The sequence below is a fragment of the Sus scrofa genome, chromosome 4 (genome assembly GCF_054392235.1).
Source record: "Sus scrofa isolate SSC_HxYL_T2T_F1_AM1 chromosome 4, Sscrofa_HxYL_maternal_Yorkshire_Landrace_v2.0, whole genome shotgun sequence".
Lineage (NCBI taxonomy): Eukaryota > Metazoa > Chordata > Mammalia > Artiodactyla > Suidae > Sus > Sus scrofa.
This window is the reverse complement of record NC_139386.1, coordinates 6,784,194-7,900,165: the sequence shown is the minus strand read 5'-3', so window position 1 is coordinate 7,900,165 and position 1,115,972 is coordinate 6,784,194. Positions and strand designations below refer to the sequence as shown.

At 47.4% G+C, this 1,115,972-nt stretch overlaps 3 protein-coding genes, 5 long non-coding RNA genes and 2 other non-coding genes across 69 annotated transcripts; 4 read left to right on the top strand and 6 right to left on the bottom strand.

Moving 5' to 3' along the window:
- Positions 1–18,072: 18,072 nt before the first annotated feature.
- Positions 18,073–26,692, bottom strand: LOC110260217 (uncharacterized). Its single transcript, XR_002343067.2, has 4 exons — positions 26,543–26,692; positions 24,699–24,865; positions 18,948–23,472; positions 18,073–18,897 (listed from the first exon to the last, which is right to left on the bottom strand). It is a non-coding gene; the product is annotated as an uncharacterized LOC110260217 (long non-coding RNA).
- Positions 26,693–36,874: 10,182 nt separating this feature from the next.
- Positions 36,875–46,936, top strand: LOC110260216 (uncharacterized). Its single transcript, XR_014843332.1, has 3 exons — positions 36,875–39,293; positions 44,844–45,087; positions 46,762–46,936. It is a non-coding gene; the product is annotated as an uncharacterized LOC110260216 (long non-coding RNA).
- On the bottom strand, positions 40,357–49,045 carry LOC146403656 (uncharacterized). The gene is made up of 3 exons (XM_085021615.1): positions 48,659–49,045; positions 45,539–45,753; positions 40,357–45,151 (listed from the first exon to the last, which is right to left on the bottom strand). The coding sequence occupies exons 1-3, from the start codon at positions 48,662–48,664 to the stop codon at positions 44,878–44,880; spliced, it is 495 nt and encodes a 164-aa protein (XP_084877741.1). The 5' UTR covers positions 48,665–49,045; the 3' UTR covers positions 40,357–44,877.
- A 21,851-nt stretch (positions 49,046–70,896) lies between these two features.
- LOC102159040 (uncharacterized) lies at positions 70,897–80,476 on the top strand. 4 transcript variants are annotated; one of them, XR_014843331.1, is made up of 3 exons: positions 70,897–71,105; positions 74,334–74,432; positions 79,732–80,476. It is a non-coding gene; the product is annotated as an uncharacterized LOC102159040 (long non-coding RNA). The 4 variants fall into 4 exon arrangements; XR_014843329.1 differs by lacking the exon at positions 79,732–80,476 and adding an exon at positions 75,117–75,516; XR_014843328.1 differs by lacking the exon at positions 70,897–71,105 and having other exon boundaries at positions 72,722–74,432.
- A 352,190-nt stretch (positions 80,477–432,666) lies between these two features.
- ZFAT (zinc finger and AT-hook domain containing) lies at positions 432,667–816,345 on the bottom strand. Of its 50 annotated transcripts, XR_014842945.1 has the most exons (30): positions 814,378–815,947; positions 808,201–808,269; positions 786,349–786,525; positions 772,120–772,371; positions 758,792–758,980; positions 756,495–756,645; positions 749,289–750,754; positions 748,254–748,486; positions 737,983–738,070; positions 735,966–736,115; positions 733,710–733,883; positions 715,709–715,797; positions 698,779–698,917; positions 690,294–690,412; positions 682,801–682,927; positions 680,016–680,146; positions 542,624–542,756; positions 477,099–477,359; positions 473,741–473,801; positions 470,984–471,045; positions 470,504–470,583; positions 465,365–465,534; positions 460,139–460,217; positions 459,529–459,808; positions 456,383–457,397; positions 456,049–456,249; positions 455,448–455,542; positions 452,533–452,770; positions 451,402–451,562; positions 432,667–433,571 (listed from the first exon to the last, which is right to left on the bottom strand). XR_014842945.1 is itself a non-coding variant. In XM_085021018.1 (18 exons), exons 4-18 carry the CDS (start codon positions 786,506–786,508, stop codon positions 658,128–658,130), a joined length of 3,708 nt encoding a protein of 1,235 aa, XP_084877144.1. In that variant the 5' UTR covers positions 786,509–786,525; positions 808,201–808,269; positions 814,378–815,278; positions 815,849–815,947; the 3' UTR covers positions 657,456–658,127. The 50 variants fall into 50 exon arrangements, 11 of the variants coding, with proteins under 11 accessions (XP_084877144.1, XP_084877145.1, XP_084877141.1 ...); XR_014842957.1 differs by lacking the exons at positions 772,120–772,371; positions 814,378–815,947 and adding an exon at positions 816,149–816,345 and having other exon boundaries at positions 477,099–477,362; XR_014842958.1 differs by lacking the exons at positions 772,120–772,371; positions 814,378–815,947 and adding an exon at positions 816,149–816,345.
- LOC106509939 (uncharacterized) lies at positions 467,140–468,109 on the top strand. Its single transcript, XR_001307977.3, has 3 exons — positions 467,140–467,266; positions 467,547–467,670; positions 467,989–468,109. It is a non-coding gene; the product is annotated as an uncharacterized LOC106509939 (long non-coding RNA).
- A 2,740-nt stretch (positions 816,346–819,085) lies between the features above and the next one.
- Positions 819,086–912,566, bottom strand: LOC146403655 (uncharacterized). Of its 6 annotated transcripts, XM_085021028.1 has the most exons (9): positions 912,146–912,566; positions 862,911–863,019; positions 833,680–833,807; positions 830,056–830,206; positions 828,813–828,931; positions 823,887–823,957; positions 821,988–822,192; positions 820,437–820,562; positions 819,086–819,570 (listed from the first exon to the last, which is right to left on the bottom strand). In XM_085021028.1, the coding sequence occupies exon 1, from the start codon at positions 912,552–912,554 to the stop codon at positions 912,156–912,158; it is 399 nt and encodes a 132-aa protein (XP_084877154.1). In that variant the 5' UTR covers positions 912,555–912,566; the 3' UTR covers positions 819,086–819,570; positions 820,437–820,562; positions 821,988–822,192; positions 823,887–823,957; positions 828,813–828,931; positions 830,056–830,206; positions 833,680–833,807; positions 862,911–863,019; positions 912,146–912,155. The 6 variants fall into 6 exon arrangements, 5 of the variants coding, with proteins under 5 accessions (XP_084877154.1, XP_084877152.1, XP_084877155.1 ...); XR_014842970.1 differs by lacking the exons at positions 862,911–863,019; positions 912,146–912,566 and adding an exon at positions 835,574–835,741 and having other exon boundaries at positions 819,086–819,591; XM_085021026.1 differs by lacking the exon at positions 819,086–819,570 and having other exon boundaries at positions 819,919–823,957.
- Positions 880,461–880,536, bottom strand: MIR30B (microRNA mir-30b). The gene has a single exon (NR_035368.1). It is a non-coding gene; the product is annotated as a microRNA mir-30b (primary transcript).
- On the bottom strand, positions 884,583–884,661 carry MIR30D (microRNA mir-30d). Its single transcript, NR_035380.1, is given in 1 exon segment — positions 884,583–884,661. It is a non-coding gene; the product is annotated as a microRNA mir-30d (primary transcript).
- A 72,902-nt stretch (positions 912,567–985,468) lies between the features above and the next one.
- On the top strand, positions 985,469–1,003,108 carry LOC110260215 (uncharacterized). 3 transcript variants are annotated; one of them, XR_014842928.1, is made up of 4 exons: positions 985,469–985,566; positions 988,503–988,634; positions 999,953–1,000,024; positions 1,001,880–1,003,108. It is a non-coding gene; the product is annotated as an uncharacterized LOC110260215 (long non-coding RNA). The 3 variants fall into 3 exon arrangements; XR_002343064.2 differs by lacking the exon at positions 985,469–985,566 and having other exon boundaries at positions 988,367–988,634; XR_014842929.1 differs by lacking the exons at positions 985,469–985,566; positions 988,503–988,634 and adding an exon at positions 997,542–997,671.
- Positions 1,003,109–1,115,972: the final 112,864 nt, after the last annotated feature.

The following is a 1,115,972-nucleotide window of genomic DNA, read 5'->3' as shown; positions in this document are numbered from 1 at the left end:
GCGAGAACGGGCCGATCCCCCTGCTGGCGGCTGGGCAAAGCCCCCGACTTCTCTAAGGACATGGGACTTGGCGGTGGGCTTTAGGAAGAGGGAGGGGAGGAGCGAGCCCGGGGCGACGCTGGTGAGGCCCTGGTCGGGGCCCAGATCAGAGCGGCTGAGCGGCCCCGGAGGCCCGGCCGCTACCCGGACCCGCCTGCCTGCCGCGGTTTTTTCCTTCCTTCCAGATGCGGAGGCTGCAACGTGATCCAGAGCAGGACAAGCTCTAGGCATCATCGGGGGGGCCGGGGCTTTGGGCTCCCGGCCCCCTTTCGAGGTCAAGTCTGTGGAGTTTTTGCCCTTCCTCCTTAATGGGGAAGTGGGGGCAGTAGGGATATCTTACTCAATGACAGAATGCCAGTCCTAGAGGCTAAGTGCTGTACACAGGATTCAAGAGGCATTAACAAAAAATCTGGTTTTACAGCTCTTACCGCCTTATTGGGACTTCCCTCTTTCACAACTTTTCTGAGGAATGCTACGAGGAAAGAGGCACAGCTTGGCCTAGGGGTCATCTAATACTTCCAGCCACGCTTGTCCCAGTGGGAGAGGTCAGCCTTATGCAATGGAAGGGGACAGAGCTCCTTGGCCAGTCATCAGAGGGATGTGTAGTATGCGCTTTCAACTAGGACCAGCTGGACCAGACTTCTTGATTCACAGTCTGCACTGCCACTCCCCAGATGTGTGATTGTAGGCTAGTTTCTGAATCCCTTACTAGCTCTGGGCCTCGGCTTCTTCGTCTGTGAAAATGGGCTTAATCCTCTCCGTCCCACAAAGTTGCTGTCATGATTAAGTGACCTCACATATGTCCAGCCCTAAAGCCTGCACTTAGTATATAGCAACTGCTCATTAAAAGTGAGTTAGGCTGGAACGTCCCTTCATGGCTTAGTGGTTAACGAACCTGACTAGGAACCATGAGAATGCGGGTTCTGTCCCTGGCCTTGCTCAGTGGGTTAAGGATCTGGTGTAGCTGTGGTGTAGGTTGCAGATGCTGCTCAGATCCCGTGTTGCTGTGGTTGTGGCTGTGGCTAGCAGCTGAGGCTCCAATTCAACCCCTAGCCTGGGAAACTCCATATGCCGTGGGTGCAACCCTAGAGAGACCAAAAGAAAAAAAGTGAGTTGTGCCAATAATGGACTTCTCCAATACCAGGTCCCTGCCCACAGCTGGGGGAAGCCTGACCTGGAGCGTAGGGTGGCGGTATTGGAGATTCCTGGGACTTGAGGGAGAAAAGGAGAGATATTCAGAGAAGGAGAAGTGACAGTGATTAAAAGGGGCAGGGGAGAAAGAAAATTCACCAAGAGAAGGGAAGGAAAGGAGGCATCCAGCTGTGCAAAGAGCAAGAGCAGCGGCGGGGGTGGAGGGGGGCAAAATTTAAAGCACATGGATCTGCAAGAATTCTTCCAGGAGCCCTGCCAACCTGCCCTGAGGTCCTACTGCCTGGCTGAGCTTCTGCCCTCAGTGAGAAAGGTGTTCGGTGCTTCGTGACCCATTCTGAGACCTCTTGTCTGATGTCATTGGTTTTCGATTCGAATCTAGAGGCGGGTGGAGGTGAGCCTTCCTCACCTTCTGGCTGCCTGGAAGCATCTTGTGGGCTTTGCTCCTCTGGGATGTGAGTCAGGGTGTCCGCTGCCCTTGGCATTCCCTCAAATGCTTTCGTGTTCGGGACGAGGAGGGCAGCGAGGCTTCCTAGGAGCATCAACTACTGTTCTCCGCAGCAATCGCATCTCCCAGCCAAGGGGCCCTGCTGGACTTGAACTTCTCAGACTCAGCACCAGGGGGGATGGCTTGGCCGTCATCCTGCTGCCAGTCGTCATCTGAGGTACAAGAGTGGTCACCTTGCTGTCCTCAGGGACAACTGCCTGCAGCATCCTGTCAATTTTCATGATGATGTAATTGGTAGCGTTTGCCTTCTGATTCGATTCAGCTGGCTGTGGACAGAGAGTGTGTTGTGTTCTGCTCCCTACACAGCGCGCATCTCCCGCCAGTTACATGCTAGATGCTCAATAAAGAGATCCTGGATGGATGAATAAAGACTTGTTGTTTATTACAAGGATCAAATGATATCGTATACGGAAAAGCACTTTGCAGAATAGAAAACGCTACAGTCCTGACGACGGTTCTATCCTAGTAGGAGAGAGGATCAGGTTGGGCAAGCAAATGGCCCCAGATCATCCAGCTATTCTGCGTTGCAGCCAAGAATCAAAGTCGGCTCTCAGTTTCAGCCCTGGGTTCTTGGCAGTTCCCCTACATGACTCTGCAGTGAGATGGAAATTTTTATTAAGTGACTCTGGTGAAACATGCATTAATTATCACCTTATCGATGGAGAAAGAGGTACATCAGACATCTTTTTCCACTCTCGGGTGGTTAACCTTCTTTTCACAATATATTCCTTAGCAGGTAGCAGAGAGAGCCTCTCTCCCTCTCCCTGTTTTTCTAGAGTTGTGCCCTTTTATGAAAGCACTTCTGATGCCCTGGCCTGTTTCCAGGAGCCCAGATCTGTGGCTGTGTGTCAGAGAGGAGTGTGGAAGAATATTCCTTCTCCTGACCCTGACCCTGACCCTGACCCTGACTGTATCTCCCAACATGGCCTGGAGAGAGCAACTGGCAGCAGTCATGGCTGGCATGTTTGCACAATGAGTTCCCCCAGGAGCCCTGACATTGATTTAATGCTGGCTGTCACCCCGCCCCACCCCCACCGTGTTTTCAGAGCAGCAGCAAAGCTCTCAGCAATCATGGTTAAGGAAATTGATTTCATCCTTTCCCCGTCCCCTTTCTTGGCACATCAGAGTGGAAAGATCCTAACGGGTTCCGATGCCATCTGAGTGATTGTGCAGGAAAGAGCTGCCTTGCTTGTCAAAGGGAAGCTCGGAGCTGCTGGGACTTGCTTTGTTTGGGGTGGCGTTTTACTTCAAGTTTTTGGGGCTGTGAGGACCTGGCCCAATTTGCCTTAGGTAAAAGAAGTGATATAGGAGTTCCCGTTGTGGCTCAGTGGATTAAGGACCCATGTTGCCTCCCTGAGGATGCAGATTCAATCCCTCTCCTTGGTTACGGATCCGGTGTTGCTCCGCGCAGCAGCATAAGTTGCAGATGGGGTTTGGATCCAGTGTTGCCCTGATTCGACCTCTAGCCCGAGAACTGCTATGTATGCTGCCGATGCTACCCGAAGGAAAAACAAAGAAAAAGGAAGTTATGTAGGGAGGGACAGACTGACACTGAAACTGGTTATCCTGGCTCTCTGGCTCTCTCCTCTCCCCACCCATAGGCTTTCTCTGTTAAGCCCTGAAGTCAGTCCTAAAAGTTGTCTACATATTTGTGGCCCCAGCCCCTCCACATCTCAGCAACTGTCAGCATCATCCTATCAGCTTGAATTCCCTCTGTTCATCCAGCCTGGGTTTCAGGTTTTCTGGGTGAGGAGTCCAATTGGCAGCCCTCACCCTGCTATAGGTCAGCAACCCAGCGGTGAACTGACTCCCCAGGCAGCATGTACCCACCTGCAGGGCAAAAATGTGGAAGGAGAGCTGTGCTGGAGATTTTGCATCTCGAGGAATGTAGGATCCATGACCCTTAATTCCACTTCCAACCCTGAAAAATCCCAAGGCATTCCAGTCTGCAGAAACACGATACGCTACTCACACATATTAGATCCAACAGCTAAGGCAGCCGATTAGTCTTGTCCAATCATGACTACCCTAATCTCTTTGCCAGAATTTGGCTCAGGGAATAAATAGAATTAATCTCCATTTGGATCAACAAGATAGAAATATACTTGGAACTTATAGGAAAGAAGTTCTTAAAAGTGAGGCCTCTCTTTATTTCTAACTGGCCATGAACACAAAAGTATTTTTAACTGGGTTTCTCTGGAAGATATCTAGTGCCCCAAAGGGAAGCCGAATTGAAGTTAAGTAGATCCAGATAAATCAACTATAATAAAAAAATCTTAAAAAAAAATAAATCCAGAGCCCAGATCACACCATACCTGAAGCCTACATTCTAGCCTTTCTTTTGTATGAGTCAATATGATTATTTTGTTTCAGCCACTTTAGGTCATGGTTCTGTTACTTGCAGCCAGACTCTTGATAACCTATACACAACCACAGCCAGAGTTATTTTCCTGAAGTCCCCCTTCAGGAAAGTTATTCTCCCAAGTCATTCTCAAGCTGAAAACCCTTAAAATTTCAGAGGCTCCCATTGCCTAGAGAAGGAAATCCAGACTTCTATTAAGGTCCTGCTGGGTGTGATTCCAGTGTACCTTTCTCACGGATTTCTTTCCCCTCGTCCTCTTTATGAACCTGGCATAGCAGACATGACTCAGCCCAGAAGCTCTGGTTAAATTACAGGTTGTTGTGTCCTTGAACTCAGCATAGCTGTCCGTGTGGCCGGGCTGCTGAAGATTCCCTAACATCCAGGAAGGGGCTCTTTGACCCCCAAGAAATGCAAAGATCCAGAGGTCTGATGCACGCAGGGCCGGGGACAAGGGAACTCTGCTACTTAGCAGCATGTGCAATGAACAGGCAGAGCCACTCGCTGTCCTAGGCTGTGTAACCCATAGAGGACCGTGGCTCCTAAACGCCCTTGTCATGTGGTCCAGCCTTCCTGGATGTGTTCATTTCCTAGGGCTGCCAAAACAAATGACCACAAACAGGATGGCCAAAAACAGCAGAAATTTCTTTTCTCACGGTTCAGGAGGCCAGAAGTCTGAAATCAAGGTGTCAGCAGGAGAGGTTCCTTTTGGAAACTGTCTCCTGCCTCTTTCCCAGCTTCTGGTGGCTTCTGGCAATCCTTGGCCTTGGCTTCTAGAGGCATCCTTTTGCTCTCTGCCTCTGTCTTCACCTGGCACCGTGTGTGTGTGTGTGTGTGTGTGTGTGTGTGTTTTCTCCTCTTAGAACACCAAGATTTAGGGGCCCCTCCCTGATCCAGTTTAATCTCATCTTAATTTATATAACTAATAACAGTACAAAGATAAGACATGTTGAGAAGATCACATTCTGAGGTTCCCCGGGGGAGCATGAATTTGGAGGGGACACAATTCAATCCACTAGATACCAGGGACACTTGAGGTCCCTGCTCACCCCTCTAAAGCCTTCTCCAGGGCTCCAGCTGACTTCCAGCCTTAGAAATCCTTTTGGCCACTTTCCTATCTAGTGTCCTCCAGGAGGACACGCCGCTCCTTTTCTTATGTAAATGGATTGAACCAATTTCAAAGAATCCCAACTTACAACTGTCCCTTTGGCTAAAGTCTTTGAGGCAAGGAGACATCCAAGGCCTGGCTCGAAATGGGGACATATAGGGGACGAAAATCACAAATTTACTTATTTAGTTATTTATTGCTGGAAAGAACTTTTAATGATGTAAAAAGTGTAGAAAATTATGTAATAAAATATATGCAAATATCAGAGAATTCATAGTAGATACAGCCTTGTCAATGACTCTTTTCTGATATTCCTTTAAATCGGAATATTAATAGAGAATAATCCAAAGTTAAAACACTTAGAAAAATTATTTATTAGTGTGGCTCACCTTATCCAGGGGAGAGAGGTTTGACAGGTATAATTCTTTTCAGTAGTATCCTTATTTATATTGACATGATTTGAAAATGAAATATTATTCAGAGTTCCCATTGTGGCTCAGTGGTAACAAAACCGACTAGTATCCATAAGGATCCAGGTTCAATCCCTGGCCTCCCTCAGTGGGTTAAGGATTGGTGTTGCCGTGAGCTGTGGTGCAGGTGGCGGACGAGGCTTGGATCTGGCATTGCTGTGGCTGTGGTGTAGGCTTGCAGCTGTAGCTTAGATTCGACCCCTAGCCTGGAAACTTCCATATGCCCAGGGTGCCACCCTAAAAAAAATTATATGTGTGTGTATACATATATATATATTACATAATTCAGCTCTCAAATTACTACAGGCTATGCCTTTATTGCTAGTGTGTATGTGAACTCACGGTTTTCATTGTTGCTGCCTCTAAGATAATAAGAGAAATCCTATCTTAGGCATGAATCACTTATATCTATTTTTCCATGAAAGACCCTGAAAAGTAAACTTTACAATGACAATCTAAATAGAGACACTGACACACACATATTTAAACAGGGTGCCCTGCTATGCCTCTCATACCAGACCTTCTGCAAAACCCACCTGGAGGCTCTGCATATGGCCTACTGGGGCCCTAGAGGGCTCTCTCTTCAACACAAATTTATCAAGCACCTACTATGTGTCAGATACTGTGCTAAGTGCTGGGGACGAGGAGGTGGCCGTGACACAGTTCTTGTCCTCCGGGAGCCCACCCTTTGCAGGGGACAGGTGATGGTCAGTTATTTCACCATATTTGGACTGTGCAGTGACAGGCTGACAGGTGGGGGTAGTGAGGTCACTTATAGCTTGTTGGTTTTGCAACCTCAGGAGCTTTTGGTGTGAAATCTGAAACCAGTCCCATACATGGAGGGCAAGGCGAAACCAAAGAAAGAGGCACCCTTGGGAGTTCCTGTCGTGGCTCAGCAGTAAGGAACCCGACTAGGATCCATGAGGACACGAGTTCCATCCCTGGCCTCGCTCAGTGGGTTAAGGATCGGGCATTGTCTTGAGCTGCGGTGTAGGTTGCAGGGTTTGCAGGATTCAATCCCCTGGCCTGGGAACTTCCATATGCCGTGGTAGGTGGGGCCCTAAAAGGACAAAAAAAATAAAAAAAATTAAAAAAAAGAGGCACCACTTGGGACCGGCAGGTGCAAGTTTAGTAAGCAAGGACGTATACTCACGAAGTTTGTTCTGGGCAGCAGACAAGTAGATCTCTGCATGCACCCGCCAGACTCTTAAGAGTTGATGGAGAGGCCTTAAAGGGGTTTGGTGACGCACGCATCCAGATGGCCTCACATGCTCTCTCAAGACTGTGTCCTTGAAAACAGCCGCAGTTGTGGAACATTGGACCGAACGTACCTTCCACGGGTGGGGGAGGGGACAGGGGTCTCTGACTGCCTGGTTCCAGCTCACGGGTCAATGTCCTCTCGACGAGCGCCTTCAACACTTTATTTCTGGTGACTGGCTTTGGAAAGCCACACGGCCTCGGGCAGGTGAGTTTTCAGGACTGGGGTGCAGGATCGGGGTGTCTCCAGGTTCACAGGGGGTGGTGGAGACCAGGTGTGGACGAGGTCACTTGGGGACAAGGTGGATAATAAAAAGAAGGACAAGGACGGAGCCCTGAAGACACAGTGGTTGTCGGTAAATGATTAGGGGATGAGTAACTCGGTCAGGTGCGGGCCTCTGGGTAGGCAACCTCCAGGTGGGCAGGTCTTCAGTCCGGCCCCAGGCAGGAGAAGAACAGCTGTTAGCTAAGCCTCCACTTGCCTCCTGGAGTCAAACAAGGAACCTGGGGATCTGCTCCTTGGTCTTCAGTGCACCCAAGGGTGACTCCGGGAGGCTTGTTCCAAACTTGCTCTTCCAGGTTCCATTCCCACAGGTGTGGAGTTCAGCAGACCCGCGGTAGGGGCCAGGAATCCGCCTTTTAAAATAACTTCCATCCGGATGTTGATAACGGTGGAGGCACTACACGAGGTGGGGCAGGGGATATACAGGAAATCTCTGTAACTTCCTCTCAATTTTACTGTGCACCTAAAACTTCTCTAGAAAATAAGAGCTTGTTATTATTATTATTATTATTTTGGCTGCAAAATAGCTTAGGCAAAGCTATTTGGGGAGAATTCATACCATTTTGATATTAAGCCTTCCAAACCATCTTCATGGTATTTCTGTATATTAATTTGGATCTTCTCTAATTATTGTCAATAAGATTGATCATTTTTCTTCATCAAAGCTTTACACATCTTTGGAGTTCCTGTTGTGGTACAGCGGAAATGAATCCGACTAGGAATGATGAGGTTTCGGGTTCGATCCCTGGCCTCGCTCAGTGGGTTAAGGATCCGGTGTTGCTGTGAGCTGTGGTGTAGGTCGCAGATGCAGCTTGGATCTGGCATTGCTGTGGCTGTGGGGTAGGCTGGTGGGAATCTCCTAGCCTGGGAATCTCCACATGCCACCGAAGCGGCCCTAAAAAGTGAGAAAAAAAAATCTTTACATATCTTTTGTTAGGTCTATCCTAGGTACTTTACAGTATTTCTTCAATTTACATGTTTTATAAATTTTGTCTTCTATTTTTGCCGATGTACTGAAATGTAGTTATTTTTGTCTCTCTACCTTACTAGCTGCCATATTAAACTCTTACTATTAAAAAACAAAGATAAAATAAAATAACTAAAATAACTTCCATCTATAATATGGCTACAGGGCAGGAGTGGACACTACAATCCTCAGCCAGTCAGCCTTAGATCCCAGTGGGGCCATGGACAGAGTCTTTTTGGTAAGACGTCCTGGTTCCAATCCTGGCTCTGCTACTTTGTAGCCACTTGACTTCCAAGAGTTTCCTTCTTCTGACATTGGTTTTCTCATCCACACAATTGGGAGACTGAGTTAAAGCAAAATTCTCCCACTGTGCTGTACCGGACCTGCGGGTTTCCATGCTGGATCTCCCTTCGGCTTTGATCCATTTCACGAATATTTGCCATAGGCTGGGCCCTGGGCTGGATACTGAAGATAGGACAGAATCAGTGACTGATTATCACTATGAACGGTACCTGCAAAGAGAAGCAAGAGGGAGTTCCTGCTGTGGCTCAGTGGAAATGAATCCCTCGCATCGCCACGAGGACGCCGGTTCAATCCCTAGCCTTGCTCAGTGGGTTGAGGATCCAGCATTGCTATGAGCTGCGGTGTAGGTCGCAGATGCAGTTCTAATTCAGTCCCTAGCCTGGGAACTTTAAAGGCACGTGGCCTTAAAATGCAAAAATAAATAAATAAATAAAAATAAAAATAAAAAAAAGAAAGGAAGAAAGAAAAAAGAAAAGCAAGAGAGGGTAAGTGACAAGGATGGTGTGTGTGTGCTTCTCACTGGGTCATCCTCAGGTTCCCCGGATTGAAACCACCAGTTTGGATGATCTCTCACGGTCCTTGCAGCAAGAAACCTTCTGTTTTATGATGTTTTTCAATGATTTCATTTCTGAGTAAAGTCAAAACAGGCAAAATGCTAGCGCCAGCTTTGAAGGCTGTCTAAGACCCCATGGGTAACACCTCCATTCTTGAAAAGAGAGTGTGGGCTCTTTAGGGATCGAAAATATTCTCTATCACGGTTTTATGATATTTCAAAACCAGCACCTTAATCTGGGAAAGTGAGTGAAAAAGCAGAAAAGAACGAACTGCAGCCCTGCTTGCTGGAGGAAGCAGTGGAGCCTGGAGGCCCAGGGCAGGGGTTCTGGATTCCAATGTGTGTGCTGAAGCCACTGGTCAAATGATTTACATTTCCTTCGTCTTCCAGTTTTCATCGGCAGAATGGGCTTGTGGTACCTGCTTCTCGGAGTCATTTTAAGGAGCAAGATTATGTATAAAAAATTACTTTTCCCTGCCAGGTATTTAGTAAGCATTCAATAAATGATAGTCATTATTAATTCAGGTATGCTTCTAATGCATTTGATACTTGTCAACATTCCTGCAAATGTGTTAAAAATGAGAATAGGAAACGACGCAGTTTAAGAGTTGCCCAGTATCCTGGCTCTGCCAGGCCAACAGCCTCTCTCCGAGGGCAGAAGGCCCTATAATTCTTTTTTAAATGGCAGGCTTATGGTGATGTTGGCCTTCAGATTTTCAGTTTGCCTAATTTTTTCCCCCAAAAGAGAGCAAGCTATTCTTTTCCCAGCTGAAACCACGCCTAAGTATCCAAATTTGGGATAGAAGGATTCCATGTGCATTTACTTATTTCTAAATTAATATGTATTTGATTGAAGTATATTAATTTACCATATTGTGTTAGTTTCAGGTGTATAGCACAGCCATGCAGCCGTGTGTGTATGTATATATAGTGTATTGCATGTGTATTCTTCAGATTCTCTTCTCTTAGCAGCTGTTACAGAATATTGAGTATAGTTTTCTGTGCTATACAGTAGATCCTTGTTATTTATCTATGTGACATATAGTCGTGTGTATCTGTAAATTCCAAACTCCTAACGTATCCCTCCCCTCCTTTCCGCTTTGGTAACCATCAGTGTGTTTTCTATGTGTGTGAGTTTTTTCTGTTTTGGAAATAAGTTCATTTGAAGGACTCCACATTTTAAAAGAATGAAGATGACATCCTAATACACTGTTGCGAAATTAAAAAAAAAGAGGCCTTGTGGAGTTCCTGTCTCGCTCAGTGGAAACAAATCTGACCAGCATCCATGAGGACGCAGGTTCCATCCCTGGCCTCGCTCAGTGGGTTAAGGATCCGGCATTGCCGAGAGCTGTAGTGTAGGTTGCAGATGCGGCTCAGATCCCTCATTGCTGTGGCTGTGGTGTAGACTGGCGGCTACAGCTCTGATTTGACCCCTACCCCGGGAACCTTCATATGCTGTGGGAGCGGCCATAAAAAAAAAGACCAAAAAAAACAAAGAGGGCTTAAAATTATTTCTCTGTTTTTTTTTTGTTGTTGTTGTTGTTTTTTTGTGTTTTTTTTTTGTTTTGTTTTTGTTTTTGTTTTTGTCTTTTTGCTATTTCTTGGGCCGCTCTGGGAGCATATGGAGGTTCCCAGGCTAGGAGTCGAATCGGAGCTGTAGCCACCGGCCTACGCCAGAGCCACAGCAACGCGGGATCTGAGCCTCGTCTGCAACCTACATCACAGCTCACAGCAACGCCAGATCGTTAACCCACTGAGCAAGGGCAGGGACCAAACCCGCAACCTCATGGTTCCTAGTCGGATTCGTTAACCACTGCGCCACGACGGGAAGTCCTTCTCTGTATTTTTTTGTAGTTTAATAGTTTAACTTTCCTTGAGACTAAACCTGCAAACATCTTTTTTTTTTTTTTTTTTGGATAGTTAAAACAATATAGAGAATGCACAAAGGCTGGCGTACCTCCATAACTCAGTGGTTTGTGGGTGGATGCATGTATGAACTCGGGCAAAACCTTTAGCTTCAGCTTGCTTATGTCTAAAATAAGGATATTGAGACGCTTGACCCTCTAGGACTGCTGGGAAGGTTAAATAAGGTGGTTATTAAATGGGTCAGGCACATACTGGGTGTACAGTAAACAGCCATTGCCGTGTTTTTTGTTTGTTTGTTTTTTTGTTTTTGTTTTTTGGCCACGACATGGCATATGGAGTTCCCAGATCAGGGATCAGATTCAAGCTGCAGTTGTAACCCACATCAAAGCTGCGGCAACACTGGATGGATCCTTTAACCCACTGCACCCAGTGGGGGGTCAAACCCAAGTCCTGGCACTGCAGAGATGCAGTTGTGCCATAGCGGGAACTCCAGGCATTGCTATTTTTATGTGTACTGATTGACTAAATAGTTTGGTGTTGATTTGTATAGTTTGAGCTGCAAACTCGTAAACTATAAGTTAACGTTGGCTTCTTGCACTACATGATCTGCATTTAATCATTCTGGAAGCAGCTAAATCTATCTGCCTGGAGGTTGTGTTGGGGGCTACGGCATCAGGTTTAAGAAATGTGACATCTGCTACAAATTTGGGGTGTCAATTTAGTAAAAATCATTCAGGTCACTAGGATGGCTTAGGACTGTGGTCTATAGCCAGACATGGGAGAGGGCGGAATTCCATTGGGCAGTAAAATATCTGATGGATGAACAGTCCGGTTGTTGGAGGAAAGACTCAGAATTTCATCTGTGCAAATCAAATGGCAGTATCTCTAGCAGTTAGGCCTAGGTTTGGCTGCAGAAAACCTGAAATAGCAGTGACTTAATTGGGTAGAAGTTAATTTCTCTCTTTGGCAAGTCCTGGAAGACAAGGCTAATATGGCACTGTACTGTCCCAGGGACCCGGGCTTCATCTACCCTGTCGCCCCTCAAGAGTGCACACCATCCATTCATAAGCTTACGTCCTAGTCCAAGGTGACTGCTGCAGCTCCAGCCATCAGATCTTTATTCCAGGCATTTAGAAAGAGAAAAGAGCATGTCCTCTAATGCCCACATCAATCTCTGCTAAAGTCTTATCCTCCAATCCACTTTGGCTACAAGGGATGCTAGTAATACAGCCCCCCGCCCATTTTTTTGTCTTTTAAAGGCCACGTGCTTGGCATATGGAGGTTCCCGGGCTAGGGGTCAAATCAGAGCTGTAGCCACTTGCCTACGCCACAGCCACAGCAATGCAGGATCCGAGCCATGTCTGTGACCTACACCACAGCTCACGGCAATGTCGAATCCTTAACCCACTGAGCAAGGCCAGGGATCGAACCCACATCCTCTTGGATGCTAGTCAGGTTCATGAACCACTGAGCCATGACAGGAACTCCAGTAATATAGTCTTTACCCTGGGGATGTGTCCTGGAAGAAGTGGTATCTGGGGACAATAGCAGCCTGTGTTGCAGGGTTAAAGGGGCCAGATCACTCAGTTTTGACTGGGTACAAGAATGCAGAAGCTATTCCGTGTGTGAAGTGTGGACTTGGGGCTGCTTGTTGCCATGCTAAGTAGAAAAGATTGACATGTCAAGTGTCCTGAGGAAAAAAATTGTCCTTGCCCCTCAGACCCCCTGTTCTGGCCAGAATTCTCTGGCTGATAAGCTCCTAAATTTAGGATGGTACTTGCTTGTGATGTTAATACAACTAGTCTAGAGTCCTAGAGCTAAAACATGTTTCCACACTGGCAAAGTTGAGAAAGATACCAAGTGATGGGAAAGTAAATCGCAGAAATAATACTTATGGGGGATCAACATATGTTTCATACTTGAAGTATGTGGTATAATAAAAAAAAACTTGATATATTAGAGACAGATTCACCTGATAATGCCATTTTAAAGAGTAACCAAGTAGCAGTTTAATGTACACTTGCAAATTTTCTTTGGAAATTTTCAAGAAAATACTAGAAAATTTGTCATGTTTGATTGTTAAGAAGAATCCAAGACTCTTTAAACTTGTTTGAAAGTTTATTGCTTTACTAGACGCTTTGAAAACTCAGGAGGGCTTTTGTTTATTGTATCAGGATAAATATTGGAAGGGATTTAATCAACTGATAGGTAATTGAGTCCACCATTTTTTTTTTTTTTTTGTCGTCTTTTTTAAGGCTGCACCCACTGAGGCATATGGAGGTTCCCAGGCTAGGGGTTGAATCAGAGCTACAGCTGCCAGCCTATAGACGCCACAGCCACAGCCATGCCAGATCCGAGCCATGTCTGCAACCTACACTGCAGCTCACAGCAATGCTGGATCCTTAACCCACTGAGCGAGGCCAGGGATCGAACCTGCAACCTCGTGGTTCCCATTCGGACACCCATCACTTACAGTTATTTAAGTTTCAAGTTACCTGGTGGCTCAGCAGGTTAAAGATCTGGTGTTGTCATTGCTGTGGCTCAGGTTACTGCTGTGGTGCAGATTCGATCCCTGGCCCCAGAATTTCCATTGCTGTGGGCATGGCCAGAAAAAAAATAAAATAAAAAAAGTTATTTAACTTTTCAGTTTTTAAGCACTGAAACTCCCTGAAAGTCACTGTTAAAATATAGTTTATGTTTAAAGAGAATTATTGGTTGAAGTCAAAGGCCTAAGGAAAAATGGATTTCTAAATTATTTCTGTATTACTATATTTAAAAAAAAATCAACCTTAAATATTTTTCTATGTGAAAAAGCTGCCTAATATTAATAATAATTATAATGTAATAAACACTGACAACTTCAAGTTATATATTTTAAATTATTCCTATATCAAGCAGCAGGCTCTGGATGTATTTGCTTTTTCCTTTTGGTAGTAGAACATTTTTTGTTTGTTCCTTAGTTTGTTGCTTCAAATTAAACCTTATGTGGAATCCATTGTTGGCCTTTGTTTTGAGAAGTGACTCATACCCATTCCTAGAAGTCTGGGGAGTTTTCAGTCAAGGCCGCTTCCCCTTCTTCAGTTCTGAGGCCTGAGATGGCAGGGCAGGTGTCCCATCATCACAGGTGACACTTGGCCCATCACAGGTGACACTTCTCTGAAGACAACGATCACTATTTTCTTCTACGTAGAACACTTGAATTTATCTTCCTGCTTCCTGTTTTTTTAGCAGCAAAAAGCACTGGCTCAGAAACCAGATTATGTGAGTTCCCATCGTGGCTCAGTGGAAAGAAATCTGACTAGGAACCACGAGATTTCGGGGTTGATCCCTAGCCTTGCTCAGTGAGTTAAGGATCTGGCATTGCCATGAGCTGTGGTGTAGGCTGGTGGCTACAGCTCTGATTTGACCCGTAGCCTGGGAACCTCCATATACCGAGAGTGCGGCCCTAAAAAGCAAAAAAAGAAAAAAAAGAAACCAGATTCTGTGTGTTCAAATCATGGCTCTGATGCTGCCTTGCTGTGTGACCTTAGGTTCATTACTTAACCTTTCTGAGTCTCAGTTTCCTAATGTATAAATTTAGCATCTTAAGTGTCCTCTTTATGTAATATTTCTGTAAAGATTAAGTGAATTACCTATATGTGGAATCTAAAAATAAAAAATACAGGAATTCCTGTTGGGGCTCAGTGGTAACGAACCTGACTAGGAACCACGAGAATGTGGGTTTGATCCCTGACCCCGATCGGTGGGTTAAGGATCCGGCGTTGCTGTGAGCTGTGGCGTAGGTCACAGATGAGGTTCACACCTGGTCTTGCTGTGGCTGTTGTGCAGGCTGGCAGCTCTAGATCTGATTTGACCCCTAGCCTGGAAACTTCCATATGCCGCAGGTGGAGCTGGAAGGAAGGAAGAAAGGAAGGAAGGAAAGAGGGAAGGGAAAGAAAGAAAAAAAGGATACAAATGAACTTATTTGCAGAACAGAAACACTCAGACTGAAAGTTTTATGCTTTTCAAAGGGGACAGGTTGGAGGGAGGGAAGAGTGAACTGGGGATTTGGGATGGAAACGTTCTAAAATTGGGTTATTATGATGATTGTACAACAGTATAATTCATGGAATTATTAAAATTGAATATTTAAAATGCAAAAAAAGAATAAGTGAATTAATACATGTAAAGCTCTTGAGTGGTGCCTGGCATATAATAGGTGCTCAATATATGTCAATTATTATTATTTCTAGTTGCTGAGTTTTCCCTTCTATTATATGAATGAACTCACATTTTTCAATTGGATTCCTTTTTTCCTCCTTACTTTTGAAACATGAACTATTTTTGCTCCCTGCAAGCAATGCTTTCTGGCTGAAATAACCTCAGTGTAAGAAGAGATACCCTCAGGGGAGGGGAGGTGGGCCCCTTTGCCCCTGCACCTGCCACAGCAGCTTAAGCTCACCTCCTGGATCACGGACACCAAGCGACAGCCTGAAACCCACTGCTGCCAGTCGTTTAAGGGCTCCTCCTGGTTCACGTGCTCTGATTCCCTTCGCCAGTCCTGTTGTCCTGCCATGTGGAGCCCATCCTGCAGAGTGACCTCAATTCTGGACAAATATCCCGGGGCGGGGGGCGGGGAGACTGGTCTATAATGTTTAGAAGAGTCTATTACTGTCAAGACAGGGAATAAACTCATACATTTACACTGTGTTCAACCAAGGTCAACTTTAGAAGGAAAAGAAGAGAGAGATGGAGGAGGGTGAGAAGAAAGCCACCACCCCGACCTAGGACCACCTGGATGTTCCAGTGACCCCTCCAGTGTGTTCCTCTATGAGTCCTCTCACCTACGGGATAAAAGTGGCATCCTCAGCATGACATGTGGCCCTTCCGGGACTGCCTTTGGCTGCCTCTCCATGCCCAATTCTCCTCCATCTCTTCTCTCCCCATCATATTTCATGTTGCCTAAGTACCAGACACCTGCTCCATCTTGCTCCCTGCTTTCTCATGCCTCTGCATCTTCATGGATTATCTTTCCTCCTTGTCCTCTTGTCCACCGGGCACTGACCGCTCATCTTCAAGCTCGGATCACACCCTCTCTTCCCTGAAACAGTCCCTGACCCCTGCACCCCTCACCCCTTGCCATGAGCTGCTGAATCCTTACCCCTCCTTCTCTCTGCACCTTGCACCTAACCCCATTTTCCCCTCGTTGGATGTGACCTCCCTGTGGCAGGGTGTCGGTGTCTCTACACTTCTGCATCCACTGCCAGCCTAGTCCCTGACCCAGAGCAGGTGGTCCTGAAGATCTATTGAACACGGCTTCCCCAGACCTCGCCCCCTGCTGCCTGGTTTCTCTGAGATGCTTTCCTTCCCCGGGCCTGGCTGTTAGGGCGTTCTCTCCGCGGCACATTGGGGAGAGAACTGCGCTGTTGGGGAGCTCAGTGGTCCGATTTCTGAATCTCCTCTTAAATGATGCTCAGAACAGAGGCCGTCATCCCTGTTCCCTGTTGGATCTCCAGGGCCCAACACGAAAGGCTTAAAAAGGTACTCAATTCACCATGTATTAAATAGAATAATAAACCTATCCACCCCTCATTCTGCATATCTCTCTGAGTCCAAACCCATCCTGTCCTTAAATAATTTCTGCCAAACCAGATAGACAGTCATATCCTTTTTGTCCCAAAGTGAGGGCTTGTCCGACCTTCCTGGAGAGGCAGAAGCATGATCCCTGGAATCTGCAGATGCCAGGGTTTGGTGTCAAGATGAAGTGATTCTGATAGCCGTGAGCAAGGAATCTGGTCCTGTGATACCAAGGTGAAACGAAAAGAATGCATGTCAGTGCCACTCTCAGGGGACAGTGTGACAATGTCAAAATAAACTCACAGCAAATGCTGTTAGCTTGGACTGAAGGGGAATGTTTGGGCTTCTGCAGAAACGAGACCCCAACCAGGAAGATGACACTGCTGTATGGCTCTCTGTCCCACTGTCCCGACCCCTTCAAACCTACAGAGGAAGTCTGTGGCTCTGAATTTCTGCCCCGGCCATTCTCCTAAGAAGGTGACATGTCTTATTTATTTCATGCAGTTTTTTCTTTAATAAAATATGGAATGTTTTGCGGTAACACTTGCAGAAACAGAGACAGCATCTTGCAGGGAAAAAAAAAAACTTAAAAAAAAAACCCAAAGCAAAGATTCATGTATTCCAATTTGTTGGGTAAGCTGAAGTAGTCCCAGGGAAACCTGGATTGGGCCTCTACCACAGGCCAGGTTCAACATGTAATCTGGCAGACAGAGAAATAAAGTGAATTCTCCCTTTATGGGCTTTCCCTCCAGAATATGGGCTTTTCCTTTATCAAGACCGTTACATGACAGCCCATATTTCAGTCCATCTGGTCTCACAATCTGCCCCCAGGCCACTGGGCAATTGTCCCCCTTTTTATCAAGGACCATCCAGGACGCAGGACACTCTCTCCGTAATCTGCAAGTCACCATGACCGCACCAGCCCTTTCGTCACCTCTTGAACACCAGAAGTGACACGTCTCCAGTCCTAGTTTATCAGCACTGGAACGGGATGATGGGTATCACTTTGTACGGTTTCTGAGTCAACCAGATTCAGGTTTGCATTCTCCCCTCCGGCTCACTCCGCAACCACACAGAGTTCCTCAAGCTCTCTGAGTCTTCTTTCTCCTCTGCAAAGTACAGGGACTCACCTCAGCCTCCTAGACCTCTCGTGAGGATTAATTACGGTGCTACTAATTAAGACCATTTATATGAGATCGTAAGACCTTCCCTGCCCCACGATGGTGCTAGACTGGCACTTGGACCAGGTTCTCTTTAAACTACCCAGAGTCAGAAGTGGGCAGATACTTGATTGAAACTCAAACCTTTCATTTTACTGCTAAACCCCCCCCTGTGGCTCAGAGAGAAACTCACTAACTTCCTCAGAGTCCTGCATACAAATTCAGGGCATGGACTTCCCTTTGTGGCTCAGCAGTAATGCACCTGACCAATATGCATGAGGACACAGGTTCGATCCCTGGCCTCGCTCAGTGGGTTAAGGATCCGGCATGGCCATGAATTGTAGTGTAGGTTGCGGATATAGCTCAGACCTGGCATTGCTGTGGCTGTGATGTAGGCTGGTGGCTTCAGCTCTGATTTGACCCCTAGCCTGGGAACCCCCATATGCCAGGGGTGCGGCCTTAGAAAGACAAAAAAAAAATTCAAGGAAGAGGTATTTGTTGATGTGCGTGTTTAATAAATACATAAACTATACTTATACTAATTCAGATACTGTCCTAGGTGTTTTTTCAAATACCAGAACATTTAATATTTGCAGAAACTCTGTGATGTAGGAATTATTATTATCTATCTGAACACGCTCAATTACAGGCTTGTAATTAGAGAGGGCTGCAGACCCAGGCTGTTGGCTATAAAATCTGTGCCCTTACCTTGAACCACCGGACCGGGCCCAACCCCTGGAATACTCAGGCTTCTTTAACATTCATCCAGAGCCAATGCCAGCTCCTCTCTCCTCCTTTCTCTCTCTCCCCCGCCCTCTCTCCCTCCATCCCTCCAGCCTTTTATCTATCCTAATTAATAATAATGAGAGTGAAATTACTTTCTCTGAGAATCCCACTGAGCAGAGGCTGAGCAAAAGCATGTGTGTTCCGACTTGAGGAGAGAGAATTCAAAGAAACTGGAGAGAGAGAAAGAGGAGGCAGGAGAGGAGGGGACACACTGGTTTCCTCTTGGTCTTGTTTAAGCATGAGGGACCGTCTCTAAGAGGCAGGTGAGCTCTGCCCTGGGAAACAGCCTTTGGGGGAGGGGGGATGGGAGGGGGATGACCTTGTCCTCGGTCAAAGTCTACTCCCTGGGGTGTTTGCTCTCCTGAATTTCCGGGGCTACTGGAGCGGGTCATGCCAGGCTCCTGGTATCTCACACCACAACAGGAGCAGAGAGACCCCTGGAGAAGGTGGTCATGATGGGAGGGGGGAAGCCCTGCAGCGTTGGGTTGGAAAAGGGGCCCAGGATGCCCAGAGAGGGTCGCTGGAGGGCGGGTCTGGGTCCTGGGGGTGGAGGGTGTCTGACCCCCCCGCCCCCCCGAGGGGCTATTGCATTCTCTTGCCAGCCAGATCTAGCCAGGAGTTCCCAGTGTAATTGTTCTCATTCCTATTTCATCTTTAGTCTGTCTCTGGAACTGGTGGCAGGTCTTTTCATTTCTATCACTTTTCCACTACTTAAATGGGATGCCGTGATGATCACGTATGCTAATGAGCAAGAAGGGGACACAGCCAGAATGACGCCATGGGTTGGGGGTAGAGTGAAAAGAAATATTTAAAGAAATATCTAGCTTGGGAGTTCCGGTCATGGCTCACTGGGAATGAATCTAATCTGACTAGCATCCATAAGGACGCAGGTTCGATCCCTGGCCTTGCTCAGTGGGTTAAGGGTCTGGCGTTGCTGTGAGCTCTGGTATAAGTCACAGCCGTGGCTTGGATCCTGAGTTGCAGTGGCTGTGGTGTAGGCCGGCAGCTGCAGCTTTGATTGGACCCCTAGCCTGGAAACCTCCATATGCCACGCGTCCGGCCCTAAAAGGAAAAAAAAAGAAAATGCTTTGTGCAATGCCAGAAACAGGAATTTAGCCAGTGTTGCTTTCTTCCTTTGGCTCTCGTGAACTCGTGCACTGCCTTGGAGATCAGTCTGCAGGCAGATTAGTTTGCAGCTTATCTGCACGCCTCCCACATGCCATCAGCCACAAAGCCGCTGGTGCAGGGAGCAAGAGCCAGGAAGCGAGCTCACGGTGTTAACTTTATCTTGGAATGCGTCTTCTTCCTGAGTTATCTGGAGTTACCTCTTTGTAACGACCCAGCCCCCAGCCCAGTTCCTGACAACTGCAGGAGCTTAATAGCTACATGTCCGTTGAATAAACAAGAGATCACCCAGATATAACATTTTCTGGTCTCTCATAAGAGCGTGTTCGTGACTCAGTGACTTGCGATGCGACTTGGTTGTACCTGTGTGTGCCTGGATTGATCTCCAGGGGAACACAGTTGAAAGGCACCGTTTTTCAGCTTCTCTGTGCTCAGTTCAGCAAATATTTCATTTACATCCTCAGAGAGCCCGGAAGTGGGGAGAGGCAGGGCCCCGTGCTCTTGAAGAATGTGCAGCCCTGCCCTCATTTCTGGGTGCATCACGCCAGCTCTTCTAAACCCCTGCACTGATTAGCCATTCGAGAAGCATTTTTAATGAGTACGTGTTTGTCCGTGTCCTTTGCTCAGACTAACAACTCAGTAGAAAAAGGAAGTTCACAGGCGCCGAGATAAGAAGGGATTTGGGGTGATTGCCTTCAAAGTTCTCCTCCTCGCCTCCCTTCCCTCCCCCAACCCCAGGAAGCTTTCTCATTGCAAGTAGCATGGAAAGAGGGGGGTCTGCCCCGTCCTTCCTGCTGGGATTTTTAAGTAGTTGTATGACTGTTTAATCTAGGTTTGCCATGGGACATGTCACATAATCAATTGGGACTCACCCTGCTCACCCTTCTAAATGCTCAAGTTGCTTTCGGGCTAAGGCAGCTGCAAGAGGACAAGTGGGGACACCGGGAAGAACACATCTGACTCCATATTGGATCTGTTACTTTTTCATTAACATTGTATTCTGTGGCTTTTGCTACAAGAATGTTGCCTCCAGCCTGAAATATACAGGATAACCCCTTCCCAAGGCTCTGCCCTTTAAAGGTGTAACACTTTTCCATTCACATAGAGATGCAAAGCTGCAGGACAGGGAATAACATTTGCCCTATTGAGGGTTTTTAAGAACCTCGTGACCTGACCATGGCTGCTGCAGGAACAAAGGATTCTGGTACCAAGAAGTCTGCAGCAACTATTGTCACATTTTAATATAAAAGAAGCCTGAATTCTAGCTTGGGTAAGACGGTCCTTTGGGATACCAATTTACCATTTTCTCGATCTGCTGGCTTTCCAAATAAAGTCACTCTTGCTTGCCCCAACAGCTCGTCTCTTGATTTATTGGCCTGTCATGCAGCAAGTAATAGCAGGTTGGACTGGGTGACAGTAGGACATGAGCGCTGTCCAGGTGGGGCACACCCTGCCGTCCCAACAGCCAGCCTGTGGTCCATTCATCTGCACACAATGGCTTCCACCCCAGTTAGCCTAACGTGCGTCCTGCCTCGGGAGTCAGTCAGGATGCTGACGTGCCCACCTCTGTGGTGACCACGGGTTTACAGACAAACCCCATCTAGTCTAATTTATCTAGAATGGCTTTCAGGTAAGGAAGTGGCATTTCCGGGAGACTGTCTCTGCTTGTATTGGCGAGTGGCAGGGCTGAGCTTCCTCCTCTGTAAACCCATCCACCTTTCCACGCAGGAGTGTGGGGTGAGGATGAAATCAGGCAAGGCATGTGAACGTCCTGTCGTGGAAAGACACATCGAAGGGATGTGTGCCCTCTTTATTTTGTACACCTATTATAGTGCACGAATCTTCCAGGTAAAGCTCAGTGCAGTGTTTACAGATGCATGCACCTGTGTATAGAAATGCCACCATCGTCAGACTGCAGCACTGAGAGCATCCCAGCACGCTCCATTCTAAGGATCCTGAATATAAATACCGCTCATGTTGCTCCTCTTTATCCAATGAACATCATCCCTGGCTCCTAATTTACAGGGATAAAAAAAGACCTTTGAATGTAGCATTATATTAGAAAAGCAGAAGTTGACTACAATTGACCCCAAATTATTGCTGTTCTTGCCATGGTTATTATCTTCACTGGGCATGCTTGGAATATAATTGTCAATCACACGATGCTGTTTATAAAAATTTGAGATTCCTGACTACAGGGATTTTGAGGTTTGTGTGTGTGTGTGTGTGTTTTGTCTTTCGGGGGCCTCAGCCACAGCAAATGGGGTTGAATCAGAACTATAGCTGCCAGCCTACACCGCAGCTCACGGCAGCGCCAGATTCTTAATTCACTGAGCAAGGCCGTGGATCGAACCTGCATCCTCATGGGTGCTAGTCAGATTCATTCCCTCTGAGCCATGATGGGAACTACGGATTTTGAGTTTTTAAGTAGTCATAAAGATATGACACCAGCCTGCAACCCAGTCACAGTTTGTGAAGCTGGAGAAAGACCCCTGGCCCCAGCTTTCCTGTCCTATTTCCTGCATTTTGAGAGACACTCAAACATGCAGGGCTTAGAGGGAAGCCTGCCGAACACGAGGGCGGGTCCTACTCCATATTTTGCCACTAACAAGTTGTGTGATCCCCGGGGAAATTGGGCTGCCTCCTAGAGCCTGGGACACACCTTCTGGGTGTCGACTTCAGGATCGATATTTGCTTTGCCATTCTTTGTGTTTTAAAGATGAAAATGCCTCAATACTTCCCAGGTCGGTTCCCTTGAAATCCTCAGGCCGAGTTGGGACATTGCTACCTCATAGGGAGTCTCCACGTGATTTGATAAAAGTCCACCTGCTGGGCGGGTACAGCCCCACAGTTTGGGGAGGCAGATGGCCCCTTTGTTAGAATAAAAGGCCCATTAGCTCTGGACAGGTACCATCTTGCACCAGGGCACCCAAGTTGGCCAGAAGCAGGTGGGATGGATTTCAGCCTAGGCTCATCCCCTTTGTGCAGTGCGCAACTTGCGGAACTGTACACAGGGGCCCTGCATAGAGTTGGCTGTTGTCTCAGTGTATTTACATTTTTTGGAGTCCTTGCTCTGACCATGTTATTTTGAGATGCAGATTAAATGGCATTTTGTTAGTCAGGTCTTTTCAACTGTGCCTGACATGCTTTTAGAGACTGCCCCAGCCGGCGGCTCCTCCAACCTGCCTTCACCATGCTATTTGGGAGTCCTGCTCCATGTCTTCCGCTCAGGATTTCAGGAGCTTGTGAAGGTAGAGGATGGGTCTGCTGCTTCTTTATGTTTTCCTCTGCAGCCATCACAGTACTGGGCTCAGAAAATTTGAGTGAGAGGGAAGAAGGAAGGGAAGGGGAGAAAAAGGAAGGAAGGGGGAGGGGAGTCGATGCCAATGATCAAATCTCTTCCCCATCTCCCTGTGCTTTCTGCATCACACCTAAACTGCAGTTGACACAGACCTCATCTCTGCTGTCGGTTCCCCTCCCACCAGCCTGACGTCAGGGCAGGAAGTAGGTCTTCCTCGCCTTCGTTTTCTCAAGGTACCTGTCACCTGAGAAGGGCCTCACCACTGACACTTGAGTGGAGATGAATCCAGCTGAGGAAATAATCCACAAAGCCTGCTCCACACAACCCCCCCACTGTCTTCTAACCTCCGGAGGCACCTGCCCGGCCCAGGTGGGAAACAGCCTGCTCTTTGCTCCTGCGATGACACAGACCTTGTTCATGCCTGACTCAGTGACGTCACTTCCCTGATGGGGCCTTGGATATAGGTCTCCCCACTAGCCGTGTCCTCTTCCTTGGGCTGCTGAGTGGACCCTTGGCACTCGTAGTTTTCCCATTCTTGGATCTGTTGAGTCAATTCAGAAGATCCGCAATAAATTGATTTTTTTTTTTTTATAGCTGCAACGCTCCTTCCAGGCTTGGCCACTCATTAGCTCTTGTGACTCTGGTCAGATTATTCATGTTTTCTTAGCCTCAGTTTCCCCATCTGTAAAATGAGATAGTGATGGGTCACTTACTGGTTTCCTGGGAAGACTGATCCAGGCTACCCAGGCTACCCAGGAGGGTAACGGCACACATGTGCCCTCCATACAGGGGGCTGTTCACTGGCCCTTTCTCTAAAAATATAAAGTGTATTCTGGAAGTTCCTGTTGCAGCTCAGCAGAAATGAATTTGATTGGTATCCCTGGCTTCACTCAGTGGGTTAAGGATCCAGCATTGCCAAGAACTGTGCTGTAGGTCACAGATGTGGCTCGGATCCCATGTTGCTATGGCTGTGGTGTAGGCTGGCAGCTGCAGCTCTGATTCAACCCCTAGTCTGGGACCTTCCATATGCCACAGGTATGGCCCTAAAAAAACAAAAAAAAATTAAATTGAATTATATATATATATATATATATATATATATATATATATATATACACACACACACATATGTATGTGAAGTGTATTCTTATTTGTGGACCATAAAAAAATATGCTATGGGTGGATTTGGCCTGTGGGCCACTATTGCATCAAATATCTGAAGAATTCATATACCTGTATTTCTTTCAGTTCTTCTTTGTGGAGTTTCATGCAGGAAAACACACCTGTGTGTGTGTGTGTGTGTGTGTGCACGTGTGTGTGTGTGCACGTGTGTTTGTGTGTTTTGAAGAATTGGAGGATTTATGACACTTGTGAGCTCTGAACCTCATGACTTACCCCATAATCAAATTACAAGTGCTCTGAGTGTCTCTATGTGACAGGCCTGGCATCCAGTATTTCATTTATATCACCTGTTTTAACCTCCAGATGTGGGCATCATAATCTCATTTTATAGATGAGACCAAGAAGGCTCAGAGTGGGTGAGTATTTGACCCAACGTCACCCAGCAAGAAAGAAGCAGAACCAGATCTGATTTGAATTCCGTTTGGCTCTAGAGACCTGGGTTTTCAAGGCTATTCTCCCCTGACCCCTGCGTTTCTGAGCAGACCCCTGGGGTCCCATCCTGGGACCTAACTCTCCAGCTACCCCCTTCCTCTACCATCACGGAGAGGGGAGGAAAGTCCACTTAGCATTACCTGCACCTGCTCTGAGCCAGGGACCTTCACACATCAGCCGCCTCTCCTCCCAGCAGAGCTGGGAAAGAAGTCTGGAAAAGACCTTAGTCGGTCCAGGAAATCCTTGAAGAACGGAAGTCAGTAAGGACTCCGCCAGTGCCGGATCCCAACTCACCCTGAGAGTTGGAGGTGGGACACAGCTGTCTTATCTGTGGTGCGAGGGCAGGAGCCAAGGGCACTGCGGGGGCGCAGGGGACTTTGGAAGAGACACTGGGTTGTTGCATAAGTTCCAGTGTGCTCCAGGGTCAAGCTAAGTCCAAAATTTGGATAAACCGGAGATAGCTGAAAAAAAAGAAGGGGCAGTTTTACGCAACATATGCCAGAACTGCTAACTAGATAAATACATGACCAAGACCGCGCTCCCCAGCTCACTCGGAGGGCAGAACAACTCGTCTTCACCAAAGGCCCCAAGGCCTGCCGTTGGCTGATAAGCGAAACAGATTCTAGTCTGTTCCTGTTAATGATATTTTAGGAAGTTGGGGGAGGTCTGTGGTTGGCTCAGGATGCAGGGCTCACGTATGATGATTATTTTTGCTGTCTTTCTTTCCAGTGGTATAAATTCTTCTTGAAAGTCCGAAACGAGACCTCATCTTACAGACGTTTCCCAAACTCTTGCACAGACGGCCTCGGGGCTCTTGTGAAAAATGCAGATTCGGTGTCTGCAGGTCTGGGGCCTGAGATCCTGTGTTTGGAACCAGCTCCCAGGGGGTGCATACCCTGCTGGTCCCTGGACCACATTTGAGTAGCAAGCATCTCTATACCACAGCTACGTGCTCAGTGCCCTGACTCGAAATGACTTTTAGGATTTATTTAGTGTCACACTGTGGATTTGTCCATAGCTGGGTGATAGCAGCCAGAGCCCAGGGCTAGGGCTCAGGGCCTCAGAATCCAAATCTTGATCTGGCCCTTGTGGGTAATGTGACCTCTGGCAAATTATTTTGGCTCCCGGCATCTCAGTGTCCTTACTCATAAAGGAGAGAAAAGAAATCCTTATTCCGGAGTTCCTGATGTGGCTCTGCTGTAAGGAACCCGACTAGTATCCTTGAGAATGTGGGGTCGATCCCTGGCCTCGCTCGGTGGGTTAAGGATCAGGACGGGCCATGAGCTGCAGTGTAGGTCACAGACACAGCTCGGATCTGGCATTGCTGTGGCTGTGGTGTAGTCCGGCGGCTACAGCTCCGATTCAACCCTTAGCCTAGGAACTTCCATGTGCTGTGGGTGTGGCCCCAAAAAGCCAGGGAAAAAAAAGGGGGGGGGAATGCTTATTCTGTAGGATTAGCCAAAAGAGTAAATGAATGGATATATGTAAAAAGACTCAGCACGTGGGTACAGGTACCTGGGTCTGAAATCACTCTCAAAGGCAAATCTTCACTCTCTGTCCCCTTGGGGCACCCCTGATGGCCACAGGCTGGAGCCCCCAGTGCCCTATTTCATTCTTTCTCCCAAGTGGACCATGGACTGGGGGCTGGAGAGTTTGGCAAAGCAGTTTCTTTTCTGACAGCAGCTCCATCCCTCCTGCCCCAGCCCGGAGGCCACTCCTTCTCCTCCTGTCTTTTTTCCTCCTGCAGCCACCGACTCCCCACAAGGTTCCGGGGCTGCCTCCCAGTTCCCTGCCCCAGGTTTCTGTTTGGAGATTTGCCCTCCCATCTGGGCAGGGCCCTACCAAGGCCCTCCTGCTCTGCAGAGCCCTCCAGTATCTGGAACCGGGAGTCCCCCCAGCCCTCAGAGAGGAGAGAATCTGTTGCCCGAAGCCCACCTCTCAACTCTGATGGTTGGTTCATACACCTCTGGGTTTTTTTTGCCACCAGCAGCCCCCTACTCTGTCAGGACCAGGCTCATTTTTTGTCATGGGAGTGCCTCTCGTGGCTCTCCAAATGAAACTGATAGCACCTATGACTTGAACCAATCAGAACCCAGACTGGGATTTGAACGCACAGTTTTGAAATTAGAATCACTCACCCTGTGTCTGGACTCACGGAGGTTCAGGTTCTTTGTGCCTTGCTGCAGAAGGAATCCAGTGAGAGACAAAGTGATAGACAAGAAATAGATTTATTAGGATGGGACGCTCGTGAGAGATGCAAGCAGGCAGGCAAGGAGGCTCTGCCCCCAGGATTGGCTGGGCTACAGTTTTATCCTCCGGGGGGGGGGAGGGGGCAGGAAAAGGCCGCCTCTTCCTCTTTCCCGGAGTAGTAGCTCCTCCTTGGTATCTGGTAAGAGAGTAGTGGACCCTAAGGTCAAACGAGGACGTCATGGTGCTTATTCCAACCAGCAGAAGGGTGGTCCTTCCACTCCTGCCCTTGGTCCTAAGGGTCATTGTTTGCTGAACTTGAACGCAGGCCTCATTTGAATGACCTGAGGCATATCTTATGCTTTTATTTGTGGTTTTGTAGTCAAGCAAGCCTGCTTCCGATGGCTTTCTTTTCTTCTTTTTTTTTTTTAATTTTTCATTTCCATTTTTATTTTTAATTTTTTTGCTTTTTTTATTTTCACAGTTAGCTGATCCATTTCACATTCCCACCTGCAGCATATGGAATTTTCCTGGCTAGGGGTCGAATTGGAGCTACAGCTGATGGCTTACACCACAGCCACAGCAATGTGGGATTCGAGCTATGTCTTCGACCTACACCCTAGCTCACAGCAACAATGGATCCTTAACCCACCTAGCAAGGCCAGAGTTCAAACCCACATCCTCATGGATACTAGTCAGCTTGTTACCACTGAACCACAAAGGGAACGTTCTCTGATGGCTTTCTTGAGGGATTATTAACTTACAGTGATCTCCCAAAGGTCCCTAGGTTTCCCTCTCTCTCTGTGGTCCCCGACTGGGACTTCTGCAACTACCTGTGCAACTAGCCTGCTCCATCCCTATCACAAAGGCTGCTGTGTTATAGAAAGGACTTCCATCTTCTGCAAGAGGCCCCAGGTTTAAATATCAGCCCTGATGACCCCAAAAGCAGGAGCGACAAAAGAAAATTGGGAAATTGGACTGCATCACAATGAAAAACTCCCGAGCATCAGAGGACGTTATCCATAGAGGGAAAATACAACCTCTGGAAGCATCGATATGATAAGTGTCTAGTGTCCAAAGTATAGAAAGGATTTTTATAATGTTGTGCATATACGCACATACACACACACGGACCCACACACACACCTCAATGAGAAAACTGGCAAGGGATTTGAACAGATATTTCTCCAAGGATGGCAAACACGACAAAGATGCTCCTTGCCGATAGGCAATGGGGAACTGCAGCTCAAAACTGCGATGAGATAGCGCCTATACCTGCTCGGATGAATGTAAAAAATTGTAAAAAGGGAAAACAGCAAGTGCTGCCATGGATGTGGAGAAACTGGAACCCCCGGGTGCTGCAGGTGGGAATGTGAAACAGATCAGCTAACTGTGAAAAACATTTTGAGGGGTTCCTCAAAAAGCTAAACGTGGAATTAGCATAGGACCCAGCAATTCTGCTCTTAGGTATATACCCCCAAGAACTGAGCACGTTCTCGGATGCAAATGTTTATAGCAGCCTTATTTCCAACAGCCAAAGGGATGAAACGAGAGTGTGCCCACGGGAGCCCAGACCATTCCCTGCAACGTAATAACAACAAGAGCAACACTGAGATTTTTCTCTCCCAGGCACCTCGCTGCCTGCTTTCTCTAGACAATCTCATTTAATCCTCCCGGCAGCCTATGACTCAGGCAGTTTGCCTCATTTTACAGATGAAGAAATGGAGGCACAAAGGCCAAGGATACACCTGTACTGAACCCTGGCCTCTCAACCTCCTGGTTCCTCGTCGGATTCGTTTCCGCTGCACCATGACGGGAACTCTGAGAGATTTATTTAAAAATATGTCAGTCCTCTCCCCTGACAGGTACCAGAGTAAGAAAGCTGATGAGGAGTTCCCGTTATGGTACAGTGGAAACAAATCTGACTAGGAACCATGAGGTTTCAGGTTCGATCCCTGGTCTCGCTCAGTGGGTTAAGGATCCAGTGCTGCCGTGAGCAGTGGTGTGGGTCGCAGATGCAGCTCGGATCCCGAGTTGCTGTGGCTGTGGCATAAGCCAGTGGCTGTAGCTCTACTTAGACCCCTAGCCTGGGAACCTCCATAGGCTGCAACTGCGGCTCTTAAAAAAAAAAAAAAGAAAGCTGCCAAAGGCCCTATTGGAGGGAGGAGAGCAATACCAGCTCAAGTGCCTGCAGCCCGTGAAGGAACTGGGGCGTGGGGACAGGTGCACCTGGGGCTCTCCACTCTGCCTTTTAATGCTGTGTGACCCTGTGCCAGCGCCTTGGTCTCTCTGAGCATCAGTGCCCTCATCTCTATAACAGAAGTGAAGATGAGAAGCAGTAACGTGCATGACCCTCCTGGCACACAGATCAAGTATGTGGAACCTGCATTCTCAGTAGTTGCCCATAGGATGGACCCAGGAGGAAGAGGAGTGACTCTTAGTGTTATAGGGAAGAACAGATCTGACACCATATTGGATCTGTTTCTTTTACTTTGTTTGTCTATTTGTTTATTTATTTATTTTCGTCTTTTTACGGCCACACATGCGGCACATGGAGGTTCCCAGACGAGGGGTAGAACTGGAGCTGTAGCTGCCAACCTATACCACAGCCACGGCAATGCCAGATCTGAGCTGCATCTGCAGCCTACACCCCAGCTCACGGCGCCGCCAGATCCTTAACCCACTGAACGAGGCCAGGGATGAAACCTGAGTCCTCATGGATCCTAGTCGGATTCCTTATTGCTGAGCCAGGAGGGGAACTCCTTGTTTCTTTAACTGTAACCTTTGTATTCTGTGCTTTTGCTACAAGTTAATCACTAAAGCCATGTTGCGAATGGTTTAAAATTTAAAATAATGGCCCATCTCCAGGTTCTTAGCTCCCAGGCCTGGGTGTCAAAGGTCAATACCTTTGTTTAGCTCTCAGGCAACCTCCTGACCAGGCTCGGCTGTGCATGGCTGCAGGAAAGAAGAAAAAATTCGTTGCCGAGAGAGGAGGAAATATTTGCCAAAACCTAGCACCTTTTTTTTTTTTTTTTTTTTTTTTTTTTACTTTACCTCCCACCTCCCCCTCTTTGTTCTATCAAAGAAACTAACATCCAATCCCCCGGGGCAAGCTGATTCTGAGGAGGAGTCTGCCATCTCGGGATGCTGGCAGACGCAGACGCTGAGGCTCAGAGAGGTGATGCAACTTCTTACTTTATGCAGCCAACCAGTGACCAAGCTGGCTTTTGGCCTGGTACACTGCCCATGATGCCACCTCGCTGTTGTGGCCCCCAGGGCAGTGCTGCCAAAGGAGAAGACAGATTTCTCTTTTATTTCCTTGGCATGAAGTGATTTTGCCTTGTGCCATAAGGTAAGAACAGTTTTCAAATGGTGTGTGTATGTACGTGCGGGTGTGTGCGTGTGCACACACAGACACTCATGCTTGCACACTGAACGGGCTTTATTAATGCTCTGGTCTTGCGGGTGAACAGTGTGAGGACTGAAGAACAAAGGTGTTCATTGCTCAGGGGGCTGCCTGTGATTCCTGGAATGCTGGGAACCACGTTTACAGTTTCGTCCTAGGTCCTGGATGTGACCCAGAAACAGGGACGAGCAAAGAACCTGGCTTGTGAGGGGTGTCGGCCTCATTAGTCAAACATTTACTGAGCACCGAAGGTCCACCAGGCTTTGAACTGGGTGCTGGGGGCATGAGGCTGAGCAAGACGTAGACCTGGTCTCCATGGAGCTTTGGAGAGACACGCATCAATAGCAGGCGGAGGAGTTACTGCTGTGGCTCAGTGGGTTAAGAAGCTGACTGCAGCAGCTCAGGTCACTGTGTGGAGGTGTTGGTTTGACCCCAGTGCCAATTCAGTGGGTTAAAAGGATCTGGCATTGCCGTGGTTCCAGGGTAGATCACAGCTGTGGCTCAGATTCAGTCCCTGGCCTGGAAACTTCCATATGTTGTGGGTGAAGCCATAAAAGAAATTTTCACCATACCCCGTGAGAAATGCTCCGACTGCATTCTTGCAAATGGAAACTCCATGAGGACAGGCGCCCTTCCCGTTTATCTCTACGTCCCTCGTACCTGGTATGGGCTCAGGCGCATAGTAGGTCCTCATAAACCTGCTGTATGGTGAGCATGAGGGCGGGAGTAAGTATACCTAGGAAACTGGGGGAGGGACGTTGGCTAATATAAGAAGCTGGGTACTCAGGCATTTGCTCGGTGGTTCATTGATGATTCGTACATGCGTGCGTTCCCCCATCCTTCGGTCTTCATCTGCCTGAACCGTTTGCTTTTGTGCTGGGAGGGGGACCCGAGTACCATTTACGCAGGGACACAACTTGGAACATGCTGGGCCAGGATCAGAGCCACGTGCGACCCAGAGGAAGAAGGACCCAGCAGTAATGGGAAGGTGTGAGGCTCTCTAGAGCTGGTGGCGCTTGGGCTGCCCTTTAAGGGCAAAGGTACATTTCCAGAGACTCAAAGGGGCTGGCGTGAGGATGTGGGGCCAAGAAAAGGGAGCTTCCCACACCCCGATACCTCATGCTTGGTCAAACAGACAACACACCGTAATAGGCCCATGCGTGTGAATGTGTTTTACAAACATTGAGCACCCCGCTGGATGCCCAGTGAGGAGACGCAGCAGAAGAATAGTAACTTGCATGCTGGGACATCCTGACTCTACGAGTCTGGAGAAGGTGTTGGCTTTTATGGTGGAGACGTTACTACCCTTGACCCTGAAGTCACGCCTAGAGCTTGCCATTGCTGTTGAACTTGAGAGAGATGGGGCCTTCCATCATCATTGGGCTTTGCGTTTGTTCTTTCTTTTACTCACTTGCTCACTCATTCACATGTGGGGGTGGATCTCTTTTTTTCATAAGAACCCTTCCACTGAACCTCTGTATGTAAACCAGCCAACATGGAGTCAGAACCTCAGTTCCTGGTCTCACCCCTACCGCCAGCTCCGGTACAGCCTCCACAGGGGTTCGAGCCTTCCCAAGAACATGGTTGAAAATTTTCACCTGGAAGGTAGAAAGTGAGAGCCAAAGAGGGCGAGTGGGGAGTGCCCACTGTGGCTCAGTGGCTTAAGAACCTGGCTAGTATCCATGAGGATGCGGGTTTGATCCCTGGCCTCCCTCAGCAGATTAAGGATCTGTCATTGCCATGAGCTGTGGCATAGGTCACAGATGCACCTCGGATCCCATATTACTGTGGCTGTGGTGTAGGCTGGCAGCTGCAGCTCTGATTTGATTCCTAGCCTGGGAACTTCCATAGGCTGTGGGTGCATCCCTAAAAAAACAAATATATAAAAAAAAAAAAAAAGGGGTAAGTGGCTTGTCCATAAATAGAGTGGAAGCCCTCAACTTCCTGTTCCCTGAACAAAGCTCTTTTCATGAAAGCAGCCAGGAAATCCAGCCTCACAACTGGCAAGAAAAGAAATGGGTCCCAAGAGAGGACTCTGGACCCTGCTCTGGACACCTGCTCCCTGACCCCCATTCCAGGTCAGATATGATCCGTGGAAAGCTCCCAGGGATGAGGATTTAGGCAACTGGCCTTTAGCCCTGCTCCTGTGATGTAACAACCGTGTCATCTTGGGCAACGTACTTGCCTTCGGTGCCTCGGTTTCCTCATCTGTGAAATAGGAGCATTTGAGAGGATGCAGTGGGACGGTCAGGTGCGGAGCCCATGGCCATAGCAACACAGGATCCGAGCCATGTCTGCAACCTAGACCACAGCTCATGGCAACGCTGGATCCCAACCCACTGGGCAAGGCCAGGGATCGAACCCGCAACCTCATGGTTCCTAGTCGGATTCGTTAACCACTGAGCCATGATGGGAACTCCCGAGAGCCACCCCCTTACATGGACCAAATGGCTCTGTGGTTCCTGACCTTCCCTGGGCCTCTGGATTCTGTGAGGGCAGGGTCTGTGGGCATTAAAATCGCCTGGAATAATATGAATAACAAGCAAGACCAGAAACAAGCAGCAGGCTGTCTCCCCGCTCGCCCTCCGCCCCCACAGCAGCAGACTGGGAGGGGAGCCTGGGCCTGAGGAAAGATACACAGCCTTTCTTTTTGAAATGGCAAAGAGCTGGTGCAGCTCCAGGGCAAGGGTTTAGGGGCCCCAAGAGACTCTGATTTAAAAGTTTGTTTCAATCCTGTTCGTGACCCCTGGCCGAGAATAGACTCTGAGCCCAACCGGGGTCTAAAGGAGGGGAGTCAGAACAAGATTAGAAGGATGTGTTCCAGAGGAGGCACCTGCGAAAAGCACAGACCCTGGGCTCCACCTCGGATGCCCCCGTAATGATGCCAAGTTCCAAGTCACTGCGGGCGGGCGAGCCGGGCAATACAGAGGTGCCACCATGGGGTAGGAGCTTCACCAGCGGGCCTCAGGGCCTCACCCCCTGTAGAGGAGGCATCTCCCAGCCCCCTGGGGTGGGGGGAGGGGGATGCCCCACTGAGTCCTGTAGGCCAAGGGGGAGCTGGCAGGTGCAGAGGTGTGACCTTGTGACCAGCATGGACAGTGTGTTCTGGGAAAAGGAAGATGAGAGGTGGAGGCAGGAAGCCCCAGGGCCTCCAGAGCTGGGCAGCAACTCAGCATTGCCCCGTGCGGGGTGTGTGGTAAGACACAGCTGGAGGGGGCGGGGCAGCGTGATGATGGATGGTCCTGGAAGATCTCCTGGGAGGTGGCCCCTTATTTTGCAGCTTTGGGGAGCTGTCAGGAGGCTTTGGTGGGGGCACAATAATATCCCACATGTATTTCTGGATGAATGCTGAGACAGCGGAGCATGTTTATAGGGTCAAACCAGGGGTGGGGCAGTTGCCTAGGGAACATCAGCAAGAGCCCGCAAGAGTGCAGGTGGGGAGCTGGGTCCTCCAGGGGCAGTGGGGATGGGTCTATGCATCTGGGAAGGAATGGGGGTTCACTGGATTGGGGGCAAGAGGGAGGCCTAGGGCAGACCCTGGGTCTCTGGGTAGCTGGGGGGATCAGTCACTGAGCGGGAGAGAAGGCGGGAACCGGGTCCTGCTGAAGCCCCCTACCTGACCCCTCTAGACTGGAATAGAAACACAGGAAACTAAATTCCCAGAAGGGTGGCTTGACAGCACGTTGTTTTTAGAAGGCAGAATCAATTGTGTGCAGTGCGGCAGAGGCTGTGATTCCAGCTTTGTTGAGAAGCATCAGCTCTTGATATGTCAGAGCGGACTTGCAGAGAGTCCGCTTGCATGAACGAGCCAAAGGAGCAGGTCAGGCGTCAGTCACCCCTCCGTGCCACCCCCCAGGCTCGGCTAGCCCTGTAATCTCCCCCCTCTGGTTTCTTCATCTGGGAGGTGGGAGGCTCCCCGCACCCTGCAGGATGCTCCTGGGTAGCAGACGGGATGGCGAAGAGACCTTGTTTAAGGCCCTGTGGGCTCCTCTGAGCGCAGAAGTATTTCTTCTTCTAATGAATTGTGTGGTGGGTAGATTTCTACCCCGTGTCTTCCCCTCACTGGGGAACCCCAGCGGGAAAAGAAAAGCCCAAGAACCGCTTCGTGGAAGAGGGAGATTTCTGTCTTGCTTCCTGCCCCCGCTGCAGACTCCCCTTCTCCCCCTCCCCTCCCCTCCCCTCCCCTCCCCCCCCCCCCCCCCCCCCCGCTTCTCCCCCCCTCCCTCCACCCCCAGCTCTCAACACTCACCAGCAACCCCTTTGGGTCTCCTCCTTCAGAGCAGTGTTATTCTCCACCCCAAGGACCTGAAGGGCTCTAAAGCAGCCCGGGGGGACGTGGGAAATCCTCAGGTGGCTTCAGGGACTTCTGCCGCGGAGTGTCTTTATGCGGGATTTTTAAAGCAGGAGATGCAGCCAGCACCGCATTCTGGCGGCCTGGTCAGGAGGCGGATGCGGTCCCGGCAAAGTTGTTGTTACGGTTTAATGGCCACTCCTGTGCCTGTGGCACAGGGAAGTTGCCGAGCTAGGGGTCAATGCAGAGCTGCATCTGCAACCTCTGCCACAGCTTATGGCAACGCCCGATTCTTCACCCACTGAGGGAGGCCAGGGATGGACCCAAATCCTCCAAGACACCGTGGCGGGTTCTTAAGCCTCTGAGCCACAGTGGGAATGCCACAAAGTTTGGTGTCACAAGGTTTTTCTACAAACGTGGACAGTCAGGGCTGGGGAAAAAAAGGCGCGTTCAGTGCTTCTCTTTTCTACCCAGTGATAACAGCTCCTTCAGTATGTGTCCCCTCATTAGATAACAAACTCCCGAGGTTACAATCAGATACAGCCGGCGAGTTTCGTGTTTCGTGACCATGTACTATGAACAGATGGAGCGTGGTCCCTCTCCCGCGCTTGTCCTGGCGACCTCCCTACAGGTGGGGGGCTGGGTGTTTCACGGTGGAGGAAGCAGAGTTTTAGTCACTTGGGCAAACAAGTCACACGACCAGGGTGGGAGCCAGATGCTCCTGTTCTGTACCTGTTGCCCTTTCCACCCCAGTAAGCTCTCTTGTCCGGACATAACTGACTGGTTGTTCAAGCCGTGTTGTTTCTACCCCCACTTGGCGATTCCTTTCATCAACACGGCTGCCATTTCTTTGACCCTGTTCCCACTTAGCTGCGCTGCAGTCAGACTGGTGGTGTGTGTGCCGGTGTCGAAATCCTCATGACCCCACTTCTCCCAGGATCTTTCAGGTTCTGGGGTTCCTGGTGGAAGTCAAGGAGCAGCAGTGAGAGTCGGGGGCTGGAATTGCACCTGCATCCTGTGGAAGACTTGAGGATGTACCCACTGGAGTCTCTAGGAGGGAAGAGAAGGAAGGTCAGGATGAACTGGGATGAGTTATGATGACCCTTTAGCAGGTGCCAAGTCCTGAGGGGGCCCACAAGTTCAGTGGACTGAGTGGGGCTGAGCTGGGTTCAGATCCCACTCTGGGAACCTCCTAAGTGAGAAAGCCCAGAAGTCAGTGTTGGCTATGACAAAAGCTTTCAGGGATTGCAGTGAGGATAAAAAAAAAAAATCTCCTACTGTAAAACCAGATGCACACTCAGCTCTCAACCTCAGGTCCCAGACTCAGGGCTGGGTGGTTAAGGGTGGCTGCCTGAGCCAGGCTGCCTAGGATCAAGTCCAGGCAGTTGACCTTGAAACACTTCATTGACTCTCAGTTGCAGTGTCCTAATCTGAGGCTAAGATAGTAACAGCTCTTACTACATAGGCTATTCTGAGAGTTCAGCCTGTGCACAACACAGCCCTTGGCCCAAGTGTAGAAGCCAAGAAAGCCAGCAGAAGGAAGTGTGTTAGGGGATGGTCGAGAATTTTAAGACCAGGACCACACCCTAGTTAGCAAAACACCAGATCTGACTTAGTTCCTGCCACACGGGGTTGCTGTGAGTGCAAAAACAATTAGTGTATGAGAAAGCACTTGATACCCCAGAAAACGCTCTACGGCTATGAAGGCCTGGTCAGAGCTCACGGTTGTGGTCATTGTCATGATTGTCTGGGTCCAGGTCTTCTGGCGTCTAAGACCGTCCTAGCACATAAGAGAAGCCAGGTCACTCCCAAGTTTGGCTCACTATGTGGCACATTGATGGGGTTCCCTGTGCCTTGGCTTAGCTGTGTAAGTGTCTTCCAGGTGGGGCTGATTTCGCATGACTTTCCTCCCCTCCCCTCCCCCCCAACCCCCGCCCGAGACCTGGAGTGAACCTCCTTACATTTTAGCTGCTGCTATGCTGATGACACCTCGTGTGCATGTGGACAGTGCTCTGCCAACTTCAGAGCTTCCCGGGTATTCACTAATGTGCTGCTAATATGATCATCTGCCGAGGGAATCCCACATGTCACTCACCCTTTCCTGGGAAGGAAGAGAAATACTTATCTGTTGGCAATATCCTTTATCTTTTTTTTTTTTTTTTGGTCTTTTTAGGGCCACACCCAGGGCATAAGGAGGTTCCCAGGCTAGGGGTCGAATCGGAGCTGTAGCTGCCAGCCTACACCACAGCCACAGCAACGCGGGATCCGAGCTGCACTTGCAACCTACACCACAGCTCATGGCAATGCCGGATCCTTAACCTACGGAGCGAGGCCAGGGATCGAACATGCGTCCTCATGGATATCAGTCAGGTTTGTTAACTGCTGAGCCAGGGTGGGAACTCCCTATGTAGCATTTTTAATATGCAGCTGGCTGTATTTTGGAAAAGAAATGGAAATGAAATCATCTCCGGGAAACATTTTTCCCTCTCTCTCTTTCTGAATCTCTGCATTAACACAATGTCCTTCAATTAAACCTGAAATCAAATCACGTTCCCCTTGAGTGGTCATTTTAATGTCTAAGTTTCCTGGGAAGGAAGATCAGGGTGAGTGATTGATGCTGGGGAGCTTCTCTTGTCTCCATAGAGACACCTTTGAATGTCCACACTGACCAGTTACAGGCCTGGACCACACTGCAGGCGTAGTCTCTGTCTCTGCGTATTCAGCCTGCGTGGCCACTGGTTCCCAGGGTGTGCGTGTTTCCCTGCCTGTCCTTGTTCTTTAGGGCGGTCTGTCCCCATGTCTCCCCATACTCTGCCCTGGACTCCGAACTTCTCTTGTCTTCTTTGCCCAGGGTCCGTCCTCAGCCCTCTCTCTCCTTTTTGTTTTCTGCCATGCCCATGGCATGTGGAAGTTTCTGGGCCAGAGACCGAACAGGTACCACAGCAGCGACCCAAGCCACAGCAGTGTCAACACCTGATCCTTAACCCACCCTGCCATCAGGGAACTCCCCATCCCTGGCTCTCTAATCAGGGCATCCCGATCTTTCTCAGGGCACCACCTGGCACACATGCTCAGTCCCTGCAGCTCCCACGGCCCTCAACACAGAAGCCAAAGTCCAGACCGAGGTCTCTCAGGTCCTGCCCGTCTTTGACGTGCTGTCTCCCCATCAGCCGGGAAGGTCAAGCTAGGGGACATGTGCTGCTTCTCAAAGCTGTCAAGTCCATCCCTGTCCAGGGCCTCAGGGCAGCCCTCTGCAACCCCAGCTTCCTCCCAGTCTTGTCTCTTTCTCAGGGGGACCTTCCAGGACAAGCTTTTTAATGTAATAATTGCCACCCCCCCAAAAACACTACACTCCCATTCGTTGGTTCACTTTGCCCCCCAGCACCAATGCTGCCTCTGCCCCAGATGTGTTTTTATTTGCAAGGTTCAACAAGGCTGAGCAGTTCTATTTTTTTTTTTTATCTTGATGCATATCCTCATCTGTTAGAGTGGTGCTTAGCTCACACAAGTTCCTTTTCTCTTTTCTTTTTAAGGCCACATCCATGGCACATGGAATTTCCCAGGCTAGGGGTTGAATCAGAGCTGCAGCTGCTGGCCTACACCACAGCCACAGCAACGCCAGATCTGAGCTGAGTCTGTGACCGCCACCACAGCTCACGGCCATGCCGGATCCCTGACCCACGGATCAAGGCCAGAAATTGACCCTGCATCCTCATGGGTACTGGTTGGATTCGTTTCTGCTGCGCCACGTCAACTTAAAAAAAAAAAAATGCACAACCTGAAAGTTGAAAGTTAAGTGTTATTTGGGGCAAAGTTAGGACTTACGCCCAGGAGACAGCATCTCACGGAGCCTGAGAAAGGGATTGGCTCCTGCTCCAAGGAGACAGGGGGTAGCCAGGATGGATATATAGGAGTTGTTTGCAACAAAGGGCAGATAGCAGGAACAAGAGAGGCCTGGGCTCACCGAAATCATTCCTTTGATGTCCACCTCTGCCACCAGGGCCAGCCTGCCGGACTCGCAGGCTCCCACCCTCGGAGGTATCTGCATTCGCAGATAACTGTGGCGTTCTTTGTTTTATCCTCAGCTACAGCCCAAGCAGCAGTATTTTCAGAAAGCTCTGAACTACAGCCTGAAGAGGAAAAGGGAGATATTAGGAGATGATAAAGGCAGGGGGAGGTGCGTGCATGCATTTTCCAGAAGTTTATGGCTTGTCTCATGAAGGTGACTAGTAGTCACAAACATCAGGCATCATAAAGGATCGTAGTGTTTTTCTAGATATAAGGAGGTGCAAGAATTGGGCACGTAGAGTCTTCTCCTAAGAATTTCTATCAGAAGACCTGTTCTTCCAGTTTCCCCAGAGCACAGAGGGCCTCACCCCTGATGTTCACCCTGACCTCTGCCCAGGGGGTGCTGCGGGTCAGCCACTGCAGTGACTCATAATTTAACCCCTGGAGAGTCTGACAGCAAGTGTCAAACTTCAGTTCACAGTCACCACCGGAACTCCGCTCACCTTGTCCCTTAATGCATGTTCTGGAATGAATGTAGCTTTGAACGGCCTGATGCATCCCTCGGATTCCGGGGATGGGCTCTGCTACTCAGGCAGCACTTTCCACCCTCCCTGGAAGCAAGGGTCGGCCCAGGAGGGCGCAGGGCCCAGGCCATGACAACGAGGGTCAGCCTGGGGCCGCCTGGGAAAGAAGGTCCTTGCTTCTCTGGAGCTGCTGAACAGGTAACATGGGGGCTCCCAGCTGCAGGAGCTGTGGCACCCTTACTTAGGGAAACGTGCCCAAGGAGGAAGCTTGGTGGGCAAAGCAAAGCCGAGAGGGGGGAGAGAAACCAGCCTCAGGGCCACTGAAGTAGCCGGTCTTTTTGTTAATGCTCCTGGATTCAGCCATACCTGAATCTCTACGTGTTTACTTGAACCAGTGAAATCTCTCTTTTGTTGAAGACCAGGTGAGTTGGGATTAAGCCCCTTGCATCAGAAAGAGTGGTGATGAGTTCCAGGTAAGATGCCCTCCTGCTCCTTCTGGAAGACCAAGTGTTCATTCTTTCTCCTTTCTTGCCCGGTACCTTTGCATATTACCCCTTGGTGGCTCTCATTATTCTGTTATAATGTGTTATTGGCCTGTCGGATCCTCGCTGGTGTGGGCATTCCTTGCGGATGGGGGCACATACGAGTCATTTATATTTATATTTATTTATTTATTATTATTTCCTGTTGGGGCTGCCCTGTGGCATATGGAGTTCTTCGGCCTGGGATCAGATCCAAGCCACAGTTGCGACCTAAGCCACAGCCGTGGCAATGCCAGATCCTCAACCCACTGTACCGAGGTTGGGAATTCAACCTGCATCCCAGTGCTCCTGAGATGTCAGTGATTTCCATTGTGTCACAGCAGGAACTCCATATGAGTCATTTTTATTTTATTTTACTATTTTATTTTATTTTTTGCTTTTTTTTTTGTTTTTTGTTTTGTTTTGTTTTTGTTTTAAGGGCTGTACCTGTGGCATATGGAGGTTCCCAGGCTAGGGGTCTAATCAGAGCTACGGCTGCCAGCCTACACCACAGCCACAGCAATGCCAGATCCAAGCCACATCTGCAACCTACACCACAGCTCATGGCAACGCCAGATACTTGATCCACTGAGTGAGGCCAGGGATTGAACCCCCAACCTCATGGCAGGGTTCCTAGTCAGATTCGTTTCTACTGCGCCACGAAGGGAACTCCCATATGAGTCGTTTTTAGACATTCCATTCCTAAAACAAAACACTGGGTACCCACTAATATTTGTAGCAAACGCAGTTGAAGGAATGGAACCAATTCATTCCATTCCCCAGGGTAACTGTCTGTCAGCTATTCTTCTAATTTCAAATATATCTGACCCAAACATCTTTTTGGGGGCCTCAGTGGACTTCTCCAATCCTGATGTCTTTCCAAGGGTGTGTGACTTTTCAAAAAGCCCATGCAGAACAAGCTGATACGGCTGCTTTGTTCTCTACCAGACATCAGCCCATGTCCTTTAGAGAAGTGGCATTTCAAACAGATTAAGTTCAGCACACTGAGCCCAGCTTTGAATTAGCAATTCCTTTTGATGAAAAAATACCTTTTATTTCCAACACACAGAGTCTAAGAGTGAGTTTATGTTTTCCATAAGCTGTTCCATATTCAGAACTTGATTTTATGTTCCAGAGCATTAATGAAAGGAAAACTGGGAGTGGGAGAATAATTTATTAATGTTTGTCCACCTGGCCTACGTGTTCATTAGTGAATTATATTTGGACAAGGGTAGGTCGGAGTGAGAGCAGGTAGCATTTAATGATGCAGGGGTGGCTTTAGTGCCCTAAGTCGTAGATCAAGGAGGAAGGGATGGGGGAGGCTGCCTTGTTTTGAACGACAGAACGATGGACAGACAGCTCCTGGCTTGGAGTCCTTCCTGTCTTCCATGGCTTGATGGGCAGATGGCCCCTCTTTCTGTCCCTGGAATTCCAGCTCCCAGCCTCGGGGCACAAGAATATCAACAGTCTCCAGCGGAACCTGACCTTAATCATGCCACTAGCTAGTCTCAGAGTGAGGCCATCCTCTGTTCCACGGGGGAAAGAAGCAAAAGCCGCTGTCACCCGTCCCTTCTGTCATTGGGAGGGGGCAGCCTCAGCCTCCACACTCACCAGCTCAGTGCCTAGTCTTAGGTTTGCCGAGGGAGGAACACGAAAGGCCAAGTTGGTAAAGCCAGAGAGACTTCTTCAGGCACCAGAGGGGGTCGGGCTGAGCTCCAGAAGGCACCAGCCCTGACTCTGAGGAGGTGCTGGGCTTATAAGGATCTGGGGCCAGAAGCGGTGGCTGGAGTTCCTGGAGGGAACTTGTGGCAGGAATGACAAAGACGGAGGAGGGCACGGTCAAGGGCGGGGTCGGGGGTCGAGTCCCAGGACAGAGGGCAGTGAATCCTTGTGGGTGGTTAATCTCTATTTTGTGTCTTGGTCTTTCTAGAGCATGTGCTAAGAATGACCCTAGAAAGGGCAGTAAATCCGAGGCAGCCACTTCATGAGGTTGTAGGATTTGAGCATTGGGCGCTAGTGAAACTATAGTACATGCACCTGAGCAGCATCTTGGAAGTACTAGGTTGGCCGTACTGTCACATAAGAAGAAGTAGCACGTTCCTAATAAAAAGAGGGATGACGCAGTGGAGGCTTTATAGCTGTGATCGCCTGTAAAATACTGATCTGGACGTAGGACTGTATGGAGGCAGCCTGCTTTTTTGTCTTGGTGTCTTTTTATCTCTCCTCTTGGAGCGTGCCGACAGCGTCGATTTCATAGTGAAAGATGAGAGAGGTCCTTTTGGGGGCCGGTGGAAGTCAAAGTTCCATTAGCCGTGGGTTTAGTGAGAGATGGTCCTGTTGGATCCGTTAGCCCCACGAGCAGAGGGTCAGAGTCATTAAAGGTGAAGGGATGGTGTTGATAAGTTTTGGGGATGTAATTTGGAACTTTTCCCCAGAGCAGTGTTACCTTATGTCCCCCGCCAGGCGTGTGGGGACCTATAGGGCTCCGTGAACCTGTAGTGGCATTGAGTGCGTAGTGGCGGTAGGACATGTGCAGGTGTCCTGGGGGTAAGGGCCCGGTGTTGTTGGGTATATGTTGGAAACAGAAAGGCCTATCAGCCAAATGAGTAACTTCCCCCATCGGGTGGGAGACTCTTGGACAATGAAGCAGGAAGAACAAAGACAGTATGGTCTGTTCATGGAGGACAATCAAGCTAGAGAGAGGGGGGCTCTTTTCCAATAAGCGCTTGGCGGGGGCAGCCCGAGGGGCACCAGGGAATCGGGTCCCAGGAAGAATGAGGTAGAGAAGAGAAAATAGTCAAGACCTTAATAATTGGTCGTGACCTGGTGAACAGAGGGAGAGTAGCAGGTGTAACGAGCTCCCTCATTAGCTGATTCTTCTGGAATCTTGGTCAGCCAGAGTCGAGTAGGTCCAGCCAGGCAGCTGTTGTATTCTGGAAAGTTTGGCGGTGTCGAGTCTCTTGATGTGCTGTTGGAGACTTGTTTTAGCCTAGAGAAATGAAACCAAAGGGGGTGTCCAGCAAGTTTAGCCATCATAGGAGTGGTTAAGAGGACCTGAAAGGGACCTGGCCAGTGTGGTTGGAGGTCAGGAGGATATAGGTGCTTTAAGAGAACCTAGTCTCTGGGTTTGATAGGCTTTGGGGAAATTGTTCCCATGTAGGGTTTTGGGAGTATTTGGTTTGCGTGTTCCCTGAGGAGATGTCTGGCCATATTTAAAATGGGTATATAATCCCCAAGGAGGAATTCTTTAACTGGAAAGTCTCCCAGGAGGAAGAACCTGCCATGCATAAGTTCAAAAGGGCTCAGGAAAGAAGGAGCTTGAGGGAAAAAGCCCTGATGCCTATAAGAGCAAGGGGCGATAAGGAGGTCCGGGGCTCCCTGACTTCTCGGCTAAGTTTGGTTCATTGGTTTTAATCACAGAGTAAGCCTTTTGTATGTTACCTGAGGACTGGCTGGGGATGATACAGAGGATACAGGTACCACTGGATGTTTAAAGCTGTACAAACTTCATGGGTTCTTTCAGATAGAAAGGCAGGACCATTGTCTGATTGTAAGGAGGTCCGTAACCCAAAGCAGGGAAGGATTTCTTTAACAAGGACCTGGGGAACCTCAGAGGACTTCTCAGAGGTGGTGGGAAATGCCTCCACCCAGCCTGCAAAGGTATCAGCCAGCGTTAGTAAGTATCTGACCTTCTTAACAGGAGGCGTGTGAGTAAAATCCACCTGCCGGGCTTGTCCACATAGGTTGCCTCTGGCTTGGAGAGTAGGAAAGGAAGGAGACGGAGGCTTCCGTGGGGGGAGGTGGAAGAGCAGATAAGACAGATTTTTCCAAGAAGGGGGTTTACGTCAGGGCAGCCTATGAGGGGGTCTGAAGAGTTGTAAGAGTGTTGAGCACAATGGGTGGAGACGTATGAATGTCTGTTAATATACGTTGAGCTTGGTCCTTGGGTATGATGTACCTTCCTTGAATTGTTAGGCTGGCACCTTCCCTGACTGCTCCAGAGGCTAAGAGGGAATTGCTCTTCCTCCCGGGAGTACTGTGCTGTAATATCTGGAAGAGTTAGGAGTTGTGGGGAAGGGGGCTGGCATGGAGCAGCCCTCTTGGCCTCTCTATCTGCTTTGTTGTCACCCTGAATGAGGAATCCCTTCCCATTTGATGCCCTTTACAATGAAGGACAGCAGCTGCCTTGGGCAGTCGGGCTGCCTGGAGAAGCCTAAAGATTAAGGGGGCATTAAGTACGCGGGAGCCCTTCGTGGAGAGGTGCCCCCTCTCTTCCCAGATCTCGGCGTGAGAGCGAAGGATATGATAGCCATACTTGGAGTCAGTGTAAATGTTTGCCTCTTGTCCTGCAGCTAAGACCAGGGCTCGATAGGAAGGGCAATGAATTCTGCCTTTGGGGCGGTGGCTCCTCTTGGAAGGGGGTTAGATTCAATGCCCTCCTTAAGAGAAACTACTGCATATCCTGCCACCCTCTTTCCATCCTGAGAGAAGGCGTTGCCATCAGTAAACCAGGTATCAGAAGCTCTAGGCAAGGGATGGTTTGAGAGGTTAGTGAGGTACGGTGATTTGAAATCTAAAATGTCCTTGGAGTTCCCGTTGTGGTGCAGCAGAAACAAATCTGACAAGGAACCATGAGGTTGCGGGTTCTATCCCTGGCCTTGCTCAGTGGGTTAAGGATCCGGCGTTGCCGTGAGATATGGTGTAGGTCTCAGATGCGGCTTGGATCTGGTGTTGCTGTGGCTGTGGTGTAGGCCAGGGTCGACAGTTCTGATTAGACCCCTAGCCTGGGAACCTCCATATGCCATGGATACGACCCTAAAAAGACAAAAAGACCAATAATAATAATAATAAAATTTCCTCGCAAGACTGTAAGACTTTCCTGTCCGGGATGTATAAAAGTGTAGCCGGGTTGAGCGGGGGGCTTCTGGCCAAGTGTGTGTGGAGTGACTCGACACAAGCCAGATGAAGCTCCTGTGTTCGTCTCCAAGGGAGAAAGATTTTGCGTGGCTTTATGTGAGAGAGGGCCCGGGAGGTTATATGTGGACTAGACGGTGGTGGACTATCCAAAGATGAGTTTTTTGCTCTCAGATGTTAAGAGGGCAGCTGCAGCCTGGGCTCTCAGACAGGCTGGCCATCCCCTGACTGTGGCAACTAGCAACGACTTGAATATCTGGTCCCCTGTCTTGTCCCAAGAGACACCAAGGGCTCTTCCTTGTCTTTCTGTTGAAGGGAGCTTGAAGGCTTGTGATAAGCCAGGAAGGGAGCGAGCAGGGGCGGAGATAAGGGCCTGCTGTAATTTAAAGAAGGGAGCTGTAGTAGTGACAGCAGGGTCCAGTGGCTCTATTAGAGGCCCTTTAGTGGCTTGGTATAGGGAACGGGCCAAAGCCTGAAGTTGGGGATCCGGATACGGAGGAATCCTGCAAGCCCCAGGAAAGATGGGAGTGCCTGTTTGAAAGGGGTGGTGGTTGGGGAGAGAAGCAATGAGCTGTTTTCTGTCTACAGTGACAGCATGACATCCAGGGTAATAGATTCTGAGCTATTTGACCTGGGGGCCCGAAGCTTGAGCTCTGGCGGGAGACAGCCGGTATCCCTTATCAGCCAGGGTCTGAAAGCGTCGCTGTCTGTTAAGAGCTGTCATACGCTGGGCTGCATCGTAAGAGACCATCCACGTGCTGGAGGAGGGTACTCGGGCTGATGCGATCTGAAGCCAGGGGCTGTCCCGAAAGCCCTGGGGAAGGACCTCCAGGTAAGCGGACTCGATGGGTGGGTGTCGGGATGTGTCCAGGTGAAGGCGGAAAGGTCCTGAGAGTCTGGGTGTGAAGGGACAGGAAGGAAGGCATCCTTCAGATTGAGTACCATGAAGTGGCAGGTATCTGGGGGAAGAAGGGGTAGGATGGTGCAGGGGTTAGGGACCCCCGGGGGAGGTGCAGGACTTCCTGGTTTATGATGCGGAGATCTGGGACAAGGCGGTCAGAGCCATCTGACTTTTTTTACCGGTAGGATTGGACTGTTGAATGGGAGTGAGAGGGCTGGGGTAAGTTACGAGAAAGAAGGCAGTTAATAATAGGTTGGAGGCCCCTTCTGCTCTCAGGGTTCAAAGGACAGTGGGGGTGGCAGGGCTTTGTGGAAGGGTCTTTTAACTTCATTCGAATGGGAGCATGATGTCTGGCTATGGAAGGGGTGGAGGTAGCCCGTACCTTGAGCATGACAGTGGGGGCTGGGAGAGGTGGCTCATCAGGTTCTGGAGGAGCAGGAAGGAGGAGGAGGGAGGGGTCAGCCACTCCCCCGAGAACTGGGAGGCCGGTGTTGGATGCGGAGTTGGTAATGGCAAGGCAGAGTTCCCGGCTTGGCGTTTCTCCCTGGCTGGGCTCCAGAGGGTTGGCAGGGAGATGCCGGGATCAGGGGCCCAGACCTGCATGGGAGCCCGAGATTAGCCCAGGACCAGCTGCCCCTGCCCTCTGTTCTCTGGGTTGCAAACCCAGAGGTTACGGGTGCTACTGGCCAGGTTTCCGACCCCCCGCCAATCCCTCCTGGGTTTCAGCCCCAAATGTTAGGTTTCAGAGGGAGGAACACGCAAGGCCAAGTTGGTAAAGCCAGAGAGACTTCTTCAGGCACCAGAGGGGGTCGGGCTGAGCTCCAGAAGGCACCAGCCCTGACTCTGAGGAGGTGCTGGGCTTATAAAGGATCTGGGGCCAGAAGTGGTGGCTGGAGTTTCTGGTGGGTATTTGTGGCAGGAATGACGAAGATGGAGAAGGGGTCGGGGGTCGAGTCCCAGGACAGAGGGCAGCGAATCCTTGTAGGTTAATCTAGGCGGGCAGTTGTTTTCCTCAGGCCGTTGTTGCTTGCTGCCCAGTTTGAGCCTCCACCTTCCAGGCAAAGGTGTAGATCTGGTGCCGGGCTGAACCCATGTCCCCAGTGGGTCTCCAAGCTGAACAGCCACATGTGGGGGGTGGTGTCTGTCTCCGTCCTCCTGGGAGCCTGTCACCGAGGACATCCAGCGGGCTGTTTCCAGGACTCCCAGCACAGGTGGCTGGGACCGGGGATGCTGCAAGAGCTCGCAGGGGCCACTGGAGACAAGGTCCCAGCCTGGGCTCTGCCACCCACTCTGGGCGTTCTGATAGGGGTGGACTAGGATAGTTACACAGGTGGCCGTGGAGTCCCAGTAAGGGACCATAGACAGAGAAGGAAACTTAGGGAACTTTGGGAGATCTGTAAGTTGTTCAAGAACGCCGTCAGAACCGGCAGCCTTACTTGACTGGTGGAGGCGGGAACTGTGACTCAGGTCTTTGGGTGGGGGATGAGGTGAGGCCTGCATTTGGGTTCTGACCAAGGGCAGGAGTGGAAGGACCACCCTTCTGCTGGTTGGAATAAGCACCATCACGTCCTCGTTTGACCTTAGGGTCAACTACTCTCTTACCAGATACCAAGGAGGAGCTACCACTCCGGGAAAGAGGAAGAGGCAGACTTTTCCAACCCCCACCCCACTTGGATGAAAAACTGTAGCCCATGGGATCCTGGGGGCAGAGCTTCCCCGCCCGCCCGCTTGCATCTCTTTCAAGCTTCCAATCTTAATAAATCTGGTTTTTTGCCTATCATTTTGTCTCTCTCTGGATTCCTTCTGCGCTGAGGCACAAAGAACCTGAACCTCAGTAAGTCCAGATACGAGGTGAGTGAATAACTGTGGTTTCAAGTCCCAATCTGGGTTTAGACTGGGTTCGAGTCCCAGTCTGGGTTCTGGCTAGGTTCAAGCCGTAAGTGCTGCCAGCTTCAGTTCTGGGGAACCTCATGAGCCTGGTCAGGTAGAACCCTGGCAGGCGGCTTCTAAGATCCCCCCTCCCCCATAGGATTTCCCTCTATTGTCACTGATGCATGAAACATATCCGGGCTTTTGCCTGTCATCAACAAGGAGAGATAACTGGTAAACGCAGGGGGAGAAGCGGGCTGGCTCAGCTTGTCTCCAGGAAGACCTTTGAGCTGTTCAACCAGAAAGACAATGAACACTGTCCTGGGTTTGTCCTCAGCCCCAGGGATGAGGGTCTGATTTATCCCTCTTAGCTCTTGGACCCGCTAACCTAATTAGCTCCCTAGCAGCCATCATTCTCCTGCTGCACATCCTTCTTGGCCTCTGCTATAGGCTGGAGTCCCAGCTGTTACCCCGATTTGACCAATGCCTTCCCTCGTTGCCCGAAGCCTGCTTCCAACCTAGCTCCCTTTCTAGCTGTTCTTCATATCCCTTTCCGGGACAAGTCAAGGATATTTAGGTTTTTGCCCTTAAACACGATGTCTCTTGCCTTGGATCACCATCTCTCCTCTTCCCTGGTCAACAAACTCTTACTTAACCTTCAAGAGCCATTTCCTATAGCCCATTCTGTAGGATGTCTTTCCTGATCTAGTCAGAACCGGAATAGGAATTCCAGAATTGGCCTTCACACGTGACCTCTCGGCTCTGCCCTTCGATTAACTTTAGAGACCTGCGAGCTCTCACTTTGCTAATTGGGAAGAGGCAGTGGGCATGTTACCCAGTCTGGAAAAGCCATCTGAGATCTCCAGGCGCTGCCCCCACTTGGTGTCCAGCTGCCCAGTCCTGGAAGCCAGTGAGACTTCAAGGAGGGGCCGTCTCTTTTGTCCAGTAAATTAACGTACATCAACTTTGTTCCCACTGGGTTCCGAGCTGTGATGCCGAAGCTCTCATTAACCCCCAGAAGCAAAGAAGCGTCCAACGGGAAGTTTTCCAGAACATGGCATATAAACTTGTCCTCCAAACCTACTCGTGATGCTAACGAGCCCCGAGAGTTCTCCAAGGGGCTTGTGTGATGAGCTCGTCTCACGCTGGCCTTGGCGATCAAGGACCCCATCGCTTTATCTCCATGACCAGGGTCTTGCCAATGGCCAAGGGGACCGGGGAATTGTTCTCTTTCTTTTTGCCTTTTTCCCTTCTTTTAGGGCCGCACCCATGGCATATGGAGGTTCCCAGGCTAGGGGTCTAATCGGAGCTGTTGCTGCTGGCCTCCACCACAGCCACAGCAACTCGGGATCCGAGCCGCGTCTGCCACCTACACCAGAGCTCACGGCAAGGCCGGATCCTTAACCCACGGAACGAGGCCAGGGATCGAAGCTGCCACCTCATGGTTCCTAGTCGGATTCGTCAACCACTGAGCCACGACGGGAACTCCCTGTTTTCTTTATTTTCAGGGCTGCACCCGAGGCATATGGAGGTTCCCGGGCCAGGGGTGGAATCAGAGCTACAGCTGCTGCCTGCACCACAGCCACAGCAACTAGGGGTCTGACCCACATCTGCAACCTACACCACAGCTCACCTTCATCCACGGAGCAAGGCCAGGGATCGAATCTGCATCGTCATGGTTACTCGTCTTTGGGTTTGTTAACCACTGAGCCACGATGGGTACTCCGGGACCGTGGAATCATGAGAGGCTCCTCAGGCCCGGGCAGATCAAGTCCAAGCCCCAACCCCACACAAAGCAAAGCGACTCTGACCAGTGTGCTCCCCCACATTCAACCCCAACAAGATGGGGTTAGTTCTGGGACCACCTAGACCCCGCATGTGGCCCGTGGACACGGTCACAGTCCATGAACTGTCATTGCTCTGCCCTAATGTAACTGGGCAGGGCCTTGTAGGGCTCTTGAGCGCAAGCCTTTCTGTGTCCTCCATTTCTTGTTTTCAGGGAATACGCCTCAGTCTCCATGGCCTTCGCCAAGGTCCAAAGGGCAGCTAGCTGCTCATCCGGGAGGGGAGGGCATGCAGAGAGCCAGGGGGAGCCATCAGGAGACTCTCCCCGGGGCAGAGTCCTGGTTCCTCCTTAATCTGCTGAACGATAGCTTTGAGCCTTTCTGTGGCACTAAGAACCCTCCATAAATGTAAGAACTACTTGATGATAATAAGGTGAGGACAAAGAATGTACACAGGCATGTGTGACTGGCTCACCTTGCTGTGCAGTGGAAAATTGACAGAACACTGCAAACCAGCTATGATGGAGAAAAAATCGTTATATTAAACAAATTTAAAGAAAAAAAAAAAAAGAAAGAAAGAAAGAAATCCCTGGTGAAGCAGTCGTCATTCTGGGAAGAAGGAGGACCACCAGAACCAGTCCCGGGGCCGCTAAACACCAGCTTTGAGAAACAACGCAAGCTTGCCTCTACCCTGATGCTTATCTGTGGCCCTTATTTCCCACTCCCCAAGCTAGAAAACCACCTCCTAATCTCTCCCAAGGCCGCGAGGGGGGGGCGCGGGGGGGGTGGGCGGCACAGTTTTTAAGGCGTTAGCCTGCTGTGGCCCCCTTTGCCTGGCAAAACAATACAGCTATTTTTTTCTTCTTTGCCCCAAACTCTGTCTCCACGTTTCTATTTGGCAGCGGTGGACAGAGGCTGAGTTTCAGCAACACTGCTACACTAACCTCAGGTGGAAGTACGTTCTGGAAGCTTTGTGCACAGAGATGGAGGGTTTTATAAGAGTCGGGGGCCGGCAGTCGTAGCTGTAACCTACAACTCCCCAGCAGGGCACGTTGATCAAAAGTCCCAGACCGTGGCCGTCACCTCCTCCCTGTCCCCTGTGCCATCTCTCCCTTCGTCTATAATCCATTCTCGTCCTGCCGCCGTTGAGATGTCTTTTAAAAGGAAATTGAATGAGGTCACTCCCATCACTTGGGATTTTTTTTTTTAAGTTTTATTTTTATTATTTTTATTATTTATTTATTTATTTTGTCTTTTTAGGGCTGCACCCAAGGCCTACGGAAGTTCCCCAGGCTGGTGGGCGAATGGGAGCTGCAGCTGCTGGCCTCCACCACAGCCACAGCAACTCGGGATCCGAGCCGCGTCTGCCACCTACACCAGAGCTCACGGCAAGGCCGGATCCTTAACCCACGGAACGAGGCCAGGGATCGAAGCTGCCACCTCATGGTTCCTAGTCGGATTCGTCAACCACTGAGCCACGACGGGAACTCCCTGTTTTCTTTATTTTCAGGGCTGCACCCGAGGCATATGGAGGTTCCCGGGCCAGGGGTGGAATCAGAGCTACAGCTGCTGCCTGCACCACAGCCACAGCAACTAGGGGTCTGACCCACATCTGCAACCCACACCACAGCTCACCTTCATCCACGGAGCAAGGCCAGGGATCGAATCTGCATCGTCATGGTTACTCGTCTTTGGGTTTGTTAACCACTGAGCCACGATGGGTACTCCGGGACCGTGGAATCATGAGAGGCTCCTCAGGCCCGGGCAGATCAAGTCCAAGCCCCAACCCCACACAAAGCAAAGCGACTCTGACCAGTGTGCTCCCCCACATTCAACCCCAACAAGATGGGGTTAGTTCTGGGACCACCTAGACCCCGCATGTGGCCCGTGGACACGGTCACAGTCCATGAACTGTCATTGCTCTGCCCTAATGTAACTGGGCAGGGCCTTGTAGGGCTCTTGAGCGCAAGCCTTTCTGTGTCCTCCATTTCTTGTTTTCAGGGAATACGCCTCAGTCTCCATGGCCTTCGCCAAGGTCCAAAGGGCAGCTAGCTGCTCATCCGGGAGGGGAGGGCATGCAGAGAGCCAGGGGGAGCCATCAGGAGACTCTCCCCGGGGCAGAGTCCTGGTTCCTCCTTAATCTGCTGAACGATAGCTTTGAGCCTTTCTGTGGCACTAAGAACCCTCCATAAATGTAAGAACTACTTGATGATAATAAGGTGAGGACAAAGAATGTACACAGGCATGTGTGACTGGCTCACCTTGCTGTGCAGTGGAAAATTGACAGAACACTGCAAACCAGCTATGATGGAGAAAAAATCGTTATATTAAACAAATTTAAAGAAAAAAAAAAAAAAAAAAAAAAGAAAGAAAGAAAGAAATCCCTGGTGAAGCAGTCGTCATTCTGGGAAGAAGGAGGACCACCAGAACCAGTCCCGGGGCCGCTAAACACCAGCTTTGAGAAACAACGCAAGCTTGCCTCTACCCTGATGCTTATCTGTGGCCCTTATTTCCCACTCCCCAAGCTAGAAAACCACCTCCTAATCTCTCCCAAGGCCGCGAGGGGGGGGCGCGGGGGGGGTGGGCGGCACAGTTTTTAAGGCGTTAGCCTGCTGTGGCCCCCTTTGCCTGGCAAAACAATACAGCTATTTTTTTCTTCTTTGCCCCAAACTCTGTCTCCACGTTTCTATTTGGCAGCGGTGGACAGAGGCTGAGTTTCAGCAACACTGCTACACTAACCTCAGGTGGAAGTACGTTCTGGAAGCTTTGTGCACAGAGATGGAGGGTTTTATAAGAGTCGGGGGCCGGCAGTCGTAGCTGTAACCTACAACTCCCCAGCAGGGCACGTTGATCAAAAGTCCCAGACCGTGGCCGTCACCTCCTCCCTGTCCCCTGTGCCATCTCTCCCTTCGTCTATAATCCATTCTCGTCCTGCCGCCGTTGAGATGTCTTTTAAAAGGAAATTGAATGAGGTCACTCCCATCACTTGGGATTTTTTTTTTTAAGTTTTATTTTTATTATTTTTATTATTTATTTATTTATTTTGTCTTTTTAGGGCTGCACCCAAGGCCTACGGAAGTTCCCCAGGCTGGTGGGCGAATGGGAGCTGCAGCTGCTGGCCTCCACCACAGCCACAGCAACTCGGGATCCGAGCCGCGTCTGCCACCTACACCAGAGCTCACGGCAAGGCCGGATCCTTAACCCACGGAACGAGGCCAGGGATCGAAGCTGCCACCTCATGGTTCCTAGTCGGATTCGTCAACCACTGAGCCACGACGGGAACTCCCTGTTTTCTTTATTTTCAGGGCTGCACCCGAGGCATATGGAGGTTCCCGGGCCAGGGGTGGAATCAGAGCTACAGCTGCTGCCTGCACCACAGCCACAGCAACTAGGGGTCTGACCCACATCTGCAACCCACACCACAGCTCACCTTCATCCACGGAGCAAGGCCAGGGATCGAATCTGCATCGTCATGGTTACTCGTCTTTGGGTTTGTTAACCACTGAGCCACGATGGGTACTCCGGGACCGTGGAATCATGAGAGGCTCCTCAGGCCCGGGCAGATCAAGTCCAAGCCCCAACCCCACACAAAGCAAAGCGACTCTGACCAGTGTGCTCCCCCACATTCAACCCCAACAAGATGGGGTTAGTTCTGGGACCACCTAGACCCCGCATGTGGCCCGTGGACACGGTCACAGTCCATGAACTGTCATTGCTCTGCCCTAATGTAACTGGGCAGGGCCTTGTAGGGCTCTTGAGCGCAAGCCTTTCTGTGTCCTCCATTTCTTGTTTTCAGGGAATACGCCTCAGTCTCCATGGCCTTCGCCAAGGTCCAAAGGGCAGCTAGCTGCTCATCCGGGAGGGGAGGGCATGCAGAGAGCCAGGGGGAGCCATCAGGAGACTCTCCCCGGGGCAGAGTCCTGGTTCCTCCTTAATCTGCTGAACGATAGCTTTGAGCCTTTCTGTGGCACTAAGAACCCTCCATAAATGTAAGAACTACTTGATGATAATAAGGTGAGGACAAAGAATGTACACAGGCATGTGTGACTGGCTCACCTTGCTGTGCAGTGGAAAATTGACAGAACACTGCAAACCAGCTATGATGGAGAAAAAATCGTTATATTAAACAAATTTAAAGAAAAAAAAAAAAAGAAAGAAAGAAAGAAATCCCTGGTGAAGCAGTCGTCATTCTGGGAAGAAGGAGGACCACCAGAACCAGTCCCGGGGCCGCTAAACACCAGCTTTGAGAAACAACGCAAGCTTGCCTCTACCCTGATGCTTATCTGTGGCCCTTATTTCCCACTCCCCAAGCTAGAAAACCACCTCCTAATCTCTCCCAAGGCCGCGAGGGGGGGGCGCGGGGGGGGTGGGCGGCACAGTTTTTAAGGCGTTAGCCTGCTGTGGCCCCCTTTGCCTGGCAAAACAATACAGCTATTTTTTTCTTCTTTGCCCCAAACTCTGTCTCCACGTTTCTATTTGGCAGCGGTGGACAGAGGCTGAGTTTCAGCAACACTGCTACACTAACCTCAGGTGGAAGTACGTTCTGGAAGCTTTGTGCACAGAGATGGAGGGTTTTATAAGAGTCGGGGGCCGGCAGTCGTAGCTGTAACCTACAACTCCCCAGCAGGGCACGTTGATCAAAAGTCCCAGACCGTGGCCGTCACCTCCTCCCTGTCCCCTGTGCCATCTCTCCCTTCGTCTATAATCCATTCTCGTCCTGCCGCCGTTGAGATGTCTTTTAAAAGGAAATTGAATGAGGTCACTCCCATCACTTGGGATTTTTTTTTTTAAGTTTTATTTTTATTATTTTTATTATTTATTTATTTATTTTGTCTTTTTAGGGCTGCACCCAAGGCCTACGGAAGTTCCCCAGGCTGGTGGGCGAATGGGAGCTGCAGCTGCTGGCCTCCACCACAGCCACAGCAACTCGGGATCCGAGCCGCGTCTGCCACCTACACCAGAGCTCACGGCAAGGCCGGATCCTTAACCCACGGAACGAGGCCAGGGATCGAAGCTGCCACCTCATGGTTCCTAGTCGGATTCGTCAACCACTGAGCCACGACGGGAACTCCCTGTTTTCTTTATTTTCAGGGCTGCACCCGAGGCATATGGAGGTTCCCGGGCCAGGGGTGGAATCAGAGCTACAGCTGCTGCCTGCACCACAGCCACAGCAACTAGGGGTCTGACCCACATCTGCAACCCACACCACAGCTCACCTTCATCCACGGAGCAAGGCCAGGGATCGAATCTGCATCGTCATGGTTACTCGTCTTTGGGTTTGTTAACCACTGAGCCACGATGGGTACTCCGGGACCGTGGAATCATGAGAGGCTCCTCAGGCCCGGGCAGATCAAGTCCAAGCCCCAACCCCACACAAAGCAAAGCGACTCTGACCAGTGTGCTCCCCCACATTCAACCCCAACAAGATGGGGTTAGTTCTGGGACCACCTAGACCCCGCATGTGGCCCGTGGACACGGTCACAGTCCATGAACTGTCATTGCTCTGCCCTAATGTAACTGGGCAGGGCCTTGTAGGGCTCTTGAGCGCAAGCCTTTCTGTGTCCTCCATTTCTTGTTTTCAGGGAATACGCCTCAGTCTCCATGGCCTTCGCCAAGGTCCAAAGGGCAGCTAGCTGCTCATCCGGGAGGGGAGGGCATGCAGAGAGCCAGGGGGAGCCATCAGGAGACTCTCCCCGGGGCAGAGTCCTGGTTCCTCCTTAATCTGCTGAACGATAGCTTTGAGCCTTTCTGTGGCACTAAGAACCCTCCATAAATGTAAGAACTACTTGATGATAATAAGGTGAGGACAAAGAATGTACACAGGCATGTGTGACTGGCTCACCTTGCTGTGCAGTGGAAAATTGACAGAACACTGCAAACCAGCTATGATGGAGAAAAAATCGTTATATTAAACAAATTTAAAGAAAAAAAAAAAAAAAAAAAAAAGAAAGAAAGAAAGAAATCCCTGGTGAAGCAGTCGTCATTCTGGGAAGAAGGAGGACCACCAGAACCAGTCCCGGGGCCGCTAAACACCAGCTTTGAGAAACAACGCAAGCTTGCCTCTACCCTGATGCTTATCTGTGGCCCTTATTTCCCACTCCCCAAGCTAGAAAACCACCTCCTAATCTCTCCCAAGGCCGCGAGGGGGGGGCGCGGGGGGGGTGGGCGGCACAGTTTTTAAGGCGTTAGCCTGCTGTGGCCCCCTTTGCCTGGCAAAACAATACAGCTATTTTTTTCTTCTTTGCCCCAAACTCTGTCTCCACGTTTCTATTTGGCAGCGGTGGACAGAGGCTGAGTTTCAGCAACACTGCTACACTAACCTCAGGTGGAAGTACGTTCTGGAAGCTTTGTGCACAGAGATGGAGGGTTTTATAAGAGTCGGGGGCCGGCAGTCGTAGCTGTAACCTACAACTCCCCAGCAGGGCACGTTGATCAAAAGTCCCAGACCGTGGCCGTCACCTCCTCCCTGTCCCCTGTGCCATCTCTCCCTTCGTCTATAATCCATTCTCGTCCTGCCGCCGTTGAGATGTCTTTTAAAAGGAAATTGAATGAGGTCACTCCCATCACTTGGGATTTTTTTTTTTAAGTTTTATTTTTATTATTTTTATTATTTATTTATTTATTTTGTCTTTTTAGGGCTGCACCCAAGGCCTACGGAAGTTCCCCAGGCTGGTGGGCGAATGGGAGCTGCAGCTGCTGGCCTCCACCACAGCCACAGCAACTCGGGATCCGAGCCGCGTCTGCCACCTACACCAGAGCTCACGGCAAGGCCGGATCCTTAACCCACGGAACGAGGCCAGGGATCGAAGCTGCCACCTCATGGTTCCTAGTCGGATTCGTCAACCACTGAGCCACGACGGGAACTCCCTGTTTTCTTTATTTTCAGGGCTGCACCCGAGGCATATGGAGGTTCCCGGGCCAGGGGTGGAATCAGAGCTACAGCTGCTGCCTGCACCACAGCCACAGCAACTAGGGGTCTGACCCACATCTGCAACCCACACCACAGCTCACCTTCATCCACGGAGCAAGGCCAGGGATCGAATCTGCATCGTCATGGTTACTCGTCTTTGGGTTTGTTAACCACTGAGCCACGATGGGTACTCCGGGACCGTGGAATCATGAGAGGCTCCTCAGGCCCGGGCAGATCAAGTCCAAGCCCCAACCCCACACAAAGCAAAGCGACTCTGACCAGTGTGCTCCCCCACATTCAACCCCAACAAGATGGGGTTAGTTCTGGGACCACCTAGACCCCGCATGTGGCCCGTGGACACGGTCACAGTCCATGAACTGTCATTGCTCTGCCCTAATGTAACTGGGCAGGGCCTTGTAGGGCTCTTGAGCGCAAGCCTTTCTGTGTCCTCCATTTCTTGTTTTCAGGGAATACGCCTCAGTCTCCATGGCCTTCGCCAAGGTCCAAAGGGCAGCTAGCTGCTCATCCGGGAGGGGAGGGCATGCAGAGAGCCAGGGGGAGCCATCAGGAGACTCTCCCCGGGGCAGAGTCCTGGTTCCTCCTTAATCTGCTGAACGATAGCTTTGAGCCTTTCTGTGGCACTAAGAACCCTCCATAAATGTAAGAACTACTTGATGATAATAAGGTGAGGACAAAGAATGTACACAGGCATGTGTGACTGGCTCACCTTGCTGTGCAGTGGAAAATTGACAGAACACTGCAAACCAGCTATGATGGAGAAAAAATCGTTATATTAAACAAATTTAAAGAAAAAAAAAAAAAAAAAAAAAAGAAAGAAAGAAAGAAATCCCTGGTGAAGCAGTCGTCATTCTGGGAAGAAGGAGGACCACCAGAACCAGTCCCGGGGCCGCTAAACACCAGCTTTGAGAAACAACGCAAGCTTGCCTCTACCCTGATGCTTATCTGTGGCCCTTATTTCCCACTCCCCAAGCTAGAAAACCACCTCCTAATCTCTCCCAAGGCCGCGAGGGGGGGGCGCGGGGGGGGTGGGCGGCACAGTTTTTAAGGCGTTAGCCTGCTGTGGCCCCCTTTGCCTGGCAAAACAATACAGCTATTTTTTTCTTCTTTGCCCCAAACTCTGTCTCCACGTTTCTATTTGGCAGCGGTGGACAGAGGCTGAGTTTCAGCAACACTGCTACACTAACCTCAGGTGGAAGTACGTTCTGGAAGCTTTGTGCACAGAGATGGAGGGTTTTATAAGAGTCGGGGGCCGGCAGTCGTAGCTGTAACCTACAACTCCCCAGCAGGGCACGTTGATCAAAAGTCCCAGACCGTGGCCGTCACCTCCTCCCTGTCCCCTGTGCCATCTCTCCCTTCGTCTATAATCCATTCTCGTCCTGCCGCCGTTGAGATGTCTTTTAAAAGGAAATTGAATGAGGTCACTCCCATCACTTGGGATTTTTTTTTTTAAGTTTTATTTTTATTATTTTTATTATTTATTTATTTATTTTGTCTTTTTAGGGCTGCACCCAAGGCCTACGGAAGTTCCCCAGGCTGGTGGGCGAATGGGAGCTGCAGCTGCTGGCCTCCACCACAGCCACAGCAACTCGGGATCCGAGCCGCGTCTGCCACCTACACCAGAGCTCACGGCAAGGCCGGATCCTTAACCCACGGAACGAGGCCAGGGATCGAAGCTGCCACCTCATGGTTCCTAGTCGGATTCGTCAACCACTGAGCCACGACGGGAACTCCCTGTTTTCTTTATTTTCAGGGCTGCACCCGAGGCATATGGAGGTTCCCGGGCCAGGGGTGGAATCAGAGCTACAGCTGCTGCCTGCACCACAGCCACAGCAACTAGGGGTCTGACCCACATCTGCAACCCACACCACAGCTCACCTTCATCCACGGAGCAAGGCCAGGGATCGAATCTGCATCGTCATGGTTACTCGTCTTTGGGTTTGTTAACCACTGAGCCACGATGGGTACTCCGGGACCGTGGAATCATGAGAGGCTCCTCAGGCCCGGGCAGATCAAGTCCAAGCCCCAACCCCACACAAAGCAAAGCGACTCTGACCAGTGTGCTCCCCCACATTCAACCCCAACAAGATGGGGTTAGTTCTGGGACCACCTAGACCCCGCATGTGGCCCGTGGACACGGTCACAGTCCATGAACTGTCATTGCTCTGCCCTAATGTAACTGGGCAGGGCCTTGTAGGGCTCTTGAGCGCAAGCCTTTCTGTGTCCTCCATTTCTTGTTTTCAGGGAATACGCCTCAGTCTCCATGGCCTTCGCCAAGGTCCAAAGGGCAGCTAGCTGCTCATCCGGGAGGGGAGGGCATGCAGAGAGCCAGGGGGAGCCATCAGGAGACTCTCCCCGGGGCAGAGTCCTGGTTCCTCCTTAATCTGCTGAACGATAGCTTTGAGCCTTTCTGTGGCACTAAGAACCCTCCATAAATGTAAGAACTACTTGATGATAATAAGGTGAGGACAAAGAATGTACACAGGCATGTGTGACTGGCTCACCTTGCTGTGCAGTGGAAAATTGACAGAACACTGCAAACCAGCTATGATGGAGAAAAAATCGTTATATTAAACAAATTTAAAGAAAAAAAAAAAAAAAAAAAAAGAAAGAAAGAAAGAAATCCCTGGTGAAGCAGTCGTCATTCTGGGAAGAAGGAGGACCACCAGAACCAGTCCCGGGGCCGCTAAACACCAGCTTTGAGAAACAACGCAAGCTTGCCTCTACCCTGATGCTTATCTGTGGCCCTTATTTCCCACTCCCCAAGCTAGAAAACCACCTCCTAATCTCTCCCAAGGCCGCGAGGGGGGGGCGCGGGGGGGGTGGGCGGCACAGTTTTTAAGGCGTTAGCCTGCTGTGGCCCCCTTTGCCTGGCAAAACAATACAGCTATTTTTTTCTTCTTTGCCCCAAACTCTGTCTCCACGTTTCTATTTGGCAGCGGTGGACAGAGGCTGAGTTTCAGCAACACTGCTACACTAACCTCAGGTGGAAGTACGTTCTGGAAGCTTTGTGCACAGAGATGGAGGGTTTTATAAGAGTCGGGGGCCGGCAGTCGTAGCTGTAACCTACAACTCCCCAGCAGGGCACGTTGATCAAAAGTCCCAGACCGTGGCCGTCACCTCCTCCCTGTCCCCTGTGCCATCTCTCCCTTCGTCTATAATCCATTCTCGTCCTGCCGCCGTTGAGATGTCTTTTAAAAGGAAATTGAATGAGGTCACTCCCATCACTTGGGATTTTTTTTTTTAAGTTTTATTTTTATTATTTTTATTATTTATTTATTTATTTTGTCTTTTTAGGGCTGCACCCAAGGCCTACGGAAGTTCCCCAGGCTGGTGGGCGAATGGGAGCTGCAGCTGCTGGCCTCCACCACAGCCACAGCAACTCGGGATCCGAGCCGCGTCTGCCACCTACACCAGAGCTCACGGCAAGGCCGGATCCTTAACCCACGGAACGAGGCCAGGGATCGAAGCTGCCACCTCATGGTTCCTAGTCGGATTCGTCAACCACTGAGCCACGACGGGAACTCCCTGTTTTCTTTATTTTCAGGGCTGCACCCGAGGCATATGGAGGTTCCCGGGCCAGGGGTGGAATCAGAGCTACAGCTGCTGCCTGCACCACAGCCACAGCAACTAGGGGTCTGACCCACATCTGCAACCCACACCACAGCTCACCTTCATCCACGGAGCAAGGCCAGGGATCGAATCTGCATCGTCATGGTTACTCGTCTTTGGGTTTGTTAACCACTGAGCCACGATGGGTACTCCGGGACCGTGGAATCATGAGAGGCTCCTCAGGCCCGGGCAGATCAAGTCCAAGCCCCAACCCCACACAAAGCAAAGCGACTCTGACCAGTGTGCTCCCCCACATTCAACCCCAACAAGATGGGGTTAGTTCTGGGACCACCTAGACCCCGCATGTGGCCCGTGGACACGGTCACAGTCCATGAACTGTCATTGCTCTGCCCTAATGTAACTGGGCAGGGCCTTGTAGGGCTCTTGAGCGCAAGCCTTTCTGTGTCCTCCATTTCTTGTTTTCAGGGAATACGCCTCAGTCTCCATGGCCTTCGCCAAGGTCCAAAGGGCAGCTAGCTGCTCATCCGGGAGGGGAGGGCATGCAGAGAGCCAGGGGGAGCCATCAGGAGACTCTCCCCGGGGCAGAGTCCTGGTTCCTCCTTAATCTGCTGAACGATAGCTTTGAGCCTTTCTGTGGCACTAAGAACCCTCCATAAATGTAAGAACTACTTGATGATAATAAGGTGAGGACAAAGAATGTACACAGGCATGTGTGACTGGCTCACCTTGCTGTGCAGTGGAAAATTGACAGAACACTGCAAACCAGCTATGATGGAGAAAAAATCGTTATATTAAACAAATTTAAAGAAAAAAAAAAAAAAAAAAAAAAGAAAGAAAGAAAGAAATCCCTGGTGAAGCAGTCGTCATTCTGGGAAGAAGGAGGACCACCAGAACCAGTCCCGGGGCCGCTAAACACCAGCTTTGAGAAACAACGCAAGCTTGCCTCTACCCTGATGCTTATCTGTGGCCCTTATTTCCCACTCCCCAAGCTAGAAAACCACCTCCTAATCTCTCCCAAGGCCGCGAGGGGGGGGCGCGGGGGGGGTGGGCGGCACAGTTTTTAAGGCGTTAGCCTGCTGTGGCCCCCTTTGCCTGGCAAAACAATACAGCTATTTTTTTCTTCTTTGCCCCAAACTCTGTCTCCACGTTTCTATTTGGCAGCGGTGGACAGAGGCTGAGTTTCAGCAACACTGCTACACTAACCTCAGGTGGAAGTACGTTCTGGAAGCTTTGTGCACAGAGATGGAGGGTTTTATAAGAGTCGGGGGCCGGCAGTCGTAGCTGTAACCTACAACTCCCCAGCAGGGCACGTTGATCAAAAGTCCCAGACCGTGGCCGTCACCTCCTCCCTGTCCCCTGTGCCATCTCTCCCTTCGTCTATAATCCATTCTCGTCCTGCCGCCGTTGAGATGTCTTTTAAAAGGAAATTGAATGAGGTCACTCCCATCACTTGGGATTTTTTTTTTTAAGTTTTATTTTTATTATTTTTATTATTTATTTATTTATTTTGTCTTTTTAGGGCTGCACCCAAGGCCTACGGAAGTTCCCCAGGCTGGTGGGCGAATGGGAGCTGCAGCTGCTGGCCTCCACCACAGCCACAGCAACTCGGGATCCGAGCCGCGTCTGCCACCTACACCAGAGCTCACGGCAAGGCCGGATCCTTAACCCACGGAACGAGGCCAGGGATCGAAGCTGCCACCTCATGGTTCCTAGTCGGATTCGTCAACCACTGAGCCACGACGGGAACTCCCTGTTTTCTTTATTTTCAGGGCTGCACCCGAGGCATATGGAGGTTCCCGGGCCAGGGGTGGAATCAGAGCTACAGCTGCTGCCTGCACCACAGCCACAGCAACTAGGGGTCTGACCCACATCTGCAACCCACACCACAGCTCACCTTCATCCACGGAGCAAGGCCAGGGATCGAATCTGCATCGTCATGGTTACTCGTCTTTGGGTTTGTTAACCACTGAGCCACGATGGGTACTCCGGGACCGTGGAATCATGAGAGGCTCCTCAGGCCCGGGCAGATCAAGTCCAAGCCCCAACCCCACACAAAGCAAAGCGACTCTGACCAGTGTGCTCCCCCACATTCAACCCCAACAAGATGGGGTTAGTTCTGGGACCACCTAGACCCCGCATGTGGCCCGTGGACACGGTCACAGTCCATGAACTGTCATTGCTCTGCCCTAATGTAACTGGGCAGGGCCTTGTAGGGCTCTTGAGCGCAAGCCTTTCTGTGTCCTCCATTTCTTGTTTTCAGGGAATACGCCTCAGTCTCCATGGCCTTCGCCAAGGTCCAAAGGGCAGCTAGCTGCTCATCCGGGAGGGGAGGGCATGCAGAGAGCCAGGGGGAGCCATCAGGAGACTCTCCCCGGGGCAGAGTCCTGGTTCCTCCTTAATCTGCTGAACGATAGCTTTGAGCCTTTCTGTGGCACTAAGAACCCTCCATAAATGTAAGAACTACTTGATGATAATAAGGTGAGGACAAAGAATGTACACAGGCATGTGTGACTGGCTCACCTTGCTGTGCAGTGGAAAATTGACAGAACACTGCAAACCAGCTATGATGGAGAAAAAATCGTTATATTAAACAAATTTAAAGAAAAAAAAAAAAAGAAAGAAAGAAAGAAATCCCTGGTGAAGCAGTCGTCATTCTGGGAAGAAGGAGGACCACCAGAACCAGTCCCGGGGCCGCTAAACACCAGCTTTGAGAAACAACGCAAGCTTGCCTCTACCCTGATGCTTATCTGTGGCCCTTATTTCCCACTCCCCAAGCTAGAAAACCACCTCCTAATCTCTCCCAAGGCCGCGAGGGGGGGGCGCGGGGGGGGTGGGCGGCACAGTTTTTAAGGCGTTAGCCTGCTGTGGCCCCCTTTGCCTGGCAAAACAATACAGCTATTTTTTTCTTCTTTGCCCCAAACTCTGTCTCCACGTTTCTATTTGGCAGCGGTGGACAGAGGCTGAGTTTCAGCAACACTGCTACACTAACCTCAGGTGGAAGTACGTTCTGGAAGCTTTGTGCACAGAGATGGAGGGTTTTATAAGAGTCGGGGGCCGGCAGTCGTAGCTGTAACCTACAACTCCCCAGCAGGGCACGTTGATCAAAAGTCCCAGACCGTGGCCGTCACCTCCTCCCTGTCCCCTGTGCCATCTCTCCCTTCGTCTATAATCCATTCTCGTCCTGCCGCCGTTGAGATGTCTTTTAAAAGGAAATTGAATGAGGTCACTCCCATCACTTGGGATTTTTTTTTTTAAGTTTTATTTTTATTATTTTTATTATTTATTTATTTATTTTGTCTTTTTAGGGCTGCACCCAAGGCCTACGGAAGTTCCCCAGGCTGGTGGGCGAATGGGAGCTGCAGCTGCTGGCCTCCACCACAGCCACAGCAACTCGGGATCCGAGCCGCGTCTGCCACCTACACCAGAGCTCACGGCAAGGCCGGATCCTTAACCCACGGAACGAGGCCAGGGATCGAAGCTGCCACCTCATGGTTCCTAGTCGGATTCGTCAACCACTGAGCCACGACGGGAACTCCCTGTTTTCTTTATTTTCAGGGCTGCACCCGAGGCATATGGAGGTTCCCGGGCCAGGGGTGGAATCAGAGCTACAGCTGCTGCCTGCACCACAGCCACAGCAACTAGGGGTCTGACCCACATCTGCAACCCACACCACAGCTCACCTTCATCCACGGAGCAAGGCCAGGGATCGAATCTGCATCGTCATGGTTACTCGTCTTTGGGTTTGTTAACCACTGAGCCACGATGGGTACTCCGGGACCGTGGAATCATGAGAGGCTCCTCAGGCCCGGGCAGATCAAGTCCAAGCCCCAACCCCACACAAAGCAAAGCGACTCTGACCAGTGTGCTCCCCCACATTCAACCCCAACAAGATGGGGTTAGTTCTGGGACCACCTAGACCCCGCATGTGGCCCGTGGACACGGTCACAGTCCATGAACTGTCATTGCTCTGCCCTAATGTAACTGGGCAGGGCCTTGTAGGGCTCTTGAGCGCAAGCCTTTCTGTGTCCTCCATTTCTTGTTTTCAGGGAATACGCCTCAGTCTCCATGGCCTTCGCCAAGGTCCAAAGGGCAGCTAGCTGCTCATCCGGGAGGGGAGGGCATGCAGAGAGCCAGGGGGAGCCATCAGGAGACTCTCCCCGGGGCAGAGTCCTGGTTCCTCCTTAATCTGCTGAACGATAGCTTTGAGCCTTTCTGTGGCACTAAGAACCCTCCATAAATGTAAGAACTACTTGATGATAATAAGGTGAGGACAAAGAATGTACACAGGCATGTGTGACTGGCTCACCTTGCTGTGCAGTGGAAAATTGACAGAACACTGCAAACCAGCTATGATGGAGAAAAAATCGTTATATTAAACAAATTTAAAGAAAAAAAAAAAAAAAAAAAAAAGAAAGAAAGAAAGAAATCCCTGGTGAAGCAGTCGTCATTCTGGGAAGAAGGAGGACCACCAGAACCAGTCCCGGGGCCGCTAAACACCAGCTTTGAGAAACAACGCAAGCTTGCCTCTACCCTGATGCTTATCTGTGGCCCTTATTTCCCACTCCCCAAGCTAGAAAACCACCTCCTAATCTCTCCCAAGGCCGCGAGGGGGGGGCGCGGGGGGGGGTGGGCGGCACAGTTTTTAAGGCGTTAGCCTGCTGTGGCCCCCTTTGCCTGGCAAAACAATACAGCTATTTTTTTCTTCTTTGCCCCAAACTCTGTCTCCACGTTTCTATTTGGCAGCGGTGGACAGAGGCTGAGTTTCAGCAACACTGCTACACTAACCTCAGGTGGAAGTACGTTCTGGAAGCTTTGTGCACAGAGATGGAGGGTTTTATAAGAGTCGGGGGCCGGCAGTCGTAGCTGTAACCTACAACTCCCCAGCAGGGCACGTTGATCAAAAGTCCCAGACCGTGGCCGTCACCTCCTCCCTGTCCCCTGTGCCATCTCTCCCTTCGTCTATAATCCATTCTCGTCCTGCCGCCGTTGAGATGTCTTTTAAAAGGAAATTGAATGAGGTCACTCCCATCACTTGGGATTTTTTTTTTTAAGTTTTATTTTTATTATTTTTATTATTTATTTATTTATTTTGTCTTTTTAGGGCTGCACCCAAGGCCTACGGAAGTTCCCCAGGCTGGTGGGCGAATGGGAGCTGCAGCTGCTGGCCTCCACCACAGCCACAGCAACTCGGGATCCGAGCCGCGTCTGCCACCTACACCAGAGCTCACGGCAAGGCCGGATCCTTAACCCACGGAACGAGGCCAGGGATCGAAGCTGCCACCTCATGGTTCCTAGTCGGATTCGTCAACCACTGAGCCACGACGGGAACTCCCTGTTTTCTTTATTTTCAGGGCTGCACCCGAGGCATATGGAGGTTCCCGGGCCAGGGGTGGAATCAGAGCTACAGCTGCTGCCTGCACCACAGCCACAGCAACTAGGGGTCTGACCCACATCTGCAACCCACACCACAGCTCACCTTCATCCACGGAGCAAGGCCAGGGATCGAATCTGCATCGTCATGGTTACTCGTCTTTGGGTTTGTTAACCACTGAGCCACGATGGGTACTCCGGGACCGTGGAATCATGAGAGGCTCCTCAGGCCCGGGCAGATCAAGTCCAAGCCCCAACCCCACACAAAGCAAAGCGACTCTGACCAGTGTGCTCCCCCACATTCAACCCCAACAAGATGGGGTTAGTTCTGGGACCACCTAGACCCCGCATGTGGCCCGTGGACACGGTCACAGTCCATGAACTGTCATTGCTCTGCCCTAATGTAACTGGGCAGGGCCTTGTAGGGCTCTTGAGCGCAAGCCTTTCTGTGTCCTCCATTTCTTGTTTTCAGGGAATACGCCTCAGTCTCCATGGCCTTCGCCAAGGTCCAAAGGGCAGCTAGCTGCTCATCCGGGAGGGGAGGGCATGCAGAGAGCCAGGGGGAGCCATCAGGAGACTCTCCCCGGGGCAGAGTCCTGGTTCCTCCTTAATCTGCTGAACGATAGCTTTGAGCCTTTCTGTGGCACTAAGAACCCTCCATAAATGTAAGAACTACTTGATGATAATAAGGTGAGGACAAAGAATGTACACAGGCATGTGTGACTGGCTCACCTTGCTGTGCAGTGGAAAATTGACAGAACACTGCAAACCAGCTATGATGGAGAAAAAATCGTTATATTAAACAAATTTAAAGAAAAAAAAAAAAAGAAAGAAAGAAAGAAATCCCTGGTGAAGCAGTCGTCATTCTGGGAAGAAGGAGGACCACCAGAACCAGTCCCGGGGCCGCTAAACACCAGCTTTGAGAAACAACGCAAGCTTGCCTCTACCCTGATGCTTATCTGTGGCCCTTATTTCCCACTCCCCAAGCTAGAAAACCACCTCCTAATCTCTCCCAAGGCCGCGAGGGGGGGGCGCGGGGGGGGTGGGCGGCACAGTTTTTAAGGCGTTAGCCTGCTGTGGCCCCCTTTGCCTGGCAAAACAATACAGCTATTTTTTTCTTCTTTGCCCCAAACTCTGTCTCCACGTTTCTATTTGGCAGCGGTGGACAGAGGCTGAGTTTCAGCAACACTGCTACACTAACCTCAGGTGGAAGTACGTTCTGGAAGCTTTGTGCACAGAGATGGAGGGTTTTATAAGAGTCGGGGGCCGGCAGTCGTAGCTGTAACCTACAACTCCCCAGCAGGGCACGTTGATCAAAAGTCCCAGACCGTGGCCGTCACCTCCTCCCTGTCCCCTGTGCCATCTCTCCCTTCGTCTATAATCCATTCTCGTCCTGCCGCCGTTGAGATGTCTTTTAAAAGGAAATTGAATGAGGTCACTCCCATCACTTGGGATTTTTTTTTTTAAGTTTTATTTTTATTATTTTTATTATTTATTTATTTATTTTGTCTTTTTAGGGCTGCACCCAAGGCCTACGGAAGTTCCCCAGGCTGGTGGGCGAATGGGAGCTGCAGCTGCTGGCCTCCACCACAGCCACAGCAACTCGGGATCCGAGCCGCGTCTGCCACCTACACCAGAGCTCACGGCAAGGCCGGATCCTTAACCCACGGAACGAGGCCAGGGATCGAAGCTGCCACCTCATGGTTCCTAGTCGGATTCGTCAACCACTGAGCCACGACGGGAACTCCCTGTTTTCTTTATTTTCAGGGCTGCACCCGAGGCATATGGAGGTTCCCGGGCCAGGGGTGGAATCAGAGCTACAGCTGCTGCCTGCACCACAGCCACAGCAACTAGGGGTCTGACCCACATCTGCAACCCACACCACAGCTCACCTTCATCCACGGAGCAAGGCCAGGGATCGAATCTGCATCGTCATGGTTACTCGTCTTTGGGTTTGTTAACCACTGAGCCACGATGGGTACTCCGGGACCGTGGAATCATGAGAGGCTCCTCAGGCCCGGGCAGATCAAGTCCAAGCCCCAACCCCACACAAAGCAAAGCGACTCTGACCAGTGTGCTCCCCCACATTCAACCCCAACAAGATGGGGTTAGTTCTGGGACCACCTAGACCCCGCATGTGGCCCGTGGACACGGTCACAGTCCATGAACTGTCATTGCTCTGCCCTAATGTAACTGGGCAGGGCCTTGTAGGGCTCTTGAGCGCAAGCCTTTCTGTGTCCTCCATTTCTTGTTTTCAGGGAATACGCCTCAGTCTCCATGGCCTTCGCCAAGGTCCAAAGGGCAGCTAGCTGCTCATCCGGGAGGGGAGGGCATGCAGAGAGCCAGGGGGAGCCATCAGGAGACTCTCCCCGGGGCAGAGTCCTGGTTCCTCCTTAATCTGCTGAACGATAGCTTTGAGCCTTTCTGTGGCACTAAGAACCCTCCATAAATGTAAGAACTACTTGATGATAATAAGGTGAGGACAAAGAATGTACACAGGCATGTGTGACTGGCTCACCTTGCTGTGCAGTGGAAAATTGACAGAACACTGCAAACCAGCTATGATGGAGAAAAAATCGTTATATTAAACAAATTTAAAGAAAAAAAAAAAAAAAAAAAAAGAAAGAAAGAAAGAAATCCCTGGTGAAGCAGTCGTCATTCTGGGAAGAAGGAGGACCACCAGAACCAGTCCCGGGGCCGCTAAACACCAGCTTTGAGAAACAACGCAAGCTTGCCTCTACCCTGATGCTTATCTGTGGCCCTTATTTCCCACTCCCCAAGCTAGAAAACCACCTCCTAATCTCTCCCAAGGCCGCGAGGGGGGGGCGCGGGGGGGGTGGGCGGCACAGTTTTTAAGGCGTTAGCCTGCTGTGGCCCCCTTTGCCTGGCAAAACAATACAGCTATTTTTTTCTTCTTTGCCCCAAACTCTGTCTCCACGTTTCTATTTGGCAGCGGTGGACAGAGGCTGAGTTTCAGCAACACTGCTACACTAACCTCAGGTGGAAGTACGTTCTGGAAGCTTTGTGCACAGAGATGGAGGGTTTTATAAGAGTCGGGGGCCGGCAGTCGTAGCTGTAACCTACAACTCCCCAGCAGGGCACGTTGATCAAAAGTCCCAGACCGTGGCCGTCACCTCCTCCCTGTCCCCTGTTGCCATCTCTCCCTTCGTCTATAATCCATTCTCGTCCTGCCGCCGTTGAGATGTCTTTTAAAAGGAAATTGAATGAGGTCACTCCCATCACTTGGGATTTTTTTTTTTAAGTTTTATTTTTATTATTTTTATTATTTATTTATTTATTTTGTCTTTTTAGGGCTGCACCCAAGGCCTACGGAAGTTCCCCAGGCTGGTGGGCGAATGGGAGCTGCAGCTGCTGGCCTCCACCACAGCCACAGCAACTCGGGATCCGAGCCGCGTCTGCCACCTACACCAGAGCTCACGGCAAGGCCGGATCCTTAACCCACGGAACGAGGCCAGGGATCGAAGCTGCCACCTCATGGTTCCTAGTCGGATTCGTCAACCACTGAGCCACGACGGGAACTCCCTGTTTTCTTTATTTTCAGGGCTGCACCCGAGGCATATGGAGGTTCCCGGGCCAGGGGTGGAATCAGAGCTACAGCTGCTGCCTGCACCACAGCCACAGCAACTAGGGGTCTGACCCACATCTGCAACCCACACCACAGCTCACCTTCATCCACGGAGCAAGGCCAGGGATCGAATCTGCATCGTCATGGTTACTCGTCTTTGGGTTTGTTAACCACTGAGCCACGATGGGTACTCCGGGACCGTGGAATCATGAGAGGCTCCTCAGGCCCGGGCAGATCAAGTCCAAGCCCCAACCCCACACAAAGCAAAGCGACTCTGGCCAGTGTGCTCCCCCACATTCAACCCCAACAAGATGGGGTTAGTTCTGGGACCACCTAGACCCCGCATGTGGCCCGTGGACACGGTCACAGTCCATGAACTGTCATTGCTCTGCCCTAATGTAACTGGGCAGGGCCTTGTAGGGCTCTTGAGCGCAAGCCTTTCTGTGTCCTCCATTTCTTGTTTTCAGGGAATACGCCTCAGTCTCCATGGCCTTCGCCAAGGTCCAAAGGGCAGCTAGCTGCTCATCCGGGAGGGGAGGGCATGCAGAGAGCCAGGGGGAGCCATCAGGAGACTCTCCCCGGGGCAGAGTCCTGGTTCCTCCTTAATCTGCTGAACGATAGCTTTGAGCCTTTCTGTGGCACTAAGAACCCTCCATAAATGTAAGAACTACTTGATGATAATAAGGTGAGGACAAAGAATGTACACAGGCATGTGTGACTGGCTCACCTTGCTGTGCAGTGGAAAATTGACAGAACACTGCAAACCAGCTATGATGGAGAAAAAATCGTTATATTAAACAAATTTAAAGAAAAAAAAAAAAAAAAAAAAAGAAAGAAAGAAAGAAATCCCTGGTGAAGCAGTCGTCATTCTGGGAAGAAGGAGGACCACCAGAACCAGTCCCGGGGCCGCTAAACACCAGCTTTGAGAAACAACGCAAGCTTGCCTCTACCCTGATGCTTATCTGTGGCCCTTATTTCCCACTCCCCAAGCTAGAAAACCACCTCCTAATCTCTCCCAAGGCCGCGAGGGGGGGGCGCGGGGGGGGTGGGCGGCACAGTTTTTAAGGCGTTAGCCTGCTGTGGCCCCCTTTGCCTGGCAAAACAATACAGCTATTTTTTTCTTCTTTGCCCCAAACTCTGTCTCCACGTTTCTATTTGGCAGCGGTGGACAGAGGCTGAGTTTCAGCAACACTGCTACACTAACCTCAGGTGGAAGTACGTTCTGGAAGCTTTGTGCACAGAGATGGAGGGTTTTATAAGAGTCGGGGGCCGGCAGTCGTAGCTGTAACCTACAACTCCCCAGCAGGGCACGTTGATCAAAAGTCCCAGACCGTGGCCGTCACCTCCTCCCTGTCCCCTGTGCCATCTCTCCCTTCGTCTATAATCCATTCTCGTCCTGCCGCCGTTGAGATGTCTTTTAAAAGGAAATTGAATGAGGTCACTCCCATCACTTGGGATTTTTTTTTTTAAGTTTTATTTTTATTATTTTTATTATTTATTTATTTATTTTGTCTTTTTAGGGCTGCACCCAAGGCCTACGGAAGTTCCCCAGGCTGGTGGGCGAATGGGAGCTGCAGCTGCTGGCCTCCACCACAGCCACAGCAACTCGGGATCCGAGCCGCGTCTGCCACCTACACCAGAGCTCACGGCAAGGCCGGATCCTTAACCCACTGAGTGAGGCCACGCATCGAACGCACATCCTCATGGATGCTAGCTGGGTTCGTTACCACTGAGCCATGATGGGAACTCCCCATTACTTGTGATTTTTATCCCAGGTCCTTATCTACCAAGAAGACCTACCTAGATTAATCTCTGGTAACCTAGGTAGATAGATTAGTTAGATGGGCTAAACCCCTCCTGCCTCATTTCTAACTATACTCTGCTTGGTTCATGCAGGGACCCCTGAACTCATGAGCTCGCTGCTGCCTCAGGGCCTTTGCACCTGCCTCCCCTTCCCCCACTGGAGCTTCTTTCAGGTTTCAGTTGACAGCTTGCTTCAGTCTACCGGCCATGCACCCCAAACTTGCCTGATCTCAGAAGCCAAGCAGGGTTTGGCCTGGGTAGCACTTGGATGGGAGAAAGGCCTACTGAAATGTGTTCACAAGAGGGGACAGGGTGACAGGAGATTCAAAACGATGGTTGAAAACAATAATCGAAGAAGAGGAGCCATTTCATCCAGGGACAGGCAGCTGGGGGTGAGGCCAAGGATTGAAAGGGGAATAGTCCTGCTTCTTAGGAGCTGTCCTCTGGGAGAAGAGCAGATTTGCTTTGCGAGGCTTTGCACGGCTACCTGGGAAAACCAGGGCGAAGGGCAGGAGACCACAGGGAGACTGGCCTGCTTTTCCATTTGGGCTCCGGGAAAACACCCCACCCCATCGGAACTATCCAGAGCTGGGGGAGCAGCCTCAGGAGTTTTGCTAGTGGAGACTGAGGGGCTACAGGCAAGAGAATTTGCCATCTCAAACTGGGGGTGGTTGGTTCTGGAAATACTCCAAACCACTGAAGCTGCTGGTTTCCGGTGTGTCTAGAAGGCCTGGCTGAGAGCACGAGACCCTGGGGGACGGGGACAGGGGCGGAGGCGGAGCGAGTTGGCCAGTCTGGGATCTTGCCTTTCCTGCTCCCTTGCTGCTGTTGGGACTTGAGAAATGTGTGGAGGAGGCTGCAGGGTTTCTTCAGGCATGAAACCACAAAGGGAAGACTTGATTCCAGAGCTTTTCAGGAGACTGCAAACCTCCCGTGTGGGGAGTATATGGACCCCAGCCTCTCTCAGCACCTGCCCCCAGGTCAATCCTGGCAATTAGCAAGAGGATGCGTAACAAGGAACTGACTCCTCCAAAAAGTGAGTTTCTTCGGAGTAGAGTTCAAGGCTTATTTATATCTGTATCCCCAGCTGAGTTCAGTGCGTGTGGGCGTGGGGGGGCAGCCACACACATATGCAATATGCGAGGTGTATGACTGACAGTCAAGATGCAACTTTCAACCACCAGGCAGTGGAAGCTACTGTCCTCTGCCAGTGGCTGCAAGCTCTGGTGGGCTCCTGTTTTCTGCTTGCAGGAAATAGCACACGCGCCTGTGTCACTCTGCGTTTTGATGTAGCTAGAAATCCCTGACAGCGCTGTCCCAGCAAATTATTAAAACTCTCTATGGCTTCAGGGTCAGATCTCCTTCCTCCTTGGTCCTGGGGTCAGTTCCAGGATGAAGCCTGCAGGGGAACACGGGAGCCGTGGCCTCTGCTCGCTTTCTCTGCCTGGCCTTCCTTCTTTCTATTCCTCTGACCTGGAAGCTGGTGGGTGATGGGAACTAGAAGTCCTGAGGCCTGAGGGAGTTCCCATTGCGGCTCAGCGGTTTAAGAACCCAACATGGTATCCACGAGGATGCGGGTTCCATCCCTGGCCTCCCTCGGTGGGTTAAGGATTTGGCGTTGCTGGAAGCTGTAATCTAGGTGGCAGATGCGACCTGGATCTGGCGTGGCTGTGGCTGTGGCGTAGGCCGGCGGCTGCGGCTCTAATTCCACTCCTGGCCTGGGAACTTCCACATGCAGCAAAAGAAGCCCTAAAAATAAAGGAAAAAAGAAAGTGCTGAGAACTGAGAATTGTCCTAGTCATGCCCCGGCTGTGTTCTCTGGGGTCTGACTTTTGCCCCATGGGTTGTCCAGGAGGCCCTGCCCGGCGCTCCTGCGCCCTCCGCTGACCCGGCCACGGGCCTCTGTTTCAGGGGGACCTCTAGGTACTCACCTGCAGCTTCTTGCGCCAGGTCCTTCCTGCCCTCCGCCGAGGATTAAGTCTGTCCTAAGGTCCAGCCAGCTCCTGCTTTGCAGCATCAGTGTCTGAGCGAAGGGCGCCTCTTCTTTAATGGCTTCGAAGTCAGACCTCGCACAGCCTGTCCCAGCAGCAGGTAGTGTGGAGCGGGCCCCTTAGTCCCCTGGAAGTGCCTCTCTCTGGAGCTGGGGGTGGAAGGCAACGTCCAGCCGAGGTCAGAAGGACGTGGACTCTCCTGGACTCACATCGCTCTTGCCAAAGAACTTTCTCCGTCCATCTTTTCTTACCTTCTTTCTGACCTTGACGTTCCCACTGAGGAATTCAAAGAGCACAGGACAGGCTTTTCTTCATTCCTCTTGTAAATTCTGCACATCTGTGGGGGGGGGGGGGGCTTTCCCACCCGTCCGCTGGGTCTTGTTCAGCATCCTGCGGGGTCCAGGAGCAGCAGCCTGGCCGAGGCAGGAAGACTCCCATAATGGCAGCGTCTCGTGGGATCTGCCGTGTGCCAGGTGCTTCGGTGAACAGGGCTGCAAAGGGGAAGGCGGCAAAGCTTGTGCCCTGGAGCTGTGCCTTGTCTGGTGGGAAAGAAAGACTGAGAGACAGAGAGCGAGCGAGCTGGTCAGCCAGTGCTTCCTGAGGGGCTCTAAGATGTCAGGCACGGTGCCAAGTTCTCTGCAAGCTCAGGTGAGAGCAATAGATGTGGTCCTGTCATTAGGGCTGACATCCCTGGGAACCAGAGGGCGTCTGGGGGGAGGAGTGAGGCTGAGGCCATAGAGGTCATGCTGGGGCGAGCAAATCATTTATGCTCTTGCAGGTGACTGATGGGACGTTGGCTTCAGCTCTGACAGGGAGTTATGGGCGTTATGAAAGGGTTTAAAGTGCACCGCGCTTTGATTTTGTTGTTGTTGTCGTTTGCTTCTTTTCAGGGCCACACTTGCAGCATATGGAGGTTTCCAGGTTAGGGGTGGAATTGGAACTGCAGCCGCTGGCCCACAGCACAGCCACAGCAGCAACGCAGGATCTGAGATGCATCTGTGGCCTATACGGCAGCTCACAGCAACGCCGGATCCTCAGCCCACTGAGCAAGGCCAGGGATGGAATCCGCATTCTCATGGATCCTAGTCGAGTTCATTGACCACTGAGCCACGATGGGACCGCCCAAGCCTTGAGGAGGGTTTAGCCCAGAGAACCACCTCAGTGAGGATGCGTCGTTGCTGTTATTTCTTCCCCACTTCTTTGAGGCTAGAGAAGCCGGAAGTGACGGAGTCCTTTGGGTAGATGAGTCACCGTGGCTTGTTGGACCAATTCTAGGGGTTGGGAGCGTAGGAAAGTGTCTGTGTTTGCTTTTCACGAACAGATTAGAATTGTTGGGCGTTCCTGCTGTGGCACAGTGGGTTAAGAATCTTCCTGCAGTGGCTTAGGTCTCTGCGGAGGCAAGAGGTTGATCCCTGGCCCAGGGCAGTGGGTTAAAAAATCCAGTGTTGTTGCAGCTTTGGCTTGGATTCAATTCCTGGCCCAGGAACTTCCATATGCTGTGGGGGCAGCCATAGAAAGAGAGAAAGAAAGAAAGACAGACAGACAGACAAAAACTCATATCTTTCTCTAAAAAAAAAAGATAAATAAAAATAAAAAATAAAGGCATTCTCATGTGGTTCAGTAAGTTAAGAACCCAACTAGTATCATGAGAATGCGGGTTTGACCCTCCATCAGTGGGTTAAGGATCCAGTGTTGCGTGAGCTGAGGTGTAGGTCAAAGACACAGCTTGGATCCTGCAGTGCTGCGGCTGTGGTGTAGGCTGGCAGCTACAGCTCTGATTCAACCCCTAGCCTGGGAGCCTCCATATGCTGCGAGTGCAGCCCTAAAAAGACAAATTAAAAAAAAAAAAACAACAACTGTGAATGGCTGAGTGAACCTTCTCCCTCAAGGCAGTGGAAGGAACCCATTTCTTGCTTTTTTTTTGCAAGTTTCTTTCCCTCTTGACAGGTCCCCTCCAGGGTGGGAGCTGGACCTCTCTCCCCATGTGCCCTGACTGCCCAGGATAGAGTGGGCACAGAACCAAATATCTGCTGAAAGCTCTGGGCCTGGCGCCCTCCCCTTCCTGTGGACTCTGCTCTCACCTTGACGTTGACCTTGCTGGAAAGACAGGCAGGTCCCGGCAGTCACCAGCAGAGATTTTTCCTGAGGGAAACCCCTCGGCTGCAGGCCATTCTCAGGGCTGAGGGAGGCGGGGTTGGAGGTGTGCAGCCACCAGGATGATTTTGGAAAGTTTTCTGGGGCTCAAGACACCTGACGACAATTCTTGGTGGCAGGAGCACCTGGAGTGGGACTCAGATCCCCGACATCCCATCCGGAAGGAGCCCTTCACACACCTGTCCCGTTCCCGAGCCTGAGGACCCAGGTATCTCCAGGTGAGGATGCAGAGCTGGCCTTGGCCGCTCTCCAGCCAGGCCGCTTCTGACACCGGTGGTGTTTTCCCGGCGGTGCGGATGGACAGCCCTTGCTCTCTGGTGGGCAAGGTCAGATGGTCCTGAAGTGCAGACAGCTTTCTGTCGCCTCCCCCACCTCCACCCCCGCCCCTGGGAGTGGCCCCGGCAGAAAGCACAGGTGCCTTAGGGTCCCCTAAGCGTGGATTCAGTTCCCAGCTTGGCTCTCATCACAAGTCAGTTAGCTTTTCTAAGCCCTATTCCTCATCTGAAAAGAAAAAGGAAAAAGAAAAAAAAGAGGGTGTGAATACCCTTCCCCGGCTCCTGTGAGGACCTGCTGGGAAAAGATGTCTGAACCACAGGTCTAGGTGGAGCGAGGGTTCCGTCCTGAATCTCACCTCCCAGGCCTTTGAAAGGTGCCCCCCTCCACCAGCCTTCCTTATTTTTCTCCTCCTTGAGTGTAGCTGCTTTGGGGCCTGCAAACTCTTCTGTCTCCCTTTGAAGCAATCTTGCCGAGTCTAACAGTCTGATGCCCTTTATGGAATATTCCTACCTGCCCAGCCCAGGTAGAGTCGTGGCTCCCATCTTTGCGGCCCAGGGACCTGGCATTTTCTGTAGTGCTAATATTCTTAGGCTTCTTCTTCTTCTTCTTTTTTTGGCTGTTCTAAGGGCATGTGGAAATTCCTGGACCAGGGATTGAACCAGTGTCTCAGCAGTGACCATGCTGGATTTTCAACCCACCAGGGAACTCTCAGTGTAGGCATTAACTACGAAGCAGCTCAATGGGACTAAAAAAATTCTTTAGCACACGAAATAGATATTTGGATCTTCTGATGCTCATGAGTGCAGTTCAGCATCTTAAGGGATTGTTACCGGAAGAATTCTTGTAAATGGCCACCCTTCGCCACCCGTCTTTATGGGACCACTCACAGCATTGCCGCTCTGGGGATGCACCAACCTTCCATGTCTGTAGGAATCACAGGCACTGGGTCTCTGACATCAGGGGCCATTGTCTGCAGCTTAGCAGAACACACCCTCATGTGCACCGGTCATTAAAAGGTCATTTCCTGTCTCTTGTTTTTCCTGATATCACTGCGATGTGATTTGTAACAGCAAAACAAGCTTTTTTTCTGCTAGCTCGGAATTTAGATAAAACCCCAGAGTTGAGGACAAAAGGTGACCTCGCATTCTAAAGAGAAGTGCAAGCTCCATCCATGGAAGGCAGGGAGACCTGTGCAGTGACCTAGTGATTGATGGGGCGGGGCTTTGGCGCTGGGAGGTCAAGGGAGGTGGGCTCAGAGATAACACTCCATGGAGACAGGTGGGGGGGGGGGAAAGAGTGTGTGAGAAAAAGAGAGAGGACCTGGTCCCGCTCTCCACCTGGACGGATGCTTGTGAAGCTCCAGATGGAAGCTGCCAGACGGGGAGCCCCAGAGACCCTGATGCGTGTCCCAGGATGCAGGGACAACGTGGGGCAAAGGCAGACACAGGCTCTCGGCTGGAGGAGTTAGAAGGGGGAGGACAGGCTGAAGCAGTGAGGAGCGGGGAAGGTGTTGGGCAAACTGCACAAGGACAGCAAGGACAGGCGGGTTCACTGCGGGGCCTTAGCAGGATTTCAGGGGCCACTCAAGAGAGCCACCTGGTAGGCTTGCGGAACCCGGGAGAAAGTGGCTGCCCGGACTGTCCCGGGGAGGAGCTGCAGGACACGACCGGTTGCAGGAACATCCGCAAGCATCTCTACAGGACCGGTTCAAGGGTCAGTGTTTGGATGCCTGGGAGGCAGCGACACACATGCAGCATCAGCCAAGTATGCAGACATGGGCCCTTCTGTCCGTCTTCTTTCCTCTTGGCTGCTGACTCTGGAGGGTCCAGAAGCAGCCGAGAGAGTGAGGGGGCTTAGCCTGGACAGGATAAGAACTCACTGGTTCCATTTTCTTACTGGTGGTTCCCAGGTCGGGGGTTGGCCGGGGGTGCTGGTTCTGGCTGATTGGCTTGGTGTGGGGTGGGAGGTTAAATACTCCTCTGGGACCGTAATTATTCCTGAAAGTGACGTTAAAGCTCGAGGTTCTATCTGAGGTATCACTCAGGGGTGGAGAAGGCAGAGATGACAGACTGTGTCTGAGGCAGGCTATTTTGTAATTTCACCTTACCGAATTTAGCCGCTCAGTGGAGTAATTACCCCAAAAGAGGGTGATCAGAAAAGCATCCTCCCAGAGTGATTCTGCTGTGTGCTTCCAGTTTTAGACTCTGAGATATTCAATCTTTAGGGTATTGTTGTTCTAGCTTGCATCATTTTGCAAAGCATGTTTTTTTTGTTTATTTGTTTTTTGTTTTTTGGTCTTTTTAGAGCCACACTTGCAGCCTACGGAAATTCCCAGGCTAGGGGTTGAATCCAAGCTGCAGCTGCTGAACTCCGCCACAGCCTCAGCAACACCAGATCGGAGCCACATTTGCAACCTACACCACAGGTCATGGCAAGGCCAGATCCTTAACCCACTGAGCGAGGCCAGGAATCAAACCTGCATCCTCCGGGATACTAGTTGGGTTCATTACCTCTGAGTCACAATGGGAACTCCACAAAGTATGTATTTTTCACATCTTTCTGAACCATGGCTTGGGTGCTCATGGCTGCTGTGGGCTGCATGAGGCACTGGGAATGCCACTCGGAAGAGGAAAGCAGCATTTCCCATGCCAGTGAGCTCAGGCCAGTGTGAGAGATGTACAATCCAGTGGTGGTGGGAGCCCCCGGATGCCTCTAGGGGCAGAGCGCTTTTGAGTCACAGAAGAATTTGGGATCCTGAAGCAAGGGGTTGGGCGGGGGGGTGGGGGCCCTCCCTGGGAGAGTAGATTCCTGAGCTGATTCCTCTTCAACAAGGAGGAATATCAAGGAAAAGAGCAGAGCACATGCCTAGACTAGAGGGGCAAAGGCCAAGAAGGTTTTGGAGAATGTGCCTTCTGGCTGGAAGGGGAAGTGTGAGGGGAAAGCAATGAGAGGGAGCAGGAAGGATGGACTGTGGCAGACGCCCTGCCTTCCTTTAAATCTTGCTAAATATTCCCTTCCTGTGAAGGCAGGTTAGCCCCTTCTACTATAGGCAGAAATACAAAGGTGCTCGGTGTGGTCAGAAAGAACACACTGGCAACAGCTTGGAGAACAAAGGGTGTGGGCTGGGGAGGGGGACAGGGATGCTGATTCTAGACGTGGGGAAATAAGACGGGCTGCAAGTGCATGAATCTGGAACTGAGAGTGGGTCTGAGCCAAGGAGCTGGTCATGGGCATGAAACAGGGGTGGTTCAGAAGCGGCCATCACTCATCATCCCATTCGCAGAGGGGGAAGGGGCTTTCAGAGACAGTAGGGAAACTCACCTGTGGTCCCCAAATTAAATTAGATTATTTCATGCTTATTCCTGTGGTCTTTGGAGAGGAGGAGGTGGAGAGGAGGAGGTGGAGAGAAGGGACTGAAGAGTCAGAAAAGAATAGACCTGAAAGGAAAACTAAAATATAATTTGGAGTTCCCGCTGTGGCACAACGGGATCAGCAGCATCTCTGCAGCATCAAAGACACAGGTTCAACTTCTGGCCTGACACAGTGGGTTAAAGGATCTGGCGTTCACGCAACTGTGGCTCCAATCTGATCCCTGGCCTGGGAACTCCATATGCTGTGGGGTGGCCAAAAAAAAAGCTGGGGAGTTCCCATTGTGGCTCAACAGGTAAGAACCTGATGTAGTCTCCATGAGGCTGTAGGTTTGATCCCTGGCCTCGCTTGGTGGGTTAAGGATCTAGTGTTGCCATGGCTGTGGCGCAGGACTGCAGCTACAGCTCTGATTTGACCCCTAGCCTGGGAACTTCCATATGCTGCAGGTGCAGCTGTAAAAAAGAAAAAAAAAATATATATATAATTTATATATATGTATAATTTCATCAGGATGTCCTGGATTTATCAGTGAATACAAACACTTGTTGAGAAGCTTCTTCGTGTGTAATAATGAAATGGGAGAGACCCATGCGTGTAGAACTGAACCCCATCTTCGTGTTCCCATTGGCAACTCAACCTTTCCCTCGCCTTAGGATGGGACCGTTCATTTTGCACTGTCCGATTTCTAGCCCAATAACAAGCATGGATGTGACCTGTGCCGCCTTAATGTGGTCCCCTGTTTACATAGGTCATTGCTCTCTCCCCCATCGCCTTCAAATGATCTTGAACTGTAAAATCTTAATGATACTCCCTTGACCCCAGAAATGTGGTTTACTGTCCCCATGGAGAGTTAGATATCTAGAAACGAGCTTCAGGAGCGGCAGGCTGGGTGTCAAGAGGGGAATCCACTGTTCATTTTGTTAGTCATTACTTTTTAATCTCAGTATACGCACGCTTCTAATTGGCATCATAAATGTCTCTGGAGAGAGAGAAGCTCACAACACTTAATAGCTATAATGGTCCTGGATAAAAATAATGAGCTGAAAAAAAAAACCTCAACCTTTAGTTTTAAAAAATGTGTTTTTCCTTAAATGGTAAAATCCATTAAAAATAAATGAAAAGGAGCTCGCATTTACTGCACATTTTTTTTCGAGCTAGATGTATTGCATAGATCATTCTCAAAATAATTATCAAAACAGGATGCCAAGGTATAGATAATACTGCTCCCACTTTAAAGAGGGGGAAATTAAAGCTTTAGAGATTTTAGTGACCTGTCCAGGGTCAAGCTGTTGTGACTCTGAAAAAAGTGCTCTTTCTGTGACATTGGACTCAGATTTCAGACCAAGGCCATTGCCACGTGGCAGATGGTTGGCTTATGGATTTAGCAGCAGGGGAGACATTTCGATTGGATGCAAGGAAGAAATTCTTGATTATTAAGCGGTCAAATGTATGGATAAATTACAGACGGCTTTTACTGACTATTTGGATTATGACTGTAGGGGTTTGCCAGGCCGTTTCCTCACATCATTTGTAGCATTATGTACATTGGGGAACCGGTATAGCTTTATCATTATAATGGTTACTTAGCATGTGCTGGGCATCGTCACATCACATGCTTTCAAAGATGATCTCTATCCATCTTTACAAGCTCTTCGGAGTGGGTATTATCATCTCTGTTTCCATCGTGAAAAGCATGAATCTCAGAGACACCAACAGACTTGTTCAAGTTCACGCCAACTCAGTACAACTCTGCAGAAGCTGGGTGATAGGTTTGTGTTGGGAGTGAAGGTTCAAGGCAACCATTACTTCTGACTTTGTACCCCAAAAAGACACCTGCAGCCTTCTCACAGAAAGGTATCTCTTCTTCTGCAGGTCAGAAGGACCGCCACATCGCTTGCTGCTGACCCAAAGCCGGTGCTCAACAGAAGCCTCCCTCCTCACCTTTTGGTGTCACCAGTCCCATCAAGTTCAAGTTACCTTGACTTTTCTTCTCAGCTCCCACGGCCACCGTGTTGCTTCAGCCTCATCTCTCCCCCGCCTTACTCTCTGCCTGTAGGATCTCTCCACTGATATTGGTCCTCCACTTGGCTCCAGATTAATCTTTTAATTTTGAAAAAATAATTTTTTTTTAGTTCCTTATTCAATAAGTGCACGCTCATTCTAGAAAAGCTGAAAGACAACAGAAAAAAAAAAAAATCATCCCGGAAAAAAAAATCAAAATTAGATTTTGGACTGTTTTCTTCTAATTTTTCTGATGTGAACATCTTTCTGATGGCTGGATTTATTTATTTATTTATTTATTGGTTTTTAGGGCTGTACTCATAGCATATGGAGGTTCCCAGGCTAAGGGTCAGATCAGAGCTGCAGCTGCCAGCCTACACCACAGCCACAGCAACAGCAGATCTGAGCAGCATCTGAGACCTACACCACGGCTCACAGCAACGCTGGATCCTTAACCTACTGAGCAAGGCCAGGGATCGAACCCACAACCTCATGGTTCCTAGTTGGTTTTGTTTCTACTGTGCCACGATGGGAACTCCTATATTTATGTAATACAATATATTATAGATGACATTTATTGTAATATATACAAATAAATATTTTAATAGAGAACATACATCATATTTTAATATTATTGAATATTTAATATATTTATATTAAATATAAATGTAAATATTAATATGTAATACATTTATACTCTCCAGGATACAAAATACTTTCCAAAAGAGAGTATTTTTTAATATATATTTACATAATATATAATATGTATATGCACCACCACAGGAACTCCTGAAAGCTGGATTTAAATCTCAGTTGTTACAGGGCGGGGGAACCACTGGAGCCCAAAGAGATAGAGCATCAAAGGAGAGACACCAAGTTGTCCTTCTTACTTCCCCACCCAGAGGAAATCAAGATCTACAACATTAAAGCTAAATGTTTTCCTGCTCATCCAGCCAGAGAGTCCCTCGGACCAGGTGCAGAACCTTCCAGTAAAAGACTATTATTTATTTGAAATATTTTCTTGAATTCATCCATGCAAGGAACTCATACCTCCCACTAAGAGAAGGTTTGGCCATGTGATTTGCTTTGGCCAATGGACGTGATAAGCTCGAAATCTATTGAATACTTTAAAGTGTTTTTAGATTGTTATTTTCCCTCTGTCATGAGTCAGCTCTGCCCTGAATAGGGGCGGCTCTTTAGTCTTGAAATGAATAGGTATGATAGACAGGCACCTTACTTGCAGCTTGCGATGACCGTGAGTGTGAGCAAGAGTTGAAATTGTGTTGTTGTAATCCACCCCGGTTTTCTGGCAGGGGGTCATTTGTTACTGCAGCATGAGCCTAAGCTGACGGGTACACTTCTACTGTGCCATGCGAAATAGACACGTATACCCAGGGCAGAACAAAAAGCTAATGATTAGGAATATCCTAGTAACTAACACACTCGAATTAGGCAGTTCAGGATACATGGCAGCTGTAGAGATGCTGGTGCAGGCCGTTCTAGAGAGCAAGTGCTTGTTCATGCTTGGGAGTTACCCTGAGGGAGGAGCCAAGAGGCTAAGATACTTCACTGACAAGCCGAGCTGCAATATCTAGTGCTTCCTGTGTGCTGGTAGGTCTGCTGAGTGAGATGCACTCAAATTCTAGAAAGCAGAGACTCATTCTTAGCAACATTTTAAAGATCAGAGCATAGAGGGTAGGGCAGTTAGTAACTTAGCTCGTAGGCCGTAGAGCTATAATTCATACCCAGGTCCCTCTCACACCAGTATCCACCCACTCTATCTCATGAGGGTGGGTTCCTGGCCAGGTTGCCTGCAGGGCTGCGGATCAAAAGGTAGCTCCTGGCCTGGCCTGTGTGTGTGGGGCGGGGGGAGGTGGTAGAAGCAAACTTTATGGGAGCAAATCACCCCACTAGCAGAGCCAGTAAGCACTGGACTTCCCATTTCTCATCTTGAGGGAAACTCCTCCAAGAACGTTGCGTGGGTTCGTCACAGATGCAAAACTAAAGATCTGAAATGAGAGGCGAAATGAGAATGTGTAATTGAAATTATACCCACGCTTCATCTCCAGACTTTTTTTTCCTGATTGAACAAGTAAAGCAAATCCTATTAATTATAATTAGTTGGAGAGCAAGCAGAAGGAATCCAGTTGGAACTAGCTTATGCGAGAGCGAGAATTATTGGGGAGAGACTGGTTCCTGGAGCCGGGAAGGAGGAAGATGACAAACCCCAGGGATGTGGGAAGCTAGAGCCTGAAACACGGCAGGACTCTTTCTAGCCTGCTCTTGGCTCTGCTTCCCTTCGGAAAACAGATCTTTCTTCTCAGTTCCAGCCTTGTCCAGCTGCCATCACCTCTCAAGATCCCATAACTTATGTGTCAGCCACTTGGAGAGAGATGGCTTGGTTTCACTGCCAAACATCTGGAAAAGAATTTTGATTCGGTGCATTTTATTCAAGGGGCCACATCTAAGCCATCAGCTCTGTGAGGTCCTGTCTCACTCGCACAGCAGCTCTTGGGTTACTGGTGGGTGGGGTGGAAGTTTCCATAATGAATGCTGACGGCAGGGCAGGGGCAGGCAATTCCATGAAGCTTCAATATGCACGTGCCCCAGAGAGTATTTGGGCAAAACAGAAAAAAAAAGAACAAACCTGGGGAGTTCCTGTTGTGGCTCAGAGGGTTAAGAACCTGACATAGTATCGGTGAGGATGAGAGTTTGATCCTTGGCTTTGCTCAGTGAGTTAAGCATCTGGGATTGCTGCAAGTTGTAGGCTGGCAGCTGCAGCTCCGATTCGAACCTACCCTGGGAATGTTCATATGCTTCGGGTGAGGCTTCAAAAAAAAAAAAAAAAAAAAAGGACAAACATGGAAGATAGGAAGGTTCCCGCCTCCCAGAGGGAGCCCATTGGGACATCCTGGTACATTTCTTCATTATATTTTCTGAATCCATGTTTCACTACCCGATTGCGACCATATTGCATATACCGAGTTGTGTGCGGTTTTCAGACCAATCCGAGATCTTAGATGGACGATGATATAAAGAGGGACTTACTATCAGATGATACTCAGCACCAAAGGGTTCCTTAGGTTTGCTCGTTGTAAACCAAACCCCTTGTGAGTTCCCACTGTGGCTCCATTGTAATGAATTCGACTGGTATTCATGAGGACACAGGTTCAATCCCTGGTCTTGCTCAATGAGTTAAGGATTGGCGTTGTTGTGAGAGTTGGTGTTGGTTGTAGATAGGGCTTGGATCTGGTGTTGCCGTGGCTGTGGCATAGGCCAGCAGCTGGAGCTCAAATTTGACCCCTAGCCTGGGAACGTCCATATACCACAGGCGCGGCCATCAAAAACCAAAAAAAAAAAAAAAAGGCAAACCAACCCCCACACAAAATACAAAAATTCCAGACATTGCTTATGAATTTAAAAACTGCACTGCATGTGCTTATACAGAGGGGCCTCTTCAACACAGGAAACTTAACATGACACCCCTCTAGTTAACTCTTTGTTGATTCTTTTTTTTTTTTTTTTTAATGGCTGCACCTGCCATACATGGAAATTCCTAGGCTGGGGGCGAATCAGAGCTGCAGCTGCTGGCCTACACCACAGCCACAGCCACAGCCACGCAGGATCTGAGCCACATCTGTTTCCCACGCTGCAGCTTGCAGCAAAGCTGGACTCTTACCCCTCTGAGTGTGGCCAGGGATAGAACCCACATTCTCACAGACACACTCTCCGGGTCTTCACTCCCCGAGCCACAATGAGAGCTCCTCTGTCTCGGCTCTCGAATAACAGCCTGACTCTTTTTCCTTCAGTCGGCAGGCGGGCCTCACCCTTTTGACCCGCTTCCATGTGAAACTCCAGGCGGACTTGTCTGGGGGCAGGTCCTCCTCTGATTCCATTACTCACGTGCTCATCCGTTTCGCGTTTCCTAAGATGTGTGTCAGCCACGCAGAAGTGAGTAAGACCCCTGTCGTTGTCCAGGGAGCTCACAGCCTAGAAGGCAAGGAGAATAAGTCACCTCGAAATACCTCAAGGGTAGGACGGGCTGTGATAAAGCCCCTGAGGACCTGTGGGGGGACAGACCTGGAAGACCTTGCCCAGTGGACAGGGCAGAGGCGGGACAGGCCTGTTGTGACTTGACTTGGCTCACAGAGCAAAGAGCTGCTACATCATAGCCTCTTCCTGCTCCAATTTGCTAGATAATGGGCCCCTAGAACTTTCTGCCAGCTCTCCTGTGCCTCTCCCCCACCTTTGCTGCCCAGTTTCTTTTTTTTTTTTTTCCTTTTTCTTTTTTTGGGCTGCACCCATGGCTTATGGAAGTTCCCAGGTTAGGGACTGAGTGGCAGCTGCCGGCCCACAGCCACAGCCACAGCAACAAGGGATCCAAGCCGTGTCTGTGACCTACACCACAGCTCATGGCAATGTGGAATCCTTAACCCACTGAATGAGGCCAGGGATGGAACCCACATCCTCATGCATACTAGTCAGGTTCATTAACCACTGAGCCACAGTGGGAACTCCTGTCAGTTTCTTTAGCTCCCTCCTGACCCCAGGAAAGGATGAGCCATGGAACAAGAAAGAAATGCCTTTGCTTCATGGGCACCTGGGCCCCCTGCCCTCCTGGGTCTGTTCCAGCGGCTGCAGCTGTGACACTGGGGGGGCTCACTCTCCATTTGCTCCGGCCCCGTCCACTCCATTCCCGACGCCAGCTAACATTGCTGGGTGATGCCCGCCATGCGTCTGGGCCATTATGCCCTTGTCAAATTGACATGTCACTTTTCCAGTTGTCGCGTTGCCTTCTGCGTGGGTAATTGCTCAAAAGGATCTTTTTTCCTTTTGGCTTCATTGCTTCTTTAATAATAGCGCCACAATAAGGGATTGCATCTGGTCAGTGAAACTAATGACGGTGAGCAGTTGATGCCTCTGCCGAAGTGTCTGTACTCGGGTTATTCTGACTGTAGCTAAGCAAGAGGCTCCTGACCCTCAGATGAACAGGGGGCTGGGGGACTGGGGCTGGGGGACCAGGTCAGGGGTCAGGCCGGTCCCTGGACTCTGGCATCAATGGGAGTGTGTGTGTGGATGTGTGTTAGTGAATACATACAATATATGTATGCCTGTCCTTGGGTGTGTGCTTACCTGTGTGTCTAAGGATGTGTGTACAGCTATGTTTACATAGATACCTGTGGGCCTGAGCAAGTGTTTGCGTGAAGGTGGCTGTCATGGAAGTTTCGGGAAGGACAGAAGCCATTCGCTCATACATTTGTTTACCAACAGCCAAGGGTACTGCCTTATGACGAGCATCCGAGTTGCATTGGGGATTTAGAAATGAATACATTGAGATTTCCACCCTCAAGCAATACATACAGTTCAGAGCTGGATTTCTCAACCTTCACACATCAGCACTGGGAGCCAGGTAATTTTCTGCCGCGGGGCGGGGCTGTCAGGTGTTTAGCCGCATCCTGGCCTCTACCTGCAAGATGCTAGTAGAAACCCCCCACTCCCAGGAGTGACAATCAAAAATGTTCCCCAGGCAGTGCCCACCGTCTCCTAGGGGGGACACAGTCACCCCTGGCTGAGAAGCCCTGTGCTCAAAGACATTGAAGCAGGGCAATTCCAGTTGTGGCTTGGCAGGTTAAGAACCCAACTTGGATCCATGAGGACACGGGTTCGATCCTTGGCCTCGCTCAGTGGGTTAAGGATCTAGTGTTGCCGTGAGATGCCGTGTAAGTTGCAGATGCAGCTCAGATCTGGTGTTGCTCTGGCTGTGGCACAGGCTGCCAACTGCAGCTCTGATTTGACCCCTAGCCTGGGAACTTCCATGTGACTCGGGTACAGCCCTAAAAAAGAAAAAAAAAAAATGTTGAAGCAGGTAATTTTGATAGTGTGAACAGGAATCCTTGAATGGAGACTTGGATCAATGCTGGGGGGGAGGCAGAGGCGTGAGGCACTGTCCCCTGATCTTGAGGGGGGGTGGGGATAAGCAGGGAGGTTTAAAATGGAAGGTCCCCTTATCCCCGGCAACTTGAATGAACTGGCCAGTCACGCTCAGAGCGTGGCTCTTCCTGGAAGGCAGTGCCGGGTGGCTCAGAGTGTGGGAGGCCTGGGGACCAGCCCAGCTCTGCAGGCAGCTCACCAGGGTCAGGGGACTCAAGGGCCCTATGCTCCTGTCCAGGGTGGAGCTGGGATGGGGGCGGGGCTGCAGGGCACAGGGAGAGAGCAGCATCCCTGGGGTCCCAGGAGAGGGGCACGACCTTCTGAAGGAGCTGGTGCGTGGCTTCACAGGAGCGGGGAGGGCTGCGATGGGCCGGCCTCTGGACCGAGCTCTCAGATGGCAGACTGCACCTGCACACCCTCCGACCTGCAGGACAGGTGAAAACCTGTGTCTCGTGGTACGTTGGCTGCTAAATCAAAGGAGGGCTGAGCAACTTCTGGGTGTCCCAGCCTGGGTCTGTGGGAGGCGCTCCACTTCCTATGACCCTGGAGATGAAGTTGCCTGTAACTGGTGGCTGGCGAGTCACCACTGCCACCCTCCGTGTATTCATCATCTTCCTGTGGCCACAGAAGCTTCTATTTTAGGCTCTCTGTCTGCCTCACATCCTGTGTCCCTTAAGGCATGGGGCAGACCTCCCCTTTGGAGCCGCAGAGAGCTGTACAGGTCACCCAGCCAAGAGCACAGAAGGAGGGACCCAGCCTGGGAGAGAGACCTGTCTATGGCTGGTGAAAGCATGTGGCTTCATGTTTATGCCCCACTGGGGACCAGCACCCTGTCCGGCAGCACACATCAGGTCATCAGACACACCCTTATCCAGTCTCATCCTTGCCACTAACTCCCCTTGTGATCTTGAGTATGCCTCACTGCTCCCATCTGTAAAGTGGGTATCTCAGTGCTGCTCTTGGAGTGTTTTGAAGATTAAAACTTGAGAAGGATAAAAGAAAAGAAAGGTTAGAAAGCCGAGTGTCTTGGGTTCGATCCCTGGCCTTGCTCAGCGGGTTAAGGATCCAGCGTTGCCATGAGCTGTGGTGTAGGTCGCAGACGCAGCTCAGATGTGGCGTGGCTGTGGCTGTGGTGTAGACCGGCAGCTACAGTTCCAATTTGACTCCTAGCCTGGGAACCTCCATATGCCATGAGTGCGGCCCTAAAAAGACCAAAAAAAAAAAAAAAAAAAAGCCGTGTCTCTGTTACTATTTCTCGAATATTCCAAAGGTTCATTCAGAGGCTAAATGTGCCAATTCTCCCATGGGCATTGTTTGGTTTTGATAGTTATCTATGCCAATACACATTATCTTCTGGGGCCCAGGAGAGCAGATGGACGTTCCCAGGCTAAAGGTCCTGGAATAAATAAAAAGTATAACCTGTAAATATTTACTTTTTTTCCTGAACTGGGCTTTGGGTCAATAAAGTTATTTAGGACGTCCTAGGATGTCAGTTGCTCAGACAGTGTTGAAGCTGGTTCCCGGTTCCTCTGTTGCAGCAGCACTCGAGGAGGACAAGGGCTGAGGTCCGAGGGCTCTCCCGGGCCTGACCCGCAGGCTGCGATGGCAGGCAGGCGGCAGGGAGAGCTTTGCAGATCTGACGGCTGCTCTAACAAGCTACCACCAACCTAATGGCTTCAAAGACACACCTTCGTTTTTTATGCTTCTGGAGGTGAAAACTCTAAAAATCAAGGTGTGGGCAGGGCTGCCTTCCTCCTGGAGGCGCTGGGAGGATCCGTTTCCTCCCTCTCCCATCTTCTAGAGGCGGCCTGCCTGCCTTGGCTCGTGACCACGGCCCTCTGCTTCCACCGCCAAATTGCCTTCTCTGACGTGGAGCCTCCTGCCTTTCTTTTTTTTCTGTATAGGGCTGCGGCTGCAGCATAGGGAGGTTCCCAAGCTAGGGGTCGAATTGGAGATGCCGGCCTACACCACAGCCACAGCCACGCCGGATCCAAGCCACGACCTACACCAGAGCTTGTGGCAATGCCGGATCCGTAGGAGTCTTAACCCGTTGAGCAGGGCCAGGGATAGAACCTGCATCCTCATGGACGCTAGTCGTGTTCTTTACCATGGAGCCACCATGGGAAGTCCCGCCTCCTGCCTTTCTTGCAAGGATGCGTGGACTACCCTGGGCTCACCTGGATAGTCCAGGATAACGTCTGTCTCAAGATCCTTATTCTCATCGGCAAAGTCCCTTTCTCCATGTTACGTAGCACAGTCACAGGCTCTGGGGATCAGGACCCACAAAGCCTTGGAGAGGCCTTGGCCCCGCCTCCCAGGGAAGAGGTCGCTGAGGCCGTCTGGGGGGAGGACCCACTTCCAGTTCCAAAGCTCCGAGGTGCCTGCTTGCTCTGCGCTAATGGAGGTGTCGTGTCCTGACAGCCTGACCTCCCTGTCAGCCTCGACTGGGGACAGTTCTCAGGCACCAGGCCTCTCCTACACCCCCACCTGGGGACGAGGCTCATGCACGGGCCACGGGACAAATCCTCTGAGAGCCCTAATTTGGAAGCTCGGACTGGCCTCTCTCACACTTCACGCCCACCTGGCCTCCCGTTCCAGCCCTCTGCCAGCTCCTGACTTCTAGGCCAAGGTCAGGGGAAGGGGCTGCAACCAGCAGCTCCCGGCTGGGTCCCTGCCTGCTGTCCGCCCTCCCTCCTCCCTGGAAGAGCCGGGCTGGTGCTCTTCTAGGCTCCACGTCCTCCTCTGTCAGGTGATGATAACATCTGACTTGAGGGTGTTTCCTAATCAGATTCGTTTCTGCTGCGTCACAGCGGGACCTCCTGCCTCCTGCCCTTTGAGCCTCGCAAGCACACAACCCTTTGGGACCGTCCTTCCCCCTCTCTCGGCGTCTCCCCAGGGTCCAGCAGACACAGCAGGAATCCCTCTAGTTGCGTCTGAAGTTAACAAGACAGGTCGGCCTGGGTCTGAGTCAGGACAAGTTCTCTGCATGTTTGTCTTTTTGTCTTTTGTAAACTCTGAGTGAAGAGATGGATTTTGTTTCCCCTGGCTGCATCTAAACCACCACATGGTACCCATGGTACCCGGAGTTTGCCCGATTCGTGCTCATTAAGCACACACAGTCCTTCTCAAGATCCATTTTGATTTGAATTCAGCCATCCTTCTTAGGCCCCCCCGGGGCTCCAGGCTCGCGGAGAGGCTCACATGCCATTCGGGTTTAATGGTCATGCCCACCCTCAAGTCAGATGTTATTATCGTCACCCAATGGAGGAGGACGTGGAGCCCAGGAGAGCGCCAGCCCGGCTCTTCCAGGGAGGAGGGAGGGCGGACAGCAGGCAGGGACCCAGCCGGGAGCTGCTGGTTGCAGCCCCTTCCCCTGACCTTGGCCTAGACGTCAGGTGCAGGCAAACAGCTGGAGCGGGCGCCGTCGGGGGCGGTGGGGGGGGTTCTGGGGGGGAGCCACTCGGGTCTCTTCATTTCTGTTACTGAATAAAAGGCCTTTGTTTCTTCACCCTGGCGATCACAATTTTCATTTCTTTGAAAATGCTTCTGGAGCAAGAGCCATTTGGAAAGATTTACAGCTGGAATGAAAACTCCAAGAAGGTGAAGTCAGAGACTGTCTGCTGGGCTAGAATATTGCTTCTCACAGTAGGACAGGCCTGCTGCTTGGGAAACGCTGGGGTTTAGCGGGTGAAGATGAGCAAAGGGCATGGCGGGGACCCACCTCCAGGGGCTGCTGTTATTTATTGGCAGAGACCTTGGTTCCTCCCAGGCCTCTGACATCCCCCCTCCCGCCCCCCCGCCAGCCCCTCCACAATGCATATTAGGAAGGTTGCCTATTCTCCTCCCCTCTATCCTCAGTTTTGTTTGGAGGGATACAGGAAGACGACAGTTGTGCAAAGACGGTAGCCATCTTGAGCCAGATAAATGGTACCGTGTAACCTGGAGCAGGGAAACAGCGGCTGGCATTTGGGAGAAGGGAAAAAGCAGAGCCGAGGGAAGCTTCTGGAAAGTGAGCAGGTGGGTGGAAAGATAAGCAGGGAAGAGGGATGGGTGCTACAAGTCTGAGGAAGGGCACAGGCTCAGGAGCCAACTGCCAGATGTGAGTCCTGCTCCCTCCCTCCCCAGGAGCGTGGCCTCAGTTGACTCATCTGTAAAATGGGATGTGATGGGAGCTCCTGTTGCAGCTCAGTGGAGACAAATCTGACTAGTATCCATGAGGACACAGGTTCGATCCCTGGCTTTGCTCAGTGGGTTAAGGATCTGATGTTGCCTTGAGCTGTGGTGTAGGTTGCAGGCGTGGCTCAGATCCTGCCTGGCTATGGCTGTGGTGTAGGCCTGCAGCTGTAGCTCTGACTGGACCTCTAGCCTGGGGACTTCCATATGCTGAGGATGCAGCCCTAAAAAGACAAAAATGAAATAAATAAGTAAAATAAAATAAGATGGGGATGTGATAATCACACCCACTCACCAAGTTATCATCAGGATCCAGTGAAGGGATGTTTAGACAGTGCAACCTGTTAGAACAACGCCTGGTATTGTGAGAGTTCAAAAGTGTCAGCTGCTGCTATTATAAGTGAATTAAAATGTCTGGGTAAAGTTGATAAGACTTAAGCCTGCTTAAGCCCAGAATGGTTTGCCATTTGCAAGCCGTGACAAGATTTTTTAACTGATGTTTATTATGTATCTCAAATTCTGGGAGGTCGCAGGAGGATTTAAGAGGGGAGACTTTTGTTTGAAAGGAGGGATCAATTATCTGTGAAGCGGGGAGGATATGGTGTTCTATATGTATTTTTGATATTGTGATACGCTTTTTTATTAATGGGTATGCAGAAACATTTACATCCTGGGTGAATAGCCATTAGCATGCATAATTAGTTTATCTTGGTAAGTTGGCTAACTCACTGTCCCTCATGCTATAGATCTCAATGTAGATAGTTTTTATTCTTTTCTCTCTTTTTTTGCTTTTTTTTTTTTTTTTTGCTTTTTTAGGGCTGCACTTGTGGCACATGGAGGTTCCCGGGCTAGGGGTCAAATTGGAGCTGCTGTTGCCGGCCTACACCACAGCCATGGCTCCACGGATGCAGCTCAGATTGTGAACCCTCTGAGCGAGGCCAGGTATCGAACCTGCTTCCTCATAAATACTAGTTGAGTTCATTAACCGTTGAGCCACAACAGGAACTCCTGTTCATTTTTCTAATTGAGAATTTTTTTTTAATTTTTAAATTTTTATTGAAGTATAGTCGATTTATTTTATTGAAGTATAGTTGAATGTCATGGGTGTAACTGGTGTTGTATTTTTTAGAGAGAACCTGGAACTCATATAAAACGGGGCCCAAATCATGGAATTCAGTAAAATGGTGTCACTTCAATGGATCAGCGGCGGCCTCTGCCAGCTCTCCATCCAGCTTTGCTTGTTTCCCTGTTCCCTGAGGGAATAGTCTCAGAGACGCGGAGACAGTGTAGACCAAAGCCAGCAGGCAGTGGAGACAGCGCCAGGCCCTGGCATCTCTCCTCCAGAGCACAAGGCATACAGAAAGCAGGGAAACGCTTCCCCCCGATTATGAATACGGGGGGAGAAAAAGTGCAGCACCGCCTGGAATAAACCCATTTGGGGGGGATGTCCCTTGCCCCCCGGGAGCTTTGGGACAAGCATGTTGAGCAAGAGAGACGCAGACAGAAAGCCTTTCTTCTTTGTGAGTGAAGGGCCTTCCTGCTTCAAGCCTTGAATTTGGTCCAGAATCATTGGTGGGAGGATTCTGAGAGGGGCCGATTCAGGGGTTCAGCTGGAGAGAGATGGAATAGGGTGGGGGGAGGCGATGACCGCACCTGGCAGGGGCTGAGTGTCCGGGGTGGGTTCAGAGAGGATTACGGGGCTGAGACCCTCTCCTCCCAGAGCAGGACCTCGAATCCTGCCCTCGGGCCCCCGTAACCAGCCCCACAGCCTCTGTGGCCCTGGCATCAGTGTGAATGGCAGGGCCTGAGCCATCAGTACCACGTTCGCAGGGAACAGCACAGGAGGATGAAGGCTGCTGGAAAGGGCAGCTTGGGGTGTCCCAGTGATTCTTTTGAAGCCCCAAGGCCATGCAAGCCCACCTCGATCTTCGAGTTTCCTCCAGTGCCACCAGGGGGGGCCCCAGCACAGGTGGGCCCCTCACCACCTCTCCTCTGTGATGCTGCCCTTCATGACAATTGCATTTGTGATTCTCCCCCTCTCTCGTCCAGCCTTTGTTTTGCCCCTTAGAAATGATGATTTAAAAAAGAGAAGTGAAAAGCAAGGATGACCTGGGAGCTCCTGCTGCAGCTCATAGGTTAAGGACCTGAGGTTGTCTCCATGAGGATTCGGGTTGGATCCCTGGCCTCGCTCAGGGGGTTAAGTTGCCGCAAACGGCAGCAGCATAGGTTGCAGATGTGGTTCGGATCCAGTGCTGCTGTGGCTGTGGTGTAGGCTGGCAGCCGCAGCTCTGATTCAACCCCTAGCCTGGGAACTTCCAATTGCCACAGGTGTGGCTGTAAAAAAAAACAAACAGAAAGAAAAGAAATGGTTGGCAGTGTTAGGACTGTGGAATTGGGTTTCTGCGACAGAAAATACAGTGGTTCTTTGCAAACACCAAAAGAAAGGGTCATAAAATTCTTCCAGGAGGTAAATGTGCGATCATAGAACATAGGGCTTTACAGGGAAAAAAGATGCCTACAGTGGCCGAAGTCTTTGAGTAAAAAACATGCGAGCCTCGAGACAGAAATTAAATTAAATAATAAGAGAAAAAAATTTAAATATATATTTTCATATACCTACATGCATGCAACAAATATTACTAAATATTTAAAAATACATATGCTTTTCAAAAAAAATTTTTTTTTCTTTTTTGGTTGCCCTGAGGCATATGGCATTGCTGGGCCAGGGATCAAATCCAAGCCACACTGCAGCTATGGCAATGCCAGATCCCTAACCCAATCTGCAGGGCCACGGATTAAACCTGCATCCCAGCACTGCAGAGATGCTGCCAATCCCATTGTGCCTCAGCGGGAACTCCTAAAGATACATAGACTTATAGTGATAAAATAGTAGCAAGATAATAAGAATGAGATCACAGTTAAACAAAATGTTGATTTTTATTATACCGGAAATAGCAAAAAAAAAAAAAAATCAGTTCTACAAATAACATCCATTTAGCATCCTGTGGGTCTCGAGGTCTTCAGAATGTGTTTTGTAGCAATTCACATTCTTTTCCCAAATTCCAGCTCTCTGCCCTCTGGTAAGACTGAATCCTATCTTCTTTCATTGTGGCCATGTGACTGGCCTTGGTCAAAGTCATGGGAGCGGAAGTCACAAACTGCATCTGGATGGAAGTTTGCAGGCCAGTGAGCAATTGGCCACGTTCCCTTCCTGCTGCCAATCACTGGCCACGAATCACTCAGTGGCTGCTCTATCACCTGGCCCTGGAGTAATGACAGCACAGGGCAGAGCCCCCAGCCCAACTTTGAGGGACACTCCATGTAAGAGAGAACTAAAACTTGGGTTTTTGGTTTTGTTTTTTGTTTTTGGTCTTGTTTAGGGCCATGCCTGCAGCATATGGAAGTTCCCAGGCTAGGGATGGAATTGGAGCTGCAGCTGCCAGCCTACTCCACAGCCACAGCAACACGGGATCCGAGCCACATCTGCAACCTATACCACAGCTCACGGAAACACCAGATCCTTAACCCTCTGAGTGAGGCCAGGGATGGAACCCGTATCCTCATGGTTCCTAGTTGGGTTCATTACCACTGAGTCAACGAGGGGAACTCTACTAGGTGGTTTTAAGCCACAGAGATTTTGCACTGTTACTTAACACTCATCCAGTCTGACTGATGTAGCAGAGGATGTTTTTTGCTGACGACTGTCTCCTATTTTGTGTGTCTGGCTCTGGATCTCATATTAATTGGCCTTTCTCGTTCCCACGCCACCAGCCCAGGGAGCAATCACGGCTCATGATCTTAAGTGGCTTATGCACATTTTCCTCCTGTCCACATCCTAAAAGCTGAGGGGAAACAGACCCTGAGCTTGCATCTGCTTTCCTTTTTTGTGGAACGGCAAATAATCTCTAGTCTGACCCTGCCAGCCCAGACCTTAACTTCCTCATTGTCACTGGTGTCAGTAAGTGTTATACGTACCGTAATTATTGTAAATGTGTTCCCCTCAATACTCCTAACCTCCGGCATTGTTGAGAACGTGGGGAAGTAAAGGTGTATGAATTATCATTTCCCCCAGGGGAGTGGAGTTTGTAAAGGGATTCCTGTGGTTTCTTAATTTCCCAGAGATGTGAATTTTCCAGGGATGTGTTGCGTTTCCATGGTCAGGTTTATTAACCCATCTTTTTCAGTGTCAAGGTGGTCTGGTTGAGTCTGGGGCATAGAGAGTGCACACCGACAGGTCAGTAAGAATTGAGCCAGGGTTGGGTCCTTTAGTGAGAGGCAACCATTTCCAAAGACATTGCAGTTAAGTCTCTGAATGCAGAAGGAGCTGGAACAGACAACTGTATTTACACGGTTTCTTTGGAAGGTGATCTCAAGGAGTGGGTGTGAAGAAGCCGAGAGAGTGAACCAGGGAGGAAGAAAAGCATGATTGGGGGGTTATGATGCTGGTGCTGTGGGCAGTGGGGGCTCTCTTTCTCCTGGACCTTCTGAGAAACATCCAGGATGCTGGCTGGTATCTTCAGCATGAGGGCGGGAGGTTCCTGGCTTTATTGTGGGTACCACTCAGACTTGTCCACACCCCTCTATGTCTGAGCTGTCCTTGTACCCATGCCAGGAGTGTGTCACTGCAGGAGCAGTGTGCCTACCAAGTGTGGATCAGACCTGCTGGCACTAAATGAGCCAAAGACTCCACCAGAAACGTCCACACCCGCTGCAGCTGAAATCCAAGCTGAGGCTGAGAACATGAGTCAGAGTGACAGTCAGGTCTGCTTCGATGCTCTGATGTGATTTATTAGAAAAAATGTCTGTGCCCAGGGCTTCAAAGCAGCACTGTTTTCTGGGAAAGGTAAGCTGGTGGTCAGCCCTGTCACCAACATGGGTGAGATGGGGCAGTGCGGATTCTCTAGCAGGTGGAAAATCCACCTTCAACCAGCTTCTGTGTAGGAATCACCAGGTCCTGACTGCTCCTTGACTGGGGAAGCTGAGGCAACACGCCCCCCCCTTTCAGGCACTGTTTTCCTGGCATTTTTCTAACTCTTCACTGCAGTCTGCAGGCCGGCGCCCGCTCCTGGCTTCCCTTGGGTTTGGATGCCTTGGTCCTGCGTGGCCCCTGCAGAAGCTGCCTGACTAAGCGCAACCTGTACATGAGACCCCGGTGGGTCTGTCCAGAAGGCCCCTGCTCTTCTGGTGTTACAGCAACTGGGCGCTCTGAACCGCACACGCATTCCCCCCATAGCGGGTCTCAGCCACATGGAGATGAGTGATCAGAATTACTGCTGGCAGGGGTGCTGCTGTGTTCTCTGTTGTTTTTCGCAATATGCCATCTGTAGAAGAGAAATTGATTTTTGAAATAAACAGGCTTTGTGTAAAATGTATACATATGTATGGTCCCACTAATAGGCTTTGCAAATGCCTCCCCCCCCCCCCGAAGAGTTGTCAGAGCTGGGGCTTCTTTGCAGCTGAGATGCAGGGGTTCGTGACTAGGGTTCCACATGAGGGATGTGGCAGGAGGCCTGCCCAGCCCCTCTTGAACCTTCCAACCTCCCCCTACCCCAGGGAAGGCACAGTCTGGGGGTGACCCCTCTCCCTGAGAAGCAGGCAGAGGGAGGGCTATGCAAGCTTTGCTGCTTTTGGACAGACACAATGTTACACATGCATATTGAAATGTACACATGTGATGCAAAGAATAGCAGTACAAGGACCCACAGGGCCCCGGTGGGCCACAGCCACAGCCCACAGCGTGGGGTGTCCGCATGATCCAGCCACTCACAAAGGTGGGATACGCAGAATTCCAAGATGATCCCCTGTGATGTTAGTTTCCCGCATCCACTTAGTAAGTTGATAGGATCCAGTTATTTAACCAAACCTGATCCAGATGCCTCCCTAAAGGTATTTTGTAGATGCTGTTAACATCTGGAATCAGTTGCGATTAAGTAACAAAAATTACTCTTGATGGCGTGGGTGGACCTTGTCCAAACAGATGAAGGCTTTACAAGCAAAACCCTATTTCTCAAGAAGAGAATCTGCCACAAGACTGTAGCACAGGTGTTCCCTGGTGACTTAGCAGGTTAAGGATTGGGCATTGTCACTGCTGAGGCTCAGGGCTCTGCTGTGCTGAGGCTTTGATCCCTGGTCCTGCAACGTGCACATGCCCCCGAAATGAGACAAAACAAAACAAAACAAAACAAAAAAACACACAAAAAAGCACACATCAAAAAAACCACATGTAGGAGTTCCCATTGTGGCGCAGCAGAAATGAATCCGACTAGGACCCATGAGGATGCGTGTTCGATCCCTGGCCTCGCTCAGTGGGTTGAGGATCCGGCGTTGCCATGAGCTATGGTGTAGGTTGAAGACGTGGCTCGGATCTGGCGTTGCTGCGGCTGTGGTGTAGGCCAGCTGCAGCAGCTCCAATTAGACCCCTGGCCTGGGAACCTCCATGTGCCTTGGGTGTGGCTCAAAAAAGACAAAAACAAACACAAACAAACAAACAAAAAACAAAACCAAAAAAACCCCACACATAGATCCAGATTTTAGACTTGCCGGTACATCTCCTAACATCTATGTATGTATATGCATATGCTTATTTGTATCTCAGTCTCTCTGCATAATCTATTGTTGTCTTTCTCTAGAGAACCTTGGATGAATCTATTCCAATAACCTTTGCCCTTGTATATTCTCCCCGTCTTGAGTTTGGATGGAAACTGTGATTAGGATGAGCCACTATTCTTATGGCACCGAGGATTCTACAGAGGTAATTGAGACTCCAGATTATAGGAGCCCTATAATCGCTCCTAATAGGGAGATTATCTGGCTGGGCCTGGCTTAGTCCCATGAACTCTTTAATTCTTGGTCTAAAAGTCAAACACAGGAAGTCAGAGCTTTGAGAAGAATTTGTGCTATGGCTGGCTTGAAGGAGGAGGAGGTTACACAGCAAGAAATGTGGGTGGCCCCTTAAAGTCGAGAGTGACCCTTGACTGACAGCTGGCGAGGAATTGGGACCTTAGTCCTACCAAGGTACCAGTTTCTCCCCATGAGAATTTAGAGGTAGTTTTTCTCGGAGAGCCTCTAAGTGAGACTTCAGCCTGATGGATGCCTCAGCCACGCAGTATCCTGAGCCCATGCCTGGAGCCACATCCCTCCTCCTAAAAATGAGGACTCTATGGGCCCCAAAGGAGGTACCTACCCGGGCTGCATGTTCCACCTTCTAGAATATGCTGTGGATGTTCAGGAGGTAGAATTTCTTAACCACACAGCCTCAAACCTGATCTGAGGGGCATGTAGCCTTCTCCCCAGGTGTGACCTCCCACGGGCACCTGGCATTCTCACTCTTAGGGCCTGGTGGCAGCAAGGGGGACTGCTTGGGGCGAGGGACGTCTAGCTTGGGGTGATCGTATGCAGGGGACAACAGACCCTTTGTGATCTGGGATGGGAGGATGGGGGTGTGGGGAGAGCATGGAGACGCAGACTGTAGGCAAGGAGCCTCCACGTATATCCCAGCCTCAGGGCTCTGCAGATGCCTGAGATGGGCTTGAATGTGCATCTAGCTTTATCTAGCTCTACCTCTGTCTGTCTGTCTATCATCAGCATCACCACCAGCGTTATCTACCTAACATTTATCTGTCTATATCCATATCTATCACCTGCTGATGTACTTCTCTCCCTTCCTTCTTCTCGTCTGTCCTTCTTTCCTTATCGACATATTCCTTTTTTAAGTTTTATTGAAGTATGGTTAATTTCCAAGGCTGTAATCATTTTCAGCTGTACAGCAAAGTGACCCAGTCATACATATACACACACATCCGTTCTCTCTCGGATTCTTTCCCCGCGTCGATGATCATAGAATACTGTGTAGGGTTCGCTGTGCTCGACAGCAGGTCCCCGCTGACCAATCATATTCCCTTTTGAAAGAGCCAGCTGCTCAGGATGCAGGGACAGGGCTGATTCCAAGCCTCTTAAGACCTGCTCCTCAGGGCTGGGAGGTTGGCCCAGAGCTCATGCCTCCAGCCCCCCAAGATCCTGCTCCACCAGGGTGAGGGCAGGATGGGAACCCCAGTCAGCCTGGCCATGGGGGTGGGGGAGAGCCCAAGTGGCCCAGGAAGCTGGCCTGGAGGCGGGAACTAGACTTCCAGGCACAGCTGGGGATGAGGCGTACCCAGGTATGTCCCTGGCCCTTTCTTTACACTCTCGTGGTCACCCCATCACCCTCATCCACACCCACAGCTTCGCATCTCTTTTTCTTGATCATTTATTTCCAGTCCGGACACCCCCCGATGCTCTAGACCAGGAGCTGGCAAACGCTAGCCTGCGAGCCAAATCCAGCCCATGTCTGGCTTTGCAGGTGAGGTGGGATTAGAACACGGCCTTGCTGATGCCTTTACATGGTGGCTGGGACTGCTTTTTAGCGACAAGAGCAGAGTGAGTAGTTGTAGCAGAGACTATGGTTTGAAAAGCTGAAAATAATTCCTTCCTGGCCATTCAGAGAACAGCCGATCCCCGCTCTGGACCCAAACATCCAACTTCTCCACCGGGGTTACTTGTCCCTCCCAAGAGGCCCCAAACCCAAGCTGGTCAGACCAGCTTCTCATCCCTCCCTCCATCCACTTGTCAGACCAGAAAGCCCAGCGTTATCCGTGCCCTTCCCTGCCTCTCCCTCTAACCCACCAGCCAAGCCCTCATCTGGTCCCACACACCCCCTCTCTAATGGGTATCCTGCCTGGCACCCACACCCCCAGCAGGCCCCTGTGGTGTCTGCACCTGCCGTTACCACGCCTCCTTGCTCCAGCCAGGGCCCCCTCCCTCTCGCGGGCAGAGGGCCGTCCCCAAACATCTTTACAAGGGACGTGGGCAGCGCACAGCTTCTCACATGCTCTCGACAGTCCCCACAGATGGTTCTGGAGTCAGTGAATGCGCGGCGAGCGGGGGAGTGGCCGTCCTGGCCCCCGGGGGAAACAGGGGTCAGGATAACTTCGTACTCTGTAGAGAAGCTTGGGGGTCTGCAGGGGACGGGGGTAGAGTCATGGAGGAGAGGATGGCGGGGTGACCTCCGTCCCCAGGGAGAGGCCCGGAAGAGATGCAGGACTTCCCTGGTTCCCCAGACGCTTTGGCGCCGTGGCCGCTCCCCCCCCCCCTTTCAGCCTGGACATCCCTTCGTGGGTTGCCTTCTTCTTTCCTCTTTCTTCCTCTTCCTTCCTCTTTCACACCCCCAGCATCCCCTCTCCTCCACCTCCCCCTTGTCCCTCCTCCCCTCCCCATCTTCCTCTCTCCTTGCTTCCTTTTTTTTTTTTTTTTTTTTTTTTTTTTGTCTTTTTGCCTTTTCTAGGGCCGCTCCCATGGCATATGGAGGTTCCCAGGCTAGGATTGGAATCGGAGCTGTAGCCGCCGGCCTACACCAGAGCCACAGCCACAAGGGATCCGAGCTGCATCTGCAACCTACACCACAGCTCATGGCAACGCCAGATCCTTAACCCACTGAGCAAGGCCAGGGATCGAACCCTCAACCTCCTGGTTCCTAGTCGGATTCGTTAACCACTGAGACATGACGGGAACTCCTGCTTCCTTTTCTTATTTTTTGGCCCCCCAGCCCATGGAATTCCCAGGTCAGGGATCAGATCTGAGCCGCAGTTGTTCTCCGATGCAGCTGTGGCAACACCGGATGCTTTAACCCGCTATACTGGCCAGGGATCGAAACTGCGTCCTGATGCTGCAGAGATGCCGCAGGTTCCATTGCAACACAGCGGGAACTCCGGCTTCCTTATTCTCTCCCTCTTCCATCCCCTCCTCTCAGATTCTCCCCTCACATCTCTTCTTCCCTCTCCTCCAGGTGGGCTGCCCTGAAATACGTCTTCCCATTATCGCACAACCCTTGGCAGGTTTTGTCTGCCTTGAGCCACTTGAGTCAAATCAACGGGTGTTCATTAAGAGCACACGGAGTCCCCCGGCTGTCATCGTGGAACCTCCTGTGCACCAGGCATGCTCTAAGCAGCGGGCACGCATCGTCTGCTACATTCACGGTCTCCCTTTGAAGTGGGTAGTATCATTTATACACGAGCAAAGGAGTCAGGGGCCATGCAGTGTATGCAAGTCAATGTGCAGAATGAAAAAAGTGATTGAATACGTGGTCTGTGGTTCTCAAAGATTCGCCACCCAGCGGAGGGTTAGAAAAACTTCCCAAAGCATAAGGTGGACTCCGAAGACAAGGGTATAGGAGTTCCCGTCGTGGCTCAGTGGTTGGCAAACCCGATGAGGATCCATGGGGATGCGGGTTCGATCCCTGGCCTCACTCAGTGGGTTGAGGATCCGGTGTGGCTGTGAGCTGTGGTGTAGGTCACAGATGCAGCTCAGATCGGGTGTGGCTCTGGCTGTGGCATGGGCGGGCAGCTGTAGCTCTGATTTGACCCCTAGCCTGGGAGCCTCCATGTGCCCAGGAGGTTGGTTGGAAGATAGCGGACATGGCAGAGTGTCCAGGGCAGTTGGGAATGTGGTTCATTTTCAGTTAATGTTAGTGGCCCCTTTGATGAGCAATTTGTTACCAGTTTCGCTGAGCCTTCTTCCTTGATTCGCTGAGCTCAGCTAATCAAAGGCCAACATTAAATTAATGAAATAATGATCATACAGTAATATTCCCCCCAGGTTGCAGCAAACACCCTATTGAGGGCAACCCCACTCTGGGCCGTGCTGGAAAAAAAAAAAAAAAAAGGGAGCCTTGGTCTCTGCCCTGTGGATTCCCCGGCGACATCAGACAGACAGACTAAATGAGCAATTAGCATCGGACACTTCCGCACGTGGCTGAGGATGGTTTCAATTAGGAGGCAGCTGCTGTGCTCCCATTAGTTAATGTCACTGCTCCTGCATCTATTCTGAATGATAATTGCAGTATGCATCAATGCATATTTTTATCTGCCCCCCCCCAATGGAAAGAATGTCATTTCCTTCCTATAGGAGCTCAGCTGCAACATTGGTGTTGCTATAGAGAAAGAAAAAAATCAGGGGACAATTCTCTCCTAACCAGTGACCTCAGGCTCACAGCCTGAAGTGAGAATTGTTGTAGGTTTGGAACCAGTGTTAGCAGCTTGAAGTGTGTGTGTGTGTTGGGGGGGGTATTCTACATTCTAAGAATCTATAAGTTGTTCAGAATGAAGAGTTTCCCAAATATTTTCCTGGACCCATCATTTGGGGGAAATCATAAGCTATAAGGGAATGCCCATGAAACAGCCTGCTTGGATTTAGGAAAACTGTTTATATTTTATTTTACACTTTATTTTATTTTATTTTATTTCATTATTCTTATTTTTGATTTAAAGGACTTTATTTTCCAGGTAGGAAGTTTCCAAAATTAGTAACTGATTTTTCAAAACAGGCACAGGCTTTTCCAACTCCGGATACCAGGTTATACAACTACCTTGGGAGACTGATCAACCAGCTCACACTTTCTCCGGAGAGCCCAGGGTCAGTCTTTTGAGGCCTGCATGCTAACTCTGTAGCTGATAAACTCCTGTTACAGACAGACTGAACCAAACTGAGGGCAAAATCAGGCTGCAATTAACTTCCTTATTGCCCTGAGGCACACAGGGTATTTTACTTTATTTGTTTTGTTTGTTTTGTTTTGTTTTTTAGGGCCGCCCCTGTGGCATATGAAAGTTCCCAGGCTAAGAGTTGAATTGGAGCTGCAGCGGCCAGCCTACACCACAGCCACAGCAATGCAGGATCCTGAGCCATGTCTGCAACCTACATCACAGCTCACAGCAACAGTGGATCCTTAACACACTGATTGAGGCCAGGGATTGAACCTGCATCCTCATGGATGCTAGTCAGTTTCGTTTCGGCTCAGCCACGACGGGAACTTTGCAACTCCCTATTTTATTTTAAACTTTTTATTTTGGAAGATTTTTAGATTTACAGAAAAGTTACAAAGATACTATGGATTGAGTTTCTTTGTAGTTTTCATCCAACTTCTCTTAATGTAGGTATAACTCTAGTCTATATAACCAAGGTGTGTATGACTCTGGTGCAAATATCAAAACTAAGCAATCAATATTGGTAGAATATTCTTAACTACCAGGCGTTGTTTGGATATAAACTGTTTTTCCACCTATGTTCTTTTTCTGTCCTGAGAGCCAATCCAGGATCCCACTGCATTCAATTGTCATGTCACTGGTCTCTTCTGATCTAAGACAGTTTTTCTCTCTCTCTCTCTTTTTTTAAAGTCACTCCTGCGGCATGTGGAATTTCTGCGGCCAGGAATCAAACCTGTGCCACAGCAGCGATAATGCTGGATCCTTAACCTGCTGTGCCACCATGGCACTCCTGGGACAGCTTCTTAATCTTCCTTTTCTTTCACGCCCTGAATGGTTTAGAAGAAGCACTTGTCAAGTTGGAAGAAAGTCCCTCTGTGTGCATTTGTCTGATTAGATTACAACCATAGACTTTTGAGAAGATAAGGCAGAGGTGACGTGTCCTTCTAGCAGCGTGATATTGATGCCATGTGGTGTCCACAGAGGTTATCACGGTGGTGGGAACTTTGATCACCGGGTCGAGGTGGTGTCGGGGGGGGGGGTTTCTCCGACATACAGTGACAGTTTTCCCCTTCTCATACCTTGTTCTTTGGAGACAAGTCACTAAGTCAAGCCCACAGTGAAGAGGAGAGGAAAAGTTATTTGGAATTTCAGAAAGAAGTTTTGGGGAGCCAGGCCTTAATGTTAGACCTGTCACAATGGGCAGTGAGGCTATCATTCCAGCTCTCTTGGCCTCAGGTTTTCCTCCTACAAAATAAGAAGATTCATGAAATGCCTCCCAGGGTTTGCCCAGCTTGGAAGCCCAGTGCTCAGACTGTGACTAGGACAATGGACTTTGCAGTTAGATGGGTGAGTGTCCAGCCACAGCCCATGCTATGAATATGGCCTTAGATAAGTTTCTTAAACTCCGTCACCTTCCGCTGCCTTGTCTATAAAATGGAGTGACGATGCTAGGGAGAGAGCACACGTGAGACGTGTAGCACAAAGCTTATTATTGGGAACCATAATAGTTTCAGCTTATCATTTGGACCAAACCAAAGCTCGGAAATAGGCTGGTCAAAGTCACTGTTTAATGGTATCAAATGATTTCATAGAATTATTTCCCTGCCTATGTGCTTGGAAAGTTCTTCAGATCCTTTTCCAGCCTTGTAGAAACACGGCATCTGTCACAGCAGCAGAAGAACATGGCACAATTCCAGCCTCTCCACTGACTTCGGCATCATTACAGTTTTAGGGAAGAAAATAGAATTCACCTTGAACGTCAGATGGAAAGCTTGGCTCTGGATCAGCTCTCCCACTAAGCAGTAGACTCACTGTCTGCCGGTCTGTACCTCGGTTTCCTCAGCTGTCAAACACACATGACAGCTTGCACATGAACAGTGCTATGCCTTGATAACTGCATTTATTATGCATTATTTAAATAAATGCAGCTCCTGGAGTGGTGACTGTCCCTCCCCCATGTGGCAAACGTCATGTTCTTGAGCTTCACAGTGGCTTTCCCATCATTAACTGCCCATTGCTGAAGACAGGATGTGAACACAGCCTTAACTCTGACCGGGCATCAAGTGCCATGACATCCAAGGTGGGTAGCTGAGATCAGGGCCGTGGTTTGATTTCAGAAAACCTAGTCAATGATTGTCCTGAGACAGACATAAAGGCTTTGCAGGGTGATCAGCCATCTCCTGTAAAAATTAAATAAGTGTACAAATACAAAAACCATCAGGCATAAAGCTCATCATGGAGGTCCATGGTCATCATTGGGTGTGGATAAAACTGATGATGTGGTGTAAATGGCTTAACTTTGTTTAAATAAATGCATAATAAATGCAGTCATCAAGGCACAGCACTGTTCATATCCTTTGATCCAGCAAGCCCATCCACGGCACTCAAACCTAAAGAAATAGCTTTACCGGAAGAAAACCACAATGTACGTGGAGATGTTTGTTGCTGTCTCATGTCTAATCATGAAAGAAAGGGAAATAATCTTAGAGGAATGGTTAAGAGTCTCATACACTATGCCACGTACAAGATGCCACGTTCAAGAAGTGAACCAACATAGGAAAGACTTAAGACAGACTGTTTAGGGAAAATAACAGTTAGAACATCACATGTACATCACACGTGGAATTGTGAAAACACATGAGCATGTGGACAGGTTCTAGAAGGAAATACACCAAAGTGAAAACGTGCTTCTGTTAAGAGGAAAAGAAAGTAATTAGGGAAGAGCCAAAACAACATGCTTTTCTTTCTAAGTGTCCAAACAAATCTTTCAGTTAAAGAAAACAGACCTAAATGTTGCTTGAATTTCTTGATGCTTTGGCATAAATAGACAAGGGCCCTGAAGAATACCTTCTGCGGGATATAAATATTCCCCAACCTCCTTCCCTTATGTGCCTCTCAAAACTTCTCAATAAAATTCATACAGTCAACAGGATCCTTTTTAAAGGACGGAGAGAGAAACAATTTCAAGCCTCCACCTAAGGAGGAAATGAAAGGGGTTTTATTTTTTCCATTCTTCAGTAGCTTGTTAGAGCCTCCAAGCCTGTGTTATTGAAACCCGAGGGTGACAAGCATTAAGGTGAATCTATTGCCGAGCCTGGTCTTTAACGAGTGCATTGATCAGAGAGGTGATGCAAGAAAGCACAGTTCGGTGACACCTGAATGAATATAAATTTAGCCCTGGTTGAAGCTCTTGCCCCGGTTGGTCTGTTCCTTGCTGACAATGTTAGTGAGAGGAGAGAAAAGCAATTTTGGTCTTCGGTCTTGATGCTCTTCATGCAGTGGGCAGTTTTTATGAAGAGCAAGTTATGACTATTTTACCTCTAAAGGCAATAGGAACCCATCCAAGACTCCTTTCTTGGAAGAGGCAATCCGGAATGTCTCCTTGATACAGATTCTGCATCTGATATCCATCTGTTTGTCTGAAGGAGGAAGCACTTTCAAACCATTAGAGGTGTCCAGAAATTGGACTGGCCGTCCCAGCGGGGAGTGAGTGACCCATCACCAGAAGAGTGCAGACAGGAGCAGGTTGTCTAGGTAGCAATGTTATGGAGAATCCAAGCTCATACGGCAAGCCAACGAGTTGAGGGATGAGGTGTTGGGACAAGGGGTAACAACTTTACTCAGCAAGCCAGCAGACCAAGAGATGCTGGACTAATGTCCCAAAGAACCATCTTACCTAACTTAGAATTCAGGCTTCTTCATATTAAAAGGGGTCCTGCGTGTGTGGTTGGTTGTTGCAGACTTCCTGGTGTCCGAATCCTTTGCTCCTGCACCTCCATGTATGGCAGGTCATCATGTTCCTATAAGCCTCCATCAAGACAAATATTATTCTTTTTAAGCAACTTTTAATCTGTGAATGGAAAAGTGTTATACGTTTAAAGAGCAGAGAATGGGCTTTCCTGTACATTTCAGGCCATAGGCAACACTCTTTTTTTTTTTTTTTTTTTTCCAAACCTGAGGCATATGGAAGTTCCCAGGTCAGGGATTGAATCCGAGTCACAGCTGTGGCCTACGCCACAGCTGTAGCAACACCAATCTAAAGATCCCACTGGATCACAGCGGGAACTCTTACAGGACACACTCTTAATTTGCGGCAAAAGCAATAGAATACAAAGGTTAAAGAAAAAGAAACAGATCCAATATGGAGTCAGATTCGTTCTTCCCTGTTAGATGTAAGATGTTTCAGAGGGGCTTAAGCATGAACAAGAAATCTGGGTAGAGGAGTTCCCGTCATGGCTCAGTGGTTAACGAAACAGACTAGGAACCATGAGATTGCAGGTTCGATCCCTGGCCACGCTCAGTGGGTTAAGGATCTGGCATTGCCATGAGCTATGGTGTAGGTCACAGATTCGGCTCTGATCCTGTGTTGCTGTGGGTGGTGTAGGCCGGCAGCTACAGCTCTGATTCAACCCCTGGCCTGGGAACCTCCATATGTCGTGGGTGCGGCCCTAGAAAATACAAAAAAAAAAAAAAGAAAGAAATCTGGGGAGTAGAAGTTTTGGGTCACCTGTCCGATTACACCAGTGTGGGCTCTCTCGCATTCCAGAAAGCCAGCCAGAGACATAATGAGAACTGCAGGGTTTTAGAACCAGACAGAGTTTTGGGTGCAGTTTCCCTCTTTACTGTGTGACACTCTGGATAACTTCCTCTCCTAGTCTGTCTGTCTGTCTGTCTCTTAACCAAATGGAGATTAGAGTATGACCTAACCCACAGGTTTGTCACAAGGGTTTATGTTAAATAGTGCGTGACGTAACGTGCTCATCACAGTGGCCAGCGTGTAAGGTGTTCTCGGGAAGTGTTACCACGATGAGGATTCTTCAGTGACTTTCCATCACATCCAATGACTGTATGCAGAACCCTTCCTGGGTGTTTGGCATTTTTAACCATGTTACTCACTTAAACTTCCAATATGGTCTGAACTGTGTCCTTCTCTGGCCAAAAATGGCCATGCCGAAGTGCCGGTCTCCAGGACCTCCGGATGTGACTGTGTTTGGAGACGGGGCTTTTCAAGAGATAATCAAGTAAAACGAAGTTGTCTGGGTGAGACCTGTCCCAAGCGGATCGTGTAGAAGGGTGACCATGTGAGGACAGAGGGAAGGCGACCAGCTACCAGCCAAGGACAGAGGATTTAGGAGAATTACAGAGGTGTAGGCTCCTTGATCTCAGACGTCCAGCCTCTAGCATTGCGAGAAAATTAATTCTGTTCTTTGGGCCGCCAGGTCTGTGGTACTTCTTGATGGCGGTCCTCATGAACCAATATGTTCCTTAACCACCAGGGGATGGGGCTGGCGTTCCAAATGATCGCCTTCACCTTCCGGAAGAAGATACTGAGGTTCAGAGAGGGGCAGTGACAGCTTCCCTGGAGCCCCTCAGGTCTCGCGTGTTCCCTAAGGGTCCCACGTAAAGCACCTAGTACCGTATTTAGCACATAAGAGGAGCACTGCACAGGTGAGCACCCCCCTCGTGATAGAGCCTGGACTCCACCTCAGCCTCCCCAACTCGCCAGCCCCCCTCTCCCATCCTGCTCCGCAACCCTGTTCTCACTCACCTGCTTCCCGTGCAGGAGAAGGCTACTGGCTCTTCTCTTTCTCCCCTTTCTCTCTCTCTCTCTCTCCAGACTTTGGCACATCAGCACCTTTTGATTTCTGCAGCCTCTTCAGAAGTATTTTTTGACACAAACAATAGTCCTGGTTTTTGCCTTTTCAAGAGGCATCAGCACAAAATCCGAGCAGACAGTGGTGACTCATTTTGATCATTGCCTTAAAGCAATTCCCTCTGTGAGCTCGGGCCTGGCAGGCCTCACTGTGCCATGAAATCTCATACTATTTTGATGCCTTTTAATCTCTCTTTTAACAGCTTCCTGGTTTAGAACTCTGGGCCCTGGATTCACAGAAAGCACGTTTTCGAGATCGGTGAGGACAGACGTGGGCTGTCTTAATCAAAGTCTCAGGGAGCCCCAGTCTGGGGTCCTTATCCAATCCCAACTTTCTGAAGGCTTCCCCCCATGGCTCCCCTTCATCATGGCCTCAGCGGGAACTCCCTGGCCAATTGGCAGAGGCCCTGGCTGCCTCCTTCCTTCTTAATAACAGCTGAGCTCTCCAAGCAGGAGGCTGCTGCAGGGTCTCAAAAGGGCCAGAGCTACAATCCCTGAGTCACTGGTATTGCAAGGTCCTTACAAAAATGACATTTCAGGGTGAATGTCAGGAAGGGGGTTGGCACTTCCTTGAGGAAGCCTCCCCCATGCCCTCAGGGTAGCAGGGCTCTCCAGCTGTTCCCAGGGTTCCTTAAGAGCTTGGAACATTTCCGGGTGCCGTGTCCCATTTAACGTACAAACAACCATGAAGATTTATGAGGAGCCTGCTCTTACAGTCACATCTTTGTCTTTCTTTTGGACTCTACAGTGAGTTCCTTTGTCTTATCAGGAATTTTATGTGAGGACAGGATACCCTGATCCTAAGGTTCCCTTCTGTCCTCTTAAGAGTCAGACAGAGAGAACTGCACATACAAGAAGGGCAGCCAAATGGGAAACAAGTCCATTGTATTCACTGACTAGCCAGGCAAGCAACTTGTATGTATTACTCCTGAGGTCACTGGAGAAGCTGAATGGGAAAAAGGAGTGAGGGCCTGGGTGCCCTGCGGCTGCTTTGATTTCCCCCCGGACCCTTCTCCAGGACTCAAGTATATTGGCCAGGCCTCAGGAGGGGTCTGAGACCTTGACCACCACCAGCACGGTGGATGAAGGTCAGTCAAGACCCCAGGGGACAAGCCCTGCCCCAGATACTTGCTGCATGGGAGAAGGAAGTGAGAGACAGAGAGCCAGCCCTGGGTCTGGGGCCCCATAGGCTTGAGGTCATGACCTATCAGGGAGCCTTAACTCCTCCCAGTGACTTGATAGTTTACCAGAAAAAGTCCCCTTTTCTTTATGCAAAGGATAGGAAGAAATATTTCCTCTTGTCATACATTACAGGGGTAGGGGAAACTTAAGCAGCAAATATAGAAGAGCTCAAAGCTGATCACAAACATGACAGCAGGATGGAGCCTCCAAAGCACAGGGTTCAAGTCACCACTGGGCAAACACCAGAGTGAAGGGACCTGCCAATGGCCACCTAGTCATCCATAGTCACCCACAGACTCCATCCTGGAAGCCTACTTATTTGAGGATGTTCCTTGCCTGATGGTTATGGTCCAGCCATGAGACAGCTGGCTCTGCAGTGGGGAAAGAGCTGTGCTCTCCCTGAGTTTGTGTCTCTCCCCCTTAACTTTCAAAGTAAAGTATGTCTTTGAGGAAAAGGAAGACTCTGAGTTAAGGAGAGGGACCTCCTTCCTTGACAAGCCTTCCCATCTCAACCATGAGGTTTTTGCCAATAAATTTGTTTTCTTACAACGTCTTGCATGTCTCTTCTCTCCACTGGCTTGCTCTGTATAGCCCAGAGGCCCAGCCAAGAAATGCAATGGAATGTAACCTTCTAGCCAAAGAAGGAGATAGCAGATGCTTTGAACATGATGCGCTCATTTGGGGGATGAGATTCCAGGCAAGAAGTCTATCTAATCTCGGCAGCAGGGGGTGGGAAAAAGGGACAGGGTCGCCTCTGCTATGAGATTCCCCCATGTCAGTCGCTGGGGAGTTTGAGGCTTGAGAGAGCTGGGCCTGGCTCTGAAAGGAAAGGTGGGCACTGCATCTCAGACACGTAAAGGCAGGGCTGGAATCCAGGTCCCAACACGCAGAGACCAAATCCTTTGGCCACAGAGAAATGAGGCCAAAGCCAAGCCATGCACAACTTTTCACATTTCCTAGAGTCATGCACGACCCAGGAACTAGTCAGTTCACCAAAGAGCACTGGTCTCTGGTCAAGGTGCTTGGAAATTCTCTCTTTCTCCCACAGGAAAGGGTGTGGATGGTGCTTGGAAGGAGCAGCACATGAACAGCCTCCTGAAGTATAGGCAGATGTTCAGGCCACTAGTAGAAAGGAAAGTTCCATCAGAGCAGAGGGAATTGCACAGACATAGCACAAAGGTGCAAATTTTCATGGCAAATTTGGGAGCCCTAAATGATTATGCGTTGTGGGGGCTCATGGTGGGGGTGAAAGGAGAGAGGAGATGAGTCTGGAAGGATAATTGGAGGCTAGATCATGTAGGTGCTTTTTTGTCCCTCCAAGTTGTTGGAAGTTTTGTTTTGTTTTGTTTCTGAAAGTACTTGGAAGTTACTGAGTGGATGGTTTGTTTGTTTTTGCTTTTTAGGGCCGCACCTGTAGCATATGGAAGTTCCCAGGCTAGGGGTTGAATGGGAGCTATAGCTGCCAGCCTACACCACAGCCACAGCCACACAGGATCTGAGCTGCATCTGCAATCTACACCACAGCTGACGGCAACACAGAATACTTAACCCACTGAGCAAGGTCAGGGATAGAACCTGCCTCCTCAGGGATACTCATCAGGTTTGTAACCTGCTGAGCCATAGTGAGAACGCCTGACTATTTTAACTAAGGGAAAAACTTTCCACTTCCTGCCTTGATGGAGTAACGGGAGCCAGACTTAGCCTCCCACTTTAAAGAACTAAAAACTGGACAAAATATATGAATAACAGTTTCCAGACATTGGATAACAGACAGTGCAGGCCAGTAATCCCTGGGAAAAGGGGAAGACTGTGAAAACATTCCTGCATGGTGTCCGGGGGGAAGTCTGCAGGCTGCAGTGCTTGAGGGAACCCAAATTCAGTCCAGTAGTCCCCTGAATTTAAGAGACAGAACTGAGAATTTGTGAAGGCTGAGGTGGCTCAGATTCTCTGGGCAGTGATCCAGAAAGGAGAATGAACCACAGAAAAAGAGCTCTGGAGCTGCACAGAGGGTTTCTTTGAAGTCTTTAGCTGATTATTGATCACCACGTGCATTACAGAAAACTACACGAGGCCAGGGAAATACACCTTAAAAGAATAAATGGAACAACTCCTAGAGCCATAGAGGACTGGGCATAAATCCTGTTCCTAATGGTCATGATAAGAGACCTCATAATATACAGATCATCAGGCTGAGGACTCAGAATATTGTCCTAACAAAGCTTAGAGACAAACTTTGAGACGATCGACCTGTTCCCAAGTCAGTCCTTAATTCCCAAGAACCAATCTCGAGAATGTTTGGAAAAACAGAAACAAACAAAAACAAACAAAAGCTCAGTACCCAACAAGATAAAGACACAAATCTAGCATTTTGTCAAATATTACTAGATATCCAAAGAAGGGATATATAGTCCATAATGAGGATGAAACATATCCGTCTAGAGAAACAGACGTAGATGAGAGATTTAGTAGCAAGGAGATTAAAACAGCTATTACAGACTCCATATGTCCACGAAGATACAGAAAAACATGAACATGTTAAGACACAGGAAATATGAAAGAGACTTAAATCAAACGTCTAGAGACAAAAATGTCTGAGATTTAAAATAGATTGGAGGATAATAATAGCAGATTAGATGTTACTGAAGAAAAAATTAGTAAACTTGAAGACAGGAGAAAATAAATTATCGAAATGAAACAAAGAAAAAAGACTAAAAATAAAATAGACAGAGCAGCAGTGAGCTGTAGGGCAATTTCACAATGTATAGTTTGAGTCCCAGAAGAAAAAGGGGAAGGGCAAAAATATAAAATATGACCCTTTTTTTTTCTAAATTTGATGAAAATTATTAGCCTTCAGATACAAGACGCTCAGAGGATTCCAAGTAGAGAAAACTTGAAGAAAACTACCCCAGTGCACATTAAACTTGATTTAAACAAGTTAAATCAACTTGTTTAAAACCAGTGATAAAGTGAATATCATAAGAGTCTCCAGAAGGGAAAATGCACTGTGTACTGGCAAACAAATTAAGAAAAGACAACAACCAGGAGTTCCCGTCATGGCAGTGGTTAAAGAATCCATCTAGGAACCATGAGGTTTTGGGTTCCATCCCTGGCCTCGCTCAGCGGGTTAAGGATCCGCTGTTGCCGTGAGCTGTGGTGTAGGTTGCAGGTGTGGCTCGGATCCTGCGTTGCTGTGGCTCTGGTGTAGGCTGGTAGCTGCAGCTCCAACTGGACCCCTAGCCTGGGAACCTCCATGTGCCGCAGGTGTGGTCCTAGAAAATACAAAAAGACAAAAAAAAAAAAAAAAAAGAAAGAAAGAAAGAATAAAAGAAAGACGACAAACCTTCTTGTAGGAAATGGTGCAAACAAGAAGACGATGAGCTGGAGTCCAAACACAGCACACGGTCCCACTGAGCTGAGAAAACAGAGGTCAGGATTCAGGGCTTGAGACAGAGGGAACCCACAGGGAGAGTCATTGGTAAGGAGGAGCCTATGGAGAAAAGGGGTCCTTTAAGTTGATATGGGGGGTCCCCGAGAGTCTGCGGCTGAGGTTTAGCTGTGTGCGCGCTGGGTACACCACTGAAGCCTTACCGCAAAGCTGCCTTGATGGTGTTGAGAACAGAAGAGGTACTGGAGATAAGGCAATGCTGGGTGGGTGGAGTTCTTGCCCTGCCAGAGTGGAGAAGTCTGTTAGCATCCCTAGCATCTGGCTGAGACGCCAGAAAAATCAAGCCTTAAAAAGAAGGACCAGGCCATGGACCTGCCAGGTTATAGCGGCTTGAGAAAGACCTTGAGATGTGCACAATTCTGAACAAGCAAAATGTGAAACCAAGCCTTTGCAAGTTCAACTTATTAACAAGTAATTGAGAACTTTCTAATTTCAGAGGATGAAATCTGAAGCTAGAATCCCCACAATTTCATTTTCATAATGTTCAGTATTTAATAAAATTTTCACTAGACCTACAAAGAAAGAGGAAAGTGGGATCCATTGTGAAAAAAAATAAAAAGCAGTTAATAGAAACCAAATCCAAGATAGTACACGTGTTCCCCTTAGCAAAGCCCTTTTTTTTTTTTTCTCCCAGCTGCACCCTCTGCACATGGAAGTTTCCAGGGCAGGGATCAAATCTGAGCTGCCGCTGTGACCTACAACAGCTACAGCAATGCCTTAACTCACTGTGCTACAGTGTGAAATCCAAAACTTCAAAATGACTATTGGGAATGAGTTCACATAAAGGAAAAATTGATTTTTAAGAGGGAGTGGATACAAAAATTTAACAGAAAAATGTAAATTATGAAGAATCCAATGGAAATTCTAGAACTAAAAAGAACGAACAAAATCAAAAGTTCACTGAATAGATTTAATAGCAGATTGGAAATGACACAGAAAGAATCAACAAACTTAAAGATGGGCCAATAGAAATTGCTCAACTGAAGGAAAAAGAGAAAAAAAAAATCTGGAAACTTAAGCCTCTGCTTGCACATGTGTGTGTGTGTGTGTGTGTGTGTGTGAGAGATTGGTGGGTGGGTGCTGATTTTCTGTACACAGACTTTCAGGCAAACCCCACTTCCAGCCTCATTCTTTCTTTGTAGATACCTGGTACTCTGTGTGTGGCATCTTTGGGAGGCCTGCAGGGCAATTTGACTCATTTCCCATTGTTCTGCTCCACTGCGGGCACATCTGTTTTTCTGCCGTTTCCCCCCCTGATTTTTAGGGCCACACCCTTGGCGTATAGAAGTTTCCAGGCTGGAGGTCGAATCGGAGCTGCAGCTGCCGGCCTACACCACAGCCACCGCAACGCCAGATCCTAGCCGCATCTTCGACCTACACCAGCTCACCGCCTGGACATTGAGCCAGGCCAGGAATCAAACCCACATCCTCATGGATACCAGTCAGGTTTGTCACCCCGGAGCCACAATGGGAACTCCCTATTTTTCTGCTTTTGATCTCACTGTCTCCTTTATAATCTGAAGTTAACACTAATCTCACTTGGCAGGCATCCTGAATTAAATGACGTAAACCTGGTCAGGAGCCTGGCATGTGCTTGGCACACAGATCCCGGGGGATGGATGGTGCCTATCTTCAGCCCCTCCCCCTCCCCCTTTCTTCCTTCCCTCCCTCCGTTTCCCCTTTCCTCCTCCCAAGCATTCCGCATTCACGTATTTCAACCACTTCAGGCTGCTTTCAGGACAGCGGTTTGTAATTACTGCAGCGTGCTGTATAATGTCGGTGGCAAATTTATTTCTTCTCATATTTCTGGTAAGTGTTGCTGATGCAGAATGAACGCCTCAAATCACTCAGCGGCAGACAAATGAGACGGAAAACCTGCCCGTAATAGAGCTGGCTGGGGAGGCACATACATAAAAAAAAACAACCAAAAACTGTTCTTGGTCTTAAACTGTGCGGCCAATTAGAGGATTGTCTGGGGAGCTAACAATCCAGCCTTCTGCTGGGGGCCCGTTTCCTTGTGAACAGGCCCGGCGCTGAGCTGAGACGGAAGGTGGGAGGGTTGGAGCCTGACCTCCGTCGAGGGCCTCCATCCACAGCAGGTGTCAGAAACGGAAGGGGGCTTGAACACGAGCCTGTCCAGCGCTTCCCGACAGAGGGAAGCCAGATCCAGAGAGTGGCACTGACCTGTCCTAAGATCAAAGCAAGTTGTGCCTGGGCCTGTGGTAGAATCCGGGTCTCATGAGGTTCCTTTCCAGCCCACCAGGTACAAGGAAAGGTCTATTCCTCGTCTTTTTCCTTCTTGCTTCTCCAGCTGCTGCTCCCAGCATCCGGCCCATTGGTTCTGATTCTGTCTTTATTTGCAATAATTAATTCCGCATATAGTCATGGCACACACTTCATGGGGCCAAACGTCATCCCAGGCCTCGCAGACACAGGTGAAGGCACCCCTGTCCCTTGTCCTCAAGGGGCTCCCAGGGGGTGGGGGAGACTGACATGCAACAGGCTCTTTCAATAACGTGTGGCCGATGGCAGAACACAGGGTAGTCGGGGGACAACAGAGAAAATAACCCTAAGCCTGTCTGGGGGCCTTGAAGAGTTTCTGAGTGAGGAGCGGCTTGAACTGAATTTCTAGACAGGGGAAAGCAGAGTTTGTCAGAGAAGAACTGGGAACGAGCTGGCAGAAGCCATCGGCGCAGGTTGGGGAAGAGGCTGCGTGTGACGGTGGGGCTGGGATTTGAACCCAGGATGGCATGGGTCCAAAGGCCAAGCTCTTTCCTCGTGGCTACACACCCTCCAGCGCAAAAGGCCACGAGGGGGGGTGATGTTCCACTTGGTGCAGATACAGTCCAGACAGCTCACCCGTCACGTCCCAGACCCCGTCACCTTTGCTCCCCTCAAAGCACACCCTTCTTTCCCCAAACGCAAACCTACGTCATCCTCTCGACTCCCTATGGGCCCATCACGGGGCAGCCCATCCAGGGCCCGGGGTCCAGACCTCTCGCCTTCATCCTGCTCAGCTTCCTCGGGGAGACCCTGACCCTGGGGGTAGGGACCATGGCAATGGCATTGGAAGAGCAGCGCTTCCTGGGCTTGCAAAGCGCTTTCACGCGTCTACGTCTCCGAGTCTCGTTACGTACATCTGCTCATTTACTATTCTGGCTAATCCTATGGAATAAAGATGTCCTTTTTTTTTTTTTTTTTTTTTTTTTTTGTCTTTTTAGGGCCGCACCCACAGCGTATGGAAGTTCCCAGACTAGGGGTCGAATTGGAGCTGTAGCTGCCAGCCACAGCCAGAGCCACAGCCACAGCCATGCCAGATCCAAGCCGCATCTTCGACCTACACCACAGCTCACAGCAACACTGGATCCTTAACCCATTGATCGAGGCTAGGGATCAAACCCACATCCTCATGGATCCTAGTCGGGTTCATTACCGCTGAGCCACAGGGGAATTTCAAGTTTCTCTTTTATTCTGCAGTAATTTTTTTTTTTTTTTTTTGACGGTCACTTTGTTCAACTGACAGCCAACTTCAGTCCTTTTTTGGAAAATACTTCTCCACGTGGGGGACGATCCATGAAGGTGTCTATCCTCCCCCCACTCCCTGCAAAAGGAAGGCTCATGCCCGAAGCAAAATCTATCATGTGACGTCCTAGGTGTCGCAAGTTGAAGGGAAGGCGAAGAGCAAAGACTGCAATACTGACACGAGGACGGTCAGCAACACTGGGTCTCATTCAGTTTAGAAGCGTCCCCCTGCCACCTGCGGGCCTCCGTGGGCTGCAAGGAACAGGAGATGCCATTCTCACCCGCCTGGAAAAATAAGAAGCCTGTTGGCTCTAATAGCTGGGAAGTCCAGGCACAGATCTTGATTTGGGGTTTGGCTTGAGGAAAGCTTGACCTGAATTAATTAAGAAGATGGGATTTTAATCTTTTACCCCAACAATCACTATGTCTCACTCAGAGAGTCCCTCATCCCTCTCTCTCTATCTCTCTCTCATCACTCATCTCTCTCACCCACTCTCACCATCCCAGGTACCCATGGATCCCAGGGTTCATGCCTCGGGACTGGACTCCCATCCATCTGACTTCATCAAACTCAGATAAAGCGGGAAGCATTTCAGCTGGAGATCCATTCTGAAGCCTATTTCCTTGGGACTTTCAGACAGAATCTGGGAGTATGCCAAACATGGCAGGTGCTGTGAGAACCCAGATTCTGGTTTGGATAAGCTTTGACCTCTTCTTGGCAAAGTCTGTGCCTCTGAGCTTCCTCCTGGACGTGTTTGGGAGGTTTTCATGGATGCAGGGCAGAAAGACCACCTTGGCACTGGCAGCACTGCTTCAATCCTGCTCTGGGTTGACCTTCCTCAGTAAGGCAGTGACCTCAGAGAAACCCCCCATTGCCCCTACAGGTTGCAGGAAATGGCAGCCACAGAAACCTTCCACCCGAAACAACCCACAAGCCAGCTCTCCCTCTCAAAACTGCCCCCATGGCTCGCTTGCTCCTTGCAGCTCATCAAGGACAATTAAATGGACCTATAGACCAACCAGAAAGTCTCTCCGCACCCCAACACCCACCCTTAGAACACTCACCAATCAGGATTGTTTCGGTGTCTCCTCTTTTTCTTCTCGGAAACTGACCCCTTTCCAGCACCCCGAACCCCTGCTATGGGCTCCCTGGTGCAGGTTGATGCATAATCAGCCTCCATTCATTTTGTCTCAGCCTCAGCTGTGTCTCGGGCACTCGGGATGGTATGATGGAAGATTCTGGATAATTATAACATTGAGAAGCCCTGAAGCTTACTGGGGATTTACGAAGTGCCAACCACTCCCCTTGAGACATGGGATATAGTCACTGATGTAATCTACACAGCATGTCCTGCGAAGGGGGTTCTTTCATCTTCCTCACGGACACGAATAAGCTAAGGCAGAGAGACGAGCAAGGACTTGCCCAAAGTCACACAGCTGGTGAGTGATGAGCTGGGATTTGAACCCAGGCTGCCTCTTTACGCTCGCCCTCCACGCTATGAGGTTCTAATTCCAAGGAGAGGTCTCGTGGACATTTCTGAGAGCAAGGGGCGGCATTTTTGTGTCGGCAACTGATGTGCTGTGAACCTGATGAGTTGCTTTTGCATTCCTGAGAGAGATGGTGGGCTTGGGGTGGGGAGAGGGACCCCCAGGCAGGGGTCCTCGAACCAGGGCAGTGGCAACCAGGGTGGAGGCAAGCGTTAGTCTTAAGGACACTGTCACTTCTCCAGGTCTGAGCCTCTCGTCCCCACCACAGACCTTGGGAACATGCAGCCTTTCACAGCAGATGGAAGAAGTGGCTCGGCAAACCCGTGGCAGAACCAGATGCAGAGAAAGGTGGCATGGTGCTTGGTGGTGGACAAAGCAGGGGTCCTGGAAGTATAGCTGTCCCTCCTGCTCCTGATGGGTGAGAACAGCCAAGGTTCTGTCCCACTGTGGCTCCTAGTGGTAGATCCTGGAAGGCACATCCTTGCTAGAGGCTGAGAGGCACACCTGTGTGGAGCATCCTTTGCGCCCAGGACAGCTGTGAGCCCAGGGTCCCCACCTTCACCTTGCGGGTGGAGAAGCCCATTCGTGGCCTCGACATCTGGGCGTGTTGATTACACAAGCTGCCTCCCCCATCCGCTCGCCTCGCTCGAGAATCTGGGCAACTGCTGCACAGCACAGGGAACTCTATCCAATCTCTCATGATAGAACATAATGGGAAATGATATGAGAAAAAGCATGTATATTTGTGTATGGCTGGGTCACTTTTCTGTACAGCAGAAATTGACATCACACGGTAAACCAACAATACTTCAATAAAAAAATAAAAAACAAAAATGAAAACAAGGAGGTCCCATCGTGGCTCAGCGGTAAGGAATCTGACTAGGATCCAGGAGGATGCGGGTTCAACCCCTGGCCTTGCTCAGTGGGTTAAGGATCCGGTGTTGCTGTGAGCTGTGGTGCAGGTCACAGACGTGGCTTGGATTCTGTGTTGCTGTGACTGGGGCGTAAGCTTCCTACTGTAGCTCCAATTCGACACCCTAGCCTGGCAATTGCCATATGCTGTGGGTGCGGCCCCGGCCCGCCCAAAAAACAAAAACCAAAACAAACAAAGACAGCTGGGCAAGAGGGTGAACTTGACTCTAAGCCTGTGTGTGTTTTCCTTTTTTTTTTTTTTTAAAGTAAGGGGTTAGTTTGAAGAATCACAGTCTTCTGGGGGGGTGGAGGAGAGCGCTGTCACGTAAGGCTGGTCCAGGCTCTGCGAGAAATATCAGGCTGGCATTGACTGTCTGCCCTCCAGAGTTTACAAAGATGAGTGTTACTAGGATCCAGCGTCGGTCACTGGCCATTGCTGGGTAAATGGAAAATGCTTTTGCTTCTTGGGAAGGTGACATCTTCTCCGAGAGCCTCGGGCTCCCGGAAAAATGTTATTTGCTGAGAAGCGACGAAATCACACACAGCAGGCAATCAGTCTTGAAGTGGTTTCTTCAGAGAGTGTCCCCACCTTTCTTGATGACTGCCCGGGGGGTGTGATAAGTCACCTGCAGCGGGGGGTGGGGGGAAGGCTGGGGAACCCCCTCAACCAGCAGTACAGAAGGGCAGCTAGGTGCACTGGTATTGTGTGTAGGCATGTGTGTGTTTTTTTTTTTGCTATTTCTTGGGCCGCTCCCGTGGCATATGGAGGTTCCCAGGACAGGGGTCGAATCGGAGCTATAGCCACTGGCCTACGCCAGAGCCACAGCAACGCGGGATCTGAGCCGTGTCTGCAACCTACACCACAGCTCACGGCAACGCCGGATCATTTAACCCACTGAGCAAGGCCAGGGATTGAACCCGCAACCTCATGGTTCCTAGTCGGATTCGTTAACCACTGCACCACGACGGGAACTCTGGCATGTGTGTGTTTGTGCGTGGGCACGTATGTGTGTGCAGGCACACGTGGGCTTGCACACGGGGTTGTGCGTACAAACGCATCTCCAGCACTCCTGGTGTCTAAGGGGGGGCAGGGTGGGTCAGAATGGTGACTTTGAAATGGCTACTTTCAAGGACTGACAGAGGTGGCCTTGCCCTGGGAAGCTCTGAGGATACACTAGGGAGCGAAATTTCACATTATGGTCCTTGAAAGGGAGGGGGAATAATGGCAGGAAGACAGATCTAGGAAGCCATGTACTTAAACTTGGTTCTGCCTCCAGCCTGCTGTGTGACATTAGGAAACACATTGCCCTCTCTGAGCTGTGATTGCCACACTATGTTGTACAACCCAAACTCCTCGCCAAGGCCTGCAGCGGGTGCTAAGGTGTGTGGCTCTCCTTTAGGACTGAGCTGCTTGTCTCTGAGCTGCTGGGAGTGCTGGCAGCGTGTGGCTTTCTAGAAGCAAAGAGAGCCCCCTCACCCACAATCACGCTCCCTTCCCTGGGATTAGCTGGTCGCTGATAATGGTCAATGAAGGGTGTCAGGCCTGGCCCCCTGTCCTTCAGAAAGGACAACTGGGCAGGACCATCTTGGCTCCAGAGCTCCCTGGGGGTCCACTGAGGGGGACTGCTGCCCAACTTCTCTTCTGCAATCCTGCTTCCTCTCCCTGCCAAGCTGTGGTCCTGAGAGCACCCCCCGCCCCAAAAGAACCCCCCTGCACGCTGCTCTCCATCTCAGCATCCATCTCAGAGGACCGGGATAAGGCCCAGGGACCTGCTCCTCTGCCATCTCCCCCCTCCTGGGCCCTCCCTCACTCTCTGCTCTAGCAGCATAGCTCCCTTTCTGCATTAACTTGCCTAGCTTCTCCCAGCCTCAGGGCCTTTGCACATTCCTTCTGCAGGAAAACTCTTCCCCGCCTTTGCTGGTCTTTTGTTTTGTTTTGTTTTGTTTTGTTTTGTTTTTTTTTTTTGGAGGCACCTGTCACATGGAAGTTCCCAGGCTAGAGGTTGAATCGGAGGTGCAGCCCCTGGCCTACCCCACAGCCACAGAAACTCGGGATTCAAGCCACGTTAGTGACCAACTCCATAGCTCACAGCAACTCTGGATCCTTAACCCACTGAGCAAGGCCAGGAATCGAACTAGCCTCCTCAAGGATAACATGTTGAGTTCTTAACCCACCGAGCCACACGGGAACTCCTGTTGGTGTTTTTTTAATCACTCAGGTAAATGGTTATCTTCTCAGCAGGGCCTTCCCTGACAACTCAATCTAGAGTGTCTCCCCAGTTTCTCTTAAAAAATACATAAATGTATTTAAAATATATATATATTTAAAAATATATACATATGTGTATTAGAGCAAATGGAAACGGTTGTTGTACGTTGGATTTTTTTTTCTCATTTTTTTAAAGTTTTACCAAAGTATAGTTGATTCACTCTGTGAAGCCAATTTCTGCTGCACAGCAAAGTCACCCAGTCACACACACACACACACACACACACACACACTGACATTCCCTCTCTGATGTTACCTCTCATCGTGGTCTGTCCCGAGAGGCTGGATTCCTCCCCGTCTCGTTGTCTTCAAGGCCCTTCTCACTCCCCGACATCGTGGTCACTCCTTCCTCCGAGGTTTATCTTCCGTCCCCCACTCCACTGGGACCCACGGTCCCTGAGCCTGCCCTTGTCTCTGCCTCCGTGGGCAACTGAAACCAGCTCTCTCTCTCCAAAAAAAAATTTCTTTCCATTATCCAGTCGCAAGTTAAAGCTGAAACAGTCCTCAGACACAGAGCTGCTCTTGCTAGAGCATCATAACCTTCAGTCGCTCCAGGGCTCCTCGGATCAGGCAGCCGTGGTCCATTAAAGTGGGTGATAAATATTTCAGACTCTGAGCTGAAGGGCACCATTGGCTCCTGCTTTCTTCCTCGGCTGCCTGCAGCTGCGATGGCCTTGTCTCTCCATTCACTCTGCAGATTACATCAAAGCCACTACACTAGGCCGGCATTCCTATCCAGACGAAATCGCTCTTAAAACCCATGCCTGGAGGGCCCATCGTGGCACAGTGGAAACCAATCCGACTAGGAACCATGAGGTTGCGGGTTCGATCCCTGGCCTCGCTCAGTGGGTTAATGATCCGGTGTTGCCATGAGCTGTGGTGTAGGTCGCAGACGAGGCTCGGATCTGGAGTGTGGCTGTGGCAGGGACTGTGGCTGTCAGCTGTAGCTCCAATTAGATTCCTAGCCTGGGAATCTCCATATGCCGTGGGAACAGTCCTAAAAAAAAGCAAAAAACAAACAACCCTCCCCCCAAAAAAAACCTATGTCTGTCTGCTCCGAGCTTATCGTTCAACCTGAAATATTTTTGTTTGTTTGCTTGTTATGTTTTTTTAAGATAAGTATTATATTTTATACTTTAAAATTTTTAATTTTATACAATTTTAAAAGGCTACTTCACACTTATTACAAAATATTGGGGTTGGTAGATGCAAATTATTACATTGAGAATGGATGAGCAATGAGGTCCTGCTGTACAGCAGGGAACTATTCCCAGTCTCTTGGGATAGACCACGATGGCAGATAGTATGAGAAAAAGAATATATATATATATATATATATATATATATATGTGCATGACTGGGTCACTGTGCTGTACAGCAGAAATATACACAACAGTGTGACACAACTATATATACTTTAATAAAAAAAATTGGCCACATTCCCTGTGTTGTGCATTGCATCCTTGAACCTATCTTATGTCTAATAGTTTGCACCGCTCACCCCCAATCCCTATATTGCACACCCCCCCACACACTGGTAACCAGTTCGTTCTCTGTATCTGTGAATCTGCTTCTTTTATGTCATATTCATTAGTTTGTTATACTTTTTTAGGTTTCACATATCAGAGATATTATATGTATTTCTCTTTCTCTGTCTGACTTCTTGCACTTAGCATAATGCCCTCTAAGTCCATCCATGTTGCTGCAAATGGCAAAATGTTATTCTTTTTATGTCTGAGTAATAGTTCATTGTATGCAGATCACACATCTTCTTTCAGCCTGAAATATTTTGAAGACAAGGATATTAAGCTTTTTTTCCCCCCTCTTTTTTGGCCACCCTGCAGCAATATGGAATTCCTGGGCCAGGGATCAGATCTGAGCCACAGATGCAGCAACTCTGGATCCTTAACCCACTGTACTATGCAGGGGATCAAACCTGTGTCCCAGCACTCCAGAGACAACCCCGATCCCGTTGCACCACAGCAAAAACTCCTGGTAAGCTTTAAAAAGGAGCTGTGTGCAACTTCAAATAAGAATCTCCTCAAAAAAAAAAAAAAAAGAAAAAAAAAAGAAAAAAAAAGAAAAGAAAAGAAAAGAAAAAACCACCATTAAAGAAGTTCCTGTCATGGCTCAGTGGAAATGAATCTGACTAGCATCCATGAGGATGCAGGTTCGATCCCTGGCCTCACTCATTGGGTTAAGGGTCTGGTGTTGCCGAGAGCTGTGCTGTAGGTCACTGGTGAGGCTCAAATCTGGCATTGCTGTGGGTGTGGCATAGGCCAGCAGCTACAGCTCCCATTTGACCCCTAACCTGGGAACTTCCTTATGCTGTGGGTGCAGCCCTAAAAAAGAAAAAAAATAAAAGAATCTCCTAATGGTTGCCCTTGGGTTCACACATGAGCATCTCTTGGAAGGACTTGTGCAGTGGGTGTGCCTGCCCCGTGGAAGCCGCCTGGAACAGGGCTTGCAGCATTGGACTTGGAGTGAGACTTCTAGTGGATGAAGGCCCCATTAAAATTACACCAGGTCTGTTTCCTCATGTGCGAAATGGGCAAAAAGAATCCCCAAAAGATCCCTCCTACCTTCTAGGGTCGTGAGGGACTAGGATGGGATAGTGAACGTGAACTCCTATGTGAACTTGAGAGGCTGCAGACATGTGAGGTTGTTTCTATCTGTTTCTCAGGGCTCTGGGCTTAGAAGTCACATAACAAGTGAACAACATTCCCGTTTTCGAAACAGCCATCCACAGTCCTGCTTATTCCCTGTGGGCAAGTCCCCCTGGTTTGTGTTCATGGGTCAACACCCACTGCCTCCAAGAGGTGACCCGCCTCCCTTGGTCACCTCGGTGATTCTGCTCCCTGCTGGATATTAATTTAAGCAGAGCCGGAGTTCCCGTCATGGCTCAGTGGTTAATGAATCCAACTAGGAACCATGAGGTTGAGGGTTCGGTCCCTGGCCTCGCTCAGTGGGTTAAGGATCCGGCCTTTCCGTGAGCTGTGGTGTAGGTCTCAGGTGTGGCTCGGATCCCGAGTTGTTGTGGTTGTGGCTTAGGCTGGCAGCTACAGCTCCGATTGGACTCCTAGCCTGGGAACCTCCATATGCCACAGGTGCAGCCCTGAAAAAAAAAGACAAAAAAAAAAAAATTTAAGCAGAGCCATGTGACGGCTGCAGAGAAAGAGATGCTAAGGGATATCTGTGTGGATGCTTCTGGGAAGGTGCTGCTGGCTTTGGAAAAAATGACCTGAGATGGGAACTCCTCTCCCCTTGCCTTTGGACATGCCGTGCAAAGACAGTTCCGATAGACATCTTAATACACTGAGGGTGGCGTTGCCACTGTGTGAGATGCAGTGGTATAAAGATGAACAAAGTCAGGGCTCACAAGCGGACTGTTGAACTGGTGCCTTAACACTGGAAACATCCACCTCTGATGTGTATGTTCTATGAAGTTAAGGACTTTATTGTTTACACCATATTGGTTGCATAGTTCTATTTTAGTTGAATATTCTTTTACTCACGGCTGAAAGCATTCTTTCCTGAAGGCTATTAGAAGCATGAGCACACGGGGTCAGCACACTTGAATAGTCTAGAAGGGAAGATTTAAGTACCTGGCTGTTGTGATGGCTGTCTTTCTCAGGATGTTTCCCCCTTACAGTGTGATGCGGTTGAGCCTGGTAGAAGGTGACCCTCAGCCCAGTGGCATGGCACTAACTAAACAGAACTGAGTGGAACAGTAATGGCTAAAGATTTCACCTTGACCTTTGGAGTTTTGATCAATACAGACATGACAGCAGCTTGGGGGCAGTGAAGGGCAGACCACATGTGTTTCCATTAAGCCTTAATTTTCCCATAATTTTGCTCAGCCTCCAAGCTGAAATCATTATTAATTAATACACTTATACCTATTAACATGTGGTGACATGAATTAACATCAGTCTACTAAATGCTTCCTGTGTGCCAGGTCTGATGCTAGCTGTCATGCTGTGTCATCTCACTGTCACTCCTGCAGTCTTGCAAAGTGAGTATTATCATGCATATTTTGCAGGAAATGAACCCAAGTTTCAGAGAATTAATTCATGTGCCCAAACGTCCGCATTATGATTGGAAATCAGCAAAGGCAGGACATAACCTCTGGAATCCTCTCTGGTATAATTGCTCTAAATGAAGTTTTACAGATGGAAGCATCTGTTTTGGATTTTCCCTGCTTCTTGGATTATTCTGATGGCGAAGAAGAGACACTAACCTTGGTGTCAAGGACCAGGGATTGAATCCTAGTCTTTCCATTGAGGCAATGGTGGGAGCAGGGGACACTGTCACGGCTTTGGATGATTTTCTTCTCTGTCTCTAAAAGGAATAATAGTACTAAATCTTGAAGCAATTAATCATTAAAAATAGCAAACATAAAATTGTCTAGGACATAAGAGGTGTCAAATATTTTAGGTCATTTATTCATTCATTCACTCATCAATTATATTGACTTCTGGGTCTGCAGGGCGCAATGAATAAAAACCTGGGTATCAGGGTTGGACAGAACGCATACTCCACCACTTAGCAGCTGTGAAATAGGCAGCAATGTAATTAACCTTAGTAAGCCTCCCCTCCCCATCTGTTACCAAAGTACTTCCTTTGTGCCAAACACACTTGAATCCTTTGACACATATTAACTCATTAAACCTTTGCAATAGCCTTCAGGGTTGGCATGTTTTTAATCCCCTTACTACAGATGAGGAAACTGAGGCACAAGGAGGTTAAAAACTTGGCCAGGTTTACATGGCTAGTGAGTATGAGAATTGGAAATTGATCCCACAAAAGCAGACTGCAAAACTCATGATGCTGTACTTCAATTTCCCCTCCTAGAGGCACTGTGAGGATGAAACTGGTGTCAAGTGCATGTAAAAGTGTGGTTAGCATTTGATAAACGTTAGCTTACCAGGTAGTAGGATAGGGCTGGGCTCAGGTGAACAGCTCTTGGGGCTGGGTTTTCTAGGTTCTACCCCAGCTCCATCACTAAGACGTACAAAACCTTGGGCAAAAGTCTTAACCCACTGCGCCACAGTGGGAACTCCCTGACAAGTAAGGTTTTGGATAATTTTACCACTGAGCTGCAATGCTCAGGATTAATTTCCATCCCATTCCAAGGAAGGACACTGCAGGCATCAGGATTGAACCTACCAGCCAGCCCTGCCCAGAGTCCCCTTGAACCAAAATGAGGGCAGAGCAGAACCAAGGGCTACTGAGCCAGGGGTGTCCTAGTGAAGATATAATGTCCACCTTGGTCTCGTTTTAACAGACCTTGGGGAGGGGCTAAAGTTGGTGGCTGAATCCACCTGCCTTCATTGGGTTCTGTATCTGGAATCGCTGGGTCTGGCACTGAGATTTCTGAAGCTCCCTTAGGTCAGGGAGGAGACTCCTGAGGATCCTGGGCAACTCTGCCCTGCTTAAACACACATTGCCCCCGAGGCACTGATCAGTGAGATCAAAACAGCCCCCTCTGTGTCGTGTGTCTACTGCATCCTAGACATTGGACAGATACCTCAATGCTGTACCATTTAATTTTCACAGTAGTTCCCCAAGGCAGTAGGTATTCACTGGGGATGAACCAGCCCCCAAACCGCAGGGGATACTTGTCAACATACGGAGACATCTTGGTTTGCAAAAACCACATAATCATCTTAATAGACGTAGAAAAATTTGTCAAAATCCGAATCCCCTTCATTATAAAAATGCTCAATGAACTAGAAATAGAACTTTCTCAACCTGATAAAGCGCATCTACAAAGAACCCAGAGCTAACTTCATATTTAATGGTGAAAAACCAAGAGCTTCCCCTTAAAGTCAAAAACAAGACAGAGATATCTACTCTCACCATTTCTGTGCAACACCTTCTGAGGTTTTAGCAAGGGCAAGTAGAAGGAAAGAAAAGATTGTAAATGTTTCGGATTGTAAACAAAGACATAAAACCATCCCTGTTGGCAGATGACGTTTTTGTACATAAAAGTCCTAAGAAATCTACTAAAAAACTATGAAACTAATACATTCATTCATCAAGTTTGCATAATACGAGGTCAGTATGAAAAAGTGATCACCTTGCTATACATTAGCAATGACCATTCCAGAAATGAAATTAAGCAAACAATTCCATCTACAATAGCATCAAAATGAATAAACTACCTAGGGATAAATTTAACACAAATAGTACAAAACAGATACTGTGAAAACTACAAAATGTTAATGAAACAAATGAAGGAAAATTGGAATAAATGGAACGATATTCCATGTTCTGGATCAGAAGTTAATATTGTTAATACAGCAATATGCCTCAAATTGAGCTATGTGTTCAACACAACCCCAGGCGGCTTTTTTTTGCAGACATTGCTGATAATCACATTGACATGAAAAATTCAAAACACCTAATAGAGCAAAAACAACCCAGGAGAATAAAGAGGAACAACATTAGATCACTCACTCATTCCGATTTCAAAAGTTGCTGCTGTTAAAAGATAAACTGAGCCTCATTACAACTTTCAAGAGTTTGTTTGAGCATGCATCCATTCACACTGGACAACGCCAAGCTGAGTGGATACGAGCAGAGCACTCCAGAGACAGAGCAGAGAAGTGGATTTTTAAAGAGGAGACACGGAAGCAAAGCAAGGAAATTATTTGATTGGCTAGAGCTTGAGCTGTTGCCTTATATGGGAAAGCCTGATTGGCTGTTTGGGATAGATTGGTCTTAGGTTTATTTTCTTGCATTGGAGAGCATTGACTCTGGATGGGTTTCAGTTTGCATGCAAAGCCCACCAGGGCGTTAGAGCCACCCCAGTCTACACGGCCTCCTTGTTCGATTACACTAACAGGGCCAACCTACCCTAATTTGGACAGTGTGGTACTGGCACAAAGACTCATGTGCCTCAATGAAATAGAATTAAGAATCTGGATTTAAATCTTCCTATTGTTGATCAACTGATTTTCAGCAAGGGTGCCAAAACCACTCAAGGAGGGAAGACTATTCTTTTCAACCAAAGATGCTGGGCAAACAGATATCCCCATGCAAAAGTATGAAGTTGTGCCTCTTCTTCCCACCATACACAAGCAAGACCTCGAAATGGACCATAGAGCTAAATGTAAACTAAACTCTAAAAATATTAGACTAAAATACAGGACAATATCTCCATAGCTTTGGGTTAGGCAAAGCCTTCTTAGATGTGAGACCAAAAACACAAATGGCAAAATAGACAAATTAGATTTCTTCAAAATTAAAACTTTTTGTGCCTGTTGGATGCCAGTAAGAGGGTGTAACCATGACCTATGGATGGGAGAACAGATTTGCAAATTTTGTATCTTATAGGGAAATTGTATCTAGAATATATAAAGAACCCTTGCAAGTTAATAATAAAAAAACCCCAATTTTTAAAATGTGTAAACAGTCTAAATGGCTATGTTTCCAAAGAAAATATACAAATGGAAAAGTACACAAAAATGCTCAATATCCTTCCTCATTAGGAAATGTGACCCAGAACCTCAAAGAAATACTGCTTCACATGCACTGAAATTACTACAATAAAAAATGCAGATGGGGGTTCCTATTGTGGTGCAGTGGAAAAGAATCCGACTAGTATCCATGAGCACGGCGGTTTGATGCCTGGCCTCACTCAGTGGATTAAGGATCCAGAGTCGTGACAAGCTGTGTCATAGGTCGCAGATGGCAGATAAGGCTAGGATCCCACATTGTGGCTGTGGCTGTGGCTGGCAGCTGCAGCTCCAATTAGACCCCTAGCCTGGGAGCTTTCATATGATGAAGGTGCTCCCGCTCTCCCTCCCCCATCAAAAAAAAAAAAAAAAAAAGATGAAAAAATATAGACGATAACAGATCGTGGCAAGGTGGAAGAGAAATTGGAAGGTTAAACACTGCTGGTGTAGGTAGCCACTATAGAAAATGGTCTGGCAGTTTCCAAAGATGAAACAGAGTTACCATGTGATTCAGTAATTCCACTCCTAGAAACATACCCAAGAGAAATGAAATCTATGTCTGCCCAAAAATGTGTTTATGAATGTTCTTAACAGCATCATTCATAGTAGCCAAGATGTAAAAACAACTCATGTGTCCATCAGCTGATGGATGGATAGATAAAAAGTGGCATATCTGTACAGTGGAATATTATTTGGGCATGAAAAGGAATAAAGTCTGATACATGTTACAACTGTGTACATCATAGTGTGAGGGTAGAGAAACTTGGAAGACATGATACTAAGTGAAAGAAGCCAGTCACAAAGGACTGCATATTATATGAGTCCAATTTTTATAAAATGTCTGGAATCCTTAGATATATAGAGACAAGAAGTTGATTAGTATCTGCCTAGGGCTTGGAGGAAAGGGGTGGGTTGCCGATCATAGGATAGCTAAAGCATCCTGAGTGACTTTTAGGAATGCTAAAAATATTCTAAGATTGATTGTGGTGCTAGCTGCACAGTTTAATATATTTAAAAAAACAATTGCATCTTTAAAATGTGTGAAGTGTATGATATGAAAATTACATCTCGATAAGGCTGATAAAAAATAAAAATCAGTCCTCTGGATTCTAAACTGCTTTCTCCATCCTGGCAGTGGGCGGCTTCCGGAAGCTGGTTGCCCTTGAGACTAGGGCAGGGTCTGGGGACAGGAGAGAGAAGGGGCTCTAGGTTAAGTGCCCTGTGGCAATGGCAACTCTGGGGAGGCCTCCTTCAAGTCCTGTGTCCCTACAGATCTGCCCCTGACCTCATTCATGGTCAAGGTCAGGTTTTTCCCTGAGGGACTGGGGCTTCCACTCCCGTACTTACTCTTAGCATGCATCACAGTGTCTTGAAAACAGCGGTAAGCATTGGAGTCGCATACAATTGGCTGGGCATCCTGGCTCAGATCTGTGGCAACTCTGAGACTCCTGCAAGTCACCCAGCCTCTGGGGGATTCAATCCCTTCATCTGTAAGTTCAAGAGGAAAAGATGTAACTCGTATCAGCTTGAGAGGGATAGATGATGCTTTCGAGCATCGAGTTTGGTGTCGGGTCCACGGTGAGCGCTCAGCAATTACCTCTTCATTGTTCTTTCTAATGGTGGAGATGCTGGCCCTTCTTTAAGCATCTGAAGAGATGCTTCTGAACACGGAGGCAAGCTCATCTAGTCTCTTACGGTGACAATAATGACGATAAAGAACAGCTGTCTCTTACCAAGGGCTTTTCTGCTTTCAAGAAGGTCTGCACGTCTGAATTGTTCGGGGCTCCTCCGCCCCTTGCAAGGATGCAAGGAGCCTGGGACGAGGGGGTGGGAGGTGGCAGGGGCCTCTGAGGACTTCCATGACAAATGAGTTGGCTTGAGCAGCCCAAAGCCTTTAGCGCAGCCCAGGCATCTCTCCAGGGCCTGTTTGATCTCCATCCTCCTGCTGGGTCCAGGCTGCTTTGCTATCTTTGCAGGCGCATTCCTCTGGCTTGCAACGCACAGTTCCAATAAGTCCAACTGATGCTCAGGGTCCTTGGGAGGTCAAAGAACCTGCGGCCCAAAAGGCATCCGGCTCCAGTGATGGGGAGCCAGATGCTTCAGAGGAGCTGAAGCCAAGGGGAAAATAAGAAGTTCAGTTAAAGAGCCGGGAGCCTGATTCCTCTGCCATGACTGGACCAAAGACAGGAAGCAAATGCCCCCAGCTCTGCTTGGACCAGTCGTATCACTGTCACTTCCTCTGGATGCCCATGCAGAGGAGCCAGTGCTGAGCACCTACTGCATGCCTCCCAGCTGAGCATGGGAAGGGCAGGCAGAGGCCCTGCTCTCAGGGAGAGGGGGATCTAGTTTACATCTGATGCCAGCCTTGTCTTGTGGCAGATGGAGAATGGGGGGTGTGGATTGGACCCCACTGCTTTCAACCAACAATAGAAATAGCAACACGACATAGCACAAGCTTATAGCAGCTGTCATATATTAAACTTCTGTTAGGTGCCAGATAGGGCCTGATGTTTTTCCATACATGATCTCATTCAACCCTTAAAGCAAGGTAATGTTCCCCCCTCCTTTTTAAAATTTTTATCTTTGCAAAAGACATTGAGATTCTGAGTGTTGAGTGACTGGCTAGCCAGTCACATAGCAGGTCTTTGGGGTGGGGGGGGAGCTGGAGTTTGCAGCCCTATCTCGTTTTGCTCCTTATTTTGTGTATGGCCCATGGTAGCTGCTCATTATCTTATGGCAATGGGACTGGTCTTTGAAGAGGAGTCAGGAGGTCAGCTGTCATGTGGACATCAGGCCTGGCTGAAGTCTATTTCTCTCTTCCATTTCTTCTTCTCCTTTTCTTCTTCTCCTCCCCCTTCTTCTTCTCCTCCTCCTCTTTTTCTTCTTCTTCTTTGGAAGTACCCGTGGCATGTGGAAGGTCCTGGGCCAGGGATCGAACCTGCATCATCGTTGTGTCCTGTACTGCAGCTCTAGCAAGAGCAGATCCTTAACCTGCTGCACCACAAGAGAATCCCCTATTTCTCTCTTCTTGAAGCATCTTTTCTAGGGTTAATTTCCTGCCTGTGGTCTTGCTTCCAGCTGAGCTAGTTTTCTGAAACACTTTTTTCATCATCTAATTTGCTGCTCAAAATTGTTCTCTGAATTCGGTTGAACAAATGTTTCTGCTGCTTTACGGGTGAAGAAACTGAGTCTCAGAGAGGTGAGGGGATGGGTTGCTTAAAAAGCAAAGTGCTGATGGACGGAGAGTTTGGGGTTAGTAGATGCAAACTATTACATCTAGAATGGATAAGCAATGAGGTCCTGCTGTACAGCGCAGGGAACTATGACCCATCTCTTGGGATAGAACCAGATGGAAGATAATATGAGAAAAAAATGTATATGTATATGGATTACTGGGTCACTTTGCTATACAGCAGAAATGGGCACAACATGGTCAATCAATTCTACTTTAATTAAAAAAATACTGAAAAAAAAAATCAAGTTCTTGAACTCAGATCTCCTGGTCACCAGCCAAGCTGTTCTCCTTTCTCCAAATCCCGCTGACACCACTGCTCTTTGGTTCTTTTGCTGGCCACGCCCACATCAGGTGAAAGTTCCCTGGCCATGGACTGAACTGTGCCATAGCAGCAACCTGAGCTACTACTGTGACAACGCCAGATCCTTAATCCACGGTACCACAAGGGAACTCCATTCTGACCTCATTTACTGAGATATTTTAAGGGTGAAACTAGTGTTTTTTTTTGAGGGACAGGAAAGGTGAGGAGCAACTAGGTGAGGGGGGGATGGGTAGAAGGTAGAACTGCTGCTTTCCAGCCACAGTTATTCAGCTGATTTATCTACGAGTGTTCAGGCATATGCTACACACATAAAAAGCAATATGCTCGGAGGAAGAGCGCCATACACCACCGTCTGGATTTATAAGACTCAAATGAGTGATTTTTATTCCATTGTTAAAGGCATTTCCCCCCGCCTCTCACTCTATCAAAGTATTCCTCCTAGGGCGTCTTAAAAGAGCAATCTCCGTCTCCCATGATGCTTTTAAAATGCAATTTATCGTGCACATTTTATTAGCATTCCGCTGCTTACCAGCGCAGTCCATGTTCAAAATGGCATGCTTCCACGCGAAGAAGGCTGCCAGCTCTCGATGTCATTTGTTCGGTATTTGCAGTTGTCCTCACGGTTGTTTTGGACAAGCTCACATTAAGTCCAGTCAGCGGGGTGGTTTAAAATAGCTTGATTTCTCCAAATCGAACTCAGAGGAAAACACCCAATGGACGCTCCCTGGCAGAGAGGGGCTGTGGGCCTCATAGTGGTGGCAGCTGGAAGACCTGGCTTCTGGTGCTTTCGTGCACACAGAGACCCGGGTCAGCATCTCCCTTCTCTGAGTCTCACTTTCAAGGAGAGGAAACGTCGAGAAGGGGAGAGGCTAGGACTTGACACACATGCATTTATTTCTAGACATTTATTTGTCAGCTACTGAACCCTTCCCATCCTCAAATGAAATACTATGTGGAAGCTTCAAATATAAAGCAAACATAAGCAAAAGCAGCTCTCGGGCGGCTATGCTCCGGGCCATCCTTCTTCCCGTGGGACAGCAGGCTGTGGGGAATTTCTAGGGTTAGATGATCAGGCAAGTGCCTTCTGGTTCGGGGTATGCCTAGGTTGGTCTCCAACCTTTTTCAGCCACTTAAGTAGCTCTGAGTGAGGCAGGTTGGGGGCGGGGTCACATGGCTGCTTCAGGTCTCTGTTTTCTCATCTGTGAAATGGGCATCCAGGAGTTCCCGCTGCGGTTTAATGGGATCAGTGATGTCTCTGCAGCCCTGTGATGGGGTTTGATCCCCAGTCAGGCACAGTGGGTTAGGATCCAGCAGTGCTGCAGCTATAGCACAGGTTGCCACAGCAGCTTGGATCTGATCCCGGGCCAGGGAATTCCACATGCCTCGGGGCGGCCAAAAAAAGGAAAAACAAAACAAAACAAAACAAAAATGGGGCATCCATGTCACACTTGAAGGGTTCTGATAAAGAAAACTGCTAGGACATGGTTCAGACGCATGTGTGCTCATTGTGTGTGCGGGTGGGCTGGCTGAATGTGGACAGCCACTGCATGCTGCATACACGATGGGGCTAGGAGAGCACTTTACGGGTGTTAACTTATTTGGTTCTTACAACACTAGGAAAGAGGCACTTTTTCTTCTTTTGGTCTTTTTAGGGCCACCCCCGCGGCACATGGAGGTTCCCAGGTTAGGGGTCGAATCGGAGCTCTAGCCTCCAGCCTACACCACAGCCACAGCAACGCCAGATCCGAGCCATGTCTGCAACCTCCTACAGCACAGCTCACACTTCCACTGAGCCATGACGGGAACTCCTAAAAAAGGCACTTTATTCCCCCTCACTTTATAGACGAAGAGACTAAATCTCAGAGAGACTAATTTGTCAAGGTCAAAGAGCTAGGAAGGGACAGATGAGAACATTGGCAGTTTTATCCGTATTAGGTATAGACCTTGCCTGAAAAACCTAATCCAATTTTTCAGCAACTAGAAGCCTGGGTTGTTAAACCAGACCTCAGACCCCAGGACTCCCCTACAAAGCCTGGGCTTCCTGCATTCCAAGAGCACGCCCCCTCGCCAAATGTTTACTCGTTTTAATAACTTTTTATTTGTTTTGGCTGTTTCTGCAGCATGTGCAAGTTCCCAGGCCAGGGGTGGAACCCTTGCCACAGCAGTGACCTGAGCCACTGCAGTGACAACGCCAGATTCCTAACTCACTGCACCACGAGAGAACTCCCTTTTTAATAATTAAAAAAACCAATTTGGATAATTCTTTTCTAAAGACTCTTACAGAAATGTTACCAGGTCAGCTATAAAACACCTTTGGAGGTTTCAGAGTCAGTGACCAACCAGCTCAGAAGCTCAAGTTTCAACTCTCTCTTGGGTATGGATTATTTCTTCCACACTGTGTTTTAATCAATCTGAGATGCCAGGGATTTTAGGACTCATTCTGTTCTTTAAGAGTTTGAAAAATATTTTTTAATTTATCTTTTTAAATGAAAATATAGTGGATGTACAAGGTTGTGTTAAAATATTTTTTAAGGGAGCTCCCACTGTGGCTCAGGGGAAATGAACCTGACTAGTATCCATGAGGACGCCGGGGTCCCTGGGCTCACTCAGTGGGTTAAGGATCCGACACCGCCATGAGTGGTGGTGAAGATAGCCGAATCGGCTCAGATTCCTCCTTACTGTGGCTGTGGTGTAGACCAGCAGCCTGGGAACTTTCATATGCTGAAAGTGCAGTCCTAAAAAGACACACACACACACACACACACACACACACACACACACACACACGAAGAAGGCGGAAAAAACCTCTTTTTTCTTTTTGTTTTAAACTCTTGTCTTAGACTGAATAGACTGAAATAGAGTGAGATTAATGTGCTTCATGCCTCGACTGAGCCCTTTTTAGACAGGGGACACTGAGTCCTGGTGGGTCTGAGTGCCTCCATTCGAGGTCACGCTGCTGGCTGGGGCGGTGCTGGGCTGGAAGCCAGCCTTCCGTCTCCTGTCCTGAGCTTCTTTCCTTGGACATGAGGCAGCGGGTCTGAGTCCCAGAATCGTGACTTTTCACCACGCTGCTTTTCTGAGGTCTGTCTCCAAAAGAGCAAACAAAGGGGAGGATTACGTGTGTCTTTAGGAGACACACTTTCAAACGTCAGCAAAGATCAAGTAAGTTGTACAAATATTTGGTGAACAACCCATCCTGGTCTTTAGGAGGAAAAGTCAAAGACCGTAGATGTTTGGCGATGTTGATTCTAAACTTTGCAGATGCTCAGGGTTGGCGCGCATCCCCGGGGCATCCTTTCATCAATGCGCTGGCCTTCTCTTCTCCAAGGGACACGTCTGGAAAAACCTTCTGGACCCGTGGCACAGGGTCCAACCAGACCAAGACCCCACTGTCTCCGCCGGCCTTCCCCACAGTACAGCCTGGTGGAAGCCCTTCCTCTACCCTGTCCCTCCGTCTCTGTTCTTTTCCTCCTGCTTCCCGAGGCCACCTCCAAAACAACCTCATGGCACCCAAGTCCTGCTCTCACGCACTGTGTCTGGAGAACCTGGACTTCCCCAGGACCGAGAAGGGTGTGGCATGAGGGGTGGAGGTGAGTGGGTACAGGGCTTCAGATGGAGAAAGGAGGGAAGAGACGTCCTGAGTTTCTACGGTGTGTCAGGAACAACGACACATGCCAAATCATGGAGTTCCCGAACAGCTCGTAGGCCGAATTTAACATCCGCCTTTTACAGAGGAGGAAGTGCAGGTTCAGGGAGTGGAGACATCCCCGTGTCTGAGGGATGCCCAGTGTCCCAGCATCCAGGTCAAGTGGTCCAGGCCACGCGTGGAAGGGTGGGTCTGGAACTCAGAAAGACTGGGCAGAAAGCTTTGGGATTGTGAGTCGTGAGCGTATTGTGGTAAGAGGCGCCGTGTATTGAACACCTTTGTGTGGCAGCAACGGGCAAGGCCCCTTCCCCGCTCCTTCTCCTGTAACCAGCATGACCCCCCTGTGAGCAAGATGGGCTTATCGCCCCATTTCACAGATGAGAAGACTGTGATGTGGAGAAGCTGTTTTTCGACCTTGGTCACCCAGGTAATAACGGGGAAGGGAGAATTCGCCAAGGGAGCCGAGTCCAGAGCAAGCATTCACTCTGCCCACTGATGCTGTGTGTCATGGAGAAGGCCATGGAACTTCTGGAACATTCCACATGCCACTTAATTGTTCACTGAGAATTTTCAGATCCTCTTTCTTGTTGTCCTTCCATAGATGCTAGCTAGCAGCGCTGTCTCCCCTTTTGAATATGAGGAAACTGAGGCTCAGGGAGCTGATGAAAGTCTTGGAGTTTCCTAGCTAGCAGGTGGTAGAGGAAGCAGGAGACACTCCCTGTTCTCTCCACCACATCATGCCTCGGACCCCCGACTCAGCTCACTCTCTGAATGTAGCAGCGTTAGTTGCCTCTTCAATCCCTTTCAGGTAGGAGATGTGGTAAGGGATGTGGCAGCTGGAGCTAGGACACAGGCTCTACTCCTTAGGAGCTGTGTGACCTCAAGCACATTACTCAACTTCTCTGTTCCTCAGGGTCTCTCTCCCTCTCTCTCTCTCTCTCTCTCTCTCTTTTTTTTTTTTTTTTTGGCGTGTGTGTGTGTGTGTGTGTGTGTGTGTGTGTGTGTGTATCTTTTGTCTTTTTAGGGCCATACCTGTGGCATATGGAAGTTCCCAGGCTAGGGATCTAATCAGAGCTGCAGCTGCTATCCTATACCACAGCCACAGCAACATCAGATCTAAGCTATGTCTGCGACCCACACCACAGCTCACAGCAAGGCCAGATCCTTAAGCCACTGAGCAAGGCCAGGGATCGAACCTGTGTCCTCATGGATCCTAGTCAGATTCATTTCCTCTGCACCACAACGAGAACGCCATGATCCTGGATTTCTAAGTGCAGAGCTAGACTGCCCCTGTGACCTTGGGCCAGCGGCTGTATCTCTCTGTGCTTGGTTTCCCAGTGTGCCTCGGGTTCCTCGTCTGTGAGGTGGGAACAGCCATGGGGATGCTGAGAGTTGACACTTGGAAAATTCTTGGAGAAGTTCTTGGCAAATACTAAGTGCTCAATCAACGCTGGTATAGCCAGACCTCCACACGTGAGACTCAACCAGCTGCAGATGGAAAATACTAAAAATCATTCCAGAAAGTCCCCTAAAGCAAAACTTGAATCTGCCCAGTACGAGCAACTAGTTACTTAGCATTTACAATAATTTACATCACATTTACTTTAGTACTAGATATTGTAAGATAATCTAGAGATGATTTAAATGAGATGATATGGAGCATGTGCATAGATTATTTACAAATGCTTCCACTTTATATAAGTAAGGGACTTGAGCATCTTTGGATTTTGATATCTTTGGGGGATTAGTTCCAAGGCCCCCCCTTGGATACTGAGTGATGACTGTAATAGTAATAATAATAATTGTGTATAATAGTAATAATTATTACTAGCCTTAATTCTTTCTTCTTCTTCTTATAAATATCACATGTGCTAGTTTGATAGTGATTACCCCAAAATGCAGTTCTCATCAGGGTTTTCCATGGCATAGAAAATTCTAACCCTTTCTTCGTGTCCATTTGCTGCTGTGATAAGCAACACAAAAGTATTATCTTACACTTTGGGGAATCAGAAGTTAAAATAGTTTCCGGCACTAGAGTCAAGATGGAAGGTCCACTGCTTTCCTTTCTGGAGGCGGGGTTGGGGGGCGGGTATCTCCGGCTTCTCCAGGCTGCCTGCATGCTTTGGTTCTGCAGCATCATTCTCTATTTTGGCCTCATATTTTCACTGACCTTCCACGCTCTCTTTCGCAAGGGCCCTTATGATGCACTGGGCTCCCCCAGATAACCCCAGATACCCTCCCCATCTCAAGATCATTAATGAAGCACACCAATCTCGTTTGCCATGTCAGCTAACACACTGATGAGTTCTGCCAGTTGGGAGGCAGTCAGTCTGGGAAGAGGTTATTTCTCTGCCCATGATAATCCTCTTTAGGATAAAGCCCCAAATTTTCACACTGGTATCAGACCTTCTAGAAGCTGGAGTCCCTCCAAAGCTTCGAACCTTCGTCAGATTGGAGCAGCAGTTTTCACACTCACTCGGCCGTAGCCCCGGCTTCACCCACAAGACACATCTTAGCATCCTTAGCAACGGGATGATGAAGCCACTTACCCACGGGCCTATCCGGCGGGAGCGGGGGGCACTCAATCCTCGGTCTGAAAGGATTCTGTAGCCCATCCCTCCAACGCCAGTTCACAGGCCTCTGGAGCAGGAGCACCTCTCAGAACTTCATTCCGAGAGCTGGCAATCCTCCCCAGGTGACTGACCCCAAGCAGCTTAAGCTCTCTGGGCTCCAGCTTCCCACGTGGTAAACAACCTCCCTTTGTCGGGAGGCGGTTGAGGGCACTGGGGTGTGACGTTTGCAAGGGGCATGGCACATCGCAGGTGCGGGGGGCTGTGGGGGTCACCGGGACCTCGCTGTGCTCCACGGTGGGGCTGGTCCGGAGGAGGATGCGAGACACGAGGCTGGTGGGATGTTCCCACGTTTCCCCCTTGCAGGCTGGCAGGCTTCTTCACTCCCAGCTGGTGTCGCATAAGCCCGCAGCCCGGGGCATGTGGGTTAATGCCCTGGACGTGTGGTCTCATACCCCCATCCTGGCAGAGTGATGTCTGCCCTTCCCAGAGGGAGGCCAGGCCCGGAGACTGGAGGTGGGATGGGCCTGGTGTGTCCAGCCAGGACCCAAACAAGCCCAAGGTATTTTCTGGTGAAGTGCAAGGTAATAATTAAAAATTAAGATTATAATTAAAAAGTATATTTTAATATAATTTAAATTTTTTTATTATAATCTGCCAATTGCTGCTGTAAAGCGAAGTGACCCAGACACACACACACACACACCCCCTCACACCCACATACCTCTATATACATTCTTTGTCACACGTTATCCTCCACCACGCGAATAGCATTCAAAGAGCTACTTGAAACAGAGCAGGAAAAATGGATCCATTTGTGTGGAGGAAGGAAGTTCAAGGAGATGAGACGGGACACGACATGGTCGTGAACAGGCACATAATTCTCTCTCCCCCTCTGTCTCCCTTTCTCTCCGTGTCTCCGTCTCTGTCTCTGTCCTTCTTTCTGTGACAGACTCTTCCTGAAGGTGAGGGAGGTGAGGGTGGAAGGAGATGCCATGACAGCAAAGAACCGGATGTGACCTCACACGGATCATCAGACAGAAATTCACGGATGTTCATTTTCAATCACAGAGGCTTTCTCACCACCCCGTGTCCCCCGGGGGGGCTGGAGGCTTCTCTCCTCTCCTCTCCTTCAGGTTGCAGGGCCCTTCCCTTTGCTCTTTGGCCCCCCCCCGCCCCGCCCGCTGTGATAAGATGGTAACGACAAGAAGAATAAATGCCTGGAGAGCCTGACAGAGCCCTGGGCGTGATTCCGGCCACGTCACGCTTATTAGCTCATTTAATCCTCATACTCATCCTATGAAGACGTCCTGATATTATTCCAATTTATAGTTGAGGAAACTCAGGGGTGCTTGATGTTTTAAAAAGTAGGCATGGAGCTCCCAGCGTGGCTCGGTGATTAATGAACTGGCTAGCAACCATGAGGACTTGGGTTTGATCCTCAGTGGGTTAAGGATCTGGCGTTGCTGTGAGTTGTGGAGTAGGCTGCAGACACGGCTTGAATCCGGTGTGGCCGTGGCTCTGGCATAGGCCAGTGGCCCAGCTCTGATTTGACCCCTAGCCTGGGAACCTGCACATGCCACAAGGGCGGCCCTGGAGAAACATCCAAACAGAAAATGGAGGCATGAGGATGTTGATGATTCTGGGATGGTGAGGCCAACAGATCAGGAGTCAACTGCCATTGAAAAGACAGTTCGTTTCTCAAAGTTCCCAAGGAGAGGGGACACAGCACCCCTGCAGGGCCACACAAGGAAATCCCAGGGCCACTCAGGAGGCAGAGAGCGTCGGGGCAAGAAGACAAGAGCCTTTTTTTTTTTTTTTTTAATTTTATTTTTTGCTACACCTGCAGCATATGGACGATCCTGGCCAGGGATCCAAACTGCACCATCGCAGCGACCAAGCCACTTTGCTGACAATGCTGGATCCTTAGCCCCCTGTGCCACCAGAGAACTCCAGGACAAAAGCCTCGCCTGTGGTTTCTGAGGAAAGGGATGGGCGAGGCAGGGTGAAGTGGCTCAAGAGTGGCTTGTTTGAATAAATTCGGGGCACTGGAGTTCTCTTTCCCTGCCCCCCTCTTTCCAGTTTTTCATTCATTCATCAGCCGTCGAACATTTGTGAACAACATGAGCCTCCGCCTTGGTCCCCCAGGGTCATCAGCTGCCTGATGAGAATCCTCCAGCCCCTCAGGTGACTTCAGCAGATATTTCCTGAGCAGCTTCTAGGTGCTGGCATCATACAAACCCTCAGCTCCCACAATGGATGAAATCTGCTTCCTGCCCCCTAAATCTCTGTCTGTTGCAAGACACAGGTGTCCGAGCCAGAAATTGCAGTGCCCTGAGATAAGTGTTGAAACGAGCTTACACTTGCCCCTCAGGGCCTCATTTCCCTGCATCGTGAAACACATGATTTATTTTCAGGCTGATTTTCTGTTCTGACCCTCTGCACACTCTGCTTTCAGAATGAAAAGTTAGAACATGCAGTGCTGGGTCCTGCTAACCTGCTAATGTCCGGATCAAGCACGCATGTTCGTCACTGCCTGCCTTTCAGCATTCCTTATTAAGGGGAAAAAAACTGTGAAAAGTTTATATTTTAAGTCTTAATGCCCTATGAAATAATAATAGGGTCTTTCACAGAAAATTTCATTTGAAATTATGGAGTTCTCTATGTCAACACATCAAAGGCTGCTTCCTGGATGTGCTTAGTGTCTTACACGATTGAATAATAAAATGTGTCGAGCAAGGCGGTGAATATTTATGAGAGTAGTAAAAGTTTGATTCATTCATAAAGGACTTTGAGGAAGAGAAAATTAAAAAGTATTGATAAATGCAGTGGAAAAAATAAACATTAAGGAGATAAATGAAAGGTTACAGTGCTTGTCTCTGGGAGCTGGAAGTTTACGTGGTATTTATGTCCTTTTCCATATTTTTATGTTATCTTCTGAAAATTTTGCAACGACCGTCAATTGAGTATGTTTTTAGAAAATAAACATTACTTAAAAAAAGAACTCTTGGTGTCTTAGAGATTGGGCTGTTACTGCTGCCATCTTTCCTGATCTTTCCTGGAGGTGATTCAGAGTTGCCTGGCATGAAACTCTTTTGTTCTTAAAATGAAAATGGTAGGTTTTTAATAACTTTATGAGCTGGCTTCCTTAGTAGACAGAGATGCCTTCACCTTTGTAAGGGGGCCTGAGGGTGCTGCAATGCCAGCCTCCTGCGGAAGAAGCCTGCTGTAGGACCTCAAAGTCCATCAGCAATGATGGGGCTTTACAGCGACGCCATGATGCATGGTTTAACAAAGTGGATCAGAAGTGGGTTGACACTCGTTATCACAGATAAGAGTAACAAAGCCAACACCAGCAATGACCCATGCTTATTCTGAACCAATGCTTGTCCCAAGCCAAGCTTCATCTCCGTTCCTGGTAAGTTCATGTATTGCGGGGATGTTGATTAGCTGAGCAAACTGAGAGGAAGAAAACTTGGGGTCTAGTCATTTCATTTCTTTGGGCTCAGTTCTTTAATTGGTAAAAGGTCTATGACGCTGTTCTGAGTGCTGAGTTCATCTGAGCATGATGCGGAGGATGAAGTGAGATTGGTGGGTGAACTGAACTCATTCGTTCAACAAACATTACCATGTACTTAGCTTAACCCTAATTTTCAAAAGAGAGAGAAGGCATTCCCTCTGTCCAGTGCTCATCTGGGGGACACCTGCAGTTCCCCCATTTCAGGGCCATCCTGGAAAACTCCCCCTGGAGGATGGCGTGCCATGTCAGCCAATCCGAGACCTCGGGGAATGCCCTTGAGCAAGAGGTCTCTTTGGGGATCCTGGGAGTACGTGCAGGAGGCATCTTGTAAGGCTCATGTCTGAGGAGGCAAAGCAGTGCCAGCAGTGCTGAGGGAGGGATGAGGCTCAGGGTCCCGACAGCGGGAATCCCACGTCCTCCAGCCTTGGAGCCCTCGGGTACCAGGGCCAATGCCTTTTGTTTTCCGCTTCTTCTTCTCCCTCCCTCTCTTTCTTTCTTTCTCTCTTTCTTTCTTTCTTTCTTTCTTTCTTTCTTTCTTTCTTTCTTTCTTTCTTTCTTTCTTTCTTTCTTTCTTTCTTTCTTTCTTTCCTTCCTTCCTTCCTTCCTTCCTTCCTTCCTTCCTTCCTTCCTCCTTCCTTCCTTCCTTCCTTCCTTCCTTCCTTCCTTCCTTCCTTCCTTTCTTTCTTTCTTTCTTTCTTTCTTTCTTTCTTTTTCTTTTTCTTTCTTCCTTCCTTCCTTCCCTCCTTCCTTCCTTTTTTTCTTTCTTACTTACTTACTTTCTTTTTTTTTTTGCTTTTTAGGGCAGCACCTAAGGCATATGGAAGTTCCCACGCTCAGGGTCCAGTCGGAGCTACAGCTGCCAGCCTACACCACAGCTACAGCCACGTGGGATCCGAGCAACGTCGGCAAACACGACAGCTCACGGCAATGCAGGATTCCCTACCCACTGAGCGAGGCCAGGGATCGAACCCACATCCTCATGGATACTAGTTGGCTTCATTTCTGCTGCGCCACAATGGGAGCTCCCTGCTTTTGGCTTCTGACTCTTATAAGACACCAAAACAGTATTGAAGACACAGTGATTTTTATTTTTTTAATTTTTTTCCTGTATTTTAAAGTGTTTTATGAAGATAGTTTTTTACTTTTATGATAAAAAGGAATAAAATGTAAAGACTTTAAGGGCTGTGTTGTGATATTTGCTTTGGACACACCACCCTCTGCCCCGTGGGAGCAGGAAAGATAAGAATTTAAGGCTTTGCTGCCTGAATCGAGCACTGCCCTGGGCTGTGGGTGAGGTGATAACTCCCACTCAATCCCGCATTTAGAGATCAGAGCTCTGCCAGTTCTATCTTCAAGCCCGTTTCACATTCCTTCATGTCCATGTTTGCACTGCCCCACCACCACCCCACCACTGCTAACCTTGACTCGGCGCCTTGAATGTGGGTTGTTTGTCTCCCTGGGAGTTCCCAGGGTTTCCAGCCTTGGGTTCTGGGTCATGCGAGCCCATTGGCCCGTTTGTCGAGTGTGGGCCTGGCAGGTCCCACCAACTGGCTCCCACACCATCGTTCCACCCGCTTTCTCCCTTGCTTTCCCTTGTAGAGGCTGCAAAGTGAAAGGTTCTATCCCCAGCATCCCTGGAAGCCAGGACCACCTAAGTAGCAGAACCCTAACCTATCAGGTGTTGGCAGAAACACTGAGAGGTGGGTCCTCCCCAGAGAAAAAAGAGCAAAAGCTTAAGAGAAGAAGGGGCTTTTCTGTTTTCCTCTGACCCCTTCTTCCTGCCTGTAACACTGCCATTCCACCCATGGTGCACATGCAGCAGCTGCCTTGTGTCCCTGGGGTACCAGGTACAAGGAGAAAAACCCAACACACTAGGAGGGCAGAGCCTTAGGAGAGAGGGGCCTGGATGCCTGCTGGCGTCACTGAGAACTCTCATGAGCCCTGGACCTGAACTGCCTACCACTGGGGTTCTTGTGTTGGGACATACGTGCATCTCATGTGTTTTCACCCCTGGGGCTGGATTTCTGTTACAGGCAGCAGGTCCACTCTCAGACACGGAGGGAAGGAACGAGGGGCTCCCAGTGAACAGACAGGAGTACAGGAGGGTATAGGAGGGCGTCAGCATTGCCCCAGGTCAACGTGGGTCTCATGATGCCCCTGGACCCACTCCCTTCCAAAGCAGACTAGGGCTCCCTGTGAGTCCAGGCTCTGACCTGTTCTCTACAAGAAGTTTTGTTTCTGTGTCAGCAAGGGCTAGGTTAAAAGAATGCTTCGAGGTCAATCTTGAACTTGTGTACACTGAGGGAGCTATCAGGACTCAGAATTGCAGGAGTGAGACGCCTCCACGTAGACGATCCCGATTATGCCAGGGGGCTTCTGGAGCACAGAGGAGGCAATGTTTACTTGAGGTCACACAGTAGCTCACAGCAGAGGGAGCAAGGATTCTGACGCCCTGGTGTCAAAGGCCCTCTGTCTCCATCCCAGGAGGCAAAATCTACTGAGAACCGACCAGGGGCAGAGGATGAATCAGGGAGGGGACAAACTTACATAAAAGTCCATCTTCACCTCCCGCAAAGGAGAGAATCTGTACATCTCTCAATAGACCGAGTGATGGAAGGAGAGAAATGCAGCCAGGTGGGTTGTGAATAATCAGAATTCCTCATGTGCGGCTAGATCTTGGTTTTCTAAGGTTTCATCCTGGGCTTGGTCCTCACACAACTCTGTGCAGTAAAGAGAATGAACTTGCCTCTTCACAGACAGAGAAGCTCTTGCTCAGAAGGCCAAGGCTTTGACCCAGCCTCTCCTGGTACTGAGCTGTCATAACGAGAAGAGCCCTGGGAAACAAGTTTCAGAAGTGAGCCCCAGAACACGTCTGAAGACCCAAGATAGGAATGACCCAGCTGACTTTGGAATGACGGCGTAGCCCAGAGAGTGGGCCATTCGATTTTAACATCAAAATCTTATTCTACTAAGTCATGGCGTAGATTCAGAAGGGCGCTGTCTTCAGTTTTAATCGATCTTGAAAGACTTGAGCTCTGCATGTTTCCCCCTTGTTTTGTTCACGTCTCATCCTGCCTTTCCCTGCCTCTTCCGGGACGTTATACAAAAACCCGGATCCTCTTTGTAGAACACACAGAAGGTTCTTCCAACTCTTTGACTGACAGTTCCAGGTGTGTCTTTCCCTAAATCTGAAGAGGCAGAGTCTCAGAGAGGAGACGGCCGGCCAAAAAGCAGGCCAAAGAGTACTGGCAAAAACAGTATGTTTTCTCTGCCTTGCTTCACTGTGTCTTTTCCGACTAGATTATCATGCGCTAGGGATACAGAATGTACTCCCATCACTGCCTAGTTAAGGAAAAATAGCAGAAATAAAACAAAGCCCGCTTTGTTGGCAAGTCACCTTTCTTCTTCTCCAGGTGGCCTCCATGTAGTGTTAACACCTGCTAAGACACTTTGTATGAATGTGACATCAGTTCCCTTTGTCCTCTGCTTAATCCTCGGATTTCCTGGACGTCCCTGGTGTTACTGATTCTTGGCCCATGGCAAACCCTGACGGGATGTGTCACACTCTAACGGAATGTCATTTGGGGAAACAGATCAATGAGGCTGATTATTCACATTACAGAGGAATCAGAGAGAGTGCATTGGAGTAATTGGTTGTAGAGAATGAGTGTGTGTGTGGGGGGTGGTCTGGTGGCGAGAGTCTCAGGCTTCTGATACAGCCCTGTCTCTCTCTACTGGGGTATCTCTCCACCGTTTTTATATAATAATGATAGAAATGGCAGTGGTAGGTACGGGAGTAAGGATAGGAACAATGATGAGGACAAAGATGATGTCACTTGAAGCTTATAGGATTGTTTTTTTTGTTTGTTTGTTTTGAGATTTTTTTTTTTTTTTTGGTCTTTTTAGGGCTGTACCCATGGCATATAGAAGTTCCCAGCCTAGGGGTCGAATCAGAGTTGTAGCCCCTGTCTATGCCACAGCCACGCCAGATCCAAGCTGCATCTGAGACCCACACTAAAACGCAAGGCAACACTGGAGGGTTAACCTGCTGAGGAGGCCAGGAATCGAACCTGTGTCTTCATGGTTACCCGTTGGGTTCGTTATTGTTGCGACACAATGGGAACTCCTTATAGGATTGTTTTGTAAATGGATTGGAATTAGTAAAAATAAATAAATAAATAAATACCCTGGAGTTCCCATCATGGCTTACTGGAAGCGAATCTGACTGGCATCCATGAGGATGCAGGTTCGATCCCTGGCCCTGCACAGTGGGTTAAGGCTCTGGTGTTGCCATGAGCTGTGGTGTAGGTCACAGATGTGGCTTGGATCCCACGTTGCTGTGGCTGTGGTGTAGGCCAGCAACTACAGCTCTGATTCGACCCCTAGCCTGGAAACCTCCATATGCCACAGGTGCAGCCCTAAAAAAAAGACCAAAAAAAAGACCAAAAAAAAAAAAAAAGCCCACATCTAGAACACAGCTAGACCACTCTTGTCATGGAAATAAATAGTAGCTCTTATGATTATACTTCTGGGAAACTCTCAACCAAGAAGGAAGCGGAAGCCCCTGGAGGAAGAGTCCGATGGCCTGTGTACAGGGTGGTCCTCGGAAAGCCAGTATTTGGCTCGGAAACATTTCCTTTCTATAAAGCCAGACCCTGCTCTGCCCACCATTGGACGCTGTGCCTCTGCTCTTTGGGGACACTGGCTTTGGGTTGTCCTGCGGGCGTCAGCACAGGGCCTTCTTTCCTCCAGGTACGTGTAGAGAATCACGGTTCTCAAAAGGTCCGGGCAGCCCACAGGGATTTCGTATCAGTTTCAGAGGGACTGAGGGGGGATCTTTGTCAACTATGCTGCCCTCATCCCACCCGTGGCGCAGGAGGCCACGACAGCCAGGGACTTTTGAGGGTCATTGTCACGGGAGCCTGCACTCCCAGCATAGGGTCTCTACCATAGTAAATACTTACGGGAGAAATAAAGGGGGGGGGACTTGAGGTTTGGGGGATCGGAAAGTGACTGAGCCCTCCAGGTTGCAGGCAGCCTTAGGGGCTCGATGACCACGTGTGGGCTGAAACGGGGGTGCTGGCATCCTTCGGGGCTGCCGCTGCATCTCGGAGGGCCCCGTTGTGTCAGCACCCCCCCTTCTGGCTGAGAATACTTCCATCCCTGGAGGCTGAATATCCCAGCTGGCGGTGGATCTTCTGGGCTGTTCCACCAGCCAGCCCAGCCCAGCAGGCAGCAGCTTTTCTCCGAACCCCCTTCTCTGGGTTTGTGTGATCTGCTTAAGAAGGGGAAGCATGGGGTGCAATTGACCAGGTAGCTGGGTAACCGTAACAGCATTTACTGCATTTTAGGACTTGGCACGTGTTTTCACACTGTTTTTGGAGTTTGAAAGGACCAACCAAATCCAATGAAATGGTAACGCAGATGCACTGAGGGGAGAAAAGGAGACCAAAGGGGAAGAGTAAAACACGAGGGAAAAAAAAAAATCATGTTACCCCAACACCCATAGGCAAGCGTCTTTGGCTTATTCTCAGTCCAACAGTTCTCTATGCTGTATGAGATCGGGTTGAGATCCTAGCCTAGCCCTAGGTTAAATCATGCTTGTTTTTTCCTTGTTAAAATTAGGCCACGAGCATTTTCCACATCATAAAGGACTAATAATAGTTACCATTTGTGCAATGCTGCGATGGGGCGGGCGCCAGGATCCATCTGCTCTTTTAATGTTCACAACTACTGCCGGCGTGTGGCACAAAGCAGGGACGGAAGGGGTGGGCTTTGGACCCCAGGGACCTAGGTGTCAATCCTGGGTTTATAGCCCCTGAGCTGCGAGACTTGGGACAAGGTGGGTGTGTCAGTTTCCTGCTGTTGCCGTGGCAAATTACCCCCAACTGGGTGGCTGGAAACCGCAGCCAGAAATGTGTCCTCTGGCAGCTCTGGCTCCATGTGAGAGATAAAGGCAGGCCCATGGTTTGCTTACATTTTATAGGTTAGGAGGGTTATTGTTTGTCTTTTCTTTTTTTAGGGTCCCGCCTATGGCATTTGGAAGTTCCCAGGCCAGGGGTCCAATGGGAGCTGCAGCTGCTGGCCGACACCACAGCCACAGCCATGCAGGATCCAAGCTGCATCTGTGACCTATGCTGCAGCTTGTGACAACGCCGGATCCTTAACCCACTGGGCAAGGCCAGGATCAAACCTGTGTCCTCATGGATCCTAGTCTGGTTCTTAACCAGCTGAGCCGCAATGGGAACTCGTAGGCAAGTTTTAAATTATAATAATGTGGAGTTCCTGTCGTGCGTGGCTCAGTGGTTAGCGAATACGAGTAGGAACCATGAGGTTGCAGGTTCGATCCCTGGCCTCGCTCAGTGGGTTAAGGATCTGGCCTTATTGTGAGCTGTGGTGTGTAGGTTGCAGACACGGCTTGGATCCTGAGTAGCTACGGCTGTGGTGTAGGCCAGCAGCTACAGCTCCAATTCAGCCCCTAGTCTGGGAACCTCCATATGCCACGGGTGCGGCCCTAGGGAAAAAAAAATTTATAATAATGTGGTTTCACAAGAATGATATTTTCCCTTCATATTTACTTTCTTCCTCTATTTTACACATTGCTATTGGCCCCCTAAATAACATTGTGAATTCTTATTTTTTGATATTAATTTAATGACACTTAATCAGTATTCCTTTACATTAGTCGGTTCTCAGCAAGTTTCAGTGGTTTTGGACAGTGTTCGTTTCTGTTCTTTGCTTATTGCTACTCGCGGCTTCAATATACTGCATTTCTTTCCGGTTTTCCTGGGTGCCGTGCAGAGGAAAGAATTTAGTCACTGGGGAGTTCCTGGTGTGGCTCAGTGGTAACAAACCCGACTAGGACCCATGAGGCTGTGGGTTCAATCCCTGCACACACCCCCACCGCCCCCCACCACTCAGGCTCAGTGGGTTAAGGATCAGGCATTGCCATGAGCTGTGGTGGCTCGGATCCTGAGTTGCTATGGCTGTGACTGTGGCTGGCAGCTGCAGCTGTGATTCCTACCCTAGCCTGGGAACTTCCATATGCCATGAGCATGGCCCTAAAAAGCAAAAGCAAAAGAAAAAAGAAAAAAAAAAATTAGTCACTGAAAATCATAGCTATTACTCTGCCCAACTCTGGTTTTTTTTTTTAATAGTAGCTAAATGATTATTTTTGTAAGTTTAGCATTGGTGCCTAATGTTTTAGAGTTACACTTTCTGCTTTTAAAAAAAAATCTGTGGCATCTTCAAGAACTTTGAAATTTAGGAAGTCCTCTTGTGAAAGAGAGTTGACGAGAGTAATCTAATTTTGGACAGGTTTTTTTATGTTTTAAATTCTCATAGTTTACTTTTTAATTTATCCAGAGGCTATTTGGAAATGAGAGGTTCCAAGCTCACGTGTCTTCCCAAATATTAAAACCCATCTTTTAATTTCCACTCCCTAGTTTATCTTTGCCATTCTCACACACACAGACATACCCACATTCCTTTATGTAATCTCTCAGATAAGAATGTCGAGACATCGAGAGGGAAATGAATTTTCACGGAGTCACCCAGTCAGAGGAAGAGCTAAGAGGCCGTCCTATTTCTGTGGGTTCCCAGTGCTGCTCCATTGGTCTCAAAATATTCTATCCCTTATCTCATCAGACACTACAATTGTGACATCATGTTTTTTTCTTTGTAAAAAAGCATCATCGGTCAATAATTGATTTATAGTGTTGTATTAGCTGTAGGTTTACCGCAAAGTGAATCAGGTGTACATATAGGTTCCCATATAGGTTCTTGGTCTGTAATGACATCACTTATTTCCACCACCCTTCCAATTCGACCTACACCATCCACTATGGTAACCACGTGGCTCTTAAATCCGTGAAATGTGCCTTGTCCTGATGGAGTCATGCTGCCACTATCAAACACACCCTGGGCTTGAAGACTTGGTGTGAAAACAAGAATATAAAATATCTCATCAGTAATTCTTATACGGGTTACCTGCTGAAAGGATAAATATATCAGATATATTGGATTGAATAAAATATATCATTGATATTAACGACTCCTATTTCTTTTCACTATTTTTAATGTGGCTATTAGAAAAATAAAAATGACATATGTGGCTTGTATTAAGTTTCTACGAGACAGTATTGAAAACTAGAGGGTCGGCTCTAGGTAAGGACTTCGTGGTGCTTGTTTCATTTTTTCCTCACCATCTCATCATGAACCCAGCAGGATGCTGTGGGGCCGCCTTGAGGATGGACCCTTATCTTCCCATCCTGCCTCTTGTTTGTAGAAAAGCTTTAGCTTTCTAGGCCTCTCCTGAGTTCCAAAGAGCAAATTTTTTTGTGTGTATTTTTAGGGCCACATCCACGCCATATGGAGGTTCCCATAGCCTGGGTTCAAACTGGAGCTACCGCTGCCGGCCTACACCACAGCCACAGCAACTAGGATTCGAGCCGCATCTGCCACCTACACCACAGCTCACAGCAATGCCGGATCCTTAACAAACTGAGCAAAGCCAGGGATCGAACCTGCAACCTCATGGTTCCTAGTCAGATTTGTTTCCACTGCACCATGACGGGAACTCCCCAAAGAGCCACTTTAATCAGAGAAGTGGGAAAATGCAGAAACAAAGGCAAAGAATTAAGCAGGACCAAGTAATAACAGTATGGCCATAAAACAAAGTCAAGGCCATGGAGCTCCTCCCCCAGGGCTATAGATAATATCCTGAGACTTAGCTTCCAGTCGTTTTGTGGATAATAAAAGCGCCACCACGTGGAAGGGCTTAACTGCTGACCACAGGTAGAACAGGTTGGAAAGAGAAGGCTGATGACACCGTCTCCAGGAATAGCGCCATGTGACCTAACAACCCCCCAGTCAGAAGACTGTCCAAGAGCCATCAGGCCCCCTGTGACCTTCACTCTCACCTTGCCTTTAACACCTGAAAGCCACTGGGGAGTCTGGGTCTTTGGGGCCTGAGCTGCCAGTTCTTGTTTGGCCTTGCCACAAACTGTATTTTCCTCCATCCCAACCGGGGGTCAGCAGGTGGGCTTTGCGGGGAGCAGACTCAAGTTTGGTTCCGTCAAAGTCACAGCAATTAGCTCTGTTTGCGGCACATAACAGAGGCTCCCTGAATATTGGTTAAAGGAATGAATGTGTGAAGAAGTGAATACACAACTACAACCACACTCCCTTCTGAAAGGATGTGATTCTCAAACATCATGCAGGTAGAGCTGTTGTGTTCTTTCCTCTAAGACTGAAGGGATTGGTTAGGACACGTGGTCATGTCAAAATGGGCCCCTTGGTCACTAGGGATTAACAGGGAACAACCCAAGAGGAGTCATAAGCCCAGGCCATGGAGCAGCCTGCTGGAGAACCTTGGATTTTCAACAACAGGGCGGGGAGGGGCGGGGGTGGTGTCTTACTCCCCGGTTCTGTTAGCCTCTTGGCTTAGGTTGCCTTTGATATACATGCCATTCTTGGAGTTCCCGTTGTGGCACAGTAGAAATGAACCCGACTAGTATCCATGTGGGTTCGATTCCTGGCCTCGCTCGGTGAGTCGGTGATCCAGTGTTCCGTGAGCTGTGGTGTAGGTGACACACGTAGCTTGGATCCTGCATTGCTGTGGCTGTGGCAAAGGCCAGCAGCTGTAGCTCCAATTCGACTCCTAGCCTGGGAACTTCCATATGCTGTAAGTATGGCCCTAAAAAGCATTAAAAAAAAAAAAAAAAAAAAAAAAAAAGCTATTCTCTCTCTCTCTCCCAAACAGATGTCACCTTGTGACGCAGCCCCTCTTATCTGCTCATCATGCCCCTCCTCCACTTCCCTTCAAGCAAAGCCTAGGAAACCCTGTCTCCTTCCTGAGCCCCTGCCATACCTGTAGATATGACAGGGATGGACTTGGGAGAGTTACACAGGTACTTGCAGAAGTCCCAATAGGGGACCACAGATAGAGAGGGAAGCTTAGGGAATTTTGGGGAGATCACTGTAAGTTAATAATCGCTCAAGAAAGCCATCAGAACATCTTGGAGCAAAGCATGCTTGCTTAACTATAAAACCATAAATGCAAGCTTGAGCTATGCCTCAAATCTTTAAGCGACAGATAAAATGACACCTGCATTCAAGTTCAACAAGAGGCTGGTCCTTAGGACCAGAGGCAGGAGTTTAAGGACCACCCTTCTGCTGATTGGAATAAGCTCCTAGACAGTCCTAGTTTGATCTTATAGGGTCAAATACTCTCTTACCTACCAAGAAGGAGCTACTACTCAAAGAGGAAGAAGTCGTCTTTTCCCACCCCACCCCCCTTGGATGATAAAACTGTAGCCCACCTAATCCTCGGGGCAGAGCCTCCTTGCCTGCCTGCTTGCATCTCTCACAAGCATCTTCTCTTAATAAATCTATTTCTTCCCTATCACTTTGTCTCTCGTTGAATTCTTTCTGTGCTGAGGCACAAAGAACCTGAACCTCAGGAAGACCAGATGCTGGGTGAGCGATTCTAATTTAAAAACGGTGGGTTCAAGTTCCAATCTGGGTTTTGTCTGGGTTCAAGTCATAAGTGCTGTCAGTTTCGGGTAGATGGCACCTCAGTTTGGGTTGTGGACTCAGGAGCCATAGGGCCTGGGTTTGAATCTTATCCTTCCCCCTATGGGCTCTTTGATCATGGAGAAGTGGCTTTGCCCCTTGCCTCCTCTTCCTCATTTACAGAATTAGCACTGCGGGCAATGATGCTGATGTTGAGGACGCATCAGGTGCAGTCATCACTTAGTAAGATGCTAATTCTCGCCATTGGAGGATGGCGGGGCTGCCTGGATCATGCTGATTCACAGAACTCACCTTTTTGTGCATCTTTGCCCCTCCCTGGGTCCCCTAAGACACAGTCTGTGAGCTCCAAGCAGTCCCTTCTCCCTTGGTCCCTGAATTCCTGATTGGTAAGCTGGGGAGTGTCTAGTGACTACAAGAAGCACATGTTCATGTCTTGCCAGACGGAAGGCAGGGGATGGCTGCGTAGGGTGACAGAAGGGCCCTAGATGGGGAAGAGCAGGCTTTAGACATCGCTAAGGCATCCCTGCTAACTCACCCCTTGGAATTTCCTCCCTCTGGCAATCAGTTTCCTTATCTCGAAGGTGTGGATGCTGAGAGGTGTTTCCCAAAGGGTTTTCAGCAAAATTCATGTCCTGTCACATCATTATTGAAAACTGACTTGTTTAGCAAGGTGTTCTCTGAGAGAAGGGCTTGGGGACATGTGATTCATCAGGAACCGATGCCACAAAGCATGATGAGTATTGAGGAAGGGAGACAAGAGTGACAGGAAAGCCACCAGATGGTGCCTTGAGAGCTCTCCATACGGGGAAGTGGGGCCCCACCCTCCTAGCACCCTTGGGGAGACTGAGTAGAAACTCATGGGATTATCCAGCTAAGATAAGGAAACTGATCCACTTAACACCAGTGTTTGAGGGTTATTCCTAGAAGTGCTGACTATACACTTGGGTCAAAAGAACACTCAAGTGAAGAAAGAGAAGCTGCTTGGGATCAGAAGCCAATGGAACATCCAAAAACTGTCCACTGAAAGCCCAGGTAACTCCAGAGGGACCAGGTGGACATGGCTGGGCCCCATGTCATCGGTTGCATAGACCAAATGCCCATAATGATTTAAAAATTAAAATCAAAAAAGGAGAAGACAGAGCGTGGAATGTCTACCACGTGTCTACAGGAGGAAGGGAGTCAACGCAGAACCCAAGGCGCACAGGAGCCCTGCCAAGGCTCTGCCCAGCTCCTCATGAGAGGACAGGCGCGTGGAGGGAGCTTTACAATCCAGGAAAAGAGGTGTTCAAATTGCAGACTCCCAGGGGAATTTGGGAGGAGGACTGATTCGGGGTTGGGGTGGCGGTGAGGTTGTCTGGAATCGCCTCCTGATCATCAGCCAGGTCAGTGAGGGTGGATTTGGCTCCAGCAGAGGGAAAAGCCAGTCTGGATGCTGGAGGCAGAAGAGAGCCCAGGACACAGGTGGGAGCCAGAGGCAGGTCCCATGTGGCAGCGGAGGAGAGCGTGAGAGGCGAGGCATGAGGGCTGGGGGATGGGGTTGGGACCCGGGAGGGCTGCTAGGTCAGCAGGGCCCTGAGCGTCACGTCCCCCAAGGACGCTGGTTCGGAAGGAGGAATGACACAGAGCCTCTCTGACAGCAAAGCAGGGCAGAGGCACGGAGGACGGGTGGGGTGACAGGGGGCCAGATGCGCCACAGGGAGCACACTCAGGAGGCTGCAGTGTCCAGGTGGCTCCCTCTGCAGCAGTGGCAAGGTCCACAGAGCCAAGCTAGCAGCTGGCCGAGTGTCTAGGGGTCAAGGACAGGGGAGGAGTCATAGATGGGCATGGATTTCAGGCTCGAGCCACTGGGCAGATGGAGAGCTGAATAAATCCTGCTGCCTGGCTGTTTAGGTGGACGGCTGTTTGGGTGGATGGCTGTTCGGGTGGTGGGTGGATGGGTGGATGGGTGGATGCTGTGATTCCCTTGAAACTCTATGCCTTTGAACACGCTGTTCACCTCGAGATGTTCTAATTCCTTTTAAGTCCTTGAAAATACATCTCAAGTCTCCTCTGACCCTTTCCTTCCAAGCTGCCCCCTTTGGGTTCCCATGGCATCCTGCAATGTCCTTTTCTCAGCGCTCTGTGAAACTTGGCAGCTTACATCTCTGCCTCTCCGCACTGGAAGGAGGAACTGCCTCATTCTTCTCGGGGCCCCCGGTGTCTGCTGAACAGAGGATGTTAATTAGTGCACGTTGAATGGAGGGACATGTTCCACCAGCCTCTCAATCCGCCAGATTGTGAGCCCCTGGAGACCAATGCCACACAGGCCTCGTGCTGCATCCTGTCCTCTGACTCTGCCTGCCAGGCACAAGGATCTGATCCGGAGTATTTGGTCCAGTTGGACCAGCGGGGCTGGCCTCAGGCAGAGGCAGACTATGGACTTTTCCTTTTTTTTTTTCTCTGATGGCAGTACTTTTAATTCATTGAGATTTAATTTTTTTATTGAAATATAGTTGATTTACAATGTTTCAGGTGCACCTTAAAGGGATTCAGTCATATATATATGAATATATATACATATAATATATCATATATATAATAATATAATATATTCAGTGATGTACATGAATCTTTTTCAGATTCTTTTCATTGTAGGTTATTAGAAGAAATTGAATACAGTTTGCTGTGCTCCTGTAGGTCCTTGTGGATCATCTATTTTATATGTGGTAGAATATGAATTTTCTTAAAGGGTCAGATATGAAAAATGTATCTGAATACATCTTTGCTCCTAGGAAACTGCCTCAGGCTTAGCACAAGATTGTGGGCCTGACACACAGGGAGTCAAACAAACTGAAAGGTCAGAGTTTGGTGCAGAGAAGGGCTTCTCGCAGGGCCGTGCTGGAGGACAGGGGACTCATGCTGCCCCAAACCCTGAACTCCTCCTAGGGTTTTCAGCCGAGCATTTTTAAAAGCCCGGTGAGGAGTTCCCGTCATGGCTCAGTGGTTAACAAATCCGACTAGGAACCATGAGGTTGTGGGTTCAATCCCTGGCCTCCGTCAGTGGGTTAAGGATCCCGCGTTGCTGTGGCTGTGGCGTAGGCCGGCAGCTACAGCTCCGATTCGACCCCTAGCCTGGGAACCTCCATATGCCATGGAAGCGGCCCAAGAAATGGCAAAAAGACAAATAAATAAATAAAAAATAAACAGATAATAAAAATAAAAACAGGAGTTCCCGTCGTGGCGCAGTGGTTAACGAATCCGACTAGGAACCATGAGGTTGCGGGTTCGGTCCCTGCCCTTGCTCAGTGGGTTAATGATCCGGCGTTGCCGTGAGCTGTGGTGTAGGTTGCAGACGCGGCTCGGATCCCGAGTTGCTGTGGCTCTGGCGTAGGCCGGTGGCTACAGCTCCGATTCAACCCCTAGCCTGGGAACCTCCATATGCCGCAGGAGCGGCCCAAGAAATAGCAAAAAAAAAAAAAAAAAAAAAGTCTAAAAATAAAAACAAAAGCCGGGTGAGGGAGGTAGGTGGCAGGGTAAGGGATCAGCTGGTGCACAGTTCTCTGATTGGCTGATGGTGCGGCACAGGGTGGTGGCTCAGAGGTGGACACTATCAGGCCTGAGGCTCCAGGAGGCCTGGCGGCGATGTGCGCAGAGTCATCAAGTGGTTACCGTCTTCTGTTGGGGGGCGAGGGGTTCACTTTTGTAAAACGAGTCAGGAAATGTGCATCAGCTACTTTAGAGAGGAGCTGCAACAGGACATAGAGGGAGGGCCTGTCCCAGGAAGAGTGTCCAGCTTGGTTACACGAATACCACAGGACTGCGGACTGCGGACTGCGGAATTTTTTTTTTTTCTTCATTTTTTAGGGTCACACCTGCGGCATATGGAGGGTCCCAGGCTAGGGGTTGAATTGGAGCTGCAGCTGCGGACCTACACCACAGCCACCGCAATGCCGCATCCCAGCCACCTCTGCAGCCTACCCTGCAACTTGCGCCAATGCCCCATCCTTAACCTCTGAGCGAGGCCAGGGATCGAACCTGCATCCTCATGGATACTAGCTGGGTTCATTTCCACTGAGCCACAACGGGAACTCCCAGATTATGCATTCTTTCTCCATCTCTCATATGTATCCGTGAGAAGGGTTTTTTTCCCCTTGGGGCTTTGGGAATTGGCTGGCACACACACTTAGGCATTTTTTTTCAGTCTCTCATTCATTCATTCGTCTATTTATTCTTTCAACATGGTCTTTCAATTTGCTCTGGTCAAAAAGCCCAGGGGTTGGCTTGCAGGTGCTGGACACTGTCCTTCAACAATGATGCGGGGGCGAAGGTACAGATGGAGGTTGTTTTGAAGATATGGTCCTCGCTGGGGTAGTCATTCAACACAGCACAGGAGCTCCGGGATCTCTTTCTTCCTACGCAAGGAGCTATAGTCTCGGGAGTTATGGGAAGCAGACGGCAGCTTCCAACGTGGCCCAGGGAGGCTTCATTGTGAACCAGGGCCCACTGCTCCCTGTGCAGGAACAGCATCCTAGTGGCTGGAAGTGAACTTGGCTGAGATGGTGCGGGATCCTCTTACAGGCAGGGTCACAGGTTGGGACACGTGAACTCTGAATTCCATTTTAAGTTCCTGGAACCCTAAGGCTGCATCTCTTACAGTCGTACTTTCCTTCCTTCATCCCTCATGTTTCTTCAACCTCTTGGTTCCCATCTTGAATGGAAGAACCCTGTCTCATCAAGCCAGGGCCCCAGGATGTCGGCTTTGGGTGGTGGCTGGGCTGCCCATGTGATGTGTGACCGTGGGCTACCTACATAATCTCTGCGTCTCAATGTCCTCCTTCTGAAGGAGGGAGCGTGACGCCTGCCTCATGGGTTGTTAGAAAGTTACGTGATTGCCGGTGTGGAAGCTCCCAGGACGACCCCGGTACAGAATGGTGGGGGGTGGGGAAGGGGACACATCACCATTCATTGCCCTTTATTGACAACAAGCTCTGTCATGTTTGGCATGTGATCTTGGAGAGAGTAATAGAACCCACGTTCATGAGTCTGCGGCCGAAACTTGGCCTCTGTCCACCAGGGTTGAATAGAAATGTGGGCAATGGAGAAAAAAGTTTCCTTGCTTTGCAAGGCAAAGAAGGTTCACAGAAGCCTAACGCCCTAAAGACTGCACCCTCCTTTGGGAGGGACTGGGAGGTGGTTTTAGGGCATTGGGAGTGGAAAAGAGGGCCTCAAATTAGGATCAGGGTCCAGGCAAACCTGCATTATTTTTCAAAGCTGGTGATCCTTCTTTCCAGAAGGAAGACTGCTTCATTCACAACTTCCATTTGCTGAGGGTTTCAGAACTCAAGGACATCGTTATGTATATTCCTTGAGGAGGAAAAAGGACCCTGCCCAAGGCTGCACTATTGACTCTTTCTTTGTTTTGTTGTTTTTGTTTTTAGGTTCCCAGGCCAGGGGTGGAATGGAATCTGTAGCTGCCAGCCTATGCCACAGCCACAGCCACGCAGGATCCAAACCAAATCTGCAGGCTCCACAACTCACAGCCATGCCGGATCCTTAACCCACTGAGCAAGGTCAGGGATTGTACCTGCGTCCTCAAGGATACTAGTCGGATTCATTAACCACTGAGCCATGATAGAAACTCCTGCACTGTTATCTCTTGATTGCTCCTCTCTGGTCTCTGCCTCCCTTCCCTTCCCTGATTAACAACTGTTTGAAGCTGCCCTTTGGAACTCGGGGAGGGTCGAGGGAGATTCTTCTTCCCTAAGAACAAGAAATGGGGAACATGGAAAGGCTTGTGTGCCCAGGATCCCGGCAGCGCCCTGCTCAGTTTCAATTCCATATAGTTGATAAACGCAGAGCTCTTAGAACAATGGCTGCCGCATGTAAAGCATTCACATGATATACATGCTGACAACAGCGGTTACTTGGAGTGTGCCCTTCTAGCATCCTGTGCGTCCTCCAGCCCAGGTCTCATTAGAGGGGCTCGTAATGGCCATTTTGCGCCTGGCTTGTCCACCGCCCTCACTAGTGCCTTCCTGCTCCTGCCCCACCCCCTACCTATCTCAGAGCAAAAGTCTAGCCATCTGTGGAAATTTAGGAATGCAGAGCCCGGGGTTTGAGCAAATTTCCCAGGAGCACCATCTACAAGTCCTACCTTCAGGCCAGGACCCCACACTGGCCCTTTGGACTCTCTGCAGGTGGCCCCCACTGGGCACCCTTTCTGAGTTGTGCAAGCGCTCCTTGGGAGCTTTGCAGCCTTGGGGCCCTACCTGCAGTGTGCTGAGGGGCCTGGTTTGGGTAATTAGTGCTTATCTGTGAAGTGGGAGGAAGTCCTGCAAAGCCATGCCTATTTCATGAGTCTGTGGTGATAAAATAGTCCAGGAAACTGAGATGCACTGGCAGCCACGTCTCCTTTCTGACTCTGCCGCTGGGGGAGAGAGTGGAGTTAGGGCAGATAAGAAGGGGGAGCCTTGGGGAGTGTCTGGAATTCTAGTCAGTTCTGGGCTTCTCCCGGGCTGGAAATATTTGGCCACAGGGGTGCTGACATGAGGCTCTTGCCACAGTTTTCCTGTAGGAACCATGACCTTAAGATGGGTCTCAAAGGGCTATTTCCTTTCCTTCATGTGGAGTCTCGTGGTGGAAAGTAGGGGGGCTGCTCCTGCAAAAAGGCTGTGAGATACGCCTAGGTGGGATTTGCGGGGGGGGAGGGATGTATTTGGTAGTTATCTGGATTGTATGCAATATAAACAGACCTCAATTTGCTGAATTAAGACAAAAAGTTTCACGTCCAGGAAGGATCCTGGCCAGCTCAGGGATGGAAGGAAGTTTTAAATAACAGAGATGCCCAAAGGAAGAGTCTTAGAGCAGTTTGGGAAACCTAAGCCTGCAGTGCTTGAGGTTCTCGCACAGCAGGGAGTGGGCAACTTCTCTCCATCAATATCTTCTGCCCTGGGGCCACACTGAACTCTGACCTTGGAAAGCCAAAGCCATTGACTACATATAGACAAAGGAGCAGGACTGTGTTCCCATACCTTTTATTTACATAAGCAGGGATGGGACTCCACTGGCATCCCTGCCAGGCTGATCCTGATTGGTGAAGCTAGGCACGGATTGGTCTAGTACCCTGCGCCTAAGCCAATCAATTCTCTGATGCACCACTGACCTCAATGATTGGCTCCAGTTGGACCAATCAGATTGAAGCAGGGAGAAACAGTCTGTCATTGTTCACTCCAGCCCTGCTTCTCTCCATCTCTGTTCCTGCTCCTTTTGCCCCACTCCTCTCTCATGTCTTTACTTTCTCTCCCTCCATCTTTTCCCTTTCCATCTCTGTCTCGTTTTCTTTCTTTTCCTCTCTCCCGTCCTCTCTCTCTCTCTCCTCTTTCTCTCCTGTCCAGCAACAACTGATAACTATGACGGAGCTTGTGAAATTTGAGGTTTTCATCAACCGAGGATCTAAGAGTTTGGGCCATGTCCCTCTTTACTTCAAGTTACATTTGTGTCCTGAACCATTACTATGTGCCAGGTGGCAGTGTGTCCTAGGTCCTGAGGGTAAAGCGATGAGTAAGCCCTTCCCTATATCCCCGCAAGCTCCTGGCTGGTAAGAACAATGGAGGTGCAGTCAAGAAAATCTCATTACAATGTGATGGCAGCCAATATTAGCCCGAGCACCAGGCATTGTCATTACACAGGGCACTGTGGCTCAGAATTGGGATCAAGAAGAGGGTCCAGACCAGCAGAGGCCATGTCTGAGCAGAGACTGGAGGAACCTGGAGTGTGACAGGGACAGACACATACACAGAGGATCAAGCAAATGGCATCAAAGAAGGTGGAAAATCGTGGTGTGTTCAGATCTTTCCTGCTCCTCTTACCAGTGAAACCTGGACTTCTTTACAGAGACAGACCCACAGAGGGGATTCAATTTCATTACCTAGTGGAAGCCCCAGCTGGCAGGGCAGAACCCAGAGGTGGCAGAGTAACAAGCTAACCCTCCATGACTATCTCCAGGCCTTGTGGGCAATCCTCAGGCCTCTCCCTGAGCTTATCTACAGCCCCCGGACTCGTTCATGGGCAGTCAGGCCATCTTGATGTCCCGTAGGTTTGCCTCCCGTTAGTTTTGCCGAGGGAGGAACACGCAAGGCCAAGTTGGTAAAGCCAGAGAGATTTCTTCAGGCACCAGAGGGGGTCAGGCTGAGCTCCAGAAGGCACCAGCCCTGACTCTGAGGAGGTGCTGGGCTTATAAAGGATCTGGGGCCGGAAGCGGTGGCTGGTGGGAACTTGTGGCAGGAATGACGAAGAAGGACTCAAGGGTAGGGTAGGGGGTCGAGTCCCAGGACAGAGGGCAGCGAATCCTTGTAGGAGGTTAATCTATGTGGGCAGTTGTTTTCCTCAGGCCATTGTTTCTTGCTGTCCAATTTGAGCCTCCACCTTCTGGGAGAGGGTGTCCCCAGCAGGCCTCCAAGGTGAACAGCCACATCTGGGGGGACTTCCCGCAGGGGGCTTTTCTCAAACATCAGGTAAGGCTCTTGATCCTAAAGCCCTCGGTGCCCAAAGAGGCCCAAGCTGTGCCTTCTGCCAGGAAGCATTCCTTGAAGATCTGGATGCAGTGAGAGAAAAGCAAATTAAAGTTTTGTGAAAACTGCCAGCCCAGCCAGGCATGGCCAAGTCTTCTGGAGCACAGGCCATCCTGAAGCATCTATGTTTTTTTAAAAAATAATATCGGGCTTAATTTTTTAAAGATATGTTAATTAATATATGGATAATAAGTAATGGCAATTTTTTTAAACAGATCTATTTTTTAAGTTTTATGTTTATGAGCATATAGTTGTAGTGTGGATTCTCATGGGGCCCCAGGAGGCTCTGGGAGGTCAACTTGGGGCCCCAAGAGGCTCTGGGACACTTGGGCAGGGACCCAGTGATGGTGTGGCTGGCAGGAGGAGGGTGAGGGGAGCCCCTGGATGGGGAGGTGCGGAGCTGGAGAGGAAGCTCCAGATTCACCCAGAACAATGCAGCATTTCCTCCAGAACCAAGGAGTCGGAGTTCCCTTCGTGGCTCAGTGGAAACGAATCTGACTAGCATCCATGAGGAGGCAGGTTCGATCCCTGGCCTGGCTCAGTGGGTTAAGGATCCAGCATTGCCATGAGCTGTGGTGTAGGTCTCAGACTCGGCTCGGATCCTGAGTTGCCGTGGCTGTGGCGTAGGCTGGTGGCTAAAGCTCTTATTTGACCCCTAGCCTGGGAACCTCCATATGCCGTGGGTGCAGCCCTAAAAAAAAAAGAACCAAGGAGTCAGCGACATGGGCCACTCCGTTTGATTTAATGAATGCTTTAAACACAACCTTTCTGGCCAGGACCTCTGCTCAGCAAAGAGGACCTGGAGAAGAAGATTTGAGGACCAAAGCAGAGGCAGAGGGATGCAGCTGTTGGGGCCCCCCAAATATACCTCAATGGCATAGTGATTATCTTCTTTTTAATATTTAAAAAATATATTTTTAAAAAGTTTTTTGGGCCACAGCCATGGTATATGGAAATTCCCAGGCTAGGGGTTGAATAAGAGCCACAGCTGCTGGCCTATACCACAGCTCATGGCAATGCTAGATCCTTAACCCACTGAGCAAGGCCAGGGATCAAACCCGAGTCCTCATGGATACTAGTCCGGTTCTTAACCCGCTGAGCCACTATGGGAATGCCTTTATTATCTTTATTATTATTATTATTATTATTGGTAGCCCTGTGGCTTTTGGAGTTCCTGGGCCAGGGATCAGATCTGAGCCACACTTGCAACCTATGCTAAAGCTGCAGCAATGCCAGATCCTTAACCCATCGTTCCGGGCCGGGGATCAAACCTGTGTGTGTCTCAGTGCTGCAAAGACACTGCAGATCCCATTGCGCCACAGCGGGAACTCCCACATTGATGATTTTAAATTAAACTTAAGAAATAGCTGATGCAAGAGGGATGCCTCGAGCCTCCCCTTTGCCTCCCTCAGAGCAGGAAATGAATCTCCCACGGGGAAGGAGCCCTCCCTGTGCTGAGAGGCAGACAGATATGCTTATCACCAGAGATGAGGAAGTCAGGGCCGTGAAGTCCGTACAAAGTAATCCTGCTACTTTTTTATAACCTTATTACCCCAGGCCAGACTTTGCTTCACTGCCGTGCTCATCAAGCACCCACACCTCAGTGTCTTCGTCCTGTTGCTCCCTCACAAACTGATGGTGGAAAAGGTATAAAACCTGCCTTCTCTTGGTCACTCTCTAAGGATCCTTTTCTTTTTTTTGGGGGGGGGGGTGTCTTTTTGTCTTTTTAGGCCTGCACCTCTGTCTACCATATGGAGGTTCCCAGGCTAGGGGTCAAATCGGAGCTGTAGCTGCCGGTCTATATGACAGCCACAGCAATGCCAGATCTGAGCCGTGTCTGCAACCTACACCACAGCTCATGGCAACGTCGGATCCTTAACCCACTGAGTGAGGTCAGGGATCGAACCTGCAACCTCATGGTTCCTAGTTGGATTCGTTTGCGCTGTGCCACGACAGGAACTTCTCTAAGGATCCTTTTATAATGTCTCATTCACAGAGCTCCCATCACGGCTCAGTGGTTAATGAACCCGACTAGGATCCATGAGGCTGCAGGTTTGATCCCTGGCCTCGACGAGTGGGTTAAGGATCTGCATTGCCGTGAACTGTGGTGTATATCAAAGATGCGGCTTGGATCCCATGTTGCTGTGGCTGTGGTGTAGGCCGGCAGCTGCAGCTCCAATTCGACCCCTAGTCTGGGAATTTCCATATGCGGAAGGTATGGCCCTTAAAAAAAACAAAAAAAAATAAAAAATAAATCATATAATTTCTCATTCGCACAAAATTAATTTTTCTCTCAGTCATCTGTTTTGTGCTGATTTTATTCGTAATTCAGCCACAATAACTCTGAGGGGTAAAGGGGAGAGTTTCCCCCTTCCTGACATGGCCATGAGCCATGAAGCCTCTAGAAGCTAGAAAATTTAAGGAACAGATTCTCTCCTGCCTCTCAAAGGAATCGAATCCTTGATTTTAGCCCCCAAAGCCCTCTGGGATATGTCACCTCCAGAATTGTCCCATAGTCCTCTTGTGTTGTTTGAAGCCGCTAAATCTCTGGTAATTTGCTACAGCAACAATAGGAAACTGCCACAATAGTTTCCTGGGCCCCACCTGCCTCCAACTTAGTCTGGGTTCCCTACTCAACAGAAAGCAAAAAACAAACAAACCTGAGCTAAAGCAGTGACGACACCGGATCCTTAACTGCTAAGCCACCAGGGAACTCCCGAGACTAAATCTAAAATGTAGGCATGTGCCAGCCTGGGAACTCTCCTCTCTGTCCTCACACTGGTGGAAGTTCCGAAATCCTATAAAAGGTCAGGTTCCCCAAAGACTGGACCCCACCGACCAACAAGGACAGTAACCTCCCACACATTGACCTTGAAGAGTCGGAAAGGGCTGGGCCGATGGAGTCCAGGGAGAAGCGGTCTCCTGGGAGAGGGACCAGTGGGGGGCAGAGTTTTGAGGGTGGGCCATTCCAGGCCTGGGAGTCATGGCAGGATCAGGGGAAGCCACAGCGTGGGACTGGAGGGATGGACAAAAGGAAGGTGGGAAATGTAGCCTCAACCAAATGGTTGAGAACCTTGACCATGGTGCCAAAGGGCTGCGAGTTCATTTTCCACAAGACCCCCTGAAGCACCCTGCTCTGTTCTGACTCCCACCTCTCTCAAGGCTCACTGCCCCGAAAATGACCTTGGCCCATGGACCTTCCACTGGGTAGGAATTTTTTTTTTTTTTTTTTTTTTTGTCTTTTTAGGGTTGCACCTGCATCATCTGGACGTTCCTAGGCTAGGGGTCAAATTGGAGCTGTAGCTGCTGTCCTATGCCACAGCCACAGCAATGCTGGATCCCCTGACCCCCTTAGCGAGGCCAGGATCAAACCTGCATCCTCATGGGTACTAGTCAGATTCGTTTCCGCTGCGCCACAACAGGAACTCCCTCCAGCTCAGGTTTGATCCCTGGCCTGGGAACATCAGTATGCTGTGGGCGTGGCCTGAATACATAAACACATAAATAAAGTTAGTCTATAATCCTCCTAGGCAGGGGGAGGAGGGCGTGGGAGGAAGAAGGAACTTGCTTTTCTTGATCGAAGTCTTCATGCCAGACACTGCAGGGGGTCCAGGGAGAAGCTGTCTCCTGGGAGAGGGACCAACGGGGGGCAGAGTTTTGAGGGTGGGCTATTCCCTTCCCTCTTTCATTCTTCCACCCACATGGCTTCTTAAGCCTTTGCAGGTGTAGACCCCAGAGCCAGAATTGTCAGGTTCAAATTCAGGATTTGCCAGCTTCTACCTCTGTGACATTAGGCAATACCTTAAAATCTCTATTCCTCAGTCTCCTGGTCTGGAAAATGGGAAGAATAATAGCAGAGGTCTTGTTGGGAAGACGCAATTAGTTCATGCCTTCATTTTTTTTTTTTTTCTTTGTTTTTAGAGCTGCACCTGTGGCGTTTGGAAGTTCCTGAGCTAGGGGTCAAATCAGAGCTGCAGCTGTTGGGTCTATGCCACAGCCACAGCAACGCCAGATCCGAGCCACATCTGCGACCTATGCTGCAGCTTGCAGCAAAGCCGGATCCTAAACCCACTGAGCGAGGCCAGGCATCGAATTCGTGTTCTCGTGGATGCTCTGTTGTGTTCTTAACCTGCTGAGCCACAAAAAGAACTCCAGTTAATGCATTCTTATTATTCTTAGATGGTCCTTGGCACCTAGAAAATGTGACATAGGTGCTAGTTGTATTTATAGTGATGGTCAATGCCATTGTCACAGCATCCCCCTTTTTCATTCTGCTAAAGACGGTGGTCCTCCACTCTGTTTTGCTGTGGGTCGTACAGGGTCGTAGAGGCCCATTAGGTGTCCAAAGTCACATGGAGAACAGGCAGAGCTGAGAGTCCAAACCAGAGCTCTCTGTGCATCGTGACACATCCCACGCAGGCTGTCTGTTCTCAGTGATTCCAACTCCTGTGCCCCCGGGCTCTGTCAGCTCAGATTCCTGGCTTTGCTCCTGGCTCCCGCTTCTGTAATGAGCTCTCTGTCAGTTACCACCTCCCGTCCGGACGGCTCCAGGGCAGTGAAGGCTGATTGCTCTGTCAAGCCGGGTCTAGGCAGGGCGTCTCAATTTGGGCAGCTATTCAGTGGTCACGCACAGTCTAAAACAGAAACCGCAGGGGTGGCCTTACAGCCAGTGATTTCTGGAAACTGGCCAGCCCTTCTCCCCAAGAAGACACTCAATTTCTCAACATGGAGTTGCCACCAGACATTTCATGCTAAGCCAGGTTAGTCCTAATTATAATTGATTCTGGAGAGTTCCCATGGGAGCTGATACATTCTTTTTTTTTTTTTTTTTTTTCAGGGCTGCACCATGGCATATGGAAGTTCCCCGGTTAGGGATTGAATCAGAGCTGCAGCTGCTGACCTACACCACCGGCACAACACCACCAGATCTGAGCTGAGTCTGAGACCTACACCACAGCTTAAGGCAATGCTGGATACTTAACCCACTGAGCGAGGCCAGGGATCGACCACACATCCTCATGGATACTAGTCAGGTTTGTTATTGCTGAGCCACCAGGGGAACTCCACGAGCTGGAAATTCTTTATTGGCCGCCCTCGGGGGCTATTTTCTATGTTGGGGAGAGAACCCCTTGCATCTCTGGTTTGCCCTGATCTTTGCTAGAGCGTGTCCCTTTCTCTTGCTCTACCTCGTCCTAGCCCTCAGCCGTCTCTTTAAGGGACACCTACTACCTACTAGACACTAGAGCTGGTCCTTGGTGTGGTGGCTGGATGACGTGTATCCTGACTTCTCACATAGAATGTAAGCCTGGGCTCCAGGCATCTGGTTCTCTGAAGGGTGGTTTTATTTTTTTTATTTTTTTTTATTTACTGGCAAATAAACCTTCTCTCCAATAAAGACTAGCCAGTGGAGATTCTGCCAAGTAATCCTTGTGGTTTCTACAAATTTAATCAGAAGTTTAGGGGGGTTCAACGTGCGTCATCACTAAGTTTAAATGTGTTGATTTAGGATTTACCTTTGAGCAGGTTATGGCTTCTCATTAGACCAGGCTCTTAGCATTTACACGGGGACAGGGCTTTCTACAGTTATAAAACACAGGACACATCCTATTGAGTCCTAAAAGCAAATCTAAAAAATGAGGCTTATTATTTTCTCCATCTATCTGATGAAGAAATGAGGCTCAGAGTGGTGAAGTGATTTGCCCCAGGCCACACAGTTGTGACAGACCCGGGATTAAGACCTGATAGCAGTTGGACGGCAAGCCTCTTTTCATTCTGTCCATTTTCAGTTGTTTATTCATTGATTCCAAACTCACTTATGGGGGGCTTGCCAGACAGTAAGCTAAGCACGCGAGAGTTCTGTAGCAATGATGCCCTTTCTGCCCTAGGGCAAACACTGCTGGAAAGTGGTAATGGCTCTGCCAAGGACTGAAGTGAGATGAGCCTGGTGGATGTGTAACCTGGGACCACGTCTATGGAGGGCAAAGGACGAGAGCTATGAAAATGTAAAATACACATAGGCTTTGACTCATGGGTAGTTTATCCCACAGCCATGGCAGCGCATATGCAAAGCATCATTGAGCTAGTGAATGAGTGGAGAAAATTTTAATCCATGGAGTGCTGATTATATAGAATTTGGTGTGTCCCTACGTGGGTGGGGGTGTGTGTGTGCATTTTGTAGCCATTAAAAAGAGGGAGGCAGTTTATAGATGGATGATTCATAGACAGCTCAATCGATGAAAAGGTGTCGAAGGTATTTTGTCCAGTGAAAAAAGCAACTTGTAGGAGAATGCATTTCATGTGCCGTCATTTAATCCTGAGAAAACAATCAAAAGAATGTGTGTTTTTAATTACACAGACCATGCTGGGAAAATAGGAACTACAGTTACCTCCAGGGACCGCTGAGATGGCTGGAGGAAGGAGAGAAAGAAAACCTTTTTTTTTTTTTTTCCTCTGTAGAACCTTTTGTAGCATTTGAATGTACTTGCATCCTGTATTCCAGAGAACATGTTAAATTAAAAAAAAATAAAAGGGAGCAATCATAGAGGTGACATTTAAGCAGAGGTCTGAGTAAGGATGGGGTGACAGCCCCGGGATGATTCGGGCTCCCCTTCCAAGCAGGAGGAGCAGCTGGTGCAAAGGCCTGCAGATGGAGATGAGCTAGTCTGGTCCTGAGAACTGAAAGAAGGCCGGTGTACGGGGTGCTGAGGAGGGAGGGAGAAAGCAGGCTGTAACGAGTGCAGAGGTAGAGGCCCGGGCTGGATTGTGCAAAGGCTTTGCATGAGGAGCTTGGGTTGTATCCTGAAGATGACAGGAAGCCATGGGTGTATGTTAAGTAGGCAGAAGCAGGGTCCGTTTGAAAGTGATCATGCTGCTGGTATGAAGAAGGATGTGAGGGAGTTACCACTGTAGCTCAGCAGGTATGAACCCGACTGGGATCCATGAGGATGCGGGTTCGATCCCTGGCCTTGCTCAGAGGGTTCAGGATCCCGTGTTGCTGTGGCTGTGGTGTAGGTCATAGACTCGGCTCGGATCCTTAGTTGTGGCTGTGGCTGTGGTGTAGGACAACAGGTGCAGCTCCGATTCGACCCCTGGCCTGGGAACTTCCATATGCTGCAGATGTGGCCTTAAAAGAAGGAGTTAAAAGGGTCTAGAGCAGAAGCAGGGAAAACAGCTGGAGGGTACCTGCATTTCTCCATGGGAAGGATGAGGGTGGCCTGACCACGTGGGAGGAGTGACGAGGAAGGAGATACACAGATCTGGAATAGGTTTTGGCGTGGGTACCCCTGGACTAGTTGAAAGGTTGAGTGCGGGTCAGTGAAAAAGGCAATCTCAGTTCCCATGTAGCAGCAGGTTAAGGATCCAGCGCTGTCCATGCAGCTGCTATGGTACAGGTTTGCTCCCTGACCCGGAAACTTCCACCTGCTATGGTCATGGCCCCCCCCCCCCAAAAAAAAAGACCATCTCAAAGATAATACCCAGCGTTTTCACTTGCTCAACTGTGTATCGTACACGATGGTGAGAAATACTGGAAAGTGGAGATTTGGAGGGGAATTAATTGTTTCATTTTGATCACATGAACTTCGACATTCCTGTGGAGAGCAGGTTGGGTTGCTTGGTAGACATCTGGATAGAAGCGGTTGTAGTTGGCGAGAGCTAAGGGCTGGAAGTAGGGACGCATGTGTTATGAGTAATTAGATGACATTTGCAGAAATAGGGTCAGATAAGAGACAGTGGAGTGAAGAGGAAAGGGCCCTGGGAGTCTCCAGCTTTCGCAGGTCAAGTGGAGGAGCAAGAACAAGGAAATGAGGGTGAAGGTGGGGGGAGGAGCCGTCTGCGAGCAGGAAGGACAACATGAAAGGGTGAGGTCATGGACGCCAAGAGAAGAAAGTGATTCAGGGAGGAGGAAGTGGTCCTTTGGGTCCACCTCTGCCCAGTGACTATTGGTGACTCTGCGGGGAACAGACTTATGGATTAGTGAGGACCAAAACCCAACCGCAGTGACCTGAAAACTATAGGCGAGCAAGTGGGGCAGAACACGATCCACAGCTTCCAAATGTCCTTGAATGAAGGGAAGCAGATGGATGGGATGGAGCTAGCAGTACCCCAGGGCCCAAGAGGATTTTTGTTGATTCGGGTTGTTTCAGATTATGGGAGCTGCTAGAGCATTTTGTAAGCCCGTGGGGATGATCCAATAGAGGGGGAATGACTGGGGATGCAGTCAGGAGGAGGATACACGTGCAGGAGCAAAGTCCTCGAATCGATGCGGGTAGGTGAGGTCTCAGTGTAAGTGGAGGATGCTCCTGTAAGGGTCAGAGACACTTTGTCAGAGGAGGATGAAACCTAAGGGTGCATGGGTAGGGGTTTGGAGTGGGCAGAGGGAAGATGAATGGGACCTGAGATAATTCTTTTCCTATTTTCAGTGAATGTAAATTATAATACACCAATGAGGTATCGAGCAACGTCGTTGTCTGAGGCCAGCGTGGAGGGATGGAGATGGAGGTGGGGCCCAATGAGAGAGATGAGGTGAAATGGTTATTTTGGAAAGTAGAAAGAGTGGTAGGATTGTAGGAATGTTTTGCACGTTGTTTTGAGATCTGTTTCCCTAAGTGAAAAGCGAGGCCCATTGGCAAGTTGGTGTGTTTTCTGTTAGCAATATTCAACGTTTTGGCTATAGGCCACGGCATGGGTAAAGGAGTGAATCAATGAGGTTTGGGTCTTGATTGGGTAAAAATAACCAGAGAGAGAAAGATAGAGGCAACTGAGCTAAGAGTGTTTTCAGCAGCGGGGTTCCAGTAAAGACCCATGGTCCCTGAGCTGGGTAAGGAGAAAAGTGATTAAAACTCAAAATGATGGAATGGTCAAGTTAACGAATTCTTCAATAATTGTTGCAATAGGTATACCGGAGAGATAATAGGAAGCGATACATAGTATGCACACTGGAAGGGATGTCAAGCCAGTGCAGTTACTGGCTTGACAAGGTCAAGAGTGGGACCAGGGTAGTGTGTAGTTGAGGGGATGGAGGAATAGATTATGGTGGCAGAAGTAATGTTTATTAGATGGATCGCACGTGATACTTAATTTTTTTGTGAATAGCGATGCAATTGAAGAAAAGGAAGACAATGAGCCAGGATCTAAAGTTATCAACGATTTTCATCACTTTAATTTGCATTTGCAGCATCATGGATGGACCTAGACATGATCATACTAAGTAAAGTTAGACAGTGAAAGACAAACATCATATGAAATCACTTATATGTGGAACCTTTAAAAAGGATACAAATGAACTTATTTGCAGCAGAGAAACAGATTCACAAACTTTGAAAACAAAGGGGACAGGTGTTGGGGTTGGGGGAGGGATGGACTTGGGATTTGGGATTGACATAGGCACATCGAGGTATATGAAATGATTGGCCAACGGGGACAGGGAATGCTATCCAGTATTCTGTGATCATCTGTATGGGAAAAGAGCCTGAAAGAGAATGGATGTGTGTACATGTGTACCTGAATCCCTTTGTTTGGACAGTAGAAATGACCACAACCTTGTAAATCAACTCTATTTCAATAAAACTTTTAAAAAATGAAAAAAAAATAACGTTGTCAATGACTAAATGGAAAAACAGAGCATCAGCAGGTGATGGGTTTACCTCCAGCAATATTCAGCTCCTCAGGTATCAGCCAGAGCACAGGCGAAGAAGTGAACCGATGAGGTTTGGAGACTGACCAGGTAAGAATGGTGGGGAATGCATGGACAAATATTTTGCTTTCCCTGCAGAGCCAAGCCCCATGAGTTTTGTCCCATGAAGGCATATTGTAAATGGGTTTATTAGCCATGATTTTGGTGGCAAAAGATGGCACTGAATCTGCCTCAAGTCTCAGCCAAGGTCCACCCAGGACTGGACAAACCAGGCTGCAATGTAGACTCAGGATCAAGCCCAGGTATGAAGAACTTCTCACAGACACAGGAGCTAAATAAATGCCTATGATTTTAAGACACGAAGCTCTGGGGTGGATTGTTCTGTGGAATAACAATTTGTCACAGTGTCTTTGTCACACGGGTCTTCTGTATCTTCAAATCTTGTTAAATGCCACTTTCTGCTACTCTCTGAATATATTTGGGGAGATAAAGGCCCTCTGCTCCCCACAAAGCTGAGCTCCTTGAATATGAAACAGCTTTTTTTCTGTAGCTTCAGTTCTCAGGGTTTAGAATGACACATATTGGCAGAAGTCCCTTCGATACAAGCAGGTTCACAGGTGCTGTTCTCAATCAACCAAGGGGCATGTTGACTTTGCTTGTTTGCTGGAGTCGTGAATGTATTAATGCTGAAGCCATTCCCTTTCCCTGGTTTTTTGTGTGGTTCCTGCCTGTGGTTTTATTTTTTTATTTTTTTAAATTTCTATTTATTTATTTTTTTTCCTGCCTGTGCTTTTAAAGGTTTACTGTTTCATGCCTTCCTTGTCCATGCTTTACCTGATGAGCCTTTGGAGTCAGATGTCAGGAGGTCCTGGCTGCATCCCCTTGAGAAGACCTGCCTCTGAAGCTTCCTTAAGGACAGCCATGGAGGTCATCAGCTTTGACCTTGGAGGATTTCAGAGAGGATGGAATGGAGCTGCACGCCTGAAGATGTTGGCTCAGAGGCTGGCATGTGGAAGGAGCTTGACACACCCTGGTTCATTTGCTTCCTAATGACTGTCACCTCCATGAAGCCCCTGCCACAACACAGGTCCTCTGATGGTCACTGGGGATGCAGTGATAAATAGGGTATCAAAGAGCTTGGTTTTTTTTTTTTTATTTTTTCATGGCCACACCCGAAGCCTATGGAAGTTCCTGGGCCTTCCATATAGGGTTGAATCGGAGCTGCAGCTGCGACCTACGCCACAGCCACAGCAACGCTGGATCCTTGACTGGCTGAGCGAGGCCAGAGATCGAACCTACATCCTCACAGAGACAATGTTGGGTCCCTAACCTGCTGAGCAATCATGGGGACTCCTCAAAGAGGTTATGTTTTAATTAGGGTGATTTTTTTAAACTGATAATAGTGAGCCCAGAGGATAAACCAACATATCCTTACATTTGCTGTCATCCGCTGGAAAGATCTCAGATCTGCCTGTTGGAGGGTGCCTAGGAACTAGGACTGGGGGTCAGCGTGCCTGGCTTCAGAGCCTAGTTCTGCACTTGACAGCTGGTACAACTTCCTGATAGCTGCTTCAACCGTACTAAGCCTTAGCCTCTTCACCTCCAAAAATGGTGAAGTAATGACACCCAGTTCCTGGGGATTTTGTAGGAATGCACTGAGAGCTTGGTCCCGTCTGAGCAGAGCACTTACGCCATGGCAGGAGGGGTATCTGTCTGTCCAGTCTTCTGTTAGTGTTTGAGAAAACGGGCTTGAAGGTCTGGGACTTGTCTGAGGTTGCGCTGATGCAGGAGGACGGGGGCCAGGCCTCCTGGCTCCAGATCAAGATTTTTTTTTTTCTTCCCAATGCCCTACTTCTCATGATTTTTTTTTATTCACTCAATGAATTGTATTACATTTATAGATGTACAGCGATCATCACAACCAAATTTTATATCATTTCCATCTCAAACCTTCAGTGCATCCCCCTACCCCTGCAACCTGTCTCCTTTGGAAACCATAAGTTTTTCAAAAGCTGTGAATCAGTATCTGTTCTGCAAAGAAGTTCATTCTGTCCTTTTTTCAGATTCCCCATGTCAGCGAAAGCATTTGATGTTGGTGTCTCATTGCCTGACTGACTTCACTTAGCATGATAATCTCTAGGTCAAACCATGTTGCTGCAAATGCTATTATTTCTTTCCTTTTAATGGCTGAGTAATATTCCATTGTGTATATGTACCACATCTTCTTGATCCACTCCTCTGTCGATGGACATTTAGGTTGTTTCCATGTCTTAGCTATTGTATAGAGGGCTTCAATAAACATTGGAGAACATGTGTCTTTTCAAGCCATGGTTTTCTCTGGGTAGATGCCCAGGACTGGGATTGCTGGATCAAATGGTAGTTCTATGTTTAGTTTTCTGAGGAACCTCCATACTGCTTTCCACAGTGGTTGCACTAGTTTACATTCCCACCAACAGTGTAATAGGATCCCCTTTTCTCCACACCCTCTTCAGCACTTATTGTTTGTAGACTTTTGGATGATGGCCATTCTGGCTGGTGTAAGGTGGTGTGTGAGTTTCACTAAGTGGTCATGTGGGTGGAAATCTTCCGAGGCCTCAGATGACAAAGCAGATTCTCAGCAGGGAGGAAGGATTCCCTCCAGTTTCCAAATCAGACAGCTGCTCTTTGAGTTTTAAAATAGAGTTGGTTTTCTGAGTTTAAGAAAATGATGACGAATGAAGCCAGGAGGCCATTGAGAACTCTTAAGCAGTTTAGCAAACAACCTGTTACTCAGAGGCATGGATTGGGTTCCAGGGGGCAGGTCTGCTTCCTGTAACACCAGGTGCTGGAGAAGAGAGTCATCAGACCTTCGGGGAAAGCCAACACCTAGGAGACCTCCCTCTGGTCAGGCGGCCAGGGACTGAGTATGGGAGATGGACTGAGGCGGAGAGTTGGAATGAAGGGAGAAGAATGAGGTTTGTGTTCCAGGAGCCTTCACCGGAAGCTCATCCTCCTGGCGACAGCCTGGCTGAATTATCCAATCAGACAACACAAGGACAGAGGGAGGAGGGGCACACCAGGGGTTTTGCACCAGCACAGAAGGAGGGTGAACACAGCCAGGCGCTGTGTCTCGTAGGGGAAGAGAGTGGGGGGTCAGGGAATGTATCGTAGAAGAGAATATGCCTGAATTGCTTTTTTCGATATTATTATTATTTTTTTTTTTTTTTTTTTTTTTTTTTTTGTCTTTTTGCTATTTCTTGGGCCGCTCCTGCGGCATATGGAGGTTCCCAGGCTAGGGGTCCAATCGGAGCTGTAGCCACCAGCCTACGCCAGAGCCACAGCAATGCGGGATCCAAGCCGCGTCTGCAACCTACACCACAGCTCACGGCAACGCCGGATCGTTAACCCACTGAGCAAGGGCAGGGACCGAACCCGCAACCTCATGGTTCCTAGTCGGATTCGTTAACCACTGCGCCACGACGGGAACTCCTCGATATTATTTTTAATGGTGGTAAAACACCTATAACATAAAACTTATCATCTCAACCTTTTCCTAAGTGGAGGTGGGGAGTTCACGTTGTTGTACAACCATCACCACCATCCGTCTCCAGAACGCTCTCTGTTTGGCAAATCTGGAACCCTGTGCCCATTCGGCAGGGAGTCCTCACCTCCTTCCCCACGGCTCCCGGCAACCACCTGTCTGCTTTCTTGTTCTATGCATTTGATGACTCTAAGTAGCTCCTATGAGTGGAATCACACAGGATTTATCCTTGTGTGGCTGGCTTATTTCATTGCACAGGATGTCCTCAAGTTTTATCCATGTCAGAGCCTGTGTCGGAATTTCCTTTCTTTTTTTTTAAAAAAAGATTTTTATTTTTTCCATGAGAGATGCTTTACAGTGTTCTGTCAATGAATTTCCTTTCTTCCTAAGGCTGAATACTGTTCCATTGTAAGCATGGACCACGTTTTGCTCGTTCATTCCATTTGCTTGTCCATCTGTTGACGGACCCTTAGGTGGCTTCCACCTTCAGGCTATTGTGAACAATGCTTTGATGGACCTGGGTGTAAAAATATCTGTCGAGGCCCTGCTTTCAGTTCTTTGGTGTGGGATTGCTGGGTCCTGTGGTAATTCTATATTTAATCTTTCGAGGAACTGCCATGCCGTGTGTCAGAGCAGCTGTACCATTTTACCTTCCCACCTGCAGTGTACCAGTTCCAATGTCTCTCTGTCCTCTCCAGCAGGTGTTATTTTGTTACTACTTTTTACAATAGCCATCCTAATGGGTAGGAGGAGAGAAAGGAGCGAGGAGGGGAAGGAAGAGTTTAGTATGCACTGCCTTGCTCCTCCATGTTGGTCCTGAGCATCGGCTGTCGTCGTGGGTGTAAAGGAACAGAGTACACTCTGCAGACACAGGGATGGCAACTCTAGGAGGGAGAAGGAGGGAGGTGACACCTGGATATCACGGGAACTGCATCCGGAAGTGTACCAGGATTCAGCACTGAACCCTGTCCCCTCCTTTGGTAGCTGCCTGCTCAACACCACCCAAAGCACAGGTGTGACCAGTTAACCTACTGAAAGTCATGCTCTGAAGGAGGCAAAGGGCCCAGCCAGCGCACTGCCAGGGCCAACATGGGCACACCCTTGGCACCTGGAAGCAGAGGCTGGGAAAACTCCAGCGCAGGATGTCAGAAAACCCAGGAACAAGCCCTGAGTCTATTGCACTGTGTCTCGGACTCTGGGTTGGGAGCTAGGATGCAGGGTGAGGCAGAACCACTCTCTGCCCTGTACAGACTTGCAGTCTGGCCGCAAAAATACACAATTATAAGTACACAGTCACTCCCCGTGGGAGGTAGAGAAGAGGAGGGGCTCTACACAGCTTGGGGGTGGGGGTTGATGAAGTTGGAGGGATGGAGAGCATGTGTGTGTGTGCGCGCGCTCACACGCATGCGTGTGCATGTGGCAGTGTGTGAGTGTGTTTCGGGAGGGGGTGGTGACTGGGTGAGCGGTAAGGGTCAGGTCACCCAGGGCCAGGTTAAAATATTGTGTTTATTCTTATTTACAAAGCACCAAAGGGCTTTAACTTGACTATACAGAATTTTGGGAAGACGATAATGGCTGGTTGGGGAAGAAAGGACAGCAGAGGGCTGGAGGCAGAGGCACCAGGCAGGACACCATGGCCATAGCCCAGCAAATGAGGCTGGGGCCAGGTGCAGGGAGGTGGCCGTGGCGATGGGGAACAGCCCAGGAGCTGAGAGTTCATCTGAGGGCTACACCGATTCAAGCTGTGACTTCTGATCCATGGTCACCTTGACCCAACATCCACAGAAGAGATAATTTACAGTTCACACGGATTCAAGACATGACTTATTTCCAGGTGTCTTGCTCTCTCTTCTCCTTGACCTCTTTTCTATCTTTCTTTCTTTCTTCTTTTTTTGCATTTTATGGCCACACCCACGGCATATGGAGGTTCCCAGGCTAGGGGTTGAATCGGAGCTACAGCTGCTGGCCTACACCACAGCCACAGCAATGCCAGATCTGAGCTGCGTCTGCAACCTACACCACAGCTCACGGCAATACTGGATCCTTAAGCCACTGAGCGAAACCAGGGATCAAACCCGCAACCTCGTGTTTACTAGTCAGATTGTTTCCGCTGAGCCACTAAGAGAACTCCCTTGACCTCTTTTCTTAATGTCACTGAATTGGGTGGCTGTTGGGTGAATCTCATTTTATAAATGCACCCTTAGGCTGGAAAGCTGTGTCAGGGTAATTAATGTTAGTTGGTGTAAAAACCAACCCCATAATTTAAGCCTATTTCAGGGGCTTCACATAATTACAGTTTGTTTCCCACGACATAAAGTCCAGTGAGGTTGGATGGCTGAATTTCCTTCAAGCCCAGTGACCCAAGTGCCATTTGGTCTGGGATTCTGGTGTCCCCAGAACCTCAGAGCCCCTCTGGAGCCTTCCACAGCCTTCTAGAAGATTTCTAGATCTTCGGCACCCAGCCACCACATACTCAAAAGAGGAAGAACCCCAAGAATTGCATGGGAAATTTGAGGGGACGGGTTTGGAAGAGCATAGCTCATGGGTACCCACAGTTAATAGTTTAGAACCAGCCATGTGCCTCAGATTCAAAGAGTCTGGGAAATACAGTTTGACTGTGGTCACGAGGAAAGGGAGGTGGGTCTAGTGTCCATCTTGCCAGATGCTGCCATGAGGCCAGAGACATGACAAGCAGTGACGGAAGGATGGGGAGGGGTTCAGAGCCGAATCCTGGTACACTTCTGGATGTGGTTCCAGTGGTGCCCAGGTGTCAGCTCACTCCTTTGCCCTCTTAGAGCTGCATCCCTGTGTCTGCTGTGTGTACTCTGTTCCTTTGGGCCTGAACTGAAGGATGAACTCATTTCAGGCACATGTACGTTCTGCAACCTAGAGAGGTCTAGGTTTCTGCCTTCATCTTAAATAATTCAAGCTGTTAAGGAAAGTGAACAGAAAGCCTCTGGCGTGTTTATGGCTGGCCTCATCCTCTGGTTTTATGCCAGACCCAGAGGCTGACCTGGAGAATGATGATGGGATGCTGACGTTTCCAGCAGAGGGAGGCCAAAAGCTCTAGTTTCCATTTAACCCATGTATGTATCAGGCATAGAGACCTTGGTTTTCTTGTCTCACCCCTTGCTGGCTTGGTCCAGGCAAAATCTGCAATTTCTAGTGATATAAGTGAATCCACAAGAGCTCTAGATCTTTCTGGGGAAAAAAATAGGAGGGCAAGAGGGAAAATTGGGGGCACATGATGGAAGATCAAGGCCCTTTATCAGTCAGCAGGAGAGCCAGGATTGAAACGGAGCTTTAGCATTTATCTGCTGAGCTCTGCCAGTCTAAATTAATTATTTCCTGCAGTTTATCTTCTCATGCTCATCACATGCTTATCTAAAAGTCCTACAGCCCTTTATTCAAATTCATTCTCATATGTTTATGGGCTATTTGGCTTTGGAAATCTCCTTAACTATTTTAAGCTTCCAATTTCTTATTTCTCAGTTGGATTTGTTGATTTCCCAAATTGCTTTGCACTCTAACCTTTTGTGTTTCCATAAGGGGATCCCAAAAAAGGAAAAGGAGGAGGAGAATGGCCACGTGACCAAGCTCCATCTCCACTGGGGAGCCCATTAAAGAGACTGACATTCCCAGAAATGCTTGGTACCTAATATGTTTTTGATTCAACCACAGCCAAGGAATAAAACAGTCTGGTCCAAACGGATACACTCAATCTAGCTGGGTCACTACCTTCTGCTGTGACCCCTCATGGGTCCTGGCAAGACCCTGGGGGTGAAAATGCAGGTCTCACAGTTACAAAGGGAAGTCCTTCACAGCACAGGGTTGTGTAAAGGAATCGTGGGCACTTGACTGATGATTGGATTTCCACCTGGGACTAGGGCTTCAGAAGGGGCTGTCAAAACCACACAAGAGTGAATCCCCTCTTCTAAGAAGAAAGGGAAGGGGCCTATGATAAAGAGTTGACTCACCAACCACTCGGAGGAGAGAACACTGCCAGGAAAAGGGGTAGATGGACACGGGTGCATTCACCTGCACCTTTTCCTTTCTTCTGAGAGAACACTCTGATTTGCCCGGGAACCCCCCAGCCCCAACTCCCCCAGCCATTCTCTTGGTTCTGGAGGTGCGAGGTTGGCCTCATCCATGAACCCCAGTTCAAAGCCAGTGACGCTAGTCAGAGGAATTGGTTTCCTAGCGCTGATGGACACAAGGGTCTCTTTTCTCCGCTGGAGTTGCTCAGAGGCAGATGCCAGAGATAAGATCCCTAAGAGAGGAATGTCAACCAAGAAAAGAGAGAAACTGAGCACTGAGGACCTGTCTAAGACCCGGATGGTGCCATCCCTGGGTCTCACACGCTCAGTAGACCTTTGTGGGGTTTTTTTTTGTTTGTTTTTTTCTTTTAGTTTCTTTTTTTTTAATTAGGGTATAGTTGATTTACAATGTTGTGCCAATTTCTGCTATATAGCAAAGTGACCCAGTCATACACACACACACACACACACACACACACACACATATATACATATATATACACATTCCTTTTCTTTTTTTATTACTCAATGAGTTTATTCCATTTATAGTTGTACAATGATCATCACAATCCAATTTTACAGGATTTCTATTCCACACCCCCAGTGCATCCCCCAACCCCACAAACTGTCTCCTTTGGAAACCATAAGTTTTTCAAAGTCTGTGAGTCAGTATCTATTCTGCAAAGAAGCTCATTCTGTCCTTTTTTCAGATTCCTCATGTCAGTGAAAGCATTTGATGTTGGTGTCTCATTGTCTGACTGACTTCACTTAGCATGATAATTTCTAGGTCCATCCATGTTGCTGCAAATGCCATTATTTCTTTCCTTTTAATGGCTGAGTAATATTCCATTGTGTATATGTACCACATCTTCTTGATCCACTCCTCTGTCAATGGACATTTAGGTTGTTTCCATGTCTTGGCTGTTGCAAATAGTGCTGCAGTGAACATTGGAGAACATGTGTCTTTTCAAGCCATGGTTTTCTCTGGATAGATGCCCAGGAGTGGGATTGCTGAATCAAAAGGTAGTTCTATGTTTAGTTTTCTGAGGAATCTCCATACTGTTTTCCATAGTGGTTGCACCAATTTACAATCCCACCAACAGTGTGATAGAGTTCCTTTTTCTCCACACCCTCTTCAGCACTTATTGTTTGTAGAGTTTTGGATGATGGCCATTCTGGCTGGTGTAAGGTGGTACCTCACAGTGGTTTTGATTTGCATTTCTCTAATAATGAGTGATGTTGCACATCTTTTCATGTGTTTCTCGGCCATCTGTATATCTTCTTTGGAGAACTGTCTGTTTAGATATTCTGCCCATTTTTTGATGGGGTTGTTTGTTTTTTTTTGGTATTGAGCTGCAAAAGGTGTTCCTAAATTTTGGAGATGAATCCCTTGTCAGTCGATTCATTTGCAAATATTTTCTCCCATTCTGTGTGTTGTCTTTTCATTTTGTTTAGGTTTTCCTTTGTTGTGCAGAAACTTTTAAGTTTAATTAAGTCCCATTTGTTTATTTTTGTTTGTATTGTCAATACCCTAAGAGGTGGACCTGAGAAGATGTTGCTGTTGTTTATGTCAGAGAGTGTTTGGCCTATGTTTTCCTCTAAGAGTTTTATAGTGTCTGGTCTTATATCTAGGTCTTTAAACCATTTTATTTTTGTGTATGGTGTTAGGGAGTGTTCTAATTTCATTCTTTTCCATGTGGCTGTCCAGTTTTCCCAGCACCACTTATTGAAAAAACAGGCTGTCTTTTTTCCATTGTATATTTTTGCCTCCTTTGTCATAGATGAGTTGGCTATAGGTGTGTGGGTTTAATTCTGGGCTTTCTATCCTGTTCCACTGACCTATATTTCTGTCTTTGTGCCAGTACCATATGGTTTTGATTACTGTAGTTCTGTAGTGTAGTCTGAATCCGGGAGCCTGATTCCTCCAGCTCCATTTCTCTTTTTCAGGATGTCTTTGGCTATTCTGGGTCTTTTGTGCTTCCAAACAAACTTTAAAATATTTTGTTCAAGTTCTGTAAAAAATGTCCTTGGTAATTTGATAGGGATTGCATTGAATCTGTTGATTGCCTTGGATAGTATAGTCATTTTGATAATATTAACTCTTCCAATCCAAGAGCATGGTATGTCTTTCCACCTATTTGTGTCATCTTTGATTTCTTTCATCAGAGTACAGGTATTTTGTCTCTTTAGGTAGGTTTACTCCTAGGTATTTTATTCTTTTGGATGCAATGGTAAATGGGATTGCATCCCTAATTTCTCTTTCTGATCTTTCATTGTTAGTATATAGAAATGCCATTGATTTCTGTGTATTAATTTTGTATCCTGCGACTTTGCCAAATTCATTGATGAGCTCTAACAGTTTTCTGGTAGGGTCTTCAGGATTCTCTAGGTATAGTATCATGTCATGTGCAAATAGTGATAGTTTTACTTCTTCCTTTCCAATTTGGATTCCTTTTCTTATATTATCTTCCATCATGGTCTATAGACAGACCTTTGATTCCTCTCATGAGTGAAGATATTTTAAGGAGGCAAGAAGAGGGCCTATCTCTTGCCCCAGAAAAAACTCTGAGTGAGAAAAACATGTCATATGATATCATTTATATGTGGGATCTAAAAGAATGATAAAAACAAATTCATTTACAAAACAGAATCAGAGTCACAGACTTTGAAAACAAATGTATGGTTACCAAAGGGGACAGGTAGCATGGGATAAATTAGGAGTTTGGAATTAACTTATACACAGTATTATATAAAAAACTGATAATCAGTGAGGACCTATTATATAGCAAGAGGAATTCTAGTTAATATTTTGTAATAACTTTTATGGGGGAAAATATCTGAAAAAGAATGGGTATGTGTATAACCGAATCATTTTGCTGTATGCCTCTATCTAACACAACATGGTAAATCAACTATATTCCAATATAAAATAAAAATTAAATTAAACTGAGGGGGAAGGAAAGAGCCCTGAATCATGCAGGGGGGCCCAAAATTGCCCAAGCCTTTTGAAAAAAAAAGTAATTATAGTTTCAATGATAACACCTCCTTTCTGAGACCCCAGTCAGCACGTCAAAAATATTGGCTCCTTCTCTCTTGACCACTTACAAGAGAGGCATAATTTTTACTCTTAAGTAGCTGCAATCTTTCTGGTTCTGTGAGGTTGAGTGAACTGACCAGGGTCAAACTGTAAGTGGTGGAGCAGGGATTCAAGCCCCTGTCAGCTGACACCAAATTTCATGGGCATGTCACTCTGTCACAGGGTCTCACCTGAAGGGAGGGGCTGAGTAAACCTGGGGATAAAGAAGAGAATCAGTCAACGGAGTTTATTTAGGTGTCCACAGGGTTGAAAATTTCTCCATCAAAGATACCAACATCTAAAAAACAAACAAAGAAAACAAAACAACCATCTAGGAAAGGGTTATTGTTAGAGGAAAGAATAAGATTGAGAGAAAACTGACAAAAATAACACCACAACCACAAAAGAAGTGCTACTTGCAAAGAGCGCTCTCCTAAATAGAAAAAAAAAAAAAAAAATAGAGAGGTAGCTGAGATTTATTTGGTGTTTAACATGTGGTTGGGTCTTTTCAGCGCATATAACAGAAACAAACTGGAACTAATGTGTTACACGGATACAGTCTTACAGAGCCGGAGGTAGTGGGTTTAACTGAATTTCAGAGACGCTTTGGAAGAGGGAACTAGAAGGACCTCAGGCTTCTAACTTTTATTTCTACTTCTCTCTGCTTGTCTATTTTAGTTTTTTATCGCTCTGCAGACAGGCTTCCTCAATCTGCCACCCACGGGGCAGAACCTGGCTGTCCCATGCGCTCCTGGTTGGCCTGTTTCCCAGAGACCCAGCCACTCACAGAGGCTGACTTTCTATCTCAACTCTCACTTGCTGCCACGTCCACATTTCTCCAAAGAGAGTGACCAGTTGGCTTGGTAAAGAAGCCTATCCACCCAAACCACTCAATGCTGGCTCTCCGTTGGATTGAAGTGAAGAGCAAGTAGCGCCAGGCCACAGAAACTAGGAGACCGCATGGGAGGGCCCACCAGGAGTAGAAAACCTGCCAGCCCCCTTCTGACATTGCCTCCCCTGTGGTCATGCCACTTTTACATGGGGGGGTCCCCTTGCCCCATCTGGACCATCTCTAAGGGATCCTCTCATCTCCAAAGGTCCTTGTGGGCTGGCTTAGGACTGTTTAGGGCACGAATCACAGCTAACTTCTCCCTCTCCTCAACCGTATGTCCTTCCCCTCTGCTCTGCAAGGTCACTCTTAATAAATCATCTGCATCCAAATTTCCATCCATACCTGCTTCCTGGGGAACTGAACCCAGGGCAGTCAGCTCCAAGAATGGCCTATGATGGAAGACATTGAGGTGAGATTCTGGAGCTGCTTGCCCCGTGATGAGGACTCCATCCCTGGGGGTTGACGGAGCACAGAGACCCTCACTATTTAGCCAGAGAGCACCTTTCACTGCTGAGAGCCGGGAGGGTGATGGGTGGGAGAGGCTGCCTTAGTTGGTGTAACGTATCAGAGGTTTTGTAAACACGGGTGAAGGGTAAATATAAGGACAGTGAAATGGAGTGGCCAGTGCTAAGCTCAGTTGGTACTTTGGAGAATGGCGATGATTTAGCCCATTAGCGCTAAAGGTGAAAGCCTGGATTTCCTGATTAGCATACGAAGAGGCTCTTAGGTCCTGAAGCAACAGGGCAGAGAGAGATGAACACTTGAGGATCAGAATGCGTGACCTGTGGAGTTCTCACTGAGGCTCAATGGGATTGGCTCAATGGGATTGGCCGTGTCTCTGGAGCCCCGGGGACACAGGTTCGATCCCTGGCCCGGCAGAGAGGGTTAAGGATCCACTGTTGCTCCAGCTGGGCCTCAGATTAGATCACTGGCCCAGGAAATCCATATACCGTGGGGAGGCCAAAAAAAAAAGGGAGGGGGGTGTTTCCCAACTTAGGCAGATCTGCTCTGCCGGGATGTCCTGACTTTGGTTGGGAAACCCCTGGGTTGATGTGTTCCAAAACCTTGAATCTCCAGATGCCCCTGAACCTCTGGGCCACTCATCCCTATTAACAAAGAGCATCTTTCCACTGCTTGTCCTGCAAGGGACCATCAGCTGCTTGGGATCTGCATCCATTTCTCCCCAACTTTTTTTTTTTTTTTTTTTTTAATAGCCATACCCTCGGCATATGGAGGTTTCCAGGCTAGGGGTTGAATCAGAGCTGTAGCCGTGGGCCTACGCTACAGCCACAGCAATGCAGGATCTGAGCTATGTGTGCGACCTACACCCCAGCTCACGGCAACACCAGATCCTTAACCCAGTGATGGAGGCCAGGGATCAAACCCATGTCTTCATGGATACTAGTTGGGTTTGTTACTACTGAGCCACAACAGGAAATGCTGACACATCTTCTTTATCCAGTCCTCTGCTGAGGGACATCTAAGTTGCTCCCATGTCTTGGCTATTGTAAGCAGTGCTGCTGTGAACATTGGGGTGCATGTGTATATTCAAATTAAAGTTTTCTCTGGATATATGCTCAAATGGTAACCCTTTTTTAGGTGTTTTTTTTTTCTTTTTTTTTTTTTTTTTTACTTTTTAAGGCTACACCTGTGGCACATGGAAGTTCCCAGGCTAGGGGTCACATCAGAGCTACCGCTGCTGGTCTACGGTGCACAGCCACAGCAATGCCAGATCCAAGCTGAGTCTTCGACTTATACCATAGTTCACAGCAACGCTGGATCCTTAACCCATTGAGCAAGGCCAGGAATTGAACCCGCATCCTCATAGATACTAGTTGTATTCGTTTCCACTGTGCCACAACGGGAACTCCTATTTTTAGTTTTTAAAAGGAACCTCCACACAAGTCTCAGTGGTGGCCACACCCATCTGCGTCAGATACTCTAATTTTGCTTTTTTTTTTTTTTTTTGTCTTTTTCCCATTTCTTGGGCCGCTTTCTCGGCATATGGAGGTCCCAGGCTAGGGGTCCAACCGGAGCTGTATTCACCGGCCTACACCAGAGCCAGAGCAACGCAGGATCCGAACTGAGTCTGCAACCTACACCACAGCTCACGGCAACGCCAGATCCTTAACCCCCTGAGCAAGGCCAGGGATTGAACCCACAACCTCATGCTTCCTAGTCAGATTCGTTAACCACTGCGCCACAACGGGAACTCCTTTTATTTTATTTATTTATTTTTTTGTCAGGTACTCTAATTTTTATTTCAAGGTCTGTTACCAGGGGGACCCAACCTCCATAAGCACCCTCCCTCCCGATGGGGCAGATGATCCCAGAGTATAGGAGCCGGACACCTGCTCCCTAGAGTCACCTATGTGCACAGGCTGGAAGAGCAATTTGCCCAAGGTAAAATCACCGTGTGGCCAAGTTTCAGACCCAGCTATGTATATCTTCTAAGCCATTGTTCTTCTTTTTACAGCCTGCTGTGTTTTCCTATTTAATACACATTTTTATAATCGATCTGTTGGCATAGTGTCTAAATTTGCAAGCAGAGAAAAACCAAGCAGCTAGACATCAACGGCTGCATGCCGTTGGGAACGGCTGGAGTGCTGTGTGCAAGGCGATGAGTTAAATGTCTCTGATTTGTTCACTTATTTCTTGACTTACTCATCTAACAAGCTTTTATTAAGCCCTTACGGGATGCCAGGCCCTAGGCTAGGGACTGGGGATACAGCGAGGATTAAAGCTTAGCTTCTGATGCCACAATTTACGGTCCCGCAGAACAGAAAGGCATGTAAGCAAGTAAGAGGACTAAATTGTTTGAAGGCCAATAAAGGATGGTGTAAGCTTCTACCTGGAACCTAGGTGAATAACCGAGCACCGTTTTTTGAAGTTAGAGACCTGCAGGGCTACTGTGCCTACCAGGTTTCAGTAAAATGCTGACATCATCTGCTATGGAAGTGGCAAGTAAGCGGATAACCCCATCTGTCCTTCACACAACGGATCCTGAATACCGTGAGCAGTCCCGTGTCCCAAATTTCCAAAAGTCACACACATCCTGTGCGTTGTGTGTGATAGCACGCGAGAGAAGAGCGGGCAGATGTGCGTGCCAGAACGCTCACCTCTACCCACAGGGACTGGGCCTGGCAATAGTTCCCGTGTTGTGCAATAGAGCCTTGAGCCTACGTGGCATCCATTAGTTTGTCCCTCCCAGCCCCCCGCCCCCTGCATTGCCCCTCCCCGCTTCCCTCTCCCCCCTGGTAACCACTGGGTTGTTCTCTGTGCCTGTGAGTCTGCTTTTTGGTGATATTCCCCAGTTTGTTCTATTTTGTAGATTCCACATATAAATGACATCCTGATGTCCTACGGTCTTTGTCTAACTTACGTCGCTCAGCACAAGGTCCATCCGTGTGACTACAAAGGGTATCAGTTTGTTCTTGTTTATGGCTGGGGGGGTGTATCCCACGGCGTCGACGTGTGCTACATCTTCTTTATCCACTTGTCTCTTGATAGACGCTTAGGTTGCTTCCATACCTTGCCAATTGTAAGCAAAGCTGCTGTGAACATCGGGGTGTGTGTACCTTTTTAAATCAGTGTTTTCTTCTTGGAGTGGAATTGCTGAGTCATCTGATAGTCCTCATTTGAGTGTTTTGAGACACTGCCATATGTTTCCCACAGTGACGACACCAATTTACGTTCCCCCCAACAGTGTGCAAGGAAACTCACTCTTTTCCTTTGGGAATCGGGGGACAGCTGCAAAAAGCACTGCACGTACCCCTTGGTTATTGAATATAACCGCATGGGTTCCGGGACCCCGTGAAACCCAACTGGGTCCCTCTGGATGGGCCCTCCTCCCAGTGACGCAGGGCTCACAGGAAGGAGGGAGTTCCCACGTCACAACCTACCCAGGACGAGGCCGAGACACGAAGCCAGGACACCTGGTCCCCACCCCCATATTCTCCCACGCAGGGTAGATTCAGCACCACCACTCCCGCACATGTTCAACCCGCATCCAAGTTCAGGGCCAACTATACTTAAAACATTGATTTCTCGAAGCATCAAGTTGCATGCCGTGGAAATTCATCCATTTTAAGTGTCCAATTCAGTAATATTTTATAAGTATATTTACAGAATTGTGCAGCCGTCACTGCACTATAATTCTGGAACAGTTTCATCACCCTAGGAAGGAACTTCATGTCCATTAGTGGTCGCTTCCCATTCTCACCTCCACTCAAGGTAAACACAAAATGACTTTCTATTTCTGTCGATTTTCCATCTCTGGACATTTCATATCCGTGGACTCAGGCGTTATGTGGCCTTTTCTGTTTGGCTTCCTTCTCAGAGCATCATGTGTTTGAGATTTATCCATGTTGGAGTGTGTATCAGTATTTTGTTCTTTTTTATTGCCAAATTGAATCCCCAGGGCTTATTGCTTAAAATTGCAGTGTGTGTGCGCGCGTGTGCGCGTGTGCGCGCGCGCGTGTGTGTGTGTGTGTGTGTGTGTGTGTGTGTGTGTGTGTGTGTGGAGAGATAACAGGAGTTTGGGGGACATGTGGGTTGGATAGGGGTGGCTTGCTGTATCTTAAGCTCTTTTAGTGTCTGTCCATTTTTAATGACTTGCTTGGAGGGGCTCTGAGTTGGGGCATGCCCAGGAAGGCGTGGGGAGCTGTTTCTATCTCAGAGGCAAGGGCTGACCAGAACAACCTGTTTTTCCCTCTTCTCAAGTCTTTGGCCCCTTTCCTCTGAAAACAATAGGGATTTTCAATTGCTCAAACTGCGGCCCTTCTCCCCCAGAGCTGAATTGCTTTTGTGTTTGCCCTGCCTGATTTCAAAAGCTCCATGTCCTCCTTCTCATCAAGACTAGAGGTCATGATGCCTTCATCGCACTCCATCTACGACAAAGGCCTGGACCTTGACTTTTAGGGAGTTTTGGCAAAATGCCATCTTGTGAAGCCCCTGCCCAAACCCTCATGCCCCACAGGTGGCCTTGTGGGCAGTATAAGTGGTATCCAGACCAGGCTCTGCTCTGACCTCAGCCAGGGAACCTAGGCACTGCCCAGAGGGATGCTGACCAGGTGGAGCTTATTCCAAGGAGGTCAGCCTGGTGGGCCTGGAGGCCGCTGTGTTCAAGCCACGTGCTCATTCCTGTGTTCAAATTCGGGCGAGTGAGAAGTCTGGACTCCTGTGTGAAGGACCAGAGGGCCAGACAAAGATCAGAGTGTGTGAGTCCGAGTGTGGGGACAATAGGAGGTGACAGAGGCAGAGGAGTAGTCACCTGGGCAAGGGGCTTGGGTTCTGGCCAGAGCACCAAGAGGTGGTTTAGACTCCAACTAGGCGTGTCGATAAGAGTCTTGGTCATGCCAACTGGGACAACTCAACTTGGCTTGGGGAGGAGGGAGCTGCTTTTTGTGCCTCTGACTCACGCCTGTTGCCCGGATTATCAGACGGAGGGGGCGGAGGTGCCAGGATTCTGTCTGTCCTTGGCCAGGGCTGTTGAGTCCCTGTGCACGGCTGACCCTCCTCGGGAAGGGCCCCTGGGTCCTGTTGAGCAAGCTGAGGTCAGCGGGGCGTCATTTCTTTCTTGTCACTGTAAGCGTTTTCCCATTTCCTTGAGCACGGGGTTTGGGGGTTAAGTGGCTGAGGTTAAATAATAAGAAAGAAGGAATCCATGAGTCACTCCCACCCCTTCCGAGGTCCGCGGCTCAATGTGTCCGGGTAAGTCTTCCTTAATATTCCCCGGTCATGGAGGCAGTTTAATGGCCCCTGTATTTAAGAGGGACAGCGCACTGGCCTGGCAATCATTTTTATAAGATCCTTTATGAATGGAAACAACGTCCACATTACGATTTTACGCTCCACTGTAATAAGGACCAAGTGGCCACGGGCAATTCTGAATGAGAGGCTCTGGTCTTCTAACTGCAGTAGGTCTCCTGGCAAGGGGCCTGCCCTAATTCCCTGGCTCCTCTGCCGATGAAATTAACTTTCTCTACAGTTCATCTCTTAACCCTCTTTGGGCACATAGATCACATTTTATAGCATTTCTGCCTCTCAAGGGGACTTCAAAGCCCTCCACAAAGGGTGGACATTCCAGAGACAGCAGGAGACAGACCGGTGGATGGTCCGGTCTCGGTCAAGGGTACAGTCGAGGAGCAGTTGTGCTTAACGGTAGCAGGCATGTCCGGTGCTCACTAGCGCTGTAGAAATTCCTCCTTGTACTGAGCGGAGCGACGTGTACCAGGGAAACGGGTCTTGGAGACAAGGAGATCTGAATTCAGTCTGAGCGCGGCGGTTCATTTTTTGCTACTCCACCGGGTGGGGGGATGTCCAGGTAACAGGTGAAACATTACCCTGGACAGGTGTATAAGGATGGGGTCATTCTGATGAGCATTTGAATTGGTAGCCAGAGTAAATAAAGCACGGTGCTCTCGGCATTGTGAGTGAGCATGGACCTGCTGGGGGCCTGAAGAGCACAAGAAGGGGAGGGAGGGTGAGCCTGCTCTCTGCTGAGCTGGGATGTCCACTTCCTCTTACCCTTGAACATCAAGACTCCTGGCGCTTGGCCTCTGGACTTGGACGGGGATTTACACCGTTGGCTCTCTGGCTCCTTTCATCTGCAAACCATAGTTCATGACTCGATATGATGTGTCTTGCTTCTTGCATGACTAAACCAAGGCTCAGAGAGGTTGGGCCACTGGCCCAAGGCCACACAGCTAGGACATGATGTATCCAGGGCTCAAAGCCAGGTTTGTCCAATTCCGATTTGCATTCTGTTCTTGCATTAGGATGCACTGCCCTTTAAGTTTTAACTACCACCAAGTTAGAAATTTTAGTTCTGTTTTTTAAGATCCCAACTCAGTAAATAAAAATTAATTTGAAATTATTTTAAAAAATATTTCTCGGCTAAGGAATGAAAACCTACTTTGAGGAGTGCCCCCTGTAGTGCAGGGGATTAAGGAGCCAGTGTTGTCTCTGTAGCAGTTTGTGTCCGATCCCCCGCCCAGTGCAGTGGGTTAAGGATCCAGCGTTGCCTTGAGCTGTGGTGTAGGTCGCAGATGTGACGTGGATCTTATGTTGCTGTGGCTATGGTATAGGCCTGTGGCTCCGATTCCAGCCTAGCCTGGGAACTTCCATGTGTTGCGGGTATGGCCCTAAAAGGAAAAAAAAAAAAAAAAAAAGCAGTTCCCATCATGGCTCAGTGGTTAACGAATCCGACTAGGAATCATGAGGTTGCGGGTTTGATCCCTGGCCTTGCTTAGTGGGTTGGGGATCCGGTGTTGCCGTGAGCTGTGGTGTAGGTCATGGATGTGGCTCGGATCCCGCGTTGCTGTGGCTGCAGCATAGGCCAGTGGCTGCAGCTCCAATTGGACCCCATGGCCTGGGAACCTCCATGTGCCATGGGAGCGCCCCTAGAAAAGGCAAAAAGACAAAAAAAAAAAAAAAGAAAGAAAGAAAGAAAGTCCAGGATAGTTATAGAAACACTCACAAAGCCCTTTAATATTTGTTCCTGATCTTGAAAGGAAACAGCTATTAAGAGCTATTCTAAATGCTTGAAAATGTGACCTCAGGCCTTCCTGCTATTAACCCAAAGCAAACAAGGCTAAAATGTTTTCTTTAAGGCTGTTAGTGCTGGCAGGGGACACCACCTCTGGGCCCCTGGAGATATAAGCCTGAGGCATCTGACAGCCACAGGACCTTATGGCAGAGGAGGGGTTAAATCTGTCGCCAGCTCCACAGTGGATTCAGACAGCAGTTCGTCCTCCGCTGGTCTAATCTGTCATTGCACATGATTCATTTTTTCATTCCTTACCAACATCTAATGTGATGCACGACACATCACACGTCTAAATAAAAATCAAGTAGAGATGAGAAAGGTACTCAGTGGCGCCCAACGGTTGTAGTCCTTGAACTAGCCTCTTAAACAAAGTCACTCTTTAAGATCCGTTATGTGGGTATGTGTTTTTAGGTAGAGGCTGGGCATGGCACATGAAAGACATGGGGAGAGGGGCTAGAGCTTTCGGGTTCATGCCTGCTGTGTTAAGATAACCAGACTTTGTGGATAACGGATACCCTTTAAATGGGGGATGGGCATTGGCAGATTCACATGGTACCCAGTTTTGTGTAATAGAAATGACATGAGTTCCAGGGCTTGAATCTATGTGTCAGCCACATAGAAGGTGGCTGGTCAGTACTTGTTGAAGGATTTCTGATTTTTTTGAAATCGTCTTATCTGAACATCTTTAGGCAAGGAATGCAATATTTGGGGGCCTCGATTTCCTTAATTATCAAAATGAAAATAAGGGAGTTCCCTGGTGGCTCAGTGGGTTAAGGATTCGGTGTTGTCACTGCTGTGGCTCTGGTTGCTGATTTGGTGTGGGTTTTGATCTCTGGTCCAGACACTTTTGCGTGCGGCAGATGCAGAGAAACAAGATGTGACTAAGGACACCTGTTTTAGCTGATTTTTAAAAAATGAGAATTTGAGTAGCTCAGTCAGTGGTAATGAACACAACTAGTATGCATGAGGACACGGGTTCAATCCCTGGCCTTGCTCAGTGGGTTAAAGATCCAGCGTTGAGCTGTGGTGTAGGTTGCAGACACAGCTCGGATCTGAAGCTGCTGTGGCTGTGGGGTAGGCCAGCAACTACAGCTCAGATTAGACCCCTAGCCTGGGTACTGCCAGATGCTGGGGGTAAGGCCCTAAAAAGACAAAAAAAAAAAAAAAAGCCAACCCTCTCCCCCAAAATGAGAGTTTGATAACTTACATCAATACTAGGCACGTAGTAGAACATAAATGCTAATTATCAATAACTGGACTAACTTGGTAATCAAAGTCCCCAAGAATGTACAGAGGAAAAGAAAGAAGATATGAGAGCAGTATCAGGAAGTCCCAGGGCCTTCTGCACACAAAAGGACACCCACGAACCCCCCCACCCCAATCCTTTCTCCACTTTCCTATCACTTTCTGCAGCTGGTCGCACTCCCGCAGAGACTGAGCGGCTTTCTCGCTGTGAACACTTCCCACCTATTTTCAGCCGTGACTCACACCCAGAGAGGTGCCTGAGTCTGTGAAGCTGCCTGTGTGGTCGGCTGCCGTGCCCGCCTCTCAGCAGACACTGGGCCTGCACCCACTTCCCACCTGTGCCTTTGACCGGGTGCCCTGGGCTCTTTGAACAGCGCCAGCCCAGAGCAGGTGCGCTGTGCACGCCTGCGCTGAGGTGAGAGGAAGGGAAGAAAAGACGGAAGAAAGCGAGGGAAGAAGGGGAGAGGGGCTGGAGTAGGTGTTCGTTCTCGATGTCTTTCCGGGCACATTGGTGCCACCATGGCAGGCCACGGTGGTGGGTGGTGGGGAGGAGAGAGCCAGCGAGCATCGGGAGAGGTCGGAGCTTTCATTGCCTGAAGCAGCCTCATACCTTTTATTTACCCTAAACACCCTGTGGTTCTCCCCCGCCACCCCTCGATGTTGGCTCGGGTTGGTTCCATGTGGCTTGCTGTGCCAGACTGTTGCTAAATTACTGGGGGATCCTGGCCACTGCCCCCCGCCACTTGCCAGACTCTGTTAGTAGATGCTAGGTTTCAACCGAAGGTAAAAAGCATGACAGCACTTTCCTTTGCACGGAGTCACAAATCTGTCTCTGCAGACCCCAGCTCTCTCCGGAGCCGCCTCCTGGACGTCTCAGCCGGTATAAAGGGAGGTCACACCATCTCCGGGGTCTCTGCCTTGCCCCTCCTCCTGCACCTTCGGTCCAGCTTGTCAACTGGTCAATTGGCTGGTGCCTGGAATTTGGAATTCATGCCAGGGACCCAAATCAGTTGGTTTCAGGCTGACCTGGATTCAGACCCCAGCCCTTGAGCAATATAACCTTGAGCAGATACCTTTTCTGAGCCTCAAATGTTCCGATCTGCAAAATGGGAAAGAATGGACCTTCACTCATGCATGGTCGTTGCCAAGGCGGTAAAGGGTCCTGCCTGCAAAAGATCCAGCCTCATATATGTGAGACGGCCAGCGGGTCTTCTTCCTCTTCCTCTCATCCAAGGACATGTCCCAGACATTTGCAAGTCATCACAGGGTGGCCATTTTTTTCTTTGTGTTTCCTCTCAGTCTTAGCACATAGTAGGGCAGCAGGTCTCAGATCTCAGGGTCCATCAGCATGGCCATGGGGCACGATAAAATGCACGTTCTCAGGTCTGCTTGTGGTGCATTTAATGACAGAAGGCTGCTGAGCCCAGAGCATGCATTTTTAAGGAGCATGATGAAAGGCTCGCCCCTGGAGGCAGCCCCATTTTCAGGAAAGACCTGGGGTTTCTCTGGAGCTTACCTGACTGGCTGTGAGTCCGTGGTGCAGAGGGAAAAGAGAGAAGGGAAATTTTTTAAGAGTTGAGGACAGAGAGGGAGGGAGCCCTCAACGCTGTCTTTCTCCAGATGGCAAAGTTTTACAAAGCTGCCCATAAAACAGCTATTGTGCTTAAATTGGCGATGCTGAGTGAAAGGGGACCGCCATCCTGGCTTCCAGTGGCTGTAATCTCAGAGCTCTTAATTAAAGGCCACTGGCTGGGGGCCTTCCTGGCATTGGAGCGCTCCCTCTGGGATGGCCGCCCCATTGCCTGCCTTTGGTTGCTAGAACTCTGGAAGGAGGACTCCCTGGAGGTTCCTGGGGTGCAGTTCTGGAAGATTCCTTGTATCTACTGCTCAGCATCAGAGAGCTGTAGCAGGGAGTTCATGGGGTGCTCAGCATCTAGACCCCCTCCAAGTCCCCCAGAGGCCTTCGAGGACTGTGTCCCTGAGAGAAGAAATTGCCTTCCTTCCTCCTCCTCTCTCCTGTTTGCACCCAAGGACAGTTTCCAGGAGGGGAATAAAGTGGCCCAGGGGTGAAGCAGGAGCGAGGGCTACAAACCCTGGTCCCCAAGCTCAGAGCCCAGGTTTGGTTCCAGCCCTTTTTTTTCAGAGATTTTGTTTTTTCCTGAGCCTTAAGGAAGTGGCCACAAAGTCATACAAATGATTTCATTTGGTGCCTGGGTAAAGCTTGTTTTGCTGAAAGCTTCCAGAGAGAGGTAAAAAGTTTTAAGGAGTTCCCTGGGGGCTCAATGGGTTAAGGATCTGGCATTTTCACTTCCGTGGCCTGGGTCCGATCCCTGGCCTGGGAACTTCCACATGCCCAACACGCAGCCCTAAACACACACTCACACACACACACAAAGTAAGCATTTCTTTTTTAGCTGTGCTCACAGCCTGTGGAAATTCCCAGTGCAGGGAATCAAACCCACACCAAAGCAGGGACCTGAGCCACAGTCGTGACAGCACTGGATCCTTGACCCACTGTGCCACAAGGGAACTCTCTCGGGTTCTTGATACAGTGACAGTAGAGCCTGAAACCAAGCCGGGGCTCTTTCAAATGCTGGGCCATATGTGTCCATCCAGGTTCCATGATCCACTGGGCAGCCGTCACCATTAGCTGGCAAAGCTAATGTTTGTTGAGTCCTTATTGTGAACTGGGCACATTCTAAATGTTTGTCATGTTTATATGTAATCCTCAAAGTGGATTAACAGGTAAGGAAAATGAGGCACAGAGAGGTTAAGTCCCTTGTTCAGGATCACACAGCAGTCGAAAGGGACAGAAGCCAGTACCAGGAACCTTTACTCCCATAGCCAAGCAGGCCCAGGCAGGGGGGCAGGACCCAGCTTCCCAGACCTGCAGCCAGCGCAGTGCTATGGTGCGAGGTCTGAGACCCAGGGAGGACAGAGAGAAGGGTTCACAGGCGACACTGCTGTTTGTCAGAGCAGAGGCCCCTCGAGGGACTGACACCAAACACCGGCCTTTATTCTCTGATCCAAACTGTGGATCAGAGCTAATCAACCGCAAGGCTCTTACTCACATTACAGCTCCGGGCTGACTCAGCACTTTCTGAACCCAGGCTGATAATGAGATCCTCCCTCATGCCCTGTTATTTAGAGCTTCTGGCGGGGTGGGGTGGCCCTTAGGAGACGTGGGGCCGCGATGGATTCTTGCCTCTGATGAGCGATTGTGCTTTTCCTTGGCTTCTCCTCAGGGCCTGTGTGGTCCGATCTTTTTCAAACTGTCTCGCAAATTTTAAATTATAGGAGACAGCACAGAAGACATTGACACAACACTGTAAATCAACTATACTTTAATAAAAAATAATTAAAGGGAGTTCCCGCCATGGCTCAGGGGCTTAAGAATTCAACAGAGTCTCCATAAGGATGCAGGTTCGATCCCTGGCCTTGCTCAGTGGGTTAAGGATCTAACATTGCCACAAACTGCAGTGTAGGTCACAGATGTGGCTTGGGTCCTGTGTTACCGTGGCTATGTCATCGCTCCACCTGCAGCTTCAGATTCGACCCCTAGCCTGAAAACTTCCGTATGCTGCAGGTGCAGCCCTAGAAATGAAATAAAATAAAATAAAATAGCATTTATCAATTAATACATAAAAATTAAAAAAAATTGTAAGAGGCAGAATGATGTAACAATCATATTTGTGAAAATGTGAAAAATGAAGAAAAGATGTAACTCACTGAAAATGATTCTCTTAGGTCATGATTTTATTTTTGGTCCATGAAATAAAAGCGATGGTGAGAAGATGGTGACAATAACTAACATATCTTGAGCCCTTACAATGGACCAGGCACTGTGCTGAATGCTTGCACGCAAATTATCTCCTGCACACACACATACCGACTCACATAGGTGTAGGTCTGCTGTCCACACCACTTCTAATCTTTTCTCCAGTCACACTAAATTACAGCTCAGGCAATTTACATGCAATTAATCTCCTTAATTGAACATTTATGGTTGGATAATATAACCGTGGCACAGATGACTAATAATTCATCCAGCTCTTCTGCTCAAGTTGGCGCTCGCCCATTCAAGCGGTGCCAGTTTGTGGAAGGGGAGGTGGGGAGAGGAAGTCAGGCTGGATGGGACCACCCCTCTCCCGCTGAGGACCTGCTCCTACCCCCTCACCCAGTTCCAGCCATATGTCCTCTTTTGTCCTTCTTTGCTCCTTAAATTCTCTGTGTGCCTCATGGCCTTTACACATGCTGTTCCCTTTGCCCATGCTGTTCCCTTTGCCCAACCACTGTTCTCTTCCATTTGTGGAGATAAAGCCCACTCATCCTTCACACCCTCAGCCTGGACCCTCATGGACCCTGGGTCCTTGTCATGCTGTGCAGTTTCCCTTCGCCATGCTTGCTGAAGCCACAAACAGACATTTACTTGGGGTCTTCTTTCTTTCTTCCTTTTTTTTTTTTTTCCTTTTTAGGGCTGCAGGCATGGCATATGGAGGTTTCTAGGGTAGTGGCTGAATCAGAGCTGCAGCTGCCAGCCTACATCACAGCCACAGCAATGCAGGATCTGAGCCAAGTCTGCGACTTACACTGCAGCTCACGGCAATGCTGGATCCCTAACCCACTGAGTAGGGCCAGGGATCAAACCTGAGTCCTCATAGATACTAGTCGGGTTCATTACTGCTGAGCCGCAATGGGAACTCCATGGGGTCTTATTTCTTAATGCTTCTCATACACTGGTCTCTTCATACCACGAGGATGTCTTATTCGTTGTTCTTTATGGCATCCTTCCCATCTCACACACAGTAGGGATTTACCAGAGCTTGTGGAAGGAATGAATAAGCAGGACGTCTCATTCTAAGCGGATGCAGCCCCAGATGGATGCTACATGGATGTGTAGATTCGTTCTGAGCTGGACTCCAGTTCGTACCTGGGGAGGAGGCTAGAGTGCGGTGGCCGGGAAGGGGAGAGCAGCTGAATTTGGGCTGTGAGAGCTCCCTGGCTGTTTCCAGGCCGGTGAGCGTGGAGGGCTAACCCCTCCCATGGACCGCGAGTCCTCCCCTGCCTGACGCAGGAGCGCTGAACCCTCCGGATCTGCATCAGAGGTTGGTAAACATCCCCCGCAAAGTAAATACTGTCGGCCTTGTGGACCACGGCGTCTCTGTTGCAATTCCTTACCTTTGCCATCGCAGCACAAAAGCAGCCTCACACGGTGCAGGAATGGACCGGCAGGACTCTGTCCCGTGAACATGTTACTTACAGCGACACTGAAATGTGAATTTCACAACATTTCACGTGTCACGCGTGTTTCCTCTTTTGATTTTTTTCCTTCTCTCCAACCATTTAAAAATGGAAAAATCATTCTCAGCCCAGAGGCTATACAAAAAACAGGCAGCCTGTTGGAGTTGGTTCTTGGGCTGTGGTTTCCTAATTGTTGGTCTATACTCTTGTTCCAGATCCCAGGGTGTTTTTGCTGCTGTTTCTGAGAAGATGCTTCCAACAGGTTGGGGTCAGGTCCTCACTCTGCCCTGTCGTTGGCCTAGGAAGTTTCACCTCGTCTGTCAGGGCCCAGGCTCCTCACTGACTGAGCCCCTCGAGGCAGTGGGAGCTTCCCCGGAGGCTCCATTTGGTTTCTTTTTAAAACATTTTTTAAAATTAAAGTATAGTTGATTTACAGCGTTGTGTCAATTTCTGCCGTACAGCGAACTGACCCAATGATACATACATATACATTCTTCTTCTCATGCTATCTTCCATCATGTTCTAGCCCAAGAGACTGGATATATATAGTTCCTTGTGCTACACAGTAGGACCTCATTGCTCGTCCATTATAAATGTAATAGTTTGTATCTAACCCCATTTGATTTTGAGGAAGACTCTGAGGGTCAGAGAGGACCACAGCCATAGGGAGCTTCTATCAATAGTGAGGAAAGCAGATTTCTGATCCCTAGGCAGTGGGTGCCACCTGGGGTCTGGCTGTCGTCTCCTTCATCCCGAGAGCCTCACATTCACTCTTAGAATTGCGTCTCCACCGCCTACTCTCTCATTCCCTCCCTCCCCCCAGCAAAACTAAGCAGGATTACGGGAATCCTTCTTTCCCCACCCACTTTGTTATCATGAAATAGGCTTTGACGTTCTCCAAGGCTGTGGAGATAAAACTCTCTGCAAGATAAGGGGCGTAGGTAGGGTTACCTCTTGGTGTGTGGGCGGAAAGCAGAGATCCCAGCTGATTTAAAAAGCAGGAAACCAACCTAACCAACCTTTTTCTCTTGTAACCTTGTTCTCATAAAGGATCCCAGTCTATGTTCAACCCAGAAACCTGGGTTTACCCTGCTCAGTCCTCTCTCCAGCACAGTTAGGGGCATCTGTGTATTTTTTCCCAGGACGATCCTGGACTCCCATGGCTTTTTTTTTTTTTTTTTTTTTTTTTTTTTGTCTTTTTAGGGCCACACTCGCAACATATGAAAATTCCCAGGATAGGAGTCAAATCAGCCTACCCCATAGCCATGCCAGATCCAAGACACACCAGCAATCTATACCGCAGCACACGGCAATGTCAGATCTTTAAGCCACTGAACAGGGACAGGGATCAAACTCACATCCTCATGGATACTAGGCAGGTTCTGTATCACTGACCCATAATGGGAACTCCATCCGTGGCTTTTCTTGCATTGCCTCCCCTGCCTCCTCCATTCCTCTGACTCTCCTTCGCCTGGACCACGTCTGACCTCCTAAAATAATCTCCCTGCCTTTAGACACTCCCTGGTTTTGAGGTATGTGCTTTTTTTTTTTTTTCCTCCCTAAAAGGTAAATCCAATCATATCCCTTAGCTGATAGAAATTCCTTAATGGCCTAGGATGACGAAAACTTTCTGGAAGTGGACAGCAAGGACGGTTGCCCAAGAATGTGAATACACCTCAGGTCCCTGAACTGTACGCTTAAAAATGGTTAAAACGGTGCATTTTAGATTAGGGTGATGTGACTGCAATATGAAATTTTGTCATGAATCCCCATGGATCTCCAAATTCCCTGGTCAGGTCTGCAGCAAACTTCATTCTCTACCCACCGATCTCAACTTTCCCCAGCTTGCTGCTTTCACATGTGCCTTCTTGTCACTGTTTCATCTGCCTGAAGATTTTCTGCGGATTTTCCCTTTTTCCTAAGTCCCGAGCAAACGCCGCCTCTAGGGTCTAGGTCAGTCAGGAGCACCGTTGCCTCCTCCATCACCCTTGCCCGTTGACTTTATTGCTTTCATACGGGTAGAACGAAGTGATTCGGTATTTCATGATAATATTAAATATTAGATGCAAGTGAGAAATGGACTCTTCAAAGCTGTACGTCACATAGAAAGAACCACGGTAAAATAAACCCCTGTGTGTCCACCATTCAGGCTCACAAGGGGTAAGTCTCACCACCTAGGCCGTCTTCTCTATCTCCTGACCCAAATGTCTTTCTTTCTTTCTTTTTTCCTTTTTTTTTTTTTTTTTTTTTTTTTGTCTTTTTGCCTTTTCTAGGGCCGCTCCTGTGGCATGTGGAGGTTCCCAGGCTAGGGGTCTAATCCGAGCTGTAGCCGCTGGCCTACACCAGAGCCACAGCAATGCGGGATCCGAGCCGTGTCTGCGACCTACACCACAGCTCACGGCAACGCCGGATCCTTAACCCACTGAGCAAGGCCAGGGATCAAACCCGCAACCTCATGGTTCCTAGTCGGATTCGTTAACCACTGAGCCTCGATGGGAACTCCATGCCCCAAATTTCTTTCCTTCCTCCCCTTTCAGACTTGACCCCCCCGTGAGAATTTTGTATTTGCCATTCTATTTCTTTTCTTTACGGTTTTACTGTGCTCATTTGTTTCCCTAAATAACACATTATCTAGGAGCACATGATTTTGAACTTGATATTGAAGGACTCCTATGGTGTATGATTCCAACTCTGAGTAGCTTTTTCCCCTCGAAATGACGTTTAGGAGATCCAGCCTCTCTTTTGCGTTTTTCTGTAATCGGTTCATTTTCACTGCTCTATACTTTTCCATTAGCTGAAATAGCACATTTTTAAGAAATTCATTGGGGGTGGGTATTTCAGGTCTATCTGCCTTTTGATTTAAAAAATCATGTTGATACAGCCAACTCTGTAGAAGTCTTTTATTTGTTGTTTGTTTGTTTGTTTTTTAGAGCCACGCCCGTGTCATATGGAGGTTCCCAAGCTAGGGGTCTAATCAGAGCCACAGCTTCAGCAACGCTTCTGTGACCTACACCACAGCTCATGGCAACACTGGATTCTTAACCCACTGAGCGAGGCCAGGGATCAAACCTGCATCCTCATGGATGCTAGTTGGATTTGTTAATCACTGAGCCATGAAGGTAACTCCTGCAGAAATCTTTTAGAGCAATCCCAAGATACTGCCGCGTATCTACCCAGAAGTAGAATTCGCTGGGGCAGAATTATGCGCATCTTCAACTCTTTTCCATGATGCCAAATTGCAATCTACAATGATTTTATCAAATTACACCCCCCATCCCGCACTGGTTTGGGAGAAATGATTGGCCCCCTTTGAATGCATCGTTTGATTGTCAGACTTTAATTTTTGCTAGTTTGGCAGATGTGAAACGACATCTCATTGTGGCTTTATTTTATGTTTCCCTGATGACTGGAGAGGTTGGGTTTCTTTTCAGAGGTGGATGGTTCCTTTTTCCTTTGCTCTTGAATAGAATCTGTTGTGCCCATCCTTCTCCGGAGTTGTTGGTTCTTATTGATTTGTAGTTTATTGCATAGTCTGAAAAGTAATTCGTTGTCAATTTTCTATGTGCAAATACGTCTTCCTAATTCTGGCTCATCTCTATACTCTTTATAGTTTCTTCGGATAAATTGAAGCTCTTAAATTTAATGTAGACGACTTGGTCTTTTTTTTTTTTTTTTTCCTTTATGGTATGTGGTTGTGATGCCTTGTTTAATAAATTATTTCCTAGCTTGAGGCCATAAAGCCATTCCTCTGTGTCAGCATCTAAAACGTCTATGGTTTTACCTTTAACCTTAAAGTGTCCGAGTCTCTCGGAGTTGATTTTGTGTATAATGAGATGAAGGGATGCTAACTAAAGTATTTTTCTGTATGGATGACAATGGCCTCATATCACTCACTGAACATCTACCCTTTCCCTATGGAGGAGCTCTAGGGTTTCCATAGGTGGAGGTCCTGTTGGGGGCCCTCCATCCAGGGCCAGTGTCCATCCCCGTATCCACATCACACCATCCTCATTCCTAGGGCTTGAGATCCAGTCTAGACATCTGATAAGGTCAGTTATATCACCAATTCCTTTTTCCGGAAAGTCTTGGCCATTTCTGTTTCTTTGCTTTTTCATTAAATTTTATAGTCAGCTTATTAACTTCTACCAACCCCCTCCCAAAACCATAATGATTTGAATCCTATGATTCTTGATCATTGTTCTCCTAGCATTTTATGTGATACATGGAAATCTACATATATTTATTTATTCTCAGGAGTTCCTATCATGGCTCAGTGGAAACGACTCTGACTAGCATCCATGAGGACGCAGGTTTGATCCCTGGCCTTGCTCAGTGGGTTAAGGATCCGGCATTGCTGTGAGCTGTGGTGCAGGTTGCAGACGCGGCTCGGATTCCACGTTGCTGTGACTCTGGTGTAGGCCGGCAGCTGTAGCTCCAATTCAACCCCTAGCCTAGGAACTTCCATATGCTGCAGGTGCGGCCCTAAAAAGACTATATATATATATAGGATCTGTAACCATCATCCTGGGACCACAGGACTTGTGAAAGGCAAGCGGCCTCTTCCCTAAGCTTCTGTGCCTGGAGGTTTCCTGTGTGACTCCCACAGCTGATCTGCCTGACATCGTGTGTTTGCATCCAAGACATTCCAAAGGTGAAAATTTCATTGAATGAGGCTCACCATAGACCGAGTGATTTGGCCTTTTTTTTTTTTTTTTAACAAACACAAATTAAAATGCCACTCCCTTTCAGGAAGCAGGTGCTTTTCTTTGCCTGAGCGATGTTAGGAGAAAACACATAAGCAAAAAAATGTGAAAAAGGGAGGGAGCAGCATTTGTTTTTTAAATTTAAATTAATTAATTATTTATTATTTTTTCGCCACCCCGAGACATAGGGAGTTCTCGGACCAGGGATCAGATCTGAGCCACAGCTGTGACCTCTGCCACTGCTGCATCAATGCAGGACCTTTTTAACACACGGTGCCTGGCCAGGGCTCAAACATGCCACCTGGCCCTGTAGAGATATTGCCAATCCCATCGCACCACACCTGCTCACAGAAGAATTTGAATTGCAGACTTACCCTTGGCACACAGAGGGACTTCAGCTGAATGTACCAAAGGCAAAAGCAATGCCCTGAGCTGCACTTTGCCGAGCTTGAAGCCTGGATTCCCCTTTAGGCTCTGAAGTCCCCTGCTTGTCTGACAGTGGGTGAACACTCGACCCCTGGAAGAGGCGGAGGCAGCGCCTGCAATGGGAATGAAGATAACCCCAGGCTCGTCTCCCCCAGAGGCATGTTTCGGGGGAGAGATGACCCAGTGGGGGACACTGCATTATCAGTCACGTGTCCTAGAAATCTTAGATGGATAATCCTTCGTTATCATTCACTCAACAAACATTCACTGAGCAACTCCTATGTGATGGGTTCTAAAAATGCACAGACTTTCCCTGGCAAGTGGCGTGGGCTTGGGCCGGGTGGCTTTTTTAGCTAAGGCCATCCCCGAAGGGACCAGCAGTAGGGATTGTCTGTTGGCGATGGGACACCAGGACCTTGAGCTCTGAAGGAGACCTGGGCCATGTTTCACAGCGCCCCCCACAGCCAACCCCTTATACTACTCAGGTCAACTTCTTCTTAGAGGTTTGGGGAGCATCTTATCAGGGTACCAGTTGGCCTTTCTTCCTGGGGAAATTTACAAGCGGCATTTTGCTGGCATGTGCTATAGCCCCCAACAGTGTGGTTGGTCTTGGCTGCAAAAGATAATTATTATTCCTTTCTCCATTATCCATTTTAGAGTCCCTTGGCCTTCAACCAGCCCCTGTCAGTCTCAGTGGCTTACCAGCCAGGGTGATTCAGACCTTTCTCTCTGAAGGCTCTGAAGCTCTAGTCACTATGCTCTTCTCAGATTGAGGTGGCTGCACTTGTATATTTATAATTAAAATAAGAAAAGACTTATTTTAGTGTCAAGCATTGCCCAAATGGATCAAACATATCGCCACCTGTTGTAGCAGCAGCCCTCCATCGCCCGAGGTAAGCGTCTTACAGTCTTGGTTGGATCATCCCTGTTCTTGGCTAGCTGGTCCTTTAGCATGGAGATCCACATATTATTGTTTAGAGCAACTCCCACTGTGTCCCCTGAAGAAAGGCTTCTCCCTTGGGGAATCAGGACCATGCATTCTGTGGAGTGCAGCATGGCGGGAACAGGAGGAGCACATTTCTAAAGCAGCCGCTGTTTAAGGCACAAGGGGTCTTTTCCATTTACGTAAAGGACATCCAGAGAAGGCAGCACGGGTCTGGAAAAATGTTCTATGAAGTCATGAGGGACTGGGATTCTTCTATCCAACTTTGCTCTAGTCATCTTTGAAGATTATTTTCATCTTCAAGTTCAAGGAAGGCTGCTGGGGCTCCATCCATCACACATTCATTCCAGATAGATACAGGTCAAAAAAAAAAGGAGTCTAAAAGGCACCCACCCTCTAGTTGTCTGCTTCTTCTCTTAAGGAGCTTTCCAGGAAGTCCAGCTCTCAAATATTATTTTCATATCATGTTAGCTACCCTTAGCTGCAAGGGTGGTTAGGAAACACAGTATTACATTGTTACTGGGAATAAAATCAGGCTATACGAATGAATAGACGAGTTCCCTCATAGGTTAGTGGGCTAAGGATCTGGCAGTGTCACTGCCGTGGCTCTGGTTACAGCTGTGGCATGGGTTCAATCTCTGGCCTAGGAACTTTGGCATGCTGCGGGGAGCCAAAAATCGGGGGGGGGGGCGGTTAAGAAACTGGTGAATTCCACCACACTCTTCCTGACTAATGCTGCCTCTCCATCCCTCTTGACTCGATTATATTAGCCTATGTTTCATTTTTAATGGACAATATCACTGTCTGAAACTGTCACCATTTGTTGTCTTGTTCTCCAGACTAGAAGCCCCCTAAGGGTTAGCCTTTGCCTGTTTTAATCTCTGACCTATCTGCATTTCCTGTTAAGATCTTACAGCACATTTGTTCTCATATCAAAAGAGAGTTATTGGTAGCAATATACACAGGGGCCGATTCATTCATTCACTTATTTATTTACTAAGTTTTTAAACTCCATCCGCCTCTCTGTTAAACATGGGGAGAATTAAGCTATGAGTAACACATGGCTTCCCAAGGAAGACTGGTGTGTAAACAGAGAAATTAAACTGCTCTGAAACAGCTCTAGTGACGTCAAACGTGGAAGCTGTAAGGGCCTAGAGGGGGAATGATTACCGCCCGGAGAAGGGTTTTCTTAGGTGGGGCATTGCAGCTGGATCTTACAAGGTAAGTAGGAGTTCCCCAGGGGAACCGGGCTTTTGGCTCAGGCTTCCCTCTCTCCAAACAAGATAAGGAAATGCCAGACATGACCAAAAGGAGACAAGCAGCCAGGAGAGGCCCCCTTCTATGCTTCTGCATGAATTTTCCAGGGTGCTTAGAAGAATAGGGGCGCTGCTGGTGCAATCAGGGTCTCAGATTTTGTCTGGGAGGGAGGTGGGAGGATGACAGAGATGGGAGAAAGGGTTCGAGCAAAAGGCCTGTCTAGAAAGTCATTATGGGCTTTTAAGTAAATTCTCAATTATAATTATTCTAATGGCTTTAATAAGTCTGCAATTTGGAGCTATGATGTTCTAATGTGTCAGCTGTCGTGTGCATCAGGGAAAGCCTCACTTACTTTTTTCCTTAGAAAGCCAATATTAAGAGGTGAATTCTGCCAATTTCTCACTTAACAGGGGTTGGGACCTTGTATTTAAGCCCAGCTGAGCCGTGCAGGGGCAGCTCACAGCCCTGATGCCCCTCGCTTTTTTCCTGGATTTTACAAACTGGTGCTTACATGGCAGCAGCTGAGACTATTCCGATGGGAATAAATGATTGTGTCAAATTCAGTTCAACAGATCTGGGTTCTAGCCCCCCCCCCATGCCCCCGCCTCAGAGTATGGAGGGATTTTAGGCAAGCCAGTCCGCTCCTGTGTGCCTCAGTTTTCTCATCTGCAAAATGGGGACGAAAACCATCCCCACCTCTGTGTCGGAGGAAGGAACCATCCCGCGGGTGTGAAAATCCCTACTTGTTATAAAATAGACCTTTTCCCTTTTTGCAAATGAGAAAAAAGGGATAAACTATTGGTCCAATGTCACTTAGCTACAAAACTGCCCCCACACTGAGCCAGAAAGGTGTGGCCATAGAGCTGGACAGAATCCTGGCCCTGCCGTTTGTGCCCTGTGTGACTCTCTGGGCTCAGGGCTCTTTCTCGTGCTTTCCCACCACCCGGTGGCTTTTCCACTAGATTGTCAAGGCAAATGCTCCATGTCTTCAAGGCTGAGCTCAAAAGATGCGGTTCTGGGAGCCAATTCCCAAGGACCTGCCCCAGATGGTGCCTGCCTCACTCACTACCCGCCTTTATCCCGCTCTGTGGGTTTTCATCGTGGTCTTTGCCACCTGACATAGCCTATTGTCTGTCTCCTTCAAGCAGAACTTAAGCTCTCTGGGAGCAGATGTGTGTTTTATTCTCCATTTTATTTTTTCTAGGGCCGCACCCGCAGCATATGGAAGTTCCCAGGCTAGGGGCTGAATCAGAGCTGCAGCTGCTGGCCTACACCACAGCCACAGCAAGACCAGATCTGAGCCACATCTGCGACTACACCACAGCTCACAGCAACTCCGGATCCTTAACCCACTAAGTGAGGCCAGAGACTGAACCTCATGGATACTAGTTGGGTTCTTAACCTCCTGAGCAACACGGAAACTCCCCAGAGAGGTGCATTTTATTTACGGCTGTGCTTCCACACCCTGGACCAGCCCCCGTCCCAGACCAGGTGCATAACACTGCTTGTTGCTTTGAAGTTGAAGATACGTTTATTTTTTTTTTTCTTTAAAAAAAAAATGTACTGACGTACAGTGGCTTTACAATGTTGTGTTAATTTCTGCGGCACAACAAAGTGATTCAGTGGTCCATATACACACATCCATTCTTTTTCAGAGTCTTTTCTCCTAAAAGTTAACGAGGACCTGCTATATAGCGTAGGGAATTCTCTTTAATATTCTGTGCAGGCATACTTCTTTCCTTTCTATATATATATTTTTTTACAGTGTTTGCATTTAATCCTCTTTTTTTTTAAATTAAAGAATAGTTGATTTACAATGTCGTGTCAATTTCTGCTGTGTAGCAAAGTGGCTCAGTCATTCACAGATATAGAATAGATATAGATATAGATATAGGAATTCTTTTTAAAATGTATTATTTTTCATCATGGTCTGTCCCAGGAAATTGGAAATAGCTCCTTGTGCTATACAGCAGGGTCTTTTACTGTCTATCCATTCTAAGTGTAATAGTTTGGATGAACGAATATTTCTGAATTACTCTACGCTTCTGATTCTTCCTGCGCCTGGAAACCCTCCCTCCAAGGGTTCTGGGGTGACAGTTTATATTCAATCCCTCACACAGGACACAGCGTGTGGGAGAATATCAGTCCACAGCTGTGATTATAAAATCCAGCCCATCCGGCTCCCGGTGGCGGGGGCAGGACTTCGGAGCTGACCCTGCTGCTAAAAGCCTCTGTCCACGGAAGAGGATTTGGGTCAGCGTTTCCCCAATCTGGCCGCAGCTCCGAATCACCTGAGGAGCTTTGGAAAAACACAGCTGCCCAGGCCACGTAGTGTGTGTTCTACTCAGTTCTCTGCACTGGGCTCAGGAATCTGTGTGTGTGACATATCAGGGCGGCCGTCGCGGGACCCTTTGGGGAGTTAGGAAGGATGAAGCTCCAGGGAGAGAGGTCCTGACGCCAGGGCTTTGTGAGAGGTCTTTTCCCTCTCATAAAAGCTCCTTGAACAAGCCAAGGACTACGTGCAAAAAGCACAGTTATAATGAAGGAAGGAAAGCGAGCCACTGAACCAGGAGAACTTGCTCGCAAGGAGGCAGCACGTGGGTCAGAGGCATAACCTCCTCCAGCCCCACTCATGCCTGGCAGGTACATTTCTGCAGGTGGAAGCCAAGGAGGGTGATGGGATAATTGCATTCCTGCCTTTAAACCTTGACGCTGTTGGGTAGCAGGTAGGCAGTGAATGCTGGCAAGACTGTTCGTGTCTCTGAATATTTAATCTTTTAATTATGGTTATTGGAGTTTTTACAGTGTAATGCTAATAAGCAAATCCACGGCCTCTTTCTTGAACTGAATTTCATGCATAGAGTGTTTACATAACTATGAATCCCTGCAGTGCAAAATACTGGGGCCAAGAGTTAAACTCATTGGGTAAACAAACTGAAGTCCTTTCATGTTTACAATAAAATAAGTGTATAAATCAGTTATCGGGCTGATATTTTCTTAGTAATTATCTAGATCCGTGTTGTTCAATCCTGTTGCTGTTATAGTCACATGAGGCAATGGAAATTTCCTCTAAAATTCCTTTCTGAGGTTGCACTGGCCGTGTTTCAAGTGCTTATTAGCCTTGTAAGGCTGGGGACATGGCATTGAACAGTGCAGACAGAAGATCCCATTGTGGCTCAGTGGGTAAGGAAACCAACATTGACTCTCTGAAGATGTGAGTTCAATCCTTGGTCTTGATCAGTGGGTTAAAGGATCCAGCATTGCCCTGAGTTGTAGTATAGGTGGCAGACGCAGTTCGGATCTGGTGTTGCTGTGGCTGTGGCGTAAGTCAGCCACTGCAGCTCTGATTTGACCCTTAGCCTGGGAATGTCCATATGCCACAGGTGTAGTTCAAAAAAAAGCACACACACAGAGAAGCTAAAAACAGAAGCAAAACAATGCAGAAAGAGAACATTTCCATCACAGCAGAAGCTTCAAGTGAACAGAGATGATGTATATTTTTCAGAAGTATGTGCTTTAAGCAGAGAACCATTAGTGTCGGGAAATTTGCAAACTACGGGCTGTGCGCAATGAGTGCTGAAGACCAAGAAAAGGGTCAAATCACAAAAGGTGTGTCACTGAGAGCATTGAGTCTTCTGGCAATTTTTTATAACTTTTTAAATTATCTTGGATATTTAAGAGGAAGCTGTAAATTATGAGTTAGCTGCTCAACTAATAATATGTTGAACAGATAATAAAAGGAAAAGCAACTTTGGACAGATTTTGGAAGTTTCCTCCCTGAAAGTGGCTTGCTTTGTGCAGGATGTGGGGAGGTGAGATCTGGCTCTCTGTCACCTCCTGTGTGAGGGTGGGGGGACCGATCACAGCCCTTCCTGGAGTAAAGGCAGCATGGGAAGCCCAGATCTGGGTTAGTATCTGCTGTGCTCTTCCTGGAGAAACACAACCACATTGAATTTGAGAATGATGGTTTCCTGGGATCTCTTTACCTCCCCCATGAAAGACAAACTGACATCTTCTCAGGAGGGCAGTACATTGTGTTATTTAATCCTTGGATCCTGGCGTCAATCAATAAGACCTAACTGTGTGACACCAGTCACATTCCTGAGCTTCAGTTGTCTCATAAAATCGGGGTAGTAACATGTCTATCCGATGGAGTTGTTTTACGAGGAAAATGAGACAATGCATGCAAAGCTCTGAATGCACTTCCCACCTCATAAGACACACCTAACAAATGGTTTGTTGTAACGTGTGTACTTGCTTTTTGTGGGTCAGGCAGTCCTAGGCGCCAGTCTCAGCTTCGCTATTCATCAGCTGCTGGCTTCCCTACGTCTGTTAACATGCGTTGTGTTGATTTCCTCTCTGTGCGTTAGGAATGATGCTGCCTCTGTGTAAGGCTGTTCTGAGGCGTAAACAAAACGAAATACATCAAGGAATAGCGACATGCTTTCACCTATTGTCAGGGCTCCGTCACTGCTGTTGCTTCTCTTTACCCAAGAGACATCCTTGGGAACCCAACCTTCTCAGTTCCCAAGCTATTTCAGTTTTCCTGTCAAGATCAAGACCAAGCTGGACCAGGTTCTACTGCAAGTGGATTTCTCTTCCACCGGGAGCTGTTTTGTCCCAGCATCCCTTCTGCCCCCTGGAGGATGTGGCAGAGAGCTCAGTGCTGTATCAGAGGGTCCGTGGCTGGCTAAGAACACCTGTATGCTGTGGGCAGGTCTGTGGGGAGGATCAGAAAGTGTCAGTGGGGCTTGTTGCTTGATTCTTACCTTCTTACCCTAAAAAGGCTCTGGCTTAGTATGAAGCTGGTTCCCTGAAGAGCTGGGCTGGCCAGCAGGTGGGAGGGCCATGTGGAGAGTGGCCGGCTAGAGCCTGCAGATGGCTGTTCTGCTTTTTACTCCTAGAAGACCTGCCCTGAACATTGACTTGGGGCTTTTTTACCCACTTGATTTTTAAAACACCCCATGGTGAGCCAGCCAGGGAGCATCTCCTAACTTTGGGGCGCTCTATGGGAAGCTGACCACAGAGAGAAGGAGAGCTTTCCAGAAGGACAGAGCTGCTCAAGCTGGGATGAGGGGCCTTGGCATTGGAATGCTAGCTTTGCTTTCCTTTTTCCTTTCCCTTTTAACTGCCTCCGTGCTGTCTCAGAATTCTGTATCCTTCTCAGCTTTTCCCACCCCTCCCTAGTCCAACCCAAGCTGGGCTTTATTCACAGCTCCTCGTTCTCCCCGAAGAAATTTCATCCACACAGTTAGCTGAAAGAAATGTCATTTGATCAAAATAATTCTCTCGAAAGGCTTCGCGACTCATAGTTGCCAGGTTTTGAAAGAAAATGGTTGGTTTACTCTAATCAGATTCCTTTATGGTGAATTTCTGACACTTGAATAACACAGATCCTGTGTCGGGGGTGGGGGGGGGGAGTTTGAGGCACTGTTTTGCCATCCCTTGGCCATGACTATGGAAGTTCCCAGGCCAGGGATCGAACTCACGTCTCAGCAGCCACCTGAGCCATTGCAGAGACAAGACCATAGCAGGGAGTCTGAGGTGGTTTCCTAAACCTGAGCCCCAGTCTCCTTGTTAATGAAATAAGGTCTTTCAACCCTATGCCTCCAGAGGACCTTTCCAGCTCTAGGCTTCTGAGACCCATCGCACGGAAGGACAGCATTTGAAATGATAGCAGAGTTGCTTTAGTCCATCATCTTTCCCTCGCGCTGCTTAAGATGCTCCTGGATTTGCCTACAGAGATGGTACCAGAGGCAGCGCCATCAGCTGTCCTTAGCATCCTGCAGCGGCTGTCTGGGGAGCTCTGGGTGAGCGGAGAGTCCAAGACGCTTCCCTCTTTGGAAATTCTGAAGAATTCTCCCTCTTGCCCTAGTCTCCAGGGGATGCTTCATACCCTTTTGGAACAGGTCCAAAGGTTTTCTACTTATAAATCCTGAACATTTGTCTCCAGACACTTTCCTTCCTTAAAGAGCCTGCGCAGTTCCCCTCAAAGCCAGGGGCTCTAGGGACGTTGTGTCCAGAATGTCTGTGGGTTTTGCCACAGCCACACATGAAAGCCCGAGGTAAGGAAATCAGCCTATAACGGGGAAGAGCAGCTTACCTGTGAAGGTGAGGATGAAATCCGCATTAATACTTCTGTCCTGCCAGCTACAGGCATATGGATGGGTCCGCCAGGGGCTAATGCGCACAACTCAATACTCTTCAGACATTCATCGAGTACCTCCCAGGCTGGGTGCGTATTTGCAAATTGCTTTATGGTTTACAGAACGCAATTCATGCACTGAATTAGTCATGGTTCTGTTGGTGGCAAAAAAAAAATATAAAACCAGACTGCTTAACTCAGTTTTTAAAAATGTGTGTGTGTAAGAGAGACAGACAGAGAGAGATGGATGGACAGAGAGGTGGCTGGGGAGGGGGGGAACCTGGAGTCCTTAGACTTTGAATCGGTCAAGATCAAGAGGCTGGGTAAGCAGAAATCTTTTCTAGGTCTTTCAAAGAAAGGGTCTTTGTGACAGTCAAGAAATATATGTTTGGTCTCTGTGCCTGATTTCTGACCCAGAGTTCTGACTCCCTTGGAATTTCCAGAATGATAAGAGGGGTTTTGTTCTATTGAAGTGACTCTTGGCGGGTTCCTGGACAGCTTCGGGATGGGCACTGGTCACCAGAGAAACCAAGCCATGATGGGAAGGGGAGAGGGGCTGGAGATGGAGTTGATCATTGATTATGCCCATGGGATGACACTTCCAGAAAAAGCCCCAGAGTATGGGATTCAGAGAGCTTCTGAACCCAACCGTGTGCTGGGAGAGGGGTACACCCCTCCGCTCCATGAGGACAGCTGCTCCTACGATCAAGACTCTTCCAGATCTCAAACTGTGTACCTCTTAGTCTGGCTGTTCATATGCTTTATAAGAAACCTGCAAACATAGCGTCTCCCTAAGTTCTCTAAGCAGTTATAGCAAAGATCGAACCTGGGGGAGGGGGTTGAAAACTCCCAGTTTGCTGCCAGGTTGGACAGAAATTATGGATAACCTGTGATTGGCATCCAAAGTGGGGAACTGTCTTGAGGGACCAGGTCCCTTAACCTGTGGGGTTGGCACTAACTTCAGGCAATCAGTGTCAGAATGGAGTTACCTTGTAGAACACCCAGTCCATGTCCACAGGGAACTGGAGAACTGCTTGGTGCAGAAAACCCCACGCATTCAGTAGCTCGTGTGTCAGTCGTAGAGGGAGGAGAAAAGGACTTTTCGTACAGGGAAGTGGTTATAAGAATGATGGACAGAAAGAGACTCACGGACAAAGAAAACAAACTTCTGGTTACCGAAGGCGATGGAGGGAGAGAGAAATTAGGAATTTGGGATTAACATATATACTACTTCATATAAAATAGGTAAACCACAAGGACCTACTGTACAGCACAGGGAACTACACTCAATAAAAGGCGATAGACAGAACTGAATCGCTTTGCGGTACACTTGAAGCTAACACAACATTATGAATTAACTATACTTCAATAAAACATTTTAAATTGAGGCATTCCCATTGTGGCGCAGTGGTTAACAGTTCCGACTAGGAACCATGAGGTTGCGAGTTCGATCCCTGGCCTGGCTTGGTGGGTTAAGGATCCGGCATTGCTGTGAGCTGTGGGGTAGGTCGCAGGCGCAGCTGGGATCCCACGTTGCTGTGTCTGTGGCGTAGGCCAGAAGCTATAGCTCTGATTTAGACCCCTAGCCTGGGAACCTCCATATGCCACAGGAAGTGGCCCTAGAAAAGGAAAAAAGACAAAAAAAAAATTTACATTGAAAAAATTCTAAACAAAATTTTAAAAAGCTTTAACAAGAATGATGAACAGCGAGACCACAAACTGAGGACAGTGAGGCCACCCAGATTAGCAGAAAGCCGGCCTCTCCAAGGGCTGGGTGGAAAGTGGGGAGAAGTGGTGATACAGAAACTCAGAAGTGGGGCTCCTGCAGCAGAAGCTAGAGCCACTGCGAGGGGGGCGCTGCCCCATTGGATGCTGGGGTGATGGGGTAAGGGGTTACTCTGGACAGGCGCTGAAACTACTGCTCTGAGAGATGAGGCCACAGAAAGAGGAAGATGGGAGAAACACCGGGATTCTCTCCTCCAGGCCCCCAGCCTTCAGTCCGTTGTCCGAACTTGCCCAGAGACAGATGGTGCAGGAAGCCGGGAATCGGGGTTCCCAGCAATGCAGAGCAGAAGGTAAGGGTGTGAGAGGGAGCAGGCCAGGGACCAGCTTGGGAAGCTCAGCTGTCCCGGCTCCTTCTGCAGCATCACCCTTCAAGGGCCCCAGCTCAGCCATTCCAGGGCTGGACTTGTTCTCGTCAAGGTTCAAGTTTTACTTCCTCTCCCTTTGCAGTTCACCCTCATCTTGTGGGATGCTGTGATGAGCCCAGCTGGTTCAGCGGGTCCTGCAGGATGCAGAGCTGTGGTCAAAACCAGGGTCATTAAAGGAACCGTGAGGACCCCCCCCCCAATTTGGCATTACTGCTGATGCTTTATCTCCATTCCAAAAATTTATTTTATTCTTTTTTTTTAGGGCTGCATGTGTGGCATACGAAAGTTCCCAAGCTGGGGTTGAATCAGAGCTCCGGCTGCTGGCCTGCACCACAGCCACAGCAATGCCAGATCCAAGCCACATCTGTGATCTACACCACAGCTCACGGCAGATCCTTAACCCACTGAGCGAGGCCAGGGATCGAACCGTCACCCTCATGGACACTAGTTGGGTTTGTTTCTGCTGCACCACAACGGGGACTCCAATGCCTTGTCTCCCTTGATGGCCTGGCAGGTGATCTTTATTTCTCTCTCTCTCTCTTTTTAATGGCCATACCCAAAGCGTCACAGCTACGGAAATGCCAGATCCTTTAACCTGCTGTGTAGTTCTGGGGATTGAACGTGCCCCTCTGCAGTGACCAGAGCCACTGCAGTGGGATGCTTAATCCACTTCGCCACAGTGGGAACTCCTATTTTCTTTTCTTTTTTTTTTTTTTTTTTTAGGGCCACACCCGTGGCATATGGAGGTTCCCAGGCTAGGGAGTTTAATGGGAGGTATAGCCACTGGCCGATACCACAGCCACAGCAACGGGGGATCCAAGCCATGTCTGCAACCTACTCCATGGCTCACAGCAATGCCAGATCCTTAACCCACTGACCGAGGCCAGGGATCAAACCTGCATCCTCATGGATGCTAGTCGGGTTGTTTCTGTTGCGCCACAATGGGAACTCCTATTTTCCTGTTTTTTTTTTTTTTTTTTTTGCAAGATGGTAACTTCCACATCTTGTGTGATGGTCAAGAGCCACTTGAAGTCACCTGCACCTGGGCTGGAATTATGAATTAATACTTCGCTGGCAAAGTGACCTTGGACAGACAATTTGACCTCAGTGTTCTCATCTGTATGAAGGAAGTGGCCCTATTCATCTCAGGGTGTGGCTGGGAAGCTCCAAGGAGATACACATGCACACACCTGACCAAGCTGGTGTCCAAAATTGCCTCCTTCCAACGGAGCAGTGGCTTCTGTTCATGGGCTGTGATTTAGTTCGTTCAGGGATGGTTTTAGCCTGGCCATCGAGAATGTCCCCATCTCATTAAATAAGCTCGTTTGAAGGCAAAAGTTCACCTGAAACAATCTACATTACGTGGAAAAATGGTACTAAACTCTAACCCATGAGGGAGTTCCTGTCGTGGCTCAGTGGTAATGAACTTGACTAGTATCCTTGAGGACGCAGGTTCAATCCCTGGCTTTGCTCAGTGGGTTAAGGATCTGGCGTTGCCGTGAGCTGTGGTGTAGGTCACAGACACGGCTCGGATCCCGAGTTGCCATGGCTATGGCTGTGGTGTAGGCTGGCAGCTACAGCTCTGATTGGACCTCTAGCCTGGGAACCTCCATATGCTGCAGGTGTGGCCCTAAAAGGACATCTTTGTGGGGACACACATCCACCCAAGGCTTGTGCTGGGCATCTCTGCTCACTCCTTAACATTGGCGGGATGAGTCCACGCTGAGAGGTCATCAGAGGAATTCTTGGGTTTCTACCTGGTGAATTACTCTCAGCCTTATAGCTGCCTGTCTCCTAGGCTTTCTCTTTCCTCCAGCACTAAACTTCCCAGGGTATTTTTTTTTTATTTTATATTTTTAATCACCACAATATCTGTGTCTAATCCCCAGGAAATAGAAAGTTTAGCTCATGGGATATCTGTGCAAACATCTGCCAGGAGTGAGACCGAGCTGCTGGCTCAGGGTTTAATAAGAAGAAATGGGAAAAGGAATTAATGGGAGCAAGAATAATCACCTGTCTCAGATTCTCTTAGAAAAAAAATTTTTTTTTCAATCATTTTAAGGGGAATCCTCACTCCCAACTCAGCAGCTCTACTCAGTTTTCCTTCCAGAAACTGGCAGAAGCAACATCTTTCCAGAAAAATGAGTTACAGGAAGGGTCGGCAAGTGTTGTTTGGGGGCCCTCGGGGGTTCGGCACAAACCCAACACCTTAATTCTGGGAGGGAAGAGGCACCCAGAGAGCACAGGCGAGGGGGTGGACATGGCCACGTTCCCATGAGCGTTTATTTACCAAGCAGGTGATGGACTGGATCTGAGAACCAGGAGAGTCACCCTGAAGCCGATGGTTGAAACATCTCTGCAGCTGCTGGCACAGGTCTCGGGATGGGATGTCTCTGCTTCGCCAGACTGCCTGCTCCCCCGTAGGTGAGAAAGTTCTCAGAGTTCCTGCTCTGGCACAGTGGGTTAAGGATGCAACAGTCCTGCAGTTGTGGCATAGGTCGCAGCTGCGGCTAGGATTCAATCCCTGGCTTGAGAACTTCCATAGGCTGTGAGTACACCTGAAAAAGAAAAAAAAAGAAAGAAAAAGAAAAGGAAAACTCTCGTTCACTTTGACCAGCAAGCTCTCTCCCTGAGCCCTTCTTTATTGGTCCCAGGGCCACAGAGCACAATCCTCAACCCTCACCCATTAGCCTTTTGAATGTTGATGTCCCCAGAGTCTTTTCTCCTCCAAGTAAAAAACTCTTTTTTTTTTTTTTGTCTTTTCAGGGCTGCACCCATGGCGTAGGGAAGTTTCCAGGCTAGGGGTCGGTTGAGCTGCAACTGCTAGCCTACGCCACAGCCACAGCCACGCCTGATCTGAGCTGCCTTTGTAACCTACACCACAGTTCACGGCAGCACTACTACACCACTAAGTGAGACCAGGGATCGAACCTGCATCCTCATGGAGACGAGTTGGGTTTGTTACTGCAGAGCCACAATGGGAACTCCAAGTAAAACACTTTTTTAAGTTCTTGTGATTACCCTTCGGCCAGCTGATGTTACTTCCTCTCCCTTCCTGAGGTCTGAATATGCCCAGAGGCAGCTGGTTGGTGTGGGGGAGGGGAAGCCCAGAGGGAAAGGTAAGGAGGTGAGAGGAAGCAGGCCAGGGACCAGCTTGGGAAGCTCAGCTGTCCCGGCTCCTTCTGCAGCATCGCCCTTCAAGGGCCCCAGCTCAGCTGTCCCAGGGCTGGACTTGTTCTCGTCAAGGTTCAAGTTTTACTTCCTCTTCCTTTGCTGTTCACCCTCATCTTGTGGGATGCTGGCTTGAGACAGGGCATCAGGAGAGCGGAAGGACAGAGTGTGGTTCACCTTCTACCTTGGACACTCACCTGCTTCGGGGAGACACAGGCTCCTCCCCTGTGGACCAGGAGAAGTCTGGATGCTATTCCCATGGACTTGCTGTCAACTGGAAATGGAAGCTATTTGCCTTGAGGGTGCCTGGCCCTCCAATGGTCACATGGCACCCCCCAATATGAGCACAGGCACAAGGCACCGTGGTGCAACAGCAGTCAAGGTCACAGCCATCTGAGCCACATGCTCGTGCATCTTGCTTGCTGGCTCTGCTGCTTCTCCTGCTTGGTCTGGGATGATCTACCACTTCCGGCCATGAGACACTCCTCCTCATCTTGTCCAGCCTTAGGACTTAATGGTTCTGGCCCAGCTCATGATGGGTAGTTCCAGCCAGATGGTCACATGGTATCTCCTGGCCACCCTCTGTCTCAACCAGAGGCCAGTAACACACAGGATTTGTTTTGAAAAGACATGCAGCTCTACTGTAGATGGCCTGACCTTTGGCTAAGATCCAACGCCCTGCTGGGATCTGCCCCCTGGAGCCTGCTGCCAACTCCGTATGGCGTCTCTTCCCATCACGGACACCTTCAGCAGCATCAAGTCTGTTGAGTCACATGGTTCATCATGCAGCTCCTTGCTCGGCAGCCTGAACCCACACAGAGCCCTCTGTGCCGTGGCACCCAGTCACAGCTGGCAGCCTGTCTTGTCAGTCTATGTGTCAAAGCCTTACTCTCTATGTGCCACATGCTCCATCCAGAACCTGAAGAGGCTCACCCAAGGCTGTGCTTGCTTGTTTGGGAAGGGAGAGCCTTCCCTTTACTTTGGAGATGGTGTCCAGGCGTGCCCACTGGATCCCCGGGGAACCAGGACTGCTGAATCCTTGAGCAGTCTCTGGATGTGACAGAACTTCAATCTCCATAATGTTTCTCTGCCACTCTCTGGAGCATCTTACCGAGGTCTCCAGTGTGCCAGATTCTTCTTGCTCATCTGGCCTTAGGAACGTAATATCACCCAGATAATGTGTCTTGTATAAGATAAATAAACCACGAGGACCCACTACATTTAATGTCTTGTAATAACCTACAATGGAAAAGAAGATATAGATGTTTGACGGAATCACTGTGTTATACACCTGAAGCTAACACAACATCATCAGTTAAATATATTTCAATTAATAAGATGGTTTTTTTAAAAGGTAATATGTCAAAGCGAAGTTCTGTGGCACATCCAGCTAGTCCTGATGTCTTTTGACAAGACTGTGAAAGAGGACAATAGAGTGGACACATTTCTGGACCTTGAGCAAGTACTGTTGCCCATTCCCTACGCCTGCAAACTGTTTCTGATACTCTTTTCTTACTGGTTAAGACAGGCATGTTTGCAACATCAGCATACCATGCCCCGAGGCTGTTTTGACCTGCTCCACTACACCTGGGATGCGGACAGGTGTAGGTGCTGAAATCCAGGCTCCCACAAGGTGACCTTGTGATGGCCTAGAGTCGTCTTCGAAGGTTTGTCTGGTTTCCAGGGGCCACTGAGTGAACTGCATGGAAATATGATGGGGGCAACTCATGTCACCCAAATCCTAGCTTCTTAAGAAGAGTGCTTTTCCGCCCCTTCCCTGCTAATCAGGAAGGGGTGTTGCTTGTTATTTACTATCTTGGCTGGTACGTGCGTGCTTGTGCATGCATGTTGGTGGGGGGAGGATTCTAGAAGTTTCTACGTCATCGCCCCTACTCTGAGAACTCTTATCCCCCAGGTCAAGGGCCCAATGTGGAGCCCACGATACCCACCTTTACACTGACTGCTCCCTTAGAACATGTGTTTCTAGCCTCCCCTTTACCTTGTACATGTTTGGGCACTTGGTATTTATCCCATGCGTAGTGACCAGATTTTACAGAAGGGCATGTGTGAGTTTGAGTTGTGTCCTTGGTGTCCTTGAAGGTTCTGATGCCCTTAGGGGACGAACACTCATGACATTGTCAAAAAGGTCCACAGAGAGCCCGTGTCTCCCATGAGGCTGTGTTTTCAGGCCTGTCCTGGTGATGCTCACGCCTCTCTTCCCAGGATGTGTGTTGCTATGGTGACAAAGAATGAACTGAGAGGGTCTATGAAAGTAGGGTAATTGGAAAGAAGGAGTTTTAGCCAGTAGAAATTGTTTTCCAAATGATTCCTTCCATGAATCTGAAAAGTGGCATTGCGTCACCCACAAAGGCCGTGACGGAGGCCACGAAAGCAGGCAATCAGCAAAGGCCTGCGAGGACACATTGGCTTCTGCCTTCATGTGGTTCCCCTGGTGAACCCGGGGTCCTGGGCTGGGCTGGGGTTCTCAGCGGAGGAGGAAAGAACCAGAAACGGTCAAGTCCCTTCAGAGCAAAGAGTCTTTTGCAAATGGCCAAGTGAATTAGCACCTGCTAATCCATTTATCCCCACAGTGAAACGGGTGTGAGATTGCCACAGAGGGAATCATGATCCCGTCTCAGAGGAAGGAAGGGAAATGCAGGGAATTACCTGAGGCCACATGGTTGGTAGGAGGCAGTGCTGGGGCCATTTCTCAGGTCCCCAGGCATGTTGGGGCTTGTCTGCCTACCAGGGCCTCTTCTGTGCAGCTTCAGGCCAGAGCCGGGGACAGAAGCCCTTCTCATTGGCATCGTTCTTTCTCTGCAATGCAGCAGGGAGGGCGTGCAGCCAGCGCCTTGCTTAGCAGAATCCTGAGGATCAGAAGCAAACGAGGAGGAAAGAGCCCGTCAGAGCCAGCCCCCTGTGGCTTCAAGGAGCATAATCTGCTCTCATTTCAACAGAGGGGGAGGCAGTCATGGTGTTATTAGCTGCTGGGCTAGCAAGTGTGGCTTGGGAGGGCACCTGCTCCAGGGCAGGTAGCCTGCGGAAAGGAGAGGTAGGGACGGTTCAGTAGGGCTGACCCAGATGCTGGGTCATGAAGCCCAGCTGGGCCACTCAGCCTCCTCCTAGATGCCAGCCGGGCAAGGATGAAAGATGGGAGAGATGGCAGGTCCAGAACATGGCAAAGGCCTGGAGACAGGAGTGATGAGGCCAAGGTCACACAACCTCTTAGCCAGCAGTTGAGGACCTACTATGTGCAGGGCACTTTGCCAGGCTTCCTAGATAAGGCTGCGAATAAAATGGACAAACTCTGTCCTCATGAAGCTTACATCCCAAAGGGAAGTGGAAGACAATAAACAAACAAACAAGCAAACAGATCGGATATGTCATGACGCTAAAAGCGTTCTGCAGAGGGACATGCAGACACTCACACGCACGCGTGCACAGGAGAGCGGCGGGTGTCTGGGGTGAAACATATTACAGGTCAAACATCTTACCAAGAGGGACACTTGAACAGACAGTGAAGAGATAGATCCATGTAGCTGTAGGGGATTAGATTCCAGGCAGAGGAAAGAGAAAGTACAAAGATGCTGAAGCAGGGACAGCTTGGTGGGTCCAAGGCACACAGAGACCCGTGGGGCTGAGTGACAGGGACTCACAGAGAGACTGGTGGGAGGGGGGGTGCCCAAGGGGTGTCGAGACCATGTCCCGGAGGCTGGTGCAAGGCACGGGAATTCGGCTCTTTCTTGTGTGTGATGGGAAGCATCCCAGTGCTTGGAAACTCTGAAAGGATCCCTCTGGCTGCCACTTAGAGGGCAAGTCCTGGGGACCCGGTCTCAGGCCACTGCAACAATTCGGGAACAGAAAATGATGGAAGGGCCAGGGCGCTGCATAGCGGGTGGGGGGTGGGATGCAGACAGGCTCTGGGTACTTGGTGAAGGTAATGCTGAAAGACTTTGCTGCCTCTGGGTGTGAGTGGAAGAGGAGCAGCGAGGATTGGGGCTTGGGGTCCTGGGAACAGAGAGGGACCTCTTACTGAGATGGAAGGTATGTCGGAAGGAGCACATTTTACGGTGGAAAGATAAAGACCGTGGCTTTGACACCATCCAAACAATGCATGTTCATAAAGCATTTGCCCGTTCAAGAGCATTTTTTAATCTTTTAAAAGAAACTTGATTGAAGTTGATTAATATATGATAAGATCACATTTTTAAATAATAAAATTTGCAGTTTGGGCAGAGGTAACGTATCTGAGTGCAAATATCACAAAACTAAGATAGTGCGCGTGCCCATCACCCCACATGTCCTTGCCTGCTTTTACACTCCCTGCTTCCCCATTTTTTTCTTGCACCAATACTCGCAGACACCATCCTCGGGATACGTGACTTACTTTCTTTTTTCTACATTTTATTGGCGTATAGGTGATGGAAGAAAGCTGTGGTGGTTTCAGCAGTGTGTTTGCATATATCCATTCCTTTTCGGATTCTTTTCCCACATAGGTTATTACATAGTAGAGCATTTTTATCGTATATTCTTTTTGTTTCTTGGATGCAGCGGCAACATGTGGACGTTCCCAGGCCCCGGCTTGAATGTGAGCCGCAGCTGCTGGTCTACACCACAGCCACAGCAACGCAGGGTCCTCACAGAGAAAATGTCGGGTTCTTAACCTGCTGACCACCGCAGGAGCTCGTCACATATTCTTTCATGGGATTTTATCCTCACGACGATCCTGGAAAATTAGCAAGAGTACGCACACACGCACACATTTCTAAATCCATCAGGATATTTTTCAGAAAGAGGGCAGAGATATTTCAGAGAGGGCAGTTGCTATGGCAATTGCTTTTATCTTGTCACTTTCCTTATTGCAAGATTATAGAAGTTTATTTCTCTCTTATATAACAGTACAGAGCTAAGTGTTCCTGGGCACTTTTTTCTACTGTCCTCAAGTGCTGGTGTTCACCTCTGTGTCTAAAAAAAGTGGCTCCACTTTTGCCTGGAGGGGGCAGGGGGAGGGCAGTGCGCGCCCTCTTCCTTTATGGGCTCAGCCACCAACCTTCACGGTACCTCCGCTCCCAGCCTATCAGCCAGAAATGGATCACACCGGCTTTCCTGCTGCGAGGGCGCCTGGGAAATAGCGGGTTTGGAGCTGGGTGGCCAGTTCCTCGCTGTGGCTTGGAGCCGTCTGCTGCTGAGGTCAAGGGCAGATGGATGCGGGGGAGCCGTTGCCAGTGTATGCCACCCTGACGCTTCCCCTACCCCACTTAACTTAGAACTTGACCTCAGCAAGATGACAATTTGTGTGTGTGTGTGTGTGTGTGTGGCAACACCCTGGGCATATGGAAATTCCCAGGCTAGGGGTCGCCTTGGAGCTGCAGCTGAAGCCTACACCACAGCCACGGCAGCACAGGATCCGAGCCACATCTGCAGCTTATGCCACAGCTTGAGGCAATGCTGGATCCTTAACCCGCTGAGCGAGGCCAAGGATCTAAGCCCCATCCTCACGGACGCTATGTCGTGTTCTTAACCTGCTGAGCCACGAACAGGAACTCCGCATGTTCCTGTTTTAATCCTATGTCTAACCGTCTCTTTTCTGCGGCTGGAGATCAGAGTTAAACCTTCACGGTGTCCTGGCCTCCCAGCCTTTTATGGAGTGAAAAGGACAACAGGGCAGCCTGTCCTGTACATGGACATAGACTGCAACCCAGCATTGGCATAAAACCCTCTCCATTTGTGCCGTGGACTTGGAGAATAGACTTGTGGTTGCCCGTGGGGGGGGCAGGGGTGGAGTGGAGCTTGGGGTTAACGGATGCAAACTATTGCTTTTGGAATGGATTAGCAATGGGATCCTGCTGTGTAGCATTGAGGACTATGTCTAGATGCTTACAATGCAGCACGACAATGGGAGAAAAAATTTAGTATACATGTATGTGTAACTGGGTCCCCATGCTGTACAGTGGGAAAAAAAAAGAAAAAAAAACTGTGTTGGGAGAAATAACAATAAAAAAAAAAAAAACACTCTCCAAGCTTGTCATGTGCATACAAACTGTGCACTAATTTGACAAGGCCACGTGTACTGGAAAGAGAACTGAGACTTTGAACTTGTGGGATGCAGAAGAAAAGGAGCGGGAGAAAGAATACATTTTAGGAGTTCCTGTCACGGCTCAGTGGTAACAAACCTGACTAGCAACCATGAGGACAAGGGTTCCATCCCTGGCCTTCGCTCAATGGGTTAAGGATCTGGTGTTGCCATGACCTGTGGTGTCGGTCACAGATGTGGCTCAGATCTGGCGTGGCTGAGGCTGTGGTGTAAGTCAGCAACTGAAGCTCCCTAGTCTGGGAATTTCTATATGCTGCAGGTGCAGCCCTAAAAAGAAAAAGAAAAAAATAAGGAATAAGTTTTATCTACGTATTCTTGCACTTTTTTTCCAGATGAGTCCCTGGAGGAGTTCGGGCTCATGGCCCCTCGGACGCAAACCATTAAGCCACGCTGCAGCATAAAGGACCAGAAAGGTGAAGCCTGATGCCACCGTCTCTGCCTTCCTTGGGGTGGGACTGGGGTGCGCCTGGGGTGCTATCTGTGGAATCAATGGGCTCTTAGAGGAGGGACTTGGCATGTTGACTAAAGAAATTCTTCTTAGGGGAATGTGATTCATTTTATTATACTGGGAGATATAGAAATGCATATGAATGGGCAATTTTATCGCTTGTTTTGAGCATGACGCTTTATTAGAGTAGTGGGTGGGCTGTGTTGTACCCATTACCCGCTGTTAACAGTGAGGATCAGCCACAGCTCCAGTTGGCACCGGGAGGCATGTGCGGGGAGCTGCTGCAGGATGGCACTGGTCCTCCAAGACCTCCAGTCTCCCGAGGGGCAGTGATTTGCAGCCCCATCTTGCTTTGCAGACACAGAGGGACACAGTGGGCTCCTGGAGGGCAGGGGCCACCTCTTGCCTCCCTCTCTATCCAGCGCTTTGCCAGGCAGAGAACTCGTGCTCCATAACTATCTTGATCTACGTCTTCTGCTTTTGCTTCTGGTGGCTGCCTTCTCTGCTCTGCCCTGTGCCGTCCCTAGAGATGGAACAGGCTTTCTGTACCTCCTCCCAAGCTCACGCCTCCTCATTCAGCAAAATGCATCTCAGGTCCAGAGTCCCTGCTTTGTCTCTGAGGGGGGGCTGTGGCCTCGCTGAGGCAGCAGTGCCTGGATTGGTGTGGTGCCTGTCTGCCACCTGTGAGTGGGGGGTGGGGGTGGGCTGAGTTCCAGCCTGTGGCCCAATAGATTTCTGGGTGATCAGCTTCTTAAATGGATCAGCCAGCAGTTTAGAAAATGCCGCAAAATACATGGTCCCTGATAAGTGGACCGATCTGGAGTTGGAGCTGGAGCCTGCAGAGAATTGTATTGCCAGAAACAACAGCACCAGGGCTTAGTGAGCGCTCTGTGTCAAGCCTTTCCAGCCCCTGCAAGACAGGTGTCTGCAGTCATAGATGATGTGGGAGTGATCTCGAGTCAGAGTGGGGACAAGCCCTGGAGCCAGGCTAGCCTGGGCTCAGATCTCCACTTACCAGATGGGTTTTGAGAAAGGTGCTTGTGGTCTCTGAGCCTCAGTTTCTTTATCTGTAAAATGGGTATCACGAAACCTTCTTTTGTGAGGGCGTACATGAATTAGTAGAGATTCTTACATGATTGGTGCTTGGTAAATAATCCATTGAATGAGTCACTGAATAGAGACCGACTTTCCCAGTGTCTGGTCCATCACTTATGCTTTTAAGGAATGAAGAAGTGAATGAATGAATATGCATTTCCTACCAGAGTGCAGGGTGTAGAGTCTGTTGTTGAAAATAAAGTCAGCACTTTCACAGAAAAGGAATTCATAAGAGAATGACTCAAGGAGTTCCTGCTGTGGCCTGGTGAGTTAAGAATCCGACTGCAGTGGCTCAGGTTGCTGTGGAGGTGTGGGTTTTATTCTCAGCCCAGCACAGTGGGTTAAAGAATCCTGTGTTGCTAAGGCTGTAGTGCAGGTCACAGCTGTGACTCCAATTCAATCCTTGGCCCAGGACCTGCCATATACTGCAGGTGCAGCCATAAAAAATAAGAGTTTTAATTTCTCTATTAATATTCCAGAGAGATAGATGAGTATGCAAACCTGCCCACATCTGGTTAGTCTGGTCCACTGGGAAAGCCAATGGCAATGGCAAAAATGGAGCCACTGGTCTATCATTGCTCCAAATCTATAGTCATTTAGATCCCTCGACTGACTCCCCTCATGCCAAGCAATGTTGGCAGCAATTGTCCAACTAGCAATACAGGTTTTGGTGTAGTTGTCTTTCCAGAGATCAGATGTTCTACCAACAAATGCACACATTCTGGTCTTCCTCATAGAGCCGGGCCACCGTCACCTGATAAATGAATATTCTGATTTATACGTTGTCTGAACTTGATCACTATCTGTTGAATGAGTGAATGAATATCCGTTTCCAGGGGATTTGTGAATTGCAAATGGATAATGAGAAATGTGTATAGAGGTGACGTCTCCATACACTAGTGGAGCAGCATTCTGACTTGAAGATTACACCACCGGGAAAACGTCACCCTTTTGTTTGTAAAGGAAGCACACAGACAGCCCCTTTTTTCTTATGCTTCAATACATTACACACAATTTAATGCTTCATTGTATACCTTAAAAAAGTCGTATTGTACTTGTTACCTGCATACTTCTTTATATTTCTTTCTTTTTTGTCTTTTTAGGGCTGCACCCATGGCATATGGAGGTTCCCAGGATTGGGGCTGAATTGGAGCTTCAGACGTTGGCCTACACCACAGCCACAGCAACCTCGGATCCAAGCCGCGTCTGTGACCTACACTACAGCTCATGGCAACCCTGGATCCTTAACCCACTGAGCGAGGGATGAACCTGAATCCTCATGGATACCAGCCAGATTTGTTTCCACTGTGCCACAACGGGAACTCCCATTACTTATATTTCTATAAGTAGATTGCAAGCCCCCTTTTTTCTTTTTTATTATAGTTTGATTTACAATGTTGTGCTAATTTTTGCTGTACAGCAAAATTGATTCAGTCATACATATACATGCATTCTTTTTATCATGCTATCTTCCATCATGGTCTATCCCAAAAGACTGGATATAGTTCCCTGTGCTGTACGGTAGGACCTCATGGCTTATTCATTCCAAATGTGATAGTTTGCATCTCCTAACTCCCAAATCCCAGTATGCCCTACTCCCTTCCCCTGTCCCCTTGGCAACCACAGTCTGTTCTCTATGTCTGTGAGTCTGTTTCTGTTCTGTAGATAGGTTCGTCTGTGCCATATTTTAGATGCCACATATAAGTGATATCATACAGTATGTGTCTGTCTCTTTTGGATTTACTTCATTTCGTATGAGAATCTTTAGTTGCATCCCCGTTGCTGCAAAAGATGGTGGACTCCTTTTGAGAGCAAAATGCTCAGGGATTTTCTCAAGGTAAAAATCCTAGGGTCCTTGCCTTCCACTTGTCTCTTTCCTCCATTTCTATTCATCCGGCACTATTTTATTGAGAGCCTGCTGGGTGTCAGGATCTGTAGCAGGCTATTTGAAATCAAGATCTAATCTTTCTCTCTCAATATTCTCTCCTCTCATTCTCTTTTGAAGTCATTGCAATGTGGGGACCTTGCCCTCCAACGCATATAAATGTATCTGACAAGGAAACCATTGGCCTTCGCTGGCAAAACTCTAACAAACACACCCCTTATCATCCCATTGGGCTTCTCGGATGCATCTTATTCCATTTACCATTATTTTCTTCTAGGAATCCCTCACTTTTCTCTACTTTCTATAACACCCTTATCTTCTCATCTTCTTCACTTTCTGGAGCTTTGAACCACATATCCAATTGTATTCCACTCCAATATCCCCTCAAGCGTTGTAACTTCAGTGTATACAAAATTAGACTTGTCAGTAGGGCCCATTAAAGAACAGAATGAAGGACCAAGGAGGATTTTCTGAGTGGAGCCCTCAGACTGGGGAGGGAGGCAGATGACTGTAGTCTAGAAAAGCTTTGACCTTGACGGTGATATCACTACTTCAAAATCAGGTAGCAACACAAGGATCTCCATTCAAATGCCCCCCCCCCCGCCCCTGCCCTGAACTGAGAGAGAAATCTATGAGAATAGGAAGGTTGAAGAGGGAAGGAGCAGCTGGATGCGTGATGGGAGTCAGGATAGGAAAAGTATGATGCTGATGGGCAGCGATGAATGGCGTGATCTTTATGCTGGCTGGTGCGATGCATGAAGTTAAAGGAAATGGCAGGCTGTCTGCCTTCAAAGCCCACACCCTTTTAACCACTAGACACTTCAGACAGGGGGAAATAATACGGTCAATGGGAATAATGTCTATGGGAATTTAAATAGAGCCATCCTCGGGATGCAAGGATACAAACCCGACGGCAAAGGGAGCTTGGAATTCCCGACGCAGAGAGAAAAGCACATTAGCCATCGCGTCCATGTGCGCCCCTCTTTCTGAAGGCATTTAGTTCAAGTACAGAGGTCCTCCCAGCCCCCTGCTGTGGACCTCCGCTTGGTGGACTCGAGGAAAGAAATCACATCAAGAATGGGTCCTGCTTTTTTTTTTTTTTTTTACGGCCGCACCTGCGGCAACGCCAGATCCTTTAACCAGCCCTCTGAGCGAGGCCAAGTATTGAACCCGCATCCTCCTGGATACTAGTCAGATTCTTAACCCACTGAGCTACCACAGGAACGCCATGTCCTGCATTTTTGCTGAGCAGGAGAGAGAGGCGGGTTTGGGGGGCGTCATACAGCTGTGAGAGGTTAATTAGGATTTAAACACACAATTGTGTTTTCTATTTGGTCTGCCTGGGAAAATAAATTATGTTTTTCAAAGCGCAGGCTCGCAGGCTGTAATTGAAAATGGGCAGGGCGAGTGCAGCCCAGCCAGCATGGCAGAAGAAATAAAAGAAATCGAAGGGAAGCAGGGGAAGTGGCCACAGCTGTTCCCAGCCTGGAGCCCAGTGACAAGGAAGGAGGAGCCAGGAGAGCTGGCTTCTTACCGAGTCTCCGGCCCTGGTGTTTTCTCCTGGTCACCTTGGGATGCTTCACTTTTCTAAACTCCTGGATCCTCATTTGTCATATGGAGTTAACAGGTTTTTTTTTCAGGGTGTGCTTAGGAGTTAAAGTTTAGAAAAGGTGACTTAATGTGGGGCACAAAACAGCTCAATAAACGGGTACCTTCACCAAATGCTTGGTTAGCCGCCCTTAATCCCCCATCTCCTCTGAATTTCTACGCTGTTTCTAAACTAGCCAAGAAAACCAGCCCTTTAATGAGACGGTGTCTTCTAGTGTATTCTAATTGTATCGTGTTTCGATTGCCAAGCCAATCCAATTTCATTTCATTTACTTCAGTTAAGGAATGTTTGTTACAAAAGGACCACGGGCCTAGCACCATGCTAAGGAATAGAAACAGCCAGAAGAACCAGCACATGCCCGCCAAGAGCTGAAACCACGCGGAGAGAAATATGAAACCTGTTCCAGGAGCCTCCGATGGATGGACCCATCAGTATTCGGACGCCTTCTATTGATCAGCCGAGAGCTCCTACAAGGGGCAGTCATGTCCATCACCCCATGTGGTTTCCATGGTAACCTGGTGAATTGGAATTGTTGGCATATGAGGACAAACCTGAGGCTCAGAGGAGGTAACTCACTGGTTGAAGGTTGCTCAGCACAGAGGAAAGGATGTCGCCTGAAGCCACGTCTGCTCACCTGGGGGCCTCCCGGCTTTGCTTTTCCCGTTGCCCCGCCCCTCCCCTGCCCCACACCTGCCTGGTCTGCCCCTCCCCTTACTGTCCCACGTTGCGTTGTGTCTGTGTGTCAAAGCTCAGCCACTTGGGACACTTGGTGTTCGATCCCCAGGAAGGAGATGTCTGTCGTGACAGGTAATTGCCAAGGACGGTGGAATTGAGAGTCTCGTCAGGAAGGCTTTCTGCTTCCTCCATGACCGGCAGGACCTAATTTATGGTTTCACCTCCTATTTCGAGAAAGAAAATCTGAAGTAGATGTCTCAGCATTGTCACAAACAACCAAGGTCACGGTAAGAACACATTTCTATGTAAATGAATAAATCCACGTGGCAAGACATTTTCCGTCTTCTTCTTCTTCTGTATCAGCAGCGCAGAGAACAGACCTCCCCGTCGAGCAGGGGCGCGGTCTGTATTCTGTGTGATGGGGAACAGTCTCGTTCTTTCAGCTGTTCATTTCCATTTCCAAGATCCACACTCAGGGAACCAGTCTTCTCACAACGGTTATACAGCCTCCACGTGCATTATCTCCATCGTCTTCCACAGGCAGGATTGTCTCAGACACTTTACTTATTAAATATTTGGCACCTTTCTTGTCCTCATTTTCAATTCCACCATCTTAAAAACACACTGTAGTCATTACTGTCAATTTCTCAATTGGGAAATCAATTTCTCAATTGAATGTGAAATACCCTTAGCAATATACTTGACCCGTTTCTGGGCTAACTTTGGTTTTCTCTCTCCCTACCCATCCTCCTGCAGATTTCATTTTCTGGAGAGCCAGTGGTTAGCAACCTCTTTGTGTGTCTGAAAGCCTCTGTTTCATGCCCATTATTATTATTATTTAAAATTTTTTGCTTTTTAGGGCCACACCCATGGCATATGGAAGTTCCCAGGCTAGGGGTCTAATCAGAGCTGCAGCTGTTGGCCGTCACAGCCACAGCAACACCAGATCTGACCCATGCCTGCGACCTACACCACAGCTCCGGACAACACCGGCTCCCTAACCTACTGAGCGAGCCCAGGGATTGAACCTGCATCCTCATGGATACTCGTCGGATTCGTTTCTGCTGAGCCTGGACGTGAACTCCTACTTCACTCTCATTAAATGATCCTTCTGCTGAGTACAGACCACCTCCCACCCTCCCCGGGGTGGGGGGGCCATAGTGAGTGCTCAAGAGTTGATAGCTATTATTTATCCTTATTTGCATTAGATTATCAGTAATAATTGTCCTCAGCACTTTCAAGATGATATTTCCTCTTTCCTGGCACCTATTGTTGGAAACCAAAGTCTATTGTTATAAAGTCTAACTTCCACTCCTTTGTAGGCAAGTTATCTTTCTCTCTGATGGCTTTTATTACTGCCTACCTTTACCTTTGCTCTGCAGTGTCTCCTGAAAGTCTAGGCAGAGGGAGGAGGGGCATTGCTTGTATTTGCCATCTGGGCCTTTGGTTCATCCTCCCAACCTTTGGGGCCCTGAGGACGTGATCCTGGCACCCCCTGGCTGAGGAGGCCACAGCCATCAAAGGCTGGGCTGAGCTCCCCCCTCAGCTCCTGACTGTCTCATGAGCCACGCACCCCCTTCCCTCTGCTGCACTGAGGGCTCCGTGGTTCCTGCCCGTGAGTGGCCCCGGCTAGGATGAGTGAGGAATCTCGGGTGTAAAGTCTAAGGAGTCCCTCACCCTCAGGGGCCACCCCTGCCCTTGGACACCTCTAAGAATGAGGGCTGCCCTTAATTGTGCACCCTGAGCCCTTAGCTCGCCTCATCCTTGTCCAGGACTATTCCTCACTTTCTCACATGCTGATCCAACCTGGAAAGCCTTCTTGTGATTGTTAATTTTATGGGTTATCTTGACTGGCCCCCAGGAAGCCCCGGGGCCCTTAGTCAAATATTATTCTTGGTGCATCGACAAGGGTGTTTTGAGATGAGATTAACACTTTTTTTTTTTTCTTTTGGCCACACCCGAGGCATGCAAAATTTCCTGGGCCAGGGATCAAACCTGTGCCACTGCAGTGATCGGAGACTCTGCAGTGACAATGCTGGATCCTAAAGCCACTGAGCCACCAGGGAACTCTGAGATTAACATCTGAACCGAGAGACTGAGTAAAGCAGATTGCCCTCCTAGCATGGGTGGGTCTTGTCCAATCAGTTGATGTCCTGAGCAGAACACAAGGCTGACCCTCCCACCGTCACAGGGAATTCGTCCTGCCTTTCGTCTTTCGCCTGAGACACGAATCTTTTCCTGTCTTCGACTGGAACCGAGACACTGGCTCTTCCTGAGTCTCGAGCCTGCTGGCTTTCAGACCGGAACCTGCGTCACTGGCTTTTCTGGGTGTCCAGCTGGGTGACTTCGGATCTTGAAACTCTTCAGCCTCCAAAATCACACCAGCCAGTTCTTTACAGCAAACCTTAGTGTCTTACGCTCTCTCTCCCTCTCTCTCTCTCTCTCCATCCTATTTGCCCTGTTTCTCTGGAGAACTCTGACCAATACACTTATTTTTTTCTGCTTCTGTCTTGAGCCGACTTTAAGGTGCGCCCCCCCCAACCTCGCCTCCCCGTTTTCGTGTTCTTATATAATCTCCGGTGTGTAGGCGGGGCTTGTAACTTTCAACTGATAGAACGTGTCAAACATGTTGCTCTCTTCCTCCCGTGACAACGTTATGTCACATGATCATATGGACCTCTCTTATCATCACCCAGACACTGTCATCGCTAAAGAGCCTGTGACAAATGACATAGTAACTACTCCATAAAGATTATTTTCTCAAAGGATAAATGAATTTCATGCCTGCAATTTATCTTATTAATCTATGACAGTATATTGTTCATATCTGTGTGTGTGTGTGTGTGTGTGTGTGTGTGTGTATTTAAGAGCCATAATCCAACCCAGAGCTCCAACTTCCCCACTGCTTTCCTATCAACAGATAGCAACTCCCCTCCGTGATTCTGGAAGAAGGATCAGGAGCGCCAAACCTAAATAAAACTGTATCCAATCCCTTGTGATAGAACACGATGGAGGATAAGGTGAGAAAAAGAATGTATGTATATGTATAACTGGGTTGCTTTGCTCTACAGCAGAAATTGACAGAACATTGTAAATCAACTGTAATTAAAAATTTTTTTTAATTAATATATTGGCAAAAAAAAAAAGACTCCATAGCTCAAGCCTGCAGGGTCCGTTCCTCTTTCAGGGGCAACTCTCCACCCCCTCTTAGTCGACAGAAAGTTTGTAGCCCCAACGACTGTTCCAGGGGGACTTCTTTTGACCCAGGACTGAAATTCAAATTGTAGCTAGACAAAGCACCACAGTATTCGATGCCTTCATGCTGCTTAACCCTGCACGTGCTGTAGAAGAAAGGGGGTAACCAGGAGCCCTCTCACCCAGAGCCCACTCTGCCTGTCTGATGCACAAGATTCATCTCCCATCACGGTGAAAGCTGGTCCAGCCCCATCTCAGCCAGCAGGAGCTGGGTGCCCTTTTGTGCTCAGAGACGGAAAGTATAAGCACTTTGGATTCAGATTGATTGGGGTCTAAATCCCAGTTTGGTCTCTGACATTCTGTGAACTCTTGGGCGATGCCTCTAACTCTCTTCTGCTTTGGGCTCTTAATCCACTAACTCGGATGTCAATGGCTCCCTCTCTGGGTTAGTGTGAGAATTAAGACACAGCATCAAGCTCCATAAAGACGAGTTATGGATCTCTAACATGGTGACGCCATGGCCAGCCTGGATGACGGTGAACCATCAATCTCTGTTCCCCCTACTTTTCCGGTCTCATCCCTCCTGTTTGGTGCCACCAGATGCATCTTCTTAAGGTTCGATAGTGTGGGTCCTCTGTTCAAATGTGTTCTTCAGCCCCTCCTGCCTCCTTGGTCATGATCAAATTGTCTAGCGTAACTCACAAGCCCATCTGTCTGGGAGATTTGCCTTTCTCAAGGCACTTCCTACCTCCAGCTGAGGAGAAGCAGCTTGGCAAAGCCTCTATGCCCACAGTCTCCTGGCGGAGCTAGTAGGGTCCATCTACTCTTCTACTTTCTAGCTCTGCGATCTTGGGCCAGTTGTTTAACGGCGATGCGGCTTGGAGAAGGGCATTTTGAGAAGTAAGTGAGATAACTCCGTGTTAGCTCTATGTGAAGCACTTAGGACAGGGCCTGGCACACACAAATTGCTGTGAGACGCTTGCTGCCAGGCTTGCCTCCTTGCTTTCAAGTCCTTGGACACGGTTTATAATAGAATCGTTGGGTTTATTTTTAGCCTTTTTTTTTTTTTTTTTTTTTTTTTGGCTTCCCTGCAGCATATAAGTTCCCAGGCTGGGGAATGAACAGGCTTCCTGGGGCTGCAGAGACACCACTGATTTCATTGCGCCACAGTGGGAACTCCTATGATAGTCCTTTTCTCCCCCTTAGGGCCACACCCTCAGCATATGGAAGTTACCAGGCTAGGGGTCAAATTAGAGCTGCAGCTGCAGGCCTACACCACAGTCACAGCTACGCCAGATCCGAGCTGCGTCTACGACATACACCGCAGCTCACTGCAAAGCCAGATCCTCAACCCACTGAGCAGGGCCAGGGATCGAACCAGCGTCCTCAAGGATACTAGTTGGGTTCATTACCACTGAGACACCATGGGAACTCCTCCAATGATAGACTTTTTAAAAACGTTCTTCCTAATAGTCCAGAAAATTGTATATGTTCAAAATCTTCTCTTCCTGGCTTTAAGCTACTGAAGGACAGGAACAAGCTTTGGCTTATCCTCCAAGGCACCTAAATTAGAGGCTCGGATGAAGACAAGGGCCAGCAAAAGTCATGAAATTGTGTTACTTACTAGTTTTCCAGGGCTGCTCTTGCAAAGTAATAACACCCACAGAATGCGTGGCTTAAACAGAGATTTCTTTTCTTACAACGCTGGAACTGCGTGTCTGAGATCAAGGTGTTGGTGAATGGATGTATATTTACATGTGTGTGCATATACACACAACAGCACACAGGGTGTTTGTTGTCTGTATATATCATGGCAGACCTATAAATATGTCTAGGTTTGAATGATGCAATTAAAGTTTCCTATTTTCTTCCATATAGTTTCCTTTATATATTTTCATATTTATAAGGTACTTATCTCTATGTATTCTGTAATATGTACCCATTCCTTTTGTTACCAAAACAACCTAACATCCATTAGAGCCCTGGAGAACTGAGCACAGCTCCCGTTACGTGAGAAAGTGTATAGAAACGTTGTCCCATTGAGCTGTGTGACATCATTTACCAAAAGAGGGCATTGGATCTTATTGTCAAAAAACCCCCTCCGTTCCTCTGATTAAATACAGTCAAAATTAGTGCCTCCGATCCTGCTTGGACTGCCCAAAATACTCGCTCTATTTTATGGTTCCTAGCTCCCTTGGGATTAATTATTTCCTATTGATCTTATTATGCAATAGACAGCTGCTTCATTTTCCTTTTGAATAACGCTTTTCATTGCCTCTTATACTTCCCCCGATGATGCTGTTTGGGGGAAGACACCTCTTCCTTAACCCAGTGGGTTTTCTATCCAATTTATCTGGGGAGATCTTAGGAAGTACAAATGGCCCATCGCTATGCTAAGAGATTCTGATTTGTCTTGCCCGAGGCTTATTATTTTTTTTTTTTAAGTTCCCCAGAGCTTTAAACAGGGAGCCAGATTTAAGAAACACTGCCTTATCCATGAGCATGCTCACTGTCCTTGAACTTGCCCGAGGAGGATGGCTAGCCTTCCTCAAAGCAACCTGTGTCAGGGGAGCAGGGTGACAGTGGAGGCCGGGTCGGCGGCAAATCCTCCACTCCCTCGGATGCTCGCATTCTGTCAGAAGCATCCCATTTTCAGGCAGACCTAACTGTTAGGAAGCTCTTCATCCAAGTGTGAGTTTGAGGCTTGGAGTCTTTTCTACGCCAGCCCAGCAGCTGTGTAAAAGTGGCTTCACCACCCTCCTTGTCGTCTCTTCTCAAAGCAAAGCCCACGGGTCCTCTTAACCATCCTTCTCGCACATACACGCTCCTCACATCCTATTTCTTGGTTCCCACTTCCTGTCAAGCTCCCGGTGTATCACCTGCTACCACCTGGCTGACACTCACTGTGTTTTTCTTTTTTCCCTTTTTTTTCTTTTTGCTTTTTAGGGCCGCTCCCGGAGCACATGGAGGTTCCCAGGCTAGGAGTCAAATCGGAGCTACAGCTGCTGGCCTCCGCCACAGCCACAGCCACACCGGATCCTTAACCCACTGAAGGAGACCAGGGATTGAACCCGCATCCTCATGGATATGAGTCAGGTTCATTACCCCTGAGCCATGACAGGAACGCCCCACTCACTGTGTTTTACTGTTCATTTCTGGAGCCTCTAGAGTCTGGCCCTTCACCATGGCTCCTGATGGGCAGACCTTCCCACAGCAGGCCACCTGTCTCCCAGGTGGGTACCAACGGGAGCATTTATCTTTGCCCTCAGACAAATGCATTCAATCGTGCGTTGAGGTGGGGGAAAAAGGACCTGCCCTTTTGCCTCAAACTTCACTTCTGTGAAGTGCGTGAAGGGTCCTCCTGGCCTTAGAAGTGCCAAAGGGATCAACTGAGAGCTGTGTGTTGACGGCATCACCGGCCAACCTTGCTCTCTGCTCAGGTCTGTGGACTTAAGGATGCAGGGAGGAGAATAAGATAACTTTTCAAGCAGGAATGACCAAGTCACCTGGCTGCGGTACAGTCCTCCTGCTTCCACATGAAGAAGTCCTGCGGGGCACCTTAAGATGCAGGAGATGACTATCTGGGATGCTTTAAAATAGCCTTGGCAAGGCAACCCTGCCCTGAGAAGGAATGAGAGCTGGGCGTCCTTCTAGCTCCGTCAGCACCTCCCTGGATCCCTGGGTACCACTCTGTGGACATCCCTCCTTTCTGACCCGGCTTAGTCCTACTTACCTGGTTCTCCTGGACTTCTGCCCCGGTGACTTTGCACCTGTTCCAGCCCTAATCCCCAGCTCTGATCTCCATCCTGTAAGACCCCTGGCTTTCTTAGGCCACCTCCTGACCGGCCCCGGACTCCCAGGCAGCCTCAAATCACAGGTTGTGAGTCCTACAAAGCTGCCTTGTTTTATGACCCCATTCCAGTCTCAATTTCTAGCCTCAGACCCATAAGGCCAACTGATGGCGGGGTGTCTCCATCTGGGGTCCCTCAGGGGGCATCTCCAATTCTTTGCATCCCAGTGCTTTAGTTTCTCCTCCACCCTTCAAACCTTTTCTTTAACATGTTTTTACATGTCAGTGGGGGATGATAGGACCCCATCACTTGGGATCACTGTTTCAGTATATTCAATACTTGAAAGACATCATTGAGTTTGTATATAGAAGTATACGGCCAATTACTCGAGGTAGCCATTGAGTGTTGATGATGCATCAATAACTCTTCTCTGATGAAAAGTGCAGCTCTTTCCATAAAGACAGAGTCAAATGGGGGCTGTGGCCAAGCCCGGACCGTGGGTGTTCTCCTAATTTCTTCACACTCCTCCTCTGTCCACACCCCGTGTGCAATGGTCAGGTCCTACAGCCTGTACCACCTCTGGTAGCTCTCATGCCCCTCCTCCTTCTGCCTGCCCTCCCCCGCCACGGGCCCGACCGAGTCCTAGGAGCACAGAACCAACTTGAAGCTCTTCAGCTGAGTGTATAACACCCTGTCCTACTCTCCTTCCCTCCCAACCTCCTTTACCCAACTATTTGGTTTCAAAAAACACCCCGACTGTCTGCATTGCACTACCTTCCCTGAAGGACCATGGGACCCAGTGCCCACAATGCAGCTTTTGTCCTTTCGGAGAACTTGGGGATAGAGCAGTTTTCACTGTTCAAGGAATATGAAACTTTGAAATACATAACATAAATAGAAGGAAACCTTAGCCCATCAGATTTGGCAGCTTCACAAAATGGACCCACACCTTCTGGTGACTCTTGGATTCCAGTTTCCAGCTCGAGGCGGGCCGTGGGAGACCTGCTGATGTAGTTAATACTCATGAGAAGCACCAGGGGGGTAGAAAAGGGAGTCGAGAGAGAAAGGCTCAGTGAAGAAGGTGGAGGTGGGAAGGGCCATCGTTCTGCCCTCTGGAACTTAACATTCAGAGGGAGACGGATCTTCTTGTTTAGAGCTCTTCTGTATTTCTTCGAGACACATACTAAAGAAAGAGGTTTCAGTTGCCGACTTCGGGTTTCCCTGAAAGATAAGAGGGACGTGCTCTCTCGCACCTGCCACCACCTCGGGGCAGCCATCAAAGGATCTCTCTATGGGCCCCCCCAGGTGTCCATCACCTGGCCTGTCTCCCCTACCTCGATCAGTAACTCCCGTCTTTTATCCCTCAGGGCTGGGCGCAATAGGGAAGAACATATCTGACTCCATGTTGGATCTGCTTCTTTAGCTTTTGTATTCTGTTGTTAAAGTTAGTCACTGAAGGGATGTTACCGTAGCTGAAAGGATAGATGATGGCCTGTCTCCGGGACCCCTACCTCGCAGGCCTGAGGTTCATTAAAGTACCTTTGTTTAGCACAGGAGTTCCCATCGTGGCTCAGCACTAATGAACCCAACTAGTATCTAAGAGGACGCAGGTTCGATCCCCGGCCCTACGCAGTGGCTTAAGGATCCGGCATTGCTGTGGCTGTGGTGTAGGCCAGCAGCTGAAGCTCTGATTCAGTCCCTAGCCCGGGAACTTCCAAATGTCACAGGTGCAGCCCTAAAAAGAAAAAACAAACAAAACAAAACAAAACAAAACTTTTGTTTATCTCACGGGAAACATCCTGACCAGGCCTACCTGCTAACACATGGCCTCTAGAGTTCAGCAGGAACCAGGGAATATTTGCAAAAACTTATCACTTCTTTGACGTTACACCTCACCTCCCCATCTTTGTTTTTTAAAAGAGACGGCCATCCAAACCTAAGCAAGGTGGTCGTTTGGGACACTCCGCCAGCCGTCCTCTTGGTCTGCTGGCTTCCCCCATGCAGCCAATACCCCCTGCCTCGACAGCTTGTCTCTCGATGGATTGGCCTGTTGAATGGTGAGCAGTATGAGCTTGGATGCGGTGACACGCGGATCCAGAGATATGAAGATCCTTTGACCTGGTTACAAGGCTTCCCAAACTGGGGCCCCCTCCTGACACCGCACCACAGCTCTAGCTTCTTTTTTTTTGTTGTTGTTGTTGTTGTTGTTGTTGTTGCTATTTCTTGGTTCTTGGGCCGCTCCCGCGGCATATGGAGGTTCCCAGGCTAGGGGTTGAATCGGAGCTGTAGCCACCAGCCTACGCCAGAGCCACAGCAACGCGGGATCCGAGCCGCATCTGCAACCTACACCACAGCTCATGGCAACGCCGGATCGTTAACCCACTGAGCAAGGGCAGGGATCGAACCCGCAACCTCATGGTTCCTAGACGGATTCGTTAACCACTGCGCCACGACGGGAACTCCAGCTCTAGCTTCTTGTTAACAGACACTAGCCCATCAGCTTTCCCCTCTCCATCCGGGCTCTCTTAAAAATGGAGACGTAGGATCATTGTGAGAATCCAAGGAAATAACGGGTGTAACCATTTGTAGATGGCCGGGCGTTAAAGCCAATGGCTATGGTTGCTATGGTTATTAGAGGAACCCAGTGACACCTATGAAAACGCTTCTTGGTTGTAGAGTTATACATGGTAAAAGCTACTTAAAGAGACGTGTGGATCTTTGAGGGGATCTTAACATCAACCAACCAGGAAAGACCTGCGGCGGTGACTGCAGACCCCACTGTGAACCACAGCTTCCTGATGAGTATCCGCCCCTTGGGGTTAAGAACAGAGCTCAGATTCTGTTCTCTGGACGCATGGAGCATAAAGGAAATTGAAGATCCTTCAGTCTCATCTTAGTGATTCATGAGCGGGAAGTAGAGCCTCTCCCAAAGAGGAATGGTTGGCCCAGGTTATTCAGCTGGAGAAAGTGGAAGTAGGACTGATAATAATAGTAATAATACAAGGATGTACAGCGTACAGTGAAGACACTGCTCAGACTAATCCCACCCAGCCTTCAGCACCATTCAGGGATGGAGAGTGCTGGCCTACACCACAGCCACAGCAATGCCAGATCTGAGCCACATCTGCGACCTACACCACAGTTCCTGGCAACGCTGGATCCTTAACCCATTGAGCAAGGCCAGGGATTGAACCCACATTGTCATGGATACCAGTTGGGTTCTTTACCGCTGAGCCGCAGCGGGAACTCCAATAGTTTCCCAAGTACTAATTTTTCAAGCCAGGCTCTGAAGATAGGTTGCAGGGGTTCTTAATTTAAAAAACACCATTTATAGTTATTTTCCCCCATCAAACAATGAATATTTAAATGCTCTAGGAACCCATGTAATGCTTACAACACTCTTATGGGTTTGGGTATTGGTAAAGATTTCCTTTGAAAAAAATGCATTCTTCTACTGAAAATGCTTTAAAAACCCTAGACCTAGAAGAAAAACAAAATGCTGAGGGAGTAAGAAAATTGCACCCCTGGGTGGGTTTGCACAGATGTGTGGAGCTGTGGGGTATTAGGATGGGAGCAGAGGAAAAGTGAATCTATTCATCAGATTCTCCAAGAACTCAATGTGCAAGTGGGTCACCCCTGGGGAAAGGGCTTTCCAGGTCCCCGGGAGGCTCCCAGGAGGCCTTTACTGTGTCTCCCTCTGTTACTAAAAACCTCTCTCAAAGCAGGGACTCCTGTCCTCCTGTAAAAAAGTCATCCCGAATACACGTGGCTCTTTTCTAGGAGGACAGGTTGCTCCAAACCTTGGGGGCGGGGCTGCGGACACAGGTGGGTGTCTGTGTTCCTAAGGCCGATGCCACCCAAGGGCTCTTATGAGGAAACAAGCCAGGGAGTCGTTTTATTTTATTTTATCTTTAGTTTAGTTTACTTTACTCCGCTTTGTTTTTATTTTACTTTTTTCAATTTCATCTTTATTTTGTTTTATTTTACTTTATTTTTTATTTTATTTTGCTTTATTTTATTTTGCTTTACATTTTATTTTATTTTATTTTATTTTATGGCTTCATATCTTAGAAAGTGAAAAGGGAAAGTTGTGGATAATTCCAGTCAGTTGGGCTTCAACATGTTTGACATAAGAAGGGCTTAAGAGGAGTCCCCATCATGGCGCAGTGGAAACGAATCCCACTAGCACCCGTGAGGATGCGGGTTCGATCCCTGGCTTTGCTTGGTGGGTTGGGGATCCAGCATTGCTATGAGCTGTGCTATAGGTCACAGGTGCAGTTTGGATCCCACATTGCTGTGGCTGTGGTGTAGGCCGGCAGGTATAGCTCTTCTTCAACCCCTGGCCTGGGAACCTCCATATGTCCAAGGATGCAGCCCTAAAAACAAACAAAAAACAAAAACAAAACAAAACAACAACAAAAAAAGACAGAAGGGCTTAAGACAGTGCTTTTTAAACTGTCCTGCCCCATGGCTCACCGTAAAAACTACAGCTGACGTCATGCTTCAATACACACACACACATGCACGTAGTCATAAGAAGGTCTATACAATTGAACCAAATATACTACACAAAACTACCCTTATGGCAGGCATTGCACTTCTTTTCTTTTCTTTTCTTTTCTTTTCTTTTATGGCCACATCCATGGCATGTGGGAGTTCCTGGGCCAAGATACTGAATTTGAACCATAGCCACCCCACGGCCAGATTCTTTAACTCACTGTGCAAGGGATTGAACCCTCGCCTCAGGGGTGACCCAAGCTGCTGTAGTCAGATTCTTAACCCACTGTGCCCCAGCAGGAACTCCTTGTTTTCTCTCCTCTTATCCTATCCTGAGATTGGATAACAACGAAATATTCCGGGGACAAGATCGATGGGGTTTACTGATGGATTGGATATGCTCAGGGGAAGGAGAGGAAGGGATGGAGGGACGTCCTGGCTTCTGACCTGGGTTCCAGCCTCATGTGGCTTCTGGAAGCTGCGCTAGTTGACAAGGGACAATGGGAGAGGTATTGGAGGGTCAGAGATGAAGAGTCACTTGGGGGATGTATCTATAGTGAGAGGTGCTAATGGAATATTTAGTTTGAGTCACTCAACAGGGAAATACCTATAAGGTGGACGGAAGTTAAGGATGGGGGCTTAAACTTGACATTAATTGGCATGCCAGTGATAATTAAAGCCACAAAAGAAGTCCCATCATTTAGAGAGGATACAGATCAGACGAAGTTCAAGAATATCATCCTGTGAATCACCAGTGAATAAGCAGAGAAACACGAGTTCAGAGGGAAGGAAGAGAAGGAATGCCCAGAGCTGCAGATCTAGGCAGGAGAGCGAGGTCACATAACCCAAGGACATAGGGATTAAGAACCATGAACTGGGAAACCATGAGATCTGAAGGATCTAGTCCACCGCTCACCCCCTTGTGAGGCTGTATTCCTGAAACTTTCACAGTGGGAGAATCTGTGGTTAGGAAAACCCTTAAAATTGAGCTGGAGGACAAAGTCAGGAGGGAATGTTTGGCATCCCTAGAGATTTCATTTTAGCCTTTACCAACGAGACAGCATTTCATGGACCATGATTTGCATTTCGTATTAGTAAGAATAATGGGAACGTGTCCACTGCATCTTTCTGTTGCATGAAAAGCACTAGGTACTATCATGTATTAAACGATACTCATGATCTCACTCAATACTTAACATAACCCCGTAGGGCAAACACTATTTTCTGTCTGTTTTCAAATGAAACACACACACACACACACACACACACACACACACACACACTCTGCAGCGGCTTGAAAGAAGTAAGTGCCCGAGGCCATGCCATTAGTAGGTAGCATAGCCAGAATTCTAATGCGGATTTGTGTGCCAGGAACCTGGATAAGTAGCCACTGCCCTGTGCAATATCAAAACCACTGTGTGTAAATATCTACTTACGAATCCTCTGCCCTTAGAAACTCTTCGGAGGCTCAGCAAGAGGCTTATGCATTCTGTTCACTGCAAAGAACAGGCAGATGAAGAACGAAGCTTTAACTTCTGGTTTCCTGACGGTTTTGACACCTTTTGAGCTTCACCACTCATGGCTCTATATTTCTCATCCTAAGGCACCTCGGGGAATGCCTTGATATTTGCATAAATTCAATCAGAAACGCTTACGTAAACAGAAAGTAATCTGTAGAGGCTACAATTATGTACCAGAAGCATTTGAGGATAAGGAGGGGTTGCAGCAGGTTCTAATTTTCTAATGTACTCATTCGTCCATGTGGCGGAGAGGAAACAAACCCCGTTGCCGCATCCTATGGTGAGAATGATTATATTTCGGAGCCTTCACTTTCCCAGAATCTGAGCACACAGATTACAGCCAACATGGACATTGTCAGAAAGTGGAAAAGACGAACCTATTCCTCGTGGTTGGCTTGTAGGCGTGTTCTCTCGGTCCCCTCTGCAGGTTGATAAGACACTGAGAAGCAGAGCCCTTGACCTCATTTTTTTAGAAACAGAGGAAAGGTCGTGTCCCTTTACGATATCTGTCAGCTTGAAAGAGCAATGAATCACAGCAAAATGGCATCTTATACGGAGCCATTCGTTTCCTGTTCAGATCAAGGTGGCAAATCTTGGGCAAAAGAGTTCCCCGTGACTCACGTCAGCTTTCGAAGATCCAGGCCCCAAAGTTTGACGAATTGGTATCAACTCAGCTTCAAGGGTGTACACAATTTATCTCGGTTCTTAATAAGCTATATCGTCTTCATCCGACTCAGAATGTAATTATTGTTTCTTTCCCCTGGTGTACCTTTAGCAGAAAGAGAGAAAACGTGTCCCCGATTGACAGAGCCCTCGTGAGCCACGTCGGAAGCGATGCTTCTCCATTCTCCACATCTAGAAATCTTAGGATGGATGCGAGGTATAACACAGAGGCGACATGCAGGAAGAGTTTGTTACTATCAAAATTTAGATAACAAAGTTTCACGAGGAGTGTCACTAATCATATAGAATGTTGGGGAGCACCCTGTCTTGTTTCCTGGGAGACGAGTTGGATTTTACTTTGTCACTGTCTTGCTCAGAAATAGCACCTTTTGGTTTGACCAAAACTAACCTCTGTCTCTCTCTCTTTTTTTTCACTGTCGCAGCTGCGGCATATGGAAGTTCCCAGGTCAAATCAGAACTTCAGCTGCAACCTACACCACAGCTTGTAACAATGCCAGATCCTTAACCCACTGAGACAGACTGGGGATTGAACCCAAATCCTCACAAAGACAATGCCAGGTTCTTAACCTGCTGAAGCCACAACAAGACCTCCATAACCTCTGGCTTTAGTGACCTCATGTTCAACCAAAGCTTATTGAGAGAACATGCCAGCTATAGGCACTGGGGTATGAAGCTGGACAAAGTCTGGTCCCTGGCTGGGCAGGTGCTCCCAGCCCCGTGGAGAAGCTACCATGTTAGCAATTGCATGTAGCAATCATCCATGTAGATTGGGATAAGCATATAGGACCCCAAAGAAGAGACTGAATAATTTTGTGTGTATGTGGGTACAATCTGATTTCAGAGAGAGGCAGGCATTTACTTTATGATATAACTTGGGAATTAAGGCATAGACCTGGGAGTGTGTGAGGTCTGGGTTTGAGTCTTAAGTCAGCCACGTTGGATCTGGCGTTTACTTCTCTGTGCTTCAGTTTTCTCATCTGTAAGATGGGGATAAGATAGCTCATCACTTGTTCCCTCAGCTATACTGAATGAGGCTACACAGGGGAAGCACTTGGCAGTGAGTTTGGAAGAGAATCATGCTTCAGACTTGCCTTCTGATTGAGTGATGAATGCTCGCTCTAAGCCAGGAACAGGTGGACTGGACCGCAGAGCATGGGACCTCCATGCTGGAGAAGCAAACACCCCTCTCCCAGGCTCCTGGGCACATATGTATTTTAGTTCAGGTTGAGGTGGCTTCTTCACCTCCTTTCTCTCTTGCTCCCCACCGCCTATTCGATTCTCACCTGTGTCAGTTAAGAATGGTTTTAATGGCAGAGTTCCCTTTGTGGCTCAGTGGTTAACGAAGCCAGCTAGGATCCATGAGGACACGTGTTCAATTTGTCCCTCTAGCCTGGGAACCTTTACATGCCATGAGTGTCCCCTAAAAAAAGAAAAAAAAAATAGGTGGGGTGGGGTGGAGGCAGGGAAAAAAAGAAAACAAAATGCTTTTAGTGGCAAAGTGAAAGAAGCCTTGAGTAACAGGAGTTTAACCACCTAAGAATCTTTTTGGTCTCACATGGAACTCCATTGTGTTGGAAGCCATTGAGGAATAAGCCATCTCCCTGTTTGGTGTTGTGATTTTATCCTCATAGTTGCACAAAGGCTGCTGCATCTCCAGGCCTCACGTCTGCATCTCAGGAAAAAGAACAGGGAAAAGTGCAGGAACAAAGGACAGAATGAAGGCTGAAGGGCATGCTGGTGAGTCTTTTTAAAAATTCCACCTCGGGACTTCTTACAGTCCCCTGGGCAGATTGGGCCAGATACTAACTTGTGTCTAAAATGGAGTCTGGGAAGGAAAGTGAAGGGTAAAGAAGCTGGGGATGGCTCTGGGGTTGCCCTAACGTGGGGTTTACAGCACTGCCATCCTCAGGTGCTAACTTAACTACCACTGGTCCCATGAAAGTTCCCTTGACAAGTGTATCTTCACTGTTATCTGGGAATCATGACGGCCACAGTGTGTGTTCTCTGTTCTTCACTGTCACACCTTTAATGCTGATATCGACAACTCTGTTTCTGAGAGGATCACCTCACAGGCTACACAAACTTTCTGCAGGGCCGGGGCAGTGGCTGGGTGGGCCCTCAGGGATCCAGGTAATCCAGAAGCTTCCAGAATGACACATCTGCTGGCCTTTTGAAGCAGGAGGCTGCTCTGGAATTGAACAGATACACACAGGCTGCTCAGCACCCAACAGGGTGGAGGTGGGCTGTGAGGAAGCCAGGCACCTGGGCTGGCTGTTTGTCAGGAAACCCCTGCTTCCAGGTGGGCCTCTGGGGAGGCCAGGCAGGTGCCCGGGAGAGGAAGGGCAGGGCAGAGCCCCCGGGGGAAGGAAGGCACAGTTAGTACGGCGCATCTCCAAGCTGCCCTGGATGCTCCATCCAGTAGCTGATGCAGTATCTTGTCCCAACCCCTCCCTGAGATGCTGTGTAATTTACACACGTGGGTCCTCGGATGGAGGGAGTGTCTCGTGTATCCCCTTCACCTGCCTCGTGCTTCAGAACTCAGAATACTCCTGCCAGATAACGGTGGAGTGCTGAGCTGCATCCACTACTTCTTCATGTCTATCAGAACCGAATTCACCCGTCCAGACTCCCGAAGACCACCATGCAAAGGAGGCAGGCGCCCTTCTTCTTCCTCTGCCCCTGGATTTGAACAAGGAAGCACATGGCTTGAGCTGCTAGGGGTTCCGCCCTGAGAGCAACAAGACATTGAAAGGAAGGCAGAAAACCATTCACCAAATGAGCAGAAACGAACCACCCCGTGCCCAGAGTCACACTTCCTCTCGACTTCTCGTCCCGAAATTTGCTTGTTTTTCAAGTCACTTTAAGTCAGAAACCCACTGACGTGATGACAGCGGTTAATTGTATGCTTTGGGGGTGATTTAAATTTCTTCTTGAGAAATGTGTGTTTTTCATATTTCCAGCACAAGGCATGTGGGGTTCCAAAAAGAGAAAAAAGAAAGCCAGAGAAAACATGTTTGTAGGAGAGAAGCCATTTCTTTCCACAGCTTTAAATTTGGAAGAACATCTGAGGCCGGACAGGGCTGGCCGATCCCAGGGAGCTGACATCACCGTTGTCTTTGGAAGATGTTCTGGACTCCAGGACGAGAGGAGAGAGTCTCCCCCAAGTCATTCCCTGGAATGAAAAACGACCACAGGCAGCCGTTGCCTTTGGGGTTAAGTCTGAAAAGAATAAACTCATCTTCCATTCCTATTAGAAGAGCAGGTAGAAGGCAGGCCGGTTGGGGGAGGGCCCTGGTGGGATGTGTTTCCCTCCGAGTCGGGGGGCTCATCGAGCAACTGCTTGCCCTGAAAGAAGAGAAAGTATAAACACATATTTGGTTCTAGGACAAAAGTCCTGCGCTGGAGAGGAGCAGTCCCCGGGGCTTAGGTGGGCTCTCTCCCCCAGACTGTCAGCAGACCTCAGGCAAGCCCTATGTCTTCTGGACTGATTTTAGGAAGCAAGGCTAATTCCCCAAGAATTTGAAACCCTGGAAGCATGAAGTAGCTCTGCTTTAAGATCTGGGTGGGCGGCAGGGGGCGGTGGGTGTTGGGGAGGCGGGGGAACCGAGGTGGGGTGGAGGGATTCCCTGGACTGCAGAGACCACCTAACAACTTCATGGAAGCTGCCAGTTACACAGGAGATGCTTCCTCCACTGGCCATTGGCAGGTGTCAGCCAGAAGACCCCAGGCATCCAGAAGCCCAGACCATAGCAGGTAAGACAGGTGAGAGGCCCGTGAATCTGACATCCAGGTGACTGCCCTTCCCCTCACCCCCAGACCTGGTCTGAGATCCTGGTCATGAGAGAGGTTCAAAGTCATTACTGGTGATCTCTTCACTCTGCAGCTGGAGAAATCTGAGGGGAAACGCAGATTAAAAATGTAAACACAGAGTTCCTGTTGTGGCTCTGTGGTTAAAAACCCAACTAGTATGCATGAGGATGTGGGTTCCATCCCTGGCCTTGCTCAGTGGGTTAAGGATCTGGCGCTGCCACAAGCTGTGCTGTAGGTCGCACATGCAGCTCAGACACCGCATTGCTGTGGCTGTGACCTAGGCCGGCAGCAGCAGCTCCAATTCCACCCCAGCCTGAGAACTTCCATATGCTACGGTGTGGCCCTAAAAAAGAAAAAAATATGTAAACATACTCTGCCTGCTTTAATAAAAATATGAGGCCCCATCTGCTGTGTGCATTTTTTCCTTCTCAACCCCTGTGTCCCCAGGAACGTGGTTCCTCTGTGCCCGGGGCACCTGTCTGCTCTCCACAGAAGGGTGACAAGTTCCGGGTGGAGGCTGCCGCAGGGACCTGAGCCAGTGGGAGACCCAAGCAGGGCGGTTCTGAAAGTTCCTCTGAAAAACAATCCGTGGCTGGTGGGAAAGAAATGATCTTTACTTTTTTCAGGGATTATGGGCCCTGAACATAGAGGTTTGGGATGCGCAGAAAGCATCTCTTGTGCAGAGCGTCCAGGTGAGAATGAAGCGAACACACAGGGGCAGGCAAAACGCTGTTGGAAACTCAGGGACCAAAGGCATCACCCATGCTCCTGGCTCTGGGTACGGGCTAGCGGGGTTCTCCTCTGGATTTGCTTCTACTTTAATCCTTGGTATTTCCTTCCTCCCCTTCCTCCCTCCTTCCTTCTTTCCTTCCCCCCCTTCCTAACTTCGTATACTTCATATAACTGCATATACTTGAAATAGTTCTAGTGGCAAAATTGGTGCTTGGGAGCAGCAGGCCCTATAACCCAGGTCTACGTGAGCAGGTGGGGCGTGAGGTGTGAGGATTCCTCTGTTGCATCTGGGAAGCTGGCAGCCCCTCTTCTGCAGTAGCGACAGAGAAATTAAATTGTTAAGGGGTGTATCTTAAACGGCCGACCCCAAACCTTCTGAGACAGGCATTGAGTGGACTTAGTGGAAAACACGGGAAGGTGAAGACGTGTTTGCTTTCTCTTCACTATTGTGCTATAGTCAAGGGACACCCTTCCACCCAGGGCAAGCCTTCGATGGCTGTTTAGAGGTATTTTCTGCCTCCAGGCAGCTGTCCGAGATCATTGGGAATCAGATTTAGGAGACGCGTGAATTTGCAAAAGCCCAGTTTTTCATTCACCCCAGTAAGGCTAAAGAAACTGGAAAACACAACTGGAAAGAAGACAACGGCCTAGAAAGAGCTAGAAAACTGTGGAACCCTGACCCCTTTGTCCGCCTCCAGAAATACCCTCTCTGTACACTCGCTTTACAGTTTGGGGACAGGATGGGTTCCCTCTGCCTGCCCACCCCCGCTGGTCACCCAAGGGGAAGCCATTTAGCTGAGGCCTCTGGGAATGGGCAGAGCTTTGAGCCCCCAATAATAAGTCACCAAAACATCAAGGGTGTGTCCAGATTCGTGGACTCTGACTCAAAAGCACTCTTCTTTGGCCACTGGCCAGCGATGTTTCCAGAAACTGAACTGACTGACAGATGACGGAGATTTTAGGGAAGTTGCCTGCAGGAGGAAGCCCAGTCCTGGCAATGCAGGCAGGGGGCAGATCTTCAGTCGCACAACTTCCCAGGCCTCGGAGGGGACAGGAATTGAGCCGCCAGGTGGTCTCGGGCCTGGAAGGGAGTCTCCCCAAAGCCAGACTCAGACATGGTCCTGGAGAACGTGAAGCAGAAAAAAAGCATTTCCAAGAGCAGAACTGGACAGGCCAGCCTGACTCACGAGGAAACACCTTGAACTGTCAAAACAACTCGTTTTCACTGTGTGGCCCAACTGGGTGGCTGGATAAATATTCGCTGTTTCCCCTTTTTTATTTTTACCAAAGTGGAGACAATTCTGACCTTATTCTGTTCCTGTTTTCTCTCCACTATTGTGACTGGGTGTATCAGGAGTAATTAAAATTCTTTTTTTTTTTTTTTTTGTCTTTTTGCCTTTTCTTGGGCCGCTCCCGAGGCATATGGAAGTTCCCAGGCTAGGGGTCCAATCAGAGCTGTAGCCGCCGGCCTACACCACAGCCACAGCAACGTGGGATCCGAGCCGCGTCTGCAACCTACACCACAGCTCATGGCAATGCTGGATCGTCAACCCACTGAGCAAGGCCAGGGATCGAACCCACAACTTCATGGTTCCTAGTCGGATTCGTTAGCCACTGCGCCACGACTCGAACTCCAGGAGTAGTTAAAATTCTTACAGATTCCTTATATTGATAGACCCCGAGCCATACACCTGAATTGGAGTTGCCTGATGGGGAAGCAGTTCCCTGGTGACCTAGCAGTTAAGGATTCAGAGTTGTCCCTGCTGTGGCTCCAGTTCAGTTCCTGGCCTGGGAACTTCCACATGCTGTGGGCAAGGCCAAAAAAAAAAAGGCACCTGAATGGATCTAGAAGGCATTCGATCTGAAAAATGGATTGAGAGGAGTTCCCGTCTCAGCTCAGTGGTAATGAACCCAACTAGTATCCATGAGGATGCAAGTTTAATCCCTGGCCTTGTTCAGTGGGTTAAGGATCCGGCGTTGCCATGACCTGTGGGGTAGGTCACAGATGCGGCTTGGATCCCAAATTGCTGTGGCTGTGGTGTAGGCCGGCAGGTACAGATCCAATTCAACCCCTAGCCTGGGAACCTCCATATGTTGCAGGTGCGGCCCTAGAACCAACAAACAAAAAGGCAGAGCTGAATCCCAAGGGCCTCAGATCCAGGGGAAGCAGCATCGTCCCTGTTGATGGAGTCGGGATGGGAGAAGTGTTGGCAGAGGCTTCTTTGCTGATAATTTACTGCCGTTCACCTCCCGGCTGCAGATATTCATGTTTCTCATGTGTGAAACACCCCCAGACTCTCCCAGGACCCTGAAAATCTCATCTGATCAGGGCATCAAGCTGTGACTCCACATCCAAACCCTCCTCATCAAACGAGGCCCAGATGCAGATCAAGCTTCTTGGGTGTCATTCCTCAAGTGACACTCCTTAGACATAATTCCTATTGGTGTAGCGGACAGGAAACGAAGTCGTAACGCGCTTGTCCTCCTGGCCATTCAGGCGGAGCTGTGGTCACTCCCACTGGTCCATCAGCCTCCACGGACACACAGCCGGAGGCTGGCCAGGCTGGGATTCAGTTCGGCTCTGTCTGATTCTAAAGGCTGAGCTCTTTTAGCCGAAGAATGTTACACACGGCAAGGGAGTCGGGAGGCTACTATTAACTGTGGGATTGACATCTAATTGTTGTGATTTAAAGGTGCAGGAGAATGTCAAGCTTTCTCATGTTCTCATTCTCCGATGGGCAGCTGACATTTTCCCTTCAAAGGAGAATGAAATTTTAGAGATTCAGATGACCAGATATTTTCTTTTCCATATGCTCAAAAAGCTTTTCCTTTGTTCTTTTGGTTTTCCCATTATTTTCTCATCTTTTTCCTTTCTTTTTTTTCTTGCCTTTTTTTTTTTTTTGTCTTTTTAGGGCCATACCCACGGCATATTAAAGTTTCCAGGCCAGGGGCTGAATTGGAGCTGCAGCTGCCAGCCTACGCCACAACCACAGCAACGTGGGATCCGAGTCACATCCACACTGCAGCTCGCAGTAGTGCCAGATCCTTAACCCACTGAGCAAGGCCAGGGATCGAACCCAAGTCCTCATGAACACCAGCCCGGTTCATTACTGCTAAGCCACAGCGGGAACTCCTCCCACAATTTTCTTTGCAGTGCCACTGTTGTTTCCAGACTCCTTCTTCCAGATTGAATTGCCCTGGTGCATGAACTTTGTTTGACCTGGCATTACAGTTAGGTGATTTGGAAGGCTGGATTCATCGAGCGAGTTGTAAATTGGGGAATATCATCGACAAGATCAGGCCTCTGAGCAAGTTAGCATCGGGGACCCATGCTCCAGGAAGGGTGAAACTGTCATTCAGGGTCACGCTAGGACACTTAGTTATAGTCTGTTTTATAGAAACTTTATGAAATGGCTTCCTCTTCGTTGAGTTCAGACCAGAGCATTACCTGAGCTCCATGCACCCCCATCCAACCCTAACCAAACCAAGAAACAGAACTTCCCTGGAATCCCATAATTCCTGTCCATCATGTCTGCCATACCCTCACTCCTCTCCAGGGATGCTCTTAATGCTATAGATTAGTCATGCTCTTTTATGTTTAATTTTTTTTTTGCATACAAGTAACCATACCATATCTATTTCATTTGCCTGGATTCTTACCTAAATAACATTAGGTTAGCTTCCTTCAGGTGGTTTCATATAGCAGTGGTTCGCTCATTCCCATGATGTCTTTGCTTCCCATGGCATAGATTTATCATGATTTATTGATCCACTTTTTTACAACGGAATTTTGAGGCATATGTTAGGGTTCTCCAGAAAAACAGAACCAATAGGAGACAGAGATAGATAGATAGATAGATAGATAGATAGATAGATAGATAGATAGATAGATAGATAGATAATAGATACATGATAGATAGATAGATAGATAATAGATAGATAGATAGATAGATAGATAGATAGATAGATAGATAGATAGATAGATAGATAGATAGAGTGAATAGAAAGATGGGTAGATGAATGGATGATGGATGGATGGATGGATGGATGGATGGACAGAGTGATAGATATAGATGGATAAATAGAGCAAATAGATAAATGGATGATTGGTTGGATGGATGGATAGATAGATAGAAAGATAGATAAGATAGGTAGGTGGATGGATGGATGGATAGATAGAGGCTTGTCATAGGTCAAGTTTCCTAGAAGCAGAGCCAGAGACAGGAACTCTTGCATAAGTAATACACGAAGAGATGCTCTTAGAAGAAACCAACAAAGAAGTGAGGAAAGAAGCACGGGAGAGTCCTGGATCTGAAAGGGAAGCAAAGCAAGGATGTGGGTTCAGGAAATAGACTGTATCATGTTCTGCAAATGACTCTTTTATCAGATAAGAGGTTTTTAATATTTTCTCCAACTCTGTGGCTTCTCTTTTCATTCTCTTAATAGTCTTCCACACAGCAAAATTTTCAGTTTTAATAAAGTCCAACTTATCAATTTTTCTTTCCTCATAAAGTTAATTTTTCAATTTTACAATAATTTTTGTTCTATCTATCCGAAAACTCATCACTATACCCAAGGCAGTGCAGATTTTTTTTCCCATGGCTCCCTCTAGAAGTTTTATAATTTTGCATTTAACATGTAGGTCCATGATTCATTCTGAGTTAATTAGAAGCATTTTTTTTCTCCTTGAGCTCTAACATTTGGATCTAAAAACCTTATAGAATTGATTTTTATTTAGGAGACAAAATAGGGGGTCAAAATTAAGGTTTTTTTCATATGACTTTCAGTTGGTGCAGCACTATTTATTGAAAAGATTGTCTGTTGCTCACTTCTCTGCAGTGTCCCCTGTGTCGTAAATGAAGTGTCCTTATTTGACTGGGTCTATTTCTGGACTCTATTCTGACCCATTGATATATCTGACTGCCCTTTGCACCAGTGCCACATGGACTCAGCTAACGTGGCTTTATAAGAAACATTTACATCAGGTCGCGTAAATCCTCCAACTTTGTTCTTCTTTAAGATGATCGTGGCTGTTTTTTTTTTTTTGTCTTTGCATCAATGGGAGAATCAGCTTGAAACTTCCATTAAAAATTTTGGCATTACACAGGGATTGTCACTGTGCAGGAGGTTGGCTCTCCTGACCCCTGAGTTGTTTGAGTCAATTGCACATTCTCCACTCTTTTGGATCTTCTTTAGCTCGTATCAATGTTTCATAGTTTTTTGTCTCATTCATTTTTAACTAGATTTATTAATTTAGTTAATAAACAGGTATATATGCATAAATTTAGTATTTGGTTGCTCATTGCTGAAACACAATTGGCTTAAAAAAACACTGATTCATAGCTAATGATTGATTAGTTTTATGCATTCTTTTTTTTGGTTGGTTTGTTTGTTTTTGGTGGTGCACATGCCATGCGGAAGTTCCTGGGCCAGGGATCAAACCTATGCCATAGCAGTGACGACGCTGGATCCTTAACTTGCAGAGCCCCTGGGAAACTCCAGTTTTCTGCCTTCTTTATTCCTGTTTTTTGCTGAATATCTCCTGTTTGTCTCTCTGGTTGCAAGCTACTATTCTCAGCATCATCTCTGCCCTAATGGGTTGCATATCAAAGGATGTAATGCCTTGGCCTTCTTCTGAGTTTGGCCAGTGATGCCCATGGGAGAAGGCTGTGGGGAGAGACGAGAGCGCAGCCAGTCTGTTTATTCCTCTGCTCCCATCCCTAGAAGACAACCTCTGGCTGACTGTGTCTCTCAGCGGAAGGTCATGGCTCCTCTCAAAAGGGCTGATTCTACAGGGATAGCTCTCCTCTTTTTTGAAAGGCCTCAGGAGTTCCCGTCATGGCTCAGCAGAAACAAATCTGACTAGTATCCAGGAGGACACAGGTTTGATCCCTGGCCCTGCTCGGTGGGTTAAGGATCCGGCCTTGCCATGAGCTGTGGTGTAGGTCACAGATGCGGCTCAGATCCCGAATTGCTGTGTCTCTGATTAGACTCCTAGCCTGGGAACTTCCCTATGCTGCGGGTGCGGCCCTATAAGGACAAAACGATTTTAAAAATAGATAAAATAAAAATAAACCCCTCATGCCCTTGCTTCCTTGAGCTTAGAGGTAATGAAAGCTCTAGTGCTGTTGGCCCTGGGTTTCATCACTGGCCCTTGTGGTTTCACTAACTGTGCCTGCAGTGTTGTAATCGTCCTTGTCTTGTAGATAAGCTCAACTAGCTTTACCCTAGTTTGTGTGCGCTGTGTCGGCTGGGATCCTGCAGGTAGAGAGATGTCTAAAACAACAGAGACCCTCATTACAGGGAAGGGACACCAAAACTTGTAAGTGGGTCCTTAGGAAAACCAGAACTCCGAGATTTCCACATTGGTCCATTCGTTCTACTTCCTTCTATTTTGTCAATGAGAGAAATAACCCCAAACATTGGCTGTTGGTTCAGAGAGTGCATCAAGAGCCCCCCTCTTGCTAGGATGTCTCCGTGCTGCCTTCAAGGCTGAGTCATCAATAGCACCCCTCCCCCACTCCCTTTGTATGGTTATGTGCTTGCTTTAGGACAATTAGGTTCAAAGCAGTGAATTGCTAGGCAACCCTGCATTGTCCCTGCTCACGGCAGGGATAATTGTTCCTTGGTTTGAGAGACTACAGCAGTATATAAAACATTGCTAAATCCACAGACTAGGAAAGCATCAGATACTGGGGAAGCAAAATCAAATCCAGAATAGGCATCAATTCTAGTGAAGGCAAATTCCAGCCTCACCAAGATGAAGGCAATTCATTTTCATCAGCTAAGCCTGGGTGATCTTTTCAAGGAATGGCACCATCAGAAGCCTTAGGGTTGGCTGTTGCTTCTGCGCTGAGTAATGGCAAGAACTGGATTAATCCAGGTGAAGGGACGTGAGGTCATACTTCCAAGAATGACCTCTGCTAACTATTGCATTGGGAGTGGATAAGCAATGAGATCCTGCTAGTATAGCATAGGGAGCTCTATCTAATCACTTGGGATGGAACATGATAAAGGATAATGTGAAAAAAAGAATGTGTATATATGTATGAATGGGTTGCTTTGCTGTACAGCAGAAATTGACAGAATATTGGAAATTAACTGTAATAATTTTTTTTTTTAAAGAAGAACTTCTATCCATGCTCCTGTGCCCACTGAGTAATCATGGATATTAATTGGAAAAGGATCCTGAACATTCATTATTGGTTAAAATGCTAGTCACCTGATTATTCTTTTTTTTTTTTTTTTTTTTTGGTCTTTTGTCTTTTTAGGGCATCCGCAGCATATGGAGGTTCCCAGGCTAGGGGTCTAATCAGAGCCACAGCTGTCAGCCTACACCAGAGACACAGCAACTCAGGATCTGAGCCGTGTCTGTGACCCACACCATAGCTCACAGCAATACCGGATCCTTAACCCACTGAGCGAGGCCAGGGATCGAACCTGCAACCTCATGGTTCCTAGTTGGATTTGTTTCCACTTCCCCATGATGGGAACTCCGAACCCTAGTCACCTGATTTTTAAGGACCTGTTCCATACAAAGTCATATGGGTGACCCATTTCAAGGAGCACAATTCAAGTCTTTGTTACTATTGCAAGAAAGACACAGACTTGATTCGCTTATGCAAAAAAATAATTTATTGGAGAGCTATGCAGCAACTTACATAATGGAAGAGGGTGTTGAGGATCCAGCTGTTGGAAGGAAGGCATCGAGGCTGCGAGAATTGGGATTGGTAGTTAGGGTGACTATATAATTCATCATCTCAACCAAGACACTTCGGAAAGGGAAAGGAAGCGTTATTAATAACCGCGTTGGGAAAACAGGGCACTCATTGCAACATGCGATCCCTAGGGACAGTCTCCAATTGGGCTTTCCAGTTAGAAAGCTTTGGCTCCAGCTGTTTCTCATCCTTTAGCTTGTCCATTTAAGTTTCCAAATCTAGGAAGGGAGAGATAAATTACAGAATATGGGTCACATATCCACGCCTTGGACAGGGGAGGGGAGGGAAGCTTGATTGATGGTCCCATGGAGACGGAACCCAAGAACAGAGTACTCGGCACTCATACTAAAGGGGAGTCAACAAACTCTTCCAGACTGAAAAATAAGAAGAAGAATTCCTAGGCAGACAAAGCAGTGCATGTCTACTCCCCCTTAAGAGGCACATTGAAGAGGCCCCTTAGGAATAATTGAGACCCAAAGGTCGTATTTTCCTGTAGACAATACTTGAAATTTCTGCCATGTGGTTTCATGCGGTGAAAAGACCATTGTTATTTGGAGTCAGGGCACCTGGGTGGAAGGCTGACGCCCTCACTTTGCAGCTGGTGCAACTTGATGCAAGATATTGGACTTCTTTTTAGACTCTGTTACTTTACTTCTGACATGGGGATCAAGAAGCCTGGCAGGGATAGAATGTTCCGAACACCAAAGGGAACAATGTACCCAAATGCCTATTGGAGGCTGGCACACGGTCTGTTCTCAGGGACTCTGAGCCCTCTGCCATCCTTTTCTTAAAAAAAAAAAAAAAAGTCAATTCTCTTGCAATAGAATTGGAAGAGCTCAGTCTTTGGGGATGGATGAATCTGGGTTTGATTCCCGATGCTGCCATTTATAGCCATAGGACTTTGGACAAATTTTGTAACTTTGCCAAGCTTTGATTTCTTTAAAAGAGGGAAAAATAGCCACTCCAGGGTGCTCTAGGAGGCTTAAATAAGATGAGAGTTTTGAAAGAGCCTGGCGCCCTCTCCAGTACCAGTAGGTGCTCAATGAACACAGTTGACTGTCGTGTTCCTTTCCGGCTCATCAGGGCTGCTTGCAGCTTCTGAGATAAACAAGACCCCTGCAGCAAAATAAAATGTTCTCAAACCACAGAGCAAATAAGCAATTTGTCAGGAAGTTCATGAGATAGGAAGATGTGAATAATTTCCAGGGTACCCTCCAAAGTAGAATAGCAGTCTTTGGCGGTTCTAGAAAAGTCTGTTAAAATTGGCTACCAGAAGGTGCCTGCATTTGAATAGAGAAATTCTTCATCTTCTTGGATGAAACTCCAGAAGCCACTGGGCTTCTCCCTCCTGCTCCCATTTTTCTCCAGTTGGCTGTAGATGCTAGGGGAGCAGAAAGTAAACTTAGAAAATGGGATGGAGGAGTTCCCATCATGGTGCAGTGGAAACAAATCCAACCAGGAACCATGAGGTTGTGAATTTGATCCCTGGACTCACTCAGTGGGTTAAGGATCCGGCGTTGCTGAGAGCTGTGGTGTAGTTCTCAGACATGTCTCAGACGTGGCGTTGCTGTGGCTGTGGTGTAAGTTGGCAGCTTCAGCTCCAATTCTACCCCTAGCCTGGGAACCTCCATATGCCATGGGTGCGGCCCTAAAAAAACCAAAAAAAAAAAAAAAAAGTGGGATGGAAAGAAGTTGTGAATTTTATTTCCATATCTGCCATTTTGCATTTGATTTTAGGAAATCCCTAACTACCTCTAACCTCAGTTCTTTTACCTACAAGAGAAAAATGGGGCTTCAGAGCCTTAGTAAGTACCACGCACAGGGGCCACCCCCCTCTGTCACCCCAGTTTATGGTGCATCATGAATATATCTGGGTGCTGTTTCCTGCTGAGCCCAGAGGGGCTTCAGGACCCTTGTCCAGGGGCCACTACAAATCAGTCAATGTGAGTCTCGAAATAACTCATATTTGCAGCAGTGATAAAAAGAGCTAACACCATTTCAGTGTTTATGGTGTGCTTCGTGTGCTTTAATTGGTTATCATTACAACATTATTATTATTATGATGCCTGATTTACAGGTGGGGGAACAGTAGGACCAAGTGATTCCCGAGAAAGGCATTGATGCGAAAGCCCTTCTTTGCTCTTCTTAGTCTTGCCGAGGAGAAAAGAGGAGAGAATTCCTGCCAATGCTGATACCTTCTCAGGGGAGTCCCAGAAAGACCCTTCTGCCCCCAGCCTCTTCTTTTGTGCCATGTTCACTTGTCCACTAGAAGGGGGACTGTTGGTATCCTTTGGTCAATGTCACACCAGTAGGCGTGAAACTGACTTGGAATGATGTACACCGGGGCCAGCTGGTGTGTCCTCTGCCCTCTGTCCCCTCCCAACATGTTCTCAACTCTGAACACAGCCCGGTCACACCAGCGCTCTGCCCATTCCCTCCCCCACCTGCATCCACCCTGTTCCTGCTCTGACTGGTTTGTTCTTATTCGGTGGTAGTGGAAGTAGGGGTGGGAGGCCATCTGATCAGCTTTGAAGCCTTTAAACTGTATTATTCAATCTAGTTTTGGTGGCAGATCCTGCCAAAGGCACCTGCCTGGCCATTGACCAGACTGACTCCTCCCCCACGAATGACTAGAGACGCGAGCAAGGGCTCACTTTCTCAGCCTGAAGGGGAAGGCTAGCAGTTCAACCTTGAACCCCTTACTCTGGGATCCCTTAGAGTGCCTGCATTCTGTGATTCCATCACCAGAATTTTTTCTTGGGGTCCAGCTGCCATCTCAGGTGGTTCCTGTTCTTTCTGCATCTCTTCCTCTCTCGGTGCATCTTTCTTGTCTGTTTGTGTCTTGCCAAGACGTTATCCAATTTGTCTTCAGTACTTGTTTCACAGGAAGGAAATTTTACTGGTTCAGCATCAAGCTACAAGGGGACACTCAGTTTTCTTTATGGAGCAAAACATGGCCCAGCTGCCTCCACCCACCCTGCCGTCTATACGGCTACCCTGTATGTGACAACCGGTAATGACAAGAGGATGGCCCTGCAGTCTACATGGCTACCCTGTATGTGACAACCGGTAATGACAAGAGGATGGGTTTGGGGGTCTTTGTCCCTGATAATATCAACACCTGCATATTTACTGTGTCCCCATAACAAAGCTTTTTGACTCACGGTATTTTGTCTTGTTTACGCGACCCTATAAGATAGTGATCACTGTTCCCTTTTTATAAATGAGGAAACTGAGGCCCCATGAGGGAAGACTCACTCAGATCCTAAGTCACAAAGGTAGGTCTTCAAGTTAAGTTTTCAACCCTGAAATACATAAAAGGAAGAAAAGGGAATTTTCCAGACCCTGAGAGAGGAGTCAGCACCGTGGACTGGTAAACACCCTCGTCTGAGGGTTGGGAGGCTGGGGTGGTGTGCTGACTTCATCCAGTCGCTCCGCCCTCCAGCATCCTCTCCACCCATCTCTGTTTATTTAAAACATGAACGTTGACGCTTGGCCTTCCTTCCCGCAGTGAGGACACAGCTGGCTCTGTGTGCAGAGAGAGGAGATGACATCAGTGGCGTTACCATCGTCGTCCCCACCTCATCCCTGCTGCTCCTTTAATATTGATCTGCCTTCCCACCTCTGTCCCCACCCCCTCCACCCAGGCTCGTGCCACCTTCTAAGGGCATCTGACGCAGAGCAGGATGGGAACAGGAGAGGGAGCAGGATGCAAGTGTCCCTGCGCTGCCTTGGGGCATGTGGTCAAGGGCCCCTTTCCTGGCTGGTACAGAGTTTGCATGGAGGTGGGTGCATGGGCGTATCCTGAGACTGGGAGCAGGTAGGGCAGAGACCAGGGCACTGGCCAAGCAGACTGCTGTCTGGGCAGAGTTCCCGTGAGCATGGTGGGGACCTGGCAGGGCTCAGTGGGGAAGACTCATATCGGGGTCTGGAGGTCCCCAGGCCCAAGAGGCTTAGGAATCCTAGTTACTAGACTAAGGGCCGCAAGATGACTCTCAGACTCCATGTGTCCGAAGCTCTGAGCTGGGAAGGTTGAGCCTTCAGAAAGCAGAAGGCGATAGAACTGAGGCAGGTACACAGTAACACCGCCGACCCAGAGGGTTGCCTGTTCGGCCCCTAGTTTTTGCTCCAAAGCCTCCCCAGTTCTGTTCACCCACGGTTTGAAAATAGGCAGAGATAATGGGGGCCGTTGCAGGGCTTCATTTTCCTCCCTGCCCATGTTCACGGTACAGGATTTGGTCCATCTGTCTGGAGAGCTGTGGCCACTGACATTCAAACCAGTCTCATCATGTCTACATTTGGGGTCCAGTTACCTGTGGGTATAACTTAGGAGCTGCTCCCAAGTTCTTCCGGAAAAGATTGGACTTTCCATTCGACGAATGCACTTTCAGTGCTAGAGAACAGCAAGGAGGAACCACGGTCTCCTCCAGAAAGAGGCTGGGCTCCTCATTTTCGAACATTGAGAGGCCTCCTCTAACTCACAAATGATAACCTCTCCAATGAGATATGGAAGGGTCCTTGTCTTATTTTCTGGATGGATCTTTCCAGTAGAGCCACATCTGGGCAAGTTGTTCCCAGCTGCCTATGCCCTCGAGAGTGGTACCAATCTCCCCATCTTGGCTTAAAACACAAATCGCAATCTGACCCAAGATGTCCTATACTTTTTGCACTATTCTGTACACAGCCTTTCTCCCCGGGCCAGACACACTGACGTCACATCTGTTCAGTGGACCTGCTGGATCCTTTTGTGATTTCCAGTCTTTGTATATTCTTAACTACAAAGAAGTTAAGTGTTTATTGAGTATTTCAGGTATTATTTGCTGTGGTCGAGGCTTGGGAAAGAGAGAACAGGACAGTCAAACTTCTTATATGCAGAAGGAGAAACAGACCTCAAACTCACCACCAAATAAGTATATGGGCAGTGTCGGTGATAAATACTCCTAGGAGAGCTAATACCAGATAAAGACACAGAAAACAGTAGAGGTCACCATTTACAGGTGTGTGGATTGGAAAGTCATCTCTGAAAAGAGGCTAGTCAAGCAGAGATTTGAATTAAAGGGGGACAAACCATTAAACTATCTGAAGAAGGAGAAGACACTCCCTGCTCTGGCTCACAGTGGGACTTCTGGTTCACAGGGTCAAGAAATTCCCTTTTTTATGCAACTTACGTTGAAGCAGAGGAGATAGACATTAGAGAAACAATCCCATAACATGTCACAGTTGCCCAGATAAGAGGTAATAACATAGTGTGATTCATATTTTTGCAGGGGAACATATACTAGTCTGGGTATGTTGGATCAGTTTTCCCAATTATCCAGCTCCAGTTCCTTGAGTTGCCTCTTTACTCCACATCTATCAAATCTCAGGGGAATGGAATCTTTTTTTTTTTTTCAAGTTATGAATTATTTATTTCTGATGTTTCCTTTTTTTAAAGATTTTTATTTTTTCTGCTATAGCTGATTTACAATGTTCTGTCAATTTCTGCAGTTACAGCAAAATGACCCAGTCATACACACACACACACACACACACACGCTCTTTTTCTCACATTATCCTCCGTCAAGCTCCATCACAAGTGACTAGATATAGTTCCCTGTGCTATACAGCAGGATCTCATTGCTTATTCACTCCAAATGCAATAGTTTGCATCTGCTAACCCCAAACTTCCCTTCTCTCTCCCTCCCCCTCCCCCCTTGGCAACCACAAGTCTGTTTTTATCCGCTTTTGTTTTTTGTTTTTCAGGAGGATGGTGGTCCTTTCAGGTCTTGATGGTCGTCAAATGGAACGTGTTCAGCTCTTGTCTTCCCATCAGAACCACTTGGATTCCTAGGATACACAGATGTCTGGCCTTGCCACACACCTGCTGTAGGACTCTCTGGGGTCAGATCCAGGCATTTTCATTTTAAAGAGTGGGTTTGATCCAAAGTCACCCCATCCAACATTTCAGCATTATTTGTTTAGTATCCTTATGCTTAAACATCCCTAATGAGAGGAGAGCTCACTCTCCCACCCCACAGCCAGTAAGACCCTGCCCATTTCGAGCTGCTCAAATCATTACAAACCAGTCGTTTATGTTGCTCAGAATGCTAAATTCGAATGGTTCTGCAGTTTCCATCACAGTTGTCTAGTAGATGCTGTGGCTTGTAGAGATGTTTTGTTTTTTTGCCTGGAGGTGTAATGTTTAACATGAACCATTAGCAATAGAAATAGATTTTCCTTATCTGGTTTCTCTTGAAAAATCTCTTCTGGGAACAGAAGGTTGGTTTCCTAAAGGGCAAAATGGACAGGAGGTGAGCAGCTGCTGCCTGATTTTAGTTGTGGTGTGAGTGAGCCCCTCGCCACCACCCCCAACACCCGGGGTCACATTCACCTGGTTCACCTCACCCCGTTCTCATCATCCTCCCAACCTCTCTAGAGGATGAGCTGAAGACCTACCTCTCCTCTGGGAAGGTCAACACTCCTCCACTGTCCTCTGCTGGACAACCTACCCTGCCCTGGATTCAGGGACCATCACTCTCTCCAGCTTTCTCCAGCGCAACATCCTCTGGGCGTTCAGCTCCCTGGAAGGACCAGACTTCCAAACTCTCCACCATTTTGGTTTCTCCTCTGGATGCTTCAGTTTATTAAGGTTCCCCCTAAAGCAAGAAGAAAAATTTGCCTCTTGGGTAGCCAAAAGAGCAGATTCTTGTTGGATTTTTTGGATTTGTTTCCTCCCTGAAACCCTGGGTTTGCTCTTGCTCAGATTTCCCCAAGTCCTCCCACCGCCACTCTTGTTTCATTTCATTCAACGTACCTTTGACATTTTAATTTTACCCTCCTTTCATTTATCTGCCGCCTGCCCAATTCTCCCACGCATCGTTCAAGATTTTATTAAGAGATTATTTCTTACCTACGAAATAAATCTTCTCAGATCTCGGGAGCTGCCAGTTCAGGTTCAGTTAATAATGTCCTCCTTGATCTTTGGCAAACAGTTTTGCACTTCATTAAGAATCCTGGTAAACCTTTCCAACATACACGCATGCGCAACACTTACCCACACGCTAACAGGCAGCAGGAGGCTAACACTGATTCTTGTGACGTTCTGATAAATAGAACGTCATCTGGATTAGGAAGGAATGTGCTTCTATAAGTGATTTGACATGGAGAATAAAGGGAAGTCCAGAGCCAAGTCCAGCTCCCCCCATGCTGTGACCTGGGCATTGGCTGCTAGAGTTACTTGGGAAGGGGAGGTCATTTTGCACAATAGATGGAGAGAATTTTGAATTTCTTTCTTGAAAACCAAGAAGGAAGGAGAAAGGAAGCAGCTGGTGACTGCATAGGACAGCGATCACTCGCAGAAGGGCGGCCAGAGAAGGACTTTAGGAGGAAAAGAAAAACCCTCTTGGAGTTCCCATCATGGCGCAGTGGAAATGAATCTGACTAGGAACCATGAGGTTGTGGGTTCAATCCCTGGCCTTGCTCAGTGGGTTAAGGAGCCGGAGTTGCCATGAGCTGTGGTGTAGGTCGCAGGCGTGTCTTGGATTTGGCGTTGCTGTGGCTGTGGCATAGACCTGTGGCTACAGCCTTGATTCGACCCCAAGCCTGGGAACCTCCATATGCCATGGGTGTGGCCCCGAAAGAAAGAAAGAAAGAAAGAAAGAAAAAGAAAAACCCTCTAACTCTCTTCTTCCCATCTTTAGAAAGTCTACATTGCTCATTAATTCTCTTTTGACGTTGTATTCCTCTGGGGGAAGACAAAGCATTGTCAAGTTCAATATTCAGGTTTTAGGGGTCAAAGGTAAAGAGGGACTCAACCCAAGAACCAAAGGCAGAAGACATCATGAACGGACGATTCTTGGAAAATTGAGCTCAGGTTTGGGAGAGCTGATAATTTCCATGAGCCAAAATAATCAGTTCTCCCAGATGCTGCGGTCTCCAGCTTTCCCCACAGTTATCTCTACTTTATCACTTATATGTTGATTAATACATCATCTGTCTCTACCTATGACCTTAAATTTATCATAGCAAATACTTCTCTGGTACACTGAACAACAAAACTTCACTCTGTGTTGGAGCGTATGTCTGGGGCAGGGGAGTGGTTGCTGGGTTTAGGGATTCACAGAAGCTAAAAAATGGAAAGGAAATTTAGGATTCCATCCTCAAGCGGTGTCTGAATCCTCTCTACTCCTTTGCTTTATACCCGTTATTATAGTTGAACACCTCCTTGGAATATTACTCAGCCATTAAAAGGAAAGAAATAATGGCATTTGCAGCAACATGGATGGACCTAGAATTTATCATGCTTAAGTGAAGTCAGTCAGACAATGAGACTCCAACATCAAATGCTATCACTGACACGTGGAATCTAAAAAAATGACACAATGAACATCTCTGCAGAACAGATACTGACTCACAGACTTTGAAAAACGTATGATTTCCAAAGGAGACAGGTTGAGGGGTGGGGGGATGGAGTGGGAGTTTGGGATAAAAATGCTATAAAATTTGGTTGTGATGATTGTTGTAGACCTATAAATGTAATAAAATTCACTGAGTAATAATAATATAAAAAAAAAACACCTCCATGAGTAAATCTCACTTCTTGAAGCAGCCCAGTTCATTCTCGGACAACTATGAAGAGGGAATGGCCTCCTGAGAGGGGACAAACGTCTTCTCCCACAGTTCTATCCACTTACTCTAAACCTACTCTGATTACTCTAAAAACAAGCACATCAATCTTCCCATAACAGCTGTTAAGGTACTTGAGACGGTAACAGATTCCCTGCACTTCTCTTCTCTGGGTTAATTCGTTCCACTTCCGGTGTTCCTCCTATACCATCCTGTGAGTTCTGGTCAACGTGCTGGTAACCCACCTCTGGATGGAATCCTTGGCTGTGCATTTCCCAGCAAATGTAAACTTGGATCTGAACATCATGTTCTAGACCTGGTGTGCCAAGCAGAGTGTCTCATTGATTCTCTACCTGTGATAACTTTACTCTTGGCCATCTGGCCAAGGAGAGTCTCCACACCCAAGGTGAACCAGGGACCAGCTGTGCTGCCGTTTTGCAACACACACTGTGTGGCTAGACCCCACATTCAGTGCAATGATTCTGCTGTAGCTTAGAGAGTCTTTTCTTAGGAACCTAAACTCTAAATCAACAGCGACACTTAGAGTGGATCTAATAGTTCCAATTCCTCCGAGACCTTCACAGAGCTATCTGGGGTTCTTTCCGATTGACTATTGCAAAAAGTCAAGTCTCTGGATTGAATATCAGCACAGATCATCAAATTCAAGACAGGCTCAGCAAAAAACAAAACAAACACCGCCCCTCCCCAAACAAAAAAACATGGTTCTTGTCTCTGGATCTCATTCCTGAATTGAAGAACTTGGTACCTCTTTCCTGTTTTGACATGGCCAACTCAGCCAGTTTCATTGTTGCGTGCATCACGGAAATTAATGTAATATTCTCTAAACATGTCTCCAGTCAGCCTGTGACAACCAGCCTCGAAGGGAGGAAAAACAAGACGGATGAACAAAAGGGAAGTGAGGAAGATTTTCTTTTTCACTGAAATAAGTTGCTACTCGGTTTCCACAATTTTCTTTGTTCCGCAGATGCAACAATAGAGACATTAGAACTTCGATGGAGCAGTCCCTGAGCACTTACGGTACACCCATACCGTATTGTCAGTTTCTCATTTCATCTTCACAGCAGCTCCATGGAATGAGGGGGAAGAGGCTCAGGGCGGGGATGCAACTTAGATTGTCTGGCAGGGGTGCTGCTCCTGCATCTTGCCAGGTACCAGCAGGGTGGCACGTGGAGGAAACATCTCCCCCCTTCACTGAGCTCTTTTGTGTCCTGTGAGGGCAGCTTCTCTCTCATTAGCACCCTGGCTTCCTCCTGGAGCATGTTAGCTATTATTATGTGAGGTGATGGGGGAATTCAGAGATGAAGAGAAAGATTTCACGTAGTGCGGGTCTCAGTACCTGGTACATACTCAATAAATATCATCCAAAGAAGCATAGAGTTCAGTGCAATAGAGCCACCCTCTGCTTTTGTATTTTTTTATTAAAGGGTAGTTGCTTTACAAGGTTGTGCCAATTTCTACTACACAGCAAAGTGACCCAGTCATACATATGGATACCCATTTTCTTTTCAATATTACCTTCCATCATGGTCTCTCCCAAGAGACTAGGTATAGTTCCCTGTGCTGTACAGCAGGACCTCACTGCTTAGGGCTACCCGCTTAATGGTCATGCAGGACAGTGTCAAGCAGAGCCATTCATTCATTCAACTATTTTTTTTGGGGGGGGGGTCTTTTTAGGGCCACACCTGCGTCACATGGAAGTTCCCAGGCAAGGGGGTCCAATCGGAGCTATAGCTGCCAGCCTACACCACAGCCACAGCAATTCGGGATCTGAGCTGTGTCTGTGACCTACACCACATCTCACAGCAATGTCGAATCCTTAACCCACTGAGTGAGGCCAGGGATCCAACCCGCATCCTCATGGACAGGTTCATTACCCGTCAGGTTCATTACCGCTGAGCCACGATGGGAACTCCAACAACAAATATTAGTTGAATATATATTACATTCCAGGCAGAAACAAAGGACCCAGAGAGGAGGGGCCTCTCCCTGGGCAAAGTCCTTGCTATATTTTTAGCAGTTTGACTCTATACTCTTTTCTAGACAAAATGGACCTAACGCAAGCTAGTAATTTTTCAAGGTCAAGTAACTGGTCAGGCAAGAAACTGGGGTTGAACCTACTTTTGCTCAGTTCACCCAAATGCTTGAAGCTTTTGCTGAATCATTCAGCTTCTTCCCTGGGAAGGTTTCAAATTTCTGGCACTTGATCTGGAAGCTGCAGGGCTCGGGGAAGTGAGGGCAGGAGTGGAGGGGAGTGATTGTTGGACAGAGGAGTCGGGGCTGGGGGGTGGGGCTCTGGACATAAAAACCAGTGCCCCAGGCTTGGCAGGGATCCAGGCCAGACCAAGGAGACGCTTCTGAGGCTTGAGCAATCATAGCGCATTTCTCAGGGCTCAGCTTTCCTCCCTCTCCAGCTGAGGCCTCCCTGCTGTACTCCCTGCTCTGCAATCAACAACAGCCCTTCATCGCCAGAGCCAGGGAGGGCGTGAAGACCCAAGGAAGAGGAAATTCAATTTGGGAGCTAATGTAATCCTGAGGGCGGGAGCCCAGCTTTGAGGTCAGTGTTTATGAAAGAGCAGTGGCCTGAATCCCATCTGAAAAGTCCAGGCTAGACGGAGTGGTGCTGACCTGTAACTGCAGTGACCCCGTCCCTCTGTCCCTGAGTTCTGCATTCACCTGCATCGTAGGAGGCAGCGCAGGGTGGTATAAAGAATAGGGGTTTGGAATCAGGTTTGAATGCTGGCTTTGCACTTATCTATCAAATGGCATGTGGAGCTTTTTTTTTTTTTTTTTTTTTTGCAGGGCGGGGGATGGGGGCACACTTGCAGCAGCCTCACAGACACTATGTTGGGTTCTTAACCCCCATGAGCCACCACGGACACTCTGGCATATGGTTTTTTGATTGCAAGTGTTACAAACATCAGCTGGCTTAGCTGAGGCACAGAGGGAGACTGATGGATGTCACATTTTGGAGACTCGACACTCAGAGAAAAGCACAAGTGTGGCTACTGCCAGGTCTTTCTCCTTCCTCTTCTGCCCTGGCTCTGGCTCTCATATGACCCTCCTGCAAATCTGATTCTGCCAGGGACAGTGGACTCTGGATATCCCAGAGCCACGCAACTCCCTGGTTGGCCCCAAGAGAGATTAGCATGCTCTCCATAGTATCACTTCAGATATCTCAGGAGGAGTCCGATTGGTTCAACACAGGTCACATGCTCACCCCTGGACCAATAAACTGGCCAGCTGGGTAGGATTATCAATGACCTTGGTAACAAATAGCTGGAGTGGGGGGATCGTTTTCTCAAAAGGAAGATGATGTTTCTGGTAAAAGGGAGTGAGTTCAGAGGGAAAAGCAGATATCTGTATCTCGTGAGGGAATGCTATGGGGCCTCACTTGGCTCATTCACAAAGTTGGAGTAATAGTTATCTTGCAGGTTTGGTATAAAGATTAGATGCAATAACTCTTGGGTATATGGCACTTACTGCACACACAATACCTTTTTATTATTCACATGTTGAACGGCTTTAATCTTTCATACATTTTTATTATTTCCCCCATGACTAAAGTAGAACTCATTACTGAGAACACAGAAAGTGAAAAAATTAGAACAAATCTCCCGTAGTCTATATCTATGTTCACGTGATTTCCTACACATAATTATCTAAAATACCTTCATCTACTCATTGCACAAGGAGTAGGTAATTCACAGGTATGTTTTTACCTGTTTTCGTAGCAGTGGGTAGAGCTTGAACTTGGTCTGTGACAACTGGTGGGTCGGGTAAGTCAAGTGAGAGAAGAAGAGTGTATATTCTCAGACTATATTGTCAGGTGCTGTTTTGCTGATGAAAAGGAGCCTCGGTTGATGAGAAGGGACGTGGAGAGGGTACAGACGGCAGAGTCTCTGTCACATTTGTGGGGACCACATGGACTTACTCATGCCTGAGCTTCAGTTAAGCTTGAAGGGGGACTCTAATACGTGAACTTCATGCAAAGGATGATGCTCCAGCTTCTTCTAGAAATGCAATGAAATAAATACATAAAATACTAGCTGGAGTAAGTCAGAAACAGAAAGACAAATACCATATGCTATCGATTTTGTGCGGAATCAAAAGTTTGGCACAGATGAACCTATCTGCAGAACAGAAACAGACCCGCAGACATGGAGAACAGACTTGTGGTTGCCGGGGTGGGGAGGAGGGAGTGGGATGGATGGAGAGTTTGGGGTTAGGAGATGCAAACGATTCCATTTAGTATGGCTAAGCAATGAGGTCCTGCTATGCAGCACAGGGAACTATATCCTATCACTTGTGATGGGACATGACAGCAGATAATAGGACAAAAAGAATGTTTTTATATGTATGGCTGGGTCACTTTGCTGTGCAGCAGAAATTGACGGAACATTGTAAGTCAACTATTATACAAAACTTAAAAAGGAAATTAAAAGAAATGCAATGGGCCCTTGGTGGCTTGGAACGCTGTGGTCCGTGCTTTTCTCTGGTACCAGGAAGACTACAGTATTAGCAGCATCAAAGGCAGTGGTTTTGGGACAAACTTGTGGGCGGGCCTGGTGAACTTGGCAGCAGGACTTTTGAAGGTGGTTGACATCAGTAAGTAGAACAAGAATGTCCCTTCAGAGCTTCAAGTCCAGGCTTCCTGGTGGACTATATGAGAACTTCAACAGCTGGGAACAAGAGCTAATGACTTTTGACATAATACAATAATGTGCTGGGATGAGGGGTAGGGAATTCATTATAAACTCCAAGCAGGAGTTCCCGTCACGGTGCAAGAGAAACAAATCTGACTAGGAACCATGAGGTTGCAGGTTCGATCCCTGGCCTTGCTCAGTGGGTTAAGGATCCGGCATTGCCATGAGTTGTGTAGTTTGCAGATGTGGCTCAGATGTGGCGTTGCTGTGGCTCTGGCGTAGACCGGTGGCTACAGCTCCGATTGGACCCCCAGCCTGGGAACCTCTATATGCCACGGGTGTGGCCCTAGAAGGACAAAAGACAAACAACAACAACAAAAACAAAAACTCTAAGCAAACATCAGTTGTACATTTGCACATCTACACACCTACTACTCTATCAGAGATGCACCAGAGCTTCTTTATTCAACCCCCTCTTATTTACTGTTTGGGGGGCCCCCAGTTGTTCATGATAATAAAATCTATGAGAATGAACAGCGACCCACTAAGCCTTTTTGTTGAGTCATGTGAATTTCTTTCTTTTTACATGTGCACATGGAAGTTCCTGGGCCAGGGGTTGAACTGGAGCTTCAGTTAAGGCTTATGCCACAGCCACGGCAACACCAGATCTGTTATCTCTTCCAACTACGTTGCTTCTTGCAGCAAGGTCGGATCCTTAACCCACTGAGCAAGGCCAGGGGTCTGTCCAGCATCCTCACAGAGACAATGTCAGGTCCTTAATCCCCCGAGCCACAACGGGAACTCTGGCTCATGTTAATTTTGTTAAGGCCATATAGATGAAAGAACGGAGGTTTTTCTGCCCCCAAAGAAGAAAAGATTGAGATAATTACATAGTGATTGATCGTTGTACAAATTAGTGAGTGAGGTAATTAAAGTGGATCAAGATGAGTAATTACTTTAAATTTTCTATATTGTATTTTAACTTAATACATAAAAAGTAGGAAATGTTATAATGCATATACATAGGAATATATAATTGCATACTTATATATGATGTTATATATATTTAATATATAATATGTATTCTATAAGCAATCTTTTTTTTTTTTTTTTGTCATTTTAGGGCTGCACCACGGCATATAGATGTTCCTAGGCTAGGGGTCGAATTGAAGCTGTAGCTGCCGGTCTACGCCACAGCCACAGCAATCCGGCATCTGAACAGTGTTTGAGACCTACACCATAGCTCACAGAAACGACGGATCCATAACCCACTGAGCGAGGCCAGGGATCGAACCTGCGTCCTCATGGATGCCAGTCAGATTTGTTCCTGCTGAGTCATGACGGGAACTCCTATAAACAATTTTAACTGGCAATGCTAGCAGAGCAATGCATTGGGTGTTGGGCTACGCTCATGTCCTTGTATGACCCAAACCGCAGAAGAGTTCGCTTCTTTTTGGCCTTAATCCCGAGCAGTCACCACTGTGGATCTAGTGGCAGAGGCTCCTTTTTCTGTCTAACAAAATTTTCATCCTTTAAGCCAACTGACCCACCTACGCCTCAGGACCCCAGTGGCCCGAGAAAGGAGTCTACACTCATAAGAACGTCCTCTGGAGAAGTGGTCTGAAAACGATGCTTCTCAGGAACCTGCGGATTTTACAAAGACTTTGGGGAGCCTGCTGGAGTTAGGTGGGACTCAGAGTCTTCAAGGCCCCTCAGTCCTATTCTGTGACAACAGGTGGTTGTGTACGAGTTACATTGTTTCACTGTCACATAAGAGCTTTCCTTGGAACCTAGGACGTGCAATGCACGTCCTTCTAAACATCCCTGCAGGAGCCCCTGACTCGCCCTGCTGGTTCTCTGAACCACCACACCCCGTTCCGGCCTTTGCCAGATTCAAGGTTCTTCTGTGAGCCTTCTCTTAAACAGCTGAGCTTCCCCCTCAGGTGGGGGTGCCTCCTGTTGTAACATATTAACCTGACATATTAAATATAATATGTATTACCTCTTACATGACCTATTATTATTACATATTAAATTCCTTTAATGTCCCCCACTTCAGTATTTAGCCCTGATTATCTCAGAAAGAGGAGAAAGAAAGTTAGTCTTTAAATATTTCTTTTGTAAGCAGTGCTTTACAAAGAACAGGGCTTTATTCTATTTCCCCCAGTCACATAAGAAATACATACCCATTGCGAAAAATTTGAAGACTGCATAAAATTATACAGAAGAAAATAAAAATCAAATACAATCCCAGCTCTCTACACAAACCACCATTAAAATTTTATTATTCATATTTCAGTCCCCTCTTTATGCAAATAGGCAGGAAGAACCTGATAATTTTAACTAAATGAGGGCAATGCCATGCTATTATTTTATCAGGGATAACTTCTTTTTTCCATGCCGTCTCTCATCATTTTACCAGTTAGTACACACACTCTTTCTCTCTAGCCTCCACACATACACTTATACAGGTTTTAAAAAAATGCATTATCAATTTTTGATTTAAAAAGCAGACACATATATGTAAATATATGTATGTATACAGTCATTAAATAATGAATTAAATCAATTCAAACTGCCTGGGTGATTTACATCATTAATAGTTAAAGGAGAAGCCCATATTGAAGGTATGCATATATTGATTAATTAATCTCTCTTTATGTACATATAACAGATATAAATATATCTATAGTACATCTGTAAATTAGAAATGTGTAATATATATCCTCCATATTCCAAATACATATACATACAAATACATATACATAAAGGAGTTCCCATCGTGGCTCAGTGGATATGAATCTGACTAGGAACAATGAGGTTTTGGGTTCGATCCCTGGCCTCGCTCAGTGGGTTAAGAATCAGGTGTTGCCGTGAGCTGAGGTGTAGGTTGCAGACACGGCTCCGAACTGGTGTTGCTGTGGCTGTGGCGTAGGCCGGTGGCAACAGCTCCCATTAGACCTCTAGCCTGGGAACCTCCATATGTTATGGGTGGCAGCCCCAAAAGACAAGAAAGGCAAAAAAATAATTAAAAAAATTTTTTAAATAAAAAATAAATTTTAGAAATACATATACGTAAGGCTAGGTGGATAGTTCCATATAAATACCATATCAATATGTGATGTATGCCACACATAAACTTCCTGGAATGGATATAACGGCAGTCAACCATTGATGAACAAAGACTGTTCTTCTGACTTCTTGGTCAGTTAAAAATTTAACTGGTAAATTTTTTCATTAGGGATAGATGCCAAGAAATGCGATTGCTAGACAATGGATACAATCTTTTTCTTTTATGTTGTAAAAGAGGCTACCATTCTGTTTTTCAAAAGTGCAACAGTCGGAGTTCCCTGGTGGCTCAGTGGGTCAAGGCCCTGGTGTGGTCACTGCTGTGGCTTCAGACACTGTTGTGGTTTGGTTCAATCTCTGGCCCGAGAACCTCTGCATGGGGTAAGCATGGACACACACACACACACAAAATCAACAGTAAACATTTCTAACAGTTATGTGTAATATTAACTTTTTTCTTGCATTTTTACCAATTGTATGCATAAGTTTTTAATTTTGTCATGTTATGGATATAAAGTGCTATATTATAGATAGTTTATTTGCATTCTTCTGTTTAATAAGGAGGCTTTGTAACTTTTCACGTGTTTAGTTATTTCATGCGTTCCTTTTGTTTCTTTTTCTTTTTTTTTTTTTTTTTTTTTTTGTCTTGTCTTTTTAGGGCTGCACTCATGGCATATGGAGGTTCCTGGGCTAGGGGTTGAATTGGAACTGCAACTGCCGGTCTATGCCAGAGCCACAGCAACTCCGGATCCGAGCCACCTCTGCGACTCACACCACAGCTAGAGGCAACACTGGATCCATAACCCACTAAGTGAGGCCAGGGATCAAACCCACGTCCTCACGGATCCTAGTCGGGTTTGTTAACCACTGAGCCACACCAGGAACTCCTACTTCTCTCTTTCTACTGTAAAAATCAGATTCATCATCCATAAATTCTCATTTTTAATGGAAATCTTTGTCCTATTTTATGTTTTTATTCTTATCCAGATAGCATAATATTTGGATTGGAATGGCTTTACCATATTTTAGTGTCTTTAAAACCAGTCCCCTCACAAGATTTTAAAAATAATATTCTTGCTGACTTCAAGTGGCATCCTTCCATATAAGATGAGATTATTATTATTAACTCTTTTATCTTTTTAGAGAGCTACAGCTGCTGGCCTACGCCACAGCCACAGCAACACAGGATCCTCAACCCACTGAGTGAAGCCAGGGATCAAATACCCAAGGACATTAGTCCAGTTCATAGCCCGCTGAGCCACAAAGGGAACTCCAAGATTATTTTACCCAATTCCAAAAAGTGTTTCAATGCATATTTCACTTACTTTAGGTATATAAATTTTGAGGACCTGACTTTTTTTAATATTCAAAATTCCCTGTTAAGAGCATATTTTTTCTTTCCATTAATTCAGATCTAATTTTATGGTCTCAGTAAGATTTTATATTTCCCTTCATAGATGTCACATACACTTTGTTAATTTTATTCCTAAACTATAGATTTTGTCACAAGTACTCCATTTTTACTTCTGGCCTATTACACATTTTATTTAAAAAAGAGAAATTGATTTTTGTAGCCAACTCACTCATCAATTATCTTATTAATCCTAGGAAGTGTGCATGTCTTTGGTAGTCTCTTGAGTTTTACAGATATGTAAAAATGGCATCAGAAATAGATGATTTTTGGAGTTCCCGTCATGGCTCAGCAGAAGCGAATCTGGCTAGTATCCATGAGGACGCAGGTTCGATCCCTAGCCTCGCTCAGTGGGTTAAGGATCTGATGTTGCTGAGAGCTGTGATGGGGCTCGCATCCTGTGTTGCTGTGTCTGTGTCGTGGGCTGCAGCTGTAGCTTCGATTCCACCCCTAGCCTGGGAATTTCTATATGATGTGGGTACAGCCCTAAAAAGACAAAAAATATATTTTTTTAAAAGAAAGAAATAGATGGTTTTATCTCATCCATTTTTTCATCCATTCGCTCATTCCAGACTTATTGATCAGGTAGGTTCATACCTGATACCAAACGTTTTTCTAGGTGCTTGGGGTTTATCACTGAGTGGATGGTCCAAGACTCTTAGTTTCGGTGGAGCTTATATCCTAGCAAACGGGAAAATAGTGAGATTAGAGCAAAGTTCCTGAGATGAGACCGGGCCTGGCTTGCTCTGGGAAGAGCCAGGGGCGAGAGCAGAGGAGTGACTAGGAGGGGGAGTGGGGAACAGCAGAGAAGAAGCCAGCTGTACCGAAGGCTTCGGGTGGGAGTAGGAGAGGCCACGTCCAATCTATTAGACCACTGTGAGGCCTTTGCCTGTTTGAGAGACACAAAGAGCCATTGAAAGAGAAAAGAGAGATATTAGCGAGAGAACTAGGGACCCACGAAAGTGTTGTTTTGTTTCTCTCAGATCATAAAGTTGTTCTTTAAACTTTAATGGGAAGAGTAACTGAACAGAACTTAAGTTCAAAGGGGGAAGACTTACAAGCGCCATGAAGTCACCATCTGTAAAATGCCTTTGGCTTTTAGGCAGAGTTAAAAAGGTAAGGTCCATTCCTCCTCTTCACTTCTTTCTCAGGCTGGTTTGGTTCTGCATCCTCCCCCGTAGCTGCCACACACACACACCAACGCTGGAACAGTTTGGGGAACAGAGACGTCTTTCGACAGGCAGAGCACTCACGGCCCAGGCTCACGTGCAAGGCCAGTCGGTACAGTCCAGGCAGGGGGAGAAGCCTCCGCCTCGCTGGCCGTGGAGATGAGGAGCGAGGCAGGCCATGGTTTGCTGTCGGATGCCTGGGACGGCCGTCGCAGGGGGTTGAGCAGAGACAACATGGTCTGGCTGACATTTGAAGAGTGGCCGGTGGTTCGTTGCAAAAGAGCTGTAGGGAAGATGGGTGAGGAGGCTTAAGAAGGAATCTGGGAGAAAAATCATGGCTTCTCGGAGCAGAGGTAACGCTAAAGGCATGACAAGTAGTGAAAATCTGGATATAATCTGATGGTGGAGGCAACGGGAATTCTTGCTGGATTGGATGTTGGACCTGAGAGAAAGGAAGGAGTCAGGGCTGACCTCCGGGATTTGACTTGAGAACCTCAAAGGATGGCGTTTCCTCCAACTGAGATGGAGAAGGTTGTGGTGTGAGCAACAGAGGGAACTAGAGGTACATATTGAGAGAGCCTCATATGGAGAGAGGTAAAATCGCCAAGAGCAGAGAGGAGGCCCAAGAATGTGATTCCAGAGCCCTGCAATGTTAACAGTGGAGGAGGAGTTCCCATCGTGGAACAGTGGAAACGAAGCCGACTAGGAACCATGAGGTTGCAGGTTCGATCCCTGGCCTGGCTCAGTGGGTTAAGGATCCGGCCTTCCCGTGAGCTGTGGTGTAGGCCAGCAGCTGTAGATCCAATTAGACCCCTAGCCTGGGAACCTCCATATGCTGCAGATGCGGCCCTTAAAAAAATATAAATAAATAAATAAAATAAAATTTGAGGAGAGGAGGAGACTTTGGCAAAGGAGCCTGAGAAAGAGATGTCACATGACAGGAGAGAACTCGGGAAACGGGGAGTGCGGCAGGGAAGTGGGACTGACCGGCAGCCTCAAACGCTGCTGATGACTGTCCCGGCTCAGGGTCCCCGAGGAAGAGACGCTGAGACCGAGCTCTCCAAGACGGTGGTTTGTGGGTGACAACACCTGAGAGGCAGTGAGGGAGGCAGGACTGGGTGGAGGAAGCAGGTAAGTGGCAGTGCAGTTGCAACAGAGGCCCCAGCCGCACCCACAGGACCTCCGGCCCAGAAGGTGGCCCTTCTGACATGTCTTGAGTTGAGATAAAGGAAAGCCTCGGCAGACCCCGCAGAGCACTCACTGGAGTGCGTGCGGCCCCCCCGCCCCCAAAAAAATACTGCATGAGATCCCTTGGGGAAAATTCCTGGGACTCAGCTGTGGGCTGTAAGCAGCCAACACTCCTGGCAGCTGCGGGAATGAGCACCTTGATCCTGAAGGTGGAACCTGGGTTTTATGTCACAGCACCCACACGTGGGAAAGATGAAAGTGACCTCAGGCTCTAAACACACAGAGGTTAGAGTTCCTGATGTGGCTCAGTGGTAACGAACCGGACTAGTATCCATGAGGACATGTTTTTTTGTATATATATATATATAATGATTTTTATTTTTTCCATTATAGCTGGTTTACAGTGTTCTGTCAATTTTCTACTATACAGCATGGTGACCCAGTTACACATACATGTATACATTCTTTTTTCTCACACGATCATGCTCCATCATAAGTGACTAGACATAGTTCCCTGTGCTACACAGCAGGATCTCATTGCTCATCCATTCCAAAGGCAACAGTCTGCATCTATTAACCCCAAGCTTCTAATCCACCCCACTCCCTCCCCCTCCCCCTTGGCAACCACAAGTCTATTCGCCAAGTCTGTGAGTTCCTTTTCTGTGGAAAGATTCCTTTGTGTCGTATATTAGATTCCAGATATAAGTGATATCAAATAGTATTTGTCTTTCTCTTTCTGATTTAATTTACTCAGTATGGGAGTCTCTAGTTCCATCCATGTTGCTGCAAATGGCATTATTTTGTCCTTTTTATGGCTGAGTAGTATTCCATTGTGTAGATATACACCCATCTTCCTAATCCAATCATCTATTGATGGACATTTGGGTTCTGTCCATGTCTTGGCTATTGTGAATAGAGCTGCAATGAACATGCAGGTGCATATGTCTTTTTCAAGGCAAGTTTTGTCCGGATATAGGCCCAAGAGTGGGATTTCTGGGTCATATGGTAGTTCTATGTATGCTTTTCTAAGGTGCATGCCTCCATACTGTTCTCCATAGTGGTTGTACCAGCTTACATTCCCACCAATAGCGCAGGAGGGTTCCCTTTTATCCACACCCCCTCCAACATTTGTTATTTGGGGACTTATTAATGATGGCCATTCTGACAGTGTGAAGGACGTGGGTTTGATCCCTGGCTTTGCTCAGTGAATTAAGGATCCAGCGTTGCTGCGAGCTATGGTCACAGATGCTGCTCGGATCTGATGTTGCTGGGGTTGTGGCATAGGCTGGCAGCTCTGATTCGACCTCTAGCCTGGGAACTTCCAGATGCAAAAAAAAAAAACAAATCACGGCAGTCATCTGCTATCTTCCTATGAGCATTTTGGGTGGAATAGCAGCAAACTTGGAGTGTGAGTAAGAGTAAATGGGTGGAAAGAGACTGAAGAAGGGCAAATACATAAGAGCCACTTTAATGTATTTTGATGCAATGAAGAGCAAAAAGATACACTGCAGTGTTGGAGGAGAAAGTGGGGTCAGGAAAGCCAATGCCCTGTTTGTATGCTAGTGGTCCTGACGCTAGAGGGGCAGAACGATCATAACGAAGTAAGAATGAGGTTTAGAACTGCTGAAGCAATATCCCTGAGGATGCTTTTACAGGGTTTTAAATTCTCATTTCATTTTATGACATATTGCATTTGCCAGAACAGACAAAATATTGAATATTGGTGGAGTTAATGGACATCTCATCTTGCGCTTGATTTTAAGAGAAATAGCCTGAGTTTCGCTATCCACTAAGAGTAGATTTTTATAAATAATGAACCATTACCTAGTTTCTCATATTATTTTTCTTAGCTCTAATGATAATAGCTATCGCATTTTATCAAATTCCTTTCCAGCAGCTGTGCCTCTGTTCTTACACCACCTCCTGCCTGCCCCTGACACGCAGCTCTGTAGTGGCATGGTGAAGAGCAGGACAAAGAAGCAGTACTTCCCAGATGAGGTTTCCAGCCCTACCACTTCATCTCGTGTGATCACAGGAGTTTAACCCACCGTCTTAATCCCTTAGGTTTCTTATCTTCAAAATTCAGTGCTAATAATAACGAAACTGGGTTACAGTGAGAGAAATAATTTAGTAGAGTGTCTGATGGAGAGTCTGTGCTGAATCCCCACGGGCCCTCACCATTTTTGTTGTTCATATATGAAGAGATTTCTTGATAGAGAAAATATCTTTGAAATAAGCCCTACCACGTCATAGCGCATGATCTTATTAATTAATATTGAAATCGTTGGCTCCCAAATAATAAATAAGGTTGATCCATAGCATTTGTAATTATTGCCATGGTTGTTTTTTGTTTCAGAATTTTGCAGGGCCTTGTATAAAGGTTATGCTGGCTTAAGAGTTGAAAGGTTCAGTTTTTCATTTTCTTGTATTGTCAGAATTTTTGAAATAAATAGCATTGGAACATCGGCTCAGATTTTCTCCTTCTCCCAAAGTACTTTTGGTAGTTTGTATTTTGATTGAAAGATACTCATTTTGGGGAGTTTCTGTGGTGGCTCAGAAGAAATGAACCCAACTAATATCCATGAGGATGTGGGTTTGATCCCTGGCCTCGCTCACTGGGTCTGGGATCTGATGTTACCGTGAGCTGTGGTGTAGGGGGCAGATGTAGTTCAGATCCTGTGTTGCTCATATCTATTGACCCTAAAAAAGCAACAACAAAAAAAAAAAAAAAAAAGAAGAAAGAAAGAAAAAAGAAATACTTTAACATCTCCCCTCTGGTCTATCCCACATCTTCAGGGTCTTATTCATGGATGGAGTTTGTTTTTTTCCCAGTTTTAAACATTTTCTCTTCTAGAACATGACTTCTGTTTCAGGAATTCTTCTTTGGTATGTAAGCTATGCATTCCAAGACTTTTGAAAGTTACCTATTTCTATCTCTACTTCAATCTTCATTTACTCCTCACTCTTTCACCCCCTTCAGTCTTCTCCAGTCCTGAGATCTCTTGTTAGAGTCATTTCTTGTTTGATTAAAATCCTTACTCCATTATTTTCTTCACGTGATATATTACATATCTGCTAATGTCTTTCGCACCAACAGACAAATATCATCTTGTCTGGAGGTAGAAATCTTCAGTCAAAATTCATTCTTGGCAGTCTCACAATGCTATTCCAATCATCTTCCACTTTTTTTTTTTCTTTTGTCCACACCCACAGCATGTGGAAGTGATGTGATCACAACATGGGATCCTGGGCCAGGGATTGAACCCGAGCCACAGCGACAACCAAAGCCATTGCAATGACAAGGCTGGATCCTTAACTTGCTGTTCCACAAAGGAAGTCCTCCATCATCTTCTATTTTGGGGTTAGGAATGAGAAGTTCCATGCTAGTTTGATCCTTTTTCACTTTTGTTTGATTTTTTCTGTACAGAAGCTTTAAGTGGTTTCTCTTTATCCCTGAGATTCCAAAACAAAGAACATTGTCAGACTTTGGCTTGGTGTGTCTTTTCTAATATCAATCTTGCCTAGAATTCAGGATTCAGACTCCAGCGTTTCTTAACTCAAAGCATTTTTAATGTATTAACTGTTTAATGATAGCTCTTTCTCCATCTGTTATTATTTTGTTCACCTGTAAGTACAATGCAAATGAATGAACCACATATACTAGATAAGGTGTCCTTAAACGCAGACACACATAAAACAAAATTAAATATTGATCAGTTAATGAAAATGCTGTGACCAGAGGCTCGTAGGAACAAGACGCTGTGTTTTCCCCAAGCAGCAATGGTTCAGTGTTTGCTAACAAAGTGTTCCCAGCATGGTTTACAAAACAACCACCATGCGTAATGAGAACTGACGTTATCTGGTTCTATGAAGACTTTTTTTTTCATGCTCTAAAGTAATCTTAAGTGTTGTTATTTTGTTTAGGTTGCCTGATTCTTCCGCGTTTTCTCTCTCTGGCCATCAGATCCCTTTTGAGTAGATTGCAAATTTTTATTGTCTGTTCAGCTACCAGGATCTTAGCGTCAGTCCCCAAAGATGAGATAGGTACTTTGATCTCTGCCCTACAGACTTATAATCCACAGACAAAAAAATCCACAACCAAACAAAATAAAAAACAAAACCAAAAAACACTCAGCGTACCTCTTCAGTTCCTCTAAAGCTGCTCTGAAATCAAGGAGGTAAATAGGTCTTTCCAGGAATGCTTTTTCCTGGGACCTGGGACCTTTGGGGGGGCCCAAGATTTTCACAAGTCCTACTCTTTTTGTGCTGCCATGTTCTAATCTTCACCGCAGGATTCTCTGCATTGGTTTCCAGGCTCTCGTCTGAGTAGGGGGCAGAAATTCTTCAGCAGCGTTTTTCTGTCTGGATTTCTGCACGTCCCAAGGCTCTGCTTACTCTCACCAAGTCTCATGTGTCTACCTACTTCAAATGCACAGAAGTGGTTGGCAGGAGGAGTTGAGAAATGGATGCAGATACGTGGTAAAATAACCATCCTTCTAGGATTGGATTCTGAAATATGTTACCTACCAGTGAATACCACCAGATGTGATGAATACTGCCTTCCTCTACAAATACATTATTTGGAAGTCTTGAACTTGAACTAAATGCAAACACCCTTTCTACGCCACGTGTTGTTTCAGAAGATGTCCTCTCAATGGCTATTGTTTCTCACCCTGCTGCTCATAATGCATAAGAATTTGGGTTGATCGCTTGTTTTATTTATTGGCAAGTAGCTTCCACCACATGGAAGCAGCTGAACTCTGTAATTACAAACATTGGAGGGAAAGAATTTCCATAAATGCCATATGTTTTACCAACACTGTTTCAGATGAGGCTTACCCATGAGCTTTTGATTTTGTGCTTGTGATAACAATTCTATTATTGTACCGTCTATTATTTTCGGAAGAGGAAAAGGAAGATACGTTTTCTGGTCCAGTAATTCTCGTTAGCACACCAGAAATCAGTAGCCTCTCCTGCTACACAAGCATGGCATATAGGGTGAGCAACTTGAAGCAGTTTCCACTGACTGTTTTTATAGTCATCCGGGTGGATCATAAGTCTGATGTCAGCGTGGGTATATTTTGCCACCTGTTCCTTAGTATGTTTTTATTCACGAAGGGCTTGAAAATATTTGTTTCACATAAACATAGTGCTTATAACTCATTACTTTTGTAACATTTTCTCTAATTAACTGTAGGTGGTCCTTATTTCAGCATCATTTTTTTTTCTTTTAACACTTATACCCCGATTTGAACATTTCACAAGCATCATTACATGGTGGCTCAATCTGATTTTTGCTAAATATTCATGATTTCTGTGGAGGGTGCCCTGCTGGAGAAGTATTTGATATTGTATCAAGAACATTGGATTTAAAAGCAGAAGGTTTAGATTTAAATCTTTCTCCTGCTGGCAAGTTAGTTTATTCTTTATTTCTGTCACTGAATGCGGCCTTAAACCTCTGTGAACTTTGATCTTAACCCCTCGAAATGGGGACAAAAACATCAACCTTATAAAGTTAGTGAGTTGTGTGAAAGTGGTTGACTCATAATAAATACTCGAGGAAATATTAGTGGAATTTGAGAACATGAAGAAAGCTGTTGTGTATATATTGAGTAATATCAACACATAGTTCAAGGAAAAAGTTTAACCTGCCTGAGTCAATCAATGAGCAAATACTCTGAACTATTTAAAGAAACCCGGTTTCCAGCCAAAGCCTTCCTTCTCATCACCATGTCTATCCATTACATTGTGTCTGGCTCATCTCTGTTTTGGAATGATTTCTTAATCCATTTTTCTAACAGTGTTTACCCTAAAAAATATAATAACTGTTATTTAAAATATCCTAGAATTCAGATGTTTGGCTAAATTAGATTTCCCTTTGCCTCAAATTGGGGATAAATTACATTTAAAAAAAAATGGCATTAAAAAGTCACCTGAGGAGTTCCTGTCATGGTACAGCGGAACCAAATCCAACTGGGAACCATGAGGTTGCGGGTTCGATCCCTGGCCTTGCTCAGTGGGTTAAGGATCTGGTACTCCTGTGAGCTGTGGGGTGGGTCGCAGACGTGGCTCAGATCTGGCATTGCTGTGGCTGTGGTGTAGGCCGGCAGCTGTAGCTCCGATTCTACCCGTAGCCCGGGAACCTCCATGTGCCACAGGTGCGGCCCTAAAAAAAGGCAAAAAAAAAAAAGGCACCTGAGAATCAGAAGACTAGGGAATATGTTTAAATACTATGTAAGAAGAAGAGTGAACTACGTATATGTATATATATGTATGTACACACTCACACACACATATATTCAAATACACACAACAGGCAAGTGCAAATGCCAAAATAGAAAAACGGTTAAAACGGCAAGAGCACTGAGTTTCGTGTCCATCTGGGTCTGTTGATAACCAGTGTTTTGGCTGGGCCAGCCCTTGTGGTTATTACTATGATTGCAGGGTGTGCTCAGCAATAGCCGTCAGTAAACTTAGGGGGGACAAAGGAGGTTTATTACATAAAGCTCCTGGAAATTACATACCCCACCCCAGGCCACACAGTTAGGTAGAGAGAGAGGGGCAAGGACCTTGGGTTCTGCTTTTATTGGGGTGGAGGCTGGGGGCCTAAGGTTTCAGGGATTCATGTTTATTGGTGAATGCAAAGCAAAAGAGTGAAGATTTGAAGCCTGGGAAGAGAAAAAACAAGGGCCTGAAAGATCCTTGGTGGAAATCAACCAAGATCTCGAAAACAAGATGGTGGGAGGTTGGCTCTTTATTGAGTTCTTTGGCTGGCATTGCACTTCTTGGAGACAGCCATCTGTGAAGTGGGTGCCTCAGGAATCCAAACTTAAGCCAGGCACTTGCATTAAAAAAAAGAGAAAGAAAAACAGCCATCAGATCTTACACTTCCTTCTCGTTGGAAACAGATGACATACCCGAAATAGTCATTGAAAAGAGCTTAATGATGAGACTATTTGTAGCCAGGTGGGCAGGGTTAAGAAACAACTTTTCTATATTGCTGGTAGGAGAAGGGATTGACACAACTTTTCTGGGAAACTACTTAGCAGTACATGGAAGCGATCTTAAAAATTTACATTCTGTTAGACTTAAATTTATCCTAGAGAAATTTATCCTTTAAAATAATCGAAACGTAGTCTGAGAAAATCATTGCAAAAGTTCAGAAAAAATGGCTATATGGGAAAGTTTATCACATCAGCTATCAGTAGCAACATTTGGGAGATATCTAAATATATAGCAATGGGGATTGGCTGTGTGTGTGTGTGTGTGTGTGTGTGTGTGTATTCTTTTTTGGCCACACCCATGGCATGTGGAAGTTCCAGGGCCAGGGATCAAACCCGAGCCACAGCTGCGACCCAAGCCACATTAGCGACAACGCCAGATCCTTAACCCACTGAGCGAGGCCAGGGATCAAAACTGTGTGCTCATAGACACTAGTTAGGTTTGTTTCCACTGAGCCACAACGGGAACTCCTAGGACTTCAACATATAAATTTGGGAGCAGGGAGAAACCAAGTTCAACTCAGTCCAAAACTGAGATCACAAGTGGGAGCTGCCTCAAGTGTACCTTCTAAAGGCCTCCCCAAGGAGATGGCCACAAAGTAAGCCCTGAAGGAGGAAATCAAGAGATTTCCCGGAAAGAGAATAACACTTTAGGCAGAAGGGAGAGCCTATGCGAAGGAGACAGGCGTTAGGAAAGACCTTGGTGGGTCCAAGAAACCTTGCAAACAGGCAGGTGGGCTGGACCACAGAGAGAGAGAACAAGGGGAATGTGGCCAAGTGAGACTCCAGGGTTGGGTGGAGCCAGACCATGTGGAACTTCTGAGGCCATGGTGAGAAGCTTGCATTTTATCCAAAATGTAGCATGACTTTAACCAACCTGGCTCAGGCACACTCACCTGACCAGCCCAACCATCCCTCCTGCCTTACCTGGGGCTGCAATGCTGCCTTAGTTCTTTGGGGTCCAGCAGCACAGCCCCCACCCCCACTTCATTACAGAATGGGACCTTATTTACGGTTGTTTTTGTTTTTTTTTTTGTCATTTTAGGGCTATACCTGCGCCATATGGAGGTTCCCAGGGGGTCAAATCGGAGCTGTAGCCGCCGGCCTATGACACAGCCACAGCCACGCCAGATCCGAGCCACATCTGTGACCTACACAACTGCTCATAGCAACGCCGGATCCTTAACCCACTGAGCAAGGCCAGGGATCGAACCCGCAACCCCATGGTTCCTAGTCAGATTTGTTTCTGCTGCGCCACGATGGGAACTCCCCAAGACCTTATCCATCTTATTCTCAATTGTATCTCTAAGCCTGCTTTGCCAGCCTGAAAGAAATATTTAGTGGATTTGTGCTAATTAAATCAGAAGGCACCTTCTAGCCTCAGCTCTGGCACTATTCATCATTTTCCTTCCTGAGCCTCCATTTCCGAAAGCATTGGATAAAAGGGTTCTGTAGTGGCCAAGAGGTTAAATTTTGGATTCAGGTTACTTGGTTCCCACCCTGGCTCTGCCACTTAGTATGTATGAGATGGTGTCATGTTTCTCGACCTTTCTATGTGTCCCTTGGCTTCTCTGTGAAAGGGGGATGCTAATTGTAGTCAGCTTACAAAAGTGTGGAGGAGAGTGGGTACATTAATACACGAGTCACTTAGACAGTGTCGTGTACATAGTTAAGGGCCAGCGATCATATCATTATTAAGGTCATTGCTGTTGGAAGCTGCGTAGTTTCTGCCAAATCAGACTGTGTTCATAAATGACCAAGATAGAGTGACGTGATAACACCTTCCTTTTAAAAATTTTATGTGTTTATTTTTTTCTTTTCAAGTTGTATTGAATTATAGCTGATTTACAATGTTGTGGTCATTTCTGCTGTACAGCAGAGTGTCCCAGATATACACATGTGAATACATACATTCATCCTTTGTCAGGTTCTTTTCCATACAGGTTATTACAGAGTAAAGTAGAACATGAACACCACATACAAAAAGAAAATAAACTCAAAATGGATTAAAGACCTAAATATAAGGCCAGACACTATAAAACTCTTAGAGGAAAACATGGGCAGAACACTCTTTGACATAAATCATAAAGACATCTTGTTTGATCCACCTCCTAGAATAATGACAATAAAGACACAAATAAACCAATGGGGCCTATTTAAACTCAAAGGCTTTTGCACAGCAAAGGAAACCATTTAAAAAAAAATGAAAAGACAACCCACAGAATGGGAGAAAACCTTTGCCAGTGATGCAGTAGACAAGGGCCTAATCTCCAAAATATATGAACAAGTCCTGCAACTCAACAACAAATAAATGAACAACCCAATTGAAAAATGGGCAGCAGACCTAAATAGACATTTCCCCAAAGAAGACATATGGAGGGCCAACAGGTATACAAAAAAATGCTCATATCACTACATATTAGAGAAATGAAATTCAAAACTACAGTGAGGTACCACCTCACTCATACCAGTCAGCATGGCTATCATTAATAAGTCCACAAATAACAAATACTGGAGGTGGTGTGGAGAAAAAGGGACCCACCTCCACTGTTGGTGGGAATGTAAGTTAGTACAACCACTATGGAAAACAGTATGGAGGTACCTCAGGAAACGAAATATAGACACCATATGATCCAGAAATTCCACTCTTGAGCATGTATCTGGACAAAACTTTCGTTCAAAAGATACGTGAACCCCTATGTTCATAGCAGCACTATTCACAATAGCCAAGACATGGAAACAATATAAATGTCCATTGACAGATGAATGGATTAAGAAGATGTGGTACATATATACGATGGAATATTACTCAGCCATAAAAAGGCAAAATAGTGCCATCTGCAGCAACATGGATGTAGCTAGACTCTCATACTAAGGGCAGTAAGCCAGAAAAATACAAATACCATATGATATCACTTATTTTTGGAATCTAAAATATGGAACTGTTGATCCTTTCTAAAAATAACAAACAACAAACAAAAAACAGAAACAGATCATGGCCAAGAAGAGCAGACTTGGGGTTTCCAAGGGGGAAAGGGGAGGGAGAGGGATGTATGGGCCCCAGGCGGGGGGTGGGGGTTGGATGTAAACCATTCTATTTGGAATGGATGGGCAATGGGATCCTACTGTACAGAACAGGGAAATGTGTGTGATTGGTTACTTCGTTGTGCAGCAGAACTTGATGAAACATTATAAATCAACTATACATTAATGATAATAATAATAATAAAATGACTTTGTACCAAGCAAAAAAAAAAAAAAAAAAGAATATTGGGTAGAGTTCCCTGTGCTGTGCAGCAGGTGCCTGTTGACCAATAAGACACAATTTCTAATTGTGCAGACAATTTGTACATGAAATACTCTTCACATGCCCCCCATCCGCTGCCATACTCACACATATTCCCCAAAGACCCTATTTCCTCCCAGTAAGATAGCTGTGCCCCTCAAGGTCCCCATGGACTCCTTATCCAAACCCAAGGGTCTGCCTCTGCATGTTTGTACTCTCAGAGGCCCACAGAAGGCATTTGTCCTTGTCACTATTGTGGGTAATTATTACCAGTGCTCTTTATTAGTGAAAATATAACTTTTGGAAATACAACCGCTATTCTGTTTTTGTTTTTAAATAAATACAAGTGTGAATGTGTGAAATTTAAGGATTAAAAATTATAAAACAGGAGTTCCCATTGTGGCTTAGTGGAAACAAATCTGACTAGTATCCATGAGGACGCAGGTTCAATCCCTGGCCTTGCTCAGGTGGGTTAAGGATCTGGCATTGCCATGAACTGTGGTGCAGGTTGCAGACATGGCTTGGATCTGGCTTTGCTGTGGCTGTGGCATAGGCCAGAGGTACAGCTCCAATTCCTCCCCTCACCTGGGAACCTCCCTATGCCATGGGTGTGCTCTTGAATGACAAAAAAAAATTTGTAAAATGAAGCTTTGTTCTGACAATCCATATATTCAATAAACGTCTATTGAAGACCAAGTGAATCATCAACAATGAACTCAAGGCTTTAACATTCACCATCACTGTCAGTCTTTCACTATGTATCCATATTTATTTGTTATCTACTTATCTGTCTGTCTATCTGTCTATCTGTCTGTCTGTCTATCTATCTAGCTAGCTAGCTAGCTAACTATATCTATCCTCTTCCTCATTCAACAAAAGATTGAAGTGACTTAATACGTATTTAATCTTAAAACCCTCTGGTGAAGAAAGTACTATTATTACCTATTTTACATATGAGAAAAAAAAAAACACCTGTAAATTAACTTTCATTTTTCACTTCTCATTAAAATGTTTATGAAATTTGCAACCAGACGCTGCATAATTTTGATAAATTTCTTTGTTGAAGTCTTCATGTTTATTTCTGGACTTCTATCAAAAATCCACACCCTAAAACAGCCAGAATATGATTCGTGATGGAACTCTGCCTGTTTGGCTGTTCTAGATCTCCAATATCCCATTATCCACCTTCAGAGCCACTTGACAGGTTTGAATAATAGGAGGCTACATCCAAAAGGATGGAAATTATTGGAGACAGTGTCTCTCTTTCTCACTTTTCTAAAATCCTAATGATTACAGATATCCTAAGCCCTAGACCCAGGTCCAGCTGGGAATAACAAATGAATTTCTGAGGCTGTAAATGAAAACCGAGGGGGGGGTGTTTGAACAAAGGCCCGCAAAGAGGGACTACAGGCTCCAATTTGTGCCCCTGGCATTGATTATAAAACTGCATTTCCATTTTTCATCTTTATGCTTTGAAATCGCTCAGTCCCTCCCAGTTGTGTCCTTACACGGATTCTGCCCTGGAATGTGGAGGCTCCTTCTACCTTTTCACTTGACTAGGCAGGAACTAAAGTCTGTACTTGGAGACCAGGAGGTTCTTCTGAGGGTCAAATCAGGCTTGTCATTAGCTTCATATTAACCATGATCTTGTGGGCTCCACTATGTAAAGTCAAGGACCCCCACCCCCCACAACTTGCAACTCTGGGGAGACGCTGGTCCAGAATAACCAAGACCTTGTGTGTCAAAGGGTTTTCTGAAACATGACTCATGTTGATGTAGCTGGGGCTTTAAACTATGCTATCAAAACCATAGCTTCAGAAAAGCTCCACCCCTCCTGCTCTGAAATTGTCCCTTTGTTAAGCTTTCTTTGGTTAAATCCCTTGGGTGTGCCTTTCTGCTGGGACGTTGGGGAAGGTGGAGTTCACGTCCGCATGGGTGTGGGTCGACCAGGACAGTGAGGACAATGAAGCTCCGTCCGCCTTTCCTCCGCTTCCTCTGTAAGTTACTGCAGGACCAGGGTGACGGCGAGCTTAGATCCCCAGACTAGAGGTCAAGGATATCCTCCCAAGGGGATGAGAGGGCCTTGTCTTTGAGCAGTGACACTGGTATCATCGATGCAGTAACGAATGATCTGCAGAGGACTGAGATTTTCCAGGCTTCACACTGTATGACAATTTGCAACACAATAGTCTCCTCAGACGGAGTAAACCCGCGGGTCCTGGACTTGTCATGAGGTCGATGAACCCACAGAGGAGAAAATTAAGGACTCCTGATAGAAGAAAGAAAATGTCAGAGTTTCCTTCGTGGCTCAGTGGCTAAGAAACACCACTAGGATCCATGAGGATGCCGGTTCGATCCCTGGCCTTGTTCAGTGGGTTAAGCATCTGGTGTTGCCGCGAGCTGTGGTGTAGGCTGCAAACGAGACTCGGATCCCACGTAGCTGTGGCTGTGAAGTAGCCTGGCAGCTGTAGCTCCAATTTGGCCCCTCGCCTGGGAACTTCCATGTGCAGCAGGTGCAGCCCTAAAAAGCAAGATAGAAAAAAGAAAAGAAAAGAAATAAAATGTCAAACACATATCTCAAATAGTGAGATAGATTTTTGGGGGAAAGGCCTTATATTAAACCCTCAGACTGAAGCAGGCCAATGGGCTATGTTGACCATGGATTCTTTTTGTCAAGAAATATCCATTCAGGCGTGTTCTCTAACAGGTTAAGAATCAGGCATTGTCACTGCTGTGGCTGGGGTCGAGGCTGTGGCCTGTGTTCAATCACTGTCTGGCCTGAGAACTTCTGCGTGCCGTGGGCGTAGCCCCCCCCCCAAAAAAGAACTATCCATTTGTATGTCTTAAACCTATACTTTCTTGAATTAGTTTTGGGAAATTCCTAATTCCTGTTTGACTTGTTCCTGCTCTTATTAAGTGACCTGCACCACTTAATGACTTAGAATTTCCCTCCCTTCCTTAAATAAGCTTTTATTGATCTCCTTCAATTCAGCAGGAACTCTGCCAAGAGGAATAGCTAAAAGAGCACAACCCATTTTCTGCATTCGAGAAGAAAAGGAATTTAATATTTATTTAATACCATCTCTGGAGTTCCCGTTGTGGCTCAGCGGGTTAAGAATCCGACTACGATCCATGAGGATGCAGGTTCGAGCCCTGGCCTCCCTCAGTGGGTTAGAGGATTCAGTGCTGCTGCAAGCTGCAGTGTAGGTCAAAGATGCAGCTTGGATCCCACGTTGCTGTGGCTGTGGTGTAGGCCAACATATGAAGCTCCAATTGAACCCCTAACCTGGGAGCTTCAATATGGCAGGGTGCAGCCCTAAAAAGACATATTTTAAAAAATGCCATCTCTATAGTTAAGCACTTTATGTATAGTAACCCGAATATTCCTCCCAAGTTTGCAGACTAAGCAGCTTTATCTCCGTTTTTTCTTTTTTTTTTCTTTCCTTGTCTTTTTGCCATTTTCTTGGGCCACTCCCGCAGCATATGGAGGTTCCCAGGCTAGGGGTCGAATTGGAGCTGTAGCCACTGGCCTGCTCCACAGCCACAGCAATGCAGGATCCGAGCCATGTCTGAGACCTACGCCACAGCTCACGGCAATGCCAGATCCTTAACCCGCTGAGCAAGGCCAGGGATCGAACCCGCAACCTCCTGGTTCCTAGTCGGATTCATTAACCGCTGAGCCACGACAGGAACTCCTACCGGTGGTTTTAAAAGATGAGAAAATTGAGTATAAGAGAATGAGCTGGTGTGCATAGTTGGCGTGGCTAGTTTTCACATTGTCGCTATAGGGCCATATACCCTTATCCATCCGCTGTGAAAACCTGCGCTTTGCCAATGAGCCAGTGCTGCCTGATTCTCACATGAGGCCAACCGCGTGTGGCAGAAGAACTGGCAAAGGGTTAAAAACACTAGGAAGGATGACTGGGAGGATCAGGAAATGCCTGCGGGAAATTACACGCGTCCGTGCAGAAGCCTTTACCACCATGGAGAGATGAGCCATGTTCACAGCACTGGAATCTTGTAGTTGTTCAAATTGTGAGAATAATGGATTCTCTCCAATAGCGACAACCTGGAACAGTAAGGGAGTCACAGGCTGAGCGCTCTACGGAAGGTTTGATGATAATGGAGCTTCTTTGCCTACATGTGTCGTGATTGATACTTGTTCATAAAAGCCAGTACATGAAATCAAAGTGTGATTATAGCCAATCACTGTCTCATCAGGCAACATAAATTGCAGACTGTTTTCCCACATGCAGCTCATGATAATTCTTATGGTTGGGGATCTGTCTATGTTTTACTGCCCATAAATCCTCAACTACTATACCAGTTGGCAGCATAAAACCACCATTTGGAAAGCCCAATAAGTTAAGAAACAATAGCCCTGCCGACCTTGCCAGTTCTCTTTCTTTAATGCTTAGGGTCATTAAGTGGCTGAAAGACATCACTATGAAGTCATTATATTTCCAACATTTGGACCTAAATGGCAAATGTTTTTGGCCATCATGGATCAACTTTGCAAAAAGACTGAGAGGTAGCTGCACACTGAAGGTATGGTTAATTAATCTGTCATGGGAACAAGGTATAAAATAGACAGAAGGGGGAGTTCCCTTTGTGGCTCAGTGGTTAACAGATCCGACTAGGAACCAGGAGGTTGCAGGTTCGATCCCTGGCCTTGCTCAGTGGGTTAAGGATCTGGCATTGCCGTGAGCTGTGCTGTAGGTCTCAGACATGGCTCGGATCTTGCATTGCTGTGGCTGTGGAGCAGGCCAGTGGCTACAGCTCTAATTCGACCCCTAGCCTGGGAACCTCCATATGCCGCAGGAGCAGCCCTTGAAAAGGCTAAAAGACAAAAAAGAGAAAAGAAAAAAAGAAAAAAGAAATGGACAGAAGAGCATACTACCTTCCTCCTTAGTTCAGGATTGTATATTTATTCAACAAGTATTTGTTAACCGCCCACTTTGGACCAGATTCTTTTTTCTTTTCTTTTCTTTTCTTTTCTTTTCTTTTCTTTTCTTTTCTTTTCTTTCCTTTTCTTTTTAGGGCTGCACCTGTGGCATATGGAAGTTCCTGGGCCAGTGGTTGAATCCGAGCTGCAGCTGTAACCTATGCCACAGCCACGGCAATGCCAGATCCAAGCCACATCTGTGAACTACTCCGCAGTTTGAGGTGATGCCAGATACTTAACCCACAGAGACTACACTGGGTCCTTAACCTGCTGAGCCACACTGGGAACTCCTGGACCAGATTCTTTAATGGTGACTGAGAATGCAGTGTAAGCAAACCGGGTATGGGTTTTACTCTCTTGTCAGGAAAATGAGTGATGCAAATCTGTTATATATTTATAGAAATAAATGTAGAATTATGATCTATGTTAAATGCTATAAAGGAACATGCAGGGTGTTTTGAGAGTGTATGAGAAAGGGACCCATGCAGACATGACTCAGATCTGATGTTGCTGTGGCTGTGGTGTAGGCTGGCAGGTATAGCTCAAATTCGACCCCTAGCCTGGGAACCTCCATATGCCTAAAAGACAGACAGACAGAGAGACAGAAAGAAAGGAAGAAAGGAAGGGACCTACTTGAGAATTTGGTAGGGGTGCCAATTCGCATTATAGAAAAATGTAGCCTAGTGTTGTCATCTCAGTTTCCTAAGAGAAGTCTTGATTTTTATGTAAAATCCCCCAATTATGATTTCAAAAAAGTTTAAGATCTCTTGAAGGCAATAAAAACTGGTCAGAGTCCAGTCCCCCCCCACCGCCCTTTATGAGCCTTAAAATCTAGGAACCTCATCTTGGAAAGGAAAAGATCAGACTAGAAGATACCAAGTGTCTGGGTCAAGTTCAGGGTTGGGGAGAGAATTCAGAAGTTTTGGAAGAACAGACTGAGGTCAAGACTTCGGTGTCTTTTTATGTTCACAATTTCCTGAGTTATTTTTGCATTCTTGTTTGTTTCAGGGAGGCCAGATTAAGAGTAGTTTCAGGCCTGGGCCTTGAGATCAAACAGACCTGAATCTTAGAATCAGGAATCTTAGAGGAGTTCCTAAACCTCTCTGAAGTTTAATTCTTTGGTCTTAAAATGATTTTTTTTTTTTTTAAATCTATCTCCCATGTTACGGAGAGGATTCAATGAGATTATTCATTCCTTCATCTCAAGCACCCATCACAGTCCTTGAAATACAGTAAGGACTCGATAAGTGGTAACCAAGAATATAGCTGTTGTTGTATCTCATACATTATAGCTCATGATTCTAAAGAGTTGGGTAACTTACCCAATACAACGAGGAATAAGCGAAAGATTCCGTCTTTGAGTTCACATCTCTCTGTTTCTAACTGACTCACTGTGCGGGGTGCCTGAACGGGCCAGATCACCTGGGTTAACCTCAAGGAACATCCCAGTGACTGCGTGCAGACACCCCAAGACCCCTTGTTCTTGCTCATCCACAGCAGTTCTAATGGGCACAAGTCTTGCATTTCAAGCAGGCCCTTCCTATGGCAGTGATCACATTGTGGCTGTGTTACTATGTGGTCCCTGTCCTGATGGGGTGGTAGAGTCCCTGAGGGTAGGGCTCAGCTAGTACAGTACATACGGTACATAAGGTACACACTGTATTTATGGTACACACATTACCTATGGTGCATATTGTATATACGGTACCCTCCTTCCCTCACTGTACGTCATAAGGACTGACCATGTGTGATACCCATCCCACTTCTACAAGTCCAAACTCCAAACATATCTGAAAGCCATACTTCTAAAAACTCATCAGAGGAGTTCCCATTGTGGCTTAGTGGATTAAGAACCCGACCAGTATTCATGAGGATGTGGGTTTGATCCCTGGACTTGCTCAGTGGGTTAAGGATCTGGCGTTGCCATAAGCTGTGGTATAGGCCACAAATACATCTCTGACCTGATGTCGCCGTGGCTGCGGCGACGACCTGCAGTCGCAGCCCCAATTTGATCTCTGGTGCAGGAACTTCCGTATGCGGCAGGTGCAGCAGCCATAAAAAGAAAAAGGGAAAAAAAAAAAAAAAAAAAAGGAAGAAAAGAAAGGAAAAAGAACCTTCTCTGACAGCAAAAGCAAACCCAACCTTTACTAATTTTTAGTTAAGGGGGAAATTTAGGAGGGAAAAAAGGCACCTGAATTACTGTAAGCCTATGTATAGTCTTTGATTCCCCAGGTAGAATATTCGTGTTTTTGTGCATAAATATTAATAAATGCGATGGGTGGACTTGGCCAGAACTTCCCAATAGTGTTAGATTCCTCTCTCTACAGTGATGACACCCGCAGTGGGGGGTCCACCGTGAAGCTGATGAAGCTTAGACTTCAGGGTTTTGTACCTGATTTTGTTTTCAAAATGTGGTAATCTTTGACTTGAAGAAGCGCCTCCGATTGCATAAACTTCAGGCCTCACTAGGCCTTAGCCCTTATACACAACATTTAGCTCTGTAACATTCAAACAGTTTTCCATCCAAAGCACCTCTCGCCTGGAAAGTTACGGCTTTATGCCCTTCAAGAAAGAAGAGGAAGGTGGAAAGATGGCAGGGCAGAAGAACATCAAGGGAGGAAAGAAAGGAGGTAGATATGTCCTTTTTGGTAAGAGAATGCTGTACCATGTGGCTATTCAGTGGCTGAAAACACAAAATAACACCATTCAAGGCACACAACAAGTAGTTCATGTTATGCTCAGCTCACTGTTCAGGGCGGAGTTCCGGTCAAGGGCAGCTTCACGCCACCAGATGATTAAGGGGTCCAGGCTGCTGTCCTTGGCACGTGGCTTCCACGGTTCCTCTCACTCACATCCTCTCAGGCCATGGGGAGGTGGGAAAGCAAGAAGTGTCCATGGGCAAGTTGTTTCTTTTATCCTTGTCTTTGTTTTCCCCCCAAGGACCAGACCTAGAAGTGACACATTCTGCTTCGTCTTACACTTCACTGGCGAGAACTCCACCTCACAGCCATGGGGGCCTCTTTAGGGATGGGAGGTACAGCTGCGAGGTGGGAGGAGAGGAGAGCAGACTGTCACACTAGCTCATTCTCTCCATGGGGCTCCACGGACAATGCACGGCTACTACTTCTCATAATCGAAGAATCCAGCACTTTGGTTTCTCTCAGTCTAGACCATTGTCTGGTGGCCAAATCACCCGAACATTTAAAAATAGAACTAGATCAGCGAGGCAGGGCTTGGAAGGGGCTTTGTGTCTGTACTGGCCCAGCAGAAGAGTTTCTTGACTTATTTGACAATTTCCCACTCTTAAATTGGTAACTAACTAAATGGATGAATAAATGAACGGACACATGACCTTCCTACCAGCCCAGAAAGTGGAGGATAGATGAAGTCTGGATCTGAGGCTGATAATAACCCTGACGATGACACTGACTAGCAAGACAGCTCACGGTGGGGTACCATGGGGGACTCCATCCCCCGTGTAGGCACACAGCCTATTTTGCAGATGAAGATACTGATGCTTAAAAGGGTGACACGCCCAGCCCAGGATGACACAGTCAACGCCCACCCTAGGAATTCAGCCCAGGTCTTCAGATTCCCCGAATAGGAAGTATCCTTTTCACACTGCTATTGGTTCTAGGGTTTGCCCCGCACAAGAAAACACAATGCCTGGCCTCTGGAGCAAGAGAAGGCACCTGCAGTGGGCCTCCCTGGACTTCTATTTGCAGCCAGCCAGCCCATCACAGACAGAGACAGAACACACGGACGGAGGAGGACCTGTTGGGGCCAGGCTTGAGTCCAGAATTTGGGACAAATACATTTTTCCAATATTTGTTAAGCCAAGCTCTGTGTTCCCTGATGGGGATAAAACCATGGCTATGAGCCAGCGCTGGCTCACTGCCTGTATTGCAAATAAAGTTGATTGGAAACACAGCCACGCTCATGTGTTTACCTCTTGTCCCCGTGGCTGTGTTTGCAGTACACCACCACAGAGCAGTTACCACGGAGACTGGAGGGCCCCTCAAAGTCCAAAATATTTACTATCAGGTGTGGCACAAAAGAAGTTTGCGGCTACCTGGGACAGAGCAATGACTAGCAGTGGAGACAGAGAAACAGCAAGCAACCTTCCAGAAGGATAGCCTGACACTGGAAGCATGACCAGGATACAGAAGTGGAGCAGAGGAGGGAGGGTTATTTAGCATCATTTGTTTCTAAGGAAGAAAGGGGGACAGTGCCCTTCCTACAAGGAAAAGTGAATGGTGTCTACGTTGCCTATTGAAAGATTAACAGTATTTGCAAAGCAGTGGGAGGACGTTCCAGGCTTTTGGAACAGCTTGTGCAAAAGTGCCAAGACAAGAAGCAAATGGCTTTACTTGGAGCATCGTATTAAAGAATAAAGATGAGACTCAGGGAAGACACCTACTATGAGTCGGACAGGTGATGTGTATTATCACGTTTAACCCTGAAAACAAACCTGCCAGGCAACTCCGCATTTTACAAAAAATAAGACTGAAAGGAGAAGAAATGAAGTTACTCGACTCAGTTCTCAGAATCAGGAGCGGGTTTTTTCCCAGGCTCCCAAAGTCTCCACCTGGCCCTTCACCCCTTAGCCAGGTAAATCACCTGTGCCCTGGGCCACCTAGCCTTGTCTCGGCCCCAGCAACCATAGATGATGCCTGCTCACCTGTTTGGCTGGAAGCATCATGGCAGAAGTGACGTCCGAGCGGGTAGTGGGACCCCTCCAGGCCAGTGTAAGCCTTGACCACAGGTGCTGTGACCAGATCTAACTCCTGTAACAGCGAAGCTGGCTCTCTTGTGTGTGGGGAATAAGCCCAGATTGCTGCGAGCAGGGGCCAGGTACCATGAGCCATGATGAAAAGCAGCCAGAGTCACGGATTCAAGGGGAGCTCCTCTTGCGTGCGGCTAAGTCATTCCCTACCCGCATTTCACCAAGCAGCCGTGCTCGAAATCCGCAATCCACTCAGGCCATAAGTAGCGGTGGGAATCTGAGCAGGTTTGATTACACCCACTTCCCCTTTGCACTCTGGATCCAACAATGAAAATGTGTTGGAGCAATCTCTCCTTTTCATATGAATGCATATTCAAAGGACCATCAAGGGAGAAGATGCCTAAAGCAATATGCTGGGCTGATAAAATCATTTTTGAGAATCTTCCTTAACTCATTTAAGCTTTGAAAGAAGATCAACTGATAGCAAATGTTTGCAATCACCAAATTAAGGTAGGAAACAATGGGAGTTCCTGACAAGGCTTAGTGGTAACAAACCCAGCTAGTATCCATGAGGACAGGGGTTCGATCCCTGGCCTCACTCAGCGAGTTAAGGATCTGGCGTTGCCGTGGCTGTGGGGTAGGCTGGCAGCTGCAGCTCCGATTCAACCCCCAGCCTGGGAACTTCCACATGCCGCAGGTGTGGCCCCAAAAAGCAAAAAAAGAAAGAAAGAAAAAAAGGTAGGCGACAATAGTCTCTTTTTCTGAAAAAAAAAAAAAAAAAAAAAGTAGCCATCATAGCCACATGATAAAAAGAACCATGTTTTATTTATTTTTTTATTGTGATGGAATATGTGTAACGTTTGTCGTTTTAAACATAAGACTATATCTCAGTGGCATTAAGTATATTCATATCATTTTACAACTGTCCATCTCCAGCTCTTTTTTCATCTCCCCAAACTGACACATTAATAGATTTCATGGCTGAAATTTAAGACCCTAAATTATCAGGGTTAAAATCACTGTGTGTTTATAAAATAATGAGAAGCTCACTAAGACAAAATACACATTTCACTTAATACTCACATTAAAATGAGGTTTTTAAAATTTTTTATTGAAATATAGTTGATTTATGATGTGTTAGTTTTAGGTGTACAGTAAAATTATATATAGAAGTTATATATGTATATATATTCTGCTTTTACATTCTATTCCATTATAGGTTGTTGCAAGATATTGAGTATATTTCCCTGTGCTGTACAGTAGGTCCTTGTTAGTTATCCATTTTATACATAGTCATGGGTATACTTTAATCCTTATATAATGTAAAGGGATTTTTATTTGCCATCCCTTGCTCATTTGCTTCGATGAGATACTTGAGAATAATTTCGTGTATCAAACATGTGCATATGAAAAACCATTTAACACTTCTTTCTTGATCATCACATCAGAATAATTGCGACGCGGATTTGCAATCACTGGTGGCAAAATTTTTGCTTTTAAGAACAAAAATTAGGCAGAAGTAACTCTGTGTGCCTGCCCCTGAATGTCCCTAAATCACCTTGAGCTTGTGGGATTTCTTAAAAAAAAAAAAAAAATAATTGGAGCCTTCATCGCAGAGCACCTGTACTAGCAGGACCAGGTGTGTGTGTGTGGTGTGTGTACACATTTCTCCATTTCCTGAGTCAGTTTATCCTTCGGCCACACTTCCTGCTCTCACCCAGGCTCTCATTTGCTTTGCTCCTGGTCATTGTCTGAATTCATGCTCTTTCCTCTTCCTTCACTTCTTTATAGACACCCCTCCCCCACCAAAAAAGTAATGATTTATATTAGACTTTCACTGAACACTTGGGAGTAAGGGAGGGTATATTTAGGATTGGATGGAATTCAGCTACAGTTATAGGATATCTATCTTACAGTAGCTTATTCAAACAGGTGTCTTTCTTCCTTTCTTTCTCTCTTTCTCTCTTCCTTCTTTCCTCCCTCCCTCCCTTCTTTCCTTCCTTCCTTCTTTCTTTTCTATGCAACAAGAACTCTGGAGAGATGTTTACTTCTCTGCTCAAGGTTGTTTTAAAGTTTGTAAAAATCTCTTGGCCTCCCCTCTTGGTTACAGGATAATCACTGTAACTCAAGCCATCGCATTCAGGAAGGAAGAAAGAGGCACAGAGAAAACAGAGAAAAAAGGACTAACTCCTGGAATGAAGGATGCAAAGTCTTTCTCAAAAATCCTCCGCTGACACCTGCTTGTGTCCCACTGTCTGGAACTATGTTACAGAGTCGTTGCTGACTACAAGAGGGGCTCAGAATCTACAGTCGAGGAAGAAAAAGAAGGGAGTGAAAATTTGGAATGGGGAGTTTTGCTGTGGCACAGCAGGTTAAGGATGGGGTCGAAGCTGTGGCAGAGGTCGAAGGTGAGGCTTGAATTCACCCTCCAGCCTGGGAGCTTCCATTTGCTGTGGGTGCTATCAAAACAAAAACCAAACAAAACCAACAAAAAGCAGTCAGAATGGTTATGAAGTTATCTGCCTTAGAGAGCAGTTCTAAACCACGAGCACATAGTTTTACCTGTACCAATTTGGGGGAGATTGTCTAGCCATTTCTGTTATGGGCTTCTAGTTTAATTTCATTCTAACCTGAAAGCATATTTTGTGTGGTTTATGTTACTTTTTTTTTGTGGTCCAGAATGTCATCTATCTCGGCGAATTGCCCATGTGCACTTGAGAAAAACTGTGTATTCTCCTGCCTGTGGGTAAAGTTTTCTGTCTATGTCTGTTATATCTGGTTGGTTTATTTTGTTGTTCAAGTCCTTTGTTGCCTTCCTTACCTGCTGTTCCATCTGTTATGAAGAATAGGGTATCAAAGTCTCTAGCCGTTGTTGTATAACTGTCCATTTTTTCTTTCCATCCTGTTATTTTTTGCTTCATATATTTTGATGGTCTGTCATTAAGGGAATACATTTTTATAATTGCTATATATTCTTGCTATATTGAACCTTTCATTAATACAGAATGTCCTTCTTTGTCCCTTGCGAACATTTTTTTTTCCTTTTTACAGCCGCACCTGGGCTAGAGGGTCAAATCAGAGCTGCAGCTGCAGGCCAGCGCCACAGCCACAGCAACACCAGATCCAAGCTGCACCTGTGACCTATGCAGCAGCTTGCAGCAACGCCAAATCCTTAACCCACTGAGTGAGGCCAGGGATCGAACCCACATCGTCACAGACACTATGTTGGTTTCTTAACCTGCTAAACCACAATGGAAACTCTCTTTGTAAACTTTTTTGGTTTAATGTCTCTTTTATCTGATATTAGAATTGTCATCCCTGCTCTCCGTTTATTATTTACGTGGAATATATTTTTCCATCGTTTCACTTTCAGTCTATTTGTGTATATGGATCTAAGGTGAGCTTTTGATTGGCTTTGATCATTTTGCAGGAATGGGAATTACAGCTTCCAGGCTTTTCTCATGTTAGACCAGGAACTGAAGTCCCCTGTGTGTGCTCTAGCTGACTCTGCTAGGAAAATCTCTTTATTACTTACCTATTTTCTTAAACATAGTAAACTAGGTTTTTGTTAATGACATTCCTTTTAGTAAAATGAATCCAAGCTTCTTTCTAAGTTGCAGTTGTGAAAATAGCGCTTGCTTACAAATGACTTGTCTTCACCTAGTCAGGATCTAACCAGGCCCTTGGATAATGGACACAGAGGCAGAGAAAGGGGGCTCCCCTGCACTAAGAAATGGGTAAGACTGGGTTCAAATCCCAGGCCTGCCACTTCTCTTGAGGTGATTCACCTTCTTTGAGACTCTTTTTTTTTTGGGGGGGGGAGTGCTAGGGCCATACCCGTGGCATATGAAAGTTCCCAGGTTAGGGGTCAAATTGGAGCTACACCTGTCAGCCTAGGCTGCAGCCACAGCAACACAGGATCCAAGCCATGTCTGCAACCTACACCGCCGCTCATGGCAATGCCAGATCCTTAACCCACTGAGTGAAGCCAGGGATCCAACCCGCATCCTCATGGAGTAGAGTTCGTTACGGCTGAGCCACGACAGGAACTCCTTACTTTCATTTATTTCATTCATTATTTCATTTATGAGATAGAGGGGGGAAGGAATAATAGTTTGAAGAAAAACTGGTAATTACTCATACTCTTCTTCCCCTACAGATTTTTAACCAAGAGAGGAAATACATGTCTTGCGATGACCAAATAAGATAGTTCTGATATCACTAACTGAGCAATTTCTTTCTTTCTTTCTTTTTCTTTTTTGGCTGCCCCAAGGCATGTGGAGTTCCTGATCTAGGGTTCAGATCAGAGCCACAGTTATAACCCACAGCACAGCTAAGGCAATGGCAAATCCTTTAACCCACTGTGCTGGGCGGGTATGGAACTTTCTTTCATCTTGGTGCTGAAGAGATGCTGCAGATCCTGTTACGCCACAGCAGGAACTCCTAGTTGAGCAATCTCAGTAGCAAAGGGTTGCCGTAGACTGTGAGGGAGCTGAGTCAGCATGCTTTGGGAGTGGGCCCAGCACACAGAATTTTTGCTTCTCCCCAGACTGTTTCCTCCTGGCAAACCCAACAGAAAACCCCTCTCCTCAACTTCTACGGAATATACAGAACACAATAAGGAGCATCCAGCCTCAATACCTATCATTACTATGAAGATTAAATTATGCAAAATAATGTCCTACTAATGAAGTTGATTGCTGATGCTTTGGAACACTTACTCACTCTGTTCCAGGCATTGTGCTAAATGCTTTACATGATTTCTCTGAATAAACCTATTAACGCTGCATGCTCACTATGCCCTTTCTCACAGGACTAAGCCCAACAGGATTAAACCATTTACACAGGTCAGTCTCCTGGCATGTGGTTTATTTAACTCAAGTATCAGTTTACAGTTTATCTGATGGAAAGAATCTTTAGAGCCCTAATCCCGTAAGAAGAAAAGGAGCTAGCACAGAGCCCGATACAAGAAAAACACTTAACAAATATTTGTGGAAGTGACGGCATCTATTCAAAAATCACCAGTCGTTTTGCTCACTGGGTTCAAGTGTGTACAGATGCATAATCCGCAGAAACATAACTTGCCACCTGCAAGGATGAAATAACTATTTTACTTCATTGAATCTACCCTTCTGCCGGATTGAATTTTGTGCAGGGCTTGGTAAATCTGAGACTTCTTGATGAGTGCCTTCCCATCTTTAGTGACTAAAACAAGTTTTGAGGAAGTGGGAATTACAAACTACTGGGCGTAAGATGGGCTCAAGGATTTATTGTACAGCACAGGGAATTCTGCCAAGATGTTGTAATAACTTTAAATGGAGAGTAACCTTTAAAATTGTATAAAAATGCAAAATGAAAAAAGCATTAACCCCCAAAGAAAGTTTTGGAGGGGAAGAAAATGAGAAATTTAACAAATTAAAGTGTGTGTTTCCTCTAGAGGTTTAGTGGAGTGATAAGACGATAGAGATGGACAAAGAGTTTGCATTCATTAGGAAACCTCTTGTGATAGGTGCTCTGAGCACATTCTCTCCCAGTGGTTTTTTTTTTTTTTTTTTTTTTTTTTGGTCTTTTTGCCATTTCTTGGGCCACTCCCATGGCATAGGGAGGTTCCCAGGCTAGGGGTCCAATCGGAACTGTAGCCGCCGACCTACACCACAGCCATAGTAACGGGGGATCCAAGCTGTGTCTGCAACCTACACCACAGCTCCCGGCAACACCAGATCCTTAGCCCACTGAGCAAGGCCAGGGATCGAACCCTCAACCTCAGGGTTCCTAGTCAGATTCGTTAACCACCATTGCGCCACGACGGGAACTCCAAGTTGGTTTTTTTGTTGTTGTTGTTGTTTTTTTTTTAAGACAGTGAGAAATGTATTAATAACTAGACAGGGCTTGGCACCTAGTAATCCACGTGTGTTAATGGAGCACCTTCCATATTACAGAAACTGTGCTGGGTGCCTGGGAAGCTAAGGTACATGAAATGAAGACAGCCCCTCCTTTCATCCAGAGAGACTGTGCAAACGTAGGGATATACACATAAGCATTATTATGAGGCCAACACCGTGTACCTGAGGAGCAACTTTATAACCTTGAGGGATAAAAGGAAGTCTTCCCAGAAAGGTGACCTCTCAGCTGAGGTCTAACAGATGCGTAGGAGGAAGTGGGGTGGGATAGGCATTCCAGGTAGAGGTTGCAGAAAGCACAGAGTCCCAAATTATAAATGGCAATTATCCATGCTTCTATATACATTATATATGATGTTTCTAATTCAGTGCCATGGGTCATAGAATCAGTGAGACCCAGGTAAAAATCCTGGTTTTGTCGCCTCTTGTTACGTGGCCTTGGGTAAGTCCCCTGATCTTTCCAAGTCTCTGTCTTGTTCTCTGCATCACAAAGCCACTCACACATAACTTGGAGTGATGTTATGGGAAAGATGAGCTGATGCAGTCACAGACCCCTGCCCTTGAAAGCGCTACAATCTTTTTGTATTGTAATACTTAAAAGGGCTACAGTCCATTTCTCTTTCTATTCTTGTCAAAGAGTTTCACACTTTTCGTCCTACGGGTTCCAGAGTCTTCTTTCATCTTACGGGTTCCAGAATCTTCTTGGACACCCAGTAGGGATTCCATCAATCAACATTTTCTGAGAGCGTGAGACTCGGAGCAAACATTCTATGTGATTACAGGACAGCAATCAACTGGCAGGCCATGCTCTGAATTCCTCCTGGGCCACTGTATGGCAGAGCACACTGTTATTCTAAGGAAAACTCACAACAAATTTCAAGATGATAAGTGAATGCACATGACAAATCACTAAGACACTGTGCACTGCAATTCCAGGCTTGTGCCTCAAAGTGTGCAAAATACCCACACCTCAGCTGACTTTCAGACTTTTCTTGAAAATGCCTTGTCTAGATCAAGAAGAAAAAATAACTTTAAAATAGTTTCGGTTCAGCTTGAGGAAGATGGCCAGACCCCATCCCACAGGAGTAGGAATCTAGGCTTTCCCTCCAGGTCTGTGAGTAAATTGTGGTATGCTTGACATGAAATCAGTATCTGTCATGCCCTTTTAGGCAAATGGTCATTTTCTACTGGAAACTATTTCCTTAGTAATGGTAAATCTTCAACCATCGACAGATTCAATTTTCGCAAAGCACCAAAAAGAGTAGAACACATGAGAATGTTAGAATTCAGTTTTATTGAGCACTTACTACCCACCACTTGCTTGTTTGCTCTCAGATTCACCCCCTCCCACCAAGCTAGTCCTCCCTGTTTGGCTTTCTGAGTCAAGTTCAATGTGAAGGCACGTTAGGAGATAGGACAGTAGCGAGTGCAAAGTAGACATCTCTGGTGCTCCACTCAGGTCCCCCGGACCCTTTTAAGTTCAGGGTGCCCATCCTCCAGCTGCTGAGTAGGTTGCTTCTGAAGGCTTCTATTTACCATCATCTCTGCTGAATCGCCCTTTAGCAGCTGGAGCCACCTCACCCAGAAGTGCTTTGGAGTTAGACACCCCTCCACAACCTCTGTCTGATCTGTGACTTGCGTGAAGTGTGCGAGGGCCCATATCCATGCCTCCAAGCAGGACAGACACAGGGATGCAATTTGTAGCCCAAAGTTCCCTGCAGGGTCTGGCTGTGCTTAGACCTCACCTGGAGCCCTGTCCCTGCTTGAATCCCTCCTTTTCCCATCATGCTTCACAGGGCCAAACAGATTTCTCCTGAGAGGCTCTCCAGGTCAATGACCTGCAATCTCCTGTGTCAGGCTCTGCTTCCAGAGAAGCCGGGCTAGGGCCAGAGAGAAGCCCTTCCAGCGCTTCTCCAGGGGAGCCTCATGCAGTGCTTCTGGCTCCTTCACTAGCTTGCCCTTGTCCAGCTCCTCCTGGTTGCTCTGCGTCCTACAAGGAGACTGACTATTCCCCACGCCACTCTCAGTTACCTTCTGGAAGCTCACCTCTGCTTCACTTTGACTGAATCTTTGGAGGCTCCCTTCCACCGGCAGAGAAGATGGTAAGTAGAAGCCTTCAGAAGCAAGTTCCAAGTCCCTCAATGAGGAGGGGCGGAGCTTGTGAGAGTGAGCTGCTGTGAGAGGTGCGTTTGAGAACTGAGATGCACACAAGCAATTCTTTTTTTTTATTCCTTAATTATAGTTGATTGACAATATTGCGTCAATTTCTGCTGTACAGCAGTGTGACCCAGTCATACATATATATGCACTCTTTTTTTCATATTATGAAAAATTATATAAAAGAATATATGTACATTTAAAAAAATTATCTTCCATCATGTTCTATCTCAAGTGATCATTTACCGTCTTAACACATGCATCCAGAACATCTGCATAATGTTCCGGAAACCCAAGGTACTTAGGGTACTAAGCAACTCTCAATAATCATAATTCTTACCAGACAACCTTGTGGCTTTTGCCTTTATAGGCCTTTGACTCTTTCTCTTCCCTGAATGCTCTTTCGGTTTTATCCTAATCTGTGTCTTTCAGTTTTATCCTAATCTGTGTCTTTCAATATTGTAATTCCTAAGACCCCAAATAAAGTTCTTGATTCATTGCAGCCCATATACTGATTATTGTTGGACATAACTCATCTAATCCTCGGTTTCCTGAGCTGCGAAACGACTGCAAGCATCTGCTATGTAGAGCTCGCAGCTCTGGCCCTGGCCATGCTGGGGCGGCTCCCTCCTCCCGCTCCCCATGCTGTCCCCGTGGTGGAGGGTGTCTTTGTGCAATTCTGGAAAGCTGGGATCTCACACAATTATTTTTCCAGGTGAAGCCCCCAAGCTAATGGGTGACTTTCCCCACCTCCTTGCAAAAATGAAATGCGAGATTTTTCTGATTGCTTTGTTTTTCCTTTTTATAAAGAAGCCCAGGTAGCAAACCCCATGCCATCTTGACTCTGTGATACATTTCCATGCTAATTAATAGCAGCCTCAATGGGCTGAGTTTTTTAGAAAAATAAATTACCTATATTCAGGTGTCTGGTTTTTACCGCCATTAAACTTAACTACCCCGTTTGTGTCTCTTTATTGCTCTTCTTTTATAAAGACCATAAAAAAGAAGCTACAATACTTCAGCCAGGGGCCAGGAGGAAGCTGCCTTTTCATATTTCTAATAGCTTCAAATAAAATATGTTCAAGCACTCCCAGCCATCTGGCTGCAAAAGGTTGTTTAGAGGGCCCCCCTTCCCCCGCCCCTGATTCTTAGAAGCATCAATTCTATTTTCCAATTCCGTGGCTGGATTAAATTTATGAACTGCTCAGCCCTTTGGATGATAAATGTGTTGATTGTGACCATTTTTTCTTTCCAGTTTCCAATTAGCATGATTGGTATGGAATCTACAGAGACAGCTTCGGTCTTGAAACTTTCATCTTGCAGCCCAAGAACTGAGTCAGCACAGATTTCCGCAGCCTCCTCCCCCCTTTGGTTGTTTCCGACACACCTTTTGGAACCTGTAACGATGTGATTTCCATCCACCTGGAAAAAAAAAAGCAAAAACAAGAAACCTGGATTTAAAATCTACGGCTGCACGTGTGATTTTTCTTTAAAAAAGTTCCTTTGAGTCCAAGTCCTTTTCTATCACCCTTTCATACCACGGGCAGCTTCGTATTTGCATAGGAAAATAGACAGAGCTGCTAATCAGGCAGTATTACAAGTGATTGTGAGGCTTTTTACAAATGCAAAGTGACATGGGGAAGGTAGAGAGTAATAAAGAAATGGGAATGGCTCCAGGGTGCTCGGGGAGAGCTGATTGCTTTTAACGTTGGCATTATTCTAACAGCCCACATCCGCGTTCCAAGACAAGGGTGGACGGCTAAACAGAGGCCTCCCCTCCTCCTGTCCCCGCTCCTTGTCTTTGTCTCCTTCCAAGAGCTCCTGACCACCCCTGTCACCATCTCAACCCCAGTGGGCAGTTGGGCAGTGTGGGAGGACTCCGGGTCCAAGCGGGTGGGGCCAGGCTTGCCTCTATCCTTGTCTCTACTGCTTGGAACCTTATGCTTTTAGGTGGAGATACTTCTTTTTTCTTTTTATTATTTTAGTCATTTTTCTTTTTTTCACGTCTAAGTAATATTTTTCTTCCCATTCTCTTTCAGATTCTTTTTCTATATAGCTTAACACAGAATACTGGGTAGAGTTCCCTGTGCTATACAGCAGGTCCTCATTGGCCAGTCATTCCATATACCTCAGGGTGGATGCGCCCATCCCAAGCCCCCAGCCCATCTCTCCCTTCCCCCACCTGTCCCCTTAGATAACCGCAAGTTTTTCGAAGTCTGCAAATCTGTTTCTGTTCTGCAGATAAGTTCTTTTGTATTTTTTTTGTTTGTCTCCACATATAAGTGATATCATATGATGTTTGTCTTTCACTGTGCTCGACATCACTGATTATTAGAGAAATGTGAATCAAAACCGCTATGAAATACCACCTTACGCCAGCCAGAATGCCCATCACCAAAAAGTCTACCAAAAAAAAAAAAAAAAAGTGCTGGAGAAGGTGTGGAGAAAATGGAAACTTTCTACACTGTTGGTGGGAAGATAAATCGGTGCAACCACTCTTGGAAAACACTATGAGGGTTCCACCAAAAATTAAAAATAGAAATACCCTATGATCCAGCAAGCCCACTCTTGGGCATCTATCTGGAGAAAACCATACTTCAAAAAGGAACATGTATCCTAATATTCATTGCAGCACTATTTACAATGGCCAAGACATGGAAGCCACCTAAGTGCCCACAGACAGAGGAATGGATAAAGACAATATGGTATATATAGTATAGATATGTAGATACTTTTTATGAATATAGCTCATAAAAAAGAATGAGAGAGTGGCATTTGCAGCAACATAGACGGACTTAGAAATTATCATACTAAGAGACACTTCCATTCTTTGCTTCTAGTTCCAGCATCTACAAAGAAAGAAAAAAACAACAACAGAAAACATCCTATCTCGGAGATCCCGTCGTGGCGCAGTGGTTAACGAACCCGACTAGGAACCATGAGGTTGCGGGTTCGGTCCCTGCCCTTGCTCAGTGGGTTAAGGATCCGGCGTTGCCATGAGCTGTGGTGTAGGTTGCAGATGCAGCTCGGATCCCGAGTTGCTGTGGCTCTGGCGTAGGCTGGTGGCTACAGCTCCAATTCGACCCCTAGCCTGGGAACCTCCATATGTTGCGGGAGCGGCTCAAGAAATAGCAAAAAAAGACAAAACAAACAAACAAAAACCAAAAAACATCCTATCTCCCTCTCCCAGGTACGTTACGAAGTAAGGCAAATAAACTAACCTGGCCCAGAGCTTGTGCACATGCTGTCATCCAGTAACGCAGCAGCTCTTTGCTGGGACCCTGCATTCGGTAGGCTTGGGCTCAAATCGCAGCCTCTTCTTGGCTGTAGAGCGTAGGAAAAATTACCCTCTACAAAATGAGAGGAGTAATCACAGTCTCTTTGATTATTGTGAGATAAGATGAAGTACACTGGGCTGAGGGTTTCAGCTGTGCCATGTGATGTAAACATAATGATCTTCTAAGACATTTACCAATAGCCTGCGCTCACGTCCTTCAGCCAACATGTGCGGCACATCTGCTCTGTGCCAAGGGCTCGTTGAAGGGCTTGCATGGTCCAGAGATGCCTTAGAGCATTTCCATTCAGCGCAGCATGGGCGCCTTCCGTGGGCTTCCTCTCCGGCCAGATTAGATTCTCTAGCATGAGTTCTCATTAAAACCAGCATCTCTGCTTTCCAAACGCGTCTCTGTGAGATGTTCCCACTGTGTGAGATAATCCCATGCCATTTTCGTCTACTAAACCATACATGCCCTGAGAGAACAGGAGGCCTGTCTCTTTTGGCTCAGTCACCAATGTTTAGTGCAGGGCTTGGGTGTGTGCCAAGAGCTCAATCAATATTTGTGAAAGGTGGGATGGAGGTAGAGCCCCCTCTTTGGAGTCCCTCTGTGTCAAACACGGCAGATTCTATGATGTGATACGTACGTGTTCATAAGAGCTGCCGCAATGCACATGGTGAAGCCTCTGCCCTGGGAAGTGAGGAAATCTTTCTAGATAACGGGGTTTTAGATGAGACTATTCTTCCTTCTTTCCTTCCTTCCATCCTTCCTTCCTTCCTCTTTCTTTCTTTTTTTTTTTTTTAAGAAGGGGAGAAGCATTCCTTCGGCTTTGCCAGGATGGTGTAAGAGAAAGAACAAAGTTCTCTTGTTGTCTGTGTTGTTCATTTGCTGGGCACCATTGAGCAGGTTACCTTCAACTCCACATCCTCATGTTCCCTGTAGGTCAGGTAAGTGCTGAATCGACCTAGCTGTCTGTGGAGGTCAAAGGCAACAACTCCCTGGGAAATGTTTGGAAGCCTGCCAGGTCATGGTAAATGCTCCATAAAAGTCAGTTCTGGAGTTCCCGCTGTGGTGCAACGAGATCAGCAGCATCTCTGGAGCCCTGGGACACTGGTTCGACACCCAGCACAGTGGGTGAAAGATCTTGCATCGCTGCTGCAGCTTCGGGGGAGGTTGCAACTGCAGCTTGGATCTGATTGCTGGCCAGGGAGGTTCCATATGCTGCAGGATAGACAAAAAGGAAAAGAAAAAAAAAAAGTCAGTTCCTTTCTTAGATGGCATCAACTCATAATATCATAAAAACCACATACTAAAGTTCCTCATTGTTTCATACATAGAATAAATTGCTTTTCATGCCTTGTTATCTTACCTGTCTTCACCCCAAACGTGTGAGGTTGGCAGGTCAGGGAGGGGTAGGCTCACTTGTACGCGTGACGGATCTCACATGGAGGTACAAGAGATGAAACGCCCTGTCTGTGGCTGCATGGCAGGTAGGAATGTCCCCAGGATCCGGGTCCTGAGTTGCCAGGTGCACTCAGCTTTCTCATCCTATACCTGCAACATTAACCGTGTCCATCCCACCTTCTTCCGTTCACACTGACACCTGATACCATTTCACTGCCCTGGTTTCTTGTGCAGATGGAAACAGTGAACTCAGCTTTGCAGAATTACAGTGCAGCGTTAAACAGATAGTGTATGCAGGAAACCAGCACCGTTTCAGACCCAAGACAAGGCAGGATTCAGGCTCTTATAATTCCATGTAGTTGTAATTGCCCTGTGGCCATAAGTATTGGTGTTGCACTTTGCAGTAGTGTGAATATCCCCATGTGTAAATGTTCCTATTTCCTAAATAAAAATAAATAGACATACAGGATTGAGAGGATAATTTTTTTAAAAACAGGCTATTTTGGCACATAAATGAAAAAAAATCACTCTGAAAAATTTCTCCACTTCCTCGGATTGACGAAACCTTAACAAACAATGCGACAAATGAAGGTAGAATGCAATGACCTCTGAAGAAGTATTTAGGGAGTTGATGGGTAACCATCCCTTGATATGAAACTCTAATTTACCAAATGGTATATTCCTCCCAAAAGTAGAATTTCCTTCCAAATTAGGCAAGGGAAATGTTTCCATGATTAACAAGGTGCCAGCACGTTGGCCCATAATTCAGAGTCAGCAAACATAGCGAGCAGCTGGCTTGAAAACACTGGCAGAACAATTTATGAGCCCCTGCTCAACCCAGAAGAGGGAAGATGCGGGTCCCAGCATAATAACCGTATTTCTTTCTTGCTTTGTCGAGAGAAAATCTTACCCTAGATTAAGAGGTTGTTTCTCTGATGCTCCTCCACCCTGATTAGAGAAACATAAACCCTTTCGTGATTATCTCTGCAATCCACTGGCTGCTGGAGAGGGAGCAGCCCGTATTGTCCTGATGCCATAACTATCAGTCCCATAATGGACAGACTCTTTATTGATGCTCAATAGCTTCAAAGGGCCCTGGAACTTGACTGAACATTTCTGATGAATGATAATGCAACATCTGATCGAGGTGATTATTAGATAATCACTAGAACTAGCTTATACGAGGGGAGATTAAAAAAAAAAAAGGACAAAAGGGAAGAATGATGCACATACTGGAAAGAGAGCTCATAGCAGAGAAAGAAGAGGAAGTCAGAGGAAAGGGGAGATTCAAGGGTTTAGAAGGAATAAGAGCCTTCGGTTACTAAGCATATTCCTTGGGTACCGAGTTGTCAAGGATCTCACCAACATTTTCTCATGTAATGTGAAAAATAGATTTCTAAGTAAGGACTGCTGTTTCCAATAGAACAAAATGGACACAAGTAGATTAAATGACCCAACAAGCCGTTGGAGGAACAAGCATTCAAGCCCAGGAGGGAGGCAAGACAAAGGAGAAAGGAGAGGAACTGAAGTTGGGAGGGGACGGATGGAAACCACCAGTTTCTCTGTTGGAGAATTAGTGTCTTTTCTAGCGCAGGCAAACGGGCATAAACAAACAGGTGCTTTAATTGTGCCAAGCTTAACTTTCTGGCCCAGAAAGGAAAAACTCCAATTAGACGTGAGCCTGGGCTGGAGAGTTCCTGCTCCCTAATAAGGCTGGAGAAGCTCAGCTCGTGGGCCAGTTTGTCGAGGGGCCTCTGCCTGCAAATTCAAAAGACTGCGGAAGGACTTTACAAGCAGCTACAGCCCTGGGCTTTTTTTTTTGCTAGAAAGGAAAAATCCAGGGAGCAGGGACATTCCACTATCCATTTGGTTGAAAGAGCTAGGAGTATATCAAAGTTCTATGTCATCACTCCTTCCTTAGAATGGGGAAGAAGGGCACTAAAAACCCAATAATACAGGCATCACAGTAGCGGCAGAGGTCAAAGGCAGTGGGGTTACGTAGACGCAGCTCAGACTTTTGCAGTCTCTGGAGGAAATATCCTGATAGAAGCAGAAACATGGAAAAAGGAGAAGTTGCAAATATGCCCCCTCAGGTATTCTTTTTTTTTTTTTTTTTTTTTCTTTTTAGGGCTGTATCTTCATCATATGGAAGTTCCCAGGCTCAGGGTCAAATCAGAGCTGCCGTTGCTGGCCCGCACCCCAGCCACACCAGCATCAGATCCAAGTGAGGCCAGGGATCGAACCCTCATTCCCAGGGATGCTAGTCAGCTTCGTTTCCACTGAGCCACAATGGGAACTCCTCATGTATTCTTTAAACACTGAAGCTGGTCCCTGTTGTAGGCACTGGGAACAGTCTCTGTGCTCAAGGAGCTTATTACTCAAGCAAGCATGGATCCGAAATTCCCACCTGTGTCCGGGGACCTCAGATCCCAAAGATTCTGCTCCCTGACTGCCTCCACCCCTGTCGACCCTAATGCTCAGCCTTGCTTCCCCCAGATATATGCGGTTTTGGCATCATTGATAGAAACTTCTTATCAAGTGGAAGAAACCCTTTAAAATACACGGAGCCAGAATGGGTCTATTCATTCAGTGCATGTTCGCAGAACCCCGGACAATGGGCCCAGCAGCAGACAAGCTCCTTGCCCTCATCCACAGACACACACAAAGGGACTCAGAGAAAGCTCGAGGGAGAAAGAAAAGGGATTGCACAGCTGAAGGACATGCCTGCAGTCAGAGCATAGGGTGGCTCTGATCATCTCTCCACGGAGAGGACACTTCAGGGATGCTACTAAGACAGAATGAAGGCTGGGGATGGCCCCCAGGTCACAGAAACAATGTGGACGAGGTCCCCAGTTGAGAAGTGAGAGCATTTACCTGTGGCCAGAGACTGTGGTCCTTTGCACATTTCCCGCCCATCGCCGTCGCATCAACCTAAGCACAGGGGCTGACTTCAGAGATGACGCTAAGCAAGTGGCTGATCAGTCAACAAGTTTTCCATGAACAGCCTGCAGGTCAATAGCCAGAAAATGCCAGTGACTGGAAGAGCTTTTAGAAGCTGCTGCTCTGTTTGGACTCTACGGTTGCCTCCAGATATGAAAGCTGGGTTACTTTCCGTCCAGCGGCTCTGCCTCAAAGTGCTGGGGCCATAGCAATGTTCCAGTCTGGAATCTTGGGGGTGCTGCTTCTGCCCGTCCAGCCATCCAGCCACCCCGTCTCAACGCCACCCGGCTCTCTTCACCTTCTCTGAGCGCCTTGTCTGTTCCTGAGTTCCAAACACGGTTCCTGGCTCGTGGCTGATTTCCAGCACGCCTTCGGGGAAAAGAGAGATAAGGAGCATGATGCCACTGGCCCAGTCCCCTCCTCCCCCACACCGCCCATCTCTACTCCCAAGGTTTCAGCTTTCAGAGGCTCCTTTCTGCCCCAGGCAGAGAAGGGACATTGGGAGGAAGGAGGCGTGGCCAGAACTCCGCACATCTGGCCTTTGGCAGGCCCCTCACGCACTCCCTCTGCTGTGGAAGCTCGGGGCTGCCCCGTTAAGGAGCACGTTCCTTCATCAGAGTCATCTTCCAAGTCGAATTCCACCTGCACACATTTGGCTCTCCCACCTGAAGAGCTATTCTGCGCTGGCAACTCATTACCTGTACATTTGATGAGGGGGTTCACAACTCTCTGGGGGACTGGTTCATTTGTGCAGTTGGAGGGAGCCCCGAAGGAGGTCTCAGCGTGGTCACAGGTTCAGGGAATAGGAGAACTCAGACACTGTCAAAGTTCCTTTGCCCAGGAGGGTGGCGGGCTGGCCTCCTTGAGTCAGTGGCTGGAGGTGGTCGGGAGGGAACTGGGGCTCTGGGAGTGGCAGCAGGCAGCGTAGAGCCCCCCCACCCTGTAGATATCCAGAGAGGTCCGAGTCCTAATCCCCAGAACCTGTGACTTATTCCCCTACATGACAAAAGGGACTCTGTAGATGTGATTGAGATGGATGGATTATCCCGAATCACGAGGGTTCTTATTCATGGGAGAAGGAGTCCGGAGGGTCAGGGAGAGATTTGAAGATGCTGTGCTGCTATGCGCGAGTCAGGGAATGCAGCCACACTCTAGAACCTGGAAAGACGAGGAAATGAGCTCTCCCCAGAGCCTCCAGAGGAACGCACCCTCTCGATACCTTGATTTTTTTTCTTTTTTTTTTCTTTTTTTTTTTTTTTAAGGGCCGTACCCATGGAATATGGAGGTTCCCAGGCTAGGGGTCAAATTGGAGCTATAGCCACCTGCCTAAACCACAGCCACAGCAACGCCAGATCCGAGCCACGTCTGTGACCTACACCACAGCTCACAGCAACTCTGGCTCCTTAACCCACTGAGCGAGGCCAGGGACCGATCTTGTGGCCTCATGGATACTAGTCAGATTCTTTCCACTACACCATGACGAGAATGCCCCAATACCTTAATTTTAAATCCAGTGAGACATATTTCAGACTTATCTCCTGAACTGTGCAAGAACAAGTGTGCGTTGTTTTAAGCCACTAAGTTTGCGACGACATGTTACAGCAGCAGTAAGAAAATGGAAATTCCTGCGTACTCCAGTGAGTGGTCTTTATTCATCCATTGACCCACTAGGCATCCTTCCACTTGGTACCTACTCAGACATGGAGAGCAAAGCCTGTGCAAGACCATCTGTCAGATGCTGGGGAACTTATGATGTGTTTCACACACTTCCCTCTTCTCAGGGGAAACTGACAAGACAGCAAGAGCACAGGGTGATGGGTGCTTGAAGGTCACAAGCCAGAACAGGAAGGGTGCAACAGAGGGGGGCTTCATTCCATCTTCAAGAATCCAGGAAGGCGTTCCTGTCGTGGCCCCGTGGGTTAAGAACCAGACGTAGTGTCCGTGAACATTCAGGTTCAATCCTTGGCCTCGCTCAGCAGGTTAAGGATCAGCATTGCCTCAAGCTGTGACTTAGGTTACAGATGCAGCTCAGATCCAGTTTGGTTGTGGCTCCAATACTACCCCTAGCCTGGGAACTTCCATATGTTGCAGGTGTGGCTGTTAAAAAAAAAAAAAAAAAGTCATATTGTGCCCATCTTACAGAAAAGAATATCAGGTGAGAGAGATGACTTGCCCAAGGTTACTTACCAACAAAGTGACAACTACATCACACACCCGGGCTTCCTCCCACGTGCTTTCCTGCCTCCGCAGTATTGCGGTATTGCTGAAGAACGCAAGGACAGAGTAAGGGGCACAGGGTCCTTGCAGCATGGGATCCATCAGATCTGAGCCTCTCAGTCATGCGGGTCAATGGCTAAAGGCAGATCCTGATTTGGCAGGTCAAGGGTGAGATGTGAGGTTTGACGTTTCTAACAAACTCCCAGGCATGGTCTGGCAGCGGACCCCTGGCCGACGCGGAGTCACGATTAGAGCAGCTCATGTGGGGGCTGCATTTCGAAACTGGGCAGAGGAGCAGAACTACCTCAGAACTTGGTCCATAACATGACGGAGGTGGCTGGATCTGTGACTCAGCCGACCAGGCTGACTTTCAGAGCGAAGCGGCCCTCGGACCTGCCGACGGCAAAGCACATGGATCTGAATCGAGAGCAGGCAGGCAGAGGCTCTCAGCTGCATTCCCACTCAGCTGCAGGTGCCCACGGCCTTTCTTCCCCTTCGGACACGGGCCCAGCCGGTGCTTGAGCCAACACTGAGCAAAGGTTATACAAGAAGGCAGGGATCCCCACGCCTCCAGCAGATGCAGCCCCGAATTACGTAACTGTCCCCAGACTGGGGCTGCTGGCTTTTGCTTGATCCATGGCCTCTCGCGGTGTGTCCGTCCCAAAGCATGAGCCCTTGAACACTTCCCAAGGCTTTCATGAGCTCGTTTCTAATGTGACTGGCTTTTCTCTTTGCTTCTTCCCCCTCAGCTCCCCGCGTCTCCACCACAGGCAGATCAGGAGCCATCATGCTCCTTCCTGCCTTGTTCCGAGTGTGGCCTTCCAGCTGCCAGGGTCTCATCACATCCAACTTTCCACACGCGGGAGACCCCAGCGCGTCCACCACCCCCCTGCCGCCGCCGCCCCGAGACATGGCTGTAGGGACTCCCCTTTCCTGACCAACCCCAGAATAAGCTGAGCATCCAAAACACCAAGTCTGCCCCTCCTGGCTTCTCCTCTCTCCCCCCAGCAATGTGTCCTTAAAGTTACAGCAGTCTTGGAGGTTGACACCACATGCGAGGTCTAATGAAAGAAGCCTCTTTGTCCCATCATGGTAGATTGAACAAAAGATGTGGGTTCAATCCCTGGCCTCACTCCATAGGTTAAGAATCCACGTTGCTATGAGCTGTGGTGTAGGTCACAGATGCGGCTCGGATCCCAGGTTCCTGTGGCTGCCACAGCAGCAGCTCCGATTTGCCCCCGAGCCTGGGAGCTTCCATAGGCCATGGGTGCAGCCCTAAAAAGCAAAAAAACAAAAACAAAAACAAAAACAAAAAACAAACCTTTCTTCTAATGAGTGGAAATAGCTGAAAGTCATTCTCTAAGCATGAAAGTAGTAAAGCAAAATGCGTGGCCAAAAGGTAAAGGAAGTTAAATTTTATCTAGATGTAGTTGCCATGATAAGTGTGTATGCAAACAGAGGTTAAGTTTGTTATTTTACAAGATAAGGACATCGAAACTCAACATCTCCGGACAAAACTGACTACATTCCTTTGGGTAAAATATTGTTGTTGGATTAAAAAAAATAAAAGGAAATAGGCAAGTGTTGATTTTTAACTCTATAGATACCGTGTGTCATGTTTGATTAATTTATGCCTAACAGCTAATACGCTAAGGAACTAGTGAATGTCAAACTGAAAAGCTGGGGATTAGTTTAAGTGCAGGTCATTCTCACCCCGTTCATTCAAGGCAAGTTCAAAGTCAGCTCAAGTTTTATATCCACATGGCTCTAGCGCCCCGTTTTGGCCTCCGAGAGAGGCGGCGTTAGAAAAGGATTGAGGGTTCGAGCCTACCAATCCAAAAACTTGGATTCGATTCTTACCTTGCTACTGCATCAGCAAGTATGTAACTTGTCTTAGCGTCCGTGTCCGAATCCTAAAAACCAAAATAATCGTATGACCAATCCTAGGGGTTGCTGTGAGGATAAAATGAGGTTTTTCAGCAAAAGGACTCCAGACCGTGCCCTGAGACTTTGCTAAGCCCCATCTAAAATGTCTCTCATGGATCATCAAACCATCTTTTATTAACTTCTTTGAGGCAGTCATAAACCTAGGAAACCCAGGGCAGGATCCCCTGGCCATGTGGGAGGTGGCAGTGATGTGAGAGGCCCAGGTGGGACGTCGGCAGAGCCCTGGGCAGGGCCTGAAATGCAGCCTTTATGAAATCTCTGACAGTTACCGTTTTTGACACAGGATAAGCCATCACTTGAGTTTGGGGCCTTCCATGTCAAAGGCTTTTGCAGCCTTAAAAACGGAGACAAAACCTGTTCCCATTGCAGCTCAGCAGTAACGAACCCAACTCCTATGCACGAGGACATGGGTTCCATCCCTGGCCTCACTCAGGGGGTTAAGGATCTGGTGTTGCTGTGGCTGTGGTGTAGGCTGGCAGTTGTAGCTCCGATTTGACCTTTAGCCCTAAAAAGACAAAAACAAACAAACAAACAAACAAAAAGCACAGATAAGAGCCTCCGAGAAGAGTGAGAACCAACAAGAGGTTGAATAACACCCACTGGTCACGTGGAGTTTTGTGTGGGCTCCCGTTGTTGGGCTTGCTTATTTTTCCTTGCTTACTCTCTTTGGCTCTCCCTTCATCTCTTAACTCACTTTTAGCCACTCAGAACCACTTCTTCACTCCCCCATCCGTTCAAGCAACAAATGATTACCAAGCATCCCCTGTGATGAAAGGCAGCAGGCAAAACAGTGAAGAACTTGTAGCCTGAAGGCCAGGGTTCAAATCCCACGTCGACTGGAAGTCACTGCCCAGATCCTTTTCAGCTGAACTCCTCTAGGAAACCCAGGCAGGTGGGGTTTGCTCCCAGCACCCAAGTGCCGTCTCCAGCCCACCCTGGGCCCCCTGCTGGGATGGAACATGCCCTGCAGGTAATGTCCCATATCCCCTTCTTCGGGCGGCCTCTTCTTGCCTATCTCATCCGTGGAAATCCTCCTTAGCTAGAGGCCAAGCTCGAACCCTTCCTCTGGTCGCCGTAGTGCTTGGTTGACGGACGAGCACCCGTCTTGCCACTGGGAGCATTGTGAGTGGTGGGGACAGCGGTACTTAGCTCACCACTGATCACACTATTGAAGCCATGGCAATGCCATCCTTTCTTTGAGTTCTCTCTGCAGCGGTTTTGCACAGCTTTTCACTCTGCCAGTGGAGATTTCCTGGTTCCTATGTAGTAGGGTCACTAAGTTAATAAATGACAAACCAGGGGGTTGAATAAACATAGCTTTAGTGTCTACGTCTTATCCCCTTTTGATCTTGGCCTTCATCCTACTGGGTAGAGAAAACACACTCTCGCTTCACACACTTGAACTTGCCAATAATGGGTAATTCATCTTCTGATTTACTAAAAATTCCCTGCTATGTAGAGTATTTCTTCATCTTTCCAAGTTCCCGCTGTTCTCCTGGCCAAGATAAGGTTCTGTGGAGGAAGCATCAATATTGTTTTTGCTGTTGATTTTGGCTGTGTCCTTGGCATGCAGAAGTTCCATGGCCAGGGATCAAACCCGTACCACAGCAGTGACAATGATGGATCCTTAACCCGTTGAGCCAGCAGGGAACTCCAACATCAGTGTTTTAGTGGAGGCCTCGTTAGAGAGAAGTTTGACCCTAGGCTGGGGTCTTGGGTTTCTCTGAGTCTTCACAGTCTAATCAGGGAAGTTCCTTTCTCTCTTGTTCACAAGGCTGACCTTTGTGGCTAAAATCTGGGACTGGCGAGGCACAGGGCAATGCGGAGACTCTCTGCTACCCCCTGTCTTCTCCTCTTCTCCTTGGCAGGTGCATCTCAAGTCTGCTTCTCATCCCTTGGCTCAGGATGTCAGGCAGCAGCCTCTGCTCTCAACAGGATGGCCTCATGCTGGGCTACTGGCTCTGTCCCCTCAGCTACTGTGTGCCTCAACCCCCTGGGAGCAAGCAGAGATGTGGGGTCTGTTCTACAGCAGGCAAAGCCCCGGGGATTTGGGGATACTCCCTCCAGCCCTCTCCCAGCCCTTCCTGAACCAGTCCCTCAGCTCTGGCCCTCCTGCCCACCTTCCCTGGGGGCTGATGTGGGGATGGCCCATGAGGGGTCTCGTTCCAAGGTTCAAATGGAGCAGTGGGTCCTAAGACCTCTGAATCCTGCTTTCTCTTCAACTTTCCTGTGTCTTCTCTCCTGGGTCTGCCATCTTGGACTGGGTTCAAAGAATGAGAGGTGCTGAGCCCTGAGATACAAGGGCTCAGGGGAGGAGGATCCACTGCCCTGGAGCACCTGTCACGTTCATCGAACATCAGTATTGAACTTGAAATCAGGGAACCCTTCCCTGACTCCCTTCTGAATCCCCTGACGCAAGAGGCTTCTCACACCCTTAGGCTTAGCAGAGACAGTTGAACTGGGTGTGCAATATTTTTCTTTCTGACATATGACAACCTTACTCATCCTTCTTTGGGCATTGGGCTAAATGGGGGAGCCACTCCTGGGTCCTCTGCTGCTTCTTTCCTTTTCTGTCCTTCTTTGTCCACGAGTCTCTAGACTTCATGCCTTAATAGTGGACATGACACTGGAAGAGAAACCAACTTCCTGAGAAGGTAAGGCTCTTTGGAGGTAATTACAGAAGTTACAAATAGCCTTGTGTTGCGATACATGAAAGCTAACGGGTAGTTAACCTAAAGCTAACTCTTGGGAATCAGACACACCCAAATTCCCACCTCAGGCAAGTTTATTCTTTTGTCAGAGGCTCAGTTTTCTCATCTAAAATGGAGACAATGATAGCACTGATCTAGTAAGGCTGTTGCAGGAATAGCAACAGGAGATATTGCATAGTAGGTGATCAATAAGTGTTTTTGAATGAATGGCTCTTCCTAATGACTCTGGAGTCTATTACTGGGGTGTTGCAACATAGCTGAAGCTCCTACAGACTATAGAAGACTCCTCTTCAGCTATTTCCTTGAGTGAAACCTCTGATGAGCAAGGAAAAGACACACACTAACCACATAGATATTACACAAGAGGCACTTTATGAGCATCCCTTTGTTTAATCCGTAATGTTTAATAAAAATGTTATTCCATTTTACAGATGGGAAAACCGAGGCTCAAGGAAGGATGGCTGGATGACTCCCAAGCCTGCATACTCCACCTGCGCTCCAGAAAAGCCTCCTACCTGTGGCAAAAGCATACAGAAGTGATGTGTTGCAAAACAGGTGAACCTGCAGAGCCATTCAAATGGTGCCTTTGCCAAAAACATCCAAAACTTGGCTGATTGAGAAGCCACAAGTTTGCCAAAGAACAGGCAAACTTGAGAGACACCAGAAATTGAGAGACACCAAAAATTCACTGCTGAGCCAAAGTCCCCGTCCTCTGACTGCTGATCTCATGGGGCTGGTCTCTTGGCCTTGTATGGTCCAATCTTTAAGCCCATACAGACGTCATCTTTGCATAACTGTTTCCATGGTATGTATGTCTTCAACCTGAGCGCATGATTTTTTTTGTTTATCAAAGTGAGATCATGTCTCTCCAGTTCTAAATTGAGGACAAAGATCCTTCTGTGAATTTGTCTTCTCTGCTGGACCTGGAAATCCAATGGAATCATAGTAAGACTAAGAGCTCTCATCCAAATAGCTCTTACCACGTGCCAGGCATTGTTATGAGCCTATATAATAGCTCAGGAAATCCTCGTGTCACAGTATGAGATCCTATCATTATCATCCTCATTTTACAGATGAGGAAAGAGAGGCACAGAGAGGTTAAGTAATTGGCTCAAGGTCACACAGTTATTAAGGGGTGGAGGCAGAAATTGAACCCTGGAGCTTTGCACTCTTAAGGGGGGTGAGAGAGCTCCCTGGAAGCTTCTGGAGTGGGGTTTATGGGCTTGTTAGAGTCAGATCTCAGCCTGCATCTTTCTGCTAATGAGGGTTTATCTTGCAGAGTCATTATCTAATCATTACCAGTGCAGTCTTTCTAGCTCAGGGCCCTGGAAATTTTGGTATATTATCATACTCAGATAATGCTCTCATATTTAAAATGACTTTCCATCATTACTCTTAGAACAAAATTTTAGCTGTTTCCCATTGCGTGGATACTTTCAAGTGTCTGGTGCCTCCACCCCTTTGGATTCTGCTCATTCTCCCACCTCGCACTTAACTCTTAGGCTGGGAATTCCATTATTTGATCCCTCCCTTGTGGGGGAGAGTTTGTACCCACTACACTTTCTCCCTGAAATGCTCTTCTCCCGGCTATTCCCAGGGCCAGCTCTGTCTCAGGCTTTGGGGGTGCATGGAGCACCTCCCTAAATGGATTCCCCTCCCCCCACTGCCTGAAGTGCTCTGCTCCTCCCCTCATACCTTCACTTTGTCCCATCCACCTCCTGATTGCTCTAGTCCCAAGCTGGTACTGCCCCTGTCACCCACGAATTGTATCCTTGTGGTTCATAGAAGCAAGTCTGTGCAAAACCTGCATTCAAAACTCCTCTATTCGCTGTGGCTGGGGCTCTGGACCCCAGGGGTCAGTTTCACACCCCGGTCTGTCCCAGGTTCCTGACTGTGTCCAGCCCTCCATCACCCCTTCCCACCCCAATCCATAGATGTAAGCGCTCCATCATTTGGGGGCTGCTTTTTAGGACTCTCCTGGTCCTAGCTCATGCTTTTCCTTTTGGTTGGGCTGGGCAGGCAGATGGCTGGGTCTGTGGTAGGGTTTCTGGGACCTTGGAGGGAGCATCCTGACTCTCTCCTTAGAAAGTCCTCTCCTTCTTCCAGATGGTGCTTCGAAGTCACCTTGCAATGAACAGACTTCTTTCTGTGGGGGGAGCTCATTGGGGAACTGAGATCTGTGATCATGACTGTGATGGCTCAGGGCCCACAGTTATGTGCAGCAGCGGGGGTCCCAAAGCCCCTCTGGGGCAACCAGCTGAGGGGGAACCCATAAGTGCGGGTGAGAGTCCTACCTTGTACTACTTCAGCTGCTTAATGGATCGTATGATCTTGGACAAGTTACCTGATATTCTCAAACCTCTGTTTTCTCCTGTGAAGAACAAGCCAGAAAAATAATATATACCTTACAGGGTTTCATGGGAGAAAAAATGTACATTATTGGGCCACGTAGAATGCTTGTCCCAGTGTCCATATGCCATTACTATTTTCCGTCTAGTTTATGCTGAGGTGCAGTGGGTTAAGAATCTGACTGCAGAGGCTCAGGTCGCTGTGGGGGTGTAGGCTCCATCCCTGGCCGACAGTGGGTTAAAGGCTCTGGCACTGCTGCCACTGTGACTCAGATTCAATCCCTGTTCCAGGAATTTCCATATGCCATGGGTGTGGCCATAATTTTTCTTTTCCATTTCCCCCTCTTTCTCCCTATATCTCATCTCTTATACACTTGCATGCTCAGAGTTATCCCTTGATAACCACAGTGGAAGGAAGGAGGAAAAAAATATTGTTTTCTCATCACCAGGTCTGTGCTCTGATGTTTGGGGTTTCCAGTTTGAAAGATTTGCAGAACATCTCGTCAGGACTCAAGACCCAGAACAAACCTTCCCTCCCAAGATGAGTGTTTCGAGAATGAATGGAAGGTGGGTGGAGTTACCCAAGGGTGAGGCAACGGTCTGTCCGTGGAATTTAAAATGGCAAGTAAACACTTCGTTCACACTTTAAAAAAAACCAGAGGCGTGTTCTCATCAGCAGGCTTCACATCGAGACAAATGTCCCACAAACCACCTGGGGGACTTCCCCCACCTGCTCCGACGTAGACATCGCTCTGCATGGACCACGTCCCGTCATGTTACCAGAACTGAAACCAGGCATCACATCTGAAACTCCCCGGGAAGATCCCCACCAGGAGACGCGGTGTTCCCAGGACAAGAGTGTAAACTCTGGGGCCTCCCTAAGTTGGTCGGGATTTTCCAGGCACAGTAGTTCCCTGACGAAACGTTGCACAATCCAGCTGGGTTCTCTGAAATAGCTCTCAAGTGGCAGGTCTGGAGGATGGGAGAAACCCAACATTTCCATAAAACCACAGGGGAATGTCAGGGTCACCAGATCACGTCTTCGTCACCTTAAAGCCGCAAGGGGTGTATGGCCATGATATCAAAGAAATCAAGTGAGACACATTCCTGCTATGTCCAGACCTAGCTTTACGTGCCTTTCACGGAAAAGAATCAAAGATAGGTCTCAATTATTATTATTACTATTACATTCATCATTTTAGCCGTTAAAATATCCAGGCGAAGTCTTAATGACTGAGGAAGAAACGTCCAGACAGAGAAGAGACTGAGGACACAAGGGCTGGAAGTCCCCCAGGTGGAAAGGGCAGCACAAGCTGAGTCATGTGGGTCCACCCCCCCCTCTCTTTTGGTTACTTATTTTTTTCCCCACCTCGTTGGCTCTTTTGTTGGCCCATGTCTTTCAATCTCTGCTTCAGCCATTCAACCCACTTTCCTTAAACTAACATGCTTCTGTGTTGAGACTTCATTCTTGAGACTCCAACTTACTTCTGGTCAGCTGATGCTGTACTTGCAATTCATTACTTTCATTCATTCATGTGTCCATTCACGCAGCGAGCCCTTCGTGTCTGCTACATGCTGTTATCTGTGAGCCACTCTGGTAGGGACTGAAAGCAGACAGAAGAGTAAGATTTGCTTTATTGACCCCCGAGAAACTCCCAGTCCAGTAGAGGAAGCTGACCTGGATCCGCTAACTTCGATGTAGATGAGCCAGTCCATCAGTCATTCATTTACTCATGTACTCAACCCATTATATATTGAGTTCCTAGTGGGTGGGGATTCCATGAATGAACAAGAAGGAAAGTCCTGACCCCGGTGGAAATTACCCTGTGGTTTTGGGGAAGCTCAAGGCCATGATCAGGATCTAGCAAGATTCTAAGAGGACAGGTCACGGAGAAATTATGGGTTGAGAAAGAGGATTTTCTTCTCCTTCTTGGCCCACCATTCTGCAGGCACTAACCCCAATTTCTAGGACAGATATGAGTTACCCGGAGGTCTTCAGCAAGCAATAAGGAGTAAAGGAAAGCATGTGTCCACACCCTACTGTTAAATTATCCACATGGACTCTGAGTGTGCCCATCAGGAACGTAAGATGAGCTCTTGGTTAATTGGAAATGTTTTGGTGCCTCATCGCTAGAGTGGGTGTGTTGATTTTGGAAGAGATCTTTACGCATTTTATTTTGCCCTAAAATTTTCAAAATGTGTTATTTTCATAAAGTTCTTTATAATTTTGGAAGAAGGAAAATACTTGGACTTTATAAAAGTTTAATGAAACAACTCCTTATCCTTTATTTTGGAATGGAGTCCAAACATTTTCTTTTTCTTTTTTGGCCTCCCTGCTCAGTGGCATATGGAGTTCTGGGGCCAGTGATCAGATCCGAGCTGCAGTTAGGACCTACACTGCTGCTATGGCAATGTCAGATCCTTTAACCCACTGCACAGGGCTTGGGTTCGAACCTGCTGCCTGGTGCTGCAGAGACAGCACTGATCCCATTGGGCCATAGCAGGAACTCCTGTAGTCCAGACTTTTTTTTTTTTTTTTTTTTGTCTTTTTATCTTTTCTTGAGCTGCTCCTCCGGCATATGGAGGTTTCCAGGCTAGGGGTCAATCGGAGCTGTAGCCACCGGCCTACGCCAGAGCCACAGCAACACAGGATCTGAGCCACGTCTGCGACCCACACCATAGCTCACGGCAATGCCGGATCCTTAACCCACTGAGCAAGGGCAGGGATTGAACCCGCAACCTCATTGTCCCTAGCTGATTTGTTAACCACTGCACCACGACAGAACTCCCCCTGGAGTCCAGACTTCTTAACAAGACTTCCAAGTGCTTGCATGATCTGAGCTCAGGCATTTCTCCAACCTGGTCCTTTCTACTCCTCCTTTTGCCTTCATTTTCTTGAAAAATGTTTACATTCCCTGGTTGACTTTTTTCTCCTTCTCCTGGAACATTTCACCTGCTGCCCTTTCTCCTTCCCCAGTGTCCCGCATCCTGATTAACTTTCATATCTTTTTCTCCTCAGGTTCAGATGAAATTTTGCTTCTCCCAGAAGTCTCTCTTGACCACAAACCCACACAATAGGATGATGTCTTTGCTATGGTTTCCATATCCTCTTATGATTCCCCATCAGAGCTTTAACTACATTGTTATAATACTTGTTGAAATACTTCTTTCCCCCACTAGGCCCCAACAACAGGGCTGTGCCTATCAAATTCATAAGTTTATTTCTAGGGCCTGCTACCATCACTGCCAAATAAATATTAGTTGAATTAATAAATACATCAAGATTATCAGTGAATATAATTGATACTGAAGATGATTGCATCAGTCAGCTATTGCTGCATAACAAATTACCCCAGAACTCAGTGCCATGAAATGTTTAAGTCATCATTCACATATTCACAGTTATGCAGGTAGCTGGGGTGACTCCACTTTAACCTGCAGGTCATGGGTTGGTTGAAGCAACTCCCTTCCTAGTGTCTGCCATTTGTTGGGGATTAGCAGGCCCATTGCCAAAACAGGTCACATGGCCAAGCCCAACATTAATGGGTAAGAAATATACTCTACCCATAGTGCATGGATGAGGGAAATAAATAATCTGCTTAACAACATTCTATGTTATCACAATCATGAGGGAATCAATCTATGATCTAGCCAATATTTATTCAATAGAGACTCTCTTCCTCACAAGCAATTCCTAGGCAAATTTCACTCATAATGCATCATGCCAGGTTGCATAATTCATAGTTAAAAAAACAAATAAGAGGACGTTCCCATTGTGGCTCAGTGATATTGAGCCCAACTAGTATGCATGAGGATGCAGGTTCAATCCCTGGCCCTGCTCAGTGGGTTAAGGATCCGGTGTTGCCATAGACCACAGATGCAGCTCGGCTCCTGCATTGCTTTGGCTGTGGTGCAGGCCAGCAGCTGTAGCTCCAATTGGGAACTTCCATATGCCACAGGTTCAGCTCTAGGGGGAGAAAAAAAGTTAGGAACCTGCCACTGGCGGCAGCATGCATGGAGGATAAAACATGTATACATATTATCATTCTATAAGAAAGTGTAGTATAGCCAAAATAAAGACTCCATACTGTAATCATCACAGTGGATACAGTAAAGATTCGAGCATCAGGCAGACCTGGGTTCTGTCACTTGTTAGCCAAGTGATTGTGGGTAGCCGTTTAAATTCTCTGAACCTCTTTTGCTTTCCCTATAAAAGGGTATGACAAGAGCACCTGTCTCATGGGATGGCCTGAGGATTAAGTGGCAAATGACCCAGAGTAACTACTCTGAGCACATTCTTTCTCCATCTGCACCTTTTTTCTCTATTAGGCTCTTGTTAAGGTCCAGCTACAAAGTGCATTGCCCATTAAGTGGGAGAAATTGTGGTGTCACTCCTTGTTTTGTTTTTTCTCTGTTGTGGGGACCACTTTGACCTGTAGTTTATTGGGATGAAATCTTCAAGGAACAAGACCTCATTTCTTAGAGTCTACCATCTCATACATATAATTTGGACTGCTTTCGCCAATCACATCAGCTAACATTTAATGACTTCAAAGAACTTCTACTACATCTCTGTTTCTGTCTTTGTGTGCTCATCTTGCCATCTCTCCATGGTCTCACCCACCACACACTTTCAATTCTCACCTTCGTGTATGCGATACCCTCATCTATGCCTAAATCAGAGATCCATCTCCACGTGTCAAGTCCACTGGGACATGATCATGACCCTTGGACTTGTCCAATGAAGGGTGAGAAGGCTGAGTGTTCATCTACAGAATCCTGTGCTGCCTTGGGCGTAGGTTTCCAGTGAAAACTTCTGGGCTGCACCTGTATCCAGGCTAAGAAGGCTCATGCAGCACCAGAGAAGGTCAGGCCCTGGGTCAGAATGTGCAGAATTGTGTCCTGTTGAGCATAGTGTCAAAGCATGAAAACATACCCATAAATGGGCTTTTCCTTGTCCTCCTTCTCATTCTTCCTACTTTATTGCTTCTCCTTCCTGGAAGAACATTCCAACCTACCTGAACCCATGCTCTCATCTCAGGTTCTGCTTTCAAGAGAAGTCTAATTAAAAAACATGACATGAAGACATGGTTTCAAATCCATCTCTCCGCTCTGTAATTTGGGTACTGTTTCCAATCTAAGAAGTCTCACCTGGAGAGTACTTTAAAAATAGTGTGGGTCACTCTGGTTGGCCCACATCCATCCTGAGTTGAAACTTTTAGCCAGGGTCTTCGAGTATGGTGGGTGGCTAAGCGTAAGTCACATGCTCACCTAGAGTTGGAGGTTGTGGTCAGTTCAACAAGGTCACATATGCAGATAGGCAGCGTATGTCTCCATGGAAAATCAGTTAGATTACTGGAAGGAGAGAGAATAAATGCCAAGTGGATTAAATAAAAGATATTTAGAAAGTCACCAAAGTGTCCCTTCATAGATAGGGGCTACAGGTGACTCTGCCAGCAGGGATGAACAAGGAGGACACAGCATCTTTACCAGGGGAGTGATATCCTTGGTAATTAAAGTTGGCAGTGACCTTGAAAGTGATTTCACCCAAACTCCTCCAGTACTGAAGAAGGTCAAAGAGACACAAGGCCCATTTGCCTGATGTTATCCGGACAACAATTGCTAGTTCTGGATAAGGAACCCAAGACTCCAACCTTCCAGTGCCAGAAGGACTACACTGCAAAAATTAAAGTAGTTCTGATTATTCATCCCTCCCTTGCAGTGGCTGCTTCCTCGGTGACCCTGACAGCTCTGCATTGTGAGGAGTACAGAATTATCCTTCAAAAACACCACCTGGTTATTAAAAAATGATAGACTTGACTCTAAAACTGGCCCGTTTCTGGATTTACTCATTCAGCCCAGTAAGTCTAATCTGCGTCTACAAAGAAAAATGGTGGCTCCTGACTTACCTAGCTTCTAAGACGATATTTCTTTTCGTGCACAGAGTGCCTGAGACAGACACTGACTCAGCAGCCATGCTTTCAGGATGATTTAGGAAATAGTAGAGAAAGGAGGATGGAAAGGAGGAAAAAAACCAGATCTGGCTGGACACTTTTGCAGCGGAAGAGGACTCTTCCTGGCTGTTGAAGGACAAGTCAGAGGTGAACTGGCTGAAGAGCCGATGTGATTTGGGGGAGGGGAGGTCCAGGCAAGAATGCTTGGGAGGGGGGCATCTGGTTTTATGGTAAGAACACAGGAATTGAGCTGAATGAATAAATACACCAGGGAAGACCTGATTACGGTGGAAATGTAATATAAATATGAACGTCCTTGTCAGCATGAAGTGTTGCCTGGAGAATGAGGCTATGGGGGTGGGAGGGGGAAGGGGAGAAAAGAAAAAGAGAAATGAACTTTGAGGCACTATCAAAAGGAACAGATAAAAAAGAATCTGAGCTTATTATTAGCGTTCTAAAGGCAACTGGCAGAATGTGGAGCACAGCCACAGAACTCGCAAATGCTGGGAAGAGAGCAGGGTGAGAAGGGAAGAAAACAATACATCAAGAAATACAGTTTCAAACGTTGTACTTAAGGTAATGGAGGCCATTGATGGCATAAATAAAAGCAGAAATGGTATGAAAAAGAGGCTGTTTCCAGGAGAGAATCTAAGAGTGGGAAGCGGGGAGTATTCATTCCACCATGAGCCTTTCTGTGTTATTTGAATTGTTAAAGTGTTGCTTTGAGATTTGAAGAATAAATCCCATACTTCAGGAGCTACCCCATTAGAATGGACTGTGCACCTCTCCTGTGCCAAGCCCTGAACTGGGGTTTGGGAATTCGCCGATAAATAAGATAGAACAAAAAGTCAAGTATTAGAGTGCAGAAATCTTTGGGGAGAAACACAAGACTGGCACTGGAGAGATTTCCCCAAAGAGGTAAAATAGGAGTTGGATACTGAAAAATGATCAATGCAGGAAAGATACTCTAGGCAAGGAGACCAGAAAATTCAAAATGATAGCGGCATGGAATGCAATGAAGTCTCTGAGCAACTTTGAATTATGCAATATTGCTGGTACAGTTGATGCTGGAGCTTAAGGCTACAGGGACAAATAAGCCCAAATCAGGAAGGGCCTGTAATGCCACATTAAGGAGTTTGGACTGTACTCTGTGGACCAGGGGTTGAAAACTCAAATACAGGGAACAATGGTCGGGAGGAAAATGATAATAAGAGAAGAGGGGGAAAGATGGTGGTGGGTGAGAGAATACGTATCCTCGGTGGGCACCAGATTGCTGCCTTCCAGGCGTGCAAACCCACTGTCAGAGATTTCCTAGCCTTTTACTTAAGCCCCGAATCAAGTTTTTCTATCAACCCTCTTTAATTTTAAAATGTCAGCAATGTTATTATTAGTCAGGCTATGCTGTGCTGTGCTGTCAAAACAAACAGGCCCCCGATGTTCAGTGGTGTAACAGAATGATGGCTTCTTGCTCACTCACACCAAGTCCACTGCGGGTAGACTCTCTCTCTCCTTTTTGTACCTATATCCATAGAATCCCAGCGATCTTTTGGGTCACTGAAGCAGAAGAGGAGGAAGCACGCTGCCTCAACAACCTTGGCAGCAGATGTTCATTAGTTAGAATGAGTCACTTGCCCTCAATTTAACTCAAAGGAAAACTAGAAAGTATCACGACACACAGAGGTATTGGAGGAGCACTTCACTGGCAGAGCGACTCATGCAAATTTTATTCTTAAATGCCACATGGCCCTATTTAAAATGACTGGTTCTGGCAGAGGGCAGACGTTTAAGAAGATCTATGCCATCGTCAAGGATCAAAGATTTGCAAAAATAAATATCACTTTTTCAGAGTGCCCGTTGCAGCTCAGAGGGTTAAGAACCCGACTAGCTACCATGAGGATGCAGATTCGATCCTGGCCTCGCTCAATGGGTTAAGGACCTGGGGTTTCCATGAGCTATGCTGTAGGTCATAGACACGGCACAGATCTCACATTGCTGTGGGTGTGGTGTAGGTCGGTGGCTGCGGCTCCAATTCGACCTTTAGCCTGGGAACTTCCATAGGCTATAGGTTCAGCCCTAAAAAGCAAAAAGAAAAAGAAAAAAAAAATCACATTTTCATTTGTCAAAAATAGTTCCAGGAGTGAGCGATGTGAAGAGTTGGGCAGGGAGGACCATTTTCGAGATGCCTTGAGCAGCAATGTTGAGGACCTGAAACAGGCCAGGGACTAGAAGAATAGGAATAGAAGTGTTAACTCTCTCACTTTACAGACAAACAGGAGGATGGCCATCTGTGGTCTCGGTGAATCCCTCAAGGTTGCAAAGTTAATACGCAGCTGTCCAGCACTCTTGTTATTACATTGGAGAAGGGTAGAAAGGAAAACTATTGGAAATATAACATCTTTGACTTTGAGAAGTAGGCTTTGGGGAGCTTATCTAGTGCAAACACTCCGTGCCATCGGATTTTGTTCATAACTGATTTTAAATGTGAACCCCCTCAAAGATATTACTTTCTTCTTAACTTAGAGGACCTGCCGATGGGTAAACATCAAGCAGATAATGTATTCATTTTTTTAACCTTGATTTAGACTCTTTTCTTATTATCTTCTGGGAAATCCTCAGCTTAAGAAAGGAGTGCTTTTTATCTTTCTCACCTCTAAACGTGTCCCAGTGCTGGAACAGTAAGCATTCTAATCAGCATGGCTCCAGACCATCTGTAATGAGATTTCTTCTGGAGGATTCATAGCGGTCTCTAACGCTCAGAAGTAGTTAATCCACTTGAGCCTAAAGCAGAAAGAAACTAGAGAAAAGAAGACTGTTGGGAAGGAGAGCGTGTTTGTGTGCGTGGGAGGGAAAGATGGATTAAATGGAGCAGTGCTTTTTTGCCCGGAAGCTTCAGAAATTGAGAACATAATGCATCTGTGTAAGAGCATGTTAAAAAAAAATAATGTTCAGCAGAAAGTTCTAGTATTAATTATATGGGGACTTAATTGGTCATTTTGCCTGATCTTTCCGTGTGCGCTCATCTGCCCTGTTTCCCCACGTGATGGTTAATATTATTCCCATTTTACAAGCAAGCAAACTGAGACACAGAAATGTACCACATCATAATTGAAACCCAAAGTCTGAATGTGTGCTTTTTTCCACTATCATAACAGAAACAGTCTTAATATTTGGATTCAATAAATATTTATCAAGAATTTGTCACAAACCCATGAACTCCAAAACTTAAATTTCATTTAATCCTTAAAATAATCTCACAAGGTCAGTATTATTCCATTTATCACAACAAAGGAGATTTGAGTGCAAACTAAGGAGAATGAGATGTCTGGGCTTCATTCTGGGTGTCAGTGGAAATACGGGACAGGACTCAACTTTCTTAGGAATGGGACTCCTTATTTTGGCATTTTTCTACACTCTTTGGGAGATATCTTCCTGATGATGAGGCTTCCTAGGTTTCCTAGTCTTTTCTGACCTCTCTGCCTTTGCCTGGAAGACCTACTGAAGAGAGTATTTGGGAGGGAAAACATTTTGACAACCACTTGGGAACGCATATGTCATCAGTGTGTAGCCTTACGGCCACAGCATATGGCACATGTTAACAGAACAGCCAGTCTATGGATGTCCTTCAGGGTTAATACTTAGGTGAAAAGGAAATAGATTTGGGTGTGAAGTTGGTCTCTGGGGCATCTTTATTATGAGGGTTTGAGCAAACATTTGAAACCTTGTGATTCTCATATGCAAATGCCACTGTTGGAGCATAATTCACACAAGCATCTGGATGTTATGTTACTCACAAGGTTGAACATACCATCACAAAGGTAAAAAAGTGGGAAAATGTGACCCCTAATCAAGGCATCAAGCAGTCAAATAGATATTTATGTCCAGAGATAATTCAGAAGATGGAATTAGCAGACAAGGACGCTAAAACAGCCATTGAAATAGTGTTCATGGAAAGGGTGAACATGTAAATAAATGGATGGGGAATCTTAGCAGGGAAAGGAAAACCGTAGAGAAGAGCCAAATGGAAAAATCTAGAACTGGAAGGTTTATTATCCGAAGTGAAAAATTTACTGGATGTTTATACTGAGATTTTTGCCTACTTATTGTACCAAGTGTGGAGCAAAGGGTGATGAAATCTCCAACTATCATTGAAGATATGTGTGCTTTTTGAACTTTAGTAGTGTCCTATTTTGCTTTATAAAATTTAGAATCCTATTATTAGATGTCAAACTGTAATGGTTAACTTTACGTCAATTTGACTGGACCATGGGATGCACAGATAGTTGGTCAAGTGTCAGTTTAGGTGTTTCTGTGAGTATGTTTTTGGGTGAGTTTAACATTTCAACTGATATACAGAGTAAAGGATATTTACATCCTACTGTGGGTGGGCCTCATCTAATCAGTTGAAGGCTTGAATAGAACAAAAGGGCTGACCTGAATAACAGGGAATTCTTCCTGCCTGACTGTCTTTAAGCTAAAGTACCCATTATTTCCTGCCTTTGGAAACAGTATGAAACACAGGCTCATACTGAGTCTTGAGCCTGCCAGCCTCCAACTAGAGCAGTCTCGTCAGCTCTCCAGAGCCTCCGGCTTGCAGATTTCAGATCTTGGGACTCTCTAAAATAACACATGACCATTCCATCCTACTGGTTATGTTTCTCTGGAGACTCCCGACTAAAACAATAACTAAACTGGACCATTACGTCTTCCTGGAGAGTGACTGTGCTGTAAGCTTTGCCAGGCCATTTGCAGATCTCCATTTCTTTGGAGTGAGTTCATGGAGCTTTATTAGTTGCCCCTGGTGGTGTCACGATCCACGTAACTTTCTGCTGAAATCAGATGCATCTGAAGGAGCCAGCCACTCTTCCAGGCTTTATAGACAGGTTTCAGCAGGTAAAGACATTTTCTGGTCAGTTTCCCAGGCTGATAAGATTACCACCCAGAATCAGCATCGTGCTAGGCTAGGACCAGGTCTGAATGGGCAAGTCTTCTTCCTGACTGTGTCTGAGTTCTAGGGCTGTTCCAGGCTCTGTAGCCAGACTCTGTGGGCTTACCTCTGGGGGCACAGGTGGGTGTGCATCCTGCTGGGTTTCTGGGTGGGCAGGAAAATCATAATAATTCCCTATTTTTTTTTTAAATCAACAAAAGTGTTGGTGAAATTTTAAGACTGTAAGCAGATTGGAAGTAAAACAAATTTTCCTTAGGGTGAAATCTGATCGCTACATGGAAATGCACATACACTTTGGTAAATAGTACCGTTAATGATGGATTATTGACAGCTTTCCTCAGGAAATTGGAAAAACGACAATGATGTTTAAAGACGTTTCTATTAAATTTTCTTTTTTAAAAAATTTCTAAGGAATTTCATTACATTTATAGTTGTACAACGATCATCACGACCCAATTTTATAGGATTTCCATCCCAAACCCCCACCCATCCCCCTATCCCCAACCTGTCTCCTATGGAAAACATACGTTTTTCAAAGTCTGTGAGTCAGCATCTGTTCTGCAAAGAAGTTCATTATGTCCTTTATTTATTTATTTGTCTTTTTGCCTTTTCAAGGGTCGCTCCCACATCATATGGAGGTTCCCAGGCTAGGGGTCGAATCAGAGCTGTAGCCACTGGCCTACGCCACAGCCAGAGCAATGTGGGATCCCAGCCACATCTGCGACCTACACCACAGCTCACGGCAATGCCGGATCCTTAACCCACTGAGCAAGGCCAGGGATCAAACCCGCAACCTCATGGTTCCTAGTCGGATTCGTTAACCACTGTGCCATGAAGGGAACTCCCATTATGTCCTTTTTTCAGATTCCCCATGTCAGTGAAAGCATTTGATGTTGGTGTCTCACTGTCTGACTGACTTCACTTAGCATGATAATTTCTAGGTCCATCCATGTTGCTGCAAATGCTGTTATTTCTTTCCTTTTAATGGCTGAATAATATTCCTTTGTGTATATGTACCCCATCTTCTTGATCCACTCCTCTGTCGATGGACATTTAGGTTGTTTCCATGTCTTGGCTATTGTATGTAGCGCAGCAATGAACACTGGAGTACATGTGTCTTTTCGAGTCATGTTTTCTATGGATAGAGGCCCAGGATAAATTTTCTGTAGAAGGTCTTACAAGTCTTACAAGTTTGAGTTCGAGTAGAAGTTCAAAATGGCAAATAAACATATGGAAAGGTTCTTAAAATAATTTGCTATAAGCAAATTGCGATTTAAAACAACCATGAGGCGTTCCTGTGGTGGCTCAGCAGGCTAAGATCCCTACTAGTATTCATGAGGGTTTTTTCCCTGGCCTTGCTCGGTGGGTTAAGAATCTGTCATCGCCATGAGCTGTAGCATAGGTCGAAGACGCAGCTTGGATCTGGTGCTGCTGTGGCTGTGGCGTAGGTCTCAGGTGCAGCTCTGATTTGACCCCTAGCTCGGGAACTTCCATATGCCACAGGTGCAGCCGAAATCAATAAATAAATCAATAAATAAAACAAGGAGATGACACCAGACACTTATTAGGATGGCTAAAATTAAACTAAACCCAAACCAAAACCTGAGAGTTCCAAATGCCAGCTAGGGTGGGAAGCAACGGGAACCTCCTCCCTTACTGGTGAGAATGAAGAAAGGCACATCCACTTTGGAAGACACTTCTCAGGCTCTTACAAAGCTAACCATAGTTTTACCTTGTAATATGACAGTCGTGCTCCCAGATATTTACTCAACTGATTCGAAAACGTATGCCTCCACAAAAACCCGCGAGTGAATGTTTGTAGAAGCTTTATTTATAATCATGAACAACTGGAAGCCACCAAGATGCCCTTCGACGGGCACATGGGTAAACAAAAAGTAGATACGAGCAATGCAGTATTACTCAGCATTAAAAAAAAAACTGAGGTCTCAAGCCACAAAAAGACATAGATGAAACTCAAATGCATATCATTAAGTGAAATAAACCAGAACAAAAAGACTATATATGATTCCATTGAAATGCCAATCTGAAATCTCCAGGCAGAACTCTGGAGACGGTAAACACATCAGTGCTTGCCAGACTGTCAGGAGGAGTGAAGCATGACTGAAGAGGTAAGTGGGGAGGGTTTTAGGCTGGTGACACTCTTCTGCGTACTACTGTATGCTAGATACCCTGTGTCTTTGTCATCTATTTGTCAAAACCCTTAGAACTTTACAGAGTTAATGTTGAATTTATTTTTCTTTTTTTTTTTTAAAGATTGGAATATCCCAAGGAAGAATGCAGATCATGACAAAAGAATCTTAATGTGTTATGAATGTCTGAAACAATCTCTTGGAAGAGATACAAATGAACTTAGTTATAACACAGCTATCAGAGGTTATACAATTAAGTGAATGCGAAGAGTGATGTTTCTCACTATTGGAGATGAGGTTGACAGAGAGACAAGGAGTGTGAGGGCTGGAATCATCCATGTGGTAATGAATTAGAATTGAAAACATCAGTAAGAACACAGGTTTAGTTCTGTTGAATCGATGGTGCTGAGCCAATTTGAAGGTGAATTTGATAGTTGATAAGAAAACAAAGCCAAAATCAGATGATTAAAAAAAAAAAAAAACCTGACTCCTTCCTGACACTATACAAAAATTCATTCCCAAGAGGAGTGTTAGTCATAAAAGTAAAACAATAAAGCTTCTACAAGACAATGTAGGAGAGTAATTTACCAACTTCATATATTTCTTAGATAGGATACAAAAGTCACTAAACTTCTAAGAAAATGCTGAATTAAAATTAGGGATGTAAGTGCACATCAATAAATGCTGTTAAGAAAAGAGAAAAGAAATTCATGAGGTGAGGAAAAATAAGATCAAGATGCATATTTGACAAACACCAGGCCCAGAATTCACAGCCAGGGCTTACAAATTGATAAGGAAAAAGCAAATGACTCAACATAAAAACTGATGAAAGACTTGTACAGGTACTTCATAAAAGAAGTACCAGCAGCAATGAAAAAGCGCTCAGTAAATAATTCATTAGAAGCATATAAATTCAAATCAAATGAGATATCATGACCCACCAGCAATTAATATATTAATAATAATTTAAAAAGCCTAACCACAACAAGTATTGTTAAAGATGTAAAATTGCAGCAACTCTCATTTCCCTCTGGAAAACTGTTTGGTGGTATCTACTGAAAATGAACAGAGACATAAACTCTGAGCCAGCATTTCCACACTAAGATTTATACTCAACAGAAATACAAACTCATGAGCAACAAAAATTCAAGTGCAAGAATATTCATAGCAACCTTTATCTAGAATATTAAGAAATGGGAATTTCCATCAATGATAGATAGGATAAATCACTGTATAGTTACGGTTCACCAAAAGGAATATTATATATCAATGAAAAGGAATAAACGATACGTATGTGCAACAACATGGGTGAATATCACAATGTAGTACAGGATTAAAGAAGCCACATAAAAGGAGCGTGTTCTCTATGATTCACCAACACACTTTACAAAAATAGGCAAAATTAATTTGTGTTGTAAGAAATCAGGATGGCGGTTACTTTTACAGAGGAGGCAAAAGAGTTATTGAGAGGAGATACCAGGGTTGTTTCTGGTGCTGGTAATAGTATTATTCTACTAACTGATTTGTGTTGTATAGTTATAAACATATCTTCCATTTTTTTGGAAAATTTGCACATCTTGCATGATGATTTATGTGCTTTTCTGTATGCATGCTATACTTCAGGAGAAAAATATATAAATGCTGGAAAGACAAAACCTAAAGAATGTAGAAGAAGAAAATGATAAAGATAAGAGGAAAAATTAATGTGAGAAAAACAGAAAGTATAAAGAAAATCAATAACTGAAAGTTGCTTAAAAAAAAAAAAATAGGAGTTCTTTGTGGCTCAGCAGTTATGGGCCCGACTAGCATCCAAGAGGGTGTGGGTTCAATTCCTGGCCTTGCTCAGTGGCGTAAGGATCTGGCACTGCCAAGAGCTATGGTGTAAGTTGCAGATGCAGCTCAGATCCTGAGTTGCTGTGGCTCTGGCACTATACAAAAAAGTAGGCTACAGCTCTGATTGGACCGCTAGCTTGGGAACTTCCAAATGCCACGGGTGTGGCCCTATAAAGACCAAAAAAAAGGAGAAGAAGAAGAACAAAAAGGCAAACATGTAGCAAATCTGTTCAAGAAATTTTTAAAAATTAAAGATTACACTTTGCTTTAGAAATAAAGGAATATTTCTTTTTAGATAGAACATTTCCCTGGTTTTACTAGCTTGTGCTATAGCTGTATTTATTTGAGACCCATTTTCAAGTGCTTTAAAACTATAGCTAAATTTGGAGTTCCCGTCGTGGCGCAGTGGTTAACGAATCCAACTAGGAACCATGAGGTTGCGGGTTCGGTCCCTGCCCTTGCTCAGTGGGTTAAGGATCCGGCGTTTCCATGAGCTGTGGTGTAGGTTGCAGACGCGGCTCGGATCCCGCGTTGCTGTGGCTCTGGCGTAGGCCGGTGGCTACAGCTCCGATTCGACCCCTAGCCTGGGAACCTCCATATGCCACGGAAGCGGCCCTAGAAAAGGCAAAAAGATAAAAAACAAAACAAACAAACAAACAAAACTATAGCTAAGTTTTATTTTCATCCTTTTCATTAATCTAAAAGGCAATAGTCTATTGTTTTGGACACAACATTCTGCATTTGCATACTAGAAAACATGCTCTTCTCTTTAGAACCTCGAGAGAAATATTTCAATACATTTGTCTTTTTCAACGCCATTACCAGTACAACCCCGACATCATGAAAAATATGAATACTAATTCTAAAACAGTCACAGGTATTTAATTTCACCTGCAGAACATTCACCTCTACTCAACAACAGCTATCCACTTAGCTCTTGGCTTTCATTTTAATTTATGAATTCCTTCAGCATCCACTGAGCTTCCAGTAAATGCTGGCCACAGGTCTAGACCCTATGATGCAGCAGCGCATAAAACATGACCCCTTCCCTAAAAGAGCTGTAACTCTATGGGGGGAAGACATCGACACACAGAAATGATTATGTTAGAGAGTATTATGTGCCACCATGGAAATGTGCGTAGGGTCACATGGTGGCTCAGAGGAGAAAATAATTAAGTTTGTGAAGAGAATGAGCTGAGCACTGCAGGAAGAAGTATTAGCATGCTGTCCTCAGCAGGAAAATGGTGTGTAGGAAAACTCAGAGATAATGTTCCAAGGATTCCATTGGTGAAGGACCTGGCAGCCCCATTAGGATGCGCAATTGCATCCTCCAGGCAGAGGACAGCCCTAGAGGCTCCTAGAGAGATGAGTGAGACGGTCCAATGTGATTCTGAAAGATGATGGTCTGTTCCTTCTGCTCTCCAGGCCCTGAGGGTGTCTCACCATCCCTGGTCTACACCGTGAAAATTCTCCCCTTCTCCCTGCTTATGGCCATGCAGTGGTCCATGACTGGCCTGCTTTTCAACCACTGGATGTCTGCTAGCATAAAAGTCACGCGTCCAGGCAAGTATTCCTGAACTTCCAGAACTGTTTCTCTCTCCATAGCATTGCATGTTGTCTCACACACCTGCTATCATGAGACCCACCCCACACCCCAGTAAAGAATAATATTTTCTTACCAGTCACCTTTGCTGGACTTTGGGATCTCTCGTGATGGTGAGCTGCCTTCTTATTTGTAGCCTTAGGGCCTCTTTGAAGTTTGAAGTATATAATGGGGTGTTTGATCAAAGCTGGTTGAAAATACATGTCAATCAGAGAATTTAAGCAAACAGTCTCTCAAATAGCCATAGCCAGCCAAACGGTTACATTGTGAAATATCAGCCAATAATGTTTTTGTTTGAGGATTTTGCATTTTTTAAAATTAGTGTCTGTCTATCCTGAAAGAAATTCATAAATGCTTCGAAAAGAAAGTCAAGAACAAATTCGAACCTTTGCAGGACACTTACCAGAAGCTAGCGCTATGTTAGGAATACTGCATGCTGTGTGATGGTTAATTTTATGTGTCAACTTGACTAGGCTACGGTGCCCAGTTGATTGATTAAACAGCAGTCTAGATGTGGCCATGAAAGTATTTTTCAGAGGTCATTAACATTTAAATCAGAAGAATTTGAGTAAAGCAGATTATTTTCCATGTTGCAGGTAGGCTTCATTCAATGAGTCGAAGGCCTTAAGAGAAAAGACAGAGGAGGGGTTCCCAGTCATGGCTCAGTGGTTAACAAACCCAACTAGTATCCATGAGGACGAGAGTTCGATCCCTGACCTCGCTCGGTGGGTTAAGGATCCAGCATTGCTGTGAGCTGTGGTGTAGATCACAGACTCCACTCGGATCCCAAGTTGCTGTGGCTGTGGTGTAGGCCGGCAGCTGCAGCTCTGATTCAACCCCTAGCCTGGGAACTTTCATGTGCTATGGGAGCGGCCCTGAAAAGACAAGAGACAAAAAAAAGAAAGAGAGAGTGAGCGAAAAGACAAGACAGAAGGGAGAATTCTGCCTTCCAACTCAAGCCCACAATGTCAAAAGCATGGATTCTTGCTGGAAATTCCAGCCTGCCAGGCTTCCCTGCACATTTTAGACATGTCAGTTTCCACAGTTCCATGAGCCGGTTCCTTAAAATCTTCCCACCTGTCCCTTCTCTCTTTCTCTCTCTTGGTTCTGCTTCCATGGAGAATCCTGTCTAATACAACCTGACTTGTAACCATCCCAACCAGCTTGTAAGAGCAGTATTTTTATTTTTTACACATTATTATTGAGGCACAGAAAGTTTAAGTGTCCTGCCTGGCGAGTGTAGCAGGTGTTACTACTACTCACCAATAGCCACATTTCCCAGCGCAACTAACATTCTGGTTTGTCTGAGACTACCCTGGTTTTGGATGGGGGCATTTTCAGTTCTAGGAATTCCCCCCTCATCAAGTCATCTGAGAAAATTACAGTTCCTGCCCCTTGGCAAAGCCAGGCAGTTCATTTCGGCCAACACAATGAGAGTAGAAACGGGCTGTGCGTTGCTTCTGGGTGGAAGTATTTAACTACCAGTGTTAGTTTTTGGTTTGGCGTTTTGGGGTTTTCCTTTGGCTATGCCCATGGCATGCAGAGAAGTTCCTGGGCCAGGGACTGAACCTGAACCACAGCAGAGACCCAAGCCACTGCAGTGACAACACCAGATCCTTAACCCGCTGCGCCATGGAACTCCAAGCTACCAGTGTTTTAAACTCTCTAGCCTCTTTTACTGCAGTGTTGATGGTTGATGAATGTGTTGAATTGGGCGTGAATGCTGAGCCATCACGGAAGATACTGGCCCTGGACCAGCTCCTGGACCATCACTCTGTGATTGACTGCTGGGATTTGGATGTTGTTACTTTAGACTCTGTGTAATGGGAATCTCTATAATTTTTCCACAGCTACTCTATAATCAAGAAAAGGCGGGCTTTGTTTAAGTAGATTTGTTGAAAATGAAAACATATATTTTTATATACAGAGAGAAAAGCGGCTAGTAGAAAAACACAGACCAAGGATGCCAGAAAGGCAATTCTGGAGGGCAGGTGTGGTGTGCAGATGTGGTTAGAGACGGGATTGTGGAGCAAGCACAGGCTTACACTGGGGACCAAGGACCGACAGCTCTTTCTCTGAGGCTTTGGGGGTCTGCTGAGAGACAGGGAGCCTTTTAGGATGGGGGAGGAGAACTTGCCATAAATGTCTTTGTTCTTAGTTGAGCCCTGGACCAGGAATCCTTGTTTAAAATCCTTAGCTAATTCTGTCCTTTCTAAATGTCTAGGAAGTAAAGTTTCAGCAGCACACTCAGTGCTATTTGACATTTCAGGATTGTGGGACTTGTACCTGGTACCATCACAGATACATCCTGGATTTCCTTGAGCACAGGAAAGCAAAGGAGAAAGTCAAAGATCCATTCCAAGAGCAGGCACAACAAGAAGACACAAACAAACAACTGTGTTAGGGCTTTGAAATCAGCAGCGTTAGTAAATGCTGACGGCGAAGGGTTTTGTAGACTTCCTGATTTTCTGCTTATCTCGTTCATGATATTTGTATCATAAATGACTTGGCTTTCAGGTCCTTAACAGGAATAGACAAGGGTCTGAGGCAGACGTGAGGCAAAACAGCGTGAGGACAACCCACCACCAGCCAAAGCCCTGTGGCTTTTTCACCCACCGCTTGAAAGGAATTCCCATCTCTCGCAGCTCCTCATTTTAATCTGAGAACCCTCCCTATCAGCACTTCTGTCCTTGGTGTGTTTCCCAACAGCGCTTTAAGGGAACACTTTTCTAAAAATGTAGCTGAATATTTCACACCACGTGCTTTAGTGTTGGGCTAGGCAGATGTCCTCATGTCAAACTCCTGGATGTCAGAGGTGGAAAAGTTCTTGCTAGAGGAGCCATCGCATGCAGAGAGCTAAGCATCCCACCTCAGGTCAGGTGTCTGTCTCTGCCAGGACTTGACACGTGCTCACTTGGGGGCCAGGGGCTGGAAATGGGAAGGCACTTAGCATGTTTTCCACCCAACCGTGAGGCCAGTGCTGTGGCATCTTAACTAAGAACCAGTGCTCTGGACCAAGGAAGAGAAATCAACTGCCTAAATTCCATGGTACCCAAAAGGAAATTGAGGACGTGGATATAAACTGAATGAACACAGTAGGAAGAGGGGCATGGCAAGCAGAGAGGACTCATCCGCAAATCCTACAGCTAACAAGAGCCTGGAATGCTTAGAAGGCAGAGAATTTTTAGTATGTGTGAAAACTCTGACCACACATTTCAAAAACCTAGGAAACTTTATAGTCCATGGATGCTGGGCCCATCCCCAGACTGTCCTGCTTTTTTTTTTTTTTTTTCTTTTTAGAGCCAAACCTGCAGCATAAGGATGTTCCCAGGCTAGGGGTCGAATTGGAGCTGCAGCTGCCGGCAGCTCACAGCAATGCTGGATCCTTAACCCATGGATGGAGGCCAGGGATCGAATCTGCATCCCAATGGGTACTAGTCGGGTTCTTTACCACTGAGCCATGACGGGAACTCCCTTCCTGTTTATTGACAGGTTGTTGCGATTCAACATTCCTCATACTTCCCAATAAAAAGATTGAGCACTTGAAGTCTTTCTAAAATGAGAAAGAACCCTCCCCTCCCAAAGGCCCAACAGAGAAGATGCGAACTAAAGGGAATGTACCTGCTCATAAACATGCTGAAAATTTCAAAGCTGGCATTTTTTTCAAGAATACTTTTTGCACTCTGCTTACAGGATTGAGTGCCTGATCTGGGGCCCCAGAGTACTAGATGATAAGCAGTATTTTTTATAGTGCATGAGAATATGTAATCTGATACCTACCTATTTTTAGCCAATATCTATATGAGCTTGGTCTTGGCTCAACCAGGCTTCTCTTGGAAAAAAAAAAAAAAAAAAAAAAGGTGTTTCCACTGCGTATTAGTCAGCTTGGGCTGACATAACAAAATACCACCGACTGGGTGGCTTACATAACAGGCATTTATTTTTCGCACAGCCCAAGCCTGTGTATTTCATTGTGAATAGTGGAGATGTTTGAGCACAGGATTTTAAAAGGAGGTGAGGGTTGACTCCATTTTGATTATTGATTATGTCATTTGCCAGTGTTGTGTATGATTTTTGCCTTACACTTGATGGATTACCGTGTGTTTTGCTGAAACCCTTTTGACGTCTGGCTCATGCCTGATTGGCAGTAGTGAGATGTGCGATACACCCGAGGCGCAACAGATCCATTTGGCTTTTTTTTTTTTCCCTTGGATGATGGAGAGTTTAAAAATAAGACTTGAGTTATGAAATGCCCAAGTATTCAATACCAGACTGTTTAAGAAATTAAAGATTCATAGCAGGCAACACAAAATAGAGACAGCATTTTGACTTCAGAATAGGCGAAACAGATTTTGAATCCTGGCTCCCTCCCACACTCTGAAAGAATGTGGAAGTTGCATAAGCCCTCTCTGAGCCTCAGTTTCTTTACTTGCAAACTAAAGTTATAATATTAACTTTATTATGAAGATAAAATGGATTCACGCAACCTTTACTGGACACCTACCCAGGAGCTGAACTTAAAATAGTTAACAACCAGGAGTTCCCGTCGTGGCACAGTGGTTAACGAATCCGACTAGGAACCATGAGGTTGCAGGTTCGATCCCTGCCCTTGCTCAGTGGGTTAACGATCCGGCGTTGCCGTGAGCTGTGGTGTAGGTTGCAGACCTACTGTGTTGCTGTGGCTGCAGTGCAGGCCAGTGGCTACAGCTCCGATTAGACCCCTAGCCTGGGAAACTCCATATGCCATGGGAGCGGCCCAAGAAATGGCAAAAAAAAAAAAAAAAAAAAAAAATTAGTTAACAACCAGTAAAATATGCACACAACGAAAGCAACTCCCCTCCCCCCTACCTAAAGCTATAGGTAAATTTCACCTGAACACAGCTCTGGCCTGAATAAGTGTAGGTATAGGTGCTGGAAATACAGAAATGAATGGGACAGACTCTATAGCTTCTGTACCTCAAGAGACTCAAAGTACTTGAGGCAACATGAGACACATGACAAAGTCAGTGCGATACAGTAGTCAGAGACAGCACGGGAGATGCTGTGTCCTGGGCGAAATACCTGGCCAGATCCTGTTCCAGAGCAGGTGCTCTTTCCCTCACACCGGCCTATACGTAGGAAATCAGTCTTTGACATGGTGAGGTCAAGCATCATTTTATTTCACATAAATGGGAGAAAGGGAGAAAAATAAAGATGTGGATACTCCCTTAGATGTTACATGAAGGGAAACCGTTGAAAAAGCTCCCCTGTTCCAGTCTTTACCTTGCTCCCCAGTGCGTTAGCAAGCTATCCACTACCCCCAACCCACGTGAAATTTGCCACCGTTACCCAAACACAAGTCATCTCAACAACCTAAAAACAATAACAATTTTTCTTTCCAGTGATCCAGGCATTGCACTGACTGTTGTACGCATGTAACATTTAATCCTCTTTGAACCCACTCTGAAGGTACTACCACCTCTCTAGTTTATCAGGTGAACACTGAGGTTAGAAGCCGTGAAATGAATTGGCCAAGGTCACTTGACAGGGGCTGGTGTGGTTGTTGAAGATGACTCCAGGTCCCCGTCCTGGACAGAGCCACCAACCTCCTAGAGCCTGCAGAGCAGTCTAATCCCTTGCCTTTTTCTCATATCATGAGGACCCATTGCATCAAAAGGCAAAGATTCTTTCCCAAAATGGGGCAGCAACATAAGACAGAGGAATTCTATCCTTAAAGAGGAAGAATGTCATTCTATGAAGAATTTTAAGGAAATAAAAATGTTGCTGTACCAGTCATGATGAATTAATTATTCTTCCCGCTATGTGAATATGCAAGAATGGGGGGGGGGGGAGAGAGAGACGTGTGTTAGGAATGAAGGGATTTTATCATTATCCTTGTATATATAGTGATTTATGATTGTGCTATTCCAAAAAAAATTATCTTGAATTCTTCGGTTGTAATCCAGATATAAGCCTTGTACATAGAAGTGCTATTAAATAGAAAAAAGGCAATCCATAGCTCTTTATGGTCGCATGCTTAGAAATAAATCCAGAGGCTCTTCATTTTACGGTCTGATGTGGAAATCATCCATGCTGCCCACCAGGCAGTAACACAAGAGGGTTGCCTCCTGGTAGGTAAGTCCAGGATGTAAAACCATGGGTCAACCCAAAGCCCATTGCTGGGAGTCTGGATGCAAGAAGCAGGGCCAAGCCAAGCTAGAGGTGGCATGATAAACAGAAGAAAGAAGAAAAGGGGATTGGCAAACGTGTGAAGGCCAGCTTGGCTGAAGGTGGAGCCCTGCCATCTGAGGTGTCTTCCTGCAAGGGGCCAGACCTATGTTCTCCTTTTTTTCTCTCTCTCTTTTTTCTTTATAGGGCCGCACCTGCAGCCTATGGAAGTTCCCGGGTTGGGGTTGAATTGGAGCTGCAGCGGCGCTGCTTGCATGCCACAGCTTGCAGAAACACCGGATCCTTAACCCACTGAGGGAGGCCAGGGGTCGAACCCTCATCTTTTTGGGTACTAGTCAGATTCTTAACCCGCTAAGCCACAAGGGGAAGTCCATGTCTAGGGTTTTTCCAATCCAGGTTATGGGCTTTGCCAAACCTGCTGCCCATCGGCTGGTAGCAAAGGGGAAACCTGCAGTACCTGGGGCTCAGGTTCCCCTCTGAGTCCTCCCCTCACGGAAGTGATGAGGTGATGGGGATGCTCTGGCTTTGGGCCGCGTTGTATAATATTAAAATTGCACCGATAGAGATGAATAGTCATGAGAACTTATATTCACACGTGTTTTGTCATATGACACCCACTTTCAAAAGCGGCATGAAGCTGCTCAGAGTAAACACTGCAGCTATGATAAGTCTATTAAAATGAGATAAACATGAATACATGGCCAGTAATGGACTAGCATTAGCAACAGAGGCCCAGAGAGTGTTTCAGACCTGAGCTTTCTGGCAGCACCTGCAGAAAGGATGATGGACATAACTGCCAATTAAAGAGAAACTTATCATTATGCCTGGCAAAAGAAAAACGCTTTGATGGAAAAACTACCACATGCCAGAAACTGATTACTTTATGCAATCATCTCATCAGACCCATATTTTTAAAAAGAAGCTGGACCATTTATCCTAAGTCGGAATAGCAGTGAAGGGAGAACTAGATTCGGGAGAAGAGCATTCTGACTGTGGTGTCTGCCTGCTTTGTATGATGCAAAGGCTCCATCTTCACAGGGTTATAACCCAGCCAGGACACAAAGACCAGCTCACACTGGTTAATTCAGTTATCCTAGTTGTTTTAATGTCATTGACTTTCAAAAGCCCATCTGTTAATCCACTTAACAAATACTCATTCTCTTGCTGCAAGGAATTAGTTGTGCAGGAACACAGGATGAGTGAGACAGCTTTGCCCTCTGCCCTTGAGGAACTTACAGTATCGTGCAGGGAGAGCTACAAGGAATAAATTAGAGCAGATAACGAGTGGAAGATTTTCCTGATAATGGCAAAAATGAAAGAGGCGCCTATATGTTCATTGCAGCGCTATTCACAATAGCCGAGACATGGAAAGAACCTAAATGTCCATTGACAGAGGAATGGATTAGGAAGATGTGGTACATATACACAATGGAATACTACTCAGCTATGAAAAGGACAAAATAATGGCATTTGCAGCAACATGGCTGTAATCAGAGATTTTCATACAAAGTGAAGTAAGTCAAAAAGAGAAAGACAAATACCATATGATATCACTTGTATGTGGAACCTAATATATGGCACAAATGAACCTTTCCACAGAACAGAAACAGACCCACTGACAAGGAGAGCAGACTTGCGGTTGCCAAGGAGGGGCAGGAGGGAATGGGATGGACGGGGAGTTTGGGGTTGGTAGATGCAAACGGTTACATTTAGAATGGATAAGCAATGAGGTCCTACTGAACAGAGAACAGAGAACTATAGCACAGAGAACTATGTCCAATCTCTTGGGATAGAACCAGATGGAAGATAATATGAGAAAAAAAATGTATATATATATATATATATATGGATTACTGGGTCACTTTGCAGTAGAGCAGAAATTGGCAAAAACATTGTAAACCAACTATACTTTACAATTTTTTAAGTGAAGGAGAAGATGAAGATAGAAAAGATAAAGAGGAGGGAAGAGGAAGCAGCAGCAGCTGTGGGGTCTGTCGTTCTCTTAACTTTTTATTTGGATTCCAGCAACAAATAGACAGACCAAAGCTCAGAGTCTATCTGTGGTTCACTAATTGACTCCAGTCGGAACAAAATTCTTGAATATATCATCCTGACGTCGCTTGGTTTTGGCAAAAAGCTTTCAAAAATCCTCTCTGTGGGAGTTCCCGTCGTGGAGCAGTGGTTAACGAATCCGACTAGGAACCATGAGGTTGCGGGTTCGGTCCCTGCCCTTGCTCAGTGGGTTAACGATCCGGCGTTTCCGTGAGCTGTGGTGTAGGTTGCAGACGCGGCTCGGATCCCGCGTTGCTGTGGCTCTGGCGTAGGCCGGTGGCTACCGCTCCGATTCGACCCCTAGCCTGGGAACCTCCATATGCCGCGGGAGCGGCCCAAGAAATAGCAATAGCAACAACAACAACAACAACAAAAAAAAAAAAAAAAAAATCCTCTCTGTGAACTGCTGTTGCAGACGGGAGGCTGTGCCATGGTTGAAGCAGGGCCTGGAATAGATGAGGATGTCCTTCCGTTGAGATGACGCTTAAGACAGGGAGGACAGACTCCTGGCTGGCATTACCTCTGCATCCCACAGCTGCCACTGAGCGGAGAGCATCTGTTCTTCAAGGGGAGGTGGCAGAGGTCAGAAACCAGTGAACAAACATGACTTTTACAAGGAAGAAGACCCAATTTCTTTCCTGGCACCCAGGCAGCTGCCTCAGTCACGGCAAAGGGGATGGATAACCAAGATTCATTTGCCGCTTGAGAAAGTGCATGCGGCATGGTCAACATACTTGTTTGCTTTTAATAATGGATTAGAGGCTAAGTGGAGAATGGAAAGCTCTTGAAGCTACAAAGGAAATGGTTGACATTCTACCTGCTGTGCATTCAAACAGTGTTTTTATCTCCACAGTGTCTTTGGGAAAGAAGTCAGAAACAAGTTGGAAAGCAGTGAGTTCTTACAGCCCTACAGGTAGGGGGGCTGTCCACTCCCTCAGAGCATCCAGAATGCCCTTGTGCAGTGCCATCTCTCTGACTCTACCACTGGCCACCACCTGCACTGAGAAAGGTGGTACCCGACTGGATCTTTTTTTTTTAGGACCTTATCTATGGCATATGGAGGTTCCCAGCCTAGGAGTAGAATCGGAGCTGCAGCTGGCAGCCTACACCACAGCCACAGCAACATGGGATCCAAGCCGCCTCTGCAACCTATACCACAGTCCATGGCAACACCAGATCCGTAACCCAATGAGCGAGGCCAGAGATCGAACCCCCATCCTCATGGATACTAGTTTGGTTTGTTACCACTGAGCCACAAGAGGAACTCCCCCAGGCTGAATCTCGAATGGGCAGAGCTGCCTTTTAATCCTTGGTCTACTCCCTGCTGGCTGTGTGACCTGGAACAAATTGCTTGACCTCTCTGAAACTGAGTCCAAAATCCACAGTAGCAGTGGCACTGGAAGGGAGAAATTAAAGAAGTGGAAAGAGAATAATAATAGCACAGCATGAATGCCCTTGCAGTTGGCTTACTGCCTTCCATTATCAGTTATAATCATTTTTGTACATTGGATAAATATCTTTAGCTTCATTTTGGAGAGACTGGATCAAACAGTTGCCCAAGACCACATAGTAAGTAGCATGGTCAAGATCTGAACCCCAGCTAAAAATACTTTCCCTCTCTTGGCCTCGGTTCCTCTTCTGAGAAACCTCTGTACCACGAGAGCGAAGTGGAGGAAGAAGCAAATGCACAGGCTGAAGCACGAAAGAAGGAAGATGAGGCAGAGGACCAGGCAACTTGTCCCCCCATGGAGGCCACAGGAACAGAAACAAGGAAAGCTCAGAGGCCAGGGATGCTGGTGCAATTGGTTGGACTGCATGCCTTCTGTCCAGGACTTGTCTCAAAGGATCTAGGACATTTTTCGCCATTCGGAGCACCTCAACCACTTTGAGACCCACCTCGCTCATATCAGAATGGTCTCTTTTGGTTTCTGGCCCTGGCCCTGTGACATTCTGGACTAGTAATGTTCTCAGTTGTGGCTGAATGTAAGATGTATACAATACATTATCTGCTGTCTTTAAACCAAATAATATTGAAGTTCCCATCTTGGCTCAGCGGTTAACGAATCCGACTAGGAACCATGAGGTTGAGGGTTTGATCCCTGGCCTTGCTCAGCGGGTTTGCTGTGGCTCTGGTGTAGGCCAGCGGCTGCAGCTCTGATTCAACCCCTAGCCTGGGAATCTCCATATGCTGCGGGCGCAGGCCTAGAAAAGGCAAAAAGACAAAATAATAATACTAATAATAATATTTTCTCTGTTCCAGCTACCCTTATCTGGTGCTCCGCCTTTGGGGTGTGGTCACTGATGGGATGTGGGGGAAGTGAGTGGGAGGGAGGCCCCCAGGATACCTCTCCATGTTCTGGGGCCAGAGGGGCAATTTTCTGGGCAGATGGGAAGAAGAAATGCAGAGTCCCTGTGGGCACGCAGGGTGTGTCTGCTCCCGGATGGATAGCCCTGTCTCTGCCCTTCCATTTCTTTCTTTCTTTATGTTTTAAAGTTTCATAAGTAGAGTTGATTTACAAGGTTGTGAGCATTTCTGCTGGACAACAAAGTGATTCAATTACACACATACACGCTTCCGTTCTTTTTCAGATTTTTTTCCCATATAGATGATCACAGAATATTGGGCAGAGTTCTCAGTGCTGTACAGCAGGTCCCTGTTGGCCAGTCATGCCATATAACTCAGCGTACCTATGCCAATCCCAACCCCCAGTCCATCCCTCTCCCCTCACCTGTCCCCGTTGGTAACCATAAGTTTCTCAAAGTGTGAGTCTGTTTCAGTTCTGCACATAAGTTCATTTGTATCCTTCTTGTAGATTCCACATAAAGTGATATCATATGATGTTTGTCTTTCACCATCTAACTTGGCTTAGTATGGTAATCTCTAGATCCACCCATGTTGCTGCAAATGGCATTACTTCATTCTTTTTTATGAGTAATATTCCATTGTATATATGTACCACATTTTCTTTAGGCATTCCTCTGTTGGTAGACATTTGGGCTGCTCCCATGTCTTGGCTGTTGAAAATAGTGCTGCCATGAACATTGGGGTGCATGTATCTTTTCGAATTATGGCTTTCTCCAGATAGATGCCCAGGAGGGGGATTGCTGGATCATATGGTATTTCTATTTTTAGTTTTTTGAGGAACATCGATACTGTTTTCCATTGTGGTTGCACCGATTTACATTCCCGCCAACCGTGTAAGAGGGTCCCCTTTTCTCTGCATTCTCGCCACCATTTATTGTCTGTTGACATTTTGCTGATGGCCGATCTAGCAGGTGTAAGGTGGTACCTCCTAGAAGTTTTGATTTGCGTTTCTCTAATAATTCCATTTATTTCTCTAGCTCATTTCCCCTTCACCATTGGCCTCCCCCAAAGGTTAACTATGCTTTTGTTCTCTCCTGAGCCACCTCCCCCTCTCCCCTCGGTGGAATATAACCCATTTTGAACGTTCATCCCTCTACTGAAAGAACTCAGCCTCCCCAGTTATTGGAATGGCATTTCCCTTGGACCACACTGTGCCTTTTTCCTCTCTGTCTCTCTGACGACTCTCAGACGTCACTGCCTGAACCTTGTTATCCAGCTGCTTTTGATCACCATCCCTGGGGTTTTGTCCTGAGTTCTCTCCTCTCCTCCTCTCTTTCTTCTCTCTTTCCTTTTCCTCTCCTCCTCTCTCTTCTGTCCTGTTCTCTACTCCCCTCCTCCACATTCTTTCTGAGTGATCTCATGCACTCCCATGGAGGCGATTATTATTCAATTATATGCTAACAGACCCCAAACTAAGACTTTTGTTATGTCTAATTTATTTTCCCTCCTGTAGACACAATGGACCCTCTGAAAGGCAAACCTGATCCTGACTGTCCTCAGCCCAAACAAACCATGGCTCCTCATGGTTTGGAATTGAGGCAATCCCTCGCATATGGACCTTTTATGGCAGCATGGCCATAACTTCACCACATGCTCCCTTGCACTTTGCACTCCAGCCAACTTAGCCATGTTGCATACTCAAGTCGTGCACGCATCCCATTTTTGCTTCGCATGTGTTGAAAGCATCTTTATCTCCATCTTCACCTGGCTACATGTCTCAGCTTCAAGGTCCTTTCCTCTGGGAAGATTTCTGCTTCCCCCATCTTTTCCTGAGGCTTGGTGAGATCCCCACCTGTGATTTTATAATAATCAGAGCACTTATTCTAACATACGTACTTGTCTATTTTTTCCCAACCAGGGCAACCATACCTTTGTAAATACAGGGATCGTAGAGTCTCATCATTGCCTCCCACGGCCTGTCTGGAGTGAGAAGCTGACATCACATTTTAACTTAAAATTAATAGGAAAATAGTTAGTAGATGTTAAGGACTGAATTTTGTTCCCCCCAAAATTCATATGTCAAAGCCCTCACCCCAAAGATGACAGTATTAAAATACAGGCTTTAGAAAATTCCCTGGTGGTGCAGTGGGTTGAGGATCCAGTGTTCTCACTGCTGTGCCTTGGGTTTGATCACGGGCTTGGCAACTTCCACACACTGTGGGTACAGCCAAAAAAAAAAAAAAAAAAAAAAAGCATAGGGTTTTTAGGAGGGTAGTTCAGGTTAAATGAAGTTATAAGAGTGAGGCCCAATTCCATATGACTGATATACTTAGAAGAAGAGGAAGAGATACCAGGAAAGTGCAGACACAGAGAAAAAAGTCACCTGAGAACACGAGAAGGTGACCAACTGCAAATCAAGGAGAAAGGCCTCAGAAGATACCAAATCTGGGAGCACTTGACCTTGAACTTTCAGCCTCTGGAACTGTAGGTCAAATTTCCTGTCTTTTAAGCTAACTAATTTGTGGTGCTTTTTAAGTGGAAGCTCTGGCAAACCAATACATGCGATAAATGGATATAGAAGTCAGACAATAAGGAAAGGGTCGGAGACATGCATCTTGGAGTTACCTGTATTGAGATGATGACAGAAGCCAAGAAACAGCTGCTGTGACCCAGGTGATGTGTATAAACTGGAGCAAGTCCCCAGGGCCACTGATGGTCACAGGTGGGAGAGAGAAGGAGACCAGGCCGTGCATTCAAAGGTGATGGGAGTGAAACCGAGAGGGTACATGGTGTCTGAGACAGGAGGTAAGGGCCCCGTGGTAGAGGGACGGTCTGTGGCATCTGAAACCCCAAAGGGCACAGAAGCATGTCTGTTAGAAGGGCGATCAGGAGGACGTGGCTGCCTCAAAGCACGTGGGTTTAGTATTGGTTCTTTTCCCAACCATGTCAAGGCACTTTCAGGCCCCCGGGCCTTTGCACGTGCTGTTCTTTGCACTGGAGTGCCGCCCCCTGTTTCTTGTCTTAGTAAATTTAAACTCATCTTTCAATGGGTGTTCATTCAATCAGCACATACTTGTTAAATGCCTACACGTTACAGACACTGTTTCAGAGTCACTCGATGCCGTTTCCATCAGGAAGCCAATCCCACCCCAATGGAAAGTCCTCTTTCTCTGTGCAGTCATGCATCTCTGTACACCTCCCACCCCAACTTCCCACCTCCAGTCCACGAGAATATGGGCCACTGTTTACTCACTGTCCCTAGAAGAAATTCTTGAGAGGAGGAAATTTATTTTACTTATCTCTGAATTTTTGAAGGGTTGAATTATGTTCCCCTAAAACTCATATGGTCAATACTCCAAATGTGACTTTATCTGAAGGTCACAAAAGTAATGATGCTAAAGAGAGTTCATTAGGTTGAGCCCTAATCCAACGACAACTAATGCCTGTGTAAAAAGGGGAAATTTGGACAGATAGGCACACGGGCAGAATGTTGTGTGAAGATGGGAGTCATATTGCCACAAGCAACGAAACCAGAGAAACGAGAAGAGACTCTCGCTCACAATCCTCAGAAGGAATCAGTTCTTTCAACACCTTGATTTCAGACTTCCACCCTCCAGAACTGCAAGACAATGAATTTCTGTCGTGTAGCCACAAGGTGTGTGGTACTTTGTCCTGACAACCCTAGGAAGCTCATGTTGTATTTATTTTATTTTATATTTTCCCACTGTACAGCAAGGGGATCAAGTTATCCTTACATGTATACATTACAATTACATTTTTTTCCCCACCTTTTGTTCTGTTGCAACATGAGTATCTAGACACCACCCTGTCTTTAAGTCGGTTTACCTACAAACTCTGCCCTTTTGTTTTCTAAGACAATGGTTGTTTTGTTTCATATTTGTTTTTGTTTTAGAGTTGCACCTGTGGAAGTTCCCAGGCTAGGGGTCAAATTCGAGCTACAGCTGCCAGCCCACACCACAGCCACAGCAAGACAGGGTCCAAGCGGCATCTGCAACCTACACCTCAGTTCATGGCCATGCTGGATCCTTAGCCCACTGAGCAAGGCCAGGGATCCAACCTGCGTCCTCATGGATACTAGTCAGTTACCACTGACCCACAACAGGAACGCCTGACAATGGTTCGTTTTTGACCTATCTTATAACAGGCATTGAGAAAACAAGGATGGCCATCCAGGGCTCCCGTTACGAAAGTGATTACCGTTACCTTGGTTGGAAAAGAGCGTCAAGTTCCTCATTGGATGGAGGAATGGATGAGTATACATGTGAAAGACAAGAGCCTCCCGCCATCATTCTCCAGGTGTCATCGTTGGAGAAAGAAAGTCGGGTTACCTCCCTCCTGATAACAAAGGCAGTCTCACTCTGTGCTCACCAATTAATGCACTCTATAAACAGGGCATAGCTCCCTTCACAGATTTCTGCAGTGATTCTGCTCAATTCCTGTAGGTAAGGAAAAGTAACTGAGTCATTTTAGGAACTACTCAATCAGTCCTTCCTAAAATTCCAGAGAAAATGTAAATAATGGGGGTAGAGCCACTCACTAGAGGCATGAACCGACTGCCGAGTTGCCTCTTCAATTTTTAAATTGCTTTGACATAAGCCGCAACTTTGAAAAGGACGAGCCTAGTACTTGTCAAACCGCCAGGGCACCGCAAGATGATTTGCAGGGAACGTTTTCCGAATGACGCACCAGTGTCACTGGCAGCTGAAAAGCAGCCACAAGCACACCTGGTATTAAAGGGAATTACTTAAGCGCTGTGATTTGAGATGGATGGTTGACTTTCTTTTCCTCCTCCCATTCCGGATTCTGCTGACCAAGAATTGGAGTTCATCCATTTATCCCCCGTTCCAGGAATGTCCTCAGGGAGACCTAAAGAGCTTCCAGAAGGGAGCACCTTTTTTTTTTTTTTTTTTTTCATTTTTTAAAATTTTCTTGATGTGTAGGTGATTGCTAACGTTGTGATTCTTTCTTTTCTACAAGAAAGTGATTCGGGGAGCTCCCCTCTGGCTCAGCGGAAACGAATCTGAGCAGCATCCATGAGGACGTAGGTTGGATCCCTGGCCCTGCTCATTGGGTTAAGGATCTGGCGTTGCCCTGAGCTGTGGTGTAGGTTGAAGAGGTGGCTCCGATCCCCTGGTGCTGTGGCTGTGGTGTAGGCCAGCGGCTACAGCTCCCATTTGATCCCTAGCCTGGGAACCTCCACATGCTGCGGGAGCGGCCTTTAAAAAAAAAAGAGAGAGAGAGATTCAGTTATGCACATACGCCCATCCATTCTTCTTCCGATTCTTTTCCCATATAGATGATCACACAATATTGGATAGCGTCCCGGCTTCCTTCCTGCCTGCTTGCTTTCCCCATGTACTAAGTCTTTCGTACCCACCACAAGTTTCACTCTCTGCTAAGTTATATGAACACAAAGGTTCGTGCAACCCAGTGTCTGATCTCAAGCATCACATAGTCCAGTTGGGCAGCAAAATACTAAGTTTTCACCTCCTGTCTCCTCTGTGCTTCTGGGGCTTGGAGCATATGACTGTGAAAGCATATCACAAGCCATCCACTGCTATGTGTGACCCAGCGATGAGAATGTGAATCCTCCAGACAGCACACCCGCTGCCCCCGGATAAACCTTTGAGAATAAAGATGATCTCGGAAGAAAAGCAGTGATGAGCATCAGAGAGAGAGCAGCAGAACCAAGGCGCTCGTCCCTGTCCTGACATACCTGGGATCCTCTCATCAGTACTCTTACAATAAATTTTTGCTTTTGGTTTTTTGGATGTTGTTGTTTTGTCTAAGTTAGGTGAGGCTGGTGTTTTACATTTCAAATGGAAAGAACCTTGGCTCACAGCGGGGCTTGAACCGGAAGTGGGAACCAAACTGTGCAACTGGCTTTGACCAGGTGGGATAAGGGACTCCATCCCTCCCTTCATGCTCAGCCGGGATGCTGCAAACGCTTCTTACAAGATAGCACAGCATCCGGTTACAGGTTTCTTGCGGTATCTGAGGAGTCCACTCTTGCACCCCCAAACCTGAACTTTAATGACTTGATAGAAAGACGTCAGCTCATTGGATTGAAGGCTCTGTTTTCTCGTCTTTGGTAAAAACTTCCACACCAAGGAGGCAAGTTGGTCCATCTGAAAGCAGAAAGAAAACTGCAGGCACCTTTGGATAAGAAATCCTTTCTAGGGTTTCAGTAATGGTAAATTGCAAAGATCTGACAGTAAAATATCCTATATGGTTGCAAAACTCAGTTTTCTACCCTATGATAAAATTAATATGAGCAAAAACAGGGCAATGAGCAATGAGGCCCCGGAAGAGAGTCTCCTCCATCTGACACAGGGAACAATTTCCTAGGGCAGGAGGATACAATTGCGGGGAGGAAAGAGGATTAGCTTTGCCTTATCCGATCCTGTCTCTCACTGATCTCTGAGGCAAGAATCAAGACAGAAGCCATTAATCAAAGGCCAAGGAGGATGGCCTGAACGCCAGGTCTATTGATAAGCATTCAAGAGGGTAGAGTCCTGCTTCCAAGATAATGACCAGACACAGTTTCTGGCATGAGTCCTACGGTCTTTAGAAGATGAAACTGTCACATAGCTGACTGGGATTTTAAGGGATATTTATGGCTAGAGACACAACAAATGTCATAGGACCAAGGTCTGGATTGCTAGTCCCCAAATACACCCCAAGCTCATTAAGGGACAGTAAGTACAGTTTCAGCCCCACAATGAGAATTCTCAAGTGCTGCTGCTCCTAGAAATGCCTGGGGATGAGGTCAAGACGAAAATTTCACCCAGCGGCAGGTCCCATGGCATAGGGAGCATCCCAGGCTAGGGATCGGATCAGAGCTTACAGCTACCCGCCTACACCACAGCCACAGCAATTCAGGATTCCAGCCGCATCTGTGACCTACACCACAGATCATGGCAATGCTGCATCCTTAAGCCACTGAGCGAGGCCAGGGATCGAACCCACATCCTCACAGAGTCGCGTCACATTGATAACCTGCTGTGCCACAACAGGAACGCCCGAAGGCAAGCCACTTAAAGACCACAGATTTGGGGGATGAAGGCAACATCTGGACATGAGTTGGCAGCAGTAATTTTGTCTCTACACAGGGCAGCTGCCTTTTTATAGGGGAAGCATTTGGGAATTCCATGTATGCTGGAAAATATTCGTAAATATGCCAGGGGGACCAGAAGCTGGATTGTACACAGTAAACAAGTGTTCTTTCTTCTGATAATTAGAAATCACTCCTTTGACCATCACCGATGAGGGCACAAGTCCGCATGGAGTCTTCTCAAAAACTTCTGTCTTCCTGGGATCGTTTCAAGACCAGTTGGAATCTGCATTTGGAATTTTTCTGCTACAAGGAAATTGAGGACATTTCTCTTCTTATTCTCAGGAGTCTTAGACTTTCAAGGATGCATCCCTGTACAAGTTGATGACCAATTTATCTTTTTAGGGAGAGACAGAACTGAGAAAGAAGAAGAGACGAGGTGAGTGCCACGCTGAGTTTCCAATTCTGGCCTCTGTTACCCTCAGAACCTTTTTTGTTCTTGTAGCTGATCCTACAATTCTGTGAAACCAAGCAAGTAGCTTTCCAATTACTTCCCTTTGTCATTAATCTTGTCACTTTCAGATGCAGTCCTAAATGGTACCTTCCCACTTTTCCGTAGCATCTTTGAACATTAGTGTAACATAATGGATTTTTTTTTTAACAAACAGAAAAATTTAATCCAAATTCATAACTCATTGAACACTGTTAACGAAGAGAAAAGCACCATAAAAGGAAGAATTTATATAAATCATTATCAACTGTTTCCAATTTAAATATTTATTATCCTCGCAAATATTAGGACTCAGTGAGGTAGCCAGAGTCAGTCAGATAATAAATAGTACATGACTAAAGGCAATAGGGCAGTGCGGTTAGGATTCTGGGCTTCTGGAGTTCCTGTCGTGGCGCAGTGGAAACGAATCTAATTAGGAACCATGAGGTTGCGGGTTCGATCCCCAGCCTTGCTCCGTGGGTTAAAAATCTAGGGTGCTGTAAGATGTGGTGTAGGTCGCAGATGTGGCTCAGATCTGGCCTTGCTGTGGCTGTGGCGCAGGCCAGCATCTGTAGCTTGAATTCGACCTCTAGCCTGGGAACCTCCATATGCCGAGGTTTCATTTTTTTTTTTTTTTAATTAAAAAAAAACAAGATTCCAGACTCCCTGCAGACCAGCTCTGCGCTGGACCCCTGCTCTATCATCTACTTAGGTTATGGCTTTGAACGACTTAATTATCCTCTCTCCGCTTAATTTTCCTCATCTTTAAAACTAACGTGCTACCAGGAATGCTGCATGGATTAACTGAGCAATGTAAGTGATGTTGTTTTTTTTTTTTTTTAACAGCCACAGCCTCAGCATATGGAAGTTCCGGGGCTAGGGATCGAGTTGGAGCTGCAGCGGAAGCCTATGCCACAGACGCAGCAATGCAGGATCTGAGCCATATCTGATATGTACGCCACAGCTCTCGGCAACACCGGATCTTTAACCCACCAGGCAAGGCCAGGGACTGAACCCGCATCCTCATGGAAATTACTTTGAATTCTTAACCAGCTGAGCCACGATGGGAACTTGCTTTAAGTGATGTTCATGATCAGTAAACGGTGCTCTCAGTGATACCCTGTCATTTATTCGGATGTTGCACACACATTCTGAGATACCCACATGTGTATCAGCAGCCGCAGAGTTGCAAATGTTCTGTCCTACAATACTCTCTGGCCATTATTCCGAGTCTTATAACATCTTGCTACTAATCAAAAGCAGAGCCTCTGCAACCCCTCCGGGCAGTGCTCTCTGCTAAGGGGCATCTTAGGAAGAGGCGAGAAAAAAGCCTGAAGCAAAGGATGGAGACACAAATCATTTAGACCCTCAAGCACTTGCTTGCCACAGCAACCACCTCCTCTCCCGTTTCACATGTAACCAGCAGAACACAATTATGAAAAACTCAATTAAGATAAGCTTGTCTTAAAAAAAAAATAAACACACATTCAATTTATACCATTTCTTCAAACCAGTTTAGTGGGGACAGGGGGAGAATTTCATACTATTAACTTTCCCATTCAACTTACAGCCCGAGAACAAGAGCGGCTGGCAATAATTGCTTTTTTAATGACTCGCTGCATCTCAGGGTAAACTCTGCTATAATTATAGTCTTGCGGGGGAAGTACCTTATGATGAGATTTCTGGACAGAGCCAAAATATCATTTTGTATTTTCTGCCTCTTTCCGTGAAAGATTTTCAGTCTTTTAATTCCTGACAGTTATCTAGCAAGTCCACTTAGAGAGGTTATCATTGTCCCTTGAAAAGCTAAGCAGGCACACATTAAGGTAAGAGGGCCACAGACTTGACCTTCAACTCGGTTTGGAGGAACCCGTTTACCTGCAAGCTCACCCCTCCCCGCCTCACTCGGGGTATGGGCTCCATTCATTCACTTGCTTTTCTTTTTTTTTTTTTTTTGTCTTTTTGCCTTTTCTAGGGCCACTCCCTCAGCATATGGAGTTTCCCAGGCTAGGGGTCTAATCGGAGCTGTAGCCACCGGCTACACCAGAGCCACAGTAATGTGGGATCTGAGCCACATCTGTGACCTGCACCACAGCTCACAGCAACGCCAGATCCTTAACACCCTGAGCGAGGCCGGGATCCCTCGTCCTCACGGATTCTAGTTGGGTTTGTTAACCACTGAGCCACGACAGGAACTCCTCTCACTTGATGTTTTTGTTTCTCTGTGCAGATGGCAAGTCGATGGCCTCTTAGCCTAGACAGGAAATGACTTGAACTCTCAGTAGGCACCGCATCCAATCGCACAGTTTCCCAACGCCACGTTCCAGTCCTCAATGCCAGGGATAGAAAATCTAATTAGCCCGATGTGGGCTGGGACCTCCTCTGCTCAGCCAGCTCTGGCCAGGGAGGAAAGATCATCGCAGAGTATAAACCCCTCCTTCCTGAATAGCAGGAGAACCAGCTGTTGGGTAAGAAATGTAGGCTGCATAGATGCCCCAAAGAGCTCTACCTCACGAGGCTATCCCAGGTCCCTAAGGAAGAGACCGAAGTCCAAGAAATGTCACTGAGTTCTCATACCACCCAGCTGATGAGTATTTACATGTGATCTCAGGTCTGTCTGACTCTAAAGCCTGGGGGTCCCTATGACATTAGTTTTCAAAGTGGGCATACTATATAGTGTAGCGGATTTTTAAAGGTTTATCTTTAATGTGTAAATAAAAAATAAAGTTTACATATATTTAATATGCAGCTTGACACTGAACCTCTGACTTGGTTCATATATCAAATGGTAATGATATACATACATATATTTCTTTTTAGGGCCTCACCTGTGGCATATGGACATTCCCAGGTTAGGGGTCCAATCAGGGCTGCAGCCGCCAGCCTACACCACAGCCACAGCCACTCAGGAACTGAGCTGCATTGGCGACCTACACCACAGCTCATGGCAACACAGATCCTTAACCCACTGAGTGAGGCTGGGGGTCAAACCCATGACTTGATGGATACCAGTGGGATTCTTAACCCTCTGAGCCACAATGGGAACTCCCAAATGGTAACAAATTTTTTTTTTTTTTGGTCTTTTGAGGGCCGCACCCGTGGCATATGGAGGTTCCCAGGCTAGGGGTCAAATCAGAGCTGTAGCCACCGGCCTACACCACAGCCACAGCAACGCAGGATCCGAGCCATGTCTGCGACCTACACCACAGCTCATGGCAACGCCGGATCCTTAACCCACCGAGCCAGGCCAGGGATCGAACCCGCAACCTCATGGTTCCTAGTCGGGTTCGTTAACCACTGAGCCACGATGGGAACGCCAGTAACAATATTATAGAGACTAAGGGACTGCTCTTGCACGTAGGGAACTTAAAAGTTGCACCCACCCACTTGCTCCTAGGTTATGCCAATATATTTCGGTTTATGTACCTACGAAAAGGATTCAGAGAGTATATGCAGTTTTGAGCAACTTCACTACAACTACATGGATAAAATGTAAAAAAAAAAAATCATAACTTGAACATAATAACAATGCCCAAATGGAACCAGTGAGAGAACAGCACGGTTATTTGAAACATGGACTGAAGAGCCACTGTTCTTAACGATAAATCTTGCTTCAAGTGCACAGTGAGGCTTGAGATAGTAGCTGATAAGTATAAAGCCTTTACAATGAGAACAACATTTAACACCTAAGCGTGCACAACATTATTTATAATAATATGCTTCAGTGAAGAAAAAGTCTCCCTGTACTAGCAAAATAAAGAGAAATAACATTATTTTTAAAATACCATTTATTTCGTATTTATATCATTTTTTCCATTTCCATTTTGGGGCGTTATTATACTGTATCAGGTTGAACCATATGAAATGGTCACATCTCATAGGTCAAAAAGGTTGAATATTGGCAATTTCAAATCATTCCACTCACACGTATATAGTAGTTACATATGATTCGAAGTAGAGAAATTAAGCATCTATTGGAATTTATAGACGTTTTTTGATAGATGGGATAAAGGATTAACAAAGTTGTGTGGACCCATATTCTGTATCATTTCAGACTAGGGAATGATTCCCTGAGATGATAGCACTGAATGAGACTTTTAAGAAATTTTTCGGAGTTCCCATGATGGCTCAGCAGGTTAAGAACCTGACTAGAATCCATGAGGATATGGGTTCGATCCCTGGCCTTGCTCAGTGGGTTAAAGTATCCAGCGTTGTCGCCAGCTGTGCGTAGGCTGGAGGCTACAGCTCTGATTTGATGCTTAGCCTGGGAAAAAAAAAAAAAAGGAATGACTAATTTCTCAAGAGATGGAGAATTTCTAAAGGGCAAACGAGGGTATGGCTCTCCAAGAGGTTGGAAGCTAGACTGAGAGGTTCGCATTCGTTGAGGTAAGGAGACAGGTAAAGAAGTAGGCATCTATTAAATAAAACCCCTCTCTTTCACGGAGAATTGTGATCAGAAAGGAGGCAGACGTGAAAGGCATCCTTGCACACGTCCTGCCCGGGTCTTGCTTCCACGCCTCCTCCATGTCCTTTCACTGAAGACTCTCTGAGTCACATGGAAGGAACATGGTGGATTTCAATGGCCATCTTCTGCTTTTCCCGTAAACATTAGACGTTTCACATCTTTTTCCAGATGAGACACAAAATACATTTCTCTTCTAAGATCTCTTTCCTCTGGTGACCACCGATTCTCTGTCCTCTGGCAAGTTACCAAGCAGATTTAGAAAACCAGGTGTGCGTCCGGGACGATTTCTGTGAAAAATTAGAAAAGAAAAAAGAAGCTAAAAGTTGTTTGGTGCCTTTAAAAAGGAAAGAAGTCATATGAAGAGCAGTTTGCCCAGTGGCATGAACAAAGACAAGTGCACACGCATGCACACACACGCACAGGGCTTTCAGATGTAGCATTTTCTTTTTGTCATTGACAGAGAATTCAAGTAGTTAAGGCATCAGCAGAATGCATCCTAGGCGTATCATTACTATCTTGTTTGGAGTGGAGAGTGAGAGGCTATTTGAAAGGACGCAGAACTCTGTTGGGGGTTCTAGTCAGGGAGGGTGACCCCATCACCTTCACCCCCACACAGAGATACGCAAAAGTTGGTAGTAATGCAGTATTCCACATCTTCCCTCACACACTGATAAAGCACCCATCTCTCACACATCTCTCTTATTATAGATAAATATAAGCAATTAAAATTAAATATATAACTTTATATATATATCATTTCATATGTATAAATTATATATTTATACGAAAAAATTCTTACTTGGAATCTTAACTACCATATCACTTAGATTAGTGAAAAGACTCACCTTTTGTCCTTAGCTGAATTTTTTTTCCTTAATACTTTTGTGCGTCTGGATTACTTTGTTTTATTATTAAAAAGTGTTGTTAAATAATTTCTGGGCTTTTCCAAATCCTTCATGAGAAACACTGATGAATTAGTGAATGAGCTTGCCCAACTTTCCCCTGTTATGCGTGCTCGAAATAAGTGCAAATGCTTTGCCTGCATAATCCTAATCAGAAGCCACTGAATCCCTAGTGTCAACGAGCAGAAGGATTCATAGGAGTTCAGAGGAATTAACCAGCTGCTCAAGCTCCCTCATAAGACCTAACCCTTCAGAAACATCATCTTTAAGAATTATAAGCATTGTGATTTCATAGGAAGATTTCTATAGAAGACATAGTAATTCTTCTAGCATTTGAAGGGTTCCACTTAGACAGTCTGACTTGGCAAAGATGCTCCGATAACTGACACTTTTGAAAAGCATTTTTTGGGGGGCCATGCCTGCGTCCGGTGGAAGTTCCCAGGCTACGGATCGAACCCACGCCACAGCAGCCTCTCCAGCCACAGCACTGACAACACCACATCCTTAATCCGCTGAGCCACGGGGATTCCCGATAACTGACACTCTTCATCACTATTTTCAAATGGCTTTTTTGGTACAGTCTCTCATTTAATCCACAACTCTCTTGATGCCCTTGAATGAGGGAGGGGCTGAACAAACTGTGGCCCCGCCACACCATGGACCGCTGCTCAGGAACACAGAGGGATGACCTGTTGGTACAAAACAAGCTGGTTGAACCTCCAGAGAATGATGTTGGTAAAAAGTCCAGTCTCAAAAGGCTACATACAGTTTGATTCCATTTATATTGCATTTTTGAAATGACAAAATTACATAAATGGAAAACAGATTAGTTGCTGTGGGAGTGGAGGGGGTGGCAGTGGGTGTGGTTAAAAAAGGGCCCCAGGAAAGATTCTTGGGGTGATGGCACTGTTTTGTATCTTCACCGTGGCAGTGGCTATACAACCTACGTAGGTGCTAAAATTACGCAGAACTAAATACATACATGAGTAGACATAACGGTGGGGAGATCTGAACGAGACGAGAGATGGAATCCGCGTCAGTATCCTGGTTGTGATACTGCACTTAGCTTTGCAAGATGTTATCCTTGAGGGAAACTGGAAGCAGGATGCATGTCCTCAGAAATACTTGCTGTAGTATTTCTTACAACGGTATGTAAATCTACAATTATCTCAAATTGTTTTAAAAAACTCAGCGAAAAACACCATTGAGTAAAAGCAACCGTGCTATTCCAGCTTAAGTTGGTGCCAGTCTTGAGCTGACATTTCAAGCTCATCTCTGAGGCCTGGGAGAGCATCTGCCTCCTGCTGCTCCTGGGAGACACCGAGCTTGTCTTGTCTTGCCCGAGGCAGAGGTGGTGGCCCTGAAGCTGAGTCTTCTGCAGGGCTATTTGCCGGCAGCCAGAAATCTGTCCAAGGGCCTTGGAGCTCACGGATGAATCCGAAGTTGCTGCCCTGTAGGACTGTAATGTCGACGGGGTCCACACCCATCACCCCTGCAATAGCTTCCTTCGTACGTCTGGAGAAGCTGACCAGAAACTGGATTCCAACTCAGTTATGGCAGCTGCCTCTCCGGTTCACCGATGGTTTTCAATCCTGGAGATCAGGCTGGACCTCTCGCATTTCTCCATTGGGGTTCATCTCACCTGCTGTCTCTGTGGCTTGTGTTATTGTTGATAATCAGTCTGAGCTTGGAGCCAGCTCTTTGGGGGTCCAGTTCCTGAGAGTGGCAACGATGTTAATGAGACTAGACTTGAAGGGAGACAAACTTGGTTCCATTATTGGCTCTGCAGGATGAGTTTGAACAAGGTAGTAACCCCTCTGAGCCTCAGTATCCCATCTGTGAGGCATGATGATACTGATTTCAAGAAACTGTTAGGAGTTCTCTTGCGGTACAGTGGGTTAAGGATCTGGCATTGTCACTGCAGAGGCTTGAGTCACTGCTGTGGTGCAAGTTTCATCCCTGGCCCAGGGACATGGCCTGGCCCAGGGACATGGCCCCACAAGAAAGGGAAGGAAGGAAGGAAGAAAGAAAGAGAGAGAGAGAGAGAGAGAAGGAAGGAAGGAAGGAAGGAAAGAAGGAAGGAAGGAAAGAGAGAGAAAGAAAGAAAGAAAGAAAGAAAGAAAGAAAGAAAGAAAGAAAGAAAGAAAGGAAGGAAGGAAGGAAGGAAGGAAGGAAGGAAGGAAAAGAAAAGAAAGAAAGAAGGGAGAAGGAGGAAGGAAGAAAGGAAGAAAGAAATTGCTGAGAAGATTTAGTTAGATAACAAATCACCCATGTATTAGTCAGCTTGGACTTCCTAAGAGAATATGTGGGCGGCTTAAACAGCAAAAATGTGTTTTCTTATAGTTGTGGAGGCAGAGAAGTTCAAGGTCAAGGTACCGGCTGATATGGCTCCTGGTGAAGGATCTTTCTGGCTTGCAGATGGCTGTCTTCTCCTCGTGCCCTCATATGGCCTTTCCCCCATCGGGCTGCATCATGAGAACACTAACCCAGCTGGATTGGGACCCCATCCTTATTATCTCATTTCACCTTAATTATCTCCTAGATGTTGTGTCCCCAAATAGTCACTGGGGATTAAGCTTCAATATATGAATTTGGGGGGAATATGATTCAGTCCACAGCAGTTCACTTGAAGAAATTATCTTACTGTATCTATACCTGGTCACTTGTGATGGAGCATGATGGAGGATAAGGCAAGAAAAAGAATGTATATATGTGTGTGTGTGACTGGGTCACCTTGCTGTACAGTAGAAAACTGACAGAACACGGTAAACCAACTATAATGGAAAAAATTAAAATCATTAAAAAGGTTTTAAAAATGCAAAAAAAAAGGAAATTATCTTACACAGTAAATATTTAGCACATGGAAGTGCTCATAATTTTATTACTTATATTTGTTAATTAGCACCCTGACTATAAATAACAGAGATCGGGTGAAATACCAGCTTAAGCAAAAGCGGGACATTTGCATTTTTAATATATATATATGTATAAACTCATATAAATGTCTTATATGAACATGTATATAAGAAACTAGGTTTCAAGAACTATCTGGTAGAAATTGACAGAACATTGTAAATCAATTATCGTAAAAACTTTTTTTTTAACTTTAAAAAGAAATATCTGGAAATCAGAAACGGAAATGCATCAAGAACGTAGAAGCCTCTTTGCACCTCTCGCCACCTCTCCTTCTCACGGCTTCTGCAGACGGGCTTTCCCCACCTTTCTGGGTACATAAACGGACAAGAAGGTGTCCCCCCCCCCACCTCCCGCCCACAGCCCCCTCAGTGCCATCTCCCCTGTGCTGACTGGCCCACACCCCTCCCTCACTCGTAGACCCAATTCCGAGCTGCCAAGGGAGGAAAAGAGTTCCTGCCTGGGTGAGAGGTCACACCTGGTCCGACCACCAGTGGTTGAATAAGACCGGGTGTCCACCCTCACAGGCTGGAAGCAGTTTTCAGAGGAAGGGACCACTGTAAACTGGATATTCACCTCATGACACATCTGCAGTATTTTTCAAAGCTGTGTTAACCCTGCTTCATGGGATGCAAATTTCCAGGTGTGAATGTGAGATCCCAGCTGCAGTCACAATGGATAGTTAATATTCCTCCAGACCTGCCTCCCCAGCCTCTAGGGGAGCACTGTCTTCCTTTCGAGTCCATCTCAGGGATGCTCCTCCTCTCTGGGTCCTTTGAATATGGTTTGCTACACTTTTTTTTTCCTTTTTTTATGGCCATACCTGTGGCATATGAAAGTTCTTAGGCTAGGAATTGAACTGGAGCTATAGCTGCTGGCCTACACCATAGCCACAGCCATGCGGGATCCGAGCCACATCTGCAACCTACACAATTTTTGGCAACACCAGATCCTTAACCCACTGAAAAAGGCCAGGGATCGAACCAGCATCCTCAGAGACACTATATCAGGTTCTTAACCTGCTGAGCCACAATGGGAACTCACTACCCAGGCTTTTAAAACCCCCCAGATAACTTCAAACAAGACTGTTGCTGGATGTGTTGGGACAGTGTCCAGCTGATTCTGCATCATTATAGGGTCAGCTCTGTACAATTTGAAAGCTGTGCCCCAGGCTGGAGCTCTGGGGTCTCACTGTCGCCTCACAGAGTTCCCAAGCACCCGGCGTGTGCTGGAGGGGCTACCTCTCAGGTAAGAGGGGGCTCGTGCCCTCCCCACCTCTAGGGTTTATTTCGTGACTTCGCTTCCTCCGTACCACGGGGTCTGTGGTTGGTGTGGATCCAGCGTCTTGAGCCCTGTGGGCCACTGTCCTTTTCCCTTCTGACGACCTGTGCTCCTTCCCAAAGCAACCCAGGCGACTTCAGGTGAGGCTCGGGTCTTCACTTGGCCCTGCAGAATGAGAGGAGGGAGACCTGCTGTGTGGAGAAGAGCAAGCAGGTAACAAACCTCCATGATGAACAAGAAAGACTGAAAGATCTAGAAGGTGAGAGGAGGAGTCATATGACATCACTTTTCTGTTCTGCTTTCTGTCCAGCCATCTTTCTCAAGCACCTTTGAGCTGAAGGGCTCAGAGACTGTCCCCACCAGAAGTGGTTAATTCTTGATTCTATTTGGTTGGAGCTTGGAAACATTTACAGCAAAAACTCTCCTAAACTCGCTTTACTTAGCTGCCTGTCTGGCTAACCCATGTAATGCCGTCCTTTAGAAAACATTCTCGTGTCAAGCCATCTGCAGAATGAGCTCTCGCCCACAGCGGGCTTTCCTCTAAATGCTTTGCCACTCCCAGCTGGTCTGCCACGTGCTGAGAATCCTGTATTTTCCTGAAAACTCTTTCACACACCGAAGACGTGGTAAGGCAGAAAAGAATAGTGTTGTTTCTAAGAGAACTAAAAGAAAAAGTGTGCACCTTGCAAAGACGTCCGAAAATTACGTACAGGAGTTCCCGCTGTGGCACAATGGGACTGTTGACATCTTGGGAACGCTGGAATGCAGGTGCAGTTTCCAGCCCTGCACAGTGGGTTAAGGATCCAGCGTTGCCACAGCTGAAGGCAACTGCATCTCAGATCTGATCCCTGGCCTGGGAACTCCATGTGCCATGGGGAGGCCAAAAAAAAAAAAAAAAAACAAACAAGAAAAACAATGTATATTTTGGGAGTTCCTATTGTGGCTCAGAGGTAATGAACCCAACTAGTATCCATGAGGACGCAGGTTCCATCCCTGGCTTCGCTCAGTGGGTTAAGGATCCGGCATTGCCGTGAGCTGTGGTGGAAGTCACAGGTGCAGCTTGGATCTGGCATTGCTGTGGCTGTGGTGTAGGCCGGCAGCTATAGCTCCAATTCGACTCCTAGCCTGGGAACTTCCATATGCCTCAGGTGCAGCCCTAAAAAGAAAAAAGGACACATTTTGCTTTAAAAATTGATGAACTGGAGTTCCCTGGTTGCTCAGTGGGTTAAGGACCTGGCATTGGCATTGTCACTGCTAGCTTGGATCACTGCTGCAGCTCAGGTTCAATCCCTGGCCCTGGAACTTCTATATGCCATTAAGTGCTGCAAAAAAAAATTGATGGACTGCTACATGAGGTCACTACAGCTGGAAAAAGCGGGAGTGGGACCATGAAACTCTAGATGATGTCTGCGTTGAGAATGTAGCTCGAGGGTCTCAAATTCTCTCTCACAGAAGACTCCTCATGCACGTCATTTATGCTAGAAAGGCAAGACAGAACTCTAGGGGAGAATCTTAAAAAAGCAGCCTTGGTCTGCCCCACAGTTGGTAAATACATGTACATTTATACTACAGTTTGTAATTACACATTTTTATAACGGGAACCGAAATCTTGAAGCTGTGTATTGGTCATTTTTTATTACTTCCCACTTAATTTTTTTCCTTTAACCATTGAACCCTTCTTTCCAGTTACGTGAATCAGAGGTTCTGGGCTTTCCCTTTGTTTATGACATGAACTAAGAGACTTGGTAAAGCAGCCGGTAAGATCAGAGGCTTCCAGATGGGAACAGGCCATGTTATTTGAAGCATCCAAGCTTCATTTGCCTCGCCTGTAAAGCAGGTATAATACAGGCCTCATTCAATCAAGGCTGGTGACGATTAAAATTATGAGACTGATGAATTAATGAACAGTTACTCATTGCCAGGCACTGTTCTAGATGCGGAGCCTACAAGAGGAGGGGACACTGTCCCTCCCCCACAAAGATCACCTTCCACTGGGGAGAACAGACCCAGTGGAGATCTCACTGAGCAGCTGGCGTGCATCAATAAAGTACAACAAAAAAATTGCTCGCATGAGCAAAATCGACCCTGTCCTGGGCACCCGAGAGGCTAACTTCTACTGGAGGAGATATAATATTTCAGATTTAGAATCCATGTCGTGGATAACAGAGGCACTTACTGCCAGGGTGGGGGGTGGGTACACATCAGGAGTGGCTTCCCCGAGGAGCAAACCTATAGTGGAGATTTAGAATTGGACGGAGAATTCATCAAACAAGGGCTGGGAGGAAGGCCAGCAGTCCAGCCTGAGGGCACCACGGTGAGAGGAGAGGCCCATTGGCAGGGGGGACGCTTTGATAGAACTGCTCTGGAGCCACTGGGAAGGGAAGGACCAGCTTGGTCTCAGTTTGGGAAGGCGGTGTAACCCAGAAAGGCTTCACAGAGGAGGCGGCATGGGCTGGCTCATGATAAACATGTAGGTGTTGTCTAAATAAACCAGGTAAGAAGGGAAGTCTAAGAAAGGTTGCTGTGTGTATAAATGCTGGAGCCTGGATTGGTGACAGGAGTGAGGGGAGGTGACCTGGAACTGGACTACACAGCCCAGGGCTTGTGTGCGCTGCTAAGTGTACGGGGAGGACTCGGGCTGGTGTTGGGAAGACCGCTCTGCTGAGAGTAGGGGACAGACTGCAGCGTGGCCAGAATGCAGAGGAGGAGAAGCCCCGGGAAGGCAGTTCGGTCCATTGATGCAGGGGACAGAAGGCTACATCCTGGATGGGCGACCCATCTGGGGAAGAAGAGACAGGGCCATTCTCAGTAAGGACAGGACTCAGTGATGAGCAGGGAGGTTGGTCAGAGGCAGGTGGACCCTGGATCAGAGCCAAAGCTGACCGTGAGAAAAAGCAAACGTGTTTACCCGCCACACAGGAATAAACAAAATGACTTCTGTGAACTGGAATCATTGGAGCCTTCCTGGCACAACGATGCATGAACTGGGCCTTCAACTGGGCACAGCATCTTGGCAGCTGACGTTTGGGAGGTCACAATGCAGAGAATGTGAGCAAAGCATCAGGATGGACAGCATCTCGGGTGGAGACACGCCCTTGCAAGTAGCATGACTTCCATCTGGAGCGGTGTCTGATTTATCTCATCTATGTTCTTCCCCTTTGGCTTAATCTCTGACAAGATTACTTTGAGCTAATCAATATAAGATGAATCTAGGTGTTTATCTAAGTAGGTAAGGGCATCATATTTTCCAGATCCCACACAGTAAATTTCTGAAAGTGCTTTCCAATCCTCCGCATAAAAATCTAGCAGAATTGGTGGAAGAAAAATTGGGGACTATTTTTCTTCTAATTTATATCCAAAGATGACAGCGTAGCTGGGGAAATGCAGAAATTATAGCTCTATGTTTCTTGAGATCGGTAATTTGCAATATGGAGCAGATTTTATCTTCCAGGGACTTTGGCACCATCAAGAGCCATGTTTGGTTATCAAAATTTGTACTATTGGCACAAAGCAGGCAGAAGCCAGAGATGTTGCTAAATATCCTACACTGCATAGACTAAGCCTGCAACAGAGAATTATCCCGTCAAAGAATTACCCATAGTGCCAAGTTTAAGAAACCCTGCTTCATGAGGGGGAGGGAGAGAGATGGATGGGAGTTTGGGGTTGGTAGATGCAAACTAGGACATTTAGAATGGATAAAGCGGTGAGGTCCTACTGTACAGCGCAGGGAACTATATCCAGTCTCTTGGGATAGACCATGATGGAAGATATTATGAGAAAAAGAATGTACACATATTTATGACTGGGTCACTTTGCTGTACAGGAGAAATGGCGCTGTTTTGTAAATCAACTCTAACAAAAAATTAAAACCAAAACAAACAAAACCCCTGTTTCAGACCATGAAAGAACCTTCGATACTGTTCATTTCACACGTCTAATGTCGCCGGTATGATGCGGAAAGTCACACACAGGAAATGACCTGCACATGGTCACTAGCAAATGCGGCTGGAACCCAGACCCTAGACCAGTGTTTTCCTCTCAAGACACCAGAACTCCCATAGGTTTTTTTTAACCGAATGGCCAGTGTATTTTAATGCTTCCAGCCCTTAACCTGGAAACCGGAGAGAAGATATGTTATCAATGCTGAATGCACAGGTGGGAAAGTAGCTTGAGCTCAGGATTCTGATGATCCAAGGAGGGAAGGAGGGACCATCCCTCTCTTGGTCCAAGAGGGATGTCACTGGAGTCCCAGATGGAGCTGAGCGGGGCATCCACCTGCAATGACCACTCCGTGGTCCCGGCGCAATTTAATTGTGAAGAAAGGGTGAAACAGGCAGTCCTGTTTCCCTTCAGGAGAAAAGGAGCTTGTCCACAGCACGAACATTTTATAGACAATGCCATAAACGTGAACAGGGAGAAACAAATATGTGAAAATGAAGATGCAAAGTGTCCAAGCTCCCGCGCTCCCCCTTGACTGTGACAAAATTCCTGCTGAATTTGCAGAGGGGGTGGTGGGAGGGCCCGGAAATGGGGGACAGGGAGGCGAGGGGACCCCGCTTCTGGCCTCAGTTCTGTCACTTCCTGACCACACCACTGTGGGCTCAGTCTCTCCAATGGTCAAATGATGAAACCAGAGTCACAGAAATCTTAATCTAATGCTTAAATCTTTAGCATTTGAGATTATTTGTGAGAGCATCGTGTTTAAGTGGCCTCATTTCCCAGGCAAGGGAACTGAAGCTCAGAAAAGTCAAGCTGGCTCTCGCAGGTCACAAAACCAGCATGAGATCGAGGGGCACAATTCCAGTCCCTGATATCCCAAGGTCAGTTTTTGCTCCATCGGAATTCCTGGGAGCAATTTTCAAAGTGTTTTTTCCATAGTTTCAGCAGAACAGGCTTGAAGCCTGCAGAGTCTTATCGGCGCTGGTGGCTCTGGCCCCATTACTTTGCACCATTTATTTATTTCTGCAGTTAATAAAAGGTTCCTCGGCATCTCTTGACTGGCTTCCTCATAGCCATCTGTACTCCCACCAAGAGCACTTTCTCTGAACCCATGAGACTGCAAAACAGTGGCTCCTTCTTATATCAGCTGCTCATTGAAGACTGGATGGGAGCAGGGCATGGAGACACCCAATGGATCCTAAAGAATGTCTAATATTTGGTTACGGCTGAGCCACCTGACCCCAGAGAGTGACTTGATTAGGGAAATGAGGTTTCAACGAGGCTCAGGAGCAGGTGGAAACAGGAGAGTCAGATGGAGGACACAGACCTCAGCAAACTTCCAGGCTCTTATTACCCAGAGCTCTCCGGACGTGCCTGATGATCTGTGCCCTTGGATAACACAGAGGCGAAAACCGAAGTCGCCTGTGCCCTGGGATGAGGTTTTCTGCTCCTAAGATGAGACAAGACTCGTAAGATTGGTCTGAACCTCCGGAATCCGAGAATATTAAAAAAATAAAATAACGTTTCCAGAGTCATTGAAATGCTCCTGTTTGTGGGGTGACTAGAAGCTAAAGCCTTTGAAATCCCCAAGCCCGAGGCTGGTGGGCTTTTCAATCACATTATGCGTTACTTTGTAACTAGCCTCACATCTAAATAGGAAAGAGGCCAACCACCCTGAGGCCCTTGGGGAGAAAACACAGCAAAATGGGTTGTCAGGGTGGTTTTATCCATGTCTGAGATACAAAACTTCAAACATTTTCTCCTGTTCACATTTTTCTGTTTCCTATTGGATGTGCTCTGTGAACAATTCAGATGCTTAGAGCGACTGGCAAACACTTGGCCTCAGAGAAGCAGGGTGACCCTTGATTATACAAAGAGAGAAGGTGGCCCATGTGATCTCTGAGCTTCTATTTAGCTTCAGGGTTTTATGATTAATCAGAGGAATACATAAATTCTGATTTAGTCAATAATGATTCTGGAATTATCAACCTGCAGCCCTTAAAACCTGTAGTGATGTGCCTTCTGGAAGAACCAGTATCACACTTAGTTTTTCTTCATTAAAAAAAAAAAAAATCTGGCTTAATTTTGGCAAATGTTGACAAAGAGTGGAAATAACTCACTGGTTTCATTCTCATCCTTCTCACTCCTTTTCACATTCAATTTACATCCTCAGAGCATCAGCCATGTACCAACACAGTTCCACCACAGTGGGCTTCCAAGTTCACAATTGTCAACAGAGTCTAGAAGCCCCAAACTTAACTATTATCACAAAAAGAGTCACAGACTTGTAGTGCCCCAGAAACACAGGGCAAACACATCCTCAAATCTTCTCTGGAAGGGGAACTTTCACTCCAGTTCTTTCAAGATTCACAGAGACGAAATCAGAATGACTGAGTTCAAAATTAAAATTATAAAACACAAGAGGATGTATCTTTCGAGAGTGAGAGTAGCAGAAATACAAAGCAAGCAAATGAGCAAGGTACTCAGATGCCCCAGACCCTAAGGTAATATTACTGATATAAATTAAAAGTGAATATCAGTGCCTGTCGTGGAGCAGTGGTTAACAAATCCGACTAGGAACCATGAAGTTGTGGGTTCGATCCCTGGCCTCGCTCAGTGACTTAAGGATCCGGCGTTGCCGTGAGCTGTGGTGTAGGTTGCAGACGCGGCTCAGATCCAGAGTTGCTGTGGTTGTGGCGTAGGCCAGCGGCTACAGCTCTGATTAGACCTCTAGCCTGGAAACCTCTGTATGCCGTGGGTGGGACCCTAAAAAGACAAAAAGACAAAAAAAAAAAAGGCAAATATGGAGGATAATGTGAGAAAAAGAATGGATATGTGTGTGTGTGTGTGTGTGTGTGTGTGTGTGTGTGTGTGTGTGTGTGTGTGTATGACTGGCACTTTGCTGTACAGTAGAAATTGACAGAACATCATAAATTAACTATAATAGAAAAATATAAAAATCTTAAAAAAAACTAAATTTGGGAAGAAATTTTTTAAAAATTAAAAAATAAATAAATAGAAGTAAATAGGAGTTCCCCTTGTGGCTCAGTGGGTTAAGAACCCAATTAGTATCCATGGGAATGCAGGTTCAATCCCTGGCCTCGCTCCGCGGGTTAAAGGATCCAGCCTTGCCACGAGCTGTGCTGTGTAGGTCACAGATGCGGCTCAGATCTGGCATTGCTGTGGCTGTGGCATAGGGCAGCAGCTGCAGCTCCGATTTGACCCCTAGCCTGGGAACTTCCATATGCCACAGCTGCATCCATAAAAAGAAAAAAAAAAAAAAAAGGTAAATAGAAGTTCCCGTTGTGGTTCAGTAAGTTAAGAACCCAACATAGTGTCCATGAGGATGTGGGTTTGATCCCTGGCTTCACACAGTGGGTTAAGGATCCAGTGTTGCCACGGCTGTGGTGTAAACCGGCAGCTGCAGCTCCAATTAGACCTTTAGTTAGGGAACTTCCATATGCTGCAGGTGCGGCCATACAGGAAAAAATATATATACATGTATATATATATAAATTTTTAAAATATATTTAAAATTTTAAAAATTATGGATGGTTAAACAGGTGAGACAGAATTGCGATCCTATCAAGAAAACCCAGATATTTTTGTAAAAGAACCAAATAACACTTGCAGAAATTAAAAATATAATCATTGCAATTAGAATCACCATGGACAGATTGGACAGCCCAAATGTACACAGTCAAAGCAAGAATTAGGAAACTCGAACATAAATTGCATATATTTACTCGAGTGCACATGGAAAATAGCATGGGGACACTAGAAAAGAGAAGTCAGGCATTATGGAAACTCAAATGAGCAAGTCCACACAGGTCTAACAGAGTCCAAGAGGAAGCAGGGTGAGAGGCATTAGAGAGAATGCAGGGAGATGGCTTTCCGGGCTGTGGATTTCCAAGGGGATAAAGGGGCATAAAGCCTCATTCAGGAAGCATATCAAGTCCCAAGCAGGCATTGTTAACTTCCTTTCACGCATATCCACCGACTTGTTTTATAAGACGCATATAGAGCCTGACTCCAAGCAGAAAACGTACATTCTTCACTAAAACATTTGGACAAAAAAAAAATGACTATTGGCCAAAGAATCCATAGCATTTAAATTTTTTTTTAATAATGGAAATATCCAGATCTGAAACTTGGAGAAGGAGCACAATTTCCGTGAGGTCCGCAGTTGTCACCTGAGCTCTAGTGTTCTGTCCCACACTTAGCACTTATCTTACCACACTCAGAGACCTGTTGAGCTGGAAGAGACTAAAAGATCATGTGGGCCAAAGGTTTGAATTTACATATAAGGATGTTAGGACCAAAGAATTTCTGAAATGTTACAATGAGCATTGATTGGCAGCTTTGTGTTTTATGCTACATTTGCATTTGAACCTCATTTTACCTTCTAAGAACTGAATAATAATATTACCCGATGTGAAGATGGAACAAGTAGGGTTTTCCAAGGGGGACCTCAGAGCAAATCCAGAACTGATCCTGCAGACAGCAAATCAGCCCAGAGCTCTGCTGGCTGGGAACCACGTGACCCTGGAACTATCAGATTTCTCCTAAACCTCAGTTTTCCTCATCTTCAAAATGGGACTTAGAACCATAACTAAGTCACGGAACTACAGCGGAGAGGAAAGAAGATAATATATAAAATAGAAGTCAAGAAATCAGTAGGGAAAAAACAAAATGTGTCCCCCTCCCCCCCGCCCCCGCCAAATTGTCTTTGCAGAATCCTTTACTCAGGATGTTTGGAAAATTCTTATATATTGTCCTGTAAAAATAATCACAAATAAACCTAGCTGAGCTATTGTTTTCTACCATTTTTTCACCACAGAAACACTTCCCAGAAGACACTGTTACTTTTCAAAGTTTTTTTATAAATTGAATTGTGGTTAATTTATAATGTCGTGTTAGTTTCAAGCATATGGCAAAGTGATTTAGTTATTTATATACATATATCTATGTATGTTCTTTTTCGGATTCTTTTCCATTACAGATTCCTGTATCCATTATTACAAGATATTGAGCAGAGTTCCCTGTGCTATGCAGTAGGTCCTTATTGCTTTCAACATCCACAAAACAATAATTTAGTACAACATGTTTTGTGGAACAGGGTCCCAAAGCTGTAAATTAATGTCATTTTCATTTTTTGCTGCCTCACTGGAGGTCACAGACCACACCTGTCCACCCTGACCCTCTTCCTCGCCCCCACCCCCGTCCTTCTTTCCTGCAGGCCACCCGAGGGCAAGAGGCAGACCCCTCCTGCTGCCTGGCCTTGGGGAACTGCAATATACCCTGCGGGTTCTGGCAGGTATAAGCTGTCAATCATAAGCCAATGTTATGCAAAAGGGTGATAAGTTGATGAATTTTCATCAGCTCACACCACCTTAGTTGACAGAATGGAGCAGCATTGAAAACAGAAAGGGGAGTTCCCATGGTGGCAGAGTGGGTTAAGAATCCGACAGCAACAGCTCAGGTCGCTGCAGAAGCACAGGTTCGATCCCCAGCCTGGCTCAGTAAATTAAAGATCCGGCATTGCTGCAGCTGCAGCATAGGTCTCTTTGGCTTGGATTCACCCCTTGGCCCAGGAACCTCCATATGCTGCAAGTGCAGACAATGATAATAACGACGACAATAATAATTTGAAAAAAGAAAATAGAAAAGGTGTTCCCTGGTGGCCTAGTGGGTTAAGGATCTGATGATTTGGCGTTGTTACTGCTGTAATGCAAGTTTGATCCCTTCCTGGTCCCAGAACTTCCACATGCTGAAGGTGTAGCGGAAGGAAGGAAGGAAAACAAAAGAAAAGTTAAGAAAAGAGAAAGGACAGGGCAAGAGAATGCACCCAAATTCAGTCACTAGTTAGCAATGCCACCTGGATGTCCACCTGCTTAAGGGTATGGATGCTTCAATCTGCAAGGACCTTGATTTCTGAAATGACAAGCGTTGTGTTTATTTGCTCAATTTATTTGCAGGAAAGTGCTGTGTAGGGAGGAGGCAGTGAAGAGCCATGAAAGGAGCCTGAGCTTAGAGCTAGAGGTGTAGGCTGAACCCACAATTGAGGATCTTGTGTGGCTTTGGGTTATGTCTCCGTTTCCTCCTAGACAGGCTGTCACGGGGTTGGTCCCAGCAGGCATCACCAGCTTCAGAGGCACGGCAAGGACACCAAGGCCATGACTTTATAAAAGCCTGGTCAACTTCACCCTGTGGCTCATTCGAGTTGTTGCAATATCAAGTGAGTCATGCCAGGCTAAAACTCAGTGAGCATCTCAGGGCACCTGGCCTGAATGGCACCAGTAACTCCAAGTGGTACCCAGAGTGAGATGACAAAGTGGCATCCTGGTTAGGGCCTAGATGCCTGTATTCCTTTGAGAAGAAGAGCTAAGAAACTCCATGAGACAGAGTCTAGGCAGAAGAGAAGGGAGACTATTTAGAGGCCAAATACAAGGAATAACCAAGGAATAACAAAGTTAATCAAGTCCCATCAAGGTGGAAGAAAACGGAGGTTCTGAGAGGGCAACTTGCCATGTCTGCCACGGTGGATTAATGAGTCAGGTTTTAAATTTCCTGTTAAGAAAAAGCCCAGAAACATGATGTTTATAGTTTCTGTGTGAGATTTTGTTTTTTGAGTTTAAAAAAAGGGCTTATAAAAAGAGTTTGGAATTTAAAACATGAAAAGCAATTTGTTTGAGATTCAGCTCACATTTGGAGACTCGGATGAAACCTCCAACTTTGACCGTGACCACGAAACCCAGCTTTTTATTGTGCCTTCTGCTAATTAGAGCTGGAGACTTTGAATTTTGTTGTTTAATCCTGTGGTTGTGCTGGAGACCTGGGTCCCATGATGCCACATGGAGGTGATTTAAGGCAAACACGCCAGATCCTTGTTCAGTTTCACCTAAAGGATAAATGACAGTGTTTTATTTTTATTTTTTAAAGAAGGATGTTTTCTCTTTCCTTTGGCGTCTCTTTCTCTGCAGGGCCAAGGAAACTCTCCACATAGATCACTCCCTTGAGAGCATAAGGGTGGGGGCTTATCTCCTCCCACAGCCTCTACCGAGGCTGACAACCTTTGATGTCTTAGTGGGGCCCAGGTCCACCTGAAGATGGAGAAGCAACAGGTGACTTGATTCTTCTCATGCCCACGACTGGAGTGAATACAAAATGTTCCACTGCTGCCTTAAGGAGCATCTAAACTTTGTGGAAGGGAGGCATTTACTAAATATGGGGACTTCGTGTGACAAATGTACAGAATCCATATAGGTGACAGTGATGGCAACTACCTTGCTACCTAAGAGTGACAGGAGATGAGGTTTGCAGTTTGTGTCTAGGAGGGACCATCCTCTAGGTGATAGTTCTTTGTTCTTTTCCTTTCCCAGATGATGGAGATTTCCGAAAGCCAGAGCATCACTAGACCCCTCTGTACCCAAGAGTGGCTTGGGCAGCTGGAAACAGACTCAACAATTGTTTCTGCAAGAACCATGGGGTCTGCAGACCTCGGCACATCCCAGAGAGGGTGAGCGCTCTGGACTCAGGGCTCAGTAGGAGGCAGACTGAGCAGAGGGAGCCAGGAGATACAAAGATCTACTTCATTTCAAGGATCCTCTGGAAGTGAGCAGGGTACGTATAACGGGTTAAAGAATAAGCAAAGTTCAAGGGTATGAGGGGGAAATTGGATTATCATAGATTACACTCAATGTGAAGCCTGCAGAAATGATTGTAGGTAAAGGAGGGCAGAAAAGAAAGTAAAGCGAGGAAGAAAACAGCAAGAGAAATTGGAGAAAGTCATAAAAGCATTTGCAACCTTGGACGCTGAGCCCCAGTAAGATGCTAACTTGTCCTCAGAAATAATTTGCCCTCTCTCCCCTTTTGGGTCTGGCATGATTAAATAGGAATGTCTACCCTTTTTTGCCCTCGTTTCTTCCCTCTTGCTCACTACACCCTTATTGAAAAATCTCAACTTGAGAAGGCTAAAGGAAAGTTCAGCTAAAGAAGGAAAGTTAAGTTAAAACTGCATCTATAGACCTGGCCACGCTCTGCAATATACATGGGAGTAGGCAGCTAGAGAGCTTCGGGGAGGAGTTTGGAATAAGAGCTAGGTAGAGAAATGGGGCTCATTATCAAACAGAAAACAGTGTTGAGAGAAGTGCATAGATCTGTTGGAGTTTGGGGCCAGAATTAGCACATGGTGCAGAGAAAACTACTAATCCCATAAAATGTGAAAAATCACTAACTTTTTCAAACAAAAAGCTGTATAGGAATGACAATGTAATTGTGGCATACTATGTGACTTAGCAAAGAATACCCTTTACAGGTTCATATTAGTCTAAACACTAAATATCCCATGGAGTTCCCATCATGGCTCAGTGGAAAGCGAATCTGACTAGCATCCATGAGGACACAGGTTCAATCCCTGGCCTCGCTCCGTGGGTTAAGGATCCGGCGTTGCCGAGAGCTGTCCCGTAGTTTACAGATGTGGCTGGAATCTGGCGTTGCTGTGGCTGTGGTGTAGGGCGGCGGCTACAGTTCGGATTTGACCTCTGGTCTGGGAACCTCCACAGGCCGCAGGTGCGGCCCTAAAAAGACAAAAAAAGAAAAAAATTGACCTACCTAAAATGATGGTATTATTTTGAGAATTTCAGGTAAAAAGAAAGCTCTGTGTCTCTCAGAGGGAGTTAAGGAAACGAAATATTTCTTAAAGCTAATCTATCCTGCATGGAAGATGAGAAATGTATTTAAATATACGAAGTGAGGTAGAGCAGTATAAGAATGTTACTTTTACATATGAAATTAACTGCTAAATTAGATGGTCCAGGATGTAGAAAGTGGCTGCCTCTGGGAAATATGGGGGGTTGTGTGTTGCTAGGTGGAGTGATGGAGGAATGAGGCTGGGAGACACACAGTACTACTTGGTTTTTTTATTCTCAATGTATTTTATCATGTTTATCATTGTACCACGATCATTGCAACCCAATTTTATAGCATTTCCATCTCAAACCCCCAGCCATACTACTTGCTTTTAACACAGAAACAAAACTCTGTGCTAGTGCTACATTGGAAATTAAAAAAATTAAAAAAAAAAAAACCTTAACAGTATCTTCTATCATGGAAACATCTTCCCGTTCCTATTCTGATTCATAATGGGCTTTCCTTCCTGCTGACCCAATCAGCTTTCAAAGCAAAGATCATCATGAAGTTAATTCTGTTATCATGAAATTAATGCCACGATGAAATTAATTTTGAAATTAATTTTCCCCTTGGAAATATGTGGCATTTTCTAATGCACATTCCATGACCATGAACAGAGTCCAGTGTCAGAGAACGTTATATTCCTGGAAAACCCCTCTGTGACTAATAATGTCCAATTTCCTAAGAATTTTATAACTTTTGGATACAGAATCCATTAACTCTATTGTATTCCATATCGCCATCTGGGTCCCTTTCCTGATAGCAGTATTGGTTCCTCCAATAGTCCTCAGAGCTCTCCAACTGGAAATTCCACCAGGATTTTTTTTTTGGAGGGGGGGGTCTTTTTAGGGCTGCACCTGTGGCATATGGAAATTCCCAGGCTAGGGGTCATATCAGAGCTGCAAATGCTGGCCTACACCAAAGCCACAGAAACACAGGATCTAAGCCGTGTCTTCGACCTACACCATAGCTCACAGCAACACCAGATCTTTAACCCACTGAGCAAGGCCAGGGATCAAACCTGCGTCCTCACGGATACTGGTTGGGTCCATTACCGTTGAGCTATGACTGGAATTCCTCCACCAGGATTTAAAACTAAGATGCCCCAAATCAGTGCCATATGGATATGTTCATTGAATATAAGGCTTCCTATAGTCTCAATCTATCATTTTCCTGATCACTCCCAGAGCCACCCACCGGGGTGTTGGCCTTCTGCCCTTTCCTTCTGAGCCTCTGCATCACCATGTCTATCCTTCCATCTTTTTAGTCTGCATTTTGCCTCCAGCCCCACTGCCCCTACTTTAGTTAAGACCTATGTCATCACATTCCTGTATCCATGCAGGAGCCACCTGGGAAATTTATCTCTTCTCAGGCCCATTCACATCTATTCTCACTAATCCAGAACAACCTTTCTACCACTCAAATCTATCAATATCCTTTAGCTAAAGGACAATTACTTAACACTGCATACAAGGTTCTCTAAATCCCTGGTATTCTTTCATTATTTCCTTTCTCACATCCTCTAGTCCTAGGGATGAGCAGTCAGTGCAGGGGGATGTCCTGCCAGGTCTTTAGGGCTGGTTTGATGGTTTAGAGTGCTAAGTACACATTAAACATTACTGCTGCACTGTTAGCAAAGCAAATAATTTTGCATTGTTGACCAGCTTCCATAAGAAGAATCTTAAACAAAAAATCAAATTATACAGAAAGAAGTAGAAAGAAGGGAAAAAATTATATACTGATGTAAATCAATCAAATAAAACCTTGATGAATGGAAATTCAATGAAATCAAAAGCTGGTTCTTTGGAAAGATTAATAACTTTGATAAGACTAGAGTCAGACTAATCAAGAAAAAAGAGAGTAGACAGACAATGCCAACATCGGGAATAAAAGAGGAGATATTACCTTAGATCTCAAGACATTAAAATTGTAGAAAGGAAATATTGTCAACAGCACAATGACAAAAATAACAAATTAGTCAAAATGAATGAATATCTTTTTGGAAAGATAAAAATTATTGAAAAATAACAAAAATATAGAAAATCTGAAAACTATAGAACATGACCCCTTATGAACAGAGATACAAATATCATTTTCTAAAAACCAGCAAATCAATCCCAACAGTACATAAAACGTATACTGCATTGTGACCAAGTCACTCTGGGAATGCTGGGCTAGCGCAACACTTGAAAAATCAGTAAAACTCACCATACCAACAGAATAAAAAAGGAAAAAAGATGCATCAGTAGATGCAAAACAAAACCTTTGACAAAATTCATCATTCTTAATTTTTAAAAAATATTTCTCAGCAAAGTAAAAATATAAGGGGACTTCCCCTTATTATTATTACATATTATATATATCTGAAAGGTCTTTGTGATCTTAATTAAAGAAATCAAGGAAAACCAGAATAAATGGAGAGATATAGTATATTCACAAATTAAAAGAATCGACTTTGTTTTGGGGTTTTTTTATTTTTTATTTTTTTATTACTCAATGAATTTATTACATTTATAGTTGTACAATGATCATCACAATCCAATTTTACAGGATTTCCATCCCACAACCCAGCACATCTCCCCACCCCCCGAACTCTCTCCTTTGGAAACCATAAGTTTTTCAAAGTCTGTGAGTCAGTATCTGTTCTGCAAAGACGTTCATTCTGTCCTTTTTTCAGATTCCAGATGTCAGTGATAGCATTTGATGTTGGTGTCTCATTGTCTGACTGACTTCACTCAGCATGATAATTTCTAGGTCCATCCATGTTGCTGCAAATGCCATTATTTCATTCTTCTTAACGGCTGAGTAATATTCCATTGTGTATATGTACCCCATCTTCTTGATCCACTCCTCTGTCGATGGACATTTAGGTTGTTTCCTTATCTTGGCTATTGAAAATAGTGCTGCAATGAACATTGGAGTACATGTGTCTTTTCGAGCCATGGTTTTCTCTGGATAGATGCCCAGGAGTGGGATTGCTGGATCAAATAGTAATTCTATTTTTAGTTTTCTGAGGAATCTCCATACTGTTTTCCACAGTGGTTGCACCAATTTACAATCCCACCAACAGTGTGATAGGGTTCCTTTTTCTCCACACCCTCTTCAGCACTTATTGTTTGTAGAGTTTTGGATGATGGCCATTCTGGCTGGTATAAGGTGGTACCTCACAGTGGTTTTGATTTGCATTTCTCTAGTAATGAGTGATGTTGCACATCTTTTCATGTGTTTTTTGGCCCTCCATATGTCTTCTTTGGAGAATTGTCTGTTTAGATCTTCTGCCCATTTTTTGATGGGGTTGTTTGGGGTTTTTTTGGTATTGAGCTGCAAAAGGTATTCCTAAATTTTGGAGATGAATCCCTTGTCAGTCAATTTATTTGCGAAGATTTTCTCCCATTCTATGGGTTGTCTTTTTGTTTTGTTTAGGTTTTCCTTTGTTGTGCAGAAACTTTTAAGTTTAATTAAGTCCCGTTTGTTTATTTTTGTTTGTGTTGTCAATACCCTAAGAGGTGGATCTGAGAAGATGCTGCTGTCGTTTATGTCAGAGAGTGTTTGGCCTATGTTTTCCTCTAAGAGTTTTATAGTGTCTGGTCTTATATCTAGGTCTTTAAACCATTTTGAGTTTATTTTTGTGTATGGTGTTAGGGAGTGTTCTAATTTCATTCTTTTCCATGTGGCTGTCCAGTTTTCCCAGCACCACTTATTGAAAAAACAGGCTGTCTTTTTCCCATTGTATATTTTTGCTTCCTTTGTCGTAGATGAGTTGGCTGTAGGTGCGTGGTTTAATTCTGGGCTTTCTATCCTGTTCCATTGACCTATATTTCTGTCTTTGTGCCAGTACCATATGGTTTTGATGATTGTTGCTTTGTAGCATAGTCTGAAGTCCGGGAGCCTGATTCTTCCAGCTCCATTTCTCTTTTTCAGGATGTCTTTGGCTATTCTGGGTCTTTTGTGCTTCCAAAGAAACTTTAAAATATTTTGTTCAAGTTCTGTAAAAAATGTCCTTGGTAATTTGATAGGGATTGCATTGAATCTGTAGATTGCCTTGGGTAGTATAGTCATTTTGATAATATTAACTCTTCCAATCCAAGAGCATGGTATGTCTTTTCATCTATTTGTGTCATCTTTGATTTCTTTCATCAGTGTCTTATAGTTTTCAGAGTATAGGTCTTTTGTCTCTTTAGGTAGGTTTACTTCTAAGTATTTTATTCTTTTGAATGCGATGGTAAATGGGATTGCTTCCCTAATTTCTCTTTCTGATCTTTCATTTTTAGCATATAGAAATGCTTTTGATTTCTGGGTATTAATTTTGAATCCTGCAACTTTGCCAGATTCATTGATGAGCTCTGAAAGAACCAATTTTGTTGAGATGTCGCGTCTCCTTAAATAGATCTACCAATTCAATGTAATTCCAAACAAATCCTCACAAAGGTTTTGGTAGAAACTGACAAACTGTTTCTAAAGTTCATATGGAAAGGAAAAGGAAATCGAATATCCAAAACAATATTAAAATATAAGAACAATTTAGTACTCAAATTAAATGTTTCCAGACTTACTATAAAGCTACAGTAGTCAAGACAGTGTGGTACTGGAGAAAGGATAGGCATACAAATCAAAGGAAAATAATTAAAAGTACAGAAAAATATTCACAGGTATATGACCAATTGATTTTCAACAATGGTGCAAAAGCAATTCACTGAAGAAAGGATAGCCTTTTCAACAAACGGTGTTCAAATAATTAAATATCCATATGGGAAATAATGAATCTTATTCCATACTTTGTATCCCCTAAAAATTAATTCAAAATGATAACAGACCTAAATGTAAAACCTGGAAAAATAAAAGTTCTGAAAGAAAACATGGAAGAAAATATTTGTGACATTAGATTACACAAAGATTTCTTAGATACAACACAAGCGATATGATCTATTAACAAAAAAAATGAGAAAATTAGATTTCATCAAAGTTGAGAAAGACATTGTTAAGAGGATGAAAATGCTAGGACAGGAAAAAAACATTTGCAAATTGAGTATCTAATAAAGAACTTGTGTCTAAAATGTAAAGAGAATTCTCAAAACTTAATAGTAATAAAATATAAAATCAATACCAAAATGAACCCAAAAGTTTGAATGTATATGTCACAAAAATACATGGATGACAAACACATGAAAAATGAATAACATTATGGAAATGCAAATGAAAACCACAATGAGATAGCACCATACACCTATTAAAATTCCTGAAATAAGTAAAAACTAATAATGACAGGAGCTGTTGAGAATGTAGATAACTGGAATTCTCACACACAACTGCTGAGGATGCAAAATAGCAGCAGTCATTTGGAAAACTATTTGACAGTTTTCTGCATAATTACACATGTGACTCAACACCCCGATCCTAGATATGTGCCTGAGTGACATGAAAACCTCTCAACACAAAGCCTACACATAAAATTTTAGAGCAATAATCATCATAATTGCCTCCAACTGGAAACTACGCAAATGTCCTTCAGCTGGAGAATGGGGAAAGAGAATGATGTCCATCCATCCAACAAAATGTTCCTAAGCAACAACAAAGACCAGACTATTAATACATGCAGCAACATGGGTACATCTCAGCTGCATCCTGCCAAGTGAAAACAAAAAGGCTAAAAAGACTATGCACTGCAGGATTTGGCTTCTATTGCTTCTGGAGAAGGCAAGGTCATGGAACTGGAGAATAGACCAGGAGTGGCCAGTAGATAGACCAGGACTGGTTTATAATTATTAATAAAATACACAGAAAAATACTCCATTGTATCAGGCATAATATCTCCGGCCTGGTTTTCCCTCTTGGGAGAACAGAGATGTTCTCCTCCACCAAATGCACAGAGTGTGAGAGAGCAGGAGACAACCTCAGACCAACCCGCAAGCTGACTCTGCAGCCACCACCCCATTTCTTCTGTTTCACACCCTGGCCATTCTGCCCTGTCTGTGCTATAAACTTGCACATCTTTTCCAAACTTCTGTGTGACATACACTGTTCATCTTTGCTTTTTATTTCATTTTATTTTTTTCTGCCTTGTATCTGTAGAAAAAAAGCATTTTGCCAGAGGTAGGGTTAAGGTTGGGGCGAACTCTTCTTGTAAAAACTCACTCGAACCTTGTCTTCCCTGCCTCTATGTCATGACAAACTGGGTTTCAAATAGTTCAGAGCTTGTCACTGAAGTCTAGCAAAGCAAGGTCAACTATCTTTGTTCTCCTTCCTTGCTCGGCAGAAGAATGAACTCAAGACTCTTCACCCATTGACAGAGGTGTCATATATTGTAGGCGCAATGGCCATGAATGTGTCACAGACAACACTTTTGGCAATATTTACAACCAGAGATGGGCCAAGGGCCTCAGCTGAAAAAATATTTCACTGGAGATGATCACAGTAGCTGAGGTAATTAAACTGAAAGAGAAAACTTGAGCAGACAACTTTGATGATGCAACGGTACAGGGGAGAAGCTCCTCCTGGGAATGTGAGGTCCCTTGGAGGGACGCTGATGAAGAATATCAAAGTCCAAGAGTTCTTGGTGAACTACTGGTATGAGCTGTGTTGACTTAAAAAATATGCAGTCTAAAAGTTGAGAGTTAAGTTTTATTTGGGGTGAAATGAGCACTATAGCCTGGGGGGCAGCATTTCAGACAGCTCTGAAATATTGCTCCAAAGAGGTAGGGGGAAAGCTAGCATATATGTGATTTTGATGAAGGGGAAGGTACGTGTAACCACGTACCCATTTTGCAGAAGGTTGCTGTTAGTCTCGTGAAGGTCTGCAGGTCACAAGGAGCAGACATCACCATGCGGGATTTTAGTGCTTTTCTAGATATGAGGAAACGCAAGAATCGGGCTCATGACATCATCCCTTAAACATATCTGACTATCTGAAGACCTCTTCTGCCAGCTTTCCCAGAGCACAGAGCACCTCATGCCTGAGCTCCACCCTGAGCTCCTTTCAGGGGCGGGGGCTGAGGGTCAGCAGGTACAGGGGCTCACAGTGCAATCCGTGTAGAGGCAGATGGCGAGTGCCAGTCTCCAGTGCACAGCTGGCTTCAGCAACAGCACTTGGGAGGGAGGCAGAGGAGGGAAGAGAGAGATTCATCCTGGGAGCTTACAGAGCAGGAAGAACATTTCAGATTATTCCTATGATGGGGGATTGAGAACAGATCTGAGAAACAACAGAACTGGAACAATGAAGCTGGTGGCCATAGCCCCCAATGTGCTTATGTCATATTTTCCCATGTCTGGCTTGGTCTCATTTACAACTAACCTTTGTTGGACACTTCCTACGTGTCAGGACTGTCCTCAGAGATTAACACACATACTCTTTACGAGATGATGATTCATGTATTCGTATTGTTCTCGTTTTACAAATGAGAAAACTTAAATGCAATGAAGGTTTAAAAACCCAGTGAGTGAGCAGGTGAGCAAGGAGATAAGCCCATGAGATGTGTCACGTGCTTCCTCCATGAGGGCAGGAGGAAGGAACAGGGTGAGAAGGGAAGCAGGCAGTGATGCCCATCTCTGAAAGGTATCATGGCGTCTTGGGAGAAGAAGGAAGCATACACATGGGAGGCTGGGAAGGGATGCCAACAGGAAAGAAAGGATGAAGGACTGAACCCACAGCAGTGGGAGAGCTATGGGAAGGGAGGGAGTGGAGAGAAGGGATTGTGTCTTGAGGGAGGAAGAACAGAACGGATTTCATGACACCTCCCCATCTCTGCCTGGATGCCCACTGCCGCCCTCTGGTGGTAGCCAGCGGTATTGCGTCTTCCCAGAGGGCTTGAAATCTTGGGATACTGTCCTATTCTTGGGCGAGTCCCTAGCCCTGTCACTGCTTCTTCTGCCTGCCCCCCAACCCCGCCTCCACCCCATGCAGCTCACCTCTGATAGCAGTGTCTGCCCACAGTTCAAGGGCGTGGTCTTCTCCCACCGCACACTCCTGCTGGGCTGGGAAGATTCCCATCATTTTAGGATTCTTTAAGGAAATTGAAGGTGAGGTCATTAGAAGGGATGGGACAAGCCAGGCTGTGAGAGTGATCATGGGTTGAGCACCTCCTGGGTACCAGGCAGCAGAACTAGCACTGCGAGGCCCCAGCTCGCTGGCTTATTCCTCACGGCCCACCTAGGAGTGGCGGGGGCGGGGGGGGGTCCAAAAGGCCCTGAGTTGCCAGTGAAGACACTTAGCTGCAGAGGGGTTAAATAACTCTTTCTTCACTGGAAAAGAGTGATCCCAGAGGATGGCGCTAAGCATCATGGGTACAGCTCATTCTGCAACGCCGTCTTCCTAGTGGCAGGACAGAAAAGCAAAGTGACTTGGGAAAATACGAGTTTAACTTCGAGTGTGGAAAGACCATCATAAAGCAGTCAGCGTCTTCAAATGATATCTCACAATATCAACGATAGGGTCGCCCCCATCCAGGTTTCTTTATGTTCTCTCCTCTCTCTTTGAGGAAACATGACTGATAAACTAGCTCCCAGCTCCCATCGGAAACCGGGCATCAGAATGTCAATGCGAATATGAAACCCAAAGGAATTTCTTTTGACGTCTTCCCCATCAATTTGAGGTTTATTTGCCTGAAGGCCTGTGACAGACATAGCAATCTCAACTGGGTTCTGCAATTTTATGAGGGCGTTTGGGCGAGAAATGCTATTTTAAGCGCCCTTTGGGCTGTGCCCAGGCCGTCTTTATGGGGGAAGTTATGATTCTCGGTAATTGCTGGAGTTGACTTTGAATGCCTCCTCCTTGGATGTTAGAGAGGGCTTCGTTGCCTTTCTGGAGCATCCCATTACAGTTCCGGTTGCCTAGCTTGGTCCCTCGATCTCTAAGCTGATATTATTTATAAGCTAATGACAGAGCCATAAATATTGTAGTAAATAGTTGCGGGGTGACATTTGCTGAGCCCAAGTTACAGGCAGCTGGAGAGTGTTTCAGTGGGAAATTACTTTCACCATTCTTCCCATCACGATGACCTATGATGTAGATTAAAAATGCTGCTGCCACCCCCTCCCCAAATGCACTGCCACTTCTCCATAAGATCAATAGACCCTTCCGTGGAAACCGCGCCAGGTTCACTCTGTCCTACGAGAAACCCTTGGAAGCGTATACATTGGCTTCAGGTCCTGAATGGGTATATTTCTAAGTCCCGCAGACTTTCATTAGACTCCTTTCACTCATGCCTCCTTCTGTGAGGTTCTCTGCTGGTGGATGTTGGGATACAGTGATGCAATCCCTTTCCAAAAAAGTGCTCACATTCCGGAAAAGGAAGGAAAAACATAAGCAAGCAATTCAACACAGGTGAAAAGTAACTGGAGTCTTAAAAGTGCAAAGAGAAGTTCCCTGGTGGCTCGGCAGGTTAAGGGTCCAGCGTTGTTACTCCTGTGGCTTGAGTCGCTACAGTGGAGAGGGTTTAGTCCCAGGCCTGGGAAATTCTGCTTGCCTGGGCACGGCAATAAATGAATTAATGAAGAAAATAATTTTAAAAGGTGCAAAGAAAGTGGCATAGGAGATTAGGGTAATTTATTCTTGTTTTGTTTTGTTTTGTTTTTTTTGTCTTTTTGCTATTTCTTTGGGCCGCTTCCATGGCATATGGAGGTTCCCAGGCTAGGGGTCTAATCGGAGCTGCAGCCACCAGCCTACACCAGAGCCACAGCAACATGGGATCCGAGCCGCGTCTGCAACCTACACCACAGCTCACGGCAACGCCAGATCGTTAACCCACTGAGCAAGGGCAGGGACCGAACCTGCAACCTCATGGTTCCTAGTCGGATTTGTTAACCACTGCGCCACGACGGGAACTCCAGGGTAAGTTATTCTTAAGTCTCTAGGACTTATCCCTGAAGGGGACCCCATGTGTCCTATGACGTGGCTGATGTTTAAGATGTAGATTCCTGCTCTGGTTACCATAGTTTTTCACTTCTGACTGGTACCCACTCTGCCGTGTTTTTATTGCTCGTTCCCTCTGTGCCTCGCGTGTTTAACTGTTGGGCTGAGTGACGACATCATCCTTCTTGGGAAACCCCCTCTGGGAACCCCGGGAATAATGAGGTGCCTCCACTCTGCTTCTGTAACGGGCATATCTGTGTGTTCTCACATTGGTAATGGACTCTGGGCACGCATGTCTGGTCTATCCAGTGGTAAGCCCTTCTTAAGAGACAGAACCTCCTTCATGCTGTGGCTCCTGTACCAGCGTAGATCTTGCCGTGTAGCAGAACCCAATAAATGTTTAATTCACAGGTTGTATGGCTGGGCAACTGGATGGAAAGGAAGTGGATGGAGCTGTAGGAGCCAATGCCTTTAGCCAGAAAGCGCAAGGCATGTGCAAAGCGATGGTAGGAGATGAGGTCATGAGGGAAACGTGGAACTCTAGCCTGGGGTGCCAGGCTGAGAAGCAGGGCATCTCTCTCTAGGATGCAGTTGGTAGTCATGGTCAACAAATTGGGAAAACCAAGCACAGGATCCTGCCTGTGCTTGTGGATAAGAGCGACTGCTCTCTTTACTCACCAGAGGATTTAAAAGGGAGCTTGCCACCTTGGTCCATGACCTTACCTCTTAGCCACAGCAGTTGGTCAAGGAGTAGACAGTGAACCTTGCACCTGGTTTCACCAAGGATATACGCATGACCCGAGTCAGTGCAACTGGAGAGCTTCTGCGGGATGGTTTCCATCCTGCACCAGGCAGAGAAGTGCCTTTCCTTCCCTGGCGGTGCCGCGGCCAGGATGTGGATTCTTGTCGACCCGATCCTCCGCCACGGACACAAATGGGTCTAAAGTCAGAGAGACTCAAAGCAACATTCAAAGAGGAGTTAAGATGAGAAATCTTACATGCAAGTCCCAGGGGCCAGTTGAAACTGGGCCCCTCTCATCTACAGTGAGATGCAGCCTCCCTTTCACTCTGACACCAGCATCAAGCTTCAGGGAGAGCCCAGAGGTAACTCAGCCTGAACGACACCTGCCTTAGCATCCCGGCTGCCCAGACCCTGCTCCAGAAGGGGGACTGTAATAAGAAGTGACACGCTGGAATTCCTCTGTGGCTCAGCTGGTCAATGACCCAGCGTTGTCCCTGCTGTGGCTTGGATCTCTGCTGTGGCCTGGGTTTGAGCCTTGGCTCAGGAATTTCCACGTGTCACGGGAAAGCCAAAAAAACCAAAAAAACAAAAAACAAAAAAAAGAGGTGACACGCACCTTCCCCCCAAGAGGCATCTGTGTTTATCCTCCTCCCCAGGACCAGGAATGTTTATTGATCAGCCATCCCAAATCCCAGCTTCCTGTGACACCTGCCACCACTCGGATGCAGAAAATTTCCTACCCCACATCACCTAACCAAATAGCGCATTTACCCTCAAACCCTACCTCTCTTTGGTTACAATGAATGAACTGACTCGGACTTTAAAGCGACCCACTCCACACTGCACTGAATCCCGTCTCGTACTCAGTCCTCTCTCCGGCAGCATCAGATGTCTCTCTTTTTCCTGGATCAAGCTCAGTTATTTATAAATCTATTGCAATTTCTCCCAACTTTACAAAAATGGAAAAATACGGGTGAGCTCATCTTCTGCTCTAGCAACTACCTATCTCCATTGTTTTTTAAGAGCTCAGCCTCTTTGAAAAGGTAGAGAGATGGTTTCAAACAAGAGAAATGAGACATAGATAAACTAAATCAGACTTCAGAGTTGTAACAAAAAGGCATCCCCTTCCCCAGAGACATGGAGACAAAGACAGAGGACACCAGGAACCATGCATTAGAGGCACAAAAGGATGGAAGGATTTCCATATCTATTTCAGACTTTTTACTACAGACCAAAATAATAGGAAGAAGCTAGAGCGAGCTGAGAGCCCTAATGAAAAAACAGACGTTTCAGACTCTTGTCTTGGCATGAATTTGCATCTCATTAACATCGAGCTGATAAGAGGTCTTATTTCCACATTTATTAGAGGAAGAATTATCTCTCTTCAATGGTACTTGAGCCCGATATGATACATATAGCACATGAAATGCAAAGTTTCAAGCCCATCATACCCTAGGTTTGAAGAGAAGAGATGAGCTGATAACAATTACGCATAATTTCTCAAGCCACAGATTGATGTCATTTAATCTATTTAGCTTTCCCAAATAACCCTGGCAGAATCCATCATTTTCTCTTTCTAGTCCTATAATATTTTTTAACATACTTCCATACTGTAGGGCAAAATGTGTTAGAAAAAGCAGACAGTCAAAATCGAAATACCATTTTAGTGACCTTAACTACAAAGCGGATATGTTATAGGATGGTACCACTTGCCATTTGGGGGGAAGATAAAGACAAAAAGACAACAAGCAATGTAAGGTAATTGTGACAAGCCCTGGAACTGAGTGTATGCCCTTTAATTATTCAATATAGAGATTTCCCTTTTGCGTCTCATAACCTCCTATCCACTGAAATCTCACTCCAAAAGATTCACAGTTGGAATGGCAGGAGTCTGGCATTAATTTTTTTCCAAGAAAATAGGAGATGAGATGGGAAATAGGAGTTCCCATGGTGGCTCAATGGGTTAAGAACCCAACATGGTGTCCATGAGGATGCAGGTTCGATCCCTGGCCTCGCCCAGTGGGTTAAGGATCTGCATTGCCCCAGGCTGCTGCGTAGGTCACAGATGCGGCTCAGATCTTGCATTTCTGTGTCTGCGTGGTATAGACTGGCAGCTGTGGCTCTAACTCGACCCCAAACCTGGGAACTTCCATATGCCTCAGGTGCAGCTATAAAAAGAGGAGAAAAAAAAAAAGATGAGAAATAAATTATATCCTCTTTTGAGGGGTCTCTCCTCATCAGGTGACCAGACAATTTTTTTAATCTAAGTACTTGACTAATTACCTAAACCCAGAGATAACATCATCAATCGTAGGAAGAAACAGCATCGCTAGCAGCACCTGTTCTGTGTTGTTTCTGCCTCTTACGTGAACATGGCACACAAATTCCATCCTCTACATTGTGCTGCCTGGCCATTTGGGGGTCACCCCAGTGTCCAAATCCAATGAGGTGTTCAGAATTCAGTGCAGATGAAAATGTGGAAATGGCTCTGGCAGATGGTTTATGTAGGGAATAGGGCTATCATATGCCCCTCACCTAAACAGCTCTCAGCGTATTCCACACTTTTTAACTGACTTATAGAAAGAGCTATAAGTTGCCACTACCCACAGTCCATCAGCCTTAATCAATACTGAACATGTTATTACTGTCATAGGCAGGAGCGAGTAGGACCGAATGAGAACGGAAGGGTGCCTTTAGCAACAAAAATACATGCGAGTGTAGTGCAAGCATTTGGTGATGTCTCTTCTGGCTTCTCTTGTCCGTTTCTGCTGTGACTACTGGAGGTGGGCTTCATGGAACGTGTCTGATAAGCTCTTCCTGCATGTTTATAATATCTTTGTCACGAATGCTGTTTAGGATGACACAAAGGAAAGAGATGCCATTTACAAGCGGGTTGCTCTGGACAGAGCAGAATCAGAAATCAGGCTTCCTGGGCATCTGAGGTTTTGGTACACATCTGACTCAGCCTCAGCCTCAGCCTCATGCCCCACCCTCTACCATCAGCATCTCTCCACCTGGGGTTTCACAGCCTGGCAGTAAACAAACTCCAAGGTTCATTTCCATTAAGGGATGGAAGATGGGTCCCCTGAGTGGCGACCGCCTTCCACTCTTCATCTCAGAAATTTAAACCGGCAGGTTTGATCATAAATGTTAAGGTTGTGCCATTAACATACAAAGTGGTGGCTGGAAAAGGGCACAGCAGACAGACGTCTGGCTGGAGTCGCTTCTGTGCCCTGGAGACACAAAAGAGCTAAGAAATGTTGTCCTCTATGTATGTGTTGCCTTCCTTCGGAGACACTCTGTGTTAAGGGTTTTCTTGCTCGAGACGTCATGTGGCCTCAAGAACTCACCCCAAAGGAGCAAGCCGCTGATGATTTTGCCTTCAATTGGCAGGTGGAGACAGTGAAAAACGAAGAAATTACGTGAATTTTCCCCATGATGAAAGAAGGGCTGAGGCGACTTTTTTAAAATGTCAGGTGGAGACGAGGCTGGCTCATGTTTTGGAGCCGGTTTACTAATATATGCAAAATGCCTGGAAATAGTGCGTAGCACGTAGTCACTCTTAATAATAACTGACAGCCCCACCGTTCCCGCCATCATCATCCTCACCGCCGTATCTGTTTTCTAGAATTAAGGAAACAGAGACTGTGTCACATTGGCTGAATAACTCGACGTTAGGGGTAGTAACTGGTTTACGGAAAATACTAGTTCAGTCCCTGAGTTGTAACTTGGACAACAAAAATAATTCAATGAAGAGCTGAAGAGGTAGCCTAGTTTTATTTTATTTATTTATTTATTTATTTTTCTTTTTATTGCTGCACCCTCAGCATATGGAGGTTCCCAGGCTAGGGGTCCAATCGGAGCTATAGCTGCGACCTAAACCACAGCCACAGCGATGCTGGATCCTCAACCCACCGAGCAAGGCCAGGGATCGAGCCCACATCCTCGTGGATACTAGTTGGGTCCATAACCTGCTGAGCCAAAACAGGAACTCCTTTTTATTTATGTATTTATTGTAGTTTTATAGTTAAAAACATTTAAAAAATCATGTCAAATATCATGGGTGGCTTGAATGGCTACTGCTCCACATTCTCGCCATAAGACGTACATTGAGTTAGAAAAACCTCTCTGAGTTGCAAAGTCCTCATCTGTAAATCAGGACAAAGACCTTGGAAGTGACAGTGATGGAGAGAGGAACTGAAATTATAACATAAGATACTTAGCATGGCGGCTAGTGTCGTTGGTGTAGGGTAAACATCCAGTAAGTGGCAGCTACTTTTGTTTTCATTTACTGATCCACTTTTAAAATTATTTTGCTACTTTTTTTAAAGGGAAAACATATGGAGCATAGATTTGGAGTCAGAAGGATCTGGGTTTTAGTCCTGGGTCTGCTTTTTCTTTCCTTGCACAAGGAGTCTTTCTAAAGTACTGTTCTCTCATATGCAAAATGGCAGAAATTAAAGTACCTATTGCACTAAAGCAGTTAATAAATGTATACTCTTGGAGGTCCCTGGTGGCTTAGCAAGTTACAGACCTGGCATGGTCGCTACCGTGACACAGGTTTGATCCCTGGCTCAGGAACTTCCACATGCTGTGGACGTGACCACAAAAATGTATATTCTTGCTGTCCTTACTAAATGGGAAGAAACTGCTAACATAGATTCAGTCCTCACTGTGGACTAGATTTAGGTAGAAATCCTCTTCCCACCTTGTTCACCTCTCACAGAAACCATGTGAATTAAGGAATAGGATTCTGTCCATTTTAATCAGGAAACCGACAAAGTGATTAGGTAACTTGCCTAAGGTTCAAGTCTAACAATGTCAGAGTTGGAATTTAAGCCCACTTTAAAATCCTACAAAAAAAAAAAAGAAGAGTAAATTAATTCTAAAGAAGGGAATTGGAGGAGTCAAAATAATTATGAAAAGAAGACAAAAAAATCAATGCAATAGAAAACGGATCTACTTAGAAGTGAAAGCAGGTGACCAATCGACTCGAGAACTCAATATGAAATCTCAAGTTGGGCTTGACAACCTTCTGCTGAGGCTCCAGGGCTTCAGGAAAGACCTCGGCTCTAACTCCCAGGGGGCATGGACCCAGCCCCTCTTTTCATGCCCCCAGTAGTTTTTAGAGCCACACCGCAAGTTATGAGATAGTTTATACTCTAGCAACTTAGTTCAGCTGGAACTGCATTGTTTCAGAACTTCCTTCTCTGTGTAGTTCTTAGCTAACATTCCCCTTAAGACTTGGAAGTGGAGGGGCAGCCATGCTTTTGCATAGAAGATCCAGGTCTGGTGACCTTGTCCTCATCCCTTGTCCTAAAAACCTTTCCCTGAAAGCCGCGGGCAGTTTGGGTCTTTTGAGCATTTTCTGCCCATTCTCTTTGCACTTTCAATCACCACAGATCAATGCCATTGGCTGACTGAACTACGGAGGGTAAGCAGACCCAAATTTGCTCGGGTGACACCAATACTGGGAGCTGACGGAGACCCCTCTGTTTTCAAGCTTTGGCTCCAGAGAGTTCAGTCATGGGCTCTGGTTCCTTAACCAGAAGGATGACATTGATGCAGAAGTTTGTTCCTTTAGGATAAACAGCTCTCATAACAAACACTTTTTAATTCATTTTCAAAGACAACACCACCATTTGCATATAGAAAAAAATAAAGTCTTCCTATTACTATCATTATTGACAACTCCTTGCTGAGCCTCAATTATTTCATCACAAAGGGTCATTAACTTAGCTGGGGATGGTTCCACGTACACCATATATGAACCCCCAAAAGTATTCAACCCTCAACGTCTTTCCTGATGGAAGTTATTTGTTTGGGGGAAATGGACATAGGGAGTGAGCTTAAGGAAATGTTTCCGCTCATGCCACCAGGTGAGAAGATGGCCCAGGAGCTGGCTGTTACAACCCTTCTAAGACTCACAATTTGCAACTTTGGGTCTTTGATCATGTTGCTTCATCTACCTTGAGAACTCTTTCTCCACACTCATTGTGTGCCCGGCAACGTTTTCCTATTTTCATCAGATGGGATGCCCCCTCCTTTCTTGATGAGAATACCCCTTTATCACACTTTCCTTACCAGCCACTCTCCTCCACTCGGAACACTTGGGATTACCCGTCCCTTCACGGTTCACCTCCGTTCTGTGAGCCTTAGATCTTGGTCAGGTTTCTTCTTTTATTTTAATCCTAAGACCACAGGTCTCTTCCCACATCCTTCTCTACAACATGAGAGGATGGGGAGAGAGGGAAACGGGGAAATCAAGGAATAAGAAGAAGCAAATGGAGACAGTAATGTCTCTTAAGTTGCGGGGAAGGAGTTGAAAGCTATGCCGACATCAACAAGAAAGCGCATAGAGAGAGAGCTCCTCTACCATTCTTGGCTGTACGGGTTGACAAAAAGTAAGGGAACAATGGATGACTGTTGAAGATGATCGTTTTGGAGGCGTTTCCACATGGCGCAGTCATCGGTCACGTCTCTGCCGAGGTGCTGGTTCGATCCCCCGTGCAGTGGGTTAAGGATCCGGCATTGCTGCAGCTGTGGCGTAGGTCACAGCTGTGACGTGAATCCTATCCCTGACCTAGGAACTTCCATGTACCATGGGTGTGGCCAAAAAAGAAAAAGAGAAAATGAAGGGGATAGTTGTAGGATGAACAGACATCTACTGTTGGTACTGGCCGTGTTTACCACGTGCTCATGTGAACTCTGACCTCCCTCAATATTTGATAGAAGTCTTGAACTCTAAGTTGGACAGTTTCTATTTAGTGGAGTTTTATAGCTGAGAGACCTGAGCTCCTGGCAGGGGAAGGAATGTACTATCCCATTTAATTAAGAGGTGGCAGGGCTAGACCTAAAATTCCTGTTGCCTGTTCTGGTAACATGTTTATTCATATGACCATGTTGCATTAAGTTGAATCAGTTAGGAAGTAAACACTAGGAAAATTTGAGATTATTTGAAGGATAACGTGGAGCAGAAAGCATCACTGCCCAGAATTGGGAACAGCATCCAACAGCCATCATTAGCATTTGGAGAACAGCGTTTCACAGGCCACTGACCGTTCTGCCTCAGCTTGACCTTGACCTCCTCATCCATCACATATCAGGTGAGATGAACCAGAACCATAATCCAGCATACGGCAGCATGAAGGCTTCTGGGAGACAGAGCAAGCCTTAAGAATGTGTCAGAATGGCTTTGCCTCACATGGTAGAGGCATGCGCTAACGTGGCAGAATGGAAACTATATTTCATTATGGGATTTTTTTTTTCTTTTTGTCTTTTCTAGGACCACACCTGCAGCACATGGAGGTTCCCAGGCTAGGGGTCTAATCAGAGCTGTAGCTGCCAGCCTACGCCTGAGCCACAGCAACGCGGGATCCGAGCTGCGTCTGCGAGCTACACCACAGCTCACGGCAACACCGGATCGTTAACCCACTGAGCAAGAGCAGGGACCGAACCCGCAACCTCATGGTTCCTAGTCAGATTCATTAACCACTGAGCCATGATGGGAACACCAAAGAAAATATATTTCGTTACGAAGACATGGGTTGGATCCCAGTTGTCACAGCCAAGCCCTTTCACTGGCTAGACTTCAGGTTTTTCATCTATTGGATGAGATGCACCACACTGGGAAGAGGGAATAAGATTTTAGATGGAAAGACCCCATCACATAATAGGAATTTAATGAGTCTTTACCTTCACTCTCCTGGGAAAGAGAGAAAAAAGCCTAAAATAAATAAGCTCATGTGAAAGTGTGTGTGTGGGGGTATCTAGCAGGGCCAGTTCACTTTTCATATTCCAGTGTAAAATATTATGTGAACACAGAGGAGAAACTCATGGTCTTGGAGAACAGACTTGTGGTTGCCAAGGGGAGGGGGAGGGAGTGGGGTGGACGGGGACACTGGGGTTAATAGATGCAAACTATTGCCTTTGGAGTGGATAAGCAATGAGATCTTGCTGTATAGCACTGGGAACTATATCTCATCACTTGTGATGGAGCATGATGGAGGATAATGTGAGAAAAAGAATGCATATATGTATGAGTGCTTTGCTGTACAGTAGAAAATTGACAAAACACTATAAACCAACTATAATGGAAGAAATAAAAATCATCAAAAAATACGTAAAATATTACGTGAACATTGGAGGTGGCTGAGCAGCTAATACATGACAAAGTTGTCAATCAGCAGGTCCATAGACATGTAAATATTTTAACTTTTGCGTTGGTGGAGACCCCATCACTCACAATTCCCTGGAAGTAGGTCTGTCTTGGCACAAAAGGACCGTTCTTTCCAAAGGTTTAAGTTTACTGAAGCAGTTGGAGGTATGTCGTTCTATCCTGATCTATTCACATCACAGATTATTTCTAGGTCTACAGCTCCAGCAGGAGTAGAACAAAGGTTTCCAGGACCATCCCAGGGCTAAGCCCAGGGCTGCCTCCCAACCTACAGAGCCAGCTGCATTTAAATGCATATGTATGGAGTTGAAGTTCCGTTCCGTCATGGCTCAGTGGTTAATGAACCCAACTAGGATCCACAAGGACACAGGTTCAATCCCTGGGCTCACTTAGCGGGTTAAGGATTTGGAGTTGGCGTGAGTTGGGGTGTAGGTCGATGTGCTTCGGATCCCACGTCGCTGTGGCTGTGGCGTAGGCCAGCACCTGCAGCTCTGATTTGACCCCTGGCCTGGGGATTTCCGTATACTGTGGGTGCAGCCCTAAAAAGACAAAAGACCAAAAAAAAAAAAAAAATGCATATGTGAAGTTTCAAAACTACAACACTCTGTCTGAATGGGGGACCCTTGTTTCCGCACAATGTGTGCTGTAGAGCAATAGAAACTTAATAGCAGCCAAGTGGCAGAAAAGACCCTAATCATAGAAAAGCAGAGGTGGGGAAAAGAGATAAACCTGCCTTCAAGATTGTCAGCAGATGGAGTTCCTGTCATGGCTCAATGGTTAACAAATCCAGCTAAGAACCATGAGGCTGTGGGTTCAATCCTTGGCCTCGCTCAGTGGGTTAAGGATCCGACATTGCTGTGGGCTGGGCTGTAGGTCACAGACGTGACTCGGATCCCACGTTTCTGTGGCTGTGGTGTAGGCTGGCAGCTGCAGCTCTGATTCGACCCCGAGCCTGGGAACCTCCATATGGTGTGGGCGCAGCCCTAGAAAAGGCAAAAAGACGAAAAAAAGAAAAAAAAAAAAAGGTTTTCAACAGAAAAATCTCTATGAGGTAATAAGGCTGGAAATTTTTCAGAAGTTGGTGGTGGGAGGCCTCGCTAGGGATTAAAGTGAGAAAATGGGAATGAGGTGGTCTTGGCTCAACTTCTGGAGGCTGGGCTATCTGCCAGGTGCCCAGGGCAAAATGGAACTGAGCATCCTGGTGGTCCATTCCTTCAGGTGTAAAGGTCGGTTATTTCTGCATTTGTGGCTCTCTCTCTAAAAGGCCACGTGGGATAGCTGAGGCCCGGGTGCAAGATTCAGTGTCCCCACCAGCTGTGCAACTTCAGGCAAATAAAGTCAAATTAACTTGCTGAGTCTTTGTAAACAGGCCTCCTAACGCCCCTCAGGCAGATATGTAATAAACATAAGTGGGACTGCACATATCCGGCAGAGAAAGTAGTGTTCTCTGTTAAGTACATTACAAAAGAAAGAGGGAGCGTGTTCGTTTGTCTTGTTGCCCTGTCTATTTTCCTTTCGCCTCTCTCCCTGCAAGCCCCTTACGACCTGCCTGGCCAGCTGCATGTTGTCTAAAAGTGATCAGGGAGTTCCTGGTGTATCCATGAGGTCCCGGGTTCGATCCCTGGCCTCACGCCGTGCACTAAGGATCTGGTGTTCCTATAGCTATGGTGTAGGCTGGCAACGGAAGCTCCCATTCGACCCCCTTGCCTGGGAAGTTCCATAGGCCACAGGCGTGGCCCTAAAATTAAAAAAAAGGAGGGGAGAATAGACTTGTGATTGCCAAGGGTGTGGGGGAGGGAGTGGGATAGATTGGGAGCTCAGGGTTAACAGATGCAAACTATTGCTTTTGGAATGGATGAGCAATGAGATCCTGCTGTGTAGCCCTGAGAACTAGGTCTAGTCACTTATGATGGAGCATGATCGTGTGAGAAAAAAGAATGTATACATGTATGTGTAACTGGGTCACCATGCTGTACAGTAGAAAAACAATCGTATTGGGGAAATAACAATTTAACAAAATTTTTTTAAATTAAAAAAAATTAAAAATTACCAAAAGAGGGGGGGATCAGAATTAGAACCTCTAGTTCTGTCCAGCTGTGTGATGTAGTGGTTAATCCAACCTTTCTGAGCATCAGTCTCTTCATCTTTAAAATCAGGATAACACAATTGCCCTCACTTAGTAGCTGTTCCATGCAGTAAAAGAGATACCGCATGTGAAACTGTCTGACGAGGGTCATACATACATTAGCGGTTAAACTTGCACCAAGAGAACACAAGTTCTCAGGAACTTTAAATGACTCGCTCAAGGTCATACACAAGCACAAAGACGCTGAGAGCAAGAGCTGATGTAGAAATTTAAAGCTGAAAAACCCAAGAAAGTCAAATTTCCTAATTCACAAGTGGCCGTGATTCATTCTAAAGGACTAAGTTTTACCTGCTATGGTTTGTAAAGCCTGCATACAACCCCTATGCTATGTGTACATTATATAGGACACATATATCTGTATTAATATGTACAATAACACACGTGAAGGTATACACACATAGCTGCATATAAAGAAGATCAGAGGATGCAGTTCCAGATATTTTTAAGAAGTCAAATTTCTATTTTCAAAAATCCTAAGCAGATGTGGTTTCTAGTGTGTGACAACTGAATTTGAATCTGGGGCAGAATTGCCTTTTACTTTTTTTTTTTTTCCAGGGAGGAGCTGTGAATACAATCAAGTTACTCCACAGCAGATGCTCCAGACTGGAGACTTCTCTTTTGAAAAGCAAATTGGATACAAAGGCCAGAGTAAACCCCCTAAGGCAGGAAGCTGGTTTTCTTCTAAACTGTTTCTAGACTGCCTTGTTCCTGACAACCCCTGGGCAACCCTTGGAAAGTAACTGCTCCTATTAGATTGAGAGAGAAATACTGGGGCATAAAGACGTAATTCACCCCAGGCTGGAAGGCAGTTTGCAAAGAAGTTTCTGCTGGCCCTAATTGGGAATAACACAGATTCCAGGGGACGTGTTATGGCAACTCACCGACTGAGTCAGGGAATGAGACTACACCCCTGTGAGCGATGCATGGCTACCCTGAATATTCCTACTGCCCACTTATTATTATTATTATTATTATTATTATTACTACTACTACTGTCTCAAATCCAAAATGTAATATTTCTGAAATAAACAGAAACTTCAAGTTTCAGTCTCTCTTGTAAGGTTTTGCCCATCACAAGAAAACTCCCATTAATAAAGGAGAAGATGGAGTGCCCATTGTGGCTCGGGGGTGAAGAACCTCACAAAGTCTCCGTGAGGATGTGGGTTTGATCCCTGGCCTCACTCACTGGGTTAAGGATCCTGTGTTGCCACAAGCTATGGCATAGGAAACAGATGCGGCTCAGATCTAGTGTTGCCGTAGCTGTGGCATAGGTTGGCAGGTGCAGCTCCAAGTCGACCCCAGCCTGGGAACTTTCACATGCCATAGGTGCAGCCCTAAAAAGGAAACAGGGCGGGGGGTGATGGTATACGCATCACTCACCACTGTATGTAAAATAGACAACCAACAAGGACCTACTGCAGAGCACAGGGAACTCTACTCAATGATTTCCTGAAAACCTACAAGGGAAAAGAATCTGAAAGGGAATAGAGAGATGCGTTATGTATCTGACCGAATCACCGGGCTGTACACCAGAAACTCACACAACCTTTTTTGTCTTTTTTTTTTTTTTTTTTTTGCAGACCTGCACCTGAGGCATGTGGAGGTTCCCAGGCCAGGGGTCAAATCAGAGCTACAGCTGCCTATACACCTCCGCCACAGCAACAAGGGATCCGAGCTGTATCTGCAACTTAAACCATAGTTCACAGCAATGCTGGATCCTTAACCCACTGAGCGAGGCCAGGGATCGAACCAGAGCTACAGCTGCCTATACACCTCCGCCACAGCAACAACGGATCCAAGCTGTATCTGCAACTTAAACCACAGTTCACAGCAATGCTGGATCCTTAACCCACTGAGCGAGGCCAGGGATCGAACCCGCGTCCTCACGGATACTAACTAGTTCAGTTTGTTAACCACTGAGCCACAATGGGAACGCCTAACACAACACAGTAGATCAACTCTACTTCAGTAAAAAGGAGGAGGAGGGAAGAAGAAAAATAAGGAGACGATGGTGATGCAGTGATAAGCCTATGATCTGAATGAACATGTTTCCCTCATCTCTGTGCTTCTTCTGTCCTTGCGAAGGGGGGCCAGGCTCAGGCCAGGGAAGAATGAATGAAGGTGTGGCCCCAGGGCCCTTGAGCTGAGTTAACGGGAGAGTGGACAGTCAGCGTGGCATGCCATCCAGGAAGGTGGGTGGAGGGCAGTAGTGGAAGAGTAATGGGCACCTTGGGGGGCGGGGCTGGGGTGGAGACCCCTCCATTGATGCTGTGAAAAGTCAGCCCTTTGCCAGGTTTAAACTGGGTAGATTAACTGAATATCACCAACTGGGGGAAAGAATTAAGGCATGGAAGCTAAGCATCCCTCTAACGGACACTTGAGTTAGACCATCGGCTTTGGTATAAAAAAGGAGATTAGTTAACATTTAAAATAGGGGCATGAGGAGTTCCTGTCGTGGCTCAGAGGTAATGATCCTGACTAGTATCTATGAGGATGTGGGTTCCATCCCTGGCCTTGCTCCGTGGGTTAAGGATCTGGTGTTACCATGAGCTGGGGTGTAGATCGCAGACTAGGCTCGGATCTCATGTGGCTGTGGCTGTGGTGTAGGCCGGCAGATGTAGCCCCGTTTCAACCCATAGCCTCCCGGGAACTTCCATATGCTGTGGGGTAGCCCTGAAAAAAAAAAAAAAAGACAAAAAATAAATTAAATTAAATATGGGGATGAGCCCAGCCATTGACCTCAGGAGTCTTGGGGGTGATGGAGTCTTCATACGGGAGAGAGAAAATTAGGGTTCCAGACATCGCACGCAAAGTCCCCCACCCTCCACCGGAGAACGGGACACGAGGTAGGCGCCCAGGCACACGTGCTGACTCACTGACCCCGGGGCTGGCAGGGCCCAGTGTGCCAGACCTCACGTGGGTCCATGTCTGCCAGGCCCTGCTCCTCGCTCAGCAGTAACATCTTCTTCCTTGAGATTCCCATTCCCTTCCTTGGTAATGATTCCCTTACTTCACGCTGGAGTAAGGGTCAGCCTTGAATCACAAGGGCGAACGTTATCTGACACCCATCGCCACAGCTAAAAGTGGTTTGGGCTTGGACAGACTGTAAAGTTGTTTGCAGGAACTGGAGCTGAGTGACAAAACGCCCGTCTTGAGGTGTAAACCTGTCACCAGCAATTACCCACTGGGGATTCCAGAGAGGCAGAAGAATTAAACCTGGTAAATCCAAGAGGCCCAATTGGAATGACTTACTCATTGGGGCATCATTTACTGGAGGCTCCCTGATGGACTTTGCTTTTCTTCTGCATGGGATTCTGATTCCTTCCCATTTGCATGGAGCACATCTGCAGGTGGAAAAAAGAGTGTCTGGGAAGGTGCCAAGGTTCTGTGAACAGTCCATGGTCTGGGTCAGAGCCAGATGGCCAAAGTCATAGGTGGGACCACCAACCCCAGCCACGTCTTCAACCTCCATCAGCAAAGGGCACTGGAAAGCATCTGGCCCAAGCTTGAGGGATCCCCTTCCCCTACCCCTACCCCCACGTTGCTCAGCAAATACTCTATTTTTTTTCTTATAATATGGGAGTATAGCTGAAATAATGCTAGGTATCCACTAAACCCCATGATTTCTCTCCTGCCCACTCTGCTAATCTGAATTCCTGATCTCACTTGCATTTAGCCAGATCAAGTCTACATTCTTGAGACAGAGTGGGAATCAAACTGACAGGTCACATCCAACAGCCTCACGGTCCTCCTTCCTGCCTCTCCTGGCCATTCTGGCATGGGTGCTGGGCAGCTGTGAAGCATCCAACTGAATGCTGGATAGCATCCAGCATGGATGGAGCCATTACATGGAAGGAACCTGAGTCCCTGAATGACTTCATGGAGCAGAGAGTAAGTATGAAATACATGGTAGCTGAAGAAAAGAAAGTCTTCAAACTATTCTTTGAAGAAAGAGTAGGATTTTTCAGTTGGGGGGAAGGAGGGAGAAGGTGTCTGTATTGGATAAAGAAGGGGATAGATGGTAAGAAATTTAAATTTTCTTAAGAATTTGCAAAGTGGCTCAGCGTAGATGAACTGATTTCATACTCAAATGTCTAGTAGGCATCATAAACCCATCATATTCCAAACTACACTCTTATTTCTAAATACCTTCCCCCCACCAAAAGACCTTTTCCTGTGCTTCCAACTTACTAAATGATAATTCACTCAGTTTCATAGGCCAAAATATTTAGAGTCAATCTCCACCCCTCTCCTTTTCCTTTTTTTTTTTTTTTTTTTTGTCTTTTGTCTTTTGTCGTTGTTGTTGCTATTTCTTGGGCCGCTCCCCAGGCTAGGGGTTGAACTGGAGCTGTAGCCACTGGCCTACGCCAGAGCCACAGCAACGCGGGATCCAAGCGGCGTCTGCAACCTACACCACAGCTCACAGCAACGCCGGATCATTAACCCACTGAGCAAGGGCAGGGACCAAACCCGCAACCTCATGGTTCCTAGTCAGATTCGTTAACCACTGCGCCACGACGGGAACTCCCCTCTCCTTTTCTCACACCCCACGTAGAATCTGTGAGCAAAGTGTATTAATTGTACCTTCCGATTATCCCCAGATCCTTAAAAAAGGCCACTGCGTGACAGTGATGAATCAAAGCAAACATAGAAACTGCTGTGGTGTAGGTCGCAGAAATGGCTCGGATCTGGCGTTGCTGTGGCTGTGGCATAGGCTGGCAGCTACAGCTCTGATTCAACCCCTAGCCTGGGAACCTCCATATGCCTCACGTGCAGCCCAAAAGAAACAAAACAAACAAACAAAAAGGTGCATTGGAAAGAAGCTGTTTTAGGATTTGGACTTTGTGTGACTTGTAGATGTTTCAAAGAAGCAAGAGTATGTTCTAGATGAGATGCTGTCAGGTGGTGAAGGTAAATCCTATGACTGGGAATCTTAGCAAATCTTATCTGCAAGGGGAGAAGCCTCCTCCTTGGAGGAGCAAAGCTAAACCACAGTTAGAAAAGAAGTGCAGGTACTAAAATTAGCCAGGATAGTTGAGGCGATGTCTGTTATTTTGTGGCTTGGACAACATTCACGTTTTTTTTCTGTGTTTCTATGTTTGCCTTGACCCTTCACTGTCACATAGTGGCCTTTTTAAAGCTTTTGCTTTGTAATCAATATATTGGGACATTCATACATTCCAAGAATTGCTGAAATTCTGATATCCAGATTTAAGCTTGTGAACCCATGACTTTAAAGGTACAATTAAATCTACTCATAATTTGCTACATACCGCCAACATTAAATTACAGTGACTTGGGCGCATAAATTAAATGGTTTAAAGGAAGCCTGTCTGCAAGACACCTTCCTGTCCTCACACGTGAAGATTACCTCTCCATGTAAAAGTCTTACATCCTTCCAACTCCTAACTTACCCTGCTCCAGAGAAGCCACTGCTCTGAGCTCACCGTGGTCCAAAGATAAGGAAAAAAAAAAATGTAACCGGACTTAGAGTCATACATTTTTTTAAAAGATGTCACAGCAGAAGGGGATGTAATTCTCTAAGTGCAAGCCCTCGAGAAGCACGTTAATGGTAAACCCCTTCTTTTAGAAAGGTATCATTTCTAGCACTGATACCACAGGCTGAATTAAATTATAGAGCATGCTGCCCTCAAATAACAGTTGAGGCAATAGAAAGGCAGAGGCATCTCAAAGAATCCCACTTAAAACAGCTCTACAGACCAACATTTCTCTACAAATTAAGTTCTTTGATTGCCAGTGGCTTTTTTTGATGATGCCATATTCCGCATGAGACTTTCCGTTCAGTGGAAGAGGGAAGCCTGGCCAGAACTGCCAGCCCAGCTGCTGAGTGTCAGGGGGTGTGTTTCTCTTCCTCAAAGACAGGGAGGGGACAGCAAGGATGCAAGTGGGTTCCAAGAAGAACTGACACTAAGGATGTGAACTCACCCAGTTTCTCTCGATCAGCCCCTCTCTCCTCTCCATCTCTCTCACGGCTCAGCAGCTTGTCCTTGTTGTCAAAACCCCCTTGTTTGGGACCTAGGGCTCCTGGGGCCGACACACTTCACACTTTGGAGCGCTCATGGATGAAAAACATGCTGACTTTCTCAGTTCAAGTTGAACCTTTTTTTTTTTTTTCTTTTTAGGGCCACACCCGTGGCATATGGAAGTTCCCAAGCTAGGGGTCAAAACGGAGCTACACCTGCCGACCTATACCCCAGCCACAGCAACACGGGATCCGAGTCCCATCTTCAACCTACAACACAGCTCATGGCAACGCTGGATCCTTAACCCACTGATCGAGGCCAGGGATTGAACCTGCATCCTCACAGACACTATGTCGGGTTCTTAACCTGCTGAGCCACAATAGGAACTCTTGAACAAAATCCTTATAAACGGTTCTATCAGACAAGCTTGGGTCATTGGCCTACCGTTAAAGAATCAGCTGTTATCATGGGGTTTCGAGCAGTGGGGAGCTGTCTTATTGGAAAAGGTAGTGCTTCATTCTTGCTCAAACCCAGTCAAATCAAAACGATGGTGACAAGGGGCAAAGTCTGAAGTGTCCATTTCCCCGCACGTCTTCCCTCAGAGCCCATGTTAGGAATGCAGCAATTTATCCAGGATGACCTCAACACCTGCCAAGCCTGAGGAGACGCTACCACATTCCCTCTCTGCTTGGATTATCACAAAAAAAAAGTTGTTTCATGTCTGGTCCTTGCTGACACACGCAGGGTCTGTTGGCTTAGCAACTCCACTTCGGCTCTTTCTTAGAAACGGCTTCATTTTCTTATGTGCAAGGGGCCATTTGCTGCACTGGACAGTAAGCTTCCCCCTGCAGCCTCTCCAGTTCTCGGATGAGATTGCAGGCCATTTCATTTCATACTCGGGTTCTTTTATTTTGCCCTCAAGCGTGCAAATCAAATGGCATCCGGGAGTCAAATCTTTGCTGGACAAAGCAAGCCAGGAGAGGGTGCCAAGCAGGGAAAGGCTTTGCTACTGACGGCCGCAGCTGTGAATGGAACGGCTCCCCGCCTTCCCCTCCATGCTGGGGGCTTCTCTGCCTTCCTGCTAAAGTGCACGTGTCTCCATGTCACTTGGATTTGAGGAGGAAAAGGGTATCTTAAGGAGAAGAGCAATAGATGAGAATTTATAGGGCACGTGCTGTCTAATAAGAACTGTGCCAGTGTTATTTCATGGAATCCTCTTGAGAGTGCCCTGGAGGTCAGTTTTAACCCCCAATTTACAAATGAAGAAACCAAGACTGAGTCAGTTGAAGTTTCCTGCTCAAGGGCACGGTTTGTAAATGTCAGATCAGGAGTCTCATCCCCCTGCCTCCCAACCCCCCACTGGGGTTCTTAAAAGCATCACCTAGGGCCCGGGAGGACACACAGGCTAGGATGGAGAAATGTCCATCAGGCAGGCAGGAGTTGGTGTCTAGACCCCAGGACACAGCTGGAGGACACGGCTTCTTGAGGTTGGTACTTTGATGAGAGGAAACTAAACCTAGCTTCAGGGAGTTCCTGCTATGGCTCAGTGGGTTAAGAACTTGACTACTATCCATAAGGATGCAGGTTCGATCCCCAGCCTTGTTCAGTGGGTTGAGGATCCGGCGTTGCTGTGAGCTGTGGTGTAGGTCACAGATGTGGCTTGGATCCCACATTGCTGTGGCTGCAGTGTAGGCTGGCAGCTGTAGCTCTGATTCGACCTCTAGCCTGGGAATGTCCATTGCTGCAGGTGTGGCCCTAAAAAGCAAAAGCAAGAAAAAAAAAACCCCAAAACCTAGTTTGCAGGAGGTAAGATACAGGTAAATATCAGGCAGCAGAAAGAGCTCTGCCCTTCCTTCCCTTCTTCTTCCTCCCCAGCCCACCCTGCCCTCCTCAGTCTTCCCTCCATCTCTTCCACTTCCCCTCTCCCTCCCCTTTTTCCTTTCTTCCCACACATAAATGCCCCTAGCCAGGTACTGTGCCGGGCATCGGAATACTGCCATGAATTAGCCACAGTCCCTACTTTGGAGCTACTATGCAGCTAGATTTAAGGGTCAGGACACAATCTCACAGTAAGCTGATGTGGGGTCCAGGAACCCAGAAAGATTCTTCGTTAGACAGAGCTCCACCCAAACGGACAAAGGACAGACCTTTGCCATATGGAGTTTCTACAGGCGATCCAGGGCGAACACCAGAACCTCTAAGTCAAGAAAAAGAGATGGAGGAGTTCCCGTCAAGGCGCAGTGGTTAAAGAATCCGACTAGGAACCATGAGGTTGTGGGTTCAATCCCTGGCCTCATTCAGTGGGTTAAGGATTCAGTATTGCCGTGAGCTGTGGTGTAGGCTGGTGGCTACAGCTCCGATTAGACCCCTAGCCTGGGAACCTCCATGTGCCACAGGAGCAGCCCTAGAAAAGGCAAAAAGACAAAAAAGAAAAAAAAAAAGAGAGAGAGCGAGAGAGAGATGAACACCTAGACCTTCTTTGAATGGGAAAGAGGGATTTCCAACCGAACAGGCTCCTGGTGCTTTGGGGACTGGACAGAGGGGAGCTGGGCCTGCAGAGACGCTCAGCCGCAATGATGAGAGAGGCTGATGTGGACAATCACAGAGCCATGGCCTCAGCTCTGGAAAGTCTGTTCCAGTCCATCCTTTTTAGCACTATATCTCACCTGCTCCTATTTTTACCTGGTTTGGGTCCTCCCTCGATTTACGTATGTTTATTGAGCATCTAGTATATGTCAGTCATCCTGCTAGTGCTGGGGAGCAATAAGGAGCGTGAAGGAGACAGTCTCTGTACTAACAGAACTGATGTGGCGGAGGAGCCCGAAACACCATGTATCCACCTAAATGAGACAGATCGCACAGTGGGACCTACAGGGGAGTAAACAGAGTGGTGCCTTCAGGGATGACAGGGGACAGCCTCGTGCCTCATCTGCAGGTTTCACTTTGCAGGGACTGGAGCAACAACGCATACTTATTCCCATGACGTGGGTTTGGTTCTCATTCAACTGCCCCCTTGAATGGACGCTCACCCACTCCTTCTTCCTGGAAGGAGTAAGGTTTGAATTCAGGATCTATGGGGGCTAAAGTCAAAGTAGTTCCCGTTGCAACGATCCCCGTTTCTCTTCCGGTTCTGCGATGCCCGCTGTGTGTTTGAGTTGTCCTGGGAATTATGCTACAAGTGGACACATGCTCTCTACTTACAGACGTGAGAACTACCGCACCTCCTGGAGCAGCCCATCAAATCTCCAGGCAATTCTTGTAGAGACTGTCCTTAAACTGCTTTAAATCACTTTTACCCACTGGGCTTAGTTCAACCCTTTCGAGCCTCCAAGAATATGTTATCTAACAAGTACTTCTGAGCACGCACTGTGCGCTGGTCACTACTGACGACCAGCCTTTCGTATGTGTGAAGATGGTTCTCGCAAATCCCTGGTTGGTCTGGCTAAATCAAAAAGAAAACATTTGGAAGCTCCCACTGCAGCTCAATGGAAACAAATCTGACTAGAATCCATGAGGACGCAGGTTCGATCCCTGGCCTCCCTCAGTGGGTTAAGGATCCGGTGTTGCCGTGAGCTGGGGCTCACAGGGTCGCAGGTGCAGCTTGGATCTGGTGTTGCTGGGACTGTGGTGTAGGCTGGTGGCTACAGCTCTGATTTGACCCCAAGCCTGGGAACTTTCTCATTCCACAGGTGCACCCTAAACAGACCAAAAAGAAAAAAGAAAAAAAAGAAAACTTTTATTTTACCCCAGAATGTGTGTTTATTATTAGTTGGCAAGATAACCTGAATGTAGCATCTACTACCATCATAAGCACTAATTATTTATACACATGGAATAAAAGCCCTGAAGCCCAGCTATAGACATTTGACCTTTGCTCAGAGACAGGACAGCAAAATGGAAAGAGCGTGGACTCTGGGATCAGACCACTGCTAACTCCAGCCGTTGCTTCCTCACCTACAAGCTAGGCAAGGCTCTGAACATCGCTTCAGTTGCCTTATCTATAAAACAGAAACAGTGGAATCTAAAAATTAGTGCTGCAGTGAGAATTAGAGATGACAAATAAAGCCTGAGACCCGGAACCTTGAAAAGCAGTTGTTAATATCAACTCTAAGCACAGCCCCTATTTGCATTAAAGAATCTATTTGAATTCACAGGATGGTGCAGCAATGAGGGATTTCGAAGATCATTTAGTCAAGCACTCTTAAACCAGCCGATGATGAAAACAAGGCTAAAATGCTTTGCCTAAGAAAAAAAACCAGAGAAAGAACTGGCTGCTGCTCACTTCCCTGTGGGCTCCAAAGCCTTGGACGCTGGTGCGGAAGCCTTGAAATTCCAGGATGGATCAAGGGCAATGCCAAGGGGGGCTGTACCCCTGTCCCATTACCCTAGAGCAGCCTGAAGTTGATCTTTTCAATATGTTGACATTCCGTGAAAGTTTTTATTTGGGGAAACCGGCTTCGGCTGCTTTTGTTTTTTGAACTCTGCCCGTCCCTTTATTTAAAACACCTCGTTCCAATGCCTCAGAGAAAGGACACAGACACTGGGCTAATGTGGCTCCCTGGAGTGTTTCATCTCCAGAGAACTACACTTTTTAAATGTACATATTCACAGGGCTGTCAAGCTTTAATTAGTCTGCCTTTGATTGTGAGAAACTTTACTTACCAAGAGCGACAGATTCCCCACCGCCTGGCTCTCCCATTAAAAACCCATTTTAAAGGTTTAGCTCAATTATCTGGGTTGAATGGTTGATTCGGAACTATTGCAAATAATAGAGGCAGGCAGATAATTGGAAGCATTTTTCATGGGTGAGATAAGGAGTGGAATATAGAGGCCCTCTAAGCAGAAGGAGTAGGGTTTCTTTCTCAGAAGTTTCATTTGAAAAGATTTCCCTGCTGAGTACAAAGACCCCACAGCCATCCCCAGTCAGGGAGCTTGTTCCCTCCTGCTCAAGAAAGTAGACGTTTGCATAGAAAAAATGGATCTAAATTTACTAGAAAAACACAGTGATGAGGACGAAATTTCAGTGAATACGCGTGTTTTGCTCTTAGCCTCCCTTCAGAACTATCCATTGAAGAGAAAAGGAAAAATGCTCTCAAGGGGGTCCATCTCAAGGATGAGTGGGTTGACATCCAATCCCTTCTTATCTCCTGGACCTCAGCTGCTCCAGTCAGTTGACTCACTTTGTCCAGCCAAGAGAGGTGCCTGCGATATCATGAATAAGCAATACCTCCCCAGGGTACCATCTTTTCTCGCACACCTTCCCCGTTGCCTAAAATGCCCTTCCCCTGCTTACTGATGCCTCGCAGGAGCAGCCTTCCCTGGATCCCACAGCCAAAGAAAAGCCCTTCCTCATGGCACTCATTTTGCTTTGGCTGCAGCTCCATTAGGACACGTACCACTCCCTAGGATCATCAGCCAAATATCATTATAATAATACCGCAAACCCTGAATGACTCTTCATTCTCAGGTGAATCGCCTATGATTGGTATCGCATCTCCATTTCATAGGGAAGAGAACTGAAAGCTCAGAGAGGTGAAGGAAATTGCTGAAGGCCACACAGCTAGATGAGAACCAAAGTCTGGGGTCAAGCTGGGAGCAACTCTGTCTTTCCCTCCAGAAAACATGAGACCCCAGAGGAAAGCAAGCTCTGTTTTCTTCTTTGTATTTCCCAAAGCAGCAAGTCATTGGTACCTAAGAAGTCCCTGCTGACAACATGTGAAATGGACACATCTCGTTTTACCTCCTTGGTTATGCATGTCCACGCTACTGACTTAGAAACATGCAACGCGTTCGCCCCTCCCCAAGGCAATAGCTTAGGAGGTGAAGTTCAAGGGCTTTCCTGAGTCACCCTCCTTTACTCGCCCTCCCGGTGATATCCCGAGAAGATTGTAATATTCTGATTTTTTACCCCTTCCCTCAGGACTCTAAGAACACTGGAGTTCCCACTGTGGCGCAATGGATTAGTGATCGACTTTGTCTCTGTGAAGGTGCTGGTTCGATCCTCAGCCCTGGCCTGGAAACTTCCATATGCTGTGGGTGTGGCTGGGGGAAAACAAACAAACAAACAAACAAAAAAACTATAAGCACATTAGTTAACAAATTCATTTATCCTGTAGAAACTTGCAGGTCAAATTTTTACAGGGTAAAGTTTTGTCAAATATTTCCTACTACATTAAAAGAAAAATCTCCATTTTTCAGCCTCCAATAAGAGTTTCCTCACTGCCCAAGAGTCGACCTGTAAGCCAATAACATAGATGTGTATGTATTTTGTAGCAGCATCCTTCCTTTCAGATGTCAATTTCTATATCAATCAATATAGGTTTGAATATATCATAGTAACATATAGCCTGAAAATGTCCATGGTTAAGACTAATAAATGTTTATGCTTGCTCATGCTACCTGTGCAAAGCAGATTGGCACAGGCTCTAATTGCTGTCACTTGAGGAACTAGGCTTATAAAGACCCCTTATCAAGACAAGCTTTATCATCACCATGGCAGAGACAAGAGGATGTGAGAAGTGCCTGTTGGCTCCTGGAGGTTCTTTCCAGAAATGACATGTCCCTTTCACTGACATCCCTCTAGCCACGCCTCCTCCACCCGTGTGGCCAGGAAGGGAGCCTTAGTTGATTCATGAGTGGTCCTAACTATACCCACACCTGTTATCAACAATGCCAAGAGATAAAGGGTAGCTTGAGTGGCAGCACTTCCAAGGAGTTGGTTGTTGGACATAAATGGAAGACCACACTCTTCTCTCAGGTAGAAGTCTGGACATAATAGAGATAAAACCCCAGCGGTAGTGGACCGAAGTTACCTGAAGGGTTTGATTTTCCAACAAATACGTACAGCTCAAAACTGTTGATGGGTATCTAGGTAATATTAAAGAAGAGAGCCAAGGGAGTTCTCTGACGGTCTAGCAGGTTGAGCCTCCTGTGTTCTCACCACTGTGGCTCTCGTTGGTGCCCTGTGGTGTAGGTTCAATCCCTAACCCAGGAATTCCCACATACTGCCTGCGTGGCAAAAAAAAAAAAAAAAAAGAAAAGAAAAGAAAACACACAAAAACAAACAAAAACCCCGAGAGAGAACCTGAAATAAATGTTTCAGCTCTCATTTAAAAAAAGAAGAAGACTACGAAGACAAAGACAGCCAATAACGCCCAACAGCTGACATTGAGTCTGTTTATCAATGTTGCTTTTCCCGAAATAGTATTTTAGTAACATTATATAAGTTGAAGATAAGACAAAGGCTCTCAGTTTTCCTCCGTTTCTGATTTTAGTTTTGTTTTTCCCTATTTCAGACAACCCACACCATAGTTTGTGACATTAGGCAAATCGCCTAACTCTTATCTGCAGTTGGGGATAAAAGTGATCCCAGCCCCACCCTGACTACCCCCTGGGGTTGTTAACAGGATTTTTCAAAATTACACACAGGAAACTCTTTGGTCACCTTTGAAACAAATCCAAGCACCATGACAACCATGGAGAAGACGTCCATGCCACTATGGATAACCGACTCGATCAATATCCACAGAATGGAAAGATGTATTTACCAGGATACAATACCTAGTTACTTGTCAAGGTCAACCTTTTAAAGTAAAATTCCATCGTTTTCATAAAATAATAAAGTCAAAGAATTTATGAAACTGTGTTTTAAACAATCACTCTCTATTTCGTAACTAAATTCTCAGACCTCTCAGTGCAGTGATACATGGAGGGAAAACAATTAGCCTGGTCTTATCTAAGCTAAAAGCAGCAAACTACCTAATATTGTTTGTGACAATATAAAATTTCAATGATCAAAATTGCCCTGAGAGGAATACCAAATAACAAGGGGGCAAACAAATGGGAGCTGGATTTAGAAGGCAAGGGTCTAGATGACGAGTCAGAGATACAGACCGGAAAGAGCAGCTGCCCTGAAAGAGGCTGAGCTGATTCACGCAGAAAATATTTACGGAAGGTATTCTGTTCACCAGACACAGTCGTTAGGTGCTTGGAATGCTGTAACGAACGAGATATACAAGGTCCCTGCCTTTATGGCAAGTCATATTAGAGGAGATGGATATTTAAGTAAGCAATTACCTACCGGAGAACGATCATGCTGTAAAATGAGGGGCACAGAGTCCCACCGGAGCGCTAAGCAGCATGGTGTATGCAGGCGGGGTGGGAGGAAGAGGCCACCCTATCAGCAGAAGCCTTACTAGGAAATGAACGTGTATAAGCCAAGATCTAAACTATGAAAAGTCCTTGGACGTGTTTGGCCAACCTGCCTTGGGGAAGGCCCAGGTATAAACTTGTGTATAATTGAGATTCTGGGAGCGGACATCACTTTTCACATTCTAGGACATTCTTTAATATTACTTTCAGTGCTGGCTCTGGGTTCCCACTGGGGCAAATCTTGCCCAGGGATCAGAGAGAAAGCTCCCCAACTGGATACACCCATCAGTTCCAATCCTCCTACATGCCAGTTTCTTTCTTGGCTTCAGTTCCAAGCAGCCTCCGTAGGGAAGTGCAACTTTCTAGTCTTCTACAAATATAGGCTCCCTTTTTCAGCCTTCAGTGGGTACCTACGGAGCATAGATCAGAGTCTCTTCAGTAGGAAATTTGAGCTTTTTGCCTGTTGGCTCATGGTGCTAGGATTGACCGAAGCTAACAGTCTTCTTAAAATGAGGCTCCAAATTGGGAAAGCATCATTTTGCCATATTCTCTTGGTCAAAATGATCATAATCGCAGACTGAATGGGAGAAGAAAGAGACCCTATGTTTTAATGGATGAATAATAGGAAAATTTCAAATACCGTATCTTTAATCTACCAGAGCCTATGAGTTCACATCCTCGACGTTATGCTATACACGACTGAGGGTCATTAGAGAGTTAAAGTGGGGGAGAGACAGTGCTAGATAATAACCTCAGAAATGTGTCCCATGGATAGAAGGGACATGAAACCAGAATGGAGCAGCCCAACTAGGACAAGGTTTCAGTGCTGAGGACAGGAGATGATGGAGCTAAAATTAAGACTAGCAATGGGTTTTGAAGGGAAGGGATGGATTCAATAAATATGTATGAAATAGGATCCACAGAATATGGGCAGTTGGGGATCAAGAAGTATCAAGAGTAAGCCCCAGGTGAGAGAATGGTGGGTGGTGGGATCACTGGCCAAGAGGAAGCTCAGAGCAAGGGTGGAACATCCTCAGAATCCCCGCCCCCCCCCCCAAAAATGGGTGGAAACAAAGATGATTTGGTTAGCATTAATGAAATGTCAGCACTCGGGAGCCACTTCAGTTTTCCTTGAAACAAGTTTCTTTTTCTTTGCTTTTTGGTGTATTTAGTAAGGGACCAGAGAGTGGAAGAAAAACAGAGTATTTTTCTAACTTTATCCCATGTCCCTGGTTTACCACGAGGGGACTGTGGGCTTTTCAACCTCCCAGAAAGGTAGTTAGGACTCATTTGTTAATGCTCACGAAGCTTATTGTGAATGAAAATCAGTGTGTTATAGGGTGATTATTATTCTGACGTGACTGGGACTTCATTTTCAGTGAGAGACTAAGGGAATTCCCTGAGCCACCTCATTCACTGAATGCGCAGGGCGTGGTCTGTTCTGTACATCAGCGTTCTTCCAACAAATCCTTCTGAAGGGATGGAAGTTTCCAAGCATAATGTGACATTAGGAAGACGATTGGAAGGACGATTATTGTCTCATTTCTTTGTGCTGCTGTCCCTTTAAAACCTGCTCCGTGGCATTCCCGTTGTGGCGCAGCGGAAACGAATCCGACTAGGAACCATGAGGTTGCGGGTTCGATCCCTGGCCTCGCCCAGTGGGTTAAGGATCCAGCATTGCTGTGAGCTGTAGTCTAGGTCACAGACTTGGTTCGGATCCCACGTTGCTGTGGCTGTGGCGTAGGCCGGCAGCTGCAGCTCTGATTAGACCCCTAGCCTGGGAACCTCCCTATGCCACGGGTGTGGCTCTAAAGAGCAAAACACAAAAAATTAAACCCTCCTCCGGAGAGCATTGGCGAACCAAAACCAGAAGATGCCAGACAATCTGAAAGGAGTCTGAGAAGAAAGCTGGAACGGACGAGATGGTGGTGAGGATTTGGGAGGCACAGTGTAAAGCTAAGTGGCCATTAACTGTTAATGGAAAAGTGTAACTTTTGTACAGTGCTCTTGTTAAAAAAAAAAAGTCTCAGTTCTATGTCTCATGGACTCCGAATCCAGAAATTCTGGTTTTCTATCTTGAGAACTTTGGGTGGAAGTTACTTAACCTCCATACGCTCCATTTATACATGATTTAGAAGAGCGACTGGCCCGGGACGAGTTCCCTATGTAATAGCATCAGCTGGGCCAAGAGTGTCCACAGGGTCCCTGCCTTGCGATTGTGGTAAATTATCCATTCACTAAATATTCAACAATGTTTACTCAGTTCCTGCAATAAGTCAGATAGAGTGCAGGGCACTGTAACCCAGCTAGTGCCCTGTGGGGCTCCTGGGCACACAAGTCTTCCTGAGTCCTCCTTTTCTTGTTTTTAGGGAATGGGCCTCAGCCTCCATGACCTTCGCTGAGGTCCAAAGGGCAGTTGCTAAGCAGGGAAGGGAGGAGATGCAGAGACCCCGGAGGAGCTGTACAGCCTTGGGCAGGGTCCTGGTTCCTCCTCAAGGGCTATACATAAAGATATATTTGAGCCTTTCTGCAGAACTAAAACCCCAAACAAATGGAAGCACTACTTGATGAAGCACTCTCCAGTCCAGGAAGAAGGAGGACCACCTGAACCAGTCCTGGGGCCACCAAACACCAGCTTTAATGAGAAACAATGCAAGCTTGCCTCTACCCTGATTCTTACCTATGGCTCTGATCCTTATTCCACTCCCCAAACTACCCCTCAGCCCTTCCAAGGGGGCCTCAGTGTTTAAGACATTAGCCTGCCATGGTCTCTTTGCCTGGCAAAGCAATAAAGCCATCTTTTTCTCCTTTGCCCAAAAGTCTCTTCTCTGCATTTCAATTCAGCACCAGCAGACAGAGGCCAAATTTCAGCAAGAGCTCTGGTAATAAAGAAATCAAATAACACCACCTTCAAGGAACTCAAATTGAAACTGACAGCACTAAGGTCCTAAACCCAGCCAGAACCCAGATTGGGTCTTGAACCCACGTGCCAGGACTCGAACCCAGCCTAAGCCCAGATTGGGACTTAAACCCACGGTTTTAAATTAGAATCAATCACCCGTGTCTCTGAGCCGAGGTTCAGGCTTCATGTCTCCGTGCAGAAGGAATCCAGCGAGAGATAAAGTGATAGGCGAGAAATAGATTTATTAGGATGGGACGCTTGTGAGAGAAGCGAGTGGGCAGACAAGGAGGCTCTGCCCCCAGGATCCAGTGGGTTTTATCCTCCCAGGGGGGTGGGGGGTCGGAAAAGCCCACCTCGTCCTTTCTGGGAGTAGTAGCTCCTCCTTCGTATCTGGGAAGGCGGGTATTCAAATCAGAAGGGTGGTCCCCAAACCCCTGCCCTTGGTCTTGAATCTGAATGCAGGCATCACCCCGTCCCCCGACTCAACTACCCGAGGCAATCCTTATGCCTCCACTAGTCCAGCAGGCCTGCCTCCTGCCAAGGCTTTCTTGGGCAGTTATTGACTTACAGTGATCTCCCAAAGCCCCCGAGGCCTCCCTCTCTCTCTATGACCCTCTACTGGGACTTGTGCAACCACCTGTGCCCACGGCATCCCTATCAAAATCAGTCCACTGCATCCATTCAACTGACTGATAAACAGCTACGAAGTGCTAACTATAAGCAGCACTATGCTAAGTATTTGAGAATTTACACACACACACACACACACACACACACACACACACACACACAGAGAGAACAATCTCTGCTCACAAGGGGCCCATGATTATTTTCTTTATTCACTCATTTCTTTGACCCGCACAAATTTCACACTTGTCTGTCCCAGGCACTGTACTAGGCAATAAAAAGTTATAGAAAATTCCCAGGTTATTTAGGTTCAGAAAACTGCATTTATTTTTATTGTTTTTGCTTTTTAGGGCTGCACCTGTGGCATAGTTCCCAGGCTAGGGGTCTAATTGGAGCTGTAGCTGCCAGCCACAGCCACAGCGACAGCCACACCAGATCTGAGCCATGTCTGCAACCTACACCACAGCTCATGGCAACGCTGGATCCCTAACCCACTGAGTGAGGCCAGGATGGCACCCGCACCCTCATCAATCCGACTTGGATTCGGTTCCGCTGAGCCACGATGGGAACTCCCAAAGCATACTCTTTAAAGTGAAGATTTTACAATCAGATCTGAATTCAAATGTGTCTGCACCACTTTCCAGCTATGAGGCTTGCATAGGTTAATTTACTTCTCTGAGCTCCCGTTTTCTCATAAGTACAATGGAGATGATAATCAGAATGCCTTCACAGGGCTGTTTGTAAAGGTTAAATTATATAACCCGATGCACACCGCTAGTGCTCTACCTGGCACGCATGGCTTGGTAATTGGGAGCTATTCATATAATTTTTGTTGCTGTAGCAATCTCTTGGTGTAGAAATAACAGAGAAATGATTGCGCTCCTCACAAGGTAGAAAAACACCATTTGAAAAAATGAGACTAGAAAAGAAACTGAAATACCTCTGACTCAAACCCAGCCAAAACCCAGATTGGGACTTGAACACATGGTTTTGTGTTTTTTTGGTTTTTTTGAGGTTTTTTTTTTTTTTCCCATTAGAATCACTCCCCTGCTATCTGGACTTACTGAGGTTCAGGTACTTTGTGTCTCAGCACAGAAGGGATTCATTGGGAGACAAAATGATAGGCAAGAAATAGGCTTATTAAGACAGGACAATTGTGGGAGTTCCCAGAGAGGCTCAGTGGAAACAAATCTGACTAGCATCCATGAAGACACAGGTTCGATCCCTGGCCTTGCTCAGTGGGTTAAGGATCCGGCGTTGCCGTGAGCTGTGATGTAGATCACAGACGCAGCTCTGATCCTGCATTGCTGTGGCTGTGGTGCAGGCCGGCAGCTGCAGCTCCAAGTCAACCCCTAGCCTGGAAACCTCCATATGCCATGGGCGCAGCCCTAAAAAGACCAAAAAAAAAAAAAAAAAAAAAAAAAAAAAAAAAAAAGATTGTGAGGGATCTAAGTGGGCAGCTAAGGAGGCTCTGCCCCCAAGGATTAGATGGGCTACAGTTTTATAATCCAAAGAAAGTGGGGAGGGGGAAGGAATCACCTTTCTCATTCTTCAGTATATGTCAGGCTTACATCACTAGCTGGTCCTTCATCTCTGGTGAGAGAGCATTTGACCCTAGGAGGTGGAACTAGGAGTGTCAAGGTGCTTATTCAAATCAGCAGAGGGGTGGTAACCTATGCTAAGATATATTGAAGCATCTCAGGTTTCCCTATAATGAGGGTCTCCTACTTTGCAAGGTCATCTTTCCCTTCAATTCCTGTCCTCAGGATCATGATCTTGCTGAACTTGAACGCGGGCCTCATTTTATTTAGTTATTTATGTATATATTATTTTATTATTATTTTTTTTCTGCTGGCCTATGCCAGAGCCACAGCCACACCAGATCCACAGCCACGCCAGATCTGAGCCGTGTCTTCGACCTACACCACAGCTCACAGCAATGCTGGATCCTTAACCCACGGAGTGAGGCCAGGGATCAAACCCAGAACCTCATGCATCCTAGTTGGATTTGTTTCAGCTGCGCCATGGCAGGAACTCCGCAGGCCTCATTTTATTTATTTATAGATTTACTTTTGTCTTTTTAGGGCCAAACTTCTGGTATAGGGAGGTTCCCGAGTGAGGGGTCAAACTGGAGTTATAACTGCTCGCCTACGCCACAGCTACGGCAATGCAGGATCTGAGCCAGTCTGTGACCTACACCACAGCTCACGGCAACACCAGATCCTTAACCCACTGAGAGAGGCCAGGGATTGAACCTGAGTCCTCTTGGATGCTAGTTGGGTTTGTTTCCACTGAGCTACGATGGGACCTCTCTCATCTTATCTTTCACTTAATAACCCAAGGCATTCCTCGAGTTTTATAGTTAAACAAGTCTGCTTCATTCCACAATGTTCTGATAGCTCTCTTGAGCAATTATGAACTTACAGTGGTCTTGAAACTGAGCAGGACCCTGTTGGGGCTCCTGACACAAGCTATCTGTGTCTCCCTATTTCTTGTTCTTAAGGAGTAAGCTTCACCTTCCATGACCTTCCCTGAGTTCAGAAGGGCAGGATGAAACCATTGCTAATCAGGGAAGGGAGGGGATGCTGAGACCAGGGAGGAGCGTCTAGAAACTACGATGCAGGAGTTTCCTTCGTGGCTCAGCGGTTAACAAACCCGACTAGGCTCCATGAGGACCCGGGTTCGATCCCTGGTCTCACTCAGTGGGTTAAGAATCTGGCATTGCCAGGAGCTGTGGTGTAGGTCTCAGACACAGCCCAGATCATGCGTGCAGCTCTGATTCAACCCCTAGCCTGGGAACTTCCATATGCCACGGTTGTGGCCCTAAAAAGACAAAAATAAATAAATACAAATAAAATAAAAATGAGTCTAAGTCACCCAGTGTAGATGCGGCTCAGATCCCGTGTTACTGTGGCTGTGGCGTAGGTTGGCAGCTGTAGCTCTAATTCGACCCCTAACCTAGGAACTTCCATAGGCTGCAGGTGTGGCCCTAAAAAAGATTTAAAGGAAAGAATGAAAGGAAGGAAGAAAGGAAGGATGAAATGTTACACAGAAATGTAAAGAAGCATGGTGCAAAAATTCCTTCAATCCTGCTTTTTGAACCAGTGTTTCTACATCAATTCCACTGAACACAGGACCGAAAGGAGTTTCCTCGGTTCTGCATTAAATATTGAAAGTAACCTCACGTTGTAATATCTCGGGGGGTTCTTTTGTTTTTGAAGACACTGCTGATTAGAAAAAAAAAAAAACATGAAGAAATTCAATGTTTCTCAGGGTACTGTTAAAACAAAGAAAAAGTGGATTGCTCTTAATTACTCAAATTGGGATCATATTCTTGTAGCAGTTAAAAAAAAATTGTCAGTATCTCAAGGAAAGTCTCAACAGTTCAAGCCAAGCTCATCCCTATGGACTATAAATGTGAAAGTCGGCCCATTCTGGCTCCCGGTATTATAATGAAAGTCCCATGTTCATTAGAAACTCACCGACTCTGCAAGATCTGTGGCTTTTTTGCAAGCATTGCTGACCTGGGGTCCCTGCCCCCTCATTATCCTGTTCCCAGCACAGTGTTTATCGCTTCATTACAGCATTTTTACGGAGAGGATCATCTGAGATATCAAACCAGGTTGTTTTTTCAATACATCTTATAATGAGAACATCCTTTTCTTCAATTCTTCAGGCAGAAGAATAACCTTCTAAACTCACTGTATTCATGGGAGAGAATTATTTAGCCTGGAGCACACAGAGTCAAGTTCTTGGGTTTTAACTTCAAATCAAGGTGCCAGACATACCGAACAAAGGCGTGAGCTTGAAACACTGGTGAAGGAGCTCACAGGAGGCTCAGGGACGGAGGGAGAGTGTCCTGAAAGGCTGTGGCCTTGTACGCCCTTTGTTTTGTTCCCATTTTTAAGCTGGAAATGAAATTCTCCATTTCCTTCAATAGAGTGAAAGTATTCTTCTCCAGGCGTCTTGCATCCAGTGTTGCTCTGAACACACATGACGACATCAACCTCTCTCCCTACGCTTTGCACGTCACCTCCCTTTCTCCTTCCAAAGCCTGTAGACTTTGTGATCTTCTAAAAGTTCACCTTTTTTTGTGATAAAACGTGCGTGTGTATGTTTTAAAAATCAGGGTCCTACCGTCTGCTTTTTAAAGTTGAGACATCCTCAGCCAGGATTTCTTCAAATATTTGTTGTCATGTTAACGTCTCTTTCTTGGGATTCCTGTCTTAAAGAGGTTGCCATTCTCCTCCTGCTCTTTAGACCTGTTGGTTACGTAGCCATGCTTTCTCTTTACTCCTCTTGGGCGTTTTCCAGGAAGGCTCCTTAGCCTGGTATTTCAGATCAATAATCTGCTCTCTGACTCTCTATGTTCTGTTTTTCTACTCACTGATCTCTTTATTGAGACTATATTTTTCTGGACCATCATGCCCCAGGTTTTCTTCATTTATAATTGCTTGTGTCTGCTTTTTTTTTTTTTTTTGCTACAAATATCTTCCTTCATCTCTTGGAAAATTCTCGGAATGCCTGGTCTGCCTTCGGATGACTTTGGCCCACTTTGTCTAGCAGGTCTACCCTGTCGTCTTTCCTCTGTCAACCTTGTGCTCCTTGTTTGTCTTGATGTTGCTCTGTGAACGCATAGCTATTCCTCAGACGGAAGTTTGAACAGGGGAGTGGGGGAGAGAAGTGTCTTTCTCAGACAACCGTGCCTTGGGGAATCCACCTCGTACCTCTGAGCAGGGCCATGCTCTTTTTCAGGATGGTTTATGGAGTGGAGGGGGCCAGCTGGTCTACCACACACGCCCTTGTGTCCTCCTCCTAATCAAGTCTCAGACCCTCCTGCTCTGCCATTTCCCTGTCGTCGTGGCCAGCTCATGTCTGCTGCTGCTTTCCTTCAGCCATGAGCACCCTTGAGGGGGAGATGGGAGCATATCTTAAATGGAAATCCAGTCTAGCCCTTATCTAGTCATCACAGCCTGTACTCCTCTGTAACCCTTCTGGCCAACACAAGACCCAAATGTGTTCTGTCTTCCTTGTCGCGTCCACATGGTTGTCATGATGACGGTTCAAACCCATCAACCCCGTTATTATTTTTTGTGGTGTCTCGGAGTTGAGTGTCGGAGAAATGGCCAGTAACCCACGGTAGTTGACCACCGTGGTAACTGAAAATCCTCCTACCAGTGGCAATGTTTTACATCCTCTTATTTTGTAGTGACTGGATACCGAAGCCCAGGACACGTGAGTTGCACTAAATCATTGTTAAGTGAGAGAAGGAACATTAGTAAGAAATTAGAAGCTCTTTTGCTTCCCTTCTCTCCCCATGATGTCAAGTCTTTAGGGGTTGAGCAAAGGACCCAGGGCAGGTAGTGGATGGGTGTGTGGCTGTTCAAGCTCCCTTCCTTATTTTAATTACCTGTTCTACTTCTTCTTCTGCTTTTTTTTTTTTTTTTTTTTTTTTTTGCCTTCTAAGTCCACACCTGCAGCACATGGAAGTTCCCAGGCTAGGGGCAGAATCAGAGCTACAGCCGCTGGCCTACACCACAGCCACAGCAACATGGGATCCCTAACTCACTGAGCGAGGCCAGGGATCGAACCTGCATCCTCATGGATTCTCATTGCTGAGCCACAAAGGGAACTCCCCTGTTCTACTTCTATTTGCTTTACATTAAGGGGCTTCATGAGAGACATAAGGGATAAAAGATCTCAAGGATAAAAACAAGGATTTGAAATTCATATGTAGCTTTATGAAGCTACCTAGACCCAGTTTGAATACTGCTCTCTGTACTGATGCTATGAAGAAAGCCATTTGCAAAGCACCTCCATAGATGACATGCCATTTGCTTTTCTCTAGACACTTTGAAGAAATTCAATAACTTTACTCTAATGAGTATCGTTTTAGAAAGGTGATGCTTACAAGGTCATAGGGCGAGCAAGTAGTAGCCAGGTTTACAAGTGTGATTTATTTTCGGTATCAGAAGTCAGCAAACATTTTCTGAATAGGACCAGAGAATAAATCCTTTAGAATCTGTGTTCCATAGGAACTCTGTGATAACCACGAAACTCAAGGTTCGTGCAAAAGTATTCATAGGCAGTATATAAATGAACAAGGCTGTGTTCCGCTAAGATTTTAATTATGAGCACTGGAATTTGACATACAACTTTACATGTCATGAAATAGTATTTTTCTTTTGATTTATTTCAACCATTTAAAATGTAAAATCTACCGTTAGCTTGCAGGCTGGACAGAAAAGGAAGCAGTGGACCAGATTTAGCACGCGAGCTGTTGTTCGCCAACTCTTCACCCACCTGATTATAGCAGGACTGGACGTAAGAGCAATTAACACGTATTGACAAGGCGGCCCTCTAACAAGCTCGATTCTGGAAGAAATCCCATGCCTCCCATGCTGTGGTTAAACGGTCTTGGTTGGGAAAATTAGGAGCAAAAAATCCAGGAGGTAAACAGGATGCACTGAGGCAAACAGTGGCTGTGGAGCTGATAATCATTTTGAACTGTGTATAAAATATCCCTATTTAAAAAATGATCTGATCTTCACAATAGCTCATGTGCTTATTCTCTTCATACAAATGAAGAAACAGGACTCGTTCCAGCATTGGCTCTGCAGTCACAGAAGTGGTGTGTCTCCTCAGAATTCAGATCTAGAAATGGGTGACACCAAAGTTCACGTGCTTATCCACGGCACCACATCGCTCACAGGGGACGGGGGCAAAGAGGAAGGGATGCAGTCATGGCAGGACTTGGGGAGAACTCGGCACATTTTCAGGGTCGCCCTCCTTCACAATCGCTCTGACACGCGCCGCTGAGTGTGAAACAGCAGTGAATTCCAGTGTAAAGCCCGAAATCGCTGACAAATGCCTTTGGGTTATATTTCTAACAAAAGCAAATTTCCAGTATCGGATGCTTCGAGAGCCATCCAAAATTGTCAGCCTTCCACATCTCTGGACCCAGGGTTGAATAATACTATTGGTACTGGAGTTATGAGAAAAAAAAAACCTTCTGCAGATAAAAGAATATTACCCTTCCAGCAAAAGGGAATCAAAATGTAATCAGAAGTGGTAGTGTTATTGTTTTTTTTCCCTCTCTCTTTTCTCTAACACAAGGAGATGTGGTTCTGATCTGTGATGCCCTCGAGAGGAGAGGGCCGCTTCTCTTAGTAGGCGATTCACTGTGCGTATTCTAAAACAAGCTTGACCACATATATTTCAGAACTAGGTCACTCTTACCCCCAAGATATTAATTGCCAGGAAGACACCATGCACACATTTTTACACCATAGGCGAACAGAAACTCTAGACACTAACAGTGGTTAGAAGAGGGTCCATTCCTAATAAACAGCTCTTAATCTTGACGGTGATTCCAAGTTTGTATTTCCTTTGGTTCCAAGAAACAATAATATTAAAATACTGGCCATAGCTTTCTTGATGACAGATAGACAACCAAACATCTATTTCTGTCTAGCTTCTACTAGTTTTCAGAGATGGGACATGGCTGTGTTTGGAATACTATTGCTGATATTATCAACTGAACTTTGGTACCAAGTATGCAAGAAAAAAAAAAAAACTCCCTGCAATTTAATTTTTTTCTTCCCAGCACCCTTCATCACAACTGTGGGACTCTCGTTCTGTGGGAGTCTTGTTTTGTGGGACTCTAGTACCAGCTCTGTGTGATCACCTCTTCTTTGCTCCCCCCTGTAAGGAGGAGGGATTCATTTGATGGATCAGATCACAGGATTTTTAATTTTTTAGTTTTTTTGGCATGTGGAAGTTCCTAGGCCAGGGATTGAACCTAGGCCAACACCAGATTCTTAACCTGCTCTGCCCCCGGGGAACTCCAAGGTTCCAGGATTTTTAAAAATTTTCTTTTGCTTTTTTTTTTTGTTTGTTTGTTTTTCTGATCTTTTTAGGGCTGCACCTGAAGCATATGGAAGGTCCCAGGCTAGGGGTCAAATCAGAGCTACGGCTGCTGGCCTACACCACCTCCAGAGCAACGCCAGATCCAAGCCACGTTTGCAACCTATACCACAGCTCATGGCAACGCCAGGTCCTTAACCCACTGAGTGAGCCCAGGGATCAAACCCGAGTCCTCATGGATACTAGTGGGGTTTGTTACCACTGAGCCACGGCGGGAACTCCCTAAAAATTTCTTTTTCTTTTTACAGCTGCACCTGTGGCATATAGAAGTTCCCAGACCAGAGGTCGAATTGGAGCGCCAGCTGCTGCCTACACCACAGTCATGGCAACAATGAATCCAAGTTACATCTGAAACCTAGGCCAAAGCTTATGACGATGCGAGATCCTTAACCCACTGAGCGAGGTCAGGGATGGAACCTCACAGAGAGAACATTGGGTTCTTAACCCACTGAGCCACCAGGGAACTCCCAGATTCCAAGATCTGCATTGAGCCAAGGATCATGGTAAGCAGGTTCTAAAGGATCCTTCATAGGCATGGGTCACCCATCTGCTGTCATCTGTGGGAAGGGACCAGTAAGGTCACACGTGGCTTCCTTCCTGGTGCTGAACACCAGCCAGCTCCCTCCTTTCTGGGTGTGCGCTTCAGAATGGCAAGGAGACCTTAAACCTGCTTCTGCAGCACTTTGGACTGAACTACCTTCTGTTGCCTCAATCTCTGTTCCAGGACAGGGAGAGAAGGCCCACAGTCTTTGTCTGCTCTGTCACTAAGCAATTTTCTTCCTCTCAGTGCTCGTGGCTGGACGATGGTAACATCTTGAGACTCCTGTTATGGCTCAGTAAGAAGCATGAAGACTCCGTTAGACGTTGAACTCAAGCCTCTGCTTTGGACCGAACTTCGAGAACTTTAATAAAGTGGAACATTCTGTCTTCCATCAGTTTCTGTTTCCACGGCACACACATCTCTCTAGGCACTTCCTAGGGAGGATGAATATGTAGGGTAGGATTCCAGAATTTCTGCTCCCCAGGCAATGATATTAATACGATAATTAATAGTACCAAACACTTTAAGAAGACTGGGTTAATTAATAGAGGAATTCCATCAGACTTTTAAAGGAGATCGATGACATAAATAGTAAGGGGCCCGTTTTGTCATGAGTTTCCTTTTCCTCAAGCATCGTGTCAGGGTTTGGTCTTACTCAAAAAACATTTCCTACCCCTCGACCAAAGAAAATCTCTAAAATATAGCTCAGGAAATTTGAGTATTGAAGGGATATTCATAAATATTTTAAAACTGTCCTTGATTTTTTGTTACTGAATTTTTAAAAATGTGAATTAAAAACACCACGCTCAACTAAACTCACATAATTATTATGAGAATGAAATTCAACAAGAGGTCAGAAAATGCTTTGAAAACTGAGAAACAATACAGATAAGAAGACTTTTAAAACAAAGAACATGTTGCATTATGGAACCTAAGATGCCATAAAGCTAACAAACTATCATGGGCGTATAAAAGAAAATATGGAGAATTCGTTCCACCTGCTCAAAGAGGAACATTTCTTTTTCTTTTTTCCCTCTCTCTCTCCGTGCTTTCTGCTTTTCATGAGTGTGTGTGTGTGTGTGTGTGTGTGTGTGTGTGTGTGTGTTTAGGGCCACACCTGCAACACATGGAAGTTCCCAGGCTAGGGGTTGAACCCAAGCTGCAGCTGCCGGCCACAGCCACAGCCACAGCCACACCAGATCCGAGCTGTGTCTGTGACCTACACCACAGCTCACGGCAACACTGGATTCTTAGCCCAATGAGTGAGGCCAGGGATGGAACCTACGTCCTCACGGACACTAGTGGGGTTCATTACCACTGAGCCACAGCAGAAACTCCCAAAGAGGAATATTTCTGCTTCTTAAGTCATCCTTCTCTGCAATCCCACTATTGGACTATTCACGTCTATTAAATTCTGCCACCGAGGAAATTTTTTAATTATTTGGAACAAGGATCTTTAAACAGGTACCAAGCATCAATGGCTCCAAATTGTTTCATTCTTGATACACTTTGTTTCTGCTAAAGTGGGGAGGAGATGGAGATGAAATCGAATAAAGAACAAGAAATTCCAGAGCTTAAACCGGGTGGCTAGGTGGCAGAGGCTGTCGGTTTCTTTAAAGAAATACCTTCCTCGGAAAGTCAGGGAGGAGAATCAATTTTTACTCTCACTATCAAGTCCCAAGTCCAAATAATACATCCGCTGGACACTAGCTGGGTCAGAAAAAGAGCTTCTGCAGCTAAGCTCTTATTCTAGTGAGGAAATGTTTTGTGTGCACATTGTTATGTCCTCATTCATCCAGTGGGAACGTCACAAATGTTCACGAATCTGGTTTGACATGGTCGCACTGCCCTAGACGAGCCATAATGCTGTTGAATTTAAAACATCATCAACGTAAGACAAAGTGGTCCATTCTTCACGTGCCCTGATGCCCTAGTGAACTCATTATCAGCTATGGCTGGCACTGCGTCCCCCTAGTTCATATGTTGAACTTTACCCCTTACGGTGATTGTATTTGAAGATGGGGCCTCTTCAGGGGTCATTAAGGCTAAAGGAGGTCATGAGGCTGGGAACCTGAGCCAATGGGATTGGGGTCCTTTTAAGAAGAGGACGATACACCAGAACACTCTCCCTCTGCCTTCCTCCCTCCCTCTCTCTCTCCACGTGTAGGCACAGAGGAAAGACCATGTGAGGACATGTGAGGAGTGGCCACCTGCACGACAGAGAGAGGGGCCTCACCGGAAACCAACCCTGCTGGCCCCTCAACGTGGAAATAAACACCTGCTGTTTAAGTCCTGTGTCCTGGGGTATCTTGCGATGGGAGTCCTTCCTGATGAAGACACTGTCCCTTGCTTAGGTGTGTCATCAGCCTCGTTATGCACCTTGGGGAGAATAAGAGTAGCCCAGCAACGAGGAAGCAGGGGCTTCACTGCAGGAAGAAGTGATGGAAAGCGTGGGACGCTCCAAGCACTGATGCAAAGAATGGCTATTGTACCAACAGCCACTGGGTGAGGTAGCAGCAAACAATGTTGAGGATGAAAATGAAGAAGAACAGGAGTTCCTGCTGTGGCACAACAGGATAGGCAGCCTCTTGGGAGTGCTGGAACGCAGGTTCGATCCCCAGCCCAGGACCATGGGTTAAGGATCCAGCGTTGCAGCTGTGGCTTAGGTTGCGACTGAGGCTTGGATATGATCCCTGGCCCTGGAGCTCCATATGCTGCGGGGCAGCCAAAATGAAAAAAAAAAGAAGAGTTACGGTTAAATTATTTTCGTTCTATACTTAGAGAACCACAAAGGGTAAGACGGGATTACTGATATTTTTCTCTCACTTTATTGAATCTGGGGCGATATTTTTTCCTGCAGGGAGCCCAGGGCATATCATATTTTCCCTCTTCTCTTCCAGTGCTTAGAGCTTCCCCACTCCAATTTTACCTTGCTATCTTCTTGTATTTCAGAATTTTACTTAGTTACCAATTTCTCTACAGGCCTCTTTGTCACTGAAACTTACTGTTTAAGGCTTATTTTAAAGCCGCAATAAACAATCAGAGACTGACTCTTAAAGGGCCCCCATGCTTGTTAACTAGGCAACAATGAAAATCATTTTACTTGTATTCATTTATCTTCGATTTCTGACTGTTTTCTGGCATTCATCCATTCCTCATTCTGTTATCCAATGAGACTGATTTCTATTACCTGCGAATAAACCGTGACACCGGAGTTCTTAAAACCCGACACTGGCTTTCCGTGGAACGAAACCCTTTCATAGACTGGCTATTGTTTACCTTTTCAACCTCTCAGTAGCTTCCCTTTGTCAAAGGGAACCTGAGCCAGACATCACCTTAAAGCCGCAAAGATAGATGTTATTCAAAAAACGATTACAATAGGAGAAAAGAGACTTCGGGACAGAATTGAGCTCAATTTTTGAATACAAGAAGGAAAAGTGGTGATGTACAGCCGCGAATCAGGGTAGAGAGGGAGATGGTTGCTGGGTGGAAAATTGCTAAGGGGGACACGGCAAGCGCAGAGCTATTCCTGCTGAGCGGATCTTACTGAAGAAGACCCGCCACAGTGACCAGACATCCAGGGTGGGAGATTCCTGAGACCCAGCAAGGACAGGGCCAAGGCCAAGACCTAGTCAGGTAAAGGGCTCAGAGCAGCTGGACTAAAGTTGGGTTAAAGAGAGAGTCTTTGTCATCTTTTACCTGTGTGTTTTTTTTTTTTTTAGGCCACACCCACGGCATATGGAAGTTCCCAGGCTAGGGGTCAAAGTGGAGCTTCAGATATCAGCCTACGTCACAGCCACAGCAACTTGGGGTCTGAGCCTCGTCTGTGACCTACACTACAGCTCATGGCAACACCAGATCCTTAACCCCGTGAGCGAGGCCAGGGATCGAACCTGCATCCTCATGGATACTAATCAGGTTCATTACTGCGAAGCCACAGTGGGAACTCGAATATCACCTTCCGCCTGTGGAAACCTACATTTCAGTTACATCATTCTTCTTCCAGTAGAACTAATGGCTCATGCTCCCTCTGCTTCCAGACCTTGACCCCTAATGACCTTTTGGCTGGGCCCATGTTCCTTTCCTTCCCTCTTCATCTGGATATTCCTCAGCTCTCAGGTTAGACACAGTAGCCTCAGGATTTTCTCTGATGCCTCCAGGTCTTGGCCAGCAGCCTCGTAAGAGCAGCCACACTCCGCCAGCTAGAGCGCATCTCACGCTCGTGGTCATGACCCGTTCTTATGAAGCCACCACTCCTCGAGTGCAGGGGTCCTATCTGTCTTGTTCTCCACTCTGTTCCTGGCACCCCACACCACGCCTGGCTCACAGGAGGGGTTCAACCCGTATCTGTCAAATATACGGAGGGTAATGATCACAAATTTTATTCTAAATTCCCATGCGGGTGACCAAACATTCAGTAGCCAGTCCTGCTTTGGGGGTTCAGAAAGGCCTCTCTTAGGCACCGGAGGCTGAAAGTTCCCGGGGAGAGATTACAGGCTGAGGAGAGGGCCAGTTTCACGACTCAGGGAGCTGGGAGGACCGTCCTTATTGGATGATCTGGGGGAGATCCCTTCAATCTGCTAAATAGAGTGATTTTTCTTTGCACACCAAGAACTACTCCCGCTTATGGCCTCATGCCAGGAAGACGAGATGGGGAAAAGGAAAGAAGCAGATCTTTGGGGGATGACTGGACCCAGATTCTGAAGTGACACTAATTCCAGGAGACCCAAAATGTCACTGTGGCCCAGCAGTCAGAGAAAGGGGCTTACGGAGGCCAGGTGACAAAGGTGTTTGCTCAGGTCCTTCTCACAGTGGACCCAGTGGGTCCCTGAACGCCCCCACCCCCGACCCCGGGGTTATTTTCCCAAGCCTGTGATGCAGAATCAGACTAGAGAGCCCCCGAAGCTGGCGGAATCCCCACATTGATCCTGCGAGAAGCTCTCGGGTTCCCCCGTTGCACAAGGGACACTCCTCCGGGGAGAGGAACCCTTTCTGCAGGAGGAAGTCCAATGGCCACCTGCCGTTATTGCCTCTAAGGGGCTGGTAAATGAAGGATAAATATAAAGATTAATAGTTGGTTGAAATTAAAATATCCTCTTCCTTCATCTGTAACTTCCCATAATGCCATATTCAGAAAAAAAAAAAAAAAAAGTTGAGTTAGAAGATCAGTATTGTGGGAGTTCCTGTTGTGCCGCAGTGGAAACGAATCCAAGTAGGAAGCATGAGGTTGCAGGTTCGATCCCTGGCCTCATCAGGGGGTTAAGGATCTGGTGTTGCCATGAGCTGTGGTGTAGGTTGCAGACGAGGCTCGGATCCCAAGTCGCTGTGGCTGTGGTGTAGGCAGCTGCAGCTCTGATTTGTCCCCCAGCCTGGGAACCTCTGTATGCCATGGATGTGGCCCTAACAAGCAAAAAAACAAAAAAGAAGAAGAAGAAGAAAAAGAAGATCAGTATTGTACCCAAAGGCCAAAGTTCACACTCTCATGGACAAAAAAACTGGTGAGAAAGATGAGGGGAGGCCCTGACCCCACCTGGCTGTAGGGGTTTCAGAGACACCCTTCTGACGTGTGCTTACCAAGCAGGAACAAGAACACAAGAAGACTGAAATCTTCTGAGATGCAGGAAAGGAAAGGCCGGGCTGGGCATCCAACCTACACGCTCATACTTTTTTTTTTAATAACACAGTGGTCACATATACAAGCACCGTCCCACAAAGCTTATAGTTTGCAGGGAAAATTATGAGAAACAATTCTGTTGGAATCTGTATGTATATACAGAGCTCAAGGTCAGAAGACAGACTAATAAAATGTTAAGTCTGCATTCTCACAGCCAGAGGAGGCCTCTGAGGTCTCCTGGCCTATCACTCATTCCCATGCACTAACTCCGTCTAGTACCTTCCCGCCAGCCTCGGTACGACCACCTGCACTGACGGCAAATTTAATATCCCCTGAGGCATCTTTTCCCTCTTACAGAGTGTTCTCATTATCATTAATGTGCAGCAATTCCCTGTAACGTGTGCCCTTCTGATTTCATCTTAACCCCTGCCATTCAGAGTGTGGGTCACCGACCCACAAGGGCAAATTCTAAGGGCTTGTGAGAGACGCAGAATCACAGCCCACTCCCAAACCCCTGGATTTAGCATCTATATTTTAACAAGATCCCAGCTGATCTGTACGGACATTAAAGATTAAGAAGCACTGATCTGTAACTACACAATAAAAACCCGACACAGTCTTTGGTACTTCACAAGGGCACTATATCTACCTCAAAAAGCATCAGGATCAGCAAAAGAAAATAGACTAAATCTACACGTTTTTGACTCATGGCACCAAAATAATTTCTGGATTTCTGCTATTATGGCCTAGTTATAAACTAGACCAACATCCCTGGTAGGCAAAGATCAATTCTGTTTTAATTTTAATGCTGTCTCTATGTGTAGGTAAGACACATTTGCCCGGAAAAATTATCTTTAATGTAAAAATTAGTTTGAAAATGAGTGTACCCATTTAAAATAAATTGGCTGAGTAGTGCTCAGCTTTGTTTGGCTCATCAGGACAGTGGAAATCAGATGAAGCACGGGCTCTGTGAGTTCTTGATTAGGTACGAGAGTATAAGATGGTTTATTCCAAATCCTAACCTGACAACAAAGACAGCTCTAGGGAATCTGCTGGAAGATTGAGTCTGAGAGACAGAGCAGGGAGAACACTAAACCGGCTTGAAGAATCCTATAAAATTGGAGACGGAACAGATTTTAGAAATGGCCTAGTTCAGCCCTCTCCAACCACACATGGAAAAACCTGGTAATTATGGAGATGACGTGAAAGAAGTACAGAACAAAGCACAAGTAATAAGCGGCCGTGACAGTATGCCAAACACAGCACACAGTGTGGCCAAACTGTGGTCACAAATGCACAGCACACAGTATGACCAAACCCAGCACACAGTATGACTAAAGCACAGATAAACAGCGACCATAGCAGTATCCCGATGATAGAAAGCTAGATGAATTACTTAATTACAAATATTTTAACAAAACATAAAATAAATGTGCTAATCGCCTCACTTCCTTTACAACAAAAATGAGCCCATTTATTGTTTAACGGTTTTATCGAGGATACTCTGCATCAATACAATTCGCCCGCTGAAGGTATATCTACACGTTTTAGTAAATGTTTGCAGTCGTGCAACCATCCACACAAATCAGTTTCTTTTAAATTTCTACATTTAAACAATTCCTCTTATGCCACTTTGCTGTTAATATTCCTCAATCCCAGTTCTAAGCCACCACGGATCAGCTTTCTGCCTATAACCTGACTTTTTCTGGCCATTTCATATCAATGGAAACATACCATACATACTATCTGTGCTTAGTTTCTTTTACTTAGAATAACGTCTTTTTGGTTCATACATATTGAAGCTTGTATCCAAAATTTACTCTTTTTTTATTGATGAATAATACTCCATTGCATGTGTGGTATATCATATTTTTTTATCTATTCAAAAGTTAATAAAACTTTGGGTTGCAGACTTGGTTATCATGAATAATGCTGCTTGCACTTTCACATATTTTTGTGTGTGTGGACATATGTCTCTATGTCCATCATGCAGATTCCTAGGAGCAGAATGTCTGGGTTATGTGATAGGTGCAGATTTAAATTTTCAAGAAATTGCCAATCTGTTTTCCAAAGTGGCAGTACAGTTTTACATTCCCACCACCAATGTGGGTTTCAGCGCATTCATATTTTTTTTTTTTTAAGGGCCGCCGCCCATGGCACATGGAGGTTCCCAGGCTAGCGGTTGAATCGGAGCTACAGATGCCAGCCTACACAGCCACAACAACATTAGATCCGAGCCTCGTCTGTAACCTACACCGCAGCTCACAGCAATGCCAGATCCTTAACCCAGTGAGCGAGGCCAGGGATTGAACCTGCATCCTCATGGATACCAGTCAGATTCGTTTCCGCTGAGCCACGACAGGAACACCCTGTATTTACATTCTTGCCAAGACTTGGTATTATTTATCTTTTGAACAGAAATCCTGAAATCCTGAAAAAAGGAAGATCAAGATAAATAATTAGGAAGCCTGAACCTAGAAGAATGTGAAAAATTCAGGATAACTAAGAGTTAAATTAAATAAAAGAAAAGAAAACCATGTCAGTATTTTCTGAGAAAATTGAGGGTATATTATATTTATAACAAAAGAAACAAGCTATGTAAAAGCGACAAGTAGAGGACAAGGGAAATTTCTTCACATTTTAAATTACATATTACAGAAAAGTCAGTACAAAAAATAAGATATAATTGAAGAAAAATTTCAAAACCTTAGTTCAAAAAGACAAACGTGGAATATGTGAGAATAGAACACAAAACAATACAGATGACTGATGCAGGAGCTCCATAAATAACACATAGAATTCCAGAAGGTGAAGAATGGATTACAGTGAAAAGGGAGATGTATAAAGTGAATAAAAAATGATAGCTTTGCAGAGCTAAAAACAGATGCAGCTTTTTCACATTGAAAGCACTTCTAAGATTCTCACAGAAAAAAAAAAAGACACCACGTATAGATAGATCATGACAATTTTCACAACTTCAAGGATACAAAGTTCCTAAATGGTTGGAGAAAAGAAAGAAAAGAGAAAGAAAGAGAGAGAGAGGAAAAAAAACTATAAAGCCATAAGAATATGGCTTATTGCTTCTCATCAGAAACCTGCCTTTCTAATTTTTTTTTTCTTTTTAGGGCTGCACCTGTGGCATGTGGAAATTCCCAGGCCAGGAGGTGAATCGGAGCTAGAGCTGCCAGCCTGCGCCACAGCCACAGCAACCGGGGATCCAAGCAGCATCTTTACCACAGTGCACGGCAACACCGGCTCCTTGACACATTGAGCGAGGCCAAGGATCGACCCCCCATCCTCATGGTTTCCACTGTGCCAAAATGGGAATTCTTGCCTTTCTAAAAATTAATGAAGGAATTATTTTACATCTGGAAACCTATGCCCAGCTAAACGCATTTTCAGACGCTCAATAGTTTGCCTCATATGCTCCTTTTCTTATAAAGCTACTTAAGAAATTTCTCCAACCAGATGATAAAGTAAACCAAAAAGAATAAGATGTGAGGCTTTAGAATTAATGAGTCCAGCCCCGCTGAGCCAGTGGGACACCGGAGAATACCTCCGTGCAGCGAGACAAAAGCACTTTAGAGCAAGAGGATGAATGAAGGTTCCAGGAGCCAGGTTCCCAGAGAAAAAGGTAAATTCTCTAAACTGCAGAGACTGGAAGACTCTTTCCCCTACATTTTTCTAGCTTTTCATTTTCATAGGTGACATCACTCCAAACAACTTTCTCTCCCTCTCTCACTGATGGTGAGGCAGGAGATAGATGGGCTCTAGGATAAACATTTACAACTGGCCTCTTGTTCAGAATTATTGAGGCAGGAGACAGGTGGGCACCGGGACAGACATTTACAAGCAGCCACCTACCTATACAGAAATAACCACTGGCAGAGGCAAATGGCCATCCTCCTTGGGGACAGGGAGAGTAGTTGCTACACTAATATCCCTCTAATAAAAAGGACCTAAAAGACTGCTTCTCCCCAGTTGCACTCTCTCATATTTCTCTGTTGATTTCCTTTAGAGCATTTTTTAATAAAATGAAATGGTCTTATTTATTCACTTGCCTATTAACTTGTCTCTCTCTAAAAATGGAAAACTTGTGAGATCAAAGCCCTCTTATTTTGCTTGAATACTTGATTCCCAAGGTACAGCGAGGTTCTACTATAAAGCACTCAATGCTATTAATTAAATGAACAAACGAATGAAAGAGCAGCACAGGTGGGACCTCAGAAAAGTAGGTCAGTCAATTCCTGTCTTCCTGACCCAGAGGTAACTATTTTATTCTTATAAATGACTTCCTGGGCCCAGGCGTATCCGCCCTAAAATCCATTGTATTCAGGTTTTCTTTTTTTCCCATCATTGTTAGAGCAAGGATCATGTTAAAATTGGTCGGTCCTTAGAAGCGGATCCGATCTTGAACTTACAACGTTGTTTCATAATTAATTGCCTATAAATTTTCCTTCATGGTAGCAGGACCTATGTTTTATTCAACTTCGTATTCCCAGAATTTATCATACTCGCTGGCACAACGTAAGTTCTCAGTATATACATACATATATATTTTTTTTTGAGTAAATAAAAGAACAACAGTAAAAAGCTCATTCAACCTACATAAGTGAATACTTTACTGAGCAATGCTATAAAGATCTTTCTCAACTTACAGGGGGTTTATGTCCCTATAAATCCATCAGAAGTTGAAAATATAATTAAATTGAAAATGCATTTAATACACCTAATCTAATGAACATCATAGCTTAGCCTTGGCTCACCTTAAACGTGCTCAAAAAACTGGCATCAGCCTACAGTTGGGCAAGATTATGGAACACAAAGACTATTCTAGAATAAAGTGTCGACCATCTCATGTAATTTACTGAATACTGACTGAAAGTAAAAACCATACCAGTTGCCTGGACACAGACCGGTTATCAGTGTAGCTGTTGCTTCCCCTCGGGCTGTGTGGCCCAGAGGGTCCTACAGCTGCCACCCTCAGAGAATCAGAGAATCTTAGCATCCATCACTAGCCTGGGAAAGGATCAAGTTCCAAGTCCAGTTGCTAGTATCACTTTCACACTATCGGAAGTTGAACCACCCTAAGCTGGGACCACCTGTATTTGATCTCGTAGCCGAAAATATGGCCTCTGTACACCTGCACCAGGTAAGTCTCGGAAACAGAGTTTTGAGGAAGAAAAAGAGCAGCTTTACTGCTTTGCCAGGCAAAGGAGGGCACAGCAGGCGAGTGCCTCAAATCTACGTCCTGACTTGAGAGGGGAGAGCAAGGGGTTTCACAGGTTTACCTCGGAGGACAGGGTTCTTGATTGAGGTGTTTATGTTATTCTTCATGCATAGATCATTTCAGAGTCGTCAAATCCGGTGTCCGTCGGCCCGGCGATGGCTTCTGATTGTCTTCGGGGTCATCATCCCTTGACCTTCTTGCTGGAAGGAAGACTGCTCACAGGGGAGGGGTGTTCGGGAGGGTTTCAAGTACAAAAGGAAACACTCGCTGCAATGTAACTCTAACTAGAAAGTAGCCATTAGTAACAAGCTAGTGGACCAAGGCAGGACATAACGTGCTGGCCATTTCAACTAGTTTCTAGCTGTAACGCGTTTCCTAATCACTAACACTTGGCTCAGCCTTTTGAGACTGAGGGGAAGCCTGGGAGGCTAAAGGAAAGGCCTTGGATCTCAAAACCCAAAGACTAAGGGTCTGGTACAAAGTTTCAATCGTGGTTAAGAACTTGAGCTTTCTCTGCTCAGACCCTGATGCTGGCTCTTCATCCTGCTCCTTTGACCGGGAGCGTGGTTCCTGCATAACTGAGCTCCAGCATCCGTTAACGTCCAACCTGGGGAAGAGAACCCCTCTTCTAAATAAGGACGTAGTGCGGGGAAATATTTATGATGATGCTGGAAGGGCTGGAGGAGCAAAAAAGAAGAGATTGTTGCCCCCAAATCAGCACGTTTTCTTCTGCCACCCCTTAACCCTGACTTGGGCCCCAGGACAGCCACTGTTATTGGTTGTTACGGAATTGTGCCGCCGCTGAGTGCAGGAACCCAGAAGCCCCATCCCCAGCCCCTGAGGCTCACTACACATCACAGGTGGGTGGCCTGTCATAAGTCCCCTGTCTTTGCTCCTGCGTCTGCAAAAGTGGACAGAAATGGAACCCTTGTACACTGTTAGTGGGAGAGTAAATTGGTGCAGCCACTGAGGAAAACGGCATGAAGGTTTCTCAAAAAAAACTAAAAACGGAACTACCCTATTACCCAGCAAAACACCCAAAACAACCAAAACACTAACTGGAAAAGATACATGTGCCACAGTGTTCATAGCCGCATAATTTACAACTGCCAAGATATGGAAGCATCCTGTGTCCATCAACAGATGAATGGATAAAGAGGATGGGGTGTGTATATACCATGGACACTATTATACAGCCAGGAAAAAGAAGGAAATGTTGCCATTTGCAGCAGCATGGACTTGGAGGGGTTTCTCCTAAGTGGAGCAAGTCAGACAGAGAAAGAAAAATACTGTATGATATATCACTTATATGTGGAACCTAAAAAATATGAATAAACTAGTGAATACAGCAAAAATGAAGCAGACTCACAGGTATAGAGAACAAACTAGTCGCTACCAGTGAGGAGAGGGAAAGGGGGAAGGGGTAATTAAGGAGGAGGGGGAAAAAGGGTTATTATGGGATTATAGAAAATCATGTGTGTGGAACTTTTGAAAATTGTAAAGCACTAGAAAATTTAAAGAATCTTTCATTCAATAACGAATCTATTGACTGCAAATAAAAAATGGGCAAAGATGGCTCCTCCTTCTTTCCACCTTCCAATCTCCTTCAGCACCTCCCATTGACAAAACTAAACAAGCTCGCTGAAGGTTAAGTCTGGGAAGTGCAGTTTTCAGTCTCCAGCTCAGGGGTCCAGAGCACCACTTCACACTCTGTCTTCTGGGGGATCTGGTGAAAATGCAGGCTCTTCACTTAGCAGATGTGGTGTCGGGAGATGCTCATGCTGCCGGTCCTCAGACCACACTTTGAGTTTTAAGGGACCTTTGAGGATGCTCCCCAGATGCCTGCGATGGAGAGACAGGGCAAGCCAACACATCCTGGACACACATTTTCTGTCTGAGTTTTGGTTTCCAAGGAATAAAATCAAGACAACATCTGTCTTATTTTTCCCATGCGCTGGTTAACTTCAGACTCCCTCATGATTCCCCAGAAAGCTGCTGAAAAATAGGTTTTCATGTTTCTACCCCAGAGATTCTGACTCAATTGGTCTTTTTTTTCTACTTCTTCTCTTTTAGAGCTGCACCTGCGGCATATGGAAGTTCCCAGGCTAGGGATCAATTCAGAGCTGCAGCTGCCAGTCTGCACCACAGCCACAGTAATGCCAGATCTGAGCCGCATCTTTGAACTACACTGCAACTTGCAGCAATGCTGGATCCTTAACCCACTGAGCGAGGCCAGAGATCGAACCCACTTCCTCATGGATACTATGTTGGATTCTTAACCCGCTGAGCCACAAAGGGAATTCCAAGGAAAAAAAAATGTTTTTAAGGCTTCAGGAAGTCAAAGTTGTGGTGAGGAGTACAGGCTGTATCAATGTTCTTTAAAAATTATCTTTTGAGTTTTGCTGAGATGAATGATATAAAAATGCACCCTGCAAAAGAAAGTGCTTCATTAAAAGGCATTAAGGAATAATGAGACAGCAATAATACCATTTTATACAAGATATTATACAATAGATTCAAAAGGCAAAAAAATGGGCCGGGGCAGGGGGGGCGGCGGAACCGTGCAATCAATGAAGCCCTACATTGGCCTGGGGCAAATTTCTGCAGTACAGAACACTCTGTGGCAAGTGTCTAATCCTGCACCTCATTATCCTTGAGAAGAACCCCCACCCCGCTTTCAAGAGCTGGTAGTTACTACTATCTTAGACAGATGAAGAAATATTGAAGGCGTCCACACTGCATACATTGGAGTCAAACAAAACGGCTTGAATCCCAGTTTTCCCATTTACTAACTGGGACGAGTGACTATTTCCTGGCATTTTAGTATAAAATGGGGGTAAATGATTAAGCATATGATGTAGTCAGCACAGAAGAGAAGCTTACGAACTCTTGGGCCCTCCCTAGATGCGTTACCTTGAGTCTTTTCATAGACCTCAAACAAGTAACATAACTTCTCAGCTGCAACTTCCTCGGCTGTTCAACAGAGGTGACAATCCAGGCTCTGGTTTTGCGTCCGCTTGCTGGAAAGTTGGGGGTGTGGGGAACAGGTTGGGAAGGGCTGGCTGTGGACACGGGAGGCAATGGTGGCATCTGTTTCATTGTTTCTCCCTGCCCTTGAGGGACCAAGGGCTCCTTGCGACTCTGCCCCCATTAGTGCGTGTTAGTGACCCTACGTTCAGTCCTTGGGGAGCCTACTCACTTTAGAACAAGAGATAAAGGAAAAGTCAGCCCACAGGAATAATTCATCATCCCTGGGCTACTCAGTCAACGGGGTAAATATTTCTAGCCTGAGGCATTTCCCAAGGTCTTCGAATTAGACCACGGTAGCTGGCTGCCATCAACCTTATCTAATATGGAACGACTGGTCAGCCGGGACCTGCTATAGAGCACAGAGAACTCTACTCAATATTCTGTGATCATCTGTATAGGAAAATAATCCGAAAAAGGATGGATACGCGTGGACGTATGACTGAATCACTTCGCTGTACAGGAGAAATGATCACAGCCTGGTAAATAACTGGACTTCAACAAAACCTGCAAACAAAACAAAACCCAACCAAACAAAACCGTTTATCTAGTTAAGGCAGCTCCACACACCCATATAGTTCTTTAGATGGTTTCCGGAGATTTCACATTTGAAATGTGAAGCACAATTCAAGGAAGCCTTTTGTTTGATTATTCTCAGGGGAAACATCTAAGAAAGCAGCTTCTTAAATAACACAGCAACTGGGATTGAGTAAGCACATAAAAAGCACAGATTTAGGCATTTCTTTGCAGATCCTCTGACAATAAAACTTTCCCCAAACCGTGTTTTCTAACCACCTGTTCTATGTTATGAAAGGGGGTTTCCTTTCGGAAGAAAAGTCTGTGGTGAAATGAATTTGGGAAAGACGGAGTTAAAACAGTCACATTTCTGCAGGGTTTCTGAGGCTGGCTTTGTAAACGTCTAAGAGCAGTCTGAGTGTTCAGCATCCTCATGCTTCTGTGGCTCTTGGACTTCACCATGAAACTGTATCTAAAAACCTCGCTACTCACAGGGTGATTTCAGAACCGCCCTCATCTGCCTCACATGCAGCTCGTGAGATGTGCAGATGCCCCCACACCCCATCCCAGTCTTCCTGACTCAGATTTTCACAAGAAGCCTGGGTGATCTGGGCACCTCCGAGCGTTTGAGGAGCCCTGCCTCACACTTTTACACACACCAGCCATCAATTCCAGAGCAGGGATGAGATGAGCACAAGGGCTTATCTGAGGATCCTCCCAGGTACGTAGATTGTACGTAAACCAGCTGAACACGGAGATGGAAAGTACTTTGGAAATCATCCCCTTCAGAGGACTGAACACTGTCTTTTCGTGGCATTAAGGGTACGTTCCAGGCAAACCCAAGATGAGGAGAAAAGAATCAGATCCATTCTGCCTGAAGCCGGGGACGGCTCCTTCGTGCCTCTTATTCCTTCTTCATCTGTTAAGTAATGTCAAAATTTCATCCTGGAGATGTTACTGTAACATTTGGAGACGTGAGATTTCTTGATATTCTCCTGAAATGTGGTTTTGTTTGATGACTTGTTTGTTTTGTTTAATCAAGGCACTTAATGTGATTAGACGCAAACGGCAAACTCCAGCTCTTAGGTGGGAGCTCAAATTTAAGCTCCTTTTTTTTTTTTCTTCTTAATTAGAATTTGTCCCACACCGGTGTCGTTCATGAGTCACCCAACAGAGCGGGCTGTTTAGGCCTAGAATTGCAGGCTCGCCTTTCTGAGTTCCTTCTTTCAATGCTCTTCCTTCACTTTCTGGCCCAGGTGGTCACCCCCTCCCCACCCGTATCTCTGGTTCAACAGCCCAGGAAGATGGTAGGCTTTGTTTGGTTTTTATTTTAGATTTTTTTTTTCTTTTTAGGGCTGCACCTGTGGCATATGGAAGTTCCCAGGCTAGGGGTCAAATCAGAGCTGAGGCCTGCGCCACAGCCACAGCGATGCCAGATCCCAGCTGCATCTTCACACTCCGCCCCAGGTCGAGGCAAGGCTGGATCCTTAACCCACTGTGCAAGGCCAGGGATCCAACCTGCATCCTCTTGGACATTATGTGGTTCTTAACCCACTGAGCCACAATGGGAACTCCTGATTTTAGAATTTTTAAAAAGTGTTTTCGTGGGGTGCTTTTGTTTTGTTTTGTTTTGTTTTTGTAGCCTGCCAACATGGCACTGCCCTCAAGTCACTTACTCCATGTTACTCTTGTTCCTCTGGAGTCAGCCTGCTTTTGGGCCTTCTCAAAGTTAACTCTAAGTCATGCTTTACTCCCCCCCCCCCCCCAGTTAATTGTCATTGTCTTCGAGAAAATCAAGCCTGGCAGGAACTCCTCTCTCTATTCCTCCTCTTCCCCCTCCCTCTATAAATGCCTAAAGCAAACTCGAATCTCAGAGCTAAATCCTGACCCAAGAACCTACTGAACTGCTATCTTATGGGCAGGTTGTGGTGGGGGGAGAAGTGAGAAGTTCCAAACAAGATGGAATCTTTAGTGTTTCAGGCTGTTCTTCTAAGAGTTGTATGGGCTTAACATTTGGTCTTGGGCTGCTATGATGCAGAGCAGCAGGAGTCCTTTCCTGGGAGACAGGTTCTCTGGATGCTCGTCCCAGCAGTGTCATCAAGGAGCCGGCATCCTTGTGTACATCACCTGACCTTTCCGGGGCTCAGTTTTCTCATCGGAAATGTGAGCCACTTGTCTAAGGAATCGCTATTTCCTGTTAGGTCCAAGGTTCTCGCCTTTTACTAAAGCACAGAAGTTAATTCTTGGACCCCAGATGCCTGGAGAATTGTAATTAGGATTCTTTTATGCTCTTGATTTTTCATGTTCAGGGTTATTAACCACAACATCATACTGTGAAGACATTAAGAAGAGGTCTTTTTCCTCCTCGGAGCTTAATATACACACACTGGTTCTCCTTCTGATGGGTAGGTCATTCTGAATGACCTTGTACCCCTTCAAAGAGGGCGGTCAGGGGAGGCGCCGCAGACCCAGGGGAACAAATTCAGGTTACAAACCTTAGTTCATTATGAGGCAACCACAGCTCGCACAGGAATTAGATACAATCTAATTTGGTTCCACACGGAGGATTTTTTTCTTTTTCTTTTTACAGCCTCACCCGTAGACATGGAAGTTCCCAGGCTAGGGGCTGAGTCAGAGCTAGAGCCGCCGGCCTACGCCACAGCCACAGCAACACTGGATCTGAGCCGCATCTACGACCTACACCATGGCTTGTGACAATGCCGGATCCTTAACCCACTGAGGGAGACCAGGGACTGAACTCACATCCTCATGGATACTAGTCAGGTTCTTAACCCTCTGAGTCACAACAGGACCTCGAGGATGGGTTTTGAAGTCAGAAATATCAAGGTTGGGATCCTATTTCACCACTTAATAACTGTGAGTCTTGGGGAGCTTATTTCCACTTTCTGGGCACCAGTTTCCTCCCATGTAAACAGAAATAACAACCCTGGTTTATGCAGCAGCTATGAACACAAGATTAGTAACACACTGAAAAAGCTAATACAATGTCTAATATGTAGCATTTGGTTAATACATATTGCCTCCCAACCCCAATGAGCTAGACTCTGGGCAATGATACAAAAAAGGAACAAAGGAGAGGCCTGGCCCACAGAGGGCTTGCCAGAATTCTTAGGGAGATGGACCCTCCATCCCTGGTCAAATCTACAGGTCACTGCTGTCCTAGATGAGAGTCTGAGAGACTCTGCACCACAACAACCCACCTCGGCTGATCCCATAATTCTTATTCGCAGAAATTTGATGAGATTGTAAATGTTCATTGTTTTAAGATGCTAATTTTTCTTCCTTTTTAGGGTTGCACCCACGGCATATGGACGTTCCCAGGCCAAGGGGACTTCCAACTGGGGCTGCCGCTGCCTGCCAGCCTTTACCACAGCTACAGCAACACCAGATCCAAGCTGTGTCTGTGACCTACACCACGGTTCGTGGCAATCCTTCACCCACTGAGCGAGGCCAGGAATCGAACCTGCATCCTCATAGATACTAGTTGGGTTTGTTACTACTGAGCCACAACAGGAACTCCTAAACTGCTAAATTTTGGAGTGATTGGTTACATGGGAATCCATAGGTATTATAGAGACCAGCCACCAGTTGGCGAAAAGCTGACCACATCCATCCTTTCCTAGAATGACCGCTTTCATCCTACAGGGATAGATACCAATGCTGGCTATGGGTTTGCATTTTCTGACCATAGAGCTTTAACTGGCACCAAAATGCTCTGGGGATTATGGAATTCTTGACCCACAGGTATAGAATCCAAGCAGTGAAGCATATAACCAGAAGAGCTACCTGACCACAAAAGAGATGCAAGAATAGGCTTGTGACTAAGAAGCCCACTGGTCATATTCTTACTTTTTTATCCAAAAGTAGCCAACCAGAGATAGTTGGAATGGCCCACTGAAAGCAGAGTGGAAGAAACAACTTGGAAACAATACTCTCTAAGGATGGGCTGCCATCCTTCTAGATAGAGGATAGGCTTCCACACGGTACTGGGCCCCCCAAGGAAGAATATAGAGGTTCAGGAGCCGAGGGGTAAAATAGGAACAGCCCTAATTTTCATTACTCCCAGGGACTTGCAGGGAGCATTTTGCTTCCTGTCACTCATACCCTGAGGTCTACAGTGTTTGAAGTTCTAGTCACCAAAGATGAAGTCCTCTTGCCAGCAAATGGCAAGAGTCCTTGTATTTTTCATTTGTTTACTTTTGGCCACGCCCACAGCATGTAGACGTTTCAGGGCCAGGGACTGAAGGTGATTCACAGCAGTGACCTGAGCCACTGCAGTGACAGCGGTGGATCCTGAACACACTGCCCCACCAGGGAACTCCCGCAAGAGTCCTTTCAAACCGCAAGATAGTGCTGGCACTACAGATCTTTGAATTTCTTGTGTTAAGAGACTCACAGGAAAGACGGGGAATACTGATCAGCCAAAGGATGTGGCGCTGGTGTTACACAATGCGAGCAGGAGAAAAGTGTACAGGAGACCTGACCCACACCAGTGCCTCCTGCATTCTCTTGCCTGTTGTAGCTGTGAGTAGACACGTCCAGCAACAATGATCTAAAAAGGAGTACACCTTAGGCTCAAGACACTTCAGAAGTGAAGCTGTGGATCACCCACCGAGACCCCTGGAGATGATATCAGAGGATGCGGGGAATTGGCAACAGATAATGAAGGAGGGAAGAGTCGATATTACTTGTAAACCTCAAATCAACTATGGCAACGGAGGCTGCGGTTGGTCCCACCAAGCTCCTTCTACCGATTTTTCTTTTAGGAAAAGAGGCCCACACAACGCATGGAGATTTAATTGTGTGGCACAAGGCACGGACTGTAGCCGGCCACAGGGTTTCCACGCAGCTCTCCTTCAAGAATTCTTGCTGCAGGGAGCACAGCTGGCTGGCAGCTCTAATGACCAGCTCTTTGGGAAAATGAGGGAGCATGGCGCGGTTACTAGGGCTAGGCTTTCTTCCTCTTTTAACGGCAACCTTTGCTTAGGTGCTCCTAGCTACCCCAGCAAAGACTTTATCAGAGCAGTGGGGTACACTGAGACCCTTCTGAGCGTGCTCCCTTCCACCTCTCCTCCCGCGGGCATCACTCACGAATCCTGATCTGCAGGTTCATCCCACATGCTCCTCCTTCCTCCGACCTTTTCTTTCACAAGCATCTTTCTTATCATCACACATCTTTACGAGCTCAAAGACTTACCACTTGGCAACCGTGCCCACCACACATCTTTAACAAGTTCAATTCCATCTCGCATCCGTTTCTTGGAAACCTGGAACTGAAACTGATTTGGGGAGAAGTGTCATATTTACACACTGACTCTTTCTTTCTTTTCCTTTCTTTCTTTCTTTCTTTCTTTCTTTCTTTCTTTCTTTCTTTCTTTCTTTCTCTCTTTCTTTCTTTCTTTCTCTTTCTTTTCTTTTTCTTTCTTTCTTCTTTTCTTTCTTTCTTTCTTTCTTTTCTTTTTGCCATTTCTTGGGCTGCTCCTGCGGCATATGGAGGTTCCCAGGCTAGGGTCCAAACGGAGCGGTAGCCACCGGCCTACGCCAGAGCCACAGCAACACAGGACCCGAGCCGCATCTGCAACCTATACCACAGCTCATGGCAACGCCGGATCCTTAACCCACTGAGCAAGGGCAGGGATTGAACCTGCAACCTCATGGTTCCTAGTCGGGTTTCTTAACTACTGCGCCACGACGGGAACTCCAACATTGACTCTTTCTAATCAGGGAAATGCTGTCTCTCCACTGACCTAAGTCTTCTTTGAGGACCATTAATAAAGTTTTATTATTTTTTTCCATGTAGGACCTTTGTATTTCCTTTTAGGCTTACTCGTAAGCTTTTACTAGTTTTGTCACTATTGTGAGAGGGGGCTTTCCTGACAGGTGACTGGCCATTTATTCTACTGTGTCGTGATGGTCTGTTTACTTGTCTCCATCAGACTGACCCCTCTGAGGGCGGAGACTGGGTCCGTCTTCCTCACCAGTGTCACAACTGCTGAGTACACTACTTGACACATAATTGGAACTTTATAGACTCTTGCTTGATTAATCACACAATTAAATAATAGCTGAAGTATGTGCTGCCCAAAACTGTCATTCCACCAGTAAAAGGAAAATGTAGTGTATATTTTTGCCAGCCTTTGGAACTAATCCTTTTGCTACAGAGAGAATTGAGTACTTGCTGAATGAACTCCAAACCAAGTGCCCTGCAAGGCATTTATCGTTGCAAGTAGTAGAAACTGTTCAGAGCCTTCTTCTTGGCTCCTGTGACCAGGTGGCTGCTCTTGACCTTGCAGCCTGAAATTCCCCTTTGGGAAGCCACTCCCCCTTTGCTTTCCGACCAAATTCTACTCATCCTCTTAAGGCTCCGATTTTCACTGTCATGTTAACCTTTAGAAGAGTTTGGGGACCCCTTAAACTTCAAGAAAATGCTTACTTTTCTGAAAATACAGACAACCATGAAATGTATGCTTCTAACATTATATACATATAAATTACATATATAAACATATGGTCAACAGGACTTACCCATGAGCTGATTCCCAGCTGTGACCAGACTTGCCATGACATTTAAGACTCATTTAATGCAAAACACAGAGATGAGAACAAACAAAACAAAGCAACTTAAGAGAAGAAAGTTTAAAAAGGAAAAATTGTCATTTTTAACCAGGGATAGATTAGAGAAGATTCTGTAGCTCTGATACATGAAGAGAAAGATACAATTTTCTGCAAAAAAAAAAAAAAACCCAAAACATGCGATTTTGGAAATGAAAAATAGAACTGCAGGAGTTCCCCTTGTGGCTCAGTGGTAAGGAACCTGGCTAGTATCCATGAGGATGCGGGTTTGATCTTTGGCCCTGCTCAATGGGTTAAGGATCCAGTGTTGCTATGGGCTGCAGTGTAGGTCACAGATTCAGACTGGATCTGGCATTGCTGTGGCTGTGATGTCGGTTGGCAGCTGCAGGTCGGATTGGACCCCTAGCCTGGGAACCTCCATATGCCACAGGTGCTGCTCTGAAATAAATAATTAAATAGCTAAATGAATAAAAAATAGAATGGCAAAAATAAAAAGTGCAGTAGAACTCGAAGCTTGAGTGATTCTCCTAGACAAGCAAAGCAAAAAGACCCAAAGAAGGGAAATAGGAAAAACATCCTAAGAGAATGAGAGGCCCAACCCAGAAGTTGTAAAAGATCAGAGAAAGTGGGGTAGAAGAAATATCCCATGGGGTTGGGAAGAACTCTTTCAGGAGGACTTTCTGGAACCGAAGTCTTCCATCCCCAGACTGGAAGAGTCCACCTTACACAGGTGCGCAAAGGGTGGCATCCTCATCTCAGCACCTGGCAGGCAGAACTCTAAGTTGGCCCCTCAGACACTGCCTGTGTGGTGGCCCTGAACTAGGAATACGATGGACCTAAGTGCAGTGATTAGGCTAGGTTATCTGCACAGCTGACATGAAAATAGGGAGACTGTCTCAGGGGGCCTGACCTAACATGATCTGACCTGAGACCCTTCCAAAGCAAAAAGTTCTCTCTGGTCGGCTGCTGAAGAGAAAGACAGAGTTTGGAGGCACAAGGTTAAACTGATGCCTTGTTCTGTCTTCAAGATGGAAGAGGCCACAGGTGGAAGTCGTGAGTGGTTCCCAGCTGACAGCCAGCAAAGAAACGGTCCTATCATAGCGAGGAACCGAAGTCCAAGAATGAGTTTGAAAGAGATTTTTTTTCACAGTCTCTAGACACGACTCAGCCAGACTGACAGTTCCATTTTAGTCTTGCGGTGCCTGGAGCAGAGAACCTGTTCACACCATGCCAGACTTGGGACCTGCAAAACTCCGAACTAAAAAAACAAATGAGTGTTGTTTGAAGCCACAAGGTTGGCAGTAATTTGTGATGCAGTGATGGAAAATGAATATAACGACTCTTGAGTCTAGGCAGAAGATCTTACCAGCTCCCAGAGATGGGAAAAAACTATATGCAGGAGTAGGGATCAAATGGAACTGGACTTGTCACCCATAATAACGAAATTCAGATGCTACGGAACAGTAACTTTCCAATTCTGATGTCAAACTATTTCATCTAAGAAGTCAACATAGAAAAAAAACTATCCATCAAGTATGTGGGTGAAAAAAATTGTCATAGAATCACTCAAGTACTTTGCATTCCATGCACTATTATCAGAAACCAGACAGAAAATATAGTCCACACGAACTAGAGCCTAAGCCCAAGAATGGGAAGAAAAGGATTCAGGAAACTGAGAATTCAACCCAAGAGAGGCAAAGCTCATCTCCAGGACTATGGGCACAGAAAAGCGGGAGTTGACAGCTGTCCTGTAATCTTCGAGAACAACTGTGTGAACTGAAAACAGGTTAGAGGCTACAGGAGCGATTCTTTCCACAGAGGTAAAATTGATGGGTTAGCTAATGGATTGGATGTTTTGAGAGATTTTTACAATAGTGGCAGAGTTACTAAGAATGGGAGTTCCTGCCATGGTACAGTGGCTTAAGAAGCCGACTGCAGCAGCTCGGGTTGCTGTGGAGGCACGGGTTCAATTCCTGGCATGCCCCCCGCCCTCCCGCCCCACCAAAAGCAAACAACAACAAAGTAAGCAAACAGGCGAGTCAAATGAAACAGTAACTTTTAGGAAAATGTAATAACTATACTCCATGTGGCACAGTATGTGTAACAGAGTATGTGTGACATTGGCTTTACTGTCTGTGCAGCCGCGACAACACAAACACTGTGTGTGGGGGATGGGAAATGGGGAGGGGGGGTAACGTTGCTGCGCTCCGTTGCGGAAAGTGAATGGACTAACGCTAAACAATGTAAAGTATCAATGTACCTAAAGCCTATTGACCTAAGGCCTGTGGCCTCCCCACAGTCGTATTTTGAATCTGATCCCCCAAACGGGGTGGAATTGGAGGTGGAGGCTTTGAGAGGTGATTATTAAGCTATGAGGGTAGGAGCCCTTGTGAATGGGGTGAGTGGCCTTTTAAAGAGACCCCAGAGGAGTTCCCATGATGGCTCAGTGGAAATGAATCTGACTAGAACCCATGAGGATGCAGCTGTGATCCCTGGTCTCGCTCAGTGGGTTTAGGATCCGGTGTTGCTGTGAGCTGTGGTGTAGGTCAAAGACTTGGCTTGGATCTGGTGTTGCTATGGCTGTGGTGTAGGCCAGTGGCTACAACTCCAATCTGACCCCTAGCCAGGGAATCTCCATATGTCACGGGTGTGGCCCTAAAAAGACAAAAATAAATAAATAAAGAGACCCCAGAGGGGTCTTGTGTCCCTCCCCCGTGAGGCCACCTGGGAATCAGGAAGCAAGACCTCAGCAGACCCGGTGATGCTGGCACCCTGATCTTGGACTTCCAGCCTCCAGACCGGAGAGAAATAAACGTCTGTTGTTTTAAGACACACCAGCTACAGCATGTGCAGCCCAAATGGCCCGAGACAACGGGTGATTGAGAGACGGGAATTGGCTCCGTGATTTCAGGTGGCGGTCTCTGCAGAATGGGTAATAGGGGCAGAAATAGCTTGTTACACCACCCCCCAACAAACCTTAGAGAACTCTAGGACTTACAGATTAGGCACCCTTTAACTAAAATAAATACAAAAACTAAACTTAAAGAAGGAAGGACTGGAGGGAGGGGGAAAGGGGGGAAAAAGCCGGAGCTTGCAAAGAGGAATCCCTTAGTGATTTGATGTGCTCTCTGTCTGGGAATTTCGTTTCTAGGAACCAGGAGTCGTTTCCATAATCACAGGCTGGCAAACCCTTAGCTGGGGTGAACCAAGACAGGACGGCTTTGGTTCCTCTTCTGATGCAGATCCTACTTTTTAAAAGAACAATTGGGAACGCGGGATTGGGGGAGGGGAGGGGCATATTCTGTGACGTCATCATGGGCTTTAAAAATATTTGAGCAGCAGTAGAGGTGAGAGAAGGGTTCACAGGATAGAAGCGACACCTCACTGACATTCTGTGGGTTTCCTTTTGATCTGTTAATGTGCAGAGCCCTCAGGGGATTTGATCTGAAAATGATATATTGGGGATTTTCTTGCTAGAATGTGTAATTTTCTAACATGATGTCTTTGAAACACGTAATGAAGCTGCACAGGCAATGAAGCTGCCAGGGCCAACGCAGTGATAGTCTCAGGATAACTTTAGATTTGACGCAATAGGAGTATGAAGGGAAGAAAAAAGTGGAGAGACTACCCTGTTTATAAAGAAACCCAGGGAAAAGAAGAGAGCAGGTGCACTCAGGCTGCAGAAGGTAGGATGCTTCTCGGGTGATCTTGGGGCAAATGGCGTCTCTCTTCTGATCAACTTTTACTTCTTCCATAAATGGGGAAAGATGAGTCATGTCTTATGAGATTGTGAAGGTTGGGAATTTTGATCTAAAAGGTCTAACACTATGCCTGGTAGGCCCTCAACCAATGTCACATGCGCACACGCACACGCGCACACACACACACACACACACCTGCATACACACACATCAAGGAAGCAAGCAGAAAGACCAGAAGAAGTCAGATCCTACCTGAGTGACACCTTCCTGTCTCTTTCTCTTTGCTTCCATATCTCTTGAAATGTTACCTCTACTGCTTCTCACTGTCTCTACCTGTCCTCCTAAAAATCTCACCCAAGTATCATCACTGAAAAGAAATGTAAGGTAGTCCCTTCCTTCGCAGAGTTCCTGATCCAGTACGGAACACAGATTTGGGGGGAAAGTGCTAATGCGATATGACTGCTCCACCAAGGTCAAGGACAAGGTACGGCCAGCTGGATGGAGGTCCCTTGCCTCAAGCTGAACCAGACAGCGTTCTTGCAATGGGATGGCACTGGGCTGATGGTCTAAGCTATAAAACACGTGGAGGGACACTGCCTCGATGCAAGGCTGCTTCACGACCTCATATAAAGACATCGGCGCTTTGTGCACGTTTGTTCCGGTGGGTGGCCACGAACAAGATACTCCATCAGATACGGTTATTTGTTTTTTATATCAGATATGGTGGGTTTGTTTGTCCATTCGTCCCTTCATGTTTTGAATGTTACAGCCATGCCCCGAGCTGGAAATACAGAGATGAGCAGAAACAGTCCTTTCCCTTGAAGTGTTAAATACCTAACAAGAAAGACTTCTCAGAATTTAAAGCAGTGGCAAAATAGAGACGTCATGGCTAGCATAATAAAAACACGAAAACACTTGTCTTTGATATGCAACGACCTGGAGGTTTCTGTATGAGTAGGCGGATAACAGGGAAGATGTATGGAGTTTTCCAAAATTTGTGGGCATGCTAAGATTTGGGCAGGTACATGTGGAAAGGGAGAGCACCCCAGGCTCTGAATACTGGCTCGGGCAAGCCTTGGGGTGACAAGAGCAGGGAATGGCTTGGAGAAGGGAAATACTGGTCACCAAAAAAGCACAGTGATTCTGTGCGGGAGCCGCCCTGGAAGAGCACAGGAATCTTCGTTAGAGATTCGCACATTCTGAGGCTGTCAACGGTCCGTCCGCAGCAGGGCAGCATCGCAAACTCAGAAACTGCCTGGGTTTAGGTGAAATGAGCCAGAGCTCAGTCATTTCACTTGATAGTGGCTTTCTATTAATAGCAGTACCTCTTAAAACCAAATTCCATTCAACGATTTACAAAGAATTTGCACGTTCAACTCCTCCCCATCCCAGGGAGATCTGTATTATAATCTCCACTTTACAGATAAGGGATGAGTTGCTCAGCAGCCATGCATCTGTAAGTTCCATGAGAAAACAGACCCCGGAGGTTGACTAAAGGGTCCAGGACAGCTGGTGACATGTTAGTATACCCTCATAATTTGGACATTGTTGAAAGGAGCAATTTAATTTAATTTAATTTAATTTGACTTATCTTGTTTTATTTTTATTTTATTTGACCTATTTTATCTTATCTTGTTTTATTTTATTTTTAACAGTGCCTGTGGCACATGGAAGTTCCCAGGCTAGGGATTGAACCCGCAGCACAGCAGTGACCTAGTCGTTGCAGTGACAATGCTAGATTCTTAACCTGCAGCACCACAAGGAGACTCCTGAACTGAGCAATTTTAAAGATGGTCCATGCTCTACTGAAGCAAAGTTGCTGTCAAAATGCAAATGAGGTCAATCTACCTTTAAATAACAGTGACTTCCGGGCTTTATATTTTCAAACAGCCCAGGTTTTAGGTCTCCTTAAATGATAAGGAGGAAATTCTAGGAGGAAACAGAAGAAAGTAACAGCAAGGTAATCTTGAGCTAAACTTCAGTTGTGACTCGATGGAATGCATTGAGGAAGAAAATGGAAAAATGCCCTCATAGAAGGATTTGTGAAGGTAGAAAATCGTTTTCCAGAAATAGAAGCAGAGGGACCATTGAGAATATACCTGAAGGCCTTCACACTCCCGGCTTACTCACGGCAGAGCAAGAAAGGCAGCAAACACCCCATAATAATAACAGCATCATCAGTGCACAAATACAGAGTTGACTCAATTTGCCTTTCCCATATTCTCCATTGGTTCCATTTAATCCTCTTTTTATTATCAGGACCAACAATCAAACTCCACGCTTTCCTGTCAACCTACTTAATCTTCCACATCCTCTCTTAAGACATCCTTCCTGTTCTGTTTTGGTTTTTTTCCCCAGGTAATCTACACTCAAGAGTTGTCTCTTGCTACCCAATATAATCTCCACTGTCCCAGTATTCTTCATGTTTAATTTACAAATCACAGGAAATCATTAGATCTCAGGCATCAAGGGTGTTCAAAGTTTAGCCAGCATAACCACTCACTCATCAGTGGGCTCTTGTCTACAGCATTCTTGACAGATAGCCTAATAGAACGGCGCTGGAGCCATTGCAGTGATAGGAAACGCAGTACTAACCAAGGCACCTGCTTTTGCCCTGGGCAGCTATTTATCAGTAAAAATCTCTGCATCTCAAGAGCAAATCTGCTTTGACTTCTGCTTTAAGGTGCTTTAAATAAATGATGCAATGCTCTTTCTCCGTGCTGCAAAGTCCTAAAAGCTCCCTGAGGTTGCACATCCTCATCTCTTGAACTACTTCCCTATTTTTATTCTCAGGGCTGCAGGTACAGAAGTTCCCAGGCTAGGAGTCGAATCAGAGCTGCAGCTGCTGGGCTACGCCACAGCCACAGCAATGCCAGATCTGAGCTGCATCTGCAACCTATGCTGCAGCTCACGGCAGCGCCAGATCCTTAACCCACCAGGCGAGGCTGGGGATCAAACCCGCAACCTCATGGCTCCTAGCTGGATTCGTTTCCGCTGTGCCACGATGGGAACTCCAGGGAACTCCTCTGCTTTTATACGGCATATTTTAGTCTTCTCCCCACCCCATTTTATGTGGTCACTTTATCCAAAATGGGCCAAACTAATGCATTAGTTAAACACAGTACGTCAGATGTGTTTTTCCAGCACATAATAAAATACAATTGCAAATTCCTTCCTCACTTTATATAGGTAAGAAAATATTTTAAATGTTTTATATTAAATTAAATCAATCAACTATATTAAATTAAATCAAGTGAACATGTGTGATTTGCTTCTGTGGCATCTTTCCCCGCTTTGTGAGACATTGGGCCCAACTGTTTTTTGGAGATGTCCACTGCCCCACTCTCACACCACGTGGTCTGACTTGAGTTCAACCCCAGTCCTGGAGAAGGATGATATGAGGCATACTATCGTCAGGACAACGGGCCCTGGGGGAGGGCCCAGGACCTGAGCCCATCCAATCAGAGTGAATGTCATGACTTCAATTGGTCATACTTCACATGGTCATTTTTATGCTGAGTTTTAGCCCAGTAGGATGCAGTGGAAGAGCTGTATTGAGGCAGCTGGTGACTCTGAGGTCCTACTGGAGAATGAGGTCAGTGCAGAGAGAGCAGCACCAAGCTGCAGAGAGAAAGGGAAACCGCATCCCCGCTGCTATCGTTAAAGTACATATGCAACCGCGCTGGAGGCGGAGGATTCCTGAGGATGCGTCACATAAAGCAATATGTTCCCTTTTGTAGTCAAGTCAGTTTAAATGAGGTGTTTTATTACGTTATTGTGTTTTGGTTTGTTTTGTTTTGCTTTGCTTTTTAGGGCCACACCTGTGGTATATGGAAGTTCCCAGGCTAGGGACTGAATTGGAGCTGTAGCTGCTGACCTACACCACAGCCACAGCCACCCAGGATCCTTAACCCACTGAGCAAGGCCAAGGATCGAACCCACATCCTCATGGACACCATGTTGGGTTCTTAACCTGCTGAGCCACAACGGGAACTCCAGGTGTTTTCTTACTTTCGACTGAAATAATCCCAACGAAGAAAAGATCAGAGTACAGTCAAGATCTTGGGAAAGAAAATTAAAGGTTGCCTTGGTTCTGGTGCAAGTTTATGGGAAAGTTTTGGAACCTGTTTAGACTTGGATAAAATGGGTACTTTCATGTCCATTCTCAGAGGAAATTCAAAGTTTTGAGCACAGAGGCCTTCAAGGGAACTGGTAAAGGATGGCATTACTACAGACATATCAGTGACAGAAGTAAATCCTGCCATTCCTTTGTTGATGGATCAAATATACGCCATTGGAAGATGCTGCGTGGAGGCAACGTGGACTGAGTCTCCAGAACTGGAGAGTCACATCATTTACCTTTGGACATAAGCTGGTACTAATCTACAATACGCCCTGAGGAAATGCGGATTGAATGAATAAATGAGTGATTGAATAAACTTCCCTACAACTGCCCATTTTTTCCACACCTAGGTCTTCAGAATCAACATGCATTCAAAGACAGAAAAATGAATAAGACATTTCTCAGTGCACGATCACCGTGAGAGAGTTTTATCATCTACTTCCACGGCACTTCCCCATGGTAACCACACGGATGGGCTGGTGGGGAGTCAGGGGAGGGAGTTAAGAGACGTCTCCGTGATACACCAAAGCACACTCACAATGCACCTGCTTCCTCAAAGCCTACTCTCGCCTCCCAACCTTGTCCGCATCCAACATCACAGAAGTCTGAGAAAAGCAAAGGAGTCAGAAGCTCAAGTTCTCCCAGGCAGAGCACCGTCTATCTGCTCTCGAAACTCTCTAGGCCTTTGAGTCAGAGCAACAGCCCTTGGCTCATTACATCAGCTTACTCTGACATAGAGGGCTCAGTGAATTTTTACCAGTGGAAACAATAAACCCAGAGGAAATACTGTGAAAATGAATCTGTAAACACTGAAATTGAATGTAATCATGAACAAGTCAGAGATTAGACTAATGAAGAATAAATTATACTGGAATGCAGACAGGCTTTGTTCCTCAGCATGACTGGGGCGGGGGGGATGAGGAGCTGGGGGTGTCCATGGGAGGAAGAGCCCAATGACTCTAGACTTCAGATATAATTTGATGAGCTGCTGCAAAACTGCCCTCTGAACTTGGCCATGAGTGCAGGTCAACCACTTGAGCTTGAAAATAATGAAAATGATATAACTTCTTTGAAGGAGCCATGTATTTCTTGTTCAGAAATCTCAGTTTTGGGGAGTTCCTATTGTGGCTCAGAGGATTAAGAACCTGACCAGTATCCATGAGGATGTGGGTTCGATCCCTGGCCTCACTCCATGGGTTAAGGGTTCAGTGTTGCCATGGTCTGCGGTGTAGGGTGCAGGCGTGGCTAGGATCTGGCATTGCTGTGGCTGTGGTGTAGGCCGGCAGCTGCAGCGCTGGTTCGACCCTAACCTGGGAACCTCCACATGCCACAAGTGTGGCCCCAAAAAGAAAAAGAAAAGAAGATCTCAGTTTTGTCCCCCCCCCAACTCTTTTCTGCTTAAAATAATAAAGGCTTGTTAATTTCTTGGGATGCATTTGACCCAGATTTGCTGATCTAAATATCATCATCTTTCTCTCCTAAAGATACTGCTGAATAAGAATTGTTGGTTTTGGAAATAGGTCTTTATTACTTCTTTATTATCACAATTTTTTTTCATTTTATTTCTACTTAAATTAATTCAGGGACATCCTATTTCAAGCTAGTTACTGGCATTATCTGAAACACATTGTCTTTTGTCTGAAACACAAGCGTCTGCTACCAGATCACTGACTCACAAATTTCATTCTGAGGGATGTGCCTGGTTTACGCAGGTTCCCCTGTCTGCGTATTTGAGATGAAGGTCATCCATGCTCTCTACACCTTCCTCCAGCCAAGCTTTCAAAAAGAGTATTCAAGTTTTCAAAGAAAGTCTGTCTCTACCCAGACAGATCTCCTAAGTCATGTTGCCTATCCTGAAACACACACATAACCACACACAATCTGACCTCTCTCACTTTCGCATTGTCTATGTCTTCAGGCGTCAATTACACATCCCAACCCATCCCGAGCCATACATTAGTTATGTTAGCCATAGTACACAACAGTTATTTTGTATAGATCTAACCCTGGGATCCTTCTGTTTTTCTCATCCTCTTAACCTACATGGTAGTAGCCACTCTTCAAGATGGCCTTCGATGTGTTTTGCTTCCTGATTTTCATGCTCTTGAATAAGACTATAACTAAAGGAATATTTCAGAAATGACAGAGTATGACTTTCAAGGCTTTGGCCTCATTTTCTCTTGGATTACCCAATCTCTGAGATACCAGCTGCTATGCTGTGAGGACACTCAACCAGCCCTATGGAGAAACATGCATACGTCACGGCGCTGAAGCCTCTTGTCAATAGCCAGCACTAACCTGTCAAGCATGTGGGTACACCATCTTCAAAGGGGATCCTCTAGCCCCAGGCAAGCCTTCAAATGACTGCATCTCAGCCAAAGTCTTGATGATAATTTCACAAGAAATCCTGAGCCAGAAACACCTAGCCAGGCTGCTCCTAGACTTCTGACCTGCAAAAACTGTGTGAGACAATAAATGTTTACTGCTGCTTTAAGTCACTATGTTTTGGGGTAATTACATAGTAACAGATAACTAATGCATGGGGACAGTTTATATTCCGTTTCTTTAGCTTCAACATCAGTTTTCTTAGTCAAACTGAGATGGAAAATAAATAAACAATAATTCAAGTACTTTATTTGTCAATATTTAAATGAGTGATATTATGCATGCATTACTATTTATTGATTGAATAATTGTAATAAAATCATAGCTATGACAAAGAGTTTATATGAGAATTAAATGAGATGATGGATGTAAAAAGTTTATCAATGCCTGGCACATAGCTGACTCTAGGGAAATGTAATAAAAAATTAGAAATTCTATAAAATAATAAAATTTTCCTCTTCTTATTATCTTACTCATATGCTGGTGCTCAGACAATTAAGTTGTACAAGGTCCTGGGAGGTAGGTAGCAGGTCATGACTTAAACCCAAGTCTATTTGACTCTATTATCTATGCTCTTAATAATTAACTGGCTAAAATTATATAGTACTATGTAATACTATTGAGCCAAGCACTGTACTGGTCATTTGGGATAGAAAGGAAACAACAAACATTCTTCTTCCTCAAGGTCTTATAGTGAAGTTATAGGCAACTTATATTTTACAAGTGCAACCAGATCTAAAAAGGGCCATATGCACTATGGAGTAAGAACACACAGAAGAAAGTGACCCATCAGCCACTCTGGCTTAGTTTTCCCTCCAACCGTTTTTGACCCAACTGGTCCTCATCTTCTCCACCCCATTTCCCGCAAATGATGGTTCCTCCCATCACACTGAACTGCTTAAACTCTCATATGCTCTCCTGAATCTTGACATCTCACAAACTAAAATGCTCACTCCTTTATTCAGAAACCAACACACGTCACAGGGGACCGTGGCTTCTGAAGGGCAGCACTTCTAGTCTGTGACGACAGGCTTTGGGACAGACCTTGGTGGATGGATGAAGCCCCTGCGGCTCACTGTCTCGGCCTCAGCATTAGCTGGACGAGGGAGAAGAGGAGCACTCCGGCAGCAGGCAAGTGGCAGCTGGGCGGCTTTCTACCATTAAGAACGGGCACAGTGACGGGGATGAAGGTTCCTCCTCCCGGTGGCCTCTCCTTGAAAAATCTTATCTTCTCTAAGACTCTTCCTCCAGAACCTCACTGTGGCTTTCCAAATTACCTCTCCTGCCGTTAAAAAAAAAAAAAAAAAAAAAAAAAAGAGGGAAACCCTTCTTATTCTTCAAGAGGGACCCAGAAATAGAACGTTTTGGTTTAGCAATAAGTCTACTTTTAATACCTTAGCATCCTATAGACACAGTGTGCTGAGCCAAAGAGTTCTCACCTCCAACTCGGCCTTTGGTAGCCAAGAATAATTGCAAACGGGAACACCCCCAAGATGTCATTTTTCATTGCAAACTTTTCTTCCCCCAGCTCAAGCCCAACTGGTCACTGGACTCAAAACCATAAAATGGATATGACAGCAGGACCAGCTGAGGTTTGGGCTTCAGCGAGTGCTCCACTATTTTCCAAACTTTAATTACAGACTTGTCATTGTACCCTGGGCTGTAAAATTGTCAGAGGAGCAGATTGGCATTCAGGGTCCAGAGGACACAGAAAAGAGTAGCAGTTAAAACGGGTGGAAAATCATCTTTCGCCTTGTAATCTCAACCAATGCGATCCATGGGATATTGACAGACTATAAATAAGGAACTGCATGATGTCATTTTTACAGGCATTTTATGAGTGCAGTAACCAGGAAAAAGATTGCCCATGACTGAAATGCAGTTGGGGTTTGTGGAAATGATCATTTGGTGGGTTCTCTCTCTCTCTATCCCTTTGCATTCTTCACAGATAAATGATTTAGTTGTTCTTATTTATGTGTAAATACATACATATATTGCCATCTATCCTTTTGAGGAGAGCCAAATGAACTTGAAATCTTGTGGGGTTTTTTTATACTAATTAATGTGTTTTTATTGCAACTCATTCATACTTAACGATGCATCCACTAGCACTACAATTTGGAAGATGTAAATGATTTTTTTTAATAGGCTTAGCTTTTTTTAATCTTGTATATATCACGAGGAAAAAGAAAAAAGAAAATAATCAGCCTTGGTTCATTTTCTAGGTAAGGAAAGGACTCTTTGCAACTTTCTTTCTTAATTGAAAGTTGGGTTCCTCCACTGTCCTACTTAATGCCTTAAAGCCCATTCAAACAGCCAGAGAGATGTCTGAGCAAGTCATTACCACATGCGAAGGCATTAACTTGGAAATTGATTAATCCATCATGTGAATGGTTTCAACCACTCCAAGGTAGACAACGAAATTCTAATGAAAACCCATTGTACGTGGGAGGGAGGAGACCACTGACAAGCTGTTCAATCAATCCAAAGGCCTCGGTTAAACTTTCTTGGATTTGGTTTTGTTGTGCTATGTAGTTTAACAAGATTGAAGAGGGGACTAACTTATATCAAGAAGGGAAGTACCTGTGTGTCACACAATTGGTCTACAATGTCAGGTGGCTGGGGGTAAAGGAGCAACTGTTCCATGTGGTGACCAAAAAACATTGCTTTCCTTCACGGCTGTAAAATCAAATACCTCCCCCTTCTTCTCCCACCCCACACCCCTCCCTTCTTCTCTCCTTCCTCAGTAACCAAGTCTGCAAACACTATGATGAATGCATTGCATACAGTATATTAGAAAGAACAGCTACACTTATTAATTCTGCAGGGCCAACATTTAAGAGAGAGTTTATTATTCCAAAGTGTTAGCTCCAACTTTATTGATGAAGAAACATATTGAGGGAATTTAAGGGACTTGCCCAAGGTCAAAAATAATTAAAGACTGAGTCTGAGACTTAAACCTAATTTTATAATACATCATAATCCTTCTTAATTATATCATCTCCACTTTATCTTTTAAAAAGTACAGAGGAAATAAAAAGCTCTGCCAAAGATTACTCAACTATTAAGCACGAACCAGGTTTTGAATCCCAACTCTGTCAGAATGGAGAATGAGATTCTTTTCTAGGCTTAGGAATCTGAAAACCTGGGTTTCTATAAAGAGATCATTCTCTGACCCTTGAGTGGACACACACTTCAACAATTATTACAGAAGTATCGATTGTCCCCAGATCTCATTTCTCTTCTGAATTATGCTAGTCAAGGATATAAAAAATATCTGGGAGTTCCTGTTGTAGTGCAGCAGAAATGAATCCAACTAGAAACCATGAGGTTGCGGGTTCGATCCCTGACCTCGTGAGCTGTGGTGTAGGTCGCAGACACGGCTCGGATTGGCGTTGCTGTGGCTGTGGCATAGGCTGGTGGCTGTAGATCCGATTAGACCCCTAGCCTGGGAGCCTCCATATGCCGTGGGTGCAGCCCTAAAAGAAAAGACAAATGACAAAAATATCTGAAAATATCTGAAAAAATCAGAGTTCCTCCAAACTACTGAAAATTTTGTTAGTGAATGGAAAATAATCTAATGTTTCCCTCACTGCCTGTTCTTATTTTCTGATTTTTTTAAGAGCTGAAGAATATCCTATAGGCTTTCATAATTAATTTGAAGTGGAGCAGACAAGTTCACGCAATAATAGTAGAAAATGCATAAATAAATTATAGGTCAGGCTAGACGTTTCCTGCATGATAAAGGTATCATGAAAGCAAAGTAGTACCGGTACATGAACAGACAGGCAGGACAAGGGGTGGAATACAAAGCCCAGAATCAAACAAAATATATGTCAGAATTTGGCATTTGAAAAAAATGAAACTACAATTCAGGAGATAAAATGCAATTACTCAATGAATGGTGTTAGGAAAAACAGTGGTGATTTGGAGGGGAGTATCTCAACCCTTATACTTACAGAAATTGCTGAGGATTCAAGGACTGTTTTTTTTGTCCTGTGGCCTCACCCACGGCATGTGTGGGTCAAGGATCGAACTCGCGCCACCCAAGCCACTGCAGTGACAACACAGGATACTTAACTCGATCAGCCACATGGGAATGTCAAGACTTAATTTTTAAATCATGTACTTAGTAGAAAAAATATACATATAAAATCTCAACATACAGAAGGCATAAGTATGGCATAAAACCCACACTCTCTGGAAGTGTGATAAACTGAACACAAAAACATGTCTGCATGGAAAAAAATATAAACATTGCAAAAACAAAAATATAAACTGAAAACAAGTACAGTTAAGCTCAGAAACAAAGGGGAAAAGGCCCTTCAATGGAACATACAGGCAAACGATGTGAAATTCCTGATTTTCAGAGAAGAAAAATGTAAATAGGTCTTAAAACATCGACTGACATATCAAAAGAGAAAAGCTATTAAAAGTATAGTGTCATATTTTCCAGCTATGAGATGATGGGGAAAACATACTTGGCAGACACACTATGTTGGAGAGGCAATAGCTTAATCAACATTTTATATATTGCTGTAGGAATGGAAATGAATAAACCTCTAAGAATGGCAGGTTGCTCCTCCACTTTTCAATCCACCGTCGCTTTATACTTTCTCTTCCCTTTTTGGGGGGGCTGCTCTGTGCCCTCGGGGCTTTATCTCTGCAGACCGCATGGCCTAGATCCCTTTGTCAATTGGCTTCTGTCAACGGGAGGTGCCAGAAACATCTAGTGTCTCACTCTCCTCCTTAAGGTTGCACCTGCGGAGCAGCAATGGACACGGATACACATCAGCAAAGCTAAACTTTCAAGCGAAGGACAGTCTGGGGAGGGTTGATTTGAAGACGGGTCCCAGCTCCTCCCACCTTGAGCAATTCAGCTTTCACCCCAAACCTGCAAACTCCATCCAGCCGAACAAAGGGCCTTTGAGAAGAAGCCCATTCAGCCTTCTCTGTGGACAGCGTCCTGGCCACCTATCGTTCTTCCGAAACACCTTTCAGTTCAGCGGCTTTCCAGAAGGTTTTCCAATCTCAGGGAGGTATTCTCACTGCCTGAAGGCCTTTGGTTTGGTTTGGTTTTGAACACGCTATTGAACCAAGGTTTCAAAAGCCCAGTGATGCTCACAGTCAAGGCCAGGCTGTCACACACGTACGTGTGCTAAGCCGTCTCTGTAGGCATCACCGACTTCCCAGAAGGTCTCCATAACTCTGCCTGGGGAGGCCCCTGAAGAGGGGACCACCCAACTGGTTCTCAAAGATGTCGGAATGTGCCAGGGGCAGGAGGAGGAGAAATGGCTTTTGAAGAGGAGAAACTTGTGTGTGCTGCGTGAGGCCAGGGGGGTTGGGGAGGGGGGCGGGAGCAGAATATGTTCAGAGGTGGTGATGAATTCTGTGCCGTCATAACTCAGAGTGGGATGCAGAGCAGACAGAAGAGGTAAGTTTAGATGAGCAAGGAAGATGCTCCTGGGAAAGGCCTGGTAAACCCTCTCCAATACGTTTAACAGAATGGGATTACTTGGAGACGCTCTGTAGAAAGCGTTCTTTGCTAAACGTTGGGGAAGCCGAGCATCTCCAAGATGTGTGACGCACGGTTACACATTAAAAGCTCCGAAAAGCCTCAACAATAAGACATCTTAAGCTTTATTTAATCCGGAACTTCCAAGTTTTGCATTCAGGATTCAAGCCAGAAAGTCAACATTGGCAGAGCACACGGGTGAGAGCAGACCCTCTCCAGCACCAAGGAGCCACAGGCAGAGCCCTAAAGAAAATGTTTGGTATCAACATGAGCAAAGAAGAGTAATTTTCTCAAAAGAGGAACAGGGGTCGTGAGAGCTGTGACATCAGAAAATGAACCTGACTGCCTATTTCTTCTTTCCTGGAACTAATATCCAAGAGAGGATCCAAAGAACCTGGAAAAAGAAGTGAAAATTCGATTATAATGGAATATATTCTCTGTGTTTCTCAGTGAGGAGGTTTGATATTTATCATATGTAATTATGGTTTGTTATGTAAAAATTGAGCTTAAGATAATGACATAGTAAACAGCTTATTGATTTCCATTTGAGATGTTTCTTCTGTTTGCTTTAATTTTCTCCCCAGGGGGTGGTGGGGGGGGGCAGGGGGGCGGGGAACAAGCACAATCACTTGAGGACCCAGAGATTGAAGGAGAGGTCTTCTTTCTTTTGTTTTTCTTTCCTGTTCTCCTCCTGCAAGTCCCTCCAACACAAGCCATCTGTCCTTCTTCCCTTGAGTTAAAAGCAACCTACGTCAGATCGAAACGGGGAAGAAGATAAATCACCACCCCTCTGCCGAACACAGAAAGCTAAAAGGGAGAAAAGAAATTGCATTTGCTTTTGCACTCAATATATCAAAGTAATTTATGTCATAACCACTCTGGCTGCTCTCATACATATTCGGTTTTAAATAAAATCAATCTTTCCAAACCTGTAATAGCTTTCTTTATAAGGCTCTTAGAAAAAAAAAAAAAAAGGTGCTGGAATCTGGTTCCATTAGAGGCAAGGCTGGTTTATTGCCTCACAAAATCACTCGTTCTAATGAGGTGCAAGGTTAAGAGACATCCCTCAAACACATTAAACAGTTAATGACCCGCAAGGAGCTGGGAATTAGGTGGTTGAGTGTACATCCAATCCAGGCAGGGAAGGGTTAATTGTGTACCTTTTCAGACCCCTGCCAGCTCTGGGAGGAGGGACCAACTGCTGGGACCAAGAAGGATTCCAGCACACCCAGCACCCAGAGGATACCCCAGGCACCGGGTGTGTGGACCAGACAGTGCCTACTGGACATTTCCTACCTGGGCAAGGAAGGCAGCCACTGCTTGCAAGCACTTGCTGTAGGATGAAAAGCATCCTACAGGGACTGGTGTGAGAGGGGCACGGCTCTGTACTCCTAAGTACCCTGTGACGGCTGTGCTCTAATTTCCCCCCAGTTCGCAGAAGAGGAAACTGAGACATAAAGAGGTTAAGGAGTGGCCCAAGGTCATCGCACAGCAAGTAAACAGCAGAACTGGAACCAAGCCTGTCTGATTCTGGGTAATCAGAGTTTAACTATGCCACCCCCTGGGCTCCTGTCTTATCCATCAGATGCTGTATATATACAACGCCTTTTTTGATGCTACACCCCTTTTTTTATGATGGGGAAACCGAGGCTCAGGGGTTGAAGTGCTTTGCCCCAGCCCTGTCTCCCTGATTTAGAGCCCATGGGCTTTTTTTTTTTTTTTTTTCCTCTTCTTCCCTTTTTTCTTTGTAGGGCTGCACTTGCAGCATATGGAAGCTCCTGGGCTAGAGGTCGAATTGGAGTTACAGCTGCTGGCCACAGCCACAGCCACAACAATGCTGGATCTGAGCCACATCTGTGATCTTTGCTGAAGCTTGTAGCAATGACAGATCCTTAACCCACTGAGAGGGGCCAGGGATTGAGCCCGCATCCCCAGCGGGGTTCTTAACCCACTGAGCCACAACAGGAACTCCCCATATTCTTTCTTCAGTTGAGACTTTCCAAGTACTGGTGAAAGAAGGCAACCAAGGACCAGCCTCTCCCCCCAAATATGTTTGCACTGACACGGAAACACGTTGCATCCTTTTGATTTTCTTTCTAGCTTGAGGCATGCACAAGTTCCACTACAAAGAGCTGACTCTTAGGCAGCATTCCTCCTCCTCCTCCTCCTCACAACAGCAATAATGAGAATGAGAAAGAAAGAGAAGCGGGTTTGGAAGTCAAACAGATGTGAACGGGAAGAAATCCCGGCTTTCCTCCACCGGAGCTGTAGTTTGTTAGCTCTGGGCTGGTAATACTTTCTCGGCCTCGGTGTTGTCCCTGTAAAGTGCGGACAATAATCCTCCCCTCAGGAGTAAATGAGACAGTGAACCTGAACCTCAGCTCCGTGTAGGAAACACGAAACCACTGGCAGGTGAAGCTGCCACTGTGGCTAAGGGTCACCTTTCTCTCCTCCCCCAACCCCTCCTCAGGCTGGCTCTGCTGGGACCTCGTCAGAGAGGAAGGAGAGGAGCTCAATGCATTTACCTGGGGAGCAGAGAGGGCAGGGAACGGAAGGAGACAGGTCTCTGGGGCCAAGGGCGCTGGCCATTTTCCGGTTTGGGGTAGAATTTAAACATGATGCGAGGGAACCCGATATCCACATCTTTGGGGACACTTATTGTTATTCGCCTAGTTCCTGGGGCGTTCAGTCAATACATCGCCTCTCTGTCCACAGACCGCAGAGTCTAGGTGCTGAAGAGCGAGTGCTAATAGGAAAACCCATCCATGGACAAGAAAGCCAGGCAGATCCATCGGAGTTTCTGAGCTGTAAGAAAAGACACATCGCCTGCTGGATATGTGACTATGGACCTAGAGTCTTCAGGGCTAAGCCGCCAGTGTTTCCTTATGAACTGAACATATCTGAAGATATCTGGTGTTGGACTCAGAGCTGAGCATTACCCGTGAGGGCTGTAAACATCAAGAAGAAAAGAAGAGACGTGAAGATTTATTTTCACTTAAATTCAACAAAGCTGCATTAAAACTCTTCTATGCCTGATCTTGCTAAACCCTTCAGAATTGAAGTAGAATAAAGGCGACGAGAAGGTTGAAGCATATAGTGTTACTGTTTAGAGGAAGAACATAATGAGGCACTTACGAGCAAACCTTAGCCTCAAATCCATCTCTGTCACTTAATAGCTGTTTAACATTAACTTGTGTGTTCAACCTCGCTGTGCCTGTAAAAGAGTGAAAAAAATGGATTTCAATGAAGCAATACATGTAAAGTTCTCAGAACAAGTCCTAGCACATAGAAAGTCTATGTAACTGTTGGTGGGAATGTCAGCTGGTACAGCCACTGTGGAGAACAGTATGGAGGTACCTTAGAAATCTATACATAGAACTTCCATATGACCCCGCAGTCCCACTCTTGGGCATATATCCGGACAAAACGTTCCTTAAAAAAGACACATGCACCTGCCTGTTCATTGCAGCTCTATTCGCAATAGCCAAGACATGGACACAACCCAAATGTCCATCAACAGATGATTGGATTAGGAAGATGTGGTATATATACACAATGGAATACTACTCAGCCATAAAAAACCCCCACAAAATAATGCCATTTGCAGCAAGGGATGGAACTAGAGACTCTCATACTAGTGAAGTAAGTCAGAAAGAGAAAGACAAATACCATATATCACTTATAATTGGAATCTAACATGCAGCACAAATGAACGTTTCCACAGAAAAGAAAATCATGGACTTGGAAAATAGACTTGTGGCTTCCTGGGGGGAGAGGGAGGGAGTGGGAGGGATCGGGAGCTTGGGGTTAATGGATGCAAACTATTGCTCTTGGAATGGACTTACAATGAGATCCTGCTGTGTAGCATTGAGAACTATGTCTAGATACTTATATATCACAACACAACAATGGGAGGAAAAAGTATGTATACATGTGTGTATAACTTGGTCCCCATGCAGTACAGTGGAAAAAATAAATAAATAAATAAATAAAAGAAAGTCTATGTAAAAGCTAGGTTTTTTATCACTAAATTTAAGGATGGAAAGAATCTTAAAGACTAACTGATCTAATCCACTAATTTCACAGAGGAGGATGCTGAGGCTCAAAAAAACAAATGAAAAATAAATTCCAATTGGATCAATGATGAAAAGAGCAGAAAAGGATACAGAAAAATGTCTTTGTGATACTAGAACAGGAAATTGTTTTTTAGACGAGAGGTAATTCGCAAAGAATAAATTGATTAATAATCAATTACCTTTACTACAACAAAATTGTGATTAGAGGGTTGGGGCTTTGAGCTACACAATTATCAACCTGAGCTGAGAAAGGGGAAAGACTGGAGCCTGAGGTCAGCCTCACGGCCAGCGACTTACTCTGTCAGCCCACGCAATGGAACCCCAATAAAACACTGGACGCTGACTGTTTAGCCACCATGTATATAACAGTTTGCCACAGAGAGTTGGTTATTTTTTTATAAGTTTGAATGTGTGGGTCTTTTCTTCTATGAACATTTTTTTGGTCTTTTTACAGCTGTACCTGCAGCATATGGAAAGTTCCTGGGCTAGGTGTTGAATCAGAACTGCAGCTGCAGCCTACGCCACAGCCACAGCTGCATCTGAGACCTAAGCTGCAGCTTGTGGCAACACCCAGCCCTTTACCCCCTGAGTGAGGCCAGGGATGGAACCACATCCTCATGGACATTATGCCAGTTTCTTAAGCTGCTGAGCCACAACAGGAACCCTCATGAACATTTTATTTTTTAATTTTTTAAATTGTTATTTCCCCAATACAATTGTTTTTCTACTGTACAGCATGGTGACCCAGTTACACGTACATGTACACATTCTATTTTCGCACATTCTCATGCTCCATCACAAGTGACTAGACATAGTTCCCAGTGTTCCACAGCAGGATCTCATTGTAAGTCCATTCCAAAAGCAATAGTTTGCATCCATTAACCCCAAGCTCCCGATCCCTCCCACTCCCTCCCCCGCCCCTTGGGCAACCACAAGTCTGTTCTCCAAGTCCATGATTTTCTTTTCTGTGGAAAGATTCATTTGTGCTGTATATTATATTCCAGATATAAGTGATATCATACGGTATTTGTCTTTCTCTTTCTGACTTACTTCACTAGTATGAGAGTCTCTAGTTCCATCCATGTTGCTGCAATGGCATTATTTTGTGGGGTTTTTTATGGCTGAGTAGTATTCCATTGTGTATATATACCACATCTTCCTCATCCAATCATCTGTCGATGGACATTTGGGTTGTGTCCATGTCTTGGCTATTGTGAATAGAGCTGCAATGAACAGGCAGGTGCATGTGTCTTTTTTAAGGAACGTTTTGTCCAGATATATGCCCCCTGTGCACATTTTAAATTTGGAATGGATCACTCTGGTGGTTGCTGTGTAGGGTGAGAAGTCTATGAACAGAGAATTCTCCTAATAACCACCAGAAATGAAAAGATTCTGAACTGAGTTTCGGTTTGAGGATGGGACAAGGAGTGCATTGTTATGGCCTTGATTCTCTCATTACCTAATTGTGCATCTTTGGAGCAACTGTTTCAGCCTGTCTTGGTTCCAGTTTCTTCCTCTTTTAGACGAAAATCAAACAACTTGCTGCACTAACCTCACAGAGGCTTTGTGGAGGTTCAACGGGATGAAGAATTTTAAAGCACAGTGGGTTCTCCCTTCGTACAGCATCAGATGGAGTGGAGAACAGAATAACAGACATGGAATATCAGGGAGAGCACTCAGCCCCCAAATTGTTTCACAGGTCAGTAAGAAATTTGGAAGAAAGAAATCCTTCTAAAGAAAATTAGTTTAGTAATTACCTCCAAATAATCACTCAAGACAACCAATAAGCCAGCTATAATCCTCTTGTCTGTAGGCAAGGAGCCTGGATTTAGAGTCAGGTGACCTCACTTCTAATCCCGGTCTGCTCTTACACTAATTCCGCTGTCTTGGGTAAAGCTTCCCCTCTCTGAACTGCAGTTATGTCATTTAAGAGAGAATTTTAACAGTTCTATCTCACAGAGTCTCAATGAAGATAAAATAGGATTTTTGTGAAAGCATAATTTAAACTGTAAAGGTTCCTAACATATAAGCTCACTTGTTATAATAAATGGAGGGGGAGGAGGAGGAAGTGGGATGGATGAGGAGTTTGGGGTTGGTAGATGCAACCTATCCCATTTAGAATGGATAAGTGATGAGGTCCTACTGGACAGCACGGGGAACTATATCCAGTCTCCTGGGATAGAACATGATGGAAGACAGCTTGAGAAAAAGGATGGGTATGTATGTATGCCTGGGTCACTATGCTGTACAGCAGAAATGGGCACGACACTGGGGGGACCAGGTAGGGCAGGTGGAGACCTTTCTGTCCAGGACTGTGATGGGCTTTAAAACGAGGGGTCAATATTATCACCCGAGGCTCAAAAATGGGAAAGGTTATTTTCTACTCGAAGGCTCAGAGAAGGAAGTTTCCATGGAAAAGCTGTCATGTGTGCTGAAATAAATTAGTAAGCAAATAAACAAGCAAGCCGTTGAACAAACAAGCAGTTATGACTTTGGCGTGAGGAGCAAGGCACTCCAGGTGCTGTGCACGTTACAAGCATGAGAGGAGAAAGAGCAAGCGTGATGCTTAAAAGCAAAGAAAGTCTGAGTCACCAAAGTCACACTCCGCCCTGGTTCTCAACTGTCCTTGGAAAAGCCCAGATTCTGTGGACGTGTGACAGCTGCCGAGGCTCAGCCAATCCCAGCTTTGGGGACTGAGCCGCTCCCTGTGGCATCCTCTTCTGTTGCTGACACGTTTGCTTTTCAAACTGCATCTTGGCAGGTCTTTGCGAGGTGACGATCCCCAGCCGTGGGGGCCTTCACTGAGCTGTGTGCATGCTCTGTTACTCATGGAAGGCTAAACCACTCCATCCCCCTGAAGTCGGAGAGCATTTCATAGCTAAATTTGCCACCTTGCAATTTGAAATAAATGGCTCGGTCTCTGGAGGGAAAACAAGAGGAAAATCTTTTCAGGGCCCACTTGCTGCCTCATTCCAGCGTGCCTCCTTTTAATCAAGGCTGGCCACCGGACCCGCACATGTCATTTCAGCTCCACGCTGGTCCCCAGCCTGGTCCCAGTGCTGGAGGCAGAGTCAGGCAGCCTACATGCACGCACTTCGGTGACCATCAAGCCTGGTGCTGGTACGTGGACATAAGTCATGTCTTTTTTTTTTTCTTTTCTGGCTGCACCGCTGCATATGGAGTTGCCAGGTCAGGGATCAGATGCAAGCCACAGATGTGACCTACGCCACAGCTGCAGCACGGCGGGATCCTTAACCCATGGTGCTGCCCTGGAGATGGAACCTGGGTCCCAGTGCTCCAGAGATGGTACGGATCCCATTGCACCACAGTGGGAGCTCCAAGCCATGTCTTCCTGGTCTCTGTTCCTACTTGGGAAACCACGTCAAACCAGCTTTCCCCGCTGTGTATGGAAACTCCTTCCTGGGAACCTAGAATCTCGTCCTTGAACCAGATCTCAGGTCATGGGCTTCCCTACTCACTGAGCGACCACCTTGATCCAAGCTTAATTTGCTTCCTAAACATACAGCTCCCATGATTCCTACCACTCCCTGAGCATGCTCTCCAGAGACGCAAAGGTGAATATTTGACAAGTTTGGCTGAATTTTAATTCTCACACCTGCTACTGTAAGACAGGTATGATAATTATCGCCATCCTGAAGATCCAGCTTAGAGACGAAACAAAATGTAAAATTAAGGAGGGGATCACGGGGGAATTTTAGTGTCATTATACATTCACTTTTAAGTGTGAGGAAATTTAATGAGAGGATTTTTTAACCTTCCCTTAAAAAGTAATAACGGAGAGAAGTTTGCTTAGCTTAATGCGGTTGTATTTTATGTTGCTGGCCTTGCATTACTTGGAGTATTTCGCTGCCATTGGACCCATTCCTCATCCACTGGGCACCTGTTATTCCATGTGCTCGACATATTAGAGATGGGCAGTGGGGTTCTTTGTGCCGGCACACTGCAACCTGTGGGCTAACTCAGCCGCCATCCGGTTACGCAGCATCTTAGAACCTCCTTCAGCAAATGCTGATTAAGGACAAGGGCACCCATGAGACAGGTGCCCTCAGCCCACCATGTCCCACTTCATACTCGTGTCTAGTCTTTGCTCAGCACAGAGGAGGCCCTCAGTGAATAGCTGTTGAATAAATGAAAACCCTGAAATAAATCCTAGAAACTTCTAGAATAAAAATATGCGATTAAAAAGAAAAATACCTGCCTTCTTCCCTAGCTCAATCCAGCCTCCCCCCATGCCCCCACGTCCCCCCCACGCCCCCCACAGTACCTGTGATCTCTTCTCCAGCTGTCCTTCCTCTGTTCTTTGAAGCAGGCTGGCTTGGTCCTAAGTGTTTCCTTAAAGACTCAGGCTCAAGAGTCAGGCCGCTGGGCTCAAACTCCAGCCCTGCTACTTAGTCCTTCTGTGACCTTGGGGTCTCTCTGAGCCAGCTTCCCCATCTGTGAAATGGAAGAGTCATTAACATCTATGCCATAGGTTGTGGAGATCAAAAGACACGTGCACTTGGCACAGCGAGCACTGAAAGGCAAGCACGCTGTCATGACTGAACGTGTTGGAGTTCCCGTTGTGGTTCAGCAAAAATGAATCTGACCAGCATCCGTGTGGACGCAGGTTCGATCCATGGCCTCACTCTGTGGGTTAAGGATCCGGTGTTGCCGCGAGCTGTGGTGTAGGTTGCAGACACGGCTTGGATTTGGCATTGCTATGGCTCCTATTCGATGCCTAGCCTGGGACCCTCCATATGGTGCAGACGAGGCCCTAAAAAGACAAAAAAGAAAAAAAACAAACCAAAAACCAAAAAACAAAACAAGACCTGTGTTGTATGTAGTTGTGCACGTGATGGCCTTCTAGGTTCCACGACAAACTCCTCGGAAGCAGGAATGTGCACTGTTAGTCTTTTCAACCAGTGGGCAGCAGAAAGGGACCATCACGTGTTATGTATTGAGTATGTTTGTGATGGTTCATTTTATGAGTGATCTTGACGAAGCCCAGATTATTTGGCTGAATATGATTCCGCGTATTTCTGTGCACGTGTTTTGGGAAGAGATTTAACATTTGCATCAGGAGATGGTCCTTCCTAATACGGGTGAACCTCACTCAGTCAGCTGAAGCCTCAAGTAGAAAAAAAAAAGGCTGACCCCAAAATAAGAGGAATTTCTGCCTAAGGACCTTCTTTGTGTCTCACCTGCTGGTGGAATGACGCCGTGTTCCCTAAATCTCCGTTTTTATATCTGTAAAATATTTAAAACTTTTAACAAACTTTATTTTAAATCAGGTCAAATAGTTTTTTTTTTTTTTTTCCTTTTTAGGGCCACACCCATGGCACATGGAAGTTCCCAGGCTAGGGGTTGAATCAGAGCTGCAGCTGAAGTCTACACCACCGCCACAGCAACACCGGATCCAAGCCACATCTTCAACCTACCTACGCTGGGGCTTGCAGCAACACCAGATCCTTAGCCCACTGAGCGAGGTGAGGGGTTAAACCTGCATCCTCATGGATACTAGTCTGGTTCTTAACCTGCTACTCAGTCATTCTGTGACCTTGGTGGAGGTCCCCACCATGGGAACGCCAAGTCTAAATAGTTTTTAAAGCTCTTCTAGATCTCACGGCGCGAGGGATGGCTTGTTATAGTTCTGTTCACAGGTGTTTCCCCCAAATCTGCAGCTTTAACCAAGTGATTAGGCACCTTGTAAATGTAAGTCATGAACGTGGAGAAGGACTCGGGGGGCAGAGGGGGTGGGAGCAGGTGCAGAGCCCACCGGCTCAGTCCCCATCCTCAGGGGCCATGGTGTATGGCACTGCCTGGCAGCCTGGCTTTCTCTCTTCCTTTTTAATCATTAACCTTGAGAGCAAAAGCCTCCTTATTTTAATCTTCAAGGTTGCAGTAAGTCTTCGGGTCTTTAAGTGCTTGGTTCCCAGATGGAAGCCAACAGAAGTTCTCTCTGCTGTCAGCCCAGCCACACGATGCCTTTGACAGATCTTTTTCTAAAAACAGAACTTGCTGTTCCCAGGGAGCCACGAAAGGGACACTCGGAACAGAATGCCAGTCCCAGAGGGTGTGAAGATCACACTCAGATGATCTCAGCATGTGGATGCCAGCTGCAGGGATGTGGGGACCAGCTGGGTTTTGAGTTCCAGATAAAACTAGTGGTAGAAGGCAGAGAGCTGACGTAAGTAAGGGTGGTCGTTTGGGTTCGAATCCTGCTGTCTGAGAGCTGGTGAACTCTTAGCAACTTGCTTGTCCTTGAGTTTTAACCCCTTCATCTATAAAACAGGGGTGCGATACCCACGTCCCAGGTCTTTGCCAGTATTTGAAAACGTGCAATAACTGTAAATGTCTTTTCCTCTTTGCCTGGAACTTGCCTCCTCGCCCCCTCCTTTCCTCTCTCCCCTCTTCCGTTCCTCCTTTCTTTCATCTTCTTCCTCGTTAGACTATTTCTTTCTTCACAGTGATGCTTTCAGGGAGGAGCAAGATTAGAACAGGCCAGGAGGAGTTCCTGCTGTGGTGCAAGGGGATCAGTGGGGTCTCCGCAGCGCTGGGATGCAGGTTCGATCCCCAGCCTGGCACAATGGGGTAAGTGAAACAAAGCGGGGCTCTGTGGGGTTCCTGGGCATGGAAGCCTTTGTGTCTCCCACTTCTTGCTTTTCGTGAATAAGGTTCAGCCTTCATGACCTTCCCCGAGTTCCAAAGGGCAGGTTCAAACAGTTGCTCATCAGGGAAGGGGGGGGGGATGCAAAGACCAGGGAGGAACAGTCTAGAAACAATAGTGCGGCCTTGGGGGAGGGTCCTGGTTCCCCTCAAAGGATAGACATGACAGTATGTTTGAGCTCTTCTGTAGAACCAAAACCCCTAAGAAACAAAAGATGTTAACTATTTGGTGCTTCGTTCCAGAAAGAAGGAGGACCACCAAAACCAGTCCCAGGGCCACTAAACACCCGCTTTGAAGAATGCAAGCTGGCACCTGTCCTGATCTCTATCTGCAGCCCTGTCTTCCAGTCTCAAACTGCAAGACATCTCCTGTTCTTTCGCAAGGGGGACACAGTCTTTAAGGCATTAGCCTGCTGGGGTCTCCTTCGCCTGGCAAAGCAATAAAAGCTATTTTGTTCTCCTTCACCCAAAACTCTGCCTCCGCATTTCTATTCGGCACTGGGGGACAGAGGCCAAGTTTCAGCAACCTAAGGATCCAGGGCTGCTGCAGTGGGTCGTAACTGCAGCTGATCCCTGGGCCCGGGAACTCCCTATGCTGTGGGGCGGCCAAAAAAGACAAGGAACGAATTAGACCAGGAAAGGTCTTAGTGAGTTACCTGCCTCGATCAGACCCAGAGTTTGGGGCCTTAGGTGAGGAGGAAGAAAGGGGTGTTTGGGATGGTTCTCTGGGGCCATGTGGGCACCCGGACTGTTGGCTGAACAGAGGTCAGGAGAGCACCGGGCTTGGTGGTGCTGTCTTAGGATGCTTGGCTTCTACACCCACGACAAGGGACGAACTAGCCTGACTTTCTATGTAGGATTTCTGAGAACTGAAAAAACTAATAAACATCACATTTTGTTTTGTTCGAGAAAGCAGGAGACGGGAGACGCCAATCATGCCTTAGTTAACATCCATCAGGCCACAAGTCTTTGGCCTAGAGTCAGGGAACGCCAGCACAGGGAAGCCACTTAGAGCTAATCGGGCACAAAGGCAGAAAAAGTGCGGTTCAAAATTCCAGATTCGAATGACTTTTACTGAATCGTCACTTAGCATTTTCACAGTCCTGACCTGCTCTCGAAGGGCTGACACCATACAAAAACCCCTCCAGTTGCAGGATTTGTCTAGAAAATCTTGGACTAACTTACCTGAAAAGCTTAGAATTTTGATTTTGCAGGACTATTTTATTTTCATATGCTTTTTTCATTGTTAAGAATCATGGCTTAAGCATTTGTCTAACTGCATTTTCCCATTTTTATCCACAAGTACTCCCTAAGAATACATTGTGAGAGTAACGACATCTTTAAAAATGTAGCAATATTATCATATTAAAAAAACTAGTAGCATTCTTTAATATCATCATATAGTCACTTCCAATTGTATGTCTCACCTATGATCTAGCTAGCTACCAATCATCTCTCTATATTCTATTTATCTTCTATCTATCCATCTATCATCACCTATCTGTCTATCATCTATCAATTTACTTGTTTAAATCAGAACACAAATGATGTTCACCTATGTCAACTGGTTGATCTCTCTCTCTTTTTTTTTTTTTTTTTTTTTGTCTTTTTAGGGCTGCACCCATGGCGTATGGAAGTTTCCAGGCTAGGGGTCGAATTAGAGCTGCAGCTACCGGCCTGTGTTACAGCCACACAGGATCTGAGCCGTGTCTGTGACCTACACCGCAGCTCACAGCAACATCAGATCCTTAACCCACTGAGCGATGCCAGGGATGGAACCTGCGTCCTCGTGGAAACTGGTCAGATTCGTTTCCCCTGAGCCATGGCAGGAACTCCAGGTTGATATCTCGTTTAAGTCTCATAAATTTACCTCTCTCTTCAACCCCCACCCCAGCAAATTAGCATTGCAGGAACCAGATTGTTTTTCCTCTGGAGGTTCTCAAGGTCTGGACTTGACCTTGACACCACATTCCCATGGTGACCAATAACGTGTCCCTCAGTCTTCTATGGTTTCTGTAAGTGACAGTTGGTCTGAAAGCTTCATCAGATTCACACATGATGATTTTGGTAAGACAACTTCACAGGTAGTGCTGTGCTCTGCTTCCAGTGGACACATAACGTCCAACAGCCTCTTTTATGATGTAAAAGCAGCTAGTGCAGTGCCTGGATCCATCACAGTTTGCACAATGGTGATAATCTATTTTGTCCTTTGTTCTTCACATATTAGCTGGAATAGTTTTACACAGAGAAACGTTCCCCCATCAACTCTTTGTAAATTCACTGATCCCAGGCATGGAGAAAAGGCAGGATAAGTGCTATATTCTCCTTTTTCAATTCTGAAATAATGAGTTAACTCACTGGCATCTGTCAGCATGTAACCTATTATGGATTTTGTTTTGTGTCACTGTAAACTCAAGGCTTTAAGCATATCGGGTGTCTCATTCCACAGATGTCCCTTACTGGTGCTCAAATGCCCCACCTCTGGCCAGTGGGAGCCTCTTCCAGTTGGGTCCTCTGGCCCTTAGCCGCTATCCTGGTAATTGGATGGCTCCCTCATCCTCCCATTTGAAATATGCCTAAAGCTCCTCTTGAACATTTCTAAGATCACCTGTTTCTTTTAACCGCAAATAGTATCTGGAACCCATAACCCGGGCACTAAGAACGCTTGTTACTGCCGGATGGGTGACTCCATCTATGCCTTTTCAGAGGGCTAGACTAGGACATGATTTTTAAAATAAAATGCGTAGTAAATACATACCAATGGGTTTGATTCGAATTCCAGACTTGGAGTTTTTACCTAAACTTCTCAATTTACATTAGTTCCTCTTCTCTTTCACGCTGAGAATCCAAATTTTCAATGAGATCAGAAGAGAAAGAATTAGAATATCACATAACTACTCATTTGCTTTATCACACAATCATCTCTGAGTAATACTTACAATAGATTATTGACATTTGTGATTCCTTATCCTGGGTATCAAGCCACAGCAATTTATTACACAGGTCATCTTCTGTACAGTCTCTCTCTTTCTCGGTTACATTTTCTGCTTTTTAGCAAAAATTGTATTTTTTTTTTTTTGACTAATGGTTACTTTTATTCTACTACTTTTATAATAAACATTACTATACAGTCATTTCCCCAAAAGGAGAAATACACTGAAGATAAACGATTGACAGATGGTAGACAGCGAGATAGCGAGAGAGGAGAGATAAGATGTCTCTGGCAAGGGAAACTTACCTCCAGACACTGCTACTTATGGTGGAGGTTTGATCTGGTTTGCCTGCCATGAGAGCTCCCACCTAAAGAGACGATATTTCATATTTTCCAGTTTCTGAAATATTCCAAAGGGTGTTCTAAAAGCATACACACATATCTACAAATACATATAAATACCACATATATATGTAGCACACATACTTATATGTTTACATAAATATATATGAAGAAAGACTTTATTATATTTGTAGACCTATGAAAACTTCTATATTGAAACTATTTTCAGAAAAAATCTTTCTAAAAATTTAAAATATCAAGGGTTCATGTATTCCAAGGAAAGCATTAAAAATCTCTTTACATTTTTATTATCTAATATTAAAAGTAAGAATATTTAAAATCATTTTTCTTGGTGCTATTCACATTCTTTAATCAAATATATATCTGACTTTATTACAGCGTCAGTGATACCTTCTGAAGAAGGTGTTTTTAAGTCTTACAGTTTTTTTTTTATAAAATTATCCCCGATCTTTTTCAAAGATGCACTGTATGGATGATAAACTTGATAATGGGTACCTAAAAATTGTTTATTTTCAGCAGACCATTATAATTTTAACTGGGAAACTCTCTTGCTATAGGTAAAGAGATACTCCAGTTAAGTTTAAAGGAAATTCAGTTAAATGAGAAATATGCTCCATTCCATTTTTATACTGAAATATGTAAAAATGTTGGCATAAGTATTTTTAGAAATAGTCAGTTTGCCTCCATGCAGAGTGCTTTTCTACAATGTACACATGTTTATAAGAAAAACTATATGAAATAAATTGATTATATTTTGATTTTGTTTGAATATTTTGCTAAATTTAGAGCTGCAAAATTATAGGCTTTTTTTCAATCTTCTTCCATTTCAGAACAGAATATCAACTTATCCAATTAAAAATAGGACTTATGTCAAAAGATTTTTTTCTCTCAAATCAAACAATTTTCACATTTGAAAGTTAAATATAGTACCCCCTTTGAGCTCTAACTATTCTTTTTTATTTTTTCAGATCTCCCCTTGTTTTTGTAAGGATGCATTTTAACATCTTCCTATTTGCAAGCTTTGTTTTCAGTAATTGCAATTTGCTTTTAAGCTTCAAATGCTGAAGGTTTTCCGTATTTTGAATAAAGACTCCCAAGTCATTTTTTAACAAAAGAATACCACATTTTAGAGGACTTGCATATAATAAAAGTTCCAAAGTACTCTAAGACACTTAGGTGTATTTAGATAGTAGCACTTCAAAGTTCCAAAGGTTTTAAAATTAGATCAATTTTGAGTAGCAGTGACGAAAATCATATCTATTAAATGGTGATAATTCTACCTCACTTATGTGAATAACATTTTAAATTATGCAGCACTGAAGCCAATCCCAAGTGAGTGAAAGAAAGTAGGACTAGGAAAAAAAACAACTTGATGGCTGGTTTCAACAATTCTAAGCTGTGTGACTTTGGATAGTTCTCTTAACCTTTCTGAGCCTCAGTTTATTTGGGCCATGCCTGCTGCACTTGGAGTTCTTCTGGCAAGGGACTGAACCTGTGCCACAGCAGCTACCTGAGCCACAGCAGTGATGACGCCAGATCCTTGGCTCACTGTGCCACAAGGGGACTCCTGAGCCTCTGTGTTCTTATTTATAAAAAGAGACTGGTAACATGTGTGAAATACAAATGAAAAAAGATAATACGTTTCAGAGAGACTTTGCTCTCTAGCTAACCCTGCATTCCCAGGCTCATCCCCCCCTCACCATCTGCCCATTTGCCATCCTTCTGATTACAGGACACTGGCAGGTCTGCAAACATCTATTGTTTCACACATGGAGGCTGAAACACACAGGAATATTTCTTTTCTGCTCCTTATGGGTACAAGTGTTAGTCTCAGTGCCACCTTTCCCAGCCATGGCAGAACTGGTCAACTGAACTGGTCAATATTCGAGGAGTTTGCTAAGCCACGTGCACCAGGAGGTGGCCTCATAGGTCAGGCACACTTGTACCTCTCTTGCAATTCCTACCCAAATGTGGCAAGCGGACCTCGGCAGGCCTGGTCTCTCAAGGCCTGGTCTGTACCAGTTTCTCCCTCTTCCAGATTCCATGTTGCAGATGGGTAATCGGACCTGAGTCCACTTGAACCCCATCAGTCTCTGTCTATAAGAAACCTGAGTATAGCAGGTGCCAAGAATCAGACATGATGTCAGGAAGGCTGGTCAGGGGGGGCAGAAGGAAGAGGCCATCAGTGCCTTGAGCCTTAGCAGCATATGACACCTCAGCCTTGGAGAGTGGTCTCTGCATTGGGTGTGGCACACCGCACAGCTCGAACAAAATGCTTTTGACTCCTAGACACATGTCTGTCCTGGAAACGCAAAGGAGGCTGTTGGGATGCCTGGCAGGGTAGGATTCAGTCACTCATGTAGGCTGGGTCTGTAACGTTGCCACCTGTACTAGATAGAGGTGTTGAAGCCTCCGCCAAAGGGCCAACTCCAAGAACGTTCCCTCAGCTCCCCAGCTCAGAACTCCTTGCCCCAACCAAGCTGTCCCGGCACCTGGCTCACGCCGCCGATGCAACCTACATTTCAGTCTCCGGTGCACTGACTGATAGACGTGGTCACGTCCTCTTCCATGCCGTCAATTCCCTGGGGAATCTCTATTCTATGTGCGTCTCCTAAACATCCAGAACTGCCTAGGAAATAACAGGCCCTCAATAAATGTGTGGAAGGAACATTAATTTAACATTACTCATAGGCTACCCACCTTCATTCCCCACAGGGGAATAGCTATCTACCGTTTTCGTAGTTTATGCCATGAGTGAGACCTGAAAAAAAAAAAAAAAAAAAGCAGCTTACTGAAAGCACATCAGAATTCTCGATCTAACTTTAAAAAGCCTGCAGCCATTGTAACATTTCTTGCCCATCTTCCCCGAGACTGTTTCATAACTTCTGTGGACTTTATTCAAGCTTTTAAAGGTTATATGCTTCCCCCCAGCACCACTTACCTTTCAAGAAGTTTCATAACATCGCTGCAGATTTTTTGGGAGAAAGTTCTCCCATTAAATTCCCCTGCCTGGCAAACAGTCTTCAAAGCCTTTGCAGTTGGAGTTCCCATTGAGCTGAGCAGCCGAAAGTTCATGTGTGTTAACCTCGGTTTGCCTGGGACCCGTGGCCGACTGTGAGCATTGATTTCGGCGGCCTCTGCTTCCCCTCTGCTCTTTGAGCTTTTCCAGCTTTTTTTCAAGGAAGAGCTAACTAGTGTCAGCAGTGTTCTCAGAACCGAACGTGTAATTATAAGCATGTGGTCCTCTCAACCACCTTCTGAAATGGGGGTTGTTACTACCCGCGTGCTGCTGATGGGGAAACTGAGGCATCGGTCCCCGACAAGGCTGGTCCTGGGTCACACAGCTGTGAGTGGCAGGGCTGGGCTCCAGCCAGCAGGCCCCCTTGTCTCTCAACCAGGGAAACATGGGCTCTCAGGTCAGACACAAGCAAATCACTTAGCTCTCAGAATGACACAAAGTCAGGTTTGCAAGAACTATGACCTTAATTTTTTATAATCTTTTGAATTATTTGATGGGAGTACAACTTACAGTCAATGAAAGACTCATTTCATTGTGTACAGTTTCCTGAGTTTTGATCAACAGATACTCACGTAATGCACACCCCTCTCAAGATAAAGAATATGTCTATCAGAGTTCCCTGGTGGCTCAATGGGTTAAGAAGCCAGCATTATCACTGCTGTGACTCTGGTTACTGCTGTGGCACAGGTTCGATCCCTGAACTGGGAACTTCTGCATGCTGTGGGTGTGACCAAAGAAAAAAAGAAAAGAAAATATTGTTTATTACCCCCAGAAAGTTTCTTGAACACTTTCCCAATCAGCTTCCACCCCTCCAATAAATCATTATTCTTTTTTTTTTCTTTTTTTGCCTTTTTTTTAGGGCTGCACCTGCAGCATATGGAAGTTCCCAGGCTAGGGGTCAAATCAGAGTTGCAGCTGCTGGCCTACACCACAGCTACAACAACGCAGAACCTGAGCCATGTCTTCGGCCTACACCATAGCTCATGGCCAACGCTGGATCCTTAACCCACCAAGTGAGGCCAGTGATCGAACCTGCGTCTTCATGGATACTAGTTTGTTTGTCATCCACCAAGCCACAACGGGAACTCCCATAGACAAATTCTTTAATTTGTTACATTTACCTTCGCCTAATTATTTCAAACTCTCATCCTATGTAGCATCAGAAACATAATCTCAGACATGTCAGGGCTTTCCCCATTTTATTTCCCTGGGATTTCATATAACATTTCAAGGAGAAGGTTCCCCTATATCACCCCATATTTTCTGAGATGGTGGGAGGTGTTCCCCTGGCCACTTGTCCATGCTGGTCTCTGCTGGGAGGTCCCTGGCCCCGCCTAGTCCTTGGTGTGGCCCACGTAAGATGCCCAACATTTTTCTCCAGCGTCAGGGTCTATTCAGCCTGGATCCCTCTCTCAGCTGTACCAGGCCCCCTTCAAGGACAAATAAATATCTATAGCCTGGAACACACAGCTGAGAGAATTCAAGATCTCTGCCCAGGGAGTTCCCGTCATGGCTCAGGGGTAACGAACCCGACCAATATCCATGAGGACTGGGGTTCCATCCTTGGCCTCGCTCAGCGGGTTAAGGATCCAGTGTTGCTGTGAGCTGTGGTGTAGGTCGCAGACATGGCTCAATCCCAGATTGCTATGGCTGTGGTGTAGGCTGGCAGCTGCGGCTCTGATTCGACCCCCAGCCTGGGACCCTCCAACTGCAAGTGAGACCCTAAAAGACAAAAAGACAAAAAAAAAAAAAAAAAGCTCTCTGCCCAGTTCAGCCCTGAACCCACATCTCTCAGGCGTGTTGTCACCTCCCCCAGACACACCTGAGAAAAGCCACCTCATCACCTGAATCTCACACCCCAAAGAGGGTTATTTCTGCCATCAGTCTTCTGGCTGGCTATATATATACAGGGTCACTTGTTTTCAGGGAGCCCAGTACTCATTCTCTCCTTGCTCTCTTTAATATCCTCCCTAAACCCTGAGGGATCTTTTGGAGTCTTGGGGTCAGACACGTCAAATACCTCAGTGCCTTTTTGCTATTCCTTATGAGCCCTTCTTCTCCCTGAGGCAGCAAATGGACAAGATATTCTTGCAGCGAGAAGGAAAGGGCTCAGCGCAGCAGGAACTCTGAGGAAAAGAGTCACTTCCAATAACATAGTGAAACACCACCCTGGCACAGGGGAAAATGACAGTCGAAACGACCAAAGAGCTATTGCATTAGTGAGTGGATTCCCATCATTAGCACTCAATAGACTGCCATCACCACGCAACGTCTGGATACAGAAAGGCTCATCCGATTGAACATGTGTCACTGTGACGTCTGGGTGTGGTCTGTAGATGGGACGGACGTGGCTGTCAGTGACACCCGGCGGGAGAGTAGGAATTTGGGAAGCCCCAAGCAGCGGGGATGAGAGGGTGCGTGCCAATGGCAGTGACGTGGGCTGAGTGGCTCGGATCATTGCTGGAAGTTGAAGTCCAAATTCATGGAAACAGAAGAACGTATCGGTTAAGCAGATGAGGGACAGCTGTATCCAGGTCCCGGGGTAGAGATGCACCAGGAACCTTTTGAAGGCTTAACAGCCAGTGTACTTATGGTCTTAGCCCCCAGGACAGGTCATGTGCTGTGGTGGGTGGCAGGATCCAGGGCCAGACAGGTCCGGGTGTGAGCGCTACAGAAGCAGCCTAGTGTCCTTACGAGGCTGGCCCCACAGTCAGACTGCCTGGCTCTGCCATGGAAGTGCTGAGCCCTTGAGCAACGGACTCCACCTCTTCTGCCCTCTGTTTCCTAATCAATATAATGGGGGGTGGGTGTTGTGGGGAGATGCAGAAAAACCTTTGTCTTTGCCTCTGGCTTCCAGGAGAAAAGACTGACACTGACCCCAAAACCTCGTGGTCTCTCGCCCCATCCCCCCTCTTCCATCAGGAGGAGTGAGTGACCTGGTCGATGAACAATAGCCATTAGTACACAGGTTTCACTTGAGTGGCCCTGACTTATCAAGAGTCCTGAGCAGGAGAGTTTCCATCTCTTTCGGGGTCTTACCTTGTCTGGATAAGTGGAGGGATGTCAGCATCCATTCTGAAGACCCCGAATATCTGTTGAGGGGGCTCCTCTAGGACCAACTTGGAGGCAAGAGCATCCGGAGACCCTGGGTTGCTGCTCCTCGGAGTCTTGTTCTCCAATTCGGCTTCCATTCACATTTTGGCTGACCCATTACTTCGTCTGTCTCTCTGCTTTGTATGCTTATCAGTCCCTTCAAACTCCAGCAGTGATGGCTGCTCCCTGACACAATCCTGGTGATGACTGCTGAGAAAATAGAGATAAAGTGTCTGGGACATATTACTTGCTCAATTATTCATAGATATGTTATTCTTAAAAATCACATCAGCTCTCATTCTATTTCCTTGTCTGTAAAATGCTATTCCCATCATGGCTCAATGGAAACAAATCTGACTAGTATCCATGAGGAAGCAGGTTTGACCCCTGGTCTCACTCAGTGGGTTAAGGATCCAGAGTTGCCTTGAGCTGTGATGTAGGTTGCAGACACAGCTTGGATCCACAGCGTAGGCTTGCAGCTACAGCTCTGATTCAACCCCTAGACTGGGAACCTCCACACGTCACAGGTGCAACCCTCCCCCACCAAAAAATGCTAATAACAATGGTACCGATTAAATAAGAAAATGTATATGAGTAGCCTGGCACAGAGCTGACACTCATTAAACACTGCCCCCCTCATTCTAGTTGAAAAGTGTTATTCTTACAAAGGCATGTTGACTTGATCCCATGGTGTGCCAATAGACAATATAAAAATGTTTTACAGGAGTTCCTGGTGCAGCGGAAACGAATCCGACTAGGAACCATGAGGTTGCAGGTTCGATCCCTGGCCTCGCTCAGTGGGTTGAGGATCTGGTGTTGCTGCGGCTGTGGTGTAGGTTGGCAGCTGTAGCTCTGATTGGACCCCTAGCCTGGGAACCTTCATGTGCCATGAGTGTGGCCCTAAAAAAGATAAAAGAGACAATAAAGAAATGAATAAATAAATAAATAAATAAAATGTTTTACAAATACTCTGCCACAGGACGGGTCTCCCAAAGTGTACGTAACCTGTGTCGCCACCTGAGATAAGTCACATGCTGGGTACCCCTCTCTCGAGGTCTTTAGGCATGAACTCTCTTCTGTCAGGATTTTTGTTGACCACCTAATGACCTACAGAACCATAGCCTCCCTATCTTACCCTGTGTGTGAAAGAGAGCTGTTTGTATATTTCATCTCAGAAGCGGGGTGGCAGGTGAGGACGGGAAATCCAAGCTCCCACACGGAACCTGCCAGTTACAGCCCCATGATCGATGTCGCGGTAGTTTTATGTGTAGGATGGTCGTGGATGATGAGATGCTTCTTGGCACTGTACTGAGACGTGCACAAGAAAACACACAGGAAGGTCCTTCAACAACGAGACTGTCTGTAAAAACAATGCTGTGTTAAGAGTGAACCTAGGTTAATGAGAAATGGGTAGCCACCTTGTCTGTGGGCACTCTGGTTTAAAATAACTCAAAGCTCAAGAAAACGGATGCCATCTGTGCCTGTTTCAAATTATGCAACAGCCAACTGTCTTCTTCTAGTAAAGTCAATCCGCAAGACCTCAGGAGTTTTACGGACTCCGTGTGTGGAACTCATGGCTCTGAATTATTGCTGCCATCATTATTCTCCATTGTCAGGCTTACACAATGTGCCAGGGCAGAAGACAGGAAAAAGGTATTTAAGCCAGAAACCACCCCACCACAGCTGCTTCTCACTTCCAAGAGAGCAACATCATTCATCTTTACAGAAGGTACAACTGTTTGTAAAAAGCAAACACACAAACCAACCAACCTTGATGTTTTGGTGGAGAAAGGGAAGCGCCCTGGGCTGAGCCCAGATGAAGGACACAAAAAGAGAGAGTGAAGACTTGCTCTAAATCCTAAGAGGAAGAAGTTCTGAGCCTGGGAAATTAAGACATGGAGGGAGATGAAAGAGGTTGGGGATAGGAAGGAAGGGAGAAAGACAGAATCAGAGTGTGGTAGACGGAGAGAGCCAAACAGCACGGCAGGAGGGCGGCAACGAGAAACTGCTAGGAGTCCAATATGATGTGTTACCACTCTCTGGCCCTCAATGACCATCTGTATCCACAAAGCCTTCCTTAAACGTCTGTCACAACTAGGAGCTTCCTAAAGTGGTATACTGGGGAAATTAAAGAGGGAGCGAGAGAATCAGGATCAGAATCTAACATAGACAAAGGCCACTGCAAGAGGGCTTTTACTCCAGGACACATGCTTGTGAACAGGAGCATCTATAGTCCTGGGGGGCCAGGAAATGAGCGAGGCAGCAGGAGTAAGTAGCCCCCATGAGAGTATGATTTAGGGAAGGCATGGGTCTCCAGACAGCTGTATTTAACTCTGAAAGGCAGGAACATCCCCCAAGTATGCATCGCTTAAACCTCTGGGAGGAGGGTTTCTGGGACCCTCTGAATTGACTTCTGTTCTTCCTAATCCTTGCGTTGAAGAGGAAGCACAGAGATCAGGAGCTGCCTCCACCTCATTCCAGTAACGAGAAAACAGAGACCCAGAGATACGGGCAACGCGAACCACCGCTTGTTAGCTGAGGGAGCTCCGTGCCTCCCATGAGGTGCAGGAGAGAAGCTCTGTTTGCGTGTTGTTTTAGCACCGGCTCCCTCTGCTCTGCTGGACCTGCCTCATCCTCCCCATAATAGCATCTCAAGCACATGCTAAAGACTTTTCATTATTTTCAGCTATAATAACAGTTCCATTTTCGGATATCAGAAAGTCTACACTAACTGCATCAACCCTTTCATCTCAGCAGTCTTCTCCTCAGCTTGGAGCCAAGGAGGCGGGGCTGGGGGAGAGGGGAGTAACAGGCATGGCTGGTTCTACCTCCCTCCCTTTCCAGCTGCCTTTTTTTTTTTTTTTTTTTTTTTGGTCTTTTTTAGGGCTGTGCTTGAGGCATATGGAATTTTACATTCGCTGGGGGTCGAATCAGACCTTCAGCTGCTGGCCTACACCGCAACCAGAGCAACATGGGATCCGAGCCTTGTCTGTGACCTACACCACAGCTCATGGCAACGCCGGATCCTTAACCCATTGAGCGAGGCCAGGGATCGAACCCGAATCCTCATGGATATAGTTGGGTTCATTACCGCTGAGCCACAACAGAAACTCCCCTCCCTCTCCAGCTCTTCCTCTACTTCACCTGTTCTTTGGGGCTCCTCCAGTGTCCAACAGGAATGAAAGATAAGGGTCAGAGGCTACAAATGTCATTTCTTATTAGTTGGTTATATGAAATCCTTACCTACCTGGGTGTCATGTATTTTGTTAGCTAGAGCTGGCAACCTTATTGTGGGGGGAGCAGTGTTTTTGGTAAGAGTGGATTCTGTCCAGTCTTAGATGGCAGGGGTGGAGCTAAGTACCCATCAGGAAACCATACACGCTGCTCCTCAGAGGCCCCCATCTTTGGGGACGTTACTAAGAGCAGCTCAAGAGACAGACCAGGAGCAGGAATACCTCTACTACTGATGCATCATCAGTTGCAAAACAGAATCCCTGCCTCCTTCAGCCCCTGAGGAGCTGGACCTAGATAACGAAGAGGGAGAAATGCTTTCTCATCTTAGGACAGGGAAGATTATGATCTCACACACACACACACACACACACACACACACACACACACACACACACACACTTCATAGCACCAAAGTGATAGGAGAAATAAATGCACATCACACGTCCCTCCCCATTTCAGGTCACTCAATACAAAGGTTGAAAATGTATTTCAGCTTGAAGTTTTAATCTGGAACCCACTCTTAATGATCAAAAAAAGGCCAGAACTTTTGCTTCTGCAAAGATGGAGTAGATGAACTTCATCTTATTCCATCCACTATGGACAACTAAGAACCCTGGACTGTATATAAAATGAACAAAAGAAAACTAAAAGGCAGAAAGAAGACGGACAAACAGATAAGCTAGGAACCTAGGACCCAAGGAATGGCATGGTGATGAGTTCCCTGTTTTACTGCTTGTGTCCTGGCTCTTTTTTCCCCCTCATATATGCAGACTGGATGCTGGAGAGGCTGGCAATCCAGAAATGCCAACAGCCACAAGTAAAAAAAGCCCCACGAGTATCTGCTCTTTCTAGCTGAAAAGGCTGGAAAGGTATAGGCTAGCAAGATAGAGAACTCATAGACAATAATTTCTCTTCTCTGGCCACAGAGCTCCCCTGGTGGCTCAGTGGATTACGACCCTGACTAGGATCCACAAGGATATGGGTTTGATCCCTAGCCTCGATCAGCGGGTTGAGGATCCAGTGTTGCCAGAAGCTGTGGTGTAGGTCACAGATGTGGCTTGGATCCCATGTTGCTGTAGCTGTGGTGCAGGCTGGCAGCTGCAGCTCCAATTCGACCCCTAGCCCAGGAACTTCCATATGCTACAGGTGTGGCTCCAAAAAGGAAAAAGAAAGAAAGAAGGAAAGAAAGAAAGAAAGAAAGAAAGAAAGAAAGAAAGAAAGAAAGAAAGAAAGAAAGAAAGAAAGAAAGAAAGAGAGAAAGAAAGAAAATAAAAAAGAATTTCTCTACTCTAGTTGTTTAGCATCAACAAAGACCTAGTGGGGACCAGGGTGCCCACACCCACCCAGCAGTAAGGAACCCCTTCCTCACAAACGCCGATGGAGGCTGAATGGAGAAGCTGCAATCCTACCCCCTCTGGCAGTAATGAGATGGTACCACCTCATCCATCAGACTCGTTTCAGAGGGCACTTGCTCAGACAAAATAAACAGCATCCTTGTCATGCTCTTCTAAGATAATAACCAAATGTCCCAGTTTCAATGGAAAATGAGTCATCATATCAAGAATCAGAAAGACCTCAAAATGAATTAAAAAAACAACCAATAGATACTAACACTGCGATGACAATAATTTTAAAATTATTTGGCAAGAATTCTACAGAATTTTTTCATTAAAAAATGCTTTAAGGAGCAATTGTGAGCACACTTGAAACAAATGTTAAAGTGTAATGTTTCGGTAAAGAAATAAAAAGCCTCAGCAAATAAATAGAAATGTGAAGAGGAACCCAACAAATTTTAGAGAAGAAACAAAAATTGGGGCTGAAGGAAATTCTCTAAACACAAAGGAAATGATAGAAGAAGGAATCTTGGAACATCTGGAAGAAGAAAGAAACACAGAAAGAGCAAAAGTAAGAGCATAAACAAATGACTATCTTTCTTCTCTTGAGTTTTCTAGATTGTGGGTGATGGCTCAAGCAAAACCTGTAACACTGCCTGATGTAGCCTCCGTGTGTGTGAGGGAAACATCTAAGACACTGAAGGAGGGTTAGAGGGACATAAATGGAGGGAAATGTTTATCCTTCACTCAAACTGGTGAAGTGTTGAGAGGTGTAGATTGTGATAAATTCTACATATGATAAAATATACAGTGCAACACCTAGACGAATTCACTTAAATAGCTACACAAATATACAGACTCAAAAGCACAATATATATAAATCAACTAGAACTTGAAAAAAATGTTCAAGTGACCTACAGCTAGGCAAGCAAAAGAAAACAGAGAAGCAACACTGAGAGTACAGACAGAAAATAAGGAAAATGGTAAACTTGAAACTTAGCATATTAATAATTACATTAAATGTAAAATATCTAAGCGTATCAATTAAAACACAGAGCTTAAGAGAGTGGATTAAAAAAGGAAATACGACCCAAGTATATGCTGGGTCAAATATAATGATTTACATAAGTCGAAAGTTAAAGAATAGAAAAAGATATACCATGACTATATCACATCCCCCCAAAAAGAAGAAATTGCTCTATTAATAATACATAAAGTGAAGCAAATTATCAAAAACAGAGGCATTATATCATAATAGAAATGCTGATCCATCAACAGGACACAGAAATCTTAAATGTGTGTGCACCAAATGAGAGACGTGAGCCAAAAACCGACAGAACTGAAAGGAGAAACAGACAAGTACAAAAGTATCACTGGAGAGTTTAACATCTGTCAACCACTGGTAAGACAATTAGACAAAAAATTTACCAAAGATATAGAAGAAGCCAAGAGTTCCACCAACCAAGGCGATATAATCAACATGCACAGACCATCCTCCCTGACCCACAGAACACACACTCTCTCTCTCTCTTTTTTTTTTTTCCTGCTTTTTAGGGCCACGCTAATGGAATATGGAGGTTCCCAGGCTAGGGGTTGAATTTGAGCTGCAGCTGTCAGCCTGTACCACAGTCACGGCAACGCCAGATCCAAGCCAGGTGTACAACCTACACCAAAGCTCATGGCAACGCCAGATCCTTAACCCACTGAGTGAGGCTGGGGATCGAACCCGCAACCTCATGGTTCCTAGTCGGATTTGTTTCTGCTGTGCCACAAAGGGAACTCCAACACACACTGTTTTTATGTGCCTACAGAACATGGACCAAGATAGAACCTATCATGGGCCATAAACAAACCTCAACAAATGTAAAAGAACTGAAATCACGAAAACTGTTTCCTGACAAAAATAGAATCAAACTAGAAGTCAATCAAAGAAAAGTAACAGGAAAATCTTCAAAAACTTTTAAAACAAAACAAACCCACTTCTAAATAATCTGTGAGTAGAAAAGGAAGTCTCAAAGGAATAAAACAATGCACTGAATTGAATGAGAATGAAAACGCTACCTATAAAAATATGTAAGTCTCTTGGAGTTCCCTGGTGGCCTCGTTGTTAAGGATTCAGCACCGTCACTGCCATGGCTTAGGTTCTATTCTTGGCCCAGGAACTTCTGCATGCCATGGGAGTGGCCAAAAAAACACCCCAACACACACACACACACACACACACACACACACACACACACACACACACACACACACACACACATCTTCACAGCAGTGTTGAGAGGGAAATTTACAGCCTTAAATGTTTACATAATCAATATAATTAAAGATCAATAATCTAAGTCCTTACCCTAAGGTATTAGAAAAATAAAGAATAAAATAAACTCAAACTAAGCAGAAGGAAAGAGCCAACAAAGATAGGGGCAGAAATTAATGAAATTTAAAACAGAAAAACAATGATAAAAATCAATTAAATAAAAAGCTGGTTTCTTTTAAAAGGTCAGTCAGATTGACAATCTTCTAGCAAGAGAAAAAGAATGACTTCCTGGTGTGTGGCACAGCAAGTTAAGGATCCAGTGTTGCCACAGCTGAGGTCTAGGTTGGCTTGGATTTGATCTCTGGCCCAGGAATTTCCATATACTGAGGGTGTGGCAAAAAAAGAATGACAAAAAAAAAGATAAGATGCATTTTATTAATTTGGGAATAAAACAAGAATATTACTACAGACCTTGTAGATTTAAAAAAAGAGTAATAGGCAGTTCCCATCATGACTCTGCAGTAATGAACCTGACTAGTAACCATGAGGACACGGGTTCGATCCCTGGCCTCGCTCAGTGGGTTAAGGATCCGGCATTGCGGTGAGCTGTGGTGTAGGCCGCAGACACAGCTCAGATCTGGCATTGCTGTGGCTGTAGTATAGGCTGGCAGCTGCTGCTCCAATTGGACCCCTAGCCTGGGAACTTCCATATGCCTTGAGCGCGGTCCTAAAAAGACAAAAAAAAAAAAAGAAGAAGAAGAAGAAGAAAGGAATACTATGCATTCTATACAAATCAGTTTGACAACATAGAGGATATAGGACAATTTTGTAAAGTGCAAAGTAACAAGTCTTACCTGATATGAAATAGATCATTTGAACAGCCCTATAACTATCAAGGAAATGAAATCCATAATTTAAAACTACTGAAAAGAAATTTGCAGGTCCAGATGGTCTCACTAGCAAATTTCTCCAAATGTTTCAAAAAGAATGAACAAGAATTCTCTACAATCCCTTCTCTAAAAATAGAAGCGAAAGGAACATATCCCAACTTATTCTATGAAACCAGTATTACATTCATATTCATATCAAGACCAGGCAAAGGCATCGTTAGAATAGAAAACCCCAGACCAATACCTTTTATGAATATACATTTAAAAAGTCCTTCACAAAATGTTAGTAAACTAAATCTAGCAGCTTTTATATAATTTAACTCCCACTCACGATCTAAGACAAAACTCTCAAAAAGTAAGTACAGAAAGGAAGTTCCTCAACTTGCTAAAAAACTTCTACGAAAGATCTCCAGCTAATATCATACTTCACAGTGAAGGACTGAAAGCTTTCTCCCCCAGCCTGGAGAAAAGGCAAGGACATCCGCTCTCACCACACTGTTCAACACAGTGCTGAAATTTTTAGCTAAAGCAATAAGGCAGTAAAAGGAGATGAAAGGCATACAGATCATTTAAAAATTGCCCATATTTGCAGATGGCATAATTTTCTTTATAATATGATCCTTCCCAAAAATCTCCATACGATTTCCTAGAACTAGTAAGTGAGTCCAGCAACGTTTCAGAAGGCAAGGTCAACACACGAAAGTCAACTGCTAGTCTATACACTCATAATGAACACACACTAGTCTAGAACGTAGGCACTGGAATTGTTTTAAAACAAATATCATTTACGATTGCTCAGAAGAATTAGCAACTTTATTGCCAACATGACAAACCATGTACAGGACATATATACTGAAAACTGCAACCCACTGATGAGAGAAATCAAAGATCCAAATGAATAGAGAGACATACCATGCTCCTGGACTGGAAGACTCCACATAGCAAATGTGTCGATTTCCTCCAAACTGACATGCATGTTCACGTGAGTCCTACCCAAGTCCCAGTAGGTTTCTTTGTAGATATATATAAGATTATTTTAATATTTATATGGAAAGGCAAAATAATTAAAATAGTGTGGCAGGCAGAATGATGCTCCCTCCTGAAGATGTCCACAGCCTAATCCTGCACATCGTAACTATGCTAGTTCACGTGGCAAGGGGAAATAAGGCAGACGGAATTACGATTGCCAACCGTCTCATCTTAAAGTGAAGAAATTAACCCATATTATCCAGGTAGGTCCAATGTACTAGCAAGAGCCTTATAAATGGAAGAGGGAGGCAGAGAGAAGTGCGAGAAGGATTCCGACAAGGATGTTTCCGGCTTTGAAGAAACAAATGATGAAGAAAGGATGTCGTGAGCCAAGGAATGTGGGTCCCCTCTAAAGGCTGAGAAGGCAAGACAATGGATTCACCCCTACAGCTTCCTTTAGGGACACAGCCCTGTTGACATTTTAGCCCAGTGAGATCTATTTTCAATTTCTAATCTCTAGAACTTTAAGATAATAAATTTGTATTGTTTAAGCTACTATAGTTTTTAGCAACTTTTATAGCACTCACAGAAAACTAATACAAATAGATTTCTTTTTAAAAGAAGAAAGTGGAAGGAATCACTATCCAATATCAAGACTTAGGTATCCACAGTAATCAAGACTATTACAGAATTGGCAAGAGATAAACACACAGATCATTGGAACAAAATAGAAAACCCAGAAATAACCTCATGAAAATATGGCCAATTGATTTTTTTTTTTGTCTTTTGTCTTTTTTAGGGCTACACCTATGCGTATGGAGGTTTCCAGGCTAGGGGTCCAATCAGAGCTATAGCTGCCAGCCTAAGACACAGCCACAGCAACGCCAGATCGGATCCACGTCTGAGACCTACATCATAGCTCATGGCAATGCCGGATCCTTAACCCATGGATCAAGGCCAGGGATCGAACCCAAGTCCTCATGGATGCTGGTTGGGTTCGTTAACCGCTGAGCCACGACAGGAACTCCAGCTAACAGAGGCCGTCTAGTGGAGGAACTACAGTCTTTTCAACAAATGGTGCAGGAGCAATTGAACATCTAAAGTAATAGATAGATCAATGAACTCCACCAAAGCTTCTCATCTTGTACAAACAATAACTCATATATACAGTAGATTTAAATATAAAATGTAAAAACTAAAAAGCATTCTAGAAGGTAATATAGGAACAGATTTTAAAGATCTGGGACATGTTTAAGTATTCTTAGATGTAACACCAAAAGCATGATAATAAAATGAAAAACTGATAAACTTGACTGTATTAGTACCAAAAATATTTCCTCTTGGAAGTTCCTTTTAAGTGGATAAACAGACAACCTACAGATGGAGAAAATCTGTAAACCACGTATTTGGCAAGGGACTAGGATCTAGAATATACTCTTTTTAAACCCTCAAAACGCAACACTGAAAAACAAAGAAATGAGTGGACAAATTCATCAGCAGATGCATCACGGAAGAGGATATACAGACGGCAAAGAAGCACATGAGAAGATGTTCAACACGAGGAAAATGCAAACCAAGGCCATGGTAAGATATAATATGCCTATCAGAACAGCTGAAATTTAAAAAGAGTGACAACACCAAATACCGGTGAGTGTGCAAAGAAATGTCTTTATACAGGAGTGTCAAAAATGACACAGCCACTCTGGAAAATAACTTGGCAGTTTCTTAAAAAACTAAACAGAGACTTACGATACGACCCAGCAAACACTCCTGGACACTAATCCTGGAGAAATAAAACTCATGTCTGCACAAACATCTGTACACCAACGTTCATAGAAGCTTTATTCTCCATAGCTCAAAACTAGAAACAACCAAAATGTACCTCAACAGAGGAATGCTTAAACAAATTTTCCCCTTCCTTCCTTCCTTCCTTCCTTGCTGTTTCATATTTTTAGGGCCTCACCCACTGCATATGGAGGTTCCCAGGCTTACGGTTGAATCAGAGCTACAGCTGCCAGCCTACACCACAGCCACAGCAATGCAGGATCCGAGTCTCGTCTGCAACCTACACCACAGCCCATGACAACACCAGATCCTTAACCACTGAGCGAGACCAGGGATTGAACCCACAACCTCATGGTTCCTAGTCAGATTTGTTCCTGCTGTGCCACGACAGGAACTCTGACTCTTATTTGTCTTATCTCCACCGCCTAGAACTCATCCATGCCTTCATTTTTTATTCTTCAGCATTTGGAAAAACACTTATTTAATCATGTAATATGTATACATTGCAGCCCCAGGCTAGGCTCTAAGGACCCAGAGTTGAACGTATTAGACCTTGCAATTCTCGAGCCAAACCGAAGTCCTCCAGGAAGCTTTGATTCAAACTGCTCCCCTCTTCCTCCCACAAAACCCAGCCACAGATCTTCCCATGACGTGTCCATTCCCATATCTATCACCAGGTACTGAGAGAGTTTTGTCCAATCCTCAGGTGTGTTTCAGCAGAGAAGCCAAGTCTGAGGACTTCTGACTCTCCCAAGCATCATGAGATGAGGAAGGGTGTCTCCATTTAAGTGACACTCACTGAGAAGCCGTCCCAAGTGCTGAAGGCTAGCGCCCGGGGGTCAAAGACTTCAAGACAGATTCTGTCCTCATGGAGATCAGAGTTAACTGAGGCAGGCAAACCTGTACATGGAGAGAACTCAAGGATGACAAAGCAAAACATTAAAACGTAGGCGTGTAGGGACCATTTGTATAAGTGTACTTGTTTTTATTGGGCTGGAAGGGGTGCGTTGGAAAACTGCCCAGCTTAAATGCTTCTGAAAATATTGGAACGCCTCTCCTAGTCCTCCCATCTTTCTGAACTTGTTGTCACTTTCTCCATTGAATTTTTAATATCTGGTACTTGCAGATAACACAGGTACTGATTATCAGATGTCACCATGAATAACCCAAAGAAAGAGTAAAGGCTAATTATTTCCCAGCACAGAGATATGCAATGCGCACATGAGATCATCCTGAAAAAAAAGTGTCATAATTATAAGAGATATACTTTGTTGTGTCCTTACTGTGTGCCAGGTGTTGTACAAAACATTTTACAGCCATTATCCTTTCTAATTCTCACAACACTCCTGTAAAGAGGTGATTATTCCCCCTACTTAATGGGCAGGAAACTAAAGCTCAGAGAGACCACACGGTTTTCTCGGTACAACTCAGATCATAAACAGGCGAGTCGGGAGTCCAACCCAATCTGTAGTCATTGTTGGATGGGGTCAAAAAGTAATACCCCTCGAGTTCAAACCAAGTGGCATATGGTCACATGGAGGCAGACAGATGGAAATCACAGTGCCAGCTTTATCACCAGTGAAAATTAGGAAGGAGGACATGGCTAAGCTGTGCAAACAAACAAGCTGAATGACATGCCTCTGAGTTGAAGCTGCCCTCCCTCCAAAGGCAGGCCCTTCCTGCCCAGGGCACAATGGAATGCTTTATCTTTGCGCCAAAGAAAGGAAAGAAAGGGCCAGGGTCTGCCAAGTCCAGTGGTCAGTGAATGAGGGGCCAGAGGGATGGCAGTGCTGGATTAGGGAAGTCGTCGGAAAGCAAAAGGAAAGGGAGGGAAACAGCGACCCGCCCCGCAGGACCTGGGGCTGGGCTCGCTTTGTCCCCTGGGTTTGATTTTTCAATCATCTGCAAGAGCGAAGCTCCATCATCCAGGAGGAGACCTCGGCTCCAGAGCCAGACATGGTCCCACTGAGTGCCCCTCTTCTACTCCAGATGGGTAGCTTGGATTTTGCCCCCAAAGCTTCTGAAATCACCCAAACAATAAATTCATTACGCGAACTCCAAAAAGCTCTTAATACATACACCGAAAGGATACTTCTAATTCTTTCTCCCATCTCCAATTATGTGCAAACAAATTGCCTAATATAGCTCCTTGGAGGTTCTGGGATAAGATTTGAGATTTTCAGGAAGATAATCTGATAACTTAAAACCAATCACGTAGAAATGTCCTAAAGTTGAATAAAAAATGCCCCCCATATAAAATAAAATAAAATAAAATAATCGATTTTTTTAGCAGAAAAAAAAAATCAAATTCCCAAGGTAAAATCCTTTGCAACACAAACCTGAAGAATTTAAAGTCTAACAGAACTGAAGATCAAAATTAACCAATTTATCTTGCCATGCTTAGTGAAAAGTCTGTAGACTGTGACAAACCCCTCCGTTAGAGATTCAAACCCCTCCTATAATATGTTGTTGTAATTTGGAAACGGCTGCCAACGACATTTCCCAGGCTAAATGTAGCCCAATAACTGAATGTGGCCAATGAAATAAGAGGAGAAGCGATGCTGACCCTACCTCAGGCCACTCCTGGACATGGTGTTCCATTGTCCCTCTCACTTCTCCCCTCTGCCTGCGGGTATCAACCAAGGAAGACTCCACGGATCATCCATCCATGTTCCAGTGTCTCCATCGACCTGGCCTCCCCCGTGACTGCCTGGAGCAGGGTGATTTTTTCCCTCTAGTTTCCACGTTTGTTCCCTGTGTGGATCTCTGACCAGAAACTGCTCTCGATGTCCCTAAGGTCCATGCCCCCAAGGTCATGGGAAAGAGAAATATCTGCCATGTGTCCTTGAGATGCTGTCCCTCCTCCGCTTTTCAAAGGTCCTGGCCTCGGATAACATTTCTTTCTCCTATATCTTCTCTTGTTTCCTCTAAATTTGGACACCCAGATGTTAATTCCCATCTGCCACTCGCCTACTGCTCTACGGGAATGCAGCTGAGCTTCTGGGAGTTTCACTGCCTCAAACGTTGTTGGCCCTTTTCCTTCTTGAATAAATGTAGGCTAACCTGTCTACCTGAATTCAGTATCTTCCTCCTCATGCTTATCCTTGCTTTCAGATGCTGTGATATATAAAGTTCCAGTGTTTCACGTCCAGAACAAGACTAGCCTCCCCCCGCCCCCCCATTCTGCTCTGCTGTCATCTGTCCAGAAGGCGCAGGTGGCAACAGGGGAGAGACATCAGCTCCTCTTGCACCGATGAGCCTGCTTTGGTCTCTTGCATTGGCAACCTACATGCACTTCAGCAAGCTGGCAGAACTGCCGTGGGCAGCTGGGCATCGGCGCCCATCTCAGCAGCATCCCGGAGCTCATGCCAGCCAGCCTGGTGCTTTCACTTGTACCGTCTTCCTTGCCAGCTCCAAGGAAGTGCCAAGCATCGCCAGCAGCTGCTTTGACGACTTGTAGACACGTAGGCTGGATTTGTCAGCTCCTTCTCAGCGTCCAAGTGACTATGACAAATTTTCCTCTCTGATTTTCTTTTTCTTTTTGAGTAGATGTTGCAATTCCTATTGCATAGGCTTGTTTATATACCAATTAAAGCAGGAAGCAATTATCATCAATTATCATGTGAGACTAGCTACTGTCTTGTAATTACCATGTTAACTGACATTAAGTTTATAGAGAAATTATTGTTGCTTCCTTCCACCTGAAAACTAAAGAAGGGTATGTCAGGAGGGAAGAAAGTACACCTACAAAGAGAATCTTCCCCTCTAAGAAAATCCATCTCTAGATAGGCACTTTTCTTAAATGTTTGTGTCTTTCTCAAGTTATTCCTTTATTCACCTGACAATGTGGTCAACAGCCTCCGAAATGGCCCCAAATGATGCCTGCTTCCCGAACCGCTCCCTCATTACAGAGGGCTGGCCCGAGTAACCACGAGGATATTGTCGGAATGATCCCATGTGACGTCCAAGGTTAGGACAAGAGCGATGGGGCAGCTCCCCACTTGCCCTCTTGGACTGCTCACTCTACCAGAAAGCAGCGCCCCCCCCCCCCCCCAAGAGGACACTCAAGCAGCTCTACGAAGACATCATCCTGGAGAGGAAATTAGACGTCGGACCAACAGCCCCTGTGCCTGGCACGAAGGTGACCCACTGCAGAAACAGTCTTCTGGTCCAGGCCCAGTGGAGTCTTCAAAGAACTGTGTCCCAACCACATCTCAGCTGCAACCTCACGAGGGACCCTCAGCCAACACCAGATCGCAGGCTCAGAAATGAGAAGCTTTAATTAACATTTATTACCAAGTCACTACATTTTGAGGTAACGTGTTATTGATACAGAGGGAGATCCTTATTCGTGATGGCTCCGATAATGACTCTAACTCCCGCTCCCTGGCAGAGGAAAGGCAAAATCAGACATAGACTTCTCCCCTTGAGAACGTGACGCTTTAATTGAAGATAAATCCCAAGGCAAAGGACTTGGGGATAAAGTACGTCGCCTACTTAGATGCTGATTTGTAGCTGCATTTTTAGGGACAAAGATGAAGTTCCAGATTCTTTGGCCCCCAAACCAGAGGAGTAACTTACTTTCTAACTAAGAAGGGGAAAGCAAAGTTCTTGGAAAGAAGAACTATGACAGGGCCCTTCTGTCACTTGTGCAGATTTTCTGTGGTGTATTTCCTACCACTCAGTGTAAGAAGAGATAAGGTCCCCAACTGGCAGGTTGTTTTATTATGGAGCTGTCGTCACCCGTCTGAAATGTAAACCTCTCTGTTTGTACAGATGTTCACGTTTGTAAAACATGTTTTAGATAATCATATAAAGCCACGACATGTAACTCTCAGAGTAGGCATTTTTTTTTATAAATCACTCTTTTTGTTAATTATTTCAGATATAACTGAAGTTAAATTTATTTTGTTCTGCTTTTCTCTAATACCCAACCCTGTAGATAATACACACTACTTTAAACAAATCTCTACAAAATGAATACAGATCTGGCCTTTTGAAGTGTTAAATTTTTTCTGTATTCTTCATTTAGCAGTCTCCCCAAAAAGGCTTGATTTAAATAATAATACCTCTCATCATTTCTAAATCTCAAACACAGTATGAAATTCTATCCTCTACACCGGAGCAGAGCACTTTGGGGCTTATAGAGCATCTTTTCAGTTGTAGAATATTCATAACAAAGACATCAACCAAGTGGGTATTTTGATGCCAATCTTACAGACAAGAAACCGAGCAGCCCAACAACTTACCTAAAGTCATAGAAAAAGCAGAGCGAGAATATGGGAAGGCAGGCTTAGCGAGGGCCGAACCTGGAGTTGGACCTGTGGGTGTCCGTCTGTAGATCGCTGTTACAAGGCGAGGTAAACAGGGGTCTTATTAAGTGATATTTTGTTCAGAGTAGCCAGGCACTTGCTGGTCCTACCAGGACACAGTGCCCCAGGCTGCAAGGCTCCCACGGAAGACACAGGCACCAAACCCACCTGGCAAAGCAAAGCACACTTTCTTTAGCTCGTCCGATCCCAGATCCCAATACGAAACACTAATAAACCAGGCTGCATTATGTGACCTAATTTCCCTCCAGCCAAAAGGAATTCCTCATCTCACCACTGCACTGCAAAGCAAGGTGCAAAGTGCACGCGCAGCTCTCCCAGGGAGAGGACACCAAGAGAGTGCAAGTGCTACGTTGACGGGAAAGGCCCCAGCTGCTGGGCCCCAGCCTTCCCAGCTAGAGCTGCAGGACTGGGCCTGGACACCACAGGGAGAGGAGAGAGAGCTCCCCGAGAGAGGGATGGGACAGACACAGCGACAGAACCACTCCACGGAATATTTTCAGAAGGCAGACAGATGGGCACTTAGTGTGTCCAACCCCTGAGGCTCAGAATCTGACGCAGAGGGTACCGGGAAATTTCTCTCAATTTTGCTGTGAGCCTAAATGTGTTCTAAAAAGTAAAATCTTAAGTAAATAAATAAACAAATAATGTATAGGGAACTTCTGATAAAAAATGCAAAGCGAAATGTGTTCTTTTTAAAATACTTTCTCATAAAGTCCCTACTAAATTCCTAGTTATCAATGAAGACAGGCCAATATATAAGCCCACCCCAAAAGAATGGGAAGGGAAATAGGACATACTTTTAAAAACTGAACACAACTTTTTTTTTTTCCCTCCTTTTTAAGGCTGCACCTGTGGCACATGGACATTCCCATGCTATTGGTTAAATTGGAGCTACAGCTGCCAGCCTACACCACAGCCACAGCAACGCCAGATCCGAGCCACAGCTGCGACTTACACCACAGCTCACGGCAACACCGGATCCTTATCCCACTGAGCTAGGCTGGGGACTGAACCTGCAACCTCATGGTTCCTGGTCGGATTTGTTTCCGCTGCGCCACAACGGGAACTCCTGAACACAACTTTAAAGATGTAAATCAAACTTGTGGGTTACAACTAAATTGTCAGATCACAGAAAGGAAATCTAGGTCCCTGGAGCTTGGGACACCAACGATAATGACAGGTTTTGATCTACAGAACTCTTTGAGAGGCTCAAAATTAGAAACATGACACAGCACTGAAGGCAGGGTACAGGGGTGGGCTGAAAGCAGGAGGACTGAGAGTGAGGCAAGGAGCCATCCATCAGCCATACCTTGATTCCACTCTTCAAACAGCCACCTCTCTCCCTGACTCCTTAGCATATATATCATCCGCAAAGGATTCCTATCCACAATTCAGAAAGAATCTCTACACACCATTAAGAAGGGCAAGAGAAAAACGATTCAAATGACAGGAGGAAATGTACATGAACATACATCACTCGTACTTAAAGTGCCAATCAAGACTAGAATGAGCGAACACCTCATCCATCAGCTGGGCAAAAATTAAGAAGCCTTACATTATCAAGTGTAATCGAGGGTATAATTCAGCAAAGTTCTTATAAATAGCAGGTAAGATCATAATTTAGAAAACAGTGTGGCATGAGAATGTGTGTTAGGTAAGCCAGGCTGGGACTATAACAACCAGACCCTAAATCCCAGTGGCTTAACGATCCAGGTATAATAGTATGGAAAGTCTCTGAACTTCTCTATGAATGCCTCTCCTCCACGTGGTGACACAGAGATCCAAGCTCTGTCCATCTGATAGCTCGGTCATGTCAGAAAATTGTACCTCCAGTTTCAGAGACTGCATGAGATGCTTTATGCCCACACCAGCAATGGGTTAACTTACTTCCACCCGCATTCACTAGCCAAATCACAGGGTTACAATCCTAACCTATCTGCAGATGAAGCCAGGAAATGTAGTCTTGTGTAACCGAAAGAAATGAGAGATGGATGAGCATTTAGAAGGTCTCTAGCGTATCTTATAAATTTAAGCATAAATACACTATAGAGACCAGAAATACCCTGGGGTGACATTGGAGGAAACACTCAGATAACCCAGAGGAATTTCTTGCATGCCTACGCCAGAAGACACATACAATTATGTTCATGGAGGCATTGCTCATAATAGCAAAAATCTGGAAACAATCCAAATACCTCCCAATAGAAAAGCTGGAAACGATCCAGATACTCATCAACAGGTGTAGAAATAAACAGTGGGTTTTTTTGGTTTGTTTGTTTTTTGTTTGTTTGTTTTTACCAAATGGAATATTTATAGCAGCAAAATGAGTGAACTGCAATCAGACAATAAGAAAGACAAATCTTTAGGAAAAAATTGTTACTGATGGATAACTCATATACCAAAACCCCCCGCTGGCACATGCTTAGTGAATACAATTTGATGAGTTTGGACTTAGGCACACATCCATGATAGACTCACCACGACCAACCTAATAAACATATAAACACAACCATTACCTCCAAAAGTTCCCTGATGTTTGTGTGGATGGTACTTGTCTTGAAATCTACCTCCTTAACAAAATTTTAAGTACACAGTTCTGTGCTATCAACCACAGGGACAATGCTGTGCAGCACATTTACACAGTCCATTCATCCTGCATAACTGAAACTTTATGCTTCTTGAAAAACAAATTCCCACTTTCCTCTCTCTCCAGCCCTGAGCAAGCACCATCCTATTCTCCGCAGATGAACTGGGCTATTTTAGACAACCTCATAAAATTGGAATTATGCAATATTTGTCCTTCTGAGACTCACTACGTTCATTTAACATGATGCCCTCTGGGTTTATCCATGTTATTACAAAGAGTAGGGTTCTTCTTTTTTAAGGCAGAGTAGTATCCCATTGAACATACACAGGACGTTGTGTTTTGCCATTCATTTGTTGATGGGCATTTAGGTTATTTCCGTATCTTGGTGATTGTGAATCATGCTGCAATAACCATGGGATTGCAGATACCTCTTTCAGATACTTATTTCAAGTATTTTGGATATATACCCAGAAGTAGGATTGCTGGTAGCTCTATTTTTAATTTTTTGAGGAAACTCCATACTCTTTTCCACAAGAGTTGTACCAGGGTAGATTTCCACCAACAGTATTACAAGGATTCCTTCTTCGCCACATCCTTGCCAACACTTTTTTGTTTTTAGCAATAGCCATCCTAATTGGCACAAAGGGATATATCATTGTCATCTGTGATTTGCATTTTCCTGATGATTAGTGATGCTGAGAACTTTTCATGCACCTGGTGGCCATTTTTTGGTCTTCTTTAAAGAAACGTCTATCAAATCCTTTGCCCATTTAAAAAATCAGGTTATTTTGTTGTTGCTTTTGTTGTTGAGTTGTAGGGGCTTCCTATATACTTGGGGTATTAACCTCTTATCAGATAAATCATTTGTAAATATTTTCTCCCATTTCTTAGGTTGCCTGTTCACTCTATTTATTTCCTGTGTAATGCAGAAGTTTTCAGTTTGATATAATCCCAACTTGTCTATTTTTGTTTTTGTTCCCTGGGCTTTTGATGTCAAATTCAAAGAATCACTGCCAAGACTAATTTCAAGAAGTTTTTCCCCTCTGTTTCCTCCCAGGAGTTTTACAGTTTCGAGTCTTACGTTTAAGTCTTTAATCCATTTTGAGAAAGGTGAATCTTAAAAAGAGATGTTTAGTGGGGAAAAAGGCAAATCACCAAATAATACATTTAAGTAGCTTATTTTTCATAAAAATTAAAAGCAATGCTAAATAAGTACATTGTTGGAGGGATGCATTTGTGGTTTATAAAACAATTTTAAAATAGCTAAGAGAATGACAGACACAAAGAGACGAATGTACACACAATTTCAATGGTACTAGGAGTATTCTAGCTTATAAGCTGTTAGTAAGTTTATGGGTGTTGATTTTATTACCATACTTATTAATTCATATATACTCTAAACACAAGGGGAAAGTCCATATTTGCTTAGAAGGCATGTTTATTTGCTAACTTTTTATGTTGCCATATAGGAATAGGGAAAAACATGAGGAGCGAGGCAATAGAAATAAGATGCTACTCAAAATCCCTTATTTCTGCCTTCAGGCAGAATTACAGAGAAAATATCCCCTAAAACCCATTCCCTTTGGATGGAAGCCTTGCTAAGTCTGCAGAAATTTGACCGTAGGAGAGCCTTCTGTTATCTATCTCCAATCACCAAAAGGGATGGAGGACTCTGTGACACTGAAGCTTGGGACCTGGAAGCATGTTATCTTAAGGATGAAGGCTGGACACAGTACAAGTCATATCTCAATCCTGCTTCACACTGCGTTTATTAGCAAGTACAGGGTTTTAGAATCCTCCTATTGCTCTAGATCTCTTTGACACGGTAAGATTTCTGTTGCACTGTCATTTCATCTTTGGGTGCTTTACTTTTTTTTTTTAATTCGAGTATATATGATTTACAGTGTTGTGTCAACTTCTGTACAGCACAGTGACCCACTCATACATATATATGTGTATATATACATTCTTTTTCTCATATTGTCCTCTATCATGTTCCATCACAAGTGACTAGATATAGGACCTCATTGCTTATACACTCTAAATGCAATCGTTTGCATCTCCAAACCCCAAACTCTCCGTCCATCCCACTTCCCTCCCCCTCCTGCCTTAGTCATTTTAAAAATAGGATCAGAATAAGACCTGGGTTAGAGTGAAGTGTGAGCCCCAATATGGCAGATCCTAAGACAAAATGTTTACAACAGTTCCTGAAACAATAATGCATTTAATGCATGTGTATTACTATTATTATTATAATTAATATTATGCTTAACTATGTAAACATGGCATATATATGTGTGTGTGTATATATACACTATGCCGCCTTCTTTTTCCCAGTCTTATTTTGAACTGTAAGGGTTTCTAGCATAAGAACATTGCTATTTCTGTAATTTGGATGTGGGTAAGGTTCATCCTTTCACTGTATCTTTTTGACTTTGTACGTGCAGAGTTCAAGGATAAAAGTAGAAACTTGGGAGTCATTGGGATGCAAATTATAAATGAAGTCTTATTGTGGATAAGATTGTCCAGTGAAAGCACAGTAAGAGAGAAAAGCCATTACAGAGACTATGGCCTGGGATCCCTTCAAAGCTCACGGTCTTGCCAGCTCCTGGAGAGTCATGATGCAAAAATCATTCTTCTTTGTACTTCAAGTCGGTAGAGCACAGAGTTCCTGAACCTTTCGCACAGGCAATGTTAGTGAATTAATAAATGGAGGGAGGTTTACAAAGAAATTACTCACTGAAACACAAATAGTCTGCCTCAGGCACAGAAAAAGCAAAGAGAATCTTACCGATAGATATTTATATATGTCAAATAAACACCTCAGTGTTTCCCCAAAGTTATAAAGGCATCTAAAAACACACAATCAGTTATGTAACAATGATACCTTCCATTTATTTACATTGCTTAAGGGTTTCCTTGCATTATAACTAATTTCATTGACTCCTAAACTATTCCAGAGTAAAGAGACACTAGAGGTTATCTGCATTATGCAAGGTAGCCTAACATCCATTATCAAGAGCTCAAGCCATAATTATTTCCTATAATAAAGCTTCAATTCTTGTCCATAGCACACTTTTTTCTTTTCTTTTCTTTTTTAATGGCTGCACCTGCAACTTATGGAAATTCCCAGGCTAGTGGTTAAATTGGAGCTGCTGCTGCAAGCCTAGGCTACAGCCATGGCAACACTGGATCCAAGCCTCATCTGTAACCTACGCCGTAGCTTGCTGCAATCCTGTATCTTTAGCCCACGGAGCTAGGCTGGGGATTGAACCCACATCCTCACGGACACTGTGTGGAGTCCTTAACTTGCTGAGTGACAATGGGAATGCCCATCACACAGTGTCATGCAGGTCCAGGGGAGTAGAGGTAATCCAGGCTCCTTTCACCTAAGACTGTACTATGCTCTATACCCCTACAGTCTCCCAGTAAACCACGCAGATAAAAAAGGAAGGGTGAGGAGCTTGTGCAGATTACGAGGTCCAGGTCTGGAGCTGCGTTCCACCATCATTCATTGGCCAGAATTCAGTCCTGTGCTTCACCTGACCTAGAACGTGGTTTACCTGAGTGACTGGTAAGAAAAGGAAACCCACTTGAACATCCTGGCAGTATCTGTCACACCACACGCTGAGGCATGAACCCTCCCGATGCACCTGACCATGGGAGAAGAGATGTCTGATTGAGCACACCTGGGGACATTGATATGCTGTTATGTGAGCTATTTCATTTTGTTTGTGGATACTTGGAAATCTTAGAAAATCGTTTTTATCACGTATTCAGCTGAGTAACAATAGGCTGTGATGGAAAGACCCTTCACTGTTGCGTCCTTCTGCCTGTCCTTCAACTTTTCACCCACTAGGTGTGTGCCTTTAGGTAAACTGAGGTCACTGTAGGACTCCCAGAGCCTGGGAGCCCTCATCTATAAAGGGGAAATTATGCTTACTTCAATGAAAAGATTAAGTTTTCAGGAAGTTCTTGGTTAAAGGAGGGTATTCAATACATGCCAATCCCTTCTTTAATTTGCACCATTTAATTTGTCCAAGCTTATCATCCAGCACTATTCTGTTTCACTTCCAAATGACAGCAATTCAGAGTACCAGACACAACCACAGTGTTGTCATTTATGCAAACAAGTGGGCCGGTTTCCTTCAACCGTCAGTAACTGGACATAGTTTATGACCCTTCAGTGAACTGGTTCCGACAGACTTCACCTGCACTCCTTCAGGAGGAAACAGGGCCAGAGAGGTGAAGGGCTGTGCCTGAGGTCACTCAGCCAATTCAAGGGGAAGTGGAACCAGAAGCTAGACCTCAGCCCTGGCTCTTCTTCTCTCTCCCTGCTCCTTCCCTCTCCTCCCCATGCTCATGGCAGCCACTGTGGCTTTTACATTACAGTCACTTGTAAGTCACACCTCAAAATGAGATGTTGTCTTCGTCTTCGCAGTCTCGCTATAATTAAGTCATCATCACAACACATGAAAACAAAACTGTGCCTTTTTAATTAGTGTCTTGAATGCGAATGAATGGTTCATTATTCTTTCCCATCTCAAGCTGAGATCATTATTCAAGTCTGGAGAAATAGTGAAGAGCCAGACAGGGAAATTCAGAACATCCTGGAGAGGGTCCCTTTTTCCCCTTGGATCCCAGAGCACAGGAGTTCTTCTGACCAAGCAGCCAGTCGATGGTGGAAAGCCAAAGGATGCTCCCGACATTTGGGCTTGAGGCACCTCAAAGCAGAGATCTACCATTCAAAGAACAGAATGACAAGACTCATCAGGGTCTCTTTTAAGGCTTCTAGAGGACAGGTGTTACGGCCTTAATTGCACTGCCCCCAAAACTCATATGTTGAAGCCCCAACTCCAAAGTGATTGTATTTGGAGAGAGGGACTTAAAGAGGTAATTAAATGAAGTCATTAGGGTGGAACCCCCACCCAATGTGACTGATGTCCTTATGAGCAGAAGAAGAGGCACCAACGAGGTACATTACAGAGAAAAGGGCATGTGAGGACACAGGAAGAAGGCAGCCGTCTGCAAGCCAAGAAGAGAGGCCTCGGGAGAAATCAAACCTGCCGGCACCTTGACCTTAGGCTTGCAACTTATAGATGTGTGAGAAATTAATTTCTACTTCCTAAGCCACCCAGCCTGTGGTATGTTATTATGGTATCCCTAGCTCACCAATAGAGGTGGTTATTGGATTTAGACAAATAACTAGCCTATGTGCATCCAATTATCTGGACTCTGGATCACAGAAGTCAGAGTCATCTTTCATTTGTCCACTCTATAAACACTTGCTGAGGACCTACCATGTACCAATTTCTGTGCTCAATGCTGAGGATCCAAGACAAATTAGATGTAGTCCTTGACTTCAAATGTGAGATGCAAATGTGAACCAAAACTAATTAAGTGCCCTATGATGAATTTATTCAGTGAGGCTGATTGGCTGCTTTCTCAATGTTCAAGAAAGTCTTTGCAGCAGAGCTGATGCATTAAAAAAGAAAGGTCTTGAAGAGTGAAGGGGGCTTGCTAAGCGTCTTAGCAGCGAGGGAGAGATTTTATAAGGTGTGGAGCATCAGCTGGCAGATCTGAAGGCCAGGTGCAGAGATGTGTGTATGGGTCTGGTAAGCGGTAGGGTGGGTCCTGGGCAAGAGGGCTGTCAGACCCAGTCCTCATTCCTCCTGTTCTGCTCTGCACCACAGGAAGGCTGGTCCTGCGGGTGCCGGTATCAACTGGTTTCTAGCTGGCTTCGGACAATGGGAGAGGAAGGGAAGGAACAGTAAAGAGATGGGGACAGTCACAGGGGTTTCCTCCCATGACTCTCTGCTTCATGTGGTATGTTGGCATGGCCATCTCTCCTCCATGGCTCCCTCAACCACCAGACTGACCTTCTCATGATGGTTCCACTTTCAGGTTACCCTGGTCCCCGAGTGCCTGAAATATCGTCTCCCCGCTTTGTCCCTTTGGCCTAGGGCTGGTGCTAAGGCTCCACTGTCACTCACAAAGGTTGCCTCTGTCCCTTGTCTGCCTTCTCAGCAAAGCAATCGCCTCCACAACTAATTCCCTGCATTAAAGACCCTCGGTATTAAGTAAATACTCAAGCGGTTCTCTGTTCTCCAATTGGACCCTGCCTAAGGCGCCTCAACAAAGACTGTGGATTTTACTCTTAGCTGAAAGGACGTCATAGAAGGTATATACACATTGGAGTGATCTTTAAGATTCAGTTTAGGAAGACGACTCTGGCTACAGGATGGAGTGTGGATTACAATTGAAGTTTCTGGAGAAAGGGGCACTAACAAGGAAAATGATGCAAGAGCACAGGTGAGCTATGTTTAGGGCTTGAATCAGAGCAGATAAAATGCAGGCTGAGCTGAGATCATGAGCAAAGACTTCTTCAGAAAGTTCTTAACACTCTTAATTTGTTTCACTTCTGATATCCTTAATATTATCTAAAGGCAATTAAGTCTAATGTAAAGCTCAATGGACCGGAAGTCAGAGAAACCAGGTTCAAGTGCTTACTCTGCTTCTAATAGACTCTGTGACTTTGGACAAACCATTTATTAGGTGCTCCATAAGACCTACTTAAGAAAGTAACCTTCTGTGACTTTACAGTCGCCTTGCAAAAATATGTATTTTTAATACTCTGCCTATATTTTAAGAAAAACAGAAAAGGGAGATTCAGGATTCAGAAAAGTTAAGCCGTTTACCCAAGATTACTCAACAAGCAATGGAAACAGGACTCAGATCCAAGTCCACGTGGCCTCATGCCTGTAATAAAAACCTGTCTTACTGGGCTACTGCTTATCTAACTCAATGACCTTCCATCACAGAATGTCCTGGGTGGGAGGAACTGCAAAGCTGATCTGATGCACTTGTCTTACTTAAGAGATGAAGCCCTAGGATTAAGAGCCTACTGGTCTTCCCACTTGCCAACTTATCTTTTTAAACTTACAGAATCTAATGCTTTTGTCCTTGTCCATGGTACTTTGGACTCTGTCTTTCAAAGCCTATGACTTTCCCAAAGAGTTATAAGGAAACATAATTTATTTCCAAAGATCAAAAAATATTACATGTTGCTTATTCCTCAAAGACAAGCATTCTTGGCTTTTCCCAAGAAAGGACTGAACTCCCAGCTTTTACTTACTAATGAAGAACCCTAATACCGAATTAAGTACATTTTTATTGGTAAACAGAGAATTTTGTCCCCTAAGTCCTAATCTTCAACCCCAAGGCCTGAAATTGCAAAGGAATTCTCAGTCATTCTTACTTTTGGTTGTGATTTCTACCTTGTTATTTATTTCACTTTATGATACCATGTCACTTCTTTGAATACTATTTAAAATAATAACTTTTTATAGAGTTAAATGAAAACATGTCCATAAGTTATTTGGTAAAAATCAAAGCACGTTAATTTCTGCTGTACAGCAAAGTGATTCAGCCATATATATAAACTAACACAACATTGTAAATCAGCTATACTTCAATAAATTTAAATTTTACATCAATATATAAAGAGACAGCCAAATCAACAAGGGAAAAAAAAATATCAAACAGTGAATATTGAGCCCCCTCCTCTGGCTCAGTATTATATAACATATATTTTTTTTCTTTACACCCCATAAACATCTACTTGAGAGGATCTGCTTTATAACAAATTATGAAACACAGCAGAACAGAATGCCAGGGCGTCCCAATACTTTGACTTCATTTATGGAACATCTTTTCGCTTAGGTGTGGTTAGAATTCCAAGAGATACGGCCACCGAATGTCAGCCCCTCAGTGGTGGACAGAAGAAGATGGAATTGCGATGGTTGCTGTGTTCCGCGGTTAACCAGGAGCTGATCTATAGTGCCATGGTACCACTGTAAGACTAATTGAGGCAGGTGATTTTCCCTCCTGGGGCCTCAGCTGTAAAATGAAGAGGTCAAATAGAGCCGCGGAGCTTCCAGAACTGTGAGTCTATGATTCTACAGTTTCCGTGAAATATGGTTCTGCCTTTGAAACCCCGTCCTGGAATGATCCCACCTACAAGGACAGCACCGAGACTCCACTAAATGCCAGGGTGTCTGATGGTGGAGAACAAAACCCATTATCGCAGAGCATTCAAGGAGAATTGAAAAATTCCATCAGAAAGTGGCCAGCAACCTTGCTTGTAAGCATGAGAAAGAGGAGACTGGCAGTGTGCACGGCTCTGGGAGCTGGTTGTAAACGAGGGCACGTTAGCTGAATGAAAGGCTTGCCAGGAGCAGGGACCCATAAATATTCCATGACACCCAATTGATTTCTCAGAATGAGTTCCATTCCTCATTTGTAAATCAAGCCCATGAGTCTCTGGGTTGCTCTTTCGCCCCCGCCATGCATTACACTGTGTCTGTGGCTAACTTTCTCCTGCTCCCATCCAATGATCACCTTCTGTCTGCTTTCCCTTGATGCAACCACGTACACTGGGGTTGTCTAACACTTGGCTGATAAAAAGGTCACTTTAAGTGGAACGGGACACCTGAGAAAACGGAGGCGGAGAACAGTCACGGAAACGAGGGGCAGGATGTAATGAAACACAACAGGGCTCGGGATGGAGTGCCAGGGCTTCCTAATCCTTGAGTTCAGACTGTTTTCATTTAGAGGGCTTCTCCCCTTTTTCAAGCGAGGGCACACAGGAAAACGTCACTGTGTGTCTGACCCAATGGAGGTGACAGATGAGACTGTGCGAAGCTGGAGCAGGTGGGCCCAGAAGTGCTGCCGGTGTAGCCCAACTCCAGGACCAAGGGAACCCAAAGCTTAGCACACCTGTTGTATCAGTCAGGGAATTTTTTACCAGCTCTTGTAACAACCACTCAAAATCTCAGTGAGCTAAGTCAACCAAAGTCTATTTCTCTTTTTAAACTGAAATATAATTGAGTTATAATATTGTGTTAGTTTCTTATAGCTGGAAAAGATGAACACTCTAATTCAAGGTTTATTTCTTTTTTCTTTTTTTGTCTTTTTTTAGGGCTGCACCTGCAGCATACAGAAGTTCCTAGGCTAAGGGTCAAATTGGAGCTACAATTGCTGGCCTACACCACAGCCACAGGAACGCCAGATCCGAGCCACGTCTGTGACCTACACCAAAGCTCATGGCAAGACCGAATCCTTAACCCACTGAGTGAAGCCAGGGATTGAACCTGCATCCTCATGGATCCTAGTCGGGTTCATCAACCACTGTGCCGCAACAGGAACTCCTCAAACTTTATTTCTGACTTGGGTCATCGCCCACCCAGCACTCCAAACAGGAAGTGGCATCTAAACAGTGGTTCAGGGTCACAGCTCCTTCTGTCTTGTGGTGATACTCTCCTCTCGACTCTCACGGGAATCTCCCGCTGGCTCCTTGATGTGCTACCCATTAAGAAGCAAAGAGAGAGAAGCAGGGGTATCATGGGACCCCCGATAATCACAACCCCTTTACATTCTCCTTTAGTCATTGGCCAGATACCAGCCAAATGGCCCATCTGGCAGGGGACGCTAGCCTCCCTGGACTGTCCAGGAGGCGTGAGTGGCAGGGTTGAGCATCCAGCCCGTTTCTGCCATACATTTAACACCTCCAGGCTCCTCCCTACATCTCTTTGAGGAAATGATCCATGATTAGCAGGCCAGTGAGATGGGGTCTTTTTAGAAATACAGAAACTCAGGTCTGAGCTTTAGACTCTACATTTTAATAAGATTCCTGGGAATCACTGGGAATCTTATTAAAACTTATAAAAATGAAAACTTACTAAATCTTATAAAAACCAGACCACCCACCTCTCCAATCACCATCAAAGCTGCTGCAACCATCAAAAGAGCCAAACATTTTCACCACTAGTGGTTTTCTGTAACCACACTCTCCCAATTTCAAAAGCGAGGTGGATTGAATACATAAAGAAATGTACCGCTGCGGGAGCGGCCCTAGAAAAGGAAAAGAAAAAAAAAAAAAAGAAAAAAAAGAAATGCACTTATCTCGCAAGGGAACTGATATGTATTAACCGTTGATTTTATGTCAGGTATAAAACCAGACATATCACACACATTATCTCATTTAAGAGTTACCATAGGCATTCCTGTCGTGGAGCAGCGGAAACAAATCTGACTAGGATCCATGAGGACGCAGGTTCGATCCCTGGTCTGGCTCAGTGGGTTAAGGATCCAGTGTTGCCATGAGCTGTGGTGTAGGTCGCAGATGCAGCTCGGATCCCACGTTGCTCTGGCTGTGGTGTAGGCCGGCAGCTACAGCTCCAATTGGACCCCTAGCCTGGGAACGTCCATGTGCTGCAGGTACGGCCTTAAAAGAGTAAAAAAAAAAAAAAGTTACCATAATCCTGAGGAAGGGGTTATGATCTCTGTTAAAGAAAAGTGAGAAAAAACAAATTTGAGTTTTGAAAAACACATGTGGAGTTTATACTGATCTGAACGAAGATCACCCAGCCTGTGAGTGAGACAGTGAGACCGAACCCAGAACCAAGCGCCTCCAGTTGGGTACTTTTCATGCTCTGCCACGCAGCAGCTTAGCTCCCTTTCCAACGCGGCCTTTGGAAAATGGCCTAGTGGATGATAACTTGGAAAGGGCCCTAGAATTATGTGCTTTGGAGAAGAAAATGGAATGTTCAATAGAAACTTAAAACATGCAAATTTAAAGTTTTTGAATTATTCAGTGGGAAAAAAAGAGATTTCCTTAAAATTAGATTAGAAAGAAAAAAAGAGCTCTTAGAGGCTGTTCCAGTTCATTTTAACCTCAGTGAGCAATATGCCATTTCTCACATGCGTACGATTAGGCATCCAGGAGAATCAGGACGCCCTGTCCCATGGCTGATTTCCAGGAGAACTGTATGGCTTGTGGAGATAACTCTAAAATTAATTCTCATCCCAAGGTGAACAAGAAGAGGGGAATGAGCCACTGATATTCTGGTCTTTCAAGGTCATGGCAGAACCAGATACACTGGCCTCCCGTCATTCCCCGAGGACACTGCTGCTCTAGACTTGGCCCTGCCCTTTCATCTTTGCTCTTCCCTATGTCACACTATTCATTTACCCCTCCAGTAATTACCTTCATCTTATTAGGGTGAAGCTGGAGTTTATAATGATCCCAACAAGCAGAGTATTTCTCATGGTGTTAACCAGTAGTTCTCGAAGGTAAATAAGCATGAGAATCTGGGGAAAGACTAAATGCACATCCCTGAGCCCCATCTCAAGAAATCTTGATTCAGTACATTCGGACTGGTGCTCAAGAATCTGAATGCTTAGGAGTTCCCGATGTGGTTCAACTGCTTAAGAACCCGACTAGAATCCACAAGGATGCGGGTTCGATTCCTGGCCTCACTCAATGGGTTAAGGATCCGGCGTTGCCATGAGCTGTGGTGTAGGTCACAGAGGCGGCCCGGATCCTGAGTTGCTATGGCTGTGGTGTAGGCCGGGGCTACAGCTCCAATTCTACCCCTAGCCTGGGAACTTCCATATGCTGCGGGTATGGCCCTAAACACACACACACACACACACACACACACACACACACACACACACACACACACACACACACACACAAAAAAGAATTTGAATGCTTAAAAAGCAACCAAATGTATTCTATACAGTAAAACACTATTCAGGACATGAAAAAGGAATCTGAAAGAGAATGGATATGGGTATATGTATGACTGGGTCACTTTGTTGCACAGCAGAATTTATCACAACCTTGTAAATGAACTATATTTCAATAAAACTTAAAAAAGACTTGAAAAGGAAGAAAATTCTGAAATACATGATGACATGGATGAGCCCGAAGGACATTATGCTAAGTGAAAGAAACCAGTCACAAAAAGGCAAAGATTGTATGATTCCATTTACAGTATGTGGGTTATCTAAAATAGCCAGATTCATAAAATCAAAAAGTACACTGGTAGTTGCTAGGGGCCGGGGGGCAAATGAATGTTACTAATCAAGGGGCACAGTCTCCATTAAGCAGGTGAGTAAGCTCTAGAGATGCGCCTGCAACACGGTACCAATACCCAGCACTGGTGCATCGGGCACATAAGAAGCTAAGAAGGCAGATCTCATGTTAGGTGTTCTTACCAAAATAAGATAAATTTCTCTTTTAAAAAGCAGCCTGGGTGGTCCATGAGCCACACAGTGAGAAATAATAACGTCTTCTACACCAAAATAATCATTCTCTACAGCTTACTCACTCTTTCAATGTTATTAGAACAAGGTCTTTTTTTTTTTTTTTTTTTTTTTTTTTGGTCTTTTTAGGGCCGCACCTGCAGCATATGGAGGCTCCCAGTCTAGGGATCGAATCGGAGATGTAGCCACTGGCCTACACCACAGCCACAGCAACACCAGATCCAAGCCTCGTCTTCAACCTACACCACAGCTCATGGTGACACTGGATCCTTAACTCCCTGAACGAGGCCAGGGATTGAACCCACATCCTCATGGATGCTAGTCAGATTCATTGCTGCTGAGCCACGACGGGAACTCTTCCTTTTTTCGTTCTCTTACTCCTTAGTGCCCAGTTCCTGGAATCTCATGATCCAATGATTTTTAACCTGTCATTCTCCACCAACATTTGTTTTATAAATGAAATGCAGAGCGAAAGCATAAGAAAAAGAAGGATACAGTATTTTTTTTTTCTTTTTAGGGCCGCACCTTTGGCATATGGAAGTTCCCAGGCTAGGGGTCAAGCTGGAGCTGCAGCTGCTGGCATACACCACAGCTTGTGCCAATGCCGGATCCTTAAGCCACGGAGAGAGGCTAAGGATAGAACCCGCATCCTCATGGATACCAGTCAGGTCCGTAACCTGCTAAGCCACAACGGGAGCTTAGGAAATAGTAAATGAATGAATAAATGAGTGCATATCAGGTATATGTTATGATTACAACATATTATAAGATTCTGCTCCTGTGTGCAGGAATCTCCTGAGAATTGAGCCAACACATCTTCCTGTCCCTGTGCTAAACAATTCTGGGGCAAAACACACTCTCTTAGCTTTTGCGCTATACAATGTTGAGTTTGGACAAAATTAGCATATCTCCCCATCCCAAAAATATGTTCTCCTGGAAAATAATCAGTGCCCTTAATAATCAATTTACTTCTCAAGACTAACAGTATCAATACTGGTAGCAAGACCTTTCATTGACTGCACAGCAATCAAAAGCTTTCACAGATCTCCCTCAGCTTAATAGGGGGTCACATCCCAGTAAACCCAGCCTTGAGTTAAGAATGCCCTTCATGCACCTCGCCCCCTGAACATCACAACGTAGCCTCACCTACCTGGCTGCTCAGGACACTGACACTAACCTATAGTTGGGCACAGTTATCTAACATGAAGTCTATTCTACAGTAAAATGTTGAATATCTCAGCTGGTTCCTCATATAGCTAGCCTGGAAATAGGTCAAAATTCAAAATTCGCAATACGGTCTCTACTGAATGTGAGTCACTTTCCCATCCTCATAAAGTGAAAGATGGTAAGTGTAACCATCATTAAGTCAGAGACCTTCTGTACCCCCTAAACTCTGCCCAACCCCAACTAGTTCCCCATCGCGTGAGTTCGACAGTGAAGGGCTCCCACCCTAAATAATAGCACTAATGATCACTCTTTACTTTTTATTTTGGAGGAACTCTGGAGACTCATTTGATGTTCTTTTTTAATAAGCTTAATAAGCTTAACTTTGCTTGATCAGGAAGTTTTCTGGACAGCCAGCAGCCAATACTGCAAAGCCTCACAGAATGACAGAAAACCTAGCACCCAGTAAGCCCTCAATCATTTCCCTCCTCTGGACCAAAAGCCCTGACATATGTTAGGCATGCATTAAGAAGTTACCCAGGAGTTCCCATCGTGGCGCAGTGGTTAACGAATCCGACTAGGAACCACGAGGTTGCGGGTTCGGTCCCTGCCCTTGCTCAGTGGATTAACGATCCGGCGTTGCCGTGAGCTGTGGTGTAGGTTGCAGACGTGGCTCGGATCTTGCGTTGCTGTGGCTCTGGTGTAGGCCGGCAGCTACAGCTCCGATTCGACCCCTAGCCTGGGAACCTCCATATGCCGCTGGAATGGCCCAAGAAATGGCAAAAAGACAAAAAAAAAAAAAAAAAAAGAGGTTACCCAGAATAATTTTTAAGCCAACCCCCTTCCCAATGTCTGGCTGGAGAAAAAGGAGGGATGGGATCTCTTGTATTCCTTCATACATTTATTCATGCATTCATTTGAAAAATATTTATTGATACCTGCAATAGGCTAGGCACTAGAATACAAATACAAGACTTTCACTGCCTAGCAGAGGAGTGGAATATATAAAGCAATCAGTGTAATAATGTGTAACAAAGGGCTCTGATGAGTTCTCACTGGCAGGAGTGGGAACACAGGAAACAGAATGGTCTGTTCTACATGTAGAGTGAGAAAATAACACCGTGTGGGTAATAGACTTGATGCTCGAGCTCAGATGTGTTAGATGATGAGATATTGCGAGCAAGACGAAGCAAGATTAAATTTCTGACAGAGAAACCAGGAGGAGCAAAGGTCCAGAGAGGCTAGTGTCAGTGGACTAGCAAGTATATTATCTTTTCTGGAGCACAGGAGGTTTTTTTTTTTTTCTTTTTACAGCTGCACCTGAGGCACAGGGATGCTCCCAGGCTAGGGGTCGAATCGGAGCTACAGCTGCTGGCCTACACCACAGCCACAGCGACGTAGGATCTGAGCCCCATCTGCGACCTACACCACAGTTCATGGCAATGCCAGATCCTTGACCCACTGAGTGAGGCCAGAGATCGAATTCTCGTCCTCATGGATACTAGTCAGGTTCATTACTGGTGAGCCGTGATGGGAACTCCAAGGGTTTTTTTAAAGCTTAGACCCACCTGCTACATGCAGAGATATTTTCCTATGTACAAACCAGGTCACACAGACACACTCCAGACCCGCAGGAGAGAGCCTCAATGCTTTACCTGACAAGCCCTTCCACACCTAGACTCTGGCTCCTCGTCCCATCTCCGCTTTCAGGGTGCACCCGGGCATCCCAAAGTCCACTTATTATCCGACTGACCACAGCTCTCCCAACGTCATTCAACCATCCTTGCTGTCCCTCCACTCAGGCTGCCCTGTCCATCTATGTTGAGCTCTTATTACTGTTCGAAAGTGTCTCCTCCTTTATGGAGCTGACAGGATGGGCAGCCCCGTGCAAGACCTGACTCGCCTTCCCCTTTGTCCTCCCACTGTGGACACTTCGAGCCATGTCTCCACAATCCAGTGCTGTATGGGTCACGACTCTACCTCTCCAGATAGGTACAGTCGCAGAAATGCGGCTGCATCCCTTTTATCTTTTCCGTTTCAGCACCTAGCAAAGTGGCACATAGTAGGCTCTCAAAAAATTGTGGCGAGTGAGAGCAAAAAAACCTATTTAAATCCTACTGAAAGCTGGTTCTCCATGGGAAAAGCATTTGATGTGAGCGCCAAGGGACTTTCCTATCAGGGCTGGGTGATTTACGCTTTGTATGATTTATCAGGCTTCATGTACCAGGTGTCACCTCTGCATTCAGCTTCACTGATCAAGAAAATGAATTCGATCCTGGATCTCTGTCCTCCGGAGAAGAGCTTGCCAGGAAAAGTCGTTAATGCGGTAAATTATCTTCCCAGCTGTTAATATCGTGTTGCCATCTCGTTTCCTTCCTTTTAGTTCAGAGGAGCATCCATTTGCTCAGTGATATTTACGTGAATATCTTCATTTCGTTGGTACCATTGTCCATATGTTTGGCTGAGGGCTGAATTACCAGGCTGTGGCCGGGAATGGAGGCAGTAGCCAGACTGAAGGGTAACTTCTCCCCAGACAGAAAGGCAGCCCCGTTACCGGCTCACACACTCCCCTCTCCCACCACTTACCACTGAAATGCAGCCTGACAAACACAGAGCAGGGAATTAGAAAGATCGTCCTTTAGGAGAATGTTAGAAAATTAGGGGCATCCATCTTCTCTAAACCAGAGGCTCCCCCATGAGAGCCAAGGGGAGAACAGAAAGGAAGTGTTGGCTTCTTTACCCAAGTTCTTGGTCTGCAATCCGCATCTAACAAACATATTTTTTCATTCATTTAAAAAGCAGTTGCCTCGGGCCTACTACGTGCCAGACACTGAGCACAAAGGATGAAAAACAGCCCCTGAATTCACATCTCTTCTATTCCATTAGGTCAAGACACATCTCTTGAGAACCTGCACCGAACAAACTCTCAGTCCTGGGCACGAAACACTGATTAAGACCAAGGCTGTTCCCTTGAAATCTGAAACGTCTGGGTTGAAGGCTGCATGATGATGAGATGGAGAGAAGGAACTTTCTAAGCAAAGAGAATAGCTCTTGCAAAGGCTCTGAGTCAGGAATGAGCTGGACATGTATTTCAAAGGGCAGGGAAAAGGGGGTGTGGTGAGAGTGAGCTGTGCGGGCCGCGGGAGATGACATCTCGGAGCAGGCGGCTGCCATGGTACCCAGATCCTTGGTTCCAGATTTTTGTTTTGTTTTTTTAAGACCACACCTGCAGCATATGGAGGTTCCCAGGCTAGGGGTCTAACTGGAGCTGTAGCCACTGGCCTACACCACAGCCACAGCAACGCCAGATCGAAGCCATGTCTCCAAACTACACCTCAGCTCACAGCAACGCTGGATCCCCGACCCACTGAGCGAGGCCAGGGATCAAATTTAAGTCCTAAGGATACTAACTGAGTTCATTGCTGCTGAGCCACAATGGGAACTCCTTGGCTCTGGATCTTATAATAAGTGAGATGGGCCGACCTTGAAGCATTTTAGAGAAATGCAGACCCCATCTGGATTATCTTTATTTAAAAAAACTGTTTATTATAGTCGATTTACAATGTCCTGTCAATTTCTGCTGTACAGCAAGGTGACCAAGTCATATATATATATATATTTATATATATAAGGATATATATATATCCATGTGTGTGTGTGCGTGTGTATACACACACACATTCTTTTTCTCACATTATCCTCCATCATGTTCCATCACAAGTGACTAGTTCCCAGTGGTACACAGCAGGATCTCATTGCTTACCCTCTCCAAATGTAATAGTTTGCATCTACTAGCCCCAAACTCCCAGCCCATCTCTGGATTATCTTTAAAAAGATCCCTCGTTCAGCCCCTGTGTGGAGAATGGGCTGCAGAGGAATTAGCTGGAGGCAGGAAGGCCCACTGGAACGCTTGCTTTTGTCAAATGAGAAATGAGGTGGCTTGAACCGGGGGTCGTTGCAAGGAATGTGGCAAGATGTAGTTTGCGGTACAACTTGGATGGACAGGACTGCCTGCCTCATGGAAGCGGGTGGATTGTGTGTCAGAGGGAGCCAGCCGGATTCTGAGGTCTGGAGCCTGAGCATCTCTGTGGATGGCAGTGCCATTTATTAAGCTGAGGAAGGTGAGTGGGGAGCAGATTTGGAGAGGAAAATCAATAGGTCCCTTATGAATGCCTTCGGCTTGAGATGCCTATCAGACGTCCCAGGGAGATGTCAGGGGTGTGAGGAGAGCTTAAAGCTGGGGGAACGGACGTGCGGGGCGACTTCGAAGCGTGGCCCAGATTGGAATGCAACCCATAAGCAGAGTAGCTGCTTGCCAGGCATTGGGCTTTACATCTCATATGCATTATCTCATTTCACCCACGCCACAGGGAGATGCTGTTTCCCCAACGATACGGAGCTTAAGAGTGTGAGCACTGCAGCCTCTTTGCATTGGTACCCTGCTCTATGTGACCTTGAGCAAATTACTCAAGGTCATGAGCTCTTTGCTTCCTCACCAATAAGCCTGAAACAATAATACAACCCATATGAAATATAAACATGGCAACGCATCTAAGCATCAGATCATGTGTAAATGTGATTACTAAGGAACAGCTGGTTATAATTCCACGGTGGGTTGAATTGTGTCCCATAGAAATGTGTCTTCCTCCTAACCCCCCAGGGCTGCGACCATGAACTTACTTGGAAAGAGGGTCTCTGAGGATGTTGCAAGTTGAGTTCATACCGGATAGGGGTGGGTGTGAATGAAATGACTGGTGTCCTCAGAGGAGGGAAATTTGGACACAGAGACCCACATGGCAAGGGCAGGAAGAACACCACACAAAGAAGGAGGCAGAGGAGCAGTGTGCCACCGCGAGCCCGAGACCGCCAATAACTGCCAGCAACCACCCGAAAGGTGAAAGAATGGCATGGACCTGACTCCCCTCAGATCCTCCAGAAGGAACCAGCCCTGCCAACCGCTTGATTTTGGACATCCAGCTTCGAGAACTGTGGGAACATTAATTTCTATTGTTTTCAGCCACCCATTTGTGGTATTTTGTTAGAGCAGCCCTAGAAAACTCCAATAAGGCCTATTTTTTTTCAAGTCTGATTTTGGATTTGGGTTTGGATTTACAGGGTTGTGTCCATTTCTGCTGTACAGCATAGAGACCAGTCGTACGTATACATACAGTCCCCGTCTTATATTATCTGCCATCATGGTCTATCCCAAGAGACTGGATATAGTTCCCTGTGCTGTACAGCAGGACCTCATGGCTTATCCATTCTCAATGGAATAGTTTGCACCTACTAACCCCAAACTCCTCATCCACCCCACGTCGTCCCCCCTCAATTCTATTTTACCAAATGGGGAGATAGCAGTTTCAAAGTTTCTCGCTCTCCTAAGGTCAAGACACAGCGAAAGCCTGGTACGCCCGGACGCTTATCAGAGTCATATGCTCCCTGCAGTCAGCCCCTGGCAAATGTCAGGCCCAACATTAGGAACTCGGCTTGCCAGTGCCTTCATCGGGTCCTACAAGCACCCACATTCCACGGAGCAGACAGACAGAAAACTAAGCAAAGCGAATTAGGCTCTGACACTGAGCTACTGGGAAAGGTCACCGAGCACATAGAGAGAGTGAGCCATTGTGGCTGGGGCAGGGGTCAAGAATTTGACCAGCGTGTGAAGGAACGGCTGGCTGTGGATTCTCGTGGGGAACCGAAAATACGAGGAGCGGCCAGTGCTCATGAAGCTTGGAAAAGAGCACAGCTCTGGAGGTGGGCAGGGTGGGTCCTGTGCAGACACGCTGCCTGCCGGGGTGCAAAGCACATGAATCATCTCCTGCCATCCTCGCCGGCACATTAGGAGGTGCTAGAGACACGGATTTTCAACAGACAAGAGCATTGAAGATTTGAGAGCCTAAGCCATGTGCTCCAGGTCACACGGTCAGTGCCTTCAGCCAGGAACCGTAAGTCATTCTTAGTCCTACAAGTCCTCCTTTGACCCTACTGCTGCATCAGTTCTCAACCTGTTCTACTCTACCCATCTTGGTTTTGCCCTTGGCTTTTGCTACCTGACCTTGGAAAGACACATAACCTCCCTAAGACTCGGTCTTTCCACCTGCGATACAGGAATAATAATTACAGCCGACACATGGCATGAAGCACTTTACCCCTCTTCCTTGACACCAACTGGTGGCTTCAGCTGGGCCTCCCCAAGACAAGCAAAGTCACAGTGACGTCCCACCAAGATCACTTAGCAGAATCCTCCCCAGCTCCCTCCGAACACCGATGATGGAGAAGAAGAACAAAGAGCTTGCCCATCTTTCTGCAGCCTTTTCAGGTGGATCAGAGGCAGAGAAGGCGAATTAAGGAGGGGAAAATACTCTGAGAGCTGGTCTACGGTAGGAACACAAACATGATGGCAGAAAAAAATGAGGGATGGGTGTTCCCTGGCAGACAGAAGAACACACGGAGCAAACTGGGTTCACAGGAGCACAACGGTTTCATCTCAATTTGATGCTAGACAGCTCCAGCCTGTTTAACAAATATACCTGTTGCCTGAGAGACTGTCAATTCCACTTTAAGATGGAGTCCCAAATGGGTGTCGCGGATCTCAGCCAGATGGAGGACAGTTTCGAAAAAGCAAAAAGCAGCTGGCGGAACTGTGGGGGAGGGGACAGGTGCCCGGCATGGACGGCTCGGCAGGAATGCAAAGGGAGTCGGATATGCAGCCAGGTCTTTCCTTCAACAGAGAAATAATGGGAGCAGCAGTAATAATGAGGGGCAATGTCTACCGACTGCTTATCCCCTGCCTGGTGTTATTCTGAGCACGCCTGCACCCCGGTAAAGGAAGTGTTATTTCTACTTCTGTTCTTTTTTTCTCTCTCTTTTTAAGGCTGCACCTGCAATGTATGGAAGTTCCCGGGCTAGGGGTCGAATTGGAGCTGTAGCTGCGGTCTCCACCACAGCCACGGCAATACCAGATCCCAGCGGTATCTGCAACCTACACGGCAGCTTGCGGCAATGCCTGATCTTTAACCCACTGAGCAAGACCAGGGATCAAATCTGCATCCTCGTGGATACTAGTCAGGTTTGTAACTCACTGGGCCACAACAGGAACTCTTTTATTTCTATTCTGTGCATGAGGAAATAGAGACATAAAACCCCAAGGACTGTTTCTCAAAACCACAGGCCTTTAACTGCACAACTACTTCTTAGTCTGGCTCATAGGAAGGAACCAAGAGGGAAACAGGACTTAGCTCTCTGACGATGCCAAGTTAAACTTCCCCCTTCAGAGGGAAGAAGCCCAGCTGCGGGGATGAGGGGAGAAGGAAGTGAGGAGAGAAATCTAGAAATGAATTTACAGACTAATAGGAGAGACAGACATTAGCCAAGAAAACAAAAAAAAAAATAAGTAACTTGTCACAAATGAATGAAGCCAAGTTACAAGAAAATAAAGCAAGACGTAGTAAGGAAGGAAAACAGGGAGGGACATCTGTTTCGACTGGATGAAGAAGAACTTCCTGAGAGGGGAAAGTTTAGGTGAGTCCTGTGTTATTGCAGAGGAGCCAGTCACATAGAGCAGGAGGGAGAAAGTTCTAGAAGTCCTGGTAAAGGGGAAAAGCTGAGGATCCAAAAAGTGGCCAGTGATGCAGGAGGGAGAGAGTGACCGTTTCCCCTGCAGGCTGGCATGACTTGGCGAAGACGTGACGCGGTGAAATACAGTATCAATACCCTGTAATGATGATAACAACGACCTCTACTCGGTCTCCGTATCGCACAGTGTACTTCCTCCCTACCCTTATGTTTGACTTCCCAACCTACAAGCCTGAGCACGAACCAGCAGGTGCCAATCCTCCCACTGATTTAAGATAAGTGAGAGCTGTGAAGTTGTGACCCACCAAAAAAGTAGTGAATGGTGGAAGAGCCAAGCATGGGACATGGGACTCGAAAGTCACAGTCCAGGCTCTTCCCCAGCCCACACTGCCTTGACTCACTGGAGTTGTTATTTAAGGGTGGGAGGGGCCTTCGTTTAACCCTTCTCTTCAACAGACATCATTGAAGGTTCATGGAGAATCCCAGCTCCTCGGTAGAGGCTCTTGCTTCTGGACCAAGGGGCCCTGGGCAAAGATCCTGTCTTCTAACCTGGCTTCTTCCTATAAACAGGGCTGACTCTCCATATGACTCCAATAATCAAGAAAATAAATTAGATCCAAGAATCTCTTTTACTCTGGATAATAGCTCGTTCCAGGAAGTCATTAATGCCGTAAATCAAACTCACAACTGTTGACACCATGCAAGCGTGTTGTTTACCTTCCTTTGATTCAGCTGAGTATCAATTAGCTCAGTGATATTTACATAAATATCTCGATTTGGAGGGCAGAATGGTCCATCTGCTTCTGGAAAGATTGAATTAGGTCTGTGTTGCTAGGGAAGGAGAAATTAATCCTTCTCAACATTAACCTTTTCAATTAATATATATTTTGCAAGGTATTGTATAACATGCCTTGTTATATAAATCAAACAAACGGGAAGATCTCAGGCTGAAGAGATGATGCCTTTGAAAATGTACCTCTCTTTCCAAATCTTGAAAATAAAGGGACATTTATATGCTCACACACGGACACTTCCTCTTGGTGAGGGTTTCTTTCAACTCAGCTTCTTGAAGTCTTCCCTCTGATGTTGTACAGGTCCTTTCGTCTGGAAAGGATGCCCAGGTCCACTCTACTCACTTGGGCGACGCCCGCTGGGCCTCTCTCATTACTTTGACATTTTCTTCCTCCAGGTATGAGGGCTTCCTTGAACCCTGAGTAAGATCAGAAGCCCACGTCACAGGCCTTCAGCATGTGGGCACTGCTCCTTCAGCACGCTCACCACCTGTAATGGCTCTTTTATGTGTGTCACCCACAGGAATGTCCACTTCATGAAGGGAGAGGTCGTGGAACCCTCGTCCACTGCTGTTTGTCAGGTGCCCGGCAAAGCACCAACACTCACGAAATGTACGTGGAATGAATGAGCAAAAAGAGAATCATTAGGTAACAGTTTTCTTGGGCTCTACAGCTCATCATGCCAGACCACAGAAGCCAAAAAAAAAAAAAAATTGTTCAAGTTATGTGAATTTAAAAATGGAGTTTAAATGCAAAAGTATCCCTCCCTTCCTCTTTAAAAAATTTTTTTATTAAAGTATAGTTGATTTACAATATCGTGGCAATTTCTGCTACTCAGCAAAGTGGCTTAGGTATACATATATATCCCAGGAGATGGGATACAGTTCCCTGTGCTATACAGCAGGACCTCATTGCTTACCCATTCTAAATGTACGTTTTCATCCGCAAACCCCAAACTCCCTGTCCATTCCATTCCCCACCCCCCGGCAACCACAGGCTTGTTCTCCATGTCTGTGAGTCTGTTTCTGTTTTATAGATAGGTTCTTTTGTTCCATATTTTAGATTTCACATATAGGTGATATTATATGGTATTTGTCTTTCTCTTTCTACCTTACTTTACTTAGGATGAGAATCTCTAGTTGTATCCAAGTTGCTGCAAATGGCATTATTGCATTCTTTTTTATGGCTCAGTAGTATTCTATTGTATAGATGTACCACATCTTCTTAATCCACTCATCTGTCAATGGGCTCTTAGGTTGTTTCCATGTCTTACTTATCCACCTTCCTTTTAACCACTCTCAGACATGAATGGGAGCTTGGGTACTATCATGGGCTTGTGCAGCCAGGCCAGCTCGTTGAAGACTCCTGTGTTGCTCAATTCAATGTTCTCCAGGCTTCCCTGTTCAAGGGAAAGGTCTCTTCCATGTCTTCCTGTGGGATGTTCCTCATCTCTTCTCGCTTGTCTACAGTCAGGTGTTTCTTACTCCCCTGGAAGTTTTCCTTGAGGGCTAAACATTTTCATGTAACTTCCCCAAATCCTCGCTCATCCATGGGGAGAATGATCACAGTAATCCCAGCCACCACTTATCAGATGCCTCATATGTTCTAGGCACTGTTCTGGGTTCTTCTTACATAAACCTGTAGGCCTGCAACAACCCTTGAGCCGTCACTACCCGTAGTTCCAGATGAAAAAGACTCAGAGAAGTAAGTGATCTACCCAAAGTTGCATAGGAAATAGCACAGAGTCTGGACTTTTAACCTCAAATCAATCTGTTTCAAAAGCCCTCCAGCTTTGCCATGAGACCACAGTGCATCCATGGTCCCTTGCTGGACGAAAGCTTCAGTGCTAAGTAAAGGATTAGGTCTTAAATTTTGACTCTGTTAAACTAATCGACCAGGTTGAAATGACAACATATATGTGTTATTGCTTTATAAGAAACCAGCCTCTGTAACTGAGTTGACAAAACGTGAACATAATGTGAAGAGATGGGAACATTTTTTTCTGTAAAGGTCAAATAGTAAATACTTTTTGGCTTTGAGGGCCACGTGGTCTCTGCTGCAGCAACTCAATTCTGCCCTTGCAGAGAGAAACAACCAAAGACAATTCCCAATGAATGGGTGGATCACAAAACTTTATAAGAATAGGGAGCAGGACAGATTTGGCCCTTGGGCTATAGTTTGTTGATCTCTGAAACAAAGGGAAGGTAAATTTGATGTTTCCACCACTCTACATTAAATACATAATTTAATCCTCACATTAATACTTTAAGTATTATTTCTCTGTTTTATTTTATTTTATGGGCACACCCATGGCATACGGAAATTCCCAGACCAGGGAATGAATCCAAGCTGCGGCTGCGACCTACACTGCCAATTGAACCTGCACCTCTATAGCAACCAGAGCAGCTGCGGTTTGATTCTTAACCCACTGTGCCACAGCAGGAACTCCTTACTCTCATTTTAAAAATGAGGAAATTGAGGCTTCAGAGAAAGAAAGAAATTGAGACCCAAGTTCACACAGCTATTAACTATGTATCTATAGCCTTGAGCCCAAGCAAGTCTCCAGTTTCCCACACTGGGCTGCTATTATTGTTTGTTTCCTTCTTTTTCCCAGTAAACCAAGAATATCTTTAAATTGCATCAGAATCTCTAGCCCTTCAGGGACCTTCAGCTCCTCAAAAGTCAAATCGTCCTCCTTTACCCCCCGCCAAGGCCCTTCCACCCACGGTGAGGGCAGAGGATAGCAATTCATGAGAAAAGGGAGCTGTTAAACAAATATTCCAATGACCAATTTTCCGATGGGTGTGACAAGAAGGGACAACTCCAGACAGAAGGGGGCATGACTTCCTTAAGGACTGCCTGGCACATAGGTCAACATGGAAGGATTAAAGTGGATGGAGGAATTTGACATGAGAACCCCAGTGGTGTTGACTTAAGTTGCGGCAGATTATCGGACAAGAACTGGGCTTTGGGTCAGATGGACCATCTTCAAGTCCTGATCTTGCAACTCGTTAAGCAAAGAACCTTGGGGAAATCACTTAACGTCAGTGAATCGCCACTGCCTCATCTGTAAAAATGTCAGTAATACTAGCGCCACTTTAACAAGCTGTTGTGAGGATTAAATAAGACAATGCAGGTAGGACACACAGCTCATTTGATGACTCAGCAAATGGGGGCGCTGGTCGAGACAGTGAGTGCCGTCATGCCCCACTCCACTTGCATCCCGAGTTCTTGCTGGCTGCTACAGCCAACATTTCCCATCCGAGAGATGAACCACGCATTCCCGTTAAGGACACGAAGTCCTGCAGTAGAATATACTGAATCCTGAACATGCTGGGCTGACGGTGGCTGTCTCTATCACCAAACCTCTCTTCAGTGGCCGAATTCTAAGGAATTTTATTATAAAATTATACCAATATTGGAACTATAAGAATGTAAAAATGATGGATGTATGGCAGCCCAGAGACTAAAGGGGAACAAAGACATATACAGTTTGATTTACTGCAGATTATGAGACACATTTTTTCATGTGTTTGTTTTGTGTTTATGTAGTTTCATTAAGGTAGCCACGATACTACTTATAAAATGAGAAAAAAAGAACAAAGAAAATTTTCAGTGAACTGACATTTAAAAATCAATCATGGAGTCCCCATCATGGCTTAGCAGACATGAATCTTACTAGTATCCATGAGGACGCAAGTTCGATTCCTGGCCTTGCTCAGTGGGTTAAGGATCTGACATTGCCAGGGGCTGTGGTGTAGGTCACAGACGAGGCTCAGATCTGGCATTGTTGTGTCTGTGGCATAGGCCAGCAGCTGTAGCTCCAATTGGACCCCTAGCCTGGGAACCTCCATATGCCACAGGTGCAGCCCTAAAAAAGACAATAAAACAGGGAGTTCCGGCTCAGTGGCTAGCAAATCCGACTAGGAACCATGGGGTTGCAGGTTTGAACCCTGGCCTTGCTCAGTGGGTTAAGGATCTGGCGTTGCCGTGAGCTGTGGTTTAGGTTGCAGATGCGGCTCGGATCCCGCGTTGCTATGGCTGCGGCTGTTGCCGGCAGCTACAGCTCCGATTGGACCCCTAGCCTGGGAACCTCCATATGCCACAGGAGTAGCCCTAGAAAAGGCAAAAAGACAAAAAAAAAAAAAAAGAAAAGAAAAAAGAAATTTAAAAAAGACAATAAAATAAAATAAAAATCATATTTAAAGGAAAATAAAAACCCTCACCAAGCTCTAAAACATATGAAAGTATTTGTATTGTTTATGAGATAACTGTTTTGTTCACTTGATTAAAGAATTTTATTAATTACATTTTTAGAAATCTCCATGAACTTGTTTTTTTGCTTGTGCGTCATAAAACAGGCTGCTTAGCTGATTCCCTTTTCTTTTCCTTCCATGTTTATTACTGACTTCTATTCAACAGAGAAGCAATGAAATAATTGGCCTCTTCAGAGCAAATGCTGATGATCATTTTCATGAGCTATGTCTGTCCCATCAGACAGACTCTGTTAGAACTTCCCAGAATAGCTGGAAGGTTCTTAGGGCACAAGTTCATTCATTTGTTATTCCAAATGGCCAGGCAACTCATAGACCAATTAAGCAACAGGCCTTGAGCTTTCTGAGAGTCCTCTTGTTTTACAAAATGCCTTATTCCCACATAAGAGGTTTAGAGAAGCATCATATGTCCTTCCCCTTGGGCTCCTAGTAGGCACTCTATGTACACAGAATCAGCAGAACTGTCTTTGCCTCCAGCTTTGCTGTTTATTCATCATGTGATCTTGAGCAAATCACTTAATTTCTCTGAGTTTCAGTCATACCAAGTGCCTTGCCCATCTCACCAGTATCATGCATATGAAATGGTTTTTGTCATAATTTTATTATTTCCCAAAACACAAAACTGAGCACTTACAAAGTTCCAGATGCTCTGCTAGGAGGTAGACTCAAAAGGAGAAACAAAAGAACCTGCTCTCCAGAACTGAGGGGAGAAGATGGATACACACACACAGGCAACCAAAACAGAGGGTGCTGTGGGACCACAGAAGGGGGGTGGGGAGACGCCCAAGTACCCTGAGGTCATAGAGGGCTTCAAAGACAGATGATGCTCAGCTGATTCCTGAAGATGAGAAAGGGAAGCAGGGATGACGGTCTGATTGGCAAGAAGTGCATAGACAAAAAGAACTGCTTCATCAAAGAGCCCAGTTTTCATTAGGAAAATGTCCTATAATTCATCAGGGCTGGACCCCAAGGGAAAATACAGGGAGTTGAAAGAGATGATTAACATAGGATAGAGGAGAAATAATAGCAAAGACTATTGAATGTTTTATGTGCAAAACCAAGAAAAACAACCCTTAGTGTCATCGGGCTCTCCTCTGCACCGGGTCTTCTACGAATTTAATATTCCCCTTTATCATGACCATGACCCTATAAGGTAGGCACTATTACTAAGCCCATCTTACGGATGAGCAAACAGGGGCTTAGAGAGTTTAAGACCTTCACAAAGTTATGCAGAAAGTGGTCTGTTCAAGATCCTAACTTTCGGGAGTTCCCATCGTGGCGCAGTGGTTAACGAATCTGACTAGGAACCATGAGGTTGCCGGTTCGATCCCTGGCCTTGCTCAGTGGGCTAAGGATCCGGTGTTGCCGTGAGCTGTGGTGTAGGTTGCAGATGCAGCTCAGATCCTGCGTTGCTGTGGCTCTGGTGTAGGCTGATGGCTGCAGCTCTGATTCGACCCCTAGCCTGGGAACCTCCATATGCCGTGGGAGTGGCCCTAGAAAAGGCAAAAAGACAAAACAAAACAAAACAAAACAAAACAAACAAAACAAAAAATCCTAACTTTCTGCCTAAATAGTCTCTGCTGTTCTTGACCACTCTGTGCTCTCCTGCCCCTGCTCCTCAGCACAGCCAGTGAGGAGACTGTGCTGGACAGACTACACAGTGGACAACAGGGTGCACACTTCTCGATATTCATGACCCTGCATAATCTCTGCTCTTGAATGTGGGCGGCCTAATGACTTTTTAACCAATAGGACACAGCAGAGGTCATGGGATGTCACTTCCATGACTGGGATGTATTTGGCATTGAGACTTCTCTCTTGCTAGCAGGCTCTCTACCTTGCTGAGTTTGATGAAGTAAGAGGCTTTTTGAAAAGGCCCACCTGGCAAAGAACTGAGGAAGCTTCCAGCCAGCAACTATCAAGGGACAGGGCCTTCAATTAAACAGCCCTCCTGAAACTGAATGCTGCCAACAATTTGAGTGAACTTGAAAGTGGATCCTTTTCCAGTCAAGCTTTCAGTTGAGACTCCAGCCCTTGCTAACAACCAGACTGCAGCCTTAAGAGACCCTAAAGCATGGGCTTCTCTAGCTAACCTGTGCCCAGATCCCGGACCCGCATAAACTGTGAGGTGATAACTGTGTGTTGACCTAAGCCACTAAGGCCATGGTCATTTGTTACGCAGCAGTAGATAACTACTCGAGAGCGACAGAAAGATTTAAGCATAGGAATGACAGCGATCAGATCTGCATTTTAGAAAGTCACTTTTGCTAACAGGGCAAAGAATGGATTAGAGGATAGAGAAGAGAGATTGCCCAAGAGGTTATTCCACAGTGAGACATGCTGGGGACCCAAATGATGGCGGTGGCAGAGAGAGTGGTGCGAGAGAGGAAGAAGTTGCAGAAGAGATAATCAGAGCAGACTGAGCAGGACCTTGGGTCCAATTTGACACATGTATGGAGAAAGGGGAGGGGAGCATGGAGTCGGACACATTGCTAAATGCGAGTCATTCCACTGGTCTCACCCAGAGTTTAGACCCTGTTGCTCTCAGAAGCCATTCAGTTGCATCAGCCAGATCCAATGTCCCATCAGCCTTGGGAACTCCGCCACAGCCAACAGTAGAGAAACTGTTGGGCATCTAGATGGAACAAGGGAATTTCTTAGGATCTTTGGGTACCAAATTCTAAAAGGTTTACCTGAAGGGAATTTGACATCTTTGAGAGTCATAGTCAGACATGCATCTTCTTAGAAATTTATCCCAGAGAGGCTTTTGGCTCAAGATACCACATCAAATCACCCTCTGAATGGAGAATTTCCCTCTGGAGAGAGCCAGAGGCCAGCAAAAGTCAGACTTATAAGATGATGATGGGCCACTGGCTCTAGTTCCAGGAAAGCACACAGCCAAGAGGATGAGCTTGTGCCCTTAACCATTCACTAGGTGTACTGCCTACTTACCACAGCTACCTCTTTACTAAAATCAATACAAAACAAAACAACAACATCAACAACAAAAAAACCCCACCCTTACTGACATTCAGAATTAATCCAAGGCTGAACTGAGGAAAGAACTTTGAAAGGGAAAAATCATATTTCTCACATGTCAGCTGATGTTAAGATGACATCAGAACTGAACCTAGAAATGTCAAATATAATAGTCTATGGTATTTTATTAGGGCAGCCCTAGCAAGCTAACACAATGACACATTGATTAAGCTCTGAAACCAAACAAGTAACATCTCTGCACATCTAATCTGTTCTGTGGATCTCAGTCCTTCTACTGAGATCCAACATCTATCGGCACTGGGGTGCAGAAAGGCTGTGGCATAGCTGGTGAGGACAGGTGGCTAGTCCCAGACTCTTGAAGGGCCCTGAGCAATGAATTTCACCCTATAACTGATTGTCACCTGAGGTCAGGACAGGAAACTAGAGCAGCAATACTCAAAGTGTGGTCCCTAGCGTCCCATGGGAGCTTATTAGAAATGCAAATTATCAATCCCCAGACCAGAATCAGAATCTCTTGGCTGGGGGCCCAGAAATTATATGTTGTAACAAACTCTCTGGATCTTAAATCCTCTACATCTTGAGAAGCCTTGGGCTGGAGGAAATGTGTCTAAGTGGTTTAATGGCTTACTGCACCTCTGATCGACACCATGTGTTAGAGGCAGCCAGGGAGGAGCAGGTGAAATGTCTTCTCTGAGGAATTTGATGCTTCATGGATGAGGAAGGGTAAACACCCGATTAAATAACAAATACTTATTGAACACTTATACTCTTCCAGAGGGGAGGAGATAGGAGAGAGAGTAGCATGGTAGACAACTTTGAGGGTCAGGAGAACTGGCCATGTTGCAAAGTGCCACCAGTGGTCCAGATGGTAGGTGCAGATGGCTATAGTAAGGCTCATCTAGAGAAGCGTCTACCAACAGCGCCTGTGTGCTGCATCCATGTGTTCAAGTGTGAGGTTTCTTACGAGGACCACCAGTGGCTTTGGCCCTGGGCCAATATTCTAATGAAACATCACTTTCAAAACCACCTCCACTCAGAGCCTTCCAAGATCTCCTCCGCCACAGACATGTCTCTACTTCCTCAGTACTATAATTTGAGGTACTATCTTAAGTTTGCACTCCCCTAGAAGCCGACTGCAAGGTAGGAATTTGGTCCAGGTACCTTATATGGAAGATGATTCCAGGAAGCATGGTGCAAGAGTGTGGAAATGAAACAGTGATGGGAGGAAAGGCAATGAAGCTTTCACCATGGTGGGCAACCAAAGCTCAATCCCATAGGGGACCCTCTAGGAGACTATGAGGCATAGCTCAAAAGTGGGCCCTGCAAAGGCAAAGAAGCCAGGGTCCATACCCACCAGCTGCCCCCCTCTCTGCTTGGGGAGTGCTCCTGAGCTCTAAGCTCTGGCTCATATGGCAGAGCATCCTCCTAGAGCCAGGGGGGCTTACAATGTCATAGTTATGGAAAGGGACTGTCTGCAGGTGACCTGTGTGGAGGCTGAGGTGTACAGGTGATACAGGTGATAGTTATCCTACAGGGCTTTGTACTAGAGTATCTCTTATAGAAACAAAAACATAGCATCTTGTATCTGAGCTGTACAACACTGTCACCACCAAGAAAAGCTACCAGTCTCTCCTCATGAATCTTAAGTTGGGCAAGATACAGTTCTCTCTGTCAGCTTCTGCATCCATCCTATATCTTACAGAATAATGAAATGTCTTCCAATGAGATATGCAGTGTTAAAACACAGAAATAATCTGATTCTGGGCAACAGCAAAGAGATGTTATTTCCATTCTCCTGCATATGATTACAGCTAAACATAAGAAGACTTTGGTTAGGATTTTCAAATACTGAAAATTATGGGTGGATCCTAATCATTGCCCACAGAGACATGCTAATGGTTTGCGGATTCCACTGCCAGTTCAGGGAACAGAGACCCTGTCTCCTTCATTACCGCTTCCCTGGTGCTCACGGCAGTGCCCACACTGAGCAGGAATGCACTGTCAATGTGTAGTTCACCCTCTGAGATAGACTTTCAGAGCTTCAAAGGGCTTTGAGTGTGCCTCATTTCACATAAGTCTAATTCGCTTAAACATTCTTAGAGTTTCAAACCGACATGTTGAAAATTCACGCTTTCATTCACTTTTAATGAGAACTTTCTTTTTTTCAAGAATAATCTGCAGGCTGCCTTACAAGTAATTCCACAGCCATCTGGAAGACTTGCGTTGCTACTTAAAAGTGCTAAAAGGGATATATATGGAGGTTGGCTCCCGACAAAACTGGAAATGAAGGGGAGCGTGCTTTAGCAACACCCACCTCCCTTCCCTGCTTCCCGTCCTTCTGCCTGGTGTCCCCAGAACTCTGAGCTTAGACTCCTTGCACGCCTCCAAGTCACACGAACATTTTCGAGGTTTAAGATACCACTCTTCCCACAAATGTAGTTTGTTTTACCAAGGATACCTGGAGGAAGAAATACTTCAGAAGGATGACTCAATAATGACAGTGTTTCAGGCATGGTGATTCCAGGTAGGAAAGGTAATCAAGACTAAAACAACCTGTCCAGCACCCCAGAAATCATAAGACAACAGCCAACTTACGTCTGTTCATAAGAACAACCCTGGTTATCAATAAAGCCATTCACCTACACATCTTTACAGCATTTCACCAAGCGTCGGACACTGTCCGTGGTGCTGAAAACACAGAGGTGAGAAATGTGTGACCTTGACCATAAGGAGCACACGCTCTTAGGGCAACTGATGCCTGTCACCCAAACATCCGGGTTTGCTGGGAAAAGAAATAAGTACCTAGATACAGGCTAAACTACAAGGTATATTACAAGCATGGGGCTGCCATTGGCCAGAGGAGGACACTGCTAGCTGGGCTGTCTGAGCAGCCTGAAACAGCAGAAAACAGCTGGATAAGCCCAGAAAGGACAACAGAATAACAGGAGAGAGAGTGGGAGAAGCCTCATGGTTCCTGCAACTGCAAATCCAACAGTCAAAAGAGCTCAAAAGAGCAATTGCAGGATAAGTTTGAAAGATGGCAAACCTGCCCTGTGGTTGATACATCTGGTTGAAAATTTCCCTCTGGTGGCTCTTCCAGAAGCAAGTTTAGTGCCGCTGTTAAGAGCTGCAATTCCAGAAGCAGACTTTGTGGTTTAAGTCACAGCTCTATCATCTCATCAGGTATGCAACTTCGAGGAACAAACTCTGCCCTTCTTTGCTTCGGTTTTCTCATCTTTAGAGCAGGGATTATAAGTGACCTACCTCCTAAGCTCATTAGGATGATTAAATGACCTAATGGATTTCAAACACTCCCAGAGTTCCTGATAAAGTAAGAGCTCTGACATTGTTCTCTGTCATTACAATGACAAAGAATGTAAGCCATAAGGGCCATGCTTCTTGTTGGTTTGTTTCTGGGATCTAGTAGACTTGCATCTATGTATCAGTTATGTACCCAATGAGCATTCATCAAGGGCTGGTTGTGTATCCAACACAGGTCCACGCAGCCACTGCTCCCCAGAGGCTTAGGGTGGGCCAGCAGGAAGCAGACAGGGAGGACAAGCCCTGCAGGGTCATGATTGATGTCTGCGCAGGACGCGGGTGGACGTGGGGGGTGCGGCACAGCAGAGAGCACGGACAGTTAGGCTTGAGGACATGCTTTGAGCTGGGACTCAGTTTGGGGGCTAACCTTTAGTACATCAAATCCAAGTGCCTGTCCTACTCAGTGACACCCTGGGGGTGATAGAGCAGGCAGGGACCTGTGAGCCTGGAATGAGCATGGAGACAGGACAGATGTTTGTCATCTGACAGGGGAGCCTGTCAGAATCTTGCTGATTGGGAAGTGGCTGGTGCTGGTGGGGACATGAAATACTCTGGCTGCAAAGCTCAGCTTCTGAAACTCTGATGAGGAAGAACGGGAACAGAACTCACCAGGGGGGCATCTCGGGGGGGAAAAAGGGAAAATGAAGCGTATGCATGCCATCCTGGAAAGTCAGAGGCTTCTATCTAACAAGGTCCTGGGAGCAGAAGAGCATTGCTGCGGGGGTGGGGGGCATGGGCAACATGACAAGCAGAGAGTGTGGACCACGTCACGCTCCATTCAGCACACGTCTCCACAATAGAGCGAGACGAGGCGCCTCCCTCGATGAAGGATCCGAAATTCCAGTCCAGCATAAGACCCCATACTTCCCTTTGAGAATATTATAATCCAGCCATGGTAGACAACTGTTAAAAGCAACCTCTGAGGGACGTGAGGCTTGTGTCTTTTCTTCCATTGTTTCTGTTCTTTGTTTGTTCATTTCTCCATTCATTCAATGCTCATGCGTTGACCGCCTCTGGGCAATCAAATCCTTTCCTGTGTTAGGATATGACAGCCCACGTGTCTACTCTCATGGGTCCTAAACTCTCCTAGAGAGAGATAAACAGTAAATAAGAACCAAACAGGGAGATAGAAAGCTACAGAAAGTGCTAAGTGATCAGGGAAAGCCTCTCAGAGGAGGCGACATTTTGGCTGAGAATGAAAGAGCCAGAAGGCAGCCATACAAAGATCTGGGAGCAGAAAGGTCAGTGAGAAAGGCCTCCAGGTGGAAGCAAGTTGTGCTCTGGTTACAGGAAGAAAGGCTGGTGTTACTGGGCAGTGAACAAGGGGAGAGATGGAGGCAGAGCTGGCTGGCAGGGCACCGACAGGCCACAGTTGAGCTCTGGGGCATTATTCTAAGAGCAGGTTGTAAAGGCAGGCACGGAAGCCAAAGGACCACTCGGAAGCTTATGACAATAACCTGAGCAGGAAGTGACAGCAGCGTATGAGACTATAGCAAGGTAGGATTGTGTAAGAGATTTGTGCAAACTGTTTGTCTCTTGCACCAATTTAACTGTCAGAGAAAAGACATATGAACAAAAGATGAACTGACAAACAAATATTGTCTTCCATATTCTCTCTGGCCTGGGACATCCTTATGAAATCGCAAGTAACAAGAATGCCTCCAGTGAGGTAGATGGGACACGGAAAGACGGAAGGGATGAACATTTGTTAAGCACCTACTATGTGCCAGGATTTGTGCTTTATTTTCCCTCTATTTCTAAGTTCTCAGTGCTTGAAAAAGCTTATCTTCAAGCTCACAAACATTAAGTAACCTGCCTGGGGTCACTCACTGGCAAGGAGCAGAACTATGGTTTGGACCTGGAACCATCCAGCCCTAATGCTGGGCCGTCTGATAAGGAAGCCGTGAGTCACTGGCAGTGGCTGAGCACTTGAAATGTGTCTGGTTTAAAGGGAGATCTGATTTTAAATTGGATGTCAAAGCCAATATTTAAAAAAGTAAAAGATCTCATTAATCATTTTTATATGAGTACAAGTTCATTTGCCAGTATTTTGGGTAGACTGGGTTAGATGAAATGTATCATACAAGTGAATTTCACCTGTCGCCTCTTCCTATCTTTAACATGGCTCCTAAAAAACAAAACGAATGTTCACGTCTGTGACTCGCTTTGTGCTTCTCATGGGTGGCTGCCCTGAGGCTTCATTCACACTTTTCTCTTCCACGTCTCGGTGCTTCCCCACATTCTGCCCCACGCCAGGGCGGGACAGAGGGATGAGCGTGGGGACGGGAGAACATGGGGACCAAGGGTGTGACGGCACTTTGAGGCCCTGAAGAGCTTGGGGGTTCTGGTCTGGAGGCAGTACATTCCCTTTAGCAGCTGGTCTGGTCCTGGAGAATTTTTAGGAGTGGCTTTGTGCTGAGTATCCAGGATGGCGGCCCCGGGACATCTCCCAGCTCGCAAGAAAACCACCAGAAACCCTGGCTTAAAAAGAGTAGGTGGGGTTACCTCTTCAACCCCCCGGGAACCTATATTCTTCAAAAACAGTAATAATTAATTATCATCATTTAATTAATCATTTTGTAATGATTGATTAATAACCAATCACTCATTAACAGGAAAGAGAAATAATAATACCTACACTTGACTCAATGCTGTGATATGGGTGTTTTAAAGACATAGACTGATTTAATCCTTATAACACCCTCTGACGTCAACGCTCTTATCCCCTGCCGTGTGGATGAGATAACTGAGGTGCAGCAAATCTGAACAATAATGTGCCCTGGACCACAGCACTAGCATGTGGTGGAGGCAGGATTTGAACCTGGTATGTGGTCCTGAGAGCTGTGTACCTAGGAGCTGCTTGGAGGGAGAAGCAGGGAAAAAAGAGGAGCAGGAGGAGAAAGAGGGAACCTGTATGGAGTAATTACCACGTGGCATTCAGGCGCCAGGCAAAGACACATTTACCCTGAAATCAACACGACGAGGGAGGCGCTATTCTGTTCTCATTTGACTGATGAAGAGACTGAGGTATAAGAAGGGCAGGTAACTGACTCAAGGTCACAGAGCTTCTAAGCTGGATTTCTTTTTTTTTTTTTTTTTTTGGCTGCATGCATGGCACACAGGAGTTCCAGGGCCAGGGATCGAACCCGTGCCATGGCAATGACAATGCCAGGTCCTTAACCCACTAAGCCACCAGGGAACCCCAAGGCTGGAATTCTTAACCACTGGGGTGAAGAGGAGAGAGAGTGGACGAACGATGCAGCCCATCTGTATACTTCCTGTCTCCCCCAGCACATGGAACATCCCTTGAGGCCGAGAATTAGTGCCTGGGTCTTCCATCCCTAACAGCCTCTTCCTGGCTCCTACCATGAGGCTGAACACATAGTAGGTCCTTAAATCTGCAATTTACAGTGCAAAACTCTCTTCTTGGCAGAAGCCTGGCTATTGCATGTGCACAGCCTGAAGAAGATACTGATACTAGCCTGTTTCAAATAATACACACGCTCCTTTTTTGGCTGATGAGCATTTTCCCCCTTGAGATTCCTTAGTGACTCTAACCCACCAGCTAAAAATAAGACCCAGATTTATTATTTTCGCTCGTGTTCCTAAAAGATTTTGAAAGTCCGATCTTTCTCTTTTATTATCTTTGCACATCCTCCCACCTAATTCACAGAAGGAGCATAATTTGGGGTCACCTTCATGTGCCAGCCCTGCCTAAAGACAGCCAGCTGCACGTTATGAAAAGGACACAGTCAGGCTGTCTCTGCAGCCTGGGGGTCTTGGGTCGGCGGACACACAGTGGGGGCAGGGAGGGGGAGAAGGCAGGCTGTTTAGTTCTCTCTTTATGGTCCTTGCACTTTGAAAGCCCCCTTTGTAAGGAACTTCTTTCAGTGGAGGAAATGACATAAATTTGATATGACAAAGTAAGTATGGCGTGATCAGAAAAAAACCTGCACTTCTAGGATCTTTTGTATTTTTTGATGCAGATCTACAATTAATTCTTAGCAAAGGGAAGGACGAAAATGTCACTTCATCGTCAGAGTCTGACATTGTAGCCCCTACACTATTTGTTAGCGATTAAAAAGAAATAGATTCCCATTTTTTTTTTTGTTTTGTTTTGTTTTGTTTTGTTTTGGTCTCAGCTCAGAGGGCTTTTTTTTTTTTTTTTTTTTCCTGAAGAAATAATATGATAAGCAGATGCAGTTCCTAACAGGATTTGAGGAGACTAGCAGTAAGGGGACTAGACCCAGCAAGACCAATAAAATTAGCAAGATAGAAGTAAAGTTTTCTTTTAGCAGCCACCACCAATATGCTAATTGATGCAGGGAAGACTCATCAACCTTTTGTTTTGTTTTGTTTTTGTCTTTGTCTTTTTAGGGCTGTGCCCGGGGCACATGGAGGTTCCCAGGCTAGGGGTCTAATCAGAGCTGCAGCTGCTGGCCTAGGCCACAGCCACAGCAACTCGGGATCCAAACCATGTCTGTGGCTTACACTGAGGCCCACGGCAACACCAGATCCTTAAACCACCAAGCGAGGCCAGGGATCGAACCCGTGCCCTCGTGGATCCTAGTCGGGTCTGTTACCACTGAGCCACAATGGGAATGCCAATCAATGGGTGTTCTTTTCCAGTAATTACTGCTGCGTAGACATCACCCCAGATCTCAGAGGCTTAAAGAACCATTTTCTATTGCTCACGTTTTGTGGGTCAGGAATCTGAGCTGTGCCAGTGGGGATGGTCTTTACACAAAGTCACTCCTGTGGTCGCTGTCAGATAGGTCAGAAGGGGTGTCGGCCATCTCCGGGGTTCAGCTGGGCTGGTACCCAAGGTGAGTCACTTGCATGCTGCCCATTGGTCGACGTAATAGAAATTAGAAGGAAAGGGGAAAGGATAAAAAGAAAAGTGTTTGTAGCGTATTTTTTGAAAATGTCCCTATGAGCTTCCTGGCAGGTAAGTAATTGACAATAAAGGAAGAGACAGGACATCCTAAAGACATGTTAGTTAATTTCACAGATTTTAGATACTTATGAAGACGGTGGGCCTATGGGGTCTATTAAGGCACGTCAGAAGGAATGAACACTTTTAATGAGGCTGGATGATGTACCCACCATCTTTCCCTTTTGTGGTAGTGTACACGGGACCAGGGCTGGTAGGATTTTTTTGTTGTTTATTTGTTTGTTTTTAGGGCCACACCCACAGCATATGGAAGTTCCCAGGCTAAGGATCTAATCAGACCTACAGCTGCTGGCTTACGCCACAGCCACAGCGACACATCTGCAACCTACACCACAGCTCACGGCAACACCGGATCCTTAACCCACTGAGCCAGGCCAGGGAGCGAACCCATGCCCTCATGGATCCTAGTCAGGTTCATTACCACGGAGCCATGACGGGAACTCCCAGGGCTGGTAGTTTTTGCACTGGTATGAGGGGCTATGATTTTTCACAGCCCTGCCACTGCTTCAACACCATGAAGGTGTGGTTAGCTGTTTCTGCAAGCTCAGAGAGACCAGGTAACTGGCTCAAGACCTCACCGCTAAGTGACAGAGCTGAGATTCAAACCCTGGTCTGTGGATCTCAAGACCTTAACTCTTGCCCTTCCTCCCACTTGACATCCTCATTCTCCGTTAAGAGACAGAGATGCTGTGAGCCCGCATCTAGTCATTGGAAAGCCTAGGCTCTGGCATCGGGCAGGCCACTGTCCTCACATCAGCACTGTCCTGCAGGAACTGCTGGGTGGCCTCCACAGGGAGGCCCTGTGCCCTTAGGCGACCAGAGAAGGGGGCTGACGGGACGCACAGAAGCTCGCCGGTGTGCACGGCTGGTGTGAACCAACAACCCCTCCTCCCTCACGCAGCTGCTGCAGGGCTCTCCATGCCTGCCCACGGGTCTTGGTGGACCGCAAGCTTCCCGGAATCAAAGCTGCTGCCAAGAAAAGCTAATCCGGATTTGAATTTGAATTACCAGCCGTTCCATGCATTTTATCATTTTATAGAACTCAGAGAAACCTTAGCAGTCTAACCCCCTAATTTTTACAGACGAGGAGACTGCAGCCCAGGGGAGAAGGCTGCCTGGTTGGAGCAGCAAGCTAATTAGCAGAAGAGGCAAGCCCAGCCACTCGACAAGCCCGTGCAGATTCCCCCGGGGAGAGTGCGCTGGCATTCCCAGGCTCAATTTTTCTGTATTTTTAAAAAAATCATGTTCTTCCCCTCTTATTGAACTGGAGATGCTCCGATAAGCTTGGAAATGTTAATAGACCATCTGAGAAAGCTGGCATCAAATGCAGCTGAAAATCTAAAAGAGGTTGGTCGGTGCTCCCGACTTCTTTCTCCCTTCAGCGCAGCTGAGGCGTTTCCAAGGGCAGCCTCAGGAGTGAGCTGAGCGGGGCCGCTTGTGGTGTAAAGCCTCCTGGCAGCCAAAAAGGCCTTGGGCAGCATGGATCCCCCGAGGCAAAGGAAAACAGAAACCAAAGCCCAAGAGAAATAGAAGACATCTTCATGCAGAGGTGTTCTGTTTTTTTGTTTTGTTTTGTTTTGCTTCTTTGCTTTTTAGGGCTGCACCTGCAGCATTTGGAGGTTCCCAGGCTAGGGGTCCAATTGGAGCTGCAGCTGCCGGCCTAGACCACAGCAAAGCCGGATCTGAGCTGTGTCCTCGACCTACATCACAGCTTGCGGCAACGCCAGATCCTTAATCCACTGAGCGAGGCCAGGGATGGAACTCTGCAGCCTCATGGCGACTGTGTCAGGTTCTTAACCTGCTGAGCCACAAGAACTCCTTCATGCAGAATCTGAAGACAGCAGAAGAAACCGGATAGCTGAGGATTTAGAAGAAGAAGAATATACTATATGAGCAGGGTATAAAATTTCCAGAAAAGAAGCAGGCCCAGATGTGCATGAATGGAGGAAGGAGTGGCAAGGGAAGATGTGTCTTTTCTGCAATTGATCTGGCAGAATTTGGTCTAAGTTTTAAAATGATACTCCCCAGAAAACTAATCATAAAGAAAGGCGTGTCTATGGGCCTGTGTACACTGTGGCTTGCTGCACGTGTTTGTGTGTGTACATGGAACCCTTGCACGTGCATGTGGTGTGCGTGAGTGCGTGCTGTCTCTAGACCCTTGTTCCTTCTCCCTACACATTTCTTCTCTCCCCCGTAAGCTGCAGGCCTGGGGACTAGACATAAAGCCCTTGAGTTGGAATCCAGTTTTCTTTCCCTTTTCACTTAAGCTCCATGAGAGGAGATGCGTATTTATATTTGAAAGAAGTCCAATCAGCAAAATAACTCTGAAATTACACACTCTTGGGCCCAGATTCATACACCTGGGCATTAAAACAGCTCTAAGCTTATTTCCGTATCGCTGCTGACAAGCACTGCCTAGAAAAAGTGACCAATGCCCTTGGAGTCAGAGTGTGGATGTTGGCACAGCAAATGGGCAAACTCTGGGCCGAAAACCTATCCACAGCCCTTTGCAGTGGTCCGAGGAGTGGTGGTATTTAGAATGTGTGGCCACGCAGGAGGATGCTAAATGTTCCAAAGCACTCATCAAATCGACACGCTATCTGGCCCCATCAGATATGCCAACGTGATGGATGTTTGCTCATCAGTGGCGTCAAGATGTGATCTGCTGGCCCAGCAGTGTAATCAAAACATTACCCACTCTGAGTCCCATGGCCTGATGAGAAACTTGGTAGGGGGCTGTTTTTATTATTGTTGTTATTATTCTCTCAAGGGGCCTCTGTGACTATTGAATTATAACTGATTTCTCCTGCAGTTTATTGCAATTTGCCACTTTGCTCCTCATGTCAAAAACCCAATATAATTTTCAGCCAAAAAAATGAGGTACCACATTATGATAATGGCATCCACATTTCATCCATCAGCAGCAACTGAATACATTACTTAACACATTTCCGAGGAATTCATGATGAATTTGAAAAGTTGCCCTTTGGGAAAGAATGAACTTAAATCTCTGGATTATCATCTAGGTTTGGGAAAAGCCTGGCAGCTGGCCCACTGGGGGCGAGGGAACCTTTTCAGAGAACGGCTACGACTGCCTCACTCTCGCTGGCCAGGAAAGAAAAACAAGAATCAGTTGGAAGGAAGTTTACAATCTGGTCATGGCTGCTCCAAATCCCACAGTCACTGGCTTTGAAGAGCCATCTGGCTGGAACTGATTGGCTCAGAGGGCTGGCACACAGAGATAATGAATCCAAGGTCACAGGGTCAAGTTCATGTCCATCTCAGCCAACTCGCTTGTGGAGGGTGGTAGAGAACCATGTGTCCACAGCTGCTGGACCCTCACCAGCCCCACTGGCTATGTGTGCATCCAGCATCGGTTTCCAAGAAGAGAAGTGGCAGGAACTGCTGCATTCAATTCAGAAAGCTTTAGTGGAGCACCTACTTGAACAAGATTATGCCCTTCCACCCAAGCGGAGTTTGCAAAGATAGCAAAGCCTGATCCTGCCCTCAAGATACTCACAGTCTGATGGCTGAACCTAAGAGGAAGACCAGCATTTCTCATGGAGCTAGAATAAAGGAAGAAACAGATGCTGGGAGTGACCCTTGTGGCGCAGCGGAAATGAATCCCAACTAGTATCCATGAGGATGAGGGTTCGATCCCTGGCTTCACTCAGTGGGTTGGGGATCTGGTGTTGCCATGAGCAGCGGCATAGGTCACTGATGCGGCTCAGATCCCAAGTTACTGTGGCTGTGGCGTAGGCCAGCAGGTGCAGCTCCGATTTGATCCCCAGCCTGGGAACTTCCATATGCCATGGGTATGGCCCCCAAAAAGAAACAGATACTGTAAAAACAAGGATAGGAGAGAGAGGATCCTAGAGGGGAGGCTGCCAGCACCAGGTGGGATAATAAAAAGGCCCTTGAGAATAATCATTCTTTTCCCAAGAAGAATCAGGAGTTGAGGTGGGGTAAGCGCATTCGCAGGTGTCTCCTTGAGCAGGGACCCCTCCCCCCACTTACAGGGACCCCTCCCCCCACTTACAGGGACCCTCCCCCTGCTTGCAGGGGCCCTGCCCCCACTTACAGGGACCCTTCCCCGAGCTTACGGGGACCCTCCGTCCATGACAAGCCTCTGCTCTTTTAGGGACGTCCTCTCCGTACAACTCAACCCCCTTCCAAGTTTCAGGACCACCTCAACTTTCTTCTCCGTCACGGCCTAGAGATGAGGTCTCAGTTTGGGTCCCCCCGGAGGCACACTCCCAGCCAGGAGTCAGCAAACTTTCCCAGTAAATACAGTCCCCTTTCCAGGCCACATTGCCTCTGTCACAGCTTTTCAACTTACTCTCTCCTTGTAGCAAGAAAGCAAACCACAGAGACACCATAAAGGGGGAGTTCCCTTCGGGGCTCAGCGGGTTACAAACCCAGCTGGTTTCCATGAGGATGTGGTTCCATCCCTGGTCTCACTCAGTGGGTGAAGGTCCGGCGTTGCCATGAGCTATGGTGCAGGTTCCAGACGTGGCTTGGATCCGGAATTGCTGTGCTGTGGCTGTGGTGTAGGCCAGAAGCCGCAGCGCGGATTCGCCCCCCCAGCCTGGGAACTTCCATATGCCGCGGGTACAGCCCTGAAAAACATAAAACAAGAAAAGTGATATGGCTGTGTCCTCATAAGACATTATTTACAAAAACAGGCAACAGATTAGATTTGGCCCAGGAACTACTATTTGAAGATCCTAACTTTAAGCAACGGTCTCAAGAGGAAGCAGTTAGTGGCAGTGCAGGGAACACAGGAGAGAAGGGACATGATACAGGGAAAGGAAAGAGGCCAGCAAGGACTGTGCTCTCAAGCCAGTTTCTAAAGCAGGCTATTGCAGAGGACTCCCGTGGAGAAGCTATGGAAACGGTAGACAACAGTCTCAGGATTGCCTTGGCCGACAGGCAGGAGAGCTGAGGCACTTCTACCCCCGCCCCCCATACGCTAATGATAGTTTAAGGGCTTTCCTTGGGAAGACATAATTCCCAGGAATTCCTAGCCTACCAGCTTCTTCGCCAAACTGGATTTTTCCTACTTGTGAAAGATGTTGGCCATTGCGAGCCAGGCTGCCTGGACAGAACAAAGGTAATGAAACCAAGCAGGGCTCTGTGGGGTTCCTGGGCACAAAAGCCTTTGTGTCCCCATCTTGTTTTAGGGAGTAAGCTTCAGCTTCCATGACCCTCCCTGAGTTCCAAAAGGCAGGTTCAAACATTGCCAATCAGGGAAGGGAGTGGATGCTGAGACAAGGGCGGAACAGTCTAGAAACAACAGTGCCGCCTTGGGGTAGGGCCCTGGGTCCTCCTCAAGGGATACAGACATCTTTGAGCTCCTTTGCAGAGTGAAAACCCCCAGCAAATGAAAGATGTTGACTACTGGATAAAGCATTCTTCATTCCTAAAGAAGGTGGACCACCAGAACCAGTCTCAGGACCACTGAACATCGCCTCTGAAGAATGCAAGCTTGCACCTGTCCTGATCTTTATCTGCAGCCCTATTTTCCACTCCCAAACTATAAGACCATCTCCTATCCTCTCCCAAGGGGGACAGAGTCTTTAAGGCATTAGCCTGCTGTGGCCCCCTTTGCCTGGCAAAGCAATAAAAGCTACCTTTTTCTCCTTCGCCCAAAACTCTGCCTCCATGCTTCTATTCAGCACCTGTGGACAGAGGCCGAGTTTCGGCAGCCGTAAGGACCCTGGACAGTGGGAGTGAGTGCAGACAGGGTCTGTGGCAGCCCCTTCCTGAGCCACTCAGATCCAGCCACGCCTCACGTTAGGCTGACTCCATCCTAAAATGAACTCTTCAGAAGAGTGACGACCACGTCTTCAAAGGAGCGAGTTAGCGGGATGCTGGACCAGCTACAGTCTTCGCCTGCTGCGGCTGAACCCAGGACCACCGTTGGTCACTTCCTCCCTCTTGCATCCACCCCAGACTCCTCTCATCCGCAGCCAGCACTCGGCTGAGCCAGGTAACTGGCCACACGGGGACCTTAACCTCGATGGTTCTTTAATCGTGATCATGTTACCCGAGAACAGAATCTTTCCCAAAGTAAAATGGAGACACGATAAATAAAGCCCTCAGCACATAACAGGTGCTCCCAATTGCCCATCCCCTACCTTCGAATCGCACTTAACACGTGGAATAAATGGATGGGCTTCTTTCACAACAGAAGAGAGCTTTTAAAAAATTTTGAAACCCTTCTTCTGCCTGATTTCATATGCTAACATGTTCTTGCCAAATCCAGCTGTTGGCTCATCAACACGAGTTCATTAGTGCCAATTCTTCTGGCGCTTCCCTAGGAGAGCCCGTAGCCTGCCACCTGGATAAAGCAGCAGTGCTGGCGGCAGGCTGATGGAGCCCAAAGCCAGAGAAAGAGGTGATCCTGAGCCCAGGGGCAATTTCCTCTCTGTTATATTATCCGGCCTTCTCACCAGCTTGCCCTACAGAGTGGGGCTCCGTAGGGGAGAATCGTTCTTGCCCTGGCATTACTGACGTTTCAGAGCCTCAAGGCTCTTCCAAACAGCATCCTTCCAGGCTCATTTCCTGCCTTTGCTTCAGCAGTCTGGGAAGAAAGTCAGGAGTTCGGTCCCCATCCTTGGTCCCAGAGGGCTTAGAGAGGGTGTGCCAGCCAAGCTGATGTCAACCTCTTTGGCAGATGGGTCATGGAGGGAGTCCCTTGGGGTCCATGCATGGAGGAGGGTAACCAGCTTTTTCTGGCTCCTCGCTCTGGATGAGGGGAAGGAGACCCACCAGGAAATGGCCAGCACGGCCAAGGTGAGCGTCTGTCCCCCACTCCTCTCCTCCACCCAACTAGGGGGTTGTGCGGGAGGCTCAGAGCGCAGTGTCAGATCCGGGTCTCACTCAGGAAGGGTTCCAAGGTTCAAGACAACTGATCCCACAGAGAGGCAACCCAGTACAGGGCCCCGGTGTCTCCTGGCTCCTCTGCCAGCTGTGACACCCGAGCAACTCGCATCCCTTATGGGCTCTGTGTATTCACCTGCAACAAGGATCAGTAACACATGCTCGGGCCGCCGTTTCACCAAGATTCTTGGCAAAGACACAAAACTGCTATCACGGATGTTAAAATCTTTCGTAAACTGTCAAACACTCGAACGCTTTCCACAGCCCATGAGGATGAGTCTAGCCACGTCCTCAGGGAAAAAATCGACAGCCAGACCAGACGTCTTCAATTCTAGCTCCATTTCTTTATTTTATTTTTATTTTTTTGCTTTTTTAGGGCTGCACCCATGGCATATGGAGGTTCCCAGGCTAGGGGTCTAATCAGAGCTACAGCTGCCGGCCTCCACCACAGCCACAGCAATGCCGGATCTAAGCCATGTCTGCGACCTACACCACAGCTCAGGCAACGGCAGATCCTTCACCCGCTGAGCAAGGTCAGGGATCAAACCCAAAACCTCGTGGTTCCTAGTTGGATTCGTTTCCATTGTGCCACGATGGGTTCTCTAGCTCCATTTCTAATTAGTGAGAAGACATCGGCACTCAGCCCCAGTGTTCTGTTTTGGAAAATTAAGCAAATACTTCCTCCCCAGAGGTCTGCCCTGGAGTTTGAGTGACCTTGACCGGTGTTCCTTGAGGGAAGATAAGCTGCTGTTCACCTGTGTTCCAAGCCCGGACTCCAGAAGGTTGAGTTTAAAGAATATAAAACAACAAACAAACAAAGGGGTGGTTCTTGAATGAATGAGCAACATAAAGCAGGGTAACTGCCTTTAACCTGAGCAATGACAACGACAACGGTAACTACGAATTGGATTAAGCGAGGCACTGACCTAACCAGCACCCTTGCAGGATCGTCTTTAATTCTCAGAGCAACTACAGGACAGTTCCACAGGAGCCTGACTTTGTCCTTGAGGAAAGCAACGCTTTAAGGGGTTAACGCTTGTCCGAGGCCACCCTTGTCGTCCCCAGAAAAGCCAAGGTTCAACACCACATCTCTGACTCTAGAGACCAGACAGCTGTGCGCATGCAGGGGCTTCATGAGCTGAGCCCCCGGGGGAGGGGGGAGGGTTTGCACTTGCTGAGTCCTGCACGCACTTCCTATCCATTAACCTCGTGGTCTTGATGCGATTATCATTCCCATTTGGCAGAGGAGAAAACTGAGGAATGTGAGGTGAAACTACCCTCTGAGGTGTTAACACCAAGTAAGTGGCAGAGCCAAGATTCGTACCCAGGCAGCTTGGCCCCAGAGTCTCTGCTCCATCCACTCTGGACACTGCTTCCCAGACACGCATGGAGAGGTACGTGCACGCCCGTCTGTGCACACACACACGTGCACACATACAGAGACTTCTAGGCATGAGACTCTTCTTGTTCTCTGGGATCCTCTGACATCCAAAGAAGACGGAGAGCCCCCCTGTCCCGGTGGTGAGTGGACCCTTCCAGTTCTGGGAGCTGGGAGGCCCCTGGAAATGGGAAACGGCAGAGGGGAGGGTGCCAGTCCATCTGGGAAGATGGCATTGGGCCACAAGCCTAGAATTCTGGAGTCTGGTGTCCCGTTGAGTTTCTTCTACCTTCACAGCAGAATAAAGAGACGCAGGCAGAACAACGGGGCACTCTCAGCATCTCCCCGGAGCCACTGGGCTTGGCTTTGTTATGCGGCTTGTGGCACAAGGGCGGTTTCTCTCTGCCATAGAAAAACAACCTACCTCTTGCGGGGGGCGGGGGGGGGGGTGCTTCTCAACTCAGAGGTCTTTAGTGACTTAGTGGGGAAGAAAAAGAACTCTTATCTCTGCAGAGCAGACAGGGAGTCTTAGAGGTGGGAAGAAAGAAGACGGCCAGTAGCTGGAACCACGGAGGGATGGGATTCAGACAGAAGTGCCAGCAGCATGGTGACGTCACATATCTGCAGGGTCTGGGGTCTCCAGTGCCCCCCAGCCCCGTGCACCCCCACAAGCGCCACCTCCATCACCCCAAATCATGCCTCTTCACAGCCTCCATGGCACACCTCCGCAAAAAACCCGCAACGCCTTTCCAGTGCCCTGAGCAGAAATTAAGACCCTCCAGCAGGGCTGGCGAGGGCCTCCCTCAGCTGGCTTTGGCCAACCACCTGGCTCCCGTCTCCGGCCACACCAGGTCCCCTCCCCCGTGGATGCTAAGCTGACGGGGCCTCCCCATCAGGGCAGGCACAGCCCTCATACTGGAGTCTGAGCTGCCGCCTCTGCCTGAAACACCTTTTTCCTTCGCGTCCACTTATAAAGCACAGCGGTTCAGGATTCGGCTCAAACACTGACACTCCCCTGACCCCAGCGCCCCCCTGCCCCACGCACACATCTCCCTGTGTCTGACTTCAGGTCCCCCTCCTGGGTCTGGCAGCAGCCTACTCGGTCCCCTTTCAGAAAAGTCACTTCACTACATTATCACCATTGATGCAACTAAACCTTAAGCAATTACAGCACTAGGACCTGCTCAGCCACACACAGCCTGACACACCGCAGGCCGAACAAACTTCCACAGATTTTCCTAATTTATTCGCATTGCTGGAATCAGATGAGATGATGACGGAATATGTGGTAACCTGAAAATAACTATATAAGCTACATGCGCTACTTCTAGTGGCTCCTGAAATAAAGAGAATTTCGCCCAAAGCCCATTGCAAGGCATCTCTGCCAAAAGAAACGTCAGACAATTTAAAAATGCTATTTCTTATCAGCACTTATCAACAGCTTTTTTTTATAGTGGAAAGTTTTGTTCGTTTAATCTGTGTGTATAGGTGTGATTTTGTTTTTATTTTTATTCCTGCCTTGTTTCAAAAAAATAAAAAAATAAAAGATTTTGAAGCAACTTTTTAAGGCATTAACATATTTCCTTCCACCCCAACCTTGCCAAACGAGTAAAAATGTCACAGTACCTGAAATTGTGGAATGTTCAGAAAACTGTTTGGAGCAGAGCAGTTTTGCTGGGAGTTTTGCTGACTGGGGTCCACAGTGCTGAGCAGAGGGGTGATGATGGCAGGTGATCTCAGGGTTTATACTCGGTCCAGGCTGAGGAGAGATTTGAAAATGGTAAAACCCAGGCTGTTGAATCCCTTTTGGAAAGACAGTGTTCAGGAGTCCCCGTCGTGGCGCAGTGGTTAACGAATCCGACTAGGAACCATGAGGTTGCGGGTTTGGTCCCTGCCCTTGCTCAGTGGGTTAACGATCCGGCGTTGCCATGAGCTGTGGTGTAGGTTGCAGACGCGGCTCGGATCCCGCGTTGCTGTAGCTCTGGCGTAGGCCAGTGGCTACAGCTCCGATTCGACCCCTAGCCTGGGAACCTCCATGTGCCGCGGGAGCGGCCCAAAGAAATAGCAAAAAGACAAAAAAAAAAAAAAAGAAAGAAAGACAGTGTTCAGACTAGCTTAGACACTCAAAAGTTATTACTTTTATCATAACTTACCATGTACCCTGTATTAAATGCTTTCCCTGAATATTCTTTTAAAATAACAGCAGAAGGAAGTGCCAACTGGTTCCCAATTTGGCGGGGGGGGGGGGGTGGGTGGAGCCACACCCATGGCATTTAGAAGTTCCCCAGCAAGGGACTGAACCTGCGCCACAGCAGTGACCCAAGCTGATGCAGTGACAACAACAGATCCTTAACCCACTGTGCCACCAGGGAACTCCAACTGACTCTCAATTATGCCTTTGAAGAACCATCTTTCAGTGAGATGAACTGGCTTGCCCCAGCCTCTGGGTAGGAGCCATGCTTAGGCCTCTATGCCCCACATCTGAGACACTCAACCACTGTGCTAAATACCTGCCCTGGTCTGTTTCATCTCGCCTCTGACATCCGCCCTGAGGTGTGAACTACGACAGACGTGGCAGCCTGCGAAAGGCAGAACCTGAGGTCCAAGCCACCCACAGAGGCAAGAGAAAACCTGAGGGGGAGAGGCCATTGCAGAGCATGTAGTAGAGAAAGAACAGGCTTGGGGTTCAGAGAGACTCAGGTTCAAATCCTGGCCTCTCCACTTAGGAGCACCCAAACTGTAGGCAATAAAAATGCCTGGGCCTTTATTTCCTCATCAGTATAAAGAAAAAAACAAGCAAAACAATTTTAACCATCCCTGTAGGTGCATAAGGGGTGGTGAATCTGTACAATTTCAGCCCAGTTCACAGAAAAGGCCCTCGAATTACCCTGGCTCTCTTGGTTAGAGCAGGTTATTCAGCCCAAACACTATTGACATTTAAAGATGGCAAATCTTTGTTGTGAGCAGCTGGCCTGTGAATTGGAGGACCTTAAGCTGCATCCCTGGCCTCCACCGACGAGATGACAGTAGCATCACCCCAGCTGTGACAACCACAATTATTCCAGACATTTCCAGATGCCCCTGGGAGGGGGCAGAAATCATCCCTGGCAGAACACGAGTTGGATGGGGGTCAGAGGAAGAGTCTTGCAGCCTTTGTAGTTACAACGTTCAAAAGATGAAGGTCCCCTGCCGGTGTCCCACTTGTCACCGCTGCTCCTGGGAAAGCCACAGCTGGAGGCTCACGGGGTTTTTTCCGTGTATTAGGTTGGCTGAGCCGCAGTCCCCGTTACTCAGTCAAACTTGAATCCCAGTGCTGGTGTGAGGCTTGAACAGATGTCATCAAAACCCCTAACGAGTCTGATCTACTACCCCAAGCCCCCAGTCCATCCTGCTGCTCACTATTGTATTTAGAAAAGTTAAGCAATGAGGTCCTACTGTCCAGCACGGGGAACTGTGTCCAGTCTCTTGGGATAGAACACGATGTAAGACAATATGAGAAAGGGAATGTATACATTAAATATACAGTATATGAAATATATTATTGTATATATATGAAAATGTTATTACATATACATATTAAAAACTGGGTCACTTTGCTGCACAGCATAAACTGGCACAACACTTCTAAATCAACTACACTTTAATAAAAAATTAATACACTTTATACATATATTACTCTACAAAAAAAAAAACCAACCAGCTGATTTGCAGTAAGGGAATTAGTCTTGGATAAAGTGCCTTGGGGCGGGGGGGCGGGGGTGGCTGGTGACTAAATCAGTGGGAAGGGAGGCCTGAGGCAGGGCCGAGGCTCCTCCAGGCAAGGAGGAGAAATTCTGCCTGTGGGTGAGAGCGGCAGCCTGTGCTTGTGGGTTCAGGTCCAAGCATAATCGTCCCATTCTGATTTTCTGCCCCACAGGTTTTGGACTTGCTTAACCGGCCAGTCACGTAAATCAATTCCCTGTAATAAATTCCTAGATAGAGAGATATACATATATATAAAATATACACACCTATACGCATATAACCTATCCATACATATATACTACAGATATGATTTATGCATGTACATACTGTCTCTCTATATCCGTGTTTATATACCTATGTGGGTGTGTGTTTGTATGTTTATATACCTGTGTGTGTGTGTTTGTGTGTGTATCCTACTGATTCTGCTTCTCCAGTTAAACGCTGGATGATACAATGCTGGCAAATCACATAAAACTTTGAGCTGAACCCCATTCCCACTGAACAAGGGGCAGATCTCGGGGACTTGAGCGCACTCATATTGAAGCTGTCGTGCCCAAAAGAATCCTGACATCTCTTTTCTTTTCTTTTTTTCATGTTATGGCCGCACCTGTGGCACATGGAAGTTCCTGGACCAGGGACTGAATCGGAACAGCAGCTGTAGCAATGCCAGATCTTTTAACCCACTGTGCCAGGCCAGGACTTGCACCTCTGCAGTGACACAAGCTGCTGCCATCGGATTCTTAACCCACTGCACCACAGTGGCAACTCCCTGACATCTTTTTCTGAGAGCTGTGCGGATATGAATTCCAACTTCAAGAGCCTGTTTAATCATATGCTTACGACTTAACCTCTCTGATCCTCTACTGACTCATCTATAAGTCTCTCGGGATTGAAAGAATCCAATGAGAAAAACTGTGGCGTGCTTAAAACAAACAGCATTCTGTGTGTTAGGTACAAATAGAGAGATTTTTGCAATCTCATAAAAATGTAAATAAAATATAAGGCACATTAGTGCATTCTGGTTTATTTTGAAAGAAGTATTCATGTTCTTTTTAACTTAGTCACATTATCATAGGATTTACAGAAACTAAAGATACCTCCAGAAATGCCCACATTGAAAACGATGACATACATTTTAAAGAGGTCACAGTTGTGTCATGTGAATTATTTAGGATCCATGAAAAGGTCGACGTATTTGACTGAGGCAGTAGAAACATCAATAGTCTCTTTGTTTGTTGAGCTGTGGGCCTTCAGAATATTCCACATAAAGTTCTATTGATTATGGATCTGGGCTCATTTGCATTTTGAATGTCTTTCTCTGGCTGGCCTGTGGCAAGCAGAGTGCCACGTTAGTGCCGTGGCTCAGCCCGGTCCACGGGGGGGTGGAAGAAGGTGCCCAGGGAGAGACAGTGGAAGCACAGGATACAGGAACTGATGGGAAGTGGGGCTGGGAAAAATTCAGGGTTAGGTGGCACTGAGGCAGACGCACAGCAGACAGGGCTGTTTCCCGGCGGTGCCCCGATTACAGCGAGGCCTCACTACCTGCAGGCCCTGGATTCGCAAATTCACCTATTTGCTAAAAATGCATGTGTATCCTCAAAAACAACACACGTGGAGCTTTGGGGGTCATGCGGACATGCACCGAGCTGTGTGAAACTTGAGTCCCTCCCAGCCGAGGTGGGTCATTTGCCTCATTTCAACTCTCACACGGCAGCCTGCTTAGTGTCCCAGTCGCCATGTGTGGAGGTGATTTTGCTGTTTAAAATGCCCCCAAGCATAGTCCTGAAGTATCGTCTGATGTTTCTCAGCCCACGAAGGCTGAAGGTGCCTTATGTGTGAAAAAGGCTTCCCTTAGGCAGGCATCCTGGAGCTTGTGGTTCTGAATCCCATGTCAATGAACCAAAAATCTGTAGTAGATAAAGTGTCTTTAAACGGAAACACACACAAACCAAGGTTACAGACGGATTCATTGACGACAGCCTTGTGACTGGGCCTCCCAGGAAACTAACCCCAAACGTCCTGTAGCAGCAGTAGCTCAGTATTTGCTAGACGGGTGTGCAAGCGACTCTGTGACCTCACTCGTGAGAACTGGCTGTACCTCCATTGCCTGGGATGAGGTTGCACGGACAGGCTCTGAGCCCGCCAGGAACTTCCACGGCGGACTCTCCCACTGGGGCTATCTCCCCTCTGGCCCCAGACTTCTCAGGACCTGGGGGGCAGCAGACTGTAAGAATTCATACCCCTCTGTTTCCTGCAGCCAGTACAAGGAAATACCAGCTCAGGCAGGAAAGAATACTCCGCAGGTAACAATTGAGAAAAGCAGGGAGTTCCCATCGTGGCTCAGCGGTAACGAATCTGACCAGGAACCATGAGGACGCAGGTTCGATCCCTGGCCTCGCTCAGTGGGTTAAGGATCTGGTGTTGCTGTGAGCTGTATAGGTCGCAGATGCGGCTCAGATCCCATGTTGCTGTGGCTGTGGTGTGGGCCAGCGACTACAGCTCTGACTGGACCCCTAGCCAGGAACCTCTGTATGCCTAGGGAGGGAAAAAGACAAAACAAACAAACAAACCCAAAAAACAAAAAAAAAGAAAAACATCCCTCGGGCGAACAGAGACAGCACAGCAGCCAGAGCACAGTTACTGCCCTTGCCTCTGCGGGATTATTATGCAGCTCGATCATAACAATAAAAAGAAGCTACTGCTAGCCCAAACTGTGTGCCAAGAGACAGCCTCCAAGCGGGGAAGCTACTTCTGCACCCTCGGAGGAAGCTGAGCCACGTGAACGCCCCAGGGGAAGGCGAAGGAGCCGCCACTGGCACAGAGCAGACAGCAGCCTCCCAGACCCCACGATCTGGGATGAGTTTTAGACAATGTCATTTTCATCCCCACCGCAGTGGGGGCACAGCTCGGTGCCCCGAAGCTCCTCCCCCAAAGGCAAGGTAGCAACACCAGGAGCTGGATCTGTCTTTTTTATGACTGTATAAATAACAACCATCCACAAGGCTGGCCTCGGCGCTTGCTCTCGCCAACTACTAAATTAGCTTCTGTGGGAGAAAGGAAAGGTAAAGGCACACCTGATTGTTTCTATAAAAACTGGGCAAATTGCGAGCAGGGTCTGCTTGACCTGAAACTGCAAAGGTGGAGAAGGCGAGTGGGCGGAAGGAAGGGATGGCTCGTTAGCGCGCGTTCTCTGCCCAAAGTTCAGACTAGACTCTGCTGTGGTGACAAGGCTCCTATCAGGGATCCTGATTGTGTTCTTCTCGGAAATGAATAACGACGACGCCTCAAGGTTTCTAAAGAGGCTCTGTGAACTGAGTATTCGGGAAATCAGAGTCCAATTGTTCAGACGAGCCGGCTCTTCTGGAAGCAATGAAAGGCCGGCTTTTCTCAAGCTCCTGTCTGTAAATCAGAGTGGCCCAGGAGTGATCCTTGTAAAGCCCAGCCTGAAGGTAGAGCCCCGAGGGCTTTCATTCATTCATTCATTCATTCATTCATTTTGAAAAGGAGACATTACACACCAGCTACGTTATCGCCTGGGGCTCGGCCCTGGAGACAGAGCCAAGAGTGAAGCATCACTCCTGCCTTCAGGGGGTCATAGCTGAGTCAGGGAGGAAGGCCTTTGAGGAGATCCCTGCCATCCCGCAAGGGCCTGGAGGCTAGGAGAAGGAAGGTGGGTTTTGTTTCTTTTGTTTGTTTTTCGTTTTGGATGCACCCACAGCATACAGAAGTTCCCAGGCCAGAGATCAAATCCGAGCTGCAGCTGCAACCTATGCCACCACTGTGGCAACACTGCATCTTTAACCCTCTGCACCGTAGCAGGAACTCCTGCAGGTGCTATTGAAACATGTAAGAGGAGTTCCCTGGTGGCCTAGCAGTTAAGGACTTGGTGTGGTCACTGTGTCACTGCTGGAGTGCAAGTTCAATCTCCGGCCAGGGAACTTCCTCACGCCGAAGGTGTGGCCAAAAGAAAAGAAAAAGAAACAGAACAAGGGCACCGAACCCAGTGTGGAGCCATCAGGGAAAACTTCCCAGGGAAAGTGACGTTGCAGCCCAAGGAATGAATGTGAGCTGGCCAGGCAGGAGGAGAGGGGCCTGGCACAGTGCAGCAAAGAGAGAGGCCCTGTGTTCCGGCACCGCTGTCGGCTTGGCCCCTAGGATGTGAGGGCTGGTGAAAAGTGAGCAGGTAGCATGAGAGTCCTGCTCCACGCTGCACCTGCCTGGATGCTCCAGGAATAAGCACATGGTTCCTGTTCAAGTTCTCAGGCGCTCAGAGAGAAACTAGCACGTGTCCTCTAGCGGCACAAACACATTCAAGCAACATTTGCTGAATGAAGAGAAAGGAGGCACAAGAGGAATTCAGACGGGAAGTAATGAGCTCCGGTGACATCAGTTTGGAGCTAGAATCTGCCACCTGCCACCTACTGGGGGTTCACCCCCGTCACCCTATGAAACACTCCTCTCACGACACCGGGTGAGCTGTGCATTAACACTTGCACTATGAAAGCGAAGTCCAGGCTTCAAGGGCATAAATAGCTTGCCCAGCGTGAAACCGGATACAAATCCAGGTCTGTCTTGACCCCCAAACCTACACTCTTTTCCCTGCTCTGGTTTGATCCCAGGGACACAGGAAGGACACTTTCCCTCGGGCCAGCATCTCTGTCATTGCGGCTGCTACAAGCACCCTGTTCGGAAAAGTCGTGCTCAAGACCAACTTAGCCCACCATGGACACAGAGAACAGACTTGTTGCCCAGGGCCGGCGTGTGGGGAGGGAGTGGGATGGACTGGGAGTTTGGGGCTGGTAGATGCAAACTAATCCGTTTCGAATGGATAAGCAATGACGTTCTGCCGTATAGCACAGGGACCTACAGCCAATCACTTGTGTTAGAACATGATGGGAGATACTATGAGAAAGGGAATGTGTATATATGTATGACTGAGTCACTTTGCTGTATGGCAGAAATTGGCACCACATTGTAAGTCAACTATAATTTTAAAAACCTGTTCTACTAATGAAACTTGCCACAGCTCTGACTCTAACTGGATTCACTATTGCCCCTTCATTTCAGTTTGCCAGAACAGACTAAATACAAGCATCCTCACTCTGCCACACTGTTCTAACGCTTCCATTAAAACCAAGTCCAAAATGTGTGGTAGGAGCCCATTGTCCTAGACACGTGCAACACTCGAGCAGACACTGTGGAGCCTCCCTCGTCTGCCCACACTCACCATTCTAAGCACCCAGGACCTTTGCTCAAGGGCTTTCTGTGGCCACAAGCAATGACAATGGCACCCACGTCCCACTCATTGTCACAGGGGAACAGGTGAGTGAGCTTCCGGCATTGACCACAGCATGTTGCTTCTAGAAAGTACACCTGGTTAGTAGAACAGGAAAAGCAGGTTGGATACGCAACTAAATTCCGTATTATCTACACTGTAAGAAACAACTCGGGGAGGAACAAGCAGATAATCTAAACCTCTATTTCACATGAGTGGGCACAAGTTCACTTCGTATTTACACCGCACATTATTTCCTTTTATTTTTTTCTTTTTACTGTCACACCTGTAGCATATGGAAGTTCCCAGACTAGGGATCAAATCAGAGCTGCAGCTGAGGACTGCGCCACAGCCATGGGCAACACCAGATCTGAGCTGCCTCTGTGACCTATGCTGCAGCTTGCAGCAATTCCAGATCATTAATCTGGTGAGTGAGGCCAGGGACTGAACCTGCATCCTCACAGAGACTACTTTGAGTCCTTTTTTTTTTTTTTTTTTTTGTCTTTTTGCCATACCTTGGGCCGCTCCTGTGGCATATGGAGGTTTCCAGGCTAGGGGTCTAATGGGAGCTGTAGCTGCCAGCCTACACCAGAGCCACCACAGCGCAGGATCCGAGCCGCGTCTTCGACCTAGACCACAGCTCACGGCAACGCCAGATCCTTAACCCACTAAGCAAGGCCAGGGATCGAACCCGCAACCTCATGGTTCCTAGTCCGATTCGTTAACCACTGCGCCACGACGGGAACCCCTACTTTGAGTCTTTAACCTGCTGAGCCACAAGGGGATCTTCTCAATTATTTCCGCTTGACCTCATCCTTTATCTGTGGTTCAACCCTCCTGAAACCACTATCCAGATGTTTCCCAAGGTGGCACTGACTGTGTCTAACTGCTATTATCTTCATTTGCGTGTGGCTTCCCCATGATAAAGCCATAATGGTTGTGCCCACTGCCAGATCTACCAGAAGTGATACTTGGGTGGTTTCAGCTTTTATTGAAATCAAGACTGCACCGAATCAGCCTCCTGTTCTGTGCTTGCCCCCTCACTGTAGTCCAAAAAGGCCAAATCACTCCCTTATTCTTCCCTTTTCTTTCCTTCTTTTGCCTTGCTCTTTCTGTAAGAACTCGCTACATGAACTAAGTACCATTAATATCTTTCCCTCTTCCTACATGTACATGCCCATGAAGAAGTCTCTCTCTGATCAATACCACCACTCGTTAACCAGATCTTTCATTTCTCTAGAAGAAATTTTTTAAAAATTTATATTAAAATCTCCAGATGTTCTTAATGCCTGCAGCAAAATGAAACAAACAAACAAATACATAAAAAACACTCCTCATGGAGTGCCTTTCATGGCTCAGTGGTTAACGAACCCGACTAGGATCCATGAGGGTGCAGGTTTGATCCCTGGCCTAAACAAACAAACAAACAAGCAAAAAAACAAAACAAAACAAAACAAAAAACACTCCTCGGGCCAAAGAGAATACATCTGTAGCTTGAACAAAGCCTGTACTGGTCCGGATAATTATATGTTGTATTTGCCCACGTTTCACTAACAAGCCATGATGCTTTAGGGTTTCTTGCATTTCTACTGACTGTCTCTTAGCCAAGGATTTCTTCTCTCCCTACTCAAACTGGCTTATCTCTTAGCAAAGTTTCCTTAATGATGTATCATATGTGAAAACACCTCTACCCCATCCATTCGAGGCCATAGTTCCGTTCTTATTCTCACACCTGCAGCTGCAGGAACCATATCACGTAACCTTTTGGTGGGCATTTTGGTTTCTTTTACCAGGCAGTTCCTGGTTATCAGAACCTTGACCTTTTAACTGGGTAGATCCGTATCTCTAACACCTGGAGAGAATGTACTTCCGGGTACTTCCAGGTACCAAGTATAATACCTGGCCCTTGGATGGCTCCTGGTGAACGGTTACTGGATAAAGGATGGAAAGAATGAATGGATAAAACGACTTCATAAACATACCAAGAAATTCAGGTTCTTCACAGAAAAAGCTGTAGAGCCTAGCCAGTGGTTCTACAAGAGTGGGACATAAACTGAGGGAACAGCAAAGTGACATCCATAATACCTTGTTACTCGCCTCCATCTCAACAACTCCCCTGTGCTATTACCACGATCGACTTCCTTGTTTGTCTGGCTCGTTCACTGGTTCCCTGCTGAGAGTGATTTTGCAATTCAGGGACTACTTGGCCTCTGTTCATCCTTCGAAGCGCAGGGCGCACATTTCACAGACCCTCTCGGGTGTTCACACTTTCTTCTGAAAGAGAGCACTGTCTAAGTTTGCCTCTTCACCGATCACCTGATGGCTAGACAGCCACTTGGATTCACCGCATCGCTGCCTCCTTGGATGACATCTTCCTAGGTCCGTGTGTCCTGATTTTCAGGCCCCGCTTTGCGAGTCCTGCCTGGGCTTCCTCAAGGGAAGACCTCAAGGTGGACCGGAATGTTCCTGGGACTAGATTCCGCAGACCGGGACCAGGAGCCCCAACTCAGTCACCTCTTGGGTGCATCTCCCTGGTCCCCGCCGTGGACAGACGGTGAAAAGCGATCCTTTCTCCTGCACCAGCCTCCTGCCTACCTGCCGGATCATCACCTATGGGGGTTCAGGTCCATGGCCAAGCACAGAGCCAAGGTCTGGTGAAATACACGCTCTATTTCTGGCCAGGGCTTCCGCTCTCTTCCCACCTGCTTCCCTGTGAGCTGGGCAGCAGAGCACAGACACCCTGAGAATGTCCTTGTTTTTCTAAACCACAGCCAGACCTCCTGTTGGGTTAAGCTGCTGGTGCCTCATCTCCGTTTCCCCGAACCCTCGGGAACCAGCTAGCACCTGGGCACAAGCAGAGGAGCTCACGGTCCAGGTCCCTGAGGAGCTGCTGCTGTTCCCTCATTGCTTCCCTCTGACGCACCTTCTAGAACCCGGGAAGCTGGTGGGCAGGCCATTCCCTGCAGCGCTGGCCACAAGATAAAGGCTGTGGCCTAAATGCAAATGTCTGGAGTCTTGCTGGGCTTTCAGAGGAACCCACGTGGGCATTGTCACTGGTCAGCACCCCCCAACCCTCCTCTCCCCCTTGGCCTCTGACTCACAGCCTTCCTACCACCCTTCAGCAGTGACACAGCCCCTCTGCCTTCTGAGTCCCCTTCCGGTCATTATTATGGGACCTAACATTTTGGGGGACTCATAACTAGCAATGCTCTGGGCTCCTTCCAACACTGTCTCGCAGACCCTTTACCATGATCCACTGTGGGGGATGGATTTCTTATCAGAGCCTTTGAAGAGCTATTTCCTCTTTCTAGAAGGCTCTGGTGGTAGGCTGAGTAATGACTCTCCAAAATATCCAGGTCCTAATCCCTAGAACCCGTGGGTGTGACATCATATGGCAAAAGGGACTTTGTAAATAAGAGGAAGTAAACTATGTTGCAATAGGGAGATTGTCCTGGATCATCCAAGCGGGCCTGACGTGTATTTACAGCATAAGAGGGTCATTTGACACACGCGGAAATAAGGCCACGTGGCAGAAAGAGAGAGACTGGAAAAGGCTCTACTCCCGGTCTTGTCGGCAAGAGAAGGGGCCACAAGCCGGGAAGTGCAGCCCCAAAGCTGCAAAGGCCAGAAGCCAGATCCTCCCTTAGAGCTTCAGGGGGGAGGGTGGCCCTGTCAGTACCTGGATTTGAACCCAGTGACACTGATGGTGGACCTTGCAGCGTCCACAACCGTAAGAGAAACAAGGTGTGCTATGCGAAGCCACTGAGCTGTGGCCGGTTGTTACGGCGGCCCCAGCAGACTCGTACAGCGCCCCCCCCCCCCAGATTTCACTCGGCCGCTCTGCCCCCGGAACCCAGATCTCAGTTCCAACAGTCACTTCTAGACAAGTCCTCACCAACCAACCATCGAAGGACGCACCTCTTCTCCCAGGACACCTGTCAGCACCTACACTGTTGCGTTTCTCCTTGGACCTGATCCTGTGTGTGTATTTCCTTCCCGTGCTTTCTGGGTCTCTCTCGTCACTAGATTGACCGGCCTGATGATGCACCTTGTCCATCCTGTTCACCATCAAATCCACAGAGCCTGGAAGCACGCGCCACACGTCCCACGGCTCAGGACAGGTGGATGAATTGCGTGACTGTGCATTTTGCATACAAGGAAACTAGGGCTCAAAGCTGCCCGAAGTCGCCCAGCCAGGAGACAGTGCTGCCGGAACTCAGACTTTCAATACTTTGAGCCAAGCTCTCTGCCTGCAGGTCTCATGGAAAACTCTAGCTCCTTCCTGGAAGCAGTGAATGGTGCAGACGTTGAGGGTGGGGACTCTGGAGCCAGAACAAATGGCCATGAACTCGCTGCTTGATGGGGGGCAGATGATGGCACCTCCCACCTCCCTGAGCCATCAGCAGAACAGGCAGAATGACAGAATTACAGGGTGACTGTGCCAATCAGACAGTCGACCAGGTGCAGAGCACCTGCACCAGCCCAGGCAGATCAGCTCTTCCCGCGACTCCCCACCCTTCCCAAAGGCGAGTCCACAGACCTCCTGTTTCAACCAAGCACAGGCGACAGAGGTTGGAATGAACCGACTTCTAGAACCTAAACACAAGAGCTTGAGCCCAGATGAAAAAAGGAGAAAGGAAGAGGCTCCGTAATGGGAACTTTAATGACTGAGCTGGACACTTTGGTGCCGAGAGGCGCTTCTGCAGACGACCACGCGCGGGCTGTCACGCAGCTGTTCACGTTGGGGTCACCATGCGCGGGGATCTCAGCGCGGCTCTCACGGTCCTGGACGGCCCGCTCAGCCGTCTCGGTGATGTTCAACATGCAGCTGCGAGCCCAAGGGTATCTTTTCCATCGGATTCACGCCCAGTGAAATGACGAGGGTGCAGGTCATGGGCTCCTGGGGCCCAAGGAGCTGTGCGTGGACGGGGCGTCTCTGAAGCTCCAGGGAGACGTCCCACAGCTTCAACGAGTGGCCATGGGTTCCAAGTGCCGAGGAAGGTGAGAGGTAGAGGGCGCCCCTTGTCTCGGCAGAGGGGTCAGTGCCTCCCTGGGCCTAACGGCAGCGAAGAGCATGGGTTTTGTAGTGAGGCCAGCATCCTCACCAAATGCCGGGTCCCTGTTTTCCTAGCTCTACAGTGCCGGGGCTTTAGGAATCTTTAACAGGCATGCTTTCCCTGAGAGAGGGACAGAGGGGTCAGACAGATTGAGATTTTTAAAAAATGCCTTTGTTGTTGCTAAAGCCGTTGGAGCCTGGTGGCTCAGAGGCGGCAGTACCCTTGCTAATCTGCACACCCCTCCCCCAAACACAGACGGCTCACCTGGAGGTGGAACCTGTCCCACTAGACGGACTGCACGGCAAAGAGGTGAGATCGGACTGTAGAATCAGAATCAGAATCCAAGTCCGTCCAAAGGCCAGAGATGCTGTTGGTTTGGACAACGGAGATGCTGAGGGACAGAGAGAAGCACGCGGAGTTGAGAGCGACACGGAAGTAAACGACAGGACGAGGGGCTGGTGTGACCAGGAGGAGGGGAGAGGTCTCGCATCCCTCTCCAGCGAGCACCTGACATTTAGCCCTGACTTCCTCCCGGCTTCTCCCATTAAAGGACAGGAAGTATCGGCCTCTCTTTGGAGATGCAGAGAGAGTCAGAGTCACTTCTCTTCCTCTCCTTGGCTAAGAACAGGACCAAAGCTTTGAAAATTTTTTTTTCTTCTTTGTTTGTTTAGGATTGCACCTGCAGCATATGGAGGTTCCCAGGCTAGAGGTCCAAAGGGAGCTGCAGCTGCTGGCCTAAGCCACAGCCATGGCAGTGCCAGATCTGAGCCAGATCCAAGCTGCATCTTTGACCTACACCTCAGCTCATAGCAATGCAAGATCTGAGCAGCATCTGCAAACGACACCGCAGCTTGTGGTAAGTCAGATCCTTAACTTACTGAGTGAGGCCAGAGATCAAACCTGCATCTTCAGGAAGACAATATCAGGTCCTTAAGCTGCTGAGCCACAACAGGAATTTCTGAAAATATTTTATTTTTTTCTTTTTTCTTTTTTTTGTCTTTTGTCTTTTTAGGGTCACACCCACAGCATATGGAGGTTCCCAGGCTAGGGGTCTAATTGGAGCTGTAGCGCCGGCCTACGCCAGAGCCACAGCAACGCAGGATCCTTAACCCACTGAGCGAGGCCAGGGATTGAAGCTGCAATCTCATGGTTCCCAGTTGGATTCATTTCCACTCTGCCACGACAGGAACCCCTGAAAATATTCTCTAATGAGAGAGCTCTTTTCCTTCTGTGGATAAGACTTGTTATCTGTTCATGAGACCCTTTTCCTTGTCCTCCTGGGCACCCAGCTAGATTACATTTCCCAGCCTCCCTTGCAGTTAGGAGTGACCATGTGACTCAGTGCTGACCAATCAAATTTGGGTCTGAGTGATGTGTGTCAATTCCAGGCCTGGCCCATAAAAATCTCTCTCACATACTCCCCGGTTGGCTGGTGGGAGGTCAATGCCCAAGGTGACCTTGGAAGCCAAAGGGGGCAGACAGCAGAGGCCCCATCAGTCTGGGCCCCAGAACAGCTGTAGGCCTTTGAGTCTGTCTCCCCTCCCCTTGCTGCCAATGGACAAACACTGGCAGCAAACAAGAAACTTCTATTGGGTTGGTCTGCCGAGATGTGGAAGTTTGTCTATCACAGCAGTTAGCGTTGCCTTAACTAATGTAATTACCGAGTTTGCTGGTGCTCGATTTTATCTAGGGAGACGGCTCTCCTCTGTATGAATTACTAGCTTTATTCTCTGGCACTAGAAAGTCAGGATCTCTGTCTATATTCATGAGAGGGCAGAAGCCACACATGGTATGCAGGATGCCAAGCCATCTCTAGGCTCCAAATCCTCCCCCAGAGCATCAGGTACAAAAACAGGTTCAGAGATGCTCTTCATGCCCTGAACTTTATGAGATGCCTGCAATGTGCCCAGCCCCGTACCTGAGAGTCCCTGTTCTCAAAATCCTTGGACTCTAGAAATCTGCGACTGAAAGTAATTCCAACTCAGAAAATCAATATTTTTCAGAGCATATTATTCATCGGCTTTTTCCCGTGACATCGCTGCATAACAAGCAGTCCTCAGAGCCTGGAGGCTCATAACAACAAACGTGTGTTCTACCATCACAGGTCTGCAGATCGCCTGTGCTTGACTGACCTGGCCTGGCCTTGGCTGAGCCCAGTTCCTCTCCACTGTGCAGGCTGGGGCCAGGCTGGCTCCACATTTCTTGATTCTGGGACTCTAGCGGAACAGGCAGCGGCTGCCCAGGCTGATAGGAACCTACTGATCAGGACGTAAAATCCTCTGTTGAGATGAGGACACTGTCACCCCTGTCCACATTCTTTCGGCTCAAGAAATCACATGGCCAAGTCCAACCTCAGAGGGGCGAGAAGCAGACCTCCTCCCATGGAAGCTGGTGGGAGAGAGCAAATTATTTCCTGAAAAATCATCTACCAAACAGAGAGACTAGATGATTAGCAACAACAGCACAGGAAAGTGAGCGCCGAAGTCAGCCTGGGAGGTCCCAATGGCCAAACAGGGGAAGGGTGTTGGCTTGGACACCCGGGAGGTGAAAGTAGTTGGACCACGGGAAAGAGCAGGCGGAATTCACTTCAGACCGAAGACACAGCTCGTAGAATCCTGGCAACACTTTTCGTGAGAGCAGACATCGGGACTCTCTCTAAATGTCTCTTAATAAGAGATCTGTTTACCAAAAAACACCCCACAGAACAATTAAACTGTTGAACACCATGTATGAGTTAAGAAGAACGAAACTGATGGAGATAAAACGACAAAGAGATTTTTCTAGACACACTATTTGGTGAAAAAAAGCAAATTCCAGAATGGACATGTTAGCGTAAGTTAATATTATTCGAAGAAATACCCATACTTACAATAAAAATGCTATATTTTTAATAATCCGTCTATTATAATAGCACATAAATTATCCACTAATCTAGGTCAGGTAGATTATAATTGATCCTATTAAATATTCCATATTCTATTATAATATATTTTTTTGGCCATGCCCACAGCATGTGGAAGTTCCTGTGCCAGGGGTTGAACCCTCGCCACAGCTAAAACGAGAGCCACAGGAGTGACAATGCCGGATCTTTAACCCACCGAGCCACAAGGGAACTCCCTGATATATTATGTTTTAATACTCCGTATATGAGATATGTATATATAGAGAGATAAACAAGAGTGAAAGTGAGAGGAAGAGGGAGGGAGGGATTTATGTACATGAAATCATACCCTCCCCCAAAAACAACCAAGAACACCTGAGAACAGCCAGAGCAACTTGAGACAAAGTCCACGGAGCTGGCCGGAGACCGCAGCTGCTTCTGCAAAGTTACAGTTTCTTACAAAATCGTGTGCTTGTATTGCATCCATTTTACTGAACCGGTTGGGGTGACAGGTTGCGAGCAAACAAGGACTGGCTGCTTCTCTTCCTGTAAGTCCGCTGTCCCAATCGCCCTCCCTCCTACTCCTGGAGGCTCTCAGGCAGGTTTCAGAGCATGAGCAGCCCCTGTGGTGCCTGTCAGACAATCAAATATCCTTCATTCGCTCTGTCTTAACAACAGTCGTGTTTTTACAACCCAAACCCCTCCAGGGCCTTGGTCAAAGCCCGTCCAGTCCCGGGCCACATTCTCCTGCACCAGCAGCTTGAGCTTGTGGTAGGAGATATTTTTCTTTCCTGGCTCACCACCTCCCAGCTCCCCAGCAGCATTTTCTGACTCTGGAGGAAACGCTGGGACAGAGGGGATGACAGGATGAGGGCAAAGGGCACAGCACAGCAAGGAGGAGGGGCATGGGGGGGGATCGGCTCTCCCTGGACCGAGGCTGTGTGGGCACTTTTGTGGGGGTTCTGGGGATGCCCTTCCCTGATGATAACCAGGCAGTGCCCCTCCTCCCTCGGGCTACCTCCAACCTCGGCTCTGGTGCTCCAGGCCTTCCAGCCTCTGCTGAGCTCCTCCTGGCTGCCCTCTGGGTTGGGGTCAGGGAAGCCCCCCGCCCACAGGAACACTCGTGCCTCCCTGCCCCACTTTGATGAAAAGGGCAGCTCCCGGCCCTTAGGCTCCGCCTGAAGTAAGGAGCCAGTTCCATTTCGGATGCAGAAAGCCGTTGAGGTGGGGTGCACAGCACACCAAGCCCCCCTCTGCAAAAGACGCTCTCAACGCTTCCACCCCCACCTCTTCAGAGGTCGGAGCGGATGGTTTCCAATGGTGACGGAGCCCCACAGGAGTGACCTGACCCACAACGCCGATCGTGGGTGTTCTTGGCACTAACTGCATTAGCCTTTGATTTCTCAGCCAAAGCTGAGACAAAAGACTTCTTTTTAATGCCCTGTTATACTCATATAATCACATAATTAGGGCCAAACAATGCAGGAAAGAAAATCTTTGGTTTCCCAGGCAAAATGGAGGCAAAAAGAGACCCTCTGAAAACCCTGTTATATCTTCAAAATTAAATAATAAAAGACTAAATAATTTAGAGGAGACAGAGCCCACAGAAGACCAGAGATCTCAACAAGCCTCTCTGTCCCGCCCTGCCCTGCAGACACACACACACACACACCTGCACACCTACTCACACTGCAGACACACGCACACACACCTGCACACCCACTCACACTGCAGACATGCACACACACACACCTGCATACCCACTCACACTGCAGACACACACACACACCCGCATACCCACTCACTGCAGACACGTACACACACACCTGCACACATACTCACACTGCAGACACACACGCGGACACCTGCACACCCGCTCACACGGCAGACATGCACACACACACCTGCACACCCACTTACATGGCAGACACGCACACACACACCTGCACACACACACAAATACAACGAGCCAAGAGATGTGAAGTTCTTGGCAAGTTCTGGAAATGATAAGATGGTAAAACCTGTGAAGAATGTAGTAAGCAGCAATGAGTCCAGATAACGCAAATTCGTCACATATGTTCCACATCCAAGCATGGCCTCCAAGTGCCTTTTCTTTTTTATGACGCCTGTAAGAAAGTACATGTGGCCTTTTGACGGGAACCAAAAGCTGGCTGAGCTGAGAGTCAGAGGTAGCACAGTTTTTGCTTTATGCTTGAAATGCATTTCTGTTGCGTCTGCATTACTGCAATAAGCCGCCACCACAGCTGGACTGGGTGGCAACGTCGGTTCCGTGCAGCGTGCCACTCCCTATGGGGCTGAAAGAGGATCCACATGCGAACAGGAAACCCGACTACTTGGGGGCTGTGCACCTCCCTTGAGGCCACCTCCCTTCCCACCCTGTCACCGCCTCACCCACAGGGCCGAGGGCCTTGTCCCCAAGAGAGCGAGTCTTCATTTACTTAGCGCAGGTGGTCCACCAGCTTCCCGCATCTCCACCAAGCCTTCCAAATCCTTCCTCGCACCCGGTTCCAAGCTCGGACAGTAGCTCAAACCCACTCGGCGCCGGCTGTGTGATTTTTCTACCGACACCAAATATGCGTTGTTTTTCCACACCAGCAACCAACTCTCCCACCCCATCTGGATGTCCAACAGCTCAGTTCAATTGACACTAAGGACCCGGCGTGAGCACAGACCGCGCAGACGAAGGGCGTGCTCCGTAAGGCTGCCCCCACTACGGGCACCCGCTGCAAATGGGGCCCCAGGCCCCTCACCCTCTGCCAGGCTGACTGCAAACTCAGGGGTTCTCACAACCCCCTCCTCAGGCAGGACAATGCGCTGGGATTTACGGAACTCAGGAAGGGCCTCACTTGGGTGCATTAGTTTCGTATAAAGGATACAACTCAGCAACTGGAAGAGATACACTCAACAGGCGGGTGGGGGAGTTTCCATGTTCACCAACCTAGAAGCTCCTTAAACTCCACATTTAGGGATTTTTACTGAGGTTCCATTATGTGGCATGGTTGGTTAAATCCTTCGCTACTGGCGACTGAACTCAACTCCCGGCTCCTCTCTCCTTCCCAGAGAGGCGTGTGTGTGTGTGTGTGTGTGTGTCGGTGGTGGGGGGGGGTTGTTGAAAATTATCACCCTCTATTCATGGGACTGGTTTTCCTGGCAACCAGCCTCCCCCTTAAAGCCATCTAGGGGCCAACCAAGATTCACCTCATTAGCATAAACTCAGGTACAATCAAAAGGGTTCATTAGGAACAACAAAAGACTCTCCCATCTTCAGGAAAGTCTAAGGGTTGGGGCGCTCTATGCCGGGAACCTGCTGTTTGCCAGGCACAAACATCAAATATATATTTATTTGTACTACGCCAGGCAGGCCTGGGCCAAACAGCCTCCTCTTCTCTCGAACAGCACCCTGCTTCCCGAATCCTGGCTCTCGCTGGAGGATTCCATTCCCTGAACTGGCCATCCGCTCGCCTGCTGGTCTTCGTCGTCCCCGGTTAACCTTGACTGTCTCCCTTTGCTTTGCTCATGAGACCCAACGCTCTTGGATTCAGATGCTGGCTCCGGTGAAGCCTGGGCCACCCCATCCCTTTGGGTTGGAACCCGGGGGAGTGAGGTGGCTGAGCGTAGCTCGTTACCTCTCCGGGCTTCCTCCCCTCCACATGGACACGTGAGCTTGCCCTCCTAGGAGGACCTGCAAGTGAAGCCGTCCCAATCGGAACAACGAGGGCCGGACCCTCTATATCCACAGTACCAAGGCTCGTCCAGTCACCAAGTGGGCAAAACAAGGACCCCAGTGAAGTATGGATTCTGTGTATTCAAAAGAAGAGTGTTTCAGTTCCTGCTGTGGTGCAGTGGGCTAAGAATCCAACTGCAGTGGCTCAGGTTGCTGCAGAGCTGTAAGTTCGATCCCCAGCCCGGCACAGTGGCTTAAAGGATCTGACATGGCTCAGATTCAATTCCTGGCCCTGGAACGTCCATGTACCATGGGTTCGGCCATAAAATTAAAAAAAAAAAAGAAAAAGAAGAAGAAGAAAAAGAGTTTTTTGAGGATGAGTTCATCCTATGTATCCTTTGCATCCTTTGCTTTTTAAGAATTTCACATGGTGATAAAATTAATCTGCTCTTACTATGTTTCTAAGAGGAACAACTGAAATAAATATTCCCTGCCAGGTTCTCCCCAGAAGGACAGGGGGGATCCCTACTACCCACTTACTGCTCTTGTTTCCTTCACATAAAGCACCAGGATCCATCCCACCCTCTCCTGCTTTGGGCCGTTTCTTTAGCATAGTTCTCGATAATTAGGGTTCTTCCCATAATTACCCAAGAAGCTTCTGCTTAATGCCACTTATATACGGTGGTTGCCATAAGAAAATATCATTTCATGGGCCATTAATGGGCTTAACCGTCTTATTTAAAAAAATAAAATAAAAATTCCTATTTCTCGAGTGGATGGAAGCAAAAGCACTATGCCATGACCTCTCATTTCACCTCAGCTAATATTTGTTTAACACCGTCCTGGGCTTGATGCTCTGAGCGTGCCGCCTCCTTAACTCACCCGGCAACCCTACGGGGCAGGCGCTAGGACCCCTTGGGAATGAGAACGCGGGCTCAGCAAGGTTAGGCTCCCTTGCACACGCATGGGGCTGGGACACTGCCGCGTCCTGACTCAGCCCCAGGGGGTCTGACCCCGGGGACTGCGCTCCTTCCCCTGTAGCAGGTGGCCTCAGAGAAACCCACGAATAAACTTGGCAACTGTAGTGAAGAAGCCAGAGTTTGGAGCCAGGCTGCTGGGTGCGGTGTCTCCCTCCACCACAAGCGAGCAGTGAGACCTTGGCCATGGTCCTTCAGTTTGCCTGTGTCTCAGTTTCCCCATCTTTAAAAAAAAAAATTATGGCCACATTGAGCATATGGAAGTTCCGGGGCCAGGGACTGAATCTGAGCCGCGCAACCTCATGGCAATGCCAGATTCTTTAACCCACTGTGCTTGGTCCAGGGATCGAACCCGAGCCTCCCAGCAGCCTGAGCTGCGGCCGTCGGATTCTTAAGCCCTTCACCACAGGAGGAACTCCTCCCCAGCTTTAAAATGGGAATATTAACAACAGTGACCCCATCAGACTTGTGAGAATTAGCTCATACCCACAACCCCCCCCCCGGAAGGGAAAAAAGCGTTCAGCGCCCGTACCTGTTGTTATTATCTCCAGCCTCCTTGCAATGAACCTTCAGCAACAGAACCAACCAGCTGTGTATGTTTTGTGAGCTGTGTGTGTTCCACCTTCGAGTGTGTCAGCGCCTCAGTCTGCCCTGGGACTCTCACGTGTACTCTGACAGTGGATGCAAGCCTCTGGTTTTCCTGTCTGAAGATGTAATCTTATATTTTGATACCTCGTATAGTTTTTTCTATAGCTCCTCTAAGATCTTTTATAGATGAAAATATTCAATTCTTTATCTTTTTTTTTCCCTTTTCTGGCCATCTTTTTTTCTTCTTCTTTTTTTTTTTCTTTTTCCATGGCATATGGAGTTCCTGGACCAGGGATCAGATCTGAGCCGCAGTTGTGACCCACACCGCAGCTGCAGCAAATGCCAGATCCTTTTACCCACTGTGCCTGGCCTGGGATCGAACCTGTGTCCTGGCACTGCAGAGACACCGCTGATCCCGTTGCATGCAATGGGAACTCCCAGTTCTTTGTCTTCACACACTACTTAAGACTTTACACGTGCTCTCCCTCCTCCTCCCCTGCAGCCCCCACAGTCTGGAGCATTCTTCCAATGCCCTTCTCCTGACCAGCAATCACCACCTGCTGGAAACCTTTCCAGAGCCCATCCTCCACCCCACCTCAGTGCTCTTGCTGTCTTGGTCCTTACCTTTAAAGCCACGTTACCACCGCCTTGAAACTACCTGTAACTGTTATCTCCCTTTCCATTAGACAGTGAGCTGACTGCACTCCAAATGCCAAAGGGTCCCTAAATCCTGTCTTCACTCTGGATGTGTGCTTATTCCACCTACTAGACATCGCCCCAAGGACATCGCACTCCTGGTTGTGCCTGGTGTTCCCTGGCTCAGTAAATGATGCCTTTGAGCATCCCCAGAGGCAGATCCCAAGACAGGGGTTCAAGTACAAGTAGTCTGGGTGATTTAGGGAACAGCAGTAGGAGAGTGGAGAAATACTGTAGGAAGGAAGAAAAGTCCGCTGCTGAAGGAGAGATGACTAATTCAGCCCTGACAGTGGATGACTGATGTTTAATTCTATGGAAAATGACCACGTCAGCTAAACAGACTTCTGAGACTCTACCTTAGCCCCGACAGGCTCACAGCCCAGGGGAGACAGGCGGCTCTCTGATGATTTTGAGCAGACAATGCTAGGGGAGCCCAGGGGAGGGGACCTCCCTTAGCCCAAGGGAGGGCATCTGGAGTCTTAATACTGGAGTTGACCCCTATGCTCCTGACATGGGAGGCTTTTGTAAAGAAAAAAAAAAAAAAAAAAGAGTTTTCTAAAAGAATTACCTTCACAGTTTTCAGAAGAATCCTTGCTATTGTTCACCAAGAAAGGAAAATGAGAACACTAACCAAGGTACCTGGAGCTCTCCTTGTGGCTCAGCAGTAACGAACCCGACTAGTGTCCATGAGGACACAGGTTCAATCCCTGGCCCCGCTCAATGGGTTATGGATCCAGCGTTGCCACGAACTGCGGTGTAGGTTGCAGACACGGATCAGATCCTGCGTTGCTGTGGCTGTGGCGGAGGGCTGGCAGCTGCAGCTCCAATTTACCCCTAGCCTGGGAACATTCATATGCTGTGGGTGTGGCCCTAAAAAACAAACAAATAAACAAAACAAACCAGGCACCTCCAGACCTGGTCCAGGCTTGCTTCCTGCCTTCTCGCTCACCGCAGCGTAGCCCTCTGTTTTTTATTGTTAGTAACACAATTTCTTAATTAGAGTATTGTTGATTTACCATGTTGTGCCAATTTCTGCTGAACAGCAAAGTGACTCGGTCGTACAATACATATATTCCTTTCTTAGTATTATTTTCCATCATGGTCTATCCCAGGGGAGACTGGCTAGAGCTCCCTGAGCTATACAGTAGGAGCTTATCCTCCATCCATTCTAGAGGGGACAGTTTGCATCTCTGCTCACCCTCCTGCAGATCCCCAGCACCGGAAATGCTGAGCTTTCTGATATGCTGCTCTGTTGTCCTGAAGCAACTTACAGAGTCCAGCTCCACTGGGATTTTTCAGAACTGACCAAGGCTTCCCCGTCTCAGAGCCTCCATAAGCTTCCCAGGCAGGGTGACATCCACAGCCTCTCACAACATCCTGGCGCTCTCCCGGTGAGGCTGTGAACAGGATGAGGGCAGCAACCTCCCAGCCACCTACCTGCCTGGCTCCTAGAGGCACCCAGGGACCATTTGCTGAGCAGGGACAGTTGGGTAAATGATGGAGGAAGGAAAGACTGTGTCTGATAATCACACGAATCAGAAGGGAAACAAAATCTGCCTTTGCACGGGAAATAGAGAACCAACCAGATACCCCACCCCACTTATTCACATTAGTCCTGGGAGGAAACCCAATCCAGAGTCTACTTATTATTCCTCTGGATAAAATTCTAACATATCTTAGAAACTACAGGTGTTAGCTCCGAATCCCAGCTCCGTCTCTTCAATTTAAACCCAAAGTGGCACTTTCCTTGTCTGTTCATAACATGCATTCATTCATTCATTCATTCATTTGAAGATTCAACAAATGCTTCTCAAGTACCTAAAATACGTGAAGCATTGGTCTAAGCACTCAAAGGATAGAGCAGTAAGAAATACAGTTCTCGGAGTTCCCGTCATGGCTCAGTGGTTAATGAATCCAACTAGGAAGCATGAGATGGCTGGTTTGATCCCTGGCCTTGCTCAGTGGGTTAAGGATCTGGCGTTGCTGTGAGCTGTGGTGTAGGTTGCAGATGTGGCTCGGATCCCGCGTTGCTGTGGCTCTGGCGTAGGCCGGTGGCTACAGCTCCGATTCGACCCCTAGCCTGGGAATCTCCATATGCCACCGGAGTGGCCCATGAAATGACAAAAAAAGAAAAAAGAAAAAAAAAAAAAGAAATACAGTTCTCCTAAAGGAAGAGAGACAAAGACAAAATAGATGATTAAGCCATTGTATGTGAGACGGTAGATGCTGTGGAGGAAAACAGATAAGGAGGATGGAGGGGAACTGACGTGTTCCCGGGCATGAGCTAGGGAGGCCTGTGAACGGAGACCTGGCAATGGGCATGAGGGAGCCAGGTGCACGCTGCAAGCAGAGGGCACAGCAAGTGCAAAAGCCCTGCGACTTGGATGGGTGAGTGTGAAGAGCCAAAAGGAGGCAAATGCAGCTGAGCCTGACGGAGCCACAGGAGAGGAGGAGAAAGAGGTCATGAGGGCAGACCAGCCACGCCCGGGAAACCACGTCAAGGGCCCTGACTTGCGCTGAGTGAGAGATAGAGGACCTTGTGGGCACAGAGCAGAGAATTAACAGCAACTGACTTAGACCTTAACCATCACTCTGGCTGCTGTGTTGAGAACAGACGGAAGGGGGCAAATGCAGAAGCCGGGAGGCCAGGCAGGCGGCCAGGTGAGAGGCGGAGATGGCCTAGACGAGGTGGTACTCACAGGGCTGGCCAGACGTGGTCAGATGCGTGATGGGTTTCGAGAGTGGCGCCCAAAGGATGGGTCACGTGGCACAAGACCGAGAGGACTCGAAGATTTTCGCCTGCCTCACTGGGTTGTTATAAGAAAAAGAAACGTGGCATGAGTGAGCACCCCAAAATGTCAACCTTGGTCTTAGGGCCATGATTTGACTTTCACAAAAACTTGATTATCTCTCTAGTTGATCCACAGCAAGACAGAAAAAGTAATTAAGGAGAGACAGTCCCAGGAGATAGCTGATTGGAAGGAAGAAAAATGCCAGTTAAGAACAGAAGGCTGAGCAAATTCATTAAGAGGGATATGAGAAGTCACAGAAGCCACAGATACTCAAAGCCAGTCAGGGGGAGACCCATGTTCCAGCATGCCTCAGGGAGTCCCTTCTTATGAAAGTTAATTTTCGTAATGCCAGTGAGTCATACAGAAGATCCAATTACGTTTATTGTATTATGCTTGAAAGATCAGTAAAGTGTATAACTCATTACAGGAAAACGTCCACCTAAAATACTTAAAATAAAATACATACGTACCGCTTAAAAGGATACTTCTCAGATACCTGGGGAAAATGGCTGCCTTGAGATTCTAGGAAGATGCATTTTGTTGTAACAGCAGAAATTCACCTACATTCAAAATGTGAAAGACGCGTTGACATCTAATACCACCTCTGATGCTTATAAAAGCCCTAGGAGATGGGTAATGACCCCTAACTTCAAGGGCATGAATCTTTATAGGCCCAGAAACAGGAAGTGATTTGTTGGAAGTCAATGGTGGAATGGGTCGAGAGCCAACGCCAGGAACACAGGAAAAGGACTCTTCCCATGTCAGCTCCTTATCACTGGCCCGAGCTCTCCCAGCATCCATGTGTTTAGGAGAATGGCCCACAGTGCCAAGATCAAGACCTGGAATTGAAATCCTGTTCTGCCACGAACACCTGTGCAACCTGCCAGACTCTAAATAAGGGAGCGCCAAACGTTCTCTTCACCTTCCAACCTGAAGTCCTCCGTGATGCCTTCTCGGAGCGCGGTGCCGAGGAATTGCAGGATCAGACAGACTGAACCGAAAAGAGACATGAACTGGAGGAGCAGTGTCTGCAGCAGCGGTGGCTGGGCGGCAGAGGCGTGCACTGGGGGCCTGTAATCGCTAAACTCCCTTCCGAACCGCATGTCACATGATTATGTCTAAACAGAAAAGTCCGGATGATGAATAAAGAAGGAGTGGAAATCCACAAAGACAGCAGTCTTTCCACATGTTACTCTGCTTGCCACAGCACAACACTGAGAGCCTCCAGCAGAGGCTTTTTGTATCATAACAACGTGTTCAAATATTTCTACTTCACATTTTTAGAATATCCTCACTCGGAGAAGCTCAAGGTGATACACTTTACTTACATTTTGTATATATTCCAATTGCCAGTTGTAAAAAAATTATCTTAAATCTTAAAACTATAGCCAACAGGGCTTTGCTCTTATTTCCAGAAAGTGTGTTCCTGTTAACAGTGGAAGTAGTTTTATTGCCTAATCAGTTATTCTATAAATCCTAATTGATTAAATAGATGACATTTTTCCAGAGAAATAAGACCTTGACCTAAAAGTAATAAATAAAACCTACAGTGGGGGGCAATGATGTAATTCCTTCACTCTTCTCCACCAAGAATAATTTTTCACCATGAACAACTTAAGTTATTTTGGGGATGGTGGTTTCCATGGCTTAACTGTGATGTCTCATTTTGGATCAAGGCTACACTAAACATTATCCATGTATCTGTGTGACAAAAGTCACCTTTGACCATCTCAGAAGGCAAAGGGCTAAGCACAGCTTCATTGACTCTGATGAATGTCACAAATTCTCCAATATTTATTGCTCCAAACAACAGCACATACATAAAATCCACTCACCTCCAAAGAACTATCTTTTTTTTAACCCCAATATTTGCCAAGGTACAAATATTTATCCCTTACTTAACTTAGCACTCATAGCACTAATGGCAGGTGTTTTGTTTTGTTTTGTTTTTTAAATCTTGGTATTAAAGCTAAGGAAACAGACAAAAGCTCATGGACTCTGCAAATATTTCTTGAGCACATGTTAGCTGTCAGAGGCCAATTACGTAACAGGTTATATGGCTAGTAAGTGGCAGAGTCCAGATGAGGACTCAGCCTGACTTTCCCCCCACCTCGGCATCTCTCACACTGTCGTCTAACACAGCCCCTACATCAGAGTCACCCAGAGTGTATGTAACAACACGTCCTCGGCCTCACTCAGACTTACTGAATCAGAATCAGGTGGAGGAGTTTGAGGGTCTGTCTTCTGACCACGCAACCATGCTGATTCTATAGACAGTAACAGTAAGTACAACTGCTTTTAAAATTATATCATCTCCCCAAAATACTTTAAACCAGAAGGGGGTAGTAGGCATTCAGTAAATACCCCTCCGGTCACTGCATAACTATTGCTGCCCTGATACACTGTTTAACGATGTCAGGAGAACTTTAGCTAGAAAACTAGCAAAATTTTCTTCACTGAATAAGGAACGATTTTTTAAAAATACTAAGTTCTGTGATGTTTTCCAAATAAACAGCATATTCACACAAGTATCCGATTTGGCCTTCACAAAAGGTCTTGTCAGGGGGAAAAGTTAATACAAATAGCTTCTATAAATGGAAAGGCTGGCCAGTGGGGGTGCGCTGTAGGGCACGGGAAACTCTACCCACTGTTCTGTGATCATGCATGTGGGAAAAGCATCTGGAAGGAATGGGCGTGTGTGTGTGACCGCATCACTTTGCGGTTCAGCAGAAATGATCACAACCTTGGAAACCAACTCTGCTTCAGGAAAACCAAACATGAAAAAGCACCAAACCATAAAAAAGGGCCAAAATACTGAATAAATGGCCACATTTTTTTTTATTAGAAAATCGCACGTTGGGTAGTAACCTGGAAAAGCATTTACCTAACTTCCCACCTGATGCTAGAGTCCTTTCTGAGCCTTCTTGTCAGCACTTCCAGAGGGGAGAGATCACCACTCAGCATCCAGGTCCTTCTAGCACCTCCGTTAAACTCTCCTCCATAACCCAGCGACCGCGCTTAAATGCGGCGGCCCCTGCCCACGCATCTTCTCACTTAGACGTGAAATGAGGCCCAACAGGTGCGAGGCAGCTAGAGTGAGGGGCTCTGCCCTCTGCTGTACGTGCATCATCTCTGTTACACCTCACAGAACCCACATGAAGTAACTGCCAAACATATTCATCCATTTAAGGAATGTTCATAATTACTGTTCCTCTTCTAGACTCTGCTTGACAATGCGTGAAGCTAACACATGATACTCTAATAAAGTATACACGAAGACAGGAAAAGGCACAATTTCAAAACATCTTTGAAAACCAAGAGCAACAGTCAACCATTTAAAGAGGATTTAGAAAATTTTCAGTCACACCAAATGACATCCGACTGACACCATGCTTGGCACCTGAGGACGTGTCTCCAGGTAAAGCAGAACGGTAGGCCCACGGGAAGGCCGTCGGGCAGCTAGAACGGGAGGGAGAGAGGGCACCTTGCCTCAGGACTGCTGTAAATCGCATTCTGATGGTAAAGCAAACCAGAGGGAGGTTATAAGTGGAGATAAATACTACATTTCGCAAGATCTTCCTCATGAAAACATCACCAAACTTTCAGAAACGAATACGAAAAGAACACTCAAGAAGACCGTGGAGGTATCAACCTCATACTGGAGGCGGGGCATGTCTCTAAAAGTGATTTGCTGAAGTAAATGCAAGGAAACATTACATCCATGGAGTTTGTAAACATGACTATAGATTATTCTATACCCTCCCTCCCAACCCGCTGTTGGGGCTTTTCCACATGGAACTCTGGGCTGGCCTTGGACTTAACTTCGACCAACGAGACCTTAGCAAAAGCGACGCAAACCAAGACTTGAAAAGCTTTTGTGCGTTTATGCTTATCCTTTCTTGTTGCTCGGTGGCACCTTAGGACTGCACCATGCTAGGAACTAGAGGACAGACGATGATGTGTCTCAGCTGAGGCCACCCACAAAGAGTGACCTTCAAGTGCCAGACAGATGAGCGATGCAATCCTAGACCATCCACAACCAGCCAAGCCAGCCTGGAGCAGAAAAGCCACCCAATCAACCTACGGAAGAGTGGGAAGTAAAAAATAAGTCACTAAGGGTTGTAGTGTTTATTTTTCTAATGTAGCAAAAACTAACTTATACCCATTTGGTTGGTTTCATCAACAACTTGCAAAAGACAATACTCCTTGAAAAGACAAACAGGAAGCAGAAAGAATAGCACCTAGAAGAGATAAAAAAGGTAACTGCCTCCAAGCAGGAAATATCTCAGTAAGACTAAAAATACAATGACAATTAAAATCAATATTGCAAGGGAGTAAAACAGAAATACCACTGCGAGAAAATAAAACAACGCAGAGAAAAGGATATGGATTCAATCTCAAAACAGACAGGTAAAGGAATAAGACATGAGAATAAGGGAAGTTTGACATGTGAGAAGTTCTAAATGGTGAGTAGGGCTGACTCCAGAAGGAAAAAAAGACACAACCACAGAATTGGAGAAGGGGGAGGAGGGGAAGGAGGAGCAATTGGGGCGGGAGTTAGAGGGAGTAAGGTGGGGCCAGAGAAAGGAGAGGAAGAAGAAAACCTTCCAGAGCCTTGAGGTCAGTAAGGCAGACAGCATCCTAGGGAACACAAAGCAAGGGAACACGCAGAAAGATGTCTTTGCACTTCATAAATCACAAGATTAATAAAAGCTGCACGTTTCAGGTTGTCCCAAATAGTTTGTTCATAAAGAATGGAGAAGAGGCGTGCCAGGGACAGAGGTATGGAGGGAAGAGAGAAAAAAGATTCTATTGTCGGTGTCCCTACTGTGTGCCCGTCCCGAATGTTCTAAATGCTTCATAGACCCTTTTTTCCCCATTTGATCATTTTTTTAAAACCCCTTAAAGAACTTCATACACCACCACTGTCATCTCTTGAATACGAAACATAGAAAATGCAAGATAATTACAACGGTTTTAAATGTTAAAAATGAGAAAAATTATCATGTGTTCAAAATTACACACAGGTAAAACTGTGTATAAGGATTTTCATTTCATTTTCAATTAATAAGCTGAGAAAACAATTTCATTTTAAAAATAGCAAGAATACAGCAATGCGTTAAAATAAATATTAAAGAATTAGAAAAAAATGTTAACTTTATTAGAGTGTAGTAGACTTACACTGTTGTGTTAGTTTCACGTGTACAGCAACGTGAATCAGTTACACCTATACATATAACCATTCTTTCTCAGATTCTTTTTTCATCTCTTTAGGGCCGCACCTGCAGCATATGGAGGTTCCCAAGCTAGGGATCAAATTGGAGCTGTATCCACTGGCCTACACCACAGCTAAGTGGGACCCGAGCCACATCTGTGACCTACACCACAGCTGCAACAACACTGGATCCTTAACCTACAGAGCAAGGCCAGGGATTTGAACCTGCGTCCTCATAGATACTAGTCAGATTCGTTTCCACTGAGCCACGATAGGAACTCTGGTTTCTCAGATTCTTTTCCCATGTCGGTTATTACAGAATACTGAGTATATTTCCCTGTGCTGTATAGCAGGTGCTTGTTAGTTATCTATTTAATGTATGTGTATACGTTAATCCCAAACTCCTAATTTATCCCTCCTCCCAATAGTTTCCCCTTTGGTAACCTCAAGTTTGATTTTGAATCTGTAAGTCTGTGTTTTGTAAATAAGTTCTTTTGTAACATTTTTATTAGATTCTACATATAAGTGATACTGTGACACTGTATGATATTTGTCTTTTTCTGTCTGACTTATTTCATTTAGTATGATAATCTCTAGGTCCATCCATGTTGCTGCTAATGGCACTATTTTGTTCTTTTGTATGGCTGAGTAATATTCTATCGCATATATGTACCACATCTTCTTTATTCATTCTTCTGTCGATGGATATTTAGGTTGCTTCCGTGTCCTGACTATTGTGAATAGTTTGCAGTGAACATTGGGGTACATGTATCTTTTCAAATTATGGTTTTCTCTGGATATATGCCCAGGAGTGGGATTGCTAGCTCATATGGTAGTTCCATAATTAGTTTTTTAAGGAACATCCATACTATTCTCCATAGTGGTTGTACCAACTTACATTCCCACCAACAGTGTAGGAGAGTTCCCTTTGCTCCACACCCTCTCCAGTATTTATTGTTTGTAGACTTTTTGATGATGGCCATTCTGACTGGTAAGAGGTGGTACCTCACTGCAGTTTTGATTTGCATTTCTCCCATGATTAGTGATATTGAACATCTTTTCATGTGCTTTTGGCCATCTGTCTGTCTTCTTTGGAGAAATGTCTATTTAGATTTTCTGCCCATTTTTGATTGAGTTGTTTGTTTTAATTAAAAAATTAAAATGGGAGTTCCCATCGTGGCTCAGTGGAAACGAATCCGACTAGTATCCATGAGGATGCAGGTTGATCCCTGGCCTTGCTCAGTGGGTTTAGGATCCAGCATTGCTGTGAGCGGTGGTATAGGTCACAGACACAGCTCGGATCTGGTGTTGCTGTGGCTGTGGTGTAAGCCAGCAGCTGCAGCTCCAATTCGACCCCTAGCCTGGGAACCTCTATATGACGCAGGTGCGGCCCTAAAAGACAAAAAAAAAAAAAAAAAAAAAAAAAAAAATTTATTAAAATAAAGAAAGTCTATAAGCTAATTTTAGGAAAAATTTAAATTTCAAAAGATGCTAACTAGAAAGAGAAGATTTTCAACGAAAGGTAAGCCCTCATACACTGCTGATGAAAACATAAAATGGTTCTGGCCACTTGGAAAAAGGGTTTGGCTGTTTCTCTAACAGCTATCTACCTAGTCACCCACCAATTTCATTCCTAGGAATAAAAGACAAAAAAGAGAAAACATACTTCCACCCAAAAACACGGTCCCTAACGTCATAGTGCCATTGTTCCTGACAGTCCCCAAATGCAAACGGCCCAATGTCCACTAACGGATGAGCAGGGAACAGAAGTGTTATATCCACACAACGGGTTATTACTGGGCAATAAAGAGTGGAGCACTGATACTTGCTACCACGTGGATGAACTTGAAACATTATATTGTGAGAAGGAAGTCAGACACACACACACAAAAACACATACTACATAACTGAATTTATATAAGATGTCCAGAATAGGCAAATCCATTGAAAGAGAAAAGTGGGGAGTTCCCGTCATGGCACAGTGGTTAATGAATCCGACTAGGAACCATGAGGTTGCGGGTTTGATCCCTGGCCTTGCTCAGTGGGTTGGGGATCCAGTGTTGCTGTGAGCTATGGTGTAGGTTGCAGACATGGCTCAGATCCTGCGTTGCTGTGGCTCTGGCGTAGGCAGGTGGCTACGGCTCTGATTCGACCCCTAGCCTGGGAACTCCATATGCCTTGTGAGCGGCCCTAGAAAAGGCAAAAAAAGACACACACACACAAAAAAGTGGATTAGTGGTTCGGCGCACGCGGGGGTCGGGGGGGAGGTTTGCTGGTGGGAGGGGTGAAGTGGGGGAGGAACTGCTAATGGGCGCGGATTGCTTTCGGGAATGAAAAACATGCTCTAAAATTCGTGGGGATAGTTGCATAACAAAACCACTATATACATTTTTAAAGGATGCATTTTATGGCACATGAATTATGTCTCAATAAAGTCATCATTTTAAAGCCGATTAGCATATAACTGACTCTGAGTTAGACCATATCAATGAAACAGCCCATACATCAGAAAAAAAGAACATTACATAAAAAGAATTAATATATGATAAAGCAAGAATAGAAAATAAATAAATAGGGAGGGATAGATTATTCAGGACTTAGAGTAAAAAATGGCTTTTGCTAAAAAAAAATACATCAAATTTAGATTCTCACTACTATATGGCAAAATAAATCCTGTTTAGATTAATGATTTGTATGTATAAAGAAACAAGATATAAACACAGACTATTTATTGCTCTACAGAAGAGGATAGACTTTCTCAGCACAAAAGCAACAGAAGAAGCCACAAATTAGAACACTGAAGGGTATGCTATCCTACAATTTAAATAAATATCTATAGAATAGAAACACCTACAAAATGTATGACAGCCATGAAACCAAAAAAAAAAAAATCTCCCTATTAAATTCTTCACACCAGTGTTTAATATTTTTATTTAAAGAGTTCATTAAAAATTGATGAATCTTTAATTGGAAAATGAATAAATAATATTATCAGACAGAATAAAATCAAGTAGCTAATGAATGTTCAATGTTATAAATAAGAACAAAATATGGAGGCATTCTTCCACCAACTGGACAATATCTACAAATTAGTGCTGTTAGGGGGCAGAAGTGATGAGTTAGCAATTCTAGCAGAAGCACAGACCAGTTCAGAAGCAGTTGTGCAATATGTAAGAAGTTCTCAAAGATTTGAAAACCCAGCTAAATACATGGCAATATTTGAAATCAATTTACTAAAATAAAATTTACACTTTAATGGAATTCATTATCTGACAAATGTACTTCTAGGAAACTATCCTAAGAAGAAATTCAGATATTCAGATGTGTCAAAAAAGATTCATATGTGTTGTATTCATTCACTGGACAGATGTTTACTGAACAACGACCACGTAATTGGGTTTGTTCTAGGTCATAAGGATTACAGCAGAGAAAAAAAACAGACAAAAATCTCTGACTATATAGGGTCTACATTCTAGACTGACAATAAATAAAATGCTCTGTATTCGATGGGGATGAATGCACCGGAGCAGCTGATGAGAGACGATGGCACCCTTGGAAAAGTCTTCCAGTCCACCAGGATGTGAAGTTCCTTCTCTGCTGTGGATGCTCTCCACACCCACATCCTCAAGGTGCAAGGTGCATCCTCAGGGTACAGAGACCCTCGCAGCTTGAGCATAGTAATGAGAGTCCCTCTGCCAGCCTCCTTGCCAGGTTTCTATCCAGCCCCTGACTGCTGGCCCCAAGTCAGAGAGTACTCCTTACCTTGGCTCTCCTTTCCCTCCACCCAACTGAGATGCCCAAGTGCCCTGTCGCAGATCTGCACCCTTCCATTGTCCTTGTCATTTAGGGACCCTCTGAGTGGGGCTGCGGTATGGCAACAGTTCCTTTCGGCTCACGCCCGCATCTTTCATGCTGACCCATCTGCTAACGTTTTTCCCAGCGTTTTCCCTCTGCTGTCAGCTGACAGCAGGGAACTGAAAAGATGCTGCTGGTCCCCTCCTGCAGCACAGGACTCCTCTGGACAATGGTCACAAGTTCCATGGGGACCTGCTGGAGGAGTGGTTACTATATTTGCCGGCTGCCTGTGTAGGTCTCTTCCATGCGGGGAGTCACCCTCCCCTTCAAACAAGGGGCTCTGAGTCCGAGAACTGCCCCAGATCTAGAAACTGGGTGATGGACCACAAGTCGTCCGGCGTGATGGTAAGCCTCAGCCCTCTCCTCATCAGCTCTTGATTTTTTCTAGTTATACAAGTCAAGCTACATCCTTGTTGGCTACCTGCTCATCTCTAAGGCCCCTTCCATCACCGTGATCTATTAGCCACTGCTATAGAGCTTGTAAGTTCAGGTCTCCCTGGCTGTCCCTCTGGCCTGCGGTCCCCTGATAGTAATTATCCTGATAGTAATGATGGTAATTAAGCATTGACACCTGGATACTGCCAGCTAGAGCCTAGCATGTCCGGTTCAGGGGCACCATCTGCTACCGTCAGCCCTGGTCCATGAATGGCACTGAGATTTTCAGAGCATCTATTGCTGCACCCCCTACCCCCAGCCCCGGGCAGCGTATCCTTATTGGCTGAGTGAAGGGCATGTACCCTCCCAGGAAACATAATCAAGCGCATGCTCTCTGGTCGCACATAATAAACCCAGGCTATTCTTCCGATCTCTCGCAGCCTCCTGACCTCCTCCTCATTTCTCTGCTAAGGTTGTTCTGGCATCCCCAGAGCTCATGAAGCCATCACTGTTTCCACGTCTCAGAGAGTCGCCCCCACAGATCAGGGTTGGCTCCAAGGTGTCCTTGCCAGGACATCAAATTTCGAATCACAGGAGAACACCCTTGTTTCAATAATCGGCCTCTCTTCCAGCTGCACCCTGCACACCCTCCAGTCTGTCACCCTCACCAGCCACTTGTGTGTGGTGCTCCAGTGCCAGTCACTGCATATTATCCAGATCCCTTAATCACTTCATTAATAAAGCTACTTCCTCCTCGAGCAAAGGAAATGAAAGAGGAAAAATATGGGGGTCAATTCTAAAGAAAGATCCAAGGAAGACTTCATAGAGAAGATACCAGATCTGAGTGTCAGGAGCTGGGAAGGAGGTTCAGAAGGCAGAGAGGGAGGGCCGGGGAGAGAGGGAAGGGCATGCTACGCAGGGCATGCAACTGCGCAGGGTACAAGACGGCTGGCACACTGAGGAGCCAGCAGGCAGAGCAGCTTAGCGGGAGCGGAGAGTGTGAATGGAGCACAGAACAAGGCTCGGGATGTAGTTTAGATTCATGGAGGAGGAGCTTGTGCGCTGAATGGGATGCTCCCAGGGCCACCCACTCCCTAAGGCTCACCCCAGCCCTAGCTGGAAGGATAACTCACAATCTGGGGGGGGGGGGGAAGACTCAAATATCTCATTTAAAAGATTATGGTTTGGAAGGACAGATAATCTTTCAGATACCAAAACTGGACCCTATGAGGAGATGCTGAAATTCCATCTGCAGGCGGGTGTCACATTTAGTGGAGTGAGTGATTCTCTACCTCACCTGCTGCTGAGGACGGAATTCCTGATTGACAGCCACCTGCCATTTTTTATTGCCACTGTGTTTCATGCATTTTACATCTATTTCCGGTATCGATCTCACCCAGTTTCCCCTCTTTAGAGACCAGGAGGTTGAGTTCGGAGCAGTTCAATGCTGTCCCAGCCAGCCAGTGATAGAGCTGGAGTTAAGACTGAGACTTCGGGGAGGAGTTACCTGCAGACATGGTGCTTCATCAGGTTTGACCTGGACACTGAACCGGCCAACATTAAAGTTGAAGCTCTCCAGGATTTGCATCTGTGTGGCTTTCTGTTTAACATCGGCTGGGTAACTTCTCTGGGTTATTGCGAGATAATAATAACAACAGCAACAAAACACCCATGAAATGTCATTGTCAGTGATGATAATATACAGCAAACTACAAGGAGTTTCTGTCGTCTTTATCAGTAGTACTGACATTATTTTGTTTAGTGGTTCTTGTCATCATCATCTTAATTTAAAATCATAACTGGCTGAAGAACTAGTAGCAAGGCAAGGAATGCAAGCCCCCGTGGTGCTTTTCCTTTCCTACTGGGGACTATAAATTAGATGTGTGAGAGGCTTTACTCCGGAGGAGAGATGATTGAATGCTGAACGACACCAACCCAGGCAGAAAACATCCCCGATGAAACGGGAACTTCAAGAGTGATTTAGCGCTGGGCGGTGTTCCCGAGGGAGAAAATCACCCCGAGAGGCAATTACCTCTGGATCGCATGACCGGGGGGTTCTGAGCCTTGATGAGGGAAGGTGAGGAAGGTCCAGAAACTCTGCGGGGAGCCATCCAGGAGAATCAGGATTTGTAATCAAAATACCCTGAGAGGGAGGGAGAGGCGCGTGGCACCTGGCACGGAAGAATCATTTACCCAGATCTTTATTCCACCTCGACACCAAGCATCTGGAGGGAGCAGCCAAGCGTCTGTCTGAGACTCTTTGTTGTGGGGGTGGGGTGTGTGAGCACATATGTGTGTGTGTGTGCGTGTGTGTGTGTGTATGCGTGCGTGCGTGTGTGTTTAAGGGAGAGACCATACAAAATGGGGTAAATCAAACATTTGCAGAAAAGACGGAATGACCGAGGCAGGATAGAGTAGCTGTCAGCCTTCAGTTCTTTGAAATCAGACACAGATACATTTAAATTCCAGCTGTGACACTTACTGTGTGCTCCTCAGAAATTTTCTTAAGCTTCCTAAGCTTCGGTTTCCTTATGCAGAAAATGGGAATTATAACCGAGAGGGTGGCTGTAGGGATTGTGTGGGTAAATGCATGGGATATGCCAGCTACAGAAAAAGCAATTAGTAACCTCTGTTCATTATTATAACCATTGTTATTGTTGCTCATCTATTGTGTGAGCCCACTGAAGGACAATAAGGCAAAAACCAGATGGGTTGAGTTTTCCTCTTTTTATCCAGACATGTACAGCTCTAATAAAGCAGCTGGGATTTAAAGCCATCAGGAAAGTAAAGGATCGGGTCACATTCAAAAAACAGCTTTGGAATTATTTTGAAGCAAATTCTTCGTAAAACATAAGGTTCTCGCAAGGCCAAGTACACTCCGCGTCACCTGGGAACTCGTTATAAATGCAAGATCGCAGGTCCCACCCTGAAGTCTAGTAAATCAGGATCCGCATTTTAACAGGACCCCCGCGTGATCTGCAGGCACAATAAAGTTTTCGGAGCACTGAGCTAGGACACGGAGTCCGTGTGTGTGTCCACGTGCACATCGAAGCCTCTAACGCATGGAAAGGAAGGGTCCATTTAGCCCAGCAGCCGATCCATTCGGTCACACCTGAGCAATTTATGCCCCAAGCAGGAAAGAGCAGAGCTGACCAGCTCGAGTGGAGCAGCGCCCAATGCAATCAGCCTAAATGGAAGCAGATGGTGTATATGAAGAGCCGGCCAAAAATATTTTCCATAAGGCAGTCCCTTGCCCCCATGAGGTTTCCGACCTATTTGGGGTATCAGAGGAGTGAAACACGAAATCAAATTGCCACATGGGGAACAAGAAGGAGTGGAGGCGACTGTCCAACCTGGAAAATCAGAGTAGCTTTCTTGGTGAATGTAGCATTTCTGGGGGACAGTGGTGAACGAGCAAGATTTCAACAGGTGAAGAAGGGGGAAGATGCGATTCGAGCAGAGGGATATGCGGGAGGTGGAACCGCAGAAAAGCAACTGATGTGTCCAGATGCGTGAATGGACACAGCCCTTTTTTTCTTTTCTTTTTTTTTTTTTTTAACTGTTGTACCTGAGGCATATGGAAGTTCCCAGGCCAGGGGTCGAATCAGAGCTGTAGGTGCAGCCACAGCCACAGCCACAGCCACGGCAGCACCAGATTCGAGCCACATCTATGACCTCCTCCAACAGCTTGTAGCAACAGCAGGTCCGGATCCTTAACCCACTGAGCGAGGTCAAGAGGCCAATCCACCACCTCACTGAGACAACGTTGGGTCCTTATTAAGCCACTGAGCCACCATAGGAAGCCCTGGATCACATACTCTTGAAAGCTGAATCAGGGGTTCCAGCTTCAACACCAAAGCAAAGAGAATCAAAGTGTCAGGCCATCTTTGCCTTAAATAGGGAAACAACTTGAGCGTATGTTCCCAGGCCACAGTGATACCCATTTTCTTTAGCTTTTTGCATAAACTCTAGGGCATAATCTCCCTGTGACGAGCGACAAGACAATTCCGTGTAGTCTGGCCGGGATGTGTTACGCGTGGTGTCAGAGTCGGGACCTCATGGTCCTCGCTTTGATACATAAGGAAGTCACGGCGCTCGGGGATTTCTAGGCTTCTGCAGATGTATTTGCCATGTGCTATAATGGACTCATTCTTCTGCAACGCAGAGTTACGCCTGGAAAGCAGCCGCTCCTTCTGGAGCCCGTTTTCCAGCCTCTCCTCACACATTGGTGGAACCAGGAGACCGATTCTCACCAGAAGAGTGGGAGCAGAAGCAGTGTGTCTGGGCCCAGCCCAGAACCCTGAGGAGGCCCTCACTCTTTTCCTTTCCTACCAGCTGGATGCCGATGATCGTGAGACCCCAGGGGAAGCTAGGGTCTGGGCCCCAAGGCATCACCTGAAGTAAAGCCAGCTGCCAGCCAGGAGCATCCGCATCGCACTGGTATTTATAGACACACAAGAAATAAGCTTCTCTTCTCTCAGAGCCACCATATGGTTTGAGCTCTGTATGTTACAGCAGCTTGCTCTATGCTAATACAGACCTCATGAGAACTCCTGAAAGAATCAAAGGAGAAACGGATAAGAAGGTGCTTGTAAATTATAAGGGCCTGAATAACACTCTCGCTGCATTAAATATTCAACAAGCATTGACAGAGCAATTGATGGACACCAAGCATGTACTTGGTTCTAAGCAATCAGACAATAGGACAGGGTGCTCTTTCTCTCTCGCAGGTAGTGTCCAGCCACTACCCAAGAGCACTGGCTGGAGCATAAGGATCACAGCATCTGTCTTTCAGCAGAGGAAAGCGTGCGTCCTATCCTCATTTACCCATCCAATGGGATAAAAGCCTGGCAAAATTAGAGCTTCTCTCACCGAATGGCTTTTGCTGAGTTTCTGTGTATTTACTTTTAAATGCATAACTTGCTTCGTTCCAGACAAAATTGAAGACAGCTTACAAGATAGCTGTATTTAAAAATAAAAATGAAAGAAGAAAGTAAAAACAGAGCAGGAATTAGAAATGGAGCCATGAATATAGCTAAATATGCAGGCTCTAATGACTTGCACACTTGCTACAAATTTAGCTCTGGGCTCCCTGGAAGCCTCACCAATATGTGATATTCTTTCACTGTTATGATATCTGTAATTAATGATTTAGCGTCTCTATTCCTCACAGAATGGAAGCTTCACAGAAGACAAAGTCTGTCTTTTCCTTACTGATGAACCTGCATGACCCAGCCCATAAGTCCCCAATAAGGCCATCATCAGGTAAAAGCAGATCAAGCCTGAGGTCCAGTCACACGGCACTGAGACAGAGGCACAGCCCCCCAGACCCTCCGAAAGAGGAGCCAGTGTGGACGAGCAGTATCCTCATCGTATGCTTACAGTGGACCCAAGGGCAAGGGACATGCGATTGGTCCTCTTCCCAAAACCCCAAAGTTGAGGGCATCAGACCAAACCACAACACGGAAAAAGCAGTCTTAGGGAATCCAGTATCCTGTGCTCCCAAATGCCAACTTCCTTGGGTCTGAGGACCTGGAGGAGCAGATGGACACATGGCTTCTTGAGAAGCCCCTCCTTGACACGCCCCCCCCCCCCCCCGTGGTATCTCACATCCCATCAATGGGCCAACTTTGACTTCATGTCTTTGGCATAGATAGGTCATTATAAGAAACCATTTTCAGAAGCTAGAATCTCCTTTTCGTGTGGAAAATTGAAAGGGATTATCTACTCTGTCACTTAGGGACTCCAATATGAAGGTGTAATTGGCTGGATCAAAATGACATGTAAATGTCACTTCTGCTACAAAATTAGAGAAACCTTTTCTTCATGTCCTCTGGGAGCTTATGCTGACATGTTTCCCTTTTTTTGCTCAGGCCCCGGATTCCAGAGACTGGATTGGCAAAATCGCCTGCTTGGTCCCAGCTAGTTAGAAAGGTGCCCAGTGTAGCTGGCAGGGCATAAAGGGCCAGTAGGTACAGCAGAGAACAGGGCGGTGCCAGAGACAAGGCACTGAACGGAGGCAGATTTACAAACCCAGGCCACCGTGGGGGCCACACAGGATTCCCGAGGGTGTTCCCAAGAATGCACTGGAATGCAAAAGCTGGGCTGGGGGTGAGCAGGAACCAGAAGCCTCTTGCACAGCTCCACAGCACTATCTGCATGGACTGTGCTGAGCCCTATGTGAGGGCACCCCCCTGGAGTTGTGCTGGGCCTCTGTCCTGCAGGGCAGAGTGCGAGAGGGCTCATCAACAACAGAAGCAATAAGAACCGACATTTACTGAGGGCTCTGGATGTGCCAGGCTGTGCCAAGGACTTTACAAGTAATAGCACATCGGGTTCTCACAACAGCATTGTAAGCAGACACCATGGTCATTCATGTTACAAAGGGAAGAAGAGACTTGGGGAGACTGAGTTCTCACCCCCGAATCATTCAGCTAGTAAATGGTGAAACCAGAATTTACACCCAGACATTCCGACTTCACCACTCTTACTATAGTGCCTCCTAAAACTGATAAAAATAACTCTACCAGGAGTGCCCTTTAGCGGTTAGCGAACCCAACTAGGATCCATGAGGATGCAGACTTGATCCCTGGCCTCGCTCAGTGGGTTAAGGATCTGGCATTGCCATGAGCTGTGGTGTAGGTGGCAGAGGCAGCTTGGATCCAGTGTTGCTGTGGCTGTGGTGTAGGCCGGTGGCTACAGCTCCCATTCGACCCTTAGCCTGGGAACCTCCATATGCCGCAGGTGTGGCCCTAAAAAGCAAAAACGAACAACAACAAAAAACCCCTCCCAAACCTCTACCTTTTGAGATGTTGTACCTAGCAGGTTTTGAATTCTGCCCCAGCAACGGAGGACCCGCCCTTGACTTCCACATGCTGAGCCTACTGCCTTGTCCAAGGGTCACGTTCATGTCAGAGCACAGAGACAGGGAGGCACATGTGCGCACACATGTCCTGGAGAGACACTCACGGTCTGGCCCTCCAGAGCGCTCCCAGCGCAGCGGGATGGATGCCGCCTCTGACCGAGCTCTGCGGCGTTAACCGGGGTGTTTAGCAGGTCCCACTGGCTGGCTTCTCTCTTCTGATGCTAGCACATGACCCCCGCTCTCCATAACGAGAGCTGGGTGAGTGCATCGAGGGCAGAGCTCAGCGGGGCTGCTTTTGGAAGGCGCAAGGTCGGGGAGCAGAGAAGAGACACATCATTGTGACACATCATTTGGAGAGGAGCTGTCAGGGCGCAGTAACCCCTGCCCAGCAGTGGGGCTCCTGTAATCAGGAGCTGCCTGTCTGCAACGTGAAGAGGAGCCGTCAGCTTCACAGAAGACACAGCCAGTGACGTGTTTTCAGCACATTTTCCAGGCGTGCCTGGGCCCCTTCCTGCTCCCTGGGAAGATGCAGCTTAATTCATCCCACCCCTTTTGGGGTGGGGGCTGGGTATTTTATGTCACCTCATTCAACTGACATTTCAGTCCTCTAAATGCAGATTTCACTTTTTAGTCTGTTTGGAACCGGTTTGGTTTAGTGGTGTGTTTTTCCTTCCATTGACTTAAACACACAACATAAGAGTTGTTTCATTTTGATTCAGGGTCTTGCTGAGGACTGCAGCCTGGGGGACAGCCGTGGTGAAGCTCTGCAGAAACTGCTCCAAAAAGGTAGGGGGGAAAGCCAGTTTATACAGGATTTGGGGCCGTGGGATACATGCAGCCACACATACACCTTGGTAACTGATTACTGTTCATCATAAAAACCAGATTTTAATGATTTTGGTGCTTTTCTTTGAATGGGAAGATGCAAGACACTCGGATCACTGAAATGCTTCCTGAGCTCTGCATTAACTCTCCAAGGGCCCCACTGAATTCCTCGCAGGTTGCGCTGTCAGCGGGCAACTGCCGTGGGTGACCACGTACCCCTCATAGAACTGGGGGGAGAACAGGGCCCTCTTGATTTTCTGTTTGTCACACAGGCCTCAGCCTCTCTACTTCCTCATCAGAAAAATGGCAATAATATGGCAATAATGGTTTCTGTTAATCCAGTAGACTCTCAGGAATGAACGAAAGGTGCATAAAGGCCATTATTACTAATTTACTACAGTTTTGGACTTGCTACTACGGCTTCTTAAGCTGTCACGTGGTAAACGGACTTGTACCTTTGCTGAAGCAACAGCTGAACCACAGGGACTGCCAGGCTGGGGTGCAGAAGGGAGGCGCTGAACCACTGAGTCTGTTGTGTCCTTGGCTTTGCACGTGCATCTCAAAACATTACTGCTCCTGATTACAGAGTCTCCCTTTCTAATGAGAAGACTTGCAAAGGTGGCAGGAAAAACCTCTTCAATGACCAGGAGACTGGTGGAAACTCTCCCCGGATCTGGACAAACATAAGGCATTGAATCGAGCTAACAAGTGTCTCCTCGGAGCCTGACCCCACACCTAGTGGTGTGGAAGGTGCAGAAAAACATAACTGCGGTGGGCAGCGATCAAGCATAGGTTGCCAATGGCCCTTTAAAAAAAATAAAAACAAAACAGGCTCACGTGCACCACGCAATCGTGAGAAGAGATGCTCCTGCCAGGGTTAAGGCCATATCTGAGATCTTACGAAGTTTCACTCATTAATTTTTCCAATTAAAAATTATGTGATACATAAACATATAAAATGTAGAGATCTATACTCCATACGTTCATTTTCCATATTTGACACATGTTGATATTTTGCCACGTCACTATGTTTTATTGTTCTTTAAAAGTTTTATTGAACTATATTTCATATACCAGAAAATTCACGCATTTCTTTTTTTGTTTTGTTTTCTTTTTTGGCTGCACCCAAGGCATATGGAACTTTCTGGACCAGAGATCGAATCCAACCTACAGCTATAATGTATATGAGAGCTGCAGCAATGCCAGACTCTGAACCCACTGTGCTGGGCCAGGGGTCAAACCTGCACCACTGCAGAGACAACGCAGGATCCTTAACCCACTGTGCCACAGAAGGAGCTCCAAATTTCACCCAAGTTTCACTTCAAGTGTGCAGTTCTGTTATTTTTAGTAACTTTACCCAGTGGTGCAACCATCACCATAAATTAGTTTTAGAGCATTTTAACCCAACCCCACAATAAGATCACTCATGTCCATCTGTAGTTAATGTCTATTCCCACCCGCAGACCTGCTATTAACTCAGTGGCCAGAGTGAATCAAAACGAAGTCCAATCATCTTATTACTTCGGTGGCTGCTCATCTCAATCCAAATCTCTACTGTGTCCTGTGAGGTCCTCTGGCAGAAGCCCCACCTCTGGGACCTCTTCGCCCCCCTCTGCCCTCTCCTCACCTTCTCCTCCCTCCCCAGCCACCTGCCCCCACCTTCGCCCTATTTATCAAAGATGCTCCTCAGGCTGCTGCCTCACCTTTGCAGGTGTGCAGGTGTAGCTCCTCCATCACTCCCTTCACAGCCTTGAACGTAACCTCAGTGAGGTCTTACCCGACCATACATCCCCTGCCCTCCTTGATGGGTTGCAAAGAAAGGCCTCGATCCCCGTCCTGTGCCCATTTCTCTGCAGTGGGACTTTGCAGCTTCTCCCACCCAGAAGGCAGGCCTCCACCATCTCCCTAATCAGTAAACTGCTGGCTTTGGCAAAGGCTGTTCTTTTGCTCTCTCCCTGACCCTGGCTCTGTCTGCGGGAAACAGAGCTGAGAGAGAAGTTAATGATACAAACACGGGCGGGCAAGAACGAGCTCGCGGGGGCTTTCGGTGACGCAACCCAGGCTGGAACCCAGGCCTCCCACCTCTCAATTCACCTCTCTTTCTAGACCTCCGCAATGCCTTTCAGACAATCATTAACTGACCCCTACCGTGAACTTCGACCGAGCACTTGAGTCACATTCTGCCAAAGCAATATCGCTGAGCTTGCTCCCAGTCACATCCAGGGGTGGGGACGCCAACCAGGCTGTAAGCAGCGCTCGGCAGCCGCGGAACCCAGCGTGGAAATAGCCGCGCACGGCCTGGGCTTGTGGGATTTTAACGGATGACACTCCGTCGCCGGAGACGGGGCACTTCATCGCAGAACCACTCCAGCCGTGGCTCTGATGCGTCTTATAAACAATCCAGAGCTTCCAGAGGCTGAGCCCTGCCGAGTTCCCACCCTTCTGCCAGGAGCTTCTCGGCTCGCAGTAACGCCAGTCATGACTCTGTCCCTAGTTAAATCCTGACCTACTTCAGGCCATTCGAGCCCCCAATTCTATGTTGTAGGACCAAGTCGTTCACTGATTATTTGTAATGAATACATGACGACTGTTATAACTGGGAGCCTCTGGGATACCCTGGGAATAAACAGCAGGCCCTCGCTTGCTGCGGGTCAAACCTAAGTCCTGGGGACCTCCTGCATACAGATGGTAAATGCACGGGATTACAGGATTTTTAACCAGAGGAGATTTAAAGGATAAAAAGAGGGCCAAGAGCAGAGCTTCAAGTAATGAACAGCCCAGAGAGAGGGCAGTTGTATCGTCACAGGCTTAGCCAGCGGAACGCGCTGTGAGGATGGAAGTGTCCTCGCCAGGCTGTTTAATAAGAGCCCACGAGCTACGTGTGGCTCCTGGGTACTTGAAATGCGGCTGGTGCCGTGGAGGAATGGACTTTCCAATTTTACTTCCTTTTAATTGTTTAAAATGTAACTTTAGGAGCTCCCGCTGTGGCACAACAGGATTGGTGGCCTCTCGGGAACGCTGGGACACAGGTTCGATCCTCGATCCCCAGCCCTGTGCAGTAGGTAACGGATCTGGTGTCGCCACAGCTGTGGCTTAGGTCGATACTGCAGCTCAGATCTGATCCCTGGCCCTGGGGCTCCATAGGCCATAGGGTGGCCAATACTATCAATAAATAAATAAATAGTAAAAAAAAAAAAAAAAATGTAACTTTAAATACCCACAGCAGGATTGTTTCAGCTAAAGAGAGCGACCTTGCTCAGGAACTGGCCTGCTTCCCAGGGCGATTCTCACCAATGAAGAGTCCACACACAGGGCACCAAGGCCGGGCCTCCTGCACCGATTCAAGACAACTTAGAAAAGCCACTGAGGCCTCCGATCCCTCCATGGGGTTGGCCGAGCTCCACTGGGCCCACGCCACAGCTCAAATTCTCCTTCTGACAATCCCTTTCCTCCCCTTCCCTTCCAGAGATGCTGGCCCCAGCGCATACTCCCCAGCAAAACTCCTGCCTGCTAATCTCCAGCTCAGTTTGGGTCCCAGGAAACCCAGCTGGTAATAAACGATGCCTGGCGTAGTCTGAGAGAGCAAATATTATTAGCGGGATCTGAAGCCAGACTGCCCTCCACCTGGTTGGCACTAAGGCTCCACCAGTGGTGGAAGGTGACAAAAGATCCCCTCCATAGGAGTGATGTAATGACAAAATTTTCACTGGTTGTGAGTCTGGAAAACTCCATTAATTAGTGTGATGCATCAGACATTTAAGAAATGTGAGGGCAGCAGTAACTGTAAGGACAGCAGAATGAGTGCCTTTGCTGAGTTTTGATGGATACGCTGGGGAAAAAAATGAACAGCTGAGAGTAATTACACACCAATTAAAAGGTAAACGTGAAAGCCAGAGGGCTTCCTTGGTAGCATATAAAGAGGCTTTCCCCTCTCTCTGCAGTGGGAGGACAGGGGAAAAGCTGAGAGCCATGACACGGGTCAAGTGATCAGAGCGGTTAAGCTCCAAATGTGGTTGCGCTTCCTACACAGCAGGAGCTTCTGTCCAAGGACCAAGGGCCGGAGGCCTGACTGCAAAAGGATGGGGCTCTGATGCGTGGAAGGGGTGAGGTCAGGATAAATACACACAAAATCCTGAAACTCCAAGATTCCCCATCACTGCCTAAGGCTTCATAAAGGGCCCAATCCTCTCTATTTGGAACTGGAGCAATGCAGAGTCCTCCTGCCTTCAAGGAAACATGCACCCCTTCAGGATCTGGCCCCACCTTCCCTCCTGGCCTGTAGGTCCATTTACTGAGGCTAAGGCAAGATCATAAGATAATCTAGCTGATAAGAGAGTCCAAGGGACTCAACCTTGTCAGGAGAGTCCATGTAGGACTATGTTCTGAGGGTGCTTGATACGGGGTCAGAACATGAAGCGGCATCCAGAATATATTGATTCTGACGCTCTCTTTCGGAATACGCTAGTAACAGGCGACAAAGCCCCAGGAGATGCTGCAAATCCTTAGGATGACTCCTGGCAATGGGGAAAGAAAAGACGGTTCCCACGGTGTGAGACAGGCTAGACAGACAGTGGAAGAAGGGATGAAACAGCTGAAGCGTTGCATGTGCTCAAGTGGATACACTCTGAAAGGCCGTGCATCATACTAAGAGAAGGAAGTCAGAAAGACAAAGACCATATGACAGCACTTATATGTGGAACCTAACATATGGCACAAATGAACCTGTCTAAGAAACAGACTCACAGACACGGAGCTCAGACTTGTGGTTGCCAAGGGGGAGGGGGGAGGGAGGGGAATGGACATGGAGTTTGGGGTTAGTAGATGCAAACTATGACATTTAGAATAAACAACAAGGTCCTACTTATAGCACAGGGAACTATCCAATCTCTTGGGAATATAAGAAAAAGAACGCGCGCGCGCGCGCGTGCGTGTGTGTGTGTGTGTGTGTGTGTGTATGTCACTTTGCTGAACAGCAGAAATTGATACAACACTGTAAATCAACCATACTTTTTTTTTTTTTTTTTTTTTTTTGCTTTTTAGGACCTCACCTGCAGCTTATGGACGTTCTCCGGCTAGGGGTTGAATTGGATCTACAGCTGCTGGCCTAAACTACAGCCCCGGCAATGTGGGATTCAAACCATGTCTGCGACCTACACCACAGCTCAGGACAATGCCGGATATCCGACCCACTGAGTGAGGCCAGGGATTGAACCTGCATCCTCACAGATACTAGTTGGATTAGCTTCCACTGCACCACAACAGGAACTCCTAAATCACCTACACTTTAATAATAAAATTTAAACAATTAATTTAAAAAAATCCATCAGAGAACTCCGTCCCATGGGAGGAACCAGCAGACATGCCATCTTCCTAGGCCTTGTGCTGTTCAGTGAACACCAGCATCACGGAGCAGCCGGGTGGGGCAGGGCTGAGAGGAGGAGACACCACTACAGAACTTTGATGTGGTCCAGCAATCCCGCTCCTGGGCATATATCCAGACAAAACTTCCATTCAGAAAGATACATGCGCCCCTATGTTCACTGCAGCACTGTTCACAAGAGCCAAGACATGGAAACGATCTTAAAGTCCATCAACTGATGAATGGATTAGGAAGATGTGGGACATACACACAATGGAATACTACTCAGCCATAAGAAAACACAATAATGCCATTTGCAACAACACGGATGCAGCCAGAGACTCTCATGCTGTGTGAAGTCAGTCAGAAAGAGAAAGACAAACACCATATGACATCACTCACACGTGGAATCTAAAATATGGCACAAATGAACCCATCTACAGAAAAGAAGCAAACTTATGGACATGGAGAACAGACTTGCGGTTGCCAGGGGAGAGGGGAGGGAGAGGGAGGGAGGGGGAGGGACTGGGAGTCTGGGGTTAATAGATGCAAACTATTGCATTTGGAGTGGATAAGCAATGAGGTCCCGCTGTACAGCACAGGGAACTCTATCCAATCACTTGTGATGGAACATGATGGAGGATAATATGAGAAAAAGAATATATATATGTATGTATGAATGGATCACTTTGCTGTACGGCAGAAATTGACAGAATATAATAAATTAAAAAAAAAGAAAGAAAGAAAGCAAGAAATTGCCGTCGTGGGGAAGGTAAAAGGACCACCGGAGCAGACTCAAAACATGCCTGCCCCTGCCTTTCCTCCACACGGAGTCATTAATTATGCCCAGAACACACCGTCTCTCATTTCCCCGACTCCACCTGAGCATCCGCACGAGAGGAATCACGGCAGCTCGCAGGCAGGCGCTCCCCGCCCCAGCACAGGCCCCTTTCTGCCTCATTCCCCATCAAGTGCTGGTCTTGGGCTCCCCGAAGTACTCTGGCCAAACTCTCAAGGATCCCACCAAATGGATTTGTGGAATGAAGAAACCGAGGTGCAGCCCCTCTATTTTCAGCTGAATGAGCCCTGAGTTCCCGCTGAAAGCCAGCGAGGCTGCGAGCCCTCCCAGGACACGAGTCCATCCTTGAGGGACCTGGCATCCGGCATCGTTTCTGTCCTTCAGGCGGGGATCTTCCCCTGCTGAAAATCCTTTTATGATTCCATGTCGTTAAAAAATAATAGCGTGCTTCCTGTAGGTGAGCCTCTGGTTTTTTGTTTTTTTTTTCTGTTTTTCCTTTTTTAAAGTTTTTTTGAAGCAGAGTTGATGTATCATGTTGTAATCATTTCTGCTGGACAACAAAGTGATTCCGTTTCGTGTGTACAACTTCTGTTCTTTTTCAGAGTCTTTCCCCATATAGATGATTGCAGAATATTGTTCCCTGTGCTGGACAGCAGGTCCCCCCTGGCTGGTCACTCCACATACCACAGTGTTGTCAATCTCTGCTCTAAGGACTGTCTCTCTCTCTATATATATATATATATATGTGTATATATATAGTCAATATTTTAACCTTTGAAACAACCCGATGATACAAGCATTGCTGTGTCCCCATGTTACAGATCAGGAAACGGGCACAGAGAAGCTAAAGAGCCCCGAAAGGTTAGGCAGGTCTCATGTGACGAAGTCCGGACTGGAACCCAGATTCTGGTCTCCACGACCCATACTTTTAACATCTGTACTACACGGTCTGTCTCTTGGCAAAGTGCAAAAAACACAAAAACCTCAAAAAAGGGAGAAAACTGCACAGGAACCCCACGTGGTGTGGGCTGCGCCCCCTCCCTCCCTCCCTGGAGGATCCTCTCTCAAGGGCACAAGCAGGGAAGGGGGTCGGAGCTCCTTGGGGGCCGAGGGAGTGCGTTTCAGGGTGAAACGGAGAAAAACGGGGTGAAGGCCCTTGGCTCCAGCTGCCAGCGTGCTTCGCAGGTCGGGAAGCCTACATGCAGGGTCGACACCCCCACCCCTCCCCCTCCACTCACAGAGCACCAGCCAGCGCCCCCAGGAGCCAAGAAGAGGGGCTGCAGGAACGGGGAGCTCTCAGCTGAGGGGGACTTTGCTTTTGAATTAGGAAAGCGCGCACTGGTTCTTGTTAACCATTCACTAGACATCGAGATGCTTCCCCGCTGCTGGGAGAGGGGTCACCCCGGAACCCAGGTACTGAAGGGCAGAGGCGGACGATGAAAGTCCTGGCTTCGGGTAAAGCCCTGGAAGCTCCAGGCCCTCCAGGGCCCAGCTTGGCCTTCTGACAGCTCCCAGGGCACATCACCTCCTCGCCTCGCCCCCGCGATGCCCTCTGCCCAAGATGCCCCCGCCCCACGCCCTCATTCAACCCTCTCCCACTCGCTGCTACAGCACCAGGCCGGCTGCTCCTTCCTCACCAAACACGCCATCTCCCTCAGCTCTCGCGGCGTTTGGCCTCCTCTCTTAGGACACACATTCATCCCAATTTTACTTCACACTTGCTTGAGCCCGCGGCGTCCATCCGTCCCCATCCCCCCCCGACCCCCCGCCGCCGCCGCCAGCTCCCTCACCGGAGGCTCAGCGGCCTCCCCAGCAGCGGGCAGGGTGAGGACCCTTCTCTGTGCTGACAGAGGTAAGGGAGGCCGGGACCCGGCGGCGGTGAGGACCTGCCCAGAGTCCCCAGGTTGGTACCTGGTAAAGATAACCCAAGCTCCAATGCGGCCTCTACGCCCAGGTCTGACACCAGCCCCTGACCTTGGACTTCGTGGCAAGCTCCACTGTCCACTTACTGCCCAGTGGACGCCTGCTCCCTGCCCGGGGCGGCGGGGGGTGGGGGGTGCACCTTCCCCGTGAACTTCATCCCCAGAACTCGCCCTGTGACCCACGGGATGCGACCATGGCCTCAACCACCGCAGACCCCCTGCTCTCTCCTCGCGGGCTCCGGCCACACCGGCTTGCTCGTGTTTCTCTCACATGGAAAACTCCACATTTCCCCACCTTCTAACCTTCATCTACGCGGGCCCCTTCACCTGAGTTTTCTCCTTCCTCCCACAGCCCCCTGGTCCTAAAACCCCCTCCCCGGCCTTCCCGTCTCGGCCTGGAGATGACTCTCCCGGCACAGGTGAGCTCTACCTGCCCCATCTCACAGCTCTGCTAAGTGAGCGCACAGCGCGCATTTTGTGATTGTATTTGATTTTTATTATAATGTATTTAATGCGTGTTTCCCTTGCTAAACTGGCTACATGGGTATAAATGGAGCTGCACTTATTTCGTCCATCATGGCAGCCCGGTGCCTGGCATTTTACCTGCCAGATATCAGTGTGTCTGTCTGTCTGGCTATCTATCCATCCATCTATCATCGATCTATCTCTACATACATATTACAAATATGTATATATATCTTATAACAAGAGGTTATATGTATATATCTTGTTATATATCTTATAACAAGATATCTTATATATATATACATATATATCTTATATGTATACATACCTTATACCTTATATAAACAAGGTAAATGAAAGAAGTGACCACTGGAAGGTTCCCAAAGTAGATAACACTGAAAATCCCTTTTACTTTTAGACTTCAGAAAGAACGTCTTTTTAGACAAGAAGGGGAAACAGCCCAGGTTCTGTCCTGTTAGTGAAAGTCCTGAGAAAAAGTCAGCTTTCCTGACCTCGGCTGTCAAGTAGTGTTTCAAGGGGCCTTCCAGACTCCACGGCGCCACCTGTGGAGGTGCGTGTCCTGGTGTCCCTGGAGGGGGAGCAGACTGGAGGGAGCAGGCCAGCGGGGAGCCCTCTGGAAGAAGCCCGAGCCGGTGAGCGTGCAAATGCTCAGAGACGCGGAGGGCGGACTGCAGGTGCCGAGGGGGAGGGGAGTGTGGGGTTGATTCAGGCAAACTGTCCCATTTAGACCGGATAAGCTATGAGGTCCTGCTGTCCAGCACAGGGAACCGCATCCAGTCTCTTGGGACAGAACACGATGGACGACAGTAGGAGGCAAAGAACGTGTATACACGCCCGGGTCACTAGGCTGCCCAGCAGAAATTGGTACAACACTGTAAATCAACTACACTTTAATGAAATAAAGAAAAGTAAAAAACAAATGCCCCACAGCTGCAGGGGAAGGTCCAGATGGGTTCTCTCCAAAGCTGAAGCCCCAACACACAAAACTCTTCCTGCTGCCATTGACTTCCCGCCCCCACAGCAGCCAAAAAAGGCTTCTCGGCTTTGCTTTCACACACTTGATGGAAAATAAATATAGGGCCAGCTGGCTCCACTCTCCGGTTTAGGTGATGAGATCATGACCAAGGCCTTGGGCCCCGCCTTCGGCAGTCTCTCCTCCAGCCCCAGCGTCACCCAAAGGAGCCGGAGGAGGCAATGACTTTATACTCCCTTCAACTTTAAAAACTAAAATGAAGTATACTCAGGAGTTCCCGTTGTGCCTCAGCAGGTTAAGAACCCCATGTACTGTCTGTGAGGATGCCGGTTCAAACCCTGGCCTCGCTCAGTGGGTTAAGGATCCAGTGTTGCTACAAGCTGCAGTGCAGGTCACAGATGTGGCTCAGAACCAGCATTGCTATGGCTGGGGTATAGGCTGGCAACTGCAGCTCTGATTTGACCCCTAGCCTGGGAACTTCCATATGCCGTGGGCATGGCCATAAAAGAAAAATAAAATAAAATAAAATAAAATAAAATAAAATAAAATAAAATAAAATGAAGTCTATTCAGAATATCGGATTGAACTCTCTGTGCTACTAACTAGTTAACTGGCCTTGGGGAAATCAAGTAGCTTTTCTCAAACCTGGCTTTTTGACTTATAAAATGAGGACTAAAAATCATACATGAATTGTTTTTCCCACAGGATTATATCAAGGACCAAGTACATCCAGAAGCAGCCCCGTGCCATAGTCTGGAAATAGGCAGACTTGGAGTCAAACTTGATTCTGCTACTTGTTAGCTGTGTGACCTCGGGTAAATCACTTAACCTCTCTAGGCTTTAGTGTCCTCACCCGTAATTGGAATACAAAGATTACCAGCCTATTATGGCAAGGGCTGTCATAAGCATTAAATAAGAACACGCATGCAGAGTGTTTAGTGCATGCCTGGTACATGGTAGAAACTCAAGAAATTATAGGAGTTCCCATCTTGGTGCAGCAGAAATGAATCCGACTAGGAATTGTGAGGTTGCCGGTTGGATCCCTGGCCTTGCTCAGCGGGTTAAGGATCTTGCGTTGCCGTGAGCTGTGGCGTAGGTCACAGACACAGCTAGGATCCTGCGTTGCTGTGGCTGTGGCGTAGGCTGGCAGCTAGCTGTAGCTCCGACTGGACCCCCAACCTGGGATCCTCCATGTGCCACGGGTGCGGCTCTAAAAAACAAAAAATGGAAAAAAGAAATTTTAGAAGCGGTAGCAGCATTAATATCCTGAAGATAATGTAAGCTATAAATCACTATAATATGTCAATATAATCAAGATTATCATGATTAACAGTGAAGCCAAACCCTGTCTTTTTCACGAAGAATTTTCCTAAGAATTACTGCCTATCGATCATTCCTTTTCCTAAACTTCTAGAGACTCCTCTGCGCTGCCTACTTGCAGTTTAACCATATTCTTCCACATATTTTCTCTAATGCGTTCAGTTATGGTTAGAAACAAACATAGCTCACCCAGGCCACACCTCCCGGGCTGGGGCTTGGGGGGTAGGGTGGGCGGTACATGGCAGTCACCTGACTCAGGGCCTAGAAATTCAGGGTCCAGGGACTTCATCTGGATTTCATTCCCAGAACTGAGCATTCTCTCAGGGACCAATCAGCGTCGGCATCCCCCTCCCCCACAAACACAGATGCGTGCTTATAAATAAGCCTGAGTTCTAACACATCCTTTAGAGGGGGAAACAGCAACATCCAGATACAGAAACACAACTTTTCACCACCCAGGGCCCCCCGTCCCTGGCTGGAGGACCTGGGAAGGACCCAGCCTGAAGGAAAAAAGTGCTCAATACATACTTGTTGAATGAGCAAATGGATATTATTAATGAAAGGACTGTTGGGGTATCCGTTATCTGTTGCCATGATGAGGCTGCAGAAAGGCAATCCCCAAGCCTCGGTGACAAACTATTGCTCATATTATGTCACACCAACTGCAGGGAGGCGAGGTGGCTGTGCCGTCTTGGCTAAGAGGTGATGTGACTGCCGAGGGGTATCATCAGAAGAGCTGGGCAGGAGCTGGTTCTCCAGCCCCCAAACCAGTGCCCTCCCAGGTCCTCCCAGGTCCTCCCAGTTTCTCCCAGGTCCTCCCAGGCCTCAGTATGAAGATCCTGTGTCAGGAAGCAGTGCAGGACTCACAACGTGCACACACAAACACAAGCTTGCCTGTCACACGCAGGGCCAGCAAAATGCCAATAAACTGGGCTGAGCCTGAAACAAGCTCTACCACCACTGCCAAGCTCCAGGTGGCAGAAACTGGGCCAGTGCTGTTAATGGGCTGCATCTAATGAGGGAACAGGGAGTGGGAAGGGCTCCTTTGGGGACAGGAGTGTTTGCCTGCAAGAGGCAAATTATCATCCCAGCCCCTGCAAGGGAAGCCATTGGCCTGGCACAGGCACAGATTGCCCCCCAGGGAGCGCGCTCTCTTCCAGCTCACAGATCAGAAATATTCCGTGACTTATCATATCCCTCTGAAAGTCTGGATCCAGGGCTCAGAATGGTCCCCCTGGATCCAAGATTATAGCCACGTACAAACACACCACTGTGAGGAATGCATGTCCTTAAATCTTGCAGAATTCAGTCAAAGCATCATCTGTCTCCTCCTCCTGACTCCGGACAATCGGGTGTGTGGGATTTTTCAACCTTCACCCAGTGGCTCACATAGAAAAAGTCCGAATACAGCGTAAGGCAGGTGCCAGCTTTGGATCACTGCCTCTCCCCTCACAGGGCATCTTCCTATGTCAGGTGATTTGAAGATGCAGAATGGCCACTATTCTTTTAGGGCTCATCAATCCAGTCAATAAGCAGGCATTCAGCATGACCTGCCAGCCCTTGACTAGACATTAGTGTTAAGAATGAATAAGCCACAGCCTCCAACCCTCAGTCAGTGACTCACAGGTGACTCCCCCCCCCCCAGAGTTTTGTTTTTTGTGGGTTTTTTAATGCCTAGCAGATAAAAAAATCATAAATATTATGAAACCATTTGGAAAAACCCTGCAATGGGTGTATGAGCTAGGTCCCACGCGATTAGCAATGAGCTTGAAGAAGGAGGTAATATTTGACATCAGTCCTGAAGGATGAAAAGGCACCCCTGAACAGAGAGAAACATAAATGCTGCAAACCGTGGATTGGTTCATCCAAGCTCCTTCCCTTCTTCCTAGTAGGGGAGGCTAGAAAGCTAAAATCCATATTTCACAGACTCCCTTGCAACTAAATTCTGGATACAAATTAGATTCCACAAATTAGATGCTTTTCAGTGGGATTTGAAAGGTAGAAATAAGCTGAGCCACTTGTCTGCCCTTTGGGGGGCTCTTTCTGGCGGTAAGGAAGGCTCTGGGAACATGAAGATTTTCTGCAGTAGCCTTTCAGGGCCTATCGTCCAGCTCTGCATCTTCCAACTGGCATTTGAAATGACAGTAGAAGTCCCTTATTCCAGAAAACTTCCCTGACAGCCTCAGCAACAGCAGCACCCCTGGTTAACCTATTCTTTCTTCTTTCCTTCCTCCCACCCTCCCTACTTCCTTTCCTTCCTTACTGCTTCCCTGCTTGCTTGCTTGCTTTTTTAGGGCCACACCTGAGGCATATGGAAGTTCCCAGGCTAGGGGACGAATCAGAACTGCAGCTGCCAGCCTACACCACAGCCACAGCAACGTGGGCTCCAAGCTGCATCTGTGACCTACACCACAGCTCACAGCAACACTGGATCCTTAACCACTGAGTGGGGCCAGGGATCGAACCTACAACCTCATGGATACTAGTCAGGTTCTTTATCGCTTTGTCACAACAGGAATTCCCTGGTTAATCTATTCTATGCTGATCTACGAATGATTCCTCCAGTGAATTCATTAGCACCGAATTCCTTGTACCAAATGCCTTTCTGCCTTTTTACTTAAATTGATTTCCATTTCTTGCATTCAATTTGGAATTTAGAACCAAACACAGAGAGATGGGAAGTTGAGATCACAAGGTTACATGGCACACGATGGCAGAACAGCTACTTAAAATATCACCTCTGAGGAGTTCCCGTCGTGGCGCAGTGGTCAGCAAATCTGACTAGGAACCATGAGGTTGAGGGTTTGATCCCTGGCCTTGCTCAGTGGGTTAAGCATCTGGTGTTGCCGTGAGCTGTGGTGTAGATTGCAGACGCAGCTCGGATCCCACGTTGCTGTGGCTCTGGCGTAGGTCAGTGGCTACAGCTCCAATTAGACCCATAGCCTGGGAAACTCCATGTGCCATGGGAGCGGCCCTAGATAAGGCAAAAAAACAAACAAACAAACAAAAAATCACCTCTGAGCTTCCAGGTACGGCATGGTGGTCCAGCTGGTAGCCTTCCTGCCATAAACAATCATGAAACTGAGAAAAGTGTAGAAGACATCGTTTTCAGACATGTGATAACAGACCCTGCAGACTAAAATTCCCAAGAGAAGGTAAATTCACAGGTGAGCCTCATAACCGCCCCAGCTCTCTTCGAGAGAATTTCCTGGCTATGAACTGGAGCCAAAGAACAGCCTGGTGAAGCACTGAGCAGAAGAGCAGAGTGGCTGGAATGGGGAACAGGGCCTTGGAGGAGAGAAAACTGTACACGTGTATGAAGCGGGGACACCTGTAAGTCACTGACTGAAGGCCAGGCTGCACAAGCAACCCTGGCCCTCCAGAGGCTCACTGTACAAAGCAGAGACGAGACAGTAAAAGCTGAGCCGTGCCTGTGACTTGGAAACGCTGGCCCAGCAGGAGAAGAGTGAGTCCTCAACCTAAACCAGAAGGGCTTAAAGGCCACATCCTGCAGTTATGCCTGCACTAGACATACCCTAACAGATCCTAAAATCAAGACATGATAAGATCTGCAACACTGAAGCGTTTAGAGAGTGGGTCTTCCCAAATTACATGGCTTGAGAAACACCCTAGGTTTTTCCCAGATAAATCTTTACAAAGCACTAACCAAACCAACACAAGTTCAAGGTGATTAGCTATTAATCAAGCCACTTTCAATTTAAAAAATATTCCCAATATTCTTGGGAGTTCCTGTTGAGGCTCAGCAGTAGTGAACCTGATTAGTATCTGTAAGGATGCGGCTTTGACCCCTGGCTTCACTCAGTGGGTTAAGGATCTGGCATTGCCTTGAGCTGTGGTGTAGGTTGCAGATGTGGCTCAGATCCCATGTTGCTGCGGCTGTGGTGTAGGCTGGCAGCTACAGCTCCAATTCAACCCAGAGCCCAGGAACTTCCACATTCCATGGGTGAGGCCCTAAAAAAGCAAACAACAAAAAAATCAATATTCTTCATTCACTTTGTTCCCTAAACATTTTCAAAGTACTAGACATGCGAGGACAAAGAGTATATGGCTTATCGTCAAGAAAAAAGTCAATTAGAAACAAAACACGGGCTGGCACAGCTGTATTATTTAGCAGACTAATGGGTAAAGCGCCTATCGTGTTCATTGAATTAAAAGAAAATGTAATCTAAATGAGCGAACAGATAGGGAATCTCAGTAAAGAAATGAAAACCATATAAAAGAACCAGATGGAAATTCTAGAACTGAAAACTGAAATGAAATAACTGGATGAGCCTAAAAGAAAATTGAAAATAACAAAAGAGTCAGTGAACCTGAAAACTGATCAACAGAAATTCTTCAATCTGAAGAGCAGAGAGAAAAATATTGGAGAAAAAATATCAATAGGGATCTATTGGACAGTTTCAGGAACTTCCTCAGAGACATGTAGGGTAATATCACGTGTGTAATAAGAACCCCAGAAGGAAAATAAAATGAGAATGGAGCAAGAAAAATAATATTTTAAGAAACAACAGGCCACTGGATAAAAAGCTTCTCAGAGCCCTTTATTAGATAGACACTAAGAATTTCCAAAACATTCAGGGAGGTTCCTGGTGGCTAAGAAGGTTAAGAACCTGGTGCTGTCACTGCTATGGCTCTGGTTATTGCTGTGGTGCATGTTCGATCTCTGGCCCAGGAACTTCCACATGCCATGGGCGAGGCCTCCTCCCCACCCCACCCCCAAAAAAGAACTTTCAAAATATTCGAAAGAGACCATCATAAGAAGAGTGTGAAAAGTGTATTTGACTGCAGGACTTGTGTACTATGGGGCGTATCAAAGAACTGTGTTCTACAGAATTCCTTTTGGGAAACCTCTCCGTACAGACTGGACCTGCAGCTCAGGCACTTCTCAGGAAGGTGGGTCCGGGTGAATGTCTGATCCTGGATTTCCAGAAGGTGATGGTATTCAGGGGCAGGTGACAGTTACAATGACAAGAATACTACAGCAGGTCAGGGAGGACACAGAAGGGGCGGGGAAAGGGCTGAGGACAAGTATCCTCCACACACCAGCCCTGGCTCGGGGCCAGCCCCACTCAAGTGCCACTTCATGTCGTGAGGTTCACAGACATCACTCCGTGCCAGCAGCACTAGGAGCCCCGGGGGAAATCTGGTCCAGGACTCGGAAAACTCACTTCCACCCAAGGAGACAGGCGCCCCGGAGAAGCGCCAAAGTCCAGGTGCAGGGGCAGAGGACTGCATTGTGTTCCCATTTCATTTCTTTTTTTTAAGTGACAGAATTATAAGGAAGGCCACCCAACGTAGAAGAAATAGCACAAACCCACAAATCACAGTTTGCTGGATCACAACCGAGTCTGATCAACTCTTCTGTGTGACAGTGGAAGAACCCAGAAGATATTAAACAAAATAAACCACAAAATATAAAACAGAAACTCTAAGAATCACTAAGAGAATCGGTCATATAATTTTATTTTTTTTTTGAAAAAGCTTTACTGCGTTCACCCACACGTCACCTCACCAGGGGTAATTACCAAGTTCTACATTCACCTGCTTGCCATTTTCACGGGGCCTTTCTTGGAGTATGCTGTGCATCTATTGTTAAGAGCAACGTTCCCTCTGGAAATGATACCCGATAAATAGTCAGAAATTAAGAGACATGTCATATGATTGACTGCATATTAAAAATCCTGCAAATGCCCAACCCTTTCATTTAGAGAGCATTCAAGAGTTCATTACCACCTTTGATCTTGATGACAGCTCACCTGAGGCATGTAGCCTCTTTTCCATTTTAGAGGGGAAGAAACTGAGACACAGAAGAAGGTCCTGTAGGAATTTCCAGAGAGCACATGACTCGTCAATAACAAGACTGAGACTGAAACGCAGCTCGATTAAAAAGGAAGGAAGCAGCCAGGGCTGGTCTCTGGCAACCCTGCCGGAAGTACGCCACGTCCACTTCCTCCCCTCCACCCCACCCCACCACCACCCCCCTTCCCAGACTGCCCGGGATCCGACAGCTCTTTCCTTCCTCTGCTCCCTCATCTATTACAAGTAGTCAGTAAGATAATGACTCTCTCTGCCCCAGTCGCTTCATTCAGAAAGCGGGATCATTATTTCTTCCATGCCTGTCTCATGCTGATAAGTATTTGAAAACCAAAAGCATAGAAAAGTTCTTAAAAACAAAACATGATGTGTACGTTCAGAGAGAATTGCCTCTTGTCTCAGTCTATAGACACGGATGCTCAGAGAATCATTCCTCCAAAGAACTGCTTTTCCTCCAAAAGGAGAACTGCCCATGTCTCTACTTATACAAGCATTCAAGCAGACTATGAATAACTTAGACAACACCAAAAGGAATAGAGAAGGAGGTGAGACATCCATTGTACACACACACATGACCATACACACATACACACACATACCTGATCCCTGGATGTCATCTTTTTATAGACTGCGGTCTTTGTGCTGTGGCATAACACAGAGCAGACAAAGGAAAGCCGGGACCATAAAATCCTAGGCAACCTGATCGACGCAGGATGCTTTCCTATGTCGTGAGATGCAAGGCTACTGGCATCGCCCAAAGGAGTCCCAAGGCTTAGGCTGATGTACAGCATGAAAGTCTCCTCTTCCCCACATTTCAAGTCTTTCTAATCCCAGGTCCTCTCGCCACAGTTACCCAGAACCCACAGACACCAGTGCACTTCGCCTAACAGTAAAGTACCTGCAGAGTGATCCACGTCTACAGACTGTCTAGATTTGAGAACCAAAGGAAAGAAATACTAATACAGATGGCTTGATCCTTAGCCTACGGTGACACTGCAATTTTAGGACATCTTCAAAAGATGAATATTTTTCTTTAAGCAAAACCAGAATCATATGCACCATTTCAAAATCCACTACCTTCTGTTAACAAACCATCATGCAAAACGTATGTGAGAATCTATCTATGAATTTGCCTGCTCTGAACCATTTGTATCAGTGGAATCATACAATATGTGATCTTTTCACTCAGCATATTGTTTTCAAGGTTCATCCATGGTATACCTGTTTCAGGAGTTCTTTCCTTTCTTTGCTGAGTAATATTCCATTTCCTGGATATACCACTTTTTTGTTGTTTATTTTCCTCTTATGGTCACACTTGTAGGATATGGAAGTTCCCAGGCTAAGGGTGTAATTTACACCACAGCTCACAGCAATGCCGGACCTTCAACCCACTGTATGAGGCCAAGGATAGAACCTGCGTCCGCATGGGTCCTAGTTGGGTTCATTACTGCTGAGCTAAAACGGGAATTCCCACAAAGTTTCTTAAACAAAACACACACACACACGCACACACACACACATAACCCCTAAGTAAAAGATGAACACAGTGACATTTTTAAGACTTAAGTTTAAAAAGAAAATCAAAGTCACCATTGAATAAGATATGTGCAGTACACATGAGTCCAATAAAAGACTCATATCCAACATACCCAGAAAACTCCTCCAAATCAATAAGAAAACAAACAACCCAACAGAATATGGTTAAGAGACTCAAACAAGCACTTCACAGAAAGACAATCAATAAGCACATGGAACAATTCTCCATACCTTTAGTCACAAAGAAATACAAAATCAAAACCACAGTAAGACACAGCTACATGCCTACCAGAAGAGTCAAGTTCTTTTTTTTTAATAACAAATACGTCGAGCAACTGAAACGCTCACACTGCTGCTGACACGGGTTTGTTTTTACAATTACTTTGGAAAACTTCTTGGGAGTCACTACGAAAGCACCCATGTACCCTAAGACCCAGAAATTCCACGCTTTGGTATCAATCCAACAAAAATAAATGCATCCCGGCATCATGAGACATGTAACAGAATGTTCGAAGAACATGATTCACAGCAGCCCAACACTGGGAGGAAAATGTCCAGCGACAGCCAGACAAGTAAATTGTGATGTGTTCTTTAGTAGGAAATGGCGCAGCAACGAACACGAACCCTTGCTACAAACGAAAACATGGATGGAGCTCAGAAGTCTGTTGAGCCAAGGAAACGGGACACAAGAGAGCAGATGACGCATGATTTCATGCATATGAGGTCAAAAACAAGCAGATACTTGATGACGAATGAGGACAATGACTAGTTTTTTCGGCACAGTCAACAGGGTGTTGTTTTGCTCACACAAGTACGATCCCTTTGTGAAAATTCATCAAGCTACACCCATGATTTGTGCACATTCCTGTGTGTACAATATACCTCAATATAAAGCTTATCTGGAGGGTTCCCTTCGTGGCTCAGCGGTTAACGAATCCGACTAGCATCCATGAGGATGTGGGTTTGATCCCTGGCCTTGCTCAGTGGGTGAAGGATCTGGCGTTGCCGTGAGCTGTGGTGTGGGTTGCAGATGCAGCTCAGGTCCCGCGTTGCTGTAGCTGTGGTGAAAGCCCCCAGCTGCAGCTCCTATTCCACCCCTGGCCTGGGAACCTCCATGTGCCGCGGGTGCAGTCCTAAAAACAAACAAACAAAAAAGGCACAGATGAACCTATCTACAGAACAGAAACACACACACAAACATAGAGAACAGGCTTGTGGCTGTCAAGGAGGTGGGGGGAGCAAGAGGGATGGATGGGGAGTTTGGGGTTAGTAGATGCAAACTATTGCATTTGGGTGGATAAGCAATGAGGTCCTACTGTACAGCACAGGAAACTCTATCCAATCACTTGTGATGGAACATGGTGGAAGATACTATGAGAAAAAGAATGTGTATATATGAATATGTATGACTGAGTCACTATACTTCACAGCAGAAATTGACAACACTGTAAATCGACTCTATTTAATGAAAATGCTAAAATGCTTTACGATCAAAAAATAAATTTTAGATGATTTCAGGAAAAAAAAAAAAGAAAAAGAAAAAAACAAGCCATATCCAAGACCACTGGGTGAACTTTCATGCCACCCATTGTAAACCTTTTGATAGAGCTGTGAGTCTCTCTACCCAGCACACGGCACAGTCTGCCATCCCCCGACTCTTCCCCTACAAGAAGGAGGAGCTGAGAAGGGCAGTGGGATCTGATGACAAGGAGGTTGGAGAGAAGATGAGTTCAGGAGAACAGACTCTAGGACCTCGGTGGTCTGGAGACCACTCTGTGGCGCCCCTTGACACCCGGGTCAAAGAAAACTGGGGCTGGAGACAGGAGGGCCATCCTGGCTTCCCTGTCTAAAGTGGGAGAGGGGCAGGGAAGGTGAGCTTTCTCTCCCGGGATGGCAGGCAGTGGGTGTGTTTTAAACACCCAGAATCCACTGATCCTTTTTTTTCTCCTAACAGCACTGATTGCCCTTTGGCAGATGGCCCTCCTCTAAATATACGAGTTTATGGTTGCACAGGTTCACTTCCCGACTCCAGAAATGGAACATGCGACTCATTCAAACTCATCAGAGTATTGCCCCCACCTCTCTGCAGTGATCGATGGACACGTAACCAGTCAGTGTTGAGAAACTGGATCTGGAGTTCTGAGACTAGGACGCTCGTGCTGCCGCAGCCACTGTGTAACCATGAGGAAAGAACCTATCCAAGGGTGGAGAGAAGAGGGAGCTGAGAGACAGCGAGGGGAAAGCTGGGTCCCGAGGAGGTGGCTCAGGTCGCTGAATCAAACCACACGTGAATCTGAGCCCACCTAGCATTCCCTATTGTGTGAGCCGGGAAATCTCCTTTGTTCTTACACCATCTGGGGGGTCTTACTTTGTTTTGCTTGTGACAGAAGTGTTCAAATCAGATGCGTGCATTACCTAAACTCAATCAGAAACCCCTCAAACATAAAGAGGAGTTTCCTGACGATACTCTGACCAGGTCACATGAGTTTCACATTCCTCCTCCTAATGCAACCTTGTCCTCATGAGGCTTTAACAAAAGAAAGAACATTTTCCCTCCTACCCCCAATCCTAGGCCATTGATTTGACCACAAGGGCCCCGAGGCCAACCTTTTCCTATTTTTCTAAGGTTTCTCCCCCCGTTGAATTATAGTGGGGAGGTGGGCTGCCGGGTCAAAATCACAACCCCTTCCCCCCAAACCCCAGGTCATCTTCATCCTTTCCAGTGAGGACACTCTCACCGACACGTGCCACCAAACGACCCAGGAGAGGTTCCACATCTGTCCACGTGCCCCAGCGGCCATGCCCTTCAGCCCATGTTGCCCCAGGTTATTCCCAGGACTGCGCTCTCAGGGACCTGCTCTGTGGAGGTGCCAGGCCCTGACTCAGCCTCAAAGGACTTCCAAGCACAGGTGCCCCTGGCCTTTTCCAACTGGTGCACAGAAAGGAAGCAAGTGACGCTCTTCCCAGTGGGGCCCCCAGCTCTCTCCTTCCAATCCATTAAGCGTGGCGTGGAGCTGTGTACCTCTGTGCACGCTGCGCTGTTCCGTATAAATAGGGCCCATCCATCAGGGATGTCACAGACAGGAAGCCAATGAAGTTTCTACAACCAATTTACAATCAGGAGCTGCTGTAAAATGCACACGGAAAATGCCCTAACAGATTGAGAGGATGTGAAATCCATATTACATACAGCCTGCGGAGCCCTGTTAAACCCAGAGGATGGAACCCCGAGGGGAAAAAAAAAATGGTTAATACACAAAAGTGAGGGAAGGAGATGAAAAGAGGGGCTCTATACTCACACTTGAAAATAAAAACACAACAGCACGGCAGTAGAGACAGAATAACAATGTCTCATTTTTGCCATCTGCAAAGTCAGCAGAGCAGGAGCACTGTTGCAAATAAATGCTCTTCTTGATGCTGAATTTATTACCACCAGGCTAAAAAGTATAAAAATTGAAGATTTCTATTTAGACAGAAAGTAAATTCAACCAAGGGGATGGCACAGCAGGGTTTCTGAGGCTGAGCCGCAGACTTTCTGCAGCCTTGTAGATTTACTCGCGAGCGTAAAATTTCAGCTGGGGTTTAGTGGTGTCGCTTTATTTTTAGAAGCTTTAAAACTACCCTGCAGGACAAGGAGGGGATTTGCCCAGCCTTCTTGCCACAGACATCCTGAGCACCAGGGCCAAGGCATGGCTTCAAATCGGGTAGGGACTCAAAATGCTGCCATTACTTGAAAGAGTGACGAGCGGGCTCTTTCTCTACATGTTGATGGAAAGGAAAGAGACACTTAAAAGCTGATGTATACTCCTCATCAATACCATCAGCAAGCCTGGTCATGCCAGCTGATAGTTAATGGGGGCTGGTTTTATGTCAGGTACAAGAGTGATTTCAGGAGTTCCATGGTAGCTCAGGAGGTTAAGGATCCGGCATTGTCACTGCTGTGACTCAGGCCAATGCCATGGTGCAGGTTTGATCCCTGGCCCAGGAACTTTTGCATGTCATGGCCAGGAAAAAGAATGATTTCATATAAAGTGAGTACTATTAAACACCCACTTTATTTTTTTAATTTAAAAAAAATTTTTTTGTCTTTTTAGGGCCACACCCTTGGCATACGGAAGTTCCCAGATCAGGAGTTGAATCGGAGCAAGAGCTGCCAGCCTACACCACAGCTACAGCTACAGCAACGCAGGATCTGAGCCCTGTCTGTGACCTACAACACAGCTCACAGCAATGCCAGACCCTTAACCCACTGAGCGAGGCCAGGGATCAAACCCGCAACCTCGTGGATACTAGTTGGATTCATTTCTGCTGAGCCTCGACGGGAACGCCAAACACCCACTTTAAAAATGATAAAACCTAGACTTAGATTAAGTATCAATTAAGTGACTAAGGATTCTGGCCCCATCTTTCTTTCTTTCTTTTGTTTTTCGTATTGCTCATTCATTTGACAATATTTATTAAACATCTCTGGGGCAAGCAAGGAGACAATTCCTGCCCTCTGAGAGCTTCCAGTCTGGTAAAGAAAACAGACGTTGATATTTAAGATGAAACCTGAAATGAGGAAAGAACTGCATCTGGTATGGCCAAGGGAACAGACAGCACAGACAAAGGCCCTGTGGCAGAAGCCGATGGAAGCCAGCACTTGGAATAAGGCCTGACGTATGGTTAGTGCTCGTGCAACGGAGCTGCTGCAACCGAGAAAACAAGGATCTGCGTGTCACATGAAGGGCAGAAAGGGTGGACGGCCTAATAGCTGAGTCTCAGCTACAATGATGGGAGCGGTAGGATTTAGGGTAAATCTTGCTTTCCTTTCTTTTTTGCTTTTTAGGGTCTGGCCCCATCTTTCTAAAGCCAGACCACAAAGCACTATTCTTCTGCCACTTCCCAAGGGCATTTATAACCCCAAAGATGAGTTAGTTGTACATTTTCTTTTTTCTTTCTTTCTTTCTTTCTTTTTTTTTTTTTTTTTTGGTCTTTTTGCCTTTTCTAGGGTCGCTCCTGCGGCATATGGACGTTCCCAGGCCAGGGGTCGAATTGGAGCTTTAGCCGCTGGCCTAAACCAGAGCCACAGCAACATGGGATCCGAGCCGCGTCTGCAACCTATACCACAGCTCACGGCAACCAACGCCGGATCCTTAACCCACTGAGCAAGGCTAGGGATCGAACCCTCCACCTCATGGTTCCCAGTCAGATTCGTTAACCACTGAGCCATGACGGGAACTCCTAGTTGTGCATTTTCTATTCTGCAGTCTCTGAAACATAAAAATCCCCCTCCTTAGCCCCTTCCTGCAGTCAACGACCCTCCCAGTCAAGAATGAGTTGATGGAATACGTTTTTACCAAACAGATGCACACCATGCAAGTCCACTTGGTCGTGAGTGGCAACCGTACACCCGGCATCGCGCTGGTCCTTGCATAGGGATGACCTCACTCACCGGTCACATGGAGCCCATGCAATGTCCATCGTGATGGCTGGTATTTCGTAGCTAAGGAAACTGAGGAATGTACAACTGGGAATATGCCCGAGGCGCATACAGTTAGCAAGTGACAGAGCTGGAGGTCATCTCTCACTCTCCCCTGAATCTGCTACAACCAGGCTTCCTGGGCTCCTGCTCAACGGAAGCTGCTCTGGCCAGGTGACCTCCTGACCTCCTCACAGCCCAGTCTCAGGGTCAGTGAGCGCTCAATCATCTTACTTGATCTTATGAGCAGCTTCTGATACACCTGATTGCTCTCCCATCCTTAGCTTTCTTCATTCTCGGTTCTTGCCCTGGTCACTAGCCACCTTGCTCTGTCTTCCTTTACTGGTTTGTCCTCAGCTCCCTGACCTTGAAACGCTGGAGGACCTGGGACTCAGATGGTACACCTCTTCTCCGCTCTATCTACCCCAGCCCTTGGCGAGTTCATCCAGGCCCAGAACTTTAAACACCATCAATGGGCTAATTCCCAAATTTGTTTGTTCCTCCCAGAATCATCCACCTAGTATCTTTACTATTATAGCCAACTAATAGCTTATATAAATGTACAGATGCAAATACAGATATAGATATCTTAAATTTAACACGTCCAAAACAGAACTCCCACTATACAACTGGCAGAAGTCTCCCCCTCTTCCCACAGTATCCCCTTCTCCATTTATAGCCACTCTGTCCTTAGAGCTGCTGAAGACAGATGTCTTGGGGGCATCCTAATTCCCCTCTCTTCCACGTCTCATGCACCATCCTCATCCATCAACAAACTACTTAGGCTCCACTTACAAAATATCATAATCAGATCACCTCTCACCACTCCAGTGCTATCACGCTGCACCAAGGAGCCGCCACGGTTTACTGGGATTGATACCTGGCCTCCTTCCCCGGCCATCCCCTTCTCCTCCCCCAAGTCTCTTCTCAAAAGAACAGTCAGAGTGGTAGCTGGCTACATTAACTGCCCCTCAGGTTCCATGTCTTCTGATATTCACACTGCACAGTCCCGTCCTGACTCTGGGCTGGGCAACGTGACTCGGCACATGTGAAGCAAACGGAAGCTGGGCAGGTGTGTGTCTCCGGGAATGCGGCCATCTTGGAAGGAAGCCCAATCAGGTGTGGCCTCCCTAAGGATGAGGAACCACATGGAAAGAGAGGGCCAGACACCCCAGCTGAGCCCAACCCTCCTGCTAAGTGAGCTCAGGGGGAGTCAGCAAAGGAACAGCCCAGTCCACCTACAGGACTGGGAGAAATACTGAAGCACTGCTGTTCTAAGCCATGAACAAGAGAAAACTGACAAGAGAATCCTTTCAAAACAAGCCTGCTCCTTTCAGGCCTCTGCTCAAACTCCTCTGATGCATCTTGTCTGCTTCAGAGCAAAAGCCACAGTCCCAGCAATGACCTGCAAGATCCTACATACTCTGTCCCCCGCCGCCTCTCTATCACTGCCTCCTCCAGAACAGCCATGCCGGGTTCCTCCTCAAGTTCACCAGGCACGTGCTTGCTGCTCATAACAGGATGCACGCTCCTTCCCCAGATGTCTCTCTGGCCTCCTTCCTCACGTTCCCCCTGTTAGAGAGTCTCTCCTAACAGCCCCATCCCCTTTCTCTTGCCTTGTGTGTCCCTGTCACCTCTGCAGCCACCACATGTTCACTCAGGTGCATGTTTATTGTTTGCTTCCACGAGAGGAACATGAGCTCCAAGAAGGCAGGGGCTTTGTCTGTCTTGTTCTCTGCTGTAACCTAAAAGCTTAGAACAATGTCTTAATCATAGAAAGAATGAACAAATATTTGTTGATGGAAACAAGTGAATGGAATCAGAAAGTCCAGTGCATCTGCTCTCAAGAATGTCATACTGGGTCTCTCGGGAAATGCCCCAACCAGTTGCTGGTGGGGGTAGGCGAGGTGGGGGTCCAGGAAGTTTGACAGATGTCATGTGAGCTCCTCTCATCTGCAGTTCTGCTTGGGTTCAGAGCCTGGGGCTTCAACTCACAGACAGAGCCCCACCCAAGCCCTGAGCCAGTCCAGGTCTGGACAGAGAAACTTGTAGAGACCTCGTATTCACATGTAAGGGGCATCTGGAAGAGTCTGGCTGTCTAGACCTGGGGTCTTATGTGCCTGGCGTGAGTCTCAAAGTCTTGTACGCCTCTTCCCTACAAATAGCTGCCCGCCTGAACTCCTCCTCCACTCTCTGCGGCCTCTTGTACTTCAGGTAGTTTCCCTCTTCTAAAAAAGATATTTATAGGGGACTTACCATGTGTCAGTGGGTGCTAGGCACAAGGAACGCAGCGGTGAACATGAAACATGTCCTCATGACCCCTTCAAGCCAACACTTTCTCACCACTGGTGTCTGGGTGAGACGGTTCACCATTCTGCGGGGCTGGCCCCCACGTTACAGGCTAGCTAACATCATCAGCCACTGAAAGTCCAATGACATGGAATAACCAAACTTCCCTTGTCTGTTTTTAGTTGTTCACTAGGAGGGTAGAACCCAGGAATACGTTGCCCAACTAACTGCCCTGCCTGCTGCCCTCTGCTACAGGTGTCTCCTCGTCTGTCTCCCTGACTTGACCACGTGCTCTACCAGGGCTGGCACCATGACTTGGTCATATCTGTGCTACTATGAGGCCTAAACATGGTCTGCCTCACCTGTGGGACCAAATCCTACTCTCCCAGGGTCTGCATCCTGACCCCCATCTTACTCCAAACCCAAAAGACCGCCCTACACTATCCCACCATCCACGTGACCTTTACCGGAGGTGAATTTCAGATGCTCACTGAACTCATAGCTGAATGAGTGTGTGTGCTCAGGTTCATGATCTAAAATTGATGCAATACAGAAAGATTCCCAGGAGGGTGTGGAGGGTGCTTTCACAGAGAAATATAATGAGATATTTAGGAGCAGAAAGGAGATTTTTCCCTCCAGTGCTGTGAGTCAAAAACCTAGAGTCCTTGAAAGGCAGCTATCATTTTTTTAAGTGATAACATATTAAGAATAAGCTTTAGAATAACTCTTTAGAAGCCCTCTCAGAGATGAGACATTACTCCCCAGCCCTCTGCAGGTCAGTGATCCCATTCTCAAAGCTCATGTGCTCCCCCTTCGTAGATCTGTGTCCCTCCAAACACAGGAAAGGTGAGCTGGAGTGGCTGGTGGCTGGTCACCAAAGATGAAAAGTCAATTTCATATCACAGCAAGAAAATCATTTTCCCAGAAGTTACACAAGTCAGCAAACAACACTATTCAAGCCTCTGGTACTGGCCTTGTCCAAGGAAATAACTCCTGAATTTAAGGAGAGAAACTGCCTGGAGAGACGGAGGTGAAGTCACCTGTCTAGAAATTGACAAGACAGGTAACAAAATGCTGAAGCTGAGCTCTCCAGCTTTGCAAGGTTAACAGAAAGGTCTGTATAGCTTGCAAACTGCAGGCCACCAGATGCCGTAACTTCTCCAAAATGAATAAGAATCCTGTCAATTATAGACTAGTGAGCTTGACTTCCATCATAAAAACTGTCAGATGGAAATGAGAACCTTTTCTACAAGCCCAGCATTAAATATGACTTGTCAAATCAATTGCGTCCTGAGCTTGCCAGTGGCAATGAACTCGCGGCCCGGTAGTTTGCCATGCACATGCTGCAAGACAGCAATTTAAAATCCAGGCGAACAGAGCCGCGGTGAAATATATTTGATGGTGTTTGTCTTCCTTGTATATCTCTTCTAATAAAAGAACACTTCCTTTCATTTGAAAGAGGCCTTCTTTTCACTCGCCCCTTCTCAGACCACGTGATTCACCTGGGGTGATCTACCCAGGTTCCATGGGTGGGTGGCGTGCAGCCCACTAGCCAGAGCCAACGGTAAACTCCATCCCCCACAATATGTGCTTCTTTCAGTTTGATCACATGACTCAAAACCTCTTGGTTCACAAACCAGCCCCTAGTGCATGGAGGGCAAAGAGTCGGAAGAAAGAGGCGGAGCCCTCCAGACTGGCAGGTGGCCGGATTGATAAGCAAGGGAATTGGGCGGCTACTAAATGCGTGGCTCTCCATACCCGCTAGCTGGAAAAGTTTGCAGAGAGGCCGGAACGGAATTCCAGTCACACGCATCATCCACGGGGTCTCAAGCACACGCACCGTCTCAAGGCTGCGCCCGTGAGCACAGCGCCCACTGTGAGCATGGTGGGCAGAGCGTGCATTTCAAGGATGGGGGGAAGCAGGGGCCTCCGACTGCCCGGGTCCAGTTCTGGGGTCAACCTGGGGCCACATCTGCTCCATGTCCTCCTTCAACAAGGTCTGTCCAGTGAAGTCAATCCTGTGACTTGCCCTTTCTGGGACTGGGGACCTGGTAGCATGCGACCTGCAGTTTCTCGAAGCCAGCACAGGGATAGATGCCACACACAAAGAAAGGCAACACGGAGGGCGGCAGAGCTGTGTGATGGGGCAAGAGGATGGGACTGCCCACTCCTGAAGTTAGATCCACCCTGACTTTCGCCATGAGCCAGGAAAGTCTCCTTTTTTCCTTAAGCTTCTTTGATTAGCATCCTGCCTCTTGTAATTGCTGTGCCCTCTGTGCCCTGAATGGCACCTCTCCCCGAGCCAGAATCATTGACTCAAACCTTTCGGTTCATCCTCAACCGGCCCAGGAACAATCCTGTTCTTGCTCAGACCCAGCAGAGGAGCTGGAGAACGATGATTCAAAAGCTTTGCTGACTTCACTTTGCATGTGGCTGACCCCCTCTGGGCCCCAGCGGCAATAGCGCCAATTCTGCCTTGTTCATGTGAACAAGCTCCCACCTGGTCTCCAGCGGTAGGTAGGGCCTGGGCCTGTCTCGCCCTGTGTGCTTTTGAACGTCTGCCTTCGAGAAACGTCCACACAAGTGCGGCACAGTCATCTTTGATTCCAAGTTACCTAGAAGAGCACCTGGGATGTGAGAGGCCCATTAGATGTTGGAGACATGTAACAATGACCTCACCAATTGTATACAGCAGATGATGTTGGGGTCCTGCCCGGACCGTGTTACCCAGCAGGTGCATTCATGCCCAGCTGTTGATGTTGGCGGCTAGTGGCGCAGATCTGCACCTTTCTCTGAAGGACCGCCCTTGACTAACCTATGAGAGCGCATCTCCTTGGAGCTGCCTAGAGGTGACACTTTGCCCACAGCAGGGAGCAGCTTCTAAACAAGGGCTCATCTGATTTCAGCCGCCCTTTCTTTGGGCAAGACAACTATTGCGTGCAAGTCACACTCCTGAGCACCCCGTGGGAGGGATTGGGCCCAGGCTAGGTGTCCCCTGAAGCCTAGTTTTCCTTTTCTTTTTCTCGCCAAGCTTTACTGAGATGTAGCTGACACGGAATATTGCACCAGTTTAAGGTATACCCTGTGTTGATTTGATGCACTCATATACCGCAAAACCATTACCACCGCAGGGTTAGCTAATGCCTCTATCATGTCACCTAATTACCATCTCTTTTTTTTATTGTATATTGAAGATCTACTCTCAGCAACTTCCACGTATATAATACAATATTAGTAACTACAAACACCACGCCGTACACTCGATGCCCAGAACTCACTCATCCTACAGACGGAAGTTGGTGCTTTGTCCACCATCTCCCCTTTCCCGCCTCCAGATCCTGGCAACCACCACGGTAGCCTCTGCTTCTACGAGTTCATGAAACCTGCTGTCTCTGCCTCGCTTCCTCCCTGACACACCCTGCAGCCCTCACTCCTTCCCGCAGCCCTCACTCCCACCCAGGTCCCTCTTTTGAGCAATCCCTTCATAAATGGCTCGCATGAGAATGTCTCAGACTCAGCTTCTAGAGAACTGAGCTCAAAACACTGATGAAGCAATACTTGCCACCGTGATCAGAGAGAGCAAGGAAGAGCCAGAGCACACTACCCAGAAGAATCGTCGTTCACGGAGACCCTGGAGCATGGCCAGGGCTTCACAGATGGAGGGGGAAGAGAAAGGGATGCCCAGGGAACTCCACGAGGAAGGGCCCAGAGGCAGGTCAGTGCAGCAGGAACGCTGGACAGACAAGAAAGGCGGCGACGCCGAGAGAAAAATACTTAATAATTTCCATCTCCTCTGTTTCACCTGTTTCTCCACAATGTCATGACTGGTCAGGAGTCACAAGCTTGAACGGAGCCACAATTTCCTTCCCATGATTCATGCTGGGGCCCAGAAGATTCAGCTGGAGGAACACGAGATTCAGTGCGGGGCTGAGTGTCTGGGATCGAGAAGGATGACAAAGTTTTATGCTCAGGAGAGAAGAAAGGAAATCATTCCCCAATGTATTTGCTTTTTGCTTATTTTGGTTGATTTTTTGGTTTTGTTTTGTTTTTGCTTTTTAGGGCCACACTCCAGCATATGGAGGTTCCCAGGCTGGGGGTCGAATTGGAACTGTAGCCGCCGGCCTGCACCACAGCCACAGCAAAACCAGACCCAAGCTGCCCTTGCGACCTACACCACAGCTCACGGCAATGCCGAGCCTTAACCCTGAGCGAGGCCAGGGATGGAACCTGCATCCTCATGGTTACTCGTCGGATTTGTTTCCGCTGAGCCACGACGGGACCTCCCCCCATTGTATCTGTCTGTAGTCACTGGAATATCCACCAGGACAAGGGATGTCAGAGGCGAACTCCAAGAAGGGGAATGGAGGAGTGAAAGCCTTGGAATAGGATTAGGGGAGCAGGGGGTGTGGTAAATAGCAGGTTAACTCACAGGGAAAAGGCCTGAACATGCTTCGGATTAACCGTCACTAGCGATCATTTGTCCCTCAAGGCAACTTTGCTGGGTTCAGGTTATCCAGAAGCTGAGAGAAGCAGCATATTCACGGCCAATGGAGCGGTCAGGGTGGCCTATGGCTTCACCGGTCAACCCCTAAAGTTTATTCCCCTTGGTTAATTAGTCCATAGGGGACATTCCTGGGATGCTAACGGTTTTGTATTCATGGATGTAAGGAAGGGAGGGTAGATCCTGAGGGTAAGGGAAATAATTCTGGGAAAAGAGAAACCATAGAAAAGTTCGCTAGAAATGGAGTCCCACAGCCAGGAAATTACAAATTCACAAACATCTAAAAGTCTGGGAGAACTAACCAAACAGACCCAGACTTTGCCTCCTGGGAGCCGAAGCCTCCAGGGAGCCTTAATAAATACAAGGAGATGCTCGATAGAGACAAACTATCCAGTGATCCAAACTCAATGCACATGAGAGCAGAGAGGGGACTCGTGGTTGCCAGAAAAAAAGAGAAGCCCCACGTAATTTTTTTAGAAAATTATGCTTGGTATCTTCTCACCACCAACGGCAGTAAAGCGGATATTCAGCAAATATTTATTTCATTAAACATAAGTTATCTCCCTCTACACCTTTAACCTCGTTAAGCTTAGGCTTCTTATCTGTAAAATGCCACCACTAATAGCCACTGTGCCCTGCCTCACAGGCTTATGTTAAATGAGATAATTCACATGGAATTTCTTTCTTTCTTTTTTTTTTTGCAAACTCTCAGGCACCATGCAAACATATTCCCCCTTCTCTGAAGGCAATAACTCCCAAAATACCGGCAGGTTAATTATTTTTTATTGGCTAAAAATGAAAAAGAAGGTCAAAATAGTGACTTAACTATACTGCCAAAAACACAAGTGATAGGAAAAAAAAACAAAACTATTTGCCATGAGAAAAAGCATTAACCCACGGCAATCTCTTTTTATTGTCTACTTTGCACGCTCTTCTCCAAGGCTGGGATGGTTAGCTTTCTCAGGAAGCAGATGGATGTTGGTGGGTATGTGACCTGCCCACAACAATTACACAGCTTTATGGTGCTTTAAATCATCCCAAAGATAGAAATCAAAAACAAAGTTTCAGAGCTTGTCAAAACTCGTCTAATTAAAGCAGCAAATGTGCTAGTTAGCAACTCTGTCTCTGCAATGAGAGAGTTCAGACAGTGCTGGCTGCAAGGCATGCTGGGATCTCGTCGACACAGTTGGTGGGAGGAAGGATCAAGAAGGTGTTTGGGAGCATGGTGGACTCAGGCTTGGTTGGTCCTGACTGTAAGGCTCCAGAAAGTCCAAGATTAGGGGGAGAAGGGGTGGGAGATCATGGCAGTTCACGTGGGTAGAAGACCCTGCCCAGCAACTGGCAACAGTGGTTACGATACTGGATTTCAAGGTCCTGAGAGTACAGGCTTCAATCGGTCTCAGTGGCTCAGAAACTAACAGGCCAGCAGAGAAAACAAAAGCATAATCAAAGCCTTTTGGCACAATTATAGAAACAAATACTCTTCGTTGATCTTCTGCTCTGTGCCAGATAAGCACTGCTTCATTGTTTGACTTCATCAAACAACAACAAGTCTCTTCAACATGATGCCTCTACTGCCTCCTGCCAGCCCCTCTCAGCTCATCTGGAGGAGCATACAGAGGACAGTTTCCACATGCCAGGCATACTGCTAAGAATTTTGGAGAAATTATCTCATAAGCCACTAAGTACAAGGGTGGCTCCCAGGAGCCACGTTTTACCACCTGGCCTGACCTCCCTGGCAACAGATTATTGTACTGGATGCTTTAAATAGGCTAATAGTCATGCAAATTCCTGGGAATTTGGATTGGTGTCTACCGTTTTTGCTTCATCCTGTCTCTTGAACAGAAGAGATAAAAACTAGAGATTTGTTTGTGGTCTTGAGGATTGAGAAGCAGGTAAATCAGGCTGCAGTGAGAATTATTCAATAAATATGCAGAAAGAAGCAAAGACGAAGGATGGGAAGTCTTTCAGATTTCTTAAAGTTCAACAACACCTGGTTTGGGCTCATACCAGAGGCCCAGCTACCCCCCACCACCCCCACCCACCGTCTGGAATCCATTTCAGAGCGCTGCAATTTAATGACAAATATATTTATTTGGTTAAACTAGTTTCAGTAAGTCTCTTTTCGTGCAACCAAGAGTCCTAACTAATCCATCTCCCAAAGACACCTGGATGCACACAGAGATTCCCAGCTCTTACCCACCACACATTTTAACTCTTTATACCCCTTCCCTGACATTCTCCAAACACCCTTCCACTAAGCTGTAGCCAAACCGAATGACTAGCAACTATTGAAACTCTGCTTCCTTATCCACCTGCCACTGCAAATGCTGATTCCTTGGCTTAAAGACCCCTTCCCTTTCTTCCGTGGTCTGGGACGCTTGCATCTAGCATGCAAGACTCAGCTCAAGAGCACTCCTAAGGCTTGAACAAGGCTGACCCCTCCCACTGAGGTTTCCCTCCTGGTGCAGCTGGCATTGCCAATACTCCAGCCCACTGCCAGGCCACAGGTCTCCCTTCTGCACACCCAGCCTTCTGACTGTTAACTTGTCAGGCTTTCCCACCACGCTCAGTAGCGGGGACCAAGTCTTTCACGGCTTCATCCCCACGATCTGGCAGAGCGCCTGGCACTTAGCAAGAACCCAAGGTTTTCTTTGTTTGAATAAAGATTAAAACTAACATTTTTGGCTTCACGCATTTCTTCCAGTTAAGTGAAAGATGGCTGAAACCCAGTCTAGTGGGAGGAAAATAACCTGCCTGGAAATCAAGATACAAATGGGGTTCATTTGGATAAATCTCATAGCACTGTGGGATAACGGGATGGAGAAGAATTTCAGATATTAGCTAAAAACATGGTCCTGGCTGCTGGGTAAACTGCCCCCTACCTGGTCTGCCTACATCTTCTTTTGTCTCTTTACAGCTCATCATGATCTCCCTGGAAAATATAAATCAGATGTGACATTATTTAGTTTAAAACTCTCCCATAGTTTTCCAATGCCTCCAGAAGAAAATCCAAATATTTTACAACAATCTAGCCCAAATGCATCTCTCCTGCCTCATCCTGTGCCATTTCCCCTCACTCTGTTTCAGAAAACATCAACTTTCCTCCCATTGAAACTTGCCAAGCTTGTAGCTGCCTTAGGGCCACTGCATTGCTTCCCCTCCCCCCAACCCATATTCTCAGATGACTAAATCTCATCTCAAAGAGCATCTCTTCAAAAAGTCTGCTTTGGGAGTTCCCATGGTGGCTCAGCAGCAATGAACCTTACTAGTGTCCAGGAGGATGCCGGTTCGATCCCTGGCCTCGCTCAGTGGGTTAAGTAAGGCTCTGGTGTGGCTGTGGCTGTGGTGTAGGCCGGCAGCTATAGCTCTGATTCGACCCTTAGCCTGGGAACCTCCACATGCTGCGTGTGCAGCCCTAAAAAAACAAACAAATACATATATACATAGAATGAGGGGACTTGCCCTTGAATAACTTTCTAACGACAACCTTCCCCCCCGGTGCAAACGCTCAGGTTGCACGTGTCTGATGTCAAGGTTGATCAGCACAAGCCCAGTCTACTCCGAGTGGAAATGAAACTCAATCACTGACTTTATAATCATCTCAGGGGCTTTTCTGAGCATCCATCCTGCCCATTTTACTGCCTGGAAATTGCATCGTAAAATTCATGTAACCGTGTATCTTCCTGGGAACTTGTCTCTGTCCACCAACCCAAGTGGAGAGGGAGCATCTGGGTTTATCTGCCATTAATGACAGCCTCACTCGTGGTCCTGTGGCCCTGGCTCAGCAACTTTCAGAGGCAGGGAGGGTAAAAGTTCAAGCCCAACTGGACTACTTTTGATCGTCTGCCCTCCTTCCCAAGCAGTCAATTAGACTTTCAGAAAGGAAAAAAAAAAAAAAAAAAATGGTTGTCAGAGTCACAGTCCTCCGAGCATTTAGCAGAGGCAGTATTTTAAAAGATTAATGGACTTCAGCCAAGATGGCATCTCTCTTTACTGTATGTTATTTCATCATGCAATTTACTTAACCTCTCTGAATCTAGTCTAGCAAATTCTACAAGTTCTTTTTGTCTAGAACACTTCGCAATTATTTCTCCACTGTCCTCTTGACCCCGTTGTTACTGTTGAGATATTTAATGCCGAGGTGATTTGTATTCCCTAGAGTTTGATCCATCTTCTCCCTCTAGAAACTTTTCGAGAAATAGGGAAGCCTGGTGCTTAAGAACCCAGACTCTGAAGCGGGGGAGATAGCTGGTGTCTGTCACCCCTGTCTTGGCCAAGAGATCTTGGGCAAGTTACTTAAAATCTCTGTACCTAGTTTCCTCGTGTGTAAAATGGGAGAACAGGTGCACCCATTTTAGGTTGCAGTAGGGCTGAATAAGTTCACACATGTGATGTGCTTAGGATAATGCCGCCAGATACCAGTACCAGATCCATGTTCCCTGTTATAGATACTTGAATTGTCTCTCTTTTCTCGATAGGCTTACTCTGTTATCTAACATTACAGGGGTCTGTTTTTCCATATCCACTCTGCCTTGTCCTCTGTGAAGACTTTCCATCAAGGCCATTCATCATTCTTTAATTCTGGAAAATTCTAAGTCGTAATTTCTTCAACTACTCTCTCCCCTCCCATCTATTTTTGCCTATCTTCTGGGACTTCTAGTATAAGATTACTGACACTTCTTCAACTCTTTACTCCTTCAGGATGCCTTCTGGGAGAGCTCTCAAGCAGGCCTCCCAGCCGACCACGGGCGTTTTACCATGTAGCCCATCCCCCTCCTGGTCTTTATCTTAACATTGTGTTTCTCCCACCATGCACTTCAACTTGATTCTATTTTATTAACTTCTTGCTTCTGCTTCCTATTTCCTGCGAGGAAAATTATTAAGCTTATTTTGAATTTATGACCTGTCTAGACCATTAATTTTTAGTTTTACCGTAGAGCTGAATCTCACATTCTTGACTCTCTTTTACAGTGACTGTGTTCCTCAGATAGGTGGTTAGTTTCCTCTGTGACACTATTTCCCATCTTCTGGAAGAGAGTCCAACACTAGTTCATCCACTCAGAGTAAGGATGCATTAAATTAAATGACAGTCTCTGCTAACATGCATGCTCTTCCGACCCATCTCATTTGCATGGTAGGGAATAGAGTCAGGGCGTCTGAACTCCAAAAGCTCACGAGAAGCAGCAGCAACACTGGAAGTCTGGGTCAACTGCTTTATGAACAGTCTCACTAGGGCAACCTTCAGAAGAAATCTACTGCCCCAACCTTGAGTGTGAACCATACCAGCATATGCAGAGAAAAGCAAGCCACTGAGCTTGGAAAGGAAGCAGAGTGACTGCCCCCCATCCACGCCTCCGTGTTGCTTTTTGAGTCCTCTTAGACGACATCACTGGTAGTGAGCAGAAAACCCTAAGAGATTTGTTATGAAAACCAATGGTCCAAGGACCGGAGATACGCAAGGATGGGGGAGACCTGGTAAGGATCTTGTTCACAATCGTGGACTGGGGCGAGGATGCCCAGGAGCATCACGTCAGATCGGAGAATGCCTCCAACAGCAGAGGGACCACAACCGCCTGGACCTTGGAGCAATGCCGGTCCGTGGAGCTGACGGGTACCTCACTGCACTGACAGAGCTGAGGGCCCATGTGCATGGATGGACTCTCTTTAACCTCTCCAGACGTAGACTTTGTGGCGAGACTGACTTGGGTTCAGACCCCCATTCGGCCACCCTTTCGTTGTATGGCCAAGTTCCATAACTGCCCTCTGCCTCTGTTTCCTCATCATAAAGCAGGGCCTGCTGGGAGCATCATAAATCAAGCACCTCCCCTAAGCCAGCTGCTGTTCGTTACGACTCAGCCCCTCAGCTCCAGGAGTTCACAACGGCACAAACAGACGAGCAGACGTACAACTGCAACGAGGTGACAGAGCTAGCATAGAGACAGACCCTAGCGAGGGGTCACGGATGGCTTCTCCGTAATCCTGCTTTGCAATCTCTTTTAACACTGATCTCTCAGCCTGGAATCAACCTCCAGCTCCAGCTTTCAATCATCGCAGCAGGATGCTATTAGAGCAGCTATTTTAGGGTGACCTGACCAGCCCAGCAGCTCACCCACGTGTCCTCTCTTCTGTGCTCAACACAAAGGGCTCTGGCAGGGGTCAAAGGACTGAGTTCCCCTTCCCCTGTGTCCCAAAGATGTCCCTCTGACCCCAGATTCTGCCACAAACTGCACAGCCAAAGGGAGCCAGGGCCTTCTGACTAGCATCCATGAGGTTGCGGGTTCGATCCCAGGCCTCCCTCAGTGGGTTAAGGATCCAGCGTTACCATGAGCTGATGTGGTTCAGATCCCGAGTTGCTGTGGCTGTGGTGCAGGCCAGCGGCTATAGCTCCAATTTAACCCCTCGCCTGAGAACCTCCATATGCCACGGGTGTGGCCCTAAAAATAAAAATAAAAATAATAATAATAATAAAAACGATTTGCAGCCACACAGATGGACCTAGAGACTATTCTACTTAGTGAAGTAAAAGTCAGACCAAGCAAGGCAAATACTTCATGATATTACTTACTGTGAAATAAAAAAAAAAAAAAATACAAGTGAATGTATAGACAAAAAAGAAACAGAGTCACAGACATAGAAAACTGACAGTTACCAGAGACAGTGGGGGAAGGTACAGATTAGAGGATGGGATTAAAAGATACAAACTATTGGGAGTTCCCATCGTGGCTCAGTGGTTGACGAATCTGACTAGGAACCATGAGGTTTTGGGTTCAATCCCTGGCTTTGCTCAGTGGGTTAAAGATCCAGCATTGCCGTGAGCTGTGGTATAGGCAGCAGATGTGGCTCGGATCCTGTGTTGCTGTGGCTGTGGTGTAGGCCGGCGGCTATGGCTCCGATTCGACCCCTGGCCTGGGAATCTCCATATGCCGCGGGAGCGGCCCTAGAAAAGGCAAAAAAAAAAAAAAAAAAAAAAGATACAAACTATTACACACACACTAGACAAACAACAAGGGTTTGCTGCACAGCACAGGGAATTATATTCAATATCTTACAATAATCTATAATGGAATATAATCAGGAAAAAAGTAACTGAATCACTACATTGTTCCCTTGAAACTAACACAATATCGTATATCAACTATACTTTGATAAAAAAAGAGAGAGATCAGAAAAAAAAAAAACCCACCTCTTGGGTTGTGAAAAGTGTGAGAATGAAATACTGTGGAAAGTAACACAATGTCTTTTCCATCAAAGGAAATCTTGGTGACTCCATTTTGCTCTGGTTTCGGGTGAAACGCCTTCCTGCGACCACCCCCCCTCCCTCCTCTCCCAGTAACAATTTGTTTCAAATTCGCCAATGAGTAAGAATGTGCGCGTCCTGACCTGACCAAGGGCAAGGGGACAGGTGCATCACCTGCGTTAGGGATAAACAGAGGAGAGTCCCTTGCTCGGAGCGCGTGCTCTTTGGAGCCCCCGCGCCCTCCTGCAGAAGTAAAGAGCCTTGTCGAGATCTCCCCGTGTGCATGTGTCTCATTTTTTGACACTGACGATCCGAGCCATGTCCCCAACAGATTTGGGCGCTTGTCGGGATTTGGGGTCCACTGGAGCGTGGATGCTCAAGCAGGGGAGACACGTCCCACAGCCTGTTGCAGTGGCCCTCAACTGAGACGTCCGCGCCTGTGAACTTCAAACCCGTGGAGGGTTCTCGACAACGCGGGACATCACCAGGCAGCTTCCATGAACGGACCAAGGTAGGAAAGACAGCGGGTCTGATCAATACCTCCTTGGTGGTCGGGGATGGGGGTCGGCAAGCCTCAAAGGGTCTCGGGTGAGACAGGCGGTTTCAGGTGAAACCAGCGATTTTGGGTGAAATTGTAAAATCAGAGCACGACCCTCAAAAGGTCTTGGGTGAGACCGATGATTTCAGGTGACATCGGAGGAACAGAACAAGATCCTGGGAAATAGGAAGTACGTCTTCCCCACCTGTACCTCCACCTGGGGGACTGAATGGGGGAGGGGGCCAAATTCCTCCAGACTCCAACCCCTCTGGGGTTGATATTAACGTATTGGGGCGACAATCCACGGACGAAGGAGAAAAAGAAGGGAAGAATGTTTAAATGCTGTTTTATCTGGACACAGACACCAACCTCACCCCATCCGTCTTCTGGCCAAAGTTCAGATCGGATGAGGATTGTCTGTCAGCTGCTCAGTTACCCAGGACAAGTCACTGGGGTCTCAGGAGGAAACTTCTTAGGCTCTCTGTGGGCGGCGGGGACGGGGTCTTATTTCCCCTCAGAACACGAGACCAAAAGGAAAATGAGGAGGGAACCCAAGAACATTCTGGGACCTCCTCCCTCCATGGCACCCCCTTGGCTCACTGCCATCACCTTACAATCCCAAAAATGGCGCTGGTCCCCCTCCAGCCACAGCCACCACCGCTGTCGCTGCCTGGGGACTGTGGGACGGGGGCGTGGGGGGGCAGAGCCCACCACCCAGGCGCAAGGGCACTGCTCACAGAGTCAGAACGGGAGGATCAGGCTGCAGGCACAGGTGTGCTGCCCCGGCCCGTGAGATCAAAACCCACCACCGCCTCAACAAAACCAAAGGATATGGCAGGGCCTTATTCCAGACTTAGGCGAGAGTTAAAACAATGTCAGGAGTTCCCATCGTGGCTCAGTGGTTAATGAATCCAACTAGGAACCATGGGGTTGCAGGTTCAGTCCCTGGCCTCACTCAGTGGGTTAAGGATCCAGTGTCGCCAGGAGCTGTGGTGTAGGTTGCAGATGCAGCTCGGATTCTGTATTGCTGTGGCTATGGTGTAGGCCAGCAGCTGCAGCTCCGACTGGACCCCTGGCCTGGGAACCTCCATGTGCGATGGGTGCAGCTCTCAAAAGACAAAATAATAAGTAAAATAAATAAATTAATTAATATATATACATATAAAATAAAGGATTGGAAAGATAAACTATTAGAAAACTTACTAAGAGAGACAAAAGGTGTATGTGAGAAGGAATGAGGAATGGAATTCTATTTTATCAAGGGAAAGAAGAGTAAGTCTGTCTTCTAGCTTGTTTTAAATGGAAAATGGGAGACAAACTAATGCATACAGAAAGTGCTGGAAGGTTTGTGGGAAGCAGACATTGAGGGAAGGGTTATACATTATCATAACTGAGTTTAAAATAAGTTTAGTTGAGTAAATTAATTTTAAAATAAGCTGCTACAAAACTTGAACTTGGTTTTTCTTTGTTAAGAAAACAAAGTTTCCTTGGAATGCTACTTTGATAACATATTATATAATGTTCTTTTAAGTGATCTGCTGTATTTACTTCTGAGATCTCTTGTAACTTTGGTTAAGAAGGAAGTATTATCCACAGCAACCTATGATTCTATCTGAACAAATTTTAAAAAATGACTTATTTGTAAACATTATCAAACTCTAATTAAAGTGCTTTTAACTCAGCTAACTTTAAAATGCTTCATGGGATCCTTGAGGCATTCAAAAAAAAAAAAAAAACAGAGTTAAATTTACTAGAATTATTTGGAATGTTAAAATACATAGAGAGTATTATCAAATGAGTGATAAACCTCAGAATATATAGATAAATAGATGTTTTTAATATAGGTATTCTAGAACTTTCACAGTTTCTGAAATCTGGATATATACTGGTACTATGTTATAATCCTTTTTTTTTTTCCCTCTAGTTACAAGAGTTCCCAAATTTCATTGTCAATTTGCATTACAATCAGATTTAAAATGTACCTTAAGTCTTTTGCCACTGCTAGTTAATGGCTTTACTGCGATACCTTTGCAAAAATGTTTCCTTTTCTAGAAGATCTGTTGAAAAAAACTTTTTTTTTTTAAGAAATACAAGTTTCTGACGTACAGACCTTAATGATGAGCTGAGTAAGAAATTAAAAAAAAATTCTAAAAAGGAAACCGATGTCTTCATAAACAGTTAAACAAAAAGGATTGGTTACATTGGACTGTGTGAACAGGCGAATATGGTTATAATTTTACGGTTTCTATTTAAAATAATACTGGATTTTAATCTGTGTTTTCCAGGTATAAAGAAATTTTCCCCAACAAGCGATTTGGTAAATCAGACCTTTGTAAGCAGAACTGGAACAGTTCTCTCTGCTCTACCTGATTTCCTCAGAGAATGGAAACGCTCAGGCTTTCAGGAGCTTTATCAGATAATTGGGAAGGCCGCCTTGGATGTAGCCTGTAAAAACCTCAGGGTAGCTGGGGTTTTAAAAGGGAAGGAATTCACTGAGATCTTTAAGATAAAAATCTTCAAGACAAACCCTTGATATGATTTTCTCAGCCCTGAGGTCCCTTTTAAAAGCTTAGTCTAAGATTCCTCATAAAGTTCTAACAAAGCCAATTAAAAAAAAATCTATATGATCAATTTTATTTGTTTTTTTTTTCAGCTATTTCTTGGGCCGCTCCCACGGCATATGGAGGTTCCCAGGCTAGGGGTTGAATCGGAGCTGTAGCCACCGGCCTATGCCAGAGTCACAGCAACACGGGATCCGAGCCGCGTCTGCAACCTACACCACAGCTCACGGCAACGCCAGATCCTTAACCCACTGAGCAAGGGCAGGGACCGAACCCGCAACCTCATGGTTCCTAGTCGGATTCGTTAACCACTGCGCCACGACGGGAACTCCTGATCAATTTTATTCACATAAATCATCAGGCCAAGGTTGTGGACACCAGACTTAATTGGCAAATAAATTAGTCTTGGTTTGGCTAATATTTGATAGAAATGAGAGTAATTTTAGAGAGAAAGAGATGTTTCAATGAAAACTTGCTAAATCTGTTAATCTCATTCTTTTAATTGTGGTCAGTTTTACTAAGACTTACTTCCTAGATAGTTCTTTGCTATTATGTTATACTGCTGCAAAGTTTAACTGAGCTTCTAAAAGAACATTCTAAGCTTGCTTGTAAAGTTTATCTCAGTAATCTATTTTTGGATAAAAATCAGATGCCCCAAAACCTGCAAGAAGGGGACTGTGTATACTAAAAAGGACATAACACAGAAGGACGATTTCCAAGCTTGTAGAGGAACCCCGATCCCTTACTGTGGAGCCAGGAGGAGGTACAACAATTTAGGGATTCAAGAGAGGTGCTGACAGGTGCCCCTCTTCTGGCTCTACCATCCTTTTGAAGAACTTTTTCATTTATTTGTAAGCATGGGCCAGGGGACGGCTCTAGGGGTCCTCACACAGAAACATGGGGAAAGCCACCAGCTGGTGGTCTCCCTTTCCTGCCTCCCAGACCCTGTCCCCAGAGGATGGCTGAGTACATACAGTTGGGTAGCCACCCCTGCCCTATTAACTGAAGGAAACAGAAGACTCACCTTTGGAGGAAGGCTGACTGTGAGTGTAAAAACAGGATATGGGGACACAAATGCCTGGGTAAAATGGATAAAATACTCTGTGGACACACTAGACAAAATCAGCTGTTACGCTTGTGCCACAGGGAGACCGGAGGCCCAAGTGGTTCCCCTTCCTCTGGGATGGTCATCAGACCCACAGGGTCTTGAACGTGTGGTGGCCCTCTTCCAGGACAAAACAGCTTCAGATAATGAGTCCAGTTGGACTTTGTCACTCCTATTCCCTGAGGTCAAAAGTTCTGCAGGTCAGACCCTGAGAACTGTTCAGCTGCCAAATGAAAACATCAACTTCTCCTCATGTCTAAAATGACAAGAGGCAAAGGCGACTTTCTTAGGCAACCTGACCAGGTGCAGTGAATGCTGGTCCTACATCACCCCCACAATAAATCCCAGTTCCAAGGGCTCTGGGCAGATGTCTGGTGGTCTTGTGGGAGTCCACCAACGGGCATCCTTCCGAAAAATCAAAGTGACACCTGTACTTTGGTGCAATTGGCCATCCCTTTCACCCTGGCACTTAGGCGCCAATCTCAAACTCAGCCAATCCTGAGGCAACGAGATATCTCCCCCACGGAGGTGGGGGGGTGTCCTTCAACCCCCAACTCTATATTGACGCAATAGGTGTTACAAACAAAGACAAGAAATCAGGTAGCTGTGGGTTTGAATCTGCTCTCTTTTGGTGGTCAACCATAAACAAAAATGTTGACTGGATAAACTACATCTTTTACAATCAACAAAGACTCATTAATTACATTAGAGATGCCATTAAAGAAACAGCTGAACAGCTAGGGCCAACTAGTCAAACGGCATGGGAAAACAGACTTGCTTTAGACATGATGCTGGCAGAAAAGGGTGGCGTCTGTGTAATGACAGAAATCCAGTGCTGCACATTCATTCCCAATACCATCGCCCCAGACGGCACCATCACCCAGGCCCTATGCGGATTAACGACCTTAACAGACGAGCTTTCAGAGAATTCTGGTATTAATGACCCCTTCACAGACCTTTTAGAAAAATGGTTTAAAAAAAATGAAATGGACTAATAGCTTCGATCTTTACCCCTCTAATTGCTGTAGTTAGTGTCCGTGTCTTAGCTGCATGCTGTATAATTCCTTGTGCCAGGGGACTTATTCAAAAATTAATAGAAACTGCCCTAACAAAGCAACTGGGACCTGCTCCCCACCAAGCCAATATACTCCTGATGGACACAATAGAACACAAGAGCCAAACCATGCTCAAAGAGTTTGAAGAAAAGAATATTTGATAACAAATGAAAGGGGGGAATTGTGGAAAGTAACATAATGGCTTTTCTATCAAAAGAAATCTTGGTGACTCCATTTTGCTCTGGTTTCGGCTGAAAGGCCTTCTTGAGACCCCCCTCCTCTTTCCCTCTTCTCCCAGTAACAATTTGTTTCAAACTAGCCAACCAGGAAGAATGTGTGCCCTGACCTGACCAATGGCAAGGGGACAGGTACATCTCCTGCATTAGGGATAAATGAGGGGGGGTCCTTTGTTCAGAGCATATGCACTTTTTGGAGCACCTGCACCCTCCTGCAGAAGTAAAGAGACTTGTCGAGATCTTCCCGTGTTCATGTGTCTCATTTTTCGACACTGACGATCCGAGCCATGTCCCTGACAATACAACGATTCATGCAAAGCAGTGGCCCCAGCTACCATCCCACCAGTTAATTCCTGATGCACAGAAGAGCACCCCACACTGCCCCAAATAAAGCCAAATCCATCACAGCTCTGGGAGAGAGAAGTGTAGTGCCCTCTGGGCATCAGGAAGGTGCAAGAGAACACCCTGCCCATGGAAGAAGCTTCAACGTGTCCACGCTGACTCTGGCAGCAGAAACCATCAGGCTGGTATCTGCAGGGACCACAGCAGGGTGATGTGAACGAATGTTTCTGAGAACCCGTGAGGCACCCCGGGGGCCTCTCAGAAGTAACCCAAGTGCTTCTTTATGGGGTGGGGGAGGGGTGAAGCAGCCAAATGTGAGGGTTTATCCTTGAGGTGCACCAAGCAAAGCCCAGAGAAGATGAGGCACAGATGGTCACAACTCAGGGTTGATCCCTGGCCCAGGAACTTCTGCAAGCTGCTGGTGCAGCCAAAAGAAAAAGAAAGAAGGATAGATAGAAAAAAGGAAGGAAGGAAGGAAGGAAGGAAGGAAGGAGAGAGAGAGAGAGAGAGGGAGAAAGAAAGAAAGAAAGAAAGAAAGAAAGAAAGAAAGAAAGAAAGAAAGAAAGAAAGAAAGAAAGAAGGAAAGAAGGAAAGAAAGAGAGAAAGAAAGGAAGGAAGGACGAAAGGAAAGAAGGAAGAAAGGAAAGAAAGGAAAGGAAGAAAGGAAGGAAGAAAGAATCTTTGACAAGGGAGGCAAGAACATAAAATGGGAAAAAGAAAGTCTATTCAGCAAGCATTGCTGGGAAACCTGGACAGCTGCATGAAAAGCAATGAAACTAGAACACACCCTCACACAGTGCACCAAAATAAACTCAAAATGGCTGAAAGACTTAAATATAAGATAAGACACCATCAAACTCCTAGAAGAGAACATAGGCAAAACACTCTGACATCAATCTCATGAATATTTTGTCAGGTCAGTCTCCCAAAGCAATAGAAATAAGAACAAAAATAAACCAATGGGACCTAATTAAACTGAAAAGCTTTTGCACAGCAAAGGAAACCAAAAAGAAAACAAAAAGACAACTTACAGAATGGGAGAAAATAGTTTCAAATGATGCAACCGACAAGGGCTTAATCTTCAGAATATATAAGCAACTTACACAACCCAACAGCAAAAAAGCCAATCAATCAATGGAAAAATGGGCAAAAGACCTGAATAGACATTTCTCCAAAGAAGATATACAGATGGCCAGCAAACACATGAAAAAATGCTCAACATCGCTGATTATAAGAGAAATGCAAATCAAAACTACCATGAGATACCACCTCACACCAGTCAGAATGGCCATCATTAATAAGTCCACAAATAACAAGTGCTGGATGGGTTGTGGAGAAAAGGGAACCCTCCTGCACTGTTGGTGAGAATGTAAACTGGTACAGCCACTATGGAGAACAGTTTGGAGATACCTTAGAAATCTATACATAGAACTTCCATATGACCCTGCAATCCCACTCTTGGGCATCTATCCGGACAAAACTCTACTTAAAAGAGACACATGCACCCACATGTTCATTGCAGCACTATTCACAATAGCCAGGACATGGAAACAATCCAAATGTCCATCAACAGATGATTGGACTAGGAAGATGTGGTATATATATACACAATGGAATACTACTCAGCCATAAAAAAGAATGACATAATGCCATTTGCAGCAACATGGATGGAACTAGAGACTCTCATACTGAGTGAAATGAGTCAGAAAGACAAAGACAAATACTATATGATATCACTTATAACTGGAATCTAATGTACAGCACAAATGAACATCTCCACAGAAAAGAAAATCATGGACTTGGAGAATAGACTTGTGGCTGCCCGACAGGAGGGGGAGGGAGTGGGAGGGATTGGGAGCTTGGGGTTATCAGATACAACTTGGAATAGATTTACAAGAAGATCCTGCTGAGTAGCATTGAGAACTATGTCTAGATACTCATATTGCAACAGAACAAAGAGTAGGGGGAAAAATGTATACATGTAAGAGTAACTTGATTCCCATGCTGTACAGAGGGAAAAAATAAATATAAAAATAAATACAATCAATGAGAAGGAAAAAAAAAAAAGTTGAAAGTATTTCCTTTAAGATCAGGAAAAGAAAAGGACACCCATTCTTGCCACTTTTATTCAACATAGTTTTAGAAGTCCTAGCCACAGCAATAAGACAAGAAAAATAAATAAAAGATATCCAAATTTCAAAGGAAGAAGTAAAATTGTCACTGTTTACAGGTGACATTATTTCTATATGTAGAAAATCCTAAAGATAACACCAGAAATCAATTAGAACTCATCAATGAATTTGGTAAAGTTACAGGATAAAAAATTAATATTCAGAAATCTGTAGCATTGCTATACACTAACAACATATTAGCAGAAAGAGAAATTAAGGAAACACTCCCATTCACCACAGCATGAAAAAGAATAAAATACCTAGGAATGAACTTACCTAAGAAGGCAAAGTACCTGTACTCAAACAACTATAAGACACTGATGAAAGAAATTGACACAAACATATAGAATTGTATCTTGTATTTTTGGATTGAAAGAATCAATATTGTTAAAATGGCCATACTACTCAAGGAAATCTATAGATTCAGTGCAATCTTTATCAAAATAACCATGGCATTTTTTTCACATAAATAGAACAAATAATTTAAAAATTTTATGGAAACAAATAGCTAAAACAATCTTGATAAAGAAGAACAGAGCTTGGATAATCATGCTGTCATAACTCAGAGTATAGCACGAAACTACCGTAATCAAAACAGCCCTGTATGGGCATAAAAACAGACACATATATCAATGAAATAGGATAGATGGCCCAGAAATAAACCCATGCACTTATGGCAATTAATCTACAACAAAAGGGGCAAGAATATACAATGAGAATAGACAATCTCTTCAATAAGTGGTGCTGGGAAAATTCAACAGCTACATGTAAAAGAATGAATTAAAACATTCTCTAACACCAAAATTAAAAAACCCTCAAAATGGATTAAAGATTTAAATGTAATATTGGATATTATAAAACTCCTAGAGAAAAATATAGGCAGAACACAGTTTGACATAAACCACAGAAATTTTTTGATCTGTTTCCTAAAGAAAATGAAATAAAAGCAAAAATAAACAAATAGGACTTAATTAAATTTGAAATCTTTTGCACAGCAAAGGGAACCATCCACAAAATAAAAAGCCAACATACTGAACAGGAGAAGGTATTTTCAAATAATAGAACTGACAAGGGATTAATATCCAACAGATATAAACTGCTCATACAACTCCACATTAAAAAACAAGCAGCCTGATCAAAAATGGATAAAACACATTTTTCCAAAGAGGAAACTCAGATGGCCAACAGGTATATGAAAAGATGCTCAACATCACTAGTCATCAGGGAAATGCAAATCAAAAACCATGTGAAGATATCACCACACACTTGTCAGAGTGGTTATCTTCAGAAAGAACACAAATAACAAATGTTGGCAAGAATGTGGAAAAAAGGAAATCATTGTATACTGTTGGTGGGAATGTAAATTGGTGCAGCCACTGTGTAAAAGTATGAAGGTTTCTCAAAACACTAAAAATATAACTACCATATAACCCAGCAATTCCACTCCTGGGTATACATCCACCCAAAATAAGAACACTCATTTGAAAAGAATCATGGACCTCAATGTTCACTGCAGCATTATTCACAATTGCCAAGATATGGAAATGACTTAAGTATCCATCAGCAGATGAACAGATAAAGAAAAAGTATTGTGTGTGTGTATTCACACATAATGGAATACTTTTCAACCATAATAAAAATGAAATTTTACCATTTTCAGCAACATGGATTGAATTGGAGGGTATTATGCTAAGTAATTAAGTCAGAGAGAGAGAGAGAGTTCTGTACAATATCACTTATATGCAGAATCTTAAAAAAAAGTAACAAACTAGCAGATATAACAAAAAAGAAACGGAGTGACAAATACAGAGAACAAACTGATGGTTACCAGTGGGGAGAGGGGAGGTAGGATGGGCAATATAGGAGTAGGGGAGGAAGAGTTACAAACTATTATCTAAAAATAATCTATAAGGCTATATTGTACAACACAAGGAATATAGCCAATATTTTATAACTATAATAGAGTATAATTAAAAATTGTGAATCACTATACCATATATCTGTAACCTACATAATGTACAGCAATTATACTTCAATAAAAAATATCAAATATGTGGGAAAAAAAGAAAGGAAAGAAAGAAGGAAAGAAAGAAGGAAGGAAGGAAGGAAGGAAGGAAAGAAAGAAAGAAAGAAAGAAAGAAAGAAAGAAAGAAAGAAAGAAAGAAAGAAAGAAAGAAAGAAAGAAAGAAAGAAAGAAAGAAAGAAAGGAAGAAAGAAAGGAAGAAAGAAAGGAAGAAAGAAAGGAAGAAAGAAAGGAAGAAAGAAGGAGAGCAAACATGTAGCTCCTAAGTACATCTAGGCCACACCAAGCATCAGTGAGGGTTCCTTGAGCCGACTTACAACACACTGTATCATGTTATTGCCTTGGGGACACCCATCCAAAAGGCTTTGGAAAATACTTTTGTGCAATTAGCCAAACAGATCCAATACCTACAGAAACCACAGCACTTTACAGCTGAAGAGACAGACGTTTCTGGAACACACAGAAACAATTTCCCAACTCTTCCCTGATTTGATCACCTTAGTCCAACGTATCAAATCAGATGAAACAGGCGTTCCTAGGCACATCACACAGGTGAGGCAGCCCCAGGACCAGAACCCACAGAGCCTCAGATTCCCCCAGTTGGCGGATTCGGCAGGAGTCTGGGGACAAGCCTGCTCAAAGCTCGAGGGAGAACAGGAAGCCTCTTGTGTGACGCCACACGCAACGCGCCTGACAAATGCAGGTCCTCAAGCAGCATCGCCCCCTGCCCATCCAGCCTATGGAGAAGCCAGATCTATAAGTAAAGTTGGCCGGGCTGGGGTACAGTGCGCAGGCGCACAAGTGTTCCTAAGCTCCAGGGCCGAGTGGCAAACACTGGGCATTTGAAGAAGAGCATCCCACAGGGTGGGGCGGGTGTGAGAGGGAGAAGAAGAAAAAAAAAGGAGGGAAAAAAAAAAGGGAATGTGGGGCTAAAACTGGGAGAGAGCTGAGCAGGGCAGAAACCCAAGGAGAGTTTCTTAGATTCAAATACTTGAGGAGAACAGAACAGGCTCTGGTTGCTGAGGGTGCACGTTCATGTGGGAACCTGGGAAAGATGAAGTCAGACAAAGGGGCCACATCTAGGGGAGCCCAGGCCAGCTTCCAGCAGCTGGAAGGCTTTGGGTTTAGCTTTTTTGGCCTCACTTGTAGCATGTGGGCATTCCCAGGACAGGGATTGAACCCATGCCACAGCAGCAACCTGCACCACTGCAGTGACAATGCCAGATCTCTAGTCCTCTGCGCCACCAGGGAACTCCTGGGTTTCATTTTAAAAACAGAGGCTATCTTGATCGAATGTGCACTGGTGTTTGAAAGGCCTCACTGATGAGGGGTAGAGAATAAGCCTCAGAAGATGCAGGAAAGGAACCGGGCAGTGTGAGAAGATGCTATGGCAGCAGTGCGGGTGGCAGGACCAGAAGATCTGAGCAGAGGACAGGACAGAAGAAGACACTGCTCTTACCTTACATTCAAATAAGCAAAAAAAAAAAAAAAAAAATCCCTCAAAGTTGGACGTCATCTGGTGTTGGCTCAATCGATGCCACTGAATTAAACTGAACAAATGCTGGGGTCTCAGGAGCTGATCTGTACAGCGGAACACAGCTCCAATCAATGCTTATTGACCGTCGTCCAGACTGGTGCTGTGGGCTAGGCCAGGAGCTCAAAGATCAAAGGACCTGGGAGAGTGGAGGCTTTTACTCCAAGCCAGGCTGGGAGATGTCTCCTCCCAGAACAAGCTGCCAAAATTCCAACACCTTTAAGAAAGGTAGATAAGGCCCACCCACACTATCAAGGATAATCTCCTTTACTTTAAGTCAATTAATTATAGATATTAACCACATCTACAAAATATCTTCACACCCAGATTAGTGTTGAATTAAATATCAGGAGTACTCTAGCCTAGCCAAGTGGACACCGTAAAAACGAATCTATCACATATTTCTTCACGGCCTCTCAGGTCGTGCCTGCAGATCCCACCCTCTTTAAATCCCATGCACCCAAACCCTTGCCTTGCCTCAGGCTCCGCTTCTGGAGACTCTGACCTGAGATAAAGGGTGAAGGGCCCACTGGTGTCTCAGCTCTCTAAGTTCTGACCCTTCTTAAGGCATTCCATGACTTGGACAGATGAATTGCCCCCGTCCCAGGAGCAGTTACATTTTGGGGGAGGACTGCTGGAAAGAAGGGGGACCTTGGGACCCCAAGGAAAGTCCTCGGTGCTCAGACTCTGGGTGACCGCCTCCGCTGGCGTGGAAGTTGGGGGCCCAGGATGCATGGCCATGGATTTGCTCTGTGACTGAGGACAACTGGTTCATCTCCTCCGACGTCCAGCAATGGGGGACGAACGAGGCTGAGTGCTCGCGACTTGGGAAGCCAGGTCAAACCCTGTGGGCGCTGAGGTTCTAGAGGAGCAGGCAGAACCTCCACTTCCAGGCCAGAGGTGCCAGGGAGAGGAGAGGAGGCCAGGCAGGGGCTTGGGGGCAGAGGAAGAAGCACGGACACGGTGAGGACAAGGCCACACGGCTGGGGGGGAGAGAGAGAGTGTGTCAGGCTCCCTGAGATACTCGTCCTGCCAGGCCTCACATGTCCCCTGGGCCCTGCCTCTCCTTAAGGAGCCTGAGGGACTCCCCAGACCTGCCAATCAAGGAACCAAGTGGAACCTGGGATGGCCTTTCCTCCAACTTGTTCCCTTGGTCAGCCAACTCTCACTCACCTTTGGATCCCAGCACAAGTACGGCCTCCAAGGGACCCCCCACCCCCGCCCCAACCTCTCCATCTGATACAGACACCTGCCCTGCAGCCCTCGCTCCCAGAGCACCGTGATGTCTAACTCCCTGTCTGCCTTCCTGGTTTGACGGTGAGACCCCAAGGACCATGCCTTTCCTCCCCTGGACCCAAAGCACAGTGAGTGGCACACAGTAGGTGCTCAAGGAAGGAAGGAGACACCACCAGGGCCCCACACCAGTGGGTAGGAAAGAAAGAGAGACAGCCCGGGCCACAGGGCTCCCATCTTTTAGAAGTGACAAGCACACACCCCATTATTTGGAGTTGGTTGTCAGGGCGCCACTGCCCAGACACACCCCTAGGGTGTGCCACACAAAGGAAAGGTGAATTCCAAGCCGGCCAGCCCAGTGGGATTTCTGAGCGCAGGCAGCAGCTGAGCTGGCCGAGAAGCAGGAGCGGAGGCTGCTGAGCCAACGGGAGGGGCCTTGCCCCCTGGAGACACGAGGCCATCTGAGAGGCAGGAGGAGCCAAGCTGGGAAGACAGGGTGGGGGGCTTCCGGGAGCCCCTCAACGGGAGCAGCCCCATTCGTGCACCAGCCAGGCCCAGCGCAAAAGCAAAGGCCATCAGTCGGCTGGTAAGAGCGGACACCCAGGCCCAGCTTGGATTTACAGTGACGCATATTGATTTTAGCCCTTGGAGGGTGTCAGCTCACCCATAAATTAGAAGATTTATCTCAAGGAGCTAAGGGATAAGTTGGCTTTGCACATAAATGCCTTTTCTTTTGCACCTGAGAGTGCTAATGGGCCAGGGCTCCTGTGGGAGAGGCTCGAGGCTCTGGCCAAACCCCTGTGTCCCACTCTGGGCGGCCTTTGGACACGGCCAAGGTGCCCCATTCCTGGCCAACCGCAGCTCAGAAAAGGGTATGCCATCAGCCTCTTCGCTGCTTTGCTCAGTGCTAAGGGATTCATTCGCTCATTCACTCATCAAACATCCACTGAAGGTCTCAGTCTGTTTGAGCTGCTGTAACAAACCACCACAGACTAGGTAGAAACAAGAGAAATGCATTTCTCACAGTTCTGGAGGCTGGAAGTCCAAGATAAGCCGACCCCAGACCTAAGATCCAAGACCGAGGTCTCCTCACTGTGTCCCCACGTGGCAGACAGGGCGAGGAGGTCCTCTGGGGCCTCTTTTATAAGGACACCAACCCCACTCACGACGGGCCTGCTCTCAAGACCTAGTCACCCGCAAAGGCCCCACCTGCAGGGACTGGGGAGTTAGGATTTCAAGATGCGAATCTGGGGGGACCACAAACATTCAGTCCATGGCATATGCAGTATCTGCAACAGGTCTGTCTCACTTAACATGATATTTTCCGGGTCTGATCATGTCGTTGGAAATAGTAAGCTTTCCTTTTTTTCAAGGGGGACTTAAACATATATCCACAATTATATTCTTCATAGATTCTTTATCCATTTGTCTGTCAGTGGACATCTGGGATATTTCCGAATCGTGGCTGTTGTGAATAACGCTACAAGGAACATGCAAGCACATATACCTCTCCAAGGTCACGGTTTTAATTTAAACAGAGCATCCCAATTAAATTTCAGTCATCTTTCAGGGCAGATCATTTTCCCCCACTTTCAGATGAGGCAATGAGAGCCGGAACCAGGAAGGCTGGGTAAGATGGAGCCCTTGGCACATGCCAGGCCCTGGAAGTTCGGGACCCTGTATCTTACAGACAAGGCAGCAGGTGGCTGAGCAGAGAGCCAGGCCTGCAGTGGCGGAAACTGCTGCCTGGTTGAGAGCCTGGCACAGAGAAGATGCCCGGGAACGAGGCGGTGGGAGGATGACAGAAGGGACTGCGAATGCTGGTCTACCCCGAGGGAGAATATCCACCTCAGAGCCGCAGAGACAAGGGGACGGACGGGAGCCTTCACGTGGGAAATCTTCAGCTTCTGCTCTTCCCTTCACGGAACACCCTGACGTGCCTGGGAACTTTCTGGAGCTCTGCCTCCAAAACAGCCTGGACACCTACACTTGTTTTTTGTGACTGTGCTGAAAAAGACTCTTTTTGTTCTCATTCCCTGACAATGCATCAAGCGAGACTACAGTTGGAAATGCAGTTCCTGGCACTGGAGCAGCGGGGCCAGGTGCTGCGCCCCAGGCTTTGGAAAGCGTCAGCCCCGAGCAGCCAAGGACGCGGGAGCAGCAGGGGGCAGGTGTGCCGCACAGGGAGGAGGCAGAGCCCTCCTTCAGCAGAGGTGATGGCTGGACAGAAGAGTAAAATCAAACGGTGGGGAGAGGGGCAACCATGCACTCAGAGTACGAGGCAGGTCAGCACCGCACACAGACTGGGCTCGTGTCATCTTTGGCAAATACGAAGGTGCAGTGGCAGGCAGCCTATCTCCTGATCAAATGGCGCGTTCATCATCACAGCACAGAACAGAGCTGGAGCTGGGTGATGGCAAACTGATGCTCAGCTGTGTGTGTGTGTTTGATAGCCAACCATTAATAATTCATGCCATGGAGAAATGACGAGAGGGTCGGAGCCATCTTCAGCACTGTCCCCCAGCCACCAGCACCTGCTCCCTTCCACCGACCCCTTTGGGGGACCGCCCGCCCGGCCCTCTCTCTGCCTGGGACCAGAAGCGCCTGCCTGCTGTGTCATGCAGCGCCTGACATGCCCGTGACAAAGGCCGACATCCTGCGTCAGGCTTTTCCTTCCGCCCACCCCAGATCCAACGGGCTACAATGTGGCGATTTATCCTCCTCCCCATTGTCCTCAGACTCACCCTGGCCTCCGAGGCCGCAGGCCAGCTGGCCAGGTCCCCGGGGACGCAGGCTTGAGCTCCCATCGGCTGCCGCCCCGCCTCCGCAGCCTATCAGATGGGAGCCTGAGGTCCAACCCGGGGACTAGCTTTGAGTGATGCCCTGGCTGCTTCTTGGGGCCACTGGGCGGCTTCCAAAGGGGTGATGGACACTGTATTATCTCCTTCCTCCTGCCCCCAACCCAGTTCTCGGTGCAGTTTGTCCCGGCACATCCCTGGACGAACATTCCCCTTTTGCGCCTGAAACGGGTTTCGGGACATCTCCCGTCCCTGCCCCACCGCCCCCCTCAGAGTGGCCTGACGCGTTAGCACACGGTGGCCACGCGGTCCCCACAGTGGGGAGGGGAGCTCTGAGCTGGGCCCCGGCGGGTGCGGCGCCGGCCCTGGAAGCTGCGAGGTGGGCAGGTGAGCTTCCCGCGGCGGGCGGGTCAGAGCTGAGTGACGAGCTCGCACAATGAGCCGGCGCTGCTCTAAAAGTCAAAGGGTGCTGAGCATTTTTAGAGAAATATTTAAAAAATAATTCTGGAGTTCCCATCGTGGCGCAGTGGTTAACGAATCCGACTAGGAACCATGAGGTTGCGGGTTCAGTCTCCAGCCTTGCTCAGTGGGTTAAGGATCCGGTGTTGCCGTGAGCTGTGGTGTAGACGCAGCTCGGATCTGGCGTTGCTGTGGCTGCGGTGTAGGCTGGTGGCTACAGCTCCGATTCGACCCCTAGCCTGGGAACCTCCATATGCCACGGGAGTGGCCCTAAAAAGACAAAATAAATAAATAAAATTCACAAGTCAGGGCAGGGGCGGAGTTAAACTTTGTTCTAACCTCCTAGCCTGCAAATCTGAGGCCTCTGTGTCGAGACCGTTTCCAGGCCTCGGCGACTCTGTCTTCGTCTGGTGGCCCAGCGCTGGGGGCAGATGGTCCTGGGGCCTGCGCAGTCAGTGAACCAGTCTCGGGGGGAAGCCGGCCCTCCCCCGGGGAGAAGGCAGGTCCTCCCCGGCTCCTGCTGGGCCGGTGGGGGCGGGGAGATGGTACCGGTGGGGTGGTGTGTGTGTGTGTGTGTACTTGTCTGTGTGGTGTGGGGTGTGTGTACTGTTTCTGCGGCGTGTGTGTGGTGTGTGAAGTGTGTGAGGTGTGTGAGGTGTGTATGTGTGTGTGTGGTGTGTGTGGTGTGTGAAGAGTGTGAGGTGTGTGAGGTGTGTGTGGTGTGTATGTGTGTGTGTGGTGTGTGAAGAGTGTGAGGTGTGTGAGGTGTGTGTGGTGTGTGAGGTGTGTGTGTGTGTGTGTGGTGTGTGTGTACGTGGCGTGTGAGGTGTGTAAGGTGTGGCACAAGCTCAAAGGGTGGCAGCCCCCCTCCGCCCTGTCTCACCCCCGTATCTTAGCCTGTGAGCCGTGCCACGAGCGGGCTGGGCCCTGGAACACCGAAGAGGGGCCCAGAGGTCCGATCACATTCGAGGTGTCCCCAGTGGCCTGGGAACATCTGGAGTGGTGTCCTGGGGGTCCCTTGGGCCACCTCAGGGGACAGGGGCAGATAGGATGGCTGCACCGTTCTGGCCTGGAAGGATCCCGCGCTTGCCGGCACACGGGCGCCTTGGCGACTGCCCTTCTCCTTGGGGTGGGTCCGGACCCACACTGTCCCCTGTGTCCTCCCCTCTCTGCTCTGCCTGTCCGCCTCCAGATGCCAGGCTGACAGCCCTCGCTGCCTCTCGTCTGCGGGCTGAGGGGAAGCGGAGAACCGAGGGTCCCGGGAGGGACAGGGAGGTGGCCCCGGCCACTGTGCTGGGTGCTGCTGGATGTCACCCATGGGCTCTGGTCCAAGCTGAGGTACTGGACAGACACAGGGTCACAGGGAGCTCATGTCGAGACAAGACATGAGGGAGGTCAGGGGCGTGGAGCTCAGGACCAGGTCAGAGGGCCAAGTGCAAGCAGGACAGGGAGTGGGAGAACAGTCAGGACAGCGGCCAGGGACAAGGACAGGGCGCTGAAAGCTGCTTGCGACCTTTCCACTCCATGGAAATGTCCGATCCCCTGTGCGCAGCCAGGCGCCGACGTCCCAGGCACTGTACCGAGGTGCTTGGCCATCCGGCCATCCTGACGCAGGCAGCATCTCCACTTAGCACGGGGCTCAAGAGGCTGTCACACTGTCCCACTAGGGCGGGCGGGCTGTTTCCCTGCCAACGCCTGTGTCCTTCTCTGCTGCTCCCACGGCATCAGCCAAAGCACCTGCAACCGCTCGATCTTCCGCCTTCCACGTGTCTCCAGGCTACGGACGGAGGGGCAGCCCTGGGTTGAGGCGGAGGAGCTAATAGGGAGACAGTTCACAGGCAGAGCACAGAGCGGGCAAAGCTGCACGGAGAGCCCTGGACACCTGTGGGGAGCTCGCGGGTAGCACGGCACCTCCAAAGACACCCCACGTGTGTGAACACGCCCCTTGGAGAAGCAAAGGGGAACGAAGGCTGCTAATCGGCTGACCTTAAGATAGGGGACTGGCCTGGATGATCGGACCACAGCTGGTGACAGAGACGAGCTGGAAGGACGCAACGCGCCACTGCCCAAGCCCTGCAGACAGGGGAAACGGCCATGAGATGGACTGCGGGCTCCAGGGGATGGAACTGGCCAGTGGCTTCCAGCAAGGAAGAAAGAGAATTCCTCCTGGAGCCCCAGAGAGCAGGAAACGGACTGTCCACTCCCTCCAGGATCCGGAGGATGCTAGAACAGAGCCAGGAGGGAGCCTCCAACGGGACACAGCCTGCCCACACCCGGATCTTAGTCCACGGAGACCCACGTCAACGTCCAACCTTCGAAACAGGACGATGATAAATCTGCGTTGTGTGGGCTGTGAGGCCTGTGGTAACTTGTTATGGGAGCAATAAAAAATGAAGACACCCCCCAGAGTGCTCTGCTCAACTCGTGCATGTGGGAAAACTACCAAGCTTGGGGAAGAAACACCCAAACGGATTAAAGGGACGGACGGGGTAGAGTCGCCGACAGAGCCGTGACTGGGGGAGCGGATACCTGGGCCAGCCCCCTCCCCGGCCTCCGTGTCCTTGAACAGGAAGGCGGCTGGGTCTGGAAAGCATCCCAAAGCCCCTCCATCCTCAGGGATGTTCTTCAAGTCATCAACCCGGCAACGATCTAGTCTTGGACTGGATGCGGGGTTCCCTCCGGTGGAGAAGAACTGAGTGGCCTGCACACAGCTGCCTTGAGTCTCCGCATCCGCACACAGGAACCATCGTGGGCCCCAGGGTCCCACTCAGAACGGACGTGACCCAGACTGTCAGTCAATTCCACTCCCCACGTACCTCCACTGCCTGGACAGAGACCCGCTGCCTAGAGGAGCGAAAGAAAAGGGAACGCCCCGACATCCATCCCTCGGGGAACGTTAAGGAAGCTCTCGGGAGCCACACCAGGGAAGACGGCGCGAGCGTTTCAGAATGAGGTAGGTCCAATGGGTGCTGTAGAAAGTTCTCCAGTCCTCCACATGCACGGATGTAAAGAAGCAGCTTGTACAGCAACACACACACAGCGACAAGCTTCATGTTGGAAAAGGAAGAAGGATCCAAAGATGTATGTGTATATATAAAAACGTACCTTTTATAAAAGGCACATAGAGAACACATAGACATAAACTGCATTGAAAAGGGGTCCATTTTGTACATAGCTGCCAAGCAATCCTTTTAAAACAAGAGTCGGCTCATGCCATTCCTCATTCCATAAGCTCCAGCAGCTTCCCAGCTGGTGGAGGACAAGATACGAAGTCTTTTTCCGGTACCTGCAAGGTCCCCTGTGTTCCCGCCAGCTCCTTCCCACGGGGTACACGAGGCCACACTGCCTCCTGCTGCGCCTGGAACAGGTGCATCCTCAGCGCTCACACCTGCTCTTCCGCTTCCGGGCACCCCCTCCCCAGGTGGCCACGCACCCCCTCCCCAGGTGGCCACGCACCCCTCCCCAGGTGTCCGCGCACCTCGCGGCCTTGCCACGCAGACAGCAACACAGACGGGGTTGTCTCCGCAGAAGGGGGTCTTCATTTAAAATAACACTTCTTCCAGCAGCTCCTCGCCTTCCCCCGCTTCATTTTCTAAAAAGCGCTCATCATTCTCTAATGAATTTTGATCTCATCTGCAAGTTCCCTGACAGTTCTCCCCTCCTCGGCGAGAAGATAAGCTCTTTGAGTCTCACACCACATCACGTCCCCAGGACAGAGAGGACTGCCGGGCACATGATAGGTCCTCCAAAAATATCAGATGAATGAAACGAATAATAGACAGCAAGCCACCCCTGGTAGCTGCATCTCAGGAGGAGACGAGGACTATTCTGGAAGGGCTCTCTATAGTTTACCTATAAGGCTTAAGTTGCTTACAGTGAGACTGTTTTCATGGATTGTTTGTGAAATTAAACATTAACGAACAACTAGAAAAAGGCCCCCATAATCCACTGTGATGTGTTCCGTGCAGGAGCGGCGGTGTTTCTCTGGGAATTCGCAGGAATCTAAATTGGGGTAATTCAGAACTGAAGAACAGGCAGGAGAGAGGAGCGTGGAAAAGGGCTGCAGGCAGAGGGAACAGTGGGGGGACAGTGCAGCCGTGAGGTGGGCCTGTCGCCCCCAAGAGGACCGAGCACAGCCAGGCTGATGGTCAGACTGGGCAGAAACACGGGACCATCTCTCTCTGGCGATGCTGCCTGCACCGTCAATCTGCTGGGTGCTTCGGCTGAAATACAGACACGCAAACCAACGCACAGCTTCCCTGCTTCCTTCATCGAGAAAGTCTTAACACGACGCAAACAAGACATAGGAGTGACTTTCATGCTTAGCGACCGAGTTGATCCACACTCCGGCCTGGAGCAAGCTCCTTCTCTCGCGGGGGAACGGGTCTGACTGGTCCTCAGACCCCGCGCTGACCCGCCTGCTCTGCGGCTCCCTTCTGAGGTCCTCCTGAGCCGGCTGAGGGGAGGGAGTGGCTGGGGGTCGAGGGGAGGGGAAGGGCAGAGACCGGGGCCACATCAGATGCTTTCTGTTGTTGTTGTTGCGTTTCAGGGACGCACCTGTGGCATATGGAGGTTCCCAGGCCAGGGGTCAAATCGGAGCCATAGCCGCCGGACTACACCAGAGCCACAGCAACTCCAGATCTGAGCCGCATCTGCGACCTACACCACAGCTCACGGCAATGCCGGATCCTGAACCCACTGAGCGAGGCCAGGGATGGAACCCACAACCTCACGGTTCCTAGTCGGATTCGTTTCCACTGCGCCAGGACGGGAGCTCCCTCCAGCTGCTCCCTGATCCGTGGGAGACACGAGGCCCCAGGGTCCCTGCAGAGGTTCACGTCCTCACCTTCCTCCTCTTCTTTCTCTTCCTCCCTCCCCGTGTGCCATCTCTCTTTCATCCACAGGCGTCTGTTGACAGCTTCCTTCTGTGTGTCACTGCGCCATGCTCTCACAGGCCTCTCCGCCTGGGCGCGGGGCAGGCCATTCACTGGGCTAAAGCCTGGAGGACAACGTCAAGGATCTGGCTTCAGAATGCCAGCACCCCGAGGGAGCCTGGGCCCCCAAGGGCATTGGGGATCCCTCCTCGATGCCCCCACGGCCCCTGGAACCACCTCCATCACCTGGCATGGTGTTGCCATTGCCCGGGGCTCTGCGCTACCAGATGGGGGCCTGGCTGGGGCTTGGATGCAGTCATGTTCACCTCCACACGCCCCGGTCTCAGGGCGGAATGAGCTCTCAGTAAATACTAGGAACAGGGAAAAAAGAAAACACAGCTGGACTGCACGGGCGAGACTCTACGGGGGAAGCGCTGAGTGGACCATTCCAGCCACACACGGGGAGGCTGACAGTGTGTCGCCTGCAGGAGGCAGTCGCTGCACGTGCAGGAGAGGAAAACACCAGTGCTGGCACAGCCACGGTCAAGGTGTCATCAGGGGACCCTCGGGAGAAAGGCCTTAGAAGGTGGGGAAGATGCTGAGCCACCAAGAACACACTCCTGCTTTTCGTGGGATCCCAAAGCCTCAGTTAAACTCACATCCCACTCTGATGGGGCCTGGGGGTGGGTGGATCAATCAGAAGTTGGGGGTTTGGATCCGACTGACGGCGCTCAGGATTGGCCACAGAGAGCCTGTGTTTAGGGAGGACACTTTCCCAGCCTCTCCAGGAGGCACAGCCAAACCAGAGTGAACCCCAACCCCAGCGGAAGCAGAAAGCATTGATTGCTTTTGTAAACTCAAGAAAGATCATCCGACTTAATTAAGATTGGCCCATCCCGGGAAATGCGTCAGCTGGGAGGGGCAGGACAGGAAGGAGACTCGGAGCGGGAGTGACCCTTGAGTGGAGCAGGAGTCCCCTACGGAAGGGGCTGCTAAAGGTTCCTGGGGTCAGGTCTCCGGGGTCAGGATCATGGCCAGCAAGGAGCAGAGCAGCGTCTTAATTAATCCGCAGAGAGTGCCCTGGCCTCAGCATCACCCTCTGTTTGCAATCACTCAGTCCTTCCAATTTCCCAGCAATTTAATTAAAGGCTCTTCCCCCTGAACCACAATGTCTCATTCTCCTCGGAGCAGCACTAAAGAATTAGGAGCCAGTAAAGCTGATCTGACCGCAGTTGTTTCCTATGAGAACAGAAAGGAGCCACAGGCTGGCTGATTCGGACGCTCCCCGCCTCCGACCCCCGGAACCAGAGCTGGATGTCCAGGCCTGGGGAGAAGGGTAGCCTCCAGGTCACACGAGGACCTAGAGGCGAACCCCGCCTCCATCCACTCCATAAACCGGTGCAACCGGTGACTCCAGTTCATTCCTCTCTAAAGTGCAAGGTGCTTATGAAAGTTAAATTCGGGTAGGGCTGTGAAAGTGTTTGGTTGCTGGAAACCAAAATGCATACCAATACCTTGGCAGTTCCTCAGAACCAAGGCACCCCGGGAGAGGGGTCAGGAAACAACGGCCCATGGGCCCCGTCTGGCTCAGCACTTATTTTCATCAATAAAGGTTCACTGGAACACAGACACATTTATTCTTTTATGTACTGCCAATGCCTGCTTTCGGGGTGACAGCAGAGCTGCAACAGAGACCCCGATAGCCCACAAGGCCTGAACTATCTACCAGGTTTTTTATAAGAAATGTTTGCCAACCCAGGCAGAAGCTCAGTGATCCCATCCAGAGTTGCCCAAGGGCTGGAGGAAACTGGTTCCCGGGACATCACGGGTGTTCTGGAACCAACGGGCCGCAGCTGCTCACCCACCCCCTCGGGGGCCCCCCCCAGCTGTCGATACGGAGCCCAGGCTGGCCTCTCTGGCCAGGTCCTTCCCCATTTCTTGACGTGTCCCTCTTCCCCCGATACATCAAGAAGAGTCGAGCTGGCAGAGCAGAGGGGAGGGTGGGGAGAGGGCGACCCATGGGTGAAGACAAACGTCTCTCCGGTCGGAAGGAGGGAGGGGTTGCCCTGAAGTCTCCCTTAGGCGCTGGGCACACCGAGACTCGGACCCCTGCTCTCCCAGGGAAGCCGATCCCCTCAGCCCCCTGCTCTGGCCCCGTCTTCTCTCATTAACTTCCCGTTAACACCAGGCATCCGGGCTGGTCCCCACTAGCTCTCGATTCCACCCCTCTTGTGCAGAATCCTCAGCTATGCCCAATATTGGTCTCTCAAACCTCCCTCCCAGGGGAGAAGCTGCGTCTTACATCTGTTCTCTAAGCCTGGTGGGGGCTTTATTAGATGTTCAATAAATACTTCTTGGCTGTACTTTCTCCCCAGGAGTCACCTGAGGGGGAGAAGCAAGGAGGAGGTCGCACTGGCCTTTGGTGTGTGACCCCGACCAGATCTGACCTCTGCATCTTGCATATTTTATTCTGAAAGTCGGTTCAAGGCTCTTAACCTAGGACCCATGAACCTCCCGCAACTGCACTAGAGTTGCGTGCAAGTGCATTTTCCTGGGAGCCAGTCTGGGGCTTTCCTCCAAACCCCCGAAGGCTCAGTGGTCCACAGAGCCTGAACACCAGAACCCAGCCCCAGGGCTCTGGGGTGGTGTGCCCAGAGGCTCTGCCATCATCTGTGGGTCCTCCCCTCCCTCCCCCCTCAGCCCACACCCTTCTCCCAGTTCCCCCCCCCCGCCCCCGTCTCATCTCCTCCATCCCTCCCTCGCTGACATCTGAGGTTTGGCGGAAGGTCTTCAGCTTTTGCTCGAGCTCTCTTTGGCTCCTCTAGAATCCAGGCTGCATGAGGGCAGAATAAACAGTTGGAGCGAATGGAACTGAGAAGGGAGGGGAGAGTGTGCCCCCCGGGGTTTTCCCATCGTTGCATCCGGCCTGCTGGTACCCAGCCAGGGCTGGGTGTGATTGCTGTTTACTCATTCAAGGCACCTGACAGTCTGCAGGTTGTCGAAACTTCCCCAGCTACACTGTGCTCAAGCCATACAGTTCCAACCACAGGGAGAGAGTGCCAGCAGATACGCTACATCTTCGAGATGCCGAAAACACTGCTTCCTAAAAAGACCAGTAGTTGGGAGTGTGGACACTTCATGAAAAGGATGTACCCTGAGGACAGCAGCCACCTTGCCCTCAGTGTGATCAGCCGCCACTTAGAGAAATGGCTCTTTTTTGCTTGTCATTTTGTTCATAGGCTGTTTTCCTCATGTTGTTTAGTTGTCTGTGTTCTCTTGCAGCTCATGGAGCTTCTTGAAGATGATTTTTTTTTTTTTTTTTTTTTTTTTTTGGCCACACCTGCAGCATGCAGAAGTTCCCAGGCCAGGGATTGAACCTGAGCCACAGCAGTGACAACACAGGATCCTTAACCACTAGGCTACCAGGGAACTCCTAAAGATGGTTTTTAAAAAAAAATTTTTTTTTTTGGTCTTTTTTTAGGGCAGCCCCCACAGCATATATAAGTTCCCAGGCTAGGGGTCAAATCAGACCTGTAGCCGCCGGCCACAGCCACAGCAACACCAGATCCAAGCCACATTTGCAACCTACATCGCGCAGCTCATGGCAACGCCAGATCCTTACTCCACTGAGTGAGGCCAGGGATCAAACCTATGTCCTCATGGATACTAGTTGGGTTCGTTACTGCTGAGCCACAAGGGGAACGAACTCCCAAGATGATTATTTTGAGTTTATTGTGAAGTGGTTCATGGACCTGCTTTAGTTTAAGGTCAGTTACTGGTGTTTTATTATTAGTTCCTCTGGGGGTGTCAGGTGTGCCTGGTTCTTTGTGGTCCATGCAGGCCTCTGCTGGCTTCTGTGCACGACTGGTTTCTGCAGGTACAGACCTTCTCCTGCCTTGTCCTGGGCCCACGGGGCTGCCTCCGGGATGGGTCCAGCAGGGCCAGAGCTGGGTCACGTGGCTGCTGCCTGGTCTGTGGTTGGGTCCTGGGCATGGGCGGGTATGGTTGCTGCTGGGTCCCTGGGCTGGTGATGCTCCCTCTGGGACCACAGCTGAGCAGGTCAAGGGTGCTTCCGGGCCCCCCACTGGGTCCACGGTCAGTGTGCCTGTTCCCAGGTCTCTTGGCAGCTAGAGCCGGTGGAAGACCACAAACAAGCAGGTCTGGAGCTGAGTCCACGGTTGAGGGGTGGGGGTGGGCCTGCGTTCAGATCTGCAGCCTGGCCACACCACAGCCAGCGGGCTGCCTCCCAGGGAGGGCCTGCCTCCAGGGCAGCTCTCCTTGGTCCTGGGCTCCACCGGGGCTTCACAACCTCCTACCTGGGTCCCCAGACCCCACGAGGCACTGTGTCTGTGGACGGCTGCCAGTCATTGTTTCTGCAGAAGGACAAAGGCTGGGCCTCCTACTGCACCATCTGACACCACCCCCAAGAAATGGATCTTGTACCCAGAGCCTGATGCCGACAGCTGCCTGTGCCAGGCACTCCTCCTCTGCCAGCATGTTTGTGCCTGTTTCTCATTTAACCCTCCCCCTGCTCTAAGAGGTCAGTATTGACTTCCTGATTTAGAGACTAACCAGGGGAGCACAGGCAGAAGGAAGACCCAAGGGAACAGATGGCTTTAGGTTTGCGAACAATCCAGAAAAGCTTTGCTCACCACCAGGAAACCGGCCCTTCAGGACAAGCCTCAAGGTCTCGGGGGGCCAGGAGCAGACTCGCTCTGCAGGGTCCAAGGCTAAGGGCGCCTTCCTTCCATGGGCTGTTGGGTCTCCCAGTGCCAAGGGCACTGATGCCTGAATCACAGTGGAGAGAGGACTGAGCTGCTCTCCTGACCTCCAGTGTCCCCACATTGGGGGGGAGGGGGGCTTGTCCTTGCCGTGGGGTGAACCGGCAATGACCGTCTCCCAGGGGACTCCCCCTTCTGGCCAAAGGTCTGGGTGGTGAGGTCAGCAGCGAGGGATGAAGGATGAGGTCAGAGGCCGAGCAGCACAGAGAATCTTCCCCGGGGCCGGGTGGGCAGTGCTGGCAGTCTCTGCTCTGTCCTTTTTTTTTTTTTTTTTTTTCTTTTTATGGCCACATTTGCAGCCTTTGGAAGTTCCCAGGCCGGAGGTCGGAGGTCAAATCTGAGCTGCAGCTGCCAGCCTACACCACAGCCATGGCGACACTGGGATCCGAGTCACATCTTCAACCTACACCGCAGTTTGTGGCAACCCCAGATCCTTAACCCACTGAGCAAGGCCGGGGATCAAAACCACATCCTCATGGCTACTAGTCGGGTTCTTAACCTGCTGAGCCACAACAGGAACTCCTGCTCTGTCCTTTTTCATTACTGCAAACTAGGGCGTCACCTGCAGCCTTTCGCAGCCCCTGGCGCTCCTCTGGCGACAATCCACCCTCCAGCTACTCTGCCATTCGGGCACCTCCCACAGTTATGGTAGAAGGAAACAAGGATCATAACTGGGGGGCTTTAAGAATGGGCCCCAGTTGGAGGCTTGTGCTGCACCAGGAAATGGACACGCCTCACAAGGAAGGTACTATCCGGCTTCCCATTTCAGAGACTGAAAAACTGAGGCTTAGAGGGAGTGTGTGAGGCTTCAGCTAGTAAGTGGTGAGCCCCTGGCTCCAGCAGGAGTCTGATCTCGGACATCGCAGAGGTTTGGCTGTTCACAGTGTACCCACACGTCACAGGGCCCCGGTGGATGGGTTTACAGGGGCCCCCAGACGGGGCCAGCCCTACGACTATTACAGCCAATACGCGGAGAACCACCAGGCACAGAAACAGCTTCTGCTGGCCCTGGAGGGAGGCGTGCTCTGTGGTTGGGTCCGTCTTTCAAGGCTAATTTCCGTCTAGGTCCCTGGGTGGCTGGCATGTGACCGAAGCACCCACCAGGAGTGGTTCCCTTATGAGTTTCTCCCGGTCCATCAAGAGCCCCCGAGGCCAGGGCTACTGTCCAGGACGCCTCACCATCACCCGCAAGCATGACTTCCGTGAGGGTCCAAAGAGAGGTGCAGGATGGAAGGACCAAGGTGGAGCAGCAGCTGGCGGGGGGCGGGGGGCAGCAAACACCCCAGGGACTGTGGCCTGACACGCCTTCGTCTGTCTACACCCGCCTGCCTTCCCCTTTTGTCTGTTTTGTGATAGTTAATATAGCAAACAGTCACTGCCTTCTTAGCCTGCAGGAAAGGCAACAACTGTTATCTACCGCAAACCACTGAAGCCTTAAATTGCGGCAGGAATGGTGACAGTGATAGATTAGAATTTTTTAAATCAAACCCAAATGTGTTCCTGTCACGGCTAAGAGAAGGGCCACGTTGACTTGAAAATAATTTACTTGGAAAATTTTGCGATGCATGGTAAATTAAGTCCCTCCCTCAGAACACTCTTTTTCTCCCTCTTCCAAAGTATTAGTCCACTTAATTGGTTCCCAGAGACTTCCTGCTAAGACTTAAAACTATTACCACTGGGAGGAGATTGATGCAGGCCTGGACTGCATCCAAGGGCAAGATGGACAGTTCACTTTGAAATCTAGAAAGGGGTGGGGCGGGGTGATGGATTTGAAATCAAACAGGCTTTTTTCTCCAGCCTTGAAAGATGGAACCAAAGAACAGGGAGAAAATCATCAGTGACGAGGGCTAATGAATCTTAAATACTTACTACAAGAAAAATTAATTTGCTAAATTGGCCCTGTAGATACAGGTTATAAAATAAGCCACCGTCTCCGCAAAATATGTGAAACTCGGAGCAACCAATGCAGCTCAGACGTAAGGCTGCACGGCCACGGCCACACTGGGGGGTCACGGTCTCCTTGCTGGGCACGGTCTGCGGTGGCCAGGGCTGTGCCTCTCTATCGGATGCTGTGCCAGGAACCTCAGGGATGTGATCTCGGCAAGTGTCACTATTTCCGGGGCTACTTTACCTCCATCTGCATGAGGGGGTGAGAACATGCATTCCTCCCAGTGCTGCCCGAAGGCTGGATGCCAACACAGTTAACTCATTCACACTTGGCACCAGTGACCTTATCATTTGCATGAGTGCAATGGTGACGTGACATAACCTAACTTTGCAAAGTTATACAGATGCCAAGAGGCGGCATCAGGCCCAGGTCTGTCTTGCCCGGGCTTGACTCATTCAGAGACCAGACTTCACCCCCTGTGTTGACAGACAACAGCCTGGGAGTCCACAGGGCAGCAGAGAAGGCCATCCGGGGGCAGGGCTGGTGTGAGGGCTGCCGGCACGTAACCCTGGCTGAAGGGGCGCCTGGGGAACGAGGGTCAGACCACCCAGCGCTGCCCTCGGCTTCCTCCCAGCCGCACGCACCGCAGGCCCATCCTGGCTGGTCCCTCCAGCCCCGCCTGGCTCTCCTGCCTCCCAGTGGCTCCCGCTCACACTGGCTCTGGCCTCACAGCCACAGGGTCCCGGGGCTTTCGCTCCATGTCCTGGACCAGGCATCCTGCCTCTAACCCTCCCTGCCCTTGGGATCTGATCTTTCCCCCCACACCCTGGGCATGCTCTGCTTTCTGGTGCTAGGGCGAAAGATCACAGGGGAGGCATCATGGTACAGGGGGTATAAAAGCCACTGATGAGATGGCCCTTTATGCTGGATTCTAGTCCTGACACTTCACTCTGCAGTTTCAAGGGTCACCCAAGACAGGCTACTTAGAGCCTCTGTTTTCTCAGCTATGAAAGAGCAAGAAGCCGGCAGAGGCACTCCGCTGGGAGTGCAGGTCTTGCTTGGGCTCAAATTCTGGCTCCACTACTTCCTGTGTGACCTCAAGCCAGCTGCTTAATCTCTCTGTGCTAATCTTCTCCATCGATAAAGCGCTAATGAAAGCAGTGGCTCGCTGCGCTGTCCAGAGGGTTAAAGGAGAAGCCTGGCACAGAGGAAGCGTGACGGAGGTGCCAGCGGTTCAGTCTCAGGCAGACACGTGGCTCGTTAAAGAGCCCGGCCTGGTACCCAGCACACGGCAGGTCCTGCTCATACCCTACTAAGCCCGAAGGGGGGAGCCCACTCAGCCTTCCAGCACACACTTGCACCTCTCCTGGCACAAAGGACGAGGTGGACCCAGAGGGATCTGAGTAAAGCAGTGACAGGAGCTAAGCGCTGGATGGACCTGGTGTGGCTCAGAAACCCAGCCTCCCCCGACCCCCCACTCTCTGGCCCCCCAGCATTAGAGGCCCAGGAGAACTGCACCCCCTGCCCTGCCCCCCACCCGGCTCCACCGGGATCCTGAACACAGACCACCTTTCAACCTCCCGAGTTCCCAGGAAGGGGGGATGCTGAAAGTCCACGGTCTCAAGATCGTCGCTCCTCCGGGACCACATCCCCCAGACAACCTGCAGGGGCGGCAAGGGCCGGGGGTGGGCTGACTCAGATGGAGCGAGACGCCGTCTTCCGCTGCAGAGTCAGATCCCCGAGGGGCGCCCAGTGGCAGAGTCTTTCCCCTTTTCCTCCTGTTCCCTCCCTTCTGTGTGTGGCCTTAGGTCCCCAGCAGGGGCCCTGCCCCCACTGCCACCACCCTCGGCAGGGACCTTCTCTCCAGGCTGCTGGGGCAGGTCTGAAGTCAGCCCCCTCTCAGTTCTGGCTTCACCTCTCACCAGCTGCAGACGGCAGGCAGGTTCTTAGCCTCCGCCTTTCCCCCCCAGCAGATGAGGGTCAGCGGGACGCTGCCTGGGGCTTGGCATGGAAATCAAGGGAAGGCTGCCCGTGGGTGCCGACACGGTGCCCGGCTGGTCCCTTCCGCCCTTGGCCCCATGACTTGCCATTTCCAGACCAGGTCGGGTTAGGTCAAGCCTCGTGTCAGGCTGCTGTTCTCTGCCCAGAGCCGGGGCTCAGCCAAGGCAGCATCGATGCCCCCATGGACCCCCTCGAGCTGCACCAGTGTCCCTGCTCTGCCCCTGCAGCCCCTCACCGCCCCCTCCCCTGTCTGCCCCTCTGCCTGCTGAAGGGGGTGGTGAGTCCCTCCAGGCCTGGGACCACCTGTCACTGGGAAGCTGTGTTCCCAGCGCCTGTCCAGTGTGGGCCCCTGGGGACAGTTGACCATCTCTGCTAAGTCAGTGGGTGAATGAACCACGCGAGGCTGTGACAGGCCCAGGATAGGTGGACAGGTGTAGTCACCGGGTAAGTAAACAGCAGCCACAGTGGGAGCCTCACTCTGCTCAGGCGAGCAAATGATACGGCCCTGCCCACGTCACCTCCTCGGGGCTTTACCAAGAATGCACCATGAACAATGGAAGCAAAATAATACTTAATTGTGATAGGATGTGCCGGATGCTTTGATGCATGCTTTCATGGTTAATCCTTAAAACTAACTTGGCAAAACGGGTGAAATTATTGACCCACTGTGTGGATGATGAAGTTGACACTCCTCAAGGTTCACCAACAAATCGTCAACAGGGAAGCAGGATTCAAACCAAAGCCACCTCACCTCCTAAGCACAGGGCCCTCACGACCTAAACGCGGTAACATTCAAAGCCACTGGTCCCTTCTCTGTGCGGCTAAGTACACAAGGACTTCAGATGACCTAGTAGATATCTGTCCAGCCCACACCCACCAAACAGCAGCTTGGTACAATCACCATTCTTCACTGGGGGGTCAAAGAATTAGAACAGGATCTTCTAACGGTATTGAGGTCACTGATGAGGCCAAGATGTGCATCTTGGAAATAACCAGCTTTCGAGGAGAATCAGCACGAGGGACTGACTCAGCACCGAGGTCAACTGGACTCTGAGCTCTGTGGTCACCTGTGCAGACAGCCGAGACTGCCTGCTGAGCAGCTGCGTGCCTGCTCCTCCATGTCACGGGGTCCCACCCATTCCGGTCCAAGGCCTTGTGTCAGGGGACCCCATGGCTTCGCCCTGGCACATTTAGTTAGACTCTCCTTTTGTGCACTCGTGTCACACTCTGCCACTAGATCCAGACCTCTTGGAGGGTGTCCTTAGAGGGGTATGCACACTTGTGGACCCCGTGACTAAGAACACAAATAATAACTGATAATTCCAGGCTGTGGGCCAGCTGCTCTGCTACTAGCTTCTTGGGCTTTGTTCAGTTAATCCTCAGTAATCTTTGGAGTTAGCACTGATCATCAGACCCTTTTCAGAGATGAGTAAACCACAACTCAGACAGGCATAGAAATGTGTCCCGGCCACACGGATAAGGGGCAGAACTGGATCTGAGCCCAGGTTCTTGTCTCTGACCTGGATGATCAACCATCTAACAGGATTAATCTTACTGGGACACCACTCTTGCCTTTGAACCCTGGGTCTACTGAATGGCCACTGTGTCCCCATTTAATGTTATTGAATTAATTTTACTGAATAAAATCAATACCCATCATCTCCAATAACCAACCTGTTCCTCTAGGTTCTGGTTTCAAGTTGATTGTCCTGTCTCTCCCCTTAGAAGATCCACCAGCCAAATGGAAACGTTCGTGCCTCACCGATCACCGTCCGTGCTGTCCCACCCCCGGGGGTTAGTGCCGCTGTTACTCTATTTAGAGTCCTTTTCCTCACCTTCGACCCTACTCCCTGCAAGTGCAAAGCCTACCTGGTCTACAAAGCCCCGATCCCAGGCCACCTGCGCCATGAGGCTTTCCCTCACGCATCCCAAGGGGGAAGTGCCCTTGCCTCCTCTGCACTCCAGAGGCACTTCCTGTCTTCCTGGCTTAGGGAGAGCAGTCGCTTTCCTCCTGTACTGGAAAAGCAGCTTTTAAACTGCCCACCCCCTCCCACCACCAAGAGGTGCCTTCAGACCTAGCTGGGTGAGACGGCGCTAACGATGAGGGCCAGGTACACAGGGCTACAGTCTCCACCCTCTCCGCCCAGAGCAGCTACCACTCCACCTATCTGTACATATGCTTACAGACCTGCGTGAGAGTTCATGTGAAAAAAGGGTTCTTGGAGGAAGAAAATCTGACCTCAGTGAGAAGTTCAACTGACAGCACAGAAATACAAAGGATCACAAGAAATCACTACGAGCAATTACACGCCTCCAAAATGTACACCACAGAAGAAACGAATAAATTCCTAGAAACACACACTCTCCTAAGATTGAATTGGGAAGAAATAAAATACATAAACAAATTACCAGCAATGAAACTGAATCAGTAATTTTCAGAACTCTCAACAAATTGAAGTCCAGGACTAAATGGCTTGACAGGTGAATTCTACCAGACATTTGAAGAATAGGCGACAATCATCCTTCTTAAAATGGTCCAAAAAAAAAAAAATGAACAGGAAGGAATGTTTCTGAACTCATTTTATGAGCCCAGCATCACCCTGATACCAAAACCAGACAAAGGCACTACAAAAAAAGAAAATTATAGGATATTATCACTGACGAACATAAACGCAAACATCCTTAACTGGATATTAGCAAATCAAATTCAACAATACATTAAGAGGATCACTGACCAAGATCAAGTGAGATTTATCCCAGGGATATAAGGGTAGTTCAGTATCTGCAAATCAATCAATGTGATATGCTACATTAGTAAACCGAAGAATAAAAATCCTATGACTGTCTCAATAGATTAAAAAAAAAGCTTTTGACAAAATTCAGTATCTATTCATGATGAAGACTCTCAATAACGTGGATATAGAAGGGAACATACTTCAATTTAATACAGCCCATATATGAAAATCCCATAGCTAATACCATACTCAATGGTGAAAGGCTGAAAGTATTTCCTCTAAGATCAGAAACAAGTTCAGAATGCCTACTCTCGTTATTTTTATTCAACATAGGTTAGAAATTCTAGGAATAGCAGTAAGACAAAAAACAGAAATAAAAGGAATTCAATTTGGAAAGAAATAAATAAAACTGATCTTACCCTATATATAGAAAACCCTAAAGATGCCACCAAAAATCTATTAGAATTAATAAATGAATTCAGTAAAGTTGCAGGGTACAAAGCTAATATACAGAAATCTGTTGCATTTCTTCCTTTTTTTTTTCTTTTTATAGCCACACCTGCAGCATATGAAAGTTCCCAGGCCAGGGGTCGAATCGGAGCCACAGCTTCAGCCTACATCATGGCCACAGCAACACCTGTTTGTTATCCACTGAGCAAGGGCAGGCATTGAAACCACATACTCACAGAGAGAACAGTGGGTCCTTAACCCACTGAGCTACAATGGGAATTCCCTGTTATATTTCTATATACTTACAATGAACTATTAGAAAAATAAATTAAGAAAGCAATCCTATTTATAATTACATAAAATAGAAGAGAATACCTAGGAATAAATCTAACCAAGGAGATTAAGAAAAAAAAAAAAACACCTATATTTGGAAAACTCTAAGACTTTGATGAAAGACTCTGAAGGCAACCCAAACAGAAGGAAAAATATACCATGTTCATGGATTGGAAGAAAAATATACTATGTTCATAGATTGTTGAAATGACCATATTACTTAAGCCAATCTACAGAGTCAATGCAATCCCCATCAAAATACCAATGCCATTTTCACAGAGCTAGAACAAATAAATCTAAGATTTGTAAAGATGCACAAAGGACCCCAAATGGCCAAAATATTCTTGAGAAAAAACAACAAAGCTAGAGGTATCACACTCTCTGCTTTCAAACTGTACTACAAAGTTACCAAAAACAAAACAATAAGGCTCAAAAACTGAAGCATTGATCGATGACAGAGAATGTAGAATCCAGAAATAAATCCGACTTAAACAGTCAATTAATCTATGAAAAAGGAGACAAGAATATACAATGGGGAAAAGAAACCTCTTCAATAAATGGTATTGGAAAAAATGGACAGCTACCTGTAAAAGAATAAAATGAGAACATTTTCTCACACCATACAAAAATAAACTCAAAGTGGACTAAAGACCTGAAACCATAAAGAGAATACAAGCACTGGCTCTCTGACCTCAGCCACAGCAGTATTTTTTTTTATATGTCTTCTCAGACAGGGGGAACAAATGCAAAAACAAACACATGGGGAGACATAAAACTAAAAAGCTTTTGTACAGCAAAGGAAATCATCAACAAAATGAAAAGGCCACCTATTGAATGGGAGAAAATATCTGCAAATGATGTATCAGATAAGGGGTTAATAACCAAAATATACAAAGAACTAATAGAGCTTAACATCAAAAAAATCCAATTAAAATGGGTTAAGGATTCGAATAAAAATCCCCCGCCCAAAAAAGACACACAGGTGGCCAACAGACATGGAAAGATGGTAAACACCACTGATCACCAGGGAAATGCAACCCCAAAGCAGCACTGAGATACCTCCTCACACCGTGAGAATGGCTACCATCAAACGGACAACAAATAACAAATGCTGAAGAGGACGTGGAGAAAGGGGAACACCTGGGCATTTACATTCTTGGTGGGAATGAAAATTGGTGCAGCCACCATGGGCAACAGTATGCTGGTGCCTCAAAAAATTAAAAACAGAACTACCACACAATCCAGCAATTCCACTTCTGAGTCTTTAGAAAAAGTAAAAACAAAAAAACTAATTCGAAAGACATATGTACCCCTGTGTTCACTGCAGCATAATTTACAATATCAAAGAAACCCAAGTGCCCATCAACGGATGGGTGGATAAAGACGTGGTGGTCAATGTACACAACAGGGCATCATCGCTCAGCCATAAAAAGGAATGGCATCTTGCCACCTGTGACAAAGTGGATGGACATGGAGGGCATTCAGCCAAGTGCAGTAAGTCAGAGAAAGACATATGCTTTCACTTCCATGTGGAACTTAAAAAAACAAAACAAATGAACAAACAAAACAAAACAGAAACAGGCTCACAGACACAGAAAACAGACGGGTGGCTGCCAGAGGCAAAAGGAGTGAGGCAATGAGTGAAACAGGTGAGGGAGACGACGAGGTACAAACTTCCAGTTACAAAACAAGTGAGTCACGGAGATGAAATGTACAGGATGGGGGAGAGAGCCCCTCCCTATGTGATAACTTGGTGCGATGACAGATAACTAGACCTAAGGTGGCGATCACTTCGTAATGTATGAAAACATCCCATCACTGTGCTGTATCCCTGGAACTAATGTTGTGCTGCAGGCCAACCACACATCAACAAACAAACAGACATGACACACAGGCTGCCAAGCATTCGGAGGGAAAAATCCACGATTTGGCTGTACCATTTACCTTTACCACGACTGGTAAAAATCCTCCACCCTTACTAGAGAAATAACTCCAAGTTCTTCCTTTACTGAAAATGGGTCAATAACGTCTTCCTTGGAAACAAAAGACTGCAAACCACCGAAGGATTAAAAATTCTCAAGCCGCTTCTTCATCTGCTACTGAAGCACAGCTTTTGGCTGTCTTTAGTCCCCACAGAGCATCAAAAAACTTGGTTTCAGATGAAGAGTTTTATGAGCTGTCCCATGTAATACAGAGGATTTCACTGTCTATCCTAGAAATGTGAAATTCTAAAGCCATGGGGCAATAGTTTATTATTTTATATCTTAAAAGGGTGGTTTATTCAAACAATTGGTTAGAATCACTACATATTACATTTCATCCCCCCCCACAAAATCTTGACCTCAGTGAGTTGGACGGTGGGTGATGATGTCAGGAGACCCCAGGGGTGGAAGGGGGCAGCAAGACTCACCTCGCCGCCCCCGCAAAACTGTCACACAGCAGAGGCCTGAAAAGATTTGGGATTTATGAGGATCTGGACTGAAAGGTCAGTTGGACAGGAGCATCGTGAGGGCTTCTGTGAGCTTGCTGCTCGTCCCCAAGTGGCAAGAGGCTGCTGCCAGGTCTTGGCTGCAGCAAATCAAACGCCAGGTACCAGGAAGCGGAAGGCAGGACCATGAACCTCAAACTGGCCCCTCAGCAAGGCTAATGCTTTAGAGGGACAGAGAGCATCGTGATCGCAGATGGGGCCGTTCTAGGTGGGGCCCAAATCCCAGATTTGGTTTCAGGAAGGGGGAACACACACCATCCAAGCCACAGGAGGAGCAGAGGAAGTACACAGGCAGAGACAGCTTCTATTCTATCCACCTCGCCTCCTTGGAGTGGGAGGTGAACAGCAAAAAGTGCATTTATTTAAAAAGCAGAAGGATTCCAAGAGAGTAAGCGGAGACCCCACCAGGGATGAGCGTGGGAGGGGCATCAAATCGTGGTTACTTCACAGGATAACAAGCGCCCTTGATGCATGAGGAGGGCAGAACTTTGTAGATACACCCCTCCCCTCTGTTCTCTCCTAGGGGACTCAAAACCAGGAGGTCGAGTTCTCTGCGATGGCTGTCTCCCGTCACCAGGCTGCGGAGCAGTCCCACATAAAGATTCGGCTCCACCTCCGAGACTGATCCAGGGAAGATGCTGATGAGGGCTGGGGGTCTCTGCTGGAGTCTCAAAGCAAAGGGGCTACGCGGTATGGGCCATGTTTGGGGAGCTGATGCAAGTGTCTTTCCGGAAGCAGACGACTGGGGGGGAGGGTGGTGTCTGTGCTGGGGGCGGGGCTCCTGTACTGCTGGTGATGCCCATCGCCATGGCCACCCAGAGCAGGACCAGGAGCGCCCCACCTGGCGGCCGGGGCAGGGAGTACAGAGGAGAGCACCCGGGGACGGGGGGCACTGCTGGGGGCTCCCAGTCCTGGTGCCCGCGGCGTCTACCCAGCCTGGCCAGCCCTGCCCGTGGCTTTGTCTGACGTGTGCCCTAGAGCTCCTGGGCCGGCTGCCCCACAGCCGGCTCCTCCACGGGCTGCATGGCCTCCTGCACGTAGACGATGAACTCTGAGGCCTCCCCGCCCTGCGTGTAGACCGTCACCGTCTCAATGCCCTCCACATCGTCGGAGGACACCACCAGGTGATGCTGCTCGGCCAGCTCCACGGAGGCCTGCTGGAGGGTCTCCTGGATCATGACCGTGTGGTTGGAGCTGGGCTCCTCGTCGGTGACCTGTGGGAGGGCAAGAGAAAGGTCACATGGGCCGCACGTCCAGATCAGCCTCGACAACAGACTCCCAGCCCATGGAGCATCTGGTACATTCCAGGAGCTCGTCCTTCCTGCAGGGGATGTCTCGGCAATGCTCTATGCTTGCTCTCACCTGCGGCTTATAGGCAAGAGGGCGATGCTCACTGCTGCAAAGCCAGGGGCCCCAGCGGTGGCTGATGGTGGAACCCAAGTTCAAACTCAAAGTCCAAGCTCTTCTCTCGATGCCAAGCTGCCTCCCAGAGGTGTTGGGGGCTGCCGAGGGTATGGTGGTTGGAAGGCACCATGGGAGTTGCTTCCTGCGACTGTGTTGAGGGTTGAGTGGGGGGGGTCTCCTGGAAATTCACAGCTGGCCCGCTGAGTGGTGAGAGAGGGACCGGCTTACGGGGGTCATCTGTCTCTCCGCCCCGGGAGCTGAACTCTGAAGGTCAACAGCACACTAGGCACTGAGGCCCCTGCAGGACTGGTTTCCCCAGATGTCACCCATCAACACTAATGCCCTGGCAGCTCTGCAGGGCAGTCGCTGCCCCAGGGCTGGGCAGGAGAGCCTGTTAGAGCATCGGCCAGTGAAGTGCTGCAGGCTTCCAAGGGCAGGCCTTTCTCTGTAGCTCTGAGCAGGCAGATTCCAGACAAGGCCACATTCCAGCTGCTGCGAAGGCCCCAGGTCCCTGACTCTGGGTTCTGGTCTGTTTTACATCCATCTTTGATCTCGAGAAGAGAAATCAGACAAACACGGGGAAGATTTAGGAAGCGTTGAGACCCCGAGAGCTGCAAAAATGACTGAGGGTAAGAAAACCAGCCCAGGATCAAAGTGAAGGGACCTGGAATTGTTGAGCAGGGGAATGAGAGAGCCCCCAGATGCAGGGGGGGACGACAGAGAGACCTGCCTTCCCACAGGGTCCGCCAGGCGTGGGGAGAGAGCACTGCTGCGCCCGGCACTTGGCGAGGCTACAGCAGCAGCTCCACTGCTACTCGCTGTGAGCCTCGGCCAGACGCTCTCCCGGTAACCCTCTGCTTCACCATCTGGGAACCAGGGGCTCACGGGCCCGCTTCAGAGAACTGCCAGGTGAACTGAGGAAGATCCCGCTTGCCGAGCGGGTGCTTAATCACATCACTGCCCTCCGAGCCTTCCATCACGTACTCATCAATGTTGTCTTAAGGTCCTGCGGCATGTCCAATAGGCATATTCACTCAGCCCACAAGAACTCTGTCACTTCCTCAGGTCCCGGTGGGCTGAGTTCCATGAGGGCAAAGACGGCACAGTCTTTCCCCAGAGCCCGGTGGGCAGGCGGGATGGGGGAACAGCGCCAGCCCTCAGTGTGTGCGGGACATGCTTCCCTAGATGCAGATGCTGAGGTGAGGGCTCAGGCAGCCCGGGAGGAAACTCACCACCTAGCAGGGCAGACACAGGCCCTCAGGGATGCTCTGGCAGAAGGTGGGGTGACCTTAGGAGGAGGAGGAGTAGGGACAGGGCTCCAGGCACAGAGGGGAGCAGCACCAAGACCCCCGGAAGGAGCGGGGAGGAGAGGGTTTGCTCAGCGGCCTCCACGAGCTCCCGTTCATGACGCTCTGACTCCCCCCACAGCTGGAGCCTGCCTGGGACGGCCTCCCCCTTGCTGCCTGCCCTCTGTGACTTGCCAAGGCGCCAGGCTACCTCTGGAAATGGCTCCCCAGCTTCCAGGCCCTTCCTCTGGCCCTGTGCCCGCACCATTCCCTGCCAGCAGGAAGGGCTGTGTCAGAAGGGGGCTTAATCCAGAGAAGAAAATGGACGAGGCCCGTCTGGGGTGGGCTCTGCGCAAGGTTATTGATCGGAAGGAACTCTTAACTTGGACTGACAGAACTTACCAGAAGCCAGAGAAATACCTGAGTGGAAGGTATTCATACATTCAGCCTAATGTGTTTTTCTACAGTTAGATGGAGGCCCTCTTCCTCGTCTTCTTTTACTGTTTGTTTCAATTTCATTTAAATGGGAAAATGTACTGAGAACCAAGACTGTAGAAGTAAGTATTGATTTATTGCACTTGGAAAGCGGGAACCTGATAGGGGCTGGGCAGAGGGGAGGGAATACGCAACACATGCTTTCCTCCCAACTGCCAGGAAATTCTACACGAAGGAGAAAGTCGGGGGCCACAGGTGACTTATGCTGGGGTCCCAGGACATCACATGTGCAAAGCAAGGGGACTTGCTTCAGGTAAACAAATGACAAAATGGTGATAGAAAGGGTGAAAAAGACAAAAAAAAAAAAAAAAAAAAAAAAAAAAAAGGGTGAGATCAACCAATACACAAGCTTTAAGACGTGCTCCTGGGCACGACCCCATTACCTGCAGACCATGTTTGCCATCGCGATAAAGCCTAAAATGAGGAGGACGTTGCTAACAACGTCACTGTCCTTCTGAACCACTCTACCATCGTGATGCCTGAGCACCAGCAAGGGCTGACACCGCCGCCCCGACACGGGGACGCTGCCGGGCCCAGAGTTTGATGAGCAGAGGCGGCAGCCCCTGTTCCCATGGCACCAGGGCGGGCACACGGAGATCCCGAGACGACCGAGGCATGGCCTCTGCCCGCTTCTGCGGGAAGAAGGCTGGAAACCAAAATGCGGCCGCTGTGTGTGAAATAAGGGAAAACAAGGTGCTGAGAACTCTGACGCAGCAGCGCCCGGGGCCACTTCCTGGAGGGTGCTGGTGTCTGCAGATGGTGGGAAACGCACCGCAGGGGAGAGGAGGCAGCAAAGTGCAGGTGTGCGCCCCCAGCGTTGCCAGGACCACCTCCCAGTCGCCAAACCCGCTGAGCAGCGTTCCGTCCTCACCTTTCCAGAGGTTCTCTGCCATCGGACACTACTGAGCCGACCTCAGCTTGACTCACTGAGACCCTCTGCGCTGCTTCCTCAGCCTTCCCATTCCAGGCTTCCCCACTGTGCTGCTGCCCACCTCCAAAGCCTGGGGGTCCCCACATCCCCGCTGCGTCCCCTCTGGGCCCCTCGTCTGCACAGAGGCTTTCCTCCTGGCTGAGCCTGGGACCCCCGGGTACCGAGCCCAGGCCCCAGACCTCAAGTGTGTCTGCACACGGGCGGTTCTCGGGCCGTGCGTTCGTCAAACGTGCACCGGTCACGGGAGAGGCAGTGCTGGGGGCGGCAGCGGTGGCGGCGGCGGGGGAGGCCGGAAGCGAGGTTCCCAACAAGACTGGGAAGAGGCCGCTCACCAGCTGAGAGGCTGAGACCTGTCTCACAGGACGACACTCACGCGACCCGGGGCAGCCTGGGACCCCAACCTCTCTGACTCGAGGAGAAGGTATACTGAGCGCCACTCTCTCTCCCTCTCCCTCTAAATATCCGGGCTTATTTGCCCGGATTACCTTGTCTGTGTATTAAGTCTGTTTAACATGATCCTTCCTCTATTTTTTATCCGCAGTTTTCAAGGGATTTGTCCAGCCGAACCAGCAGGCAGACTCATTCACTGCTGATTGTGGGAGTAAAAGAAACTTTCCAAACATGGTCCTTTGCGCCGTGGTCCTTTCACTAGAAAGAGTGATGGAGACAAAGATAAGTGTGTCTTTCACACAGGTTCTAGAAGGAGCCACCTCCAAGCTGGCGCAGGTGTAACAGCCAGGGCGTCTTAACTAACAACTCCCAGGGCTTGGCTGCCACGGGGCCGAGTCTGCGCTCTCAGGAGCTGTGTGAGCAGCTCTGCCAGGCCTGCAGATGCTCCAGGTCCTGTAGAAAGAGGGACCCCAAGGGCTGATGGCTGCATCACACAAAAGGGTTCTAGGGCTTTCGGCAGTGAGCCCCTCCCCACCTCCATGCCCTCCCGAGCTTCGAGGGTCTCATTCTGCTTGGTTCCGGGTTCTATGTTTCTGCAAACCACAGACCTCCTTCCCCGCCCCATCCCCAGCCCCTGCACACAACAGCCTGTGGCTTGGTCATCTCTGAATGAAACCTCGATGTCGAGTGACATTTCCAGCTAATGTCAAAGAGCTGGAAAGGAGCAAAAGCTGGATGTTGGCCTCAAGTCCAGGGACCTTCCTCAGCTAGGGTAATGTGGCAGCGACTAATGGGATTACAGGCCACGGCTCAGTAAGGTTAAATTATTACCCTTCACCCACCCCGATCAGTTCGTGGCTGGCTGTATAGCTCTCAACCATTTTATCTGTTCAAAATGATCACTCGAGTAGTTTAATCTATTAGCACAGGCTTAAAATTGTTCTCCACAGTGGAAAAGCTACGGCTTCACAGTGTCATTATCCCCTGAGACGGGTCCTCCATTCTCCCTGAATGCCGTATCTAACACATCTTCCTGCTAAATTATTAGCAGCCCCGCGAGCTTAATGGAAAACCTGAACCCCTAAGACGGTGCAAATTATTCACTAAGTCAGGTCTGAGTTCTACAGTTCTGCCCACCTCAAGGGTTCCAGAATCCAGGCCAGATCACTCACGAGCCAGGTGCTGGCTGAAGAGCAGCTCCCCACCAAGGCCCCCCTCCGCCCCCGCCCCCGCTTCCGAGGCTGCAGGGCCCGGTCCTCCATGCACTCAGCAAACACTGCTGGGACGCTGCCGTGCGCTGGGCAGCCCAGCTGCCTCCCTTATCTTTCGAGGCTCCTACTCCCCTTCCTGCCCGGCTTCCTCTCCCTCCTCCAGCCCCCTCTCTACTTTATAATGATCACTCCCAGCAGTGAGGCTTTCTCCCTCCCACATCCAAGAAACTCCCCAGAAGTGCCTCAGCTGGGGGAACCCCCCCTTGAGGAAGAGGCGGTCCCGGACATTCCATTGTGGCTCAGTGGTAATGCACCCGGCGAGTATCCATGAGGATTAGGGTTCGATCCCTGGCCTCGCTCAGGGGGTTAAGGATCTGGCATTACTGTGAGCTGTGGTGTAGGTAGCAGATGTGGCTCGATTCCGAGTTACTGTGGCTGTGGGGTAGGCAGCAGCTGCAGCTCTGATTCAACCCTTAGCCTGGGAACTATCATATGCTGCATGTGAGGCCCTAAAAAGAAAAAAAGGAAGGGGGGGGGCCCTGTGCTCAAACGCTCTGCGTGGAGCCCCCAGCAGGGCTCTTCCACAAGGTTCTCTACGCACAGATCTCCCCGCTCAACCTGCAGCCTCTCGAAAGCAAGGACAGGTTCATCCTGCCAGACCAGTGCCACGCCCTCGGCACACGAGAGGCACGGGCGGTACCTGCACAACCATCCAGGTAGAACCTGGACGTGAGCACCAAGAGGACAGCCTGCCACCTCTGCCGGCTCCAGCCGGGCTGCCGCTGCCCCGTCTCAGGCTAATGGGAGCCCACCTGGCCGACGTGCAGGCAGAGAAGAGACAGGCTGTCCACAGCAGGGCCCCCATTGGCTCCCGAAGCCCTGAAGGTCCATCCTCTTCTTAGACAGGAGAGGAGCTGGGGCTCCGAGAGGAAAGAAACTGCCCAGGACCACACTGCTGGAGACAGAGCCCGGATCTTCCAAGTCTTGCTCTGAAAACTCCTTACCCTGCGCCAGAGGACCTCACACCAGGCCACAGAGCAGGCCCGCTTACTGGAAGAACAGGGCCCAGCACCCAGCGTGGTGCCTGGCCCGTGGGTGAGCAAGCCCCCCACCCCTCCGTGATGTCAAGGGCACATCTGAGGTCTGGTTCCCCAGCGCCAGAAGTTGTCCAAACAGGCCATAATAACACTAGGCTGGTGGCGGGGGGGCTGCTGTGCCCAACATTTCCAGATCCTAGCCTCTGATCCTCACAACACCTTAGCGGGGGGCCAGAGCCCCAGCTCCCCGGCTTCAAAGGAGAGTGGGGCTCAGGGGAGGATGAGCTTCTCCAGGGGGCCACGCTCGGGCCCACTCTGCGCCCCAGCACTCCCCGCGGCCGTGAGACGATTCAGTGCACAGCCTCTGGGACCCTAAGTCTCTGCCAGACAGGTGATCCCAGGCCACCGTCCACAGCACAGGACTCAGCCAGGCAGGGGCTGCCGAGCCAGGGCCACGCCTTCTTCTCGGTTCTCCCACTAGCCTCATGCTCTGACCCTGGCACCCCCTTCCTCGCACTTTTATGTCCTCATTAATGAGAACACGCCAAGGGACTCCCCTGTCCAAGGGTCCTCGCCCCTCAGACTCCCGGGGGGCCGGGAGCAGGGCAGAGACGGGGGCACAGCTTCCTCCCGCGACACCTCGTTCTCAGGAATCCGAGACACCGGCTGAGAGAAGCAGGGGAGGGGCTGTCGGGTCAAGAGGAGAGGCCCAGGCAGAGCCGGGGTGGCCTCCCTCTGACTGCACTTCACCCTGCGAACAGGCCTCGCAGCCTCTGGCTCAATCCCTAACACCGGTTTTTCTGGGCCATAAACCGCACCAGCTGCGACCCCTCCCCAGGACATCAGCACAGCCCAGAGACATCCAAGGACAAAGTACCAGGACAGAGGCCAAGACGGAGGGCTGAATGCCACAGAGGAGACTCCCGCTCTCCTGCTGTCTGGGTGTTTAAAGCAGCACCCTTTCAACTTCAATGCCCAAGCGTGCATCCGTCTTCCCCCAGAGCTTCCGAAACACTGCAAAGAACCTCCGGGGCCCTGAGTTCCCCACAGGCTTGGGCAGGGGGGCGGGGGTGGGGGGACCTCTGGTCCCTAAAAGAGGCCCCGCTCCTCACCAGCCCAATGCCCTTAACAGACGCCTGTGACGTCACTCGTGACGGGGCTTGGGCATCCCCCACGCAGCAGGCCGGCTCTGAGCCAGGCTAGCTCGGTATCTGAGCTTGGCTCCCAGCACATAAATGATGAAAAAAAAGACAAATTAAATTTCTGTTGACTCCAAGATGGAAAGAAACCTGGATGACACCTACTGGGATGGTATCAGCTTAATGTCTATTTGGTTTATAGTCTTTGGAATGAAAACGGCCATCACGGCACCCCTGGTCCGATGCTGCCCGGAGCCCCTGGCGTTCATCAGCCTCGCAGCCCCACAGGGATGGACGCTGCTGACCACCTGCCCTGGGAGAGTGTTTCATGAGCCCCTCCTGGACGGGGACCCCCCTCCCTTCATGTTTGGGGGGGCTGCCCCCTGCCCTCTCTGCCCCGAGGCATCCTTCACATCTCAAATCTACTTTTGAATGTTGAACCCGGTTCCTCTATTAAACTGCGTCATGGGGATGGCCCGCTCTCCGCTGTCATTCATGTCCTTGAAAGGGCGGGTCTGGGCTGCAGGCCAGGGGCGAGCAGAGAGGCCGCAGTCCCAGCTCCTCAGGGCTGGCCTGTGGCTCCAGGGAAATGGCCTCGGGACCTACCCCTGCTCAATCGGCCGTGGGCTGGGAGCAGGCAGGACGGCGTGGTGAAGGCCACCACCTCGCAGAAGGCAAGGAGGCCCACACGGGCAGGGCTCAGGGCCTGGCCGGGGCGCCCCCGTCTACGCCCCTCTCTCCTCCCTGCCGCTCCCTCCGTCGGCATCTCACCTCCCTCGAGTTACCGTCACGTCTCACAGAGACCTTAACAGGAAGGCCCTTTGCAGTCCGCAGCGTGATTTCAGGTCCCTCATGGCGTCTAACTCACCCGCAGCCCCATGAAGAGGGCGGGCAGGGAAGACGGCAGCCGGTCTTTTTGAGAAGCCAGGGCTCAGAGCGTTCATGGGACCCCACCGCTAGTGACAGAAGATTCTGGAATGTGAAGCCGAGCAGGGCCCTCCAAGGCCTCAGTCTTTCTTATTGGCTCTGTTTAAATCGCAGTGACCTCCCGTGACCCCTGGGGTGGAGCCCACGCCCCCCCCAGAGGGAGAGATGGGCGCCTCCCGCCCCCTCCCTCCGCGCTCAGCTTAGTTTCTGGACAAAGGCATGCTGTCTCTGGCCCTGAACTTCTGCCCTGACTGCTCCATCTGCCTGAAGCCCCGCCTAGGACCCGTCCCTGGAGAAGGTGGCCCCGGGTCCTCTCATCTCAGAGGACCCCATCACTCGGAGCCTGGTGACAGCTGGCACAGACACAGCGGACCCTGCTTCCTGAACGCATCAGGGCATAGAGCGCGGAGTGGAAGTCTCCTAAGAAATGTGCCAACCTTGCTCACAGGCCACAAGACGAGCACAGCCGGCCACGCAGGTGCCACAGAGAAACGGCACTGGTGACAGGGACAGCCAATGACCATGGCGAGAGGCCCCCTAGAGGCCTGTGTCTCCCCAAATGCAAGCGGTCACAGAGGGTGGCCACCACCTCTGGGCCTCTCACGGCACTGAAGGGGACAGTGCCATACAGACCCAGGGCCAGGGCCCCTGGCCTTGTTCAGGTCCCCTATGCCTGAGGCCGCGGGTGCTCCCCAGTGACAGCGCAAAAGGGACAGTCGGCAGGTGAACAGGGTTGGCCTGCATTCCCGCCCAAACGCACGGAGAGGGGCGTGTCATTTAAGACTTGGTGCTCGGCGCCCAGCACCCGCCCCACAAACTCTGTGATGAGTGAGGAAAAGGTGCTGTTTAAAGAAGTGAAAAGAAGGCAGCACACGCCCTCACATGCTGTCCTGTGTCCCCACGCTTGGTACAGCCCCTCGGTGTCCATGTCCAGCCAGACCCTGTGTGCCTGGAGCCCCCAGAGCCCAGCGCCCTCTCAGCCTCCTGGGTCCCCTCCCGACCCAGGGAGCTTGTCCTGCTCAGGGCTCCTTGCGTGACTCCCCTGCTCAAAGCCCATCCCCAGGTTGTCACTGTGCCCCTCCCTCATTCCCTTCAGGTTCCTGCTCCAATGTCACCATGTCCAACAGGACAGCGCAGTGCCCCCCTTCCTCCCGCAGAAGCAGTGGCCTTGGACACATTCCGGCCTCCCCTGCTCTGTCACCCCTGGAAATCCCATCACGCACTCATCGATCGCTGAGCTTCAGGAAGGCAAAGGCCTGGGCCATGTTTTTGGCACTTTATTTCCAGCATTGACGATGTGGCCTGGCAGAGGGCAGTGTCTGGCAACACCCTCCTGAACAGACAGCGTCTGGCCCCTGCCTGCACGGAGAGGGGTCAGCAGCTGCCATGGGCACCTACATGCTGTGCAAACAGGGGCCCTTTTTTCTTCTTTCTGCTTTTTCTGTTACCTAAATTCTTAAAATAATGTAGGATTAATAGTCCTTTAGGATTAAAGGATTAATAGTCCTTTAATCATTGAGGGAAATGAAGTAAAAGGTAAAAGAAAAAAAAAAAAGAAAACGGGAGAAGGAGGAACATGCAGAGTTGCTTCCTCCAAACGCCACAGGGCGTTTTGGCCAAGAAAGCGTTCGCCCTCCGCAGCACAGCACAGTCACCAGCACAGGCCCCAGGCGGGCGCCTTTAAAAGCCGCAGAGGAACTGAGCTCTCCAGAGTGGCCTGTGCATGGGGAGGTGAGAGGCGGGCAGGCGTCCAGCCCACACCTCTAGAGAGGACAAGGTCCCAGGCCAGGACTGCCTCCAGTTTCGCCCCAGCAGGAAAGAAAGTGCTGCGGAGAGTGAACGCAGAAAACCCTGCAGGAGGCAGCTGCAGGCACTGGATCAGATCAAGGCCAATTGTCTCTGGAAGACAGATCGCATTTTGAAGGGTCCTTGCTGCATAAAATGCTGCCTGCCGGGTCCTCACATGTAACCAGGCTCTACGGAGCAGCACTTGATGGTCACAGCAAACAGCTGGGTGGGTGGAGGTCACCAGGGCCCAGATGGACCGAGGAACCAGGAGACGGAGAGAAAGCGTGAATGCCAGGAGCAGACCTGCAGGGCTGGGGCTGCCTGGGGGGAGCAGGGCTATGCAGCTGCGTCAGCACCTGCTCTCACACACAGCGGCCTCTGTCTGGACACCTCTGAATGGCGAGCCATTTACGGAATAAGCCACCTGACACCCCCCCCCCACTTGTCACCTGCTGAGTCCCCAGGCACTGCAGACACCCTACTGGCTCTCTCCTGTTCCGCTGAGAATCGAATGTGTGTCAGACATGCTGCTGGAGGCTGCAAACAGAACCGTGGGCCCCACACGCTCCTTGAATGGGCCTGCAGTCTAGTCGGGGTGGGGTTGGGGGGAGGACGGGATACCACCACCCCCTGGCCCCCTGGGGTGAGCAGGGAGCAGGCAGCAGGGGTGCAGGGGGTGGGTCCTGAAGGAGCTGACCCTGGTCCTGAACACTGTAGGGTTCCCGGGTATCAGAAAAATGCTAACATCTAAGGTCCCTTCCGCTGCAGACATTCTCAGATTCCGTGACACGGCAAGAAGCAGAGGGTCCCAGATGAAAACCCAGACACCACGACTGGATGGCAGGGATGAAAAAGGATCAACAGTTGATTGTTGATCAATCAGTTGATCCTTTCAGGTAAAATACGCTCCTGTGTGTGTTTAAGCTCTGGGGTAGGAGGCTTGGTTTTTTTCCCCAGCAATTAGGGTTTCACTCACTGCTTATTTTATAACCAAGTGAGGGCTTCCTCCAGCAACCTCCAAAGGGACTGCAGGCCCATTTAGCAAGGCCAATAAGCAGGCACATTTACCTTCACAGCCCTGGGTCAGCTGTGTCCTTGCATAGGTCACAAACAAAAGCAACGTGGTAAATACTATCCTGAATTGATAGAGGAAAAAAGGCATAAAAGAATGTGGTTTGTAAAAAGGCGTCGTAAATTCCCAACTCTAAGACTCTACATACACACAGGACCCCAAAAGGGGGGAAATACACGTGCGAGAAGCTTGTGGCAACATCAAAAGATATTCGTGGGCAGGAAGAAGCCATTCTGTACATCAATGAAGATTTAAAGCCTTTTTAAAATAAGAGAAAAGGACTGCACGGGAAGCAGGCAGGGCCAGGCATCCTCAGGAGAACATGGCCTGAGGCCTCCCTCCACCCTGTTTTTCTCTTGGTTGTTAGGAGACAGCAGATACTTTTTCTTCTCTGAAAATAAGGACCCATAAACAGTCCAAAGCCTGGGTTGTAAAGACTGCTGGCTAAAAACAGTCACCACCAGTCCCCACATGCACCTCCTGGCCATCGGAGATGCTGCAGGGTCCTGCTGGCCAACACTCGGCCCCCTGGTGCTAAGGCCCCAGAGTGTCCTTGTCCACGGGGCCCTGGCCTATGGGGGATGGGCAGAGCCAACTCTCTCTGCTGTGACAGAGGGGCCCGGAAACAGAAGAGATGTGCCTCCTATGGCCCTAAGCCCATCAGAGGATGAGGCTGAAAAGGCTTGCATGGTGGAGTTCCCATCATGGAACCCGACTAGGATCCATGAGGACTCGGGTTCGATCCCTGGCCTCACTCAGTGGGTTAAAGGATCCCGAGTTGTCATGAGCTGTGGTGTAGGTCACAGATGTAACCCACAGATCCCGGGCTGCTGTGGCTGTGGCGCAGGCTGACAGTTACAGCTCTGATTCCACCCCTAGCCTGGGAACTTCCAAATGGGTGCGGCCCTAAAGAGACAAAAAAAAAAAAAAAAAAAAGGCCGCCGCCCTCTCAAGGGAGAAAGCTGACTGGACTGCCAGGGCCGGAGCAGTCCATGTTCTGTTCAAAGAACAGCAATCCTGACCAAACAGTAAAGCGATCACTTCTCAAACTCACCCAGGTCAGTTCCTTCGAGGCAAAGTAGGTCTAAGAACAGAACCGGTAACTGCACCGTCTTACCTGGAGCACCACTGCAGCTTTGACACCCACCCTGGGCGCTGACCCACGCAGCCTAAGCCGCTGCATGGAGCCTCCGCGTGGACACCACTTCCTGCTCATCAAGTCCACACGCCCGGGTCTCCTTGTCACTCCCTGCCTCCGAGGAGGAGGAGCCACTGACCCTGCCTCTCTCTGGCGGTTCTCCCCTCTGGAGCCCCTTCTGGCTGGGAGCCCCTCACCCAACTCCCGGCAAATGGCCACAATGACACGCTCAGCACCAGCTCTCCTCCATCAGCCCCTCCAGAGCGGTGACCAGGATGCCGTAGCATCTGCACGTGGTAAGGGTCAGACTGTCTCCCGCCACAAACATGTCAGTTTACATAATGCAAGGAGGCACTGGCCTGCCTGGACCAAGGACAGCCCCTCCTGGGCAGCAGGCGGTGCTGCATCCAAGCTGGGACTCCTACTGCCAAGCACGGGCCTGGGTGGCTCTGTGGGTACTGCCTGAGGGGCAGAAGCTTCCAGAAGCAAAAACACTTACGGCTGGATCCTACAAGCACAGGCGGTGAAGGAGCTTGTCACTCCTAGGACAGGAGCTAAGATTTCCCCAAGACTTAGCCAGTGTCAGGCATGCCACCAACTGCTTCATTTGCATAATTACAAATTATGCAATTACTGGGACAGGTTCTATTATTTTCCCATTTTACAGATGAGAAAACAGAAGTTCAAAGAGGAGAAGTGCTTTGTTCCAGGTCACACGCTATTAAGTGACAGGCAAGGGGTGGAACCCGGACAGTCCCAGGCCAACAGAGGGGCTCCCTCTCTGAGTGTCTGTGTTCCTCTAGAAGCCGCTCCTCTCGGGCCCTCCGCTCCTAAGTCACCGTGGGCAGAGCACTCTTCTCTCAGGGGGTGGCTGGGCCACCACCCACTTCTCTGGTTTTTCAGGAGGGTGGACTTGGGGCTCCTGTTAAGGCCTCCAGGCCTCCACTTGCACCAGGGCGGGCACGTGGGGTGTGAGCAGAGGGCGCTCCTGACCCGCACTCCCTGACCGCGTTCGCTTTCCTGCACCGCCTATGAAAGTACCACCGAGGCAGCCCCAAAACACAAATCCTCCCGCTTCTGATCTGGCTGACGTCTCCCACCAGGCGAGGGAGTTCTCTGCCTTCAAGGGCTCAGGGAGGAGATCCAGACCCAGCTCACACCCGGGCTCGAGGTCAACCACGTCATCCAACAACACAGTCAGGGGAGTGAGGGCCCGTCCCAGACACAGGCTCCAGGGAACCGGCCTGGTGTGGGGCAAGGGCTTGCTGCGAGGGCCGCATGGAGGCCAAGCCCTGGACGGCCAGAGGTCGGCCCTGCAGAGCCCGGGGCGCCTCAGTGTGGAGGCCCGGAGGTGGGTGCAGAGCAGCCCCGAGAGCTGCTGCGTAAAGGGCCAGGAGATGCGGGGAGAACCAGGCTGCTGGGGGCTGGGAGGCCAGGCCCAGGGCCCATTCTTCAGGCTCCTGGGGGGTTTTCAGTGAGGGACACCAGCCACTGATTCCCACTTTGAAAAGATGGCTCTGTCTGCAAACTGAGCTTAGAGCAACAGGAAAGGAAGTAAGGAGACAGGTGAAGAGCAAGGCTGTGACCAGGGAGGGGGCTGGCGGCTTAGACAGAGCTGCGCACGGGAGTCGCTGGGACCAGGGGCGACGGTGAGATGCCGAGTCTGACTCAGCACGTCTGGGGGAAACCGAACACTCTGCATTTCTAACCAGCTCCCCATGCTGATGCCGCTGGCCCAGGGACCACATTTTTGCATAGTAAGGGCTTGTTGGAGGCGGCAGCCTTGGGACAGAGGGGCTATTTAAAGTACGTTGGGAAGGGAGCAGCCACAGCAGGGAGGGAGCTTGCTGACAGATCAGATGCCGGGCTGAGGGGCGGAGGAGACAGGCCCTGAGCAGCTGGAGCAAAGAAGAGCATGCGTGTGCTCCACAGGGAAACGGATGGAGAGGAGGTGGGGGGAGGGGTGTGGGGACCAGAGGCCTTGTTTAGAGGATGGAGGCTACTGCCCCCGTGGAGTGAAAAGCAAGAGCAGCCCGCAGCAGCACTGCCCTGGGCCAAGCCCCAGGACGGCTGGACCAGACCCACGGGGAGGGGAATGGGAGCTCCGGCTTCTCCAATTACGACTGTCACAGCCCGGCCTTTGCCCCTAACCTGAAGCCGACTGAGTGATCTCAGGCGGCAAGGCAAAGCTGCAGAGAGCAGGGAGGTACCTAAAACCCACCTGCCTTGGCTAAAGACACGGATCAGGAAACAAGCACTCGAGCGAATAGAAACAGACGCAACAATATTATAACTAAAATACTGCAGGGTTCTGCAAATCACACCGACCAAGCTGTGGCTTCGTGGGGCATAATGGGAAAAATCAAGTCTTAGGAAGAGGAAAAGAGAAGCTGAGTTCAAGAGACCAACACCTTCACAGCAGCTCCAGACGCTTTCTATGAACAGGAGAGTCAGAATGGGACAGGGGAAGAGCCTTTGTTCTCTATTTTTTTTTTTCCAGACAATTTCGCACGTGGCCACAGATGTATCATGGAACTTAACTTTTAAAAGTTCACAAAGAAATGGCATTTTCCGTCACTGCTATGGAATAAGAGGGCTCAGCATGTAATAACAGAGCCATGAAAGGAAGCAGTTCTGAAAATCAGCTGTCAGAAATCACACCAGAAACAGAAAGCTCCGAAGGAGGCTGTATTTAAGACAAAGAAGAAAAGATTCAGATGACTCAGGGTGAACTAAGGAAGCTCACAGAGGACAAGAGGTGGCATCAGGTGACAGAGAGAGTAACCCATCCTCCAGGCCCGAATGAACTGTCTCCATGTCTATGCGCAGGTGCTCTGTAAGGAACCTGAAGTATGCAAATATTTGAAGAGGCCACCTGTGTGTGTAATCAGAAGCTTGATGTAATGAATGCTGGCGGAGGCCCGGGATCAAATAAATTGTACCACCAAGCTCTTCAGGCAGCAGCCGAACTTCAGTTGAAAATGGGTCTCGGAGTTTCCGCTGTAACTCAACAGGTTAGGAACCCTACACAGTATCTGTGAGGACAAGGGTTCGATCCCTGGCCTCGCTCAGTGGGTTAAGGATTCGGCATTGCCGTGAGCTGCGGTGTAGACCACAGACGCACCTTAGATCTGGCGTCGTCATGGCTGCGGCGGAGGCTGGCGGCTGCGGCTCTGATTCGACCCCTGGCCTGGGAACTTCCATATGCTGCAGGTGCGGAAGCAAGGAAGGAAGGGAGGGAGGGAGGGAGGGAGGGAGGGAGGAAACTGTTCCTCACGGGAAGTTCTACAACAGAGGGAAGGGCTACGAAAAGAGAGAAAGGGGTTGGTGAGACTTTGGTATTTATGTAACGATCAAAAGCCCTGGGAATTAAAAGATAAAAGACATCTATCTGGACTGCAGGCATCTCTTCCACTAACAGAGAATCCAGAATTAGATCATCTGAGGGTCTGGAAGCACAGGCATGCCAGTGCCCTCCTCGGTCCTGCAATACGCACCCGAGAGAGACGTGTGGTTCATGGGCTGGGGCTCCCAAAGGCACGGGTCTGTCACAACCATCATTACACCAGGGAGTCGGTGAGCACGGAGTGAGGGCTGACCTTCCCATCGCACAATGAGGACGGGCAGAAAACACAGGCAGTTACTCTCAGTGCTTTCAACACGACGTGCGTGTTGCCTCGTTTAGGAAAGGTTCCTCAGATGAAGTGCAAGGCTGGCAAAACCACTACGGCGGGAACGCAGACCGAACAGAGAAGACAGCTGAAGATGCCGGCGTGGCGTTACGGTGGACGAGAATAAAGTTTGCCACCACCATGTCCCCACGCAGGCGACTGATCTGAAGACAGATGAGGTTCTGAGGGGGAGACGTGAACACAGAGCAAAGAACGGGTGTCTGTCTGGATTTCCGTGCTTTCGGTGAGGTCAGGGGGAGGTCTGCGTACAGTGTGACTCCAGCAGCGCAGCTGCGGGAACAGGAGAAGAACACTGCTGAACGCGCCGTCACTGGCGCTTAGGGAGAACCAAACGGGGCGGCTGCTCGCCACCCCGTCTGTGCGCGGGCTTGGGGCAACGATCTCAACTCAGTCCCGCTGGACGGCACTGCGGGCGCCCAGAATTTCTGTGATGGTCAGGGGTCACAAGAGTATCTGGCGTGAACCATCATTCTTTGGCATGATTCAGGTCTCTTGCTGTGTAGTTAAACTATCAAATTAATGGAATGGAGTGATGGTTTTTATTTATTTATTTTTCCTTTTTATGGCCACACCTGAGGCATGTGGAAGTTCCTGGGCTAGGGACTGAACTGGAGCTGCAGCTGCCCGCCTACACCCCAGCCACAGCAACACGGGAGCCGAGCCACACTGTCGACCTACGCCGCAGCTCACAGCAACGTGGGATCCTTAACCACTGAGCGGAGCCAGGGATCAAACCTGAATCCTCACGGATACTTAGTCGGGTTCTTAACCTGCTGGCCCCAATGGGAACTGGAGTGACTTTTTAAATAATAGTGAAAACAGATTTGTATCCTCACGAAAGTCACCTTCCGGGTCCCTCAACCCATGATTTTGCCACAGGACTTACGAGATGTTCAACATCCCCCCTGCCCCCCAGAGGAGCAGGAGGCTCCTTCTGGGCTCCCCTTGTGTGTGTGTGGTGGGGGGGAGTGTCACAAGGAGCGAGGCTCCCCCAGGCCAGGCTGCCCGGGCGGAGTCCCTCGAGCCACAGCCGGCTTCTCCCCATCAGATGCCCCCATACAGACAGACACCGTGGAGGAGTTTGCGGGACCACGTTACTCAGGGCCTTGAATTAAAAACAGGACAGGCTGGACCCGAGTTTCCCTGCAAACAGGCAACTGATGTACGTGGTTGGCCATAGCAGTGGATTGCATTTCCTCGCAAAAATCACGAACTGAAAATGACAAACAGCAATATTCCAGCGCTGGCTGCCAACCAACATGTGTCTTCCAGCAAGAACTGCCACCGAAATTGCCTCTGACTGTGCACTGCCTGCTGCGCCCAAGAAGGAGACCCTACGAGTTCCTCTCCTCCAGACCTCGCGTCCTGACCTCGCCCCCAGCGCCAGCCACCCCAGGGGACCTTCCCAGAGAAGAAGCAGCCGGAGAGGTGGGTTGTTTTTGACAACACTGGAACCTCTGTTGGGGGCTTGGATTTTTGCTTTTGTTCTTAACACGCAGTTGGAGCGCGTGGGAAGAACACTTGGGATGTTTAACAAGATGACGGCAGCATAATTCAGTGCCCTGCCAGGCCGGGGGCGGCGTGGGCGCCTGCAGCTCCGGGGGGTCTTATTTGCTCCTCCCTGGTGTTCCCCGCCTCGGGCGCACCCGCTGACAGCTGGGAAGCATCCAGCTCAGGGAGGGAAAACAATGCACAGAGAGTGGCAATCCTAGGAGGCACTGCAGAGACTCAGGACCGGGGGCAGAGAGACAGAGTACGGCTGAGTACAGTCACTACCAAACGCCACGGGACGTGGAGCAAGAACAACCCTTGGGTTGCTCCTGACCTGGGGGTGAAAGTGGACGACCCTGGGGGTCGCCTCTTCTCTCAACGACCTGCAAGGTGGCGCTCAGCCCTAAACTTTGAATGGAAACGTCAACTGCACCACGGCACGCACGCTTTCTAGAAGCTGTCGAATCATCCTGAAATCTGGGACTTAAAGCCGTCTCTGTGACAACTGAGGATCTCAGTAAACAATAACCTGGACTCACAATAACCTTCCACTGGCAAAGAGACCTGAACACTCTGAAATGCACTACATGGATGGGTGTGAGGGCTAATCTCATGTGCCAACCTGACTGCACCACAGGGCACCCAGATATTTGGTCAAACGTTACTCTGGCTGTTTCTGTGAGGGTGTTTCTGCATGAGATAAACGTTTTAAAAAATTGTATTGGGGTATAGTTGACTTAACAATGTTGTGTTAACTTCGGATATACAGCAAAGTGAACCAGTTACATATATACTTACACCCATTCTCTTTCAGAGTCTTTTCCCAAAATATACAAAACTCTCATACAGCTTTACATGAAAAAAAAAAAAAAACTGGTCAGAAGATCTAAGTAGACATTTCTCCAAAGAGATGCGAATTTACATGAACAGACTAAGGAAAGCAGACTGCCCTTCCTAGTGTGGGTGGGCCTCATCCAAACAGGTGAAGGCCTGACTCTCCGAGAGGGAGTTCCTCCTGCCTGACTGCCTTTGAGCGGGGACACGGGGTTTTTTCCTGCTCTTGGACGCTAATGGGAATACCAGCTTTACCTGCATTTCAGGCCTGCTGGCTTTCAGACTGGAATTTACACCATCAGCTGTCCTGGTTCTCAGGCCGACACCATCGGCTCTTGAGTCTATAACTTGCTGACTACAGACCCTGGGATTTGTCAGCTTGTCAACCTCCATCAGTGAGATAATTTCTTATTTTACACTCACACACGCGTGCACCGTGGACTCTAGCCGATGCGATTGAGTGGAAGACCTTGAGACCGGGAGCGTATCCTGCATCGTCCAGGTGGGCCCCGTGCAGGCACGCAGTCCTTCCAGGGAGGAGGAGGTGGGTGAGACTCAGAGAGGGCGATGCAACCCCGGAAGCAGGGGTCAGACGGACAGGATGGGACAGAGCTCGGCCTGCCTCTGCTGGCTTTGGAGATGGAGGGAGGGAACCACAGTCCAGGAATGCTGGGTGGCCCCTGGGCAGAAAAGGCCAAAAAGGAATCCTTCCAGAAGTATAGCAGCTGTCGACCTTGATTTTCGCCCAGCGAAACCCGTTTCAGACTTCTGACCTCCAGAATTGTAAGGTCATAAATTTTGTTGTTTTAAGCCACCGAGTTTGTGATGATTTGTTGCAACTGCAATCGGAAACAAACTCTGAACACATAGTGGCTGCGGCATGAAAGTCTGCTAGATGGATGCTGGAAATTTCTAGTAAAATGTCACTTTCAGTCTCTAAGATAAATTTTAGTCTAGAAGAACAGCAAAGAGTGATTTAAACCATGAAATCAATGGCTCGTGTGAGGTTCTTTTCAATTTATGTTAATACATCATAAAAAATTATAAACAGAGCATATAATTATTTTTTACATGGGAGAGAAATCTTGAAATTTTTAAACATCTAGAATAAATTCATGTACAACCTAGAATTTATTTTTGGCCCTTTGAAAGAGATTCATATACAAGAGGAAACTTCTAAAAGATATCAAGAAGTGCTACCCAATAGTAATTTAAAAGCATTTTTTTCTGCAACATACAGTAGGTACTTTGAGACAATGGGTCCTTGCTATTTTTTCTAGAGGCTATAAATAAAGATTCAAAACGTGAAACCCACAGCGTACTCACACCTACTTCAGCATTTACTGAGCAACTACTGCGTGTAAGATCTCGAGTCGGACAGAGGCAGAGTCCCCGACACCAGGGGTCCCTGCAGGGTGAGGGGGCCCTTCCGCTTCCCGACAGGTGCGCTAGAGCTCACATTTGAGTGGCTAAAGCACCCTCTTCAGACAGATGTTCTCTACTGAAAATGCTAAACCAGAGTCTAGTTCAAAGAAAAGAATTGACACTGACTTCCTTCTCTAATAAAAACGACTATTTAAATGTAAATGATGGGACGGCTGAAGAGAAGGGGGCTCCCTCACCTAGGAGAGCCTGACGGGCAATGCCTTTGCCTTCGGAGCGGGGATCTGACCCCTCCTGTCCGTCCATCCACCCTCCCGTCCATCACTGATCCACAGCCTCCGTGCACCAGGGGCCAGGCGCGCAGACAGCATCATGGCTAAGACACACGCTCTTGGGGAACATTTCCAAACGCAGTCACTCAAGGCTGTGTTCAACGCTGACCCTCCTCTTAGCCCTGTGTCTTCCACAAGCCCAAAGACTGAAGGGCGCCCCTATTTTCTGCTGCTGCGACACATCCTACCTGTTCACACTGGCTGTGGTGATGCTTATCTGCCTGATCCCTTGTCATGCTGTCAGCCTAATGCCTGGGAGCACATCTAAGCTGTATCCTAAACCCGTGGCCCTGTGTTACCACTGCCTCGCCTGCGACGCACAATAAATCATGTCTCTAAGTAGCAGCAAATCAATCCAGTTCCTGGAGGGAAGACACAGCCACAATTGGCGGCGCCTCCCTGCAATCCCAGGAGGATCTGGAACCTATGAAACAGCCACAGTTCTCCCGATACCAGGCCGAGGGGACCCTTCCTGGAATGCCGGGTCTAGCTCAGGACTCCACCTGCCATGATGGAGACGGGGACTTTCAGAGAAGGCAAGACAATGTGAAGACTGCGATCTAATAGATACAAAGAAAGACCAAAAAATGTCTGGCCTAGAGGCGTTTGAATCTGTTCCCAACCAATGCAGGAGCCCAGGCCTTGCAGACTGAAATATCAACCCTCTCCTGCCAACTTCTGTCCACGGTCTCAGGGACAGAAAGCTTCCTAGTGGGGAGGGTTTCCAGGACATGCGGTCCAGACATTCACCAAAACATGCTACATCCTGTCTGCAGATCCAGAAGCCCAGAGAGAGCCAGAACGCACTAATCCCCCAGAGAATCCCTGAGCTCGAATGTCACACCTTGCCTTGGGCCCCGTGCACGCCTGGGGACTGTCACGGAGACGGCACTGGGAGGTCTGCTGATTCATCCAAGGCAGGGTCCTGACGACACCTCACTCAGGGAGTGAGAACCGAGTTAAGAAATACCTTTGTTTGTTACCTGTCAAGAGAATCTTACCTCTTTCGCTGTTGACAGTTTCACGTTTCCTTCCTGGTTTTTTACTATCAAATTTAGTACCAAAGGAATGGACCTGACTCAGTCCAGTGACACATACCTCTCCCGGGTCTCTGCTCAGATGCCGAAGTTCCGCCCTGACCCTTTAGAAAACGGCCCCCACGCGCCGCCCCCCCCCGGCCCACGCCCCCTCCCCGCTCCCTTTCACTTGCTCCACTGCTCGGGTTCACCTCTGACGTCCTCTATGTTTCACTTATTTCATCTTTTCCCCACTAGAGGCACCATTTTTTTTTTTTTGGCCACCCCCATGGTGAGTGGAAGTTCTCAGGCCAGGGATGGAGCTGCTGCAGTGACAATGCTGGATCCTTAACTGCTAGGCCACCCGGGAACTCCCAGAGTAACCACTGTGACGGCAAACGGTGGTTCTCTCTGGGAGCCCAGCATCAAGGACACTGCAGACACACTGACTAAACACTTCCCGAGCGACTCACTAAAGAACGGCTAACCGTATGAAACTCCACGGTCTGCAGCCGACCTTCTCCATGAACTTGAACTTTGATTCTAAATTATCCACCCTAGGTCTGCCCTGGCTCTGACATGCTTACTATTGTTTTGCTTTGTTTTTTAAGTAATTGTGTAAATCGGCTTAAATCTTTCAGACGTGCAGCAGGAGATAGTAGAGCGAGAGGTACAGAGAGAAAAAGGAGGCGGTGTCTGTCTCTCACACTGAGTCCCAACAGATGGTCGGGTCTCTACCGAGGTTGGAAGGGGAGGGAACGAGCCAAAGAGTGTAACAATTGCTAGAGTGGCCTTTAGCCAACACTGGCCTTCGTCCCCCTATCAGTTTGAAGCAGTGACCCTGCGCCGAGTCCATCGAGCAGGATGTAATATTTTAACAGGCCAGTCCTCGGGGAAACCTTCCTGTTTTCCTGGCTGTCCCCAGAGACCCCACTGGCCCCACTGACTCAGGCCTCAGGCACCGAGGCTGCATGTGACCCTAAATATGTCCCGAAGTGTCCACATCATGCTCGTTTCACCCAGGGACTCCTTTCTTTGAAAGGAAATGAATAAAGTTTCCAGAACTTTTTGAAATGTACTATACATTTTCCCCTGTAACACACCTCCCCAAACACATACGGAGCCACTGCAGATACAATCCCGTGATCGATGGCGGGAGAATAAGAAAATGCAGGAGGCCACACCGATTCCATTCCAAATTCCACCTCGGGCAAGGCAAAGCCCTGAAACGCTAAGGCGGCGGCGGGGTGAGGGGGGCCGTGCTAGGCGACAGTGCCAGTGGGTGGAGGGTCCTACCTGCTTCACGACAGTCACCGTCCCTGGCGCCATGGCAACCACCGAGGCGACAGCCGTGGCATCGTGGGTCTCAGTGCCCAGCTCGATGATCTGCTGGAGGATGTTTACTGCCGTGGGGTCCAGTCGGTCACCTGACCAGGAAGAAGCAGACGGAAAACCATTAAGGTCATTCATGGGCGGTGAAGGTCACGGAACACAACGCAGCCCTTAGCAGAGGCCATCCTTGGGTGGTGCCTTCTCCTGGGACGCGCCCTCTTGGCCAGCAGGACTACCACGTGTGGCACGGCCCAGCGGACGTGCACCCTTGGTAAGAAGGTCTCACAATGCCAACCACCCTGCGAGGAGACATCCTGTGATGGCATTATCCCCATTTTATAGATGAGGCCCTACACTGGCAAAAATGGAAGAGACGCACCTTGGGCCTCTGGGTCTCAAAACCAGGGCTCCGGCCCCACTGTTCTGAATCCAAACCCGGTGACGCAGGACTGCCTCTCAAAACAGAACCCCTGAGCAGCCCCAGCTATGATGTTACAGGGCACAGCTGGCCTTCCCTGAGCGCAGACACCACAGCAGGTGGCCAGTGAGCAGATGCCAGATAAATCACAGGATGCGGGCAAAACGCCCGAGGACGTCTCGACGCTCGAGCCCGTGGGCTTCAGAATTCTAAAGCAACTTAAGCTTGGGGTTCTTTGCTCATCATCTCAAATGACTGGAATCCGTATCATCAGGGCAGCTGCCTGCTCTCCCCCTCTGCCTGGCCGCCGGCGACGGTCCTGACCCGGCCCTCTGACCCCGGCCATTCACTCCCGAGGAGGGAAATTCCCGCCTGATGGCCAGGTTAGCGTCATGTGATGAGTCTCCACCGGCGTGGGCATCCTTCTGGATGGCTTCCTGCCAGCCGCTGCGCTCCAGTGTGAATCAACAAGGGACGAGAGGGGACTCAATGTGTTCTATAGGGGGTGCATGTGGCATGTGACTGAGGCAGCGATATTAGAGACCAGCACAGGTTCACCGTGCACCAGCCTAGCATCCGCTACACACACACACACACACACAGTCCTTCGGGGAGCTGTTTCAACTGTGCCGTGCAGCCCAACCACTCTCAACATCCAAACACTGAATAAAACATTTACCTTAAAAACATACTGGTAGACGATTTTAATTCCTCATCCATTTACTCCCTCAGTGACCATTTATCCAACCCAGACTCTCAGCCAGGAGCGTGGTTCCCAGTGGGAATATGGACAAAGCTCTAATACTGCCTCTGCCTCGCTTTCCAGGGCTCACAGGCACTGGGACAGACTGTAAGCAAATCATGACAGCGCCTGGTGGCTTCCACCTCGGGGGGTGGGGGGGACCAGGAAGCACTGCAGCAATGTCAGATGAAGATGCATTTGCCAGAAAAAGTGCTGGGGGGTGGGGTGGGGTGGGAGGGGGCACAGACCAGGCCCCAGAGAGCACTGGAGCAAGTGGGTGAGAAACGTAGCTCGTGCTGAGAACTGCCGAGTCTGGCCCAGAGGGGCAGGGCTCCGAGGTGGTCGGAGACAGGTGCAGGGAGGCCGGGCCCCAGGGCAGTGGCCCAGCCACCAGGTTACAAAGTCTGCCTTGTTTCCTAAGAGCCAGAGGAGACTAGGGAGCCCTTAGGAGGGAGCAAGCGTGTGTTCCTGGGGGGTGAGGATGGCCAGGCTGTCTTTGCAGCCTCCAGCAATCCTGCAGGCTCTGAAGGTTTGGGAGAGACAGGCACAGGCACACCCGGCTTCAGCTCTGGGACCCTGTTAACAGCCAGAGTCTCCCTGATCCCCGGAGCCTGTGGCTCTCACAGGCTGTGGAGCCCAGATCCCCTCAGCCAGCAGGCTGTGAGCCCAGCCCCAGCCACACGTCTTCCCCGAAGTGACAGACCCCCCCCCCAGGGAGTTTTCTGCACCCTTTCTCACAAGGTGGGGTTGAGGGGTTTAAGATCTGGGTGAAATGGCCCGTTCCCACCTGCTTTCACCACGTGCCTTCACGTAATGCTCCCTCTAATCCGCCTGCCTGACCTCTAGCCCCAAACACAGGGAGGGCTGTGGGCCATGATACTCACTCGTATTCTGTTCCTGCTTTTTGAAAAGAGCATTAAGAAAAGGTTTCCTAAGCACAATGCCCGCATGGCCACTCAACTGGCACAGTGGTTTGTTGTTTTAAAACTGATCTACCATCTGAAAAGGATGCCATCTGAGATAAAAGTCCTGACGCGGGGCTGTTCAGAAGAACCGGAAGCAGCCGTCCCGGGCCCGCGGCTCCTCGAGGGCCATGGGGAAGGCCAGCAGGCACGGCCTCAGTCTCAGCCACCACCGCCTGCACTGCTTGCCTGGCTCCCACAGGTGCTGCAAGTGCCCTCAGAGCAGATGACTTTGAGGGAGGCTGGGACGGACGGGATGCCCCAACAGGAAGTCAGGTGACCCGGATTCCAAGAGCAGCCCCAGCCCCCAAGAAGTGGGGGGCCACCAGCCCTTACAAGGATGCGACCTTCCGCCTCAGTGGAGGGAGGACAGTAAGACCTGCTTCTCCGGGGATGACGCGTGTGGACCTTTGGTGACACAGTCGTGCCTCGCTGCCTCTGCTGCAGCTCTGTTCTAGAACACGGCAGGGGACTGCCACCTCCAAGCTTAACATCAGGACCACTTGCGCAACCAGAAAGCAGCTGAAGGAGGCTGACTGCTGGACACCATCCGCTCGCAATTCATTCATTCAGTGTGTCCACCAGGTGGGTCTAAGTTGCCCGGGGAGGCAGGGAGCGCCCTCTCACCGCTCTCTGAGTTGTATCTCAGGTTCTGGAGCGCGGCCACGGCTGCCTGCGTGCCCTGAACGTCCTCTTCAGCTTCCGTGATGTGCAGGTACTGGGTGGAGGGCTCCTCGGCCGCCTCTGTGGCTGGCTAAATAGAAACACGGCATCACCCACGTGACCTTCTGAAGATCACCCGCTACCCGAAGTCCCAGGATAATGGATTAAGACAAACAATCACACATAAGCGATGCTTTGCAACATCTCATTTACCTGGCACCCCTGAGAAATCAGCGCTCCAATAAAAACCTGCTTCCTAAGGAGAAAACTTCCCTTTGCATGTGCCAAGACTTTTTTAAAGCGGCTTTGATGCAAAGCTTCCTGCAACACCTTCTTGCTGAAGGAAACAAGAGCTGTTCATCACCAGAGATGAGGCGCCCTCAGAGGTTCTCGTGTGTGCCTGTAATGTCCCCACTGCCCCCTCCCACTGCCACCAGCACTACCCTCATCTTCCCGGTGCCCGGGGCCACCTGCCATGAGGCTGAGGGGATGGGCACAGCAGTGGTGACAGTGGGAGGGAGGAGACGACCTCAATCATATAACTCTCGGCAAGTTTAGGTCTTGGGCCACAGCAAGATCCCAGCCAAGCTTAGCTACTCGCACTGCTCTTATTTTTATAGGGGGGATATAAATAAAAGTGACCACAGAAACTCTGTCTACGCAAAATCAGGACTCCTGAGAGTAGGAAAAGCTAAAGTGACATCCACAGCTATCTCACGCCTGAGGAGAGGAGAGGTAGGATGGAATTCTAACCAGAGATTGATAATCCCCTCTTTCCGGAACAATAAGGTGAGAAGCATGAATGCCACCAATAAAGAAGAACAAAGAGGAGATTTTCCACACAATCACAGGAGCCCAAGTTCTCAGGCTCTACAAGCACGTCTCAGTTCCCCGCATGGGTTCAGAACAGAATGTGATTATTCTTTTATAGCCAGGTGTCACGTTCATTTAGGTATTTCCAGCCTGACACTTAGTAGACACCCAACACACAGCTGATGAACGCGTCACATGGACAAAAAGAAGCACATCTCCTTTTAAGCACCATTAAGCAACACGCCAGCCAACATGGACTGGATCCGAGGAACGGCTCAGGCTGCGATAAACAGGATGGGCGTGGACGGCTGCTCCGCCTTGGGTCCTCTTTGTAAGAACCACACTGGGAAGGACACTGCTCTACAAGGCATTCCTCAGAGCCTGGCGATAGCCCAGCTGCTGGAACAGGCATTCTGTCACTACACGGGACCCCCCCCCCCCAAGGTGGTCCACCCCTTGCCTAGCTCCTTGGTTGCCCTACCGTCTCACTTCTGGGGTCAAATGCATGGCTTTGTGTCAACTGTTTCTGTGGAGCTGTGGCTTTGCTGGAGGTGTTGGGGTCCGCGAGAAGCGAGCGCTTCAGAGGAAGGGACACTGCTGCACACACCGACAAAGGCACCAGCTGGCCAAGAGAGAGGGCGCCTTACATCGGGAGCGGGCTTTCCAACGGCTCCTTGAGAGCGAGCAAATCCCCGCAAGCATGAACTTGAAACACCAGAGCCTGTGTCTGAACACAAGTCCAAGTGTGAACTTGACCACATCTTCTCCTGTAGATGACGAGGTGAGGCTGATGTTGGTGACACCACTGCCACCACCACTCACCACAGCAGCTGCCATAACTACGACACCACTGCCACACTCGAAACACTTAAGAAGTAGTAATTCCTTGAAAGCTTCACACAACTAAGTGCCATGTACTGCAGGCCTACCGGGGACTAGTCAGTAAGCCCAGCATTTTATATACAGTGTCTCTCAATCCTTTTGACCTCTTAGGGATCATTGGCTTTACCGTATAGGTAAGAACACAGAGGGCTCGGAGGTTAAATAAAAAGTGGCTCAAGGTCAAACCATTTACAGGAAGAGCCAGGATTCAAAGTGAAGTCTGTCAAACTCCAGAGTATGTACACCTTCAATTTTCTTACAGAAAACGTCAAACATACAACGGAGAGGTGAACCCCATGTACACATCAACCAGTTTCAAGTTAACCAGCTCCTGGCCAGTCCCGTTTCACCTGCGTCCTCAGCCACACCACACAACTGCCCTTTGATTCTGAAGCAAGGTGGGTGTCGTGTCGTTTTATCTAAGTATTTTAGAATGCATCTCTAGGAGATGAAACTCTTTCACACCACAGCCACGACACCACTGCCACACTCAAAACACTTAGTAAGTAGTAATTCCTTAATAGCTTCACATGACTAAGTGGTGTTCTGACTTCCCCAGTTATCTCACTGCGCTCACCACGTGTTCTGCAAATCACATTTAAGTAAGTTATTGAAATCCACCTACTAGGTAGCTCAGTGGGTTATGAACCTGACTAATATCCATGAGGATGCGGGTTCGATCCCTGGCTTCACACAGTGGGTAAGGATCCGGCGTTGCCGAAAGCTATGGTACAGGTCACAGATGTGGTTCGGATCTGGTGTTGCTGTGGCTGTGCTGTAGCCCGGCAGCTGCAGCTCTAATTTGACCCCTAGGCTGGGAACCTCCATATATCACAGGGACAGCCCTAAAAAGAAAAAAAAAAAAAAAAAAAAAAAAAACAGAAGTCCATATATTAGAACCGAGAGAAGCCTCATAAGTACTTAGAGAGCCTCCCTCCACTCCGACTCTCTCCCCGGCTTACAGTTTTGTTGGGAAAAGAGGGCTGTTCACATTCCGAGTTTCCAACAGCCTGGATTTTGCTGACTGTGTCTCCACAGACCCACCGAACGTGGAGAAGCTTGATCAGATATCCATTCCTCTCTTGGTAGGAAGGCTCCCGGGTCACACTGCGCGTTGCCATCAGGAGAGCCTGACGTCTGGGTGCCGGTGTTTCCGCCGTGTTGGCAGGAGACTGAGGATGGCTGCTGGCTCCCTGACGTCAGCGGAGGGTTGTGGAACGCGGCGCTGTACGTCTGCATTTGTTAGCTGGAAGGCTTCTCTGAAAAGAAACGTCTCTCCTCAAACCGTCGGTTATGCTGAGAGAGAGTTTACTCAGAGGGGGTAGAGGAGGGTTGAGTCTTCATCTTTATTTACCAAAAGAGAGATTTATCAAAATAGAGTTGATTCTCTGAGCGCCCACAACGGTGACTGAGGACTCTTCATCATAAACTCATTGTCTCTGTAGCTCATGGATTTAAACATCCTTGAAGTGTTTCACTGCAGGTAGTAGACACTAACCACACTCGGAGCAACAACAGCAACCCTAACACGTCAGTGCAATGACTGCAAAGAGCCCTTTTCTGCAGTTCTTTTGGCCGTTAGGCCTTACCCCACTAGAGAGGGACGACCCAGTTTCCATCTTAAAGTCTCCTGGAATAGTTCCTCGCTACATAGTTAGGCCATTGTTTTGCTAGACAGTCAGGATAATTTATTTCCTTCTGCTCTCGACTTAAATTTAGTTTTGTGCTGATTACTATACAAAATACTTGCACGGTTTCAGTCAAATCTGCCCAGTGGGTCTGCTGAGAGGTTACCTTCTCTTCCACCCCGTCCGTCTTGCTACCTCCCTGCCTTTTCTGCCGAGGACCCCCCCACCGCCCCCTTATGATTATTTACTTTGAAATAATTTTAGATTTGCAGGAGAGCTGCAAGGATAACACAGAGAGTTCCCGCACAGCCTCCAGGCGCCATGTTAACGTCACCAGGTACAAAGCTCAAAACCAAGGCGTTAACACCAGCGCAGCAGCATTAACGAGGCCCCAGCTCTAACCAGAGTCCCTGCTCTTTTCACTGGAGTCCTTCTTCTGGCCCAGGATCCAACCCAGGACCCCACAGTGCACCGAGTCGCCAGGCTTCCGTCATCCCCTCCAAGCCGTGACGGTTCTTTAGTCTCCCCTTGCCATGACCTTGGTACTTCCGAGAACTGGTCAGGCACCAGCACATCATCTGCATACATCTGGTGGTTTCTCACGCATAGACAGAGGCTGAGGATTTTTTTTTTCTTTTTCTTTTTTCGGAAGAACCCCAAAAGGTGAGTGTCCTTCTCATCACATCGCACCAGCTGGAATGTGAAGTCTGTCTTCTTCCCACTGAGGATGCTGAGCTCAGTCACGTGCTCAAGGCGGTGTCGGCCGGGTACCTCCACTGGGAAGTTACTGCTTTTCTCGCCATAATGGATAATGATTTGGAGAGATATTTTGAGCCTACACAAATATTCTATTTCTCCTTAATCTTCTGTCTACTCATTTTAGCATTTATCAATGGATCCTGCCTGCTGCAGTCATTACTGTGGTGTTTTTTTGTTTTTTGCTTTTTAGGGCTGCACCCTCGGCATGGAGATTCCCAGGCTAAGGGGTTGAATCGGAGCTACAGCTGCCAGCCACAGCCACAGCCATGCCAGAGGCGAGCCACGTCTGTGACATACACCACAGCTCATGGCAATGCCGGGTCCCAACCCACTGGGCAAGGCCAGGGATTGAACCTGCAACCCCATGGTTCCTAGTCGGATTCGTTTCCGCTGAGCCACAACGGGAACTCCCACTGCAGTGTTCTAATAGCAATTTTCTACTTCCTTCATTCTTTCTACATTTATCAATCAGAATTATTCTAGGAGGAGAAGCTGTTCCTTCCGCACCATTTATTCAATGGTTATTTATTTAAGCAGGACACATAAATATTTACTTTATCCTTTGAGTAGTAGTCCAGCACCACCGCTATTTATTTCGGCACTCCACCTGCTCCATCTCTGGCCATCAGGATCTCTCATGCGTCCTTTTGACATGCCTGCATCTTATTTCTTTGGTGCATGTCGTTACTTTCCAGTACTGCAAAATGCTCCAGGATCATCTTACAGATGTTTTGCTTTAGCCCTGGAATCAACCCCTCTTCAAAGGGACCCTGGTTCCTTTTCTTGGAGAATCCTATTAGAAACCAAGACCTGGATACTAGGTGTGCTGTCAGGGGGCGTCACTGCTTCCAGGCCCTCTAAGCACAAAACGCTGAGCCGTACATGTACTCACACATACCTGGAATGATCTGCGTCAGTCTGTCGGTGTACACACACACGCACGCGCACACGCGCGCAGGCACACCGTCGTATACACACATACAACACCTAACAGTCCTGCAATGGACAGCCTTGCCAAGACATCCTTTTCCGCTTTTGTCAGTGTGCCTTTGGGAGAGATTTCTAGTGGTGGGATTGTGTAGTGATGGGAAGAGAAACGCAAGTGTACCTGTCGTCGATACCGTCAAGTCCCGCTCCATGGAGACACCCTAGTGTGTAACCCCACCAGCAGGGTGCGAGCAGGCGGACTCCCCTTCAGCCGCTCCTGCAGCGACGGCAAACTTCGGGAGTCTCGCCAGTCTAACAGGGAGGAGATTCTACCTCTGTCTGGTGTTAACTACTTTCACCACGTAGTGGGGGTGACCGTGCTTCCGGATCTGCAAGGCTGTGTGCATTTCCTTTTCCATGAACCTTCTCATCTCGTGCCCATTTTCCCTTTGGGCTGTCGATCTCTTTCATCAGGTTTCTAGAAGCTTTTTACAATGTGAAGATACTCATCCTTTCTTCCATGATAGGACTGAAAATCTTTTTTGTCATTTGTCTTGCTATGAGTTCTTTTACATAAGAGTTTTAAATTGTTTTTCATGGCCTTAATTTCTTTGCAATCTTTTCCCTAATTGAATCTGTATTTTGAGCGATAATTAAAAGTTCTCCATAGTCTCGATTTATAAATGGATGCACCTGCATTTCCTACGGGCCTGTGTTAAATATCTCCCTCTTTACACGGAAACCTCTGACCCTTTGCTCCAGGTTCTCTATGTAGAGGCCACTGATGACTGCATGCTGATGTCCTGATCTGCTGCTCATTGTGTCTGGTAGCTTTTTAGTCACGCTTCTAGATTTTCAAAAACATAATCCTGTCGGAGTTCCCATTGCAGTGCAGAAGAAACAAATCCAACTAGGAACCATGAGGTTGTGGGTTTGATCCCTGGCCTCACTCAGTGGGTTAAGGATCCGGCATTGCCATGAGCTGTGGTGTAGGTCGCAGATGTGGCTCGGATCTGGAGTTGCTATGGCTGTGGCTGTGGCTGGCAGCTACAGCTCCGATTAGAATCCTAGCCTGGGAACCTCCATATGCCACGAGTGCAGCCCTAAAAAGACAAAAAACCAAAAAACAAAAAACAAATCCCACATAATCTGTCTTCTCTCCCGATTCTTTGTCTCCATTTACTCTGCCTCAGCTACACACCCGAAGGCCTGCTCATCTTGTTTCCAGCTCTAAGGAGAAACTCCCAGCGGAAGATGCTGGCTTTGGGGCTGAAAATGCATACATTTCGTTTTTCATCTTAAAAACGCATTCATCAAATCTTACTTTATTGATTGTTTCATCAGTGGATGCTGATTTTTGTCAAATGCTTTTCCTGCATCTCCAAAGATGGTCATTTCATTTTTCTCCCTCATTCTATTACCAGGATGGAGGACATTAACCCCTACGCCTGCCTACTGAACCCCTCTTCCCTTGTATTCTGGAATAATCCCCACATGGTCATGACGTGGGGTGTTTTTTTTTTTTTTTTTTCCTCCTTCATAGCTTGTTGGGTTTGTTTCAAAGCCCTTACTCTTAACCACTGGATGCTCCAGGGCCCCAGACAGTCCTTAGGAAGTGGTTCTCCAGGGGGTGATCCTGACCCCTGGGAACACTGGCAACGCCTGTGATATTTTTGGTTTTCGCACCCGGGGATGCTCGTGAGCGTCGTGGGTAGAAGTCAACGGTGTGACTAAACATCCTAAAATGCACACGCAGCCCTCTACAACCAAGAATTATCCAGACCGTAGTTTTAACAGGACTGAGTTTGAGGCATTCTGCCTGACGTAAAATGCAATTTGGTAGTGCCCCCTAGTCCTTGAAAAGAGAAACAGCTGCTGGCTTTGAAAATGCAGGTACGGGCTTTTATAAAATTAAAACACTGGTTCCAGCAGCTGAGAGGAAAGCAAAGGTAGGAGCACATGCCTGGGCAGAGGGAGAGGAGGGCCAGGAGCAGCAAAAGGGGCCCTCCCTGCTCCCGGGAATGCGCTCTGCTCTCAGAGGCAATCCCTGAAAGCCTGGATGCGTGATCACAGAAGTGAAAATACCAAATGAGGCCAAGAAGGACATGCACGAACCAGCCCAAGCACCACCCAGAGCAAGAGGGGACACGCATGGCCTAGACCTCAGCCAGTGGTACCCCCAGATGTGAGACAAGCTTCGAAAAGACTTCCAAGTTTCCCACCAGAAAACCCACTGCCCGGAGGAACAGCCGTCCGTGCCCAGCACCGGGCCTGCCTGGCTTGTCATCCTCGTTCAGGAAAGTCCTGACCAATATGGTGCTTTCACAAGAACCTCCCTGAGTTCTCTGGTGGCGCAGTGGGTTAAGGATCCAGCGTTGTCACTGCGGCAGCCTGGAAACGTCCACATACCGCAGGTGCAGCCAGAGCCAAAACAACAACAAAAAGTACCTCCCACTTGGGCTCTCCCTCGTTCTCCACCAGCTTCAGGCCATGCTTGTTCTTCAAGTGCCTGTTGAACTCCCATTTGGTGCCATAAACGAAGCTGCACACAGGACACTTCAAACCACCTGGAAGCACAGAGGTTAAAAGAAGTATTCAGAGCACAGACATTCTGCCTCCCAAACACGCGAATCTACGGAACACATTTTTTTTTGTCTGCAGCACTTACACTCAAGCCAAGCTTACCTTAATAGTTAGCCAAGTAGCCACACAATGGTAACACCATAGTCTGTGTGTTTTTCAGGGCAGAGGTTTTAAAACAAAGTTTTGTTTTGTTTTGTTTCATTTTTTGAACGAGAATTTGCAGAGAATTTAACATACACAATGTTTTAGGTGCCAGGGAGAATTCAGATGACTAGCATAATTTCTTTGGCTGAGCGGATAAGCAACTTAAATTTCATGCTGTCACTCAAAAATTACAAATACATTAGAAAGTAAAGCCCTGAAGGTCAACAGGTGCTTTTTCTCAATCTCCTTTGCACCCAAATCAACATCAAGGGCCGGGTTCTCAGCTTCCTCCACATAAGAAGCCAAGTCAGTGGCACGAATTCCCACGTGAATATCCCAGTAAATGACCGATTAAAAAGATGGTCACCTCCTGAAACATCCTCATTGATTTAACTAAACTGAACACATGTTTCAGAAAGTGTATGAATGCTTTAATGAGAAATTCTGGGATAAAAAAACCAACCAACAAACAAAAAAACGACCCCCCCCCCAAACCAACTGTCACACAAAAACTATCTTTCTAAAATTACATCAGAAGCAGCAACTAAATTAGGAGCTGGATAAAAAGCAGTTCTTTACTTCATTTATTTGAAGTTTTGTTGACTTACACTGCGGTGCTGGATTCAGGATTTAACAGGTTGCACTTTCAGAAGCAAACTCTAGCCCCTCGGGAGGCTAAGGGCAGTCCAGGCACCAGCCTCCAAATCTACCAGGATATTTAGAGGCCGGAGTCAGGCTAAGGGCCGGCACCACCAGGCTTACCCCCTGAGCTGGGCGGGGGCAATGAGACGGGACCAACAGCTCCCGAGCTGGTCTCTCATGGCCACTGTTGGTCTACCCTCTACCCGGCAGACAGGCTGGTCTTAAAACCTGTCACTATGCTGTACAGAGAAATTAACACAACACTGCAAATCAACCACACTCTAATAACAATTTTAAAAATAAAAATGAAAACCATGAATGGAATGGCATCTCTCACAGGTATAAAACCCTCCAGGGGCCCTCCCTCGCACCCAGAATAAAATCCCAGCTCCGTGCTGTGGCCTGTGACCCCTCGTGACCCCGCCCCTGCCTCCCTTCCCGGCCCTGTCTCCTCCCTCCCCCTCTCTCCCATCCTCTCCTCTCCTGCCTTCTGCTTTCACCAAGCTCCTTCCCTTCTCAGAGCACCTGCTCTTGTGGTACCTGCTGTCGGTCTGGCTGCTGACGGGGTCACCTGTCTCTGCGGGGCCTGCGTGCTCTCCTGTGCCCTCTGAGCATCAGTATTTATTTCTTGCTCACTGGGGTGCTAAGGAGGAAGTGGAGGAACTCTGCTGATGACAGGCTGTCTTAACAAATTATGTAAGAATGAGACAGATCTCACAGGACACATCATGTGATGTAAGCATCTCCCAAATCAACCCCACGTCAGTGGAATCTTGGAGAGCACTGTCCTGTAACTGGGGTGTCTTGTCTGTCCCCTGAGCTGGTGGGCGAGTCCCCACACAGTCATAAGCAGGAATGGAAGCCAACCCAGGTGGCGAGGGGCGGCCCCTCAAACCCTCTTGAAGCTTTAGACTCCAGTGCTGGGAGGGCACAGGAGAGCACGCAGGTCTCGCAGAGACAGGCGACCCAGTCAGCAGACAGACCGACAGCGGGGTACGGCAGAGACATGGGGCTGAGTCAGCACAAAGACTGGCCACAGACACCAAGTTCTGGGCTTCCAGAATATTCTACAGACGAGGCAGCTCATATGCTGTTTTCTGAAACTCAAACACACTGTGCCCTTTTTTTAGGCAAAATCAAATGGACTTGTTCTTTCTTGCCTGGAGGATAATTAAACTTAGTGTTTAACCTTCTTTGTTATTGCTTATTAATCACCTAAAATGATGTCCTTTCCTATGATCATCTTTTAAAACCCTCCAAGGTATGAGACCCACTGTCTTCTCTCTTGGTTAAGCTGACGTTGCTTCTATAAAGACTTCACACGAAGCAATGAACACAAGCTAACTACCTACGGTGAGATTTAGGCTTTAAAACGAAATTAAAGATTCTTTCTGGGGTATTCTTTAATGGGAACTAATTTAGGGAGAAAAACATCCTTATATTATGTTTAAATTAAAATTAATATAAGAATGCCCCCACATTAATTAAAACTTCCGCCTTTACCACGGTGGCTTTAATTAAAGAACAACAAATGGAAATATGTAATCTAGACTGAATGTGTAACTGTACCAGTTAATTGACATTGAAGCCGAGAAAAATTAATTTCCCCCTCAAGTCATTAAATTCTTAGGCAACACTCAGTAAAGGTTTCGGGAAGACTTGGCGCATTTACTCGCAGCACTGACAGTAAACGCACCCCACGAACACTGTCTCCAAGCCCCCAGCTCCTCTTAGGAAAGATGTAGCAGGCAGAAAGAAGGACAGAATTTCAGGAGCAATTTTAAAACTCCATCACGGCATCCTTTTTGGAAGACAGCATATTCTGGAGGAAATTTCGAACACCAATCTATCTGCCTTCCTTTGCTGTGGCTGACGTTATTGAAAACTCAATTTCATTTCCAATAATGTAACTCCCAGACTGGCACCGGACACGGGGTCAGACAGCCTGAATCTGGCCCTCGCCCACGTGCCTCAGAACCACTTCCTTAAACTCTTGGGTTCGGGTTTTCTCCTCTACCCCAGTAAAAAAAAAAAATAAAAAATGCTAAAGCTTATATCCTTATAAAAGGCAGTGTGGTCAGCAGAATAACCCCCTCCCCAGCCCCCGTGTATTCACACCCTAAACCCTGGGACACGTGAATAGGTGACGCACCTGGCAAAAGACACTTGAAAGGTATGATTCAAGTAAGAGTCCTGAGATGGGGGTTATTCTGGACTAACTGGATGGCCTCATGTAAATACGAGGGTCCTTGTAAGAAGGGGGCAGGAGGGCTGATCACAGAGACAGGGGCTGAGAAAGATGTTCTGAAGACGGGGAAGGGGAGCGAGCAGGGGAATATGGGCAGCAGCCTCTAGAAGCTGGAAAAGGCAAAGAAACGGACCCTCCCCTAGAGCCTCCGGAAGAAACACACACTTGCTGGCAAATGGGACTCTAGCCTGTAGGACCCATCTTGGATTCCTGACTTTGGAAGGTGAAACAATAAATCTGTGTTGTTTTAAGCCACCACCAGGTTTGTGGTTGTTTATTACAGCAGCAGTAAGAAACAAACACAGGCACTACAGGGTAACAGACCCCAAAACAGCTTAGTTATCAAAGGACAGTGGACACAGGGTGATTTGGTTTCATTAACAAGCGAGATATGGAACTGGATTTGAGAAATCACAGCGCATTTATGTGTTACGTGAGATCACTGTATGTAGAATCTAATACAAAATGATACGAAAGAATTTATTCCCCAAACAGAGGCAGACACTCGAAGATTTCAAAAACCAAACTTGGGGTTACCCAGGGGAAACGGTGGGGGGAAGGATAAACTGGGAGGCTGGGATTGACACACACCCGCTACCATGTACAGGACGGGTGAGGAACAAGCCCAGGAAGCTCTACTCAATACTCTGTAGTGACCTGAGCGGAAAAGGGTCTACAAAGGAATGGATTTATGCATAAACATAATGGATTCACTTTGCCGTACATCTGAAGCGAACAAAACACTGTTAAGTCAAGCATACTCCAATAAGATTTGATTTAAGAATTTGGGGGTGGGGGGGCATCACCTGCAGCATATGGAAGTTCCGAGGCTAGGGATGGAATCGGAGATGCAGCTACCGGCCTACACCGCAGCCACAGCAACTTGGGATCTGAGCCGCTCCTGTGACTTATGCGGCAGCTCACAGCAACTTGGGATCCGTAACCCACTGAGTGAGGCCAGGGATCAAATCCACATTACCATGAACACTGTGTTGGGTTCTTAACCTGCTCAGCCACAATGGGAACTCCCAATAAAAAAAAAAATTGTTTAAGTGCATTTCATCATGAGCCAGGGTGACATTCCAAACCCCAGTGAGGAAGGTTTGGCGAACGGAGCTTCAGCTGGGTCTCTCCCACCCCTCCTGGCCCCTCACACACTCCTCAAGCCCTTGGGGTCTGAGGTCCTCTGGACACACAGGAAAGGGCTGGAAAGACAGAGAGGCACCGGTCAGCCTTGGGACAGGTTAGCAACCCAACCTGGAGACAAAGATATAAGAAAAACTCAACTGCTCCTGTGTGTGTCCCCTCTCAACCCAGCCTTGTGTGACCTCCAGCAAATGGGAACCAGCTGGTGCCCTGACAGGACCACGCCTCCTCCTCTTCAGTGCAGATGGGAGGCCACGGAAAAGAACCAGCCTGCGAAGCCCCATTCATACCCCCACCCCGTGATCTCCAGGAATGAACTGAGAAGGTGTGATGCTGGTGGCACAAAGCCCCCGACGCCTCTCACCACTCGGGACTTGGTGAACCAGCTCCGGAGCGGGTGTCATCAGAGGTGCTTTAAAACGAGGGCAGGGCAGGCCCATGGAAGGAATACTACACGGAAACGTGTATTTTTTGTGGAAAAACACTTCAAAACTGCGCTAATAAACAAGTGATGGGCTAAAGGGAATAAACAAGAGACTGTCTGATCTGCTTTCAAAATATCATAAACACAAGCAGGGAATAAGATCTTTATGCAGTACTTGGTACTAGTCTAATCTCCAAAAGGCACCACAGTTCCCAGGGAAACAGTGTCTCCTGCAGGAACCCCACTGGCATGCGGCCAGCAGCGGTGCCCGTGCCCCCAGGACCAGAGGCGTGCTGCATCGGGCCGGGCACCCGTCTCCCCAGCTCAGGGACTTCACAGTGGAGGCTTAATATTGGCCCTGGTGGGAATATTTACACCACAGAGATTGGCAGATGCAACAAACCAGGTTCCCTGCCCCTGCCCCAGGAGGGCCAGCTGGTGAACAGAACAGGACATGGGTGTCCGGCAGCTGCATTCCAGGGCACTTCCAAGCTCACTGCCAATAACTCAAACTCCACAGGAAGCACCGCGGTACCTTCCCACAGAAACCTACGCGGAGCAGAAGTCTCAGCCTTTTAGGGCTTCTCCTCACCTCCCCCACGGCGCTGCATAGACACGCTTCGCAGCCCGAGAATCCTTCCCCACGATGGACAGCTCTGCCTGTGTCACAGCGGGACACTGTTAAACACGGCTGACAGACAAGGAGTCCCTACCTTTGTTGCAGGGGGCTGTAGCGTCGTTTTGCGAAAACTAAACTCCATTTGCATTTTTTTTTATTACGTGATCATTTTAACATGTATTTCTCTGTCTCAAAGCAAGAAATGATAATGTCCCATGAAGCTCCTTTTTGAGGAGTGAGCAGAAGAGGAAAATAAAATCAAGCAGGGATGGAGAGAATGACTTGGAATTAACCAACAGAAAATGAAAAATCCCAGTGGTACCGAATGAGTCAGCATTTCCAAACCCAGTCGCTTCATCCAGTCCCACTCTCTCCCTGTCTTCTTTGCTCTCCCAGACATCAGAACAGCCTCAGCTGAGTGCTCTGGACATCTCTGAGCTGCACACAAACTCCAGCAGCTCTCTGATTTCAGAGGCTCCTCTCCTGCCCAAACTCAGTGGCACAGTGTCTCCTAAGAGCCAAGAGACGTTCGGGCTGTTTCCTTCCACAATATGTCTCTCCAAGGGGAACAGGAAAAATACAAACACACACACACTCGCAAGCACGCACGCACGCACACAAAGGCCTAAGATCCTCCTGCAAAGATTGGATAGAAAACCCAGACCCAGTCAGGGAAATGCCACTTGACTACAGAGTCTTATAAAGTTAAGTGAAAACTTAGGGCACGAGGCCACTTGACCTCAGCACATTTTCTGCAAGGCAATGATGAGAGTCTGGAAGCAAGGAGCTATGACAGTGTCATCAATCCGATCCCCACGCCTGTCCCAACAGCCCCAGGAAACGGCTATTTCCTGCCGATCCAACCCACGAGTGTGAAGAATGTTAAAACCAATCTCTAGCCTACGACTCCAAATATGTACTGTGACTCAGGCAATCCATTCTCTCCTCTGTGATTCCTGGACCGGGGGTCGTCAAAAATGATGCACTGTTCTAGAAGTCTTAGAATATTTTCAGGGGAAAAAAAAAAAAAAAAAAAAAAACATGAAAGAAAGGAATGAGAATGCATTGAGTGCCAGACAATCAAGTGTTCTCATTTAGTCCTGCCCGCTGCTCTCACGGGAGACGGCACAGCGTGCTGTGACCTCCACGTGGGGTGAAGGGCTTCGCTGGAGAAGTTCGGTTACTTGCCCGAATGGCACAGCGAAAGAGCCAGAGCCCCCGCGTGGCACCATCTTGCCCTCTAGCTCCGTGAAAATGCCTTAAAGCCAACACCAGGCACATACTCCCATGACCCCAGATGGATGGCTCAAAATTATCCTGAGTCTTTTCTGCTGCTCATGCATCTCTGTACCTCAGCCCCATCACCAAAAGGGCTGAAGTCAATTGTTTGTTATACACGAAGATGCATTTCATGGCAGTTACAGCAAGCAGAGCTTCCCGCTGCACCAGGAAGCTCTGAGCATCGCGGCTGTGGCCGAGTGTACAATCCCGCATCTCTGTTGACTGGAGGCTGATTTCTAAAACAGTCTTCAGCTTCAAAGAGGCACAGTCTTCAGGAGAGAGTAGCAACGGACACACTGCATGCTGCAATCATTTTTCAGCTGAATTCCCGAAGCACAGAGATAAATCCAACAGCATTTCTCTGCGTGGTAACAGCACATGAGCTAAACCCTCTCAAGTGGGAATATGTGATTATTTATTGAAAAAAGAAGCAACCCCCCCACAAACTTCTCAATGATATGAGAAGTTTTTGTCCATTCTCTTTAGTTCAAATGTTCTAAACAGTTTTTCCTTTTCAGGATGAATAAGTAATCTGAGCACTCAATAAACATGTGGGGGTAAGCTAAAGAATTCCATCTATAAATGTATTTAGTGGAGCATTACCTACAACTGCAATAAAAGAAAAATCTGGAAACCCCACAATGTTCAACAACAGGAGCACAGTTATATAGAGATGCTGACGCTTGATGCTGATTCCAAAAAGCTCTTAGAAACTATAAGAAGACAGTGCACCGAAGGAAAACAAAACGTTCGGGATAATCAGCATTAAGAAAGTAATAAATCCATGAACCTTCATTTACGCAAAACGTATGCATGGACCATGAACAGAAGGCCCTTGGCATCCCCAGGTTCTGCAGCCCCTCAGGGCCGAGGATACGGCCACTCTGCCGACGCTGCTCTGCCGCTTCACCTGAGGGACCTGAGCATCCGAGGACTGTGGTATCCGAGAAGGTCCTGGAGCGGATCTGCCGGATACCGAGGGACGGCTGTACTGACAAATGCGCATTGTGGGAAGGGTGATAAATGTATGCGTAAATTATTACTTCTTTACTTAGGATGCCCAGGAAGGCTGCTGTCATAGAACCCTCACAGTAAGTAACACTGACACACACACTGGGGAGAATAATGATGAAGATGAACTAACAAAACCGCTTCGATGTGGGGGTGAGTAGATTCAAACTATTACATTTAGAAAGGAGAGAAAACAAGGTCCTACTGCACAGCACAGGGACTGTATCCAACCTCCTAGGACAGACCAAGACGGAAGGGAGTATTAAAAAAAGAATATAACACACACACACACACACGTACATGACTGAGCCACTTTGCTGTACAGCAGAAATGGGCACGACATTGTAAATCGACTATACTTTCATAAAAAAAAGAAAGAAAGGGAGGGAGGAAAAGAAAAGGAAGGAAAGGAAGGAAGGAAGGAAGGAAGGGGAGAGATCGAGGGGGGAGGGAGGAGGGAGGGAGGAAGGCGTTCCAGTCGTGGCTCGGTGGAAACAAACCAGGTTAGTATCCATGAGGATCCGGGTTTGATGGGTTTGATCCCTGGCCTCGCTCAGTGGGCTGAGGATCTGGAGTTGCCATGAGCTGTGGTGTAGGTCACAGACCCAGCTCACATCTGGCGTTGCTGTGGCTGTGGCATACGCCGACAGCTGCAGCTCCGATTCATCCTCTAGCCTGGGAACATCTATATGCCGTGGGTGCAGCCCTAAAAAGCAGAAAAAAAAGAAAGGAGGGGGGAGGGAGGGAAACTTCAGGGCCCAGGGTGGCACTGCCGGATGTCCCAGTTGTCCTGGCGGGACTCGGCCAGGCAGGACAGGGCCGGCCGCTCACCTACCTTGCTGGATGAGCGCGTCGGCCGCCAGCTCCCCGGTGCCCACGTTGGCGTACTCCTCGTTGGGGTGCTTCCTGTTGTAGTGCCGCTTCAGGGAGCCCGAGATGTTGCAGGAGTAATGGCAGTGGGCACAGCGGAAAGGCTGCAGGGACAAGGAGGGGATTAGGCAGGGCTGGCCCCCCAGTGTCATCAAGTCCCCATGGGAAAGGAAGACCCCCCCCGACGCCCCCTGGGGTCCTGCTTATGACTCTTCCCTCCCGTGTCTGAGTCCTGCAAAGCCTGTGAGGAGCACCCCTTGGGACACAGGCCCCAGGGACACACGCTAGCCTGGGGAGGCAGGGTCCTGCCTCTGCAGGGACCATCCCAGTGACCAGCAAGCAGTCCCCCAAGGATGAGGGGTCTCTGCTAAACGACAATGCTTTCATTTCTTTTCTCTTTTGTCTAATTCTTGCTCAAGAAGAAAATCACAAAAAAGCAACACAGGAATCTATCACTTTTTTTGTTTTAAGGGAATGCCATTCAAGTAGCTCCCCTGACAATTAATTCCCTGATGCATCTGCTTCTCTAATGAAACAGCTTCTTCCACACTATTTGCCTGCAAGCACCTGCAATGCAGACACCGCTGTCCACAGGTAGGGAAATCAGCCTGATAAAATCTATTTCCAACCTCCCTCCTGGGCAGGACAAAGGCACCACTGGGTCCTGCAGCTCAGCTCATCTGCCATCTTACCATGGCTGCGGAGGGTGGGGAGGTACCGAGGGGGAGGGGAGGGGTGCCTGCACAGGCTTCCTGGGGAGCCCATCCATCAGCCAGGTGATGGACACTGTCCTACCCACGCCCTTACTCATGGTCAGGACGGTATCAAAGTGTCCCTCTGAACCTCGAGCCACATAGCCGTGCAGCACGATGCTACAGAAATCCCAGTTCGGCAACCAGGGCCCTTCTGGAAACACAAGCAGCTTCCTGGTCCAGGGAGAATGGAGCCCACAGAACAGCCACGGGCAGCCACACTCAGAACGGCACAGGGGATTCCGACGGGCAAGTTCAGCTGAGCCCCCGAGCGGGCTGGCAGCGGAAGCCCCGGGTTGCTTTACCAGGTCTATGTCCCGGGCCGGACGTGAAACGCCGGCCTTCTCCCAGCCTCTGCCCTTGGGCCTGCTGTGTGTCCCCGCCATGCTTCCAAAGAGCATTTTCACACTCAGACCTGGATACGTTCACATACGTCAGTGGGGACGGCGCCCGAGCCAGAGACAGCAGCCCTCAGCTGTCCTCCAGGCCTCTCCCTCCACGGGGATGCTGTGAGCACCGCCAAGGAAGCACACAACTCCACCCCCGCGTGTCTGCAGCAGCAGCTGCTCACGCTAAGACCGTGTCACCCTAGACTGTCCCTTCTCTCTTACTGCCCCGCCAGCGGCTAGGTCGGCCAAGACGTCCTCAGACAGGCGCACAGAGGTGGCCCCCCGCCCCTCTCCATCTGTCACCCCAGCACAGAGAAAGTGTTGACCTGGCCTGGAAAGGAAATGCTGGCACTCCCAGGAGCGGCAGTTCTTAGCAAGACTCGGGGAGCCAACCCGCTCTGACCCCTTCCCTCAGGGACCCCACGCTCTATCGAGGCCACCCCGTGGTCACCGGGTGCTGTGTGCTACGTGCACATGTCATTTTCCTGGACGAGAACCCCATGGTTTGGCCTATGAGGGTTTTGTTTGTTTGTTTTGCTTTTTAGGGGTGCACTCGCAGCATATGGAGGTTCCCAGGCTAGCAGTCAAATCAGAGCTGTAGCTGCCAGCCTATACCACAGCTACAGTGATGTGGGATCCAAGCCGCTTCTGTGACCTCCACCACAGGTCACAGCAACACTGGATCCCTGATACACTGAGCGAGGCCAGGGATCTAACCCGCATCCATGGATACCAGTTCGATTAGTTTCCGCTATGCCACAATGGTAATTCCTATGAGGTGTTTGGTTTTTTTTTGTTTTTTTAATTTTTTAAATTATAGTTGATTTACATTGTTCTGTCAATTTCTGCTATATCTAAGAGGGTTTATTAAACAAAAGGGCCTGGACAAAGGCAAAAATTAACCAGACTTCTCACCTATCTACTGAGCAGAGAGATCTAAACTGCCAATATATGATTACCTGCAAAGACAAAATAAAAGCTAAAACATTTTTTTTTGTCTTTTTGTCTTTTTAGGACCACACCCTGCAGCATATGGAGGTCCCCAGGCTAGGGGTTGAATCAGAGCTGTAGCCGCCGGCCTACATCACAGCCATAGCAACATGGGATCCAAGCCGCATCTGCGACCTACACCACAACTCATGGCAACACCAGGTCCTTAACCCACTGAGCAAGGACAGGGATCAAGCCTGCAACCTCATGGTTCCTAGTTGGATTCGTTAAGTACTGAGCTGCAATGGGAGCTCCAAAAGCTAAATGATTTTTAGGTGCATTCAACTCTAAATAAGCAAATGCTATGAAATTATTTGGGGAATGCCAGCGTTTGCACAGAAATCAAAAAGACCAACCAAAGATGCTCTCCAGCCAGTGCGGGGTGGTCAGTGGGCACGGAGGCAGGAAGGGGCAATTAAACTGAGAAACAGTCCTACACACCTAACTCAGGCTGGAGAGCCAGTTCATCCTTCTTGCAGCAAACTGATACACTGCCTCATGAGAGTTTCAAGATTCATTCCTCAGGCCTGCTCTGTGGTAGGATTGCTAATGAAAAGAAGCACTACCCAAATGTGAGCAGATAAGGCCAAAAAATGCCCAGCCGAGCCCAAATGAGAAGTCAGTTTAAGAGCCACTGATTTCTAGGAAAATCCTCAGTTCTTAAATATGGAAGAGATACTTTCAAAGCCTGACTTTGGCCAACGTTCCCCCCATGACAAGTCGGTCTGCTGCGGCCTCGGGTCTGTGATCTCAGCCTCTGTCAGATGCAGGGAGGGCAAGCCCCCAGCCCCTTGCACCCCGAACAGCTCTGGGGGTTAGGAAGATAAACCTCCTGGTCACGGCATCATCGGCTTTTACAAACATCAGCCACCACCTCATGCCCTCTTGGGGCCCTCTCTCCTTAAACCCTATAGCTGAGCTGCTCCCGGGCCCTTCAAACAAAAGAGTCTGGGAGTTCCCGTCGTGGCGCAGTGGTTAACGAATCTGACTAGGAACCATGAGGTTGCGGGTTCGATCCCTGCCCTTGCTCAGTGGGTTAACGATTCGGCGTTGCCATGAGCTGTGGTGTAGGTTGCAGACGCGGCTCGGATCCCACATTGCTGTGGCTCTGGCGTAGGCCGGTGGCTATAGATCCTATTAGACCCCTAGCCTGGGAACCTCCATATGCCACGGGAGCGGCCCAAGAAATAGCAAAAAGACAAAAAAAAAAAAAAAAGAGTCTGAACTTGGGAGGCATTGCCACGTTGCAGCAGGGAGCGATGCTGAGGCTGCCAGTGCAGGGCAGGGGGCAGAGGTGAAGAAGAAGAGGTGAAGAAGGTGAAGAAGAAGAGGTGACGTCGCTATGCCCCCTGCCAGACACAGAGGCTGATGGCGTTGCTAAGACTGCTCGACTCGAGATTCCGTTTATGAAGCAGCTCCTCACTGACCTGCTAGGAGCCAGACACTGTCCTCTGACCCTGTGGATACACTGACGAGCCCCGAGACACCCTGAATACGCATGCGTTAGGGGACTTAGGTATGAACTGCAAAGATGAAACTAAATCACGAGATGTGTTTCCTAAATCAGGTACCTGCAGACAGCAAACGAGCTACATCTCAAAGGGAAGTTATTTACTGAGCGCTTTCAGGCCAGAATCCATCCAAGAGCTATGGAGAAAATATATGCATCCAAGAGCTATGCAGAAAATATATGTAGTCCTGTAGCACATGCGAAACAAATCCCAAAAGAGAAAGTGGATCAAAACCAAGGAGGGAGCCCGCTGTCATGCCTACGAGTCAAGGCTGCCCTGGATTTAGGTAAGGCGACCTAAGAGAGTAACTACTGAGCTCACAGTTCCTGACAGCTGCCATGCACTCAGGGTCATGGTCGCCTCGGGGATGGAGAAGGGGGTCTGAGGACCGGCCCCTGTCTGGGCAGTGGGACATGAGGGTTCATGTCATAATCACCCATCACCCCACACACTCGTGTGCATGTGCAACTTTCTGGATGGGCATTCTATCTTACACTGAGAAGAGCGAAAAAAAAGGTTGATGAGTGGGTAAATATGACAGAAAAACTCTCTTCATAAGGGTTTTGAGAATTGCAGGTGACGTAGATAAAATGCCTCGAATGACACGCAACACACAGCAGCCACTCTCAAGAGTAATAGCACCAGCCACAGCACTCACACCCTGACAGGTTCCAGATGGTGACGTTTATTTTCCTTCATCTGTGCGATGAAACTGCGTTGATACTGGACTAGAGTTCTAACGTATCTGCTCCTCATTTCCCAAAATGTCCAAAAAGGAGACTGTAGTCAGGGGGTCTCTCCAAAGACCAGGTGACAGGCCTGGAGGAAAGAGCAGCTGTCACTCTGGCCCGGCACACCTAAATCCAGCTGCTCGGTGGAGACACGGCCCTGGATTATGCAAACGCTCCCCGGGGCCTGGGCTGGAGGCCTCCTCTAAGATTTCCGGCAGTGCCTCTGCAGTTGAAAAAACTCGATAGGAAGGTGGAAATTTTTCATTTATGTCTGAGGGGGCCACCGATTTCCTCAAATGCGAGCTGGCACCAACCACCCCAGGAAGCTGCAGCTGGGCGGGGGAGGGGGGGTGGGGGCTGGGTTCTTGACTGTCCACTCAGGGCCCTTCTCCCTCGTGAACTTTGTTCAGTTCCGTCTGAGACCTACCAGGCAGCTTCAGCCACTCAGAGCCTGGAAAGAACAGGATGAAGTATGATGGCTTCTTCCAACTGAGGACTTACCTGGATTTTATCTCTGGAAAGAAACAGAACAGATGCCTCCCCCACCCCTGACCCCATTTGCCATGGAGAGTTCTATGGCCTGGGACGTTTCTGGAGGCAGAGAGGCCTGGGCTCAACCACAGGCAGCGTTCCCCTCGGAAGCGCCAGGGGCAGCGGTAAGGTACACAGAGCAGCCTGCGGGCAGATGCTCATCAGACGAGCCTCATCGACTGTTTAGACACAGAAGCAAACCCTTCCACTGAGCAGGGATAAGCAATGAGGTCTACTGCTCAGCACAGGGAACGACATCCAATCCCCTGGGACAGAACCTGAGAAGAATGTGTGTGGGTGGGTGTGTGTACGTGTGTGTGACGGGGTCACTTTGCTGTAGAGCAGAAACTGGCACAACATTGTAAATCAACTATGCCATCATTTTTAAATTTTTTAAAAATATTGATATGCAAAAAAAAAAAAAAAAAAAAGAAAGAAAGAAAGAAACTCAGGACAACCTGAAGGGAGGGAGGGAGGGAAAGAAAAGAGGAGCGGTGCTCCTTTGGCCCGAATACCTGCACCGGGATTGCGGGATTCCCACGTCTACAGGGCGTGCTGGAGGCCAGACCGAGGGAGCCAGAAGGCGCCAGTGACCATGGCAGTGAGCCCTGAGCCCCGACCACAGCCCTCACGACCACCTCGGGAAGAAATATCAATACCTGCTTTACAGGTGAGGACACGGAGGCCCTGGGAGGGTGAGTGGCTCGCCGCAGGTCATACAGTCACAGCAAAAGCCAGCTGCGAGGGAAGGGCTCTCTGGCCCCAAAGCCCAGGTGCCGTTGCCCTTGGCTGCTGGTGCTCTGACCACAGGGCCCACTGCCAACAAGCCCCACTGTAGCCACAGTCTCCCCACGGATGGGGTGGACGGATGATTCCTGCAGCTTTTCATGTTATATTTCCAGTTTTGCAAATGACCTCGTATTTCCAATTAACCGTACTGTTTTCACAGCAGTCTTTCCAGCACATTAAGTTCTGGGAGCACAAACTACTTGCCTTTTCTTCCCCGGCCTCCCTTTCCCCTCCTCTGGGCCCTGCCTCTGAACGGCCCCCACCTGCAGGCCCCCCACCTGCACGGCGCCCCATCTGGACCACGCATGGAACTGCCCGCTGCCCACCACTACCTCCGAAACGGCCAGACAGTTAACCACACTGCCGCGCTGAAGGCCCACCCGCCTCCATTCCCACTGATCTTCAAGGCGCACACCAGGAAATGATCACACACACTCCCTGTGACAGGAGGCTCCACTGAGACGGTTCTTGAACAGAACACAATAATGAAGCAAGGCTTACTGTGCCCAACACAAGAAAACAATAGACGTGCAGATATTAAATCTGCTCTCTGCTAAGGGACAGCTCCCGCTGGACTGCATACATGCAGCCTCGCCTCAGGCGTCCCTGACCCGCAGTGGGGGGTCTGCAGCACTGGGTAAATTTCAAGAACCCCTGACCTTGGGATCAGCTTGGTTACAGGTGCTTTTTCTCACTTGCACCTCACCGCCCCTCGGTGCGAGGGAAGGAAGCGCTGAGAGCCCAAGGCCCCACGGGGAGACCAGCGTGGAGAAGCAAGCAGGGCCCGGCGAGGAAGAGCCTGTGGATCCTGTGCCCTTGCGGCTACAAGCCTTCCAAGAAGCCCGGAGGCCCGCCTCCCCCGAGATGTCTCCCGGGATCAACCTGCGACACTACAGTTCGACAGAAGCTACCCAGTTACTCATTCATTCACTCAACAGACATTTATTAATAAGCCCGGCCCCCCTGCTGAGACTAGAACAGAAACCGGAACAAAGTGCCTCACAGAGCACACGAAAGTCTAGCATCATGATCAAGAAACTACACAATCCGCCAGATGTCGGATTAAGCATTTGACTGAGACGTGGGAAAGGAGAGGGACTGGCGTGGCTTTGCGGAGAAGGGCAGCCAGAAGAGGGAGGGGCCGGAGAGGCCAAGCAAGCGGGGCACTGTGTCCTAGTGCCCTCGAAGCAGAGGGCCGGGGGGGGGGGGGGGGGGGGCGTGGGCGGAGCGGAGGCGGAGAGGGAGGGCGCCGGCCGGGCAGCCGCCTGCCGTCTGCGGGACGCGGGCTTCAGCTCTGGGTGCGGTCAGAAGCCACTGGATGGCCAGATGTATGTGGGCTCCGTTACACTGTTTTTCCTACTTGCTGATTCTCTGATAACCAGTGTTTCTCAGGTTGCTTCAAAATCTAAGTGCCAGGCGGGAACACCACGGGGAGGGAGGAGGGTGCTCCGTGGTCAGAGAGTTTGCAGGTCACGGCACGCTGTGCCCTCCAGGCACTGCCCTCCAGCGTCCCGGGGAACGAATGTTCCAAGAAACACTCTGGAAAACGCTGCCTCACACACCCTCTGTGCCCACGGGGAGCAACCTCACCTCCCCCCGGCAGACGGCGATGCCCTGAGCCACACGCCCACCGCGGCCCACGGAGTACTGGGTACCAGAGGCTCGCCAAACAACCCTCACAAGCAAAGACCCCAGCTGACTGGCCACTGGCTTCATCTCCCTACGCAGTGGTAAAGGTGCCACGAGAAATGACTTCTCCCCTCAGAGAAATGCCGTCGTGTTGGATCTGTGAACTGCCGTGTCCCGGCACCCACACAGGGTCGTCCAGCAAAGCTGGCGGCCCTGAGGGAGTGTCCTGGATGATGACAGGGGCTGGGAGGCGGAAACGCCTCACAGGTCTGCAGAGTGTACCCCAGAGCCTGCTCTGAGGGCCATTTCCGCAGAGCCTGGGGCAGGCCCCTCACCCTGCAGCAGGAGAAACACGCTGCTCTGGTCAGTGGCCAAGGGTCTACACGGCTGGACAGGGAAGTGGGCCGCTCAAAAGAAAAATATGCATATTCATAAGAAAAGGACAGAGGCTGTAAATGACGAGCCCCCTGGTGATGCTGATAAGGGAAACTCCTGGAGCCGCTTTGTGTCTGAAATCTTGGCTCCCTCCCCTCCTCCTCCTCCTGCCTGAGCTCAGAGATGGATCTGAACTACACACATAGAACCAAGTCTGGGGACTGGTCCCCAGACTGACACACACACACACAAAGAGCCCAAGGATGCACTGCTGATCCACGGAACGGACAAGGAGAAAGGGACACAGGGCAGAAGGAGAGACACTCCAGAAGGAAAGGGCCTGCGGGGAGGGCCGGGGCAAGTGCGGGCCAGGACGTGTGGTCCCAAGGGTCAGCCTTTAGACAGGTCGGTGCTGACGACTCCAAAGCGATGCTGCTGTGTAAAGGAGGGCACCCCCGTTCCTGTCCAACTGTGCACCCCCTGCTGCAGTCTACAACCGCAGCCTTCGGCCAAAGCCGCCCTGCTCTGCAGGAGAGAAGAGGCCTGAGCTTTGGTCCTGCCCTCTCGCTCCAGGATGATAAGCCTGAAAGCCAAGGTTGGGACTTCATTCCTGGATCAGCCACGATGGGGACAAAACCAAGCCTGGGGCCCAGGAGCGAGAGAGAAACAAGCCAGGTGTCCTCTCACTCCCCAAGCACAAAGCCATCTCTGTTATAAAATAAGGCCAGAGACAAATTAAACAATTTAAAAGAATAAATGTTTTAAAACCACGGGGTACCACGAGATCCAAAATGGCTTATGTTGAGGCAATTATCTCATCACAATAAATAACAGTAAATCAATCCATACTAATTGCTTTTCGTGCAAGAGCTTAGAAGACTCTTCAGCGTTCTCCAACTATTGATTTTTTTATAATCGTTTATGCTGTCAAAATGCAATATTTCCAGAGAATATACTGCATACTGTAAGACAGACAGGATTTTAATTTAACATAAGACAATCCAATTTCCTTTTTTTTTTCCCCCAAAGTACTTTAAAACTCTAAAATACCTGGTGTAACAGGTTTTTAGTAGAGGTATTTCAGTTCAAAAGAACTTAATAAATGGCCCCCTCTGACCACCGGCTCCTACCACGGCCCCTTCTTCCTCCTCACACGCATATCATGCAAAAAGAACAACATGTAATCGCAGATTCTTCACTTTCAAAGAAATTAAGAACTGAAAAGCAAAATGAACACCACCAACTGCAACCCTACACGTGACTCCTTGCTCTCTTCGCCCAAGTTCAGGCATTTCCCCTGAACTTGGGAAACGGTGCAGCTGCTAAGTTTGCACTCAGCATTTCGCCTCAAGATTTTGCTTGAGTTTTGAGAGCTGAACATCTACCTGAAGGCTCATATAATCAAAGCACTGAGGGGGAAGTGACGAGGGGGCCAAAATGGCCCTCTGCTTGGCTTGAGAACGACAACGTGCAGGGTAACGGATGGACAGAAGCTTTGTCTACAAAGAGACGAGGCTCAAAATGCCAACTCCACCGCTTACTGACTGTGTTACTTTTGCCTATATGACTCGACTGGACTCCGGGCCTCAGTTTCCCTACCTATAAAATGGGACTCTCAATACCTACCTTCATACAGGGGTTTTGAGGGCAAAATAAAGTAATATATATGAAACACCTGCCATAATGCCCAGCATAGGGCTATTTATAAAAGGGATCATTCCCCATGTCTTTTTATTCCGACACAAGATACTTAAAACCATCCGCCTTGTGGTGGAACTCTCTGACGGTAAGGTGAACCCCCTCCTGGGTAACAGGAGAAGTTAGAGTAGAAATAAAGCCAGGACGCTTGCTGTACGCCGTGCCAGGTGACTCCGCCTTCTGGGGGATACTGAGCATCTCAGAGTGAGGACTAACTTGAGCTGCTTCTAAATGTGTGGCTCTAAACATTCTGCTTATTGGAGATCATTTCCGCACCGTCACTCCCTCGCTCACTAGGCTTGGAGCGGAAGCAAGGAGTAGGTGAGCCACGTCCTGGCTGACCCCATCCAAACACCACCTCTGTTCAGTTTAGTACCTAAGCCCCTGCCCAGCCCATGAGCCCAGCTGCCTGGCATCCCCTGTCCTGTACATGTAACTTGTTTCACACGGACACACCATGAATGCCTTTGGGACCCATTTCATTATGGGGAATACAACAAGGGATTACACCAGTTCCCTCTGATTTGTGGGTATCAGTCAACCAGAGAACTTTCTGGTTGCTCTAGGTTTCAAAAGCTATAGGTTTTATGTGGTAATACTGTATTAACTCAATTGAAACATAGCTTTTAAAAAAAAAAGCGACAGAGTTGGAATAATTAGTCAGCTAGTCTCCCGGGTTCCCACAGAGCTTAGTACACGGCTTTCTTGAAGCAGTTAACATACTTGCTGCTGCTTTTCTTTTTTCTTTTTTTTTTTTTTCTTTTTATGGCCACACCTGCAGCATATGGAAGTTCCCGGGCCGAGGGTTGAATTGGAGCTGCAGCTGCCAGTCTACACCACAGCCATGGCAACACTGCATCCAAGCCGCAGTTTGCAGCAACACCAGATCCTTAACCCATTGAGTGAGGCCAGGGATCAAACTCGCATTCTCGAGGAGACTACATCGGGTTCTTGATCTGCTGAGCCACAGCAGGAACTCTTTGCTGTGGCTTTTTATGCACAGGGGGCTCTCCCTAGAACCGTGAGCCTGGCAGACAGAGGCCTGACTTCATCCCAGCATCCTCTGCCCCAGAGCAGAAGGGTGCAAAGAAAAGGCACCAAGGGCCAGAGCAGGATGGGAAAAGAAAGTCCACCGCCACGTTCAGCAAGTGCACAAAGCCTCCACCAAATGCACTATAGGGTCTCTGAGGCTGGGCTGGGCCAAGAGGGGAGACAGCCCCCAAGGAGGAGAGAGCCAGAGAGAAACGGGACTGTCCCAGCCACCAGATACCAACCAAGGACCAAACTCACAACCACATCTCTGAAAGGACAGCAGTCAGGCCTGCTATTCTCTGCACAGTCCCCCACTGAATGGCCTGATGCAAAGAGTATTTTCTTTGCCGTGGCCAATAGTCCCCACTGTTCTTTTACACGTAATATCTAGCACTCAAGTATGTATTATGAGACATGCAAAGAAGAAAATGTGACCCAATTCAAGAAAAAAAAGTCAACAGAAACTGATGCAGATTGCTCAGATACTGAAATCACTAGACAGAAACATTTTAAATAACGATCATGAATATGTGAAAGGCTCTTACGGAAAATGCGTGAAAACAGATGGTAAATTTTAAAAGAGAAAGAAAACTACGCAGAGAACTAAATGGAAATGCTGTATATTTTTTAAAAACAGGAACTGAGTACTTCATTTGGGTATCTAAATAGCAGAGCTGACATCAGAAAAAGAATAAGTCAACTTGACGGAAGATCAACACAAGTCATATACACTGAAACACAAAGAGAAAAAAGAATTAGAGAGATATCAACTGAATGCTGGGAGATCTCAGCTTACTTTATGAGATATAATAGTCCTAGAGAAAAAATGGAGCAGAAGCAATACTTAAAGAGATAACTGCTGAGAATGGCCCCAGCCTCATGAAAGATGTAAATCCACAGATCCCAAATCTCAGCAAATCCCAAGCAAAATAAACACTAGGAAACCACGCCTAAACTTGATGTTAATACAAACAACCTAATCAAAAAATGGGCAGAAATATACACATTTCTCCACAGAAAATACATGGCCATAAAGCAAATGAAAAGATGTTCAATATCACTAATTACTAGAGGATGCAAATCAAAACTACAATGAGGTGCCACCTCTTACCAGTCAGAATGGCCATCATCAAAAGGTCTACAAACAATAAATGCTGGAGAGGGTGTGGAGCAAAGGGAACTCTGCTACACTGTTGGTGGGAATGTAAATTGGTACAACCACTATGGAGAACAGTATGGAGGTTCCTTTAAAAACTAAATATAAAACTACCGTATGATCCAGCAATCCCATTCCTGGACATCTATCTGGAGAAAACCACAATTTGAGAAGATACCTGCACCCCAATGTTCACTGCAGCACTATTCACAATAGCCAAGACAAGGAACCTAATTGTCCAGCGACAGAGGAATGGATAAAGAAGATGTGGTACATATTTACAACGGAATACTATTCAGCCATAAAAAGAATAAAATAATGCCATTAGGAGCAACATGGATGGACCTAGAGATTATCACACTAAGTGAAGTAAGTCAGACAGAGAAAGACGAATATCATTTGAGGTCACTTACTTCTGGAATCCAATAAAAATGATGCAAAAGAACATATTTACAAAACAGAAACAAAACTCACAGATTTCAAAATCAAACTTACGGTTACGAAAAGGGAAACCACCATGGGGGAGAGGGTTAAATTAGGAGTCTGGAATTAATATATGCATACTACTGTATATAAAACAGATAACTAACAAGAACCTACCGTGTAGCACAGGAAAGTCTACTCAAGGTTTTATAATAACCTATATGAGTAAAGAATCCAGAAAAGAATGGATATATGTCTATGTGTAACCGATTCACTTTCTGTACATCTGAAAATAATACAACATTGTAAGTCAACTACACTTACGTCAAGTTTTTTTTTTTTTTAATTCAGTAACGTACCCCAGCTTTGACAATATACTATCGTTAAAAAAGATGTTATCACCAGGGGAGGTGGCTGACAGGGACACAGGAACTCTGAGACTTTTTGTGAGTCCAAAGTTATTTCAAAATATTTTCGAATTAAACAAAGCCACGTTTTAGCATTCATGTGCAAGGCGGCAGGTACTGGCACTGGATCCACTGGCCCTCGGATGGAGAACATTTCTATCAGCCGAGTCACAGGCTCCTTTGAGTCTAATGGGGAGAACTCCACAAGTGAGCCCTGTCTGTGGGTCACCTTGCTTATAGAAAGGTGTGTGGCTTTTTTTTTTTTTTAGGGCCGCACCTGTGGCATATGGAAGTTCCCAGGCTAGGGGTCAAATCGGAGCTGCAGTTGTTGGCCTACACCACAGTCACAGCAGCTCGGGACCCGAGCCCCATCTGTGACCTATACCACAGCTCATGGTAACATCGGATCCTTAACCCACTGAGCGAGGCCAGGGATCGAACCTGCATCTACTAGTTGGGTTTGTAACCCACTGAGCCACCATGGCGACTCCAGATGTGTGGCTTTTTTATGAGCAAGAAAGCAGAGCTGAACAGCTGGGCAGAGGGAACAAGCCTGTTTCTGTCTAGAAACCTCTGGCTCAGGGTGGTTCCTCTCCTGAGCATCTTCTCTGCCCATTCCCCCTTTTTTAAAATAAATTTTATTGCAGTATAGTTGACTTACAAAGTTGTGTTAGTTTCAGGTGTACAGCAAGGTGAATCACTTATCCATAGGCATATATCGCTTCTTTTTCAGAGTCTTTTCCCATAGATTATTACACAATATTGAGTAGGTTACCCTATTTTTTTTAAGGTTGGGGGTTCGGGCTCTGCCCTAGGGAATGCATTTTATTTACGGCTGCAAGAAGTGTATGTAACATCTTCATTATTTGTGCACCCTTGGTGGCTGGATGGGTTCCTCCCAGTGTTTTACAGTCCTTGATTTTGGGGTGACGCGTAAATGCTTTTGGAATTATGTCCACTGTATGGTCAACTCATAAAGAACTACGAACGATGAAACTGCTCAATGATGAGGGGAATGGTTAACCAAACTGTGATACGCATCCTTATGCAGTCATTAAAAGCAGTCAATAAATGTATTTTCATGAAATGGGGAAAGACCTATGACATGACAATAAATAAAAAGCACTGTTTACAATGCCTAAAGTATGCAGCAGCCCCTGTCCGGACTCTGACGGTGAGGTTCCTCTAACTCAGCAAACCATCTGGCCACTCACCTAAGCCACCTTCTTCAGTAGAGCATTATCTCCCTGATAAAGCTGACATTTTAACCTCCATCCAAAAGAAAAAAGCTCATTTACAGGGCGACCTCAATCATATCCAAAAATATATCCAAAAATTCCCCAAGGAGAAGGACCCAAGAATCATTTTCTAAACCTTATTTAATAAACACATTTTCATTTCATTCTCAAATAAACATATAAATAACACTGTAATTTTCAAAAAGGCAGTACAGGAGTCTGCCCTTATTACAGTGTTTCCTGACGCAAATCACACACTGAAAATTACATTTCTAGATCTAGAAACGCAAACTGGTTTCCTCTCGAAAGCCAAGTGCAATAAATTAGTAGCATCTGCCTGAAGATTCTGAGGCCTCATCACCATGGATCAGTAAAACAGTGAGACTTGATTTTTTAAATTTTTTATGGCCACAGCCAAGGCATATGGAAGTTCCCAGGCCAGGGATGGAATCCAAGCTGGAGCCACAAACTGTGTCACAGCTATAACAACACTGGATCCTTTAACCCACTGCGCCGGGCCAGGGAGCAAAAGCGCACCTCCACAGAGACAAGCTGGATCATTAGCCACTGTGCCACAGCAGGAAGCCCTAAGACCTGATTTCTTGATAACGTTAGCTGTGGGGAGGAAAAGGTTATACAGGAGACACATAGTGTGTATTTTCAGATATGTGTGAGAACATTCAACCACAGAGCAGATGTGAAAGGAGAGAAAAAGAGTGGGGATGCGGTGGGCACAGCCCCCCACAGGAGACCACGTCCTAATCCCTGGAACCTTACGTGGCAAAAAGGAACTAAGACGACAGGTGGAATTCAGGTTGTGGATGCTCTGACTCCAAGATAAGGGCTCATGCTGGGCTGTCGGAGTGGCCGCACTGTAATCACAAGGCGCCTGACGAACTGGAAGAGGGAGGCGGAGGAGGCGGGTCAGAGCAGAGGACGAGGGATGCTCATGCCCCTGAAGACAGAGGAGAGCCCACAAGCCGAGGAACGTGGGCAGCCTGTCGGAGCCAGAAGGGCAAGGAGAGGACTTTGCCACGGAGCCTCCAGCAAAGCACCACCCTGCCGTCACCTGGACGTTAGCTCAGTGTGACCCGGCTGGAATTCTGAAGCACAGAACCGTAAGATAATAAACTTGTGCTGTGTGAAGCCCCAAAGCCAGGGGTACTTTGTTACAGCAGTGATGGAAAAGGAATACAGGGAGTGGACAGAGAGGAAACGGAAACAGCGGTTAGGACGAGGGTGGTTGGCAGGAAATCAAGTTCATTCTGCCTCTCGAGCCTCAGCCAACTGAGAAACACAGCTTCCAGGCACGTGGCCCAGAAGAGCAACCTGACCTGGGGGAGGGGAGAGGCCCAGGGCTGACGCAGGGGTCCTCACTCAGGCCTGAGTCTCATCCCCAGCGGGGGTCCCACTCAGCACAGGGGACACCTGAACCACAGGAAGCCCGAGGGAAACCTACCACGACCCAGGTCCAGCTTATTCGGGCTCCTGAGGCCCCGTGGTGCCACCGGGTGACGGCAGGGAGAAACAGAGCTACACATCAAAGGGACACCTTCAGTCAAACCGCCCCCAAATGAACTTCTGCACCCAAGCCAGAGCCACAAACCCAAGGAACAAATCAGTGAGGATCTCAGGGCAGAGAGACAGTCGGCTGACTCTCTGGTTGGAAGATGTTCCACGCGAGGAATGAACGGGAAGTCCAGCTCCGATTCTGGAACGGTGAGGACAGTAATTAACCTCCCCGGGCCTCACTGCTGTCTCCAAAGTGAGAGCTGCCCTATCGCTGCACCATCCAGCACTGCAGCCGCACTAGTCTAAGAAATCCGGAGGGCCCCCTGCGCTCAGGTCTGGGAGCTGTGGGATGTGCGATAAGGCTCTTAACTTTAATGAAGTAAAAGGATGCAAACACGGAACACCCCGATGAGAGGTTCCGAGCTCCCTAGGTGACACGTGGGTCTTCCTAAGAACCTCGTTTCAGTGCAAACGTTAAAGCAGCAGCATGAGCAACAGGTGCAGCAGCCTCAGATTCCCCAGCTGCCTCCTCTCTGTGGACAACAAGTGACTGAGACAATCCGGTGACAGACACTCAGGAGTCAGAGCCAAAGCCCAAGTTCTCACTCCCTTGGTCGCTGGACAGTTACAGCACACGAGCCTTCATTTGCCTGAGCCACCTGGCTCCTTAACTACAGAGGAGAGGTTACGAGCCTTCATGTGACCTCACCCCGAGGCTGTTCTGGGCATCAGATGAGCCTGTAGTTGGGGAGGGTTCTCATCACCTCCGAAGAGGTGACAGCTTAGGGTGACGGCACAGGCTGGCCGCTGCTGTAATGGCGACTAAAGCCTGCGGATGTGGGTGATCAGGAAAGACTCAGGGGATGTGTCTTCGATGCAGGCTGTTCAGGTGTCAGACCCAGGCAGTGCTATCAGCAGAGATCAGAGCTGAGGGCTGTGAAGTCCCTGGCGTGGTGCAGGCACACAGGAGATACCCACTAAGTGACCCTCTGAGTGCGGGGGGCCCACGGTCCCCTCCACACTCTACCACTCTCTGGGACTTAGCAGTGGACACGGTTTTAACAAACATCTCAGCACCGTGCTCCCATCTCCACCTGCACAGCAGCAGCAGCAGCAGCATTGATTTTAAGGGTCAAGCTGCCGAGTGCTGAGCAGAATTCCTCATTAAACAAATTCACGGGACCAGAGTGCCTGCTGTCGATGACTGCACCATACGCAGTGGCCACAGGGACGTTACCGTCTACATGAAAGAAACATCCATGGCAGGCATCAGAAGAAAAAGGACAGCCAGGGTCTCTCGAGCCCCTGGAACATGCTGGCGCTGAGGCGGACATGAGCCCCCAGGCAGCCTCACGCCTGCCCTCCCTGGGGGGCTACCTGCAGCAATCTGGGATCTGACAGTGCACACTGTTGTCCCTAAACACCAACTCTTGGCTCTAAATCACTCGTTTTTTATGGTAAGAGGGGGGCCTTTTCTCTAGTCTGCCTCCTCTTACGCTCTGCTCCTGGGCTTGGTTTCCGAAGTACAGAGAATGCTGTGCAGGCAGAGAGTATGCGGGTCCCTGAGCCAGGCCCGGGCCCCACATGCACTGGCCAAGCAGCCCGGAGGTGAGGGGGACGCCCCAAAGCGGAAGTGAGGGGGACACGGCCAAGCAACTCAAGGAGGCCCGCTGTCTTCAGTTGGAAAAGCGAGGCGTTCCCAGTGTGAGCACCCTGGCCGCCGAGCCCTTACCTTGAAGGAGGCGTGCTGCTCCATGTGCCGCAGCAGCTGAGGCTTCTGGGCCGCCGTGTAGTCACACACCGTGCACTTAAACTGCTTCCCTGGAAAGAAGGGGAAAGAGGGTGAGTGTCGTCGGGCGGACTGTGAGTGAAACACAGACATCCCTTGTCACCTGGGGGTCCAGGACCTGGGGGGAGGGGAGGGAGGGGCAAGTAAGCAAACAGGCACAGAAGGCAGCACGCTGGGTCTGGCCCGAGGGCGCAGAAGGGCGCTTGCCTCCCTCAGAGGGAGAGGAACGCCCACCTGCTCTCCCTGGGGACGTCCCATGAGTTGTGACACCTGATCAGGCTCCTCCAGGGACTGTAAGGGTGCCTCGAGCTGATGAGAGGAAAGGCCTCCAGGCAGAGGGGGGCACAGGGTGAGAACACAGGGCAACCTGGTCGGGAAGGGGAGCTGCTGCGCCTTCCTTCCCGGACCTAAAGTGTGGGGTCTGGAGAGTCAAGAGCTGACCCTGGAGAGGCTGGGGGCCTGCAGAGTCTCCCTAGGAGCTCGGGGGCTCTCCTGAGCCAAAGGCCATTCAGCAAGAGGAGAGACCTGTGCCTGAGCACGCCCAATGCCGGTAGGAGCATGAAAGGCAGATTTAAGGGGATGCTGGAGAGAAAACAACAGAGAAATGTGAAAACCTTTGGAAAGGATTCTGGTTTTAGCAATTGGTAAATATTTAATAATGCGATAAACAAGCTCACATGTAAAATCAATGGATTAGAATAAATAAAACCTCACCCTGCAATAATGCAAATGTGCGACCAGATATAAATCTGAGCTACTTCTCACAGCAGTGAATGGTTCGCCACGCAGTTCCTGATGGCTTCCCAGCCTCCCAGGGGACAAGGACCACAGTCACTGCACATGGTAGCACAGAAACGCTGGCTCCTTCCGGGACCTCTCCCGCCTTTCCCTTCCAGACGAGCCAGGTGACAATGTCATCTATCTCTGCAGACCCCATGCTCCCTCCCCGTTTGCTCCTGAACTCAGCCAAGTGGCAGGGAGACCAGCTCACCCCAAAAACCTGTCTCACCAAGGTCACCTGCCTGCTGCCAAGTCAAAGGTGGCTTTCAATCCCTATTTTAAGATTCAAGTAATGGGCCGTGCGTGGGAAATCCTCTCCTCTGAATCCCTCTCTGGGCCCCTTGGCTGCGCATCCTGAGTGCCCTTGAGAGGTTCTCTTCCGCCTGCAGCTTTCACACGCTGGCGTCCCAGAGCGCTGCAGCCCGCATTCCCATTCTTATCTTTCTACAAGCATCCTTGCCTGCAATGGTCCCCGCAGGCTCCTCTAAACCTCTGATGCCGAAACCTACATCTTCTACCTGTCCCTGAGCCTGAGATCTGAGCATCCAGCCAGCTGTCTGCGGGACTACCGCTTAGCCGACCCAAATGTCCTAATTTAGACTCATCATCTTACCCATCAAATGGCTTCACCTCCAGCTTTCCTGGTTGATCGACCCCCTGATGGCCCAGGTCAGGGACCTAGCAGCCTTCCCGCAGCATCTACCTGAGCATAACTACACTCACCTCATTTTTTCAGTTCCTGATTTCAACTCCTAATATTTCTCTGTCCATTTCTCTCTGTTTCTAAAACCTCCAAGCTGGCCAAGGCCTTCCTCATTTCTTTTCTGGACAATGGCAAAGGCCATCTGAACTGGTTTCCTTGCCTTCAGGGAATCCTTCCTTCCATCTCTCACCACCCCCTGCCACCCCCGCTCCATCATCCATCCACCCATCCTGATGCCGCCCCCCACCCCCATGATCTAACACACGCACACCCCATAACCCACCAGCGACTCCAGTTCCAAGCGGAAGTTCCAGAGCTTGGCACAGAAGGCCTCCAGAAGCAGAGCTAACCCCTCCACCCGCCCCCCCGCTTGCTGTTTGTCTCTGTAGTCTGAACCTGAGCCTCCACGGACATCCTCCAAGCCTGGCATGCACTGTGCCTTGGCATCTGTCCTTCCTCACCTTAACTCAAAGCTCAAGTTGATCTACAGCTCTGGTATAAGCAGGCAAAGGCCCGGCCCCTGAAGCTGCCCCGCACACCCTCTCCATACCCTCCGTCCACACCCAACCCTGCAGCCTGGTCATTACCTGCCCCGGCCACCCCCGGGCAGGAGCCGTGTTGTACTCATCATGGCACTTTGAGCGCCTGAGGGCACAGCACAGACAGAGCGCACGCTGTGCAGTTTACTAAATGGAACGGGGCAAGAAACGAAAAGGAAATTTTGTACATGTTACATGAAAAATACTTTCCATAGCAGCAGGAAAAGGGAAACAGTGATAGCAAAATCTCAACACCGCAGCTGTACCTACCACTCCAGGCAAATGACTCCCAAACTCCAGATGCCACCAATTCTGCAAGTCCAAAGGGTGGGGAAAACCTTTCACGTCTAAGGCAGACAGGTCGTAATTAGAGAGCAATGAACACTTTCTATTATCACCCTGTCGTCTTTTTTTCAAACAGAAGGCCACCCAAACTTCTCTACTGGTTTGTGACTCACTTCAATCCACCATCACTATGCCCAGCAGCCTGAGGGACACAGGGCCCGAGTTCCCGCTGCCCAGGCAGCCTGAGGAACACGGTGCCCAAGTTCCCGCTGCCCACTGAGGGGAGGAAAGCTGAGAAAAGCATTCTCCACGTTGATAAGTATCTCCACTCATTACCAACACACGTGGCTCGCAGAGGAAGAGATTAAGTGCCGAAAATGATCAGTGCCTGAAATGACCAAATGGCATCGCCTCGTTTGAGATCGAGAGTCAGCCTTTTATGGATCTATTCCCAGGGCCCTGCAGGGAACAAGGAAAGAAGGAAGCTCCTAAGAACCATCCCTTACGAGGCGTCAGAGCCCGGGCAATAAATATTACAAATGTTTCCAGCAACCACTGACAGCCCCCACGTGACATTATCTGCTGCTGCCTATTTAAAATAACACAGCATAGGCTCATGACTAATCATAAAAAAGCAATGACTTGAGACTCTCAGATTGTTCTCTATCAAGATCCTCCTGGAGTTCCCACCATGGCTCAGTGGTTAACGAATCCGACTAGGAACCATGAGGTTGCGGGTTCGATCCTTGGCCTCGCTCAGTGGGTTAAGGATCCGGTGTTGCCGTGAGCTGTGTTATATAGGTCAAGGATGCGGCTCAGATCTGGCATGGCTGTGTCTGTGGTGTAGGCCAGCAGCTACAGCTCCAATTAGACCCCTAGCCTGGGAACCTCCATGTGCTGCAGGAATGGCCTTAGAAAAGGTGAAAAGACCAAAAAAAAAAAAAAAAAAAAGCAGATCCTCCTGAGAATCACGAGATCAGAAGGACGGTTGGCTAGAAACCAGAGCATTTACGCAAGGTTAGCGGGACCTCACAGGGTGGGTAGATGAACATCGAGCGGCTGCGGACGTGAGTCACAGAGCAGCCCAGGAAAAGGAGGAAAACCAGGTGGGCTTTTAAAGACCCTGAAGTCATTGTTCACACGGCCTGCCTGTCAGCTCTATGTCCCGCTCTGCTGGCCGTCCGCGGCTGTGCTGGGATCCGGGATGTGTGACTCACCTGCACGCAGGAGCCCGGGGAGACAGCAACCCTCTGAGGAACTAGGAAAGGAAGCTGAGCAGCTTGGCATGTTGTGAAGGATCGTGGTACAGCCTGGATCTGAACCCCAGAGCCCCAGCTCACAGCTACATAAGAATCCTCTCGGCTAACAGGGCATGGCACCATTGCCCCAAAGGGCACAAAGAATTGACAACAGCAAGAGGTGCATCTGAACAACACACGCAGAGGCTGGTCACACAGGATGGTAGCCCCAGGAAGCCCCAGTGGCGAGGGAGGGGAGCTCTTTCAGGCCCTGTCCAGCTCACCCTGCAGGTCTCTTCTCTGCTACTCAGCAGCTCCATTAGAAAAATGGGGAGGTGACCCCTGCCTGCTGCCAGGATGGACTCAGACCCTGTGTGGCAGGCACCTGAAAAGTGGCCCCCGAGAGAGGAGGCTGAGAGTGCGTGCAGCTGGCCCAGGAGAGGATCCCTCACTGAGGCAGCCCCCCTCAGGTCCTGTAGCCTTGACCTCCGACACTCCCAGGGACAATCCAGGACAGGCCTAATTAAGCCAGCCTGAGATGATACACCTTAAGTAGCAAGAATATAGAGAAGGAAAAATAGTAACACGGAAGCAACTTACACTACGAACGGGTTTACAGAAGGCCTTCTTTATCCAGCCTTGTCTGCACCAGAGCAAGCCTGCACCCCCTTACAACGGCTGGTGGGACCCTCTAAGGTGCTCTCTCCGTCACCTCCCTGCACTCGGGTGCTACCCTTAGCCCCCCACCCCCTGCCCGTAGCACACCCAGGCCTTTGTACTTGCTGGTCCCTGGGCCTGGGATGCCCTTCCATGCGTTGCTGGCTCCTTTCCCTCCACGACCGTCCTGTTTAGGACGGCACTGGGGACGTCCCTCCTCTTGCCTCATTTTCATGTGGAAATGGAATCGTTCCACATCCGTATTTCCACATCTCAATTTCCTCAATATTGGAGATATTTTCATCTCTCTCTTGTAACATACCCAGCCTCTTATTGATTGATCTTTTTTCTCATTTAGCTTCACGGCAGTGGGAGTCTGGGTTTTTGCTTTGGTTGCTGTCCACGTTACCCGCTGCTGTATCCAAAGCACCTTAGCACCCACGTGGCACATCGACACATCTCTGGTTGGCACGTCCGGCGCCCTCGCTGGGCTGCAGCGACTTTGGGGACGAGGACAGTAGATCTCCCCTTCCGCATCCTCGCGCTTGGCAGGGAGCGCAGGCTGGCTGCGAGGCCAGCAGCCAGTTACCAGTTAGGCCAACAGGAAGCGGGCTGGGCCATGCCCCCTTTCCCTCCCGCTGCCCACAACGTGCAGATCACACAGGACACCGTAGAGCCTGGGAGGTGGCCCGGCCCACCAGCCCTCCACCCCTAGCCACGGGGCATATGCCCCCGAGGTGGGCCAGTGACCCAAGCTGAGCCAGGAATCTGAACTATTGGCCTCTGAAGCATGTAACTCAGCAGAAATAATGGCCATTTTATTTTCACTCCGTGCATGAAACAAGCAAACAAACCAATCTGCAAAGAGAGATGGAGCTGGAACACCAGAACAAGGAGGCAGAGAGGAGCAAAAGTGAGGGACGAGGACATTCACCCAGCGAGCGTTCCGAGGGGCCCCGGGCGCAGGGACCAGGCCTGACCCCGGGCTCGGCAGCCAGCGGGCAGGGAGCACGTGGCCTGTGAGGACAAGAGGCGAGTAGATGACCACACACCACACGGGGCTCAGGCGGAAACAGACAGGGCGACGTGGCGGAGGAGGAGGGACCAGGACAGCCGTGGCCGCGGGGCGGGGCCGTCCGAGCAGGCCTCTGTGAGGGGCGCCGGCCAAGCTGAGGGGAAGGACGCCAGGGCCCGGCCACAGCGACCCCAAACCCGAGCAGCCCCAGGCTCTGCAGGATGTAACAGAGGCCACCCGTCTGCTCAGTCACCTCAGGTGAGTTTCTGTCCATGGCGGCCGAGTCCCAGCAAACACGGCTGTTGAATGAATGAATGAGTAAATGCACGAATATAAAACGCCAAGACCCCTGGACGCAAGCACATCTAAAAGGACATGAACAATTGGCTCAAGAGGAGTACATCCACTTAATTAATCAAAAGTCCAATGACTGCAAACACTTAGACACAACACAGGAGTCACGCAACGTGGTAAGTTCCTTACGCGTGGCACCCACCTAATCCACCGCACCCTCTCATTCACCCGTGTGATTCCATGAGTTATCAAACAACTAAGAAGTAAAATAAAATGGTAAGGTCCGGTATCCATTAAACTAAGAAACTGAACATTCTTAATAACACGTGATGCTAAAAATGAAGAGTTCAGTAGCAATGATTTCGGGTTTCCTTTTCCTTTTTGGGTTTTTAGGGCTACACCCGCAGCATATGGAGGTTCCCAGGCTAGTGGGCAAATCAGAGCTGCAGCCGGCCTACACCACAGCCAGAGCAGCTCTGAATCCAAGCCGCTTCTGTGACCTACACCACAGCTCACAGCAACACTGGATCCTTGACCCACTGATGGAGGCCAGCGATCGAACCCAAGTCCTCATGGATACTAGTTGGGTTCTTAACCCACTGAGCCAAACAGGAATGCCCAATGATTTTATATTTCTGGTACAATTTTTTGAAAAGTAAGCTGGCAGTGCTATGCACAATTAAAACCACCGCAACAAAATAGCCATCCTGCTCCTGGAAATGTATCCTCAGGAATTAACTCGGAAGAAGGAACAGTCTATACACAAGAAAGGATGCCCTGCAATATAAGTTGGAACAACGGGAGAAAAGAGAAAACAGGAAGAGAATGATTAGGTACCTCGCGGATCACCACCTAACGGAGCCTCTTCAATGCACTTTGTTGCTGACTGTACAGCAATAAAAAGCAACCATAACTTTAAAGCCGTAAGAACGATCTTTATCCTTTTTTTTTAATGGCTGCACCCACGCCATATGGAAGTTTCTGGGCCAGAGACTGAATCGAGCCGCAGCTGTGACCTATGCCACAGCTGCAGCAACACTGGATCCTTTAACCCACTGCGCTGGGGGATGAAACCTGCACCCTCCAGGCGACCCAGGCTGCTGCAGTCAGATTCCTAACCCACTGCAACACAGTGGGAACTCTGATAGTTATCCCTTAACCACAACTCTATCACCATTCCATTTGCATATGAATAAAGACTGAAAAGAGTCTTCAAAAGGAGAATTCAGTTGGTAGCTGACAGAATTGCAGGTGCAGGAGTAGGAAGGGTTTAGATTTCTGTGACAGTGGTTTTCGTATTTTCTGTGCCACAGAGAAGCATTGCTGATAAATGGGCAGCCCTCTCTGCAAGGCTGGAGGGCGGGATTCCATTCGATCCTGCCCACAGTTCGGAAGAACGGTCTTTCAACATGGAACCTTGCAGTGGTATCGATGCTTTCTGAACTTGAAGTTCAAAACAGTTCATGGTCATTTAAAACACCACGAGCCCTGAGGAGCTGCACACTGATTTAGGCATTTTTGCCTCTCTTTTTCACAAAGAAAAGGCAGTGGTCTAATTTTGCGAATCTCCTCAGGAGTGGTCACGTCTCATCTTCTGAGTCAGGATTGGACCTCTCTAAACAGTCAGAGGTCATCCTGAGCTGATTCTTGTCATTGAGGAGGACAAAGGAAAGCCGAGTCATCCCACTTTCTGGAAAAACACTCTTTTGAGGAGAGCTCTGCAGGCTCGCTGCAGAAACACTGGCACAGTGAAAGCAGCTAATTGCAGGGACAAAGTCTTCCCGCTACAAACGACAGAATCTAGAATCGCAGGTACTTATAAATCCTTTTTATTGATCTAGAGGTCCAGGCGTTAAGTGTCGGAATCACGACCACCCAGGTGGACCTTACGAATACACTGTGAAAAGGAAGAAGCCAGCACAAAAGAGCACCTGATGTGGATCCGTCTATACGACGTGCGAAGACAGGCAAGGTCCCCTTCAGGTGTCCGAAGTCCAGGCAGTGGCCACCTTGACAAAGAGAGGAGGGGATCTGCTGGGGAAACGGGTTGGGGGCCTCCTCAGGGGCTGGCAACATGCTGTGTCTCGTCCTAGGACGTGGTTACACGGGCGGGCTTCCTTTGAGATAATCCACTGAGTGGATCACTTACCAACTATGCATTTTCTGGAATGTGTGCGATACTTTAACTTTAAAAAGGTGAAAAAAACACCGCAAGGACGAACTAGTCAGACCACCTTTCCCAGAAAGAGGCTCAGGAACTGGCCTCAATTCGTTCAAGGAAGAAGAGATGTGTCAGGCAGTTCAAAGACTAAGTCTGAGGATGACGCGGCGGCTGCTGCGGATGGTGAGAGAAGAGGCACCATCGGCGCCCTCAGCCTCTGCGCCTCAGCCAGGCACCTGTCCGAACGCGGGCATGCAGGCAATCTCCACTGCAGATGCTGCAGCTCGTCCTGCAAATACTGTTTCACCACAGCTCCTGCTTCCCTCGAAATGTGTGACACTACAACTTCCATTCAAAGATGGAGGCTGGGGGGTGGAAACATCACCCCCACTACTTCTGTCCATCCCTCAGAAGGGGAGGTACCATCTCGGCAGGATCCTTCTCCATTTTCCGGTTTTCTCTCAGAGGAGCTGGGCTCTAACTTGAGCAGTAATTCACGGCCAAGTGGCTGATGGAACGAAGTCAATCTCTGAGCAGTGGAGCACTGGGGGACCCGGCAATGGGATGCTGGCTGATGAGGTGCCAGCAGCCGTAAAGGAAAGCCCAGGGTCTGCGGGCAGGCAATCCTGAGCTTGGCCCTGGACTCAGGCCTCACTCAGGCAGAAAGGTACTCAGCCTGTCCTTCAGGCAGAGGGGACAGCACTGGGCAGTAGGATGGGGGAAAAGGAATGGAAATTCCTGTTATTCTGCCTCGGGTTAGCCAAAGAGAGGAGGGTCAGGACTGCCCTTCCTGCTGAATTGCCTTCTGCCTCAGAAGGGAAGATGACTATGTAAGAAGGCAGGGCCTGCGGGTGGCAGGAGAGCACCTGCCTTGCTCAAGGAGGAATCTCCTGGGTAGAGGAGGGTCCCACTACAAAAGATAAGGACAGCTTCCTCCCCGGCTGCAGCATTCGTCACTAATTACAACTCGTCATAGTAGCCAAGTTACGGAAATAACTTAAATGCCCATCAACCATGAACGGATATAAAAGATCTGGCAGATACACACACCATGGAATATTACTTGGCCATGAGAAAGAATGACTTGCTCTATTTCTGACAATGCGGATGGACCTTAAGAACATGATGCCAAGTGAGATAAGTTAGACAGAGAAAGACAAATATTGTGTGATCTCACTTATACTTGGAATCTAAAGAATCAAACTCAGGAAAAAAGCAAGAAGTAAAAGAGGGGTTAATGAGGATGAGAGCGTGGGGGTGGGGTAGAAATCGATGTCACTCGCGGGTCCAAACTTGCAGCGAGAAGCACCGATGCCACAGTGGTCTAACACAGAGAGTAATGACTGGGTCAACGACGCACCCTGGGATATGTAAGGAGTTAAATGCCGCTGCGACGGCACTCATGTGCCCATAGGTACATGTACAAAGCACCTGACACACACCTTCAATTTACATAACGGTTTGTGCCACACAGATACAAAAAATGAAAAAAATACCTCATCATCATAAGAAAAGAAATGGGAACCAGCTGATGGATGTTAACTAAACTTACTGTGGTAATTATTTCACAATATATACATCTGACGAATCACTACGTTGTACACTTTAAGCTCATACGACATTCTATGTGAACTGAATTACAATAAAACTGTAAAAAAATACTTAAAAAAGGAAACATGCAGCACCTGCCTGCTTCCTGTGTTTCTTACGACACCCTCGTCTGCTTGATGAGTTTCCCCGAGGATGGTTCCAGCTGCTCAGTTACTTTAAATAGAGTTCTATATAGAACCAGGGAGGAAGGGAATGGCAGAGAAACCTTCAACCATCGGAGGAAAACAAAACTGTCCCCCATCTTCAGGCATTTGGATTGCATCAGGACACAAAGACAGACAGGGACAGAAAATTCCTTCTGCTTGAAGGCAACGCCTTTGAAATACCTGCTAAATTAAATAATTCCTGCCAAATCAAACTTCCCGTGTACCTCAAACTTGAAGGAACACTAACATACTTAGAGAAAGAAGTCTGCAGAGCTATAAACCGTTACTAGTCGTAACACCTGGAGGCATAAAAGTGAAAATGCTTCCTTATGACTGTTTAGCCAGTCTTACTGAAAAAGGCAGTGTTTTGCATAAGCAAACTTTTCAGAAAACTGACGTTACCCTTTTCAACACCGATACTCTAAATATTAACTCTTGCGCTGTGCCTTCCTAATGAAAGAATATTTGAGAGAAGAGTAACTTGATCCTTCCTAAATGACACAGATGACGTAGATAATCACTACAAATAACCAGCTGCACACTGACTGTGTCGAGAGTGGCTGGGAGCACGCGCTACGGATCACTATGGAACAGAATCACGCGCCGCACACTTCAAAGGAACCAACACACTCAATATGAACCCAGTTCACCTCCCACAAGCCCACTGTGCTGGGCTGACAAGGCCCTCCTCCCAAAGCATCCAGGTCCTAATCCCCAGAACCTGTAAAAATGTCACCTTATGCGCAAAAGGGATTTTGCAGATGTGATCAAGTTTGAGATCGGACGCTAGGAGAGTGTCCTGGATTATCCAGGTGGGCTCAATGAAATCAAAAGGGTCCTTATAAGAGAGGCGAGGGGGTCCGAGTCTTAGAGAAGAAGTAAGGACAGATGCAGAGGGACAGAGACAGGGTAAGAGCTAGGGAGCGGGCTTGGAGATGGGGCAGGGGTGGCGCACAAGCCAAAGGATACAGGCAGCCTCTGGCAGCCGGAGAGATGAGAGAAACAGTCTCTCCTTGAGTCTCCGGAAGTAATGCAGCCCTGCTAACACCTTGATTTTAGACTTCTGACCTCCAGAGCTGTCACATAATAAATCTATGTTGTTTTAAGCCACTAAATTTTGTGGTCGTTTGTTACAGCAGCCATAGGAAACTAAAATGTCCCCATACAGAGGAAGCTTCATCACCCAAAGAGGGATGACCCAGCTCCTGGTCAAGGTCAACCGGGCAGGAAGTGGTTCCAACCTGGGACTGCCCTCCTCAGCCCAGGCTTTACCCACTCTGCCGCACTGCCTCTCCACGTGGTCTGGCACACACCTAATATGAGAAAAGCACCCTGCAGGGGAGTAACAGGCATTTTGCAGCAGGCGTTTTGCAAAGCACACATCTTCACAGTTCTGGCACCTGCAGTAATTTGTGCAATGGCAACTCAGAACAGAAATAGCTACAGCAATAAAAATACAGTTTAAGACGTCTCTGTACTTTAACAGCTGAACTTCAAGCAACAGTAGCTTAGGGACTGATGATTCTCTGTAATTAGTACATCAGTTTTGATACAAGGAGGAATGGATCAGCATTAGACCAGGAAAGAAAGAGAAGGCAGAGCCAGATCAAAAGACCAGGAAAGAGCACAGAACTGGATGAAAGAGATGCTGTGCCAGGTATTTGCAGCTGAGACCTCTCTAGTCAGGTGAGGTGTTAGGTGCCCAAGCCTTATCCAACAGTGAAATCTGTATTAGTCATGGCTAACTGTTCAGGAAGCTGTTATGGTTCATTTTACAGTATGAGCTCAGTTATTCTTTTGGTTTATAAAACCCTCAGCAAAAGGAGCTCCCATCATGGCACAGTGGAAACGAATCCAACTAGGAACCATGAGGTTATGGGTTTGATACCTGGCCTCGCGCAGTGGGTTAAGGATCTGGTGTTGCCGTGAGCTATGGTGTATGTAGGTCGCAGATGCAGCTAGGATCTGGCGTTGCTGTGGCTGTGGCATAGGCTGGCAGCTGTAGCTCCAATTAGACCCCTAGCCTAGAAACATCCATGTGCCATGGGTGCACCCCTAAGAAGCAAAAAAAGAAGAAGAAGAAAAAAAAAAAAAGAGCAATAGAGCTTCAGGTGGCCCCAGACAGGTGGACCCAAGGGCTCCTGGGTCCTGAAATCAGCTCTCCCCTCTCCTGCCCATGACCCAGACACCGGCCCATAAAGTAAGCCTGGAAACCTACTGCATTCATGCCACTGCCCTACTCCCACCCTGTCCCTCAACCTTTGCACCAGCAGTAAGACAGAGAAAGGATAAAAGCAACAAGGAGGCTTCAGAGAGACCAATCTCACTGAAGCCTAGCAAATAAACTCGGTCAGATCAAATACCAGGCTGCTCAGGCACCATTTTCTTTTCACTTCCTAGTTTTAGAGTCTATGATTTTAGAAGGGATGAGACTACGGATCAGTGGGGCAACTTTATCTTAGAGTCACTGTGTTTTTTCAGAGCAAAGAGATTAAAAACAACTCTATACTTACAACTCCTAGAATATTGCTGTTTTTTTTTTCTTTCTAGGGCTACACCTGTAGCATATGGAAGTTCCCAGGCTAGGGGTCCCAGGCTACAGTTGCAGGCCTGCACCACAACCACAGCGACGTGGGATCTGAGCCACATCTGTGACCTACACCACAGCTCAAGGCAACGCCGGATCCTTACCCTACTGAGTGAGGCCAGGGATCAAACCCGAATCCTCACGGACACTAGCCGGGTTCTTAACCTGCTGAGCCATAACAGGAACTCCTCCTAGAATATTTCAATGTGCAGCCACGGGATCACTTATGACAAACTGAAGGAGCAAGGGAAAAAGGGGTATCTGCTCCACTCAGACCTAATTCCCAAATTCAGCCTCCACTCGTCCGGTTATTACACACACAAGCATGCCTGAAGCTTAGATAATTCCTCGTTATCAATTTCTTATCTCAAGTGAAGGAGGGCAGGGTGGATTGGGGGAAGCAGGGGGCCCAAAGGAATTAGCACTGAACATCAAAGAGCTTTTCATTTCATGATTAGAGAATTCTCATTTGATTACATACCATGAGGGTGCTGCACCATTTAACCTTCCCTATCTGCTGCAGGTGGGCAGACTCCTGTGTAAACCGCTAGACCACACACCACAGCTAGGACCTCTTTAAGGTCAAAAGGGGTGGGGAGGTGTTACCAGCAGGATTCCTGCATTAAATTCTTGCATCTGCGGGCATACATGCCCAGGGTTTAATCGGGCCCTTTTAGAGATCGATATCTCTCTTTGTACATATCGACTGGCAAACCTTTTCAACAGAAGCCTTCGCCCCTTCTGGCCTCTCTCTTCTAAGGCACAGTAATGAGCTCCTTCGGGAAATAGGGAAGAATAAACAGGGACAGACCACTTTTAAAGAAGCCAATACACAGGAAAAATCAGATTTGCAAGCAGGTAAAAGCGAGGGTAATTACTCAATTCTCTTTTACTTCATTAAAAGATACCCCAAAAAAGATTCACTTAACAGTGCAGTCCTCCACCGTATTTTAAAATCTCTAATTTGCAAGCATTTGATATATCTGAGAGATGAGGTGGGGGAAAAAACTGATACTTTTCGAGTGATACTATATCCTGTCCACTTTCTATGTAAGACACATCACACTTTTTTCACTCATTCAATCAATAAAAATGTACTGAGCACCTACTATAAGCCAGTTACTATTTTAGATACTGGGAATACAAAGCAAAACCAACAGAGCCAGTCAAAAAGCCGTGCTTGAGGGGCTTGCTGTCTAGTGTAGACACAGCAAATCATGAATTGCATACATACATATATATATATACACTGCACGTTAGACAAAGAAAGGCCTAAAAAGAAACAGGAAGAAACAAGGAAGAGACTATGAAGTGACTGATGAGAGTCTCAGTCGTAGAGAGACAAGAAAAAAGCAGAGTTCTTCTTGTGGCTCAGCAGGATAAGGACCCAACTAGGACCCGTGAGGATGCAGGTTCGATCCCTGGCCTCGCTCAGTGGATTAAGGATCCGGCATTGCTGTGAGCTGTGGTGTACGGCACAGATATGGCTTGGATCCATGCTGGTGTGGCTGTGGTGGGGGCCAGCAGCTGTAGCTCTGGTTCGACCCCTAGCCTGGGAACTTCCAAACGCCGCAGGCCCTAAAAAGAAAAAGAAAAAAAAAAAAAAAGGCAAATAAATAGTAAATTGTAAACATATTAGAGAAAGATAAGCCAAGAAGGAAAACACAAGAAACACCAGGGGGTCTGGACGATTTGGCGGCTGTTGAGATTTTACACACACAGCGGCCAGGGAAGGCCTTCCCGAGGGAAGGATGCTGGAGTGAGGACCTGAAGGCCAATGTGCCGTTCAGGCGGCGGGGTCGGGGGGGGGGGGTGCTGGAAGGTGGAGGAGAGCTTGCCAGGTCAAGGGAGGGAAGGTCCCCTGAGATGGGCCAGGGCAGCGGTGGGGAATGACGTCAGAGATGGCAGGTGGGCAGGAGGCTCAGACGGGACAGGCAGTTACCCTAACACCTGGCTCAGCAGGATGACTCTGGCCGCCCTGTGAGGGCTGACTGTGGGGACACGGGCAGAAGCAGGGAGAGCAGCCAGGAGGCTACTGCAAGAACGTAGGCACACGGGGACGGCGGCTCCTAGGAGAGCCCAAGCTGTGAGGATGCCCGGAAGTGGGGGAGTTCTGGATTGTGTTGAGGGGACAACACACAGGATTCACCGATGGACCATTGTGGGGTGTGAGCAAGACTGGCAAGAGTGACCTGAGGTTTGTGACCTGCGCACCTGAAAAGGAGCTGCCGTTCACTGAGGCATGCAGCAGGGGTCTGCAACCTATGGCCCACGGGCGGAATCCAGCCTGCCTGCTCTTCTGCACAGGAGCAAGAAAGGCTTTTGCCTGTTTCAAGGTTTGTGAAAATAAACAAACGAAACCTAAGAAAAATATACAGCAGAAGCCAAACCTGACCCCCTCAAAACCTGAAATACGTCCTGTGTCTTTACAGGGTTCGGTGGCCCCTGGACCACAGGAGACGCACGTGCTTGGGCTGAGGGTCCCCCTGACCCAGGCAGGGGCAGGCACTGGGTGGGCGGCAGCAGACACGGGGCTGAAGCTGGGCGGGGAGGATGGGGCCTCCTACAAACAGTATGTAAGGCCGTGAGGCCACCCCCCAGGGTGTGGGCATGGAAGGGAAAGTCCGGGGACCAAGCCCCGAGGCCTTGCAGCTTAGAGAGCATTGCAGGGGGTGGGGGGGCGCCCCGGGAAAAGAGGGGCGTAGAAGGGAAAGAGTCCAGGTAGGAGGGCTGTGTCTTCTGCCATTTCACCCTCACAGCCATTCGGCGAGGGGGGCTATAATTACCCCCACCCTACTGAGGAGGAGACGGAGGCTGAGGGGCCATAGGGCCGAGGTCGACCCCCCAGGCAAGGCTCCAGCCACCCCAGCCCTACCTATTCCACGCAGCTTCTCTGTGGAACAACTGCACTGAAAACCAAGTAATTTCAGGCAGGCTTTAAAGCAATGCTTGCTTCTAAATAAAGGGCTAACGCTACAGTTTCAGGCTGGGAGCCTCCTCAAGGCAGCAGCCTCTAGTAGGAGCACGTTTCCCCGAGGAATTCAAAGCATGTTTCAGATGCTGTCAAATGGCTCATGAGACCATCCAGTTTATCTGAAAAAATAATAATTAAATAAGAAAAAAAAACTAGAGATGTCCACAAAAAGGAGAAAGGACTAGTACTTGTGTGCATCATATTACAGTTATTAAACCAGTATCTTACAAAACAACGTACTAGAACAAAGATCAGTGAAACAGGCCAAAATCTCAGAAAACACCCAATATCTTGAGAAATTCTGGCATTTCAAAACAAAATGGAAAGGATTGATTTCTCAATAAATATGCTGAGTCAACCGACAACTGTTTAGAAACAAAGTAGGATTCCTGCCACACACTTTACACCAAAATAAATGTCAAGAACATTAAATTTCACAAATGTTCTACACCCGTAAAGTGTGAAGAAAATACAAAGGAATTTTCCCCCAGGGTTGGGAAGGTTTCCTTTAACACAGAGCTATCGTGGAGGAGAAAAACATACAGGAAAAGACTGATAAATTTAAATATGCTACATTATTTAACTACTCCCTGTAAAAAGATACACTAAAAAGGTAGAAGCAAATACTATGTTTATACACTGACAACCACTGAGCTACAAAGAGATTTAAGAAATCACCAGGGGGAGTTCCCCTCCTGGGCGCAGCAGAAACGAATCTGACCAGGAACCATGAGGTTGCGGGTTCAATCCCTGGCCTCGCTCAGTGGGTTCAGGATCCGTTGTTGCTGTGGCTGCAGTGTAGGCAGGCAGCTGCAGCTCCAATTAGACTCTGTAGCCTGCGGACCTCCATATGCCACGGTTACAGCCCTCAAAAGCAAAAAAAAAAAAAAAAAAAAAAGAGAGAGACCCAAGAAAGGCTGAGGTCACCCTCCTTACTCTGCCACATAACAAGACGGAGACCCGAGAGGAGAGGCAAGCAGCTGGCGTAAGGCTGCCCTGTCTCACCGACCTGCTCACACCCGAGGACCTGCGCCCTCCTTCCCAGACCCTGAGTGTCTGAAGACAAAGGCATGACTTTACAGACACCTCATCCTCCCAAAAATGCCAGGGGCAAGAAATGAGGAGAAACCATGCAAATTTCCTGCAAGTTCCTGCTGCTGCATCCTGAGGAAATGCCTCCTAAGGCCTGCCAGGCCTTTCCCTTTAGGGAAGGGTGGCTGAGGGCTTTGACTCCAAGAGCGTCTTTGTCCCCTTCCTGCTGGAGAGTTCTGGGAAGGCAGCGAGCAGATGCCCCTGTGACCCGGCTCCTCACAGCGACCCCTCCCTGCACAGCCGAGGCCAGCGGCCGGGTCTCCCATTAGACAGCGGCCTACCTTGGCCCTTCAGGAAGGAGCCCAGGCCTCGGGGCCAGGCCTCAGGCCACGGCGCCCTTTCCAGGCCCTCCAGACCCAGCCCCATGCCCAGCGGACACTCTAGGCTTCCCCGGCCTTGGGGACGCCGTTTTTCCTAACCGGCACTGTATTCTTATGGATTTCCATGAATAAGGTGCTATCATGTCAAGAAACACCAGTAAGGCTTATTGCTGGCGGAGGTGTAAGAATTCATGAATAATTACTCGACTTAATGCATTCATTACCCAGGATACGACTGCTTTACTGTCATTGTATTTTTAATTATTTTGATTATGGATTTTTTAGTTTACAGCACACTGCTTCAGTTTGAATAGCATGGCTCCGGCTTGGCTTCAGCCTGAGGGAAGCCCTGATCCTCAATCCCGATGAATCCGAGGCCACGCTAAGCGTTCGGCTTTTCCACTGAGCCCCTCAAGCTCAGCTGGCGGCCCACGAGATCCCCCAGAACAACCTTAAAATAAAGGCAGAACCTAATGGCTGGATCACTCTCTACACTCTGAAAACAAGTCTTCGCCGAAATCACTTTAGTTTTTACAGTGAACGCCAATGTTCACATGCAATGGTGCCCAAGTAACAATTTATCAGGAAACGCAGCTTATTAACCCCATCACACGGACTACTGACAAGACCCCCACACGATTGAGGCTTTAAAGGAAAATTTAAGATATTAAAGGTCTTTTATGGTTTAGCTGCCTATTTTCCTAAAACAATTTTGCAATTCTGCCTTTTCTTCCTCTGTTCAGCCCCTCTGGGGGTGCCCTTTCCAGTCACTGAGATGCACCCCCTCCTCCCCGGGGCTCCCCAGCTCCCTCCATCACAGCGCCCACCCTCCCCCGCAGCCTGCATGCTCCTCTTCCCCCCCACCCCACCCCATCCCCCACCCGGCTAGAAACTCCCAAAGGCGGCAGGAGCTCTTCCTGTTTAACCTGTGGCTCTGGGCTGGCTGGCACTTCCAAAGAACTCATCAAGGGTTCTCAGCAAATGAATGGAACTAGAAATCCACTTACAGGTGCTCGCTCAAGGTCAAGCCTGCCCAAATACTGTTTGTGTGTTAGACTGAATCCAGTTTGGGACTGAATCAGACACCCGGAAGCAGCGCGGAGGGTAGGAGCAGCCCCTTGAAACATCAAGTCAGGTGCAGTCGTGGCAACCTCCTCTGACTGTCAGGCTCAGGTAGGGATGGAGGGCTGAACAAGGTCGAAACTTCCAGCTCAAGGTAACCTTCTGAAGGTGCCTTATTCCCTGAAGCAGCGGCCCCTCCATGGCCACGCTCCTTGTGTGCAGACAGGTCCGTGCTCACACGCGCGCGCACACACACACACACACACACACACACACACACAGTGAGTGTTAGCAAGCACTGGTGAGGTCAGGACGGCTGCGGTCCTGAGCAGAGGTCGGCGGGCAGCAGGCGGGTCCCCCTGCTCTCCCTCGGAATGGAAATTCCAGGAGCCCCGCTCTCTCCCACTCTGGGCCCAGCCACGGTCAGCTTCAAATGCACTTTCGAGGGGAAGAGGCCACCGTCTGGGGTCCCCCACTCACCGTCAGCGGTGTGAAGGAGCTTGTGACTTTTCAACGTCCCTTTCGATTTGAACTTCTTGCCACACATGTCACATAGGTGGGTTTTCTCAGTGCTGTGACGATTCATGTGAGCCTTGAGGTTACTCTTGCTCCGTGTGGCGTACTCGCACAGAGAGCACTTGAAGGGCTTCACGCCTGTGCGAGGAGAAAGATACAGACAGATGGACACATGCACGCATTTACGTGTGCGCGTGTGCAGGAATACACGTGTACACCTATCTCCACACACGCCGCCCCGCCACAGCCCCTCTGAGCACCGCAGCACACCCGCGGGCCCCGCACAGCCGCACCCCCCCACCGCCACTCCTTCCAACAGGACGCCCTTTCCTCCCGCGAGGGCAACAGAATTCCTTGCCTCCCATCAAGGCACCCCAATGCCACCTGCTCTCCTGCTGCACTGCGCTCAGGGCTCTACAGTGAGTAGCAGACACCCCCTCTCCCCACAGTCTGGAATCTCTGCAGGCACAGACCCTGAGCAGTTGGAGAAGCAGACCTCATTAAATTCAACTGAACTGGGTCAAACGGACCAAAGTTAAACGTCACCAAGGGCCTTGGCAAAAAGCACCGGCACATGGGGCCCACAGGACCGGCCGCGAGCGCATGTCCCAGAACCAGCGGGGCTGCTGCTACCGGCCCAGCTGCAGTCTCCCATTCGGCCTCCTCCTCTGCTCCACAAAATCTACCAGAGACCTGCTCTGCAGTGGACACCGAGGGCCGATGTGAAGGCGAGAAGCCTCCGTCCGGCCCTCACTGTTCAGAGGGACTGGACGGGCCAAGAGCCGTTACCATCTAGCGCCACGTGCTGTGGGGGAGGGGAGCTGGGTCTGAACCTGAACCCGAACCCAGGGGTAACAGACGGTTATCCCGAGCCAGGATTTCCACCCCTTATCTTCACTACTGAGACCTCGGAGGAGACCGAGGCTGCCGGATGCTGGCTGGGGGGTGGAGAGCGAGGACCAGAAGACAGAGCAGATGCATGTGCGTGATGGTCAACGATAAAGCATCCCCCAGTCTCGGCGCTGGTCTCACACCTTCTGCCCTGTCCAGGTTCTGACTCCCCCGGCTGCTGTTCTCTTTACTGAACTTGGTTTGATGTCACACGGGAGGAAGTACTTAAGCCTTCCCCTCCTGCCTTCCTGCCTGCGGCCTTCCGGATTCCTAACTCCCAAGAAGGGCTCCCCCAGGCCCCAGGGCTCGGAGCCCCAACACCAGGAGAGCCACACCAGCCCCGCTGTCCCTAACAGCACCCTGTGAACAGGGGACCGGCACGCGCCATCTGCCTCTACACGGATCGAATCACGAGCCACTGCAGCTGCCGACCCTCAGCCCCCTGAAAGGAGCTCAGGGTGGAGACCAGGAGTGACGTGCTCTGTGCGCTGGGAAAACTGGCAGGACAGGTCTTCAGACAGCCAGACAGTTTCAGAAGATTTCGAGCCCACTTCTTGAATCTCCTGGTATCTAGGAAAACACTAAAATCCTGCATGTGAGGTCTGCTCCTCATAACTAGCAGCGGCCTTCTGTAAAATGGGTGCCTAGCTGCATGGACCTGGCCTTCGTCCAAATCACAAATACACTGCCTTTCCCCCGCCTCTGCGAGCGGACTGCGGGGCTGGGCGAAATGCTGCCTCCCGGGCTATAGTCTTCATTTTGCCCCAAATAAAACATAACGCTCAACTTTCAGGTTGTACCCACTTTTTAAGTCAACACCTGGCCTCCACCAAAGTCCCAGAGGGAGCCCACCCTCGCTTCCCAGGCAAGCACCCCAAGGCTCGGGCTGCATCCTCCTCCAGCCAGCTCCCCACCTTCCAGATGCTGCCTCCGCGACAGAACCACAGAACCCTCATGCTGGACGAGGGAGCCCTGCCGGCCATCCTCCTGGCCTTCCTTTTTCCACGACACCAGCACCCCCTCCACGGCCACCACGGGCAGCACACCGGGGCCACCAGAGTCACCCCTGTGACAGCCCAGCACAATCGTGCTGACTTATTTAACCACCACTTCAACAAGAGCTGTGCAGAGCTGCACTCCTCTGCTGGCTGCAACCGCAGCTCAATGAGGACGGGTTCAGATCTGGCAGACGTTTCTCAGTGAGCTAGGAAACTCTAACCACAGGGGACACAGAGATCCGGCTTGCTCCCGCACACTCCCTGGGGAAGCAGCCCGCCACAAGGGCTCCGTCCTGGCAAGGCAGACTCCGTCCTGGCAAGGCAGACTCACCTTCATGAGCCCAGATGTGCCGCTGCAGGTCTGAGCCGTTCTTCATGAAATAGAAATCGCAATACGGGCACTTCATGGCTCGCTTTCCAATCAGCCCTTTCAGCTGGACCCTCCTCCCGAGAACCTCGGAGATGGTGCTCATGGAAACCTCTAGAAGAAAAGCAGGGGCGGTAACCAGAAGCAGCCAAAGAACCCAGGCTCAAGGTAGATGTCAACGAGCCTCATGACAGAACCCAAACCCTTCGGGCGCAACCCCAGCAGCTCGGAGGCGGTGTGTTAAGAGGCCCCGTGGCATCGTGTGACAGGACTTTGGCCCCCAAAGTCGAACCAGAATCTAATTGCGTCTCAGGTCTAAATTTCTGGAGTTTCTGTGTGGCTCGGCAGGTTACGGACCCAACACTGTCACTGCTGTGGGACAGGTGACAATGTTCAATCCCTGGCCTGGGAACTTCTACATGCCCGGCACACAGCCAAAAAGAATAAAGAAAAAAATCAGATCTGGGTTTCTGTAAAGACAAGAGGTGAGAGATGGAGAAATGGCATCACAAGGGAACAGTCGGACAAACGCAGAATGTGAAACCACCGTCCGGGAAAGAGATCCAGTTCTGCAACGAATCGATGTCTCGGGGTACAAAGCTGGGGTGGGGGTGTCCGACAGGACTCAAGAAACTGAGGTGAGTTAACAGCACGAGTCAAACACACCAACTGTAAAAAGGAAAGTCTTGTGTCAGCTGGGAAAACGCTAAATGGACTAATACCAGCTGGTAAGAAAAACCACTGTTCATGCTATTTAATGGCGACATGGTCAACATGTTTTAAAAAAAGTCTCTATTAATTGGAGATGCATTCTAAAGCTTTTTATGGGGAAATTATATTATGTCAGGATATACTTTAGAATAGAAAAAAGCATGGGGGGCTCAATTCGTGAAACGAGTTTGACGCAGTGGAGCTGTAACTGTGGGATCTGAGTCATGGAATCGTGAGTGCTCCTCACATTGCTCTGCATGTTTCATACACGTGTGAAATTTTCCGCGATAAAATAGTTTAACATGATACGCGAGGGTTGACGGGGCTGTCCTGGCCCGCACAGGACACAGGCTAACACGGGAGGAAAGGACTGGCCAGTCGGAGAATCACACAACCCACGCGTCCCCACACGGAGGCGGCCCCCAGGCTCCGCCGGATCCCGGAAGAACATGAGTGTCAGGCCCTGGCGTTGCTGCTTTATTATCTCCGTCATCGGCTTTAACCCATGGGGCGGTTCCCTAGCATGAGGAGCAGATTCGAAGTAAAGAGAAAGAGAAACAGGGGCAAGGATGGAGCTGCTCTGTCCTCCAGGCACACACGGCCCGGGGCTGCACTCGCGGCCGTGGCACCGGGGGTCTGGGGACCAGGCGTGAACAAGGGCAGCCCTGTCTGGAGGCTCCTGAGTGGTGGGACTCCAGGGGCGGGTGCGCTGTGCTGGGGGTGTGGAGGGGGAACCACTGAAACCTCCACAAAGCGGGCTCTGAAGGAGGCTGCGGAAAAGATCCAGGAATTAACCGGATAGAACCAAGAACAAGGTCCCGGGTGGTGAGAGTGAAAAGTGAGGCCCACACAGCTGGGGTGGAGGACACGGGAGGTGACTGTCACTCCAACTCACTGGGCTCCTTGGCTCTGGGGGGAGTCTACACCCCCTGTAAACCACCACTTGGTCCAGGAACTTACAGAAGAATCTGCGTCGAGGTCGCACTGTGTGAGTGGCCCATCTAAAGGCCGTCACAGGTAACATCCAAGGCGGGGGGACCAGGACAGTGAGGGAGGGGGAGATGTAGCTGAAAACCGGATACAAGAATAAAATGAAGCAAATGATTCTATAAACTCCCGAGCTTTAAATAAAGATAATTCTTCCCCGAGGTGACTCATAGCTTCATCCCTCTCTGATCTTCATTGAACACAGTTGATACCCAGTGCTGTGTCTTAAAAGAAATACGAGCATTTTAACACAAATGTCCCACTTTAAAATGCATAACCTTACCGGGATGGTTGGTCTTGATATGTGACTTTATCAATCGGTCTTCTGAAAAAGACTTTTCACACACAGGACAAGAGTAACTCCTTTTGTCCTTAACAGAAAGAGAGCATAATTAATGGACTGTCTCCCTGAAACTCTGGTGCTGTGGAAAAACACCACCACCACCACCAGCATCAACGCTGGACGCACAGTGCATCCTGCCCAGAGCCTGGCATGCAGCTTGCAGCCGGCCCCAAGCGGCCTGGGACTCAAGGGCACCAGGGCAGTGGCCTCACCTCATTTCAGGAGGGAGGGGCAGGCCTTAGGGATGAGGTGGCCGGGCCAGGAGAGGCCCGGGCTCGGCCTCAAGGTCTACCACGCAGCCAGGCTGCTCCAGGACCCGGTGCATAGTCTGTCCTCCAGAGCTCAACACATGCTGTGCGTGCAGGTTTTGTAGAAGTTACTGTACTGAGACGCATGACCGCCCTGGAGGGACACGCTCTATTCTGCTGTTACAGATTAAGAATCCAAGGCCAAGGGTGATGAGCCCCAGGTCTGTGAGGAGGAGCCCTCGTCAGGACCGAGCAGAGAGACACCCAGCCTGGGCTCTGACTGCTACAAGGCCACGTCCCCCCCAGGCGGCAGGTGAGGAGCTGACCCTGTGCTGCTGCCGGCTTCCCCAAGCCAGCTACTGGCAGTCCCCGTCCTCAGTTAGGGGGAAGCTGTTGTTAACAATCAATCCACTGCTCTCAGAGCTCACGTTAGCGCTGTTCCACATGATGGGGGGTTTTCAGAGAGGGGGTGTACCCCTCTGTCCCCCACGAATTCATATGCTGAAGTGTCAACCCCCAGGACCTCAGAGTGAGACCTGATTTGGACATATGGTCTTTACAGATGAAAAGGTTGATGAGGTGACAGGCCCTCACCCAGTATGACCAGTGTCCTCATAAAAGGGGAAATTTGCACAGACACCTGCAAGAGGTGGAAGGTCACGTTCTCGGGGAAGAAAGAACATACCAGAACCCAGCCCATTTCAGTCACCCTCTCCCACCCCAGTGGGAGTAGTGAGGTTCACGTCCAGAGGCACAGGCTCCCAGGGACCTAATCGCAGGACTACAGCGTGCTCCCCCCACGCAGCTTACTGACGCCTCACTCCCCCCACCTTACTGACGCCTCACTCCCCTCACCTTACTGATGCCTCACTCCCCCAAACCTTACTGACGCCTACTCCCCCCACCTGAAGCCTCACTCCCCCCACCTTACTGACGCCTCACTCCCCTCACCTTACTGACGCCTCACTCCCCTCACCTTACTGATGCCTCACTCCCCCCAACCTTACTGACGCCTACTCCCCCCACCTGAAGCCTCACTCCCCCCACCTTACTGACGCCTCACTCCCCCCACCTTACTGACGCCTCACTCCCCTCACCTTACTGATGCCTCACTCCCCCAAACCTTACTGACGCCTACTCCCCCCACCTGAAGCCTCACTCCCCCCACCTTACTGACGCCTCACTCCCCCCACCTTACTGACGCCTCACTCCCCTCACCTTACTGATGCCTCACTCCCCTCACCTTACTGATGCCTCACTACCCCCAACCTTACTGATGCCTACTCCCCCCACCTTACTCATGCCTCACTCCCCCCAACCTTACTCATGCCTCACTCCCCCCACCTTACTCATGCCTCACTCCCCCCACCTTACTGACACCTAACTTCCCCCCACCTTACTGATGCCTCACTCCCCCCACCTGACGCCTCACTCTCCCCACCTTACTGATGCCTCACTAAGGCTGATTTACAGCAGTGCCTTTACCCAGTACATCTTGTTCAGCTACCAAGAAAAAATTACAAGACTAAAAGGCAAAAGACACAGCTTGAAGAGACAAAGCAAGCATCAGAACAAGACTCAGATATGGCACAGATGTTGTCGTTATCAGGCCAGAAATTTAAAACCACTCTGATGACGATGCTGAAGACTCTAGTGGATACAGCAGGCATGTGCAAGAATACAGGGCAAAGCAAAGCAAAGCAAGGAGATGAAAATTTTAAGAAAGAACCAACAAGGAAATGCTAGAGATCAAAATTACAAGAAACGAAGAATGCCTTTGATGGACTTATTTGTAGACTGGACCCAGCTGAGGAAAGAATCCCTGAGCTTGAGGATATCTCAATAGAAACATCCCAAACTGAAAATCAGACAGAAAAAAAAGGTTAACAAAAACAAACTAGAGGAGTTCCCGCCGTGGTTCAGGGGTAACAAACCCAATTAGGATACACGAGGACGCAGGTGCAGTGCTAAAAGGCGAAGAAAAAGAGGGGCTCCCAAAGCACACTATGGACCCAGACTGTCACTCACGTATCAGTGTAGGTTCCCCAAGAGTAACAAAGGCGGGAGTTCCCGCTGTGGCACAGTGGGGTAAGAACCTGACCGCAGGGGCTCAGGTTGCTGTGGAGGCACAGGTCCACTCTCCAGCCCAGTATAGGGGGTTACAGGATCCGGCATTGCCGCAGCTGTGGCATAGGTCACAGCTGCAGCTCGGATTCAATCCCTGGCCCAGGAGCTTCCAGATGCCACAGGTGTGGCCGTAAAAAAAAAAAAAAAAAAAAAAAAAAAAAAAAAAGTTGGGTACAGGCTGTGCACGCCCGGGAACAAGGGCTCTAGCAAGAAATCTCAGTACTTTCCGCTCAGTTATGCAGTGAGCCTAAAACTGCTCTAAAAAATATGAAAAGAGAACATACATGTTACATGCTCCAAACAGAGCCTGGCCTCGGTGAGAGCGCGACACGTCTGAAACACTTCGCTGCTGTGGTTCGGGTGCTGCTGTTAGTGCAACTTGGCCTCAGGCTTCCACACGCTGGGAATCTCAGGGTGGGGGGAGGGGGCGTCTGAGTGAGTGTTCCCCCAAATTCCTTTGCAGATTAGCTGTTGCTGTTGCAGAAGGCCTCCTGAGGCTGGGGTTCCCCAGGGCACGCGTAGGGAAAGGGTGCTTTATGTTTAAAAAGAAAAGTGAAACAAAGCAAAAGCCTCTCTGAACGTCCCCTTAAGCCTCTGGGACCCCAGCAAGGCCTGCCAGGCGCAGAGGTCCAGGGGGTCCAGGCAGCTCAAACTGCCCTGAGCTTTGTGTCCAGCCAGTGCCACCCACTCCGGCCCAAGCTGCACCACAGGGTCTGGGCTCATCGGTGTACACCTGCCTGTGTCCTCCTACGCCCTTGACCTTCCAGGTCTCCCCATCACTCCCAGCGCCTGCACACGGGAACTTGTGCCCATACCCATGTGCCAACTGGAAAGATGCCCCGGGCCCCGCACGCGTCCTGGAGGAGGCCTAGAGCCACCCCCGGCTGCCCCCAGTGTCCTCGTCATCAGAGCTGATGGAGGCATTCAGCAGGCTTTGAAGGAGTTGACAGTGATCTCTCCTGAGCCCTTGCTATTTGATTTTTTCTCTTTTCATCTCTGATCGTGCGCAGGCAATTTCTCTCAGCGTTTATGGGGCCCCTCATTTCTCGATGTCTTTGAAGACTGCCAGAAGGACGCGGGCGCTGGGAAAGGGCGCTGGCGGAGGTGCCCTCTAAGGACGCGTGTCTTTCTCTTTCAAAACCTCGGCTCCTACCAGAGATGAAAACCCAAAGCGACACAGCAAACTTAAAAAGAACGGTGGTTAAAGGAGCTGAGGGCAGAGGAGGAGCACGGGGCTCCACACCGTAATGAGGGTAAGAGCCCGGCCCCCGGAGGCTGCGGCTCTGATGGAAACGGCCTTCAAAGCAGCACAGGACTCCAAAGAAGGGAGGCGGCAGCTGGAGGCAGCGGTGCGCGGCGAGGGCAGGAACGGCTCCCCGCCGGAGGCTCCGCACCGTGGCCTTGGCCTCTGGGGCAGGTGCCTTGGCTTCCAACGCAGCAGGACGGCCCTCAAGTCTGAAACTAGCAGCGGGTGGAAAACGCCAAATCTGCCCCCACCCAGCCACCAAGTGCATTAACTATCACGTAAAACACGGGATATCAGGTTAAAAAAGGTGAGAAAGTGTCCTCTGAACATTTTTCTAGTTTACTATTGTCTCTTGAGGATGCCTCCTTGTATTCAGGAGTGTGTCGGCTGATGAACAGGAGAGGAAAAGCCTGGCTGTGATTCCAGGAATACTTCTCAGAGGCGAGTATGCGCTCTTGCAAAACGATGCCTGCTGTGTTGTCCAGGGTCAGAAGGAAACTTGAGATGTGGGGTTTCTTAAGATCCAAGAGAGATTCTCTGGCCCCGTTTTATTAATGAGAAGACGGAAGCCCAGGGCAGAGACGTGAGGGCTCTCGTCTCAGAGCCAGGCCAGAGCTCTTCCCTGCTTGCCGCCGCCCGCTGCTTCAGCTGGCTCTATGTCTTAAAAGCTGCTCTCAACAGCAGCCCAGAAATTTCATTTAAGCTTGTCAATCATTCTGATTTAAAATGTATATTATTCTACAACAATTTTTTTCAAAGCATTATATTTTACTTCTTTTCTCTCTGTAACACTGTGCTATTCTACAATTTTGTTGCCTTGATTTCTTGGCACCTGCAAACTGCAAGACAATGACTGTGAATAAGCAATATTTGCTAATAATTAAAAAAAAAATGGTGAGAGACTCCACACTGAACGATTTCTCAGGAATAAAAAGGCCACGGTGCCAGCATCAGCAGGCCTCTCTGGACTCACGGATCCCTCAGACCTTCCAGGGCCCCTGCGTTGTGCCAGGCCCTGCGCTGGGGACAAAGGTGGGACACACTGGTTCTTCCCTCGAGGGGCTCCTGAGCTAATGAGAACTGCTGACACAGAGGCCGGTACTCACTGCAGGACTCTCAGAAGGGCGGCAAAGACAGGAGAGGTGACACTTAAACTGGCAAATTTGAACACATTCGAAAAGAGCCAGAAAAGTGTCCCATTTGGGATTTCAACTCAAGGATCCCAAAAGTGGTTCTGCTCTGGAAATAAATGGGTCTGTGCATATTTTCTGCCCCTCACTTCTGGCCCTCGGGTTTGCTCACAGGCATCTGCTTTACACCCAGAAGGCTCCAGTAGTCTGAGGTCCCCAGCACTGGATAAACCCAGACAGGGCACGGACACAAACTGGCCTGGGTCCCCTGCACACACTCCCGTAGCTCTTGGAAAGGAAAACTGTGCGTCCAGTCACTTGGGTTCAATAACCTTGACTCTACTTTAAGGAAAAAAGCACAGGTTGTACAACTGTAGAAATAATAAAATTCATTGACTGGTTTAAAAAAAGAAGTACAGGAATTCCCTGGTGGCCTAGCAGTTAAGAATCGGGTGTCATCACTGCCATGGCTTGGTTAGATCCCTGGCTCAAACATTTCGGAATACCATGGGAGCAGCAAAAAAAAAAGAAAAAAGAAAACAAAGAAAGAAAGAAAATACACACAGACCCATTTATTTCCAGAAGGATATTGGAGGTAGCTCCCCCTACTTCTTCGTGCAGTGTTGGCAATGCATTAGTTTAGCTTACTTCTCGCAAAAGCACATGGAAGAGTTTATACACGCGGAACCTCCACAGCCACATACAGACCGCGCTCCCCTCTAAGAGCGGCTCTCACTCTGAGCACCGGCAGAAAGGCCCCCACACCCTGGACGGAAGCACCAGGAGCAACCACTGTTACTATCCCTCCTCCTGCCACCACTTCCGAAAAGACACAGACCAGCCTCCCCGCCTGCCTGGACCTGTGCCGTGTCCCCGACAGATGTCATCTCACACCCCAGAGGCGGTGGTCAGGGAGCTCAGGTAGTGAAGTCACACCGCCGACGGGTGGCAGGGTCAGAATGCAACACCACAATGTGCCCGTCCTCCCAGGCGAGGGCTTGTGACCTCGCCAGTGCCCTTAGCCTTGGGGACCTGTGAGATCCTCTGAGAAGGACCGCAAGCTGGAGACCGAGGGGGACTCAGTGACACGGCCTGAACATCCTCCGTCAGCTCAACCTCCTGCTGTCTCCAATGTCTGTGTCAGCATGAACTTACTTAAGCAACAGGTTCCCAGATCGCCCCCCACATTACGGCAGCGGTCTGAGCCAGGAATCGCCCTCATTACAACTGCCCCCACCAAGGACTTCTGACTCAGGATGTTCTAAATGACATCGTCAGGGTGAATGACTTATAAGCGTACTTAATGTGACCTACACAGGAGGTCACCCACTTGACGGCGACACCCAGAACATATGTGCACACCGCTGACACATAAACACAGCAAACATGGAAACGAAGGTGTCAGAAAACAGTACTTCCCACCTTGTTACGGGCAAAGAGTGCTGACCGTGTCCACGTCGCCCTATTCCATTTCGTTTTTAAGACATACTGGTTGTAATCCGCTCACCTAACTTCACAGCCCTCTGATGGAACATGACCTGGGGACTGAAAAACTCTGACCTGGGATCTGCACTCATTTTCCAGTTTCATCCTCACAGTCCTGAGAGGTAGGAGAAATAACATAGCTCCACTTCACAGATGAGAAAACTGAGGCTCATGGAGTCTAAGCAATTTGCCAGAGATCACAGCTGTGGAATTTGGGAGTTTAACTCCAACATCTTAGAACCCAAAGTCCCTCTTTATCGTGCAAAAATCGTGTTTTCTCAAGTCTCCCTTTCACCGAGTTTGCACAGTGCTGTAAAAAAAAAAAAAAAAAAAAAAAAAAAAATGGGTTTGCTCCAGAAATGCCATGGAAGAACTCCCTTGACGAGGTCCCCCCATTCCCTTGATTTCCTGGATCCTTGACTGTAAGTTACAGCATCTGGTGACCAATGGGAGGGAGCAGGTGACGGGGGGGGGAGGCTGCCTTCACTGGACACGCATCCCAGTCACTGGGGGTATCTCAGCCGGGCAGCGGCTGTGGACAGTCACAGAAACAGGCCCTTGGCCAAATCAGCCCGCAGCTGTACACGAACCCAGGCCCATTTGGGGAGGGAGAGCTAGGCTCTATTTCAGGTTCCCTTAGTTCTTCCCCTGCATGGGAATCTGCAGATTTTAACACAGGGCAGTGGTAAGTGTTGGATCAAATGTGAGAGCCACCAGACTTGTAGCGCACCCGGGCCACCTCTGCGTCCCAGGCCAGGAAAGCAAGGCCCCCACTGACACGGGGCCCAGCCCAGGTCGGAACAGCCCCGCGCTCCCGGCCAGCTACACCCTTGCTGACCAGAGTCCTGGGCCCACGGCAGCGGCCGCTGGGCACCTTTGGCCACAAAACCCATCCCTGCTCTCTTTGGAGCCTCCACAGCATCCTGAGAAAGTGGGTGTGGTACTTATACATTTGATGATTCCTTTTATACACGAGGTCCAGCAGGGGCGAGTCCACGGAGATAGAAAGTGGAAGAGTGGCTGCCTAGGACTCGGGGGGAGAGGAGCGAGGACAGACAATGGAAGGTCTTTCCACCAGGCCAACATCTCGGTGCCTGTGGCTTCATCACAGCAACAGTTTACAGGCTCTAAAGACAACTGTGGTCTACACTCGACATACTGGAACCTGTTCTCATGAGCAGTGCTATGGCGGTACAGCCCACCTGCCTCAGGGCAATGCGTGGTCCTTCGCTATCCCGAGGTACGCAAAGGGCCCCCCCACCCTGGTGTGGGCCGTCTGCTCTGCTGGGACCCCTGTGCTGTCCGCCTCCCTTGGCCAAATCCTACTCCTGGAGCCCAGGCCCTTCCCCCGGCATCTCCCCCTTACCTGGACCAGGTCCCCTGAGGGGGGCTCAGCGGGGACGGGCACTCTGCACTGGCCTTGCTCCCCCCACCCCGCCTGGCCCCATGGCCTTTGCTGTTCACTCTCTCACCCCCCGCAGAACAAAGAGCGCCTGGGATGCAGGACCGGGCTGCCTCTGGAGCGGTCCCCAGCCTGCAGTGCGCCTCGGACGCAGCAAAAGCACGTTCACCTTTTAAAGTGTCTCAAATAAAATGACCACGAAGCGTGGGAGGAAAGACCGAAACGAAACGCTACCAACTTCTAAGGAAACGTGAGTAGGAATGAGATTCAGGACGACCTCCTTTCTCACAAGGCCGGTGGAGCCGCGCTTCCTCCTCTGTCCCAGGCTCCTCTCTTGCCGTGACTGTAGAGATGTTGCAGGAAATGCAGCAAGAGGCGCAGCACCCACGCAGTCGCTGCCCTCGGGGACAGCCCGCCTCCACCGCCCTCCTTCGAGTCAGGTGTGAAGAGCGTGGCTGCCACGAGTGACAGGCCCTGCAAAGCGGGCATGGGCCGCAGGGGCAAGGACAAGCTCGGGGGCTTGAATTCCATCTGCGTCGCTTACCAAGAGTGGGCGAGTGGCACGTCACCAGCTGACCCTGGACAGAAGGCGCTGATCTCCCCAGGGGAGGAGTGATCCCCAACTCCTGGAGGTGGTGAGAAGTCAGGAGGGTCGCACGAGGGCCTGGACCACGGGATGGACACAGCCACTGTTACCTCCCTCCCCTCCCACATGCGTCGCAAATACCAACATGGAAGCGACAAGCTGCTGCAAGGGAAAACCGTAACTACAGAAAGCTGGAAAGAGAAGCTTCTTTCAACGCCAGTCCATCAAGAAAAATGAAAGCACATGAAATCGAGGTCAATGCTCTCAGTGCATGTTCCCGACACGGCCCTTTGACCACGAGGCTGGAGGAGGCCAGGAAGAGTTTCTGGCATCCAAGGGCAAGGCCACACCCGAGCTGACCCTGGCTCCCTGACATATGCGATGGGCATGGAGTTAACAGGCGGGCCCTCTTTCACAACTCGGTTGCCCATGCCAGTCCTTAGCCTGTGCCTCATCATCTCTGAACTCACGGCCACAAGCTCCAAAAAGACATGGGGGAAAAACAAGAGTGATTCTAACAGCGGGTGGCCTCAAGGGCTTATTCCAGGCAGGCCCTGTTCTGGCTCCTCCTCTGAGGAGGGGTAAGCGAGGCCCGCAGCAGGTACAGGACTCCCCTCTCGAGGCCAAGTGCACAGTGGGTGGGGAAACCATGGTCAAAACCCCGGCGGCCTGGCTCCTCCCCCGCTGCCCCGGAGGACCCAGTTCTCAGGCCGGCCTCATTCGGCTGGATTTCCTAAGAGCTTCCGGCAAAGTCACAGAAATGATTTCTGCCACCCCAGTTTGCCCTGCCTCAGTTTTCCGAGGATCCCGAAAGCAGTCCCCATGTAACCGCAGTTCTGCAAGTGAACAGGAATAACACACCTTCATGCCCCCCAACGCACACACGACGGGGAGGGGCACGTACTGAGGGACCAGGTGACACACAGGAGCTGCTAGTCGGGAGTCTACAAGCACCGAGCCAAGTAGAGAACTCAAAGCCCTCCATTCTAACCTCCGGGGAACCCAGAAGATCCACAGACACGCACGAATATACTCGCGTGCGTTCATGTGTGTACATGCATAATGTGCTTAGAGGCGCGTGCGATACGTACTTGTACATGTGCGGGTGTGTATAACATGTGTGGATATCTCTGTGCATCTCTGTGAATATATACGTGTGTGTGAGAAAAACAGATCTATACTTTTTTAGATATTTTATACAGAAGGCTACCAAGTCTCAGAAAGGACAATTGCCTTACTTGTCCAGCATCACATGGTCTGTGCGAATCCTTATTTGAGATAACATTTGAATCCAGGTCTCTAACCCCAAAGCACGTGCTCTTTCCTACGCACTAAACCCAAAGCACCCCAAAGTTACCCTGGTTTACAGAGGTAAACACAGACTGCTGGGGCCTTAGGGATCTTGAGGCCAGAAAACAGAAGTGGCCCATCAAGCTTCCGAAGCCTCCCCTTGCTCCTTCCTTTGTGGCGCAGGAAGGACTGCAATGGAAGCAGACCCACCTCTGGGGCCGGGTGTGTCTGCTCAAATCACTCTTGGGCATCAGCGGCTCAAGTTAGAGCAGGATTTGCTAAAATAAACACTCAGTCATTGTGTTACATGATCACCCACTAAAGAATTAAACAATATTTATCGGCATGAATGTTGACAGCACCCTGAATTAACGTAGCACTTTAAAATGCCATTTAAGAACCTCGCTTGCCTTCCATTCTGTCTCCTGCAGACTCTCCGATGCTGAAAAATCTGCATAGCAAGCAAACATATTCGATTTCATCTGTTTTCCAAGATGAGACTCTCCCTGTGAAAGGAACCCTGGGGTGAAGGCCTTGGTACAGAGAAGAGCCTGTCTTGTGAGGGGACCTCTCTGTTTTCGGGGCTGGACGCTGGCACCCTGCATTCCCAGGAGGCAGGAGCACCTCCCCAGGCGTCAGTGTGAGAAAGCAGGGAGCACCCAGGGGAGACGGGCTGCCGCTCGGGCTTGCTACTTACCAGCTCTGTGTGAACTTTAAGATGTGCCTGCAGCTTATATTTATCTGGAGTCGAGTAGTCACAGCCGTCAGTGGGGCACTTCAGCAAGATGTTACTGTGTTTCTGAATTACATGGCGTTTAAGGCAGTTTTTGGTGATGGAAGAATAATGACACTGGGAGCAATAATACAGATGTTCCCGGGTGTGGGTGCGGACATGCATGTCAAAATGCACTTGGTACCAAAAAAGTTTGCCTAAAAAAATATTTTCACATGAGAACAAGGAAGTTTCTTTTACCCTGAATTTGATTTTTTTCTTAATTATTATTATTTTTTAGCTACTCTACTTCTCTCCCTTGCGTGCTTGTCCGGGTCACCCTTCACGCTTTGCACTACATCTCTGTCTGGAAACGACTTATCAAAGGTGGGAGATTGCCAATATTATGGGTGCTGCTACGTCTGCAGGATTCCAGAGCGAGGAGAGGAGGAAAGGGATGCTTCCTGACGACCAGTTACGGTGCCAAATACCATTACGCACATGCTTAAAATCAAAGAGGCTCTAAACTCTGCGGACACCTGGGCCATCTCTGTCCAGTCCTGCCAGCGCTCGAGGAGGCTCGCAGGCTGTGCTTCCACTGCAAGCTGGGAGGGCTGCACTCAGGGTCTTCCTACCGGGAGCTGCAGCCACTTTTGTGACCTCTCTGCTCATCTAGAACACGGCCACAACTTAAAGCTGGACTTTAAACTCGTCGTGTGCCAGAAGGAAGGTGCTGCTTGTTAGAGTTCGGGCCGAGGCCCTGGAACACGCCTCCGCGTGCACCCTGGCCGAGCCGCGCGGCCCGCTGTCCCTCCACCCCCGCTTCTTCACAGACCCCACGCGCTGACCTGGCCACCCCTCTGACTATCTAGGAAGGCCGGCTAGCTCGCTCTGGCGTTCCCTGCAAAGAGACACGGGCTCCAAGCACACACCAGCCGACCCGCAGACAGGCGGGGACGGCCGGGGCTGCTGGGCAGGGCGCCCCAGCCGCGCGCCCCGGCGCCGCTCCGCGCCCCTTACCGCAGTATTCACACTCCAGGTCCCCGTACACCTTCCGGATCCTCTCGCACAGGCCAGTGTTCATCCGCCTCTTCTGTAAACTGTCCAGGACCTTCATGAACGCGGTGATGCCAGCCCGGTGCTCGGGGGCGGGCGAGCAAGAGTCAGGCTGGCACAGGGCCGTGTGCTTCTCATCTGCTCCCGGAGGGGGGTCTGAGGCCGCAGCTGGGTTTGACCTGAGACTGCTGCCGGGATCTGGGCCATCGGACGGGAGGACGGCCACTTTCTGCCCTTCGGCCGGGGGGCTCTCAGCGCCCTGGGCCTCCAGGTTTGCCCCCACGCCTTTGGCCGTGGACGGCAGTGGCGGGCGGTCCGCTCCAGGGGACGGGGGTGGGGGCGGGGCGGGGCCTCCCTGCTGGGCGTCCACGGTCTTCTCGGGAGCAGCCGCGGCCTCAGCAGAGGCGGCGGCGTCGTTCTGCAACAAGAACTCATCCGAAACCCCCGCGTGCAGACCAAGGTCCGAGGACGCCTCAGAGGCCGCCAGTTCGCAGGGTGACGCGGCAGCGGCGTCGGCCTGGGCGGTGGCCGAGCACATGGGTGGGGCGGGCCCTTCTGCGGGGGCCTCGGGCTGCTCCCGCCCCTGCTCGGGCCTCAGGTCCCCAGGGCGGGCCGCCTCCTTGGGTGCGTTGACCCCCTGGAACACAAACTCCTCCTCCGCCAGCTGCAGCTGCCCCCCCAGGGCCTCCTGCTGGATGTCCCCGCCGGGCTCCAGGAGGCAGAAGCTCTGGTTGATGGAGCTGGTGAAGACCGAGCTCTCCTGGGCGGCGCCGTGCACCTCCTTGATGTGCGCGCGCAGCCGGATGGAGCTGACGAACTTCTTGAGGCAGAGTGCGCAGACGTACACGAACGGGTGCTTCCGGACGTGCAGCTCCAGCGCCTGGTACTTGGTGGCCCCGTGGCCGCAGAGTTCGCAGGCGAAAGGCCACTTGTCGCCGTGGACCAGCATGTGGCGGTCTCGGTCCAGCTCGTTCTTGAACTTGCGCTCGCAGATGTGGCAGTCGTAGAGCAGCTGCCGCTTGCCCTCCCTGGTCATCAGGCAGAGCTCGTCCAAGGCCTCCTGGACCTTCTTGTCCTGCGGGTCGTGCGCGTCCCGGATGTGCCTAATGAGGTTCTTGACGTCCGAGTACTTCTTCTTGCAGAAGCGGCAGTGCTGCTTGATCTTCTTGTGCACCCGCTCCACGTGCACCTTGAGGTGGCCCTTGCTCAGGCAGGTGAAGGAGCAGCAGTCGCAGGCGAACTTCTCGCCCGTGTGCTTGCGCAGGTGCACGTTGAGGTTGGCCTTGATGGCGCTGGCGTAGCTGCACTGAGGGCACTTGTAGGGCTTCTCGTTGGTGTGGATCCGCAGGTGGGCCTGCAGGGAGTGCTTGAACTTGAAGACCTTGTTGCAGTACTCACAGGTGAAGATCTTGAGTTGGGTGGGCCCGAGCCTAGGAACAGAGGACAGCACCCATTACAGCTGGAGCCCCTGCCCCTCCTGCTGAGCCCCACCGCCTTCCAGGTGCCAAGTGCCCAAGGCTTAAACCGCCCTCAGGAGTTCCCTTGTAGCTCAGTAGGTTAAGAATCCGACTAGTATCCATGAGGATGAGGGTTCGATCCCTAACCCTGCTCAGTGGGTTAAGGATCAGTCGTTGCTGTGAGCTGCAGGGTGGGTCACAGAGGAGGCTTAGATCCTGAGTTGCTATGGCTGCAGCATAGGCTGACAGCTGCAGCTCCAATTTGACTCCTAGCCCAGAAACTTCCACATGCTATATGTGCAACCATTAAAAACAAAACAAAACAAAACAAAAATGTGCGCTAAGCCAGGCTGAGTATGGACAGATGTGTTCACTCATCAACAGGTAGGACTGGAGGTCCCGGCGTGGACTGGGTGCACACAGAGACAGAGGAGTGGATCCCTGTTCCTCAGGGGCTCACAGCCCGGGGTGGGAGGGGGGACCAGGTCAGCGCACGGCTGCACGACGGTGTGGAAGTTGTGACAGGAGCACATGGAAATAAGAGAAGGAGCCCTCCAACCTGGATGAAGGCAGCTGGGAAGAGAGGTCTGACTCGAGGGGATGCAGAACCAGGAAGAGGGAGGCAAGAGGAGGACGAGGTGTCATTCAGAGGGTACACAGGAGCCAGCCATGCGCCAAAGGTGACCTGCATGGATCCCGGGGGACTGTATCAGGACAGTCTTAATGGAAGGAACTCAGTCTGCTCCATGAGACTAGACACAACCTGCTTGGGCTTATTCAATAGCTTTGATAATCCAGACTCGTCTACTCATTCAATCAGCCACAGGGGTAACACGCTCTCGCTGCTGCGAGTTTCCACGTGAGAGCCATTCACTGGTGAGAGACCCCTGGCCTTCCTCGCTGTCCTCACTCGCCCCCCTGCCCCCAGAAAAGGGAACTGTGTCTCTGGCGGGGAGTTTGGAACAGCACTCAGCCTCCAGAGCTGAGCTCACTCCTTCCTGTCTGCTGAGCACTCATGTGCATGGGCTACGGATGGCAGATGGCGCTAAGCCACATGGGCCTCCGTGTGTCCAGCCAGCAGCAGTCAAGGACCACAGAAAGGGGAGGGGGCCAGGCGGTCCAGCCCTGCAGGACGGTCAGCGGGAGCTCAGTGTAACCTGCCCCAGGCTCTCTTTTCTCATAGCTCCACCAATCCTGGACCTGATGTGAGAACCTCTAGCCTCCTCCTCCATCTCGGCTGATTCAGAACTCAGGGAAAAGAAGGCTATTGTTCAATCGTCAATGATTAAACTCAAACACCATTCATTAATAAATGCGTGCCATTTTATTAACACTTGCCTGTGTGTTCAGGCACTGTGTTAGATTTTGTATAGTGATGGAGAATGAAAAGCCCGAGGCGCTCTCCTGATACAGCAATGTGTATGCGGAGTGAGATGCTAATAGGAGTAACAGCTAACAATTACTCTGCTAAGTGTTTCATCTCAACCCTGTCATTGGGCCCATTCTTCGGGGGAGAAAACTAAGTATTTACCCAAGGTCACACAGTCAGTGGTGAAGCCGCAATGTGAGCCCAGGCAGACAGCCCACCTTTTGAGCCTGCGCATTCTCCCACATTCTCCCACTGCCTGAAAATGCTGTGAACACCAACCCTTGCCCCAGAGTGACCGTACACATGGGGAAGCCCTCCTGTGTGGGGCTTCCACGGCTGCTGGAGCAGGTGTGCGTTGTTCCCCAAGTCAACAAATGACAGTCACCAAAGTACTGCAACTCGCACAAGAAAAGGAATGGGCAGATGAGCCCAGGAGACAGGGGAGCGGCCTCTCTCTGTAACTCCTCCATCTGGCCTCTGCGCAGGTTATCCAGCTAGGTCCTCGGGAACACTCACCATCATTTAGTGCCATTAATCAGACACTGTTAGGCTGGACCCACCGTAACTGTCAAGTCTATTCTTAGGGAACTATCCACACAACTCTGCTGGGTCGACAGAGGGAGCCTCAGGTTTAAATGAAAGACGTTTAAGTGCGCTTCGGTCCATACACACCAGAGAGCACAAGTCCCATGATGTAATTAAAACAGTCAAATCTGAAAGTCAGCCCTGGGCCTGCACGCGAAGCCCAAAGCCACTAGAAGGAAACGAATTGGATCCTTCTCAAATGACAAAGCCATCCGGAAGGTGACGTTCTTGACTCCAGGAAGAAACTCTGGACTCAAAATGTTAATTAAACAAATAGATCACAGTATTTCCTTCTCCAGGACAAGGTCTAAACGGTCTTAGGAGAGCCTCTGGCTCTGATTTTTCGTATTATTACACGAATGCCTGGTGGAGCCCTCAGTGCTGCTTCCCGCCACAGGAAATGAGTGGCAGGAGCTGCCAAGCAGCCAGCGTCAGCTCTCAAGTGCAAGCCTGGGAACTAATCACAGAGCTGGGCTGTCCCCTGAGTCCCAGCACGTTATTCACCCCAAAGGTCCCCTCTTCCCTGAGAGAGGCGCTCATCCACTGCACTTTACAGCGCATCCCGGCAGAGCTTTGAGAGATCAGAGCCCTTGGTCCACTTAGTCCACTGCTGGGAATCCATCGAAAGAAAGAATATGAAATCTGAACGAAGGCGCCTGGTGCAGGATTCTTCACCATAGTTCCGAGCGGAAAGCTGTTTGAAGCTTCCAAACAGGGAACCAGTTTGTTTGCGTGGGTTTTTTCCCTCATTCATGCATTCATTCAAAGAAGTATTCCCAGCACTGAGGACAAAGGCAAACCCAACTCGGAGTTCCTGCTGTGGCACAGTGGGTTAAGGATCCAGCCTCACCGCAGCTGTGGCGTAGGTTGCAGCTACAACTCAGACTTGATCCCTGGCCTGAGAACTTCCATATGCCACAGGTGCAGCCAAACAAACAAACAAACCCAACTCATGCTCCCTCGGCGCTCACCTTCTACAGGAAGGGGTGGGCCAGCCTAATAACCATATAAAGGAGTGCATAAGGGCCACTGGCTCTCGGCTGCAATGGAAGAAGCAGGATGCTCTACGAGCCCAGCTCAAGGCACACTGATCTGACTAGGGGACAGAGCAGACTGCCTGGAAGAGATCTGAGCAGGCAGCTGAAATACGAACAGGAGTTAACCAAGTGAGGGGAAGGGGGGGCATCCAGTGGGGAGAAGAGACACGTGCAAGGAGAGATCAAGGAAATAAAAAGGACCCAGATGGCTGGAGCAAATCCCGGAGCCCAGAGAACCAGAGGAAGCCAAAGAGGGGGTCCAGGCTGGAGAAGTGGCAGCCAAGGAAGACCCTAGAGGCCAAGTTCTCCTAACAGCAGCGTGAGGCCTTCGAGGGGACAATCAAATGGGCATTTTACAGAGATGTCATTGTCTGCAATGTGGGAAGCTGTGGTAGGTCACAGGATACCCGCATGACGTTGGAGCAGGTCACTACAAAACAGGGTGGTGAAGAATCTGAGCAACCAAGCAAAGTATAATGCGACTAAGTATCAAAAGCAGGATGCAACATTACATATAAAATGAAATTCGATTTATGAAATACATGGGCTGAAAAAAGGCTGGAAGGAAGTAACACTAAAAATATTAGCAGTGGCTATCTCAGGGTAGTGAGATTAATGACCTTCTTCCTCGTGGTTTCTGGGCTTCTCAAATTGTCTTTTCTTTCTCTCTCTCTCTCTCTTTTTTTTTTTTTGCTTTTTGGGGCTGCACATGAAGGTTCCCAGGCTAGGGGTCGAAACAGAGCTACTCCAACTGCCGGCCTACGCCACAGCCACAGCAATGCGGGATCTGAGCCGCATCTAAAACCTACACCACAGCTCACAGCAACACCAGATCCCCAACCCACTGAGCAAGGCCAGGGATCGAACTGTCTTCCTCATGGATCCTAGTCAGGTTCATTAACTGCTGAGCCACGAAGAGAACTCCTCTTTGTTTTTCCTCTCAAATTTTCTATGTAATAAGTCTATGTCATACGTGAGAGCCTAACTGTTATATTGATATAACCCAAAAGTTGTGTTTCTATTTTACAAAGCAAAATCATGCAAAAAAATCTTTCATAACTATTTTATAATTTAGACTATAAAATATTAATAGAATGGTTGACAAGAGGAAAACAGCCTAAATCTATTGATGAAATATTGAGCATATTTACCTGTGACTAGATTAGCGTTTGTCTGAAACGTTCCCAACAGACCTTGAAATATTATGAAGATAATTAACTAAGGTCTACAAATCACCCTGCGTTGAAACAAGAATGATCTTCAAATTTAATTCTATTTCAGCGTTGCCAAAGGAGTGCCTATTTTTACAACTTCATCAATAAATTCAGTTGCCCGCATCTGCAAGAACAGAGGACTGAGGCTACAAATCAATGGCGCATCCCAGACAACACGATGTTATAATTTGCTAAGAGCACTTTCCATACATGCGGTCACTTACTCCCACCCCTAACCTAAGGCAGAGTCTACTGGACACCCTTGTGGCTGGTGTAAGAGAGGCTTGGAGGCAAAATCAGTTGTGTCCAGTCACAGTCCAGAAAGCCTGAGCTGGGCGCGGCTGCACCTGTCTTACTCTCTCTCACATGCCCAGGGCCTGGCACACAACAGGCGTTTCATCTGCCGAGCTAAAGTCTCATGGAAGGGTCTGGAGCCAACCCAGGTCTGCGTGGTGCTCAAGCTTACCCTCTCCCCAAGCACACGTCTCCCCTCTTCCAGAAACAGAGGGAACCCACGGGCTCTGGCATTTTCTTTCTTTCCTCTCAGCTGGGAAAATGTGTGTGGTGCTCAGGTGATCAGAGTCTGCCCATCTGCATCAGCAGGTACGAATCACGACTGAGCCAGTGACCTGGTGACAGCGAGGACATGTGGGGAACACACAGGCTAGGTCGCCGCAGGAGGGCGACTCGCCCAATGTATTTGGAGGGTGGTTTTCAATGTTGATTAGCGTTTTAAGCACTTGTGTCAGTCTAGCAATTTATCCCACAGGAAGCCCTGAAGAGGGACTGAGAGAGGGAGGGACCAAAACCTGGAGCAGAGCACTGACCACCACGCAGAAACCGGCTTTGCAAACCACTGTACGCCTGCGCAGCAGCAAACGCACTTCTAAAAAATACGTAATGAAAGGGACAAAGATCGAGTGCGGTAGGTTTAAAAAGATAAGGTGATCACGGTGCCTTTGGTAGGTTGTTAGGACAGAAAATAACAAAATCAAAGTGTTCTATTTTACTGTATCATGAAAAAAGCATCGAGTCCTGTGAAGCACGCTGTCAACCACAGTGACTCTGCCCAAGGAGGGGCTGCGGGTGACCGTAGCCTGACCTCTCAGCGGATGCTGGTGTTACCTCTGAAAGCAGGAGGAAAATGAAGATTTTTCTTTTTGATTATACATTGTGCAGCTATAAAGATTTCAGCAAATTTACTAAGTAAGGCCTCGTTCACGCCTCTTTTTATGCAGGCGACACACATATTTGCCTTCAGTAAAATGCCCTGCCGTCATTAAGCCGACTGGCGCCCAGTTTCCCCAGCCTGCTGGCCCGCCACGCACCCCACAGAGGCACCTTGCGCTCTGGGGCACAGCAGGGCCGTGGGGGCGGGGGCTGCTTCTCAGACTCAAGCAGAAACCAGGACCCTCGGCCAATGAGTCTGCAGAGTCCCGACACACCAACGTGCCGGTCCTCTCGGCCTCTGGGGCAGTGGCTGGAGTCACACAGAACAGACGCTTTACCTGCTCGACTTCATAGGCTGCTCGTAGGGCGTCTGCTGGATAGCATACTCCTGGTACCCTCTCCGGGGCGCCAGGTCAGCCGCTGTGGCCTCAGGGTCTGCAGCTCCGGTTTCCGGGGGCCCTGCCTCCACTGGAACGATCTTGGTAGCACCTGAGATGGAGGCAGAGGGCACTGCGTGTGAAAGAGGCACCGGGAGGGCCCGGACCCTCCCAGAGCTTTGCTCATGACACCCACACAGGGCATCCGTCTTCCTTCAGTTCACACCTTTAACGTGTGTATGTCTGTGTGTGTGTGTCTGTGCGTGTGTGGTTGTGTGTGTGTCTGTGTGTGTGTGTCTGTGCGTGTGGGGAAGGGGCAACTTTTCCAATAATCTATCAAAACCTTCTTCCGAGGTCCATTTTCACCTGCTCTATTTACTACAACACAAAAACACACATAGATGGATACACATATACACAACTGCCACCTGCAGGAGTCCACAAAGAGCCACATGTGTTAAGCTTCAGGTAAATGGCAACGAGACAGTATGGAGCAGTGGAATCGGCTGTGAACAGGGATCCAGGCTGCCTGGACCCAGCCGCACACATGACAGTACCTTACGCCTCTGGGTCTCTGTCTCCACCCTACGTAATGAACCGTTTGTTGTGGAAAAACGCAAGCGTCACCTTTACCCGTGCCAGTCAGTGGTGTAAAATGATCGCAGCTTTCGCAGCCGCGTGTGTGCACACGGGCACGCCTGCACATGCTCGCTACGTGTGCAGTGTGTTAAAGAAAAGGCTCCAATTGATCCCTTGCTTCTGCAGCAGCAAAAGAAGTGAATTACACGCTTCACCCCCACTTACAGAAATCTCCAAACACTGCCCTCAATTTTTAAGACATGACTGAAGAAACTTTCTCTAGAGACGGCCGAGAATAGGAACCTGGCTCCCCGGGACTTCCATTTCCCAGAACAATACTGCCCCGAGGTAGGGTGGGGCAGACCAAGTGGCCTTCCGGAAGCTTCTTCTGGTCACACGATCTTATATGGCTTTTTTCCTACTGATCACCCTTCTCTGCACTGAAGCACAACTTTTAGAGGCATTTGTTCCGTATTTTCATTTTAAATAATGAGCTAATATTGCCATTGAAAACAGGTGCTTAAAAGGCTCTAGCTGTTCTTAAAAGCCTAAACTTAATTTTTTAAAAGAAAGCACTGTACTTAATCCCATCACCCAGAGATAAAACTTCTGTGAACATTCTTTATACAGTATTTCTATTTAGTTCTATACATTTGGTAAGTCCCATCTGTTCTACCATCAAAAGGTATCTGAAATCTACCTACTCTTCACTTCCTTCCACTACACTTGATTTTTAAAATTTTATTTGACAGCTATTACCCCAAATGGATAGGAGAAAAAACTCATTATTATACTGTGGCATCTATTATGATAAACTGCCTTTTGTCTAAAGTATCCATTCCTGGAAGAGGCTATTTTTTTTGGCAGTGCCTGTGGCAGGTGGAAGTACCTGGGCCAGGGATCGAACCTGAGCCAAACACTTAACTACTGGGTCACCAGGGAACTTCCAGAGATGCTTTTTAAAAAAGGGTAGTATAGGGAGTTCCCGTCGTGGCGCAGTGGTTAACGAATCCGACTAGGAACCATGAGGTTGCGGGTTCGGTCCCTGCCCTTGCTAAGTGGGTTAATGATCCAGCGTTGCCGTGAGCTGTGGTGTAGGTTGCAGACGCGGCTCGGATCCCGCGTTGCTGTGGCTCTGGTGTAGGCTGGTGGCTATAGATCCGATTCGACCCCTAGCCTGGGAACCTCCATATGCCGCGGGAGCGGCCCAAGAAATAGCAAAAAAAGACAAAAAAAAAAAAAAGGGTAGTATAATATACCCACTGACTATGTGAAAGGAAAAGGAGAGAGAAATTTCCAGCATTATAAAAGATATCAAGACCCCACTAAAAAACACAAAATAGAAAGTGAGGTGGAGGCTTTGGGAGGCAGTTCGCACCCGCCTGGTGGGAGGGTCTCAGCTTTAGGGCGGGGCAGGAAGAGGAAGGAGCAGGCCCAGGAAGGGGCTGAGGCTGGGGGCAAAGGAAAGAAACACCCCCCACCACCAAACAGCTCCTCAAATGACAAGGACCTGGCAGCGGGAGCAGCCCTCGCCCCCCCCCCAACAACGCTGCACAGTGAGTCTTCCCTGGTGGATGGGAAATTCGACAGCGAATTGGTCAGTGAGGAAGCTGCTCGGGGTCACGGCCCGGCTGTCAGGATGCAGCCCCGTTCTGTGCCCTCCCGCTGGCTGTGGTCACCTGGAATGGCTTCGTGGGCTGTTAGCACCACACTTATGATGGGTTTCTTGGCTCCAGAGATCTGCGCGGCCTCCTTTCCCAAGGGCGCCTTCTGCACCTTCTCCGCTCTCTGCGTCCTTGGTCTCTTCGGGGCCTTTTCTCGGTCATCGTCCTTGTACTTCTTCTCCAGCTCAAGATCAGATTCATTACCTAGGGAGCAAATACCAAGATGTACAAGATACTCTTTCTCATCAGTGATTGGATGGGGGTGATTGGAGGGTGCACATAACCCTTCAATGGGGCGACAGCAAAGGAAACACAGACAGGTCCCCTGCCGTGCAGGCCATGTATCACTGCGGGCTCCACTGCACCCCTGCCACAGGCCACCATCTGGGCCCTGGGACACCCTGTTGACACAGCAGGCACAGCCCCCTGCCAGATCTCAGAGTCCTCAATAAACAACACTGCGGAGAAGACAGTCTCCGGGATTTACAGCCTAAGAAGTCACTCGCTCACTCAGCTTACATTATCAGGTGCCTTCCATGGGCCAGGCATGGTGGACACAGAGCCCAACAGGACACAGACCCAGGCCCTGCCCTGGAAAGCCCTGGGGTGGGAGAGACAGACAGACAAACAGTGAGGTCAAGGCCGGCCTGCTATGCAGCTATGGACATGGGAAGGGGTGCAGGACGACTGCAGGGAGGGAGGGTGGGCTCAGCTTGAGAGGTGAGAAGCCCAGGCAGACAGCCCTTCCAGTGCAGATAAGCAGGCAGCATCTGTGAAGCCACGGTTGGGGGCCGTGCGGACCAGGTACGCAAAGGTTGTTTGGGCAAAGGAGAGGGACGGGGTGGTGGCCCACGGTGGCTCCAGTCCAAGAACGGGACTTAAAGACATGGAGTGACATTAACTGAGGATCCCATCTGGCGAACTTCATGAAGAAGCCAGCCGATAGAAACAAAACTAGGAGAGGGAGTTCCCTCGTGGCTCAGATGGTTAAGGATCCAGGCTTATCACTGCTGTGGCTCCGGTTACAGCTGTGGTGCGGGTTGGATCCCTGGCCTGGGAGCTTCCACACGCCACAAGCACATACCGCAAGCACAGACCCCCCCCCAAAAAAAAAACAGTGGAGGAGTGAAAGCGAGGTCTTCAAATGACCATGAGAAGCCTGGAATCTTCCTTCTGTGAGAATGGGGAGAAGCTCCAATGCTGGTGGAGACTCCTTGGGAGCGTGAGTGAGTAAAGCTGGCCAAGGGGGCGGGGGTGACAGAGCCAGGCCCCAGCTCCAACCAGCGCTTTCCTGCAGAGTCAGGGGGGCCAGAGTGACCAAACCTTCTGACTGTTTAAAGAAAAACCGGAAATCCAGAGTTTTACAGGAAATCTTCCGCTTTTTCAAGGTTGACTCTAATCTAAAATGTCTTAAACCAATGAGGAAACCAAGAAAACACGTCTGGGGCCACAGCTGACCTGCAGCCTCTTACCTGCCACCCTGCCCGGCCAGGGCCAGCCACGGAAGCGTTTTAAGTGGGGAAGAGTTGGACTCTGCTAGGTCTGTGCCACCTGGGAAGGAAGTACTGGACGGGTTCAAACACACTAGAGAGTGGAACTGCCAGGGACAGACAGGACAACGCCTACCTGCACGGGGCCAGCCTGGCTCAGCCTGAAGGGGAGAGGCGCTTCCTGTCAGAGCAAAGAATAAAGGAGCGCCCTGTCCTGAGTGTTTGCCATTCTCGGTTCCTACATGGAAATACAGGCAAGGAAGGGGCGGGGCTTGTCTCTTTCTTTCTCTTTTCTTTCTTTTTCTTTTTCTTTGGCCACACCCGAGGCATGCAGAAGTTCCCAGGCTAGGGATCGAACCTGCGCCACAGCAGAAACAACACCAGATCTTTAATCCGCTGAGCCACCAGGGAACTCCAGTTGTCTCTTCCTTAGAATCGCAGCCACAAACCCGAAATAACCTGCCCAAGAACTGCTTCTTCAGAACATTATGGAGCGTCGTCAGGGACGCTCTGCACAGCCCTTTACAAGAGGTGAGCGTGTGGTGCATGGACGGGCAGGGCACGGGCACACGGGCAGGAGGATAGGGCAGGCTGGGAAAGCTCTGGAATGGGAGATGGGCAGGGAGGAACCATGAAGCGATAAGGCAGAAGCTGGAGAAATGGGAGAAGTCAAAAGGAGACAGCCTGAGGCAACTCAGTGAGTCTGGCCTTCCGATGGTTTAAGTCTGCCTCGAGCCGGCGCCCCCAGAAGCCTGAAGCGGGGGAGAGACGGTGGAGCAGCAGGATTCTAGGACCGCCTGCTGCCCAAAGGCATGTGCTCTCAAGAGGGGCTCGGGACAGAACCTGGCTAAGGGGGCAGGTTGACCAAAACAAACACTTAATTTTCTGTGTTCTGTAAATGAAAGTCTTTGGAGCGTGTCCCAATAACTCGGGTTCTCGAGCATTTTTAGATCTGGTGGAGGAGTTCCTGCTGTAGCCCAATGGGATCAGCGGCGTCTTCAGAGTGCTGGGACTCAGGTTTGATCCCCAGCCTGGCACAGTGGGTTAAGGATCCAGCATTGCAGCAGCTGTGGTGTAGGTCCTTGGCCCAAGAACTCCCATAGGCCTCTGGGCAGCCAAAAAAAAGAAACAAAACACCTAAAGACAGAAGTTCCCAGGCCAGGGATCGAACAGTCAAAAGAGTCACGGATTTTTTTTTTAATTGATTGAAACAGGTCCTTAGTTACATCATCAGTGGCAGCAGCAAACCTGATAAAGGCAAACTGACTATAAATACTAAGAGATGAGGTCATGACTCAGAACCGTAGTCTCAGAGGCCAAAGGGAAAGTCAAGACCGTTACCTAAGTCCACCCCTGAAGGCTAGGATGACTCCTGAAAAGCTGAAGGATGGGGCCAAACAAGTTATCCCCAAAGCGACGGCCAGTGCTATGTGATGGTCTATGATTTCTGACCTCAGCATGTCTAATGGCAGGTTTGAGAGATAAATGTACATAAATAATGACAGCAGAATATACTGGATGCCTTGAAGAGGCAGACACAATATAGTACAGGATTTCTTACTTTTAAAAATGACCCTTCATTTTAAGAATTCACCGCAGATTATAATTCAGAATGTGGGTGACACAGCAGGAATAGGTAAGTGTACATTTTTTAAAACCCTAAGAATTAGAGTTTGCCATAGGCTGAACCCGCAGTCAAGTAGCAAAAGCCTAATACTGCCTCTCAGGGGCCAAAGGGACCCGTGGGCCTGGCTGGGGGTTGGCGGAACACCTGTCATTTGAGAAGCAGCTGGGCTGAGGGGAGGGGTAGATCCCTCCCCCACCCCCATCCCCCACCCCCACCCCAGCCCCAGGGCCTGGCCCTGCTCCTCCCTCTTCCTGCCCTGCCCTAAGGGTGAAACCCTTCCCACCAGGCTCAGTGGCCCTCAGCTGAGTCCCCAAAATCTGCACGAGGCCACCTGCTCCTAATTGCTTGGTGCAGATGGGCAGCCCACGTGCCCACGCTGAGGCGCCAGGTGTGGGGACAGCATGGCTGGGATCCTGGCACAACAGAAGGCCTCGGACCCCCGCCTCCAGGGCCAGGCACTTAAAATCCCTTTACGCTTGCCGATGTGGCCCAGTTCTTCCGCTCCGCAGCCGCGCCCCTTGCCATGAAGAGGCATTTCTTGGAAAGTGAAGAAAACTAGGGTTTCCGTTCTATTCAAACAGGTAAATGTCTTGCTTGCGCTGCGAGAGACGAAACCCTCCGGCAGTAAACTAGGCGAGCCAAGGTGGCTCTTCCACGCGCCAGGATCCGGCCCGCAGCCGCGTCGGCCGCCGACCGGGCTCGCGGGCTGATGCCGGGGTAACGGGATGATTTACTCACTGCCCCGCTGACCCCCTGGCCGGACGCGGTGCCTGATGAGGACTGGGCAGTAAATACACCCAGAGCGGGAAATGAAGACACTGAGCGGAACTGCGGCTAAGGGGGCCCCCGATCACACCCCAAGTCTTCTAGGTAGCATCTTCAAGGTGAACCACCTTCCATGACTTTTAAGGTAGTAGTTTATCTCCAAATTGTATGACATGTCTGTAACATTTTCGCTGAGCTCTGGAAAGGACTCCATCTAAAAGAAAGCGGGAAGTGCTATGAAGTGGGAACAAGAGCTGAACTCTGTCTGAGATGCTTAAGAGGCAGAAGAGAAGGGACGCCGTCGACCCCCAGGCTGGCCCCTCCCGCGGTGGGCCCACCAGGGCACGGGGGGCAAAGGTCAGTGTTCACACCATCAGCAGCAGTGGCTTTCACACTGAAATATCGGCGTGGTCTACGCCTGTCTCGTATTTTCTTGGTCAATAATCCCGAGAGGGAGTAAAGTGTGCCATTACAGCGACACGACCTCTCTGCCGAGTGGCACAGGGCAGGAGCGTTAACTAGCACCTGTAACTCGACTGCCATATGCACAGTGCACCTTCTCAATCACATTTTTTACAATTCATTCTTTTCTCAAGCCTCTAACAAACGTGCTCTCCCGGAATACAAGGCCCTTAGCTGAAGCGCCCTCGTCCATCAAATTCACATGGCGCTGTCTGAATTGTGATCGTCACAACACTAGGATTTTGTTTCGTTTTGTTTGGTTTTTTTCTCTTTGGGGCTACACCCACAGCATATGGACGTTCCCAGGCTAGGGGTCCCATCGGAGCTGCAGCCGCCGGCCTACACCCCAGCCACAGCAACAATGGATCTGAGCCACATCTGTGAGCTACACAGCAGCTTGCAGCAACGCTGAATCCTTAATCCAGTGAGTGAGGCCAGGGATAGAACCCACATCCTCATGGGCACTATGTTGGGTTCTTAACCCACTGAGCCACAACAGAAACCCACAGGATGGCGGGGTTTTTAACATTTTTTTTTTTAGCAGCAGGACATTTTGAGTGACCTTTTTAAGGAATTTCAACAAAACAATCAGGAACATGGGAGCGACTTCTCCATTTACAGTTGGTGGGGTCTGGGCCAGCCTCCAAGAACCCCAGATGCATGCGGCTTTAACCGGCGTGGCTACGGATGTACAGGACTGTGTCAAACACTACCTTCCCTGCAGTCCCTGTGTCTGCCTTCAAGCCGGACCGCTTCGGCTCTCTCTACACCCGTGGTCTGACTCTGCACGGTGACTGGCTGGGAGGCTCACCCAAGGGAAGGCACCGAGTCCTCTCAGTCTGGGAAGCACGCGGTCGCCCTCAGGCCACATTTGGGGCAGGCCTGCAGCTGGGGCTGTGCCCGGCTCATCCCTTCCCTGCGCTAACAGAAGAGGCGCAGCCAAGGGCCTGCCTCACCCACGCCCCAGCCTGCTCTGTTCTGCAGAGTCACGGACTGACATCTGGGAACTAAAATGTTTAATTCCTTGACATCTGTGCAGTACTGCTCTTCAACATTAGCAGGATGCCTTACATTTCACTTCCTTTTGCAAAGACGGTGTTTAGGAGTTCCTGTTGTGGCTCGGCAGGTTAAGAACTAGACTAGGATCCATGAGGGTGATGGTTCAATCCCTGGCCTCACTCAGTGGGTTAAGGATCTGGACTGTGGCCTTGCCACAAGCTTCAGTGTAGGTTGCAGATGCGTCTCGGATCTGGCGTAGCTGTGGCTGTGGCGTGGGTCAGCAGCTGCAGCTCCGACTCGACCCCTACTCTGGGAACTTCCATACGCCGCAGGGGCGGCCCTAAAAAGAAAAAAAGAAAGACAGCCTTTAAAAAGCGATGACACCGAAGCGTGAAAGCAGGAGTTCCCAGCCAGGTGCACATGTGCCTCGTGCTGAGAACCCCACTCGCATGACAGCAATGGCGCCCTCACTTGCGGGGAAGTGTCCAGCTACAAAACTGGAGGCTGCGCTGCTTAAGGAGCAGAGACCAAGTACACACCCCATTTTAAATGGTCTAAGTTCCCACTGGCCCCTCCAGGCCACCCCCCATCTTTCTCCATCCAGCTCCCAGAGGCTGACCTGTGAGGGTCACACAGGGAGGGGCTCCACTGCTGTCTGCCTTGCATCGGGTTTGGCCAGCAGGGTCAGCAGCAGAAGACGGGAGGGAGGGATGGGGGGGGGAATTCTCTGGGCTTCCGTCCTGCAAAGGCTGCAGCTCTCCCTTGGAGCACTGGTCACTCCTCGCTCCTCCCTCCACACCTCGTGAACAACACCACACCTGCCCACACCTCTACAAATTATTAAGCTCTCAAGTGGCCAGTCCACAGGGCCAGCATCCTTTTGCCCAGCCTCCCAAAACTGAACCATTGTACTACACAAATATCCATTTGACATCACACACCAGCGACCACCACGTGCCTGGTACATAAACAGCAGGTGCTCAATCAATGCAGCTGATGAATTAATGAGTGATCTACAGCAGGGGTTAAAAATCTTCCCCCTTTCCTCGGTTCCAAACTGCACAAGCACACACGCACACTCCCTTAAACTCTGATAAGCTCCTCTCACTTTAACAGAAGCTCATCTGCTATAAAAACTCTCAACTAAGTTTCTTTAATCTCAAAATCTCCCTGCTCTTTGCTCACCACCCTCTCCTGCCCTAGGAGTTCCCTGGGAAGCGTCTTGCTCCATGTCCCAACTCTACACTCCAGCGGGTGGGGTGGGAACTCACAGAGTCAGTCCCCTACGTCTAATAACATCCAAAGGAGGTGGGTTGGCTTGGTAAAGGCAGGTGAAGAGTTAACTGTACGGGCAATTGTACATTTGTAGAAATTGGTTCATATGCACTCATTCATAATTAACACTCTGCTAATAGTCTAAAGTACCTATTCTGAATTGCCCAAGAACTAATTAAATCTCAGAACACCCCAGAGAGTCAAGTGTTATCAGCCACATTAATAAAAAGCCCAGAACAGTTGTTGGAACAACTGATAAGGCATTATATTCTGGGACCCCGCTACCGATTCATTCCACGCTGCTAATGCAGCAGTTTATTAGTCCACGATCATTCTATCAAACCTGCTGAGAACCTGCTGAATATGCATCGTTCTTGCCCCCCCCCCCCGCCTCTTCCCTCAGGCCAGCTCGCCTCCTCCCAGCTCTCTGCTCCAGGGGAAGCCAGGCGAGCACCTGCTGTGAGCACAGCGTCCCCACGGAGAGGTGGCAAGAACAGAAGCACGTGCAGAGCTGGAGGCGGCCACCCTCCTCACGACCCTGTCTGGCAACATACCAACCGCAGCGAACCACCCAGCACTCCCCAAACGCTCCCATCGTCATGCCTGCGGGCTTTCCCAGGCACCATCAGGAAGGAAATGCCCACCCCTGCACCCCACATCAGCCTTAGACAAGGAGCTTAGGGCCCCTCTCTCCAGGGAGCCCTCCAGGATGCACCCTCGGCGGCGCAGTCCTGCCCTGACCCCTGCATCGGGCTGGCCATTCCGTCATCCTTCCTCCCTTCACTTCCCGGTCCTCGTCCCCAGGCTCTGCTGCTCAAGGGAAGGGACACGTCTCACTGGCTTTGATGCCCCAAGCCTGGCTTAGTGCCCAACCACCACAGCACAAGCTCAGTACGGAGGAAACAAGGGGAAAGAATTGGCTGCTGCGAGGACCCCGCTAAGCCTCGGCTTCAGCCAGCTCCTCACAGCAAGGAGGCATCAAGCACAGCCAGAAGTCCGGCTTAAAAGGCTGCTGGGCCTCTGGCCACAGGTCATTTGTTCTAGCATTTTCTCAGCAATCGGCTATTGTGGCGAGAGACTCCTTTCCAAAACAGGGGTCAGAATGCAGAGCTACGACTTGTCTGGGAAGAGCCATCACTTGGCACAGAGGCCCACTGTGTCACCCACTGTGTCACCCACTGTGTCACCCACCGTGTCACCCACTGTGTCTCACGCTCCATGGCTCTCATCGAGTCCTCCAGGCGGGACATGACAGACAGCCCTAAACTGCAGACAGCACAGAGCAACGGGGCTGTCAGCAGGGCTCTGGCCCCCACCAAGATGCTGGACCAGAAAGTCTTCCTTGAGAAGTCCTGACACAAAGTCCTGCCTGGGTGGGATTTAGTTCCTCTTCTCCCCCCTCCGTTCCTACCCCCCGCCCCCCGCAGAGGCAAAAAACACTGGGCACCCTCTGGTTACCTGAGAGTCACAGGTCTGCAAAGAGAACACAGGTGCATAGGGCCAGCTCCGTGCCTGACTTACGTCCTATGTCCCACTCAGTTACCAAAGGAACAGGAGGTTTGAGTCAGGTGACTCGGGGCCAGGGCAGAGAGGAGAATCGGAGGACCAGCATCTGAAGGCGGCTGGATCATGTGACAAAAGCTGGAGCTCAGGAGTGGAAGGGACCAAGATTCAAGGGATGACTGGCTGGCCTCGGGCAACCTCCTTTGTCTAGCAGAGCCTGTTTCTTCACCTAAGCCCCACCATGGCTCCCAGCAGGAGGATGCAAACATATGCTCAGCCCCTGGACAGCAGCAGGCGCAGGGGGACACCCAGTAAGAGGAGGCACCATCACCACCCAGCAGCCCGCTGGGGCTGGTAGGCATCAAAGCCCCACTGCCTGGGTCTGGGACTCCGCAGACCTATGGGAAGCGCTGGACTACGTTGTCTCTGGAATTCTAGAAGCATTACATCTGGAAGATGCAAACAAACACCTCCCACACTCCGCAGCCTCATCCATGCCCAGTTTGCTCACCCAGTGCCCATCTCTGGTGCCTGGTGGAGCTCCCCGTGGGCCCAAGGCTGCAGGGCTCGCACTTTCCTCCTTCCCTAAACAACCTGACCACGTGTCCCCTTATCAGTTATCTGCATTTTAGTCAAGGTATCAGAAGCTACTGGAAAGAGAATGGTCACATGCAGTGGACTTTTAACAGGGAGGAAAGTGGGGTGGGGGTAGGGTCACAAAAAAGTAATTCAAACTGTCACAAAGTCCCACCTCTCCAGGGGTCACAGACCGCTGCACTTTCCATCCCCTGATTAGTGCAGAGATGAAACAAGGATTCACAGGCAGCAAAAAGAAACAGACTTTAGGAGTTCCCGCTGTGGCTCAGCAGATACGAATCTGATTAGCATCCACGAGGATGCAGGTTCGATCCTGACCTCACTCAGTGGGTTAAGGATCCAGCACTGCCGTAAGCCCTGTGGCGTAGGTCTCAGACACCAGTCAGATCCCATGTTGCTGTGGCTGCGGTGTAGGCCAGTAGCTGCAGCTCCAGTTCGATCCCTAGCCTGGGAACCTCCACATGCCGCAGGTGCGACCCTAAAAAGCAAAAAAGAAAGAAAGAAAAGAAATAGACTTTACTGTTCTACATCTTTCCACGGAGAAGAGTTTTACCCTCAGAGACTGACACGGGCTCTACCTTTCCACCTGCAAATTTTCAAACACAACTCGCTCAGAACAGCTTTCCATCATGGCAGCTGCTTGTCAAGTCGGCTGTTTTGCTAACACAAATACAGTAGGAAGACGCCTGAAACGCTGTCGTAAAAAATCCTCAGGAAGATTACAGATGCATCTTAGCTAAGATCTTAAAATAAATGCCTTGTCTTCCTTAGAGAGGATTTAACAAGAATAAGAGCAGATTTTTGCAACTCTCCTTGTATAAAAATGACCCCAGAAATAACAAGCTTAGAAAGGTTCAGAAGTCACTTTTATAAACCTGACATGGTGATTTCTGTAGGCTGCAAAATGTTTTTCAAAAACACCAGCCATTCCACATAATGGCATTTAAAAAAAAGAAAGAAAGAAAATCTCTTTTCCTGGTTTCTTTTACGATTCAAATGCAGAATAAAATAAATAAATGTTGAATACACATCAAAAATGTTATTTTAACTTGCTGTGGTTCCGTGTCAGGGAAAAGCTTATTTTGTTTTCTTCCGATTGTTTTAACAAGCTATAAAAGTCAAGGTCAATTGTTTGAAATGTCACTAAATTGCTCTTTCCAGAGCATGTATTAAAACAATTATGCAGGCATTTTCCAAATTATAATATTGTGCTTGGCACACTAGGGAACACGAGGTGGTCATCAGAGGGACAGCAGCCACGAGGCAGCTGGGCAGAAGGTCACGCCTGCATGTTTCAGAGGCTTCAACAGTGGCCAGAAAGGGAAGAACACGCAGAGCCTCTTGCAGGCGGTATCTGCTGAATTAAAGTCCTCAAACCAAGGGACTACGAAGCCACCTTCTACACAGCTCAGTACTAGAGGCAGCTGATAATCTTATTAGAAAGTCGGCCACTGAGCCGGTCTAATTACAGACTAGAAAACAAAACAGACGTCGGGACCAGCCAGGGCGGAACCTTCCCTTCCTCTAAGTTAGCTGAGATGAACAAAACCGACTTGGCAAAGGGGAAGTGCGGCTGGGGTTAAGAGGCAAAGGCGGTGGAGCAGGGCCGGCCAAGGGTAGGAGGGGGCGACGGGGGACCCAGCCCTCCCTCACAGGCTCTGCGACCCCGCGGCACCCTCACTTCCGGACCTGAATGTCCTCAATCACAAATCTACGCAACGGGCTTGGAAAGAGGCTTTTCTAAGTCAGTCTGAAAAGGTCACATAGTGTGTGATTCAGCTGATGTGACATTCTCAAAATGACAAACATCACAGGGTTGGAGACCCGTGGTAGCAGGCTGGGGGCTGGGGGCTGGGGGCCACGCCTGGGGTGATGAACAGTCCTGTCCCCTGACTGGCAAGCTGGTTACACTGACCTAGTGCGGCGAATGATGGCAGCACTCACGCAATGTCTCAGTGTCAAGGGCCTGACGTGAGGCAGATGTTACCTTTGGGGGAAGCAGGATAAAGGGTGCCGAAGAGCTCTCTGCACATCTGTGCAACTTCCTGTTATTCCATAACTGCTTTCAAAAAATGAAGTTTTACGTCTTAAAGGGATTCTTAGGCTTAGGACCAGACCTTATGATTTTCTCTGTGGACCCTGGGATCTGAAATACTTTACCCACCAAAATACATTCATGAAGATCATTCCTTCATCCACATTTACTGACCAAACATACATATGTGTGTGTGTCTTAAAACTTTCCAAAAAATACAATTTCCAGGTGGATCAAAGATACAGATAAAAATGAAACCCTACAAATAACCAAGGAATATAGAGAAAGCTATTTTTTTATTATCTGAGGGTATGGGTAAATGTTCTAAAGTATGATCAAAAGGGCAAAAAATTTAAAAGAAACATTTGACAGCAGTGACAATGCTGATACTTAAAATTTCAGTAAAGTAGAGGAGTTTCCACTGCGGCTCAGTGGAAACAAATCTGACTAGCATCCATGAGGATGCAGGTTCGATCCCTGGCCTCATTCAGGGCGTTGAGGATCCGGCCTCGCTGTGAGCTGTGGTGTAGGCCGCAGACGCGGTTTGGATCGTGCATTGCTATGGCTGCGGTGTAGGCCAGCGGCTGCAGCTCCGATTCGACCCCTAGCCCGGGAACCTCCATAGACTGAGGGTGGGGCCCTAAAAAGACCAAAAGAAAAGAGAAAAAAATTCCAGTAAGGTGCAAAAGAAAAAAATAGCAATTCTACAAATGAAATTAAGAGATAAATGATAAAATCTGAAAATATGTTCAGCCTATATGGCAATCCAAAAGTGCAGTAAGCCAAGGGCATGAGTGACAAACGCCTCAAATTACATACAAAGCAGAAGTCCCCAAGAGCTGCAAGTAGACAGTGCACTGGCAACCAAAGAGATAACAAATTAAAATAACTAAAGAAAACTGTCTGCATACGAAATTCACAGGCTAAAGATGGACACCACCCCAGATAAGGAGCAAAAAGGTGGATGAAGGGCCACAGACGACGATGGGGAATAACAGACACTTTCTACTGGGCGCCCTGCCAACACCTAAGGGTACTCCCTTAGCCCAGGGATTAAATTACTAGATATTTACCCAGAATAATAAAGGCACAAGCACAAATATAACAATAAAATGAAAATGAATGCTCAAGATTGTGCGCCTGAGTAGTTAAGGTTTGTTTGTTTTTTTAATCAAGAAGAAAAATTGAAAGGAATATTCAATGTCAATCAACTGGAGACCAACGAAGGAAATCTCGTGGCCAACGCGCACAGTGAAATACCATTGCAGCCTTTAAAAATCAAATTTACTGACTGTTTTTGAGCATCTCGATCAAAAGCACAGACCCTGCAGCCAGGCTGTGTGTGTTTTAGGGTCCAGCTCTACCCCTAATGGGCTGTGTGATATAAGGGAACTCCAGAACCTCTCTGTGCCTCAGTCTCCTCATTTATAAAATGGGAGTGATAGGAGTTCCCTTTGTGGCTCAGCAGTAACGAACCCAACAGGATCCATGAGGTTGCAGGTTCGATCCCTGGCCTCACTCAGGGGTTAAGGATCTGGCGTTGCCGTGAGCTGTGGTGATGGTCGCAGACACGGCTCGGATCCCGCATTGCTGTGGCTGTGGCCATGGGGTAGGATGGCAACTACAGCACCAATTCGACCCCAAGTCTAATATCTTCCATATGCCACAGGTGTGGCCCTAAAAAAATTAATTAATTAATAGGAACGATAATAGTGTCTACTATGTTGCTATGAGAAGGAAATGAGCTAATAACTGTGAAATACGGAGAAAGTATCTGCAACATAGAAAGTGCTACAAAACAGCTTGTTAAATAAAAAATCTTGACATGAAAATTTTATCTGCTACATCAGTGAGTGAAAAAAGATCACAGAACATTATGTATGACCTCATTTCTGAAAAATGCATATGAGTATACACAGAAGTGGGAAAGGGCTTTTTTCACTTTTTTATACAGTGTAAGAGACATTATACCTAGGCAGTGAAATTTTGGATTATTTCTTTCTTCTTGGTATTTTTTATATCATTACAGGTACAAGCAGCGCCGCCTTGATGGTTAGCACTGGCTCCTCTGATTAAAACACAACAACTGGGAGTTCCCGCTACGGCACAATGGGATCGGCAGTCTCTGGAGCACTGGGACAAAGGCTCAGTCCCCAGCCCAGCACAGTGGGTTAAGGGTTGCCGCAGCTGTGGCGTAGGTCCCAACTGTGGCTCAGCTCCGATCCCTGGCCCGTGAACTCCATATGCCGCAGGGCAGCCAAAAAAGGGGTAAAAAGAAAAAGAAGACACAACCACCATTAAGGACCTGTGCAGGGAAAAGAGAACTCGGGCAGGTGCATGTGTGCGTGTGAGCCCTTCCGCCGCCCCTAAAGCATCTATGCAGGTACCCCTGTGACCTGCACCCGTGGGCATCAACCGCCACCAGAGGACACACTCAACTCCTAGGTGACTTAGAGTAGCAGCCAGTAACCACTACAAAAATGAGCACTGTCCAGACAGGGGGCACGAGAGTAAACTGTGCCATTTCCAAGTCACGACCGAAGCAGGGAACACGGATGGGAGCAGCGACGGCGCCTGGCGAGAAACTGACCTGCCTCTCCTTCCTCGTCGCCCAGGTTCAGCACGATGATGCAGACGTGCTTCCGGAGCTGGCGCGAGTTGGAGAACCTCCGGCAGCACTTGCTGCACTCCAGGCGGCTCGGAGCCAGGCTGCTCCCTTCCTCGGGGGCCCGCCGACTGTCCTCACTGGGGGGAACGCTGTTTTCCGCCAGCTCCTCTTCGGGGCTGGGCTTCTTCGTGGACCCCTTAGGCCTGCCTCTCTTCCTCTTCATGACCGAAAACTCTAGGAAGGAAACGAGAGGGCACCGTGTGGTCACACGAGGTGACAGGGCAGGGCAGGCACTCGATTTCCAAATGTGGAAATGTGTTCCGCGTCACGGGTTTTTTCCTAATTTTTTGGCCACAGCTGCAGCACACAAAAGTTCCTGGGCCAGGGACTGAACCCACGCCACACTACAGACCCGAGCCACAGCCATAACAACACCATATCCTTAACCTGCTGAGCCACCAGGGAACTCCTGGCTTCATGTTTTAGTAAAACAGAAAAGCCTGAAACAGTTCCAGAAGAGCTACAGACAATCTTTATGCTACTATCTTTGCACCTCTATACTATTGTAAAATCAATGTCATAATAATGTGATTTAAGAATAGCACTTTATCAGAACATTTGCACTCAACTCACTTCTGTAAAGCAGGGAGGTTTTTTTGTTTTTTTGTCTTTTGTCCTTTTAGGGTTGCACTCGTGGCATATGGAGGTCCCCAGGCTAGGGGTCGAAATGGAGCTACAGCCACCGGCCTACACCACAGCCATAGCAACGTGGGATCCAAGCCACATCTGCGACCTACACCACAGCTCACAGCAACGCCACATCCTTAAGCCCCTGAGCAAGGCCAGGGATCGACCCCGTGTCCTCTTGGACGCTAGTCGGGTTTGTTATGCCTGAGCCACAACGGGAAGCCCCGGGGAGGATCTTAAGTTGTGACCATCGGCCCCCAGTTCACAAATCAGGCTCCTTAGGAACCACCACTTCCAGTTAAATCCACTTCTCAGAAACCCTCCCCATGAAGCGTCCTCAAAGGCTGCTTAGTTTTCCATGAGCTTAATGAGTTACACAACTACTCAGATTATTACAAGGCACCATAATCATTACAGCCAAATTGTTCTGATGATGAAAGAGAGAAAAAATAATTATAATCTAAAGCCACAAATTATAGGACTAAAGACAATAACAATATTTTTCCAGTTTCCTAGAGACCAAACGATTTAAATGTCATGATGAGAGCTGCTTCGGAGCAAGTTTCAGATCACTTTCCAGTGGGTATTTCTTCCTCCTCAGCATTCACTTTGCAGGCGCTCATCTCCAGGTGAAGGTGGGGCAAGACGCTGAGCGGGGTTAGGGAGCAGGGCGCCCTGGTGTGAAGGTGCAGGGGGTGGTCTTGGTGATGTGACTTGACAGGTACCCTGAGGGGTGCTGGCCCAGCCTGGTCACCATGCCACCCCTGGAGAGACATCTGCCCGGAGAAGGCCTGGCATGTCAGCAGCCCTCCTTGAACCTGAGCATCAGGGCAGAGTGAGGGTCCGAGGCTCTAGCACCATCCTGGGGAGTGGTCACCCACAGAACCATGATGTGTTCAGGGGCCCGCCTGCTCTCTCCAAGGCAATGGCTCTGCACAGAAAGTGTCACCCACGCTGCCCACTGCTGCCACCGTGAGGACCCTTTAAGTGGGTTGCGTGCACTCCCAAATGAGACAGGAGAGCTACAGGGGTGGGAGAGGAGGGCAGGAAGGTTCTGGAGCAAAGTCTGCAGGGAAAGACCAGCATGACAACGTGGGGTGGGCTCTGGACGGAGGAGCCTGCTCTGACGTGGGGTCCCCAAGACCTCTGATAGACCAGGCATCAGAACCAGCGAGGAGTTGAGAGGGGGGCCCTCACAGGAGCAGAGTTTCCACCGAGTTGCAGTGCCAAGTGTGGGTCAACCTTGACCGCAGGCTCCAAACCAGAGCCTTCCTTGGCCAGGGCAGCCAGCAGGAGGCACAATTACTGCCTCCCTCGAATGTTCTGGAGACCCTGGGATGTTGCCTGGGGGTGGGGAGGGAGGGTCAGGAATGAGGAGAGAAAAGTGCTAGACAGAAAGAAAGCAAGAGGCCAGAAGAAAAACAAACAAGGGCACGAGCCCACAGGCCCCTCTGCTGGCACTGAGATTCTAGGGAGGAGAAGGAAGGGTGTGCGGCCAGGAGGCCCAGCCGAGGCGCCTGGGCACGGGGAGGGGGCGGAGGGCGGCAGAGTCAGGACGACTGCTGGCCTCGCCGTCCTCGGCCCTTTCCTCCTCGAGTTCTGGACGACAGCGGGTACTCGTGCGACTCACCGAAGCAGCGATTACTGGTCAGGGGAGCAGACTTCGCGGAGAGGCTATAAAAGCCCAGCGCACATCCCATCGGCTGAGCTGCAGAGACACACTGCCTCACCGTTTCCACAAGACCCTGGCCCAGGCCCGGCCCCGACGACAGGCCCCTCACCCTGTCTATGCAGACGGGGGTCCTCCTCGAAGTGTCCAGGAGGGCGCAGCTGGGCGGTGAAGAAGCGACCCCACCCAGAGAGAGGTCAGGCCTCTGCCCTCGGCTGTGGGGTGACCTCGAGGCCCCTGCCTGACAGGGCTGCCATTGCCTGGCGCCTTTGGCCACGGGACGGTCTAATACTAGCATTTATTTCAGGGGCTCTGCAACAGGTCCGATCAGCTGTGACCTCTGGGCAAACTGGACAACAGGTACTAGCCTGCCCTCCTGGAGGAGCTGGCCACGTGGGCATCTGCCATCCAGCCCCTTCTTGATAAAAGCTCTGGACCCAAAGGCTTGGGTGAGCATCCCTTAGAAGTACTTGTGAGTCCTGCCATGTAACGTAGCCAGAAGAAGGCAGTGGCGCCCAGGGTTCCATGGGGGGCGGGGGGACCCAACTCCCCCCCGGCTGGAACCCTCCCAACCCCGCTTCGCCCAGGCATCTCCCACACCGGCTCCTTCAGACTGTAACCTTTTTTGTGTAAAACTGTCATCACAAGTGCAATGCTTTCCTGAGGCCTGCGAGTCATTCCAGCAAGTTATCAAACCTGGCAGAGTCCTTCGGGCCCCTCAAATTTGTACCTAGCTACAGAAGTGTGGTGGTCCTGGGGACCCCCCCACGCCCCCCACAATGTGCAGCTGGGCAGACGCTGCAGCCCTGCAGAAGCTGCACCCTGAACCTCAGGGTCGGGTTCAGCCCTCATGGCAGTGGGGCACCCAGCATCCTCTCCACAGGGACGCCCAGAGCTGGCAGCAGCCGCAGCACCCATGACTGCAACCTGGCACCATGGCCGGCCAGACTCTAGAGTTGCCTGTGTGTCTGGAGGCAGCGTCCCATCCTGGTGATATTCCAGCCCCAGCACCTGAGCCTGTGTCTCCCCCCCCCCCCCCCCGAGGGCATCCTCAAATCCTGAAGAGTTAACTGGCTGAGCAGGGTGCACTCTGCTGCTAAGGAAAAAACATAAAATCAGCCCTGAAAGCTCTGGAAAACCTCTAACACGATGGTGACAAAACTAATCTTACATGTTGCTGCATCCATAATTCAGGTCCTCAAGACCAATTAGTTAGCTAAAAATGAAATATTCATAAATGAACTTGGAATAATTTAAGCCCTGAAAACGAGTTGCTGCTGTCAGCTACCCGCATGGCACAGAAGAGCCGAGAATCCTGGAGCAGCTAAATCGACATTTCGGGGGGGGGGGGGTCTGAATGGAGGAAATGACTATTCCTCTCCCTCCCCCCTGAATTCCTTTACTCAGTTGTCACGGAATCCACCAAATCCTATGGATTTCGTCCTGAAAATGTGTGCCCAGGAAGCCCTGCTCCGTTCTCCTGGCCCCTCTGTCTGCTGGCCCCCTGCCCACGACCTGAGTCCAGCCTTCTCCTCCACTGTAGCCTCAGCCTCCACCCCTGGGAGGTCGAGCCGGCCTCCCAGCTCTGTCTGCAGCTCGACCTCCGTCACACCACCTGGAGAATTTAGGGAAATCCCGAAGCCCCGACGCTGCCAGCCCCTTGCTCTAGAACTTTCCACGGTTCTCGATGGCTTTGCCCCGCGACTCTCAGAGCCAGCCTTCCAGACCCTTAATCACATGGTTCAGCCCCACCACGCCCCGCGTGCTCTCCTGCGCTCTTCCTCCCCCCAGCTGCCCAGGTTCTAGACCTCCCCCCAAGACCCAACACCGGTCTTTTTTACTTAGCACCGTTCCCCCTGCCTGTGACTACCCCCTGCACCCCAGAACCCAAACCCCAGGGCTAAGCTGTCAGGCAGCTCAGGTCTCGGCCCCTTCTCTGTGAGGGCGCCTGAACAGCGAAGCCAGCCCCGAGTTGTCTCACGGCCAGTGTGAGGCACACACGTGTGCAAACTCACCCACACTGTTCTCTCTCCCCTCCTTCAATCAGACACCTTGAGCTTTGAGCTGCCTTTTGATTCTCAGGCCCCACTGGATCTCGGGCAGAGCTGGATGCCCAGGAGACACTTAAAACGGAAATATCCACTGGTCAGTCGTTTAAGAGAAGGAAAAGAAGCATTTCAGAAACAAGTCGTTTGCTTTGCCCAAGTTCCCAATAGGAAGAAAGGGACGCACCACAGCGCAGCTCAACCCCGTCCCAAATCCATAATCCAGGGCCACTTCCTCATGGTCAGAAAACGACCCTTGCAGATCCAAGGCCCAAACGAGCACGAAGCAGAAAGAATCAGTTGAAGGCTTTTTAAATTTAATCAAAAGACAACGTGAGCATTATGAAAAAAGTACCTCAAAATTATCAAAAATCTAATAACATAAGCCCTTTACGTGTACATCACTCAAGTTTGGGGGCACATTCCCAGCTATTAGCTCATTTTGTCTTCATAAAAACCCTACGAGATGGATTCGGCAAATATAACTCCTCAACGGCAAGAGAAATGAAGGACCCAAGGGTTCAAGGGACTTGGCACATTTTCCAGAACTTGCTGCGGAGCTGGCAGAGCTAGGATCTGGCTTCCTTCTCCCAGGCCCACATCTTTCTGCTGAGTCATGGGGCCCTCGGGAAGGTTCTAGACGCAGAGCCAGGACGTGCATGGCAGAGCTCGGGGCTGGAGGGAGGCCGGCCTGAGTTTAAATCCCCACCCTCCACCCGAGCCTCGGTTTCTAACACGAAAATTAACCACAAAACTGCCTCTATTTTATGTATTTTATTAGAAAAAGCAGTCCGTTAAAATGCTGAGTTTAGGACCTAGGAGGTGATTGAGAAACGGCAGGTGTTTGCTACCGCGGCTGCGGTCAGGGCTGTTCTTTCCGAAGACACCACCACCTTCCCAGCCCGTCTGCCGTTAGAGCTGTGACTCCTCGACACACCCGTTTTGTCCCTTAAGACATTCGGTCCTCAATTTCCTCATCTTCAAACATCTCACACCAAGAGCCGACCCAGAATGAGGGCCGTGCACATTCCACGCGAAGGCCGCGGGTCAGCCGGCCTCCCAGCTCTGTCTGCAGCTCGGCCTCCGTCGCCCCACCTGGAGAATTTAGGGAAATCCCGAAGCCCCGACGCTGCCAGGCCCTGACAGTCAACTCGCTGCCCTGCCCTTCCCAGCAGCCCAGGCAGCGGCAGGGAGAACCACGCCCAGGGGAGGAACAAGGGGCTGTGGGGCTTTAAGGGGACGGCACCCCAAGCCTGCTCCTGGTGGGTTTACCAGCAACACATCGCACAAATAACAGCAACAATAAACCATGCCGTGCATCTCAGGCACCACGCTAAGGCCCTCGTATGCATCTCCTCTGCAAAGCCCCGCAGGGTTCCTGTTCTCCAGAGGACACGGAGGCCTAAGGAAAGTAACCCATCTGCCCCCAGACCCAGAAGTGGCAGAGTTAGGATCTGAACCCAGATCCGTCGGCCTCAGTCACTGACTCTCACTCCCACGCCTGCTCGGCTATCATCAGAGCACAGAAGGAGCGCGTCTTGGCCTCTGTTCTGAGTTCTGCCAGAAAATGGGGACCGTATACCCAGCCCTGAGCCTCCGCGCCATCTGACCCCCGAAGTGGGGCAAGATGGATACACAGGGAGGGGGCTGGAGGGGCAGCGTGCCCGCACCAGGTACCAAGTGTCCTGCACCCACGTGTATTTGCCTTGGAACCTGTTTTTTAAAAAGGTTCCATCTCCCTTGAACAGATAAAAAACCTAAGCCAGTGGCGAGGCCTCTGCGGCTGGGGTGCAGGCGGAGCCCCGCTCGAGGGCCCACCCAGGGTGTGGGGGGCCGTCCCCAGGCCCGCTGCTGCCCTGGCACAGGAACTTTCACATGCTGCAGGTGCGACCATTAAAAAAAGAAAAGAAAAAGAAAAGAAAAGGAAAGGAAACATTTGCTACTGACCTTATTTTAAAAAATCAAAAAAAAATTCTGAGAGATTACTATGAACTGTATGCCAACAAATTAGATAACTTTGATACAATGGATATCCTAGAAAGCCACAAACCACTGAAAGAAATCCAAGAAGAAGGAGAAAATATTAATACACTTATTACAAGCAAAGAAACTAAATGAGTAACCAGAAAGCTTCCCACCAAAAATAAAAAACCCAGGACTAGGTGGCTTCACTCATGAATTCCACTAAATATTTAAGAAGAATTTATACCAATGCTTCAAATATTTTCCAAAAAATAGAAGGGGAGGGAACACTTCCCAATTCACCCTATAAGGCCACAAATACCATGATTCCAAAACCAGGCAAAGACTTCAGTGAAAGGACCCCAGACCAAGATATCTGAATACAAACACAAATATCTTCATCAAAATACTAGCAAACCGGGGTTCCTGTCGTGGCTCGGTGGTTAACAAGGCCAACTAGCATCCATGAGGACATGGGTCCAATCCCTGGCCTCGCTCAGGGGGTTAAGGATCTGGCGTTGCTGTGAGCTGTGGTGTAGGTCACAGATGTGGCTCAGATCTCAAGCTGCTATGGCTGTAGTGGGCTGGCAGCTGCAGCTCCAATTTGACTCCTAGCCTGGGAACCTGCACATGCCTCAGGTACAGCCCTAAAAAGACAAAAGACCAAAAAAAAAAAAAAAAACCTAGCAAACTGAACTCAGCATTATATTAAAAGGATTATGCATTATGATCAAGTGGAATTTATCCCAGGAATGCAAGGGTGACCTAACATGTGAAAAACACCAAATTAACAGAACGAAGGGGGCAAAAACCACATGATCATCCCAGCAGACACAGGAAAACACATTTGACAAAATCCAATACTCTTTTATGATAAAAATGCTCAGCAAACTAAGAATGGAAGGGAACTTCCTTAACCTGATAAAGGGTATCAACAAAAAAACAAAAAACCCACGGCTAACATCATACTTAATGATAAAAGACTAAACACTGTCTAAGATCGGGAACAAAACAAGGCTGTCTGCTTTTATCACTTCATTGTACTGGACTTTCGAGTCAGGATAACCAGGCAAGAAAACGAAATAAAAGCCATCCAGATTGGAAAGAAAGAAGTAAAACTGGAGTTCCCGTCGTGGCGCAGTGGTTAACGAATCCTACTAGGAACCATGAGGTTGCGGGTTCGGTCCCTGCCCTTGCTCAGTGGGTTAACGATCCGGCGTTGCAGTGAGCTGTGGTGTAGGTTGCAGATGCGGCTCGGATCCCGCGTTGCTGTGGCTCTGGCGTAGGCCGGTGGCTACAGCTCCGATTCGACCCCTAGCCTGGGAACCTCCATATGCCGAGGGAGCGGCCCAAAGAAATAGCAAAAAGACAAAAAAAAAAAAACAAATTGCAATTATATTTATAAATGAGCAACCAACAGTCTGAAAATGAAATTAAATAAAATTACACTACAGTACCATCAAAAAGAATAAAATACTTAGGAATAAAAATAACCACGGAGGTGTGAGCCTCGTACACTGAAAGCTACAAAATATTTCTGAAAGAAATTAAAGAAGACCAAAATAAAGGAAAAGACTTTCTGTGCTCACGGATTGGAAGGCATAGTACCGTTAGGATGGCAGTCGTCTCCAAACTGACCTGCTGATCCAACACAATCTTTCATCTGACTCTATCACGTGCTTTTTTGAGAAAAAGACAGAAAAAAAACCCTAAAAATCATATAGAATTGCAAGAGACCCAGAGGAGCCAAAACAACCTTAAAAAAGGAAGAACAGGAGTTCCCGTCGTGGCGCAGTGGTTAACGAATCCGACTAGGAACCATGAGGTTGCGGGTTCGATCCCTGCCCTTGCTCAGCAGGTTAACGATCCGGTGTTGCCGTGAGCTGGTGTAGGTTGTAGCTCCGATTGGACCCCTAGCCTGGGAACCTCCATATGCCAAGGGAGCGGCCCAAGAAATAGGAAAAAAAAAAAAAAAAAAAAAAAAAAAAAGGAAGAACAAAGTTGGAGGACTCATACCTCCCCACTTTAAAACTTACCCCAAAGCTACAGCCATCTAAACAGTACTGTACTGGTGTCGGGACAGACATACAGATCAATGAAGTAGAACTGAGAATACAGAATCAAACCTATTACCTCTATGGTCAACTAAGTTTTGACAAGGGTGTCAAGACAGTCCAATGGGGAAAGAAGAGTCTCGACAACCAACGGCACTAGGAATACGGGATACTGGATACCCACACAGGAAAGGACGACTCTGGACCCCCTGCTCCACACCATCTATACAACTTGACTCGAAATGGACCAAAGACCTCAAAGCTATGATGTATATATACTCATAAGTATATACAGATTTTTTTTAAGATAAGGGTTAATATTACCTATACAAAGACATCCAGATGGGAAAGAAAGAAGTAAAACTATCTCTGTTTGCAGATGACATGATCTTACATCAAGGGACTCCCTGATAAAGAGTTTCTACAAATCAGTAAAAATCACAGAAAAATGGACAATTGATATGAATGGCAATTCACAAAAGACTAAACATCCTTGAACACATAAAGCATAGTCAGGCTCACAAGTGACCAGCAAAATGCAAATTTTTAAAAATACACCATTTTTTGATCTATCAGATTAGCAAAAACTCTTAAAAATTTGAGACTATCCTTGGGTGATGTGGCTGTGAAAAAAAAAGAAGCTCTTAGATCCTGGTGAGAATGCAAACTGGTAAAACCTTTTCACAGAGCATCTGGACAGTGAACCTTTAAAAGAACATACCTTCTGCACAAGCAATTCCTCTAGGAATGCAGCCAACATAAACACACACTGTGCAATGGTATTTTCAACAATATTCGCCGTGACCTTGTTATAATGACACAAAGTTGGGGAGAAGATACATGTCACCAAGAAAGAAAAGGTTAAGTAAATTATGAATTAGCCATGGAATGAAGTGCGGACAGCAGAGAGAATTAGGAGACACCTGGTACTGAAGAGGAAGGCTATCCAGTATGTGTTGCTGACATTTTTTTTTTTTCTAAAAAGCCTGCAGAACATATACCATGATCTTTTTGTTATTAAAAAACAAAGCAACAGTGGAGTGTGTATGTTTATATACACATTCAGAAATGTCTGGGAGCACGCCTAATCAGCTGTTAGCAGCGGTTTTTCTAGGAACCTGGGAGGGATATTTAGGGAGATGGACCTTCCTCATTTAGTACTGTTTGCACATTTTCACAGCAAGGCGTTACTACCTTTGTAACTGAGGAGGCGGGGGTATAAGGAGTCAAATCATTGCTACAGGTGCACAGCCCAGGAGAGGCACAAACGTGTGCCAGCAGGAGGGAGGAGAGCTTTGCAGGAACAGGTTCACCCTTGAGAATCTGCTCAGCTCCCAGGGGGCCTGCAAGACCAAAGGAGGAGGGGCAGCAGCCCCAACGGTGAATCCATGCTGCCAGATCCTGCAGAGAGAGCAGGAGGGCTCGAGCTGGGCACAAGGGCTGCCAGGTCCGGGAGGCCCTGGGAGCTCTGGCGTGGATGAAGGGAGGGTGACAGGTGGAACGGGAGACATCCTCTGGAGGAGAGAGGGGCAGCCAGGCCGGTGGTGAGAAAACTAACGATACCAAAGGTGCTCTCTTCCATCAACACGCACGGAGGGCGATGACCCTGTGTCGGGGCTGAGGACCGGGGGCAGCCCTTCCTGGCCAGCAGAAGAAAGGGCCGGAGAGGCAGGACAGACCTGAGGGCTTTGTGTGGCTGTGGGAGACTGGAGGAGGGCTTCCCACCCGAGCTGGGCCGAGGGGCGAGCGCCTAGGAGACGGAGGGGTTCGGACCGACCTCGACGGTGCTGTTATCTTGCACCAGCATCCGTGAGGCGGGCAGGGCGACGTCAGAAGCCGGGGGCCTGCGGCAACAGCAACGCGCCCGAGTCCACATGAAGTTCTCGCTGCCTCATTAGTACTTATTCTTTATTATTTACCAATGAAACGAAAGACTCAAAGGATTTTAGCCCTTACTCATGTTTCATTTTAGGAGGAAGAAAAACCTTAATAAGCAAAGCTGAATAAAAATAAAATGAAGAGCTCCGTAACAGCCTTCCTCTGCGTCCTCTGCGTCCTAACCCACAGGACATCCACCTGCCATCTGAATTTTATGAAAGAGCTTATCTGTGTTTCCGCGTTTACAGCTATTCAGCCCCAGAGGCAGGTATACAAACACACAAAGTTCTTGACTAAAGCTCTGACTCTATCTGCCTGTTAAGCTATGAGCTTGCAGGACGGGCAGCCCAGGGAAGGGAGACCAAGCTTGGAGCCCCTGGCACTGGGCAGATCCTTCCCCCACCCCCAGCTTTACTGAGGCATCACTGTCAAATAAAACCTGTATATGTTTAGGTTGTACCGTGTGATTTTTAAGGTGAACCACAGGATGATGTAACATACATACACACTGTGAAGCGCGCTCCTGCCATCAAGCCGACGAACGCATCCGTAACCTCCCACAACACTGTGTGTGTGGTGAGAACACTGAAGATCTGCGCTCTTGGTGAAGTTCAAGGATATAACACAGCATTATGGTTATTATTCTTCTTTTTGGTCACACCCACGGCACATGGAAGCTTCCAGGCTAGGGACTGAATCCAAGCTGCAGCAACTTAACCCACTGCACTGGGTCAAGGATCTAACGCGAACTTGTGCCTTGGCAGCAACCTGAACCACCACAGAGACAATGCCAGATCCTTAACCCACTGTGCCACAGAGGGAACTCCAATACAGCATTATTAACTACAGGCACCCTGCTATACAGCAGACCCCAAGAGCATGTCTGGGCCCGGGTGCACCGTAACCCGCATCTCCCCGTCTCCCCCACCCCCTGGCGACCGCTGTTCTACCCTCTGGTTCTATGAATTTGGCTCTTTTAGATCCACGCCTAAGTGCAATCCTACAGTATTTGTCGTTCAGTGCGTGGCTTACTTCATCGCGCCCTCCAGGTTCATCTGTGATGCAAACGGCAGGATTTCCCTCGTTAGAGCTGACGTCTACTCCCGAGAGAGACAGAGAGAGAGAGAGAGAAAGAGAGAGAGAGAGAGAGAGAGAGTGTGTGTGTGTGTGTGTGTGTCCTCTTCTGCACCCAGCTGTCTGTGGGTGAACGCACTCAGGCTGTCTCCACGTCCTGCCTACTGCGAAGACGGAAATGCTCCCTTTCCAAGACCCCAGGGGGTGCCCGAGACCACGGACGGTACTGACCCCTGCCTGCAAGTGCTACGTCTTTGCCTGCACTACGCGTCTGTGATGACGTTTAATCTATTACCTAGGCGCAGTGAGAGATTAACAGCAATAACGGATAATAAAGCAGGATAATGACAACACGATTCTATAACGGAAGTGACGCAGAGGTCGTTTCTCTCTCTCGGTCCTACGTGCCGAGCTCGCCCTTCTTGTGAGGATGTGAGGGGATACGACGCCTGTGTGATGAGAAGGAGGGAGGGAGTGACGCGGCCCTGAGACGTGGTGTTCGGCCACCACTAACCTGATGACCTGTCGGAAGGAGGGTCCTGGACCACGGACCTACGGTGATGCTGGGGTTGGAATGTGAGGAGCAGGTGACGTCAGGCTGATTGGTGGGGATCTCGGGCAGGATGGAATGAGGTTTCACCACGCTACTCAGGACAGCGTGCAATTGAAAACTTGAGAATTGCTTATTTGCAGAATTTTCCATTTAGGTTTTTTTGTTTTTTGTTTTTTGGTCTTTTTGTCTTTTAGGGCCGCACCCGTGGCATATGGAGGTTCCCAGGCTAGGAGCCTAATCGGAGCTGTAGCCACCGGCCTTCTTGAGAGCCACAGCAACATGGGATCCGAGCCGCATCTGCGACCTACACCACAGCTCACGGCAATGCCGGATCCTTCACCCACTGAGCGAGGCCAGGGACCCGACCCGCAACCTCACGGCTCCCAGTCAGATTCATTAACCACTGTGCCACGACGGGAACTCCATATTTTTCAGACTACAGTTGACTGAGGGAGACGGAAACCACGGGCAGCGAAGCCACGGATGAGGGGGTTTAATGCTCCAGTGGGCGTGGCTGTGGACCCCGATCTCGCTGCCTCTGCCCACACGCCCAGAAGCGGGGCTGCTGCATCACGTGGTGGTTCTAGTTTTAACCTGTGAAGGAACCGCTCTACTGTTTTCCATGAAGGCTGCACCAATTTACATCCCCACCGGCAGTGCGCGAGGGTGCCCTTCTCTCCACGTCCTCCCCATCACGTGTCACCTCTTGTCATTTTCACGCCGGCCACTCTGACGGGGTGAGGAGATATCCTGTGGGTACTGATTTGCACTTCCTTGATGGTCCGCGATGTCTGGCACCTTTCTACAACCTGCAGCCACGTGTGCGTCTGCTTTGGAAAAGGTCTGTTCAGGTCTTTTTGCCCCCTGTTTGTGAATCAGTTTAGTTGACAGGTTTCTGGTACCCGACATGGACCTTCCTTCCCCGTACCCTCCCCAAAGCAGAGAGAGGCAAACACGAACCAGCACGGGAGATGCGGCCGCCGCGATCGCCCGGCACACTCCGGTTCTCGGGCACCTTGGACTCACTGCCAGGGTCACTGATGGCGACGCAAGGCCCACCTGTCCCCTCCTCGGCCGTGTCTCATTCAGAGGCTGGATTCTCTTCGTTCTCCCCAGGAGCAGTAGCCAGCAGAACCTGTCCTGACTTCGCCACGACTCAGGCCTCTGCCAGGCACATTTCCCTGGGCGCCCTGGGAACGGCCACGGGCGCTCTTTAACCAAAACACTTTTTGTCTGGAGTCTCTCTCTCCTCGTTAACGGTGTCGGACAGATGATCGATAAGCAGGCCTATTTAGAAATGCCGGCCCGAGTATTCTCAGGAAAGAGCAACGGGATTATTAGTGTGACTAATGAATCCTGCGACGGGATGTTTACTGCCATGGACCGAGCTTCTGCGCAGGAGACTGGCCGAAGCCTCTCGTCACATACAAAGAGTTTTGGGGCGGCCTTTTCCGACCCTGGTTTGCAGCTGTTCCGCCTCTGCTCTGTATTATCTTTATCTGCAGGGAACTAATTACAGCGCCCGGACAGTTCCTCTCATCCACCCACCTACCGCCTCCGACACCAGTGGGAGACGTCTGGGCACAGAAGACAACATGCCTCTCGCTTCCAACACTGACCATGAACCTGACGGAGTCTGCGAATCAAAGCTCTGCGACGGGAATCCTTGTTCCAGGTGGACCTGATCGGTCCAGCTGGTCGCGAGAGCACCTGCACATATTCAGTCCTCACATGCGTTATCCTAACAGCTTCCCCCACGGTCTGCTCTGTGGCAGGTGTCACTCTCGGTGCTGACACCGTGTCTGTGGCTTAATCCTCACAGCCTCCCTTGCGACAGTCAGATCTGTCCTCATTTTTCAGATAAGCAGAGCAAGGCTCAAAGAAGGGACACTGTTTGCTGCAGGGGGATGCAGCTAGTTGGTGCTGGGGCAGGTAGGGAGCTGGGTACAACCCACGTTTGACTGACAGCCAGCCCCTGCTTTCTACCCTGCGGGATGGCGTCACCTCCTTTCAATCATCCGTCCATCCATCCTTCCATCCACCAGCCAGGCTCCAGAGAAGCACCTACAGAGACTGGGTACAGAGAATTTAAGGACACGCTCTTATGGGAGTGACTCTACAACGGAAATTATCGTGCCTTCTGGTTGGAAACTTGGAGTTTCGGGATCTCTGTGCCCACCAGACAGAAACTTAGGGTCACAGTATTACCCGAGGGCAAACCAGCAGCATCATCGCCCAAAGGCACACCCGTGGGCGTGGCGCCCCCGCCCGACACCCCGGCCCCCTTACCGTCTCCGGTTCTGCCTGGGTTGGTGGGCTCAGGGGTACTCAGAGGCCTGAGCGGAATGATGATCTCATCCACGTTAACCCCTTCCTCGGCGTGCTTCTCGGAAACGTGGGAGAGCAGTTCTGCCTGACTCGGTGAGAAGAGGTTACAACATTTACACATGAAGATGGCCGGGTTTTCTGTAAGAAGAGAAAAAAAAAGCAAAATATGTTATCTTCACAGTAAAAGACAATTACATCCAATTACCAAAGAAAAATATTGAAAGCTGCTCTTATGAGCAACTGCCAGCCTCCCATAGACTGTGTCTTTCTCATGGACACTGCACAGCCAGGGAGCTCACTTCTAACATCAGGCGGCCCCAGTTGCCAGAAAATTCTTTTTACAATATTTCAAGACCTCAGTCCTTCTGAACAGTGTCTAATATGGACCACCCTGTGACCCCCCCAGCTACCCAAGAGCTGAGATTTCAGTATCGACAATGGCAAAGTAAAAGAGCCACTATGGGGGAGTTCCCTGGTGGTCTAGCACTTTCACTGTGGCAGCCCAGGTTCAATCCCTGGTCTGGGAACTGAAGACCCCACATCAAGCCACTGCACACTGCAGCCAAAAAAAAAAAAAGAATGTGAAACTTAAAAATTAATCCAATCCTCAAATGAATGAATCGTACTGACAACACTGAAGTATCCTGGCAAAGCTCATTCAAATTAGGTGCAAGGAAGAACTGATCAAAATCGCATTTCTCAAGAGCCAAGACACCTTCTCTGGGCAGGCACAGGAGCCAAGAACATGAAGGATGGAAGCTGCTGCTTTTTTAAGCCACTTATCTTCCATTTAAAGCATTGTCACCGTTCACAAACATTTACTAATATTCCATTATGTTCACCCCATTAGACTAGGCAGAAAGACATAGGCGGGGGGGCTCATTTTTGAATCTGATAAAATAGTTATAGGCACATATAGAAATATGATATTTAGGATCCAATAACAAAAGCAAGAATTGGTATGATGGCTCTGAAGGTTAAATTTCCCACTCGGGTCCCTAAGAGCTGGGTGACCTTGGAGCAGGAGGAACACTCTGGGTGGCAGAACGCAGGACACACGGGGACGCGCCTCCTCTGCCGTGGGGACACAGGAGGCCCTCGGGAAACCACACCCCCACTCTGCTCTCACGCACGCAGCTGTAACAGCTGGAAAACACCCACGCTGCCTGGCTCCCCGACACTCACCACTTCCAGCCTCGAAGGGCTTTTAAGGCGGCCTGGTACTCATGCAAGGTCTCCAGGCCTCTGACCCAAACAGATCACCCTCAGCCTCTCCCCTCCCCAATCCCCACTGTCTGACCCCCGCCTCCTCGTTCACGGAGGCAGCCAGAGGCAGCTCCGGAGCTTCCTCCCCGACTGCCCACCCCCCCCCCACCCGCGTCTTCACCCGGCCGTGGCGTGTCAGGTATGTGTCGGGGTGGGGGGTGGGGTCCACCTTGGGGCAGAGGCACTAAGTTTATTGTCGACATTCTAAGAACAGATACACAGGAGTTCCCGTCATGGCGCGGCAGAAACGAATCAGACAAGGAACCTTGAGGTTTTGGGTTCAATCCCTGGCCTTGCTCAGTGGGTTAAGGATCCAGCGTTGCCATGTGCTGTGGTGTAGGTCACAGACATGGCTCAAATCCTGGGTTGCTGTGGCTCTGGTGTAGGCCGGTGGCTACAGCTCCGATTCGACCCCTAGCCTGGGGAACCTCCATATGCCGCAAGTGCAGCCCTAAAAAGCCAAAAAAAAATAGATACTTGTATGCATATGACCGAATCACTGCGCTGTACACCTGACACAAACACGACACTGTAAATCAACTCTACTTTGACGTAAAATAAAAGTTAAGAAAATAATTGAAAAAAAAAATAAAAAGAATAGCCGCTCACGGAGTTAAGAGAATGCAGACCAACACCGAGACGCTGTTAATGCTTTTACACCTAAAGACAATGCAGCCTCTGCCTGCACCTGGGAGGCCTGCTCCCCACCACGGCCGCACCCTGGAAGGCAGGGACAGGGGACAGCACAACGGCCTGCCTGCTCCGAACGCCAGCCTCTGCCACCCTCTCAACGATGCTGTTCCAGTAGCTTCTGCTTCTTTCTCCAGATCAGCTTCTCTTCCCTCTCTGCTGGTCTCCATATGCCATTTTTGCTTTCATCCTTTTATTTTATTAATCTCTTTTTTTTCCTTTTTAGGGTCACACCCACAGCATATGGAAGCCCCCAGGCTAGGGGTCGAATTGGAGGTGCAGCTGCCAGTCTGCACCACAGGCACGGTAACACCAGATCCTAGGTGCACCTGCAACCTACAGCACAGCTCATGGCAACGCCGGTTCTTAACCCATTGAGCGAGGCCAGGGATCAAACCCTGGCCCTTATGGATACTGGTCGGGTTTGTTACCGAGGCCTCCTGCTCCCATCTCAAGACAAAAGCAAATAAAGCGTCTCTCCACCTCCACTCCAACCTCTCCCCCAGCCCCACGGTTCCCCTCTTAACACAGGATCCCCCACCAGGAAGGAGACAGGAAAGGAGGGCAGCAGGCCAACACGGTGTTGCCGCAGTGGGGACGGGGCCCGGCGAGGCACCGGGGTCACAGAAACGAGGCCCTCTCCGCCTTCCAAGAAGGGGCTTCTCTGCGAACAAGCAGGCAAGCTAATGACCTACGGGACTTCTTTCCTCCCAAATAACACACGCAACAGAGACCTAACAAAGCAGAACACTGCTTCGTCAGTGAGACGCTCTCAAGGATGCTGTCAATCGATATTTTTTTTTCCAAGAAATACTTCATTCCTAAGGAACCCAGAACACTTCCAAACAAGAAGAGATTACAGTAACACCTTTTTTCTTAATAAGGGGCAAGTCGTTTTCCATGTGCTTCCTGTTGATCCTGCAACAATCCTAGGATTTAGGAGAAAAGAGGTTTGTCATTCCCATCCCGCAGATGAGGAAACTGAGGCTGAGCAAGGAGACGACATCTGCCCAGGTCAGGGCCCAGACTCCTGGCCACCTGTTTTTGTTTGTGTGTGTTTGTTTGTTTTCTTTTTTGGCTACCACACAGCATGTGGAGTTCCTGGGCCAGGGATCAGATCCAAACGGCAGTTGCAACCTACACTGGATCCTTCAACCCGCTGTGCCAGGCTGGGGATCGAACCTGCTCCCTGGCGCTGCAGAGACACCACCAATTCCATTGCACCACAGCGGGAATTCCTCGGCCACCTGCTTTTGATGTGAGCTATGCTGGGCTGCAGCCCATGAGTTGGGCCCCTCCAGGTTAAAGCTAAAACGCTTATCCCACAGCCAACGGCGTAATGCCCACACCCTATCAGTTTCCTTCTTGGTCAGTTCAGCATCTTTCCACTGCCCCACTTGGAGACAGACACGCCTGGAATAACTACATCATAGGGTTTTTACTGAAACTACTTTCCAAGGGACCTGGGCATATTCCTGATTCCTGTTATGCTTTCAGAAGAAAGAGAATTCTGTGACGTGACAGCGCAGAACTTCTGGGAACCAAAGTGTTCTTGTGAGGGGTCCCTCAGTTCACAGGAACCCCAAGCACTGTCTGGAGACCAAATAAATAAAACTACTCTCGCATCTGCACGTGACAGCGTGCTGGCAGCGGCTATAACCAACGCACCAGCCCAGCTGCCCTGCACGGCCTGGAGGTCTGCGCCGCTGGGTGGTGGCTGGCCTTGGCCATCCGCCGTCAAGCAGCATGTCCCCCAAACGCCCCGGTGTGTCCAGGTGAGGTGCGGGGGGGCAGCACGCGTGGCTGAGGACGGACAGAATGGAGACTTCAGCGTGGGATGGAGACGGACACGGGGCCAGCGCCTGGGCCGCGTCACGGACAGCGGCAGGTCCCTGCGAGCCGGATCTCGGCACCGCCCACGGAGACCACGCGCCGCGCCCAGCAACCGGCCCAAGGGCCTCGGGGACGCGGCCCCGGACTTCTCGGCGGCGGTTCTCCTTCCGCAGAGCCGGCCTCGCGCTCGTCCCAAGTGCGACCTGGGACCAGCGCGAAGGCCCTCAACGCGGCGGTCCCTCGGCCGCCAAGTCCCAGGAGCCACCTCTGTGCTCCGCAGAGGACACATCACGCACGTCCCCCAGAGACCGTCCACGCCACCACTGAAAACCCTGTTTTCAAAGAAGCCTGAATGACACGGAAAACGCTCAGAATGAACGTTCAAGTCTCCAGAGCGGGACAGGCCGCGACTCGGTTCGCACAGGATTTTGCCCCGAAAGGGACAAGACGAGCTTGACCAGTGGACGGGAGGGAAGGACAGACAGCCAGGCTGAAGGAAATACACCGAGATCCTGCCTGCTGGACTCCCTCCCTGTTCACCCTGGACTCTCCACAACGAGCCCCTGTGAGCTTTAAGCATCAGAAAGGTGCCGGACGTGCTGAGAAGCAACCTAACAGGTAAACCCAGTGGTGAGGACACGGTTCCAAGGGACGAGCAGCTCGCGCAGGCGGCCCCGGGCAGGGGTTCGAGGAGCATGGAGCTGGGATGCTGCCAGCAGAGGGCGGGCAGAGCTCCCTGGCTAAGGGGCTCCTAAGGCTCCAGGAGGGGGTGCCGAAGAGCACCTAGAGGCAGCCCGGGGCTGGATGAGGGGCCCTGGGGCAGGCACCGGGGCTCCGGTGGGCAGCAGAGGAGGGCTCCAGCCAGCACCCACATGACCTCATGCCCGCCCCCACCCCACCCCCACCAGCCAGGCTCATGCCCATGCTGCGAGTGCAGCACCGGGGTTCAGAGAGGCTGACCTCCCCTCCGCCACACAGCCAGCAAGCAGGGCAGAGGGGGCACCCAGCTTTACCTGACCCAGGCCCAGGGTCCCCGGCCCTTCCAGGGTCAGCACTGGTGGGAAAAACAACTGCACAACGGCAAGAGGACCACAACCCCACCCCGAGCCGTGCCACTGGGTTGGCTCTGCTTTGCTACCAACAGGGCAATCTTGTATTAAGAACGGGGCAGTGCTCCCTCCGTGAGCACCGTCTGTGAGCACCCCCCGGCCTCTGGCGAGGAGGGAAACCGCACTCTCCAGGGATGCTGGCAAAGCAGTACCAACAGCAAAATGCCAACCAGTCGCAGAAGGCGTCAGAGCAGGCTGCGTCCCCTCAAATGCTAAGAATTGTGAGTCTACCAAAATAACAACAAAGCGGCTCTTTTCGTTTTTCATAGTGGACTAATAGAAAAAAATGCATCGCATACCCTGAAACATAATCATAATTATGTTGTCAGCTAATTCTGATGAAGATGCTATAATTCGGAGGCATTTTTAGGTTCAATTACTGTGCGCTCGTCCTTATCAAAAGGATTCAAAGGGAAAATGACGTGTTCAACACAAGGAAAATTACAGAAATCTGGGGTTTGAGCATCCAATTTTTATGAATTTTTGCCAACTTTTAACCAGCTACTCCGTACTGTTAAAAAGGAAAATCTTAAAATAACCACATAAACAAGTCCTTGATTCTGAACTCTGATTTGCAAACACTCCTAGCTGGGAACAGCCAAGTCCTGTCCATAACCTCTGACTGCCCACCTACTCACCCCGACCCGCAGATCAGACACTCAGAAGGCCTTTCTCCCCTCCCAGAAGAAGGTCATGAACTTGAGGGGCCTGCAGGTCCCAGGAGGGTGGATGGGACCCTTTGTTCCAGGGAGGGTCCCTGGGAGCTGTGGGTTCCTGGGAACTGAGAGTCCCTGGGAGCTGTGGGTTCCTGGGAACTGAGAGTCACTGGGAACTCTGGGTCTCTGGGAGCTGAGGGTCCCTGGGAGCTGAGGGTCACTGGGAGCTCTGGGTCTCTGGGAGCTGAGGGTCCCTGGGAGCTGAGGGTCCCTGGGAACTGAGGGTCCCTGGGAGCTGAGGGTCCCTGGGAACTCTGGGTCCCTGGGAGCTGAGGGTCCCTGGGAGCTGAGGGTCCCTGGGAACTGAGGGTCCCTGGGAGCTGAGGGTCCCTGGGAGCTGAGGGTCCCTGGGAGCTGAGGGTCCCTGGGAACTCTGGGTCTCTGGGAACTGAGGGTCCCTGGGAACTGAGGGTCCCTGGGAACTGAGGGTCCCTGGGAGCTGAGGGTCCCTGGAAGCTGAGGGTCACTGGGAGCTGAGGGTCCCTGGGAACTGAGGGTCACTGGTGGGGTGACCGGGCCTCTTGCCCCTTCACGCGTCAGCTGGACTGGCCTGCTCCAGAGGGACCCTTCCCCAAATCTCAGGCCCTCGAGTCAAAGGCCAAAGAGGGTCAGCCCAGCCCTCGGCTGAAGTCACACGCTCCGGCCGGCTCCCAGCACGCAGACAAGGGCATCCGCCCTTTGTGCCGTTATCCTTTGCTAAGTCCATCTCCTGTGGGGGCTCAAGAGCGGGACGGGACCCAGGCAGCCAGGTCTCCCGGCCTGTGCCCCCCGTTTTCAAATGACCATTATTATGGGTACAGAAGTCACAGGGCGAACACATGCTCACTCTGCAAGATCGAGTAACACAGAAGCACGCCGAGCAGAGACACCCCTCCCATCCCTCTGAGAAGGTCGGCGTCCCTGAGCTTTTGCTGGGTGAACCCAGGACAGAGAGAGAGGCAACTCCGTATGCCCCTGCCCTCCCCCTTCCCACCTGGGGGGCCCTGAACCCTCCCCTCCACCCGCCTCCGTCTCCCAGTGCTGGGCTCCTGGGCTCCTCAAGGAAGATGGGGGAGGAGGCATCTGGTGTCACGGAGGGTCTCAGGGACCCCGAGCAAATGCTCAAAATATGTTTCCTAATAGAAGCAACGTCAGAAATGGCCTTGCCATCTGAGCGGTCTCGTGGGGACAGCCAGGACTGGGCGGCAGGGGCTCGGGGTCCCAGCCTCTGCCTGGCTGCATACAGGTGGGCCCGTGGTTGATTCACTCACTCACAGTAGAAAGGGCAGGGGGTGGGCAGGACAAAATGATGCAGTCTCGGTTTAAAGACGCAAGCATGACACAGACACGGCAGGTCAGACTCCCTGGAAACAGGCATCAGAGAGTCCTGGGGAGGGTCCCGACGCCCACACGCCCTCCTTCGAGGCACCAAGGGAGGGGTTTCTCTATGTTCGGGCCAGCTGGTCTACCCAAGGCCAGGCCCCGACAACCAGAGACCAGGATGCAGAAGGAGGGCTGACAATTTTGGGAAAAAGGAAAAGGAAAGGAAAGTGTATGTCCACACAAAAACTTGCAAATAAATGTTCCTAGCAGCTTCATCTTAACCGCCAAAACTTGGAAGCAACCAAGATGTCCTTCAGGGGTAAATAAATAAATCAACTGGGCTCCGTCCAGACAAATGAATATTATTCGGCGCTAAAAAGAAATAAACTCTTGGGAAGGAGAGAGGGGCAAGACAGGGGTGCCAACTATCAAGTATAGAATAAGCCAGGGAGTTCCCTGGTGGCCTATGGTTAAGGACTTGGCATTGTCACTGCTGTGCCCCAGGGTGCTGCTGTGGCTCAGCTTCCATCCCTAGCCTGGGAACTTCCACATGGTGCAGGCGCAGCCAATAAATAAATAAACAAAGGCACAAGGATATATTGCACAACATGGGGAATAAAGCCAGTATTTTATAATAACTATAAATGAAGTACAATCTCTAAAAATGGTGAATCACTACACTGCACACCTAAAACATATATTGTACAACAACTATACTTCAATCAAAAACAAAAGGAAAGGAAAGGAGCTATCAGGCTCTGAGAAGACACAGAGAAACCATAAATGCAATTACTAAGTGGAAGAAGCCAGTCTGAAAAGGTTGTACATGGTATGATGCCAACGACACGACATTCTGGAAAGGGCACAGCCATGGAGATAGTAAAAAGATCTCCAGAAGTAAGGAAAAAGACAGTAAAAAGGTGGCCATGCTTGGGGTGGGGCTGGGGGCTGAGCGGGCAGAGCACGCAGCATTTTGAGGGTAGTGAAAATGCTCTAGATGATACCATAACGATGGATACGCATCCTTACATATCTGCCCAAAGCCGCAGAACAGACAAGAGCAGGAGGAAGCCCTGCTGGAACCGCGGGCTGTGGGCAATGACGCTTTCCATCCGCACCAGGGTACCACCCGGCGGGGACGCTGATGGTGAAGGAGGCTGTGCACACGTGTAGGCAGCAAGGACAGGAGATCTGTGCACCTTCCTCTGAGTCTCGCTGAAAACCTAAAATGTCTCTAAAAAACTAAAGTCTTTAAAAATACATACGATGGCAAAAAGGTGCAGAAAAATGGAGTAGGTGTGTTTTTCCCAATTCATCCCACTAAGTACAACTCAAAACCCAGACATCACAGATAACAGAAACCTAAGACTGAAAATCAGAAAGAAGGCAGCAGAGCAGCTAACACCCTGCAACCCGGGGAACAAGACAGTGAGGGTCCAGGGCTTGCTTTCGCCTCCTAGAACCTGGACGTAGAAATACCAACAGACACAGGCAAAAACAGCTCCAACATGAGCCTGCTCTTACTGGCCAACGGACAGGAAAGGGCAGCCTTGCTAGACAGAAACCCTTTAGACAATATCTTTCGCGCAACAGCCAAACCCCGCAGACAGCACTGCAGCTCCTGCCCACCTCTGCCAGAACGATCGGTGACTGTGAAGATGGAACAATAAAAATATACAATCTGAATAACAAAAAATAGACTGAAAAAGAACAAACAGAGATTGAGGGACCTGTGGGACTATAACAAAAATCTAATACTTGTGTCAGCAGAATCCCAGGAAAGGAGAGAGATGTAGAAAACTATTCAAATAAATAGTGGCTGAAGATTTCCCAAGTTTAGCAAAAGACACAAACCCACACAGTCAAGAAAATTAGCAGGGAGTTCCCTTTGTGGCTCAGTGGTTAACGAACCCAACTAGGATCCATGACGATGCGGGTTCAAACCCTGGCCTTGCTCAGTGGGTTAAGGATCCGGTGTTGCAACGAGCTGTGGTGCAGGCTGCAGACGCGGTTCAGATCTGGTGTAGCTGTGGCTGTGGTGTAGGCCGGCAGCTCTGATTCAACCCCTAGCCTGGGAACCTCCATATGCCATGGGTGTGGCCCTAAAAAGCAAAAATAAAAGCAAACTCCAGAGCAAATCCAAAGAGATCTATGCCAAGACACATTATAACAAAACTTCTGAAAACTGAAAATAGAGAGAAAGTCTGAAATTAGCAAGAAAATTTCCTGTGAGAAAAATAAAAAACTATTCAAGGGACAGCAGACTTCTCATCAGACACATGGAGCCCAGAGGGAAGCAGCACAGCCCTTTCAAGTACAGAAAGGACAGAACAGTCCACCCATAATTCTACACTAAGCAAAAATGTCCTTTAGGAACGAAGGGGAAACCAGCACCCCCAGAGGAAGAAAGAGAACTTGTTGCGAGGAGACCCAACCCAGAGGATGGCCGAGGAAGTGCTCCGAACGGAAGAAAAGCACTAAAACAGTGAATCCTGGGACATCGAGAAAGGGGACGTGGGCAAAGGGAAGGGTGAAAACATGGCCAAATAGCTCAGATGTCCCTTTTCCTGTTAATTTCCTAAATTATATTCGACCATTAAGCAAAAGGCATAACTCTGTCTGACATGGTTCTTGACGTCTGCAGAAGAAACTGTTAAGATAATTATAAATAATGGGGGACATGAGGTTTCTAAGCTTTACTCAGGGAATTCCCATCGTGGCTCAGTGGTAACGAACCTGACTAGTATTCACGAGGTCGAAGGTTTGATTCCTGGCCTCTCTCAGTGGGTTAAGGATCCGGTGTTGCTGTGGCTGTGTGTAGGCCGGCAGCTGTAGCTCCAATTCGACCCCTAGCCTGGGAACCTCCATATGCTACGGGTGCAGGCCTAAAACGCAAAGAACGAAACAATTACACTTCACTGAAACTGGTAAAATGTCAACAAACAGTCCTGCACCTTGACTACAGGGGTGGCTCCAGAAACCCACACACGTGGTAAAAGCGGATGAGAACCACACGCCCAGCACCAGCATTCCTTTGCTGGCTTTGACACCGCACGGCAGTCACGCACGGCGTAACCACTGGGTGGGGGGATGAAAAAGTGCTGGAGGTGAACGGCGGCGAGGGCTTCATGACAACGTGAACGTCCTTATGCCCTAAACTCTACACCTAAAAATGGTCAAAAGGGTCAGTTTTAAGTTAAACACATTTTTTATTTCCCCCCCCACCCCCCCTCCGCCCAAAGAATGTAACCATTGCAGTGAACCAGGTAAGGCAATATAAGAGCTCTCTGCATGCTCCTTCAAAGTCCCCATGAACCTATTATTATTTCAAATACGAAGTTAAAACAAACACTCTAGCAAACAAAACAAACCAACAGCTACCAGTGTGTATTCTCTGGAAAGGGCACTGCATTTGAGAAGAAGCAGGTACAGTGCTTGGCACATGCATGACCTTGTCCAAAATCAAACACCTTGTGAGGTATACATCTCACGGGGAGGAGGGAGACGGCTCACAGAGGGACAGCCAGGGCTCGGTCTGGTCTCTGTGCCACCTCCATGGGGTGGCAGGCCTCTGTGGGCTCTCAGGGCTGGCTCTGCACCCACATCTTTGCCCAGCACATTCCTCACCACCTGCATGCGTTACCTGCCCCCAGAGCCCCACCCACCCCAGTGACACCCATCCTCGTCTTAACACGCCACCAGGGGCACAGCAGGTGGTATCAGTAAGTGTTAGATGAACTGGTGACGAGAAACACCCTTAGCCACTTACCCATGACCACAAGAAGACAAAATGCTCACGACCAGACCATCAAGTTTCTCTATTTAAAAGCCAGAGTAGGAGTTCCCATTGTGGCTCAGTGGTTAACGAACCTGACTAGGATCCATGAGGACACAGGTTCGATCCCTGACCTCGCTCAGTGGGTTAAGGACCCAACATTGCCATGAGCTGTAGTGTAGGTCGAAGATGAGGCTCAGATCCCGTGCTGCTGTGGCTGTGGTGTAGGCCAGCAGCTACCGCTCCAACTCAACCCCTAGCCTGGGAACCTCCATGCGCCCAGGGTGCTGCCCTAAAAAAAAATAATAGCAAATAAAAAATTAAAGCTATAGTGTAATAAACCCTCTGCCTTCCTCTTGTTGATTAGTATAAATCATCCTTCTCTGCTTTTCAACTTTTACTTGGATTGATTAGAGCGTTCAACAGCCAAAATCAAGATCCTATTAAACCGCTGACCTTAGGAGATGAGCAGGATGGCAGATTCTTTCAGAGTTAGATTTTTTGTTTTCTTGTTTTTCACCTGCCCTTAAGTTATTAAATTCATAAGTGCTGGCAGCCTCCCAGTAGGAGTGGAAATATTTCAGCAACATACAGCCAGACTGCTGTCACATCCAAGGTAACGAATAAACTCTCACACTGTGTAGCTTAGTACAATGGAAAACACTTTTTCCCCTTTATTTTCAGGATAAAAGGCCGGGGCTTGGATAAAACATTTGCCTTCCGCTTAGTTTATTTTGCAGCACTTTTAACCAGCTGTGGATGTGACATATATCACCACTGCTGAAAATTTCCTGTAACCAAAACAAAGGGTCCAGGAGGAAGAGGCAGAAGAAAAGGAAGCCTCAGTCCGTTAAGCCCTCGGTACGAGCTGGCACCACCCAAGGCTCATGCCAGGCATGCTTCATCTTCGCAAGGATCCTGTGAAAGAGGTCTCATTACTGTATCCCCTCAAATCTAAGACAACAGCTACTCTAGGACACTGATACTTTACATAAACAACACTAAAAAAGATCAAAATGTGACCAAAAAAGACTAAGACACACTGGTTTCTAATAGTACTACTTGCGAGACACCTCCTCATTTAGGGATGTTAAAATGCGAGTCTTGGAATCAAGTGAAACTCAGGAAGACTTCCAGATTCTGATGGAGAAGCAGCTCGGGCTAAGTACAGGGGAGGCTGGACTCCCAGCCCCTGCTCTTTCCTTGTAAGACCCCATTTCCCAACCCAGTGCCCCCAACACACACACTTGGGCTGGGGCCCCACCTCTGGCCTCACTTCTGTGATAGTAGCTCAAACCCTGCTTTCAACAGAGGGAAGAAGACAGACACTCCCTGAGGACCAGGCGCTTGTATATCCCTCACCACATCTAATCCTGACAAGCTGGGTGGCTGCCCGCCCACAAGGCACCTCTGCAAGAGGAGAAAAAGCACCCTTTTCTTAAGACACTAGCTCCCCCTGTCAAAAACTGCTCACAATGTGCTCACTCTGCTGGAACTAGATACTCTACTACCATGTGCAGAACACTGTCATAATGAGTATACAAATCTATGATGAGTGATGATCTCTTTAGACATGGTACCCTTGTGCAGTGTGCAACCTGCACAGCTGTACACGGTGGCCCCAATAAGTCAGTCATGAAGATATTATTATTATCCCATGTTGTAGAGGAAGAAGCTATACTTTGCCTGAGAGGATCAAATTCAGGCCTATATGCTTCCAAAGCCAATTGGGCAATTCACAAGGAATTTAAAAATCAGGCAGAAACACAGATTGTATGCACGTGCCACCAGAGAGCACAGGAGAACGCAGGAATCCTGTGGCGGAGGCACCGGGGAAGGCTGCTCCAGGGAGGGAGATGAAGGGATCGGGGAGGGAGGCAGGCAGGGGGCAGAGGCAGGCCAGCCAGTCGGGGGAGGGAGCAGAGGAGAGCCTTAACCCCCAGGGAGCCTTGAGTGCAGAGGGGAGGACAAATTCAAGGTAGGGAGGCAGGTGACAACTCCGGGTCCTCAGAACCACCCCCCAAGGAAGCTCGCCCAGGAAAGGCGAGGGCACCGGGCCCCACAGCAGGAGGCCCAATGGGGGGGAAGAGGGGTAACCACACAGGAAGCCCACCCCCTGGGAAATTCCAAGAAGTTGAATCTGTATTTGAAATCTCTGGACTTTATGTGTATCCTTTTTTTCTTTTCCCGCCCATGCAGAGGTGCCTGGGGCAGGGACTGAACCCCAGCCAAGACTGTGACCTAAGCCACAGCTGTGGCAATGCCCAGATTCTTTAACTCGCTGCTGACGGGCCAGGATCGAACCCGCATCTCCGCAGAGACCCAAGCCACTGCAGTTGGATTTTTAACCCATGCGCCACAGCAGGAATTCCAATCTCCGGGTTTTTATTTTTTCTTATTTATTTTTTTATTTATCTTTTGTCTTTTTAGGGCCACACCCGAGGCCTATAGAGGTTCCCAGGCTAGGGGTCCAATCGGAGCTGTAGCCACCGGCCTACGCCAGAGCCACAGCAACGTGGGATCCGAGCTGCGTCTGCCACCTACACCACAGCTCACAGCAACACCAGATCCTTAACCCACTGAGCGAGGCCAGGGATCGAACCCACAACCTCATGGTTCCTAGTCGGGATTCATTTCCACTGTGCCATGACGGGAACTCCAATCTCTGGGTTTCAGATGCTAGCAGGTAAATGAGATTTTTCTGGGAAAAGAAAACCACGCAGGACAAAGAAATCAAGTCTGCAGGTTGGATGTGCCCGAGGGCTGCCAACTTGCAACTTGGGAGAAAAGGTCTTCCACCTGGGTGACTAGGCCACCGTTAAGCAGCGGGGGCATGGAGACTGGTCTGCAGAAACAGAGAGACAGAGACAGCGTGAGGGCCACACCTTTCCCCACCCCTCTGACTCCCCAACACCCAGCAAAGTGCCTGGCTCCGGGGAGGCAGCTCCTGAATGCCACTCATTTTCAGTTTCATAGGCTCTGGATTTTTCACATCTTCCACAATGATGCTTACATGGGTCATCCAAGAAAAAAATTAAATTTGAAACGTTTATATTGATATTAGAAATAAAGGCACAGTAAGTAAGATCTCCTACTGATCCCCAAACAGCCTGAGCCCCGCACAGCCTGACGGGCTCTGGGCCAAACACCAGGCAAGGAAGGACAGCGGGGCCACAGCTGTGGGTGCTCGGCAGAGACGCGAACCCTGGTCACAGGACAGATGTTTCCCAGGGCTGATGGTGTCCTGGTATTTCTCTCAGAAGCATATCAGCCACTGGACTGGGTGACTGCAGGTGGGTGGGGACATCATGTCCTCTGCCTGTCCCTGTGGGTCTCTCATAAGGATAGGTCAGAGTGACACTGAAAGTGCAGTGTTCAGATGACAAAGAGAAAACAGAAGAGAAAGTGGTTTAACCAGAAGCCAGATAGATTTAATTTGGAACTGATGAGGAAAAAGCATTCTTTTTTTCTTGTTTTGCCTTTTTTTTTAGGGCCGCATCTGTGGTTGTATGAGGGTTCCCAGGCTAAGGGTCGAATGGGAGATACAGCTGCCGGCCTAGACCACAGTCACAGCAACGCAGGCTCCGAGCTGCATCTGCGACATACAGCACAGCTCACGGCAACACAGATCCTTAACCCACTGAATAAGGCCAGGGATCGAACCCTCATCCTCACGGACACTAGTTGGATTTGTTTCCAGTGGGCCACAAGGGGAACTCCAAAAAACGCATTCCTGATTCAAGAGCTACATTCACTGCAACAAGATACCTGGTAGGGATGGACAGCCAAGCCTCAAAGTGCCAGATTTCCGAGCTTTGAAAGCGTGGGCCAGGTGAGCACCTGCCCAGCCCAGATGCACAGGGCCCAGTGCACAGGAGGCCCAGGATTAGGGGAAGCCCAGCAGGAAGAGGTACAAGAGCTCCTAGAGCTGGGTGTTCTGGGAGAGATCCCACGTGTCAGCCGTGGCGGGGGGAGGGGGGGGACGAAGACTTCATGGCCAAAATGGCACCCCCAGCCTCCCCACCCACCCCAGTTTCAGAGTTACATTAGACCACCCACTTTGTGTCCACAGGCCTGCAGGCCAGTGACCCCACCTGATCCGCCCTGCTGTCCTGGGAAGTGGCCAAGTAGATGGTTCCTACTACTGTCACCATCACCTCCACCATCACCTCCACTGCCATCCCTCCATCACCACCACCACCATCACATCACCTCCATCACCATTCCCCTATCACCATCACCTCCACCATCACCAGCATCACCAGTATTACCTCTATCACCATCACCTCCACCACCATCCCTCCATCACCACCACCACCATCACATCACCTCCATCACCATTCCCCTATCACCATCACCTCCACCATCACCATCACCACCACCACCATCACATCACCTCCATCACCATTCCCCTATCACCATCACCATCACCATCACCACCATCACATCACCTCCATCACCATTCCTCTATCACCACCACCTCCACCATCACCATCACCACCACCACCATCACATCACCTCCATCACCATTCCCCTATCACCATCACCTCCACCATCGCCAGCATCACATCACCTCCATCACCATTCCCCTATCACCATCACCATCACCACCATCACATCACCTCCATCACCATTCCCCTATCACCATCACCTCCACCATCGCCAGCATCACCATCACATCACCTCCATCACCATCCCTCTGTCAATACCACCATCACCACAATCACCTCTGTCATCATCACCACCGTCACCTCTGTCATCATCACCATCATCAACTCCATCACCACCACCGTCATCGTCCCCATGTACTGAGGAGAGAGCTAGGACTCAGAGCAGTTAGTGGGATACTAAGGAGCCCCGGTCAGTTAACACAAAGTCAAAACTTGACCAAGACCTCCCAAGTGGATCTCCGTAACTGCCCACCCCCCTGGGGCCAGCACTGTTGCAGGAGGTAGTGTCATTTCCTGTAATAACGTAGCAGAGCCCCAGAAGAACAAAGCCTACGAGGCTACAGAGACATTTCAAAAGATTGATTACAACTACGAGTAACTATACCAAAAAGGGAACCTCATTCTTGTGTGTTAGAATTTAAGACAGCAACTCACTGCAGGGAGGGGTAAGCTGGAAAATCAAAGTGCCACCAACCCACCCAGACCACACACCTAATAAGTACGCCCCCACACAGCTTGACAACAGGTCTAGAACTAGGGAACAGAGAATCACTACATATAAGGCATCAGCTTTTGGGGGGGGGCGGGGGAGGGAAACATAGGTTACCAACACACAGTAAACCCAGGGCCTTCGCTCAAGCAGGCACCATACATGTGCCAGGAGCACCCTCTGCTGGCCAGTCTGAGCACTACACCTTCCGTCGGAAGGATGAAGCCATTCCCAAGACTGAGCAGAGACCCGAATGAAAATGTGGCTAATATTCCCTGACTCCTACCTCTGCTGGAGGCCATGCTTTGCTCACCACCCATTTAATATTCACATTAATCCAGTGAGGGAGGGGCTGCTGTCCTCACTTCAAATCAAGTAAACTGAGCCTAAGGAGGGGATGCAATGTCACTCGGCAGGTAAGCATAAAGCAGAAGCACAGCCCAGGCCCCAAGCCCATCCTACATGCAGAGTCACCACTTGCTGTTGCTGCTTCCCCAGCAGGGCTTGGGTCTGTACTGGCAGCAAGTCCTGGACGACCCGGCAGGTGAGGCAGACCCAACGCCAACCCCAGATTCTCTGTCCTAGTCACCACCAGCCACTGCCCAGCCAATTCTCAACCCATATAAAAGTTATCTCCAAACCTTATGGTGCTTCCCCATTCACGGCCACATTTTTATGCTAACAAAGTGGAACTGAGTCAAAGAAGTTTAATTCAGTGCTCCATTCGCACAGAGTACAAAAGGGGCCCCACTTCTTGGCAGAGTCAGGACAGGTTCTCCTTGGGCCTGGGGCTTCTGCATGTGTTCTGCTTGGTCTCACAGTGAATTCAGTCTGTGAACATCCACAGATCTGTTCATCACTTTGAAACACTTTTCTACATGTGTGCTGTACATCATGTTTCTCAACAGCAAATTTTAAAGGAAAAGATAGAGGGGAATCTCTCATTTTAAAACAACAAAATACGGAGTTTCCTGGTGGCCTGGGGGTTAAGAATTCGGCATTGGCATTGCTGCGGCTCTGGTTCGATTCCTGGCCCAGGAACTTCCACATGCCACAGGTGAGGGCAAAAGATAAAAAATCAACTTAAAAATTCAGATGACAAAGTGAGGTGAGAAGCCCAGACCTAAACATGAACCCACCTCTGCTCCAGGAGCCGTGCAGCCCTGGCATGTGTGGTGGCCTCCTGAGCCTGTGGGGGTCTGCTGGTGCTGCAAAAGGACTGCAGGACATCCCCAGCTGGGGACTGACACTTCTGACATGGTAGGAAGGGCAGTCATCTCAGCCAGGAGCTGGGTCCCCCAGCCCCTGCTCCCAGCCCGCCCCCGGCCACCCGCCCAATGTGATGGAGTCTGTGTAAGCCTCTGAGCCTCACTAGACCCCATTAGCAGTGACCTTGAATGTTTTAAAGTGGAACCTGGCCTGCAAGCCTCACCCAGAGGCTCACTTACACAGAGATGGACAGAGCCGCCTGGATGGAAGCCAGGGTGTGGGGACAGCCCCAGACAGAGCCCCACTCCCCTCTGGCCTGGCCAGGCCCGCTATGCACCTGCCCTCCCACCCGTCCCCGGATAATCTCCAAGGCGCCCTCCCAGCTCAGAGCTTCAGTGCGCTGAAATGCCAATAAACACACACCCTAACTTTGGTATTATTATCATGCATCTCATGAAATGCTGATGAGCATGCCAACTTCTTTAGCTCACAAAGTTAACGTTTCTGTTAAATGCAAAGGAGAAATCCCACGGGTGCTCCTTTGTTGAAACTGCATTAACAAAATGAAATGAGAAACGCTTGGTACCAGCTATAATTAAGGCTGGGCCAACAGCTGCATTATAGTTTCATGCATACACATTTCTCCCATGTTGAAACGTGGCGTAACTTTTTTAAGTTATTTTCAAGCTCTCTCAGAGTGAGAGCCCTGGGCGATAGTCGACTCACACTTAACGTCAGAGCTGAAGAAAGCACCACAAATTTTATGTCAACAGGAACCACAGCCCTCACCCAGTTCTCTAAGCAGCTGCACCATCCTTGCCCCAGCAAATAGGGGGAAGCTCTGAGGATGTGGCCAACGCCCTGCAGGGACATCAGCCCCCCTCGTGCAGACCAGAGGGGGCCCAGAGCCCTCCCACCATGGGAAACACAAAATGTGCAAATTCCTCTCTCATTTTTGTTTTTTGCCTTTTTTTCCCCCCTGCTTTTTAGGGCCGCACGCAGGGCACATGGAAGTTCCCAGCCTAGGGGTAGAATCAGAGCTACAGCTGCCAGCCTACGCCACAACCACAGCAACACCAGTTCCAGCAGCGTCTGCAACCTACCCCACCGCTTGCAGTGTTGCCAGATCCTTAACCCACTAAGCAAGGCCAGGGATTGACCCTGCATCCTCATGGATTCTAGACAGATTACTGCTCAACCACAAGGGGAAGTCCCTCCCTCTCATTTTACAGTGTATCTGAGGGGAACAGCAATGCTCATGGCACCGCTGCCAGGCCTCTGAGTTTCCAGCATTTAATTATTTGTTTATTCATTCATTTATTTATCTGGCCAGAGCGTGCAGTGGCTTGATGTGGGAGCTCAGTTCCCAGACCAGAGACTGAACGGGGCCGCAGCAGTGAACCTAACAGTCCTAACCACTAGACCACCAGGGAACTCCCCTGAGTTTCCAGTTTCTGTGTGTTGTTGTTTCAGTTTATTTTGGTTCCTTTGTGTGGCAAACCCGCCCAGTCCCATTTCCGAAGGCAAAGGGCTGCCTCGAACCAGCTTCAGCACGGGGCCTGGGGACAGCAGCTCTGGGGGCCCTTCTGCATGACTGGAGGAGCCGTTCCCTTCCTGATCCCTGGGTCCTGGGCTGGAGACCCAGCTGCTGCCACCCTGCTGGGCTCATCAGGGTGGTGGGGGCAGGGGGTCAGCTTGCGGAGGAAATGCTGGGGAAAGGACGTTGCATTGCTACACAGGACCCAACACCCGGGAAGAACAGGTAAAACGGGCCTGTAGACCAAGCAGGCAGGTGGAAGGGGCTCGGCACCATTCCTGCAGGAGGCAGGCCGGTCCCTGCCCGTGGGACGCTGCCTCATGGAGACACAGACACAGACGTTCCGGAAGGGACAGTGCTGTCCTACAGAAAGAGGGCCGCTCGGGTGATCTCAAAGTTTCTGATGGCCACATTAAAATGAAAAGAAACAAGCATAATTAATTTTAATAATACATGTCATTAACCCAGTGTGTCCAAAACATTATCCTTTCACGTGTAATCCACTTTCATTGATACAGTTGCTTTACAGCATTAGCAGAGTCAGTACCCAGTGGTTCGTTATACACATGTAAATACTTACCTATTCTGTTTCAGATTCTCTTCCCTCGTGTGTTATCATAAAACACTGAGTATAGTTCCCTGTGCTATATAGTAGGTCTCTGACATGCTGTTTATTTTTAAAAGATTGATGAGAAATTTTTATTGTTGTTGTTGCACTAGGTCTTCAAAATCTGACGTGTATTTTCCACTCAGAGCACATCACAGTGCTGACCAGACACAGATCCAGTAGTCACAGTATTTCCAGGACACCTGGCAATTGTTTCACTGCAGATCAGAGAAATGTGACATGCAGGCCCCACTCCCTGACAGCCAGTGGGACAAGAGCGGGCCTCCACCACCCCAAATCTCCAGCACCCCAAAATCTTGGAGACCCACAGAGTTAAGAACATGAAGATGAAGCGTGGACCTTGCCAGCCAGAGCTCCTGTCCACACTATCAAAACGAAGCAAAAGACAGAGGCATCTTCATGTATTACCGTCACAAGCTTCAGAGGCCGGCTGTCTGCTCTGGGTTCCTGGGGTCATAATCAGAGGAGATAAACTATAATAACAGCCTCGGAGTTCCCGCTGTGGCTCAGGGGTAAGGAACCCGACTAGTATCCATGAGGATGCAGGCTCAGTCCCCGGCCCACTCAGTGAGTTAAGGATCCAGCACTGCCATGAGCTGTGGTATAGGTCGTTGATGCGGCTTGGATCTGGTGTGTTGTCGTGGCTGTGGTGTATGGTGGCAGCTGCAGCTCCAATTCTACCCGTAGCCCGGGAACTTCCATATGCTGCAGGTATAGCAGTAAAGAAATGAAAAATTAAAAATTAAAACTAAAAGAATTAATACAATAAAATAATATAAAATAAAAAAACAGCCTGGGCAAGAACTGAAGGCAGATGTGGGAAACCCACAAATTCAACTTCAAATTTTAAACACCTGCTTTACTTACCATGAAAGCCTGCAAGTGGACTCAGTTACAATGTATTCTGAACTTAAAAAACTAATTCAAGAAGAAATAACTGACCTCTAATATTCAGATGTGTCTAAGGTTTGTTTAAATTCCAAAAGAGAGCTTAAAATTTAAGCAACAAGAGCCACAGGGAAAAGAGAATTTTCCAGACCCTCCGGCCACCAAACTTCAGCCTACAAGAATGATCTGGTCCATTCATCCTGGCAACTAAGCTATAAAGTAAATATTAGGTGTATGCTCCACATACCTGGGCTATTCAGTTTTTACTAGGGGAAAAAAAGTAATTTTTAACTTAGTCTCACAGTTCAACATTTCAGGAACGTCTGGTATATACCACATACTAGGTGTGCTAAGCACATTTAGAAATGAGTAAGACAAAGACCTTCCCTCCAGGAACATAAATAATCCATTTTATTCAGGAAAACAATTTAAAGTGACTGTGGCTTTACCTGAGGCCCAATTTCATAGACTCTTGCCTTGGAAGAGATGGAGCATCCAGGCCCCCAGCCAGTGCCCTCCCTGCCCCTCCCCGGGTCTGAGCAGCTACCATTCTGTTTACAGGTGAGGGATCTTTAGAAGGTCAGGCAGCTATGCAGCCAGCCCCTGCCCCTGCACCCGACCAGGCTACATGGTAGCCTTGGGTCCCCTCCCCTACAGGTCCAGCATCCCGGTCCTTCTGCCATGCCTGACAGGTCCCGCTGTCCCTGTGGCCAGGCCAGTCCTGGCTTGCAGACACCACCTCTCCAGACACAGGTTTCTCCTAAACTGCCACAGCAGGTCCTTTCTATGCATGTCCCCTAGGGGGCGATGAAGGGCAAAGGAGAACTCCAGCCTCTGGGAACTAGTTCTGAGATGCTGGAAATTCTACAAAGTGGAGGGGGCTGGTGAGTGCCTGCTTTCTGATTGTCAGACTTTTTTTAAAATCCAAAACCTCATCCTTCCAGTCTCAGCTCCTCCCTCACTCTCTCAGAGAGACTCTTCTTAAATCCCTGGAATATAAAGCAGGTCTCCATTTCTTTCTCTTGTCCACCCGCACCGTTGCTTAGAAGAAATTACCAGTTTGCAACCATGTGTCTGATTGTGTGTTTATTTATTTGTTTAATCTCTCTCTGTCCTAAAAGACTGCAAATTCCAAAAACATCACTATCATTTCATTCAAAATACAGTTAAAAGCTTAAAGAGATCAATATTTAAGGTTAACAAACCTACTTACTTCTAAACAAAGAAATGCTGTTTCCTTTGTCATGAACAGGACTAGAACACTTCCAGAATATTCACCTAAGGTCTCCTGAGAATGCTGTTAACCAAGGCATTCGCCTCCTGCTTCCTAGCATGACATTAAGACCAAGGGCTGGGGAAGGAAGAGCAGCTCAGAGTGGCAGAGCCGCCAGCCAACGCCCCCCAGAACCTCTGACTTCTGTTTGTAAAATGAGAATAAGCACAGCATCAGGACTGGTGGTTATAAGGAAGAGAAACCAGACCAGACAAAGGGCCTGGGAGAAATGCTCAATGAAGGGTAGCAGTCCAGAAAATATCGGGGCACCCACCCCCCATCATCAAGGAAGTCCCGCTCTACTCCACCTCCTCCCCTGGACCACCGCTCCTTCCTGGAAACACACCCCTGGGTCACATCTGTGGGTAGGTCCCCACTAAAAAGCGGCGAAATTCAGACCTCTCTCTGAAACACAAGAAATACTCACCCTGGAGTTCCCTGGTGGCACAGTGGGTTAAGGATCCGGCATCATCACTGCTGTGGCTCAGGTCACATGCTGCAGGCACAGCCACGAAGGAAAAAAAAAAAAAAAAGCAAAACAAAACAAGAAATACTCACTCCCAAAGTTCACAAACTTAAAAAAAAAAAAAAAGAAAAATAAATAGTATGAGAAAAATCCCTAAAATGAAATGCAAACAAACAAATGAATGAAACCACTGTGGTTTAAATGAGTAACTGTGACTGCGCTGAAATGCGGGGAGGGGAAGAGCAAACTCAAGTCACTTTGGAAGTTGGGTTTGCACCAAATGAGATCAAGCAGGACCCTGTGGGGACCCCCAAGGTATAGGAGCCCCTCCGGGTCCCCAGTTTCTCATTTGTAGAAAAAGGCTATTGTCTCCTAGGCCTTCCCAGAGTTCAAAGAGCAGACCCAAGCAGCTGCTAATCAGGGAAGTGAAGGAATGCAGAAGCAAAGGAAAAGCAGTCCAAAAAATAATAGTTCAGGCATAAAACAAAATCCAAATTCCTCCTCAAGGGATATATATAACAATTTGACTCATATCTTTGACTTGTTCTGCAGAAACTAACACTCTCCCCACCGAGGTGGGGACCACAGACTCACAGACCCCAGACCAGATGGAACCAGAAAGCTAATGAAACCCCACCAACCAATCAGAAGAAAGTCACGTGGACGAGATGGAGAGAGCAAGCTTGAGAGGGACAACTCAGAGAGTAGGACAGGTGGGACCCTCAGACACTGGAGATGGCTTGCAAAGGGATTCTTGTTCAAAATAACAGTAATGACAAAGGATGCTCTGTGTTCCTTACGTCCAAGATTCCAAACATCAGGTTCTACACAAATCTCTCTCCTTCCTTGAGCCACTCTGGCTGGAGCCTCCAAAGGTCAATGGAATCATCAGGCCAAACCTCACAGACCCTTTTCCCCTCTAACGGACCAGCCTCCTGAGGGCCTCCAGCGGTCAAGGGCAGTGTCCTCCTAATGACCCTTTTACCTTGGACCGTGTGCCTGGACAGGCAGGCAGCAGTCACTGAATCCCAGCAGTGAATCCTGCCCGCCTGATGTTCTTCCACCCCTTCTGCTCAGTTCCTGCCACCAAAGCCCTACTCCTGACCCATGCCCCACCTGGGCATCTCCAACTAGAGGCGAAGACTCAAGAAAATTCAAAAAGAACATCACAGGATGTTTCCTCTTTCCTTTGGCTGCGCCTGTGGCGTGTGAAAGTTCCTGGGCCAGGGGTCAAACCCATGCCACAACAGTGGCCCAAACCACTCTAGTGATAATGCCAGATCCTTAACCAATTGTGCCACAAGGGAACTCCAAGGATGTTTTTTCTGATGATTTTGCTTTCTTCTAAAAATTGAAAAGAGAAGGAGGGAGAAGGGGAGAGAATGACATGAAAAGAGTTGAGTCAAGCCTAGTGTTCAGGGCTCGCAGAACTCTCCTGAAGCCCAGGGACCTTCTGTCGCTCCCCACCCAGCCCACATGCACTTGATAAAATCCCCAAGTATGGAATGCTGCTATAAATCTCCAAGAAAGGCAACGGGACCCCAAGTCAGAATTAGGGTGACACTCTCAGGGAATGACGGCTGTAGGGCACCTCACAGCAGGGACAAAGAGGGAGTGGGGTCCATGGAAACTGTCATCACAAAAAAGAATATTAGTGATGAGTGGGTAAGGGCAGCCATGTGGCCCTCCTGAAGCAGGCGGGACCTCTGCTCCAGGGCACTCTTCAAAGATGACCTTGAGGGAGGGGCCTCAGTCCCCAGGAAAGGTCTTTCGGAGGTGCTTCCAACAACCTGGCGAGCACTGTGCCAGCTTCCTAGTCCAACTCCAAAATAAAAGCAGGGAGCAGAATGCAAAGGCCTTCTCCTTACCACTGCAGGAGGGAATGGAGAATTATGGACCAGGGCTATGTGTATAAAGCCTGAAAAGGTACACAACCCCGTGTCTGTTAGGTTCGTTGCTGCTCTTTCCCTAAAGCCAAACAGACAAAGGCTGGCTGTTCTCTAAGTTAAAATTCAATTAATTACCAGTCCCATGGGTTTTTTCCTCTAATGCATTTCCCTAAATATGCCCCTAACCTTCACGCCCAGAGCCACTGCCCTGGGGTGAGGGTCAACCTTGGGGTGCACCAGGATGGGTCTTGCTCCTGCCTGCACTTCTGCCCCCAAAAATGTCCTCCCATATAGTCTTTATAACTTTAAAAATTACTACAAAGCTATAGTAATTCAGAATGGTGCTGACGAAGAATAAACAAATAGATCAATGGAACAGACCAAGAGAGCTCAGAAATGGACCCACACATAATTTTCACCAAAAGGACCAAAGTAGGGCATCCCCATGGTGGCACAGTGGAAACAAAATCAACCAGGATCCATGAGGATAAAAGTTCAATCCCTTCCCTTTCTCGATGGGTTGGGGATCCAGCATTGCTGTGAGCTGTGGTGTAGGCTGCAGATGCAGCTCAGATCCCATGTTGCTGTGGCTGTGATGTAGGCTGGCAGCTATAGCTCTGATTCGACCTCTAGCCTGGGAACTTCCATGTGCCTCACATGTGGCCCTAAAAAAAAAGCTAAAAAGTCTCTCTTAACAAATGAGGCTGCAAAACCTGAACATCTACCTTTGTGGGGGGAGGGGAGGGAATTCCGATCCCTACCTCACACCACACACAAATGATTTGAGATAGATGAGAGATCCGACCATAAAAACAAGAAGTATAACCATAAAAACAAGAAGTATAACGCTCTGAAAAAAATAAGCAAACCTAGGAGGCTATCTTTGTGACCTTAAAGTAGGAGAACATTTCTTAAAACACAAAAGGCACTACCTGTAAAAGCAAAAATAATGGTAATCATCTGGTAAATCAGACTTCACTAAAATTACAAACTTCTGCTGATCAAAGATAAAATTAAGGAAATAAATAAGCATGCAGCAACTGGGAGGAAATAGTCACAACACATACACAGGACAAAGGTCTTGCATCCAGACTTTATATAGATCTCTACAACCTAACAATTAAAAAGACAAGCAAGCCAGCATTCAAATAAGGCAAAAGATTCTCCAAAGATTATATACATATGGCCAAAAAAGCACAAGCAAAAGTACTCAACATCACAGGTTACGAGGGAAATGCAAATTAGATGAGACGCCACAGTACAGCCTCCAGAATAGATCAGAGGTAAAAGACCAACGACACCAAATGTTGGTGATGATGTAGAGCAAGTGAAATTCTCTCACTGCTGGTGCAGCTCCTCCGGAAAGCTACTTGGAAGTTTCTTAAAAAGTTAAATACACCTCTACCCTACAATCCAGCCCCTCCGTCACCCAAGAGGAATGCAAATCTATGTCTACAAAAACCTTATACAGGGCTGTTCATGGCAGCTTTATTTACAACAGCCAAAAACTGGAAACAAATCTAGGTGTTTATCATAGAAACAATCTGGCACATCCACACAGTGGAATATTATTAGGCAATAAAAAGACACCAAATACCAGATCTCAAAATCTCTATGCTGAGTGATAAAAAGCCAGATGCAAAAGAACTACGATGTTCTAGAAGAGGTAAAATTAAAATCTCTGATGAGAGAACTCAGACTAGTGAGGGTGACAGACAGGGACTGGGTGGAGAGGTGCAAGAGAGAACCTTCTGGGCTGATGAAAGCATTTATGTTATTAGGGGTGTGGGTTACACAGGTGGTCAAACCATAAGCTTAAGGTCTGTGCATTTCACTGAATGTAAATTATACTTTAAAAAACTTGTCTCCAGGCAGTTCCTGAAAGGCAAACCAGCTGACCCTTCAGCCTCGTTCTTTGAAGTCTTCATAATGAAGTCCCAACAGCTTCCTACTGTCTGAAAGACTCTTCACCACAGACCTCTACACCCCACTGCTGCCCCTGGCCTCAGCCCTCACCTAGTCCCACAGAACACACCTTCACCTTTGGGTGTGTCACACCTGTGCCTTGCACCACCATCCCCCGGCAGAGGACCTCTGCTCACGCTGCAGGTTCCAGCTCAGGCGCCTCCGCTTTCAGGAAGCCCTCCCAGAATCCCTGGGTGCACTGTCCTCCCCCCAGCCTGAAACCTTCAATTCCTGGGGCTCACGTCCATCCTAGCATCTGGCGCCATCTCCGCAAGGGCTGGTTTTCCACTGCCGGGACAGCATGAGGGCCTCAAAAGGACATAGAGACTCATACCTGACTTTGCATTCCCAGTTCCTGGCACAAAGTGTGGCACAAATATTTGGGTGAACCAGAGAATCTGAGTGGAAGAAAAAAAGGGAGGGAGGGAGGGAAGAAGGAAGGATCCTAAGGGGCAGAGCAGGAGCTGTGGCCCCTGAGTTAGAGGCCTGCTGGCAGAGGGGAAGAGAACATCTAACAGAAGGAAAGGGGCCAGCCAGGGCCCCTACCAGGAGACTTGGGCCTTGGGGCTGACTCACAAGGCCCTCTAGGATGCCAGGACATCGGAGACCCTCGTCTTCCAGAATGCTGCTCCCAAAGCCTCCTGCTCCTGGGCTCCGGATGCCAAGGCTGACCTGGCCCCGTCTCCTCCTACACTCCTAGCAAGGCTAGCAGCCACCTCTGAAGCCGGGTCCCCACCTTTCCCATCCTGTCTCAGCCCAGACTTATTTGGGGGCACAAAGGTGCCAGATTCCAGAGTGCAATAATGTGCAACTCCATCTGGTACATGATTTAAAAGAAGAAAAATCTGTTACTCAATTTAAATCCTTTTTCTATTAATGTGCCAAGCATAATCTGTTCATAGGCAGGTAGTTATCTATATATGCTACATTCTTTGGGGGGGGGGAATGTAACTTCAAACCTGTAATAAGTATTTAATATGACTGTTTTTGCTTCACCCCCAGATTACCTTTTTCTTTAAAAAAAAAAAAAAATCAAAGTCTGTAGACTTTTCCAACCACAAATGTGCTCAAGAAGCAAGAAGACAGTGCAGCAGGCTGCAGAGCAGGGAGCAGGGAGCCGGGTCTGGGTGAAAAGGATAGAGAGCCAGCCCTGCACCTGCACTGTGAGCGGTGAGCGGGGGCTAGGGCTCCTTTTGCAGATGCAGGAGTCACAGGAGTTACGTGACTTCCCTCGGGTCAGGAATCCGACCTGAGTGATGAGCAGCAGATCTCTGGACCCAGACCACGTGTCCATTCCACCCTCCAGAGAGTTCCAGCCCTTAAAGTTGACACTTGCCCTTGAGAAATTTCCGAGACAGTGAACGTTTAACAGGATAAACAGCTGAGAACAAAGAGAAAAGTTAACTCTAGGCTAAATCCCCTCTACATAGTTAAATCAGCCCCTCTTGCTGGGGAGGTTTTCAGAAGCAGCAGGCATGAAACTATCTATAAAAGGAAATGCAATTGAGGAGAATCTTTTTAATATACCTAATTCTTGACTGCCCTGGTCCTAGGCAGAAACTGAATTCTACCTAAGGATATCTACCTTTGAAACGCTGTTATGTAAACTGCAAGGTAAGGCAAGAAAAGACACAGAGATGGGAAACCAGCTGAGGAGGGGGTGGTGTGATAACAGCTCCAATTCACCCTCGCAGCTGGTTTACTGGTTTACCACGGAAAGGCCGGCTCTTACTGACCAGAAGCAACTCCAACTTACTGCACTGGCGCTCCTAAGTTGACCCAACAATCAGGTGAAACAAGAAATTCTTTTCAGAAGTTAGCTGACCACAAGTTGACGGCAATTCATTTAAAAACAAGAGTTCTGCTCATTTATTACATCGGCAGATTGAAGGGAACTACAACAAACGCCCAGGTTTCTTTTTAAAAACTGTCACAGGTAAAACTCCAGAAGAGGAGCAGTGCCATGGACCAGCAGTAGCCCAGTGACCTGGCAGAGGGCAGTCAGCAAATAGAGAAGACACTGTCACTGCCCCCGGGGGGGAGAACAAATCTGATTCCACACTGGGTGTTTCTTTGACTTTAACCTTTGTATTCTACTGCCTTTGCTACAAGCTAATTCACTGAAAGAAAGTTGCCTATTGCCTGAAATATACAGGAGCGCCCCTTCTCAGGGCTCTGCCCTTTAAAGGATAACACTTTTCTATTCCTAAGGAGATAAGAGTTGCAGAGTACAAAATAACATTTGTCTTGCTGGAGGTTTAGGGGAATATTGCCACAAACCTACCTGGAGAGCTGCAAGAACAAGGGATTCCGGCATGAAGAAGTCTGCCAGCCACACTTCCTGCTCTTTTAGTATGAAGAAGCCTGAATTCTACCTCAGGTCAGAGGGTTCTTTGGGACACGAGTCAATCATCTTCTCCATCTGCTGGCTTTCCCAATAAAGTCGCTATTCCTTGCCCGCAACAACTCAACTCTCAACTTACTGGGCTGTCCTGCAGTGACACCGTTACTGTCACAAAGTACCAGGTGATGCACTACTCTGGCTCTGGCACGGCTCCATCACTACACACACACTTGCCCCAATCTGACCCAACCATGGGATGTGAGCAGGACCAAGGGCAGAAGGGCTCTCCACCCACCCCTGCCTGGCGTGAAGCAGGGAGGGCCATGCAAAGCTCTTGGCTTGAACTGAAGAAGCAAAGAAAAGTGCCCCGTGGCAGTCGGGACGGTGACGTCAGCCAGCCAGCAAGCATAAGCTCCAGGTGTCTACTGCAGCCCCCGACCCCCTGCGTGGGGGACACGCAACATAGCTGCTTCAGTATCAAACGGTAGGCCCAGAAGATGAAGCTGGGGAGGCGGTCCTGGCGGGTAAGCCTGTGACATTAAGCTTGTATTTCCAAAAGCTCACGGGCTCTGCAAGGGAACCAGACCGACGGAGGGAGGTGGAGGCAGTCACTTAGTTTCTTCGTGCTTCCACTCAGTAAATGCACACTGAGCACCCACTAGGGGACAGGCGCTAATCCAGGGGATGGAAGTACAAGTCAGGCAGCCGCGCTGAAGTTTGGATTTCATCCCAAGTCGGAGGAAGTTGATTTTTAAAGCCTCAGCGCTGCCATTAATAAACTGTATGAAGTTGACCTCTCTGAACTTTTGTTCCTCGTCAGTAAATGACACACAAATTAGAGCTGTCGGGAGAAATGAGCAGCAAAAAGCGTGAGGTCAGTGCCCCAGCGTGCACGCTTATTGTTAGCTGCGGATGAAGGAGCCCCAGGCTCCACGTTAAGGGACTTGGACCAGGTGTTCGTGGAAGAACCATCGCGCTCTCGCATCCAGCCGGCAGAAAGGCTGCTTCAGCCGAGATGCCAGAGACGGCTGCCTGGAGGGGGTGGCATTTCAGCTTAACTTTAAAGAGTGAGGAACGGGGGCCCACGGAGCTGGGCGGCCGGTAGAGGATAAATTTACAGCTTATCACAGGGTGTTAGCGGGTTCCCAGTAGCAGCAATGCTAATCCTTGGCATTTGTGGCTCCCTCTGTAGAACATAAAGAAAATTTCCTTCGGCAGCTCGGTGGAACCCTGTCCCTTCAAAACATCCTGGCCACGTACATGGGTCTAGAGAAGCCACCCGCTTCACAGAGGAGCAAACTGAGACCGGCCCACCCAGGGACCACGCGGACAGAGTTGGAAGCCTCGGGGTTCGAACCTCCCGCCTGCCAGGACGCCTGCGCTCGGTCGCCGGCGTGCGCCCCGGCCCTACCCGTTGCCCTGGAAACGGCCCCGCGCACGCGCGCGTGTGGCTTCCCGTTGCTCGTCCTTCCGCTAGCACCCTCGTTGCTTTTTTTCTTAATAAAAACTCAAGGCGGCGGAATACTTCCAGCCACTGAACGTGCCGTCAAAGGACGCCGTTACGTCCGCTCTCCGCCCCGGGCCGCGGATCCCTCCGCCGCCCGGCGGCCTGCGCGCTCTTCCCCCGTCTGCAAGCTCGAAACGGCTTCCCGCGCGCCGCGCCGCGCCCCACCCCCACCTCATCCCCACCCCAACCCCCAGCCCGGCTCACCTGCCGCCCGCGTCTCCATGGCAACGCCCCCACCGCGGAGGAAAAAAAAGCCTCGGGCTCTTCCGGGCCCCCTCCCGCGCCCACCGAGAAGGCGGGGCGACCCGCTGAGGCTTCGCTTTTTATTTTTATTTTTTTAAGAAAAGAGCCGGCGCGGTTATGGCGAATCTGCGGCATCCAACATGGCGGATGGAGTCTTCGCCCTCCTCCTCCCGGGGCGCTGACGCCGGCGTCGCGGACGTCAGCCTCGGACGACCCTCCCCCCGCGCCGAGCGCGGCCTGGCTGGGCCGGGCTACTGCGCATGCTCGGGTCGGCGGCCCCCGCTCTGTGTCCTGCTCCGCGGATTCCGTCGCTCCGCGTTTTGAGCCTCTCCTGGGAATGGGCTAACGGGAGGCCTGGAAAAGGGCTTGCGGGATTGGGAGTCTTCCCTGTTCTGCCTGGATCATCTACCTGCTGGCCGATCCTTGCAACCGAACCACTGGGCCGGACGTGGAAGGAGAGTTCCACGCCGGTGTCCCGGTTCCCAGAGATTTAACTTTTCTTGGCCTTAGTTACCTAATTTGTCAATCGGGGCAGTCACAGCCTGCCTCCTTCTCAGAGGTTGCAGTGTTTCCCAAGTGGGATGCTTTCCTCGAGGAGCACCCCTATAAGAGCTGATTTAGTCTTAGAGACAGAAACTATCTGGAACCACCTCCACCCAGCGACAGGCTGCCTCCGTCCTCCTGATGGTCTTGCAGAAAGTCTCGGTGGGGTGTGAGCGCGCCTCCCTAGCCCTTGCTCAGCTCCCAGAACCTGGCTCACAGCCTTCTCTCTGCAGGTGACAGTGTGTGGTTGAGACGTAGTGACCTCGTTTTCCTCCTCGGTGTTAAGGTGGTTAGTGCACCACTTCCTTCAGACCTCTGCTTAAATGACATCTTCTAGCGCCCGGGCCCTCGGGACCACCCCATCCGAAGGAACCTTCCTGAGTCATTTTGTGTTTTCTCCGTGCTATTACAATAATTTTTCTCCATCTCGCCTTGGTCACCCTCTTGGCGCTAGAAACTAGAACTGAGTCTGACAGTTATTTGTTGAATAAATTAATGACTTCTTATTGCGTGTATGTTTAAGGTTGCCTTCTGTTTATAAAAAGGACAACTTTTTTCATTTATGGTAGCAATCGTATAAAGTTTTCTTTTTAAACTCATTTACATTTTAAAAAATCAGTCAACTTAAAATGGTGCATGCAGTACAGAGACAAGGAAAATAAGTAAAAATAAAACTTCAAGTGAGAAATTTGGAAAATACCAAAGTGTAAATCTTTGCCTATTGTAAGTCTCCTGGAATAACCTCCCCTCTATTGCTGCTTAGCTGGAGAATTCCTTCTTCGGCTCCACCCACACTTCTCCGTGCCCATTGCACTTCTCTGCTCACCCCCTCCCCAGGGGCTAGACCATGAGCTTCTTGAGCACAGGAGCCAGGCAGGTTTTTTTCTCCTTTTCTCACAAATCCTGCTGCACAGCAGTGTTCCTCAGGGAACACACTCGTTCCCATTGGCACTTGTTTTCCAGTCAGTAAAACGCGCATGAATATTGAGCTTTAGGATGATGCTAATTTCTCAGGAGTTCCTTAATCCTGTCTTGCTCCTTAATCCAGTTCTTAGGAGACAAAGAGTCATTGTAAGACCCCCAGATTTACAGCCTTTTAAATATATGTTCAGAGATACCTCCTCTCCCCACTCCTTCATTTCATCCTCACAACAACTGAAGGGTTAGATTGGACAGATATGACTAGCATTCTTTTCTAGAAGTGAAAAAGGGTGTTTAGAGAGGTTATGTGGCTTTCTGAGATCACTCAGCAAGCCAGTGAAGACCCAGGTGTGGAACTGGTCTCTCCATGCCCAGTATCCTCCCCACTTTACCACATCGCCTGCCAGGATGTGCCCACACTCCCCACCACACCCCTGAAAGGGCCAATGCCAAGGCAAGCCCAGGGCTATTAGCATACACCCACCACATCCTACATCACAAGATAGATGGCTAGGTGGAGCCCGTCAGAATAGCTCACTTGGAAGTGAGCTGCTCAAAAAGTTGCATTGATGAGCTTCCCCTTGTAGAACGCTAAATATTTGCAATAACCACTATTTTGCTGTGAATCGATTTCTGTCAGGAAATCCGAGTTCTTCTGGGTGGCTGACGGCATTGGTTTTGTGCTGGGTCGCCTTTCTGACAGCAGCATTTAAAGGTTAGATATTGATTAGCAGATGGATTGCTCCTGGATGTTATGACCAAGACGAATTTTGAAAATGAAGCCATTTAAAATGTGTCTCAAAACCTAGTTGCCTCAGAATATTAATAAAGTAAAATTTAAAGGAAAAGAAATTGTGGATTATGAATGATGGTCCTGGGTTAATTATTGGGACAGCTGTGATTTTCTCCATTATTCTCATGACATTTTCTTTCTTCTCTATTCAAAGAAGAGTCACGGAGCACCTGCTATTCCTGAAAACTGGCCTGGCCTCAGGTGTACAGACACAAGGGGATAGTCCTTTTCTCTGGGACCAGACTTGCAAAGGGAGAGATGCGTCCACCCCGGCTCTGCCGGGTGATTTGCACCTTTCAGTCAGCAAACATCTGTCTTCTTTCCATGTGCCTACTATCCCAAAATGCCTCCATTTCATGAAGGCACATTAGTGGAATTAAACATAAATTGATCAAAATCATATAATAAATGGCATCCTGCTTCAGGGATTGTTCCTAGAGGAGACGAGTTCCCCTCTGGCCCTCTGGTGGCTGTCAGCCTCTCAAGGCTCACACATGAGTGAATTTGTGCCACTGAATGTATCAACATGAAATAGCATTTGGTGATAGGATAATACATTTACATAACTGAATATATTTGTGTCAATAATGTTATAATTATGTCTAACAGCTATATGACAAATACGCATATACACGAAAACATGATTTTACAAGATGCTTACTGAAAGCGGGTTTTAATAAAGGATACATACACGTGACCTCAAAATGATGGCCTGGAGGCGCACAGCAATGATGAAATCAGAGGTTGGGATAATCATAGTCTGAGCGAAGTGTTAAAAATCTAAATAGGCACTTGGTAGAGAAAAATCCATTTAAAATGGCATAAGAGAAAACAGTGTTGTAATATCAGAATGATTTGAGCAATTTGAGAACATAATTATGACCTTAGGAAGCGGCATATTTTCTAGTTTGTTCTTTTCAGTGGCTGTGCAGTGCCGTCTCATCACCAGCACGCTGGTATCCTCAGCTCCCACATATTGATCTCAATAGCGTTTTTCCTTAGCGGTATCCAGGGCTCATTCAAAGAAGCTGGGTCCATGTCTGGGACCAGGGGGAACATCAGAATGGCCTGAGACATCTTGCGATGGCCAGAAAACCAGGCTGCAGCCCAAAATGCCTGGCTGTTGCTAAAAGAACAAGGGAGTTGGCTGAAAAGGAAAGGGGTCCCTCTGGTCAGGTTGTAACAACTTGGAGATCACAAAAAATAACTAGGGCTATGGTTGGCGATTTAAAAGAACAAGGGGTGGAGTTCCGGTTGTGGCTCAGTGGTTAACAAATCCGACTAGGAACCGTGAGGTTTCGGGTTCGATCCCTGGCCTTGCTCAGTGAGTTGAGGATCTGGCGTTGCTGTGGCTCTGGCGTAGGCTGGCGGCTACAGCTCCGATTTGACCCCTAGCCTGGGAACCTCCATATGCCATGGGACAGCCCTAGAAAAGGCAAAAAGACTAAATAAATAAATGAAAGAACAAGGGGAGTCTGTGAAAAGCCATGAGTCTTTAATGATCAAAAAGGAAAATTAATATGTGTAATGACAAATCTAGGTGTAATTCAAAGAAAGGATTTTTAAAAAGGATGTTTCAGGAGTTCCCGTCGTGGCGCAGTGGTTAACGAATCCGACTAGGAACCATGAGGTTGCGGGTTCGGTCCCTGCCCTTGCTCAGTGGGTTAAGGATCCGGCGTTGCCGTGAGCTGTGGTGTAGGTTGCAGATGCGGCTCGGATCCCGCGTTGCTGTGGCTCTGGTGTAGGCCGGTGGCTACAGCTCTGATTGGACCCCTAGCCTGGGAATCTCCATATGCCGCGGGAGCGGCCCAAGACCAAGAAATAGCAAAAAGACCAAAAAAAAAAAAAAGGATGTTTCAGTAAGTAGGTAAGTTTGGCATATATGGGATTCTGTTTCCTAACTGAAGTTCAGTATATCTGATTATGAGTTGAAAAGAGCAGGTAAGTTTATTGTGAATAAGTCAAAGATTTCCAGAAGTGAAGGAACTGTACCAAAATGAGGAAGGGCCGGTCTCCGAAATAACCAGGTAGAAAGAGGGCTCATAACTGGTGGTGCAAGTTAATGGATTAGCCAGATGTCCCAGGAGAACGGCTGATAGATTCAGCTTCTCTATGACCCTGTAAATGACACGGAATGCTAATGAGACATAATGAAGTGAATTGTAAACCGAGGCAAAACACCATGTACCCAAAATTCAATGGACGTGGAAGTGAAGCTGTGTGACCTCGGGCAGGTGAACCCTCACGCCGTGGTAAATGTCCACTCTCCCGGCCTGCCTTCTCCTGGGGACGACGGCACCTGGCTCATCCTCTGGGGATTCCCTGGCTCCCACGGAGTGATTTTTTTGCAGCGCTGTTATTAACAGTGCGATTAAGGCAGGTGAGCCTTGTGGCTCTGGGGCACGGATTCCTGGGCCCATCAGTAACTGGGGGCGAGTTAGATTAGGTAGCTTCCCCTGGGATGTCATCCAGCTCCCTGTTCCAACACCAGAGCTGGCCAAGCCGCCAGGCCTCCAATTCTGACCTATAAGTGAAGGTTTTCTTGCAAACATGAAGCTCCGTTACTCTGCTTGTAAAAATATCATGATTAACAGCAAAGCCTGTATTGACACATGCACTGAGGCACATGGCATGACTGCCCATCGGGGACCTACTGTCCAGCACGGGGAACTAGGCTCTATATTCTGTGATCATCTACGTGGGAAAAGAATCTGAAAAAGACTGGATGCGTGTATATGTGTAACTGAACCACTTTGTTGTACGGCAGAAATTATCACAACCTTGTAAATCAACTAGACTTCAATAAAACTTAAAAAATAAAAATAGGCGTCCCGGTCGTAGCTCAGTGGTTAACGCATCCGACTAGGATCCATGAGGTTGGGGGTGCAATCCCTGGCCTTGCTCAGTGGGTTAAGGATCCGGCGTTGCCGTGAGCTGTGGTGTAGGTCGCAGACACAGCTCGGATCACACGTTGCTGTGGCTCTGGCGTAGGCTGGCGGCTACAGCTCCGATTGGACCCCTAGCCTGGGAACCCCCACATGCCATGGGTGCGGCCCTAAAAGGTCAAAAGACTAAATAATATAAATAAATAAAAATTTTTTAAAAGAGCAGTGCCCGTAAAGCTTGGCAGCCTAAGTCCATAACCCTGGCTCCACCTTTAGAAACTAGTACCCTGGGCAAGTTCTAAAACTTGCAGCTTCTCATCAGTTTCCCCATTCATTAAAACAAAGGTGACAATCTCTACTGCACGGGCTTATATTGAGAGGCTGAAATGAATTAACACACAAGAGCTAGGTTTTCTTTTCTTTCCTTTTGTGGCCACTCCTTGGAATATGGAGTTCCCTGGCCAAGGATCAGAATCAAGCCGCGGTTGCGACCTAAACCACGGCTGTGGTAACAACAGATCCTTAACCCACTGTGCCCACCCAGGGATCAAACCTGTGTCCCAGTGCTCCCTCCCAAGATGCCGTCAATCCTGTTGAGCCGCAGTAGGAACTCCTAGCTAGGTTTTCTTTTAAAGAGAAGTCAAAGCAGTGTTCCTACCAGACTCTGTGGAATTTGATATCTCACAATCCTCATTAGTATTTGCATTCTCTCCACCCTGCCTTCACATGTTGACAGTGTTTGGGTGAGTTCAATGAGGCTGGTCTCTGCAAAATTCAAGTAGCAGAGGCGCCTGCCAACCAGATTTGCTGACAGACTTAGGTCCAGGAGAAAGCAATGAGCAGTCTGGCCTGGGAGTCGCATCCTGCGAACGAAATAAATCCTGAGAAAGCTGAGGGCGAAACCTGCATTCCCCCATCCCATCACCCTCCTCCAGGGACCAGGCTTAGGCCCGGCCTCGACGCCTCCCTCCCCTCCGTCACCCTCCCGCCCCAGATGAGGTTCATCAGGGCGACGTTTCCCATGACTCCTGCCTTTTTAAAATGCGCTTGGCACAGGTACAAGCTCCCATGGATGCTACAGGGTCCCCCAGGCACCCAGTCCACTCTCCCTGCCTGCTTCCTGCCAGAGCTGAGAATAGAACAGGAGACCCTTGATGGGTCTTATCTGGAACATCGTGGCACTCAGAAACTATTTGTTGGAGGAAGAGAAATTGAATAAATAAATGTCTCCATTTTCTACCATCAGCAGATAAACGTGACAGGAACATTTAGGGGAGGGGGACGTCCCCTGCTTAGAAATGTATGTGGACATCTTTGCAGGGGTTCCTGAGTTGAACACAGAACGTTGGCATTAAAATGACCTTAAAGATCATGAAATCAAACCTCTTTATTTTACAGATGGGGAAACTGAGGCCCAGACATGCTAAGCCTGTTGTTAACCAGGCAACCAGGATGGTGAAGGCATGTAAATCCGTGTTTTCTGATCCACTTTAAAGAAGCTGGGAGGTCCCCATTGTGGCTCAGCAGTAACAAACCCAACTAGTATCCATGAGGATGCAATCCCCGGTTCAATCCCCGGCCTCACTCAGTGGGTTAAGGATCCAGCTTTGTGGATCTGTGACCTGAGGTGTAGGTCACAGAAGCGGCTCAGATCTGGTGTTGTGGATGTGGCACAGGCTGGCAACTGCATCTCTGATTCGACCCCTAGCCTGGGAACTTCCATATGCCACACGTGCAGCCCTAAAATGCAACAACGACAACAACAAAGTAAGTTGGAAATGTTTAGTTCTCTTTCTCTGGAGAAGAGAGCATTAAGTGGGGGCGTGCATGTTAAATTTTTTATGTAATGCACAGCCCTTAACCACCAGGTCACCAGGGAACTCCACATGCTGATCTTTAAAAGTCCAAAAGGCAACAAGAAGAGCTTCTTAAGGAAACAAAGTATTCAAAGATGAAACAGTCACCCCTGGATGCTGAGAAGTAACTTCTAGAGAGAAAAGAAGCACCAAAACGGGAGCAAAGAAAATGGCCAAAATGATAAAAGCAGAAAATACAAGTGCAGAGAGGATACAGAGCAACCAAAACCCTCAGACACTGCTTGTGGGAGAAGTAATGGCACAACCGCTTTGGAGGACTGGTGGATGGTTTTGAGAAGGTTAAACTTAACGTCTACCCTGTGATTTAACAAATTCTCTCCCAGGAATAGACTCAATGGAAATGCACACGCGTTTTTCACTAAAAGACATACGTGAGATGTTCATAGCAGATTACTAACAGCCCCAACTTGGCGACTCCACAAATGCGCCTTAACGTTAAAATGAAGAATTAGGTTTTAGTACATTCACACAATGGAATGCTGCACAGAAGAAGTCCAAAACTTATTCTGTAATGCACTAGAAAATACCTTCAGCTTTGTGTCCATATGGTCTTTCCAACTTTTGTCCCTGCAGTGCAATGCAGCCATAGATAGTGCAGAACTGCGTCCGCATGCATGGCTGTGTTTCAAAAAAAAAAAGTAAAACTGGGAGTTCCCTTCGTGGCTCAGCAGTTAACAAACCTGACTAGGATCCATGAGGATGTGGGTTTGATCCCTGGCCTCATTCAGTGGGTTAAGGATCCGGTGCGGCCCTAAAGAGCAAAAAAAAAAAAGCAAAACTTTATTTATGAAAACAAATGGAAGGTTGAAGAGCCCTAGAATGCCAACCCTCCAATAATCAGTAATAAAAATGGACAATTTGCGGGGAGGGAAGAGAGAGAAATTAGGAGTTTGAGATTGACACATACACACTACTATACATAAAGTAGGCAAACAACAAGGACCTACTTACAGCACAGGGAATTATACTCAATATCTTATGATAACCTGTCATTGAAAAGAACCTATCTATTGATCTATAAACTGAATATATAAATCCAGCTTATATACATATTAACGGAATGACTTTGCTATACACTTGAAACTAACACAACCTTGTAAATTAAAAAAACCTTATAAATTAAATACACTTCAATTTAAAAAACCAAACAAATATGACCCTCATTCTACTTTTATAAATAAAGTTTTATTGGAACACAGAAATATGGACACTCTACAGCCATAGCCAGCAATATGGGTGAATCTCATACAGTGTTGGGCAAAAGAAGCAGACCCAAGAGCAGGTACGACATGATTCCATTTAATGAGGTATGAACACCGTCACTGCTCCATTGCGGGTCCTAGAGGTCGGGATGGTAGTTGTGCCCCTGCAGGATGAGGATTCCATCTGGGCCCTGAGTATGTAGTGTGTTCAGTTTTTGAAAATTCATTAAGGTGCAGAGTTAGGTTACATGTACTTTTTGAGTGCATATAAAAAGATCCTTGACTTTAAAATAATAATATTTACCACTAACGAGAAAAAATAGGTCTTCCCACCATGGCAAAGAGGGTTAATGATCCAGCGTTGCTACAGCTGTGGTGTAGGTCACAGCTCCAGCTTGAATTTGATCCCTAGCTCTGGAACTTCCAGATGCCATGGGTGTGGCCAAAAAAAAAAAAAAAAAAAAAACAGAAAAGATACATGCACTCCCAATATTCATAGCAGCATTATTTACAATTGCCAAGATATGGGAGCAAACTAAGTGTCCATCAACAGATGAGTGGATAAATAAGATGTGATACACACACACACACACACACACACACACACACACACACACACACACACATACACACACACTGGAATACTATTCAGCTATAAAAAAGAATGATATTTTGCCATTTGCAGCAACATAGATGGACTTGAAGGGCATTATGCTAAGTGAATTAAGTCAGACCGAAAAAGAAAATACAGTATGATATCACTTACACAAGGAATCCAAAAAATCCAGTAAACTAGTCAGTATTAAAAAAAGAAGCAGACTCATAGAGAACAAACTAGTGACTACCAGTGGGGAGAGGAAAGTGGGGAAGGGCAAGATAGGGGGACAGGAGTAAGAGCTACTAATGCAAGGTTTAACATGAGCCACAGGAATACACCATACAATGTGGGGAATATAGCCAATATTTTATAATAACTATAAATGGAGTACAACCTTTAAAAACTGTAAATGACTTTACTGTACACCTGGAACCTATATAAAGTTATATAGCCATTACACTTCCATTTTTAAAAAAGGAGGGGTTAGGAGTTCCCACTGTGGCACAATGGGATCGGTGGCATCTCTGGAGCACTGGGACACAGGTTCGATCCCCAGCCCAGCACAGTGGGTTAAGAATCTGGTGTTGCCACAGTTGTGGCATAGGTTGCAACTGATGCTTGGATCTGATCCCTGGCCCAGGAACGCCACATGCCATAGAGCAGCCAGAAAAGCAAGCAAACAAACAAAAAATGTTTTCAATAAAAAGTTCAAAAATAAATAGGAGCAGGGCAGCTCCTGGCTTGTGGTCTCCAGTTTATGACTAATCCCTGGTCACAAAGTTGGAGGATAAGAAAACTGGGACTGAAATCCAGGTCTCCAGCAATCAGTAAGGACAAGGAATTGATACTGGATGACTATTTCTGTGTGCGAGCCAACCGTAGCAGTCTTCCTAGTAACTCTCAGGGAGGGAACTAGTGAGGTCATTTTTGCAGATGAGAAAACTGGGGCCCAGGGACGGTATGGATTCAGCGAGGCTCATCCTACTAGTCACCTGCTGCAGAAATGTCATCTGAGCCCAAGACTGTTTGATTCTGACCCCATGTTTTTAAGCTGCTCCTCAAGTTTTAAACGTAAATGTGATGCTTCCTATATGAGCACCGCGTGAGCACAAAAATAAACTGTAAGCCCCATGCTAAGAAATATTATCCAGTTATCACTGGCTTTGACTGCCGGCAGCCAAGGCTGCTAAATCTCATTATCGGGTGGCTATGCCGGCTGCTTCTGGGCAAACACTGGCAGGGACACAGCTGGAGGGGAGAACAGAGACGGGCCCTCCGGGGCGTTTTCACTGTGCTTTCTCTCTCTGAAGCAAGTCGGGTGAGTGGGAGTGGGGCAGAAAGGGGACAGAACCAAAAAAAAGGTGGGATGGTGGGTGAGGCAGGCACACTGACCAGTGGAGGGGATTGTCCCAAGCTGAGCGAGCTTGAACCAGAAATAGGAAATGAAACCAGAAACCAAATCGGAAACAGGAAGCCATGTCTCCTTCTGGAGCCACTGGCCCCTCATGTTTGGTTTTTTTGTTTTGTATTGTTTTGGCTGCACCGGTAGCATGTGGAAGTTCTCCACTCCAGGATCGAACAAGCGCCATAGCAGCAACACAAGTTGCTGCATTGCCAGTGTCAGATCCTTAACTCACTGAGCCACCAGGGAACTCCTGCCTCTTCCTCTGAGATCAATCCTCCCTCCTGCCATCCCCTGCCTCCAATGCTGGTTGTAAAAAGCAAGATAAAAGGTGCTTCTTCATCCCACTAAGGGAGGTATAGGATGAAGGTCTGCCTTTCAGCATTTTGTGACTATTTTAATTTATTTTCAACAGTTAAAAACTGGGAGTTATAAGGAGGAATCTTCAATGCACACTGCTAAAGTGAAAGAGGCCAGTCTGGAAAGGCCACAGACTGTACGGTTCCAACTGTATGACATTCCAGGAAAGAAGAGAGACTGTGAAGAGACCAGTGCTGGCCAGGGATTCCTGGGCAGAGGGGGAGTAAGTGAGGAGGGATGAAAAGGTGGGATGGGGGGGGTGCGGTTAGGGCAGTGAAGCCACTCTGTATGTCACTGGGTTGGTGGATACATGTCATTATGCATTTGTCAAAATGCACAGAAGAGGAGTTCCCTGGTGGCTCAGGGGGTTATGGACCTGGTGTTGTCACTGCTGTGGCTCAGGTTCAGTCCCTGGCCTGGGAATTTCCACATGGGGTAGGCTCAGTCAAAAAAAAGAGAAAAATCCATAGAATATACAAAACAAAGAATGAATGTAAACTATGGACTTTAGTCAGTAATGATGCATCAATATTGATTCATCAATTATAACCAATGTACCGTACTAATGCGAGATTTTTTTTTTTTTTTGTCTTTTTGTTATTTCTTGGGCCGCTCCCACGGCATATGGAGGTTCCTAGGCTAGGGGTTGAATCGGAGCTGTAGCCACCAGCCTACGCCAGAGCCACAGCAACGAGGGATCCGAGCCGCGTCTGCAACCTACACCACAGCCCACGGCAACGCCGGATCCTTAACCCACTGAGCAAGGGCAGGGACCGAACCCGCAACCTCATGGTTCCTAGTCGGATTTGTTAACCACTGCGCCACGACGGGAACTCCTAATGCGAGATGTTAATAACAGGAGAAATGGGAATGGGGCGAGGAGAAGGTGGTAAGGGGAACTCCCTGTACTTTCTGTGCATTTTTTTCTGTAACCTAAAACGGCTCTAAAAAATAGTCATTAACATTTTTTTTTGTCTTTTCTTTTTTTAGGGCCACACCTGCGGCATATGGAGGTTCCCAAGCTAGAGGTCGAATCAGAGCTGCAGCACCAGCCTGTGCCACAGCCACAGTCACGCGAGATCTGAGCCACATCTTCAACCCACACCACAGCTCATGGCAACACTGGATCCTTAACCCACTAAGCAAGGCCAGGAATCTAACCTCCATCCTCATGGATACTAGTTGGGTTTGTTAACTGCTGAGCAACGATAGGAACTCCACGTTAACTTTTTTTTTTTTTTTTAAATTAGGTGAGTTCATGGAAAAATCTGGATTTCTGGCTTCACTGGAAAAATCTGTTCAGGGAGCACAGAGCCTGCTGCATTCATAGGCCTGCCAGAGTCTAGCAACAATCACTCCCGTGAAAGAAGCACAGCTTCTCCCCTGGGGCTCCCTCTGTGAGGACACCCCACTTTTGCCACAGCCTAAACAAGCAGGTATCACCCTTTTATGTTTCCATCTGGACTTCAGGGTCATTGAGTTCGGGATCCCCAGGGTAAGAGGAGTAATTTAGTGCAAAGAGTATCAAACTGGATTCCTCTGGGACCTTCCTGCCGCCAGGGTTATCAGGTTTGGGGGAGGGGTGTGGGCTCCGGGCCCCTCCCTGCTGCTTCTCCTTTATCTGCTGGTCCTGCTGGACTTAATAACAAGATGGACTCCAGGAAAGTGGTCTGAGGGTAAACACACGTGCCAACCTCTGGACTAGCCCAATGCCTGGAAAACAGGCTCCAAAGTGTCCGGCTACAGGCGACTGCTCAGAGGCGGAGGTGGTGCTGCATCTCTTGATTGCCCCTCGAATGTTCCATTAGACGCCGCAGTCTCCATGTGTGTCTTGCCACTGGCAGTTCATCATGGTGTCACCACCCATTTCTGATGTGACTCATCCTGAGAAGTGTTTCCCGCTGGTGGAGCATCCCCCTCCCCATCTGTGCAGGATGCCTTGTTTGCTGGACCAGCCTCATCCTCCTCCCAATTTAGAGTTAAGGCCCAGAAGGTTAATCAAAAGAAAATAAAAGCCTGCAGGCCTAGCGCATGCCTGTTGTACCTCAGCAGGTTATGAAGCCGACTAGTATCCATGAGGATGCGGGTTCGATCCCTGGCATTGCTCAGTGGGTTAAGGATCCCACGTTGCTGTGAGCTGTGATGTAGGCCACAGGCATGGCTCTAAAAGCAAAAAAAAAAAAGAAAAAAAGCCTTAAACATTTGGTCTGTAAGATGCACTAGGAAAATGAGACCCCTGCAGAAAACCTTTCAGAGAGCTCACTCTTGCTATAAATGCGAGAAAGGCAGGTGGGGCCCCAGGGGCAGCTTCCTGCCTCTGGAGGCTCTTCAGAGACTCTGCCACGAAGCTGCTTTCCATGTCCAGGCCCCAGACGTGGAGTCTCTGCCCAGCCAAGAGCATGCTCTGTGTCTGCTCTGAGTTGCCCCCATATCACACCGCTCCCTGCACTTCAGGCTGCTCTCAAGTGCCCTTGTGATTAGCCTTTACTCTTAGGAAAGAAGTTTTCATGAACTTGCTGCTTCGCTAGGGTGTCTGTCTGCTACACGTACCCTGTATCTATCAGCTACTTTCTTTCTGTAGCTTGTCTATATAATAAATGCATATAGACACCCACATAGATACACATATACACAGATACTCAGCCACAGCATCCTAGAAACATTTATAAAGAAACCATTATATGCCAGACCCCGCGAAGGAAGCTGGTCCTTGTCCTCAGGAAGCTCATCCTATCAACGGAAAGATAATCATGTGAGAAAAATAACTACCGTCGGAGGTCCACACGTACTGCGTGGGAAGCACAGGAAGAGAGGGGCGGGCCTGGGGCCAGGAGAGCACAGGAGGGAGCAGCTAAACCCTCCCCCAGAACTAGGGCAACAGCTCAGAGGTGAAACCTGAACCAGTCTGGAAGAACAAGTGGGTATTTGACCAGAGGGGCGGGGCATTGCTGACAGAGGGCACCACCTGGGCAAAGGTGTTGTTGGGGTTGGGGGAGAAGCTGGTGGCTCTGGGAGCTGGCAGGCAGCGATTGCCTGGGCAGAGAGACATTTTCCATCTGAGAAAGGGCTGAGCTTGGGCAGCCGCTTAGTCCGGGGCATTAGGGTTGGTGGGAGGGAAGCTGAAACTTAATCCTCTTATCAGATCAGCATAGCCCAGTCCTGCCTCCGCTCCCTGCTCCTGTCAGCAGCTCAGCACAGGGTGGGGGGGAACCACACCCACCATTTGTCCTGCGCTGGAGGGAGCTGGCAGAAGAGAAGTCACATGGGTACAAGTGTGTGCTTGTCACCTGTTCCTACTCCATGATTTATTAGGGTCGGCTGTCCGATTTGTGCCTCTTCCTAGATAAACTTCAGCGTCATCGTCCCGTGTCAGGGCTGGAAGGAGTTGGGAGCAGTTTTCATCCCAGTCCATGGCTTTGGGGAGGGTAAATGAACATCCTGAAATTATACAAAATTGTGTTAGCACGACACGTTTTTCCTCGGGGAAGGTCTTCAGCTTTTATCAGGGCCTTAAAGGGGCCTGAGACCTTTGCTTTGGGAGGAACAACCACATAAAACCTCCCGAGACCCATGAACGCGTTTCCCCAAGCACAGAATTACAGTGAGAAGCAGCACCGAGACCAGCGCGGGCCTTGGACAGTCGGTGGATCTGACTCTATGTCCAACCAAAGAAATATGTATTCCAAAAAAACCCACTAAATTCAAAATAAAACAAACATGGTGATCTTTGACAATGCTTGAGGACGTAGTGTAACCATCAGAATAGCAGGGCTACGTGGTTTTTCCATTAGTATTTCTGTTTCCATGTTTTATTATCTTTATACTTTTTTTTTTCAGGGCTGGACTCATGGCATATGGAGGTTCCCCGGCTAGGGGTTGAATTGGAGCTGCAGCTGCCAGCCTCCACCACAGCCACAGCAATGCTGTATCTGAGCTGTGTCTTTGACCTACACCACAGCTCACGGCAACACCGGATCCTTAACCCCCTGAGCGAGGCCAGGGATAGAACTCGCATCCTCATGGATACTAGTTGGGTCCATTGCCGCTGAACCACAATGGGAGCTCCTATCTTTTTACTCCTTAAGGGGTTTCCTCTGGGCCCCTAATCTGCAAATGAAATATTGAGGGAGCAGAGCAACCTGAGGGGGGTGGGATTTTGTTTGTTCGTTTGCTATAAAATAAATCAATAAATCCCTCAGGAAGCCTGTAACAGAGATTAAATGCATGACATGTCACGCCATCACCATTAAAGTAAAGCTGATCTCATGATCCCAAGGGAGTAAAACATGTTTTTCACTGGGTCCAGGGTTAGGCAAAATAAAACATGAGTCAGAATTTTTAAAAAGTAAAAATAACAACAAAATGTTACGGATGCCAACGGCAAGTCTGTCCCGGATATGTGCACTTGAGAACCTTCTTAGAAGGCAGAGCATCGGCCTCAGGAGGTATGCAGAGACGGCTAAGGGCCAGCCTCCAGGCTGAGTCAGAAACCAGCACCTCAGGCAGCTCAGAAGCAGGCTGGGGAGCAGGGACCAGGGCTCTGCTGGCCCCCGATGTCAGAACTCAAGTTCATTCACAGGGTCACGGAGGGGAGAGGGAAGACCGTGACCCTCAAATCCTATCCTAGGAATTGTCTACAAGATCAGTGAGTGGGTTTCAATCTTGCTCTATTTAAAAAAAAATTTTAAATATTCAATTAAATTTATTTATTTATTTATTTTTGGCCACCCTGTGGCATATGGAGTTCCCAGGCCAGGGATCAGATCTGAGCCACAGTTGGGACCTAAGCTGCAGCTGCAGCAATGCGGGCTATTTAACTCACTGCGCTGGGCCAGGGATCAAACCTGCGTCCCAGCGCTCCCAAGATGCCACTGATCATTGCGCCATAGCCGGAACGCCTACCCTGCTTACTTTACATCTTGCCAATTATTCCAAGCAAAGAATGCAATTCCTTCAGGGTAAAGACAAAAAAAAAAAAAAAAAAAAAAAAAAAAAAAAAAAAAACCCAAAACAACCAACCCAGTGTTTGGTGCAAGGAAATCACTCTGCATTGTGTGGCTGTTCAGGTCTCTTGGTCGACCTGTTACTGTCAATCCTGGTTCATTCGCCCCCACGACAGACCAAGGCTCAGGGTCATCTTGCATGATCATCATTCCTCCAGTCTAGTGCTGCTTTTCTTTTAGTTTCCTATCAACATAGCCAACAAAAGCATCTCACGAGCATCAGTAAGGAACACAAACAGGTGAGACTCAAATTTCCCTAAATACTGCACCCGCTCAGCCTCCTTCACCAAGTCCCCGAGGTGCTGAAATCAGGCAGCTCTAAATAGGGATGCTGAGCTGCCGTCCTCAAAAGCTGCTGGGCCCTTCTGAATTTCTGCCTCACCTCTAAAATGAGATTAATAATGGCTACCTTGGGAGGAGCTGGTGAGACTGGCTTTTCATTTGGTCGTTAATGCATTCATGCATTCAGATATCTGAGCACCAGCTCTGGGCCGAAGAAGGAGTGGGCTGAGCCAACCCAGACACTCTTCCCTCTTCTCAGGGAATTTAGACTCTAAAAGGGGAAGTCGTCCTGCCCGCAAATGATCCCAATAAACCGTGTCCACGCTGAAGCTGGAAGAATTGCCAAGAGGAGAGGGGCAGGGTGCTGGGGGAGGGGTAAGGGTGCTGGGGGTGGGGGAGGCAGGGATACAGCAGGAAGTCCTCCCTCCGGAGGAGACACCAGAGCTGATGAATGAGGAGGGGGAGGTAATTAGGCAGAAGCAGGGGAACTCTACTCCAGACAGAGGAAAGAGCACACGCCAAGGCCCCAGGATGGGGACCGCAAGACATTGGCTGAGGAAGCAGAAGCCTAGCGCAGCAGGAGAGCAGAGCGATGGACAGAGTGATCGGATGAGGCCCAGGGCTGCACTCCGAAGCAGCTTCAGAAGTCCTTCCAGGAAAACAGCCAAGGGGACAGACACTGCTGAGCCTGCTAAAGAGTTGCCCAAATCAGACACACCTTCAGAAGACGCAGGGTGGGTAGGACCCCGGTGACAGAGTTCCCAGTGAATGTGAGGGGGCTAAAGCCACTCACCTTGCCTTCCTTTTATTTTTTTTCTTTTTTGGCCGCCCCAAGGCTCACGGAGTTCCCAGGCCAGGGATCAGATACGAGCATCAGTTATGAGCTACCCCGCAGGTGTGGCAACGCTGGTTCCTTAACCCACTGTGCCAGGATCAAACCTGTGTCCCAGCGCTCCCAAGACAACACCAATCCCGTTATGCCACAGTGGGAACTCCTCCTTGCCTTTCTTTTATACTGTGAAATCCATCTGGGGCCATTCTGAATGGCCTTAGAATAGACAACTCCATAGACCCTGGGGGGTTTGCAACTTTTAAGTATCTATTAACACTCCTGTTACTGGTTGTAAGGAACTCAACTAGGATCCATGAGCATGTGGGTTCGACCCTTGGAATCAGTGGACTGAGGGTGGACTGAGGGTCCAGCACTCAATCAGTGGACTGAGGGTCCAGCACTGCTGTGAGCTGCAGTGTAGGCCGAAGACTCGGCTCAGACCTGGCACTGCTGTGGCTGTGGTGTAGGCCTGCAGCTGCAGCTCTGATTTGACCCCTAGCCTGGGAACGTGCATATGCCACAGGTGCAGCCCTAAAATAAATAAATAAATTAATTAATTAATTAAAAATAAAAAGGTACCAAGTATGTAGAGATTGGGAGTCAATGGTGTGTGTAGGTGTGTATGTTGGGGCAGCATGGTGGTAACGAATGGAAATAAAAATTCTAGTTGGCTGTAATCACAAGGAAAAACACCCGGGATTTGGAGTTGGGAGACCTGAGTCTGCCACTGGTTAGCCGTTGTGGTTACGGTTAGCTACACAACCACAGCCGTCTCAGAGCCTTGGTTTCCTCACCTGGAAAATGGGGCGAAGAGCGATCCCACCCTGGGGTGTTGGGAGGGTCAGAGTCACGCATTCTTCATCTTCTGGCTGCTAAAGAACCCTACCGTGAGGTTCAGAGATCTGCCTTCGGAGGTCCGAGCCTTCGGAGGGGAGAGAAACGAGGGGCCAGATCATCACACAGCACTGAGGGGGGCACAGAGCAAAAGGCACACGCTGGCATGAGTGGATTGCAGAGGGAGGCTGCTGACCCCCGCCCTTATCCGGCTGTTCTAGCCCCAGCCCCCTGCAGGTCCTTGCCTGGAGGCTGTCTCTGCCCCCTGGAGCCTGCAGGCAGGAGGTGGGGAGGGAAGGAGGAATGACCTGGCAGCGGTGCCTCTGCACTGACGCTCCTTGTGCCCTGAGCAGGCTGACCCCAGGTGAGCGTCCCCTGCTCTCTCAGAACATCCCCGCAGCATGGAGACCAGTCACCCCCATGATTTGCTTATCATGCCCCTATAGTGACTTCTTCCCAGCCTCATTTCACTTTCCCAATCTGTTTTCTTTCTCTGTCTACTTTTTTCTTTCTTTTTTTTTTTTTTTTGGTTGACCCACGCACGTGCAGTTTCTAGGCCAGGTATTGGATCCAAGCCACAACTGCAACCTAAGCTGTAGCTGAGGTAATGCCATATCCTTCACCCACTGTGCTGGGCTGGGGATTAAACCTGCGTCCCAGTGCTCCCGAGATGCCACCGAGCCTGTTTCGCCACAGCAGGAGCTCTGTCACTTTCCCAATCTCTTAACAATACTTTCTGGGATCATGTCCCCATAATCTAGCACTCGCATCCTTGTCTGGGGGCCTGTTTCCGGGGAAACCCACTGGAAGGTACACACTCAATCCTGCAGGGAAGAGAGTTGAGAAGCCTCTGACCCGGGCTCCTGGGGCTCCAAAGGTGAAGCCGGCTGACCACCCTAACCTGGGCATGCATAAAGTGCCTACGTTAGCATCATTATTAGTAGGAGGAATTGACCACAGCATGGACTTTGAACTAGGGCAGGTCCGTGAACAATGTGTTATGGTTCCAATGACAGGAAGTGAGAGTCAGCATTAGTCTAGACCAAGAAATTAAACAAAATAAACCTTTGTTACAGATAGTTGAGAAGCCCAAGCTTAGAATGTCCTGTTCCCTTCTTAACTATGCTTTTTTTTTTTTTTTTTTTTCTGTTTCTTGCATCCACAAGCTAAACAATGGTGCTTTGTCCCAAGTCTCTCCCAGGATGGGTCAACCTAGAGGAAAATAAAGCACAAGGGCCCTCGCGTGGAATTTAGCCTCAGGGCTCCGGAACCATGGGATGCTCCGGCCTTCGGAAGGACCCTCTCTGGCCTCCAGCTTCCCAAGGACGGGCTCACGTGCTGCCCCTCGCGAGGGCTGGGAGCCGCATCAGCACAGTCTGTTAATCGCCCTTGGCACAGCCGAGCAAGCAGCTCCGGGAAGCCAATTAGTGGAACAATGTCTAGAAGACTGAGCACCACATAACATCAGAGGCAAGGGGCGATGGCACTTTATCAGCCAGAGCCAACCTGTTAGCACAGCTTTGAAGACGTTTCTAAGAATAGGCTGGAAAAATCATTAAACTCGACATGCAGCCTTTCTCCAGCCCTGGCCCTCCACAGTCACCACGCAGCCGGGGGCCTCATACTCTGTAGGTGCTGGAGGAAGTTTTTAGATACGTAAGAGAAAAAACACGTTATGATTTCTGTTTTGCACCCAGAGCCTCTCCATCTGTATGGACTCCTTCCCCTCAGGATTCAAACCAAGCCCTCGCTCCCTGCTCACAGTCCGTCTCCTCCTGTCTCTCCCCACCAGGCACAAAGCTCTGGAAAGAATGATCCTCGCCCTTACTCTGTATTGTATTTACCCTCCAATACCTGACTCTGCTCCGGCCCCACCACGCCTCCGAAACTGCCCTGGCCAAGATTTCCAAAGACCTTCTCAACCTTGAGTAAGCCCGTCTCGGATGTGCACTGAACTTGGCTCTCGGCCGTGGTCAGGGCCACTGACCTCCCTTCCTCTCTCCTCTGTTCCCTGCTCCGGACAGCACTCCCTCCCCATTTCCTTCCTGCCCCTGGACGGCAGCTCCGCCTCAGTCAGCTCTGCTCTTTGCTGGCTGTTGCTTAAATGGGTGAGGAAGCCGCAACAAGTCATGGCAAAAAATTAAAAAAAGAAATGGATAACCAGAAAGAAAGAAAAAAAGAAAAGAATGAAAAAAGACAAAGACAGAAAGAAAGAAAGAAAGAAAGAAAGAAAGAAAGAAAGAAAGAAAGAAAAGAAAAGAAAAGAAAAAAGAAAAAGAAAGGAAGAAAGAGAGAGAGAAAGAGAAAGAAAGAAATCTTAAAAAAAAAACAAAAAACAAAAAACAAAAAAACAGGTGTTTTCCAGGACTCTTTGGCACATTTTTGTTCTTCCTGTTGACACTCTTCCTGGGCGACGAAAAATTTACTTCGAATTCAATTACCACCCATATGCGGGTGCCTCCTACAGCCACGTCCAGTCTGGGCCCCTCTTAGCTCTGGATGCAGAAGCTCCCAGGTCTACACACCTGGCAGGCAGGATGCGTGGGTCTAGACCTCAGAGCCTGCATCTCCTCCCTGTCTCTGAAGGATGGTGAAGATAATGGAACCACTTCTTTCTGCTCGCCAGGCACCTGGGAAGGTTATAGTTCCACCACGGCCTGCCCTTTCTGGGCAAAGAGAGACTTTTTTTTTCATTGCATGGCAATAGGACCTGCAGGCTATGAGGAGAAAATGCCAGAGTTGGGCCACATGGGCTTCTCGCTCCTGCATTTGTTCTCCGTACTTTTTCAAAGCCATCGGGAGAATCATTTGTACTTCAAGTCTCTTCCTTATGAAGGTCTGGTCCCTTTTGAGGGTTCATCTGATTAAGACACCCCATCCAGGATAACCCCTTTAGATGAACTCCAAGTCAACTGGTCTGGGACCTTCACTGTCTCTGCAAAAGCTCTTGCTCCTTTTACCCAATTGCCGGAAGGAAGTCCATCCCATTTCTGGGCCCGCCCAGACTCACAGGCAAGGGGCTGTGCAGGATGCACACAGGAATTGAGAGTCCTGGGAGCCACCTGGGAATCCCGCCTAGCACGTCTCCCTGTTTAGGTCCTCATGGCATTTAGTACCCACTTGTACCTGGGTGTCACTCTGCTGTGGGGGACTGTGCAGTCTGCCACGCCTGCTTGGCAATGGCGATGGAGGCAGAAAGATTCTGCCCTGAGTTTATAGCTGGGCAAATACTCCAGTCAGATCGTCTCAATCCTGAACTTGTGCTGCAGAACTTTTTCTAACCTACTGGTTTTCAACTGTTTCGATCCCCTTTTGGAACACGTTTAAATCCTTCTACATGTGAGTGTGCAGTGCAACGTGTCAACTCTTCCTCCAGTTCTGGGTCACCTGTACAGTTGATAGGTACATTTTCTTCCTCTCAACCCAGGTATTAATCAAGAGTTATAAGGGGCAGGCTGATGAACTGAGGTCATTGAGTTTGGCACGACAGTTTCATTAACCACACAGCTCTTAAAAAACGTATTTAATTTCTTCATTGAACCAGCACTCATGCAACGTGGAAATTGAGATGTGGCATGTCTGTAACATTCTCTTTATCCATGAACTTAGTACCTCTCTTAAAAATGGAAATGAGGTTAATGAGAAAAACTTTCCCTATAAAACCATGCTAATTCTTTTTTTTTTTTCCCTTGCCGTTTAGGGCCGCACTTGCGGCATATGGAGTTCCCAGACTAGGGGTGGAATCAGAGCTAAAGCTGCTGGCCTACACCACAGCCACAGCAATGCCGGACCCTTAACCCACTGAGCAAGGCCAGGGAGCCTCAAGAATACTAGTTGGATTCACTTCTGCTGAGCCACAAGGGGAACACCCACCATGCTGATTCTTAATCATTGCTAATGATCATAAGCAGTCTGCTAAAATTCATAGCCTATTGCTTCGTGGAGGAGGGGGGGTTGATGCTATTATAATTATAATTTGTTCCTGGAATACACCTTCTTCACTTTTCTAAAGCTGTTTAGACTATTTGGAAACCCTGTTTAAGCATTCTTTCTGAAATCTCATTTATGTAAGTAATTGGCTTATATGAACATTTTTCCTAATAGATTTTCTAAAATAAAACTCAACACTTCTCCAAAACACCAAATCAGCAAAGTCCCAACAAAATTGCTGACTACTACTATGTATTAACTCACATACCTCCAAAGGGTAGCTAAATATACCAAGCTTGTGAAATACATTTATGGAACTTGTAACTGTGAAGACCCAAATCAGGTAAATCACGGCCTCCAGGTCAGCAGGGGTGGAATCTAGGCCATTTGTTCTTCTTTGTTCTTATGTTGAGATCTTTTCTTTACTCTTTCTGAGGCCCTGGAATTTTGTATCTCTAATTCCTCTTTCATCATAATGAAGGTGCCATCATTTTATTAAGGTCTGAGTAGACCAAAGGAGATGCAAATTAGCCTCAAGTATCTCTGGTCTCTGGTGCTGGTTAAAAGCCACTTGGGCTTCGGTCTTGATGAAATCCAGAATTAATGAAAGGTGGATAACAAGATCAAAGCTTATTTCTGATAATGAGTGTGCATAGTGTGTTGAATAGTTGGATTTGTCCATTTACTATATCATCAAATGTTTATCGCATCTTAGAAACATGTGGGGTTTGGGTAGTTTTTAAAAAGCATTTTCTTTTCTTTTTCTTTTTTTTTTTTCAGTTGCTCGCAGAAGTCCCTGGGCCAGCGATCAAACCTGTACCACAGCAGCGACTTGAGCCACATGGGTGACAATGCCGGATCCTTAACTCCACTGTACCACCAGGGAACTCTGATAATGCCACTGTTTTCCAAAGCAGGTGTGCCAGCGCCATTCTTGTCATCGGGAGTGTAAGTTTCTGAATTTCCACATCACAGCCAACACTTAAAATTGTTAGTCTTTGATATTCTGATCAGTCACATGGCTGTGTAGCTCTGTCTCACTGTGATATTAATTTGTATTCCCCAGTGGACAATGAGGTGGAACATTTCTGCGTTTTATACGTTAGCCATTTGGATAGGGTTTCCTGTGAGGTGCACGTTCACATCTGTGCCCACTTTTTTCTTACCAGGCTATTTGCCTTTTTTCATTTATCTTTATGATTTCTTGTGTATGCTGAGTACTAACCATCCCTTTTTAAAAATTGTATGTTACAAATACATGCTTCTACTCTGTGGCTTGTGGAGTTCCCTTGTGGCACAGCAGGCTAAGGGTCCAGCACTGTCACTGCAGCAGCTTGGGTGGCTGCTGTGGTGCGGCGGGTTCAGTCCCTGGCCTGGGAATTTCCACATGCCGTAGGTACAATCAACGCACCACCACCCCTTTAAAAAACAAAAACAAAAACCAAAAAAAAAACCAAACAAACAAAAAAAACCAAAGTTCTGTGGCTTGTATTTTAATTCTTTTAATAGTATTTTTTTGATGAACAGGACTTTTAATTTTTTGTCCTTTTTATCACTTCTCCTTTACATTTAGTGGGGTTTTTTTTTTTTTTTTGGTTCTATTGAGAAATCAACTTCAAAGTTATTAAGATACTCTAAAGTTATTAGGATCCTCTAAAAGCTTAGGTTTTGGCCTTTCAAATTAGGTCTTTAATCCACCTGGAACTGATTTTACATACAATGTGGGGGGGGGTATAATTTAAATTTTTTTCCAGTAAGGATGTCCTATTGCCCTATTTTACTGAAAACACTGTCCTTTACCTACTGCTACTTCTGTCATATATCAAGCCCATATATGTGAGGCCTGTTTTTAAGCTCTCCATTCGGTCTCACTGGTCTGTTTTTTTGTTTTGTTTTGTTTTGTTTTTATCTTTGCATAAATACCACACTGTCTTGATCACAAAAATACTAGTGTCTTGATATCTGATTTTAAAATCCTCCTAAAAATTTCCTTTTTCTCAAGAAGCAGTTTGTCATATTCTTCAAAATAAACTTACTAACACTTTGATCATGACTGCACTGAACCTGATTGGGAGGAACTGACATACACAAAATATTGATTTTTCGAGTCCATGAACATGGTATAGTGGTCCTTTAGATATTATTTAATATCTCTCAGTAAGGTTAAAATTTTTACCTTTATAAGGTTTGCACCTTTTTCATAGATTTATTCCATAGTAATTGATACTTTTAAAATTATACTTTATTATCTTTTAAAAATCTATCAATTTTTTTATGGAATAGAAAGTACAGCGATATTTATGTATTGATTTCTTTGTTATAATAGTGCTATAAATATAGATTCTTTAATGTACACATAGTAGCATCTGAAAAAAATGACATTTTTTTTCTTCCAATCCACATTCCTTATATATCTTTGTCTTCCTATTGCCCTAGCTAAAACCTCTGGTACAATGTTGACTAGAGGTTCAGACTTGCTCCTACTCTCAAAGGGAAAGCTTTTTTTTTTTTTTTTTTTTCGTCTTTTTGTCCTTTTAGGGCCACACCTGCAGCATATGGAGGTTCCCAGGCTAGGGGTCTAATTGGAGCTGTAGCTGCCGGCCTACACCACAGCCACAGCAACTCAGGATCTGAGCTGCATCTTCGACCTACCCACAGCTCATGGGTAATGCCAGATCCTTAACCCACTGAGCGAGGCCAGGGATCAAACCCGCAACCTCATGGTTCCTAAAAGGATTCGTTTCCGCTGCGCCAGGACGGAAACTCCTCAAAGGGAAATCTTTTAAATTTCATCATTTGTATCATTTGAACATATGAGATAAAGTTTGTTGTAGATTATGTGTTAACATGTTTTATCAAATTACATCTGGAAAATCTAAAATCCTTAAAAAGGCCTGGGCGTTGTTTTGAACTCAGATCTGGGGGAAAAAAAACCACGAGAAGTGAGTTGAGTTTGGTCCCATCAGCCTGTGCCAACTTCTTCCAGAAGAAGCTGCATTCATTCATTCAAAGCCTGGCACTGGAGTAGGCTTTGGTCTGGAGGAATACATCCAGAAATCTGGAGCTGGTTGGTTTTGTGAACATATCCAATAACGAAACGTGGCCTTATCTCCCTCCTTCTCCTGGCATTTATATAACCTGATTTCTTTAGTTAGGTCATTTTAAAATATACTGAATGCCTACTACAGCATCAGCCGTATAAAGCTGAACACCAAGTCTTGAGAAAACCTCCTCCTGGAGTTCCCATCATGGCTTAGCAGTAACAAACCCATGAGGTAACTAGGATCCATGAAGATACAGGTTCAATCCCTGGCTCTCACTGAGTGGGTGAGGGATCAGGCGTTGCCATGAGCTGTGACGTAGGTCGAAGACACAGCTTGCATCCTGCGTTGCTGTGCCTGTGGTGTGGGCCGGCAGCTGCAGTTCTGATTTGACCCCTAGCCTGGGAACTTCCATATGGATCAGGTGTGGCCTGAAAAGAAAAAGAAAAAAAAAAAAATAGAAGAGGAAGAAAAAAACTTCCTCCTGCTTCCCTCTAGTGACTGTCCTTTCCTCTTATGGACAGTTATTCTGCAGGATAGTTGACAGCCATGTTCTTCGATCCTCATTTTTTTTTTTTTCTTGTCTTTTTTGTCTTTTTAGGGCTGCACGCACTGCATATGGAGGTTTCCAGGCTAGGGGTCCAATTGGAGCTGTAGCCACTGGCCTACACCACAGCCACAGCCAACGCTGGATCCTTAACCCCCGGACGGAGGCCAGGGATCGAACCCTCGTCCTCATGGATGCTAGTCGGGTTCATTAACCGCTGTTTCACGATGGGAACTCCCTTTCCATCCTCATTCTTCAGGGAACACAGGAGACAACAGAGACCGACACGGGCGGAATAGATGACCACAGAAGCAATCCTGGCTTCTGCTCGTCTTAAGGATAATTCACTCGTGGGCTCTCAGGTCCTGGGCCTCTGTGTTGGGCTAGTAGTGCAGCAGAACTGAGAAAGTCCAGAAAACTAGACTGGCTTACATCTGAAATTTGCTGCCAGGGAGAAATGAACAGACGTAAAAGGTGAAGTGAGCCTCAGAGAAAGACCAGAGCCAGTGGGGTGAGTCTGAAGGAGGCCAGCGTTTGAAAGAGTTTGGAGAGAGAAGACCAAGCTATTTTAAGTGGCACCTGCCGCTGTGTCAAAAAATGACAGAGACTTGGGGAAAGAAAGTTGGAAGCAGAGTCTCTCTTAGGAATCCCTGCCCCTTTGATTTAAGCTGCTTTTGATTCTCTTTTGATGTTGGTCTTGTGTCTCTTCTGAGATGACGCAACACCAGCTAGACTACAGGCATGGATATGTGCAAATTATCCAGATTTAGGCTCCGCAAGTCAAATCTCGGCCCTGTCTTGTAATATTCATGTGACTGTGGCCTTCTCTTCCAGAACCAAAACACCTGCCTTAACGTTTTTGTAAAAATTAAACAGGACAACAGATGCAGGTTTTTGCTCAAGCCTTGCAGAATCACAATTGCTCCCGCCCCCCCTTTTTTTTTTTGGTTCCTCCATAGGAATTTGAAATTTGACTAGAGTCAGAAAAATGGGGGCCCCCAACCACAGGATGACGGGGAAAAAAGTCTGGCCGAAGGGAGAGACAACCAGTGGGGACACGCGCAGCCCAGCCTCTATTCCCACAGGCAGAAGTACACGGGGATAGACAAGGGCACCTTTATGCCTTCAGAAATATTGAAGTTAATTAAGTTGCTACGGTGCTAAAATATTTTTGTAAAAGAAAGGAGTATTTATTGATATATTACTTATCCTTTTTTTTTTTTTCAGGTGAGCATGTGTTCCTGGGCCAGGGAGTCAACGCGAGCCACAGCAGCAACCCAAGCCACTGCAGGGACATGCCGGATCCTTACCTCACTGTGCTGCAAGGAACCTATTTGTCTATCTTACTGAGAGCATTATTACTCAATATTGTCCTCAAACATTGTCAGATTGTGCTCACGGAGTCACAGACGGCTAGCCTGCCCCTCGGAGTTTCTACCGTGATGGACAAACTAGCAATCCCAGATGTCCACCAATAAACCCGTGAAGGCAGCCCAGCTGGATGCAGGGAGCACAAGTCTGCGGTCAAGGCTACCCCTCACTGCTCCTGAGCCTCAGGCCACCAGTTATCAGCACCTTGCCCTCCATGCAGCTGCCCTAGAGCACGTGCATGGCTGTCATGGCTAGATGTGTAAACATCCGAGCCCTCGGTGGATGAACTGAGACTGTCTCCTGCATCCTAGCACATCTATCCCCTTCTGCTAGTGCAGTGCCTGGCTCAGGGTGGAGTCAGCGTTTGCTGAATTCATTACTGAATTATCTGGAGTGCTCCAGAGAATGTTTTCTCTCTGGTCCTCCACTGCTCCATCTATGTGGGAGATGAGGCTCGGTTATCTCTAGATGTCCCTGACCTTGCCACCCTGCATCCCTAGTGCTCTGTATTCTTGCAGCGCTTTATCCCCCCTTCACTTCCTGCAAGTCGACTAGCTGCCAGGACCAGTAACCGAAGCCAGAGGGCTGACCTGAACTGCCAAGGGAGCCGCTGGCCTCCAGCCTAGTCCACCCCTACACTCCCGTGAGAGCTCACCCTGCCATGGTAATCTGCCCACGTTCCTCCTCTGGCAAAACCTTCCAAATACCAGCCTCTGTTGGTCAACTGCCAAACACCTGAAGCTGGCAGAGAAGGCCCCTCCTGCTCTGGTCCCTCCCCGCCTGGAGTCTTCTCCCCTGGTGACTCTTCTCATACGGCAAGCTCACCACCCTGAGGCCATCCTGAATCACTCAGTCTCTGGGACGTCCCTGTGGCCCTTCATCTGACATCAAATTGGCATATTTACAGAGTCGTCATAAGATGTCAACAACACAAATGTAGGAATATAATCAATTCTAAATGATCTATCTAGATATTTAATTATCTACTCACATTACACACGTAAGGTTGGTGGATTCTGAGCATATCGGTCTGCTGGGGCTGCTCTAACGAAATATCATGAATGGGAGTCTTAAACGATAGACATTTATTTCTCATGGTTTGGAGGCTAGGAAGTTCAAGTTTAAGGTGCTGCCAATTAGATTCCTGTGAGGGCCTTCTTCCTGGCCTGCAGATGGCTGTGTTTTGTGTGTCCTCACAGGACAGAGACAGAGATATCTTTGCTCTCTCCTTGTAAGGACACTATCGCAGAGTTCCCTGGTGGTTCTGTGGGTTAAGGGTCTGGTGTTGTCACTGCTGTGGCTCAGGTTCACTCCCTGGCCTGGGAACCTCCTTCTGCCAAAATAAATAAATGAATTTAATTGAATTAAAAACAAAACAAATAATTTTAAAAAAGAGACGCTATCCGATCCTGAGGACTCCATCCTCATGACTTCATCTAAAAGTAGTCACCTCCCACAGGCCCTATCTTCAAATGCCATCCTGCTGGGGGGCGGTGTGGGATGGTGACAGTTTCAGTCCATGAGTTTGGGGAGCCATAGTTCAGCCCACAGCTCTGAGCAGAGAAGGTAATGGTTTATAATGACCGTCTGGCTATTTGTCCAGCATTCTGCTCCAGTACAAGCACCTAGGGTCGCAGGACTGTAACAGCAGAAGGTGTCCTGCACATACAGATCTGTTTCTTGTCTGGGTGGACGTGAGGGAAATGGAAAGGTGAAGAGAGTTGAGAAATGAGGGGGAGAGACAGGCAGAAGCCAGTTCATGAAGGGGTCCTGCCTTCACAAAAATAGTATGGATTTTATCTCCTGAATGAAAAGATAGATTCAATGATACAGTCACATGGTTGGCTGTGAGCTTTAAGAATTATAAAAATGTTCACCCTTCTGATCCCACATTGGGGAATTTTCCTGAGAAAATAATCTGGAAGATTAAGAGAGGTATGTACACAAAGATATTTACTACATTATTTACAATAATAAAATTGGGAGAAACCCACAAAGGACTACTTAGGGAGTTACTCAGTGAACCAACAAATACTTCCTGAATATAAAGTGACAATTAAAACAGGGAAGTCCAGATTAAGAGAATGGAAAAATCTGTGAAGTAGGTCAAATAAACAAAATGTAAAATTATAACTGCATAATGGTACAACTCCATAAAATAGGGACAAAAGGTGGACAAAACTAGCAGTAAATCCAGATAAAGATGACAACAGACTACCTGTTAGGTTTGGTGCCATTATGTGCCACCGACAAATCATGTCTACAGAAGCTGCTGCCATTTTTGCAAAAAATAACAAAAACCCCCCACGACCCGTCTTGTAGAAGGGAATCTGCTCCGCTTGTCTGCAGTCTCAGCCTCACAGAGCAGCCTTTGTTTGTGGCCAGCCTGAACAGACACTTGGCTTTCAGTGACACAAGTGAATTGATGAAATATTTGGGGTCAATACAGTGGAAAGAAGGATGCGTTTTATAATGAAGCACAGAACAATGCGGTAGCCGGGGGAAGCAGAGTGAAGGAGGAAGAGGATCTGACCTGGTAAATGAACTACACGCTTCAGGCCAAAGCATCCATTAGGTGCCATGTTGAGGATGAGAAATAGGGCTCTTGTGTATAAATAAGCCAAGGGGACCCTGAACAGCATGACGACGGCGGAGCAGAACGTGGGCTCACCCTCCCTGCGAACAAGTCCCGGAAAGAAAGAGCTGGATATGGCCACAGTGAAGACATTACTGGGTTTTGCCGTGGTAGATGATGGGTAAGATGCTTCCCCAAACTGGAGTTGTAGAATTTTCAGAGCAAGAAGAGGGGTTGGGTGATTCAGCCAAGGTCACACAGCTGATACATATAGCACTGAAGTAGAAACACTTATAGGGACTGAGTTTTAACTCCAGAACAATCACTTTCTTGCTATGTCTCAATCTTATGCTCCCTTGAAACCCCCACTCCACCACAGCGTGCCAAGGGCTGTCAATCCTCCCCCTACTACCAGGGAAGGGTCTTCGTTGCCAGCTGGCCAGCAAGTGGTCCATCCCTAAAATCCCATTTGATTATTTAATTTAATTGATTAATTTATTGGCTATGCCCATGGCATGTGGAAGTTGCCAGGCCAGGGATGGAACCCACACCACAGCAGTGACCCAAGCTGCTGCAGAGACAATGCTGATGCTGTATCTTTTTTTTTTTTTGCGTTTTAGCACCTCCCTGGCAGCATATGGAGGTTCTCAGGCTAGGGGTCGAATCAGAGCTACAGCTGCCAGCCCATATCACAGCCACAGCAATGCCAGATCCAAGCCACGTCTGCGACCTACACCACAGCTTACGGCAATGCCAGATCTCCAACCCAATGAGCGAGGCCATGGATCGAACCCGCAACCTCACAGTTCCTAGTCAGATTCGTTTCAGCTGCGCCAAGACGGGAACTCCACAGTGCTGTATCCTTAACCCACTGCACCACCAGGTAATTAATTAAATTAATAATTCAATTACATTATTTTTAATTAAAGTACAGTTGACTGACAATGTCGTGTTAGTTTCTGACGTCCAACCAAGTGGTTCAGTTACTATTTTTTTTTTCTTTTTACAGTTGCAGCTGTGGCACATGGACGTTTCTGGGCTAGGGGTCAAATTGGAACTACAGCTGCCAGCCTACACACAGCCACAGCACCACTGGATCCAAGCCACATCTGTGACCTACACTGCAGCTGGCAGCAATGCCTGATCCTTAACCGACTGAGTGAGGCCAGGGATCAAACCCACACCCTGCGGACACTGTTGGGTTCTCAGCCCACCGAGCCACAGCAGGAACTCCAAAGTGGTTCAGCCATACAGATTCTTTTCCATTATGGTCTATTACAAGATATTGAGTATAGTTCCCTGTACTACACAGGAGGACTTTGTTGTTTACCTATTTTATACATAGTAGGTTGTTTCTGCTAAATGTATTCTAATTTATCCTTCCCCCTTTGGTAATTATAAGTTTGTTTTCTATGTCTGTGAGTCTGCTTCTGTTTTGTAAATAAGTTCATTTGAATCACTTTTTAGGATTCCACATATAGTGATAGCATACGGTATTTGTCTTTCTCTGTCTAGCTTACCTCACTCCGTATGATCTTCTCTAGGTCCATCCATGTTGCTGCAAACGGCACTATTTCATCCTTTTTTAAGGCTGAGTCATTAAACTTCCATTTCAGGGTCGGTTTCCCAGGACCACTTCCAGTACCAAATGCTTTGGACTGAGATCGCTGTGAACAGGCGCTGAGGCAGAGGGTAGTGTGTTGAAAGTTTGTCAGGGAGTGTTTCCAGGGGACACACCTGTCTAGAAGCAAGGATGGCAGGAATGGCGGAGGGAGAATCTGGGAAAACTGTCACTGTGGTGAGCTGGGGCGGGTGGGAACCAGTGACAGGGGACATGCTCCAGGAGTAGTATTTCTGGCACTAGGGAGGTGAGAGGGCTAACAGCAACTAGAAGACAATGGCACTGATGCTGCAGAACACCGGCGATGTGGTGGAAAGAGCAAACAGGCCCCGGATGAGATAAGGAGTCAGGCTCTCATTCTGTGGTGTGGATTGGGGCAGACACGTTGACAGGCTGGAGCGGCAGTGGCTGCTTCCCGATTATGCTGGCTGCCCCCTAGACCAGGACAGTGGCACTGAGCTGCAGCCAGCAGCTCTCCTGGCAGTTCGGGTCAGCAGTGTGGCTTTGGTACTGGTTCTGGAAGCTCAGGCCAGCTTCATTTTCTCTACCCTCGCAAGGATTCTGCAGTTGAACACTGGGCAATTCCAACCACGTCTGTCTGATTTCAAAAGCCAAGTTCTGTCCTCAACACCATGTGGTGACTGGGAGAACTGAGCTTTCCTACCCAGAATGAACTAAATAAAAGGGAGCACACATGGCTGGAGAAGAGGGCCGTGGGTAAGGAAAGGAGGCAGTGCAAAAAATAAAAGCAGCCATTTGGAGGTAAAATACCAGGGCTCAAGTCCCTAACTCTACACCATATGAGCTGTGTGATGTCCGGCAAGCTACTCAACCTCTCTGTGCTCGGTTTAGGAGTGAGCTCTCAGAATCTCCCGCTCCTGGCTCCAACCTTTGGTTCTGTTTGATGGAGAGTGAAGTTGCTTCTTGCCTCATGTTTGCAAAACGGCTTTTCACAGCTCTGGCCACGGTGTCCTCCCCTAACTGTGTCAAGACAGGAAGAAAAGACAGACAGTGGGTGGGAAAGAGGGCTCTTTAATTCACAGGCAGCTGTCTCCAGATACGCTTCAGCAAATGTGTCCTCAAGTCTCCTTGGTCAGGACCAGGGACATGGTCACCGGCAGTTTTGTTGGAGTCGGAACAGACCACGCTTACCACTATCTTGGAGCTTTTTTTGGGCAGTCTCTCTCCTTAGAATGTTCTTCCTCCAGAGGTGTTTTTTCTTTTTTTTTTTTTTTTCTTTTTTTTTTTTTTTGTCGTTTTAGGGCTGCACCTGCAGCATATGAAAGTTCCCAGGCTAGGGGTCCAATCAGAGCTGCAGCTGCTGGCCTACACCACAGCCACAGCAATGCCAGATCCTTAACCCACCGAGTGAACCCATGACCTCCTGGATACGAGTCGGGTTCATTACTGCTGAGCCACAGCGGGAACTCCATTTCTCCAGACCTCGGAATGGCTTGTGCTCTCATTTCACCTTGGTCTCTGCTCATGCCCCATATCTGACTTCCTTAACCTTCTCATCACTCACTATGTCCTTACTCCAACCTCGTAATTTTTTTACAGTGCTCCTCGGTTGATTGCCTGTTCATTCACTTGGCTTCTTGAATATACATTTACGAGAAGGTAAAGTCCCCAGTGCAAGGACTGTGACACACTCACCAGCGCATCTCTGTGCCTAGAGCAGTGCCTGGCCCCCAGAAGCGCCTCTCGTGGAAGGACACACAGCGGATGGATGATCCTGCCAACAGCCGCTGAGTCATGGGAGCACAGAGGAGGTGCCACCACTGTGAGGACAGAGGACACAGAGGCTGGGGACTGTCCGGCGGCTGGTCTGAGCTTTAGCGTAACCACCGTGAGGTCTCTAGGATTTGTCCTCCTCCTAAGACACCTGGTCTGAGAGCTCGGAAATCAGGCTTCCTGTCCTGGCTCTGTGGACAATTTCCTGTGTGACCTTGGGCAGATTAGAAAACGTGAATTTTCGAAGCCTTGTTATTTCAATCACGTGAATAAAGGCAAGGGTGTTTTTTTTTTTTTTAATCTTCCAAGTCCTCACCAGCCTTACCTTTTTCTTAACATCAAGTTCACACTGGTTTGTTAATCACTGTCGTATTTGCGTTCTGCGTTGGAACAAAGAACGCAGGAAAGGGTAATCAAGACGCAGACATGCATCCCAGGGTCTCCTCCCCCTTACCAGCCAAGTCGGTACTGGACTCGCTTTCTCCCTGGCAAGGGACCCGGTCACTCCGTATTTGCTAGACAGCTGCGGCCTTGTCCTTGCTAGTTCTCTCATCTTGGGCAAAACATGGGGCTACTCTAAGCTTCAAATCTTTGCTGTGAAGATGAAGTGGGATTACACAAATAAGACAGCTGAAATTGCTTGTTGCTTGGCAATTGTTACAGTGAATACCGGCCACATACTGACAAAAGGGCCGTGATGGTGTTAGGCTTTGATGATTGCTCTCGGAGACTCCTATATTGAAAATACTGTTTGGAGTTCTCCTGTAGAGCAGCAGGTTAAAGGATCTGGCATTGTCACTGTAGCAGCTTGGGTCGCTGCTGTGGTGTGGGTTTGATCCCTGGTTTGGGAACTCCCACATGCCACACGTGCGGCCAAAAAAATCCCAACCAAACAAACAAACAAAAAAAAGAGTGCTTAAGTGTGGAAATACAGTAAAAACAGGATCTACGTTATTTTTTTATGAAAAAAATTATTTCAATATGCAATCTCGGAGTTCCTGTTGTGGCACAGTGGAAACCACCGACTAGGAACCATGAGGTTGAGGGTTCGATCCTTGGCCTCACTCAGTGGGTTAAGGATCTGGCATTGCTGTGAGCTGTGGTGTAGGTCGTAGGTCCCAGCTGGGGCTTGGAATCTGTGTTGCTGTGGCTGTGGTGTAGGCTGGCAGCTGTCGCTCTGATTTGACCCCTAGCCTGGGAACCTCCATATGCCGTGGGTGCGGCCCTAAAAAAAGAGCAATCTTGCACAGCTCATCAAAGGCAGTAAGAATACAACCTTGAACATGATTCATATAAGCGGCATAGCTTTTGCTGGCCAGGGTGGCGGGGGAGACCAAGCAGCAAACACCATGTTGGATGCAGGTACATACACGCTCCCATGTGGTGCTGGATAGATACTGCAGACAGAACAAACCCCTACCCCCCATAGGCAACTGTTCAAATACATCCGATGTGCGTTTGTTTAATTCGTGCGTTCTTGAGGAAAAAAATCTGTGGTTTGGATGCGTTTAAACGAATAATATTTGTTACAGATCTCATTCTGCTTTCACGTGTTATCACTGAGCATTATGCTTAGAAGATGCGCCTGTGTTCCAGGATAGAGGCCTCCCTTTCGCTTCAAATGCTGCCTGTCACCCCAGGGCCCGTCTTCATTTTGCTCATCCCGCAGGGCTGCACTTTGCGACGGGGTATGGACGCCCGTGGGCACTGCTGGGGGGAAGGCAGGTAAGCTGGGATGACCACTCTGGAGAACAACCTGGCAGAGCGCCCGGCCATACCTCCTAGGATGGGGGTGGATACCATGGAGAAAACATGCAAAAACACCTCAATCTTGTCGACTGCAAATCCAAGAGCTGCGATGCTGGAAACTGCTGTGCTGGAAACTGCTGTGCAACTCATGAGGGACGTGGTTAAATTTTCAGGAATTTGGTGAGCTGGGTCTTACATTCAGCCATTATTAAAACTCAAATTATATAAATAATACATACATATATACAGTAAAACCAAAGGCAATTATTACTTAAAACTCCTCACTTCCTAAACTTTTTTCACTGTTTTACTATCCCAGGCCCTAGAGGTCACGCCACCTACTGTAGGGGGGAAACACTTTATAATACTGAGTCCCCCCTCTGCCCCCGTGTCCAGGAACAGCCCATGGGCAGCTTGAAACGGGCCATGGTGGGAGTAATTACACCACGAAAATCAGCAAACATTAAAACCAGAATTTTTTTTCTTTTTCTTTGCCCCGAGAGCCAATTTTATTTTATTTTTTTAATTGTTATTTCCCCAATGCCGAGAGCCAGTTTTAAATACTCACCAGTTCATGGGAGACTGGTATTATCTCTCCTTTACAAACGAGGAAAGTGAGGCCCAGACAGGTTAAGAAACTTGCCCCAAACCACACAACTTTTGAGCAGGAAAAAGGATTCAGACCCAGATGTGTCTTAGACTTGGTACCCGGATGAAAATTAGACGTGAGTTAGACCATTCAGACTCTAAAACTCTTACCACTATCAGGGCACTAATTGCTTTTTTTTTTTTTTTTTTTTTTTATAATCGATTGGCTGCCAGCACCTGGGTACAGTGTGAAATCAACAAAAGCAGAGTTTCTAGAAACATCTGCTTACCAGTTGCGCTTCATTAACTGCTCACGTGAGAGCTCCATCCCCAAACACAGGTGCTGCGGCTTTATGTAAGTATGAAAAATAAACGAGCTGCACATCAGGTTCGTGTCTCGAGGCTGCGTAAACTAATCATTCCACATGGCAGCTGAGCTATTTTAGCTACTGTTTAACTTTACAATGTCTGTGCACTGGAGGCTTCGACCTCGTGCCTGTGCGGAGTGTGTTTATGTACCTGGAGGTTACTTCCTGAGTTTTCCTGGGAGAGCAACTTGAACTTGGGCCGTGTTTTGTTCTGTCAAATACCTATTTCTTCCCTCATTCAGCCATTCAGTTAGTCCTCAATGAACTCTTTTTTTTTTTTTCTTTTCTAGGGCTGCACCTGAGGCATATGGAGGTTCCCAAGCTAAGGGCTCAATCAGAGCTGCGGCTGCTGGCCTAGGCCACAGCCACAGCAATACAGGATCCAAGCCACATCTGTGACCTACACCACAGCTCAGGCAACACCAGATCCTTAACCCCCACTGAACGAGGCCAGGGATTGAACCTGCATCCTCATGGATACTAGCTGGGTTAACCCGCTGAGCTACAACATTCTTTTAAAAAAGCGTTTTTAGTAAGGAAAATTTCAAAGGTACACAACAGCACAGAAAATAGTATAACAAATCTCCACGTACCTACTACTGAGCCTCAACCATTTCCAACTCACAGCTATCCTGTCTCATGTATACCCCTGATATCTGGGCATTTCATTTATCCAATTTATATCCATCTTAAGAATCTCCTTTATTCTAGACACCATGTAGGACATGCATGATTCCACCAGAACAAGCAGGCTTTCTGGTGCTTCTATAGTAATTGTCACCATTCATTTTCTAAATTAAACCATTCTATCTTCAAACATCCTATGCAATAGATACTACTGTATTGCAGATGAAAGAGCTCAAGTAGAGGGTTTTTTGGTTTTGATTTTTTTTTTTTTTTTCGGCCGTGTCCCCGGCATACGGAAGTTCCCAGGCCAGAGGTGGAACCCATGCCACACCAGTGACCTGAGCTGCAGCACTACCAAGGTCAAATTCTTCACCTGCTGTGCCACCAGGGAACTCCATAAAATGGAGTTTTGTAACTACCTGTCCAATATCCCCCAGTGGGCTGAGCGCCAGAGCTGGGATTCCAACCGAGGCAGTCTGGGTGGGAGGCCATGCGTTACCCAAGACACCACAGGTGCCACCCAGGAGTTCACTGTGCTCCACTGGACACAGAACTGCTCTCTCAGCTTCCGCAGCAGCACTGTTCCTACCCTGCTTCTCCCAAGGTCAATGACTAGAACTGTCCCTAAAGCCCTCTTCAGATGGTCCACCTTCCCCCAAACAAGACAACAGCTTACTCAATGCCATATTCTAATATGTCTGAGTTTTTGAAACACCGGCTTCCTTTTCTTCTTTCCTTTTAGGCAACAAGGTTTCACAAATCTGCATTTTTCCTAGGGCATGCTATTAAAAATAACACATTTAAGTCTTCTTTTAAAAAATGTATTGGTGTGTAGTTGATTACAATGTTGTGTTTGTGTTCTAAACAAGTTTAGAACTAGATTAAGTGTTTACACTTGCCCAATTTTATCCTAATTAAATAATTTATGTGAAGTGCCTAGTATAGTCCCTAGCAGAGTTCACTATAATATTAATTTCTTCATTTACTCTAATAAGTATATAAAGTAGGTTGGACAGGCACTCGTAATCAGATTTGACAGTTGAAGAAACTGAAACACAAGGAGGCATCTTTCCTTGGCTGCTCCTTAAGACCCAGTCCAACATGAGGTCTCTGGTTCACCTTTAGCGCCTGTTAACCAACACTTTCGAGCCTTTGAGTACACACGGTATCTCCCGAAAGGAGGAGCTGGATCATCTTGCTTGGGCTGCGCCTGACTTGACGGCTGGTCTGGAGGAAACAAAGGAGGTAGAGGCAGATCTTAGGACGAACCCCACCTTGTGAAGCTCCTGCCTCTAGTGGTGTCTTCGCAGTGTCTGCAGCCAGGGAAGACCATTCCTCTCCAGGAAGGAGGAGGGACAGTTCCTGGGATCAGAGGAATGTGGGGTTCAAGGGTCTCAGATTTGTCCATTCAAACACCCTTACCCCATGTCTCAAGGTCTGCTGTTTCCTTAGCTGGGCCCTGACACTGACCTCAGAGTCTCCTTAAGGCTGTGTTCTCCTTGGTAACCAAGCTGTACTCACAATTAAAGCCTAGGATGAATGGCAACTATCTTCCTAGGGCTGTTGGGGGGAGAGGGACATTTCTCTGTTGTCCTGGAAACTTTCCCAGTTGCACAGCATTCCTTGAGGTTGACAGTTGGCCAATCAAGCTGCCATTTTCCTCTCCTCTCACAAGACTTCTAAAGACCAGCAACCAGAGTCAGCCAGCTCTACATTCCCTATAATTAACATTGACCACGTATTTTTTTATGAATTGCCACTACATAAAGCAATGCCTCATCTTCCGAATTCACCATTCCAATTCACTGCTGGTGAAAACCTCAGCAACTGTGATGCTGCTGCGTGCCAAGGGTTAATGTCACCCCATTTACCAACATGACTGGGATCCTTACTGGATCCAGTTGGTCCAATACTAGAATCCATTTGGACGGTTTGTTTGTAGAACTGCTTGTATCACCAAGTGTCTTAGCCTGGGTCCACAAAGTAGCAGGGTTGAGAGAAGTACTTTGCATGCAAGAATTTACTCTGGGATGAGTCCAAGGGAAAAAGAACGGGGTCTGGGGAGAGCAAGACAAGGAAGGAAGACAATCCAATTCAATGTTCTACTGAGCTGATCTCTGCTGAGAGGAAATGGGCTTTACTTTTCTGGGGACTGTCTGAAGAGCCATGTAGAATCACCACTTGAGGGTGACGTGGTGATTATTTTTCTACTGCTTGGTTCTCATCCTGCACGAGGTAAGGATTGCCCTCGGGATTTTAATGTGTTAAAATCTCTCGCCGTGATTGTACATTTATATATTTCTCCTTGTAGATGATCAATTTTTGCTTCATGTGTTTTGAAGTCGTAAGTAGAATCTAGAATTAGTAGATACTTCTGGTGATTGGGAATTTTTATTATACAATGACCTTTACTCTTAGTAATGCATTCTGCCTTAAGTTTTATGTAATAATACCTACCACGGCGTAACTTAATTCCATTATTTCAATCTACTGGTATCCGTATGTTTTAGATGTCTCTCTCATAAAGAGCATATGGTTGGACTTCTAAAATTTTAGTTTGACAATTCTTGTCTTTTTTTGGCCATGCGTGAAGCATGCAGAAGTTCCCGGGCCAGGGATCGAACCTGTGCCACAACACTGACCTGAGCCACTGCAGTGACAATGCCAGATCCTTAACCTGCTGGGCCACCTGAGAACTCCCTATAATTCTTGTCTTTGTTTGTTTTTTTTGTCTTTTTGTCTTTTTATTGTTGTTGTTGTTGTTGTTGCTATTTCTTGGGCCGCTCCCGCGGCATATGGAGGTTCCCAGGCTAGGGGTTGAATCGGAGCTGTAGCCACCGGCCTACGCCAGAGCCACAGCAACGCCAGATCCGAGCCGCGTCTGCAACCTACACCACAGCTCACGGCAACGCCGGATCATCAACCCACTGAGCAAGGGCAGGGACCGAACCCGCAACCTCATGGTTCCTAGTCGGATTCGTTAGCCACTGCGCCACGACGGGAACTCCTAATTCTTGTCTTTGAATCAGAGCATTTACTCCATTTATATTTGATGTTAATAGAATGTCCTACGTCCCACCCCCCTCTAGATTTTTGTCTTTCTCCGTCATCCCATTTTGGACTGTCAGTTGAAAGTAATATATTTTTACCCTTTAGTGGTCACTTACAGCAAACCATGCATTGCCGACCTATCAGAGTCCAATGTGAGTTAATACATTTAGTCTCCTCTCAGATGATGTGAGGACTTGGGTAAACAGTTGAAGTTTATATGATTTATATGCTAGTGTTGTCGTGTGTTTCAGTTCTCTTGTAAATATTTTTAACTACACAAGATGTCACTTTCTTTGCTCTTCAATTATTCTTGCATCATTAAACTTCAATCAACTTGGATTTATCTTTGGAATTTCCTTTGGGCAGGTTTATTGGTGATAAACTGATTTTATCATCTGAAAATGTATTTCTTCATTCTTGAAGGGTATTTTTGGTGTGTTGAACTCTGCATTGGCAATGAACGCCTTTTAGCCCATTTCATCACTGTCTTTTGCTTCTCTTATTTCTATTGAGAAGTCTATTTCTCTTTCTTTCTTTTTTTGCTGCACCTATGGCATGTGGAAGCTGTTCCTGGGCCAGGGATTGAACCCAAACCACAGCAGTGACCTGAACCACTGCAGTGTCCACGCCTTCCCCCCGCCCCACTCCTTGACCCACTGCGACACAAGAGAACTCTTCCTCCTCATTTTCTTAAAGTACAATGTGAAGGGGAGACTCGACAACCACTAGGGTCCTCACTCCTGTTCTGACATCTTGTGGAAAAGACTTGGGCTTGCTTAGCCGTGGACTTCAGTAGCAGTTACGTAAGAAGTCGCAGGGGGGAGCAGCTCTCTTTTAGTGGGTGGAATTCTCGCCTGAGCCTCCTCTCTCTGCTCTGCCGAGGACCACCCTCATATCACTGGGAATAAATAATGATGGTTTAACCATTTGCATGTGTTCCACTACGCCCATTTGTGGAATGTTTTGACGTTTTTTTGACGGAGAATAGTATCTGCACATCCAGATAATTACAGTAGGGTATGGAGAGGCTTGTGAGTGAAGCTTATTCCGAGGGTAATAAATTCCATGTCTTGGCAGGATAGGCTCTCCTTAAGATAAGAGAAGAAACAAATGGAGCTCTGGAGAGTGAAATCCTCTTCATCCTTAGAGAAAAGTCACACATGTTCTCACTTGAGGATGCAATGGAAAGAGTATTTGGAATCAGGGATTCTGGATTTAGTTAAGTCCCCTGCTACTAATTAACAATGAGACTTTAAGTCACAAATCTATTTGGATTTTAGTTTTTCTTCTGCTGTAAAATGAGGATGAAATGAGAGGTTGCAGACTCTTTGTAAATTCCTGAATTACTATCCAAATGTAAATTATCATCTTTTTATACAACATCGGTCTGGGCACTGAACAGATTAGTGATGGGGGGAGCCAGGGGGGCAGGTTTGCTCGTTTTCTCCAAAAGAAGGAAAGAGCTAGAGAGAGGAACATCTTAGAGCACTTCTTTTGCTTCCATATTTAGATAACAAGGTTTCTGACTACAGGGTCACTGGAACACAGTAAGACATGGGGCAAAAATGGAGATTTAAGCTAGATGAAACTTGATCCATCCCCTATTGGGGCCACATGCTGTGTAAGTGGGACAACTGCCTAACCTCGCCAAGACTATCAATGAAATGGGGATAGCTCTTCAATGCAGTGGAGAAGACTTCTTGAGACACCTCATGAAAAACTGCCTAACCATGTTTTGAACGTTCTAGATGCTCAATAAATGCGAGTTCCATTCTCTCTTTCACAGAGGGGAGTGGCCGCATTTACAAATTAACTTTTGTTAACATTTTACCGAGAGCTCCTTGAGACCCATCAATTGAAATACTCATGGAAGGGGAAAACTTAAGTAGAAAACCTCCATAGAACTTTCTGCTCTGTGAAAATTATCTGGAGGAAGACATGTGCCAATTAGGCTAAAAGGAAAAGGAAGGTTAAATATTATCTGAGTGATTTTGAAAACTGTATTATACCATAAAATAATACCTATTAAGTAATGTAACTTCCCATCCATGCCATTCCACATTTCATTGGCTCCCATCAACTTGCAGCACTCAAGGATATGGTTTGCTGTTTAAAAGGGGGGGAAAAAGGCAAGCAAAACGATGTATCATGGGCCTTCTTCCTGCCAGCTTTAAATTACCCCCACTTAACCCCAGAAGAATCCAAAGAGCAGCATCTTTTAGCTGAAATTTCAGCTTAAATGTTTCTATAGCTTCCCAGCTGACTCGCCATTCATAAGCCTTTTAAAAATTAATTATTAAAACCGTTTCCATTAGTCTTCTGCTTGGCCTTCATGCAGTCATTCTTCTTCTGCTGTTTAGCAAGTGACAAACCACCAGCATTAGCTATAAATACACGGCACCAGATATGGGAAGAAGGCATATGACTCATGCTGGACCGCTCCCCAGGGCTAACTCAGTGATGACTGAATTCTGGGAAGTGGGGTCAGGTCCACACTTAACCTACAGGCAAATTCCAAAGCAGCCGGCCCTAGGAAGAGAATTCCCTTCACCAGCAGTTCCTTCTACTCCGCTTCTTGGTTCAAGGCACTGGGACATTTCACTCGCTTCGCTGTTGGTAAATTCCTTCTATCTGTCCGTCTGTCCATCCATCCAGTAAACACTACTGATGTTCTTACCAACCACACACCTAACACAGGAGGCAGAATATCAGATGAGAATGGGTTTCTGTCCTCAGAAAGAACACACCTGCAATGTGGGAGTAAATAGCCATTACAGTGTAGAGGGACAGAATGGAGAGCCCGGGTGGCCAGACAAGGACATCAGGAAAGACTTCTAGGAGAAGGTCATATCAAAGACATCAAAATAAAGATTCAGGAGGGTCCGGGAGCATTCCCAATACAAGAGCAGCTTAGGCAAAGGCAGAGGACTGCAAAACAGAAGGACTTCTTGGAGAATGAAACAGGGTGAAGAATGGCTGGATTGGAAAGTTCCTTGAGGCCAGCGGTCAAAGCCGAGGCAGGCAGGGAAGGTGGGCTTACATTCGTGGCAGCCTGGTCGTGCCTGTCCCATGCTGGGAACAGAGACTAGGGAAGCAGCCTAGCAGGTGGCCTCACAGGCAGGTGCCTCATGTTTGGGCGCTGGTGAAAGATTTCTTCCAAGAATCTGGGAGTTCCTGTCGTGGCGCAGCAGAAACAAATCCGAATAGGAACCATGTGGTTGCGGGTTCAATCCCTGACCTCACTCAGTGGGTTGAGGATCCAGCGTTGCTGTGAGCTGTGGTGTATAGGTCACAGACACAGCTCGGATCTGGTGTTGCTGTGGCTGTGGTGTAGGCCAGCAGCTGTAGCTCTGATTCGACCCCTAGTCTGGGAACCTCCATATGTCATGGGTGTGGCCCCAAAAAGACAAAAAAAAAAAAGACAAAAAAAAGGAAAAAAAAGGAAAAAGAAATATCTGAAAACCACTGGTTTAGAGGAGGAAGTGTCTGTGCTAAGTCAAAGAGTCTGATCCTTTTCCAGTCCATGTTCAGAGGGGCAAGAGCCAGAGACTGTGCTGTTTCTGCCTCATTCCCTGAAGACTCACAGAAGTGAGTTTCAATGAAAATTTAGATCATGAAGAACCTGTGGGCTGTTTTAACGATACAAACCACAGGAAGTGAAATCTAACAAAACCGGTTGGTGGAAAAAAAAAAAATTAAACAAACAATCGCCCCCTCCCCCCCACCAAAAAAAAAAAGAAAGAAAAAAAAAATTCGGCTGGTGGAATGTGGGTTAAAATGTTACAGAGCACGGCTGGACAGGTAAAAGCAGTGCCAGATGCCAGGAAGGTGCACGGACCTACTCGTTTGGTAGCTCACGTGCCGTTCTGACTCTGGAAACCAGCGGAGAACGTGCAGGGTGGGGAATTTTCCATCTATATTTTCATTAACCTTGTTATTGAAAACATGAGCACTGAGCAGTTACAACACTCATGGTGCCTTACGTCCAAAATGAGGCTCCGGTTACCACGTCTACTTGGAAAGCTGGGCTGCCAGAACATGCTTTAGTTCTCTTTAAAAATCATTGCCAAAAGAAATGAAAACTACACAGAAACCTATTTTAGAAGCCATTTAAAGTTATGGGGGAAAGCCTTTAAGATCGCTTAGAGCATGTGTTTTGATAAACGCCCTACGATCATCTCTGCGGCAGGAGTGATGTCAGCGCCGATGGAACGTGAAACAGCCTTTACGTCAATCTTCATGCTTTTTTCAAAGTACCCTCACATCAGCTATTTTATACCCACAAAGATAGGACCAATGGGACTGAGAGGCAAATACATCCATGTAATTTATAAGTGCAGATAATAAATGTATGTCATCAGTGAATCGTGCTAAGGCATAAGGTACAGTACTCAGGTCCACTAAATTCTACCGCCCTGTTTCAACCCCCCCACCCTGCCCACCCCACCTCAACAGCTACTTTATAAAGGCTTTTTTTAAAGTACAATCTCCTCCTTATAAGTAGGTATAAGGTACAGCATGGAGACTATAGCTGTAATACATACGGTATAGTTGAGAGTGGCTAAGACTGCAGATCCTAAAAGTTCTCATCACAAGGGAAAAAACTTAATTAAATGAAAAAATAAAAGGACAGACTTAAGGAAACAAACAAGCCAGCCGCCATCCATGAAATGTTTAAATGGTTCCCTCATGTGGTGTGTTTACAAAACTATGAGTGTTAACAGCGAAGGCTCTATCCTGATTATGGGCTGGGCCTTGTTCTTGGTTCTGGAAATGAGAAGAATCTTCTATCACTTCTCGTTGCCATTTGAGGGAGTAACGCCCCCATTCACTCCCCCCATCTCTTGTCCTGGGACCAAGTGACTGTGTTCTCAGCTCCAGGATGCCCACTGTTAGACTTAACCAGGTAGGGAACCCACTAAACGGTAACCATAGTTACCACATCCCCTTGTTGACAATATTCAATTCTTCTTCACCTACCCAATTCCAGCTACCCTCCAGGGCCCCCTCAAAGTCCTCAGAGGCCTCCCTAACCGCTTCCACCCACCCTAGTGTCTTCTTTCACTCATCTCCTCTACCATAGGTTCGCTTCACTGGATTATTTAGCATTTGGAGCCTAGCTTTCTTGTATGGTAGGTTGTTTTTCCTTCTTCTTCTTCTTTTTTTTTTTTTTTTTTTTTGGCCACACCCGTGGCATGTGGAAGTTCCCTGGGCCAGGGATCAAACTCACATCACAGCTGTAACCAGAGCCACAGCTGGGGCAATGCCTGATGCTTAACCTGCTGGGCCACAAGGGAAGCTCCTGTAGGTTGTTTTTGAAGCATATATATTTTTTCCATTTGAAACAAGGATAATACCTTGTTAGGCAAGTATGAGAACAATTAATATATTAAGTTCTTAGCTCCTCTCCTCCTAACACAGAGTAGGTGCTCAGTAAATGCTGAATTGGTAAAAGGGGCAGGAGCTATGTCTCTTTTCTCATCTCTCATGCAACCTGATATGGGATGCAAAGAAAAAGCTAGAGGAGTATTAATCACTTTTCTTATTTGTAGCTGAATCAATTCACCTCTGGTCTCAGGAAACCAAGAAGGCATTTTTTCTCCTTCACAATTATAATTAGCCCACACGAGTGTCCTCACAGTCAGGGTGATGGTACTACCTTTTATAAGACTCATTTACACAGTATTTCCACATTTATAAAGCATTTCTTCTTTTTTTAAATGTTTATTATCTCATTTGATTCTCCCAGTAACTCCCTGAATGTTAGTAGGTAAGGTATTAAACTTATATACTAGAAATCTGAATTCAGTGTGGCTCGTGGTAGTACCACTTTACCCTAATTTACAGTATACACAACATTTAAAAACCCATTTTCTTATTTGATGATTACTTAAGATCTTACTAGTACTTAACTTTTTTAAATTCTTTTTTTTTTTTTTTTTCTTTTTATAGCCACACCTACAGCATATGGAAGTTCCCAGGGCTAGGGGTTGAATCAGTGCTGCAGCTGCCAGCCTACAGCACAGCCATGGCAACACTGGCTCCAAGACACATCTCTGACTACGTCACAGCTTGCGGCAACACCAGATCCTGTTAACCCACTGAGCGAGGCCAGGGATTGAATCCATATCCTCATAGAGACTAGTTGGGTTCTTAACCTGCTGAGCCACAGCTAGATCTCCTTAACTTTTAATACCTTTTAAATTGTCTACATATCAGCAGACACTAAACTTGGCATGATCTCTACGACTGCTTCAAAGAGCAAAAGAAATTTTAAGAAAATACAAATTAGGTATATTGCCTCCACTGTAAACCTAGAGTGCATTAAGCAGCTCACCCCCAGCATAAAGGATATTAATCCCTGAGGCCGTGCATGCTTTTCTTTGTTTTTGGCTGTGCCCAGGGCTGCAGAAGTTCCTGGGCCAGGGACTGAACCAGAGCCACAGCAGCGACAATGCCGAGTCCTTAACTGCTAGGCCACCAGGGAACTCCCTATGCATGCTTTACTATCTGTAAAAGAGCTAGCTGCATGAATTCTCAGAATGTATGTTTCTCTTTCTTCCATACCTATTTCTCAATAGTCTCCAATTTATAGATGGACAGAATTAAAAGAGAACTTGATATAGCTCTGGAATGTATTAGCATAGCCCTTACTCCTTTAAGAGGTTCCCATAGTTCAAAATTACTGACCCTGCCAGCACTAACATACTTCCTACAGAATGCTCTCTTTAAACAAACAAGAATTCGGAGTTCTCGTTGTGGCGCAGCAGAAATGAATCCGACTAGGAACCATGAGGATGTGGGTTTGATCCCTGGCCTCGCTCAGTGGATTAAGGATCCAGTGTGGCAGTGAGCTGTGACATAGGCCGACAGCTGTAGTTCCCATTCAGCCCCTAGCCTGGGAGCCTCCATACACTGCGAGTGTGGCCCTAAAAAGCAAAAACAACAAAACAAGAGTTTATCATGACTTTGGGCAATTCACCGACCAAGACCTGTGCCTTGACGGAGAACCTGAAGAATGGGAGGCCGACGAGATCTTTATCACAATCATTCTACAGTTCCAAGCTAAGCTGATTGGGGAAAGAAACAAAAGAGTCAGTAAAATAAACTCTTTTCATTTGTTTCATGAGATTCAGTTATTTCCCCTGAATCTCTCTTTTTAAGGATGAAATCTGACAAATTTCTTACCTTCCATTCCGTTTTTTCCCCTGGAGCTCAGGACAATCCTGAGGTTCCTGGACATCCTTCTTGGTGCTTTTTACATTTTACGTACACATTTAATCATAACAATAGTTTAAGTTACATAAATAGTATCCTACTGCTTTATTCTTCTGCTACATTTTTTAATTTAAAACAGTTTGAGATTTATTTACATAGCTATTCATCCATTTTAATTGTTATGTCTTCAATGTGTGAAAATAACATAGGTATTTATTTGTTACATTTCTGCATGAGTTGGAAACAGTTTTCTGTAAAGGGCCAAACAGCAATGTTTTAAGCTTCTCAGGACACATATGGTCTCTACTGCATATTCTATTTATTTATTTAAAAACGTATTTTACTGGCTGCATATGCCTAACTGCAGCTTGCAGCAACACCAGATCCTTAACCCACTGAGTGAGGCCAGGGATCAAACCCACACCCCCACAGAGACAATGTCAGGTCTTTCACCCACTAAGCCACAATGGGAACTCCTGCATATTCTTTCTAAAAACACAGTCCTTTAAATATATCATGTCAGAGGCCCCCAGATTACTCTCTAGTTCAATGACCCATGGAACTCAGAAAAGCTGTCGGGCTGACAGTTACAGTTTACAGCAAAAAGATAAAATTTAAAATCAGCAAATGTAAAAGGCACCAGGAAGAGTCCAGGAGACCTGCACAAGCCTCCAAGTTTCCTCTCCAGAGAAGCTGCAGGGACCGAATTTAATTCTTCCGGAAGAGATGTGGGACAACACGCAGAGCATCCCGTCAACAAGGGACACTTACCTGAGACTCCGTGTCCAGGGCTTCCATTGCAGTGCAGGTCTGGCAGGCATGGAGCACCCACTTGGCTGGCCTTATTCAGCTTCCGGCTCCTCCAGAGATCAAGCTGCTCCTGTGAGGTGCAAGGTCCCCCCACCCCAAAATCACTGTTATCATAAACTATCTGATGTGGCTCAAGGCTCCAAGTAAACAGAGGCACACCCAGGAGGCGGGATATTCTAAGAACTTAAAAGGTTATCTCCTAGGGAGCTGGTCAAGGGGCAGGCTTATCTTTGGAATGTGCAGGATTTGATAAGCTAGACCCTGCACACCTGGTAAAACAATTCTTAGCTTAGAGGCCACGGACTGGATTTGACTGGAAATGCTAGTGCTGGAGTCATGTAAGTTAGTTTTTTTTCCCCTGTTACTTCAAACATTGCCATAAGAATCCACCCTGTGGATGCCTTATTGTTTAGACAATATACTGTGGGAACAATAACTTTTTCTCAGAAATAAAATTGTGAAATTAGAAATACGTAAAACACGCGACTCCCTTTAAAAAGGAATCAATCGATAATGCTAATCACTACAACTCTGAATATTACATATTTAGATGCAGTACTATAAACTCCCAGGCCTTCTTAATATGGAAAGTGAATTTTATAAATATAAAATCTGTATTTGGGAGTTCCCGTTGTGGCACAGAGGAAACGAATCTAACTAGTATCCATGAGGATGCAGGTTCGATCCCTGGCCTCGCTCAGTGGGTTAAAGATCCAGCATCGCTGTGAGCTGTGCGGTAGATAACAGATGTGGCTCGGATCCCGCGTTGTTATGGCTGAGACATAGGCCAGCAGCTGTGGCTCCCATTCAACTCCTTGCCTGGGAACTTCCATATGCTGCAGGTATGGCCCTAAAGAGAAAAAAAAAATACATGTATTAGATACTAATATATTAAAGTAAAGGTTTTAAAAAGACATTAAATTTGAGTACATATATTTTATCATAAGCAACAAGTTGCCCCATTGTGTTTTTCTGCTGCTACATATAAAGGAAATTTTTTCCATCAGATTATTTTATTACACATTCTCTCCTTGTGCGAATGAATGTCAAAGTTATGAAATAAGTCTTAGGTATTGTGTAAAGTCAAAACATGACCAATGGAGAAGACAGTGGTAGTTCACAAACTATATATTTATTAATATCATCAAATGTACCTGAATTTAAAACAAAATATTAGACTTTATTTTTCTATCTAGAGCTAAAGCTTTGTTTTACAATATCAATGCAATTTTCCAGATTTCGGGAAAAGCATTTCAGTTTTGTATCTCTCTGCTACAAATGTCTATAACAAGCTTCAAGATTCAATAATTTTAGAACCTAAGTATGATGCAGAACTTTAGTAAAAACACTCACCTGTGGAATCATTGTTGTAAGCAAGGGTAATTTCTTCCTTCCATCCTTCTTTCCTCCCTCCCTCTCTCTTCCTTCCTTCCCTCGTCTTTTTTTTTTTTTTTTTTTGGCTTTTTAGGGCCACACCTGAGGCACATGGAAGTTCCCAGGTCGAATCATGGCCTACACCGTAGCCACAACAACAACGCAGGATCTAAGCCACCTCTGCAACCTACACCACAGCTCATGGCAATGCCAGATCCTTAACCCACTGAGCGAGGCCAGGGATCGAACCCACATCCCCATGGGTATTAGTTGGATTAGCTTCCACTGTGCCACAAAAAGAACTCCAGCAATGCGTAATTTCAACTTTACTAAAGTAATGAAAAGTTTTTTTTCAAGATTTTTGCCTATCCTTGGTATTATATGATTGTATAAAATGGTATCTAATTGTACTTGAATTTCCTTGGCTTAGAGACCTAAAACATTTTTGTGTTAATTGACTTTTTGATCTTCTTCGTATATAATTTTTTCCCCTTAAGTCAGCCTTTATATAATCTGGACACTTCAATTGCCAGTTACTGGTAGATACATTCAAGTATGCTGCCTTTTCATATTTAAATTTCTAAATTTAATACAATCAGATGCATTAACCTTTTTATGGTTCACTTTGTGTGTGTGTCAGTCAACTTCTTTCTTGCACTAAGTCATAATATTTTTCTGTATGTCTTTCTCTCTTTTCTCTTTCTGGCTGACCCACAATACATGGAGTTCCTGGGCCAGACATCAGATTGGAGCGGCAGCTGCAACCCAATGCCGAACTTGCGGCAATAGTATCCTTCAACCCACTGTGCCAGGCTGGGGATCAAACCTGCATCCTGGCGCTGCAGAGACACCACGGATTCCACTGTGGCACAGCGGGAACTCCCTGTATATCTTTCTAAAATAGTTTAAGATAGTTCTCAATCCACAAAGTTTTTTGCATATGGTGTGAGAAAGGTGTATGATGTACTTTCCCCCCACACGGACATGAGATTGTCCTGATGTCATTTATTGAAGACTCCTTCATTTTCTCCACTGTCATATCAAGTTCTCGTACATCTGTATACCAGAGATCTATACATCCATCCTTGCACCCCTACGGCGGCTTTATTACTGAAACTGTTTTAAGTCCTGCTATTTTGTAGGATAGATGCCCCTCCCCCTACTAAGATCCCTTCTTAAAAAACCACCTTGGCTCTTTGTCTTTCCACATTAAGTTAGATTTATTGAATTCCATGAAAAACTCTGTTGAGAATTTGTTTGGAACTTCAGTGAATTTATAGATTACTTTGGCAAGAACTAATACTTTAATATTGCTTGCTCCATTTATTGTGGTCTGCTTTTATAAAATTCTTGCACATTTACCAGGTGTATTACTAGGTGCCTTGTAGTTTTTACTGTGAATGAAACTCTTTTAAAAGACTATGCTTTTAAATAGACTGTTTTGCGTGAAAAGGAGCATTACTGATTCTTGCACCTTGGTCTTACATCCTCAGACCCTCAACTTCCATATTCGTTATAATACTTTGTAGTTTACCTTGGACTTGCAGGTAAACAATTATCTTGCCCCCTAATAACAATTGTTTCTTACTTTCCAACCCTTATGGTTATTTTGTCTTCTAATCTTATTGCACTGGCCAAGATATCAGTGCAATGTAGAACAGATGCACAGTAGCCATTCTTTTTTATTTTTTTAATGCTCGCACCTGTGGGATATGGACGTTCCTGGGCTAGGGGTTGAATCGGAGCTGCAGCTGCAGGCCTAAGTCACAGTCACGGCAACGCCGGCTCCTAGCCGCATCTGCAAACTACAGTGCAGCTTGCTCAATGCCGGATCTATAACCTACTGAGTGAGGCCAGGAATTGAACCTGATTGAACACAGTGTCAGACTGATTCTTAACCCTCTGAGCCACAAAAGGAACTTCCCACAATAGCCATTCTTGTTCTGTTGTTGACTTTAAAGAAACATCTCTGAAGTTATACCACTGTCATGCTAACTGTAAGTTTTTAGTAAGTTATCATTTATCATACTAAAGAAGCTTCTGTCTATATGTAATCTACCAAGAGGATATTTCATTTAAAATGAGTGTGTTGCATTCTGTTGATTTGTTTCCTCCTGCAATCACTGAGTTGGTAATATAGCTTTTCTCTTTAACCTATTTAATATGGCATATTGCATGAAAAGATTTTATGCCATTCTCCCATTCTGGCAATAAATTTTATTTCATTTTTTTGGGGGGGGCTTTTTGGGGCCGCGCCCGCAGCATGTGGCGTTTCCCAGGCTAGGGGTCTAATCGGAGCTGTAGCTGCCGGCCTAGCCACAGCCACAGCCACGTGGGATCCGAGGCATCTGCAACCTACACCACGGCTCATGGCAACGCAGGATCCTTATCCCACTGACAGAGGCCAGGGATCAAACCCGCAACCTCATGGTTCCTAGTCGGATTCGTTTCCACTGTGCCACAACGGGAGCTCCAACAAATTTTATTTTAAAAGAAATAAACACATTCATCTTTTAAATGGATGCATTTTAACTGGTGAATCTGAAATGCTACTATCCTGGCTAGTCTGGCCACGTCCACAGAGTGACTGGACTACATTACTTCTCCCTGCACATGTACCCTATGTGACTTTAATATCACAGTTGAGTTCCCCTCCCCTTTTAAAAAACTCTCTACTAACAGTATTTATAAAGATTGTTTCTTGAAGGTTTAACAGACCACACTATAAACCATCTAGATCTGGTGGATTACTTGGGAGTAGATTTTTAAAAAGATTCAAATGCAGTGCTATTTTATAAACATACATTGATCCATATTTTTAAAATATCTAAAATTTCAAATTTATCCACATAAATTCGCAACAGCTTTGCCATTAAAAAGCTTAACTACATCCTTACTCTTAACTTTCTTCTTTTTTCATATCAAGGTGTCTTTTTTATTTGGCTGCACCCACAGCACAGATGTGGCAATGCCAGATTCTTACCCTGCTATGCCAGAGTTGAACTTGTCTTTTTTCATTGGAAAAAAGATCTGCCAGGATAGGGACAACCTCTATCATGATTTCATCATCGCAGATTAGCTGAAAACCTTTTCCCCTTTATGCTTTTATGTCCTTTGTTGCCTATCCCAAAATATAATCTCCTGTTTCATTTATTTCCCCTTTCACAGTTAGGCTATATTCCATATGGAACTGACTTTTCTGTCTTGTGTGAGGGAGGGGGTCTAGATAATTTTTTATTGGAAAGACCATCATTTCATCCATCGCAATGGTGTCCATCAGTTCTAAGTCAGACGATCTGTGTTTGCAGATCTGTGCCTACGCATCCTGTAACATTGGTCTATTTGTCTATCCTTGCGCCAACCAACTTTACAGTCACAGCTAGATAACAATCTAAGCATTTATTTACATGTTTTCAAGTTTCTCTCAAGGTTATGATTTTCTTTCAAAAATTTATCTTTAGGTATCTGATATTTTATGCGAGGGTAAATTGCATCATTTTAACGATTTCAATTTCTATTTGTTTCTGATATAAATACAATTGGTTTTTGTATACTTTGTATCCAGCGACCTTGATAAATTATTTTGTTCATAGATTCTTTTGCACTTTCTATGCACAATGCTGGCTGTCTATCAATAGTGTTATTTCCTCCTTTCAAAACTGATGCCTTTACTTCAGGCCTTATTTTACTGGTTAGGATTTCAAATATAATGTTAAACAGTAATGGTTGTTGTTATTGTACTTCAAAGATCTGACTTGTTGGCTTTGTTGATCTTCTCATAAATAAACTATGTTATTTCATTCACTTCCGATCTTTTATTTTTCCTTATTCTTTTTCTAGCTTCCTGAAAATAGGAGTTTAGGTCACTGATTTTCAGCCTTGCTGCTTCTTTTTTTTTCTTTGCCACATAGTGCAGTGGCTTGATATGGAATCTCAGTTCCCAGACCTGGGATAGAACCAGGGCCGCAGCGGTAAAAGCTCCAAATCCCAACCACTACATCGTCAGGGAACATCCCACTTGCTTCTTTTTTAATATATGTACTTAATGCTAGAAATTTCCCTACATACATTGCTTCAGCTGCAACAAATTTTGGTATCTTTGTTACTCTTCACTCAAAACATTAAAAAAACATTTTTTTGACCCAGAGTGTTTCAAAACGTACTACATCATTTCCAAGCAGTTGGGTTTTTTTGGGGGGGGGGCGCGGGGGCAGGAGTTGCCTGCAGTATGTGGAACTTCCCAGGACAGGGATGGGAGCTGGGCCACAGCAGCAACCTGGGATGCTGCAATGCCAATGCCAGATCCTTAACCTGCTGTGCCACAAAAGAACTCCAGTTGGGAGTTTCTTTAGCCATCTTTTTGTTATTGGTTTCCAGCTTAATTCCAGTGTTAGGAAATAAAGAATGAAGGCTCTTGATCTGTTGCAATTTGTAGTCTGGTTTGCATTATGACTCAGCACAGAGTCAACCTTGATAGCTGGCCGATCATTCATGTTTACATAAAGAAACTGAATTATGCCTTTTTGATCAAATGTTCAACATACATAAATTAGTTGAAGTTTAGTGACTGCATTGTTCAGATCATCTGCAATCTGAGCTTTTTCCTTTTGGTCTGAATATTCCGCCAGCTATTGCAAAATCTACGCAAAAGTTTCTAACTATGGTTGGAGATTTACTTATTTCCCGTCTCATACCATTTTTGCTTTATATAGTTTACATTCATCCTGGGCATATACACATTTAGGATTATGTGGTTTGCATGGCTTCTTTCACCATTACAAAGTGTCCTTTTTATCTCTAGTGATGCTTTTTGCTTTAAATGTCTTTGCCTGATAAAACCAGTCACGTTGTTTCCATTTTGGTTGTTTGTCCCTAATATATCTCCCTACGCACTTATTTTCAACTTTTTTGTGATCGTATAGTTGTATCTCTCGTAAGAAGTCTGTAGTGGGATTGACTCGGCTATAATTTTTTCAACTTTAATTCAAGTTGAATCACTTAAAGTGTTTGGGTTTATATTTTGCAATTTAAAAATCTACCCAGTTTTATGCTCCCTCTTCCATTCTTGTCTTCTTATACTTTACCCTCTATCATTAGACATACATTCCATTGTTATTTTGGTGTTTAACTTAACTCAGAGATTATAACATACTTCCTTTACAATCGACTAGCAGTAGCAGTTCTACCAATCACCAAATGCTAGAACCTGAGAGCACTAACTCCATTTACTCTCCTTGTCTTTTGATTACATATGATGCATTTTATCTCTACAAATACTTTAAATCCTAGTTTTAGCTAACATTTATATTTACACACACATTTACCATTTCCATTGCTTTTCATTTATTCCTGCATTTCTGGACTTCATCTGGGTCATTTTGCTTCTGCCTGAAGAATATCCTTCAACATTTCTTCCAGTGTATAGAAATTATTATTTTTTCTGGTAGGTCTTTAACTCTGTTATCATATTTGGAGTGTATCTTGCCCTTGCTCCTCTTCCTCATCTGTAATGTGGGCACTGCAGCAGCCATCTTTCAATGAGGACAGAAGCCTGGACTACACTGACCTTGGAGGAGCTACTGACCTTGGACACCTGGACAGCCTGCATATGAAAGAAAAGTAAATCCGAATGGTTTAAGCACCATTCTTAACTTTGGTTCTGTTATAAGACAAACATTCCTGATACAATGTCTTTGATCAATTCTGGAAGCTTCTCAGCCACGTAGCTCTTCCAATGTAGCTGTCAAGATATCTTTACATTTCAATAGTCCAGCATCTGTGGCACCTGTTGCTCATGTAGTCATCACATAGGTCCTGCTAGCATTCTGATCAAGGAAGTATGGGCCAGGATGATCACCTCGCGCTCTAGGGAATTCCTAATTCAGAGGAGAGGTTTCTAGGTACTGCCGTCTGCTTCTTGACCATCATATAATGCTTTGCTAATTTAATACTAAATGTCAGCAATTTTTATTAGTAGACTTAGTGGTCTGTTAACTAGAACGATGAACTTCGAAAACTGGCCCCCAATGGTTAAAGACTTCCATTATATGGATTGGCTAAAACTGGATTTGCACAGCCCACACTTGCCAGAACAAGTCAAAGAATCCAGCTTGATCTGTAGTCCTTACCCTTGAGAGGATGTCCTAATATAATCCCCTAAAAGGACCTCTGTCCAGCCATGAACACAGGCTTCGTTAAGAGCAACTGAACTCTGCTTCTTGAAGGAAGCTTTCAGGCCAGGTGGTGGCGAGAGCATCTCAAAGGGCAGAGAACAACCTCCTTAAGCCTGGAGAACAGGGAGTAAGACCTGTTCTCTTGCTTCGTTGTATCTGTGTAGTGACTGAAGCTGGTGTAAAATCATTCTCATTATACCCTGGCTGTGAGGAGGTGATCTGGGGGCAGGAGTGTGTGTGTGGGGGGTGCAGTCCGTGGGTACCACTGTTTATACTTGAATACATTAGCCTAGGTGAGTTCACAACTGCCTCACCCCCCATTCTCTTTTCTCCTGCTTGCAATTCCTGAAATATATATGTAGACTGGAACTTCCACATGTTAAATCTTTCCTTTTTTTCCATCTCTTTTATGCTCTATTCTAGCTTACTCCTGTTTGTAGCTTCAAAATTATCAAGGGTGTCTGACGTATACATTAGTAACTTTTTTTCTTAGTGACATTAGAAGAGAGGCACCAAGAGGGCAGAACTCTGTTCTGTGGCTGTACTGCCAGCACCTTATTGTGCCCAGCATATGAGGGAGCTGCTCACAAGTCATTTTTAAGCTAAGCTTGGATACTGTGAGAGCAAGACTATAAATATAAAGCACATTTCAATTCTTTCTCAAGGAAATCTTCCTTTCCTCTCATGTTCAGAAGCTGTTTGCAGCCCTGAGGCTGCTGTGCAGAGCTCGGCTTCTGCCTTCCGGAGGCTGCAATACCCTCCAGGGTCTGTTTGCTGCAGAGGTTTCGGTCCCACCTTCCCTGAATTTCAGGTTACGTCTCGCTGTTAAAGTCCCAGAGCGCACTGGTGAGGCTCTGAACCAAGAGGATAATCTGCAGGTCGGAGCCACTCTCAGCCCCTCCGCCTCCGCCTACCACTCTGTTTTCTCTTCGTTTCTGGCAGCTGGGGTTTCCTTCTCTTTTGCAGTCAGCTGTGTGTATTTGTTATGTTTTATGTCATATTCTGAATGTGGAGCTATGGGCTGCTGGTGGTAGCAAGATTTATGTTAGTTCAGTCTTCCCCGCCACCAAGATTCCTAGGGTGAAATTGTGTGAGGGTAAAAAAAGAGACCATTTTGGAGTTTTCGCTTTGGCAAAGGGGCTTAAGGATTTGGCATTGTCACTGCAGCGGCCCAGGTCACTGCTGTGGCACGGGAACTTTCACATGCCATAGGCATGGCCAAAAATAAACATCTTAAGACACTGTTTTTCAGTTTTCTATTACACTGTAGTAAAATTCACTTAGTGTTACACTTAGAAAAGCAGAACAAATGAAGAAAATCCCAACTCAGGCGTTCCCATCGTGGCTCAGCGGTTAACAAACCTGTATCCATGAGGATGCAAGTTTGATCCCTGGCCTTGCTCAGTGGGTTAAGAATTAAGTGTTGCCATGAGCTGTGGTGTAGGTCACAGAAGTGGCCTGGATCTGGCGTCGCTATGGCTGTGGTGTAGGCCGGCAGCTATGGCTCCGATTAGACCCCTAGCCTGGGAACCTCCATATGCCATGGGTGCAGCTCTAAAAAGGCAAAAATAAATACATAAATAAATAAGAAAACACAAACTGAGAGTTGGAAGAAAATGTTTATTTAGTTAAAAGGTATGAAGGTACTGGCTTTCTAAGCCAGTAAGAGTAGGGAGAGGAGAAATTACAAATGAGGGATTCTGCGGGATTCCTTTAAAACATGTTTAGTGAGGAAGTGATTTGGACAAAACCTTTCCAGGCAACAAAGGTTCATATACCAACACCACCTCACTGAACGGCATCTAACAACCAGCTAATTTTATCAGTATCAGCAGGGCTAAGAATAACTTTCTCTACACCTTTGCTAAGGAAAACACCATCAATGAGGACCTAGTTGGCTTTAATGCTTTCAGGGTCTCAGGTTCCCAAAAATTAACTGTAGGATGAAGTAGAGACTTGCTTTTTTTTTTTTTTTTTGGTTCCATCTGTGGCATGCAGAAGTTCCCAGGCCCAAGGATTGAGCCTGAACCTGCACCACCGCAATGACAATGCCAGATCCTTAACTGGCTATGCCACATGGGAACTCCCTAGACCTGCATTTCTGTGCTGAGAAATAACTGAGTATCTTCTATCAAGCAGGCACAGTGTTGGGACTACACGAATATTATCTCCTATTGATCATTCTAAGAACTCTAGAAAAGACTTGTGCTCTGGTCTATCCGGAGCACCACCAGAGGACTAACTCTAGTCCCCTTCACAGCCTCCAGTCTACTTTTCTTACTGTTATACCAAGCACCATGAAATCGGACCACACTGTAGAGCGAGAGAGAAAAAAGTCCTGCAGCTAGAAAATGGCAGATGCTGTGGCAGGAACCCAGCACCTTGACTCCAAGATCAACCTCTTTATACTGTCATTATGCTGCCTGCATGCAACTCTGACTTTTATTCATGTTTAGTGGATAGTTCTCCACCTGCCAGTTACTTTCTTACTGTAACTTTTTTAATAAGGAAAACCATGTGAAGAAGCAAAGTAAAAAAACTATCTAATCCTTGGGAGTACAGTGGCAATTAAGTAGCTGTTTAAAAAAAAAAAAAAAGTGGTTTGAGAACATGACGAGAATTTCCGAGAACACTTCTACTGGTCACCTTTGCTCCAGCATTATCGTCCACTGAGAGAGGGAGGGGACCCTATTTAAAAACAAGAATACAATTTTATTCTTTCAGCAAAATTTATAAAGTCAGACATCGAATTTATGAAGACAAATAAACCTGTTTCTGTCCTCAAAGGGCTCATAATCCAAGAGGAGAACTATACATGCAGATAAACTGCTGACAATTTCAGGACTGGTGACAATTTCAGGACTAGTGGCAGTGCCTAACTAGAAAGTTAGAAGACACACTTAAGGCACAAAGAGAGGACCGAGGAGATCCAAGATCCAGGTAATACTAAGACATCGGAACTTGAGTTTTGAAGAGTGGATTAGTTCCCAAGGGCTTAGTTTGTGTCAGGCAGCGTGCTAAATGATTATCTGGATTATCTAATTAAATTATCATTACAAGTTAGGAAATAGCTAACTCCATTTTACAGATGAATCCAGGTGGTTTAACATAGAACTCAAAATGCTAAATATTGCAGGGAGTTCCCATCGTGGCGCAGTGGTTAAATGAATCTGACTAGGAACCATGACGATGTGGGTTCGATCCCTGGCCTCGCTCAGTGGGTTAAGGATCCGGCGTTGCCGTGAGCTGTGGTGTGGGTGACAGATGTGGCTCGGATCTGGCTCGGATCCTGCATTGATGTAGCTGTGGTGTAGGCCAGCAGCCACAGCTGCGATTTGACCTCTAGCCTGGGAACCTCTATATGCCAAGGGTGCGGCCATAAAAAGACAAAAAGATGAGTTCCCGTCGTGGCGCAGTGGTTAACGAATCCGACTAGGAACCATGAGGCTGCGGGTTCGATCCCTGCCCTTGCTCAGTGGGTTAACGATCCGGCGTTGCCGTGAGCTGTGGTGTAGGATCCCGAGTTGCTGTGGCTCTGGCATAGGCTGGCAGTTACAGCTCCGATTAGACCCCTAGCCTGGGAAACTCCATATGTCACGGGAGCGGCCCAAGAAATGGCAAAAAGACAAAAAAAAAAAAAGACAAAAAGACAAAAAAAAAAAAAAAAAGCTAAATATTGTAAGCTACTGATATACACAAACACACAATAAAACAGATCACTGGATGAAGTCAGAGGTAAAGGAACTTACCACACTATAATGTTCTCATTTACAAACAAGGCAAATGAAATCAGTCTGCTTCAGGAATCAGCCAAAGGTCACACAACAGAAATCGTCTTTTATTCTCTCCCCAGCCTGTCCCTTGTATGACTGCTTTTTCCTGGAAATGCTATTCTCTTCCTGCTTTTCCCTTTATCTCCTTCAAACATTCTGTCACTGAAAGTCACCCAGATGACATGTCAAGGGCAAAGTCATTAAACGAGTGCAGCACAAGGACACACGGTTTGGCAGGTGAGCCTATATTTAAACAAGGTATTTACTGTAAATATCAGTGTTTTATAAGCAATGATCTGAAAAGACTGAGAAACAAGTAAAACAGGTCTGTCAACATCTATGAACATGCTTCTCACATACTCAACTCACTACACACAGAAGTAATGCCGACAAGGCCGGCATTCCAATCCCAGGACGTCCACACAGCTTCAGGGAAGACTTTGCTCTGGTCTACCCAGAGCCATTGCCAACCCTTACGGTTACACACCCTGTACGGTACGCCTACCTTCAGTTTCCTAAGCACCTGGCTTAGTCTTCCCAATGTCAGCCCTGCGAGATTTTTTTATCTGCCCTATCTGAGCTGCTTGCGATCTATTCAATCTTTTTTTTTTTTTTTCAAATATATAAACAAACAGTATCCTGTTTAGTTTGAAATGAAAACTTCAAATACTTTTGTGGAAATAAAAAGTTTAAATTTCCTTAGGTTCATAATCATTCTTATTACATGTGCAGTTTTTAAAACATATTTAAAGTTTCCATGTAGACAATTTTTTTTTTTTTTTTAAATCTTTTTAGGGCTGCACCCGTGGCATATGGAAATTTCCAGGGGAGAGACTGAATCGGAGCTGTAGCCACTGGGCTACACTACAGCCACAGCAATGCCAGATTCAAGCCACATCTGCAACCTGCTCACGGCAACACCAGACCCTTAACCCTCTGAGCGAAGCCAGGAATCAAATCTGTGTCCTCATGGATACTAGTCAGATTCATTTCTGCTGAGCCACGACGGGAACTCCCGAGGTGGACAATTATTAAGACTGGCTGGGGTTCTAATGTAGATGGCTGCTCAGGGGATGATCTCTCAGTTTAACATACAGATGGAGACGATGGTTATGCAACATTCTTGGTATCACCATATTTAATTCCCACCTTAAAGTGAAGGCGCAATTATAAGCCCTACTGATTCTAGAACTATAACAATAGGAAAATTGGCAGGTGCCAAAGAATATCAGTAAACTTAGCAATGAGAAAAGGGCAAGGAGATGCCTGATGGCCTAGTGGTTAAGGACCTGGTGTTGTCACTGCTGTGATGCAGGTTTGATTCCTGCTCCAGAAACTTCCACATGCTGTGGGTGCGGCCAAAACAATTAAAAAATTTTTTTTAAAAAGGACAAAGTGAAGATTTACCTGGCAGCATAGGATATGCTGGTTCTGAAAGGTATGAAAATAAAAATCACACATTTAAACACACACTTTTAAAAATTACAGATGTTCCATTCTAGATTGACTGTATCTAAGGGTAGATCTCTCCCACGTATTTATTTTTTTAATCTCCACAAATGTCTCAGACCCATAGTGGTTATAAGAACCACTTAAGGTACCTAGAGCACTTGCTCTGAGGTCAGGGGCCTCCATCACGTTAACTGCTCTGTAATCAAAATTAAGCAACTTAATTTTTCTGAGCTTCAGTTTCCTCAACTGTAAAATGCATGAACACTTACCCAAAAGGGTTGCTGCAAGGGTTAGATGAGAATGTTACGAGAGTATCTAGACAAGCACTGGCACCATAACAGAGGTTCCATGTACACAGTGTATTCACAAGTAGTCCTCATGAAAGAGAGTACCACGAACGACAAACTCAGGGGAATACCCAAGGTCTAAGAACTGTTAGTGCAAAGATGAAGAAACTTTCCTTTTCATATGTTTCATGACTTTAAAACACTGATCAGAATAAATGTCTTAAAAGAGATCTTTAGTCAGAATGGCCATCATCAAAAAGTCTACAGACAATAAGTGCTGGAGAGGGTGTGGAGAAAAGGGGACCCTAGTACACTGTTGGTGGGAATGTAAATTGGTGCAACCGCTATGCAAAGCAGTATGGAGATTCCTCAGAAAACTAAACATAGAACTACCATTTGATCCAGCAATCCCACTCCTGGGCATCTACCCAGAGAAAACTACGACTCGCAAAGACACATGTACTCCAATGTTCACTGAAGCACTCTAAATGATAGCCAAGACATGGAAACAACCTAAACGCCCATCGACAGAGGAGTGGATAAAGATACGGTACATATACACAATGGAATATTACTCAGCCATTAAAAGGAAAGAAATAATGGCATTTGCAGCAACATGGATGGACCTAGAAATTACCAAGCTAAGTGAAGTCAGTCAGACAATGAGACACCAACATCAAATGCTATCACATGTGAAATCTAAAAAAAGGACACAATGAACTTCTTTGCAGAACAGATACTGACTCACAGACTTTGAAAAACTTATGGTTTCTAAAGGAGACAGGTTAGGGGGTGGGGGGACGCACTGAGGGTTTGGGATGGAAATGCTATCAAATTTGGTTGTGATGATTATTGTACAATTATAAATGTAATAAAATTCATTGAGTAATTCAAAAAAGAGATCTTTAGATAAGTATAAATAAAATATGAAATGATGAGAAAGTACTCTCTGCATTTCCCAAGGTTTTTTCTTCTTTCTCAGTACATAAACTACTGGTGTCATATAATCAATTGCATTTCTTAGCTTTGATGGCACATAGTTTTAAGGAGTTCCCCTGTGGTGCAGCGGGTTAAGGATCCAGCTTTACCACTGCAGTGGCTGGGGTCACTGCTATGGAGCAGGTTTGATCCCTGGCCCGGGAACTTCTATGTGCTACAGGCATGGCCAACAAAACAAAATGAAACAAAACAAAACAAAAAATAAATAAGAGCTTGGAAGGATCACCACTGCGTTAATGATTCCGACTATAAAAAGGAAGGCTGTGGTATGTGACTGCGAAGAGAATGTTTTTACATATTGTTCACATTTACTCTAAACATCACAGAAGGAATGACTGCACATTTAGAAAGTTACCCGAAAATGAAGGATTTGCCAGTACCGAGTTCCCAAACTTTGTTTCTCATTCATACCCACACCTTACTTGAAAATAACTCAGGGAGTTCCTGTAGTGGCTCAGCAGTTAATGAATCTGATGAGCATTCAATGAAGATGAAGGTTTGATCCCTGGCCTTGCTCAGTGGGTTAAGGATCTGGTGTTGCTGTGAACTGTGGTGTAGGTCGAAGATGTGGCTCGGATCCTGCATTGCTGTGGCTGTGGTGTAGGCCAGCGGCTGCAGCTCTGATTCAACCCCTAGCCTGGGAACTTCATTATGCCACGGGTGTGGCCCTAAAAAGCAAAAAAATAAAAAGAAAGAAAAAAAGAAAATAACTTAGTAATCTGCTTTATATTGAATCCTTCCGTGCACTGCCTACATACAGAAAATAATTTTTTTTGGGGGGGATATGATGAGATGAGAAAGATATAATGAAACAGGGAGAAGTTAAAAAATTTATGCCAAATGCATAGCAAATAATTATGAGAGAGTGCAAATCTTCAAACCTGACAGAAAATAGTTGGAGTTTAATTTCAGAATATATTCAAATATTATCCAAAAATCCAACTTTATACTATGTTCTCAATCAAATAACAAATGCTAAGTGGAAAATAAGGGGGTGGGGACATTTTATCATTTACCTGGATTCTAAAACATTCAAAACTGATAAGTACATGTTCATCAGAAAAAAATTTACATTTATAATAAATGTATAATTTTCAAAGAAATCATGGCATGTATTTTCTAAAGGGTGGGAGACAGCTCAGTATAACAGAATATTTTACTGTATTAACTAAAACAAGGTAAAGTGAAAAAAATTTTTCACTTAACTATAACTCAACTTTCTTAGGGAGCTTTTTCTAAGTAATAAAGCGAGGCAAAGCCGAGAGCCCAAATGATCAGAGATCCCATTATATAATCAGGAAAGTGTGTATATAAAGATGTAAACTCAGGACTATTAAACAAAAGAAAAAAAACAATACATTTAAACACTATAATTAGCAATTTAACCCATAGGCCATTTGGGAGACTAAACCACACAATATGCTAAATATTTTGTTCGCAGAAGTTCAAAGGAAAACTTACGTGGAACTGTCAAGTATGCTTACTCTGAAAAATGTATTTCATAAAACTACTCTTAAGTTACATGATGCTTCCATAAGGCACTGTGATATTTCTCTTGAAGTACTACAAACTATAAAATAACCTAAGCACTTGACAAGTTTCAAATGAACATACAGAACTCACTGAAATATATATGTATATATATGTTTTACATCCAAGTACATAACAGAACAGCTCCCACTTGATAAAAAAAATAATTAAAACAACACCATTAGAGGAGTTTCCGTCGTGGCGCAGTGGTTAACGAATCCGACTAGGAACTATGAGGTTGTGGGTTCGATCCCTGGCCTTGTTCAGTGGGTTGACGATCCAGCGTTGCCTTGAGCTGTGGTGTCAGTTGCAGATGCGGATCAGATCCCGTGTTGCCTTGTCCTCATATTTTTAATTGTGAATTTCTCATTCACACAGACGTCTTCCAGAGAAGTATCGAACGTGAATTCTAAGTCAGGATCTAGGCACAGACAAGAGTTTACAACGTGCCAAGCTGCTAGAATAATATGTACTTCTTATATAATTTTGGTTTCATGGTTGTTTGCTTTGTTTTTTACCTAAACAGAGTGGGGATGTGTCATCAAAAAGTGAAAATTAAAGCTGATTTCATGGAGTTGAGAAACAATATTACAGAAAATTTTACGCAGAAAATTTTCAATAAGAGCATGAAACTTGAGAGAAAATTTAAGCGCACTTAAACTAAACAATACATATCTAGAATTAATTATCAGGTATTAGATTATCCTCAAAAATTGTTTACAAATGTACGGCACAACTAAAACCTGAAAAAATAACGGATGACAAGCTTTTTTTTTTTTTTTAGGGCCACACTTGGCACATATGGAAGTTCTCAGGCTAGGGGTCAAATATGAGCTGCAGCCTCCGGCCCACGCCACAGCCACAACAACGCCAGATCCAAGCCGTGTCTGCGACCCACACCACAGCTCATGGTCATGCTGGATCCTTAACCCACAGAACAAGGCCAGGGATCGAACGTGCATCCCCATGGGTATTAGTCGTATGCATTACTGCTGAGCCACAAGAGTAACTCCCGACAAGCGTGTTTTTAAAACAGTAGTGGTAGTAGTAGTAATAGCAGCCACCATTCACCAGGAGCTTAGTTATGTTACCATTCTAACACTTTACTGGTATTAACTCATTCATAATATTATTAACTCACTGAATCTCATAACAATCCTACTAAGCAGGTACTGTTACAATCTCAATTTGGCAGGCTGAAGAAATTGAGAGAGACCAGTAACTCCCCCAAAGTAAGAGCTCTGGGGGCAGGACCAGCATACGAGTTCAAGAAGCTGGGCCTCTAAACGCTGCCACTGAAGTACAGTGCTTTTGAAGATTCAAACTATTTCCATTAAACCAGAAGGTTGGTATCACCTTTACTTGTTAGAATAACAATGAGTTATATCTACTTTCAATATAACGGCAATGATTTACTGACCACCCAGAACATGCTATGTGCTATTATTAGGCACTACAGCCAGCATTAGCAGCAGCTAGTGTGCTGGCATTCCTCAGCACTTAATGTGCGGCCCTGGCTAATGGCCCACTTCGCATCCATCGCCTAGGCCAATCCCTACCACGACCCTTCCTCCCCCCACCCCGTGAAGTGGACACCACACCTACTTTGCAGGTGAGAAAAGCACCTAGTGTGAAACAGTGCCTTTCCCTCCTCCACATCAGAGTAAACTGACCGGTGAGGCCCAGGTGGCTACTCGTCTGACATCAGAGCCCTTGCTTATCCAAGCTCATTGCGAGAGCCACCAACCACGTAAGGACATTCTTCTGCATCGGTCTTATGCCATGTGAGAAATGTATAACACAACTGAAAAGATACGAGAGCAAGTTAAATTTATAGTAATTAAATTAAAAAAAAAAACCCTCAAGTCTCTGTATACAGTTTTTGCCAAATCCTGTATCAATGATAACGGTTGATATTCCAAGTCAGCTGAAGTAAACATCCACCTCCCAGCCAATCCATGTATTACAGCTGAGTGTAGGATGTTTACACGAACTGAAAACTCGGTTTAAAGAAGGACTTACAAAATCCTTTACTGTGTTTATACTGGCCCTCTACCTGAGACTCATTACTATCTCTAAAAACGAACTTTGTAGAATCTGTTGAAAAAATAATAGGAAGGAGGTAGTGATTGACATAAATGAGACAAGAGTCAAATCAAAAGGTATTTTGAGACAAACTTTAGAATCCAAAGGAAAAGGCACAAATGACATTCCCCCCCCACACTGGAATAATTTATGGCAATATAAGCAGACATCCTGCAACTGTTCCAGATCTAAATGTGGCTGATTTTACAGCCTCTCATCTTGCTTCTCTCCAAAATAACTGAACTTGCATTTTTAGGAAGCCAGCTGATGGCCTTGGATGATGCTCTGAGGAGCTCAAAGCTCAGCTGTGGCCTTCCTTTTCCTTCCCTCTTCCCCTCTCCCCACCTCCTCGCCCACACCCCTAATTCAGGTAAGTTCACCTCAGTTCACCACACCCATCTCCTTCCACCTCCCACTGTCCTGGTAAGGTTGCTAAGGTGCAGGTGCCTTTCAGAAATCCCTCCTCCCTCTGCTTTCCTGAGTAAGAAAATGCCACCAAGGATACTTCTACTAAGCATTGTAAGTGCCTGGATCAATACACCTGCATCAAGAAAGAGGAAATGCTCAAATGTGGGAGTAAAATTAAATACAAGAACCACTTGCAACAACTCTGAAGATCTCTGGAATTTCACAGGCATCCCAGGCCTTTCAGGAACCGCCTAGGTTGTGACCTGGCATCTTGCCCTCTTCAGGCTGCATGCCCCTAAAGCACCAGTTCTCAAGATTAAACACGCACATATTTTTTTCCCTGTAAGTATATTGTTTTTCTGTCTCAAGTATTCCATGGGCAACACTATTTTTCCCCTTCCACTTTTCTTTGCAAATTTACTCAAATAGGTTTTGTGGGCTAGACAATTAATATGAAGCTTTTTCTGGGAGAAAAATGGGTCTCAGGTTTCCAACAAACCTTTTTCAAAATAAACTTCTGGATTACTACATGTTTTTGGTTGGGGATTTTATGTGTATTTTTGTCCAGTCACTAATTGGGCATAATACCAAACAGGGAAAAGAATGTAAGATGAACTCTGTGCTTCTGAAAGCCTGGATCCAGGACAGCAGCATCAGCAGCACTTGGGAATTTAAGAGAACAATGCACATTCTCAAGCATCACCCCAGACCCCCTGAATAAGAAACTCTTGCAAGGCCCAGCAATCTGTACTTCATTAATAATCCCTCCAAGTAATTCTGATACATGCTAATATTCAAAACCAGTTTTCCCTCGCTATGCTAGAAAACCAGAGCAAAGACAGCAGTAAATATTAAATTGTTAGAAAGTTTATAATATACTACAGATTTTTTTTTTAAAAAAGGCAATGTGTCAAAACACTCATCACGTGTCCACTTATGATGAAACAGGCTGGGGAAATTGTGGCAGAGACTGCCTGAAACAGCGTAATTCTGAAAAGTAAGTTTAGACCAATACACACATTTAAAAATGTGTTTCCTGACTACACACAAATAGAGGCACATTCTTTGAATGAATGAAGTTTCAACCAGAGGAGTGGAGGGAGCCACAGTGAGAACATGCTGCATGCAATGAAGAAGGCATGCTGGGATTTAAAGTTCACTTCTACTTCCGGGTCACTCCAAGCCTTTGCAAAAGGGACTCAGACCTCGAGACCAATCAGGATCTGTCCAACAACGTAATTTTAACCAAGAATATTTGTACACAAGTACATCTAATTGGAAATGAACCTGAAGACACAATTTTGCAGTTGCTTTAAAAGTAGTCCCTGAGGAATTTCAAAGCAAATACTAAGGAAAAACCCTGTCATTTTCAGAATGGTATTCAGTAACTTAAAATGCTTTTACTTTTAATATTAACTAGATCAAAACACCTTCTTAAATAGTAAAGAATTTCTGAGCTTCCTAAGACCTGTCAATAAAGACCACGGACTTCTTCCTAAATACTAAGTCAAAGGATGGGAAAACGAGCTGTTACGGGTTTACTAACGATCTAACATTTGAAAGCATTTCTTCTGTATAATCAATTGCTAAATTGGCAGGCCCCAGGGAAGTCTGTGGTTCCTCCACACTAAAATGTGAAGACGTCATCTGCAAAGAACTAAAAGGCTGTACTCAAATACACTGAAGCAAGGGCATCCAGAATTAGAGCGGACATGGTCTCTGATTCGCCTCTTTAGGGCAGCACAACATGGACAGATGTTACGCTACACAGACTGTACATTAATCCTGAGCATCCAGGGAGGAGTGGACAGCTTTGCACAGGACACCTACCTTTCTTTTAGCATAGATCTGGATTCTCGTTTTGCAAAAGCTTTCTAATTCAGCTAGGCAAATCACTAAAACAGACAGTTTCTATCCATCTTACTGAATTCAAAACTACCTAACTAACATTTTCATTGGAAACAATATGTCACCTGGTTTGGCAAAAATAACCCTATTACCAAAGGACCCTTTCTACCTTTCCAGGGGACACTTTTGGGCTCTCAGAAATGGCTCTATCTCATCTGCTGCTATCTGGGATCTGAGGCTTCCAATGTGCTCAATCAGAGGGCTAAAGAATATACAACAAGCCTGTGTTATGAAGAGTTTGGCAGGAAGGGATGCTTGCTGCATGATAATCAATAAGCTTGAAGATTATACTTCAAGTTGCAAAGCTCCCCGAGTCTAAAGCAACTAACTACTCTTCTCTTCCTCTATCCCGGCCATGTAAGTCTTGTAAACTAGCACTATAACAAAGGAGCATTTAAGAATCAACGTTGTAGCACACATACATCTGGGTAACTTCATTATGACCCAAACTGTCATTTGCTCATCTGTGTAAAAGATAAAAGAGAACAGAAGAGACTGCTGCAACAAAACAAAACCGTTAGTGGAGTCCTCTACATGCAAGGTGCTCTAGGTGATGCTGAGGGCAGGAAGACAGAGACAATGGCCTCGCCTCAGAAAGCTTAAGACCTCATCAAGGAAGAGAGGCGTGTAAAAAATTAGCAGGAATTTTACCTTTTGGTTTAATTATGCACTGAATCTAACACAGTATGATGCTTAGCAATTTAATATTAATGATAAAAATACCAGTGCTTTAATGAAGAAAAAGATTTCGATAAAATAGTGTCTAAAAGACAAACAGAAATAAGACAAAACGGTCAGGAAAAAAAAAAAGCTGTTATAAAATTATACATTACCAAGAGTCTGCATTAAATATCATCTATGAGAAAAGCCCTGTATTGTTCAGCTCTGTGGGGAAACAAAAAAATAGATTCAGTGCACCTGCTCACAGGGTGTCACTATTCTAATGAGGAAGAGAAAAGGCAAATGGTAACCTGAAAATAATGAGGAAAATATCCTCAGTAAATTAAGACAAATACAGCCATGGTGAATGTTATAAATAGGCTCAGTGGATTAAAGTCCTGCAAGTTTTTACAGGGGGGTTCTGATCAGGAGCTGTGACATCATTCAGGGCGGAGAACAGGAAGTTAGGGGGGTGGGAGGGTTGAGAGGAGAGAGAGAAGGTTCACACACACATCTCTTCACCACGAAGAAAACTGCAATTTCTAGGCTGTATACTGCTGGGTGGTATATCACTGGGTGGGGTGGTGGTGATAAATTTACTCTTATGAACGTCTACGGAATTTCTAAAGGAGGAAATCAGTCTTCTGAACTTCTGCGGAGTTAAACTCTAGCCTACTTGGAAAGGCAATAAAGAATAAAAGTTCACTGACAGGGCAAAAACAGAAATAAGAACCTGTAGTGGAAAAAAGCCTGTGTTAAACTAAATTCTCGAAGGCCCAGCAGGAGCATCTTAAGCCTGGGAAGCTCTGATGGCATCTGGCTCAGGATATCCTGTTCCTGGGCTGGCACCCCCCGCGAAACTCTCCCACAAACCACGCGCACTCAGTGAGTGCAGACAGCCCGAGACGCCTGGTGGTTTCCACACATTTTATAGCCCCCCAATTCCACTTCTTAGATATAATTATACCGAAATGATGCCTGTGAAGAGCCGGTGGCAGCAAACATCTGACTGAAAGCTTAGCTATGTCTTACAGCTTCCAGTCGGGGATGTTTACAACAACAGACTTTCTAGACAACAAATTAACAGGAGGAAATGACAAATGCTGCCAGTCACCAACTTCATCTAGTGACTGACAGGCTTTCTAATCCTGAATAATGTCTGTGACATCTTGGGCCCAAGATGATAAAATTAATGCTATTCCTTAGCAGGAGATAGCGTCATCAACAGTAATTTGTCCTGAATAAATCACAAAGTACGTATTATAAATTTACCTTGCCAAATATATAACATTAAAGAGTTTCAGAATTAATAGTAAACAACGCACCATAACGACAAACCTAACAATCAGAGTGATCACACATCCGGCCCAAACAGTCCCAAGTTACGGCTGCTGCTCTAATATCATCAACAAAAGTGACTCTCTTCATAACGAAAGTGTCCTAACTCAGACGGCTGATACAGTGGGTTTTTCTGATAGTGGATCTGCACTGAGTAAGACTCTAATATGTTCTTCCCCTCTCCCAAGCGGATTTAGGCTAGGGAAGTACAGTCCATGGAAATGAACAAAGCAAAGTAGATGACAATAAGCAAACAAACTCAAGACACTGGCTTTGTTTATAAAGCAATAATACACTGAAACCATTTTGTTTCCCACACTTCTTTTCTTGGAAGAGAGAAGGAACACTAGGTGAAATATAAAAAAAATCTGCACTCTACCAAAACCAAGATTTGCTTTAATCTAAAACATGTGAAATTACTGTTTATTAAAAAAACAAAAAATTAAACAATTAGTCTACAACTAAGTTTCAGTGATTTCCAAGAAACGAACATACATGAGCATATGTACACACCCCCCCAAAGGATAACAAGTGAATGCACCAATATATGCAGTTTTGAAAGGTTACTAAGTTTCTAATATTAATTAATTTCTCTGAGAAACTATGGAGTAAGTGATTTCAGTCACTGATGTGTAACGTGTTTATCCTTAAAGCTGCTTTCTGATTTTTCTTTTTGGTTCAAATGTCATAAATAACTCTACCCATCACAGAAATAATGCTCGGAATAATGAGGAAAGTGCATGTGGTCTCTAAGGATACAAAATGACCTTCATTGTTTCTGAAGACAGATACTTAAATAAAAAAAAACAGAAAAACCAAAACCCAGTGGCTATTTTCAAAGGCTATTCAAGCTGTTCTCCAATTGAAAATTTCCAGATTTAAATCAGGAAAAAATAGTTATTTCATGCCTAGGTAGGCACATGATACTTGGCTAATTAAGATGCTACACATTAAGTTGCAGTGAACCAGTGATTACAACTCTCTCCTTCAAACAATTTCCCCCTCTGTTCTCAGTTCAAATTTTTTAAAGGCTGATCAAAAGACAGAAATTTTTATCAGAGCTACTATATTTAACCTGCACACATAATACATAGCATTTTTTCTTCAGAATTATTAGGGAAGTTTATCAAATGCTATAATATGTTTATGATGTATTTTTGAAGACAGTTGAAAGTTAAATGTATAGAAATTGAATGTTATAAATCAATTATGAAAAACATTTTATAATTATAAAGAGTCTTCTAGACACGATCTTTTTTTTGGCTGCTTCAGTGGCATGCAGAAGTTCCCAGGCTAGGGAGTTCCCGTCGTGGCGCAGTGGTTACCAAATCCGACTAGGAACCATGAGGTTGCGGGTTCGGTCCCTGCCCTTGCTCAGTGGGTTAAGGATCCAGCATTGCCGTGAGCTGTGGTGTAGGTCACAGACTCGACTCAGATCCCGCGTTGCTGTGGCTGTGGTGTAGGCCGGCGGCTACAGCTCCGATTCAACCCCTAGCCTGGGAACCTCCATATGCCGCGGGAGCGGCCCAAAGAAATAGAAAAAAGACAAAAAAAAAAAAAAAAAAAAGAAGAAGAAGTTCCCAGGCTAGGGATCAAACTCAGGCCACAGGAGCAACCCAAGCCACAGCAGTGACAGTGATGGAGCCTTAATCCACTAGGCCACCAGGGAACTCCCACAATCTTTAATTATAACATACAATCTATTATTTCTTAAGGGTTCTTTTTGTTATTTGAGAGCTACCTACTGTTCTTGCTACTAGCATTAGCACTTTACTTTTTCATTTACAAATTTTTATGAAAACAGGCAAAACATATACTAGAGTCCCTACAAGCCATCTGCTGTCCAGATAGAAGGGGGTATCAGTGAACTGCTGCCTGGAACAGTGGTACTGAGCAGAAACTGCAAATGTCTGCCCAACCACTCTGTCAAAGACAGTCTATGAGAACCCATGTACAATGCGTGCCCTGCCACTACGGATTCTGTCATACCACAGATCTCCCAAGTACCATGTGGAAAACAAGTTAGATACCTAATACGTTTCTTTCACTGCAACATCCATAATGAAGACATTATTCTTCAAAAGCACAACTGACCCTTGAACAAAAGGAGTTCAAACTACAGGAGGTCCACTGATAGGCAGATTTTTTTCAATACATACATACATACAGTACTACAAGATCTGCAGTTGGCTGAATCTGCAGATAACTGGCACCATGGATAGCAAGGGCCAACCATGGGACTTTAGCATCCGTGGATTTTGGTGTCTGCAGTGGATCCCACAATAAATGCCACAGAGAGAGGCAACTATATCATTATAAGGAATTTTTACTGGGTTTAGGAAATTTTACTAGTAACTTAATAAGAGAAACATGCTGAAAAACAAAACAAAAACAAATGAAGTTCTCCAATGGCCTAGATTTTGCATCCTCTAAGAGATATCTATTAATCTGCTGAAATTCAATGGTGCCTGGGGAATTTCTTAGAAACGGTATGCCACAACTTTGACCCTGAACTTTGCAATAGACAGGGAAGCTGGAGGGACCAGTAGCAAGGGGTTCATGCCAAGTCTTAAACGAAACAGGGTAATGATGGGGACAAAAAGGTGACAAAAGGCAAGAATTTATAGCCCACTAAAAATCAGTAATGGAGCAGAAAACACCCAGATTAAAAGAAACCCCACCCCCACAGACACCCCAAAAGATATGCTATTCTTATTTTCAACCTATTTAATATTTATCATCTTCTATACGCTCCATGTTAAAAAAAAAAGAGATTTAAAAAAGAAGAGAAAAGAAAATGATATCTGAATTAATAATTCAATCACTTGAAAAGTTAATAAAGTGGCGAGGTGCTTAGGACAGAGATAAAAACAACACATTTCCTGTTCTTTGAGGCTTATTTACGATTTATTTCTTACTGCTAATTGTCATCTGTAACAAAGGTTTAATGTGTTTTCATACAATTTCTCAACTTATAACTAGTTAAGATGAGGAAGAAGTACAAATTGGAGAAGTGATCTGACCAAGCTCAGCCACTAAGGATTATGAGCCACTACCTAAGAACTATCTACACGGCGACCACCTCCAAGGACAAATAAACCTGCAAACTAAAGCCTGTGAGGCCATGACCAAAGTCACAGGGAATAATCAGGACATGATAACAGCAGTAACAATAACAATAATCCTAAAGCAGCCCCACCTACACGCTTGGATCCTCAAACTCCCTGAAAACAATCAATGAGCTGATGAAGATGACCAGCAGTGCTCAGTCGGAAAGCACACACCAGTCAGCCCCGCCACAGCCTGGGTCTGCACAGCTACCCTGCGCACGGGTTCTCACCGAGGTCGCTCTGGAGAAGCAGGCAAGGTGAGTGCTACTGGCCCTGCTACATCCAGCTTAAATCAGCTCTGCTGTAATGATGAGTATGTGTTCTCTGGCACTAACGACATGTATCAGATACTTTATGGGAGATTCAAATTGATTATACAGTTTACCTAAAAAGTATACTCTAATGCATATGTGTGTGCCTGGGTAGGACTTGTTTGGACTTTTTTCGAACCTTTCCCCCGTTTCTGTCACCTCTCGCAGGACCAGGTCTTTTTTGTGCTACATGATCACAGCTCAGACACACAAACACCTCTGGGGATAATGAGAGCTTGCGCGTGTAAGGCAGAGAAACAGATCCTTTTCTCTACAAATCTGAATAAGCATCACCATATACTCACAATGCACAGGGCTTGATCTAAGCCAGTTGTCCTCAGAGTGTGATCCCCAAACCAGCAGCATCAGCACTACCCAGGAAACTGACAGCAAAGCAATCCTCAGGCTCCTACCCCAGACCTACTGGATCAGGAATTAGGGAGAATGAGATCCGGAAATGGTGTTTTACAAGCCTTCCAGGGGATTCTGAGGCACACTAAATTCTTTTAACCACTGATCTATAGTAGTTTTAGCATAGTCCTAGTAACAGGCCTATAGCCCACTGACAGCACAGCCCTGTGCCAGGGTTTGTCTGGGACTGAAAGGGACTCAGTTTTAAAACCAGGACAGTCCTGGACAAACAAAACTAACTGGTCACCCTCACTGCCATTACAGATCAAAGCTGAAAAAACTATTCACTTAAAATGGAGCAGTGATATTATGGACTAAATGCGATGTGCCTTTTGGGTGGAGAGAGAAGGTTATATTAAACCCCAGGAAGCGTTAATGGATAATTCGGTTTACCATTTCAGTGTAATCATGCATTTTCTCCATTACTGCTCGCTCGGAACAAAGGAAGTGTACCTTTCCACCATATGGGTGCCATATATTTACATATAAGCACTGATTTCTTATGCACTTACTGAAAAAAAGCTTGCCTGGGAATGTTTCAAACCTGAGGGGAGGTGGGGCAGGACAGTGTTTTGGATAAGATGATTAAGCACTTTTTATTAAACTACAGAGTAATCAGAAATTTGTATTTTTTAAAAAATAAAATTCCCTGCCCATAATCAAAACTGATAGTGAGGTGAATGGTAGCCAGATTCCTAACTTTTAGATTCTTAAAATACTGCCCACTGAAAGCCCTAGGTCATAAACTGGGTAAAATTAGTCATCAATGTCACACAGAGAACCGAGTATTAAGACCAAGTAGATCAGGATAAGCTGAGCAGGTCTGAGGCGCCACAGCACTCAGGAAACTAAAAGGCAGAACCTCTTCGGCCAACAGGACGCGAGAGGCTCCAAACTCTGCTTTATAGACTTAAGGACACACTATGAACTGCACCCAAAACAAAACTGGTAACTAGTGTAGACCTAGAGTGCTTTCCACGATTCACATATTCAGAAGCCAAACTACAACACTGAAAACTTCCCGTGTTCCTGGACAGTAGCACCACACAAATGCATCATGACAATGCAATTCACATTTCCACAAGTGAACTTATGTACTTCATTTTCAAAATCCACAATCTGGAGAAAAATTGCCAATTTTGTCCTCAATATTCAAGCAAAAGATTTCAGTAATTAGGGATCCAAGAAACCCTAATTGTGAAACTCAGTGATACAAATACATACACGTGTATATTAGACACAGCTCTATACAGAAAACCTCAAATAGATGGCATGCGTCTTACTATGTATATCCTAATTTCAAAGCTGCTTCAAACTTCAATTGATTCACTTATATCTATTTAGTTTTAAGTACCATTTGCAAGGTATTCTAGTAAGAAATCTATTTGATGCCATACTTGAGAAAAAGAATTCTCTTCTAAAGAGGTAGGAATGGCTGTCTTAGTAACTCATCTTCCATAAAGTCTGTTTACATTGTGTCCTTGAAGCCATACCTGCTCAATAAAATCCTTGTGTTTCCACTGTACACTGGCTGTGTGACTCTGAGTTACTTAACTACCCAAGCATCAGTTTCCCAATCGGTAAAATAAGAAAACCCTATAACATGAAATTAAAAATAACCCTCACAAAGTGGTTGTCAAGTTTAAATAAAATTATATGAGTATAAAAGCATCCTGGACAAATAAAGCACTATCGAGATGTAAACAGCATTTATACTTTCTTGAAAACCTTCCCCAAACTGAAAGCAAGAAAGACCTGACATGACTCATGAGATCACGCTCAGTGTAAACACAGCAGAGACCTACAGAATCCTCTCTGAGGTGGCATTAAGTGACCTGGCAAAAAACAAAAACAAAATCTCTCGATAACACTGCCTTCTTTCACACCAAACAGGCTACGTGGGCCCATCCATCAGTAGTGATAAGACAATACTATGAGAAACACTACTCTTTGTTTTCACTTTAAGTTAGGAAAAGCTTTAAAATCTAAAGTTATAAAAGATGAACTTGGTTTTAATTATATTTTTCATAGTTCATGGATTGGTCAGCCCATAGCTAACCTGAATGCTACTAAATGGAATACCGGCCACAAAAGTACCGAACACATTACAACCTAAGTGAACGCAGAGGAGACTTCTACCTGAAGCTGGGAACCCCCGATGGCTGCCCCCCACTTCGGAGAGCAGTGGGCAGTGGCCCGCTCTGCAGTGGGCGGCTCAAGGAAGCACGCAGCTTGCAGGGCATCTTCCTGCCTGTGCTCAGCATGTCACCAGTCATTATGCAGAGAACTTAGACTCCAACTACTCTCAGTGGAGTCCTGGATGCGCCAGGCTCCATCTGGCCACCCCAAAAGTAGAAGGCACCCAGTACTTCTCAACAAACCTGTAACCTATTAAAGGTAAACCTAGGATCCATTTGTGGGAAGCCCTGGCCTACAGTATTTATGGAATGCAGGGAGTGGTGAATGGAGCATACCACCTGCAAAAGGAAGCTACAAGGTTGAATGAAGCACGTCAGGGATTTAGACAGTACTGCGGGCAATGAAGAGCCAAAGAGGATTTTTAAGACACAAGATTTAGATCCCTGGTTAAGAAAGATCAGACTGCTGCTGATATAGATGATCTGAAAGGGAGGAGGTGAGAAGGACAACCAGCTGTCAGACCACTGCATCAGTCCAGACAGATCGTGAAGGCCTGCTTCAAGATGACGCGGATGATTAAAAACAAGTACATGGACTTTCCGCTGTGGTACAGCAGCTTAAAGATCTGGCGTTGCTGCAACTGTGGCAGAGTTCACAGCTGTGGCTTGGGAATTTCCATACACTACAAGTGTGGCCAAAAAGTAAGTAAATAAATAGATAAAGAGTTCCCTGGTGGCTCAGTGGATTAAGGATCTCGCATTGTCAGTGCTGTGGCTCGGGTTTGATCCCTGGCCTAGGAACTTCCCCATGCCATAGGTATGGCCAAAAAATAAAAAATAAAAATAAAACAAAAGGTACCAATAGGAGATTTACTTAAAAGTAAACACCTTCATAGTTTCTTAGAGCCTACTAATAGGTGTTAATGGTTAGTTGATAAATCCTGAAGGTTTTTGCTTTTTCTTCTTAAATTTTTGGCTAAATCTGATATCTGTTTCCACATAATGTTTATTTTTCTTAAAAGCAGAGAGAAAGACAAATTCTACACAAAGATCCTAGTTACCAAGATTCTAGTTCATTTTAGTCTGATTCTAGTTTTACAAAGGCTAGTGCCTGAGGTGTTTTTGCTACATTCTTTTGGAAAGAGGAGTTTTAGATAGTAAAGAAAAAGCATTAAAGCTATAGAGGGGAAAAATAGCCCTCAGCTAATTAATGGATGGAAGTATTATCTGGGGACAAAATAATTTAAAAGGTGAGTTAAGGCCCGTGAGATATTTGAGATGAAATGTAGGATGGAATGATGAATTCTATTAAAAGTTCAAAAGGAAGACAGTGTGACAAGGTAGTGAGAAGACAGAAGGAATAAGCAGCAACAGAATTACGATCGTCCTTGTTATGCTCCAAAAAACCTCACAGCCAAGAAACCCAAAATGCTGAAGACTGGGAACCAGGACTGTGGACTGACTTAGGACAGAGGGAGCCGCAAAGGGTACTTGAAAGCCTCAAGCGTGTGAAAAGCACTGACATCCAAAGGTCAATCAGGATGCTGCCAGGGAAACTGGTCTAATTTCTTCATAAGAAAAATGACAAAAACTTCAACAAGCAAATGTTGCCATTCTCAGCTCAGAAAAAAACAAACACCTCCACGCTGCTAGAATGACGGGGAACAAGGATGTATTCAGTAGGCACCAGCCCATGCATTTCTCTCCAATCTTCTGAAAGACGAGCACACCCAATATGCAGAGTCTCTCACTGTGACAAAGTGCTCACATGTATCCCTGGTATCACAAGTCTATGGATGTCCACAGTGCCACCCCCAGAACATTCAGCCTTTCAAGCATTTTTGGGAATCATCCTGATAGTCTGCTCTTAGGAAGGACGTATTGGATAATAAGAATCTGAGTTTTACAGTCAGAACTAGGCTAACCATTTAACTTGGTGACTTCAGGAGAGTGACTTTACTCTTCTGTGGCTACTTCCCCATCTGTAAAATGAGATTTTAAAATACCTGTCTTGTAGGGTTATTGCAAAGATTGAATAAGATTACATAACACACATCAATGCTGAGCTCTGTGGCAGGTGCAAAGCTAGTAAGCAATAAAAGGAGAAAAGAAAGGGAAAAGATTCTTTACCTCCTCTTTGCAACTTTTTTCATACAGCTTCCTCCATTTAAAATTCTCTATATTCCATTTTTATAAGTCCTGTTTATCCTTTAATGCCCAGTTCAAAGGCCAAACTCTATGAAAACTTCACCAATAAAATCGGCCACTTAGGAATTCCCATGGTGATGCAGTGGGTTAAGATTCGGATCACAGTGCCTCAGGTGCTGCAGAGGCACAGGTTTGATCCCCACCTGGTGCAGTGGGTTAAAAAAAAAAAATCCAGCATTATTGCAGCTGTGGCTGGGATTCAATCCCTGGCCCAGGGACTTCCATATGCTGTGGGTGGAGCCATTAAAAACACAAACACCCCCCACCATCACTTAAAATGTATTGTAGATATGCATCAATTATAATAAGAGTTAACACTCATCTAGAGTTCTAAGTGCTTCACATAGATGAACTCATTTAACCTTGCTAGCAGCCCTATTCGGTGGGTACCAGTATTACCATCTTTTTATAAATGAGGAGTGTGAGACAGAGTAGTCTGCCCTGCCTGGAGCAACATAGGAGCTGGTGGGCTGGGCTCTGAACCCCACAGCCTGGCTCCAGAGCCAGCTCTCACCTGCACTACAGGCTGTCACTGTCAACTGAGAAGGATAAGTAATCACTGCAGAGACCTTCAGAGAGCTGACAGTTTTATATTTAGTATAGCTGGAGATGTTTTCTGTACAAGCTAAAATCACTCACTATGAATAGCTTATTCACCTTCCATTGAAAATATCCCTATAGCCCAGTTCCTCAATCTGTACAAAATAAAAGGGGAAAAGCTGTTATTCACACACAATTTGTTTTTACCATTTTCGTTTTTTTGGCTTGCTAACTGGAGTCCAATTTTCTCAGTTCACACTTCTAAAATTCCAGTTCCCTTCTCTCATAAGGCCCAGGAGATGGATGATGGAGATGGATCATTTTATCCCCGTACGACCCAGAAGATGGAGCACGCCAGATCACCTGTTACATCAGACTGTCAAAACTGGTTGTCACCTAATACTCTGCGCAAACGGTCATCAGGACTTGGTTAGCTAACATCCTTGACGATGTCTGCCATTTCCAGGTTTTGATTTTACACACACACACACACACACACACACACACACACACACAGAGGCAAAGGTACTACTTATAGACAAAGGCTTGATCTTACTCTTCAAACTAGGGCAGGCTCAGGGATATGAAATTGAGTCTTACCAAAAAAACAAATACAAATATGAACTCTCTTTGTGTGGAAGACAAAAAGTTAATATCTTCCCATTTTAATCAAACTTTATAACACAGAATCAGAGCAAGAATAAAACATACCTGTCCAAGGGATAATGTCTGGGTTCTATAGAAAATTATAAGTTCTTGAAAGAGAAGGGCTTAAAAGGAAACTACTGTTTCTCCATAATTATAGCACTGCTACTTTATCTACCTGTTCTCTGAATGCATTTTGGTGCCTTATTTTAAGACCAAGAACATGCTGTAACATCACAATGAACTTCATGTGCTAGTTTTCTTAGGAATGGCCAATCTTCCAAAATAAAACACCATAAAAAGGCACATGGGACAAAGTAAACAGACAGGAATAATCACTGTTTCTCAGTTTCCTTTAAGAATTTTTCAAAAAATTAAGAATTAATAAAACCTGCGTCACTTGAGAGGAGAACTACATCAAGTTCAAATATTCTTAAATTAGTCTCTAAATGGGTTTCTATTTAAAATTAGACAAGCTGTCACTGGTAGCTTATCACTGGCCATGGGTCCACATGAGGCCTCGAGGCTCTCAAGTGGCAGCAGGAGCAGAGCAGTGCGGTCAGACCTTTGATGGCACGACCTTTGACCTCACTCACATTTAGCTCAGGTTATGGCTGGGAGGCAAAAAAGCACAAGAAAGGCCAATTAGCTAAGGTATATATAATGCGTACCACAGTAAAATAAGGGGCTAAGGACATCCAACTCTGTAGGTAAACAGAGTCTGAACTTAGAGCCACTTAACAGACACACCCATCAAGACAGGCTAAGCTCCCACAACAGGCAGAGCCTGCCTTTATCATGGCATTTAACTTGTAGGGCAACAGTTTGTTTACCCGACTGCTCCCTCGCTAAGGGAGGGCTGTCTGATTCATTCCAATATCCTCAGTCCAGGGATAAGTGTAAAATAGCATAGGTGTAAAAATAAATGAGCAATGGAGAAAAAGGCAGCAAATATAAAGAAAATTGTTGTCCTTGTCTTTTCCCTGCTTCCATATTTTGCCTCAAGAATCTCTCTTACACCTGGGGGGATAATAAAAACCAAGCTTATTTTATTTTTTTTAGGTTTATGTAATGTGAACCATTTAACCTCTTTGGATCTGAGTTGCCTCTACTATAAAAGGAAGGAATGGAGACCAACAAATTTTTTTTTTTGGTCTTTTTGCCTTTTCTAGGGCCACTTCACGTGGCACATGGAGGTTCCCAGGCTAGGGGTCTAATCTGAGCTGTAGCTGCCGGCCTACACCACAGCCACAGCAACACCAGATCAGAGCCGCGTCTGTGACCTATACACCACAGCTCACAGCAACGCGGGATCCTTTACCCACTGAGTAAGGCCGGGGATCAAACCGCAACCTCATAGTTCCTAGTTGTTTTCATTAACCACTGAGCCACGACGGGAACTCCAAGACCAACAAATTCTTAAGGGTCCATTCATCTCAATAGTTCCATGATTCTCAGGATGGAATCATATTCTAGTAACAAAGACTGGTTAATATTTACTGAATGCTTCCATGGGGTCAGTAATTATGCTCATATCTGAAACCAAAGTCATGCCTTTACTGCTACACTAGTTGAATTCCATGTGAACTTCTGAAAGGAAAAAAAATCCATAAAACACTATTTTTGAAGATACATAAAAGTGCACATGAAGACTTAGTAAAATGTGAAAGATATAAAATTGTGTTTGCTTTGGATAATCCATTCTTGCCTTTGATAGAGTCTGACTAGGATCTTTACATCCAGGGAAATACGCAGTCTAATGTTTCTTTGGCAACTGGGAATCCAAGCCGCAGTGAAGTATGCAGCGTGCTCACGTCCCAGAGCTGGGCTTGCGGTTCCAGAGGCCCATGGCAATAACGCCACCTTACGGGCAGGTCACTTCCTTTCTGAAAGCCCTCCAGGCACCCCCTGCTCTTGGACTAGCAAGCTCTCTCCTTCCCGTGACCCCTCTGCCTTCCCACTTCTCGCCACTAGCATTCCTGGCTTCTCGCAATTCCTCCACTTCGCTGAGTCTTTCGCACTTCAGAGGCTTTTGCACTTTTTCCCCCCGTCACAGGCTTTCATATAGATCTTTACATGCTGGTTCCTTCATCTCCTTCTGGGGTCTCTACTCCAACATCACTCCTCAAGCAGCTCCTCCCTGCTGACCACCCATCACATTCCCTTTGACGGTCTTCAGTCCTCATCACGACTGGAAACTAAGAACTCCACTTATTCCCTAACTTGCTTACTGTCTGCCTCTCCTGCTGTAACCTGTCCAGACGGAAGCTTTATGAGAGCATGGATCTTGCTTATCTTTTTTACTCCTATTAGTTCTAGAGTGTGGAACAATGTCCATAGGCTTTTTTATTTTTTTTTAGAATTTGATAAACTTCTAAAATTCATTTAAAAATGCAAATATAGAGAGTTCCCTATGTGGCTCAGTGGTTAACAAACCTTACCAGGATCCATGAGATTTTGAGTTTGATCCCCGGCCTCGCTCAGTAGGTTAAGGATCTGGCATTGCCATGAGCTGTGGTGTAGGTCACAGACACAGCTTGGATCCTGCGTTGCTGTGGCTGTGGTGTAGGCCAGCAGCTGTAGCTCCAATTCAATTCAGGCATTAAACATTCGTTGAATAAAATAATAATAGCAATTGGAGCTTTTCTGTTTAAGAGCACTATTCCAGGCTCTTTACACGAAGCATCCCACTTAACTTCATGAAAGACATTATCATTCCATTTCACAGACGAGGCACTGAGGCTCAAAAAGTTGATCAGAAAGAGAATGGCATAAAGGTGATGCTTATAATATAAACTTGAATCTTTTCTCCTAAAACTTTTGTTTCTTTTTTGGGTATCAGCAACTCTGCTCTGCAACTATCTAGGTTCTAGACCCTAAATGCATGTACATCTTTAATCTCTAAAATATTTAAGAACTGTTATAATCCTATGATTAAAAAAAATAAAAAGACTGGCATTCCCATTGTGGTGCAGTGGAAATGAATCCGACTAGTGTCCATGAGGACATGGGTTTGATTCCTGGCCTAGCTCAGTAGGTCGGGGATCCATCATTGCTGTGATCTGAGGCGTAGGTTGCAGGTGCGGCTCGGATCCCACGTTGCTGTGGCTGTGGCAAAGGCCAGCAGCTGTAGCTCCCATTAGACCCCTAGCCTAGGAACTTCCATATGTCGAAGGTGTGGCCTTTAAAAAACAAACAAAAAAAAGCAATAAAATACAATAAAATGAAAGAAAAACTGATTTAAATGAAGACAAGATTCTTAAAATGAAACTGCCATTTCTGTCAGATGATTTCGATAAACAAGAGAAGTGAGAAGTAATGACATTATGAAATGTCTACTATCATTCCTATTTTTAAAAGATATGTCTAAAAAGATGGAAGGTAATCCTAAACTAAAATGGAAATACTACTATTCATCTGTTTAAGAAAAGTGAAAAGGTGGCCACTCTTAAAAAAAAATAACAAACTAGTGAACCAGCAACAATGAGAAATGGAACTTTAAAAATATTTATCATTTACAATAGCATTAAAAATATAAAATATTTAGGGACTCTAATGGTAAAATTTTATGTGTCAACTTGGCTAGGCTTTGTGCCAGCTGTTTGGTCAAATACTAGTTTAGCTGTTGCTGTGAAAGTATCTGCATATGTGATTAACATTCACAAATCAGTTGATGTTCTGTAAAGATTACCTGCCACAATGTGGGTGGGCCACATCCAATCAGGTGAAGGCCTTCCAAGCAAAAAACCTTAAGTTTCCTGAGGAAGAAGGAATTCTGCATCAAGACAGGAACAGAAATTCTGCCTGAGTTTCCAGCCTGCTGGCCTACCCTGCAGATATTAGACTCAGGACTGCAAAGCACCTTTCCTGCCTGATCCAGACTGCTGACCCATCCTACAAATTTTGAACTTGCCAGACCCCACAATCCTGTGAGTCAATTTCTTAAAATAAATCCCTTTCCCTCTCAACCTCAACCTCTTCGTTCCTCCCTCTCTGGCCCTCACCATGTGATTCAGCCACTCCACTCCTAGGTATTTACCCAAGAGAAGTGAGGGCACATCCATACAAAGATGTGGACATAGATTTTTCCCACCAGCTTTATTTGTAAAAGCTAAAAACTAGCAACAGCCACTACCAAGAGGTGAATGGATACACAAACTATTTTATATCCATGCAATGGAATACTATTTAGCAATAAAAATAAACTATTAACACAGGCTACAAAATGGATAAATCTCAAAATAATCATGCTGAGTAAAAGAAGCTAAACCAAAAGAAAAACAACAAAGGGTGCATACTGTATTCTAGGACATGCTGACTAATGTAGAGTAAAAGAAAATAAATAGTAGTTGCCTGGGTAATAAAGAGGGGGATTACCAAGAGGGGGTTGACCACAGTGATGGTTTTATGGGTACACACACAGGTCAAAGCTTATCAAATGATACATTTTTGATATATGCAATTTACTGTATAACAATTATCTCTCAATACAGTTCTTTAAAAACAAAATATATTTGTCAAAAGTGTTCAGGAAACATGTTAAGACTTCCAAATGCCTTTTCAACAAAAAGAATAACAAATGCCATCTCCTTACTTGGAATCAACTGTCAACAGATAACCTAAAGAACCGTTTCTCTCCTATCTTGAGTCAGCCTTTTTAATTAAGAAGAATGATCTTTAATCTGGGAAGGGTAAATAAGGATTAAGGGGGAGAAAAAGAAAAAAATTAAAGCCCAAGACAGGAAGGAGACAGCCACAGAAGGAGGAACTGCTTTAAATTCCTATTTATAGACTAAGAAAAATCACATCCTAAGACATTCAATGTATCTGAAAACTGGGTAATTTCCAAGGAATCATAAAAAAGTGCCATGAAAATGGATATAGAATCCATGCGAAATTCTAGAACTGATTTTTGAAAACCTAAGAAATAAGGAACTGGCTTCTATAGCGTATTTACTCCCAGTCCTCAACCCTTTCTAATTACTCCTTCTCGGACTTCTTTTTAGGTCCTTGTTTCACCTGTGCCTTAAATAAACCCTGGCGCTCTCCAATCTTCCGGCTGCTTCTATTCTCACTCCACAGCAGGGTTCATAACCTTCCAGGGGAATCATAATTCTCTCAGATAATATGATGAAAGCTACAGCTCAGAACAATGTAAACCTACAGAAAACTTTACATGCAATTATTTCAAAGGTTTCAACAGTTCCCCTGAACCCCGGCCATGCATTCCTTAGTTTCTAGGGATAAGGAAATTCCTCAAAGAATCCGAGTGTAGGCTTTGTCTCTGAAAACCCACGCAATGCAATGGAAAATCCGAATGCCAACAAAATAAAATTCAAACAGGACCTAGGATCTCATGATATATTTTTCTGGAAATGTTGGAGAAGTGGTTCAACTAGGCAGATTCTTAGGTGACCTTGCGAATGCTAATTAATAAAGTTTATGAAGGAAGTTTCCAATAACTGCTGTAGAAGCCCATCCTCTTAAAACATTTGTTTTAAGAAAGGTGATCGAATGAGGATGTAGAAAGCAAGATTTTCAAATTTTGGATGACAACAAGTTGTGACAGTGAGTGGCTGGACCACAGACCCAGGATGTAAAACAAACTAATTCAGCCAGGGGTGAAGTCAGGAAAGAGCCTCAACTTCAAAGACCTTTTCATATATATACTCTCCTCTTCCTCAACTACCACTAACTGATGGAAATTCAGAGCATCCACCAAGACCACACGCTCCTGGAGGACAAGGCCAAAGTCTTATTTACCTTCACCAGCACCCGGAGCAATGGCAGTATCACACTCTGGGCTGTGTTATGTTACGGTAGCAAACAGCTCCAAAACCATGGTGCCTACAACACCAGGATTTATTTCTCACATTAAATGACAAACGTGGGCTGGCTTCAGCTCCGCTCCACCACTCTGAAACCCAATCTGAAGGCGCCATCATTCTGGGACCAGCCTCAGCTAAGGCAGGCTCATTCCGTGACTAAAAGAAAAGAGTCACCGGCAGAACCACCTGATGGAGTTTAAAACATCTGCTCCAACATGGAGGGACAGGTCACTTCCTCTAACATTTTACTGGCCACAGAAAGCCAAGTGTCCAAACTTGATGTCAACGGAGTGGGAAATACAATCCTCTGACAGAGGGACCCTGGCAGCGAGGCAACAAATACTGTGAACACGAACACAGTCCACCACAGTGCCTTCCTAATAGAAAGTGTTCAGTAACTGGCAGTCATTATTCATGTGCCAGGCCATAAATACCACAGGGCAGAGACTAATCCGTCTTGCTCACTGACTCACCAACACCACGGTTCGGGCCACACGGCAGAGGACACGCTAAACGCTTACGAAGTGAACAGTGATAAGATAAGCATGGGATCTGGAACCAAAAAACCTGTGACAAAGTACTATGTCTGCCAATTCCTGACTTAGTGGAAAGCCATTTTTCTCCCTTGATTCTGGGACAGTTGCTGTAAAGATTAAATAAAAATATACGAGAAAGCACCATGAAAACTGTGCTCTTTTATACAAATGTTATATCTCCAAATAGTCAAATGGGATGAAATCTGATACAGAGAAATTCAAATGTCTCTAGTAATGCAATACATAATTTCCTGCATTTATTTTCAAAGCATCAACTGCCAAGTAAAGAATGAGAAAGATTAGACTTAAAAGAGTTCACATGAAAAAGAGACGTTTTAGTTGACTATAAGCTAAATACGATCAAAGAGTAATGTTACTGCCAAAAAATGTTAATGCAAATTTCAGGCCACATAAATACAAGTACAGTATCCAGATAATAGCTTCATTGTATTCAGCAGTGGGCAGTGCACATCAGAAGCAGTCAGTCAGCTCTGGCCACCGTATTGTAAGAGGTAAACTGACAAACAGACTTTGTCATGAGTTTAACAACGTGCATGGAGAAAGGTCTGCAAACCATGTCATGTGCACATGGTTTGAGAATTAGGGCTTTCCTCCCCTCAGTGCGCAAAAGGAAGACTCAAGCAGGATTTCACAAGCGTTTGCAAACACTGGAAGAGATACTATGTGTAAGAAGAATAGGTTTCATATGTGTTGCCCTAGACCGCCAAGGACTAGTAAGTGAAAGTTAAGAGAGGAAATAGATCAAGCTCAAGGAGAAGTTATTCCTAACAATTAGAAACCTTCTAAAATAAGGAAGGGTGGATGACAACATGGTTAGAGAGGACTAGAGGGGACAGAACTGGGTGTGAGCTGAGTTGGGCAAGTCTCATGCCTCTAAGTAACCAAGCATTTTCGAGGCATTTGAAAACGCCTGAACAGTATGTCTCTTTTCTGATAAAAATGATATCAATACTGCTAACAACAACAACAAAGAACGAGAACTGAGGTAAGAAGTAAAACAAGAGGTTGTCTGGCCTAACAAACACAGAAAGGCATGTTGTTGAAGGGAAATGAAATTTCAGGGCTAGATAATATTAAACATACACACAGTGTCTAGGTCTGCACAGAGGAAACAGGCTTAGTCAAAACTGTATTTCTTCTAGAAGATGGTTTGCTTGTATGACCTAACTCCTATAATTGTCAGGGAGGGGCAAAGAACTTTTTATTTATTTATTTTTATTTTTTGCCTTTTCTAGGGCGCATCTGCGGTATGTGGAGGTTCCCAGGCTGGGGGTCTAATCGGAACTGTAGCCGCCAGCCTACGCCACACAATGCCAGATCCGAGCTGCCTCTGTGACCTACACCACAGCTCACGGCAACGCTTAACCCACTGAGCGAGGCCAGAGATTGAACCCACAACCTCATGGTTCTTAGCTGGATTCGTTAACCACTGAGCCACGATGGGAACTCCTCAAAGAATTTTTTAAAAGTTCCTACAATGGCAGTTAAGCAAAAATTTGCTAACACTGAACTAGTGTTCTCATTACAAGATGATACTAGTGTTACTGATCAACTTGTATAAGCATTCCAACTTCCTGTGGCAGACTATCACACTGCATGCCTGCCACTGGCATTTAAAAATGGTCCTTCCCTGGGAGTTCCTGCTATGGTAGAGCGGAGACAAATCCAATAAGGAACCATGAGGTTGTAGGTTCGATCCCTGGCCTTGCTCAGTGGGTTAAGGATCCGGCATTGCCGTCAGCTGTGCTGTAGGTTGCAGACACAGCTCGGATCTGGCGCTGTATGGCTGTGGTACAGGCCAGAAGCTGTAGATCCGATTGGACCCCTAGCCTGGGAACCTCCATATGCCGCAGGTGCAGCCCTAAAAAGCAAAAAGAAGTCCCTCACTAGTATCTTATTTTGTTGTCTTAATCTATTCAAAATCCAGCACTTTTCCAGTTTCATTCCCAGCTTTCAATTCCCATGTATTCTCCACATACTCTAATAGGTCGTAGGTAGTAAAGAGAAACACTTGTCTTATCTTTATATCCTGGCTCCTGATCTTCAAATCACCCACAATGAGCATAGTAAACACTCACAATTATCTGTTAAATTCCTTCCCTTAATGAAACAGCACAAAAAAATTAGCTACAGAGCTTTTCATTATATATTAATTGTTACATGAGAGAAAGTCAAAGCAGGTTGTATGGACGCACTGGAAATTATGTATCTGTTACAATAAGTGAATAACCACTCTTTACAAGATACCTTGGAAGACAAGTTTCTTCTTCCTTTACATTTTTCTTTGCCTCCTAAAAGGGCAAACTGAACAGGATTGCACGGTACATGGGGTTTTCACAGCACGGACACAAGTTAATCACACTGTATTTACTTCCCTCACTATAGGTACATGTGCAAGAGAGCTTACAAAACAGGTTCATTGACTTATTAAAAGTAAATTTTTATGTGCCTTTCTGGAATAAACGTAAAGTCAGATTTTAAAAATCTATCCCTCTGAGCCAAAAAGTAACAAAGAACTGTAAAGGAAAAAAAGCTGAACACCTATCCTCTGCTAAGAAGTATGGAAATTGAGGACTTACTTGGTACAGGTTAAGGCTTGTTGAGGAACTTGTCACTGGATTCCTGTACTTGTCATCTCTCTCCCGCCTCTCTCGCGGGTGCTGTTAAGAACTGCACAGGTCATGGGAACACAACGCTCTGCTGCAGAAACTGGGAGAACACAGTGTCAAATCTCCCATGTCAACCCAACGGACAGAAACAGGCTCCATCCCCCTGGGAGAATGAGTCAGTATGGAGATAAAACAGTTGCCAGTTTAAAGATATAGTAACTAGAAATGTTTATTTTCTTTTAAATTAGACATTCATGTATTTAAGCAATTATTCTTAAATGATGTAATTTCCATCATATGTACAATGAAAACACTGTTTAAATAAGAAGCCACTAGAAGTTAATTACAGCTAACATGTATTGAGTGTCTTCTGTGTGTTGGGCATTCTTCTAAGGGCTTAACACACATTAACTCTTTTTACCCTGCATCACAGCCACAGAAGGCAGTATTGTTGACACCCTCATTTTACAGATAAGAAAAAGGAGGCACAGAATGGTTCAGTAACTTGCACAAGATCACAAAGCTATTGACAGGCAGGAAAGGTATTGGAATTCTGGCAGGACAGATCCAAGGCTTATTCTTTAATCTTCACGTATGGGTATCACTATGTTATACCTTGATATTTGACGGTCTTTTTATCAGGGCTGCATGTGTGGCATATGGAAGGTCCCAGGTGAGGGGTGAAATTGGAGCTGCAGCCGCTGGCTTACACCACAGCTCCCAGAAAAGCTGGACCTTTAACCCACTGATCGAGGTGAGAGACCGAACCCACATCCTCGTGGATACCACCTGGGTTCGTTACCACTGAGCCACTACGGCAACTCCTGAAGCTCTTTCGGAGTCTATCAGCATCAATGACATATAAAGAATTTTTTTTCACAGGCAGTCAATACAGTATGGAATTATTACTAAAATGCTTCCAATCTACATGGGAAAAGAATACGAAAAAAGAATGGATATGTTTGTGTCCACAACAATCACTTCGTTGTACAGCAGAAATTGTCACAGCATTGTAAGTCAACTAAACTTCGATGAAACTTTAAAAAATGGGGGGGAAATCTTCCACAACCAACTTTGAGGATTACACGTCCAATTATTTACATGTCCAAAGTGCATTACTTCATTTAAGCCACTAGTACCTCATCTAACTTTCCATATAATGTATCTTTTGGCTTTGTCATACTTCCTGATAAGCACAACTGGGTGCCTCTTACATACTCATCATAGTGCCTGACAAGACGTCATTAAAAGTACTTTTTTAGACTAGACCTGTGATGTTTTATTCACATGAGTGTGCATTAAAGTAATTCTTCGACTTCTCAAGTTCTAAATGCTTTCGTTCAACAGACATTTGAATACTTAATGAACACAAGTAGTGTGATAAATTAGATGGTTTCTGCTCTCAAGGGAGGCCACAGTTACAAAACAATGAAATAAGTGCTTTTATGAAGCTATGACCAAGGTTCCAAGGGAACTGAGTTCCCTTGCATGACAAGAAGGGCGGCAGCTCCACTCAGGTTCCATCCAGGGCGAAGGCATGGAGACGTAAAAGAACATTCTCCTCTTAGGAAATATCAAGCAGCTTAAGTGGAATTAGAATGTGAAGTTTACATGGAAAGCAAGGGAAACAGTGATAAGAGATGAAGGATGAAGCTGGAGCTAGATAAAAAAAGTCACAAGAAAAAGACTCAAGCAGTGCAAGGATTGAAGCAGGACACTGATAAGATCAAATATGCTAACAATAGTGGTTACCACAGTTTTTAAACAATAGTACTCTGCTCTCCTGATACTCCATGCAGAGTTCCACACTTAAAACTGATCAAAGTGAAAGTGCACTGGTTGAAATTGGAACGAATCTACTTGACTTCTTCCAGAACCCCTTACAGAATACAATTTCAAAACCACTGCTCTTAGAAGGAATTAATATAGTCACACGATTGTGTTTTATTTACTTCATGTCTCTCCCAATGTGATTCTAACTTCTCAGGTGCCAGCACTTATTCTCACAGTTTATCTTAAACTTCAGAACTAAGCAAACAGTACTAGGCTTTCAATATTAATGATAAAAGTTATAATATAGAAAAAAGGAAGATAAGATTATCAGCTTTTCCACTGAAGAGTGTAATTTAAGTGACTACATTTTCTAACCTAAAAGTTAGGAGTTATGATTAAGTTAGTGTATTTATGGCCACAGAATATTCAAAACTGCCATAGTGTTGGAAGATATAGGAGATATGATTGTATTTGGTATAACATAATTTTTTAAAGATTGGTATACTTGTTTTCTTAACAATGAATTCATATCTGAAAATGCCTCCCCATCTATCATGTGAAAATCTGTTCTCTCACCTTATAAAATCTGGAGCTCTAAATGAGATCTCTGAAAATGATGGTCGGTGTTATACTATTTATTTTCCTCATAGCCATCTAACAGGTTCCTAGCAATAACATGTAAAACTGATTAAACTGAGAGGCATATGTCGCTCCTGGCAATCACTACTCTCGAATCTTCATAGGGAGAGGAGCTAAGAAAAAGGTAAGTTACAAAGAAACTGGAAAAGGTATATGATTAATTTAACATGCCTCATACTGAAACAATTAGATTCACTTTTACAATTTAATCTAATCCATACAATCCTCTCTACCTTTCCTCGCCACTGTTGTTGGGAACATAACCACTTAAACAGCCTGGAGAATTCTGGTTTTCTCCTTATGGCCACACCTGTGGCATATGGAAGTTCCCGGACTGAAGTGGAAGTGATAGCTGCAGTCTACACCACAGCCACGCCAACACTAGGTCTGAGCTGCATCTGCGATCTACGCCTCGCTTGCGGCAATGCCGGAGCCTTAACCCACTGGCAAGGCCAGGGATCAAACCCCCATCCTCAGAGAGACAATGCTGGTCCTTAACCCACTGAGCCACAATAGGAACTCCTAAAGAATTTTTAAGTGATTATTCCCTTTATAAACACTCTGATTAAAAACAAATGTTCAAAACAATGTTTCACACATATTAAAAGTTAAAGAACAATCTCACTTCATCAGATAAAAGACAGTGGGAAGAAACCAACAACCATCCTGGGCCACTCTATCATGCATTCAAAATCCTCTCATAGTATGTGGCTCAAGCCCAGCTAGTGACAATTATTAAAAGGAAGAAGAGGGGAGGCAGGTACAGGATATAAATTAAATTCTCCGGAGTTCCTGTCGTGGCGCAGTGGTTAACGAATCCAACTAGGAATCATGAGGTTGCGGGTTCGGTCCCTGCCCTTGCTCAGTGGGTTAAGGATCTGGCGTTGCCGTGAGCTGTGGTGTAGGTTGCAGATGCGGCTGGGATCCCGAGTTGCTGTGGCTCTGGCGTAGGCCGGGGGCTACAGCTCCGATTCAACCCCTAGCCTGGGTACCTCCATATGCCGCAGGAGCGGCCCAAAGAAATAGCAAAAAGACAAAAAAAAATAAAAATAAATTAAATAAATAAATAAATTCTCCAATATATCATCTGGCCAACATACAATATATTCACTTACAGGCATACTTAATAATAAATGATCCCTAAATAGAAACATGATAAGCGTTATTATAAGGAAAATACCTTCTCCATGTGATTTTGTAAAACCAGTCCAACACTGAGCATTCACTCAAAAGATCATTTCTGGGCACACTCTACACTTCCTAAATTTGCAAAAATAGTCCACTATTCTGCTGTAAATTTGCATGGGATAAAGATAACCCTCTTCACTATAGCAAAATAAATTTTATCACATGTCCATTTAGTTTAGCTTAACAAATTACTAATTTATATTTTTTCAAATATAAAAATCGAGGATTCCCAAATAATCATTAAGAACAAAATAACTTAATAAAAAACAAAAGCTTTTTATAAATAAAAATATACTTGAAAGTACTCCTGTGAAAACATACAAAATCCTCATTTGTAACTAACAATCAAAATAATGCCTAATATCAAACATTTAACTATATACATCAAACTACATATTCAATTAGAATCAGAGGAAAATTTCCAGCTCTTTCCTACTTAAGGACAAGTTTTTTGAAAAATATCCCACATGTAAATAGATATTTTGTGAAAAGACTGTACAACTACTATGTTGAATTTAACAATACAACAAAATTAACTTAGAACAGATGCTAATAGTTAGAAATATTATACACAGTGTGTAATTGCCCCTGAAGCAATTAAAAAAATTTATAAATTATCTTAAGATAAATGTGTATTTTCCCCTAATTTGTGAAAGCTGTAATAACCTTTCTATTTAGAATAACTCCTTATTAAACCACATTCTCCCAGATGGAGCAGCTGGGAGAAAATAAAAGGTAGTTTTTACAAACGAATTTTGATGCTATAGAAAAGATAATTCAACATTAAAAACAGCATGACTGTAGTCTGCAAAATAAAAACATGTAACAGTGAGAGAAAACCCTTTAAGGAGAATGAGGAAAATGCAATTTACAGGATCATTTATGACTAAAATGCTTAACCCAGCTTTTCTAATTTTTAAAATTCGACCCAAATTTGTGCAGATTATGAGTTCTAAAACTTTTTAAAATCCTATATAGTGGACTTATTAGTATAAGGTAATATTTTATGCTTAATAAGTCTACCAAATATTATTTAAAAATCCAATTTTATGAAAGTATGTTGCATGACTGATTGCATTTTATAGCAATGTTAAATGACATTTAAAAAGTGACATTGGGTTAAATAATGAAATTGAGAATATAAATCAGCCTTAAGCTCCAGCTAAAATTTCAAATTATTATCTCTATCCTCACAGATCTTGGCACAAATATTTTTAAAATGCAGTAGTCTGCTTATTTTTTTAATAACTTAAATTTGTAATTTAAAAATTTTTAATTACATGCTCTCAATAACAATAAACCCAAGTAATTAAATTTTTACCTCACTATGCTCTAAATTAGCAATCCTTTGAGCCAGTCCCTTGGGATTAAAAAAAACAAAAAAACTTCAAAACTTGTTTTTAATATCATGCTTTCAATCTTCATTTTTATTCATTTGTTCAATAGAGGGACTGAGCCTATATTTTAAAAAAAAAAAAATCAGTGGCATTGTTCAAGCTGTCCCCTCAATTTGTATAATATTCAATTACACTAAGCGGAATAAAACTGCCTGTTATCCCAAAGTTGGGTTCTCAATCCATATTCAGCACGAAAATAATTTTTTGCTTCCTGTCTAATGCACAGAAATAAAACAAAAACTATTAACGTGCTCAAAAGACACTCTGAACACTTACATACCCACATGCTTAACTCTTTCTTATCCTTTAAATCCCCTCTCTAAGACTTCTCTAAAACTGGGAGGAAGGGTATCACTCTTCCAAAGGCAGGCATGATTAGCATAAAGCAAAGTAAATTTGATTATCCTTAATTAAGTTTGTGTCGGTTCCTCTCTTTCCCCCTTATCCCAACATGAAGTCTGAGCTAACCTACAGGCAAGTTCTACGTATATTAATTCACACCCCTTTTGATGTCACCAAAGCCAAATGATTTCAGAATGAAAACTCCAAGTAGTTTACACAGTATCTCCTGCAATTCCAAATAAATCCAACTGCACTAACAAAGAGAGAAAAAGAGCCCCCTTGAAAGTTTAAAGACTATGCAGTTGTTCTTTTATCAAAACAGATTTTTCACAAGTGACCCAAATAGAATTACAGCTTAGGAAAATCAAGCCTTTAATTCTGAAGAATAATTTGCACCTAGAGAAAAATTCAAGGTAATGGTTTTCACTGCATGTGGACTTTAGACCAAATCTATTTATTTTGATTTTGCTGAAGTCTGGGTATAACCACTGGTTGGCCTAGGCTGCAGGACCACCATCCTAGTGAGAGCATCTTACAACAAGCTGCTTTTGATACCTTAGTGACAAAACTACTTTGGATAGGGTTCCAGACAAGCCTGACCATAAAAATGTGGCATTTTAATTAGGTTTCAATGTGCTCTGTAAATGGTACGGCACAAATCCGATGGCAATTTTTTCATTCAGTTAAAACCTTAATGTGCATGTATGTGGCAAAACTTTCTGTTTCTTTTTGCTTTTTAGGGCCACACCGCAGCATATGGAGGTTCCCAAGCTAGGGGTCAAATCGGAGCTACAACTGCTGGCCTACACCACAGCCACAACACCACCAGGCCATCTACACCACATTCTTAACCCACTGAGTGAGGCCAGGAATCGAACCTGCATCCTCATAGATGGGAACTTCAGTGACACAACGTTGAATTTAGAAAGCCTGTAAATACTAACTTTGCCCCCAAACACTTTGAAAAGGGTCAATTTAAGGAACACACCGATAAATCTTAACATTATGCCAAACCTCTGTTCCTAAACTGTTGTATGACAACTGACTTTTCATAAATCAAATCATATTTGATAAGTACCACGTAAAAGGGATCATTTAAAGGCAGCTTTTAGTCAATTCTTTCTGTAAAATTCCTAATTCTCCTATCATAACCACGACTTGTTTTGTAATCTTATACTTGCAAAATATCAAGTTTCTTAAAGCAGAGCACAACTGCTTGCATAGGCCAAATTCATCCCAGCATGGCGACCCTTCTCTCTCTTTCCCAGGTCTTAAAAATGTCACCCCAAAACCCAGCTGTTCATCTGTGGTAGAACATACAGCACTAGAAAAGTTGAAAAAAGAAAGTAAGTGAATTTTTAAAATGTGAAATAGAAATGTGTGTATTTCCCCAAAAGAGGTCAATGGATTATTTTTGACAATGATCACAATAAATGCTCGATTAAAAAAAAATTAAGATATGCATATCTCAAATGACTTTCCCCACATGCCTCTGTCACCTGGAGGAAACTGTTCCATAACTGTTTATCTCCATGAACACATGACCTCCATGATGGCACCAAGGTCAATGAGACATACAGGAGGGATATGCTTAGCAAGTGCTGATTTGCCCAGCTCTATGGTTCTCTTCAAAAAGAAACAAGGAAGAACAGTAACAATAACAATTTATGTATATATTACAGATTATTTATACATTACATATTATAGTTTATGTTTTAAGTCTTAACATTCAAGTACCCCATTACAGGATTCTGTAAAGACATGTGTCAGCAATAGCCAGATATAAAAGGGGGCATCACAGGACACAACCAGGTACAAAAACTGCTGCACAGAAAGAATTAACAAAGTGCCAGACTGAAGACTCCCCCCTTACATCTTGTACTGAAAATCTATGGTACCCTGGGTACATGCTACAAAGACTCAATTTCAAAGTGAGAGTTGTCTGTTGACAGAACTTTTTGAAAATGACAAATAGCCAAAGATCCATAAACAACAGAAGAGGCAACCCTCACATCAGAAATGCTTAGGTAAGGAGTAAGTCTGTTATCTGCTGAGGCTGCCAGTTAACATGAAATTCACCAAGTGTCCTGGTGTCCCCTTACTCTTTACCAAAGACTCCAGACACTTCCTCCACTGTCACAATCCTGCACCTTTCACAACCGGAAGTTTTCTTGGATGAGATTTAACCTCTAAACACATCACCTTGGTATAATCTGTTTAAACTAGACATACTCAAAAAATTCCTTATCGTCTGAAACGACTATTATTTAAAATTTCCAAATAACTGTCAAATATAAAAAAGACATCTGTCAGAGCTAGCACCTGAGAAGTTAAAAGCGATTCAGTGGAGAGCAGTTCAACTATGGGTAATTCATTCTAACGTTTGCTAAACAGACTGCATGCATTATAACAGTGGAAAACGAAAGAGGGGGGAAAAAAATCGGCAGAAGCACTGGTTATTCACAACCAGCGAGTCCTGGGCTGAGAGCAGTCTTCCAAGTTACTTCCAGAGAAGCTCCTGATTGGTGGGCGGCCCTGGGTCAATGTGATTACTTAACCCTGGCAGTTATAACTAAACTCCACTTTGACGGGCTCCAAAGCTTATTACAAAAAGACGACTGCTTGAGCATATCAAGTACCTCGGTGTCCTGCTTCTATTTTTCTCCCACAGAACCCGGAGCCTGACACCTGAAACTCATCAGACAAAAACATTACCTCGTTTCGGGGCTTTAGAGTTTTGTATTTATTACTCTGCAAGTCCACTGGGCATAGATTCAGTTGGGGGGTGGCGGTGTGAAAGATTAACCCATTTCCTGCATACACAGGGAAGAACTCATGACCATTCAAGCAGTTCCCTCTCTTCCAAGTAACTTTTTTTTTTTTTAAATCATTTAGTCCAAAAATAACCATAAGCAACAAACATTAAACACTGGCATGGCAACGTTCGCACACCATGCCCTAGTGCTACCCACAGGCAGATGTGTTCAAGTCTGGGTCCCCCCAGGAGGGTCCTCTAGGTCCTTCTTCCTTTCGGGGGCCAGCCAGGCTTCCCCCGAGTTTTTCTGTAAAATCCGCCGCTTTCGCTGGCCCGGGCAAAAGCAGGGCGCCTCGTCCCCCGGGCAGAGTTTCTCCCAACTGCCCAGCAAGCACGTCGTGAGAGCTTCCAGCGGGCCCCCCGCGCGCACCTGGCCCGGCCCCCGCCCCCTCCCCGCGCTGTCCCAAGCCCCAGAGAGGGGCCCACCTGCCTCTCGTCGCCTGTCCCACGCCCGAGTCGCCCAGCCAACTCCTGCCTGGCGGCTGCACTCACGCCTGCCCCGAGCCCCCACCACTGCGGGGACCGACCCTGAGGGGCAGGGGCGCCCAAAGGGGCCCCGGAACAGGCTGACCCCGCGACGCCCCCCAGAGGCCGGGTCCCGCGCGCCTGTCAGCGCCCCCGGAAGGGGTCAAGCAAGGGGCTGAGCTCGCCAGGTGCCCTCTCCGCTCCTGACACCCTCGCCCCGCCACCGCACTCACCTGGGGGGCTCTAGCCGAGGGGCCAGGCGAGGGGGTCTGGGGTCGCGCCAGGAGGCCGCCAGCCAGCCGCGGCCCCCACCCTCCCGCGCCGCTCGGGCCGGCGCGCGCCCCGGGCCCGACGCGCGCCTGGAGCGCCGAGGGGGAGGGGGCGCGTGGACGCGCGAGCACCGGGGGGGAGGGGGCGCGGGAGGCGGGGGTAGGGGGCGCGACGAGAGCCGCGGCTCGGCAGCGGCGGCGGCGGCGGAGAGAAAGCGGCCTCAGCCCCGTCCGTCATGGCGCGCGGCGGCGGCGGCGGCGGCGGCGGCGGCAGCGGCGTCGGCTCCCTCTGGCCTCCCGGCTCCCTCGCCTTTAGTTTGACCTTTCCCTCCAGTGTGTCTGAGGGAGAGCGGCGGTGCACGCGCGGGTGCATGTAGCTCTGTATGTGCGCGCGCGCGCGTGGGGAAGGGGCTGGGTTCGCTCGCCGACGCCTGACGTCACTGCCATGGCAACGGGAGCCCCGCCCTTCGCCCCCCGCTTCCTGCCCCTCCTTCTGTGCACGTTCTGGGGCCTCACGTGCTCACCCACACGCACGCACGCACGCACGCTCGGAGCGCGCGCACCCAGAGCGTTACGTGGGGGGGGGAGGGTGGAGGGATCGTCTGGGTCTCCTTGTCGCCTCCCTGAGATCGACCAATCCAGTGAGGAGAAGCCGTGGGCGGGGCGGGCTCGGCTGCCAGAGTGGCGTGAAAAATTTCCCAAGGCAGAGCGAAAATTCTTCCTGACCAATTGAGCGTGCGCAGAGCGAAAAGGGGCGCGTTGCTTGGGAGTTTCGGTGGGAGGAAAGGGGGCGATCCGGTTTTCCAGAGAAGGGAATCCTGGCCAGTGGTAAAGGGAGGTTAACTGGTATACGAACTGGGATTGCGTGGTGATAGAGTCAGGGAACCCCGGATTGCAGTCTGGCTCAGCCTATTTGCTGTGTGACCTTCGATGAGTTACTTAAACACTCTGAATATCTTGGGTAAAATGGGGCTAGCAAAATCTACCATGGTGGTTGTGAGAATTAAAAGAGAATGTGAAAACCACTTCACCTGACATAGACCCTAGATATTAATACGGAGCCCACAACCTCCATATTTTACAAACGGGGACACAGGACGCAGGGAGATTGAGATTAAGTGATATATGCTCAATGTCAGGTAATGGTGAAGACCCAGACTCTTTCCTACATAGCCTTCCTTTAGATGGGGAAAAACACCACAGAAGAACGTGTAAAGAGCTTCTTTTGTTCTCCGTGGATCTGTTTTTAATCCACACCACCCCCTTCCCATCTCCCAAAAGGTTTAGAACTCTGGACGTAGGGGCTGGACTGCCTTGGTGCAGTTTTGGATGGCAGTTGTTTGGTTCTCAGTTTGACCCCGAACAGCCAACGGAATGGTGCTTTCCTTAGCTCCCTTGGGGAGCCTAAGTTTCTTCTAAGGTTTTGGTGAAAGTGTAAACAGTACCAAGGAGCTCCAGGTCCTCCACAATTTCTAGCTACCTGAGGAAAGATTAACTCCGTTAACCAACATTTACTCAGCGTCCACAGCCCACAAAAGGCTCAGCTGTGCAGGCACCTTAAGTTTCGGACCCACTGTTCACCTCATCATTCCTTAAACTTGTGCTTCTAGTCCTTTCCTCTGACTTAGCACTTAATCACTTACTGCCTCATGTTAGTTCTAAAAGTATGTAGTACTATTTAACTTTAGATTTGCTGTTTACTTTTTAAAAGTATATGTCCGTCTCCTTCCTTGTCTTATAGCCCCTCCTCCCACCACTTTCTTTCCAGGAATTAATTCCCTTAAGCCTTTCAAGTTCTAACTAAAATGTAATCTCTTCCGAGAAGTCTTGCTGGACCTACTCAGAACTAATCAGTCCCTTTTCCCCAGCACTGGGTACACAGCTGGCTTCTGACGCTGTTGTATACTTTGTGTTGGGTCGTTTATGCACTTCACCTAGAGAAAACTTCTCTGGACATCCATGTATGGTTTGACTCTTCCTATCCCCTGCTCCCATGGCATCTTGTGGTGTAATATATCACTTCACACCCATTCCTTTAAGTCTTGATTTATTTGCCTTCTGCATCAGATGTAAAACTCTCTAATGGCAGGAAACATGTTTAGTTCCACTTTGCATTTCCAGCATCAACCTCAGTACCACAACTCCAGAACAACTAGCTATTGAACAGCTGAATGGGCTCCTTGCCTGTTTCTTAAATTTTTAAGGGCAATCTTTACCTTGTTTGTATTTATATCTCAGAACCAAAGATTTTTTGGGGGAAGTTGTAAATCTTGGACTACTTTAAAAGTGCCCCAGAAAGTACATGGTCACACTCAGGCAATGAATGCAGGCTTTGGCAATAACACAAGATACTGAGCAGAGCAAGAAGTAGGAAGACCAGGAAGAAGACGTTGTGTTTTCTTAACTGCTGCTGTGGACCTAGAGTGAGAGATTTTTCAGGTGTTGTTAAGGTTAACAGGCCGATTCTTCCAAGGTGTATCAGTGATCTTGCTCCCAAAACGGGGGAAAAGTTACACAAAGAGGAGTCTTGAAAAAGAGATCAAAAGTGTTCCATTGTGGCACAGTGGGTTAAGGATCCAGTATTGTCACTGCGGCAGCTCAGATTGCTGCTGTGGCAGGGGCATGACAACCCCCCCCCCCCAAAAAAAAAGAGCGAGATCATGCAGTGTTTGCTTACTCTGAACTGGTCGCATTGGTTCCTTTGTCTGATTGGTCAGGACATTCTGAAGCCCAGTGGCACTGTGGTGTGTGGTATTGTTCTCCCTGTGACATGCTATTTAACTCCCTATGTGTGTGAGTCAGTCCTTAGCAAACCTAGTCCTCTTATCCCTCATCACGTGAAAGGCACTGCCCAACATCCAGTAACAGAGTCATGCTCAGTTTATCGCGTCTCCATGCTGTCAATCTTTGAGTTGTATAAAGGCTTCCTCTTAAGTGGCTGTGGTCGCCAGGTACTGTGAGCCCTCCCATCTCTTATCTGGACAGAAACCCCCTAATTGGTCTTTTTACCCCATCTTGGCCGATCTAGCCCAGCTTCCACCATACCCCAGACTCCACAGGGGCTTTCCTTTCTTTCTTTCTTTCTTTTTTTTGTTTTTTTTTTTTTTTTTTTTTTTTGGTCTTTTCTAGGGCCGCAGCTGCAGCATATGGAGGTTCCCAGGGGTAGAGGTCTAATTGGAGCTACCTCTGCCGGCCTACACCACAGCCACAGCAATGAGGGATCCAAGCCATGTCTGCGACCTAGAGCACATCTCACAGCAACGGTGGATTCTTCACCCACTGAACGAGGCCAGGGATCGAACCCGAAATCTAATGGTTCCTGGTCAGATTTGTTTCCACTGCACCACGATGGGAACTCCAGAGGGGCTTTTCTGGGCTTTTCCCAAACAGTTCAAAAATCTTCCATGGGAGTCCCCGTCATGGCTCAGTGGTTAACAAATCCGACTAGGAACCGTGAGGTTGCAGGTTCGATCCCTGGCCTTGCTCAGTGGGTTAAGGATCCGGCGTTGCCGTGAGCTGTGGTGTGGGTCGCAGACGTGGCTTGGATCCCTGGTGCTGTGGCTGTGGTGTAGGTTGGCGGCCACAGCTCCGATTGGACCCCTAGCCTGGGAACCTCCATATGCCGTGGGAGAGGCCCTAGAAAAGGCAAAAAAAAAAAAAAATAAATAAATAAAAGAAGTTTAGAAGTTGTACACCACAGATTGTATGAAATAAAAACTAAAATTAAAAAAAAAAAAAGAAAAATCGTCCATGGCTCCTACTTGCCTCCTCAGGAAAAAAGATCAAATGTCTCCCATGGTTTCTTCCCCCTCATCCTCAACCAATTTCTTCAGCCACGTCTCCCACTAATCTTGCAAGACCTCTTTTGCTCCACAGGTGTTGAAAACACACAGCTTCTCGTACATATCATGCTACATGTGCACACAGGTTCATCTACCTGGAAGTCGCTGCCCAGAATTCTACCAGGTTAATTGCATCTATGCTTCCTGGGTCTATGAGGACAGCCACACTTCATCCACCTGGCATAGCTTTTAATCTATGTTGCGAATATACTCTATGTGTTTACATGTCGTATCTTCACTAGAATATGAGCTACTCGAGGACAGAGGTCTTGGAGTATTTTATCCCTGTACATAACTCCAGCACCAGTCAGGGTGCCTGGTACATGATAGACAGTCAATAGTTGTTTATTGAATGAATGAATGTATTATAAACTCCACAAAGGAAAAAAAAAAGCTATTACATTTCTTTGATTCTTTATAAAGCTATGCCCAGTGTTTTGGAAGTAATAATTGGGTACTTAAATGAATGAAAGGGTAGTAATGAAGTATTAAATGTCCCTTGATGGATGAATGTGTAAAGAAGATGTGATACGTATGTGTAATGGAATATGACTCAGCCATAAAAAAGAAGAACAAAATAATGCCATTTGCAACAACACAGGTGAACCGAGAGATGATCATGCTGAGTGAAGTAAGTCAGAGAAAGACAAATACCATATGATATCACTTATATGCGGAATCTAAAATATGACGCAAATGAACTTTTAGGAAACAGAACTAGCCTCATAGACTTAGAGAACAGACTTGTGGTTGCCAGGGGGGAGGGAGATGGATGGATTGGAAATTTGGGGTTAGCAGATGCAAACTACCATATATAGGATGGGCAAATAACAAGGCCCTGCTGTATGGCACAGGAAACTATATTCAATATTCTGTGATAAACCGTAATGGAAAATAACCTACATTTTAAAAAATGTGTAGGGAGTTTTCCCCAGGGCGCAGTGGGTCAAGCTGCTGCAGAGGCCTGGGTTTATCCCTGGCTTGGCACTGTGGGCAAAAGGCTCCGTTGCTGCTGCAGCTACATCATAAGTTGCTGCTGTGTCTCCGATTCAGTCCCCAGCCTGGGAACTTCCATGTGACATGGGTGTGGCCATTAAAAAAAAAAAAAGAATGTGTATATATGCATAATTGAATTGCTTTGCTGTATAGCGGAAATTAACACAGCATTTTAAATCAATAGAAAAAAAAACCCTACTGTGTATCAGGAACTAAATGCAATACTTTCCATTCATTGGCTCAGTTAATCCCCCAGCAACCCCATGTAGTAGACATTGGTATCTGTATTCTGCAGATAAGGACACCAGAGCTTAAGGAGGGGAGATGACACGGTCAAGGTCACACTATTGTTGGTCAAGCCAGGCTTGGATTCCAAATTCACCTAACTTAAAAATAGACTGTGTTGAAAGGTATTGTGCGGCTGCTGATGTGGTGATGGTGGTGCTGCTGGTATGGATGACTTTTTTGGGTTTTTTTTTTTTTTTTTTTTTTTGCTTTTTAGGGCTGCACCCATGGCATATGGAGGTTCCCAGGCTAGGGGTCAAATTGGAGCTGCAGCTCCCAGCTTACACCACAGCCACAGCAACTCAGGATCTGAGCTTTGTCTGTGACCTACACCATAGCTCACAGCAGTGGGGGATCCATGACCCACTGAGGGAAGTCAGGGATAGAACCCTCATCCTCATGGATACTAGTCAGATTGGTTTCCACTGTGCCACAATGGGAGCTCCCTGGACGACTTTTATATTTCCTCTTCTACTCACCCATTTTGGCCACGCCGTAGCATGCGAAAATTTTCAGGCCCTTGCCACAGCAGCAACCCGAGCTGCTGCAGTGACAACACTGGATCCTTAACCCACTGGGCCACCAGGGAACTCCAAAAGGCTCCTTCTTCTTCTTCTTCTTTTTTTTTTTTCTTTTGTCTTTTTAGGGCTACACCTGCAGCATATGGAGGCTCCCAGGCTAGGGGTCGAATTGGAGCTGTAGCCACTGGCCTATACCACACCGCAATAATATAGGATCTGAGTCACGTCTGTGACTTACACCACAGCTCATGGCAATGCCAGATCCACGACCCACTGAGCGAGGCCAGGGCTTGAACCTGCATTCTCATGGATACTAGTCAGATTCATTTCCGCTGAGCCATGAAGGGAACTCCAAGTCTCTTACTTCTTATCAGAGAAATCAGTGCTCCCTTTGCCCCAACAGGAAGAAATGTGATTGCACTATGAGCAGTCAGTATGCACAAGTGGAGGGGTCATATTTTGGTGTAGGTCGAAGATGCAGCTTGGCTCTGGCATTGCTGTGGCTGTGGCATAGACCACAGCAGCGACCTGAGTCGCAGCAGTGACAACCCTGGATCCTTGACCTGCTGGGCCACAAGGGAACTCCTGATTCCTTATAGAGTAAAAGCTTATGCTTTTTTTTTTTTTTGGTTTATTTATGCCACTTTACATATGAAGGTAGTTTCCAAATTCTCTTTATATCATGAACACTCATCCACTAAATCCTAGAGATGACATGTGATCCTTGCATTTCAAACAGTCAAATATACACATGATGCCCCAGTGAGTATATACATTTTTTCTCCCTCCTCCTTCTATCAAGAGAGGTGCCAGAAAGTTACTTTGGAAACAACCTGTAGTGAAGTAATTCTATGACTGCATTGCCTGGGAAAGAGAGTGTAACCAGGCTTGGATCCCTGGATCATTCTGTAGAAGAATACTGATCTCCAGCTAGAGACATTTCATTTGGATTATTAGATGAGTAAGAATTAAATGAAAGTTTGGGGGTTATTTGTTTTAGCAACCAAGCTTTCCTCAATGGCTTCACTGCAAAGGTAAACAATATGGCTGTAATTTGCACCCCAAATTTGTTGAGCTGCTCATACACGTAACATTACATTCCTAACTTTGGAGCCCAATTAAGTACAGCTCTGCCTCCAGCCTTTATTAAATTGCTTCCAAGTCTTTGATTCCCTAACTATGTGTGACTGTCATTGCTAGAAAATTATGTGCAGTTCCAGAAGCTGATAATTAGTTTAAAAAAAAGCCACTCAGGAGGAACCAATACACACATACAGACACACACACACACACACACACACACACACACACACACACACACACACACAGAGTAATATGCAGACTTTCTGGTAACTTTTACCATTTTTACTACTGTCGTTATCAGCATCAGTATCTTCCTTATTTTTTTTTAACTCAAGATGCTTCAAGAAGTCTGAAATGATCATCTTGAATATTTGCAGCAACTCAGGAAGAATGAATGAGGTGACCCCCGGAAGGTCGTGGGCTGTCTTTTCTATAAGTCGTCATCACAATCCCTCTGTGATGTTTGTCCTGTGACCTCAGGCGGCGTGCAGCATTGCGACAGGCATCCATGTTTGAATGGCCCCCCCAGCTCCTCAAGAATCACCGCGGGGTTGGAGAAAGAATGTCCTCCTGGTATTTTACGTGAGCATCTACCTGAAAGGCTGCAGCCTGGCAGAAGGAGCTGTTGGTTCTCCCTGCAGGTGGGGCCTGGGATGCATCCCCCGCAGGCCACAATTTTGCCCTGGGGCAGACTCTTCAGTTTTTCTGTTGGACTGACAATTTGAGCCAAGCTAGGGGCCAAGAGACATAATGGACTAAAAACTAGGGAGGTGAGTTTTGTTAAATTACAATAACATGCAGGCTTTCGGGGAAGCTGCAAAAATCATTCCTGTCAGATGTACTCAAAATCAACAGGCAAATTACTCCTGCCAAATGTTCTGAGGCTACTGAATAAAGCCCTGTACTATTTTAAACAGTAACTCAAACCCTCTAGTCCCATGTCTCTATAATAATCATGAAAATTCTTAGCAGTATCCTCTGTAATGCATGGTAATGGTTGTTTATTGATTGACTGTCACGTGCAAGGTATCTCTTAGGTGCTTTATGTGTGCTGGATATTTAATGCTCCCTACAGCCTTGCAAGGTTCTAAGCAGTAACAGGAAATAGGAGTTGCTATCCCATCTCATAGAGGAGGAAACAGAAATTTAGGGCATGTAGGCAGCTTGCTCCGCGTCACCACCGTGGTGACATCAATGCGATTAAATTATACTCTTTGCAAAAAAAATATAATAACTCAAGACTTGTGGATGTAAGAGCTAAATCCAAGCTCGGGGACTTTTTGAACAAACTTTTTACTGGAACAAAAACTTAAGGTGAAGCATTCAAACTCGGTGGATTCACCAGGCAACTCCTCTCATGAATAATTTGGAATGAAAGGGTTTTGACTGAAATCTCTACATTATTTTCCTTGGAGGAGAGCCAAGTTCTTCATAAGAATTTCTGCAAAAGAGGAACCTGGGGCTGAATCTGATTTATAGAGGAAAAAGAGATTTTCTTATTTCAACTTCACATTCTTACTCTCCACTTGAATTTGCCAATTAATGCAGGAATAGCAAATAACCTGAAGACGTAAGTTCAAGTTGTCTGGGTCCCACTTAGTTGAGGCTTAGGGCAGGTTTATGCTGAGTTGTATAATATTTACCTCCCCTGCTCTAGTCCACAGCGAGATTTCACATCCATACTGTGGAACAAGTGCAGCTCATCTTTGTTTACTGTCGTGATCCCTCAGTGTCCCAAAGAATTAACCCAGGACTGCCACCAATACCCAAATCCACGAATGCTCAAGTTCTTTATATAATAATGGCATGTTATTTGCATATGACCTACACACATTCTCCCACAAGCTTTAAATTATTTCTAGATTACTTATAATATCTAATACAATGTAAATGCTATGTAAATAGTTGCAAATACAATGTAAATGCTATGTAAATAGTGCGGTGTACAGCAAATTCAACTTTTGCCTTTTGGAACTTTCTGGAATTTAAAAACGTGTATATACTTTCAATCTGTGGTTGGTTGAATACGCAGATTTGGAACCTGTAGATGCAGAGGTCTGGAGGGCCAAACTGTAACTGATTTAATTAAAATGGAGTAGAGTCAGGGCTGGGCTGTAGCCTGCTTGTAGAGGCTCACAAGAGCTGACTGCACACAACGCTTCCTGATTCTGCATTTAGTGATATCTCATTGGTATCTTGAAATAAGCCACTGTGGAAGAATTTTCCTTAGGTAAACTAGCAGCTGTTCCAAATCAGGGCCTTTATTCCCTAAGAGACAGTTAAACCAGCACACTACTGGGTAGATGGAATTATTTGTTCAAAAATATCGGCTGTCTTCCCCATGGGTCTGTATGCTGCCCTTCCCTGGGAGAGGACAATATTTTTCGCCTACTGAAGTCAGGCTTGACTGTCCGACTCGCTCTGGTTGATGGAATGTGACTGGAAGTGCTGTGCCATTTCTAAGCAGAGGAACGTGTGCCCATTTTTTTTTTTTTTCTTTTCCGCTACCACAAGCAGGCCTGTCCCAGATAGTGTCTGCGTCTTCAATCTGAGTCTTAGAATAAAGAGCACATGGAGCAAAATCACAGCTGTAAAAAAATGTGGACATAGGCAAGGAACGAATCTTTCCTGTTATGTAAAGATTTGGGGCTTATGGTTACTCCAGCATAAATGAGGCTAAGCTGATTGATACAGCAATTGGGACTTATGATTGAGGCTGCCAGAGCAGAAAACCCAAGTTGTGGGGCATTAACTCTGGGGCTTGGGAATGGGAAACAAAAAATATGCATTGAGGGAGGGAAAATAGCAACTCGTGTTACCTAGTGGCAATACGTTTGGTGGAATTGTCACCTCTGATGACTTTGTGGTTTTAGACAAAGAGGTTATGAAACAGAGTGTTACTGCCATGCGTAAAGTGCTATGGTCTGCCCGTGAGGGGGTACTGTATGAAAAAACTGAGCTTAGCAGAGAACTGTCCATTTTGGGGAGATTGAAACACGTGGAGATGTCCGGAAACTTGAGGACCCAGGGGACTAGAGGGTAGAGTTGATTCTGATTTACAAACAGTCAAGGATAGCACTTCAGTCTTTAAGTGACAAAGTTCAGCCCTTGGAGTTCCCTTGTGGTGCAGCAGGTTCAGGATCTGGTGTCACTGCAGTGGGTCAGGTCATGTCTTTGCTGTGGTGTGGGTTTGATTCCCGGCCCAGGAACTTCTATCTGCGTGAGTATGGCTAAAAAATTAAATAAAATAAAATAAAATTAAAAATAAAATAAAATCCGGCCCTGTACCAAGGACCAATAGAAATTATGGTCCATCCATGAAAATCTCTGAATTGCTGGAGTTGGCACCAATGAAATCTTCTCAACCAGACAAAGTGACTCTGGGAAAAGAGATTATAAGACTCGTTCTCCTACTGAAGAAAAATAAACTCAAAATACCTGCAACTAAGTCTAGAGAGAGTCATGACTAGAAAAGAATTGTGGATGTGGCCCCTGGAATAGGACATTTGATTTGGAATTCTATCACTGGCAACTAGGAGCATCGTCCATATAAACTGCATCCCAGGGTAAACTGAGATTGTATACAGAAAGCATTTAGCAATGCACATAGTAAGTACACAGTTAGTGCTCAATAAATAGAAAAATTTATAAAGTCTGTTATAAGCTCAGAGTAGTTCTTTCTAGCAACATGGAACAGAGAGCAGATAAGAGATAATCAAGAAATCTCCGTTAAAAGGGTCAATGCTAATAATTTCAGCAAATGGAAATGATCTTGTTACTAGGTCAGGGTGGTGTGACAGAAAGAACGTGGGTGGCGGAATCACATAGAGTTGAGCTTGCAATCCACCTCTGCCGCTTGACAAGAGGAATGGTGTTGAGCGAACCACAGACACAAAATTCTGGGCTTTGGTTCTCTCATCTATAAAATGGGGGTAATGGATTTCCTTATGTCCATGCCAGGTTATCCATCAGTAGAAACTGATTATCTCCTTGTAATGATTAAAATAAATAAATAATAAAGCACAGTGCCTCATTCTTCGTATCTAGAGCTTCCGTACACGCTGGACACCTCTCCTTCTGAAGCACATGCTACCACGACCCCCACCTCGAGGCTGGCCCATCCATGCAGAATACGATTGCACCTGCCAAAGGAAGACATGATGGTTACTGCCCTCAATTATCTTCCCTGATGATGCCTCTGAAGAACAGGAAGGCTGTCGAAGCGTCTGAAAGGGGGTGTTTATTGTTTTATACCTGAGGTGTTTTCTGATCAATATTTTATGATTGTCTCAGTGTTTGGCCAGAATTCAAACAACTGAAGAAACACGAGGAGCTCCTGCTGTGGTGCAGTGGGTTATGAGTCCAGCTGCAGCAGCTCGGGTCACTGCAGAGGCACAGGTTTGATCCCCAGCTAAACACAGTGTGTTAAAAGATCTGGCATTACTGCAGCTGTGGTGTAGGTCGAGGCTGCGGCTCTGATTCAATCCCCAGCCCTGGAATGTCCATATGCTGTGGGTGCAGGCACTAAAAAAAAGAAAAGATAAAGAAAAGGACACTTGATTTGCTCTAGAAGAAAAGAGAGAGAATCACAACTAATAGTCTAATAGTGGAGCCCATTTGTCCTGGGTATTGCAGAGCCCTACTTGGTGAGAGGGCATCCTTGACTGCAGGGGGTGATCTATCCCAGTCAGCTGGTGGCATTCCCACTGATGACCTCTATTTTCTAAGGGGGTTATTTGCTTGCAGTGGTACAATATATGGAATATTCCAGGAGTTCCTGTCATGGTGCAGCAGAAACAAATCCGACTAGGAACCATGAGGTTGCAGGTTCGATCCCTGACCTCGCTCAGTGGGTTAAGGACCCAGTGTTGCCGTGAGCTGTGGTGTAAGTCACAGACGAAGCTCGGATTGGGTGTTGCGGTGGCTGTGGCATAGGCCAGCAGCAACAGCTCTGATTAGACCCCTAGCCTGGGAACTTGCCCTAAAAAGACAAAAAAAAGGGGGGGGTATATATTCCAGTATATTCCATGCTTAGGGTGAAGACTTCTCTCCCTTGCTGGCCATGAAAAGGAAAGCACAAGGCTTCAGGACCGTGGCCTGCCATCTTGGGACAAGGAGGGAATCAGGTAGGATGAATCTAGATGCCGAGGACACAGGAATGGAAACAGCTTGTACTGTGAGGCCATCTTTGAGCTGGCCTCACATACTGTGATAACCATACTGTAACTGGATCCCCACGCAACCTCTGGATTTACAGTTGGAGAAGGTAATGGATTTCCTCATGTCTATTCAGGCTATCCATCAGTAGAGACTGATCAGTAATGAACATGGGGCAGCATCAAAGGGTAGACTATGTCAGTGGGGCTGAAGGTCACAGCCCTGAACTTTAGACACCTTGTTCCCATCTTGCTTCTACCTTGGGCTAGCTGTGTGACCTTGGGAAGTTTACTCAGCCTCTCTCTGCTTCAGCTTCTGCATCTGAGAAACAATGATAATAATAGATCTCCTCTCATAGAGTTCCTGAGAGGATACATTTACATAACACATACATAGTAAGTTTTAATATAATCTGATGCACTCTCATGATTACCTCCAAATTTGAAAATCATCTAAGGATCTAGAGCGAGGCCGAACTGGGGCCTCAATTCTCTTCCTTTCTGTCCTTGACTCTGTATCTCTTCATTGCTTTGGGTTTTGTTCTCATTCCCTTTCCTGATTGTCTCTTCTTCCCTCGTTCCTTTCCCTACCCATAATTGGCATTGATTTATAGCTTTATTTTCTGTATTTTAAAATATGTAATTTTATATCTCTTCTTTTTAATTTAAGAAGTCAAAGATAAAACATTTTATATTCCCTTCAATAAAAGAAAGAACGTTTTGATTCGCTTTTTTTTTATACCCCTATTACATTCATCGGCTTGGCTTTGGTCCAGTGTTCCACTCTGTCAAAATCATTTTAAATCTTGACACTGTCAGTTATTGCTTTTGCCATCCTTCCTGGCTTTACTTCATCTGCCTTTTAAGCTTTCACCAAGTCCTTGACAAACCTGCAATTTAGGACTGCTCTATCAGTATTAGGTTAGGCGTATTGGTGGAAAACTCTAAATCAGTGCCTCTCAAGCTTTATTGAGTATAAGAAGAAAAAAAAAATCACCTGGAGATCTTTCTGAAACACAGATTCCTGGGCCCCAGAGTCATTGAAGTGACTGAGAATTGCATAGAAATTGTGCCAAGTAGGATTACCCTAATAACTCGGCTCAGTCAAGTTAGTGGTTTATTTCCTCTTGTTAAGGACATTCTTAGGCCGGTGGTCCAGGGTTGGTACCAAGGAGTCAGAACCTTGACTCCCTCCATCATCTCCTTTTTGCTGAACATGGCATGCAGTTTCCTCTTCCAAAATAGTTGCCTGCGCTCCAGCCTTCGTCAAGCCAATAAGAATGAGAGAGGGGGAAGAATATCCCTTCTTTTTAAGGACAAGTCCCAGGAGTTATACACGGTGGCACTTCCACTTATATTTTCTTGGGAAGAACTTGGTCATATAGCCAAATCACGCCAGTTACAAAAAAAATCTGGGAAATACAGCTTTTATTTTGGGTGCCATGTGCCCATCCGAAAATTAGAGTTTTATGATGACATTAGAGGAGAATGCGTTTCTTTTCTCTTTTTAATTTTTTATTTATTTTATTTTAAAGGCCTCACTCTTGGCTTATAGAAGAGGGCCAGGGGTTGAATTCCAGCCACGGATGTGACTTGAGCCCCTGCAGTCAGGGAGAATGCATTTCTTTTTCTTTTTCTTTTTTTTTTTTGTCTCTTTGTCTTTTTAGGACCATACCCACGGCATATGGAGGTTCCCAGGCTAGGGATCCAATCGGAGCCTATGCCAGAGCCACAGCAACATGGGATCCGAGGCAAGTCTTCAACCTACACTACAGCTCATGACATCACTGGATCCTTAACCCACTGAGCGAGGCCAGAGATCGAACCTGCGTTCTCATGGATGCTAGTCAGTTGGTTAACCTCTGAACCACAACAGGAACTCCAGAGAATGCATTTCTCACATTACTGATTTTCGTTGTAGTCACAACCTATTTTTCCCAACTCTAAATCCCACTCTGTGCTAGGTAGCTAACTTAAATTCTGAATTTCTGGTTCTGATCATCCTCTATATTAGCCTGCTCAGGCTGCTATAACAAAACACCACAGACTGGGTGGCTTAAACAGCAGCATTTAGTTACAGGTGAGAATCTCTTCCTGGCTTGCAGACAGCTGCCTTTTTACTGTCCTCACATGACAGGAAGAGAGAGAGGAGTGGGGAGGGAGAGAGGGAGGGAGTGGGAGGAGGAGAAAGAGGAGAGAAAGAGAGAGGGAGAGAGAGGCTTTGGTTCCTATAAGGACACTAATCCTGGCAGATCAGGCCCCACCCTTACGACCTCATTTAACCTTGATTACTTCTTTGTAATCACCTCCATCCCCAAATATAGGCACACAGCAGGGTTAGGGCTTCAATATGGGAAATTTGGGGAGTCGCAATTCAGTTTATAGCAACTCTATATTGTCAACTGTTCTTTAATTTTAGAGTTTAGGCAATCAAGTCTCAGAGAGTTTTAATGATATTCCTAAGGTCCCAAAGTAACTAACTGCTCAAATCAAGATTCAAATGAACTCTGCCAAAGTTCAGGATCCTTCTAATCCATCATTTGGCAACATAGGAATCATATGTTTGTTTGCAGGATGAGCCTTGAATTAGCCACCTACTGCTGCATAATATGCAACTCACACACACACACACTCAGGGATAGGCATCTATTTCACTCCTATGTCTAAGCATCGTCTGGGGACCGGCTGACCTAGGCTGGGCAAGCCTGGGTGCCTCTAGCTGGGTCAGGGTCTGCCCCACGAATCTCATCTTCCTTGGACCCATGAGCTTGTGAGAGTCTCATGACCAGCTTCTCAGGCACATTTCAACCCCTGCTTGCTGTGTGTCTGCTTTTTTTCCTTTTTTTCCCCCTTTATTTTTACTGCCATATCTATAGCCTATGGAAGTTCCTAGACTAGGGGTCAAATCAGAGCTGAAGCTTAGGCCCATGCCACAGCCATGGCTACACCGGCTACAAATTGCATCTGTGACCCACACCGCAGCTCATGGCACAACTGGATCCTTAACCCAATGAGTGAGGCCAGGAATGGAATCCACATCCTCATGGATACTATGTAGGGTTCTTAACCTGCTGAGCCACAGTGGGAACTCCTGCTTCTATTCAAAGCCTGAAGAAAGTCAGTGACCAAACCAGGGTAAGCAGTGTACTTGCCCCAGAAGGGAGTAAATATTTTGGAATGTATGTGAATCTACCCTGAGTCCGTAGGCAGATGCATTGGAGTGGAAAGATCAATAGACTGAGAATCACAGGTCCTGACTTTCGGTCCCAGATCTGCTGTCATTGGCTTGTATGGCCTCGGCCACATTACTAACCCTTTCGGGATCTCAAAGTCCTATGCAGGCATTGGCCTTAAGAGGCTATGGCTTAAAAAAAAACCAAATCACTGCCTTTCCAACTTCTTATCTCCTCTCGATACAGCTTGGTCTTTATTTATTCTGAGTGAAAATACACATAGCTCTAGAGCCCCCTCAAAGCTGCTGGGCTAATGGTCATGACTCTATTAATGATCAGACTGGAATCACTGTGCAGCTGGCCCCGCTAGTCATGTGAAGGCTCAGAGAGAAAGGACGCCTTTGGGAAGCCACGGGTGCCACCACCTTCTGCTCCCTGGGCCCAAGTACAGGCGAGCCTCTGCTCAGACAGGTGAGCTTTAATTTTAGTGATTTATGATAATGCCTCTGAGTGCGCGAGTAAACATGCCACAGTTTATTTTGCAGAATTAATGGCGTCTGATTAATTTTTCAGTCCCCAGCAGATTCTGCTCTGAGAAATGAAGCGAGACTGTCAGGCCTTTGTGTGAATTATGGAGGGAGGACTCACGGCAGAAGAATCGCCTGGAATCCTCACAATGTGATCTTTTATTTATTTGTTATGTTTTAGGGCTGTACCCATGGCATATGGAAGTTCCCAGGCTAGGGGTCAAATCAGAGCTGCAGCTGCCTACACCACAGCCACAGCAACATCAGATATGAGCCTCATCGGTGACCTACACTGCAGCTCAACACCAGATCCTTAACCCACTGTGCGAGGCCAGGGATTGAACCCGCATCCTCATGGATACTAGTTGGGTTTGTTACAGCTGAACCAAGATGGGAATGCCACAGTATGATCTTTTAAATCCTGGGCATCGTTGGGTGGAGGCTTTACCATTGAACCTGGTGACGACTGCGGACTCGGCTGAGCCCTTCCAATGACACCCTGGAGACAGTAACAGAGGCTCTAGTTAACTGAGCTGTTACCACGTGGCAGGTCCTCTTCTTGGTCCCAATTATCGGAAAACACACATTTTGACTTGGATAGATAGCGGTTCAAATTCTGTATCTTCCACCCCCAACTTCTCTGCCTCCCCAAGTTCTACCACGTGGATCATCCCAGCATGTTGACCTCTCACACTCTGGTAGGAGAGATAGATACGTAAACATCAAATGATACTGAAAAGAAAACTCACGACTCTATGGGTAGTTCTCCGATGCAGGCTGAAAAACTCAATGTATTTATAACACTGAGGCTCAGTCTCTCTTCAAAGGAACTGGAGGTCATAGAGGCCTGCCTCAAAATTTGTGGCTGTTCTTATTGAAACGCATGAATGCGATGGAGGAAGTAGTGGAAAGATAAGAGTGGGAAGAGCATTGTTTGGCTTTGTTTTTTTTTTTTTTTTTTTTTCTTTTTGGCCACCCCATGGCATTTGGAGTTCCTGGGCCAGGGGTCAGATCCGAGCCACAGCCACAACCTAAGCTGCAGCTGTAGCAGTGCCAGATCCTTAACTCACTGTCCCAGACTGAGGATGGAACCTGCATCCCAGTGCTCCAGAGATGCCGTCAATCCCGTCGCGCTGCAGCAGGAACTCTGCATAGTGGGAAGAACATGGTGACAGCAGACAGGAGAGCTGAATCTGAGTGCTGATTCTGTTGGATAAAAATGTGTGATTTGGGGTAAAGTCACTTTTCAAACCTCAGTTTCCTCAGCTGTGCAGCAGGGAGTGTTTATGCCTGTCCTGCCTTTTGGACAGACTTCTAGCAGAGACCCTATGAGATAAAAGCTGTCAATGATAAGTGATTCCAATTTACGGACGGAAAGACTGGGGACAGAAATGTAAGAGGGGCCACAGCTGTGGCAACACCAGATCCTTAACCTACTGAGTCAGGCTGGAGATCGAACCTGCACCTCTGCAGCAACCCAAGCTACTGAAGTTGAATCCTTAACCCACTGGGCCACAGTGGAAACTCCAACCAGGGCTCTAAGAGGTGGATATTTCATTTGTTTATTCTTTTTCTTTTCCACTTTTGTTTATTTTTATTAAAAAATTTGTTGTTGTTGTTTTAACAAAACATGAGTATAATCTGTGTGTACTTTCACTTTTGTTTTGTTTGGCCATGCCTGCAGCATGCAGAAGTTCTCAGACCATGGATCCAACCTGCAACACAGCAGAGACAACACTGGCTCTTAACCCACTGCACCACCAGGGAACTCCAATCTGTGAGTACCTTTAAGCTTCTATCTGTAGAGCGAATCCTTAGCAGTGGGATAGCTGGGTCAAAGGACATGTCCATTGAGATACACTGACAAATTTCCTTAAGTGATGTTTCCATCAGTTCATGCCCCATCAGTGATGACACCAGAGTGGGGTTCCCTCTAAGTCCCTTCCAATAACACGTTCTTACAGAGATGCCATTGTCCTCCCACGTGCTCTCCAAAGTGCTCCAGCTCCCTTACTCGTTACCTGAGGAGAGGGGGTGTGCACTGCTGCTCTGCTCTATTTTTCTGTCATCTATCTGCTCTAGATGTACTTTCTGCCTCTTTAATTGGGTTGCATTCTACAGCCTGCTATTATAGCAAAAGAAAGGATATTTTATTTTATTAAAAAAATTTTTTTTTTATTTTTGTCTTTTTGCCATTTCTTGGGCCGCTCCCGCGGCATATGGAGGTTCCCAGGCTAGGGGCTGAATCGGAGCCGTAGCCACCGGCCTACGCCAGAGCCATAGCAACGCGGGATCCGAGCCGCGTCTGCAACCTACACCACAGCTCACGGCAACGCCGGATCGTTAACCCACTGAGCAAGGGCAGGGACCGAACCCACAACCTCATGGTTCCTAGTCAGATTCGTTAACCACTGCGCCACGATGGGAATTCCCGAAAGGATATTTTAAACACATTCAAGTCTGTAGAGGAGAGTACTGTCTCTACTCCCCGAGTTTGACCTCGGTCCCATGATTATCTTTGGCAAATGAGATGCTGGCAGATGTGCTCTGGACAGAAGCTTGAATTATGCTAACATGGTTGGGTTTACTCACTAGGGCCCCCGCCTTCAACCATGGGAATAACATGCCTTACGAAGCTCCTACACCAAAGAGGATGAGAAACACACGGAACACGCCTGACCCAACTTGCACTTGGAGGTCAACCTGCAGAAGCTCTGCTTAGATCAGTGAAACTCCAGATGTCTTGTAGATGTGTAAGTGTGTTGTCACACGATGCAGAGATTTTTGTTCTCATTTATTACACAGCAAAAACAGACTGATACAAAGTCTAAGTTGAAAATGGAGCCCCCATTTTGCAGCACCTTGGCTTGTCCTAAGTCAAATATTAAACATCTCCTAGGACGGTGGTGGCAGAGGAATGTTTAAACTACTCAACATTCACTTTGTGCAGGTTTCATGGGTCCTTGAAGAAAGCAGAGGGCTAAATGAGTCCTAGGCAGGGTGAGAAAGCAATACAATTGCTGGAACAGTATTAGCAAAGGTATAGAGGAAGGAATGGAAGAGATATTTTCTAGGACTTGTGAGTAGCCAAGAGTATAGATCACTTGTTGAAGAGTATTGGGAGGAGGCAATACTCAGCGTATTTGAGTTAGAAAATAGGAAATTTTGAAAGTTATAATTAGCTTTTACTCTTTAGCTACTGGCTTGAGCAGAGAAATATAAGCGACAGGGCTCCCTGGATGCTATTTGTACATCAATTATAGACCTAAAGACACTGACTTTTAGAGGTCAACTGTACAACACAGACGGGCAAGGACCTGAGAACAGGGTGGCTGTGCCAAGTGGAAAAGGCTGGCAGCAACTTCGTTTAATTTTCTTGTTTCCATTTAGGCTATCATTGTTAATTAAGCTGTGTTTAACATAGTGCCAGCCTATGTTTTTGCTTCTAAAATATGGTGTGAACGTGGCTTTGTCTTTACAGAAAACAGACATCAATCTGACTCAGAAGTTATGCTGAACATGGCCTCATACTTATCTGCTTTTGTTTTTTGTTTTTTGTTTTTGGTCTTTTTGCCTTCTCTAGGGCTGCTCCTGTGGCATATGGAGGTTCCCAGGCTAGGGGTCTAATCGGAGCTGTAGCTGCTGGCCTACACCACAGCCACAGCAACTCCGGATCCGAGCCGCGTCTGCGACCTACACCACAGTTCACGGCAATGCCAGATCCTTAACCCACTGAGTGAGGCCAGGGATCAAACCTGCAACCTCACGGTTCCTAGTCGGATTCGTTAACCACTGCACCACGACGGAAACTCCATACTTATCTGCTTTTTAGTAGCATGCAATTTAAAACAATTATTTTGTGATGTAGTTTTTGGTATTTAATCAAATCAATTATGCTAAGTTTAAAAAAATTATTAAAGAATAGCTGATTTACAATGTTGTATTCTTTAAGTTTTAAATATTTAGCATCATGAGAAGTCATAGAGACGGTGTTTGAAATACACACCCATCACGTACCGGTTGTGTGACATTGAGCAAGTTATTTGATGAGACTCAGTTTTTCCATCTGAAAAACAAGGTGAATAAAAGACACCACATAGTATTACAGTAATGCTTAAATGAGTTAACACATATGGAGCACACAGCATTGTCGCTGGCCCAAGACTGGGCTCAATAAATGCTATCTACCATCTACTGAGAAGCAAGAGGCAATGGTGAGAGAGGTGCTGTGCCGGGCATAGTGGAAGAAACAGGATCCTTGCCCTCGAAAATCTCATACCCGGAACAAGCAGGTCAGGATGCTCAAACAAAGCGAGATGTGAAATGAGGCTAGGCTCCCGGAGCAGTGGGTTCCTGCCTTTCCCTCTGCCTGCGCAGGAGGATGTCCACGAGCAGAGTCATGCTCCGGTCACACGGCCATCTCTTGGCTGCCAGGTTCTTTCACCTCCTGTTAGGGTGATTGATCCAAGGGCAGGCACCTGACTCTACTGGGTCGAACAGCCCTTCTCCAGGGTTCCATGCTTATTCTGGATGGCAAGTGACTCACTCCAGGCCATAGAACACAATTTTTACATTTGATTTTTTGGTTGATTGACATCTTATACAGGCACCATCAAAGCAGAGAGCAGTGTTTTTTTGTTTGTTTGTTTGTTTTGTCTTTTTGTCTTTTTAGGGCTGTACCGGCAGCATATGGAGGTTCCCAGGCTACGGGTCCAATCGGATCTGTAGCCACCAGCCTACACCACAGCCACAGCAATGTGGGATCTGAGCCATGTCTGCAACCTACACCACAGCTCACAGCAACGCTGGATCCTTAACGAACTGATCGAGTCCAGGGATCGAACCCTCGTCCTCATGGATGCTAATCGGGTTCGTTAACCACTGAGCCATGATGGGAACTCCTGTTTTCTTTTGTTTTTTAATGGCCATACCTAAAGCATACAGAAGTTCCCAGACTAGGGGTTGAATTGGATCTGCAGCTGCTGGCCTACGCCACAGCAATGGAGGATTCAAGCCCCAACTGAGACCTACACCACAGCTTGCAGCAACACCAAATCCTTAACCCAACAAGTGAGGCCATAGGTTGAACCTGCATTCTCACGGGTGCTAGTTGGGCTCCTACCCCACTGAGCCACAGTGGGAACTCCCAGAGAGCAGCTTTTATCTTTCTCTGCCTGACTTATTCCACTTCGCCTTCAAGTTTTATTTATGTTGTCACAAAGTGCAGGAATTCTTTCTTGTCGCTGAAAAAATTCCTTTTATCTCTATCATCTGTACCTATATCTATACCTTTATTTTTATCTGCAGTTATCCATTGGTATACACAGGGGATTATTTCCAGGAGCCGCCATGGATACCAAACCTGGGGATGCTCAAGTCCCATAGTCAGCCCTCTGTGTCCATGATCCTGCATCCATAGATTCAGCCAATCACTTTTTTATTGAAAAAAATCTGTGTATAAGTGTATTTGCACAGTTCAAACCCATGTTGTTCAAGGGTCAACTGTGTATGTGTGTGTATAAAAAACTGTTTATATTATATATAATAGATATGACTGTCTACTACATACACAGTCATAACAGTATATAATATATAACTATATATAATAAATATATAACTATGTATATTGCATATCTCACATTTTCTTTACCCATTCATTTATAGATGGATGCTGAAGTTTTTTCCATATCTCGGCTATTGTGAAAAATACTACAATGAACGCAGGGGTGTGGGCTATCTCTTCAAGAGAATCTGCATTCCTTTGCTGCGTGTATATCTCCAGAAGTGGGCTTGCTGGACCTTACAGTAGTTCTAGTTTTAGTTTTTGAGGCAGCTCCGTGCTGTTCTCCACAGTTTACATTTCCATTAACAGTACACAAGTGTCCCTTTTTCTCCACCTCCACATCCTCACCAACATCTGTCTCTTTTCTCCCTCCCTCCCTCCCTCCCTTCCTGTCTGTCTTTTTAGGGCCGCACCCGGCGGCATATGGACGTTCCCAGGGGAGGGGCTGGAATCGGAGTTATAGCTGCCAACCTACACCACTGCCACAGTAATGCCAGATCTGAGCCACGTCTATGCTCTTCACCACAGCTCAGAGCAACGCCAGATCCTTAACCCACTGAGTGAGGCCAGGGATCAAACCTGCACCCTCATGGATGCTAGTCAGGTCCTTTACTGCTGAGCCACGATGGGAACTCCTGTCTCTTTTCTTTTTGGTGATAATCATTCTAATGTGTGTGAGGTGATATCATATCTCATTGTGTTTTTGTTTTTGTTTTTGTAAGGAAACATTTTATTTTATTTTAGTCTTTTTGCTATTTCTTTGGGCCACTCCCACGGCATATGGAGGTTCCCAGGCCAGGGGTCGAATCAGAGCTGTAGCTGCTGGCCTACGCCAGAGCCACAGCAATGCGGGGTCCGAGCCGCGTCTGTGACCTACACCACAGCTCACGGCAACACCGGATCCTTAACCCACTGAGCAAGGCCAGGGACCGAACCTGCAACCTCATGGTTCCTAGTCGGATTCGTTAACCACTGCGCCACGACGGGAACTCCTCATTGTGGTTTTGACTTGCATTTTCATGATGATTAGTGATGTGAGCACCTTTTCATCTACCTCTTAGACATTTTATATCTTCTTTGGAAAAATGTCTATTCACTTTCTCTGCCCATTTAAATTTTTTTTTTTTTTTTTTTTTTTGCTATTGAGTTGTCTGATTTTTTTAATTTAATGTTTTGGGTATTAGCCACTTAGGAGATATACAGTTTACAAATATTTCTCCCATTCTATAGGTTGCCTTTTCATTTTGTTGATTATTTCTTTTGCTGTGAATAAGCTTTTTAGTTTGATGCAGTCATACCTATTAATTTTTACTTTTGTTCCTTGCACTTTTGGTGTCATCTCTAAAAAATCATTGCCAAGACCAATGTCAAGGAAACTTTTTCCTGTTTTTTCTTTAAATTTTTTTATTCTGGAGTTCCCATCGTGGCGCAGTGGTTAACGAATCCGACTAGGAACCATGAGGTTGCGGGTTCGGTCCCTGGCCTTGCTCAGCGGGTTAACGATCCGGCGTTGCCGTGAGCTGTGGTGTAGGTTGCAGATGCGGCTCGGATCCCGCGTTGCTGTGTCTCTGGCGTAGGCTGGTGGCTACAGCTCCGATTCGACCCCTGGCCTGGGAACCTCCATATGCCGTGGGAGCGGCCCAAAGAAATAGCAAAAAGACAAAAAAAAAAAAAAAAAAAAAATTTTATTCTAGGAGTTTTTTAGCGAGTGGTGTAAGATACAGGTCCAATTTCATTCTGCATGTGGTTGTTCAGTTTTTCCAGCACTACTTATTGAAGGGCCTGTCTTTCTCCCAATGAGTATCCTTGGCTCCAGAGTCAAATATTAGTTGGCTGTATATGTGAGGGTTTATTTCTGGGCTCTCTATTCTTCCTATTTAGGTCTATGTGTCTGTTGTTAATGCCAGTACCATACTATTTTGATTATCGTAGCTTTGTAACATAGTTTGAAACCAGTAAGTATGATGCCTCCAGCTTTGTTCTTCTTTCTCAGAGTGCTTTGACTATTTAAGATCTTTTATAGGTTCAAGAAAATTTTAGGATTTTTTCCTACTTCTGTGCAAAATGCCACTAGAATTTTGATAGGGATTATATTAAATCTGTATATGGCTTTGGATGTGTATTTTAACAATATTAATTGGGTATTTTAACAGTATTCATTATTTGGTCAATGAACTGGGATGGCTTTTCCATTTTTGTGTCTTTTTCAGTTTCTTTCACCAAAGTCTTGTAGGTTTTAGTGTATAGATCTCAGAAATGTTAGTATTTGCTTAATATATTTAGATGCTTTGATGTTGAGTGCATATGTATTTATCACTGTTATGGCTTCATGATGAATTAACTTCTTTGTCATTACATAATGAACATCTTTGTGTCTTTACTGTTTTTGGCTTAAAGTATGTTTTGTCTGATAGAAGCATAGCTCCCCTGCTCTTTTTTTGTTTCACTTGCATAAAATATTAGTTTCCATCCCTTTACTCTGAGTCTATGTGTGCCCTTAAAATTGAAGTAAGTCTCTTGGAGCTTAGATGTAGCTTGTAGTTAGGTTCTGTTTTTTCATACGTCCACCCACTCTGTGACTTTGTTGCTGTTGTCTTTTTAGGGCCGCACCTGTGGCAAATGGAAATTCCTAGGCTAGGGGTTGAATTGGAGCCAGAGCTGCCAGCCTATGCCACAGCCGTGGCAACACCAGATCCTTAACTCTCTGAGCAAGGCTGGGGATTGAATCTGGGTCCTTATGGGTACTAGTTGGGTTCATTACCACTGAACCACAACAGGAACTCCAATTCTGTGACTTTTGATTAGAGAAGTCAATTTATTTACATTTAGAGTGATTATTTATAGGTAAGGACTTCCTAATGCATCTTATTAATTGTTTTCTGGCTGGTTTGTAGTTTCCTAATTCATGTCTTCCATTCTTGCTGCTTTCCTTTGTAAATTGATTTTCTGTGTTGGTTACTTTTGTTCTCTTTATCATTTGTGAATCTACCCAGAAACCTTCTGGTTTTTGCTTCGTGGTTACTGTGAGGCTTACATAAAATATTTTATAGATATAATAGTCTATTTATGCTGGTAGTAATTTAACTTCAATCACACAAAAACTCTACCCTTAAGGGAATTTTGGTAAATATACTCAAATGCCTTACATTCCCTAAATGCGACTGTTTCAAACAGATGCAAACGCTTGATTGTATCTTCTAAAGGAACTGTTTACTTAATTTGAGGGACCAAGAGAGGTTAGGTGACAGAGAGCTTGAAGGCAGGGCTGCTGAGAATTCCATTCTGCTGCAGATGAAATGTAAACCCCCCACCTCCATTTTTGATGGATGATTTTTATTTTCTTTTGCACAAGAGATGAAGTGCAAGACCTATGTCTTTTTCAATCTTGCAGCTTAACACCCAGCACCCAGCAAGGGTAGAGTAAGATGTTTCATTTTATACTAGTAGGCATTTATTTATCAATGAATATGGGGCACATTGGGTTGTGTACATTTCATTGTTTTCATTTTGAAAGGCAGGAGTTCTCATCCTAACTGCACATTGTAATCTTCCAGGGAGCTTTTTAAAACACCAGTGCTCAAATCTGCATCCCTAGAAGAGCCAGTTCACTTGGTCTAGGGGAGAGCTGGCATGCGGTGATGGTTATCCGCTCCCTAATGAGTCTGTGTGGCCAGAGGTGGAAGCTGCTGGTAAGGAGGAAGCAGGGTTATGATAAGTCAGCAGCACTGAACTCTGATTAGTGTTCTGTTACCCACTTGCTGTGTGACCTGAGGCAAGTTACTCTCGATTTGGGTCTCTGCTTTCTCATCTGTAAATGTGAGCGTTGGGAGTTCCCGTTGTGGTTCAGCTGGTTAAGGACTCAGCATATTCCCTGTGAGGATCTGGGTTTGATCTCTGGCCTCACTCAGTGGGTTAAGGATCTGGTGTGGCCACAAGCTGCAGTGTAGTTTGCAGGTGCAACTTAGATCTGATGTTGTGGTGGCTCTGGTATAGGCTGACAGCTGCAGCGCTGATTTGACCCCTAGCCTTGGAACTTCCATATGCCGTGGGTGAGGCCACAAAAATAAAATAAAATAAATAAATAAGAGCATTGGATTAGAATGGTCGGTTTTAGTCTTTTTAGTTCAGGAACTTGTTATGAATACTGATCCTCTCTCCAGGAAACTATACCCCTGCATATTTATAGGAAGTGTGCATACTATTTCATGGAATTCATGAAATCTCTGTATTGGTTAGAGTTCTTTTGGTTGCAAGTAATGGTGAAGCTGGTATATACCAAATGGTAATGTCATGGTCTACAGTCCTCAAAAGTTTTGGAGAAACTATAGCTTTAGGTATGGCTGGATCCAGGTGCCCAAACAATGCTGGTAGAATCCTGTCTCTTCTTATGTCTAGGCACTGCTCTTTGAGTTGTTTGCTTTCTTTTCAGGCAGGGTCTCCCCATATGATGGCAAATACATCCATCAGCAAGGCAGGCTGATATGCCACCAGTGGAGCAACCCCAACATAAAGGGCATCACTTTTTCTACTGGTTTTTGTCCAAAATCCAGCCCAAGCCTCATGCCTTCCCTGTGGCTGGGGGGATGGAGGCTGAATTGCCACATGCCTCTCACTGCAACATGGGGTGTGTGGGCTCCCCTTGAACCATGTGGAGAGTGGAACAGGGGTGGCTTCTTCCCCACCCCCCTCAAGTTAGGGTACTGTTTCCATGAGATGGGACAGTGGATACTGGAAAGGCAAAGACGGCAGATGTCTATCTCACATCTGAAGGCTGTGTGTCTATAGAACCCTAGAGGTTTGTTGCTCCAGGTTGAAAATGTCTAGATTCCTGAGCCCCGAGGTCCCTCTCAGCCCTGAAAGTCTATGATGATAGATAACATGGCGCTCTTGTGAGTCCTGTATTTGAAAAGAAAATTCTATGTAAGTGAAGTTATTGATTTTTTTGTTTAATTTTTAGATTCCCCTTATTTTCTGGAGAACCGTTTTCTGGAGTGCTGGATCTGTTAACTCTGTGTTTTTGGATGGCAGCAATGAAGCTTAAAGACCTTTGGGAACTCAAGAAAAACCCCTGAGGTAGCATAAGGGCTTGGAGTTTGAACCCCAGCCTCTTGATTCCAAGCACAAAGCTTTTTCCATGAATATACTTCCTGGTGTCTTGTCTTATATATTCTTTCTGTTTTGAGAGATTTGCCCTGTGGAATACTGGTTAACTTGAATGAATAGTCCCTTCTCAATCATTTAGGTGGAATTGTTTTCCTAGTGACAGTGGCCTTGTACCCCATCATCTTAGAAACAGGGCGGTTTTTGTTTGCTTAAAGCTGACGCTTTTATTTAAGAAAATAATACCTGCGGGGATTTTGTGGGTTTTTTAGGGCTGCACCTATGGCATATGGAGGTTCCCAGGCTAGGGGTGGAATCAGAGCTGCAGCTGCTGGCCTACACCACAGCCACAGCAGTGAGGGATCCAAGTGGCAATGCCGAATCCTTAACCCACTGAGCGAGGCCAGGGATCGAACCCATGTCCTCATGGATACTAACTGGGTTGTTACCACTGAGCCACCGTGGGAACTCTGACATGCAGTGGTTTTTACCTACCTCTGGGGGCCATGCTTATCTAGTGCCTATTCCCTCCTGTTATCCGGGAAGTAAGCCTCAGCCCAGGGGACGTGTCTGTCATCTGTGAGTGTGACAATTAGGGCTGTGTTCAGAAAACCCTGGTTAATTAGTGGGAGAAGAAATTGTTAGGTTTGGTATGCCAGAACATCTTGGGGTTCCCGAATTGCTAAGACCAAGCTAAATGGATCTACTTTTTTTTTTAATAGTACAATCCAGAGTAAAAGGATATGATTTTTGTCTGAACTACGAAGTCATTTAGCTATTTAATCTAGTACCTCTAGGGAGTTCCCTTCGTGACTCAATGGTTAATGAATTAAGCTAGGAACCATGAGGTTGTGGGTTCGAACCCTGGCCTCGCTCAGCAGGTTAAGGATCTGGTGTTACCGTGAGCTGTGGTGTAGGTCGCAGACTCGGCTTGGATCCCGAATTGCTGTGGCTCTGGTGTAGGCTGGCAGCTACAGCTTTGATTAGACCCCTAGCCTGGGAACCTCCATATGCCGCAGGTGCGGCCCTAGAAAAGGCCAAAAAAAAAATCTAGTACCTCTAACAATGATCTAGTGGAATAAATAAAAAGATTCACTGCTTAAATTGCCAAAGATTTATTGCTTAGCTCCTGCAGCTATTGGGAGGGTGAGTCTGAAGGATGAACCAAACATGGCTTCTTAATGTGCACAGAAATTTTGCTGAAAGAAAGGAATAAAGTGAATGATCTAAAAAAAAAATGCATTAACTAACTTGATTGGGTTATAATCCATGGTGAAGTACATGATAGGTAGCAGTGAGGTTGTCTCCAAATAGGTTCTCTTGGTCCATGTCACAATCTGATACTCTTTTGTCTTTGAATTCTTCAAAGTACTGGATATTTGTTATTCATACTATTTCTTTAACAACTCATGCATGTGCTCTCCACTCAGGGACCGGGGTTTGAGTCCCACCTCTGACACTTAGTAGTCTGACTCAATTAAACGCTATTAACATCTTGTGATCGTTCCTTCTAGCCTTCGTCTTATGCATTTTTTAAGTTGAAAAATAATTGAAACATAGCTGATTTACACTGTTGTATTAGTTGCAGGTGTACAGCACAGCGATTCTGTTATATATATATAATATATAATATATATATTACATATTTTACCGAGATATAATATGTATTACATACATACACTGCACACAATATAATATATAATATAATATATATTACATACATTATACATATAATATAGTGTATAGTATTACAATATATATCATATACATATATAATACATGTCATATATAATATATATAATACATATATAACAGAACCACTGTGCTGTACACCTGCAACTAACACAATAGCGTAAATACATAATATATATATATGTAATATATATATATTATACATTCTTTTTCAGATCCTTTTCCCTTATAGGTTGTTACAAAATACTGAGTATAGTTCCCTGTGCTGTACAGTAGGTCCTTGTTGGTTATTTATGTTATGTATGGTAATGTTCATATGTTAATCACAAATTCCTAATTTATTCCCCCTCACTCTTCCCCTTTGGTAACCATGAGTTTGTTTTCTATGTCTGTTTGTCAATTTCTGTTTTATAAATAACATTTATATCTTTTTTTAGATTCCACATATAAATGATATCATATGACATTTGTCTTTCTCAGTCTGACTTATTTCACTTAGTACGATAATATCTTTTTTTTTTTTTTGGTATTTTTTTTGTCTTTTTAGAGCCACACCTGTGGCATATGGAGGTTCTCAGCCTAGGGGTCAAATCGGAGCTGCATCTGCCGGCCTACACCACAGCCACAGCCATGTGGGATCTGAGCCATGTCTGCAACCTACATCACAGCTCATGGTAATGCTGGATCCCGAACCCACTGAACGAGGCCAGGGATCAAACCTGCATCCTCATGGATAACAGTTGGGTTTGTTACCGGAACGGGAGCTCCTATTTTTAGTTTTTTAAAAAAGCTCCATACTGTAAATCGGTTTTCAGTTTTTTCAGGCACCTCCGTGATGGCAGTGCCAGTTTACATTCCCACTCATAGTGTAGGAGGGTTCCTTTTTCTCCATCTTCTCTCCGACACGTATTATTTGTAAACTTTTTGATGTGGCCATTCTGACCAGAATGAGATGATACCTTATTGTAGTTTTGATTTGCATTTCTCTAATAATTGGCATGTGGAGCATTTTTTCATTGTCTTATACATTTTAATTATTGAGAGATTATTGCACAATTTTGCATTCTGCCTTTCTCACTAAATTAAGCTCTTCATTTCCCCATGTTACTGAATGCTCCCCTTTATTTTCAATGACTGCATGTTATCCATTTGCATGGACACACGTTAATCTTCATGCCCCTTCCTCTGCTATGAAAGGAGTTTCAAACAGGGAGTGACCTGATTCGATTTCTGCTGGTAGCTGTCTGGACGGTGGCTGGTTAAGGGGGAGTGTTGAGAGGGACCAAGGTGCCTGAGAACTACTTTTTTTTTTCTTTTTCTCTTTTTCGGGCTGCACCTAGGGCATATGGAGCTTCCCAGGCTAGGGGTCTAATTAGAGCTGTAGCCTCCGGCCTATACCACAGCCACAGCAACACCCGATCCAAGCCACGTCTGCAACCTACACCACAACTCATGGCAATGTCAGATCCTTACCCCACTGAGCGAGGCCAGGGATTGAACCCGCAACCTCATGGTTCCTAGTTGGACTCGTTTCCCCTACTCCGTCACGGGAACTCCCCTGAGAGCTACTTTATTGAATGTTTATTGTGGACGGAGTCAGCAAAGCATTGCTGAAAAGGATGCTAAAGATCATTTAGTCCAGTTCCCTCCTTCTGTGGTTGAGGAATCCTCTAGAAGCTTAAGTCAGGTAAAATGACTTCCCCAGGGTCTCCCAGCCCCACTGGAGGCTCCCTAACACTCAGTCCAGTGCTCTTTCTAGTCTGGGCCAACCTCTAACCACAGCCAGGCTGTGGCCGAAGGTTGGCTAAAACCCATCTCCAGGGAAGTGTTTCATTAACAAAAAGAGATCTTGTTTTGAAATACACTCGGGAGGTGTTTTTGTTTGTTTGTTTGTTGTCTGTTTTTGTTTTTTTTTTTCACAAATTGTCAGTGTGATTAGTAATTACTGACTGCTGGCTGAAAATAATTTCCTGCCTGCCCAAACAAAGTAAATTAAGGGGAACAAATGATGTAACTCTGTTTAAAAAAAAAACCAAACAAAACAAAACAAAAAAAAAAAACCCATTGAAATCTTCCCCAAAGAGAAGAAGCTATTATTATCCCAGACTTCTAAATGGGAAGATGAGAAGACAGAGGCTGGGCAACTTGTCCAAAGTGATCAGCCCAAATTAGAAGTCCGAAATTCCTGATGGCCACGCAAGGGCCAGACCTCTGCTGGCAGTTTGGCTCTGCTGGCTACAGGGAAGGCCAAATTAAACAGGACCTAATTAGGGATAAAGTTCCATGCTTTCGCCTGCTCTGTGACCCCCTGACCACGAAGCTCTGGCCAGATTTTTGGCTGCTGTATCGACCTTCTGACCCCCATGAGGTCAGCAAGATGAGGAGGAAATGGGGAGAGAACTCCTTCACTGCTGCCTTGCCGTGTGCCCTGGCTAAGTGGCTTCGTCTCTCGGACCTCAGGTATCCCCTCTGGGGAGGAGGTGAGAGGTAACCGTCCTTCCAACTCAGTGATCCCAGATGCAAAGTGAGAGTACATCTCCAGAACACGTTTGCTAGGGTTCCTTTGCTGGCAGGTGCTAGAATGCCCATTCAAAAGGGGTTGGGCTGAGAGTTCCTATTGTGGCTCAGTGGGTTAAGAACCTGACTAGTATACATGAGGATGTGGGTTCCTGGCCTCTCTTAGTGGGTCAAGGATCTAGCATTGCTGTGAGTTGTGGTGTAGGTTGCAGATGCAACTCAGATCCCACAGCTGCTGTGGCTGTGGCATAGGCCAGCAGCTGTAGCTCTGATTTGACCCCTAGCTGTGGGAACTGCCATATGCCTAAAAAGACAAAGAAACAAACAAAAAACGGGTTGGGCTAAGGGGAAATTTACAGCAAGACCTCAGTGTCAGCAGTGACCTCCCTTCCCTGCAAAAAGTCTGGTAATAATAATAGGATTTGCTTACAATCCCTCCTAGACAGGGAGCCCAAGCCTTGTGTGATTTGTCTCATTAAATCCTTGCAATCTCTGAGATGCCTCGTTCTACCAACCATGTTTGATCCTGGGGCAAACTGAAGCCTGAAGACCAGACAGACAGAACTAGTCTGGATTCTCTGACTCTAGACCCCAGCCCGCAGGCATCCATCCTCTTCTGCCTTCTGGACCTGAGGAAGGAGAGACAGGCATTTGTAAGAGCGCTTGCGTCCTGGCACTGTGACGGTTTTTCGAGGGAAGTGTAATTATTCCTCATCTGCAGCTGGGAAAAGCAAGCCTGCTTCTACAAGAGAAAAGAATCTGTCCCATCTTAAGAGTCTGAATTGAAAGAAGCAGGTGGGAGTTCTGCTGTGGCTCGATAGTAATGAACCCAACTAATATCCACGAGGATGTGAGTTGGATCCCTGGCCTTGCTCATGTGGGATCCAGTGTTGCTGTGAACTGCAGTGTAGGTCACAGATGAGGCTCAGATCCCATGTTGTTATTGCTGTGGAGTAGGGTGGCAGCTGCAGCTCGGATTCAACCCCTGGGCTGGGAACTTCCATATGCCACAGGTGCAGCCCTAAAAAGCAAAAGTAAAAATAGATAAATAAATAAAGGAGCAGGTGCATGAAATACTTTTTGCTTTGTGGTCCAAACCCTTCAGCAGGTGTGTCGGTGACTAAAAGGCAAGCCACCTAATCTTGGTCGGCTTATGCTGAAATCCTGTGAGCTGAGGATGGGGGCTCCTCAGGGCCTTGAGTGTAACTGTGAATAATGAATAAATGTATGTTTCCTGAGCACTCTTTGAGGGTGAGGCCCTGGGTCCATCAGTCACATTTGCCGCCTCATTCACACCTCACAGCCGGTCCTCGGGATGGTATTATTTCCATTTTACAGATGAGGAAGTTGAGACTCGGAGAGTTTAGGTGACCTGTCCTGGGTCACTGAGCTGGTAAATAGCAGAGGCAGTTTGGACCCACAAATGTTAGGTTCTGGATTTGGCTCTTCCTATCACTTCTCTGTGGTTTCATTTGGAATCAAACCCTTCTAGATCCCTCGTTAATGAGAGCAAAACGAATGATGCTTTATCTCCCACTGAAATACAGAAACTCAAGTTGGAAGGGCAGTCCAAGACCAGGAAATTTAACGGTCCTTGAGTTTTGGGGGGGCTGCAAAATACTTCGACATTTTCTCCAGAAAATGCCCATAGCTCAGATACACAAAGACTTGCTTACAAGTCTGGGGGAAAAAATTGCCCTTCCCTCAACTTTCTTGTGCCTTCATATCTAGTATGAATTTTGTATATGATGAAAGGAGGGCATAGTCAGTGTACTTCCTATTAGCCTGTGAGTTCTTATATTAGTCATGGTTCTCCAGAGAAATAGGACCAATAAGGGATGTGGTCTGCCTGTCTGTGTTTCTGTCTGTCTATCTATCTACCTATCTATCCATCTGTATCTATCACTCTATCCATCCATCCAACCATCATCCATTCACCCACCCATCTTTCTATTCACTCTGTCTATCTATCTATCTTTCTATCTATCTATCCATCCATCCAACCAATCATCCATTTATCTATTTGTTCTATTTATCTATCTGTCCATCTGTATCTATCACTCTATCCATCCATCCATCCATCATCCATTCATCCACCCATCTTTCTATTCACTCTATTTGTCTATCTATCCATCTATTCATCTATATCAATATCTCTATCCATCCATCCATCCATCATCCATTCATCCACCCATCTTTCTCTTCACTCTGTCTATCTATCTATCTTTCTTTCTATCTATCTATCTATCCATCCATCCAACCAATCATCCATTTATCTATTTGTTCTATTTATCTATCTATCCATCTGTATCTATCCTCTATCCATCCACCCATCCATCATCCATTCATCCACCCATCTTTCTATTCACTCTATTTGTCTATCTATCCATCTATTCATCTATATCAATATCTCTATCCATCCATCCATCCATCATCCATTCATCCACCTGTCTTTCTCTTCACTCTGTCTGTCTGTCTATCTATCTATCTATCTATCTATCTATCTATCTATCTATCCATCTGAGAGTTAAGTTCACAAGTCTGAAATCTGCAGGACATGCTGGCAGGCTGAAGACCCTGAAAAGAGCTGATATTATAGCTTGAGTCCAAAGGCAGTCTAGAGGCAGAATGTTCTCTTTCTCCAGGGACCTCATCTTTTTTCCTAAAGCCTTCCACTGATGGGATGAAGCCCACCCACCCACATCATGAAGGGTCACCTGCTTTAGTCTATTGGTTTGAATAGTAAGCATATCTAAGAAATACAGCAACAGCTAGACTGATGTTTGGCCAAATACTTGAGCACCATGGCCCAGCCAAGTTAACACATATTAAATTGAGCATCATAGCTCCTCAAATAGAGCCTGGGTCTCATCTGACTCTGTGTCCCCCAGGGTGGCACTCTGTGTAGGTGCCCGAATCAGTCAAAGCTCCCACAGTGACCTTGGAGGAAGCAAAGGAAGAGAAAGAACATTATGCTCAGCCCAGAAGATCAGATGTGAGTCCAGGAAGCAATCGGGAATCATTAAAGCATTGTAGATTAGGGAGGTGAACATGGCAGTGACCTGCAAGGACCTTGGTGAAGGTGTGGTCTCCCCGTGACCTTGCAGATGTGTCTCACCAGAGCAACTTTGGCATGAATCCACGCCTGTGGAGACTGGCAGAGTGAGGGCTGGACTGGAGCCTGGCCATCACGAGGTCCAGTCCCTGTGCCAACTTTGCCACCAACAGGCTGTGTACCCTTGGCTGGTTGCGTCATCTCTCTGGACTCAGGTCTTGCTTCTGCGGTTGGGTCATACACTGGCCACCTGTAGGCAGGATCCATACTGCAACACAGTTTATTGATTCAGGTAAATTTTAAAAAGCATTTTTAATAAATGGCCATTTTTTTTTTTAAAGGCTAGATTTCACAGAAAAGTAAGGACCTATGTCTTCTCTGAAAAATTGCTGGAGTTTCCGTTGTGGCTCAGTGGTTATGAACCTGACATAGTATCCATGAGGACACAGGATCGATTCCCGGCCTCGCTCATTGGGTTAAGGATCCAGCTTTGCCACAGGATGCACCATAAGTCGAGGATGTGGCTCGGATCCTGTGTTGCTGTGGCTTCGGTATAGGTCGGCAGCTGCGGCTCTGATTTGACCTCTAGCCTGGGAACCTCCATATGCCATGGGTGCGGCCCTAAAAAGACAAAAAAAAAAAAAAAAAAAAAGTGGTATTTGGAGCCAAGAAGCCCAGCTTTGTCCTCCACTCTTAACAAAAGTGTTAAGTCTCAGGTTCCTCATCTTTAAGATGAGGCCAGCTTCCTTCCTTGCAGGACTGTTCTGAGAATTAGCACAGTGCCTGGCAGTGTTCCAGCATACAGCAAGAGTCTAATACATGGCAGTGGTGGTCGTTATGATTCGAAAAGCCAGCCGACGGTTCTGGAGTTGCTGAGATCCCCATGGTCGGGGGGTCGGGGGAGGGTTCAGAAACGAGATGGGCTTCAGCTGGGCCTCGGAGGCGGGGGAGGATGTGGGGTGCTGGTGCTGCTCCCCTGGGGAGGGCTCAGTGTGCAGGGTGAGGCAGGAGTCAGCGCTGCGCGTCCAGGGCACAGGGCAGACCGGCCCGGCTGGAGAGGAGGGTTCACTCGGGGGCACCTGGTTAGAACAACACTCGGCCCTTGTGACAGCTGGTTAGAACTGCCTTGTAATCCTCTCTGAAACACCCTCCCCTCTGCCAAGTGGAAATTGGCACCGGTGGCTCTGGCCAGGGACTCTTCCTCCCTTGCCTGCATACATGTAGGCTTGGGCAGCGGACCCAATGAATTGTCCTCATCCTTTGCCAAGAATCCAATTAAGGATTGCGTACCTGGCATTGGCATCTCTGTGGAGCTGGGCTTAGAAGTGCATCGAGAGAGCGGGGCAGCCAGGCTCAGCAAGGGCAACGTTCAGTGACCACGGAACTGCCAGGCTGGGGACCCTCTGACTTGCGATGGCTGTTTCCCAGGCTTCTCTCCTTCTCTCTGTGCAGACACAAGGGACTGAGGTATCAGAGCGGGATTAGACTCTTTGGTACTCAGAATATTTATCTTGGAAGAAAGAAGCCATTCAGTGTCTCCCTATGTCACATTGGACTTTCACTGCAGGAAACTCTGTCACTTTCCCAACAGGTGGTTGCAACTCCTGTTTGCAAACCTCCAAGGCCAGGGTCAGGCAGGGGGAAGTGCTTGCTCACTGCCCAGAGCTGCCCTTCATTCTACTGAAAGCCTTAGCAATCTGCAAGGTTTTTTTTCACATTGAATTACGACCAACACTTACTCTTTTCTTGGACTGATTTTGGTTTCATTTTTATTTATTGCATAGTTACAAGTCTGGATAATGTTATCTTAATAGAACTTAAAATCTAGGAGGGGAGATGTGTAAAGAAATGATGCGGGGAGTTCCCACTGTGACTCAGCGGAAACGAACCCGACTAGTACCCATAAGGATGTGGGTTCAATCCCTGGCCTTGCTCAGTGGGTTAAAGATCCAGAGTTGCTGTGAGCTGTGGTGTAGGTGGAAGAAGTGGCTTGGACCTTGTGTTGCTGTGGCTGTGGCATAGGCCGGCAGCTGCAGTTCTGATTCAACCCCTAGCCTGGGATCTTCCATATGTCATAAATTCGGCCCTGAAAAGCAAAAAAAAAAAAAAAAAAAAAAAAAAAAAAAGAAAAGAAAGCAATGAAGGGAGAAGAGAGAGAGCGAGAGAAGGGACTAGGGGAGGTTCTGGCTGAGAGCAGGGCCACACCCATCTCAAGGCTCTAAACTGGACACTGGTCCTCAGAGGTCCCTTTGAGGCCAGGCAGAGGGAGAAAAGACTACTCAAGTCCTGGGACACTGGAGGCTTGCTGAAGTCTTTACAAGGGTTACACACTCAGAAACTCCAGCGTCAGAGATGAATCATCTGTGTCTAAGTCTGGAGTCTAATTTTACAGGGGACATCGGGGTACAGGGAGCAGATGGGGCCACCACTACCCAGAAGGGGCTGCCCTTGACTATGGGCTTAATGTCTTTTTCTTTACCTTCTAGTGCTGGGCATTAACTCATTGACCAACCCAGCCTTTTCTTCTTTCTTTTCTCTCTCTCTCTCTCTTTTTTTTGGGCCATCCCTGTGGCATGAGGAAGTTCCAGGGCCAGGGATTGAACTCATACCACAGTGGTGACAATGCTGGATCCTTAACTACTGAGCCACAAACCCAGGGAACTCCACAAACCCAGCTTTTGTACTCTGCTCTGAGACTCGGGGCTGGGACCTGAAAGCCCCTTTCCATTCCCCCTGCACCTGCGTTAGGTACTTCTGTAGGAGGGGCCAGGGGCATCTGTGAAGTCATAGGAGGGGCTTAGTCGGTCCCTACTTCCCAGCATGACCTGGCACCACCTCCTGTCACTACGGTTGATCCCAGGAGTCACATGGGTTCAGGTGACGGGTGTCACCTCCCAGGATCAGCCTCCTTGAGCCCCCAACAAAGAAAGACCCCTCTCCAGGCCAGAGGCAGCCCTTTCCTTAGACATCTGTTGTTCCAGCTGCTTGGAGCCCATCCTCAGAGCTTCTGGTGTTTAGTAATCCCAGACTCTCCTTCCACTTCCCAGCCCGGGCTGGTGCTGCTTCTGCAGTTGCGACTCTGTGATTTCCCATGGTCTTTTTTTTTTTTCTTCTTTCCAGTTCTTTCATACCTGGCCAATGATTCGTTAGACCAGCTTTCCTCCGTTACAGTGGCTGGAAGCACTTCTGTCGCCTGATGGGACACTGACTGACACTCTACTTTTTTTGTCTGTAGGGCTGCACCTGTGGCATATGGAAGTTCCCAGGCTAGCGGCTGAATTGGACCTGCAGCCACAGCAACACCAGATTCAAGCCACATCTGTGACCTATGCCATAACTTGCGGCAATGCAGGCTACCTAACCCATCGAGCGAAGCGAGGGATTGAACCCACATCCTCATGGGTAGTAGTCGGGTTCTCAACCAGCTGCGCCACAACAGGAATTCCTGGCATGCTACTTCGTAATCTCAAGCAGAGTTTTAAAAGCCCTTTGCCTCCCTTTTCTCCTCTGGTCCTCACTTCCTTCTTGTGTAACAGGGCTTGTTCATGTTATTAGGGAAAACTGAGTCCCAGGCTGCTCAGGCTACGCCTCCGAGGTAGTAAGATGTGGGGCCTGAATTGACCCCACGTCCCCTTCCTCCAAGGGCACTGCTCATCTGCCCAAAGCCTGGCTGTGAGGGAAAAATCCAGGATTCCTATCTTGACTTGTGAAGTTGAGGTTATTATGCAGTGTTCCAAGCATTGTAAAACCCATGCTTTAGGGAGTACATTCCTTGGAAATAAAAAGGCAGGAATTAGAATTTGTTAGTAAAGGCCCATGATAAATTCCAAAAGGACGAAGCCATCTCAATAAAATAGGATTATTCTATGAGTTCTTACAGTTCTGAAAGGAAGTGACTGTGAAAATGATGTACTTTCTTGTTTAGTTCTTGTTCTTCTCTACATGACAGTATATTGGCTGTACGTTTTATGGCGAGTATTTTAGTTGTGCAGTTTTCGTATGTCTTACATTTATAGGCTTTTTAGAGCACATAAAGAAAATGTAGGAGTTCCCATCATGGCTCAGCAGGTTACATACTTGCCTAGTTGCAGATTTAATGAGGTTGCAGGTTCGATCCCTGGCCTTGCTCAGTGGGTTAAGGATCCAGCATTGCCTTGAGCCGTGGTATAGGTCACAGATATGGCTCAGATTTGGCATTTCTGTAGCTGTGGTGTAGGCTGCCAGCTGCAGCTCTGATTCAACCCCTAGCCTGGGAACTTCCATACGCTGCGGGTGAGACCCAAAAAGAAGGAAGGAAGGAAGGAAGGAAGGAAGGAAAGAAAGAAAGAGAGAAAGAAAGAAAGAAAGAAAATATGTGTTTATCCATTCTATCAGGGAAGAGAGTTTCTCCTGAGTTGGTTATTCTGTTGGAATGACTGTAATATTTGCATTAGTCGACTATTTGAAAACAGAATAATGCAGCAAACACACGGTATTTACAAGATCCCAGGCACTTTTCTAAGTACTTTATGTATATTAACTTACATAATTTTCAAAACAACCCTCAAATAGTACTGTTCTCTCTTTTTCAGTGATGTCCTTAAGAAACAGGGAGGTTAAGAAACTTATCCAGGGTCACACAGATGCTGGTATTCGAGCTGGGACTTCAACCCACGATGCCCAGATGCCCAGCTCCAGAATGTTTGCTTGTATCCAGCACACTGATCCTATATCCAAGCTCACTCCTTTTTTTTTTTTTTTTTTTTTTTTTTTTTTTGCATCTGCAGTTGCCAGCGTAGGCAGGTTATAATCTCTGAAAAATAAGAAAAAGCCAGGCGGATCCATGTTTGTAGAGTGTGTTTTCGTAGAGTGTGTTATTGCAGTGGTGCAATGTTATTTGACACAGTGCTGCCAGCATTGGCCAACCCTGTCAGTCCTGGCAGGGGATGATGGATGGGGTTCGCTCATCGTCCCGATTGTTCCCACCTCTCTGCGTCCCACCCTCTGGAAGGCTCTGCCGTGCTGACTCTGGAACTGGCTCAGTGACATGTACTTGATTCCTATGCTGCATAACAAAGTGTTACAATCTTAGCCGCCTAAAACAACATGCAGTTATTATCATACAGTTTCTGCAGGTCAAGAAGCTGGGCAGGGCTTGGAAAGGTCCTTAAAATTTCACAAGGCTGCAATCAAGGTCTTGGCTGGGCTGTCTTCCTTTTATAGCTCAGATTTCTCTTCTATGTTCACAAGGCTTCTGGCAGAATTCAGTTCCTTGCGGTTGTATGACTGAGGTCTCCGTTTTCTTGCTGGCTGTCAGCTGGGGGCCATTCTCAGCATCTAGAGGTCACCCGTGGTTCCTTGCTATGTGGCTCTCTTTCAACTTGACAGCTCACTTCTTCAAGGCCAGGGGGAGAAACTCTTATTCTACTCTGCTGATGTATAGTCTTATATCCCATACTGAAATCACAAGAGGACTTCCACCAATGCCATATTCCATTGGCCAGAAAGTCACTGGTTCCATCTGTATCCAGGAGTATAGGTTATACAGGGGTATGACTCACTGGGGCTCATCTTAGAATTCTGTCTACCATGGTTGCTTTGACCTATAGGATAGCAGCAAACTTGACACAAGCAGAAGTTTGGAAATGTGCTTGCATGTTTCTGCTGGGTCCCTGCATTTCTTAGAGGCCACACCTGGCTAATCCACTGGAAGGAAGTAAAAGACATGTGAAGAAGTGCTGATGCATTAGACCAATGTAGAGCCAATCCAACTCTAAATGTGTGAAAGAGCCCCGCTCAAAGTGGGAGGGTTGCCTGTCCAACTCGCAGCTCAGTAGATGCATGAATGAGCCCGGTCAAGACCAGAACCATCAGCTGGACCATATGTGTGTGAGCAATTATAAATGGTTATTGTTTCAGCTGCTGAGCATTGGTGACTTGTTATGTGGCGCTGCTGTGTCAATAGCTAACTGATACAGAATTACCGTTTATTGCACAGCCTCTCTTTGTCAGGTGCCATGTTAGTTTTCCCGTGTCTATTTATTCACTTAATCCTCAAAACAGCCCTGCAGGAGAGCTTGGATCTTCTCAGGATTTTCCTTATTGACGTGGGTAAGAATATTAAGATTCTGAGTCCTAACGACCAATAAGCACAAGAAAAGATGCTCCATATCACTAGTCATTAAGGAAGAGCACATCAACACACTGAGATACCACCTCACATCCCATAGGATGGCCACTGTGAAAAGAAACCAGAAAACAGTAATTATTGGCAAGGGCATGAAGAAATTAGAAGTGTTGTGCACGGTTGGTGGGGGTATAAAAAGGTGCAGCTGATACGTAAAACTGTGCAGCAATTCCTCAGAAAACAATAACACCCACAACATAAACGTAGAAATTCCCGTCATGGCTCAGCAGACACGAATCCGACTAGCATCCTCAAGGATGCAGGTTTGAATCCTGGCCCTGCTCAGAGGTTAAAGATCTGGCGTTGCTGTGAGCTGTGGTGTAGGTTGCAGATGCAACTTGGATCTGGAGTTGCTGTTGCTGTGGCTGTGGTGTAGGCCGGTGGCTACAGTTCTGATTCGATCCCTAGCCTGGGAACCTCAATTCCCTAGCCGGGCCCTAAAAAGACAAGCAAATGAACAAATAAAACCAAACATAGAATTACCATGATATCCTGCAATTCCAATTCTAGCTGTGTACCAAAAGCACTGAAAGAAAGGTCTTGGAGAGGTATTTGTACACCCATGTTCATAGCAGCACTATTCACAGGCGCTAAAAGGCGAAAACAACCCAAGTGTTGACTGATGGGTGAGCAGATAAACCACACACACACACACACACACACACACGGATATTCAGCCTTAAAAAGGAAGGGCGTCCTGACACATGGTAAGTTCAGGTTAGATGGACTTAAGTATTCTGACACCTGCTACAACAGGGGGGAACCTTGAGGACGTCATGCCGAGTGACACAAGCCCGTCACAAAAGGACAAATCCTTATGATTCCACTTGGATGAAGTACCTAGAGCTGTCACCTTCAGAGAGACTGTAGAATGGCAGCAGCCCGGGGCTAAGGGAGAGGGAAATGAGAGTTAGGGTTTCATGGGAACAGTTTCGGTTCTGGAAGATGGAAGGATTTCTGGAGGCGGATGGTGGTGATGGTGGCACCACAGCGTGAATGTACCGAGGAGCACTAAGTAGCACTGAACATGGTTTAAGACGCAAAATGTTATGTTACGTGTATTTCCCCACAATTTAAGAAGCGATTAGGATTGCTGTCTCGTCTGCTTGTGTGCAAATCCTCCTGTCAAGGGTAAACAGGCACGAAGCTGCCAAGTCCTTATGCTCATAGGCTCTGATAGGACATTAGCTGGTTTCAAAGCTGGGCTCTAGGTGTGTGATGCAGTGGTATGATCTTGGCGATGCTACTTAGCTGCAGTTGCCTCATCTGCAAAAATCAGGATAATAATAGTACCTAGCTCCGAGCATTGTTGTGAGGATTGAGTGATGGGCCACGTGGAAGATGCCAGGCACAGTCCTTGGCAAGAAGGCAGCAGCCAGCAAAGGTCAGCTGTTGTTGGTACCCGATAAAAGATAACACCTACCCCGGTGACCCTAAAAAACCACACAATGCATACTCATCATTATGCAGAACATAAAGAACATGATGAAGAGTCTTGGCAACCGACACACAGCATATGGGTTCATACCTACTGTGTGATCATAAGAACAAACAACTTGTTCTTTTCTCTTTGGGTTAGAATTCAGAATTAAGGGAAAATTGCCCACAATCAAGTCTGGGCATGATGAAAATGGGTCACAGCACAAAGCCTTCCACAGTCCAATGATTCAATTAGTGTTGAAACAGCCAAGCCACTGCCCTGGATCCTCTTCCCGGCTTCCTCTGCTTGTGGACCCAGTGGAGACGCTCTGAGGCCCGGGGCCCCACTTGAAGGTCCTGGGAAGTGAGGTCTCACGCTGTCTGTGTTGCATAGGCCTTCACTAGCTCAGAGTGGGCCGAGGCTACTTCTCATTTCCCCTCCAGGGCATCGCTGTGCTGCTGATGCAAAGGCGTCCTGAGCACTAGGAGGATCGGACTCACGTTGTTGGGAGCGACTGGGGGACCTGGTCAGGTGTCCCCCAAGAACGTGGAGAGAGGTTTACACTTTGAAAATCTGACTTGGAGTTGCTATTGTAGCTCAACGGGTTAAGAATCTGACTAGTATCCATGAGGATGTGGGTTTGAGCCCTGGCCTTGCTCAGTGGGTGAAGATCCGGCATTGCTGCAAGCTGCTGCATCAATCACAGATGCGGCTCAGATCCCAGCATTGCTGCACTTATGGCGCAGGCCAGCAACTGCAGTTCTGATTCAGCCCCTCGTCTGGGACCTTTCCCCACCATCCCCCCGCCCCCCCCAAAAAAAAAACAAAGAAAGAAAAAGAAAAAGGAAATTTGACTTGAAAACCCATGCATAATGGATCACAAAAGACAAGCAAAATGTGGCCACAGAAGCATGAAGACACCCAGGCCACCCAAGACCTCAGTGTCATCCCCCAAAGAAAAAGTGTGTCCATCAGAAGGTAGCCTTGACCTCCGGTGAGGGAGGGTGTCAGTGGCCACTCAGCCTTGGAGGAATGGTGAGGGAGCTCACGGAGGCAAATATTGTTAGAACAGCCTAGTTCTCCTCAGGGAAGGAGTCGACACCTGGGTCCATTGGTTAAGCCACACCCTTGGCGGAGGTGGATATGCTGGACCATGTAAGTCTGACTCTGCTGTGGTTCCACTTCCATGCTCACCAAGCCTGCTGTGTAGACCTGTCTACAGGGAAATAAGGTGTGGGTTATACGGACTGAAGTACTCTTGTTCCCATGTGTGGGAGGCACAATAATGCCCTTCCATCCAAAGAGGTCATGTCCTAATTCTTAGAGCGGGTGACTATGTCACTTATTTGGCCAGTGTAAACTAAGATTGCAAGTGATATAAACGTTGCTAATCAGCTGTTCTTAACATAGGGAGATTATCCTGGATTATCTGGGTGGACTGCACGTGAGGACAAAAGTCCTTAAAAGTGAAAGAGGGGAGGCGTTCCCATTGTGGCTCAGTGGTAACGAACCTGACTAGTATCCTTGAGGATGTGGGTTTGATCTCGCTCAGCGGGTTAAGGATCTGGTGTTGCTGTGGGCTGTGGCATCAGCCAGCAGCTGCAGCTCTGATTTGACCACTAGCCTGGGAACCTCCATATACTGCAGGTGCGGCCCTACATGAAGAGCAAAACAAACAAACAAACAAACCCACAAAAAACAAAAAAAGTGGAAGAGGTAGGCAGCAGTAGAGTGAGGTCTGAGTGAGGACACAGGAGAAGGATTCAGCCAATGCTGAGAGTTTTGCAGATGGAGGAAGAGGGCAGCCAGCCAAGGAAGGCAGCCACCTCCAGGAGCTGTGGGAAAGGCCAGGAAAGAGATCCTCTCTCAGAGCCTCCATGGGAATGCAGCCTGCCCACAGCTTGATCTTAGCCCAGGGAGACTGGTGCCAGACGTCTGGCCTCCTGAACTGTAGGATAATACATTTCTGTTGTTTTAAGCCACTAAGTGTGTAGCGATTTGTTATAGCAGCCATAGAAACTCATACACCCTGGCAGAGATTTCTCAATGGAAATGAATCAATTGGCATTTTGATTTATGTTTCAGTTTTGGGGTATGTGGTTTAAACACTCCGTGGGCTGACAAGAATTGGATTTCTGACTCTGCAAAGCTAGACAGACTCTGCTCCAGGAAGGCCTCTGCACTAACGGACTGGAAGAATAATTTCCATACATTGGGAATGTCTATGTGTTGAGTGCGTTCAGTATGTTTCCCAGTCTTCTCTCTAGAGCCCTGCGGGCTAGCTGTGCCCATGTTCTAGTTGAGACTGCTGTGGCTCGGGCTGCACCAAACAACCTCAGATGATCTGGATCCACACCCTGTCTGGGCATCTCAAATGCACAGGCCTCACAGCAGTGCTGACCCAGAGAAAGTCTGTTTCTCGAAACACAGTCCACCTGGTTGGCCGTGGCTCATGAGAAAAGGAGCTGGACAGAAGCAGGGAACGCGCAGCGGGGGCGTTTACCACTCCGTAGGGAAGAGGGGCTGGAATGCATCCCGTGCGCATCCTCGATTATTTGCAAAATGCTGCCTGGACATTTCTCAACACTTTGTATGTTAACGGTTTGACAAACTGTATGTGGTTCTTACGTGCTGTTCTCAGTTTTACAGTTACTGTTTTCTCAGCCACGACTGTGGCATATGGAGGTTTCTGGGCCAAGGATCTAATCCGCATCGTGGCAGAGACCATGCTGGATCCTTAACCCACTGAGCCACACAGGGACTCCCCAGTTATTACTATTATTTTTGTCTTAAGTCTTTCTGTCTGTCTGTCTTTCTTCCTTTCTCTCTTTCTCTCTCTCTCTTCCTTCCTTCTTTGTCTTTTTGGGGCCACACCCATAGCATATGGAAGTTCCCAGGCTAGAGGTTAAATTGGAGCTGTAGCTGCCGGCCTACGCCACAGCCACAGCAACACCAGATCCGAGCCACATCTGTGACCTACACCGCAGCTCAGGGCAACGTGAGATCCTTAATCCCTGAGCGAGGTCAGGGATGGAGCCTGCGTCCTCATGGATCCCAGGTGGGTTCGTTAACCGCTGAGCCACAGTGGAACTCTCTGTCTTAAGCCTTTCTGAGTGAAAGAGCTCCCCTAGTTAACCCAAGCAGATATGTTTAACCTGAACCAGGTGTGGTTACCCTGAAGGAAGAGAAGGCGACAGACAAACAGCTGGGGCAGCAGAAGAAGCTGACATCCTGCGTAGTGGAGGGTCTCCCTTTTGCTACACGAATCCTTAGTGGAATGCTCAGATATAAAACCTGCACCAGCAAACCCACGTGGTGTCCCCTGTGCTCCGAGAATGGGATTAGTCTGCGGGACACGTGTTTGATCGCGGTCTGCTCCGGGGTCAGCTCGGCGGGGGGCAGCCCCCCCACCCGCATGTGACATGGAACACGTGACCTCCACTCCCTGAGTCCTCCCAATGCACTTGTCCCAAAGAGGGAAATGGCCCTGGGGGTTGGGTGACAACAACCAGGTGGCGGGGCTGGGGGTCTCACCTGGATCCCAGACTCCAGCTCTGGCCCCTCCAGCTATGTCCCAGCTCTGCTGTCCCCTATGCTTACCAGAGCCATGCATGGACCAGGAGCCCTGCAGTGCTTCCTGGGTGAAGCTGAGGTTGTGCAGAGACAGAAGCATGAATACCTCTGTGTCTCCCCCGGGTTTTGCTGGGTGACTGCAGGAAGCGCTCGGCTGGCCTCGCTCACCTACCAGCGGGGGGGGGGGGGGGGGTAATGACCTCTGGAGCTCATTCCATCACTTTGTGCTCAAGTGCTCAAGTCGCTCAAGAGGTAGCCTGCATGGGCTTTGCAGCTTGGCTCCAAATTTTCCATCCACACAAACATGTATGTGGAGAAGCCCTGACTCCAGCTGAACCCCAAACTGCCGTTCGCTGGAATGAGGCAGGAGGTGGGACACCGACTGCTTTGGGACCAGCATCTTCCTTGATTTCATCTTTTCATTTTTCGGTTGGGCTTGAGGAGACCTGGTCTTTTCATTTTATTTTATTTATCTCATCTTACCTTATTTTATTTGCTATGCCTGTGGCATGTGGAAGTTCCTGGGCCAGGGATCAAAACCATACCACAGAAGTTCCTGCTGTGGCCCAGTGGGATTGGCAGCATCTTGGGAGCACTGAGATGCAGGTTCAATCCCTGGCCCAGCACAGTAGGATAAGGATCCTGCCTTTGCTGCAACTGTGGTCTAGGTCGATACTGTGGCTTGGATCTGATCCCTGGTCCAGGAACTCCATATACTGTGGGGTGGCCAAAAAAGAAAACAGAAAAAAGGAAAAAACAAAATAAAACCTTACACCTCGGCAGTAAGGAGCACCACAGCAGTGACAATGCCAGATCCTTAGCCCGCTGAGCCACCAGGAAACTCCCGGGTCTTATTACTATTATGGGCCTCAGCAGAGATTTTGTCCTCACCACTGCCCCACATAGAGTAGGTCCAGTGAATTCAGCTTAGTCCCCGAAGCACTGACTGTGTGCCCATCACTTTTGAGCATGGAGTGGGGCAGCAGGCACAGAGACGGCAAGGGGTCCCTTTTCCAGGGAGGGTATGCTTGGCAGGTGGCCAGCAGAGGAGGGGCCGGCACACGCAGAAGTCCTCCGGGGTGGACGAGCAGGAAAGACATGCCCGGGAGCTCACACCGGTGACCTGTGTCACGTGCATCCGCGTGTTACCAGCATCCTTGCTGTTCTTTCTGCTGCACAGACAGGAATCAAGGCTCAGAGGCAGTGACCAGAGCACAGGAGGTGGCAGGTTCCCGAGAGCCTGGTTTCCAACCCAGTCCCCGTCATCTCCTACACCTGTGACCTTTCCCCAGCTTCTCTGAGCCTCTGCTTGGTCATCTGCCTGTGCAAAGGCACTGGGGTGTGAGGCTCAGCGAGAATCGCAGGCTGGAAGGCTCAGCGTGGCATCCTCAGCGCTCCTGGAGATCAGACAACCCCGTAAGGGCAGAGCTCAGGTGCTGCCTCCCCTCCAGCTGTCTCCTTGGCTCAAGAGGAACTGGGCTCCGTGGCCCCAGAGGAAATGCCACGTGGATCCCAGAGGGAAGGGTTCAGTGGCTGTGTTCTTCAGCAGCCTCTCCAGGGGGCTGTGCGCCTGGCCCGCCCGGCAGGCTTGGGGCTGATAGATGAGCGGGGAGAGCAGACCAGCCCCATGGATCTCCCTGCGGGAAGGAGCCGGCCCTGGGGACAGTCACTCACGAAGCGGCGGCTGCACAGCCTTGCGGGCTCTGACCCAGGTCTCCACTCCCTCGGGAAGGGTGGTTGGAAAGCGCATCAGCCGAGGCTCCAGCACACTGTCTGGCCCTTCGGTGAAGGTGGCAAAGGGCCTGCGTGCTGGGACATCTATTGATGTGCGAGGTTTTCTCTTCCTTCCTTGTTTTTCTCCTTTTATTTTGCTCCAGCAATGGCTTTCTTTTTGCTGCCTCTGAGAAGACTCCTGGGAGAGGCTAGCTCGGGGTCTTCCTTGCAAATGCATGGCTGGCTCAGGGCTGCTTTGATGGATAGAGGCAATTTTCCTTGGAAATCGGCGGCAATATTGGCAGTTCTGCGGGACATCTATTACCTTTCCTCCTGGAGAGAGCTGTTCCGGGGGCAGTGCGATGGAGCTGTGCTGCTCACGAGGGGGTGGGGAAACAGAAATAACCTACAAGGAAAGACATCTATTTTAATTTTTTGCAGAGTTGCGTCTCCTGCATATGGGTCCAGCCCACTCTTGAGAAGTGGCTCCTTTTGGAAAACAAGGAGGCTTGCAAAGCGCTTGTTAAAGGTAAGGAGATGAAAAGGAGAAGAAACAGAAGCTCGTACAACCAGAACCCAGCACCTTCAGCTGGTTTGGCAGCCCCCCTTCTCCAATCCAAGAAGCCTTAGTTTCCATCTGAGACCAGAGAGATGCCACTGTTCACCATAGGATGGAAAGTTCTGGGAAAGGGGGGGCACAGTCACCACCCCTACCCTCTCCGAGTTGACAGCTCTGCTAAGGAGACACACACACACACACACACACACACACACACACACACACACACAGCCTCTTGACTCAAGAGCAAGTATCAATAATAACAGCTATCATGTGCTTACTGTACGCCGGTGATTTAAAAGCATCAAGTAATTTAAGGAGTGCCTGTTGTGGCTCACCAGTTTAAGAACCCCACATAGTGTCTGTGAAGATGTGGGTTTGATCCTTGGTCTCGCTCAGTGGGTTAAAGATCCAGGGTTGCTGCAAGCTACAGTGTAGGACACAGATGTGGCTCGGATCTGGCATTGCTGTGGCTGCGGAGGAGGCCGGCAGTTGTAGCTCTGATTCGACTCCTAGCCTGGGAACTTCCATATGCCACAGGTATGGCCCTGAAAAGACCAACCCCCCCCCAAAAAAAAAACCAAAAACCAAAAAAACTGGGATCTTAATGTCAAATCATCACAGCCTTGGATGATGAGAAGGAGGGGCATTCCAGGGAGAGGAACCTGCCTGGGCTGGCCCACCTCGAGGGCGGGAAGGGTGTGTGTTTCCTCGGAGCCTGGTCCGTGGGGGGTGTGGCAGGGGTGAGGTCGGTTTGGGGGGTGGGGAGGCTGGGAGGCGGGGCCTCGTATGTCACAGGGAGGAGTTAGGATTTCCTGTAATTGCCTTAGGAAGCCTTGGAGGCTGGGAGCAGGGGAGGGACCAGAGGAGCTGCTGTCCTTTTGCTGCCACCAGTCCCTCCGCTGTGGCGCATGTGTGAGCCTTCGAGGCTGGTAGTGTAGTGTAGCCTGAAGGTCAGGGCCCTGATCACGGAATGAGAAGAGCTGTTCCACTCATCCTCTTGTTCTCCATCCAGTAAGCGTTCCTTGGGCACCAGCCACAGCCCAGCTCTTTGCTTGGCCCCGAGGATACAGCAGGGGCTGGGGTGTGTCCCTGGCCTCCAGCAGCTCCTGCTATGGGGACCCAAGGAAACTACTGACCCAGGACCGGTCAGCAGAGATGGAAAGTCAGCTCCCCGGATGGGTTCGGGACAGAGGCAAATGAGCTGCTGGTCTTTCACAGGATGTACCTGAGACAAGTTGGAGCATCAGTCATTTTCTCACTGCTAAGAGATCTTAACTAAAATAACACAAATACTTACAAGCCAATGGAATAAATATTAGCGGAACCACTATGTTTGTCCGGTTATGGGGACTCAGAGAGAAGGTGGTCCTGGAAGAGGAGGAGAAAGGGTTGGAGGCATGGATCGTGGCGGAGAGAACAGGTTGCTGGACCCTCTTACTAGGAGCTGAGGAGGGAGGAACCCAGGGCGATGAGGTCAGGCTTGGAAAAAAAATCCTGTTATCCTGCCTTACAAATGTTGCGGTCTCACATTTCGGCCAACACCCTTTCACAGGCAGAGGTCTTAGGGAGGCTCAGAACTAACCAAGTCCCCAGCAGCTAGAAACTTACAAGACCTTGCTGACCCCTGGGCCCCCTGTAAAGAAAATGCAAAACCAAAACCAAAAGCAACTTTCTTCCCCAAATCATGTTATAGTGCCCTCTTGTGGCCTAGTGTGAAATGACAACCCTGCAGTTCTCAAACCAAACCTTGCATTGTTCTCCACTCTGTTTGCTTAGTAATAAGTATTTACTGGGCTTCATGGCTTGTACTTCCCCTGGGCAGACCAGGCAAACGTCCTGATGTTCTCCGATATTTCCATCCACAAATAACGGCTGCCTACTCAGGTGTTATCACTTCTCCGCGCATTTTTCGCTGCTCTGTTGAGAAGCCACTACTGCAGGCAGGGCTTTTCAACACCTGCCTTGCATTGGAGAGGTACCTGTATTTCCCGTATTCCCAGGCACACCAGGAGCCTCCGGACGGCGGAGAGTCAGACTGAGTTCCCTCTGCGTCTGGTAGAATGGAAGAACGTTAACCAGAAAAGAAAGCAGGGTGTGTGGGACACAGTTCACCAAAAAAGAGACCTATAGTTCTTTTTTTTAATGTTTAACTAAACATTTCTAAATTGAAGTACAAAAAAATTGAAGTATAGTTGATTTATGACGTTGTGTTAGCTTCAAGTGTTATTTATCTAATTATATATATATTCTTTTCCCAAATCTCTGTAATAGGTTATTACAAGACATTGAGTATAGTTCCCTGTGCTATATAGTAGGTCCTTGTTATTTATTGTTTTTATATATAGTGGTGTATAGGGACATATATACATACTTTATTTATTTACTTATTGGTTTTTTTTTTTTGGCTGCACCTGAAGAATATGGAAGAGTCCAGGCTTAGGGGTCGAATCGGAGCTGCAGCTGATGACCTACAGCACAGCCACAGCAACGTCACATCTGAGCTGTGTCTTGGACCTACACGGTAGCCCATGGCAATGCGGGATCCTTAACCCACTGCTCGAGGCCAGGGATCGAACCCGTGTCCTCATAGATACTACTCGGGTTTGTTACTGCTGAGCCACAATGGGAACTCCAGGGACATACACTTCTGTTCTAACCTTTTTTCTTTGCTGAGCTTCATGGGAGAAGAGGAAACTGTCAAGGGAGGCAGCCCCTGCTGCAGATGTGGCAGGACCGCCTAACAGTGAGGGCTGAAGAGACTCCAGTGCTTAATCTTTCTGCACCTCAGTTTATTTTTCTGTCAAGTGGAGATGATGGCAGCTACTGCCCGGACAGCTGAGCGGGCACTAGCCGAGCTCCTGCATGGGACACACGTGCCACTGTCTAGACCGGCCCATGGGAATACGACAGAATAACGATGACCTTCGTTTGCAGGGAAGATGGCCTGATAATCCCTATAAAGCCCTAGCACACAGCCCAGCATCACAAGGGTACAGTCAGCCTAGGGCAGGTCGGGGAAAAAGACGAAGGGAGAAGTGTTATAGATGAAGACACAAGAGATGCATTGGTCACCTAATGGGTGGCCTCTAGATTTGATTTGAATGTACCAACTGTAAAAACATACCTGCAGGAGTTCTGGTTGTGGCCCAGCGGGTTAACACCTGACATGGTGTTTGTGAGGATGTGGGTTCGATCCCCAACCTGGCTCAGTGGGCTTAGTGCCGTGGCTGTGGTATAGGCCTGCAGCTGCAGCTCCAATTCCATCCCTAGCCTGGGAACTTCTCTATGCCGCAGGTGTGCCCTAAAAAGAAAAAGAAGACCACACTTGGAGACACCTAAGGGTGACTGGACACAGACTGGGCATTTGATGAATGTGGGAAAGAGAAAAGTGGTTCCGTCACCCAGGAGCCTCAGCATGGCCCGGCTATTGTCGTGATCTATTCTCTGTGTTGTTGGTGGCTATTGAAATCTCTGCTTGCTTAGCTTGGTTGTGCACAATAATGCTTCGTTATTTCCTGAAATGCTGGGTCCAGTAAGTTGCCCAGACTATGCCAAAGGGCTCTGTGTGTGTCCTGGTGCCCGCCGTCACCATCCCTTCACACAGGTTACAACTCTGCTTTGACCTTCACCTCCTGCTTGCACAAAACCACGTGGGCAGCTGGAGGGGGCTGCGGCTCAGAGCTCCCAGGTCCTTCCTGAGTGTGAGCACGGCCCTGTGCGAGCAAGGGGGCGAACTTCCAGGTTCTGGGCATGTGTCAGAACTTTCCAAAGCCACCTGTGAACCTCTCACTCCCCTGCTTTCCCTTTTAAGTTGTTTGATCAGCTGACAGCTTTCCCCAACCCTTCTAGGGCAGCTATCACGTGGAACATTTGCCACGAAGTGTTTTCCACAAACGCCCCTGGAAAAAGTCTCTTCCCACTGGGTGAGCTCAGAGTCCTGTCAGGCCCTGAAAGTGGAATTTTCCTGTAAAACTGCCAGGCAGGTCCCGAGGTGACCGTGCTTGGAGAACGGGGCTTTGGAGGGGCTTGAGTCCCGCCCTGGCCCCTTCTACTGGCACTTAAGCTGCTGGTTCCCACTGCGATTCAGGGGTGTGGGTTTTCAAGCCTGTCATTGAGCTGGAGAGGAAGGATGGGAACCCTGCTAGGTAAGATGCTACGTGGCTCACTTTAAACAACAACAGCTGAGAGTTAGTCTTTTTTTTTTTTTTTTTTTTGTCTTTTTGCTATTTCTTTGGGCCTCTGCCACGGCATATGGAGGTTCCCAGGCTAGGGGTCGAATCGGAGCTGTAGCCACCGGCCTACGCCAGAGCCACAGCAACGCGGGATCCGAGCCGCGTCTGCAACCTACACCACAGCTCACAGCAACGCCGGATCGTTAACCCACTGAGCAAGGGCAGGAACCGAACCCGCAACCTCATGGTTCCTAGTCGGATTCGTTAACCACTGCGCCACGACGGGAACTCCCTAGTCTTTTTTCTTAAACAAAGGTTCCCCAGATTGTCGGGTTTATGAAGGGGGGTTTTTGGAGGTCCTTACTCCACCATCCCCACTGATGTTATCCTTCAAAGTCATTTTGAGAAACAATGAATCTCAGTTATTTGCATTAGGCTGCTGGAATCACGCCTTCCTTCTCTCATTCTGCGGGAAACCTCCATGCCTTCTGCAAGTAGGTTTCTTTGTACAAGTCAAGACGAGGGGTCTGGGGGGCATCTGGGGGCAGGAGGACTTAAAACAGGGACCAGAGGAAAAGAAAAGTTACTCTTCTCTATTTCTCTGTCTTGTCTCTTCTCCCACTTTCTTGGGGAGAGGGCCCTGGATGTGGGACTCAAAGTAAGTTCATTCAGATTTAACAAGACTGAGAACAAGGCAGGTGTCTGGGGGTATGAGAAAGAATGTTTAGTGAGCACAGAGTGCAGCCAGGGTACCAGGGATGAGGAAGACAGCGTCTTCTCTTGAGCATCAGGGGAGAAATTCAGAGAGATGATGCAGGTGTTACAAAAGAGAAATCACTTCCTATCCTTTCTTGGCATCTGTCTGGATGCTCAGCTGCAAGGAACAGACATAAAGTGGGGGGGTGGGGGTGGGGAATGGGTGAAGAGGGTCAAAAGGCACAAACTTCCTGTTACAAAATCAATAAGTCATGGGGTGTCGTGTATGATGCGGTGACTAGAGTTTATGACAGTCTGTTGTATATTTGAGAGTTGCTCAGAGAGTAGATCTTACATGTTTTCATCACAAGGAAAAAAACTGTAACTATGTTTGGTGATGGATGTTAACTAGACTGATGGCAGTGCTTATTTCATTATCTACACAAATACTGAATTATTCTGTCATATACATGAAACTGTTATAATGTTATATGTCAATTATATCTCATATATATAATATATGCATATAATAGAATCATACAGATGTGTATTATAATATTATGTATGATATAATATTAGTGCATCTCTGAATGGCAGGGAACTTGCTGTGGTGACTTCTATGAGGTCAAGGATAGCTGTTCACAGGGAGGGGGTCCACAGGCCACCTGCACTCTACCTGAGAGGGCTGCCAGGGAAGCTGGTGGCCACCATGTGCCACAGGAGCCTGGGCTGGGTGCAGGTGGGGGAGACATGTGGCCCTAGGAGGCCACTAAGTGGCACTGGAACCCGAAAAATTCTCGTCATCCTGCAGCACCCTCCAGTGCCTTATACTGACAAATATTACCAGTATGTCAATGGGCTAAGAAACAATATTTAAAGAATCCAGCTCTGTTTCCACAGAGCCAATAATGAAGACTGAATTTGGAGCTGAGATACAATAAATGGATAATTAGTACAGTAGTCAATGGGCATCTGTGGCCTTCAGGTGCGGCTGGATCCAGGGATAGCCCAAAACATAATAAATAAATGGTTTTCATCTCTTTGTCCAGCTTGTCTCCTGATTTTTCTTCTGGGTTTTGTCCATGGCTCAGGCTAAACTGCTTTGGGGAGCCCTGGGCTCACTGCCTCCCAGTTTAGGCACCTGGTAAGAAGACTCTTTGGAGTTTCCTGGTGGCATAGAGGTTAAGGATCTGACATTAGTACTGTTGGGGAGAGAGAGAGAGACAGAGAGAGAGAGAGAGAGAGAGAGAGAGAGAGAGAGAGAGAGAGAGAGAGAGAGAGAGAGAGAGAGAAGGACTCTTCTATCTGCATATAATGTCCGGGAGACTGACAGGCCCTCTTGGGCTGGACCCCATCTCTGAAGTGGTAACTGAGGGTTTGTTAGCCTGGGTCAGGTGACTACACTGTTTTTCACCAGGCGCCCCCAGGACAGCCCAGAAGAGGAGGAGGCCCGAGGAACCCATGACATGGGTTTAAGCCCACGCTGCCCCCAAGCCCCCGTTCTAGTTACTGGCACCACCATAAGGTTGGTGGAACCTGGGGCCTCTTTAGCTTTTCCGCTCCCACCTGATCCCGCATGGAGTCCTGTGGACCCTGCCTCGTATGCCACCCCCCCACCCTCCTCCCGCTCCCCCTAGACGCCAGCCTCAGCCTTTGCCCTCTGCCTACTCTCCAGACGGGAGTTACAGCTTTCCTGTAAATTCTGAGTCCGCCCTTAGTCCACGTGGAGTGACAGGCAGAGTCCCAGTAGTTCCCGGGTCCCACCCACCTGTCTGCATCCCCGCCACTCATCCTCCCACTCACCACGCCCCTCTGGCCACCCTGGCCACTGGCCAGACTGGTTCCCAAAGCTTTGCCCCAGCTGTTTCCTTTGCCAGGGCCACTCTTCCAGATCCTTCTGCAGATCCCAGTGCTCCGTGGGGAGTCCTGCCCCGCCCCTGTAAAACGGCAACCTCCCTGGCGTCCCATCCTCCCTTATTCGGTTCTGTTTCCCCACAGACTGATATGAAAATATGAAATAGTTCACTTTAGTACTATATATATATATATATTTTTTAAAGCAGTATCTCTATCCCACTTGGTATTAGCTCCACAGGGCAGGGATTTTTCCTATGTGGTTTCTTGCTCTGTCTCCAGAATTTAAGGTGGTGCCAGACACACGGTGCCCTTCTAGATATTTGTCGGATGAATGAATGAATCTGAATTGGGGCGGGTTGTGGGGGGCGGGGGGCGGGGGAGGATGAGGGCTGAGCAGCGTTATCCCCGCCATCGTGGTGTAGCCCCGTCCCTCTCGGACTCTGTCCTTGGACAGCAAAAAAAAAAGTCTTTCATCAACTATTTTTCAGGGGCCAGAAGGTTCTTGCAGGTATGATGGACTCCAGCTCAAGGATCTCTCTTTTGAAGAAGAAGCTCATGACTGGTGCTGAGAAGCGAAGTAGAAAGGAAGTCAGACTCCAACTCAGGGGATGTTTTCAGAAGACCTCCTGGTGTTGGCACTATGTCTGTTTTCCTGCCCTTGTCGCCTCCTGTCCATCCTGCTTGGTAGAGGACCTTTGATCCTAGTTCCATCCTTATGCATTAGAAAAAATTTTATTGGAATATAGTTGACTTACAAAGTTGCGTTATTTCAGGTATACAGCAAAGCAAGTCAGTTATACAGATACATCTATCCATTCCTTTTCGGATTCTTTTCCCATATAGTTATAACACAGTATTGAGAGATTGCCCTGTGCTCTAGAGTAGGTCCTTGTTAGCTGTCTATTTTACATACAGAAGTGTGTATATGTCAACCCCAAGCCCCTAGTTAGTCCCTCCCCCTCCACGTTTCCCCTTCAGTAAACATAAGTTTGGTTTAGAAGTCTTTAAGTTGGCTTCTGTTTTATAAGTTCTATTGTATCGTTTTTATTAGATTCCACACATGAGTGATCTCATATATTTGTCTTTTTCTGTCTGACTTCACTTAACATGCTAATCTCTAGAGCCATCTATGTTGCTGCAAATGGCATCATTTCATGCTTTTTATGGCCGAGTAGTATTCCATTGGATGTATGTACCACATCTTTATTCAAGCCTGTTTCCATCCTTATACATGTTGTTGGGATTTTACGTCAACTCCATCATTCCGGTCAAACTGATGACTTCAGGACTGCTCTGCGTCAGGGAGCTAGGGACCAGATTTTTTTTTTTTTTTGTCTTTTTGCTATTTCTTTGGGCTGCTCCCGTGGCATATGGAGGTTCCCAGGCTAGGGGTCTAATCGGAGCTGTAGCCACTGGCCTACGCCAGAGCCACAGCAACTCAGGATCCGAGCCGCGTCTGTGACCTACACCACAGCTCACGGCAACGCCAGATCGTTAACCCACTGAGCAAGGGCAGGGACCGAACCCGCAACCTCAAGGTTCCTAGTCAGATTCGTTAACCACTGCGCCAGGACGGGAACTCCGGAACCAGGATTTAAGGATGCACAGGGCAGATGGCCCTTCTTCTAATGGACTTGAAGTTTATCCTTTGCTTGTAGGATGCAGTTTAAGTTCTTAAGAAAATTTTTTTGTTAATATTACTCAATGAATTTATTACATTTATGGTTGTACAATGGTCATCGCAACCCAATTTTATAGCATTTCCATCCCAAAACCCCAGTGCATCTCCCCACCCCCAGCCTGTCTCCTTTGGAAATCATACGTTTTTCAAAGTCTGTGAGTCAGTATCTGTTCTGTAAAGAAGTTCATTGATCCTTTTTTCAGATTCCACGTGTAAATGATAGCCTTCGATGTTGGTGTCACGTTGTCTGACTTCACTTAGCATGATAATTTCTAGGTCCATCCATGTTGCTAAAAATGCCGTTATTTCATTCCTTTTAATGGCTGAGTAATATTCCATTGTGTATTGCAGTTTAACTTCTATGCGCTTCTAACAGTCAGAGAAGGCTTCCTGGAGGAAGTGTCATCTCAGCTGGGTCCTAAGGAATGAGTTCAGCTAATTAAGAGAAAAGGTGGCGTGTAAGAGGAAGAGCATTCTAGGCAGAAGGAACAGAACATACAAAGGGTGGAAGGTAAGAGAGAAAAGATATACAACCCCCATTTCTTTGCTTAAAATCCTTCGGTGATTCCCTGTGTCCTCAGAATTTGGTTCAAATTGAGCATGTTCCCTGGGGCCACGCTCCTGAAGAGGAAGCATGGCGGGAGCAGAATTATGAATATGTACTGATTTTCTCTTTAACTTACCAACCGGGAGGCTCTCCACCTCCACTCCCTCCCACCCCCCCAAGAAGCCTCTCTAACCAGTGCCTTCCTACCGTATCTTTTCTATCCCTTTGTCTCTATGGAGATTAGCTTGAAGGAGGGCCCACAACCCACCCCTCCCTAGTAACTATTGCAGGGCCAGTGGGGTGCAGACACAAACCGAGACGGACCAGGTGAAGAGACAACCCTTCTAATGAGGACAGCCGGGGACATCATTGGCTGAAGCAGCTTGGCTCCGATGCCCCGTCCATTCCAGAATAGGATGTTTGTGCCACCGTAGCTTAGACGCTACCGTCATTATTACTCCTATTAATATTGTTGCTGTCCCCACTGGCTGACAGTGCGCTACCCAAAGTGCCATCAAGAGAGTTCCCATTGTGACGTAGTGGAAACAAATCTGACTAGTATCCTTGAGGATGTGAGTTCCATCCCTGGCCTCACTCAGTGAGTTAAAGGATCCGGCATGGACGTGAGCTGTGGTGTAGGTCGCAGATGAGGCTCAGATCCCACATTGCTGTGGCTGTGGTGTAGGCCAGCAGCTGCATCTCTGCTTCAACCCCTAGGTTGGGAACTTCCATATGCCTCGGATGCAGCCCTAAAAAAAAAAAAAAGAAATCTGAAGTGCTAATAAGATGCCATCTTTAGAGGAGCCACAACAAAAATCTCTCCTAGTTTTATTTAAGTATTTATTTATTTGAAGTGTAGTTGATTTCCAATATTATATTAGTGTCAGGTATACAATACAGTGATTCTGTATTTATTATAGATTATACTCAATTTAAAATTACAAAATATTGGCTATATTGCCCGAGTGTACATGACATCTCTGCGTCTTATGTCTTGTAATTAATTAATTAATTACTTTTAGGCTGCCTCCACGGCATATGGAAGTTCCCAGGCCAGGGATCGAATCTGAGCCACAGCTGTGACCCACGCCAGATCCTTTAACCCCATGGGCCAGGGATCAAACTCGCACCTCAGCAACCAGCCGAACCACTGCCGCCGGGTTCTTAACCCACTGTGCCACAGTCAGAACCCCTGCTCCTTTTTATCTTACGGATTTTATAGCTAGTTGTTTGAACCTCTTAATCCCCTCCCCCTGTTCTGCTCCTCCACACCCCACCGGGAACCACTAGTTTGTTCTCTGCATCTGTGAGTCCCTATCTGTTTTGTTACAGCTGTTGAATGGCAGCTTTCTCAGTCCCCCTGTCTCTATCTCTTATTCCCCCCACTGACTTCCTTCCTTCCTTTCCTTTCTTTTTTTTTTTTTGAATATGGGAAGTTTCCAAATCTGTAAGAGAGCAGAGAGAAAAGTAGAATGAACTCCCATGTTCCCATCAATCAACTGCAACAATTATCACAATTTTGTCGATCTCATTTATCTAGACTTCATCCCTTTTTGCTTTTGGCCACCCCATGCTGGGATGTATTAAAGTAAATCCCAGGCATCAAATTATTTCACCTATAAAGACTCACTTTGGACAACTGATAAAGTCATGAACAAAATAGAACCGTAATACCGTCATCCCTCCTAGAACTTAAAAATAATTCCTTAATATCACCAAATATACAGAGACGTTTCAAATTTCCTGATTGACGGAAACATCTTTTCATGCTTGCTTTTGTCAGAATGAGTCCATATAATGTATTTGTGGGATGTGCTTCTAAGCCTCATGGAATCCTAGGTAATCCCTCTCTGTCTCTCACTCTTTTTTGCTCTTTTCTTACTCTTGTCAATTTCTGATTAAAGAGACCAGGTTATTTATCACCTAGATTTTTCCATGTTCTGCTTCTTTGTTTGTGTGTTTGTTTTTTAGGGCTGCACCTGTGGCACACGGAAGTTTCCAGGCTGGGGGCTGAATCTGAGCTACAGCTGCTGGCCTACACCACAGCAACATAGGATCCGAGCCACATCTGCGACCTACACTACAGCTCGTGGCAACGCCAGATCCTTAACTCACTGAGCGAGGCCAGGGATCAAACCTGCATCCTCTTGGATACTCTTCACAATGGGAACTCCCTCCGTGTTCTGGATTTGATGAACCCCAACACATTCCTCTATGTCCTCTATTTCCTATAAAGTGATGATTAGATCTAGAGACTTGATTTAACATTACAGCAAGATTCAGTGACTTTCCCCCCCTACTTTGAACCATCAAGGTTTGCACAGAGAACAGTGCTACGGTGGGTAGGGACTCGGGTGAGAGGCTGCTGGCTGGCTGCTGCTGCATTTATTATGAGGATGGATTTTGCACAAGCAGGGGCTAAGGGCTCCCCAGACTAGTAATGCAGGGAAGAGTCAGCACTTACAGACCCATCTGTGCAGGGGGAGCAGAATTAACATGCATTTTTTTTTTTTTTTGCTTTCTTTTTTCTTTTTATGGCCACACCTGCGGCATATGGAATTTCCCAGGCTAGGGGTTGAGTTGGAGTTGCAGCTGAGGTCTACACCACAGCCAGAGCAATGCCGGATCCGAGCCACATCTGCCACCTACACCACCGCTTGCGGAACACCGGATCCTTAACCCTCTGAACAAGGCCAGGTATCAAACCCGCTCATGGACACCATGTGGAGTTCTTAACCCGCTGAGCCACAATGGGAACTCCTTAGTGTGCACTTTCTTTCATCTGTGTCTTCTCATTGGACGTATCTGCTCATGGGGTCTGGCAGACTGACTGTCCTGGGGCAGCAGAGGCAGCTCAGAGCCCAGCATAGAAATCGATGGCATTTCCCCCAGAGGATCCTTTCAAGGAAATGAAAGCTCATGCACAGACTCAGGAGCCTGGGCTTTATCATCATTTGAGTTTTTCTCAGCCTTAGCCCAACTTACTCCCCACAGAAGGAATGACCTGAGCTTGTGTACATGTGGTTTATGTAGGAAAGTGATCCCGAGGAGCCAGGTGAGGGATGGAGAAGAGTAAAACAGAGGAAGAGAGGAAACCAAAGCTAGTCAGCGACTGGGCAGCTTGATGCTATTGGCAACTGGGAGCTCAGTTTTGCTGAGGACACTCAGAACTGTGTTGGGTGCCTTCTGGAATTTTCTGTCCGAGCATGAGAATGAGGGTCTCCATCACTGGGTGTTACCTCCCACTGTGGCCCAGTGGGTTAAGAACCTGACTACAGTAGCTCAGGTCTCTGTAGAGGCTCAGGTTCAATCCTCAGCCCAGTGCAGTGGTTAAATGATCTGGCATTGCTGTAGCTGTGGTGTAGGTTGTAGCTGCAGCTCAGATTCAGTCCCTGACCTGGGAACTTCCATATACTACTGACGAGGCCATAACAAATAAACAAACACCCCCCCCCAAAAAAAAACAGGGAACCTGCTTACATTATTGGTGGGAATGTAAACTGGTACAGCCAATATGGAGAATTCCTTCCCAAACTGAAAAATTGAGCTACCACATCTGCACCTGTCAGTGCCTGTGATTTACAGGAATTCTAACGAGCACTGTGTGAGGAACTTACAACCATTACTCCCATTTGGCAGATGAGAAAATCAAGGCTCAGAGGGGTTGAGTGCTTGTCCCGAAGCTGAACTAGCTTGTGAACCCACAGCCTGAGGCCTGAACGTCTGTGGTTTCCAGACTCTCAGTGGAATGTGGCACAGGTTATACTTCTGTTTCCCTTGCCAACGTGTAGAGGAGCTTTTCTGAGTGTGTTCTGGGTGCTCGAAATTTCTCTTATTTCATGGATGCCTTGCACTTGTCAACAACACCATTCCCTAAAGGAGAAAGGGTCACCCCTTTTTCGTAAAGCACAGATTTCCAAGTGATCAGAAGGGAAAAACCTTAAGATCAGCGGCTCTTAGTTGGGTGTTTGAAGGAGCCTCATGGAGCCTGAAAAAGTCTTGACTGAAGTTGCATGCAGCATGTTGCAACCTAGAACACGGCTGCATTTTCTGGGAGCACACATCCACAGACTTCGCCAGGCTCCCAGTTGGTGAACTCAGAAAAGCTAGGAACAACTGCGTTGGACAATTAAAATGGTCTTTACCAAGAATTATCCTGATGGATATAATTTACTCTCCAGAACTGTCAGAGTGAGGCAGTAATTTTTGAACACGTGGCAAAAGGGACAGGGTTGCTAAAGATTTGCTGACCTGATTACAAACTGTGGCCTCGCTCTTCCAGCTTCTATCAGACCCCGCTGAATCCCTTGTGTCATCTCTTCCCCCCATGAGACAGGGGCCATGTTCTACTCACTGCCAAGTCCACGAAGCATGGCTCAGTGTCTGGCTCATGGCCGGGCTGTGAGGATCTTAGTGGAACTGTGGGGCGTGGGAAGCAGCGGGCCCTTCTCTAGAATTCTATTTCCCACCTAAAATGAAGTCGGTTCCCAGTCGTCCACGCTGGGGAGATGAGGTTGTCTTTTAGTCTATCACTAGGCGGCGCTAGTGGTCTGCCGTTGGGACCCTCCATTGTCTCCATCTGCGCGGTGACAATGCATTATTCAAAAGGATGATTCCTACCAACAGTTCGACTTACAGTGGATAATGCCACAGAAAAATGATCAGTGGCGAAGGGGATGGGGCAGGTGATTAGCTGCCTCGCAACTCCCTCATGCCTGCTTCTGCGTGGTTGGTACCTGCAGGAGCGACACCGCCTTGCCTACGCTCTGAAAGATTCACAGATTCGTTGTGAAAACCCACAGGTTGCTGCCAACTATTTCAAAGAGATATGCCTTCCTCGCTCCATATGCCCATCGTGAGGAGGGTGGAAAATGATTCCTCTCATGCAAGCTGCACCTATTCCCGGTTTCAATTTTAGTTTAGCAACATTCGATTGTATAACTTACACGAGTCTCCCCTGGAGGGGTGTGCAGGAAGTTTTAAGCGTGTGGGCAGCGGCGGGAGGCAGAACTGAGGCGGCCCCCAGCAAGGCTGGGCGGTAGATGAAAGTTGCCTTTGAGGATGCTCCCAGCATCCCTCCTTCCCCACTGTGGTCCTGCCCTCCTCTCTAGTCGGCCTGCCTACTTTGATCTTGCCTCTAGGGGGCAGCATGGCGTAACGGAAAGCACTCCGGAGCCTGGGTCAGGGAATTTGGGTTCTAGCTAGTACTGGTTTTGCCTAGAACTTCTGCTGTGTGATTTTGGGCAAATCACTTCCTGTTCTGTACACACTCTTTGTTTCCTTGTCTTCGAGATGGCGATATTACCATCTGCTTTATCAGAGCGTGTGCAAGCTCTCCACATACTGTGATATGCTCTTCCAGCAGAAGGCATTTAAAAACTCAGGTTCTAGATCTTAATTTGCTCTATGGTCTTGGGCAATCTCTCTGGGCCTGAACTTGCTGATCTGGAAAAGATAAGACTGGGACAGGTGATGCTTGAAGCCCATTCCAGCCTTTTAGAAAAATCTGCCTGTCCTGTGTTCTGCATCTTCACAGCCTTGACCTGGGAAGCAATTAGGTAAACTAAAGAATTAGGGAAGCAAATACATGACTGGGCAATTAGGATGGCCTGGTTTATTCCTCTTGCATAATCATTTTTCACTGGGGGACGAAAATGTGCACGATACTTTCTCTTCCTGGTCTGCTGGTCTTACTATTACAGCTCAGAGACTACCTTCCTAGCCCCTCAAGCCTTCTCAAATATCCCCAGGCAATGTCAAGGCTTTTTGATTCTCTGCTTGCTCATTGCACCTCAGAGCACCAAGATGATATTGCGCTCCTGTATGTCATTGAATTGAGTCTTATTTTTCCCTCTTCTTACTGCTTTTATACCATAGTATAGATAAAACTTACTTCATTTTGTGAGTCTGTGGACATGCTTGTCTATCTGTAAAGCAGATATCTGTAATGAGGCTGTCAATAACTTCTGTACTCTCAATAGATTACACAGAGCTTGGCACATGGTAATCACTTAACAAGAGGTATTTAGATGAGTGACTGAGTGGAGAGAGTAGATGAGAGAACTGATAAAGGAATAAATGAATGAGGCATCTCTAATGATGGGTTTCAGGCTCCTTGGCAGCACTGTGGATAAAGACAGATTTTAAGGAGTCATCTGATGCATCAGGCTGCCTCCTCCACCAACACAGATGAAAATAATCCTTTTTTATGCTGCCCGAACAATGGATGTCAAGGTCATACATTTGCAATCCCAGGCTCAGTCTTTTTTTCTTTCTTTCTTTCTTTTTTTTTTTTTTTTTTGTATTGTGTGTGTTCAAGTATAAAGTTCATGTTCTCTTTTATTTTCCTTGAAGGTTAAACTTTTGCTTTTTCTCATCTATAAAGATGTTTTAAAATCCCATCTTGAAGCTTTAAAGATCATTCTCGCTGCAGCTAGATAGAGATATATAAAATCCACCCACCTAACAAATGAAAATGATTGATATACATCAAAAAAGTTATCTGCATCGGAAAATAAAACCCCGCTCGTCTCTTTTGTGAAGCTCACTCCAGGAAGTTTGCTGAAAGGGAAGGTTCCTTGGAGATTCAATGGTAGGGCATTTAGGAACGGAGAGAACTGATGGTGGGAAGGGAGACGGCGTATGTATGTAGGGGACATTCTAGGCACTTTAATCCTTCCTACGGCAAAGCCATTCGTATCAGCGCTTGTTTTGCAGGGAAGGACTCTGAGGCTCTGGTGTCTTAAGCAAATTGTCCAGAGCTGCACAGGCCAGCTGGCGGTACTGCAATCAGATTTCTGAACATGCAGACCCCACCCCTACCCTCTGCCAGGCAACCCTCCCCTGCAAGCCGACTGTATTATTCCACCATTGTGGAACTCTGTGGAAGGAGACATGGGCAGGATTTTTATGCAAAATTTGAGTTCATCCTGTGGTTGGTTGTAGGCTTGTTTGATACCTCCTGGCCCAAGGCTGAATCCTGATATGACTTTATCATCCATAGAGATGAATGAAGCCCGAGGGCTCGGAAGTCATTTAGACATGGGTTCAAATCCAGCTCCTCCACTTACTAGTTGTATAGCTTTGGACAGATCACTTAGCGAATTCCTGATTTCCTTACCTGTAAAATGGGGATTATAACACCATCTATTTCCTAGGGCCATTTTGGAGATTATGTGACACAGTGCACATAAATTACTCCGAATGGAAAACAGTATGAAGGTTCTGTAAAAAAGTAAAAAGTTACCACAAGACCTTGCAATCTCATTTCTGGGCATATATTTGGACAAAACTATAATTCAAAAGATACATGCACTACTCACAACAGCCAAGACATGGCAACAACTTAAATGTCCATTGACAGATGAATGAAAAAGAAGACGTGGTACATATATACACACAGTGAAATACTATTCAGCCATAAAAAGAATGAAATAAAGGCATTTGCAGCAACATGGATGGACCTAGAGATGACCATGCTGACTGAAATCAGTCAGAAAGAAAAAGACAAATATCGTATGATATCATTTATATGTGGAATCTAAACTATGTCACAAAGGAACTTATCTCCGAAACAGAAATAGACTCCCGGACATGGAGAACAGACTTGTGGTTGCCAAGGGGGAGGGAGAGGTCTGGACTGGGAGTTTGGGATTAGCAGATGCAAACTATTATATATAGAATGGATAAACACAGGGAATTATAGTCAATATCCTGTAATAAACCATCCTGGAAAAGAAGGAAAAAGATTATAGATACGTATAACTGAATCACTCTGCTGTAGGGCAGAAATTAACACAACATGGTAAATCAACTATAATTCAAAAAAATAAATTAACAAAATAAAGTATTTAGAGATGTGCCTGGACAAAGCAGATGCTCAGTCAGTGGTAACAGGATGACATATGAGTAATTAACGGTGTTTTGACTTCTCTTTTGTTTTGTGGTAGATTCCTCTCAGCCCCACCTCTAGCCCAAGAGAAAGTCCTCTCCCACCTCAAGATACTTTACTTTGATCTTCTAGAAATGGTCTTAATCAGTATTTTAATCTATGAGAGCTGCCGTAATGAACAGCACCTCCTAGACTGACACAGTGGGCGACGTGTACCACGGTTCCCCGTGGCCTGGGGTCTCTTTGTGGAGGGGACCTTTTCCCTTTCCTAGGAGAGTGTGGAAGACTTCACATCTTAGAGGGATGGACCACCCTTGCCCCGAGGTGGAACTGACCAGTGGATGCAGACTCTGTCCTTTCTTTGTGGGGCTGGGGGTGGAGGCTGATTCCCCAGAGGGGAAGGGGACAGGGCTTCGATCCCAGGGAAGGATAACAGAAATTCCTGGGCCACCTGGTAGGGGGAAGGGGTTCCCAAGGCAGCAGGACCTTGAGCTGGGGAGCAGCAGGAGGGTTCCAGGTGGACTAGATGTGCGACTCCTTTTTTGGGGGACTTTGGCTGGAGGGCTCTGCATCAACCTGGCCAAAATTTTCGGTCAACCTTGTCTCCTTTCCAAGCATCAGTGTGGCGGGTGGCTCTCCTTTCTGCCTCTGGATCCCTCCCTTTATCCTCTGCAGGTGTTTCCCTGATAAACACTGTGCACATCTTGCAGCATCTGCTTCCTGGAGGACCTGGACTAACACATACGTCACGAGGAATCCATGGGTCACGTGCAACCCCGAGTTAATGCGTGCGCTGTATTTTCCTCTAAGAAAAAGTCACTTCGTGCATTTCATTTATTTACCTTTCTAAGGAGCTATCACTTACTTCCTTTTCTAAGGGACCTAACATCACAGATGCCCTCAGTCTCTTTTCCTTTATTTTTAAAATTTTTTCGGAGTTTAGTTGACTTACAGTGTTGTTAGTTTCAGGTGTACAGGAAAGTGAATCAGTTATCCATGTATCCATTCCTTTTCAGACTCTTTCCCCATATGGGTTATTACACAGTGTTGAGTAGACTTCCCTGGGCTGTACATTTATTTTCCTGAAGAGCCCCCTCCAGGCGCTGTGGCCCCTTCCCCAGCCGGGGGTGGGAGGGGGGTCTGGTGGGCCTGGATGCTGTTCTCTCTAGATCTTCCCTTTGCCTGTGCTGGATTCCCATCTTCCTCTCGACTTACTTTCTTGTATCTCTGAAGCACAAGCTCCAATCGCTTCCCCAGGAGAGCACATTAACAACCACTCTTTGCCTCCACAAATATCTGTACATATTCTCATTTAGCGCCTTTACTCGGAAGTGGTCTGATGGTGTTCTGATTCCAACTTCTTCACGTGGGACCCCCCCCCCTTTTTTTTTCTTTTCTAGCTGGAGGTTGATAAGCTCTTATATAGCGTCTTTGTGTCGGTCTTATTTCCTTTTCTGTGCTGGGCGTTTATGGCCCTTTTCCATCTGAAGATTCGAAAGTATGAGACCATGAACAATGAAAAGTCTTTCCTAACCCTGCCTGCTGGCCCCTCCCTCTCTTTTCCCGGAACCTCCCCGCTACCTGTGCGCCTCCTGGAGACCGGCCAGTCCGGCCAGTCGCATGATCATCACATCCTCAGTCCATCGACTGCGGGTGGAAAAGACCGCTCGATACCATCACAGTATTCGGGTAAACGGATGCCATAAAACCGACTTAACCAATTCACGCGTATACAGTTTTATTCTTATTTTTATTTTGCTTTTTAGGGCTGTACCCATGGCATCTGGATGTTCCCAGGCTAGGGGGTCACATCTACAGCTGCCGGCCTACACCCCAGCCACAGCAATGCAGGGTCTGAGCTGCAGCTGCAACTTACACCACGGCAACACCAGATCCTTAACCCACGGAGAGAGGCCTGGGGTCGAACCCTCAACCTCATGGTTCCTAGTCAGATTCATTTCCACTGCGACACGATGGGAACTCCACACTTAGGAAGTTTTAGGCTGTCAGTTGTGCTGTAATAAGCGAGTCTACATATCTTTGTGTATTTATCAAATTATTTCCTTATATTCTGTTTTCCAACGTATGTTCACCCAAAGGATCTCAGTTTGGGGTTAGAGTGGACGTGGTTTCTGTGGCTTCATATTCTCTTTTCCCCGTGGATGGTTGAGGCTGGGACCCCATTTTTACCGGTAATGAAGTGCAAACACTAGGGAGAGCTTAATCGTCCTTTGCCCACACGCAGTGCTCAGAAATTCCCTTCCTGCAAATCCCTTTTTGCTAAAGGGAGGCTTTCTCACTCCTGCCGGATGACATCATCTCCAGGCCCAGCTGTCCACAGCAACTCAAAGCTGTGGGCTTGGGAAGTCACGATTTCTCGATTCCTCTCGGAGCTTCTAACGACCAAAAAAATTGCACACCTATTTCTTCTTCTCCACACAAAAATTGCACACCTATTTCTTCTTCTCCACACGTTCCAAATGCTTAGAGAACTCAGACCCTTGCAGGATTCTCCTCTCAGCCAGCTCTGATGCGCACAGGATAAGCAAGCACCACCTTATATTGGTCAGACGGTTCCCTTCTTCAAAGCATTTTTATATCTGGAAACACACCTGGCCCTCCTCCCCCTCCTAGTTTCAGAGCCAGGCGTGTGGTTCCTCCCAGGGATTCGATGGTCTCACAGAGGGTCACAGTCACATGGTGACTTTGGGGGCAGATCCAGGTCTTCATTCCTGGCTTTCCAAGCCAACCTAGATCTGATTACACCAGGCGACTTAACCGGGGGCGTCTTCAGAACACGGAAAGGACCACCAGTGACTTAAAGCTCCAGAGATGCTGCTGAAAAGATTTAGGTGCTCTGGAGTCAGGAGAACCTGGTTGTAAATTCTGGAAACTCTCATCCTGTCTTGAGTACTTTTGCAAAATGGGACCCATACTACCTACCTCACCCAGTGGTTATGAGCATGAAAACACACATTTGAAAAGCACATGAATAGAATTGTTACGTACGTGATTTGAAAGGCTGGTGAAAAACTGGAGTTAAAATCTTTGGAATCAGGGACAGCCATGGTTAGAAGGGTTAGAATGGACCCCGCCCATAAAAGTCCTGATCTAGGGGAGGAAAAGGGGGCCCCTTAGGGGCAGAGCCAGGATTAGAACCAGGAGTCCACCTTCTTGGAGTTCCCATTGCGGCTCAGCGGTAAGGAGCCCGTCTAGTATCCACAAGGACTAGGGTTCGATCCTTGGTCTAGCTCAGTGGGTTAAGGGTCTAGCGTTGCTGTGAGCTGTGGTGTAGATCACAGACAAGGCTCGGATCTGATGCTGCTGTAGCTGTGGTGTAGGCTGGCAGGTGCAGCTCTGATTCGAACCTCTAGCCTGGGAACTTCCGTATGCCGTGGGTACGGCCCTAAAAAGACACACACAAAAAAGTCCACCTTCCTGTCTGTCATTGTTTTTGGTTTTGGTATTTTTTTGGCCGCTCCCATGGCATGTAGAAGTTCCTGGGCCAGGGATCGAACCCAGAGCACAGCAGCAAATAGAGCCACTGTAGTGACAACACCGAGTCCTTAACCCACTGAGCCACAGAGGAACTCCATCCGTTGTTCTTTTTACCATGCCACCAAGATGGTCCAGCCAAGGTGCCCCATGACCTGGTTGTGGCCAAATGCAGCAGACACGGCCCCCCGCGTTTATCTGCTCAGGATGCCTTCTTCCTTTGGCGCCTGTGTCTTTACACTCTTTTGGTTTCCATCCTGCCACTCTGGTTGCTCAGTTCAATCTTTACGGGATTCCTCTTCCTCTGTTCTCTTGAAATGGTGCTCTCTCCGGGATTACCAGGGTACCTGGAAGCCTGTGCTTTTCTTGCCCCAGGCACTCTCCCCAGAGCATCCCATTCACATCCACTGCTCGGTGGCTTCTGCAAACGCTGGTCTCAGTCTGGAAGCCTTTCTCCCCAGCCCCTCAAGTCTCATTCCAATAGTTTTGTCTTTGACAGACCATCCACCCTCCTGAAAAGAAGCTCCTTCTCGTCGCCTTCTCTCTTTCCTCTGGAGCGCTTTGCACAACCTATTCATTTTGATACACTTGGCCACCCTCTTCCATTAGCATGTACCCTCGGGAGCACAGACGCCTGATCTGACCTGTTTATCAGGGCCGAGCAGGGCCCGGGATCGGGGTCCAGATTCCAGCGCCGTGGGAGCCGCCCCAACCTCAAATCTGATTAGCCTCCTGGTTCTGTCTCGGGGGTGGCTTCAGCTGCCAAGTTGCCTAGAAACCTGGGAGCACTTTTGAGATCTTAATCCCAGCCCCTCACCACGCCTCAGTCATCATAGCCGTGCTCCAGACTGGGGGGAGGGCCGGGCGCGTGGAGGGGGCAGTTCTGCCTACCAGACCATATCTGGAAGTTTGGAAGGTCTTTTCTTGGTTGTCACAAAAACTGAGGAATGAAAGCAGCAACGGATGGGCAGAGGGGAGGGATGCTAAATGCTCCTCAAAGTGTAGGCTCATCTGAGCCCCAATGGCAGTAGGACTCCTATGGGGAGCTTCTGCGAGAGTCTAGCTCACTCTTGTCTCTTGAATGCGTTCCGTTCCAGACTTTCCATACTGTTGGCGTGACAACCGTCTATTTTGGAAGGGAGGACCTTTGAGCTCTACGGCCTGGAGTTTTCCTGGGGGGTAGTTCTCTAGTCCTGGAAATGAGTGCAGAGATAAGAAACAAAGGCCTGGGGTTGGCCTTGGGAGCATCAGAGTGTGCACGTGGAGAAGAATGATGGGTTGGTGAGGAAGGATTTGGACGAAGACAGAGGGGAAACCAATGTTTCTGAGTGCAGTGCGGTGAGGACCCAGTGGGAAGATGCAAAATGGTTTGTTTTGTTTTTTGGCTGCATCCACGACATGCGCAAGTTCCTGGCCTAGGGCTGGAACCCATCTCACAGCAGTGACAACCACGGATCCTTCATGTGCTGAGCCACCAGGGAACTCCCATTAATATTATTTTTACACAACCAGTGGTTAAAACAGAAGAGTGAGAAGCTCTGCCAACTGCTCCAAGTGAGAACAGGGCTAACCATCCTTCTCTCTGGATGGGCGGCAGTGAGGTGCATGCGGTGAGCATTTGTGGGTGGAGGAAGAAGGCCGGGGCTTGCAGCTCACACTATGCTGTGCGACTTACAACACGTTGCTTCACTTCTCTGAGCCCAGATTTCCTTGGCATATGGGTCCAAAGATCTTCACCAGATAGAAAGTCAATGAGAGTGGGAATTTCATTCTATACTCTGCTGTATCACCAGGGATTAGCACAGAGCAGATGCTCCCTACATTGGCCGCATGTGCACAGGAATAAATAGCAGGGGCTATTTCTGTTTGATTTGTCTATCTCCAGTCCCCAGCACAGTCCCTGGCATGTGAAGTAATTAAATTAAGAGACTCTAGCATGGGAAAGACACCCTTGGAAATAGTTCATGTTTCCCCCTGTTCTTTACCAGGGCTGAGGTTTTAGTGAGAGCTGACCCTATGAAGGGTATGGGACACCTCTGGCCAGTCCCTCCCCTATAGTACTCCAGGAGATGGGAGAAAAAGAGAAACTGATCTACTCTGTTTCTCACTTCCCAGCCTCACCGGTGGGGAGGCTGTTATTGCAGAGATGAGAAAGAAGGAGAAAATTGGTTGGATTGTATGGACAACAGGGTTTGATTCCCTAAATCTCAAAGGCTACTTGTGGGTGTTTAGATGTGTGTATTGGTCAGTTTTTGCTGCATAACAAATCATGCCAAAATATGATTGGGTGAGACTCCAAAACTCCAAACACATTTTCTTCTTTTTTTTTTTTTTTTTTTTTTTTTTTTGGTGATTCTGTGGGTTGGCTGGATGATAGTCTGCAATGGTTTGACTTAGAACTTCTCTGATCAGGGCCTAGAGAATGCTCAAATGTTAGAACTCTCCAGCTGGAAGAGAGGTTGGATTTTATTCTGTTCAGTCATCTCATTTTATAGTCTCACAGCTTTTATGATATATCTATTTTGGACATGTTAGTCAGGATAGGTCAATTGCTATACCAAGCCAACCCCTGAATCTTGGTGGCTTACCTAATACATTAAATATTTATTTCTTACTCACATCAAATGTGTTGCTGAAGTTCCTGGCCAGCAGTTGGCCTTCTAGTGTCACTCAGGGGCCCAGGCTCCTTCTGTGTTGTGGCTCTGCCCTTCCCCAGGTCCCATGGGCCCTCTGTGGACACTCTGCATTCAGCTGGAAATGGAGGAAGAGGCCATGGGAATATTCTGTGGGCTGGCCTGGATGGGGTCTCCACACGTGTCAACTGGCCAGAAGTCACTCACATGGCTCACGCTGCAAAGAAGCCAGGAAGCTGTGTGCATGAATAACTTGAAGTTACATGAAGTCATAATAACACGAATAACATACAATGCATAGCGGGGTATGTGGACACCTCTTTGCTTAGAAAGCAAGTCCTTTCATTTATTTACTTATCTATTTATTTATTTTTAAGGGCCACACCTGTGGCACATGGATGTTCCCAGCACCTGGGACATACGGAAGTTCCCAGCCTAGGGGTCAAACTGGAGCTACAGCTGCTGGCCTACGCCACAGCCACAGCAAGGCTGGATCCGAGCTGCATCTGTGACCTATGCTGCAGCTCGTGGCAATGCTGGATCCTTAACCCACTGAGCGACATTAGGGATCGAACCCACATCCTTATGGACTCTATGTCAGGTTCTTAACCCGCTGAGCCACCACAGGGACTCCTAGAAAGCAAGTTCTTTAGGAGGATGGGACTCTGTCATATTTGCCCCATGTCCCAGGGCCTGGCTCAGTGTCTGGTGTAGGAAAGGTACTTGACCCACGAGGATCAACCAGGGCATCTAACTCGGACTTTGTCCTGACTTAGGTTCTATCCTCACCAATCAGGTTCAGTGACCACACCCAGCTCCCTGGCCCCCAGCTCCCTCCCTGGCCTCACCTTCCCTGTGGCTTTTCCCATTTCTGGTCTCTGTTTTGGTCTCTTGGCCACAAATCTCAGCCCATCCATCTCTTCCAGGGGCAGGAGGACCAGACAGCCAGAAGGATTGCCTTCCACCTTCCTCCCCTAAACCATGGTGGCTCCTTGAGCCATGCCTGCCTTCTAGCCCCAGAATGACATGTCTGGGAACTTTCTCAACAAGAAGACACTCCTGGCCCATGTCAGGGCTGCCTGTGTGAGATCAGAGACACGCCAGGCTGGGAACAGGGTCACCTCCCTGACCCACAAAGCTGACCGGGGCCCGGGGCCCTGCAGCGGCACCCCAGGCCTGGGCGGACAGTGGCCCTCCCAGGGCGGTGCCTGCTCAGCCCCTTGTCAGCCTCGGACCCAGAAAGGGCGAGTCCAGAGAGGAGGAAAAGGAAACAAACAACTCCCAGCACATCACCCGATGTTTTTTCCTTAGTGGAAAAAAAAACCGCCAGTTCAAAGGGCTGCCCTAGTTTCCAGTGAAAAGTTTTCCCCGGGGAGGCGGCAGCCTGCTGTGTTGATGGAGCACAGGGAAGTGATCAAAAGAGATGTTTTGGAGTCAGAGGGGAGGCAGGCTTTTGATAAAGAACGTTGGCTTCTTCCCTGAAAAAAGAAATTTGGACTAGAAAAAAAGCTCAAGATGGCGTCAGGAGAATGAATAGCTGCCATTTTTTTTTTTTTTTTTGGCTACTGGACGCCAAGTACTTTGCCTTTGAAACCACTGAGGTCATCCTGGGAGCTGAGTGTATTATGGACGTTTTATTGATGGATGGATGGAGATTTTATAGATGAGGAAACTGAAGCTCAGAGAGCTTGAGTAACTCAGTCAAGGCCACACAGCTCCGAGCAGAGGAGTCAGAGTGGAACCCAGGATGTTTCTCATTCCGAAGTGATTTTTCCCCCGCTAGTTCCCAGTTCCCAGCTTGCAGCTTTTTCTTCCTGCAAACAGAGTCACTGCTGCCCCAGCTTAGGTTTTCTCCCTTGGGGTGGTTGTGCCCAAGGCCATTTTCCTCGCTGTCTCGGGGAAGTCCTGTGAGATGCACACTATTCCTTTTCCAGTTTTCTCCAGGAGACGCAGCCAAAGACCTCGAATAACTCACCATGGTCCTGGGGCCAGGATGTGGAGAGGCAGGCTGGGATGGGCCTGGGGACCCCCAAACCAGTGCTTGCTCCCCAACTCCAGGGGCTAATGAAAGACGGCCTGTGGGCCACACATGGCTGCCTGGCCTGTGAACCCCATTTTCCTTTTCTTTCTTTTATATTCTTAATAATTGCTTTTACATTTTATAATTTTTTTTTATTGTCTTTTTAGGGCCACACCCACGGCATATAGAGGTTCCCGGGCTAAGAGTTGAATTGGAGCTGCAGCTGCTGGCCTATACCACAGCCACAGCAACGCTGGATCCGAGCCATGTCTGTGACCTACACCACAGCTCATGGCAATGTGAGAGATCAGGGATCGAACCCACATCCTCAGGGATACATTTTAAATGGTTGAAAAAAAAATCTAGAATAGTAAATCTTTGGTGACATGTGAAAATGACATGAATTAAAATTTCAGCATCCATAAATACAGTCTTATTGGAGCATGGGCATGTCTGTGGTCGCCTATTGTCTACAGTGGCTTTCAAACTCCAGGGATCAACTTGAGTCCTTGTGACAGAAGCTGTGTGGGTCATGAAACCTGAAATGTTTATTTTTACTCTCTGGCCCTTTACAGGGAACGCTTGCTGTCCTCTGCTCTACAGCATCCCTTTGGGAGGAGAAAAGGAAGGCTCCCCCACTGAATTCAGAGGGTAAGGTGTGCAGTCTTGGGGGACTCTGGGCCTTCTCTGTCCATGGCGCATGGCAGGGTCGCTGCATCGGGGGCCCTGGTGGGCCAGCCTGGGGCTGCCAGCAGATTCAGTGCAGGGCAAATGCAGGGATTCAGACACTCGGGGACTCAGGAGCGGCTCGAGGAGAGAAACGAGGCAGGGTGGTAGTGAGAGGGCCTGGGACTTCGGCAGGACCACAGCCTGGGCGTGGATGTGTCGGGGGGAGTTGGGGGTGAGGCGGGCTGGGTCACCAGAAGTGCCCAACTGGAGCAAATCAGGCTTAAGCGTCTGACTTTGGGTGGACAGTGGGGTTAGGGGAGCGGGTACCCCATTCTGTCTTGGGGGGATGGGGCAGGGAATGCTGGAGATTAGGGTGCTGGGTCCAGGTAGAGAGGGTTTGGAGGAAGCCTTGGCCCTACACCTGCAGACAACCTGCTCGGCCCCCATCGGGGCCTGATGATCTGAACTTGACCCCGTCTCTGAAGGATTGAGGGGGGATGGTGAGCACTACAACGTGGGATGCTTGCATGTTGGGGCTCCATGGGGTTCTCCTCTGCCTTTCCTTCATGTGCTGGAAGGCTGGGCCACACAGATTTCCTTCACCTTCTAGGAGGGTTGAAAACGTAGCGCTCCTTGCCTTCTACGAAGAGAAACTTCTTTTTTTTTTTTTTTTCCTGTCAAAGATTTAGGCTCTAGGTGTAGTGAGTGATCAAAACCCATCATGAAGAAGGAAGAAGGAGGCTGTGGCTTGAGGAAGGAGACCGCATTTTGGAGAAGGAGGTGATGGGGAGGGGGTGCCTGCCATTCAAAGGATCTCCCCCAGGGCTGGGTGGGGGCACCGTCAGGAGGGGTCTCGGGGTCAGGAGCTTGGAACTCTGGTCCTGCTCCCTGGCAGGGCTTGCAGACAGAGTGGAGCAGGATGCTGAGAAAGGCCGTGGGAAGAGGAACCCGGGTCCTGGGGTGCTGGCGTTGTCAGAGGCTTCCCGCGCCCAGGTTGTGTGGATGCAGCTCCCAGACAGTAAGGGGCCAAATGACCTTGGAGGACGAGGATCAGCATCCAGGAGCTAGTGGAGACGAGAAGCTGCCCCCTGTTCTCAGGGGACCCCTGACTTGGGGGCACCTTAGAAAGTGAAGGGGCCCAACCGCAGGGTCAAGAGGGAGTTTCCTGCCAGTCCACTGGGCTGGGGGCACACAGCAGGGTGATTTCAAAGAATAGAAGAGAGTGGTGCTTCCTACACATCTAAATCTTTGGACAGACATTTGCGTCTGCTACACACGGGACGCGCTCAGCACAGCACAGGCTGGACACTCAGGGTTCTTTCTTCCTTTCCTGTTCCCTCTCTTCCTCCTCCTCTGCCTCCTCCTCCCTTCCCTCCTCCTCTGCCTCCTCCTCCCTTTCCTCCTCCTCTGCTTCCTCCTCTTCCTCCTCTGCTTCCTCCTCCTCTTCCTGCTTCCCTTCCTCCTCCTCCTCTTCTTCCTTCTCTTCCTCCTCTTTTTCCTCCTCATGTTTATCATTATTCTTAAGACAAGGCTGAGATCTGTGAGGTAGGACTATTTATAGGGGCCTCTCCTCCTTATCGAATATTATGCTGTGCTAAACCTACTTCTAGGAGCTTTTAGTGTAATAACCTGGGTTTTGATACAACACTAAGCCCATCTTACATAGAAGGACAGTAAGGTTACACAGCCAGGGGTCAAACTGAAACTGACAATGCTTATGGCTTGAACCCACCCTAAACCCAGACTGGGACTTAAACCCATGGTTATTCACTCACCCATTGTCTGGACTCACTGAGGTTCAGGTTCTTCATGTCTCATCGCAGAAGGAATTCAGCGAGAGACGAAGTGATAGGCAAGAAATAGATTTATTAAGAGAAGATGCTTGTGAGAGAGGCAAGCGGGCAGGCAAGGAGGCTCTGCCCCCAGGATCAGGTGGGCTCCCATTTTATCATCCAAGGGGGATGGGGGTAGGAAAAGACTGCCACTTCCTTTTCTTTGAGTAGTAGCTCCTCCTTCATATCTGGTAAGAGAGTATTTGCCCCTGGATCAAACCAGGACTGTCAAGGTGCTTACTCAAATCAGCAGAAGGGCAATCTTTAAACTCCTGCCCTTGGTCTGAACCTGAATTCAGGCTTCAAGCCATGCCCCCCACCCCCAGACCCCCACAACCACCCATGCAACTCTCCTACTCCATCCCTATCAAAACCTGTCAGTCTGTGCTCTTGATTTTTTTTTTTTTTCCATTTTTGGTCTTTTTAGGGCCACACCCATGGCATATGGAGGTTCCCAAGCTAGGGGTCGAATCGGATCTACAGCTGCCAGCCTACACCACAGCCACAGCAACGCCAGATCTGAGCCACATTTGCAACCTACACCACAGCCCACGTCAACACCAGATCCTTAACCCATTGAGCAAGGCCAGGGATTGAACCTGTGTCCTCATGGATGCCAGACAGATTCGTTGCCATTGCGCCACGAAGGGTACTCCTGTACTCTTGATGGTTCTGTCCCGTGGTCTGGAAGGGAACTGAAGAGTGAGCAAAGAGTCCAAAGGACTCCTTTTTAGAGGAACTTGGACCAGTTCTCAGGTGTGGAGTGGATCTTCTCAACCAAGAAAAGCATGTCATTGGAATCTCCTGCCCACCTGCATCCAGAGGGGACACTCCCAGTCTGCAATCCTGCAATAAATCCGATGGGATTCCCAGGGTCCCTGAGGAATGCCTGGAAGGTTCCACTGGGTCTCAAAGACCTTCCAGAAATGCCATATCTGAAAAAAAGCAGCAGCATTTCTGCACTTTGTCACCCCCAGGCTCTTGTCTGTCTCCTTTTGTTTATGACTACTGAAGGATTTTGCATGAAAATGAGGTTTTCTTGGCCTTCTGAGGGCTTGGCTTCCTGCCGCTGTTTCTCACCTGAAGCCATAATTCTCCATTTGTGGCTCAATAACCGGCTCCCGGGTGGCTAATTATGGGCCATATGCTCCTGGGGCTGGTGTGCTGGAAAGGCAGGTTGGCAGGTCTGCATCCTATTCCCATTTCTCTTTGGGGCTGGCTGGATCCAAACCTCCACAGTGTAGCCCCAGGGCCCCGCAAGACTATTCCTCTTCGGGTAGTTGTGTTCCGTTTTGCAGATGACCCCAGCTGGGCTTAACTGGGCATTCACTTGTCTGCCTGCCAGCATCTCAGTGTTGACCAGTTGGCAAAAATCAACCAAAGGGTAAATGACGCCTGCTGTTTCAATCACCTGCAGGTGAGGTGATGAAGTGGCAAGAGCTTCAGCCTGAAATTCAGGGGAGTTCTCTTCCTTGCTGTGCCGGGAAATCGCTGTTATGACTTTGGAGAAATTTCTTTACCTCTCTGGGTCTTAGTTTTTGTCTTAAAATATAAAAGAAGAAAGTTTGGTTAGATCATGGATTCTAACCGGATTTCTAGGTGTCTGAAAAGATAGTGGGGTGGGGGGTGGGGGGGTCAGGGGCTTTGAAACAGCGTTGGGCTCCCTTTGATTGCAAAAACTCCCAGAAGTGATTGCTGCCTATTCATCTCTGAGACTCTGTCATTAAGGAGTGTGTGGTACAGAAAATGCAAACAATGAATGTTTGTTGAAGTGGGAAGGACTTTCAGAAAGTCCTAGAAGAATTGTTCTTTGGCCCTACAAACAAAACCCTTCATTTCTTTAGTGATTAGCATTACATTGAAGATGTAAGTTTGTCTCTGCAGACTTGACTCTGTAAATTAAGCAGGAAAGGAATCTTTGAGAAGGGTGCCGGCTGGCGAAAGGACTGATAAAAAGGCTGAAAAGGAGGCGCAAAAAAGGAAAGACCACAGGAGCCACGACCTTCGAGAACCCCGGTGAGTTCCAGTGTTCAAGATGCGAAGTCTACAACCCTAAGTGTACTTACGTTTCTAGGAACAACCCACAACAAAACCAACATCCGTCCTGTTAATTTTCTGGAGAGTGTGGGTGTGTAGCTGTTCATGGTAAATACTTCCCCTTTGCCTTTTCATTAGCTCACATTCTTTGTGCTCCTTTTGTCTCTGGAGTTGTCATGTCACTCGCAGCTGTCCAATATCCGTGGAATAGCCTCCGTATATCTTAATTATTTCTGGCATTGCGACTCCTGCCTTCTCAAGGTAGAATCCGGGAAATTTTCATCCTGAGGTTTGCTTTCAGCCAGGATGACAACAGAGCACCACGGTCCCCATGGTTCGATGAACCTGCTTGAGACCTGGAATCAGAAGTGAGCAATATGAGGCTGTGGTCTGGCAAAGGAAGCTCCGTGTCCTGAAAGAGGCTGCTTGGTTCTTCGGGGGCAGCCACGGGGGAATTTCAGTCATCTGGTCCTGGTCATTTCAGCTACTATAAAGTGCTGGCTGTGAGGTTTATGTTTGAGAATCTTCAATAGTGTGTTTGGACTTGGAAGATGCAGGGTCCATTCCTTGCTCTTCTCAGGGATCTTCTGAGCTGTCTAAAGCCTTTGTGAAGGTCTTTTTGTGCTTCCGTTGGTCCTTCATTGGTGCTAGGTATAAGATCACTAAGAGTTTACCTTTTCATAAGTGGCTGTTTTAGTTCTTGAAAATATGCCGTCAGATAAAAATGAATGAAGGAGATACAAGTACAGAAGAAGAGATAAAGAAGAGAAGGGGAGTTCCTGCGGTGGCTCAGGGGTAACGAGCCCAACTTGTTTCCACGAGGGTACAGGTTTGATCCCAGGCCTCGCTCAGTGGGTTAAGGATCTGGCGTTGCTGTGAGCTGCGGTGTAGATCGCAGAAGTGGCTTGGAGCCCACATGGCTGTGGCTGTAGCATAGGCCAGTGGCTATAGCTCTGATTCAATGCTTAGCCTGAGAACTTCCATATGCTGCTGCTGTGGCCCTAAAAATCAAAATAAATAAATAAATAGAAAAATGATAAATAAATAAATAAAAACTAAAAAAGACAAAGACGAAGAGAGGAAGAACAATAAGAGAGAAAAGATAAAAGGTTGAAAAGGGCCCCCGGCTAGCCCAGAAATGATCCCCAGTGGGTTAGCTTCTGTGGTAGCCCCCCTCCACTCCAGCCTCATGGTCCCCACTTCTAGTATTCTTATCCTGTGCTGTCCTTTTCTACATTGAGTCAGGGCTGGCTTGTGTGACCAATAAAATATGGTGGAGGCACCCAAACCTAGGTGATAAAAGGCATGCATCTTCTGCCTTGGGCTCTTGGGCGTTTTCTCTGAAAGAAGCCAGCTGCCACGCTGGAAGGACACCTAAGCAGCTCTGTGGAGAGCTCACATGAAGACAAGCCAGCGGGGTAGTTCCAACTTGCTGGCTGTGTCAGTGAGAATCCTTGGATGACTGGAATTCCCACCAGCAATGACCTGGGAGAGCCTGAGCCAGAACTGCCCCACCAGGGCACCCTTGATCTACAGAAATGGGAGAGGCAATAAGTGATTCCGGTTGTTCTAAGCCATTAAGGGTCAGGCTACTAGCCACACAGCATTAGCTGCCGGATGCAGTTCTCCAGCTGTCCTTCCTTTTGGTAAAGACGTTGTGGTCTCCGAGGTGTAGGGACAGACAGTGGAGATGCTGAACGTCTCCGGTCTTCTGGCTGGTGTTGTTGTTCTGCTTCATCGCTCCACTCGGTTCTCCACTTCGTAGACATTCCTCTTGGGCTCTGGGAGATAATGGAACATTATTTCTGGTTTTCAGTGTTATTGCACCTTTAAATCTCCTGGGTCTATTTTCATAAGTATTTCAATGGGAACCTGAATAAGGATGAATCGAGTGTGGTTATCTTGCAATTTTCTTAACCAGGAAATCAATCCATAGCTGTCTCTAAATGTTTGACTTTGCATTCCATCAGTCCATGTTTTTGAGCACCTATTTCTGAAATACGTTTTCTTCCTTGTCCTCCAATGTTTACATGTGTCATTGTATTGTTTTATCATATAAGTAATAAAACATACAAAAGTATACATTTACGAACCATGAGATAGGAGTTCCTGTTGTGGGTCCGTGGGTTAAGGACCTGAAGTTATCTCTGTGAGGAGATCCCTGGCCTCACTCTGTGGGTTAAGGATCTGGCGTTGCCACAAGTGGCATTGGTCGGAGATGTGGTTGCCGTGGCTGTGGTGAAGGCCGGCAGCTGCAGCTCCGATCTCATCTGACCCCTAACCTGGGAACCTCCATATGCTGCTGGTGCAGCTATAAAAAGAAAAAAAAAAAAGAAAGATACTATGAGATAAAAATAAGTAGAAATTCTAACATTTTCATTTTCTATCCAAATGGTTGTCTTGGGCACTGCTGGTAGATGTGTCCTTTTTCCCATTTTGAAGACCACTGGAGTTCAAAGATTTAGCTTTTTATGTTTTTGTATTATCTGTGTGTTATATTTGAAGGGCAGAGGTTGTGCCCTATTCATCTCTTCTAAAATTATAGAATTGCTGCTCCATTAATGCTTCTTATGATACAGAGTAAATGAAACCATGAATGCATGACTGAATGGAGGATGACATCAGTATTTCAGTGTGAAACTAAATACAAGGAAACTGAAAAAAAAGAATCACAAAAAAATAACAAGTTGATATGTTAAACATAAAAAATAAAATTTAAACCATTTAACGTAATTTAATTTAATACAATTTAAATTCAAACAATTTAATTTAAAACAGTTCAAAAAGTAAGTTTAAAATTTTAAAAAGTAAAATTATTATTTATTTTTATTTTAAAATTTAAAAAGTAAAATTAATTAAAAGGACTATGTATGTTAAGTAGATGAAGCTTAGGTTGGGTGTCTTTAGCCCCCTGCATACTCTCAGTGGTTGAGCTTTAAACCTGGGTGTGTCTGAGTCCAAAACCACCTTCGCCATTTAAACTCCCCCAAATTACAGAGCTGCCCCCCCTTCCCCCCACCACACTGAGAATCACCTTTGTGCCAGACACACCGGTGGAGAAAAGTTCCTGGATTTATTTCTAAGACAAATTGTGTTCTGTCTTCCGTATTCATCCCGACTGCCCACTGACATACACATGCCCCCAAATCAACCCTCCCATCCCCAGCTCCCGGCGTGCAACAGGCTTCTTCTTTTCCTTCAAGCGGTCTTCCAGGCCCGGCTCTTTGGCAAACAGCCATCACCAGTGACCCCCTTTCTGGTGAGTCCAGATGTGGGGGAGGATTTGCCTTAACTGGCTTGCCTCGCCCGGACTCAGGCTGTCTGGCTTTCCATCTCCTTGCATGCCTTGGAGGGAGGACCCGGGGCGGACACAGTCAGAACCAGCTTGTCAAGTCTCTTTGTTCAGCTGGGTATCTCTCGACCGCGTGTGTCAACCCGCCTCTTCATCCCCATTTAGGCGTCTGAGAGACCCAGTGCGCTGGAATCTGTGTCACCATTTCCCGCCGCAGCCCTGTCCTCCACGCCACTGGATTTTCTGACCTGGGGCTGTGCAAGTAACTGGGAGCCCAGGAGAAGGCTGGGCCGGGGCAGCTTCTCTGAGAATATACAGCTTGGCTCTGCACGCGTGTGCATGCTTCCGTGTGCTTTTGCCTGTGTGCACATGGGTATACTTAGGGAGTGACCGGCGGGTATGCTTAGTTGGCTTTAGAAGATCTTAGTTTGACCTCTGCATTCTTTCACTGATGCTGGAACCTTGGCCATGACAGCTTAAATGGGACCAGGGGTGGGAGTTCTTGCTGTTATACTTGGAAAGATACAATTACAGTGGAGGATTATAGTAGACGTGCATTCGGTTGCCTTAACGCTGTACACACTGGGGTGGGTTAAGTGAGGCCCCCACATCTTAGTAACTTAAAACGACAAACTTTATTTCTTATTAATGTTGTGTGTCCATCATGGGACATCTCGGCGTCTGCCTTACTCTGGGACTCAGGCTGATAGAAAGGCCACCATTCGCCAGCGGCCCTGGTGGAGGGAAAGGAAAGAGCAGGTGCATCTCACACTGCCAGGAAGACTGTTACCCTGAAGTGCCACAATCTCTTCTCCTGTTTGCATGGCCAGAACAAATCGCATGAAAGTTTTCAAGGGGGGCCAGGAAGTGCGATGTTACCATGTGACCGGAAGGAGCGAGAACTGCAATATACACGAACAGGTTTGCGCTGGTGACTGTCACCCTGTCCTTTCCTGATTTCGGAGGATTTTCTAGTGTCTGAGCTCCACTTTTCAAAGAGGGCGGTCAGCAATCCACGGCGGCGGGCAGAATACGGGCTAGAGATGTCCATGGTCCTCTCCCCCGAAACTGACTCTGTCGTTCCCGGCAGGAGGGACTCTGCAGACATGATTACGCGAAGGATCTAGAGATGGCGAGATTATCTGGGATTTTCCGGGTGGCCCAGCGTCATCACAAGGATCCTTACAAGGAAAGAGGGAGGCAGGAGAAACAGAGTCAGAGAAGATGTGGGGATGGACCCGAGGTTGGAGTGACTGAAGCTGAGAACGGTGGCCAGGAACGCAAGCAGCTTTCAGAAGCAGGGGGAGTGGAGGCTTGTTCTGGGCAGAGGGTCTGCAGGTGTCACTTCTCCCTACAGGGTAATGACCCTGAGCAAGTCTCTGTAAAAAGGCTGAATGGGGGTGTGAGATAATAGTTCACTTGGCATTTATGTTTGCATTCAATCATTTTCCTCTTTTCACCCCATTTGAGACATGTTTAGATTTCTTACCCAATAACGGATCAACAACTACCTTTGGCATCTGTTACAGTGCATGAGAGACTTTCATTAATGTACTGGCTTCTGATTCCGAGCACAGGGCAAAGAGTTCATCAGAATACTGCTGCCCAGCATTCCTGCTGCGGCTCAGCAGGTTAAGACGCCAACATAGTGTCTGTGAGGATATGGGTTCGATCCCTGGCCTTGCTCAGTGAGTTAAGGATCTGATGTTGCTGCAAGCTACGGTGAAGGTCACTGATACGGCTTGGATCTGGCATGGCTGTGGCTGGCAGTTGCCGATTTGGACCTCTAGCTCGGGAACTTCCATATGCCACAGGTGCAGCCGTAAAAAGGAAAAAATAAAAAGAATGGTACTGCCATCATTTGACAAGTATTCCAGTGGATCTGGTGTGTAACAAACATCTGCAGAATCCCAGTGGCGTAAAGAGATGGACATTTATCTCCATGTCCATAGATCTTCCTGTTGACAGAATCAAGGCCGGTCCTGGGCTCAGCTGGTGGCTCCGGTTGACCTGCAGGTTGGGCTCAGGTCTGGGTCCTGGGCTAAAGGCTCAGCAGCTCCCCCAGGTGGTGGAAAATCAGAGCACAGAAGCAGGCCCACTGGCAGCCGGATGGCAGCCGAGTCTCTGCTCCTGTCCTGACAGCCAATGTCCCCTTGGCTAGAGCGGGGCATGGAGTTAAGCCAAAGCTGGGCTGTGTTGAGTGGGCAGGACGGTGTGACGCGGTGGACCTCATTCAGTCGCCTCAGCAGAGAAGGAAACGGAGACTAGAGGAATTAAGGTTGTTTTCCTGGATGTCATTGGACTTAAGTCTTCGGAGTCAAGGCTGCTTCTGTATTTTTTTTTTTTTTTTTTTTTTTTGTCTTTTGTCTTTTTGTCTTTTGTTGTTGTTGTTGCTATTTCTTGGGCCGCTCCCGCGGCATATGGAGGTTCCCAGGCTAGGGGTCGAATCGGAGCTGTAGACTCCGGCCTACGCCAGAGCCACAGCAACTCAGGATCCGAGCCGCGTCTGCAACCTACACCACAGCTCACGGCAACGCCGGATCGTTAACCCACTGAGCAAGGGCAGGAACCGAACCCGCAACCTCATGGTTCCTAGTCGGATTCGTTAACCACTGCGCCACGACGGGAACTCCTGCTTCTGTATTCATTACTCTTCACTGCCACCGAGGCAGATCTCTGAGAACCTCCAGCAGGTAACCTTCCGTGCGCTAAGATCTCATTTTGTTCTGGCCTGGTCCTCTGTTTCTGAAGGTTTATCTGTTTGCATACCACAGTGTTTGAACAACTCAGCTCTTCTGGGGAATTCTGTCTCTCCCCAGTCAACTCCATCTCCCTTTCTGAGATGACAGGCCTCTTTCCGAGTCTTCGGCTACTGCACCACAGTGGGAACTCCTAGATATCTTTTTTTCTTTTCTCTCTTTTTCTTTTCTTTTCTTTCTTTCTTTCTTTTTTTTTTTTTTTGCTTTTTAGGGCTGCACCTGCGGCATATGGAAGTTCCCAGACTAGGGGTCGAATCAGAGCTACAGCTGCCGACCTACACCACAGCCACATCAATGCGGGATCTGAGTCGCATCTTTGCCCTACACCACAGCTTACAGCAATGCCAGATCCTTAACCCGCTGATCGAGGCCAGGGATCGAACCCTTGTCCTCATGGTTACTAGTCTGGTTTATGATCTGCTGAGCTACAGTGGGAACTCCCGGAGATACTTTGAAGTAAGTTAGTTCCCCGGTGGCCCAGTGGTGAAGGACCTGGCATTGTCACTGCTATGGTGTGGGTTCGATCCTTGGTCCCAGGAATTATTCCATGTTGCGGCGAGGCCAAAAAAAAAAAAAAAAAAATTACCAGTAGTTTCCAGATTCCCTAATGCTGTTTCGAACCCAGTTTCCCAGGTTAAAAACCCCTGATTTGAAAAACAGATCGCTCAGTTTCTTTGAAACTTCACTGAGGAAGCACGTTAAAGTTTATAAAGTGCACCCCGTTTCCTCGGAGAGCGTGGGTGTCCTCTCATTTCCGGCAGCCCCTCCTTCCATACCCGCACCTTCTAAGCGCTCTAGGGAGGTGGAAAGGGAGTCCACCCTCCTCCGCAGGTGAAGATGGGGTCCAGGGACGCTGAGTGACTTTTGCCGAGATGCACCACCAAGAGGTGGAGGGGCCGGCACTCAGCTCACCCTGCGATTCCGGCTTTAGTCGTCCTTTCCTTCCCGCTGTCTCCCATTTGCCAGTTGGTTATAAATAGCTCAAAGATTTTATTTCCAGCCTCGAAGTGACATGTGCTGTCAGCAACACCACAAAACACTTCATTGATGTTTTTAAGGGGGTAGGGAAGAGGAAATAAGATTGCTTATTTGCCCAAAGCCATGTGCAGTGCAGTGAAATCGGTTGACTCCCCTGGGACTCGCGGCTTTTCCCCGAGTGAATGAATTTGCACATTCGGAACACAGGTGGCCTTCAGGCTGAATGGCCGCAGCCCGCCTCTCTGATTAAGTCCGTCACTGCCGCAGCCCAAGGAAGGCTAGGGGTTGGGGCCCCCCTGCCCAGCTCCCCGCCAGAAAGCCACGTGAACTGGAGCAGAGGAGTGGGAGGGGCGAGGTGGCTCCCAGCAGCTCTGGGGGCCTTGTCTGAAAGGAATAGCAGTGGCTTTCCTGTCCCTGCCCATCAGGGCAAAGGCAGGTGGGAGAAGGCATTGCGCTTCAAGCTGAGATGGTCCCAAACCAGAGGAAAGCACGGCCAAACCTTTGCAATTGCAGAGAGAAGGGCGTGGGATAGATGGAGGGATACTGGTGTGTGTGGGGGGTTCGATGATACTGTGGGCAGGGGATCCAGGGCTAAGTGAATGGAGCTCTGGACCCAACAGGGGAAAGAGGGCTGGGCACAGACACGAAAAGGGCAGGGAGTTCCCCTCGTGGCTCAGTGGACATGAACCTGGCTAGTATCCATGAGGACGTGGGTTCGATCCCTGTCCCCACTCAGTGGGTTAAGGATCCAGTGTTGCCTTGAGCTGTGGTGTAGGTCACAGACGCAGCTCGGATCCCATGATGCTGTGGCCATGGCATAGGCCGGCGGCTACAGCTCTGATTTGACCCCCAGCCTGGGAACCTCCATGTGCCATAGGTGCAAAGGGCAGGAAAGTAACTTAGTATTATGAGCTGAGCTTCAGACACACAGGATGGTAAATGAAGAAGCATGTTTGAGCCTCATGCATAGCCTACGATGCTCCTCCTTGGTCTGAACCGCCAGGAACAGCCAGAAATTATCCTGTGCCTTACATACTCTGCAATTCCTGCGCTGCCTCTGCACGACTCCCCGAAATGGAAATCACTGTTGTTGGGCCCATTTAGTGGATGAGGGAATCGGGACGTGACAAGGCCACGTCGTTTGCTTGGGGACACACAGTGGCCTGTGGTTGAGCCTGGCAATGTGGCCCCAGAGTCGATCTCGTGCACCTCTTGGCCCTATTGCTTCAGTGAGCAGCGCTTCGACTAGAGCAAGCTCCCATCGCTAGAGGGGAAGGAACCCGGGAGAGAGAAGGAGCCAGAAGGAGGCTGTTGGCCCCAGTGTCCGGCCATGAGCCTGGCTGAGGTCGCCTGTCTGCGAAAGAGAAACAAAGTGCGGCAAAGGAGAGGGGACAGTGACACCCCAGCTGAGGGCTGACCCTGCCTCTGATCCCTTTGGGCTCCTCCTCGAAGGGAGAGACATGAGAGCTAATTGGTGCCCTGATCTTTCGACTCAACCTCAAAGCGGGCGGTGCCCTTATTTGCCTTCTTCACAGCTGTGTCCTCGCTGAGAGCCTGGCTCCTCACAGGGGCTCAGAAAGTCCATGTGGAATAAATGTGGAAAGTAACTGGCCCCATGTCAAGCACCATCATTTCAAGGTTTTTTTATGTATTTTTTGTGTGTGTGTGTGTTCAGGTTTATAGCAAAGTGAATCAGTTATACGTGAACATATATCCATTCTTTTTTCCCATATAGGTCATTACAGAACACTGAGCCGACCTCCCTGTGCTGTACACTAGGTCTGCGTTAGTTACCTGTTTTATGTTATTTTCATTTTTATTTTTTGCTTTTTAGGGCTGTACCCGTGGCATATGGAGGTTCCCAGGCTAGGGGTTAAATTGGAGCTGTAGCTGCCAGCCTACACCAGAGCCACAGCAACACAGGACCCGAGCCACATCTGCAACCTACACCACAGCTCGTGGCGACACAGGATCCTTAACCCACTGAGTAAGGCCAGGGATTGAACCTGCAACCTCATGGATGCTAGTCAGATTCATTAACTGCTGAGCCATGACAGGAACTCCAATTCCCTCTTTTATATATAGTAGTTGCTTGTGTTTCCTCCATCCTTCTCAGTTTATCCTTCCCAGCCTTGGTTTCCCCTTTGGTAACCCTAAGTTTGATATCAAAGTCTGTGAGTTTGTTTCTGTTTCATAAGTAAGTTCTTTTGTATCATTTTTATTAGATTCCACATGTAAGTGATGTCATCTGATATTTGTCTTTTTTTGATGCTTGTCTTTCTCTGTCTGACTTACTTCACTTAATATGATAATGTCTATGTCCATCCACGTTGCTGCAAATGGCATTCCATTCTTTTTTAAGGCTGAGTAATATTCCGTTTTGTATATGCATCACATCTCCTTTATCCATTTCTCTGTCGATGGACATTTAGCTTGCTTCCACTGCTTGGCTATTATAAATAACACTGCAATGAACAATGGGGTGCGTGTATCTTTTCGAATTATGTTTTTTTTTCTTTTTCTGGATATATGCCCATGAGTGGAATTGCTGGCCCATAAGGTAGTCCTATGGAACCTCCATACTATTCCCCATAAGTGGTTGTACCAATTTACGTTCCCACCAAGAGTACAGGAGGGTTCCCTTTTCTCCACACCCTCTCCAACATTTATTGTTTGTAGACTTTTTAAAATTTATTTTTATTTTCATTTATTTTATATGATAAATATATTTATTTATATGATATATATATATTTATTTATTTGTCTTTTAGGGCTGCACCTGAGGCATATGGAGGTTATCAGGCTAGGGGTTGAATTGGAGCTACAGTTGCCGGCCTACACCACAGTCAGAGCACCACAGGATCTGAGCCGTGTCTATGACCTACACCACAGCTCACGGCAACCACCGGATCCTTAACCCACTGAGCAAGGCCAGGGATGGAACCCGCATCCTCATGGTTCCTAGTCGGGTCCGTTAACCACTGAGCCACAACGGGAACTCCTGTTTGTAGACTTTCTGATGATGGCCATTCCGACTGGTGTGAGGTGACCATCATTTAAATGTACGTCTATTTGCCCTGAGGTGAGTAAGCTGGATACACTTGTTTCCGTGCCTTCAAGATGGTAGGAATCGATCAAATTTAGATCCATATACCTGAGTGGAACAGCCTGTTGGGAACCAGTCCTACTGCACCCATCATGGCTGGGGGAGGAGTTGATGGCATTTCTTATTCAACTCAACGTGTGTCTGCTGGGCTCTGACCATGTGCCCAGCACTACATTTGGTGCCCAGTGACACCAAAGACATAGAAGACAGGCATCAATCACCTCAGCCTTTGAGAAGTGTCTCCTGTAGACATGGAGATAAGGTGACATCTTAAGGAATCTTTCTTTCCTCAAGTGTGAAATGTGGAGCTTGGATTGTACCAGATGTGTCTTCTTACTAACAGGTCTGCTGGGCTTAGAACAGAGCCTGGCCCACAGCGCGTGCCTCGGAGGGTTTGCTATGCTGCTGCTCAGTCCGGTTTCTCCCGCATGAGGTGGTGGTGGGGAGAGATGCAGCTCTCAGCATGTTGCAGCATGTCGCAGGCACTTCGGATGGCGTTTGCTGCTATTAGTATTTATTTTTATTTTACAGATGCTTCTCATTATGTCTGAGACCTGACCTTGGCTTCCCAGGGGTCCCAAGTTCACTCCTTTCCCGTTCTCACCTGCCTCTCTCTGCCCCAGCTTAGCAGCTCAGCCCCTTCAGCTCAGCCTCAGGCACCCCTTCCGCACCTCGGTGTGGTGGAGCGTGTGGATGGAGGGCTGAGAGGATCAGGATTGGGGAAGGACGTGGAAAGTGGGGAGGGAGTGTGGATGGAGACACATGTCCGATTGTGCAGTGGTGTGGACGACGATGCTTCATGTTCTCCCGCTGTGTGACCCGAGCCAAGTTATCTACCTCTCTGAGCCTCAATTCTGCTTGGAATCTGAAGAGGGGTCAGTCATACCTATGGCCTGGGGTGGTTGCAGGAATTAAGCAAGAGTGACAAGGCTAGGTGTCAAGCCTTGTTTCTATCACCACCCCTCCATTTGCCCCCCTTCCCATGAGGAAGAAGAGGGGGAGACAGGTGTGGAGGCTGGGACCCTGGGACTAAAGGAGGCAGGTGATGTTTGGGAGGTGCCACTCCTTGCAGTGGTCTCGGCAAAGTTGTTTTACTGCCCTGAATGCAGTTCCTTATTTGAAACATGGCTCTGATCATCCTTTGCTTGTTGTTTTCTTGCAGGACTGGGTGGATCAAGGTGCCCAGTGAATGAGAAGATGCGCTGGAAAACTCCACGCAGGATGCACGTGTGAGGTCGTTATGGTCGCTGCTGCTGTTGAGATCTGTTTATTTGTTTGGTCCAGCACGCTTTCCCTTTCTTTTCAGTAACATCGCCCCACCTTCCCTTCCCACGACTTCTCCTCATTGTTCCCAGTTCCCGAGGTTTGAGCTAAGTTACTCTCACTCTCCTGGTTTCAAGAGGGACTGTCATCTGCCTGATTATCAAATTCTACTTCTCTGAACCTAACAAGTGACTTAGGGATGCATGGGTCGCAAGTCAGTCTGATGAAATGTGACCCTATGCTGGACCAATCAGGAGGGGGGATATTCTGCTGTGATTATAAGATGCAAAGGTCCTTAGGGAGGAGGTTTGAGGTGCTGGGTAGTCATGGTGGCTCTGGAATCAAACTGGGTTCTTATTTCAACTGTCATTTATTAGTTCTGTGACTTTGGGCAAGTTACTCAACCTCTCTGTGCCTCAATTTTGCCATCTATGAAAAGGGGTTAAAATATCACCTACCTTATAGTGTTGTCGAGAGTTTTAAATGACTGAATGTTTACTTAAAATATGGTCAGGGTGAAGTATGCACTTAATATCATTTGTTTAGGTTAGTTTGGAACTGCCAAAAGTAACAATGAGAAGAGGGTCTGGGAACTTCTCTGGTGACGCAGCAGATTAAGGATCCTGTGTTGCCACTGCTGTGGCTTGGGTTGCTGCTGTGGCATGGGTTTGATCCCTGGCCCAGGAACCTCCTCATGCCATGGAAGTGGCAAATAAAAAAAGAAGAAGGCCTGTCTGGTGTTGGAGCCAGTACAGGTCTGCGATAAGGAGAGGCTGAGTCCTCATATTATCACTCGAGCACCTGGATCCATCCATACCGGAAGCCCGGCCGGTAGAATTTCTTATTTAAGCTGATGAGAGTTGATTTTCTATTACTTGCAAACAAGAGACTTAACTGTGATAACAATTATTTCCACATAAAAAAGACAGATTGTTGCTAGCACATTCAAACGTTTCCCTTCATCTTCAGGCTAAGAACTCTTTGGCTAAAGCCCCAAGAGTTCATGACCCGGCCCCTGCTTAACTCATTGGCTTCCCTTTTCTCTGTCTCCACCTGTCCTTACGTTCATAGGCAGTTCCTACTCATGGGAATGCCCTTCCCCACTGGGCTGCCTCTTCCGCAGATGGTTTTGCTTTGAGAAGCTCTCGTCAGCCCTTCGGAGAGTCGATCAGGCTCCCTTCCTCTATCTTTGCGTAATAGGCACGTGTCCCAGCAAAGGATCTTTACCTTTATCCCAACAGCGAGACTTCCTTGAGGGCAGGGACTGCTGAGCTATGAATCATTAGCTTCAAATCCCCAGGGTCTGGCACACAGCCACCTGCCTAGAAGGTACTCCGTGTGCATTCACGCGTGCCCTCAAACCACCCGAGTGGGAACAAGAGATGAACGACGAAGGCAAAGTGACAGCATTTGGATGTGCTAAGAACCCCTAATGCGATCTGTTTAAAAAACAACAAGGCTTTAGGGTGCCAGAGAAGCTCCGCTGCTGAAGTTCCTGTTGGCTATTCTCTCGTGGCTGTTTGGCCATGTCGCTGATGATGAGGCCAGCTTCCACCTGACAGGTGCTTGATTTAATAAAACCCCCAGACTCGTATCAGCCCTGACATGCCCAGGAAATAAGACGGCAAATTAGAGAGATGGAAACTCCACTCTGCTGCAAGCCAAGATTTAAAAGGTCCTCGCAGCCCTTATTTATGGAGTTTGGGTTTCCCTTTAACCCTTCAGTGAGAATGGGATGGCTTGCTGGCCTTAAATACTAATGAATTTGGGGCTGTGTTCTGCCTCCTGGCATGAAGGGCTTAATAAATGTTCCCGTCTTTCTACAGGGAAACATCTCTCTCTGCTAATTGCTGTCAGCATCCATCAAGATCACCGCCCGCGAGAGCTGCAGTCCCAGCCAGAGGGGCCTTTGGGCGGGGCTGAGCTCCATCACCAGGAAGCCAGGGGCCCATAAGGGGCTGCACATGCTGAGCATCTCCACTGGGAGGCACCAAGGAGGCACACACAGCAGGAGTCTGGACCAGCAACTCATAGACTATGTACCTTGGAGCCACCGGCCCCTGGAGAGGCCTGAGCAACCACCAGAGGGGTCTGGAAAGACTGAGCTACAACGTGTCAGAGTCCATCAGCCCTGCTTTCTCTTCTCTATGCCCTAAAGATTTTGTCAAAGGAGTTCTTCTGATCTGAAAAGAAAGATTTGAAAACCACAGGTCAATGAGTCCCCATTGTGGCTCAGCAGTAACAAACCCGACTCACATCCATGAGGATGCGGGTTTGATCCCTGGCCTTGCCCAGTGAGTTAGGAATCCGGCGTTGCCATCAGCTGTGGTGTAGCTTGCAGATGAGGCTCAGGTCCCGCATTGCTGCGGCTGAGGCACAGGCCGGCAGCTGTAGCTCCGTTTTGACCCCTAGCCTGGGAATGTCCATATGCTGCTGGTGCGGCCCTAAAAAGAAAACAAAGAAAGAAAAGAAAACCACAGATGGAGTCTAATCCTCACCTTTACCAGTCTAGGGGCCAAGAGGTAGTGAGGCAGGTGAGGAGGGAGGTTGCTGCAAGGTCAAGGAGAAAGTCAAGTTCAGATCTGGGCCCCAAATCAAGTCTCCTGATTGCCCAGGCAGCATTTCTGAGTTTCTGTTTGTTTGGCTTTAATTTTCCACATCCCAAACCCATCTGTTTTATACCTTCACCACCCCTGTATGTCAATCTTAGAGATTGTGGGGCGGGGGTGAGGGGGTGTGAGCATCCAAAGGGCAGGGCAGGGCAGGTCACACATGCTGGTCATTGGTGGGGAACTTCAATAATAAACAGTATTATAATAAATAGGAGTTTCCCCTGGGGCTCAGTGGTAATGAATCCAACTAGTATCTATGAGGACGTGGGTTCCATCCCTGGCCTTGCTCAGTGGGTTAAGAATCCGGCATTGCTATGAGCTGTGGGGTAGGTCACAGACGAGTCTCGGATCTGGCATGGCTGTGGCTGTGGTGTAGACCGGCAGCTGCAGCTCTGATTTGACCCGTAGCCTGGAAACTGTCATATGTTCCAGGTGTGGCCTTAAAATAAATAAATAAATGATATTATAATAAATATGAGATGATAATACCTACGATTTATTTGGTGACTATTTGCTGATTGCCTGTTAAGTGCTAAGGGTACAGGTTGTGGTCTTAGAGAGTATCATAGGCCAGTGGAGGAAGGATGAGGAAACAAGTAAACAGAGAAATAAAATACCTACAAGCTTCGTTTCATGCAATGAAAGAAGCATGCACTGTGACCAAGTGTTGGGGGGGCAGAGTGGTGGGTGACACACTTCACAGGGTGATCACGGGAAGGCTTTCTCAGAGAAGGGGGTGTTTGGCTTGGGGATTCAAGAGTGAGACGTCAGGCAGCTGAGAGCCAGGAAACGGGTTGGGGCAGAGCCTCCAGGCCGACCCGCTGCCACCTGGCAGGAGCATGTGTAACCTACTGGCCTCTGGGCTCCTTGACGTCTTCCCCCAGTGGTTTCCCCAGCCACCTCCAGCCTCTCACCTGAGGGCTGTCTCTGACACCTCCACTGAGCTCCCGTTGTGGCTCATCGATAACGAACCTGACTAGCATCCATGAGGATTTGGGTTCGATCCCTGACCTCACTCAGTGGGTTAAGGATGCAGCATGGGCTTAAGCTAGTGTAGGTTGCAGACATGGCTCGGATCCCGTGTTGCTGGGGCTGTGGTGGAGGCTGGCAGCTACAACTCTGACACAACCTCTAGCCTGGGAACCTCCATATGCCACGGGCATGGCCCTAAAAAGCAAAAAAAAAAAAAGAGAGAGAGACATGTTCTCCGGGTACCACCACCCATCCTTCTAGACTGCCCAGTAGGGTCCCAGCACCAAAATGGCATCAATCAGAAGCCCTCAGTTTGGGAATCCTTGCTTTATCTGTGTCTACCTTCATTTCCCCCTGTTTCAATGGATGACGCTCCCTGCTTCTGTCAGAGGGACACTCCCACTTGTGGTCTGCGATGCAGGTTTTCGCTCCTGTATCGGGATGATTCATTTCGTAGCACCTCCAGCCTTCAGTGTGGCGCCTGCTATCTTCGCTGCTTTCCTCTGCCCTCCGTCCTAGGGTCACGTCTTCAATGTCCTTTTACTTTCTCATCTCCCATTCTCTCTTCTGCCACCACTCTTTGGGCTGAAGAGACCCCCGTCGGCTGCAGCAACGGCTTTGTCAGGTCATCATTCACCTCCAAGCTGGCAAGGTGGAGGGTCTCTTCCTTGTCATCACATCTGTTTCCTAGTCACATGGCTGGTTCTTTTGGCTTCCCTTCCAAGGCTTCGTCCAGCTCCCGCTCTTCCCTCCAGAGCTGTGTCTAAGCCTTCTCTGCTGGATGCCCTCCCCTGCCCTAGGTCGGAGTGTTAGGTCAGCCCAGGCTCCATTCTGGGTCCCTTTTTCCTTCGTTACCTGCCTGCTCTCCTTAGGTGACTTCGTCCATTGCCATGGCTTTCAATACCATCTTCATGATAATGACTTCCAAATTTCTATCTCCAGCACTAACATCCTGAAGCTGCAGACTCATATATCCTGCAACCTGACATCTCTACTTAGATGACTAATGGGCATCTCAACTGAATACATCAAAAGAAGTCTTAATTTTCTCACCTTCCCTCCAAAGGTGTTCCTCCCTTACTCTTCGCCATCTTGGTAAATGTCACCGTCTTCTCCCCACTCGCACAAACCCAGGTCCCAGGACTCATCTTTCACTCATCAAAGCACTGAACCCCCACATTCAGCCTACCAGCGAGATCCGAGGGTGCGTTTCTGAAGATGGATTCTGAATCTATCCACTTCTCTGCATCTCCCCTGCTGCTGCCAATGCCCCAAATGCCATATTTCTCCCATCAGCTTTCATGACTGTCTACCCACTGGCCTCTGGGCTGCCAGGCTGATGTCCTAGAATCTGTTTTTGTTTGTTTCTTTGTTTTTTTAGCTGCTCTCTTGGCAGGTGGAATTTCCCAAGCCAGGGGTTGAACTCACCACAGCAGCAACTTGAGACACCGCAGTGACAACACTGATCCTTAACCTGCTGAGCCACTGGGGGACTCCCCAGAATCTATTCTTGACACAGCAGACTGAGTGCTCCTTGAAAACTGTAAGTCAGATCTCATCACTCATCAACTTAAGAACCTTCAAAAATTCCCAGTTGCACTGGTATTCAAACTATTTGCCCTGCCTAACATGTGAGCTGGCCCCCTGCCTATGACGATAAAGCTCTGCCTTCCTCTCATACTGCGCTTGTTTTCTCTGCAGTGTATTTTGTCCACTCTGGCCTTTGCTCTTCCCTCCCTCCATCCTTCCTTCTTTCCTTCCCTCCTTCCTTCTTTCCATCCTTCCTTCCTTTTTCCCTCTATCCCTACCTCCCTTCTCTGAACCTCAAGCCCGTTTCTGCCTGAGAACCTGTGTTTGTTTTCTCTTGCTGCGTAACAAGCAGGCAGAAGCTTACCAGCATGTGCAGTGGCTCCATCAAGGTGGCTGTCTCTCTCTCTCCTTGTTCCCAATTTGTCATAGGGAATCAGCCATCTCAGGGGTGTTGGGTGGAGAACAGGGGATAGCTTAATGAAGAGAGCTGAGAGGGAGGAGAATAAAGTCATCCAGAACCTTTGTCCTGCCCCAGTCTCTTCAGCAGAAGTCACTCTATGACTGATCAGGAGCCGGAAGTCCTGAGGCTCCGAGGACAAAAGGAAATAGAAATGTTACATAAGGATAACAGCCCCGGTCTGAAAGCTCCACGGTTTGGAATCGCTCTTACCCTGTAATTGTCACCAGGCTGTGTCAGCGCCGGAGGCAGTGAGTCACATTGCAGGGACTGATGGCAGGAGGGATGTCACGTCTCTGGGGAGGGTCGCAGGCAGGTCAGCCCGGAAGGGGAGACGGCCGCTTCTGCTGCAGGCTCAGCTCCGTGCTGCCTGCTGGCTGCTGGCAGGGCCGGCAACCGCGTGGGGAGAGACGGGACCTTCTCTCTCCTTCCGTTTTTCTAGGCATTCCCAGGTACTGCCAGCTGCCCTTGAGCATGGGGCAAAGTGCTTCAGAGCCCCGAGGAGAGTCCTCTTGTGAAAAATTTCAGGTTTGGGGTTGAGAATAAAAAGTACACAGAAGCTGGGGACAGGAGTGGGGGTGCACTCCAAGAGATGAACAGAGTCTGGCTGCGTGGGAGGGTCCCCTCTCCTCTGGGTGGGTTAGAAAACAGAGGTCAGTGCCCTCTGTCTGCTCCCCTTGTAGGTGAGAAACAAATGCAAAGAAAAAATGAGGTATGACCACACACCAGTCAGAATGGCCATCATTAAAAAGACTGCAAGTAAAGGCTGGAGAGGGTGTGGAGAAAAGGGAACCCTCCCACACTGTTGCTGGGAAAGTAAATTGGTGCAACCACTATGGAAAACAGTATGGACGTTCCTCAAGAACTAAAAACAGAAATACCATGTGATCCAGCAGTCCCACTCCTGGGCATATATACAGAGAAATGTCTATTTCAAAAAGATACATGCACTCCAGTGTCCATAGCAGCACTCTTTACAACAGCCAAGACATGGAAGCAACCTAAGTGTCCATCGACGGAGGAATGAATAAAGAAGATGTGGTACATATTACTCACCCATAAAGAAAGAATAAACTATTGCCCTTTGCAGTATAACATGGTTGGACCTTAGATTACCATACTAAGTCAAGTTAAGTCAGACAGAAAAAGACAAATATCTAATGATATCACTTATATGAGGAATCTAAAAAAACCCGAATCCAAGTCTGCTTCTTTACAAAACAGAAACAGACTCACAGACATAGAAAACAAACTTATGGTTACCAAAGGGGAAACCACGGTTGGGAGGAATAAAATGAGGAGGAGTGTGGGATTAACAGATGCACACTACCATCTAAAAAAGAGAGAACCAGCAAGGATTCACCGTATAGCACCAGAGAACTCTATGTAATGTCTTCTAATTCACTCTAACAGAGAATACCTGAAGGTGAACACCTGAAGCTAACACAACATTGTAAACCAACTACATAAAAAATAATAACTGCAAAAAGGCACAGACTTTGCAGTGACGACCAGTGTTTGAGTCATGACTTTGGGCAGCATAGTTCATCTGAGTCTCAGTTCCTCATCTGTAAAATGGGGATGCTCACGGCAGGGGCTGGAGCGTTAAATCAGATTGAGAGCTGTGTAAACCACCGTTTGGACTTTGGGTGTCAATATTTTCTAAACAGAGGACATTTGGTGATGCTGCTGAGCTCTAAGGAAGCTCCTGGGTGAGGGAGGTGTCCTGAATTGGGGGTTTCACAGACAGGCACTGGGTACCGGTGAAAGGAAATGCAGAGCAGCTCCAGTGACCCAGAGGCTATCCTTTGGTTGAATCTTCTCAGGAATCCTCTGGTTATTACCGCTGTGGAGACCGCTGCTTGGAGTGTTCTGGGCATCTTCCCTCCTCTCTCGGAGCTGCACTGGATGGTTCTTGCCCTCTGGCTTCTGGTTGGGCGTGTCAGTGGAGGGCACCACGGGTGGGCAGCTGGGAGGGGAGCCAATCTCTGGGGCCCTTTTCCTCCCAGTCCTTCCAGCTTGAGACTGGCCCCTTCCTGCCACTGGTCCTTTAGGTTCCCTCGAATCCCGCCCTTCCCTTCGGAATAGTTCTGTTCATCTCTCCCCATGGTGCTCCTTTTAAACATGCTCCCTGCTCCCTGCCAGGAGGCCGAACCCAAGAAATTGGTCCAGGTGGCTAGAAGAGATGGGGCTGGGATTGGGTTCAATCCACTTGAAGCTCATGCTCCCTCCCTGACATGGTGGGTCTCGTGTCTGTGCCCTGCCTGGGCAGCCGTCAGTGGGCTGATTAGCGGGAGAAGATGCCTGTCCCCAGGAGTCTCCTTGTCTATTTCCGACATGTCCTTAGGTCCAATCAGGGGAGGGAAAAATCATCCATCAGGGGAAAGAGGTGACTTAGATGGGATACCGTGAGTGTGACAGACGGCCTGCCACTCGGGGCCTGCCCTGCCTCTCGTCCGTAAACACGCTCCTTCCTCAGGAGGCTGCGGAGTTCGGAGATGGGAATTCTCTGGGGGTCCATCCAGCGTCTGCCAGCTGTGGGCATCCTCAGCCGTGATAGACAGAGGGCCCTGTGTAGCCAGCTGACCTTTGCAGCGACGGAGCTTCAGCGGGTGCAAGACCCCCGTCCTCCTGACCTCCCTGCCTGGGTGGGCGTCCTGCACTGAGGCATTACCAGCAGGCAGGGCCCTGGCCGAGGGAGCCCAGCCTGAGCGGGGAAGCCCAGGGAAGGACAGGAGGGCCATGCTGGGCATCTGGTGGGGACTCGGGGCCCCAGCTCAAGGTCTCTTTGGAGGCCCAGGGCCCCCCGGGGCAGGGCCAGCAGATCAGGAAAGCCCCAGGAGGAAGAACCGGGACTCACCACTCTCTCTGGTTATGTGAACAGATGTCTTTGCCCCTCTGGGAACAGTCCCTGGACACAGGAGAAGGAACAGCGATTTTAAGGGCTTTGGGGAAAACTAGCACCACCTGGTGATGTTGGCAAAAATGGATCTACTTTTTCAGGATATGTTTTCTCCCTACTTTGGAGGAAACTAACTTTGATATAGAAAACATAAAGTTACTTTATTTAGTTTCTTTTTTGGTTGTACCTGGAACATGAAATTTCTGGGGACAGGGATAGAATCTGAGCCACAGTATGCCACAGCTGCAGCAATGCCAGGTCCTTAACCCACTGTGCCACAGTGGGAACTCCATATAAAACATAGTTGTTTTATTTTTTTTGTTTTTTTTGGCTGCACCTGTGGTGTACAGAAGTTCCCAGGCTAGGGGTCCAGTCGGAGCTGCAGGTGCCGACCTATGCCACAGCCACAGCAACGTGGGATCTGAGCCGAGTCCACAACCTATGTGTAGCTCACAGCAACGCCGGGTCCTTAACCCACTGAGTGAGGCCAGGGAGCGAACCCGCATCCTGCAGAGCCACCGTGGGCACTCCAATACCTGGTATTTTCAATCTGACTAGCACTCTCCACAGGGTGCCTGGACCAGTTATCCCTAAATCCTGAGCTTCCCCACCCATGCCCCCTGGACATCCCAGGCAGAGGAAGCAATTACTTCCCTTCCTGTTCATCTCAGTTACATCGAGTTTGTGTTCTATGCAACTGAAACTGTTCCAACCATTTAGAAATGATGGGAGAGACCAGGAGAGCCTATGAGATGTCTCTGCGATTCAGGGAACACATGGGGCAGGGGTTGTGTTTCATTTTCTCCAGCAGTGAAAACTGAGCCTGAACCATGAGGGGAAATGTTAAGCATCTACAGCAACCAAATGACCTTGAACTTTAGAAGCCATTCCCAATTCTCTTTAAACAGTGGGTCTCCCTGGGGTTCCACTGAAGCCAGCCTGCATCTTACAAAAGACATGATGGATCCTATGTTCGGTACTAGTTTTTTCCCCACTGCAAATAGAGGCAATTCCAGAATTGCTTCCACTTTGGGGGACTGTTTATTTTGTAGACTTTCCCAATTGGGAACTCACGGATAGGGTGTGTGTGGGAGGGTGGAGAGCCCATGCACGTCTAGGAAGCCGGAGTGGACCTCCAGCCTTCCGAGTCCTGGCTGGGGCTCTCTGGGAAAACCATTGTGATCTATCTGAGCCTCAGTTTCCTCATTTGCACGTTGGAGGCAATATTGAAATACTGATGTCATCTGAGGGTCGGAGGAGATAAGACGTGCTGTGCACACTTGCGAGCGTAGACGCAGCAGGCTTTCGGCCCGTGCTTTGCCTCTGGGCAATGCCTGCTGGGTTTGTTTTCTCCAACAATGATCGCACTTTACAACTTGGAGTTTCACTCACCTCGAGTCCCTTGTTTTCCTTCACCGTGCTTTCCTTTGGGTTCAGGGGCCTTCCTGCCTGCTAGGGGATGTGGCTGGGATGGGGGACATTGGAACTGACATTTTAAAATCACTGATCTCTGCCGGGCTTCGTGCACACTTAACTCTGTTTAATGATCTCAACAATGCTTCAAGGCTGGGCGTGCTATTTCCGTTTTCAGACTGGAAACTGGGTTTCTACGAGGTTGGTTGACTTGCTGTGGGTCATGAAATGCAGGAGCCCGGAGTCAAAGCCAAGCTGGAAGGGCACGAAGTCCCGCCTTCTGGCTGGGAGTGAGGGGTGCATATGGTGTTGGCTCCTCCTTATGGCTTCAGCCAAGGACAGCCCTGACCTGTAGGGCGGTGGGGGTGAAGCCTCTTCCCTCTCTCTCTCTCTCTGGCCCCACTGGCTTCTGGCATCCTCCAGCCAGTGCCCCATGCGGGGGTTGCATAGACCTTCCTCCTTCTTCCTGCCTCCACGATGCCCGCCTGTGCCTCCCCTGAGAGAGTGGGACTGGCCCCGTCTCTGGCTAATTAAGGCTTCCTTTTCTTGACTTAAACACCAGAAAAGCCACCTCCTTCCTCTTCCTCCCTCCTCTCAGGAAGGCTGCTTAAAGGCGGCTGAGCTGACAGCTCAGAAGAGAAGGCAACTCAGGCAGCAGCACACTTCCTCCGCAGCTCCCCGAGGGAACCCGGGGCAGGGGAGCTGTCTACACCTGCAAGAACACCAGATACTCTCAATTGTGTGTGTGTGTGTGCGTGCGTTTAAGAAAAGGGTTTAAACAAGCCCCCACATATCCTTTTCTTCAATGGAATAAAATTATAAATGGATCTACTTCCCCGGGGGAATATTTTGGTGGCATCTTTCCTGCACTACTCATATTAGTACCATTTTTCTCGACTGGGAAGATGCCTCCACCATATATATATATATATGAAATGGATATATGAAATTAAACGGGCCGCTTTTATATACATGTATATTTCATATATGTGTATAATCTCCCCTGCTGTGCAGTAAGTTTTGTGCCAGATATCAGGGACATGAAGGTGAATATGATCCAGTTCCTGTCTTTAAAGAGGTCACAGCTCGCGGAGAGGTGAGATGGGAGAAAAGAGGTAAATGAGAATAAATGAAGAATCCAGGAGGGTCAGAGTCCGGATGTGCTGGGGGGCTGTCACCTCGCCTTGGAAGGGAACCTGGGAAGAAGCAGAGTGTAAGCTCAAAGCACATGACAAGCAGGAAGGAAGGTAGAGGAGAGGGGGCGGAAGAGCAAACAGCTTTTTCTTGCAGAAGGAACAGCCGGTCAAAGCTCAGCGTGGAGAAAGAGCATTGCTCTGGGGAGACATGAAAACGGCTTGGTCGGTTCCCAGTGCGTTCCTCTTTCTAAATGGGGATGAGGCAGACCCCGGGGACTTTGTGGTAAAGTCAGGAGAGGGGGTAACCATCAACCAGCAAATGTATGGCATTCAGCAACTTACCAACACTCTCACCGCTGAACCCACACGGCCCTGGCATCAGCAATGGTCCAGTGAAATATGTGTTCTGATCTTGTGACGATTCCTGTTTGACACTTGGGAAAACCAAGGCTTAGGAGACAACCATGTCCCTTCTGAGCTTAAACGTGGGTAGCCTCCTACTTTACATTGGTTTTTTATTGCTGCATCACCAATCAGCATACACGGGGCACTTTAAACAACACACCCTGACTATCCCATAGCTTTTGTAGGTCAGGAATCTGGGGCAGAGCTTAGCTGGGTTCTCTGCTTCAGGATCTTAACCAGGCTGCAGTCAAGGGGTTGGCTGGGCTGCGTTCTCATTTGAAGGCTTGGCGGGAGAAGGATCTCCTTCCCAGCTTTCTCAGCTCTTGATGGAATTCGTTTCCTTGAAGCTGTAGGAGTCACAGCTGCTTGCTTGTTCAAGGTCAGCAGGGAGAGCCGGATCCTAGAGCCATCTGCTAGCTCTAGGTCCTGTGTAATATGACACGGTCATAGGAGGGATAGCCCATCTGTTTTGCCACGTCTTACTGGTTGGCAGCGGTTCTGCCCCTATTCAAGAGGATACACAAAGGCATGAATAGCAAGAGGTGGGGATCCTGGGGCCACCTCGAAGTCTGCCCTTTACCCATGCTGCTGTCCCCTCCCCTGGCTCTCTGTGGCCAGTCCCATCCCTCTTGCAAGTTGCCGTTCAAAGCTACCTGACTCCTCTGGGGAAGCCTCCCTGACTGCCTCTGGCTCCTTCCACAGCACTGCTGCCTGGCTTGCTCCACCTCTATCACAGCCATTACTATGAGATACTGAGTTCTCACTAGTGATTTGCAGGTATTTCTCCCTCTGGGTGGGACCAGAGTCTTCTCACGTCTGCATCCCCAGTGCCTGGGGGGTGCTCAGTGAGTATTTATAATAAATCAGATTGATGCATTAAGTGATTTGCTTGGAGTCCCAAGTCTATTTAGGAACTTGAACCCAATTCCAGGATTCTGTCTACCACACCACCACCACCTCTCCAATTTCTCAAAAACCCAAATAAAAAAAAACTTATTAGCATTGTGGATGCTCCCATTTGAACTGATTGCATTAAAGGAGCAGCTCCTGATAAGACATAATAGCCATGAATGATAATACATCACATTGTAATCTTTTTTTTTTTTTTTTGGCTGTACCCATGGCTTGAGGCAATTCCAGGGCCAGGGACTGAACCCATGCCACAGCTGCCACAGAGCCACAGCAGTGAAAAGGTCGGATTCTTAACCCGCTGAGCCACTGGGGAACTGCATGTTTTTTATTTTCCAAAGAGTTAATATGACATTTGATTCCTTCAATATTCAATTGGATTGGGTGTCTTTGTATATAGTATAAGTCCTTGAGGCTCAAAGAGATGAAACAATGTACTTGAAACCATACAGAGAGACAGGATGGCCAAGCTGTGACTCAGTCCAGGGCTGCTGATTCCAATAGTTCAGCAAATGTTAACAGTGTGTCCGTTCGGGCGACACATCCCAAGGATGCAGAGATGTCAATAGGATTAGTGTTTTACCCACAGAGAGTTCATGCCTTCGTGATGGAAGCGGGTCAGACAGTAAATAGGAAACAGATCGGCACATGCAGTGATAGAGTTATGCACAGTAGGTTTGGGGAATTGAGAGGAGAGATACGACAGCTGAGTGGGAAGAGGGCGTCTTCCACGTGTGCACAGAAAGTTACCAGGAGCAGGGAGCAAAGGAGGGGTAGGGAGGAGATTCTTGATGGACAGGAGGCTGAGCAAAATCTGCCCAGGAGAAGCCAGTATGACGCGTTTGGTGGAAGGCTGTGACGTTTGCGACAAATGACAGGTGGAGCATCTAAAAGCCCCTCCTTTCTCTCTTTTACTCTTGTTTCTGGGCATCTCCCTCTCCTCCAGGCTCCTCCTGTTTCTCCTCTGGAATCAGTCATCCTCTCCTGCCTTTTCGCAACTTGACTCTTGTTGGTTTAAATTGCACCCTCACCTCATCCTTTCCTCTCACTTGGTTCTCATTGATTCTCTTTGACTCCGCCCCTGGGTCTCCCGCCCCCCTCCCCCTCTGGTGACCTTGACCCCCATCTTTCCAGGACTGCTCACAGCAAGGCCACCCGTGACTTGGCGTCCTGCTGAACTGTTAAACACTTTTTTTTTTCTTTTTGGCCGTGCCCATGGCAGGTGGAATTTGCTGGGCCAGGAATCAAACTCTCACCACAGCAGCAACCCACACCACCGGTAACACCAGGCCCTTAACCCACTGAGCCACCAGGGAACTCGAAAATTGTTGCACACTTGTGAGCCTCGTCTTCCGTGAGCTCCCATCCAGTCACAGCAGCTGCCAGTCTCTCCTTCCTGCGACAATCCCTCATCTGGGTCCCTGACACCCACCTCCCTCCAGGTTACGGGCCCACATCCTCTGCTGCTCCTCCGTAGCTTCCTGTCCTGAGATCTCCGGCAGGATTTTGTCTTCTGCCCTCTTCTCATCTCCAGAAGCAGGAAGGGCGGCGGGTGCAGAGGCTCTGAGGTGCTCTGAGGTTCTTGGCAGGTTGGATGACTTAGAGGAAGCCTGCGCGGCAAGAGCTTAGTTGACGAGAGCCTGTCCCAGCTGCAGCTGACGTGGAGATGTAGGCGGAAGCCAGGTCATGAGGGTCTCATAGGTTATGGATAAGAATGGCATTTATTTGATGTAATCAGACGGTTTTGAAGAGCGAGGAGCAGGGGAACGACATGATTCTCTGAATATTTAGAGCTTCCCAGGTTCCTCCGAGGGAGCCACATGGGAGGTGACCCCAGGTGGAGGAGGAGAGACCAGGCACTGTATTTTATTTTATTTTATTTTATTTTATTTTATTTTATTTTATTTTATTTTATTTTATTTTACTTTATTTTATATTTTATTTCTTTTTCTTTTTTTAGGGCCTTACCTGCAGCATATGGAAGTTCCCAGGCTAGGGGTCGAATCTGAGCTGCAGCCTGCACTGCAGCCACAGCAAAGCCAGATCTGAGCCGAGTCTGCAAACTAGACCACAGTTCATGGCAACACCGGATCCTTAACCCACGGAGCAAAGCCAGGGATCAAACCCACATCCTCATGGACACTAGTTGGGTTCTTAACCCACTGAGCCACGATGGGGACTCCTAGGCGGTGTATTTTCAAGGCAGAAATGCTGGTATTTGCTGATGGATCCAAGGTGGGGCCACAGCCCATGGAGAGCCTCTTGCAGGGGCTCCTGACATGGACAAACCCTCTGTTATTCTCTTCATTACACAAAACATTCGCTCTCTCTTTGTTAAGCTCAAGGCCAAGGGCAAAGCCCGAGAGATTTGTCCAGTAAACGTATAGCATTCCACGCTTCAATGGAGACGGTTTATCACTGACATAGACAGAGGAAGAGGAGCCGACCCTTCCAGCCCCACTGGTCCCCAGGTCCTTGTCCCAAACCCCAGAAGGAGAATGCCAAAGCCACAGGGGCCCAGTGACAATGCAGTGATGTTGTGGGACCCCCACCCCCACCCCCGCTGAATGTGTCTGTGTGGTTTTATCACCCCTTGTACCCTTGAGGGGAGGGGTAAAGAGTCCCATATGTCATGAGAACTGGCGAGGTCATGAGAAACCATCTCCTAACAGCCTCCCGGGGGGATGGGAGCTGCGTGGAGGTGAAATTGTAGCGGCTCCTTATAAGCCCCCCATCCTCTCATGTTCTTGAAGGATCACAAGGTGCTCGGCCAAGACTCGGACTGGCTGTTGTTTGAGGCTTTGTTGGCCTGGTTTATGGGGGGACTTGTAGGGTTACCAGGGCACAGGGAGGAGCCCACATTCCTTGGTATCACTTATTACAATTAGAGTTCATATCATTCACATTAGTGCCACACATGAGCTAGTGCCACGTGGCTCTTCCTATGAACGCTTCCTGCATTCGAGGCACTCTGCACATACCAATCATATATTGAAACTGAATTCATAACCCCCCTATGAGGTAGCAGGGTTTTTTTTTCATCACACCCATGGCATATGGAAATTCCCAGGCCAGAGATTAAATCCGAGCAGCAGCTGCAACCTACATCACAGCTCCAGCAGCGCCAGATCCCTAACCCACTGTGCCACAGCGGGAACTCTGGTGGCATCCTTTTTTTAGAATGATTTAAAAAAATTTTTAATTTTGTCAAAAAAAGAATACACAATGTACCATCATAAGCTTTTTAGAGTGTACAATTCAGTAGTTGTAATCATGCTCTAGTCCCATTGTGAGGCACTAATCCTTCAGAATTTCTTCATTTTGCAGAATTAAAACCTTATACCCATTAAATAACAACTCCTCGATTCCCCTTCCCTAACCCCAGGAGACCATCATTCTACTTTCTGATTCTATGAGTTTGATTGCTTTAGATAGCTCATCTAAGTGAAATCAACAATATTTTTTATATGCCTTGGCATATTTCAAAATACATCCATGTTGTAGCATGAGATAAGAAACAAGATTCCTTTCCCTTCCTTTTTTTTTTTTTTTTTTTTTGTGGCTGTGCCCATGGCATGTTGAAGGTCCTGGGCTAAGGACTGAAAGAAGTGACCTGAGCCACAGCAGTGACCATGCCAAATCCTTAACCTGCTGAGCCATCAGGGAACCCCAAAATTTCCTTCATTTTCAAGGATGAATAATATACTATCATCTATATATACCGGTTTGTTCATTCATCCATCCATTCAGAAGTAGGCACTGTTTTTAACCTCCATTTTTCAGCTGAGAACCTTGAGTCAAACAGAGGATAAGCAGGGAGTTCCCGCTGTGGCTCAGTGAGTTAGTGATCTGACTTGTCTCTGTGGAGGTGTTCTTTGCATCCCCAGCCCTGTACAGTGGGTTAAGGATCCCGTGCTGCTGCAGCTGTGGTGTAGGTTGCAGTGCCACCTCGGCTTCGATCCTTGGCCTGGGAACTTACAAGTGCCTTGGGGGTGGCCAAAAAAAGAAAACAACAAACAAACAAACAACAAAGAACAGAGGATAAGTAATTTGCCCAAACCAGTAAGGGATGGAGCTGGATTTGAACCACAGAGACATTCATTTTGTCCTTTTTTTTTCCAGCCTGAGTTTCCCTGGAGCTAGAAGAATATACGGCACATACACAGACTTCAGTAAACATCAGAGACTCGAATTGAAGCCTAAGGCCAACATGAACCAGATTTAGGGCTGGCGGCGGTAGGTCGTGGAGGAGTTGGAGGGTCAAGGGTAGCTCCTTGCCTTCTCACCTGGTGACTGGGGCATTGGCAGTGCCATCAGTGGAGGTAGGGTGTCGGGAGGAAGGACAGATCCGGGGGGCAGGCAAGGAACTCAGTGTAAGACGCCTTGATTTAAAGGTGTCTGTGGACCTCCCGTGTGGAGACGTTTAGCGACTCACTGAGTAAATAAAGAAAAATGAGACACAATTTTCTCCCTTCAGGATGCTCACAGAAGTAGCGGAGATACAATCACAATTCAACGATGCAATAATCCTGGGCAGAGAAGGAGAGAAATGATGAGAACAGGGGGAACAAGCCTCACCTTTTGTATCATCTTTTATCATCCTACCTGACGTGCTCTCGCAGTGTTGGGCAGGAAGTGGAATCATTGATCAGACTTTGGGAAGCTATTCTCCTCTTGACACTTAAGCAGTGGGGTGTCTGGAACTGAATCTATTCTGGTTAATAGCTCTTCCCAATTGTTCTCTCAATTAGCTGCCCTTTCAGTGCTCTTTCCTACTGGATTTCCTTAAATTTTTTGACTGGCGTCTCCCTGTAACAACCTGCTTTCCTTAATTAGCTTAAGATGCTCGTCTCCACTTCCTGGTTAATATAGTCAGGGGTCCAGTTCAGGTGGACACGAGGGAGGACTCAAGGTGTGTCTTGAGACAGATTCAAATGGTCCTTTAGGGACCCATGAGTAGGCAGCAGTTGTCACAAGAGACTCCAAGCTCCTAGAGAGACCTTTGAGGATACACACTTCTGAAAGGGGGGTGAAGGCTGCAGTGGCATCTTTCCTGCATCTCTCACTTCTGACCCTATCCTCCTCCATGCTTCTCCAGGGAGGTCGGTTTTTGTGACGGAGATTTTGAAATTGGGAGAGGATGGGGAAAGGCTGAAATGGAAGGCTTTGGGGTATCATGGACTGTTCCTGTGAACCAGGCTTGGGGAACCCATATTTAGGCCTCTGTGTTGGCTCCTGGCCTCTGGAAAGATGGCGAATTACCGCAGGCCTGATGGGTATTCTGCTTTTCCCACCACTGTCCCATCCATCCGCTCATAGATGGTGATGGCGCTTCCACTAATGGACACGGGTCCCATATCGGTTACCATGCAATTCTGTGGGGTCTAAACTGTTACATGTCTCATTTTATTGAATAAGAACTTGGATGTTCACCATGATGAGACTTTGCTGAGATTTTCCAGCTGATAGCAGCAGAATCAGAACCGGTTCCTAGATTTCTTGATTCTTGGGCCAAAGCTTGTTGCAACCACACCACAGTCCTTGGGCTGGGCGGGGGGCTCATTGACAAAGCCCTTCACCCCCTGCATGCCTTCATTTTCTTCTTCCTTTTCCTTAGTGGCTTATTAACCTACAGATAGGTCAGGTGTCTGACCCTTAGTGTGGGGCATGGACCACAGGAATCCCTTCCCACGCCCTCACAAAAATCCACCTGCCATCAAGGCTGGCCTGAAACATGGGTAGGTCACAATAACACTGCACGATGCCTGGGAGGCCTAAGGCATGTTTGCTTGATGCCCCGATAGCCGGGTGGGGGGGGGGGAAAGAGGGAGAACATTGGAAAGGAAGTCAGAAAACCCATGCCCAGGCTTGCTTCCTCCTTGTTGTAACTCTATTTGTAAGCCAGCTGATCTCCCTGGGGCTCAGTGTCCTTGTCTGTCAATTAGGAAAGCCACCCTGCCCGTCCCTATGAGGCCAGTGAAAGAACCGGGTGATGTGTCAGGCTCTACACAACTCTAAAGCCATCCTGTAATTACCCTAGAGGCACTTGAACTTCAAACCTGATATAATCGCTTCTCTCTCTATATATGAAATATGATGAGACCTTTGCTCGGTTCTTCCTCCCACTAGGGAATAGCAGTTATTTTTTTTTGGGGGGGGGCATTTGGTTTGGTTTTTAATCACGCACAGGTGTTGTAACATTCTGGCAGAATGGAGGCTCTCTAGACGCCCCTTCACAATCTCTGCTTGTAGAGACAGAGATAAGATTATTTACACCCCATTCCATTATTCACAGCCTCTTGGAATGTAGTGTTAAATAATTCAGAGACCATACAAGCTTGGGGATTGATGGTGAGGCTGATAGTTTTTGCAGATACAGCATGCTGCGGCTGTAGCTAAGTACGGATTCTGGTACAAGTGCATGTGGGAACAATGACTGGGTACCACCTAGGAGTCAGGACTTTGGAGAAGGGCCTTGTCCCTGGTCTAGAAATGCCTCCAGATCACAGGGTTGGGCAGCCTTGTCTTGGTATGAAACGCCACCTTTTCCTCTAAAGCTCCTTGAGGGCCAGTCGTATTAGAATGATCTGCCACACCTGGCATAGGTCCAGCCCCATAATAAGTGTCTGATGAATTAAATTAATTGATTCATTCATTCGTTCCAACCCACACGCCGCTTAGCTGTCCAGCTCTCCCCCTGCATTTGAGTCCACACTGCTGGCTCTGAAACCTTCTCCTGCCCAACCCTCAGATTTCAGGCTGTCCAGACTCTCCTCTGGCTTCCAGTGCCCTGGTCCACTCTCTCATCAGACCTGGAATTGGCTCTTGATCTCAGAGCTGCCTGCAGCTCTGGACAGGAGGCCCTGCTTCTCTGTCAGTCTCCTGGCACCATGGGACCTTCCATGGCCAGGAGGGTTCAGACAAACATCCCTGGTGACCTCCCAAAGGAAAAGGTAGGTGGATTCTTAGTTAATGGGCTAGCATGTAAGTAATTTGGGGCGCAATAATCAGCACGCTCAGGTTGCAAGCGGAAGACACCCAGTGATGGAGCGGGGTCCCAGATGAATGTGTAAGGCGTGGGAACTCCCCTCCCAGGGGAGCAGGACCACAGCACTGTTGGGTGCGTGTGAGTTGGGCAGGCCTGAAGCTTCCTGGAGCCACAAGGAATTTGAGCATCATGGTTGGGATGAAGGCACAACGGGGAGGGACAAACCCATAGGAATTAGGCTGAAAGGCAAGAAGTAGGTTCTGACAGCAACGGATGAGATGGAGCTTTGAAGGAGGAGTTTAAAAGGAGGTGGAAGGAGAGACCCTCTGAGGCTGGTCAGGTGGGAAGAGGGGCCTTTCAGCGGGAGTGGCTGCCTGGCTGACATGGGAGGAGGGACCACTTTGGACAGAGAGCGGGTATGGGTTGAGGGGCTGGACATAGGAGAAGCGAAGCCATTTCCTGAGATGGGAGAGGATGCTTCGGGGAAGAGGAAGGAGGCTGGGGGTCCAGCTATTGATGGTATAGAATTTGCAGAGAGCAAATTCCCCAGGGAGAAGCATGATTTCCGGGTCAGGAAATGCTTGTCCAGATGGGGAGTCCGGCTTCCGGGGGGCAGGCGGGGAAGCGAACCCTGTTTAACGGCACCTCACATGTTTACGGAGCTCCTAAGATGTTTCCAGCGCTGGACACAGGCTCTCTCTTTTCCTCCTCAGCACATCGTGCTGTGGACAACATATTGCTCTCCCCCATTTTGCAGATGAAGTAATGGAGGCTCAGAGAGGCTAATTAACATCACCAAGGTCACACAGCTGAAAGTGACTGAGCTGGGATGCTAGTCCTAGTCTTTCTATTTTGTTCGTGGTAAGAGAGGTGGACACATCGTTACCATGATTTATCATCAACATTTCAGCTTCCCCATGGCCCAGCTTCTGAATGATAATAATCACGGACATGATAAGAGCCTTAATCACTCCTGCCTGGAAGGCTTTCCTCTGCCTGTCATCTGCTTGTTGCATCAGCTTCTGATCTTTATGCCATTCATTACCGCGGGACCGTTGGTGTAGATACTATCCTGCTGGCAGGTGAAAATCAAATTGACCAAGGAGGCCCAGGACCCCATAGGAAGTTGGTTCCCCAAGGGTGGCTGGAACCAGATTTCTTTTGTATTGTTATATTTTTTGTTTTTTAGGGCTGCATCTGTGTCATATGGAAGTTCCCAAGCTAGGGGTCGAATCGGAGCTGCAGCTGCCAGCCTACACCACAGCCATAGCAACATGGGATCCAAGCCACGTCTGCGACCTACACTGCAGCTCAAGGCAATGATGGGTCCTTAACCCACGGAGTGAGGCCAGAGGTTGAACCTGGGTGCTCATGGATGCCAGTTGGGTTTGTTATTGCTGAGCCATGGCAGCAACTCCTCTTCTGTATTTTTTATGCAGGCCTCTTTCCTGCTCACCCTGCTTCCTGTGCATTTTTGGGTTTATGACACTACCAAGAGATGGGTTAAAAGAGTGACTCAGTGACTGGGTGTAGCCCGATACCACTCCAAGCTCAGGACTTGCTGTGTGGACTGGCGCTGTCATTTTCACTCATGGACACATAGGACAGGAAAGACCACACGTTGAAAACCTCCTCTGTGACAGATTTGCACGGGATCTCATTTAGTTCTCCAAAAACAAACAAACAAGCCAAAAAAAAAAAAAAAAAAAAAACGCGAACAAAGTTTAGAGGTAGATCTTGCTAATGTACCCATTTGATAGATGAGGAAAAGTGTGCCCAGTAAATGGTAGCCCCTGATCTTGTCTGAATCCCCTCTTTGCACAGCCTCCCATCCTGACTGCACTTCTTCCAAAATGCTCCCAGGCACAGGATGTAGTCCTGCTTTCCACACCCTGGGGAAGAATTGGAAATGTCCCCTCCCGGCTGGAAAAATTATGCTTCCTCTGACAGAATACTTAGCACATTGATCGTCGTGGTTGATTTCATTGCTTTTCTTTCTGGCTAGACTGTAGATTCCGCGAGGCAGGGCCAGGTTCATTTTGCTGACCACGAATTCTATGTGTCTGGCACATTATGGGTCCCCAATAAATATGTGTTGAATGGATAAATCCCATTTTATAGCCAAGGGCTCTTCATGCCTGAGATGTGAATAAAGGGCAAAGCTGGGATTCAAAGTCACTCTCTGCTTCTGAGTTGGTCTACTTCCCACTTTTAAGAGATGTAGAGATGAGTGGCATCGGTGTGTGGAAGAAGGGAGGGCAAGGCCAAGGTTGGGAATAAATCATTACATTGAAACATCCCTGGGAGACTGTGTATCATTTGGTGTCTGAGGGTGGCTCTAATAAGATGACAAATAGAATTTCCCCCAGTGCTGCTGTGCTGGTTGACATGTCATCCCTAGGCCTGTGCGCAGGGAAGAAGGGACAGCCAGTGATCTGAGATGCCCTGGGACCAGGGCCATCCGAGGCCCATTTGCCTAAGCTCTTGCTGTCCATAGAGAAGGCAGGCTGCGAGGGTTTGTGGGAAACTGGTCACCTTGGGCCCCTCCTGGAGCAGAAAGAGCCAGGATGCTGGAGATGAAGATTCAGCCCCCAATTCGGACCCTGCCTTGTGTTCTCTGTGCCTTTTGTGTCTAGTTATTAACTGCGTGCATCACATGGGCGCGTGTGCGTGGTGAGGGGTGTGGCCCTTGGAGCCAGACTGCCTGGGTCTGGATCCTATCCCTCCCACTTTGTGACCTGGGACAGGTACCTCATGGCCTGCTGCCTTGGACTCCGGTCTGCAAAATGGGGATAGGAAGGATTTCCTCTGCACAGGCCTGATAGGAAGATTAAATTATAAATGCAAAATACTCGCCCAAGTGTCTGGCTCTTTATAAGTCCTGGCTTCCTCGTAGAATCTACAGTCTAGCAAGAAAGAAAAGCAATGAAATCAGGGCTTTGGGCTGATTTAAGGATCAAATGAAATGATGAGATGAAAACTCTACAGACAAATCCCAGGTGCTACACTCTACCTCATGCCCCAGAGGGCCCTGTGTCATCCATCACATGGGGTCCCTGAAGGATTTTTCACACCGGTGACCATATGTCACTTGTCTTCTCATCACGACAACCTACTACCTTGTCTTTCTGGCAAATTCCTACTCCTCCTTCAATGTCCATAAATGTCACCTCCTCCATGCCGCCTTCCTTGACTTTCCCAGGTGCTGCTAGTTGTTCCATCCTCTGCTTCCACAGACCTTGGGAGAGATGTTCAGACTCACCTGGTTCTGTGATGAGCTGATTTGGTGTCAGCTTCTCCACCCCTGGGCTCTCAGCTCAGACGATGCAGTTCCTTGAGGGCCTGCCAATCAATCCTGCTCAACGCTGGACCCAGCACAGGGGCTGGTACATGGACGGTCTGACATCTATCTGTGCTGTCTTGAACCAAAGGTCTGGTGATTGATTGATAGGAGACAAGAAGTCATTTGTGAGATTTGAAAGGGATCATCTGATCTTTTGCAGGCCTTGATACAGAATGATAACTGAGCTATGAATAGAGAGATTTAACTTGTTTTCTTCGATTTTTTAAAAAACCTTTTAATAATGGAAGAAAAACCACCAACGGGCTGTATGGATGTACATGATTTTTTTTCCTCCAAGAATTTGTTTTCTGCCTCATTAATACAAACTCTCCCACACATTGCAAGATAAATCTCTTCCTCTCCTTTGCTTAGAAGGACAGTTAAGAAATGGCTTGTGCTTTATTTCTTCATGGGTGTGGAGTAGATAATTGCTCAAAGCTGAATTTTGGACTGCTAATAATGCAATCAGGGTCCTGGGTGTAATTGTTTCTGCATAACCTGATGCCTTTTATTCTCCAAGGTTCTGACTTCTGGAGCTGGTTCTCTTGGCAACAGCTTATCTTACTGGGGTGAAAGAAGTAGAGCCCTTTGGGGGTATTCTTTGCTCAACAGATAAGAGGTAATACCTGAAAAAATAGAGATGCAATGGTTGGTATTATTAGAATAATGATCCAGACTTTATGAATATGCAGATGCATCAGTGTCTGAAAGAGAGCGGAATCGCTCTGAACTTTGATGTGAGCCCAGTGTTTCCTTACTCTCACTGCTTCCCTCATGGTCAGGAAACCAGGCAGCCAATCACCTCTTTTGTGCCTTGGACTCTGGCCAAATGACCCTGCCAGGGTGGGGGGGGGGGCGGGGGATCCAAGTTTTGTGACTCTGTGTTGAATTTGCAAAATCTTCCTTTTCCAGTCCACTCCAGAGAATCAAAGGAGAAGCAGCAAGGTGCTATGGAAGTGCCCAGAACCAGCGGACAGGACCCTTGGATTCTGGTCCTGGTGGTGACAGGCCACTCCAGTGGCCTCACAGAACCTCGGTGTCCTTGCCTGGGGTGAGAGGGAGATGGGTTAGCCTCAAAGGTCATGAACCATTGGCCCAGCGGACAAATTTAGCCTTCAGGAAGATCTATTTGGCCTATATAATCCCTAAATTCATTTGAATTAATTATTAGCCTTTAAAACTCAGAATAGGTTTTATAAAAAAGATAAATTTCTGGAGTTCCCCTTGTGGCTCAGCAATAACGGACCCAACTAGGATTTGTGAGGACTCGGGTTTAATCCCTGGCCCTGCTCAGTGGGTTAAGGATCCAGCATTGCCATGAACTGTGGCGTAGTCCAAAGACACAGCTTGGATCTTGCGTTGCTGTGGCTGTGGTGTAGGCTGACAGCTGTAGCTCCAATTCAACTCCTAGCCTGAGCACTTCCATATGCTGTGGGTGCAGCCATAAAATGATAAACAAATAAATAAATAGATTTATTTCTGCCTTCCATTGACAATGGGGGAAATCTAGAATTCCTGAGGCCATATTTCTGCACCAAGTTGGAATTCGGCCTTTCTTTTGATGAGAATCCTTAGTTCACCACAATCCGCGCTACTGCTGTTACATAACGCAAAGTTTATTTCACTCATTTTATTATCTTCCCAGCTCCTATAGGCATTTATGTTTGTAGCCCCTGGACTAGGGAATTTTGAATTTCTCATTTGCATTTGTCACCATCCGGCTCAGACACACGGAAAGATACTATTTTGTCCTTATTTGCGTATCAGTTCCCGTTTTACGGATGCAGAAATGGGGCCTCAGCACAGTCAGTGACCGCTTCCTTGGTCCTGAGGGTTACATGTGGTGGAGTCCGTGGAGGCGGTGGGGTTCCTGGCTCCTAGTCCCATGGTCGTCTCTAAGAGTTGAATGTCCATTCATACACGGAAGCTCAGTAGTCTTGTACATGCCGGCAAGACCATCAGAGGGCCTGGATGTTCAGAGCTATAATCAAAGGGCCTTTAAAATCCACGTGAAATGAGCCCGAGTTATCACTTAGCAAAGCCTTCGAGGGATGAAGCTGCTGACTCAGATCGATTTTGAATCTGAGGTTAACCCCAACCGCTTTGGATATGCAGGAAAAATAGCAATTCCTTAAACTCTGTACACCCGGCAGTTTTCATAGGGCTTTCACTCCTGATTTGAAAAGTGTAGAGAAGGAGGACTTCTCGAGGTAGACGGGGCAAAACAGCCTGGAACACTCTGCTTCCCAACTTTGTGAAATGTGTGTGAATAACGACGGCCACTTTGCAGCTCCATAACTTTGCCCTCTCAGTCTGTAACAAAAGGATGCTGACAGCCACTCCCCACCTCATGCTGAATGTGCAGTGACGTATGACATGTGTGTCACATGCTTTGCACTGTGTGTGGCCAATATTGAGACATTGCCTCCGTGGGGGATGTTATTTCCATGTACACTTGTAGAGGTGACATTTATGGAAGGTTACATGGCTAAGAAATGTTGGAATTCTGTTTAATTTCAAGCCAGATCACATTTGCCACCACCTCCCAGTGGTTCCTCCTCCTCTTGTCTCTGTACTCTCTTTCCTTTACTAAATTCTGAGTCAGCTCAGCCGTGAGCCTCAGTGTCCCTCCTGCAAAATGAAAGGACTGGACCCGATGAACTTATGGGCCTCTCCCAACCCTGAGATGCTATGATCTGACGAATGAGTGGAAAGGAAAAGGATAGTATTCAAAAGATACTAATACATGGAGTTCCCACTGTGGCTCAGCAGGTTAAGAACCCGACTGGTATCCGTGAGGATGTGGGTTCGATCCCTGGCCTCGGTCAGTGGTTTAAGGATTCGGTGTTGTCGCAAGCTGTGGCAAAATATGCAGATGTGGCTCAGATCCCATGTGGCTGTGGCTATGGCATAGGCCAACAGCTGCAGCTCCCATTTAATTCTGAGCCTGGGAACTTCCATATGCCACAGGGGCAGCCCTAAAAAGAAAAAAGCAAAAAACAGAAAACCAAAAAAAAAAAAAAAAAAAAAAAATCCCCCCCCAACAACAACAAAAGGACTTCATACATTGTTAACATGGGGAAAAAAAGAAAAAAAATACAAAGACAAGCCTTAACTCTATTGTGGCTCATTGCTTAAACAAGATCAGATAATTAATTAGCTGGAGTAAAAAGAAACTGTGTTTTTCCCCTTACACTGTATTTTCATTTTCTCTCTCTGCCCCCCTGGAAAGTTCATTTGTACAGGACAAACATGGGGGCCTCATCAGAAGTCCTCCCCTTCTGTGCCCCCAGTTTTGATTCAGAAAATGGTTCTGACACACTGCTGTTGATGAAGATAAGCCCAGGGTCACAGGAACAAAAGCTGAGCTCCCTCAGCCAGCAGGAGACAAAAGGGGAGTGACTAGAAAAGGGAATTTGAACACAGCCTCCGATTTTTAAAATTAGTCATGAGATCCATTCTTTCTTCTTTTTCCAGGGCCATTATTACAGGGGCAGCAACCAACAGTTCTCAGTGACTTCCTCTTGCTTCTTTGTCTTTGTTTGCAGGGGACAAAGCCAGGTTAGATGATCCCAATTTTGGAGGTAACATCCCAAGTGTCATAGTTAGGGGCTGATCAAATGTCCTCCTCTTGGCTCCATCAGACCCAATGAAGAGGTTGACCTTGGCCTGTCAAGGTCATCGAGCTTCATCACAGCTTATTCGATCTGCTGTTTGTTGGCTTGGATGTTGGCAACGGACACGAGCAGGTGGTTATTCTTTGATCTTGGGACCAACTCCATCGTCACGGGAGTTTGATGCTAGAATGAATAACGGTTAAGCCTTTTCCCCCTGCTGGTGCTCTTATAGAGCTGGGTGGCCATGAGAGCTGCCAGGTCTTATCTGCTGAAATGTGGGTCTTTCTTTTTACTTCTTCTTCATTTTTTTTTCTTAGGGCCACACCCGGGGCATATAGAAGTTCCCAGTTTAGGGGTTGAATCACAGCTGCCGCTGCTGGCCTCTGCCACATCCACCGCAACACCAGACTCAAGCCTCTTATGAGAACTACCTCGCGGCTCAAGGCAACGACAGATCCTTAACCCACTGAGTGAGGCCAGGGATCGAACTCACATCCTCATGGATACTAGTCAGGTTCATTACCACTGAGCCACAATGGGAACTCCTTTTTTTTTTTTTTTTTTTTTTGAGTGGACACCTTTCATCATTCCTTTCTTGGCCATCAGAGCCTTTGCTTTGGCTTCCGTTTTGGGAGCAAAGATTTGTCTCTTTCAGCTCCATCTTGATGAAAGTGACTTTTCCTCTTAAAAATAACTTCTTTTTTTTTTTTTTTTCCCAAATAAAAATAAATCAAAGAAGTCAAAGAAAAATAAATAAATTATATGATGTTTGTGGTAGAAATTTTAAAGCTGAAAGTTAAAAAAAAATTTGTAGGCCTACCACTAGCTCTACACGTGGTTATATTTATAATATATATTGTGTATTAGTGTGTGTATCCTTCCAATTTTTTCGCTATAATGAATATGTATGTATCTATCCTGCCGAAGATACAGATTTGTATCTAGATCTTTCACTTTATGTGTGAGCATTTCTCCCACGTTGTTGTATATTTTTAAAAACGACTTTGACGCTTTTGATCTTTCATGCTTGGACTTGCTGCTCTGTACTCAATCTTTCGTCTCACTTTTGGATTTTTTTGCAGTTTTTTTGCCATCGTAGACGATGCTACCGCATATATCTTTGTGGGTTTCTCTTGGCGCGTGTCTCGGACTGTTTGAATTGGCAGGCACGTCTCAAGATGTCTGAAGCGTGGGACTGAGTGTCCCGTTTGCTTAAACCCCGATCCTGACAACCTCCTAGACTCTATCCCCTCCCTGATGTTCTGCCCTCAGGAGAAATCCCAAGCTCCTGGGCAAGTGTTGGAGGCCTGCAGGATGTGGTCCCTTCCAAAGCATCCAGACCCGGCCCCACGGTGTCCCGCATCTAGTTCACAATTTCATCAGTTTACACTGCCTGTCGAGTTTGCCTGCCCCATGCTGCTTCATGCCTGCTGGCCTAGGCTTAGCGCTTCCAAAACTCCAGGTACTCACTGTCACCTTCACGGCTTTGCCTCATCCACGTACCACCTGTGCCTTTATTTTATTTATTTATTTATTTATTTATTTTGCTTTTTAGGGCCACACCCACTGCGTATGGAATTTCTCAGGCTAGGAGTCAAATCAGAGTCGCAACCGCCAGCCACAGCAACATGGGTTCTGAGCTGCATCTTCAGCCTACACTGCAGCTCATGGCAATGCCAGATCCTTAACCCATTGGGCAGTGCCAGGGATCAAATCTGTGTCCTCATCAATCCCAGTTGGGTTGGTTACCACTAAGCCATGATGGGAACTCCCATTAATATTTATTTTTAAGATGAACTGTTACTTAAAAAGTAGGATTTAACTTAGTTACATTAGGTGCAAAAGCATGGGTTTAATGTACTGAACATATGTATGTGTGCCTGTGTGTGCATATGTGTAATTCTTTTTTGTTTGTTTGTTTGTTTGCTTTTTAGGGCCACACCTGCAACATTTGGAGGTTTCCAGGCTGGGGTAGCATTGGAGCTATAGCTTCGGCCTATATCATAGCCACAGCAATGCAGGAGCTGCATCTGTGATCTATCCCGAAGCTCATGGGCAGTGCCGGCTCCTTAATCCACTAATCAAAGCCAGGGATGGAACTCATGGATACCAGTTGGGTTCATTACCGATGAGCCACAGTGGGAACTCCAGTATAATTCTTTTCTAATTCTCGTGAAAAAAGTTGATAACTGTTGAAGTAAAAAGTATTCTCCCCACATCACAGAAATTATCTTCTGTGGTGGTCCATATTCTCTGTTTGGGGAAACACTACATTAGACTTATCTTCCTGGAATATTATCCCCTCTTTCCTAATAGACAAACTCCTATTCATCTGCTGAGCCCTAGGAAGGCTGCCCTGACCCTGAGTCTGAGTCAGGGCCATCTTTTCCTTGAGTCCTTCAGTACCTGGTGCTTTTTTTCATCTTAGCACCCAGCACACAGAATTGTAATTGCCTACTTGCTTATAATTTTTATCCTTAAATAAGCATGTGTTGAGGTCCTTTATGTGCCAGGCTCCACGTGAGTGATGGCAAAAGAATAATTGCCACCCTTGGGGAGCTGGTTGCCTGGAGCTGTTTCTGCTTTGGCCATGGGAACCCAGAAAAAGGCTACCAGTTCACTCAGGGGCATGGGCGGGTTGAAGACAGGGTGAGGGAAGGCTTCCATGTGGAGGCAACCCTGAGTTGAATTTGAAGGAGGACTAGGTTAGAAAATCTCTATTTAACACTGAGGAAGGCAGCAAAGAAGAAATGGACAAATCAGAGCCAAGTTTGAATTTGGGCTCCGCTTCTATTCAAAATCCTCATTAGATCATTTTTTTCTCCCCAAATTCTAGTTCCCAGAATATGGAAATCACAATAGTACTTACAGCACAAAGCCTATCCATTCACTTATTTATTTATTCATTCATTCAACAAATGCTAATTGAAGAAGGTGATAATTACCTCCAAAAGGATAGAGGATTACATATTAAAAAGGAAAATGTATTTTTTTTTTTTTAAGAGCTTAGCTAGATGACAGATGCCTTAATTTCTCTCCACTAAGTCATTTTCCCTATATTTGGTCTTTGGATGTTTTTCCTTCTTTGGTCCCAGCCTCTCCTTGTGTGAGGTCATCTACTCCGTGGCACGTGCTGGACCTGCTTTTGCTGGAGGGACGGCCTGCATCACCGTGTCCCAGGACAAGTCTCCCCTGCGATGCAAAGGCTTGCATTCACCACTCACTGGTCACTTTCCCTGAGGGTGCCCGACCCAGGATGTTCCCAACTTAACTCCTTACCTCCTCCATCGGCTTCATCTCTTCCTCCTCCCACGCTTGCTCCTTCTTTCAGAGACAAGGGCCAGCGAGTCTCCCAGAGCCAGAAGCTCTTCCTGGAAAACCTTCCACAGTTAAGAGTTACCTGCCCTACTAGGAGGAGCTCCTCCAATGCTTCACCCAGAGGGGATGGAAGACAGGGGCCGACTACACTTTCAAGTTTATCTCATACAGTTCTTGTCACAATCGATATCTGTTGAATTCAATGAGTATAAACCAATGGTGAGAATTTCATGCACCATAATTGGATTCGAGGGAAGCTATTTTGGGGGATAGAGGGAGTTATTGATCTCTCTGAAATCACATCACTTAGACGACTATGCATTTTATCATTCTGAAGCTGGGGCTTCATAGACAATGAGATTGACTCAAAATTGATTGATCGATCACTTGATTGATTGGTTCTTTCATGAGGCAGGCACATTTTGAATACCCCACTAAGGATCAGATAGTTTTCTAGGTTCTGGCGATACTGAACTGAACAGAATATAATCCCGAAGATCTCATTATCTGTTCAGGGGAAAGACTTGAGAAATATATGTAATTAATTGTGTGCTCTGATGACGGGTGGACAAAACACCGCGCACAGGGGACAGTGGGCGAGGCTCTGCCTCTGAGAATCAGGGTGAGCTTTACGGAGGTGGGAATAGTGGTTTGGGGCTTTTACGGGAAGGAAGAGTTTGCCAGTTGGAGAAAGAAATGGGGGTGGAGGAGGAAAAGGAAATCCTTGAGGGGGAACAGCACGTGTAGAACATGGAAGTGAGAAAAGATGGGGCGCTTGGGCCCCGGTGAGAATTTCTCCGCATACGACGACGGCGGCGGCGGCGGCGGCGGCGGGGAGGGTTAGTGATGGGGCCAAGGAGGCCCATTGGGACCACAGGTCGTAACTGTCCCGTTGGGCAGTTCTCACTGCCAGCCTGCATCAGTCACCTGAACACCGTCTAGACAGGCGGACTCCTGGGCACCTGCCCCTCTGCAGACCCAAGGCGTCGCAGTCATTGTGCTGGCACCCGGGGTCACGAGGTGGAAATCCTCCAGGGGTGTGAATAATGCATAGACAGAGTGGAGGTTCAGTGAGCAAGGTCAGCGACCTGTCCACGGTGGCACAGAAAGTGGCAGAGGCAGATTTCCCACTCAGGTCCCTTGGGTGATTATTAGAACCCCGGAGGTCCAGGCCTGCTGCCTGCTGGACTCCGCAAACTGTCACAAATCCTGATTTTCTTGGAAAGGCAGCGACTTCCCTTGTCTGCCTCAAGCTAAGGGCTGCAGCTGAGTCCAGAAATTGGCATCCTCCCCAGCCTCATCGGTTCCTTAGATAATGACAAATTCCTTTTGCCTGCTCCCCATTATTTCATTGTAAATGAGAAAGTAATAAAGCGAGGCTGCAACTGGACTAATTAAATCAGCCGTTTCTAATCCCATCGACCCAGGGATAGAGGGCTGGGGAGGGCTGGAAAGGAGAGAGGCTTACACATACATTTCTGTCGCAGTGTGGGGGCCGAGGAGCTCGAGAGAAATGGCACAGGATCTGGGACCTGGGCCCTGGGCCCTGCTGGGGGAGGGGCAGCACGCATGCTGTGGATGAGAGGGCATCTTCATATTTCTCCCCCCCCCCCCAGACAAAAAGACATTGTTTCCTTTATAGGACAAAGGCTGGGAGGAAAGGCTGGGGGTGTGAGAGTCTCAGTCTTTGTTCTGGGGAAGGAGTGATGGGGTGGGATGTGAACTACCAGAACCAATGGTGGCAAAAATAAATATGTGCATAAATAAATAGGAATTAACAAGAAGGAATTTAACAAGAGACCTGCCAAAAGTCCAGCCCATGTGGTTTTATAGACTGACGGAACCACACTGGACGGCATTGAGTTTAGAGGTATCTTTTTAACTTACTTTTATCTATTTTTTATTAAAAATTTTTTTCCTGTCTTTTTAGGGCTGTACCCACAGCCTATGGAGGTTCCCAGGGTGGGGCTGAATCAGAGATGCAGATGTGGGTCTACACCACAGCCACAACAACATGAGATCCAAGCCGAGTCTGCGACCCACGCCACAGCTCATGGCAATGCTGGATCCTTAACCCACTGAGCAGGGCCAGGGATGGAACCTGAGTCCTCACGGATAGTAATAGGGTTCATTACTGCTGAGCCACAGTGGGAACTCCCAGAGGTATCTTTGCTGTTCTCTTCCACGGAAGGTCAGTTTTTCAGTTGTGTGGGCACCCAGGTCTTCCCCAGCTGTGGTCTCTGGTGTGACCTCCCTGGCCTTCCGTTCGGAAGAGGTGGCAATGCCTTGATCCACGCCTTCATCCACACTGCACCCTGCCCCTCCTCCAGAGTGACTCAAAACGTGATCTGTGCACCACGGGCCCTGGGAAGCCTTGGGAACTTTGCGGGGAGTGTGAGCACTTGACCCCAGCGCGTTTCTGCTGTGTCCGTCTCTGGGGCTCAGGATTTTAGCAAAAAACAGTGGAAGCTTCTTAGCAACCTCGGGGTTTTAGAACTGATGCCCGCCCTGTCCTCTGTGTGTGCGAACTCCTGCTCATCCGTCCTTCGCAGATGTAGTGTGTTGAAACATGAACAGGCTCGGACTACTTCAGGTTTGGAAATGGCCAATAGCATTTCTTGCTTCCTTATCAGCCTATCCTAAAATATTTTGTAGCCTCGCATATGAATAACAAAGTACCTTTAATCCAAGTGATTTGTCTTATAGCTTCAAGAGCTGATTCTCTTCATTGTCCATGGCCCCGCCAGGAGAAATTCTCTCATTCTACAAGTCTCCTCCAAGTCTTCTCATCAGTTTCCACCATGTTGCTTCTTCTTCCGACGCCAGTGAATAGTTCAGAAAACCTTGCTGTTTGAAACCTAACCTTGTGATTTTGCCTATTTGGCAGAGCCTCTGAAGATGCATGTTCTATGGTAGTTGCTAACTTTGTGGAGGCAAATCTTGAATGTCCAGGGCCGTGAGACCAGCTGGCCAGAGGGGGCGCTGAGCTGGTGAGCGAGGGACAGGCGTCTGGTGCCGCAGCTGGCCCTGTGGCATCTAGGCATGGCCATGCGATGATTAGGAAGAGCAGCTGCCAGTTCTCAAGTGTGTATTCCTGGCCAGACACTCTGTTCCCTGCTCCACATGCACGATCTCATGTATTCCTCGGAACGACCTTATGAAATAATATTTCGTTTTGCAAAGACTGTGCTAAGTCAAAGTACGAGGTAGCTTTCCCATGGTATCACAGGCAGAAAGGGCCAGAGCTGGGGTTTGAACCCCGCTGTTCTTCCCTTCAAAACCTGTGCTTCCCATTGCTCGAGCGTCTGCAGTGTTCTGTCTTTTCAGGCTCAGGAAGTGTCATGGGTAAGGTGACTGGATGTCACCGAATTCCTTTATTTAACAGATATTCCCTGAGCTCCTACTGTGGGCCCGGCACTGTTATTCCATGATCAGTATTGTTTACAACAGAGAACAAAAAGAACAACCAACCCCGTCCTCAAAGAGCTTTCGTTCAAGGGTGCAGAGGCAGGTCATAAACTATACAACAGACATGATCTGTGTTGGTTGGTGACAAGTGCTATGGAGAAAAATAAAGCAGAGAAAGGAAGGGACTATAGGGCAGGGCTGGTTGGGGGGAGTGGTTCAATTTTGAGTAAGGGGGATGGGTGACCCCCTGCCCTGAGAAGGCAACACGTGTGCAAAGGCTCAGAGGTGAGGGAGTGACCGTGCCCCAGGGAGGGTGTGACAGCAATGGGGGGGGGGTGTCTAGGCCCTGGCATTGGCAGGGCAGTGTCTAGATTCTTGAAGGTCCACCAGGGTGCCAGTGTGGCTGGGGTGTAAGACCGAGGGGATGATGTAGGGGAGGAGCTCAGACAGGCCACAGGGAGGCCAGCAGGCCTTTTGAGGGACAGCCACTTTCACTCCAAGGGAGGTGGAAACCACAGGGAGGTTTGCAGCAGAAAAGTGGCTCCCTTCGACTGCTTTTTTTTTTTTTTTAAATCAATTGACTCCAGGGAGGCAAAGAAGGGTAGAGGCACTGGAAAGATGGTGGCCTGGACCTGTGGTTTGGTGGGCTGGTGAGATGAGGTCAGACTGTGGGTGCATTTTGAAGGCAGAGCCAATAGAATTTGACCCGCTGGATGCGGGGTGCAATGCTGAGGTTATTTCAGTAAGAGAATGTACTTCAAAAGCTTGTTAAGTGTTCTTCATGCTGTCTTAAAAGGGTCATTCGAATCTAACAGGCGTCCCTTAGATATTTTGATTATCCTTTACTACATGTCGAGGAGGAAGTGATTTGCCACCACACATGTGGATATTAGCCAAGATCTTGGCTTGTAAGCCTCGCCTCCCGCATGTCTAACGTGTGCGTGACTGTTACCTGGTCTGGACTTGTATCAGGGATGGAGACCAAGAAGATGCTGCTAGAATCTGAGAAACTGAAGTGGTAGCACATCTCTGAGGAGGTGAAAAGCCAGATACCACACTGGGAACAAGCTGAGGTGGTGACAGCAGCCTTCTGTGCTGGAAAAACCTGTTGTTCCAAGAAGAAGGTGCCTGTGGAGGGGTGCGGGTCCCATCTTGGCCGCATCGATCGGCAGATGTCTTTGAGTTTCAAAGCAGCAGGTTGAAGAAGAGTCAAATGCCTCAGAACAATAAGGGCAGAGCTGGGGAGCCCACATTCTCTGATCTGCTGCCAAGTTGGCTGGAAGGAAATGTCTCCGAATGGGCACCATGGTTACCAATCTGCTAAGGGGCGGCCAGTGCGCAGAGTCCAGTGGGCCCAGGAAGAGTGGGGTTCTCCTCAGGTATCTACTATAGCATTTCCAAGCCTGATGAGCATTTCAATTCATCTCTGGTGGAAAGTGCTGTAGATTGAGTTGGAGACCCTGATTCTAAATCCCTGCTCTGCCACCTGCTAAGCTCAGAGATCTTGAACATACCATATAATCGCTTTAAACCTCTATTTTTCCACCTGTGGAATGGGGTAGTAGAATATATCACAGATCACCCATACTTAATGCCTCCTCCGGCAGGGGGAATACACTTGAGATCTTATGATTTGCCATGACCAATGAAGTTGTGCAAAAGTGACACCGATGCTTCTCCGTTGAAGCTTTAACGTCAGTGCATGGCTTGTCAGGTTTTCTTTCCCTTGTCTCTGTGATTATGCAAGTACGGATCTAGATGGAGCCTCCTGGGTCCCTGGGGAATTACAATATGCATCCAGCGGTGATGGATAGGCAAGCAATTAACCTTTTCGTTTGTTGGTTTGCTTTAAACTTTTATAGTTTCTGGATTGTTTGTTACCATGGCATAACCTAACCTATACTGACTGATACAAATGGAAGGGCTAATCTCTCTTTGTGTATTACCGCACAGGATTGTCTTGAGGATTGAATGTAAAGTAAGTCTTCCCTCTCTCTGGAACTTTCTATTCCCTTCTCTGTACTGGGCTAACTCTTGTTTACTCTCTGCTGAAATGTTGCTTCCTCAGGGAGGCCCTACCTGACCTTCTCAATGAATTGGCTCCTTCTGCTGTTAGAGCATCTATCGAGCACCTTGCTTCCTCTTTTGTAACCTACATCTCACAATTATCTCTTCTTGAATCACCTGTCACATCACTGTCTTTGAACCCTAAGAGGGCAAACCCTTGCCTGTCTAGTTCCTTGGCACCACCATCTTGGACAGTTCTAGGCACAGAGTACGTGCTTAGAGATGACTACATGTGACAAATAGAGTAGCTGGCGCAGTAATGGTGGCCTTCTTTTTCTCTTTCACCACCAAAGATTCCTTTATAATATTTCTCCTCTTCCTCAGGGGCTCCCTATTTAGAAAGATTTCTGTCTCCCACACAAGCTGCATTTATTACAAAGCAATTCATTTCCCCGTTGATTATTACGCAAAGGCACATGCAGCTACTGATAAGAGCTTCTGATCAGCAGGAGATAATCACCATGACCACATCAATGGGTATAATTCCAGCCCCAGGCAAAGCAAACAGATGTTTGCATTTGTGTAGTTTTACTGAAGCCTTAACTAACAGTTGCCCCATCCAAAAGGACCTGGGGTATTGGTTTAACAAGAGGTCCTGGGGGCATTTCTGAGACTGGTCAGGCAGGTCGGCCGTGTCAAGGACTCTGGCCCCTTCTCTCTTTTGCCTTTGCCATCCTTAGGCTTCTCCTCGTGCTCATTGCCTCCTGGACTCCCAAGATGTCTTCAGCTGCTCCAGGAATGACGAGTACGCGGCAGGGTGAAGGGGTGGAGTTGCAAGCTCTGCTCTCTGTTGCTTTCCCCAGGAGATCAGTCCTCCTCAGATACTCCGCCTCAGATTTTGCTTTATGTTTACTTCATCACAATGGGCTTCCATGGCTGTCTTTAGCTGTAAGGGATTCTAGGAGAATGAGCATCTGGTAAGAATCCTGAGAGTCATCCTAGGCCATCACCTGGGCCTGGCACATGGCCATCTTGGGAAAAATGTGGATCCATTAGCAAGAATTACCCACTGCTACAGTAGCAGGGGACAGTAGGAGAAGACCCATTCTGATTTTTAATAAGAACAAAGAATGCCAACTTTGGCAGTGATTCCCACCCCTGTCTAATCATCACAGTGTCTCGGAGAGAGATATTTTTTTTAAAACACAAATTCCAGGGCTTCATCTTTGACAAGCCCAAACGGGACCTACAAATGCGTGTTTTTACAAAGTTTTCTCGGGAGATTCTGAAAATAAGCCTGTGTTGCTATCACTCAGTGGACAGGATAAGATTTCTCAAAACAGCCTTTGGACATTTTTGAATTTGTTCGTTGGCTTTGCTTTCAAACAAGATGTGTGTTGGCACCAGGTGGATGGATGTAAGTCACTGATGACCAGATGGAAGAAAAGGCCAAACTTCTCAGAAGCACCATTAACTATGGGAGGCATTTGCTTTATAATTGGAAAAAAACGTTATCTTCCTTTATTCAGGGAATTCAACATGGAGTACTATTTCATTCAAAAAGGGAATTTCATCAAACATTTTTTAAAAAAATGCTAAGGCTAAATCCATGAAATGTTAGCATTCTTCATTTAGATCAGTGGCTCTCAACAGAGGTGGGTACACCTGACGAGGCCTGGGGATGCTTTAGGTTGTCAGAGTTGGCAGAGGCGTGGTCCCGGCATCTAGTGGATGGAGCTCAGGAGGCTGCTATACAGCCTGCAGCGCCCATGGCAGGTCCTCCTGGTGCTGAGATTGAGAAATTCTGCTTGAGAGGCTCTAATGCAGACTTGAGAATAATTTCCTCACCACCAGTCTTTTAGCTTTGGTGTGTGTGTGTGTGTGTGTGTGTGTGTGTGTGTGTGTGTGTGTAATGAGGGTCATACCACACATGATTCTAGGACATTTTTTTGTTTTTTTCTTTCTAGGGCTGTACCTGCAGCATGTGGAAGTTCCCAGGCCAGCGGCTGAATCAGAGTTGTGGTTGCCCGCCTACGTCACAGCCACAGCAACGCCAGATCTGAGCCACATCTGTGACCCATACTGCAGCGTGCGGCAATGCAGATCCTTAACCCACTGAGTGAGGCCAAGGATTGAACCCATATCCTCACATACAAGGTGTCAGGTTCCTAACCCGCTAAACCACAGGGGGAACTCCTCTAGGGCATTCTCGTGTGAATTTATGTGTGAAATCTATCATCGTTAGTCCCTGCTAAGGAAGACCTTTGGACACTCGTCTCCTTCATTTATCTGCGGCCATCAGTCCGCTGGGTAAACAGTTGCCTCTCCTTTGTGTAGCTGGGGCTGCTGAGACCCCTGGGGCTGCTGTAATTCCACGGGGTTAGTCCTTGGGCTGCCCCTTCCCAGGGGGAATCACTAGCTCCATCTCACTACCCCTCTGTCTTGCTCTGCCAAGAGATCCCACTCCTGCCTCATCCTCTGTGGCTGGTGTTAGAATCCACTTGCAATCTGGTCAATCCAGCTTTACCAGAAAATACTTTCTTCTGTTGAGGAAGGGCTCAGAAGAAACCTCCCGATCTGAAAAATTCCACCAACACAGGAGGTGTCTAAGGTCTACGCGCTAAGCAATGCATATTCCAGAAGCTGCACAGCAGAGTCAAAACCCAGGAGCCTGGGGTTAGGGCTCACCATTCACCACCAACTTGCTGTGTGGCCTTTGGCAAGTTACTTCCCTTCTCTGTTCTTCATTTGACCCTCTGGGTAATATGTGGCTGGTTGAAGAGAGCTGTCAGATTCTTTCCTGGCCTGACCTTGAAAACTCTGAAGTTGGCAGAAGTTTCTCCCTGACAAGGACCCACAGATTGGCCAGAAGCAGCGCATCCCCTGAGCCGCATCCTGCTGTCAAGTTTTCCCCCTAAATGCTAAGAGGAATGCGTAAGCTAATCCTTCTGCAGAATCCTCCTCCCACACTGACGGATGTCAATGCTGGCATTTATTAGAGTGCCAGTAAATCTTGAAAACAATAAATATCTCATTACTTTGCTGATGATGTGTCTTTAAGTGCTACTTCAAAAGGCCTGTCTTTGCTGCACATGATTTATAACGAGAACTTGTTTTAATCTCAGAATCTTTCATCTTTTGCAAGCACCTCGTTGGACCCTAATCAGATTTCTGTAAATCCCTGAGAGCAACTGGCAAGCAGGCCAGAGTGAAAATTCCCGGGATGGTGTGTTTCCAAACCGTGGTGGATTTGGCATCTGATTTCCTGACCCCTGCTGTCAGTTAAAATGATACTGACTATATTTATTTATTTTTTAAAACATTAAAAATATGGTTTTTTTTTTTCTTTTAAGGGCCACACCTGCGGCATACAGAAGTTCCCAGGCTAGGGGTCGAATTGGAGCTGCAGCTGCTGGCCTATACCACAGCTAGAGCAACACCAGATCCGAGCTGCATCAGCAACTTACACTGCAGCTCACAGCAACGCCGGATCCTTAACCCACTGAGCAAGGCCAGGGATCAAACCTGAGTCCTCACGGATACTCTTTGGGTTTATTACTGCTGAGCCACAGCAGAAACTCTGAAATGATACCAAATTTAATGTCACACAGACCTGGATTAATCTCCGTAGACGAATCTGTCCCAGGCTGGCTGGGTCATCTTGGACAAGCTCACTTAACCTCTCTGAGCCTTAGTCTCCTCACCTGTAAAATAGGGGATCACAGGTTCTTTGCAGAGTTAAGGTGAAGAGGAAATGTGTTGGCGCTGGTACAACATCTGTCTCAATGACTGGGATGGTAGATGCTCAGAAAACGGTGAACTCTTAAAATGCTTATTACTCCAAAGAAAGAATTGAGAGCTTCTACTCAGAAAGCCCTAGAGGCCAATGTCAGGGGCTGTAAATCAACTCCTCTTCTGTTTTAATACTGAATTAACAACCAGGCAGGGGGAAAAATGGAACATTTAAATATTTAAACCAAACATTTAATTTTTAAACATGAACATTCTTTTTATAACTTGGACTGCTCTTCAAGGCCCGTGGTAAATTCCCACAAGCCCCGGCTCCCTGCCCTCCTTTGTGGCGTGGGCTCAAGACCACGGCTAACCTTGGGTGCCTCTGAACTTGGCAGGAGAGAACACATTTGTTTTATTCAGAAGAAGGCACATTGGTGTCCTCATAAAGATATTTCTGACAAGTTTCTGCAAAGAAAGAGGAGGAAATCCCTCTATAAGAAAAGTGAAGCCAAATCCAAAAGAAAGGAAATGATTTCAGGCGATTCTTGATTCCTGTTCTCGGCCAGACACCGTTCTAGGCTTTTCATGTTATTGCTTTCAAATTGCACAAAAAGCCCGGCAAGGATCTCATTGTAATCATCTTTTTGTCCACAGGAAACTGAGGTTCAGGGAGGCTCATTAAGCAACCCAGCGACGTGCTTTTTGGAGAGCGGGCATTTAGGCATCGCCTGTCTTTGTCTCCATCCTCTTCTTCCAGCAGGGACCTCTGATTTTTGCTCGGAGATCCACTGTTTCCCCCCGCTCCTTGTTGCTGTTGTTCGTGGAACTAAATCCATCTGCAGCTTGTGTGTTTTTCGGGTCTCAGGCAAGGGCTCCTGGAGGCTGTTCAATTTCTTGGCCATCTTACCATCCAGAAGGGCGAGCCTGCTGAGGATGAAGCTGATAGAAGCCGGAAGAATCTAGCAGCTGGATCTCCACCGTCATCACTTCCCTTTAAGACAAGAGTTTCTCTCCGTTCTGTGTCTTCCGATTTATTCGAGTATTACTTTCACTTTTCTTTTTTTTGTCTGCCCCGAGGCATATGGAGTTCCCGGGCCAGCAGTCCGATCCAAGCCACGGTTCCCTGTAACCGTGGCAACGCCGGATCCTTAACACACTGTGCAGGGCGGGGGATCGAACTTGCGTCTCACACTCCAGAGGCATTGCCGATCCCGCTACACCACAGCCGGAGCGCCTCCTTCCACCTTAGTGAATGTGACAAACCACAGCAAAGGCAACCACATAATCCTCTCGTCTGGCTCTCACCTTTGGATGAACATGCACTTGACTCTGAGGATGTGACTTCTCTTCCTCCCATGACCTTTTGCACCTAGTTGTAGGCTGTCCCACAGGTGCAGTCTTAGACTGCAGAAAGCTGCTTTCTGTCAAGAGCGTGGTTCTTGAAATGGCTCACACTCCCTTTGCTGTTGTATATCTGAATTTACCACTGAAAAGCTTTGATCTCTGCCTTGAAGAAGGAGTTTTTAGCATCTCTCTGTAGCCTTTATCTATCACATTGAACCTTGGTTTTCTTTTTATTTTTCTCTGTTTTTTTCTTTTTTTGTTGTTTATTTGTTTGTTTTGCTTTTTTTTTTTAGGGCCACAGCTTTGGCATCTGGAAGTTCCCAGGCTAGGGGTCGAATCAGAGCTGCAGCTGCCTGCCTACACCACAGCCATAGCAATGCAGGACCCAAGCCTCGCCTGCAACCTATACCACAGCTCATGGCAATGCTGGATCCTTCACCCACTGAGCGAGGCCAGGGATCGAACCCGCATCCTCATGGACACTAGTCGGATTCGTTTCCTCTGAGCCACAACAGGAACTCCTGGGCCTTGGTTTTCTGCTTGGCTTTTCTCCCCGACTGCACCCCGAGTGTCTCCAGGTCAGAGCCAATGTTGGTCTTAGAGATGCTGCAGAGGGCTGAGCAGCGGGCTTAGTCACTTGGGATTTTGAGGCAAGGGACCTGGATCTCTGTCCCAGGTCTCTTGCTTTTGCGCTGTCTGGCCTTGGGCAAATCACTCTCTTGGGAACTCTTCATTCCCAGCTGTAAAACGAGGCACTCCAGGAGAAGGCAAGAGCCGTCCCCGTGGTTCACGTTTCCTCACTCCTACCCTTCGACAGGAGACTTCAAAACCTCTTCCTTCAAAGCTGGTCTGTTTCTCCGCCCCTTGAGTGGGGACAGCTCTTTTGATCTGCTTTTGTGCGTAGAGGACAGAGAAAGGGCCAGGGTGTCCATTTGGAGCTCAAAGTTCTAGAAGACTTACTCGCCTCTGCTAGCTCTTGGGGGCCCTGCCTCGGCTCTGAAATCAGCCCACCAGAGGGCGAGAGCCCACGTGGAGCAGACGTGACTTATCTTAGGAGAAGTTTCCCGAGACCAGCCAGGTCCCAGCAGACTCTGCAGACTTTGCAGAGCCTGGCAGAGAAGCCACTAGGCTGAGCTCCATCCCAACAAATAGCTGTGGTTTGAACCACTAAGTGTGGAGCTGGTTGGCAATGCAGCCCAAGTGCATCGCTCACATCTCAGACGATCGGGAGGAACAAATGAGCTCGTGCACGTGAGGGTTTAGCAACTGGAGCAGCATCCTTACTTCCTGCCCTTCTCGTTCTCAGGTCCCCTCCTTACATCAGGGGACTCATACCTCCCCTGGGAACCCAGGACAGAGGCAGATGAGGCCACATCAGCTCCTCCCTCTCATGCCTGGGGCTGCTCCTGTCTTTTAGGGAATTTCAGACCTTTTGTCAACTCCAGACTCTAGTAATTGCTCAGTCCTTAATAGCTACTTTGTTGGACTGATTGATTTCTCCCAACCCCCTGCCTATTTTTCTTTCTTTCTTCTTCTTCTTCTTCTTCTTCTTCTTTTTTTTTTTTTTTTGCTTTTTGGGGCCGCATCTGTGGCATATGGAAGTTCCCAGGCTAGGGGTCCAGTTGGCAGCTGCCGGCCTACACCACAGCCACAGCAATGCCAGATCCAAGCCGTATCTGCTACCTATGCCGCAGCTCACAGCAACACCAGATCGTGAACCCACTGAGCGAGGCCAGGTATCGAACCTGCATCCTCACGGATACAATGTCAAATTCTTAACCCAGGACAGGAATTCCTAAATAAGCTTTCCGGAATGAAAATGAAAATCTTTTCTTCCAGTCTCCAAAAAAATGTGATTGGTGCCTTGTGATCTTCCCGGGGCAAATTGGGGAAGAGCCTGAAGAGGATCCAGAATGCCTTTGAGGACCCATTTGAACAGAGGTTCACAAAGGTAGGTGTAGCAGAAGGCAGAGTGGCAGAGGCCCCGGGTCCCCTTCTTCCATGAACTTGCTCTGTGACCTTGAGCACATTCCGTAGAGTCTCTGTGCCCTGGATTCCCCTGTGTGCAATGAGAGTGATCTCTAGGCAGAGCCCTTTTCTGCTCTGCTGTCTGGAGCCCTAGGGCTACGAGCAGATGCAAAGCCATCCTTCCTCACCCCCGTCTGTGTCCCCTGTTCTGTGTATTCACAGGGAGCAAAAAGGAGAGGCAGGCTCACCAGGAGAGAGTCACAGAGGGTGATGCATAGCCAAGGTCATGGGCAAATTCATCTTGCTGGCATTGTTGCAGTCCAAGTTAAATATAGCCATCCAAGTCTTCCATTCAGGGCTGACCAGCTGCAAATATTTAACACATCCTGCAGTGGAAGGAATGGCCACCGGTCACCAGCAGTCATTGGCGGTGACTCTGTGAGGGAGGCCGAGGGCAAAGCTTCACGGTGTCAACACTCACAGTTGGCATCTGTAATGACCAAGAGATGCCTGCAGCCCCTGCCAACTGCATGTTTAAAGGTGACCCTCTATTTATTTATGAGACAGTGGAGTCCTTTACCTCTTGAACTTTTTGATGGGTTGAACCTGCCAAAATATGACTCCAGAAGCATTTTGAGGAAGTAATTATTTTTCCAGAAGTACTGACACCACTGACTAATGGATGTTGTGTGTTTGCTCTGGGCCAGTTGTGCGTGGTTATGTGAATCTCTCCTTTCACTTTCGCACTGACCTTAAGAGATGGGTCCTCGTTTGTCCTCACTTTACAGGCGAGGGAACTGAAATTCAGAGAGAGTAAGTCATTTGCCCACAGTCACCCAGCTACTAAGGGGGCCATATTGTGTTCACTCAGAGTTCAGGCTCAGGAAGCTCCCTTGTGGTGCAACAGGATCTGGCATTGTCACTGCAGTGGCTCAGGCTGCTGCTGTGGCGCATGTTTGATCCCTGGCCCAGGAATTTCCCATGCCATGGGTGCAGCCAAAAAAAAAAAAAAAAAAAAATCCGGGTTCAAGTTTTTGACAGCTTCATGATTCTGTGTCTCTTCATCAACACTTTGAATATAGAGCTATCTATGGGTAGGGGGTTCATACAGCTTATCATCCTGACTGATACACTCTTGGGAGAAAAGGGGGAACCATTCATTGTCACCCCCAACATAGCAGGAGTGAATCAGGACTGTCCCTTGCAAACAGGAGCTTTTGGTCACCCTAGAACCCAGGGAAGTAGAATAAAACTAGCACCGAATTATGCTGACCTCATCTCTGCTCATGCTCCATCTGGGATGAGTCTTAGGCCACCAAGTTCTGTCACACAGTGAAACCATAGTAACTGACATGAATGCGAACATCCACCGCAAACTGTAAAACACTATACAAATTCCATTCATACATGCAAGTCCCATTTATTCACCCTGGTAATATGCTGGGCAGCGTGACGGCACGTTACCTGGGTCATTTCATTTAAATCACAACAGCCCTGCTGCCATGTCCTATCAGCATTTGGCAGATAACGAGACGGAGGCCAGGACACTTAAAGGGCACAGGAAGGGGACAGCAGCCCAGTTTGAGGCACAGAGTTTCCTATGTAAATAGCTAATGCGCGTTGTGCAGCAAACTTGAAGTTGTCTTTTCAGAGGGGAATTTTGAGCTTAAATTTAAGCAGAGTTCTTGGGAGAGAGATGGTGCTTCTACGTCCTTCCCCCATCGCGAGCCCTACCTCTTGGACACGACAGTGCTGTTTACCTCGGGGGAGGTGCCCATTCCCACCGAGGGGCCGGTGATCACTTACTGCCCGTCCAGGGAAACCTCAGGCCGTAACCCTGAAGGATGGATGCCAGGACCTAGATCACCCCGATGTTGGCTGGGAAGTTTCCAGGAAAGGCTGGAAGCTATTTCAGTCTCCTTCAGACACTCCACGTGTGGGAGGCAGCCCTGGATTTGAGAATAAGAGTGAGGCTCCAAGGGGCAGGAACCAGCGGCTGTTCTGATCCCATCGCTAAGAAGCTCTTTGGTCTTTCAGACGTGTCCTCTCGGGGCCTCAGGAGCCCGATGGCTGCCTTTGCCCAGCATTTGGACCAGAGCTATAAACATACGCATCGCCTTTGGCTCCATAACTCCTTCTCTGAGGATGTCGCCCAAGGAGATAATCTTTAGCAGAGGAGTGGTTTTCTGCGGAGAGCGGAGGGAGATCCCCACAGAGGCAAGGAGACCAGAGGACCCAGCAGTCCCAGCGTGAGGGTCCCAGGGCACAGGGTCCAGTGGAAAGTGGACAGGCCCCGGGGTCAGACTGATGTTGGGCTGAGTTTCACTCTTGCCGTTGATCATACCTGACAGATGTTGGGCGGGTCGCTTAACCTCACTGAGCCTAGTTGCTACATGTAGAAAATGGAGATAATGGTCCCTTTTTCTGGGGTTCAAAGATAAATGGGGGTATTGATTGATGAACACCTCTCTGCTTCATTTGTGACCTTTGTATTTGAGGGCTTCTCTCATAATCTATATGATAAAAGACAAAAAGAAAATATAAAGAAAAAAGTAAGATAAGGTTGAAAGAAAGAAAGGACATCAACATACATGTATAGGCATCCCACATGGTCATTAAACTTGGGCCGTGATTGGGTTATTTCCCTCCTGCCGACCAGTGCAAATGAGGATGAACCATCAGTGACGTGGTACCTTTGTCCTCCATTCCAGAGGGGGCCATAATGTATAAGAATGAGCCTGGCACAGTTCTGATGCCCATGATGATATGTTTTCTTCCCTTTCTCCTATTTGGCTTATCAATACTTGCTTTTTTTTTTTTTTTTTTTTTTTTTTTGTAATAGGCTAGGGTTCTGCGACCCAGAGCTGGTGTGGACACACAGTGGGGCAGCAAATCTTGGGTGGGTTCCCATGGTCTGTTTTCTTGGATGAGCCTACCTGGGCTGCTTAACAGAGAAGCTAGCCTCCCCTCCCACCAGCAGGGAGACTGGCATGTGTATTTATTTTTGTGTGTTGATTGTCCGTCGATGGACCCCCCCTACACCCGGCATCGGGCTCTAAGCTAAGCAAGCATGTCTGCTCTCCTGTGTTACACCAACCTTTTGAAAGAGACACTTTCATCCTTCTCATTATACCCATGGAAAATGGAACCTCAGAGAAAATAAATAACACCCTCAAAGTCACAGGCTCATGGATGACAGAGCTAAGGTTCCTTGTCCAGGACACTCTGGTCTGAGGCCAGTTGGCTTAGGAGATGAGTCACTCTGCTTGCTTTCTGTTAGTATTAATTGGATGAAGATAAGAGAGGGAGCCTTACTGGTGATGTATCTTTTGAGTTGGAAACCTACCCCCTGGAAAGAGAAGAACCACACTTGCACAAGCCATTACTCCAGTGACTTAAGACAAACCCACCCAAGGATTAAACAAATGGATATTGTTCTCCATATCCAGGCTATAGGAATACAGCAGCAGATAAAACAGACCAAGTTTCTGCTGTCTGTGGAACTCACATTCTGTTGTAGAGACACATCACAAGACTGAATTTCAGTAAGTCGTTCCTGTCCGTTGCTGTTTAGAAAATACCCATAGCTTCTGCTTCCCATCACCATTTCCATACTGGCTGTATAAATGGTATGATCGTTATCTCCTGTTGAAGACCTACTATGTGCCAGGAAGTCTAGTGGTGCTTTATGTGTTATTGCATTTCAATATCATAATGACCCTACAAGAAGGGTGAACCATGCTTTTGAAAAAATGAGCAAGCTAAGGCACAGAGAGGTTGAATTTTTTGCCTAAGGTCACACAGCATAACTGGAAGAGCTGTGAATGGAATTTGGGTCAGGCTGAATCTAAATATCCTGCCTCCTCTGTTAACCTATCCTACCTTCACACAGGTTCTAGCCTTGATTCTATTGCTCACTAGCCCTATAGCTTTGGATGAATAGCCTTTTTTTTCAGGGAATTCAGTTAATCCTTCTATGATACGGTAGACCTGGAAAAGATGGCCGGTCAAGTCCTGCTAAGTCACGTGTTCTCTGATGGTGTGTCTCTGAGGAGGGGCAAACATGGGCATCTTAAGAGATGCCTAAAACTTCCAAAGAGGTCTGTCTGGCTGGAGAAGTGGCAAAATCTGCTTCTTTTGATGTCACCTTGGGCCACCCACTCCTAGAAAGTGAAGGGAATTACATTTCCTTCCACAAAGAGGTCCACGGCGTGAAGCTTGCCACCTTCTGTGCACTCAGCCTGCACTCGGTATTCAAAGTCAGCTACCTGACAACGCAGTGGAGACAGAATAGCCATCCCCCAGGTAACTGCAAAGTTGGTTGTGTTGCCAGTGACTTCTGGATCCTTCTTCAATTATTCACATTTGGGTTTGTGGTGACCTAACATGAACCATGCATCTAATTAGAACTAATTAGGGAGGTGATTCCACATCTGAAGAACTAATCCTGGAAAGTAGCAAAATAAAGCTGCTTTCACCTCTTCAACAGCCTTGAAGATGCCTGGGATAATGAGGGGGAAGAACAGACATTTTCCATCCATTTGCAGATTTGGGGAAATTTGCCTTAGGATGTTATTATTGGTTTCATCAAAACTGTTTTTGTTTTTCTTCAAGAAGTATTGTGCTATCCTAAAAAGGGCTCCAATTTGGACATTGGGTGGGTCTGGAATTGAATCCTGGCTCTGTCATGACCGTCTGTTTGTGACAGTACTAGTTAAGGTGACACTAGTTGCTATGCTGTAGACTGACTGTAAAAATGGCCCTTTTTTTTTCATTTTTTAATTTTTCATTAAAGTCTAGTTGATTCACAATGTTGTGCCAATTTCTGTTGTACAGTCATATACATGTATATACATACATACACATACACATTCTTTTTCTCATGCTATCTTCCATCATAGTCTATCCTGGGAGATTGGATATATCTCCCTGTGTTGTATGGTAGCATCTCATTGCTTATTCATGCTAAATGTAATAGTTTGCATCTGCCAACCCCAAACTCCCCATCCATCCTACTTCCTATCCGCCTTGACAACCACAAGTCTGTTCTTCATGTCTGTTAGTCTGTTTCTGTTTTGTAAATAGGCTCATTTGTGCCGTATTTTAGATTCCACATATAGGTGATATCACATGGAATCTGTCTTTCTCTTTCTGACTTAGTTCACTTAGTATAAGAATCTCTGGTTGCATCCATGTTGCTGCAAATGGCATTATTTCATTCCTTTTTCTGGCTGAATAGTATTCCCTTGTGTGTATGTACCACATCTTCTTAATTCATTCATCTGTAGATGGACATTTAAGTTGTTTCCATGTTTTGGCTGTTGTGAATAGTGCTCTATGAACATGGGGGTACATGTATCTCTTTGAATGAAAATTTTGTCTAGATATATACCCTGGAATGGGATTGCTGGATCATATGGTAGTTCTATATTTAGTTTTCTGAGGAACCTCCACTCTGTTTTCCCAAAGTGTTTGTACCAATTTACATTCCCACCAACAGTGTAGAAGGGTCCCCTTTTTTCCACACCCTTTGTTATTTGCAGACTTATCAATGATGGAGAGTGGCCCCGATTCTTGACTTGCTACAACGTGGTCTTGCTGTTCCTCCATTAAGAGATGTGTTGTATGTCCTCACTCCCTGAGTGTGGTTGGCCTTGTGACTTGCTTTGGTCAGAAGAATGTGGCAGAGGAGATGTTGGTCAGTTCTAAGTCTGGGCATCAAGAGGCCATGCATGCATCCAAGGTGTCTTTTGGGTCCCTGTCACTACCATAAGCATCAGCCTGGGCTACCCTGCTAGAGTGAGAGTGACCATCTGGGATAAAGTGGGATTATCCCAGCCTAATCCTTTCTAGAACATCCAGTCTGCTGTTGGCAGGGCAGTTGACCTCAGAGGAACAAGTGAGCCCAGCTGAGATCAAATCATGCCCATTCCACATAAGCCAAGTGCTCACCTGACCCATTCATTTGTAAGATATAACAAACAGTGTTGTTTCAAGTCATTCCTTTTTTTTTTTTTTTTTTTTTTAATGGCTGGACCCCCAGCATATGGAAGCTCCCAAGCCAGGGACTGAATCCCAGCCACAGCTGTGGCAAAACGGGATCCTTTAACTCACTGAGCCAGGCTAGGGATCAAACCTGCACCTCTGCAGCAACCTGAGCCACTGTAATCTGATTCTTAACCCACTGGGCCATAGCGGGAACTCCTCAAGTCATTGCCTTAGTCCATTCAGGCTGCTGTGAGAAAATATTGTAGACAGCTGGCTTCACAATGGAAATTTCTTTTTCACAATTCCAGAGGCTGGAGAGTCTGAGATCAGGGTGTGCACGGGTTGGATTTTGGTGAGAGCCCACTTCTTGGTTTGCAGGCACTATCTTTGTGCCGGGTCCTCACGGCGGAGCGCAGAGGGAGAGCTTTCTGGTGTCTCTTCTCATAAGAGCGCTAATGCCATTTTGGGGGTCCTACCCTTTGCTCTAGTCCCATCCAGATCAGAGTTTCAGCACGTGAATTTGGGGGGAGACAATTCAGTCCATAGCGATAACTAAGTGTAGGAGTGGTTTGTTTCGTGTGACAGCCAACTGATGCATGTAGTAGAAAATAAACCCCCACACCCAGGGATTTGACACAAGTGAGCACTTTTTTTCTTGCTCTTGAGAATATTTGGTAACACTCCCTGTACAATGTAGGAAGAAAACCTCACTGAAGGATTCTGAGGTTGTCCGGAGCATTTAGGGCGGAAGTTGAGGGAGGGAGAGAGAATCACGTGGGAGTTTTTTTTTTTTTTTTTTTTTTTTAATGGGCAGCACATGTGTTTTCTCTGTTTACTTTTTTGAAACAATCACATTACCTAATTTTTACAACATCTGTATAAAGTAGGCATTGCTTCCATTTTATAGACAAGGAGACTAGGGCAAAGAGCATAAAATAACCAGCTGAGAGTCTACAGCTACCAGCTGGACTACCGATCTGCCTGATTCCAAAGTCTTGCATCCCTGCATCTCAAAGAAAAAGGGAGAAAAGCAGTTTTCTCCCACACACAGGTGAGGAGGCATCATCTGACTGGTATTCACAGGACCAGAGGACTTAGAATCTGCAATGCCTTCTACAGATGGTATATGAGAAGTTCTTGTTATTAAACTCAGCTCATTCCTAAGGAAGATACTAAGGAGCTGAACTCAGTGACCGCCAGGGCTTCCGGTCGGATAGACTACACTGTGGGACCACCTAAGCTGCAGGCTCCAATGCCAGCAGGGGCAACCGGTCTTCTCTTGGACAGAAAGAAGACTGCTTGTGCACAGAGGACACAGCTGGCTCTGAACAGGGCCAGGATTCAACCCCACGTTTGTATGACCCCACATTTTTCCTCTTTTTCTTCCATTGCACTGGACTTGCCCCAGCCTGCACCCTGAGAAATGGGGTTTTGGTCCCTTACAATGGACTTTCTGGGCTTCAGAGTCCTCTAGCGTTGCTCTCTTGGCTTCTTAACTCTCTCTGACTGAGCAACGAACGAGGGGTGGGGAAAGACACTTCGGAAAGGTTGTCACTGCTTTTCAGGAGGACGGTGAGGCTGACGGGCAGCAGGGCCTGAAAGCTGGAGGAATCCGGGTCACCTTTGTAACACAGAGGGAGGCAGGCGCTTTGCTCTGAGCATCTTCACTCCCAAATGTTTAATGAATGCAGGCACGGAGCCAGGAAAGGGCAAACGGGCTGTTCCGGGTTTTCTCCTCCCTTTTATCTCCCCTCTCGCTGAGTCGTCCACTGGAAGAACCATCCATCCACCACAGTCCGCTGGGGCTGGAAGTGAGAGTGGGAGGAATAAACCAGGACGTTTCTCTGCACAGGCGCTGGATTTCGTGTCCACCGTGGCCTTGCCTCTCTCCGTGAGCTCTCCAGCCATGTTCCTGGTAGGAAGCAAGTTTGCAGAAACTTACTGCTCTGCTTTGCAGATACAGACACAAGGAGGAAAGTGTTTGGGTGATTTTATACATTTTTTTTTTTTTTTCATCCAGACAGGGACCCTTGTGAAAATGAAGAAAGGCACTATTACTAATTATACGAGGACCATCCTGGACAAAGTAGGACAGAGAGACCCTGTTCACTTTGGGCTTCCGTGGGGCCAGAGCTGAGTGACCCTGAGACAGGAACACACCCTCGGGCTCCAAATTAGCCCTGTGGGGATGCAGTCAGTCCTGATGCCTCGCTAGGTACGTGGCAAATCAGGTTTCCCCTACAACCCTTGGTTTCTTCATCTGTAAAACAGCAGTTATGATCCTTCTCCCATTAAAGGATTAAAGACCACTGTGAAAATGAGAGGAGAGGGTCTCTGAAAAAATTTTGTAAAGGTGGTTATTACTCTCCCAAACTTCCATCCCACCCTGACAGTCACGCTGATAAATTTTATGGCTCTTTTTACCTTCTTAATTCCTTCAGCCTTTTCCACCCAGACTCCAGAGTTGAGAATTTGACTACATACTGGCTCATCCTTTTCCCTGTCAACTCCCATATGTTTTGGTTTCAATAATAATCCTATGCATGTGATAACCCCTTTTTATTTTATTTTTAATGTTTTGCATTTTATTTCTTTTTCTTTTTCAATTACAGTTCATTTACAGTGTTGTGCCAGTTTCTGTGTAGTGACCCAGTCTTATATATACACATTCTTTTTCTCATATTATCTTCCATCATGGTCTATCTCAAGAGATTGGATATAGTTTCCTGTGCTATACAGTGGGATCTCATTGCTTATCCAGTCTAAATGTCATTGTTAGCTTAGTGTTGGCAGATAACCTCCCCCTTTTTTTTTGCCTTTTTGCCTTTCCTAGGGCTGCTCCCTCGGCATATGGATATTCCTAGGCTAGGGGTCTAATCGGAGCCGTGGCCACTGGCCTACACCAGAGCCACAGCAACGCGGGATCTGAGCCACGTCTGCAACCTACACCACAGCTCAAGGCAACGCTGGATCCTTAACCCACTGAGCAAGGCCAGGGATCGAACCTGCAACCTCATGGTTCCTAGTCGGATTCGTTAACCACTGCATCACAATGGGAACTCCTAGATAACCCCCTTTTAAAGTTTATACAGCATCTTTTTTTTTTTTTTTCCTTTTTAAGGCTGCGCCTGCGGCATATGGAGTTTCCCAGGCCAGGGGTTGAATCAGAGCTGTAGCCCCCAGCCTATGCCACAGCCATAGCAATGTGGGATCCCAGCCGAGTTTTTGACTTATACCACAGCCCATGGCAACATTGGATCCTTAACCCACTGAACGAGGCCAGGGGTTGAACCTGCAACCTCATGCTTGCTAGTCAGATTCGTTTCCACTGAGCCCCAACGGGAACTCCCTAAATAGCATCTTAAACCCTGTTATACTGTTTAATGCTCTCTGCTACTTAATAGCTGTGTGGCTTTTCAGAAGTTACTTAATCTCTTACAGTGAGGATTAAGTGAATTGACACGTATAAAGAATTTAGCGCAGTGCCTGCTGTGGGACTCTTACTCTAGATTATTCTAGCTTTGGTGGTGGTTGTGAAACAAGTGTTCTGACCTAGAAGGCATTTATGCCATGGCTTCCAGGAGCCCCTAGAAAGCCACCATGTTTCTCCGACAGTTCCCAATTTGAGAAGGGTCCTTCTAGGCTAAGCCCACCCACCATCAAACCCCCAAGTTGTCTGCATTCATCCATTGGAGGAGGTCATTTCTTGCCAGGAAATATGCCACTGAAACCAGCTGGTGGCGGGATCTGTGAAGCCTGCTACCTTTGCGAGGCACCAAGTTTTTGAATGAGGGCAGCTGAATGGATGAAGGTCATGACAGTGGAGGACCGGGTGGGCCCCCCAGGAGTGATTTGGTCCCCCGCAGTTGGGGGGTTGTGATGATTTGGATGCCAAGGGTTGGTAGAGGGGACCCATTTGGCTGGTTAATTACCCTTGAAAGAGTAAGAAGGTCAGAGGAGGGCACGAATGACAAAATCCATTGAGCTGCTGGATGGAGGCCAAATCCCATCTGCACTGACCTCTTCTTTATCCTCTGGAGGTGGCAGTGGCTGCTTAGGGGGTGGGTACCAAGACAGCCTTCTGATGCCTTGGATAAGCCTGGGCTATGAGCAAGGGCTCTGGGCTTGAAGCTAGGAGACGTTGGTCCCAATCCTTCCTTTTTTTTTACCACTTCAGTGGGTGATGCTGAGCAAATCCAGTTCTGTCTCTTGACCTTATCCTTCTCCTTGAAGAAATGAGGGGTTTCTCCCAAATGATGCTGGGGGTTTTCCTGCTCCAACACTCCTTGGCTCTTGGTTTGGGGAAAGAAGAAGCAGCGCATTGTCAACCATAGGTTTGGGATTCTTCTCTAAGAAATTTGCCAAGAAACCAGATTGACCATATGTTGAAAACTGTTGAAACTGGATGATGGGTACACGAGTGTTCATGCCTTTTGCTTTATTTTTACATATGTTTGAAAATTTCTATTTATAAAGAAAGTTTTAAGACTTTAAATCTAAAACTTTTAAGGTTAAACGCAAGAATGATCAGATCTAATTCATTCGTGAGTGACCAGAATTCCTGATACGTCAACTCTGGTAGAACGTGCTAGAGTTCGGGAAAGCCCACTTGATAAAAACCGTCTCTATCTCCCATGTTTGTATTGCCTACATGGCTCTCAACCTCTCTCCCCTCAAGAGGGAGTTGAGTCCAGTGGAGAAAAATATTGAAGTTGGTTATTTAGACAGGGATGGATTTGAATCCTTATTGAAGTTGGTTATTTAGACAGGGATGGATTTGAGTCCTGAGCTTCAGGTTTTTTATGTGTAAAATGGTAATCCTTGTACTCACTTGGTGGGGTTGGCATGAGGAGCAGGAGTGGTATAGAAAGTGCTAAGAAAATGGTAGCTCTTGGAGTTCCCATTGTGGTGCAGTGGTTAATGAATCTGACTAGGAACCATGAGGGTGCAGGTTCGATCCCTGGCCACGCTTGATGGGTTAAGGATCTGGTGTTGCCATGACTGTGGTGTAGGTGGTAGACGCAGCTCGGATCCCACGTTGCTGTGGCTCTGGTGAAGGCTGGCGGCTATAGCTCTGATTAGACCCCTAGCCTGGGAATCTCCATATGCCGTGGGAACGGCCCTAGAAAAGGCAAAAAGACCAAAAAAAAAAAAAAAAAAAAAAAGGTAGCTCTTGTTATAAGATTTCAGTTTCTAGGAGATTATTCAAAATGCAAACACTGCAAGGAAAGCCTTGCTCTTGTCACTGAATTTAAATTAATGCATTTGCAAGATGAAAACCAGTATATTTTAGTGGTGGTTGAGGTCCCTGATTTCTTGGGGTGGGAGGGCAAAGAAAACCAGGAAAGGAGCTAGAAACAGAGAAGGCAGGTAAACGAGTAAGAGATGCTGTTGAGATACTTCCCAGCATTTCTGTTCTCCACACATCCTTACAACAAATGGATATTTTCATATTGAACCTGCGTGTGCCCCGGTTCTGATGGACTTCAAGATCCCTTCAAGGAGGTGAACTCAAAGCCTTTGGCCAGGGCAAGAATGACCAGATCCTTATCATACCCCCTTAACCCCCTCATTGTAATGTCCCCCCCACCCCGCAGCCCGGTCTAGTCCTTCCTGCCCCCTACTATGAAAGGTATGTAGCCCACTCCTCACACTACCCCTATAGGGGCCTTATATGCCCCCAGCCAATCAGCAAGTGTATTGTAAGACCCCTCTTCTCCCAACCAATCAGCAGGTCAGCAGGTGTATCGTGAGACCTCTCCTCTCTCCCTGGGCTATAAAAACAGACATGACCAAGCTCTCAGGTCCGCTCGCTCTGATCATCAGGAGGTCATCCCGTTGTGCTAGCAGTGTCTCTTATTTCAGAAAAACGCTTCTTTCTCTTCACCTCGCTATGTTGGAAAATTCTTTTTTTCCAACCTGTGGGCACAGACCATGCCATGTTCCTTTGATCCCAGAAGAGACAAAAAGGAGCATGATATGATGTCAAAAGAGCGTGCTTTGGGGTGTTATAGAGATATGGGTTCAAAACCTAGATCTACCATGTCTTAGCTCATGAATTTAATCAAAGTCACTTAACTCATGAATGAAACCAAAGTCATGTAACCCCTCTGAGAGTTGCTTCTTCCTCTCTAAAATATGGAAGGAAATGTGTTTTTGAGAGCGTTAAATAAATAACCTGACTCGTGGTAGCTGCTCATTGTCTGATCCCTTCCTTATCACCTATGTGGGAAGAGCTGAGGTTCAAATGTTCTTCCTCTGGTATCATGTGACTTGTGCCGTTAAGCATCCTATTTCTGTATGCACCTCTTCGTAACATACGTGGTTCTTTTCCTCTGTGATGTGTTTTTAAATGCTTAAAAGTAGTGGTCATGTCTTGTTAACCCCACATTTATCTTCTCCCACCCCCAGTCTTTGCTTTTCAAGGTGAAATCTCAAGTGCATTTAAACCAGCTCTGTGTCCGGATGGTAAAACTGGGGAAACCGTGGTAGATTGCAAAGCTGGCCATAACATTTTCCCCTCTCTGTATCTTTATATTTACTTGATTGTTTTTAGTTCTTTCCATCAAGAAGTGTGGTATTTCTCCACCCCACCTTGAATCTGGAGTAGGTAGCCAGATGATTTCTTTTGTTACAGCAGGAAGATAGCTAGCCAGGTATGAGCAGAGAAAGGGAGGAGGTGGGTGTGGGCCAGGTGGCAGGAAACCACACATCTTGTAAACGGAGGGAATCCATGGGCAGACAAAGAAAAGCAGGATCTCCAGATTGACTGGAAACCACGCATTTTGGATGATAAGTGTCCTGGAGGCAAAGAAAGGTGGAAAAAGGCATGAATCTCTAGTGTCCAAATGTAACCTGCTGCTCATTATGCCCTCATTACAATAAAATTAACCTTGAAGATAAGACGTTCCCATTATGAACTTATGCCATCACCCTTCCCATCAAGGCTACATAAGGACAAAAATCCTCCTCCCTTGGGGAAGGTGGACCTGGGATGAAAATCAGGGAATAAGACCCTCCTTCCCAGTGAATATTCTGCCCCTTCATTTGTATGTTCTTCACAACCTGTTTGCTGAAGAAACGCAGGGTAGCTCCTCACCTGTCTGCCTACCTCCCCTCTGGGGGCATATTACTCACTTAAATAAATCCTCATTTTCTGTCTTATTTCTGAATTCTTTCTGTGATGGGACAAAAACCCTACACCAGGAACATTTTGACGGATGGACAGTAGCAGCCATGAGACTTGAAATGTAATCACTGGCACTTACTTCCTTGAGGTTCCTGCCACCAACATCTGAAGAGTCCTGGGTGATGGTCCAGGACAGGCCAGGTGGAGCTAAGAGGAGCCATTGCAGCCTTACCCCTGCCATGAGAGAGTCCAGCCAAGACCAGAAAACCCACCCAGGTACCCCAGCCCAAATTGCTGACCCACAGAATAATGAATGAAATAAACGGTTGTTGATTTAAGCCACTAAGATTGGGGGTGCTTTGTTTTGCAGAAAATCTGATATATCCGACTTTCAGAACATTCATTCTCCTCTGCCTCCTTGGATATTCCCATTCTGCCCCCAATTGTTTTTTTTGGCATTTTAAAACCATCCATTTTCTTGGAACTTTCTAAATTACTGGGTGCTTGGCACAAGTAGCTCATTCTGTCTGTTCTTGACTTCTTCCTACTAAATTCAAACCATATGGTATAAAAGTACAGATCAATGTCCAAAAAGTCTTTAGAGCCTTGTTGGAAGCTTAAAAAAATCCCACCCGAAACTTTTGCAAGGAAATCGTGCTTGGCCAAGGAGAAGGGAACTTGAACAGCTTGAGTTCTGCTCAGCACTTCCTGCGAATGATAAATAATTCTATACTTAGGAGACTTTCTTTTCTAGGTTTGAATTAATAAGGTGGCCTCTGCATGACACTCAATAGGTCTGCACAGAATTTTGGAGCTGCAGGACGCCTCATATTTTCATCAGTCCAAATCTATCTTTCCACACATGAAGAAAGTAAGGTGATGATAGTAGACCATTGGATGTGACACTGTACTGGAAGGACTCCAGATTCCCTTAATCAAAGATTAGTGCTTATATTAGTCATATTTGAGTTTCCATGGACATAGATTGCTGATTTCTGAAGTATTAGGTGCAAGTGTGTATGAAAGCGTCTGGGAATAAAGGCATGGGGGGAACAATTGCGGAGCTGTTGGCCTCCTGCTGGCCATTAAGGAAGCCACTGAGTCCAACCACCAGCTGTCTGAGAGTGGGGATGTGGTTTCTTTTGCACTTCAAGCCTGGCATGATGTTTGGCACAGTGTAGACACTCAGAGTGTTGAAAGAAGACACAGGTTTGGGGTACAATCCCAAGAGTCTGAATCTTGGACAGGTCTTGGCAATTCTTGGATCAATAGCTCTTTTCCATTCTTTTTTTTTTTTTTCTTTGTCTTTTTGCTATTTCTTGGGCCGCTCCCGCAGCATATGGAGGTTCCCAGGCTAGGGGTCGAATCGGAGCTGTAGCCACTGGCCTACGCCAGAGCCACAGCAACACGGGATCCAAGCCTCGTATGCAACCTACACCACAGCTCACGGCAACGCCGGATCGTTAACCCACTGAGCAGGGGCAGGGACCGAACCCGCAACCTCATGGTTCCTAGTCGGACTCATTAACCACTGTGCCACGACGGGAACTCCTTTTCCATTCTTTTTGCCACAAACCCTTCATGAGACAGGTACAGACTCATTGCAAATACAATTATGCCATGGATGAAGAGATGGATAAGCCTTGACTCTTGCCATGGAGAAGCTCCCAGTGTCCTAGGGAAGATAGATGCATAAACAAATAATCAAAAGGGACCCTTGACTGAGGTATTACATCTAGATGAGAGAACCTTTCTCTCAGTTGAACTAGTGCATAGCAGAGAGTGGTTCAGCTCCTCTCTTTACTCGATGTAGCTGCCCCCAGTCCTGCCACAGAGACACCAGTGAGGTCTGGGATTTTGGAATGGATGGAAGCCACCACAGGCTGAGGAGGCATGAAAAGGAGAATGGATTAACTCAAAGCCAGTCATAACCCCACGGTTGTCCTGAAATTCCTGTTCCCATAGAAGGTTATGCTATCGTTCCTGAATGTATTTAAAGAAGCACTCATTTGTGAGGCAAACAAGTCTGTGTTTAAACCCAGGCTTGGCACCACTTCCCATCTGGGTTCTCTGAGCCTTGATGCCTCCTTTTCTAAAGTCAATGGTGGTGGCTGGCTTGTAGCAATTCTTCAAAAACATGGTTCACAAACCACCACCTATGAGTCTGAAAACCCAAATTCCTGGGCCATATCAGAGAATTAATTTGTTTTAAAGTTCCATAGACACATTAAAATGTTAAAAGTATTTACTCTTTGATAATGGTTGTATTGGCTGAAGGAGAGAGGATAAAGATGGGCTGGGCAAGAATGTTTGCTGACAAAGGAAAGGTCTACCAGAAGAAGGGAGGAGATAGTAACGGGAGAGCCACGGATTCTGTTATAACTGTGATGGGCAGGGTACATCAGCAGGTTATGAACATGAGAGGAACGTGGAGATATTTATGCTTTAGAGAGAGCGTAAGGATGGGAGGGGTGACAGAGAATGTTGATGCATATCAAATATTCGTGACCTGCTCTGCGTTTCAAGCCTTCTGTGAAATTAGGTCAGTGCCGTGTAATGGGGTTCTGGCCAAATGGATATGGGCAGAGATTTGTAAGACTTACAGCTCTACACTCCTCCATGTCTTCCTCTTCTATAAAGAGCTTGGAGGCCAGATGTTTCAGAGGGTATAGACAACAGGTGGAAGAAGCCAGCCTGATGCACATCAGATGATGGCTCAAGGGAGGCTTCTTCTTTACTGCATCAAGTCCTTGACATTCCAGCACTCACCCCTTGTTGCAGCAGAGCCTCTCCTATCCTGACTAACTCAGGGGACCCAATTAGAGAGAGAGACCTGTTAAGAAGCATTGTAGTAAAAAGGCTAGTGAGCGTAAGGGCCTGAATTGTGACCGAGATGGTACAGATGGCGAAGAAGAAACAAGTTCCAAACCATCATGGCAATAGCATAGCCAGGTTCCAAATCTCCAGGGCAACTTGCCTGGATTAATACACCAGCCCTTGGCTTGTCCCCCTGATTCCACCTGTCTTCTCTTGCAGTTTACTTTTAACTCAACAACAGAAAGATGTGGTAAAAATGCCAGTTAGATTATGCACAAAACTCATCGATTTCATCCCAACTTTCTCAGAGTAAAAGCTGAGTAAGTCCTATGGGCCAAGATGACCTTTTGCTGCTTTTCTCCCCCAATTTCCTATTCCTGCCCTTTTATCTCATTAACTGCTCTTAGTCCACGGGAACCTCCTGCTCTTCCTTGAACCCACGGTCATATTCTGACCTCAGGGCCTGTGCACATCCTGTTCTCTCTGCCTGAAATGCTGCTCCTTCAGACTCTTTCATGGCTTGCGTCTTTACTTTCTTTAAGTTATTGATCAAACATCACATTTTCAGAGAGGCCTTTCTGAGTATTCTGTTTAAAATGACCCCCTGCCTCTTCCCAACACTCTTAACTTCCCCTTCACTGCTTTATTTTCCTCCGTAACACTGCAGGCTTCCTTAAATAGTACCTATTTGACTTATTACTTTGTTTAATGTTGGTTTCAGTCCACTAGCATGTAGTCTCCAGCAGGGCAGGCTTTCTCGTTATTTCTCTGTACACGGCTCTATTCCTAATGCCTACAGCATTGCCTGCTACACAGTAGGCACCCACTCAATACTTACTGAATGCCTATTAACTAAATGAACGAATGGTTTTAATTAAAGGAATGAATGAATTTAGTTGAATGTTAACTAAATGACTAAGCTAAATCTGAAGAATATTTATGGTATTTAAGCACAGGTAGAAGAACGATCCTTCTTTTTTTTTTTTTTTTTTGGCCACACCTACGGTATGTGGAAGTTCCTAGGCCAGGGATCGAACCTGCGTCACAACTGCGGCAATGCTGGATCCATAACCAGATGCACCAGAAAGTAACTTCCAGAAGAACTATTCTTTATAAACACATAATAGGTAGTGGGTAGTAAGGTTACAGAGCAGGACTGGGAAGTCTTGGTTTGCCTTCAAGGAGATTCTGCTTGACAATTGCTGTCATTCCACACAACTTCTGTTGGCCATTCTGGACCAGCGGCCAAGAGATCAAGTCTGTTAAATGTTTTCTATGTCTTCTTTATCCTAGAGGCTCCAGAAAGATCATTGCTAATTGGTGGTGGTGATGGGCAAGCTATCAAGGTTTCTCTGAGCGTCGTATGAGGAACGCCGGAAGGTCATGGGTATAATGATGCGTAAGAGATCGCAGGTGACCAGTTAGCCTGCATTCACTTCCCTCCCGCTTCCCCCTCAACATTTCTCCCCCCACCCCACCCCCCCGCCTTTCCTTCTTCCTCCCTCTGCTTATTTCAGCCACCTCACTGCTGAATGCATTAAAGACCATACTTACTCGCAGGTTAAGAATGAGGCTGAGTGATGGGGAAACTGCGAAGGTGGAGGAAGCGGAGAAGAAAAGGTGGGCGGGGTTCTGGGAGCAGGGATGAATGGTTATTTAAGAGTCATTCCACTGGGCTTAGTGAAAGGTTAGGCCGTATAATCATGGTTAAAATGGTTTAATTCCCAACGGGAGAAGGATGGTTGAACGTACCCCAGTCACTGAGACAGCCTGCAGACTATTGAGGAACTCCACTGTAGCATTCATTGAATTATTCCAGTCCTGATAAATTCTGCCACCTCCGTCCCAGATTCAATTTGGATGTTGCGGAGGCAGAAAAGGTGATGAATGTGGGGAATGAATCTAATATCATTAACTGAACCCTTCATAGTCCACATTTCCAATAAATATCGACATAGGGTGTGATGAAAATTCATGGAGCTGTGGCGCTCTTCCAGCCTTAGCTGCCAGTGCTGTTAGGGAAGCCACCAAAGGAATCTAGCTCAGGAGGCTGTGGGTTCAAGTTCCAGCTCCATCTGGGACTGGCTGGATAACTCCATGAGGGAGCCTTAATTTTTTCATCCACAAAAAGGATACAATATGTGCTCTTCAGGAGATCCAGTGCGAGAAAGCGTACAAAGTGCCTGGCACACGGCTTCTGGCAGATACTGTGAAAGGTGGGTAATTTTTCCTTTTCTCTCCCATCCGAAACGCTCCGAGACCATGCAGTTATCTGGTCAGCATTACCAATGACATTGACTTCCTATGTCTCAGGCACAAGGCTCATCTGCCTCTGTGGGGCTGCTCCCGAGTAGAGGCTTGCGTGTGGCCCATTGGGAAATATCACGTGTCTTTATGGGATATCTAGCATTAGGAATAAAATTTTGAGGGTTTTTTTCCCACCAGGGATTGGGGTGGATGTTTCTGAGCCTGCTGCATCTCTGTCAGATGCTGCTGTGGCCTTCGGTATCTGTCAGGACGGGCTACGTAATGCTGGATTAGCAAGTGACCCCCGAGTCGTGGTGGCTTGTAAGAACAGATGCTGACTTCTCACTCATGCTTCATGTTCAGCGTGGCTTGGCTGTAGCTCTACCCCATGTCATCTTTAATCCAGATGCAGACAGATGGGGCAGGCTGTCTGTGTGATATCGCTGTCCCATGGAAGAATGGACAATGACATGGCAAGCTATGCGATGGCCCTTCAAGTTTCTTCCTATACGTGCCACACACGCTGCCCTCATTTCATTGGTCGAGCACGTGACAATTTCTGCGTTCATCAGAATAGGGCTGTATAGTCCTCCCATAGAGTAAGGCACAATGAGGAGAGAAAAATAAAGCTTGGTTAAAAAGTAACACAATATCTGGTTCTTATTTTTCTAAAATTCAATCATATATACCCACCTTCCGAATTTCACCATACTTACTGGATAGCTGTTTTATTATTCACTTGTCATTTTTCTTTAAAACCAGCTTGAAGGAGATTACCATAACAAGTTAAACCAGAAATAACCAAACAATGGTATTCAGCTCTCTCTGATATTTTCTTTTTGAAGCCTCTGGACCTATGATAAATTCTCTTTCTGTCTGTCTCTGTCTCTCTATGTTTGGGGTTTTTTTTCTTTCAGTCTCTCTCTTGCTGTTAGGAGGGAAGGAAATTGGCAAGTTTTAAGATGTTAACAACATATGGTACCAAACTTAGACTTTATTTTCAAAGTAATCAGGGGAGTTGGGAAAAAATTAAAATGGAAAATGGCTTTCATACTACGTAATTTCGTTATTTAATGTCTAATCCGTGCACCAACAAAAATTCTCTCTTCAGAACTAAACCAAAAAAATGAAAACTCGTGGTAAGTCTCACATATTTAGAAACACACGAGGACAATGGAATGGCCTAGATTCCAGCGTATTCCTGTTTGTATCTCTGCACTGTACCTGCAAGGGCGTGCTTGATAAAAGTTTTTTGGAGGAAGTAATGGCTAATTATTTTTCTGGTATAGACTCTTGCATATAATAGATGCTGGAAAATAAATGTTTGTTAAATCAAGACGTGAAAGGGCCTGGGGTCCCCTCCCTTTGTCTCCGCTCAAGGTCCAGGCCCTCTGGGCATCGTCTTTCCTTCTGCCTCACTTGGCAGCTCAACAGTTAAGTTTTGAGTTGGCTTTTTTTTTTTTCAGGTTTGATTACTTTATTATATGTTTACCTCTGAGTATTAACATCATGCGGGAAAACCATTTTGTTTTTTAAAAAATACTCAATGGATTTTACTATATTTATAGTCGTACAACCATCATCACAAGCTAATTTACAGCACTTCTGTCCCAAACCCCCAACCCATCCCTCCCCCTTCCTCCCAATCTGTCTCCTTTGGTAACCATTTCTTCAAAGTCTGTGAGTCAATTTCTGTTCTGCAAAGAAGTTTTCTTTCTGCCTAACCCGGCAGCTTACCAGTTAAGTTTTGAGATGACTTTATCACCTGTCCTCAAGGTATGGATGTGTCGTGCCATGCCCACAGGACAGTACTTTACAATAGTCATGGCAGCGTTAAAATCTGAAGGTAACACCATGCGTTTGAGCCCTGGGTGCCCAGGTTGCTGTTTGGAGCTTCCCTTCTTGAATTCTCTCAGAAGACTTGGGTTGGTCAGCCTGGGTTTTCAGTCTTGTCACCCACTTTTCTGCCCCTTATAAGGTCAGCTCCTCTTGTGCCCAGTCCAGTGGACAGAAGGAGGCATGGGGCTGGTGGTGGTTTGGAGCAAGTGGGATGTCTACCCCTCAGAAGGGCTCATGGGTGGCACTGCCTTCATAGATTGAACACCAACGAGGTTTTTTGCACGTTCTTAAACTAAGGATTAAATTAAACGAATATCTGAGTTCAGCAGAGGAAAATTTCAGTGACAGACCAACACGAACCAAACACACACACACACACACACACACACACCCTGACGGATCAAATCAGATACCAAGATATCCATTTACAAAGAGAGATATATTTTTTTCAGTGAGAAATACGTCTCCTCCACCAGAAGCCTGTGGCTTGCTACATCTGGGATATGCCTGCGTAGCATAAACTCCCTTGCGGAGCCGTCTCTCATTCAGCCTTATTGGATGCAGTGGGGCTGGGAGTCAAGAGATTTCAGTTTGTGTCAATTTCTAGAGCCCCAGGGCCTTACAGTGCACTTGCCTGAGCTCAGATTGTTTGGAATTTGAAAACTTTTTTGTTTGGCTGCCCATGGCACATGGATTTCCCAGGCCAGGGATCAGATCCAAGCCGCAGCTGCAACCCTAAGCCGCAGTGGGGCAATGCCGGATCCTTAACCCGCTGTGCTGGGCCGGGGATGGAAGCTGCATGCCAGTGCTCTGAAGACACTGCCGATCCCGTTGCACCACCTCTGGAGCTCCTCGAACCCACTTCTGTCAGGCTCCAGAGTGCGTGCTCTTAGACAAGCCACTGAACTGCCTCTTCAGTGGCAAGAATGGTGATGCTGGTCCCCAGCAGTTGGCATCTGCCCTGGGCAGTGGGAGGTATGACCCAGACAGGCTTTCGCTTGCATTTCGTGTGCTGGAATAATATGCTTAAACATTGATGACCAAACTACCATCAATGTATTTTTCCTCTGGGTGAGTTAGATACATTTTCTCTTTCTAATAAGTATTTTTAGTTTTGTTGAATTCTTGGAGGGTGTATCAACAAAGCATTTTTGGTGCAATTGAGAGAAAATCCAGAGTTCCCGTTGTGGCTAAGAGGGTTAAGAGCCCATCATTGTGTTCAGTGCGGGTTCATCCCTGGCCCCACTTAGCGGGTTAGGGATCCAGCATTGCCACGAGCTGCGGTGTAGGTGGCAGATGCGGCTCGGATCCTGTGTTGCTGTGGCTGTGGCGTAGGCTGGCAGCTGTAGCTCCCATTTGACCCCTAGCCTGGGAACCTCCATATGCCTCAGGTGTGGCCCTAAAAAGGAAAAAAAAACGAAAGGAGAAAGTCCAACCCAGGTAGGAAATGCCTTGCTATTTCGCTGAGAAGCCCAGCAGCAGGGCTGTGTCAGGGCCCATTGGATGGCTCAGTGGTGTCAGCAAGTACTTGTTCTCATTCGCTCTCCGCTCTGCCTTGGGTGGTGTTAACACATTTGCAGGCGAGCTGTCTTCATGGCTCCAGGTGGCAGCCCTCCCATCTCAGGGCTTTCATTCATCCCTGTTTATAACCAGCAGGAAAGCAGGATTGTCGTTTCCCAGAATCCCAAGGAGGAGTCATGTAGTCGTGTCGGACTTACATCAAGGGTCTACCCTGTTTCCAGGGGGGTCGGAATATTCTGGTTGGCTCAGCCAATCTTGTACCTGCCACACTTGGAACCGGCGTCAGCTTCTTCGGAGCTGTCGTATAAGAGGGAGTGGAAGCTGGATGCTGGGAAGGCCCCAAGAAGTCTCTGCTGAAGACGTTAAAATCACTTCCTCTTGCTCAGGTGCCTGGCTGGAGTGCGGGGGAGAGGACTCACAGCCTTTCTGCATCCCCTTCATCCTCTCCCTTCCCTCCCCATCTGTCTGCTATAACGAGCTGCCAAACAGTGAGGTCCGGACACTAACCTTACGGGAGTCGGGAGGGCTGACTGTAGAAACTCCTTCCACAGGCCCACCTGCCCTTTGACTTCTGGTTGAGTGGCCAGCAGGGAGCTGGGGCCGGAAATGCCAGGGCGAGGGCGGGGAGGTTACTGAGGCAGGGCACTCACTGTCCTGGTACCCTCCCTATCAGGTTTGCACGCTTACGGAGGACCTCAGCTCCTGTTGGGGGACCCTACTCTCGGGGTTCTGGTAACTTCTCCCCCTTTTTGCCTCTTTGGACCTGGGGGCTGGAAACTGGCCCTGCTTTTGCGATAGCGCATAGGTTCTGCATGGCCCCTTACTGGTTTCCGTCCTGCACGTAGGTCCACTGTTGAGCCTTCGTGCACCCAGCTTGCCCGGGCCATGCTTCCCCGCCGGGGCCCTGACAGATCCATAGCTTCGTTATTTACACAGGACGCTTCGGGGCAGGTGGATCCGGTGCTGTCGCGGGGCGGCCTTCTCTGACCATGTTGCAGTCTTCACAATGTGGTATTTTTAAATCACACAGCTCAAGGACCACACTTTTAGAGGACATGCTGCTCACCTTATTTTTGTTACTGGAACCCATGCGGTGACGCATGGCACACTCTCAATGGTCAGGCAGGCTCTGCGGTGTGAACCGGTTGACTGTGCTCAAAGGATCAGCCACCAAGTGGGCAGAGAAAACATATTTTGATTTTTTTCTTTTTTTTTCTTCTTCTTCTTTTTTTTTTTAGGGCTGCACCTGCGGTATAGGGAAATTCCTAGGCTAGGGGTCACATCAGAGCTATAGCTGCCAGCTTACAGCCATGGCAACACCAGATCCGAGCTGTGTCTGCGACCTACACCACAGCTCACGGCAACACTTGATCATGAACCCACTGAGCAAGACCAGGGATCCAACCCGCTTCCTCATGGATACTAGTTGGGTTCTTCACCTCCTGAGCTATGGCAGGAATTCCCAGATTCCCAGATTTTGATATTTTAAGTGCTGAGACAGCTTGAGCTTAATGCAAAAGTGATACAGCCCAAGTAGAGGCTGGAGCCTCCAGGGCCTCCTGCTTTAACTGTTTTAACTGCAAAGTGCACGTTTAAAAGAGCAAGACTTCCTGGGCGGGGTGGGGTGTGATGAGAAGATGGCCGAGCGGCGTCCCACTCACTCGGCCTCCGTCCAGGGGTGATCCCTGTGGGCCCCAGCCCTCATCCTGGGAGAGGTGGCACTTCTCCCTTCGACGTGTGGTCTCTCGTCACCAGAGCTCATTATCTGCTCACCGTGAGTCACCGTGTCCCTCGTGGCGGCCCCCCCACCCTTCAGCTGGAGGAGGCCCCTGAGGGTTCCTGGTGGGAGGACTCGGAGCTGGGAGGGCCCCAGGCCTAAGCCTCCTGGGACCCTGGAAGAACTTCGGCTTTTTCTCTTTTCTTCTTTTTAGCGAGGCTCATGGAGCAAAGGGAGGGGAGAGGAAGGAGCAGAGTGTGGGAGGGACAGAGCTTTGTGGCAGTAGTTCTGAGTCACGGCTGCCAGGGCAGAGAGGGACCTGGGCGTCAAGAAAACCTCATCACACTGTGTAGTGACAGCTGCAGCCCTACTCTCTGCTCCTCGTCCCTCGTCAGGTCCCGCTTGGCTGGTTTCCAGTGTCCTCCAGCCTGTGGCCCCGTCGTTCTTGTCCACTCTGCCTCGGGATATTTCTCCAGCCCGTCCCTGCCTGTTCACTTGTGCACCGCTGCCGGGCTCCGGCCCACGTCACCTGTCACTTAGATGTGGTCACCTCCTAACCGCCCTCCTTACCTGCGGTCCCCTCAAGTCCAGGCAAAGCACTGTGTCTGACACACAGGTTACCCCAGCACCAGCTGCCCACCCGGCTCATGCACCTGCTTAATGCAAAATCGTCCTCACATCTGTGTCCTGAGACCGGGAGTCCCGGGGGGAGGCCTTGTCCTGTTTGTCCTATATCCCAGTACCTGGCCTACATTAAATCCGAGCTGCTAAACTGGGGCACCTGGGCCCCTCAAGAGGACTGAGCAAGTCTGGAAACATCTGGGTGTCCGTACTTGGGGTGATACTGGTATTTAGTGGGTAGAGGCCAGGAATGGATCTAAACATCCTGTAGTGCCCAGGACAGTGCCCCCACCCCACCCACGACAAAGACCGGTGCTATACAAATGTCAAAGTTGAGAAGCCCTACTTCAGCCGGGGGTAGGCGCTCAAGGAATCTTTGCTGAGTGAATACATTTTTTTTTTTCTTTTCAGGGCCACACCCATGGCATATGGAAGTTCCCAGGCTAGGGGTCGAATCACAGCTGCAGCTGCCAGCCTACACCACAGCCACAGCAACGCCTGATCTTTAGCCCACTGAGCTAGACCAGGTATCAAACCTGCATCCTCATGGATACCAGTCATGTTCTGAACCTGATGAGCCGCAGCGGGAACTCCTGAATGAATACATTATATAAGATTCCATAGTGGGCGCTTACTTTCTGCCACATGCTGTGCTGAGTGTTTGTCTTGTCTTTTTTTTTTTTTTTTTGGCCCTGCCTGTGACATGCATAAGTTCCTGAACCAGGGATGGAATCTGCCCCACAGCAATCACCAGAGCCACAGCGGTGGCAATGTTGGCTCCCAGGTGGCAATGTTGAGCCACCAGGGAACTCCAGCCCTGTCTTGAATCTTCCTTCGACCTATCATGAGAGTGTGGGTGTGTCTCCCTTATGCCCTGTCACCCCTGCACCTAGCAGTATGTCTGGCACCTAGAGGGGCTTCAGAGACATCTGTAGAGAGTGAATCCCAGAGGTTATCTGACCTAAGCATGGCCCAACTGGGCCTCCAGCACTGTCCTCGTTCTCGCCGTGACACTGTGCCAAACCAGAGCAGCTTACATTGTCCAAGGGCTTTTACATCTGAGAGTCCCCGACCTTCAGAAATGCAGGGGAAGCAAGTTTTGTTCAGCCCCCTTTGGAGATGGGGGAGTTGAAAGATGGGTCCTCAGTGACTTGGCCCAAGTCTTCCAGGAAGTCAGTGGTGGGTCCCTAATCTCAGTCTTTTCAGAGGAAATAACTGGTAGGTGGGTGAGGGGAGTGAGATGGGGTCTGTTTCCTTTGGTGCTGAGAGAGGAATAGCACTCTTCTCTGTCTGCCAGAGCCCCTTGACTGGAATCTAAGGAAACCACATCAGGCAGTTCCTGCTGTGGCACAGTGGGTTAAAGATCCGGCATGTCTCTGTGGAGGCTCTGGTTGGATCCCCAGCCCAGCATAGTGGGTTAAGGATGCAGCATCGCAGCAGCTATGGCGCTGGTTGCAGCTGTGGGTCAGATCTGATCCCTGGCCAGGGAGCATCCCAGATGCCGAGGGTGCAGCTGAGAAAGACAAGTAAATAATTAACCACGTGATGGTCCATGATTAATATGCGTAGGGCTTCCTCCAATTACCTGGGGCTTTATCACCATTTCAGGCCTCAAAAGTGCATGAGAAAGACCCCTGAATTTAAGTCAGAGGGTCCGTAGACAGAGGATCCGGCGCTGTCCCTCTTCGGGTTGTCTTGGGCAAACTCCTTGCACCAGCCGCGTCTCATTCTCTTCACTGGTTAATGGAGAGGATGCTGTTGGGAGGTATAAAGGGAGAAGGTGTGGGAAAACTCATCCTGCACAGAGTTCTGCACACCGATCTGCAGGCTCAGTACCGTGGGTTGCACTCGAACTCGCATCCTCATGGATCCTAGTCGGGTTGCATTAAAAAGTGACTCTCGGTGATGCTAAGGGAAACAAGGCAGGCTCAGAGGGCAAACACTGTGCGACTCCACTCCTACGAAGTACGCGTAGAGACCGAAGGCAGGATAGCAGTTACCCGGGGCGGGGGAGGCGGGGAGGGGGAGTGAGTGTTCAATGGGTACAGAGTGTCTGCTGGGGGGGAGGACGTTCTGGAAATAGCAGTGATGGTTACACAACATTGTGAGAACTTTATTTATTTAGTCTTTTTGTCTTTTTAGGGCCATACCCGTGGCATATGGAGGTTCCCAGGCCAGGGGTCTAGGGGTCTAATCGGAGCTGGAGCCGCTGGCCTACGCCACAGCCACAGCCACAGTAACGCAGGATCCGAGCTGCGTCTTCCACCTACACCACAGCTCATGGCAACCTGGGATCCTCAACCCACTCTGCTGCTTGCCTCGGATGCTAAATGGGCCTGGAGGAGTGCAGGCTGCAGGCAGGCGGGGCCCCGCAGGTCGGCAGAGCCCTCTGCACCTGCCAGAGAGGCAGCCTGGGCCAGGTTATTCTGGGCTGGCCTCGAGGCACCAGCCGCCCTTCCTTCTCCCGAACCAGGCTTTTAGGACAGTCCCTAACGAGCCCTGCGCTCACATGCATTGTAGAAATCTCATCTAATAGGGGCTCATGGAGTATAAATTAACCCCAAGGAGCAGATCGAACTCGCATCCTCATGGATCCTAGTTGGGTTCACTACCGCGGAGCCACAACAGGCACTCCAGAAATATCTCTGAATTCTGTCCGGACTCAGTGTCCTCAACTGTCCAGCCAGCATGAAGTTCCTCTTTTTACTCAGCCCACCCTCCAGAACTGTTTCAGTTTCCACAGGAGAGAAAATCTGCTAATGGCTTTTGTGAGCAGCAAAGTGCTGTGTGGGTGAGTCGTCCTGGGTGCTGAGTGAGGGGTCAGGCCACGAACCGGTGCCTTTGGCCCCCTGGGGCTCCATGTTCACTGCGGAAAATGGGGGTCCACTCCACCGGGGGCCAGGGCCCAGGTGAGCTGGGCCCCCTAAGATGCTGCTCCTGGAATAGCAACGCTGAGGAACCTCTCAGCACAAAGGCCCCGCCCGCTTGCACGCAAGCCTATAATTAACATTTTTGATTTGGAAAATAGTAGGCCTGGAGCTTGTCATGGGGGGCAGGGTGGGTAGTCACGCCTTGGTTTCTTTCCCAGAAAGTCCTCAGCTCAGTACAGCGCACCTTTGATGAATGTGGACTTTTTTCTTTACCTGATTTCGAAGATCTCATTAATGCATTCAGAATATTAATGAGTTCTATTTTCAGCCCCGGAGCAGGAACCTGAAGCTGAAACTTTTCTGGATCTTTGGCACGCCCCGCGATTTTCTTTACCAGCCATCCTGGGCCCCGGTCATATTAACACATGCAAGGGGACAACAAGAGGGAGGGGAGGGGACAGACTGGATGAAGGCCTTCCCGGCATGCGGTGCTTCTCTACAAACGCGACTTCTGAAACTCACAAGCACCCTGAGGTCTGCTGTTATCATCACTGGTTCAAGTCAGGCAGCAGGACGGAGAGAAGCCAAATACCTTGACCAAGGTCACAAGGGTGGCGACAGACCAGCCTAAGAGGTGGGCCGTGTCAGACCCAGGCCTGTGTCCTTGGCCCTCGCGCGGCCTCCCAGGCCTTGACGCCTGGGGTGGGTGGGGGTGGAGGGAATGGAAAGGACACATAATGAAGTGAGAGGATCTAAATGAATGAACGCCTGGCAACAGAGACAAAACAGAACAGCACCCCAGACAGTCTGGGTTCGGCTGCTTAAAATAGGCAAAGAAATTCTTCGGCTAATGCATAATCACCGCAGGGATTAACGCAGCTCTGCTCCTTGGGGTTAATTTATACTCCATGAGCCCCTATTAGATGAGATTTCTAAAGTGCATGTGAGCGCAGGGCTCGTTAGGGACTGTCCTAAAAGCCTGGTTCGGGAGAAGGAAGGGCAGCTGGTGCCTGGAGGCCAGCCCAGAATAACCTGGCCCAGGCTGCCTCTCTGGCAGGTGCAGAGGGCTCTGCCGACCTGCGGGGCCCCGCCTGCCTGCAGCCTGCACTCCTCCAGGCCCATTTAGCATCCGAGGGAAGCAGCGGAGTGGAGAGCAGGGGAGCCGGGCTCTCCTCCAATCCCAGAACAGTGGGGCTGGAAGGGACCGCGGGGCTCCTCTTGTCTGACCCTCCTCTGCTCCCCACTGCTGGGTAGATGGGAAACTGAGGCCCAGAGAGGCCAAAGCTCGCAGTCAGGTGTGTTTCGTCTGCCCCACTTCCGGATACAGCCCAGTGCCCCTCGGGTCCATCCAGGCTCCCCCGACAGTGTCTCTTCCTCTTGTCTTCATCCCTCCGTCAGCCCTGAGCCAGTTCTCACTCTGGCAGGGAAGAGGTCACTGGCTGGTTGGTTCGTTCCAGGGCAGGCATCCCTAGTACCATTTGGGGAGCTTGGCCTCACATGCCTGGGGGTCTTGGAATCCAGGGGAGGGACCGAGGGCCCCGTGGAGCCTGCAGGGCAGGGAGCCAGCCTTGCACCATCGGGGATGCTCTGGGATGTTCTGGGATGACCTCTGGGAGCCAGGGGCTAAGAGGACACCGTCAGCCACAAGCCAAGGTGACATGAGCCAAGTTAGGGGATCGCAGCCAGGGCTCCCCAGGGGTGGACCTATGTCTGAGCTTCTCTGAAGAGCTCCAGGAGGAAAGCCGTATTTACACCTGCCGTATCCCCGGGGCCCACCATGTGGGATGACAAGGACAGCAAATGGGATCCTCTCTCCTCCCACGGGTCCCCTCTTTCCACCCAGCCCTGGAGGATTCAGGGGAGTCTAGAGGGAGGAAAGAGAGGAGAGGTAGTGACGAGCCCTATCCCTCCCCAGAATGGGGGTCTCAGCCCAGGCAGCCAGAGGTTGGGAGGAGAGGTTTTAAACAGGGTGAGGCTTTGAGGCTTTGGGGGTTTGCAGACTGGACAGTTAGTAACAGCACAATGGAATTGTTGCCTTGTACCTAAGAGTTGTCTGGAAAGTCAGAGTCGTTCCCGCTGCTAAACTGAGGAAGTAAGATCCAGCCCAGCCGGGCTGAGCAGCGCTGGTTGGGAAGAGTCAGGCTGCCTTGAGGGTCCGAGCAGCTCCACCTTATGGCCAAGTATACAGAAGCTCAGAAAGGGTAAGTGGCTTGCCCAAAGGGACACAGCATGGACGTGTGGAACTGGGTCTTGAAGCAGGAACCGATTCTAAATTCAAAATGACACATGGTGAGGAGACAGGAGCACAGAGCACCCGGGGCAAAGCCAGTGCCCCTCCACCAGGCTCATATTAGAACCTTGTTTTGACATAGGGGGTTGGAGCGGAGAATGATTCCAAGGGGCTGAGTGGCTGAGCTCCAGCCAGGGGCTGTCCACTGCCTCCTGGAGCAAATGGGATGGAAGGGGGTCGGGTTCAGAGTGGGCACTCGGGCACCGCCCCCTCAATGTGGTGGGAGGCAGCTGTGCAGCTGTCTCTAGCTGTCACCATGCAGGCCGGTGACCTGGGTTCCAGGAGGGAGGCTGCAGTGACCACTTATTGAGAAACTGATCACAGCTGGAACCTGTTCTTGCTCTTGTTCGGCCAGCACCCCTTCCGTCAGAGCTGAGGGCAAAGCTAGGTCAGAAGAGGGAGCCTCGAAGTCACGGATGTCCCCAGAGAAGGGTAGGGCTCCTGGCTGGGCTGTGAATCAGGCTGCTTCCCACTGGGGTGCGGATGGTGCCAGCTTCACGGAGACAGAAGCAGAGTGTCAGGGAGGCCCTGGGTGCGGTGGGGGACTGTCCTCTGGCCAGTCCTCTACCCTGGGGACCTGTCCCATCGTGGGGGCTGGGAGACTGGGAGGAGCTTGCATTTGAAGGGTCCTCAGATGATTCTGGCACCTGCTTATTTCCCATCACTCTTCCTTTTGGCAGAAGAGAAAAAGGAACCTTAAGAAGGGTAAGACAGGAGTTCCCGTCATGGCACAGTGGAAGCAAATCCAACTAGGAACCATGAGGTTGTGGGTTCGATCCCTGGCCTCGCTGGTTAAGGATTGGTCATTGCCGTGAGCTGTGGTGTAGGTCACAGAGGAGGCTCGGATCCGGTTGCTGTGATTGTGGTGTAGGCCGGCAGCTGTAGCTCTGATCAGTCCCCTAGCCTGGGAACCTCCATATGCTGAGGGTGTGGCCCTAAAAAGCAAAAGAAAGAAAGAAGAGTAAGACACACACGCAAGCTGACAGGGCTGGTTGGTGACAGAGCCCCGACTGGAACTGACACCTCTCTCACTAAACCAGTGTCTCATCAGGGTGAGAACAGTGGCCGGGTGTCATCTTTTGACTCAGCTGCTCCATCATGATGTCAGAGGCAGGGCTGCCTTAGTGGATCAGAGAGCAATGGGGTAGGCTCCGCAGGCCAGACTGGCCCCTGGACGCTCTGCCCACCTCCTTTTGCCCACAGCGCCAGGCCTTGGGGACACCGGGTTCACTAAACACACGAAGCCTTTGCACATGCTGCTCCCATGGCCGGGAACAGCCTTGTCCCCCTGCCCCCCAGGCCTTCCCTTTCCCCTGGCCAGCTCTACAAGCTTCAGCTTGGATGTCACTCTCTTGGAAATGACTCTGACCACAATTTCCTGCCTTCTGCTCCCGTCACCGTAAGAATTAGGAAGCCCCGCTTGGGCTCCCACTGTCTCGACACTCACTGCTCTCCGTTGTAATTCCCTATCTACTGGTCCGCCTCCCTACTAGACCACAGACTCTGGAACTGCCTTGAACGTCTGGAGCCCATTGCTTCGTCACCACCACCCCATGCCCCTCATGGCGGCAGTGATGGAAACTCCTTGTTTGTGCTTATTCTAACCTGGGGGTTTGGTGACCTGAGGCCACACAGCTCAGAAGAGGCTGAGCTGACATGGGAGGGTCTCTGGCTGACACTTACTTATCTGTCAATCCCGCGTGGCTGTGGCTGTGGTGCAGGCTGGCAGCTACAGCTTAGATTCGACCCCTAGCCTGGAAACTTCCATGTGCCGCAGGTGCAGCCCTAAAAATACCAAAAAAAAAAAAAAAAAAAAAATCAATCTCTGCCTCTTAAGATGAGCCCAAATGTGGCGACATAGGCGACAGTGACTTGGAAAGGAGAGGATGATGGATGCCGAGGTTCGAGTGTGCCTCGAGGAGGCGCCCTGGAGCCCCTGGCCTCTGGGGGCTGCAAGGTCCCTGCCCAGAGGGGAGACAGCCGGGAGAGGCCCCTCCTCCTCTGGGTAGTGAGCTTGCTGGGGAGTGATTTCCGGGGACTTCCTAGTGCTCCACTGAAGTGCTTTTAGGCAAAGCAGCAGCTGTAGACATTGATAACTAGCAGCGTTGTAGTTAATTTTAGCAGAACCCAGGGGTCAGAGCCCCCGAGAGACAGAAGGAGAAGCTCCGGGGAAAGATGCAGTGGAGAGAGCCAGTCATCCGGGCAGCACGGAGGCCAGGTGCCTTCGAGGGGGCTGGACAATGAGGCTTCAGGAGCATGAAGCCTCTCCATGCTGGGAGGGGGCACAACGGCCTCAGCACATGTGTGTGAGCTGAGCACGGCGGGGGTGGGGGACACGAGGGAAGAGATGGGAGCCCATCCCCTGAAGAGCCCTCGGATGAGGTGGGAGTCGGAGAAATCCACAGAAAACTATAACATGGTGTCGCAAGGAGGGGAACCCAGGGACTATGGAAACTTAGAGGAAGAGCAATTAAAACAGAGGCAATTAAAGCAGAGGCATATGCAAATCCTGCGCAGCCCAGGCTGCCTGTGAAAAATCGCCTGGGGAGCTTTTAAAACCTACTGCTGTCCAGGTCCAATCCTAGATGGGTTAGTTCGGTGTCCCTGGTGGGGGGACCCAAGTGTCAGGTGTTGTTTTTTTTTTTTAAAGTTCCCCAGGAGATTTTGTTTCTCAGCTAAGACTGAGAACTACATGGGGCTGAGGGGTGGGGGATGCTTCTCGAAGGTAGAGCTTGAGTGGGTCTTGGGCAGGGGTCGGTGTTAGATGAAGAGGGCGGGGAGGGCTCTTCTGAGGGAAGGGCAAGGCAGAGGCTGCAGCAGACGCGGCACAGGACCCACCACCAAAGGGGGTCGGCAGAGAGGATTCCACAGTGAGGGCTGAGCGGGAGGCTGCGACCACGTCAAGGAAAGCCATCTGTGCTCAGCCCAAGAGCTGGAAGCTTCTGGAAGCTACGGGGAGGCCTTGAATCAGTTAGGGCTACGGGTGATGTGATCAGGATGTCAGTGGGGGAGAGAAACTGGCGGTTAAAGGCTCCCTCCCTTGTCCTTCAGAGGGATGGTTCTGGAAAGAGTTCTGAACCCATCGAGGCAGCTCCTGTTGCCCCAGCAACACATTTGATATGCACCCTGACATGGGCTTTCTCCCCATCTCGGTCCCATTCTCCCCGATCCCACACTCCTCCTTCCCAGAATCATCTCCTAAACAAACTGCCGGCACCCGAGACCTTGTTTCAGACTGCCTGGGGGGAACTCACACGAAGACAAGCCCCAGGTGACACCCCGACATGGTCCTCAGCGAGCGCCTCATCTGCTGGTGGAGTCAGGACCCACTCCATACCTGAGACGCATCCAGCAATGGGCAAAGCACAGGGCCCTTTGGGAAAACACAGCCGGGGCAGTGGAACCCATCCTGGGGTGATCCGGAAGGCTTCCTGGAGGAAGTGGTATTCAAGGTGAGAACTGAAAATCAGGAAGTTACTGGCCTGGTAAAGAGCACGTGTGTGGGTGTAGGGCAAAGCCGAGGGTGTGAGGGTGAAAGCCAGTGCAGGCCGAGAGCAGGGGCTGCTCTAAGGCTGGCTGGAGACCCTGACTGGGAACTGCATAGAGTTCCTCGGGCCTGGAGTATAGACGGAGAGGGTCCAGGCAGCCCTAGGTGGGGCTGCCTCTGCAGAGGTTGAGGCCATGATCTGGGTCATTAGGCCACTGTATCCTGGTTGCTATGGGAAACCACGGGGGGTTTATTTTTATTTATTCTCTTTTAGGGCTGCACCTGCAGCATATGGAGGTTCCCAGGCAAGGGGCTCAATGGGAGCTGCCACATATGGAGGTTCCCAGGCAAGAGGCTGAATGGGAGCCTACGCCACAGCCACAGCCACGTGGGATCTGAGCTGCCTCTGTGACCTACACCACAGCTCATGGCAATGCCAGATCCTTAACCCACTGAGTGAGGCTGGGGATCAAACCCACATCCTCGTGGGTAGTAGTCAGGTTCATTGCCACTGAGCCATGACAGGAACTCCCCCACTGAGGGTTTATGATCATGAACAGGAACTTGGTATGAAGTAGGTGAGTTTTAGATGTCTAACATGAGGCTTGGCCCAGAAATTGCCTAATCACACAAAATTATTTACATTATTCTTCTTGTGGCCTTTTCCCCTGTTCTCTGCCTACTGTTCCTCTTCCTCCTTTATAATTTCGCCTCCACCCTTCATCCGCTCTTCCTGCTGTCTGGAAATATCCAGTTGCCCCCAAGTATTTAACAAAAAATAAATCAACTCACCCAAAGAAGGTGAGTCTGTAGATTCTGTTGCCTGGTTCCTGGCTCCTTCAAAGCCAGGCAGGGATGCATGGAGAGAAAGAAGTTCTGTTTCCCAACAGGTGGGTGACATTTTATGGGGAATAATAGGAGGATTTCTGTCAAGTGGTCCTGATGAGGCCTAACAATGTTTGGGTATTTATATTTGGGTGAGTATACGTTACAGTGGAGTCCCAAGGACTGTGACATTTCTAGCTGGGCATGGCGGGGGAGGGATGTCTAGGGTGGGAAACTTTGACTTTGTAAACACTGCTCTGGCATCTCTAGGTCCCCAGCCCTGGCAGAACATCTGCTCTGGAGTGAGGGCACCACTTCCTCCCACATTAACTGGCAGGAAAGGGAAGGAGCACCTACATTTATTGATAACCTACCATGGGCCAAGCACTTTCGTTACCATGACAGTATTGGTGATGTGAATATCATTCTCTCCTTTGAACAGATGATTGCCTGAGGACCGGAGTGGAAGGTGGAAGACATGGGCTGAGGTCACGTGATTTGCCAGTCATTAGGACAGGATCTGCACCCAGGCTGGCCTGCGACCACAACCTATGATTCCCTCCCAATATCCCTTGCTCGCTCCCCTGCAAGTATCAGATGACGTCATGCCCTGACACTTCTCCATCCTGTCTTAAAACTGAGGTCAGACCCCCGGGCTTATTTTGGATTCCCTCCCCCTTTTGCCTCGTCTCAGCCTTCACCCCGATCAGCAGACAAAGGTACAAAGCAGCTCTGGGAAGATGACTCTATAGCTGTGTCCATCCACGGATCCCAAGCAGCCCCAGATGCTGAAACGGAAACCACACCGTAACCTGAAGAGCTTTACCCCATTCAGATTGGCTATCTATACATATCAACCAAGTCTGAACTTATTTTCAGAGAAGGGAAAGAAGAGGAGTCCCTCGTGGTCTTTACGACAACACTTGAAATAATCAAGTACCCAAGTAACCACTGAAATCACAGGGGTAGTTAAGAATATGAGGTCTGGAGTCAGATTGCCGGGTAGCTGTGTGACCTTGGACAAGTTTCTGAACTTGGCCTCAGTTTGCTTGTCTGTTAAATGGGGGTAATAATGACTTCTGCCTCCTAAGGATTAAATAACAGTGTAAAGCACTAAGACCAGAACCTGGAAGAGTTAGGCACTCAATATATATTAGATTATTTTCTCCTCCTTCTCTTCTTCCTTCTCCTCTTCCCTTCCTTTTCATCCTCCATCATCATCATTATCTACTTACAGCCCAGCTCTCTGCTCCCTAGATAGAGGCATCTTTTTTTTTTTCTTTTTTTTTTTTTAGGGCCGCACCCGAGGCATATGGAGGTTCCCAGGCTAGCTGTCCAATTGGAGCTAGAGCTGCCGGCCTACACCACAGCTACAGCAAAGTGGGATCTGAGCCGTGTCTGCAACCTACATACAGCAAAGCTCGTGGCATCAATGAATCCTTAACCCACTGAGCAAGGCCAGGGCTCGAACCCACAACCTCATAGATCCTAGTTGGATTGGTTGCCATTGTGCCACGACTGAACTCCCCTAGACAGAGGCATCTTGTTAGAAAGATGCCCTGGCTTAAAGCTCCCAGCATTGCCTGGGCTTAAGTTTCCAGACTCTTTTCACACTGAATTGCTGTGGTCTGCCTAATGATTCCTCCTCCGCTGCTGAAAATATATTCCTTGAGGGCAGAGATATTGTCTAAATTAGAGCTTATTTTCCTAAGTCCATGGAATTCAGGGCTAAAATTAAGTTGAAATGGAGAATTCCATCTTTATTTCACTAACTTTCATGCCAGTGGTTCTCAGATATGCAGAGTGACCTGGAGACCTCACTTACACACACACTGAAGGCTCTCCAGTTGGATAAACAGCCATCCTCATTTGCCTGGGATTAAGAGATGCCTCTGATGCCGGATTCTCAGGGCTAAAATTAGGAGCATTCTCAGCAAATCACAATGAGCTGGTCCCAAGCTCAGAGTCTCTGATGCAGTAGACCAGAGGAGCTAATTTGCATAGCAGATGGCTCCTAGCTGATGCCCGCGTGGCTGGGTCTGAACTCTGAGAACCTGAAAAGTCCCTCGTTGTTACTGTAAACATAGTAACAAGCTACACTCTTCCTGGGACTCCACCACCAACAGAAATGATATGTATTTTCCCGTCACATTACAGAGATTTCCAAATATCAGTTACACTCACTATGTGGAAATCAGAGCTGTTATGAGACAGCTGATCAATCTCATTATTTAATGTGTTAATAAAGATGCACATATGTTACTATGCCACCACCACTTCTATCTTTAATATTTTAATAGCTATTTTAATGTAATTGGTTTCCTTTGGAATCTTACGTTTTATCCTTTTAAAAATATTGTTCTGTGCAAATCAGTGTGCAAAAAAAAAAGAATTTATGAAAACACTTGGGGGATATTTCAATAGGTAATTGATTCGTGTGAATAATTAATAAGAAGATAAACTTTACTATATGATGTGATAAGATAAAAAAAATATACTGTTCTGGCAGAAACAGACTCAGAGACGTGGAAAACAAACTTATGGTTACCAGAGAAGACAGGGGGAGGGGGAGGGATGAACTGGGGGTTTGGGCTTAGCATATGCATGCTGCGATAATGGAATGACTGGCCGGTGGGGACCTGTTATACAGCACAGGGAACTCTACCCAATAGTCTGCGATCATCTATATGGGGAAAGAATCGGAAACAGAATGGATGTGGGTTTGTGTGTAACCGCATCACTTTGCTGTGTGATGCAACCTTGGAAACGAACTACGCTTCAATAAAACTTTAAAAAGTGAAAAAAACAAACAAACCTATATTGTTCTGAGAAGAGGTCTTTGGTTTCAGTAGCCTGCTGGAGCGGGTGGAAGGAAAACCAGTTTAAGAATCCATGCCTAGGGCCATTTTGGTGCCCTGACACCCGGCGTGGGGACTACCATGCAGCAGGAACTCAGTGAGATGCCCTTTGGACGGCTGGTCTCCTTATCAATCCACAAAATATTCCCTGAGAGTCTAAAAAGTGTTAAGAATGAATGATGGAAAAAAAAAAAAAAAGAATGAATGTTGAATGAAAGGACCCACCTCCTGCTCTTCAGGAGCTGACAGTCCACCACGGGGCATCTTTAGACAAACAGCCAAATGGCACAAGGTCCAGAGTCCACAGAACCCCAATCTCTCATGTCAATATTTCTCTAACTGCAAGTGTCTCTCTCGTTCTCCACTTCCACACCCTCATTTTACCCCCCGTGCTGCTGCCAGCACAATGACCCCCATCTGGTCTTGGCACTTTCCAACGTAACACAACCTAGCGGCTCTCTGAGTTCAGAGGAGAGAGGTCACACTCTGCGGCGGGGCGGACCTGGCCTCCCTGTCCATCCCCGCCCCCACCCTCTTCCCACCCAGAGCTTCTGGAGGTTCCAGACCTCGCGCGGTCTCACACCCCCATGCCTTTGAGGGTGCTCTCTGCCAGGCGTGCCCTCACGATTTTTCACCTTATTTTATCTGCCTGACGACCTTTCTTTCCAGACTCAGTGTAGGTAAGGTGCATTTCTCTAAGAAAAATTAATGTGTTAATAAAGATGCACATATGTTACTAGGGGGCCAGTCTTTTCCAAGACTTCTTCCTACAGCCCCGGAACCAACCCCTCTCATGGTGGTTTCCCTTCTGGGCCTTCGAAGCCCGCATGGTTCAGCCACATTTTGTGGTATAAACCATCCTTTGTGTCTGGCCCCCCTTCCAGAATGACCCAGTGCCCTCCCGCAGGTGGACGATCCTGAGTGTTCTGCCTGGCACCCATAGGTGCTCATCAAATGCTACTCTAAGTGTTATATCAGTTCTCTCTCCCACAGGGGACATCAGTTCCAGCGAACCATTTGCCTTAACACCATTTTACCATGACCTTGTGCCTAATCCTGAACACCGGCGGAACCTCCTCTTTGCTGGTCAGGGCGTTCCCCTCAAGCCGGCTTTCGGGGGGCTCCATGATCAGCCAGTGTCCTCTTCAATGACACTGCTTCCCCCTCCTCTGCTCAGGGCAAGAGAGGCTGCCTCCTCTTTCTCCTAGGGGCCACCCATTCCCTCCTCCTCCTCCTCCTTCTTTTTTCTTTTTAAGGCTGCATCTGTGACATATGGAAGTTCTCAGGGTAGGGGGCCAGTCAGAGCTGCAGCTGCTGGCCTACATCACAGCCACAGCAACACAGGATCCGAGCTGCATCCGCAACCTACACCACAGCTCATGGAAGTGCCAGATCCTTGACCTACTGAGTGAGGTCAGGAATTAAACCCACCTCCTCATGGATACTAGTCGGGTTTGTTACTGCTGAGCCACAATGGGAACTCGGACCAGTTTCCTTCTTAACCCTGTGCCCCCATCACCGTCAACAAATATCCCCCTCCCCCTGAACCCCCTCCCATTGAAGGGGGCTCCCGCTGGCTGATTTCGTGGCTTTGATGATGTCATCAAAGACCCGGGGGTTCTCCACCTCCTCGCCCCACCCTGTCCTTGGTGCAAACTCCATCCTGCCACTTAGGAGTCGGATGGCTACACAAATTTCAGGTGTCACATTCTGACAAGACACGGTTTAGAGGAGGAAGACTGCTCCCGTGGCTTAATGCCATGAACAAGGAAGCTTTCCCAGAACCCTTCCCGACAAACACCTGCATTTCTCAAGGACCAGAAGGGGGTCATGTGCTCATTACTTCTCCAATCCCTGGTAAGGGCGGGGGCTTAGACCAGCTCTGCCAGCAGGTCAGTCAGCAGAAAATCAGCAGTGCCAGCGTCACATTAGAAATTCAGGTTCTCAGGCTCCAGCTGGGACCTATGGAATTAGAATCTCTGGATCTGGCCCCTTCCAAATCTGCATGATTATTAGTGGAACAGATGACATTCATGCTAATTAGAGAAAAGAACTGTTTGCAGTGGCATCCTGCGATGAAAATTTCATTGTGGAATGAGCTATAATTTAACGATTTAACAGCTTTATCTTGAATCACTTGCCTCAAAACCAAGCTTCTAGAACCTTCCGTACTCTTCCACACCATCCTGATCTAGCCTGGAGTGTGTTTCCTCCAGAATGCTGTATCTCTCCTTGACTGCTGTACACATTTCCTTCCATTCTTTAATACACATTGTATCACCTCTTCCGTGGATGGGCTTCTCCTCTGTGCCCCTCCTTCTCCTTCTCACCCCCACCCCTTTAGACTTTCACGGTTCCTCACTACATCCCTATACAGACCTGTTTCTTCCTTTATTGACTCACTCCCAGACAGCACATCCTTCACAGCTTGGTAGTCTGAACACGGTGTGAATGCCACCCCACACCTGTGGAATGAACAAGACAAGTTAAGTTCTTGCTTTGGGGCATGGGGAGGTTTGTGGTGAGAGCTTTATCTAACCTCTTCACTTCTTTTTTTAAAATTTTTTTATTGGAGTTGACGTACAATGTTCTGTCAATTTCTGCTGTACAGCCAAGTGAGCCAGTCATACCTATAATATGCATTCGTTTTCTCCCGTCATCTTCCATCCTGTTCTATCACAAATGATTGCACAGCATAGTTCCTGTGCTATACAGTAGGACCTCATTGCTTATCCATTCTTTTTGTTTGTTTGTTTGTTTGTTTGTTTGTTTGTTTGTTTGTTTGTCTAGGGCTGAACCGCGGCACATGGAAGTTCCCAGGTAGGGGTCCAATCCGAGCTACAGCTGCTGGCCTACGCCACAGCCACAGCAACAGGGGATCCAAGCCACGTCTGCGACCTATACCATAGCTCAGAGCAATTCCAGCTCACAGACCCACTGAGAAAAGCCAGGGATTGAACCTGCATCCTCATGGACACTAGTCAGATTCATTTCCACTGCGCCACGATGGGAACTCCCATTGCTTATCCATTCTAAATAAAATAGTTTGCATCTACCAACCCCAAACTCCCAGTCCATCCCACTCCCTCCCCTCTCCCTCTTGGTAACACAAGTCTGTCCTCCATGTCTATGAAACTATTTCTATTCTGTAGATAGAAACTCCTCACTTCTGATGAAGATTTTTCTATACACATTGTGTACTGTCCTGGAAAGAACATGGGCTTGGGAATCAGAGCAGCCTGTGGTTGGATTCTGCTCTGCCCTTACTAGTTGTGTAGCCTTGACTGATTAACTTGGCTTCCCCAAGCCTCGGTTTCCTGAGCTATAAGCCAGACTAGCAATGTTTACCTTCTAGGACTCCTAGACTGGATGAAAAAGCAGTGATGACACCCCTAGAGCCCTCACGCATAAAAGACAGTCAACCAGCTGTAGTTATCACCTCCCTGCCTGCCTTCCCTCTTTACAGCTGAAGCTGCCCCATTTCAGCCCTCTTGATCCAAGTGGTAATTTTGATAACTGATGTTGGAAAATATTATGTCACTTGCATTTTGCCCGCCTCTCCACTAACTGTGAGCATCTGCACTCGCTCTGAAAAGTAAGTGGTATCTAAAACAATTTGTCTCAAAGACTCTATGTTTGTGTGTCTGTGTGGGTGAAAGAGAGATGGATAGACAGAGACATAGAGACAGAGGGAGGGAAAAATAGAGAAGGAGAAACACAGAGAAGGAAAGGTGCTCTCCTTTTGCTAGTCTGAACAAAATGGTGTTGAATATTGTAAATTCTACACTGTTTTTATGCTTTTCTGGGAAAGAGGTCCAATGCTTTCCTCAAGGGCAGTGTATTGGGCACCTCTCTGTCTGCAGGGTCCTTGGTCCTGGTAAGTGGTCCACTGTGCACCACACTTGAGAACTCTCGGTTCCAGAGACAGTTGGACGCTGGCTTGGCACCGCCCAGGAACTGAGTGATTGACATTTATGGACACTGAGGGTCTTGATGGAGAATCACTCGCTAGGTCCCCGCTCCTGGGAGGCTTGGACCAAGAGAGGTAGGATGGGATGGGAGTAAAGAGTCCAGGGTTCCAGAGATCCTGGAGCCTGGTGCTGGCGCCTGCCCCCGCTGTCCGTGTGAGCTTGAGGAAGCAGTTCAGCCTGCTGGGCTCTAAATCACTTCGCAGTACAAATTGTAGTCGTCATGTGACCAATGCCATGAAGAGGTTATGCAGGTGAAATGCTCAACGCCTAGGAGACCACTTTGAAAAACAAAAGCACTTGGAAAACACTGATAAAATAATAGTGGCTGCAATAGCAGCAATAATAACGAGGGTGATACTATTACTAGTTATGCAAGGCTAATGTTGGCCACCAGTGTTCAGACTCACAGTCAGTGTCTGGACTTCACTGCCTCCCAAGACTTTTGAATTTCACATTTTGGCATCAGACCTTCATGTTACAGGTTCATAATGATCCTTGCTTTTCATTCAACACATTTTTATTGAGGCCCTGTAAGTGGTTCTGGGTTCACATCTGAATCCCAGAAACTGAATATGTGAACTTACTTGGCAAGGACACAAGGAGAGGTTGGATGGGCGAGCTTTGCAACATTCAGAAAGCGAAGATGGATTTCATCATTTTAGAGATGAGAAGAGTGAGGATCTGAAAATGGAGTAACTTGCCCAGCATGAAGGGCAGAGTCTGGCTGCGGTGGCCCCGACGTCTGGTCCAGGGCTGTGTATCACTCATTCACTGACTTTCTGCTTTTCCAAAATCCTCCAAAAAATCTCCTGCTTGTCTCCTGATACCCAGGTGTTTCACTAAAAGGAATTGGGAGAAAAAGGAAATGAATGAGATGACATTTTTAGAGGCAAGATGGTTTTCGAAAAAAAGGTTTTTTTTCCTTCTCCATTTGCAGGTGAAGTAAAGCAAGAAAAAGGGTATGTGGGGAAATGATTGGGGTGGGGGATGGGGCCACTCACATTTGTCTCCAGGTAAGAATATCTTCCTGATTTTTTCCTTTTTTCAGAGTCTGTGCACCAGCAGAAAATTATCTGTTTTTTTTTTAAGCATATAAAGGGGGGAAAAAAAAGAACTTTTAGCTTCAAATCAGAGCTATGAAGTGCTTGTGTTCAGATGCTGGCAGTGAATGAGATTCTTTCTAGAAATAAGCTTCAGCATCCTTAGTATTAGGAAATGGGACTTGGTCAGGTTGATCTTTCATGTTTATGAAAGTCCTTGGACTGTGGCAGAAGACTGGTGAATTCATTAATTAGTAACACTAGTCTTTATTAACTGCCTGCATCTGAGAGGTTCTGACCTTAAATTTTCCTTTTATCTCACGGCACAGGGCTGGGCCCCCCACCCAGGGTTTAGCACCTTGGACATGTTTCTTAGGAGATCAGATAAAGGGGGATGGAGGCTGGCAGGTGGACTCAGCCACAGCCCTATTATTTAGCACCTTTCTTGCACCCTTCTCCTAGGGTCTGTCTCCTGCTTCCCACCTCCTGCTTCTCCTCTTCCAGACCTGCTACAGAAAAGTCTAGTTCAAGATGGATTCAAAGCCATTTCGCACTAAAGTATGAATGGCTGCAGATAGCTCATGTTTTCCCTCCTACGACAGAGTTTGCAGAGTTATTGTGAGAAGAATGCTCTGAAAACTCTAGGAAGAAGCCACTCAATGGAGGGCATGACTTGGAAGGAAACACTTGGGTTCCAGACTGGTCTAGACGTGAGCCGTGAGGTTACGGCCACGACTCCGTTTTCTCATCTAAAAGTTGGGTGTGGTAGGTGATGTTCCCCCCTCTCAAAAGGTCTACATCTGCATCCCAGAAACTGAATATGTGAACTTACTTGGCAAAGGGGACTTTGCAGCTGTGATTAAGTTAACCGTCTTGCAATGTGGAGAGTGTCCTGGATTATTGGAGGGGGCCCAAGGCATCACAAAAGTCCTTATAAGAGGTATCGAGGAGTTCCTGTCGTGGCTTAGTGGTTAACAAACCCGACTAGCAACCATGAGGACTCAGGTTTGATCCCTGGTCTTGCTCAGTGGATTAAGGATCTGGCCTTGCCATGAGCTCTGGTGTAGGTCACAGAGGCAGCTTGGATCTGGCGTTGCTGTGGCTGTGGCGTGAGTCAGCAGCTACAGCTCCAATTCCATCCCTAGCCTGGGAACCTTCATGTGCCGTGAGTGTAGCCCTAAAAAGACAAAAGGAAAAAAAAGAGGATCTAAGAGATGGAGGAGAGAAGATACGATGGATGCAGAGGAGAGAGAGGGAGAGGGAGTCTGAAGATGCTGTGATACTGGGTTTGAAGATGGTGGAAGGGGCCACTAGCCAAGGAATGAGGCAGCTTTTAGAAGCTGGAAACACAATGGATGGATTCTTCCCTGGATCTTCCAAAGGTTGGTGCTGACAAAACGTTGACTTCAGTCCAGTAAGACACATTCTGGACCTCTGATGTCCAGAGCTGGAACATAATAAATGCATATTCTTTTTCCTTCCTCCCTCCCTCCCTCCCTCTCTCTCTCTCTCTCTCTTTCTTTCTTTCTTTTTAAGGCTACACTTGCAGCATGTGGAGGTTCCCGGGCTAGAGGGCGAATGTGACCTGCAGCTGCCGGCCTACACCTCAGACACAGCAACACTGGATCTCAGCCACATCTGCGACCTGCACTGCAGCTTGTGTTAATCCTGGACACTTAGCCCACTGAGCGAGGCCAGGGATTGAACCTGCAGCCTCACGGAGACCACTTTGGGCTCTTAACCCACTGAGCCACCATGCAAACTCCTACATTTTATTTTTCATTTTATCCTTTTTGGCTGTGCCTCTGACACACAGAACCTGCACCAAAGTAGCGACCTGAGCCACTGTAGTGACAATGCTGGATCCTTAACCCACAGGAGAACCCCTTCAATGTATATTATTTTAAGCCCCTAAGTTTACAGTAATTTTTTTAAAAGAGCCGCAGGAGATTGAGAAATTAGGTATTGTGATAACTCCCAGGATTTTTGTTCTTCAAATATGAATAACTCGGGAGGCCTGTGGGAAAACTTTATGAACAGCTGTCTGAGTTTGCATGGCATGGATTCAGTCACGCAAAAGACCTTTCTCTCTGTATCATTTCGAAATACCCAGGAAAAGGGACAGATCAGCTGTAGCTGGAGGGGAAAGCTTTTACAACCGGCAGATGACTGCTGTAAACCCCTCGTGGGGTGGGGGTGGCAGGAAGGAAAGGCAGAGAATGGAACAGGCGAAAACGGCAATGAGTGTTCATTCTATCCCGTCCTGCAGGTGAGGAAACGGCCCCCGAGAGGTCACGTCCATCGCATCATACAGGCATGTGGCCCCAGTCTGGGGATGTGAACACGTGATTATCTGATTCCCAGCCTGTTTTCTTTGTGCTGCCCCAGTGTTTCTCAAGGGTGGTATTTGAGAAGATTTTTGGTGCTACATAAATGGGCATCCCACATGTAATGTACCAGAAAAAGAATAACCACCACATAAAGCCCATCATATAGAGTTATTCTGTAAAAAGGTTATAAATGGAAAACCGTGACTCAATTAAAATATTTGTTAAGTAAATCATGGGAGAGGTGGTGTAGTCCGTATAGATATGATGACAGCTGTGAAGGTTGTTTGCTAAGGACTAGAGTTTGGTGCCTTTCAGCAAGGGTGTTAGTATTCTGCCACCAAGTCATTGCCCCCCATCCAAGGATCTCAGCATATTCTCTGTTTCACCTGTATCATCTTCTCCTCTAAATAAAACCAACCTGTAGGGACTCAGTTATCATTTCTACTTGTATTTCCAAAGCAAAGACAATAGAAATCACTTAAGCCTCTGTTCTCTGTTCACCTGTCATGTACAGCCCAGCCCAGCAGGACAACCTTTTCTGCAAACTCCACTCTTCGTGGGAAGAGTCTGGCTTGTGTCATCAGCTGGAATGCAGACACATCCCCTTATTTTTGTAAATAAATTAAGCCTCCGATTCCCTATACTTCTCAGAAAGTCCACAGCTTCCTATAGAGGCCTCCAGAATCACTGCAAAGGTTTACCCTCTCCCTTGAGGCCAGGCCTGCCTGTGAATTCCAGCTTGAGGGAGAACTGGGAAGTCAGAGCTCTGAGAGCTTCTTCTGTCTCTTCCAGAAGACACGGCCAAAGGGAACTAGCATCCCTGATGTGCCGGCTGCCTGGCTGGTCCAGATCTCCATAGGCATCACTGGCTGTACACCCGGGGGAGTCATAGGCTGCTGTTAGTGGAGACTGACGACTGTGATAACTGGGTCTGGAGTGGCTTCCCTGTTTGTCTACCTTCTGGCCCCAGACAGGCATCTCTCACCTTCTCCCTCCCTGGGCTCTGTTCAGGACACAGGCCCAGTGCTTCATGCTCTCATCCTCAGAGTGAATAGTTTGTTTTTCTTGGTCCTGGTGTCCTTACTTGTCAGAAAACATTGGCAGGGACTATCCCATTTCAACGCAACAGGTTTCTTTAGCTTTTCATGTCTAAATGGGATGAGAGGTTTAGGTCTTTCCGTCCAAGAAGGCTTCTGGCGCCTTCAGCAAAATGGCCACGCCCACCCCAGATCTCTGTAAATTCCAAAGTGTTTAAAGGGACTCCAGGGCAACTCGATGGAAATCCAGTCACGGAAACTCAACTTGACTGTTGATCAGTTTGCGGAAGGACCGTCTTAGGAAATGATCAAATTTCCTGATTAGCTGATCACTGGTTTAACAATTTGTCAGTGTGCATCAGTTTGCAATGTGTGTGTGTGTGTGTGTCGGATTTGTTTGTTCCAAACCTTGTTTCTTTGGTTGACTGGTTTCCATTTTGTCCCTGGCAGCCTTTCAACAAGTGTTTAATTGGCCCAAAGTTCAGAGTTAGAGGGCAGTTCAGTCTTCTCATCGGCACTTTTTTTTTTTTTCTTTTAGGGCCACACCTGCAGCATATGGAAGTTCCCAGGCTAGGGGTCAAATCTGAGCTACAGCAGCCAGCCTACACCACCGCAATGCGGGATCCAAGGGGTGTCTGCAACATACGCCACAGGTCACGGCAACCCAGAATTCCCAGCCTGCTGGGAGAGGCCAGGAATTGAACCCGCAACCTCATGGTTCCTAGTTGAGTTTGTTTCTGCTGCTACATGACTGGAACTCCTTCCCCTCCCCGCCTCGGGCACTTCTAATAGATTGGCCCTTTCAACATTCAGCTTTAGCTTCAAGTAGATCTTTACCCATTTGATGGGTACAAATAAAAGAAAATCCTCATTTGGGTCATGACTCATGAAAACCCAAACTATGGAACGGACGCTGTGTACTCCCCAATTTTCTCATGCAGAGTGATCCCACGTTTGAGAGTGTATTCACATACATAAATTTTCATATATGTAAAACTGGATGGAAATTGACCCAAAGGTCGACAATGAGATGTCTTAGTTTTGGGTTTTTTTCAATGAAAAGTATCTCTCGAGTTCGTTTCACTCATTTTGTGAAGGTAAAACAAGTATGCACCGTGGCCATGAGAAAAGAATGTTGAGTCTTATTTTCTGTGTCTTAAAATGCACACTTCCCACCACTTTCGAAAGCTGATTCCTGGAAAGGGACGAAATCCGTCGGCTGAGGATTTCCCAGAGGCAGGATGAGCAACACACAACGATGCTCATTGCTTCCTTCTTTCCCTCCGGCCGCAGGAATTGCCTGCCAAGCCCAGAGCACCTTTAAAATCTTTCTCAAGCCTTTGTTCCAAGCAGTGCCGATCACATGGTGAACTTTGGGCTAGGATAAATCTGCTTGCCATCTTAGCTCTGATGCTGCAGGATTGTACTCTTTTGTTGACCTGGTTCCATTTGCTCTCCTTCTGCCCCACTGCTCCAATTCCCTTTTTTTTTTTTTGGTTCTTCTGTAATGGTGGCTTTCCAGCTTCAGCGTATGTACACTGAATGCAGAGAATTATCCATCACCCTGTCAGCCTTGGTTCACCTTTCTGAATTTACATCCAGAGTTTACAGCTCCATTCCCCCTTCTTCCTAACTTGCTCCCAGGAAAGCAGACCTCCCCTCCTCCCCCAGCCCAGCATGGGAGCAGCCTGGCTCAGAAAACTCACCTCCATCTGCTTTATGACATGTTCATTACCAATGTGTCTTAACATCCAACACTGGAAATCTCAGGACACTGTTAAGTCTTGGCCACGGCTCACACCTCAAATTCCACATTGCTCCAGGCTGTGGACCTCTGGTTTTTCTATTTACCAAGAAGCTGAAGCTGCAGAATTACCTGAATCAATGTCCAAAGAGCCCCTTTGGGGGTAAACAATCTGAAGAGACAGGAATTTATTTTCTTGGTTTTGCACTACTGCCTGCATGCCCTGGGAAATGTGTCCTGGAAAGGTCATGCAAGACTTCACAGCCGCAGTCGAGGTTATTTCTTTATGAAATACATACACTTTCTAATGCTTTATACCCATCTCTGATTTGGCCTTTCTTGCATCCCATTTTAATTATAGCATATCTTGTCTCCAGGCTCCCACATAGGCTGGGAGGTCCTTTGGGGCAGGGACAGTTTTGTCCATCTCTGTGTCCTGAGGGTAAGTCACAGACCCTGTTATTAGTGGGCAGCAAAGGATACTAGAAACTGTCAAGCTTAAGCAGAAAATAGTTCCAGGGTGAAATCCCAGTATTGACACTTCCTAATTGTGTAGTTGTCTGTGAATTATCTGGGCCTTTTCTAATAATTTGAATAGTTTACAGGGCTTTAACAAATAATAAAATAAAATAAAATTAATTTTTTTTTTTTTTTAAGTAATGAAAAGAGCATCCATTTCCTGCTCTCATTTCTCTCTTCTTCTTAGGAGCCATCATTTTTGGGGAGGCGGCAGTGGGGTGGGGGGCACCCACAGCATACGGAAGTTCCCAGGCTAGATGCTGAATTGGAGCTGCAGCGGCTGGCCTACTCGACAGCTCTTAGCAATGCTGGATACTTAACCCACTGAGTGAGCCTAGGGATCGAACCTGCATTCTCACGGATACTAGTTGGGTTCTTAACCTGCTGAGCCACAACAGGAACTCTAGGAGTCATCACTTTTAACTCTTTGAACTATTCCTTTCGGTGTTTAGCTCTATATTTCTAAATGTAATTTCTTATATTGCTGTTTTAGCTTTACAAATTAATTAATTAAGTAATTTATTCATTTATTTTGGTCTTTTTAAGGTCGCACCCAAAGCATATGGAGGTTCCCAGGCTAGGTGTCAAATCGGAGCTATTGCTGCTGGCTTACACCACAGCCACAGCAACACCAGATCTGAGCCGTGTCTGCGAACTTCACCACATCTCAACGGCAACACCAGATCCTTAACCCACTGAGGAAGGCCAGGGATCAAACCTGCATCTTCATGGATACTAGTTAGATTCGTTTCTGCTGAGCCACAACGGGAACTCCCAGCTTACACATTTTTAGAGATATATATATATATTTTTTTTTTCTTCTGTCTTTTCTCTTTTTAGGGCCAAACCCGCAGCATATGGAGGTTCCCAGGCTAGGGGTCTAATTGGAGCTGTAGCCACAGCCACAGCAACGCCAGATCCGAGCCGTGTCTGCTACCTGCACCACAGCTCATGGCAACACCAGATCCTTAACCCACTGAGAGAGGCCAAGGATTGAACCCACAACCTCATAGTTCCTCGTCGGATTTGTTTCTGCTGAGCCATGACGGGAACTCCAAGGCTTTACACATTTAGATAGCATCTCTTGATGCATTGCTATAGTTAATTAGGATTTAACTCTTATATATTCGCAATTCTCTCAACAGGTTTATATCACAAGATTCATTTAACTTATTTTGGCAGGGTTTTCAGTATTACGACTATTTAGAGTTGACTCTAGAGCCAAAAGGTGCACTCTGATTTTATTTTCTTTCTTGTATAGTTTTTGCATCTTGTTTCTGTTTTCCTGAAGTTTCTGGTTATCTTTTTTTTTTTTCTTATTGCAAAATCTCCTTTGTAATTTTCCTCCGTAATTTTTTCCAAGCTGATCAAAAATCTACTCAGCCTTTTTATTAAAATCATTATCCTCCTTTCCTAGCTGAACCAGTTTCCTTTGATGGTGGCATGGCCACCATCCTGGACCTCCCTTGGACCCTCACCGGACTGGGGGCCTCTGTTTCCCAAATTCCACGTTTTCGTCTTTCTTGGGTGACTTCCTGATTTGCTAGAGCACATCCGTCTTTACTTCCTAAAAGCCAGATAAGTTTTCAGAGCCCTTGGATGTGTTGGGTTAGGCAAGGCTGGAAGTGTTGGAGATCAGTGTTTAGAACATGCCCCCTGATCTTCCAGTGTTCCATGCTGCTGGCAAGATACCCACCACCATTCGGATTATCATTCATTTAGAGGGGACCATTATGGGTTGAATTGTGGGTCCCCTCCAAAAAAAAAAAAACAAAAGATATTAAAAGTCCCAATCCTTGGCATCCAAATGAGACCTTGTTTGGCAATGGGATCATTGCAGGTGTAATTAGTTAAGATGGGTCACATTGGAATAAATTTTAAGCATTTTTGGAATATTACTTCTTATAGTAATAAATGAGAAATTGTGCTATTTTTAACCTCTTCTATCTTATTTTCTCAAAATAGTCATGTCATATTTTAAAACGCAAATTTATATTATGTGGCTTTATTGCTGCAATTACACACACTGTCCACTGCTGAGGCTTGTCATGCACAACGCCTACCTTTCCTTTTTTTTTTTTTTTTAAACGAAGTTTTTAGTTTTTCCTGGAGTTAAGAATTGCCGGCTTTTTCATTTGCTTAGTTCACATATGTAAAATAATTGGAACAATGCCTGAAAAAGCATAAACATGATTATGTGTCTGCTTTTGTCATTTGGCTAAGTTTTCTCACACCCTGTAACAGCTCTATTAAATTACATAGAGCTGGGTCAGTTTTCCCTATCATCAAACCTGTCAAATACTCCGTCCATTCTAATTTTCTCCTGCATCCTCCTCGTTCCTCCATCCTCCTATTCCCATCTGGGACCCACTGCTCTCTAAATGGAATCCCAGACATCCACCCACCATCATCCTTAGGGCTCTCTTTCCCACTTACCTGCACGGAGGTTTCCATTCCTTGGTTTACTTCCCTGTTTTGTTGGAACACTTCCTCCAGTAGCCTCCTGAGAAAGGGTGAGTGGGGATTGCATTTTGGAGACTTGACATATTAAAACATTTCTTCCCTTGATGCTCATACTGGATTTATAATCTGGGTAGCAATAGATGACTAAGGTATGCATGATTTTCCCTTAGAATTTTGAAGGAAGTGCTCCATTTTCTAAGCTCCCTATGTTCCTACAGAAATCCAATGCCATTCATATTCCCATAACTTTTAATGTAATTTCCCCCACAAGAGCATTTAGTATCTTGTTTTATTCTGGAATGTCACGTTGATATACTTTAGTATGGGACTTAGGACTTTTGTAATTTCTTTTTTACGTATCACTTAGAAAGAACTATGTATCTTCACTCTAGGAAGTGTTACTATATTTTTTTCTGTGATGATGCCCTTCTGTTTTCTCTCATCTCTCTGGAAACTTTTATTAGGGGAAAGTTTAACTTCCTGGATTAATCTTTACATTTCTTATCCCTCTCCCCCACCATTTTTTTTGGGGGGGGGTCTTTTTATTCTGGCAAACTATCTTGATTTTATTGTCAAGCACTTATTTTGAATCTTTTTAAAAAAATTGAGTCCTGCATCTAATTTTCTCCTGCATCCTCCTATTATTAAGAAAATATTTTTAATTTTCAGAAGACTTTAACGTATTCTCTGAATGTACTTTTTTATGATTGCGTTTTTCTTATTTTATAGATTATAACATCTCCCTTTATTTCTCTGAGGATATTAATTACATTTTATTGGAAGGGCTTTTTTTTTTTTTTTTTTTTGGTTGTTTGTTTGTTTCTTTTTAGGGCGGCACCCACAGTATTTGGAGTTCCCAGGCTAGGGGTGGAATCAGAGCTACAGCTGCCGGCCTATGGCACAGCCACAGCAGCTTGGGATCCAAACCACACCTGTGACCTACACCACAGCTCACAGCAAGACTAGATCCTTGACCCACTGAGCGAGGCCAGGGACGGAAACCGAAACCTCATGGATCCCGGGTGGATGCACCTCTGCTGCACCATGATGGGAGCACCTGGAGTTTTTGTTTGTTTGTTTGTTTTGCTTCCTACATGAATTCTGTTGCCTCTTTGTCTGGTCTCTTTTATCAAGGAGGATGACTTCCCCAATTTTTAGTAACACACAATTGTCTGTTCGTATTAATGAGTAAGATGCTTAAAGCCAGATGCAGGCCCCGAGAGCACTAGTGGGCTCCACTGTAGGGCAGTGGAGGCAAGACGGCATTTTCATGTGAGATTCGTAGGTCTTTTCCTAGTGCAGGTTTCTTTTTCTATAGGAAGATTCTCACATCGAGAGGGTGTGGATTGAGCCCTCGTTTACCCATATGTAGGTGTTCACTTTTAAGCTATTTTCAGCCACGTATAGACCCAGGGAAAAACCTCTGTGGTGTCTTAGAGTCTAGGACAGGCGTTGGGATGGAGACCTGAGGGTCTAAATTGTTGTTATTCAGACTTTTCAACCGCTCTTCCGTGGTTCGCTGCTCACCGCCCCCTTCCCACCCGTGCCTCTTTCGATACCCCATACTGTTCATTTCCAAGCCATTCTCTGTTCCTGGAGGAGCAAATGGGTCCATTCTTCTCCTTGCAGGCGCTTAGGGTGCGAATGCTCTCACTGCTAAGGCATTTGCTTTCCTTTTTCCGTAGTCTGTCTTCCCAGCTGGGGTGTTAAAATGTCTCTTGGTTTCATTGAAGATGGAACACATTGCTTTTTTTTTTTTTTTCTATTTCTTGTTGTTATTGGGGAAAATTTTTGGAAAGAGAAGGTAGCTGAAATGGATTTACACTGCCATCTTAAAATGAGAACTTTTTGGTAGAGGCTTTTAGAGACTTTTCTTTATTACAGCAACTTACAATATGATAACCTGTTAGAAAAATATTAGACCACATCGTTATGTCTCTTTTCTTTCATATATATATATTTTTTTAGCTCTTTATGCTTTTAGCTATTATGCTGGTAGCATCCCCAAATCTCAACAAAGGATCCTTAGGGACCAGGGATCACTGAAAAATCTTCAATGAAAAAGAACAGCCAGATGTTCTGCCTACAGTGGAGGGGTGAGGTTAAGACAGCAGGTTACACACCTGGATGACAGTGCTCACTGAGGATGTGGCTGGAGAGGAAAGGAAACCATCGTAAGCCCAGTCTTCCAGCTAATTCCTCTGGTTCCAGCCCCCTATCTCAGTGAACCTTGGTTTCAGCCCCCTACCAGACTCAGCTACCACTCCCAAGTCCTGGATTTCTCCAGAGTTCTGTTACAGGAAAGAAGGTTTTCATGCCCGTGTCGGTCTGCTAACCCACAGAGCAGATGCTCCATCCATCCCGTGCCATCAATCTCCTTTCTCCACGCTGTTCTTCCAGAACTTTAATGAAATCCCTTAACTGCGAATGAATTTTCTGCAGGTACCATCTTTACTGTGAATTTAAACACTTTTTAACCCCTTTACAATTGCAGAGGTTAGGAGCATAGGATCTAAAGATGCAGTGTGCTTGGAAAGTGCCACTACTTTTTGATTGTATCTATAGTTAGCATTTCTATACCTCTGTTTTCTATTTTTTGATTTTTATTTTATTTTACTTTTATTTTTCATCTGCACCCAGGGCATACGGAAGTTCTCAGGCCAGAGATCAAATCTGAACTGAAGCTGTGACCTAGGCCAAAACTGGAGCAATGCTGGATCCTTAACCTAATCCTCTGGGCTGGGGACTGAACCCATGCCTCCGCAGTGACCAGAGACAATGCCAAGTCCTTAACCTGCTGCACCACAGGGGGAGCTTCTCCCTCGGTTTTTTAATCTGTAAAGCAAGGATAATAATGATTTTCTTGTAGAATTTTGTGAGAATTAAATGAGGTAATCCAGGTAAAGCTATGAAAACTTGACATGTAGTAAGCTGACTCATGGTTGACCTTTCAAAAATGTCACTCATCGTTATTTTGGTGGAACATTAGCATGGAGAAAAGAGAAAAGCTTGTTTCAAACCTGTCATTAACTGCAAGTCTGATGAACTTTCCTGATATTTACATATTTCATGCAGTTGCTTGAGGAGTAAATGGGCTAACAAGTGGAAACACACAGCACACGGCCGACACACAGTTGTTGTTACTGGTAGTCACCGAATAGGGTTTGTTGAATGATTGTTGAAGACAGACTTATATAGGGAAGCAATCCCGAGCCTGGGTATCACGTGACCTGCATTTAGTCCTGATTGTCCCTCTCCCTCTGTAACTCCGGTTCAGTGAACTTTTCTGAGACTCGGTTTCTTCACTTGGGAATAGGAATAATAATAGCAGATACTTACCGATGTTATAATAACAGGCTCTGTGATGGGCTACGCAGACGGTAAAGTGCTCCAAAAATAATAAGATATGTGTGGGTGCTCCTGAACCCGGCATGAGTGTGTGAGTTAGGCAGTTCCAAAGATGAAATGCACAGGGGGACACCCACGGGGTGTGGTCAGAGATGCCAGGAAATCCCACCAGTTCTTAAAAATGTTGCATTTTTCCAGATGTGGTAAACCAGGTCTCTGGGACCAAGAACAGCTCATCGGGGCCACATTTTCAGACTCGTATTCAGTACTTCCCCACTGCCTGGGGCGCTCTGTGAACCTAGCCAACCAAGAGAGGCTGCCCATCACTGACCAGAGTGAAGGGCTCGTCACTTCCTGCCAAGCGCGTTCTTTCTCTGAAATATACTGGACATCATTTTGATAAAAAGGAAGAGACGAGAGGCTCTCTATCTCTGAGTCTTTGCATGGAGACTCGGGATTAACAATCAATTCCTCCTAAGCAAGAGAATTCCAGTCTGGGGGGAGGCAGGGGAGCCCTCGAAGGTGAGTTTTCCTTTTGTAGTTTTTCTCAATCAGCACTAAACAATGCTCACAAATGAGCAGCGAGAGACTAAGCTAATGAGACAGAAATCTAATTCGCAAGCAGCTCCACCAAACCCCCATGAAACGGCTGCTTATGTCAACTTCTGAGGGAACCCTCCCCAGCCCGCCTCATCTCTCTCCCCCTCAGACAGACCCGTGCACTGACTTTCTCCATAGAGCCTGTTTACAGGGAAGCTAATTATTTTTCCTCGTGCAAAAGCCCACTCTTGGTTTTGCAGCTGTGCTCAGCCTCCTGGGGGAGAGCAGGTCTGAATTTCAGTGCTCCCAACTGTACACTGGATGGCCTAAAATACCCACAAATTGGTCTTCCCTTTCCTCATGCAAAGGCAAACTCTTCTGAGAATTCGGAGGGACTATTACTTCCCACGGATGGCATCAGCTATAAATAGCATGCCTTCCAGGTAACGTGCTGCTGGCTGGCAGAGCCCGCACTTGCATTTTTCCAGAGGAGATTGAATGCAGCCTGAGGATGCTGGGAGAAGGAAGGCTGGCCTGGGACTTGGGGCTGGGAGGAAGCCACAGGGAGCCTCCCTGGAGCCCCTTCTTTGTTGGAGCCTCTCTCCCTGCTGGGCGCTGGGGCCACACATACGCAGAAGACAAGCTTGTGCTTTTCAGGTTCTCATAGCAGAGAACAGAACTGCCCAGGAGGAGCACAATGCAAGCCACGTAGATAATTTAAAATTTTCTAGCGGACATATTAAAAAAGTACAAAGGAACAACCAAGATTCCTTTTGATATGGTATGGCGTTTTACCCACTGTGTCCAAAATATTATTATATCAACATGTCATTATAAAAAGATATTTTGTATTTCCTTTCTGGGGGACTGTGGTTGATGTTAATTATTTGCCATGGTTCTCAAAGTCATAAGCTTTAAAAAAAATGTGTTCCTTCCCTCTCTACTACTCAGTTTCATATTTCAGCATTTTCCACACCTGGTTCTTGTCCATTCTCCATAAGAAACCATTTTCCTTAGTTTCTTTCCTGCCCTTACCCTATCTACCCTTTTCTGAAAACGAGCAGCTATGCTTTTAAAAATAGTCCTTCCTTCCCCGTGTGAGGGTGTAACCAAGCAGGACCCTGCCAGGCCTTCTCAGAGGGGACCCCAACTCAGGTCCCCCACCTGGCTTTTTTATCTATGGAAAAATTTTAGTCCAAGAACTAATTTAATCAGAGAAGGGAGGAAATACAGAGGGGGAAAAAAAACCAAAAACAAACCAGTAACAACGATTTAGCCATTCAACAGAGTCAAGGATTTTCAGTTCTTCTTCAAAGACTATGGGTAATATTCTGAGCCATGTCCTTGGAGCTGTTTTGCAGGTGCTGAAGCCCCCACCAGGTGGAAGAAGTCAACTGTAAGCTGCCCACAAGCACGTCGACCCCAGCTATGTTGGAAGCAGAAGGTCGATGATGCTGACTCCCAGGGACCTCACCACTGGCCAATCAGGAAAATTTCCATAAGCTGACCACGCCCTGCCCCTCAAGCACTATAAGACTCCTCACTACCCCCTCTGGGGGTGGGGGCACAGTCCTTGAGGCACTAGCCTGCTGTGTTCCCCTCTTTGCCTAACAGTTAAAGCTACTGTTTCTCTTTTCTCCAACTCTGTCCTGAGTTTCTATTTGGCATCGTGTACAGAGGCAGCTGAGATTTCACCAACAAAGGGTCTACATTATAGATATTCATAGGCACTTTGCTATTTTTTTTTTTTTTCCTTTTTAGGGCCATACCTGGGGCTTACAGAGGTTCCCAGGCTAGGGGTGGAATCGAAGTTCCAGCTGCCAGCCTACACCACAGCCAGAGCAATGCCAGATCTGTGCCACGCCTGAAACCTATACCACAGCTCCCAGCAACGCCAGATCCTTAACCCACTGAGCGAAGACAGGGATCGAACCCACATCCTCATGGTTACTAGTCAGATTCATTTCTGCTGAGCCACAGTGGGAACTCCAACACTGGATTCTTAACCCACTGAGTGAAACCAGGGATAGAACCCACATGCTCACAGACACTAGTCCATAGAAACATGATAGACCTGTGATAGATACATGATAGAAATGTGATAGACATATGGTAGATGAAATAGATGATTGATAATAGATAAAATAAATGACAAATTGATGAGTTAAATGATGGATGGAGAATAAGATAAATGCAGATACAAACATAGCTGAGTTAGATGATAGACACATGATAGACAAAAGATGGACACATGTAATCTACATGTGATTGACGTGATGACCTGGCATACTTACATATATACATATATATATATATATATATATATATATATATTCCCTTTCTTATATTATCTTCCACCATGGTCTATCCCAAGAAACTGGATATAGTTTCCTGTGTTATAAAGCAGGACCTTATTGCTTATCCATTCTAAATGTAACAGTTTGCATCAACCAACCCCAAACTCCCCGTCCATCCCCACTCCCTCCCCAAATGCGTCATTTTATATAGTGATAAAGTTTATGAAGATAAAAGTGACTAGGGTGGGAGTGGGTATATTTCAGACTGGGTCGTTCGGGGAAGCCCCTCTAGGGATTTGGCATTTGAATTGACACAAAAATGAGAAATAGTCTTTGGCCCATGAGAAGATCTGAGAGTAGAGCTTTCATCCTATCCGGATAACCTGAAAGCCAAACTCATGTAGAGACACAAAGGCTTTCTTTTCAATCTGATCAACTACTCTCATACAATCATGGAAATGGAGGAGTCAGGGTTGGACGTAGACTTAGCTGGCATTTCATCCTATAAAATATGAAATTTCTGTGCAAGGCTTTACAATTTATAATTGTCATATGATATTCAGAAAGGCATTGTGAAGGAGGAAAACATGAATTTTTGCCCCAATTTTTCAGCTGTCCGAATAGGCCAAGAGAAATTTTCTTTAGCTAACCCTTGTCTGTTTCAGGTTTGTTTGTTTGTTTTTCCCTCTGAAATGCTTTACTCACTGGGCAGGGTCTGTGCTTATGTATTGCACCTGGCGCACAGTAGGAACCCAATGGTTGTTTGCTGAATAGGAACCCAGAGATTTTAATCTGCTTCCAGGTTGCCCAGGACCCTGTAATACATGCGCCTTTTCTCCACATACAGAATGAACTTACATCCTGAGGAGAGTGCTTTGCTTTTGATCTCGGCTTCTCCTCTTTCCTTCGCCAAAATTACTTTATCCATGATCAGTTTCTCCAGAACTCAAAGTGAGAGCAGTTAAACTGAAAATGTAATGTATTTATATATTACAGTTTCCCCCTCAAAAAAGAATTTAAGACGGTTTAAAAGGAAAGTTTCCTACACACTAATGATTTTAAAAGTAAATATGCTGAATGGGAGTAAAAAAACCTACTGTAGGAGAAAATAATTACAAATCATATATCTAATATGGTTTTAATATCCAAAATGTATGAAAGGCTCCCACAACTTATTAGCAAGAAAACAATCAGATTTCAAAATGGTCAGAGCATGTGAATGGACAGTTTTCACAAGAAGACATACAAACGGCCAACGGGTACATGAACAGATGCTCAACCTCGTTAATCATCAGGGAAACGCAAATCAAAAGCACAATGAGACATCACCTCACACTTATCAGGATGGCTGTTATCAAAAAAGACAGCAAATAGCAAGTGTTGGTAAGGGTGTAGGCGTGCACTGTTTGTGGGAATGTACATTCGTGCAATCACTATGGAAAAGAGTATGGAGGTTCCTCAAAAAATTAAACATAGAGCTACTATTTGACTCAGAAATTCCACTTCTGGGTGTCTTTCCAGAGAGAATGAAAACCTTAACTTGAAAAGATACATGCACTTCCATGTTCATTGCAGCATTATTTACAGTAGCCAAGATATGGAAACAACTTATATGTCCACTGATGGATAAACAAAGAAATTGTGATACACACACACACATGCATATATATATATGTATAATGAAATACTATTCAGCTATAAAAAGGATGAAGTCTTGCCATTTGTGACAACGTGGATGGACCTTGAAGAATTATGCTAAGTGTAGTAAGTCAGATAAAGAAAGACAAATACTGTGAGCTCTCATAGACACAGAGAACAATTGGTGATTGCAAGAGGTAAGGGATGAGAGTGGGAGAAATGTGTGAATTTTTGTTTTTTAATTTTTAATAATTTAAATTAAAAATTTTTTAAAGTTGGGAGTTTCCATCGTGGCGCAGCGGAAACGAATCTGACTAGGAACCATGAGGATGCAGGTTTGATCCCTGGCCTTGCTCAGTGGATTAAGGATCTGGTGTTGCCGTGAGCTGTGGTGTAGGTCGCAGATGCAGCTCGGATCTGGCATTGCTGTGGCTGTGGTATAGTCGGGCAGATGTAGCTCCGATTACACCCCTGGCCTGGGAAACTCCACATGCCACAGGTGTGGCCCTAAAAAGCTGCCAGCCTACATCACATCCACAGAAATTTGGGATCAGAGCTACGTCTTCGACCTACACCACAGCTCACAGCAACACTGGATCCACAACCCACTGAGCGAGGCCAGGGCTGGAACCTGTGTCCTCATGGATACTAGTCGGGTTTGTTACTGCCGAACCACATCAGGAACTCCTTATTTCCCTGTTTTGAAATTGTCTGGTATTTATCTCATATTTGTTATATATTTGTCTAGTATTAATATAGTCACTCTAGCTTTCTTTTCTACTTGTGTGGTTATATATTTTTCATCTTTTTACTTTTAAGAATCATTTTTAAGGTTAATTTCTCATGGATAGCATGTAGTCAGGTCTTACTCTTAGGTTCAGTCTGACAATGTCTCTTTTAATTTGAGTGTTCAGATAACTTATGTAATTATTAAAGCAATTTTTTTTGGCCTCCTTTGGATTAATAGAGAATTTTTTTGTGTGTTTTTACTTTATTTCTGCTATTGGATTATTATTATTATTTTGTATTTTTTATTCTCTGGTCTTTTTGACATTTCTAGGGCCACTCCCGTGGCACATGGAGGTTCCCAGGCTAGGGGTCTAATCGGAGCTGTAGCCACCAGCCTACAGCACAGCCACAGCAATGTGGGATCCGAGCCGCGTCTGCAACCTACACCACAGCTCACGGCAACGCCAGATCCTTAACCTACTGAGCAAGGCCAGGGATCGAACCCGCAACCTCATGCTTCCTAGTCAGATTTGTTGACCACTGCGCCACGATGGGAACTCCTGGATTATTATTTGAACCTCTTAAAAATGTTTTAGAGTTTGCCCTAGTGTTTAAAATATATGCATTTACTTCATCAGAGAATACTTTGAAATAATATTATATTGCTTCACAATAGGATCAAAATCTTAAAACAATATATTTGCAATTTCCCCCTCTTATATTTTGCGTTGTTTTTGTCATACACTTTACTTTTGTATATGTTATAAACACATAACAAATTCCTGCTAATTTTGCTTTGGACAATCGATTATCTTTCGCAGGTATTTAAATTGGAAAAATATATCATTTTTTATCATTTATATCATAAAATTTCCCTTTTTATTTTATTTCACTTAAAATTTTATCTTAAGAATCTCTAAGCTCTGCATTTCTTTCTGTATATGCAAATTTGTTTGGTACCACATTCCTTTTGTCTGAAAAATTTCCTTTAACATTTTTTATAGCTTTAGTCTGATAATGAATTATTTTAGCTTTCATTTTTATGAGTAAGTCTTTATTTCACTTTGAATTTGAAAAGTATGTTTTGAGTTCTAAGATATATTTTTTGTTTGGTTTTCAATATTTTTATGTATGTATGTATGCATTTTCATTGAGTATTTTGGAAGTGCTACTCCTTTGCTTTCTGGCTTCAATAGTTTTGGATGAGAAGTCTGATGTAACCCATTTCTTCTCCACTTTGTGTAATTTATCTTTTCTCTCTTTATTTTTTGGTTTTCATCACATTGAATATAATAAATGTGTGGGTTTCTTTTAAAAATACATCTTTGGGGGCTTCTCTGAACTTGCTGTAGATGTGATACAATGTCATTCACTATTTTGGGAAAATTCTTTGTGATTATCTCCCCAATATTTTAAACTTTCTCTCTCACTACTACTTCAGGAATTTCATTACAAAAATATTTTACCATTTGATATTGTCCTACAGATCTTGGATGAACTGTTATGCCTGTATTTTTTATTCCTGTTTTCCTTTGTGTTTCTACTTTGGTTATTTAAAAAAATTTTTTTTGTTATAGTTGATTTACAATGTTCTGTCAATATCTGCTGTACAGCAAACTGACCCAGTTCTCTCTCTCTCTCTTTCTCTCTCTCTATATATACTTTTTCTCACATTATCTTCCATCTGTTTTGATCATTTCTATTGGCCTGTCTTCCAGTTCACTGATTTTTGCCTCAGCTACGTGAAGTGTAGTAAGGAACCTATCAAAGACACTCTTCATATATGTTACTGCGTTTTCTTTTTCTTTTTAGTGTTTCAATTAGACTCTTTCTTATAGTTTCAATTTCTCTGCTGAAATTTCCTGTCATTCACATCACCCAATTTTTCCACTAGAGTCTTTGACATTTTAATCAAATCATTTAAAATTTCTGTCTGATGGTTACACTATCTGGGTCACCTCGGAGTCTAGTTCTGCTCATTAATTTGTCTCCTGACAGTAGGTTGTTGTTTTTAAGTGCTTTTTTTTTTTTTTTTTTTTCTTTTTTTTTTTGGTGTGTCTCTTCAGTTTTGATTAAACACAAGTCATTCTGTGTGGTGCAGCAGGGACAAATGTAAATAATATTTATGTCTAGACAAGTTTTTTTTTTTTTTTCCCCTGCTGAGCTCTTGGTATGTGGGAGTGAGCGAATCTAGTCAGGAGTTGTTGCTATGGGTACCTTCTGGGCACTAGTGGTTTCCAGTTCCTCTGGTGTTAGGTTATATTTAGGGTGGCAGCTGGGATGCTGGAGGGTTTTTCCTCCATATTCCTGCTATATCCTCTGATGGTGGCCTTCCATCTATGCTGCTGCCACAGGACTTGGGCTTGCCTCTTCCACCGGGCTAGATTACTGCTGTTTGTCGCAGTGTTTGTTAGGCTCTCGGTGGGTGGCGGGAGGGTTGTTTATTGTCTCGGTCCAGTCTCAGCCTTAGGGTCTGTGTGCCTGGCTTTCTCATCCATCGTACCCCTCTTCCCCAATGGCAGACAAATTCTGCCTTGTGATTTTGGCAAATCTTCTGTGTCAGTGTTTTGCTTCTTTTTCAGTGGTTAGTGACCTCTGATTGTATTGGTCTGGGGCCCTGGGCCCAGGGCTGTTTCTTGCCTCTTTTTCAGGGTAGAAGCTTAATTCTTTAATCTTCCCCAAATAGCAAAATGTCTCCATCTGAGCCCTGGGGCCACAGACTTTCTTTCTCCCAAGCGTCTGAAGGCTTTTGCTCATAGATATCAGAGTCTGGGTGGAGGTTTATGCTTTTCTCACAGGGCAGCTCTTCCCTTCCTCCTGCATGACACCATGGAGGGAAGCTTTCTGCTGTCTCTGGCCCTTCCAGTCTGGTAAACATGGGTAGATGTCTATGTGGAAAGCCTGGAGCGTGGGTATGCACTCCTCTTTTGCTGTGGCTTTCAGCGTCTTACACTCTCATATTAGCCCACATCTATTAGCCCGTTAGCAATTTGTTGGATTTTTTCAGCTGCTTGTATGATGCCCAGCTTGCCTTCACATCATCAACATAGAGGGAAGGGGGCCAGAAGGGGGGAAAATGACCTCATGGCCTCTAATGGGAGAACACAATAGTGTGCCGTGAAGACAGCCCGTTGCTGCCATAGAGACCTGCCCTAAACAAAATCTGTGAAAGAAGATGCAGTCTGTGGGGTCCGCCATGCACACGCACCTACCTGCCCGCATCTCTTCTTCCTCTGCCTGCCACAGTTGAGCCAGGTCTCAAGGTCTGTCTTTCCTTGGATTTGAGGTTACTTGTTAGCCCTGTGACCTTAGCTATCTGATGAGTTTAAGGAAAGTAATAATTTTGTATTTTATCCCACTTATTCTTGTTAGGATTGAAGTGAGGTTCTTCCCAGGTTTTTTACCCACTAGACCTGAATTTTCTGATTTTTTTTTTAACAACAAAACTATGAAAGAAAGATGTTTATATTCATAATCTCCAAAGTATTTTTCTTCATTATTTCTTGAATCTACTCCAATAAAGTTTGTACCCTCATCCCTACACCAAAAATTGTTCTTTTTAAGGCTACCAGTAAACCCTGTATTGTTAAATACAATGCTTAGCTCTGAGTTCTCATCGTACTTTACCTTTCCACATCACTTTGCACAGATGACCCGTCACTCCTTCCTTAGTCAAATACTTTAACTTGGATTCTAGGAGACCGCATCTTCTCGAGTTTCCTCTTACATAAGAGGCTACTACTTCTTTACCCCCATTTAGGGTTCCTTCTCTTTTCCTGACCTCTACAAATAGAGTATCTAGGGTTGAGTTTCTAGACTTCTTTTCTTCTTTAATAAATTCTTTTTGCAGTCTCATCTAGTCCTGGAGTTTTAAATATCATATATCCACTAACAACCTCCTCTGAACTCCAAATTTATATACTACTAGACATCTCATTTAAATGCCTGAGACATCTTAATTTAACGTGTCTAAAACCAGATCTTCCCCCAACAAACCTGTTCATCCTCCAGACTTCCCAAACTTAGTAAATGCGTTCTCAGTAAAAGTCCTTCTATTTGTTCAGACCAAAAACCTAGGAGTCATCTTGGTATCTCTTTTCAAATCCCACATCTAATCTATCATCAACCCTTGTTGACTATACCTTCAAAATATATCCAGAACGAATTGCTTCTTATAATCTATGTTATGACACCCTCATTAACTCCACAATCATCTTTGGTCTGGACTATTGTAATAAAACTGTAACTGGTTTCTTTTTTCCTGCCTTCCTTCCCGATCCAGTCTAGTCATATTTTGGCTAGCAACAGAAAAGCAATAGCAATTATAATTAGCAATGTGATATTAGACAGGTCACAGCCTCTCTGTGTCTCATTTTTTTCATTTTAAAACTATAAATGTGGCGTTCCCATCATGGCTCAGTGGCTGATGAACCCAACTAGTATCCATGAGGATGTGGGTTTGATGCCTGGCCTCCCTCAGTGGGTTAAGGATCCGGTGTTGCCATGAGCTATGTGTAGCTCACAGACACATCTCGAATCCCATGTTGCTATAGCTCTGGTGTAGGCTGGTGACTACAGCTCCAATTGGACCCCTAGCCTGGGAACCTCCATGTGCTGTGGGTGTGGCCCTAAAAAAAAAAAAACTATAAATGTGAGCAGAATTGCAGAATTCTAAAGATGTCCTCCCAAAATTTTAGTCCCATGGTTACTCAATCAAATATTAATTTAGGTACAGTTTTGAAGAGATTTTGCAGATCTAATTACTGTCCCAAATCAGTTGACCTTAAGATATGGATATTAACTGGGTGACCTTACTAAATCACGTCAAAGTTAGGTCTTTTAAAAGCATAAAGTTTTCTCCTGCTGGTGGCAGAAGGGTCAGAGATTTGAAAAATGAGGGAAATTTGATGTGCCATTGCTAGCTTGGAAGATGGAGGGAGCGCATAGCAAGAAATTCCTTCAGCTGAGAGTCAGCCAGCAAGGAAATGAGGACCTCAGTCCTGCAACCGAAGGGAGCGGAATAAGCCAAGAGTCTGAATAAACTTGGAAGCAAATGCTTTCCTAGAGCCTCCAGATAAAAATCCCAGTTTAATAGATGTCAACCTTTTGAGACCCCAAGCAGGGAGCCCAGATGAGCCTGCCTGAAATTCTGACCTACAGAACTGTGAGACAATAAAAGTGTGTTACTTTAAACCACTTCATTTGAAGTAATTTTTGTACAGTGATTAAAAAAAAAAAATGCCCTAATGCTAGGAATAATAAACTTATTCTCTTCATGGCAATTGCTCATTTTCAGAAATAAGTCCACTCATGTCTTTCTTTCTTCTTCTTTTTTGGCTGGGCCCTCAGAATGCAGAAGTTCCCTGACTAGGGATTGAACTTGAGCCAGAACAGTGACAATGCCAAGTCCTTATCTACTAGGCCGCCAGGGAACTCCATGCCTTTCTTATTCTTTTGAGAAAAGGGTTTACCGTGTTATATGGAATAAAAGCTAAATACATTAAAAGGCTCAGCAAGACTCTATTTGATCTTGCCCCGTTACCTCTTTGACTTAATTTTCCCCCTTGTTCACTCATCTCCAGTCAGGTTGGACTCCTCATCTCAGGATGTTTGCCCTTGCTGTGCCCCATGTCCAGAGTATTTGTTCACTAGATATCTTCACAGCTCCACCCTCACCTATCTCAGGTTTTTGCTCAAGAATCTGTGGCTTGATATGTTTCATTAGCTCATTAGTTGTGGAAATTCTACAGTCATAATCTCTTCAAATACTGTTCTTAACTGATTTTTTTCCTGTCTTTTCTTTCTGGAAACTTAATTACTGTTAGATCTTTCAGTCAGGTATCAAATATATCCTATCCTTTTTTCTGTGCTTTCTCTCTATAATTTAGTCTGAATATGTTCTACTGACCTATCTGGTAGTTCATTAATCCCTTGTTCCTTTTGTGCCTAGTTGGCTGTTAAGCCAACATATTAAATTCTTAAATTAAGATACTCTATTTTTTGGAGTTCCCGTCGTGGCGCAGTGGTTAACGAATCCGACTAGGAACCATGAGGTTGCAGGTTCGGTCCCTGCCCTTGCTCAGTGGGTTAACGATCCGGCGTTGCCGTGAGCTGTGGTGTAGGTTGCAGACGCGGCTCGGATCCCGCGTTGCTGTGGCTCTGGCGTAGGCCGGTGGCTACAGCTCCGATTCAACCCCTAGCCTGGGAACCTCCATATGCCGTGGGAGCGGCCCAAGAAATAGCAACAACAGCAACAAAAGACAAAAAAAAAAAAAAAAAAAAAAAAAAAAAAAAAAAAAAAAAAAAAAAAGATACTCTATTTTCAATATTAGAGTTTCAGTTTAATTATTTTTAAAATACTTTCCAGTTTTCTGGTCAAATTTTCTGTGTGGTCACTTATTTTCTTGCACATATTAATAACAGTTATTTAAAAATTTACTTCTGGACCTCTTTTGGATCTGCTACTATTGCTTGCTTTCTTCTCTTGCTTCTAGTTCTGTCTCATGATATGCCTGATAAGCTTCTCTGAATTCCAGATATTATGTAAAAAAAAAAAAAATCCTAGAACTTACATGAGACCCTGGGAGGAAATTATCTTCCTCTGGCCGAGATTTAGAGTTTAGGCGGCTAATGCATCCATCTGAGATTGAGCTGAGTTGAAGCTGTGTCTTCAGTCTTTGCGGACATTGGCAAGTTTCTATTATGTCCTTATTCTCTGGATGTAGACCTTTGGTGGTCCCAACTGTATTTACCATGTCCCTTCCTCCTTGACACGCTCTGAATTGCAATTTGTTTTCCTCCCTAGTCCTTTGAAATGGCTGAATTCTCAGCCTCTCATGACAGTTTCTTCTTGGTTTCGGGGCCTCTTGGTCATCATTTATGAAGGAGCAAATACCTCAAGCAGAGACAGACTGCAGGGCTCAGTCCTCTGTGCTTCTCTTTTCTCTCCACTCTTGGCCCTTCAGCTTAAGTAGCTTTCCAATTCCTTCAAACAGAATATTTAAAAATAATTATCTGGTTGTTTTTTTTCTGGCTGCCTTCAGGGAGAAGGTTGGTCTTATCTAAGCTGGCTAGGTTATAGCTGGAAACGGGGAAAATTTCATCACCTTCAGAATAACTTGCCTGACGCACTGCAAAAATGGCAAGCTATCACCTCCCCTCCTCTATTCTGATACTTTTTGTTTCTCTCACCTGCATTTTTTCTGTATAGCATTTATCAGTATTTTATATACTATATATGTTTATATATGTTTATTATTTATGTGTATTCTCCACAAAATATAAGTTCTAAGAGAGAAGACTCTAAGAAATATATATATATTTCTTCCACTGCAGTACCCTTAGCCCATAGCACAATTCTTGGAAGACAAGGTAATTAATTGACTAAATTAAACATTTGGTTAATGAATAAAAAATTGAATGAGTAAATATGACAGAATGTTGAATATATTGGTTTAGACCATTTTCGGTGGCAGAGATAAAAGAGAAAATGTGATAAACTGAAAGGCTCTTATCTGCTAGCAGAAAGGATACTAGTTATTAAAGAAGTATACATTTATTTCCTGACATGACAGTCTTAAAGAAATTTATTACTTGATATAATATATGAGTCTTTTAATGTCATAATAAACAATACATTAAGTAGTACTTCCATATTAGATGCAGAAGTGAGTTTCTATGGTTTTTTTTTTTTTTTTTGGTTCTATTATCTATAAAAATTGAGAAAATGAGTTTAAGCTGGAGAGATAAGGACTGAAAAACCCCCAAGGTAACGACTGTGATGACATTTATATTTTATGTCAGCAACAGGAAGGGGGTGAAGCAGGGAGACAAAGCGTAGCTTAATACCTCTCTGAGCCTCCGTTTTCTCTTCTGTAAAAGAGGAATCATGAGAACCCTACTCTTTCCAGAACCACGATGCATATCAAGGACAGAACTCTAAATGCTGGCTAACAAACAGCTGAATTGCTTTTTCACCACTGACAAGATGCTTTTATCTGCATTTTCACATTGACGTATGCAGGTTCTGTGTGCAAATATTGTTGTCACTCTCTGTTTTCCAGAGGTGCAGCTGGCACAGCCAGGCAGCAGCAGAGATCTAATTCATCTCTTTGTCTTTTAATTCGTGTGCTCTGTCTCCAGAACCATATTGTCTCTCCATAGGAGGGATTCCTAAGTGGTGGAAACGCAGACACCAGGGCAGACACTTCTGGGACTAGTGACCTTTCTATTGCTCCGGGGGTTACTCCACATCAACCCAGCTCATCGACTCTTACAGATGTGAAAGTAAATAAAAATCCTGAGAACTGCTTTCACTTCAACACCAAACCCCCAGGTCTTGGGACCAGATGAATTCCCCCCAGTTATAAGAAATCTACATAACTTCTATTTTTCTTAGTTACAAGGCCAAACATTTCATTTTTTCCCTTAAAAATTCATATTTAGTCTTTATCTGGACCTGAATATAAAGACCTTCCTGATGTCTGATTCAATAAATTGACTCCATCTTTTGAACTCTGCAATGGCCTCGGGCTACTCAAGTATGAGAAATGCCTTCACAAATATCAAAGGCACAGCAAATGTATCTCTCTAAATATGAAACCTAAAATAGCCAGGACTCTGGGGGAACAGGCTTCCTTGCTCTCCTGGTCTCTTTGCTGGAGGCTGTCATACTACTTTGGACCAACAGAGTCCTCCTTTGTTTCCCTGGAGAAAGGGGAGAGATTGGGTAGTCTTGGAGTCTTCCAGAAAGCTTTTGAACACAGAACCTGGGATAGCACATATTTTGGATTTTCTGTAGCTCTCATGACTTCATCCATTGGCATTTTATCTCTGCTCCTAAGATCTAAGCAACCAGAGTCAGGCGATGCTTTATTTCATGGTCTAATAGATTGGCCAGTATCTCAGACAATCCAAGTCTTTAGGAAAAATATATGTGAAGAAAATGCAATGACATTTACCTGGAGCTAAAGACCCCACACAATACAATAATGATGTTGTCATTTATTTTTCCTCTTCCATTGTACCAAACACTGATGTGCAAATGCAGCCATTGTATCACTGTTACACAGTTGCTATGCAAACTGCAGTATCATCCTCTGCTTACAAATGGAGGAGCTGAGCTTTGGAGAGGGTCAATGACTTGCCCTATAGTCACATGTTAGGTGGGCTGTAGAGGTGAGGTTCAAATTTGTGTTTGGTCGAATACCAAAAAATAACACGCTTTCTCTTCACGATTATTATTAGTAATAGTAGTAATTGTTAGTACCTTATCATTTGTGGTAGGGCAACCTCTAAGCTGGCCCGCTCATCTCTGCCTGATACCCACTGTGGACTGGACCTAGTGACTCAATTCTATCAAATGGGAGGCAGCAGAATGATGGGATGTCAATTGCGCAGGCAGGTTATAAAAGACTACGGCTTCTGATCTGGGTGTCTTTCTTTGGGAGAAGGAAGATGCCTGCTGGAGAGGCTGTGTGATAAGTAACTGAGTTTTCAGACAGCCAATGAGGACGCGGCCAGCCAACAGCTAGAGGAGTGAGCTGAGAAGCAGGTCCTCCGCCATTCAAGCCTTGAGATGGATGAAGCCACAGACGACCACCTGACTGTCCTCTGACTCCTTTGCCCTCTCACCGCCGCACTCTGCAAAGCCAGACAGAAGAGTCTAGCAGCAACCATTTTTAAAAAGACAACTTTGTTGGGTTTGACGGTCATGCTTGCGGAATTTGCTTATTCTTCTACTCATTTCTCTCTCAACATACAGTTATGAGTCCCCATCATATGTTAGCTAATTAGCTAGTGTGCAAGGAGGATATAAAACCAATGAATGGGATACAGGACTCCCCCCAAGGAGCCCAAAGTCAAGTAGGGGAGACATAGGCAAACAAATAGTACTAAGCACTGCAGTAAGTCCTATAATGGAGTAAGATGCTGAGGACCCGGGAGAGTTGTTGGAGAAATCTTAGAGGAGGTGATAGAAAGCACTGGTAAGATGAGGTGGTGCCAGAAGGCGTTGGGGTAAAGGGAAGGGTCCTGGGGCAAGAACACCGTGTGCAAAGGCACCGGGGCACGGAGATCACCATGTGTTCTGGGAAGAACGAGCTCAGTAATCCTGGGAGGGAGGGAGGGATGGGGGGTCAGCTAGCAAGCGGTGGAAATAAATCAAGAGTAGGAAGAAAGGACTTCTTCCTCCGGCTTCCTGCCTCTCCACCTCACAACTCCTGCAGTCAATTTCCCTTCATTTCCTCTTTGTCCATGTCAGTTCTCCCAGGCTAGGGGTTGAATCAGAGCTGCAGCTGCCGGCCTACGCCAGAGCCACAGCAACGCTGGATCCGAGCCACGTCTGCAACCTACACCACAGCTCACGGCAACACTGGATCCGCAACCCACTGAGCGAGGCCGGAAAACGAATCCACAACCTCAGGGTTACTAGTCGGATTTGTTTCCGCTGTGCTACGATGGGAACTCCAAGTCCAAGGATGCTTGAGGCACATTATTGCTGATGATCAGCTTCAGTCATCACCTTAAGACATTTCTGAAACCTACCAAAGACCTCTCTCTGTTGGGTTAAGTAAAGCCAGTTCCTTTCACTTTTCCTCAGGGCTTTGATTTTATTTGAAACATTAATGAAAAAACACAGAGGTTTTTTTTTGTTTGTTTGTTTGTTTTTCCACTCTAAGTGTCCTTTCCCCTGGGCCTTGGGACTCTTTCAACTATGATGTTTTATTCTCGTCTCCAACATGCAAAGTCGGCCTGAGCGGTGGTTAGGAGACTTTAGTGGCAGAATCAGGGACAGGGAGCCTCGAGGCAAAGGAAGGTCACCCGTTGGGCTCTGGGCGAGGTGCATGGAACGTGAGGTTTCATAATCCTCTCAGCATCTCCGAAAGGTGGGCGTTCATCTCCCCAGTTTGCAGATAGGCAAATATAGGCTCAGGAAGCTTTATGTGATTTTCCTAAGGTCACATCTCTAGGAAGAGCCACAGCTGGGGTTTGCACCCATGCCTATCTGAACTTAGAGCTCAGACTCTCCTCATTAAACTTAGCTGACTCTCCTTTGCTTGTCCAAAAAAGGTCCCAAACCACCTTAATTTTGGACCCTCCCAGCCCTCTGTACAGTGGAGGAAACTATTGGATTATTGGAAAAATGAATTTTGTATTTAATGCATTTTTCAAAAGTAGTTTGATAATTTCTGAGGTCACAGGATCTGCAGAAAGTCACCTATTTAATTCTTTGTGAGCTAATGGAGCACAGAAGTTTAGGAGCTGTGTGACCTTTGGTAACTCACTAACCTCTCTGATCAAATTTCACAGCTCATAAAGTGAATATAAAAATTGTTCCTACTATGCATTGTACCACATTTAAATGGACTAGTGGAGTTCCCACTGTGGCTCAGTGGTAACAAACCTGACTAGTATCCATGAGGATTCGGGTTTGATTCCTGGCCTTGTTCAGTGGGTTAAGGATCCGGTATTGCTGTGAGCTGTGGTGCAGGTCACAGACGTGGCTCAGATCCTGTGTTGCTGTGGCTGTGGTGTAGGGCGGCAGCTGTAGCTCCGGTTTGACCCCAAGCCTGGGCACTTCCATATGCTGCACCTTCATCCCTAAAAATAAATAAGTAAGCAAATAAATAAATAAACGTACTTGTAAGATTGGTAAAGAAAATACAGCAAACTTTGAACCAGGGAAGCAGCAGAGCCTTGAGGCTTTCTTTTGATAGATGGAAATAGGCATCTACCTTCTCCCCCTCCCCAAACTGTCCTGAGGTGAAAGTAAAGAAATAAAAAATGCATAAACCTGTGGAAAAGAAGAACAGGAGGGATAATACCATAAAGTGAAAGATGACAGCAACTATTTGGACATTTAAAAGTTGATGAAAAAAAGTAGTAAGATAAAGTAAGGTGGGCAGTAGAAGACTTGCAATAAAAAATAAGAGGTGTTGCTTTTCACCGAAACTCAGAAATGTTCTGGAATTGAGGCATGAGGCATAGAAAAAGGTAAAGCTATAAACAAGAAACTTGTTACTCTTGTAAGAGTTTCCACTGTGGTACAACAGGACTGGTGCTGTCTCTGCAATGCTGGAGTGAGGTTTGATCCCCAGCCCAGCACAGTGGGTTAAAAGATCAGGCATTGCAGCCATTGCTATGTAGGTCACAGCTGCAGCTCCAATTTGTTTCCTGGTCCAGGAACTTCCAAATGCCAGAGGCTTCCCTGCTACACACACCAAAAAAAGAAACGCGTTAGTCTCTATGAGGAGCACTGTCCTCCTTCCAGATGCCACCTCTCATCCCGCACGGTCGGGTCACTGCTTTCCCCTACTCTGGAATATTTTGCAGAAGCAACTCTAGACTCAAGCCATCAAGAAAAGCGGAGGAAGGGAAGTTCCCTTATGGAACAGCGGGTTAAGGATCTGGTGTTGCTGCAACTATGGTGCAGGTTGGAGCTCTGGCCCAGGAAATTTCACATGCTGCAGATGCAGCTAAAAAGAAAAAAAGAAAAGAAAAAGCAAGAAAAGAAAAGCTGAGGAGGAAGTGAAAGAGGCAAACTCTCTTACTCCTTTCATTGCTGGCCTCTAGAAGACACCACCTTTGAAAGAAATGTGTAGATATTAGCATCATTCATTCCCCAACCAAATTACTGGAGCCCTACCCTGTCATCCTAAAGTGAGTGAAATAGAGCTGTTAACAAGCCCTGCCCACACCTAGAGAATTCTCACAGCATTTTAGTGGTTTCCCTTTTAAATATGAATATATAAGATAGAATCACCATGCACTTGAAGAAAACCTCCAACAAGAAAGAGAGAAACCAAAAAAAGAGAGAGAGAGAGAAAATAGCAACTCAGGGGAAACAAACAATACAAGGAGCAGTGTCAAAAAAGTCCAGCTAGAACAGATGTTTTAAAAAAGATCTGGAGTCTTGTAACATAACACAATAATATGGTACATCCAGGGTTCAATCACTCGTTTTACCAAAACCCAGGAAAAACTTAAACTGAATGAAAAAAAGAAAATATATTCCAACATTTGATGGCAAAATTACAGAAAGGTTAGAATTATCTGACTGACATTGATTTTAAAGCAGCCATGATAAATATGCTTCAAAATGCAACTACAAACATGTTTAAAATGAATGAAAAGATAAAAAGCCTAAGCAAAGAAAAAGAAGTTTTCAGCAAAAACTTAGAAGATGAAGAGCCAAATGGAAATTTTGAACTGAAAATATGCAATAACCAAGAAAAAAAACTCAGTGGATGAACTCACAGCAGAATAGGACAGACAGAGGAAAGAACCCGTGACTTGGAAGACAGAATCACTGTTATCCAATCTGAACAATAGAGAGAAAATAGACTGATGAAGAAATAAACAGAATCTCAAGGACCTGTGGAATTATAACAAGAGATATAGAATTCATGTCAGCACAATCCTAGGGGAATAGAAAGGTGGGAGGGAGAGAGTGCTCAAAGAGTACCTGAAAACTTCCCAAATTTGGCCAGAGACATAAATCTACAGATTTGAGAAATCGTGTGAATCCAGGATAAACAAGATTAAACCCAAAGAAATCCACATTGTGGAACATCATAATTAAACTTCTAAAAATTAAAGACAAAGGTGAAAAAATCATGAAAGTAGCCAGTGAAAAATGACAACTTATATATAGTGGAAAACCATTTAAATGACAGTGAATTTCTCATGATAAACCATGGAGGCCAGAACAAAAAGTGGCACAAAGTTTTTCAAGTGCTGAAACAAAACACAGAACAGAGAGGTAAGCTGGTGCATTTATGCCACAGAATACTACTCAGCAATGAACAGGAACTAACTATTGATACGTGAAATAACCTTAATGAATCTCCAGAGGATGATGTCGAGTGAAAAGAGGTCTTAAATCTTACACATCATATGATTCCATTTACATATCTTGCTTGAAAAAATAAAATGATACAGATGGAGAGCAAATTAATGGTCACGAGTGGTTAAGGAGGGGGTGGAGGTGGGGAAGTGGGTGTGGCTTATAAAAGGGCCACAGGAAGGCTCTTTGCGGTGATCTTTACTGCATCACTGTTAATGTCCTGACTCTAATATGATCCCATAGTTTTGCAAGATGTTACCATTGGAGGGAAGTGGTTAAATCGTATACAGTATCTCTCTGTATTCTTTCTTACTCATGCATGTGGATCTACAATTATCCTAAAATTAATCTTTTTTTTTTTTTTTTTTGCTTTTTATGTCCACAACCAAGGCATATGGAAGTTCCCAAGCTAGGGGTTGAATCGCAGCTGCAGCTGCAGGCCTATGCCACAGCCACAGCAATGCAGGATCCAAGCCACATCTGTGACCTACACCACAGCTCACGGCAATGCTGGAGGTTTAACCCACTGAATGAGGCCAGGGATCGAACCTGCATCTTCTTGGATACTAGTCCGGTTCTTTACTGTTGAGCCACAACAGGAACGCCCCTAAAATTAAAACTTTAATTTAAAAAACATTGTAAAAGTATTTCCCAGGACTGAAGAACAGAAGGTTCCCAATTGTAAGGGGCCACCTGATGTAGACGCATTTCAGCTTTATGTGAAATTCCAGACAAAAGAAAGAAAAGATCCTGAAAGCACGCACGTGATACAGAGAGAGGAAAAAGGAGGAGGGCACGGACAGGGAGGAGAAGGGGGAGGAAGGAACAGGGGAGGAGAAGGAGGGAGAGAGAAGGAGGCAGGGAGGGAGAGAAAACAGGTCATAGAAAAAGGAAACACTATTGGGTGATAACCTTAGCAGTAACGTTGGAAGCTAGAAAAAAGTGAATTGATGCCTTCAAAATTCGATTCTTTGACATGTAGGTATGTAACTTAAAATTCTCTAGATTTTCCAGTTACGCATGAGACTAGGATAAAGATATCTTCAGATATGCAAGTCCTCAAAATTTTTACTTTCAATTGATTTTTTTTTCTGTAGGAAGAGAGAAAATCAAGACAGAAGATACAGGATCTAAACCAGAGGGTCCACACCCAAGTGAGCTGAAGCAAAATCCTTGTGTGGCGGCCGTGCTGTGGGTAAAAGGTCATTCAGCTCAGGCTGAAGCAGGTGCATCAGGCTGCACAAGTGTCTTTACAGGAAAGAAATTAATCAATGAGATTGGTAACATGCTTGTTTGTGAGGAACTATTATTCAAAGTGGTCATAAAATTTTGTTAGAAAATTTGGAACATGGAAAACTAACTGACCAAATTCCCAATGTCAACAACTGAAAACGAAGCAATTAATAAGCCCTTTGAAAAACAAAAAGCTGTGTAAGGGAAAAAAAAACTGCATTCTTAGTTCAACTTGGCTTAGTTATGAACATATTTACATCATCACAATAAACCCTGAATTTAACCCAAAAATGTGATAATGGGGAGTTCCTGTTGTGGCTCAGTGGGAACAAATCCAACTAGTAACCATGAGGATGTGGGTTCGATTGCTGGCCTCACGCAGTGGGTTAAGGATCTGGCGTTGCCGTGAGCTGTGGTGTAGCTCACAGACGTGGCTCGGATCCTGCACTGCTGTGGCCGTGGTGTAGGCGGGCAGCAGCAGCTAGACTCCAACCCCTAGCCTGAGAACCTCCATGTGCCTGTGGTGCAGCCCTAAAAAGGAAAAAAAGCAAAAAAAAAAACAAGCGATAATGGGAGAGAGGGAGAATAAAAGCGGAGAGTGTGTACAGGGGAGACTTAAAGGTGCAGACTGGCATTTTTATATAATAGATTTAGATAATGTCCAAAGTCAAGAAATCAAAAATCATAATAATCCCTGGCATTTTAGATACAACTCTAATATGGTGGGAAGTCGAGAGTATATGGCTAAACGATGAAAATCGGTTGCTTTTGAGGATAGGGAGAGACGGGGCAGTCAACTGCTGATTTGATTGTAAGTCTTCTAGTGATTTTGACATTTTAAGCAACACATGGGTATGACATTGATAGAAAAAATTTTGAATTTGAAAGGAAGAACCTGGAGGCAGTTTTTT

Bases quoted from the DNA above. Each gene is read 5' to 3' on its own strand.
- LOC146403655 (XM_085021028.1), bottom strand. From the start codon at position 912,554: ATGCACCCGCGCGTGCACCGCCGCTCTCCCTCAGACACACTGGAGGGA.
- ZFAT (XM_085021015.1), bottom strand. The intron at 738,071-748,253 runs GTAAGTAGCAAG...CTTTCTGTTAAG, and splicing joins TTAAAGTTCACACAGAGCTG to GACAAAAGGAGTTACTCTTG. The intron at 658,368-680,015 runs GTAGGACCCTCC...GCCCTCCCACAG, and splicing joins CGGTGACTGTCGTGAAGCAG to GTCACCGACGAGGAGCCCAG.
- LOC146403656 (XM_085021615.1), bottom strand. The intron at 45,152-45,538 runs GTACGGGCTACC...CTTCACACCCAG, and splicing joins CCCCCACTGTCATGCTCAAG to ACTCTCAGGACCTTTCCGCC.